General features: G+C 40.0%; 11 protein-coding genes, 2 long non-coding RNA genes and 1 pseudogene across 30 annotated transcripts; 10 read left to right on the plus strand and 4 right to left on the minus strand.

The window, feature by feature from the left end:
- Positions 1-61,002: 61,002 nt before the first annotated feature.
- On the minus strand, positions 61,003-65,637 carry CCDC71L (coiled-coil domain containing 71 like). The gene has a single exon (XM_072759950.1). The coding sequence runs from the start codon at positions 65,354-65,356 to the stop codon at positions 64,607-64,609; it is 750 nt and encodes a 249-aa protein (XP_072616051.1). The 5' UTR covers positions 65,357-65,637; the 3' UTR covers positions 61,003-64,606.
- Positions 65,638-179,166: 113,529 nt separating this feature from the next.
- On the plus strand, positions 179,167-187,161 carry LOC112908566 (uncharacterized). Its single transcript, XR_012001845.1, has 2 exons — positions 179,167-179,465; positions 186,497-187,161. It is a non-coding gene; the product is annotated as an uncharacterized lncRNA (long non-coding RNA).
- A 20,681-nt stretch (positions 187,162-207,842) lies between these two features.
- PIK3CG (phosphatidylinositol-4,5-bisphosphate 3-kinase catalytic subunit gamma) lies at positions 207,843-249,090 on the plus strand. Of its 4 annotated transcripts, none has more exons than XM_072759952.1 (11): positions 207,843-208,082; positions 217,432-219,441; positions 222,379-222,444; positions 222,567-222,792; positions 224,202-224,305; positions 227,358-227,504; positions 229,208-229,298; positions 230,515-230,645; positions 231,647-231,758; positions 233,132-233,289; positions 245,795-249,090. In XM_072759952.1, exons 1-11 carry the CDS (start codon positions 208,068-208,070, stop codon positions 246,071-246,073), a joined length of 3,339 nt encoding a protein of 1,112 aa, XP_072616053.1. In that variant the 5' UTR covers positions 207,843-208,067; the 3' UTR covers positions 246,074-249,090. The 4 variants fall into 4 exon arrangements, with proteins under 4 accessions (XP_072616053.1, XP_025839840.1, XP_072616056.1 ...); XM_025984055.2 differs by lacking the exon at positions 207,843-208,082 and adding an exon at positions 214,510-214,680; XM_072759955.1 differs by lacking the exon at positions 207,843-208,082 and adding an exon at positions 214,537-215,066.
- On the minus strand, positions 229,436-258,007 carry LOC112908561 (uncharacterized). The gene is made up of 2 exons (XR_003232948.2): positions 257,921-258,007; positions 229,436-231,458 (listed from the first exon to the last, which is right to left on the minus strand). It is a non-coding gene; the product is annotated as an uncharacterized lncRNA (long non-coding RNA).
- A 96,992-nt stretch (positions 258,008-354,999) lies between these two features.
- On the plus strand, positions 355,000-445,573 carry PRKAR2B (protein kinase cAMP-dependent type II regulatory subunit beta). Its single transcript, XM_025984031.2, has 11 exons — positions 355,000-355,484; positions 380,273-380,308; positions 412,533-412,585; positions 420,329-420,412; positions 428,892-428,998; positions 431,712-431,865; positions 436,668-436,769; positions 438,869-438,943; positions 440,906-440,971; positions 441,093-441,231; positions 443,572-445,573. Exons 1-11 carry the CDS (start codon positions 355,181-355,183, stop codon positions 443,703-443,705), a joined length of 1,254 nt encoding a protein of 417 aa, XP_025839816.2. The 5' UTR covers positions 355,000-355,180; the 3' UTR covers positions 443,706-445,573.
- Positions 445,574-452,717: 7,144 nt separating this feature from the next.
- Positions 452,718-480,794, plus strand: HBP1 (HMG-box transcription factor 1). Of its 3 annotated transcripts, none has more exons than XM_072759957.1 (12): positions 452,759-452,815; positions 454,487-454,585; positions 461,389-461,572; positions 463,795-464,023; positions 466,848-466,983; positions 467,354-467,465; positions 467,550-467,662; positions 469,843-469,999; positions 470,708-470,852; positions 475,384-475,701; positions 478,370-478,511; positions 479,678-480,794. In XM_072759957.1, exons 3-12 carry the CDS (start codon positions 461,404-461,406, stop codon positions 479,693-479,695), a joined length of 1,539 nt encoding a protein of 512 aa, XP_072616058.1. In that variant the 5' UTR covers positions 452,759-452,815; positions 454,487-454,585; positions 461,389-461,403; the 3' UTR covers positions 479,696-480,794. The 3 variants fall into 3 exon arrangements, with proteins under 3 accessions (XP_025839813.1, XP_072616058.1, XP_072616059.1); XM_072759958.1 differs by having other exon boundaries at positions 452,796-452,815; positions 454,487-454,534; XM_025984028.2 differs by lacking the exon at positions 454,487-454,585 and having other exon boundaries at positions 452,718-452,815.
- A 456-nt stretch (positions 480,795-481,250) lies between these two features.
- Positions 481,251-767,418, minus strand: COG5 (component of oligomeric golgi complex 5). 2 transcript variants are annotated; one of them, XM_072759956.1, is made up of 23 exons: positions 766,718-767,138; positions 764,276-764,425; positions 762,312-762,451; positions 758,795-758,852; positions 753,384-753,438; positions 753,213-753,282; positions 726,627-726,747; positions 636,328-636,458; positions 609,253-609,418; positions 601,758-601,870; positions 601,428-601,505; positions 569,886-569,967; positions 554,223-554,427; positions 543,573-543,734; positions 541,547-541,646; positions 518,625-518,735; positions 517,069-517,131; positions 508,671-508,774; positions 503,992-504,229; positions 497,855-497,931; positions 488,982-489,108; positions 488,430-488,509; positions 481,251-482,046 (listed from the first exon to the last, which is right to left on the minus strand). In XM_072759956.1, the coding sequence occupies exons 5-23, from the start codon at positions 753,425-753,427 to the stop codon at positions 481,932-481,934; spliced, it is 2,187 nt and encodes a 728-aa protein (XP_072616057.1). In that variant the 5' UTR covers positions 753,428-753,438; positions 758,795-758,852; positions 762,312-762,451; positions 764,276-764,425; positions 766,718-767,138; the 3' UTR covers positions 481,251-481,931. The 2 variants fall into 2 exon arrangements, with proteins under 2 accessions (XP_072616057.1, XP_025839854.2); XM_025984069.2 differs by lacking the exons at positions 764,276-764,425; positions 766,718-767,138 and adding an exon at positions 767,249-767,418.
- GPR22 (G protein-coupled receptor 22) lies at positions 684,185-691,747 on the plus strand. Of its 3 annotated transcripts, none has more exons than XM_025984074.2 (3): positions 684,185-684,703; positions 685,654-685,920; positions 688,327-691,747. In XM_025984074.2, exon 3 carries the CDS (start codon positions 688,352-688,354, stop codon positions 689,651-689,653), a length of 1,302 nt encoding a protein of 433 aa, XP_025839859.1. In that variant the 5' UTR covers positions 684,185-684,703; positions 685,654-685,920; positions 688,327-688,351; the 3' UTR covers positions 689,654-691,747. The 3 variants fall into 3 exon arrangements, with proteins under 3 accessions (XP_025839859.1, XP_025839858.1, XP_025839857.1); XM_025984073.2 differs by having other exon boundaries at positions 684,216-684,703; positions 685,654-686,596; XM_025984072.2 differs by having other exon boundaries at positions 684,248-684,703; positions 685,654-686,693.
- A 33-nt stretch (positions 767,419-767,451) lies between the features above and the next one.
- DUS4L (dihydrouridine synthase 4 like) lies at positions 767,452-784,060 on the plus strand. 3 transcript variants are annotated; one of them, XM_025984052.2, is made up of 8 exons: positions 767,452-767,675; positions 767,906-768,008; positions 772,723-772,859; positions 777,063-777,184; positions 780,055-780,172; positions 781,250-781,372; positions 782,494-782,720; positions 783,448-784,060. In XM_025984052.2, the coding sequence occupies exons 3-8, from the start codon at positions 772,744-772,746 to the stop codon at positions 783,693-783,695; spliced, it is 954 nt and encodes a 317-aa protein (XP_025839837.1). In that variant the 5' UTR covers positions 767,452-767,675; positions 767,906-768,008; positions 772,723-772,743; the 3' UTR covers positions 783,696-784,060. The 3 variants fall into 3 exon arrangements, with proteins under 3 accessions (XP_025839837.1, XP_072616061.1, XP_025839838.1); XM_072759960.1 differs by having other exon boundaries at positions 767,478-767,618; XM_025984053.2 differs by lacking the exons at positions 767,452-767,675; positions 767,906-768,008 and adding an exon at positions 771,396-771,524.
- Positions 784,061-785,713: 1,653 nt separating this feature from the next.
- On the plus strand, positions 785,714-841,049 carry BCAP29 (B cell receptor associated protein 29). 3 transcript variants are annotated; one of them, XM_072759963.1, is made up of 8 exons: positions 785,714-785,748; positions 786,464-786,571; positions 790,124-790,224; positions 795,671-795,821; positions 797,047-797,182; positions 802,063-802,171; positions 831,145-831,245; positions 837,689-841,049. In XM_072759963.1, the coding sequence occupies exons 2-8, from the start codon at positions 786,480-786,482 to the stop codon at positions 837,722-837,724; spliced, it is 726 nt and encodes a 241-aa protein (XP_072616064.1). In that variant the 5' UTR covers positions 785,714-785,748; positions 786,464-786,479; the 3' UTR covers positions 837,725-841,049. The 3 variants fall into 3 exon arrangements, with proteins under 3 accessions (XP_072616064.1, XP_072616062.1, XP_072616063.1); XM_072759961.1 differs by lacking the exon at positions 785,714-785,748 and adding an exon at positions 785,974-786,089; XM_072759962.1 differs by lacking the exon at positions 785,714-785,748 and adding an exon at positions 786,268-786,318.
- LOC140599147 (U4 spliceosomal RNA) lies at positions 809,710-809,788 on the plus strand (annotated as a pseudogene).
- Positions 841,050-864,860: 23,811 nt separating the features above from the next.
- On the plus strand, positions 864,861-913,972 carry SLC26A4 (solute carrier family 26 member 4). 4 transcript variants are annotated; one of them, XR_012001846.1, is made up of 22 exons: positions 864,861-864,930; positions 865,995-866,161; positions 867,894-868,033; positions 874,543-874,653; positions 876,326-876,510; positions 877,079-877,243; positions 883,934-884,086; positions 884,823-884,905; positions 888,524-888,671; positions 890,258-890,371; positions 894,337-894,414; positions 894,541-894,636; positions 895,776-895,882; positions 897,910-897,979; positions 899,537-899,629; positions 900,558-900,653; positions 901,013-901,128; positions 901,276-901,506; positions 905,582-905,636; positions 906,683-906,828; positions 909,410-909,493; positions 911,613-913,972. XR_012001846.1 is itself a non-coding variant. In XM_072759964.1 (21 exons), the coding sequence occupies exons 2-21, from the start codon at positions 865,998-866,000 to the stop codon at positions 911,634-911,636; spliced, it is 2,343 nt and encodes a 780-aa protein (XP_072616065.1). In that variant the 5' UTR covers positions 864,861-864,930; positions 865,995-865,997; the 3' UTR covers positions 911,637-913,972. The 4 variants fall into 4 exon arrangements, 3 of the variants coding, with proteins under 3 accessions (XP_072616065.1, XP_072616066.1, XP_072616067.1); XM_072759964.1 differs by lacking the exon at positions 901,013-901,128; XM_072759966.1 differs by lacking the exons at positions 864,861-864,930; positions 901,013-901,128 and adding an exon at positions 865,245-865,315.
- A 21,773-nt stretch (positions 913,973-935,745) lies between these two features.
- Positions 935,746-957,090, plus strand: CBLL1 (Cbl proto-oncogene like 1). Of its 3 annotated transcripts, none has more exons than XM_025984075.2 (6): positions 935,746-936,178; positions 941,884-942,051; positions 945,986-946,086; positions 946,493-946,576; positions 949,916-949,989; positions 952,496-957,090. In XM_025984075.2, the coding sequence occupies exons 1-6, from the start codon at positions 936,166-936,168 to the stop codon at positions 953,529-953,531; spliced, it is 1,476 nt and encodes a 491-aa protein (XP_025839860.1). In that variant the 5' UTR covers positions 935,746-936,165; the 3' UTR covers positions 953,532-957,090. The 3 variants fall into 3 exon arrangements, with proteins under 3 accessions (XP_025839860.1, XP_072616068.1, XP_025839861.1); XM_072759967.1 differs by having other exon boundaries at positions 935,761-936,178; positions 945,989-946,086; XM_025984076.2 differs by lacking the exon at positions 935,746-936,178 and adding an exon at positions 936,215-936,782.
- A 4,130-nt stretch (positions 957,091-961,220) lies between these two features.
- Positions 961,221-987,807, minus strand: SLC26A3 (solute carrier family 26 member 3). The gene is made up of 20 exons (XM_025984067.2): positions 987,329-987,807; positions 986,474-986,613; positions 984,941-985,051; positions 984,499-984,671; positions 982,855-983,019; positions 980,848-981,000; positions 980,343-980,425; positions 976,600-976,747; positions 976,379-976,492; positions 976,186-976,263; positions 972,381-972,476; positions 970,970-971,076; positions 969,786-969,855; positions 969,550-969,642; positions 967,717-967,812; positions 966,873-967,106; positions 965,508-965,562; positions 963,961-964,103; positions 963,773-963,838; positions 961,221-961,806 (listed from the first exon to the last, which is right to left on the minus strand). Exons 1-20 carry the CDS (start codon positions 987,457-987,459, stop codon positions 961,783-961,785), a joined length of 2,280 nt encoding a protein of 759 aa, XP_025839852.1. The 5' UTR covers positions 987,460-987,807; the 3' UTR covers positions 961,221-961,782.
- Between the last annotated feature and the right edge of the window lie 78,484 nt (positions 987,808-1,066,291).

Consider the following 1,066,291-nt stretch of genomic DNA (forward strand, 5'->3'; position numbering starts at 1 on the left):
CACAAACGAACGAAGAGACCTTGAGGAAGTCACCTTACTTCTGTAGGTCTCAATTTCCTCAACTAGAGACTAGAACAAGGACTCCCACATGAATGGGTGTCAGTGTGAGATAAATGAGATGATGCATGTCAGATTTTATAGAGCCTACCACTTAATATTACATGGAATGTTCTTTGTATTATCTTTTCTAGAAGGATTTGCTTTTTTTTTTTTTTCACTGGAAGGAAAGATATGAATCTGCAACCACGGACTGTCAAAAAAAGAGCTGGATAGAGGACTAGCTTACTGGTCTGCTTCCTTCTTCACACCTAGACATCCTGGCCCCGAGTTCCCTCCAAATAGAAGAATCCGTATCAAAAGACCTGAGATTCACCTGCTAGGTGTCGGAACCTAGATAGATTATTTAGCCTCTCTTAGATATTAAAATGAGAATAATGATAGCTGTCATTCATGGAGCACTTGCTCTGGGTTGCTGGATGCCATATCAAGCACTTTGTACATATAGTCCTTTAATCCTCACAACCCGTTGTTGTTATGTCCATTTTATAGACAACTGAGGTTCAGAGATGTTAAGTAACATGCTCAAGATCACACACAACTCAAGGGGTGTGGCTGGGATGGGCACCAACTCTGCTTCTACATTAACACGTGCATTCCCACTAGTAATGTTACACCGTCTTCCCATCTGCATGATGGTTCAGTGGGCTAAGGGCTACCAATATTAAGGTCATGTGTGGCACGTTGATGCCGTAGCTAAGTTCTTCTTCCCCTCTCTTACCCAGAACATTTTCATGGTAACTGAAATACCACTCCCTATACAGCACAACCTCCCTCAAATGGCTCTCAGAGTAAAGGCTGCTCATTCTTTCGTAGCCTACCCATCTCCCATTCCTGAGAAGGTGAGGTGGGCCTTCACATAAGGTTTTGCTGCCACATCGAGACTATGGTTCCACCACTTTAAATCACTTCTGTAATTCCTCCTGCATGAGTCTCATGCATCAGCTGACAGTCTTCATGCCCCTCTGCCTATCCTCATCCCTGTCATCTCCTTCTACCCAAGCACATAACTGTACTCATTAAAAACATTAACACCTGATTCCCAGGCATTCTCTGCCCAGATTTCTGTCATCATCTAGATAATTTTAATATCACTGATGTTGCATCTAACACTCAAGTCTCATGGTTCCTAGATTCCTTCCATTTCAGCCCCCTATTTCTCCCACTGACTGCAACAATACACTCATCAGAATATAAAGAGCAACTACTTTAGAAACTCATAAATTAACAGCAGGTGAACAGAGGAAGGGAAACAAAACTTGAAGGATGGCTTTGTGATGGTTATTATTATGGGTTTACTTGAGTGGGCCATGGGGTGCCCAAACTAAACATTATTTCTGGGTGTGTCTGTAGAGTGTTTCTGGATGAGATTAGGATTTGATTCAGTGGACTCAGTAAAGCAGACTGCTGTCTCCAGTGTGGGTTGGCAGGATCCAATCTACTGAATAGAACACAGGACAGAAATTTTCCCCTTTGCTCCTTCCTCATTGCAAAATCTGGAACATCAGTCTTCTCCTACCTTGGATTTTCACCATTTGCACCTGTTCTTGGGCCTTTAGACTTAGACTGAACTACACTGCTTTTCTGGATTTCCAGTATACAGACAGCAGATTATGGGACTTCCTAGGCTCCATAATTGTGAGTCAATTCCTCATATTAAGTCAAATACATATAATCTCTATTGGCCCTAATTCTCTGGACAACTCTAACTAATACAGACCCTTATGTGAGAAGTTGTGTTTTTCCCTGTTTTGTCTCCTGTGATTGACCTGAGGGTGACTCTAATGTGAAACTCTGAAGCAGGTATGGGTAGCAAAATGGAGAGAAAACCTGACTTTCTGGCCAGAGACTCCTATTAGAGAATGTGCAAGAAACCTGAGGGTTTTTTCTCTTTTTTCTTCTCTTTGCCTTGCCCTAAGAATATGCCCTAAGAAACTCAGTTGCAGAGCTATCTCCTAGTGAAATAGGCATCAAAACCCCAGGAGAAAATTCATTTTTCTGACCAGATGTACCAAGAGAAGCAGTCCTGCAGCATGGAGTGGGGGAGCGGATCCTCACTCTTTTTATTTTTATTTTTTTGCTATTTTCTTGCCACTCTTCCCCTAGGGAAACTGAGTCTAGAAGAAACGTGCAATAGGAGGATAAGTAAAACACCAAAAGATATCCTAGCCTTCTAGGTGAAGCACAAAGAATAGGATCCTTTCAGAGTTTTTTGCTTTTTGTTTTTAAGATTTTTTATTTGAATGTAGCTAACACACAATATTACGCTCGTCTCAAGTGTACAAGATAGTGATTCAACAAGTTTCTACATTACACTCTGCCCACCACAAATGTTGCTACCATCTGTCACCATATAACACTACTACAATTTCACTGCCTATGTTCCCAATGCTGTGTCTTTTATTTCCTTGACTTCTTCATTCCATAACCAGAAGCCTGTTATCTCCCAGTTCCCTTCACCTGTTTTGCCCACTCCTCCATTCTCCCTCCCCTCTGGCAACCACCAGGTCATTTTCTATTTACAGGTTTGAGCCTGCTTTTTATTTGTTTTTTTTTTTTATCCATTTTTTAAAAATCCCACATATGAGTGAAATTGTATGGTATTTGTCTTTCTCAATCTGGCTTATTTCACATAGCATAATACCCTGTAGGTCCATCCATATTGTCACAAATGGCACAATCTGATCCTTTTCTGGTTGTATAATATTCTGTTGTACATTTGTACCACATCTTCCTTATCCATTCATCTATTGATGGATGCTTAGGTTTCTTCCATATCTTCACTATTGTAAATTTTGCTGCAATACAGGGATCCCTGGGTGGCTCAGAGGTTTGGTGCCTGCCTTGGGCCCAGGGCATGATCCTGGAGCACGGGATCAAGTCCCACATAGGGTTCCCTGCAAGAAGCCTGCTTCTCCCTCTGTGTCTCTGCCTCTCTCTCTCTGTGTCTCTCATGAATAAATAAATAAAATCTTTAAAAAATCTTGCTGCAATACACATAGATGTTCATATCTTTTTGAATTAATATTTTTGTTTTCTTTGGGTATACACCCAGTAGTGAAATTATTAGATTATATGGCATCTCTATTTTTAAATTTTTGAGAAAATTTCACACTGTTTTCCACAGTGGCTCCTCCAATTTACATTTCCACCAACAGTATACAAGAGTTCTTTTTCTCCACATCTTTGCCAACACTCATTATATGTTGTATTTTTGGTTTTAGCCATTCTGACAGGTGTAAGGTGATATATCATTGTGGTTTTGATCTGCATTTCCCTGATGATTAGTAATGCTGAGCATCTTTTCATGTGTCTAGTTGCCATCTGTATGTCTTCTTTGGAAAAATTGTTAATTCAGGTCCTCTAACCCATTTTTTAATTGGATTTTTTTTTTTTTTTTTTTTTTTGGTGATGGCGAGTTGTATTAGTTCCTTATACATTTTGGATATTAACCCCTTATTGGATATATTATTAGCAAATATTTTCTCCCATTTATTAAGTTGCCTTTTTGTTTTGTTAATCATTTCCTTTGCTGTGCAAAAGCTTTTTATTTTGCTATAACCTTGTTTATTTTTGCTTTTGCTTCCCTTGCCTTAAGAGACATATCTAGAAAAATGGTGCTATGGTTGATGCCTGTGTACTCTTCTAGAATTTTTATGGCTTCAGGTCTCACATTTAAGTCTTTAATCAATTTTGAATTTATTTTTGTGGTGTTATAAAGTGGTCTAGTTTCATTCCTTTACATGTAGCTATCCAGTTTTCCCAGAATCATTTATTGAAGAGACTGTTTTTTTCCCATGGCATATTCTTGCCTTCTTTCTTATAGATGAATTGACCATATAATCATAGGTTTATTTCTGAGCTATATATTCTGTTTCATTGATCTCTGTGTCTATTTTTGTGCTGGTACTATACTGTTTGGATTACTACAGCTCTATAGTATATCCTGAAATCTGGGATTTTGATACCTCCAGATATGTTTTTCTCTCTCAAGATTGTTTTGGCTCTTCAGGGTCTTTTGTGGTTTCATACAAATTTCTAGTATTTGTTCTAGTTCTGTAAAAAATACCTTTGGTATTTTGATAGGGATTGTATTGAAACTATATATTGCTATGGATAATCTGGACATTTAACAATATTAATTCTTCCAATCCATGAGTATAGACTATCTTTCCTTTGTTTGTGTCATCTTCAATTTCATCAATGTTTTACAGTTTTCAGAGAACAGTTCTTTCACATCTTTGGTTAAGTTCATTCCTAGGTATTTTATTCTTTTCAGTGCAATCGTGAATGGCCTTCTTCCTTAATTTCTCTTTCTGCTACTTAGTGTATAGAAACACTACCAATTTCTGGGTATTAATTTTGTATTCTGGAACTTCAGTGAATTCATTTATTACTTCTAGTAGTTTTGAGGGGAGCTTTAGGGTTTTCCTTGCAGCATCTCATATTATATGCAAATAGTGACAGTTTGACTTCTTTACCAATGTAGATGACTCTAATTTCTTTTTCTTATCTGGTTGCTTTGGCTAGGACTTCTAGTATTATGTTATATAAAAGTGGCAAGAGTAGACATTCCTGTCTTGTTCCTGTTCTTAGAGGAAAAGCTCTGTTTTGTTTTGTTTTATATTTTTAGTAAGATGTGAGGTGTGAGTTTTTCATATGTGACCTTTATTATATTATGTTCCCTTCAAACCTACTTTGTTGAGAGTTTTTTTCATAAATGGATGTTGAATTTTGTCAGATGCTTTTTCTGCATATATTACATGAGACAATCATATGATTTTTACCCTTTGTTTCGTTGATGTGGTGTATTATGTTGATTAGTTTGTGATTATTGAACCATCCTTGCTTCCCTGGAATAAGTCCCACTTAATTGTTGTGAATGATCTTTTTAATGCATTGTTGAGTAGGGTTTGCCAGTATTTTCTTGCAGACTTTATCTGATATAAGTATTGCTACCCTGGCTCTGAGTTTTCTTTTGTTTTTGTTTTTTGCTTTCATTTGCAAGGCAAATGTTTTTCCATCCCTTCACTTTCACTCTATATATGTCTTTAGGTCTGAAGTGAGTCTCTTGTAGGCAGTATATAGATGAGCCTTGATTTTTTTTTTTTTAAATTTTTTTTATTTATTTATTATAGTCACAGAGAGAGAGAGAGAGAGGCAGAGACACAGGCAGAGGGAGAGAAGCAGGCTCCATGCACCGGGAGCCTGACGTGGGATTCGATCCCGGGTCTCCAGGATCGCGCCCTAGGCCAAAGGCAGGCGCCAAACCGCTGCGCCACCCAGGGATCCCGAGCCTTGATTTTTTATCCATCCTACTACCCTGTCTTTTAATCAGAGCACTTTGGCCATTTATATTTAAAGTAATTATTTTTAAAATTTTATTTATTTATTCATGAGAGACACAGAGAGAGAGAGAGAGAGAGAGGCAGAGACACAGGCAGAGGGAGAAGCAGGTTCCATGCAGGAAGCCTGACGTGGGACTTGATCCCAGGTCTCCAGGATTATGCCCTGGGCTGAAGGCGGTGCTAAACCACTGAGCCACCCAGGGATCCCTATATTTGAAGTAATTATTGATAGGCACGTACTTACAGTCATTTTGTTCTTTGTTTTCTGGTTGTTTTTATAGGTCTCTATTTCTTTCTTCTCTTGCTCTCTTTCTTTGTGATAGATGATTTTTGGTTGTGCTATGTTTGGCTTTCCTTCTCTTTATTTTTTGTGTATCAATTATAGGTTTTGAGTTTGTTGTTGCCACAAGGCTCATACATAACATCCCAGGTATATAACAACCTATATTTTTATAACAACCTATATTAATTTGATGGTCATTTAAGTTCAAACACATTCTAAAAATTTTTTTAATATATTTTTACTCTCTCTTCCATGTTTCATGTAAATGCCATCATATTTTATATCTTTTAACTCATAATTCTTTTATGTCTACTTATGGTTATTTATTTTCCACTTAAAGAAATCTCTAACATTTCTTATATGGCTAATAAACTCTTTTATATTTTGTCTGGGAAACTATTTCTTCTTCAAATCTGAATGGTAATCTTGCCAGGTAAAGTATTCTTGGGGTAGGTTTGTCCTATCTGCACTTTGAATATATTATGCTATTATTTCTTCAGATAAGTTTTCTACTTAACCTATTCTCATTTTTAAAAAGTTATTTTCTTTTTGCTATTAATCTTGGGTGTTTTCCATTAATCTGTCTTCCAAATCACTGATATGTTCTTCTGCATTCACTAATCTGCATCCACTGTTGATTTTCTCTTGTTTTTGTTTTTGTTTGTTTTTTTAAATATTTATTTGACAGAGAGAGAGAGAGCACAAGTAGGTGGAGTGGCAGGCAGAGCGAGAGGCAGAAGCAGGCTCCCCACAGGACCCTGGGATCATGATCTGAGCTGAAGGCAGACACTTAACTGACTGAGCCACCCAGGGACCCCTTTCATCGCTCTTTAAACTGGAGCTTTTTAAAGAAAAAACAGCTTTTCTTTTTCCCTATCTCAGTGCCACTGAGGCTGGTGTGTGTTTGTGCACCTGGAGCTTGCTGGGGCAGTAAGCCAACTATGTCCACTGGACCCTATTCTGTGCTTTTAAGGTGGATGGAGAATATAAACCTGTCATTCTCAAGTCCCTATGACCGAGAGAGTATTCTCATGGCTCTTCTACTGTTGGTGGAGTTCTAGTACTGTCTTTTTAGGCCAGTTGCTCTTTTAAACTGTGGCTTTTTTCTCTGTGCCCAAAGGCAGAAGAATCTGTTCCACTGCCATTCAAAGGGTTGGGGGGTTCCCTTTGTTATCCTCCTTGTCTCTATGCTTTTGTCTTTTGGCATTCTCTCTATCTTGTGCAGAAGCTGTTCAGTTGGCCCTCAGTTCTTCTTCAGAGGAATTGTTCTATAAATAGGTGTAATTCTAAGGGGGATGGATTAATTGAAAGTATGGCTCCTGGCTGACTCACCAAAAATTGTAGCCAGGGAGCTAAGGTGCAAGAGCACCTAGCTCCAGGGGACCTAAAAAGATCATATTTGGCTACTCACCACTAAAACATTTCAAAGGCAGAAAAACACGTGATGGTGAAACAAGAAAGGAATTTATTCAGTGAGGCCAACACCGGGAAGGCAGTGGAGTGGACTAACATCTCAAAGACTGTCTCTAGACTGCCAAAAATACTTCCAGGTTTATATAAGGAAAACATGGGACAAAGTGTAAGTGAGCAGTAAAGATTAGGTCAATCATTGTCTTGAAGTCAAGAGTAACAGAGTCTTGCTGGCTCTTGGCAATCCTTATTGCTTGAGGAGGTAGTTTCAGTTCCCATAGAGGATACCTTACCTTCAGGGTCTTTTACCTGTTTTAAGATATAAACTGGAAAAAAGAACTTAATCAATTAGAAAGTTTAAGGTCAAAATGGGGGCAATTGAAGTCCTCTTTCACCTTGGAGGAGGTGAATTCAAGGTCTTCCTACATTCCATCTGGACTGGATGTGGAAAGTATGGGAGAAATCCAAGAAAGGAGAGAATCAAAGAAGGTAATCCCCAAGTCTATGTATGAACTGACACAAATACCAGTACCTCCCCTGAGTACTACCTACCCTGAGCATGGTATGGACACAGTGAACATAAAAAAGGCTTACAGATTGGAAACAAAAGTAAAACTATCTCAACTCTTGAATGACATATCAACAACATGAGAGAATCCTAATGAGCTACACAAAAAAGTATAAGGTCACTATATAAAAATCCATTTTATTTTTGTATACTAGAAATTACCAATTAGAATATGAAGTTTTTTAAAGCATCATTTAAAAATCACACCAAAAAATGAAATACTTAGATTTAAATCTAACAAAACATGTACAGGATCTGTATGCTGAAAGCTATAGAAGGCTGACTGGAGAAATCAAGGAAGATATAAATAAAGAGAGAGATATGTCATGACCATCCATGGAAGTGTCAGTATTGTTAAGATGCCAATTCTTCTCAAATTGACCTATAGATTTAATATAATCCCGATCAAAATTCTCAAATTTTTTGTAGATATCAACAAGCTGATTCTAAAATGTATCTGAAAAGACAAAGGAACTAGATAGCCAAAACAGCTTTGGAAAAAGAACAGTTGAAGAACTCATATTACCCAATTTTAAGACTTGCTATAAATCTACAGTAATCAAATGAGTGTTTTATTGAAGAAAAAAAGGACACATAGATCCAGGAAACATAGCAGAGAATCCAGAAATTGAGCTATACACAAGCCCAGTCACCCAATTTCTGACAAAGATGCATAGCCAATCTAATAGAAAAAAGATAGTGTTTCAATAAATGTTACTGAAACCATTAAATATTTGTAGGCAAAATAGGAATAATAATAATAAGCCTAAACCTAAATTCATAACTTATACAAAAATTAACTCAAATTAGGGCTCCTGGGTGGCTGGGTTGGCTGGGCCTCTGACTCTTGGTTTCCTCAGGTTATGATCTCAGGGTCATGAGTGAGATTGAGCCTCGCATAGGACTCCCTGCTCAGCAGAGAGTCTGCTATGCCTCTCTCCCTCTTCCTGTGCCCCTTCCCCCACTCATGCACTGTCTTTCTCTCTCTCTAAAATAAATAATAAATCTTTTTAATAAGTTAACTCAAATGTATCATAAATATAAATATAAAGTGTACAATTATAAAGCTTTTATAAGAAAAAGGAGGAAATCATCAGAAAGAAAAGACAGGCAAACAGTTCTTAGGACATGAAAAATCATGATCCATTCATTTTTTTTAAAAAAAAACAGTAATTTGGGCTTCAACAAAATTAAAAGCCTCTGCTCTGCAAAAGGCACTATTAAGAGAGTGAAAAGAGGGGAACCCTGGGTGGCGCAGCGGTTTGGCGCCTGCCTTTGGCCCAGGGCGCGATCCTGGAGACTCAGGATCGAATCCCACGTCGGGCTCCCGGTGCATGGAGCCTGCTTCTCCCTCTGCCTGTGTCTCTGCCTCTCTCTCTCTCTCTCTCTCTCTCTGTGACTATCATAAATAAATTAAAAAAATTTTAAAAAAAATTTTAAAAAAAAGAGAGTGAAAAGACAAGTTACAAACTGGGAGAATATATTCATAGATCACATATCTGACCAAAGGTATGTGCATCCAGAATATATTAAGAATTCTCTAAATGCTAAAATAACAGACAATCCAAATGGAAAATGAGCAAGAACTGAACTTATCCTTCACCAAAAAAAAGGTATAGGTAGTAAATAAGCCTGTGATAAGCTGCTTAGTAGCATTGGTCACTAGGGAAATGCAAACCTCAACTTCATACCCACAAGGAAGAGTATAATAAAATAAGACAAATATTAACAAATGTTAGCAAAGAGGTGGAGAATTTAGAACTCTCACATACTGCTCGGGGAAATGTAAATGGTACAGTCACTTTAGAAAACAGTTTGGCGGGCCTTCAAATATTTTAGCATAGAGCTACTCTATGACCCAGCAATTCCACTCCTATGTATATACCTCCAAAAATGAAAACATATGTCCACACAAAAACTTGTACACAAATGTTCACAGCAACATTATTCATAATAGCCAAAAAGTCGAAAAAAATGCAAAAATGCATTGCTGGTAAGTGGATAAACAAAAGGTAGTATATCCATAAAATGGAACATTATTTGACAGCAAAAGGAAATAAAGTACTAATATGTGTTACAACATGGAAGAACTTTGAAATCATTTTGCTGAATGAAAGAAGCAAGTCACATATTGCATGACTTTATTGATATGAACTATCTGGAACAAAAATCCAGAGAGAGAGAGAGAATAGATTAATGGTTTCCTAGGTCTGGGAGGAGGGGTGACTGGCCAGTGACTGCTTAATGGGAACAGGATTACCTCTTAGGAGATAAAATATCTTGAAACTAGACAGAGGTGATGGTTGCACAACACTATGAATGCACTAAATGCCACTGAATCAGACACTTTAGAATGGTTAATGGAAAAAAAAAAAAAAGAATGGTTAATGGTTAATTTTATGTTATTTGAATTTTACCTCAATAAAATTTTTTTAAAAGCCTGAAATCCAGGGCCAATCGTGTTAACCATGCTCTCATGAACACTCTGTAGTTCACCTATATTTTTGGTCTTCTGCTCCACTGGCTCCTACAATTTCCTAACCACAGATTAGTCTATCCACTGACTAAATACTGGTGGTTCTTTGTCAGTATTTGTGAGGTCCTTAACAATGCCAACTGCAGAAGTTCTCCAAACTTTGACTTCCCTTCTAAGCAATAATGACACTCCTCTTCCCAAACGGCATTCATCTGATAATGCAGAGTAAGTAGAAACTATCCATTTTCTGGTACTTAGTAGGAGCTCAATAAACATATACTGATTAGATGAATAAGCACCCTCCACTCTCCTACACATCACTACCTCCAACAGCAATAACTGTATCTTTTGTTCCCTTTCCTCTTGTCCAAAAAAAAAAAAAAAAAAAAGTGTTGCTTAATATGCCTCCTTCCCAAACTAACATGCCTATCGCTTTCCATGGCTTCTTATGCCCTCAGGAGGAGTCCACACTCCTTATTGGGCCTTTCCAGCCTCACTTTCTCTCACCTCCTGTCACAGGAACTGTTTGCCCTCCACCCTCACCCATCTCTGCCCTTTCTTCTACCTTGACTTGGAATATTCAGAGTCAGTCTTCAACATCTACCTCAATGCGCATGAAACCTTCCCCAGTCCCTCCAGCTAATGAAACTTCCCATTGGATTTGACAGTGATCGTGATGTTATTGATAACAAGCAAAAACCATCATGAACCTTTGGGAAGACTGAGTGCACATGACAAACTGAAACAGAGTGGAGGGTAAATCACATAATAATAATAAGACATTATTTACATTTTCACTCTGACTCTCTCTTGAGTGGACAGTGGAGTCTTCTAGAGGCTACACAGAGGGCTACATCTCAAAAGATTGAAAGGGGAAACAGATATGAGAACCCAGCTATCTTCTATTAAACCAATCATTAAGGAGATTAGCAAAAATATAAAACAATGCTCATCTCATTGATTGTTTTTGGAAAATATTATCTTGCATAAAAATATGTCCTTTGTGTTAACATGTATTGATTTTATTGCTGTTTTTAAATGTTTTTGAAATTTCTTGGTTTTAATTTCTAATATAATAAACATTCAATATGTATGATGCACATAAACAAAAGCTCTTTGGAGCCTCAGTAATTAAGTATGAAAGAGGATCTGAGACCAAAAAAATTGAAAACTCCATTCCAGGATTGCTAAGCAGAGCTGTGGGCCTGCCTGAGGCTGGGTATTGCATATTTGCAATGGAGCTGGTTACTTGGTTTTCTTCAACAGTGCCTATGGGCTTTGGAACAGAAGGAGGAACAAGGAAAATGTATTTTTGAGTTGATCCAGTATTGCTGTTTGGCAGAATTGCTATGGACAGACTAGGTCAGGCTGTCTTGTTCTTCTAGATAAGGAGGATAAACTCCATCATCTTAAAAAATTACTCTTCACAGTTTGCAAGAACTGGGAAGATTAAGACGTTCCTTAACCCTGAATTTCCTTTTCCTTCATAAATTCCCTTTGAATCATTTTAATCTGGTTAATTATGTACTCAGAACAGTTTTTCCAGCTTCTTATTGTCTAGCTATTATGTTCAGTGACATAAACAAAGACCATTTATTCAATTTCATGGTTTGATCTGTCTCTGAGGATGTACTCTGAGTGGGTCACGTCGAATAATGGAATGTGTTAAATTATGTACCCAATTGCTCTGATCGGATTATAAATTTCTACACAGCATGAATATTCAAAAAGGATTCCTGATGAAGATGGGTGGTTGGTGAGGATTATGACAACAGCGATGTTGATTCATTCAACAAATATTTTTTTGAGCATTTAGAGTGAGACAGCATAGTCCAGACACTGAGAAGTCAGCAGCAAACAAAAGGAGCAAAGATCCCTGTACTCTTTGTGCTTAGCCATCCAGTGGAGGAGACCGACTAGGAAAGATAATAGAAATAGAAACTATGGCAGATTATAATGAATGCTAGTAGGGAAAAAAATAAATAAATCTTGGAGATTACATAAGAATTGGGGTTATATGGGTGAAATGCTAGTTTAGGTGACCAAAGAAGGTCTTCCTAAAAAGGTGGACATTTCAATAAAAACTTCAAGGAAGTAAAGGAGCCACATGGTGACAGGAAAGTGATCCCGGTGGAAGGAGTCACAAAGTCACAAAGGCACAGGAGAGTAAACATATACTGATGAGCAGCAAGGAGGTCATTGTGGCCAGAGAAGAAGAGGAGGAAGAGGAGGAGGAGGAGGTGGAAGAAAGAGGTGGGGAAGAAGGAGGGAAGAAAAAAGAAGAGGAAGAGGGAAAAAAAAGATGTAAAGACTGTGAGCAATAGACAAAGCGTAGCAGAATTTGGTCATACCAGCTCCTCCCCCTCACGTTATCTGCCATAATTCTTTTTCTTTTTTAAATTGAGACATAACTAATATTCCTTAGCCTGTTTTCTGCACCATTGCAAGGCTTTCTATTCTTAACTTCTAATAAAAGCGAGAAAATGGAAAACTCTAAATGTCTGACAATAGAGTTTAAATAAGTTATGGAATGCTACGTGACCTTTAAAATTCATAGCTCTGCAGAACATTTATGACTTAGCAAGATGCTTATATCACTAGATGAAAAAAATGGGACTCAAAGCTATATAGCCAATTTTGTTTAAATGCATGTACATATACATCTTCCTGGAGGATTATGCCTGTGTTAGAAGTGCTTGCCTCCAGGTGGTTGAATTCTGAGCATTTTTCTTTTGATTATTTCCTAATTTGTCTAGAATAAACCTATATTATTGTCAAAATCAGAAAATAACATTTAGAAGTGAATTAAATTATTTGGTCCAGTATCACTTGAATCAATCAAATGTTTCAACCCATAAATTTATTAGGCACCTTCAAGATATCAAGGGTGGTTTAAAATAGTGTTAACCCTGCAAAGGTCCATATTACAATGTGAATCTATAAGACATTACATTTATTTGAAAATCATATAATTGGCTTTATAACAGATGCTATATGCTTTAGAACAGAATTAAATGAACAGATCCATCTTGGACCCTATTTATTGTGATTAATATAATCAACTTCCAAAACATTGTCCTAAGGAGGTCTGTCTCCAAGACTGCATTATATTTTTCAAAAACCAAGAACCAGTAGAAAAGTAAGACCCATAATGATAAATGTCACTGTAAACTTCCATTATTATTATTTGATCAAACAGCTTCTTCCAAAAGATTGTATTATTTTATATTACAGGTGAGTTTCATTAATTATTTCAGCATACAGATTTTAGAACATACTGAAATGATAAAGCGAAAGCTCAATTTTATATTGTATGACTTTAGGCCTCTAATTTCCACAAAGCTCAAAAGAGAGGACATTACCAACACCATGGATTCCTTTCCTATGATCACTCTCAATTACTGCCCCATCTCCCTCCTCAAACCCAAATCAGTATCCTGCCTTTTAACGACGTAGGTTAAATTTGTCCATGTTTGAATTTTATAAAAATAGAATGAAACAATATGCATTTATTTATGTCTGGCTTCATTCATCCCACATCACGAGGCTTATCTATGCTGTTTTGTGTAGCTGTAATTCAGCTATTTCTACTGCTATATTATATTCTCTTGTATGAGTATTCTATAATTTAGCATTCCATTCTACTGTTGATGGCCATTTGGGTTGTTTCCAGACTGGAGCTATTATAATGAAGGCTGCTGTGAACATTCCCATTCTACTGTGCTTAGATAGAAGCATATCTGCTACAGCATGTTAATGTTTAGTAAGCTGCCTTAGTCTTAAACCCTGGCTGCATAGTGGAATCACCTTGGTCCCTGGCCCACAGATCATTCTAATTTGACCTTTGGCTAAGAGCCACTGAGCTAGATGTTGAAATCCCCCAGACAAAAGGAAGAGAGGAATCCAGTTCAAGGAATTCTGAATGGTTTCTGGAAAGAGAACAATAAAATGCAATGTAAAAATTAGGCTGTGTCCGTATTGACATTGTCTTTCCTTTTTTTACTTTGAGCGTCTATACAAAAAGACTACATGTACTGGCTTTACAATGCTGTAAATGGCTTCCAAATTATTTTGAACATTCCCCAAATTCTCAAAGAAAAGAACTTTAGACATGTTTTAAATATACGAGTGTCATGATTTGGCACACTTCGGGGTGGGGGGGATTAGGGTATATCAAAAATCTACACAAACAGTAGTTTGGTGTCCCAGCTCCATAAATATTGAGACGTGAAAAGGCAAGAGTTAATTTTCCTTGGTCCAGATCACAGCCCAGAATTAAATGAGATCTGCTTAATAGTTATTGTTACGACTGAAAATTTGGTTGGTGCTATTTAATTCCCTGGTTTCTTGAAACTGTTTTTTTGGATCTATGCCCAGAAGCTGTCTTGATGAATATATTTCAGAGAATGAAAACCAAAAATGAATAACGTGGCTCTAGAAAGTACAGCAAGAGATAGCATTGAAATATCACAAGGCCCTAAAAATATGTCTTCTTCAAGTTCGATCTCTAGTATGTATTGATAGATAGCAGAAAACAGAAGCCATGATATATTTATTTTGTGATATGTGCAAAAACAATATTATTTATGTGTAGTCAGATAGTTGTCTTTAATTTGTAGGGCAAAAGTTGTCTTAAGATCCCACCTGTCCCAGAATACCGCTTCACCAGGCTTCCCTCCCACTTGACTTAACATAAACTCAACCATTTGACCAACCACTTGTCTTAAGGTCCCACCTGACCCAGAACACTGGTTCACCAGGCTTCCCTCCCACCTGACTTAACATGAGCTCAACTACTTGCCCAAGAAACATTTTTAAATTTTGACCATATGTGAGGACTTATGAAAGTTTCTAGAGGCATATAGAGACCTCATCCTTGCCTTCAAGAAACTTACAATGTTTGGGGACAGAAAAGACCCACATTCATACAAAGAAAATTAAAATTGCAAGATCAAGTTCGATGTGTCAAAGGAAGCCCACTGAGCTGAGTTGATCAGTAAAGGCTTCTCAGAGGCAGTAGCACAAACTGAGTCTAAAAGGATAGTCAAACTTCAAATTGGCAGGCAGGAAGGATGAGGCCATTGCAGATAAGGGCAAAGGTGTGGGAAAAGAAAGGGGCAGATGATCAGAGACCAATGAGAACAATCCTGAAGTTGAAGTTTGAGATTCTTCTAACACAGTGGTTATTAAAGATTTGTGGCAATGACTAAGGCAGAGCAGAAGATGATGTAATAGTACATAACCCACCAGTTCCATACTCTTGTGTAAGATCTTATTGACAGCAAAGAATGGGAGACCATCAACTAGACAATCAAGATGCTAACTAAGCAGTTTGGTAGAAACAAAACAATCAAGAAAGAAAATCCTAAGCAAAATTCTCTAAGAATATCAATTAATACCCCAAATTGCAGCAATTGAAACCCATGATCAACTTAAGACCACTCTTGTGATGCTGTTAATGGGGCATTGTTTTTAGTGGCTCAAGCAGGAAATAGAACTCATCATCTGCCCTTCCCTCATCAACCTCTTTTCTGTGATCCATCCAGCAGCAGGTGCTCTCAGCTCTGCCTCCACCCTATGCCAAGCCAGCTGGTCTCTCACCACCTACTCTCCCTGCTTTCTTTCTTAACCTTCATGCCACCCTCATCCTTCCCACCCAAGTCCCAATTCCTTCTTCTCACTGCACCTTTAATGTCATTCAAAAATCCTGAATCTAAGCAGTTCATTCCCCCTGCTGAAAACATTCCTATCATCCTCACTGTACACAAAATAACATATAGAACCTGTAACGTGACCACAGAACCTTGGTGGTCCTGCCTTCTTTCCTCATGCTCTTTTTCATTAGATGATTGGGACCTTCTCTTCTCCTGGTTTCTCCAACCAGATCCACTTCTCCCAGGCTCCACTTAGACTGCATTTTGCATCCATTCTTTTCCCAACTAGCTCCTGGCATAGGTCAAAGCTTAAATAAAGCCTGCTTTGACCAATCCTCCCATCTAAATTTTGTCCCCTGTATCATTCCCTTTCATAGACTTTAGTCTTTTATTTCATGGCACTTGCCACAATCTATAATTACACATGCAATTCTTGTGCTAAAGTTTGAAACATCATGAAAATATGAACCATGTATGTTTGATCCATCACTGTGTACCTGAGCCTAGAAGCACCTGACACCTCATATGTTCAACACATATATTCACAATGCATGAAATGGGGGAATTTCAACTACCTCTCCATGTGCTATAATACAATATAGACTCAAGGCTTTGATAATCTCTACCAACAGATTTAGTGACTCATTTGATTACTTGTAAGTATTCATAATATAAAGAAGGGAAGGGTCACATCCCTCAAGCTCAGAAGAAAAATTTTGCATTTGTGACAGCTTAGGCCTCACATGAATGACATTTTGACCTACAAATAGGCCTTACCCTTGAGATATAGTACATATGGAAGTAGTGGGAAATATGAGGAAATCAAAATAATAATACAGTGTTTATTGACTGTAATGTGTCAGACTTCCTGCTACACCTTTTACAGGCATGCTCTATCATCTCACAGCTATCCTGAATTTAGGCAGTATAGCCCCCATTTACAAATTAGAAAAGTAAACTCTGAGAGATTATTTACCCATAACCTCAGAGCTAGTTGGCAGAAGGAATTGATGGAGCAAGGTCTTTTTAAAAACTCACATTTTGCCCAATGTAATGTCTGTGAAATTAGAAAAGCAGTGTGGAATTTCCACTTCTGTATATATGTCCCCTTTTGGTTGAAAGGACATTTAGCAATCTCATCTTATTTTTCACAAGAAGCACAAATGCACTTTGAATAATAAAAATTAGAATCCACAAATAAACATTTCTCTTATCTCAAAGTTTTGCCTGGAGAAACTTTAGTACTTAAAAAAATCAAATTAAGATAAGTTTATAAATAGTATGTATCTGACCCAAATGATAAAAAATAGCCTTTGACCCATATACTTGGGAAATGCATGTGGCTCCCTGGTATGTGCCAGCGAGTCTATGGGCTGGGTGAGCAAACATTTAAGCATGAGTAAGAGCAATAATGGCTCCTTTGGAAATCCTAAATGCACTGGCATGCACTAAAACCATAAATAGTCAAGGAGATGCAGCACTGGAATAGAAAGAAACCCAAGTTGACCTGGCATGAAGTAGATGGACTGAGAGTTTTGAAACTTCTTCAGACTAGGATATTCTAGAATCCTGGAAAGGAGCTAGTCTGCAAAAAACCAGGAGACCTGCCAGGTAATCCTGACTTGGGGAATACAATTAAATTCCTTTCTTTATGAGTCTTAAACCAAACTTTTAAACACCACAGACTATTTAACAGAGAACTGCCACATTCCTGTTAGAGAGAAAGATCTTCGTATAAGAATTAAGAGAAAGAGAACTACTATATGCAGGAATTTTATATATTTCATCTTTTCCATATAACTCTCTGAAGGTGGAATTATTTCTCACTTGCAAACGAGGAAATTGTGGTCTAGATAATTTAATTAATTAACCCATAATCTCACAATTTGTAACAGGGCTGGGATTTGAACATAGACTTCTTGATTTCAGACACCTCTTTCTCTGGTAGTCAACTGTTGAGCATGGCTAAAGGAAGATTGGTGGATTTATCATCTAATGGGGAAAACTAGAGAATCACAAGATTCTGTGGTTAAAAGATGATATATTTTCAGCCTTATATCGTATTTGTCTTTGCATCTCTTACAATGCTGAATGCCTTATAGGTACTCCATATGTTGATAGGAGGATGAATGGATGGAAGGAGAGATGAGGGAAGAAAGGATGGATGGATGAATTCCATTATTCCTGAGTATTCTAATTGCCTATCTTTTCTATATTGAGAAACCATTTCCCAGAGGACAGCAGGCAGTAGCCAATAGTGTAATATTGTGTCTCTTCCTCTGGGCAAATGCACAGAGGTAAAATAGAAAAAAAAATGTTTAACAATTTGTCACTAATTTTTTAACCACTTTTCTGGGAAGTTAAATACTCATGTAGCTGCTTCTGTCCTATGAAGAAAAGGAGCATCTCACCACTTGATTTAAAAAGGTGAGCTCTATCTTACTGCAGCTGCTATAGTACAGTGAATGTAGGGAGTATTGCACCTCTTTATATATTAGGGTGTCCCACCTCCCTTTCTGGGATCACTCCCTTTTGCAAAGTCCCACACATAAGCATTAGTCCTGGGAAGCTAGTTCTCTTCTCTCTTTAGTTCGGTGCCACAGGTTTAGTTCTTGCAGAAGCCACCCCCAAGGTGCCCAACCAATTCTGAAGGTATCTAACGTGGGCTTCATGTATGTGTCACCATTGAAGCTAAAGAAACTTCAATCAGATTCAGTCAGTATTATTCTTTCTTAGTCTTGCCACTGTCTAACATAGAGTGGGTACAAGCAATGGGGAAAAGAAACAGCAACTGAGGCCATCATTAGAAGAGCTCCATCTTCATACTGTCCTCAGCTCCCTTGTAGTAAGCAAAGAGGGTATTCTTGGGAACAGGCTGGCATCACTATGCTTGCATGTGCATGTTCTCTCTCTCTCTCTCTCTCTCTCTCTCTTTCTCTGACTACCACATCTCATCATCAACATTATTTCTCCCAGGAGACTTTGTTTCCTTGCTTGGTATTTATGTTTGGTCTCTGTACACTAGATTTTCTCTCTTGGCTAAGGAGAGTCTTATTTCACAGTCTTTTCCAGGAGGGAGTTTTTTTTTGTTTGTTTTGTTTTGTGTTTTCCAGGAGGGAGTTTTTAATTCTGCTCAGGGAGTGCTTGGAAATGGTAATAAATCTCATCTCTGAGTCTTTTTTGCTTAAAAGGTTCCAAGTCATCAATTTGGGATGGTTTAATTAGTCATTCTTCTTGTTATTTGATATTCACAAGCAATGTTTTAAGTTCATCAAATAGCAAAGCCTGTGGGTCAGGAGACATGGGAACTAATCATACCACTTTAAATAGTTTCGGCATCCCAGCTACTGTTTCCTGCTGGCTTTGGAGCAGGAGAAGCATGTGGCCATAGCCAGAATTGGCAAAATGGTGGAGGGAGAGAGACTCTAAATCCTCATTAATAATAAACACTCTTCAGAACACCAAATATGATCTTTCTAACCTTAAAGTCAGAAGGAAGCTATTTCCCATTTATTCCAAGTAGCCAATTATCAGATTATTTTTTCTAGGTCACCACCTTGGTGGAACAACTGGTGTAGACATGATGTTGGGCCCTGTCATGGGTAGAGTGGCCTCCAAAAGATATATCCAAGTCCTAACTCCTATACCTATAACTGTGACCATATTTGGAAATAGGATTTTGTAGACATAATTAAGGATCTTGAGATGAGATCATCCTAGACCTAGGGTGGGCCCCAAATCCAATAACTGGTGTCCTTATAAGAGAAAGAAAGGGGGGATTTAACATACAGATGTGGGTAAGAAAAACTGTGAAGACAGAGGCAGACATTGAAGTTAGGCCAGAAGCCAAAGAACACCAAGAGTTGCTGGCAGCCACCAGAACCTAGAGGAGAGGTATGGAGTGGATACTTTCTAGAGCCTCCAGAAAGAACTGTCACAGCTGACCCTTTATTTTGGACTCTTGACCTCTAGCATTTTAAGAGAATAAATGTCTATTGTTTTCAGCCCCCCAGTGTGTGTTAATTTTTGGCAGCAGCCCCAGGAAACCTATACGGGTCCTAAACTTCAGGTCTGAGCATAAAAATGAATGGGAAATGTCATACAGAAAATGCTACTTTGGACTACTGCAAGAACCTGTTTTACCAGGATTTATACAATATTTGAACAGGAATAATTTCTATATTAGACAGAAGAATATGTCAATTATAGCAATCTTATCTGAAAGCTCTATGACATTGAAGCAAGAGGCCAGTGAAAAGGCCTGTGCTTATACCCTTGTTTGAATTCAGGATGCCTGAGTAGGCCCATCAGGGTTTTATTTGCAGGAAAGCCCTATAAGCCTCAAGAGGACAGTGGTTGCATCCCATGGTACTGGTAGCCATCCTGCAGGGTGAATACTTCAAGTGTGTGGAGACCTGGGGCTGCTTTTTCGCCTCTAGGACTAGATTGCGGCTGGGGAAGGTACTTGTACCAGGAAATGAGGAGGGAGGGATGGAGAACAGGCTTAGCCTGCAAAGGAGGACAGTGCTGGAATGCAGCCCAGTCTTATACCTTCTACCTTATTTTCTGGCCCTTTCCCTTGTGTCAGGTACTTAGAAAGGGGGGCAGCAGTAGGCTGAAATGCATCAAATGGTTGATTCAGCACCAGTGGAAAAGAGATTACGAGTATACAGTGCTATTGGGGACTGATGGGCAGTGAGAGGAAGGCAGTTATGTGATTGGGGCTTGATGGCTTTTGGAGAAGACCAAGAAGGAGCCACCCACCAATGTGGAGGTATCATGAGAGATGGCAAGGGGTGGCCATTTTGAACATGACTTCAGCAACAGAATGACATCCAGGTCTAGAAGAAACACCACAACAGTGACCAGGAAAAAGCAAGGGCAAGAACAATGGTACAAGCCACATTAGAAAACTCTATGGAACCCTCAACTAAAAGAGATGATTTGAGAGTTGAAGTTGTAGCTGCTTTTAGCTAATGAAAACTGGAGCAAGAGGCCACAAGGAACTCTCACCTCACAAACAAACAAAAAAGCAACCCCCCAAAAACAAAGTAACAGCTGTCGGTAAGGATGTAGAGTAATTGGAACCCTTGTGCACTATTGGTGAGATGTAAAATGGTTCAGCTACTGTGGAAAACAGCATAGCACTCTTTCAAAAAATTAAGTATAGAATTACCATACTATCCAACAATTTTACTCTTGGGTCTATATCCCAAAGAATTGAAAGCAGGGTTTTGAAGAGAGATCTGTACACCTATGCTTATAACAACATTATTCACAATGGTCAAAGGTGGAAACAACCCAAGCGTCCACTGAAAGATGTGAATGGATAAACAAAATGTGATACATGCATACCATGGAATGTTATTAAGCCAAAAGAAGGAAGGAAATTCTGACGTGTATTATAACGTGGATACACCTTGAAGGCATTTTGCTAAGTGAAATATGCTAGTCACAGAAAGACAATTATTGTGTGGTTCTAGGAGTTGAGGTACATAGAACGGTCAAATTCATAGAGATAGAAAGTAGAATGGTGCTTGCTGGGACATGGGGAGGGTGCGAAATGAGGAAACATAAATTAATGGGTACAGAGTCTGTTTTATAAGAGGAAAAGTGTTCTAAGGATGGATGGTGATGACAGGTGCGCAGTAGTGTAAATGTACTTAATACCACTGAACTGTGTGTTAAGTCATGTATGTTATGTATGTCATGTATGTTAACTGCATGTTATGTCAACTTAAAATTGTTAATTTTCCTTGTAAATTTTATGTTGTCTGCATTTTGCCACAAAGAAAACAAAGCAAAACAAAAGCCATGACTTCCTTCCCACTTTTACCCTGAACACCTGCACACACTCTATCACCTTATCCCCACATTACTGCATGAGGCTAGGATGACACAGTTCACATTCCATGCTGCTGAGCAAAGCCTGAAAATATCTGCTCCTATATGACTAAGTCTATAAAATAAATTGTCCTTTAATGTTTGGGGCCTGATGGGTATCATAAGCCATCTGTCTGGAAAATAAAAAAATCTGGAACTCAATTTGACTCCCTGTCTCCTTGGTATCTATCACTCCTTGGCCAGGTCTCGTTCATTCTTTCTCCATGATTGTTTTAGATCTATCCTTCCTCTCTACTCATGCATCTAGTTCAAGTCTTCTGGTTGAGTTTAGCAACAGTCTCCTTACTCATCTCTCTGCCTTTGATATCACTTCTCCTAGACTCATCTCCCCCAGGGCTGCCAGAGGGATCCTGCAAAAACACAAGTCTGCGCATGTCCCAGTTCTGAGAACCTCCCAACTGTTGTCAGCTGGCTCTGATGCCTGAAAGGTTGAAAGGATCCCCTCACCTAGCCCCATTCTTGGGACCGCCTGACTCTCTAGCCTCATCTCCTACCTTCTGCCAATTCCCCACTCTCCTAATATATCTTCCAAATGTCATCCTCCAGCAGTATTAATAATCATCTTCTGAACATGCTGTTTCAGGTCTATGATTTTTTACATGCCTTCCCTGAATCTAAAATGCCCTTCTGACTTGCCAACCTGACAAGCTCTAGCTTTCCAAACTCAGCTAAGACCAGAAACTTCTCTCATCTCTCCATCACACCTCTATCCCACCCTGAATAAATTTAACCTCTCCTCCCTCACTATTACCTCTTTCGCTTAAACATAATTCTATGTGCATGTCATATGGCTTGAGAATATGTGCCTTTTTTAATATGCTTCACTACCCTACAGAACCGAGGTTTCTTAAGAGTACAGCATATTCAGTATGTGATAAATGTTTGCTAAATGAAATCTGCTAAAGAATTCAGCCTCTTAAAGTGATCATAATGATAAGACTTCTGGCCATAATTATGAAATTAGATCAGATTTTTATTAAAACTAGGTGATCATAACTATCATCACTTTATTAAAATTAAGGAACCATTATTATAAAATTCTGTCAATCAAGGAATTTTTACATTTTCAAGGAACTCCAGACCCCATCTGGTCCTGTTTCTCAGCCAGTTATAAGAAGAATATCAGGATTTGGGGCCTGAGCATCAGTATTGTTTAAAGCTCTCTGACTGGAGGAAAGGATTTCAAATCCACTGGTAGCCAAGATTTTTAAAAAAAAATTCTAATCTTATCTATTCACCTATGAGTGGGCAGTAACTTCCTATACCCATCCCAGAAAGACAGACATCTTAATACTTTTTTTATTGCATTTTTTACATCTCTAGGAACACAATGCTAGACCCTCCCTTGCCCTATAAAATAGTGTTCCATTTTAAAATAAATAAATAAAACCAGGAGTTCAAAATAACAGCGGCTATCAGAATTTATTTTTCAAATACAGGATTAGTTTTATCATTTTAAAACAGTTCTGAAGTCCTTTTCTGATCATCTGAGCTTTTATCCCCTGTTTGGCATGATGTTTTCTTAATTTGCTCTCCGTTTGAAAAATAGTTTCAGCGTTACTGTTTCCTAAGAAGTGTGGGGTCATGACAGAATGAGCTGGCTAGCAGAGTTTATTTTTAGCCTAGTGATTTTCATCCAAGATCCATAGTGAGTGGTAACACTCAACTTCTTTTTCCTGACCTCACACTTTCTATGCTAGTGGGCAAATCATCTTTTTCAGGGAACATCTCACCTCTGAAACGTTTGTTTGGCTACAAATATTTCTTAGCTCCCAAGCCAAAGTGAAGCCTTTAACACCCCTAGAAACAAAACTTTGAAAGGTCCTTTCAGCACTGTTGTGTTCTGTATTATAAACAAGGGCATCTGTGTAGGAGGCCATCTGGAAGGAACGATGATTATGAAGATCACTCAGGAATGTTCTGAATCTGAAAAATTGCACGTAAATCCTGAGTTGTGTCATTAATTTAAGAAAACACCACCTTTTTTCCTACAAACTCAAATCACTTTTATTTAAAACTTCAGGCCCAAACCAAAATTCATCTGTCCTTTACGATCATCTTAAAAATTCATGCCAGTAACAGAGCAGAAGCAGAATGCTGTCTGATTTCTCATTCACCCCAGGTGCACCATCACCCATTCCTGCATGGCCTTTCTCGTATTTATCCTTTCCTCCATTTCTCCACTGTTTCCCTCATTGCCCCCAAATCTTATCTCCATTTCTCTACTGTTGCCTTCCCTTCAGCCATGACCAGGACTCATCCTCATAGCTATTGGAACAAGCTTTAGGAGCTCTTTTCCTTTCTTTCTATGGCTGCTGTGACAAATTACCACAAACAGCAATATAAAACCATACACAGTTATTCCCTTATAATTCTTGGAGGGGGGTGATAAAAAGTCCAAAATGACTCTGATGAGGCTAAAATTAAGGTAGGGATAGGGCTGCATTCTTTCTGGAAGCTCCACAGAGAATCTATTTCCTTTTCACTTCCGGTTTCTGGAGGTTGCCAGCATTCCTTGGCTCGTTCGTTGTCCCTTCTTCCTTCTTCAAAACTCATCATTCCCATTTCTCCTTCTGCCATCCATCTTCTTCTGCCTTTGACTCTCTTGTTTCTCTCTTACAAAGGCCCCTGTGACCTCATCGTGCACATCCAGATAATCAAGCATAATCTCCACCTATTAACATTCTCAGCTTAATTACATCAGCAAAGTCTTTTTTGACATATAAAACAATATATTCACATATTTCAGAGATTAGGATGTGAATACCTTAGGGAGAAGGAGCATTACTCTACCACATGTCCTGATGATTTCTAACCAAGAACCATTTGGATCACTTCCTCCTTGTACTGCTATAATGCAACATGTTGAATCGTATCCACCCCCCATTCCTGTCAAATTCACGTCCACTTACAACCTCAGAATGTGCCCTTTTTTGGAATAGGGTCTTTGCAGATGTACTTAGTTAAGATAAGATGAAATCATACTGGATAGAAGCGAGCCCTAAATCTTATATGACTCATATAATTATAAAAAGAGAAGATGTAGACAGAGACATAAGGAAGACTCCACGTGACAGTGAAGGTAGAAAGAGTGATGAAGCTACAAGCCAAGGAATGCTGAGGACTACTGGCAACCACCAGAAATTAGAAGGAGCCAAAATGAGATTCTTTTCCAGAAGCTTCAAAGGAACCATGGCCCTCCCAACAGCTTGATTTCAGACTTTGGTCTCCAGAACTAGGCAAAAATAAAGTTCTGTTGTTTCAAGCCTCCAATTTGTGGTACTTTGTTTTAGCAGCTCTAAGAAACTAATACACATGTGTTGAAAAAAGGGGCACCCTATTTTGTTCATGTGCCAGGTTTACTGGGAGATAGTCTGACTGACATGGCAGCTGACACTTAAACAGCTTAAACACTTTCTTTGTTCCATTTATAATGTACAAGGATCTTTGTAGATTATTGGCTCTGTGCATGGGGCTTATTCATTTGAGGACTCAGACCGTCTTCTAGCACACAGGAAGTTGAGAATGTCTAGGTCAGGGATCCGCAAACAGTTTCTATAAAGGGATGGATAGTAAATATTTTAGGCTTTGTAGACCAAGAAGCAAAGTCAAGAATGTGCTACAGACACTTAAATAAAGAGAAAAAAACAAATTCCCACACATTTTTTACAGACAGAATGTAAAACATAATAATAATTTGATACTTTTTTAGTAATAAGCCTATTATGCAATTTTTGTATAGCTCCATAATGAGAAGAAAAAAGTTCTTTCTGAGGTGATAACATTTCATTTAATTGGGGCTCAAATGTAATTGGCACATCATCATTGCTAATGTTCGTCCGTTAATACTGATCTCTAATGAGATTTTTACCTCACTGAGTATTTCAATTCAAAAATGAATATTGCATCTTTGAAAATGTCTTCTCACACAGAAAAGTCCTGCCAAATACTGATATCAGTTCATGAGCATACAACTTGAATTGAGCATATTCATTGCTTGAAAGGCATTTATAGAGTTCTATTAAACTTTTCTATTGATATTTGTCTTTTAGCATCCCATTACTTTGCAGATTAATCACTTCCAATTGAAGGTAAGATGGAAACTCCTCAATTGCTCAGTTAAATGGATTTTGAAATATGGAAATTTGCATTTGCATTTTGGTCCAAAAACTGCTGCTGGAACCAAAGTTTGATCTCAGAAAACATATTCACTGAAAATTTGCATGGAAATGGAGATCTCACTTCTTGTTTTATCTTTTGACACCACTGTAAGTGTGTAAGGCAACTTGAGACTCAAACGATATTAATTGTCAAAATGACTTACAGCAGTGCAAGTTTCTCATATGAGTGTTGTTTGGCTTTGAGATTTTAGTTTGAATTCATTATGAAACATCAAGAATGCAGCAAAAACTAATTTTCAGAGCCATTCAGTGTTCAATAGTAGTGGCTGAAGGCAGTCCATCTCATTTCAAAAAATTTCAATCATGGCCTTGAGCTCAGAAAATCACAATAAAACTTTACTACTGCCATTGAACTGCTGTGTGGCACAAGTCAGGATATTCAGTTTCTTTTTCTGGCAAAAATTCATGGACCCAACTATAGTAACATCCATGAGAGCAAATGAGTTCACCAATGGAGCTACTGGATGGAGCTACACATGACAGATTCAAATATTTTCTGCAAAGTACCTGCTAATGTATAACACAATAAGTAACCACGGGATTTAAATGCTTTACATTCATTACACCTCACTGAAAAGCTAAAAGTCTCAACAAGTTTATTTTCTCTGAACACATTTCTTTGGCTGCTTCAATCAATCATAATTTACTTAACTCACTCACCATTGGAAAACAGCTTTCCTTGCTTGGCTAATAAGTGGGCCACTCAGAAACATCTTTTGGTGGCAGCCTCATTTTCATTGTTTTATTTATTTATTTATTTTTAAAGGTTTTATTTATTTATCTGACAGATAAAGAAAAAGAGCACAAGCAGGGGCAATGGCAGGCAGAGGGAGAGGGAGAAGCAGGCTCCCCACCAAGCGGGGACTTCCATGCAGGGCCAATCCCAGGACCCTGGGATCATGACCTGAGCCAAAGGCAGACACTCAACTGACTGAGCCATGCAGTCACCCATCATTGTTTTTTTTTTTTTTAAGATTTTATTTATTTATTTATTTATTTATTTATTTATTTATTTGAGACAGAGAGAGAAGGGGGGCACAGATTAGGCAGATAAAGGCAGAGGGAGAAGCAGGTTCCATTCAGGGAGCTCGACGTGGGACTCGATACCGGGTCTCCAGGATCACGCCCTGGGCTGAAGGTGGCGCTAAACTGCTGGACCACCGGGGCTGCCCTCATTGTTTTATTTTTTGAAGAAATTATACTGTGATAAGAAATTCTTTTAGGTTTTTCTAGCCATTGCTTTCCTGTGAGCTAGAGATATTATGATAATTAGTCTGGTTGACATCCGTTGTATTCTTTCAGCACAACTATAACATTGCACAACATGCAGAATGCTTTGCCACCTGATTCTATAACATAATCATCCACACTCCATTGTGTCTTCAAAGAATGATTCAAAGTCCACTTTTCCTTTCTTGTTTTGACTTACTGGATATTTACTATAAATGTAAATGAATACGTGAGGGGAAGAAAAAAGAAGTAAAGGAGGAAAGGAAAGAAGAAACAAAAGAAAAAGAAGGGTAGATGGGAGGGAGGAAGGGAAAAAGGGAAGGATATCATCAGATGATATTTTAAATGCTGTGGAGCTAGAACTGTATCACTGCACTTTGCAGGGTGCCAAGGATTAGTCCAAAGTGATGAGAGTGCCACATACAGTCTCACAGGGCAACCACTCAATTCTGTCATTATAGCCTGAAGGCATATTAACAATATGTAAACAAATGAGCATGGCTAGGTTCCAATAAAACATTACTTGTGGACAGTGAAATTTGAATCTCATGTAATTTCCATGTGTCATGAAGTATTCTTCTTTTGTTAATTTTCCAATCATTTATAAATATATAAGTCATTCTCAGTCTGTGGACCATATAAAAACAGATGGTGTGCCAGATGTGGCTGGCGGGTTATAGTTTGTTGACTCCTCTGTAGGTTCTTAGGATCATTTCCAAAGTTCATCCAGCTCAATATAAGATGCCCTTGAAAGAGTAGTCACTATCGTCAGTTCCTTTGCACAGGGCACCTGTATACTACTGTTTACTTGAATATTTCAAAGAAATGTGTTTTAAAACTGAAACTTGTTTTTTACCATTTTGTCTATTTTGTCTTACTTTTGCTGAATTGATTCTTTATTTCTGTTTGCTAATTGTTTACTTTTTTTTTTAAGTGATAGCACAGAATTGGAAGCCATAGTGCATTACATTACCTGGGATCCACAAGAAGGAAGTTTCCTTTTTAACCTATTCATGTCCCAAAATACACATACCATGACAGTCCCAGAAGGTTCCCAGTCTCAACAAGCAAACAATTTGGAAGTCATCCCTCCTATCCACACAACAAGATAAAAACTGAACAAACTGAAAATCAATGACTTCTTAGACCCATCAGAAAATTGAGGTCACATGGCAAAGTGCCACCCTAACACTAGAGAGACAGGAGAATACAGAGAACCAAGGATGAGATCACCTTACTGGGAGCAGAACCCACTGGAGCTAGTAACTGGTAGGAAGGTTTAAGCCATAATTGATGCATTCCTAAAGGCTGAGTGTGGACTCATTTCAGACTTTAAAACCCTGGGGGCTCAGTCTTAGGGAACCTCCACACTTTCATGGGTTTTATCTCTAGAAACCCACTATGCTCTCAAGGTAAAGACTGTCGAAAAAAAATCTTTTGCCTATCCTTTTGGCACAAGAGGAAAAAAGTAAATATTTTTAACTATACTCAGATTTTCTCCGTAACAAATGACAGCCCTCAGAGGAAACTAGCAGGAGAAGGCAATTAGACAACTCCAGTCCCCTCTAGACTTCCTATGTCCTATAACAGGAGAATAAAAGGCTAAGAAATGCTTTAGAAAGTCATAACCTAGACTCAGACCCCTAGACAAAACTGAGATTTAATATGAGATTATAAAGTTTTCCCAATCTCTGTCTTACCACCACATCAACTGGGTTGTAACATAATAAAAGTAGACTACAACTGAGAGGAAACACAAGATAAAACTCTGTCCATGAATAGAGTCTTAGAAAAAAAAAAAAAAAAACAGGGCAGGAAGGGTAGCTGGCAGTAGGGAAACAAAGAAACTGAAGCCTCTAGAACCTGTAACTACAGAAAACATTAAACACAATTAGGTTCCTAGCCAGATTAACAGAAAACTTCAATCTAAAAACCTGATTATCTTAATTCCTATTATCAGGTACGCCATGTCTGGCTTTCAACAAAAAATTACAAGACACATTAAAGACCAGAAAAAAAAAAAAACAGTATGAAAAGACAAAACAAGCATCAGAACCTGATTTAAAGATGGCACAGATTTTGGAATTTAAAGATGAGGGCCTAACTATGATTAATATGTCAAGGACTCTACAGGAAAAAGAAAAAGCAGACAATATCCAAGAATAGATGGGTAATGTAAACAGAGAAAGGAAATTGTAAGAAAGAAAGAAAAAAAAAGATAAGAATAACATAAGATATCTCTTCAGAAACCATGTAGGCAAGAAGACAGTGTAAGGAAATATTTAAAGTGGTGAAAGGACAATTGAGAATTCTATATCCAGCAACATTATCTTTCAAAATTGAAGGAAAACTAGACTCTCTCAAACAAAAATGGAAGGACTTTATCACTAGTAGACCTGCCTTGCAAGAAATGTTAAAGATCTTTAAAGAAAAGGAATATGATATAGATCAGAAATACAAATGTACATTACAAGAAAGAATATTAGAGAAGGAATAAAAGAAGGTAAAATAAAGTCTTTTATTTTTCTCATTCCTAATCAATCTAATAGATAACCATTTGTTTAAAGTAATAACAGCAGCAATATATTGGGTGATTATAGCATGTGGATAAGTGAGGCAGATGACATTAGTATTAGAAGAGATGGGAGGAAGGAACTGGAAATGCTCTGTTATAAGACACCTGCCCTACCTGTGAAGTGGTATAGTGTTACTTGAAAGTGGACTTTGAGCAGTTGCAAATGTGTAATGTGAACAAAAGAGATACCATTACAACTTTTTAAAATAGAAGTATAATCAGGATGCCTAGGGGGCTCAGTGGTTAAGCATCTGCCTTCAGCTCAGGTCATGATCCTGGGGCCCTGCTCAGTGGAAGCCTGCTTCTCCCTCTTCCGAACCCTCTGCTTGTGTTCTCTCTACCTCTCTCTCTCTCTCTCTCAAATGAATAACAAAATATTTTTAAAAATAAAATAAAATAGAAGTATAATCAATATGCTAAGAGAAAGAAGGAGATGGAATAATATAAACTGCTCAATTAAAATCAGAGAAGGCAAAAAAAGGGGGACAATTAAAAAGAAACAAAATATAAATGCAGTAAATCTAAAAAAGTTACAAACATGATAGATATAAATCCAATGCTATCAATAACTACATCAAATGTGAATGGTCTAAATATACCAATTAAAAATCAGAGATTGGGGATACCTTGGGTGGCTCAGCAGTTGAGCATCTGCCTTTGGCCCATGGCGTGATCCTGGAGTCCCGGGATCAAGTCCCACAACAGGCTCGCTGCATGTAGCCTGCTTCTCTCTCTGCCTGTGTCTCTGCCTATCTCTCTGTGTGTCTCTCATGAACAAATAAATAAAATCTTTACCAAAAAATCAGAGATTGTCAGAAGAGATACAAAAACAAGGTTCAACAATATATTGTCTATAAGAAACTCACTTTAACTATAAAGATACAGATAGATTAAAAGTAAAAGGATGAAGATATTCCATGCTAACAGTAAACAAACCAAAGCTGTAGTAATTATATAAATTTCAGACAAAGCAGACTTCAGAACAAAGAAATTCAGAGAGATAAAGAGGGTTATTATATAATGACAAAGGGGTCAGTTCTCCTATCCCTAACTTGTCTATATCCAACAATAAAACATCAAAATACTTGATGGAAAAACTCATAAAACTTCACGGAGAAAGAGAAAAAAACATTATCATAGTTGGAGATTTCAACACCCTTCTGTCAGTGATTGACAGATCCAGAAGGATATAGTTAAGGATACAGCTGAACTAAATAACAGCATCAATTAACTAGATCCAACTGATATGTATAGCATATTTCATTCAACAATAGTTGAATAAACATGTTTCTCTAGTTCACGCAGAACATTCACCAAGACAGAACACATTATGAGCCATAAAACATGCCTTAACAAATTTAGAAGAATAGGAACCATACAAAGTATTCTCTCAGGCCACACTGGGATTAAACTAGAAATCAATAACTGAAAGATAGCTAGAAAAATCCCCCAAAATTTGAAATTAAACAACATAGTCCTAAGTAACACATAGGTCAAAGAAGGCATTTAAAAGTAGTTTGGACTTGGCCTTGGCTGTAGCAACTTCTTATCAGACAAATGCCTCTGGAGGCAAGGGAAACAAAAGCAAAAATGAACTATTGGGACTTCACCAAGATAAAAAGCTTCTGCACAGTGAAGGAAACAATCAACGAAGCTAAAAGGCAACCTGCAGAATGGGAGAAGATGTTTGTAAATGACATATTGGATAAAGGGCCAGTATCTAGAATCTATAAAGAACTTACAAATTCAACACTCAAAAAAAAAAAAGTACTAATTCAATGTTAAGAGCAGAAGATATGACCAGACATTCCTCCAAAAAAGGACATAAAAATGGCAAACAAACACATGAAAAAATACTCAACATCACTCATTATCAAGGAAATGTAAATCAAAATCACAATGTAATACGACCTCATATTAGAATGACTAAAATTAACAGATGTTGCTGAGGATGCAGAGAAAGGGCAACACTCTTACACTGTTGGTGGGAATGCAGACTGGTGTAGACACTATGGAAAATAGCATGGAGTTTCCTCAAAAAGTTAAAAATAGAGCTACCCTATTACCCGGAAATTGCACTACTAGGTATTTATTCAAATGATACAAAAATACTGATTCAAATGGGTACCTGCACCCCAATTTTATAGCAGCAATGTACACAATAGCCAAAATATGGAAAGAACTCAGGTGTCTGCTGACAGATGAATGGATAAAGATTATATATATGCACACACACACACACACATACACACATGCTGGAATATTACTCAGCCATCAAAAAGAATGAAATATTGCCACTTGCAATGACATGAATGGAACTAGAGGGTATTATGCTAGGTGACATAAATCAGTCAGAGGAAGACAAATACTATATGATTTCACTCATATGTGGAATAATAAGAAACAATACAGATGAACATAGGGGAAGGGAAGGAAAAATAAAGTAAGCAAAAAACAGAGGGAAAGACAAATCATAAGAGACCCTTGACTGAGGGTTGCTGGAGGGAAGTGGGCAGGGGATGGGCTAAATGGGGCGACGGGCATTAAGTAGGGCACTTGTGATGAGCACTGGGTGTTATATGTAAGTGATGAATCACTAAATTCTACTCCTGATACTAATTCTGTACCATATGCTAACTTACTTGAATTTAAATAAAATCTTGGAAGGAAAAAAAAAGTAGTCTGGACTAAATGAAAATGAAAATACAAGCTATCAAAATGTGTGGGAGGCAGTGAAAGCATTGCTTAAAGTGAAACTTACAGCATTGAATGCATATATTAGAAAAGAAGAAAGATCTTAAATTAGTGGCCTAACTTCCACCTTAGGAAACCAGAGGAGGAGGTACAAATGAAGGCTGAAGCAAGCAGAAGAAATGATAAAAAATAGAACAGATATAATATAAAAGACAGAAAATTAGTAAAGAAAAACAGCAGAGACCTTGAGTTGGGCTTCAGCAGACCTTGAGTTGGGCTTTCTTCAGCAGAGTCTGCTTCTCTCTCTTCCTCTCCCTCTGCCCTTCCCCACTTGAGCACACCCTCTCAAATAAATACATAGAATCTTAAAAAAAAAAAAAAAAGAAAGAAAGAAAGAAAAGAAAATCAATAGAGAAATCAAAAGCTGGTTCTTAAAAAAAAAAAGCTGGTTCTTTGAAAAGATCAATAATATTAATAAACTCCTAGCCAGGCTATCCAAAAAAAGAAGGCACAGATTGCTAATATCTGAGACAGGTAACAAGTACTAATTCCACAACATCAAAAGGATACTAAAATATATTATGAATTACCTTATGCCCCAAAATTCCATAACTTAGATGAAATAGTTCAATTCTTTAAAAGATACAAATCACTAAACCTCACATAAGGAAAATTAGGTGAACTAGAGAGGCCTATATATATATTAAATACATATAATCAAGAATGAATAACCTTCCAAAAAGAAAGTATCAAGCTGAGATGGCTTCACTGATGAATTCTACCAAACATTTAAAGAAAAAATGATGTTAATCCTCTACAATCTGTCCCTGAAAATAAAAGCAGAGGGATTATTCCTAACTCTTTCTAGGAAGGCAGCATTCACAAAACAAGATATAGATATTATAAGAAAGGAAAACTGGAGACCAGGATCTTGCATTTACACAGATGCAAAATCCCCAATAAAATGTTAGCAAATCAAACCTAACGGTGTATAAAAAGAATTATACGCCCATGACCAAGAGAATTTAATGCAAATATGCAAGACTGCTTCAATACTCAAAAACCAATTAGTGTAATCCATCACAACAAGCTAAAGAAGAAAAATCATATGATCTTTACAACAGATACAAATAAAGCATTTGGCAAAACCTAAATCCATTGATAAAAAATAAAAAAAAAATCCTCTCAGCAAATGAGGAAGACAGGGAGACTTAATCAACTTGATAAAGGACACATCTATTCTTTTAAAAAGGTACAAAAGCCTACAACTAGCTTCCATAAAATTTTCATCATTTCTAATGGTGAAAGATGGGATGCTTTCTGAAATTTTATTGTAGGTTATTACAAAAAGGCCATCTAGGTGGAAGACACCAGGAAAGACTACCTTCCCTCCTCCTGGTATTACCTCCTGTAATACCTTCATGGACTCACTTCATAAAGAAAAATACACCTGTTGGTTCCACCTTTTGGTATACTACCATTTCTCAAAGGGGGATCAATAGTCCCTCAGTAAATAATCCCTACCCTCATCCCTCAAATCATTTCTTTGGATTCTCCAAGCAGTGATTCCTTTTTTATTATTATTAATTTTTATTTATTTATGAGAGATAGAAAACAAGCAGGGGGGGAGGGTCAGAGGGAAGGGAGAAGCAGTGTCCCCGCTGAGCAGGATCTTGACCTGAGCCCAAGGCAGAAGCTCAAATGACTGAGCCACTCAGGCACCCTTCTTAAATAATCATTTTTACTTACTTGTGATATTATACACCCAATCTTCCCAAACCTTCAGCACTCTTCACTAATTTCTCCATTTAACTTATACCCATTCTGAAGATACAATCTTATTATGTGCCTTCTCTACATAAAAACATAATCCACCTGATTTTGGATAAAAACAACTCAACAGTGGGACACTTGCTTATCCTTCCAATCCCTATGTCCCAGTGCAGCGTTTTAGAGCTGGAATCAATGATGAAGGTGATGATGTTGCAACACACTTAGAACAAAAGTTCTGTTCTGTTGCATTTTCCTGGTTCTGCTGCAACACTGTTGATCAATTAACAGTTTGTAATCCATCTTTAACCGGAAGCAAGTATTCAGAATATAAAAATCTCATAACACTGAATGGTATATTCATACTGTCAGAGAGAACTCATGTGACACCTCAGAGTTTACTCAGAGGTACTCAGAGTTAGTAATACATTACTCACAGCCAAAATATTCCCTGCAAATGGCATTTCTGTCTTTATATTCTATTGCTTTTTTTCCTGCTTTTTATATTCTGATGCTTTATTAATAATTTATTTTTTTGCAAACCCAGAAGTGCATAAGGGATGATTGCTATAAATATTCAGATTTTTTTAAAGATTTTATTTATTTATTTATTTATTTATTTATTTATTTATTCATTTAAGAGGGAGAGAGAGAGGTGAGAGAGAGAGAGCAAGCACAGGAGCAAGGGCAGAAGGAGAAGCAGACTCCTCACTGAACAGGGTGCCCAACTCAGGACTTAATCCAGGATCCTGGGATCATGACCTGAGCTGAAGGCAGATGCTTAACCAACTGAGCCATCCAGGGGCCCCAAATCTTAAGTTTTTAGTCATTTGTTTCGATGTGAGTTTCAAAATCATGGCTCTCTAGACAATAAAAACTGGCTGGCTGCAGGGAATTTCCAATTTCCATAAATTCAAATTAGCAGAAAGAAAAACCTAAGGAAACAAGCCTGAAAGCATGATTTTGCTGAAACCCCAAGGACAGGCCATCAGCTAGTTGAGAGTCAGTAGGAACAAGTTAGCTTTAGATGGTTCATAGGCAGGAGCTTCTTAAATACAGCTTCCATATAGACTCCACATAATGGAAATAAATGGGAAGAGAAGTAAAATAGAACCACAGCAAAGATAGCAGTCTGTGCAGTAGAGAAGACAACCAAAGAAATAATGAATGGTTGTACAAGTTGTACACTTTACAGCTCTTGGGGTTACCATTCACACCGTAGTCCATGTAAATCAGGCCTCCTAGAATTGTGCAGTGCACAACTGGTGCAACCATGAGCAACAACCTGAAAATATTCTGATGCTAGTATTTAATAGCAAATGCATGGCAACACAAAAGAGCACAAATTTATGTCTGAAGTTACAAGCTTTATAAATTGGATTTATTTAAAAGAAAAAAATCAATAAATTGGACTTCATCAATATTGAAACCTTTGCTGTATAAAAGACACTGTTAAAAGAACAAAAAGACAAGCTAGAGCCTGTGAGGAAATATTTGATAATCATAGGTCCAGCAAAGGTCTCATATCTAGAATATCATATATTTAAGTACATGAAAAGATCAACATCATTAGGCTTTAGGGAAATGCAAATTAAAAGCACAATGAGATACTGCTATACACCTATTGAAATTATTTTTAAAAAAAACAATACCAAATACTTACAAGGATGCAACTCTCATGCATCACTGATGGGAATGCAAAGTGCTATATCTGCCTTGGAGAATAGTGTGATAGTTTCTTATAAAGTTAAACATACACATCATATGACCCATTAATCCCACTCCTAGGTATTTACTCTAAGGAGCTGAAAACTTATTTTTATACAAAAACATGTACACAAATGTTTTACAGCACTTCTACTCACAACTACCAGATGGAATAACACAAAAGTCCTTCAGGAAATAAATACTTACATGAACCCTGGTATATCCATATAATGAAATACTAAGAAATTGATGTTTTGGGGCCCCTGGATGGCTCAGTGGGTGAGTATCTGCCTTCGGCTCAGGTCGTGATCCTGGAGTCCCAGGATGGAGTCCCGCGCTGGGCTCCCCACAAGGAGCCTGCTCCTCCCTCTGCCTATGTCTCTGCCTTTCTCTGTGTCTCTCATGTATGAATAAATAAAATCTTTAAAAAACAAACAAAAAGAAATCAATGTTTTGTAAAGGCATTATGTTGAATGAAAAAAAAACAGTCTTAGAAGGTTAACTCAATAAGGTTCCATTTATATGATATTATAGATGGAAGTGGGTGGCCGTCAGGGCTTAGGGGTGGGGAATGGGTTGACTACAACATGGGGGAATTCTGGGAGGCGATGGAACTGTTCTATAGTATGATTGGAGTGATGTTTACATGACTATACATTCATTAAAACTCATAGCACTATACACCAAAAAAATGGTTTTTATAGACAACAAAAAGCACTTTTAAAATAATCCCAAAGCTGTCCTCATCTCCCCACTTCCTGACCACCCCCTGCCCCACTAATCATTGTCATTTTCAGCTCTCCTGCCCAACAGCAATGACTCCTCACCAGATTTCTTCCCAATTGCAATCTTTAAATCTTTTTCTAATTAATTAATTATGAAATTAACTATTGTACAAAAGGTTATAAAGAAAAAAATCAGTCAGATATAAATAGCTGTACCCCTTTGGATTAAGCATGGACACTACTCCTTATGGTATCTCTGAACTGAGACCCAATGTGAAATTAAAATAAGCATCAGAAATAATATGGGTTTGTAGTATGTTACACACTTATCCTACAGTTCAACAAAAGCAAAGAAAACTTAATTGTAGTGCTGGAAATAGTCAGGGTTTTTTTCTTATACCCAGCCCATCTTGCTCAGTTGCAGTTCATTTCTGTGTCTCCTACCCTAAACACATGCCGACTGCCTCTCGTATGTGCTAAACTAATCCTAGTTGAATTGAATTTCTAGCTATTTCAACTCAGTAGATTCTCTATCCTATTGCCTTTGTCATGTGGACATGGAGCAAAAATCAGTGAAAGAATTAACACCCCAGGCCTGGCATGACAATATTAATGCCTGGCAAAGAGCAACAATCTCCCAAAGATAGCAACTATTAAACAATGAATTGCCTATTTAGGGAAACATGAGCCAGAAGAACAAAGAAATAGAACTTCCCAAAGGGATGCTAAAAAAAAAAAAAAAAAAAAAAAAAAAAAAAAAAAAAAAAGCAGCAGCACTGGAATTGAAAAGTGAAAAAAAAGTAAAACAAAAGAATTTCACCTCAATGTTATTGCAAGTGTTTCTGGATTGACTAGATGAACCTGAGGCGAATGATTTCAAAACAACAACCAGAAAGTTTTTAAATATGCATTGGCATAATTTAGCAGGTAATCAGGACTGCTGAAAACCACCCTTATGTGGGAATAATTAGTGTACCATAGCTACTCAGAGGAAAGTCACTTATTGCTAATAACTGATGCTCAGGTGGTGCTGATCATTCTATCACCCAAAACTAATTAAGGGTCTTAAAAAGGAGGAGGGAACCCACATAGGGAAAAAGAGATGACTGAACAGATGGGGTGGCTCAAGGGCTCAGTGAAACGAGAAGCCTTCATGGCAAAGTGAACAATTAGACTGAAAATACAGGCAGTTCAGGCACACACACACACGCACACACAGGCCTCCAGGCCCCTGGCCTGAGAGCTGGGAATAGAAAGAGCAGAGATGAACTGACCTACAGCTCCTGACCACTTTCTCTGTACCCTGAGTGTGACCTGAAGGGAGCTTCCCAATCACCCCCCCTTAGTTGAGGCCATAGGAGGCTTTGCAATCTGCTCAAGCCCACACAGCTAAGACAGTCTTGGAGATGACCTTTAAGCCTAGGTCCATGACCTTCACCATCACATGTGCAAAACCAAGCTTTGGTGACCCTTTTACCATCATTGATAACCACTTCCACAAGCACAGTCTTGGCCTGTTTTCAGAAAATTTCTACTTGCAATCCTCTTTCAGAATTTACTTATTTTGAGAATTCTGATCTTTGATCTGGAATAATATGCAAAATAAAAATTTAAATTTATTTAAAATTAGGGGAACCTGAGTGGCTCGGTGGTTGAGGATCCGCCTTTGGCTCAGGTCATGATCTCGGGGTCCTGGGATCGAGTCCCATATTGGGCTCCCCGCGGGGAGCCTGCTTCTCCTTCTGCCTGTGTCTCTGCCTCACTCTATATCTTTCATGAATAAATAAATAAAATCTTTAAAAAATAAAAAATTAAAATAAATAAATAAATAATTGGTTAACATATTAATGTTATCCCTTGATCTCAACAATGTATTTACAACAATCAGAAATATAATGTTACATTAAGAAGCCAAACCCTGGAGGAGAAGCTTTGGGGCCAGCACATGATTTTCTTTAGTCATTCATCCTCCCCCCATAAAGCCAGAAAATAGAAGAAATAGAACTTCCCAATGGATGCTAAAAGAAATGCACTGGAGTTAAAAATAGAAAAAAATAATTTTTTTGGACTGTTATGTTTGCTAGTAAGTTTCCTTTAGGTTACAAGAAACAGAGATCCACTCAAGTTTTCTTAAGTAATGGAGGTTTATTATAAGGGTAGATGTGGAAGTAGAGAACATAGGATTCCCAGCTTCTAAGCTAAACCATATGGAAAAAGAGGAACCACAACAGAGCCAGACTGTTTTATATATTTATATACATATATAAATATTTTATTATATATAATAAAGATACATAATGTATATAACATAAATATAATAATATATACTAATAAAAGGTCTAGTCAGCAAATAGTATGGGAAAAATTGAATGCCCACACAGAAACACAGAGCCAGGCTGATATATATTAATATATAATAAAACATTTATATATTTTATAAATATATATAAATTCTTAAATATAAATTATATATACATATAAATTTATATTTATATTTTATTATATATAATAAAATACAATACAATATATACATTATATATAATACATATTAATTAATAAAAGGCCTATTCAGCAAACAGTGCTGGAAAAACTGAATGCCCACCCAGAAAAAAAAAAAATCAATCTCAACATTACTTCAGATCATATGCAAAGTGTAACTGAATATGTATTATAGACCAAAACCCAGAAGCTAAAACTATACAATTTTCGCAGAAAAATATTCTATAGAAAATCATTGTGACTTTGGGACAAGCAAAGACTTCTTAGATAAGATTCAAAAAACAAACCATATTCATTGGTTATGACAAATGAACCATATTTACATTAATAGAGGGAAAGTGTGTTGGGGAGTATGAGAACTCTTTGTGTTATTTTCATAATTTCTTTTATAAATCTAGAACTATTCAAGCTAAGAAGTTTATTACAAGAAAGCATGAACCATAAAATTAAAAATAGCTAACTTGATAAACTAAAACTTTTGTTCATTAAAAAGACACTATTAGGAAATTGAAAAGATAAGCTATAAACTGGAGAAAATATTTGCAAATCCCATATCTGACAAAGGAATTATATATAGCATATATAAAGAACTCTCAAAACTCTATTAAAGAACAACTATAATTTTAGAAGACTTAAATAGACATGTCACTAGAGAAAATATATGGATGGCCTATAAGCACGTGGGAAGATATAAGGCATTAATTACTAGGAAAATTAGATTCCATTATACACCTCTTAGAATGGCTAAAATTTTAAAACTGACAATTCCATGAGTGTAGAGGATGCAAAGCAACTGGAACTCTCCCACCTGGTAGAAGTACAAAATGGCACAGGCACTCAAAAAGAGATTAGCAATTTCTTACACTCATTAAATGACTCAGTAATCTTCCCGTGGTGTCTACGCACAAGAAATAAAAAGATTATGTCCTCTACTTGTGGCTCACAATCACCAGAAACTGGAAACAATCCAAATAAATGTCTATTGACTAAGGAATGGACAAACGTCTCTACAATGTAATGGGGCACCTGGGTGGCTCAGTGGTTAAGCATCTGACTCTTGATTTCAGCTCAGGTCATGATCTCAGGGTGGTGAGACCAAGCTCTGTGCTGGGCATGCATGGAGCCTGCTTAAGAGTCTCTCTCCCACTCCCTCTGCTTCTCCCCAACCCCCACTCCCCACCCCCACTTAAAAAAAAAAGTGAAATACTGATGCACACAGCACAGATGTATCTCAGAAATGAAGGAAGCCAGATGCAAGGAACAGCATACTGCAGGATTCCATCTATCCACCATTCTGGAAAATGTGAAACTATAGTTTGCCAAGAACTGAGAGTAGAGGAAGAGTATTGACCACAAAGAGCAAAAGGAAAGTTTTGGGGGTGGTAGAGCCTATATCTTGTGGTGATTATTAAATGACTACACATTTGTCAAAACTAATCACAGTATATACCTGAACAGGGAAAATCTTACTGTATGTAAATCGTATCTCAAAGTGTTTTGAGGTATTTGATTAAAAGAAAACTGGGAATATATCTCCTCCAGTGCTCTATATATTCTTTCTCTTTTTCATTTAACATCAGAGCACTAAATGGGCTATAAAAACATGACTTTAATGACTACATAAAATTTCACTGTGTAGGTATGTTGCAACATAATTATTGTCCCACTGCTGGACGTCGTTCATGTCTAATTTTTTAATGTATGTTCTTACATAAACATCTCTGTACACCAGTTTAGTCTTTAATCTCTGATTATTGCCTTAGAACAAAATACCAGGTATGAAATTACTGAGCTAAAAGTATGAGCAGCAATAGATAAAGGTTCTGAAAATCATCATGACTACTTGCCAACTTACTCTCCAGAAAAAGTGGAAACAACTTACATCCCACGGCCATCATGATACGAGTAGGTATATAAGAGAAGTCTTAAGTACATCTTTTTTAAAAAATATAAAGCAATCCTATAAGAAAAGACTTTCTCTAAGTATCTGAAGGAGGCAGCACCCTGTCAGATCTAGAACACCAAATTAAAACATCAGAAAAGAAAGTTTATGGAGTAGTGAGAAAGTGAACAAATCTACAGAAAAGAGGATCTTCTGTAGAATTTCCAGGAGCCTTTATATAAGCAAGGTTTTCTCGAATAACATTTTTTTCTCAGGAAGAGAGGTTAGTTTTCCATATACAATACATTATTTTGTGTAATAAAGAACAGTTAGCAAAATAATTCATTGGAATCCTATATTACAATCCTATTTTCCAGAACAATTATGTATTTCAACCAAGATATCACTCTCCTTTTGCCCATCACAGCAACTCAGTCACAATGTTGGAATTTTGATAATCATCTTTCACCATAACAAAGACCGTATTCCGCAATAGACTCACAATATTTTTTCCATGTGCTGGTCCCTATCTTCAAAGCATAGTTTATGCTAATAGATGACTCTCCTTTATATTAGAAACAGAAAAACCTTATGCATTAATTTTCGATTGATGCCCCTATTCAGACGTTAGCTCTACCATTACTAAAATAAGCATTGCTTACTGAACATTTTAACTAAAAAGTGACCAAAACAGAAGACCTAAACCTGCACAATATTAAGTTCAGTTTTAAAATGTCCTCATGGCAAATGAATCACATTTCTGAATCTTGGCCTAGGATCCTGGAGTTCCAATCATCATTTTCCAACATTGATTTGAAAGATGAACGTCTGTCTGAATAATTCCATCAGAAACCCTCTTTCCTCAATGATTCACACAGATGGGAGGTTTGATTGTACACGATTCATGTAAAACTTTTAACCTGTGTCATGAAATTCTGGAATAGAAAGAACCCTGTTTTGCTAAAAACCTCACCATGGGTTGGTAGTTGTGCTGACTGTGAACTCAGCTTCCAAACAGTTCACTCTGTACTCACCCCATTCAGCCTCGCTCTACATTGACTGGAATAATTCATCTGACTATACATTTCAGGTTTCTCCTACCAGATGCTCAATCTGTGAAATGAATGAAAAACTCACACCAATAAATACATAAAACAAAATGATGAAAAAAAAAAAAGAAAGAAAGAAAAGAAAATGATGATTGCCAGACAGGAGGGGCCTAGAAGGATGGGCAAAATGGGTGAAGGGGTGTGGGAGGTACAGGCTTCCAGTTATGGGATGAATAAGCCATGGGGATGAAAGGTACAGAACAGGAAATAGTCAATGGTACTGTAATAGTGTTGTGTGCTGACAGATGGTAGCTACGCTTGTGGTGAGCATGGCATGATGCATAGAGTTGTCAAATCACTAGGTTGTATACCTGAAACTAGTGTAACATTGTGTGTCAACATTACTCAAAAAAAAAAAAAAATCACACCAATGAAGGTGCCATTCCAGACCATCCTTAATATTCCATCACATCTTTCAGAATTCAGAGACCAAAACCAATTTCTCAAATCAGAGAAACATTTAGAAGGATTTTTTTTTTCAACAATGCACATCAAGTTCTAGGTCTGATTTTATTATTTATTAATATTATTATTTTTAGGACCTACTTTTATTTTTAAGGACAATGCCCCATGATCTGAATCATTTGAAAATGTCACTTAAATAGGCAATCAGAATAAGTATCACACACCCCTCCTGTGATCCCCTCTCCTTCTCTCTCTCTCTCTCTCTCTCTCTCTCTCTCACACACACACACACACACACACACACCTATTTCTCATAGACTGTAAGGAACCTATACAAGGTGCCCCCTCCTTCCCCTGGCCATTGCCAGTATACAAAATCCACCAGCGCTCAGGACCAGACATCCTAAGGCCAGCCCAGAACAAAATGGAAGGAAACAAAGCATCCCTCAAACTCACTCCCCTGCTGCTTCAGTGTTCTCTCTCCTGCCAGGTTTCCCTGCCTCCCACCCCCTTTGCTGTCACAGCCCCTTCTATAACTACCTGAGAAACCTACCTTGTACTTGATTCTTTTGATTCAAAGCAAAACATAAGAAAGGTCCAGAAAGGGCTAAGCCCTCTCAGGCAAATGAGTCGGCAGAGAAAACACTAGACCGAGAATCCGACTATGAGAATTCTCCTTCCAGCTGTACTGCTTAGTAGCGGAGGACAGACAGGGAGGCTCTCGGCCAACAACAGGCTAGCTCCACATTCAGAGGCCCTAAGCCCAACTGCATTTGCTCCCAGGTTTGGGGACTCAGCCAACAACTTTGTCTCTTGAGCCCCTTCTGAATTGTTTTGCTCTAAATATCTAGCTCAAGAGTAAACCAACTTTGGGAGGAAAAATACGCACGATTCACCAAGATAATAGACACATCCAGGAGTCCGTTCACTATAATCACCCATATACCCAAAGCCCTGAATTCCGCCCTGCACTTAATTAGAGGGAAGAAGCAGGCAGACATCTGCCAAATGACAATGAAAAAGCAACAGAAGGTTCTGGAGCGACGCGCCTGATGGAGGAGCTGCAAGCACAGAACATAGGAATCACCCACTGACACCCCCAAGGCAGGTGTTTGCCTCTAAAACAGATCGTGGCCCAGGGGATCCCTGGGTGGCTCAGCAGTTAAGCATCTGCCTTCAACCCAGGGCGTGATCCTGGAGTCCCAGGATCGAGTCCCAGGATCGAGTCCCACATCAGGCTCCCCACAGGGAGCCTGCTTCTCCCTCTGCCTGTGTCTCTGCCTCTCTCTCTGTGTCTCTCATGAATAAATAAATAAAATCTTAAAAAAAAAAAAAAAAGATCGTGGCCCATAGAGGCCCTCAATCAAATTTTGTTGAGTGGCTGAATAAAGCCAGGGGTGGGATCCCTGGGTGGCGCAGCGGTTTGGCACCTGCCTTTGGCCCAGGGTGCGATCCTGGAGACCCGGGATCGAATCCCACGTTGGGCTCCCGGTGCATGGAGCCTGCTTCTCCCTCTGTCTGTGTCTCTGCCTCTCTCTCTCTCTCTCTGTGTGACTATCATAAATAAATAAAAATTAAAAAAAAAAAAGCCAGGGGTAAATACATGAACTGAGAAGCAAGCGAGAAAGTCTGGCACAGGAAAATCTCCCCATTCTATAGTATTATAAAGAAAATAGGTGGCTTTTAGCAATACCAGCCAGAGGGTCAACATTATAGGGCAGGAGAATGAGTGGATTCTGGTGGTTGATTTCTGTATTGCAGGGGGCAATCCTCAGGCTGTGAAGTGGGTAGTAAGTGGATACCGTGTGCCAGGGACAAAAAGTTCTGGTGCAAAGGAATGCAAGTGGCACCTCCCCACCTTTGCTAGAGTGTGAATTTCCGTGTAAAGCCCCTCCCAAGTGCCCCCTCTCCCTCTCTCACCTTCCCACTGACTCCCACATATCCCATCCTTATTGCAGCATATCCCTTGTGCCATACCCATTACTCCATTTGGTTCTGTTGTATTCGTCAGCTCAGTAGTTTATCTAAGTAAAACCTGCATTTCCCGAAGCATACAGCATGAGTGTTGAGTATTTGTGAAGTGAGTAGAACTTTATGAAAGTGTTTAGGAGGTGGAAGGGAGTTAGGATACACTCGGAACCTAGTCCGTGTTATCACCTGTAGCAGTCTATGGAGCTGATGTCATCATAAATCAGAAGTGTCTGTGGGGGGGCAGTGGGGCGTGCAAGGTTCCAGTACACAGAGGTTCTAGGATGGCACTTGGGGGTGGGGGAAGAATTAGATTGAATCCCACGGATTGCATCTGTGGTCTGCTTTTTTACTGGCCTACAAGTAATTTGAGACAAACGTTATACTAAATAACCTTCTCTCTCACCTGCTATGACAGCTAAAGCAGGAAGCACATACAATGGCTTAAGATGTAAGCCAGATTGCCCTGGGATCCTCAGCCAAACTAAACAATCTCATCACAGGAGCACGGAATTCACACTTCTGTTCATTCATTCATAAACTTACTCATTTCACAAATATCACACACCGATGCTGTAAACTATGAGAGATACAGTGATAAACAAAACAGCGTTCCTAAACTGGCTCTTTCCCCCTTGGGATTCCAGAGTCCTGTAGTATCCAGTCCTATATCACCCAGGGCATGACTAATTCATCTCACTTCTTCTGAAGATGTTTATAAAGATTAGCAGAGGGAGTTCAACAGATATGGGTTCAAATCCTAGCTCTGCTACATAGATGTGGTATTTGGTAAATTTCTTAACCTTTCTAAGCTTTAGTTTATTCATCTATCAAATATCAAACATCTATCTATACCATGTAATGGTATAGGTAGTAATAGTAGCTATCTCACAGGACTGTTAGTTGTGCCTGAAAGAAAAACAAGGATGAAGTACAGAGAATAGCACCTGGTGTACGAGAGGAACTAAATCAGTCAGTTTGTTCCCTCTATCCTATGGATTTCCAGTCATTTTGCAAGCAGTTTGTACCGAGGCCAAGTCTTGCGCATCTCCGTGCCCTAGGGCACCCTCTCCTACTTACCACCACCAGTGAACTTGACCTCATTCTCCCAAACAAGTTTGACCTTGTATGGCACTTTACATCCTGCAGCTTTTCTTTGCTTTCAACACATGCCAAGACGAAAAGTTTAAGTAGGCAAGCAGAGACTTTGTTAAGTTTGTTTGCGTTACCACTACTAAAGGCTGACCCTTATTGACTCGAAGCTAACCGAGTTCCGGGCACGATTCTAGTGTTTTGCCCGCATTACCTCGCTGAATTCAAGTAAGAGCTCCGTGAGGTAGGTGCTGCGCTGTGCCTATTTTTACAGCAGAGGCAACTGAGTAGCTTGTCCAAAGCCCTGCTGCTAGTCAGGAAAGGAAGGATGGATTTTTGAACCCAGGCAGCCAGGCTCCAGGGGTCACCCTCTCAATCACTGTACTATATTAATTCTTGCTTAGGGACTCTAGAGTCATGGTTATTAAGTGTTATCGGGTGGCAAATAAGATGGTAAGAGGTGGCAAGGTTTCCAGCCAATTGATTAGCATGCTAAAATTAATCAAAAGTTTATTATACAGGTGTTTATAAAAACAAAGAGAGGGAGAGAATCTCCACTGCAGATGGCTTCTGTTACACATAAAGCGGAAAGGACACCGATAGTTCTGTAAAATTTGGGAGCCTATGTTCTGGGTTTATCTAAACTCCATCAGTGCATTGCATTCATCCCATGCATACTGGCTCCTCTGCACATGGCTGGCACTGCTGTGATGACACACAGATGAGAAAGACAAGTCCTGCCAGGGAAGATCACCTGGTCTAGGAAAGGAGCAAGAGACACATAAAGGGGTTAGGTACAGCACAATTAGTGTGAAGAAGTATTGTGGACACACAAAGGTGAAGTAAGTATCCCCCAAGACAGTTGACTTAATAAAACAAAGGAACAAGTCCCCATGAGAGTTCTGGAGGCATCCTTCATGCGGGCTCTCATGAATGTATTCTTCACTAATTCCACAACAATGGAGAGCTGAGCCCCCCTGAGCCAAGCTCTTCCAAGACCTTGGAACTTCCTCTGCTCCACTGGCTTCAGGTAAATGCAGGTATTTTGCACTTCTACAGTCTCCCTCTCCTACCAACCAATCTCCAGCACTCTCAATGCCTAGGTTTCTAGAAAAATCAACATATAAGGTCAAATCGGACAGTTCCTTCCAGAGACAGTGTCTCCACCATGTTACAGATTATTTCAAAGGAATCTTGCCAAAGGGCTGGACATAGAACTCTAAGATATAAATGCAAAGTCTCTTCATTGGTTTTATGAGAAAATACTTGGTTTTATGAGAAGTTAAATTCACTAGGCTTGGGTTAGCAAGAGTCAACATTATTCCCAATCTCAGAGCTGGTTTTGTAGAAAGGAGAGAGAGAAAAAGAATTAATACACAAAAGGCTTTTTAAAAAGCTCAGCTTTAAAATGGCAAGAAGAATTTGGAAAGATAGAAAGAGATGGAGTACTTCCAAACTCGTTCTATGAGGCCAGCATCACCTTAATTCCAAAACCAGACAAAGACTCCACCAAAAAGGAGAATTATAGACCAATATCCCTGATGGACATGGATGCAAAAATTCTCAACAAGATACTAGCCAACAGTACATTAAGAAGATTATTCACCATGACCAAGTAGGATTTATCCCTGGGATGCAAGGCTGGTTCAACACTCGTAAAACAATCAATGTGATCCATCATATCAGCAAGAGAAAAAACAAGAACCATATGGTCCTCTCAATAGATGCAGAGAAAGCATTTGACAAAATACAGCATCCATTCCTGATCAAAACTCTTCAGAGTGTAGGGATAGAGGGAACATTCCTCAACATCTTAAAAGCCATCTACGAAAAGCCCACAGCAAATATCATTCTCAATGCAGAAGCACTGGGAGCCTTTCCCCTAAGATCAGGAACAAGACAGGGATGTCCACTCTCACCACTGCTATTCAACATATTACTAGAAGTCCAAACCTCAGCAATCAGGCAACAAAAAGAAATAAAAGGCATTCAAATGGGCAAAGAAGAATTCAAACTTTCCCTCTTTGCAGATGACATGATACTGTACATAGAAAACCCAAAAGCCTCCACCCCAAGATCGCTAGAACTCATACAGCAATTCGGCAGTGTGGCAGGATACAAAACCAATGCCCAGAAGTCAGTGGCATTTCTACACACTAACAATGAGACGGAAGAAAGAGAAATTAAGGAGTCAATCCCATTTACATTTGCACGCAAAAGCACAAGATACCTAGGAATAAACCTAACCAAAGAGGTAAAGGATCTATACCCTAAAAACTATAGAACACTTCTGAAAGAAATTGAGGAAGACACAAAGAGATGGAAAAATATTCCATGTTCATGGATTAGAAGAATTAATACTGTGACAATGTCAATGTTACCCAGGGCAATTTACACGTTTAATGCAATCCCTATCAAAATACCATGGACTCTCTTCAGAGAGTAGGAACAAATTATTTTAAGATTTGTGTGGAATCGGAAAAGAACTCAAATAGCCAGGGGAATTTTAAAAAAGAAAACCATAGCTGAGGGCATCACAATGCCAGATTTCAGGCTGTACTACAAAGCTGTGGTCATCAAGACAGTGTGGTACTGGCACAAAAACAGACACATAGATCAATGGAACAGAATAGAGAACCCAGAAGTGGACCCTGAACTTTATGGTCAATTAATATTCTACAAAGGAGGAAAGACTATCCACTGGAAAAAAGACAGTCTCTTCAATAAATGGTGCTGGGAAAATTGGACATCCACATGCAGAAGAATGAAACTAGACCACTCTCTTGCACCATACACAAAGATAAACTCAAAATGGATGAAAGATCTAAATGTGAGACAAAATTCCATCAGAACACAGGCAACACCCTTTTTGAACTCGGCCACAGTAACTTCTTGCAAGATACATCCACGAAGGCAAAAGAAACAAAAGCAAAAATGAACTATTGGGACTTCATCAAGATACAAAGCTTTTGCACAGCAAAGGATACAGTCAACAAAACTCAAAGACAACCTACAGAATGGGAGAAGATATTTGCAAATGACATATCAGATAAAGGGCTAGTTTCCAAGTTCTATAAAGAACTTATTAAACTCAACACCATAGAAACAAACAATCCAATCATGAAATGGGCAAAAGACATGAACAGAAATCTCACAGAGGAAGACATAGACATGGCCAACATGCACATGAGGAAATGCTCCACTTCACTGGCCATCAGGGAAATACAAATCAAAGCCACAATGAGATTCCACTTCACACCAGTGAGAATGGGGAAAATTAACAAGGCAGGAAACCACAAATGTTGAAGAGGATGCGGAGAAAGGGGAACCCTCTTGCACTGTTGGTGGGAATGTGAACTGGTGCAGCCACTCTGGAAAACTGTGTGGAGGTTCCTCAAAGAGTTAAAAATAGACTTGCCCTACGACCCAGCAATTGCACTGCTGGGGATTTACCCCAAAGATTCAGATGCAATGAAACACCGGGACACCTGCATCCCGATGTTTATAGCAGCAATGTCCACAATAGCCAAACTGTGGAAGGAGCCTCGGTGTCCATCGAAAGATGAATGGATAAAGAAGATGTGGTTTATGTATACAATGGAATATTACTCAGCCATTAAAAACAACAAATACCCACCATTTTCTTCAACGTGGATGGAACTGGAGGGTATTATGCTGAGTGAAATAAGTCAATTGGAGAAGGACAAACATAATATGGTCTCATTCATTTAGGGAATATAAATAATAGTGAAAGGGAATAAAGGGGAACGGAGAAAAAATAAGTGGGAAATATCAGAAAGGGAGACAGAATATGAAAGACTCCTAATTCTGGGAAACGAACTAGGGGTGGTGGAAGGGGAGGTGGGCAGGGGGTAGGGGTGACTGGGTGACGGGCACTGAGGGGGCACTTGATGGGATGAGCATTGGGTGTTATTCTGTATGTTGACAAATTGAACACCAATAAAAAATAAATTTATTAAAATGGCAAGAAGAAAATATAGGGGGGGAAATGTCTTTTCATTTCATGTTATAAGCTGAAGTAAGAGACTTCTTCGGCTTTGAAGAACAAAGGAAAAATGGCAGTACACAAACCAAACTTGAAAGATAAGTTTTATAATCTTATTATGGCAACTTTTTCATACCAAATTTACAGATGATGGTATTTCTCATAACTCCTTGCTGCCCTAGGGAAAAAAATGCTTAATTGCCTAACTTTTATCTGAGTTCATGGCTATCTTTCCTTTTATTATTTTTTTAAAGCACAGCTTATTTTAATTAATCACATAAAAAGTTTGTCTTTTTTCAATGACAAAAATCTGATTTACACCCCTGACCTCCTTGTTCCCTTCAGGCAGTACCTAGCATGCTTCCTTGCACATTTGTTTGCTTATGTGCAAAAAAAAAAAAGAAAAACGACATTGGTTTACTTATTCTCTTCCACAGAGAGAACCAACTCCTACCAGAGATAATAAAATATTTGGGTATTGAATATGTCAGTGTTCTTAAATGTTCATATTAAATTTGAAGAAAAGTTTATTTGACAAGTTTGGTCAAATGCCTAATGAAACGATGCAAAGGAAGTAAAGAAAGCTCTGGAGAAGACAGCATTGAATGGTAATAAAAGAAAATGGAGAACAGGATCCAGTTATCAAAAAGTTCTAAATTTATACTCACAAAGACCTTCCAGAGCTTTGCTAACCAGGTTAAAAACAGTGCTTTGAAAACCCAAAGAGCTAAAACTTTTTAAGGCAGGGTTTCTTAAAGTGTGATCTGCTACCTCCCCCCTCTCAGCAGAATCACAGAGTGCTTAATAAAGGCCCAGATTCCAAAGTCCCACCTCCACCTTTTTAGGTAATTTGCTATTTTTTGGTAAGATACCTAAAACCAGTACCTGCATTCCAATCCTCAAAGGATGCACGAGCCCCATTTTCTTGATCATAAAGTTTAGGTTAGTTTGGTAAGTGGATGACAATGACAAAAATACATCAGTCTGCAGGGAGAAAGGAGGCCTTGAAGTGCCTGAAATTTATATTGCCCTTTTCTCAGGCAGGGCACAGACACTGCTTGATGGCCCCTATCAGGTGCTCCTGTCAGAACTAGCCCCACTACTCAGGCCACAGCCAGTCATAAAGATTATCCAGAGAAATTATCGGTATTTGTGTCTGTATCTAGAGACTCACTGGAGGCTCACAGCAGATTCTCAACTGATGATGGGGCTGAGAGGGAGATAAATAGACAGAAGCAGACAAACCCAAGTGGCCAAGAACTGGGCGGAGTCCACCCTAACTGCTACCATGGCCACAGCTGAAGTTTCCAGAGCTGATGCTACACCCAGGGCCACTATTGCTCTGTAATGATATTACAGTGGTTATATGACAGTAAGAATTAAATGCAATGAAACTTGTTAACTTAGCATACATTAGAAAATGTCAACAAGAAGACAAAGCAAAAGGCTCTTTTTACTTTAATTGGTAATTATTAATAGATATAAAGGTTACAGTGCCTCCTGGTAGGCAAGGTTCTCACCAACAGAAACACAAAGCCAATACACCCACAGGATCACATTCCAAGGATCCACTCCAAAAGTATACTGAACAGCATGGATCTTTTTTGTTTTAATTTTTTTATTATTTATTTATGATAGTCATATATAGAGAGAGAGGCAGAGACAAGGCAGAGATAAAGGCAGAGGGAGAAGCAGGCTCCATGCACCGGGAGCCCGACATGGGATTTGATCCCCGGTCTCCAGGATCGCGCCCTGGGCCAAAGGCAGGCGCCAAACCGCTGCGCCACCCAGGGATCCCCAGCGTGGATCTTTAATGTGTTTTTGAAAAGTCTGGACTGGTTTCTCTACAACCCACAAGTATTAAATTCTAGAATTCTTAAAAGTTTCCTTGATGCATTGATAAGCAAAGGAAGTCTTGGAGGGATTTTTGTGAAGCCACATACTCTAGGAATATTACAGCTAATTTTCCACTTGGAGAAGAAGAAAAAGAATGATTTCCAAAAAACATCAACCCTTCCACCTCTTCGATTTGCTGTGAGCCTGAAATGCTCATACATGTAATACACCTGGAAGAGGGTAAGCAATAAATGACCAGTAAATATTGGTATTATTAGTATTAATGACTGCTAACATTCTTTCCAATATTTTGTAGTAGGTCATAAAGAAATTGGCAGCTCAGCCATTCCCTGCAGCTTGGTGCAGATGACATTATTAGTAGTATGGCCTGAGCTTGTTTTATAAGTAAAACTCCAAGCCATGGGTGGCAGCTTTCTGAACACGTCCCTAATGATGCCACTTGCATTTAGGCAGTACCATTGAAATATAGTCTCAGATTTTATGAGCACAGATAACAGCAACGATATAACCCTTATAGAAAGGTGAAATTAAGAACTTTACGACAAAACTGAACAGATGACATTTGAAAAAAAAGATGCCAGAAAAGTTTCCCAAATGAAGCAGAGTCTTGGAGAAACCCAGTGTTGTGTGACATAAGCACACCCTCCAAGGGTAAACTGTAGGGCCTATGGTTCTCTTTGTTATTGTATAAATGGAAGGTTAGGAATATCATTGCTCATCAGTTTTAGCAGAAGTGCAAGGTAGAGAAGGATTTACTTAAAAGAATCCCAGAGAGTAAAATGAGTAAGGGCTTTGGACCCACAAACTCCTACAATCAGTAAGTAGACACACAACCACGCAGTTGCAGACACAGGCTACCTTTCATGAGAAAGAAACAATGACTCAAAGGATGAAAGCAAGAACCCAGCAGGAGCTAGACCCATGGAAAACTATTCCCAAACCGTGAGTCTCATGTTCTGTCTTCCTCACTGATATTTCCCACTCATTTTCTCTCTTTTTCCCTTTACTCCTTTTCACTACTTTTTATATTCCCCAAATGAATGAGACCATATAATGTTTGTCCTTCTCTGATTGACTTACTTCACTCAGCATAATACCCTCCAGTTCCATCCATGTTGAAGCAAATGGTGGGTATTTGTCGTTTCTGATGGCTGAGGAATATTCCATTGTATACATAGACCACAGCTTCTTTATCCATTCATCTTTCGATGGACACCGAGGCTCCTTCCACAGTGTGGCTATTGTGGACATTGCTGCTAGAAACATCGGGGTGCAGGTGTCCTGCCATTTCACTGCATCTGTATCTTTGGGGTAAATCCCCAGTAATGCAATTGCTGGGACATAGGGTAGCTCTATTTTTGACTCTTTGAGGAACCTCCACACAGTTTTCCAGAGTGGCTGCACCAGTTCACATTCCCACCAACAGTGCAAGAGGGTTCTCCTTTCTCCACATCCTCTCCAACATTTGTTGTTTCCTGCCTTGTTAATTTTCCCCATTCTCACTGGTGTGAGGTGGGATCTCATTGTGGTTTTGATTTGTATTTCCCTGATGGCCAGTGATGCGGAGCATTTCCTCATGTGCTTGTTGACCATGTCTATGTCTTCCTCTGTGAGATTTCTGTTCATGTCTTTTGCCCATTTCATGATTGGATTGTTTGTTTCTTTGCTGTTGAGTTTAAGAAGTTCTTTATAGATCTTGGAAACTAGCCCTTTATCTGATAGGTCATTTGCAAATATCTTCTCCCATTCTGTAGGTTGTCTTTTAGTTTTGTTGACTGTATCCTTTGCTGTGCAAAAGCTTTTTATCTTGATGAAGTCCCAATAATTCATTTTTGCTTTTGTTTCCCTTGCCTTCATGTATGTATTTTGCAAGAAGTTACTGTGGCCAAGTTCAAAAAGGGTGTTGCCTGTGTTCTCCTCTAGGATTTTGAGGGATTCTTGTTTCACATTTAGATCTTTCATCCATTTTGAGTTTATCTTTGTGTCTGGTGTAAGAGAATGGTCTAGTTTCATTCTTCTGCACGTGGCTGTCCAATTTTCCCAGAACCATTGATTGAAGAGATTGTCCTTTTTCCAGTGGATATGATATTCCTTCTTGCTTTGTCAAATATTAGTTGACCATAGAGTTGAGAGGGCACATTTCTGGATTCTCTATTCTGTTCCATTGATCTATGTGTCTGTTTTTGTGCCAGTACCACACTGTCTTGATGATCACAGCTTTGTAGTACAAATTGAAATCCGGTATTGTGATGCCCCGGCTCTGGTTTTCTTTTTCCAATCTTAAGATTCCTATTCTCTGAAGAAAGGCCATGGTATTTTGATAGGGATTGCATTAAACGTGTAAATTGCCCTGGGTAGCATAGACATCATCACAATATTAATTCCTCCAATCCATGAGAATGGAATATTTTTCCATCTCTTTGTGTCTTCCTCAATTTCTTTCAGAAGTGTTCTGTAGTTTTTAGGGTATAGATCCTTTACCTCTTTGGTTAGGTTTATTCCTAGGTATCTTACGCTTTTGGGTGCAATTACAATGGAATATTACTCAGCCATCAGAAACAATGAATACCCACCATTTGCTTCGACGTGTATAGAACTGGAGGGTATTATACTGAGTGAAGTAAGTCAATCAGACGACAATCATTATATGGCTTCACTCATATGGGGAATATAATAAAGAGTGAAAGGATTATAGGGGAAAGGATGGGAAATGAGTGGGAAAAATTAGAGAGGGAGAGATAAACCATGAGAGACTCCTAACTCTGGGAAATGAACAAAGGGTTGCAGAAGGGGAGGTGGGTGGGGGGTTGGGGTGTCTGGTTGATGAGCACTAAGGAGGGCACTTGATGGGATGAGTATGGGATGACTACATGTTGGCAAATCAAACTTCAATAAAAACAAAAAAACAAAAAATTGTCAATTAAATGTGAGGACAGAATAAAGATATATTCAGACATGCAAAGTCTCAGAACACTTAACTCTATTCATTCTTTTTTAGGAAGTTATCTGAGGATGTACTCCAGCAAAACAAGGGGAGAAAAAAAAAAGAAGGGGAGGAAAATTAAAGAAAAAATATAATTGATAATAGCTAGTGTTAACTGATTACTTATTTTTGTGCCAGGTACTCTTCTGAGTGATTTTCACATATTATTCCATTTAATCATAAAACAATCCTATTAAGTATATACTATTACTATTATTATCTTATAGATCAGAAAATCTGTGTTATAAAGAAACCAGGGGTGCCTGGGCGGCTCAGTGGTTGAGCGTCTGCCTTTGGCTCAGGTTGTGATCCTGAGGTCTTGGAATCAAGTCCCTGTGAGGTTCCCTGCAGGGAGTTCTCCTTCTGCCATGTCTCTGCCTCTCTCTGTGTCTCTAATGAATAAATCAATAAAATCTTAAAAAAAAAAAAAAAAAGAAGAAGAAGAAGCCGAACAGCTTACCTAAGGTCACACAGTTGATGAGTGGTAGGACTAAGGCCTAACCCCAGGCAGTCTGACTTACGCACCCAGGCTCTTCAACACTACCTTCCCAGACAGTCATGTTACCATGAAACTACGGAACCGAATTAGGACAGCCACAAAGGAAAACGTCAGAATGAAAGCTATGAAGCAGGCCTACTGAGCCTCCAGGCTAACTTGGGACAGGAGGAGAGAAGCGTCCAATAAGACAACTCTAAGGGGAAAACACGATGACTACACATGCGGCACGATTTGAGAACATTGAAAGAAAACAAAGAAATGCAATCAGGCTAACTTGGGACAGGAGGAGAGAAGCGTCCAATAAGACAACTCTAAGGGGAAAACACGATGACTACACATGCGGCACGATTTGAGAACACTGAAAGAAAACAAAGAAATGCAATCAGAAAATTAAGGAAAACCAAAAAATATCCATGAGATGGTCTTAAGTCTGAATGAGCCAACCAAGATATGGCGTAGTGTAAAGCACGATGGACCACAAAGTAAAAGAGCCCATTTTACCCTGATACTAGAGCTGTCCTAAGTCAAAAGGTCCAAGGGTTGCAAGGAAGGATCAGTAATTCTAAGATTTGGATTCTATTTACATAATCAAAACAATGTAAACCATCTATTTACATGGACAAGCTAAAAGAGACTTGATTACAGGGCCAAATAACAATGTTAACAACTATTACAAATAAAGGTCCAAAGCTAACTGGGGCAGGAGAGAAAGAAAAAGTGCCAGAAGGATAAGGAAGGCATTTATCTTACAATGTAGGGAGTGAAAACTGAAAGAACAAGTAAGAGAAATTTAAGTATCTATTTTAAAATTACATCCTGCAATTCATGTTTCAACTTGACTGAGCCATAAGGTGCCCAGATATTTGGTTAAACATCGTTTCTAGTGAGTCCATGGTGGATGTTCCTGAGTACAATTAACAACTGAGTCGGGACACTAAGCAAAACAGATTGCCCTCCCACATACTGGTGGGCCTCATCTAATCGATTGAAGTCCTGAATAGAACAAAAGGCTGAGAAAGAAAGAACCCACTGTTTCTGATTGTCTTCAAGCCGGAATATTGGTCTTTTCCTGTCTTCAGAGTCAGACTTGGACTAGAACATACAACATAAGCTCTCCTGATTTGTAGACTTTTGGATTCAAACTAGACTACACCATGGGCTCTCCTGGGCCTGCCCCTCCCAGCCTCCACGATCATGTGAGCCAATTCCTATGTTTACCGACTGTCTGGAGAACCCTAACCACACACATATGTAACTTCATCCATTATGCCTGTTTGCCCTCAGATCCAGTTCCTGAACTTCTCCTACAAATTCTATTTCTTAGGTTCCTTGTCCAGTGGTTTGACCAATGGAAGCCTGGCTGGAAAAGGGGAGGACGGTATAAGCTCAGATATTGTCCTCTCTCCTGTCGTACTTTCTAGCAGTGATTTTATCTCCTCAGAGATCCTAGTTCCTTTCCAGGCAGCCTCTTCTATTCCCAGCTCCTACCAGGCACAGTTCTATGATTCTGCAGCCCTGGGAGTGGAAACAGCTTTCTGATGATACTTATTCCTGATTGCTTGACCATTCTTCGTTTGGCTTCTGCACCGTCCCATCATATGTATAACTCTTTAAAATACCTATAGTGACTCATTGTCTGGCTGGATCCTGACTGAAACAGTAATAAAGACAGGAATTCAGTAAGATAAGTATACGGGAAGGTGAGGCAAGAGGAGAGAGGTGGCTTAAGTGAACTTACGTCTTGTCTTCATAGAGGAAGTCAGTAGATGGTACCTAATACTGATAAATCATAAACAGCAGTACAGTATACTATTTAGAATTACAAAGATAACCAATAAAATAAAAACCTGAAACCATTAAAAGTGTTGCCTCAAATTCTGGAGACAGTAAAGAGACCTGTAGTTGCCAGGAACTCGGGGGGAAGGGAGAGATGAGCAGACAAAGCACAGACAATTTTTACAGCAGTGAAACTATCCTGTATAATAGTGAAATGCTTCAAAACATGACATTATGCATTTGTCAAAACTCACAAGACTGCACAACATGAACGGTGAACCTAAAACAAACTATGGATTTTAGTTAATAATATTGGCTCATCAATTGTAACAAACGTGCTACACAAACACAAGATGTTTATAATAGGGGAAAATATGTGTTCAGGGGACAGGAGGGAGAACAGAGGAAACCTCTGTACTTTCCAGTCCATTTTTCTGTAAACCTCAAACTCTATTAAAAACTGAATTCCCTTCATGAAAGGAAGGAAGGAAGGGAGGAGGGGGAGCTGGGAGGGGAAGAGGAAGGAAGGGAGCTATCTAAAAGACATGGAGGAAACTTAAGTGCCTATTACTAAGGGAAGGAAAGCCATCTGAAAAAGCTACATGCTTTATGATTGCCACTATAACGACATTCTGAAAAAAGTACAAGCATGGAGGCAGTTAAAGAGACCAGTGGTTGTCGGGGTTTAGGGTAAGAGAGGAAGTGGTGAATTGGTGGAGCACAGGGCATTTTTAGGGTGGTGTAACTATTCGGAATGATGCTGCAATGGTATAGATACCCAACATTTTGTGTTCATCAAAACTTAGGAACCTACATAACACAAAGAGTAAATCCTAACAGTAGTTAATGCGTCAAGAATGGCTCATCCATCACAATAAATGTACCCACATTAATGCAAGGTATTAGTTACTGTAGAAACCCATGGGGGTGGGGAGACGGTACTTTCTGTGCAATTTATCTTTAAAACTAAAACTGTCCTTAAAAAAAAAAAATAGCCTGTTCAAAAAAAAAAAAAAAAAGCCAGAGTTTGGGACGCCTGGGTGGCTCAGCAGTTGGGTGTCTGCCTTTGGCTCAGGGCATGATCCCAGAGTCCTGGGATCGAGTTCTACATCAGGCTCCCTGTAGGGAGCATACTTCTCCGTCTGCCTATGTCTCTGCCTCTCTCTGTGTGTCTCTCATGAATAAATAATTTTTTCAAAGTGTTACCTCTAAGAAAGAGGTATTTGTGGGTGAAACGGAGCCTTTTGTTTTTATTGCGAGTCCTTATGTGCAATTTAAGGTGGTTTGCGTATGTGTGTCTTTTATCATTTGTACACGTCTCTTGAACTGAAATGTTTTAATTTAAAAAAAAAATCTGTTGACTTTGTGGAATAGCTAAAATGAAAAGGATAAGAGATAGCAAGTGTTGGCAAGGCTATGAAGAACCCAGAACTCTCAGGCACCACTATGGAAGTTCATGTAAATTGGTACAACCACTGTGGAAAACTGTTTGGCAGTATCTCACCAAAGCTGATCATTTGTATAACATGTGACCCAGCAAATTCACTCCTAGATTAACGCTATTTGAAAAAAAATATTTACCAAAACATGTGTTCTGTAATGTCCACCGAAGCTTTATTCATAATTGCCCCAAACGAATCTACCGGAGTGCTCATCAAGAGTTGCAGAAACACTCTAGACTCTATTCACACAAGGGAATTCTACACACCACCGAGAATAAAGGGTTTATAACTACACACAATTACATGAATACCACAAACATAATTTGAGTGAAAGAAGCTTAGGCATAGGACATGTAATTCCATTTCTATAAAGTCCAAAAACAGGTAAAAGTTATCTATGCTGTAAGAAGTCAGAATAATTGTTATCGTCAAGGGGAAGCATTGACAGAAAGAGGTATAGGGGTCCCCTGGGGTACTGGTAATGCTCTGGTTTTTTAATGAGTGCTGGTTCTACAAGCATACTGAATCTATGCAATTTCTTCAAGCCATGCTTATAATACTTTTAATATATGTAGTTTTTATATGTATACTATGCTTTAATAATTTTATTAACCTGGGAGTGTGCATCCCTAAATCACACCCTTTTATCTTCACTCTATTAGCATTTAAAGTTAAGGAATAGGGGGATCCTTGGGTGGCTCAGTGGTTTAGCACCTGCCTTCGGCCCAGGGCATGATCCTGGAGTCCTGGGATCGAGTCCCGCATCGGGCTCCCTGCATGGAGCCTGCTTCTCCCTCTGCCTGGGTCTCTGACTCTGTCTCTCATGAATAAACAAATTTAAAAAAAATAAAGAATATATACTTGAAAAACTCACAGGAAAGAGAAATATATATATACAGTTTACATAGCTAATTTCAGTACTTGGGAAAAAATCTCAAAGTTAACATTTCTTAGAATACTTTCAAAAGCAAGAGAAGTCCAGTTTGGAGTCCAGTAGAAAATTTATGAGAACTGGTTGGGCAGCCATACTGTTAGGTGGTGTTAGGAGCACTGCCTTCCAGCCGGGGGTCTGCATATGTTCATCATGTTGTGAATTACAGTTCAGGGTGACATTTACCAAGACAAGTGAGGGCTGACACTGAGAAGTCATTGCTCTTGCGAAATCTGCAATCAGGCTCAGTTTTGAGCTTCTTACCACTGTATAACATCCATCTAGGGAAATTCTTCTTGCGTTCATTTCAGAAACTGCAACTTTGGCTTCCTCACAAATTTAGAATACATTGTTTTTCTTTGTTCTGGGAGGAATCAGAGCTAAATTACAGGCATTAGACCCAAAATCTAAAGATGAGTGTGTCAATGCTCCAAATGTGAGAATATTTTTTCTTTACTTTTGGTAATAACTTAATGCTGTTTCAAACTTAACTAGTGCACTCATTCATTTCCTCTAACACAGGAACTACAAAGCTTACACAAATTGGTTCTACTTTAGTTCTGCACATGTAAATTAACATGGTTTTTAAGCAAGCCTCGCTGAGCTTACTCCAAGTGAAAATTTAATGCTGAAATTTGGCAAGTTCTTGATCAGTAACTTTAATCTACCACTTTTATAAGTTCTCAGTTTAATATACATAACAGCATATTTTGAGTATCTTTCAGAGATATGATAAAAGGGCCCGACATTTTTAAGAAAGGCTGGAAAACCTCCAATAGTGAAGTTTACTTACCTAGTAAATAAACTTAATCCAACCTCCTGCTGTCTCTATCTTCAATTTCATTCACCCACAAATTACCTTCTCATAATTTGTCTTTGGCTGTCCCAGACCACACTCTACTTTTAGGATACTAAACTCCCAAAGGGCCACTCCCTTTGAGTATTCCTTTGAGTGTATATATATATATATATATACTCAGCACACATCCCTTCAATTAATAGCACTTATTAAGCATTTCCTATGAGTTCTCCTGTTACTATTCTTTTTAATCCTTTCAATAACCCAATAGTTTCTTTTACTGCCCACATTGGATACATGAGAAACCTAAGGCACAGTACATTTTTGTAATTTACCCAAAGTTCTAATGTTTGTAAGTGGTAAAAGCTTTAATCCCATCCCAGGCAATGAGACCACAGCCATTACACCACTGCCTCCAGTTACTGGGAGGAACTCTTACATAAGGACAAATTCAGGCCACATAGTACCATGAATCCTGCTCTTGTCAGCACTCCCACTTCTACCTACTAGACTGCAATGAAAATTCCTGGCTCTACTCTATTCGGTAGAACAGCCTTTACCGCTGCTACTCATGTTGAGTACACTTACTTTCTTCCATAATATGAAAAAAGGTGAGTGATAGACTTTTATCACCACCACATGGTTGGGGGAGCGGGGCAGGGGCGGGGTCAGGATTCAAAATTAAATTTTTAAATTTTTTTTTTTAATTTTTTATTTATTTATGATAGTCAGAGAGAGAGATAGAGAGAGAGGCAGAGACACAGGCAGAGGGAGAAGCAGGCTCCATGCACCGGGAGCCTGACGTGGGATTCGACCCCGGGTCTCCAGGATCGCGCCCTGGGCCAAAGGCAGGCGCCAAACCGCTGCGCCACCCAGGGATCCCCAAAATTAAATTTTGATGCGTTTTTAAAAGTCTCTATTGATGGCACACTGGATAATGGCTTGGGCATACAGCACTGTTCTGGAGATTCACTAGATCGTCAAGACAAAGCTGATGTGTAACACTGACTCCCAAGATAGCATAAAACACGTATCTCAGGACCTCCAGTATTTCGAAGTCCACAAAAAGAAGTCAAAACTTCAACTCATCATAAAAATACTTCCCAATTCACATGCAAACATAAAATCCCATCTCAAAAACTTTCAACACCATTGAAAGACCAGACACTGTATATTCTCTAAAATTTATTTACAGTTAATAAATTAAAAAGTACAACCAGATTGCAAATCTTAATCATATGCGCACATCAAACTGTCCAAGAAAACAATTCAGTTCCATTACAAACAATTGCCTTCTAATGCACTTAAGACATAACAGTCTACCAAAAATTATTTTAAACACACCAACAAAGTAAATATTATGTATATATGTGCATTAAAAAACACCAATTTAAAGAGTGCTGTGGCAATCCTTTAAATAACGAAAAACTTCTGAGTTCAAAATTGCCTGGGTTTTTTTTCATATTCAAATATTTTCCATGTGTTTTTACGGAACAGTTTCCAGAAAAATAGTACTATTGTTTGCACACAGCAAATCAGTTATGTGTCGGCCACCAGTTTAACTTATACCTGTCCAATCAGGTACTCAAACTTGGACAAAATAAATACACACCACAACAGTGACACTTTGCACTAACAACAATGAAGCTTGCCCTCAACAATCGTGACGTTACTGGATTCGGTAAAGAAAAAGAAGCTGCTGGTTGACAAGAAGGAGGATAATAAGGACATTAGGAATTGAAAAGGTTATCTGAGGTGCCGGTCACCACATTTAGGCACTCAAGACTAAATAAAAGCATAGCAAGGTGATAAACTTCTTCCTCCTACTTTCCCCCTTTACTTGTGCCATATGAGATATAAAGGTAAGAGAATGAATAAAGATTATGGGATTTCTTTCAAAAAAAAAACAAAAAACAAAACTATATACAAGCTAAGCTACGGACTCACTTTAGAAGACAGTAACTGAATGCCTCACCATAAAGGCCACCGTGCCAAGTTCCTTTTCACATTCTCCCCAAGCGTATCCATAAAATACTTCCATTCTCCTATTAATATACTAATCAACTATATTAGTTGTTTCTTCACATTTCATAAGTCGTAAAACAACTAACTTTAGCAAGGTTTTGCTAAAGACAACTTGGCAAAAATAAAGATTTTTTTACATCTTATTTCACAAACTAGAAACGGCATGATTTTTTAACAGGCCAGATAAATAACATATTGAATTTAGGATGGGCAATCAGATCCAAACCGAAACCAGATAGCCCAGATAGTCCAAAGTATTTATGCAAGTTCAAGCGCACTAAAGTAACGAGGAAGGCATAAGAGGAAAAATAAAATAAGATTCTCAGTTAAAATAAATGCATGGGGTGTCAATGGTTACGTTTCAATTTTGTGCTGAGCAAAGTTATCCTCCCAGCTACACCTAATTTCAAAATCATCTGGGAACCTCTCTAGATAGGCTATACGTTGAAATTACATTCTAATATGGCCATTGGGTTTATTTTTTTTACTTATTATAAAATTATATACAATAGTGAAGTGGTACAAATACATATTCTTTTTCTCGGGTGCTAATCAGCTACAAAAGTTAACAATTTGGGAAGAGGGGAGGAAAACCCTATGCATTTAAGTACAGTTGGCAATGGAAGCTAATAACCAAAAGAATATATATAAGCTTCCTATCACACAAATATAATTTAACACTCTCCATCTTCTAAGTAATTATTCACTTTTATTTACTCATGTGACAGTATTTGTAACAACACATTATCATTGAGTAGTGAATAAAAGAATATGAGGCTTACTGGGAAACTGGCATAAAGTCATATATATATATGTGTATATATATATATAGATCTTTTTTTTTTTTTTACAAAACAAGAACACTGAAATTAAAGTCACAAAACTGCTACTGTTAACTATTAAACTTGAAAAATTCATTTCAGAAAGCTATGCCATTTGAATTCTAAAAACACAAGAGTCAAAATCGCAACTCTCATTATTCCCCTAAGAAGCTGCCAAGCAGAAAGAAACCTTGACATTGAAGATTTCATAGGTCATGTTCCAGCCTGGTATGGATGGTTCCATAGCAGAATACTTAAATTTGCAATAACAGTGGTACAAAGTCACTACTTGACCCTTTAGATATTGCAGTAAAATCTGGCTGTGGCACCACTGGCTAAAAACCATCAAAGTCTTGCTGCCACCAATGACCAAAGGCACTTGGATTATCCATAATTCCACACTGGGCCATAGGGTATAAACACTATTACAAAAGTGTAAAAGAAGGGTCAGTATTCTGTGTGGCTCGCCTGTTCGATTCCTGTGGTTTTCGGCTGTCAAACAAAAGACCAATAACTGCAAACATAATTACGAATGGAAAAGAAAAAAAAAAGTAATAAAGGAAAATTCATGGCGTACAACGGTCAACGAATTATGATGTTTTTAAGAGTGATGGATAGTAATCTGGACATTTCTTGTTATCCAACAAAAGCAAGGAAGGAAAAATCTTATTTTGCCCAAAGTCAACTTCGACCGGTTATTTGATACCAAGAAATGCCTCACCCCTCTGGATGGATCATGAATACTTGAGAATTCCAATGGGTATTCTGTGTAGCATTTTAATCGCAGCGTTTACACCTACTCATTTTTCCAATGCGAATTCCATTTTAAAATAAATTATCCTTGAAATGGTCCCAGGTCGGTATGTGAGACGAGTACAAGGAGGCCAAATCATTTGCAGTCGGATTCCATCCATCTCTTTAACCAACACCAGTTCTTTAGAATCATTCATTCATTCTTTTTGTTTGTTTGTTTTCAATCACAAGCCATGTGGTTTCAGTGCACTTTAAATTTTATTCGATTAAAAAGGATTTAACAGGTCAACTTTTCCTAAACAAAACTTCACGAGTTTCTACCACTTTCCTTTAGGAGCTCAGTAAATATAAACATTGTCTCAATATAAAAAATCTTTTAGAAACGCATCAAAAAAAAAAATGTTTTAACAGTCATACTTTGCATCTCTTTGTTTGTAGTCACTGAGCCCACGAAATTCGAAGCCATACAAATCCTTACACTACTGACAGTCGTAGCTTGAATTCCCTAGAAAAATATCCTTGGTCAAAGCTTTGGAATCCAGTTGAAACGCGGAAACGAGTGGGATTCAGAATACCCTGAGCACAGACTGGTGCAACACCTCTGAAAACATAGTCGATCTTTCCTCCAGAAAGAGGGGTTGGCAGTCCCGACAAGAAAAAAAAAGGGAAAAAAAAAAAAAAGGTTGGGGTGGGAAGAGATGGGGAGCGGGGGCGGGAAGGCGGATGGATGGACAGCAAGTAAATTCTAGCTTTATTACACAAGCGCGAAACCAAATTCCTTTGGGTAAAAAAAAAAAAAAAAAAAAGAATGACTTCGGAGGACTTCCAGACCAGTGAGGTAGAGAGTCCGAAAGGGCAGGAAAAAAACGGACGTGCCCCGAGCGTCCTGGAGGCGTCTCCACGCGGGGCTGAGAGGCCGGGGCTCGGCGCGGGTCCTGCTGGGTCCTCCGCCCGCGGCCCGGGGGGCCCGGGGGGGGGGGGGGCGGCCCAGGGCGGCGGGGGGCGGGGGGCGGGGGGCGCGCACCTGCCGGGCCGGGCGCCGGGCGCCGGGAGCCGGGAGCCGCGGGCCGGCAGGGCGCCTCCGGGGCTCCCCCGCCCGTAAAGTGCACTAGGGGACGCGGGCCGGGCCGGGCCGGGTCTGTAAACACTCGACTGTCACTGGGCGGCCGCTCGGGGCTCACGCCCGGGGCACCGGGAAGCGGCGGAGCCTCACCACGGGTTCCAGGTTCACTCGCAGCACCTGGCGCGCTCGGCGCCGCGCCGCCGCCAGGCTGCGCTCGCCCCACACGTCGCCGCCGACGCGGATGGTGGGGAAGGTGGTCAGCGTCGGGGTGGCCGCCCTCCAGATCTCCTCCAGGCTGCGGCCGCCGAAGCAGGGCCCGGGGGCGGCGGGGGCGGCGGGGGCGGGCGGCGGCGGGGACGGCGGCGGGGACAGCGACAGCGACAGCGGCGGCGGGGACAGCGGCGGGGGCGGCGGCGGCGGGGGCGGGGGCGGCTTCCTCCGGCGGGCGGCGGCCGGCCGGGCTCCGCGGCGCCTCCTCCTGGCGGCCGGGCCGCGCGAGTGGCGGCGGGCGGCGGGGGGCGGCGGCGGGTCGGGCACCAGGGCCCGGCAGGAGGCGTAGCCGTAGACGTCCTTGCTGCGCAGGATGTGCGGCGAGAACTGGTGCTTGAGGCTGCAGAGGAAGCTCCAGAGCTCCGCGTCCGAGCTCATGAACTCCGTGCTGCGGGGCACCAGCAGCTTGAAGGCGTCGCCCAGCGTCTCGGTGCTGTCGGCCAGCGACAGTTGCGACCGCGAGTACACCACCTTCTCCTCCCGCGCCTCGGGCTCGGCCCCTCCTCCGGCCCGGAGGCCGCCGCCCCGGGCGGCCGGGGCCGGGGCCGGGGCGGCCGGGGGCCGGCGCCGCCGCCTCTTGACGCTGCGCCGCATCGGAGGCCGCTCGGGGCCGCTCGGGGCCGCTCGGGGCCGCCCGCGCTCGCCCCCGCCCGCCCTCCGCCCTCCCGCCCGCGTCCGGCTCCGCGGCGGCCGCCGCTGCTGGCGCCTCCGGGCCGGCGCCGCTCTCGCTACTTTTCTCGCCTCGGCCGCCGCCCCTCCCCCTCCGAGGGCGGAAGACGCGGGCGAATATCCTGCCGCCCGGTACAAGATGGCGGCCGGCGCCCACCCCTGGGCTTTGTCATTGGACGGCGCCGGGCCCCCCGGTTCCTTTCTTCTCCTCTCCAGCCTCCCTTCGCCCGCTGCCTTTCTTTAAATGCGCCCGCCTCGGGCCCCGCCCACCGCGGCCCCGGCTCCGCCCATTGGGTGCTCTGCGGGAGGGGGCGGGGACTAGCGGAGGGGGCGGGGCCGAGGCCAGCTCCTGGAAGATGGAGCTGGGCTGGGTGCTGGTGGTGGCCCTGGAAGGCCAGTCCACAGTTGGGTGGGCGAGCGGGGACGGCGGCCTTCCGCCCCGCCTTGGGGAGAGCCCCTCTCGGAGGGCGTGGGTGCCTGTGTGACCCGGCCGTCGGCGCAACACGGGCGGCCCCTCGCTCCCAGCAAGGAACTGGGGGTGGGCCTTGCCCGCTTCCCTTCCGGACCCTCCATCACCTCCCCTGGCATCTTCAACTCTTCCTTCCTTTGGCCCTGATCCACCTCAGGCAACCAACAATAATCCAGATTCCTTCAGGTCCTGAGGGCAGCGTTGGTGGGATGGTCTCCTCCTAGGCCATGGAACCATCTTCCTGTTTAAGAAGATGCTCTGCCTCTCAGGGGGAAGCAGGGCCGCTCTGCCTGGACACTACCCACTCGTTGCTCCAGCTGATGAGAGATCAACCACGGCACAGCCGTTCTCCTTGACGGAAACAGCCCTGGTTTTATGAATGAGTCGTTCTGCCTAAATGACTGCGCTCCACTTTCTTCACTGAAGTTGTAGCATGTGCCTCTGCAGCACCCCCTCTCTCATCTAGGAAAGCTGCAGCGTCACAATCGATAACGTTCTCCTGGTGATGAGTGCGTTGTTAAGGACACATTCCCTTCTGCGTTTGAGGGGAGGAGGGCTGGGAAAGTAGGGCTAGTTTCTTCCAGTTCCTAGGACTGTCCTGAGACACTATAAAGTTTATGGAAAGTTCTCAGATTTTTCTCCTTAAGGGGTGGCTGCCTAACGTCCTAAGTTTTGCTCCTTTACTTCTCGTGGGGAATGATGCTTCCTACATCAGATAACCAAGGGATGGATAATGAGAATGTTTATAGGGCAGTGGTCCATTCCCTGGTCCTTCTCTCTCTCTCTCTCTCTCTCTCTCTCTCTCTCCTGACTGGCACTCCAGTGGGCACTCCGTGTTTGCTAAGTCCATCAGTGAAATCCTGCGGATTACTTGCAATGGGGTGAGAAAGAGGGATATGGTGAAATGGCTTAGAACAGCACAATTTTATATTTTGCATTTATGATGCAACTTTCTCCTAACTCCCTTACATTGTTAAGGTGGATCTCAATACTTAGAACTTTGACGTAAGCATGCAGATTTTACCCCTCAGTGAGCATCTTGCTTTGCAGTTCAAGACTGATAAAGCAACAGAAGTTTTCTGATTTGCATATAGTTGCTAATAGTCCCCCTCCAATATTTGAGCTGAAAGACACCAAGTTCAGTCTCCTTATTTCACAGATGAGGAAATCTGGACCCACGGAGGCTCACTAATAGGGCTTGTTGATAGCACCACCGGGACTATTGGATTCCTAACCCAGAGGTCTTTATATTTCACCGGAGGCTTCTGGGCTGCCTAGACTCGGAGGTTCAGCAGAAAATGCATAATGCATGAGACGTGACCAATGGACAGAGCTGCACCCCTATTTCTACTTCAACTCTCCCCAAAATGGAGCAGTTTTGATCGGTGTTGTATTGGAATGAACAGATATTTTGTTTGAACGAGGTTTTAATAAAAACTAAACCAAAACTATTCTGAAAGTTGTTGCCCTACACCAGAACGCCTTCCCCACACAATGGGTTTATGGCAAGTACAGAACTTCCTATCAAGAGACCAGTTCTCTGCCTACCCAAAAATCATGGCAGCTTTCTGAAGAGAAGATCATTCTCCTTTCCTGGAAAAACACACCTAACGTCAGACCAATATTAAGGAGCCAATTACCAGCTTCCCAAGTCCTTATAAAGAAATGATATTACTCCTTTTTACATCATGACTAATTTTCTTGATAATTCTGAGAACACATATTAATGTGAAATTTGAATAACTTCCACTGGAATGCCCCTGCATACTGACAGATAATCTCACAGAGTGAGCCAGCAGACTGATAAGGGGACTTCATAATAAAAGAAGAGGGTAAAATAAGGATTTATGTACTCCTGGCTTCTCCTATTGTTTGTTATTCCTTTGCTTCCATGTTTATCATATTATAGGTACTTCAGGGGGTCTTTTGCCACATAAATACATAACAGGCATCTACACAGACGTATAGATTTGATTTCAATTAGGAGCCTAAATCTTTCTTTAATGCAACTTTGATTCTAAGAAAACATAAGATCTCAACAACTTGCAAAGCGTTCAGCAGTTCTTTTATATAATACATGTTCATTTAATTTACCTCAAATAAAACTACTTTTTATGAAATACTTTTAGGAATTAGTATCAGGTCAAATTGCTTACATTTTCATATACTTTTAAGTCTGACATTGTCTCCTCTCTCTATTCTTCTCTTTTCTCTACTTCTTTTTTGTCTTACATTTCTTCTTGACCTCTACCTTTTGATTAACTGAAATCTTTATCCGTTCACTATTAGCAACTAAAATTTATTCATAAAGATCATATGTTTCTTCCAGTTCCTAGGACTGTCCTGAGACACTATAAAGTTTATGGAAAGTTCTCAAATTTTTCTTCTTAAGGAATGGCTGTCTAAAGTCCTAAGTTTACTCCTTTACTTCTCGTGGGGAATGATGCTTCCTGTATCAGATAACTAAGTGATGGATAATGAGAATGAACAGGAAAAAAAAAGTAGCTGTATCTGTATACTTCTTAAATATATAAATGATGTAGTTTAAAAATAAATCCAAGCAGAATAAAGTGATTGGAGAAAACTAAAATAAAATACATCTCTAGCTACCTAGACCTCTGCTTTAAGGTCCCCCGTCAATGGGCTTCTTGAAAAGTGGCCAGAACATAAAAAAAGTGTATGTAAGTGAATATAGTCAACTAATCTATGAATGACAGAGGAGACAAGAATATATTGAGATGAGGAAAAGACAGCCTCTTCAATATATTGTGTTGGGAGAACTGGACCACTTTCTCACACCATACACAAAAATAAACTCAGAATGAATTTAAAATTAAAGACCTAAATGTGAGACATGAAACCATAAAACTCCTAGAAAAAAAAAAAAAACACAGGCACTAATTTCTTTGACATCAACCTTTGCAACATTTCCAAATGTGTCTTCTCCTCAGGCAAGGGAAATAACAGCAAAGTTAAACTATTGGGACTATATCCAAATAAAAAGCTTTTGCACAGCAAAGAAAACCATCAACAAAACAAAGACAAACTTATTTACAAATAAGATATTTGTAAATGATAAACCCTTTACCTGACTGATAAAGGGTTAATATCCAAAATATATAAAGAACTTACACAAACAGCAAAACAAAAAACACAATCCAATGAAAAAAAATGGGCAGAAGACCTGAACAGATATTTTCCCAAACAAGACATACGATGGCCAATACACTCATGAAAACATGCTGAATATCACTAATTACCAGGGAAATGTGAATCAAAACCACAGTAAGATATCACCTCACACCTGTCAGGATGGCTAGTATCAGAAAGACAAGAAATAAGTCTGGTGAGGATATGGAGAAAAAAGAACCATGCACCGCTGGTGGGATTGCAAGCTGGTGCAACCACTGTGGAAAACAGTGTGTAGGTTCCTTAAAAAAATTAGAAATAAAAATATACAATTCAGTAATTCTACTACTGAATATTTAACCAAAGAAAACAAAAAGACTACTTAAAAAATACATATGCACCCCTCTGTTTATTTCAGCATTATTTACAATAGCCAAGATATAGAAGCAACCCAAGTGTCCATTGTAGATGAATGGATAAAGAAGAAAGGATATGTATATATAATGGAATATTACTCAACCATAAAAAAAGATTAAGATGTTGCCACTTGTAACAACATAGACCCAAAAATACAAAATGCTAGTTGCCAGAAGGAAGGGGGTGCGGGGTGGGCAAAATGAGTGAAGGGAGTGGGAGGTACAGGCTTCCAATTACAGAATGAATAAACCACAAGGATGAAAGGTACAGCACAGGGAATATAATCACTGGTATTGAAATAGTCTTATATTGTGACAGACGGTAGCTATACTTGTGGTGAGCATAGAATAAAATCACTATGTTGTCTACTTGCAACTAATATAACATTGTATAAAAACTATACATCAATACTTTAAAAGCTATTTTTTAAAAGCATATATAAGTGGTTGTGAACATCAATTTTGGAATCAAATATATCTTTATTTTTTTTAATCCTCAGGAAAAAAATATCCTGAGACACATTTTTTAACCTTTATGAGCCTTACTTTTCCCCTCTATAAAATGGATATAATCTCTTTTTTTAATTGATCAAAGACTGGATGAGATAACATTCATAAACTATTTACTATAGTGCCTGGATCACACTAACCAGCCAATAAATAATAGCTATTCTTATTTTTCTTATCAAATCATAAGGATTTTACTTGATTTAACCAACATATTTCAAACCCTGTATTACAGTGGGAGCCTAGAGATTTTTTTAAGTAATAAATTGTTGAGAGAAAAGTCAAATACTATTGCCAAAAAGAAATTTAGAGATCATCTAATGAACCCAACACTCTTAATCCAGATGACAATATTGAGATGCCAAGAAATCTACCCAAGTTCACATGACTGGATGGTGGAAGACTGTGAACCAGAACCCAGATTTCTGTTTAGTCCAGAGTCATTTCTAACATTCTTGTATTTAGTCCAAAGAGATAGCATTAGTTTTTAGTTTGAGTGAAATTAAATAATTAAATTTTCATGAAGAAAATTTTTGGCCTTTTTATTAGAACACATCTAAAGTAATTTAGATTTTTCTACAAGTTATTTCAAAGCTCTGATATGCTCTAATCAATATTGCCAATGTGAAATACACAAAGGCGATATAAACTGAGAGGCTAGGATTTCCACCTCCAGGAGGATGAGATACATTTGCTTTCCATGTTCCCCCTGCTACTTAAAACTTTACACTCTGGACATAACATGAACACAAGAAGACTGAAAAATGAAGAGGAGAAAGCAGACAGGCGAGGGACCCCAGAGCCCAAAGAACAACACAGCAATGAGTTGTCTAGGTTTTTTTTTTTTTTTTTTCATTTCTCTTTTCCACACATATCTCAGACTGACTGCTGGAGAAGCCAATGACCCAGAAATGTCAACAGATGTAGATATAAAAAGCCCCAACAAAATTTTGTTCTAACTATAGGTTCAGGAAAGGAACAGCTTAGCAAGACAAAAAAACTTTTAGAAAATAATCTACTACAGAAAACCACCAAAAAACAAAAAACAAAACAACAATAAAAAAAAAAACAAAAAACAAAAACAAAACAAAAAAACAGCTATGGCTTTGATACTCACCAAGCTGTAAAAAGGCACCCACTAACCCTGATGGGCTAGTGTCAGAGAAGGTTAAATAGGGGATCACAACTCGCATCCCTGCTGGGCAGTAAAGAGGCAATGCTTCCCCATAGTGTCAGTGGAGACAACATGGGGAGCAGTAACAAGACATTTCTATCCCTTCTAGTCAGAGATCTATCATTAAAGGTCTGGTGGGGAGCCAGCGTGCCTCCAACCCAGCAGTAATGAGAAGTCTCTTTCCCTGACTTGGGTAACATGGGAGACAGGGTGGGAAACCCGGGCCTCTGCTTAGCAGTACAGAGGCAGCATCCCTCCCATTCCCTGTTGGGACAATGTTGGAGAAAACCAGCTAAAACAGACAGTTTAAATAATATCCAGAGTCTCATGATGTAAAGTCCAAAATGTCCAGGTTTCTATGAAAATCACTTATCATACCAAGAACCAGAAACACTTCACACAGAATATAAAAAAGACAATCAATAGATGCCAACACTGAGATGAGAAAGATGTTAGAATTATATACAATTATATACATTAGAATTATATACAATTGTATATACAATTGTATATATTTAAATCACCATCATGAAGACACTAACAAGCAATTATAAGCATTCTTGAAACAAATGATAAAAGAAAAAGCTGACATAAAGAAATAAAACACCTCAGCAAAGAAATAGGAAATGAAAGAAAAACCAAATGGAATTTTAGAACTGAAAAATACAATAATTGAAATCAAGAGCTTAGAAAATGGTCTGGTCTCAATAGAAGAATGGAGAGGACAGAGGAAAGAAATGGTTAATCCTAGCCCTAACCCTAAGATATAACAATAAATATTATCCAATCTGAACATCAGAGAGAAAAAGGACTAAAAAAAAAAAAAAAAAACAAAAAACAGAACGGAGCCTCAGGGACCTGTGGAACTCTAAAATCTGATACTTGTGTCATTAGAGGCCTGTGAGAAGAGCAGAAAGAAGGTGGGGCTGAAAAAAGTATTTGAAATAATATGTAATAATGGCTGTAAATGTTCCAAATTTGGCAAAGATACAAACCTAGAGATTCAAGAAACTGAACAAACCTAGAGTAGATAAATCCAAAAAATCAAAACCAACTCACATCATTGTCAAACTTTTGAAAACCAAAGACAATGAAAAACATCTTGAGTATAGTGAGATAAATATGACACCTTTAACTGTAATGGAGAAACCATCTGAATGACCAGATTTCTCGTCAGAAACCAGAGACCAGAAGGAAGTGGCTCAACATTTTTCAAGTGCTGAAAGAAAAGGACTGTCAACCCAGATTCCTATGCCCAGTGAAAATATCCTTCTACCACAAAGAGGAAATCAAGATATCCTCACATGAAGCAAACTCTGCAATAGTGGCTAAAGGAAGTTCTCTAGCAGAAGAGAACCAATAAAAGAAGGCATCTTAAAATATTAAGAAGGAAGAACTACAGGAAGAAAACTATGTATAAATATAATAGACGTTTCTTTTCCTATTGAGTTTACTCAATTATGTTGGATGGTTGTTACGAACTGAATGTGCTCTTCCAAATTCATAGGTTGAAGCCCTACCCACTAAAGTGACCCCCGCCCAGCGTCTGTGAGCAGGTATTAAGGTTAATAAAGAGTGGGGTCCTATTCCCATAGGGACTGTATCCTTATAAGAGGAAGAGACACCAGAGTTTCTCTCAATCATGTGAGGACACAGAGAGTAAGCATCAGGAAAAGAGCTCTCACCAGGAACTGAATCAGATAGGATCTTGGTCTTGGACTTCTTGGACTCCAGAACTGTAAGAAAATTAATTTCTGTTGTTGAAGTCTGTGGTATTTTGTTATGGCAGCCCAGTAGACTCATACACAATGGTTGAAGTAAAAATTATAGCACTGTTCAGGGTGTTTCTAAATGTATGTAAAGGAAATATTTAAGACAAATGTATTAGAAACAGGGAGGATAAAGAGACATAAAGGGAGGTAAGGTTTCTATACTTCACTGAAACTGGTAAAATGACACCAATAGACGACATTATGTATATATGGCATCATGCCTAGAGTAGCCACTAAAAACCTACCAAAAAAGATATACTCAGAAATATTATTAATTGCACTCACTATGGTAGGACATATGCTAAAACTGGAACAACAAAGGGAAGATTAAGAATGTACAATGGGAAAAAGATAGTCTCTTCAACAAACGGTATTGGGAAAACTGGACAGCTATATGCAAAACAACAAAACTGGAGCACTTTCTTACATTATATGCAACAATAAACTCCAAATGGATTAAAGATCTAAATGTGAGTCCTGAAACCATAACATTCTCCTAAAAGAAAACAGGCAGTTATCTCTTTGACATCAGCCACAGAAACAGTTTTCTAGATGTGTGTCCTCAGCCAAGGGAAATAAAAGCAAAATTAAACTATTGGGACTACACCAAGATAAAAAGCTTTTTTTTTTTTGGCACAGCAAAAGAAACCATCAACAAAATAAAACAAAACCCTACCAAACGGGAAAGACATTTACAAATGATATATCCAATAAGGGGTTAATATCTAAAATATGTAAGAACTTGTACAACTCAACATCAAAAAATAATCTAATTAAAAAATGGGCAGAAGACATGAATAGATAATTTCCCAAGATGATATACAATGGCCAATAGACACATAAAAAGATGCTCAATGTCACTAATCGTCAGGGCAACGCAAATCAAAACCACAATGAGATACCCCCTAATACCTGTTAGAATAGTTAGTATCAAAAAGACAAGAAACAAATGTTGGTGAAGGTGTGGAAAACAGGAGCCCTCGTGTGCTGTTGGTAGGACTGCAAACTGGTGCAGCCACTGTAAAAGGCAGTATGTAGTTTCCTCAAAAAATTGAAAATAGAAATATCATACAATCTAGTAATTCCACTACTAAGTATTTACCCAAAGAAAATAAAACATTTATTCGAAAAGATATATACACCCTATGTTTATTTTAGCATTATTTACAACAGCCAAGATATGGAAGCAACCCAAGTATCCACCCATAGATGAATGGATAAAGAAGTGGTATATATCTATATGTGTACACACACACACACTGGAATATTACTGGGCCATAAAAAAGAATGAGATCTTGCTATTTGCAACAACATGGATGGATCCACAGAGTATAATGCTAACTGAAATAAGTCCAACAGAGAAAGACAAATACCATATGGTTTCATTCATATGTGGACTTTAAAAAACAAAGCAAACAAGCAAAGAAAAAAAGGAGATAAACAAAAAACAGTCTCTCGAAGAGAATTGGTGGTTGCCAGAAGGAAGTTGGGAGGGATGGGTGAAATAGGCGAAGGAGATTACGAGTACACTTACCTTGCTGAGCAACTGTGTAACGTACAGAATTGTTGAATCGTTATACTATACACCTGAAACTAATATAACACTGTATGTTAATTATACTTGAATTAAAAAACAAATTTTTAAAATTTTGGATAAATCAATATAGAACTCTAAAAAAATGTTTCAGTAACCCAGAGGAAGGCAGGAAATGAAAATAAATAAATGAAAAATAGAGAATAGGCAGAAATAAAAATGAGAGGATAAATCTACAATGTAACATAGTATATTAACATTTATTGATGAATGATTGATCAAATCAGAAATTGGCCATATGGAAAATCAACCAAGAAACTGGTCAGACTTGAAATTAGTCAGGTCTGAAATTAACCAAAATTCTTTGTTCCTTGGGTCTAGTTTAAAGAGCTTTCTTATGTTTAATTAAAAACTACTTTCATTTTACTTTTACCTGTTGTCGGTTCTTGAGCTTTGTAGAATAATCTCAAAAACTAAATTTAAGACTGTCAAAACTTCAAAGTAAGCAACTTCTTCATACTGTTAACTCATATTAAATTTAAAGCCAAATAAAAATCTTAAATTTTTTCCCACATGAACTTCTCCAAAATTATGTATGCTGTGTACTATATTGTACTTAGAAGACTTTAGACTTATCCCTATTAAATTACATTTTATTAGCTTCAGTCCAATATTCCTACCTATTGTGACACGATGGGATCTGCGTTCTGTTATGTCTGATTTTGATTAATCCTTTTAGAAAATTAAACAAGCACCCTTCCACCTCAACAAGGTCATTTATTAGCACATCTCAATGAGAAAGGCCTCTGTCATTCTAAATGTGTCATTTCTGCATGCTGACACATGCCCACTTTTTGAGTATGGTTGATCCATTAGCCTCAAGCCTGCCTTATATTATCATTACCTAGCTCACACTCTCTAATTCGAGAAGATATTATTAAGAACTTTGTCACATTTTGTTGAAACCAAAATATATACGTCTGTGGGCTTTTCCCTAATCTATGAAACCTGATATTCCTGTCCAAAAAATGAAGTCATCACAATTTTTTTATAAGCTCTCCAACTGTTCGATCTCAATTGTAGATTCCACTTGTTCTATTCCTTTCCTTAGTAACTTTGGAACTCAGCTGTAATTACATGTAAAAATAATCAGCGACTTAGAGACTATTCGTAACAGATTGGAAAAATATTAACATATTGAATCATAAATGTGGAAAAAGAGAACTAAGTATTAAAATGAACTAGATAAATAGAGTCGATGAATTAGTGCTATAACTTTAAAAACTATATTGCTTCTTAAACACATATGTAGATTATGTGAAGTAATTGTTTTTGTAATTTTATTTAATACTGCCCAGACTAAATTCCTAACACACAGTTCCAATCCTACCCTTTAATACTCAGAAATCCTCAGTAGACCTCCATTGTCTTCCAAATTAAGAATAAACTCTATAGCCTGATATTAAAAACTTTCCAGTTATGACCCTAACGAATCTCCAAGACTGATTTATGCCTAGACCAAAGGAAAACTTTCTGCCAAACTTCACCAGCATATATTCATAGAATGCCTATTTGTTCAATCTTTCAAATAATTTGAGGGCCTATTCTGTACCAAGACGAATGTTAGAATGAACAATGAGCAGAATTGTATCAAAACCTGCCTCAAGAGGCTTACAGGCTAGCATTATTAGTTTCTTATTGCTGCTGTAACAAATTACCACAAACTTGGTGGCTTCAAACACCACCAATGTATTAGTGTAAAGTACTAGGGGTCAGTAGTTTGACGCTGGACTCACTGGGTTACCATCAAGTTGCCAGCAGGGCTGCATTCCTTTCTGGAGGTGCTAGGACCGCATCCATTTTCTTGCCTTCTCCAGCTTCTAGAAGTCAGCCTCACTTCTTAGTTTATGGCCTCTTCCACCATCTTCAAAGGCAGCAACGTTACATCTCTCTGACTCTTCTTCAATATTCACATCGCCTTTTGTCTCTTCTGCTTCCTTCTTGAACTTTTCAGGATCCTTGTGATTATGTTGAGCTCACCAGAATAATCTCCCAATTTTAGAGTCACCTGATCAGCAACTTTAGTTCCATCTGCAACCTTAACTCCCTTGTGCCATTTAACCAAACATATTTGTATCTTCCAGAGTTGAGGATGCGAACATGTTTGAGGGACTCTTATTCTGCATATGTAATTACAGGTATGACTACTAATAACCCAGGTTTAACATACACCAAATATTCATATAGCCAGACTCCAAGAGTCACTTCATTTCATCTTCCCAAGAGTTCCATGAGGTAAGTACTAGTCTATATACCCCATCTTACGATGAGCAGTCTAGAACTATTCTTTCCCATCTATGTTTCTTTGCTCATTTTCCCCATCTTTTTCTTGTATCCATTTTTTGAGGCTCTTCAATAAAGCCATGTGACCTCCTATGTGTTCTCTTCCTTCTCTGAGGCTGTATCATTTTGCTTTTATCTCTCCCATCCATTCCCCACCATATTCCCACCTCCAGGAAAACCACTATTACTGAGGGGAATGTAATGTATCCCTAAAGTGTGCTGGAACAGGGGCAGCTGGGTGGCTCTGTAGTTGAGCATCTACCTTCGGCTCAGGGCATGATCCTGGGGTCCTGGGATCGAGTCCCGCATCAGGTTTCCCGTGGGGAGCCGTTTCTCCCACTGCCTATGTCTCTGCCTCCCTTTATGTGTCTCTCATGAGTAAATAAAATCTTTAAAGAAAAAAAGAAAGAAAAAATTGCGTTGGAACAGAAGAAAGGTTGTGAACCATGTAGATTATAAACTCCTTCAAAGCAAGACACGTTAAAAGGCAGAAACATTTAAAGAAGTGTCTTACTCATCTTTCTACTTGTCACTTATTTGTCATGTATATAGCAATAATGTCTTAATATTTTTCTCAGCATATAGTGCTTTATAGTACAAAAATACTTTAGCTATTTAATTCTCAAAGAGTTAGGTGAGGGAAACAATAAAAAATGTTATTATACTCATTTTATGGATAAGGAAACAGAAGCCTAGTAAATATAACTGTTGTGTTCAAAGTTAAAATAACACAGCAGGATCCTGAACCAAAGTTCTCTGATTCTTTTCCGCACTGTTTCTCCCTGTTCATGATAAAAACCATCAACAATTATTTTGAAGCAAATCTTTTTTTTTTTTTTAGATTTTATTTATTTTGAGAGAGAGGGTGTGCACACGAGACAGGGAGAGGGGCAGAAGGAGAGGGAGACACAGGCTCCCTGCTGAGCACAGAGCCTGATGTGGGGCTCCGTCCCAGGACCTTGGGATCATGACCTGAGCTGAAGGCAGACCCTTAACTGACTGAGCCACCAAGGTGCTCCTTGAAGCAAATCTTTCAATTTCTAAGATTATAGAATCTTCTTTGGCTCTCTTCATAACTTTGCCCTTCCTGTTCTCATTTTATTCTAATTTTAGCCCTGAGTGATGTGAATAAACTGGATAACCCTTTATCTCTCAAATCTTTGAACAAAAGAGATAAAAAATAAATTATTTTCAAAGATGAGAAGACATAAAAAGTAAAATATTATGGACCAGTGGTTTTCAACTAGTAGGAGCAACAAGCCCATGTGGGTAATGCAGGCGCCCAGGGTTCATGGCCCGGGGCCCCTAACAACCATGTCCAGTGTGGGAGATGCCAGCCTGGGTACATACAGAATGCTTGTCAACTGGAGCTAACATGTCCATAGCAATGGTTCGTTTGGCAGTGGTTGCCACATCCTAGCCTGGGCACTGGAGAAATCTCAGGGAATAAAATTTTGGTATGATTTGGAAAAAGGAAAGAAAGAGAAAAGTTAGATTGGTCCTAGTTTGTGGGCCTTTGTAAGATCCACCAAAGAACCTTAGGGTATAAGCTCAATTTGTGCTGCCTTGGGCACTTAGTATTTGCATGCCACTCAGTGGTGAATTCAAAACAAGACAAAACTCTTTATCCCTCAAGAAAGGGCCTCTCCCCTTTAAACCCTACACCACACAAGAACCAGTTCCTGGCTAGAGAAACTCTCCTCCTCCCCTGAAGGAGCTTTTTATTAGCTATAATCAGTAGACTTTGTTTAGAGGCTTATTTTCACTGCTTCACCATTATAATCATCATTTAACCCAATTCAGCCCAACGTCTGAGGGATATGACACACTGCTTGCTTATTCCTGCTCTATACTCTAGAGGCGGAACCATAGTGATTGAACTTTCATAGCCTCCTTCCAACAGTGAGGCAAAATCCTGGATCTGAAATGCAAGCCAAGGATGGTAGGGAGGACTGGAGTCTAGATCCTCAATGACATTGTTGATAATCAAATCAACCCCAAGAATGCCCATCCCAGACATCTAGTTAAGGAATCAATAGATGTTCCTATTACTTCAACTACTATTATGTGAGGCCAAACACATCCTAACCAATACAGACCACCTGGTTATTGTGACATGAGCTCCACCCTCGCCCCCACCCCCACAGCTGTCCTCTAACACACCTGCCCCCGGGATCCCTGGGTGGCGCAGCGGTTTGGCACCTGCCTTTGGCCCAGGGCGTGATCCTGGAGACCCTGAATCGAATCCCACGTCGGGCTCCCAGTGCATGGAGCCTGCTTCTCCCTCTGCCTGTGTCTCTGCCTCTCTCTCTCTCTCTCTCTCTGTGACTATCATAAATAAATTAAAAAAAAATAAAAAAAAACACACCTGCCCCCACTGACTACCAATGTTAGAACTTCTGACAAAACTGTTTATTTCAGAATATGTAGGCATGCAAGCTGATGCAGCCACTGTGGAAAACAGTATGGAGATTCCTCAAAAATGTTAACAATAGAGCTACCCTGTGATCTAGCAACTGCACTACTGGACATTTACCCAAAGAAAACAAAAACACTAATTCAAAGAAATACATGCACCCCAATGTTTATAGCAGTATTACTTATGATAGCCAAATTGTGGAAGCAGCCCATGTGTCCACTGATTGATAAACAGGTTTAAAAAGGTCTATTTTTATTATATATGTATTTTATTATATATAATGGAATATTACTCAGCCATAAAAAAGAATAAAATCTTGCCATTTGCAATGATGTGGATGGAGCTGGAGAATATTATGCTAAGTGACATAGTCAGAAAAAGACAAATACCATATGATTTCACTCATATGTGGAATTTATTTTTTTTAATTTTTTATTTATTTATGATAGTCACAGAGAGAGAGAGAGAGGCAGAGACATAGGCGGAGGGAGAAGCAGGCTCTATGCACTGGGGGGAGCCTGATGTGGGATTCGATCCGGGGTCTCCAGGATCGCGCCCTGGGCCAAAGGCAGGCGCCAAACCGCTGCGCCACCCAGGGATCCCCATATGTGGAATTTAAGACACAAAACAAACAAAGCAAAAAAGAGACAAACGAGAAAAACAGACTCTTAACTATAGAGAACTAAGAGGACCAGAGGTAGATGGGGATGTGTTAAATAGGATTAAGGAGGGCATTCGTCAGGATGAGCACTAGGTGATGCATGATCACTAGGTGTTCCATCACTATATTGTACATCTGAAATTAATAAAATGCTGCATGTTAATTAACTGGAATTTAAATAAAACTTTATTTAAAAAAACACAAAACAAAATAGGTGGAAATTTCCCTTTTGAGAAATTCCCCTACATTAGAATCTCATAGTAAATAATCACTGTCTAAATTAATACATGATTAATCTAAAAAATAAGAGGAAAAAATACCAGAAAGACCACAGGGTTTTGTCATGTGTAAAATATTCCATTCAAATTACTTAACTCTGATATTTGGAGATTTGTAGCAAGGTTTTCCTGGAATTGTGGCCAGATCACTAGTTCAGCAACCTTCCCCTGCTCTGTCTAGCAACTAAGCTGCAGCTCAGTGACCCTTCCTTCCCATACAGGTGAAAAAGATCCAGGATCCTCTCCCATGCTGTTTTTCCAGCTTCTATCACATTTCCCCCACCAGTGATTTTTCAAACTAATCAGGCAGTGGGAAATAAGGTAATGGACTTTGATATAAAATGTATTTATTGCAAAGATACTATTACAGTAACATTTTGACTTTTTAAAACTTTACTCAGTAATATCAATATTCAATTAGCTATTTTCATGTTTCCTTAGTACTGTCCAATTTAATGTACTCATACAGGTTTTCTACTTCACGTAATGCTTCCAATTCTTCATCACAAAATACTTCTCTTATCAGGATGTTCAAATATAATACTTGGACATTTAGAACATAATGACATTGTTTTCAGTTTTTCAGGATTATAAACAATGTTCAAATGCACCTTTTCAACATTTTTTCTTCTTTTCATTACTTCCCTAGGATAAATGTTCTGGGTCAAGAATTAAAAAATAAATAAATAAATAAATAAATAAATAAATAAATAAATAAATAGTACCCCCCCCCCTTGATACATATTACCATATTGATTTCTAAGAAGATCATACCACCTCATAATACTTCAGCAACATATGAGTATGGTTTTATCCAACCTTCTAGCACAAGATATTTTATATATTTTAAGCATTTTGGCCTATAATTAATTATTATTTCATTTCTATTTCTTTATTCCTAGTGAGAATGAATATTTTATTTTATATTTCTTAACTTCTATTTATCATTGATTTTTCTCTTCATGTTTCTTTCACAATTATTTATTGTGGTTTCTTGGTGGTAAACATTTAAAAGAAAACATATTGATCTATTATGCTATTAAAATAAATTTTTATTACATATCAATGTATGTATTCCAAGGTAAAATTTCCACTGAAATTTAGAATTAAGGTCTACAGAGGTCATATTTTCTTTAAAGGCTAGTTTCCTACTACCATACTTATATAGGCATAAACCTTGCTTTAATGTTTCTGATTAGGCTGTGAACAGCAATTTCTGATGCTCCGGCTTTTATCATTTTCAACATTTCTTTCTGTGATTTCAATAGGATGATAGGTGGCAGGCTTATCAAACAGAGTTCCCATAAAGTCAAAAGATAGTGAATACCCTTCTGAACCCTCTGAAACAATGAACCAATTCTAAAACATGTAATTTCATAGAAATTAAGTATAAAGTTTAAACCTGGGGTCTAATAACTATAAAAATGTAACATAAAAGAACTGTATCTTAATAGCAGCACATGTTTAAAGGAACAAAGGGGTTCGGTTGGCAGCAGGCTTAATATGAATCCATGGTAGACATTTGCTGCCCAAGACCTTCCTTATAGGATCCTACAATTATCCAACAAACAATTACTCTGCTCTGTATTCCTTAGACCATTCCTGGAGTATTGTGTATGGTTCTGGGACACAGGTGCACTGGAGCCTATTTCCCAGAAGAACCATCAGGATGATAAAGTGACTCCACACTAGGTCATGGAAAGAATGGGAAATTGGCTTGGGATATTTTGCCTGGAGACTAGCAGTCACATATAGGATGTTGTTACTGACTTGCAAACATTTTGATATTTGCATGTTCTCTGAGGATCTCATTAGGGGAGCAACTAGCCATGGAGCCATTCATTGTCTGATTAGAGAAAAGGACCCCATTGGACAGATGAATTCAAGAAAAGTAGCCTCTTCTCTGGACAAACATTAAGATCACACTCTGGGGCAGACTATGGCAAAGGGAGTGTGGCTGCATTCCAGTCCCTGCTTGTCCCCTTGGTCATTTGTTTTTGTAGTTTAATTGCATACAGGGGCCTCAGTGCTAAAGAAGGATCCATCAGTTATGGTCATGGACCAAAGCCGGCCTGTCGCCTGTTTTGGTAAATACAATTTTGTTGAAGACAGACACATTCACATGTACTGCCTGGGTCTGCTCTCCCACTACCGTCAGTGGCAGAGCCAAGTAGTGCGGAGGGCTTGTGACGTCCACAAAGCCTGACACATTTACCATCTGGCTCTTTACACAAAAAGTTTACCGACTCTGGCTTTATAATGTTTTTTAAATTTTCTTCTCTTTGCAAATACCAGAATTTGGGGAGGGGGCACTAAGGACTTAAAGTGTTCACTTTCAAGAAGATTTTGGGAAAACAATTTTTGAAATTTCCCGATCATTATGCTATTTGGTTGCCCTTCAGCAATATGATGTTGTTAGAGCATGTAGGTGTTAGATGCTTCTGCTTGTGAATAATTGAAAGTCACTTGACTTCTATTAAGCGAGCAGAGGTTATTGGAAGGGTAGCTTGGTTATCTCTGAGAATCCGATGGCGGAGGTGCCACTGGACCTCAGGTGAGGACCAGAAGCAAGGGCCAAGCTTTGTAGGGAAACTAGAAGTCCTTGATCCCCATTCCCTATCTCTGCTTGTCTCTGTGTACCCAACTTATTTCACTTGTAATAATTTTTTAATCCAAAGGTACAACTATATAATTTTTAAAACTCACAGTTCTATAAGACAGATGAAGAGCAGTCCCTGCCCTACCGCCCTACTGTTTCTTGTCATTTCCCAGAAGCAACCATTTTCAACTCTTCTGGCATTTGTTCTGCCCATGTTCCTAAATAACTCACATATACTGCCATTTCTTGATTCTTCAGTTTTAAATATTATTTATGTATTTCTTCCTATGGAAGATGAGGATGCGCCTTTCCTCTACCTCCTATTTATATCACATATTTTTGCTAAAGTGGTATCTGATGTTTACATTGCTATGGCTATGTGAATAAAGCAACTTTCTAACAGTTAAACTCTTCCAAAAATGGAAGAAATGTCTTGTGAGCTCACTGAGTTCCTGGAAACTGTAAGTATCTGGAGGGCAGGTATTTTCTTATTTATTTTTAAATCTCCAGTACCTTCTACAATACCAATATATGTGAAGTAATCTTTAAACAGGAATGTATATTGTGAAAGAATCTGACATTTAATATTTGCCAAAAAAGCATCAAAGTGGTAATCATGGGGGGGAAAATCATGTGTCATAGGAAGAGCACTTTTATTTTCCGCTAAGAACTTCTGCCTGCATTCACAACTTGGCTAACTGGTGCAAGAGGCCTAGCTTTCAGCCTGTCTTGACTTTGTCATGCCTTCCCCCACTGAGCTTAATCATTTCTAGATTTTGACTGAAAGTGAGAGGCACAGACTCTTCCTTTCACTTGAACACTTAGAGACCACTGCAAGGTTATTAACTTGCCTCATTTCAATACTGTTGTGTCCTAAGGAATAGGGGGACCCAAAGAGAGGGAGAGAGAAGAGGGAATGGCCAGTCAGTGGAACGGTCACACACACACCCCCAACACTTATTAAGTTCACTGTCTTATATGGGTGCAGTTCATGGCGCTCCAAAACAATTACTATAGAAACATCAAAGATCACAGATCACCATTAACAAATATAATAATAAATTTGAAATATCTCCGGAAGTACCAAAATGTGACACAGAGACATGAAGTGAGCTATTACTGTTAGAAAAAATGGCACGGATCAACTTATTTCACACAGGGTTGCCACAAAACTTCACTTTGTTTAAAAAAAAATGCAGTATCTGTGAAGCACAACATAGCAAAGCTCAGTAAAATGAAGCATGCCTATATAGAAAGGAGCCGATGAGAGGAGGAGAGCCACAACCTTTCAGTGCTTCCAACTTCTAAAGGCATCCAGAGGTCCTGAATGTGTGGATTTAGCACATCCACTTCACAGCAGAAGGGTATGTTGGGGGCAGCCCCAGTGGCCCAGTGGTTTAGCGCCACGTTCAGCCCAGGGTGTAATCCTGGAGACCCGGGATCGAATCCCTCGTCGGGCTCCCTCCATGGAGCCTGCTTCTCCCTCTGTCTGTGTCTCTGCGCCTCTCTCTCTCTCTCTCTCTCTCTGTCATGAATAAATAAATAAAATCTTAAAAAATAAAAAAGAAGGGTATGTTGGTTCAGTAACAAAGATTGAGACAAAATTTAGTTGAAATTTAGGTTAGTTTTACTTCTATCTGTTGTGATGCTATATAGTTCTATTTTTTTAAATACGTGAATTTTCGTTACAACAAAGATTACTAATGTTCAGACAGAGCTGGAAGCAAAGCAGGAAATGGGATTCTGTGTAGAACCAGATGAGATTGTAGGTAACTAGGAGGCATACCAAAGTCAAGCCTGGGCCTTTATTTAACTTTCAAGAACATCATCTTGACCTACAGGATTACCATCATTGGGACCATTATTAGTACTGGGATTTTATATTATAATTATCATTCACTTTATTTTTATAATAATGATGAGTCCTTCATTCCCCCTAAACTATACTGATTTCATGTATTAATGTTTCTCTTAGTATAAAATGGGGGAGGCAGGACAGTTGCTTTTACTGAGCACCAATACTAGTCTCTAAGTAGGATACTTTACCACACTGATAAGTAAGATTCCATAAGAACCAAGAAAAAAACCAATAGAAACTTTCTCTACTTGGAGCTATAGAGTTGGTCTTCAGTGAAGGGACATGAATTCTCCCAAAAAGATTTTATGAAAGATGAATTCCTGTTTTGACATAAGATGTAGCCTTTGGTCAGGGGTTGCAAATCCACAGAAACACTTCAAATTTGCACAGATTTAATAACTGTGAAAGTTCATAAAAGAATTATAGATCTCTGCCTATTCTGGAAAAATTGTTACTTCTATCATCACCGGGTCCTCACTCAACATGGTCACAAGGGCTGGACCTGAACAAGTTTTATAACCTGTGTGTCCTCAGAAATATTTAAATTCACAATCCTTGGACTCTGAAACCTCAAGGTTATCAAATCAAAGCTAAAGACCTTAATACTGGTCTGAATGGGGTATTTCACCCCATTTCACTATTTATCAAGTCTTGGGTACCCTCAGAAAAGTGAAGTTATATCTTGGTGCTCTGAGAACTTTTACACTATCCAATGGATATAACTTTGTCATGATGATGTTTAGCAATTTTTTTTTAACTCTGTCTTCTTGAAACTGGTCTTCTGTTTTTATTTGCTTGTTTATGAAATTTTTTATATTTATTTATATTTTATATTTATGAAGCCAAAGTTCCTATGGGTCATCAATTTCATTAAAAAGGTAGGACAGACAACATGGTGAAAAATATTCTTTCAATAGGATACAATGGAGAAGATATTAAGTAAATTGTTAATTCATATTAGAAGAAGTAGGACCATATTACAGTAGAGCCATTTTACAAGACATCATTTCCCTGAACTCTCTGAGGATCTTTATAAATCACTAAAGATACTTAGACCTCACTTTGAAAACCAGAAACTACAATGCAGAGTCACATCAATGATATTTATGCCACTTCCCCACCCCTGAAGTCAGGAGTCAGGATACCTATAGTGAACAATCTGAAGACTAGTGGGTAGAAGTTTTAAAAAAAAGAATGTTCTTATTTCGTTTTTATTAATACTATTAGCACAACTCCTTACGTAACTTTTGAATACATATCTGAATTTTGGTACTTATCATGTTATTACATAGTGGTTTACAGTTCCTTTTTCCTAAAAGTCTTGAAGATGCAAATTAAGTCCAACTTCCTTTGAATCCCCAGCTTTTAACAGAGTACTTAGGTGTTCAGTAAATATTTGTTGAATGGATAAATATATCAATTCACTAATTAGACAAGACAAAAACCTTTGGTGTAATTACCATTACTACTCAAATGTTCAAATTTTAAAACTTGGGTTCTAAAACAATTAAATGATTGATCTCTTCCTTAGTTTCAAGTCTCTGTGCATATGTGTGTTTTCCTGCCATCTTCCTTGTACTTGTCATCTTCTAAAAATGTTTATGTGGCTGATGTCATCCTACAGAAGACTAGGTCTTAAGCTTGACAAAACGCCCAGTCAGTCCCATGAAGCTTACAGGAGTTACAGTTCACTGCAATAAGCATAAGAGGTAGACTCTTAGCCAAGAACACCAGGATTTCAGTTTGGTTTCAGGAGTGTTAGAGTGGGAGATTTTAGATGATGGCAACATCAATCTGCTTGCCCCAGGTAAGGTCCTACCAGGTGCAGGAAACATTGAGTGGAACCTCTTCTATCCTCCAGTAATATAATGCAACTCAAGCATAATTACCTTAAATGACTTGTGGAAATAAACAGCTGCTTTTCACAAGCCAGATCACCCAGGCTTCCCATTCAGATGGCTGACACTATTTCTTGCTATACCACCAGCACCTTCCTACCACATCGTCCACTTGTTGTACAATAGTGACCAGGCATGAAATATGCTAGCTGCACCTGTGGCAGTAACCAGTCCGTGGGCACACTCCCATAATCAGAGCAGTGGTTCTTTTAGCATTCAGCAGATTTTTATGGGGAACTTGCTGGACATATATTCCCAGACTCCACTCCCAGATATTCTAAATCAGTAAGTCCAGGATGAAGCCAGTTAACCTCCGATTTCAACAAGCAACCTAAGTGATTCTGATGAAGGTGGTTCACAGCTAACACTAAGACACACTTTACTAGAGATGATATTATGCATTATTATGCACCTTTTCAATGACAGCAATTGAAAAGGCCATCTTTCACTCCCACCTCCAGATTTCCATACGTTTTTTATTAATCTTTCTCTCATTGTAACTCAGATTTCTCATTGTAACTACAGGCACAGACACACAGCTATTCCCTTACTGTTTTTAATATCTTCTATATGCTTTATTCTAGACCAGCAATTTTTACGATAGGTTCCATGGAAATCCAAGATTGTATGAAGCTTTTCTAAGGGATTTTAAATTATTCATAGGAAAAGAAATGTTTTCCTTTGATGTATACTTTATTTGGAGACATAAAAAAATATGCACCATTTCCAGCACCTTGAAAAGGACAAACAGAAAGCTTCTAGAATAGTTGACAACTTCATAATACATTTATGAATGTCTGCTTAGTTTCAAAAATTCTTTAAAACTTGCGATCAGTGTTTCCCACACAAAACTTCCCAAAAAATTCACAGGTGACAACAGAGTAAGTCAGCTAAGATTATATCCTATGTTCACTGCAGGTCAGACAGGCTTTCTTGCCATCTTTGATTTATCTGTAGCTATATGCACTCTTCAAGCAGAGACAGACTCTAATCTTTATAGCATTAGGGGTGTAGCCTTCATTGGTAATATTTGAAGTATGAGAATTAAAGGCAGAATAAAGTTTCCAGGAGCCTCTATTTTCATTAAACCAAATTCTTCCATGCTTCTGTGCTTCCTGTTTTCAAATGCTTTTCATTCTTTTGTGAGGGTCTGGTCCATTAAGATGTCTGAAATGTGCATCCTTTGGGTGTGCTTAAGTAAAAGCCCCACATGGCTGGTCTGCTAGAGTCCATTCCCTGTGAATGAAGTTGAATGCACTTGAATAAGCAATGATGTATGAATACCTTAAAAAGAACAGCACTGGTGATGGAGTTTCAGCTCCATTCTAAGCACTGAATCCTTCAAGATGCAATGGAGCAATCTCCGCCAAGTCAATTGGGAACACAAATGTAAACCATCCAGCTCTATTTAAACAGCAAGAGGAGGAGACGAAATGCATGCTTATGATGAGGGTTTAGTGGGCCTTAAAGAAGAAGTCATGCTAAATCAGCAAATATTTATTGAGCACATTCCATGTGCAAGACTATTAACGCAGATGTTTATATTACTGCAGGACCCAGAAAGCTATACAATTTCACAGACATACCCCAACCTCTAGATTTATCTGCAGGGGACTTGAAAAGAGATATGTCTGCTCCAATGTGAGATGGTCCCATTGGACCCTGCTCAACTCCAAACCACTTAAAGACTCCTATGAGAACAATTGGCCAGAGGACAAATAGTGAGTGGAAATCAGTAAGTTTTCTGTGAGGAGTAAGGTCCAAAATATCATATGGTTGAGCTAGATTCATGTTTTTCAAATTATAGTTTATGAAATAATTAGTAAGCCACATCCCAGCATATTTTGAATATGGAATAAAATAAAGAGGAAAAGAAAGTATCAGCCAGTCTTTTTTCTGAAGTTTATTTATTACTTATTATTTGAATTATCTCTACACCCAATGTGGCGCTCAAGCTCACAACCCTGAGATCAAGAGTCACAGGCTCTTCCAGCCAGGTGCCCCTCCATTCACTTGTAAGTCCTGCCAGTTCTCCCATTTCAGACTCCACTAAAAATCCTTTTCCAGCCACTCCTTCTGGTTGTCCCCTAGCCTATTACAAATAGTAAGTCTAAGTATTGTTCCATGAAATATATTAGTTAAATGAGAGGAGAGGATGAGAGAGAGACAGAGTGAGCGCATGTGCGTGCAAGCCCTAAGTTTTTCATAAATACATTCTAATGGTGAGTAATAGTCCAAAAAGATTGAAAGCTACCGAACAAATAATGTACTAAAATCTTTTTCAACAGTGAGATCCTGCAGTTCTCAAATTTTCTAATTTTCTACATGATTTTTAAATTACTTTGTAACAATTGTAGTTTTAAAATCCAAATCTACAAAATTTTAAGAAAACAATCAAAACTCCAAATGTTACCTCTTCCCTTCCCAATCTCCATTCCTTAAGAAAAGTAGTAAATGTTTTATAGGCGAGAGATCACTTTTCTTTTAAAAATTTTTAACGATTTATTTTTGTTTATTTATGAGAGAGAGAGAGAGAGAGAGAGAGAGAGAGAGGCAGAGACACAGGCAGAGGGAGAAGCAGGCTCCATGCAAGGAGCCCGACGCGGGACTCGATCCTGGGACCCCAGGATCACGCCCCCGGCCAAAGGCAGGCGCGAAACCGCTGAGCCACCCAGGGATCCCCTCGCTTTTCTATTTATAACTGTTATGCTAGTAGTTAGCTCCATATTTCAAACAATATGCTGTCATACTGCTTGACTTTTTTCATATTAAACATTATCTATTGATTCTTTCCACTGAAAGATGAGTCTTGCGCTCCCTTACATCACACATATGCACACACATATACCCCCTTCTTCAAAATCTAATCCCATTAGTATCATGATTATGTTTAAACTAATTGCCAATATTTATATTATGACAGTATGATTCTTATTTCCTGCTGAAAATATGGAATGATACGATTATATATCTTTCCTTGATTATTTTTTTGTTGTCCCTGGAGTAAGTCATAGTTTTTTTTCTTTAAATTTTTATTTAAATTCTAGGTAGTTAACATAGAGTGTAATATTGGTTTTAGGAGTAGAATTTAGTGGTTGATCAGTTACATATAACACCCAGCGCTCAACACAAGTGCCTCCTTAACACCAATCACCCATTTCACCCATCTTCTACCCAACTCCCTTCCAGCAATCCTCAGTTTGTTCTCTATGGTTATGAGTCTCTTATGGTTTGCTTCCTTTTCTTTTTTTTCTCTTCCCTATGTTCACTTGTTTCACTTTTCAAATTCCACATATGAGTGAAATCATATGGTCATATCATTTGTCTTTATCTGACTTATTTCACTTAGCATAATATACTCTAGCTCCATCCACATCATTACAAATGGCAAGATTTCATTCTTTTTTATGGATAATATTCCATTGTATATACATACCATATCTTCTTTATCCATTCATCAGTTGATGGACATTTGGGCTCCTTCCCTAATTTGGCTATTGTTGATAATGCTTCTATAAAGACTAGGGTGCATATATATCCCTTTAAATTAGTATTTTTGTGTTCTTTGAGTTAAATACCTAGTAGTGCAATTGCTGGGTCATAGGGTAGTTCAGTTTTTAATTTTTTTCTAAGGTTTTATTTATTTGAGAGTGAGAAAGAGCATGAGCTTGGGGGAGAAGCAGAGCCAGACAGAAAGGGAGAGGCAGACTCCCTGCTAAGCAGGCAGCCTGATGTGGGGCCTGACTCCAGGACACTGGGATCATGACCGGAGCTGAAGGCAGACACTCAACCAACTAAGCCACCCAGGCACCTCTATTTTTAACTTTTTGAGGAATATCCATACTGCTTTCCAGAATAGCTATACCAGTTTGCATTCTCACCAATAGTGTAAGGGGGGTTCCCCTATCTTTACATTCTTGCCAACAACTATTGTTTCCTGAGTTGTTAATTTTAGACATTCTGACAGGTATGGGTGGTAGCTCATTGTGGTTTTGATTCATATTTCCCTGATGATGAGTAATGTTGAGCATCTTTTTATGTATGTTAGCCATCTGGATGTCTTCTTTGGAAAAATGTCTGTTCATGTCTTCTGCCCATTTCTTAATTGGATTATCTATTTTTTAGGTGTTGAGTTTGATAAGTTCTTTATAGACTTTGGATACTAACCTTTTTATCAGATATGTCATTTGCAAATATCTTCTCCCATTCTGTAGGATGTCTTTTGGTTTTGTTGATGGTTTCCTTTGCTGTGCAGAAGCTTTTTATCTTGATGAAATCTCAACAGTTCATTTTTGCTTTTCTTTCTCTTGCCTCCAGAGGCATGTCTAGGAAGAAGTTGCTATGGTTGAAGTCAAAGAGGTTGCTGCCTGTCTTCTCCTCTAGGATTCTGATGGTTTCTTGTCTCACATTTAGGTCTTTCATCCCTTGTGAATTTATCCTCGGGTATGGTGTAAGACAGTGGTCTAGTTTCATTCTTCTGCATGTGGCTGTCGAGTTTTCCCAACACCATTTGTTGAAGACACTGTCTTTTTTCAATTGGATATTCTTTCCTGCTTTGTTGAAGATTAGTTGACCATATAGTTGTGGGTCCAATCCTGGGTTCTCTATCCTGTTCCATTGATCTATGTGCCTGTATGCACCATACTGACAGCACCATAGTGTCTCAATGACTTCAGCTTTGTAATATAGCTTGAAGTCCAGAATTGGATGCCTCCAGCTTTGCTTTTCCTTTTCAAAATTGCTTTGGCTATACAAAACTAAGAGTTGGGTTTTATGAAAGAATTAACATAATTGATAAGCCCCTAGTCAGACTTATCAAAGAGAAAGGATCCAAATAAATAAGATCACAAAGTAAAAAGGAGATTATAACCAACAGCACAGAAATATAAATAATTATAAGAGAATGTTTTTAAAAACTATATGCCAACAAACTGGGCAAACTGGGAGAAATAGATAACAAATTCCTAAAACCATATAAACTACCAAAGCTGAAACAGGAAAAAATTGAGAATTTCAACGGACCCATAACTAAAAAGAAGTTGAATAAGTCATCAAAAATCTCCCAACAAACAGAAGTCTACAGCCAGATGGCTTCCCAGGGTAATTCTACCAGACATTTAAAGTTAAAACCTATTCTCAAAGTGTTCCAAAAAATAGAAATGGAAGGAAACTTCCAAACCCCTTCTACAAGGCCAGCATTACCTTGATTCCAAAACCAGACAAAGACCTCACTAAATTCACTAAAAAGGAGAATTACAGGCCAATATCCCTAATGAACATGGATGAAAACCTCTCAACAAGATAAAAGCAAATAGAATCTAACAGGACATTAAAGGAATAATTCACCATGTTCAAGTGGGACACATTCCCAGACTCCAGGAGTGGTTCAATATTCACAAATTAATCAACATGGTACACCACATTAATAAAAGAAAGGATAAGAACCTTATGATCCTCTCAATAGATGCAGAAAAAAGAATTTGACAAAATACAGCATCCATTCGTGATAAAAGCCCTCAACAAAGTAGAGATAGGGCAAACACACCTCAACATCATAAAGGCCACATATGAAAGACTCATAGCTAATATCAGCCTCAAAAGGGAAAAATAGAGACCTTTTCCTCTATGGTCAGGAACAAAACAGGGATATCCACCCTTACCTTGTTATTTAATATAGTACTGGAAGTCCTAGCCACAGCAATCAGACAACAAAAAATAAATAAAGGCATGCAAATCAGCAAGAAAGAAGTCAATTTTTCACTATTCACAGACATGTTATTCTTTGTAGAAAACCTGCAAGACTAGCACTGAGACATGAATTCAGCAAAGTCACAGTTATAAAATCAACATACAGAAATCTGTTGCACTTCTATACAGCAATAATGAAGCAGCATAAAGAGAAATCAAGAAATCGGTCCCATTTACAATGGCACCAAAAACCGTTAGAGATCTAGGAATAAACTTAACCAAAGAGGTAAAAGATCTCTGAAAACTATAAAACACTTATTAAAGAAATTGAATAGAACTCAAAGAAATGGAAAAACATTCCATGCTGATGAATTGAGAGAACAAATACTGTTAACATGTCTATAGTACCCAAAGCAGTTTATACATTTAATGCAATCCCTGTCAAAATACCACCAGTAGGGGCATCTGGGTGGCTCAGTGGTCAAGTATCTGCCTTTGGCTCAGGTTGTGATCCCAGGGTCCTGGGATCGAGTCCCACATCGGGCTCCCTGCAGGGAGCCTGCTTCTCCCTCTGCCTGTGTCTCTGCCTCTTGCTGTGTGTCTCTCATGAATAACCAAATAAAAAAATATATACCACCAATATTTTATTTTTCACCAATATTAGAACAATCTTAAAATTTCTATAGAACCATTAAGGACTCTGTATATTCATAACTTCTTTTTCATTTCTTTAGTTTCTATATGTACTATCTCTTATTCATATATAGACTTTCAACAAAACTATAAATACTCTCTCAAAACTGTTAAATGCATCTGGCAAAATGTCAGTTTCATTACTTCTTAGGGACTTCCCTTTTGGTATCTTCAACCCTCGTGTGCCATACTGAATTAGTTTTTCTTGACCTGCTTGTCTGCTGCCATCCTGGATTCCTCTTTACCAACAGCTTGGGAAATCCCTGCATCTCTTTCCTGTCTTGGATCTCTTTGGATAGTTGGATCCTATGTCATCATCTTTCTTGGTCTACTCCTTCATTTAGGGGAACACCTCCTCCGGGAGCTTCTTGGGGGGAAAAGGTGCATATACACTAAGTTTTCGGAGGGCTTTGTAACTAACTCAAATTGATTAAAAAGTTTGACGATTAAAAGTTTGACAACAGAATTCTGGTTTGGGAAGCACTTTCCCTCGGCCTTTTAAGGAGACTTCTACCTTCTTCCAGTTTCCAACTTTACTGTGGAGAAACCTAATGCAATTCTGATTCCAAACCTTTATATGTGACCTACTTATTTCTTCTGGAAGTTCTAGCATCTTCACTTTGTTCTTGAAGGTCTCAAAATAGGTGACTCTTGTTTTGTTGTGGGTTTTTCCCCCATGCATCATACTGGGTACTTCATACGGGAACTCAAATGTTTTCATTCTGGGAATTTTTTGTACTATTTCTTAATTTCTCTCCTTCTGTTTTCCTATATCTAGAACTCTTTTCCTTTGCATAATTTCTTATTTCTCTTTTCATCTCTATTTCTATTGGGTTTTTTGCATATTGAAACTTTCATCTTTATCCTCTAACTTGTCTATTAAATTTTTGCTTCTGCTATCATATACCTAATTTCTAAGATTTTTGCTGTTGTTCTCTGAGTGTTTCTTTTCACTTACTATTTTCTCTTAACTCTTAAATTTTAGTTATAGTTTTCTAGTGGTTTCTGCCCCTTACTGTGTCTGTGTGCCCTCCACACTCCTTTTTATTTTTTCTTCCAAGTTTTTAAATTCCAGTTAACACACAGCATAATATTAGTTTCAGGTGTAGTGATTCAACAATTCCATACATCAGCAGGTGCTCATCACAACAAATACACTCCTTAATCCCCATCACCTAGTTAGCCCATCCCACCACCACCCCAGCCTTCCTCCTTCCTGGTAACCATCAGTTTTGTTCTTTATCATTAAGAGTCTGTTTCTTGGGCAACCTGGGTGGCTCAGTGGTTTAGCGCCACTTTTAACCCAGGGTCTGATCCTGGAGACCTGGGATCGAGTCCCATGTCAGTCCCCCTGAATGGAGCCTGCTTCTCCCTCTGCCTGTATCTCTGCCTCTCTCTCTCTCTCTCTCTCTCTCTCTCTCTCTCTGTGTGTGTGTCATGAATAAATAAATAAAATCTTTAAAAAAAAAAGTCTGTTTCTTGCTTTCCCTCTTTTTCCCCGTCCATGTTCATTTGTTTTGTTTCTTAAATTCCACATATGAATGAAATCATGTAGCATTTGTCTTTCTCTGACTGGTTTACTTAGCCTAGCATAATACTCTTTAGCTCCACCCATGATGTTGCAAATGGCAATATTTCATTCTTTTTTATAGCTGAGTAATATTCCGGTGTGTGTACATTCCATATCTTCTTTATCCATTCATCAGTCATGGATATTTGTGCTGTTTCCATAACTTGGCTATTATACATAATGCTGCTATAAACATTGGGGTGCATGTATCCCTTCAAGTTAGTATTTTAGTTTCCTTTGGGTAAATACCCAGTAGTGCGATTGCTGGGTCACAGGGTAGCTCTATTTTTAACTTCTAGAGGAACCTCCATACTGTTTTCCAGAGTGGTTACACCAGCTTGCATTCCCACCAACAGTGTACGAGGGTTCCTTTTTCTCTGCATCCTCACCAACATGTTGTTTCCTGTGTTAATTTTAACCATTATGACCGGTTCCAATTCCTTTAAAATATATTTTTCCTTCAGTTCTGGATACTCTATTTCATATTGGAGAGGTTCTTCAATTTTCTGGTGATCCTTGGGTCTTCAATCATATTTAAGGCTGAAGTACGGAAAATTAGACACTGAGTAGACATGGCGTTTCAACTTTGATTGGACAGAGACAGAGACATTTGTTGGAAATCCCAAACCAACCAACAGCATCTTTCTTTCTCTTGATGGATGAGACTCCAAAAAAAAAAAAAATAATAATACTCCAAGTTCCTGCCTGGAGTATGTGAGCCACCTTGTCAAGATTTTCTTCATAGGCTGGGTACTTGGAGGGCCTGGATTTTGTTTGTTTGCTTATTTGTTTGTTAAGTAGGCTGCACACCTAGTATGGGGCTTGATCTCATGGCCCTGAGATCAAGAGTCACATGCTCTACCAACTGAGCCAGCCAGGAACCCTTCTGTCTACATTTTCTTGGGGCTGTAAGGCTGAAGGAAGAAAGAATTCCAGCTATTTCATGCATAGAAGCACCCTGTTTTCATGGCAGCGTTCCACCCGCAGGTGTGCTGGTAGTCCTTGAGGCCAGAGTCCTGATTCAAAGAGTCACTTTCCATCTTCCTCCAGGCTGGGAGAGGAGTGGTTTCCTGGTACCGGGGTATGGGAGAGAGACCTAGGGACCTAACTAATTCTTTGGAGTTTCAACCTAATTCACTTTCAGATCCAATTTCTAGATCTTTCTGAGGTTCTGCAGCAAAATCTTACCTGCCCTTGGGCATTCTTCATTGTTAAATTAGTCTTTAGCTTTATGTGGTCTCACCATTTGTTTTTTGCACTCCTCAAATTTTGTTGCAGCTGTCTTCTCTTTCACTCGTCTTTTGTGGGTTTATGCCTTTAAATTTTTATTTTGGTAGCACTAGCATGGGTTAATAGATGCCATGGTTTCTTACCTTCTTTAAAAAATTACACATAATGCCATGGCTTATAGACCATTTTCACATCAATTTTCAATCATAAATTCCAATGCTATGCAATACATTTAGAATGGGAAAGAGATTAAACTGGCCTAACAGTTGTATCTTTAAATGCAGTTTGGTTTTGGATTATCAATATAGCATTTTTTAATCTAATGTATTAGAGAATTAGTTTAAGTTAAACTAGACAGTTTCAAAAGTGGATTCTCAAAACTGGAAATCAGCATTACATAGAAGGGTATAGTTTTCATTCCCTCCCTACTCCTTCCCCAAGGCACTGAGCCACAGACACATCACACAAGATACTTTGTTTCCAAGCATAACTTGGGACCTGAAGAATGCAGATGACAGCAAAGCAGAAAACAAATTGTCCAATGATTTTATTTATTTGGTAATGCCTGCTTCACAATCTGTATGTACTTTTTGTATCAGAAGAGAACATTCGGTTGCTTTACTGGCTTCCTTTTCTCATTGTTCTTATATTTAAGTGGCGTTGAAAAAAACCCTGCCATTGGGCACAGAGTGCTATGCAAGGAGAATGAGCAAGCAAGCAGGGTGGAAAGGATTTACCTGTCTCAGTGTCTGAACTACCTATTCATTGCAACCTCCTGGATGCCATGAAAAGATCGGGGCAAAATATCAGTGACCAGAATAGAAAATAGTTTTCCATAATGGAAAATGAGATGAGAAAACACATCTCTTGTCAAATTGTTCTTTCTCTTTCTTTTCCTCTTTTTAGATTACAGGTGCATTGCCTAGACAGAAAATCTCCTCCGTGGACTTGGGAAAGTCTCTTACCCATATCCTTCATTCACCCTTATAAATACTTCAGAGCACCAAGGAATTAAGCATTCCCTGATTCTACTTTTTCACCAAAAGCTATAGAGGTACTTGAAGTAAACTTGATAAACTACTATTCATTTCTGAGATTCCCTTAAGCTTCTCGACAAACACTTCTTGTCCCGGATGAAGTCTGAAATTTGTCTAACGGACCCACTATTCTGGGAGTCAGCCTTGCTCCCCAGACTGGGTAAACTGTGAGTGGCATGCATCTACCCGCACTGTGTGTGTTGGAGAACGGGGTCCTGGAGTGCTAGAAGAAGCACCAGCTCCGGGAGTAGATGCGTGCAAACTCTGGCTCAGTCATTTATGAGCTGGTTGATTTTGGTTGAGTGTGAATTTATGTGTCCTTTCAACAGAAACACAAAGCTATGTAACTTAATTGCTTCCTTCTTTGCCTTGGTTTCCAGAAAACATGGAGCTAAATCCATCACTCCATTGTACCAGATGACTCATTTCAGGTAGCTGGCAAAGTCTCTTCCCTTTGTTTCCTTAAATGATCTTTTACTATGTCTGATTGCCAGTGTCTCATTTTATATTTCTATTTTAAGCCAGATAAAGTCATCGCATATGAATCTAAAATAATTTTTCTGCCATTGACATCTCTATAAACTGTCACCAATTTAGGCTGACCTTTCTCTAGATGGCTCTTGATGCTTTATTCTGCCCTCTGACAATTCTTCCTAGGTGAGCGGTGTGACATGATGATTTCATTTAACTTCATGTTCTCCCTTTATAAGTGAGTGGGTGCTGAGAGTTGAAAGTCTGATTTTCAAAGTTGTAGAGTTTTCTGAAAACTAATGCAAAGGGAGCTACACATGGAGCTACGCAGCTTTCACTTCCTATCAGAAGAAATTATACAAGTTCATAAACATAAACTTGACTTAGATCTATCACCGAGAATTTCCATTTCTTTTTAAGTATACATGAAATTTATTCAGCAAGCATTAATTTAATATCTATTATGTGCCAGACTTGTACTTATCTCTCAGGATACACATGAAAAGACAGACCCTGTTGCTGAACTATCTGGCAGTCTGGTGGGAAAAAGTAATATGAAAATATACAAGTACAATAAAGTGAGATGAATGCTATAATAAAATGCTGTGGGGCCATGGATTAGAAGCCAACTCTTTCTAGCAGGAATCAGAATTCTGATTCTTGAATGGTTTTGAGTATGTTTAGCCTTCATAGATACCAGTTTTCCAAAGGTGAAATTGGAAAAAAAAAAAAGTTGAAACTGATTGAGACAATTTATTGTCTTACCAGCAACACATTTGTGTTTCAGTAACCTCACATCCTCACGAACTCTCACTATTGTAAATCCTCTTAATTTAGCCATTCTGGTAGATATGTCATGGTAACTGATTCTGGTTTTCGGTGATGAGTTAATAGAGGCTACAGGGGAGGACAGGTGAAGGGAAGAAGAGGCTTTAGTTTTTGGTTTTGCTGTCTGTTTCACTGACAGATGGCATTTACCAGCTTTGGAAATAAAGAGAAGAAGCAGACAGAGGGCATGGTGCGATGGGAGAAGGTAGGAAAACTCATTTGGGACATATTAGATTGGAAGTGGTGGTAGAAAATCCAATTAGAAAGATCTTTTTCCTTTTGTAGCCCCAAATACCCAGAAATCCAGCAGAACATTCTGGAGACCCCATATTGCCTTGCCTCAGAGAAAAGTTAAGAGGGTTTTGTTTTCAAAGCTTCAATCTATAGGAGTGATAGACCTATACTTCCAAAGGAGAATACAGCCTTGAGGGTTGAAAGAGGAGATGAACATGAAGTGCCATGGCATTCAAGAGGAGGAAAAGGCAAATTCTGAGGTAAATTCTGTAAAATAAAGAGTGATGCTAGGAGGTGCACTACTCTCTCTCTCTCTCTCTCTCTCAGAGCAGTTGACAGTAGTCAAAAGCAAGACTATAGAGCAGAAAATAAAGTCAAAGATGCTGATCTCTGTAAATCTACAGATTTCACTGGTCATCATACTGGTCATCAGCATGTGTAAGGTAGTTAAAACCATGGAAAAGGGTGAGCTTTACTTTAGGTCTATTTACAGAGTGAGAGGAGAAAAAGGCCAACATAATGGGAAACATCAGTGTTTTAAGAATTGGCAGTAGAAAAGGAAGAGTCTGAAAAAGAACATCCAGAGAGGCAAGAAAAGAAGTGGCAAAGAACAATGTGATGGAAGCAAGGAAGAGAGTTTCTTTTTTTTTTTTTTAAGATTTTATTTATTTATTCATGAGAGACATGGAGAGAGAGAGGCAGAGACACAGGCAGAGAGAGAAGCAGGCAGGCTCCATGCAGGGAGCCTGACATGGGATTCAATCGCAGGACTCCAGGATCACACCCTGGGCTGAAGGCAGCCACTTAACCGCTGAGCCACCCAGGGATCCCACCCAGGAAGAGATTTTCAAGAAGGAAATGATCAACATGGCCTCGTGCTAGAAAAGATGTTAAACAATGTAAGGATTTTAAAGGGTTAGAAAGTCATTAACGACTTTACCAGAGCCATTTCACTGGATTGATGGAGGATAAGCCATAGTATGATGAGCGTAAAGTGAATGAACAATGAAGAAGTGCAGGGAATGTTTTATATTCTTTTCTGATGTTTAATAATGAAGTGAAAACAGAAATACAGAGTGATGTCTAAGAGATTACAAGTTTGGGGAAGACAATTTTGCCTTAATATAGTAGAAACTTAAGCATGGTAAAAGGCTACAGAGAAGAAGTCAATAGTGATAGATAGAGACATTGAAAAAAAAAATGAGAGTAGAGGCTAAGAAGGAGTACCTGAAGCATTAGAGGGAAAACCAGCAAAGAAGTCTATGGGATGATGTTGTCAACAAATTGCTTTTAAGAACTGATAAAACTTAAAGGCAGCAAATAGTTTCCTGGATTTGTCAACTAAGACACCAGTAATGGCTTTTATTGAGAAAGGTTGAGTCTTAGAGGCAGAAGCAAGAGTGCAAGGAGCCGAGATCTAAAGGGAACATGGGGAACTGAAAACACCAAGTTTAAGATTAGGTTTTCAAGATACTTAGCTGTGATTGGAATAGGTAAATGTACTAAACCTGTCTATTGGGCACCTGGGTGGCTCAGTGGTTAAGTGTCTGTCTTTGGCTCAGGTCATGATCCTGGGGTCCTGGGATCAAGTTCTGCATCGGGCTCCCTGCAGGGAGCCTGCTTCTCCCTCTATGTCTCTGCCTCTCTCTTCTTCTCTCTCATGAATAAATAAATAAAATCTTTTTAGAAATAAATAAATAAACCTGTCTATCATCTCTGCTGGTCTCCATGAGTGGCTAGTATACTACCAACCTTGCCTTGCTTATGGGACTGGGGGTGGGCCCTAGTCAAGGGAAGCAAACTTTACAACTTTACAGGCACAGATATCAATCAAGGTGGGGCACCCAAAGTACTGCATGTTTGCTTTGTCTTGATGAACCCTTTTCTGCAGACAATTAAAAGTCCACTCATGGTTCAATGACAGTTGCACAGCAAAACTACTGGAGAGATTCTTATGTTTTTGGAGAAATCCTCCCCTTTTTCTTAAGGATTAACTGATCTCCAAGATACTTAGCTGTCCAAATAATGTTCAGAGATATAGTATCTGTTGGATTGCCCTTCAGAGATCACATCTTTCCTTTTCCATATTTGCCATTATTTTAAGCCATGAAAGAAAGCAAAGGGCCATCAAGGAACCTATAAGCCAAATATTTTTATTTACATTATCATGATCTCAGAACATCTAAGTAATAGGTCAATCTCCCTCATCCCCAAAAAAGCCAAGTTAACAATCACTGATGAAGTCTGACTTGTTTTCATACCAACTTACTCATTCTATAAGCATGGGTACTTATAATTATGTCCTTAAAGCTAACCAGGATTTTCAAAAGTCAAGTGTAACCATGGGCTGTGGCTTTTATTAGTCACAGCCTCCAGAAGTGTTGATTCAGCTGAGCAGGAAGCAATAGGAAGATTGACTCTGACTTAGTTAGTAGTCATTTGTGGGGGAAGGGTACAGAGCTGGGTAGAAGTTGACAAAAAATAAGCAAATGTTTTTTAAAATTACATTTTAAAAACCACCTAGGATTCAGGAAGTAGCATTTTCTATACTGTTATGTGTTCAGCTTCCTAATGGGTTATGAAGTTTGTTATATTATTTTAGGGGTATCTGAGCAGAGCAAGAGCAGAGAAGAAATTACCAAGCATAAGAATAGGCAACTGGTGATAAATACTTTTGCACCATTAAAAATATTTAACACCCTCTGCCTTTACTATATGAGAGAGTATATTATCATTTCATTATCATTTTTTAAATATCACAACTCCAGTAGTTGAGTTACCATGTCTAATATTTTAGAGATGAAAAAAAGAAAACCATCATTGTTGAAAAATCCCCAACAGGGGGATCCCTGGGTGGCTCAGTGGTTTAGTGCCTGCCTTTGGCCCAGGGCGTGATCCTGGAGGCCCAGGATCGAGTCCCACATCAGGCTCCCGGCATGAAGCCTGCTTCTCTCTCTGCCTGTGTCTTTGCCTCTCTCTCTCTCTCTGTCATGAATGAATAAATTTTTAAAAAGAAAGAAAGAAAGAAAAAAGAAAAGAAAGAAAGAGAGAAAGAAAGAGAGAAGGAGAAAGAAAGAAGGAAAGAAAGAAAGAAAGAAAGAAAGAAAGAAAGAAAGAAAGAAAGAAAGAAAGAGTCAGAAAGAAAGAACAAATTAATGTACATCAATTTGGAGATACTCTGCCTGAGTACTTGAAAACATTCTTCAAAAATTTTACCACACACAAACAAAAGCCAAAGCTAACTCAAGATAAACATTTTCATTTCAAGAATCATTTGGGTATGGATAGACTTAATCTTTCTGAGACGAAAGGTCTTTTGGCCCACTTTTAAAATCCCATTTCCACCCTATCTTGCCCACTCCACAATCTAACACAGTGCCTGATGCACATTTATTCCAGAAATATTTATTGAGCATTTTTTTGCATGCCAGGCATTCACTAGGAAATGGGGACATAGGAATAAGGAAGCACCTACTTTGTATTAGTCAGTATATGGGCTAATACAAAAAAAAAAAAAACAGTTTCATGATGTATTCTATACATTAACACTTAGGTTTTATAGATGTGGCATCAGAAACTGGTAAAGGAAAAAAAAAAGAAATTGGTAAAGGATACACAGAGTGCTACCTATGCAGAAATGTCCAATGGGTCAGGAAAGAGTGGTGTCATAAGCTATATTTGGTTGGAATATTTCTCTCTGAGGAAAGTGATCAGACTGAGAGAAGAGACAACTAGATACTAGTGAGATATTTGAGAGTCCCACAGTAAAAAGGTCTGGGCCCTCTCTGATTACCCTATAGCAAAGACCTCCAACAAAAAACCCAGCCTCTACACACAGAGCCTCCAATCAGGTTTTAGTACCTTCTCAAATAGGGGAAGACAGTCAAAGATCACCAGACATTTGAGGAAAGCCTCCAATGTGAAAGATGGAATCCAAAACCAATCCACAACAACTCAAGAACAATTTGAGAAGAAATACACATTAAGGAGAGATAATTTTTAAATATCACAATGGGTATTCTTAGGAAAATATCAGAAAAGATTATGCATTCAAAGTTGGAGATAGAAGGCTATGGAGAGGGACATTCAGAGAATAAAATAAATTTAAAAGTTATATTAGAATTGTAAAACTCTTAAATAAATAAAATCTTCAAAAATTAAAAAAAAAGAAATGTAAAACTCACTAGAAGAGGTGAATGACAAAATTGGGGAAATCTCCTAGAAAGTAAAATCAAAAGAGGATGACTATAGATGATCCAATTTTCAATCATATGAGCTCCAGAAAAAGAAAACAAAAAAGACAAAAAAGGAAGGAAAGTATCAGTGAAATAATTCCAGAATTTAAAGATAAAATTTCCAAAATATGTCCATGGAGAGCCCAGCAAAATACCAAAAATTTCAGAAGTTCTACAGTCCTCGGGGTATAAGTGAAAGACAATTACTTTCAAGTGATCTAGAATCAAGATGACATCAGATTTGTATTGCAAAACTAGTAGCAAAAAGACAACAAATGGAAAATGCTCCCAAAATGTGAAGGACAATGCTTCCACAATGTGAAGGAAAATTTACTTCAACCTAGAATTCTATACTCAGACAAAATATCAAGTGGTAGGGACTAGAGACATTTTAAGACATTCAAGTTCTCAAAACCAGGTTCTTTACTTCTCTAGAATCCTTTCTGAGGCTGGTTGGTACTGGAACATGTGCTCCACTGAAACAGAAGTGTGAGTCAAGAAAGGGGAAGGCTAGAGATCTTACTAGAGATCCTATAGGAGAGAGGTGACTGTGAAGCCACAGGGTGATAGTGAATGGAAATTTCAGGATGGCAGTTGATGCAGGCCCAGAGAGCAGCCAGGCCAGACAAGAACAAAATGAATCACACTGAAAGAAATACTCCCCTCCCCAAAAAGTAAAACAGAATATCTGAGTGTCTGCGTGTATTGAGAAAAGAAACAGATCTTCCAGACAGCTGGAACATGAAATAGTGAAACATAAAAGTAAACCAAAAGTGGGGGAGCTTAAAACAAAGAATTGTACAAGAAAGGAAGTGAGTTAATAGTACACTGCATGGCTCAGGTGGGAATACTGGCAATGCAGCCATAATATTGTAAATGGTGAATACCGATCTTGCTAAAAATGTAACCATATCAGAAGAAAAGTGAGGAGGATGTGTATGATGTCCTGAGGGGTGAAAGAAGGTAAGAGAGCATGAAATACTTATTTTTTATAATCAGAATTCAACAGGTCTTCTAAGTGTGGAAAAAAAAAATCAGAAGAAAGCAGTATAAGGGTGCTACTTTGAGAAAAAGAAGCAAATACTACCAGAAACACCTAAAAAGATTTCAAAGTAGCTGCCAAGAAGCAGAAATGGGGGTGTATGCCCAGACAAAACCTGATTTTTATTCTTAAAGAAGCCAAAACACTTAGAGAATTACGACACTTCACTGGATCTCAATGTACTAAGAAGCACTATTTTATGTACCACTAAGAAAGAAGCCAAAAAATTAAGACAAAATGCTCTCCTACAGCTTAGAATTTTTTATATTGATTGAAAGAGCTATTTGGGGCTTTCTGTAGATCTTTTTATCATATTTTATACATACATAAAAAAGAAAATGCAAATGAAACAAATTAGCTATAGTATTTCTAAAGCTTCCCCCTACATAGTATTTCTAACTCTTCTCAGTTCTCTTGGACTCAAAATGGTTGATCTCTGTATTTTGCCAGACACGATTGATCTCTGTGCTACCCAGAATATTAGCAACATACAGCATCTATTAAAAGAGTGCTAGCTTTGCCTTCCTCAGTAAGCTACTTAATACTTTAATACTGTCTTTGGGTTTTCTTCAAAGCTGCTGACACCCATTCTGTAGCTTTTGATGCTGTCATGACTTGATTTTACCAGAAGGTGTCAATAAAAGTTTATTATACAACAGTCAGGACTCATTTTCCTTCCTCAAATGGCCCTTGAATGATTGTTGAATAAAACACAGGGAGCTGCAGTTGTCCAGTGATATCACCCCAAATAACATTCAAGTGTGTGCAAACAGATGATGATCTCCACATTGGAACATCTTCGTGGCTGACCTCAGGTAGGACATGTTGACAACTGTAGGATGTAATCCCAATTTCAGATATGTGAAAGTATAAGAACACACCAAAAACACAATTACCTTCAATACATATTTTAAAGCTTAGAAGAAGAAAAAGAGGGAGAAGACAAGACCATTCTAAGAATCCAGACAAGAACTAAGGCCAAAGAAGTGGGGATAGGGAGATGACACTGCATTCAAGGCATATTTAGAAACTGGAATTGACAAGTCTTGGTGCTGATGGAAAGTTGAGGATAAGAGCAGGAGAGGAACAGAGGATGACTCAAAGGCCCTAGGTTATGCACCTGGATAGGAAGCAAAAAAAAAAAAAAAAAAAAAAAAGCTATGAGGGGGGGGAAAAGTTCAATTTTTGGGTACACAGAATTTGAGGTTTTATTTGACATTCTAGATAGAGATGTCCAGTAGGCAGTTGGGAATATAAATCTGCAGCTTACAAAACCAAAGACCCAATACTATATTAGTCATTATTTACAAAGTATATATAAAGCAAAGAATTCACTGTGACCAGTTTAAGAGGAAAGGAATTTATTACAAAATAGTAAGTGGCCTACTTAGGAAGATGAATGGAAAAGACTTTATCCCAAGCCACACTGCAGAACTGGGCAGCTAAAGAAGCTGCTGCCTTTAACATGATCAGAGCTCTATAAAATCAGGACATTGTCTGCTACATCAGAAACTAGTTACAAGTACTTGCTCCAAAACCACACACATTATGACCCTTCGAACCTGTACCAGCGAAAACATGCCCTCGTGCCTTGACTTTCTACACTCAAATTAGTTCCGAATCCAAATCTCACACAAGTGTATGAACTTAAATTACAAACAGAACTCTACAGCATAAGAAAAATTCTTTGCTTTGTTGATTTTCTTTGTTCAGGGGTAGCGGTGGTTTGGTTAGCTTTCCAAATGTTTGAAGGAGGCTGGTCTGAAATACATGATGAGAAAGCCAAAGCACATTACCTACCCAAAAGATCAAAAACAGAACATTGGGGAAAATGAACACTGGAAGTGTGAGAAACCAGTAAGGAGACAGAGAAGGCATGGTCAGAAGGGTGAGCACCATAATGAGCACAGTGCAATGCAAGTCAGTAGAAAAGGGAATTTTTGGAAGAAACGAGTAGTAAACGGTGTCAGGGGCTGCTAAGAAGTAAAAAGTTTGAACAGCAAGATAAGATCTAAAGATTGAGTGATGGAGTTAACAAAAATGTTATCTTTAGTGATGGTGGCAGGAGGAGTTTCAGGGAATTGGTTAAGGGTAATGTTTGAGATGGGTTAAAAAGTGAATGGAAGGCACACACTGTTACTTCATGGAGTTTAGCCTCATCTTAAATATGAAGTAACCTCTGGGAGCCTGAGGTTCCTCATCTGGTGGAATGGATTTGTGCACGCCTTGTGGATTTGTTCTAAGTGTAACTTAGTGTGGCCAAGCCTTTACCACCATAGTGGAAATTAAAAAAAAATAATAATAATAACCTCACTTTTACACCTGGGGTGTCCCCATTAAATCCCTCCTCTTTGGGGATTTGGGGAGCTCAATCCTTCACCCCCTCATCACTTCTAGCTCCTTTCTCCATAGGTCATGACCTACGTAAGTCAAAATATCAACTTTATTAATGGTAAAGCTAGAATGAAGAAAACAGCTTGGGCTTGAGGCTGAACTGAACTTGTACTTCCAGCCAGGGAAAGGAGCTAGACCCTGCCGGGTCTGCTGGCCACAGCCCTTTCCTCATTTTTGAGGCAAGGAGCAGGAGAGCAAGAATCAGGAGATCAAGCTATACATGAGCAATGACCCTGCCTGGCAAGAAAACAGGAGGAGAAGGAGACAAGAAAAGGTTGGAGAGAAAAATGAGTGTTTCCTCCATGGCACATCCTCAAGAGGATGGAAGGGTCTATAGAAACCATAGATGGGGAGAGAAAGGGTCTCTCCACCAGAGCAGTGGGGGCAACTCTCACTGCCATGAACAAGATGGCATCCACATCATAGTCCTTGCAGGGTGGAGGATGGCTCTCCTCCAGTTAGTTCTTCATTTGCCACACAAGCTCACAAAAGAAATGGACAGGGAGAAGCCTGACCAACAGCCTTCACTCTACCTGTCATTCTAGACTAATAAATTGGTAAATTCAATTCCTTAAATAGGATAGTTACGACACATAAAGAGATACTCCAATTCCCCTTGTTGACCAGCAGCCAGAATTCCAACCGCAGACAGCCACCAGATGATGACATAGTCTTCAGGGTCTGAGTCAGCTTCAGAGAGTTTCCTCACCTGACCTCACACCATTCCCAAGCAGCCTGCATCCAGTGACTCATTAAAGCAGGAGTATAAAATCCTGGCCTTTTCTGTCAGACATGAAACAGCCCTGACATGCAATATTTGGTCCAGGGCTTCCATGCAGCTTTCCTGGGCTGCACTGCAGTTCACTTTTGGCTCATCTTACTTTGGCTCCCTTTCTTTCTTTCACAGATGTTGCTCATTAATTAATGTTTTGCCTCCCAAACTCTATCCCTGTCTCAGCGTCTAGACAATCCCACCTTCATCAACAATGTAGGGCAAATCAAGATCAAACTAATAACAAACATAGCTATTCCCTTTCACTTCCCCAAAGAAGAAGGTGGCTTCCAGACCAGGTTTCATAAGAAGGCTTCTTCCCTCTCCTTGTGAATCTGTACCCCAACCTTCCTGCCTCACTTCAATTTCCCATCCCCCATGACCCAGTCTCCCCTCCACGGTTCTCAGTTTGGTAACTCAACTCACCTCCCTGACAAAAATCCATCTCATCCCTTAGGAGGCTGTACCACTCTTGCTCTCATTCCATATTTGCTGTCAGATGCAGAGTCTCATGACTTCAGCCAGAAGCTTGCTGAGGCTCTCCTCTTTTAGTCACCACTGATCTCTGACGATACAGAATAAAAGAGCTTGGGTTCAAGTGTGAGCAAGGTGGATATGAGTGCTTTAAACCCAGTTCCCACTAGAGAGAACTGTGACTCCCATATATATGACAAAGGACATGGATTTGGATATATAAAGAACTCTTAAAACTCAATGTTAGATAACCCAATTTTCAAAAGGGCAAAGGATCTGAATAGACATTTCTCAAGAAAAGAGAGGTATGAATGGCCAATGTGCACATGAAAAAATGCTCAATATAATTCCCCACCAGAGAAAAACCACAGTGAGAAAAGGTTTTTCAAGTATGCTGTGATTGCATTAAGAACTACAGACATCATAATTTCATACCTATTATAATGTCTATAATCAAAAAGTCAGAAAATAACAAGTGTTGACAAGGAAGTGAAGAAATTGGAAGCTTCATACAACTGCTGATGGAAATGTAAAATAGTACAGTCACTCCCTCAGTTAAACAGAATTCTCATGTGACCCAGCAATTCCACTCTTAGGTATATACCCAAGTAAGAACATACGTCTACACAAAAGCTCGCGCATGAATGTGCATAGTAGCATTATTCATAATAAGGTGGATGTAATCCAAATGGCCATTAAGTGATGAATAAATAAAAAATGAAGTCTATTCATATATTAAAATACTATTAGACCATTAAAAAGGCATGAAGTACTGACTGATACTTGTTAAAATGTAGATGACCTTTGAAAACATTGAGCTAAGTGAAAGAAACCAGTCACACAGGGCCACACACTGCATGATTCTATTTATATGAAATGGCCAGAATAGGCAAATTTATAGAGAAAGAAAGTAAATTAGTGGTTTCCCAGGGTTGGAACAAGGGGAGAACAAAGGGGTGATGGCTAAGGAGTTTCTTTCTGTGGCGATGAAAATTTCTGAAAATTGATTGTGGTGACAGTTGCACAATTCTGTGAATATATTAAAAACCACTGAATTGTACAGTTTAAGTGGGTGAATCATATGGTATGTGATTTATATTTCAATAGTGAACTTCTGAAACTGAATAAAAGAAGTGAAAGAAGTTGTAAGTATAAATAAGTTCATTGGTCGGGGTCAAAAAACTGAAATTCCTAACTGAAAACCTCAGGGTTCTTGTTGAAATAGAAGGCAAAGCCACCTGCTAAGGAGTTTATAAGATGTCCAAGATAAAGATGACAGGGGTGGTCCAGTCTTCTTGAAATCAAGTTTCAATGTGTGTCATGAGAGTGAGTGACTGAGGTGGAGTAAAGAGATAGGTGTGGGGGCCCAGGGAGACCCAAGGCTTAATTCACCTCGAAAGTATGTGTTTGAATAAAAAATTATGTCCTCTGTTAGCCCGAGTATGAGACAGCATTAAAGTGTCAATATAGCCTTAAAAATCTTAGAAATTGTCACTACATTTGCTCTAGGAAAATCTCATTTTCATTTACTAAATTCAGAGATGGTTGTAGGAGTTCAAATGGAGGCCATACTCAAGTTATCTTTCTCTTACGGAGCAGGGAAAAAAAGGTTTTTCAAGCGCACTGATTGCACAAAAGATACAAAAGCTACTTAGGAGAATAAGCATCCAGATAATGACAGGCAAAATAACACATCCTCAGAACAATAAATAAAATATAAACACCTTCATCTACTGATGAGGGAAGGTCACCTGGGACCCTTTTCCTTTATCCCTCCAAGGTAAAAAGAGTTAGAAGAAGATGTCTGGGAGCTCTAAAGGCTTTCCCCCTTCACTTTGCCCCTAAATCCAGAGCATCCTCTCAGGTCCCAGCTGATCGTCAGATCCCTAGGATGATTCAGGTTTCTTTCCATAGAGAGCACCATTCCCTCTCACCTGTGAGGTCCCTACACTCCCCCATCTCAAAATATGGCTTAGAGTTGACATAATGTCCACACTTCCCTTGCACCTAGCATCCCCCCTCCCTTGTCAACACAAACAACCAATGACAATAAGAGCTCAAGGTTTCAAGAGAAGCCAGTCCAGTTATATTAAGCATAAAGGAACTTACTAAAGGTAATTGAATGTCAACAAGTTAACTAGAATGGTTGGAGGAGCAGGCTCTAGGCTGAGCCTCTAGGACTAACTCCCAGAACAACGCAGAACTGACCAGCCAGCAAGCTACTAGCTCTACAACAATCGGGATGGGGAGCAATCAGCAAGCAGATACTGGAACTATTGATTCCATGAACCAAATGGCTCACAACCATCATTGTGATGCAGGGATCAGAAGGGAAGAATCAGGAAGCTATTGTCACCACACTACAACTGCCTCTCAGCACCCATGAAGCTGGTGGCTGCACATTAGAGCACCATTTTATTTTTTTTTAATAATTTTTTTTGATTTTTATTTATTTATGATAGTCACAGAGAGAGAGAGAGAGGCAGAGACACAGGCAGAGGGAGAAGCAAGCTCCATGCCCTGGGAGCCTGATGTGGGATTCGATCCCGGGTCTCCAGGATCGCGCCCTGGGCCAAAGGCAGGCACCAAACCGCGGCGCCACCCAGGGATCCCTAGAGCACCATTTCAGAAAAACCTGCAAGCTCTTGTCCACCAGCAGAAAAATAGCCAAAAACCAGAAGGGAGATGGCTTCTGTTTCACTTCTGCTTTCTACATGGAAACCAAAATGTATATAATAAAATACATCCAGAAGAATCCAGGCAAATGTAGCTTCCTGCTTTTCAGCCTCTGCAGTACTGGAAGACACCAAAATGAGATGGAAATGGATGCTGAGTGCCATTGAGCCATGTACAACTCACACCTACGCCCGCAGGCACACACAACACACGCACCACACATGCACACACACACACACACACACACACACACACACACACACACATACTACCCATGATGGTGAGATTACTGACCCTTCCCTGTTATGTGGATGTTTCTGACAACTGTCACAGGAAACGTACTGGAAAAATAAATGAAAACCATGGAAAATTATGAAAGTTCCAACATTTCACATGAGCAACTGAGTCCTAGGCTCTAGAGTCCCTGGTTATTGATCTCCTCTAAGGGATTAAGGAAATATCTGATGAACAGCCCTGTGCTTTTATGTTTTTAAAAATTTTATTTATTTATTCATGAAAGACCCACAGAGAGAGAGGCAGAGGGAGAAGCAAGCTCTCTGAGGGGAGCCTGATGTGGGACTCGATTCCAGGACCCTGGGATCATCACCTGAACCAAAGGCAGATGCTCAACCACTGAGCCACCCAGGTGTCCCAGCCCTGTGCTTTTAATATTCTGAAGGTCCAAGTCCACCAAGGCTCTCTGGTACTCTGTAATAAAGAGCCTGACGCCATTTTTGATATTTGATGGCTGACAACATTCAAGCCCTACTCCCCCTTCCCTTTGGCCCCACATCTGGGCAGTTGATAAGCAAACCCATGTGCTCCCTTCTTTGGCACTGGGAAGAAGTTCAGACCACACAAATCTTGGCTAGTGTGAAGGGAGGGATCCCTCATGCCAGCCTCACATTCTAACCATTACAAACCGAAGCCAGTCATGCCTCTCTGCTCTCTCTTCAGACCTACTTGGGAGCCTGCCTTGCTCTCCTCCCCCGCAAAAAAAAAAAGCTACATCATGTGAATAATAAATCTTTCATACCCTCTTGGTCTGCATATGGCATCATCAGTCTTGACATCAGAACCAAGTTTTGGTGGGAGGTCCGTCTTGTCCCAAGGGATGAGCACAAGGTACTCCACCCTACCACCACACACCACAACCCTCCTACACCATATATTTCTGACCCCCATCCTTGCTTTCCAGTGGTCCCTGGTTCCTCCCTACAGACACCTTCATGGCGGAATGATGTCTCTGTCCTAAGAGGGGGATTGACCTCTCTACAAGACACGATTGTATCAAGTTCCAATTAACCTGGACTCTGCTTTGCCCAGGAATGTGTCTTCCAGAGCATTTCTTCCCAGGGACCACATTACCTTTCTCCCCATTGCCAAATCCAGATGAATGCCTCTTGCCCGTGTAAAACTCTCTTAATGGATGATTTCATTCACAATCACTTGCTTCTGTCATCTGTTTGTTCTTCATCGGGAGCCTGATGCCTGGTTTAGCACCTTCACCTCACCTCAAGACTCTTTTAAACTGGGAGCACAAGTGATGCTCTCCAGTCTGAACCCCCAAAGTTCAGACACATTCAATTCCAATGGCATTTACCTACAAACAACTAATACCAACATCCTGCCTTACATCATAGTTATCCTTCACTGCCAGCCCAAATTCAGACCTTTCCAGCCTCCTGTCTTCTTCCATAGTTTCTTCTTGATACTACTCATTTTGCCTGGAATAAATTGCTTTTATATCTTTAATTGGATAACTCCTTCCCATCCTCCTAGACTCTGTTCTAAGCTCTCTCTTCTTTGCCAGCTAAGACTGTCCTGCCATTGTCCCCATCACAAGGGTAAAATAAATAAAAGATAACAGGGACTGCAAACTGGCAACTTACAGTCTGATTCTGGCTAGAAGTTTTATTTTATTTGGCCTGAAGAGGGATTAAAAAAAACAAAACACTTTTTTTCCAAAAGAACTCAAAGCAGGATCTCAAAAAGATATTTGCCCACTCATGCTTACTGCAGCATTATTCACAATAGTCAAGAGGTGGAGGCAACCCAAATGTCCATCAAGAGATGAATGGATAAAGAAAATGTGGTCTACAATAGAATATGGTATAAAATAAAATATTATTCATCCTTTAAAAAGTAGGAACTCCTGTCACATAGACACACTTTGAAGACATTATGCTAATACTGAACCATATCTAAATGGTTTGAATAAAACTTACATGCTTTTCATATATAATTCCTTTAATGTTTTGCTATTATCTTTTCTAATTTTTAATTTGTATATATTATTTATATAATTTCATAAGAAATTAGTAAGTAGTTTTTGTCTTTATACTGTTTTCTCAAATTTTGGAATCATTTTAATGATAATTTTCTGTCCATACTCTCAAAGAGCTTAACTGGTTTTTTTTTATTATTATTTGCTTCCTGAATATTTGGAATTTACCTATAAAACCTTCTGAACATGGAGGCATCATGGGGATAAATCTTTAAATTTTTCTGATGTCAATTTGAATGCCTTTTATTTCTTTTTGTTGTCTGATTGCTGAGGCGAGGACTTCCAGTACTATGTTGAATAGCAGTGGTGAGAGTGGACATCCCTGTCTTGTTCCTGATCTTAGGGGAAAGGCTCCCAGTGCTTCCCCATTGAGAATGATATTTGCTATGGGCTTTTCGTAGATGGCTTTTAAGATGTTCAGGAATGTTCCCTCTATCCCTACACTCTGAAGAGTTTTGATCAGGAATGGATGCTGTATTTTGTCAAATGCTTTCTCTGCATCTATTGAGAGGATCATATGGTTCTTGTTTTTTCTCTTGCTGATATGATGAATCACACTGATTGCTTTACGAGTGTTGAACCAGCCTTGTGTCCCAGGGATAAATCCCACTTGGTCATGGTGAATAATATTCTTAATGTATTGTTGTATCCTATTGGCTAGTATCTTGTTGAGAATTTTTGCACCCGTGTTCATCAGGGATATTGGTCTATAATTCTCCTTTTTGGTGGAGTCTTTGTCTGGAATTAAGGTGATGCTGTCCTCATAGAACGAGTTTGGAAGTACTCCATCTCTTTCTATCTTTCCAAACAGCTTTAGTAGAATAGGTATGGTTTCTTCTTTAAACGTTTGATAGAATTCCCCTGGGAAGCCATCTGGCCCTGGACTTCTGTGTCTTGGGAGGTTTTTGATGACTGCTTCAATTTCCTCCCTGGTTATTGGCCTGTTCACGTTTTCTATTTCTTCCAGTTCCAGTTTTGGTAGTTTGTGGCTTTCCAGAAATGCGTCCATTTCTTCTAGATTGCCTAATTTATTGGTGTACAGCTGTTCATAATATGTTTTTAAAATCGTTTGTATTTCCTTGGTGTTGGTAGTGATCTCTCCTTTCTCATTCATGATTTTATTAATTTGAGTCTTCTCTCTCTTCTTTTTAATAATGCTGGCTAATGGTTTATCTATCTTATTAATCCTTTCAAAGAACAAACTCCTGGTTTTGTTGATCTGTTCCACAGTTCTTCTGGTCTCTATATCATTGAGTTGTGCTCGAATCTTTATTAACTCTCTTCTTCCACTGGGTGTAGGATCTATTTGCTTTTCATATATAATTTGAGTTTTTTCTCCAGCTCCTTTAGGTATAAGGTTAGCTTTTGTATTTGAGTTCTTTCCAGTTTTTGGATGGATGTTTGTATTGCGATGTATTTCCCCCTCAGGACTATTTTGCTGTATCCCAAAGATTTTTTTTTTTATCCCAAAGATTCTGAATGGTTGTATCTTCATTCTCGTTAGTTTCCATGAATCTTTTTAATTCCTCCTTAATTTCCTTGTTGACCCTTTCATCTTTTAGCAGGATGGTCTTTAACCTTCACGTGTTTGAAATCCTTCCAAAATTCTTCTTGTGATTTAGTTCTAATTTCAAAGCATTATGGTCTGAGAATACGCAGGGGATGATCCCAATCTTTTGGTATCGGTTCAGACCTGATTTGTGACCCAGTATGTGTTCTATTCTGGAGAAAGTTCCATGTGCACTTGAGAAGAATGTATATTCAGTTGCGTTTCGATGTAAAGCTGTAGATTTCTGTGAACTCCATCTGGTCCAGTGTATCATTTAAAGCTCTTGTTTCTTTGGAGATGTTGTGCTTAGAAGACCTATCGAGTGTAGAAAGCACTAGATTGAAGTCACCAAGTATAAGTGTATTATTATCTAAGTATGTCCAATGTCTTTTCTGAACATACTCACATTTTACACTTCTCTTTTAGTAAAATTTAGAATGTTCTATTTTCAAATTTATCAACACAGCATTTTATCTACTATTTTAAATATTGTCTTTTTAATGAGTTTGCAAGCAGCCACATTAAGAATGTGGGAAATTCAGGGTACATAGAACTTTGTGTCTTTAACAAATAGTGTCTGGGGGGGAAAGGGATGGAATAACTATGGTAGAGCTGAGCAATAGAATAACTAAATGTAATGTGTGAAACTTGTTTAGACATGGATTGGAATAAAGCAATTGTTAAAAAAAAAAAAGTTTGAAACCATCAGGGAAAGTTAAACACCAACTGGGTATTAGATGGTATTAAGAAATTAGGAATTTGTTCAATGTAAGGATGTCATGGTTAAGGTATACATTTTCAAAGTCCAAAGTTGTTAAAGATATATATATACATACTGACATGGATATAGGTAAAATGCTATGTTGCATGAATTTTCCTAAAACACTCCAAGGGAAAAAGAAGTGCAGAGGGGAGAAAGAAAGAGTAATAAATAATGAGAATGATGATATGTCAATAATTGTTGACATGACTGATAGGTACATGGCGGTTCACTGCATTATTTAAAATATCTGACATGTCTAAATTTTTTCCCTCTGTATTTATGGATCAACCTTTTCATCATCCTATTATTTAGGTTTTCTCCATGTCTTCCAGATCGATCTTCTAGAGATATTTTCATTTTGTTATGCTTTCAGAGAGCAAGTTTTTAAATTTGTTTACTAATTATTCTGCTTTAAAAGTTAAGTAAACTTTTATCCAAAAAAAAAAAAAAAGTCATTCTATTATTTAAGTTAAGGGTTTTCTTTGTAAAGCTTCTTGGGTTGAATTATTTCTTTTCATTACTCATCCACATCCTGAAGGCTAGGATTTTCCCTAGGAGTACGGTTTTAGTGTATCTCCCTAAATATCAGGGGCACCATTTTTAGGAAGCGAGAGGAAAAGTGCGTAAGGTAAACTGGATCTCAATATTCATCCCACTGTGCTTCTTAGCATGTGCTTTCCTGCACTGCAGAACCTGGAAAGCTAAAAACTCCACTTCCCAGATTCCCTAGAAGATAGAGTGTGAAGGGAATGTAGATTTGGCCAATCAGAGGTATCCATGCAAGTCTGGGAAGACAGAAGAAAGGCACAGGCTGCTTCTGCTGTTGGGCGTTGCTGGGAGTGACTAATTTGTCTGCAGCTGAATTAGCAGAGGCCCCAGTGCTAGTCACTAGCTTTCTGAATGTCACATGGCAGGCACAGGGCATCATTTGACTGGTGCAGATCACAGCAGAAACTGTCTGGTTCTAGAGCCTGTAGCGGTAATGATGGTTTCCTGTTTGTGGGTGCCTCAACAGGACAGTAGGTTTCTGTAGCAGTGGTTTAGGGGGAGCTACAGATACAGCAGCTGCTTTGAGGACACCATTTGCAATGTGGTTTTCAAAGTCATTTCTTGAAAGCTCAACCTAGCATCTGGTCTTCAGCAGACTCTTAACATTTCTACAAGCCACGTAACTCCCTTTAATAATTCCCTTCCTACACTGACCTGAATGAATTCTGGTCTCCGTAACAGAACCTTGACTAATACAATAAATGAAATTAGCACTGTGGCTTCATACTACTTATGACGTGAGATCCGTTGCACTTGACAGGCACAAAGTAGCAATGACTTTAAAAAATTTGAACTAGGGGCACCTGGATGGCTCAGGGGTTGAGCATTTGCTTCAGCTCGGGTTGTGATCCCGGGGTCCTGGGATCGAGTCCCATGTTGGGCTCCCTGCATAGAGCCTGCTTCTCCCTCTGTGTCTCTGCCTTTCTCTGTGTCTCTCATGAATGAATAAATAGAATCTTTGAAAAAAATTTGAATTATGTTTCTCTCTAGTATAAATGTCTGAGCTGGTATGGCTGTTTTGTTCTGCAAAGTTTAGGCCCTTTCTAGCTTTTTGCTCTGATGTCCCTCTGTTCTTGCCCTTGTCCACCTGGTCCAAAGCAGCTCACCTCTGTGTTCAGCCAGAGAAAAGAGAAAGGATGGGGGGGACGGGGAGGACATCCTTTCTTCTAAAGGCATAATCCAAAAGATGCTCACATCCACTGGCCAGAACTGTATCACATGGCTGTACCTGGTTGCTGGGAACGGTGACCTCTTTTACACTGGTTTCTGCCTCTTGATATGTTGACATATCTTATTAGGATTATAAATCTCAAAAAAAAAAAAAGTGGCCTGGCCTAGAAAGAGGAAATATCCTTAATTGTGCCACATCCTTTCCTGCTTATTATTTTCTAAATATGTTGAGGTAGTAGTTTTCATCTCTTCTTTCATCCAAGAGTTATTTATAACCTTGCTATTACAGAGCACCTGGGTGGCTCAGTCAGTTAAGCATCTGTCTTTGGCTGGAGTTGTGATCCCAGGGTCCTGGGATCCAGCCTGCCTCAGGCTCCACAGGGAGCCTGCTTCTCCCTCTCCTCCTTGCTTGTGATCTCTGTCACTATCTCTCTCTCTCTCTCTCAAATAAATTATAAAATCTTAAAAAAAAAAAAAAAGCTTGCTATTCCAAGTATGCTTTGTGGGGATCATGAGCATTACTTGGGAGTTTACTGAAATGTGGGATGTCAGGCCTGACGTTAGACCTCCTGAATCAGAACCCACATTTTAACAAGAAGCCTTTGTTCCAAAGTCAGACATCCGCCTCCGGATCTAGAAGTAGTGGAAGCAGCAGCACCCCTACTCTCTCCCCCACTCAACTCACCCTTCTCTGTAAGAGGGCTTCGCGGAACCTATCTGGAGTCAGTCAATTTACTGGGATCCTGCCCCTGTGGTGAGCATAGCAATATAAGACAACAAGGTGTCACTGGAATTTGCTAGGGTTCAATTCCAGTCTTTTCCTGTGCTCACTCCACCAGCCTTCTTTATGATTTGTTTCAACCAGCATGATTTTTTCCTCTTCTGCCCTTACGTATCCCTTACCCTCTCCCTCTCTCTCTCATGCTCTCTTCTCTGTTTCCTATTTCTTTATTTTGGGGTTTGCAAACAGGGCCGGATCTCACATGTTTTGATCAGGTATCATATTATTTTAAGAAAATTTGATTTTGAATGCCTTTAGATAAGCACGTGTTCTTGAGGGCACCACATTCCCCACCAAGCCCTATAGTCTTACACCCTCCCCACTGCATTAATACTTCACTAATTTGCATTAATACTTCCCTGACCCTTATGAACATATGAGTCTGTGAATCAAGCAAAGGCCCTTTTTCTTACACCTGCTGGAATCCCTTCAGTGTTGAAGAGTTTACCATCCTCCACTGTAAAGGGACCAAAGTGCTGTTGTTGACCAATTCCTTTCAATTTATTTCCTTTTTTTTTTAAGTTTTGCATTTGGGACTTTATTTTTTAATCCCTTTTTAAAAGATTTTTATTTATTTATTTGAGAGAGAGAGAGAGAGAGAGCACAAGCAAGAGGGAAGGACAGAGGGTGAGGGAGAAGCAGACTCCCCGCTGAGCAGGGAGCCCAATATAAGGCTGATCCCAAGACTCTGAGATCATGACCTGAGCCAAAGGCAGATGCTTAACGAACTGAGCCACCCAGATGCCCCTATGTTTTTAATTCTTAATTCCAGTATAGTCCACATACAATGCTACATTAGTTTCAGATGTGCTCTACAGTGATTCAACAATTCCATACATCACATGGTGCTTATCATGATACATGCACTCTTATTTCCCTTATTTTTATTATGGAATTCCCCACATCAGTTATTTCCTGTCTCTGAAATTCTCATATCACATCATCTCTAGCCTTGTCTCTCTCTATTGTAACATATCCTAGGAATGTGAACCTGATAAGCTAGTATTGCTGGATATGAATTTAAAATGGTTTGTAACTAATCATTCCTGGCACCTTACTCAAGCTTAGTCATCACTCACCTTATGAGACCCACAGTTGCATTATTTTCTTCACCATACTTTATCAGTAGATTGTTCTTTATTCTTTGGAAATCAGTTATTTTTTATATTCAAAATCCACATAAGAAGCGTTGTTGCCCTATGTTTCAGTAATTTCACTATTAGGTATATACCCAAGAGGAATGAAAACATTTGGCTATTTACAAACTTGTTTAAAAACACGTATAGCAGTATTATTCATGACAGCCAAAAGGTGGAAACAACCCAAATGTCCATCACAGATGAATGAATAAATAAAATGTGGCATATCCATGCAATGGAATATTATTCAGGTATAAAAAAGGAATGAGGTACTAATATGTGCTACAATGTGGACGACACTTGTAAACACTGTAGTAGGGATCCCTGGGTGGCGCAGCAGTTTGGCGCCTGCCTTTGGCCCAGGGCGCGATCCTGGAGACCCGGGATCGAATCCCACGTCGGGCTCCCGGTGCATGGAGCCTGCTTCTCCCTCTGCCTATGTCTCTGCCTCTCTCTCTCTCTGTGTGACTATCATAAATAAATAAAAAAAATTAAAAAAAAAAAGCCTAAAAAAAAAATAATAAACACTGTAGTAAGTGAAAGAAGCCAGCCACAAAGGGCCACATGTTACAGAATTCCACTTGTAAGAATTGTTCAGAATAGGTAAATCTACAGTGACTAAGGGTATATTAACGGTTGCCTAGGGCTGAGGTTGGGGGTGGTTTGCAGGTTAGAAGGTAACAAGCTTACCTTCTGGTTAGAAGTCTGGGTTTCTTTTTGAGGTGATAAAAATCTTTTAAAACTGATTTTGGTGATGGATGTGCATGACTCCATTTAGTATTTAATGACTATACTAAATAGCCATTGAATTGTATACCCTAAGTGGGTGAATTATATGGTATGTGAGTTATTTATCTCAATAAAGCTGTTTTTAAGATCCACAGATACAATCAAATGATTTTTAACAAGGATGCCAACCCCATTCACTGGGGGAAAGGATAGTTCTTTTCAATAAATGTTGGGAACTAGATATCCATATGCAAAAGAATAAATTTGGGCCAATTTAAAAATTTAACTCAAAACAGATCAAAGATCTGCAACTATAAAACCCTTAGAAGAAAACATAGAAGAAAACCTTTATTACATTGGATATGGCAATGATTTCTTATATAGGACACCAAAAGAATAGGCAACAAAAGTGAAAAATTGCACTATATCACAATTTAAAACTCCTGTACTTCAAAGGACACTGTCAATAGCCTGACAAGGCAACCTTCAAAATAGAATATTTGTAAGTCATATATCTGATAAGGGGTTAATATCCAGAATACATAAAGAACTTCTACAATTCAAAACAAAAAACAATCCAGTTAAAAAATAAGCAGAGGACCTGAACAGACATTTCTCAAGAGACATACAAATGATCAACGAGTATATAAAAAGATGTTCAACACACTTAGGAAAATGCAGATCAAAACCATGCGATATCACCTCATACCCATTAGGAGAGCTGCTATCAGGAAAAGAAAAAAAGCAGAAAGTAACAACTGTTGGTGAGGCTGTAGAGAAAGGAAACCCTTGTGCACTGCTGGTAGGAATGTAAAATCATCCGCTATGCAAAACAGTGTTACAGTTCCTCAAAAAATTAGAAATAGAATCCCCATATGATCCAGCAGTAGTATTCCTGGGTTCCAAAAGAACTAAAAGTCCTGAAAAATATTTGCACACCCATGTTCATAGAAGCATTATTCACAATAGCCAGAATTGGAAGCAACCCAAAGGCCCATCAGTGGATGAATCCATAAACCAAACGTGGCGTATACACACAATGCAATATCATTCAGTCTTTAAAAGAAATTCTGATTTCATTCTGATTACATTCCATAATACAAATGAACTTTAAAGACATTATACTAAGTTAAATAAGCCAGTAGCAAAAAGACAAATACTCTATTTCATTTATATAAGGTATCCAGAGACATCAAATTATTAGAGATGAAAAGTACTTGCCAGGGGTTGAAAGGAGGGAGGAATGGGGAGTTGTTCAATGGCTATAGAGTTTTAGTTTTGCAAGATAAGATAATAGATATTGGTTGCACAACATTGTGACTATATTTAACACTACTGAACTGTATGCTTAAAATGGGCTCCTCACTCAGCACTGTATATCCTACCTGCCACCGTTGCCCCAGAGCCAAACTACTCTTTTTGAGTCCCTTTGTTGTTCCAGGTATGGGGCTCAGGAATGTGTCTTGTTAAAAGGTGTTATACCAGATGTTGGCAAATCAAACTCCAATAAAAAAAATATATATATATATACAAAAAATACAAAAAAAATATAAATAAACCTAAAAAAATAAGATGACAAAAACCTAACTTGAATTGCATATGAAACTATATATTTTACTCCTCATACATACATTTTTTGTGTAATTATTTTCAAATTTTACTTCAATCTATATTGTGTCTCCATTAATAAATATATATGGCTATGCTTAAAAAATAATAATAAAATAAAAGGACTTCAGAGATTTCTGAATGACAGGTATAGAGCTAGAAACCTGTGTTCCAACCTTTGTCTTTTCCCTGATTGTCTTTCAGAACCCATCTGCCCCATTGATTCTCATCCCCTTAAGCCCCCGAAATTAGTTTTCCTTTATACAGGGGCAGGTATAATAAAATATTTAATTTTGGCGTAATTTACTTGACCCCATGGCCTTTCCACCATTGAAACTAGATTATAGGGCTGAGTGACACTAAGAAAGGCAGATCATGGAGAACAAAAGACAGATTTGGGCTCTTCGTTTCTAAAAGAGGCTCTTGAATAGATTGAAAAGCCAAGGAATTCAATAGCAAGAGTCTGTTCTTTTGGGGTCTATTCAGATCTGAAAAGGTAAGGACTTGGTGCACAGGGTTTATGCCTTAAGCAAAATAGCTGGGGAGATTCCTTGATTGAGGAAGATCCAGTGCTCCTACTTCAAAAGAATTAGTCTAGCATAAGAAATGGAAGGATTTAATTACTGGGGCCTAGTGCCACACCTCCACTCAGCACAGGGCAAGAGGGGACCCAAGGGAAACCCAATAGGTTTGAGTCCTATCCCAGTGACTCTTGAGGAGGTAGCAGACTTCCCAGAGTCGTCCTTGTCTTCAACAAGGAACAGCAGCCAAGTGACAGAAATGGCATCCAGTGTGTCAGCTAATCTTCTAAGTCTCCCTTAGACCCAGAGGGGCAAGACTTCCCAAGGTTTTCCATGCATACAGGAGGATTTCAAAGGTGGCAGAAAGAGGAGTGATGGATGAGAAGGAGCTCTGGGTCCATGAGGAGAGGATGCCATCAGAGGGAGTGGCTTAGATGACACAGGCTGGCATCCACAGCCGGACCTGTGGTTTTTGCACCAGAACAGAGGCTGCCCCACCAATGGCCATACAGACAACTTACATCTCAGCAGAAACTGGAGAGGACAGAGAAGCAGCCAGCACCTGACACTCCTTCCCACGGGTGTCTTAAGCTCCTCCCCTCACCTGCCCCTCTCTCGAAATAGCCAGAACTCCAAGGAGACTGGGGGAGATGGTGCTCTGAATTAACTGGGAAATCTCTGAAGTGATTGAATCTGACTGGAAACGACTGGGTTACACTCTGTCAGCAGAAATGGGGGCTTGAGGTAAGACTAAATTTAGTAATGGGGGCGTTACATGCCTGAGATTGGCAGATTGCGATCATTCTTAGTAGATACGTAGGAACCTAAAAATAGTGCTGAATCGTATAACTCAGTAATAATGTGATGATTCTTAATTGTACATTTTGTTGGACACTTTGGGACGCTCGGTGGCAAATATGCTGACAGAGGTACTTTGAGCAAGTCTTGGTCCCAAAGGAAAATGAGTGCTGCTGGAAATTTATAGAAGCTTTCAGAAGGCTGTCCTAGCAACTGAGAGAGCAGTATGTTCAGGGATCCTGTGGTTTATTTTTAATCTGAAGCCCAAATCTGTATAGAGATGTCATTAGTGCTGACTAATGATTTTCAGATGATTATTCTGGGCTCCGATTTATCAGACAGTGTGGCAGTGATTGTGAAATTTCTAAAATTTACGTCTTCAAGTATGGATCTTAAAGCCAGTTTGATAGATCTTATATGGTCTAGAGCTGAGCTCTTCAGACTTCCTTATCCAGAGGATAAATAAATAGCTAAATAATTCTGAGCAAGCAGCCTCAGTCAGTAATTGTGAGCATGCAACCCCAGCCCCAGCCTTACGACTGCTAATTTCAGAGGGGCCTTTAGGAACACCTGCCAACCCTACCGCATGCATATCATCAGTTTAGTCGCTTTTCCTATCCTCGGGGATTATGTTCACCCCTTCTTCATTCTCCTTAAATCTCCACTTCTCCCCAAGCTCAGTCAGCTGTTGACCTTGCCTTTTTAATTCATCAAAAAAACACAGCAGTCTAAAGAAAAACCTCCACTTCCTCCATCCCCACATCCACCAACACACCCACTCTCCGCCCTATATTCTGCTTTCCCTCTAGTTACGAGGAATGCATTGGGTGCTCGGATAAACCAACTGGCCCCCTCTCACCTACTCCATGACATGTCTCCAAGTGGGTGCCTTCTTAAATTCTGCACCCACACTCTTCTGCTTGCCTCACCGAGTCCTGGCTCCACCTACTGGCACCACCTTAAAAATGTTTGCGGCCTTGGCTACTTCTTACCACTACTGCTGGGGACCTTGGCCTCATTTAAACCAGGACAACAGCTCCTGTAGCTAGTGAACCAGCTGGTCCTTCGACTTCACCACCCTGGCTGACTATTCTCAACAGGGCAGACCTAATTCTTTTTCTTTGTAAGTCACTTGAGGTCATTCTTCTCTCAAGGCCCTCCACTGACTTCCCCTCTACTCCAAGCAAAAGCCAAAGCCCTGGCAGACATGAACACATGATCTGAGGCTAGCTACTCCTCCGACCTCACCTCCTACCACACACTCTGCACCACCCCACCTCCACCCCTCGCCCCAGCCCCCCTGACCTCCCTGCTAGACTTTGAATGTAGCAAGTACACTCCAGGACAAGGCCTTTGCTTTTGCTGCTTCCTCCACCTACACTTCTCTTTCCCTGGATGCCTTCATGCTTTGGTGCCTGTTTTTGACATCTCTGTTCAAATTCATTCCATTATCAGAAAGGCTTTCCCGACCACCCTACCTAGAAGAATAATCCCCTCTATCCTGAGGGATTGTGCTCCATAATCTCACACCATCTGACAAACTTCATTCTCTCTTTCCTCCCATTCCCACCCAACTAGGATGTAAGCTGTATGGTACCTTGTCCACCATTTTGTCCAGTGATGTACATAGCAGGCCCTCAATAAATAGGTCTTAAATGAATATATCCACATTTATAATTCTCTTCATGCACACCTATCAATCCATATATAGTATTAATAAATATTTTTTTCATTTTGGGATAAAAGTTCTAATATTCCCCTTTCTCGTCACCCCATCTTATTCTATCAAGCTTCCTTAGGCAGGACTATTAGGCCCAGCCCATGCACCACCCCCTGAGGGTCCCTTGTTATGGTGACCCAATATTCTGGAGGGCTGGTGTCATACTTTCCCTGCCTGCTCAGGAGAAAAGTAGGATGAGAACTACTGGCTCAGAATTTACTGTGTTATTTTTACCATAACATTTCAGAAATGGTCTACTGCGTCTATCAAGGAAATCCAGCTGTTCTCCAGAATTCCATTCTTGAACCACAAAAACATCTTGACGCCCCCCCACCCCATTCAGTGATGATGAATTTATTCAAATCTAAATTAAAAATTAGGGGAAAAATCCACTTATATATAAACATATTCATATGGCTATATAATATGTATGTAGATAAAAATGTTGCTACTTATATAAATGCATATACATGTTTAGCAACCTATCAACTTTGCATATATGCTTCTCTTAAAAAGCAAAGCTGTTGTTAATTAAAAATTAACTGTAAAAAGCTATAAAAATTAACACCAACTGTTACTGACCCAAATTAAGTATTTTTAAATATAATCTAGGGGGTGCTTGGGTGGCTCAAATCGGTTAAGTGTCCTACTGGATCTCAGCTCAGGTCATGATCTCAGGGCCCCATGTTGGGTTTCTCACAGGACATGGAGCTTGCTTGTCACTTCCCCTCTGCTCTTCCCCCACCCCTCTCTAAAAAAATATTTTAGAAAATAAATAAATAAGTGTAATCTGGGTGTTGCAAAATGCAAAGCTTTCATTCATCCTAGTCTAAAACAATAACTCCCTGGAAGTCAACCAAAGACACATCCCACCCCCCACCTCCCGTGGTTTCCTTATGTGGAAATAATCGGAGTCCGGGCTACCCCTTCCCCACTTCTGCTTTGTGACCAGGGACCTTTCTATGTCCCACCTTTGGGCTCCGTGGGGAGCGCACAGGAGCAACGCAGACGGTGAGCAGGAGGGGCAAAAGCACTGTTCCACTCGGGAAGGAATCCAGGTGGTTGGAGGAAGGGGGGTCAGGGCTCAATTTTCCCAACAACAAAAACAGAGGCGATGCTTATGCTTCTCCATGGAGAGGATGTCCCCAGAGGTGCAAAGTCAGCGCAAAAGGAGATTTCCACAGGGGGAGGGGGTGCCAATGAACAGGCATGCAGGGAGAGGGGAACGGCCCCTAATTTCTCTCCTGTTTGTTTGGAAGGGCACAGACAGCCTGACTTTAGCCTGTTTTCCTTTTCTTTCTAAACAAAAGGTAGCCCCAAAGGTTAGGCAGGGCCAGAACACCGTGGAGAGCCCCGGACGCTGACATCATCATAAAAGAGGAGCCACTGAGACACGGATTCCGGGCTTTCCTGGACACAAGTGGTCCCCCCGTTGGCTTTCACTCGTGCCTGTGCGCACCTCGAATGCACACCTCCACCTGGGCCCCGCCACAGAAGGGCGCCTGCCGCAGGCCCCCGCTGCCGACGCTCGGGAGCCAGGGCAGGGAGGCGACATCACCCGCCCATTTTTAAAAAACCAAAAGGGAGGCTCGAATGTGCAACAGGGCCCCGGGGAACATTCACGCCGACGCCTCCCGGGCCTTCCACGCTCACCTGGCGGCTCACCTGGCCGCTCACCTGGCTGCGGCCCCCGCCCGCGCCGCCTCTTGGGGCCTGCTCGCCAGGTGGCCGGCACGGGGGACGGGGGAGGGAGGGAGGCCAGAGGATCTGAGTCAAAACTCGCAGCCCACCACCTGCCCCAGCTCAGAGCGCAGGTGAGAGCCCCTGGTGCGCCCGCAGCTCTGCACCCTGGGGGGGGGGGGGTCCCGGGGGCGGGGGACAGCGAGTGGTCAAACACCTGGCCCGGACTCGGTTGTCCTCCACCCTAACCTCTGGCTGATGCTTTCAAAAGTCCAGATGCGGGGCTCCCCGGGTGGCTCAGCGGTTGAGCACCTGCCTTGGGCCCAGGGCGTGATCCTGGAGACCCAGGATCGAGTCCCGCATCAGGCTCCCTGCATGGAGCCTGCTCCCTCTGCCTGAGTCTCTGCCCTCTCTCTCTCTCTCTCTCTCTCTCTCTCTCTCTCTCTCTCTCTCTCTCTATATATATATATATATATATATATATATATCATAAATAAATAAAAATAAATCTTAAAAAAAGAAAAAAGTCCTCCTCCTAGCTAATTCCGAAAGCATGAGCCCAGACTCAAGCTCAAGACTCCTGGACACACGATGACTCTTTAGGAAAAGGTAGCAAGAGGGACACTTCCCTTTCAAACAGTTTCGGTATTTAACTGAAATAGTTTTTATCGGTCCTCTTATGATATTGCTGGGACAATATTAGATCACGCAGAACAGTACAAAACATGGACAAATCTTCACGCTTACCTGCCTTGGAGATCAGCTCTGCTGGTATTTTTTTTTTTTTTATGTGGCTCCTGCACCCATGTGCGTGTTCAGGTGTGTGCTTCGTAACCACCTTTTCCTGCTGCAATTATTTTTACGAAACAATACTTACTGTAAAATAAGTACTTTTTAACTTATTTGTAAATACTTATTTACAGAGCAGTATTTGCCCAGGGATACAAATTTCAAACAACGTCAGGGAAAGACCTACCCTCAAGTCCTCCCCCCTTCAGCTCCAAACTCCTACTCCCTAGTGTAACCACTGCCTGACAGTTTGTGGGATAGTCTTCTAGAACCTTCCCAGAGAGAAGGGTAGACTTTTTTTCATAACCAAAGACTGCATCATGTATACTGTTTCACCACCTGGTTTTCACTCAGTAAAATAGTAGAGGTATATTTCCATGTCAATACATATAGATTTTTATTTACTTTTAATTACTTTTTTTTACTTTTTAATTACTTTATTTACTTTTAATTACTGCAGAGATTCATAATAAGAACATACCGGATTCAGGCACCTGGGTGACTGACTCAGTGGTTGAGTGTCAGCCTTTGGCTCAGGTCGTGATCCCAGAGTCCTGGGATCCAGTCCTGCATCAGGCTCCCTGCAGGGAGCCTGCTTCTCCCTCTGCCTGTCTCTGCCTCTCTCTGTGTCTCTCATGAATAAATTAATAAAATCTTTTTTTTAATTAATAAAATCTTAAAAAAAAAAAAAACAGAAAAGAGAGCATACCGGATCTTCTCCAAGCATTGCCCTATGGGTGTAGATTGTCTTCTCCCTTCCTTCCTTCATCTATTTATTCATTTCTGCTGGTACAAACGATTCTGCAATGCCCATCCCCGCACGCAGACTTTAAACACCTGCTTGAGAGCTCCCCTTTGTTGCTGCTCACAGTGAATTCAGACCACCTGCTGGTCTGGGTTTCCCTGGAGTCCGGTAGGTCATGCTGCTTCCCCTACAGGAGGGCTGATTGCAGACTCCATATGAGCGGCAGGTGCTTCATCCGGGTGACTGACTCCTCTAAGATCCACAGGGAGAACAACCAAAGTTGGCGGAACACTGGCCAAAGTTCTCCTGCAGTTGATTGTTTTCTTCCTTAGTCTCTGATATGGACACCTGGAATCCGCTCAAGCTCAGTTCTGTGTAGTCATCAGGCCCCACGTCTATCCGAGGAGCCCTCCCCTGTCCCAACCAGTCCGTCACCCAGCAGTATCTGTGTTTGGCCCCAGTACCCATTCCGTATGCACTGTTGAGGAAGCTCTGGAATCTGGTTGATCCTGTGTTCCTGATGCCCTGTTAGTGCCTGATAATTGACCTCTTTAGTACTTTACAAGCCGTGCCTGTTTTTCATAGTCACTGATTCTGACATTAGAGCTTCTCGGTGATTCTTAGGTAGAAGTATCTCAGATGTTTTGGCTCTGGTGGTGTTGTTGCTGTTCTGGTTTTCTCTATTCATTTATATATCGATCCTATCAAATTTTTATCTCCTAGAAGTTTCCCAAATTTTCTGTTCTGCCAATGGCACGTTCTCTTGTTTTGCAATGTTATTATCATTTCACTCCTTTTTTAAAATTTTAATTTTCTATACTTTTAATCATAGAGAGGAAAGGGGAGTTAATGAATATCATCAGTCTGCCATCTTGAATTTGATATATTGCGACCTATTGAGTTTTTTAAATTTTTCTTAAAAATGCATATATAATATATGAATGTACTTATTGTAAAAGTTTTAAAATATGTAATGATGTAAACTAGAATATGAACTTATCCCTTTCCCCACCCATCCTCACCCCCAAACCCTTCTTAGGAGATTACGACTTTTAAAGTTCAGCGGACAGCCTGAACTTTAAAGTTCATACATGTGATGCATTCATAAGTAGTAAGAGGGAACTCACTGGAAGGACTGTTCTGTAACAAACTTTTTTCACTGACAGTACTTCCTATGGGTATTTTCATTCAATGCATATATATTTATCTCACTTTTTAATAACTGCATTGTGTTCCATATTATAAATTTGCCATAGTGTGTTAAGCCCCACCTACATTAATTGGTTATTTTCAGTTTTGTTATTAAATTAAAACAATGTTACAATGCACATCCTTGCACATACATCTTTGTACCCATGTAAATTTTTCCAGAGGATAAATTTCTAGAGATGTAATGTTGACTCAGAATTACATTAAAAAATTTGATGGATATTACCAAATTGCCATCCAAAAAGATCCCACGAATATATATCCCTCTGATAATAGAAATGTTCTTTTCCCTATATCTTGATCAAAGCCATGTATTAAATTTTTGCCATTCTTAGAGATAAAATGATTCCTTTTAAGGTTGTATTGCCTTGGGGGTACCTGGGTGGCTCAGTGGTTGAGTGTCTGCCTTTGGCTCAGGTCAAAATCCTGGGGTCCTGGGATCAAGTCCCACATCAGGCTCCCCATAGGGAGCCTGTGTCTCCACCTATGTCCCTCTGCCTATGTCTCTGCCTCTCTCTGTGTCTCTCATGAATAAATAAATAAATCTTTTTTTAAAAGGTTGTATTGCCCTGATTGCTAATGAAACTTAGGTCTTTTTTGTAATATTTATTTATTTGGGTGGCGGGAGACAAAGGGAGAGAGAGAGTCTTAAGCAGACTCCGCATCAAGCACAGAGCCCAATGCAGGACTGGATCCCAGAACCCTGAGAACACAACCTGAGCCAAAACCAAGAGTCCAACACTTAACTGCACCACCCAAATGCCCCATAAAACTTACGGTCATTTGCCATGTATAGTTCTTCTTCCACAAATTGTTTTATTTACATTCTTTGCTTGTTTTATTAACAATATTGTCCTCATACCTCATTGATTATGGGAGCTACTGATATAATCTAGGCTATATATGTTTTATATAAAAAATGTATGTTAGCTATTTTTTCACAGCTTTCCACTTTAAATTTGTTTGTTTTGTGTAAACAGATAATTATTTGTTTTGCAAGATTTTGTTTGTTGTTACTACAATGAGTACATATATGTCAGTATGTTGTTTGAAACTTGTGATTTTTGTACATTATTTGGGAAAGCCATCCCCACCTTTAGCTCATGAAAAAATATTCTCCTATATTTGCTTCAGATACATATGCATGTGCTTTTGAGCTCCTTTTCTGAAATTTACTTGGGAGTATGATATGAGGTGTGAATCTAATGTGATACTTTTTAAAAATGGATAGTGAATTTCATAACATGGTGTACTGAATTCTCAGTTCTTTTCCTCGTTGATTTAAATTCACCCTTTTGATATAAACTAAATCCCCAGGTTGGTTTCTGAATCTCTATGCTCTTCTCTTGATCTCTTTGTCTATTCTTGTGACAATAGCACACGGTTTATATAACCACCGTGTGGTGGCAGCTGCTAAGATGGCCCCCAATGATTCCTGCCTCCTGGTGTACACAATCTTGTATAGTCTCCCCTATTGTACCCAGGCTGGTCTGTGTAATCAATAGCGTAGGACAGAATCATCATTTGCTGTGGGGAAAAAAAACAGATGCCATGTCCTATAAGCGGCCCCATACGGAGGCCACTATGGCAAAGAACAGAAGCCTCCTGCCAATGGTGTGAGCTTGGAAATCAATTCTCCAGCCCCTTCTGATAACTGTGGTGCTGGCCCACATTTTGACTGTAACTTAAGCCACTCTGGATTCCTGATCCTCAGAAACTGTGTGAGACAATCAAAATTTGTTGTTTTAAAATGCCAAATGTGGGGGCACTCGGTGACACAGTGATAGATAAGTAGTGCCTATTGTTTTTATAATGCATCTTGGTATTTCATAGAGCAAGTCTTCCACTAAAGCTCAGTTCCACCACCACCCCCCACAAAGTTTTTAAGCAATATCTTCTCATTTTATGAACTTCAAAATTCACCTTGCAAATTCCACAAAGAACCCTCTTGGGATTGAGACTGAGACTACACTGATTTTAGAGATTAAGTTTGAGACAACTATACAAGATTGGATCTTCCCATCTGGGAGCATGGGTATGTCTCTCCATATATTTAGGTGTTTTTTCAAATCCTCCAGGAAAGTTTTATAGTTCTCTTCATAAAAGACTGTCATATTTATTAAGTTTATTTTCTAGGTCTTTTATGGGGTGTAATGCCATTGTGATATCTTTTTTCTCATCACATTTTTTGAATTGTTCAATGCTAATGTGTAGGGAAATTACTGAGTTTTGTACCTTGATCTTGAGCCTTTCTCTTTTACTTTGAACTCCCAGTTCAAGTAATTTTGCCATTGATTCTCTTGAATTTTCTAGGGAGGAAAATATCACCTGAAAATAGTAACCATTTGATTCTTTCTTTCCAAGATTGATTCCTCTTCTATTTATGTTTTATGACACTAAGAGCCCCAAAATAATGTTAATTATAAGTAGAGATAGTAAGCTTGCTGTCACTCTAATGAAAATGGGTGAGGGCTTCACAATTAATATTGATTTCACTGCACTTTTCCAGTAGACAGTATTTATCAGGTCAAGAAATTTCCTTATATTCCTGGCTTATAAGTGATTATTTTTGTTGTTGTCATTATTATGAATTCATGTTGATTTTTTCCAAATGCTTTTTTGGCCATCTATTCAGATAATTATATTCTTTTTCCTTTAATCTATTATTATATTCATAAGCTGATATTGAATCTTCCGTGTGCATATAATAAAATCTACTACATCATGATTTATTAGTCTTTTAATATCCTGCTGAATTAATATCCTGCTGAAAATTTTTCCAAAATTTTATTTAGGGTTTTTATTTCATAAGTGAAAATAAATTGTAGTCTTTTTGTGCTATTTATTGCATGGTTTTGCTATTGAGACTATGGTAGTATGGAATGAGTTAGAAAGCTTCTCTACATTTTGTATAATCTGAGTTTCCATAGTACAAGAATTTTTTTTCTTATAGGTATGAGTGAGTTTCACAGTTAAACTATCTGTAATGGTACTTTCAATTCCTTTTATAGTTCTTGAACTATTCCACTTTTTAGTTCTTCAGTCAATTTTAATTATGCAATTTTTGCTATAAAAGCATCTCATTTTGTTTACATATTCATATTGGTTGCCACACAATGTACTAGATAATCTCTCACAATTTAAAAAAAAATCCCTCTGTATCTATAGTTATCTTTATCATTCTAATATTTATTAGTTATTTCTCTCTTTTCTTCATCAGACTTGTCATGGGTTTGTCTACTTTACTGGTCTTTTATAGAACTATATTTGGGTATTGATCAGCATTACAATCTTGGGAGGCTTTTGCTTGTTAGTTACTTTTTGAATAATTTTTAAAAACCAATCATACATGAAGAACACAATAAATGACATTTATATATGCTATATGGAATAAATAGCACATTAGAAGAAGAAGAATGAATCAGTGACCTGGAAGACAGAGTAATGGAAAGTAGTCAAGCTGAGCAGGTGATAGAAAAAAAATTATCCAAAAAGGAATAGATTTAGAAAACTTAGTGGCACCACCAAGCTTAATAACATTCACATTATAGGTATCCCAGAAGGAGAAGAGAGAGAAAAGGGGACACAAAATTTATTTGAGAAAATAATGGCTGAAAACTTCCTGAATCTGTGGAAGAAAACAGAAATCCAGGAGACACAGAGATCCCTCTCAAAAATCAACCCAAGAGGACCACGCCAAGGCACATAGTAATTAAAATGGCAAAAGTAGTGATAAAGAGAGAATTATAAAAGCAGAAAGAGAAAAGAAAATGGCTAGATATGAGGGAAACCCCTATAAAGCTGTCAGCAGTCTTTTCAGCAGAAAATTTGAAGGTCAGAAGGAGTGGCATGGTACATTCAAAGTGCTGAAGGGAAAAAATCTGCAGCCAAGAATACTCTATGCAGCAAGACTATCATCAGAATAGAAGGAGAAATAAAGAGTTTCCCAGGCAAACAGAAGTTAAAGGAATTCATGACTACTAAATGAGACCTACAAGAAATGTTAAAGGAAAGGAAAGACCATAAGTAAAACTAAGCATGGAAAGGAAAGACCATAAGTAAAACTAAGAAAAGTAGGAAGCATAAAAGCAGTAAAAATAAGTATATCTTAAAAATCAGTCAAGGGAGTCACAAAATAAAAGGATGTAAAGTATAACACCATATACCTAAAACATGGGAGAGAGGGGAGAGAAGTAAAGAATGTATCCAAACTTAGGCAACCATCAACTTAATATAGATTTCCATATGCAGAAGTTATATACAAACCTAATGGTAACCACAAATAAAAACCAGCAATAAATGTGCAAAAAATAAAGAGAAAGAAATCTAAGTATATCACTAAATAAAGTCAACTTAATAGGAGAAAAGAGAGCACGGGAAGAAAGAAACTATAAAGAAACTATAAAAATTTCTAAAAAGAAAGAAACTTTAAAAATAGCCATAAAACAAGTAACAAAATGGCAATAAATATACATCTATCAAAAACTACTTTTAATATAAATGGACTAAACACTCTAATCAAAAGACATAGGGTATTGAGATAGATTTAAAAAAAAAAGGGGGATCCCTGGGTGGCGCAGCGGTTTGGCACCTGCCTTTGGCCCAGGGCGCGATCCTGGAGACCCGGGATCGAGTCCCGCGTCGGGCTCCCGGTGCATGGAGCCTGCTTCTCCCTCTGCCTGTCTCTCTCTCTCTCTCTCTCTCTCTCTCTCTCTCTCTCTCTGTGTGTGTGTGTGTGTGTGACTATCATAAATAAATAAAAATTTAAAAAAATATATAAATAAATAAATAGATAAATAAATAAATAAATAAAACCAAGACCCATCTATATGCCTACAAGAGACTCATTTCAGTCCTAAGACACATGCAGATTGAAAGTAAAGGGATAAAAAAGAAAGAAAGTAAAGGGATAGAGAAGTATTTATCATGCAAATGGATATGAAAAGAAAGCCAAGGTAGTAATACTTATATCGGACAAAATAGACTTGAAAACAAAGACTGTAAAAAGAGACAAAGAAGGACATTATATAATCATAAAAGGGACTATTCAGCAAGGAGATATAATCATTGCAACTATTTATATGGGAGTACCCAAATATATAAAACAGTTAATGGCAAACATAAAGGAACTAATCAGTAGTAATACATTAATAATAGAGGACTTTAACACCCAACTTACACCAATGGGAAGATTATCCAAACAGAAAATCAATAGGAAAACAGTAGCTCTGAATGATACATTGGACCAGATGGATTTAACAGATAAACTTGGAACATATTATCCTAAAAAAGCAGAATATACATTCTTTTCAAGTGCACATGGAACATTCTCCAGAATAGATCACATATTAGCCCACAAAACAAGTCTCAACAAATCAAAAAGTCAAAATCATGCCATGCATCTTTTCTGACTGCCACACTATGAAACTAGAAATCAGCCAGAAGAAAAAAATCTGAAAAGCACACAAAAATTTGGTGGTTAAATAACCTGCTGCTAAACAATGAGTGGGTCAGCCAAGAAATCAAAAAGGAAATCAAAAAATACATAGAGACAAATGAAAATGAAAGCAATGGACAATGATCCAAAATTTTTGGTATGCAGCAAAAGATGTTCTAAGAGGGAAATTTATAGCAATTTCACCACCAGTTTAACAGAATCAAAAAACTCACAACAAACAAGTCCAGGACCAGACAGCTTCAAGGGCAAATTCTACAAAACATTTAAAGAAGAGTTAATACCTATTCTACTCCAACCATTCCAAAATATCAAAAAGGAAGGAAAACTTCCAAATTCATTCTACAAGGCCTGCCATTACCCTCAAAACCAGATAAATACACCACTAAAAAAGAAAACTATAGGCCAATATCTCAAAAATCCTCAACAAAATATTATCAAACTAAATCAAACAATACATCAAAAAAAATCATTCACCACCATCAAGTGGTGTTTATTCCCGGGATGCAAGGATGACTCAATATTCACAAATCAGTAACTGTGATACATCATGTCAATAAGAGAAAGTATTAAAAAAAACTCATATGATCATTTGAGTAGATGCAGAAAAGACATATAACAAATAAAAAGGAATATAAATCATCCAAGTTGGAAAGGAGGAAGTAAAACTTTCACTATTTGCAGATGACATGAGACTATACATAGAAAACCCAAAAAACGCTACCAAAAAACTGCTAGAACTGATAAATGAATTCAGTAAGGTTGCAGGGTACAAAATGAATGTACAGAAATTTCTGTACACTAATAATGAAGCAGCAGAAAAAGAAAGTAAGAAAACAATCCCATTTACAGTTGCACCAAAAATAGTAAGATACCTAGGAATAAACTTAACCAAGACCTACTTTAAAACTACAATACACTGATGAAAGAAATTGAAGATGACACAAATGAAAAGATATTCCATGCTCATGTATTGGAAGAACAAATATTGTTAAAATGTCCATAGTATCCAAAGCAATCTACACATTTTTAAACGTATTTATTTATTTATTTATTTATTTATTTATTTATTTATTTTATTTAAATTCAATTTGCCAACATATAGTAGAACACCCAGTGCTCATCCCATCAAGTGCCCTCCTCAGTGCCCATCACCCAGCTACCCCACTCCCCACCCACCTCCCCTTCCGCAACCCTTTGTTTCCCAGAGTTAGGAGTCTTTCATGTTTTATCGCCCTCTCTAATTTTTCCCACACATTTAATGCAATCCTATCAAAATACCAACCGTGTTTTTCACAGAACTAGAACAAATAATCCTAAAATTCATGTGGAACCACAAAAGATCCTGAATAACCAAAGAAATCTTGAAAATGAAAAGCAAAACTAGGATATCATTCCAGATTTCAAGTTATACTGCAAAGCTGTAGAAATCAAAACAGTATGGCACTGGCACAAAAATAGACACATAGATCAATAGAACAGAATAGAGAGCTCAGAAACAAATCCATGATTATATAGTCAATTAAAAGTGCCAGGGTATCCATTTTTACAGACATTAAAGAATTTAAGTAATCTATATTTTCTCTTAGATTTTATACTGTTTTGCTTTTTATATTTCAATCTTTAGATTTATCTGGGTTTACTGTGCTATCGTACGTAGGGAAGATGTTTAACTTTGTTTTTATTGAAATAGCAATCTGTTATCCCAGAACCATTTGCTAAACAATCTACGTGGAAGATTGTCTCTCTCCAGCCATGGTATTTCTAATACAGCATTTATATTCCTGTGAATTGCCGTAGTTGACCAAATCACAGTTATCAAGCGCAGGGTCTCATAGAAAACAGGGAATTGCTTGGGAGAACATGGTATAGATAAAAAGAACTACAATAAATAAATATTCTAGGAAATCGAATCCAATTTTGAACCAAATCGGTTTGGACTGGTAAAGTTCTCACTGGTTAACAACATACCAAATTATTCCATAGCACTTACTGAGTGCCAGGCATTGTTCTAATAACGTTTTATGTATTCAATGCCTCATAACAAGCCTCTGAAGTAGGCATGGTAGTTATCCCTATTTTACAGACAATGAAAAAGTTAAGATACACAGAGGTTATGTAACCAAAATACTTTGACCCATTTCTGCGCTCTTGAATTTTATGGATCTTTCTAGCTCTGCACCTCAGCTCCCATTCCTAAAGCTCTAAAATATATTTTAATATGTGGTAGGGTTTAGTTTCCCCTCATAACTCTTCTTCAAACATTCCTAGTGAATCTTATATGCATATTATTCGGGGTAGATTTTTTAAATAATTTTCTAACAAGTTACAAAAACCCATTAGGATTCTTAAGAGATTGCATTAAGTTATTATGACAAGTTCCACTAAATTAAGCCATTGATACTACAGAAACTTCTTGTCCAGGTTTTTTACCCCCTTTGATTAGGTCTTTCTTTATTTCCCTCAGTAGAATTCATAGTGTTGTCTTACAAGCCCTGCACAATCCTTACTAAATTTGTTCCTTAGTATTCTATGTATTTTTTCTCATCTGGCTTATTTTTCACTATACTGCTTAATTAGTTGTTGTTAATCGAGAAAAAATAAATTTTTTAGTATGTATAGTCTATCTGACCTCTATTGATGCTTTTACTAGTTTGTGTATTCCTCTTTTCTGCTTTCTACAGACAATCGTATACACTGTAAATAATAATTTTATATTTCCAATAATTATGTGTTATTTGTTATATCATTTTTTGCCCTATATTGGCTAGAGCTTCAAGAACAATTAAAATGTTTTTGTAAATGATATGTGTTTCAACCATGTTATCCCCAAAAGCTTTCTTGTACTTAAGTAGGCAAATCCAACTGTGAGCTAAATATTTAATGCATGCCTATTTTTGCTGGTTTATGTTATTTCCAAGTTGTATACATATAGTATTATATATCGATCATTACATTCCTGAGCCTTCATTAGGTATGATCATTTTATGAACATGGTATAAAATTTGTAATGCAAATTTCATATTCCGAATAATCATAGAACTTATAATGGTTGTATCATTGTTTTCATGATAAAGTATTAATTGAACCTAAATGTATCTGATGCCAAATGCTGGCTCATGAACATAATTCTTATATGTAATGTTTCTATGGAAAAGTACAGTCTGCTTTTTGACTATCCGCTTAATTTGGTTTCCAAGATCATATTCCAGCAAGAAGCAGGAGCTACACATATAAAGTTAGCTTTAGATATTAAAAGCCTTTTATAAACTGTTGGATCTCATGAGGGAATGCTGGGTATGTTGATATTGGAATAGTGAGCTAGGGGCCAAGTTGGGGTATCCTAAAAGCAAGAAAGTCACAAATATTTCAAGTCAATGAGGCCAAACACAATAATATAGCTAACAAAGAAAATCTCTCAGGACCTATAATGACCATTGCATACATTAAATATGAACTCAAGAGAGAATTTCCCAAACTGTTTGGATCATGGTTAGACAGACAGTTTCTGAAGATTGCTTAATACAAAGTAAATGGTGTACAAATTGGCATTTCCTGATCTCTGGTTTTGTGAGAGTGATTCCCCACCCCCAAATCCCAGAACATATTTTAACAATTTAATAACTAAGTTCTATTAAGGTGGCTTCAATTTAACTCTTTTGTTCTTTTCCTTGAGCAATCAATGACCCATGTGACACCCCAAACCGAACCCAGATCACTCCTCTCTTGTGGTCTTTTGTGACAAAAAGCAAGTAGCCCCTGGGGTAGGAAGGGGAGTTGAAAACCTGTTTGGAGGGCAATGGTCAGGTCAGCTGGAGTTGGCAGTCCCCACCCAGGAAGAGTGAGTACTGGGATTGATCCTAAAGGGCCTCTGCACTGTGGGCTCTATCATCTCTCTGAAGCATTGACAGACATACAGTTCTTGGTTGCCCTCAGCCCTCCTGAGGCACAAAATAGAAAATGGGATTTAGATGCAGTTTTTACCTCCAAAGAAGGTGGAGAAGATGGCTTCCCACAGCTCTGATGTCAGAGATGTGAGAAAAGCCCCTATAAATGCCCAAGATTGGCCAATCTCCATGTTGACCTGTTTTCTGGTTCATCAATAATGTCCCCAAATACGATGGGTTTACAAAAACTTTAATAAGAAATTTTAGTCAAAGGGATCAAAGTTCCTTATTTTATTTCTCTGGAAACCAAGAATGTGTTTCATTCTGTGAGCACAGCCAATTACCCTGGGGAAGTGATTCCTTACTGGTAAACGGTCAACCTGCCAAGATCTGTGAAAAGTCTGAGATTTTTCTCTACTTGCAAGCTAACAAATTAGCTGTTATCATTTCATGGATGCTGGAAGAAGGGACAGGACTTCTAGGTTGGACACAAAAGACTCTAATCACTCAGAGAATAAAAGGCAACTGTTCTCCTGCTCCCCTGTCCTACAGAGCACCCTGGGTGGATGCTGCACACGCAGATTTGCATTACAGATGAAAATTCCAAATTAGAAGAACCCCCAATCTTTTATAATGGGCTGCCAGCAAACCTGTCTAATTTTTGCCTGCAAGGAGAAATTTTCTTTATTACATTGGGTAGTCAACAAAACTGCCCTCAGCTCCATAGAGAGACACTATCTTACTTATTCTTCTAATGCTGTTCACTATACAAACATCCTTGAAAAGATAATCTACAAAATGTACCCCTAAAACTAACACAATGTGATATGTCAACTATTACCTCAATTAAAACACACACACACACACACACACAGGGAAATGAAAGAAGAGACAAAAGGACAAATCCCACGGGGGGAAAAAAGAAAGATAATCCAGAACAAAGACAAACAGTGCCTCTGCATGCAAAATGTGCAGAACTGTTAGAGACTTGTCTTAGTCAGTTGAGGCCACTATAACAAAAATAGCATATATTGGTTGGCTTAAACAACATATTTATTTCTCACAGTTCTGGAAGCTGAGAAGTTTAAGATCAAGGTGCCACAAGTTACATGTCTGGCAAAGGCCCACTTCCTGGTTCACTGATGGTCATCTTTAACTGTGTTCTTATATGGCAGAAGGGTTGAGGGACATTTCTGGAGTCTCTTGCAGGGTCACTAATTACATTCATAATGGCTCCATCATCATAAACTAATCACCTCCTAAAAGCCCACCTCCAAATATCATTACACTGGAGATAAGATTTAAACACACGATCGGGCCAGAGTGGCACAAGCATTCAGTCTGTAGCAAGATCGATGAAGAACTGTCCCCCCACACAATTCTATTTATCAAGCTTTCAAAAAAAAAAAAACCCACAATCTACAGACTCACCACTGATATCTTATCTCACATTGATAAGGAGGAAAAAGAGTGTTTTCTCCCTCTTCATAAGAGAGTTTCAAAAGAGAACCATAGCTTGATTTGGAAGGGAATAAGGAACATGATGCCAGCAGTGTATAGTTCTCCTTTTGCTATTCTCCATCTCGCAGCCTTGCAACATTACAAGCCCAGCTGTTAGCCACATGCAATCACTTGAGCCACAAAGAGTATGAGAATAAAAATATTAGCATTATTTCCATGGCATTGGATTCACATGGTTGTTACAGAAATAACCTCAGCATACTACAATAGTTATTTTGCTCTTGAATGTCTTAACAGCCAAGGGGAGTTGGGGGGAGGGGGGTTCTCTTTATTTGAAAAGGGTTTAAAATGAAAGTACCTGTTATACATCTTTGCTGGAGAATGATGGGAAATGAATTTGCTGAAACCATATGGAAGGGAAGAAGGAATCAATTAAAAACAGAAATCTAAAAACAGAGAACCGCAGTATGGTAATCATACTCTGGAAATGGGGATCAGGGATCCATACAAAAAAACGTTTCCTAAAATTCAAGATTCCATACGTCATCAGCTAATTCTACTTTTGACTGAGGACATATGGTTCTGACAAATCGCCTTCAATTTTTTGCATTCTGAATTGTCATTTGCCTTGGTGGTGAGATGGAAATAATAATTGAACTGGGAAGTCAGGGAACATTATTGGATGTCTTCTCAGAATGATTTTGAGTCTTAGTTTCCCCACCAGTAAAATGAGAGGCTACACAACCTGTGTCAAGTTTTCCAGCCCTCAAACACTAGTGCACTCTTCAGAGAAGGAACTTTAATTCATTTTAATATATTCCCATTATTAATTGATGCATAGTCATAACCTAAATGAACCATTCATGCCTGAAAATTATCATGAATGGAAATCACAACCTAAGCTGGTAAAATCCAGATAAGGTGAACAAATCCACGTGAATCCTTAGAGCTTATCTACTTCATCATCCCATTTAATGCGGTATGTGCATTCCTTTTTCATCAATAAAACTTTAGAGGACTCTCCATACTGCCCCTTTAGAACAAAAAGTCATCCCTTTAGAATGTGATGATTGAGAAAATACATGACACGAAACAACCAGTATGAATTCCATAATGCTTTTAATATTCAAATCTATTTTACTTAATGCATGTATTTGAAAAATAGTAAATAATTCACATTATTAAAGAGAATACAGTACTTTGGGTGTATATGATCTCACAGACTCACTGCAGTAACCAGTGTCTTTACCCTCTCACCAACCCCACCCCAATATGCTGAGAACTACTCCTCTACAGCATGCCATCATAGACTAATTTGGGCGGAGAGAGGGAATTCAATAAATATTTTTATTTTAAAGATTATTAGAAATGGAGTATTAGAAAACAATACAAAACAAAAACTACTCCTCTACAGCATGCCATCATAGACTAATTTGGGTGGAGAAAGGGAATTCAATAAATATTTTTATTTTAAAGATTATTAGAAATGGAGTATTAGAAAACAATACAAAACAAAAACTACTCCTCTACAGCATGCCATCATAGACTAATTTGGGTGGAGAAAGGGAATTCAATAAATATTTTTATTTTAAAGATTATTAGAAATGGAGTATTAGAAAACAATCAGTAGCAAAACTAAAGTTAGATGTCAGATGTCTTCTTTATTTCATTTTTATTCTGGAATATGACCAGTCATTCTTTTGTAGATGGTGCCAATGGTGCCCTACCCAGATCCCATTTACCTGGCCAATACTTTGATCCTTCAACTGCTCTATGGGCTGCAACCAGCTCACAGATGTACTCCTCACCTGAGAATTGCCTCCAAAAGAGCTGCCCTGTCTGGAAATCCTCTGAAGGTTACACCTCACACTTCACACACACACACACACACACACACACACACACACAGGCATCTTATAAGCAGTAATGGACTGATGTAGGGGCACAGAAGACCCACTTCCCTTGTCTCAAGGCAGGACAACTCTGTGATACCACTCATGCTCCAGAATTCCATGGGGTCAGGTTGAGGTTAGACTTTAGCTGAACTTTCATCTTTACCCAGCTTCTTCCCCTGCCCTATCCTGGTTCCCTTACTTCTCTACAAGTTTCTTCTGAGAATACTCTGTCAATGATTCACTGGCACAAAAATCCCCAGTTCGGGCTCTCCTTCTAGAGAACATGACCTAAGACACTCTCCTTCAACTTTTCCATAAATGGAACTGACAACCCTATGAAGCATGCCCCTCTGTTTTTGGACAGTTGTGATAATGAGAAAGTTTTATTTATTATTATTATCATTATTATTATATTCTAATTACATCTGCCTCTGTGATTCCCACCCATGGGTGGGATGTAGAATGAATCTCATTCCTTTTCCACATTGACAATCCCTCATATTTGAGAGGGGAAAAAGCATATGTCCTACTCAAATCTTGTTTTCTAGGCTGTGAGGAAAAAAGAAAGTCTTCTGTTGATTTTTTTTTTTTAATCACAGAATGATATTTTAACTCAGGGTAATGTCTGTCTGACGACAAAATTGCATGACAATAAAAAATCTACCAAAGGAAAATTTGAAGAAGACTATGTTCCTTCCAATCCACTGTCTGAGGGGGGCTGAGGTTGGAGGGAGTGTGGAGAGACCAGCCCAGTACAAGAATGAGAAGAGCAAATCTCATAAAAGTAAATAAATCAGACATAAATTACTTAAAACCAGACACAGTGGAAGGCTGCAAAGGTCATGGAATAGAAACCTTCTCAGGAGGACATCTCGTATAAGTAGGTCCGGAAGAAACTCTAGGACTCAAATGTGTATATGTCAATGCACACAGCATGTATAAACTTAATATTTTTTTAAGATTTTATTATTTTTTATTTATGAGAGACACAGAGAGAGGCAGAGACACAGGCAGAGGGAGAGGCAGGCTCCCTGAGGGGAGCTTGATGTGGGACTCGATTCCAGGACCTGGGGATCATGACCTGAGCCAAAGGCAGATGCTCAACCACTGAGCCGCCCAGCCGTCCCTATATTTAAGATTTTTAGATAAGAAAAGGTAAATACTGTCTCAGAATCATGAAGATGTATTGATGAGATGCATGCCTAGAATACAACACTAAAAGAGCATAGTATGCCTTGTCGAACAGAATGTTTCATTTGAAAGGATAGGGTGGGGGGATCCCTGAGTGGCGCAGCGGTTTGGCGCCTGCCTTTGGCCCAGGGCGCGATCCTGGAGACCCGGGATCGAATCCCACGTCAGGCTCCCGGTGCATGGAGCCTGCTTCTCCCTCTGCCTGTCTCGCTGCCTCTCTCTCTCCTTCTCTCTGTGTGTGTGACTATCATAAATAAATAAAAAAAAATTTAAAAAAAAAAAAAATGAAAGGATAGGGTGGGGAAACGATGTCAAGATCGCACATAGTCTTCCTATACTTTCCACTCAATGAATCATTCCCTTTTGAACAAGACATACTGTACTCTTATGGTCGTGTTCTTGACATGCATCCCCCACCCCCCACACACACACACACAAGAATGCATATGTTCCTATGAAAAAATATACTTGAAGCTTTTGTTTGAACTGGGAAGAAATATCACTAGGTGACTTTACAGAGTTTTCTGAATCTAAGATTAAATAAAGCAAGCGTCATAAAGGCTCAATGATGTGAAAAAGGATTCCTGAGAATCATTGACTCTTAAAGCTACAGGAAAACTTGAGGCCACCGGCATTCCAAGTTAAAGAAACTGTAGCCTAGAGCATAATCCACCTACTTTAATTCTATTAGGAATGTATGAAACCCTTGGAGCACTTCCCCTACTTTGTTTCATCTATTCTTAGAGTGCTTCTTGCAGGTAAAGCAGTCATCGATAACCCTGCTTTATTGACCAGAAAATCAAAGTGACTCCCCAGCTAAGCGATTCCCACATGGCCAGGCAGGATGAAAAGTCAGTTCCTGAAGGCATCTGGTAATCTTCCTACGACATCACTGTTTTCCCAGCTACCAGTTATCTCAGCAAATGTTGCCAAGATTTTCTAAAATCAAAACAAAAATACGTATTCTCTTTAAAACATACACATATTTACATACATACATGATATGGATAAGAGACACATTCGAGAAAAAAAAAACTGATCCGGAGTTACCACTCCAAAAAGACTGGAAGTCAATATTTATTTAAGGCTTCCGGTCATTCGATACCACTTTGTCAGACATTTAATCATGTGACTTGAATCTCCCCATCCACGTGGTTCCAGGCAAACTCATTAGAAGCTAGTAAATAAGAGCCATGTTTAGAGGTGATTTTGCAAAGGCCGCCCTGGAAAGGCAGGCCAGCGCCAAAATTCCAGGACTGCCCTTGCAAAAGAAGCTCCGTACTGGAAATCCGGGATCATATTCTAGTCTGGCTCTGAGCCATGTGACCTTGGGTGAATCAAGTCAACCCTCTGCACCTGAACTTCTCGCTTTCTAAAATTGATTCAACTACCCTGATCAACTTCTGTACTGTCTAAACTATCAACGATACTGATCAGCCTCAACTATACCGATCCCCGACTTGCAACATCTCTAAGTCATCACCTATAGGGAAACCTGGTTTGCTCATGAGAGCTCCCCCTCTTCCACAGCCTGGGTTAGCTTATAATCCTCTTGATTTGCAATGTGTTGGAGCCAGCTCAGGTCAGCAGGAAAGCTCACAGGTATGTTTAGCCTGATTTCTGCAATATTTTTAAAATATCTAAAAAACTTAACCAAGCAATTATTTTTTGATTCGCTCATTTGGGGATAAAATTTTTTAAAGAGACTGTAACTTCATAGCTCTCGACCATACTACTACTATTTTGGTTCAGCAATATGCTTCTTCTTCCCTCCTCCCCGCCTTGCCTGTATTAAGCGATGTTAAAATATGCTGTCACACTAGAGACTCGTGGGGGATTTAATGCCAGACTTCATGTTTTGGCACCCATAAATAGTCGGCCACAGTTCCAATCTGAGAAACATATAGATGCATCTCGAGTCTAGCTATTGGCTCTCAGCTGGTGGCTTCTCAAATGTCTCCATTTCCCTCAGCCCCTTCACACTACCAAGCAAATGGGTAGGTTTCTAATGAGATTGACTGCTGGGTAATGATATAAAATGGTGTGCTAGGCTGAAATACAATAACCTAGATGAAAACAAAGCCCCCTATCATTCTCCACCCCATGCTCTGGCTGCCTCACCACCTGGGTCAGTGGACCTGAGCTCACAGCCCTCACTGGCCTCCTTGCAGAGGAGCCAAGGGGGAGCTCAGCCTCAGCTCCTCAGTCTCCTCGGGGATCTTACTCCCCAAAGTTTCCCCCAGATCCTATCTCAGATGTCCAGGCTCCCGTGGTGGCTGGGGCTATTCTCACAGCACTGACCTAACTCCCTGACGGATCCCACACACCCATCATCCATTGTCCCTCTGGGAGCAGAGTGGGCCCCTACTCCCCTGAGCAGGGTCTTGATAATAAAACAGTATTGTTTTGCAAAAAGCAAAAACAAACAAACAAAAAAACAAAATAAAAAAAATCTCTGTAGTTAAATATATGTTACCAACCTTGGACTTTCAATTTCTTAAAAGAAAAACAAACCAAAAGTAGAGACAGTGCATTCATCTCATTACATCTAATTCTCCACCAACAAGAATACTCAAGTTTCACTATCCAGTTGGGTGTTCAAATGAGGACATCTTTCTAAGGAAAACTTTCATAATTTCATGACCTAGTAGAATTAATTTTTCTGTTCACATTTTGAATTGCTACCATAAATACGAATACAAATTCAGCAGTCAGAAATTTTTAGCACCTTAATTTAGGTAACCAATGACTGCATAACTTGTTTATTTGTATATTAGATATAAGCTTTTAAGTATATTGTAACATTACCAGTGTTTCTTTGGCTGAATTTTCACAATTATTAGTGACAAATTTTGAGAAGGGAGGGAGTTTGGGTGAGTGGGAGCCCAAGAATGTTTACTTAGCTGCCTTTCTTTATTCACTGTAAATATTTCAGTTAAAAGAGTGTCGGGGGCTTCTGGGTAGCTCAGTCAGCCAGAGCATCTCTTTTGGCTCAGGTCATGATCCCAGGGTCCTGGATTGAGCCCTGCATGGGGTCCCTTAGCAGGGAGCCTGCTTCTCCCTTTCTTGCTCCCCCTGCTTGTTCTCTTGCTCTTGCGCTCTCTCTCTCTCTCTCTCTCTGTCAAATAAATAAATAAAACCTTATATTAAAAAAGGCCATATAAGAGCAGGTGGTTGGATCTTTCTGTTTAAAAAAAGAAAGCAGTTTTGCTTTCATCACTCATCCCATCGGTGGCTGCCTAATCTCACTTGCTGGTGTCATGCAAGAAATGGGTGCTTTTAGATACCAAGCTCTTACACATGTTCACTGTGTTCATCTTTTGATCCTTCACCTCTCTGCTCCTTTGTGATGTCAAAACACCTCAAAGCTTTGACTCAAATGGTGTCAAAACATAAAGACACAGTGTTGAATCCGCTCATGAAGCCTCAAAACCAGTTATTCTATCCTCGCCATGTGTCCGCCATTCGCAACAGAGTAGTGAATCATGGGGCAGGGAAGTGAATCACAGCCACACCAAGAATTCCCCCTTTCTACTCTACCAGCTGTTTCTGAAGAATTATAGAGATCTGAGCTCAAAGTGTACCCAGAAAATATTGAGATGGACTTTTTCTCACATACAACGTGTCAGAACTACACAATCAACCACCTTGACAGTCATCTGTTCATTTACAAAAAGAGTAAGCATGTCACTAAAATTTATTTCCAACAGCTACAGAACAGTTCATTAATTTTATTATAGTCAGAACCCATGTTACCCACATGTGGTCCTTTTTCCCTATTTCCTCTTCCCTCTCTTCTCCCTTTGTTGCATTAAATTGATCCTATGTCTCCCTTTTTACCGCCTTGTCCTCGTTCCCCTCCTATGGATCCCTAAGGGGTTGCCCCAGGACTGTATAATAATCCAAGAAAATTCCTGGGATTCCAAATGTAGGGGGTGGTCAGGAAAGATTACACAGAGATCCTGGAAAGAGAGTGGTTCCTGTAAATCCATTCATATGGTCCAAGTGGGTGAGGGAATTGGCTGACAAACGTTAACGTAAAATGCTAAAATCCAAATCTCCACAAAACAGCCAAATTTGTAAAAGAATTTTCTTCTTCTCAACAATTTGTTCACTCCATATTAGTCCTTCCAATGTTTCCACCAGTCATGATTCCATTTTTCCATTGTTGTCTCCTGAACTTGGGCAAACCTGGTCACCTAAGACATCCAATAAACTGAAGTTCGTTCACTGGCCCATCTTTGTATTTGCTGAAGGTAACCAAGATTAGAGAAGAAATTCACTAACACTAGGAAACAAACTAAAAAGATATGCCACTAATTAGAGTGAAAGCTAAGCAAAACACACATGCGCACACACACACACACACACACACACACACAAGAGGCCTTCTACTTGTCGGATTCAACAATTTCGGACGTCAGACGCAGGGATGCAACTGTCCTGTTGGAGGGCCCCTCTCCTCTTTAGTGCTATCTATGCCCCCGTTTTAGATGTTGCCTGGTACCAATGTGGGCTTTTACAGAACTTCAAATAATATGTATATATGTAAATAATGTTCTGTAAATACAAAAATCAACACTGCTTTTTTTCTAAGAGCTCACTCTTCCCAAGAAGTGTTCCTATAACAAATAAATGGACACGTTTTTACTTCCCTCTCACCCTAAATTGTGGCCTATTATTCTGTGGGACAGTAATCAGTGGCCAAGCCAGCAGGGACATTGGAATATCGGCAGTGAAACCCGTCACCACAGCACCTGCAGTCTATTGCATCACTACTGTGGGACGAGGGCACGTGGATTTTTTTTTAATTTTTTTTTATTATTATTATTTATGATAGTCATACAGAGAGAGAGAGAGAGGCAGAGACACAGGCAGAGGGAGAAGCAGGCTCCATGCACTGGGAGCCTGACGTGGGACTCGATCCCAGGTCTCCAGGATCACGCCCTGGGCCAAAGGCAGGCGCCAAACCGCTGCGCCACCCAGGGATCCCCGGCACGTGGATTTTTAAAGGTATTTTTTAAAAGCCTTTGGACACAGACAGACCCTGACTTGCACAGACCCTGATTGGGTCTGTAGAATGACATAGCCAGGCCGGTCTGCCCCGCAGCTTCTTCACTTTAATGTGAGGCTCCCAAACGGGCCTTTGTTGGGAAGGAGGTAGCATGTATCACTCAGTACTTTCTAAAGGCAAGAAAAGAGTACTCGCCAAATTGTGCTTAGGAATAAGCCAATTTAATCACCTATTAAATCACACATCAACCTTTATACCACAGCTTTCAAGTAGCATCCAGATAAAACTGCAGAGTGGTTCTGGTGTTAACTGGCTCACTTCTTTCACAGCACTCCTAGCCAAGGCCACCGTCCTCCTTTTGCCAGTCCATTCTCTTTTATTGCCAATTCTGGGTAACTCTCCATTTGTTCACCAAATATTTGCTGAGTACATACTAGGCATCGACAGTGTTCTGGGCTTAGGGATAAAAAGAAGCACCAATAAACATGGAACTCACTGGTGCACAATCAGTTAACATCCAACTCTTGGTTTTGGCTCAGGTCATGATCTCAGGGTCTTAAGATCAGGCCCTGCTTCTGTAGCTCCATGCTCAGCACAGAACCTGCTTGAGTTTCTCTCTCCCTCCTCCTCCACCCCTCCGCACCATGCTCTTTCTCTAAAATAAATAAGTATATTTTTAAGATATTATTTATTTATTCATGAGAGACACAGAGAGAGAGGGAGAAACAGGATCCCTGCAGGGAGCCCGATGCGGAACTCGATCCCAGGACCCCAGGATCACAATCTGAGCCAAAGGCAGATGCTTAACCACTGAGCCACCCAGGTGCCCCAATAAATAAATCTTTTTTAAAAAAAATCTCATTCGTTTGGGGAATATAAATAATAGTGAAAGGGAATAGAGGGGAAGGGAGAAGAAATGGGTAGGAAATATCAGAAAGAGAGACAGAACATGGAAGACTCCTAACTCTGGGAAACGAACTAGGGGTGGTGGAAGGGGAGGAAGGCGGGGGGTGGGGGTGACTGGGTGACAGGCACTGAGGGGGCCACTTGATGGGATGAGCAATGGGTGTTATTCTGTATGTTGGCAAATTGAACACCAATAAAAATAAATTTATTATTAAAAAAATCATGGAACTTGAATTCTACTGGGTGACACACAGAATAACCAACAAACATAATATATAAGTATGTCACATAGTATATGAGGATGTAAAACATGTTATGGAGAAAATGCATCAGGGTGAAGGATGCCCAGGACGATGGGCAGGGTCTGGAATTTAAACAGAGGTCAGGGATGCTTCACTGAGAAGGTGACATCTGAGCAAAGATGGAAGGCAGTGAGCAAAGAAGACACAGCATTACTTGAGGGGAGGGCAGTTCAGGCAGAGGGAATACACAGGGCTGAGGCTAGAGGCAGGGTGTGTTCCTGATGCGATCAAGGAAGAGGAGGGAGAGCAGCCTGGGAGGAGAAGGAAAGCCAGGGAAGAGGAAGAGGGACGGGCAGGAAAGTCATGGTGGTTCCCAGATCTGGGAGACCTCATAAGGACTTCAGCTCTTATTCCAAAATGACGTGGAGAGCTATTGTAAGGTTTGAGGAGAGGAGGGACTGATCTGGCTGGAGTGTCACACAGATCATTCTGGCTGCTGCCCTGCAACAGACTGCAGAGATGAGAGGCTAGTCAGAGACTGAGGCCATCATGGGAGTGATGGTGGTGGGGGCCAGGTGGTCGCAGTGGGCATGGTGAGAAGGCATCGAACGCTAGACACATTCTGAAGGGAGAGTCAGCACCAGTCCCTATGAGCTGTGAGGGAAAGGAGGCTGACTCCGGGGTAGTGGCCTGAGCAAGTGAAGGATGGAGCAGCAGGGGTGGGGGTGAGATCGGGAGTGCACATCTGGATATGTTGAGTTGGGAGACATATTAGATACCCAAGTAGGGAAGCTGAAGAAGCAAATGCATATCAGCCTATAGCCCAAAGGAAAGATCCAGGCTGGAGACATAAACTTGATTTGGGTCACATCTAAACCCATGAGACTGGCTGAGATCACCCAAAGTGAGTGAAGATGGAAAAGGCAAGAGGCCCAAAGTCAAAGCCCTGGGTTCTGCAGAGGCTGGGAGTAGGGGAGGTACCAGCAAAGGAGACTGAGAGAAATGGGCCAGTGAAATAAGAGGAAAACAAAGGAGCATCCTGGAAGCCAAGGGAAGAAAAGTGATCAGCTACGTTGAGTGTCACTAATAGATCATATAAAATGAAGACTAAAATGGGCCATTAGACATCATAATTTGAAGATCTTTGGTAATCTTGACATGAGAATTTTGGGGAGGGGAACATAAATTTGATTGGAAAGGACTTAAGAGAATAAAAAGAGAGGAACTGGATATAATAGGTATAGACAATTCTAGAACTGTGCCATGAAAAATGGCAGTTGGTAGAGCTTGGGAGAGAGAGCTACTGGCAGATGTGGGGTCAAGGAAGTTTTTTTAATACCATTAATACAAGAGAAATATGAATATGTTTGTATGGTGAGAGCAACGATTCAATGGAGAGGAGGAAACTGATGATATAGGAGAGAGTATGTTTGCCAAGCAGCATTAAGAGTCCATTTAGGATTTATATTCATAAATTTAAAATGAGAAGAGTCAGCATGGTTATTTTTCTCCAGTCACATTCAGCTGCATGGGATCAAGCACTGAGTAGGTGGAAAGCTGGATTTTACCAAAGTGGTGGCTTAGCCAAGAAAGTTCAACAAAGTGAGAGCTGCAAGGGGACAGGCAAGGGAACGGTTTTAATGAGATATAAGGTATTGGTAAGGAGGAAGGGGGAGGCAACAGGGAAGCACACAAGATAAGAGTATAGGTCCCAGTGGAGTTGAAGGATTGCTGGAGATAGTGTTATGGGCTAAATTTGTGTCCTCTCAAAAATCTATATGTTGAAGTCCCCAGTACCTCCAAACATGACCTTACTTGGTAATAGAGTCAGTGCAGAAGTCATTACTTGCATTAAGATGAAGCCATATTGGGATATGGTGGCTCCTAAATCCAATATAACCAATGTCTTTATAGAAATGGGAGATTTGGACAAGACAACACACATAGGGGGGATGCCATGTGAAGACGAAGGCAGAGATTGGAGTGATGTATCTACAAGCCAAGGAATACCAGAGATGGCCAGCAAACCACCCGAAGACAGGGGAGAGGCATGGAACAGATTCTCCCTCATAGCCCTCAAGAGGAATCAGCCTGCCCACACCTTGATCTTGGACTTCTAACCCCCAGAACTGTGTGAGAATAAATGCCTGTTGCTTAAGCCCCCCAGTCTATGGTACTTTGTTACACAGCCCTAGAAAGAGTGCGAGCGGGAGTGCACTGGGGTAGGGGGTAGGGAGGAGTCAGAGAGTAGGACCCATATGTCACAATCACAGATGGCATACACAAGGGTTAATGACAGGGTCTGCTATGACCTTGGGAGTGACAGAAAGTGACAGACCAGACTATGAGAAGAGAGGTAGACAGGGACTGAGAGACCAGGGGAACAGAGGGACTATCTATCTATAGGCTGAAATTGCCAAGAACAGAGACTGGAATTGGACCACGACGGTGAAGCCAGAGCACCAAGGAACCAGCTAGACATGACAGATGTCAATGAAGTGAGACGACCAAGTCGTCTCACCTGACTACCTGAGTTTCAATACAAGACATCTTTAGGGAGGAAAGGGACTAATGCAGAAGTGACAAGGAGGAGCAAAAAGGAATTGCGTCCCACCTCCAGGTCTACTAGCACAAAACCGTGAGGGAGAAAACCACAGCCACCACGTGACAGGGCTGCAGGAGAAGAGGAAGACGGTGTTCTCAGTGAAGAGCTGGGTTTTCATTAGAGCAAGATGGTGATGAGCATTCAAGGGCGAGGCTAGGGATATTGAGCTTTGCTAGCAAAGGACTGGCAGGGCTGAGACAGGGGAAGAAATGTCCTCCTCCATGCTCTTGAGCAAAGCTGATCCAGATTGGACTAATTACCTTCTTTGCTCAAAACCGATATATGAATAGCAATAAATATTCAGTCTCCAGCTGCAGTTACTCACTTTATCTTAGAGAACTCATCAAATCTCCATTTTCTGGCTCTAGCTAGTTCTGTTCCACATTACTACACAGTTCAGCGCGGTAACGAAGCGTGGCTTTTTTCTGGGACCCACCGAAATCATGGCTGCTGCTCGAATTTCTATTCCTTCCAGAAAGGCATTCTTTGCTGCAAGGAGATGGGAGATAGCAAGGGGAAAGAAGCCAAATTCCCAGCTGAGCATCTCCTAAGAGGCTCCCACCGTTTTTTCAACATATGGCGTCATCCTGGTATCCTCTACTGTTTGGTTACCTTGAGGGTCTCCCCCGCACACCTGCCCTTTCCCCTTCCGGCCCAGAGGGGATTGATTTCATGCTCACTTAGGGTGGGCCATGGAAGTGCAGTCTTCATTCCTAACAGTACACTGACAATACAGCAAAGGCTGATAGTTGCATCCTCGTGGGTCATTCATTTATTCATTCAACAAATATGTAGACAGTGGCAAAAACTCGTTAAATATATAGCAAATAAACAAACTGATAGGTAACAGAGGATCCAGTAGTGAAAAGTAATATGAAGAAAAATAAAGCAGAGTAAGAGGAAAGAAAAGCACACAGGGAATGCCATGGTTAGTACCAGTTTTCCTCTCTTCATGTCTACAAGGTAAACCCCTAGTACGCTGCAATCGATTTCAAGCGGTTTCAAAGGATTGCATGCAACCGGCCTGCTGTTCTGCTCTGGACATTATGAGGCTGCAAAAGGTCACCACAAGTGTAGTACCTTCAACTTTGCTGATTCAGAAATCCAACGTTGTCAGTTCACCCAGGAGGAAAGACTCTGGGGAGCTGACTCCAGTTAACCATACAATGGGAAATACTTTTTAAACCAGAATGTTTATTTCTTGACCTATAATAGGAGCCATATCTGACCAGATAGCCAGGCTCTGCTCCCTGCTCAGGCATGTCATTCTGGCAGAGAAGTCCTCTTGGGGAAAAAAAAAAAATAGTGTACCTTATTTAAATGTTTAGCTATCATGACAATCCTTAAGGACCCTCCTGCATGGATCCAGGCCTGGAGGTCCGTACTTGATGAGCAGGCTGTGACTTTTTGTGATTAGAGACTCCCTCGTGGTGGATCAGGTTCATGAGAGCCACTCAGCTTGACAAGGAGAAGCTAACCTGGATTTCAAACCCCACTGATTTATAGGGTTGGTGTTCTTATGCAGTAAACAACCTGGACAACTGTATATAGCAGACCCAATGGAAGCAGAGAATTAAAACAAAAGTAATTGGGTGTAAAAATGAATATTTCCTAAAAAGGATGTGGTACATGACAACAAGAAGGGTGAGTGTCATGTAACAAGTCCTTTTACACCTTCTAGTCTATTCCAAACATAAACAATAAATCAGATTTGCTTTGTTAATCCACTTATAAAGTAGTTGATACAACCCTGAACAAGTCTTTTTTTTCTTCTTCTTTTTTTTAACATTCAACTTTGGTGGAAAATATTTTAAAGTCATTCTGAAAAATGTTCACATTTCCCGACTCTGTCTTCCTCCAAGAATAAGTCAGGGCAACTTGACTGATGTGGGAGAGGCTGGAATCCCGGAAAGAAGGAGGTTAGACAATCTGAGTTTTGGCCCATCCAAAATAGCTGAAATGGTCAGTTCAGCAGAAGAGAATTATGCCCCCCAGCCCCACCCCCCAGAGGAGAGGATAGCAGACAGGCTTGCAAAGGCTGCCCCGAGCCTTCCCCTGCCCTACAGGCCTGATTCGCTCCCTCACTGGGCCACCCAGCATGGCCGAGCCCAAGGCCACATTTTTCTTTTCTTCTTATCCGTTTTTCCTTCTCCCAGGCTGGGCTTGAAGGACAATTTCTTAATCAGAAGAAATCAATTTTAAGACACTAATAATTGAACACACTAATCAGATCTGCCCCAAATATTTGTGGGACGTGAGGCAAGAATACGATGAAGGCCCAGAAACCAGATGTCTACATATTTAGAAGTTATAAATCAAAGCTAAAGAGCTGCTCAATGAAACATGTTCTGTTCTCCTACCTCATAAATGTGCCTTAAAAAGGCACCTGGAGGGGATCCCTGGGTGGCTCAGCGGTTTAGCACTGCCTTCGGCCCAGGGCATGATCCTGGAGACCTGGGATCGAGTCCCATGTAGGGCTCCCTGCATGGAGCCTGCTTCTCCCTCTGCCTGTGTCTCTGCCTCGCTCTGTCTCTCTGTCTCTCATGAATAAATAAATAAAATCTTAAAAAAAAAAAAAAGGCACCTGGAACACCAGGTGTAAGAATGCAGGGGTATAGTGGGAGAGACTGACCCCAAGTCTACACTCCAGCTCCCCCACAGCCTGGCTTCCACGTGGGGCTTCCTCCAGCCACTAGTAGACACCACAGTTCCCAACAGTGGCGCTTGATCGCCATCCCCACAAACGGCTGCCCCCAGCCTCTGCTGAGGCCTAAGGCTGTCTACAGTAGCGTAAAAGCCTGTGCCAAACCTAGCCAGCCCAGGGCCATTTGAGCAGAACCTTCCAGGGGCCCAGTACCCTGATGGTCATCTAAATGCTCAGTCCCAGGTTATAGGTTGGTATATCCCCTTGAGCCCACAGACCCCATCGCATGGGGAGGGACATGACCAGAGCAGGTCCTCAAAGCACCACTGAGCCCAAATTAGATCCTCTGGCCTGGATCGAAGGGTGGTAATTGTCACTGAATGTTTAATTTTTATCTTAAGCACTTCAATCCATCTAATCTTGTCAAAATGTGGTCCAGAAGAAGCCTGTTAAAATATAAAGTCCTGGGGCAACTGGGTGGCTCAGTCAGTTAAGTGCCTGACACTGTTTCGGCTCAGATCATGGTCTCAGGGTCATGAGATCAAGCTTGCCCCACATGGGGCTCCAAGCTCAGCACAGAATCTGCTTGCCCCTCCCCCTTTGCTCCTCCCCCTGCTCACGCTCTCTCTCTCTCTCTCAATAAATAAATATTTTAAAATTTATATATATAAATTTATAATAATATAAATATAAAAATTCTTTAATCCCAATCCAGACCTATAATCAGATTATCTAGCTGGAGTTTCCAAACAGCTAGAGGTTAGAGCAAAGGAATCTGCTTTTCATGCTGAGTCATCAGCTCTATCCCCCAAAAGCTGGGCCCCTGAATGAACTGATAAACTGCCCTCCCTTCTAGAGACATTGCGATCTCAATAACCCCGCTGGCCCTCCAGAAGCTGAGGCCAGACTCTTCAGCACGGTGTTAGATAAACATTGCTGCGTACATGGTACTCTCCAATTCCAGGAAACCATTACTTAATTCCTGGCAAGTTGCAATGTAATTTGAGTAGGTTGCAGCTTCTTTATACCAGTTGCAGTTAGCCAACTTCCTGGGAACATCATGGTCTCTTGATGAAGATCCTGGAAATAGGCATGGTTTCCCAATTGTAGTGTGGCAATTTTTATTATTATTATTAAGCTATGTACTTTTAAATTCCTGTTACCCTTTCTTTCAACTACTATTCAGCAGCCAGTGGGCACTTTCTGTACATGCCACCCTCAGAGTAGGAAAATCCAGGCAGAGTACAAACCATGGGTTAGGAGCTAAATCTATAGCAGAGACTATGTTCTGCAGGCCATGGCTTTCTATTGTAAGTGGCAGGTGTTCAAGAGAATAGGAGGTTTCTTTTTTTTTTCTTTAAAAAAAAGGCTTAACTTTATTTTTCTTTAAAGATTTTATTTATTTATTCATGAGAGACACAGAGAGAGAGGCAGAGACACAGGCAGAAGGAGAAACAGGCTCCCCATGGGGAGCCCAATGTGGAACTTGATCCTAAGATCCTGGGATCACTACCTGAGCTGAAGGCAGATGCTCAACCACTGAGTCACCCGGGCATCCCAAAGCTTAACTCTAAATATCAAGATCCAAACACCGAGGATTCAGAGAACCTTATGCCATGGACCATTGATGGGAGAAGAATGTAAATTAGATTAAAAGTAGATAGAAATTTAACAAATGGGGAGATATGTGCCTATATCACAGAAGATATAACTGGAATTCAGACACTGGTAAGGCCCTGAGAGCGTCCCTACCTCTCCATCCCCAACATGCAAGCTCTAAAGGGAACATGAGGAATAGCAAGTTAGACATTCAGATAGAAACCCGAGATAAGTTCATGGAGGACTCTAAAGGAGAAAGGCCAGAGCCTGGCATCCTAGTGAGATGCAAGCCTCCCAGAGAAACCAACATGGCATGTGAATGATAGATGAATAATGGTGGAAGCACATAGCAAAGCAGATGAGTCTCAGAGAGCCTTGCATACCCCAGCAGGGCACCAAAAAAAAAAAAAATGGAATTAAGAGGTACTACATGCTGGAAAAGGGTTCTTGGACCAGAAGTGGCCCCTGAGAGAGAAGAACATGGAATATATGAACGTAACAACTGAAGGCCATGATGGCGCCAGTGATGTCACCATCTGTGCAGCAAGAGACAAAATGCCCAAGATCCAGTAGGATGAGTCATACCTTGGCAGAGGCCAGCAGAGACAGAAAGTACCTTAGCCTGAATTTACCTCTTTCCACCCCACCCTCATGCTAGAGCCCCTTGCTGAAGAAGAACGAGGAGGAAAGGAATCTGAGTTCAAACTTGAAGCAATTGTCACCTTTGTCAATTTCCATCATCTACCATTGGCAGAGATTGGAACCAGAAAGCAAAGTTACATTTCATTACAGAATAATACGATTACATTTTTGCACACTGGGGTCACACAGCCTGACACCGTAACATGTAAAATACCAAACCTGCCACAGAAGCAACAGATTTCTTGGACCTCGTTGGTTCAGTGTGTGGCTATTTCTAGACCAGTGCGTGTCAATTTTTGCCAGCTTCCTTTTGTGAGGTCTTTTCCTGACTCTCAGATTCCTGAATTCAGATTCTGGAAGTACACGTCCTCTGGAGCCCTATATGAGCCCCGTCGTACCTTACACATCCTCACACACTGTCCTCAAATGCCTAACCAGTGCATGTCACTGTCATGTCAGGTCTGAGACTGGATTTTACTCTGTGTACAAGTGAATCAGTGACTCTGTTACCATTCACGGATGCTGGCAGAAGACATGAGGTTTGTAGGCCAAAGACAAGGGGCTTGATTATTCTCAGCATAGTCAGAAGCATGAGTTCCTATTTGCCCATCTATATCTGAGTTTATATTTATCAGTATACTTGCCTTGGTTACAATTACCCTCAAAACCCGTAGGGCAACGTCATGGGCCCAGATCGATGATAGGCATGCAGTGGCTTTCCATCATAACTGTCTTGGAAGGATCCATACTTTAATAGCAAACAGTAGGGTAGATTTACAGCTCGGAGTGCTTGTTATCAGATCTTCTCGAGGTTACCAGCTCCATAAACAACCTTGAGAAATGGTCCAGGTGAAAGAGTGGTCAGGGCTTTGCAGACTGGTATAATAGCGTGATGTGTCGGAACAGAGGGGGCTCGAAGGGGGCTGTCTTTCCCATCGTGTGGGAGAGGAAACTCAGTGCCTCAAGCTCTAACACGGTCTTAGGGGCAAAGTGCAAAGTAGGAGCTTCAAGGTCATCCTGGGTTCTATCCCATTCTGCCATTTAGTAGCCCTATGATGTGATCAAACCTACCGAATCCTTCTAGGCCATAATGTTCTCATCTCTGAAGTGAGAGTAATAACACAGGTCTTGTCTGCCACAAAGGATTGTTGTTGAGACCAAATAAGCTAGTTTATGTGAAATCACCTTAAAAACTATAAAACACTACACATGTATATGGAGCTGCTATAATTATGACAAATCCATCACCACCTTCTTTAAAAATAACTCAAATGGCATGTACTTCAAAGATTTTATGCAGAGAAACATGGGATATAAATGAAAAGTACTCAGAGCACATGTTCAGTGACTTCCAACTCAAGATTATATTAACTTCCAGTTTCCTTCTATGCCATACACTCCTCAAGAGATCTTCTCATCAAGCCCTTCTTTGTGTCTCCAGCACCTAGCACAGTGCCAGGTACGGAGGAATCACAGATATGATAATGGAGTCTTGGTCTCCAACCTAATTAAATCCATCAGAAAAGAGAACCAATTTTAACATAAATCTGCTTTGCAAAAGCTCATCAATAATGGATGAGGCCATGCCTCAAGGATGCCAGCCAAAAATTCAGAACTTTGGGAATTGTGTATAATCTTGTTTTTTTTTCTTAATTATTTCCCCAACTCTACTTTTCTGTCACAAGAGCTCCTATCAACAGCACACCCGAGTCTGCCTTTCTCTATGCTCTAGGTTTCTCTGTCCCCTTTTCCCCCATAAAGTCCATCATCATCAATTGTTAAGATTTGACACATCAAATCAGTGGTCTTCAAACTTTTTTCTTGCATACCTCCTAAAAGAATATTGAAAAGTTGTGTATCCTCTTGCACATTTTCAAGTAGACACATAAAATTTTTCATCACAAACTTGAATATCTTTAAAATATGTACTATCATGTTGGGAATATTGATTTTTTTATTTTATTTCTTTATTTTCATTTTTACTTTTAAGCAGGCTCCATGCACAGTGTGGAGCCCAATGTGGGGCTCGAACTCACAACCCCGAGACTGAGACCTGAGCTGAGATCAAGAATTGGATGTTCAACTGACTGAGCCACCCAGACACATTATAAATATCGATTTTTAAAAAAAATATTTTATTTATTTATTTGAAAGAGAGATAGAGTGCAAGTGAGCATGAAAAGGGGTAAAGAGGGGCAGAGGGAGAAGCTGACTCCCCACTGAGCAGTGAGCCTGGCATGGGGCTTGATCCCAGGACCCTGGGATTATGAACTGAGCTGAAGGCAGCCACTTAACCAACTGAGCCATCCACGCACTTCTAAATATTGATTTTTAAACAAAACTTGTATCACAGTTTCTACCCAATGGATTCTAAATGCCAAAGTAATTTGATACCTATTCTCACTCATTTAAAAAATTCACAGACAGGCTCCGCAGTTTAGCACCACCTCCAGCCCAGGGTGTGACCCTGGAGACCCAGGATGGAGTCCCACGCCTGGCTCTCTGCATGAAGCCTGCTACTCTCTCTACCTCTCTCTCTCTCTCTCTCTCTCTCTCTCATCCCTCATGAATAAATAAATAAAATGTTAAAAAAATTCACAAACTCTTTTTTGGCAAATGGAAAATGTATGTCATTCTTTTTTTTCCTTGATCTCATATTTCCCAAAAAAGGATCTCATTAATGTAATATATTTTTATATTTGATAGATTTTGTCTGATCACTCTATTAACTTCGCTACCATTACAAAAATAATTGTCTTTGGGTTGAAATTAAAACATTGTAATTTTGTATGACCATAATGTTCTAAGTATTTTTAAAGTTTTCTGGGTTATCTGTACAATGATTTTTAATACACAGTTGACCAAAGTAGCATACATACAAAGCATATTTTGAGAAATAATTCTCAAGCATATCGAGTAAAGCTTTATCAGAAAATCAATACAAATGAATAAGTGAATCTTTTTTAATAAGTTCATTTATCTAGGCTGTTACCTGTTATCCTGTTAGAATAAGACAGGATTTGGCAGCAATTCTGTTCCCATTTTTCGATTTTATATACATAAGCCCTGAGAAATCTTGTTCAATTAAATAAGTAATGAGAATGTTAGGCATTTTCTCATGGAAATGTCACTCTTTTATTTGAATACATTCATAATTATAAGTCAAAAAATGTAATCTATTATCAAAAAAGTATTTTCATTATCTATCTGTGGTCAACTTGGTTAGGTTCTCCTCTAATTTTTTTTTTAAAACAGAGAACTGGAAGCCACCTAATTAAAAAACAAAACCAAGCAAAACCATAGGTATCCAGTCTCTAGAGTTCTGCATTTTTTCAGTTTTTAGGAAGTATGACCAAAAAAGTTTTAGCCAAAACTTATCACGTGACTATTGATTATACTATTCATCTTTTTTAGAGGCATCTTGCTCATGGAGCTAACATAGATAAAACTAGGGTTAAAAGCAAAATTACATAAATTGTGCATGTTAGGACTTTTCTCTTTGACTATGAACAAAGACCAATGCCTAATGTCATATTTCATTTTTTATGGACATCTCAAAGTATGTAGTAAAGACACAACAAAAAGACAGACACAGATGCTGGAGGATATTTATCCCTATATTAGTGACTTCTTCCCAAAGGTGGCTGAGGTCAGTTATGTTTATATAATTATACATTTCACAGAATTGGCAATATGTTAACATCTGAAAGGGAGAAATTAATGCTAATTAAACCGGTTTTCTAAATCTTAAGTCATTCTATATTTGCTTTGCACCTGGGAAAAATTGTGACTTGTTTTTGAAACTAAATAGGTGTTCTGATTTTAAAAAACTAGTTAAAATATCTTATATAAATTGATAAGAGAAAAAACCCAATCATTAATAAGTAGAAGCTTACAAAAAGTACATTAAGGATGGTTGAGCACATTATTTAGAGTATAATTTGCAACACATTGGTGTTAAGTTAAACCCAATGTTATGAACTGAATTGTGTCCTCCGCCCTCAATATTCCTATATCAAAGCCCTAACCGCCAATATATTTAGACACAGGGCCTGTGAGGAGGTGATAAAAGCTAAATGACATCATAAGGGTGGAGTTCTAACCCAAAGGGTGCCTTTGTAAGAAAAGAGAAAGACTCCAGAGTTCTTTCCACCATGTAAGGACACAGAGAGGAGGTGGCTGCCCGCAAGCTAGAAAGAGCCCTCATTAGAACTATGCCTATAACCCTGATCTTGACCTTTCCTTCCAGAACTGTGAGAAAACCAATTTCTGTTGGCTAAGCCATCCTGTGTGTGGTATTTTGTTATAGCAGTCAGAGCAGTCTGGGTTATCTGTACAATGATTTTTAATACACAGTTGACCAAAGTAGCATACATACAAAGCATATTTTGAGAAATAACTCCTAATAAGCACATGGTAGGATTCGATATCTGAGCAGAAAAGTCATTGGTGAGTGACAGTGAGCAGGAGACTGGTACCTTCACAAAAATGATCATGGATTTCATATTTTGCTAACTTTTAGCAAAAATTAATGCAATGTTTCTCTTGTAAATTTGAATAAATACTGAAAAAATGCAAAATATTAACTTACCTCTAATATATGTTTCTTATCATAAAATACAACATTGTGAGATTTCTGTTCATGTCTTTTGCCCATTTCATGATTGGATTGTTTGTTTCTTTGCTGTTGAGTTTAAGAAGTTCTTCATAGATCTTGGAAACTAGCCCTTTATCTGATAGGTCATTTGCAAATATCTTCTCCCATTCTGTAGGTTGTCTTTTAGTTTTGTTGACTGTATCCTTTGCTGTGCAAAAGCTTCTTATCTTGATGAAGTCCCAATAGTTCATTTTTGCTTTTGTTTCTTTTGCCATCATGGATGTATCTTGCAAGAAGTTGCTGTGGCCGAGTTCAAAAAGGGTGTTGCCTGTTCTCCTCTAGGATTTTGATGGAATCTTGTCTCACATTTAGATCTTTCATCCATTCAGAGGAAGACATGGACATGGCCAACAAGCACATGAGAAAGTGTTCTGCATCACTTGCCATCAGGGAAATACAAATCAAAACCACAATGAGATACCACCTCACACCAGTGAGAATGGGGAAAATTAACAAGACAGGAAACAACAAATGTTGGAGAGGATGCGGAGAAAAGGGAACCCTCTTACACTGTTGGTGGGAATATGAAATGGTGCAGCCACTCTGGAAAACTGTGTGGAGTTTCCTCAAAGAGTTAAAAATAGATCTGTCCTACGACCCAGCAATTGCACTGCTGGGGATTTACCCCAAAGATACAGATGCAGTGAAACGCCAGGATACCTGCACCAATGTCCACAATAGCCACACTGTGGAAGGCGCCTCAGTGTCCACTGAAAGATGAATGGATAAAGAAGATGTGGCTTATGTATACAATGGAATATTCCCCAGCCATTAGAAATGACAAATACCCACCATTTGCTTCGATGTGGATGGAACTGGAGGGTATTATGCTGAGTGAAATGAGTCAATCGGAGAAGGACAAACATTATATGGTCTCATTCATTTGGGGAATATAAGTAATAGTGAAAGGGAATAGAGGGAAAGGGAGAAGAAATGGGTAGGAAATATCAGAAAGGGAGACAGAACATGGAAGACTCCTAACTCTGGGAAATGAACTAGGGGTGGTGGAAGGGGAGGAGGGCGGGGTTGGGGGTGACTGGGTGGCGGGCACTGAGGGTTGCACTTGACGGAATGAGCACTGGGTGTTATTCTGTATGTTGGCAAATTGAACACCAATAAAAAAATAAATTTATTATTAAAAAAATAAAATAAAATAATAAAATAAAATAAAATACAACATTGATATGTTGGAAGAACTTGTGCGTCTTTTCATCTTGAAATCATGCAAATTATACCACTGAGATGAGACTAAATGCAGATAAATGAGAGTACTCAAAGAGCTCATCCTCATTACTGAGATGGTAAAATTGCACAGAAAGTAGAGCTCATGGCAGACTGGCATTTTCCAAGATGCTTCTAAAAATCCTGAACATTTCAAGAGAGCTAGCCAGCTGAAGTACAGAAACCTACCATGAGTTTGTCGAATAACGTGCTGCTATCATCAATATTTTCAGGAGATGTCCTTTTTAACTCCGTTCTCAAAGGATTCTTTCCTCAAGAACAATATCTTCTTTGCCAGTAGTGAAGACACACACACACACACACACACACACACACACACAGAGCCATCATTATTCACCTCATCCCCTGCCTAATCCGTAGTATACTTGAAAACCAAACATCTAAATATGTGTCAGCGCATCTGTTTACATATTTGTCTTAGTTCAGGATGCTATAACAAATTACCAGACAGCTGGCTTAAACAACAAATACTAATTTCTCACAGGCCCGAAGGTCAGGAAGTCCAAGATCAGGTGATCAGGTGCTGGAAGATCTGGTTTCTGATGAGAGTCCTCTTCTCGATTTCCAGAGGTCCATCTTCTCATTGTATCCCCCATGTGGCAGACAGCACAAAGGGAGCAGGCTCCCATACGTATCTCTTCTTACAAGGTGTTTATCCCATTCATGAGGATTCCACTCTCATGACCTAATTATCTCCCAAAATCCCTGCCTCCTAATACAATAACTTTGGATGTTAAAGTGTCAATGAATGACATTCATTGAATTAATTCACTCAGTGGATGAATGGAGAGAGAAACATTCAGTTCTTAAGAGTTAGTTATGCTTTGCCCCAACAGAGATAAGCATAAGACAAGGAAAGACATGATGCCTTATTATGTTTGGTTCATGGTGTCATTTTGAATAAAGGAGGCTCTCAAATCTCTATAGACTAAGTTGCCTTTGTTTTGTATCCGAGGGCTTTCTATATCCATGGCAATGCACCATAGTATGATTTGACTTGGATGAGAAATTTGTCTCTCTTTTGAAAGGCAGATGAGGGGAAATTATAAAAGGAAAGATGAAAAAGGAGAAGCAACCTGATGCAGGCATATTTGCAAGCAGATGAATAGAAATGTAGAATCTGGAAATTATCTTCCTTAAAATGATCTGAATCTGTCTACCTCTTTAATGTCTTTATCTACCTCCAAACTAAACAAAACCCAGTCTGAATTAAATATTACTGCTATCACTAATAATTATCATTGCTATGTACCTACTTTGTTTGTTTATTTAATTTTTTGAGAGAGAAAGAGCATGCATAGGGGGAAGGGAGAGGCAGAGGGAGAGGGAGAAGGAGAGAGAGGATCTTAAGCTGGCTCCACTCTCAGCATGGAGCCTAACACAGGAGCTCCATCTCACAACCCTGAGATCATGACCTGAGCCAAAATCAAGAGTCAGATGCTTAACCTATTGAGCCACCCAGGCACTCCCGATCAAGAGCCTAGTTTAAGTATTGTATTGGGTCTTTAAATATATCAGCTCATTTACATTGAGTCTTTCATGTGATAGTCATTATTAACCCTATTTTACACATGAAGCATTTGGGACTCAGAGAAGGTAAAAAGTTTGCCCAGAATCTCAGAGCTAGTGTCAAAGCTAAACTCAGTCTAGCTCCATCTGCCTCCAGAGCCTGTGTTTTGTGAAAATCCTATCTGGCTTGTACATGTGTCTTTGACTGACAGCAGCTTAATAATGTCTTCTTCCTGGAGAGCTGGAACTCCCACAAGAAGAGTTCCCCAATGGTGGATTTTCAGGATTTTGTGGCTAAATTTTGAGAGATATTTTCTTCAAGACTATCTTCCTAGTGCTTCTTCAAATCATGAAAATACATATATTATATATATACATATAAGTATATGTATATTTCTCTTCTCCTGAGACACATGTTATTTTATTTCTCAATCTTAATGAGGTTGCAATGGGGAACTCAAATATGAATAGCAAATATACATTCAAACTAAGAAAACTTGAGATTATTCCAAGGTCTTTATATGACCCACTATTAGAAATTCTCCTCTCATGTTTTCATACTTACCTTGTGGTCACTGTATTTTTTCCCCAAAAATATCCTCCCAGAGGATTAATTTTTTAACTTTCAATTTTTGGTCTAAACCTGTGAATACTTTTACTGATTAACTACATAGTTAAAAATTGAAGGCAATGATGATCATAATGCCCATAAGAAAAAACCCTAAAAAATACTTTTTTCTGCAAAAAACAGACAAATTTATGGTACTTTAAAAAAGTCCTCTTTTCAAACTATTCCACACATGCACAATTTCAGTGTAACTGTGAGTAAAGTGAATCTACAGTTGTATTTCATAATGTTGACAATATGTAACTGTTTATTCTTTAAGACAAATCCGAACTTGGTTCTTTGGGTAGACTTAGAGCCTGTATTTTTTCAGGCATAAGGACATCTGAGAAGTAGTAAGGCATAGGGTGAACAAGCCAGGTCAGTCTCCTACAGTACACGTTTAGGAGAGGAAAGGAAGCTTAATGATCTAACTAGAAACATGGTATGGAAGTTACAAGACAAAAGAGCACCTATGATAAAGCCAGCCATGCCACACTGCTGAGATGCTGCTAATAAGGTGGAGAGGGGAACCAAAAATCCAAAGGCCAAGGGAGCAGGAGAGGGAGAGGGAGATTGTGGTAAGGTATATGCCACAATAAGAATGAACAAAGAGATTCTAGGGGCAAGATGGCAGAGGAATAGGTCCCCAAGTCACCTGTCCCCACCAACTTACCTAGATAACTTTCAAATCATCCTGAAAACCCACGAATTCGACCTGAGATTTAAAGAGAGAACAGCTGGAATGCTACAGAGAGAAGAGTTTGTACTCCTAACAAGTACAATTCATTTTTAGCCACTCTGCACTGAGAAAAATGACTAGAAAGAAGAACTCACCACAAAAGAAAGAATCAGAAATAGTACTCTCTGCCACAGAGTTACAGAATTTGGATTACAATTTGATGTCAGAAAGCCAATTCAAAAGCACAATTATAAAGTTACTGGTGGCTCTGGAGAAAAGCATAAAGGAATCAAGAGACTTCATGACTGCAGAATTTAGATCTAATCAGGCTGAAATTAAAAATCAATTAAATGAGATGCAATCCAAACTGGAGGTCCTAACGATGAGGGTTAATGAGGTAGAAAAAAAGAGTGAGTGACATGAAAACAAGTTGATGGCAAAGAAGGAAGCTGAGGAAAAAAGACAAAAACAAAAGACCATGAGGAAAGGTTAAGGGAAATAAATGACAGCCTCAGAAGGAAAAATCTATGTTTAACTGGGGTTCCAGAGGGCACCGAGAGGGACAGAGGACCAGAAAGCATATTTGAACAAATCATAGATGAGAACTTCCCTAATTTGGGGAGGGAAACAGGCGTTCAGATCCAGGAGATAGAGAGATTCTCCCTGAAAATCAATAAAAACTGTTCAACACCCCGACATTTAATAGTGAAACTTGCAAATTCCAAAGATAAAGAGAAAATCCTTAAAGTAGCAAGAGACAAGAGATCCCTAACTTATATAGGGAGAAATATTAGATTAACATCAGACTTCTCCACAGAGACCTGGCAGGCCAGAAAGGGTTGGCATGGTATATTCAGAGTCCTAAAATGAGAAGAACATGCAGCCAAGAATACTTTATCCAGCAAGGCTCTCATTCAGAATAGAAGGAGAGATAAAGAGCTTCCAAGATAGGCAAAAACTGAAAGAATATGTGACCACCAAACAAGCTCTGCAAGAAATATTAAGGGGAACCCTATAAAAGAAAGAGGGAGCCCAAAGAAACAATCCACAAAAACAAGGACTGGGTAGGTATTACAATGACACTAAATTCATATCTTTCAATAGTAACTCTGAATGTGAATGCGCTTAATGATCCCATCAAAAGATGCAGGGTTTCAGACTGGATAAAAAAACAAGACCCATCTATTTGCTGTCTATAAGAGACTCGTTTTAGATCTAAGTCCACCTACAGCCTGAAAATGAAAGGTTGGAGAACCATTTACCATTCAAATGATCTAATCAGGATCTAATCAGGCTGAAATGAGATTTTCAAAGAAAGAAGAAAGCTGGGGTAGCCATCCTCATATCAGATAAATTAAATTTTATCCCAAAGACTGTAGTAAGAGTCTTAAAGGATCTATCCAACAAGAGGACCTAACAATCATGAATATTTATGCCTCAAATGTGGGAGCTGCAAGTATATCAATCAATTAATAACCAAAGTAAAGACATACTTAGATAATAATATACTAATAGTAGGAGACTTCAACATGGCGCTTTCTGCAAATGAGAGATCTTCTAAGCACAACATCTCCAAAGAAACAAGAGCTTTAAATGATACCCTGGACCAGATGGATTTCACAGATATTTACAGAACTTTACATCCAAACGCAACTGAATACACATTCTTCTCAAGTGCCCATGGAACTTTCTCCAGAATAGACCACATACTGGGTGACAAATGAGGTCTCAACCAATAGCAAAAGACTGGGATTGTCCCCTGCATATTTTCAGACCATAATGCTTTGAAACTAGAACTCAATCACAAGAAGAAATTTGGAAGAAACTCAAACACGTGGAGGTGAAAGAGCATCCTGCTAAAAGATGAATGGTCAATCATGAAATTAGAGAATAATTAAAAAGATTCATAGAAACTATGAGAATGAAGATACAACTGTTCAAAAGATTTGGGATACAGCAATAGCTGTCCTAAGAGGGAAATAGATTGCAATACAAGCATCCCTCAAAAAATTGGGAAAAACTCAAATACACAAGCTAACCTTGCACCTAAAGAAACTGGGGAAAGAACAGCAAATAAAACCTACACCAAGCAGAAGTGAGTTAATAAAGATTTGAGCAGAACTCAATGAAATAGAGACCAGAAGAACTGTAGATCAATAAAACCAGGAGTTGATTCTTTGAAAGAATAAGATAGATAAACCATTAGCCAGCCTTATTAACAACAAAAGAGAAAAGACTCTAATTAATAAAATCACGAATGAAAAACAAGGGATCACAACCAATACCAAGGAAAAACAAACGATTTTAAAAACATATTATGACGGCAGCCTGGGTGGTTCACCGGTTTAGTGCCTGCCTTCGGCCCAGAGCATGGTCCTGGAGTCCCCAGATTGAGTCCTATGTCGGGTTCCCTGCATGGAGCCTGCTTCTCCCTCTGTCTGTGTCTCTTCCTCTCCCTCTCTCTCATAAATAAATAAAATCTTTTTAAAAAAAAAAAGAAGAAACAATGCCTATTCTACTAAAGCTGTTCCAAAAGATAGAAAGGGATGGAGTACTTCCAAACTTATTCTATGAGGCCAGCATCACCTTAATTCCCAAACCAGACAAAGACCCCATCAAAAAGGAGAATTACAGACCAATATCCCTGATGAATGCAGATGCAAAAATTCTCAACAAGATACTAGCCAATAGGATCCAACAATACATTAAGAAAATTATTCACCATGACCAAGTGGGCCAAGTGGGATTTATCCCTGGGACACAAGGCTGGTTCAACACTCGTAAAGCAATCAACGTGATAGATCATAATAACAAGAGAAAAAACAAGAACCATATGATCGTCTCAATAGATGCAGAAAAAGCATTTGACAAAATACAGCATCCATTCCTGATCAAAACTCTTCAGAGTGTAGGGATAGAGGGAACTTTCCTCGACATCTTAAAAGCCATCTACGAAAAGCCCACAGCAAATATCATTCTCAATGGGGAAGCACTGGGAGCCTTTCCCCTAAGATCAGGAACAGGACAGGGATGTCCACTCTCACCACTGCTATTCAACATAGTACTAGAAGTCCTAGCCTCAGCAATCAGACAACAAAAAGAAATAAAAGGCATTCAAATGGGCAAAGAAGAAGTCAAATTCTCCCTCTTTGCAGATGACATGATACTGTACATAGAAAACCCAAAAGACACCACCCCAAGATTGCTAGAACTCATACAGCAATTCAGCAGTGTGGCCGGATACAAAACCAATGCCCAGAAGTCAGTGGCATTTCTATACACTAACAATGAGACTGAAGAAAGAGAAATTAAGGAGTCAATCCCATTTACAATTGCACTCAAAAGCATAAGATACCTAGGAATAAACCTAACCAAGAAGGTAAAGGATCTATACCCTAAAAACTACAGAACACGTCTGAAAGAAATTGAAGAAGACACAAGATATGGAAAAATATTCCATGCTCATGGATTGGAGGAATTAATACTGTAAAAATGTCTATGCTACCCAGGGCAATTTACACGTTCAGTGCAATCCCTATCAAAATACCATGGACTTTCTTCAGAGAGTTGGAACAAATCATCTTAAGATTTGTGTAGAATCAGAAAAGACCCCAAATATCCAGGGGAATATTGAAAAAGAAAACCAGAGCCGGGGGCATCACAATGCCATATTTCAAGTTTACTACAAAGCTGTGATCATCAAGACAGTGTGGTACTGGCACAAAAACAGACACACAGATCAATGGAACAGAATAGAGAACCCATAAATGGGCTCTCATCTCTATGGTCAACTAATTTGACAAAGCAGGAAGGAATAACCACTGGAGAAAGGACAGTCTCTTCAATCAATGGTGCTGGGAAAATTGGACAGCCACATGCAGAAGAATGAAACTAGACCACTCTCTTACACCAGACACAAAGATAAACTCAAAATGGATGAAAGATTTAAATGTGAGACAAGAATTCCTCAAAATCCTAGAGGAGAACACAGGCAACACCCTTTTTGAAGTTGGCCACAGTAACTTCTTGCAAGATACATCCATGAAGGCAAGGGAAACAAAAGCAAAAATGAACTATTGGGACTTCATCAAGATAAAAAGCTTCTGCACAGCATAAGAAACAGTCAACAAAATTCAAAGGCAACCTACAGAATGGGAGAAGATATTTGCAAATGACCTATCAGATAAAGGACTAGTATCCAAGATCTATAAAGGCCTTATTAAACTCAACAGCAAAGAAACAAACAATCCAATCATGAAATGGGCAAAAGACATGAAGAGAAATCTCACAGAGGAAGACATAGACATGGCCAACATGCACATGAGAAAATGCCCCGCATCACTGGCCATCAGGGAAATACAAATCAAAACCACAATGAGATCCCACTTCACACCAGTGAGAATGGGGAAAATTAACAAGGCAGGAAACAACAGATGTTGGAGAGGATGTGGAGAAAGGGGAACCCTCTGCACTGTTGGTGGGAATGTGAACTGGTGCAGCCACTCTGGAAAACTGTGTGGAGGTTCCTCAAAGAGTTAAAAATAGACCCGCCCTATGACCCAGCAATTGCACTGCTGGGGATTTACCCCAAAGATACAGATGCAGTGAAACGCTGGGACACCTGTATCCCGATGTTTATAGCAGCAATGTCCACAACAGCCACACTGCGGGAGGAGCCTCGATGTCCATCGAAAGATGAATGGATAAAGAAGATGTGGCTTATGTATACAACGGAATATTACTCAGCCATTGGAGATGACAAATACCCACCATTTGCTTCAATGTGGATGGAACTGGAGGGTATTATGCTGAGTGAAGTCAATCGGAGAAGGACAAACATTATATAGTCTCATTCATTTGGGGAATATAAAAAATAGTGAAAGGGAATAAAGGGGAAAGGAGAGAAAATGAGTAGGAAATATCAGTGAGGGTGACAGCACATGAGAGACTCCTAACTCTGGGAAATGAACAAGGGGTGGTGGAAGGAGAGGAGGGTGGGGGGAGGGGGTGACTGGGTGATGAGCACTGAGGGGGGACACTTGACGGAATGAGTACTGGGTGTTGGCAAGTCGAACTCCAATAAAAAAAATACACACAAAAAAACAGAAAATAAATAAATATTTTAAAAAGAATGAACAAAGATACACATATATTTGATCCACAATGAAGTAAAATCATGTCAGATATTTGTTTTGCTTAAAGAACTTTCATGTAATTGATAACAGCCCATGGAGTGTGCAGCCAGACACTCTTATCATTATGAGCCAGAAAAGGAAACCCAGGCATGGAGAGAGTGGGTAAATTGCCCAGTGCCCCTCAACTGCTTTCTGGAAAAGTAATGAACAGACTGCAGTCCATGGGAGGCCCACCTCTTTCTAGGAATCACTTCCCCTGTCCTCCCTCTCTTTTAATGTCTAATATTTGTAGTATCTTCTTCCTCTCACTTCCAGGAAGCTCCTTCTCCACCTAGTCAACCCTCCTACATCTCCACCTCCCCCTTTGCCTCATTTTCAGCAAACACAGAGACCGTATGAAAGATCCTTCCCCCAACAACATTCTGTTGGTGGTACCAAGGGCTGGAGGCCGGAAGTCCCCACTATGAGAGGCTGAGAATCTACATGACCCCCACATCAGGTTATTAATATGAACTCTGGCAATGCCCTGCTTCCCTCCTGCTGGGTTATGATACCTACACAGAAATCGTGACCTTTTTCTAATAGCTGATAATTTAAAATAATGACTTCACTTTGTAAAATGTCAACAAAAACATGAAAAATGCATTTGAGTATCTACACAGTCCTAAACAGACTCCTGTTTTCACTGAATGGATTTAAATTCCTTGTTATTTCAACCCTATGTAAACCTTGTTATTTCTGGATGAAGACATGTTTATAAGCATATATAATCAGACAAAAACTGTGCAAAGACATGTTAAAAATTTCAAATAAGTTAGGTTAACTTCTCCACTTCTTTGTATATACCAGGATTTTTTTCCACAGGCACTCCTTCCTTGGTCGGGTCTCCCCTGTGATTGCTCAAATTTTATATAATAATAGGCAGCATTTCTTTGAATACGGTTCTAAGTGTTCCATTTGTATTATCTCATTAAGTCCTCAAAACAACCCTCTAAGGCAAGTACTCTTATTAATCCCATTTTGTAGATGCAGAAACTCAGATATAGAGAGATTACCAGACTTCCCTAGGACTCCCAGGCAGAGCAGGCATTTGAAACCAAGCCAGGCTGGCTCCAGAACCCACACCCACATTTTCAACCATCACATTAAACTCTGATATTGTGCATATATATATACATATATATTATACATATATTACAATATAATATATTATATATATATATATTTTTTTTTTTTTTAAGAAAGGAAGGATGGGAGGAGGAGGGTCAGAGGAAGAAAGGGAGAGAGAATCTTAAGCAGGCTCCATGCCCAGTGTGGAGTCCAATCTCAAGACCCTGAGATCATGACCTGAGCCGAAATTAAGCTTAACCAACTGAGCTACCCAGGCAGTCCTGCATGCTTATAAATTTTATCTTACTAGTTTATCCTATATTCCAGGAGCTTGTATTACCTGCATATCTGTCTTATCTTCAACCTCTTTGACTTTAAAAGTTGAGTATATTAACCTACAATGACTTATGGACTGAAATGTAAAATGTAAAATGGTAAAACTTTTAGAAAATAGATGGGAGAACATCTTCAGGATTAGGTGAACATTTTAGATTTTACACCAAAATCATGATCCATTAAAGGAAAACTTGATAAATTAGACCTCATCAAAATGTAAAACTTCTCCAAAAGATACTGTAATGAGGATACAAAGATCAATTATACACTGGGAGAAAATATTTGCAAGTCATATATACAATAAAGGACTTGTATCTAGAATACATAAAGAACTTTCAAAACTCAACAGTAGGAAACAAATAATCCAATTCAATCCAATTAGAAAATGCACAAAGACATGAACAAAAATTTCACTGGAGTATATACAGAGAGTATACATATGAAAAGATATTCAACATTTTAGCCATTAGAAAAATGCAAATTAAAACTTCAACAAAGTATTACTATACATATATCAGAATGGCTAACATTAAAAATAGTGATAACACCAAATGTTGGCCAGGATGCAGAGAAACTGGATCACTCAAGCCTTGCTGATGAGAATGGTACAGCTATTTTGATAGTAATTTACTGAATTGTTAAAACTAAACGTATAATTATCATATAACCCAGCAGTTGCACTTTTGGGCATTTATCCCACAGAAGTTAAAACTTATGCTCAAAAACCTGTATAAAGGGCAGCCCAGGTGGCTCAGCGGTTTACCACCGCCTTCAGCCCAGGGTGTGATCCTGGAGACCCGGGATCGAGCCCTGCGTCGGGCTCCCTGCATGGAGGCTGCTTCTCCCTCTGCCTGTGTCTCTGCCTCTCTCTCTCTCTCTCTCTCTCTCTCTATGTCTCTCTCATGAATAAATAAATAAAATCTTTTTTAAAAACCTGTATAAAAATCTTCAATAGCTTCATTAATAATAGCCCAAAACTGGAAAGAACCCAAATATCCTTTAGCAGGTGAATGGTTAAACTGTGGTATGTCCATACAACAAACTATGTACTACTCAGCAATAAAAAGCAACAGACTATTGAGACACACAACTTGGTTGGATCTCAAGGAAATTATACTCAGTGAAAAAAGCCAATCTCAAACATTGCATACTATAGGATCCCATTTATACCGCATTCTGGAAATAACGGAATTACAAAGGTGAAGAACAGATAAGTGGTTGTCAGATAACGGATGGGGATGAGGTGTGGATGTGGCTATAAGGAGACAGCAGGACAGACATTCATGATGACAGCTCTATATCTTGATTGTGGTGAGGTCACATGAACTTATACATGTAATAAAGTTACGCAGAGTTACATATACACGCAAAGACATTCATGTAACACTGGGTAAAAGCTGAATAAACTTTGGATTGTACCAATACCAATTTCCTGGTATCACATTATAGTTACACAAAATGTTATCAATGGAATAAACAGAGTGAAGCATACTTCTATGCTATATATTTTTTAATATATTTTTCATAACCTCTTGTGAATTTTTACTCATTTCAAAATAAATCATTAAAAAAAAAAAAAAGCTGAAGAGTCAGGCCCAAGACCTTAACCCTATGGTACTCCATTAGGTATCTCATTCCAGGAAGAAAAATGGTATAGTCAACACTATTTGAATAAAGTTTTTTTCTACCAGCTGAAATTAACCTAATAGTATGATCAAGTCTGCATTTCACCATCTCAACAAAAATAACAACAAAAATCAGGTGGGACCTTAATCGCTTTTCTGAAATTAAGATAGATTATGTTCATAGCCTTCCTCCAACCAACAAGTCTGAAGACTCTACCAGTGAGATTACTGGCAAACCAGTCCTTGATGAAGCCATGCTGGGTCCTGGTGATGACTCCTCTAAATGCTCATAAACCGCCCTTAGTCAAGTTTTCTGATTTCCTCATTTTCCATTACCTATTGGTTGGTCTTGACTTCCTTTCATTCTTTCATTTATTCATTTATTCATTCCTCATAGACTTGGTAAATGTTCATCTTACATGCATTGCTGCTCCCAAATGGGGTCCATTGCCTTTCTTCTATCCCTTGGCTCCAACTTGCTCTCTATCTTTCTGTGGAAATAGAGGACAGAGGAACTAATTCAGCCCAGAGGGACCATGCATCTTCCCAATGGGGGCACTTAAGTTGGTTTACCAGAATTTTCTTCTCCCTCTTCCAGAAAACTGAATGGAAAGCTTTTTTGATCAAGGCAGCAATTCCCCTGCCAAACAAATTCTTCTCACTCTTTGAAAGATCCACTCTGTTGTGTTTGGCTAAGGTCCAAGAAATGTAATCTACTTCTCTAAGCCAACAACAAAAGCCAACTCTTCCTTTCCTGAGTCCCTTTCTTCCAAAATCAACTGAAAAAAAAATGAAAACTCTTATCTATCCTCTAAAGCCCTCTATTTTCTATTCAAAACTCCAACAACGGAGATAAAATTCCAACTTCTTCTTACAGCCATGGAATTTTGTATCAGAAATGGATGGTAGTGGCCAGCTTCCTCATTATAGAGAAGAAACAGCCTTGGGGCAGTAGTGCAGCATGCCAGGAGTCACACAGCCTAGAGAACACAGACTGTCTCCCAGCTAGTGCCCGCTCCACTCTGCCAAGTTCACTAAATCCTTACCAATATTTCTTGGTATCACACCTTAGGATAGCTGCTCTTGGAAGAGGGCTCATCCCCTGATAGACTATATCAGATTCTCCACTACTCTCTTGTGTTCTAAAGGAACAGGATAGGCTTCTTGAAGGTAACATCTGAGCTTCCTTCTCCTTCTCTCTCTCTCTCTCTCTCTCTCTCTCGATCTGTCTCTCTCTCTCTCTTTAAATGCTTCTCAGGGGCTGAGTCTCAAGAAGTCAACATTTACAAAGTTCCTACTGCCTGACAGAGAGAATCAAAAGGGAAACCCATCAACATTCTAAGCTCCAGATAAGATCAGAGAACTCTTCCTCACATTCTCTTCCACGTTGCCTTTGGCAGAGAACATGCCAGTTCTCTGGCAGTGTTCATGGTTCTGGAAAAGAGTCCAATCTACCAACTCCCCAACCCTCCCACTCCACACCACTATCATCCTTGAGACCATCAAGACCAACCTCAGCATACTTTTAACCCTCTTTGTGTCACCATGAGAAACCCAGAGCTCGTTGTCCCCCGTATAGTTCTATGAGCAATAAGCAACCATCTCCCCCAACACACACACACATACACACACACACACACACACACACACAATCCCTATCACTCTTCTTGCCCTATTTTTTTTAGTTAGCACTTTTTGATCATCTGACAAATTATATGCTTTCCTTGCTTTCCCATCCTCCTTTCCTGGTATAAAAGCTCTATAAGGCCAAGAATATTTTTATGTCTTACTCACTGCTCTACCCCTAGTGCTGGCACTTTGTAGAAGTTCAAAATTGTTTAACAAATAAATCCCTATGACCACTTTTTTTAGTCTGAAACAGACAATATGAGGACCAAAGTTTGACTGAGAGGTTTGAGAGAAAAACAGATCATTTGTGACAACCAGGAAACATGAAGAGAGGAAGGCTTGAGCCCTAAGGATTTCCAGAAGTGGCATCTATCACATGAAAAAACTGTTAACTGGGGGATATTCATACTGTATTCAGGGCCGGACATGAGCAAACAGTGTGCCTTTTGAAACAGGAAATAAAAATAATTTGGCACTTACTATGTGCCAAGGACTCTGTTATTAATTTATCATGAGAACTATACAAAGTGGTATTGCTGTCTCCATGTACAGATGAAGAAACAGAGGCAAAGAGAAGCTTCGGAACTGCCTGAGATCCACAATTGAGAAGTGGGGCTCACCTTCGGACCTGTCTATCAGCATCCAAAATCCATGCCCTCTCCTCTCTCTGAGCCTGCCCGTCTCTCCAGTCCAGGCATCCAGCCACCTTCCAAGTATACCTGGTGCCAATCTCTCAAGGGCTCCTCCTCTAAGCCCCAGATAATAACACCAAGATCTATTTGTTCCCAGACACGTGTTACCGAATGCTATCAGGCTTAGACCCTGGGTATGGTCTTCCTCTCTTCTCTTTTTTTTCAGCTCTACTGAAGTATAATTGACAAATAAAATCATATGTATCTAAGGTGTACAACATGATTTATATGATATATGTATACATCAGGAAATGTTTGCCACAATCAAGCTAATTAACATAACCACCACTCACATAGTTATCCTTTGTGTGTGTGTGTGTGTATGTGAGTGTGCTGAGAACACTCTCTGAGCAAAGATCTACTCTCTTAGCAAATTTCAAGCAGACAATACAGCATTATTAACTATAGTCACCACACCGTAGATCCTCAGAAACTGAAGGCTTGTAACCTCTGACCAACCAATATCTCATTTCCCCAATCTCCCAGCTCCTGGAAACCACCATTCTTTTCTCTGCTTCCATGAGTAACTTCTTTGTCTTTTTTTGAGATCCCACATATAAGTGATACCATGCAGTATTTGTCTTTCTTGGCTGGCTTATTTCATTTGGCATAATGCCCTCCAGGTTTATCTACATCGTCATCAAAAATGGGAGAATTTCCTGCTTTTGTATGGCTGAATAATATTCTATTATATGTACATATACACATCCCCCACATGAGAAAGGCTAGAACCCTTTAGAAAGTACTTTCAATGATTACATTATTTTTCCCAAATCAATACAGCTTTCATTGCATCTTTAAAATATCACAAATAAGTCTGAGAAAACATCCAGCATCTTGCTGTTTCTGCAGCTAGACAACTTAGATCTTATTCATCAGCCTGCTGAACTGTTCCTTTTCCAGAAACATAGATACCATCCAAAAATTGTCTGTCTTTGTTTTTAACCATTGTGGAACGTCTGAATCAAAGAGGCAGAGTTGATACAAGCTCAATGCCATTTCCTTCAAGAGTTAACTCATCTTGGGGTACCTGGGTGGCTCAGTGGTTGAGCCTCTGTTTTTGGCTCAGGTCATGACCCCAGGGTCCTGGGATTGAGTCCTTGAGGCTCCCCATGGGGAGCCTCTTTCTCCCTCTGCCTGTGTCTCTGCCTTTCTCTGTGTGTCTCTCATGAATAATAAAATATTTTTAAAAAAGAGAAAAAGAATTAACTCATCTTTCTGGGCTTGAGCTACTGAATAAGGAACACCTGGCCTCATCCAAACCCTGCTGATAGATTTTTCACCCAAAGAATTTCAGATTTCAACAAGAGAAGCATTCTCCTGAATAGCAATGTTGATGGGGACGGGAGCACACACAAAGCTCGTCTTGTAACAGAAGCTCAGTGTAACACCCTTGGTCGCCTTCTGACATGACCACAGACCACCAGGAGCCAGTCCTCTTCCAGTCCCCCACCATGTGTCAACTCAGAGCCTCTTCTTTTTCTTTCCAAAGAGACTGAGTTCTATCTTTACGTGATTGTGGTCCCTTCAGTGTTCCTCTGGGGCTCTTTGCAGTAACGGGGCCTCCCTTCAGAGAGATGGCAACATTTTCTGCAACGTCGGCAGTCTGATTGCTGAGAATGGTCTTTATTCTTTCAGTAGATACAGCAAAACTGATTACATGATTAACTAAAGAAAAATTACAGTGAAAAGGGTTTGGGGGTGCCTGGCTGGCTCAGCCAGCAGAACATGCCACTCCTGATCTTGGGGTCATGAGTTCAACACCCATGTTGGGCATAGAGCCTACTTAAATAAATAAATAATGTATAATAATAATAATAATAATAATTAATATAATATATAATAATATATAATACTACATTATATAATATATATAAAATAGATATAAACTTATATATAATATATAAAATAGATATAAACTTATATGTAGTATGTATAAAATTATATTTTTATGTATAATGTTTATATATTCTATATAATAAATATATATAATTATTCAGCCTAATTCTAAAGCTCTTTACTACCACATTATACCACATTTAACACCAGTTAAGGGCTCACTCTGTGCCAGCAAAGGGATTGGTAAGGAGATAATTAGAATGTAACCTAGTGGCATATTTTGTAAAGTTTTTATGAGTGGATTTTGATTAATCATTTCCAAACCTTAGGAGAACAGACAGAAGAGACTTTTAGATCAAAGCAGGGAAGAGATGGTTTTATAACGCAGTCGCATGAGGATGATGATGAAACACTCAGATGAATTTTTCCTGGGGTCGTGAGTCCCCGGAGAAACCTTCAAGGAAAGAATTGACCACATTCATTATGGATGGTTCTTTCCACCATGGTGGAGAGCTCTCGAGCCAGATTAGAGGGCGTCTGGCCGCCCCCACCGGTGGGAGAATCTAGGGGGGCGAATGCTCCGTACTCTGCATTGGGCCCACTTGACATCATCCACTCAGGGCTGCAGTGCTTGCAGAATTAAGGTCACATTTAATGAGCGTGATTACATGGTAAGTAGATCTATGGAATGACTCTGATTAAAGGTACCTCGGGCTTTTAACATTTTAACTGAATGAAATCATCACACCCGAGAAACCTCACATCTAATACAGACCTTTACTCCTAGCAGGAGAGTGGGAAATGAAAGCCTAAAATAGGATTGTCATAAGAAAGATGCTTCCTAAAGCTAAATGCAAGGAGGAAGTCAGGACTCGGCTTAACTAGGAGCTGGTCCTGACACCAGGGTGGCGGCTCCCGGCGCTTTCCCCACCTGCCCAGTAGGTGTCAGTATAAGACAGTGTTCCTACAGCGGACCAAGCTTTAGGGCAAAAACAGTATCAGGTTATAAAACAGGGAAGATGTAATAAAGATGGGGCTAACCAAAATTTCACATGAGCCCTTAAGTGTCATCATCTAAAGAGAGCTGAGCTAAACAAAGTCTCCTCACGACTAAGGTGACGGAGTTGGACCACAGGACCCCAGAAGACACCATCTGGCTCTCGCAGTCCTTGTCAGCTCAGTGAGAATTCCTGGAGCATCTCGCAGGGCTTCTAGCCAACTGGCCGTTGTCCTAAGAGTCAGTCCCCGTGATCTAGTACAGAAACCAATGAACAGGACGCCTGGCGGGAGGGGGGAGCTCAGTGGTTGAGCATCTACCTTTGGTTCCGGGCGTGATTCCGGGGTCCTGGGATCGAGTCCCACACTGGGCTTCCTGCAGGGAGCCTGCTTCTCCCTCTGCCTGTGGCTCTGCCTCTCTCTGTGTGTCTCACATGAATAAATAAATAAAAATCTTAAGAAAGAAAGAAAAGAAATGAAAGAAAGAAAGAAAGAAGAAAGAAAGAAACCAATGAACATTCATTCCCAGGGAACAAAGCAACGTTCGGCCAGGTGTACTCACTTTGAAAATCAAGTATGATCCCCACTTCCCAGGGACACTATTAACATAGAAATCCTGAAATCCACAGGAATAAATCATTACGAGGCTTACAAACATGGAAAAGACAGGGGAGTCAAAGTCTGAATGTGAGTTTTGCTCACATGTGTTGAGTCAGTCAGGGTGAGATTCCTGGGGGAACGGCCTTTGAACTGTGACAGAAAGAAGAGGGGCATAAAACCAGAGCTGCACCCAAGCCCCACCTTTCTGCTTTGCATTTAGTTTTCCTCCTCCAAATCCAACCACCCTATAGAGAGTAAAGAGAAAGAAGAAAGAAATAGAAGAAAGGAAAAAAGAAGATAAATATGAATTACCTTAAAAATTCACTATGTGAAGGTACCATTGATACTTTAAAGGGAAAAGGATATGAGGGGGTGTCACCTAGTGAGTACCTAATACACACATACATTGTGTCATAAAATCCTTGCTAAAATCCTGAATGTACGTGGTATTATTCTCATTTTTAGGGAAAGGATCTAAGACTCAACGAAGTTCTGTAACTCACCCAGGATTATGATACGCATATTTATGAATAAATGGTTATTCTGCAACGGTGTTAAACTAAGTGCACTCACAATCGGGTGAGGACACACTTACTGCTCCCATTTCGCAGAGGTGGAAATTAAGTCTAAAGGAAAATAAATTACTGCCTCCTCAAGATCACTGGACTCCTGATTAGTCGAAATTCAGACTCAGGCGCTGCGAGTTGGGTCCTCTGGGGAGCAGCCTCACAAGGGACTAAGGTCGGGCTGGGGGCTGGGGAGCACCTTTAGGACCGGCACCTGTGGAAGGAAGGAGGAAGGGGCCCAAGCAGGTGGGGACCCGCCCGAGTTCCCAGCGCAGGGCCGAGCCGAGCCGAGCAGCGGAGCTGGTGCACGCCCGCCTCGCCCGTCGTCGGAGCTGGGCGCCCGGGGAGCCCCTCGGGGCTGCTGGGTGCCCCGCTGCGGACTGCGCGCCCAGGGCTGGGACCGCCCGCGTCCCGGGGGACGCCCGTCCCCGCCCCCGCCCCCCGCGCACCTCCCCGCGGTGCTCCCAGCCCGGCTGGTCTGCGGCGGTGCCCGGGGGCTGCGGGGAGGTGGGGCGGGCCGGGCCGCAGGCTTGGGGGCAGGGCGCCCCGAGAGCATCAGCTCCACGTCAAGAAAGGGGGGCGGGGCGCGGGGGCAGCAGCAGGGCCAGGCAGTTGACTGCGGCCCTAACGGGGCCCTGGGGGGGACCCCACGCAGACTCCACGGTCGGTCCGGCTACTTCTGCGGCTCAGCCGCACCTGCTGTCCGGCCCTGGTGGCCCCACGGCCTGGGTCACAGCGGCCCTGCCCGCCCCGATGGCACCGCCGAGCCGAGCCCCGCGAGGTCCTCCCTCGCCTGAATTCGGGCAGCAGCGCCTCGACCGAAGGCAGACCCGGTGAGTTGCCTCCACTCGGGGACAAAGGAGCACAAAGCAAAACCAGCTTCCCCTGCTGAGATTCTTCTGGAAGGTCATCCAGGTCGTGCATGGCAGAGAAGCCTGGGGCCGCAGGGCGCGGAGTGCGGACACCTCAGGGCTGGCAGGTCCTCCGCACCCTCACCCCCACCCACCCCCACCCACCCCCACCCACCCCCACCCCCGCCCCGCCCAGGCGCCTCATTACCTGGGACCAAGCCGCTCCTTGCTCTTGGGACGCGGCCCCCCCTTTGCCGCCGGGAGTAACAACCAGGCGAAGCCTCGGTTCAAATCCTCCCCGTGCGCGCTCCAGCCGCACCTCCCCCGACAGCAGTTCCCCTCACGATTCCTTCGGCGCCTACTACAAAGCAGTGGGAGTTCTAACATTTTAAATCTGCCTAAGAACCACCCGATGTGCTTGATTAAAAGCCAGAGCCTTTGGCTCTGGGCCCCGGATCTTCTGGTTAATCGGGAAGACAGAGGCCTGGGAATCAGCAAGTGTCACAGTCGCCCTCATATTCCTGACGTCTTGGTCTGCAGAGGATAGTTTGAAGAATACTGGCATGGGGCTCTTAAAGGGTTTCTTCCCTCCACAAGAAGGGGGGGGCACGCTGGCTGCAGAGTCTGTGTCCTCCTCTGAAGCGAGTGTTTCCATGCGAGCGAGGACAGAGACCCAGTCTTCTTTGTTGCTCGCTCTCTACATTTTGCACATAGCATAGTGATTCGCACACAGTAGGTGCTCAAACAGTGCTGGTCAGCTAAGAGGCTTTCTGGTCTCCTGATTTCCTTTTTACTCTTCCAAATGGATTGAGGTTTGTAGGGAAGCCTGCCCCTCACTCCTGTCTCTCACCGACTTCCTCCCGTGCTCCCTCCTGCTCAAAGATCTATCCTGCACGCCACTTGATCTGCCCTTCCGTGGTCCTCATTTAGTGGGTATTTTGGTCATTTAACAAGATTTGGGCACGACTTTCTATTCTCTATTTTACAAAAGATCATATTTCTTCTGATTTTTTAGATATCCATATCCACTGGGCATCTTTTAGAAAGTACAGTTGACCCCTGAACAACACAGGTAGGAAATGTGTGGCCTCACTTACAGGTGAATTTTTTTTGACAGGTACAGCACAGTGCCGCAAGTGCATTGTGTCTTCCTCACGATTTTCTTCACATTTTCTTCTCTCTAGCTCATTTTATTGTAAGAATGTAGTATGTAACACACAGAGCATACAAAATATATATGCGTTAATAGACTGTCATCGGTAAGGCTTCTGGTCAACAATATGCTATCAGCAGTTAGGTTTGGGGGGGATCAAAAGTTATATGCAGATTTGCAAATGCAAGGAGGCAGGCACCCCTAACCCCTGCACTGTTCAAGAATCAACTGTGAAAGTATTAAGAAGAAAACTTAGCTGTAACCCTCATTTCCTATTTAATGCACATTTTGCACACATCCTGAAAAGATCCACCTTTCTGGGGGCTCTGTCAACAGTCTTCTTTACCTTTAGACTGCTTCTTCCTTTTCTGAGAAAGCCAGGATTTTATTACAGATTAGGAAGGGGAGAGAAAGGGATCCCTGGGTGGCTCAGCGGTTTGGCACCTGCCTTTGGCCTGGGGCGCGATCCTGGGGTCCCGGGATTGGGTCCCGGCATGGAGCCTGCTTCTCCCTCCTCCTGTGTCTCTGCCTCTCTCACTCTCTCTGTTTCTATAATAAATAAATAAATAAATAAATAAATAAATAAATAAATAAATAAATAAATAAATCTTTTTTAAAAAGGGAGAGAGAAAGAAGGGGAGAGGAGCCAGGCTGGCTCAATTGGTAGAGCATGTGACTCTTGATCTCAATGTTGTAGGTTCAAGTCCCACATTGGATGTAGAGATTAGTTAAAAATAAATTTTTTTAAAAAAGAAGAAAGGGATTTAAGGAGAGGAGAAAATCTAAAGTCTGTTTAAAAAGAACAACAGTTGTTCTATGACTTACCATCCCCCCATCAAAAGTTAAACAAATATGAAATGACTAGGCTAACTTTGACCAAGCACACTGCATAGGGGACAGACATTTGGGCAACAGTATTTTAAGGAACTCAGTCTTTTCCTGGCTTCCAGAATCCACTTAGCACAAAAGGTAGACAAGGTGGCTACGGTATAATAATAATGACAACATAATAGCAAACATATGTTTCTATGTGTTGGGCACTGATATAAATGCTTCTATGCATTAGCTTATTTAACTTCACAATAGTCCTATGAGGTAGGAATTATTATTGCCACCATTTTACAAATGAGGAAATGAGGCACAGAGAGGTTCAGTAACCTGCCCAAGTACACACAGCTAGTAATTGGCAGAGTAGGAAATTAAACCTAATCAGGCTCCAGAGTCTATAATCTCAACCACTAACCGGAAGCAAACTAGTGTTGCCCAACAGTTAGAACGTGTTAGTCACTTAAGGACCTTAAGTAACACCAAACTTGAACTTTTGTCCAAGACCCCAAATATTTCAGAGTGTTTTCTTGGGAAACAAGCCCACAGTTAAGCCTCAATCAGACAAGTGTTCCACTCCTCATTACCACCACCCAGTCTTATCTGACAGAGCACACATATAGGCTGGTTAAATAGCCACACTTGAAGAAGATGACTCTTTTATTCCTGGACTTGGTTGTTCTTTTGAATTCTTTTCCTCAACAACTTTACTGAGCAACTACTATGTGCCAGGCATTATTCTAGAGAGACACACAGAGAGAGGCAGAGACACAGGCAGAGGGAGAAGCAGGCTCCATGCAGGGAGCCCAACATGGGACTCGATCCCAGGATCCCAGGATCACGGCCTGAGCTGAAGTCAGACGCTCAACCATTGAACCACCCAGGTGCCCTTATCGCAGGTTTTTGAACAGAAACATGAAATGGGTTTTAACAGGGTTTCTCTGGCTGCTTTCCTGAGAAAGCAGCAAGAAGACCAGTTAAGAGGCGACTGTAATAATCCAGGCACGGGACGTTGATGGCGCCAACCAAGGTGAGAGTAGAAATGTTCAGAGTCTGGATACTTTCTGAAGGGAGAGGATAGAGGTCAGAAGAGGTCGTTGTGCTGCAGTAACCAGAGACCCCCAGCGGCAGCTCACCACCCTCCTTGCGGGTGTGAGGTGGGAGTGGGCTCCAGCTTGGCTCTGTGTCCGGGTCCAGGCTGGCAGAGCAACCTGTGTGTAGACCACTGTGGCCTATCGTAAAGAGGCCTGTTGTAACATCACCGGGAGAGCGAAAGAGTAAATGGGGGAGAAAAGTGTGGCATTAGAAAGGCTCATTAACCCCAGGGGGGGCGGTGTGTTCACCGGTCACAGTCCGCTGCACAGGAGGAGGGCGGCCTTGCATTGATCCAGGGCTGCGGTTTGGCCAAGCAGGGAGTGTGATGTGGGAGGGGTGTGCAAGGGGGGTTGTTGCGATTGACCACAGGGATTATGATCCTCAGAACAGGGCTTTATGGGCATGTGGACTGTACATCAAATCCAATAGCAGACTGAAATAGACATTGCGGCTATCAGGGTAGAAACACACACACACACACAAAAAAAGGTAGAAACACGCAGGTATTTTAGCGAAAACACTTTCTTGTTGATCTATGGTGCAATCAGCATCTCTGGTGCTTTTAATCAACTCTGATTGCAGCTTATTCTGTTAAGTGTATTCACGTGCTCTTTGAAGAGAGACTATTCGAGGGAAGAGGTCCTCCTTGGGAAGGGCAGGCCGGAATGCCTTAGTCACCGCATGCACGTTTTCTCGCTCTTCAGCACATGGGCCCATGGGGCAGCCATCTTTGCCTCCCTGGGTTCACGAGCAGTGAAGTCCGCCACTGCCCTCCACCAGGGCTGGCCTCGTGGTAGATGAAGTGGATAATGGCCCAAAGGATGGGATTCCAGAAGCACAACTAAATTTTTTACTCCTGAATACATTTCTTGCCTCATGTCTTGGGCAACGTCTAAATGTCACCGGAATTATAGTCTTCCGGCGTAAGGCTTTAGTCATAAATTACAACTCAAGTGATCTTATTATCAGTAAGTCGTACTTTACACTTGAATTTTTCCCATCCAGTCTTCCGCACTTCAATGTTTTGACAGAGGCTGAAGGGCTGAGAAGCTCCTAAGACAAAGAGTTCTGTCTTAGGATTGACCATCTCCGTTGCCCTCTTGCTGCTGAGGGCCCCCCTCGTGGTCCCGCTGCTCCGAGGCAGGGTCTGCAGACACAGCCTAGACCCTCTTTTGCTGCCTTGACTCTGCAACCCAGCTCCCCCGATTCACCTCACACCAGCCTGTTTGGGACAACTTCTTTACTGGAGGGTCAAGGTAACTTGAAAGGGAACGTAGGTAAGGAAAAGGTAAGCCGAAAGCTAGGTTTGATTTTCTTCAGAATCCAGAGGCAACAGGAGCCTAAGCTGTTAACTCTGTGCATCAGGGTCCCCGCTTGGGCTCAGAACCAACCTGTTCACATCCCAAATCCAGTGCCCTCATATCGAAGTATCTCCCTCAAAGAGAGTCTTGTCTCTAGTTTTCAGAAGGAAAATCTCCACACCTTCTGGAAAATTGTGCCCCGCACCCAGAGGGATCCATTCTCACCCTGGAATCCACTCCTCATGATTCCTATTAGAGCACATCCCACATCTGGGCCTCTCAGCAGGGGCTCCAGGAAGACCTGGCAACAATGTCTATTGATGCCTCCATGTTCCTGGACACCCAGCAATTGGGAGGCAGAGGGCTGTTCGGGGGGCGAGGGGCTCCTCACAACAGTGAGCTGAGGGCACTCACCTGTCTACTTAACACCTATTAGTTCCAAGGAGGACCCATTACACCAGCTCCACCCACACATCCTTCAGGGACAAGCATTCACGCTCATGGACAGTCTAAAGCCATAGAAGAAAATACTTACTGAAATCATCGTAATTTTTCCTCCCATACAGTCAGGAAGTCACATTATTACACAGCAGAAAATCCAGTTTCTTTCTTACACCCACATTCTTGGTGGATGCTTCCTTGGTTAAAACCAAAAGCCCTGAGGTAAGCATCTTGGGGAAGGGGGGTTGCTCTTGTTCTCCTCTTGTTCTCTCTCTCATCTTGTGTCAGGCCAGGCGGTGGTCTGCTTGGCTCGTCTCCACACTGAGGTCTCCGTGTAGGGTAATCGGATTTCCCAGGTCCTCCTCCTCTCCCTCCTCACACGGGGCCCCCCACCACCACACTTAAGAGATTGGTGTGGGCTGAGAAGCATTCCCAGGATGGCAACCAGAGGAGGCACAAACTTGGGCTGCAGAACTTAGATGGGGAGCCAAAGTTTGAAGAAAGCATGTAGTGGGGTGACAGGCGCAAGCCTTAGTGGCACACACTTAAGCAGGTCATGCTGTTCCTAGTCCTTTGACAACATAAGCAAGGAATTCTGGGGTCTAACTTTGTCAGATTGCTAGCCCATCGGTGGCCCAGAAGGCTTTTGCAGAAATAAAACTTTGCGGCCTATGGATTTCCCAATATGTTTTTTGTTTCTTGGTAACAAGAAAACACAAAAGAAAAATGTAACGACTCTTTGTTCAACAGACATAGAGAATAACAATAATTTTTCAAAATATCAATAAGACTGCTGAATAAAATGGAGAAGCAGTCGGCAGGAAGTAAAACGGTGACGAAGCGCTAGTGCACCATATGGTAAGCGACAGATGAAACAGTGCACCCAGTAAAAAGTCGAAGAGCGACTATAAAGCACCAGTGTGTTGACACAAAAGTCCTGATTCTATTAAAATCTATTCACAACTAAAAAAAAAAAAAAATCTATTCACAAATATTTTGTCTAAACCCTACTTACCAATAATGTGACCTGACATTTGCCCCAAAAAATGCTTTCACCTACACAGCTTCACAAAAAGCCTGTAAGCAGAGGGTTATCACCATTTCTGTCTGTGAGAAAAGACCTCAAAGAATTCAGTGGCTTGCCCGAAGCTACACAGTGAAAATGAGACAGCCGCCCACATCAAGGGGACCCGGCCAGTTCCTGCCACAGGACCTTTGACCTGACCATTTCCTCTGCTTGGAATGCTCTTCCCCATGCTTCACAGGGCTGGCTCTCTCCACTGCTCTACTTTCACCCCAAATGTTGCCTCCAAGAGGAGTCTTCTCTAACGGGTGAGGTCGAAGGTCACCATCCCCCACTCCAAGTGACACTCCACCCCAGGAGGCATCAAACTACATTTGCAGGCCAAACCTGGCCCACCTGTTATTGGTTCGGGCTTGTTTGTTTGCCTATTGATTTTTGTAAACCAAGTTTTCTTGGAACATGCCCATTCAGTCCCTCGTCGCCTGGAGTTGCTTTCCTACTGCAGCCACAAACTTGAGTAGTTGAGACAGATCATACAACCTGTGAGTCTAAAATGTTTGCCATCTGGCCCTTCACAGCAAAAGCTGGCCAACCCTTGCTCTGCTCTGTTTTCTTCAGCGCCCTTCCCATAATGTGTGTCTATCCTGCTTCTAGAATGTAAGCTCCGTGCCTGTGGTCTTCACCACTGTACCTCTAGCGCCTAGATCAGTAGGCGATCAACACATATTTGTTGAGTGATAAATGGCTCTTGGAGGGTTCTAACTTCATAGTCCACAGGCAATTTCCTCTTTACAGTTAGGCTGACCAAAGGAGAAAACTATCGGCTCCCCTTTGGTGTTATGGATTTCATGGTCCATTACCAGCACTCTTTTTTGTTTTTCAAATAGGTGTCTGAAGGGCACTGGAAATAGTTCATTTCAACATTCTTACATTCAATTATTTAAATTAATTGATTACTGCTTCATTTTTAACTGATAACGAATACTGGCATTTTGATGATGATAGTAACGCTCATTAATGAAGTCTCAAAATCCATAATCCTTAACTGGAAAAACCTAATGCCTTAACATGATACCTATTTTTCTAATAAAACAAAGCTGGGAAGCATGACCTACTAAAACTGACACAGTGTGACCATGATAATCTATGTCATATCTTCTCTCTTCTCTACTAGAAAAACCCTGAGATACTCATGGAGAATAAGAAAGGCAACTATTCTGTTCCTCTAGCAAATTCCTGTTTGGCTCCTTCAGTCATCCCCTCTTGACATCTCTGGCCCAAAAGACCAACGAGCAAGTAGGGGTGGTAAGATAGTAGGTAAGTGAGCTTTGCCAGAAATTTCTTCAGGTGAAATACTCAGGAGAAAGAATTTCTACACCAGCACTCCCCAGGAAGATTCCCTAGCAACATGATCCCAGACATTATTAGACTGGCAATCGCCTGAGTTTTAGCTTGAATCAGTGACAGGAGTCCAGTCACCTCTGAAACCGAAGAAGATCCAGGACTTGGCCTTGAATATCCCCTCTGCAACACCACCACCTCGTCACACGCCTTCCTTTCAAACGTCTACTGGGTCATTTAGGTTCTCCAGGATCTTCAGTTTTAAACTTTAAGGGTGTCTTTATGTTCTAAGCCAGGTAACTGTGTTTTCCTCCTTCTCAACTCATTTATCCCTCAAATAACTTAGATTATTTTTTAAAGTTCTCAATCAGAATTGAGATGCTTTCCCATGTGCATTATGAGAATTCTTAACATCCATAACCAGTTTTCTTTGACCTCTGCTTCCCCAAATATTTGCCTTCAGAATATTTAAAAATAAATGCGGAGGGGGAAAAAAAATTTAAGGTATTTTATTTTATGTTTGTTGTTCCTATGTCAAGAATACCCATTGTGATGGTTTTATTCAAATAGAAGACTCACTTCCCTTCTAGGAGCTCCCTGTGAAAGAAGTTCCCAGGGTTAGGAAGAAACAATACACAATGCCTGTACTTCCCAAAGGATAGCCCCCTGGAAACTCAAATATATCTCTTATAAAATTTGTTTATTTAATTTACCCTGATGACCTTAGCTATCTAGTGCCCCCAATCAAGGTCGATTCCCTTGTCCTGCTTTACATTCTTCCTAACGTGTATCACCGTGTTACTATGTCATTCACAGAAGACCTTACTTATATTATTTGTCTCCCCTCACTAACCAGAAGCCCCAGTCTTATATTCTACTCATCCCCCAGACTTTGAACAGTATCTGCCAAATAGTAGGTGCTCAATAAATATTTGCCAAGCCCAGCAGGCACTGGGTTCTTCCGCCTGACCACATCCTTTTTGTCCTTGTAGTGTTTCTTTAAAAAAAAAAAAAAGATTTTATCTATTTAATCATAAGAGACACACAGAGAGATGCAGAGACACCACAGGCAGAGGGATCGAGTCCTTGCAGCGAGCCTGATGCAAGACTCGATCCCAGGACCCCGGGATCACGCCCTGAGCCAAAGGCAGACATTGAACCACTGAGCCACCCAGGCGCCCCTCTTATAGTGTTTCTTTGCATCCCTTTATGGGCTTTTGATTTCAATGGCCCCATCCCATTGATTCCTCTTCACAGCCCTGCTCTGGGGCCACCAGAATGGAGAGGACCTGAGTGCGTGGTGTTTACACCTCCCTTGGCCAGACCCCAGCCAAGGATGGACTAATGTGCAAGTATGAGAGCACAGCTCCCTTGCCCATGAGTCCCCAGCTCAATTTCTGTTTCTGAGGAGCCCGACCCACGACACTGAGTGAACTGAATGAGTGTGCTAACATTTTACACCAACCAAATCGTTCCTTGAAAATTTCACAATAATAATAATAACGGCGTTGCTCTTGATTCTCCTCAAAACACGAATGGATTGATATTTACCACGTGCATCTATGGTATAATTAATTACCTGGGGCACTTTAGAAAGGGCTCAGCCTCAAAACTAATCTCCTGAACAATAACTATAAAGCGTCGGAAAAAAGAAATGACTGAGTCAGTCCCTGTTAACTACACAGAATTATACTGCTATGATTTGAAAAGTGCTGCTCTTTTAAAAACGACAGAATTATAACAAAAATCTTAAGTATATTTGCCTTCAGTGCTACCTGCTTCTCATAACGCCCTGCTAATATCTCCAGGTCTCATCCAAATGGGGGTAAGATAAGTTTATTTTGCATTCTTCAGAGTCTCATTAGCAAAAATGATAGCATCTCCGCAAGACTAATTTTGATCAAACTGTGCTTCATCTAAACAACTAAAATGCCAGGTTTGCTTTTCAAATGTCCTTTACGTAGCGTGCACTGCCTCCTGCAATTCATGCTCCTCCTCTCAAGTGGTAAAAGGACACCATGTCAGAGGCCAAATCCCAACCATGCCTGGCGGATCTAGAAGTAGATAATGGTAGCGTTTTTGAGTCTAGGTAAATAGAATTTTCTGAAATCAATTCTAATGAACAAGACAGCCACTTACGTTTCCATTTCCCTGCCCTGTGGATCTTGCAGCTCCGCAGGCAGCAAATCGTTTCCAGTAATGCATTTAGGATCATGACTAACATTTAAAGGAATAAAGGATGACAGTTTTTATAAGCAGTAGCTGGAATTCACTATAGTAACATAGCTCGAGTGCCTCCATTCTTCTACATCCTGTTCTCATATATGTAGTTTCCACAGCTTGTGGAAGCAGCTTGCTGCTTTAGCAAAGGCTTACCCTGTATCCCTCTTGACACCGAAAGTATACTAATTAAGAGTAAGTCTCAACAAAAATCCATAGTGTCTTGGGGCGCCTGGGTGGCTCAGTGGGTTAAGTGGCTGACTCTTGATTTTGGCTCAGGTCAGGATCTCAGAGTCATGGGATCGAGCCCCAAGTTGGGTTCCACACTCAGCAGGGAGTTCGCTTGAGGATTCTCTGTCTCCCTCCCCTTCTGTCCCTCCCTCCTGCTTATGTGCACTCTTTCTCTCTCTCAAATAAATAAATAAATCCTAAAAATAATTCATAATGTCTCATTTTATAGTGTACGTATTTCTCCTTAAGTCCTCTGGCTGTAACCATAACACCTTCAAAGGATTGCTATCCCTGGGGTCAGCTCTGCAGAACTGATTTTAGAGTCTAAGTCTCAAAAGATTCTGTTCACTGCATGGTTTTTGCTCACAGGGACTTAGTGTGGACCTATGTTCCCCACAGTCACTTTTGGTGCCAGCACCCACTTTTGATGTAGGGTGTTTCTACAAAAGCACGTGGGCCCACTCATGGCTTTACACGGACACTTCCTCCACACTTGAGAGGGACCCACCTGGACCTCTAGGGCATCACCTATTTGCTCCATTCTCAACCACCTCACCAAAATCTCTGTAGAAAAAATATCTCTGGAGCTAAATCAATGCTGGAACTTCATATAGCCACAGAAAGTGCATCCTCTGTTTTATGCAGACAACTCTGTGACGTGTGCAAGAAACTATGATAATTGTATATATGTGAACTGAGTTTAGTGTTATCAAAACTGAAGGAAAGCTCATTCAGCACCTTCGGGGATGAGTCTAACAGTTTGCAGCATAGAAATTATGCATAAACCGTAAGTAGTTCTCAGAAGTTGCTGTGACCTCTTTGGCCAGAGCAAATTTTATAGTTTATGTTATCGTTGTGTTTATTTGTTTTTTTCTATGCATGTGTGGCTTGATAATGTTTGTAAATGTCATTATAAGCAAATTCCCCTAACATCATATAAATCCAAACAATAAGAGACACCAGTCCAAAGACTGACTCCCCATTTGCTGGGGCTTCATGGGCAGTAGACCTCACCCACTGGCCCTAAAACCAGATATTGTGTTCTAATCTTCAGTGTGTCTCTTAACCTCCAGGTGGTCATCTCCCAGCCTATTCACACCAGTACTTACTCAACTTGAAGAAAGCATTATAGAGTCAATTAACACTGTTCTTTCTTCCAAAAAGCTGGGCCCCATTTTCTAAAGGCCCCACATGTTACAAACATATACATGTATCAGAGAACCCATGGTCACCTCTGTACCTTGGGAGTCTGGTTTTCAGAACTGACACATAATCCTTAATCCTAAACATCCATACCCATAGCTAACACCATTCAGATTCCGGGGCAAGATTTCTTTACATGTCTTGTCCTATGGTCTATGATCTCAAAATGGAAGCAGACTGCAGCTGAAACGATGTGAAAGTTTATGGGATGTATCTTTGCTAACTTCGGGGACCCTGCTTGGACTTTGGGGGAGATCTGACTTTGGGGGATGCCTCTTTAATACAGAGGCATTAAAATAAAATACAAATTAATTTCTCAAATCTTTTCTCTCAAAGTGAATGCAGTAGATTCTTATATTAACCAATGGTGTCAAAGCTTCACGTTCCACCTCCAGAGGGATTAGTTCTGGGGTACACACAAACTACCATTATATTGACAACACTTGTATATTGGCCCTTAGGAATATAGATCTAGTATTATTAACCAGTTCTTGTTACTGTTAAATTATACACATGTGGGTTTGGATGTGACATTCATATAACATGATACTTTTTTTTTTTTTATTCATGATAGGCACACAGTGAGAGAGAGAGAGAGGCAGAGACACAGGCAGAGGGAGAAGCAGGCTCCATGCACCGGGAGCTCGACGTGGGATTCGATCCCGGGTCTCCAGGATCGCGCCCTGGGCCAAAGGCAGGCACTAAACCGCTGCGCCACCCAGGGATCCCCATGATACTATTTTTAATACTGCTGCATGACTCTAGATATTGCTTTAAGAGACTAACAAATCACAATTATCTGACACAGAATGTGATAATGTGTAAACTTTTGGTCCCCAAATCAGAAAGTGTTTCAAAAGAGTAGACTCTGACTGTAAAGAACGTTTAACAGTACTTTTGACGACAATTTATTTACTTCTATTTTATTTTTCCACGGGTGCCATCCAAAGGCACTCTCAAGGTATGCCTACGACCACCTGAGAGTTCCAAAACCCTTTCCAGAGACCCATAACATCAAATTTATTTTCGCAATAATACTAAAATATTATTCTTTTCACTGCACTAACATTTGCCCAGATGACACAAGTACAGTGATGGATATGACTGCTGGTGCCTTAGCACAAATCAGCTGATGGCATGAAATCTAATAGTAATTGCTGTATTCTTCACTACTGTACACTCACATTAAAAAAAAAAGAGGGGTGCTTGGCTGGCTCACAAGTAGAGCTTGTGACTCTTGATCTCAGGGTTGTGAGTTCAAGCCGCACATTGGGATTAAAGATTACCTAAAAATAAAATCTTAAAAAAAAAAAAAAGAATATGAGATCCCTGGGTGGCTCAGCAGTTTGGCGCCTGCCTTTGGCCAGGGCATCATCCTGGAGTCCAGGGATTGAGGCCCACATCCAGCTCCCTGCATGGAGCCTGCTTCTCTCTCTGCCTGTGTCTCTGCCTCTCTCTGTGTGTGTCTCTCATGAATAAAAAAATAAATAAATCTTAAAAAAAAAAAAAAAGAATACAAACATACCTCAGATCACCACATTTTATCATAATAAAGTGAATCAAATGAATTTTTTGTTTCTTAATGATTATAAGTTATGTTTATGCTATACTATAGTCTGGTAAGTGTGCAATAGCATTGTGCCTAAAAAAACAACATGCATAGCATAATTTGGAAATCCTTTATTGCTAAGAAATGCTAAAAGTCATCTGAGCTTTCAGCGAGTCATAATCTTTTTGCTGGTGGAGGGTCTTGCCTCGATGTTGATGGCTGCTGACTGATCGGGGTGGTGGTTCTGGAAGACTTGGGGTGGCTGTGGCAATTTCTTAAAGTAAGACAACAATGAAGTTTGCCACATTGATCAACTCTTTTTTAATTTCTCTGTAGTATGTGATGCTGTTTGATAGCATTTCATCCACAGTAGAACTTCTGTCAAAATTGGAATCCATTCTCTGCCACTGCTTTATCCACTAGGTTTCTTTCATGTCCTCAGTCCTTTGCTGTTATTTCTATAGTCTTCACAGCATCTTCTCTCAGAGTAGATTCTATCTCAAGAAACCACTTTCTTTGCTCATCCATCAGAAGCGCCTCCTCACATGTTCCAGTTCTATCAGGAGATTGTAACAGGTCAGACAGGTCAGCCATGTCCTCAGGCTTCACTTCTCATCCTAGTTCTCTGGCTGTTTCCACTCCTTCCACAGTTACTTCCTCCACTGAAGTCTCCAACCCCCTCAAAGTCACCCCCTCAAAGTCAAAGGGTTGGAATCAACTTCTTCCAAACTCCTATGAATGCTGGTGTTTTGACTTCTCATGAATCATGAATGTTCTAAATGGAATCTAGACTGGTGCATCCTTTCCAGAAGGTGTTCAATTGACTTTACTCAGCTCCATCAGAAGAATCACTATCTATGGCAGCTATAGCCTCATGAAAAGTTATTTCTTAAACAAGAAGACTATAAAGTTGAAATTACTCTTTGATTCATGGGCTACAGAATGGATGTTGTGTTAGCAGACATGAGAACAACATGAATCTCACTTTTACATCTTCACTGGAGCTCTTGGGTGACCAGGTACATTGCCAATGAGCAGTCATATTTTGAAAGGAATTTTTTTTTTCCTGAGCAGCAAGTCTCAACAGTGGGCTTCAAATATTCAGTAAACCATGTTGTAACCAGGTATGCTGTCATCCAGGCTTCGTGGTTCCCTTTATAGAGCATCAGTAGAGTAGATTTAGCATCATTCTTAAGGACTTTAGGATTTTCAGAATGGTAAATGAGCACTAATTTTGACTTCTAGTCACCAACTGCATTAGCCCCTAACAGAAGAGTCAGTCAGTCCTTTGAAGCTTTGAAGCCAAGCACTGACTTCTCTCTTATTATGAAAGTGCTAGATGACATCTTCTTCCAATAGAAGTCTGTTCCATCTACACTGAATATCTGTTGTGTAGTGTAGCCACCCTCATTAATGATCCCAGCTAGATCTTCTAGAATCATTTGCTGCAGTTTCTACTTCAGCATCTGCTGTATCACCTTGCACTTTCATATTATAGAGACGGCTTCTTTCCTTAAATCTCTTGAACCACCTCTACTAGCTTCAAAGTTTTCTTCTGCAGTTTCCTCACCCCTCTCAGGTTTCACAAAATTGAAGAGAATTAAGGTCTTGCCTTGGATTAGGCTTTGTGTCAAGGGAATGCTGTGGCTGGTTTGGTCTTCTATCCAGATCACTAAACCTTTCTCCATGTCAGCAAGAAAGCAGTTTCTCTTTCTTATCATTCATGTACCCACTGGAGTAGCACTTTCAACGTTCTTCAAGAACTTCCCCTTTGCATTCACAACTTGGCTAACTGTTTGGTGCAAGAGACCTAGCTTTTGGCCTGTCTTGTCTTGGACATGCCTTCCTCACTGAGCTTAATCACTTCTAGCTTTTGACTGAAAGTAAGAGACATGTGACTCTTTCTTTCACTTGCACACTTAAGAAGCCATTGTTGGGTTATTCATTGGCCTAATTTCAATATTTTTGTGTCTCAGAGAATAAGGAGGACCAAGGTGAGGGAGAGAGATGAGGAACAGTCAGCGCAGCAGTCAGAACACATACATTTATCAGTTAATCTGATCATTCCATCTTATGTGGGCACAGTTTGTGGTGCCCCAAAACTACAATAGTAACATCAAATATCACTGATCAAAAATCACCGTAACAGATATAATAATGAAAACGTCTGAAATAGTATGAGAATTACCAAAATGTGACCCAGAGACACGAAGTGAACAAATGCTATTGGAAAAATGGTGCTGATAGACTTGCTCCATGCAGAGTTGCCAGGCTTATCACAATTTTACCTCGGCTCTATTAAAGAATATAAAGAACTATATCTGTTCTGCAATGGTGGTGAAAATATTAAGCCTCAGTGCCATTAAAATTTTCTTTAATAATAGATTATCCTCAATTTTCTATAAACAGTAGAGAAACAAAAAGTAACAATTTCTAATTCTTTTTTCTAACCCATTGCAGAAAAAAAGCCAAGCTCTCAGGCTGTGGGACTGCACCAAACCTTATCTGCCTGTGCTGACAGCACAGGCAGCTGAGCTCACAAACTGGTAAGGTGGGCCTTGAAGACCTAGGAAGGCCCTTTAGTCCCTTTCTCCCTTGCCATGCCTTCAGATTTAAAATTCCAAGACTAGAGATCAATTCGCTTAATGCTAAAATAAAAATCTCCACGAGAAAGGTGAAACATTTGGGGTCTCCTGCCCTTTGTAACTAGTGGAATTGATTTTATTCACTTCTCCCCAAGCGGGGCCTTGGAGCCTTCAAGAGGGTACCTTTGCTCCCTCTGCCTGGATATCCTGAGCAGTTTCATTCGGGGGTCCTCTTGCCTCCCCAGGCACTTCCAGGAAGCTGAGTCTAGGCCCTTGTACTCTTTCACCCACTCCTCTCTTCTTTCTTCCCACCAAGCACTAGAGCTAGGGAGAGATGGGAGGCTATATTTCTAGTCTAGAGTAAAGTCTCTCCAGCTATTATTTCTGACCTAGACAAGTTGTCTTTCCCAAAATCCACACCACCATCTACTCATAAAGTTATAGGAATAAGACCAAGAATTTTTGTTCTCTTGTCTTCTGTATCCCTTCTCTGAAGCAATGGGCACAAAACAAGAAGTCCATGGTAATACGTTCTAGGATGTCCTAACTCATGCATAACAAGCCTGCCATGAACTCTAGTCCTCCATCTAGCCCTCATTCTCAAACAACGATCGGTTAATTATGGCAATCTCCTAGGAGGAGCAGAGGAATGACACGGAAGTAAGAGCAAGGCTGGATGGGAAGATGGTAGGCAACCCCAGATGAGAGAGCAGGAAGGAAGGCAGACTTCTACCCACAAACCTGAAATTTCTGCAATAACCACTGTGGTCCCAGAGGTCCTGGCCAGGAATAGGACTCAGATGGCCCCCACTGATATGTCAGCTGTAGTGAACCACTACCATCAAGGATGTCTAGGCAGACCCTTATAATTCCTGACTAGCTAGTCATGCAGACTCACCCCAGGCATTTCCCGCCTCATGAAATAACCCAACCCCACAGCCTGTTACTGATGTTTTTAGATCCTACTCTTCCTATTCTTTGTGGTAGATACTCACTGTAGATATTACGGATCCTGCTTAATTTGGGGAAGAGGGAAAAGAAAGATACAGGAGTAAAATAAATATATGTCTTCATCTCAAATAACATCCTACTGCAAAGGATGTAGGAGGTCAGGTAGCATTAGGTCACCCAGATACTGCATGGTGACACCTTGGACTACAGCTGTGGCAGTGGGACAGAATGAAGAGGATGTATAGTGAGCATTATTTCGGAGTTCGACTTAGCAGAACCTGAGGTTGGTTGGATACAGCTTATGAGAAGCAGGAAGGGTCAAAGAGAATCCCCAGGTTTCTGGCTTGTGCATCTGGGCAGATGGTGGTGTCATTTAATGAAATAGGGAGCACACGAAAAGAGGAGGTGTCAGTTGGGGGAATGATGTGTTCAGCTTTGGACCATTGGTTTTGAGATGCCTGTGGGACAGCTTAGCAGATTTCGAGGACACAGCTGCAAATCAGAAGAGGAAGCAGCCAGCTGTATCAGGGGTGGCAAACTGTGCCATCCTTTGTTCTCTGCAGCCAGGGGGAGGCCTCCTAAAGATGGGCCGGCTGATTGGTAATTAAGTATATCAGAGTGGAGGCATACATCTCCATTAGAGTGGCTGCAGGCCATTAACACACTCTGCAGCACTCTTTACTTAATGCTGCTCTCAAACAAATAGCACATCTGCAAAGTTAATGCCAATTCCATAGCCATTAGGGTCTGCAAATCAAAACTTGTCTTGCAGTAACATGCAGAGTGAACCAAAATGGCATTCAAAGGGGCTAAGTGATTATTTCATGCTAAGTGATGCTATTCATGAACCTCATAAAGCGTTGGCTTGTCATGGTTCATTAACCAGCCCACCTTGCTCAATCCATAATCCTAAATCCTGAGTGGGGTTGTGCTTGTGTCACATTCTAGAAGAAATCACAGAAACAATTCAGCATGATGCTCATTAATAAATTCTAGCCATATATTGTCTATCACATCATCAACAGCAATTGCCCCCATGTGCCACAAAGCTTGACAAAAAGAATCTCCTTTTTTTCCCACAATTGAAACCCAATGTAAGCTGGAAAATATTTTGATCCCCTTTACAAGACAGAGCTATCAGTATTTCTGTGTTGCAAACCAACCTAAGCTAATTTGATCAATCAACAAATTGTCAGGATAGAAGTAAGGCTGTCACTCTACAAACTATTAGGTGGATGATACAACAGAAATCTCAAATCTAATGTCACATACATGAATTTATTAGTAATCAGGAACAAAACCTGGTTACCCTAAGAGAAGTCCCTGCTCTCTGTCCTAGGCTATATATTCCAATAAACCCCTTGCGAAAAGTGTTCCCTCTGAGGTGGGTCCAACGATGTTATGAGAACAGAGTCAGCAAACCTAGGTGGTATGTTCCTTCACTAAGCAGAGAACACAGGACCAAGTGGATTTCTAGAACTTAAGTCCTAACTCCAAAAAAGTGTTGTTGCTGGGCCTGCTGGCTGTTACATTTTATTTATTCAAGGGCCCCTCAAATCTTTCTAACTTACCACATATTCTTAAACCACATATTCCACCAATGAAATATTATTCCCAACATCCCTTATGCTAATTAACAAGCCCTCTGGTGTAGACTTGCCTGTCTCTGCTTAAAACACTAGTGCTAACCTCCTTGGAATATGGATTCCCAGTTAGAGGACTCAAAGTGTTAATTAAGTAACTACATAAAAGGTGTATTCTTGATTAAAGCATCTCAAAATATTAGTTTAAGATCCTAGGATTTAGATGAATGTTAACTTACACTCATATATATCACATACTGAAATTCTTTTTTGAGAGAAAGAAAGTAAGCGGGGTAAGCAGAGGGAGGGAGGGAGGGAGAATCCCAAGCAGCCTCTATACTCAGCATGAGTCTGGTGCAGGGCTCTATCCCATTACCCTGAGACCATGACCCATGCAGAAATCAACAGTCAGACACCCAACCGAATGAACCACCCAGGTACCCCTCACATACTGAACTAAAGTGAAAATCACACATCATAGACCAAATGACATCCGGGTTATTTGTGTCCTTGCTTTAATGTTAAAAATAAAACCAAAACCAAAACCCCTAGCATGGACTATGTTCCAATGATCTTTTACTAAGTAATAAACCATCTCAGAATTTCCTAGAATCTAATATCCAGCATGGTGATTACATTAATAGTGTGATTAATAATATTGTATTACATACTTGAAAGTCACTAAGGGAGTAGATATTAAATGTTCTCATCACAAAAAAAGAAACAGTAATCACATAGTATGATAGATACCATAGCTAACAGCTCTGGTGGTGATCATTTGCAACACATAAGTGCACCAAATCAAGACGTTGGGCACCATAAACATACATGATATATGTCCATTATATCTCAGGGAGAAAAAAAAAAAAACCTTTAATGGAGTAGAACACACACAAATTTTCAATTTGGTCATGGCCAGCTGGAGGCAGTAACTCTACTCTGTTTGACAGTACCTGGGGCCTCAGTTGATGGATTTGGAACAACAGGATGGGGAGTGAGGTTTAGAATCATAGGAAGGCTTCTTGACTTATCTATCTGGTACCTGGGCTGGGAAGACTCAAATATGGGTGGGGCTGGCACTGTCGATCTTAGCATCCATAAGTGGCCTCTCCACTTGCAGATGTTCTGGGCTTCTGACAGAATGGTGGCTCGGTTTCCAGAGGGAGCATCCCCAGAGTGAGTGGTACAAGAGAAACAGAGAGCATGGCCTTTTCAGATCTCAGCTCAGAAATCACACAGCCTCACTTCCACAATGTTCTATGGCGACAAGCCACCCCAGATTCAAGGGAGCAGAATGAGACCTCACCTCTAGAAGGGCAGTGGTTGATCACACTGCAGAAGACCATGGGGGATGGAAGACGGTGGTGTGGCCAACCATTCAAAAAAGCAATTGGCCACAGGCTAGGACTACAGAGGAATAATGTACAGTCACTGGGCCTTTATCTTGAAAGAACTCATAATTTAATTGTAGAAACCGAAAAATAAACTAGGGATTACAATACAAGATGCTGATAGATCAGGGATCAGCAAACTGCGACTTACCTCCTGTTTTGTAAATAAATGTTCTCAGAACATAACCATGCTTATTCATTTACATATTATCTATGGCTGCTTTCATGCTACCATGGCAGAGCCGAGTAGCTATGACAGAGACCATATGGCCCACAAAGCCTAAAATATTTACTTTCTGGTCCATTAGAGCAATAGCTTCCTAAGCCCTGCAATAGATTCTAGTTCTAAGAACAAACCAAAAAAAAAAAAAAAAAAAAAACAACCTTTGGCAGTGCTGAGGAGGGGAAAATTAAGTTTTTATAGGAGTTTCAAAGATTGAAAAAAAAGGTAAAATTTAGACTGAATTTTATTTGATGACTTATTCCTGTTTGCCTTATCTGAGAAACCAGGGCAGTTTACAAGGATATGGAAAGGATAACTAGGCGTTCACCCTGCAGTGGTGCTGGAGAAGGGACATGCCAGGCAAAAGGAGCAACACACATACAACATGTCTAAGGAAAGGAAAAGATGGTATGTTCAAAGAACTATAAAAAATTCAGGGGATCCCTGGGTGGCTCAGTGGTTTAGCACCTGCCTTCGGCCCAGGGCATGATCCTGGAGTCCTGGGATTGAATCCCACATCAGGCTTCCTGCATGGAGCCTGCTTCTCTCTCTCTCTCTCTCTCTCTCTCTCTCTCTCTCTCTCTCTCTCAATCTCTCTCTCTCTCATGAATAAATAAATAAAATCTAAAAAAAAAAAAAAGAATTCAGGGCACTGACTATGTGGTGGACACTCCAGGGCCATAAAGGAGTGAGAAGTCATGTGAGACCAAGAAATATAAAGTCTGGAGCCCAAAAACTCTCAAGAGAACCATGGTGAAGACTGGACCCAGGCAGAGCCAGTGGGAATGCAGAAGCTGGGTTATGTCTAGACATTCATGGGGATCGTCCCCTCACTTACTCAGCTGTCTCCTCATTTGTACCTCATCAGAGATGCCTTCTCTAATCAATGTATCTAAAATGGCAACTCCTTTCCATTACTCTGTGTTCCCTTACCTTGCTTTATTTTTCATCCTAGCAATTAATACCAGCCACCATTATGCATTTGTTTGTGTGTTGTCTATTTCCCCCATCATATATAAGTTCCAAGAACATGGACTTTATCTGTTTTGTTTGTTACCATTACCCCAGGGTCCAGCAACAGTAGATTAATTTGTTGAATGAATGAATGAATGAATGAATGAATGAATGAATGAACAAATGACTAGTAAACTATCAAAGAGCAGAGTGACCACAATTCAGAAACAAACTGGATGTGGGAGATGGGAAGAGGAAAGTATGAGGGTTGCTCCAAGATTTCTACTTCAGTTGGCTGGGTAGATGCTGATGCCATCAACTAAGGGAAATAGAATGGCTGTGGTGGGCAACGAGGCACTGGGTGAGGAGACTGCAAGTCTGGTTTCAGACTATTGAGTTCAAGGTACCTCATAAAAAATCTTTCAGAGTAGCTATTCCGTAGGCAGCTGGGACTATGGATATTAAGTTTAGGAAAAGGGAACTGAGCGTGAAGATCTGAGATCACCTGAGTGTTGGTGATAGGTGATACCGTAGCAGGATATGAGATCAAGGGGGAGGAAGGGCAAAAAGGAAGAAGAGAGCTGGTGACTGTACCTGGGAAAAGAAAATACCCTTTAAGAGACTGGCAGAGAGGGACACCTGGATGACTCAGTGGTTGAACATCTTCAGCTCAGGGCATTGATCCCGGGGTCCTGGGATCAAATCCCACATCAGGCTCCCCACAGGGAGCCTGCTTCTCCCTCTGCCTATGTCTCTCCCTCTGTGTGTGTGTGTGTGTGTGTGTGTGTGTGTGTGTGTTTCTCATGAATAAATAAATGAAATATTTTTTTAAAAGAGAGAGAGAGAGGCTGGTGGAGAAAAAGGAACTAAGGAGGCTTAGGGGAGAGTCAGAGAAGAAGAGAACCAGAGAAGAGCTAGCACCAGGTGAGCCAAGAGAGCACATTTTCAAGAGAGAAAATGACCAACAAACTCAGATGCAGCAGAAGGCTTGTGATAGAAGGTGAGGGGATCCCCAGGGAGACGCAAAACGTCCCCACAGCTACTCTTACTGTTGAGCATTTTTCTCATTTAGAGATTCAACTTTTTTCTTTCACTCTCAGAGAAGTAAGATTCATTGATCTAAAGAGACCAAAACTCTCCTTCTGCAGTTAACAGCCTCTGTAGTCTCTGTGACCAGGTAAATCCATGGTAAAGGGAACGTTGATCCAAATCACGTTAATAACACCACAACTCCAGCTACGTGGGCTAATCATTAGGTGTCCACTCACTGGCTAATGAATCCCTGTCTTGGGTAATTAAAAACACAACGTGGAGACATTGTTTTGAGTATGAATCACAGCCACGAATAGATTTGCTTCGGTCATTAATTGAAGTGAACCAGGCATTTCAAGGGAGCCAGCAGGGAATTCTTGGCTAAAGGTGGTAATTTCTTCTCTGAATCTCACCTATGTTCCTATTTGCTCTCTTTTTGTTCTTTCATATCCACTGTCACCTCAATATGACACCAATCCTCTCCTCCCTCCAAAACTTCTTTCCATGTCATGACCAAACACTTCCTGATGAAATTCAATGATCTGTCCAGCACCTTCATCTGCTCCTTCTTACCTGATTGGTCACCAGCCACCTTCACCCTCTCTTGGAAGGCTCTCGTTCTTTGGTTTCTCTGCTGTCACACTCTCCTGGTTCTTCTATTTGTCTGTGTATTTCTTATTTTTTGAATGGCTGGATTTCCTCTTGCCCCTAAGTCATACTTGTTTCCTAAAATCCAGTCTTCGTTCTTCCAGCCTTCTACTACTCTCACCCTTGTCTCCTCCACTTCTCTGTCCTTCTTCTTCTTTCTTTTCTAGTCACATAGCTTGTATTTCCCGTGATTGTCATCATTGTATGGAACATAAGCATATGTAGTTATATACCAAATACCCCCTGCGATGTATTGGTAACAATGCTGCCTGTTTAAGTCAGTAACCAGTTCAGATCATCTTTTTATATTAAAGTCAAAGATGATATTCTGACATGTGATATAAACAAAGCTTTTTGAGTCAGAATATCTGAGAATATCCTCTTATCTAAGAATGAAATTTGGCAGTTTAATTGAGACTGGGGACCAGACTGGTTCAATTAAGAAAACACTAACTCAGAGGGAAAGCTGTATTAAAATTAAATAACTTTAGGGCGAGACGCTAGGTGCTAATTTACATATATTAACAAGGCAATTGTAGGAAGCCAATTAAAGCTACTTCTGCAATAGAATTCACCGCAGAGGTTAAAAGTTCATTATTTCACACGTTAATAAGAATTTAATTCACTTAGTACTACATATGTTTATTTTGCTGTGTATTTAGAGTTTATCTTTTGTCTGTACCCTTTAGGACTCTTAACTTTTTTACGTAAATCTTTCCAAATCAGAAGTGTAAATTATACATTTATAATATCACCAAATTTTCAGTCATTCCTATCAGATATTAGGTTTATCCAGCAAATCCTTGTGCCAAAGTAAAGCATGTATTTGTTGAAAGGAATAGAAGGAAGGGTGAAGTCGGTCGATCCCAGTTAAAAATAAACTTCAGCCCCAAATATAAGTGATGGTCAAGATGTTGGCCCTTCAAAAGGGATCTTTTCCTCACTTTCCCATTTCTGTCAAAAGTAACATTATCTTCCTGGTCCATGGGCTTTTTATTTTTTTTAAAGATCTTATTTATTTATGCATGAGAGACACACACACAGAGAGAGAGAGAGAGAGAGAGAGGCAGAGACACAGGCAGAGGGAGAAGCAGGCTCCATGCAGGGAGCCTGATGCGGGACTCGACGCTGGGACTCGACCCTAGGACTCCAGGATCACGCCCTGGGCCAAAGGCAGGTGCTAAACCACTGAGCTACCCAGGGATCCTCATGGACTTAACATCTTAGAGATTCCGTTGCTTCTGTCCACTCCTTTCTTACTTACCTCCAGGCTGCCTGAAATTATCACTCATTCTTCTTTATGTTCAGAGCCACTCTCTGGTCTAGGCCATGGGTACCTCAACAAGGGGAATGAAATGGCTTCTCCAAAATCCTCTTGCTCCCATTCTCCCGCTAGTTCAATTATTTCTCATCAGGTAACTCTTTCATATGATCCTATGACTGCCTGAGTTTAAGAGAGTCCAAAGAATTTTTTTAAAAATGATTTTGAGGGCAGCCCGGGTGGCTCAGTGGTTTAGCGCCGCCTTCAGCCCAGGGTCTGATCCTGGAGACCTGGGATCGAGTCCCACATCGGGCTCCCAGCACGGAGCCTGCTTCTCCCTCTGCCTGTGTCTCTGCCTCTCTCTCTCTCTGTCTCTCATGAATAAATAAATAAATAAAATCTTTTTAAAAAATGATTTTGAGATCAACTTTTTAAATTATCTGAGATAAAGACTTAGATGACTTTATATGTGCAGGTAAATACACATCAAGACTGTGTTCTTTTGATTAGTTATATATAATAATCACCTTCCTCCCGTATCAGTAGGATGTTCCTGGAGTTTGTTGCACACATAGTTTTTGGAGTGTCCCAGAGGGATTGAGCCCTTGTGCCCACAGTAGTCATTGAAATAACCTTTATTGACCTTCCCCCATTCTCTGTCTCCCCATCTAATTCTATCACTATGCCTCCTGGGATCATTTCCCAAGTAAACTTCTGGCACCCAAATCCTTGTCTCAATTTGGAGGCTGTCGTTCTGGAGGAACATAGACTAAGACACCAAACCTTCCATTCCCAATCTGTTCACTACATCCCACTTTCTAAAGCTGCAATCTGCAATATCCCAGCCCCACAGCAGCCATGGGATAGTCAGTGCTTTGAGGCTGCCATTCGGGGAAGCCACCAAATTGTGCGTGATGATGCTATAAGATTGTGTAGGTACCCATGTATATACATGCACATGGAGAAGAAGCCAAATAATGTGAGTCAACATGTCCCAAAATACATTCCAGGGAACAGTATCTTAGAAATTTTGCTTGAAAAATCACTTTAATGTCAAATTAGATTTTTTTAACGTCAAATTAAACTTGAGGCTGGGTTGCTTGAAGGATAGAGAAGTATGCTGTACATACCAAGATTCTGTTGTGCAAAGATCTCAGGGCTGAGATCGAGCCACGCGTAAGGCTCCACGCTCAGCATAGAGTCTGCTTGAGTTTCTCTCCTCCTTCTCCTTCTGCCTCTCCCCTCCTCTCTCTCTCTCTCTTAAAAAAAAAAGTCTCTTTTGGGGTATTTAGTTAACTCAAAGTTCAAACTTTTTATCAGAAGTTTCTCCTTCTTAAAGGATCTCACCATCTCACATAGTTTTGGGGCAAACAGACAAGTGCACATATCCTCATGACCGAGAAAGGATGGAGAGCACACTGCCATGTTCTGCCTTCTGGAGGGTCCCTGATGCCCTTGGCTGAGATAGACCCAGATGTCCAGCAGAATCAACTGGAGAGATTATCAAAAATGCAGATTCCCAGGTCTTCTCTGGATGTTTTGATTCAGGGAGAATGGGAGTGAAACCAAGAACCTACATTTTTGTTTTTAAGATTTTATTTATTTATTCATGAGAGACACAGAGAGAGGCAGAGACACAGGCAGAGGGAGAAGGAGGCCCCTGCAGGGAGCCCGATGCAGGACTCGATCTTAGAACTCCAGGATCACGCCCTGAGCCAAAGGCAGATGCTCAACCACTGAGCCACCCAGGCATCCCAAACCTACATTTTTAACAAGTTTCCCAGAGGGTTCTGACAGCCAGAGCAAAAACTGGCATTCAGAAAATGCTAGGGTAGCCCATCCTGTTGCCTACCAAGGTTTGAACGTCCTGCTACACTGGAAAATAGGAAAGACTCACAACCTATTGTCTCATGCTGAGATGTTCGTACCACTGTCGTCATCCTTGTTCATCATGAGGCATATTGGGGCAGAGGATATAAGGCTTCCAAGTGAATGTTGGCACTGGTGGTAAATATCCTGACACTGTGATTTAAATATGGCAATCATAGAATTTTTAAAGCAGAACTGAGGAAATAAAAGGAGAAAAAGATCCTCGTATTAATTCCAGTTATTTCAATTCCACTAAGAAAGAGTAAGTTCTGGGGCCCCTGGATAGCTCAGTGGTTGAGCATCTGCCTTTGGCTCAGGTCATGATCCCGGGGTCCTGGGTTGGAGTCCTGCATCGGGCTCCCCACAGGGAGCCTGCTTCTCCCTCTGCCTATGTCTCTGCCTCTCTCTGTGTTTCTCATGAATAAATAAAAATCGAAAGAAAGAAAAAAAGAAAGAAAAAGAAAGAAAGAAAGAAAGAAAGAAAGAAAGAAAGAAAGAAAGAAAGAAAGAAAGTAAGTAAGTTAGTTCTGGGCGCCTCAGTGGCTCAGTTAGTTAAATGTCCAGCTCTTGCTTTTGGCCCAGGTCATGATCTCAGAGACCTAGGATAGAGCCTGGGCTCTGCACTCACCTGGAAGTCTGCATGGCAGTTTCTCTCTCCCTCTGCCCCTCCCCACTGCTCACATGCACACTTACACGCACACATGCACACACACTGTCTCTCTAAAATATATAAATAAATCTTATTTAAAAAAAAAAAAGAAAGAAGTTCTAAGAAATGCCACACAAACTCCCTGAGGGGAAAGAGGAACAGTTTTATGAACAAAGATTTCTAAAAATTATATATAATTTACTTAATAAAATCTACATCTAAAACTCTGAAAATTACATCTCACTTAAAACCTGCTAAAAAAAAATTAGACGTTATTTTTCTTTAATTGTGTACTTTAAAAACATTAGATAAAATGCTGTTTCTGAAGTATTTTTTATAATAAAGAAGTTTATAGCATCACTTTTTTAAGTATTTTTAAGTTGGATAAATTGTACCTTGATGAAGACATAGGATCGGTTTATACCACTTAAAGTTGATTATCAACAAAATCTTTCACTCAAAACATCTCTACATTTCAAATTCCCTAGAGTGAAATTTAACCTTTTAAAATCTGATCCAGAATATTATGACAGCCTGTCTTTTCAAGAACCTTTACCTGATGTAGCAGTCAGAGCATGCTTAGATTTGCTTTTGGCTATAGACAACTGCAAGATTTCAGTAGCTTGACCCACCAACAGTACATTTCCTGCCCATATACACACTCAACATGAGTGAACTGGGGAGCTCTGCTGATCCCAGCCTTTCTGGGGCCATGTGGACAAGGTTACATCTCAACATGTACACGTGTACTTAAAGTTTTCCACAGCAGAGGGGAGGAAACACAACAGCTTGTGACACAATTCTGCTCATATTTCATTGGTCAAAGCAAATCAATGATCATCTTAACTTCAAAGGGGGCAGGGGAATATTGTCTTACCTCCTGCCTTCTAGGAGAACTGGAGAAATTTGTCAACAGCCCTACTGGCTATCCCTTCTGCCTTGCTTCTTATCTCCTCTGGACATCGGCACCAGATAACCATCCACACTATCTATCCCTCTGTTTGGGACTCATATTCTCAATCCAACAAACTTATAGTATCAACTCAATAACAACAAAATATTTCATCCATTTAGAACCATCATATTAAAGCAAAATCTCCTTTTTGTTCTTAAAACCAACATCCCTAGTATTTCACATTTGGGTAGAGCCAGGATATATAGGTAAGTTCTTTTAAAAAAAAAAGAGAGAAGTTAGGTAGCCCCACTGTGCCAGAGATGACTAGCTGCTCACCAAAGAGGGATGACCTTCCCCATCACTACCACTGGGTAGTCACTGGTGAGCTGCAAAAGAGACTATATTTCTCAGACCCTTGCAATAGGTATAGTTACATGACTCAGTTCTGGTCGATGAAACGTAAATGGAAGTGTCATTTCCCATTTTCAGGCCCAACCCATAAAAATCTCCTGTGCCATATGCCACTGTCATCTTCTGGCTGGATGTTGACGCCTGCAGCAATCTAGAAAGCCACACGTTGAAGATGGTGGAGCCTCTGTCTGCCTGGTCTTCAAATGACTACATGACCTGGACCTTCCATCAATCCCCTACTCTGCTGATGATACATATAAATGTTTTACTAAAAATAGTTTTATTTGGGCAGCCCGGGTGGCTCAGCGGTTTAGCGCCACCTTTGGCCCAGGGCCTGATCCTGGAGACCTGGGATTGAGTCCCACATCGGGCTCCCTGCATGGAGCCTGCTTCTCCCTCTGCCTGGGTCTCTGCCTCTCTATATATATCTCGATGAATAAATAAACAAAATCTTAAAAATAAAAATAGTTTTATTTTTTAAGTTTCTGAAAATCAACCTGGATTATGATAGATAAACTTTAATACTGACGGGTTAGTATCAATAATTGACAACATACTCTTAAGTGTGATTTTAAAATGTCTTGGTTGGCCTTGACAATGGCAAGATCAATGTATTTCCTTAGCTATTCACGAATCTCTCTCCAGTCTCTGATGCATATTCTCTGGATAACTGCAACGCCTGATTAGAAGAGAATTTGCTGGCAAATACAAGGAAGAACTGCTCTTTATAGAGTGTCTGGAGAAGACAACTGCGGGGAACTGCCAGTGTCTGGTTTCGTAAAAGCCTTTACTTATCACTGACCATTCCACATGAAGAAGAGATACAATCACCCCATCATTGACTGTCTAATGCCAATGGGTCACATTCTAAGTGTCTCATGACAGAACTAATTCATCCCACGTGAACCTACACGTATGATACTACTACTTAGATTTTATCACGCTCATCAAAGCTGAATAGACCCTACTATGTTGCTGCAAACAGAATGCTGTTTCTTTTCTCCCTGTGGACACACAGAGGGAGGGTATTCCCCAGCTCCCCTTGATGGGGTTGGGTGGGTCACGTGACAGAGTTCTGACCAGTGAAGTCACAGTACAAGTGATGTGAGCCCTTCCTAGACTCAATCTGGGCCTCAAAGCTCAAGGGGACAGCAGCTACTTGGAGCTGGTTCCTGAATGAGCCCTTAGAACAGCACCCCCCTACCCAACCAGCTTGGCCCTACGACAGAGAAAGCAATAAACCATTAAGATTTTGTTACACGATTAGCCTAGTTAGCACATCCTAATGAATACATTAGGACTGTCGCCTTTGCCCCAGAGAACCACTTGCAAGGTTAAAACTAAAGGGAATGGTATGTAAAGTAAACCTCAATAAAGCTGTTAATTTAAAAAAAGAAAGTCCCTAGTGATGTGCTCCCACCCGACCCTGCTCAGTGTGGCTCTTCCCACTTAAAGGAATCCTACAGAAAGCTTCTCACCCTGGCGCTGTCAGGAATGCCAGGACTTGGCCACAGCCCCCCCGCCCTCCTGGCCTCTTTCTAGGCCGCTTACAGGCCTCCTGCTGGAACACTCCTCCCGCTCACCCCCTGCCCAGCTCCACCTGCTCCCCCTGCCGCCCCTCTCCAGGCCTCCCCTCTGGAGGCTCACGGGGGAAAGGCAGCTCTGAACCCCTACAACCCTTCCCCTCACCTAGGTCTGCCCTGCTGTGTTGCAAGCTCCCTCGGGCAGGGACCCACCCGCCAGCACAGGATGACGGTGACTAAGGTACAGCAACGCCCAGATGGGCCCCGGCAGGGGTCAGCCAAAGAAGGGGCGCTCTTAACGGAGAAAGTAGGAGAGGGAGCTTAGGCTTCAGACATTTCTTAAGTAAAATAGCTGTAGGTAAACGCTCTCTCCGATCGGCATCCATGGGTGACAGGCACGCAGCAAAGTGACCACCGAGCGCGCAGCTGGATGAACGCTCAAGGCGAAGCCCCTCCCGAGAAGGAAGGCGGGAGGGAAGGGGTGGGGCGAGGACGGGAGGCGCTGCCACCCGGGGCGGGACACGCTCCTGGCTCTGAACACACGCAGGGCCGGACTCGGGAGCGGGCGGGGGCGGGGGGGGCTCGGGGGGGGGGGGCACCGGGCTCGGGGACTGAGGGTGGAGGGGGGGAGGATGGGGGGGCGGGGGTGTACCGGGCTCAGGGACTGGGGGCGGGGGAGCGCCGGGCTCGGGGACAGGGGTGGGGAAGAGGGGGAGGGGCACCGGGCTCAGGGACTGGGGGCGGGGGGGGGGGAGGGGCCGGGCTCCGGGACGGGAGAGGGGGGAGGATGGGGGGCAGGGGAAGGGGACTCGGGTCGGCGCTCCCGCCCCGCTAGCCCCCCAACCACCCCCTCCCGCCCCCCCCCCCGTCCCCTCCTCCCTCCCGCCCCCCCCCCCCGTCCCCTCCTCCCTCCTCGCCCCCCCCCCCCCGCCCTCCTGCACTCTTCTCCTTCCGACCGGCTGCGCCCCCAGGCTGCCCGCGGAGATCGCGGGGCTTTGGAAGGAGCGAGGCCCCCGCGGCCCGAGGCTGTCACCCTGGGAGCGGCTCCCTCGGGCCTGTCCCCCGAGTCTCCGCTATGCCCGGGGACAGGGAAACCACGAACCGGCCTGGGTTTGCAAGCGTCACTCCCTGCTGCCAGTTTTGTCTCAGTCGGGACCTCGGACCGTGAGATAGAGACAGGCATGTGACCAGGTGGTAGGTGGGCGTGCAGGTAGTTGATGAGGATTCTAGAAAGTCTGCAGCGAATCCTGAAGGCAGAGGCCCAGGGCTGCGACTGGGCATCCACGCTGTGTTTACAGGGATGGGTGGTGCAGGCTGTTTGGGGTCTTCTATTTCAGTTCCTTTTATTCAGGGAACAACAAAAAGGACTAATAAATGGGATCCAGCAGAGGGGCTAAAAAGGGGATGTTTCTTTTTCTTTTTTTTTTTATTCGTGCATGAGAAACGGGGGGGGGGCCTGGGGGCAGAGACACAGGCAGAGGGAGAAGCAGGCTCCCTGTGGGGAGCCCGATGCAGGACCCATCCCAGGACCCAGGGACCACGACCTGAGCCAAAGGCAGACGCTCAACCACTGGGCCACCGGGGGGACCCCAAGGGGATGTTTCTAAAGCATTATAGTTCCTTATGATGTTCAGCTGGGTTTCTTCCCACCTTCCACACTCTGCACGCTATTTTCCTCCCCGAATTTCTTGTTCTGAAGTTTCCAGAGGAGGCAAATTGCAGGGCTTTGGGTTGCATCGTTAGAGGGGAGGGAGGGGATGCCTGGGTTTCAGTTTCCGTCAGGAGTATCACCCAATATTCCCCTTGCTTCCTGCAAATGCAAGGGAACCCACTGATTTCCAAAACAGAGATATTCTATACAAACTATCCATCCTGCAACTATTTATCAAGGCCCTGGCTTTGTATGTGCCAAGCACTGTGTGAGGCCCCGGGGAATTCAGTGATGAGCAGAGCAGTCACTGTCCCCGAGAACTCACAGTCTCACCGAGGAGGCAGCCCAGTAAAACAGCTACCCTCGCCTGGAGAAGCACCGTGACAGCTGCCCTTGCCAGCTGTGGGACCTGGGGCAAGCCACTTAACGTCTGTGCACCGTTTTCATGATCTGTGAGTGGGGTAAGAGTTGTGCCCCTCCTTGGCATGCTAGGAGGATGAAATAAATTAATGTATTAAAGCACTCAAAAATAAATAAATACAAAAAAATAAAGCGCTCAGAACAACCTAAGCCCCATAGAACGTGCTATGGGAGGGTTTGGTTTTGGTGTTATTCTTGGGGTAGTTACGGATGTAAAGAAAAGCCTTCCTCACCCCATGCTCTCCCGAAACCAGAAAGCCCTGCCCAAGGGGGTTAGGCAAATGGAGTTGAAGAAGAGGAGTTGCTCAAATGGCTGAGGGGGTTAGGAAATGGGGGAAGGAGAGAGGAGAAAAGACTAAGGGAGGAGATGGAGCAGCGTGAGCAGCATGCGAAGCACAGCAAGTGGGAGAGCAGAAAGAGTTGAACTCAAATGAGGGGGTGATTTAGAAAATAAGGCATCAAGTTAAGGGTAGAACATAAGGGACAGATCACAAATGGTCTGGTACATCATGCTAAGGAATTGGGATTTCTAAAACTCAATTTACAGAAAAATCTTTCCTAGAGATTTGTGAAGTGCTTACTAAGCTGTATCAGCAAAAGTGCTCTCAATGGCCAATTTCTGCTAATAAGAATGGAAAATGCATGCCAACGCCCCACAGGCAACTCGACCCGGCTGTAGATCCTTGCGGTTGTGTTGTGTTGACCGTGATGATTTCCTGTAGCTTCTTCTCTCTAAACCTGGAGGGGCTCCCCTCTACCCACGTGGCATGATAATAGCCTACCTCCCTCATAGCATTCAAGGCTGTGACAAACTCTCCTGCAGCCCTCCCCAGGGCCCCTCTGTCCTTGCTCTCAGAGCTCTGACATTTTGTTGTGGTGTCCACATTTCTCTGCCATCCAGGCACTCAGCAGAGAAAATCCTGATTCATTTAAACCACTCAAGGAAATTCTATCCCCTTTCCCAGTGATTGGCTGAGGGGTAGGTGGGCACTTGCCACAATTCTGGCCAGAGAGAAGAGGGAACCCAGGAAGCCTCTGGGAAAGTTCTCTCTCGGAAAAAGAAATGCAGAAGGGCACAGACCTCTTCTTCCTCTGTATGTCGTGTTGGTTGAGTGACACTTGGAATCATATGTCCTCCAGAACATCCAAAACGATGTCTTGGATGTTTTTTAGTCAAATAAGTTTATGTTCCATTGAAACATGAAGCTTGACTACAACTTCCTATGAGATAATGAGGGTGGGGGTTGTCCTTTTGGTAGATTAGGAAGGTGAGAGAGATGGATGGGCAAATATTAGGCCCAGGGAATAAGCAGAAATAAATCTAGGTCTCATGACTGCTAGTGTTTCTACAATACCAGGATGCTTCTCTTTCATCTTACCAGATATGGACCAAAAAGCTTCACAAAGATTCGTACGTGTGCCCAGACATCAAAGCAAGGTATAAAAGTAAGGTCCATTGCTGGGTTAAAATGACTTTTTGTAGTTTTGTTCACATTGTATCTGCCATCTGAGGCTACACTAAAAAATGTGAAAAGACGGATTCTAGTGCTTTCTCAAGCCAAAGAGATACCCACATGTCTACATCAGATAGCTGCCCCAACCAGGAACAACCACCACCAACCACAGAGCTTGCCAAAGAGTGTGCCCCAAAAGCGTTTAGGGCCTTGGGAGGCAGGCACTGTCTTGTGCTTTGAGGAGCCTCTTGGCTTGACCTTAGTGACATAGTCACTTTGAGCTGCTATAATAAGATACTGTAGACGAGGTGGCTTATAAACAACCGACATGTATTTCTCGCTAGGCCTCCAAGATCAGGGTGCCTGATGGTCAGGTTCTAGTGAGCGCCCTCTTCCAGGTTGCCATATTCTCTTGTGCCTTCACATGGCAGAAAGAGGGCCAGAGAGCTGTGTGGGGTTCCTTTTACAAAGACACAGATCCTCAAAGTCCCCACCTAATACTGCTACATTAGAGGATAAGATTTCCATATATGAATTGGAGGGTTGGACAGGAATATTCACTCCATCGTACCCAGTGCACCATACAAATGTTGTTGCTATTCACATGTGCTGGGACATGAAATAAGTTTGGGAAGCACATGCCAGTCTTCCCGTGTCTTTCCCGAACCTCCGTACCTCCCACTGCTGTCTTTCATAAACCCTCCATTTCCGCAAACGGATGTCTTTGCTGTCCCCCAGATACTCTAAGGCTTAGAAACCTTCCCCTATGATTCCTCCTCCTCCCTTAAATCCTAGGCCTCCCTCTGCATATTAAAAAATTTTTTAAATCCCACCCAAGGTGACCCCCTCTCTCAAAATGTTGTATTTTTATAACAAAACATGATATAATGTACTTAAACAATCTGACCTATACATACTATCATACTGCACGTCTCAAACTATTTTATTGACCACTGATCGATCTTACTGTGTTATTGTCTCAGCTCTTCTAGCTTGTCTTTCCTGTGATGGTTGGAAGTGATATACAGAAGGTCATGTATGTCGACTGTCTGTAAAACATGGTGCTAGATGCATGGAGATTCACAGGAGAGGGGAAGAGAAAGATGAAAAGAGACACATACCAAAAAAGTAGGTTAATGATGAAGCCTAGGGGTTTTCTGAGGATGAAAGAGGCCCTAACTAGTACATGATTCCTCTGCAAGGAGGAAGTATCCACCGAAAGGAAGGAGACATTGACCATGACTTCTGCCTTGGAACGCATATGACATATAGTCAAATTTTAGTGGCTATATTAGGATTTGGGGAAGGGCAGGGTATTTTTAATCTCAAACCACCAATAAAGCCTGAACTGTTTGCAAGTTTAGTCATAGAACAGACAATATTTGCATAATTGGACTTAGCTGAGCGGTTCTTTCAGTGGCAAGGAGACCTGAGAGCCAGCATCTAGCATTTTGGAATAACGTGGCAGGGGGGAGATACCAGGTTGGGATGTGGCCCCCTGAGTGTGAATGAGCCAGGGCTACGGAGAAATCTGTTCAATGGTCTGGGAACAGAGTGAACCAAGCTCGTGGTCCCTCTGTGGCCAGCTCACCTCCCCCCACTAGCCTCCCCTTCCACACTCTGGGTGAAGCACAGCTTGGCAAGCTCCTCCAGCACGGTTCCTTGGGCCCTCATTCAGAATCAACCAAGAGGGCCAACTCTGACACTTCTAAATCTGCCAGCCTCCTAAGGGACTCTTCCAACGTAGGAATATACCTTGGGAAGCTGATGAGGCCCTTCCAAGTATTTGGAAGGCAGTCTTTGAATCAAATGATTTACCTACCGCTGTCAACGACTATAGGTACTATTTGACTACTGATAAAAACTATTTGCAGTGGGGCACCTGGGTGCCTTAGGGTTGAGCATCTGCCTTTGGCTCAGGGCATGACCTGGGATCCTGGGATCCTGGGATCCTGGGATCGAGTCCCACATCCGGCTCCCCCAAAGGGAGCCTGCTTCTCCCTCTGCCTGTGTCTCTGCCTCTCTCTCTGTGTCTCTCGTAAATAAATTAATAAAATCTTCCTTTAAAAAGGAAGAAAAGAAACTATTTGCAGAAAGCTAAGACCCAGGGGATCTTTGTGAAAGGAGATAGGTCGATCAACAACAATTTATCTTGATGTCAAAGTAATGCAGAGAATCTCTCAATTATATGTGTCCAAGAAAGCTGTGAGGCCAGCGCCATCCTACCTGTTGTTCCTGGGGCTCAGCTGGAGTCCATGAGAGCCCAGACTGGGGATGAACCCCCCATATGGGAAACCCTGAGGATGAAGAAGAGGGGAACTGGCTCAGGATCTGAGTGGGCTTGGGGGTTCTAGAAGGAATTGAGGTCACCTGGAAAATACGGAACTGCTCTAAACGTTATTTAGGATGGCTTTTCAATGGATTCTCTACCCCCATGGGACTCAGGAGCCATCTCTCAGTGACTATCTCATGGTGTGACAATGCTCAGAGCTCCAATTTTCCCATGACACTGAGGAACCTTCTATTTTTTTCTGCAGCCGATCACTGCTCACAGTAAGTCTCACCCTACGGCACTCATGGGTGCACCCTCGCGCACGCACACACACACAACAGTGATATCTCAGACCCTGAACGCTCTGAAAATATAGAGAAATGTCTCAGCAAGGTAAGGAAACAAGCTCCCAGACCTCGTCTTTGAAAATGTTCAGCTTGGTAACTCAGGCCCCTGGATCACTAGGTTTCTCTCCTTCCATCCCTCAGTTACAGCATATGAACAAGGGTTCATTTGAATTCCCACAAGGAAAGATTAATTAATTAATTAATTAATTAATTAATTAAATGAGTTTTGCAGAACTAATGGGTTTCATTTGCCTCTTGAAATCTTCCTACCAGGTTGTTTCTCTAATATTGTGGCTGTTAGGCCTTTTCTTCTAAGAACTAGCCTAGAAAAAGTACGTCTCGTGTGTTTATGTCTTACGAATGTGTATTTTAATTTGTTTCAGTCTCTCCCCTTTTAAAAAAGTTCACTCACAGAGCAGAATATATATTTGGTAAACACTTCACTCTGGTGCTTCACTCTGTGCTATAACAGGAAATGCATTTCTGACACTTTTAAAATGAGCAATCACACGTATAATCAACTTGGTTAAAACTTCCTTCCTGGTAACTGCAACACTTCCTCTGCATCTGGATACGAAGGGAGACCCAGAAAAGCGGAAGAGTTTAGAGGCTACACTGGGTAGATTCGAATTTGTTTTGTTTTCAAAAATTAAACAAATGATCCTTCAGCATCATCACCTCCGCTGCTTTATCAGGTATTACTTCCTTCTATTTTTTTTTTTTTTATCCCCTTTGTTGGGTCTGACTCGAAATAGTGACACTTCCGTCTCAGCTAGAATATTTTTATCTGGAATGGTTGTCGCTTCTTGAGATGATAACCACCACTGAATGTCTCCGTTTCATTGTCTAGTGCAGCCCATACGTGTGGATATCCACAAGGCCCCGGCAAAAGCTCTGCAGGTGCATCTGTCTTTTTTTTTTTTGTTTTTGTTTGGGAGGAAGAGGGAGGGCACAGGAGCTTATGCCAGCCCGGCTTCACCTTCTTCCAAATGCATGCTTAGCGCTTATTGGGCTTACCAGTGTTCCTGACGCCTTCTCTTAAGAGGAGAAAGCTGCTCAGCCACGGCCATGAAGGAAAGCAGTGAGTATTTAGCCGGTCCGTTTTCTTCTGCGTCTTGTAGCTTGTGAGATGGCTTGGGATCACTGAGGCAGAAGTTGTCCCTGTGTACTTGTACTTTGCCTAAACCTGGACCTATTTTAGTCCAACTTGGTGTCAATATAAATGCATCTTACGGTTCTCTTCTTTGGCAGTTATTCTACAGTGTAGCCACAGACCAAACAGTGAGTTAACAGCTGCAGGGGAGAGTCCTTTGGGACAGTTGATTTCATGTCTTTACTAGATACAACTTCATAATATTTTAAGAGAGGGAATACTGACTTTAAAAGTAAGTTTAGGTCAAGATTCGAATGGAAGTTTGGATCTAATGAAACTTGTCTTTCTTATCTTTTAATCAAACTCTCCTTTTTGGTATATATCAAATGGTCTGCTATTAAGGAAATAAGTAGTCATGAGTCTCGCTAACATTAGTCATTTCAGAGAGTAAACGGTAGCCTCTGAAACGTTCATTTTTATATCAAGGTTTGGTTCTTCTTTAGAATTTATCTTACCATGTACTGAGACTAAATATTAAAGCACCTTGTTTGTATTTCAATTTTAATATTTTTAGTATTTATTTGAAGGGTTTCCTATGGCATCCTGTCACATTTTAACTGAACTGCTCTATGAAGGGTAGGTACTTATTAAAGATTTGAGGAAAGAGTGAGCTGATGAGAATACAGTTATGAATTCTCATTATAGAGATGAAAAATATGAAGGCAAAAAAAAGAAGTTAAATAATCGATTGGGGTCCAAATAGCAGGTCTCCGGAGTCCAGAAATCCTTCCTTCCATCCTGTGGCTTCTCCACTATCGAAGGCAGAGCAGATAGAATGAATTGGTGCAAAGTCAAAAATATCTGAATGTTCATACTAGAAGAGTACAGCCCGGGGGGGACTCCTCTAAGATACCGCCTTAATGTGGCAACGACAGCCGGAATGTGTACACATTTCACAATCCCAAAACGTAAATATCTGCCCAATGTTCTTGCTTGCAGCTTCACCGACTGTGGCATTTTTTTAATATTATCAAATGAAATTACTACCTTTCCTAACCAGAAAGGAAAAAATGAAAAGAGGGGGCACCTGGGTGGCTCAGTGGTTAAGCGTCTGCCTTCGGCCCAGGTTGTGATCCCCGGGGTCCTGGGATTGAGTCCTGCATCGGGCTCCCCACAGGGAGCCTGCTTCTCCCTCTGCCTGTGTCTCTGCCTCTCTCTCTGAGTCTCTCATGAATAAATAATAAAATCCTTTAAAAAAAAAGAAAAGAAAAGACAGGAAGTTGGCTAGGGAGGAGAAACCCGATCCAGACAGTTTGAAAAATCGAGAATGTGAAGCGTGGTTGGGTGAGGTGTCTGGGTCCCAAGGAGAAGTGTAAGACCGAACAAAGATGAAACAAGTCGAAGGCCTGTTTTTCAAAGTGGGGCGGTTTCAACATCTCATGGTGCAACTTGTAGATTGGAACTCTGTCCTTTAACTGCATGATCTTGCTCATTTATTCATTCCAGGGTGCTGAAGAACGATTACCAACTTTAAGCCATTATAACCCGTTAGGGACTGTAGAGATGAGTGCTTCACATCTCTCTCTCTCTCTCTCTCTCTCTCTCTCTCTCTCTCTCTCTCTTTAATTAAGCCTTTGAGATGCCTGGATGGCTCAGCAGTTGAGCGCCTGCCTTCCACCCAGGGCGTGATCCCAGGATCTGGGATCGAGTCCCACATCGGGCTCCTTGCGTGGAGCCTGCTTCTCCCTCCACCTGTGTCTCTGCCTCTCTCTCTCTTTCTCTGTCTCTCATGAATAAATAAATATAATCTTTTTTTTAAAAAAAAATCAAACCTTCAGATGTAATGAAGGGACATGATGAATGACCCCCCATATACCTGTCGCCCATACGGAACAAGGATATTACTTTATTTGAGCCTCACCTCCACCCTCTGAGGTTTTCCTAACCCCGGCTGACCCCTTGGGGGGAGATTACTTCAACAGCTCAAGGCACCCAGACACTGAGCGGCGGGATCAGCTCTCGTGGGCCCCCATTCCTGACCCCCCGGTTCCACGCTCCCGACCCCCCAGTATCCCATACCCATCTCTCCGGGATCAGCCCTCATGGCCCCCGCTCCCAACCCCCCCGGTACCTCTCTCCCACCTCCGGGACCAGCCCTCGTGGGCCCCCACTCACCATTCCTGGGTACCCCGCTCCCACCCCCGGGACCAGCCCTCGTGGGCCCCCGCTCCCACCCCGGGCCCAGCCCCCGTGGGCCCCCGCTCCCCACCCCCACCCCCACCCGCGTGCCCCCCTCCGGGCTCTCTCCCGAGCCCCCGCGTGACGTGACGCAGCCCGCGCTGTCGGCCCGCAGGTGGCGCGGGGCATGGAGCCGCAGGGCCGTGAGCCGCGCGTGGTGCTGAGGGAGGACCGCCGCCGCCGCCGGAGGATGAAGGCGCGCGGCCCCGCGGCCGGCCTGCCGTCCATGGAGCTCATCCCCATCGAGTTCGTGCTGCCCACCAGCCAGCGCGGCAGCAAGGCCCCCGAGACGGCGCTGCTGCACGTGGCGGGCCACGGCAACGTGGAGCAGATGAAGGCGCAGGTGTGGCTGCGCGCGCTGGAGACGAGCGCGGCGGCCGACTTCTACCAGCGCCTCGGGCCCGACCACTTCGTGCTGCTCTACCAGAAGAAGGGCCAGTGGTACGAGATCTACGACCGCTACCAGGTGGTGCAGACGCTCGACTGCCTGCGCTACTGGCAGCTGCTGCGCCGCAGCCCCGGCCAGATCCACGTGGTGCAGCGGCGCGCGCCCTCCGCCGCCACGCGCGCCTTCCAGCGGCAGCTCACGGCGCTCATCGGCTACGACGTCACCGACGTCAGCAACGTGCACGACAACGAGCTCGAGTTCACGCGCCGCCGCCTGGTCACGCCGCGCATGCTCGAGGTGGCCGGCCGCGACCCCCGGCTCTACGCCATGCACCCGTGGGTGACGTCCAAGCCGCTGCCCGACTACCTGCGGAAGAGGATCCCCAACAACTGCGTCTTCATCGTCATCCACCGCGGCACCACCAGCCAGACGGTCAAGGTGTCGGCCGACGACACGCCGGGCGCCATCCTCCGGGGCTTCTTCGCCAAGATGGCCAAGAAGAAGGCCCTGATGGGCATCCCCGAGGGCCAGAGCGAGCGGGACTTCGTGCTGCGCGTGTGCGGCCGCGACGAGTACCTGGTGGGGGACACGCCGCTGCAGAACTTCCAGTGGGTGAGGCAGTGCCTCAAGAACGGAGAGGAGATGCACCTGGTGCTCGACGCGCCTCCGGACCCGGCCCTGGACGAGGTGAGGAAGGAGGAGTGGCCGCTCGTGGACGACTGCACGGGGGCCACCGGCTACCACGAGCAGCTCACCATCCACGGCAAGGACCACGAGAGCGTGTTCACCGTGTCCCTGTGGGACTGCGACCGCAGGTTCAGGGTCAAAATCCGGGGCATCGACATCCCCGTGCTGCCCCGCCACGCCGACCTCACCGTCTTCGTGGAGGCCAACATCCAGCACGGGCAGCAGGTCCTCTGCCAGCGGAGGACCAGCCCCAAGCTCTTCACGGAGGAGGTGCTCTGGAACGTGTGGCTGGAGTTCAGCATCAAGATCAAGGACCTGCCGCGGGGGGCCCTGCTGAACCTGCAGGTCTACTGCAGCAAGGCCCCCACGCCGGCCGCCAAGGCCTCGGCCGACGCGCCCGGCCCCGGGTCCGAGGCCAGGGGCAAAGCTCAGCTCCTCTACTACGTGAACCTGCTGCTCATAGACCACCGCTTCCTGCTGCGCCGCGGGGAGTACGTGCTCCACATGTGGCAGATCTCCGGGAAGGGCGAGGACCAGGGCAGCTTCAACGCCGACAAGCTCACGTCGGCCACCAACCCCGACAAGGAGAACTCCATGTCCATCTCCATTCTTCTGGACAATTACTGTCACCCCATAGCCTTGCCCAAGCATCGGCCCACCCCTGACCCCGAAGCGGACCGGGTTCGAGCAGAAATGCCCAACCAGCTTCGCAAGCAGCTGGAGGCGATCATAGCCACGGATCCACTTAACCCTCTCACGGCCGAGGACAAGGAATTGCTCTGGCATTTCCGATACGAAAGTCTCAAGCATCCAAAGGCCTATCCTAAGCTGTTTAGCTCCGTAAAATGGGGACAGCAAGAGATCGTGGCCAAAACATACCAGCTGTTGGCCAGACGGGAGGTCTGGGACCAAAGCGCTTTGGACGTGGGCTTAACCATGCAACTCCTGGACTGCAACTTTTCCGATGAGAACGTCAGAGCCATCGCAGTTCAGAAACTGGAGAGCTTGGAGGACGATGATGTCCTGCATTACCTGCTGCAGCTGGTCCAGGTAGGGGATGCTTGCGTGCTCCCCGGAGCACTCTCCTCAGAGGGTTTATTTGCATGTGCACGGGCACACCCCACTCAGTTGCCAAATGCCCTTTGTTCGCAGTGTCACAATCAGTCACAGACCTGATGAAGCGACGTCAAAAAAAGTAGTAAACTGTCCCATTGACTTTTTTTTTTTTTACTCACTTGGAGGGGTTGCCAGTAAGCATTTTGAAGACCTAAGTAATTTTGCTTTTTAGGCAAACTGGCCCCACAGGAGAACCTTGTTCTCATTTACTGAGTGAGAGAGAGATGCGATTTATTGAACCTCCCTTGTGCCCAGACTCCAAGGCTCCAAGTCATTTGCGTGTTTTTCCTGTATTCTCACACTGAACTCTCCCAACAACTATGAGGGAGGTCAAATTAACGTTTGCGTGTTATGTGTAAGGAAACAGAGGCCCGGAGAGCGTAAGTAACGTGCTCCAGGTCACATACTTTGAAAGCATCAGAGCAGAAACCCAACCCCAGGAGGTCTGCCTCCAGGCCCTGCTCTTTTCACCCCTTCCAATATCCTGCATCACTCCAGGGTCAGGATAGTGTATCCTGGAGAGCAAAGGTCACCCTCTCTGATCACGCTTATCACACATTGTGTCTGGGGTGGCGCCTCGAAAGCCCCTCTCTTTGGACAGGTCCGGTCCAGGATTTCCACTCTGGTTCTCGCGCCTTTCTTTGCCTGTGGTCCAGAGGGGCCAAGTGATTTGCCTAAGGTTTACCTAGGAAGTTGAAGAAAAAAGGGGCACAGTTCTGCACACCACAGCAGTTCCCAGATCGTATTGTGCTGCTTACCAAGGAAGAGGAAGTAAAGGAATTGGAAGAGAAATGTTTATTTTAGAGCGTAGACATGTCCCTTCATTAATTCAACAACACGTACTGAGCGCTTCCCCCTCTTCCTCCCCCCCCCCAACCCCTTTCTGGATGCTAGATATAGAGCAGTGATCACAACAGAGCCCGTCTCTGCCCCCCCCCCATAGCTTGTGGTGCCACGGAGAAGATTGACAGTGAGTGCGTACACATGCAAACAGATATTTAATAACAAATTGTGCACATGCTTTGGGAGAAACTGCAGAGTATTATGAAAACAATTGGCAGGGGTCCTGGGGATACTTCGTTTAGCTGGAAGAAACCAGGGACAGTTCTGAGTAAGTGACATTTGATCTGAGATCTTTAGGACTTAGGCTAAGTGTCAGACACTAAACTGTCAAATCATGATCTATCCTTAGAGGAAGGCATCAGAGTTTTCTGATGAGCATTTTGGATATTCTCACCCTTAACTCTGAATCTTCACCTTCTCATCAGGCAGATGCTTGAAACATTACACTCGACCTCCGTCTTCATCTATTCACTGTACCTCATGTTTATTTTCTCTGCCCACCAGGATAGATACTGACATAACACAAAGGACAATTAATGAAATTTAATTCACCGATGAATTATTTTTTTCATTGTCAGTCTCACAAGTGAATTTTGCAGAATTGGAAAGCACATAGGGTTCTTCTTGGAAATGTTTTAAACGAAAGAGGTCAGTAAGTAATACTAACATTGCATTTGTGGTCATAAATTTGAAAAAGAGCCGTCATTTGTAAAACTACTTGAGACGTTTTCAGCTATGGCTGAATGACTCATTCCTGATTAAAATGGTCTCCTGGCTGAGATCTGCACTGTGTTTATAGAAGTGAAACACGAATAAGGTCAGAAAGACTCACGTTCAATCTAGAAACTTACAACTGATTCTGAAGTTAGTGCCGTGGCTTAATAACCACATTCTCAGAATTCAGACCTTCCTGGCGGCTGCAGGCACACAAGCATCAGAAGCACCTCTGACAGCATGAGGATAAATGACATAGTATCATATCAGTACTAATCATTTCCCAGCTGGAAGACCAGAGTTAGAACTGGAAATTGTACCAAGAAGCTCATGGGCCAGAAAACATAGAGTGGAATGGGAATTTCTTTGGGTCTTTGGGAGGAGGGGGAAGATAGGCCATTTCTATTTATAAAAGGAATATGCTCTAAGTCCTTTCACTTTAAGCCTCTCTTTATGCACACACGTGACATCCACCCTATAACTTTGTATGCCTCTTACTTGCCAGTCTTGCGGCTGTTAGCAGACTTATTGCAAAGACAGAGCAATGTTACAACAGATATTCATACACCCACCATTCTTAGTTATTTTTTTACGTTTTATCAGTGCCTTTTCTTCAGCCATGGAGCTGCCTGCCACCCAAGTCAGTATCCATGAGATAGCCAAGTGATACGAAAATTACGAAACCCAAAGGAGCATCTAAAATCAGAGACTCTTCAGACAAGCTCTGTATACACGGCAGCAGGGCAGGGGGTAGTAATCGCTCAGTGGGGATGGTCCAGGCCTGGGCGTAAGGGCCTGTGAGGCAGCTCAGTGACCTGCCAGCGAGACACCCAACACGCATCCTGAGCAAAAGGGGAGCCATGGGATCTTTAGGATCTTCACATCTAACAAATATTTTTTTCCTTACGTGTACTCTTATCTCCACTGTCCATTTTCTTTCCAACAACCTCTTCAACATTCCGCTTTTGTAGATTTTGTTATGGCCACCCCCGTGTGTCCCCTGTGTCCTTCCAATAAATCAAGTAAGTCCTTAATGGGAGCTAAAGCCTTACTACTTCACCTTTGAAGTTATCATAAGCACATAACGGTGAGTCAAGAGTTCTGGCTTCTAATCCCAGTCCTTAAGCAAGCGGTTCACTTTGGCCCAGTGTCCTCAAAGGCAAAAGGGTAGACCTAAGTGGCTGGTAAGATTCTCCTCACCCCAGCCAGAAAAAGACCCAATAAGACAGACAGCATTTTTCCTCCATCTCCCTTTTCCTGATTAACCAACGCAAAATGCAACCCTACAAAGCGCCCACGTGTTCTTCCTTTCAGGCTGTGAAATTTGAACCATATCATGACAGCGCCCTCGCCCGATTTCTGCTGAAGCGTGGCTTAAGAGTAAGTACTTACACTTCGGCGACAGTGTGACCTTCTAGCAGTTAGCAAGAATTGACTGACAGAGCATTAGTCACCATGATTTCACCCTTCTTCTTCTCCTTCCCCCCCACCCGCCCGCCCAGAACAAAAGAATTGGTCATTTCTTGTTTTGGTTCTTGAGAAGCGAGATAGCCCAGTCCAGGCACTACCAGCAGAGGTTTGCCGTGCTACTGGAAGCCTATCTAAGGGGCTGCGGCACTGCCATGCTGCACGACTTCACTCAACAAGTTCAAGTGATTGAGATGCTACAGAAGGTCACCATTGATATCAAATCACTCTCTGCTGAAAAATACGATGTCAGTTCCCAAGGTACAGTGGCTGTATTTTCTTGGTTCGCTTCCCAAAGGCCTTGCTCTCCAGATGCCCTGTGATGACTCCTCTCCTTCAGGAAGGCGAGTCTCGCCTCCCTAAAGGGAGCCAGGAGCAGATTTCTTTATCTTCTGTCTTCGTGGAGTAGGCAGATTTCAAGCTCTCCTTTCTCAGGTTCATATTTTTTTGAATTATACATGTAAACACACCAAGGATGAATTTATGATGAGAGACATTCAACTCTTCGAAAAATTTTAAAAGCATTATGCCAATGTAAGATGCATTGCTTTAAGAACAATTGCACACACTCAGAGAGTAGTGATTTGCAAATATTTACCTTCTTCCTCACTTTAAATGTATGTAATTTTATTGCGAAGCTAATTTAAAAATCTGTGTATATTTACATATATATTTATATAGGTCAGTGTACTTACACACATACATATATACACCTTCTCTCGGAAGTCGTTTCTAAGATGATCTTCTTATCCCTAAAAAATCCTGCTCCTGCCCCTAGGAAAATTAATCACTCTTTCTCTGTATTCCCATAGGTTTGAGTCTTGATACTTTATTATGGTCATTAACACCTTTCTGGTCTGGTAAACTACATGCGCCTTGAAACCAGGGGATATTTCTTATTCATTTCTGTATACCTACCTCCAGCACTGTGGCCCCTAATGGACACATATTAACATACTCAGACAGTATTTTAAACTTTTGAAAATATTCTGAATTTCCACTTTCTCCCTTTAACTCTTTTCCAATACACCAATAATGCCCTCTGCTAAAAATTAAGAATGGTAATAATCATCTTACTTTTATTTGCCTTGTAAGTAAGAAAGGAAAACACTTGTACTGGCCCCTAATATGTTATCCAGGAAGTAATTTTCACCCTATACCTTCAGCCTTAGAATTTAGAATTCTAAAGAACTCTTGAATTAAATTTTAAGTTAAATTTTGAGGCCATCACGTTGTCTCCACGTAATCTAACTTCCTCTTTTGAAAAGCATTTACACAGAACCCTCACTGAATGGCATTGTGTATGTTCTTTACATGTCCGTTCCCCAAACCACATGGCAGTTCAGAGTTTCACATGTTGGGATGAAAATGACAGTATTCATGCCTTCGCATTACCCTCAAAATATCCTTTCCCTACCTGACTGGCTCAAAAGCTTCTATGCTCTGCCGTAGAACACATCCACGGCCATATACCCCACAGTAAGCCTGACTTATCTTGCCATCTCTTATGGTGGGTTCCTCAAAGACAGAACCCTGCACCCTGTGCTCCTGCTCCACACCAGGCCAGATGCGTAGAACGTGGTAAAGAGATGTGGCCTCAGGAACTGTTACAGGTAATATCGGCTATTTCTCAAACTCATGTAACTTTTGTGCACTTTTGACAATTGCAGTTATTTCACAACTTAAGCAAAAGCTTGAGAACCTGCAGAATTTGAATCTCCCAGAAAGCTTTCGAGTGCCGTATGATCCTGGACTGAAGGCAGGAGCACTAGTGGTAGGTATCACCTTCACATCTCCAAGCGGTCTTTGTGTTTTGAAACTGCTGGTGCACGTTAGTGCAAAGCTAACGTTTGTGTCGAGCCACAGAAGCTGGAAAGTCCCTGCAAGGGCTCCTGTCAAGGCCTTCCCTGACTGCCAGCTACTCAGAGCCTCAAAGCCAGGCAGTCTCCCATCCGCTTCGTGTTACATCAGCTTTCTTAAGGAATCCTTCACGCACAGTAAAGTTTGTCCATCTTACGTGTACAGTGCGATGTGATTTTGACCCACGTATATCACCAGCACCAAGTCAGGATATAGAACATTTCCACAGACGTGTTCTAGGAAAGGTTCTTTCACGTTCCTTTGCAGTTAATCCTTCGCTCCTTCCGTCCCCCAGCCTAGACAGCAGATCTGCTCCTGTCACGTCATTTTACTTTTTCTAGAACTTCATGAAGTGGAATCCCACGGTATGTGGTTGTGGCATCTGGATCCTTTTCCTTAGCCTATTGCTCTTGCGATCCACCCGTGTCACTGTGTGTCAGTGGTCTGTTCCTTTTTATGACAGCGCGGTATTCCCCCGTGGGGATATACGATTTGTTTTCCATTTACCTTTCAAGTAAATATTTTAACAGCCAGATAGCGGAGACATGGTACGTGTGTGTTTAATTTTATAAGATGCTGCCGAACTGTTTTTCCAAAGTGACCTTACTGTTTTATATTCCCACCAGCAATGTATGTGAATTCCAGTTGTCCTACCTCCTGGTCAACACTTACTGTCACCAATCTTTAACTCGAGCCATTCCAGTGGTGAAGCGGTGTCTCACTGTGGCTTTTATTTGCATTTCTCCGATGATGTTGAGTACCTTCTCATGTGCTTATTTTCGTTATCTACTTTTGAGAAGTTTCTGTTCTCATCTTTCATTCATTTTTAATGTGGGTTGCCTTCTTAGTTTTGAGCTACTTATATATTCTGGATACAAATCCTTTATCAGGGGATCCCTGGGTGGCACAGCGGTTTAGCGCCTGCCTTTGGCCCAGGGCGCGATCCTGGAGACCCGGGATCGAATCCCACGTCGGGCTCCCTGCATGGAGCCTGCTTCTCCCTCTGCCTGTGTCTCTGCCTCTCTTTCTCTCTCTCTCTCTGTGTGACTATCATGAATCAATAAATAAAAAATCTTAAAAAAAAAAACAAATCCTTTATCAGGTATACATTTTACAAATACTAGTCTGTGGCCTGCCTTTTCATTTTCTTGGTAGTGTATTTAAGAGCAGAGGGTTCGATTTTGGTTACGTCCAACTGACCACTTTTTTTATGGTTTGTTTTTTTGTGTCCTAAGCAACATTTGCTTAATCCAGTACATCTCAACCAGGTGTGACACCCCTCAACACATGCACGCGCGTGCGCGCACACACACACACACACACACATATTTGTTAATGTCTAGAGCTATTTTTTTATTGTCACAACTGGGAGAATGCTACTGGCATCTAGTGGGTAAAGACCAAGGATGCTGCTAAATATCCTACAATCCACAGGATAGCCCCCCCAACAATAATAAATGATCTAGCCCAAAATGGCAACAGTGCCAAAGTTGAGAAATACTGCATAATGTGACAAATGTTTTTCCTAGAAGTTTCACAGATTTCACTCTTACATGTAAGTCTTTGATCCATTTTGAGTTCATTTTTGTGTACAACGAGACATAAAGATCAGGTGTTGTTTTTTTTTTTTAAGAATCAAATATCCAACTTTTCTGGCACCATCTGTTGAAAAGACTAACCTTTTCCTGTTGAAGTATCTTGGCATTTTTGTCAGATAATCAACTCATATTTATAAATGAGTCTGTATCTAGATTCTCTAGTCTACTTTATTGATCTAAATATCTATCCTTGAGGTGCCTGGGTGGCTCAGTCTATTAAGCTCCTGACCTGATTTCAGTTCAGGTCATGATCCCTGGCTCATGAGATGGAGACCTGCATCAGGCTCTGTGCTCAGCAGGGAGCCTGGGATTCTCTCTCTCCCTCTGTCCCTCCTTCCACAACTCTAAAATAAATAAGCAAACCTTTTAAATAAGTAAATAAACAGGTAGATGTCCTTCCATCAATATCACATGCTCCGGGTAACATCCAGAAGATAAACCACTTCATATACGTGTAAGAACCTTACAACCATATACTTCCGTTACCCTCCTCCCATCCTTTGTACTATTTTTGCCATGCCTTTAACTCCAACATATGTTTTAAGCCCAATAATAATAATTTCTTTAAACAGTTAAAAGTTGATTAGATTTAATAGATTAAACATTTTTTTTATACTTAGCCACACAATTACCACATTTGGGACTCTCTACTTCTTTTTATAGGTTCATGTGTCCATCTAGCATCATTTTCCTTCAAATATTTCTTATATTACAAGTCTTCTGGCTAGAAATTCTTTCAGCTTTTGTCTGAGGACCTCTTTATTCCACCTTTATTTTTGAAAGACATTTCCACTGAATTGAGAATTCTAGGCTGACTTTTTTTTCCCTCCCTTTCAGCAGCATTTTCTTCTGGCTTGCATATTTTCTGACAATAAGTCTCCTGTCTTATCTTTGATTTCTGTACATGTATGTCTTTTCTCCCCCAGGCTGCTTTATTAAGATTTTCTTTTTAGCACCATGGTTTCCAGCAATTTGATTATGATCAGCTTTGGTATGGCTTTATGTTTTGTTTACTGGGTATGTTGAGCTTGAGTAAATGGCGGAGTTGGTCTGTATTAACGGGCACATGGGAGTACCAGGGCCCTGTAGGAGTGGGGTATGTGGAAGATGGGACCTGCCATTGCCTCTTGGGCACCTCCACAGACTCTCAGGGTTCCTAGAACACAGTTTGAGAACTCTTGCTTTGAGGCGTATGACTTGCTCTCAGAGGGCATTTGCAGATTTGGTAAGAACACTTTCTGTAATTTTACCCAAATCATTAAACATCATTTTCCAACTGGCTGTTTGTACTAATGCTTTGCAAGAGGATTTGTATCTGCACAGTATGTATTCATTATGTGTAGGAAACATGCGGCTGTTTCCTTACAGATTGAAAAATGTAAAGTGATGGCCTCCAAGAAAAAGCCCCTATGGCTTGAGTTTAAATGTGCTGACCCTACAGCCCTATCGAATGAAACGATTGGGATCATCTTTAAACACGGGGACGATCTGCGCCAAGACATGCTGATTTTACAGGTACGCTACCCTTATGGAATTTTTTTGTTACCTGATAGATGAATTCCGTATTAGATCTAAAAAAAAATGCCTTCTACTGATTCTATTCCCATCCCCCCATTCTGTCCACATACAATGATTAAAGATCCAGAGAGTTTTCACTGGGGGAGCTTGGCTGTGGACCATTAGGTGTGCAAGCTAGTGAGCATCCCAGTTCTGTCCATCCATGAGAAGATGCACACCCAACCTTCCCATATAGCTAGATGTCTCCCTCATCTAACCTCTCTAGTCACCCCATTCCTAGGATGGTAACATAAAATATAGACATATTTGGCCCCCTAGCATTCACTTTATTCATATTTATAGACATATCTGTGCTCTCCTTAGCTACTTCCCTTTGGTATATATCCACATACACAACAGGCAGGTGATTGCAGAAATCATGCAGTTCAATAGCAAGAGTGAATGGCTTCCTAGAACAGAGGGTGGATGGTAATCAATGTTAATCACTTTCCATATTTTCTAACATTTCTGGCTTTGCAAACCAGTAAAGTAATAGTCTCCATATTCTAGCTCACCAATAGAGAAGTAAGATAATTCCTTTTTTTTTTTTTAGTAAGATAATTTCTAATCTTTAGTGTGGTTTACTTAAAATAGGCAAATCTTGTTGATTTAAATGTGGCTTATTTAAAAACTGGTCATGTTTTCAATTCTGTTTCTGTTTGTACTTATTTCTTTTTTTAATATTTTATTTATTTATTCATGAGAGACACAGAGAGAGAGAGAGAGGCAGAGGGAGAAGCAGGCTCCATGCAGGGAGCCCGATGCGGGACTCAATCCCGGGTCTCCAGGATCACACCCTGTGTCGAAGGCAGCGCTAAACCACTGAGCCACCCGGGCTGCCCTGTTTGTACTTATTTCTGATATGGAAATAATACCTTTTGCTCTCTCTTCAAGAATACTATGCATATTGTCCCAGAAGTATTAAAAAAAAGAAAAAGAAATCCTTCAAACCTTGTAAAGGTTTGTTGCATTTCCAATAAACCTATAGAATCCTTTGAATTATTCGAAGACAAGAGCTTCAAAAACGCAAAGCATCATTGTGTTGTTCCTCTCATTTTGAGGGGAAGTTTGCACTCGCCTTTTATGTACTTACTTGTTTCGAGGCTGACACATGCTGCTTGGCAGGTGAGGGCAAGTTGCATAAGCTCATGAAGCCTTAGTCTAACCACATGCAGAATGGGAATAATAATCATACTCAGGTTATAGGGTAAACACAAAGGATTGACATAAGACAGCACTCAGTAAATTAGCTAGCATTCTCTTCAGTGTTAGTGTTGCCTTGGTTTAGCCCAAGAATGTCTTATGGATAAAAACCTGTGAGAATGTTAGAGCAGAACATTTTTTTTGTGTGGTGGTCAAATGTGCATAATTGGAATGGAACATCTAAGTAGCTGAAACATGACTACAGCCTCTCCCCACACTAAATCCATTGATCCTCTTCCCCAGAGCACATCTCAGAGACCAAAATTAAGAGGCTTCCAAGGAAGGGGAACTTTAGGGCACCACACTGATAAAGTACAGGTGTCGCTTAGAAAGTTTGCCTTAACTTACATATTTTGTGTTACCAGTTAAGACTGTCAGGTTGTTTTTTAAGGGAGAAGAAAAACTACGTTAAACAAATATATATTTATCGTGGAAATGCCTTTGTGTCTGATGTCTAGATTCTACGAATCATGGAATCCATTTGGGAGACGGAATCTTTGGATCTGTACCTCCTGCCATATGGTTGCATTTCAACTGGTGACAAAATAGGTATGTGGTTCCCTCAGGAGATGAATATCCCCCTTAGCTCGCTTTAAAGGATCATGAGTCCCCCAGTGTAGGCATTTAATAACAGAAAAATTACAAACATAACCCATATAAAAAGGAAGGAAATGTTCCAAGACTGGTGCATGTGACTCTGGATTTAATGTGGATCTGTCGAAAATACACTAATGTGTGATTCCAATCCTGTGACTATACATGGCAATGATTTTAGTAAGAACTCATCCCCTCCCCTTTACTTCTCCACGTCTAAGCTGTAACTTGTTTCACTGCACATTAAACTTCTCTCTCACAAATAACATTTAAAAATAGATGGTAAGATCTGTCACTTATTTTAATATCTTAGAATTCACATTATTGAAGCTATTACCTACTCTTTTTTTAAACATGTTTTAAAGATTTTATTTGTTTATTTGACAGAGAGAGTGTGATCGAGAATGAGAGAGAGCTGGGGAAGGGCAGAGGGAGAGGGAGAAGCCGACTCCCCGCTGAGCCGGGAGTGTGATGCAGGGCTCCATCCCAAGGCCCAGGGATCATGACCTGAGCCAAAGGCAGACACTTAACTGCACCACACAGGTGCAGCACCTACTCTACTCTTAGATGCTTTTATAGACATTTAACAGTTTTGTTTCAGTGAAACATATTTTTATTCAAGCTTCCGAACCGAGAACTATATAAAACCACTCCCATATGACCCTGTGATTAAAAAAGAAAAAGGCAGTTTGCCCAGCACATATGCATAAATGCTTTTCCTTATTACCTTTCAAACCCGACCTTTCCTCTTTTCATTCAGGGACACTGAAAGCATGTCCCACAAAACTTCTACCTCATTCTCCTTTTCTTTCTGTCCCTCCTGAGAAAACCAACTGCACAAACCTGGAAAACAGCCCCCTGGTTGAGGGTTGAGCCTGAGTGGCTTGGTGGTTGAGCATCTGCCTTCAGCTCAGGGCATGATCCTGGGCCCCTGGGATTGAGTCCCGCATCGGGCTCCCTGCAGGGAACCTGCTTCTCCCTCTGCCTGTGTCTCTGCCTCTCTCTTTCTGTGTCTCTCATGAATAAATAAATACAATCTTTAAAAGAAAAAAAAATACCCCCCTGGTTGAAAAGCCCTCTGCCCTCCAGTCAACAAAGACACACAACCATTCGTCCTCTGGGTCAGGCATCAGGCCCCAATTTACACCGGATTCTGTGCATCCTCCCACAGGGATGATTGAGATCGTGAAAGATGCCACAACAATTGCCAAAATTCAGCAAAGCACAGTGGGCAACACAGGCGCATTCAAAGATGAAGTCCTGAATCACTGGCTCAAAGAAAAATGTGCTATTGAAGAAAAGGTGAGCTCCTGCGCTTCCCAGCTCTGAAGGCTCCTGCCAAGCCTGCCATTTATGTAGCAAGAATGGGTTCGTGTCTGCAAAGCATCTACCAGTGTCATGCCTCCTGACGTTGGGCAAAATCCCTTATGGTGAGGCCGCGGGGGGTTGCAGTGCCTTCCTGTGTGACACAGCAGATCCGCCTAAAACGGAGGCGTTCTGTCCAGAATGCCGTGAGCATTTGTTTCACCTTTGATTATCAGGCATGCTTTGCATAAAATTTGGTTCCATGAAATAATGTGTTGGCACCTTTTATGATAGTCTGTTTTGGTCGTTCAGCAGAAAACTTTAGTCACCAGTATGAATCCCTTCCTACCTGGGAAATGCGACACATCCCATAAAGTAATTTCTCATTTACCCACTGCCCTCTAATCTAAACGGTGAATTATGGATGCTGCAAATGTCAGTTCTCCCATCCTTCTGAAGTACATATGCTGCATCCTTCACAAGCTGCGTGGTTGGGCTGTTTGGCTGTCATTTCAAGTTCTGCTGCACAGGATTAGCACTTCTCATTTGCATGGTTAGCAGCCTTTTGGGGAGGGAATATAATTAGCAGCGTTTATTAGTCTGTTATACATGTAGATTTGTGAACCCGTGCATACTTGACGTGGTCACAAGCAAAACATATGTTCACCAATGAAGGAGAAATGGTTATGGGTTCTGTGGAGTTGTCGGCAAGCGATGCATGGAGAGGAAATGAGCCCTTTGATGAACTGTTGCTCTTTGACTCTTGTTTCCTCCTGCTGCTCTTGTGATTCACCTAAATATAATCTTCACCTAAAATATAAGGAGAGCAATGAGAAAGTCAGCGCTTAGTAGATAAGACATTAAATGAAATCAGGTGCAACCGACTCGGTCTCTGAAAAGAGTTCCCAGAATGGTACCTTTTTGGAAGTCAGCTGTCATAGATTCATGCTGCTTTTTCTGGTTAGAACACAACTAATATCTGGATGCTTTTTAATTAGTTTCAGGCAGCTGTGGAGAGATTTGTTTACTCCTGTGCTGGCTACTGTGTGGCTACCTTCGTCCTGGGAATAGGCGACAGGCACAATGACAATATTATGATCACAGAGACAGGTGAGTTTATTTATTATAATTGTTTTATTGTGGTAAAATACATATAACAAAATTTGCCATTTTAACCAGTTTCAAGTGTGCAAATGGCATTAAACACATTTACATTGCCATGCCACCACAACACTGTCCCCCTGAACTAGTACTGACTCCCCCTCTCCCCCTCCCTGGGCACAGAGTAGTAGTTAAACAGAGTTCAAGGTGGGAGCACACATCGAAGTCATTACCGTGCAGCGACATAGATGCTGTGATCACCCCAGAGAGGACCTGAGAGTGAATAATGGAAGAAGATGCCAGAAATGAGACTTCAGAAGGAAAAGCCAGAGAACAGCCTGAAAGCTAGCATAGGGGCACATCCCAGAAGCTGGTGAGGGCAGGTGTGATCACTAGTGTCAGATGTTACAGAGAAGTGACAAAAAGAACTCCCAGACGCCCTTCGCCCTGAAATGCTCTGCCTTCCTAACCTACCCCTTGTCACGAGTTCACTGACCTCCCTGACAGTGGGAGTGGCAGTTCCAGGAAATGTTTCTCTAAGAAATTTGGACCAATTTAAGAGTGGAGTCTGAAAAAAAAAAAAAAAGCACCATATTGGGGTAAATTGCTGCTCTGTGTGAGAACTGATAGACGTCACATGCTTAATGGACCATGCACATGATACAGGCTATCTAGACAAGAAGAGATGGTGGCCATCCTAGTGGTAATAGTGCCCATGGTAAACATGGACTCAAAGGAGATTCAAAATGGTTTTTTTCTTTTTTATTTATTTATTCATGAGACAAACAGAGAAAGAGGCAGAGACACAGGCAGAGAGAGAAGGAGGCTCCCTGCAGGGAGCCTGATGCAGATTAGATCCCAGGACCCTGGGATCCCGCCCTGGGCCAAAGGCAGATGCTCAACCACTAAGCCACCCAGGCAACCCCCAAAATGGTTTTTTTCAATGGTGCTACTCAAAAGTAAACGGTGAATGCCCTTCCCCCAAGCAGAGTGAACCTCCATCTATTCTGAGTCACATCAAGGGCATAAGAGAGTCCCAGGCATAATGCTGACAGACTAGCCTGAGAGTCTGGACTTCTATTTCTAAGAATAATTCTGAGACGAGCTGAGAATTTTTTTTAATGGCATTTGGCGTCATTTAAAGAACACCAGAAGGATATCAAAAACACACTTGGTTCAAAGAGTGCTTTGTGGTTACTACTACACACACCTGCTAAGCCGAAAAATATCACAAGCTGATAAAACAGGGTAAAAATAGCTCTCTCGCCCAAGATAGCTCATTTTCAGGCAACTTAAAAAATATTTCAGGAAATAAACAAACCAGAGTGTTGTTACAAGCAATTGTGCCAGTGTGATGATGTCAGGCATTTTCTTCTCTTAAGGAAATCTATTTCATATTGACTTTGGACACATTCTTGGGAATTACAAAAGTTTCCTGGGCATTAATAAAGAGAGAGTGCCATTTGTGCTAACCCCAGACTTCCTGTTTGTGATGGGAACTTCGGGAAAGAAGACAAGCCTACACTTCCAGAAATTTCAGGTAATTGGCCTCCTTTTACTCGCCTCCGAGAACACCGTCCAGACGGTGCCCACCAGGCACAGCAGCCCTCCTGCCTCGCTCTGCGAGCGCCTTTCTGTCTCGCCCACTCTCTCTGGCTTGACCATGCCTTCCTCTTCCATTTCCTCCACTCCATCCCCGAGTGCAAAATGCCACTTCTCAGTAACCTCCCACCTAAAAGCAAACAGCAAGTGAAAGCATTCCATCCGTGACCAGTGGGACTGGCAAATAGGGAAGGCCAGGCTGGCCCCTGTACCGAAGAGGGTCTCTAAGGAGGAAGGCCCAGCAAGCAGGTGCAGCCTCTGAATGTGCATTTCCCTATTCAAGCCAGGGCCTCAGAAAAGCCAAAAATTTTACCTGTATTTTTCAGGACTCTCAAACAATTGTGAGCGGCTCTTAATTTTTGCTACAGGTGTGTATTTATCAAATTATTGACAGAGGGCATTCCAGCTGCACCACGCCCTGTACGCATCTCACTCGTGTCAAGGACAGTCTCTCCTCTCATTTGAAATCCCGTCAGCTTGTCTACAGGTGGTACAAACAGCTCTGGCACGTTCTGCTGACCAGTGTACACAAGCTTTGACATGGGTCAACCCATCTCCCGGGGAATGTTCACACCCTCCTTTCTTTTTTCATTCCTTCCTGGTCTCCATCCACTTTTGACTATCAAATATTTCAAATACCCACTTGCAAATTTAATAACTGTGAATGAATAGAACTCTAAATGACTACTAATTGCTACATAAAATACTGGCACGATACCCCATACAAACAGATCAGTAGAGGAAGAGTGTTTATCTGCACGTGTGCCTCAGGTCCCCTTTAAAGAGCACCCCGTCCCCTCCCCTCAGCCTTAAGGCCTCTTCAACACAGATCAGTTTGCAGTTGGCACTTCAGGAACAAATCTTCTTCCAGAGTCTCCTCTTGAGTCTCCTGTTATCCGTGGGAGGTGGCCTGGGCCTTGAAACTCAGTGGAACAAGAACCAGGATACGTCTTGTTTTGAAACCTGTCTGTTCTTGTTTGTTCTCCTGGCCGATTTCGATTTGATTACAGGACTCACCCTCCCACAGTTCCAGGAGTGTTGTCAGAGAAACTGAGATCTCTGGCGCCAGATGGTCTTAGGATTTTTGGGGGGGCTGTTTCTGTGTAAACTCAACTGGGTTTCAGACTATTTCCAGGGATTTGACACATTTCAGTCCTGTTTTTCTTTAAAGTTAAAAATTGTGTATCTTGACAACTTCCTGGAAGAGGAAAACGGTTAAAAAAAAAAAAAACCCCAACCCTGGGAGAATGTTGCCATTTAAAGAAGAGGGGGACACTCAGTTCTCTTCTCCCAGAGGAGGGGGTTCATCTGAGTAGCTGCAAGCCCAGCTGCGAGCATGCCATTTGGAGGCAGGCGCCTGGGAACCTGCGCTCCCTGCCAGGCCCCCCCTTGCCTCTGGGCATGTGTTCTTTTTCTTTTTGTTGGTGGTTTTCCCCAGAACGCCTGCCCCCATCTCTTCTATTCGCGTGGACCCCACAGTGCCCAAGCCACCCCTAAAATCCTAGCAGCACTCCCCCTTTAATCTTCTCTACCATTTACTTCAAAATAAGCTTTAATGAGAAATAACTTGGGATGTGGGAGGCCACAGAGAGGTTCCATCCAAAGCATCAAACCTTTGCAGGGAGCCTTTGCACTGTTCTCTCGGGCCGGGACCATTTCTCTGTCCTCGGCGACCAAAGCTGCTTTTCCAAGCCATGTAAACCCCCCTCACTTAAGTGACCTCTAGGCAGGTGTGCACCAGACACACACACACACACACACACACACACACACACACACATGCGGGCGCCCCTTTGTAGATTCACTGGCCTTGCTTGTCTGTGTTTCAGAGCACTAATACTCTTTAAGCACCGGTGAATACATGTCCTTGGAGCCTCACGCACAGATCCAGAGCAGTACTGTGGGTGAAGGCTGGGCTCTGGAGCAGAATCCTGGCCTGCTACTTAGAATCTCTGCAGGTGATACAAAGGATTCATGCATTCAGAACTTTGGGTCCCTCTTCGATAAAGTGACCTGGGGAAGACCTACTTCATGTGCCATCTTTAGGGATTATCTGAAATGAAGAGGTGGGATCCTCATCCCAGTGCCTGGACCTCAGCCGAAATTCAATACACAGCAGTCTCCAGCATTACACACACAGCAACAGGCCTTCTAACTTTGACAACGTTTAAGTTGAGAAGCCCTCTTAGAAATGAGACCTCAAGCAAGAGGGCAATATACAGAACACAAAAAAAGTAGCTTTGTTCTGGTAAAACAGCAAGGAGAGGGCCCAAGCTCTGCCTGCCCGCCCCCCCCCAAGCCCTCTCTTGTCTGCCCCCCACCCCCATACTTTGCCCCACGTTCCCCACTCACAACAGGAAAAAAGCTGGCCACACACATACACGTACACAATTATACATACATAGACTTCCTAAAGTTTCCAGCTTGACAAAAATGAGCAGCAGGTTTTTCATTATTTGACTCAGACCTTGTAACAATTTTTTTTTTCTTTTTTAACATACTACTAAGCCTTCCGGAAGCTTTTCTGTTTCTTAGTTTTATGTTCCCCTTTTGAGACGAGGTCCTTCAAGCTCTGAGAGTACATCCCTAAACTCTCTAAATAGCACTGCAGGATCTTGTATAATAAAGCTGCCATTTTTAGGCAGGCTAGGAGATGGTGTAATATATTTACATTTTGAATCAAAGGTGTCCTCGTTTCCAGCGAACTGCTAATTTTGAATGGTAAGGTTAATTCATGCACGCAGCACATTTGAATAACCTGTTAGGGAGGGTGGAGAAAAGCTGACCCACTTTTTTGTTAAGCATGAGGGAAGCCTCTCTACAAAGACGAAAAAACACACCTAGCTTGGGCCAGAGGCTAGAAGGCCAAAAACTGAAAGAGGAAGGCCCTGCTTTATCCCCCCTTTTCCTTTTTTTCCAAAAGATTTAGTTGAGCCCAGGACCATATTGATAATAGACTTCAGAAGCAAGCTGTAATCAGACAAAAGGGCACAAAACCAAGGCATACTCACTATTTGAACCCAAGAACATCTATTAGCCTTTGGAGCAGCATCCTGTTACACCAGGTGCCAAACAGAAACATTTCGATGATAACGAGGTTGATAAATTCTCCTTTGAAAAATCTCTTCCTTCCCAAAGAGTGAAAAGACAAAACCGCGTTTTACCCACTGACTATTTTAGACTCACTGTGCTTTAAATTTCACTGAATGACTTGAGAACGTAGATGACATGCACATACATTTATATCATTAGCAAATGAAATCTGGCTTCCTCCTCTTTTCATAGAAGAACCTGCGGATGGGGTTTCTAATTTTTAAAGTAATAATTTTTTTAAGCCAGTAAGATATTAAAAATATCAGGAAGATATTAAAAACCCATTATCCCACCTTCCAAAAAAGAACACTGTCAACCTTTTAGTGTTTTTCCTTCATTCTATTATTTGGCCTTTTAGAAGGTTGTAAATTAATCAGAATTTGCTTAAAAACTGAACTTAAGCGACAGACACAGTGTTCCTCTCTCTAAACTGCTCCGTGGCTTCTCACCTCACTTTGGATAAAATCTAAACCTCTAAGCTTGCCCTGCAAGGCTCTGGTCGAGGAGCTCCTGTCCTCTCCAGCCAGACCCCGCGGTACTCTCCCCACATTCTCTCACTCGGCCAAGGTCACGGTGGCCCTTTCCCTGGAACACCCTTCAGGTCTCAGCTTCAGGACATTCCCCAGAGCCATCGCCTCCACGAGGAGTTGTGCTTTGCCCCGCCCCTGCACAGTGCCCTCACAGCACCTGTGGCAGGTATCATGGTGTGTGTAAGCCTGTGCAGCAGGGTCACGTCTGACCTGAATCCCTCCTGTGGGGCCTGAGACATAGCGAGTGCTCTGCAGGTATTTGCTGTGCGGAGGAGAGAAGGGTGAGCTGCTGGGTGAGAGCAGGTGACCCGTGGGGCTTCTTCCTTCTCCAGCATGCATCATATCCTATGAGCTTATGAAATAGCAACTTAGGAGCAGATTGACAGACTACAACCACACCGATGTTCGTAAGCCTTCAAGATGCAGGTCACAGATCCACACATCAGAAGAGGAGATAATCCTAATTATGAAATCTAATGTTTTATTAATTCCTACAAATGTGTAAGCGCCCTATGGTGCCCATTCACATTTTTGTGGCAATTCCCTTACTAATGTAAATATTACCTATCCACCCCCCCCCATGGGGTCCGTAGGTCATGCCAAGACAACAGGACACACAGTCTATACCTATAGCATACCCTCGATGTGTAGTTTCCAAGGAGTGTGAACAAAGTGGCCTACTATAAACAAGCATTCTGAAGATGTTCTTTGCATCCAGTAGGCACTAAGCATATGTATGTTAGATAAAGCTAAAGAAACCAGGGGAGCTAGATGACACCCCCGGGGGCACATCTATGCAAAGCAGGCAGCTCGGGGAGCATACTTAAAAGGCATTTGCCCCTAGATGTCACTCTTAAGAAGCGTTTAATAGGAGAGAAGTCTGGAACCTAGTCCTTGTGTTAATCTTGGGTGGCAGCTTCCTCAGGCCCTGCCTGGTGCCCACCACTGGTGGCCGTGTCCCCACAGCAGGGCATATACCCAGGCCCCTTGCCCTACAGGCTCAGCCCCGTGCCCAGTCTCCATGCTGAATCCTGCCTTGGGTTGTTCAGAACCACCTCTGCAGTCATCTTGCTCTCATCTTGTATCCTAGGTTCTTCTAACCACTTCTGCCTCAGTTTCTACAGCATGGCCCTGCTTGTTAAACCTGCCTCTAGGACTGGGGTCCTGCCCCTTCCTGCCATTTGCCTTGTTGGTAACTCAAGTACTCTCCTAGCCTCCAGCCACAGGGACCACCAGGACCACAGGGACCTTGCCATCTGACACTTCTGAGGACTCTGGCCCCCTCCCCGGCATTCCCCATTCCTGTCCTCTGGCTGCACTTCCTCATGCGGGAACCCTGCATCCGTCTACACTGAGAGCTATCTATACTTATAACCTGCCAGGCTCAGCTTTCTGGGCCTCCTGCTCCATCCTGTTGTAGTCACCAGGCCCAGGAGTTCAACATACACTTATTAACTATCTGCTACGTTTCAGGCACTGTGCCAGGCCCCAAGAAAGCTCAGGTACTGCTTTGGCCAGGCAAGATGTCTTTATAGTTTAACCCCCTTCCCATAAGACTGCTCTCTAATCCATCCTCATTTTATTTTTTTAACAAATTTTTTAAGGATTTTGTTTATTTCAGAGAGAGGAAAGAGCAGCGAGAGAGAAAGAGCATGAGTGGGTTGGAAGGGCAGAGGGAAAAGCAGGCTTCCTGGTAAGTAGGGAGCCTGACTCGGGGCTTGATCCCAGGACCCTAGTAGGATCATGACCTGAGCCAAAGGCAGGGGCTTAACCCATTAAGCTACCCAGGCGCCCCAATCCATCCTCATTTTAAAGCTCCTGCCAAAATTGAATTTGACTTATGCATGTCCAGCATTGATTCATCATGTGTTTGCAGACTACTTAGAGTGTGCCAGACTCTGTGCTGGGCGTAGGTGACTAGGAGCAGAAGCACAGCCCCAGCACACAGCGGAAGACACACACACACACACACACACACACACACAGCTTTGTTCTAAGGATTTCAAAAGTGGTTTGCAGAGGGAGCAATTAATCCTGCCCTGGGGGATAGAAAGGGAGTGTGAATGAATGGGTTTTTATCCGACCTTGATGGATAAGATCAGTTCCATTTTGCTAGGCAGATACAGGGAGCGAAGGAACATCCAGGCAGAAAGAATAACCTTAGCCAGAGCATGAAGTCAGTATTTAGTATCAGTATTTAGGAACAAAAATTACAGTTGTCGGGTATGGATGGAACACAGTTATAGATGGGAATGTGTGGTGAAATTTGGATCAAGGAAGGAAATTTGCATCCAATTTCAAGCAGTACAAGAGCTGCATGGGGGGAGGGGGAGCAGAAAGCAAAGCAAAGTCGATTGGAGCTCAACTGATGAACCATAAATTACTGTAATGGAGGCCTATAATAGCTCAACAGGGAGATGACAAATTTATCTGTCGAAAAGCCCATAATAACACTGAGTTGAGAAAGGATTCCCTCCTGGGATCTGCACCCCGGGCCACTAACAAGGTCAAGCTCAGCCTCCTTTCCAGGCCTGGAGATGCTCAGTACTCCATTGGAAACCAGCCTCAGAGAAGGGTCCAGCATCAGCCATTGGTAGGTGTTGGAATCCACTGGTGTGGAATCTGCCCCAGAAGCAGCCTTGAAAGATGACCTTGAGTTGGGCTGCTGCGTTAATCGGCCAGCACGCAGGGTCACTCAGTGCCTAAGATATTGGACCCCTGTGACTTTTAAGCCTTTGTCAGGAATAACCTTCCAACTGGCATCTTCTCTCAATGTTTAGTTTCTTTTAGAGAATTGTTTTGTCTACCCAAAGAGTATTGCTGAGGGTGTTTTCCACCATGTTACAAAAAGCATCCTCTTTATAGAGATCCTCATGCGAAATCTCTATCAGTTTGTAGTTTCTAGAAAGGCTGTATTTCTCCTAAACAAATAGTAGCTTAAAATCTTCTGAGCATTGGATGAAGTAACAGGTTTGATTTTCCTCTTGGCTAGAGATATATTTGAAGATCTCCCATCGCAGGTATATAGCATTTGTGATGTATAGCGTTTGAACTGGTCTCTGTCTGAAACCCACCGTGATCATTTCCTTTGTCCTTCCTTTCTTTTTTTCTACCCACTTCAAAGTAATGTTATTTTGACCTCTATGTATCCAGATAATCCACCTTCAATCCTTTTTGGAACAGGCTAGAATGAACACACACACACACATACACACACACACACCCCTACATACAGTCCATTTAGACTAACTAATGCAGGGCAGTGTAATTGTAACCTGTAGGTTTCTAATGAGCTTGTAAGTATTCGAGAACATGACAGTAGAGCCCTGCCCCTGGTAGACAGAGCTAGCCTGAGAATCATTTCTAAGAGGTCCTTAGAGATAAGATTCCTAATTCAAACTCAACAAATGTACAGCCAAGTGTCAGACACACTCTTCTTTCAGATTTACGAGAAAGTGCTTCCTCCTCCTGCATTATTAGGTTGGCTAATCAGTGTCTCCCCATTTTGCCAAAACAACTTCTAAAGGCATTGCCTGGCCAATTAATTGATTTTTTTATACAAAACAAAATAAACTCCTCTTTGACAGAAATACTATTTCTCTCCACGATCGCCTTCCTCTAGCAGACAGAGGCAGGCTTACTATTTAGGAAAAGTCAGTGGGTGAGGACCTTGCCTTTCATTGATGAATCTTTGTTTTTTTCTCTCCTCTCTCTCTCCTCAACCCTGAAGTTCCTGTTTTGTAGTCCTGGGGTTACTTCCTCATTTTTGTCGATTTGTGCAGTAATATTTCACTTCCACTTTGGTTCTAGATGAGAATGGAGGAGTTTAAGAAAAAGTAGGCCTATGCCATCTGACCTTGGACGGTCTAAAGCAGTCAGAGCTCATTGGTGGTGAAAAAATTAGTAGATTGTATATCGAAAGTATTCAGTTTAGGTGAACCACATTGGGCCCAGTTAACAAACCAACTAGTAGTTTTGACTCTGAAATGATAATGAATTCTTTTGTTCCCAAGACCTATGGGAGTGGTAGCTTTGTAAAAACAATCCTTTCCTTTTGTACTAGATGCTATAATTAAGGCATTTGAACCAACTGTGGAATTAAGAGCTGATGCGCCGTGTAGGCTCAATCTACCTATTAACTACCCATGGAGAGTGTTTGGGCTAACCTGAACAGTTTGTCAGGGTTCCCCTCATTCACTCTCGTTCACAAGTACATCACACCAACTTCCTGAGGTCAGAGTCTTCCTTTATCCCTTCTGCTCCACTCAGTATTAGACCGCCTTCCCCGGGCAGCTGAGAAGGACGGACTGAGGATTTGGGGAGGACAGTGCCGGGCAGCCCTGGCAGAAAGGAAAAATCCACTGCTCCAGCAAGACACTTCTGTGTTCTGTGCTTCCCCCTGAGCTCCCCAGACCACATCCTCAGTCCCCTAAACCACAGGCCTCCGGCCCAAGGCAGCGGAGCCAGGGCGCTCTCACACACCCGGGGGCTGAGTGAGAAGGGCAGAAATGAAACTTCTGGGGCTTGGGGAGCAGCGCCAGTGCCCAGCTGTGCCCCTCCAGCAGGAGAACCCCCTGCAGATGCAGCCCAGCACTACACACCCCCAACTCCCTACCCACCTCCACGTCGAGAAGTGCGTGCTCAATAATGCAACTTCTCCTACGACCACTGCTAATTGCCCATCACTTATACACCACTTATACACACTTCAATCTCACCACAACCGTATGAAGCGGGTAGTGCTACTCGTCATCTTCTACAGATGAGGAAACTGAGCCCCAGAGAGATTAAGTGATTTCTCCAATGACAAGCAACTTGTCCATAATAAAGCCAAGATTTGAATCCAGGCAGCGATGTGACTCCACCCTTCTAACCACTGCTAAGCCAAAGAGAATTCAGTCTCTACACGTTGTGTCTGTCTGACCAGCGTGGGGCATGCAATTTGGGGATGACATTTCTTTCTCACAGACAGGACACTTCGCACACAGTGAAAATCAAAACTGAATAAATTCAAGCCAGGGGAAATGCCTTATGTGGATGAGAGGGCAATCAAGAGAGACACAGGACGATTCTTTTCCTTGAACATGTCTCTGTGTGTTACAGTGACAAGTGAATCCGTGGGTTGCCGCTTAACAACTATTCACTGAGCACCCATTGATTGCTGTTAGAATACCTTGGCCCCAGATTGATTTTCCTTCTCAAAAATTTTCTATTAAAGAGTCTGACTACACAGTGAGCTCAGACAGCAAGGGGTGTGCCTGGAGCCCCCAGTGTACAGAGGATCGAAAATAATTAAAAATCAGCATGTACTCTAATTCAAAATCAAAAGGCATCCCCATCTATGCCCTTGTGAAAACTGTGCAAGCTGACAAATTAATGAGCCAGTTGCCCCGGGTGGAGTCTGCCCTTCGCCTGTGTAATTACCAAGAAATGAGAGCAAGTTTGCTGGGTCCTCTGGATGAGCAAAAGGTAATGATTTCTGGCCAAAAGTGGAGTCACTAAGGATGCAAGAGACTAATGCACTAGGGCTGAGGCAGGAATATCCCAGGCTTTTGGGTCTGGGAGTCTCCAGCTCCGTGGCAAGTAGGCAGAGAGGAAATAAAGAGGGATCTGCCGTCCAGGCAGGAAAGGAGACAACTAACGTATTGAACACTCACTATGTGCTAGGCATCTTATATATGTTGTCTCACTTAATGCCAGAATAGTCCATGGGTTTTTCTACCTGGAGAGGGCGATGCATACACTGTCCTGCTTTGATGTACAGGATGATACAGGCATGACCACCATTACCATTGTGCTTTTCCTGCCACATGCAAGTGACACAGACAAGATCATCCAAAAGCAAAAAGAAAAGTCACTATCTTAATATTTTGGCCTGTAACCTTATAGTCTTTTTTCTACATAAATGTTTTGTGTTCATTTACCAACATGGGCTTATGCCACATGTGTTATGTCTGCTTTTTTAACTCAGACACAGTTACATGGTCATTCAATATTCCTATACAATCTCACCTTAGCACTCAGCACATGTTTAAAGGTACTGTCATCAATCCTTTTTTATCAACCCCCACTTGTAGGATGTCTAGGTTACCTTCAAGTTCCTTCATTTTTAAATGATGTTCTAATGAATATTCTTATAGATCGAGCACTGCAAAAATGATCCCATTTTTTAAAGGTAAATTTTAAGCATGGAAACAATAAACTTTTTAAAGTCCAGTTTATTGAGGCATAATTCACCTACAGCAGAACGGGGGCCTTTTTGTATGTATACTGCTTTGAATTTTGACGAATAGCACAGGTCATGTAACTGCCACCTCAACAAAATTCTATAACATTTATTAGTAATTTAAAGCTTTTGATGCATGTTATCAAATTGTCTGCTAGGAAAATTATACCTATTTCCACCTTCTGCCAGCCTGTGAAAGGTGAGTTTTGGATATTATTCTTTTTTAAAAATTTTTAATTTTCCAATTTGGTAGGTGAACGTTTCCATCTCATTTCGTTACATTTATTTGATTACTTGTGAGGTTGAGTATTTTTTCATGTTTATTCTCTGTTTTTATGTCTTATAGTGTGAATTCTCATTTATATCCCTGGCTTATACATCTAGCCAACTATTTATCCACTCTTTCTTATTGATTTGTAAGAGCTATTGGAGGCCGGTAATGAAGAAGTGACTTGTGTTGTAAATATGTTTTCTATTGTCATTCATCTCTTCTATCATTGTGTATAGCTTTTTTTCTTCAATAACATTTCCATAATCTCTCCACCTTTACCTTATAGATCACACCTCAGAAAGCCATCTTCATAAAGGCTTTTCCCACTCTAGGATTATTTAAATGTTTGCCCTTTTTACATTTAATCTTTAATGCATCGGGAATTTTATTTTTGGCATAACACACAGAGTAAGCTTTATTTGTCCCCCAAATGATGAGCCAGTTACACCAGTCGCATTTATCCAACAATAGATCTTTTCCTCACTAATTGGATAAGTCACCTTTGTTACGCATTACACATACCACGTATTCAGATCCATGTGCTGAACTTTCCATTCTCATCTACAAAATGTCTTATCTTTTTTTGGAAAAGAACAGGTGCTATTCCCAGAGTTTTAAATATTGTAGTTTTAGAATATGTTTTAGTATCTAGCCTGCCAAGCACTGTTCTTCATTAGTGTACTTGTTCAAAATGTTCTCTTAAGCCCTAAGGATTCCAAACATATCTTGAGTTTAAATATCAAGTAGGAATTCTTGTTGAAATTTCATGATAGATTAACTTCAGAAGAATTTGCATCTTTATAATAAGCAATCTTATCTCCAAAGATCATGCTACATCACTTCACATATTCAAGGACTTTTTTAATTTCTCAGTAAATTTTTAGACTTTAAAAAAAAACGGGTTCTGCATGCTTTGTGTATGTATTTATCCCAGGAATCATGGGGGGTTTTGTTGCCATTACTCACAGCATCTGTCTTTTCATTATGCTTCTAACTGATGGTTCCTATTTATAGCATCCTATGTATTAATTTTATAAAAAGCTAGTTTAATAAAAACTAGTTACTATAGTTTTTTTCCTTTTTTCCACTGAGTGTTCCCAGAAGTCAGTGAAATTATTTGTAAATACTAACCGTTTTATCTTTTACATTTTAGTTACATATTAAGTTACATGTTAACTTTTTTAAAAAAATCAGAAGTGGAGGCAACTGGCTGGCTCAGTCAGTAGAGCATTCAACTCTTGATCTCAGGGTTGTGAGTTCAAGCTCCACGTTGGGTATAGAGATTACTTAAAAATAAAACCTTAAAAAAATCAGAAGTGGATTTCAATACAGTGCCTTTTTTTTGTTTTCATTTTTTGTTTTTCTTTTTTTTGTTGTTTCTTTTTCTTTTTTTTCCTTCTTTATTTATTTTTTTATTATTTTTTTTTTTTGTTTAATACAGTACCTTTTGATGATCTAGCAATTTTAGAATAAACTCTCCTTGGCGATAGTATATTATTCTTTTAATATTTTACTCCGTATTTTATTTGAAATATTTATATCTGTAATCATTAACTTCAGTTTTCTCTTAACACACTATCTCTGCCAAATTACAATATTAAGATTGAGTTGTTCGCAATGCTATAAAATTGAGAACCTTGCAATTTCTTCTATACTTTGGGATCATTGGCACAAGCATGCCCTGCTTAACAAGTAGACTTAACTCACCTGTATCACCTGCTCTAAGGCTTTTGGAAGAGGCACGAGCCAAAGCATTTAAAACCCTCTCATTAAGTATTTAGAATTTGTATGAAAATCACCAGGTTTATTCAAACAGTTTTGAACATCAACAAAATGCTAATACATCTGTTTTTCTTAGAATCGGACAAATTGTAAAATAGAGATGAAAACAAAATCTCCAACGCCACATTCCCATCGTTTCCCTGGATTCCATTAGCCCCTGGCAAACACTTATTCTTAAACAAAGTTCACTGCTTCCAGTATGGTGTTCAAAAACGGACTCACCCTGTTTCAGAGACTACAGAAATTTCCACCCTCAATTCTCTAGGAAAGAAATTGACATAAAAGGTAGAGTAAGAGAAAAGATGAAATATAGTATACCAAATTAGTTTTCTTGAGCACACCCTGGACATAGGCAACAACACTAAAGATAGTCTATGTTCTCATCAAGGCTTCCATCTGAGGTGGGGCACCTGCCCAACTGGTGATGGCTTCCATCCATGAGGACAGGATAACACCATCTAAATTCTGGGACAGCCCCATGGTCTTTAGCCTACTTAGTTACGGCAACAACCTTAACAGCCTTTTCCTTTCCTTTGTCCAGGACGTCTGCGTTAAGGCTTACCTCGCCCTTCGCCACCACACAAACCTACTGATCATCCTGTTCTCCATGATGCTGATGACGGGAATGCCCCAGTTAACAAGCAAAGAAGATATCGAATATATTCGGGATGCTCTAACAGTGGGGAAGAACGAAGAGGAAGCTAAGAAGTATTTTCTCGATCAGATCGAGGTTTGCAGGGACAAAGGATGGACTGTGCAGTTTAACTGGTTCCTGCATCTCGTCCTGGGCATCAAACAAGGAGAGAAACATTCTGCCTAGTTCTCCAGGCTAGAATGCAAAAGAAGTCAGGTGTCCTAAAGCTTTAAGTCCGCATGTTTGTCATCAAACTTGGATCTAAAAATGTAACAGGACGTTATGAAGGCTGGCACTTCAGAAAGACAGCCCTGTTCCTAGCTGGACTCTTCACCAGAGAAAAATATTGGCATGTTGGATCGTTTGCTTAAGGAATGTTCGGTTTTAGAATCATGTGCAGGTTTGTTATTTTGTTTTTTTTTTCTCATTTGTCTCAGGTGATGTTGGAGAACATTCTAAGTCTAAACAAACTAATTACTTCCTCATCTTGCCTGCTTTGGTTTGACTATCTTATTATTGAGTGCTTCTTGAGAATAATTAGTGACATCTATTTTCATCTGGGTTTATTCTGAATTTTGGTTGTTCTCATGCTCCTCAAGCTCTTGAGAGGAAAAGATGTAATCGCTGTAACCTCTCAGTTCCCTGAAGGACACTTGCAAACATCTCCCCCCCCCCCCCCCGCCCCCCAGCATCCGTAGATGTCAGCGATTTGCTAAAAGCAAAGGAAGGCCAGCTCGTCTTTTCAGTGTCTTTGTAATTAGGTTCTTTTAGAGTGTCCAACCGAGATGCCCGCACACATACTGGAAAATCTGAACCTTTGTGCCCTGGCCCTTCTCTGCTGGTCTGGCTGCGGGGTCATGAAGAAGAGTAACAGAGATGAGACCGTTCATCTCAACTCTGCCCAAGAGTACACTGTCAAATACAGTTACTCGAGCCTTCACTAGCATGGAATCAGGAAGATACTAAAGGGACTCGGTTTTTTACCTTTTTTATCTTCCTCCCAGCCTCCCTTCTTCCTTTACTGCTACCCTCTCACAACTTTTTACCCAAGTTGTGAAATCCTCGAGGGTCGAACACTTCTACCCTAGAATTCAAAAATTGGAAAGCCATCTCTCCTCTAGGGTTACTGGAACTTTAGGTACTAATCTGTAAAAATGTTTGGTGGAGTCTTTTTACTTTTAAGTATTTTATTAAAGAGGACATTCTAGGAAATAGGGATTCGTTTCCAAATGCCTTAATTTTAAATTTGAGTCTAGGCAGTTTTTTCTTTTTCAATGGAAGAAGGTATTGGATATCTAAACAGTACTTCTAGTTAGGAAGAACACTACTTGCCCTGCCCATCTCTGTTTAAAGGACTTTTAAACTCTGACATATTCTTCAGATTTCCTAGTAGAAATTGGAATGTCTTCTTTAAAAACTATTTTTCATCTCCTAAATATTTTTGCTATTTATTGGAAGTGTTGTTTCACCTTAGAGAAAGACCGTTAAATTATTTATAAAATATCTTAAAATTACATATAGTTAACACTTTACCTAGAAATCACTCTGTTAACAGTGTCTATGTTTAAACCCAATCAGATATAAATATTTAATTTAAACTTTTTCTAAATAGATACCTGTTTGACTTCAGTGTAGCCCAAATCTTTCTTTTTGTATATGCAAAAGCTCTTTGAAGGTATTGGTAACACTGCTTCCACACCCGCTGAGCCTTTCCCCTGGCTCGTCAGGGGTCTAGAAAGAACTCTTCCTTGACAACTTGTCCTTTTAAAATCACACTCTATCCCCACTGTATAGGGGACCATGCCCTGTAATGAAATGTTTAATCCTCTGTATTAATGGAAGGGAGATGTTTTATGGCATTTTTACAACAACTATTCCCTACCATTCTTTTGAAGATGAATAGGAAGAATGACACTTTCTAATTCAGAAGAAGATGTATTCATTATTCTTATAAAGAACAGCCAAGCTTGGCCTTGCAAATTCTGCTTTTTATTTGAATTGCTGAAATCGTCTTGATAGAAGAATTACAGAGGAATGTATTTATATTTAGTTTATTGGCACATGGGCATACCTATTTTCTCTTCAAATGAACAGGTTCTTTCCATACACTGATACACAGCACATTGGGCTGGTTCTCCCACATTTCACTGAAAGTAGAACTTTAACTCTTTAGACTTGCAGATAAAAATTACCTAGGTGTGTTTCCTTCCTTCATTATTCCCAGTGAATCACATGAACCACAACTTTTAGATCTTTGAAAATGTTCTAGAACAAGGGTCATCTCCCCCTGGGAGGAGATTTGGGGGAACTTCCCCACCACTCAGTTTTCACTGCCAGATGAAAACAAAGATTACAAGTCAGATGATTCAGGTCAAAGCAGCTTTTGTGTGTGTTGAGGACTGGCTACATCATTTGCAGAGCCTACTGCAAAATGAAAATGTGGGCCCTGCCATTCAAAAATTATTAAGAAACTCGAGATGGCAACGGCCGAGCATGAAACCAAGCATGGGACCTTCTGACTATGAGTCACCACACAGGTCACAAGCCCATGAGCTGCACTGTATGTATCTGAATAATGGCTTTGGTGCTCAATTTTACATTTGGACTAGGTCTGTACAAGTTCAGATCAAAATTTTATATCTGTTCTAATTAAAATACCTCATCTCCATGGCTGTACATTAGGACTTAAAACATTGGCCTATTGTTTTTGGACTGGAATCATGGCTGTTTAAGTAGAGCAAAGCAGACATTTGAGACCTAGCCCCAGATGACAGTACTTAACAAGCCCTGGTTAAAGTATGAGGGACTGGAGACATTATAGATAAAATACAGAAATTCTTAGAGAAAGCTCTTGATTTTTTTTAAAGTAACTTTTTACTAAGTATATATTTTACAGGAGCTAAATTGTTTTTTTAGAGAAAGGTTAGATCTAGAGTTTGCAGGATAATTTGGAGGCTGTGAGTCCTCTGTAAATGGAAATTATTTTTTGAAAGGAGCCAAAAACTAATTTAGAAAGTAAGTTTCTAAAACAAATTCTGGCACTTGGTAAACTAGGTTCTATGTACATGGCTATGAAGTAAATGATCAATTATGTTTTACAACACAAAGAAAAATATTGGGGGATTATTAAGGGTTCTGCTGTCTTACTTCTGTTTAACCCAACCTAATAATTCTGGTCAATAAAGTTGGTTCTAGTCTGTGTACTCGTCTGCATATTTACAAAAGACTCATTTTTTTTTAGGACAGATGCTAAAGGCCCTTAAAGCACACTCCTTAGCAAACATACTCCTTCAGAAAGTTGAGATATTCCCTCTTCTGGATGGTCCAGGTCTCCCCACCTGCATTTGCCTTTTAATGAGAAATTGTTCAATGTAAATTCAAAATGAAAGAATTGACCCTTTGTGTCCTCTGTACACATCTCTTAATTTATCTGAAGGTATTTCAGATATTCCTGAAAGTCAAATTCTTAAAGAAATCCTTATGGAGGGGCACCGGGGTGGCTCAGTTGGTTGAGCGTCTGCCTTTGGCTCAGGTCATGATCCCAGGGTCCTGGGATTGAGCCCCACATGTGGTGGGGGGGGGGGGGCTCCCTGCTTAGCAGGGAGCCTGCTTTTCCTTCTCCCTCAGTCCCTCCCTCCCGCTTATGCACTCTCTCTCAAATAAATAAATAAAACCTTTAAAAAAAAAGGAAAAAGAAAGAAATCCCTATGGAGTGTCTGCCATAGACTCTGTGCTGAGTACCGGGGATGAGAATATGGACCAAAAATGACCCAGCTTCAGTCCTTAAAGAGTTTATAGTCTGGTGGCAGTAGCAGACCCTTCATTATGGATGTCTCTCATGGGTTGAAATGTGTCCCCCAAAAAGATATGTTGACATGCTAACCCCTGCCCCACCCCCATATCTGTGAATGTGATTTTATTTGGAAATAGGTTCTATCGATGTAATACACTAAGGATGAGGTCATGATGGTGGGCCCTGACCCAATGACTGCTATACTTAAGAGAGAATGTAATAGAGGTAAAGATTACAGTGTCTAAAACCACAGGACACCTGGGGGTTCCAGAAGCTGGAAGAGACCAGAAAGAGAAGGAAGGGCCCTTCCCTAAAAGCTTCCAAGGGAACAAGGCCCTGCCAACACCTTGACTTCAGATTTCTAGCCTCCAGAACTATGAGACAATAAATCTCTACTGTTTTGTTATGACAGCCCTAGGAAACTAATAGAGTGTTAACAATCATCAGTTTTGTAGGGGTTTCTTTTGTAGGGTGTGTGAGGGGACAGAGTTTATGTAAGTAAACCTGATTGATATTTTCTGCTGTTAACCAGAAAAAGATTTAATTGCATGCAAAATATGTGACAAAGTGCTAATTACTTAATAGATAGATAAAAAGCTCTAGTAACACAATAAGTAAAAAATACCTTATCAGAAAACACTGAATTCACCAAAAAAATACATGTGGCCGATGAGCATAGGACAGCAGACCCCAAATCACTGCTGATTAAACAAACGCAAATTAAGATAAGTTTCCTCTCACCATCAGATTAGCCAAGATCTGTGAAGCCCAGAGTTGGTGATAAATTGAGAGAAAGAACATTCTATTACACTTGAAAGCAGAGCAAGTTGAAACATTTATGTATGGCATTTCGTCAAATTTCATCAAAATTAAGAAGATATGTCTTCTCTGACCCATCAAGTCCACATCTGAGAATTTATCCTTTAGAAATCACTGGACAAGTGTGCAAAGACTTAGAGGCAGGACTGGTTACCAGTAATCTTTGTAATAGAGCCCCAAATCAGGAACAGCCTAAAAGTCCCTCAGCAGGGGATTGGTTAATTGAATCACATCCATACAATGGACTACAATGAAGCCCCTGAAAAGATAAGGTATATTGACATCCATGCAGATCTATGACCTATTGAGGAGTGAAACAAGGTGGTCACAGGACAGTATTAGGTACAGTCCTTTTCAAGTAAAAATGTAGGTTTGTAGTAACATTAAAAGGCTGGGAGAGTATATTCACACCAAACTGTCAATCATGATCTTTTTTTTTTTTTTTTAACCTTGCATTTTTTTTTTCCTCTTGAGTCTTGGGAAATGTGACTTTATATTAGCTGACTTTTTTAAAAAGGGAAAAAAATAGTCTTTTGATTTTGGACAAACAATGCAGTCTGCATGATAATCATATCCTTTAGCTTACATCAAGCCTCACTAAAAGCTCAGAAAATTTTGTTTCTCAAAGGAGAAAAAAATCATGCAAAATCAGTAATTATCAAGAGGTGACATCCAAACTGTCGTCAGAACTTTCTGGCATATAAATGACTACGTCAAGGTTTCCTGCCTTACCCAACCCTACCTGACTGTGATCTTTCATTCCTTAAGGCGGGCCAGATCTGTCCCCCCAAAATGACAATACTTTTAGAGAAGGGGGCCTCCAGGGATGCTATTTAGTCACTAAGGGATGTCTCGCTGGGTCCAGCTCTTCTCAGCTCTACAAATCTTCCACAGCCCCTGTGCCCACACTGAACTCTCTAGCTCACACATGAGGTCCCCCTTGGAGGTGCAAACTGCCTCATTTTCACTTTCCAGGAGTGTCAGATTTTTTTTCTTTACATCCACTCATTAGTACAAATCAAATCTCACTGCCTGCTGCTTTGGTGGGACTTTTTCCTTCTGGCAGCTGGCCTCTGAGTCTGGGTTCATAATGCACTGGTCATCTGGTTTGGAGGACTTAATGGGGACCGGGACATAGCAAGGAGTATAGAATCCACCTGCAGCCCCTCACCAGCACTTCTCCATACTTCATACCGGATGGACAGTCCTCTAAGAGGTTTCATACTCCGAATCAAACTCCAAATTCTTTTGATTACACTTAAGTGTTAAAATGGGTCCCTACTCTCTTCAGAGATGCACCTGCCATGACCCCCACCATTTCTAGCCAATGAGCAGGCTTGTGGCTCAACAGCACCTCCCAGTACCAGAAGCGTATGGTGGCCAAAGCCACACTGGTCCCCAGCACCCCCACCTCATGTCTTTTTTGCATCGCTACCAAACACCCCTTCTATAAAATAACGAGGGCTTCCACTGGGAAACTCCCTGACCTCTCCCTGGCCCTGCTCTCCACAGTCCACAGTTCTGGAAACCAGAAGAGAGAACTCCATTTTGAAGCAACTCCTTACTTAGGCGGTAATTGCTCATCGTGACAAAGCACATTCTGCAAATTTTCAAATGGTAGAGCAGTTTGATTCCTTTAATCTGAGGAGACTTGAGATATCATGATGGAAACGCGGGCTAAGTGTGTGTGGCTGTGGATGCAGAGTGGCCTGTAAGCCAGCGATGTGGGGATAATCCCTTCAGAATCTAAGCCAGATGCCACAGGGACAGTTTAGGTGAGGCAGTAAAGAGTAGTTAAGTGGCTCTGGTTTTGGATCATTCCAAATTCGGTACACATTGTCCACTTGAAAGACTGGTCTAGGGACACCTGGGTGGCTCACAGGTTGAGCGTCTGCCTTTGGCCCGGGGCGTGATCCCAGGATCCAGGATCGAGTCCCACATCAGGCTCCCTGCATGGAGCCTGCTTCTCCCTCTGTCTGTGTCTCTGCCTCTCTCTCTCTCTCATGAATAAATAAATAAAATCTTAAAAAAAAAAAAAGATTTGTCTAATCTAAGTGTTAGCTCTCTACTCTGTAAACTGGGAAAACAGTAGTACCTCATTCACAAAATTGCTGTAGATTAAATGAAATAATGAAAGTGAAGCTAGAATGTCAGGTTGCTCAATAAATGAAAGCCACCATTTCCATGCTCCTTCTTAAGAAAGGCTGAAGAATCTCCAGAAATCAAAATAAGAAGTTCTAAGGCACCATCCTTGGACTCTGACTTCTCCAAGAACTGATGGAAATCTGAGTAACTTTCTAAATATGATGTCTTCCCGTGAGGACTTCAAAGGAGAAATAATTTCCACTCTGTGTCAATATTAGATACCGAGGGTATCCTTTTTTGTTTAAGATTTTATGTGTTTGAAAAAAAAAAAAAGATTTTATGTGTTTGGAAAAAAAAAAAAAAGATTTTATGTGTTTGGGCAGCCCAAGTGGCTCAGCGGTTTAGCACCGCCATCAGCCCAGGGCGTGATCCTGGAGGCCCGGGATCCAGTCCCGCGTCGGGCTCCCTGCATGGAGCCTGCTTCTCCCTCTGCCTGTGTCTCTGCCCCTCTCTCTCTGTCTCTCTGTGTCTCTCATGAATAAATAAAGTCTTTTTTAAAATGTTTTTTAAAATTAAAAAAAAGATTTTATGTATTTGAGAGAGAATGAGCTCAGGAGCAGGAGGGGCAGAGGGAGAGGGAGAAGCAGGCTCCCCACTGAGCAGGGAGCCCAACCTGGGCTCAAACCCAGGACTCTGAGATCATGATCTGAGCGGAAGGCAGATGCTTAACCAAGTGAGCCACCCAGGCGCCCCCAAGGATAGCTTTTTTTTTTTTTTTTTGATAGCTTTAAAATAACATCCTTCCCTGACAAGTTAGTCTAATCAATGCACATTATCCATGGGTTCTGGACCTATGGAAAGTTAGAGGACCTGGAATCAAGTAACAAGGCTACTAATTCCTACTTAACTTTCCCCCCATCAACTTCACAGAATGTAGGGACGCCTGGGTGGCTCAGTGGTTGAGTGTCTGCCTTTTGCTCAAGGTGTGATCCTGGGGTCCTGGGATCGAATCCTGTATCAGGCTCCCTGCATGGAGCCTGCTTCTCCCTCTGCCTGTGTCTCTGCCTCTCTCTCTCTCTCTCTCTCTCTCTCTCTCTCTGTCTCTCATGAATAAATAAATGAAATCTTAAAAAAAAAAAAAGATTGAAAAAGACAAAGGAATTAATGTACCTAGCACAGTGCCTGGCACAGAGTAGCTGCTTGGCAATGTTAGTGGAACCTAAAAACAGCAGAGTCATAAACATCGCCAGGATTTGTAAACGGCAGCTGCAGCCACTAATCTAAGAATAATCCATGTGTTTAAAGTCTGCTACTTCCAGCCTTGTCAGGAAACCTGCAGACCAAAAAGTTTGACGTATCCGCACAAATACAAAGACATAACTCACGCCAGGCGTGTTTTGCATACTTGTATAGATATCCAACTTTCTATTTTTTTTTATTTATTTATGTTTTGATATCCAACTTTTTTAAACATGAGCTCCTTTTTTGCAGGGATCTTAGAGCTGTGCTCAAGTGCCCCCAGCAGGGGGGGAAGAGGAGAGAAGGGGAGCACAGGAGCACCCGAGGTCATCAGAGAGCCCTTCCAGAACAGCATTTCACTCTAGAAAAGGACGAGGAGGAGGAAGGAGCGTGTCCACGGGGGCCCGCTGAACCAAGTGTCAACTGGCCTTCCCACTTTTTCTTCTCATTCCCCTCTACCTTCTAACTGATTCAAAGATGCCAGTTCAGGGACGCCTGGGTGGCTCGGTGGTTGAGAGTCTGCCTGCAGCCCAGGGCCTGATCCTGGAGACCCGGGGTCGAGTCCCGCGTCCGGCTCCCTGCAGGGAGCCTGCTTCTCCCTCTGCCTGGGTCTCTGCCCTCCCCGTTCTGTCTATCATGAATAAATGAATAAATAAATAATTAAAAAAAAAAAAAAAACCCAAAGATGCAAGTTCAAGGCAAGCATCAAGCCAAGTGGAAACTCTAAGAACCACTCACGGGAGGTGAGCCCAGGCCCACGGCCGCCGTTCCAACAGCCGTCACCGCCCTTCCCCGACGCAGGCAGCTCAGATGGTTCAGTATCACCCGCGTCCACGTGGAAATCAGCGGGAAGAGCGAGCCCAAGTCCACGCGGTGCACAGGCCTCGGCGGGGCCGGGCAACAGGGCCGGGGCAGCGCCACCTGGCGGCCTCAGCGGGCGCCCCCGAAGGGCCGGCCTCTGGGCCACCTGCTCTGGGAGGGGGCGGGGACGCGAGGCCAGGGCCCGTCCTGCAGTCACACAGGTAGAGAGTCCAGGGCAGCCTGGGGCTGGGGGGTCAGCTCCAGGGCATGACCCCGGAGTCTCGGGATCGAGTTCCGCGTCGGGCTCCCTGCTTCTCCCTCTGCCTGTGTCCCTGCCCCTCTCTCTCTGCATCTTACAATCTTAAAAAAAAGAGAAAAAAAAAGAAAAAGAAAAAAAAGACCCACCACCCCAGGAGGGTCAGCTGTATGGCAAACGAATGGAGAGCAGGCGCTAAATGGGGAATATCATAAAAAGCCTTGAAGCCAAAAATAGGAGGACTTATTCTGCATGCAATAGAGAAGCACGAATGCCGCTTAAGGACAACAGCTTTGGCCATGCATTAGCCAGCATGCTTTAGGCTGCTAGTAAGTGAAACCCAATTCAAATTGGCTTAAGCAAAAGAGAATGTATTGGTTCACTCGACTGGAAAGTAAAGAGGTGCATCTGGCTTCAGGCTCAGCTGGTGCCAAAGAATAAATGATATCATCTCTCAGGACTACTTTCCCCTTCTTGACTTCTTTCTCACGGGGAATCTCTCCACACTATGGCAAAGTTGGCCATCAGCAAGTAAGACTTACATCCCAGGGGCTTAGGCTCGGTCCCTTGTGAGAAGAGAGGGCTTCTTCCCCAATAGTTCCACCAGAGCTCTGGTAGATGAATCTTTCTGGATAATGAACACCACCCATTACCAAAGTAAATGCTATAGCCAGGGGAATGTAGTGCCCATCTTTGGATGGGGGGGGGGGGGGCAGCCCTACCCAAACTCCACTCACTCAAGGGGGCTGGGTCCTCAAAGGAAAATCCAAGTGCTGTTTTTAAAAGAAAGAGAAATGGGCACAAAGCTGCCAAAAAAAAAAAAAAATCCTGTCCACTGCAAAATAAAAAGGGAATTCTAGAGACAGTTTTTTGAAGCAAATGCAATACAGGGGTTCCCCCAGAGGCCTCTGCAACAGATGAGGCAAGAGAGTGGTGTGAACCAGGACACACAGCACAGGCATAACAAGAACAAAACTGTGGCTCGTAACCTCCCACAGAGTACATAAGGATCAAGAAAGAAACATTTTAAGAAGTAAATTTGAGGGGGCCCTGGGTGGCTCAGTTGGTGAAGCACCTGCCTTCAGCTCAGGTCATGATCCCAGGGTCCTGGGATTGAGCCCCGCATCGGGCTCCCTGGTCAGCAGGGAGTCTGCTTTTCCCTCTGCCTCTGCCCCCCTTGTGCTCATGCTCTCTCCCTCTCTCTCTCTCTCTCTCAAATAAATAAAATATTTTAAAAAAAAAAGTAAATTTGGAAATATGTGCAATGAATGTGATTTAAGGGGTCCTGTGCTACAAAGACAAAACTTAGATTTTATCATGTTTCTACACATGTGAAATAAGTTCAGGTGACCCTGGTATGTTATCATGGCTTATTTGCTGTCAGAACAAGCACAGGCTAAGAGAAGTTACTTGGAAGTTAGACAAACACCATACATACAGGTCTACTGGGGGGGGGGGGAAGCAATTACTCATTCCCTTCATCTATGGACACATATTTTTTCCCAACTTGCTTTAAAAATTAAAATAAACATCTAATTTCATTATAAGCACCATAAAAATCCCCAGCCATATATGTGGTATAAGTGCTTGATTAGGTGTATTCCAAAAACCGTGCAGAAGGGAAGAACTCAGGTGAAGGAGTTTATAACACGCCACCCCAAGTTATGCCACTTTGGCATATTATTTTTAACTGGAACCACTTGAGAAACAGCAGATAGAAGAATGCTTTGGGGTCCCCCTTTCATAAAAGCTTCCCTGAGAGAGATGCCTGCCCTCCCCGTATCAGGAGGAAAGCGCATCCTTATCACCAGAGGCGTGGGAATCACCACCGAGACGGATCCGTACAAATACACTAACATGATGCTCCTGTTCCACTGGCTTCCCGCACCAACATATCTCTCAGTCACCGCCCCACAATTTACTGCCCCTGCCCCAAACTCCTTTGCCTTGCCATTTCTTCCTAAATGTACCATTTCTTTATCTAGAAGGTATCAAAGCTTTCTGTTCTGGTCACTTCTGCGGGTCCTCATTCTCTTACAAAGCCCTCATGTATACCTTAAAACTTAATAAGACTTGTATGCTTTTCACCGGTTAACTTGTCTTATGGGGTCATTCCTAGGCCCAGCTGGAGACCCTCAGAGGGCAGAGAATTCTTTTTCCTTCCCTCCAAAGGAATCTAAATACTCTTTGCATGAAGAAAGTGCTAGAGGAGGGCAGCCCCGGTGGCCCAGCAGTTTGGCGCCTGCCTTTGGCCTGGGGTGTGATCCTGGAGACGCGGGATCGAGTTCCGCATCGGGCTCCCTGCATGGAGCCTGCTTCTCCCTCTGCCTGTCTCTGCCTCTCTCTGTGTCTCTCATGAATAAATAAATAAAATCTTTAGAAAAGAAAGTGCTAGAGGGAGAACGGGGTTGGGGACAGAACACCCTGCTGGAGGTGAGGGGTCCTGGCTCCACACCAGTCAGCCCCTCTGGGCTGCACGATGCTCATTTGTTCAAAGAAGAGGTGGAGCAAGACTCTGCATCGGGTTCCTTCTACATCCACTGTTCTGTGTTGTGGGACCTGACGACCCCCCTAACCCCAGAAGTCTCCCTCTCGGGGACCATCCTGAACCTCCTCAATCCTAGCCCTTCTCTGGTCAGCCTGGTCAGGGTCAGGTCCATAAAAAAAAGGGGGGGTGGGGGAACCTCGTGGACACCGCCACCAGAACCCACCACGGGGTGCCAAGCGCATCTCCTGCAGGCGGCCCCACCCGGCGCCAAGAGCCTCCCTAAGGCCGCGCACCCACCTCTCAGGCCCGTGGAGGTCGAAGCTGGGTGTCGTACGAGAGGCCTTTTCACTGGAAGTCACAGAAAAACCACTCTAACTTAAGAACAAAGTGGGGTTTATTTTAAGGAGATGAATCTGTCTCATAAAACCTTGAATCAAGAAGTACATCCAAAAAAAAAAAAAAAAAAAAAAGAAGTACATCCAAGCTTCCCAAAGAAATAGGAACTAAAAAAGCATCGAGGCTTTCCAGCCTCCCTCCGTCCCTCGGCCTTACCTTCCTCCTCCGCGCGCATCCCCCCTTCCGGGTCCGCACCCGTCTCCTCCGCGGGCTGGGGCAGGTCCCTAAGCACCGCCCGCCTCGGCCCTCCCGCGGTGGCAACGTCTAACTTGAACCCCCAGCATCTCCACGGTCCAATTAAACTCCGGGAAGGCTATGATTGGCTCGGCTTGTCCACCCCTAGGCCAATCATTTCCGACCAGGGGGGCGGGGCCACGTGGCGGCTTCTACTCCCCTGGAGACAGGGGCAGAGTACCGCGCCCGCTTCCTGAGGGTCTTTGGCCGCGAGACGGGATATGTAGGTGTAGGAACACTTTGGCCAAGTTTTCTGTGGTTTTTCCTCTTGAATATTTCTTTTTTTTTTAAGACTGTTTAATTTTTTTTTTTAATTTATGATAGTCATAGAGAGAGAGAGAGGCAGAGACACAGGCAGAGGGAGAAGCAGGCTCCATGCACCGGGAGCCCGACGTGGGATTCGATCCTGGGTCTCCAGGATCGCGCCCTGGGCCAAAGGCAGGCGCCAAACCGCTGCGCCACCCAGGGATCCCATGTTTAAAATGTATTTATTCATGAGAGACACACACACAGAGAGGCAGAGACATAGAGGGAGAAGCAGGCTCCCTGCAGGGAGCCCCATGGAGGGACTCGATCCCAGGACCCGCCTGGGCCAAAGGCAGACTTCTTCTCAACCGCTGAGCCACCCGGGTGTGCCTTGCTTCAATATTTCTTTATTTTTTTTCTTTTTCTTTTTTTCTTTTTCTTTTTTTATTTTTTGAATATTTCTTCACATATTAAACAATAAACAGAAAGACATTCTATTGTCTACATAGTCTAAAGGACATAGGACATGACTATCATTTCTCAATAACCATCATGCTGACACGGAAGAAAGGCAATTCAAGCAACTAGATTTCATCTTCCCTAGCTTTCACCCCACAGATGAACCCAGGTCACTTAATTCTCCCCAGCTGAGTGTGCAAGTGACATTTTAGTGAAGGAAGCATAAAAATGATTTCTGGCTTATGTAGGTGTGTTTCATGCAAACACCCTTCTTCAGCACCTCCTGACTTCAAGTGAAAAATCCAGGCACAAGCAGGCACGTTTAGTGCTTAATACATTTAAGGAAAAAAAAAAATAGAAGTTATATGGTTTCCCTGGAAACCTTTTTCTAAAGAAATTCGCACACGCACCCTCCCCAGAAGCTGCCTGAAGATTGTTCCCCTGCCCGCCCGGGGCCATTCATTAAAGGGTCAAGACCAGGGCTCTGCAGCTGTAGCTCAGGAGCAATGGTTGAGCTTGTTTTGCTTACAATTACGTAGTATCAAGTCTCTCTTTATTGCCTGGTTCTAGGAGAAAAATAAGCCCAGGTGGCTTTTGGCATCTTTTAAAGCATTTGCAAAGACTGGCTTATCAAAGGGAAGTGGAGGAAGTCCCATAGTGTATGTATACCAGGATGGGTGATGGGGTTTTCTCAGGCAACTCACTAATCATTATAAGTGATTTGAAGCTGAATTCTCAATGCAGCCATGTTCAGATCAGAATAAAAATGACCTGGGAAAGAACAGTGGAGGTCAGTGTCAATTCCAGGGCCTTTTTCTCTAGCTGTGATCTTTTAGAGTTTTGGGGTAAGGTTACCAAAAAAAGAACCATCAGTTTTGCAGAATTTTAGGAAATTATTGATACCAAATTCCCAAAGTGCCATGGGAGCCAGGTTCGAGAATGATTCCTACCTAGCTTAAGGGGTATATTATGAGCTACCAGCTTATATAAGTAACCCCTTCTTCCACAGCACATTTCACAATCCTCCTGTTTCCTCCCCCTCCCATCTCCATAACAACCAGGGTTGTTATCTGAAAGAAATCAGCCTGCTTCTTTAACTTTGGGCTCTAATTTAAGGATGCTTAACTTGGGAGGTCTACTTTACTTCTTCCTTGGGGACTCTTAACATTTTAGGGCATCGGTTGAATATCCTGGTCTCAAAATCCTTCCCCATGTCCAATATCAATAGAGCAAATGAAAATCAAGCAAATCACACTGGGAAAGGGGATATTGTTCTAAAACATGGAAGAAGAAAAAATAAAAAATAAAAAAAATAAAACATGGAAGAGACTGCCTGATTCTTTTTCCTAGAACAGGACAGGCAGTACAATTATAATACTGACTAGTCTTGTATAAGCAAGAGAAAGAAATGTTAGCCAGAACAGCACTTACTCCAGATTCCCTTACTAAGCAAGGCCTCCAAAACACTCTCCCCAAGTCCACTTGAAGTCATCCTCAACCCTTAACGTGCCATGAGGTCAAGGCTGAAAGTACCCAATCTATTTTCAAGATAATGTCCTTTCTCTTTCAATATGATCATCAAACATTTGTATGCCTGACACCATGTGAAATCTTTGGAATTCAGAATTAGTAATACACAATTCCTTCAGAGAAAGAGTAATTAAGTCTCCTACTTGTATTTTTTCTGGTTCACATTTGGGGAAAAATCATGTTCCCTAGTTAATCTGGATTAAATATTAGGTATGAAAAAACTTTCGTGAATCAGCTGGCTTTCTAAATTTTCTGAAACATAAGAGCTCAAGTTCTTTATTTTTTTTTAGACTTTTATTTTTTTTATTATTATTTATGATAGTCACAGAGAGAGAGAGAGAGAGAGAGAGAGAGAGAGGCAGAGACACAGGCAGAGGGAGAAGCAGGCTCCATGCACCGGGAGCCCGATGTGGGATTCGATCCCGGGTCTCCAGGATCGCGCCCTGGGCCAAAGGCAGGCACTGAACCGCTGCGCCACCCAGGGATCCCGAGCTCAAGTTCTTTAAATGTTTATCACTGATGAATGATTCTTATCCTTCCTGGCCTTTGCTCTTCTTAAAAGGAAAATGGAACCAGAAATCGAAATTACCACAGGATTTGTGTAAGCAAGAACTCCCATCAGCTCACCTGCAAAGCTCGATAAAAGCTCATCATTTCGTTAGCGGTCCTGCCTTCTAAATTCAACCCTCTGGTTCTGTAAATAACATGAAATATGCTGTTGATTGATAACTAAAGCTGCATTTCCTTTTCCTAAAATTTCCTGGAACGCTCATAAGAAGTTATATTTATCTTAGTGAAATATGTAAGGCATATTTTGAATTCTTATAATATTTTGTCTTCACTGAGCATGTCAATTAACTTGGGGATATTTTGAAGTTACACAAATCTGGACGGATATAGAAACTACAGAATAGAATGAAGGATTTCAGGATGTCTAACTAGACTTAAATAATCAAAAGAATAATACTGTGACAACTAGAATTGTTAGAATCTAAAATGTACCCAGATTCAAAGAAAATCCTCTCATGAACTTTCCCAAAACAGCCATAAAATATGGACACTTGCAAATCTAACATCCAAGTGTTAACCTATTGGGAGGGGGGGGGCAACTCCGAAGGATCATGGTATGTACTAACTGATCGTTTTTTTTGTAGGAAGCTGAATTTGGACCCAGGCTTTGAGGCTCATGTGAGAAGTTGAGGCACTTAGCTAATGAGTGAGTCTTTCTGACCCTCTTATTCTTATCTCTACTGTTCTTCCAGGTATATATAAAAGCATTCACAAGTGCAATGTCAGTGCCATTTGTTTATTGCTTTGCATGTTTAGTAGTTATCAATGCTATGTTTTTGTAGTTGGAAAATCCATTTATTCCCTAGTGGACCAAAAATTAGTGGTGTTAGTCATTAGAAATTCTGTAGCAAGCAAATACAGGAAAAATCCCCATCTTCATGGACTTACACTGTGTAGTACAGACAAACACTAAACAAATGAGATAATTACAGATTGTAGAAGATGTGACTAAGGCAATAAACTAGGTGATGTGTTACCAAAGAAATGCAACTATGACATAGATGGGTCAGGAAAGACCTTCTGAGGAATTGAGTTCTCAGCCAAAACTCGAAAGAAGAGAATTGGGGTGCCAGTACTTAGGTAATTATTAGCTGTTGCTGGAGAAAATGAAGACAATTAGTAGAAAATTGTCTTTATCTAGAACAAATAGACATAAACAATGCTATTTACCTGCTCCGGGAGGTACTTAAGCATAAAAAGCCATCTATGGGATGGATATGATACCTTTAAATCCCTCTACATTATGTATCTGCTTTTTAATGAGATATTTCGGTCCTCAGGATGAAACAGAGCCACTGCTTGGCTAATAATGTGCTATTTCATTAGAACAATCTATTTAGAACAAGCAGTATTTCTTGTAGGTGTTTTTTGTTACCAGCATAAGTGTTATCTTAGAGCAAAAGTGAATCAAATATACAAAATTCAATTGTGTTTCTATACACTTGCCAGGAATAATCTGAAAGAAAAAAATTCCATTTACCATAACACAGAGAAGAATAAAATACTTAGGAGCAAATTTAAAAATGAGGTGCAAAACTTATACTATGAAAACTACAAAACATTATTGAAATAAGTTAAATAAGGGGCACCTGGGTGTCTCAGTCAGTTAAGTGTCTGCCTTCAGCTCAGGTCATAATCCCAGAGTCCTGAGATCAAGCCCCCCCTTTGGGCTCCATGCTCAGCAGAGAGCCTGCTTCTCCCTCTCCCCTGCTGCACTCAAGCTCTCTTTTGCTATCTCTCTCTCTCTCTCTCTCAAATAAATAAATATTTTTAAAAAGAGAGAAATTAAAGGAGAGCTAAATAAACATAGAGGAACCCATATTCATGGATCAGAAGACAATATTGTTAAGATGGCAATACTCCCCAGATTAATCACAGAATCAACACAGTCTTCATCAAAATCCCAGGTGGCTTTGTTATAGAAATTGACAAGCTGATCCTAATATGGACATGCAAGGAACCCAGGATAACCAAAACAATTTCAAAGAGGAAGAACAAGGTTGAAGGATCCATATTTCCCAGTTTCTAAACTGACTACAAATGTACAGTAATGAAGACCATGTGATACTGGCATAAGGATAGACATATTGATCAATGGACTAGAACTGAGAACTCAATTTGAAAATGGACAAAGGATCTAAATAGTCATTTCTCCAAAGAAAATATTAAAGTCAATAAGCACATGAAAAGATGCTCAATAGCATTAGCCTTCAAGAAATGTAAATCAAACCCACATGAAATACCACTTCCTACTCACTAGAATGGCAATAATCACAAAGAGAATAACAAGGTTGGTGACGATGTGGAGACATCGGAACCCTCATACATTGCTGGTAGGAATGGAAAATGGCCCCGCTGCTTTGGAAGACAGCACTTCCTCAAAAGACTGAACATCGAATTACCATATGACCTGGCAGTTCCACCCTTAGGTATATACCAAGAGAAATGAAAACCTATATTCACATAAAAACCAGAACAAAATGTTCAGAGCAGCATTATTCATAATAGGCAAAAATTAGAAACAACCCAAGACTCACCAGTTGATGAATTAAAAATGTACAATGGCATATTATTCAGCAACAAAAAAGAACGAAGCCCTGATACGTGCTACAGCATGTATCACAAACAGCACGCTGTTTGTGTGAAAGAAGCCAGTCACAAAAGACCACATATTATATGATTTCATTTATATTAAATGTGCAGATGTGGTAAATCTACAGAGACAAAAAAAGTAGATTAGTGGTTAGCGAGTGGTTAGTGAGGGGATAGTGGTAGGGGGGAAACAGGGCAGTGACTGTTAATGGTCATGGGATTTTTTTTTGAGGTGATGAAAAACGTACTAAAATTGATTGTGATAACAGTTACACAACTCTGTGAGCATATATAGTTGTATACTTTCAATGGGTGAATTGTATGGTATGTGAATTATAGCTCAATAAAACTTTTATATTAAAAAAAGCGAAAAGAAAAAAATAGTAAGCAAGTGACAACACCAGGGAACATCAATGGTCCAGAAGATCAGAAGAGTCAACAAGAATTATTTATTTATTTATTTTTAGTTTTCCCCTTCTTTAAGATTTTATTTATTTACTCATGAGAGACACACAGAGAGAGGCAGAAAAAAAGTCAGAGGGAGAAGCAGGCTTCATGCAGGGAGCCCAATGTGGGACTCAATCCCGGGACTCCAGGATGATGCCCTGGGCTGAAGGCAGACGCTAAACTGCTGAGCCACCCAGGGATCCAAGTTTTTCATTTTTTAAAGAGTGCACAAACAGGGAGGGGCAGAGAGAGAGAGGGAGAGACAGAATCCGAGGTAAGCTTCATGCCCAGCACAGAGCCAATCGCAGGGCTCCATTTCACAACCCTGAGATCATGACCTGACCTGAAATCAAGAGTCAGACATTTAATCCACTGAGCCACCCAGGCACCCCAACCAGAATTTATTAAGTCAATTTATCTACCTTGCTTATAGGCACAACCTCTATATAGTAACACTAGCTGGAAATCTATTGTTGTTAGGCCCTAAAGTAAAGGAGCATCCATCAGGCACCTCAATAAACTATTCCAGTTGTGACAGCAATTCCAGGAATCAACAAATAAGAGTCTTCTCTAAGACCAACCTCATGTTAGATTTTAGGCTAAGATTAATCTCCCTTGAGGCGAAAAGATTAATATAGTAATGACTGTGTTTCCTATTTCTCTGGGTGTTTCTCTTTCTATTCTAGAAACAAGACCCTGATGCTAATATATTATGCCTTTACTCTACTGGTTTCATCTCAGGCTTGGTTCCTTACTGCAAAGGCTGAGTAGAAATCTCACATCTTAATTTAGGACAAGAGTGGTGCTATCCAAATGAGTTTCTTTCTCCCTGCTTTCATTTCTCCCTGGTGCTATTTCTAAAATGAGGTTATCTGCTCCCATCAACTTCATGAGCTACTATGTGATAACTGAGCTTATACACAAAAGGAAAAGTATGACCCAATGACAATAGCATCATTTTTAAAAAATGATAAGATGTTGATTACGATTTTACAGTTTTCCCAAACCCAAAGGTCCTTCCCCACCCCCTCCCCAGCATGCTTTTAGGGGCCTTCATTTAAAGTTCTTACCTTCTAGGGACACCTAGTGGCTCAATGGTTGAGCTCCTGCCTTGGCCTCAGGTCATGATCCCAGAGTCCTGGGATAGAGTCCCACATAGGGCTCCCTGCAGGGAGCCTGCTTCTCCCTCTGCCTAAGTCTCTGCCTCTCTCTCTCTCTGTGTCTCTCGTGAATAAATAAATAAAATCTTTAAAAAAAAAATAAAGTTCTTACCTTCTCTTTGCCTGATGCCTCACGTACTATAGTATTAGCAGACTTTTAAATGTACTAGAACCTTGTGAAAATCTGAAAATCTGAAAGCAGTGGCTGGAGAGTGTGAGGAAAAGATAACTACAAAGAGCTCTCTGAGAAGACAGAAAGGAGGAAGTGAAGGGTGGCAGGTAAAAAGTAAGAGGCTTTTAATTGGGAGCTCTGCCAGTTTTGCTCTCTTCTACCCAACAAATTTAGACAGTAGCATGCCTTCAGGTTGTACTCTCTATAGATTGCCTCTGAAGCTCTCCTAGAGAGTTCTGGTTGAGCCATCCTTCATCTCAAAAGTTCAATAATAGAATAATTCTATATTATTTTAATAGATATTTTTTAAATAAAGATTTTATTTTTTTCAGAGAGAGCACGCACACAGAGGCAGGGGGAGAAGCAGACTCCCCACTGAGCAGGGAGCCCTATGCAAGGCTGGATCCCAGCACCCCAGGATCATGACCTGAGCCAAAGGCAGCCACTTAACTGAGCTACCCAGGCGCCCCAATATATATTATTTTAAAGCAGTAAGAGCTTGTCACACTGAGAGAGCCTTTAGCCCTGATTATGCTGTGTTTACTGTGTGCTTCTTCCAGAGTCCTCTGCTGATAAGATCTTCATTTTTTCCAACATAGGGGAAAAAACTTTTGTCTTTAAATGAAAGTCCGTTTAGGCACAATGATTATTATATACTATATGAAGCACCATGGGGGCTAAGAACATAACATAACTTAGACACAACTCTCAAGGGTCTTGGAACCTAATGAGTTGGAAATGGCCACAAATAATCCAGATACAAAGCAGAGCAGGATAAGTGTCCTCCATCGGCATTGGTATTTAGCTGGTGGTTTCCCAAAGCTTTCCTTCTGTGTTTATTTCCAAGAACTCCTAAGAATTTGAATAAAATGTAAATCATAAACAGTCATCTAAATACGAGGTCGTCTGCTCACAGTTATCCATCATCTTCCTCCAGTTTGGTTTCCTGGTAAAAACAACACTCAAGTCTCCCAATGCTCCCGCATTTAGATCTCTTTTCAGTGGAAGATTTGCATCCTATAAAAGAAAGAACAACGATAGCCTGCAAAGCAGAGGAAGCTTTCAAAAGTAAGCCAGAGAGACTCGGATGGAAAACTGGTTAATTCTTGATGATCTTAAAAGATCCAGGTGTTTCTAGATTCCCTCAACAGTCAAATTTTCCTACAGACAGCTTTCACAAAAGCATGAGTAATACGAACACCTTAAAATTCGCCAGTGTAATGCGTAAATATTTGAGATGTTCACAGACCAATGCAAAACTCCAACTCCCTTTCTATACCACAGAATTAATGGAGTGTTCTCTTAAAACAAACAATGAGGTTTGTCCTTGGCAGAGTGACAGAAAAACATTTCCTTTTAGGAGCCGGTAAAGTTGGGGAGGGGAGGAAAGATGGGTCTACAGACTCTCTGGGTGTCAATGCCACCCAATTTTCAGGATATGTCCATTTGGTTATATTTTCTCACCTTCCTCCAACGCTTCAACTACTTAACCCCAGTAGCACACCCACCATTAAACCTGAAAGCTTAGTCTTTGATAGGCCAACCAGGTAAAGCTTGCTGGTCAGCCGAGCAAATCTGGTGAGCCTCTTAAATATTTTTTAGGGGCACTGGTACAGCAGAGATCCCTGATCCCATAGTTCACCTGTGTATCAGCAGGTTGGTTCTGCCCTCAAGAAGTTTTGTTGATGTTCATTTGCTCAGAACCCCAAAGTAGACATAGGTTTCTCATCCAGGAGCAAACATGAAAGGAAACAGAAAGCACTGCACATGTGTATCATTTGGAGGATGTACCAAGTGTATCAGCCGTGGTGCCCGACCCATCACAGTCCAGCCTATGGAACTCCGCTTTGTTCTAAAGGACTGTGACCTCACGGGATTATAGCTGAATACGAGCCAATCCATAGCTTGGCTAATGACCTATGATGGGTCCTGGTATAGAAAATTAAGGAGTCTTTCTCTTGAAAATTTAAACTAAGAAACATTGAGAAGATAAGGGAATAAGTACCTCACTCTCGGAGTTTCTCTCATCTAACGGGTATAGTAATAAAAGCATTTACAACATAGCAGAAATTAGTAATATTAAAGCACTGAGAACAAGATCTGGCGCTTAATCAGCATGCCATAAATGCATCATCACCATCATCATCGTCATCATCTGGAGTAGTTGTCTTCTATTCAGAAAGCTTCCACGAGAATGCGTGTGTAATACTATATGTGTAATAAGCTAAAAAAATGAAATGTAATGAGGGATGACTAGCCTTACCAGGTACGAAAATAAAAAATAAAACCACTTTAAAGTGATAAGGATTCGTGAAGAGGCAGATACAATTGTTTCTGAAATTGCCTCAAATACATATGAGAATTTAGTGTATGAAAAAGGTGGCATTTAAAATTAGCAAAGAAAATATTTGTTATGAAATCATTAGTAACTATTTCTGGCACAACAAGGCAGCTATTTGGAAAAATAAAATCTCTAACTCACCTCTAATATCAAAATAAATTTGAGGTAGGTCAAAGAATTATATCTCAAAAATGAAAGGAACAGTAGAAAAACATGTTTGGGTATTTTTATAATATTAGGGGCTATTTTTCTAGGATAAAAGAAGATTCTGAAGGCATTAAATTGCTAACTGTAATTAAAAGCAAATAGAGGGAAAGTTGAAAGCAAATGTTTGGGGGAGCTAAATCATGAGGCCAAAATACAAATAGCAAATAGAAATACCTACAACACAAGTGAAAGTCTAAAGACTAATTTCCATAAAATACAAAGAGCTCTTAAAAATCAGTAAAAGAGCTAAACTTTCAATAGAAAAATAAACATTGTATTAATCATACAAATGATTAATAAATATAGGAAAAATATTCAATTTCTTTATAATTAAATATATGTACCTTTTAAACAACAATTAAATATCTATTTACAACTATCAGACTAGCAGCTTCACTTATAATAATCAGTGTTGTTGAGGATGTGAGAGAAGCCATTTGATTTACTGCTAGAGGAAGCATAGATCGGTACAGTGTTTTGGGTTTTTTTTTTTTTTAGATTTTATTCATTTATTCATGAGAGACACACAGAGAGAGGCAGAGACGCAGGCAGGGTCCATGCAAGGAGCCCGACGTGAGACTCGATCCCGGGTCTCCAGGATCATGCTCTGGGCTGAAGGCAGCACTAAACCGCTGAGCCACCCAGGCTGCGGTACAGTAGTTTAAAAGCAATTGAGACTATACTTTCAAGTAGAAATGTACATTCCTTTTTACTCAGCAATTCTATTTCTAGATGCTTGGACAGAAATGCAAGGGTGTGTACAAAGATGTTATCGCAGGGCAGCCCCGGTGGTTCAGCGGCTTAGTGCTGCCTTTGGCCCAGGTTGTGATCCTGGAGGCCCGAGATCAAGTCCCATGTCGGGCTCCCTGCATGGAGCCTGCTTCTCCCTCTGCCTGTGTCTCTGCCTCTCTCTCTTGCTCTGTCTCTCATGAATAAATAAATAAAATCTTAAAAAAAAAGATGTTATTGCAATATTGTTCATAACAACAAAAGACTAGAAACAAACTAAATGCTTATTTAGTCAAATAAATCTTGTACACTAGAATACTATACAGCCATTAATAAAACTGGGTAGATGTGTGTATTGCATGGAATGTCATGGAAAATGTCCAAGATGTATTTTTAGTGGAAAGAAGAAAATGAGAGAAAAGAATGTTTAATAGGAATCCATTTATGTGTTTTAATATCAATACCAATAGAAAATGATATGCCCCATTTATGTATTCATATGTACAGAAATATATATATTAAAATACATAAATGGGGTATATCATGCATATATAAATAACAGATTAATTGCATTATGCATATATCTGTAAGTAGTAGTGTGTATGTGTGTGTGTGGTGGTGGTGGTGTTTGTATACACTTGCGAGGTATACCCCAAACTAGCAACCTCTGGGGAATGGGATGGGAAGGGAGGGGATCAGGAAGGAAGTAGGGAATCTTTACTTTTTATTCTTATATTACATGTTTCTGTGCTGTTAAAATATTTTTATACTCTGTACATTACTCTTATAATTTTAAAAACTCATAGAAATTAATTTCTGAGATCATGACCTGAGCTAAAGGCAGATGCTTAACCGCCTGAGCCACCCAGGTGCCCTGAAATTAATTCCTTTAAAAAAATCCAGCTATGGTTCCCTATGACCAAAAATAAAGTTCAAACTCCTTAGCAGACCAAAGGCTGCCATTTCTTTCTCTCTCTTTTTTAAATATTTTATTTATTTATTTGAGAGTGAGCACATATGAGCATGAGTGGGAGGCAGAGGGAAGGGGCAGAGGCAGAGGGAGAAGCAGACTCTCTGCTGAGCAGGAAGCCCAATGTGGGGCTCCATGCGGGCTCCATCCCAGGACCCCAGGATCATGACCTGAGGCAAAGGCAGACGCTTAACCAACTGAGCCATCCAGGTGCACCTGCCATAATTTATTGCTAACATACCTTTCTTTTCAGCCTCGCCTCCAGTAATCAGAATTGCCTTGGCTTCCTCTTTTGCCCCCCTCATCCCCTCTTCTGCTCTTGGAGCCACTCCCTGCTCTGTATCACAGGGAACTACATTTCCTAAGCTCCCGTGCCCTTCAGCCTCTGGTGGAGTTGGCCAGCAGGCGTCTTGGCAGGATATGGAAGGCAGGAGTTGGGAAGAAGCCGGTTATTTCTCCCCTCTCTGCTTTAGCTCCCTGCCTCTAACACTGCGTGTCCCAGGTACCATGGGATGTGTTCTTCTTTCATGGACCTGTCGTGATTCCTGCTCCCACAAGATGGTCCCAGGTCCCAGGCTCTGGTAACAGCACTCTGTCCCTCCAGCACCAGGGGATGTAGCAGCTTCCTGCTGGTGCCAACTCCGAGCTGCCTCACCACCTCTGTTGGAAAGTCTTAGCAATTCCGTCACCTATGAAACCAATTCTCAGCATTAAAATTTCCTCTTTTTGTAATACCTTTTAAAGGGTTGTGTGTTTTCTGGCTAGAGGCGAATGATGCCGGAGTCCCTCTTCCCACTGTAATAAAAACCCAACCCAGCCTGCCCTACCTTGCTGCCCTAAACACAGTAAGCAGTGCCCCTGGGCGTTCGTTCAAGCAGCTCCCTCAGCCTGGAAGGTCATCCTTCCCTTTGTCTTTGGGTAAGAACCTCCCTCATCCCCTAGGCTCAGCCCAAAGCCTGCTTCTCCAGGAGCTCCCCTCTAATCCTCACACATATATGCCCCGAGCCTGCATTCCAATCTCATCTAGACAGCAAATGGGTATCCCAACGCACTTTGTGTCAAGTATTGAGTAAAACACCCCAGGGACCAGCAAATCTTAGGCCCATCAACCGGTACCTTATTGGCACTGGCTTATCTTTCCTTTTTTCCTACTTTGAGAGGCTGAGAAGTAGTCATCTAATCACAGAGCCTTTTCTGACCACCCTGTATCAACACGTTCCCTCCTTTTCCCAGTCCCCATCCCACCTCTGTCTTTTTCCAACTACTTAGTGAACTTCTGTACCATATACTATACAAGAATAATCAAATCAACATCTTGGCATTCACTAGAATGTAAAAGCCATGCGAGCAGGAATTTTGTCTGTCTGGTGCCCTGCCATATTCTGAACACCTGGATTAGTACCTATGCATTAGATGAATAAATAAATGAATGACAATGACCTTTGCTTTGGGCCATGGAAGGCAGGGCCATGGAAGGCAGGGGGAGGAATGAAAACCATTGGTAGAAGGGCACCAATTCTGTCTCTTTCTAGACCCAGCTTACTTTCTCTCCTTCTAGCTTGGAGAGCTCTGGCCTCACTGGCCTCTCTCAGATTCTTAGACCCACTAAGATCTTTCCAAACTGAAGCTCCTGTTCTCCTTTAGATCTCAGCTTAAACGTTTCCCATTTTTCTCTCTCTCTTACTTATTTTCTTCATAATATTTATCAAAATTTGTAGTCATGTATTTGATTGCCTCTTCACACTATTAGGTCCATTAAGCTTAGGGCCATGTATCCCTAAAATCTAGGTCTGCACATAATAGGTACTCGCTGAAAAAAAAAAAAAAGTTTAAAGATTGTTGCTGAGTGAGCCATGGATAAACTCTGCTTCACAGTCTCTATCACCATCTACTGGGTTGTCCACTAGTTAACACGGGTCAAACCAGAAAAGAGAAAATTTCTTGGCAGTGATATCAGGAGGCTCCTACTTCCCAAGTTGTATTCAGACTGGAAAGTTTCCTTCCCATAACTCTCTTTGCACAAATGAGACCCCAGTCATCAAAAGCCACTACTTAGGAAGATTTCCATGCTATCTCGGGGCTTGTTCTATCAACCAATGGCTGAATATATAAAAATAATGGGCAAATACTCTGAAGAGTCAGAGAAGATACTCCTGAGCCAAGACCCCCTTTCACATGATCTGCATTTGCACTGATTGTTGAAAACGATCTTAAATTAATTCCGTTAACTTCAAATAATGAGGTTTTTCATTTTATTTAGGGGACATGGCATTAATAGCAATTCAACTCCCATTCTTTCACGAAGCTAAAGATTTAGCTTCTGTCACTCCCCGGCCTTTTGGCTAAGAGGGAGTGTGAAGATGTCGCTTCTGAGGCCATACATTCCATTATCAGGTTTTAAGAGAAATGAGAAAAACACTGAATTTTTTGAAGCATAGGCCCATAGTCTCTGAATCTGTTTTTCATTCCCACTTATCTTGGCTTGTTAAAAAAAAATTGTAAGTTAAGATTTCTACATTCACGAATTCCACCTGTTACCAATAGGATCCTCTGCAGAGTTAATGCCATCCTTCCTCCCCAGGTCACATGAGCCATGTGACAACACATACACAAATATACAAGGCACACAGTCAGTGCTTAAAAAATCTTTAATGAATTACTGTTATTTACCAGTCATTTTCTTTCTATGAAGAAAATTGACAAATAATGACATTTTCACCATTTTGTAAATCATTTTGTAAATCCTTTTCTCGGTAACTAGAATTGCCAATAAATTCCCAAGTCCTTTGTTTTATTTTTATTTTTAAGATTTTATTGGTTTATTCATGAGAGACACACAGAAAGAGGCAGAAACAGGCAGAGGGAGAAGCAGGGTCCCTGCCAGGGAGCCTGATGTGGGACTTGATCCCTGCACCCTGGGATCACGCCCTGAGCCCAAGGCAGACGCTCAACAGCTGAGCCACCCAGGTGCCCCTGTTTATTTTTTAACAAGTTCGTTTTTTGCATTCAGGTGACTTTTAATACTTCCTTTCTCTTCTGTTTGAGAAAGAAATAGATGGCTCCACATTCTTGCTCTAGATCAATGACAGTTTTTTCAAAGGCAGTGCAAGCCAAAGTGGAGTCCTTTGTGTCCTGCCCCAGCGGGCAGGTGCATTTGCAGAAACCAACCCCCAGGGGTCAGAATTCACAAACTGGAAGTGGCCTCAGGTTCAGTTATCAGCTCAAGAACCCTCAGCTCTGTTCCTCTGGAGAGGAACTTCTTACCTGTTGTGAGAGAATTGGGGTTTTCCCCAGAGGATTTTTGACATCTCTTCACCTGGTGATATAGGAGTAGGTCCAGATGACAAAGAAAGAAGACATCTCAAAACCATCCTCACAGAAGCACATTTGTATGTGATGTCAATCACAGAGCATGGCAAAGGCAGAGAGAGTCGAGAAGTGCTTTAGGTTTACAATGTTGGTGGTATCGGGGCACCTGGGGGGCTCAGTTGGTTGGGCAACTGCCTTTGGCTCAGGTCATGGTCCCAGGGTCCTGGGATCAAGCCCCGCATCAGTCTGCTTCTTCCTCTTCCGCTCCCCCTGCTCGTGCTCCCTCTGTCAAGTAAATAAATAAAAATTTAAAAAATAAGAGAGGATAACATAAAACAAAATGTTCATGGTATCAGAATTTCTGATCAACACTTAATACCTCTTAGTGGGTATTGCTGTTAGAGAGTTGCTTCTTTAGCTTAGAGTGGGAAAGGACTCCTTTGGGAGGAAACACCAGTCCCAGAGTTTCCCACATCCCAGGTGACTTTTGCCCACGGAAGGACAGAGAGTTGGGAAGGCCACCATGGGTGGGTGACACCAGGCCTGAGGCACCAATGAGAACCCAGGTTCGCTTCCACTTCTAGCAATCCACAACCCTCTCCAGATATTATCAACACTTGGGACACCTCTGATCACCTATTCTGCTCCTCAGATCCAATTCCCCACTGTTGTCCTTCCTAGGACTTACCAGTAACTTATCATGCCCCACTTGATGGTAAAACAAAACTAAACAAAACACCTTTATTATTCCCAACCTAGTCAAGGAGGTTCCCTGCCTTCTGTGTCCTCTACTTTCCACTGCAGAGAGAAATTCTGCTCTCCCAGAGACTACCATTTTTCTGTGCTTATCTGAAATAGGAGTTGCTTTGTGTTTGCAAGCTCTGCTTCATGCCAAACTCTCACATTTACACTTCTGAGTCATTAATACCTTCCTCAGCCCCTCATTGTCATCCTTGCCTCTGACCTCACTACACATTTGCCTCGGGTACCAGTGGCAAGTCTTCCTTCTAGAGGACTTTCGGCTCCCTGCAAAAGGCCATCCATAAACCACCTTCGTCTCAGTATTTTGCCCTTTCAAGACCACACCTGAAGTTCCATTGCTCCCTAGGATTGCTCCATCTCTGAAATCTCAGACTCAAGCACCCACCCACTGACCTCGTCCTATTCTTCAATCACCACAATGCAGGCACTTCTAGTTCTGAATCACACCCACTCTCTCCATCCTGTCAAACCCCTTTTGTGTTTCCATCACTGTTTTCTGCACCCCAGATCCCATGCTCAGTCCCTTCACTCTCTTACCCCTTGACCTACTTCTACTGCCTCTAATGCTGCACCTGTGTGGGCTACTTACCTTCCCACAGCTCTTCCTTCTTCTATTTTCAGGCTATGTACTCTTCCTGAGTGACCTCATCTACTCCCACAGTTTTAAGTGCTACTTACAAGCTGATGCTTCCCAAGTATCTATCTCCAGTCAGATATTTTTTCCTAAATTCAGGAAAAGGCACATAACCTGAATGTCTATGGGGTGTTTCCATAAGCACTTGCAAACTCACTTTGTCAAAACTGAGCTAATCATTCCCTCCCCCACAGCTGGGGTGGAAAACTGATCCTCCTCTTATATCCCTCCTCTCGGTGAATGGTACATCATGTACCTAGTCTCTCAAATCGGAAAGTCAAGTCACTCTGGACTTCTCTCCCTTCCTTAGTCACATATTTTCTTTCAATCTCAAATTGGTCAATTGTAATTATTCCCAAGTGTCTGGCAAATCCATCCATTCCACATCATATGAACCCTGTTCATTTCCTACTTGAATCTGGCACCAGGATTCTTTAATTGCAAATAACAGAAACTACCTCTGGCTAATATGTTATGAGGAATGTGTGTGTGTGTGTGTGTGTGTACATGTATATATCACATATATATACACACATATATATATCAGAAAGATACTGGGTAATGTGTTCATATATATATATATATATATATATGAATGTATACACACACACACTCACACACACACACATATATTAGAAAGATACTGGATAGTTTCCCAAAATGGAAGAAAAACTGACCAACTAGAACTTTGGAAGGATAAGAACCAATGGCTTACAGAGGTAGGAAACCTCATAAGGTGTGCCATTAGCTGATGCAGCTCCAATCATCTTGTATCTCTGTGTACCTCCAGCTAATCACCCTCCCACACCAACTTGATACACTGCAGTTGGTAAACTTTCTTTCTAAAACAGAAATCTGATCAAGTCCCTCATTTTTTAAAAAGATTTTATTTATTTATTCATGAGAGACACAGAGAGAGGGGCAGAGACATAGGCAGAGGGAGAAGCAGGATCCCCATGGGGAGCCTGATGTGAGACTCAATCACAGGACCCCAGGATCAAGACCTGACCCAAAGGCAGATGCTCAACCACGGAGCCACCCAGGTGCCCCAGGTCCCCCATTCTTAAAATCCTTTGCTGGCTAATCAGAGCTTTCAGAATAAGATGCCTAAATCCTTAACATTCATGAGTTGGCTTCTCTTGGTGCCATCCCTGACCATTCCTCTCCCGTCTTTCCACCTCACATGCTATTCTTGGGTCCCCCTTAGCTACATGCAGGTCCCTGTCAGTGCCAAACTCTCTCATGTTCTGATGTCTACTTTAGTAGCGATGATGCTAGCAGAACTCACCTGAGCTGGTTCAAATGAAGAGTCTCAAATGAAAAAAACATTTTTGGAGGTATAGGAAGGGTTAAATGAGTCAAGAAAGCAAAATAGAATGCCTATAGACTAGCCATGGTGGGAAGTCATTACCAAACTGGGGCTGAAATCAAGACAAGGGGAGGAAGCAGAGATATCAGAGCTCAGGGAGAGCTGAAGCCACTGGGGAAGAGGATCATGACTTTGGAAGCATAGTTGTTGGGAGATGCAGCTACTACCACAGGGATGGAACGCCCACCCATATCCCAAGTGATCCTCTGCTACTTTGTATAATGCTTATCATAGTGCTTACACACACCAGTGAGGCAGCTCATTCACCTGCCTGGTTTCTACATTTCTGGAGGACAAAGAGTCTGCTTGTCTGAGCATGCCCCAACATGCACAGCACTGTACCTAGCACATAGAGAGTGCCCCACACATTTGTTGAATTAATGAACAAATCAATTGATCGGTTTCACTTTTTTTTCAAAGTGGAATCTGAAATCAGTGAGTTTACAGGCAAGAGAAAAGGGAAGGAAAGTGAGACCTGCAGGCAGAGTTTGGGGACATGTTTCTTGAGATAAGAAAGGTACCACTCACTGGGTCAGCCTCCTTCTGTCTCCAGGATTAGGTCCCCAAAAATTGTTATTAAATTAACACAAAAAATAGCCATTTGCTGAGTCAGACTTTTAATGGAAACAATGGGCAGGAACCTGACATTAACATAATGCAGAAGGTGAGGTATGGCATCTGTCCTTCTCTGATGCAAGAAATGAAGAGTCCATGGGACCAATGAGATTCTCAAAATTAGTAGGACAATCGGAACCAAGAGAGGGGAGATCAAGCCTGAGAGTGAAGGAATCTCTCTTGTTCCATATAGATGGTGCGTGGAAGTGGACAGTGAGGTGGCCCATAAGGAACAGAAATAAGTTGGCTCCCTGAGAGTAAATATAAACCAACACTCAATGGAAGAGTTTGGAGATTTAGTTGCTACCTCTTGGGCTCACAAACATTTGGCTGTAATGCAATTAGTTTACCTTAAGAAACGTGTGACTTTGGAGCCGGGGTCAGGTGTGTCAGCACCCAATGTCTGGAGCACAGGCAGGGCTGAGCTTGCGGAGCCCTCAGTTCTGAGAACCTGACACCCCGAGGTCCTTGCACCGAAGTGAATGCACTAAGATGTAACGGATGTTAGAAGCCAGGCTGATCCCCTACACACATCAGCTATGGTTGAATTGTGTGCCCCCCCCCGCCCCCCAAATTCACATGTTGAAGTTCTCAACCCAGTGTGACTATACCTGGAAAGACTCGTTAGGAGCTAATTAAGGTTAAATGAGGTCATGGCAGGCCCCAATCCGATAGAACTGTGGCCTTAGGAGAAGAGGAAAAGACAGAGAGATCCCTCCTGTGAGACACAGGGAAGACACGGAGGGAAGGCAGCTGTCTGCAAGACTGGAAGAGAGCTTCTTTCTGTCAGGAAGCAGATCAGCTGGCAGGCCTTGACCTTGGACTTCCCAGCCTCCAGAACTGTGAGGGAAAAAAAATTCTCTTATTTAAAGCACCCAATCTGTGGTATTTTGTTATGGTCGCCCAAGCAGACTGAGACAACACTTGGGCTTTGAATTTGTTTATACTCTGAAACAAAGGGTTTTTCTTATGCAAACTTGGTAGTCTCAGGCCAAAACCTGAAATCAGACGACCTCGATGAAGCACCTTCTGTGATCCTCTGTTTCATCCTCTGTGAAATGGGAATGACAATCCCTGCTGTCAGCCTCCTGTCACCGCTGTGCTAATCAAGTGCACGAGAACATTCTGTAAACCCTGAATGTGCCCGGACACGCAAACATCCCGGCATCGGCCCTGCCCACCTCCCCGCCCAGAAGGGAGCCGCACATTAGGAATATTGGCTCCTGGTTTTCTTTCTTTTTTTTTTTTTTAACCAGAACAAAACGTTATCATCATTCCTACTTGGAATAAGTGAAACGGGGAAGCAGCAGGAAGCAGCAGGAAAATCTCAGGCAGCTAAGGCAGGGACAGTCTCAAGTCAACCCAGGAGCGTTTGAAACCTGGAGAAAACTGAGCCCCGGGAAGGAAGAGAACAACGAATGTGCAGCTTCAAGAAGAAAAAAGAGCCAAAAAGCTAAGAGAACTCTGGCTGCTTTTCCCAAGGCAACTGTCTGTCCCCTAAGCCAACGCCTGTTCCGAGGGGAAGAGAGAAGGTTTTCCAGGGGTTAGTGTCCTCTGAGGCTGTGGAGGTTGATGAGAGGGGAGGGAGCCCCTGCATTTTGGGGGGGGGGGGGTGAGGCAAACCGCTTGCATGGAGTATGGGTACAAGTGAAAGCAGCCAGGAGAGGAAGGAGGCTACCAGCCTGAATTTGGGCCACACTCTGTGAAATGTGACTGAATGCACACAGCGCCTGGAGCAAATGCGGGAGGTCAAGTTCACACGTGGGTGGGCCAAAGGTCCAGTCTCTGCGGAGGAGCCAAGACGCAGCAGTGCTCCGGTGCTGCACCTGCCCAGCGTGAGTGGGTCAGAGGGGGCCTGGGACGTGGGGCCGGGGGAGGGGAAGCCGGGGGGCGAGGTCGGGAGCCTGCGGCCCGAGGGAGGCCGGGGACCCGGGAGAAACACGAGCAAATAGGAGAGTCAAGTCAGCACGCACGTGTTCCAGGCCAGCTCGACTGCGGGCAAGGCGGACTCTAATGATCCACTTCACCTTAGGGACCCCGGTCTCCCCGTTATACCAGGGGCTGATGCAGCTGGCTCGGCTGGTCTTCCAGGGTTGTTGGGAGAATCCAAAGAGTTAGAAGAGAAACTATTTCAGAAATGGAAACGAATCATACACCTAAGTGGGGTTCACTCCCCCCTCCTACCCCCAAGGAAGCCTCCTCCCCCTGGGGCCTAGCAGGGCGCAGCCTTCTTCCTGCCTAGCTGGGGGCTGCCGGTGGTGGCGGGAAGGCCACCTGAGGGTGCACTTTCCTCTCCTTCCTCTCTGGTCTCCGCCAAGACCTTGGACTCCGGCTCTCCCCACCCGCTTCCTCCTGCTCAAGTCCCTCCTCTCCCTGCCTCCCCAGAAAGGGCAGTCTGGGGGTGAACACTCGCTGCCCCCGCCTTCCAGGGTGGCTAAGGGATGGCCCGTGTCCTGCCAGCGCGGGGCAGTGCACTTGCTTTGCCAGGACGGGCCGGGAGAGCCCTGCGGACCCTCCGCAATGGTCGAGAGAAGCATCTGAGGCCCATAGGGAACTTTTGGGGGCCCCCTCCGAGCTCCCTAAAGGCACAGAGGCAACTGGGGTCACTTCATAGGGTCGCTGAGGAGGCGGGGGTGCTGGCTGCCATTTCCTCCCCAAGCCCTGGAGTTGCGGCCTCCTGCCAACACGTTGCCACCTGGCCCTACCCTGAGAAGGCTCTTCCCTGTCCCTGACCCCCCCCCACCCCGGGGGGCTCCAAGGGTCTTGACCCCGCCCCAGGGCTGGAGATGAGCTCCTATCCCCTGGGGAGGGGCCGAGCACTGGGAGAGGAAAAGTGGCCTGCAGGCCCCTCTATAGCAATAGAACGAATGTTCTAGAGGTTCACGATTTACAACGCCCTTGAACAACCACGATATTTTATTGGAGCCTGACAACAACCGTCTTAGGGAGGTTGTTCAGAGCGGGAAATCTGGAACTCACGAAGGTCAGATGACTTGCCCATCCAACATCCGAGCTAGTTAGAGGTGGTCCTGGAGCTGAAGCCCACCGTGCTGTGCCTGCTGGGCTCACCACACTGCCTCTCTACGGGGCCTGCTGCCCTCTGACCTCCACCCCACACAAGTACCAGGACGCAGATTGCTGTGGGGTGCAGGAACTGCTTGCTCCAGGAGTGGCTGCCTGCCTGTGGCCGCAGAGCCAAGTGGGCAATAGGACGGACACCCGGGGTGAGAAGGAAGTCTCAGGATGAACCCCCGGGACGGAGTGGGGGCGGGGGCAGAGATCTCTCTACTCTCAGAGTTGGCTGTCCCCCAAATGTGCTGAAGACTGCGGCTTGGCAGCTGTCAGAGGGCAGCCGACAGGAAGTTTCCTCGCAGGTAAATGAGCGGTGACCACCTAAGCCCTTAACTCTGCACGCCTTGGAGCCACCTGGAGACGTTAGTTGACAGTTGACATACTGATTGCCCACGTCCCCCTAGAGCAACTGAGTCACAGATGGCTGAGAGAGGGGCTTTGGCATCTGCGGATATTTACGTTTGCCCACATGGTTCTCCTGCTTAGGATTGAGAACTGCTGTTCTAGGTTCTCAAACAAGGGAGACACAGACCTGTGATGCAAAAAAGGGTGCCTCACAGAATGGGGGTACCCCCAAATCGAGCCAGTGTCACCCCTCTTCTTTACTTTCCTCAAAACATTCATTCCCCTCTTTTTTTGGACTGGGACCCTGCTGGGGTGTCTCTAAATGTCACAAGAGAGGGGTGCTGGTTTGTTCAAGGCTCTAACTTTCTAGGAACCTGCTGCCCTGGCCGGAGTCTCAGGGCCCAAGAAGCGCAGGCCCTCCACCCCCACCCCGTCCTCAGCTCAGATTAGAACCTGGGGAGCCCCCGGCAGGTTGCCCAAGGCTACTCTAAAGACGGGCTTCCTGTTCCCAAGGGTCCCTGCTCGCTGGCGGAGAGGAGAGGCCAGAGGGGCGGCCGGAGGCCTGTGTCTACTGGTCCGCTGCAGCCCGGCGCTTCTAGCTGGAGGCCGGGGCTGACGCAGAGCCCCTTGCAGCCCTTGGCTTCCCTTCAGGCATGTATTTATCTAACAAAACTCTCTGAGCCAGGCTTCCGTCAGACCCCCCCACTGCCTGCTGCCTGGGGGGGAGGGGCAAGTACCACATTGGGAAGCACCCCCAGAACTTGGGATGCCGCTGGATCACGGCTCTGGCCACCCCAGAGGGCCCCAGGCCCAGGCCACGCGGCAGGAGCCAGGCCTTGCTGTGGTCTCCCTGCGTGGGTGGGCGGCAAGGTAGGAAATGCGGGGCTCTGCGGGGTTCCCTCAAGCCTACTGTGGAGCACAGCAGAGGGTGGGTGCTGTTCCAGTGGTCCTCACCGCACCCTGCGGGCTGATCATTATTATCTGTTTTACAGCTCGCAGAAGCCCAAGGAGGACACCCCCAGGACCCAGGAGGCAACAAATGCAAAAGCATTTGTGTGCAGGCCTCACGCTTGGAGGACCCGGGGATGCTGACCGCTCATCAGTGGCAAAGCTTTGCAGAGAAGTGGGTGCCACAGAAATCCCCTGGTGCTAAGTATATCCACAGGGGCACGTGATGTATCGGTCCATGCAAGGACACGGATGACCCTGGAAAACAGTAGGGAAAGTGAAGGCCACCTATCGTGTGATTCCATTTTTTTTTAATGATTTTATTTATTTATTCATGAGAGGCACAGAGAGAGAGGCAGAGACACAGGCAGAGGGAGAAGCAGACTCCATGCAGGGAGCCTGTTGTGGGACTTGATCCTGGGACCCCGGGATCACGACCTGAGCCAAAGGCAGACGCTCAACCACTGAGCCACCCAGGTGCTCCTTGTGTGATTCCATTTATACAAAATATCTGGGACAGGCAAATCCATAGAGGCTGATGTGCATTTCTGGTTGCTGGGGCTGAGGCCAGGGATGAATGCTGAGTGAGGGTGAATGGGCATGGGTGAGAAGAATGTTCTGGAAGGTAGTGGTTATGGTTGGACAACCATGCGAATGTCCTAAAAACTACTGAATTGTACAGTCTTTATGATATGTCAAAAAGAAAAAAAAAATCCCAGCATGAAGGTCTTCAAAATCTGGAAGCTTCCCAGGATTCCCTGACATTCCTAGAATAACTTTCACAAGGTCCTTCAACGAGTAAGGGGCAGGGGCAAAATGTAAGCCAAACCCTGCCTGCCCCTGAACAGCCTGCTTCTCTTCCATCCAGGTCAGGCTCAGCCGGTCCCCGAACCCCGCAGCAACGCTTGTCTGTGCAGGCGGCCGGGTCCTTCCCGCTGACCACTCACTTGGGTTTTCTACACCGAGGAGTCGGGGTCGGGCTTAGCACGAGATAGGACTAGGAGAGCGAGTCGGCAGTGTGGACTCAGGAAGGCCTGTGGGGCTTGGGGGCCGGGGGCAGGGGGCCACCCTGGAGGGCTTAAGGACACTTCCTTAAGACGCTCATCATCTCCCAGGGGCCACGTTCCCACTTTTAGGCCTTCATACCGGTTGTTCCGCCTTCCTGGCCCCCACTTCCCCAGTATAGCTAAACCCTTCACCTCCTTGCGTCTTACCTCTGAACGAAGCCTATGCTGACCACTCTATTTTAACTTTTTTTTTTTAAAGATTTTATTTATTTATACATGAGAGACACGGAGAGAGAGGCAGAGAGAAAAGCAGGCTCCCTGTGAGGAACGTGATGCGGGACTCGATCCCAGGACCCCAGGATCACGACCTGAGCCAAAGGCAGACAGGCGCTCAACCACCGAGCCACCCGGGCGCCCCTGACCACTCTACTGTAAATCACGCACGCACACACATGCGCACACATTTGCCTCTGCCTTCATGCTCCTCGCCTGCAGCTCATCCTCTCTACCAGACATCATTTACTGGGGTAGGACTTCGTCATTTCTTTTCCATTTCTCCCAGCTAGAACATTAAACTCCACCAAGTGGAAATCTTTGATTTGCTAACGTGGCCCAACGGCCCAGAACCAGTGCCTGACATGTTGTGATGCTCCACAAGCAGAGGGACAGAAGAATTAACAGACTCGTATTTTGTTCTGCGTGTCCCTGGTCTACCAGACCCCCAGGGACCGACCACATGCACACGCTTCGCTGAGCGCCCCGGGACACCTGCTCTGAGCTCAGCACCAGTAGCAAAAATGCCAGAGTTTTCCAAAGTCGTTAACCTCTTCATCTCCGCCCAAGCCCAGCCCTTTGCTGGGAACACCACCTGAGAATATGACCCCCCTGCTGTCACCAAAGAGGTGAGCTTTCCTCTGCTTAAATGCGCCAGCCCCTGAGCTCCTTCTAAAGGAGCACCCTGACTCTGCCCCACTGCTTTCCTTCCGCGCCTTCTTTCTTCTCTTTGAGGCACGTACTATAATATGAAATTATTGTTTCGTCCTTTGCCTCTGTGTGGACTCTCTCGCTCGAGAATGTAAGCTCCACCAGGACAGGAACCAGGTCTGTCTTCCTCACTGCGACATCCCTAGTACTTAGCACACCTGACAGGTGCACAGTCAATGTCTGAGGAAGGGAGAGAGAGATGAAGAAGGGAGGGGATGGGAGGCGGCAAGGAGCTCTCCATATAAGGAGGCCAAGGTACAAGATCTGCTAGAGAGGCCCTGATAATGGAACCTTGGTGTGAAAAAGGGGGTCCTGGCCCACAGGAATGGCTAGAGCCAAACCTAAGCATGCTGCCTCTCACCTGCTTGATGAAGGGGTGCACGGTGGCTGACCAGCATCCTCCCTGTGGACACGTGATGGCAGCCAGAGAGCCAACTCTTCTGATCCAGACGGTGAGCACATTGCTTCCCTGATCTTCTAGATGAATCCAGGCAAGTCCACAGAGTGATATCAAATACAGCAGCCTTTCCTCCACGTTTAGAATCGCGAACTTGTCTGCTAAAGGCTTAACGCGCACTCCTGGTCTCAGTCTCAACATCGCCATGTGACCTGGTGTCATCGGTCCCATTTGACAGGCGAGGAGCCCGTTGCATGTGCGGGACTACACCTTAGCCCTCAGGCAGCCTGGTTATGCAGCTCACAGGCTTAACCACTGCATTTACTGACCCTTTACCTTTTTTTTTTTTTTTTTTAAGATTTTATTTATTTATTCATGAGAAACACAGAGAGAGGCGGAGACACAGCCAGAGGGAGGAGCAGGCTCCATGCAGGGAACCGGATGTGGGACTCGACCCCAGGTCCCCAGGATCACACCCTGGGCCGAAGGCAGGTGCTAAACCACTGAGCCACCAGGGCTGCCCATGACCCTTTACCTTTTACATTTTACTGGTCCCCTCTGCTGCTGCTTTCTTCATAAAAGAACTCCCTGTAGTTCAATTGGCAAAGATAACATCCCAGGGGACTCCTGGGTGGCTCAGTGGTTGAGCATCTGCCTTGGGCTCTGGGTATGATCCCAGGGTCCTGGGATCAAGTCCTACGTCAGGCTCCCTGCAGGAGCCTGCTTCTCCCTCTGCCTGTGTCTCTGCCTCTCTCTCTGGTCTCTCATGAATAAGTAAATAAAATCCTGGCATGCTCAGACCCAAACTGTGTCTTGTGGATAAATCCCGCCCCGCAGTTGGCACCAGGGAGGTGCTAGCTTGCAACAGTTAGCAGAGATTTATTTTAAAAAGGACAAATCGATGGTCAACAATGGCCTATACATGAATTTATTTTTCATTTTCTATCACATTGGAAACTTGTCCTTTTCTTCCCATTTGGTGAACACTGGAAAAGCCACAAGGTGTCAGCAGCCCAAGGGTCCCAGCTCCTCTGTGTGGTTTGGGCCCCTCCTGAGACACCTGCTGGGATGAAGGTGAGGAGGCCTTGGGAAGGAGTTTTCACATTCCGAACATCTAGTGCATTACTTACTTCTCCTTTCCAAAAATAGGACTTTTATTCAGATAGACTTTGTTCTCCTTCAAAGAGAAACCGCATTTAAATAAAAGCCTAAGTGCCACCTGCAGCGCTTCGGTGCATGCGTGCGTGTATGCGGCCGCACAAGTCCCTTCCGAGCCAGAGGCCCGTGGGGTTGGGGCAGGCGAATAGCCTCCTGCAAAGCTTTCCTCAGGAGGTTCTGAATTTCCACTAGAGCCGCTGTGTGGGCCTCCTCTCCACCTCGAGTGCCCGGCTCTGCGGGGAGCTTCCTGGCATGTGCCACACTCTTCTCCAAGGATGTGGGGATTCTGTGTCTATTTAACAAACAGAATATGGTTAAAAGAAGCATCTGGAGCAATCCAGAAAGGGAAGGAAAAAGGGAGGGGCAGGGAGTGACTAACTTAGCACACCTAAAACCTAGAGGCTGGAAAAACCAGTGGATGGAAGAGGGTGCTAAGTCCCCAAGGTGTGGGGGCTTCGCACCAGCAGGAACAAGAAACCAGAGGCGCCCCTATTTCTCCCTTCCTGAAGCTGAAGCCCTCACTGACCCTTATGAGAAAGGCAGGAGGCAATTCGATCCCGATCCCTCTGCCTTGAACTCGAAAGTAACCCCTCCTCCTGCCTGTTCCCTGAACCCGCCGCCGGGTGCTACAAGAGTGGTTCCTTGTCTTCTCTCCAGATGTCACAGCGGGAGCCCGACACCACTCTGAGGGAGCCCTGCAACAGAGTCACAATGAACCAAGCCCCCAGAGCAAGCCTAGAGCCCAGGCCTGTCCTAAAACCACTCTGCCACCTGATTAAGGCCTTACGGCCTGAATGCAAAGTTAGATTCCTTGTGGAGGAAATCCTGAGAGTCAACCCTTCTTTTTAAGACCTTGATCCTCTGCGAAGGGGAGAGTGTCCTCGGATCCCCAAAACAGGGCTTCTCATTGTGGTCCGGGGATCATCTGGGTCTGAATCAGCTTGGGTCCCTATTAAAAATTCAGAGTCCTGGGCCCTCTCTCAGTCCCAGCCCTCCGCTGCCCTCCCCCTCAACCCCCCCCCCCCCACCGTGGGACCTGGGATTTAGGGAATCCGAGGCCTCCTACAGCTTGGGAATCACTAGATTTGAGAATTCAAGACTCAGACTCCTTCTCAGAAAAATTTGGCCCAGGTGAGATCACAACCATTTTTAGACCAGTATTTTTTTAAGGCTCCCTCCTTGTTATGCTAGCATCAAGGCACTTGGGAAGTTGCAGATTCATTCCAGAACAAAAAGATCTGTACGGAGAACCCAGACTGGTGGCACCCGGTTCACGGAAATGCCTGTGCCTTGCCAGCAGTGCCATTGGCTGCGTGATGGTAGTTTGCTCTGAACAAAGGAGCAGAGAAGACAGGGTGTGCAGGTGAATCCGAGTTGTGCTCGCAATTGCCATGGCAACTGCAGCCATCATCCCTAGATAGGATCCCCGCAGGTCCATTTGCAAAGCCCGGGGCCCTGCTTGCTTTGGATTGGAAATCCTGCCTTCTTGGGACGTGGTTCTGAGGGTTTGTAAGTGTGTCTCCAAAACAGAAGCAAATAGGCAATTGTGCTTTTCTACCACTCTGTTTTCTCGGTGAGAGTCTTCCAATAGCATCTCTGCGTAATCCAAACAGGATGGAAATTCTTCTCATCCCTTGGCACAAATCTCCTCCTGCCTCTTGCTTGGAGGGGAATGGAAGGGGCTGAGTTTGGGGCTGCAATGATTCCTTTGCCTCCCTCCCTTCCCCTTCCTAGTTAGCGGGCCTAATCAATGCTTCTACACCAGGATTTTAATCAGGTTGCAATTTTAAACCACTGTTTATTTTGTACTGAGTGGAGAACTTTTAAAAGGATGGCTATGCTGGAAACCACGGCACATTTTCGTTCTAGGAGCCTAAATGTTAATGTTGCACGGGCCAGATATGGTAAGCGCTGTATCTTACATTATGAATCAAGCATTTCATCTTTGCCTAAAAATGGTAAAATAACAGCAGCTAGAAGCATATGTGCTTATCGCATAGGAAACAAGGCTCAGTGGCTGTGTCCTTTACCAAGGGGAACGTTTCACATTCCAGAGTCAGGCGGGCCTCCCCCTCGAGGGCTCAGAAACCCCAGTGCTCCTGGAGTATGTTAATCTTCTCTGGGACAGACTCACAGCCACTAGAGCCCCCCAAAACTGAAGGCCGGCTTGCTCATTTGCAAGGAGAAATACCTCGCAGGAGCAGGAGCACATATGTTACATAACCAGCCAACCTGCAGGGGAAGCCAAACAATACAGTGGTCAAAATGCCATTTTGTTCATTTATAGTCAAAAAAATGTTTTTAAGTCACTGTATGGGATGGAATACTAAAAGCCCTTGCAGCAGATCCATTTCCGTAGGCAGAACTATAGAGGAAGTCCGATCATAATCAGAGATTGCTTAAGGAGCAGGAAGTCAGAACAAAGAGTTGTTCAGATAAATTCACTGCTTAATGGCATTGAGGCTATGACAGCTGACGCTTCCACCTACAGGATAGGACTGACCCAGCCAATAGGAGGGGCCGATCTCTTTCCCCCACACAATGCTCTGAAGAACCCTGCCAACTGTCCCCCCATGACTCAATTTTCTATATTTCAAGCTCCTGGTTTTCTCATTATTATTTTTTTTTTTTAGCTCTAATTAATATCGGTCAGGTTATCCTCTTACAGCCTGGCAGGGTTGGGGCGGAGGAGGCAATTGTCTTTTAAATGGCTTTTAAATGTATCCTCAGTGTTCTGTATTCTGTACCCTGTTGTGTTGAAGTCATAGTTTAACTCTGTACCAGCTACTTTCTTTCAGTTTCTTGGGGGCAGCCTCTCTGAAGCTCCAGATAGGTGGGCAACATTTCTGAGTACAATGACATATTTCTTCTCATTTGCAAGTGACTCAGCTTGCATTTGAGGACACAGTAGCTTGATCTCACGACCCTGAGATCATAACCTGAGCTGAAATCCAGAGGCAGATGCTTAACCGACTGAGCCACCCAGGCACCCTGGTGAATGCTTGCATCTTAAACTAAAAAGGCTGGGGGCAGATGGGGTCACGGGGGTGGGGAGGATAGAGCAGAGGGAGTGCAGATGGGGACATAGGTCCCCTAAGGAGGCACTGTAAAGAATTTTTTAAGTTCAATTTGTTCTATCAAATTTTGTTTTAATTTGTTGGACTGAACATCTATTACATGAATGTAAGTGATTTTGCACATAATTTATTTACACTCAGGTAAACTCTAGTAAGCAAAAACAAAGGGGGAGAAGCACTTTATATAAGCCCTAGGGGCCATTTGCTCTTTGTAGCTTACTGGGAAAAAGGGGATAAAGACTCAAGTTCTTCTGAACACATTAGCCTGGAATGAAGTTACCATGCAAAAATGAAGGATTAGGTCAGGGCAACAAATGGGATGTAAAAGACAAGCAAACAAATAGACAAACAGGGCTGCTCAATTCATAGATTCCAAAGAGTTGTGTGGGGTGGCGGCATTGGGGATGGGAACCTATTTGAGGGATCCAGGCTCTATCTTCCCTCATCCTTTGACCCTTTATTTAAGCATTTGGGTCTTACGTTGTGGAGCAGAGCCCACTAGGCTTGACTACAAGGGCACCATTAGGGTTTCTTGTATGGAAAGTGTGAACACAGTGTTCAGCATTCACCTTAGGGAGACAGCAGACCCTGGAGTGGCCCTTGCCCTCTCTGTGAGGTATTGGTGGGGTCCTGCAGCAATCTAAAGGCATGAAGAGGGATCCCTGGGTGGCGCAGCGGTTTGGCGCCTGCCTTTGGCCCAGGGCGCGATCCTGGAGACCCGGGATCGAATCCCACGTTGGGCTCCCGGTGCATGGAGCCTGCTTCTCCCTCTGCCTGTGTCTCTGCCTCTCTCTCTATCTCTCTGTGACTATCATAAATAAATAAAAATTAAAAAAAATTTTTTTTTAAATAAAATAAAATAAAGGCATGAAGAATTCCAGCCTGGGCTGCTGTCCTCTTTAGAAAGTTGGAGATCCAATCTGAATGAGGAGAACAAAAGGGTCTTAAGATTCTACTGAAAAGGTTTGGGGTTGATGAACATGATCCATTCACTGTATTGACAGCTGTGCCGGTCTGGGCTGTTGAGCAAGGACGTGACCCCAGGGACCTCTACAGAGGTAGTGGAGTAAACCAGAGAAAGAGAAGATGTGATATGCCTCAGAATTTACCAAAGTGAAGGCCTAGGAATTAAGTAGAGGCATCCCAGATAAGCAAAAGGATTATTTACCAACTGTAGGTCACAAAACATAAAGATCCTAGAATCTCAAACTTTGTCATCTAGAAACATGATGATACTGGATTGGCTTCAGGATACTTAAAACAGAGATTAAAAAGAAATTAATGAATAGGTGTTTTCTGAACGATTACTAAACTTCTATGTAGAGGGGAAGGAGAAAGTAAGGTAAAATGCAGAGACTGGGAGATTTTTATCATTTGGATGTACCAGAGTTTTATTTCCTTTTTAAGCAGAACTGTTGGAACTACCCAAGTTTTATATATTTATATATATATATATATAAACACAGCAGAAGAAAGCTACACTAGCTACTCAGTCTTTCCCTCTTACATATGACAAGACAATTTAGGATTGCCAGGCGTAGGAAGAAAACCAGCAATAAGAGACACCAAGATAAATAACTGGAAAAAAAGAAATGATTCAGGAAACAAAGCAATTAAAATCCTCAGAGTGATTAGCTATTCATAAGCCAAGGTTAAGGTATTATAAATAAGGAGAAAACAGAAAGAACCACTGGAAATTACAGTTGCTGATATAAGAAATGCAATAGAAGAATGGACAAGTTAAGAAAATCTCTCAGATCTTAGAACAAAAAGACACAGAGATACAGAAAAAGTGACATTTAGGAGGCAATTTTATGTTTCATGTATTTTACCGTGATTAAAAAACAAACAAACAAAAAAAAAAGATGAGACAAGATTAATTCAGCAAGCCCAGCATGCAACAAATCAAATTTTAAGAAAAAACAGAGACCATGAAGAAGAGAAAATGAGTGCAGAAATAATGAAAATCTTTTAGAGCCAAGAGGTCACAAATCCACAAGTTGAAAGGAGCTATTAAACGCTCAGTTCAAGAATTTTTAAATATCTATTCCTAAACACATTACTATGAAAATTCAGAACGCCAAACATAAAGAGAAAATCTTAAAATCTCCCAGAAAGTAAAACCAAGTCAGCCACAAAAGAACAAGCCATACTAGCATCTGATTTCTCATTAGCAACAGTGGATGCTAGAAAGCAATTGCCCTATGCTTTTAAATGTCAAAGGGAAAATAATTTTTGACCTGTTGTGGAAAGATGATATCTTGAAGTATTCATTTGTATGTTTCCTGTGTGTTTCTTTCCCTTTTTACTTACTTGAACCCCTAGGGCCTTTTTTCTTCCACTCAGGCCTACTCAGATAGTCATGAGTCACCCACTTTGGAAGCAGCAACAAAGAGTATAAAATTAAAAGGAAAAAGCCTTTAGACAAAGGATGGGATGGAAAGATATATCCGCATGCCTGCAGTGCTAGTTTTTCCACTCCAAAGACTAAATAAAATATTACAGGACGACCTCACAAAGGAATGAAGAAAACACCAAATTTAAGAGGGGAACTGGTAGGATGGGGAGATCCTCTCATCCCAGATACCAGTTGGTTGCCTAGAAATTGATTTGGTGCTGAGCTGTCCACACAAGTCCTCTGGTGAGGAGCTCTGCCCTTCTGGTCTCCTGGCTGGTCATCACCCACTGAGTGTCCAGTTTGATGGGACACTCATTGGTATGAGTGGATTATCACTGTCTGATGAGGTACACCTAAGACACTTTGTGGGGTTTTGGTGGCATGAATAGAAAGCATTTTCCTCTGATCAAGACAAACTGTGCAAAACCAGTTGAAAATTGCCCTCTTCCCATTACACTTAACTACTATACCCAACCAAACTATCAAATGTACTGACAAAACTAAGATAGTTTGAAGCATTCCACATCTCACTTTAACATCATTGTTAGGAAACTACTTGATCTCTTTTAGAAACATAGGAGGGGAACTGGGAAAGAGGAAAATAGGGTGTTTAGGAAACAGTAGATGTCATAGAAAACAGGAGTGAAGGAAAGATCTAGTGTTCTAGAATGATAGCTGCTGTGCTGGCCTAGAAAATAAGCTACTCTTTTTTTTTCTTTACTTTTTAAAAGAAGATCTATTTATTTATTATTTGAGAGAAAGAGAGAGATAGCATGGGGGGGGGCGGTAGAGGAGCAAAGGGAGAGGGAGAAAGATAATCTTAAGCAGATTCTGTGCTGACCATGGAGCCTGATGCGGGGCTCAATCTCACGACCCTGAGATCATGATCTGAGTTGAAACCAAGAGTCAATGCCAACCAGCTGAGCCACCCAGGTGCCCCAAAAATGAGCCCTTCTTAAAAGAGTAGATGGATGGGGCTCTCTGGAACAGAGGGAGATCTTTGGGAGCGTGGTATCTGTTAAAAAGGTGATTTTGATGAAAAAGATGGTGGATGGACTGAATGTTTGTGTACCCTGAAAATTTTTATGTTGAAACCCCATTCCCCAATGTGACAGTATTAGGAACTGGAGCCTTCAGGAGGTAATTAGGAGCAGATAAGGTCATAGGGTTGGTGTCCTTATGAGAGTCACAAGAGCTTGCTTCCTCCTCTCTGCTCTCCACCATGTGAAGACACAAGAAGTTGTAGTCACAACCTGGGACAGGGTCCTCACCAGGACCCAACCATAAGGGCATCTTGGTCTTAGACTTCCAGACTCCCGAACTGTGGGAAATATGTTTCTGTTGTTTAATCCACTCTGTCTATGGTGTGCTGTTACAGCAGCCTGGACTGACAGGACAGATGGTCTGATGGGTATAATGGAAAGGATCAGCCAAAATGAGTGCTTTAAGGAGAGAGAGAAAGAAAAAAAGAGAGAGAGAGGCATTTAGAAACTTAAAAATAAAACTCCACAAGAAAAAGATATCTAAATATATAGCAAACTCAAATGCATAATGGTTTTAAGAAATTTCTAAATTGTAAGAAAAGAAAATCTATTTGACTTTGAGGAAAAGAAATCCTCCTACTGATCCTGAGTTTATGTCATTTGGCCCAGTACAGAACTGAAAGTATTTCAGGCACATGAGTTGGGCCAGCATTTGCACGGGCGACTAACACAAAAACGGCTTTTCTGGCTTGCAGGGAAGGCGTGACTGTGGTAGCAGAACAGAATGCAGATTGGTAATCATGATAATGTAGAAGGATAGTTGACAGAAGGAGGGCCACGGCAGGAGGGAGGAAAGCCAGAGAAAAGACGGGAGCACCAGTACATTTCAGTAAAGCTGGGAAGCAATAGAAAAATGCAAAGAGTTGGTGACACAAGAAACACAGATACAGGTAGATTACCTTCAGTTACAAAGGAAACCAATGGAAAAACACATACAAGCTGGACATCCAAATGTTGACTGTCTCAGCCAGTTTGAGCTGCTCTAACAGACTCTCATACATCGGGGAGCTTAAACAACAGAAACTTACTTCTCATGGTCTGGAATGTGGAAGATGTGAGACCAAGGCACTGCAAGGTCCAATATGTAGAGAACAGATTCTTCTTGGTTTATAGAGGGCCATGTTCTTGTTGTATCTGCAGGTGGAGGGAGGGAAGGAGAAAGCAAGGGAGGAAGAGATGGAAGGGAGTGAGGAGAGAGAGAGAGAGAGAGAGAGAATGTTCTATTGTGTTTCTTCATCTTATAAGGGTACTAATGCCATCACGAGAGCCCCATCCTCATCACCTCATTACCTCCCGTTAGGCCCCACCTCCTGAAACCATCACATTGGGGATTAGGGTGTCAACATATAGGATTTGGAGGGACATAGTCATTCCACAGCATTGACTCCTGAGGCTGGAGAGAGGTGGGGAGATTACTAGTTTTTACAATAAACTACTCTGTGGTCTTTGATTTGCTGTTTTGAACACACACTTTTTTGGTTAAATATTTTAGATGCATTTCAGAAATCACCTCCTCCATGAAGCCTTCTCTGACCTCTCCCCACCAGTAAAGTCAGACACTTTCATTTATGCCTTAGTTGTACTTATACCAGGTGTTATGGCCTGGATTGTGTCCCCCACATGCATGTGGGTGGCCCTAACCATCCACGTGACTGTATTTGGTCTTTAGGGAAGTAATTAAGATTAAATGAAGCCTAAGGGTAGAGTTCTACTCCAACAGAACTGGTGTCCTTATGAGAAGAGGAAGACACACCAGAACTCTCTCTACCGTGTGAGGACACAGGTAAAAGGCAGCTGTCCGAAAATCAGGAAGACAGCTCTCACCAGAACTTGGTCGTGTCATTACACTGAACTTTAGCTTACAGAACCCTCCAGAACTGTGAGAAAACAAATTTGTGTTGCTCAAGCCACCCAGCCTATGGTATGTTGTCATGTAATATATGTGTGTATATATATTTTTATATATATATTATATATACATATATAATATATATTAAAGTTTTTATTTACTTCTTTGAGCGAGAGAGAGTGGGAATGGGGAAGGGTGGATAGAGGAGTAGAGGGAGAATCAGACTCCCTGCTGAGCAGGAACCCCAAAGTAGGACTCCATCCCAGGATCTGGGATCATGACCTGAGCCAAAGGCAAGCACTTCACCGACTGAGGCACCCAGATACCCCTCAAGCAAAGAATATATTGAGGGCTACTAAATGCCAATCAATGAAAGAGACACAACACAATCTCATTTAATCTTTACAATTTCTCAAGGTCAGAACTATTATCCTCATTTTATAGAGAAAGAAACTAAGGTTTGGAGAAATTATATGGTTTGTCTAAATTCATTAGGACCCATTTCCACCTGGCTCCACATTACCATACTGCCTTCTTCGTCATCTGTGTTTCTTTGCCTCCTAGCAGTCCCCCACACACAGCTGGCTATGAGAGAGTGTTAGTTTCCTGAATAAATGCATTCTAATCTCATGAAGGGAGAAGGACACTGTTTCTCTTTACAATAATGAAATTCCTAAACTTGATGTTTTTGAACATTCCCACCTCCCACAATAATCAAATGAAATAACATAAGATAAAATAAACTTAAAAGCTCCTGCAGACAAGATTTACCTACAGAATTTGTGGAGCTTAGTGCAAAATGAAATTGCAGGGCCTTTTGGTCAAAAATTATTAAGAAATTCGAGAGCTTTTGGGTTGGCAAACACATGGAGGTTCAGGGAGGGTGGCACCCGCGGAGAGCGTGGCAGCTCTGTACTCTGCTCCTCCCCACATACCTTGCCCAATGAGTCTCTTCCATCTGGATATTCTTCAGTAAAACCTCTTATAATAAGCTGGTAAACATTTGCCATTTTAGACACTCACCTTGCTTTATTCCCAGAACAACCCACCCTGGTGATCTCTCCCCAGGACAGTGTGGAGATATTCTATATTCCTTTTGCAGCCTCACTGCCTCCATTATGTGGCTTATTTAACCAGTTCCTGCTGGTACACCCAGTCTTTTACTACAACCATAGAGTTACAGTGAGTTAAAAAGGAGAAGAAGAAGGAGAAGGAGGAGGGGTGGGAGGAAGAGGAGGAGGAGGAGAATTTCAAGATGGCAGTAGTGGAGCATTAAAAGAAGGGCAGGGCCCTTCTATACATAGAGCCTTGGGTGACTGTACAGACATATGCTCATAAATCCAGCCCCACCCCAGGACATTTTCCTCTATCTTGCTTCTGAGATTGGTCATAGATCCAGTTTCTAGTCACCCCATATGAAATTATTATTCTCACAATGACATAGGTTCAGATGAGGTGAGAGTAATTTGGTTGGGAATTCATCACAGGCTCATTTCTCCTTTGTTTTTCTGTTCCCTGGAAATGTTTCCTTTGTCCATCAAGAACCAGCACTTGAGAAAACCGAGAATTCTTAACAGACAATGCAGAGCTATGTTAGTCAACAACAACAAATATTTGTGGAATGTGATAACCTGGTGGAGGGTCTGGGTGCCTAGGATCCACATTTTAGAAATTTTCTCCTTTAGAAAGTGCAAATACCTAAAATGCCATGTAAATATATTACAAAATGAGAAGACAAAAAAAAAAAACAAACAAACAAAAAAACAAAATGAGAAGACATATTAATCACAGGAGATTAAAACATTTGGTCCATTGCCTTACAATCTACTAAATCTCTGAATATATTCAAGAGTTGGCATCAAAGTTGCCAACTCTAGCAGAATTATTCCATATGGAACACTCCATTTTCATCTAGTAGTTGTGGAGCATTAAACCAAGAACTGAAAATCCAATGCCTCTAGGAGCCAGACAAGGACTGTGGATAAGTGAGATCTGCCAAGCGTGGCCTTGAGCAGCTGGAGAGCACATCCAGATCTCTGTTGCAGCTGCTCCCCGAATCCAGCTGGTTCTTACCTCATAGGAATATGGGATAATGGGGTCAAATCTTCTGAATTGTCAAGCACAGTCAGAAATGAGTATATCCCAAATTGCATGTGTTAGTAACTAATTTTAATTTTAATAACTTAAAAAAATCTATTCTGGTCAAATGAAAATTGCCTAGGGGCTAGAAGTGGTCATGGGCCCTTGGTTTGGGCCCTACATGACAAAAGACTTATTTTATCATACAGAGTCCTAAGAAATAAATTCATCATTCACAAGAATAGGTGGCTAAGATGTCTGAATTAGGAAGAACAAAATTTCTAAGGCGCTGGTTCACAAATTCACCACTCCAGGGACCACTTGGCAATGTCCAGAGACATTTTTGGTTGTCATAACTGAGAGGAGAATGGGAATGCTACTGTCATCTCATGGGTAGAGGCCAGGGATGCTGCTAAACATCCTACAATACAGAGAATAGCCCCACAACAAATACTCAACCAGCTAAAATAGCAAAACGGCTGAGGCTGAGAAACCTGTTCTAAAGCAGTGATTTACCCTCAGAATGTGGTTCTCAGTTCACAGCTTTTTTTTTTTTTTAAGATTTTATTTATTTATTCATGAGAGAGAAGCAGAGACACAGGCAGAGGGAGCAGGCTCATGCAGGTAGCCTGATATGGGACTCGATCCAGGGACTCCAGGATCACATCCTGAACCAAAGGCAGACACTCAACCACTGAGCCACCCAAGCATCCCAGTTCACAGCTTAAAAGGCAGATCCTTGAGGGGAAAAGACTGTGCTCTGAAAACTATAAAACACTGATGAAAGAAATTGAAGATGATACAAACAAATGGGATGCTTAAAAGGCAGATCCTTGAGGGGAAAAGACTGTGCTCTGAAAACTATAAAACACTGATGAAAGAAATTGAAGATGATACAAACAAATGGAAAGATATCCCAAGCTCATGGATTGGAAGTACAAATATTGTTAAAATGTCCATACTACCCAAAGGAATCTATAAAGTCAATGTAAACCCTATCAAAATACCAATAGCTGTTTTTACAGAACCAGAACGAACAATCCTCAAGTTTGTATGAAACCTAAAAAGACCCCAAATAGCCAAAACAATTTTGAAAAAGAAGAACAAGTCTAGAGGTATCACAATCCTAGATTTCAAGCTATATGACAAAGCTGTAGTAATCAAAACAGTATGGTACTGACACTAAAAGAGACACAGATCAAGAGAACAAGATAGAGAGCCCAAAAATAAGCCCACAATTATATGGTCAATTAATCTTTGACAAAGGAGGCAAGAATACACAATGGGAAAATGACAATCTCTTCAACAAATGGTGTTGGGAAAATTGGACAACATGCAAAAGAATGAAACTGGACCACTCTCTTACATCATACATAAAAATAAACTTAAAATGGATTAAGAACCTAAATGTGAGACCTAAACCCATAACAATCCCAGAAAAGTACACAGGCAGTAATTTCTCTGACATCGACTATAATGATGTCTTTCTAGATATGTCTCCTGAGTCAAGGGAAACAAAAGCAAAAATTGACTATTGCAACTACCTCAAAATTAAAAGCTTCTGCACAGCAAAGGAAACAATCAACAAAACTAAAAGACAACCTACTGAATGGGAGAAGATGACATATCCAATAAAGGGTTAGTATCCAAAATATACAGCTCATTTTTAAAATGTGCAGAAGACATAACTAGACATTTTCCCAAAGAAGACGTACAGATGACCAACAGACACATGAAAAGATGCTCAATATCACATCATCAAGGAAATGCAAATCAAGACCACACTGATATTTCACCTCACATCTGTCAGAATGGCTAAAATTTAAAACACACACACACACACACACACACACACACACACATACATATACACACGCTATATAATATTACTTGACCATAAAAATGATTGAAATCTTGTCTGGATCCAGAGGGTATAATGCTGAGAAATAAGTCAGTCAGAGAAAGATAAATACCATATGATTTCACTCATATATGGAATTTAAGAAAGCAAACAAAGAAAAAAGAAGACAAACTGAAAAACAGACTCTTAAATATAGAGAACAAACAGGGGTGAGGGGTGAAATAGGTGATGGAGATTAAAGAGCACTTATTATGGTGAGCACTGAATAATGGATAGAATTGTTGAATCACTATGTTGTACCCCTGAAACATATAACACTGTATGTTAATTATACTGGAATTAAAAAAAAATTTTTTTAAAATTTTTTAAACATAAAATGGATGTGAACCAATGGGAGAAAAAATGCAGTACCTTGGACCCTAACTCAGACTATTGGATTATAAGCTCTGTGAGCAACACCCAAATATGTGCATTTTAGAAATCTTCCCAGGTGATGTTAATACAGGCTAAAATTTGAGAGCCACTGAACTGAAACAATGGAGTTTTAAAGAACTCATTTATATCTAGAGAACCACCATTGTATGCTTAGCAAAGAGGCATATTCAATGATAACAGAGAAAACTCTCACCTTTAAGTTGCAAAATACCACACACACCCAAAGCAATAGTGTCAGAATAATCCACCCACAATTATAACCTGTTCCAAAAAGATAGAAGAAAAACCGTCAACACATCCTTATCCTCCAAGCACAGAAGATAATTTCTTAGATGGCTAAAGGTATTTTTAAAAGTTTATCAATAAGAAAAAGAAAACAGCTCTAAAAGTCACAATTTTAAAAGCAGTCTGTATTCCTTCAGCCTTGCAAATTCAAGTATTTGAAACCAGGATACAATGAAATTAAAGAGAATACATTAGAGATAGCCTTACTATCTCCTTCAGAACACATCATAGCAGTTGGAAACTAGTTTAAGCTTCATAAAGCAATCTGTATTTTAATTTTGTTATTTCCCATTAACACTAAAATTGTATTTTTTTTTTTAAGATTTATTTATTCATGAGAGAGAGAGAGAGAGAGAGACAGAAACACAGACAGAGGGAGAAGCAGGCTCCCTATAGGGAGCCCAATGCAGAACTCTATCCCTGGACCCAGGATCATGCCCCAAGCCAAAGGCAGTTACTCAACTCCTGAGCCACCCAGGCGTCCCTAAAATTATATATTTTAAAGGAAACACTGCCTGGAACCCTCTCTTTCTCTCTCTTTCTCTCTCTCTCTCTCAATGTATTACAAGCTTCCTTGCAGCAAAAAAAGACAATAGCTACTCTTCTCTTCTGTGACCAGCTAAGTTCCCATGGGTGTGAGGTGCTGTTATTCACAGAACTGTGTCCCACCCTAGAAGATGGGGCATGTGTCGTAGCCATCATCCCCAGTGGACATAAATGGAAAGCTCAGCCCAGAAGCATAAGCACAGCTCGGAGATTTGTCTCAGGGCGAATGCAACAGGAATTTCAAGGCTGTGAACTCAGAAGGCCTGAGAGGTGTAGCTTCCTGTGCAGTAATGTCATTGCCTTGTCTGCTAGTGTAAATCTTTTCTGATTTGGGGCATAAAAAGCATCTTTGCAGGCCGGAAAGACCCTCAAACCCAAGAAAGGTCTCTGTAAGATCAAGCGAGACAACAGGGGGCTGTTCCACACTCTAGCAAACTCAACCTTCTTTATATCCTTTGTGGCGCTTTTTTTCATTGCTTTTGAAGAAAACCAAAGTAAAATCGGTCATAGCTACACCAAATTGTCATTATTGCCTCTCTGCAAACCCAGACGAGCTCTGTGGTCTGGCCTAACTTAGGGTGGGGGAAAGGCTGAGAGACACCGCTTACCCTGGGCAGTAGGCCCACAGGGGCTGGCTTCTAGAAGCAGCACTAATGACCAGAAGTCCACAGAGGAAATAAAGTCATCAGAATCTTTAGGACAGAAAAGAACCCTCAGGGGCGGCTCCCGCTCCTGCCAGCTCCCCGCTTAATGACATCCTGATAATCACACAGGGCCAACCAGCCCTTCAATGGTTTGGGCGGGGGGGTGGGGTGGGCAGGGGGGGATTCTCATACCCCCTTTCAATACCTATCCTGCGTATCTTTCAAGGCTCTCTGCATCCCTCCCCAACAGATAAATAGAGTTCCTTCTGCCCATCTTTTCAAGTAGAGGAGATTGATAGGATAAACTCCCTACTGTATAAAGAGAATAATGTATTTCCTACCTCTGTAAGGGTTCAGAATATGTTACCCCAAAATATGCCCCTCTGGTGAGCTATTTTGAATTAAAGGTACTTGAGAAACAGCCATTACAAGGATGCTCTGACCTTCCCTGTGCCCCTGAAAGCAGGAGATAAATCTCTCAAGTGAAAAATACCCTCCCCACGCCAGAATGGTAAAAGGCATCCTTATCACCAGAGACAGCGGATTTTAGGGCCAAGAATACTGCACAAACCTTGTTACCTCTTTGCCTTTTTACCACCCCTAGCCCAATCCTCTTTGTCTTATTAATTCTTCACAAACGGATTGTCTAAAAGACACAAAAGCTTCCTGCTTTGGTTACGTCTCTGGATCTCCTCTGTGCAGCTCCTGCCACATGTGTACATAATTAAATGTGTTTTTTTAACGCAGGAACCTAGAAAGGTAGACGGAGAATTATTTTTCTTCCCCTGTTCCTCTTTCTGGAAATTATTTACACTTTAGATGTTAAGAAAGGTAACACTCCAGAATAATTGATCTCTAAAGGTACATTTTCAAGGAACAAATCTCCCAAGTGGAGATGAGGTTATACACCTGTAATCACCCTGGGTACTCCGAATTATGAGCCGCGGATTGGGAAGGAGAGGCTTATAGGGAGATCTTGTAAAGCCAGGTCAGCTGGTGAGTAAACAGTTCTCCAAGAAAGGGAGATGCCCTGGAGCACCTGGGTGGCTCAGTCTCTTAAGTGTCTGACTTTGGCTCAGGTTCTGATCTCAGGGTCCTGGAATTGAGCCCCATATCCAGTTCCTAGGCCAGTGGGGAGTCTACTTGTCCCTCTGCCCATCCTCTACTCATTCTGTCTCTCTCTCTCTCAAATAAATAAATCTTAAAAAAAAAAAAAAAAAGGAGTTGCCTTTTCCCAAACTTTTGCTTGAAAACAGAAAAGTTGGACAGCTTTGTACCCAGAGCCTATGGTTGTAGAGAGGAAGATGGAATCACTCATGTCAAACGGTGACATAGCAGCCAGGGGCATTGCAACTAAGACCAGATATTGCCAAAATCAGCACAGGCCGATGATATGCAGAACTGACAACCAGCAGGACCAGAAGGGGTCTGCAAAAGGCCATAGCTGATTACACTGTCTCAGCAGCAAACTGTGAGTCTCCTGAGGCTGACCTTTCCACATCTCACCACATCAAAGAGTCAACTGCCACCGAAGACTCTGCCAGATAGATCTCTGAACATAGCAGACAGTCACCACGACAAGCAGCACGCGCTGAGAGCTGACCCGGACCCTACTGAAGCCTCCCCTCGACGGTGCCCTCGCAGCCTGACCTCCTGGTTGCTTTCTTAACTGCTTACCCTTTATTGTATCTTGTGTTGTGTTGTGACTGGGTTGTGCTCTGCTTTGTATGACTTGTATGGAGCCAAGTTAAATGAGTAATGAAATGTCATAGAGTTTGGAATCCCAAACCTGCTTTACAATTATGTTAACCTTGCTTAGGACTGAACGAAGCCAGTTCAGTTGTGTTTTTCTTTATGGAAAGAAAGACATAAAGAAAGACACAACCCATGTGTGCACTTTCATAGCATGCTCCCAACAAGAGTACAACTTGCTTTATCTTCAAAAACAATAATGGCAGGGTGCATGGGTGGCTCAGTCGGTTGGGTGTCTGTCTTTGGCTCAGGTCATGATCCCAGGGTCCTGAGATCAAGCCTCATGTGGGACTCAGGAGCCTGCTTCTCCCTTTCCCTCTATCCCCTACTCATGCTTGCTCTCTCTAGTACTCTCTCAAATAAATATACAAAATCTCTAAAAAAAGAAAAAAACAATAACAATGGCAAATTCCCAAAGGGAGTGCACCTCACCCAAAAAGGCACTCATTTTCCATGGCCTTTGCAAGAGGGATGAGGGGAAATCAGAAAATCTGTATATCACTTGGCCTCTTTATGAATCTGCTTGCCCCTCTATAAAGCTGAACCACCCCACACATACACCATAGATCTCAGTGGTCTCCACTAATTGTACCCCAACTAAGGGTCATGGACTGTTACATAAGGAAGAATTGTTGTTGTTGTAATAAATATTAAGTTACAGATCTGAGAACATGGGAGTCTTTGCAAGAGTGCAAAGAGAACGATCCATGGACAAGAGCTGTGGCTTAGAACCTACTCAGTACCGTTTCCTGCCCTCCACATGGTTGTGATCCCAGAACAGGGGAAGCTAGATCCAGCAACCTGGAGTAGTTTACAACTGAAGACTACTCAGGTAGCCAAGCATTCCCTTCAACAGGAGAAGAGCCCTGAGCCAATAGAAGAGTCATGGGTCAAATAGCAACTTTAATCTTAAGCCAGAGACTAATAAAAAATTTGAGGCATGGGCTGTAAGAAGGAGCGCTAAGCCTGCCATTCAGGAAACAGAGTGAAAAGAAGAATACAGTGAGAAGGGACACCTGGGTGGCTCAGTGGCTGAGCGTCTGCCTTCGGCCCAGGGTGTGATCCTGAGGTCCTGGGATGGAGTCCCACATCAGGCTCCCTGCCTGGAGCCTGCTTCTCCCTCTGCCTGTGTCTCTGCCTCTCTCTCTGTGTCTCTCATGAACAAATAAATAAAATCTTAAAAAAAAAAAAGAAGAAGAAGAATACGGTGAGAAAAGAACTATTTCAGAAGGCAAGAGAGATGTAGTGTTTAGGTCACAGTTCTAGTGCTAATTTGCCATTCACTGGAACGTAAGCTGGACACAGGCAGATCTTATTCACAGCCATCTATACCCAACACCTAAAACTATGCGTAGCACATATTAAGCACTCAATAAATGTCTACCAAATGAATAAATAAATGATTATGGCCTTGAAGAAGCCAAACAGTCCTTAGGGACTACTTCTGCATTGCTTCTTTCCCTACTTGCCTCACCGCAGTTGCTGCCCAAGTGGGAAGATCCAGAGCAGCCCGTGGGCGAGGCGCTGATGACTTCATCAGTGATGACGTGACAGAGGAAAGGCGTGGGATGGGCAGATGGGGCACTCGGGTGGCAGGTGGACAGTCCTGGGCTACCTGTGAAGGGAGGTACGCACATGCTGGAGGAGGAAAGGAGACTTGGTTGCAAGGGCAACAGTGGTGGCAGCCTGACAAGGGGCGAATTTTTTTTGTTTTGTTTTTAAGATTTTATTTATTTATTTATTTATTTATTTGAGAGAGAGGGAGAGAGCGAGCATGAGCGGGGGTGGAGAGGGGCAGAGGGAGAGGGAGAAGCATACCCCTTGCTGAGCAGGGAGCCCTACGATGTGGGGCTCTATCCCAGGACCTCTAGATCGAGACCTGAGCCCAAGGCAAATGCTTAACTGACTGAGCCACCCAGGCAACCCTTTCCACCCTCTTTTAAAAAGATTTTATCTATTTCCTACAGGGGAATTTGTTTAAACAGAGTGGAACAGTGGTGTAAGCAGCCCCGTTTCCTTCTGTCTTCAGCCAACGGGCTCATGAGGGTGAGCTATGAGCAACAAATGGAAACAGGAGGATAGGGGTAGCAGAAGGAAGTTGTAGAGTTAATACAGGTCAAAAAAAGGAAAGAAAGTGGATGCTGGACTAGCCATTTTGCCTCCATAAAAAAAGTAGAGGAGTAAAGGGAGTCAGAGAGCACGAAGAACAGAAGAGACTCTCATCCCCAGATCACACATCTTGGATTTTCCATGACATTCTCAACTTTGAGTCATTTTATTGTTTTCATTAAAGATATCTTTGACTCAGTTCTCTGCAAAATAGACCTTTTGGAATTTGTAAGTTGTTTATTTGAGAGTGTGATTCCTGGACATTGGGCAGGACAGGTGAAAGGAACAGGGAGGGTGAAACAATATATGGATGTGAAACTGAGCCAACCTCCTGAAGAGCTGACAAAAGGCACCTCCAAACCACCTACCGAGGGGATAACACTTCATCCGCATATCTTACAAAAAAAAAAAAAGACTATTTCCAGGATTGATAGCAACACTGCATCCTGGATGCAACTGTCATTACTTACCCGCTCTTCTGGGCTGTGCACGGATAAGCCCGGAGTCGGTTCTCACAGGTGTCGCTTATCTCAGCATTGCCAAAACCCCAGGCCAAAGGTGAGAGGCTCACTGCACAGGCTCAAGGGCATCTGCATGACACTCATCAAAGCCCACAGGAAACTGGTCGGTGCTGCAGTAGCTGGAGTGAGAAGTGGGGGATGTGGATGGGGGACACAGTCCACACCTGGATCCTCTCTGATCTGCAGGTGTCCCACCTGTGGGAAGCCCAATCCTTCACAGAGTCCCAATCAAGGTCGTGGCTGTTGCAATCTCTGAAAGGACTTAATCCACAGGGGCCAGTGGGGTAGGCTGCAGCTGGTCCCCCGGGGGGTTACAAACATTTAAGACTTCTCTCGTTTACAATATAGTTAGATCAGTAGTTCTCAGATTTTGCACATTAGAAACACTTGAGCAGCTTTTCAAAACCTTGATGCCTCAGCTGTAACACAGATTACATGAATCAATAATTGCCCAAATTAGAAAATTAACATAGTGACTATAGTTAACAATACTTTATTGAAAGTTGCTGAGAGAGAGATCTTAAAAGTTCTAATCACAAGAAAAAAATTTTGTAAGTATGTGTGATGATGGGGGTGCCCAGGTGGTTCAGACAGTTCAGCATCTGCCTTGATCTCAAGGTCCTGGGTTTGAGCCTTGTGTTGGGATCACTGCTCAGCAGGGAATCTGCTTCTCCCTCTCCTGCTCCTCCCCCTGCTCACGCTCGCACTCTCTCCCTTTCTCTCTCAAATAAATAAGTAAAATCTTTTTTAAAAGAAGTATGTGTGGTGATGGATGTTGACTAGGTTTATTGTGATCATTTTGTGATCAAATCAAATTTGAAAAAAAATGAAAAAAAAAGAAAAAAAATCAAATTTGATCAAATTATGTTATATACCTGAGACTAAGATAAGGTTATATGTCAATTATATCTCAATTTTTAAAAAAGAACACAGGAATAAGAAAACTAACATCAACAATAACATTACTTAATCTGCAGCTATTACTCAAATTTCACCAGTTGCCCTCTACTGTCCTTTTCTTGTCCAGGCTCCAATTCAGGGCCAAGTGCACTCAGTTGTCTGGTGTCCTTAGTCTACTCCAGTCGGTAACATTTCCTCAGTCTTTCCTTATCATGACCTTGATGCTTGGAACTTGGGAGTAATTCATTTATCTGGGAATGTGATTCCAGGAACACTGGTTAGTTATTCTATGGAATGTTCCTTGATTTGAGTTTTTCTGATATCTCATGATTACACTGAGGTTATACAATTTTGATGAGAACATTTTAGAAAGAATATTGTACATATGTCATGCATCATACCATGGTTCTGTGACATTGATGTGCCTTATTGGTGCTGATGCTAACCTTGATCACTTGATTAAAGCGATGTCTTTCTGGTTTCTCAAGTGTAAACTTATAATTATCCACCTCATGATCAATATATTTTGGCGGGGGGGAGCGGGGGAGATTCTTTGACACTATGCAAATATCCTGTTTCCTATTTTTTTTTAAGATTTTATTTATTCATGAGAGAGAGAGAGAGAGACACGGAGACACAGACAGAGGGAGAAGCAGACTCCTCGCAGGTAGCCCGACGCGGGACTCGATCCCAGGATTCCAGGATAACACCCTGGGCCGAAGGCAGGTGCTCAACCGCTGAGCCACCCAGGTGCCCCTATATCCTGTTTCTTATACTTTGCCCATTATTTTCAGCATCCATCAATGGTTCTTACCTGCAGCACTGTGGTGTTATTACTGTGGTGTTTGTTACATCCTTCATTCCTTCCACGTTTATCAGGTGGACTGGTGATCTAAGCAAGCACTGCAGGATTTGTCTTTAAATAACTATAAAGGTTTAATAGCCCTGGAGAAGAGGGCTGGTCTGAGGCTTGAATTAAAGGAATAAGTGAGAGGGACACCTGCGTGGCTCAGTCAGTTAAGTGACCGACTGACTCTTAATTCCAGCTGAGGTCATGATCTCAGGGCTGTGGGCTTGAACCTTGAGTCTGGCTCCTTGATCAGTGCGGAGACTGCTTTTCCTTCTCCCTCCTCTCTCTCTCTCTCTCTCAAATCAATCAATAAATGAAATCTGAAAAAAAAAAAAAAAGGAATGAGTGAAAAACAGAACTGCTGGCCTGCTGGCATGAGTAGAATGAAATATTTGCCAGTGGTTTTCATTTAGGAGTAATACTTTCACTTAATGTGAGGGACGGACAGAGATGAGGCATCAACAAACCATCAGAGTGAACTGCATAGTCTGGAAGTGTTTTGGGCATGAAACATAACAGAGCAGGGTCTAATATGGTAGCAAAACAAAACACAAACGTCCCAAGGCCAAGATCAGAAGAGAAGAAAAACATGAGGGTACCAGCTGCAAAGACACAGAGCAAAAGCAAAAGAGAAAGAAACTGAGCTTGATATGTCTGCTCCAAGGAAAACAGAGAAGTCATCTGAGGTGATTTAAAAAAAATAAATAAAGTTAAGGGATGGAAGTGAGGAGAGACTCAGGAAGAAATTAAGAAATAAGAATTTGAGGTCACCATTGGTGAATCCGGCAAAGGAAACTAAAAAAATTAGCTAGAGGTGGAAAACTCGAGAACCCGAAAGAGAGAGGCAGGTCCTGCATTGTAGGGGTCCGGCAGTGCCAATTCACTCAGGGGTCTTGAAAGAAAGGGGTCAAAGGCAGGGAGAGAATGGAAGAAGGGCAAACTCTTAAACGTGAGTCTCTTAGCTATGAGGACAACTCAGTTCCGAGCATCCTAAGCAAATACAGAGGCTCTGTTGGCTTCTAGAACTGGGAAGGGCAGGGCTGGAGCCCCAAGGCTCCCAGCCCCAAGCCTTGACCTCTGCTTCTCCTCCTCAGCCCCGTCTCTCTCAGTTCTTCTGTGGCCTGGCCGTCCGGCCTCCCACCTCAGCTGGGCCTCCTCTGGGCGGGCGGGAAAGAAGGCCGCCGGATCACAAAGCTTTCATTGAGCTTTTCAGAGCGTTTCGAAGAGAAGGCCTATAGGAAGCTTTGGAGGCATCTACAGTAGTGGAGACAGGCCAAGCATGACTGCTCTCCTAGAAAAGCAGTTGCTTGAAGACTGCTGCAGAAAGCGTGCTTCAGAAGAGTCGGGGGAGCCTGCCAGCTGGGCACCCCGGGCCCTGGAGGGTTCGGAGCCAGCTGTCATTCTCTGGACGCTGCCCCGTGCCCTTGCCACCAGTGGCTTAGAGCCCCATTACTCTTTGCCCGGAGTGGTGTGTGGCAAGATAACTCAGACGTACATGTGCCCTCTATCTCTCCATGATATTTCCACAGCTTTGAACTTGCACCCAATTTGCCCTTGTATTTGTCATCTGTAAACTTCCCTTGGTATTTTCTGAGTCTCCTCTGGGCCCGAGGCCTCTCTGACCTCCTTAGGGGCCATGGCGTTTTCTACAATGACCCAGAGGAGCGTTTGGACAGGCACGGGGCATTCTCCAAGCACACAACTCTAGCTTTAGCAATCTGCCCTGAGAAGGACCTTTAAACTTTGTCCTTTGTCTTCTCCCTCTGCCTGTGTCTCTGCCTCTGTGTGTGTGTGTGTGTGTGTCTCATGAATAAGTGAATAAGATCTTAAAAAACAAAAACAAAACAAAAAACCACTCTTAACCTTTGTCCTTTTGTCATTTCTGAATATAGACATTAGGCTGGGGCTGAATATGAGCCATCCCTTTCCTCAACCTATTTCATTACAAATGACAACTTCCCATTTTAAGACATCTGCAGGCATTTTTCACATTCTAAAGTAACTGTGTTCAGCGACCCTTGAAAATTCTACCGCCATCTCCTCTGATCCTGTATGCTAAAGTTTTAACCTGCTATCTATCAAAGCAGAGATTGCTTCAATATTGATTGTTCTCCAGTATCTTTTCTCTTCCTCTATAATGAGAGAATCCTTGACTGGTAGACATTTGCATGGACTTTCAATATAAAGACTGCAATGTTCAGCTTCCCTGTGCTTCGGTATGGCCATGTTACCAAGAGCTGACCGCCTGCATACGATGGGAAATGATATGGTCAGCTCTGGGATGTGTCTTAAGGGAATCATGCCCATCATTCCTCCTCCTGCTGCCTGCACGGTGAATGTCATGTGATGGTGTGCCGTATTCACCATGTGGACAAGGGCAGTGTCCTAAGTATCATGGATCAATTAAGATGGAGGAAACTTGGATCTCTGAATGACTTCATGGAGCAAAATCTCCATGTCATCCCTGAGACCCTCTACTTTTTTTGTTTTTTTAAAGACTTCCTTTATTTATTTATTTATTTATTCATTTATTCATTTATTTATTTATTTATTTATTTATTTATTTTTGAGAGAGAGAGAGAGAGCATGTGCAAGAGGGGCAGAGGGAGAGAGAGAGAATCTCAAGCAGACTCAACCCTGAGCATGGAGCCCAACGTGAGGCTCCATCCCAGGACCCTGAGATCATTACCTGAGCCAAGACCAAGAGCCAGAGGCATAACTGACGGAGCCACCAGGTGTCCCAGGACCATCTATTTCTGGACTGTAACATGAGAAATACATTTCTACCTTAAGTCACAGTTAGTTTGGGTCTCTGATTAATGCAGCAGAATCTATATAATAGTAAATACACTTGTTCTCTGTCCCTGAATCTTTTCTTTTTTTAAAAAAAAAAAACGTATGTATTTATTTATTAGAGACATAGAGAGAGAGAGAGGCAGAGACACAGGAGGAGGGAGAAGCAGGCTCCATGCTGGGAGCCCGATGTGGGACTTGATCCCAGGTCTCCAGGATCACGCCCTGGGCTAAAGGCAGGCACTAAACCGCTGAGCCACCCAGGGATCCCCCCTGAATCTTTTCTTAAAGCCAAATCACTCATTCTTTTGACTCTTTTGAAATAATAATAAAAACATAAAATAAAATAAATAAAATAAAATAAAATAAAATAAAATAAAATAAAATAAAATAAAATAAAATAAAAATAATCTCTATTTTCCCATGTCCTTGTGACCTTCCTATAAACTTTCTCCAGGCACCCTCTGTTCTTCATTTTGGGTGACCCCCTTGGACCTCTGATTTACCCTAAGACCCTTTCAACAAATTGCTTTTTTGCTTAAATCAGTCAGAATTTCTCTTGCTTGCAACTAAGAGTGCTAACCCACACACCTACTACATTTTTTGAAAATATTTATTTACTTGAGAGGGAGAGAGCTTGAGCAGGAGGAGGGGCAGGGGGACAAGCAGACTCTCCAATGAGCATGGAGCCTGAAGTAGGGCTCGATCCCAGACCCCAAGATCAGACCTGAGCTGAAGTCTGATGCTCAACCAACTAAGCTACTCAGGCACCCCTACATTTTTATTACTGCATTTTTTTTATTCACAACTGCTTCACTTTAATACCATATTCACATATAAACCACTTAAAATTATTAGATATTTTTCAGCCTTGACTACCATTTTCATAAAGCTTTTCTTCATCTTCCTACTATCTGAAGACTTAGAAGGAACCCTGAGGACTGTCTAGCTGACCTCCTTCCCTGAGGGAAACTGAGACTCCAAGACGTTCTTTCTCGTTTTTGGGTGAGTCTCATTTCTACGGATGGTCTCCGGTAACTTCTACAGCTAAGTCCAAACCGTTCCTAATTAAAGGCCTATCTCTTCTCATGTCGAAAATGTATTTTAGCAATATAATGAGCTACTTCTCTATTACCCAAACCACCAAAGAAAATAAGAGTTCTGGGCTCAGAACCAATCCTAAGGAAACATCACACAGGTTTGGCACCTGTTTATCAATTTACTTGGTCAAAAGCACATTTTTCTGAATTTGTTAATGAGCATATTGATGGGAAGGATAGAATCAAAAGACTTAAGAAGGCAGCTGGTAGGGGAGCAGGAGGTAGCTCACACTTCCTTAACAAGCTGGTGCTAAAAATGTAAAAAAGGATCTTATGAACCAACTTTCAGAATCCCTGTTGGGGAATGGCAACACCACCAGATCAAAGGAACCTGGGTTCCTGAATCACCGCAAGAAGCAGAGCCCCCTCCCTCCCCACCCCCACAGACTTAGCTTGGGCCGTGATAGGGGCCTAAAATGAACTTTGATTGTGTTAAGTCGCTGAGATTTTAGAGATACATTATCTAGACTGCTCTGCTTAGTACAGGGCCTAAATATAGAAAAATACAGTTATGTCCGTCAAAGAAAGCCTAACAGAAGGAGGGACTTTGACAAGGATGGAAAAGTTTAGCCAGGCTAATAGGAAAAGCCTTAGAGACTGTAACCGGGGACACCTGGGTGGTTCAGTGGTTGAGCATCTGCCTTCGGCTCAGGTCATGATCCCAGGGTCCTGGGATCGAGTCCCACATTGGGCTCCCTAAAGAGCCTGCTCCTCCCTCTGCCTCTCTCTGTGTCTCTCAGGAATAAATAAATAAAATATTAAAAGAAGAAGATTGTAACCTATTCCTGGGGTGACCCCAGCCTGAGGCCTTGTGGCTCTGCAATCCCACCTTACCCAGGCTCCACCAACTGCACTACAGACTCTTAGGTTCTAATTTCTTCCTTGAGGCTGACCTTATACTCCTCTAGGCTTCTTCCAGGTTCTCTGAGGGCCAGCTATTGCTCAGCGTTGACTCCCTGCCTCCTTCGAGTACTGGCCTTTGCCTCTCATTGGCTCAGGTTCATCTCCTTGGCTTCACCCTGTGCCTCATTGTTGGCCGTGGCCTTAGGGCTCCTGGCCTGGCTCCCACCCAGCACCCAGAGTGCTCCCTGCTCCCCCTCACCTGATGCTAGAGTTCACCCAGTCCCTCTTGGTTGAGTGACCTTCTGAGGGTTAGTTAGTCCAACACATTTTAATTATTTTTCCTTTCCCTTAATTTCTCTGAGTGGATTAAGTTAGAAAAATATCCATATTTATGCCCTTAGCTGTTCATGTTTTATCTAATTACATGAAAGAAAAAAAAAAACAAACACCTTTCTCTCCAGCACCTAACTATGTGTCAACCAATGTGTTAAATGTTTGTACGTTTAGTTTAATCATTTCCAAAATACCCCTTTGAGGGAAGTATTTGTAGCATCACTTTTCCAGGATGAAAAAAAAGAGGCTCTATAAAATTAGGGTATCGCTGAAGATCACACAGCTAATAAGAATCAGGGCTAGGAGTCTGAACTAGATTTCATCCCAAAGATTCTCTTGCCACTCCACAATGTTGACTGTGAGCACCCCATTCTAGGCTACAATGATTCAAACAGGCGTAGAGAGTTCAAGGCGAGCCTGGGAAACAGGACGTACAAAAGTACAGGACATCTCCTGGCCATCAGAGGAATTCACATTTTTCCCAGCAACATGAGTAATAGAACAGACAAGTGCCCATCACCATTAAGGTGCTTAGCTGAGCAGCAGTCAAAAATAATCATGGTGGACACCTGGGTGGCTCAGTTGGTTAAGCATCTCTTTTTTTTAAAATTCTATATTCTATTTATTTATTCATGAGAGACAGAGACACAGGCAGAGGGAGAAGCAGGCTCCATGCAGGGAGCCAGATGTGGGACTCAATCCCAGGACTCCAGGATCACGCCCTGGGCTGAAGGCAGGTGCTCAACCGCTGAGCCACCCAGGCGTCCAAAGCATCTGACTCTTGATTTCAGCTCAGGTCATGATCTCAGGGTTGTGAGATTGAGCCCTGCATCTGGTTCTTCCCACTTCAGGGAGTCTGCTGGAGGTTCTCTCTCTCCCTCTCCCTCTGCCCCTCCCCACTGTGCACAGGCATGTTCTCTCTCTCTCTCTCTCTCTAAAAAACTAAAAAGGAAAAAAATCATGGTAAAATTTAATAAGGACAAAACTTCAAAAGGTAAAATACAAATGTACCCTTCAGAGAGCTAACTTTTGCATACGCTTACATAAAAAGTATTCTCAGGTTCATACTGACCTCGCAGAACAGCCCTACTGTTGCATTTTGATGTTGATGATCATGTTCAATATTGTATTGTTACTTTTTAAAGCATGTGTCCAGGAGTTATTACCAAAATACAGCGTGGAGAAACCATGATGTCATCTTTCCACTCCGGTCAACCTTGGTCGGGGCTTCGTTGGATTATGTGGCCATTTCTGGAGCCACTCATTGGAAGTAATATGTGAAGATCTTGGACATGTTTCAGGGCAAAACAAAAAAAAAATTACTAGCTTGGGGTAAAGAGCCTTATTAACAAAGCCCAGGGGACCAGATTTATCCAGCAGCAGAAGAGATCCATGATTAGGATGAAAAGATCAGGAATTTCAGTCGCCGTAGTAGTATTTGTCGGTGTGCACCCGAGCCACATGCATTAGCATCATCAACTGAAATGCACATAAGAAATACAGATCTTGGGAAAATCCCAAGCCTGCTAAGGCAAATTTCTGTTGGGGGAGAAAGAAATCCTCCCTCCCACCCGCCCCCAAGCCTTAGAGACACTGACAATCTTTATGCCAGTGATTCTCAGCTGTACCTGCAGGTCGAAATCACCTGGAACCCACCCCAGAGATTCTGATTAGCTGGTCTGTGATGACCCCAGGGCATCAGACTGTTACCAGCTCCCGCAGGTGATTTTAAGGTGCTGCCAACATCGAGAACCTCCGCTCTGTGCTATGATAGAAGGTAGGAATGCCAGCAGGCGACTGTTCAATTGCCATTGAGTAGTTGAGAAATAGGCTTATTAAGTGCGTGGAACATTCTCGTTAGATAATCCCCTAACATGCATCGTGAGTCACCTCTCCAAGATCAATACGTTTTATTTTTCTAACCGTGATTTGTCCACTCTGGTCATCAGGACCTGGGACTCAAAGTCGTTGTGAACAAAAGTCATGATTTTCTCTGGCTTTTGGTTCTTCCCTCTCCCTTTGATTCCAGTTTCTCTCACCAGGTGGCTGTGAGCGAGGGCAAATAAAAATACTACAGGTTGCTTTGAAACATCGGTGTATGACCGAGAATGACCCGAGGCACCGGTGCTCACGGCGGCCTTCCTCTTCTCGGTGGCCGTGCATCATCTGTGACTCCAGGTAGTAAATCTGATCTTTAGAATCGCAGACAACGAACACAGGTTCACTTGCAGATACATTTGATTAGGCCCCAGAGAACAGGTGCTCTTCCAGTTGGGGAAATGTCCTGGAAGTCGTCAGGTACAGCAGGCAGCTATTGCAGAGCCGAATAGGGGTGATTGTGCTCCTGGTATCAGTAATCTGTGCCTTAGATTCCCTCTGTGTCTCTACCAGGGATCTTTGCCTTCGGGACCTTATCTGAGTGTGTAATGACATTCATTGGCCCCCGAAGGGATTTGACTATATTTCTGGTACTGGCTCTTCTCTCACACTCTTGAAATTACAGATAGGTAATTGGCCTCTTTTTTTTCTTTGCTTTTTTTTTTTTTTAAGATTTATTTATTCATGAGAGACAGAGAGAGAGAGAGAGAGAGAGAGAGGCGGAGACACAGGCAGAGGGACAAGGAGGCTCCATGAAGGGAGCCCGATGTGGGACTCGATCCCAGGACTCCAGGATCAGACCCTGGGCCAAAGGCAGGCGCTAAACCGCTGAGCCACCCAGGGATCCTCCAGCCTCTTTCTCTATAGAGCATAATTCAGCTCGTTATCTTTCATTTTAATTGTGGTAAAATACACATAACGTAAGAGGTACTATTGCAACCACCTTGAAATGTAGCATTCAATGGTGGTAAGTGCATTCACATTGTACAACTAATCTCCTGAATTCTTTTCACCCTGCAAGACTGAAACCCCCAAACTTGGGCAAGTTTCATAATAGTACCTCTAATGAAACTTGCCAATCTCCCATCTCCCATCTCTCCGGCTACATACCATCTTTTGAACATGGGAATTATCAATTTAATTTACTTTTTAAAAAGTTTCCTAAAATTCACTGACCTATGAAGTGTTTTTTATTTTAATTTTATTTTGATTTTATTTAAATTCAGTTAATTAACATACGATGTCTTATTGGTTTCGGAGGTAGAGTACAGGGATTCATCAGTTGCACATAACACCCAGTGCTCATCACAACAAATGACCTCCTTAATGCCCGTCACCCACCCTCATCCCCTCCAGTGACTCTGTTTGTTTCCTATGATTAAGAGTCTCTTATGGTTTGTCTCCCTCTCTGATTTTGTCTTGTTTTATTTTTTCCTCTCTTCCCCAGTGATCCTTTGTTTTCTTTCTTAAATTCTGCATATGCGTGACAATATGATAACTTATTTCAGTTAGCATATCTTCTAGTTCTATACATGTCATTGCAAATGACAAGATTTCATTTTTTTGATGGCTGAGTAGTAGTCCATTGTGTATATATATACCACATCTTCTTTATCCTTTCATCTGTCGATGAAAGTTCTTTATAGATTTTGGATATTAGCCCTTTATCTAAGTTATTTGCAAATATCTCTCCCATTCTGTCGGTCACCTTTTGGGCTTGTTGTTTCCTTTGCTGTGCAAAAGCTTTTAATCTTGATGAAATCCCAATAGTTCATTTTTCCCTTTGTTTCCTTTGCCTTTGGAGACATGTCTGGGAAGAAGTTGCTGTGGCTGAGGTCAAAGAGGTTGCTGCCTGTGTTCTCCTCTAGGATTCTGATGGATTCCTGTCTCATATTTAGGTCTTTCATCCATTTTTAGTCTATTTTTGTGTATGGTGTGAGGAAATGGTCCAGTTTCATTCTTTTCCATGTGGCTGCCCAATGTTTCCAACACCATTTGTTGAATAGACTGTCTTTTTTCCATTGGATGGTCTTTCCTGCATTGTTGAAGATGAGTTGACCTTACAGTTGAGGGTCCTTTTCTGAGTTCTCTATTCTGTTCCACTGATCTGTCTTGATGATTACAGCTCTGTAGTAGAGTTTGAAGTCCAGAATTGTGATGCCACCAGTTTTTGTTTTCTTTTTCAACAATCTTTTGGCTATTTGGGGCCTTTCTGGTTCCATACACATGTTAGGATGATTTGCTTCAATGGCTTATGAAGGTTGATTTGGTGTTAGCCACATTTGCCAACCCAGTTTTATTAAATTAAAATATTTCCTTTCTCTTTTGTAAGTCCACATATCACTGGGCTAAGATACCATATACTCCAAAAGCAAGTATATTCTGATTTTTCTTTAGGTAAAATGTTCATTTAACAAATAAAAGTAGAATACTATAAACTAAATTTCAATGGGTGAAACTTTAAAATTCTCCTAATACCAGCACTAGAGAAATAGTTAAATCTCAAATGTTGGGGGAAGAGAAAACTGATTCCACAAATTAAACAGTATGTATCAAAATAAAAAAATGTAGATAGCTCTTCATCAGCTATTCAACTGTCAAGTCTTTACATAAATATTCACAAAAATAAAATATAACTTAAATCTGAATCAATAGGGGACTGGTTAAATACTTATAGTGCAATATAAAAAGACCTATTATACAACTGTTAAAAATAATGTGATAGTTCTACGTGTGCTGATACAAGATCTAAAATATATTATTAAATGAAAAAAATCAAGGTATATAGAATGTAATACCTTAATTTAATTTTTTTATTTTTTTAAAAAAGAGAGAGAGACAAGGGAGGGGAAGGGGCAGAGGGAGAGAGAGAATCCCAAGCAGACTCTGCACTGAGCACAGAGCCCTATGTGGGGCTTAATATCACCACCCTAATATCATGACCTGACCTGAAACAAGAGTCAGACATTTAACTGACTGAGCCACCCAGGTGCCCCCCAAATCATAATTGTATATATATACACACACATATCTCTTGGTGTCTAGATATATATTTCCTCTTTTAGAAAGATTCACAAGCAATTGTTAATAACTATACCTTGGTGGAAATAAGCAGGTGGTTGGGGGTGGGGAAGGGGAGGAACACATCTGTGTCTCATTTACACCTCTCAGTAATACCAGAATTTTTAAACACATGTGCTTGTATTACTTTAAAATTGTTTTTTAAATGTCAACCGTGTTATCTAGTCAAGGAAATTACAGGTCATTTACATTTTACTATTATCATTTTCTAGAGATACAGAAGTACATTTTAAAGATCTCTCCATTTGAAAGGCAGAACAAAAAGTTTTATTTCATACCTTAGATATTTGGACAAATAATTACTTTTATGACTAGTTTAAGTCATATAGTCTTCCATGGTTCATGTGTCTACAAAAAAAAAAAAAAAAAAGCAAAACAAAAACCCAAGCCAAACCAAATCAACCAAACAGATGAATTTACTTTATTTTCTTTTTTGACAAGAGAATAAATGACACTTATTAAAAATCCCCAGTTTTCTCCATGGTATTCTGAAAGCAGTTTTTGTAGAAGCTTTGTTGTTTTATTATTTCTTTAAGCCTTAGTGCAGGATTCATCATTTCCTATAGATTTTGCTTAGACAGTTTTGCTCAAAGATTGCATTATTGCATTGAATAGAATATAACATTTCAGATCCCTCAGGGTCTAAGGCACTTGAAGGTCCCATGTTGTAATAAGATTGCCTCTTTTGCTTCTTGTAGTCCTGGGAGTTAAGCTTTATTACAAGTGAAAATACTCTGCTTTTCTCAGGTCAAAGAGAGTCTTAATACCCATACTCTGAAACTTAGTGCAGTAGAGCAAAACTGCCTTCCCACTCCTGAAAACAAGCTCAAGAGTTCCATAGATATCATGCACCAAAAATTAGGTAAGAAAATTGTTTCCTTTTCTCTGTTGTGAACTGACATGTGACATTGAGTTTCTGTTTATTAGAATTAATATAATGTTTATCTCAGTGTGTGAATAAACACATTGAGCACTTACACAAATCAATGCTATGAGTCAACAAATAAGCCACACTGTTGTAGAACCAATTCTTAATGACTTTTTTTTTAAAAGATGTTTTCATTTAAAATGGATCACTTTGAAAGGCAATAAACAGGACCCAAACTCACTTGTAGTTACTAGAATTGGAAAGTCACATACACACAAAAAAAGGAAAGTCCAGGCTGCATTATACAATTTTAAATGGTATTCCTGATTGAACTCGCCCATACTATGTCCCAGCATAAGAATGCAGAATGTACTTATTTAGAATTGAGTAGTACTCATTGGAAAATAAATTTCTGGCAAAAACCACAAACTATGTGTGGTTCCCATAGAATTAAACAAAAATAGATCTTGTTCAAAATAACAATAAAAATCCCATGGGACTGACTAATAAAAGATGACTGGCACAATTTGAATTCCATTGCAAGGGCTACAGAGAACTTTAAAAATTAGTAATGCAGTGGAATCATTTATCATTCTTTATAACTAGAGCAGCCGTCTTGGAGCTATCCTGGTGACCATGTCTTCAGTAAGAGCTCAGGCTACTGACAGTGGGAAAAACAGAGCTTGCTTCCTCTATATTGGGGGTTTCAACAGCCCAACAGTGGGTCATCCAGACACCGCAGGAGGTAGGCATAGCGCTGATCCCAGCAGGATCATACCTTAGGTACATACAGCATCTTGCTTACTTTGTGCTAAAGTTTCTAAAATGTCCTCCCACGGATCAGTGGCTTTTCTTGCTATCAGATTCTAAAATAATATAATCAGAATATACAATTCTTTAAGTGTTTTCACATAAGGATGAAAATTACCATGTCCAATACCATGATTTCATGTATATGTGGAATTTAAGGAACAAAACAAAAGAGAAAAAAAAATTTAAAAAAAAGGAACAAGAAAAAAAGAGACAAACCAACAGACTTTTAAATTAGAGAATAGGGACATCTGGGTGGCTCAGCGGTTTAGTGCCGCCTTCAGCTCAGGGCCTGATCCTGGAGACCCGGGATCGAGTCCTGTGTTGGGCTCCCTGCATGGAGCCTGCTTCTCCCTCTGCCTGTGTCTCTGCCTCTCTATGTCTCTCTGTGTCTCTCATGAATAAATAAATAAAATCTTTAAAAATTAAATAAATAAATTAGAGAATAAACTGGTGGTTACCAGAGAGGGGGTGGGGGGGCGTTTGTGGAATAGGTGAGGAGATTAAGAGTCCATTTAACATGATGATGAGCGCTGAGTAATGTATAAAATTGAGTCACTATATTGTACACCTGAAACTAACATAATACTGTGCCTTCATAATAGTGGAGTTTAAAAAGTAAAATAAAATAACTAAAAAACAAAGAAATTATCATATCAGATTTTCTGTTCACTTTGCATACTAGAAATACAGCATGGTCCCAAGCCCCTTCCAGTGTCATATAATTTTTACTATATTCAATAAAAGCAATTTATTTATAAAAAGAAACATAGCTAAATGGTTATGTTTTTTTTTTTCAAATGTACACCCAACAAGGGGCTTGAACTCATGATCCAGAGATCAAGAGTTACATGCTCTACCAACTGAGCCAGACAGATGCCCCTGCAATTTTTATATCTTTGTAAGAATTTTTATATAATAAACTCAGTGATGAGGAAAGATCCTTTATTTGGAATATGTGTCTTAGAAAATATAGTCATTTAAAATATAGTAAAGATTCCTGTGCCTATTCATTTTCTGAGAAGGGTTTTCTAGGAGACGTTAGAAGGTTCCACATAGAAAGGACTTAAAACAAGCAGCTAGAAGAAGGGAATGGTAGGAAACTGCTCCAGGGCTCTTAGGAATCAAGGGCAGTACCGAGGGCTGGGTGGACAGATGCACAAGAAACAGCACCAAAGGGGTTTCCTGTTCAGCAGTCAGTCGGTGAAGGGGAAGAGGACCCAGGAGGCAGTTGAAGAGAGCAGAGGTGGGGGCCTGAAGGCTAGTCTCTGGAGCCTGGATCAGAAGAAAGCCCACCAGTGATGAAACACAACTCTGGACCCCAAATGGGGGAGGTGGCAGATGGGGGTGGGTGTCACTGACTGAGGGTGGTGGGTGGAACAGCCTCATAGTAGCCATCGCAGGGCCACAGGGAAATACATGGCCACTAGGTCAGAGGGCCCCTTCTGGCCTGGATGGGAAGGCGCAGTCTCACAGAGGAGGTCCATTGACGCCTGGGTGGTAGGAGGCACAGAGGTCCTCATGTCGACAGTGGCCCTTTGTGGCAAAGTGTCGCCAGACAGGGAGGTTGATTTGTCTTCTGTAACTTGGGGGCCATCCTTGGGCGGGCGGGTATTTTTGATAGGAGACCAACTTTTGAACCTTCAGGAATTTCTCTGCTCTTTGTGAAAGCCTCCTCTGGGAGGACCACCACGGTGGAAGGAGTCCTTTTTATATGACAAACCCTACCCCCAAAGTTGCCAGCTGCTCTGTGAAACTCACCAGGTTGACCTGGGGTCAAGTACGGATGACTGGTGCAGAGTTACTCCCTGAAAGGCCACTCTCCCTGCTTTTGGATTTTGTAGATCCTGTGTCAGTAGCATGATCCCCCCCCCGCCCCCCGCTCTGGTCTGTGATCACTGTGCTTTGTGAAACTGTGCATCCCCTTGTACGTAGCCTTTTGCAGTGTCCATGGCATCATTGTGACTTCCCAACACTAGAGTATGTTTTTCTACCAAAATGAGTGAGGCTCTTGATGCCCTCTAGACTATCCACACCTCCCAACATGGGAGAATTGTGAAACTTTCCGCAAGACTGCCTCCCTGGTCTCCCCATTCTCTTGGTGTCGGTTTCTCGGGGTTTGACACAAGCCCATGAGATGTCCTCTAAAGCCTCTTACGGGCTATCCTATCTCCTCTCCAGCCCACTTTAGTTAGAGCACATCATTGTGAAGCCACCAGCCCTTTCGTCTGAATTCTATGAATCTCCACCTGGCCTACCCTTGGGTGGAACCTGGACGGTCCTGTCGCCCTCATCTAACCTTCTTCCCTACATCCCTGGCACTGGTTGTTTTCTGTGAAAACAGCAGTGAACAGGTTCGGTTTTGCACTGGCCCTGAGGAAATGGGTCAGGAGTTGTGTGGGCAAGAGGGAAGGATGAGAGCTGTTGGAGAACTGAGAATGATTTTTTTTTCTTTTAAACATTTTTTTATATCAGTAATAAATGCAGTGGAAAGAGGAAGAAGAAGAAGAAAGAAGAAGAAGGAGAAGGAGAAGGAGAAGGAGAAGGAGAAGAAGGAGAAGGAGAAGGAGAAGAAGAAGAAGAAGAAGAAGAAGAAGAAGAAGAAGAAGAAGAAGAAGAAAGAAGGAGGAGGAGGAGGAGGAGGAGAATGTTTCCAGTAAGGAAAGCAGGAAATGAAAGCCATTTGTGAGTGTAAGTGTTAGTTAGCTGTTTTGCCCTTGCAAATGGCTGGATGGGATTATCCTCCACTCCTCAATCCTTTCAAAGAAAAGAAAAAAAAAAATTCCTGCTGTTTGTTGTTACTAGATCCAGTGACCAGGTCCACACAAGCCCCACAGACTGGGGAGTAGTTCTCTACAGGGACTTCACACCTGCTGCTGTGCAGGGCTCCCATCTTCCCACCTGAATGCTCTTTGAACGGCCGTGCAGGTATCACAGAGTCATGACTGCTATCAGGGAAGCTGCCTCTCTCGAAGACTCGGAATTGTTTGGACATCACTATAATATGTTTGTAGAATGACGTTGTTACCAAGGTACATGATGGCAGAGCAGAAAGAGCATAGATTCTGTTCTATTCTGTTCTATTCTATTCTATTCTATTCTATTCTATTCTATTTGAGAGAGAGAGAGAGAGAGTGAGCAAGAGGGAGAACACAAGTAAGGGGAGCTGCAGTTGGACAAGGAGAAGCAGGCTCCTCACCAAGGAGGGAGCCTGATATGGGGCTCGATCCCAGGACCCTGGGATCGTGACCCAAGCCTAAGGCAGACACTTAACTGACTGAGCCACCCAGGTACCCCAAGAACATGGATTCTGAACTCAAAATCTTGGTTCCACCTTCCCAGGCATGTCATCTTGCACAAAGTCATTTTACCTAAGCCTCAGTTTCTGCATCTATAAAATAAGGATAATAATTCATCGATTTTTTTGGAGGGAGGTAAATGTGATAACAGTTTTTTTTAGTGTGTCTTGAATGTAAAAGGCTCTTTAGCAATTATTAGCTATTATTATTGTCCTTGTTTTGAGTGTTGGTATAATTTCCTTCATTAATCGTTACACTTAAAATTTATACTCCCTCTTTGCCAATCCGATATTTTTATTCTTGAGTCTCTCATGGTCCTGGAATGTTGGTTAAACAGCTGTCTCCTCTACCAGGTTGGAAAGGCCTTGGGGACAGAGATCTGGTCAACTACATCTTTGTATCCGTCCCTCTAGCCTGGCCTTCCCTACACGAGTTGTTTTGCACATGCTGAACACGGCTGAATATACCAGACAGAGCCTATTTAATTAAGCTTACTTGAACCTTTTCTGTTTGAAATTACTAAAAATATGCCAGTATTTCAAAAAGCCTAAATTCACCTCCAAAAATACTTATGAAATGTATTTCAACATACACAACCAATGCCCAGACATAATGGCAATGTCGAAGTGCTTAGCAACACCCTACTGCTGCTTGTGACTGTTTATCAGGAAATAGCTTTATGTATCTATGTGTTTGTTCTCATTTGAAGTTTTCCCAGGAAATGTATGATGCACAAGTATCATCAGCTTCATTATGTAGGTGAAGAAGGTGAGACAAATAAGATTACTAAATACCTTCACGAAAATCTGTTATTTAATCAATGGTGATACCGGTACAAAACTAACATCTCAAAAAAAAAAAAAAAAAAAACCTAACATCTATATTTCACCCCCTTTGAAAGAGAACATTTATGTCTCAAGATTAAGCACTGGCATATTTTGGGACCTAATTAGAGAGTTGAATGCATAATTGGATGCATAGTAATATTATTACTACTGCCAATGTAACTTCCATCCCTGGTTAGAATTCATTTTTTTCTTCCCTTCTATTCCAAAAACTCTGTTGATATGTCCCTAATGGCACTTATCATAGACCATATTCCATCAAAAACAATGTGACTTCTAATTTTTCAACCTGAAGTATCCAAAGTGTCCTTTACAGAGCGGGGTTGATATCATTACAAAGATTAGGTGTCCTTGACTGGTAGGCTTTTTCAGGGAAACAAAGATTGAGCTGTGCTGTTTGCTCCATGGTTTGGGGAGGGCTCCTTGTGATTAGTCTACGAGCTTAACAAGGACGCAGAGTAAGGCAAGTGAGTCCATGACACACAAGGAGGGAACATTACTAATTAAGAGAGACTTATGTTTCCTGGATAAAAGGAAAGAGGGCCGTTTCATACTTAATGTTGCTTTAGTTTTCTTGCCGATAATCTATTGCAACTGTGTAATAAAAATTTCCCCCTGCTTTCTTTATAAAAGTCATCCTGAGAAAAGATAGTGACCCTTCTCAGAGGCTGGCTCCTATTTTGGGTAGGTTGTCTCCACCCTCAACAAAATGGGCTTCAGCTTGGAAACTTGTATAATGGTTGTAAAGTCACATTAGACCCAACTCATGTCACAGCGCCAGGCAGGACAGGACAAGAGTTGTCCACTCATCCATTTTCCCTGACACACACATAGACAAGTAAGATTTCTGAAGGGCTAAAGGGGAACATCTACCATGTTAGTGGGAACCCACTGGGACTTGCCTTGCTAAAGGCAGAGAGACAGCTAGGTTGGGAGGGTAGACTACATTCCCCCTACCACCCCAAATCCCTTCCCATCGGGCTAGCTGATGCTTGAAATTCCATGAACAGTGTTCCATCCCTTAGTTTCCTAATGAGGACACTCCTGAGAAAGAAAAGGCATCAAACCTTGGTGTGTTTTCTCTTTCTGAGTCTTTGGAGGAAGGAGTTGATCAAATTCATTCTTAAAAGCAGTGTAATAGAGACCAGGGCTACTGGGCAAGGAGAAAACAGAAGAGCAGAAAAGCTCTAGGCAGCTTCCCTTGGGTCAACGGGAGACGCTAGGTCCCTTTATCCTAGGAACATCCTCACCATTAAAGGAACAGCCAAGAATCCTAGAACTAATCCTTTAAAGGAATTCGTGTGTTAGCTGGACTTGGAGATGAAATGTCATTTTCTGCAAGTCGTCTACAACTGAGTTGTCTTTTGCTCAAGATTCTGATATAATGACTCATATCCTAGAGGCTTTGGAAAAATATCTCTAATGAGATATTCTAAATTCTGAGTGTGGTCATTATATCTAAAACAGGAGTGCAAGCCTTTTTGCTAGAAATACTGTAAGACGGAAACCGGTTCTTCTTCCATAGCACTGTTCAACTGTTCTTAAGAAACTGGGCGGTGAGAAATTCCTCAGCGCTGCTATTTTCTCTTTCCCTGGTAGACCAAGGGCTTCGAGTTCCAAGATCTCAGGCTGCCTTGCTTCCTTCTGTCTTTATCAGGGCAAGTGCAACAGCAGCCACGGTGGCGGTAGCTTCGATAGGTCGCCCTATCTTTGCCCCTCTTTCCCTAGTTCTGAACTTAAATGTGGTCACTCCTTTCCTTTCACAGGCATCTCTGGGAACATGATAGCTCAGGCTATTACTTTGCTCTAGTGCAAAGGCACATTTTAAGCAATGCAATAATTCCATTGTATTTGAAATTATCACTGAGATATGTGAGAAAGTTCACAAAAACAAAGGTGATACCTGCTTTTTAAAAAATCTGTTAGCAATATATCCAATAGGGACACCTGGGTGGCTCAGCCGTTGAGCGTCTGCCTTCAGCTCATGGCCTGATCCTCGGGTCTGGGATCAAGTCCCATATTGGGCTCCCTGCCAAGACCCTGCCTGTCCCTCTGCCTCTGCCTCTCTTTCTGTGTCTCTCATGAATAAATAAATAAAATCTTAAAAAAACAAAAGTACAGAGGAGATAAAGTACATGATGGTTAGAGTTAACACTGCTTTACAGTATATTTGAAAGTTGCTAAGAGAGTAGATCCTAAAAGTTCTCAACACGAGGAAAAAAATTTTTTTTGTAATGATATGAAGAGATGAATGTTAACTAAACTTATCATGGTGATCATTTCACAATATATGTATGTTAGGTCATTATGTTGTATCCCTTAAACTTACACAGTGCTGTACATCAGTTGTATCTCAATAAAGCTGGAGGGAAATAAAGGTAACTATGTGAGATGATGGATAATGTTAACCAACTTTATTACGGTAATCATTTTGCTGTTCTCACATATATCAAATCATCAGGTCATACACCTTCAACATATAATGGTATATGTCAATTATATCTTAATAAAGCTGGAAAAAAAACCACCCTGGCTATTTATATATTATTGGGAGTACAAACAATAATAATAATAATCCAGTTTATGCTTGGATAGTGGTCTATGTGAGATGTTCTTTGGCTACAGTATTTTCTTATTTTGCCCATAGTTGTATATAAGCTAAATTGATATGGTTCACAGGAAACTGGAGCTTCCTCTTAGGCTCAGCCGTGAGCCTAGACCAGACCTCCGTTTTTCATGGAACCAAACATTTGTGTGGCTACTACGTAGCTTAGTGCTTCCTACTGACACAGGAAACATGGCAGCTGAAGAAGCCTCTGTACCCCCAGGGCTGGTTCCTCTAAGCTCTTTCTTTCAAGTTCCTCCAACTTGATTCCTTTTTTTTTTTTATTAAAAAAGAAAACTTAAAAATTTTTTTTAAAAGATTGTATTTATTTATTCATGAGAGATGCAGAGAGAGAGGGAGAGACATAGGCAGAGGGAGAAGCAGGCTTCCCTGTGGCGAACCTGATGTGGGACTCTATCCCAGGACCCTGGGATCACACCCTGAGCCAAAGGCAGATGCTCAACCACTGAGCAACCCAGGCATTCCCCCCCCCTTTTTTTTTAATTGACCTTTTTTTTTTAAAGATCTTTTATTTACTGATTCATGAGAGACACAGAGAGAGAGGCAGAGACACAGGCAGAGGGAGAAGCAGACTCCTGGCAGTGAGCCCCATGTGGGACTCAATCCTGGGACTTCAGGATCATGCCCTGAGCCAAAGGCAAACACTCAACCACTGAGTCACCCAGGCATCCCTGGGCATCCCTTTTTTAAAAAAAAAAACTTTTATTTAAATTCCAGTTAGTTAACATATAGTGCAATATTGGTTTCAAGAGTGGAATTCAGTGATTCATCATATACAGAGTGCTCATCACAAGTATGCCCCTCAATACCCATCCCCCATCTAGCTCATCCCCCACCCCATCCCTCCATCACCCCTTAGTTTGTTCTCTATCATTAAGAGTTTCTTATGGTTTGCTTCTCCCTCTTTTTGTCCCCCTTCCCATGTGCCCATCTGTTTTATTTCTTAAATTCCCATATGGGTGAAATCATATGTTATCTTTTCTCTCCTCCTTGATTCCTATGGAATCCTCTCCCTCAATCACTCAGTTTATCCTACCCTGGTTCTCTAGAAATAAAATCACTTTAATTTATGAAATGGCTATCTCTAGAAACTCTCTAAGTGTTTTGTAGACATTTTCCTATTCAACCTGCAGCATCTCTAATAGTCCCATGAGAACCCTAGTTCCATCACCGCAGCAAAGAAAATTTGGTGCGTACAGTCTAAAATATTTGCATACAGCAAGCTGCTAAAGCTGCTGTCACGAGGAACTAAAGCTTAATCCATTAAAATACGGTTGCCTCATTTCTTTAGAACCCCAGATTTTTTTGTGTGGCGCATGCCATTGTGGTGAAAGGATGTAGAAATGTTACTTTGCAAATGGAAAAAAGTAATTTAACCTTTCCGATAAAACTCAGCAAGCGTGAGACTGTCACAATTAGAATCAATTGTCTTTTCCAAATTTAGGTGACCTCTTTTAAGTGGAGCAATTGAAATCTAATTAAACACAAAAGAAGTTAAGGTTTCATTCAAGAACCAATATCTAAATTCAAAAATTATTTCAGGGCCAAGGCTCTGCTTACTTTATTTATTTTTATTTTTTAAAAGATTTTATTTATTTATTCATGAGAGACACGGAGATAGGCAGAGACAGAGGCAGAGGGAAAAGCAGGCTCCCTGCGGGGAGCCGGATGTGGGACTTGATCCCAGGACCCCGGGGTCATGACCTGAGCTGAAGGCAGATGCTCAACCACCGAGTCTCCCAGGTGCCCTGGCTCTGCTTACTTTAAACTGAAAGATAACTAATAGGGAATTTTTAAAAAATTGGATGTGCACACTGAAGTATTTGATATTCCTACAATGAGTACATTCTGTGATTTTATCAGCTACTTTCAGATGTGAAAGAAGTAGAAAAACTTGAAAAGTAAAATCCCTGATAAGGAGAACTGTAATCAGTTTTGTGGGGCAGAAACAAGTGACCACATTATTTGGAGATAAGAATATTCAGTACCAGATTGTCCCTTTTATTTGTGACTTCAGGGAGGGGTAGAGGAGGAAACAACAAGTGGCTTTTTTAGCCAATATTAACTTCACTTCAGGAGCTCCACAGAGAGGATTAGCATAACCAGGAGATCTGGGAAGGATCCAGAGTGTTCTTTTCCGTGACTTGCTAGAAGCAAAGAACCTCCTCAGACCTGGCGTGCCCTATTCACCGCAGCTCCCCACTCTTGGTTGGGTTGCCTTGGTTTTCTGTGGGCTTGCTTAAGACCAATAATAACAATTCTTGCATGTAAAGTGTCTGCAAGACACTTTCTTATCCTTGTCCTCACCCAGCCCATTATCTCCATCTGCCAAATTCAGGCACAACACATGCTCTCTGAAATCCGGGCTGCAACCACTCCTCAACCACCAGGAGATGCTCTGTTGAGATACAATCCATATGTGGGGCAGATGGGAGAAGAACATCTGTGCGCCGCCCTAGGCCTGGCCCTCAAAGCAACCGCAGGCCTCGTGTGGGGTTCTCGCAGGGGTGGACAATCGGCTGCAGGGACAGAGCTCTGGGTGGGGACCAAGTACAGCCGGTTCTGCGCCCTCCTGCCCCCCAGATCCCACCTTCCCAAGCGGAGTCACTGTGTCAGATCACACAGAACGTGCACTGTTGTCCACTGTTGTAATATGGGCCCGTGAGTGACACCTATCTTTCGTTGGTGCACAGAGCCTGCGGGTTGCAATCACCCTCCTGGGGGGCCAGTGCCCCCCACGAGCCATGAGATCTAGAGATCTGCCATGAGAAAACTTACATTCCGCCTTTAAAAACGCCCAACAGGGATTAGGTCCCCCCTTGACCTAAGCTAAAACGAGACGCATGAGGACATTCTAGAGATCAAAGAATGCCAGGGTAACTATGCAATGGGTTTTAGAGACACAGACTCCACTTTGACAGTGAACCCGAATCCTATCCGACCCTCCTGAAAAAATAATATTCTTTACCAAAAACCACACAAGAAAGAAACTTCAAAATTTCCTTTAGAAAACGCCCGGTCTTTCCTGGCAGTGGTGAAATGTGAACCCTACACTTCTGGAAGTGTCCATGGCTTCAGTAACCGGGTTCCTGTGGGTGGCTGCAGGTCTCCACGTGCCCCCAGGTGTTTTCCTGTTTTATGAACAAGTGTAGATCTCTCCCTGTCGCTGTAGCAGTTTGCGTGTTATGATTTCAGAGTACTTTGGAAGGCTGCGATTATCACCGTATTTTTACAAAGAGGAAAACTGTAGCATAAGGAGATGGGCCAGCACTTACAGTCCGGGATTCGCAAGATGCAGGCAGGGGGTTGCCGGGAGCCCAGAGACCTTTCAGAGGTTAATGCCACCTTCCCTGTCCCACCACACATCTGTGTGAGGCAGGGGTTTCTTCATATATGAACTTCAACAAAAACAACACATGGGGATCCCTGGGTGGCTCAGCAGTTTGGCGCCTGCCTTCGGCCCAGGAAGTGATCCTGGAGTCCCGGGATCAAGTCCTGCATCGGGCTCCCTGCACGGAGCCTGCTTCCCCCTCTGCCTGTGTCTCTGCCTCTCTCTCTTTCCGTGTGTCTCTCATGAATAAATAAATAAAATCTTAAAAAAAAAAAAAGTGGCAATGGTGTCAATGCAGAAGCAGATTGTTGACTCCAATTGCCTTTTGCTAGGCCAGACATCAAAGAGATTTGCAAAATGTAAAACAATGCCATTCTTCTTACTGAATGTGTTTTTTGCAAAATACGGTTGCCTGTTATGAAATATGTATTCATGTTAATATGTTATAGGTTTCTATTGTTACTTTAAAATGAAATATTAAGTGTTTTTTGTATTTCTCAGTTTTAATTTCTGATAGGGCAAATAGCAATAGATATAACTCATGTAACCAAATGCTCTTTGGGGTCCTCAATGAAATTTTAAAGGAATATTGATACTAAAAAGTTTGAGATTCGGGTGAAAGAATAAAACCCTCATTAAAAAAAATGCAAGTCTTAAATAAAATCTTTTTTAAAAAAAAAAAAAAAGCAAGTCAAGGGACGCCTGGGGGGCTCAGCGGTTGAGTGTCTGCCTTTGGCTCGGGGTGTGATCCCCGGATCGGGGATCGTGGGCTCCCCACCGGGAGCCTGCTTCTCCCTCTGCCTGTGTCTCTGTCTCTGTGTGTGTGTCACTCATGAATAAATAAATAAAATCTTTTAAAAAATAAATAAAGCAAGTCAAGAGACGCCTGGGTGGCTCAGTCAGTTAAGCATCTGCATTCTGCTCAGGTCATGATTTCAGGGTCACGATATCAAGCCCTGCATTGGGCTCCTTGCTCATTAGGGAACCTGCTTCTCCCTCTTCCCCTCCATCCATTTGTGCTTGCCATCTCTCTCTCTCTCTCTCTCTAATAAATAAAATCTTTTTTAAAAAGCAAGTCAAATAATATTATCAAAAGAGAATAAGGATAGATTTGAAATTAAAATGAAGATCACTGTTGTAGGAATTAAAAAAGATAAAAGGTATTTTCAGTTAAATCAGGAAAGAAAATAAAGCTTTAGGCAGAAGATCCATAAGCAAGAACCAAAGAATTTGGAAAAACAAAAATCAGACAAAGGCCCTCTCCTGAGACTTTCACAGCAATTTGTTTTTCAAGGGAAATTGAGGTGTATTTGCACAATGGGCTATTAGCAAAATCACTGGGAAGGCAGAGAGTGTTGTTAGCAGTAGAAGTATTATGGATGGATCAAAATATTTGTAGGTCTAAATCTATCAGCTAAATTAACATGAGATCTCATGTTGACGCATGAATTGATTCTAATTAAGAGACAAGTCAGGATACAACCTAAATGTTTACTAATTGTGAATTGGTTAAATAAAGCGATACATCCCTATGGTGCATATTCAGCCAATTATGTTCCAAAAAGTTATTTAATAACTTGGAGAAACATTTACAAATATAAAAACCAGGTTACAAAACAATATTTGGAAAAATATAAGTATGAAAAGAGGGGTGCCTGGGTGGCTCAGTCGGTTAATGTCCAACTCTTGATTTTGGCTCAGGTCATGATCTCATAGATCATGAGATTGAGCCCCACATGGGGCTCATAGGAAGTCTGCTTGGTGAGTCTTTCCCTCTGCCCCTCCCCCCATTCTCTCTTTCTCTCAAATAAGTTTATTTATTGAGAGAATAAGTTTATTTATTTGAGAGAGAGAGAGGGAGAGAGAACAGAAGCGTGGGGGAGGGGCAAAAAAGGGAGAAGCAGACTCCCCACTGAGCAGGGAGCAGGATGCAGGGCTCGATCCCAGGACCCCAAGATCATGACCTAAGCAGAAGTCGGATGTTTAACTGACTAAGCCACCCAGGCGTCCCAATAAATAAGTCTTAAAAAAAAAAAAAGAGAAAAGAAAGAGACAAGAAGGCTACAAACCCAAATGTTAATATTGGTTACCTCAGAATGATGATGAGTGATTATTATTACATTTTTTGTATTTTATTGTATATTTAAAATTTCCCCCATGTGATAATGACAACAATAATAGTACTACAGCAAATTTGTTTCTGTAGAGCTATCTAACATTTTTGTTTTCTTCATGCAGTGCCAAGCTAGAGCCATCTCTCCCCAGACAAGCCACACCCACTGACTCCTCTTGGGTTTTAATAAATAGCCTCAGGAAGTCAGTCCTTCCTTCCCCTTCCAAGGGCCTCGGGAGCACTCTGTTCTGCTTTTGAACCCAGCAGCTCCAGCATGTGCTAATTGATTTTATTCTGCAAATTTAGAATTAGGTAGTTGGGAGCTGAGCGAACTCTCCCTGAAATAATGAATGCAAATTAATGTGAAAGTATATCCCCAGGATTTCCTGTAAGAATCTTTTATTACAGTGACAGTTAGGAGTTTTTACAAGTACTTATCATAAATAATTTATTGCCTCTGCTGGCAGGCTAGATACCTTATGTGACTGTTACTATGGGAACATCAATGTCCATATACAGTTTAATTCTATTCCCAGAAGCCAAAATGAAAGTCGGCATTATCTTCATGTTACAGATGTGAGAACTGAGGCATTCAGAAGCTAAGTCGCTGGCTTGGATCCAAGGACAATTCTGAGGAAGAAGAGCTGGAACTGGTTCTGTTGACACCCAACCCAGGACACTGTGGTTAGAGCTAGAAGCCTTCACATCATGTGCACGGGGAGCTTGGTTTGCATGGATGGACTCTTCTATGCTAGGGTGACTCCAGGACAGCCTGTCACAAGCCTGGGGTGAGCACCAAGAGTCTTCTGACTTGGAGGCAGCCTAAGGGAGGAAGAAGAGGATGCACTAGCCTGGGACCCTTACTTTACCCAAGTAGGAGAAGCCAGGGCAAGCAGGAAGTGAAGGCAATATACGTGTGCATGAAAGAGAAAGTGCTAAGAAGCATTTAGACAAGTAACAGGAAGGCTGTTTCATTTTAGATAAATATGGCAAAGGGAAGACATGCAGAGCTTATTCAGACAGAAAGGCTAAGAGGTTCTTTTTAAATTGTCAGAGTGCTGGAGTGACAACAGACTGACTTTTCTCCTGCCATCCTCACTGTCACAGGAGAATGATGACCCTTCCCCAGCTCATCTTCTAATCCTCTGTTTTGGGTACAATGAAAAGAACACTGAAAAAGCTACACAGGGAAGGTCCACATTTTATGTGGAGGCAATAGTCTAAGAAAACAAAGTAATAGTCAAATGACTTAAGAAAAGAGAATTACTGGCTTGCAAAATTGATATAAAAATCTACCCTCTCAGGACATCTGGGTGGCTCAGTGATTGAGCAGGTCCTGATCCTGGGATCCTGTGATCGAGTCCCGCATGGGGCTCCCTGTGAGGCTCCATGGGGAGCCTGCTTCTCCCTCTGCCTGTGTCTCTGCCTCTCTCTCTCTCTCTCTCTCTCTCTCTGTGTCTCTCATGAATAAATAAATAAAATCTTAAAAAAAAATCTACCCATCGCTTTTCATCCTTTAATACCGTGTAACGATTGTCACAAATAATACGTAATAAGGCTTTACATAAATAACAAATTGTTAATAAGACCCTCATACTTATACCATGTCATGTTTTACTCTGGTCTTGATGAGAGAATTATAGGTCACTCCAAACCCGGGGTCAGCAAATATTTTCTTTAAAGGGCCACATGGTGAGTATTTTAGGTTTTGTAAGTTATACAGGATCTCTTTAAAAATGTAAAAATCATTCTTAGGTCAGATGTACAAAAGCACAATTTGCTGTCCCCACCCTAAGCTATGACAGCAAGCATAAGGGCCACCCATAAAGGGCAGGAGGGCCGAGCGGACGGGTCATACATATCCACCTCTGTCATTTCCACAGACCTAGTCTGTCCTTTTCCCATTGTGGCTCCAGCCCCTAGGGCAGTGCCTAGTGGCCATTAGGCCTAAATATGTGGTTGCTGATTCAGTAAATGATGGCTGGGCTCTGATGGCTGTACACAGCACAGTGTGTCCTACACGCATGGGCATCTCAGTGGAAAAAAACAGTATTGAAAGGGAGTTACGTTAACAGAGGCCTCTTTTACATGCAAATCATCCTGGATGGAGGAACACAGGTATTTCCTGGTGGAGAGGAAGGAAACAGTTCCTGAGCCAATTTTATGCTAATGTGTTTAACACATTATTTAACAGAATCCGCATACGTCATTACGAGATAGAGGATATTACATTTTTGGGGTAGTAAACTGAGCTCGGGGAGGCTGAATAACTTTTTCAAGTTCCAAAAATAAATGTGTAGCTACCCAGGATTCAGATCCAAGCTTGTCTGTTCCCACACTTCAGGCTCCTTCTACTATACCTGACGACAGAAGCGGTTGTATTTCTCGCTCTACCATCCGACCTTGCAGAGGATCGCTTCACCTCATTCATGAGACACACACGTGAAGCAGCTAGCCATCTAGCTAGCCATCTCAGTGAGATGGAAAACTTCGTGAGTGGTACAAAACACAGCACGCAGCTCTACCTCACACTCAATAAATATTTGCTGAATTTGAATGTGCTTGAACATCTCAATTGGCTGACACTCATGAGAAGGGAGAGAAGAGGACGTGGAGGAAATGCCTGACTTATCACTCAAGAGGGAGAAGGGGGAGAGTATGAAATGCATCCCTTTAAAAGAATTAAATGATTCTGTAGATGGAGGTAAAGTTCAGGCAAAGCAGCATCCAGGGAGAAGGAAGCACTTGGGTTTCTAGGAGAACTCACATAAACGTTGTGTCAATTTTCAAAGGATTTTTGTTTTTGCTTTTGTTAGCAACAGAGCCTTTCTTCAGAAACATTATTTTGAAGCCCAGTATAGAAAACAAATACAGAGCTATTCTTAGGCCTGCTCTCTGGTTTCCATGGTGTCCCCTAAGGCACTTTTATAGAACCCCTCAGGCCAGCTCAGGGCCTAGTTTGAAACTTCCTGCTCTTCTGCCTCCTCCCTCAATGCCCAATCAAACATAGTATTTATGATTAATGAAGGGTGGGTGTTCCCCTTATCCTAATAATAGCATAGAGGTCTACTCTGTAGAGCCTGTTCTTGCTGATGGTTATCATGTGCAGAGGTGGAGGTGACTTTAGGCCTGCTTTGATGCAGGGGTCAGAAATATGTATCCCTCTGTTTTTTGATCCTGCATTCTCTGTGAAGATGCCATTCTCTAGCAGGCTTTTTCTACTCATGACTGAGATGGCAATCAGCAGTTTCGGGCCTCTGTCATCCCTGGAGTATCTACAGTCTCGGGAGTCTCAGGAGAGAATGACTCTTGATTAATAACACAAGACTTCTTAAAGGATTTTACACCAACAGTGATGTGCTCATCCTGGTGCAATTACTGTGGTTGGAGTAATCCAGAATTATGATTGGCCAGGCCTGGTTCATGGACCCAACCCGAGAGTCAGGTGGAAGGCCAGCATCACCAGCACACAGGGATTGATAAGGATCGGTGTGAAGATGATGCCCCAAAGTGATACTGAGCACAGAAAAACATATGCCCCCTCCAGGGATCAGACATGATCATGATGGTGAGGAGCACAACATGGGGAGATTTGAAGACCAGGTTGGCTGAAGTAATGGTATAAGGAAAAGGTAGAAGTAGAACAGACGAGCAAAGAGAAAAGGTGAGAGAAGTGTCCCAGTAGTGTGGACCTGCCCTTCCACAGGAGAAGAAAGACTTCTTCGGTCCCTGAAGGAAAGGTAAGTCACTTGTGAAGCCATCCAGAGGACTATTTGTCATCAGGATATGATGAAAAGTGGTCAACAATTGTCTAAATGAGGTTGCTGTGTGGGAACAACTCAGATTATAAAGTCACTAGGGAAGACTTCAAGAGACATTTTTGCAGTGATTCAGTTGCCAAAGGCGAGAGGGCTTAGAAGAGCAAGACTCAAGCCTCAAGAGTAGAGCAATCTCTTATTTATTTTGGACACAGTATCTAGAGAGAAAGATTTAGAGTGTTGACTAGACACAAATAGCACCGAACCAACCAAAGATAAAGACACATCTGTGGTAATGTGGTACAGTGGTTAGATGCTCAAGTTCTGGAATCAGATAGATCTCGGTTTAAATATTGACTCCTCCTCCCCTCGCTGGTGTATTGACCTTGTGTGTATTGACCTTGACACATTATGTATTTTCTCTCTGGGCCAAGGCTTCTTCATCTGGAAAACAAGGATGATAATAGTTTCTAGTTCATGGGCTTTTGTGATTTAGGATGCAGAGAGATGACATTTGCAAAGAACTGTGAACAGTGACCAGCACATAAATGCACATAAATGTTGATGTTCACATTATTTAGAAAAAACATAACTGATAGATGCAGTACAGGTATTATATAAATTGTGATCTCAAACCATGTAACCTAAATCAACTGAGTGAAAAATTGCATTGCCTCAAAGAAAAAAAAAAAAAAGCTGGAAATAGAAGAAAAGAGAGAAGACCACTGTAAAGAAGTGACCAGGATACCTGATTTTTTTTAATTGAAACAATAAGTCATTGCAACATATTTTTTCATGTATGCATTCCAGAACTTTTTGTTAAGAACCATTAAGTGTTAGGCACCATGTGCAAGGTGCTGGGGATAATAGGAAGAGGATAAGACTTCCAGCCTGAAAGGGCTGACAGTCTAGAAGGGAGAGAGAAGAACACAAATGGTATCAAAATAATGTGATGAGAACTACATAGGCTTGTTCAGGGTGTGTGACGGGAGCAGGGCAGTGAGCAGCCAATTCACTGGACATTCCATGGCTCCAGAGGGCATTCAAAACTGATTTGTTTCATCTGTTTATGCTGGAAGCAGAGCTCAGTGATATATAATCTTAGAGGGTCACATCTAGAGACAAAACTGGCAAATGTTAATAATCGTTGAGACTGGGTGATAGGGATGCTTTTTATTATTCTCCCTACTTTTATGTATCTTTGAAAATTTTCCTTATAGAGCTTTCCTCTTTTAAGATTTTTTTTTTCTTTGAGGGAGAGAGGGAGAACACAAGCAGGGGCAGAGGGAGAGGGAGAGGGAGAAGTAGACTCAGCGCTGAGCAAGGAGCCTGATGTGGAACTCGAACCCAGGACCCTGAGATCATGACCTGAGCCAAAGGCAGATGCTTTACCTACTGAGCCACCCAGGTGCCCCAGAACTTTTTCTTTTTTCACTGAAGTATAGTGATACACAGTGTTACGTAGTTTCAGGAGTGGGAATGAGGGAATGCTTCAGCAAGTCTCCAGGTTATGCTATGCTCTTACGCTGTGCTCAACGCCGGCGTAGCTGCCTTCTGTCGCCGGACAATCCTGTTACCGTATCACTGACTATATTCCCTGAGCTGTCCCTTTCATCCTCGTGACTTATTCATTCCATAACTGGAGGCACCTACTGCCCACTCCCTTCACCCATTTTGCCCATCCCCCCATCTCCCTAGAACTTCTTGAAAAATGGCATGTGAGACCTCATTTCTCAGGGCCAGGAAAGAGTGGTTAGGCGAAGGAGCACTTGCAGCAGCCATAATCAGGAACTTACAGACTGCTTGACCAAAGAGGAAGAAACTGTGCCTCACTTGATATGGATGGAGGAGTAAATGGAACAAGGGGCAGGAGTCTGGAAAAGACTATTTATGGCAGCGATAGCAAGGGACAAGGAACAGAAATGGAAAGACATGCGAGCAAAAAGGACAAACTAATAAAAACCAGGAACCAGGGTATTCAGACCCACCTACCAAAAAAAGGGGGGGGCAGGGGGAGAAGGAAGGAAAGAAAAAAGAAAATATGATGAAAGCAGGTTGGGATGGAAGCATTATGGTGAAGCTGAAGGACAAAGGTTAATGCACAAGGAAAAAATATTATCAGAGGTGGGAAGGGATTAGGATTCTGTTCCAAATGAGGAATCATGACAGGTGACACAGAAGGGTGCTCCATGAGGAAACCAAGCATAGAGCGAGATCAGAATTTCAGATAAGCTCTCCAGCAGGATGTTGATACAAGGTGCTGCACTTTAATTAATTAATTAATTAATTATAGATTTTATTTATTTATTCATGAGAGACACACAGAGAGAGAGAGAGGCAGAGACAAGACAGAGGGAGAAGCAGGCTCCATGCAGGAAGCTTGATGTGGGACTTGATCCCAGGACCCCGGGATCATGCCAAGCTGAAGGCAGATGCCCAACCGCTGAGCCACCCAGGCATCCTGGTGCTGCACTTTAAAGCATATTTTCAGAGTGAGGTTGGGTGACTTGGGGGAAGATCCATATGTATAAGCTCATTCTTGGCTGGTTCATTCACTTATTTCTTGATACATTTCAACAAATAGTTATTAATCTTGTTCTCTGGCCTATTACCTGAAAATAAGATTGACCTGTCGATCATGTTGCTTAGAGCCTAACGATCAAGACAAACGATGAAACAAGAGATTCTAAATTATAATAAACTGTAATTGATGGTAACATAGGGAAGTGCATGTGTCAGACCCTCATGGGATGCCTTCATTCCCATACAGGGTCTTTCCCCAATTCAAGGGCTGGCCCTTGGACTTTGTAGGTACAGAAGCATGATCTGCTTCTATGCCTACATCCGTCTCTGGAGGATGGACACACCCTAGCCAAGTTCACAAAGGTGTAGCCACCAGAAGGACAATTTACTGACTTCCAGTAAGAAAAATAAATATGAACAATTTGTATATTTGTATTTTCTGATGAGCACAGTCTTTCATGATAGACAGATCTATGTGGGGAGTCAGATTACCAGCCCAAGATTACTCAGAGAGAATGGATCACAGCAAAGGAGGGGTGAGCTGGATGATCATAATGCCCAGTGTCACCTCTAAGTCATTATCCTCACAGAAGATACTGGTGTTCATGGGTCAGGGCACCACCCCTCCAGCCGCTACTAGAGGAGTTGTCATATTTTATCTTTTTCAATATCCCTTTTATAGATTACCCTACTTTTATGTACACATTCATTCTCCAGACATGGTACAATGGAATTAACTAAATGTAATCTTTCTTAAATATCATCACAATTGAATTGTGATGCAACAAACACCTTGATGCAACAAACACCTTGCTTGTTCCAGCTAAGGTGATGCGCACATTTCTCAAATTCTATCTGGGCACTCAAAATATGTTGGGTACTCTCTGTGTAGACCTGATTTTACTATGGCTTTAATTACTCCCCTCTTCTTGTTCAAAGTGTAATTTTTTTAAAAAAAGATTTTATTTAATCATTTGAGAGAACATATGGGCAGGAAGGGCAGAGGAAGAGGGAAAAGCAGACTGCCCACTGAGCAGGTAGCCTGATGCAAGACTTGATTCCAGGGCCTGGGATCATGAACTGAGCTGAAGGCAGATGCTTAGCTGACTGAACCACCCAGGCACCCCTTAAGAGTGTAATTTAACATTATTTTGTGCTGCCTATTTCCCATTTATTAGATCTACTCTCTAGCCAGCTAAGGTTGGGTTTGACCAATGAATGGGACATCAGAGATCAGTGGGAAGGAGGAAAATGAGGTAGGGTTATTGGATCCCTCAGCTCTCTCCTTATGGGGTCACTGTAAATAGGCTACTTCTCCAGACCAATGATCACAGCTTTTGTGGTGAGGGTCCTCTCTGTTTCTGAGTTTTGGTAATGACTCTCATCCTTATCCTCTTTTAGCCTTGGGGTGGTAATAGTTCCCTAGTCTTGCTAGTTCCAACATAATTCACTGAGCCTTTTTGGTCTCCCTAAATCCTGCCCACACCATCATAACAATCTCTTTATTAAACTTTCCTAATTTTCTCCTTTGGACATACCATCTCTTTCCTGTTGGGACCTTGGTATGGGTTGGTGTTGACTTTAAACCCATATATTACCTATGAGAGGTAAAGGCTGGAGTACAAATATGTATCCAGCTAATTATATAGTGATAGAGACCCAAAGAACTAGCAATTTAATCTTTGGGGCTCTGAAAGAACAAATGTTAGGTATTACTTTGCTGAAAAATAAACGAATAAAGTAAGATAGAATGTTGAGTTAAAAAGAACCTTAAAGAATGTCAAGTTTCTAGACAATGCATAAAATTGTGGCAAGTAGTGGTTTATCTGCAATCACAAAGTCCCTTAGCTACAGAACTGAGAGTAAATTTGGATTTCTGGTTCCTAGTCTTCTGCTATTCACTTTTCCCTGAGCATATTATTTTGATTCCTTGAAGAAGAAAGCAACATGGGTGTCCTACAGTTCTCTTTTATCAAACAAGAATTATAAAAAAGAGAGGAAGGAGGAGGTAGCTGTGGTAATTTAAAAATATGCACACAATTTCTTTGGTAATTGTCCATTCAAGAGGTGGAGTTAGATTCCTCTTGAGTGTAGAGTGGATTTGCTGACTTGCATCTAACTAACAGAATATGGCGGAACAGATGGTATATTATTTCCAAGACTAAGTCATAAAAGGAAATGTGACTTCCTCCTTGCTCTCTCCCTTGGGCACTTGTTCTGGGGGAAGCCTGCTGCCATGTTGTGTGGCAACTCAAGTAACCCCATGGAGAGGAAGTAAGACCAACTGTCAATAGCCCTTCAAGTACATCATCTTGGAAGCCGATTCTCCAGCCCCAGTCCAGCCTTCAGATGATGACAGCCCCTAGCTAACAGCTTGACTTCAATCCAGAGCCAGAACTACCCCTTAAAGCTTTTCCTGAATTCCTAACCTAGAGCATCTATGAAATAATAAATATTTGTTGTTTTAAGCTGCTAAGCTTGAAGGTAATTTTTTTAAAGATTTTATTTATTTATTTGAGAGAGAGAGAAAGCACAGAGGAGAAGCAGACTCTCTCCTGAGCAGGGAGCCCTATGAAGGGCTCAAATCCAGGACCTTGAGGTCATGACCTGAGCTGAAGTCAGGCACTTAAAAGACTGAACCACCCAGGTACCCCAGCTTGAAGGTAATTTATTACACATCAACAATTGGCTAATAAAGAAAGGAAGAGGAAGGAAGGCAGAAAAAGAGAAACAAGGCAGAAAGAGTAGTCAGAAAAAAATGCTGCTTGTAAAATATTCTTGCATACCACAGCCAAAAATTGCTCAGAGAAAAACTACATAAAACACAGAAGGCTGATGAGTTGGGAAGTTGCTGAATCAACATATTTGGAGCATAGGATGTCATGGTTTCTGTATGAATACAAAAAAAAAAGTTTCATAATTTAAAAATTTGCAAAGGGCCACTCTGGTCAGATCATGGTCTGTATAAGCCTGATGTTCTATTTATGATGGTAGAACAAGATGTTGTGGGAAAATACTCTAAATGCCACTGATCTCTGAAATCAAGATAATGTATCCAACTAATGTCAATATATGTATGCATATTGAAAGATCTTTTTTCAATATTATTTTCTATCCTTTTTCTTTTTTCTCTAAAACTGCCTCCAAGGTCTGGGAGTTGATCCTTCCATCTAAAATTGTTGTGGCAGTCTTTGCTGGAAGATCTGGAAGCCTAGAGGCTAAAGGAAACTCTGCTAACTCAATGTTAATATTTGGGGAGGGAATGGCTATTAGAGACTGTTATGGCCCCCTAAAATAACCAAAGTTACAGTCATTACCCATCTCAACACAGGATTTAAGCTCCTCAAAGATCAGCTGTTTATCTTGTTAATTCCATGGTTTGGGTCTTCATAAAAGACATAAGGTTTTGTTTCCTTAACTTTATTTTTTTAAGGTTATTTATTTATTTATTTATTCATGAGAGACACACACTCACAGAGGCAGAGACACTGGCAGAGGGAGAAGCAGGCTCCCTGCAAGGAGCCTGATGTGCGACTTGATCCCGGAACTCCAGGATCACGCCCTGGGCCGAAGGCCGATGCTCAACCACTGTGCCACCCAGGTGACCTTAACTCTATTGTTTTTCAGTAATCTCTATACCCAGTGTAGAACTCAAACTCAGGACCCTGAGATCAAGAGTCCCATGCTCCTCCAACTGAGCCAGCCAGGAGCCCTACCCAAGCTCTTCTTGCTACATATACATGCCTCCCTATGAACCTCTTTTTCTGTGGCTTTATGTTACATCTAATACAGAATGAGGGGTCCTCTAAATTTTCTGCTGAAAGGCCCCTAATTGCTGCTTCTGATATTTGGTGGATGTCACTTATCCTAAATGTGGGTTATTTCTTTTATAATCCTTGATTCCTTTTCCATCCAGTTTTCATCTTCTCAGACTCAACAATGGGCAAACATTAAAGGAAGAGAGCTAAAATAAAGACATACGAGTATCGAATGTAGCAATGTGTGTCCACTATACTTCAATAAAACAAACAAAAAAAGGAAAGTTGAATTTTTTTGAACGGTGTAGTTTAAAAGCTAATAATCTGCAAGGATGTGTGGTAAGAGAGTAGCTGTGCTTCATGCTTGGAATCAGAAGAGCTGGTGAGTAAAATGCCTAAACTAGCGTCTGTGAGATTGGGGGGCGATGTCAGATCATGATACAGAATGGCAAGGAGAAGGCAGGCAGGCTGGGGCTGGGGGGTGGGTGGGATCTGTGTGTGACACCAAGGAGGCAGCCAGCAGAGTGGGAATCAATCAAGGAGAAGAAATCACTGAAATTAAAGAAGACATGAGCAAGCAAGTTTATGAAAGATGAAGGAGGGTATTGACTCCAGCAAGTTTCATTGAGAGACATATGAATCAACATAAGTCAGCTAAAGGAGAAATGGTCCATGGTTTGATAGACAGCTGCAGAGCTAGCTAGCTAAATGAGAAAGTAGATAAGTAAGCAAATAAATATGTCAGTAAAAAGAAAAGAGGAAAAAGGGTGGTGGAGTTTACCCCATGCTGCTTGTTTTTCCCAGAGAAAGGAGAAGTCTGTAATACCTTGTGAGTGACAGCAAGACCCCTAGAGGATGACCGTCCACATGGTCCAGCTCTGAAAAGAGAACCTCTTATGATTATGCAAGTCTTCGGGGGCAAAACAGGACTCTGCCTAATGCTCCAGGGTTGCACCGTTTATTTTCCTAATGGGAGACTGGATTTTCAGTGGCACAGGCAAATGTCTGAGAGCTGGAAAGCATAATAAAGTTCAGGAGGGAAAAGAGAGTTCTGGAACAGATCGGCTTACCACTGCATTTGCAAATAATTCCCCTACTGTTAAAATCAGCCCTTGGCAGATTTATTTGGTTTGAGTCTGGAGAAAAGGGAGATAATAAAATCCCCGACACCAGGGCTTTGGACTATCTGCTTTAAGAAAGCTAGCAAAAGAATAGCAGTAATTGGAGATGTTCGATATTTTGGGATGCAGATTAAATTTTTTTTCATAATCTCATTGCAAAGGTTAGTAGTAGCAAGCAGCTAGAATAATAGCAGCAGCCTCAAATTATACTACGAAAAGAAGATGACAGACTTGACTTTCCAATATGTTCAAATCAATAACAGAGTGACCAAAAAGGGCCCAAAGGGTGCCTTTGTCTCAGGAAAGAGTTGTCAATACAATGAGGAAAAAAATCTTTTAAAAATAGAGCCAGCATATGGGTTGCCTTCTAACTGTGTGAAATATATAAAAATGCTAGGAAAATGTGATTAGAATTCCAATACATTATGGATAAAGCTTGAAATAAGGCAAGAATATTCATGCACCCCTCTGTGATATGCATAACAATAGAACGTGAAAATGCACTGCATGGTAAAATGCTAATGAAACATTAATAAGCAAAAATTTCTGTGCATAATCAGTGAAAGTAGAGGGTTATTAAAGATTGGAAATCTACTGTTTAGGGAAAAGTGAAGCTATATAAATAAAGAGGACAGAATTAGAAATGGTAGAAGCAATCTGTTTTGTGTATCAAAGGATTAGGAGAAAATAGTATATAAAGTATGATCCCAAATTTCTTTTAAAAAATACCAGCTGCTGGTTCTAGATATTGGGAATATGGGAAATTCTAACTTTTTCTTTAGGCTTTCTTGTTTTTCAAGTAATCTCATGTCTTATTATTTAAAATATTATTTTAAAAAATTGTGCTGCAGATATAAGGATGTAAGAACATAGTCATTATAAGGATGATAAGAACAGATGGATTCTGTTTTCATTTCGGTGACAAATACATAGGTCTGGATTCAGTGTAAACAACTATAGAGTGATTGAGACAGAGAAGAGGAAAAAATATTAAAAGAATGAAAAAAGAAGAAATATCTTCATTAGAATTTTAAGAGTGATTCTTGAAAAAGTGAAAGGATGCAAGCCAGTACTTGGGAGATATATTAAATAAAAAGAATATTGAACAGAGTTGCTTTCCTATAGAGTTTAAAATTTTAACGTGTATGTGCATTGTATAGGTTGTCAAGTGTTTCTTTTGAGACATCCATGGAATCATAGAACTCTAGATTTAAAGAGAACCTTAGAGATTATCTAGTATCAGTTCCACCATTTTATAGAAAAACTGAGGCCCAGAAAGGCAAAGTGACCCAAACCTAGTCAGAGAGAGTTTGGGATTTGAACATAGGACTTCAGCATTCAGGGCTCCATTTATCTGGTTTTATTATAGCTTATGTGGCCCGTGAGCACCACAGTCTTCCTCTTACAACTTCCGAAAAAGAGTAGGAATGGTCATTAGGGTAGACCATGACATGATAAATGCATATTTTAAAAGGATGTGTTCAACTTTCCAAAACTGGAAAGAATTGGATAACGAACCAGGAGCTAAAAGAAAAGAGGAATTCCTTCCAGACTGAAATGGAGAAAATGTGGGTTGGGGGCCACAAAGGATGTCAATGAACTCAAACTTAGAAAGTATGAGTAAGAGAGACGAACCAACCAAATGAGTCTGGTCTTGAATCAAGGGAGGGAATGGATAAAATGGGGTAGCGCTCAATAGAAAATTCATGGCTGATGAAAATAATGCAATTCTAGGTGATTGGGGGTCTATGTTTGTAGAAGGATGGCTAATCGGAAATAATTTTTTTTTCAAAGAGCCAAATAGCAAAGTATTCTGAAAGCCAAAAGTGGAAAGCAGAAGGTTAAAGGGATTCCTCGATTTAGAGAAAGATCACTGAAATACAAAGTAGGAAGTAGAAAGAAGGTAGAGCAATCAACAGATGTGTGACAGAGGACACTGAACACAAGACCCAGAAAGAAGTTGGATTTTCAAGGAATTATTTAACACAAAATAGTGCATCAAGTCTTTGGAAGAAAATCTTCTCTAAATAAGTGGAAATAGGGGCTCCCTGGGTGGCTTAGCGGTTTAGCGCTGCCTTCGGGCCAGGGCGTGATCCTGGAGTCCCAGGATCGAGTCCCACATCAGGCTCTCTGCAAGGAGCCTGCTTCTCCCTCTGCCTATGTCTCTGCCTCTGTGTGTGTGTGTCTCTCTCTCATGAATAAATAGATAAAATCTTTAAAAAAATAAAAATAAAAATAAGTAGAAATAAAAATGTACAGCAGCAACAAAAACATACGACGAGTTGCAGATATTTAAATTCAGTCTTCTTGTTATACTGACAATGAATAAATCTGAACCATACAAATGAAGAGAAACTCATCAACATATAAATAATAATGAAAGAGGAAAAGATTGTCTTTCGATAAATATGACGAGTGTGCGTGTTTCAAGTTTCCTCTCTTTTTATGCCAGCCAGAAAAAGTGTTTTGAATTAAAAATATTCATGAAGTTTTGTGACTAAAGCATTGGCAGCTGAAAAGTTAAAAGAAAAAGAAAAAATAGAAAAAAATAGACTGTCAAGTATTTGCTTCATGACTAGCGGGAACCTGTCTCTCCCACTTCCCAGGAGAATCAGAGGCAATTATACAGTCAAGCTGGCTGGGGAGGACCACACAGGAGCCCTGCTCGGGGGGAGAAGATGGGTGTCCAGGGAGGTAGGCCTAGGGAGGATGCTACCTTTGGCCAACTGCTGTCTCTGGAGCTTTGGCTCTGAGCCAGGGATGTGCATGCATCTTGCTATCAGCTGCTCTTGCTCTGGCAGCCCAGTGGCTAACATTCTCTAGCTCTCTTGAGTAGCAAAAAATGGTGTGTCTATACCCAATATACGTACCCAGCAGTCAACAGACCAAATCAGTTAGGTCTCCTCATCTATACTCTCTCAGATCATCCTACATTTCTGTGTAATTGTGCAATTTCTTTTCTCTTTATCTGTTTCATGGCAGTCCCCCACCCCACCTGGAATGCAAAGATAGGAATGTTTTACTTCTGTCCCAATTGTCCCTTTGTGTAACTATAACTCCTAGCTCGGGGCCTGTGCACACAATAGGTGCTCTAAATCATGTGGACTTCATGGATGAGCTCATGCTCGGATAGTCATCACCAGTTTACTACAGGAAATGTTCCTTCATCTACATCAAACGGGTAACTTCTCATATTTTTTAAGCCTGGAAAACGGTTGCATTTCAAATACCTTTTGAGGCTTATTCTTATTCGTTTTGCTTAGTGGGGACTCTCAGCATTAATATTTTTGATTCATTGGGATGTGCTCCAAAAATAGGAAATCAAATCTAAACACATAAATTGGCTCAGGAAGCAGCATCCTAACATATTATTATTCTTATTGATGATGAACTCTCTTGCCAATAGCTTCCCATCCACCCTGGATTATTGCATGCCAAAAAAGGCATGCTTCACAGAGCTCTTAGTTCTTTAAGTGGCAGGTTCTATTTAAATACATAGATAAGGCTTGTCAGGCTGAGCTGCTCTGAAAGCATGAACTACTACTGTAAAGTCACATTGCAGTAGAAACAATACTTTTGGTCGCTTTCCATGTTCCTTTAATCCTTTCTCATTTTTTCAGAAACCTTGTGAATTTAGGGCCTGGTTTAAAAGGAATTTCAATGAAAAAAAGCAAGTGCTAAGCAATTGCTAGAAATGATAGGACGACATTAAAACGATCATACATGCAAGCATACACAGTCAGTGTATTTGATATTCTAAGGATTGCATGATCTACTCTGAGATAGTCTCTGAGATATCATGAGGAATACTATATGCCCTAATCTTTGTTCACTAATTAGATCTTGTGGAGTTTGTATGATTTGTAGCTTGTGTCCAACCCTTTAAGACAACCAGCTTATTCTATTAGATTTCTGGTGAGCAACACATTTCCTGAGAAAACAAAATTTTTCAGAGTCCTGAAGAATCAAACAGTGCCTGGAAGAAATGATTTAGCAAGATGTAACCTTAGGTGCCCTCACTGAGTTACTATGTATCATGTCTGATGTTATCTCAGTTTTCCCATCAGCAGGATAATGTCTTAAAGGATGAGGTCACTAAGCTGCTCTACCAATACGTTTTTCCGATTGATACAGTTTATATATATCTTGCTGATTCTGTTTTTGCTACTAAATAGTTGGGAAACCTTAGGAAAGTCATTTTTATTTCCATCTGGCCTCTTTTTCTCATTTGCAGAAGGGAGGAATGGAGTAAGATCAATGGTTTAGAGTATTTGGCAACAAAACCCTTTCTTCAAATAAAATATTATGTCAAAGCCTGAGGTATGGAATAGAATATGGCTCCAATTAACATGGTTTGAAAATCACTAATCTAAATACTATCTTATGTCAATTTGACTAGAAAATATTATAATTCCCATTAATAGATTCATGGTTCACATTAACAGGTAGTCAGTGAATATCCACAGGTGTTAGGTTCAAGGACTCTGCTGTACTCTGTGCCAGCCAGGCCATTCCCCATTTTTGGCCAGCAGATGATTTTCCAGAGGAAGACCACAAAATCCCACAAATAAAATAAAAAGTTAGAATATAAGTACAAAATGATACACACAACAGGGAGTGATTGCTTCTGGCTAGGGGATCAAAGAAGTGTTCACTGGAAGGTGGCAGCATTTGACCAAGACGTAGGATTTTTGACTTGGGGAAGACGAGTGTTTCCAAATGGGGCAAACATAGTAAGTGAAGGTTGGGAGGCAGGAAATTCAAAGACACGTTAAGAGAAGGCAGTGTTTCAGTTTGCTTGTAGTATTAATGGTATGAGGGGGACTCCGGGTTACAGCTGGGAAATTAGGTTGGAATCAAATTATCAGAGTTCTTGAATGTCAAGGTAATGAGGTTTGCCTTTATTCTCTAGGAAACAAAAAGCCATTGGAGGTTTTTGTTTTATTAAGGGTTCTTGGGTTTTTTTTTTTATTTTGTTTTGTTTTAGCAGAAAGTGACATAAACAGAAATGTAGCTAGAAAAGTTTTTCAAAATAATGTGTAGCTAGAAGTGGGAAAGATTGGAGACAAGAGGGTTAATTGGAAGACAACAATCCAGCAAGAAGTAATGAACAGGGGATCCCTGGGTGGCTCAGTGGTTTAGCGCCTGCCTTTGGCCCAGGGCATGATCCTGGAGTCCCTGGATCGAGTCCCACGTCAGGCTCCCTGCATGGAGCCTGCTTCTCCCTCTGCCTGTGTCTCTGCCTCTCTCTCTCTGTGTGTCTCTCATGAGTAAATAAATAAAATCTTGAAGAAGAAGAAGAAGAAGAAGAAGAAGAAGAAGAAGAAGAAGAAGGAGGAGGAGGAGGAGGAGGAGGAGGAGAAATAGTAGTAGTGATGAATGTCAGCCTGGTACGGGGCTAAGGGACTGAAATGTCTCACCCCAGATTTGCTAAAGCCCTAACCCCCAAGGTGACTGCACTTGGAGATAGGGTTTTGGAGAGGTTGGTAAGGTTAAATGAGGTCCTAATGGTGGGGTCAAAATCCCATCGGATTGGTGGTCTTATGAGAAAGAGGAGAGCGATCACTCTTTCTAAGAGTGGAGACTCTCACTCAGTGAGAAGGGGGCTATCTATAAGCCAGGCAGAGTCCTCACCCGAATCGGACCATGAGCATCCACATTTGACTTCCAGCCTTCAAAACCATGAGAAAGCAAACTGCTATTGTTCAAGTCACCCAGTCCGTGGTGTTTAGTGATGGTGGCCCAAGCAGACTAAGACAAACAGTTGCATTAGGAATGGCAGGGAAAGAACACATGTCAGCAAGTCCCCATGGAAATAGAATCAACAGGATTTGACAACGAACCCACTTGGCAACGTGAGAGGCAAAGGTCAACAGTGGCTCTGAGTCTAAGTCAGTGACCAGAAGGTGTCTCTGAATTTGCAGATTCAGAGATCCAAGGGGGAAGAACAATTCTGAGGGAAAATAGCTTAATTTTTGTTTCTGCTAAGTTTGGTGATTGAATTTGAGGTGTCGATGACATAACCATGCAGAGTCTTCCAGCAGCACGCAAACAGAACTATGGATTTGTTGGCTAAGAGAGATGCCTGAACTAAAAATATAATTCATTTTGGAGTCATCTTCAGAGGGATACCACCAAGGATGGGTCACAGATGAATAAAAACATTCATGTACAAGGATGATCCTGATCCTGATCCTGAGTTAACCAAGAATAATGCAAATCTGTGTGTTTGCTACCTAGGCCTGACTTACATGAGATTTTTACAAATTCTAGAACTTGTACTTTAAAAGATACTTGGAAATGTAGAAGATCTACCTTTGAAATGGTAAATAAAATGTAGCTTAAGTACCCCAAATGTCCCCTTCTGCTTTGATACATGTGTAATTTGTCTCTGTTGGCAAGAAGACCAAACAGAACTTACTAGGCCATACAGGCAGCAAACAAGATACTATGATCCTGAAGCCGGGTAGAAGGTCAACTGTTCTTCAAATCAAGCACATACTAGCTCTAAGAGGACTGAAAGAAAAAAACGGAACATTCTATCCCATAGGGATACTGATTAGCAAAAGAATTCTACACCTAGGAATCCTTGGTTCTTGAATTTCACAAGTGAGAATGGAGTAACTAAATAGGAGAGAGACAAGAAGCAAAAAAAGAAAATAGCTAAAATAGAACAAGATTATTGTAAAACAAAGGAAACTTTCACAAATGTTCAGCTAAGTGGGATAATAAGTAGGACATTTAGCGAATAAATACCTTTAGGGTACTTCCTGAAAAAAAAGTGGCCGCCTATCTCAAGAATAATCGATTTCCAAAATTCATAGAACTTGAAGATATAGGCTTGGGATTTCCCACTAGACAGGCCACTAAATAGGGACCAAAAATCTTGGCCACGTGGTCTCCTGAACCCAGACATAAAGGAAAGAGTTGCATGAAACGTGGGGATTCCTTTAACTTAATACCCATTATAGAAATTCATCATCTTTAACAAAAATATATGTATATCGAAGCACCTGCGTGGCTCAGTGGTTGAGCATCTGCCTTCAGCTCAGGTGGTGATCCCGGGGTCCTGGGATCAAGTTCTGCATCGGGCTCCCCACAGGGGAGCCTGCTTCTCCCTCCGCCTGTCTCTGCCTCTCTCTCCCAGTATCTCTCATGAATAAATAAATAAAATCTTTTTAAAAATGTATATCATTCCCATTTCCCAGAAGCAATGACTTTCAATTATTTATTTCTTTGGCTATTTAGTGACATATTTCTAAATTTTATCTACATGTTGCTATTTCTGGACTCTCCAATCTAGACATTTCTGTTGACCGCCTGTTAATGGAGTGTCAAGATTTACTGCTCTTATTCCATGCTCCCACAACGCAGACACACAGACACACATTGTTCTCTGTCTCTTTTTCTGCCCAGTTTGGTCAGACCACACTTTATGGTTGTATCAGTTCTCATTAGTTTCATTGTTATGACTCCATAAATCCTGCTCATGGCTGAGCCTCATAGTCTTCTTTGGTTTTATTCCCTTTCCTAGTCGACCTTCAGTTTTTCCCCGGAGTGGTTTGTGCTGTCTTCCTTAATTGTCTGGTTTTCTCTGAAACTATCATTTATTCATTTCCCAAACTCTCTGCCAGAGCGGTTGTTTTCCTCAGTATAATCAAACACATTAGATAATCGACCAGTGCCTTTCTTTTGCCTTGGCCACTTCCCTCTGCATGTCTTCAATTTCCTGTTTCATTTGGACCTGGCTGATCTCCAGATCTGCTAACAGCTGTTGCCTCAGGTCTTTATTCACTTCCATTCTAAGAATTCCCTTACTCTTCCTTCTGCATACATGGCTCTCCAGGGGGAGAAAAAAACTTATTTCTTTTCCCCCCACTTTCCTTCTTTTTCACTCAATAAATATTGAGTGCCCACTATGTGCCAGGCATTGTTCTGGGTGCCAGATAGAGCAGAACTAGCAGTAAAGACGTCAGCATTGGAGTTACCTTCTAAACATCTCAAGGCAATTAGATGTAGAATTACTGAGTTCAGAGAGAGGTTAGGGTTGGAGGCAGACATTTGAGAATCACACACGTATAAATGGAATTTAAAGCCAGTGGATTTGATGAGGTCACCCAGGGAGTGAGCATCAACTGAGGAGGTATCTGGGACGCATCAACATTTAGATGCAGGAGGGAGGACAAGGCATATCCAGTAAAAAAAAAAAAAAAAAAAGAGAGAGAGAGAGAGAATGAGATGTGGTCATGGAGGTAGGAGAACCAAGGAAAAGTGGTGAAGAAAGCATCTCACACGGCTGCTTATTCTTCTTGCCTATCAGGGAGGGCCCAGATCCTCTTTACAGGGTTTTCAGCTGATTACACCAATACTTGGATAAACTTCTTGATTGACTCAAAATCAACTGCTTTGGGATCTTAATTCATCTGCAAAATCCCTTCATTCTTGTCATATGTTATTGGCTAGAAGGAAGCTACAAGGGGAGGGGAGAAACACAGGGCTTGAAACACAGGGAGCAAGAGTCTGGGGTCCCCTAGAATCTGTTTCTCACTGAGAGGTTCAGTTGAAAGGGAAACATTAATGACTCAGAAGAGAGGTGGCAACTGCAGATGCAATTTCCTTGCCTGAGTCAGAGGGAACAGGACAAAAGCACAGGTAGACAGAGCATAGCTGTCCGAGTGAACACGCAGAAGGTAGAGTATGTGAGTCTGGGTGCAGGCAGGCTGCTCGAGGTGATGGTGGGGCCTTACACTAGTTCCCTTCCCTTGCTGGATCCTCTATATTCCAATTCCTCTGGGTCTTTCCTTGTCATAAAACTTATTCAAATTCCTGAGAAAGGGCCATGGGAGTCTGTATTATCTAAAACTTGACATGTCTGAAAATACCCTCATTCGACCTTTAATTTGCTGCATCCAGAATTCTAGGTTGGAAATAACTTGCCCTCAGCATTTTCAAGATCCTGCTCCACCGTGTTCTAGCTTCCAGCGCTGCTGCTAAGAAGTCTGATGATAGTCTGAGCTTTAATACTCTTCTGTTTATGTGCAACTGTTCTGAAACACTGAAATTTCAGTATCATAAGCCTGGTGGGGGTGTTTTTATTTTTTGTTCTATGCATCTGTCCATGGGCCCCTCAGTCTAGAAACTCATATCCTTCAATTCTGGGGGAATTCCGTAGGATTTCTTTCTTTTTTTTTTTAAGATTTTATTTATTTATTCACAAGAGACACAGGGAAAGGCAGAGACATAGGCAGAGGGAGAAGCAGGCTCCCTGCAGGGAGCCTGATGTGGGACTCGACCATGGGTCTCCAGGATCATGCACAGGACTGAAGGCAGGTGCTAAACTACTGAGCAACCCAGATGTCCCTGAGTTTATTTCTTTAGTGCATTTATTTTTTTCACACTAAAAGTTTTTCTTGGCAATCTGATGATTTCTACCTGAATTCATGTTTATGAGGTGTGTGTGTGGTGCGTGGTTGGGTATTGGACTGGTGAGCTTCAAAATGGAGTAAAAAGATAAAGAGCTGAGTACTCAAATGTCAGCATCTGTAGATTTACTTTTTAAGATTTTATTCATTTATTTGAGAGAGAGAGAGAGAGAGAGAGAGAAAGAGAGAGAGAGAGCACAAACAGGAAGAGCAAGAGAGGGAGAAGCAGGCTCTCCGCTGAGCAGGGAGCCCAAGATGGGGCTCAATCCCAGGACCCTGGAACCATGACCTGAGACGAAAGCAGATGTCCAGCCAATTGAGCCACCCAGGTGCCCTAGCATTGGTAGGTCTTGACTCCTGAGCTGGTCAGTTCCCTAAAGAGGAATCCTCTGATTTTCTGCCTAGAAGGGCATACATTTGGTTCTCGGAATTTGGGGAGCTGGGGAGGGAAAGAGGCCACTGATCAGTAGTTTATCAGATTAGAATCAATCTCCTTCTCCAACATGTCACATCTTACAATCAGCTGAGCAAACCTCCAAGTTAACCCCTCCACCTCCTGCTGGGAATGGAGGAGCACAGTTGCTTGCCTGTGTAGGGCAGAGGGGGGCCAGAGGGTGGACAGTGTTATCAGCTCCTTCTACAAACATTTCATTAATCCTCACTCCTTATTGCTTTTCAGAGGCACCCACTGTCTCCAGATTCTGTGCTTTTGCGCTCTGTGGTACACATGTGATCTCGCTTCTCCCTGGCTTCCTCTCACTGAGCCCTCACCCAAGCTTCGGTTCCAGAGTCTCCAGTTTGCTAAGTTGATTCCAAAATTTTAGTAGACAACTCTCATCTGTTCTTGTCTCTTTTCCTCTTCCTTTCTCTTTTTTAAAAAATTTATTTATTTATTTGAGAGAGAGAGAGAGAGAGAGGGAGAGCATGAGCCGGGGGAGGGGGAGTTACAGAGGGAGAGAGACAAGCAGACTCCCCGCTCAGTGGGGAGCCCCACACAGGGACTCCTTCCCAGGATCCTGAGATCATGATCTGAGCCAGTCAAATGTTTAGCTCACTGAGCCACCCAGGGACCCCTTCCTGTTCATTTTCTAAAAATTAAACAATCGAAAAAATTTTGATTGTGGTAAATTACGTATAACAAAGTTTACCATCTTAATCACTTTTTAGTGTATAGTTCAGTAGTGTTCAGTATACTCACATGCTTGCACAACCAACCTCAGAAGAGTATCATCTTGCAAAACTTAAACTCTTCACCCATTAAACAACACCCCATTTCCCCCTCCCCTCAGCTCCCAGTAGCCACCACTCTACTTTCTGTTTCTATGAATCTATGAATCTGACTGTTCTAAGTCCCTTGTTTTTTTGTTTTGTTTTGTTTTTTTAAGTCCCTTGCTTAGGTGGATTCATACAGTTTTTGTCTTTAGTAACTGGCTTATTTCACTTAGCATAATGTCTCCAATGTATGTCCACATTGTAGTACATGTCAGACTTCCCTTCTTTTTAAGGCTAAATAATTTAAAATTTTTTACTTTTTTTTTCCTTAAGATTTTATTTATTCACAAGAGACACAGAGAGAGGCAGAGGCACAGGCAGAGGGAAAAGCAGGCTCACCGTGGGGAGCCCAATGTGGGACTCGACCCCAGGACCCCAGGATCAGGACCTGAGCCAAAGGCAGACGCTCAACCACTGAGCCACCCAAGTGCCCTTTACTATCATTTTTAATTTTTATTATAGGTCTTGGTCTTTTGTTCTTATGTTCATAATTTTGTAGTGTCTTCCCCATCCCTTTAGCCATGGTTTCAGTGGAGCTTCAGGAAGCAGAGATAAACTTGAAAGCCTGACCTTGTCCTTAAGAGGAAACCCGTATTCCATTTACGAAATGTAGCATTTAAGGACATATTCTCTGTTGCTTTTGAGAATCTCTTTAGCTGTATGAGACTCCTTCAAGGAGAACAGAATAATGGAGCTACATTTAGTCCTCACTTAGCCAGAGAAAAAAAACCTATGTTTTGACATTAAGCAGAAAAGCTACCTCAAGGAGTTGTCTTCTCAGTATGCTCCTAAGCTCCCTCCTGGGGAATCGAATGTCGAATGTCAATGTCGTGGTCTCCAAGTGTGGTCCCCAGGCCCACAGCAGAAATGCAAATTCTCAGGCCCTGCTTCTAACCTACTGAATCTGAAAATCTGGGGTTACAAAGCTGCATCTAGACATCAGTCATTCTATTTAGTCTTAATCCAAACGTTTCCAAGATTCCCAGGCTCTGAGGTGATCATCTTTCAGAAGTCCTGAGGGGGCCCACGTTACCAGCAGCACCCATGTTTGGGACTTTTCTGAAAAGGTAAGTCTTGCCACATACTTATTTATGCTACCCAACCCCTTCCTGATCCTGCATGCCACTGGCAACACTGGCTGAACCAGGGGAGCACCAGCCAATCCACTGGATGGTCAAGACCATACTATCCTCTCTTCAGGACATGAATTATAGACACCAAAACCATAGTCAGTGCTGAACTGCTGAAGGGATATAAAAACCAAGAGTGACAGCCAAGTGGGCTCTGTGTCAGCACAGCTCCTGTGTCCTTTCCATTTACCTTCACGTCCTGAGTGAGTATATATTTCTTGCACCACAGAGACATATTAACTCTTGGTAAGAAACACTGATTGGTCCTAGTTATGATTATCCATTGAACAGCTTGCCTAAACTATAGCTTGTCCATGCTGTCGTCCTGTGATGGCAGCTGCATATAAACAAATTGATGTCTCTGTCCAATATCTATTTAATTTTCCATGTGTGAGTGCAAATTTGGTAGCATTCTCATTTCATTCCAATGCTGAACTCTTGGAGTTCTTTTGCAATTGCTTCTGCTTCTCTGAGAAACTGGTGAAAATTGCTTTGTAAATCAACAACCAAAGAATCAATTTCAGTGATGTTCTTTTAAAGAATCCAAAGATGAAGAGTCCCCATAGGCCACCGTCACTGCACTCCAAGGTTTAGAAGGAAATAGTCTGAAAATGAAAGCAAAGAAAATCACAACATATTACCCAAAAGGTTATGTGATAGTGAATAAAAGCTAGAATGGGAGTTTAGAAGTGAACGTTTGTTCTGAGAACAATATTAACATAATAGGACTACCAGGATCAAGCTTTAATTTTTCAGGTCATGGTTACTGATTTAAGAAGTGATGCAAATAAAAATTGTTATCAGACAGCTGCTTGCAAAGATGTTTTAAATCCCACATGTTTTCTTTTAATATTATATTGCTGTAAAATAGCCCAGGATGGGACAGACCATATAGGTCATCTAATCCAATTATGCATTTTATTCATGCCTGGCTCACTTCTATACCCCTAAAGAAATGACCACCAAATGACCCCGGCATTGACATTGATGACAGAGCCATGTACCATGCCTTATATAGTAACTCTACAAAAACAAAACAGACCAACAACAAAAACGACTTTGAAACACAAAATATGCTACTTTGAAATATGGTTCTTGTAAATGTTTGGAAAAGTGGCGGTTTCTTCTTCTGTCATTCCTGGGGGAGAGGATGTTAACCAATTGGCAGACACTGGTTATTGTCAGCAGAATTGGTTCTCAATTTCCAAATGTTTGCTTGGCACACAACTGCTCAAAATAAAGCTTACATTCCCTAGCTTTCCTTCGGGCTATGTGTTTCAGACTTACTGCTGTGTTACAAATTATCCCCAAGCTTAGAGGCTTAACACAACCTCTTTATTAAGCTCCCAGATTCTGTGGGTCAGGATTTGGGGCAGGCCATCACAGAGCTGGCTGCTTCCGTCATCCTGCCATGACTTCTTTCAAAGCAGTCATAAACCCATCCGGATTCAAGAGGAGGGGAATTAAGATTTCAACTCTTAATGGGGGAATGGCAAGGCCACACTGTGGAAGAACACAAGGGACAGGAGATATTTTTGGTGTTCCCTTTGAAAATGCAACCTGCCATACCTTGGATGTGGCCATCTTGCCTAAGTTCTGGCCAAGATGGTTCAAGAGGAACTGGTGTGATGAACTCTCTGGAAGTGTTCTTAGAGGGGCGCGTTTGTGTTTGGATGGAGACGTGGGGATGGAGGGAAGTGGGGGTGGGGGAGGTGGAATCACTTTTCTTTCCCACTTTTCTCTTGGCTTTAATGTGAATGAGATGACTGGCAGTAGAGCAGCAATTCTGGATTGCTACCAAAATTGGATCCACAAACTGAGGATTACAGAGCAGTGAGCTAGAAGGAGCCTGGGTACCTGAGGATCATGGAACCACCATACCAGTCCTGAACTGCTTACCTTTACATTCTAGAGAAATAAGCTTCTGTCTTCCTAAAGCTACTGTATTGTGCATTTTCTCCCACACTCGAGCAATGCTAATTAATCTTAATAAAAATATCATCGTAAGGGAATGCCTGGGTGGCTCAGTCTGCTAAGCGTCTACCTTTGGCTCACGATCCGGGGGTCCTAGGATCGAGCCCCACAACATACGCCCTGCTCACCGGGGAGCCTGCTTCTCGCTCTCCTTCTGTGCACATGCTCTCTCGCAAATAAATAAACTCTTCTAAAAAATCATAAATGAAGGCAGATGATGAAAATTCATCTTAACTGCTGGATCTATAAAGATACTAATGCTTACATGGTGTATATAATGCTTACACAGTTACGAGTTGGACTAATACTGCCCTTTATGAGAATCATAGTATTTTATAAAAGCTTATGACTTAAAATGTTCACAATTAGATGTATTTTACTGCATTTCAAAATGACATGCTATCATGTGGTTGATAAGCAGAAACCGAGAAATACATTCACTCATGGAGCGATTACAAGTTGAATTATGAACAAAGGGTTAATATCAAGATGAATTTATTTATTTTTTTTCCAAGATGAATTTCTATAAAATTTTCTGAGTCATGTATGTTCTCTCTCGTCTTTTTTTTTTCTTTTCTTTTGTGAGTGGAAAGATTAATCAGAATAGCTGGGCTTGCTCTTCAAATATTTTATTTACAATATGATGTCATTATCGAAAATGAAGTACCTGTTTTGAAAAAAAACAGTTATTTAGGGGCACCTGGGTGGCTCAGCGGGTTAAGCGTCTGCGTTTGGGTCAAGTCATGATCCCCTGGTCCCGGGAACAAGCCCAGGTCTGGCTCCCTGTTGAGCAGGGAGTCCCCCTCTTCCTCTCCCTCTGCCTCTACATTCCCATTCTCTTTCTCTCTAATAAATAAAATCTGGAAAGAAAAGAAAAACCCATCCCCCCATTTAATCGGTAAAAAGCAATTTTCTAATTCACAACTATAAACATTTGCCAAATAAGCCTCATTTCAAAGCCAAGGGCTTCAACCTTAAAAGTCCATGTCCCTGGTTCTAGTTCTCCTTCTATTAAGAAACCGGTTTTGGAGCTGGAATTCGAATCCCTCAGCGTGTAAGGGAAAGTTCTAAAATAAATGAGAGCCTCATCGTGCAAAGCATATTTTGCGGGAAGACCATCTGTCTCGACGGCGACATTGCACCCCAAGCGCCGCACCGGCCCGTTGGAGGCCCCGCCCCCGCCCCCAGCGCGTCTGTCTCCGTGGGCGCCTCGAGGGGCCGGTGCTGAGCCGGCTGCGCGGCGGGAGGCCGGGGCAGGGCAGCCGGGGGCGCCCAGGGGCTGCGGCGAGGACGCGGTCTCACTTCTTTGTCCAGAACCGGAGGCAGCTCGGGTGGCTCCGAACAAAAGGCGCCGCCGACACTTAGCTCGCGCCGGCGGGGCTCGCGGGGCGGGGCGGGGCGGGGGCTCTCCCGCGGGTCCGCGCCTTCGAGCCCGGAGCCGCCGGGGCAGGTGCGCGAGCGAGGCGCTGCGGGACCCGGCGGCGCCCACGTGCCGAGCGCCGCCCCCGCCCGCGCCCCGCCCCCGCCCGGCGGCTCCCGCTCCGCGCGCGGGCACGCCGGCCAGGTTGCCATGGTTCCCGCGGGTCACGTGGGCGCGCTCCGACGCCCCCTCCCGCGCGGCGCGGCGCGGCGGGGGCGGGGCGGCCCGGGCGGGGGGCGGGGGCGCGGGGAGCCGGCGGCCGCGGCGGGAGCGGGAGGAGCCGGAGGTGCAGCCCGCCCTCCCGGGGCCGCGCTCGCTCAGCCGCCGCCGCCGCACGGAGCCGCCGCCGCCGCCGCCGCCGGGCCAGCCGGGCCGCCGGGGCCCAGAGCGCCGCGCTCGCAGCCGGTAGCGCCGCCAGCGCCGTCCGCGCTCGCTCGGCGGCCGCGGGGCCGCAGGCCGGTCCGGGGAGGCGGCGAGGGCGGCGCCCGGGCGGCCGCCGCGGGGCCGGCAGGATGAGCATCGAGATCCCCGCGGGGCTGACGGAGCTGCTGCAGGGCTTCACGGTGGAGGTGCTCCGGCACCAGCCCGCGGACCTGCTGGACTTCGCGCTGCAGCACTTCACGCGCCTGCAGCAGGAGAACGAGCGCAGGGGCGCTGCGCGCTTCGGCCACGAGGCCAGGACCTGGGGGGACGCGGGCGCCGCCGCCGGGGGAGGCACCCCCAGCAAGGGGGTCAACTTCGCCGAGGAGCCCGCGCGCACCGACTCGGAGGACGCCGAGGAGGAGGAGGAGGCCGCGGACGCCGGCGCGTTCAACGGTGAGGACCCCCTCCCGGTCCCCCAGCCCGGGTCTCCCCCGCGGACCGCGCAGCGCGCCTCCGCCCCCTCCCGGACCCCGCAGCCCGGGTCTCCCCCCCGGACCGCGCAGCGCGCCTCCGCCCCCTCCCCCCGGCCTCGGACCCCGCAGCGCGCCTCCGCCCCCTCCCGGACCCCGCAGCTCCTCCCCAGACCCCGCAGCTCGCCTACCCCCTCCGACCCCGCAGCCCGCCTCCTCCCCCCCGCCCCCTCCGACCCCGCAGCTCGCCTCCTCCCCCCCCGCCCCCTCGGACCCCGCAGCTCCCCCCCGGACCCCGCAGCCCGCCTCCTCCCCCCCGCCCCCTCCTACCCCGCAGCTCCCCCCCGCCCCCACCCCGCAGCCGCCGCCTCCCATCCCTTGGACCCCGCAGCCCGCCTCCCCCAACCCTGACCCCGCAGCCGCCGCCTCCCCCGCACCCCCGCCTAGCCCCCCCCGCAGCGATTCCGGGCTCCCCCCTCCGCGTGGCGCCCTCCCCCGGGGCTGGGGCGCTGCAGGGGTCCGGGCTCTGGGAGCAGGTGCCGGGGCAGGGCGCGCAGGCGGCTCACGGCCGCTGCGGGGGGGGGGGGGGGGGCGTCGGACACACAACTTTGCCTGCGGTCGGACCGACGGCGCTGGACCGACCGACAGCCGGTGCGTGGGGGAGGCGCCTTGGGCGGTGCACGGAGCGTCTAGAGGGCAGGCGAGGGGCGCCGGGTCGGGCTGGCCTGGCTGCCGGGAGCCGGCACCTGCACTGTGGGAGCCTGAGCTGGGACTCACTGGGGCAGGGCACAGTAATGACGGTAACTTTGACGTTCCGGGAAACAGAGTCCTCTCGTATTTTCCCAATTCACCAGGACCGCGCTGTGCTATTTTTTGGACGCGCAACAAAGGATCCTGTATTGCCTGCGACTCATGGGGTCTTTGGAATGAGGAAACGGGCTAATGGTTTGCTTTTTATTTTAAACAAGTATTCAATGATTTGGTGCCTTAAAAAAAAAAAAAAGTATGTGAAAAACACCGGTAGGAAGTTCTGAAAGCTTGTTGGTTGTCTTCAGAATGAAAAGCCAGTGAGTAATTGTAAGGACTGTGCCAGACACAAGCTAGAAAGAATGAATGAGAAAGAAAAAGGAAATTTTCTCAAATAGCTACTCCTAGCAAGTCCCACCCCTTCTGCTTACAACCCTCTTTCCCTAACACACACACACAGTTACAGCCTCCTGTGCCTACGGTAGGTGCCTAAATCCCCTCTTTATGGCATCCCAAGTTAAAGTACCACAGTGTGCAAGTGTTTTTCTCTTTGTGGTGGAAGATAAACATGCATTTCGGCATTGCACCAGTCTGTATTTATTTACACTGCCTGTGGTTTGTGTGTCTGCAGTGTATTCCATAAAATGAAAATGTTCTAAAGTGTCATTTCCTTGAGTGTGTTCCTAGGAAGGTGTTTCCTTTCTTTGCAAATTTGTCGAAACCGTGTTTTAAAATTAATGTATTTTTAGCTCATCCGAAACAGTCACAAAACCCTGAATTAATAAGTATTCTTTGAAGATCGAAAGGAAAATTGTTACTTTAAAAATGTTCATCTTGGGCTTTTTATTGTTTCCAGGGATAAGATGATCATAGTCTCAATTGTTCTTTTTGCACAAGAATTTAATCAGATGCTTTCCTTGCTAGAAACAAGAAAAAGGTAAAAGCCGGCATATTTAAATAGAGGGGAAGGAGAAGCCAATAATGGATGACATAGAAAGGAGAGAAGCATCTAATACTCTTTTCTGCTCCTGACACATGCATGAACATACATATGTGCGCTTTACACACACATATAGGAAAAAAAAAGGTTTGTTTTCTAGGGTGGAGGAAACTAGGAACTAAGGGAGGTGGTAAAAAAAAAAAAAAGCCAACAAAACCTTATATATGTTTAGTATGATTTACTGTTAGTATAACTAAAATATTTTCTTTGTAGTACAATTCTTTTGAAGTAGTTTGCATTGATGATTCTATTTTCTTTTTACAACAATGTAGTTTGTACACAAAACAGATTTTATTTCCATTTTGTGTTGAATAAGCCATTAACTTCTAAACAGCAGGGATCATTTTATATGGTTTTATGTTCTCCAAGGCACCTTTATTGTAAAAATTACTCTGTGTGAGTTTTAATGAAGACTCGTTAACCAATTGCACTATTCATTTTCTCACCCGTATCCCCCCAAGGACTTTAAAACTTTTTGACTACAACCAAATACAATTCGACATTATGATATACATATATGCATATATGTATAACAGAAATTTTGGCAGTGGCACCTCCATTAGATGCACTTAGAAAATATCTACTAGAATATCAACTATTTTTTTAATATCAATTATTTTAATTCTCTTATTACTATCTTTTAAGTATGTAAATTGTGTTTTAGTTTAGACCTTCAGTTTAAAAAAACATTATAGGCTACCAGGGGTTGACAAACATTTTTGTAAAGAGCCAGACAGTAGTAAATATTTTAGGTTCTGTGAGCACCGTATGGTCTCCATTGAATATTCTTTAAAAAAAAAAAAAAAACATCTTAAACACATGTTTCCTCTGGAGGTTGGGGATGTACAAAATTGGCCACAGACTAAGGCCATAGTTTGCTGGCCCCTGGCAGGAATTGGGGGAAAAAGTCAAATAGTGCCATTGGAAAACAAACAAGTGAGCCTATCAATTTAATGTTTTGGTGCAAAAAATTGCCAAAATAAAAAAACATCAGATCCTGGGCAATTCTCCTAGCATAGTAAAGCATAAGTATTAGAAGACAAGTCTTAATTTACTTGCACAAATCTTAATTTACAGCACAAGACCAACTGGGTCACTAATTTCTTAAATGTTAGCATGCATGTCAGGGAAGTTTGATTCAAAAATGAGTATTACCTGGCATTGCTCCTGGCGAGCTTATTTGGATAGGTTGGGGTGGAACAAGGGATCTTTTCTTTTTCTTTCTCTTTCTTTCTTTCTTTCTTTCTTTCTTTCTTTCTTTCTTTCTTTCTTTCTTTCTTTCTCTTTCTTTCTCTTTCTTTTTTTTTTTTTTTTTTTTAGAGACATCCCAGGTCATTCTGATATCCATAGTTCCCTGATCACACTGTGAGAAACACTGATCAACAGATAGTGATGATGATAATGTCTTTGTCATATCAACATTTTAAAAAGTGGCCACCATTTATTGATGTTTGGTATGTGCTGGACATTATCTAAATGCTTTCATAATCAAAGTCATAATCCCAGCTGTCACTTGTCCAGTGTTTCACAGCTAGGCTGCTGCAAAACCGGAAATGAAACACAGGTGGGCCTGGCTCCATCCTTCTGCTCTTAACTCCCAGGTTTTATCTCTGGAAGGGGCTGGGCCAGCATCACTTGAGCATCCCCTTTGTATCACATCTGCGTGAGACCCTGTGTTTTCTCTGTAAGGCTCTGAAAAATGAACTTGTCTGGGGTTACACACAGGACTAGTAAGTATCAGAGTCTGGTTTCTTAACTTCCATCTGTCTGACCCGAGAGAGTTCATCCTAAATGAAGTTTGTTCAGTGGACTGACTCACACAGATCAGGTTGTCCTGGTTATTTTTCCAGTAATGGTGATGAATTTGCATGGATTGGTTTGTACTCACTCTCATGAATCCTTTTAAGACAAGTGATGGTATTTATGAGAGGTTGGGCAAATTTTTGACCAGGAGACTGTTGCTCATTTGACTCATGTAGGGATCAAGCATATAACCTTGACCTCAGTATGGTAGTGAAATCAAATAAGTGAGCCAGGGTCTGGTAGCTTGACCATGGGTACAGCACTAGGCCATATGGTCAGACGGGTGAAGGGGGTCTTTACTTCCTGCCTTTCCAAAGAATCCCTTTCTCTGCTGGTAGCTGTCCCATTTCTCTCCTGTTTTCAAATTTTATTACTTCTATTCCTTTCAGTTTGCTATAAATTCTGGTTAAAAGGGAAGTTCTCAAAGAAGCTATAGTGGAGACTGCCTCCGTCTTCCCCATCCAAGAGGTAGCAAATAAAGCATGACATGTTGCTTCTGAAAGGCTAGTGTCCCCAGGCTTAGAATGTATTAGAAGAATTAACAGCCGGCCAAAGAATTGGATCAGTACTGATTTGGAGTGGAATTAATGGTTTCGTGCAGGCATCATTGTGAGAGCTTGTGTTGCTCAATAATTTCTTCAGTTGAAATTGCTGAAATTATAAAATGAAGTAAGTAAAATTCCCAAATACCCCTCTAAATTGACAAATGGTCAGAAAAAGATTAAATTACGTGTGGGTTCATGAAGAGACATCAAACTGGAAGAAAAATAAACTACTGTATATAAAATACACAGGAACTAATTTTCCGTATTGTGGAAGAAAAATCTAGAGTTCAAAGTGCGTACACATGCCAGACATTTAGAATATCTTATAAACAAGCATGTCAAGATATATAAATAGAAATTCACCATGTAGAAACTATGGTTTAATCCTTTTAATTCTGACCTCTGCCAAGTCTTTGTTGGAGAATTGTATGTACCTATGATTTTTTTTTTAAAACAATTTAAAGGGAATATGGGCGAATTTATAAGAGATCCTTAAGATCACACAGAATACTAGAAAGTTGGAGCTCCTGGTGGTGGCAGGGGGAGATTAAGAGAACAAATTTATTTCATGAGAAGAAATGGTTGAAGGAGCGTTTGAAAGAATATTCACACATCTAAGAGGTTTTCTTAGAGGATTATGAGCAAGTATTCCTTATCTCTGTATCTCTGAAGAATCAGAAGCATTAAGCTTTGTTGTAACTTGAAGAATAGAGCCCAGAAGTTCACTTGTGTGAAGTGGTTTACGTGGTCTTCCTAAAATGAACTGGCAAAAGGAATCAGGGCAGTAGATATATTGGCTCCCTGATAATCTGCTGTGAAAATATTCTTCACTGGGCTCAAATTGGGAGTACAAAACACTTTAACCTGTTGACTTCTTGGTCTAACTGGTAGGAGAAACTTGTAGAGAGTAATTATTGCTTCATTGAATTGTTCCTTTGGCTGATTTATTAGGCCCACTTTTTTTTTTTTAACGATTTTATTTACTTATTCATGAGAGACACACACAGAGAGAGACTGACACAGGCAGAGGGAGAAGCAGGGTCCATACAGGGAGCCCGATGTGGGACTCGATCCTGAGGTCTCCAGGATCACGCCCTGGGCTGAAGGCGGCCCTAAACTGCTGAGCCACCCGGGCTGCCCAATTAGGGCCCACTTTTATCTCTGTGTTCTTACTTAAGAACCTGCTCTCTCTGGCTACTAGATGATTATGAGGCAAAGCAGCCAGTTGTTAGCTCTTCATCAGCCTTTTCAGTGCATTTAATTGGTTTGAAAATGTTCACGAAAGTCAGACAACATTCATTTTCCTTCAGGGATGAAGCGCTGTGCTGGGCATATTGACATATTATCATGCTAATAGTCTTTACCTCCTAAGGTTGTTAGGGGATAAATGGATTAATATTTATAAGGGCCTCAGGACAGTGCACATAGCAAGCTTTGTTTCCGTGTAAGACAAATGATCTCATTAACATGAAATCTTAACAGAAGTGTAAACTTCTTGCAGAATAGCCACTTCATTGTTATTTTGTGGAAATGAATCTAGTGTTTGCACTTTTTAGAGAAATGAAGTAGGAAATGAGCTTACGTGGCATTTCCACTTAGGATTTAATGTGAAGTTATGTTGCACGGTAATAAAACCCACATCCTTTCAGCTCATAATTAGTAGCTAAGAGCTGCAGAATTTTATAATTAACGAGACTGTATGGTCTTTGGCTATTAGAGATTTAGAAGTTTTTAATTTATATAGTAGTTTTGAATCCTCCTGAGATGGGAATTACATCATTCATGACAATGGCTAAACTGCTGAAGCCATTATTTTAGTTATGAGCATAAATCAATAATAGAGAAGATTTTAAAAATATTTTGAGTTTAGATGGCAATTGTGATTTTCAAAGTAGGACAGTGAAGAACATTATTCATTTTAATAGTAGTACCATAGAGATTGAAATTGGGAAGTCAAAGGACTTGAAATAGTGTCCTTTCTCAAATTCTTACCCATCTGTTAACTTCAGGCTTGGGGAAGAGGGTGAGAGGGAGGGAGAAGAGGGAAGTAAAATCAGTTGGGACTTGTAAAAGATTCTTGGACTAATTTATCATTTGTCTGAAGACAGCATAGAATGAAAAAAAAACCTGAACAAAAAGAGAGGGGTACTTGAATTTGTCTGTCTTAAAAATCAAACTGTTCACCATTATTGAATATAAGACAGTTGTAAGTTTTCCATTTGAGGTTGTAGGTACAGTGATGTGCTGTGTCTGGGTGAGATGGAGTAAATATTTAATGGTTATTATTGTTGCAAATCCCATTCCATGGGTTCCAGTAAATTTCCAGCTGTCAAGATTTTGTTCTTCACTGCCTCAAAAAAAAAAAAACAAATGTGTTTCTTTTTCAACTGTTTAAATACCAACAAGAGACCTTTGAATTCCCCAAATGAGAAGCTCATTTGTGACCCATTAAGAAAGTCAAGTAATGAGAGTAGTAGCAATTAGAGAAAGCCTATGGTGGAGGTTGGGATTCAGTGAAGGAGATTGCCTGACCCCAGGGTCTATTTGAGTAGTGTCAATGGTCATAGGATACTGGAAGGGGCTGGGACCTGGGGTGGCCTTAAGAGAAGGAATGTATGAAAATTGAAGATCGAATACTGTGCTCCTTCACTCACTCATTTACTCCCTGCAGAAATATTGAGAGAGTGCCAACTCCTTTTTTTTTTAAAGAAAAAATTATTATTCTCTTAAGCTTATCCTCTCTGAGCTTAAGAAACAATCCTTTGTCAGATACTGTCTTCCAGATAGTATAGATAATCTATTTCATTCAACAGATGGGGCAGCTGAGAGCCAGAGAAGGTCCTAGCTCCAACTTAGTTGATTTTGGTCTTCTCGTTCATAAGGCTATCATTTACATTTTGTGTGCTCTCTATGTTAACTTATGTATAAACTCTTTGTCTTCCGTCAAGGTGATAGATAAGGTTTAAAAGACTAGGCTAATGAAAAGTACCTTAGTGTACAAAATTACCAAATTTTTGTTCTTTGATTTTTTTTTTTTTTCCTTGCAGTGAAATCTGTTACAGACTTTATTTTTATGTCAGTTGCTTAAGGACAATGGGAGAGAAAACAGTGCAGTGATTTTTCTAAGTTGGGAGAATTATCACTGTGTTCTTGGTCCTGTTGTTATGGTCCTTCTGGTTTTATCCGTATCATTTAGGTATGAGTGAAATAGTCAAAATACCCCATATAAAAACCTGATTATGATGCCGATCACTATCTTTATTTTATGGGAGCGAGTTTTGTGTTTCGGAAATTCAAAATGACTCAGACTGTTCCATTATGTAATTATTTTGTGGAAAGAATTTGAGCTAAATTTTTTAGGTCATGGCTTATATGAAAACAAAACAATCTAAAAAAAATCAGAACTATAAACACAGTTGGTGTAACATTTATAAATGTTTCAGCAATAGGCACTGCCATGTGTAACTTAATATGTTTGGAAACTTAAAAAAAAAATCATTCCAGTTGCTGCTGTTTAAAAATGTTTCTGCATTTTAAAAAAAAGACAAAAGGTCAAAATATAAACACATGTTCCACATGAAAGTGAAGCCAAGAAGATATACTATATACAGTTATTCCCATATCCGTTTGGCTAGGGCCTGACATTGTTTAATTTACATTAGCTGTTCCAAGACAAAATAGTTCATGGGAGTGATATTGAGGGAATTTTTTTTTTATATATAAAAAAGAAGGCAAAAGCTTCCATTTGTTTAAATACATTTCACATGGGTCCAAAAAACATCTTTCCAAAAGGTGAAGCTGAATTAAAACATGACTCAGCTGTTTCATTTCAGTTACTATAGAAAACTAATGTTTGTTAAATTTTACCCTTTGTATTTAATAATAATTGGTAACATTTTTTGGCTGCTTAAGTGCCAGATATTGAACGGGGCCATTTATACACGTGCCATTTAGCCTTCTCCAAGTAAGTGATGGAGTCAGGATCAGAACCTGACCTTGAGTTCAGATCCCATCTCCTTAATTGTGGTACACTTCAGTAACTTTTATAGCAGGAACATGGTTGAAAAGAACCACATATCAAAAAAATAAGCTCTCTACTTTTGCCTCTCAAAATTTTCAATCCAGCTAAGTCCTGATCTGTCGCTTTTATAATTTGTTTTCTCAGTTTCACTCAAATTAGCACTTGATGTGCTTTAGAAAGTTGATAAAGTATTTATTTTAGAAATGAACACCTGATAGATATATTGAGCTGTTTAATTCCTAAAACTTTTTGAAGTATGTACCCTACCGGCAGAAGGAATTTGAGTATGCACTCCCAGTACGTCTTTATAAATGTTGTGATGTACCAGTATATTAACTTATTTCGTATATGATAAAGCATCCCACAGTATAAAGTTTGAAGAGAAGAAGTAACAGGTAATTGTAAACAAGTTCTAATTTTTTCCTGCATGCCAAAAGATTGCCCGATGATCTGCTTTGGGGTGCATGAACCATTTTGCAGACCACAACTTGATAGTCTATTAATTTGTAAGGTGGCTATGATCAACTTTGCTTTCTGATTTAAGCTCCTTACATTATAAAAGAACTGCAGGTGGGTAGGTGTGCACGCACACACGTGTGTGTATTTTAATAGACATTCGTTAGATAAGGTAATTGACTCAACAGGAGTTTGGTAGAATAAAGAGGAAAATCCTATCTTATAAAAAGGAAATAAGGTAAAATCCAGGCTTTTTCTTGTAAACCTGTATTCTTGTCTGCATCTTGAAGGCCAGCCTGCTTGTGCCCATGGTGCAAATTTTGGGAATGTGACAAAGAGAATCCTATCCTATTATAGGTGTTAAGAATCAATCATGGAAATGCCAATCAGAATTAAAGAAAATCAAAGTTTAAACAATTTAAAGAAATGCAGTTTCATAGAGTATCTCAGGAGGGACAGCTCTGGAGATGATAGTTGATCATGAGGGAGACTTTTCAAGATTTCCTTTCTTATAAGTTTTGAAAAGATGTGATATACTTGTATTACCTATTAAATAAATTTTAACTTTAAAAAGATGTGAAAGAAAGGCAAGTCTTTTGTAGATACCACTAAATAATAAATAAAACACCATCTTTAGCGGCACAGGGTGAGGTGCTCAGTTGATGTATCCCTCACAAATATTCTTGGGTGAGTTATTTTCTTGATTCCTAGTGCCCAGTCCTCTTTCCTTAATTTTCTGACAAATCCTCCTCTTTCTTCAGAGGTTGACTTACATTTCACCTTACCGATAATCTTTGTGAGATTCTCTGGTTGACATTAATGCTGTCAGTCTGGCAGGATGAATATATTGGATGTTAGCAGAAGCTTTGCAGATGGGAGGTGCCCTCACCACAGACAGGCAGGAGTATGTAGGTCTATGCTCTCTCCCTACAAAGCTTTCCTGCCCACAGTAGGTGCTCCACCGTATCTTAAATTAACCTCAGTTGAGTACTGGATGTGTAATAATTGTAAACGTCCATAAATTTATATTTCTAAAGTGATTGAAATTTCCTAAAGCATGTAAACATTTAAAATAGTCTCCTAATAATCCTTTATGCATTTGAAAATGTTTTCATGAAATGTAAAAGTGTTAGTCTATTTTCAGTTTCAGCTGTTTACACTTCATTATATTAAAAATGAGACTTTATTATATATTGGCCTGATATTTGGTTATTCTCTAAAATGCAAAGACACAGGCCTTACACAGGCCTGTCTTGCTGGTAAGGATTTCAAGTAGAATGTTTCTTTTCTTTTTTTTTTTTAAGATTTATTTTATTTTATTTTAGAGAGGGGAAGAGAAAGAGCAGTGGCAGGCAGGACAGAGGCAGAGGGAAGGAATCTCAAGCAGACTCCCTGCTGAACAGAGAGCCTGGTGTGGGGCTCTATCTCACAACCCTGACATCATGACCTGAGCCAAAATCAGGAGTTGACCGCTTAACAGACTGAGCCACCCAGACACCCCTCTAATAGAATGTTTCTAATCGAGGACTCATTCTTTTTTTTTTTTTTTTTTAAGATTTTTTATTTATTCGTTTGAGAGAGAGAGAGCACAAGCAGGGGGGAGAGGCAGAGGGAGAAGGAGACTCCCCGCTGAGCAGGGAGCCTGACATGGGGGGGAGGCTTGATCCCAGGACCTGGAGATCATGAGCTGAGTGGAAGGCAGCTGCTTGCCCATCTGAGCCACCCAGGCGTCCCTTGAGGACACATTCTGACCCACCCAAACCTCCATGTCACTGCTTCTGCTTTACATGAGCCCCATGCTAAATCCTAAACTTGTCTATGGTCCTGAACGTGTTTTGTCCTTTTTTCCTTTATGCGTTTCGTCATCATTCCTACCACCTGTGTTCCTACCACGAATCCGGCCTACCCCGCAAGGCTCAGTTGCCCTTTGGCTTTTGCCCCAGCACCAGACAGACCTCCCGGGTCTCTGAGATTCACATTGCCATGTCGGCCTACTTACCAGCCATCTGACTTACATGGTCTTCAGGTACCTCCAAATAATTTTCTCCTAAACTGAAAATGTGATCTTTTGTCCCTCACTCCCTTCCTGTACACCCATGTCATTTTTTTTTTTTTAAACTCCACTAATGTGAGAAACTCGGTCAGCCTCAGTTTATGGAAAACAAATAGATTGTGTTTAGTTGCTGAAAATTTAAAGTAGTGATGTGAAAAATCAGAAACAATGGAAAGTGAAAAAAAAAAAAAAGACTGACTTTGGCACGGATTCTGGATTTGACTCCTGGCTCTGCCGTTTATAGAGATGCCAAACTTTTGGCACCTTAAACACGTTACTTTACCATCTGTGTCTCAGCTTCCTACTCTGTGAAATGGGAATAACGATAGTCCCTACCAGAGAGGGTTGTCGTACGAATTAAATGAAGTTCATGGGGTTTGTCATCTACTCAGCATTGTATGTGGGCTTGGTGGAGAGCGCGGGCGAGTTTCAGGAATCAGTGAGAACATGGCACTTTTTAGAAATGAATTTTGGAAATGTGAGAATCTAGAGATTGCATTCAAGGCAGCGTAGTGATGGTACTTTTTAAAAAGAAAGTCATTAATGAAAAGTATAAAAGTAAAGTCTTTGAATTATTTAGCTAAGTGTTTCAGACCTTAACAAGCCCATGCTCCTTTAAATCTTGGCCCTTCTTGAATTCCATTTGAAATGCAAGGTAAATAGTCCGATTTAAAAAAAAATTTTTTTAAAAAAAGCAATGGCATAAAGCTTTGCTCTGTTTTCACACCATCCCCCCCCCCCTTGAGAATCCGCATTTAACTAGCAGAATAAATAAATTCGTGTGTGCAGAAGCTCCCATGTTTATGGTTTCATTTAAGTTTTCGCAAGTCATTTTAAAACATCTTTAGGAAAATGTAGGTAGGAGTATTGAAAGTAGCCACTTTATTTAAATGAGGCAGATGCTTATAGTAAAAAATGAATATGTGCCTGAAATATAAATTGATTGGAAAAAATAGTTATATTAAATTGACAGCCTGTTGCCTTTTCCTCTTGTCATAATATTTATGAAAGTAGGCTCATGGTGGGACAAGTTTCTACCTCCTGGAAGTTTTACATTATGATGCAGTTTTATTCTGAAAACCAGGAGTTCTCTCCTGCACTACACATTTTGCCATCTCGATATATTTTTAGAAGGAAAAAAAAAAGGACTTTTGGATACCGTTGTTTTTACATGGAGCTGTCCACGGGTCTTTGATTTTTTTATTTGACTATCATTAATGACAGTTTATCGACAAGGCAGTATTAGGACTTTTGATTCATGATAAGTCTTAAAATAATTTCCTTGTAATCTCTTAAAAAGAATCCAAAAGGCATTTCAATGTTTGGATTCTAATAAAAACTCATTTGTAAAAAGGGTATTTTAGGAAAAATATTTTGAGTACGTTTGGCATCAAAAGGGCACAAAGTTTCAGTTAATACAAGATGAATGAGTTCTGGAGATCTACTGTACAGTATCCTGATGATGGCTACTGATACTGTGTCATAGACTTGAAATTTGCTAAGAGTATAGATGTTAAATCTTTTTCTTTTTTTTAAAGATTTTATTTATTTATTCATGAGAGACACACACAGAGAGAGAGAGAGAGAGAGGCAGAGACACAGGCAGAGGGAGAAGCAGGCTCCACGCAGGGAGCCCGATGTGGGACTCCATCCCGGGTCTCCAGGATCACGCCCAGGGCTGAAGGCCGTGCTAAACCACTGGGCCACTGGGGCTGCCCTAGATGTTAAATTAAGTCTTGACACACACACAGTGGTAAACTATGTAAAGATGATGGAGAAGTTATTTAGCTTGACTGTGGTGATCTTTTCACGAGGTATACATATATCAAAACATCAAGTTGTATGTCTTAAATACATACAGTTTTTATATGTCAAAGATAATGAAGTTTAAAAAATAAAATGTGAATCAATCTGGTTGGGCTGATGGTGTCAGAGCATATTTGAGAGATTTTATCTGCCAAAACTAAGTAGAGCAGAACATTTTTTCCTTTTGTTTATTGTGAGATATTTTCAACATACAGAAAGGAACAGAGACTAAGTAAGGAATAAGGAACACTCACATAAGCATTCTCCTAGCTTTAACAAATCTTAACATTTTACACTTGAGCTTTTTTTAAGAAAATAGCACATGTGCTGCTGGAGTCTTTGTGTGTTCCTCTCTTCTCCCATTCTCTTAATGATCTTTTCCATAGATTACTACCACTGTGATAAATTTGTTTATATTTTTCTGTGCATGTTTTTGTATTGTTACTATATAAGCATTTATCCATAGAGATAGTGCTATTTGCTTTTTTTTTTTTTAGAGAGAGAGAGAGATTGCATACATGTGAGGCAGGAGAGGGGAAGAGAGAGAGGGAGAGAGAAAAAAGAATCCCAAGCAGGCTCCACAATCAGTGTGGAACCTGACTGAGATCATGACCTGAGCCAAAATCAGGAGTCAGATGCTTAGTTGACTGAGCCACACAGGTGCCTCTGTTTGGCATATTTTCAGAGTTTGTATAAATTGTGCCACTTATAAATGTTTCATTTGTGTAAATTATAATTTTCCACTTTATTTTTGAGGATTGTTTTTGAGATGATGTTGCATTAATTCATGTAGCTTTAGTTCATTTATTTTAGACTGTTATGTAGTATACCTGTGTATAAATAGAAGTTTTTTCTATTCTTTGATAAATACTTTGGGTTTTTTCAGTTTATTGGAAACAAATTACAGTGCTATAGCAGACATAGTATGTGTACGTGTCTGTGTATGTATGTGATGCAAATGTGCTAGAGTTTTTTTATTTTTTTAAAGATTTTATTTATTCATGAGAGACACACAGAGAGAGAGGCAGAGACATAGGCAGAGAGAGAAGCAAGCTCCATTCAGGGAGCCCGATGTGGGACTCGATCCCGGGTCCCCAGGACCACACCCTGGGCCAAAGGCAGACGCCCAACCGCTCAGCCATCCAGGGATCCCCTGTGCTAGAGTTTTAAAGGTGGTTTTCAAAGTCTGGTAAGTGGACCCCTTAAAGGATCATTTCCCCTCCCAATCCTAGACCTTTTCAGGAAGTCTGTGGGGTGAAAACTGTAAGAACAGCAGCAGCAACCATAACTATATATATATATATATATATATATATATATATATATATTTTTTTTTTTTTTTTTTTTTTTTTTTTTACCTCTTTACCCCTCTCATTCTGTCACAAGCCTGTATAGTAAAGTGTTTCAGGGGGTACATGATGTATGATATTGTAACACATCTGAAAGTAGAAACAGATTTGAGAACCTAATTGTCTTCCATTATATTAGATTTGCAAAAATGTAAAACAAGGTCATTCTTTTTACTAAATTTGCTTGCTTGGGAAAATACAGTTATTTTCCATAAAAATATGTTATTTCTAAAGCTGTGTAATTGTTTCGTTTGTTATTGGTAGTTTTAGATGAAATATTTATCAATTTTAATTTCTAGTACAATAAATATCAATGGCTATACCCCATAAAAGCAAATAACTTTTAAGAGTGGACAGAGGTTTTGAGACCAAAAGGTTTGAGAACTGCTGCTCTAGGGTATATACCTAAGTGGGGAAAGCCTGGTTGTTAGGGGTGTATAGCTAGCTGACTACACCTCATACTGCTGTTTTGCTCTGTAAAGTTCGTTGTACCACTTTACATTCTCAGCAGAGTCTAAGAGTTCCTGGTTCTCCACGGAATGTTCAAGCTAACATTTATCATTGTCAGATTTTAACAAGCTTTGCCAGTAGGGTGGATGTTACATCTCATTGTGAATTGAATTTGCTTTTTTCTGATTACTAATAACACTGAGCATCTTTTTATGTTCATTGACCATGTTTGTAGTTTCTCTTCTGTGGAGATTTTTTTTTTTTTTTTTTTTTTTTTTTTTTGTTCTCTGCCATTTTTCTTATCTGAGTATGTTTTTCTTACGGATTTGTAGGAGAATTTCTTTCCTTTTTTCTTTACTTCCCTCCTTTTTCTTTCTTCTTTTTTTAAATATTCTGGTTAGCAATCCTTTGTTGGTAACCTACATTTGAAAAAATCTTCTTCCAGTCTTGGGTTTCTTTTCATTTTGTTTATGGTAGTTTTGGTTGAATAGAATTTCTTAATTTTAAGTTTCTTAATTTCTAAATTTTTAAAAGATTTTATTTATTTCTGAGAGACACAGAGGGATAGAGGTAGAGGCATAGGCAGAGGGAGAAGTAGGCTTCATGCAGGGAACCAGATGCGAGATTCGATCCCAGGACCCTGGGATCACGACCTGAGCCAAAGGCAGATGCTCAACCACTGAGCCACCCAGGCGTCCCTCCCCCCACTGATTTTTAAACATCAGTTTTCATATATACATGAAGGTACTTAACATGTCTGTTCTATTCTGTTGGCTTTCCTATCCTTTCATCAATGCCTCTTTACCTAATTAAGATTAATATGACTTTATAAGGGTCTTGGTGTATGATAAGGAGGATAGTCTCACCTTATTTTTTTCAGCATTGTTTATTCATAGGTTTTTATTATTCCATAGATCTTTTAGAATAAGCTTTTTAAAGAAAACTTTATTGGGAGTTTTATTGGAATTGTACTTAATTTATAACAAATTTGGAGACAAAATACTTTTTTAATGGTATTGAGTCTTTGAGATAGGTTTGAGATATCCGGGAACATGGTATATCTCCCATTTATACAATCTTCCTTTAATTTTCTCCATAAAGGATTTTCCTATCTTTTCTTAGTTTTGTTTCTAAGTAACTTACCATTTTTGTTCTTGCAACTAGGATTTTTTTTCTATTATATATTCTATCATGTCATTACTAAAAATATATGAAAGGAACTGTGAAAACTCAGTAGTGAAAAGCCCCTAAGGAAACTGAGTAAAAAGAATTGACTAGTTCAATGAAGAAAACATCAGAATGGTCAGTAAGCACATAGAATGGTGCTCGGTATTTTTAGTTATCAAGGATAGGAAAGTGAAAACCACAGTGAGACACTATTCAACACACACAAGAATGGCTAAAATAAGAAGACATTCCTTCTGTTGTCAAAGATGTGGAGTAACTAGAACTCACATATTGCCTGTGAGAGCATAAAATGGTACAAATGCTGTGGGTTTTTATAAAGTTAAACATTTCCCACCTATGACCCAGCAATCCCACTCTAGGCATTTACTCAAGAGAAATAAACACATATGTTCACAAAAAGGCTTGTATATAAATATTTATAGACACTTTATTCAAAATTGCCCAAACTGGAAACAACTCAAATGCCCATCAACAAAGAGAATGGGTAAACAAATTGTGGTATAGTTATACAGTGATATGCCCTCAGCAATAAAAAAAGAACAAACTATTGATCCTCTCAACAGCTAGCATGAACCACACATTTATATGAAATTCAAAAAAAGGCAAAGCTAAACTGTAGTGATAGAGATCCTAAAAGTAGCTTCCAGTGGGATAGTGGGGATTGACTGTGTAAGGGGGCTTGTGGCACCTTCTCAGGGTGCTAGGAATGTGTATGTCCTTTTTTTTTTTTTTTAAAGGTTTTATGTTTAAATAATCTCTACACCCACCATGAGGCTTGAATTTACAAACCCTGAGATCAAGAGTTGCACATTCTGTAGACTGAGCCAGCCAGGCAAAGGTGTTTACATCTTGAATGGAATGGAATGTTGGCTACATATATGTATACATTTGTCAAAATTCATCAAATTGTGCATTTCATTGTAGGTCAGTTTCACCTTGATTTTTTAAAAATGGAAACATGGATCTCTTGAAGTGTGCTTTTCCACATTTTATTTAAGAAGTAGCATTGCTTTCTACACTGTCTTCTGAAATTTTTCATTATTTCTGTTGGACACTACTAACATCTGGGTTACATTTTCATAGGTATAAATGAGGATTGCTTTTTGCTACTTGTACAAAGAGCCAAAGGTTAGTCAAGCTCTACTGTTTCTAAGTCTATTTTATATTTTCGGCCAATACTGTATTTTACATTTTTTAATTTATTATTTTTATTATTTTTTAATGATAAACTTTGTTACATCTTAACACAATAAAAAACAAAGATACATTCGAGAAAACCATGGCCAGGCATATCACAATCAAACCGTTGAAAATCAAAGATGAAAAAAATTATAAAAGCAGCCAGAAGAAAAATGATGCATTATTTACAGAGGAGCAATGATTCAAGACTGTGGATTTCTCCCAGTAGGAGTGTACCCATGGAAAGGGGTTCGTGTATTAAGGTGCACTTCGGTGTTGCTATGCCCTGTCTTTTGGGAAGTGTGTGTATGCCATCACTGAGCTCAATGTGAGGCAAGACACAGCAAGTGAATTCTATCACCATCTTCTGATCTGGAACAGGATTTTCAGGGCTTTGATCTGAACCTGACCCCTCTGGCCCCAGGATAAACGAAGGCAGGCAGGAGCAGGTCTGTCTGAGGGGAAGTCTCCTGAGCTTTATGATTTATTTAATATGGAGAGAGAGAGAGAATAAGCACAAGCAGGGGGAGGGGCAGAGGGAGACGGAGAAGCGGGCTCCCTGCTGACCAGGTAGCCCTACAATGTGGGGCTCCATCCTAGGACCTGGAGATCATGACCTGAACCTGAAGGCAGGTGCTTAACCTACTGAGCCACCCAGGTGGCCCAATTTGGCCACCCTGCCATAACTGTATTTTAATTTACAGGTTTCACAAATTTAATACTTGTATGACTATCACTTACTTATGTTTGTCCAATATAATCATTAGATGTCAGGAAACACCCCTGTTGTCTTAATTTCCATTAGCACTATTCATTCAGTATTTGTTCAACCTAGTTTATTTCAAGCAGTGTTCTAGACAGTGGGAGACGGCAGTGAAGCAGACAAGGAGGGAAGGACCCTGCCCTCACAGAGCTTGCAGACTTGGTGAAAGGGGGGGGGGGGAGTGGAGGAAGCTGACAAACTGTATCCTTCTGATTAGACCAGCCTTAATCCTATCCTGATTGATCTTCATTTCAAATGCCTTACACTTTTCTCAGTTACCTTTTCTGAGTCTGTTCTGTTGTGATTTTATGGATGTGTGACACTTTGAACTTTTGTAGCTTTGGGCTTTCCTAATACTAGTAGTCTAGTCTGGATTATTCACTCTTACCAACAGACCATTCGTTTCCACGAGTATGCCCTTTGCACATTATTTGAGCACGTAGGTTTAGAAGAGACAGTTAACAGGGTTGCCTGGGTGGCTCAGGAAGGTGGAGCGTCCCACGCTTGATTTCGGCTCAGGTCATGATCTCAGAGTCTTGAGATCGACCCCCTCGTAGTGTTCTGGGCTGGGTGTGCAGCCTGCTGGAGACTGTAATCCTCCTCCTATTGCCCCTCCTTGCCTCGCTCTTGAACCTGCATGTTCTTGTTTAAAAAAAAAAAAAAGCCATAAGAGACCATTTCAGTGTTCACAGAAGCAGAGATTGAATTTATGTAGCTTTGACAGTGGCCCATCTCATGTCTTCTGTCCTGAGCCCACATTTTGGAATCCTAGAAGGGTTTGGGAACCTTTCGGCATTGTTACAGCCTCCTCTCTGTGTCATTCTAGAAGTTTGGCAACCTCAGCTGAAGCTATTTTTTTCTGTTCCTAAGAAGGCATTCTGGGTAAAGTTCTCATGAATTAAAAAGTTGGAAATCGAGTTAATTTATAAGCAAAAGTAAGTAGGAGTGGTTTTCTTCCTCGTGTAATAGTCTATTTTATTGGTGTTTTAAAATATCAGTTATATTTTGAGGAGTTTCGGTTATGAATAGAAAGAACAAAAATGCACATTGTTTTAGTGGTCTTTCAAGCTGGTACTTTCTAAAAGCTCAAGTGTCTATATTTTGTCCGACTCTGCCCAGCCTCCAGCCAGGCTCCATATGTCTGGATGGGTTGGACACCTGACTTCATGCTGTATAATCAGAAAGGAAGAAAAAAATTGGTGCCCCAAATGCCTCCCTCTCCAACAGTTCCCATCATGTCTGATCACAAGTACTTTGAGGGTACGTGGCTCATAATCTGTGTCTCCTTGGGACCATGACTGGGGAGCTCTGGAGAATACCCTCCAACTGTGGTTCTGTCTGAATCCAAGAGCCCCTCCAGCGGCTGAGTCCCAGTGGATTCTTGGAAACCATGCATCCATCTGGAAACAACCCAGAAGCTCCCAGAACGACAGCAACTAGAGCATCTGATTACTTACGAAGGTGGCTGAGGCTCATCCTCCTCTAACAAAAAATATGGAAAATAAATCATCTTTTTCCGTGTCAGGAATTAAATATGTATAAGAAAGTTTGAAATAGTGTCTGTTAGGTTAATTAGCAAAATATTTCAAGTTTTGTTGTTGTCTATTTGCTTTTCTGCTGTCAGTCTTTTTAAAAAAGTGAATTCTTTTTTGGTTCAAGAGTGAGGCTTCACTTTTAATTTTTGAAACACGAACATGAGAGAATTTAATTCATTCTGAGCTACATGTTTACTGTGTCAAAAATAATTAGCTTAACATGGTCTCCATTTACATAATTTCTAGAATCTTTTATTTAGACAGTTAACAGATCCAGAAAGTGTTTACTGCTGGGACAATAGGAGAAGAAAGATGCTAATTATTTGGTCAGCTCCAAGATTATTTTATACATTTCACTTCAGACTATGTGAACACTCTTCTGCTAAAGGTCCATTTCACTGATAAGGCTCCAGTATAGACAGGGTCATTGTGTATGTGTGTGTGTAATGAACACAGACAAAACTCAGGGCTCTTACTTCTTTAATTTAGCACTTCTTTCCCAGCATTATGCTCAGAGATGCAAACTATATGCACTGCTAATCAACCTGGCTTGCTTTTTTGAAGACCAGGCTCATTGGCTCATGCTCCCCATGGACTGCTCTTGTTTTTACGGAATTTACGTGTTTTTGGTCTTCTATTGGATTTCTCACCCACCTGATTTTTTGGGTTCGGTCTCTTCAGTCATTGTGTTTGAAAATACCACCTCACGGGGATCCCTGGGTGGCTCAGCGGTTTAGCCCTTGCCTTCAGCCCAGGGCGTGATCCTGGAGACCTGGGATCGAGTCCCACGTCGGGCTCCCTGCATGGAGCCTGCTTCTTCCTCTGCCTGTGTCTCTACCTCTCTCTCTCTCTCTCTCTCTCTCTGTGTGTGTCTCTCATGAAAAAATAAAATCTTAAAAAAATAAAAAAATAAAAGAAAGTACCACCTCACTTGGTCAAGCTCCCCAGGGCCAAGGACTCTTCCTTGTCCGGTGCCCCCGCATCCACACTCGGGAAAGCAAGTAAAATGAGTGAGACAAGGAGACTTGCTGTGTTTACTTCACAGTTTATTGATTCATGCTGCAGGTGTTCACTTAGCACCGCTCGTCTGCCAAGCACCGCGTTGGCTTGGGGCGTAAAGAGGTGAGAAGATAAGCAGGTCTCGCTGGCACCAGTGGGGACCTGAGTCACTGCGTGGGAAGCTCTCTTCACTGCCAGGAATAGAGAGGCTCCTTCAGGCTTCCTCGCATACTGGAGCATTCATCTTGTAAGGACGCTCTGAGATTAAAGGAGGCTTGAATCCATTAGACTTCTGGGCCTCCTGGGAGCAGAGGAGTTAAGACTCGGCTGGTGGAGTATAGCTTGGGAATGGAGAGGATCAGGCTGGCCAGACAGGCATGGAGGTACTCAGAGGAACACAGGACTCTCAGTGTCCCATTGGAATGGCTTTGGGAGAAAGTCAAACCAATATAAATATTTCTATGATTTTTCCTTGAGGATCTTGGGTATAAGGTATAGGACTTTAGTATATTCTTAGTATATTTAGAATATTTAGTATATTCTTAAATCACATTTGCTTGTTTCTTCAGGCAGATAATACATTTCCTGTGTTTTTCCTTCTGTATTCGCCTAGTCTGCAGTATTTTGTGTGTGTGTACGCGCGCGTGTAAGTAAATACACACAGAAAACCCACAGGATAGGAAAACCTGAAGGTGGAAACCAAGAGTCTGGGAAAACTAAATTTGACTTGTCACATTTGAAAACATCATCTGTTAACCTTTCTTTGTGAACTTAATATTGCTTCTTTACATAGTGTATTTTGAAGACAATATGAAAATTGATCATAGTAGCTCACAATAAACATTAATCTCTATTTGAATAGAAATTGAGAGTTTACAGGCACCTTCAAAGATTTTAAGTTCTTTAGTTTTATTATGTTTTTTTTTAAGTTCTTTTCTGAAGTTCTTTTAAAATTCTTTCCTAATCCCCCCCCCCACACCCCAAAAGGAGGCAGGCAGATCTTTTACTTTTCATATTTTAAAAGTTGAGACTTTAAGTCAAAGTTATACCATCTCCCAAGTTCCCTGACTCCAGTCGGTGGTCCTGCCCATGTGGCTGCCCTCGCTGCCAGTGGTATAGAATGTCCCCAGTGTCCTTCCTCGCCTTCATCCTGCTCCTCTAGTTCCTGAGAGAGAGAGCACCAGGCATACTGGAGCCAGATAGACATGGCTTTCTTTGTGGCAAGGCCTCCGCCCTGAATCACAGCCTTCTTCCCCATTTGGGTAGCTAGGCTAGAAAATCTAGAGAAATTGTGGAGGTTACTGTTAGCTTGCCAAATGTTTGTTCACGGAACCCTTGTGCTTCATCCCTCCATAGGTGGGCATGGAGAGTTATGGATATAGGGGATGGCCTTCTTGGTAATTGTTGTCAAAACCCAGTGTTTGCCTTGATGGCTGCGTATCACTTGCCTGGTGCACCGTCTCCGTAACTGGCGGATCCCACATCCCGTTCACTGTTGGGAGGTGGAAATGATTGTCATGTAACCTTTCCACTCACAGTTTAATTTTTTTTTTTTAAAGATTTTATTTATTTACTCATGAGAGACAGAGAGAGGCAGAGACACAGGCAGAGGGAGGAGCAGGCTCCATGCAGGGAGCCCGACGCGGGACTCGATCCCGGGTCTCCAGGGTCATGACCTGGACTGAAGGCGGCGCTAAACCGCTGAGCCATCCGGGCTGCCCTCCACTCACAATTTAGAAGTTGATACAATTTCTATAAAGGAGTAAAGGAAAGTAACTTATAGTCAGTAAAATGTGTATCAGCAGGTGTGTATTTCAGTATGTTCACGGAGAAGTAATGTAGTTAACAATTCTCCCACTTACATGTGGGATCACTAAGAATATATGAGCTGTGGGGCACCTGGGTGGCTCAGTGAGTTACATATCTGCCTTTGGATCACATCATGATCCTAGGTCCTGGGATCGAGTCCCAGGCTGGGCTCCCTGCTCTGTAGGGAGTCTGGTTCTCCCTCTCTCTCTTATGTTTCCCTTGCTCGCACTCTCTCTCTCTGACAAATAAATAAAATCTCTTAAAAAAAAGAATATAAAAGCTGCAAATGTCATCTGATCAAGTGTATTTTATTGGCAGTTTAGATACCTTAAGTGGCATTGCAGCAGTGACCTGATTTTTTGAAATGATGAGTATCTATTAGTAAAATTCCAAACAAAACGGAATACAGAAACCCATCCCCCGCAAAAAAGGTCCTTTGTTATTTATCTTGTAGCTGTGCTGTGGAAAACTTAATGTAGAACTGTGTAAAATAACTGTGTTTATATAAAAACACTGTTAGGATCTAGGATCTGAGGGTTGTGAACTGACTTCTTTGCCAACATGAATGTCTAGCGCGATATGTGAAAGCAGGTTGGGGTATAGCAGTGGGATTCAGGACAGCTCTTTGTTGTATGTTATCCACCAGATGCCAGCGACATCCTCTGAATTATTGTGACAATTGAAAAAATTGCCCCCCACAAAATTAGAATGCACCACTGAATGGTGATGGCACATGTGTTGAAAATCTCTGCCTTATACATGTCAGAAAGACTTGGAAACCTGAGGGATCCCAAGAGAACAAAGACTTCCCAACATTTCAGATCAGAAGATTCTAGTGCTGGGGTTTCATCGTCTCAGGAGGCTGGAGAGGGCAGGAGGAGAAGGTCTACTTTCATTTTTCTCCAAGGCTGAGAGGTTTTCTGCTTTCCTCCTGCCTTTGTTGGCCTGCACGATCTCTTGTGCATTCTTGTGATGGAAGCCTTCTACACCCTCTCCATTCCCTGTCCTTAGAACTTGCTGGGACGCTTTCTTTACACTAGGTTCTGAAGGAGTTTTGCAAAAGGGGTTTGAAAGTTATTCGAGAAAACTGATGGGATTTTTTTTCTTTTATGTGGTAAATATACACTACATACGGTTTATCCAAGTCAAGGTTTTATGTAAGTAATTTGTCACTTTGCAAATATATGGCTAAATTATTCTGGTATATAAATAATAATTTTATCTTTTGATCAGTTTGAAAGATACAGTTTTCTATAAACTATAGCATTTTAATATTTGGGTTTGTCACACACTTCACAGAATCAATCCTTAATAACGATGGGAGTCAGTATGGGAGGAAATATTTATTATTGTGTGATTTCAGGAGTCAGTATTTTTGCTTTCTGTTCTTTGTGTGGCAGCATTTTGGTGCTGGATGTGTCTAGGCTCAGATTCTCCAGCTCTGCCTGGAGAAGAGTGGCTTTGTGATCTAGGGCAAATCAGGATCTCTGAGCTTTACTGTAAAAAATGTCATCAGTAGCATGGTGATGCCGATATTTAATACAGTGGTTGCAAGGATTAATGTAAAACATTTGACACAGTTTTCTACTAGTACTTGTTCTACGCATCCATGTTTTTCATGTAGTATAACCAAAGGGCACATAAAATGACCTAGTTCCACATGTAAACAATTTTTATAATTACTGTTTTAAAAGTATCAAAGTATTAAAAAGTATTACAGTATGATGACATTCTGTTTCTAAATATATTGTGGACATATTGTCCTTTCTCTGTATAATATGAACCTTAAATTTACCTGCTTATCCAAGAAACAAAGCTTTGAAAAACCCCACTTCTTGACCTACCTGCAAGCAAAACCAGGAGGACACAACAGCCCTGAGTTGCGTCTGTGCAGGGGGCCCATGGTAGGCTTCGCAGGTGAGGTGATGCACTTCCACACACAATCTTGAAGTTGCAGCCTTTGGTATACAGCTTCGGAGACCTTGACCTTTGGGTTGCACAGAAATGATCAGAACTATAAATACTAAATCAGAATATCAAGGATATACTCACCTAATAATGATTTCAGTATACATGAGCATTTTTCATTTTGTTTCCTATTTTTTTCATTGTAAAAATGATGCTGATAAGCAGTATACTGTTGACCAAGAAGGAATTCACTGAAAACTCAAGCAAACAGGCAATTTGGGCAATTAGAATTGCAATTTAGGAGGCACAGATGCAGGTAGAAACCTGAATCGGAGGCGGATCTTGGACGCAAGGAAGCCAAAGAGAGAGCAGGGTTATCTAATCTAAAGGCTGAAAGTGTAGTTCTCATTCAGGTCCTCGGAGCAAAACAACGGATTGAAATGAAATTAACTGGGATTGGTTGGGCTAATATGCAAATGAGGGGTTGAAGCTTGTTAAACTGCTTTGGCTCCTTTTGAAGTGATGAGTGAGGATGATTCAGGTGTCAGGGTGAGGAGGCCTTTAAACCCCTGCTGAGGGCTTGCAGCTGGCTGAAGGTGGGGGGGGTGGGGGTTGTCTTTTTTTTTTTTTTTTTTAAGTTCATGGTTTTTTCAGGGAGGATATGAATAAATTTCTCTTCCCTTCTGGCCTCCTGATCCCATTTTAAGAGAGACTGTTAGCTAGGGCTGCTTGCTGCACTTTGAACTCTCCCTTTACAAGGCATATTGATTTTTCCTTCTCTAGTAGTATTTCTGTAGGATAAATCTATATGTAGAATGACTTTGTTAGAGGACACAAGAAACTTGAATGGCTCTTGATGTGACTGCCAAATTCTTTCTAAAGATGATATATACATTTACATATAGATCCCCACTGAAGTTGTTTCAGCCATATAGAAGTCGGGATTTTTAATTTTTTTTGGCGGGGGGGGGGCGCTGATTTAACAGGTAAAATATTTTTAATTTCTCATTCTTGGCTACTAGTGAATTTATACATTTAATCTGCATATATTTTTTATATTTCCTCGTGCATTACTTACTCATTCTTATTTTTCCTCTATTTAACTTATGTAGTATGTGTAATAATGTGTAATCATATTATTCTTTTCTTTTTTCTTTTAGCTCCGGTAATAAACCGATTCACAAGGCGTGCCTCGGGTAAGTCAGACCATATGATGGGTTTTGCTTATTAATGGTGACATTTCTTAAATCACAGTGGTATTGGACAAGAAGGTGCGATGAGAGTAATTGCTGTGGTATAATGACTTGTCAGTCATTTTCCTCGAAAAAAAACTATCTGATATAATCAAGAATGAGAAAATAATTGGAAATTAACCTGAGTGGCTAAACTTAAAACCAGTGTGCGCCGAGGCTACTGCACCTTTGGAAATGGAGCCTCTCACCCCAATTTGTTTATTCCTGCTGTTGATCAGTTATCTACATGGTTATCGAATGTGTCAGCCACAGGTCAGAAGCAGTGATTTAGAAGATGGGCAAAGGACATCCTAGAATCAGTGACAGGAAAAGGGACAAAAAACAGGGACCACAGATAAGGGACAGGAAAACTCTGAAAATGGAGATATAGGAACCTGTCATCAGGGGGCCATTTGGAAGAGGAGCCAATTGCTTTACATTTGTTTTTTTTTGGGGGGGGGGGTTTGCTTTACATTTGTTAATGCCTCTGAGGCTCTTGCCATCCTAAAGATGCCCCATAACCTAATGCCTATTCAGCAAGATAGACCTTGGCCACTAACAAGTGCTTGAATTAGATCCACTCATACTCTGTCCTACCTGCATTGGTGGACACAGTTTGAGAGCATGGTTTAAGGAAAGTGAGTTTGGGCATTGAAGTGTATAAACCATTTGGAAGATTTTACTTCTGTGGAATGCCTTCCTCTGTGAAGATAGAGGACAAGTGAAATGTTACTATGTTTGACATGAGAAAATTACTCTTTCCTTGAAATACAACTAGGTTTTTGTTGTTGAAAAATACATATATTTAGAACAGATCATTTGGACATTTATATAATAGAATTGAGTAATTTATTTAATAAAATTACCTCATTTTCATCTGTGCTGTATTATTAAAGGTGTTTTAAGGTTAAGTTTTTTTTTTGTTTCTTTTGTTTTTTTTTTTTTTTAATTTGTCGGCAGTTACTGGTACAATTTAGTCTTATTGTGTAGTGACCAGGCTGGAGAGGAAAGGACCAGGATTAAGAAAATGTGCTATATTGGGATACCATTTACTTTATCCTCCTGAGCTTTTTGTAATCTGAAGACATATCTAAATATTGCAAACAAAGTGGATTGTAATGACTTTTTGTGGAATGAGGAATTATGTTTATGTCAGCAGGGCATCAGACTTTATTCCAAAATAGAGCCATCAAGTGTGATGGTACTGTGGGTAGGGATATAGTCTTCTGTGAGCAGTGGTGGGAATAAGAGAGGAGAAATAAGAGAGAATCTATAGTGTGAGGTCTTGTCTTCATGCTGTAAAATTCTTTCCATAGACACATAGTTAGGAGGCTGAGAATAAATCCTCTCCTTTTTTTTTGTGTCAAACTGTACAACATGACATATTTATATCTGGGCAGGTTGCATTAGTGTTTGTTGTCCAATAAACGTATCATCAACTGACGGTCCAGGGGTTCCAGCACGTAGGTTAGCTTTGAAGCACCATTATTTTAGTATCTCCACCACCACTAAATCTGTGTCCAGTCCATTTCAGTAAGACTTGGCTGGAAATGTAGAGAAGACGGAATGCCAGCAAAGAAACCCACATTAAAGACACATGTTGTGTTTCTTCCTAGAACAACAGGAAACAGTTTGATTTAAAGAAAAATAAAGGAGGTGATATCCAGTTCGGGAGTTGTGTTATATATAGCAATAAGCCTTAAAAGGAGTAAAAATTGTTACCCTAGCAATGTAACACACTGGAATTCATTATGAGAATGAATCTTGACGTTGATTATTTTATGTACATTTCCAGTCTTTCAGGCAAGGGAAATAAAATTATATTTACTACCTTAGATAAAAACAATGGTATAGGGAGAAAAAAGAGGAATGGGACCTGTTAATCATCTACCTGTCTACAATTTTTTTGACTTTCTTATTTTTTATAAAAGTCTGTCTAAAACTTTTCTGGCAAAGAAGAATATAGAAACAGTCTTAAGCCGTCTTGAGGAGGAAATCTTGTAGTTCTTAATTCACTTAGTGACTAAAAGTAATTTAGTTTAGTAGTAGAGATATACATCAATTGGTTTTAAAGTATTACTGAAAAAATAACCGTCTACTTAAAATGTAGAAATTCATATTTGATCATTAACAATACTCCTTAGGATATCTTCTTCTGGTGGAGTTTTATTTCAGAAATACTTTTTTTCTTTTCAGAAATAAACTATAAAATTTATGTAAGACCTATAATTTAGGGGGGAAAATAAGCCAGATAAAATCAACCAGAAGTTTATGTGACGTAGGAGTTTGTTTCTTATTTATCTATTTTCAAATAATGATTACAACAATAAAATGCTGTGTAATATATAGTAATTTACTATGTGTAGTGCTAGTATTCAGTCACTGTTGATTGAATGGAAGTGGAAAAGAGGATGTTACAATATATTTCTAGATTTCTGCCTGAGTTTTTAAATCTTTGAGGTTTTGGCTTTTGCGAATTCCTACTGCATCTTGCAAAAATAAGTATCTGAACCAGAGTACTTCGAACAAAATGTTTTCTCTCTTTTAGGCCTTTTTCTTTTATTATAGTTCAGGACGATGAGGGGATGTTTACATTAAGCAAGTGTTTAACAAGTACATTATTTAGAATCATTTTTACACCTTCCATCTCACTGTTTCTGCTAAACTCTCTTCATGTGTTTTCAATGCCTGCCCACAAACCTGTCAGTTTTTATTTTTATAAGTAGAAGGAATCCATGTCACTTAGCATTTTCAAACAGAATTCCTAAAATCTTAGGAGTCTGTAGAGGTTTCAGGGCTTCCTAAGCTCGTTTTCCACTAGGTGCAGGCGCGAATAAAAGTCCTAGAGTATAGGATGATTAATAGCAACAAACACAGGTGGGCATTAGATTGGTTAAGTTCTGCAAAACATGATTGAAACTGTCAGGTGTCTTCTGAAATCCAGATGAAATGTATCTTTTGGATCTTCCTGACAGCACCCATAACCATAAGTTTATTATTTATTTTTTTACTGTTTATTGAGCTTTGGTTGATGTATAACATTGTGTGTGTTTCAAGGGTACAGTGTGTTGATTTCATACCTTCATATAGTATGATACGATTACCCACAGCCTTTTTTTTAAACAGGACCCAATAATCCTTTTTTGAACAAAAGAAATACTACTGCCCTTTTTTCTTAACCCATTTCTACTCTAATCACTGCTTATTGGTACGTCTTTTTTATATGCACAGAAGTCATACATAATCTGCGTTACAATCACATAAACTATTAGGTGATGATATATAACATACATAAAATTAACATAAAATACACATAGTCTCTTTTAGAATTTTGATGGAATTAGAATGAACATTGACAGTTTGGAGTATTTTGGAAGATTCTTCTTCTTGGAATAATGGAAGTACATCATTTATCCTTATCGTTATTATAAGAAATTAATGGTAGTGTGTAGACAATCGTTCAATAAATCTTTGAAGAGTAAAACTTATGCAGACAACAGTCCTGTTGCTTCTTTGTTCGTCTAGTATATCATATGGGAAATCTCTAGAACATGGGATTTCACCGACTTGAGTTCAAACCACCTGTTTACTGTGTGATTTTGCACGTAAGTCATTTACCACATTGAGTTTTACTTTCATATTTTCACTTTGTTTTGGTTTGGGATCATAAGAGCTGCAGTCATGCTTGCTACAATGGTTAAGCTAGATGGTTTTTGTAAAGCGGAGTAGCTAGGCTCTCAAAAATGTTAGTGGTCAGCTATCTTCTGAACATAGTGTAAAAGAAAAAACAATAAAGGCTTCAGTGCTGTGCCGCAGCCTGTCATAAATAAGCCTCAGAGAGTCATAACACTCCTTGATATCATCGTTTAATAGGGGACATCTTCTTTTACTGTCTGCACATTATGGTTTTTAGAAAGAGTATAATGGTTTTCCTCTGTGGTTTTGTCTGAATTGAAAAAAAAAAAAAAGAAATTTCTCATTACTCTTGAGACGGTGCCTTGAGGGATGAATTCATGTCAGACCTCTCTCTGATTGTGTTTTAACCCCAGGACTTTATTTTGAAGTGAAGCTTATAGAAAAGTTCGAGGAATAATTCAATGAACACTCTTCTCTAGATTTCCCAGTTCGTATTTTGTCGCATTTTAGGCTCTTCTTCCATCCATACATGTGGTCATGCCCACGCTTTGTTTTTTCACTGAATCTTTTAGGAATTCTGAGTATTCAAGTGTATCTCCTAAGAACAAGGTCATTCTGCATAATATTACACTCAGGGAATTTAACCTTGATACAGTGCTGTTATCCCTCTAGAGTCCAGTGCAGTTGTCTTGATGTAGCCTCTGTTCTTCTCTATCTGAGCTGATTCAAAGGTTTGTTTTTTTTTTTTTTTTTTTTTAGATTTTTATTTACTTATTTGACAGAACGAGCCGTGGGGAGGGACAGAAGGAGAGGGAGAAGCAGACTCCCTGCTGACTTGGGGCTTGATCCCAGACCTAGAGACCATCCCCCAAGCCACTCAGCCACCCGGGCACCCCTGATTCAAGGATTTTTATATTGCATTTAATTTTCATGGCTCCATTTTTCTGATCTTTCATAAACTGACTCCCTGGAATTTTTGAAATCTGTTTTGTTTTTTTGAAAGATTTTGTTTATTTATTCATGAGAGACAGAGAGAGGCAGAGACATGGGCAGAGGGAGAAGCAGGCTACCTGTGGGGAGCCCCATGTGGGACTTGATCCCAGGACCCCGGGATCACAACCTGAGCCAAAGGCAGATGCTTAACCACTGAGCCATCTAGGTGCCCTTGAAATCTGTCATTCTTGAAGTTATGAAGGTTCTCCCTACCAATGAAATAATTCCCTATATCACCAGCTCTGAATTCTTAGCTTGTGTGGACACATCCACAGTCTGGTCACAGTGCCCTGTTGGTGTCCATGAAGCCTTTGTGCTGAGCCTTGCTTTATTTAGTATTACTTTCACGGACTGCTGTTGAGCATTATTTGTTCTAGTGCATAATTATTTCTTATAATAGAAGTGAAAATGGAACTCCAAATTATGAATTTGGTAATTTTCTTTTCTCCATGTAGATAATTAGCCATACTTCAGTTTTTAGCCATAACATGAGCATTGAATTTTATAGTATATTTTTAACAGAGCTAAAATTTTATAATTTTCCCTACTCTGGCATTTGGAGTAATTCAGAGGTGAAATTAAGTCTTTAAATTTCACACCCCCACTGTGTAAAATGATATATTAAAAACTCAGTAAAATCACCAAAAACAGAAAATGATTAGTCCCCAAGATAGTAGTGAAATAACAGAAGTTCAGATTTTTTATTGACTCCAATTCAGGGAACATATGCTTCCTTGATTCAGGGAACATATGCTTCCTTTTGTTTTGTTGTGGAAATATTTTGTAGCCTTGGTCTTCATTGTTTTTTTCTTTAAAGTTATATGATGAGAGCTTTTAACCCTCTTGGGTTTTTTTTTTTTTTTTTTTTTTCGAAAGGTCATGCTCATGCTGTCAAACTCATTTGCCAGAGTGAATATATTTACATTTATAATTTATTTTTGAAATGAGCTTCGTTTTGAAAGCTTACTTTAAGCTTAGTAATTACCAACACTAGATAATGCACACTGGGAAAATATTCCTTTAATTAATCTCCTAATTAATCCTGCAGACATTGACTCCATCCCTACTGTGTGCCAGATACAGTGCTAGGGCTGCAAGAAGAGTAATATACAGCCCTTAGGAAGTTCACGGTCTAGCAGGAGGCTGGCCGTGAGTGCCTCAGTGTGGGTGAATACCGTAACCTCCACGAAGGGAAAAGGAGAAAACATAGAGTTCTTGCAGGGTGTGGCTCACGGAAAGGGTGCTAGTCATTAGGGGTTTCATGGAACCCTAGAACGTGGGTTTCAACAGGAAAACAAGGTGAGTATTTGTGCCTTACCACTAGTAGCTAGCTGTTTTTATTCTAAAGTCCTTTCTCCTAGTATGCCACGCTGCACCACCTTGCCTCAGTATCAGGTATCGGTGGCATGGAGGAAGCAGATGCCCATGGCCATGGACAGGGGCTTAAGGCCAGGATTTACTTCTGCCTTTAACTTACCATTCTTTCAAAATCTTAAGTGTCTCTTTCAGAGGAGGCAGTATAGGCCCTGGATTCAGAGAAACTGAATACTGGAATTGGAATACTAGCTCCACTACTCTCATATCCACTTAAGACAAGTGGGGCAGGGGACAGGGTGGGGGGCTTAGTCACCTAGCTAAGGCTCCATTTCTCCAGGTATAAAAGGGAGTAACGCATCTCTCACAAGATCATTGTAGTGATTAGACAGTAGATAATCCATGAAACCCACAACATGCTGTTCTCTCCAGCTTCTCCCTCCAGTGGGGTGGAAGTCCAAGCCACTGTATACACCTGTTGCCACTCTGTGTCCAGACTAATTCTCCCCTATGGTTCCTTACAAATAAAACCAAGTGAGCAGGGGAGGTGCTGCTTGGGTCTCATCCGTATCCTCTTCCCTCTCCTCCTTCGTGTTCTGGTGGTGCTGATTTATTGGCACTTACTAAGCATCCATGTTCCTGTATGCCTTAGCGTGCTGTGGGAAAGAGAGCCCTGTGCAGTCTGTGTGCAGGGTGGAGGCTCTGGTGGTTCTTTGTAAGGCCTCGGAATGCTGATAGACTGTCTCAAGGCCAGTGAGAAATTCAATTATCTCGAACTTAATTGCATTTTCTTCAAAGTTTTCTTTGAGCCCTCCAGGAAAGGTGGTAATAAAAAAACGATAGGCACGGCAGGCTGTCTCCGTCTGCTCTCAGGGTAGTGTCCTCAGAGTCCTCACATCAGCAGTTGTGGAAGGACTTGGCAGGTGGCTTGGGAAGCCTTTGTAGCCTATTCAGTCCCTTGTGTGTCCTGGTTCCTGGCATTGTCCTATAGAACAGACATGAGCAGGTGGTGTACACGACCATACCCTGATTATGGTCAGAGTTCAGGTCACTGCTCCACAGACCCTCTGTGTGAAGGATCAGCTTCCCTGCCCCCAATCCATTGAAGACCAGAACTTTTGTAAAATATGATAAAATTGCCACTGCAGTGTCAGCTTGCTCTTACACCTTACCCACCCCTACTCTGTGCTCCTCTCACTGTGCGCTGCTGTGCTTTAGGGGCCATGACTTTGGTGTGCTCTGTCGGAGATAGGAATATTCTCATGAAATGTCTTTTCATAAAGGGAAATTACACATTTATTCCCAAATAACTGATAATTAAACCAAAATCCATCATAATTTACTACTTCGGCATTTTGTGAGAACAGACAGCAGTGTGAACGGTGCCTCTTGGAGCTGGAGAACGGTGGCATACACCCACCATGTCCCAGACCCGTGGGACACAGGTTGTTGCCTCTGCCTGGCACCTGCCTGTTCACATTTGGAGCACTCCAGAAGCTTTGCTTCCCTGGCCTTCCTGTAGCTCACCTCTCAATCATGTCCCTCACCCTTCAGCATTCTTTCTGTCTCTCTGAATGCCATCCACATACAGAGCAGGTACTCAGGCTGCTGTTACTGTTCATACATCATTTGAAACGATGGCTGTTTGTTCACACATCTCCTTCCCTTTCCTAAACTGTGAACATTGTAATTGATTAATTTGAGAGAAGAGAAAAAGTAGTATGCAAAGTAAGGAAGTGAGAGTCCTAGAGGAATGGGGAGATTTGGGCAGATGTGGGGTTTAAGATTCCCGAGGGAAGCACCAGCAGATGTGTGATTATGGGTGAGGCTGAAACTAAAGAGATTTGAGGATGAGCTTGGACACCGAAGTTGTCTGTGATGATGGCAAAACTGGAATGTGAAGAGCACAGAGCCAGATACCTATCAGGAGGGGGACCTGAACCCGTGAATCTCAGAGAAGCCCCCCGCATTGGCATAGGGGTACCCAGTAGTGGTGTGAATGCCTGTGTGGGGAGCTATGAAGTCCCTCACTGTCTTTTGGGTCCTGCAGTGTGCAGGAAGTAGGGCTTTCTAAGAGAGGTGGTGTTCCTGGAGAAGAACCAGGTTTCAGCTAAGGTGGGGATACGTTGGGAGTGCTTTGTAAAAGAACTTGGGGGTGGGGCAAAATATTGGAAAAGAAGGTGGGATATATGGGAGGAATCCACAGGTCAGTACTTCATTCAATCGAGCAAATGTTTACTGAGCAGTTAAAATTGCCAGACACTGGGTATGGCAGCAGGAAACGCTCCCTGACCTCGAGATACTGTAATCCCACAGGGGAAGCTTGAAAGAATGTGGACATGATGTTGGAGAGAAAGACAGTGGTTGTCTGGAGTCTTGCATCTTGTGGATGACCACGGTAATAGCAAAGTGGACATGTTTGGATCAGGGGTCTTCAGGTTATAATGTATTCACTATGGAGGCTTTTTAAAACTTTCTTTAGGGTGAATTCTATCAAGTTTCTAGTGAGAGCACTTTAACTGATACTTAAGTACAAGAGACTATATAGTGTAAAAATGAAGAGCTTGGATTTGAGGTCATTCTCCCATTTCTTGATCAGATATTCAACATGAAGTGTTTGGTACGGAGCTCTGCCTGAGGCAGGCAGACGTTGTTGAGGATCTTGGTTGCACCACTTATGAGGGTGTGACAGTGAGGTGAGGGTCACTGTGTGACCTTGGGCAGCTTACTTAAACCGTCTTCTGTAAAACAACTGAGTCGTTGTAATTCATGGAGTGAATGCAGGCAAAGCTGCTCTATGTTTTAAAAAAAATTTTTTTTTAAGCACAATGCCTGGCACATAGTGAGTGCTAAATAAAATTTATATATCCTTAGGCTCAATTTATTAAATTTTACTCTAGCAAAAATACCATAATATTAGTATCTCTATTTTCTCCTATAATTTACCCTACTTGATTTTAACTGGCCAGAGGACATAATCCTGCGTCTCTCCTACGGCTAATTCTCCTACCCCAAACTTGGATTGACATGACATTTTATTAATATTTGTGTGAAATGGAAAAGATTTCTCTCAGGGGTAACATCCTTTAGTTTTTTAGATAAAATTAGAAAAAGAACTTTAGTCTCCCCTAGATTATAAGTTATATTCTTAGTTATTGTGAGAATAGATTGATCTGCCTTTTAAAATTTAACTGTTAACTTTAATCAGGTGTGTGTAAATGCAGCCCCCCCCCCCCCCAATCACATTGGACCAGTACTTCTAGGAGCTGATTGCTAGAAAGTGTTACTGTTACCAGGTTCTGAGTCTCTGAGAGCCAGCAGTGTGTTTTATACTAGTTATGGGGCAGCCCTGGTGGCACAGTGGTTTAGCACCACCTGCAACCCAGGGTGTGATCCTGGAGACCCGGGATCGAGTCCCACATCGGGCTCCCTGCATGGAGCCTGCTTCTGCCTCAATCTCATTCTGTGTCTCTCATTAATAAATAAATAATATATATATATATATATATATATATATATATATATATATATTAGTCATTTGATCATGTTTTCTGATAATTTAAAAAATTAATGACACACTTGAAAACCAAAAAGTGAATCTGGATCTTCTCTTTCTTTTACCATCTTCAGCCTTGAGTTACTAAAACCACAGGATGTTGAATTGTAGTTGTTGCTTTACTAAAGCAATATAATTAAACTGCTAAAAAATTAAAATATAGATTAATGATATATTGTTTTCAGAATGGTAGAAAAAAGAGTTTTTTCATTTAAACACCAAATAGCTTAAGTAATTGTGTTGTTGACCTGTTTCAAGGAATATGAATATTCTTTATTGACCTCCATCAGAAAAGATAGAACTGGCCGTCTCCTTAGGTATTTGAAAACAATTCCAAGTTGTAGCTCCCATTTAAAAATAGATGTAGATAGTTTAATATGCTCATTGCATAACATAAAGTAACAGGGTACCAGACTCCAGGTGTTCCAGAAAAGGTATGGGGCATGCTGTGAGGTCATTTACAGAGCTGAGTTTCCACAGGTTGCTGAGTAGTAATCTGCAGTAGAAACTGAAAACTTACACTTACCATAGGTTACTTTGGTGGCTTTCTAACAGTAAACTTACTTTTGGGGCTCCTGGCTGGCTCCATTGGAGGAGCATGCGACTGCTGATCTCTCAGGATTGTGAAACTGAGCTTTGCATTGAGCGTAGAGATTACTAAGAAGAATAAACTTAAAAAAAATTAAAAATAAAAGCAAACTACTACTTTCAAGTTACCTTTTTATTTGGTCTTTTCACTTCACTCAATCTCTTAGCCCTGTTACAGTGCAACTTTTCTTCCTTCAGTGCATTTACATGAAGGGGACAGTTTATTTCTCAGATTGAGAGCTGCTCTTGGAATTAGAATAATGAGAATGCTTATAATCCAGAATTATATTTTCACAGATTAAAAAATAAACATTTATGTTGTATTACATAGGCAAGGAAGGTCAAAGTTAAATGAAAGTAAAACTTTCTTTAGTAAAATCATCTTTTAAAGGGATTCTTGATGTTAAACTATATAGATGGTAGAACTGAAGTCTTTGGATGCTTGTAACTGTAGGAGTCATCCTGTGTGTCCCATCCCTGGGCAGAGTCACCCCTGTATGTCCCCCCCCCCCCCCCGACAGAGATTCTGAGTCAGAGGTCATTATATAATGTGAAGGCAGCCTGTGAGCCCTGTTAAGAGCTAAACTGAGGCATATTAAAAATTTGAAGAGTTTATTTGTGCAAAAATGTATTCAGATCGTGCAGCTTCCAGTCTAGCAGATAGAAAGGAGCTCCAGGAGCTGTATGAAATTAAAGACTTGTTGGCAGAAGAGAGTGGGGACAGAGAGGTTCCGTGAGGCAAAGAGGTCGGTTGGTTCCTGCAGGGCCACTTTCTTTCAGGGGATGGCGGGGGTTTGCCTCACTAGTGCTGACTAGGTGGTTCCTGATCAAAAGTCGAAAGAATCCATCTCTGGCACAGCTGGAACTGTGATCAAGTCTCAGTTTGGTGACCTGAGGCTTAGCGTAAGTGACTCTATTTTCGGCCTTTTGTCACTTGTGGGCCTTGTCTTTTCACAGTCCCATGTTTTTCAATGAAGTTGTAATTCCCAGAGCTTTTTTCTCCTCACTTTTTTGGTTAAAGAATACATTTCTCTAACAAGGGAAGTAGCCCAAAAGTGTGAATAAGGATCAGTTATTTTGGTTATGAACCTTACTAGTCTCATTTGTGAAAGTAGATGATGATGTGGTGCTAAAATGTGCACAGGGTCGGCTGTGTGCCAGGCCCTCATGCTCAACTCTGCTTTCCCTGGGTTAATCTATGAGAATCACTACCACTGTATTTGAAGGATGTTTTCTTATTATTGCCATTTTGCAAGTGTGGAAACTGAGCCACAAAGAGTTTCACGTGCCCAAGGCCATGTTCTTTTTATTTTTTAGTGTTACTAATTTATTATTTAATGGAATCAACTAGGGGCACGTGGGTGGCTCAGTTGGTTAAACGTCCAACTTTTGGTCTCCATTCAGGTCTTGATCTCAAGGGCTTGATCTCAGGGTCATGAGTTCGGGCTCACATTGAGCTCCACACTGGGCACGGAGCCTACTTTAAAAAAGAAAAGCAGAATCACCTAGTTTTTACCTCTTTTGTTAAATAGGAGTGCTAGCTCTGTTTCCTTGGTATAACTTTCATCCTGAATTTTGAAATTGTATTAAATATTTTGTACACTAAATTCCAACAAAGTAGAAAAAAAGCAATTGTTTAATTTCTAGTGCTGGCATTGAATACTCTTCCAGGTGAAACATGTAACTTATTGTTTAATAACATCCCAGGTATTCCTATATTTTAATCAGTTCATTGTCCAAATTTTCTGTGCCCAGGTTTACAAAATGGTTTGCATTCTAACGGTTTTAGCAGTCAACTTGAATGATTTAGATTGTTTCTTTTTTCTCTTTCTTTTCTTCTTTTCTTTTCTTTTCTTTTCTTTTCTTTTCTCTTTCTTTCTTCTTTCTTTCTTTCTTTCTTTCTTTCTTTCTTTCTTTCTTTCTTTCTTTCTTTCTTTCTTTCTTCGTATCAGAGAGAGGTTTACTAGAAAATTCTCATCCCAGGGTGCCTGGGCGGCTCACTCAGTTGAGTGTCCAACTCTTGGTTTCAGCTCAGGTTATGATCTCAGGGACCTGAGATTGAGCCTTATGTGTGGATCCATGCTCAGTAGGGTGCCTGCTTGAGATTCTCTCCCCCATTCCCTCCCCCACTCACACAATTACTCTCTCCTTAAAATAGAGAAATCTTAAAGAAAGAAAGAAAGAAGAAAGAAAGAAAGAAAGAAAGAAAGAAAGAAAGAAAGAAAGAAAGAAAGAAAGAAAGAAAGAAAAGGAAGGAAGGAAAGAAAAGGAAGGAAGGAAAGAAAAAAAGGAAAGGAAGGAAAGCAAGCGAGTGAACTGTCATCCTGCGGTGGCAACCGGTGTGGCATGTGCTGTGGTACTACCTACCACTTATTAAAACAATCCAGAGGAAATATACTTTTTTCTGAAGTGATCCTTGTGCAAAACATAACATAAGCAGTTTCTGGTCTGTCCTGTGCTCTGCCTCTGGCCCTTGACCTGCTTATTCAAATTAATTCCGAACTAAAACTAAGTATTATCCCCTTCCCTTTTCAAGGGGAAATCTGAAAATACTAGGTTGCCACCCAAATTAATGGATAAGTACCTAGAAATAATGTATGCTGTGATACTATTTGTTTTGATATGAAATTAACTACATTTTAGAAGTGATCTGCTTGCACTTTAGTCATGGTTTTTATTTCATTTTGTTTCTTCCTGGAGAAGGGGGGGGGGAACCTTTACTATTGGGAAAAGTCACTTAATTTTTACCGTAATGACTGCCATCTGTGTATTTTTCAGGGGACTGCAAATCTAACAGAAGCTGAATGATGCAAGTTTCCCGAAGGAAGATGTTAAGAATTGAATAAGTCATGTTTGCTTTGTGTGCAGAATTGTATTATTAAATACTATACTTATTTGCGATTATGGATTCTATAAACAGCAAAAAAAAAAAAAGATGTAGTTATATCTGTTTGTATACACTGAAAACCAATGAGACCAGCACATAAAGCAGTATCTGAGAATGTGATTTGTGAGATGTGATGATTTGGAAGGGAGAGTGTAGGCATGGGTGGAGAGCCAGGGCGAGAGGTGCTGGTTTGCTTATTCTCTCCATTTTAACTGGAAATCAATTCCAGCTCTCCTGTATCTATAGCAACAATAAGTCAGGATTGATTGATTTTCTCTTTCTTTCTTTCTTTCTTTCTTTCTTTCTTTCTTTCTTTCTTTCTTTCTTTCTTTCACCTTTTTAATGATGAGGTTATGTCTCCCACTATATATTAAGTTCAACTGGTAAAATTTTTCTAAAATGGTCTCCTTGTGAATCAATATCCATGTTTCTTATAGCTGTGATCAGTGTATACATATACCTTTTATATCATTTAAAGGTTTTTAAAAAAGATTTATTTTAGAGAGAGATCACACATGTGTTGTGCACTCAATACACATGAGTGGGGGAGGGACAGAAGAAGAGGTTAAGGAAATCCTCAAGCCGACTCCTCGCTGAGTATGGAACCCACGGCAGTGGCTCAGTCCGAGGATCCTGAGGTCATGACCTGAGCCAAAATCAACTGACTGAAGCCATCCACACGCCCTTCATTTAAAGATTAAAAAATAATTAAAAAAAAATATTTATTTATTCACGAGAGACACAGAGAGAGAGAGAGAGAGGCAGAGACATAGGCAGAGGGAGAAGCAGGCTCCTCGTGGGGAGCCCAGTGTGCGGCCCAATCCCAGGACCCCAAGGGTCATGCTCTGAGCCAAAGGCAGACGCTCCACCACTGAGCCACCCAAGCACCCCTAAAGATTTTTTATTTTTTTTATTTTTATTTTTATTTATTTATTTATTTATTTTATTTATGATAGTCACACACAGAGAGAGAGAGAGGGGCAGAGACACAGGCAGAGGGAGAAGCAGGCTCCATGCACCGGGAGCCCGACATGGGATTCAATCCCGGGTCTCTAGGATCGCGCCCTGGGCCAAAGGCAGGCGCCAAACCGCTGCGCCACCCAGGGATCCCTAAAGATTTTTTTTTTTTTTTCCTAAAGATTTTTTAAATGGTAAAATGGGCACATGCTCATGGGGAAAGTCAAGTAGTATAAAAGGGTATAAAATGAAAACTAAAATTACTTGTTTCTCATGCTGTTCCCACACCCAGCCCTGGAGATCACCACCGTTAACAGTTTCTTGAGTACTCTACTGGACATTTTTATGCCTCTGCATATTTAGTTGGAATTAAAATGATACCGAACTTTCCACGTTGTCCTTTTCACCTGACAGTATATCCTGGACAGCTATTCATGTCCTCACATCTAGAAGTGCCTCATTCTTATTTTAATGCCTGAATTGTATTCCATTATATGGGATGTATTAAAATTTATAGGTGTTTAAATTTCAGGGACGCATGGTTTTGCATAATCGTACCAGTAAACCTATAGGATGTATTTCTAAAAGAGGGATTGCTGAGTAAATGGTACGAGCATTTATACAGGTATTGTCAAACTGCCCCCTAAATTGGATATTAATTTATATTCTCCTTTAATGTTTAACATAGTGTGAAACAGTATTGTAGAATTTTTAAATGTTAAGCATTTTAATAGGTCAATTATGTTTTCAGTTGGCATTTTAAAAAATTTATGAGTGAGGCTTAGCATTTTTTCATTGCTGTTGACCATTTGTTTTTTTTTAGCCAAGTGCCTGTTCAGTTTTTTTTACCCGTACTGATTTGATAAGTGTTTGAGCTTGGAGGTCAGACGGCTTTGTGTTCAGATTTGGTCTTTGCTACTCACTAGTTATTTAACCTTGAGAGGGTTATTTCATCTCTTTGAACTTCACTCATAGGGTATTGTTTAGTGATTAACGAGATAGTGCAAAATGCTTAACATTTCCTATAGTAAGAATATATGTTTGCTAGCAGCATTACTAATACTACTGAGATCTTTTAAAAATTAAAAGTAGTATTTGTCAAATGCCTTCATAGCATTCATATGATCTTTTGATTCTTCTAACATAATGATATGGTGTTGTGTTGATAGATTTTCTAATATTGAATTATTCTTTTATTCTTAGGATGAACTCTGCTTGGTTATAACATTAATTACTAATCTTGTGCTTGAAATGTAATTAAGACATACCAACTATTGGACAGCCCTGGTGGCTCAGCGGTTTGGTTTAGTGCTGCCTTCAGTTGGGGGTGTGATCCTGGAGACTCCGGATTGAGTCCCCCATCAGGCTCCCTGCATGGAGCCTGCTTCTCCCTCTGCCTGTGTGTCTGCCTCTCTCTCTCTCATTCTCTCTCTCTTTCTCTCTGTCATGAATAAATAAAATCTTTAAAAAACAAGACATACCAGCTATTATTTTAATATAAATCAAAACACATTTTATAACACAGAATCAAGCTCTGAATTTTAGGTCTATTTCAGAGAGCATTGTTGAATGTGTTTTCCTGATTTAGGTGAATAATTAGGGATCAGAGCTAGGAATGACCTATTTAGGGACTGTTGGTTGAAGCACCTGCTTATCCCAAGAGGCGTTTATCATGATTTGGATGTACTTTCCAGGTCTTGCCTGAAGTGTCACCTCCTGGGAGAGGCATGCTCCCCCCCCCGCCCCAAAAGGTGTCCAAAGTGTTTGGAAGAACCAAATCACCTGATAGATGCCCCGACAGATTGACATGCCATTAGTTGAGCATTAGCTCCTGAAAGAATCTGCTGAGAAGCAGGCAGCCAGAGGGAAGCTTGCTAGATTCAGACTTTGCACTCCAGATGGGCTAAGGGACTTTGGAGCAGTTATTTAACTTCTTTGGGCCTCAGTTTCCTTGTCTAAAAAATGGGGATGATAACAGTACCTTACACACAAAGTTGATGGGAGGATTACCTGACATATTTTAAATCAGAGAATGTTGAGGTAGTTGGCAGCCACAGTTTAGTTGGTGGGAAGGTTTGTGAGAAGGCTAGTACAAAATAGGGTTACAGACCTAGGAAGAACAGGGTAGGGTGGTGGGGCTTTGAGGGGAGCTTTTGGTGGGGATTTGTGTAGAGGCCTGGAGTTTATTCTCCTTCACAGACAAGTTTAAATGTTTATTCTATTTCATCCTCATGCTTTTTGATAGCTTAAACCAAAGATACCAATCTGTTTTTCAAGGTTTACTTCTCATATAATGCCTAGACACGTGGCATTTATTTAGTTAATCACAGCAATTCTACAAAGTAGGTCTTAATAACCACATTTTCAAGATGGGAAAAACTGCATTTAATAATGCCTGGTAATGTACAAGGGTCAGGCAGTTAATAAGTGGCAGGAAAAAAAAACAGAGCTGAAATGTGCTTAGGTCTGTCTGAATCTTGTGCTCTTTCTCTACACTGTAAATCAGTTACTTCTGTATAGTCACAGATAATAATTTATATTCCTGCCTTAACAGATGAATTAATCTCCCTAACCAGCTGGTAGAGGCAAGGAGCCTGATTAGTGCTTCCATTGTCATAAACACCAGGCACAGCTTTACAAATGAAGAGTCAATAAATTGGAATGGTTTTCTGTTAGTTTTCCTAAAGCTAGAGGCATGTTGTGTATGGTAAAACAAAAGTTTAATACTTAATAAATGAGTTGTTTGCAGGGTGCATGTGTCATTTTCATAAAAACACTAAACTGTTTTAAAAAAAAATACCAACCGGTGGTTCTGAAATCCATGGAACTTAAAAATAAAAATAAAAAAAAATTGAAGACCTAAAGCTGACTTTGTTCTGCTACAACAGCAAAATTTGGTGGAATAGAATAATTTCAGTTTTGCAGAGGACCTTTATCATTTTTATTCTCTGGTTAATATCCTAGATGAGCAAGCATGGATACTCCCGTCAGAGCCACACGTGGGCCTTGACTTTGGTGTCACCTACTTTTGTTGTTAGAATTTTGTTGAGTTTGAACTTGTTATCTTGTAAGTACCACTTTTTTCTTTCTTTCTTTTTTTTTTAAGATTTTATTTCTTTGGCAGAGAGAACAGAAGCAGGGGGAGTAGCAAAGGGAGGGAGAAGCAGGCTCCACACTGAGCAGGGAGCCCACTACAGGGTTCGATCCCAGGACCCCAGGATCATGACCTGAGCCAAAGACAGACATTTAACCAACTGGGCCACCCAGGTGCCCCAAATACCACTTTCTAATCAATGACTGCTCTGTGGTTTTTATTCTTAGTTACTTTTGGCAGTTGGTTGGACCTTTTGTTATTTTGTTTTCCTTGTCCAGATCTTTTTAAACCAAAGTTCTCCTTCATTTCTTGGTTGTCAGTAACTGAAACGTACATTGAAATTAAACAAGCAAAAATGGGAAGTTTATTGAAATGGTGGGTGTGGGGTGCTCCGAAAGTCATCAAGCCTCCGGGAGGGCAGGCCTGAAGCTGGGCCTCGGGAGGAACTAGAATCTGGGTTTTGAATAGTGTTAAGAATCTCTCTGTCTCTGTCCTCTGATCCTCTTTTGCTGTAGGCTGCTCTCTCCATGAGGTTGGGGATAGGACACCACAGCTCTACACACTCTACGGCAGTGCCACCAGAAAGAGACTGACCTGGTATTCTCTGTGATTCAGGCCCCCCAGGCCAGGGAAGGGTTCTGATTAAACTAGTCCACCCGTCTTGGCTTGATCTGGACGCTCTCATTTGTCCCTCTGGGGACCACAGAGGGCTTTGAAACCCTGACCTCATCTGAGACTAATTTCAGCCAACCCATTTTGGATTATTAGAATCTTGTCTGCCAGATGATTATTAGGTTGGGCTGGCCAGCCTAAGGAAGCTCTCTATATTCCCTTGTCCAGGGCAGCTTCTCCGCTGGCCCACTGAACTTCCTCTCCAGCCTCAGGTGACATCTGCAGTGGATTCCCTACATTTACAAATCAGAGAAAGTTGATGCACCCTCTGTCATTCTGTGAGGGGAGTTCAAGTCACTTGGTTCACCACCTGCTTACAAGGTGGCAGGTGACCCATGCGGGTGTGTCTTTTTTCTGTTGAGAAACATCACCGTTTTATGAGCACATAATACTTTACACACAGAATGACAGTAAATAACAATTTAGACAAATGTCATTTCTTTTTAAAAGAATGGAACTATTATCTCACATTATCAGTTCATCTAGCTACAAAGGAATAAAGCCCCAAAGAAGAAATATTACTTTACATTTATACCACAAATTTTTCAAAGAGATGGAGTGGGAGGCTAAAGGTCACTGTAATTTTCTTCTAACAGGCTGTGTTTTTTGATGTTCTTTTCTTCAGAACAGTAGAACAGCCAACCACCTGGTTCCCTCCTATTATGCAAAATTATTGCATTTTAAAATCAGATTGGGTTTTTCCCCCCTAGACTTGTAAGGGTTTGTAATTTGGAGGGGTCATCTCTTTTTTGTGCATAAATGTTTTTGAAATGTTTACGCTCTGGTAACTATAGAAGAGATTGACTTCATATCTGGTTGGTTGTGCTGTCGCTTCGCTTAAATTAAGCATTTTTTGTTCACTATTTGCAAGACAGTGTTCTGCACACACTGTGAGATTGTTAGAGGTAAGACTTAGCTTTGTGTCCAAGCCTCCTGGAGGAGCTGACCGTGTACCCATGAACTTGGACCCATCGATGTGGGGGTTGGGAGCCAGCAGTTAAGAAAGAATTCTTGAGACCTTTTCCACACAAGCAGGTGCTTTTTTATATCACAGAGAAAGGGCCCATGGGCAGAAAGAGCTGCCTTTCGCTGTATGAAGCTGGTGGTTGTATGCTTGGTGCCCAAGAGGGAGGAGACACACAGGGAGTATTAGATCATAAACGTTTCTTTGAATTTCTGCCCGTAAAACTACTTTGGCAAGATTTCTCTGGTGCTTATCATTCAGCTCGATATTAACTATCAGTGAGATGTACAGGCAGTCATGAGACCTTTTAAGAATGAAGCAGCCAGTACGTATTTGATCCTTATCGGAACAATACAGGCTCTAGGTTAGCCTTCTGGGCTAAAGGTGCACGTTTTTCTGCTTTTGCCCTTCATCACTGTGAGCCATTTGAAGGACAGCACAGCAGATTTGGGTCATGATGAATTCCACTATGCACATCTATACACATTCTGCAGGCAGTGTGAACTCAAAGGAGCAGCTAGACATTCCACTCTGAGTTTATGCCCTCAGTGGGTGAGGAGGAGATGCGAATTTCCTCCTCCTCCTTGCTTGCTTAGTTCCTACATGCCTCTTGGAGTATGAGCCTTTCCAGGGTTTAAAGGTATTCATTTTCATAAAATGTAGCTTCTAAATGTAAGCCAGCAATAACTTCTAGCCCTCAGCATAAGAAAAAAAGAGCAAATAAGGTGCATTCTGTTTTCCTAAATAGAAGGGAGCATTTAGTCCTGACTCGCGTGCTTAGGGAAAATGACAGGGAAGAGAGGACGTTTGTGTAGAGTTTTGAGGGAAGAGTAGGCTTTTGATTAGTGGGAGTGGAAGAAATAAATTTCTAGTTGAGCAAACCATGTGAAATGATATTAGGTTGAAGTAATAGTGAATATTCTAATAAGATTAGCAATGTATGGGTTTTGGTAAGAGTTTGGGCTTTATTCTGTATGTTGTGGGAAGCATTATACGTTTTTGGGCCAGAGATACATCATGCCCAGGAGTGGTCAGGTTGGGATCCTGAAGTCTCAGAATGGGTCTGTATTATCCTCCCCACCTCTTTCACCTTGATCATTATGCAGCAACAAACTGAGAAGAGGTGGTCTCTTCCTGGGAATAGCCACATATAATCACCAGACTGCCTTTCCAAGGTGCATGAACTAGGAGGAACAGCCCATTGTGCTGTTATTGACATATGCATCGTATATGTTATAATCCCAGCAGTGCAGTGTTATAATTACTACTTTATGAAATCTTGTCTTTTAAAGTAAAAAGAGGAAAAAACAGCAAAGTATGTTTATATGGTCTTTCCTATTTACTCACATGTTTTCCTTTTCCAGTGCTTTTTATATCTTCCTGCCAATTTGAGTTAGCATCTGATGTCATGTTCTTTTAGCCTAAAGGCTTCCTTTAGTATTTCATGTAGGGCACATCTGCTAGCAACAAATTTTCTCAGTCTTTGATTAACTGAGAATGCATTCATGTTACCTTCATTTTTCAAGGATACTTTTGCTGGGTATAGAATTCTTTGTGAAACCGTTTCTTTCAGCAATTTGAATATGGTATCAGTGCCTTCTGATCTTTATGGGTTCTTTTTCTTTTTAAGATTTTATTTATTTATTCAACCAAGAGAGAGACAAGCAGGGGGAGCAGGAGAGGGAGATGCAGGCTCCCTGCTGCACAGGTAGCCCAACACAGGGCTCTATCCCAGGACCATGACCTGAGCTGAAGGCAGGTGCTCAACCAACTGATCCGCCCAGATGCCCCAATCTTTATTGTTTCTGATGAGAAGTTAACTATTATTTTATTGTTCCCTTGTATATGATATTTTTTTTTGCAGTTTTAAATATTTTCTTTATTTTTTATTTTTAAACAATTTATGAAAATGTGTTTAGGTATGAATTTTTATGTGTGTGTTTATGCTTGGCTAAGTTTCATTGAGATTCTTGAACCATTAAGTTAATGTTTTTCATAAAATTTGGGAATTTGGGGGCTATTGTTTCTATTTTTTTCTCCCCCTTTCTTATTTTTTGGAACTTCAGGTTAATGTGCTAGATGTCTCACGGATCTCTGAGACTCTCTTCACTTTTATTTGTTCACTTTTTGGTCTGTTCTACAGATTGAGTAGTTTCTCTTGCTCTGTCTTCAAGTTCCTTGATTCTTTCTCTTGCCAAGTCAAACTTGGTGAGCTGATCTAGTGAATTTTCTATCTCAGTAGGCTTTTCATCTCTAGAATTTCTTTCTTTTCTTTTCTTTTTTTTTTGTAATTTTTACCTCTTTATTTGAGGTAAAGGTATTTGTTGAGTCGTTGTTATCACACTTTAATTCTTGAAACCTGATTTCTTTTAGTTCTTTGAACAGTCACTGCTTTGAAGTCTTTGCTATTTATTGACTGCTGTTTTCCTGAATATGGGTCACACTTTCCTGTTTTTTTGCTGGTCTTTCCCATTCTTATAAGTTTGCTGAGAGCTGGCATTTTAGATTATATTTTATAGCAATTCCAAATTCTGATTTCTTCTGTCTCAGGGTTATTGCTATTTTTTGCTCAGTGACTTTCCTAGGGTAAATATATAGACTCTGTCTTCTCTGAGTATGGGGCTGCTAATGTCCCTGCTTTTTTTTTTTTTAATTTAAAAAAAAAAAAAAAACATTAGCCTTGGCTTTCTAGGTTTAGCTCCTGTGTGTACATCACTTAGTTATCTCTCCATGATTAGTTAAAGGTTATACTCAAATGCCTTGAGCTGATGGATCTGTGCTTGAATTGGGAAGCATGTTCAAATTTCAGATAGCTTTAAGAAGTGCCCTGACTTTTAACTACCATTTTGCTCTTCTCCACATATGCTACAGGTTTAAGGACAGCCAGGGATATGTGGATGGCCTGGGTCCTGTCTAGTTTCTCCTGCATGCCCACAGAGCCTTCCATTCAGCCATGTACATTTGAAGAGCTTATGAAGCTTCTCCTTGCTGTCTCATTTTTGGGGGTTTAATTTCTAGTTAGTCTTTTGATCTGTTGCTTGCTGCAGCCAGAACCATGACCTAAGGTAGGCAAGGTTCTAGTCCTCCTGTTTGTCTACCTACAAGACCACCATTACCAACCTTGCTGCTGGGCATTGGTTCTTTTGTGCTCTACAGTCAATCAGGTTAGCCTCCTGCAGCAGCAGAACTGGTAGAGTTGCCTTGGTGACTGAGCTGGAGATGGGGGATCTGGGATAGCAGCTCCAAGCAAGAATGCTGTGGACTCCCTGTAAAAGAATGGAAATTATATATAGCTGTCTGTCCCTAGTTCCTGGCACAGAGCTCCTCAATGTCCCTCGTAATTTCCTAAGTGGTAAGAGCATTTGGAGCATGTTTTGTGCTAATATTTGGTCTTTAATTCTGGCTCCTGACACAGAATTCCTAAATCCTTTGGAATTCCCTGGGTGATAGGAGTGTCTTTTGTTCTGGTGAGGTGACTCTTGGTGGGCTTCTGGATGCCTTAAAGATGGGGGCTGCTCCCCAGAATGACCAAGTCATGATTAAAAGCTTAGAACTTTTGGCTCTATCCTCCATCCTCTGGAAAGAGGAGAGGGGCTGGAGATTGAGTTATGATCACTCATGCCTATTTGATGAAGGCCCCATAAAAATCCCCAAAGTACAGGGTTTGGAGTACACCTCTACATGTTGGAAGGGTGGCACACTCTGACTATAAGGACAGAAGCTCCTGTGCTCAGGGCCCTTCCAGACCTATCCCTATGCTAGCTCTTCACCTGGCTGTTAAACTGTATCCTTTATTATATTCCTTATTATTTAGTAAATTGGTAAACATGTTCTTCTGAGTTCTATGATGAAATTTGAGGAAGTTGTGATAACCTGCAATCTGTAGGCAAGTCAAACAAGCTGTAGATAACCTTTGTACATACTGCTTGCAATTGGCATCTGCAGTGGGGGGTCAGTCATAGGGGACTGAACCTTTACCTTGTGTGATCTGATGCTAATTCCAGGCAGTTGGTGTCAGCGCTGAATTGAATTGTAGGACACCCAGCTGGTGTTGGAGAATTAGTCATGTGGAAATAAACCCATACTTTGGGTGTCAGATGTGTTTTGAGTGTGGTCATAGAGTAAGTAAATGAAAGGCACGCCAGTGTTTTCTCCTGTGTGCTCCCCCTGTTGTAACTTGAGGTCCAGTAGTTTTATACGAATAAATGCTTCTACATTTGTTATATGCCTTTAATCTGCAGAGACCTGAAATGGTTTTGTTTTTTATTGGTGGAAATTTTGTCTTGTTTTATCATTGCTCTTGGGGTGAGGATTTGCATACTCTTCACTCTCTTGTACTCCACCTCTGAGGGTGTTTTTTAAAGTATTCAAGGTGTAGAGGAAGCCATGTTATTGTAAGTTTGAGGTGGACATTAAGCTGGTGTTTTGGTTTCCACAGCTTTTAAATATAGGAAAATAGCAAATGATGGACAAATTCTCATTTGTTTGAAGCTCTCTATTGCTGCTCATTTTTGTGTCTCAGTGACAGTGTTCCACTGGTGCCCTGCACGTGATGGTTTATTTGTGAGGTGTGAATTGTTCTTGATTTACAGTCGCTTAAAGAGGAGTGGTATACAGATGAGGGAAAATCGTTTTTAGAAACAAAAACAGAGAAATGAATTGTTAAGTTATGAAGTTTTACTCTAAATTTCTGTCTTTTTAAAAAAAATTAGTCATTTTTTATTTGGGAGGAAGAAGAGTGTGCACTCGCTGGGGAGGGAGGCAAAGGGAGAGGGAGAGAGATTTTTTTTTTTTTAAGATTTTATTTATTCATGAGAATCAGAGAGAGAGAGAGAGAGAGAGGCAGAGACACAGGCAGAGGGAGAAGCAGGCTCCATGCAGGGAACCTGATGTGGGATTCGATCCCTGGTCTCCAGGATCACACCCCGGGCTGAAGGCAGTGCTAAACCGCTGAGCCACCCAGGCTGCCTGGGAGAGAGAATCTTAAGCAGACTCTGCTGAGTGCCTAATATGGGGCTCGATCTCACGACCCTGAGATCATGAGCAGAGCCAAAATCAAGAGTCAGACATTTAACCAACTGAGTCCCTAAATATCTCTCTTGTTAAAGGGGAACAAAAACAGTTGGGTTGTAATAAATCAGGGCAGTTGAATAAAATGTGTGGTATAGCTAAAATGCTTTTGTGACAGACGGGCTGTTTAATAGTGGAAATAACAGGAAAACATTTATAGCCATTTTTAAGGTAATTATATGTTGGGGATGATTCAAGAACCCACCTGAACGAAGGTTTATATTGCTCTTTTTTGTAGCTTAAATGTAAGCAATAATGGTAGATCATTAAAACTTTTAATATTTTGATGCAGGAAATAGTAAAATATTAAGTGAAATGGTCAATGACTAAATAATATTTGGAAGGCAGTTTTAAGGAAATTGTAATGATTGTGTGTAGAGTTTGAGTCTTAGTCTATAGATTTTTAAGGTAAGAATGTTTTTTTCTTAAGTAATTTATATGTTTGATTTCAGTACTCTCCGTTTCCCTTTTAAACTCCTCATGGAGAAGACAAGAGAGGAATCCTTGAGCTTAGGGCAATCAGGTGGTTTCATTGGTTATTAAGACTCTTCACAATACTCTGGTTTTCTCTCTTAGCATCCGATGAGATACATGTCCCTGTGTCCTTGAAGTTAGGAATGGCTGTATCACTTGTTCTGTGAACTGTGATTATATATTCCTTCTTGGCAAGAAGGGATGAGTATCACTTGTAGGCAGAAGCTTTACAAGTGTAGGGAAGGAAAAATTCTCCTGTACCTTCTTTGGGTCTCTGGCTGGGCCTAAGAAACTGACAGAAGAGTAACAAGAGAGGGACGCCTGGGTGGCTCAGTCACCTGAGTGTATGCCTTCAGCTCAGGTCATGATCTCAGGGTCCTGGGATCAAGGCTGACATTGGGCTTCCTGCTCAGGGGGGAGCCTGCTTTTCCCTCTCCCTCTGCTGCTCCTCCTGTATGTGCTCTGTGTCAAATAAATAAATAAAATCTTAAAAAAAAAAAGGAATACTGAGAAATTACACACATTTTATTGAACTTTTACATGTTTATGGGGTCCTTCACAAGTAAATGACCCAAACAAGTGACTAGAGCAGGAAACTTTCATATCTTTTGGGCAACAATAAATCTATGAAGGATTGACAAGACAAAGGGGTTTGGGCTCCTGGTAGTAAATGGTTAAGGATTGTTTATATAGACTTCTCACCCTAACTTCCATGTGTTTGGTGATAAGGATGTCTTCCTCCCCCCTGGTACAGGGAAGGTACTTTTCACATGGGAGATTTCAGGGCCAAAGGGCAAGGTGGGAGAAGTCAGAGTGACCTTTCTGCTTCTGCTGTTTTGTCAAACATCTTCAGTTTAATATAGTCAAAATGAGGTGCCCTGTTTTGGGGTGCTATATCTAGAACCTGTCAGGGGCCAGCAAGCAATTTGCCATTGCCTTGGGGACTGGTGAGATTTCCAAGTGGTGGTGGGGCTGTCAGCCTGCAGGCTTCATGAAGACGACATGGAGCAAAGTACCCACTGTCCTGAGATGGACCTATCCTGTGAGCAAGAAATCAACTTCTGCTTTAAGTCACTCTGATTTGGGGATGCTTGTTATGTGGTGTAAGCGAGCTGTCCTAACAGATGCAGTTTTCCTAGGTCTAAGATGAAAAGAAAACTCTACTTTTCTCACCACTAAAATGAATGTTCCTTTCCCAGCCATTTTTGTTACCATTTACTGTGTGCCAGTCGCAGATCTAAGGGCTAGAAATACAGCACCGAACACATACATAGTCTCTTCTTTTCTCAGACTTGGTTGCCTTGCCCATTAACTGCCGGGGGGGCTTCTTTCTCTGCGAAGCCTTCTCTGTCCTCTGAGCAGCTGCCCACTACTTTCTCCTCTGTGCTTCTCCAGCATTCTTTCACTCTGTAGCTTCTCCCGAATTCTACAGACTATTTTTTTTTAATGATAAATAAGAATTCTGATGGATCCTTTCACTTGAATGTGATTTGAGATCAAAGTGTGAACTTCTATGTTGTGGATGCATCCACATGCCTTTGCTCTGGGAGTTCAAAGTTAGGATCCACACTGATGTGTCAGAGCAGGTGTGCACCACACTTTCAGGGCAGAAACATGGATGAGGTAGGGGAGGGGAGAGTCTCCTGACTGTCACTGTACCTCTTCCCTTTACTTCGCTGGGACTAGCACATCTTATCGTGGTGCTTCTCAGCCTTATTTTTATCATTGGCTCTCCCCCAAGTCTTTTTTAAAACAAGATTTTATTTATTTATTCATGAGAGACACAGAGAGGGAGGCAGAGACACAGGCAGAGGGAGAAGCAGGCTCCAGAGCCTGGTGCAGGACTTGATCCTAGGACCCTGGGATCATGACCTGAGCCGAAGGCAGACACTCAACCACTGAGCCACTCCTGTGCCCCTCCCCCAAGTCTTTGTAGGTAGGCTCTTTCCTTTCATCCCTTCCACTTACCCCCACAATGAGATTTTAATACCACAGGTATACTGTCTGTGTATTGTATTTATGTGCTTTACCCACAAAAAAATTTAAAAAGTAATTTTTTTGCCTCCTCCCCCAGTTAATCTTAAGCAAGATTAAGAGAATGCATGGCTTAAACTAGTATTTGTAAAGGTAATTTTTTTTTCCTTTTGTAGGAGGGCATTTCCACTTCAAAAGCTAAGTTTAACCATCCTGATGCAGAACTCTGTTGTCTCATGCACCTGTGCTTTTATCATGGCTTTCTTTTGAGCTGATTATCATTTAAATAAGTATGCTAAAATCTTAATGGATTGAGAACATTGGAAAAGTAAATTTTATGTATTTTCCAGAAGGCAGTTTTCTTCCTATGCTAAAAGCCTATAAACCACGCGGTTTTTCTGTACAGGCCACATTGGCTTTTTGCTCCTTCAACAAATATTTATTGAGGGTGTACTGTGCACAAGGCTGTGTGCCAGTTGCTGAGGCCCAGTGGAATAGCTCATGGAGTTCAAGCTGGTTCCTTTATCCTTTGTTAGGCTGAAAGCTAGCACGGGTTATATAAACTTGTCCAATGCAGAGCTGTGTGTACTCATTTTTATGCATTACCAACAAGTATAGTGGCCCTGGGAGTTGCCGTCACCCCTGTCTGGTACAGTAAGAAGGGTGCTTGCTCTGTGTCCTGGGCCCCTGACACAGAGCTCCTGGAAACCCTTAGCATCTCCTAAATGAGAATAATTTCTTTGGTGCCTCGTGACTCTTGGTGGAGGGGCTTCTAGATAGCTTCAGAATGAGGGCTGCTTGCCAGAAAGACCAAACTTTGGATAGAAGCTTGCATTTTTCAGCGCCACCCCACCCCCCAGCCTAGAGCCCCCACCAACCTCCTGGGAGGGGGCTGGAACCTGGGGACACAGTTAATCGCCATTGGCTAATGTTTTAATCAGTGGTGACTGTGTAACGTAACCCTAGATGACAAGAGCTAAGAGAGCTTCCAGAGGCACCTGGATGGCTTGGTTAAGCATCTGCCTTTGGCTCAGGTCATGAACCCATGAACCCTGGGATTGAGCCCTGTATTGGGCTCCCTGCACATTGGGGAGTCTGCTTCTCCCTCTACCCTTCCCCCTGCTTGTGCTCTCTCTCTTGCTCACTCTCTGTCTCTCAAATAAATAAATAAAATCTTTTAAAAAGAGAGAGAGAGCTTCCAGATTGGTAAAAACATTGGAGGGGAAGGTACTGGGAGGGTGGGATACCCAGAGAGGACTTGGAGGCTCTGTGCCTGTCCCCTATACCTTGTTCTGTGTCTCTCTTCCATTGGCTTTTCCTGAGTTTTTTCCTTTCTAGTGAACTGGTAAGACTAAGGAAGGTACTTTCTTGAGTTCTATGAGTCATTCTAGTGAATTACAGAACCAGAGGGGAGGGGTTGTGAGAACCCTAAGTTTATAGCTAGATGTTCAGATGTGTGGGTGTCCTGGGAACTGAGGTTAGCATCTCAAGTGGAGGCCAATCTTGCAAGACCCAGCCCTTTGACTTACGGGATCTGACACTAAATTCAGGTAGGTAGTGTTAATTAAATTGAATTGTGAGATGACCCATTTGGTGTCAGTCAGAGGGCTACTGTTGGACAACATGTAATTGCTGTCATGATGGGGAAAGAAAATTCCTTATCTCTGTCTATCACTGCAATTGACCCTTGAGCAACATGGTTTAAACTGTGCGGGTCCACTTAATACATGGATTTGTTTTTGGTAGGACACAGTACGGTGCTGTAAATGTGATTTCTCTAAAGATTTTAATAACATTTTCTTTTCTCCAGCCTTTTCTATTATAAAAATATGATATAGAACACTCATAACATACAAAATGTGTTAATCAACTGTTCATGTTATCAGTATTCTGATCAACAGGAGGCTCTTTGTAGTTCTCAGAGGGTCAAAAGTCATATGTGGATTTTCAGTTGCATAGGGGGTCGGCACCCTTAACTCCTACATGGTACAAGGGTCAACTGTGTGCAGCTCTGTGTGTGTGTGTGTGTGTGTGTGTGTGTTGCATGAAAAGATTGAGGGCCAAGCCCTAGAAGATGCAGAGTCAATATGGTTCTCACTTCCTGTTCTGTCCTGCAAACTGTGACAGGCATCTGGCTACACAGTGCATGCATTTCACAGTCTAGCGTGGGAATTGACTTAAGTTCTTGGACTATTCTAGATAACTGGTGTATTGTCCAAATCTATATATACAAACATAACAGGAAAACCTCAATGTAGGGTCCACTGGAAGAATAAGGCTCTGTCCCTCACTACTGTGTAATTGCCAAACAAAGAAGGGAGTATACAATTTCAGGCTCAATTTCACATTGCCCAGGAGGGATAGGGTAAATACATTTTAGAAAGAAAACAAAGCAGCTTGTATAATCTAGAGGCTTTGGTGTGAGGGTCCTTCAGACATAGAACTTTTCATCCATTCCTTCCTTGTATTGATATTTATTGAACTTCCAGGCTCTGTGCCAGGCACCTTGGCGAACAAGATAAAGGGTTCTCATTTCACTCTGTTCCTTTTTCTTGGACAAATGGTGTTAAGTCATTTTAGCAAAGGACAGCTTTTAATTCATTCATTCAACTTGTGTTGGAGAGTGTATAATGCAGGTAGACTCTCAGGAGATATTTAAACAAGACAATCATCTATGCCCTCAAGGACCTTGAAGGCCTGTCTGTTCATTAATCAGTCATTCAAAAAAAAAAAAAAAAAAAGTGTGCATTGAGCCAGGTCAGTGCTAGGGAAATAGAAGGAGGACCAGGAGCACATAGTCCCTGATGGGCTGTAAGTCCCAGCCTGGAGAGGGGAACAGGTAGTAATAACTTTCGTAGAGTACAGTGTGGTAAGAGATGACAGTGAGCTCTGCCCATGGTATTGGAACAGGGCAAAGAGAGTATAGATGTGGGTTTTCCTCAATTTGCTCTGAGGAGGTAAGGCTGTTGTCTTGACTTTTTAGCTGGGGCTGGAGAGAAGGGATGGATGGCTTGGAAAGGAGGAAATGGTGGGAGCTCCAACCCCAGAAAACAGTGGAAGTAAAGATAAGGGGTTGGAAGGCACATGACTGGGTACAAGACTGCAGGTGTTCTATTTGCTCTGGCTGTAGGAGGTGGTTGGTAGATGAACTGGAACATGGTGAAACATTGCACATAAACGCCAGCAACTGAATCCTGGTACTACTGATACGGCAAATAGTTCAATGAAATGGGCAGCCGAGAAACAAAGGAGTGAGAAAGCAGATACCACAAATCAGAAAGGGTGTTAAATAATACTGGGACAATTGAGAGTTATTTAGAAACACAATAGGTTCTTACTCCTCCTGATTTTTAGTCAGAATATAGGGGCTTGGAACTTAGGAATTAGAGCGTTAAGATTTCCCTCTGTGAATTAAGATGTAAGATCAACAACTGAAGTGTCTTACCTGCTGTACCACCTCATTGAATATATGGGTCCCATTACCAGGGCTGACTGCCCGGGCCCCCTATTTACAAAGTCTCAGAGTTTGGTCTGATAGTCTCTTGTTGCTCTCTTGAAATTCTGAATTTTTGAGACTGAGGCTGTGTCTTCATTTTGTACTGAGCCCTACTAATCAGGTAGCAGTCCTGCCTATGAGATTGGTCATCTACGGAAGCACAGTTTCAGAGCCAAGCTTTAGAAGTAAATGTCCTCATGCTTTTTTGGAAAGTGGGAGCCAACACAATTAAAGTGTCTGGGCCCCATGATAAGGACCATCTGTACGGTCTATGCGGAAAACTCAAGCTGTCCCAGACGAATGCCACTAAACATTCATTTTATTAGACAAATTCTCTTCCTCCTAGCTCTTTCTCACCAAGCAGCCTTTTAATTGTGATTTGGCTTCTTCCATGGTCTTCCTGTGGGGAGAGAGCTGGTCATGCTGATTTCCATACTTGATTCAGAGAATTAGTTAGTTGGCATTCTGGTGATAGGCATCAGTGAGGTTCTTTAACAGGAGCCTGCCCGTGAGAGACCAGTCCCCTTCTGTTGGGTTTCTGAGACAGAAGGCTGAAGTCCAGGCATGATGCCGGTGAATTCACCAGAGTCCAGCGCAGAACAGTAGTTAAGAGCCAAGGCTCTGGGGTCAGCCAGACAATGCTGGGATCTCGTATTGGTCCCGTTGTACTAGAATGTGTGATCTGGGCCAAGATACACGTAAACCGCTCTGCCCTGGTCTTTCACCTGTCAGGTGATAGAAAACTGATCTATTTTAGAGTTGTTGCGAGATTGAATGAGAAAATATACAGTAGGTCAGAGTTTTTCAACCCTAGCACTGTTGACATCTGAGCCAGGGGATTGTAGGTTGAGGGGAAGGGGAGCTGCTCTGTGCATTGTGGGAAGTTTATTAGTATCTTTGGTCCGCCTCAAGGGCCAGTGACTCCCCCCTTAGCCCCCACAGTTGTGACAATAAAGATGTCTCCAGACATTGCCAGATGTCATCCTAGGGGGCAAAATTGGCCCTGGTTAAGAATCACTCACTCACTGGCCAAGGTGTATATAGAGCAATGCTGGGAGGAAAGAAAGCTAATGTCAGGTTTTATAGTAATGCAGTAATAGTACTAATGATGATAATACTCTTGATGCCATCCTGAGGCCCCTGGAAAGACATTTGTCATCTTTTCACCGATCCTCTGTTCTTTAAATTTCTATGTTAAAATTAAATGTCTATGGCAGAGTAAAGTCCGTATGAATTAAAGGGTAAATGTAAAAAAATAAAATCTACTTTTAAAAAACCAAAAGAGAAATAATCTTTAGATTTGCAAATGAAGAAGGCGTTTCCTAGGAACCAAAGGTGTTTTTGTGATGTCTAATGCTGAGTTTAAATCATATTGGGGAATTTTCTTCCTTGATCTCATGGCATTAAAAGCAAGCATGCATAGCTATCTGTGACAACTTTATAATTACCATGAAAAAGCAAACTGGGTAAAATGATTCTGAGAAAGATAACAAAGTGGTGTTAAGCAACTAGCGTAAATCAAAAGGAAAACCAAGTGCATACAGAGATTGCTCATAAGGACAAAAGGCAGCAATAGAGTCAACTTACAAACATTTGAACATAGTTCAAATTCAAAGTAATTTAAAGATTTAAATGATTTTTTTTCATCTAAAGTGGCAAAGATTTTAAGCAGTAACATCCATTTCTGTTATATAATTTAGAGGAGTCTTCTTACGCATTCTTTGTAGGACAGTGGATGCATACAGTCCCTCTAGAAGGAAGCTTGGTAATCTGTATGCCTGAAAAATTGTCATACCTGTTAGCTCCTAAAAATAACATTTGGGAATAATTCCTATACCATTATCTGAAATGTAGGCAAATATTTATGCATGAAGATGTTTATTGCAAGCTTGTTTTAAGAGAAGCCAGCTAAGTGTCTAACCTTAGGAGAGTGGTTAATTATAGCTTATGGTAAACAATTGGCTGTCCTTAAAACAATTTTTGCAAAATATTTCTAATGGTATGTGAAATTCTTATGGTGTTAAATGAAAAAAGCAAGTTTTAACATTGCATATGCAGTATGAACTCAATTCAGAATAAAGACTAGAAAGGAATATGAACACATTAATCGTATTTGCTCTTGGAAGATTGGGTTATGGATAATTTATGAGAGGTGCTTGTAACTGTATAATTAAGTTGATCATTTCATAGCAGACTTAGCTTTTTTTAGTGTGTGTTCTTTAAGTAATTTTTAGATCTTATACATTTCTGTAGCTTAGAAATGAAAGTAGAAGAGGCGAAGCTATGTGTCTCTGAATAACAGAAAGCATTTGCCATCGTCCTAAAGCACAGCTTTATATTTTAATAAATAAATTCATTATATAAGGAATCAATTTTTGAGTATAAACTGCTTGCTCTGGATGAAATAAACTAATGTTTTTTTATACCATGATTCTTTTTTTGTTCATTAATTTTTTTAGGGTATATTTATTGTATGTTTCCTGATGGAAGAATGTCCATTTTTATTTTTATAGTATGTGCAGAAGCTTATAATCCTGATGAAGAAGAAGATGATGCAGAGTCCAGGGTATGTAATTTACTTAAGAAATTAATTTTAAATTATACTCCAGTATTAGATCAGGAATATAATAATAGAAAAGAGGCTCACAGGCATATAGATTGACAGGAGGCATAATGGAATTATTTTGACTGTTCCTTTTCCTAGTCTTCTCTCTGATACTTCTACTTTAAGCTCAATAGAATTACTTTCCTCCAAAGAGAAAGAGTCTTATTGTTTGGATAAAAAGAAAGATGAACATAAAAACTCACTGCAGTTGTGGTTTTCTTTCTTTTGCAGAAATACAGCCTGGTGATGGAAATTTTTTTAGTTCCCTTTCTCATAGCATTAGTGTGATTTTTCTGACAGTATTTCTAGTAAAGAAAAATACTGGGGAAAACATTCTGTTTCTACTAATTTATAACAACAGAAGCTTATTCTGAAACAAAAAAGAAATCACAGTAAAATTATATCTAAAGCGTCACTATAAAAGTTCTTACTCTTTAAAATCTGTGAGTGTGTTTGCTCAGAAACTGATTGCTTGAAGGTCGTAATGTTTTTGTAAGAATTTGTCCAGTTTTGTTTGAAGCAGTTTTTTTAGCTATGTCCTTCCTTCACCTATTATTTATTTAGTTAAAAGTAAACTAAATAGGAGATTACTGTGCCTGGAAATGGAAAGGAATAATTTACCTTTTTTTTTTTTTTTTCTTTTCTTTTCTTTTTTTTTTTTTTGAGTACTTATTTGGCAAAAGCTCTTCTTTTCTGTTTGGCCTCAAAAGATAAACAAAAATTTATTTCTGTAGCTCTGACAAATACTTAAATGAGGTTGAGTTTTAATATGGAAAAGCAAATACTTTGTCCCTAAGTTCTTACATCATTAAGCTCCCTGAAATATATGTAAAATCCACTGGTAGAAAGATCAAGAATCTTATCTCGAAGGTCTTGAGGGAAATCCCACTTCATTCCCATACCCATGGGGATGCCGAGTGAGGGAGGAGCTCACTGTTTGCTACCAGAACATAAATTAATTAGATAATGTCTATAAATTCTAGCCTGAAATTATGTTTCTTTAGGATTACAGTGCCGGTGCCATTACTAACGTGTAACATGCTATTAGTACTTCATGTAGTCAGGAAAACTAGACCTTCCCCATCATGTACTTGATTTACGTATCCACCAGAAACAGTAATGGATGACTTTGAAGAGCACACACATCTTCATATTTGTGTATTAAAGGTAAAGGATAAAACTTAGTAATTGAGATGTTTGATGAGCTGGTTTAATTAGTAATCCAAATTGAAGGACGTTTCAGAAGTACAGTTTAAAGACAATACACAGTATCTCACAGACTGTCAGCTACCATTTGACCCATGTGATGGGTTAAGTGATTCCCCGGGTCACTCCAGTTCATTCCTGGAGGCAGTACCAGTTACGATAGAGTCATTTGGCTATGTCACAGAACCCAATCACATTGAGATAAAAATTCAAAAAAGAAAATACTGAAGAAAACTGTTGGATGTAAGCTTGTAAATCTTACAGAATCCCAGAAAGTATTGGGGGAAAAAAAAAAAAAAACCTGAGAAAAGGGACTTGGCTACCAGTTGCTCTTATTGCTGTGACTGTCAGCCTAAAGTTTCAATTCCCCTGGGAGAGTTTCTCATGGACCCAGCTTTGACTTAGGGGGCCAGGAACAAGAAGTGCAGCCTTGGCTACCGGACACCACTTTTAAATGAAGACAGTTCCTAGAGAAGAAAGAATCTTTGTGGATTGGGCGTTCACTGCCAGAGTTGTCCCCTGTAACACCCTCCATGTTACTTTTAGTCGTTTTTTTTTTTTTGTAATTAATTTATTATAATTATAAAGTGCTTCAGGCTTTCCATTAGTTTGCTCTCTAAGCATGTTACTAAAAACAGCACTATTTTGGGGGTCTTAGATACTAAAAGGTAAATGACATCAGAGCCCTGGGAAATGATTACTACAGATTTCAGAATTAATTGGCCCTAAGCAGATATTGGAAAATGTCTATAAGGAAAACGTATATTTTGATAAAGAACCATTTGAACATTTTATATTTCACAGACTATGTATCAAATCCTTAAATCTCAGATTTGTATAAATATTTATTCTTTGATAGAATTCAAAAAATTTTTAAATACTTAAGATGGAATTTGGAAAAAAATCACAAATTAGATTTTATCTTTAATAAGTGAAAATATAGGGGCACCTGGCTGTGTGTCAGTTGATGGAGCATGCACTTCTCAATTTTGGGGTTGTGAGTTTGAACCCCCTATAGGTTGTAGAGGTTACTTAAAAAAAAATCTTAATGAAAATATGAGTTATATAGATATCTAATACATAGCCCTGGTAGAGAAGAAATGGTTAATTTTAAGAATGGGTCATTTCTTTGTTGTGTTACTCCTCAACATTTTGGGGGAGTGCCTTCTGCATATCTGGCTGGGTGCTAGGGTATTTGGTGGTGAGCACCGTGGATAAGTCCCAGCCATCTTGGGGCTTAGAGGCTAATAGCAGAATTAGACAACAAGCCAGTAAAGTAATGAACAGTTATAAAATACGAAGTGCTAAAATGATGATGAAAGAGTCTAGTAATTAAAATAAAACCAAACCCCACATGGACAGGGTCCCTAATTAGATGGAGTGGTTGCAGCAGTTGGCAGTTCTGAGTGCAGGCAGGTGTGGCTGCGGGCTGGGTGGTTGAGGTGAGGGTGGAGAAGGAGGGACAAGGATTTAAAGCTCAGTAAATGTGATGGAATCCATCCAGCTGTTCTCATTTAACTTTTTTAAACGTTCCCTTTAGCTCTGTGTAGATAATGGACTGGACAAAAAGGAAACTATCTTGTACAGATACCTCCTGCTTAGCAAAACAGATTGGCAGTGTTTTGTTTTGTTTTTTTAGATTTTATTTATTTATTCATGAGAGACACAGAGAGAAAGCGAGAGAGAGAGAGAGAGAGAGAGAGAGAGAGAGAGAGAGAAGCAGAGACACAGGCAGAAGGAGAAGCAGGTCCCATGCAGGGAGCCTGACGTGGGACTCGATCCAGGGTCTCCAGGATCCGTCTCCTGAGCCGGAGACGGTGCTAAACCGCTGAGCCACCCGGGCTGCCCTACAGTGTTTTCTTTATAGAAAATGTCTCTATAAACTCTATTAATTGGTTTTCTAATTTTTTAAATTGAAAGACACCAGACATTAGAACAGCAGTTGGCAGACTTTTTCTGGAGCCCCCCCCCCTTTTTTTTAACTGAAAAATTTACTGTTTTCAGGTAATAAATACTTTAGGCTTTGGGGGCCATGCAGTTTCTGTCACAGCTACTTTGCTGTTACAGCTTGGGAACAGCCATAGATAATAGATAAATGGATGTGTGTGGCTGCGTTCTGTTAAAACTTTATTTCGGGCATCTGGCCAGCTCAGTTGGTGGGCTGTGCTTGATCTTGGGTTCGTGAGTTCAAGCCCCATGTTGGTTATAGAGCTTACCAAAACAAAACAAAGTAAAACACCAAACAAACCCCCCAAACTAAAAAACTTTATTTATGGACACTTGAATTTAAATTCATATACTTTTCATGTGTCAAGAAGTATTAATTCTTTTTTTTTTTTAAGAAATATTAATTCTTTTGCTTTTTTTTCTCCCAGTCGTTCTTAGCTTAGGGGGCCATGCAAAAAGAAATTTGGCCTTTAAGCCAGTTTGCTGACCCTGGTTTAGAGCATAAATTCCATAGCCAGCAGGCCTAGGATGAATCCTTACTCTGCAGCTTTGAACTTCCTGACACTGAAGAAATTAAATTACTTAGGCAAGTTCATTTTAATATATGAGATCATACAGTTTCTTTCTTTCTCTGTCTGACTTACTTTACTTTAGCACAAATTATTACCTGCTTCATGGGGTCAATTACTAGGATAAAATGAGTTAATATTTTTTAAAAATTTTTAAAAAAGATTATTTATTTATATATTCATGAGAAACATACAGAGAGAAAGAGAGAGGGAGGCAGAGACACAGGCAGAGGGACAAGCAGGCTCCATGCAGGGAGCCCGACGTGGGACTCGATCCTGGGTCTCCAGCATCACACCCTGGGCCGAAGGTGGCGCTCAACTGCTGAGCCACCCGGGCTTCTCAAGTTAATATTTTGAAAGCCCTTAAACGAGCACCTGGCACATAATAAATGCTGCATTAGGCATTTGTTTAACAAAGATTTTTATCCTGAAATCAGAAATAAAATTTCATTAAAAAAAAACAAAGTTATTTCTATGTAATAAAAATCTCATTTGGGTATATTGCTGAAACCTTAGTTAACTGGATGCAGGTCTTCTATGTAGGATTACACCAAACTAAACAGAAAAAAGTCTTTAGAACTGGGAGGAGAGCATTTCTTGAGCAGTTCGTTAGAGGGCAGGGATACCAAAGCTGCAAAGATTCACCTGGTTTCTGACTGTTAGCTTTCCAGAGCACAGCAGGATTTTATTTTTTTATTTATTGATTTTTAAAGATTTCATTTATTCATGAGAGAGACACAGAGACAGGCAGAGGGAAAAGCAGCCTCCCTCTGGGGAGCCCAATGTGGGACTTGATCCCAGGACTCTGGGATCACGACCTGAGCCGAAGGCAGATGCTTAACCATTGAGCCACCCAGGTGCCCCCAGAGCAGGATTTTAAGGCAGAGTCTGTAAAAAATCAAAACCTCTGGATACTGAGGAGTGATCGTGGGAGAGAGGACAGAGGGAAAACTGAAAGCCAGGAAAGCAGTGGACTACGGCAGCTGGTGGCGGGATTGAGAACCAGAATTTGAGAGTGTTAATTCATAAGATGCACAAGTAGTAGGAGAGAGAGAGAAGAGGAGAAAGCTGTTGCATGAGGGGTTCCTACCGAGTGAATGGTCGGAGAAAGACCTAAATTGATGATAATTTAGGTGCAAGATGGTGCTAAGAATGATTAAAGATGACAATCTGGGTGATAACAGACAATCCTTGGGTCTTCCTGAAGTGGGTTACCAGGGGTCCAGAGAGCTGCAAGCTGGTGTGGAAGGCAGGAAATGTTTGTGGGATAAGGAATAAGGGACAAGGGGGCCGCTTGGTGGATGAGGGGTAGCCTGCTTCTCTCTCTGCCTATGTCTCTTCCTCTCTCTGTAGGTCTCTCATGAATAAATAAATAAAAATATTTTTTAAAAAAAGAATAAGGGATGAGGAAATAAGTCTAGAGCCCAGAGTTGGCTTGGCTTTGGGGATTGGCTAACTGGGTATGCCATGTTTCTGGAGCATTTATGGGGGGCACATGAAGGCTGTCTAAATTGTGGTTTGCTGGGTTGCTCCCTAGGCTGTAGCACCTCTTGTCTCCAGGCCTAGAACATTATTTCAGCCAGGGTGCCATGGTCTCCCAGACCTTTTCTCTCTGAGGACAGAGCTGCTCAGCAGGCAAACATTTTTTTGGTAAAGATTTATTTTAGAGAGAGAGCACCAGGGAGGGTCAGAGCTAGGGTCTCCAGCAGACTGCACTCAGCGTGGAGCCTGACAGGGGGCTCGACCCCATAACCCTGAGCTCACCACCTGAGCTGAAGCCAAGAGCCAGATGCTCAACTGACTGCACCACACAGGCGCCCCTCAGCAGGCAAACATCATATGATTGCTAAGTTTGAAGTTACAATTGGAACGAGAAGTGACTTTTTTTTTATTCTATTAACCTTCCTTATTTGAAGTAGGGAGATATGAATTTTGGTTGGCATGATTTTTTTTCAGTGCCCTGATTTAAAAAGTTTCTTGTATGGTAAGCAGCAAGTTAGTTGGCACCAGGGTCTGCTCTTTCTGTGTCCCTATGTCATCTTAGAATCTAGATTGAGATGAATGTTGATTGGACAGTCAATGAAAGTTTGCATATATCTTACCCATATTGGAAAAAATGCAATGACTTCCTCTTTCACTGGCTAATACTCTTTCGTGTGGTAAATAAATAGTACACATACATCATACCTTGGAGATACAGTGAGTTCAGTTTCAGATCACCGAAATAAAGCAAATATTGCAGTGAAGCCAGCCAAATGAATTTTCTGTTTTCCCAGTGCACATGTGTGTACTCTGTTTTAGTCTGTTATTTTTTTAAGATGTTATTTATTTGACAGAGAAAGAGAGCACAAGTAGGCCCAGCGGCAGGCAGAGGGAGTGGGAGGAGCAGGCTCCCCACTGAGCAGAACCTGACTCTGGGCTCCATTGATCGCAGGACCACAGGATCATGACCTGAGCCAAAGGCAAATGCACAACCGAGTAAGCCACCCAGGTGCCCCTGTTTTAGTCTACTGAATGTGCAATAGCATTATGTCTAAAACACCAAAGTACAAAAAAAAAAAACCACCAAAGTACATGCCTTAATAATATACGTTGTAGGGACGTCTAGGTGGCTCAGCAGTTGAGTGTCTGTCTTTGGCTCAGGGCATGATCCTGGGGTCCGGGATCGAGTCCCACATGGGGCTCCCTGTGTGGAGCCTGCTTCTCCCTATGCCTGTGTCTCTGCCTCTCTCAGTGTGTCTCTCATGAATAAATAAACAAATCTTTAAAAAATATATATACGTTGTTGCTAAAAAAAAAAAAAAACGCTAACCATCATCTGAGCTTTCAGCAAGTCGTAATAACTGATCACAGATCACCATAGCCAATACAGTAATAATGAAAAGGCTTGAAATATTGCAAGAATTGCCAAAATGTAACACAGAGACGAAGCGAGCAAATGCTGCTGGAGTCATGGTGCTCGTGCAGCGCTGCCACACACCTTCACCCTGCGAACATCTCTCACCTGGGGAGATGGGACCAGGGACAGCGGAGCTGAGGCACCTGCTCGTCAGCTCCCACGGCCACTCTCTGACCGTGAGGGCAGGAAAAGACCGTGCGTGGGTGTCCGGGGAGGATGGCTCCACGCCTGCTGCTCTTGGGACTGTCTCCTGCTGCTCTACTCATTTTATAAACTACGAACGTTCATGAAAGGATAGGCCTTTGGTTCACGTTGGCTGAGCCTCCTGCTAGTCCAGAGGGACTCTGGGGAGTTGACAGGCATTCCCTTGGTCCTCCCCCTCCCGGAATGACACTTTAGGAAGAATATGCTACACTGGGTTTCTCTGAGCTCATTCTAAATCGAGCACACCAGGACTGTCGGGTTCATCTTTCCTCAGATTCACTCTCGGAATGGCAGCACGTGTTTACTTGGCTGCCTTCGGAAAACCACTCTCTGTGGGGGTAGTTGCATGCATTGTGCGTAAAAACGTACGTTAACGTCTAATGCAATATATGGGTAAGAATTGGTTAGCTGCCAGAGACTGTCAGGTTTCAAAGGAAAGATGTACATCCTGAAAGACGATTGTACTCACCGACAGAGTATGAAACGGTGTTAAGGACGTGAAGAGTATTAGGCAGAGTGCAGGCAGTCTCCAGGTCTTCAGCATAGCTCTGCGGCCTGTTGCCCTTTGGTATGTTCCCAAGAGCAGGAAGCTTTGGCATTTGTAGGGATTAGCCAATCACAGACCTTTGTAAAAGGAACTTGCTCATCTGGGGGAAACACTCCTTTGAAACATGTTCAAGTGCTCTCTGGGTGAATGTCCACCTCCCTGAGACAAGCCCTATCATTTTTCCTTGCTTAGTGGGCTGGTGGCTCACGTCTGGTCACCTGAAGTGAGCCTCAGCACTGACGGTTCTTCCCTCCAACATCCTGCAGGGAAAATTTGTCCCTTATGAGTAAGATGAGTAGACTAATTTGTTTGTTACTTTGATGTCCTTTTAGATTATACACCCCAAAACCGATGATCAAAGAAATCGATTGCAAGAGGCTTGCAAAGACATCCTGCTGTTTAAGAACCTCGATCCGGTAAGCCAAATCTCAGTAACCAGAAATGGGTTGTTGGTTTTGTTTTTTGTTTTTTGTTTCCCGGTGTCTGGGTGAAGAACTGTGCAGGGGTCATGGATTTAACCCTCTTGACAAGCTAATGTCCCCTGGGATGATGTAAAGGCCCCACTGTGGGTGCCTGTATGTGCACCGGGTTGTCTTCTAGGAGAGCAGCGCTGAGCTCCTTCCAGCCAGGAGTAGGCAGGTCTGCTGGCGCTTTGTGTGGGGAAAACATGATCTCATCCGTCAAGGTTACTTGCTAGAAGCATAGCCCTGAGAAATGGCTCAGATGAAGAGAGGGTAGGACCTTGGATTCTTTGTACATCCAGCAGGAACCTGCAGGACGGCACAGGGCCCACGGAGGATTGCCTCTCGCACCAGCTAGTGATAGTAATTACATTTTAGTATACCACTTCTGTATTATTTGTATTTGAAAAATAACATTTCACTTTGCTTCAAAGGTAGAGGGATTTTTTTCTTCGTAAGGATTTTGAAATCTCTGGTCTTTGGTTCTGGATGTTTTTCTAAAAACCCCCTCTTTCAATATGAGTGAGCATGCTGTTCACATTTTGCTCTGTCTCTGACCTAAATGTTCTCTTCCTTCATCCTCAGATTATGCTTCTTTGTTGCTATGTGGTCATTTGGGTTGCCATGATCCTGCTGCTGTAACCCAAATGTGGAAACTGAGTCAACTCTTGTAGCTTACTCAACCTTTTTTTGATCAAATGCTGCATTTTACAGTTTTCAGACTGATGCCCTAGACCATTAAATTAAGACCTACTCTTCTTAAGATGAGGTCTTCCTAAGTCCATTTTTATAAAGAAGAAGCTGTACGGTATTATACCAATACCATATACACTGGGTCATAGGACATTCTGAAACATTAAAAAAAAATCTTTTGTTTCTAATACCACATAAGTTTCTATCACATCCTCCAGGAACACGGATTACTTTTTGTGACTTTGGCGATCATTGTTTTAGGACCAGACATTACAAGTTTTATACAGTTTGGCTCAGATCCTCTAGAATTCATACTGAGTTTGCAAAACAGAGAGCTCTAAATAATGGGGCTATTGCTTGTTTGCTCTAGTAATGGAAGATTAAAAAATGAAATTAAGGGGTACCTGGATGACTTAGTTGGTTAAGTTGGTCTGATTCCTGATTTCAGCTCAGGTCATGATCTCAATGTCGTGAGATCAAGCCTCAAGTCAGGGGCTCCGTGCTGGGCATGGAGCCTGCTTAAGATTTTCTCTCCCACTCTCTCTCTCTCTCTATCTTTGCCCCTTCTCTCTCTCTCTCTCTCTCCCTCCCTCCCCACTTCCCTCACACACACAAAAAAAGGAAATGAAATTGTGAAAATTTAGAAATTTAGGAATCAAACTGTTTCTTATAGTATTAAATACTAGAATAAGTGACTAAAGGGAATTTGTGAAATTTTGATGGGCTTCCAAGTAATCCCTCATCTCATTTATCTAGAATGATAATGACTCTGTGACATAAAGGACATTAAAACTATGTGATCTCTAATCATCTTCCACCAATAGGAGTCTAAATAATGATTAGTGGAAAGTTACAACTTTGTGTGTATGTGTGTGTGTGTTATTGGAATTAAACTAATTTAGTATTTAACTCTTTTCCTCCAGATACACACAGAAGACAGCTGTAAAATTAATTCTCAGTTTTACCCTTAGGAGTAGGCTTCCAGCTAAGGAGATTCTCTGTTTTTCAACTAGAACTTTACGTGGGAGAATTTCAGAGCTCACTAAATACAGTGCTGCTGCTGCTTCTTTTTTTTTTTTTTTTTAAAGATTTTATTTATTTGATAGAGAGACCGCACAAGCAGGGGAAGCAGCAGGCAGAGGGAGAGAAGGAAGCAGATTCCCCGCTGAGCAGGGAGCCCTCATGGGGCTCGCTCCCAGGACCCTGAGATCGTGACCTGAGCCCAAGGCAGATGCTTTACCAACTGAACTGCCCCTAAAAGCAGTGCTTCTCACACTTTACTCTGCCTGTCCTCAGGGGATCTTGTTAAAAATGCTGTCTGGCTCAGTAGGTCTGTGGTGGAGCCTCAGCATCTGCATTTCTCACAGGCTCTCAGGTGAGGCCGCTGCTCCTGGCCCAGAGCCATGCTTCCAGTAGCAAGGACTAGAGCCAGACGTGGAAGGCTCTAGCTCAGGAGTTGGGTACAAGCGTGTGTTCTTTTGCTTGTGTCCTTTCCTGTTGAATCGAAGCCGTATCTCCATGCTGCAGCAGTGAGTGAACAGTGATCTTTGGGTGCCTGTACACCAAGTGATAAGCAGGCGGTGGGGAGAGCTGCCGGGGGGCCTTCCTGAGACGCTGCCCTCTTTGTCTCCTCTCCATTAAATTGATTTTTCTTGCCATTTCAACTTTAACTCTTTTAAAGCACCTGTGTAAATTTTGGATGCATTTGAAATAATCAAAAAAATTGTTTAAGATTTCATTTATTTTTTTAAGAGAGAGAGAGAGGAGAGAGAGAATACACGAGCAGAGGGAAAGGGAGAAGCAGTTTCCCCGCGGAGCAGGGAGCCCGATGCGGGGCTCCATCCCAGGACCCTGGAGTCATGACCTGAGCTGAGAGGCAGACACTTAACCACCTGAGCCACCCAGGGGTCCCTAAAATAATTTTAAAAAGTTACCACTAGTATATCCTGGCAAGGAACATCTTAAAGTGGTTATTTTTATAAACAGTAAATATTTTAACCTTTTTTTTTTTTTTTGCTGCTGTGTTGAAGGTCTTGAATATATATGTTTTAAAGGCCAGTTCATGGGCAGTGGGAAGAAAAGCCAGTTCATGAAATTACCAAATTCATGAATTTTCATTGTTGATTTTTTTTAAAGATTTATTTATTTATTTATTCTTGATGGGGGGCGGGTAGAGACACAGGCAGAGGGAGAAGCAGGCTCCATGTAGGAAGCCTGACGTGGGACTCCATCCTGGGACTCCAGGAGCGCGCCCTGGGCCAAAGGCAGGCGCTAAACCACTGAGCCACCCAGGGATCCCTAATTATTGAATATTTTATTGGAGAGAAAAGTTATATTTACACATTTGCTTCCAAAAGATCTTTCTTTCTTTCTTTTTTTTTTTTTTTAATTGAGCTCAAACTATCTTGACTTACTTTCCTACTATCTCAATCCTTCTGGGAGTGATACAAAATTTAGGTAGGTAAAACTGTATTTTTCTTAACAGATTACTACCTGGGATTAGAAAAAAACCAAAAACCTCCCCAAACATGGCAGATTGACGATTTTAGGTTAAGCTCATGTTTTAAACAGTCTGCTAGTTTTTCACAATATACCTTTTTTTTTTTTTTACAGTAACCCAGATGCATTTAAAGTGAATTACATATTCAACTCCAATAACCTGCTTATACAACAACTCCTTTCAGTTTGATGCCCTAACTGCTCACTGTGCTCCAAAGTCTATAGAAAGCCTTTTTAGGGATGCCACAGAAATACTTAGGGTTCTTGTCCTCTTGGAACTTACAATTTGATGAAGGATTCAAATACACAAAGCAGTTTGGTATAACATCGATAAACGCTGTAATGGAGTCAGGACACTGTGAGGATGAGGGTCTCTCGGGGGACCTGGGGATTCAGGAAGCTGGGGAGACCCCCTGAGCTGAGCCTCAGAACTTGACTAAGGAAGGAGATTGCTAGTGGAAGGAAAGCACAGGGAATGTTCTTACTGGAGCTTGCACCAAGAGACATCCGTTGGCGAGAGCTCAGATGCATGTGTGCTGTGTCACAAAGGACCGTTCTTGAACGCCAGCCACCCTGTAGCATTGGCCACATATTGTGGGTGGTGGGAAGTCACAACTGAAACATTTTAAGCAGAGAAAGGAACAATCAGATGGGTCTGAGTTCACTGTGGTGGCAGGACAAAGGGTAGAAGGGTGGGAAATGGGTTTAGGGAAGGTTAAAAGGGGTTGGTTTCATTGAATATTCAGGATTGGCAGAAATTGGCGCTGTTTAGGGACCAAATGATCTGTGACCTGATGGAAAGGGTCTAGGATGACTTCCAGGGTCTTGCTGGAATGACCATGAGCTGGTACCTTTCTCTGAGATGGGAAAATTGGGCGAGAAGGGGAAGCAGTAATTACTAGCAAGAAGAATGATCTTGGCTTTTTACCTCCTAAGTCATCTGAATTCCCTGAAGTCATTGTTTAGCTTAGGAATCCTGCACCTTCTAGGCCTCCGAACAATTTTCCCAGGAGGGCTGTACAGTCATATGTTGAGCATAGCATTTATAATTATTAATCTCTTTGAAGATATTCTTTTCATGAATATTTTAATGCTCAACTCGGTAGGCCATTTTTCTTCTGAAATATTTCTAATTTGAGACAAACTGAAATAATTTTCCTATTCGCCATGATAGATTCTTCTACTAATGGAGAGTAAATTGTTATTTTTGAAGGTAGAGACCTTTCACCAAGAGCTCAGTCCCGGGTTTGCATTCTGTAGAATAAGATGTAGATTTCCTGCAGTAGTTGTCAGTCATTGGGATAAGCCCCTGCATATTAAATATTTCCTAAGTTCTTTTCACTCTGTGCATAATTATGGGGAAATTGCATTTTGATTGATTAGAACAGACACCTGTCACATTGAGACGTTCTAGAAGAAATGATTGTTCTGTATTTTACCAGGAATTAGTGTTTTATGTAGCCGTGTGTGAATTCCTAAGCTTTATAAAGTTTTAAAATGCAGCTAAATACCAAGAAAAACAAAAATTTACTTAAGCAGTATATATTTTTTTCTCCATTTGACATTTAGAGAAAGAGCTAATCAATAAGCCTGATATTCCCTCTCCATCTGGCCTAAAAGAGTTGGAATATGAATAGTAAGTGAAACAAAATATTAGTAAACCATTTAATCAAACTTCATAATTTTGATAGGTGACCATATGCTGCCTAGTTGATGAACTCATTTGGATAAAATGGTCTCTGTGGGGCCAATTAGCACCACATGCAGACAGCAGTGCTTCACGGCCACATTGGCTTCGTCTTCCGCAGGGGCTCCTGTTTCACAAGTAGGTGTCAGAGCTCACGCAGGGACCCAGGGAGGGGATGAAAACCACTTCCTGCAGGACCCGCCACCATCGTTCCTCCAGAAGCTTTGCTTAGCCAATGTGAAGATGCAATAGTATGTTTTCTGTTTAAATGGAGAACTGGGGTATTTTTTTTTTAAGATTTTATTTTATTTATTCATGAGAGAGAGAAGCCGAGACACAGGCAGAGGGAGAAGCAGGCTCCATGCAGGGAGCCAGACATGGGACTCGATCCCGGGTCTGCAGTATCATGCCCTGAGCTGAAGGCAGGTGCTGAACCGCTGAGCCACCCAGGCTGCCCAGAGCCGGGGTTTTTAATTAAAAGTTATAAGTCTGTGTGCCTATACAATTTATAAAAATCCAAAAAGAACAAAAGAGGAGTTGGGGAAAGGAAATCCCCCTTGTACCCCTGCCTTCCAGCAACCCAGCTTCTCAGGAGCCACATGCTTAGAGCATTCTCATGGGTATTTCTCCAGGTTCGTGTGATGTGCAGAGCAGGATATTGTTTTTTAAGTTTCAGTGGCAGCAAACTTTCCACAGTGTCCTGCCTCGTTCTTTTTACTTAACAATATGGCTGTATTCGTAGAGGTTCTGTATTATTTTAAAAATTATTTGTATTGTATTAGTTTATAAAGGTTGAGATTACTAATATTCATGTATTATAAAGCAAAACCAGGAAGACACATTAACCTTTTGCTGTTGTCTAATTTATTAAAATTGCAAATATAGCCAAGGAGGGCCCACAGCGTCAAAATAATACTGAAAAAGGAGAGCAAAGTCAGAGGACTCACACTTGCTAATTTCAAAACTTTTACTACAGGGATGTCTGGGTGGCACCATCAGTTAGGCATACAACTCTTGGTTTTAGCTCAGGTTGTGATCTCGGGGCTGTGAGATCAAGCCCCACGTCAGGCTCCATGCTCAGCGGGAGTCTGTTTGAGATTCTCTTCTTCTGCCCCTCCCTTTTTTCTCTCTAAAATAAATAAATCTTTAAAAAAAACTTCTACTACAGAGCTCCAGGAATAAAAACAATGTGTTAGTAGCATGGGCAGATGCATAGAACAATGGAATAGAATTGAGAGTCTAGAAACAAACCTATACATTTGATTTATATGTTTAATTTGATATTCATTTGATTTCTGATGAGAGTACCAAGACCACTCAATGGGGAAAGAAAAGTCTCTTCAACAAATGGTGCTGGGACAACTGGGAACCAAGTTGGATCCCTCCTTTACACTGTACACAAAAATTAACTCAAAATGGATCCAGGACCTAAATGTGAGCTCCCAAACTATAAAAACTCTTAAAAAAAAAAAAAAACCCACAAGGGTAAGTCTTCATGACCTTGGATTTAGCAGTGGATTCTTGGGTAGACACCAAAAACAGGAATATGAAAAGAAAAGAAGTTGGACTTCATTAGAAATAAAAATTTTGTGCATAAAGAACAATATTGAAAAAAGTGAAAGACATCTACCAAATGGGAGAAAATATGTGCAAAATCCTACATATAAGGGCCTAGTATCTAAAATACATAAAGAACTCTTACAACTCAACAACAAAATAACAACCCAACTTAAAATTGGTCAAAATACTTGAATATAGACATTTCTCCAAAAAAGATGCACAAGTTACCAGTAAGTACATGAAAAGATTCTCAACATGGCTAGTCATTAGGGAAATGCCAATCCTGAAACCACAATGAAGTACCAGCCCAGCACCAATAGGGTGGGTATAATTTTTTTTTTTTTTTTAAGAAGGAAACATAACAAGTGTTGGTGAGGATGTGGAGAAATTGGAATCCTAGTACATTGCTGGTGGGAAAGAAAACTGTTTAGGCGCTGTGGAAAACTGCTTGGCAGTTGCTCAGATAGTTAAACCTAGAATTACCGTATGACTCAAGTAGTTCCCCTCCTAGGGTTAACCCAGAAGAGTTGACATAAACATTCATAAATAGCCAAAAGGTGGAAACAGTCTAAGCGTCCAGTGATGGATGAATGGATAAACCAATCGTGGTATATTTACAGTGGAATATTATTCATCTATAAAGAAGAATAAGTTGGGATATATCTAGAACAAGGATGAACCTCAAAATGCTGAGTGAAATAAGGCAGATGCAGAAGGTCATGTTGTATGATTGTGTTGTGTGAAATATCCAGATTAGGGGAATTCATAGAGACACAAAATAGGTAGGTGGTGCCAAGGGCCAGCGGGAGGAGAGAATCGCAAAATTCCTGCTTGGGCACAAGGCTTCCTTTTGAAGCGATGAAAATGTTTTAGAACTAAGAAGTAAGTGGCAGTGGCACAATTTTGTGGCCACTGAATCGTTCACTTAACCGTGGTTAATTTTATGAGAAATTCAACCTCATGAAAAAACTGTGTATATATAAGTCATCTGAGCATTTTGATTTCCATTAGTTTTCATATTTAATGGCTCACATACACTTTAAGGGGGCAGTTAAATCAGCTGAATCCATCACTGAAGCACCTCCATGAAATCCCTGGGTTCCACAAAACCCAGTTTGAGAAACACCGAGCTCTCTTGTGTATTCGAGGGCCTTTGAATTGTTCCTGTATTTGTTCTGCGGAAAGATTTGTTTGTTCTTCACCTTCTAGTTTATTCTCACCAGCTGGAGTTTATCCTTAAGCCTTGTCAACCACGCTTCAGCAGAATAAAAATTTTATGTAATTTAAGTAGTTGTTGAAGAATAGGTTTGATGTTTCTGGCTTCTGTTTTAATAAATCTGTCCTAGGGAGGTGAATGGTTGCTTCTTAAAGAGAACCATCATGATAAAGAATAGTGTTTCAAATTTGCCGTCATTTTTGGGTTTGCATATTTTTTTTTTTCCTGTTGTTTTGGTTTTAGTGCTCAACCAAAAGGATTGGAGGCAGAATTTGAATTCACTAAGTACTTAGGTAATCCCTACATAAATCCTAGTGATGACTAAACATAGGGAAGTTTTATTTTTTTTATTTATTTTTTTTGTGTGTGTGTAGGGAAGTTTTAAAAACAGTTATCTTTAAAAGATATTTGCAGTAGTTCATTACGAACCTGGTCATTTTAGTTGCCAAGATTCTATTTCATGTATAAGGTCTGTGGTGGTTTGGTGGTTCATTTTTCAATATATTAAACTGGGTGATCATTGCACTGAAATATTCTGAAGTAGCTAATTATAATTACTTTCATTCAGGTACTGAATATGAAAGGAAATCTATAATCTCCTTTGTTAGGTGGTAAGGACAACTGCACTGTGTATTTTTTTTTTCTTTTGACAAGACTTAATGGCAGTGATGAGATTTCTTTTTCTTTGAGCTGGTTCACAGAAATACAAAGCTGATTACAGTCAAGAGAACATATCGTAGACAAACATAAAGATTGTATCTTTTCTCTTTAAAAAATAGGAACAGATGTCTCAAGTGTTAGATGCCATGTTTGAAAAACTGGTCAAAGAAGGAGAGCATGTAATTGATCAAGGCGATGATGGTGACAACTTTTACGTGATCGATAGGTAAGTTTCACGTAACCTCACTGCTGAAATGTAAGGAACCGTCCCTGAGGAATCTCAGTGGTGCTTATAACAACTGGCAGATTAATATTCGATAGTTGCTGTTACCTCTTTAATATTCACTAGCTTTTAATACTCACCGTTCCCTCTTTATTCTCGTTACTGTATAAAAGGCACAGGAAGCCCGCTGGGAATACGTGTGGTGAAACCACATTAGATCATGGAAAGAGGCATAGTTTATAGAAGGAAGGATGATTTTGGTTAGTTCGATCTATAAATCTCAGTCATTTACTGTGAGCTGCCTCACTTATTAGCTTTGGCTTGAGAGGATGCCTGCGACACTTCGAAGGCAAGCAGCGCACAGCATCTGGGGTGTTGAATCATATAACTCAGTCTGTTCTTTTTTCATTGACTATAAAGTAAAGCATGCTCATGGTAGAGAAGGGAGTTCATGCTCTTTCCAGAAATTGTTTATGCATTCTTGTGCATTAAAAACATTATAGAGAAGTTATTTTATTTAAATGAGAAGGCATACACCATATTGAAAAATGTGATTTCAGAAAACCTGCGTTGTGCTTTACTTCGTCAAAGCACAGTGTGCTTTAAGCGATAATTAGGTTAAGAGCCCCAAACTGTACCAGGGGAGCAGTCTGAACAGAGGCTTTATTTCTTCACTTCTGTGAAGTGATGCTGAAGTGTCCATGAGACAGTCGGCACCCCCGGCCCCTCCCATTTTGGGTGCCACACAGGTCGTCTCTCAGCCGGATTCCCTGGGTTGCATTTGCTTCTCTGGGTGGAGTTGTACTCAGCTCTGAGCCATGCGGGAAATCACACCCCATCTGTCTGCGCAGCCTCATTTCTTGACTTGGCTCTGTGGTTGTCGTCTCTCCTACATCAGCAGTCATGCACGCTCTCCGCGTGCAGGGTTCTCTCTGAGTCCTCCCTTCCCTCGTCCCTATGCCGTGGTGACCCCGTAGAGCTATTGGCAGGGGCTTCAGGTGAGCCCTCTGCACAGCACCCCCATTGTCCCATATGTAAATTAAAGCCTTGATTTTAGAATCTCTGACAGCTTTCATTGGTGAAATTCCCTCAGCTGTTCCAGCGTATTTAACTGTAGGGGTGTATGGGAGACCCAAATATGATAAAAACTCCCTTAACCTCTCCCTGTTCAGTTAGATCCTAATCACCCATTTGACAGATGAAAATTCCCAGATATGCAGAAGTGACGGGGGTCCGTGAAGTCCTGCCAGCCCGGCATGCAGGTCTCTTGGCCACTGTTCGTGGTCTTTCTGTGGCTCCACTCTGCCCAATGCCTCATGTTGTCAGGGAAGAAACGCATATGAGAAGGTGGTACAGATTTTAGACCGTGTGCTTGCAGCTGGTCTGGGAGCTCATTTTACTTCTCATTAGCACATTTGTGGTGTACTTTGTTCTGTTCAAAGTAGAAAATGTATAAAATGGTGTTAGTGCCAAAGTGGAAACAGCATCCAGAGAAGAATTAGTCTGCACTTGAAAGAGAGTCATGAAACCGTCTACGCATGAATATAAAGTCAGTCATTCTCTTATTCATTAATATCTTTGTGCAGTATCTTGTGTTTTTTGCTTTTGCTGTATCTTTACCATTCATAATCCTTTCCTAATCTTAAAAGCTCCTCCCTCCCCCCCCTTTTGGTCTTTGTTAAGGGTTTAGCCAACAGAATAAAAGCCAGAGTTTCTGCTGCCTGCCCTCCCAGGTGTGTCAGCAAGCCTTGAAGCCATGTTCTCTGATAAAACACGGTATATGGGAAGAAGACAGCCCTCCACAGGAAGAATGTAGTTCTATAGATGCAAGAGCTATAGTGTATGTAGGACAGGGCCATGCAGAATTGAGTATTGCTTGCCTAGACTATGAACCCAAATAAAAGATAAGCATAGAATAAAAAGAGACCTACAAAAGGACCAGGATCAGATATTTACTCTGAATTTCTACCCCTTTTTGCTTCACATTGGGGGTCACTCTACATTAAAGCCCCAGATGACATAAAGAGCCAGAGAAAATTCTTTAGGCTCTGAGGCTGTGGTCTCTGTCACAACTACTTGGCTCTGCTGTTGTGCAGATCTGTGATCAAGAAGGCAAAAGTGGACCTATGTGTTTGTGTTCTAGTAAAACTTTATTCATGAAAGCAGGCAGCCGATCCATGGGCCATGCTTTGCTGGCCCCTCCCTTACACTATAAAAGAGGCTTGTAAGTGCCGTCCAGTAGTCATGACCAAATTGTTAGAGCCATATTCTTTTTTTTTTTTTTTAAAAAAGGGTTATTTTCTTCTGACTTCAAAAGTAATACATGTTCATGTAAGGCACAAAAACTCTTTAATTAGACAGTGAACATCCTAGCATCCTTCACTGTTCTTACCCCAAGATAACCAGTCAGCTGTTTCATATATATACATTCCCTCAGAATTACAAACTTCTATTTAGTTTCATCTCATTTTAACCCCCCCAAAGGCACATGTCTGGTCCTTACCATAATCTAGCTGATGGTCTCTCTTCCTGCTTGTCTGGCACATGGTTGGCGTCTCTGGCACTTATCGATGCTCTTTTATTACTTGCCATCAGAGGAGAAAGGGAAGCCAGAAAGGAGATTTCATTGCACACTGGTCTTCTCTGAAATTATGTTTTATTGTCATGAGATTTGACTTGAGTTACTTTTGCCTCTTATTTTTCATCTGCCCAACAGAGGAACATTTGATATCTATGTGAAATGCGATGGTGTTGGAAGGTGTGTGGGTAACTACGATAATCGTGGGAGTTTTGGTGAACTGGCCTTAATGTACAATACGCCCAGAGCGGCTACAATCACTGCTACCTCTCCTGGTGCTCTGTGGGGTTTGGTGAGTGAAATATTTGTTTGACCTGCGTGTTATTTGTAAAAATCGTTACCGCAAAAGCCAGGCAGCTAGAGGATTTTAGTTCTAATAGGTGGATTTCTTTGCATTCCTCATCAGTCGTCAGGGTATTTATTAAGCAACTACTCGATGCTGAACTTTTGGGTGCTGGGTTAAATCTTCATGTTCTTTTCCCATTGAAGTCAGGAATAACCTACTGGTCCTGGGAAAGATACTCAGATCCAAAATGCTTCCCCCCCCCTTTTTTTTTTTAAGATTGTATTTATTTATTCATGTGAGACACAGAGAGGCAGAGACACAGGCAGAGGGAGAAGCCTGTTCCCTGTGGGGGGCCCGATGCAGGACTCTATCCCAGGACCCCCGGGATCACGACCTGAGCCGAATGCAGATGCTCAACCACTGAGCCACCCAGGTGCTCCCATAATGCTCCTCTTTTACCCAGCCTTCACAACTAGCCACCCAGACAAGGGAACAAAGCCTTCAGTGGTATTATCTATGCTTCCTCAAGTGGGTCCCCCTGACCAGAAGCATTGAATCTGTATCACCAGGGCATTTTACTAGAAATGCAGATTCTGGGGCCTCCACGTACTGATGGGGGCCCATTGAATCAGCAGCTCTGGAGATGGGGCCCAGTGAGCTATGCTTGAGCAAACTCACCACGTGACTCAGATGCATGCTAGAGTTTGAGAAGCCTCCATAAACAGATCTCTTGGTGTGCTATAAAATGGTAACCACTTCACACTGCAAAGCATCTGGGTAGAATCAAGATACTTGATACCTGTGTTTCTCACCTGAATGCCTGCTGGGGGTGTGTGGGGTTACGGTGCTGAGGCCCCACCACAGACTAATTTAATCAGACTCTGCAGAGATGGGACCTAGGCTTTTAAAATAAATTCATTAATGATGATATTTCTACAGGACCTGAAAATTGATTTAAAGACATTTGGGTGAGGTGGGAAGGGAGATTTCTTTTCAAACATGATACCAGGATACAGGGTAGCTGATTCTGGAAACTGTTTAAGCTGGTGCTTCTCAGACTCCGAGGTGCTTACGGATCACCAAGAATATAGTTAAAATGCAGATTCTGATTCACTGGATCTGGAATGAGGCCTATGATTTTGCATGTCTTACAAGCTCCCGGGAGACCCTAGTGCTCCTGTACCCAGAACACACTTTAAGCAGCGCAGATTTTAGGGCATGTTTGCAGTACATGTATTTTCTTTTTAAATTGTTGGAAATGGCCCACTGTGTAGTTTTCGACGTGCATCTATTAGATTAGTTCTCTCAAAAGTCCTTTTGTGGAAGGAGGAGAGGTTGAGATAATAGGAAGTCTGTTGGTCTGGGTCCCAAGGACTGTAGCTTCACAGAAGTAACACATTCCTCTGTGTGGACTCAGCCATTTAACTCTGAAGTGGACTCAGCTGATAAAAATCTCTTGCTCGGAAGAACCATACACACCGCACAGCGCTTCGTATTACGATCCGGCGGTTTACTGTTCCGTAGTAAAACTGTGATGAGTCACGTTTCAAGTCATGCAAGAAAAATTGGAATTGTTTCACACGAGAGGAAACTCGTCGTCGTTTGGCGGGTTCTGAGGACCATCAGAGACCAGAACTCCCCAAGCCAGCAGAGTAGAAACCCCAAACCAGAGCCGGCGAGGTCCACAGGCCGCGATCGCCAGTGACCGGAGTGGTGGGCTCGGGCTAGTCTCCATGACCCCCGTTCCGTGGCATCAGTTAAAAATTCAGTCGTCACGATGAGGTGGCCAGGCCAGAGGGCCACGCCGTCAGGAAGCCGCACATCCTAGGGACAGCGTGACTCGCCTGGCAGGTTGGCCCCTGTGACGGCTCACGGCTCGCAGCTTTGGTAGGAGCCTCACCCAGCGCTTCCCGCGTGTGTGGACACGTAAGCCGCCCCCTGGGATTAAGCACCTTCGGAGATGGTGACCCATCTATGCGGGTTATTAAAGCGGGCACTTTGTGACGATCACCTTGGGGCGGGTGAACTTTTTAAAAATTAGAATTTGGGCAGCCCGGGTGGCTCAGCGGTTTAAGGCCTGCCTTCGGCCCAGGGCGTGATCCTGGAGTCCTGGGATCGAGTCCCACGTCGGGCTCCCTGCAGGGAGCCTGCTTCTCCCTCTGCCTGGGTCTCTGCCCCCCCCCCCCGCGTGTGTGTGTGTGTGTGTGTGTGTGTGTGTGTGTGTGTATGTATCATGAATAAATAAATAAAATCTTTAAAAAATAAAAAAAAATTAGAATTAACATCTCACTTAATGCTTCACGTGTTTTTTCAGAGTGACCCCCCAAACTCCCCTTTTTCAGGGAAAGTCGAATAGAAACAATGTTTCCCTCGATGTTTCCCTCTTAACGGTGACGCAGGGGGCCCTGGCACAGAGCGCAGGTAGAAAGAGGAGGGTCCCGAGAGGAGGGCCTCTCTGCCACCAGGCCTCGGTCACCGTCACCGCCACCGCCAGGCCAGCCGCGGGGAAGCGCTGATGCGCGAGCCCCTGCCCGGGACTCAGGCGGTTATTGCGGTTATTGCGGTGCCTCCTGAGGACATGGGGCTTTCTGGATTTTAATCGTCTGTCACAGAGGGTGAGAAGAGGTGGGCCACTACCAAAGGTTTTCCCGAAGCAGATCCCTCCTCCTCGTGGTTAATTTTTAATCCCTGCGCTCTTTCTAGTCTCCTCTGCCTCGCGCTCACCTGTCCGTAAAGCGTAAAGCTCCCAGGCCGATTCTGCAGCAGAGCCCCTTGGGGAGCGTTGATGACCTGTCAGGTTAAGGAGCCCCACATGCAGACGTCGTCATTGGAGTCCTTCAAGTCTCGGGTCTGAGACCCTCTTTTTTTTTTTTTTTTAATACCACAGCTGATTCTGATGCAGACCCACGCTTGGAAACTAGTTCAATAATTCTACTAATTATCTTGCAAATTTGTCTCTTTCAAAAAAATCATTTGGATTAAGATGCCAAATTATAGCCCTTGTAAAACTGTAATAAACCACATTGGGTAACAGGATGTTTGCTCTCCTGGAGACTTGCATCCACGCCCGCATTTTTCTCCATCCCACCAGTTCAGTTAAATTCAGCCTCACTGTGTCGGCACAGTAATATAATAATTAATGACATATCTCAGTTTTATTTGATAGTACAGTGGTGTAATTGTTTATCAGTGTGTGACAAACCGACATCATTCTGGGGGCTGCTAGCTGAGAACCATTTAATATACCTAATGTTTTATACATAATATACAAAATGAAGTTTGTAGGAAAACCATTTTTTGAGCTGTTAATCTTTAAAATTTTCCCTGTTTCCTTAATTGAGTTCTGTATCTTTGAGGTTAAGTAGTGTAAACAGAGGAACGTTTTAGAACCCTGAGAATGATAAACAGGCATTGGACTCTGATATTCAAGAAAGTTGCATTTCCTCTGTGCACATTTAAAAAAACTCTAACGTAATGTAGATGTGACAACCTAGCATAGTTTTTTCAGGCTCTCTTATAATTGCTTTATGATTAAAAAATTTAAAAAATTTTCTACTAGTGTTTTTCATGGGTTTTTTTCTGCAACTCACTAAGATTTCCATTAGGAAATATCACAACCAGTATATTTACTTACCAGTATATTATTATATTTATTTTATGTGTCTTTTTGTATAACTGAAATAACTAAACAACACTTTTCTAGATGTGCATGCTATGATTTTCTGTTCTTTATTTTTTATAAAAATGCTGGTCATGGGTGAATGGGGTCAAAAGGTACAAACTTCTAGTTATAAAATAAATAAGACCTGGGGATGTCTTGTCCACCATGGCCACTGTCGTTAATAATACTGCATAGTATATTTGAAAGTTGTAGATCCTAAAAGTTCCCAGCACTTGTAACTCTGTATGGTGATTGAAGTGTTTAACTACATTTATGGTGGTGATCATTTCTCAATATATATGAATACTAAATCGTTATATTATACACCCTAAACTGATATAGTGTTATAGGTCAGTTATAACCCAGTTTTAAAAAATGCTGGTCATGTCCACTGACGTCTTGTGACACTCTCGGGCCATCATCCACAGGAGAAGACCTGTGCTAGTCCAAACTCAGAGACGCTGAGTACCGTGGTGGCTTCAGGGGCCGAGGGTCGGGAGAAATGGGGAGATGTTGGTCAAAGGGTGCAGGCTTCCCATTACCAGGTGAATGAGTTCTGGGGATTGAATAAACAGCTTGGTAATTAGAGTTAACATTGTATGGTATACTTGAATGCTGCTTAATGGAGCTAAGTCTTAAATGTTCTCATTGCAAAAAAGAAAAGGCAATTGTGTGAGGTGATACCAGTATTAACCCACCCTATTGTGATCATCATTTCACAGTATATAAGTGTTTCAAAGCCCCACATTGTATACCTTAAGCTCACACAATATTATAGATCAGTTATATCTCTATAAAGCTGGAGGAAAACAAAAACCGGGGCGAATGCCTTTTTTTTTTAATGGTGCAATGGCACCACCTTGTGGGCTTATCCCAATTACACCTTGGCCAGATCTGTTCTGAATAAAAGTAAACTGCTTTAAAAAAAAAGAAAAAGAAAAAGAAAGTAATATTTTATATGGGTTATATTTTATGCTTGAAGAAGTGAAAAAATCTGAAAAAAGTTTAATAACGTTAACCTTTTATTTCAAAATCTTCAGTTATTGTTTGTTCCTTACAGGGAATAAAATGAAACAGTCTCTTCAAACTTTTTTTCCTAATAAAATCTACCTCTTAACTGTCTTTGTATCTGCTCTTCTGCCTTTAGGACAGGGTAACCTTCAGGAGAATAATTGTAAAAAATAATGCCAAAAAGAGAAAAATGTATGAAAGCTTTATCGAGTCACTGCCATTCCTTAAATCTTTGGAAGTAAGTATATGTTTATGCTTTTGTTTTATCTTGCTTAAAAAGTTTGTTTCATTTAGAACACTTAGTACTGTAGTAAAGTTTCTTTTTTTTAATATTTTATTTATTCATGAGATATACAGAGAGAGAGAGAGGCAGAGACACAGGCAGAGGGAGAAGCAGGCTCCATGCAGGGAGCCCGATGTGGGACTCGATCCTGGGTCTCCAGGATCACGTCCTGGGCGGAAGGCAGGTGCCAAACCGCCAAGTCACCTAGGTGTCCCTGTAGTAAAGTTTCTTTGAATAAAAATTTACGCATATTTTTAGTTGAAAAGATTAAATTATGGTGTTTGTGTAACACAGTATTTCTTTTACTGCCTGTAGCTACAGGCGTTTTGTTTTGCTTTGTTTTACAGTAGACTTGTATGAGTGCCTACGACAGACATATATGTGGTCTTTATTTAAAAGCAGACTTAATAGATGTTTACTCAAAGAATACAAAAATACTAATTCAAAGGAATATACACATCCCAACATTTGTAGCAGCATTATCTACAAGAGCCAAATTACGGACACAGCCCACATGTCCATCGACCAATGAATCATAACGAAGAGGTGGGAAATACATGTACAACAGAATATTACTATATTACTCAGCCATAAAAAAAAATGAACTCTTGCCATTTACGACGTGGATGAAGCCTGAGAGTATAATGCTAAGCGAACTAAGAGAAAGACAAATAGCATATGATTTCACTCATGTAACATTTAAACAAAACAGATGAGCTGAGGGAAAATAAAGTGAGAGAGGCAAACCAAGAAACAGATTAAAAAAAGAAAAAACATGGGGATCCCTGGGTGGCGCAGCGGTTTGGCGCCTGCCTTTGGCCCAGGGCGCGATCCTGGAGACCCGGGATCGAATCCCACATCGGGCTCCCGGTGCATGGAGCCTGCTTCTCCCTCTGCCTGTGTCTCTGCCTCTCTCTCTCTCTCTCTCTGTGACTATCATAAATAAATAAAAAAAATTAAAAAAAAAGAAAAAAAAAAAAAGAAAAAACAGATTCTTAACTATAGGGGACAGACTGGTGGTTACCAGGGGGGAGGAGGAGAGAGGGGAGGGGGAAGCACCTGGTGATGGGGGTTGAGGAAGGCATTGCTGCGATGAGTGCCAGGTGTTGTATGCAAGTGTTGGATTTGATTGATTTGTGAACTAGGATTTAAATAAAAACTTAAAAAAATAAATTTAAAGCAGGCTTCAAGCTATGGTAGAAATGTAGGCAGTAGCACTAGTTTGTCCAAACACAGTGTATCTTTTCCTTCACAGTCAACTTTACTGTTTAGTCCTCTTCTTCTTCAGATTGACATTCGGGGTCTCTTCTGTTTTCAGGCTACACTTATTCACTTGGTGAACTTGTCAAATCCCCTGGCTTTAAATATCGTTTATATATTGATGCCTCCTAAAATTGATATCGCCAGGCAAGGTCCCTCTCCTCCACCCCCCCACCCCCCCATGGCAGGCGCATTTATCCAACCGCATAGTTGACATCTGCTCTCAGGTGTCTGATGACATCTCTAACCTAGCGCCTCCAGATCTCCTACCCCCGTCTTCCCCATCTTACTGCAGCTTGGCCAGAAGCCTTGGGATTAGTACTGACTCATCTATTGAAATTTGTTGGGTTGTTGGTACACGCCCGGTAGAGGTTTTGGCCACATTACAGAATGCGTATGAGGCAGCTGATCATGACTAGCAGCGTCTCTTTTAAATGAAAGTCGATCGGGGGCTGGAAATCCTAACGTACAGGAGAAGACAAAGCCAGGATGGGACGTCGGCTGACCATGTGCTGCAGCCAAAGAACTGTTGCTGGTCCCCACAGCCTGTTGTCACCATGTGCCATTAATGTGGCCTGAGTGTCGCTGAGTCTCCTGATTTTTCGAGAGAAGCTGAGAATTCAGATTTTTTGTGAGAAATCGATTTTCAAATGGTGGCAGTTCCTTAACACGACACACATGCACAAAGCACACACTGCTCCTTTGATTTGGCCTATGGGCTGCCGGTCTTTAACTTGCAAAATAGATAAGATACCCATTTAGTCTGTTTAATGCTATTTTTTTTTCCTTTGTAGGTTTCTGAGCGCCTGAAAGTGGTAGATGTGATAGGCACCAAAGTATACAACGACGGGGAACAAATCATTGCTCAGGTATAGTGCTGTATAGGGGCTTCAGCTCCGGGTTACGGCCCGTTCTTACCACAAGTCTTGATACATTTTTCATGTGTGTCTAGAACTAGTATGCAGTGCGGATTAAATGAATATTCCACCCAAGGACCTGTTGAAAGTGGTTTAATTTACAGCCATTAAGTTATTTGAATATTTTCTTTATATAATGAACTGATGATCATGTATTAAGTCAGCAGATGTATTTCAGGATAATTTTTTATTGGCACATGAAATTCAAATGTATCTACAATAAGATGTTGTCAACAATCAGGCAAGTGTTCCTTGAGGTGTAATAAGGACCCAGAAGATGTGCTGGGAGTTACTGCAGTTTGGTCTGATCAGTTCAGGATGAAGCCTCCTGGGACTACTCCCCTGATAAAATTAATCCACAAGCAGCGTGTACTGTGTCAGCTTCCAGGCACGAGATGGGGGCCAACATGCTGTTTAACCCGATGCTTCTTTGGGACCCCAGTTGGAAAGGGTAGGACTACACACCTTGGTTACAACAGGGCTGCCAAGAAGTAGGATTTATGAAGTTAGTCGAAGTTGACAGATAAAGCAGACAGATGATCGAGCCTGGATTTCTTTTTTTTTTTTTTTTTAATTTTTATTTATTTATGATAGTCACAGAGAGAGAGAGAGGCAGAGACATAGGCAGAGGGAGAAGCAGGCTCCATGCACCGGAAGCCCAACGTGGGATTCGATCCTGGGTCTCCAGAATCACGCCCTGGGCCAAAGGCAGGTGCCAAACCGCTGCGCCACCCAGGGATCCCGAGCCTGGATTTCTTAACTACAGTTTTGAAGCAATGGGTGGGGGCCCCTGGGTGGCTCAGTGGGCACAACCCACCAGCCCAATTTTGCCATTTTAACATGCATTTAGAGCACGTTTTGAAAACAAAATTATCGGGCGCTTGGCTGACTTGGTCATTAGAGTGTGTGACTCTTGATCTTGGGGTTGTGAGTTCAAGCCCATAGTGGGTGTAGAGATTATTTAAAAATAAAATCTGAAAGAAAAAATTACAGTCAGTAGTCTTGTTATGATTTTAAACACTTAAAAATCTAACAGGAAGCTCTTATGATATAAAGATAAGAGATTATAGTCTTTTTAGGTATTACTTGTCTTTTAATCATTTATAAACATACATTACATTAAATCTACAGTCCACATTTTTGTGATGTAATCTGATACTGTGTTTCCTGAATTATATGTACTAAAGAGTTTTAGAATACCCAAGTTTCTCTAGAATTGCTTTGAGAGACTCCCAAAAAGTCAGTATCTGCTATCATCTGTCCTGTACTATTTAATTCAGAAGGCATCATTGGGAATCAAATCAGAGTTCACCCAAAAAACAAAAAGAAGGGAATGTCATGTATACCTCTATTAATGTACCTGAAAGAAGGGATGTAGTTAGAAAGGCTTTCAGAAGCCTTTCTGAGGCCCCGAGGTGGAGTGGGACATCTGTAACAATGTCAAGGCTGGTGGTTTTCTCCTCTGTGGGCGCCCGTGCTGATGCTTGCTATCAGAGGGACACGGGGTACCCATCCGAGTGCTTCTCGAGGAGCACGGGATCAGCTGGCAGGGCAGGGGCTGTGCTGGGACCTGGCACTCCGTTCCTGACTATGTACGCTGCCACCCAGGCTTGGGGCACAATTCTTACCTCTGTATTTGTCATATTTTCTTGGCTAGTTTTAGCAAGAAGTGCCATGGGAGAGTTGTTATTATTTCAAACAATTTTATAGATGAGCTCGCGACTATGTAATCATTGATCACAGCCTCTCAGTGTAGACGGTGAGATAGTTTGTTCCTGTGGGGGGGTGGGCTTCACTTTTCGGGCAGAGGGTCCATACGGGGGAGCCGGACTGATCTCAGGGCTACGAGAGGCAACGAGAGTGCTGTCAGCTAAGTCTGCATTTCTGCCCTCTGCTTTGGTTTCTATCTTACAGGGAGACTTGGCGGATTCTTTTTTCATCGTAGAATCTGGCGAAGTGAAAATCACTATGAAAAGGAAGGTAAGTGTTTGCCCAGCCCTAAGACTCCACGTTAGTGATGCCTTTCCTTTCGATGCTTACACTAGGGTTACTGGGTTTTCGTAAGCAGAGTGAAGGCTCATACTCTTGCTTACCTTGTCAGGGGAAGTCAGAGGTGGAAGAGGACGGCGCCGTGGAAATCGCTCGGTGTTCCCGGGGACAGTACTTCGGAGAACTGGCTCTGGTCACTAACAAACCTCGAGCAGCTTCCGCACACGCCATCGGGACTGTCAAATGTTTAGGTAGGAGTCAGAGCAGGGGACGTGCCTGTCCTGCATGTGGTGTGTTCGTGTGACTGTACTGATGGTCTCACCGGGTTCCCAAGTTCTATGGTCCCCACAAAAGAGAACAAGGTTAGGGTTCATTAGAATCCATTTGTGGGAACCTTTAGTTTTTTTCTTTACAAATTGTCACATGCCTATTTTGTTCCTCTGTACAGGTGTGAAAGGACATTTTTTTTTTTTAAGATTTTATTTGACACAGGGCACAAGCAGGGGGAACTGCAGGCAAAGGGAGGGGGAGAAGCAGGCTGCCCGCTGAGCAGGGAGCCCAAGGTAGGACTCGATCCCAGGACCCTGAGATCATGACCTGAGCCGGAACCAGACACTTAACCGACTGAGCCAGCCAGGCACCCTGGAAGATTCTGACTGTGGACTTCTAGGTCTAATCTTTCCAGTAAAGTTTGTGTTCCTTAAAAAAAGCAAGCTAGAACAGTATTTTGATTGTGTACATCCAGGTCTGTGGGCAGAGCCGGAAGGTCTGCGGAAATACTTCCTCATCCTCGTCCTAGGAGACAAACGTTCGGCTTTGTCAGAGCGCAGTACGGTTTTCTCTGTTGTTCAGCAGTTCATTCTGCGCAGTACAAATGCCCCCTTCAGCCGGAAGACCTCTGTCTGTATGAGATCTGACGTAGGAGAAAACTTCACTTTAACAGTGAAAAATGGAATTCAGGAATTGATGTAGACGGATATTGTAGGAAAATTGATTCCACAGTAATTGGCCACTCTGTGCTCTTGCCCACGGTTCAGTAGAATAAACTGAGCTTCCTCAGATCTGCAGGCTTCTTCAGAATTAACTTCTTTGAGAAGTCACTTTTGAAAAGGCTTTTCAGTAAGTATAATATTAATCAAGTGTTATACTTGGAGGAAAGAGGTGGTAGGTAGAAACTGATAGGTGATTTTCCTGAGTACAGACAGGAGTAAGAGTAAAGGTAAAGTGAGTGAAACCCCATTAATTTTTTCTTATACTGGGCAGCCTGGGTGGCTCAGCGGTTTAGCGCCGCCTTCAGCCCAGGGTGTGATCCTGGAGACCCGGGATCGAGTCCCACGTCGGGCTCCCTGTGTGGAGCCTGCTTCTCCCTCTGCCTGGGTCTCGGCCTCTCTCTCTTTCTGTGTCTTCCATGAATAAATAAAATCTTAAAAAAATTTTTTTTTTCTATACCAAATTGAGTCACATTAAAGGAAATCTGAGAAATACAGATGAGGTTAGGAAAATCTAAGGAGTCACTCATACCACCACCACCCGGTGATTAACACATCTTGTTATAATTCCTTCTCATCTTTCTTTGCATGAGTTTTCTGGTTTTAACGTTTTGTCAACTGGTTTTTTCATTCACTGTAGCTTATTAGGCACTTGCTCATTTTATTTCTCATTTTATCAAATTGTAACATTGTATTATGTGTATACACATAAGTTAGTCATCTCCATCTCCCAGTGGCAAGTATGTTGGGGGTTCTGGCTCCGTATTTTGGGGTGAGGAGTTTCATGCCTGTGTGCACAGACTACTTTTCCACATATAGGATTTTCCCTTAGAAATGTTCTCAGGAGTATGCTTTCTTTCTGTGGTGTTCAAGGTAAACCGCCAGCTCTCTTGGTCCGTCCTAATTTACATGCTACCAGCAGTGCAGGAAAGTCCACTTCCTCTATTCTTACAAACTTTGTCTTTTGTACCTTTGCAAATATGAAAGGCAAAAAAATTTTTTTTTTAAATTTTTATTTCTATAGTAGAAGAGTGGGATCATATTTCCCATGTGTATATTACACATTGAGTTTTTAAAAATGCATGAGACAGGCAAGGAAAGTGACACACGGCATATACTTACAAGCGGACAACAGCCTTTTGGCCACCACTTTGAACTGACCGGACAATAGGGTGAGAGTAATCATTATAAAAGGTAACACTGGGTCTTCACAGCATAGCATTGTAAACCCCGAGAGGGGAAGACAGTAGAGGAAAAAGAAAAATCCCTTGCCCCCTTTAAGGAGTTCATATTACTGAAGTGGTGACATCAAAACAAATTTATTTTTTCAAATTCCAAGACCCTTGCCCATAACAGCCCATTTTTTTCTTACTGTAGACCAGGAGCCTCCCACCCAACCTAGCATTGCACAATCACTGGCTGTTGACTTTTTCAAGTGGAACATTTTTATCCTTATGCCCTTTTCTCGCACTTGATACATGTCTGAAAGTACCAGTGCATTAACACAATGCAGAATGGGCATCATAAGTGACTTCAGAATTTTTCAGATTTCCAAAGAATGTTAAATTCATGTATTTTTCTTTTATTCTTGCCTTTTCTTAGCCATGGATGTGCAGGCATTTGAAAGGCTTTTGGGACCTTGCATGGAAATTATGAAAAGGAACATTGCCACCTATGAAGAACAATTAGTTGCCCTGTTTGGAACTAACATGGATATTGTTGAACCCACTGCATGAAGCAAAAGTCTGGAACAAGACCTGTAGTGACAAAATTACACAGTAGTGGTTAGTCCACTGAGAATGTGTTTGTGTAGATGCCAAGCATTTTCTGTGATTTCAGGTTTTTTCCCTTTTTTTTTTTTTTTTACATTTACAATGTATCTGTAAACAGTAGTGATTTAATACTCAATAGGCTTTACCATCACTTTCTAAAGAGTAGATCAAAGAAATATTGACATACTGATGAAATAAATGACTTTGTACTCCACAAAATTACAATTTGAGTGAAAGGTTTATTCAAATGATTGTAATATATTGAAAGTATCTGTGTGTAAGAAGATAATTCAAGGACGCTGCCATGGGCGATTTGTGTTCATTTGGACTTCCTCGGATTGCTTGTGTTAGTGACTATGCCCATGTAAAAGGGAATTGGCAGTGAATCATGCTGGACAGCATGGCATCACATTCTTTTTACAACTCTCACTATATATAGTAAGTACAGTTTTAATCATTTTTGTTTTCTCAAGTTTTTCTGGCTTGATAAGTTCTGTGCTGGCCTTGGGCTATGGTGAAATGATAGAACACATCATATGCAATTTTCCAACCTTTTATATTTTTGCAATAAAGTACATTTTGACTTCTTTGGCATAATGTCAGCGACCAGTGGTTTTAAGGACGGGCAGTGTGGTCATTATGATAATAGGGAAGAGTCCTTTTTTAGAGGAGAGATCATTATCATTAACACAATTTCCTCATAAAGTGTATATCTGCTTCCTTTTTCCATTTTGTAGTTCTCTATACTCTTTAAAAGTTTGAGTTCAACATTTAATGTAACAAATGGTTTTTAAAGTGCTATATAAACTTGTCTTCTAGAAGCCGGAGATCTTACATATGCTAAAAAAGAAAAAAAAAAAAAAAAGAAAAGAAAAGAAAAAACCACCTCTCCTATACCAAAAATATTTTGGGGTCCTTATCCACACACAGCATATTTGTCTGTTCTTTACTAGGTGTACATAATATGATCCTTTGCAGACATCTCCCATGGGTTTTCTTTCGGGTGGCAGAAATAAACTTTTATAAGCAAAACCATACGTAAAGATAAAAGGAATTTCTGTCCTGTCCCAATGTACCATTAGGCCTTGCCATTTGCATTAATGTAGGACTCAAAAGTGCAGGATGAGCTTAATAGATTTTTCATTGATAATTAATGTGCTTACTGTTCTGACACACAGGATGAATTACATTCGACCAAAGCAGTATTATTCTTCACGTGATTTCTAGGCCCATATGACCCCAGTGTCTGGAGAGGTTAATTTGAACCAGTAGTTCACTCTTAAATGATTAATTTCATTTTGGGAAACAAGTTTTAAGGAAATGTATACCTGGGGAAAAATATTCTGTGGCCATTATAGTATGATGTTACTAGAGAACGTTTATGGTCTTACATATATAATGAAAATATGGTTAAAATGTGTTCCTCAAATAATGTACATATAAAAAGTATGTAAAGTATAACTTAGCCACGTTTTAGAACACTGTTTAACAATTTTGCAAACTTTCTTGTAGGAAGAGAGCTTACAACAAGATGATGACTTGTTTTCTATTTCAGATTTTATTTTAAAAGCCAGGTCTGTTAAACAAGAAAAAAACACGACGAATCCCCAGATTCCTGGATCATTATTCTGTATTCTTTATCCACTTTTTTTAAGAGATCTTGTTGCATCAGCTGATTGTTAACTATTCATGGAATAGCAGACAAATGCCTGTTTAATAAAGAACTCTGACCAAGGCTGTAAATGCCAGTTACATTATTTTCAGTATTGTTGGTTATATTTAAATTTACCTTATAATAAAGCACACTTTTATAATAAAATGTTTTTAATGAAGTTTGGGGGTTTTTTTTGTTTGTTTGTTTTTGGTTTTGTTTTGTTTTGTTTCACTTATTTCTTTACTAGGACCTCTGTAGCGCATATTGTACTATGTGAGAAGCAGGACAGGGAGGTGGCCCATGTGAGAGCTGCCTCCTGGGCATAACGCAACAAGAAAGTACAGTTCTTTATGGCAATAGGTATTTACAGATTTTAACTATTAGTCATATGTGATTTAAACAGTTGTAGTGTGCTGCAGACTAATTTGGCCGTTTAGGTCTGCTAAAGAAATGTGGCTAATCAGGGGGGAAGTGACATGTTAAAGTGTCTAATTAAAACACCTCAAGTTTGACTTGTGGATGTGGATGTTATCATTCAGCCACAAATCAAGATTCTTTACTCTTGGGAAATCCTCTGTTGAAATTTCATTCAAGGATATATTATGTGTAGCTACAAATTATTCTGGAAGAACATTCTAGTAACACAAGTGCTTCTCCTCGTTTTCTAGAAGTGTGTGTCCTGCATGTCATCATGAAGTAGGGCTTGCTGCGTGTATTGTAACAGGCACTACTTGTGACACCTGTGGGGGATTTGGCTTACTGTTAGAAGTTGGCAGGCCATTTAAAATGGGGAGAAATGTTGTAAGGGAGGCATGAGACATGAAGTAAGGGACCTGAGTTGGACTGAAATATGTAAGATTAAGTGCCGAGGCCTTTTCCTTCCTAATGCATCTTGAAGACACTGATCGAATTTTCCCAGTATTCTGAAGCAATGTTATGTTTACAACAAGGACTCCGTGACCTATGGCATTCTTAAAACTGGTCATGTGTAAGCCCGGAGGGGCAAGTAATACATCTGGATAAGCCACGGCTTGGTTAAATAACCGAAGAAGGAATTCTAACATCTAAATAAAATGTGAATACCTAAGGGGGCAATGGGATTATTAACACATAAGGGAGACACAGGAGGACAAGGAAGGCTGGCGTCTGAGATTGAGACTGTGAAGTACTGCCCCAGTATCAGAAGTATCAGAACTGTGACCAAAACAGATCGGAAGAGGAGTTGAGACAACCTTACCTGTTCAGGATATTTTTAAAGGCAGCAAAACTGGTTGAGCAACTGAAACTGTATAGTTGTTAGTCTTACCAGGTACTTAAAAAAAAAAAAAAAAACCACACACACACACACACACAAACCTTAACGGTATAACGAATCATGGAAACATAAACAGGAAAGTTTTTACCAGGGACTGGAAGAGGGCTTGTGCTCCCAAGAAGAACTGTGGGGGCTCAGATCAATTCAGTCTGTGGGAGTGAGAAGCGGGGACTTCGCCCCATCACTTAGATCACTCACGTGGTGAGCAGGTGGCAAACTCCAGGCACCTGCGAGCTCTCGGTTTCCCCGCGCAGTTCTTGGCTCCCTGTTTTTTCCCATATTGAGCCTATTGAGAAAAGGTGTCAAGCAGTGCAGAGGAAGACTCTCGAGAGGAAAACTTTTATTTGACCAATAGATCTGGGCCTTTCAGTCCCTTTTTACGCTTTAAATCTATAAATCTAAAATTGCCCAAGAAATCCTGAAGATGGGTGTAACGTTTACTTTTGGGAAGATGGGATGAAGCATGCTGTGGAAGTAACTGCACCATAAAGATCATAAAGATGAAAGGACACGTATTAGGTAGGTGGTTAACCCCAGATTTAACCACAGCCTGACCCTTGCCACCCTACCCCACACACACACAAAAAAAACCCAAAACGTAGTGCAAGATGTATATATATATGAAACTTTTTGTTGGTATTGATAGTAATTGAGATGTTACAGTAAGTGGATTTTTACTCTCAACTGCAAAAAAAAAAAAAAAAAAAAAAAAAAACCAAATGAGCTCTTTTCCAGGGGACCAGGGAAAGTTTTAAGTGTGAGCTGGCAATGGACTCAAATGACCAAAGCAGCCTTAGCTCCCGCCCATGACCACCCAGAAGGGAAACCCTGAATGTTTTCTGCTTAACATTAAAAAAAAAAAAGGTTACAGTGAGTGAATGAGTGTATGAACAGTAAATACGACCAGTCAGAAATCTCATAAAGTTGCTTCCCATCGCTCATTTTCCATCTTTGTCCTAATTGGAAACCGACCCAGGTCCTGCTGAGGAGCAAGAGGACCAGCTGTCTCCCGAGACCCCCTCTGCCTCCTCGGGGCCACTGCTTTACAATAGTGACTATATTCTTGACACCTACACACACGGCATGTGTAAATGACACGTTTGATTATTTTAGAAGAGGTGCTCGGTATCAACACATCTTTTGGCAATTTTTGCATGTGCGTGGTCCTTAAATTAGCTGAACTTAAATGAGCTTCCACATTTTTACTCTCCCGGCACCTTGTGATAAGCTGTGGGACTTGAGGGCGTGCAAGTGGATTGGAAGCCTGTTTGCGTGTGTCCAGCAGCACCGGACACACAGCAGCCCATGATGACTATTCTCGTAAGGCAGAGCACGCTGCTCATTTCCTCCCAGCTCCTCCTTCATTTGTTGAGCAGACTTGTACACTGAGGGCCCAGACGGAAAGATGCACAGGAGGTGGAGGCAGGGGGGAGGTTGGGGGTTGGCCAGTGGAAGCAAAATACTAAGTGGAGCATAGTGTGACAAGAGCTGTGCACGTCTTATCCCTGTGGTTTTAATTGCTTTTTATCAGACTCGCCTCTAAAATGGGGTACTTTTGACCGGCAGCTGAAAGAAAATAGTAGATAAGGGCCTAGAATAACAGACATGGGGAGAAAATATGTGGGAGTTTGTGTTACATGGTTCAGATAACAGGAATGCTCTATTCTAGAAAACTTGTAATAAAAGACATAAAGACATTGAAAGATGAAAACCTTATTATTGTGGAATTTTACAAATAGGGAGTAGGATTAAGTCAAAATTTGTGTTGCCTTCTCTAAATGCTCACATTTTCATGAATACCAAGTTGGGCAACTTAAAAAAATTTTTGAGGGCAAGTGAGGCCACAAAGCATCGACCCCTCCGAGTCCTTAGGACACCCAGTTTATTTCTCCCCACTTGGATCTCCTAAACCCCACATAGTTTCAGCCGCATTTAAGAACTCTGTACCTAAACTTCTTCCTTGCACGGAAACCTCACGATCTAAAGTTGAACCCATCCTTTCCCCTTCTTTCAGTCCCCAAGTCTGTTCTCCCCCAATGGCATCGACATACCACCAATACGCACCCACAAGTAGTCCTACACCCAACATGGGGCTCGAACCCACAACCCAAGATCAAGAGTCACATGGTTCACCAACTGAGCCAGCCAGGCGCCCCCCCCCCCAACCACCACATCCTCCTTTTTTCCTCCTCTTCCCCTTGGTTCTTCCTCCTAAAGGTGATGGTGTTAAGACACCCAACATAGCAACCACTGAAGAAAGGTCTTGCTTTATGGTCACCTGAGTAAAACTTAAACTTGTAGTAGAATCACAAATTACAACAAACGTGTTACTCATTTCTAAAATGGCACTCGTCATTAGCTCCCAGGCATATACTCCCTTACAACTTGAGTATACCTGAGTACTTGGAATTAATTATAAAATTAATTTATTTTAAAAGTATAGTGCATACATGGAAAGATATTTGTAAGATTTTGATAATGTACCGAGAGAGGCTATCTGAAGAGTCTAGGCACTACTTTAGACCATACATGTGTCCCATTTCCTGGTTTTAGTACGGATAGTCCCCAGCTTAGAATGGTTCAACTCACAATTTTTCGACTCTACAATGATGCAAAAGCAATGTGCTTTCAGTAGAAACCGTATTTTGAATTTTGATTTTTTCCCAGGCGGACAATCTTCTCGCAGGAAGCTGGGCAGGGCAGCCGGCCACAGCTCCCATCAGCCATGTGAGCCTGAGGGTCAACAGCCCAAACACTTACAGCCATTCTAGTTTTCACTTTCAGGAGAGTGTTTGATACGTTACATGAGACATTCTACCCTTTATTATAAAATAGACTTTGTATTAGAGGATTTTTGCCCAACTGTCAGCTAATCTAAGTGTTCTGAGCATGATGCAACGTAGGCTCTGCTGAGCTCTGATGTTCCACAGGTCGGGTGTGTTAAATGCATTTTCCACTTAATGATATTTTCAACTGATGATGGGTTTATTGGACATAACCCCATTGTAAGTCGAGGAAGATGTGTACTTGATTTGAGTCAATTCATTTCCTTTTTAACGATCTGAACAGCGATAGTCTCAATATGTAAGCAATGCCATGTGCTTGAACTCAATCTCAGTCAACGAAGTAGTCATTGGTGTGCCAGATGTATTGGAATTGAGGCAAATTTGTTGTTTAATTTTACCCTCCAAGTAGGATTTACCTTTTTTTTTTTTAAACTACCTTTAACAAATCAGTACTTCTTGTTTCTTTATGAAAACAGAAGTTAAAAAAACAAACAGAAGTTTCTGTGTTTATGAGTTCTTAATTATATCTGTCTCAGTGAGAGAGCAGAATTTACATACATAAAGATTTTCAAGGAGATCTTACTGGTTTTTCACTTTGATCTTTGCTCTGGGCTATGAGTTGGCTGGTTTTGTCAGTCACCCAAGAATTAATGAGGATGATACACCTGTTAAATATACATGAGGTACTAATAGCTTCCCAGGAAAGTCAAAAGACAGGACTAATTGTCCACCTTAAAGATGTAGAGATTCCAATACTGATACTTAAACAGTTGTGACTGAAATGTCAGGATTTTACTCAGTGACTTAGACAAAAATAAAAGTATGTGAAAATACTTTATATCTTCATAGCCTTATCAATTAGCAAGTGGTCGACAAATAATAGTCGCAGGAAGCAACTCGGACTGTTTATGGCCCAAAATGGGTGCTGCGGGAGCCTGGGGTTCTCCGAGGGCTAAGAGACGCCCAGAGGGCTATTAAAAGATAGTTATAATAATGTGAAAAATCTTCATCTGAAGCTGAAATTATTCTTCCCATCATAGTGTCCACCAATGAAAACATCTCCAGTAAGGCTTTTAGTAAGAACTTTCAGATAGAAAACCCTTTAAAATTAAGGCAAGGTTCAGGGACACCTGGGTCGCTCAGTCAGTTAAACATCTGACTCTTCAACTCAGGTCATGATATCAGGGTCATGAGTTCAAGCCTTGGGTTGGGTGTGGAGCCTACACAAATAAGTAAGGTAAGGTTCAGCTAAAAGCAGGCCTCACAGTTTACGGTTTACACAATGAATAGGCAAAGGAGTGGCTTGAGAGCCCATTTTTTGGGGGGGGGGGAAAGGAAAGGATATCAGTTCTCTGGAGGGAGTAAGATAAATATTTCAAATTTTATTTTAAATGATTAGGTAAATTCCACAATTTTTTCTTTTTGTCAAAAAATTAAACACTGGAGAGGCAGCACAGCAATCCTCCTCTATAAGGAAAAAAAAAAAGGAAGGCAAAATAACAGAGTCACAGTCCAGTTTCTTTTTTGGATCCCTCTTTTAATCTCTGAGAGATAATAAATTCAAATCCTGTCCTTTTCCCTCAGTGAAAAATTCAGGCATTTTGTTCGCCCTCAATTATTTTTAGGAAAAAAAAAATACAATGTTACTATCTGTGAATACAAGAAAATAAATCTTTGGTCCAAAAAGAGGAGGCAAACTGTTTGAACCCACGAGGTTATTTGGGATTTGATTTGTTGTGTGGCTTTCGGGGAGATTTAAAAATTCAAGAGATGTACGTGTGTGTGTGTGTGTGTGTGTGTGTGTTACAGGAATAATCAGCCATGGTTAGAGTCTTTTCAGTCGCTTGACTATAGATTTCTAACTAATGTACGATTTCCTCTTAATTTTCAGCACACATATGGTGATGTAAAGATATAAAACCCGAAGCATAGCTTAAATGATTAAGCATTACAGGTTCAAAGGAGAAAAGCTTAATGATGCCTCCGTAATGTGAATGGTAAAAACATCAATTACAGACTCGGAGGACTGATGGAAGCCGCGTTTAAAGGGAAGGGACCTGTAAAGCCGGGAAGCCGCCCTCCTCTGATGAGTCAGAGGTTACTAATAAGTAACCTAAGGAGGAACTCCTGGTGGCAACGAAGTGGCAAGACATTCTTGTCTCTTCATCACTGGCAAGACGTCTGGAGGGGAACACCGGTGGACAAAAACTCACCAGGGACGCCTGGACCACGATTCACTAATTCAGTTTAAGTCACAAGTTGTGCTCCTGTTCCCTTAGCCAAGGGGCAAGCTCGTCAATATGGAAAAGACCGCTTGGAGTTGCCTCGGTGTCTGAGGCAATACTAATTGTCTACAACCCCCCCCCCCACCCCCAACCACTTACAGCTTTGTAAGTTCTCCAGACCCTGAACTTTTCCCTTACTGCTCATCCCCCAGCCTCTCAGTGCCTGGCACGGAGCCAGCGTTCAGCACATCTTGGGGGAACCGATGGGAGGGGGCAAGTTGCTGTGCAAGGGGGAGGGGGGGGGCTGGCCAAGCAAGGCTGAGGATAAAGGAATTCTAGTTCTTCCCACTGGAGCCCAACGCCGGCTTTATTATCCCCATCAAGCCCGGGGCTCTGATTTGTGGGTGACTGGTCCCCCGTGAGGCTGCACTGCTTCCGCTTGCAGTCATCTCCTTCCCCTCGCACTAAAACAATACCTTGGCCTCCTGCCAAACTTCCAGCAGCGAGCGACTCGGGCTGTTTATGGCCCGAAATGGGTGCTGCGAGAGCCTGGGGCTCTCCGACGGCTAAGAGAGGCCCAGAGGAAGAGAAGAGGCCGAAGCTTTAAAACACTCCCTTCCTCCGCCCCCTCCCTTTTGTCCCAGACACCAAAACAAACGAGCTGATACACGTGTCCCTATGACTCTTGTTTACTATCAAGACAGCGCGGCGCACGCACCTCTGGGATATGTAGTCCAACCGGTTCCTCGCGCCCGCGGTTTCCCGGAACAGAGCAAGGCCGAGACTACGAACCCACAATCCATTTCGGGGGCAAAGTTTGGCTTGGGTCCCCGGAGTCTCGGCAGCAGTCCAATCCGGAGCGCTCACTCCTGTGATTGACAGGCCGCCTTCCCCAGTGAACACAACACAAAAGTCAATACAAGCCCGCCTCCCGAGACGGACCACGGGATCGCCCAATGGGAAAGGGGAGGCGCCGAAGGGCAGTTCCGTAGGCCAATAGGAGGGCGGAAGAGCTGGGAGGAGGCTCGGCCCCCGGGGGGTTGAGGGGAGGGGGAAGACGAAGCTTGAAAGACTTGGTAATGGCGACGGGTTTGGTAAGTAGGAAAGTTTCGGTGGAGGAGTGAGAGCGGCGGCGGGAGCCGGGAGGCGCGCCGGAGAGGCCGCCGTCAGTCGGGGAGGGGGCACGCGAGCCGCCGGTGGTGTTGTCGCGTCCAGGGCGGGCCCCGCCGGGGCTGCCCGCACTCCGCGGCGGGTTTGTTGTCTTTCAGTTCGGGAAGGGGTGGGGGTGGGGAAGGGAGGGGCGGGATCCCGAGGGGACCGGGGAGCTCGGGTCCGCGCTCCCCCCTCCCCTCCTCGCCGAGGGCTGCCCCGCGGCGACCCCGCCGGGCCGGCGCCTCCCGCCAGCTCCCCCGGGCTGGGCGGCGGCGGGGCTCGAGGGGGCTCCCGGGGGCGGGGGCGGGGGCGGGGAGGAGTCGGCGAGGTCGGCGCTCGGGGCCGGGTGGCGCGGTGGGTGGCCCGGCTGGGTGCGCGGGGACGGGGCGGGCCTGGGCGGGGGGGAAGGGGCCGACGCGGCGCCGGGGCTGCCCGGAAAGTTGGACTTCAACTCGGCGCGTGTGGGCGGAGGGTCGGAGGCCGGCCCGGGTGGGCGGCCGGCGGGGGGTGGGTGGGGGGCCCCCCGCGAGGCGCCGCCCCCGCTGGGCGCCGGGAGGGGGCCCGGGCCGGGCCGGGGGAGCTCGCCGAGCCGCTGGGCCCCGGGGCTCATTGTTACGCATTTCGAATGAATGGGCTCCGGGGCGCGTGCGCGGTGCGGCGGGGCCGAGGGGAAAAACAAGCCTGGCGTCCAGGCTGCGGTCACATGACGGGGGGAGGGGCGGCGGGGAGCGGCGAGGGGCGCGGGCGGGGGGCGCGGCCTGCGCGGAGCTCGCCCCGCCCCCGGCCCTGGCCCCGCCCCCGGCCTTGGCCCCGCCCCGCCGCGTGCTGGCCCCGCCCCCGGCCGCGGCCGCCGCCGCCGCCGCCTTGAAGCCAAACAAAAAGGAATCCCGGCGCGGGCGGGCGCGGGTCGGGCTCTGCGGTTCCTTCCGCGCCGCGCGGCGTCGGGGGCTTCGCTCGGGCGGGGCGCGCCCCCCGGCCCCGCCCCGGCCCCGGCCCGGGGAGCCTTCCCCAGAGGCGTCCCTGGAGGAGCCCGCCCGCAGGCCGACCTCGCCGCATCCCGGGCCGCGCGGGCGCCGGCCCTTCCCCACCGAGGGCTCGGGGCCCCTTTCCCTCTAGGCTCGGGCTCCCAACCTTGGTTTTTGCACTGAAGTCACCTTTTAAGAATTAGAATAGTTCTTGACGTCTGCGAATACTTTTCTGTTGTTTCACTAGTGGTGATGATCTACCCTGGTAATGCATTCCTACTATTTCGGTCTTGGCCTTTTTTTTTCTTTTTTCTTTTTGTCCTGCTCTCCCTGCTGTTGTCTTTTGTTGGAGCTTGCTAACCGGGTGTTAGGGCCCTTTGTTCAGTTTCCTGGGTTAAGCTACATAGTTGAGCGCTCCTTGCTTACAGGTGGAGGATCTCTTCCCAGACCTGTGGATGCCTGAAACCGGGCATAGTTTTGAGCCCTATATAGGCTATGGGTTTTTTTTTTTTTTTCCTCTTCTTCTTAGGATAAAGTTTTTAAGTTAGATATTAACAATAATAACTAATAATAAAATAGAACCAAGAGTATGCTGTCATGAAAGTGTGAGGTGGTCCTTCTCAAAATACCTTATTGTCCTGTACGCAGCCTTGTGATGGGAGCTGATAAAATGCCTCTGTGGTGAGATGAGGGGAGGTGAGTGACCCAGGCGTTGTGACTTCGTGCCTGCTGTTGACCTTTCTGACGGTAGGTAGGTCAGGAGGAGGATTAACTGTTTCCAGACTGGGTTGACTTTGGGTAACTGAAACCACGGAGAGGGAAACCTCAGATAAGGGGCGACTGCTGTGATCCATTTTATTTATTTTTATTTTTTAAAAATATTTATTTATTCATGAGAGACACGGGGAGAGAGAGAGAGAGAGGCAGAGACACAGGCAGAGGGAGGAGCAGGCTCCATGCAGGGAGCCTGATGCGGGACTCGATCCCAGGACTCCAGGGTCATGTCCTGGGCCGAAGGCAGGCACTAAATCACTGAGCCACCCAGGGATCCCCTGTGATCCATTTTAAATATTTCAATTCCTCATGGTAGAGACGTAAATTAATTGCATGTTATCTTCTCTTTGTCCCGCCCGCCCCCCAACAATTTTAGCTTGGTAAAGAAATCCTCCAGGATTAGGAAAGGACATCTAGAAATCCTTTGCACGATATCCTTGAGGGTGGAAAGCTGAGGGTTTAGGGAGAACACGCACTTAAAAGTAGGAGTCTAACCTCTGTTGCTCTATGCCCTTTGTCTCTTTAAAAATAAAATAGTCACACTCAGTTGTCAGAGTCCTGTTTTCCTCATTCATAAGAATAACTTTGTCCCCTGTTTTGAGGTTTTTATGACATTAGAGGAAGTATGTCAAATGATCTGTACGTAGTGGGTAGGCATTTAGTAAAACCTAATTTCCTTCTTGTCCATTCATGGAGATTTAGCTATTTCTGGGCCTCTCCTCTAAGATTTGGTGGATGTTTATTTATGAAAGGTTGCAAAACAAAGACAATAGAGCCTGCCCATGTCCACCCAGTAGAAATTTATAATATTGGGCATGCTATTTCAAAGCATAGCTGTTGGAGAATTTTACTCTTCCCTTTTGAGAATCCCTGGTGTAGTTGCAGAGTTAGCTCCAGTACAAGGCAAGCTATGTCAAATCCTGTAATACCAAAGCAGTATGCAAAAGCATCAATGAACAATAGGGTTAGCTCTACCAGGAGATACTTGAAAGAGGAGCTTGTTTATCAAAATGAATGTCTAATTGGCATAATGCATATGGGGTGAGTTTTTTAGTATGGACCCTTTTGATATTTTACTGTATCAGAGGTCTTGCTTCCCCCAAGTAGTTTGATAGAGAAAAGTTTGAGAAGAAAAATTTACATTCATACAGGGATTGGAATTTTGTTATCATGTATTTTATTTAATTCCAATAGCCCAGTGAGATTAAGTGCAGGTGCTGAGAGGCCGAGGTTAAGTGGCCTGCCTCCTATTCCGTGGCGAGCAAGGGGGACCTCCTGTCTTTTGACTTAGGTCTAGGCTCCCATTTACTGCGCAGGAGGCTTGCAGAAGCACTGCCTCCATTATCTCAAGACCTGACTTTTGATAGCCTTGAGCAGCGAGAGGTGTACACATATAGAATTCAGATTCAACAGATACTTGGTGTTTTGTTAGTGGGCGATAACTGTTTTGAAATTTTTTTTTTAAGATTCTATTTTTTTATTCATGAAAGACACAGAGAGAGGCAGAGACACAGGCAGAGGGAGAAGCAGGTTCCACGCAGGGAGCCCGACGTGGGACTCGATTCTGGGACTCCAGGATCACGCCCTGGGCCCAAGGCTGAGCCACCCAGGTGTCCCATTTGTTTTGAAATTGAAATGTTTTTTTCCCAGCTTCCCGTAAGGAATATTGTGAGAGGATGTTGGGAGATCACTAGGACAAGGGGCTGAATGATAGAAGTTGCAGGAGGTGATAGAGTACTGTAAATGGTGAGTGGGGACAGTGCAAGACCCGCTGATGGGGAGGAGAAAATCTGATTGGAAGAAGGAGAGAAAGCCAAAGAGTTCTGCAGAAGGAAGGAGAGGACAAAACAAATTATGAGTCTGCTTCCACAGATGCCAGAGCGGTTCTGCTCCATGCACTTAAGGATGGCTCTGAGGAGATACGTATGTATAGTGTGACCTCTGAACTTCCTAATCGAGGTAAAATGAGAAAGTGGTCAAGTTTAAGATTGCAGCTGGGCTGACTTTTGCAGATCACACCCTCTCGTGAAGCTTGGGACAACAGATGTTCATGAAGAGTTTGTGTCACTAAGATAGGTTAAATTGTGTTGTGTACACTTAAGATGTTGGAGAATTTTCTATGAGAGGGCTTCAAATATACTACCTAGGGCAGCCTGGGTGGCTCAGCGGTTTAGCGCCACCTGCAGCCCAGGGTGTGATCCTGGAGATCCGGATCCAGTCGGGCTCCCTGCAGGGAGCCTGCTTCTCCCTCTGTCTGTGTCTCTCATGAATAAATAAATAAAATCTTTAAAAAAAAAAACAAAACAAATATACTACCTAAACTGGGAATATTTGCTGGTCAGAGAACTCAGAAGGACTAGTTCCTCTCATGTCTTAGGCATTACTCTATAGGGAATCTGCACTCATACTACCAATTTTCTTTTATGAGAACTCTTGCAAAGGAAGCTGGGAGCAGGTGGCTGACAAACACAATTGGGAATTTGAATACACTGTTTTTATACATTTTCCCTTAAATATGTGTTATAGGTGTTTCTGCATAATCACGTTTCAGTATGTTTTTTTTATAGGCTCAAAGAAAGTGTTTATAGTTCTGATCACGTCACACCTCTTCAAAAATCGCTAAGGGGTTCCCTGTCGTCTGATAATTGCTACTAATATTACTGGCTGCTCTGCATTGAGGGTTTGCTCTGTGTTAGGCACTACTGTAAGCTTTTTACATTTGTCAGCTCACTGAGTCTTTACAACGACCCGTATAAGTGTTTTTATGATTTCCATTTTACAAACAAGGCAAAAAGATTTTGAATAGATCGTCCAGGACACATAACTAATAAGTAGTAAATCTGATATATAAACTCAGGTAGCCTAATTTCAGAGCCCTTACTCTTGAGTACAAAAAAACAAAGATACCAATTTTCCTAAACTAGGATTGAAGATTCTGACTCAGTCTACCTTTCCAGCCTTCATATCCATGACCACAAGACACACAAGGCTAGCCTACTTTCTGGTAATACTAGATTCTATGTTGTTTTCATTTCATCCATTACTTTGCAAACTCTGCAAGTTTGCTCATGTGAGTTTCTCTCACTGGAAGACTTTTCTTCCTTTTTACCAATTCGTAGCCAACCCCTGCTATGTAGAACTGTCTTTATTTGCTTATATCTTTCCAATAAAATATAGATTCCTTGAGATTCAAGACATATTGTTCATCATTGAGGTCCAACATTGCAGCTAGTATTGTGCTATATACATAATACATAATGTGTATTAAATAAGTGAATATACTTACATGAAAAAGGAATTTAATAATTTTTAGCTCACTCGTTTTCACAATGCACCTGGTATTCTTTGGGAAGAAAATAAATAAAAACCAGTGCCCAGGGTTATACCCTAGACCAAACAAATCATTCTCTGGAGGTGGAGCCTAGGCATCATTTTGTTTGAAGCACATAGGATTACATGCTTGAGAATCCCTTATCTAGCTAAAGAGTACTTGATTTTTGCAGCGTGAAAGGTTCAGAATAATGATTTGGCCAGTTATGCTTGAGAAATCAGTTGGTGTTATATACCACATCTTTTGTAGCCACCAGTTTTGTAGGAGATTATTATACTCCAGCAGATTTGCCCTTAGCTGTATATAGTAAGACTGTGCTTAATTGATACATAATAAATTGTAGTAAACTGAAAAAGCGTTCATTTCTTGTAAATGCCTTGGACATCTTTTAGATAAACTGTTACTTGCCTGAAATAATGGCATGATCTGTGGTTTTTATTGAGATGTGTTGGATAACGTGTCGTATTTCCCAGGGAAATTACTGAAGCTGAATAAACTAGCTGCCTGGTCTCCTATCATTAACTATTTTCAGTAACTGCTCTATTTAGGACGTTAAGTGCCCAGAGGACGTATAAGGTTGCCCTGTGTCAGCCTAGGGATAAAACATTTTGTGAAGTCATTTTACATTTTTTTTTTCATTTTACATTTTTTTCACTCACTGTGTCTCAGTTCATCCTCACAACCCCTCTAAGAGGAATTTAGAGCAGCTGTTTTACAGATGAAGATACCGAGTGAGCAGCTTACTCAGGTCAGATAGTGAGTGATCAAGCTAGAATCAAAACTCATGATTTCTTACATCTGACCCAGTGCCCTTTTCACTACTCTGTAGAACATCTTAGATTGAGTAAGATTCTAGAGCAGTGCCTAGGATATGGGTCATTTTTGAGGGGTGCAGGCAGGAAAGCACTTGAAATAGAATGTTAGAAATAAAGTAAGGCAATAGGCAGTTTGGCTGCATGTGTCAGGAACCATAAGATGTTTAATTGCCATTCACCTACTGATGTGTCGCTAGAAATCTAAAAAAAAAAAAAAATCTGATATAAGGAGATATTAAAAAAAAAAAACTGTCATTGAGAAGAGTGAAAACCTGGGAACAGCATGTTCAGCACTAAGGGATAAGGAAAATTTGGTATATCTTAATGATGTATATTATGGATTTATTCAAAATAGATACATAAGAAAAATTAGTGACCTAGGAAAATGCTTATGAACAAAGAATCAATTATATATAGTGCAAAGTATGAAGGAAAATATATTATCATAGGTGTTTATATAAAAAAGAGATTGGATTGTAAAACAGTACACCAAAGTGTTAGCAATATCTAAATCTGGTTGGTGGGATTAGAAGTCATTATTCCTGGGCGCCCAGGTGGCTCAGGCGGTTTGTCTCACTCTTGATTTTGGCTCTGGTCATAATCTCAGGGTCCTGAGATAAGTTCCCTCTTGGGCTCTGCACTCCGTGGGGAATCTGCTTGAGATTCTTTCCCTCCACCCATGCCCCCAACTTGTGCCCTCTTTCTCTCTCTCTCTAAATTATTTTTTTAAGTCATTATTTAAAAAAAAAAAAATGCCTCTTTCCCCCTCCACAGTGATTATTACACAGTTAGGAAAACATATTTCATAATAAAAAGATCATGAAAAAGCCTTTGTAGAAAAATATTTGTCAGTGTTGCCAGTATTTGTTGGTGATCATGTCATGGCTTAGAAAGTTCTGGTGTAAATACTGACCAGTTAACATCTTTTCACTGCATTTTTGGTCAGCGCAGGCTGGAGTACTAGACTTAGTGACTTTATTTATTTTTAGTGACTTTAAATTGCAGCACATCTTACTGTCTTATTTTGAGGAAAAACTATGTCATGTTAGATTTCTTGTGTGTATTTCATATTAGCTCATTAGGACTTTTTTAAAAAAATGAGATCTGGAGGGCAGGCCTGGTTGCTCAGCGATTTAGCGCCACCTTCAGCCCAGGGCGTAATCCTGGAGTCCCAGGATCAAGTCCCACGTCGGGCTCCCGGTATGGAGCCTGCTTCTCCCTCTGCCTGTGTCTCTGCCTCTATCTGTCTCTCTGTGTCTCTCATGAATAAGTAAATAAAATCTTAAAAAAATAAAATGAGATCTGGAGTCAAGCCTGAGAAATCAGGGAATCTTCTTGATGCTATTACCTCTGTTAAATAACCAATTTGATCATTGTCCAAAGGCAGAGGGTAAAAGGTATAACCACATTTTACTTTTGTAACAAAATTTAGTTGGTAGACTTGCTTGAGATTATTTTAGGTATATTAACCCTATGTTATTTTCTTCCTTGTGATAACTTTGTAGCCTTAAAAGGAATAGATTTGCTATTTGTTTAAATTTCCTATGATTATTATTCATCTTTCTAGAAATAATATGTTATTCAGAAGGATAGGTCTCTTTATGATGGCTAGGTACCAAATTTTCACGAAGAAACATAGCATTTTAATTTTTTTGAGAAGGATAATAATATATGGCCATTTTAAGAAACTCTTCAATGTCTTTTAGAGAATGTTATTTTAAGTGTGTTAAACTTTACTTTCAGAAGACGAGAAAACAAAATAACAGTTGGTAAATAGAGAAATTGAAATAGAATCTTCAAAAATGAGAAAAAAATGGGCAGCCCGGGTGGCTTAGCGGTTTAGCGCCGCCTTCAGCCCAGGGCGTGATCCTGGAGACCTGGGATCGAGTCCCATGTCAGGCTTCCTGCATGGAGCCTGCTTCTCCCTCTGCCTGTGTCTCTGCCTCTCTCTCTCTCTCTCTCTCTCTCTCTCTCTCTCTCTGCCTCTCATGAATAAATAAAATCTTTAAAAAAAAAAAAAGAAAAAATAGAATATTTCCTCAGGTTTTTTTTTTTTTTTAAATTTCAGGAAAGTTTGTTAAAAATTTTTTTTAAGATTGATTGATTGATTGATTGATTTATGATAGAGAGAGAAAGGCAGAGACACAGGCAGAGGGAGAAGCAGGCTCCATGCTGGGAGCCCGATGCGGGATTTGATCCCAGGTCTCCAGGATCGCGCCCTGGGCCAAAAGCAGGCGCTAAACCGCTGAGCCACCCAGGGATCCCCCCCCTTTTTTTTTTTTTTAATGTGAAGATACAAGTTGAAAAATGGCTTCCTTGGTCTCTATATTTGGGTCTCAGAACTACTAAAGAAATAAAAATATATATAGTGGTGCTATTATTTTTTTAATACAAGACTTTTATAAATTTAAGATCTGAATCCTTTGGTATTTGGGTATGATTTAGTGCTGACTACATGGTTGTAGCCCAAGAAATCAGGGAGCCCCTGGTCTGAAGGATTTGAGGGGGATACAAATGGCAACATGATTAAGTTAAAGATATAGCATTCTGAGTCTCTGTTGGATTTAATACTTCTGTAATCTCTGGATCATGTGACTTGACATTTTGGTCTTTATTATTTTTATTTGCAGTCGGGGCACCATAACATGGTGTGGGAAGTGAAGACAAATCAGATGCCTAATGCGGTGCAGAAACTCCTACTGGTGATGGACAAGCGAGCGTCAGGAATGAATGACTCACTGGAGCTGCTGCAGTGTAATGAAAACCTGCCGTCCTCACCTGGGTACAACTCCTGTGATGAGCACATGGAGCTTGGTAAACAAAATTAAAAGTTGTTGAGGAATCTGAGATTCATATTTTTATGTTAAGTCAGCTTCTCCACCTCTTAAACTGCTTGAGTACGTGAAGTTTGTGTACCTGAGGAGTTTTCAGTGTTCCATCGTTACTGCTTGTAAAATATTACTTAAAACCAATGTGACTGGGCTATTTATGGTTCTCATTGCGACTCATTTACAAATTATCAAACTAAACCACTGTTATGGGTAAAGGTCGGGCTGCACCTCAGGAAAATCCTGTGTGTGACTCGTGACTCTTGAAACACGCATGAGCTTAGTAAATGTTTGGAGTTCCTCCCCTCCACCCCTGACCCCCCCCCCCCCGGCCGGTTTGTTGCTGTGATGGGTGAGGGACAGTGGACCCTTGAACCTGGGTGATCTGACATCTGTGGTCTTCACCGCCACCAGGCTTCTCCAGGGATGTTCGGCCCATGGCAGCGTGTAGGTTTGTGAACGTAGGACTTGGAATCATATTGCCAGAAGGTTGGTGTTGAAGAGCCCCCCGCCGCTGAGTGGCCTGGACTTGCTGCCCTGCTTCTCAGCTTGGCTCTGTCTGCATTTAGTATGCAGCTTTCCAAGAGGTTCACCACCCCCCTGCCCCCTAGCCCTGATTACCCTCACTTTGCAAATGATGAAGCAGAGGGGACCACGTGCTGCAGAGCTCTTTGGGAATTTGGAGATGCTCAGGTCTTGAGACATGGCCTACATAAATGCCAAGGGGTTGCTGGCCCCTGGGAGTCACTGAGTGGTGGGTGCCGTGGAGCACAGAGCGCCCGTGTGTCTGGGTGGTCCACTGTCCACCAGGGCACTTTAGTTTCTGGAGGAAATGGGGGCCTAGCAGTTAGGGCCCAGGGGTGCCAAAACTCATACCGCTCCTTACTGCTTTAGTTTTAAAGCAGTTATTTTCCAGAGCTTGAGAGACAAACGGACCCTTTACATACAGAAACTTGAAGTGCTGGCTTGAGAAGGTTGTCAGCGCTGAGGGACGGGGAAGGGCTCCCCCAGTGCGACAGTTACAGGGTGCAGTTAGATGGGGTCAGTATAGTGTTTTTCAGTTGCTTGGTGAAGGAGGCACCTTCTCGTCTGTTTTCTGAATGGATGTCCTGAATCAGTCCTTACAAGTAAGACATTTAATAGGCCGTCCTGAGATATTTGCCCGAACAGGAATTCTGCGTCTGTACCCACATGGTAACTGCTGGCCAGAACTCCCAAGGCTAGAAGGGTTTCCTGACTTACATGCTGAGGGGACCCAGGGGATCTGTGGTTTGTTGTAGTAGGTGTTTTACAAAGTTGTTTTAAAGCTGGCAAGATGATATTTCTCCCCTCCTGTTTCTTTTTTTAAATATTTTTTTAGAGCTCAGCCTTCCTCCGTGTTCATAGCCATGATGAATGCATGAGCCTTGGGAACAGACCGTTAGGAAAACATAATCAACAGTTACTATTGTAACTGTTCAGAATTTCTCGCTCAAAAGAAATAATGTAGCATAGATTAAGTTGAATAAGTAGCACCTCAGGACACCTGGGTGGCTTAGTGGTTGAGCGTCCGCCTTTGTTTCAGGGCGTGATCCCAGTCCGGGAATCGAGTCCCACATCAGGCTCCCTGCCAGGAGCCTGGTTCTCCCTCTGTCCCTCTGCCTCTCTCTGTGTGTCTCTCACGAATAAATAAATAAATACAATCTTTAAAAAACAACAAAAAAAGAATAAGTAGCACCTAAAACTTTATCATATGACCTGTCGATCTCCTCTTTAAAAATTGTTCTCATTATTGCAGTAATCTTCCATAACAGGGTAACAAAGTGTCAGAGTAAGTACATCTGTGTACACGTGAGATGCCTTTTTCCTCATTAACACGTTAAGCTGAAAATGTCTTGGTGGTATATGGACTAATCCCAGGTGAACTATAAAAACAAAGAGAAAACAAAAACTTTGTTTTTCCGGTCTGAGAACAGGTGTGGTAATTACAAGTCATTAGTACATTTACATCCATTCAGTCTATTTCCTATCAGGCTCTGTTGACCCTTGAATATAGAAGGTGTCATTTTTTAGATTGAACTTTGTTTTATTCAAGAAAACATTTCGAATTTGTATTTTTCTTTTCGCAAAATTAATTAGATTTAAGGACTTCACTTCTAGCTATAATTATAACATTATTCCCTGTATTAGCAATTTCCTTTTTATAATTTTGAGTATGTTTATTTGCAGATGACCTTCCTGAACTTCAGGCTGTTCAAAGTGATCCTACCCAATCTGCCATATATCAGCTAAGTTCAGATGTTTCACATCAAGAATATCCAAGACCATCTTGGAACCAAAATACCTCAGACATATCAGAAAATACTTACGGTGAAAATGAGGTGGATTGGCTAACAGAATTAGCAAATATCGCCACCAGTCCACAAAGTCCGCTTATGCAGTGCTCATTCTACAACAGGTGGGAACACTGCCTATATTTTTACTGCAAACTTCTATCATTACAAGGAGCTGGGTTTTTTTTTTTCCTAGTTTGAAAAGTAATAATGCTATTAACCATTTAATGAGGGGGTTTACTGAAATTAGAATTTAAGTAAAGTCATTAGAATTAAATTTTCTGTTCTGTAATGATTGCAGAGCTTTTTCACCTAATATGATTTCATACTTTTAGAAGTAGATAAAAGTGATCTGAGGACTGCAGAGTCAAAAATATTTGTAAATGTATTAAAGTCATCAAAAAATAAATCCAGACCAAGATACAATCCAGACCAAGATTATTATATATTTATGATTATAGAAATGAAAATTATACTTGTCTCAGAAACCGTAGGTATAATAAATGTTTTTTTTTTTTTTTTTTTTTTTTTTTTTTTTTATAAACTTAACAGCCTTGTGTTTGGCTTCTTTTGGTCTAGGTTTATTTTCATTTTCTTCCACAGTGTATGTGACCTTATGTTATTTACCTATTAGTGAAAACTATAATTGCTAATGTTAAAATCTGGAATTTAATAAAAGTGGACTCCCATTGGTAAAAAAAACCACTGTTTCTTATATCCAGACCACAGTTTCCGCAAATGAGTTGTTATGCTGTGAAAATTGTGGAAGCTTTGAACTAAAATTCCTAGAGACCTAAGTGGATAACTTTTCATTAATTATCCCTAAAATTAGAAAATTAAGTAAAAAGACCTAGATAAATATGATAGTTTGTAGAGGACACAATTGCCCATATTTCTACTCAGGTGGGTAGACAGACTGTAGTCCATTCAAGATGATAGAGGAATAATTGAATTTTGGTAGTGCTTCTAACTTACTGTAGTTCTTTGCTACAAAATAAACTTTCATATGTGAAGCCCTGGTTTTCTTGCAACCCATGAAATTATGTTTTCCTTCTGTTCAGGATATTGGTCTTGATTAGGGCAAATTCAATTTAGTTAACTGAATCTTTCAGTTTAATTCATGAAAATTTCCTAGAAAGAAAAAGTAGTCAAAAAGCTAAAAATTCGTGTACAATTAAAAAAAGCAGACTCTGATTTTTCAATTGGACTTTCTTTTTCCTAGTTTAGATAACACTTATTTTTTTAGCATAAACTTAAGAGAATTAATAATGTAGTTCATGGAAAGTTGAGTAGAGCCTCAGAAAGGTAATTGATATAAATAAAAACATAAGTAAAGGAGTATCTCCCTGAAGATATAAACGTATTCTGCAGCATTTTCTATGCTTCTCTCCTTACTAGGAGAGTCCAGGAGTCCCGCTCTGCTGTCTCGCCTGTCTGCTGACACTGTCAGGGGCTGCTCATTGCAACTTCTCGTAGCATGTTAAATAGATTTAGTGAGTCTGAGGTTGTAACTGTGCAGTACCAAGGGGCTGAGGACAGGTCCAGTTTATATTACCGCTGTGCAGGTAGAGGGACAGAGGAGACCAGTGGTGTTGGTGTTGCAGACATGTTTGGCATGTTAATTTTTACAGAAAATTTAGACCGTATTTGTTTCACAATGTTATGTTGTTACTTCTCCTTAAGTGGTTCAACAGAAGAATAAATAAACCTGTTTTCTTTAATTAGTCGGGAAGCCAGGGTATACTTGAGGATGTTTTAGCAGTTTGGCCATTCTCTAATACTTCATAAAGGTCTAAATGTTTAATAAAAGGAAGAAATGTGGCAAAGATGAAACATTTAATATTCATATTTTGAAATCCAAAATTGGTTGGAGAGTGTGCTAATAAAATCCTTCAAAACTTTTGAGGGGGTTTTTAAGAAGTGCTCTGAACATGAAAGCATAGTTCAGTAGACCCTTATCAAAAAGTAACTTCTGCAAAGGCATAATGAAAAAGTGTTAATGAAGATAAAATTAAAATTGAGGGGCTAATAAAATTTCTCAGGGAATAAATAAGGGAAGAATTGGAAAATGAGATGCCCCTCCTCCATTAACTACGAGGGTCAGTGCAGACATACGTACACTTTCCTCTCTTGTGGACCAGATCCCTTCCTAGTTGGCATCTCCGAGAACTGTCCTGATGTGAGGCCTCGGGCGGGTTGGTCTCCTAGAGCCTGTGGTCTTCCTCTCTGCTGCTTTCCCAACTTGTGGGCTCAGTGCGTGGTGCTGCTCACCCTGACTGGACATGCTGCTTACTGGTACCCCGCCCAGGAATCCCTGACCTTTTTAAAAGGTGATCTCAGGGAATAACAACCAGCCTTATGAGTATATGCTTTGCAACAAGTTTGTATCAGAGAACAAGAAGTGGTGTCCAGTTACAAGAAGTTGCAAAGAGGCTGCTTTCTGCTATAGTAAGTTTAAGCATTTTAGCCTTAGGTTGTTCATTTTATCGGCCCAGTGACAGGTGGTTGGTAGATAGAGGGTCCACGTTGGTCGCATTCAGCTTAGGGCCCCTGTTCATACTGATTGTGTGAAAGTAGGAGAGAAATAGACAGGGAGCCCTGCAGATGGTCCTTCGTGAATGAGAATATGCATGTTTATATGTACTTACTGATATAAAAATGAGTGAATAAAGGAAAGTATAATTTGGAATTTAAAATACATAAATATGAAAAAAGAATAGTATTTAAAATGTGTGAAGAGGGCTTGGATAAGAAGTTAAGGAATAGTATTAAAAAAAAGTTAAGGAATAGCAGATTGCAAATGAAATCTTGATGTCTTTACTAGTGTTTTTCCTTAGGTGTCTTATATGTGATAACACTGGTATTAGGAATATGAAGTTCTTTTCATCAGAAGGAAAGATCTACTTTAAGGACCTCTGCTTTATGGTTAAAACTGCTTCCTTATTTTAGATCATCTCCTGTACACATCATAGCTACTAGCAAAAGTTTACATTCCTATGCACGCCCTCCACCCGTGTCCTCGTCTAAGAGCGAGCCAGCCTTCCCTCAGCACTGGAAGGAGGAAACGGCAGTCGGACACGAAAGGGTGAGTTTATTCATGAGAGTAAATTGTTATGGAGTTTGCACAACAGTTGAAATATGTTAACTTTCCTTTTCTCAGAAGTACTTTTGAAGCACTTACAGCTGGGAAGTCGTCTCATTGTTCTGCCAGTGGTCTGGATTCGATTTTACTTTACTTACAGCTCTACCAACTGTTGGGAAAGTTTGTTACCAGTGGGAACATGCACTGAACTAAAACTTCTAGAAACTTTAGTTTTCAAAGGAGTATTTTTACCTAAGTTTACAGTGCTTAAAGTTATCTACTTGTGGGGAGAGAGCCTGAGGCCTTGAGATAAAGACAGATATGAACAAAATATGTTACAAAATAAAAAAGTTTCTGCTGTTTTTCTCCATAGGCAAATAGTGAGTCAGAATCTGGCATTTTCTGCATGTCCTCCCTCTCCGATGATGATGATTTGGGCTGGTGCAACTCCTGGCCTTCAACTGCCTGGCACTGTTTTCTGAAAGGTGAAAGAATGCTTGAGTTTTTACAGCCGACTTGTGTAGCATGCTAGGCACGTACCTAATATTTGTTTTTGTTTTCTACTTCAGGCACACGACTGTGCTTTCATAAGGGAAGCAATAAGGAATGGCAAGATGTTGAAGATTTTGCTAGAACCGAAGGCTGTGATAATGAGGAAGATCTCCAAGTGGGCACTCACAAGGTTAATTTAAAATTCAGAAAACTGTTCCAAATCTTTCAGAAGGAAACCTAGGCTTATTATGAATCAGTAGGAGTAGTCTCCATTTACTTTGATATTTACGCGACATCTTACATTTTAGGTAGAGGTTTTGTGACTGCGTTCCGGCTTAGCCAGACGGAGAGCGGCAGGGACTTCGGGTTTACCTTTGCAATTAGCTTTCTCACGAGGGAAAGAGATGTATTTCTCAGTTCTTTTTGTACGTTTTAGGTTGGGGGAAACTAAACTGGCATTTGAAATAAAATGAACAAAGGAACCAAGGGTTTATCTTAGGTAATTTGCAAAGTGGTCAGTTCCCAAATGGATAATTGAGAGTTGATTATATTGTTTACTTTTTAAGTGACACGATAAAACACTGGCATTTTCAAAATCGATAAGCAAAAGCACTAGTAGGAAGCAGTAGGATAAATGTCGGTTGATATCTTTAAAATCTTAATCTTTGAAATCTTTAATTTCTCCGTCTCCGCTGTAGGCGGAGAAGTTGGGCATGTGAAGTGTGCCTATTTAAAATTCGTGTTTGGATCCTGCTGTTACTTACTGTTGAATCTAGAGAAAAATAGTCCTGATTTGACTGCCTTCAGTTTCCCCTTCTTGCTGTTACTCTCTCCTAGGCTGACTTCCGCCTCTACTGCTCTACTCAAATTGTCTCAAAGGTCGCTAGCTTAATTCTGATTTCTAGAGAGACTTCTTGCTCTGTTTGCCATCCTTGCAACATTTGACACCGTGTGTTGTCTTCTCTTGATTTGTGCAGCATGGCAGGGCTCCGGGTCTTGGCTGTCTCTGTTCCTGCGGCCGGTGCCTTGTCTGCTCATGGCGCTGAGTGTGAGAGAAGGTTCTGCCCCTTGGCGGTGTCTGCGGCGACGCTCAGTAGGGCTCCTCGGTGGGCCTGTGGAAGGTGTTCTGGTCTAGGAGGCGGGAGACCCGGGCTGTTTCTGGTTCTTGCAGACACTCTCTGCGTAACTGTGTCAGGTGAATTGTGCCACTCTTCCTGCTAGTTGGCTTCTCGATCTGTAGAATGAGATTGGATTTGTTTGGAGGTCTTGCAGCTGTAAGAGTGAGAAGATTCTGTAACTTCATTTACACACACACGGCTGTAGGCCTCGCCTGCACGTTGGACATTTGCTCACGAAGATCAGTTCTTTATACACAGCTGTAGTATAACCCCGGCTGGACTCCCCTTCTCCTTCCCCTGCCTGGCCTCCTTTCTCTCCCTTCTCCTAAACACGTTAGCCTTCTTGACTGGCAGAGTAAGAACCAAGAAGTTGACCATTCCCCTCCTCCCTTCAAATCTTGTGGATCGGTTCTATTTCCCTAAAGACGCATTGCCGTCACGCTTGTCTCCTTCATGCCTTCTTCACGCGCTCGTGTAAGAAGGGCTGTGTACCGAAGCTAGCTGGTGGCGTGCTGGTCTTTGTTTTTCTGTGAATTGAAGGGGGGACCGTGTGTGTTCAGAACCCAGCACCTGGCGTGTGCCAACTGCTTAGTAAGTATTGTTGGGTTAAAATTCCCCCAGTTCTGCGGCCGCGGCACCTGTCAGCGTCAGACTCGGGGGTTTCTCTTGTCGTATCTGCAAAGACATGAATATCGGAGGCACCTTTTATTGTGCAGACTTTATCATCTTCTTAAAATTGACAGTTGTTGGTGAAAATACTTGCATCGCCCTGCGGTGCCGTCAGAGGAAAGTTTGAGCGCTCCCTCCGTTGCCAAGGCTCCTCTCCTTATGGACCGGCCCCTGCTTGGCAGGCTTCTCTGCCTCCACTCTCAACTGTCCTGTATGTTTTAGCTGGTTTCCACTGTTCCTGGTACTGAGGCCTGTTCTTCTGCCTTCTGGGTTTCCTCCCTTTAAATCCCAGTCCCGCTGGGAACTGAAAGTCCTTCCTAGTGTCTTATTAGAGGCTATAGCTCCCTTCACTCGAGTCCATTAGTGTCATTTGTCGTTCCCTTGAAGAGCTCGTTCCAGTCTGCTTCCCACTGCGGTGACGCTGGGTGTGCCTTTCTGCAGCACCGGGTGGAGGGTCCGGACTTTACAGACAGGGCCCCCGTCTTGTCTGTTTTTACCTTTCCCAGTTTGATGTGTGATAGGAACTTCACTGTGTGTTGAATTAAACATTGCCTGTTTGTTCACTCTCTGCATGTATTTTCAGGGCTATGGTTCTGATGGTCTAAAGTTGTTATCACATGAAGAAAGTGTATCATTTGGCGAGTCTGTACTGAAGTTGACTTTTGATCCTGGTACAGTGGAAGATGGCTTACTTACTGTAGAGTGTAAGCTGGACCACCCTTTCTATGTTAAAAATAAAGGTAGGGCTTCAATTTGAATTTATAGTAACTTTTTAAAGAAAGCTTCTTAAATCTGTAACTGTCTTATGGCATAATTCTTTGATGATTAAGAAAAAAAACTTGAAGGTCAAACTTCTTTCCAGCTAGAGAGAACTACCATAGGACGTGCCATTATCATAAGACCTAATGATGCGTACGTGTCTTAGCAGGAGTCAGGTGGGGCTCTACTTCCGTGGGTAGGAGCTCTTAGAGTTGGGTAGCACACTATATAAGCAGCTCTCTGTTATCTTGGTATAGTTTGGGGAATGGAGTATTCTGGTAATTGCATTTTGGTTTATGATCACCAAATATGCTATATACCTGAATCACTTTTCCAGAATCTATTATAACAACTCTGTGTTAAAAATAGTAATTCAGAGGCTCTGCTCATGGTCTCAGTCATCATCATCTACCACTATCTTGTGAATCGCTGGAAGTGCGGATCGATAGAATCTGTATATTAATCAAATGCTGAATTAAACTAGTTTTGGAGAGCTTTTGCTTGCTTGAAGAAAACACTTGGCCTTGCTTTGTGGCAAAGATAAGGACATGATAAAAATCTGCTGGGACTTAACTAATAACTTTTTGTTTTTAAGGTTCAGAAGTGATAGGTCTCTCATAGAATAAATAATTAGGGTTCCTTCTATCCATCCCCATCCTTTATGTAACTGCTGTTTGATTTAATTTTAGGTTGGTCATCGTTTTATCCAAGCTTGACTGTGGTACAGCATGGCATTCCATGTTGTGAGATTCATATTGGTGATGTATGTCTACCTCCTGGACACCCCGATGCCATTAATTTTGATGATTCAGGTGTTTTTGATACATTTAAAAGGTAATATTGGGTTCTTTTTTTTCCTGTTATGTTTACCTTTGATCTCTGTAATGATTGCTAAGTCAATATTCAGGAGGGTAAACCTACAAGATTTGAGAATTATTAAAGGACTACTTAGAGGAAGTATATAGACAATTAAAAAATACTAGGTAATTAAAGTAAAATAATAGTTCAAGGGGAGCTTTATACAGAGTAGTCATATAGGAAAACTGTGAGTTCTTAAAATATTTGGTTATTAGGTGAGGGAAAATGCATGTTATGTGACCAAGAACTAAACAGATCAGCTTTGATAGTTTTATAAATAATAAATTGCAGTATCTGGCCAGCGGTTTTCACCAGGCCACTTAATAGTGGCCTCTTAATAGTGGTTTTCTGTTGTTAACTGTTAACCCTTTTCTTTCCTTAACGGTGTCTTTAATACTCATTTCAACCAAGGGCATCAGTTGCGTGAATTAACAAATAGTAAAAATAGCAAAAACTTGACATTTGGAAAACCTTAAAGAGGGAAGTGATTTTTCCTGAGTTCACCTTGCTAGCAAGTGGTAGAACCAAGCAAGTACCCACGTGTCCTGACAGTCGAGGCTGATCTGATCAGCTCTCTGGCTGTCGCAACTTTTCTGGTGTTAGCACCGAAAGGCCCGCGTCTCGGGAAGCTCTGCAGGCCTGGCAGACTGGGGCCGTTGGTTACCTATGCCCAGAAATTACCTAGAGAAAGTCCGTCTGTAGGTATCTGGGATTTTAAGACTCTTTCTTTAAGATAATTGTCACATAATAAAATATAACGTTAATATACTTTTATTTCAAAAGGATATGTGAGGCTATTCTTTTTAAAAAGCAACTTCACTTAGCACAGGCCCTGGCACAGGTTATATGCTCAATAAACATCTGCAGATTAAAGTCTAAATGCTATTTGATTATATCCCTCATGAACACTGTTCTTTTAAAAATTATAGAGAAATGAGACAGTTTGAAGGTCCAAACCTCTAAACATTCTTAGGGTGTATAGGTCAGTGATCCTCTCACATTTTGGTGAGCATATTCTAGAGATAGAAGAACTTGGGAAGATGATTTGGCTTTATCCTACATCACTGAATGTCAGTAATAGTTGCACCTAGAGAAGTATGTGTACCCTAGAGAAGTAGATCCTTACAGACACGCACCAGGAGACGTGTAAATACGGTCATGGCTGTGTTGCTCAGCATAGTGGGAACATGGGAACGGCACAGTCTTCATCCGCTGCAGTGAACACACAAATTGTGATACAATCACACAGTGGGATTCTTTTTATAAGCGGAAGATGAATGAGCCATAGTCCTATGTTGTAAAACATGGATCAATTATCCAAGTAATGTTAAGTAAGATTAGTCTCAGAAATATAAAGTATCATTCCTTTTTTTTTTCTGGGATCAGATGTTCTTCAGAGATACACCTAATAAAATGATAAATCTAGGAACATAATTTTTACGTAGTATACAGAAGACACATTATGCAGTTACGCAGGGGACCCCGGGACCACCCCAGGTTCAGCGGTATTGGGATGACTCACAGGATTTGGCACGGAGTCACACTTAGGCCTAAGGCTTCCTACAGTGAAAGGATACGAGGCAAGATCGCAGAAAGGGAAGGGCGCGGGGCGAAGTCTGGAGGAAGCCAGGCCTCCGGAACTCTTGTCGCAGTGAAGGCGCACAGCGCGCTCGGCGTCTCCGCAGGGATGACGGCATCTGCCAGGGGAGCTGCTGGACGCCCGGCACCAGGCTTCTCCTGGGGGCTTGTCGGTGGGCTGTGGCCTTGCACGTACCCAAGTCCCACGCTGGCCTTCTCCCCCAGGGGAAAGCAGGTGTGCGGGGTAACCGTGCTGTGGGCAGGCGCGGGCACCGAGAGCCGCCCTCCCTGTTGTGGCAGTGACGGGGATCCTCCTTGGAGCCCTGGCCCGGGTGCTGGCGGCCGCGTGCTGAGGGCGCAGGCTGCCCCCCGCGGACGGACGTGCTGCCGCCCTCGGCGCTGCTCTCCGCGTTGCGTTCCTGAGGGACTTACTGCTGTAGAAGTAGGTGGCGAAGCCCTGCGGGGCAGATGCGGCGCTCACGGGGCGGCCCGCACTCCCGGCGGCCCTGCACGTTGCTCTCCTTTTCTGGCGGAGACACGGGGGAGCCGGCAGCAGCCGCCCTCCCGCTCCTCAGAGCCGGCAAAGGGCCGCCCGCGGAGAGGCCCTGGAAGGTGATGGCGCCGGCGCCGGCCGCGGCCGGTTCAGGACGTGCTGCCGCCAGAGGTTCCCGGGGGCCGCCCGGGCCCCTCTCCTGGGTCCTGGCCGAGGGCGGGGGCAGACCGCGGCGTGGCGGGGCGCGGCGGCGGCAGGCGGCAGGCGGCCCTCGTGGGTGGGTCGGGCCTTCCTGTGCGGGGCCGCGGCCTCGGCCTCACTGCCCGTGGGGGGGGCGGGCGTGGGCGCCGCGGACCGCAGCCGCCGCCAGAGCCGGAGCAGACCCGGGCCGCGGCGTGAGGGAGGGTCCGGCCCTTCGCCGCGGGGCCCCTGAGGCTCCGCCCTTCGCGCCTCACCCCGCCAGGCCGTGCCCCGGTGCGGGTGCGGGTGCGGGTGCGGGTGCGGCTGCGGGTGCGGGGCGGGCTCGGCGCCCTGGAGCCCTCGCAGCATCTCGTCCTCCGGAGCTGACTCTTTACCTTCTCAGTTAGTCGTCGGGTATCCGAGCGCCCGACGCGGGGCCGGGGGGGCCCAGGTGCCGGGGTGGGCCCGAAGCTGGAGGACGGGCCTTGGCTCGGGCCGGGCGGGCGGGCGCCGGGCTCCCACCGAGCTTCGGGTGGGGGTGGGCGGGGCCGTCACGGGGCTCTTCGGCGCCAGCGCCCCAGGGAGACCCGGTGGGCGTCGTGGCGTCCGCTGCGGGGCTGCCCCGCGGGGTGCGAGCGGCGCCGCGGGAAGGGCCCGTGGGCGGGGGGGGGGGGGGGGGGGGGGGCGCTCCGCGGACGTTGCCGGTGCTCAGACCGTCCGTGCCGTCGTCCAATGCTGCCGTCGGGCCCAGTGCCTCGGGTGCAGGAGGTCGCGTCGGTGGGGCTGGACGGTGCTGTCAGGTTCCCGTGCCTCGCTGGCCGCTCCCTGCCGGAACCCGTATTTCCCGCTGTAATCAGATGCTTCCTTTGGTGGAGATTCGGTCCATTTATAATGCAGGTTCAGTTTTGCTGTTTTCCTAAATCACATACGGGAGGGGCTCGAGGAGAGCAGAAACTGCTGGACGTAGGCCCGACGTCGCGCCAAGCGGGCCGAGCCTTGACCGGGCGACCTTGGAGTCCCATTTACATTCGTCCCACGTGGTAGCTGCAAGAGCCAGGCATTGTGTGCTTGGTGGTCGGTGGGGTCCCTTCATCGTGTGCAGCGCGTGGCCGGCCGGCCCTGCGTCCGGCTACTGTGTGTCGCCTGCTGCTCCACCTTCAGGCACGTCCCTGCTGTCCTGTAGCTGACGTCAGCCTGTTGTGACGTATTACCAGAGTTTCCCTTTCAGGGAGAGAGTAGGGGCTGATTTAGAATAAAAGGTTTTTCTGTTAAGATAAAACGTGTAAGCAGTAGGCGTTAACACATTTGGAACAAAAGAAATCTTCGGACAGGTATAATCTTCAGGTTGTCGGCTCCATTAGCTCTACTTTTCAGGTAGTATTTTCAGTTAATTTGGTTATTGCTTGTTCACCCTGAGGTCAGCCAGGGTCAAGGTGTTGGTGAGGAGACCCAGGGCCCTGGGGACGCCCAGACCCGGGGCCTTGGGTGAATGGTACTTGTTCCTTTCTTGGCCTGTTTCTTTATATAGAGAAGGTAAGGGTACTCCCTAGGCAAGCTTGTTGGGAAAATCAACGAGAGAATGTGGACGTGGCTTGTTTCCATGCCGATGGTAAGCTGAGTATACTCCCCAGAACGTGGCCTCCACTGATAGGTGTGAGCTTTTGCTTTTAAGGTACCAAGTTGTGTTCTAATGGTTGGCCTCTAGGGGTGGTGGACGTATAAATGACCGCTTTGACCTAAACAAAGACTTTTAAGTTCTTTAGCTGCATTCAACAGTTTTGACTCTTCCTTCCCAACACTTTGTCTTGTGTAGCAAGACAGTAGTCCTTAGTCCTGGTATGTGCCTGCCACTCCGTTTTAATTCTCTAGCTTTATCTAGGCTTCAGTAGGCCAAGAAATCCGATTATCAAATTTGTTAAAGTGAATCTAAAGTAGTAATTAAGTGGGTTGTGTGGGATCTGGAGGAGGTACTTGCTATGAATAAAGTGCGTGGATTTTAACATTCTTATGGGGGGCTTGAAGTTTTCTTTTTAACTTTGTATTCTCTGCAGATTTTTAAAAAAATAAGTTTAGTCAATGCAAATACAAGCTTTCATCTTAGAAGCAACTATTGGTGATGAAGTTGTTAAAAGTAGGGTTGGTTAACATTACATGTGCTCAAGTTTCCAATCAGATGTTTTAAGGTTTTTTTCTTATCCTGTTTTTTACAAATTAATTAAATTGAATTAAAACCATGTTAATAAATTTTTTTTTTAGCTATGACTTCACACCTATGGATTCTTCTGCAGTCTATGTGTTAAGTAGTATGGCTCGTCAGCGTCGTGCGTCTTTGTCTTGTGGAGGGCCCGGAGGTCAAGACTTTGCAAGATCTGGACTCAGTAAAAGCTGTGGCTCGCCAGGATCCTCACAGCTCTCTTCCAATTCCTTGTATGCTAAAGCTGTCAAAAACCACAGCTCAGGGACTGTGAGTGCCACCTCTCCTAACAAGTGCAAAAGACCAATGAATGCCTTCATGCTTTTTGCCAAAAAATACAGAGTTGAATATACTCAGATGTATCCAGGGAAAGATAACAGGTAAAAGTGGTATTTCTGATTCTAACAAATAACTCTTCAGTGCAGTTTCACAGCAACTGGGATAGTGAAGTAAACTCGCCCTCCAGTAGCTTTTGATTATTATTAAAGATTTTATTCGTTTATTTGAATGAAAGAGAGAAAGAGAGAGAGAGCACAAGCAGAGGGAGACGCAGACCCTCCCGCTGAGCAGGGAGCCCAGTGCGGGGCTGGATCCCAGCACCCTGAGATCATGACCTGAGCCCAAGGAAGAGGCTTAATCGACTGAGCCTCCCAGGTGCCCCCCTCCAGTACCTTTTATTATTGAATTCTTGTTTTCTTAGGTTGACTTTAAAAGGTTAAGTGGGGGGGAATCCCGGGTGGCTCAGTGGCTTAGTGCCTGTCTTCTGCCCAGGGCACGCTCTTGCAGTCCTGGGATCGAGTCCCGCATCGGGCTCCCTGCTCTGCTCTGCCTGTGTCTCTGCCTCTCTTGCTCTGTATCTCTCATGAATAAATAAATAAAGTCTTTAAAAAAAAAAATAAAAGGTTAAGTGGAATTTTTAGGGTCATGAGTAAGTATTTTATAATACCTAGAGAGAATCCGGTTACCTAAGGATCTGCCTTCTAAATAATATTAAATGTTTGTTTACCTGTTGGAAGACTGGGGTTTTTTTTAAGATTTTATTCATGAAACCGAGGCAGAAACACAGGCAGAGGGAGAGGCAGGCTCCCTGCGGGGGGCCGGATGTGGGACTCAGTCCTGGGGCTCCGGGATCACGCCCTGAACCAAAGGCAGATGCTCAACCACTGAGCTGCCCGGGGGCCCCTGAAGACACAGTTCTAACAACTAACTGTTGCATCTTTATAGAAAAGTTTGTGTCAGATCCCAAGGATGTCCTTACATCTGTGTCATACTATGGAATGTGCAGGGAGAGGCAATTTGTAGTCTTTCGACAAATGTGGAAATTATTATAAACTGCCAAAGGCTAAACTTAGAGGTGTCCTCAGTTAGAACCCAGGGATAAAACTGACTCTAGTCCTTTCTACTGTTTGCTTATCCTCTCAGCGAGCATCCGCTGCTCACTCCCTATCAGACCAGCCTAATTCTCTATGTACTAAAATTACATCTTCCAGTTTTCCTGGTTCCCTGAAAATCAAAAGTACTGTTTTCCTTGACATCATGAGAAAAGCCAAATGATTACCCACATAAAATAATTGAGTTTTGAACTCCAGTTTGAATGTCTTAGGAGCTTAACTTATAGATGGAGAGGGAATGGACATAGTTTCAGGTCAGCTAATGATTTGATGTTTGTAGATACTGTGAAACTCTCCCCACAGGAAGCCTAGTTCTCATCCATCACTACACAAGTATAAATTTTTCTTTTAACGAGAACTTTTAACAGCTACTCTTTGCAACTTTCACATGCACGACACAGCGGTATGAACTGTAGTCCCGTACAGCACCCTACAGCCCCAAAGCTTATTTTATAATTGGCAGTTTGTACCTTCTGACCCCCTTCACCCATCTCGTCCACCCCACCCCACCCCACCCCACCCCCAGCCTCTGGCAACTGCCAGTCTGGTGTTGTGAGCTAAATTTTTAAGTACTTACATTTTAAAAAGAGAAACTTCTCAAACCAAATGCACCTGATTTGGGAATTGATCCCTACTAAATGTTTACCAATTTGGTGAATGTGTCAACTGTTAGGTGGTACCTTTAACTCAGAAGCTGTAAAAATTAGTTTCCATTTTAATAAAAGAAGATGCAGTACAGCATTTAATTGCATCAACATACTGGAAAAACATATATACATATGTACATATTTACTACACACGGAATTTCCTGTTACGCAGTAGAGCTGTGCTTCCCTCTTGAGGCTCAGATGCTCAGCTCTCGCTTGCACGTCAGGCACTGCCCTCACTCGCGTACACCTTGCGCAGCGTCTCTGACCTTTTATGTCAGTGGCGTTCATGGTTAAAAGCTCCTCACAGAAGGGAAATGCTTTCTGCCTGCATGTTCTGGATGAGACTGTATGGTTTTGAAATAGCTTCAGATTTCTGTCATGATGTGTTTTATCCAGTGAGGCTTCTTTCCCTTTGAGTTTATCCGGTCTCCCCAAGTACAGAAAGCACCTCGGCTTTGTCTCTGGAGGGGAAGGGTACGGTGCACATAACATAGTTAACGCCGCCACAGTTTCACTGTGGTTGCGTGAATGGACGAGGCTTTAATCCTAAGTATTTGATGGGTTGTGGGCACAAAGAGAAAGCAAGAGTAGCTCCTCGTACCTTATGCTGCTGATACTGAACGCTGTCTGCCTTGCTGTCTCAGCATCTTGGAAACTGATGTGCCAGGAGAGAGCCAGTGGTAACTTAAACCGTTTCTCTGAAATACTTTTTCCTTTAAGCTCTGTAGGACATTGAATTCTTAGCCATTTTGGATGTCCTTGGACAACTGGAAGTACTGGCACTATTCCAGGAGGCCTTAACTGCCAAAATTATGATGAAAGGGCCCATGGGACTTGAGATTTTACTGGAAATGACTACTATAGCCTTGACCTTTTCCCTCTCTCTGTTGGACAAGATTCTGGTCTTTTTTTCTTTTGACTTTCCATCTCTTCCCGAGGTAGCAGCACTGGACATGCATCTAAGAGAAGCTCTGGCCTTCAGTGTGGTGTCCGTGTTTATTTTACAGAGCCATAAGCGTGATCCTCGGTGACAGGTGGAAGAAAATGAAGAACGAAGAGAGAAGGATGTATACGTTAGAAGCTAAGGCTTTGGCTGAAGAACAGAAACGCCTAAATCCTGACTGTTGGAAAAGGAAAAGAACCAATTCAGTAGGTTTCAACAACTAATTGCTCAAAAAGACCCTGACTTCTCTGCATAACTGTACTGGCACGTGCAGCAATGATTATTAACCTTTAAAAGGTGGTAGCGAGGCTCTTGCTCAGCCTTTTTATATTTCATAACATATAATGTTTTTACACCATCCTATGAAGCAGGCTGCCTTTTTTCTTTCTTTCTTTCTTTTTTTTTTAAGCATGAAGTGCTCTTTACTCTTAGCATGGAAAGTGGAAATGTCCAGTATGCTTAAGAAGGTTTATCCAGAAATGCTGAGGTGGAAAAATAATTTTGGAATGGTATTATTTTTAGTTGGGTTGGAAGATCAGTGTAAAAAACTCAGCAGCACAGTACAAAACCTTTCTAGTCTTGGGGTAGCCCAGCCCAGCAGCCTTTTCATCCCGTAACTGGGCAGAGCCCAAGGAAGATGGGACACCTTAAGCTTTGTGGGGCCATTGGACACTGGCACAGAATTCCTAGATTAAAACCTCAGGAAGGAGAGAAATAGGCCCAGGAAGAGACTCATAATGAATTTACACCATGATAACGCAGCCTTGGATGGACTTGATTCTTAGAACGTTTCTGTTACTAGGCTAGCAACTTTTAAGTTGTATTTTTAGATTAATTACGAGGGAAACTTCACGATAGAAGAGAGTGAGCTCAGTTTGGAACACCATTTAAAAACTAAGAGGAAGACATCCGTCCTTTGCAGGGGGAGGGCTGGCCAAGGATGCCTCCCGCTCATCATTCTGTATACATTTATGCGTGTTATCTTTTTAGAGTAACACGCAGCTCACACTTGCTTATATTTATTAAGAATTTTCTTTTAAAGAAGTAGATGGTAGGCAGACTCCCATAGAAGAGGGGGCTCTGCTGGTTTTCCAAAGTTCTGTATTACTTTAGACTTGTGCGTGGTGAGACTTGGCCTGGATCCCCTTGCTTTTCTGCTCCTGCTAATCCATCTCTTCTGACCATTTTCATACGTTTTCTGGATGTTTGAGCCGGCAGGTGTTAGCACACTTTTAAAAATCATCCCATTGGAGAAAGTGATCTTTTTTAAGTAGTAAGTTCATAAACATTCTGTTAACCATCTTTGCTTTCATTTGTCGAATTACTGTGGATTGATTTGTAAACATTCGCTGTTTTAATTCTGTCTCCACAGGGCTCACAGCAGCATTAAGCCAGGATGCTTATGTTCTTAAGTCTATAGTTGCATAAACACTGACTGTTGACGGAAGGACGTAAGAAGATCGAGGTGTCACCATTTGTCCTGAATTCGTGTGACCATAAGATACTGATAGCATTGAGTCTTGAAATGATTTAATAATATGAGTGAGGATTTGCTTTCTCCATTAGAGCATTAAGTAAGCTAAAACTATCAACATTGTAAACCAAATTGCCTTATTTTTCTTCCAAACTTCATATATGTCTATCAGGTAATATAGGCTTGAAAATTGATATCCTGTGGTGCTAAAGTACAGTAGAAAGAGAGGAGAGTGTATACATGTTTTATTTTAAATTGTACAAAAGGGGAATTTAAAAATATGTAACTGCTGTCTATACATTGGCTCCTTACTGCTTATTAATCTGTATTGTACACATAGTGGAATGAAACAGCTGGGAGCCGGCCTTTCCCTGAGCGACCACCGCATGGCCCAGCATCTGTGCCAAACACGGGAGCTCCTAGTGGGGCCGGTGCCACGAGGCTCCCGGAGCACGCGGCAGGTGGATGGCGGCGGTGCCCTGAGGAGGGCCGCCTGCTGCGGGCCCCTCCCCGGGCACGCCCCCCAGCCCCCGGGCACGCGAGGCAGGCCCATCCATTGCTTCCAGCGAGGCCCGGCGCGGGCCCAGGTCGAGGTAGTTAATAGCATTGGGATATAGTCACTGTAATGGTGCTATTAACAGTTGACACCATTGTATTTTTTAACTTTGTGTTCTGTATCTCCTCAGCCACATATCTTAAATATCTTGTTTGTCATCATATGTTTATGGTGGGGGCAGACTTTGCACTTACTGCGGTGCAACACGCGCACTTTACTTTTCCTCCAGCTGTCTGAGGTGAGAGCACGTTGCCAACACGCGGCAAGACAGCTGCTTCTGCTCTGAGCTACAATCATGGCTTTTCATGTTACTTACCAAGTGGTGTTTCTGGGTAGGAATCACAGCTGTAAAACTGATCTCAGTTCCTTACACCTCTTCATGATGCTGCCCCTGAATTTTGCACACTCTATTCTTGTATATTATTTCAAATAAAATGAAAGAAAATTGTTTATCTCTGACTTCTGCTGACTGAACTTGACTGAATTTTAGGTCTAAACAGGTGCAGGGCATGGAAAATATATTAAGAAGTGGCCGATGGGGTTTTTAAACATTAAAAACAAACAAAATGTTGGGCAGCTCCCATGGCTCAGCGGTTTAGCGCCACCTTCAGCCCAGGGTGTGATCCTGGAGACCCAGGATGGGGTCCCATGTTGGGCTCCCTGCATGGAGCCTGCTTCTCCCTCTGCCTGTGTCTCTGCTTCCCTCGCTCTGTTTCATGAATAAATAAAAATCTTAAAAAAAAAAAAAATGTTAGTGACAGGTCACGGCAATAGACAAACAAGGATCTAGATTATCTATTTGTAAGACTTTGTAGACTAAAAATTGTTTTTAACAATTTAACTCGACATCTCTACTACAAAGTTAAACAGCCCCCAAAGTCTGCTTTTTAATAAAATGACACGCAGAGTACAAAAGACAGCCTTGCTCTGTCTTTATTAAAATAGATACGGTAGGACGTAAACAACATATGACCCTGCGCCTTAGCTCTGGGATATACCGGTGGTTCCCAGACGTCGCTGCGTATTAGAGAAATGCCCGCAAACGTCTGGAAAAACTGAAGCCTGGCTCCTTCCTACCCGTGGACATGGCAATATAGGGTGCAAATCGGGCATTAGAATTTTCGAAAGTTTTCCACCAGTGACTCACTCTAACGTGGAGTCAAATTTGGAAACCACGGGGTTATCCAATGATCTGGGGGGGGACAAAGGTTAATTGGGAGCAACGGTATTTATAACTTGATCAGATCCCTTAAAAAGCAGTGACAGTTCGGATGTGTGCATACATACAGGGGTAATCTTATGTAATGGGAAAGAAATTTTAGCTACTCTCAGAAAAAACCTGAAAGGAGGAAAGAAAAATGTTGGCTATCTTTTGGAAAAATCAGGTCCACGGAGTTTGAAGGTGGGAACGAATCTATTTCGACGGTTTACACTACTTAAGAGAGAGGAGCTAAAGAGGGAGGCAGAAGACGGGGATCCGGAGAGCTCGATTACATTCCTGCAGTAGTGGACGGTGGCGGGTTCTCAGAGTGTGTTTCTTAGGCCAACTGCCAACCTGGTCTGGGTTCACGCAGAAGGGAGGCCAACGTCCCGGTGTCACTGGAGGGCAGACGTGGCTTTCTGAAGCAGCTGAACCATGATGGGATAAACTGGTGCAAATTCTTTGCCTTCTCTACTTCTTACTGATTGAACGTAAGCTTCCAGAGCGCCCCTGAAAAAAAACAAAGTCAAAAAATACAGGAAAGCACTTGGAGGTTGCGGGGTGGCAGAGCTAAGTGGCCGCCAGCCTGCAGCGTGATTCCCGGCCTCGGCAGAGGCTCGGGCCGCCCTGCTCCTGCCCTTCCCCTCCCCCCGGCGCCACGAGGGGGCGCCCCGCGCCGCGCAGAGGCCAGCTCGGGGTGCGCTGGGGTGGGGGGGCTCCCGCACCGCCGGGGCGCTGAGCCAGGTGAAGGCTGTGCCGTCCTGAATGAGCTCTGGGCGCGGCCTGGCGTCCACCGCAGCCGCAGAGGCCACGGCCGGCAAAGCCCACGGTATTTACTCTCTGGACCTTTACGGAGAAAGTTTCTTAATCTCTGCACCAACGATCTGTTTAAATGTCATATCATGTTTAAATGGAGCCAGAAAAAATGGTTGATAGATTACTTTTTCATTATTGGCCTATTTATGCCCTGACAAAATTTTTGGCAATCCTGTTAAAAGTTGCACACTGAGATGAGAACATTTCTATGAAGATGGAAGTTCGTAACACCACCGCTCAGCTCACATCACAAACTCAGTCCCAAGTCTGAGATGTAATTTTTAACTGTTTTTTGCTCCCAAACATGGAGCACAGTGACCCCTTGGTCAGACGTGTTGATTATCGCTGGCTCCGCAGCCCTCCGCCCTGCCAGCTGCTTCACGGCCGGCTGTGACACATTCCCCAGTCCTCCTATTTCCACCCGGGCCTCCTGATTGTTTCCATCTGTGTTCTGGGCAGAATTATCCAGTTTCTGCCCTCAAACTCGCTTGTCAGAAACAGAGCACTCTAAACCACCTAGAGAGAACCCTAATGGAAACCATGGGCCCTGGGTGCCGATGATGTCAAGGTGGGCTCGTCAACTGTAACAATGGACCACCTGTGGGGATGTGGTGGGGGGAAATGGGGGAGGCAATGCATGGGGGGGCGCTGCAGGTGGATGGGAACTCTCTGTACTTCTCAAATATGCTCTGAGCCTAAACCTGCCCTCAAAAATAAGTCTATCCAGGCACCTGAGTGGGTCAGACAGTTAAACTGGGTTGTGGGATCTACCCCTGCATCAGGCTCCTTGCTCAGTGGGGAGTTCGTTTCTCTCCCTCTCTCTGCCACTCCCCCACTCACACTCCCTCTCAATTAAGTCTTAAAAAAAAAAAAACGTTTTTTAAGTTAAAAAAACTAAAAGAAACTTAGGGGGAAAACTCTTCAGGGTAGCGTTTGACCCACCATTCCCTTTGTCAACAAAGGGCCCCAACCTCTCCCCAAGTCTCTAAAGTCCTCTTAACCTACCTTACTGATTTCCACACCCAGCACCCCCCACTCTTTGCTTCCACTTGAATCCTGCCACGCGGTGCACAGTCACAGCTGTCGCCTCGGAGGCGGGGCCCAGCCCTGCCAGCAGGACTGATGCCGGTGCCTGCCACGCACTATCCCATGAGGCCGGTGTCTACACTCAGAGCCCACTGAGCACCAGCTTCAGCACACCCCCACCCCCTGTGCTTCTGCCAGGTTCTAGATACTTTGCTGTGGCCTCAAAACCCCTTCAAATCATGAGTTCAGGTGTCCGCGTTCCCTGGAGGCGGGCAGCGCGGCGGCACGTCTGAGATCCGTGCCCAACCTGAGGACCCCAGGGAGAGGCCCGCGGAGTGTGTATCGCTCTGGAAAGAACAAGGGAGCGCTGCAGAAGGGCCTGCTGCTCCCCACCACAGAGACTCTCCCCTCCCTCCCGAGCCCCGTTCCCCTAGGTCTTTCTCCGTTCTCTTCCTTACTTTGGGGATGCTGCTCCATGCCGTCCTCCCCGCAGGGCTCTTTGCCAGGACAGAGCCTCTCCTAACTCCAGGCGGCACCAAAGAAACCACCTGGAGTCCCGAGAATTTGTGGAGAGGTCTAAGACTTCTGCGTCAAGAGCCATGCCTTAGGGGGACCCGGCATTTTGGGATTCCTGGAGGCTGGCTCCCTGCTCTGCTCAAGGCATAACGACTTTAAGAAAGCTGTGTGGAGGGACCGGCAGGGCCTTCCCCTGCCTCGCTCTGCGAGCTAGGCCCCATTTTGAGCCATATGGTTAGAGACCCTACATGACAGGACAAGACTTAAGACTGCCCGGGAAGCACCTGGTACTCCCCTAGGAACACATATGGACCTAGAAGGTGCTCCAACGCTGTGCTCCCCACCAGGCTTCCACCACGGGGCTGCCAGGCGGCCTCAGATTCTCCAGGGGAGCTAGCAAGCGGCTGACACTTCCATCAGGGCGTCATCCCACTGCACCTCACTGCCCATTAGACTGCAAGTATCTGATCCATGCTAAGTTTCCCTCTTAAGAATGTAACTTCATTTGGAGGGTTGGGGCTGTTCTGCTCCCTTACGCAGCCCCAGGATGTAGTGCTTGACAAATGCATGATCCATGAGTTTTAAAAAATGAATTAGAAATACAGGAACATAAACTGTAATGAAAAGTAATGACAAGAGTGCAGAAGAAAGAGAATAAAGGAGAAACGTGACTGTCAGATGCTCCAAAGCAGCAGCGACATGAAAAATGGAATTTAATGCTCTGAGAAAATGATGTTTTATGAGATGCCTTAGTTCATGTCAGAGCTGAACCTTCATGAAGCTATTTATGAAATATCTTGCTGCTTTTAGTAGTACTTTTCGAGTTGCTATGGCATCCTGGGCAATCGCCCCACTCCCAAAATGTAGCCCCTGCAGGCTCATACACAGAAGAGAAGTCCCCGAGGGCTCCGGCTGTCTTTGAGACAATGGTGTCTATACATCAGTCTAAGGAATTAGTGCACTGAGATTCACGGAAATTGCGACCTCTCCGTAGTGAATGAATTAGATCCATTTTAGCTAATAAATGAATAAAAATCAACTGTTTCATTTGCATTCAAAAAGACAAGACATTATGTAAACTACACGATATGTAGAAGAAAGTTCAGAAATGAGTTTGGTTAGTTTGGTATTCATGAAAAACACCATCAGAACTACAGGGAGAAAAACAGATTAAAGCTACCCTCCCACATAAGATGAGAGCAAGATTTTCAGGCAATTATTAAATAACTTCATTTGCTTGAGCAAAACATCAGCTTTCTTGGAAGTCAGGCCAAGCATTATGTAAGAGTCTCAGCTTCGTTTGTAATCAAAATAAGCAGATTGTTAAAGTTACCCTTATGGGGGGGAGAAAAAAAAGGTAGTACAGGAATTGCACAATTAGTAGGGGAATGGTCTGCGGGAACATGGCAACACTGCTCGGTGTGACACAGACTGGCCAAGTAAGAGGTTTTTAGGGAACACAGAATTCACTGCTGCCAGGCACTAAATATCAGTGCCTCATAATGAAACACAGAAACGACGGAAAGCCCTACCACGTGCCCTCACAGGCAACTAGTCCCTGACGTCCCCTGGGCTCCGTCCTCCCGCTGGGTCCCGTCTCAGGCACCCGGACTGCAGGTAGCTAGTGCCACGGGACACCAGGACAGCAAGCCTCGCCCTCACCAACAGGATCATGAAGGGCAGGACCAGCCCGAGGGGAGAGGAGCTGGGCTGGTTCCGCCCTGGGCTCCGGGGTGGGGGGCAGGGGTCCTGCCTGTCAACGACGCTGTGGAGCTGTTCGCCATGAACAGACCAAGGGAAAGCGGAGCCTGAGGGGCAGCCCTGAAAAGGGCCGCGGCTCTGTGGCCAATCTCAGGAGCTTGAGGCCGATCCTACCACTTCTGCAGAGCGGAGGAGCCGGTCCTCGTCTTTGATGAAAACTCACTGGCGGGGCGCAGAGGGCCCCCGCCCTCCCCCGGGCCGCCCTGCCCCTGGGGGCACCCCTGTCTGCTGCGGCGCCTGCCCAGTGGGGGGCTGCTGGGGACACCCAGTGAGCTGGCCCCGTGAGTCCGCGATTACTCGGACTCTACCATTACGTGACTAGTATCCATTCACGCTCTAGAGAAACATCTGGTGTCAAAAGGAAGCAGAGAGGCAGGCGGAGGAGAGTTCATTATTTGCCACTTCCTCAGCAGCAGTGGCTATCCTGACGTGGCCTATTTATGACAAGTTAGCACACTGTGCTGGGGGGGACAGATGAGCCCACGACAGGGTCTACCCCAAAGGTTGGAACAAATGTACTGACATTTAAAGAGCAATACTCACCCTGGGTTTATCTACAGGGGAGAGAAGTTCATCTGGCGGTGCTTCGGCATGCAGGGACAAAATTAGTTTTGCAATAATAGATAAGAAAGAACATTCGCTAGGACAAAGCTTCTCTCCTTGCCAACAGCCTGGGCTGCGGCAGGAGCTTGGTGTTTGGAGCCCCCCAAGGAGGGCTCAGTTTTCCGCCCCAGGCTTGAAGGTTCTGATACCAGACGCGTGTGGAGTGATGGGCAGGCCTGACTGAAAGAGCGTGACAGTATTTCTGAGCCTGATTTCAGCTGCTAAATATGGGCTTAGCAACAGCGCTGCGATGAAGTCACGCAGGAGACATTTTCAAGAGAAGCGAAAGCAAACACTGTGATGTGCCCGCAGCCGGGCGGCCAGGCCACGGAGAGCCGCTCTCAGCAAGGGTGCGGGGGGCTGAGCGCCGCGCTGACGCCCGCACGAAGCCGCCGTGGGAGCCGCACCCGGTGCCCGGTCCACGCGAGCTCACAGCGGCGCCGTCACAGGCGCGGAGAAGCGCAGGCCGGGCCCTGCCGCCCACCCGCCGGGGAGGCCTTTTGAGCTCCATGAGCTCCGCTGCGGTCCCCGCCCTGAGGACCTGGGGGGCGGTGGAGGCGGTGGTGGGGACACCAGGCTTCGTCTGCGCTCGCACAGAGTGCTCCGGACCCCACGAGGCTCGGGCCAGGGGACCCAGCTCTCTACTCTGTACCGAGGCTCAAGCAGAGGCTGGCGGGGCGCCGTGTCCCCCCACCAACTGCATCAGCACCCCGGGGGGGGGGGGCACTGAGAGTGGCTTCAAGGGCGACTTAGGAAGTACGACTGACGAAGACTTGGAGACTAGGGGTGCCAGAGGAGTTGAAGGATGTCGCAGAGGTTTTTCTAGCTTGGCTGGGGCACGATGGTGACACCCCAACCAAGATGGGGAGTCTGCGAGAAGGAGATTTCAGAAGAAAGAGGATTTGTTTTTAAGATTCTGAGCTTGAGAATTGTGTGAGACTTGGAGGGACATGTGACAGTCAGTCTGCTGGCCCGAGGCCCTGGGCAGTTGAGGGGAGCCGCAGGCCTGGGAGCCATTAGGACAGAAGAGGTCACCAGAATCGGGGGTCTAGGTGAGCTCGCCTGGGGGACCAAAGCCTACACAGAATGGGGAAGAAAAAGAGCCAGACACACGCTGTGGGACATGATGGCATGTGAGAAGGGGACAGAAGACGATTCTGCAAAGTAGACTGAGGAATAAAAAGGAAAAAGTGGCCAGAGAGATTAGAATGGAAGGACAGGGGTGCCAAGGAAGCTCTGGAAGGCAGGACCATCTCAGTTTGCTTTAATGTCCCCAGGCCTGGCACATAGTGAACATTGATAAAAATGTCTTTAGTCAAATGGTCAGTGCGATGTTTCCAGAAGGAAGTGGCAGTCAACTCTAAAGCTGCAGAGTAAGAAGGCAAGAAGAGCAAGGTGTGGGTTTGGTGGCTCGAAGGTCTTTGGGGCTCTGCGGGAGAGCGATTTCAGAGAGAAGGCTGAGGAAGAGAGCCACCTGGTGCGCGGCCGCAGAGACTCCCAGGGGAGGCGCCCTGGAGGGTGTGCGGTATCCACATGGCTGCTCAGTTTACCTTTTTTCTGCTAATAACTGTATCACGTTTGGGTATTTTAATTTTTTTAAAGATTTTATCTATTAATTTGAGATAGGGAGAGAGCATGAGAGGGGAGAGAGAGAGAAACAGACTCCCCGCTGAGCAGGGGCCCCGAGGTGGGGCTCGATCCCAGGACCCTGGGATTATGACCGGAGCTGAAGGCAGATGCCTAACTGACTGAGCCACCCCGGCGCCCCACGTTTGGGTATTTTGTAAAAGTTTACTCACATCTGTGCTCCACCAGTTCAGTGACTGCAACACGTGAACATGAAGCAGAAAATGGGGACCTAAAGCAAGGTGTCTTTTCACAGCTGGCACTGGCTTCCAAACCCAGGGCACACAGTTCCTAGGGCTGTGTCAGGTGAAGTGTGAAGATTTGGAGGTAAGGACACAGGGATGTGAAGATTTGGAAGTAAGGACACAGGGAGCTGCAACTGTGGGGTGCTTGGGAACATGTGTGCCCATCCCCTGAGGTGGCCGGCCACAGGGAGGTGGCACCTTGGGTGAACGCCCACCCACGCACTGCTCCTCCCCGGCGTCTCCCCCCTCTCCCCCAGGGCTGCGGGAACAGGCAGGTGTCCCGGGGGCACTCGGCCTTACCTGATGAGGAGGAGCCTGTCCTTTTCAGATGGATGGTCATCTAGCCACTGGGAGAAGCGCGCATGGGACCACTCTGCTCTCTGCAGGTTGGAACACAAATCAGTGACGACAGTGCATGCATGTCCTCCCGCGAAGGACAGCACGTACTGGCACAAGGGATCTCCAGGATGCCCACAGCCAAATTATCCAAACTCCTGCCTGAAGGAAGGTGGCAATCCTTTGGTGCACCTTCTTGACTCCCAAGGACCTTCTGGATTTTCCTATGCTGGGTCAGCATAGGAAGTGGGGCCTCCGTCAAAAAAGCCTTATAAACTTCCATTACTTGTGTCATTATACTTAGAGGGGGAATTCTGGCTTCACAGGTAATTTTTGCACTGCTGAGGGACTGGGGGCTGAGTGGTGGGGACTTCCTTTCCTGCATCATACGTCTAAGGCAGAGATCCATGACTGAGGAAGGTGAGAGAAGGCCAGGGACCATTCCGTGAGTGGGGCTCCAGATTCACAGACGTAAGAGGGAGGACTCATAAGAGAATTCCGGCTTTACTTTATTACCTGAAAAGGCGATTTCAGCTCAGCGGGTGCTCTGGTGAACAAAAACTGAATAATGATGCTGAACGGAATAATGTCCCCCAGTGCGGGACTACTGGCCACGTGCTCGCTTGTCTGGAAGAGCAGGGGTCTGAAAGAAGAAAAAGCAACTGTTATTTCACACTGTTCAATCCTGAAAGAGGCGGCTGCGTAGAAGAACCTCAGCAGCAGAGCAGCACGCTAGCGGAAGGGTCTGTGATACAGCATTTGTCCTAACCTGGTGATTTCCTAACCCCCCGTTCAGTCTGAAGACAGACACGCATGCACGTACCCCTAACCTATGTATTCTGGCTGCCTCACGTGCCCTTCCCCTCCTTCCATGACCCCCAGTCACAGGCCTGTGGGTCTGACTTGACCTCAGCGTAGCTCAGCTAATCCCCCTCTTAGAGCTCATCTGAAAACAAAGCAACGGTGAAGCCTTCAAGCAGTTATAACCATTAGATTCTTATTTTGGTCAGAACTTCCAGCTTTTTTTTTTTTTTTAAGATTTTTTATTTATTTACTCATGAGAGACAGAGAGAGACAGAGAGAGAGACAGAGACAGAGAGAGGCAGAGACACAGGTCAAGGGAGAAGCAGGCTCCATGCAAGGAGCCCAATGTGGGACTTGATTCCAGGACCCCGGGATCACGCCCTGGGCTGAAGGCAGCGCTAAACCGCTGAGCCACCCGGGCTGCCCCAGCTTTCACTTCAAATAAAATCCCTCTTTGGGCTATAACCTAACATGCACGGGCAAACCCAAACACCATCTACACAACTTTCAAAGGGCAATTATGTCCCCCATGTAGAAAATTACTGCCTTGCCGAACATCCCAGCAAGATCTGTGCCCGCTCCCTTCCAATGCATTACGCATCTGGGAGGATCCCATTTCACAGAAGCAGGTGGCACATCTACCCTCCCGCCAGTCACCTACCACCCTGTCAGAAGGCTGGCAGAGATCATTGAAAGCTTTCATTGACCTCTCCCTGGCTTTGGGCTCTGACGGACAGGTGATTACAGCTCTGTATCCTGGGCTCCTCCTTCACTCCATCTGAGTTACTCCCACCCACCCAGGAAGCCTGCACAACCCAGAGACCAGCAGCTTCCTCACACTGATGGTAAGGTTTGATGTCAAGAGTCAAGAGTGCTCTCAACAGGTGCTTGGTTCTCGCTGGATCCAGATTATTCTTAGGATGTCTTTATTTTTTTAAAAAAAGATTTTATTTATTTATTCACGAGAGACACAGAGAGGCAGAGACACAGGGAGAGGGAGAAGCAGACTCCCCGTGGGGAGCCCGATGCGGGTCTTGATCCCAGGACCCCGGGATCACGCCCTGAGCCAGAGGCAGATGCTCAACCTCTGAGCCACCCGGATGCCCCTCTTAGAATGTCTTTATAGTAACATTCTGTAAAAGAAATCTATCCCTGCTAGGGATTTTTCTAATTTCAAGCATTTTATCAAATAACATGATCCTGTACTTTTTCCTTAGTTATTGTGGAAACGTCTCAGCCCATTTGTGCCAGCCATCACCAACAGCCCATAAAGCTCCAGAGCCGGCCTCCGAGAGAGCATGATGAGGGACTTCCTGTGGACACACCAAGTCTGTGGCACACTTGCCCTGAAGATCCCCAAGGCCCCAGTCATCTGGCAGCAGAGCTGCAGGCAGTGAGTCAAGCACCCAGGAAGCTGTGAAGCCGTGGCTGAGGGAAGTCTGGTTTTGTCGGCAGGCACCCCTCCCTGTAAGTCCGTGTGGGTACAGATGACGGTCTCTACCTGGGTGAGAGCCTAGGTTTAACCACTACAACAGCACGAGTCGCCACACGCAGGGTGCACAGTGCACCAGATGCTGCCTAAAACAGTTAATAGTCCTGCAGACACCCTGCGAGGGAGGCTGCATTCTACCCCCATTCTACAGACAGGGAAACTGAGGAGTAGAGAGACCACGTAAAAGGTAGAAAAGATAAGAGTAAAGGATTCAAATCCAGACAGCCTGGCTCTTAATTTTGCCATGCAGCTTCTCTCAGGATAATCAACTGTAGCAACTACTCAACCTGTTTTTAAAGCAGACAGACTTATTCTCAGTGGGGAACAGAGAACCCTGGAAGAAGTACAATTTCAAACTGACAATAACTCCTAGAGAACAACCTGAGAAAATGAATGTTTACAGGTTCCACTTGAAGGCCATGCAATGATCATTTCTTTAGGGACCCCAGATCCTCTCTGGGTCAGCATGGCCCTCCAGTGGCCTATGTACCTCAACCACATCACACAGTCTCTCTTGGCAGTATCTTCACCTGGCTTCATCTTAAGACCCTGTGGGGCAGTGAGTGGTACTGTCTTAAAGACCTCTGGACTCTGACCCTGGGTCGGCATGGGGATAAGGCTGTGCTGGTCCCACTTCCCAGCAGCGGAGCTCAGACAGCTCACGGCCAAGGTCCCTGGGTGCTGAGCAGCTGGCATTCCCAGAAAGCTCCCTGGAACTCCAAATCCAGCCACTGGCCAAGCAGTCTGCTTACTGCACCAGTGACAAGGCTGCTCCTGTTTGAGCTGTAACTTTAAAAGAGGGGGTAGGGAGGGGTCCTCGCGCTGGGTCACAGGCTCATCCCGAAGGCCTGGCATGGCTGACAGCTGCCAGGAGGGAAGAGGGATGTGGGGAGACAGGAGAACTCATGCCTTCACTTCTCTCCGTGCCTCTCTGGTCCTATGAGGCTTTCCCCTTGCCCCAGGAAAGCTCACTCTGTGCCATCTGATTTGGCAGGATTCATCTTGAGCCCTAGTCCATGACAGGAGGAGACCCTGGGGGGCCAGTCCTGGACTTAGGGAAGTGCAGCCATATGGAATCCCTTCTGCCTCTACTACAGGATGACAGTGGAGGATTCTGGTTCCCCGTGCCTCTCAGGGCTCTGTGTATGGAGTCCCAGATACAGGTGCTTTAGCATTAGTCACAGGGAATACAGAACTTTCTCTAAAAATTGATGTATTTGCTTCCTTCTGAAAACGAAGATCACATAAGCTGATTTCATTTCTCTTTTACCTTGGCTTCAGGGAGTTTAAGGTCAAATATGAGATGTACGGTTAGCAATTAGATTGCTTTCATGGTTTAATACTGTGTTTTTATTTTCCTCTACTATATTCTTGATGCAAACCACAAATGATACAAGGGCAAAGAGAATGAGGACAGGACTGGAGGGAGGGAGCCTAGCAGCTGACACACACCAAGGGTGCTGGATGATGTGCCCCCATAACCAGGCCTGGTGAAAACTGGCTCGTTTTTAAGCAGGCAGGATCTTTTCATCACCTGTCCCTTTGTAGCTCTGAGTCAGAGCAGTTATTTTTCTGCCAAGACCAAATCTCCTACCCTAGCCACTAACAGGACTGTCAAAAGAGCCATGGAAAGCAAAATTGGACTTGATTCCATACCATGCATCACTGACATAATTACCTGTAAACATCAAATGCAGACATTTTACTTCTGGTGCTCATTTTAAGAGTCTGAAAGAACACAGCATGAGAACTTCCCTTCTCCCTGATTCCAGGTGGAATCTGAAATACTGGCAAGTTAAAAAATAAATCACCATCTGAGGTGATATAAGGAACAAAAGGAAATTAATTAAGGTGTTATAAAACGCAGTTACCCCAAATGCCACAATATCGTCCTCAGAAAGGAGTGCTCTCAGGAGAGTGGCACTTCCAAGATTAAACTTTACACACAGCAGGAAGTCTTAATCAACCAAGTAGTAGGTCCCATTAGAAAAAGCTCTTTCCAATAGGGATCTCCACACTGAAGTGACATGCAGCTGGCAGCTGGCAGTCTTTAGTTCAGGCCAATGATGAGGTGAAATAACAATGTGTGTTCCTATGGCCACATCCACTGTTGGTGGTGGCCCATTCACTTGCCACCCCCCCCTTCTAAATTTCCTTTGGGTAAGGGGCGTGGGAGGGTAGTAAGACCACAGGGAATGTGTACTGAGATCTGGAACCAGCAGAGAAATGAGAGGATGAGGGGTGGGGGAGGGGAACACACACACACAACACACACACACCCGTGCACAGGATGCACAAAGACTTCTCTTCTGGAGACGGGAAGGTAATGCTGGAGGCCGGTGGGATGGGGACCCCAGATATTGTGGCAGAAGGGGCCATGTGGGCCCCTGGGTGGGTAATAAAGTAGGAGGCTGATGGCTCCAAGTCAGGGCCCCAAGTAAAGAGGTTTGAGAACTCCCAGGTTCCTTTCTCAGGGTCTGTATGTCATCAACCCCAGCAGACCAGGTGGGAAAGGAGGCAAGGCTTCAGGCATGTCCTGGAAGCCTGTACATAGCAGCAGACAGTGAGAGGCAGCATTTCAGGGCAAAAGGACACCACTAAAGTGGGGAGTTTAGATTTTCTTTAAGCTGACATTTTCCTGGACTATTTAGATAAGCATTCAGACACTATCCTAGAAGCAGAGTGAAAGCAAAAGAGAACTTCTAGAATAAGCTCTGGGTGTAGTGGTTACAAGCAAAGGCCTTGGGAGCAGGCGACCCTGGGTATGGAAGGCAGCCCTGGAACTGCCACATGACTGTCAGACACGCAGCCCTCTCCATGGATCCCTCTCAATATCAAGGCCTCTGGGGGGTCACTTCCAACTCGGAAGTGTCCTGGTAAAGGCAAAATGGTTAAAGTATCAGGGGAACACTCAGCACGGGCATTAATGATCCAAAAATGACTGCTAGAATGAAAACGATACTCAGCTAACTACCCATCCCTCCACGTTTGCAGGATGCTCCTAGCACTGCCCAAGCATCAACAAACAACAAACCAAACCAGGCCCAAGAGGTGGCTGCCTCCTGGCTACAATGCTGAAATTTAAAACTTGGAAAAAAGAACCTAGAGGATGGACTTAGGACCCAGATTCACAGTACAAAGAAAGGCTGGAACACCTCTGGGGGTCCTGATGCTAAAAATGGAAACTGCAGAGATGGCTGCCTTCACCCTACAAACGTGCAGGCAGAGGGGTGGTATTTCAAGCAGCAGTACCAACACGGCAAACCCTCACCACGCCCGCAATTAAAACCAGCTGATGTGAATACTACACTGGGGGGTTACTGATGGTTTCCTTCTTCTGCAGGTCCGCATGCTGACAGGTCCCCCATAGCAGCCCCTGTCCCCTGATGGCTTTCATTAAATCCAACAAAGCTTCCAGCAGGGCAGGCTATGGGCATAATTCAGGGAAAGAGCTGTGCCCTCCAGCACAAAGGTGTTGGGGCCCGCCTGAAGGTGCATGGTCTGTGTCCCTGAGCTGCTGAGAGCATGCGGTCCCTCTTCTGTCCCTTGTCTCACAATGATCTGCCCTGAGAATGTCAAGTCAGAGCTCTCAAGCCCCCGGCCAGGTGGAGCTAGGATCACCACCAATGAGGGGTGAGGAGGGGGCTGTGCAGCTCTGAACGTGTGTCTCGTGTACAAATACAAATCACCCAAGGGCAAATCCCTAATGTCAGCAGCTCTCTGAGGCTGACACACACTCTGTCCGGGGGAAGAAAATAATTCCTGCGGCCTGAGAAAAACTCTAATGGAGACAGTAAAATGTAAATGTATGCGAGAAGTTTGCGGGCTTAATTCCACAGTCCACTAATATTACTGTCAGGAATAAAGCCTCCTGCAGCAGATGGCTCTGTGATGGCAGTAAGGAACGCCTGCAAGGGCCTGTGTGTCTGGGTGTGGTGGGGGTGGGCGGTGCTGCACTTGGGGGCTGGGCTGGAGGGTGGCCTTTGCAAAAAGGCCCCCCGCACGCACGCACGCATGGGGCCTGCTGCCCTCCTGCAGCCACTCCCTCTAAGCCAGGCAGAGGCCAGCCTGCTGGGTTTGGTTGTTTGGCTCTCTATTTTTCTTACTTCCCCCAATTACATAATGTTTTAGAATATTTTATATTATATTTTAGCTTCCTTGTTATTTTTAAATGGGAATAACACTACAAGAGGGACTTTAAAATATATTTACTGGCTTTTCTAACTACAAATATGAAACGACCAAAGCAAAACCCATGAAAAATATAGAAAAAAACCTCTAAAGGGAGAATCACTAGTGACAATCCTGCTATCCCCAAATTCTGATGTTTATCCTTTCTTGACTTGTCCTCTCCACACATACACTTACTCTCTTAAAAATAGTAGGGATCATATCATTTATACTGTTTAGTAGCCTGTTTTTCATTTCACGATGCATTACAAAGTCATTTCTCATATTTTTAGATACTAGCCAGCAATATAAACTATTAATGGCTACATACAGCATAAGTGCTTTTAATCATACATTGATCGATCATTAATTTTTGAATCCATAAACAGGTACTAGAAAGTGTCACTACTCGAACTTCAAATGCTTGGTTAAGATGCTTTTCTCACGTGAGGACCAAGAGGGCTGGTGGCAGACTCTAGTCTAACGTAACCGACAACAGAACTGATCTCACGCAAAACCGTCGGAGCTTATATCCTACACTGTGATACAACTGTAAAAGCACAGGGATGAAAATCATCTTGCCCAGCAAACAGAAAGATAAGTACTATTTTAATTCCTACATGTCCAATAAACAATGAAACACAGGAGCCAGGGCTGTCAAAAATAATAGCCTAATCTTAATATAGCAAATCCCAAATCACAGCTTTGCCACACCTTTTTCAGGAGCTAGTTGGTTATGACCTCCAGTATGCTAGCTAACTCTGTTGACTCAGCATCTTATCACCCAAATGGGATTGCTGGGTTACCCTATTCCTCAGTAAGAGACTACAGGGGTCTTATTAGAGTGTTTTTCATGGTATAGGCAGGTGACTGGTGGATCAGTGACCTCAGAATCTCTTAATCATTCCCCCTGTCCACGTTTGGTAATGTCGAACCCTAAGGCATCAACAAAATATCTAAGTACCTTTTAAAAGGTCTGAGCTGATCTAAAGAAGTTATCTGAAAACACCTGTGATCCAACTTTAAGTTTTTTTTAAAAACTCAACTCTGTACAGATGGGCACTTGAGAAAAATAATTCAGTCTCTTGGGATTAAAGAAAAAATTTTTGCCAATTGCAAACAGGCAAGACAAAGCATAGGGCTCTCTTCAATCAATAACCTTGGATTCTTTTAAGTGGCATTATATACCTGAATTTTCTACTATCAAAAGCTTGGATAAGACAGTGAAGCAATCATTTAAAGGACACACTTCTTACTGATTGCTCTAGTTTCTAGTTCTGAGTCAGTTTTTAGAAATGGAATCTCTTACCTTATCTTTATAAAGAAACATTTAAACCATTATGTGGGCAGCCTGGGTGGCTCAGCAGTTTGGCGCCACCTTCAGCCCAGAGCATGATCCTGGAGACCCGGGATCGAGTCCCACATCAGGCTCCCTTCATGGAGCCTGCTTCTCTGCCTGTGTCTCTGCCTCTGTGTGTGTGTGTGTGTGTGTGTGTGTGTGTGTATCTCATGAATTAATAAATAAAATCTTTAAAAAAATAAAAATAAAGACCATTATATTCTCGGATATTTTAAATTTTTATTTATTTATGATAGTTACACACACACAGAGAGAGAGAGAGAGAGAGAGAGAGAGGGGCAGAGACACAGGCAGAGGGAGAAGCAGGCTCCATGCACCAGGAGCCCGACGTGGGATTTGATCCCGGGTCTCCAGCATTGTGCCCTGGGCCAAAGGCAGGCGCCAAACCGCTGTGCCACCCAGGGATCCCTATGTTCTCGGATATTATGGACAGTTACATCAAGGTCTCCCATCTGGTACGCTGTGGTCACAAAATGGGTATAAGTATTATGTTTGGTCCCCTCGGCCCTCAGGATTGGCTATCTTTTTGTATCTATACATTTTCTAGGTATGCCACGATGTGGAAAAGTCTAGAAAGTTCTGGCTTATTGAATAAACAGCGATAGTTGTCAAGTTATTCAGTGTTCCTTAAAATCTAAGTTGGTAGGAAACTAAGCATTCAAGGCTGAAAGGATTTTTTTCCCCATACATTGCTATATTCTTAGGTAGTGAGTTTGAATTAAGGTACTGTTTTTCTTTTTGAACTGGTCCCTGGGAAGTTCAATCATAAATTTTGTGCTCAACTACATTAGACATTTTTATCCTAAATTAGCTGTACCCTTTCTTAGTCATTCCCTACATTTTGCCACTAAACTCAATTCTTTAAATATTCTAGTCAAGGGATGCCTGGGTGGCTCAGTGGTTAAGCGTCTGCCAATGGCTCAGGTCATGACTCCCGGATCCTGGGATTGAGTCCCTCATCGAGCTCCCTGCATGGAGCCTGTTTCTCCCTCTGCCTGTGTCTCTGCCTCTGTCTGTGGGTCTCTCATGAATGAATGAATGAATGAATGAATGAATGAATGAATCCTTTAAATGAATAATAAATATTCTATTCAATAGTTTTACTATGGAATGTAACCTCTGACCCTTTCAGAGGTAGGTTAGACTGGAAATGATAAATGAGCAAATAAAACTTCAGAAAAAATATTTCTACATAATTATGAACTGCCTGGTATTACGACTCAATATATTTCTGTAAGAATGGAGAGAAAGTAATCCTCCCTAGAAAGGGCATAATAAAATTTATCAGCTCAGTCTTGTGAATTTTAACTCAAAAATCACATACACATGTGTGCATGCACATGTACACACACACAAGCACACCATTGCACATAATTCTGTATGGGTTTCTGGTTTGAATAATAACTTTTAAGGTAAACGCTATGAAATTGCCGTTGTTGTAGGTCACAAAATGATTGAGTACTGATAATTTCATATAGCTCGACATGAAGAGCAGGAAAGGATTTATCTGTTCATAGGATATGGATAGTTTATATCAACAGCAATAACGGAACGATGTCTCACCTGAATGACCTCAGCATTCGATAGGACTTTCCTAAATCAGATACTCTTCTGCAGAATGGACCCACAGCCAACTCCATCTGAAACATAAAAAGATACTCCACAGTGTTGATGTCAAAATTCTATGCTGAACTGGGGACACACCTGGATCAGAGAGAGTTGCAGCTTGCAGCAAACTTAATTTTCTCTACACTGTGAGGCAAATTTTGAAAGTCAATTATATTTAATAAAAGGCACGAACTTAGATAATTTCTGCATTTATTTACTAAAGATATTTTTTCACAAAAGCAGAAAAACATTTTTTTGGTTATGTAAAAGGAGGAAATTCAGATCTTTTCCCCACTGCAAAATGGAGAAGGGAAGGTTTTTAAGACTGGGGGCCTATAATTTAAGTAGGCATCACAAACCTTTTTATATGAAACATAAATAATGACAACTCTTATCAAGGTGGTCCAAGTGATTAAAAGCCCTGAGTCTGAGAGGGAGCACATACCCGTGTCAGAATGCCAGCTCTGTAATGCCTAGTTTTGTGGCCCTGGATTTCACTTAAGTTCCAGGTTGCTTGTCTGTCAAATGGAGATCATGCTAGTTCATAGAATTATAGCAGTAACATAGATAATGTCACAAAGCAATATGGATGTGGCACCCAGTAAGTGCATGTTAAATGTTGGCAATTATTAGCATATTTTTTTAAACTTTCCCTCTTTTACATTATTAGCAAATTAATTTGCTCCCTGACTCAAGAACTGTTGGTTTCACTTCTCTTTATTCTCTTCTTTGACTGGAAATTTTACTTGTCATTAAATGGAGTTTTAGGCTCTCTGTGCTTCATCTAGCAAGTGCCACGTTTTCGCAGATGTGGCCCTTAGATGACAAACCATTTGCCCACTCTTGCTATCAACAAGACCTTGGTAAAAAATGGTTTAGAAAACGTCTAAAAAAAAGTAATAAAGCATCTTTCTTCAAGAAAAACAAAGGATTGTAAAATGGGGCTTCTGTCCTGTTGGTGATCCTTCTAAAATGGTGCTCAACTCTCCGGCCACTGGAAGACCATGGAGACCTAACATCACTCATTTGACAAATATTTCTGACTTCTATTAATTGCCAGGCACCAAGTTACACACAGGAATGAAAAGATAAATTAGACTGGCCTTTAGGGAGCTCTTTCAAATTTAGTGAAGAAGGGGATATCTATTTATTTATGAAAACAATATAATTATTACTTAACAAAATCATAAAAAGGTGTGTATATACATATATATACACATATATACACACACTTGATTATTATTAAGTAAAATTACAAGTTTGACATCAAATCTATGAACCGACAGTCATGATGGGCAGCTTCCTTGAGTTGGTCTTGAGAGTAACTAGTAGAATTTCTAGGTAAAACAGGTGAATTCTCTCCTAATATATAGAAGACACAGAGCATGTCTTCTATGTCCTAGAGGGAAACCTTGATGGGGAAGAAAACTCCCTAAAATAGAGAAGATTGAGTAAAAGAAATTTGAGGCATAAAAGTCAGGATTCTTGCCAACAAAGCAAAACAGAGAAGCTTCAAGTCAGTGTTCTCAAATCAAGACAGTGGCTCTTTGGGACCTATTCAGTTTCTTTACCTGATGGAGTTACTGGTTTCCTTCAGAATGTGGCATTTATTTTACACTGAGCACAAAGTTAAAATGTTATCATGTATTCCTGATTTGGTAATTCCAATCGTGTGTGTGTGTGTGTGTGTGTGTGTGTGTGTGCACACCTACATGCCTGTGTGTGCACATGTGCATGGCAGGGAGGGAAAGAGAGAGGAAGATGGAGTGTGGGAGAGGGGGAGAAAGGGAGGGAGAGAGAGATGGTTTTTACATTCTGAAGTTATATGAAGTATTTTTCATGAAATATTTTTGACGTTTTTTTTTTCAGTTACCCTAGTGGATTCACCATCTTCAAAGATTAAACCAAAAAACCTTTGCCTTAGCACTTGAGCAGGATGGAATGTTAAAAAAATACAACATGAGAGAATCTGATCTTGAATTGCTGTGAAATCTATGATACAGGAGATTTCTATGCCAGAGTACAATTTCAAAATGTTAAGTGTTTAAAATAAATAAAGGACCTCTGGGTACTTCAAACCATTTTCTTCTGCCAGAATTCCATGAAACAATAAAGGCTATGTTTTTAAAGGGCAGGAGTGTTCCTTTTAGACGAGGTGACTGTGCAATTAGCTGTGGATACACGAACGGCATGCACAAATGCCTCTCTCCAGCTCCTGGCTTGGAGGGAGCGGAGTGGTCAGCTGCAGGCCTGGTGAACTAATTACAGAGCTACTCCTGCCCCACCACAGACATTTGGTTAACCGCAGGGCATCTTTGGATACTCCTACATCTCTCCTGCCCTGACACTGTTCAGGAGAAAAGGCAACTGCAATGAAAATCTTCATTATTGTTTTCTTTTCTAAATTTATGTATTTAAGAAAAATGAAATAGATATAAATGCATATTTAAAGGGCACCAGAAGATCTATAAATAGAAGCTGCCAGGAGTACCACTGAGTAAATTTAATGCCAACTCCACAAGCCATCCTTTTCCTTGGGGAAGACATAAAATTGTGTGTGTTTGGGGGGAAGTGTGTGCTTTAGAGGGCAGTGTGGATAAATCCCCCGAGAGATTGTGAGTCAGTAGACCTCAGTGGCCTTGAACAAGCTGAGTGTTTCAGAACTGCTGTGTGATGAGTGTAGACACAGAGAGCATGTGGTCACAGTAGGGAATTAATTACCTGTAGGAAACCACCTCATGCCCATGACCTGATTCCTAGGAGGCTGTATGTTGGGTACTTCCCTCACCATGAACCCTCCAGATGGCACCCGGCAACTACTTTCTCTTTTGCCTGTGCAACAGTGCCAGAAGGGAGCAGTTAGGGTTCCTAAAGAAATCTTCAAAATATATCATTACCTGTCTTTGTAATTTGACTGGACAACAAATATTCTGCAGTCCCAAACCTACTCTACAGGTCTCTTCCCGGGCTCTTTCTTTCTGTGATTTATGCCAGAAGAGCAAGCACTTTCAGCACAAGAACACTTCTAAAACCCACAGAGGATTTCTGTGTTCTTGATTCCAGTGGCCTGGATGGCTTTGTTTCATTTAAATACAAACTGATAGAACTTTCAATAATGAGGCCATCAAAAAGCTTCCCGGTCCCTAGCTGATGCCTGTCATGAATATAAATGTCAGGGTAATACCTCTTAAGAGTTTTGACTCACCCAGAAAATACATCTAACCAAGCAAGATCCTGAAAGCTGAAGTGTGGAGTCATGTGACTGCAGGTGTGAGACCCCTTCAAATTAAACAAAAGCCCCAATTCACTGTCATATTTTTAAAAATGGGGCGGGGCGGGGGGAGTAGCTGGATACTGTTTGCCAAAGCTCTTGGTCATAAACGTGACAGTACTTCCACCTGTCTTTCCCGTGCCCACAACCCACAACCCACAGGGTGGGAAGCCATCCAAAAGGTGAGTGGCAGGCTTCTCTGAAACTGGGACAGGCTGTCCGCTGTCTTGTCTGGAGAGGACAAAGGCTTCAGCACCATACACACCCTGCAGCAACCAGTGTCATTGAGGAGCTGGGCAACGGGCTCCTCACACTGAATAAATGCGGTGGTTTCTATATTTAAGAAAGGGAAAACGGGATGCCTTGGAGCACAAGTTAGTAATAAGGACTAATGAATTTCATTTCTCTTAAGGGAAGGGACCTGAGGAAAGGTTTAGTTTACTGGGCGACATGTTGAAGGGAAGAAGAAACACCTAGGAAGTCTGAGTAATGCAGTTTCTGGGGGGTGGCACTCGATGCTTTGCATTTTGAGCAGGTTGCTGGCTGCAAGTAGCAAGGGCTCCAGGACAGTGCTTTCCATCTTTCAAGACCCATAAGGGAACACATCATTAAAATGAAACACAGCACCAAAAAGCCTGCCTGCCCCGGCACTCTCATTCTGGCCAGCTAACTGCTCACTGCCATTCTAATCAGACTTGAAGTGCTGCCTCCAGGAAAGTGACTCAAGAACCAGCTGGAGCAGAATGCAAATAAATTGGTGGGGGAGGGAGGCCAGGGGGAGGGAAGAGAACGGGAAAAGAAAAACAAAATTCAGGAGGAAAGGGGGGAAAAAGAGAACAGATACTCATTTCTGTAGAGCTCACAGTGTTTTTAACAACTGACAGCAAGACTCCTCCGTCCCAGTGCTTTTAGCTCAGTGAGCAGCCTGTAACCCCAGTAAGGGTACACAAGTAACACACCGCTTACATGCAATCCTCTTTTAGCTGAAGTTTACCTGTAACAATAAAGCAAAGTATACAAGGGCATGAGAAGGAAGCCGTTGAAAATGGGAAAGGTCACAAGAGCAACATTAATGATAACGTTTAATTCTTATTTTTATGCCTCAGCTACTAAAGGCATATTTCCCAAAGGAAGGCTCTTTACTATGGTCCAGTGGTCTCAAGCATACATCATTTGGGTATGGAAATGACTAAGTCTAGACCACTTAATACACAAAAAGCCTGGCTGTTGAAACATTTTTTTTTTCCAGCAAGGTCCTTTATTTATCTCCTGTTCCCCAGGCACGGCACATGAGCTCAGGTAGCCGCGTACCTGTGTGGGCTGCGGGCTTTGTAAACGGAGAGCAGTCAGTATGTATAGAAATCATGCACCTCGGTGATTCCGGAACAAGATACTTAAAGAGTAAAAAGATTTCAGGTATGTTTGAAATTGCTGCCCTGTCCTGCATTCTGATCACGGAAAAAAACATCTGTGTAGAAATTTTACTCAAATGGAGACAGGTTTTTCTTTGCTCACTTGCCAGTAACTGCCTAGTGCATTGCAGATCATGGTCACTTCCGACAGCTGTTCCTCCCAGAAGCTTCTGGTTTCCATTCGGACAAATATGAGACCTGTGTATGTGGCAAACTGTATATCCCATAGGGAATAACGTACCTATTCCCTGTGGACCTCTGTCAGGTACAACAAGTGACTGAAAACAACCCCTGTACAAGAAATCTGCCACATTTTCTCCTCGGCATGGGAATGATGAACCCAGACTTGCTCCCCAATCCACAAAGGGGTAAATAAGGACATTAAGCGTGACTATCTTTATTAGCAGGGAGGATCTAGCAAATTATGAATAATCCATCTGAATAACTAGACTGGTAAAGTTAACAGCTTTGAAAGGCTTAAAAAATGAGTTCACATTTGACATGCTACGTAAATACAAGTGATCTGTATGGGTATCTTTTAACTCAAGTATATGCTTGAGGTGTTTCTTCTTTGCCTCTGATACTATTGGAAGGCTTTAAAAAAAAATCTGTCTAAAGAAAAAACCCCTTTAGGAGGTGATTATGGTTCAAGAACCTGAAATGATTTCAAGGCTGGCCATATGCAAGAAAGGTACTCTGTTCAATAGAGGGAGACCAAATAACCAGAACTTCTATGTATGTGGCCCATGGTGTATCTAAATGGATTAGAACATTGTCTTGAAACCCTGAGCTGGCCACTACAGGATAACAGATATGCTGAGTTCTGTCTCCTTATGTGAAAAGAGATAGCACCTTTATAGTATTTGAAGATAATTTCATTGTCTCTATTATTTTCCAGCAAAATTCATCAATTATTCTTATCAATACTGATATTGTGGGATAATAAAATAGTAAGAAAGCCCTACATTATATAAAAATGGGGTGTTTTTGTACTATGGAATGAGCTACTTTTACCTTAACCTTGAAATCTCAAAGATGAGTGATGATTCTTTTATTAAATACAAAGAAAAAAAATCTGGCATGAAAGTATCTTTAAACTCTCCTCTTTTTCTTACCAATTCAGTTTACTCTTTTTTTTTTTTTTTTAAGATCTATTTATTCACGAGAGACACAGACTGAAAGAGAGAGGCAGAGACATAGGCAGAGGGAGAAGCAGGCTCCTCACAGGGAGCCCGATGTGGAACTTGATCCCACATCCTGGGATCATGACCCTAGCCAAAGGCAGGCGCCCAACCGCTGAGCCACATAGGCGTCCCACCAATTCAGTTTAAATGGATTTTTCTTTCTGCTTCAACTCTATAAAACACTAAAGAATACACATTTAGTCTTTCAATAAATAGATAATTTACCTGAGCAAAATCAGCAGCAAGTCGAACTTTGCCACCTTCACCAAGAGGTCTTATGAGACTGGCATTGCGAATAAAAAGTTCAATTGCTCTTTGGGCAATAGCTTCAGTGTTGTCAAAAACAAAATCCAAGCATTCAAAGTGTTTAAAGTAGTCACTCATAACTCTGGCAATGAAACCTTGAAGCTCCTTCATGTACAGAGAACAAGGAACATCAGGCTTTCCTGAGCTGGATACTGACCTGCGAAAGGGAAAAAAAAACCAGCCAATGCACTAACAGCCACTATTTCATTTTTATCCCCACCCCCCACCTGCTATTTCAATTCTAAGCAATTTTTTCCCTCAATGGTAAAAAAAGTATTGCTTATTTTTGCTAATAAAGAGTATAAAACAATGTTTAAATAATAAAGACTTTTAAGATGCCAGGAAGATGACTGAAGGAATCTTAGAATCCATTTACCTAGATATTATTGAGAATGAAATGGACAACCATCTGTCTCGGGTGATTCACACAGTGCCTTATGCACTCTCTGACCTTTCAAGGTCCTTCTCTGCTTTACGAATCTCCATCCACTCATATGTTTTGCCTGGTTAGTGAATAAATCAATAATGAAGCCTGAAATAGCTTTCTACACTTTGTAAGGGCAGAAAACACTGCTTCCCCAAACAAATTCTTGGCAAAGACATTTCTGCTCCTGTGCTATTTAATCTGATCAGCCCAATAGTAGATTTCTGCCTGTGGAACTGGTTATGTAACAATACACATGGTATGCAATTTTTTCCTCCCAGATGATGAGGTTTGCAAAGGCTTTAATTTGGATCAACAGATGATGCCAGCTGATGCTCCATGAAATACTATTTATAATTTATAAGTGTTTGTAATTGCTCTTTAAGGAATATATTAAAAGAATGTGAAATATTTATAGGAAAGAAGTCATACCAAAATTAGAAATCACCTGATATTAATTAGCTAACCAATGAAATCATTGGCTACAAAGTGCTGAATCGTCTTAAAAAAATGAGTGTTTCCATATTCTGAGAATGACGTAGAAAAAGTAGCAATGATCTAAAGAAGAATAACAGATATGACTCAAATGCCTAGAGCAAGAGAATGAGGTGAACTTAATTATTTTCAAAGACACCAATGAATGGTTATTATCAGAGGATGCTAACCAAAGGTCTTCTATTTCCAGAAGTAGACAGAAATAGAGAAACTAGTCATAAGCTCCAGAAGGGAGAGATTTTAGTCAGGTGTAAAAAGAATGTCCTCACTAAAGCAAGGCCACTGAGAGGGAACATGGAGGACCAGTGCTGTCTTCAGCATCACACAGTGGAGCGCTGCTTCATACAGCCTCAGTAAATGATGGCAAATGTCACGTGGATTTGGTTTTGCCAGATTCAGATCATTGCATGGCGTATCTTTGTTCAGTTCAAAAGACTAGGTTGGAAAAACAAGGGGGTACCAATCTCTTTCATGTTTTATTATGCTTTATCAAAGGCACTGTTTGTTATCTGTACTATTCTGGAGGAATGTTTCAAGAATTTTCATCTAGTCAATTAAAATGATTTGCATGAGGATTAGATATATTAAAACAAATTCCAAACACATGTCAATATAAGTAAAACAATCCATCAGACAAAATCTTGAAATAGGTATTAGCAATTATCAGTGTGGATTAGAAACTGATTTAAATTTACTAGAATATGATATTTGCTTGGCCATTGTTAAAGCTCAGTTTTTCCAACTATGGTGAAGTTTTTGGTAAGAGATATATTTTTTAATTATTCTATTTATTTATTTGAGAAAGAGAGAGAGAGAGAGAGAGAGAGAGAGAGAGAGGTACGAACAGAGGAAGTGGGATAAGCAGATGCTCTGCTGAGCAGGGAGCCCCACATGGGTCACTAAGAGATTTTCAACTGATAGAATACAATAATACATTTTGCAGAAATTTAAGGATCTTTCTAATGAGACCCTGCATGCACAAGTTGAAGGTAGATGGACTAACCAGATGCACACCTGAGAAGTGGTAGATGACCATCTTCAGGTCACCAATTCTTTTGGCATGTATGTGCATTCTCCCCTTGGCAGAGATGCACATCCATCACTTTAGGTCCTAGGGTCTTCCTACTTTTACCACCTTCCCAACACCATTCAATATAAGATTTTTTTAAGATTTTATTTATTCATGAGAGAGAGAGAGATTGAGAGAGAATGAGAGAGACAGGCAGGTAGAGGGAGAGGCAGGCTCCGTGCAGGGAGCCTGATGCTGGACTCGATCCCAGGTCTCCAGGATCACACCCTGGGCCGAAGGCGGCACTAAACCACTGGGCCACCAGGGGTGCCCCCCAACCCCATTCAAAGCTATAATCGGACCTGAGTTATTTTACATTAATCAAGGAGTTTCAATCAATGTACTATGTCGATTAGATATTTACATTTTGAGCTGTACCTAATTTAGGAAGAAATACACATTTCAAATACAAGGAAACTGTGTTAAGCATTACTTTTTAAATAGCAGAGGGATTCTGTAACCATACTCCATATAAGGCTGGCTGACAAAGTAAATCTGCTTTATTCCTTTTACCTAAAATAAATATAGAGGGCTTTCCAAGGTAGGCGTTCACTATTATTTTTCCAAGTGTGACCCCTGGGGGCTTGCCCTACTATAAAAGTGATTCGCACTTCCTGAATAGTTTCATCTAACTTCACCATAGATTTCAATCAAGCCAAACATTTCATATATGAAATCCCATGACAGAATTACCAGTAATAGTTCTAGAAAGTAAGAAAATTACTGCCCTGGAGCAATAGCTTTAAATATACTATAAAGCAACAGAGTTTCACATTCCTATACAGGGACGTATGGAAGACAACCATGGGTGGAATCAAATGTCTGCCGTATACAGACAGAGCTGAAATGGAACCATCAAAAGCCATTCGGGGGGCGGGGGGGGGGGGGAGGAATTAAGGTTACTGATATACACTTTAAAATAATGCTTCAGGGCAGCCCCAGTGGCACAGCGGTTTAGCGCTGCCTGCAGCCTGGGGTAAGATCCTGGAGACCTGGGATCAAGTCCCACGTCGGGCTCCCTGCATGGAGCCTGCTTCTCCCTCTGCCTGTGTCTCTGCCTCTCTCTCTCTGAATAAATAAAATCTTAAAAAAAATAATGCTTCATACTTGTACCAACCTATGAGTGATCATCTGGCTCCCTAGTATTTAAGCAACCTAGTAAGGACATCCCTACTAGGGAGACCAACTTCTAATGTCTAATCCACTAGCTGCAGGCACTAGCTGTGGCTCACCAATAAATACAGTTGCTGAAGAAGCTGACCACTCTGATAGAAGGAGCCTTCATTTTTTGCTTCCTTTTCAGAGGCATCAAGGATTGGTCTAACTGGGACATTTTAGATTACTCTTGAGTACAATTCATTTCCTTCCAAATACTGCTAAATCAGCAGTTTTGCATTCCATCTCCAAATATTATAGCATTTTGGGTATAATCCACTTTACCCTCTGTGTTTCATTATTAAAAAGAGATCAATCTTTCATTTTTTTTTGAGATCAATCTTTTATTCTTCAAAAGATATTTTGTGAATAAGTGGTTTGAAAAATTAAAGGACAGTGTAAAATTCACACAGTTTTCTACAAACAGCTAGCTAGCTATTGGGACGCCTGGGTGGCTCATCAGTTAAGCATCTGCTTAGGCTCATGCTCCCTGCATGGAGCCTGCTTCTCCCTCTGCCTGTTTCTCTGCCTGTTTCTCTGCCTCTCTCTCTCTCTCTCTCTCTCTCTGTCTCCCATGAATAAATAAATAAAATAATAAAACAACAACAACAAACCAAACAGCTAGCTATTGTGAGAATTTAAATAGAAAAAGGAAAATTCAAAAATAGTAACTATGAACTAGGAATATAAGACACATATCTACATATTACTATTTGAATGTTTAGCTCTAGACTGTGTTAAAAAAAATCCTCCAAACATGTGCAAATAACTATTCCAAATTCTCTACAAATAATGTCCTAATACATGGAGTCCAAATCATCCTATTCTCCTTTAAAAGATTTCAGAGAACATTGAGTTAGGACCTATGATTTTCATTCTCAAGATACATATGATACAGATAAGCAGTACTCTTGTAAACAGCTGTGGAATACTACCAAAGTATTGACGGCTAGGTGTGACTTTGCCAGATTGGATTGCCACAGAACTGAGAAAGGAAAATGATTCTCGCAGGGGGTTGAGATGCAAAGCCACAGCAGGATTCAGACTAGCATAGTGGTAAAGGTGGGACATTTTACATAAGAAATAATATGCCTATGCCTGAGGCAAGTACAGGGCATTTGTGAGAAGTAAGGATATAGATAAGCTTGATAGGAGAGGATGGTACCAACTACCAGAAGTCCTGCAGTGGCAAACAGAGTCCTGTAGATGTTAATGATTCTATGTTTCAATGACAGGAGAGAAATGATGAGAGAAATGATGAAAACAAAAACTGGAAAATTTTAATCAGCTAAAGGTGCTCACAATGGATAAAGCAGTATGAGGCTGGAGGCCAAACCCACCATAAGAGGAACAAGCCCTAGGTGGAAACAGACTTAGGGAGGAAGAAGGATGGAGGTGGGTAAATGAAAAACAATGCAGTAAAGGTTAGTGAAAATTGTGGTTGAAAGTGCTTACCCAGAAAAATCCTCTTGATGCATAGTGATGATTATGGCCTCTATGGCATCTCCCACTGAAGTTAGTAAGGGTTGCACAGCACTTCCCATAAGAACATGAATTGTCTAAAAAGAAAAAGGAAGGATAGGAAAAGTTAAAGACCAACATAAAGAAATCCAAGATGGGGGAAATATTTTGACTAAAAGTTTTTATATCAAATTCCGATTACAGTTTCGAACTTTAATAACTCAACAGAAGTCTTTTCCTCTCCCGACTGCTATTGGGAATGATCTTGAAAGCTGAAAATATGTGGAACATGGCACTGAAAATTTCAACTCCCCCACTTCTCTCAAATTTTCAGGAAGTTTCATGGTCAAATGAGCTCCTGGAGAAAGGAGAGAAGACCAGTGCCACTTAACAAAGATCAAATGAACATATTTTATAAAGTTTCTGAAAAAAGTGAGGCAAGACCAAAAGTCATTTTTCAAGACTGGAACATATGCTTTTAAGCAGAGTGAGTACAATAAATATGCTGGGGATTCTTACAGAGCAGAAGAGTTAGTTATGTCATGGATTAAGTTCTTATTCAGTAGGAATACTATTGGTACTCGGCACCATCTTCCCTTCCCAATCTTTGTCACAAACACCCGGCACCTGAGGCTCTGGCCTGGGCATTTGCTACTGGCAACCCGACACCATCTTCCCTTCCCAATCTTTGTCACAAACACCCTGTACTTGAGGTTCTGGCCTGGACGTTTGCTACTAGCATCTAGGGTGCAGAGGACAGGGATGTTGCTACATACCCTACAATGCACAGGACAGTCTCCCACAACAAAGAACTATCCAGCCTAAAACATTAATAGTGCTAAGGTTGAGAACTGTTCTACAGTGAGGTATAACCATTGGCTAGGTTATATAAGACCCCTTGGCCTTATGGGCCAAGTTATGGGTTTTTACTGTAATAATATTGACTGGGCCTCAGTACACACTTAAAATCTAAAATTTAAGTATACTATTTATGTATCAATTATGATTACATATAATGAAGATGGATGGCTTTTTAGCTCATAGGAATGATAGAAATCAATCAAAAAATGTCAAATAAATAGGACCCTTATTTATTAAACTCCTAAATATCGTCTCTATCCCTTAATCTCTGATAAAAGCAAACATACTGTCTGTGGGGATTGAGAGAGGGAGGCACGGGGTGGGCAGCACAATGCCTGAGCAACAGCATAGTTTGTTACATTTGAGAATTATGGAGCAGAAAGATTTGAGGGTACACTTAGATTTTTTTTCCCTTAATGATTTAGTGATATCACTAACTGAATGTCTAAATGCAGAGGAAGTAGGTTGATTTGGGGATGGAGAGAGAGAATGATGAGTTCAGATTTGGACATGAGTTTGAAGGGCTTATGGGAAATCTATATGGGCTATCCAGGAGGTACTAAAATATTTACATTTGTAGTTTTCGACACATTTCGACTAGATTTGGTAGTCTTTCGCTTTTAAGAGAGAAGATGAAGCCAAAAGAGACAATGAGATCCCAGAAGATGATTTGTAGAGTAAGGCTAAATGCTATTTTGAAGTCATTCAGAAGAGGAGGAGACCCTGAAAGATTAAGAAGGGTGGGATTATTTATTGAGCATATATTTTATGCTGGGTATTATGGTATGTGCCTCACATATTATAACTCCACTTAAAATTCAATTATTCCCTCTTCTAAGAGTATTAATATATGGGGAATCTAAAGTAATTTGTAGATGGGGAAATTAAAGTGAAGTAAAGGACACCGTCCTTAAGTGAGCAAGTAGAAGAGCTAAGATTTCCTAGGTGTATGTGAGTCCGATGAGCTTTTGGTTACACTTTGCCCACTTGGAGCAGAGAAGTAGGAAGGGACTTTAGAATATGGTGGAAACAAATGGGCAAGATTTCAAAAAGAAGAGTGAGTTTTATTTTTCTTTTTTTTAAAGATTTATTTATTTATTCGTGAGAGACACAGAGAGAGAGGCAGAGACACAGGCAGAGGGAGAAGCAGGTTCCATGCAGGGAGCCCAATGTGGGACTCGATCCCGAGACTCTAGGATCACACCCTGGGCCAAAGGCAGGCGCTAAACTGCTGAGCCACCCAGGGATCTCCAAGAGTGAGTTTTCTACTCTGATATCTCTGAATTGAAGTAGTGTCTAACTACAGATCTTCCTACAAATAAGACAAACAAATGACCTACTGGAGGGCTCTAGAGATGAAAAAAAAAAAGTAGGTAGTTTTTAGAGGCTGTGGAAATCTAGAGTAAGCAACCAGAAGAAAGTGAGTTTTCCATCTTCTATGACTTTGTTCTAAGAGTGCCTATAGTCATGGTGGTGGTGAAGGCTGGGTGGCTAAAACACTGGGAGAAAAACAAAACAAATCCAGCAGTCTTTCAGCACAAAGGAGCAATGGAAAGGGGACTTGGTTCAACTAGGGCTGCTAGAGAGTGAGAGGGGAAACTCAGAAAGGAGAGAGCCAGAGAAGAATGCCTAATTCTATATTTAAACTCAGCACTAGTCTGCAGCTGACTCATCAGCCATGTCTGTATAAAGCAAACAAAAAGTAGCTGGCAACCAAGGCTTAAGGACTAAACTGAGGTCTGAGGCATGGCCAGCTGCAGGTATGACTGTGTACAATAAGAGTCTAAGCAAGCTGATTAATCACTAAAGAAACATCAACACTCAGGAGCAATGTAAAAAAAATACTGAGTCTATACAACGTAACTACTATATATACAAAAAGCTTAGAAATGTTATCAATTTTCAAGGAAAAGATCAACAGCTGCCAACCCTGAGATGATCCAGACTCTACAATTATTAGGCAAGAACTTCAGTGAGGTAAAGAAAGAAATGCTCACTATGAGGTAAAGAAAGAAATGCTCACAATAAGTAATAGGAAACCTCGGCAGAGTGAAAGTGTAAAAAAGAACCATATGGATATTTTCAACTAAAAAAAATTGCACTAGATGCATGCAGATGTAAATGTACTTGTATAAATACAAGGTTTATATATTTTATGTAACATGGTGAAATATTAACTCTAACACTTCTAAATAACCCATGAATCAAAGAAGAAGTTGCAAAGGAAATTAGAAAATATTGCAAACTGAATGAAGATAAAAGCATAACAGCATAACATATCAAAATTGAAGTCCTTAGAGAGAAATTTACAACTTGTTAAGTTTCTTTTGGGAGGAAAAAGGTATAAAAATCAATGGTATGAGGTATATTAAAAAAAAAAAAAAGGCAAAGAAAATCCAAAGTAAGTAGAAGGAAATAAAAAAGACAAAAGTAGAAATCAATGAAAAAGAAAGACAATAGAGGAAATCAGTGAAGTCAAAAGTTGGCTCTCTGAAAAGATCAGCAGAACTGATAAACTCCTAACTAAACCGATGAAGCAAAGAAAAGAACACAAACACCAAGAGAAACAATTAAAAAGAAGTTCTCACTATGGGTCCTAATGACATTGAAAGGACAGTTAGAGAATATTATGTACAACACTGTTCTGACAAATCAGGTAACTTAGGTGAATAGATAAACATCCGGAAAGTCACAAAGTATCAAAGCTCATTCAAAAAGAAACAGAAAACTTGAATACCCTTTAACCTACTAACCAAATCAAATCAAATCTGTAGTTACAGACTTCCTACAAAGAAAACCACAGGCCGCGATAGCTTCACTGGTGAATTCTACAGAGCATGTAAGAAGAAAACAATATAAGTTCTTTCAGAAAATAAGAGGAAATACTTCCAAACCTAATTAATTAGGGCAGTAATAACTTGATACCAAAATCAGACAAAGAATTACAAGAAAACTATATACAATATCCCTTATGATTATAGATGCAAACATCTTTAATAAAAATTAAGTAGACCAAATCCAGGAATACACAAAAAAACCCCACCATAACCAAGGTGGGTTTGACATCTGAAAATAAACTTCTGTATTTTACTAACCGAATAAAGGAGTAAAACCACTTGATTATTTCAATAGAGGAAAAGCTATTTGATGAAATACCATTTGCAATATTTAAAAAAAGTCAGTAAACTAGGAATAGAAAGGAACTTGTTTATTCTGATAAAGGCCATCTAACATTATACTCCAAAGAGTAGAATATGGCTGGAGTGCTTCCCCCCAAGACAGGGAAGCGCTCATCAACCTCCATTCTCAACAGTTCTAGTTAACACTTGTACGAGACGTCCTAGCCAGTAAAACAAGATGGGGAAAAACAGGCCTCTACTTGCATACGACATGATGGTTTACACAGAAAACATTCATTCTGACTGGGTGAGCCTCCCACTTGGGGGAAACACAAAACAGGAATGGTAGAGGATTAAGGACTAGCTGAGGGGACAGAGAAAGGAGACTAGGTTATATTTCAGGCTCTGTACAAAGCAGGGAAGGGTGCCATACATCTTCCAAAGATTTATCTAAAATGGCTAAGATTACAAAAATATAGAAGCCTCAGCAATCTGGATTATTCTCTCATATAGAACCCACACAATAAGGGAGAAATGAAAAACTGTCATATATAAACCTAGTAATACAATCACCATCTGTACAAAACAATCTCAGTAGTAAATGGATTGGAACTACTGGGCCAAGGTGTTTAAATGCTACTTACAGCTGAGGTGCGTATAATGAAATGACTCTAACTTAATATTAATTTATGCCATCCATGACATAGTAGATAATCAGGAGATGTTAAACTTCAGCCTAAAATAACATTTAATTCTGTATAAAATCTCAACAAGGTAGAGAAGACTGTTATGTATCCTTATTTTTAGTAAGTGAAACATATATTTAATATCTTCTCTATCAAGGGGCACCTGGTTAGCTCAGTTGGTTAACTGTCTGCCTTCAGCTCAGGTCATGATATCATATGTCGCTGGACTGAGCCCGGTGTCAGGCTCCATTCTCAGTGGAGAATCTGCTTGAGATTCTTTCCCTCTGCTACTCTCCCTGCTCTCTCTCTTTCAAGGAAATAAATCTTTTAAAAAAAACTCTATCAAATAATAAAAGTACACAGATTTTTGGTTCTTGGGCTACAATCATTTATGCACCCTAATATTCTACCCCCAATTCAAAGTAATGTACTAAGTATCCTACAATTTTAAAATTCAAGGTTCTTTTTTTCCCTTAAATCAGAGGGTTTTGTGTTTTACTTAATATGTCATCATGGCTTTTATATGATTTAACTTAAAAAGCAAGGTCAAAACTGTTTCATTGAGTCCTTGTTAACATAAGCAATTAAGTCTCTAATTGTCAGGGCCACTGCAGAGAGGCTTTAGGCCAACTGCTAGTCTTCTCTCATCCAGTTCTCAAAGGCAAAATTGGCGACGCCTCAACAAGCCGCACTCTCCAAGGACATGAGGCCCTGGCTCTAGTGAGCAAACCTCAGAGTGAGGGCAGTAGCCCAAGATCAGGGCAATTTTCGCTGCATTAGCCTCCACTCCCAGCCCAAAGGGGCTAACAACAGGAATAAACTTTGTTTTATGTTAAAAATACAGATTTGGAGAGTGCATTCTATACTGAATTATAGTCTCTAAAGAATTTCTCTTTTCTTCTTTTTTTTTTTTTTAAGTTTTATTATTTATCAGAGTGAGAGAGAGAGACAAAGAGAAAGAGCAAGCGCAGAGGGGGAGGAAGAGGGACATAATCTCAAACTGACACCATGCTGGGCCAGACAGGAGCTCAATTCCATGACTGAGATTATGACCTGAGGCAAAACCAAGAGTTGGTCACTTAATTGATGGAGCCATCCAGGCACCCCTGAAGAGTTTATCTTTTTAATTTGTCAGGAGACTTTTATTATCAGGCAAAGTGTAGGCACTCTGTCTTAACTCACAAACAGGACTTTCTCAAACTATGAACTATGATAATTAGGGGTCAAAAAATCAATTTAGTTGGTTACTATCAGAATGTTTTAAAAAGTAATAGATAAGAGAGGGTGCCTGGGTGATTCAGTGGGTTAAGTGGCCGACTTGATTTTGTCTTAGGTCATGATCTCAGGATAGTGAGATCGAGCCCCTTGTCAGCTCTGTGCTGGGCATGGAGCCTGTTTAAGATTCACTCTCTCCCTCTGCCTCTGCCCTGCACCCCCCCCCATCCCCACCCCCACATGCTCTCTCTCAAATAAATAAATCTTTAAAAAAAGGTAATAGATGAGTATGGAAAATATAAGTGAGCATCACATAAAATAAGGAAAAAGATTATTTTGTAAAATCTTTATTTCAATTACAGAAATACATATAGATATTATATATATACACAATTTTATGTGTGTGTATGTATTTATCAATGCTTATGTATTGTGTATGGGATCACAAAGTAAAAATCTATTTTTTTCTTTTATTTATTTATTCATGAGAGAGAGGCAGAGACATAGGCAGAGGGAGAAGCAGGCTCCCTGCAGATGGTCCAATGTAGGGCTCAATCCCAGGACCCCAGGATCACAACCTGAGCCAAAGGCAGCTGCTCAACCACTGAGCCACCCAGGTGCCCCGTAAAATCTATTTCTTATCTTGGGTAGTGATCAAAATATGTTTGACAGCTACTCCTAGAAAAGAAGGGAAAAATGTGAAACTACAGAAAAGGAGACTATGTGAATTCTCTGCCTGGAAGCAAGAATGTTAAGACCTTTTAGTGTGTCATACTGGCTTGATTTTTGGTATTCTTATGATCATCAATAACTTGGATAACTCTTAACAAAAACAATTATTTTATGATGGCAGCTTTAATAATATTTTAGCATAAAATGAGATCAGCATGTTGGAGGAAAAAGAAATACAGAGAAAACATCCAAGTGTGCTTTCACTGTGTTGGGAGAAAACAGACTTGTCTTCTCCTACCCTCATATATGAATTTTAGTGTCCGTAAGTTTTGGGGCCTGTTAAATCCCCATCCATGTCATCAGACAGCATCTGACCTCAGAAGTTCCTTTCTCCTTTAGGATTTGTGACATCATCCTCTCCCAATCTTCTAGCTCACACTGTTGTTTCTTTGTAGCTTCTTTACTCTCTAAATAAAAGTATTTCTCCTTGGAGTGCACTGATAGTGTCTGTCTCTGTCTCCCTCTCTTTTAACTCTACCCAAGTGATCTAAATCCATCTAACTGTTGACTTCTATGACCTTTGTACAGTTATACTGTACCATTTCACAGATGCAGAAACTAAGGCAAGAGAAAACGAACTCGTCTGAGGTCCTACAGCTAGTTAAGGTTGAGACGGCATTCATATATAAGGAGTTTGCTCCAGAGTCTGTTATACATTGGGGAGAATCCCTGGGTGGCTCAGTGGTTTAGCACCCGCCTTTGGCCCAGGGCATGGTCCTGGAGTCCCAGGATCGAGTCTTGCATTGGGCTCCCTGCGTGGAGCCTGTTTCTCCCTCTGTCTGTGTCTCTGCCTCTCTCTCCCTCTCTCTCTGTATCTCATGAATGAATGAATGAATGAATGAATGAATAAATAAATAAATCTTAAAAAAAAAGTAAATACCAAATAAATATTTAGTAAGCCAATGAATGATGATGGCAAGGTGCAGCAAACATAACTCTTTGAGGTCTGGGTTTATAACATCAGGACTTTGAACAAGTTATTATTTCTAAATTGTGTAAAATAGGGATAATAATTCACAACTTGAACAGTTGTTATAATATTTCAATATATGGCATGTGACTGGCAAGTAGCAGGTGCTAAATAAAGGATTTCTATTACCATCACTAAAATGAATGATATCCTTGTTTTTTAAAAGAGTTACCCACTGTCAACTACATATGGCTCTGAATCTCATACCAGCATTCTTTTTCATTAAACTTCCCAAGTATATTTATGTTAGTACGTAAAAAAATGGGAATTTACCCTGATTTCAAATCGTACAGATACACATTAGAGTTTCTCAATCTTGGTATTACTGAAGGTTTGGGCCCAATAATTCCTTTTTGTTGGCGGCTGTCTCATGCACTGCAAGATGTTTAGCAGCATCCCTGGCACTAGATGCCAAGAGCACCCCACTCCCAGTCGTGACAATCAAAAACATCTCCAGCTTTGTTAAATGTTCCCTAGGGAACAAAATCACCCTCATGGAGAATCACCACTTTACAGAGGATAATACGAGGCTGTACTACCTAAGATACAGTGATACTTGAAGACTCTTGCTTCCCTTATGATAAAATTCTCATAAGTAGAACACAATCTGTAGATACCAACAAGGTCTATTTTTAAGTTCTAGAAAATATAAACACACATGTATCCTTTCTCTTTAGGATAATTATCAGCAGCTACTTTTGGTATATGCAGAGGATTCTGAATTATTTTTAAAATGTGACATCTCCCACTCATCCAAACAATTCTAAAATCCACTTTGATCTCTATAGTCAAAGATTAAATTCTTTTACCTTAAGGGCTGAGATTATGGTTTGCTCAGCTGCTGGTGGGAATGAACTCTGATTGGAAACCACCTAGAACAAGGTTTTGATTCAGTTAGTTTTACTTAAGTCATTTATTTTTATAAATACTCATTTTGGTCGTAACATGATAAAGCTGTTTCTACATACACATAATCTAAAATAATGATGCTATTTTATATCTTATAAGTGCTTTGAAAACTCATTAGTAATTATTAGTTAAGATAGGATGAAAACTACTTTCCTGTATAAAGCAATTATACTATATACTTCAAATAATCAAAACATTAAAAATTCTAAGAGTTGGCTTTTCTTTATTCACTTTAGATAGGTTTTAATTACAAAGTTTTAACCTGAAAAGGTCAGTCTGAAGCCATATTTAGGTATTTCTTTTAAAAAAATCACTATACTCAAGGCCGACTATAATTTGACAAGTCTTTAAAAAGAAATGTCAAATATTTACAAATCAATACAAATATTATGAAGATTCCAAAAGTATCAATAAAAGCATTTAAATCAGCCTAAATAAAGAGAATCTTTCACTGATTGTGATACTTTAGAGTAATAATGAAAGGGAATGGAAAAATACATCATTTATTCTTCTTACTTATGTCTGTTATTTCTTTTCTGAGGTTTGCTTGTTAATAATGCTTTGAAATATATTCTATTTAATATGTGACATACACATTTTTGAAAACCCTTGATAAAAAGACTTGTTAAAAATTTAAGTGAATAGTCAATTATAAGTATTCTAAAATACAACTGAGCATATTAAAACCCAAATTAAAGGTCATGTTTTCAAGAGCATCCCCTAACCTTTAGCTTCCTTCAGGCCTTCTAAATATTTATCTCTCTGCTTACTAAATATTTTTGAAATGATTTATAGAGAGGAAACACGAGCTACTCAGAAGTCAAAGATTGGGTTCAAAGTGTTGCTATCCCCACAAATGCAGTTCATCTTAGAAATAATAGATGAAAGCAAACAATTGAAAGTGCATCATTCAAAAAAAATTACACCAGTAAAACAAAAGCAAAAAAGAATACATTTTTTTCTACATTCAAGGAGTCATCAGTGATTATATCATAAAAATTCACAGTTTAATGCAGCTCCTTCCCTCCTCTTCTGCAAAGATAGAACCTTCACAATGTGTAGAAGGGATTAAGATTTCTTACCCTGCCATTAGCTTTGCTCTAACTTACTACCAACCACATGATAGCAAATTATGTTTTTTAACAGGCATGAAACACATATGATTTTACCCTTACGCCATTTGCTCAATAAACTTGATTATACCAATCAAGGCTGATGATCTATAGTTCATAGGTTTTAAACCAAATGAAAATACAAAAGTGACACAAATGATAAAGGCTAGGAACAAAAACTGTTTAAAAAGAGTTCATTCTGCAGCTGATTTTATATTCATCATGTTCTCATTGCATTCCTTTGCAAAAAAAATTAAATAATTCCTCATTGTCTAAATTTGAGGCAAAAAGAAAGAAGCTGAAATTAAGTCAAAAGGACGTGATTAAAACAAAATAAAGATTACCTTCGTTATAGACTGATGCAACTTATACAGTGAATTCACTACTGCCACATTTCTTCTCTGCCCTTCTGTAAGAGGTCCAATCACCTGACTTGCATCTCCTTGTGTGGATAGCTGTAAGAATGTAACACAAAAAGAAATGACCAAAATGACACTTCGTATTTAACTGGGAAGCTCATGTCTCCTGACCAAAAAAAAAAAAAAAAAAAAAGGTTGAGAAGTATCCAGGTCAAGGGTTGGACTTTAGGCATAGCTGGAACCTCTGTAGACAGAACACCATGAATGTGGAAGCCCAATTAGCCCAACTGTATGCACAAGAAGAATTTCTTCCACCAATACTTCAGAGTGGATGGACCCCTGCAGCACATGTGATCCAAAAGCCCCATGTGTGCTGGTGTTTTCATACATCAGCAGAGTACTTTCAGGGAATACCTTCTGGCAATTGTGAATAGTCTTTCTACTTAAAAACTCAGAAATAAGCCATCAAAACAAAACGAAAGGAAAGGAAAGGGAAAAAAAGAAAAGAAAATGAAAAATAAACAAAGGGAAGGAAGGAGGATGGAATAAAAAAAACCCTAATATATATCTGACAGCCATCGTAATCCTCCATGAAATGGGTGGTAAAAAGAGGGTTTTACTTTCATTTCTATAGATTAAAATTTTGTTTTAAAAAGGAAGTTAGCTAAGATTATACTGTACATGGATGATCAGTATAAGTGGTTTTAAAAACTTTTTATTCCCTCACCTTTAATTTAGTTCTGAATGCATGAGTTTTAGGACAGAGGACATGTAATGCTTTAAGAATTAATCTAGAATTCTTATAGTTTGATATAAGAAAAGAACCCACATATAAACTATTCTCAATATATTGATCATATTTTAATCAAATCATCTGTAACAATTGTTTTTTAAAGATTTATTTATTTAGAGAGAGAGTATGCACAAGTTGGGGGAGGGGCGAAGGAAGGGGGAGGGGGGCGAGAGAGAGAGAGAGAGAGAGAGAGAGAGAGAGAGAGAAGAGAGAAAGAACATCCAAGCAGACTCTACACTAAGCGTGGAGCCCGACATGGGGCTCGATTCTGGGACCCTGAGATCATGATCTGAACCAAAATCAAGAGTTGGATGCTGAACCAACTAAGCCACACAGGCACCCCTGGAAAAAAAAATTTTTAAGTGAATTAAATTTGATTAGGACAACTAAATTTGATCTAAGTCAACTCTATGAACATGGACATAGATCTCAACGTGTGAAAAACTGATCTTTTAGAAAAGCTGAAAACTAAGATCATTTTTGCCTTTGTTATAGCAAGCCAATGAAGTCTGGGAGAAAGAAATACTATCTTGCTTTCTATTTTCCTTTGATAAACACACATACATACATTTATAAAAATTAAATTCAATGTCTACTTTATCAATTCATACTGTAGTAATAAAATGCAGTTTAAAAATATTAAAAACTGCAATCAAAGGGAATATTCCTTTGTTAACATTACAACCTATGTAGATGGCTACAAAGTCAACATAAGACTTTTTGACATTAGCTTAAGGAACTCTACTTTATTCTGGCTTTCCTTATGGACATGGTCACCAACTTGCAATTAAGTTGAGCTCGAAAACTGGAGAATAAAATGGCAGTTGTCAGTGGCACCAGTGTTTACGGTAGATTCAGGGTGCTGAATGCTGTAAAGGGCATTTAAAAGTTATGAATTCTAGCTATACAATTTTTAAAAATCCAATCTCTCTTACTTTTCTTGAGATTCTCTCCAAATAATCTTGAAGTAGTATCAAAGAAATGGGAAAGGGAAAAAAATTTTCTTATGTTTTCTTACGTCTATTTATTTTCTGCATTCTATATTTAATGAAAAGACAGGCTCACTGCTAGAAAAGAATAAAGATCTGTTTATTACTGATAATTGACCTTATTTGGGGGGATTTAAAAAGTACAGAAAGGCCCTTGTCAGACTCATGATGATGCTGTAATAAAAAAGCAGATAGTAGCAAATGTTGGCCAGAATGTGGAAAAATCATAACCCTCATCACTGCTGGTGAGAATGTAAAATGGAGTGTCACTTTGGAAAACCAGTCTGGTGATTTCTCAAATATAAACAGAGTGACCACATATATAGCCCAGAATTAGACTCTTTGTTACATACACAAGAGAAATAAAAACACATGTTCCCACAAAAACATGTATATAAATGCTCACAGCAACATTATTCCATAGTGTAATAGCCCCAAAATGAAAACAACACAGATGTCAACTGATAAATGGATAAATAAGATGTAGTCTTTTCATACAACACCCAGCAAAAAAGAGAATGAAGTTCTGATACATGCTATAATGTGGATGAACCTTAAAGACATTTTAACTAAAAAAAGCCAGTCACAAAAGCCACATATGGAATGATTACATTTATGTGAAATATCCAGAATAAGCAAACCCAGAGACAAAAAGCAGATTAGTAATTAGGGGAGGCAGGAAGAGAGGTTAAATGGGAAGTGACTGCTAATGGGTAGGAGCTTTCTTGTTGGGGTGAAGAAATGTTCTAAATTTGATTGTGAATATACTAAAACCCACTGAATTGTCCATTTATATGGGTGAATTACCTTTTAATAAAGCTGTTTTTTAAAAAGTATAGAAATAAAAATCTCCACACTTCAAGGGTTACCTGCTGGATGCCTCAAGCCTTGTAAAAACTAGCCTTTATGATATGATGGCTAAGTTGGAAACCTACAAGGTTCTGCGAAGAAAACATTACACTTAGAAGAGTAAAACACTGACGATATAAAAACTATGGATGAAATACCGCTGTGCCAAAAACAACAAAATTCAAATATCAATGTGAAACTATAACACTAGGAGACTAGAAATGTAAGATAATCTATTGCTTCTCCTACTTTTACAGCACAGAATATAGTCAGCCAACACCTGAGCTTGGTGGATTGCCCTGTTTCTCTCCAACACCATTCCTGCCATAATTGTTCTGGGGAAATAATTTCAAATTTACAAAATACTAAAAAAATAAGAATACTGCAAGGAGCACTCATAGATACTTTACCCAGATTTGCTTATTTTTAAAAATATTTATTTATTTACTTTGGCAGGGGAGGTACAGAGGGAAGGGGAAAGAATCTCAAGCAGATTCCTCGCTGAGTGTGGAGTCCCACTTGGGGCTCCATCTTACGACCCTGAAATCATGACCTGAGATGAAATCAGACACTTAACTGAGTCACCAAGGCACCACCCCATCAGATGTTTTTAACAACAACTTTGAAAAGTTCTGATAAATGCTTAGTTACACAATTATACCTATACTTATTTTTTTTAAGTGGTGAGCATGGCTATATAATTACCAATTTATAAAAAAGATTTTATTTATTTATTCATGAGAGACAGAGAGAGAGAGAGGCAGAGACACGGGCAGAGTGAGAAGCAGGCGCCACACAGGGAGCCCAACGCGGGATTCGATCCCGGGTCTCCAGAATCACGCTCTGGGCTGAAGGCAGTGAGCCACTGGAGCTGCCCACTAAGTTAATTTTTAATGAGGAATTTATAGTGAGATAAGATCTTTTGACCTAATACATGCTTTCTATCTAATTTTGGGGTTCACAGCAAAAAAAAGTACACACAGAAAGGCAAGGTATTATTACTGTTATTATTTTAATGAAAAGTATAAAGGGTAAATATTTGGTTCTCAGATTGTCTCTCCACCTCCCACTCATACGGAAGACATCAGTAATCAAGTAGTCCTGTTACAGTCTGGCAAACACAGTGCTCCAGGCAGCAACTACCAATTTCTTAAACCTGACACAGGGGATGAAATCAATTTGTAATCCCTGATCTATGTCATATCAGATTTTCTGTACAGATGGTCCAATAATTCTAAGTGTATTCATTTAAATGTTTTCTAGGTCAAGAGATGCTAATAAGCAACATATTCCAAGAGCCTTAAAACTGCTATATCCTTATTTTTCCCTCTATTAGAAATGTATCCTAAGAATACAATAAATTAAAACTATATGCACAGAGATAATGCTATTTATAAAACAGAGAAATTGGAAAATCCCACATGTCTAAGAATAAGAGAATAGTTAGGTATATTTGGCAACTCGTATTATGGAAGAAAAAACAATGGGAGATGCGTATGTTACAGTGCCGACTTAAAAAAAGAAAAAAACAACCATGCAAACAGCACATTTGTCTGTGCAGAAGTTCACTTTCACAAAAAGACTAGAAAGAAAGCAAAAATGTTAAGAAATATTATGAAGAATTACAGTGAGTAAAGTTTGAAATATTAGTAAAGAGCATTGTTGAATTACATTAAGTATCTAAAAAGGTTCACTTGTAGAATATACTTAGAAACCGTTGCACAAGATAATTTTATTCAATAATTAAAATAAAAGGTATGCAATCTCCATCTCTGAAAGACTTAAGATAATTTGAGAAAATAAGCTGCTTTGGTCACTGTTTAATTGTCCAAAAGAAGGTTTTGGGGAAAGACAGTTTCTTTCTTTCTCTATTTCTTTCTTTCATTTATTTATTTGAGAGGGGAAGGGGGAGGGGAGAGAGAATCTCAAGCAGACTCCCCACTGAGCACAGGGCCTGTGGGGCTTGATCTCATGACCCTGAGATCATGACCTGAGCCAAAATCAAGAGTTGGACACTTAACCAACTGAGCTACCCAGGTGTCCCAAGATAGTTTCTTTTGATCTAAAAATTTGTGACACAAATGAAAATAACTGATTTTTATTTATATTTATTTATCAAATGCCTTCATCATAGATTACCTGGTTCAGATTAAGGAATACAAGAATTACAATTAAAAATATTACTTAGGTTTTCTTTTTTAAAATTCCCCTGGCTATTCGGGGTCTTTTCTGATTCCACACAAATCTTAAAATAATTTGTTCTAACTCTCTGAAGAAAGTCCATGGTATTTTGATAGGGATTGCATTAAACGTGTAAATTGCCCTGGGTAACATTGACATTTTTACAATATTAATTCTGCCAATCCATGAGCATGGAATATTTTTCCATCTCTTTGTGTCTTCCTCAATTTCTTTCAGAAGTGTTCTATAGTTTTTAGGGTATAGATCTTTTACCTCTTTGGTTAGGTTTATTCCTAGGTATCTTATGCTTTTGGGTGTAATTGTAAATGGGATTGACTCCTTAATTTCTCTTTCTTCAGTCTCATTGTTAGTGTATAGAAATGCCATTGATTTCTGGGCATTGATTTTGTATCCTGCCACGCTACCAAATTGCTGTATGAGTTCTAGCAATCTTGGGGTGGAGGCTTTTGGGTTTTCTATGTAGAGTATCATGTCATCGGTGAAGAGGGAGAGTTTGACTTCTTCTTTGCCAATTTGAATGCCTTTAATGTCTTTTTGTTGTCTGATTGCTGAGGCGAGGACTTCCAGAACTATGTTGAACAGCAGTGGTGAGAGTGGACATCCCTGTCTTGTTCCTGATCTTAGGGGAAAGGCTCCCAGTGCTTCCCCATTGAGAATGATATTAGCTGTGGGCTTTTCGTAAATGGCTTTTAAGATGTCGAGGAAAGTTCCCTCTATCCCAACACTCTGAAGGGTTTTGATCAGGAATGGATGCTGTATTTTGTCAAATGCTTTCTCTGCATCTAATGAGAGGATCATATGGTTCTTGGTTTTTCTCTTGCTGATATGATGAGAAAACCATAGCTGGGGGCATCACAATGCCAGATTTCAGGTTGTACTACAAAGCTGTGGTCATCAAGACAGTGTGGTACTGGCACAAAAACAGACACATAGATCAATGGAACAGAATAGAGAACCCAGATGTGGACCCTGAACTTTATGGTCAGCTAATATTCGATAAAGGAGGAAAGACTATCCACTGGAAGAAAGACAGTCTCTTCAATAAATGGTGCTGGGAAAATTGGACATCCACATGCAGAAGAATGAAACTGGACCACTCTCTTTCACCATACACAAAGATAAACTCAAAATGGATGAGAGATCTAAATGTGAGACAAGAGTCCATCAAAATCATAGAAGAGAACACAGGCAACACCCTCTTTGAACTCGGCCACAGTAACTTCTTGCAAGATACATCCACAAAGGCAAAAGAAACAAAAGCAAAAATGAACTATTGGGACTTCATCAAGATAAGAAGCTTTTGCACAGCAAAGGATACAGTCAACAAAACTAAAAGACAACCTACAGAATGGGAGAAGATATTTGCAAATGACATATCAGATAAAGGGCTAGTTTCCAAAATCTATAAAGAACTTATTAAACTCAACAACAAAGAAACAAACAATCCAATCATGAAATGGGCAAAAGACATGAAGAGGAATCTCACAGAGGAAGACATGGACATGGCCAACATGCACATGAGAAAATGCTCTGCATCACTTGCCATCAGGGAAATACAAATCAAAACCACAATGAGATACCACCTCACACCAGTGAGAATGGGGAAAATTAACAAGGCAGGAAACCACAAATGTTGGAGAGGATGCGGAGAAAAGGGAACCTTCTTACACTGTTGGTGGGAATGTGAACTGGTGCAGCCACTCTGGAAAACTGTGTGGAGGTTCCTCAAAGAGTTAAAAATAGACCTGCCCTACGACCCAGCAATTGCACTGTTGGGGATTTACCCCAAAGATTCAGATGCAATGAAACGTCGGGACACCTGCACCCCGATGTTTCTATCAGCAATGGCCACAATAGCCAAACTGTGGAAGGAGCCTCGGTGTCCATCGAAAGATGAATGGATAAAGAAGATGTGGTTTATGTATACAATGGAATATTACTCAGCAATTAGAAATGACAAATACCCACCATTTGCTTCAACGTGGATGGAACTGGAGGTATTATGCTGAGTGAAATAAGTCAATCGGAGAAGGACAAACAGTGTATGTTCTCATTCATTTGGGGAATATGAATAATAGTGAAAGGAAATATAAAGGAAGGGAAAAGAAATGTTGGGAAATATGAGGAAGGGAGACAGAACATAAAGACTCCTAACTCTGGGAAACGAACTAGGGGTGGTGGAAGGGGAGGAGGGCGGGTGTTGGAGGGGAATGGGTAATGGGCACTGAGGTGGACACTTGAAGGGATGAGCACTGGGTGTTTTTCTGTATGTTGGTAAATTGAACACCAATAAAAATTAATTTAAAAAAAATATTACTTAGGGGAAGCGTGGGTGGCTCAGTGGTTGAGTGTCTGCATTTGGCTCAGGGCATGATCCTGGAGTTCTGGGATCGAGGCCCACATCAAGTTCCCTTCAGGGAGCCTGCTTTTCCCTCTGCCAATGTTTCTGCCTCTTTCTGAATCTTTCATGAATGAGTAAATAAAATCTTAAAAAAAATAAAAATAAAAATAAAAATATCAATTCATTATAACATGTCATTTACCCTATAAAAACATAAAATTAAATACATACACATACTCACAATTAAATTATCAAACATCCCTAGTTTGTAATACATTAAAAACTATATTGTATTTGGAAGCCAGACACAGGGGATATTTCTACAAATGTACAGCAAAGGAAAATTTGTAGGTTTATGTAGCATTTCTTCATTTCCCTGGCATGTCAACTTAACTATTAAGTTCTCTCACAAACGAGACTAATTTTCTTAGATGCTAAAACTATCAAAAAATACTTTCAAGTAAATCTTTCTACACTGCAGGTCACATGTTTCTGGTTTCATAAATAAGGCCCACAGAACATGTACCCCAGGGTGGCATATTCTACTTAAATGAACCACTGTATCTGATCACTAGTGTTCCAGTGAGCCATGTTTTATGCTATTACCTATTCTTGTTTTAAAAGTGAATATATCGGGATCCCTGGGTGGCGCAGTGGTTTAGTGCCTGCCTTTGGCCCAGGGTGCGATCCTGGAGACCCGGGATCGAATCCCACGTCGGGCTCCCGGTGCATGGAGCCTGCTTCTCCCTCTGCCTGTGTCTCTGCCTCTCTCTCTCTCTCTGTGTGACTATCATTAAAAAAAAAAAAAAAAAGTGAATATATCAGAGATGCCTGGGTGGCTCAGCTGGTTAAGTGTCTTTGGCTCAGGTCATGATCCCAGGGTTTTGTGATTGAGCTCAGCATGGAGTCTGTTTCTCTCTCTCTCTTCCCTGCTCATGCTCTCTCTCACCTTCTCTATTGCTATGCCTGTCTCTCTTTCTCTCAAATAAATAAATAAAACCTTTAAAAAAAATAATAAAGGTGACTCCATCAGAGTTTAGTGGGTTTATATGGCTGCTTGCCCCTTCACTCCTTAAGCAGCCTTAGGTTACTATCTCTTTAGAAATTTAGTGTTTCCTTTTTCTTTAACTTTTGGAGATTTTCAGGAATCCTTCTCTTATTCCTAAGGTGTCAGTTTTCTCTTCTTAATATCTCTTATCTCCTGTCATCTTGGTCTAACTTGCATTAAAGTGGGAAAAGAGGACTAACCACATGATAGCTTGGAGACATTTCTATGAATGAAGTGTATACTTCAGTGCATGGACACTGTGACATCAATCCTAGCAGTTCAGAGGTTATTTTTATTTTATGTATGTTAACATACAACCGAAATGGTGGAAATAAGACCAAAGCTTGTTTATACACACACATGTGCTTTGTAATTCAAAACTGTATTGCTCTTACACCCTGTATTCCTGTTACAAAGCCTTTTTATCATTACTTTTCTCATTAACCTTCTCTAGATCTTCCACACTTTTACCCTTTAGGTCAAAATATCCACCTGGCACATGAGATTTGGTAACCACAGAGGGTGGGAAAGGCAAATATAATTTGCTAAGAATGGATCATTTAAAAGTTTTACTTTATTTTCCTTCAAAGGACCTCATGCTTTTGAACAAAAGATGGAATTTCCACCTACCCATGACTAATCACTGGTTTCTAAACACTGGCTTTGTTAATTAAATGTAGAGTCACAAGTCTGCATATTTTAAATTCTTTGTGGAAGAGAGAATTGTTCACTGTCAGGTATACTGAGTTTTTCCCATTTTCTAATAATGAATACTATGATTAATCTGTTGTTGTTCATTAATCAACAGATAAACTCTTCACATATACTCAGTATACAGGAGGAAGCGTCTTTGATTTAGGATACTCTGGGTTTGGTAGAGAGTGAATTTTAAACCATAGATTTTCCAAAAGAATGAAAATGTATTACCCTCAGGGATATAGAAAAACTAAAATCCTAGCATCCTACTATTAAGGCCTTAATTAGCTGATAAAATTAAAAAAAAAAACAAAACACTCCTAACATCCTACTATAATATCCTACTATCCTAAACCTAAGTTAGCTAATAAAATTTAAAAAAATAATTAATAGTTTATACATTTGTAAATACAGACTAGTACTTTTAGTTTTTGAGAGATGTAAATTCTAATGTAATTAAACCTACAATCTTGAATGCAGTATTAATTTTCATTGCAAAGTTCTTTATATACAGTCAAAATATAAATTTCAATCTAACTAAAGTCCTAATGACAAAAAGTTTATATTATTGAACTTCAAAGCAATAAGCTTCTGAATATTAACCTTAATAGTAGTGTTCATAATGTTAAACCAGAAAAAAATTATCTGAAAGTAATTATTATCTAAAAAACTAGGAATTTATTTTGCAAATCGCAATGTCATTTTAAGTTTGTGTCTGCCTTAAATGACTACAGTTGTCTAATAGAGTCTTGAGGTAGTTCAATTTCCCATTTTAATAATTGATTTGTCAATTTCTCTCTGAAATTCTCTCCATCCGTTTTATTAGTCTGAGGTTGCACTGTAAGGTGTATCATAATTCTTACACCTTCCTAGTAAATTATTCTTTTTCTCGTTTAATGACACTCCCCCCAAAACCCTAATAATGCTTTTTGCTTTAGAATCTATTTTGTTTGATATTATTATAGCACTTTTTATCATCTCTCATCTAGTTAGTATTTGCCTGAAACATCTTTTCTCCATTCCTTTACTTTCATCTTTTAATATATTCTTATTGATGAGGGATAGAAGCAGAAAAATGTTCATCTTTAACCCAGAAGGCTGACATATAGCCTGCATTGTTCTTTTTTTTTTTTTTTTTAAGTTTTATTTATTTTAGAGAGGGAGAGAGAATCTGAAATAGAGTCTGTGCTGAGCATGGAGCCCCATGAAGGACTCAATCCGATGACAGCAAGATTATGATCTCAACCGAAGCCAAGAGCTGGACACTTAACGGACTGAGCTAGGGCTAGGGGCCCCTAGCCTGCAGAGTCCTGATAAGGATCAAATACATGCAGGTTGCTTCATTCTTAGAGGGTCTCATGACTGCCTGTACATCTCACTGATAGTTAATATCGAGCTGAATACTAAGTACCAGAGAAATTTTGCTAAAGCAGTTTTACGAGTGGAAATTTGAAGACGACATTTATGATCTAACACTCCTTGCTTGTCTCATCCCCCTTGGGCACCAAGCATATAGCCACCAACTTCATAGGGCAAAAAGTGTAGCTCTTTCTGCCCACAGGCCCAGTGCCTATGCTATAAGAAAACCACCTGTTGGGATCCCTGGGTGGCGCAGCGGTTTGGCGCCTGCCTTTGGCCCAGGGCGCGATCCTGGAGACCCGGGATCGAATCCCACGTCGGGCTCCCAGTGCATGGAGCCTGCTTCTCCCTCTGCCTGTGTCTCTGCCTCTCTCTCTCTCTGTGTGACTATCATAAATAAATAAATAAATAAATAAATAAATAAATAAATAAATAAAAGAAAACCACCTGTTTGTACCAAAAAATGTCCCAAGTATTCTTTCTTGACTATGACAAGAAATCATATCACTTCACATGTGATACACCATATCACTTATGTTTTAGGCGTGTCACACAAAGTTAAATTTAGTTATTGAATCTATCCAAATTGAGAAATGTCAGTGGTCAGTTTAGTCTTCCAAATATACTGTTTACATTTATTGTAATCAGTGATATATTTGACATCCATCTTACTATGTACTTCTCATATGATTTTCTTTGCTTCTTTTTATTTTCAGCCTTTTACTGAATGACACTTTTGTCTTTTACCTATTTTTCCATTGTGAACTGATGAAGCTACATATTTTATTTCTACTCTTTCAGTGGTCATAGTTAAGTTATTAAAATTCATAGTCAATTTAAGTCAAAACATCTGTGGCTTTACAGTCCTCCTGAATAATATGAGCATTTTAGAATGCTTTAACATTCATTACCCCTTCTCCTCATTTCAAATTTTAATGTAGAATAGTATTTCAGTTCTATCTTATTTACAAGTCCCAAATTAGTCACTATTATTTCTTGTTTGATGCAATTAAGGCTTGGATTTACCTACATGTTTACCAATTGTTTGTGCTTACATTACTTCTTGCATTCCAATACTTCCTTTTGAGTTAGATTTCCTCCTTTTCTGTCCAACCATTAAATGGCTTCCATTTCTTGCAGAGTGAAGTCCAAGGCTAAACCTCCTACCATATTTCTACAAGGGCTGGTGTGACCTAGAGTTATGGTTACAGTTTCCAGAAAATCAGATTGGGTCACAGAAATTCCAAGAAAGCAAGAGCATTTAGTCAGTCTCTAGTTTTTTAGGATTCCAGAATACGGGCACATAGCAAGGCTGAAGAAGCAGGGTCCTTAGAACCAGAGAGAGGCTCTGGTTTGAAGGTGCTACTTTACATATAACAGAATACAGAACGCAAACTGCTGCAACAGCTACTAGACTCCTGTTGGCTTTTAAGCCACTTAGTTATACCTCTCTCCTCAGCCACACTCAGTGTGATCAGTCCCTTCAGGTGTCACTTAACTGATTTCTTCTGCAAGTTAAAAACCTGCATATGGTAAAAACACAAACAGAACTCACTTAAAAGTATAAATTGAAAACCAAATGTTCTCTCTCCACATCTTTAGTCCTATTCTCCAAAGTTATACACTAACAGTTTCTTGTTGGGATCTTCCAGAAAAGAAGAGAAAGAAAAAACAGCATTTATTTATATTAGCTGTTTCACTTACAGGTGGGACTACTAAATGTACTATTTTTACCTTCTTTTTCTAGCTTAATAATATGTCTTAAGTTTTCCAAAATAGCACATAAATGCCTTCACAAGACTACCAGGTATCTCCCTTACTATTTCACTCACTAGTTCACACTATCAATTATTTTCTTGAAGCATTTTCTATGGATTCCTGAGAGAAAAAGGAATCTCAATTCCCCAGAGCTCAATATTCATTGTCATTACTGTCAATCTTTGAAGGCTATCAGAATGATTACAGTTAGAAACTCAATTTCCCAACTAAATAGGGTTCTCAGCAAGAGAGTGGCCACATATATTTTATAAAAGTAAAAATAAAGAAATCTATACCCAAGAAAAGATGCCTCACACACACACACACATGCACACGCACACTCATATCCCTTATTTTCTTCAAAATTCCAAATGCACAGCATATTATATCTAGTTTTGCTTAGTTTATTTTAGGAAGTTCTTAGATGTTTAAACTGGGGAGAAGTGGGTGGTTGGTGAACTAAAGAAGAAAAATAGGCATTTCTACTTTTCCTGATCTGTCCTTTTTTACTTATTTTCTAAGGTTAGTTTATGCAATATTAGAGATTCACTAAGCATCTTCCAAAATTTATAAAAGCCTCCCCATATTCTTTCAAGTCCTAAAGACTACATGATTATCCCCTATAAAGCTAGGATATACCTATGTGGCCCACCTCTACACATACCTTTACAGGTTTTTTTAAAAGTATTTTTAATTTAAATATAAAATCAAGATAGAAATATATTTTAAAAAATCAACAAACAGGTAAATGAATTATCACAAATCAAAAACTCTTGTAACCACAGACAAGAAATTTAAATATTACTAGCACTCCAAAAACCCTTCCTTGTGGTCCCAATTCAATCATCTCCTCCTTCCTCCTATAAAGTGATTTCTTTATATAAATGGAATCATTTGGGACATATTATTTCATTTATAGTAACCATATACATGTTTGTATTTTGCTCAACATTATGCTTGTCAGATTCTTTCACGTAGGAATGTATGTAAGCTAAAGTTTCATTTTTCAATATTGTATAGTATTCCACTAATGAATATCTTAGCATTTATGTATCCATTCTACTGTTGATAGGCATTTGGGCTGTTTCTAGTTTGAGGCTATTACAAATAATGCTATTACAAATGTCTCATGATGTACACATATGGGTATTTCTTTTAGGTTTCCTTTTCACATTTAGATCTACATTCTATCTAAAACTGATTTTTGCCTCTGGTGAGAGCCAACTATCACTTTTTTCTATAAGGCGTTGAAAGGAAATCATCACTTACTGGAAAGACCATCCTTTCCCCACTGCTCTCTACTGCCACCATCTTTGTCACATAGGAAGTGACTGTATATGTGTGGGGCTGTTTCTCTTTCAATGTATGTCTCTATCCTTATGCTAATACTTCATCATCTTAATTACTGTAGATTTCTAATGAGTCTTGATATTAGTAGAGCAAATATTTCTGCATTGGTAAAAAAAGTATACTGTTATATTGAACTTACAGATCTATTTTAGAAAGACATATATATTTACTATGCTGAGCTATCCAATCTGTGAAGAGAGTATGTGCCATCATTTACTTATTCCTTTAATTTCTCTCAATATGACTTAGTTTTCAGTGTAGTCTTCCCATGTTTTCTCAAATTATTCACAGAAACATGTTATTTTTGATGCCATTATAAATAATGTTTTCAAAAAATAAATTCTATATTCTGTTTTCTGGTATGCAGAAATAGTTGATTTCTGTATAACTTGTGTATGAAGGAGTTCAGGACATGCCACTCCAAAATATGCTGCTCTGGTATATTATTTTGAGTTTAAGTCACTGAAAAACAGCAAATACAGCAGAATGGCTTTCTCTGAACTTGCTGTATCTGCCTGAGGGCAGTCCTCCAAAAGGAACTCAACCGTCATAAATCCTCTCTCTAAAAGTTTCATCGACCAGGAAAACTGATTCTTATCACAGGACAGAAAACAGGAAGTAGCCATCACAACCACACACACATTTTGTCACAAACTGTATCTCCCATCTATTCTTCCAAGGGCCTGATCATCTTTTCTAAAAATCATTCATTCTATCCTAAGTGGGCCATATCCCCTCTTCCTTTTCCTCATTAAAACATTACAGTTTGTGACAGACAAATATTGGGAGATTTTCTAGATAATTTTCAATCCTTTCAGGAGGAGGGATTATAGACCTCTTTGAAATATGTCACAGTTTCCCAGAAAAAATTCACATGTCATAACATTTGATAATTTCCTGGGCTTCACAGCCAGATACCCTGAAGCCCCTTCACTGACCTTGTAGATTAACAATTTCTACCCTAAAATATTGAAAAATGACTTTAAAAAGAGATTATCCGAGGAGAAAAAGGATTTTCTTGATTCCTATCACAGAACACTTTCCATATACATCATTTTTTTAGGTATGTCTCAGAAAATATCCTAAATTGGCATAACTTCATACTAGTGAGTTGAGTAAAAGTTGTCCAAAAGTGTGCTATGTGCTTTACTATGTGTAGTAAAGGATAATCTGAAAATATCAGTCTTCTGAGATGTAAATGAGTTCTTTTATATTCAAAAGCAGGAAACTTTAGTTCGCATCCTAATTTTTAAAGGAAGGGTTTATGTGTCTTTTTTTTCTTCCCCTCTCACAGATTGTCTCAAGTGTTTGGGGGTTTTAGAGTTGGTCTTTCAATCGTGCTTCCCTCTCCCCTCCAAACCATTGTTCTCCAATTCACAACTGTATCTAATGCTTAAGGCTCAGAAATCCCATCACATTGGTGGCATATTGCAGATCCAAATCCTGAGTGTGTTTTGGCCTTGGTTCCATTTACCAAGCAATACTGTCTCATATCATACTATGCTGGTACTTATAGCAGCCCTCAGAGTTAAATGTAGGTTTTCTTTATATCATATTTGTGAATATAGCTAGATCTTTACTGTTAGGTATATCTGTACGTTTGAGTATACTAGCTAGGAGAGTGTTCTGAGTGAATCAAAGCCTAATCTTGACTAAAGGCTGACAGTTTTCTCTCTCGGATACATACTTCTATGTAGTGTAATTTTGAAACATACATTAGGGAATTAAATTATACTCCAATACCCTGGAACAAGGATGAGAATAAAAGCTCCTTCTGATCATTAATATGCTTGAAAAGATGTAAAAGCTCTATGGTAGTGAGATTTCTAATTCCTGTAAAAATGGACCAGGTAATTCAGACTAATCCTGTTAATGAGAATACCTTGAAAAAGTGAATAATGTATTTTAAAAATCTTTATGGTATGGAAGTGCTAATATGGTAGTAAAAAATTATGAGGCAAGATTCAATTGCCCAAAATTCTTTTCAAGTCTCTACTACTTCTATTTCCTAGAGTTAGTTTGGGAAATTCTATTGTTCAGAGATTGAAGAAACTTCACATTCTGAAATTAAGTTAAAAATAAATAAAAGTACCTTTTGTAATGAAAAAAAGAAAACATGAAAGAAAACTATTTGAATATTATATACAGTAACGAAAACAGGGTTAGGGCAATAAAGATTAGAAAATGTGATAAGGGGTCAAAATATATATCATAAAATAAAAACAAGGCTCATGAGTTTTTTAAAGTAATATTAACATTAATTAAAATCATTAAGTGAATTATAATAGTAATAAATTTCTGTCTTTTTGGCTATGAAACTGATATTGAATGCCATTAAAATTTATTACACACTTGGGAGAATGTATTTGCCAATCATGTATCATAAAAGATTAATATCCTACATATATATTAAGAACTCCTACAACCCAGCAGCAAAAACCAAAAATCCCAATGAGATTTTAGATCTTCTGAACAGACAACCACAATGATATATGACCTCTTATACCTAGTATCAAAAAAGACATATAGTAAGTGTTAGTGAGGATATGAAGAAAAGGCAACTGTTAGGCACTGTTGGGAATATAAATTGGTGCAGCCACTATGGAAAACATTATGGACCTTTCTCAAAAAATTAAAAACAGAACTATCACATGGATCTACTTCTACTTCTCATTCTGTTTCTGGGTATTTACCCAAAGAAAATAAAATTACTATCTTGAAGAGATATCTGCACTTCTATGTTCACTGTAGCATTTATACTAGCCAAGACATGGAAACAACCTGTCTATGAATAGATGAATGGATGAAGCAAATGTCAGAGATATATGCACACGTGTGTATGTAAACATACTCATACATACATCACACATATATACACACACACACGTATATGCAATGGAATATTATTGAGCCATTAAAAGAGGAAGAAAATCCTGGGAACCCTGGGTGGCGCAGCGGTTTGGCGCCTGCCTTTGGCCCAGGGCGCGATCCTGGAGACCCGGGATCGAATCCCACGTCAGGCTCCCAGTGCATGGAGCCTGCTTCTCCCTCTGCCTGTGTCTCTGCCTTTCTCTCTCTCTCTCTCTCTGTGTGACTATCATAAATAAATAAAAATTAAAAAAATATTAAAAATAAATAAATAAATAAAAGAGGAAGAAAATCCTGTCATTTGTGATAACAAGAATTGACCTAAGGGCATTATGCTAAATAAAATAAGTCAGACAGGGAGTCGATACTGCATGATTATCACTTGTACATGGAATATTTTAAAAAGAAGAATTCATAGGCACAGAAAACAGATTGGTGATTGCTAGAGGCAGGGCAGAGGCAATATGAATGAAATGGTCAAAATACAAAATTCTATTATAAGATAAATAAGCCCTGGGAATATAACATATAGGAGGGGGCTACAGCTAACAATACTGTATTGAATATTGAAAACTGCTAAGAGAGTAAATTTTTAAAGTTCTCACCACAAAAGGGATGCCTGTCTGGCTTGATTGGAAAAGCATGCAACTCTTGATCTTGGGGTCATGAGTTCAAGCCCCACACTGGGTGTAGAGATGGCTTAAACAAACAAACAAACTTAAAAAAAAAAAAACGTTCTCACCACACACACATAAATTAGGGGCACCCTGTGGTGGCGCACCTGGTTTCTTTTCAGGTAGTGATCTCAGGGTCACTGAGATCAAGCCCTGTGTCAAGCAGACTCCCTGACTGGGGAGTTAAACGCAGATCTTCAACTCCATTTTTTTATAACTCAAAAAAATACACACATATGTGAATAGATATTTTTAAAAAATTAATGCACACTGACAGGCTTCTAGTAGGGAGATTAAGGAATAAAAAGGAAAGTTCATGAACTGTCTTTTTTTGTTTTTGCCATGATCCTAATTTGGCTTTGAGACATATGGCATGATTGGTCCCAGTCCCTCATCCCTCTCTGCATTTACATCCTTTGCAATTTATTTATTTATTCATTCATTCATTCATTCATTCATTCATTCATTCATTCATCCTTTGCAATTTAATACTACACTGTGGTTGGGTTGTTTTGGTGAGCCAGACTTTTGGGAATATTTTCTCTCGTGTGCTTCTGCCCTCATCATGGGATCAAGCCCAAGAGAGCCAGCTGCAGGAGTAAAGACATGCAGAACAGAGTATTTAACTATGGATGAAGCTAGCCTCCACCAGCAGCCAGCCTGCTGTGAGCAAACTCAACCAAGATAAGCAAAGTCACTGAGCTGCCTTCTATCTGTCTGGAGAAATATGAGCATTAAGTGCTTATTATATGCCCTTTGGGTGTTGTGGCTGTCTGTCAGGTAATGTTCTCATGGCAACAGATAATACACACTTTGCAGACTTTAACCAAAAAGTTTGCATTTTTTACTTCCTTCTGAAAATACTGCTTAATGATAATAACCATTATTTGACATTTCTGTCTTCACTCTGGCCTACTGAATCTTAGACCAACATGACCATTTACTACCGTACTGACCTGGCGTAGCCCACAGAAAATCAAGCTCTCACAACTCTGGGAGCCAAGTCAGAAAACAATCTCAAAGGAAAGAGAGAATGACCCTAAAATAGCTCAATGCAAGAATGGAGGTAAGAAGGAGTAGACGGCTAAGAATCAAGAGAATAGGTAACCCAAAGAGCTCAGTGTCTTTGTATTATAGCTTAAGTGCATTTAGGCCGAAGAATCTATTGATATGTATCGTATATTTGCACATAATACAAAAACTCTTCCAAGTGATTTCATATTTTAAAAACCTTTTGCTATTTTAATGTTAATAATACAGAATACTGTATAATATATAGAGCAGTATCCAGGTAGGTGACATTTAAAACTAAAAAAGTTGAACTCACATGTTCTCTGTTGTCAATTAAATATCATACATGTTGGTTTTCTTCCACTATAGGAATGTCAAGTCCCCAAATTGCTTAAGAAATTACACAAAGAATAAAGGGCATATTTACAAAGCTTTTAAAAAAAACCAAAATCCTATTGCCATCTAGTACTATTGACCTCATACACAGCTACTGACCTGCATTAAAGTTGAAACCTCTCCTTAAATGTCACTCCTATTATTGTTTCCATTTAAATGGCCTGCAACCTAATTAAATGTCAATCTACTTTCTCACAGTTTATAACATTTGACATTTACACCAAGATTCTAGATGTCACCCCCTGAAACCATCAGATAGTAGTTTATTGTTGGTAAATGTCCTCCCAGTTTACCTTTTAAAAGGACTAATTACTATATTTGCCTATAATTTTTTAAAAGATTTTATTTATTTATTCATGAAAGATACAGAGAGAAAAAAAAAAAAAAGAAAGATACAGAGAGAGGGGCAAAGACATAGGCAGAGGGAGAAGAAGGCTCCCTGCAGGGAGCCCGATGTGGGACTGGATCCAGGACCCCAGGATTACGCCCTGAGCTGAAGGCAGATCCTCAACCACCGAGCCACCCATGCATCCTTATTTGCCTATAATTTTGACATGACAAGTTTATAAGCTTATAAAGGTTTATAAAGGTACCACAATAACTCCTTTATATACTAATATTTTAATTTCATTTTAATATCCAGAGGACAAGAAAAACATCGATTCAAACATGAAATAGCAAGGTCTAGTGACATTTTCTTCTAAAGGTCACATTTCAGAACTATACAAATTAGTAACATATAACCATTAAATTATCAGTTTTGTTCAGTTCAATCATAAAATAGGATATACACATCTGTAGGTGTGTGTTTTGAACATAAAATTCTACTTAGTAAATTAATTATAACTTCAAAACTGATGTCAAAACAAGTGAATAAGAACTTTTAAATAAAGACAGTCTATAAAAAACACTGATCTCCTTTTCACAAAAGGGTACCTGGGAAGCTGATATTCACATTACACATTAAATTAAATACACACTAGAGGTAGTAAAACCCTTACTGGTTACAATTCATGTATGAAAATTCAAGGTTAAATCCCTGTTCTTTTCTAAACTTAAAAAAAATCATCTAAATATCTGTTATGCTCTGTATGTTTGTATCCTCATTCACTCCACCCTGGATTTATACCTTGAAACCTAATGCCCAAGGAGATGGGGCCTTTGGGAGGTGATTGGGTCATGAGATTGGAGTGAGCACCTATGAATGGGATTTATGCCCTTACAAAAGAGGCTTGAAAAAGCCCCCTTGCCCCTCTACCCTGTGAGGTTACAGGGAAAAGACAGCCATCAATGAACTAGTAAAGGGGCTCTCACTAGATACCATTTATCTGCTGATGCCTTGATCTTGGACTTGGCTCCAAGAATTGTGATCTTGGACAGGCTCCAGAATTGTGAGAAATAAATTGATGCTGTTTGTAAGTCACTCAGTTTTTATCATTTAACTTATTATGGACCAAAGCATTTATCCATTAAGACCACAGAAGTTAAATTATAACACATACATAAAATATATCACGCATATATTAAAGTAGATTTAGACCTCTATCATATATTGTAAAATAAATAAGTGAATAAAGAAGTCACAAAAACAGTCTCACTTTTCTTAAATAAAAAACAAAGAAAGATCTATTTGTGTTGAAGTACGATACAGTTTAGTGCTTGGTTTAGAGTAAAATCTGAGGTTTTAAAAATTATTTATTTAAAAGATTTTATTTATTTATTTGAGAGAGAGAGGGCAAGAGAGCACAAACAGGAGGATTCTGGAAAGCTGCTCATACTACATTTTAGGTTCTGTCAAGTCATTTGAAATCATGTCTGTCTTGAAAATTCTAGCTTTCCTTCATCTCACTGCTTGAACATTCCATTAAGGATCTGATTTCTATCACTTATCAACCTTGTGGACTTAAATTTTTCATCCATAAAAAGAACCCTTCATTTCCAGAAATATCATACCATATTTCAAGTCAACATTTCCATTTACAAATAAAGAAGTTATTCTACTTTAAATTCTGTTTCAAGTCTTTCTCCCACAAAGACTTAATACTGGGTATTTTCCTCTAAATGTTTTCAGTGAAATAATTCTAAAAGAACAAGAATATAGCAAGACCAAAGAATAAAACATGTCCAATTTAAAAACATAAAGGAATAACAGATATACTACTATTATCCCAGAATAAGAGATGTATACTAAAATGTTACATAAATCCTTAATCAATAATATATTTTAAAAATAAAGCATATAATGCTTTTTCTACTCTTACTAATGCTTAAGCTCTGTTTAAGCACTAAAATCAAAGTTGAAAATAACTTTCTGGTTAGCTTTCAGCATTGTAGGTTTTGTAAGCCTGAGTAATTTAGGGTCACAAACTATCTGACCACCAGTATCAATTCAATCAAACATCTGTTGATACGTTTTAATTTTGTCAAAGCCTTTACCATTAGTGTCTTAACTGAAGTCACATGTTACCACTACCACTGCCACCTCCTCCAGCAGAAAAGAAAAAAATATATATATACCCCCCACATACACACATACACAAACATATGTGTGTGTATATATATATATATATATATCTTTCAAATAAAATGTAAAATATATTCCTGCCCAGAGGAATGGAAGAGATGCCTCTCTAATCCTTCCATAAATAGGTCAAAAGATCAAGGTCAGTATATATATATATATATATATATATATACTGGCTCTTCCTTATAATGTTGTTCTCAGGTGGGACCATCTAATTTTTTTTTCCTGACATTTTAGAAATTACACTAGATTCTATTGGATATAATACTGAATTTCACTTACAGTAACAAACCATGTTTTTAAAAGCAATGATCATAAAAAAAGCTTCTATTAAAAAAGTTTAAGAGGCAAAATTAGTTATCTAATTACCTTTGAAGAGCTTCCATGGTCTCTGTAGGACCAGTTTTCAATAAACAAAAATTTTAAAAGCTAGTTCTAAATTGCTTGTCAAAGCTACAAGAACAACTGAATGGAAAACAGCATATTAACGTGCAAACAAAATCTGGCCATCCACTGGAACTGAAAGAAGCTTCTTGATATGACTGTTACCACCAAGGATCATTTTATGCAAATTCTTTCTGTTCAATTTGGTACCAACCTACCCTAAAAATCATTCCAGAACCAACTAGAACTACTAGGATATAGGTAAAGCCAGATTACTTCATTTTATGATGTTTATCTGGGAGCAGTCAGAAAGGCTAAAGTGAAAACATGGCTGGTCACTCCTGTAAAGACAGTAGAGATACTGGCACATTCCTTAAAATTCATCTATCAGCACAGCTGAAAATATACTAAGCCTTATGCTTTGGATTTCAGTTAGCATACACACATACTCGTTAAACATGTGTGCTTAACTTGAAAACATTAATGCATAGAATTAGGACTATGATGCAGTTATTTGCCCATATTTTATTTTATTTATTTATTTATTTTTTAACTTTTTTAAAAATTTTTATTTATTTATGATAGTCACACACACAGAGAGAGAGAGAGAGGCAGAGACACAGGCAGAGGGAGAAGCAGGCTCCAAGCAGGAAGCCCGATGTGGGGACTCGATCCCAGGTCTCCAGGATCACACCCCAGGCTGCAGGCGGCGCTAAATCGCTGCGCCATCAAGGCTGCCCTACACATTATTTTAAATACAAATAAAGTAATCTTTCAAATAAAATTATATTAGTGTTTAACTTCCATATTCTAGGATTAAAACCTGTTAAAAGTAAGCCAACATTTTTTTTTTTAAAGATTTATTTATTTATGATAGCCACAGAGAGAGAGAAAGAGAGGCAGAGACACAGGCAGGGGGAGAAGCAGGCTCCATGCCGGGAGCCCGATGTGGGACTTGATCCTGGGACTCCAGGATCGCGCCCTGGGCCAAAGGCAGGCGCTGAACAGCTGAGCCACCCAGGGATCCCCGAAACCAACATTTTTAATCACAATTTTAAGCACTTCACTTCTTCTAGCCATCTTTTAATAGTTCAAGTCAATTTCACAACAGGTATGAATGGTATCTGGGGTGAGTGGTCACACCACAGGGGAATTTTGATCAATCTGAGGTAATTATATTTAAAAATCTATATACATAATGATGCCATAAGGTGGTACAGACATTTTTTTAAGCCTTATGAAATCTTCCTGTATTCTGAAAGTATAACAATGGTGGGAGGGCCATTTTTTAAAATAGATTTAACTTTTTGGGGGGCTCAAATTCATTGGGAAGTTTCAAAATTTCCATAAAGTAAAACCAGTAAATTCATAATCAGTGAATTCAGTATTTATACTTATAGTCAAGTATAATTAGCAATTTTATTTTAATTTTTTAAAGATTTTATTTATTTATTTGACAGAGAGAGGGAGCACACAAGCAGGGGGAGTGGGAGAGGGAGAAGCAGGCTCCCCACCAAGCAGGAAGCCAGATGTGGGACTTGATCCCAGGACCTTGGGATCATGACCTGAGCCAAAGGCAGATGCTTAACCAACTGAGCCACCCATGTACCCCTAATTAGCAATTTTAAACAAAATCAGAAAGTTTACAGAAGCGATATCACTTACAAGCTGCTCCGATTTAACACCGTATAACTGGATGGTCTTTGCCACGTTTCTTGACACAGCTAATGTGAGGTCTGCATCTACAGCAGCTACGTTTAGTTCACTGGAGAAAACAAAAACAGACTTTAATTATTAGCAACATAGTTCATCAACAAAATGAAGAACAACATATAAACTTAAACCCAATAAGCAATGTAGTGATTCTTTTTATAGATCTCACTGATTGCTTCCAAGAATTGGTTGCATTGTCTCTTTTTTTTTCTCTGAAATTAGCATTAGGAAAAAGTGCTTTGAGATGGTTTGGTTAATGACCAGTTTCTCATTAATAAAAGCACGTCATGTGTGGGTCCAGGCTGTGATTAAGAGAGTAAATTGTGTACAGATTTTTAAAGTAGCGCTCTTGTTAATACTGATAAGTGCAATTAGAGACACTGCATATCACAGACATCTGCAAGGAAATGACAGCTTTTGAATGGAAATCATGACCTTGAAAGGACATAGGCTAAAAATATAAATTACACATGATACATAAAGATGCTCAGTAGCATTCTGTAGAAATTATGTCAATCCATGCTATTTTGTAGAGTAGCTTTTTAAATATATCAAAAGTATAACAAAAATTTAATTTGAAATTTTAAAATTTGGAGTCTTGAAGTATTTTTCTGGCATACTTTTTTCAACTTTAACACTGGATTAGTTGGGGCTGCCAAAAAGGAAAATGAAGTATTTTAAAGACCGTGAAAAAAAATACTAGGAGTTAAAAACTGGACAAAAACCCGTATTTAGTTATTGACTTTGAAGGAGCAAAATAAATCTTGGCACTTAATAATTTTCTTTATGAAGAAAGTAAAGGACTTTGAAACAACACTAGTGCATACTGTGTGGAATAAAAATGCCCTTTCAGAAATAGTGAGACATAACTTTATTAATGCTCACTTTTAAATTCTACTGAATACTGGTATAACTATGCTTCTTCAATCTTCATATTGTATTTGATTACAGCACTGCCAAAAGGCCAGAGGAATGGAAGAGATGCCTCTCTAATCCTTCCATAAACAGGTCAAAAGATCAAACTGAGAAAAAAAAAAAAAGGTCAAGTTGAATCTAAGACTCTTCTTGTCACTACCATACAGAACAGATAACAGAGATATTACAGTAAAAAAATCTAGAGTCAGGACTTTGGAAGGTCATGATAATTGTGTAAAGACTCAAGATCAGGATGCATAGCAATTTCAACGCTATATAGGTATGTTTACAGCTGGATATATGCTCACAGACGTTATACCTGTGGCTTCTTAGTCCTACTTTACATGGCTCCAAGTCACCATCTTCAAATTTGTATAGTCTAAAACAATCTAGACAGTTCTACACTTTGGTCGTATATTGCCTAACTACTATTTTTGTTTCTTAAAATGTTCACCTACAAATGCACAGACCTACTGTTATGACAACTTGTTAGCTGTGACAGGAAATGAGATAGTCTTAACTTTAAATTAATCTGGGTAACTGTAAATGTCTAAGGCAACAGTATAATTACATTGTCTGCAAGCATTCAGGTGGCACCTCTATGAGGATACCTTACCTTCTGAGAGTTTTAAAAGCTGTCACATTCACTTAGAAAGCTCAAAATAGGTTCAAGTAGGCGAATCAAGATTATAATCCTGTGTATGCCATGAAGCACTTTATGGATTTAAGATAAAAACACTAAGCTCTATGCTTTAACTTCTCAATTTGTAAAATTATTTTTATGATTATTTTACTGTATAATATTATTTACTATGGAATAAAAATTAGGTTTATTTGGTATCCTTGATGAGATACAGAATAATTATAATAAGCTATCTTTCGAATGTACTTAAATGGTTTTATCAATTGGAATCTTAAGTACTTACTGTATGTGCACTGATTCATTGCAAAACTCTTGATTTAACTGCAGGATTAATTACTTGAATTCATTTGAAGCAAATCAAAACAGCACTAACAAATGTGGCAGGCCTTTTACAGCATGCCATTATATAAAAATACATACCTTGCTATAGTTTTAATGATACCTTCAAGTTCATCTGCAGAAGGAGGATTGCGACCACCAGGGGGAAAAACCAAGTTGATAGGATCAAAGAGTCGAGATAAAGATTTTGATAAATAAGCAGCTTCATAGGGTTGCAGTGAGTCTTTCAAAGCCTTTTCTGGGCTGTGGAAACAAAATTTATTAAAACCGAATTCAGATCATACAAAACTAAATGCTATTGTATTGGGCTATAAATATCTTACTTAAAAACCTATCTTCTAGGGATACCTGGGAGGCTCAGCGGTTGAACATCTGCCTTTGGCTCAGGTCGTGATCCCAGGGTCCTGGGATCGAGTCCCACATCAGGTCCCCAGAAAGGGAATCTGCTTCTCCCTCTGCCTATGTCTCTGCCTTCTCTCTGTGTCTCTCATGAATAAATAAATAAAACCTTAAAAAAAAAAAAACCTGTCTTCTATATAAAAACATAACTATATGAACAAAAAGAATAATTTTGTTTAAAAAGTATACTTCATAACTAAACCTTTACTAAGAACTAAACGTTTTAATTCATATATAAGTCACATGTATAAATACAATATATGCCAGCATTTACCATAGTCTGTCATTTGAAATGAAAAGAATAACAATGTAAAATCTTAATAATTCGAATGGGGTTATGTCTTTGCTTAGGAAATCCAGTTGTTATATCAAAGTTTCACAAGAAAGCCAAGTATACAGAAATCTGCTCCACTAACTCGACTCATTTCCCACAGAACTCCTGGAGAGGGAGGTGCACAAGGTCCAGGCTTTTATCAGCCTTCCCGTGCCAAACTAACAGAACAGGGACAAAATATAGTGCTTGTGAAAGTGCAACAATCACATAAATCCTCCCAATTGGAGAGGCAGAGACATAGGCAGAGGGAGAAGCAGGCTCCCTGCGGGGAGCCCTATGAGGGACTCAATTCCAGGACCCCAGGATCACACCCTGAGCCAAAGGCAGACGCTCAACCACTGAGTCAACCAGATGCCCCCCAATTGGAGTTCTAAGCTCATTTGTTTCACAACGTTCTTCACAAACCAGAACTTAGCCTACTACACACATCTTTCCTTCTTACTCTTCCCATGCCTCCAATTACTTGTATATTCAGTCAGCAGTCCCACTATTGGGTCTTCTATTTTTCCTTTGGCAATTATATCAAATGTCTCTATAACCATCATTTCCATCTGCTTCCTTATTTTTTTTTTTTAAGATTTTATTTATTTACTCATGAGACACACACACACACACACACACACACACAGGCAGAGGGAGAAGCAGGCTCCAGGCAGGGAGCCCGATGCGGGACTCAATCCCGGGACTCCAGATCACACCCTGGGCCAAACGCAGCCACTAAACCGCTGAGCCACCCAGGGATCCCTGCTCTCTTATTCTTATAATTAACTCCATATCTCTCATATCGTCCCTGTTTATAATCCTTCTACCAGCCCTTCCATTGTCTTTTTCTTAAATAAATCCCCCTTCATTCTAAATGTCAACCTTGAAAACATTGGACTTGCTCTATCATATAATTTATGAAACCTGGCTTTCTCCTTTCCCCACCCTTTCTGGTCATCTACAAGCCCTAGAGGTCACAATGCTCTTGGCTTGTACATTATAATTCCATAGTTATCTCTTAACATTTCTCATTCAGTAAGTATTTCCCTCAGCACGTATTTACTGAGAATACTATGTACCAGGCCCTGTTAAGTGCTGGGAAGATGTAGATTACAAGTACTTTACAATGCAATGGAGAAATGAGCAGGTAAAGTGTTAACTATAGTGATATCTGTAATAGGTGAAGATAGAACACAATGCAAACAGCGAGGACCGTGCCTAAATCAGCCTGAGGCAACCCTCTATTGAAGACCATGCCATCTATTTAAATGTCTTTGCTATTTTTGCTTCTGTCATTTACTGACCTTAAGAAGCCTCTCCTCTTCTGCAGATATTTCAGTTCTGAGTTGTAAGTACTAACATTCTTCCTGTCTTCAGATCTGTACTAAAGATCCTTGGTGACTACAATGCCAAAACTGATAGCTTTCCTAAAATCCATCCTGTATGAGGAATCTACTTTTATTTTAGCTTTTCTAGGGAGCTCCCCTATTTGAGTCATCATTTTGAACTACTCTACTTTTAAGATCTCCGAGCTTGAAAACCTTTCATACTCCCACTGTCCCTATCTCCTTCACTCCTACAAATACTATTAAGTCTCTACAATTTGCCAGGTAATTCCTAGGTGTGGGAAATTGGGAAATATAGTAGTGAAGCCAGTCAATTAAAATTCCCTGTCCTCCTAAAGTTTACTAATGAGAAACTTAAGGTTGCTAATGACAAAGACACACACAAAAAAGAAATACAAATTGTTAACTGTTTTATAAATATGGAATATGAGGGTTGTAAGTCTCAAGAGAAAAATGAAGCAAGCGAGCCTGAAAGAATGTGTTCAGCTAACCTTTCTCTTTCTCTCTCTTGCTCTTTTTCATCCTATTTTGGATAATAAGGGAAGGTTTGCTGAGCAGAACTGAAGGGAAAGAGGGAGCAAAGTGCTAGAGACTTTCAGGATAAGAGCTTTCCAGGCAAAACAGGAAACGCAAAGGCCCTGAGGAGGGACCACATCTGACTTGGTTTGCCACAAACTGTGAGGAGCAGAGCACACAAATGCCAGGAGAGTATTGCAAGATGAAGTCAAAGAGAAAACAGATGGAACATATCATGCCAGGCTTTGTGTGTCAATAAAGGTGCTAGATTTTACTCAAAAGAACTTTCTCTTAGACCTTACTGTGATCAGGGAACCCTTTCTGGCTCACCCTCCATCAGTCTACTAGGTCAGTCCTTCTCTATCCACAGTCAACTCTTTCAACTATTAGCATCCTGATTTCTCTAATTCACCTTCCTTTCAAATCTCTAAGAATTGCTTATTTAGATGATCTCTAGATATCTGTTGCTAAGTTACCCACATATTGCAGAGGAAAAAGTAAATTGTATCTATTATACATTTATGCAAAACCCTTAATTTCAAGAGACTCTAAGTGCAAGGTATTAAGTTGAAATTCTACATTTGCAGCCCCTTGCTCGCTATAGACCTTTCTCCTCTATTTTACTCTAAGACCAAACCACTGGCAATGACCTTCATCAACTCAGACTTCTGTGGCTTTTTTCCCCCTCTGTGACTTCATCTACTCTCTGTGATTGTCCTATTATCTCAAAGAAAGAAGTAGCTTTATTCCTTCATCCATATTAAAGCTTTTCAGAAGAACTGAATCCACTTCTCTTCCCATCCTTTCTTAAAAAACTGCTTTACTGAGAGAATTCATTCAATTCAACCATTTTTAAAAATGTACAACTCAATGGATTTCAGTATAGTCACAGATATGGGCAACCATCACCATGTTGTTTTAGAACATTTTCATCACCTCAAAAAGAAACTTCATATCCTTCAGCTATAAACCCTTTTACTTCTCACTCCATCCCCAACCCTGAGCCACGGCTAATACTGATCTAATTTTTATTAGATTTTGCTATTCTAGAGTTTCATATGAATGGGATCAAACAGTATGTGTTTTCTGTGACTGGCTCCATTCACTCAGCATAATGTTTTCAAGGTCTATTTACATTGTAGCAAGTATTGGTACTTCATTCCTTTTTATGGCTAAATAGCATTCCATTGTATGGATAAACCACTGTATTTTACCTATTTGCTAATGGATATTTGGGTTCTTTCTATCTTCTGGCTACTATGAATAATACTGCTACAAACATTTGTTACAAATTTGTGTAAACATTAAAAAAATCTGTTTAATGTTTTGTTTTGTGAGAAAATACATATAACAAAGTTTACAATTTTAGCCATTTTTAAAGTGTACAGTTCAGTGGTATTAAGTATATCCCTTCTTGATTGTGCAACCATTACCACCATCCATCTCCAGAACTTTTTCATCCTCCCATACAGAAACTATATCCATTAAACAATAACTCCTGATTCCACCCTCCCCAAACATGTTTTAACTTGTCTAGGCATATGCCTAGGAGTGGCATTGTTGGGTCATATGCTAACTGGCTTTAATAGTTTAAATAACTACAAAATGATTTCCAAAGACCTGTGTCATTTTAGATTTCTACCAGCAATGTATGAGGGTTCTCATTGCTTCACATCTTTGCCAACGCTTGTTATCTTTTTGATAAAGGCATGCTAGGGGTGTAAAGTGGTAACTCACTGTGATTCTGATTTGCATTTTCCTAGTGGTAAGGATATTTTCATGTGCTTATAGGCCATCTTTCTATGTTCTTTGAAGATATGTCTACTCAGAGCCTTCTTCCATTTTTTAATTGGGTAAATTGTCTATTATTGTTGAATTCAAAGGTCTCTTCCATATTCTACATACAAGTCCGTTGACAGATACAGGAGCTGCAAATATTTTCTCTCAGTCTTGATAGTATCTTTTGAAGTACAAAAGTTTTAATATGTGAAATAGTCCAATATATATATTTTTTCTTTGGTTGCTCATGCTTTGCAGGTCATAGCTAAGAGTTCTTTGGCAGATCCTAAGTCATCTAGACTTGCCTCTATATTTTCCTGTGTTTTATATTTTTGATCTTACATTTATTTTTTTTTTTAAGATTTTATTTATTTACTCATGAGACACACACAGAGAGAGAGAGAGAGAGAGAGAGAAAGAGAGAAAGAGAGAGAGGGAGAGGCAGAGACACAGGCAGAGGGAGAAGCAGGTTCCACGCAGGGAGCCCGATGCAGGACTTGATCCTGGGTCTCCAGGATCACATCCTGGGCCGAAGGCAGTGCTAAACCACTGATACATCAGGGCTGCCCTGCATTTAGTTTTTTGATCCACTTTGAGTTATTTTTTTATATATGGTGTGAGGTAAGGCTCCAGCTTTATCCTTTAGAATGAAACTATCCAGTTGTCTTACCATCATTTGTCAAAAAGAGTTTTCTTTCCCCATTGAATGCTCTTAACAAGCTTTTTGAAAAGCAGCTGACCACTGATATATGGCTTTTTTCTGGACTCTCAATTCTTTTTTTAAAAAAAGACTTTAATTATTTATTTGAGGTGGGGGGAGGAGAGAACACACATGAGCACAGGAGGGACAAAGGGAGAGGGGAAGCAGATGCCCCACTGAGTAGGGAGCCTGACTCAGGGCTCCATCCCAGAACCCCAGGATTATGACCTGGGCTGAAGGCAGCCACTTAACTGGCTAAACCACCTAGGCATCCTTGGACTCTCAATTCTATTCCATTGATCAATATGTCTTTCCTTGTGCAAGTGCCATATCATCTTGATTACCATTGCTCCGTATTAAGTTTTGCAATTGGGAAGCATGACTCTTACTCTATTTTTTTTTCCTTGAAAACTGGTTTGGTTATTCTAAGTACCTTGCAATTCCATATAAACTTTAGCATCAGGTTGTTACTTTCTACAGAGAAGTCAGCTGCTATTCTGACAGCAACCTAGGTGAATCTGTAGATCCGTTTTGGAAATACTGCTATCCTAACAATGTTAAATCTTGTGATCCATGAACATGAAATGTTTTCAATTTATTTATTTTTTTTTTCCTTTTTTTTCTTTGCCGCCTCCCCCCTCCCCCCTCCCCCCCTCCCCCCGTTTTCAATTTATTTAGATCTTCAATTTCTTCTTAAGTATTTTATCTTTGGTGGTATTACTGCTACATATAGCAGCAGGTCTATTAATATTACAAATCCAACAATAAGTTGTTATAATTATCAGTCAACCATCTGTCATTGTTTCCATAGCACATTATAGCTACCTCCTCTATGCTGTTTTGGAAAATTTATACACACACATTACATTTCTACATGTTATAAGCCCAACAATATATTCTATACATGTTTTATACAACTACACTTTAAATCAGTTAAGACAATAAAGGAGAAAATATGCATTTATAGTATTTTTTATAATTTCTTTACTGGTACTTTTTGTTTATGTGTATTTGAATTACTAACTGAAATTACTTGGTTTTGGTCTGAAGAACCTCCTGTAATATTTTTTGCAAGTTAGGTCTGCTAGCAACAAATTCCCCCAGTTTTTATTTATCTAGGTAAGTATTTACTTCTCTTCATCACGAACAACAGCTTTACTGGATATAGGATAGTTGGTTCAGTTTCTTTCCTAAAGCACTTTGAGTCCACCATCTTCTAGCCTCCTTTGTTTCTGCTGAGAAGTAAGCCGTAAATCTTTTGGGGTTCCCTTGTAAGTGGGAACTAGTTTTTCTTTGCCTGCTCTGAATATTTTCTCCTTGTCCTTCACTTTGAACACTTTTACTATGATGTGTCTGTTTGTGGTCTTTATGTGTTTATCCTACTTGGAGTTTGTTGAGCGTCCTGGGTGTATATGTTGTTTTTCAATAAATTTGGGAAGTTTTCAGCCATTCTTTCTTTGAATATGTTTTCTTCTCCTTTCTCTCTCCTCTTACTGTGGCACTCCCATTACATATGTTTAATTGTTAATTACATTTCTCTGAGGCTCTGTTCATTTTTCTTCGTTTTTTCCTATCTGTTCTTAGGCCTACACAAATCTAGTTTCCAGTTGGCTTTTTTAATGCCAGTCAATTCTACTGTTGAGTCCTTCCAGTGATTTTTAAAAATTTTAGTTTACCTAACTATTCAACTCCAGCATTTCTATTTGATTCTTTTTTATAATGTTCATCTTTTTATTGATATTCTCTTTTGATGCATCATTGTCATCATATAGTCCTTTCATCATGCTTTCCTTTAGTTCTGTGAACATATTTCTAATGACTAATTTGAAGCCTTAGTCTATTAAACCTGAATGTCCATTCACTCTCTGTGAATAAGCAGTCTCTGTTGCTTGTTTGTTTGTTTGCTTTCCTAGTGTATGGGCCATACTCTTATTTCTTTGTATGTCTCATTATTTTTGTTAGAAACTGGACATTTCAGATAATATGCTAGGTCTCTGTACCTCTAGCCTGTTATTGTTATTTGCTTGTTTAGTGACTAGCTAGATTATTTTAGTGAAGTCTATTTCTCCCCTGCAGTGTGAAACCTTTGTTAGATAGGCATAGCTTGGGATCCCTGGGTGGCGCAGTGGTTTGGCGCCTGCCTTTGACCCAGGGCGCGATCCTGGAGACCCGGGATCGAATCCCACGTCGGGCTGCCGGTGCATGGAGCCTGCTTCTCCCCCTGCCTATGTCTCTGCCTCTCTCTCTCTCTCTCTCTCTCTCTGTATGACTATCATAATAAAATAAAATAAAATAAAAAGATACATAAAGTCCTTTAAAAAAAAAAAAAAAAGATAGGCATAGCTTTGGGTATGCCCACAATCACCCAGGGAGAACAGTGGGACCTGATAGGGTTCCATTACCCCCTCTTTCTTGGACTACACTCAGCTGCTGCAGATTGCTCTATTGTTTTCAATAGACCATAAATTCCTTTACAAACTAATCCAATCTAATTGTAGCTCCTTTGATAAAATAACTTCTGAGGTCATGTTTGATATTTGTTCTGATCTCCAAGAACTCCTTTCAGTTGTCTTATTCCACAGATCTCTCCTAGGAGCTAGCTGGCCTATAGTATAGTCTGTATCTTCCTTATCATGAATATCCTCCCCATTGCCCTTCACCATAACCTCCATTGCTTCTAAGAATGTCCTCAGCTTTAAGCTTTCCCAGGCTTATTGCAAATGATATCAGTTACTTTCAAGTAAATTAACGGTTAAGGTTTTAACTGCTTGCTTCTTCCCCAAGGAGAATTTTTGTGCCAGAGCTCTGGGACTAAAGGTGGAGAAAATGGCAAGCCTTTCTCTGAGTGACATCTCACTTTAGGAACTTAGTGGTGGGGTGTGGGGCCAGCAGCCTGAGGTCCTCTCAGCTTGCCTTTCTTGGCATGGAAACACTATTTTAAAAGTGGGAAGTTTATTGTATTTTCAGAGAGTACAAAAGATAGAGATTCTACCCCTTGGGTAGGGTTGTGCACAATTAAAGAAGCACCCCACCTCTTGATCTCACTTGCTTGAAACTTAGCCTCAGCTACAGAAATAAGGGCAGGATGAGAACTGCTGAGGTTCTGCTCCTCTTAGGAAGGAAGCCTTCCTGTTGGGAGTTGGCATAGAGGGGGCCCTTGGCTCTTGACTGCTACAGTCTGAGTGGAGTCTATGCCTTGCTGAGCGGGTAGAAGGAGAAGGAAGGGAGGAAACAGTCTTGGTTCAAAGATCACAACCTCTTACAGAACTGTTACTGAATGTTCATAGATTTTGAGTACATGACTTTTCATTTGTTATTTGCTTTTAGGATCATTTTCAGAGGTTTTGGAAAAAAGAGGCTTTTTTCCTCCAGTTTCACTGGTGAGTAGGTCAGGGGAATACAGCATATTGTCACCCCAATCTTCTCCCATTTTGTCTTTCATCAATTCTAACAATGCTTTTGTACCTACCATTCCATATCTAGGCATGATTTAGATCTCAGGTCAAATTTCACCTTCTCATAGACATCTTCCCTGATCACACTATATAAAGTATGCTATCACATTATCTTATTTTCTTCATAGCAATTACCACTACTGAAAATACAGCATGAATACTAAAAGGTAAAAAAATTGCTAACCTAGTTACTTGTTTCTTGACTATTCTGATTCTTCTAGGGCCTTGTCCCATTCATTACTTCTTTCTTGCATCTCCTATCTCTTTCTCTCTCCACCAGCTACTTCTATTTATAAACACTGTCCAATCTCCCTATCTTTATTAAAAACAAAACAAAACAAATTTCCTTTAGCTCAGTTAACATGGTCAAATTTATGTTTTCTTCTCTACCTTACTTCTTGAAAGAATATTAAAAACCCATTGTATTTGTTTCCTCATTACCTTCATGATTTTTTGGCTTCTTAAGTATATGGATCATACCTCCTCTCCCCCACCAACTACTTACCTGAATTTGACCTCCAGAAGTTGACAATAATATCCCATTAATCAAAACACAGCAGGTTTTTCCTGATTTTTTTCTCTCTCCATTGATTTTACTGCTCTCCCTCCACTCCTTTTTAATTTTAAAGAAAAGCACAAAATGCCAAACAAAAATTCTACCTCCTGGAGACAAACCACTATCACCTTTTGCTGTGCATACTTACAGATCTTTTTAAGGGCAAGAATATGGATTTAAAAAATAGAACTCCCCCCAAAAAAATTAAAAAATAAAAAACAGAACTAAGCCAAAAATAGAATAATTATATTCTATTTTACATACTTAAAAACTTACTAGATCTTTATAGATCAAGAGATGAGTTTAGTTCTCGTGCCCTTCTTTATTAGTTCTTATCTAATCTCCAAGTTTAGCATAAAAGAGTTATGGAAGAGAACAATATAGTTTCAGTCTATCTTCCTAGCCTACTGTCATGCCATTTATTTTGGCATTGAAAACTTCTACATCCTGTATTTCATTAGCTAGAACTTCTTACAATGGTGGATACACTAGGTATTTAGAAAACTAAAAACTGAAAAAGAAATATTTAAATCCACCTAACATCTTTTTTTACAAGGTAGGTGTTAAGAATTTGCTGTTATCTGAGTCAGCATTGTCACAATAAACGATTCTAGTTTTTTTTTTTTTTTTTAAAGAGATCTTATTTATTTATTCATGATAGACATAGAGAAAGAGAGAGAGGCAGAGACACAGGCAGAGGGAGAAGCAGGCTCCGGGAGCCCGACGTGGGACTCGATCCCAGGACTCCAGGATCACACCCTGGGCCAAAGGCAGGCGTTAAACTGCTGAGCCACCCAGGGATCCCCATGATTCTAGTTTTTAAAGAAAATGTGCAAGCCAATCAATTGATTTGTTGTTCAAAGAGAAATTTGAAAATAATACTTTTTCAATTTAGGAAGAAAGTTGGATGGCTTAAACTTACGAGATGGTATATTGTTTTCCAAAGTTGCACCTAACTATATGGCTACATATACTGTACTTTATGAATAAGCTAAGAGATTTGAGGTTTAATTGTGACTATACTCAGTTTTTTCCTACCACACTGAGAAGCTATCCCAGCATAAGATTTATTTCCTCTATAGTTCCTGAACACACTAGTTACTTTTATGTCATATTTATGCCAGTGGTCTATCAATGATACTATCTGATGTAATGACAGGTATATTACCAATTAAAAGATGGTGATCACATATGCTCATCTCCTAGCTTCTCCTCACCTTATGTGGTGCTATATTTTACATCAGATTCCAGTTAGGAACCAGGCTGCTCAACTAAGGATCACATCTGACTTCTTCATTTAAGTGTTCCAAAGTCTTCTACAGTATACATATAAATCATGATAATTATAAATATATAGAAGATTAACATATTCCCAATTTCTAGTTCATTATAAAAACAGTAACAAAATCCGGGATCCCTGGGTGGCGCAGCGGTTTGGCGCCTGCCTTTGGCCCAGGGCGCGATCCTGGAGACCCGGGATCGAATCCCACATCGGGCTCCCGGTGCATGGAGCCTGCTTCTTCCTCCGCCTGTGTCTCTGCCTCTCTCTCTCTCTCTCTCTGTGACTATCATAAATAAATAAAAAAAAATTAAAAAAAAAATTAAAAAAAAACAGTAACAAAATCCTTATCATGACAACAAATAGGCTTGATTAAGCAACATACTCGTAATCTGGCTTCTTTGGTATGAATATGTCTTGTGTATCATCGTCCATCTGTTGTAGGTCAACATAAAGGTCTGTAGTTCCACTTGTATTAAACTTTCCTTGAATATTTTGGCTGTATTGTTGAAGACGCTTCCATAAGTCATTGTAAAGACGTAGTAATTTAGGGTATTCTCCTTCAAATGCCTGTTTCAAAAACATAGAAGCTGCCAAGCAAAAAAATAACATGGATAAGATAAACAATAAAATAAAATGTAGCAAATAAATTTTCTTTTATATATGATGATGGCAGAAGATATACTCTAATAAGGCTTTTTAAAATAATGCTAGTAAAGGTAATTTTTCTCTTACACTAATCACAGCATTTGATATGTGAATCACATACTTTGAAATCTAATCTATAAGAAAACAGGCAAATCAACAATTAGAACTAAAGATTTCAATTCCTTCTCTCGCAATAACTGATAAATCCAGTACACAGAAAGTCAGTAAGCATATAGAAAACCTAAACAATATCTAAATTCACTTGACATTTATATAATATTTCATCCAAAACAGCAAAGTACACATTTTGAAGTGCAATATGAAGATCAATAATATTTGATGCCATAAAACAGTCTAAATAGATACAAAAACTTTCAAGTTATACGAAGTATTAGAAATCAGTAACAGAAAGAAATCTTTAAAAATCCTGGGTAAGTACCAGAAGTAGAATTGCCAGATCATATAGTTCTATTTTGAATTTTTTTGAGGAACCTCCACAATATTTTCCACAGTGGCTGCACCAATTTACATTCCCATCAACAGTGTAAAAGGGTTCCTTTTTCTCCACATCCTAATCACTTCTTATTTCTTGTCTTTTTGATTCTAGCCATTCTGACAGATGTGAGGTAATAGCTCACTATGGTTTTAATTTGCGTTTCCCTGATGATTAATGATGCTGAGCATCTTTTCACGTACCTGTTGGTATGCCTTCTTTTGGAAAAATGTCTATGCCCATGTTTAATTAGGTGATTTATTATTGTTTTTTGTACTAAGTTGTATGCGTTCTTTATATATATTGGATAGTAACCCCTTATCAGATATATTATTTGCAAACATCCTCTCTCATTCAGACTTTTTTAAAACTCAAAGAAGCCCTATTTAAGATAAACAGATATTAAAATGCAAATTTTAAATAGAAAATCCAATCAAAGCCTAAAACATTAAGTTTTGAATGGAGAATCAGACTTTAAAAAACAACAACAAAACCACCTGCGGTTATCCCCTTCTGCAAACTATATATCCATATAATTAGGACAGAATAACTGCTTGCCTATAACTGGCTATGATCAGTAGAAGGTTTCTTAGTTGTTTTTCCATAATATCAGCAACACAAAGTTACAGAATCCACCAACTGGGTATGCATTCTATCCCACAATCATCCCTTTTAGCAGGAATATAAAGCATACATATTCTCCTCCAAACTAACTAGTTCATTTTGAATCCACTTACAATATGAAGATGACCACCTTTATTATTACCCCACAGAAAAAAAAAAAGGTCACCCAAAAAATCCTTCCAACTTCTTACCTTCCACTCCCCCTAAATGTTTCTAGTTTCCAGCTTTCTTCACAGGAACCAAGTACCATTCCATAAAACACACATAACAGTCTGAGAATAACAGTAATAATAGGATTACTGAAAACAGCTCATGGGATTTTGGGGGGTAGTTCTCACTGTCCTTTCAATATATCCCAAGAAGGCCAAAAAAACAATTACTATAAAGTAGTCAAATGAGTAAAGTAAAAAGTAAAATGTGAGTGCCTCTCTGTATGGTTTTGCCACCAACTGGACAAACATTTGCATTAAGATTTTCTATTTTACTTTTGATATTTAGTAATTTCTTTTTTCATTTTCATTCCATTTTATAACTATATAAAATATTTACATGACTTCGAAGTTAAATCTACACAACAAAGTACGTTCAAAGAAGTCTAGCTTCTATCCCTGGTCTCTCCAATATATTCTTTACACACAACCCTTCTTCTACTCTTGGTAGTCATTTTTCTGGACTTTATGGTTTATTCTTCCATTTCTTAAAAATATAAGCCAAAATGTGTATTTATACCACTCCATATCTTGGGTAAACAAGAGCACACTACACATATATTTCTCCACTTTTTAAACTTAATATATCTTAGAGATCATTCCATAGTAGCATATATATATTCCTCATTCAGGTTTTTGTTTTGTTTTTGGCCTCTTTCTCATTATTTGAAATAGCTGCATGGCATTACATCCTATGTATGCACCAGTTTGTTTAATCACCTAAGTGATGAAGATTTGGGCTACTTCCAGTTTTTTTTTATTCCAAATAATGATCCAATGAATAGTCTTGTGTATATGCCTTTCCACAGTTTTGCTGGTGCATCTGTAGAATGGATCCTCAGGAGAATTGCTGAGTAAGAAAGCAAATGCTTACATGATTTTGTTAAGATACTCATGAACTCCCCTCCATAAGGTCTGTATTTGAATTCACAATGTATAAGGACATTTCTCCACAAGATTATTAACAGAGTGTGTTTTTAAACTTTTTGATTTTATCCCTATTTGATACATGAGAAATGGTGTCTCTATGTACATTTATTTTGCATTTCTTGAGTCATGGAGGACACTGAGCATCTTTTCCAAATAAAAGGTATATATATATATATATATTTATTTTTTTTAATATATATATTTATTTTTTTTAGGGTTGTTAGCCTTTTTCTTAACATCTTTTTATATTTGGGATATTAGCATCTTTTCTTTGATGTAAGTTATACTTTTCAAGTTTTCACTTGTCCTTTTATTCTGCTTAAGGTTTTTTTCTGCCATGTACAACTTTTAATATAGTCAAATAATCAGTCTTTTCATGATTGCTTCTGGATGTTAAATCAGAGAAGTTTTCTCTATTCCTAGCTTAATTATGTTTTCTTCCAGCACTTGAATGGATTCATAGTTTACATTTGATTCTTTGATCCCTTTGGAATTTATCCTGATATTTGAGGTAAACTGGGGATTTTTTTCCTCTGAACTCTTCTTATTTCACTCTACTCTTCAATTCTGAGCACTTTATCCATTTCCATAACAACTGGGTCACATTTTGCATTCAACAAATCCCCATGGAGGACTTAATTAAATATCTGAATCTCATACTTGCTTTCTTCTTTTACCTCAACGAAAACTGCTCCATATTTTATCAATGATGACATAAAATGTTCACTGCAAGGATCAAATATATATAAAAGTATAATAAAAAGGTAAAAATTATTTGATATTCTATTATCCTGTGATAATCATCCCTATGTTTTTGTGCCATCCTTTCATGTCTCTGTGTATCACACATACATACTGTTGCTTTCTAAGAGTATTTTACAATAGGATCTCATTTAGCTTGTGGGTGCTTATTATTCTTTTAATAAAAGGTATTTTTCCTTTTAGTTTTTCCTCCTCAGATTTCCGAATTCCTGAAGCCTTTAAAAATTAATTTAACACATTAGGCATCAATTTCAACTGAATGTCATTTATATAATGAACACTGCTTTGTGACAGGAGCATAATATGGAACAGAGGCACACAGATAAGCTTTTCCTAGAGCCTGGTAAAAGATACAGACAAGCAAGGAGGTGAGCCATTATGATACAGTGGGATAATTACATTGGGGACATAGAAGAGCTTTAGGGGAGCAGACAGAGGATGTCATACCCATATCTGAGCATGTGTATGGGGAGGGAGACATCAAAAGCACACTTCATTTCTCAACTGAGAATGGGAAGACTAATGTGAGTTATCCAGATGAGGGGGAGGATAGAGACATGTGTTTCAGGTACTTGTAAATACTGAGAAGAGAGAGGGTGATTCATTCACAAACTAAGACTCCACCACAGAGATAAAAAATTAGAAAGGGAAAAAAAAAAAGTGCTGATAAGAAGGGACCAGAAAAGTCACACTGGGAATGTATCTTGGGAATAATAGCAGAGGGTGGGGGTGGGGGTGGAGAAGAATGGAGACAGATCAGGGCTCCCACTGTAACAATTAAAGAAGCCATATATATTTTTATAAATTCAAGCTTGGACCAAGCAGAGGTTCTCCTATGCTGGAGAAGAAACTAGCAGAGCTTTTAGTGGTTCATGGGACAGAAGTAAGATTTTTGAAACTTAAGGACTCTCAACCCTAGTGTCCCATGGAAGATTTACTTACTTATGGACTTGTAAGGGAAGCTGGGGAACTAGGCCTAAAACTTCAAAGGGCAGAGGTAAACTATCCTTCATACTGTGGAAACATATCATAGGAAACAAAGGCCTGCTATGGGGGAAGAGATCATGCCACAAACACAAGCAAGTCTTCCTTCCTATGAAGACGTTCACCAGATTCTGCAGTTTCATGAAGCGGAAAGCTGAAGAGGTTTATCTGAAAACCACTGAATGGCAGATTAAAATCAATTATTTGGGGACGCCTGGGTGGCTCAGTGGTTAAGGGTCTGCCTTTGGCTCAGGTCATGATCCTGGAGTCCTAGGATCAAGTCCCGTATCAGGCTCCCTGCATGGAGCCTGCTTCTCCCTCTGCCTGTGTCTCTGCCTCTCTCTCTGTGTGTCTCTCATGAATAAATAAATAAAATCTTTAAAAAAAAATTAATTATTTCAGGGATGAAGAGAAAAAGACCCTCCAGCCTCTCAATTAAAAGCCTGGGAGAAGCATGTCCAAGGAAAACAAAAAATTAGAGATAGACTGAGTCTTATTAAAACTGCAGCTACCTTAATCCATCCTAATCCCAGAATGAAGTGAAATGATCAACCTACATATGTACAACTAGATTGCCAAAGGGGGATAAAAGAAACCAGTTAAATCAGATTATGTAACAAAATCTTATAAATCAGTAAGACAGTTCCATAGAAATGAACAGAAACTTTGAAAAAGAACATTATCTAAATAGTCTATAAATATATGGAAAAAGTGAGTATCATTAATCACTAGGGGGAATACAATTAAGACTACAATGTGATTTGACTAAATGTCCACCAGAATAGTTAAAGGGAAAAAAAACACAAACAATACCAAGTGTTGACAAGGATATAGGAAAAAGCAGACTGCCTCAAAGAGTTTAAATTGGTGCAACATTTGAAAACTCTTCAGCAGTAACAATTCAAACTGACCATATGTAAACTCTATTACATACTAGTTTCCATAGCTGCTGTGACAAATTACCATAAATTTGGTGGTTTAAAACAATATAAATGTATTATCTTGCAGATCTGGAGGTCTGAAGTACAAAACTGATCTAAGCCAAAATCAAGTTATCAACAGGCTATGTTCTTTCTGATGGTCCTAAAGGAGTTTTTCCTTGACTTCTCCACCTGCCTAAACCACTTGGCTTGTGGGCCCCTTCCAGCAGTTGTATTATAAGCTCTAACTTCTGTTTCAATAGTTACGTCTCCTCTTCTGACTCTTCTGCTCCTCATACCCTTCTAAAGGCCTCTGTGATTATACGGGGCCCACCCAGATGATCCAGGACAATCTTTCCATCTCAGAGCCACAAATCACATCTGCAAAATCCTTTCTGCCACCTAAGGTAACACATGCAAATCTCTATGAGGCATGTAATTCTGTCTATTACAAGTACCTATTTTCCATTCCCAGGTTTTTTCCCAGTAAAAATGGACAGATTTCTCATAAGAGCATTACTTAATATAGCTCAAAATATGAAATAACCCAAATGCACATCAGTAATATGGTGGATAAATATATTATGGTATATTCACAAAATGGAACATTTTACAACACTGATAATAACCTACAAATGCATGCAACTATATAGAGGATTCTTAGAAACACATTGAGTGAGAGGTATCAGGCAGCAAACATAAGAGTTACAATATGGAAAATTTTATCTGCATAAAATAAAAATTTAAAAAGAATCTATGTCATTAGAAATGAGTGAATACTCGTCATAATGGAGAGTGCCTGGCAAAAACTAGGAGACCTGAGGGGAGCTTCTGGGTCAGGTAATACTTTGTTTCTTGATCTTTTTTTTTTTTTTTTAAAGATTTTATTTATTTATTCATGAGAGACAGAGAGAAAGAGAGAGAGGTAAAGACACAGGCAGAAGGAGAAGCAGGCTCCACGCTGGGAGCCCGACGCGGGACTCAATCCTGGGACCTCAGAATTACACCCTGGGCCAAAGGTAGGTGCTGAACTGCTGAGGCACCCAGGGATCCTATTTCTCGATCTTGATGCTGTTCTTCATTTTGGTTACACAGCTATATTAAGGTTTGAAAAATTTATTTAGGTGTATAGTTATGATACTCAACCTTTTTTTCTTTATGAGTCTGATACTATAATAAATGACTTTTTAAGAGTAATGCGGGGGTGCCCAGGTTGCTCAGTCAATTAAGTGTCTGACTCTTGATTTCAGCTCAGGCTATGATCTCAGGGTTGAGGGAGCACTGTGTTGGGTTCCTTGCTCAGCATGGTGTCTGCTTGTCCCTCTCCCTCTGCTCCCCGTCTACCACCTGCTCACACACTTTATCTCTAACATAGATAAATAAATACAATCTTTTAAAAAAAAAAAAGGAGTAATGAAAAATCAATGAAAATTTTTTAATCTTTTAAGGTTTATTTTTTCAGTTTTATTGAGATATAATTGATTTGTAACATTTACTAGTTCAAAGTGTAAAATATAATGACTCTGTATATGTATGTATTTAATATATATATATATATATATACACACCAATAAAAGTAACAGACATAAAGCTTAGAAGTCATTTTGGAAATAACTATCACCCAAAGATAATTAAGGCAGCAGATATCCTATAGAAGCTTTTTTGAAGTTTCAAGGTGACAGGTTCAATCAAGCTCCTTGCCTTTTTAATAAAGTACACTCATTGTCTAGGATTATATTTTATCAAATCTAGTAGAACTTCTTTTTACTAAGCATGAACATTTATTTTTTTTTTAAGATTTTATTTATTTATTCATGATAGTCACACAGAGAGAGAGAGAAAGGCAGAGACACAGGCAGAGGGAGAAGCAGGCTCCATGCACCGGGAGCCCGACGTGGGATTCGATCCCGGGTCTCCAGGATCGCGCCCTGGGCCAAAGGCAGGCGCCAAACCGCAGCGCCACCCAGGGATCCCTAAGCATGAACATTTATAATCAGAAAGAACATGTTCCTAACTAGGAAAATTTCCCTTTAGATATTTTCTGCCAAAATATTCCTTACTAAGGCAATCTGTTACGTGCATAATCTTCAACTCTGCAGATGGTTGTATTCCTTAATATTGCCTGTCTATAATTTTAAGAAGTACTATGGTACACTTCAGGGACTGTATGTGCTATATAAATGGAAGGTGCTTTACAAACAACTTACTTTGGAGTTCTCCCAGAGGAAGTTATTAATGCTATCAGAAGTAACAAACTACTCTGAATGTGAAATACTGATGGAATCTTTTGCCTAAAAATATTATATTTCCTCTCAGTGGCTTCTTTAACTACACAAGCTAGATAGATTGGTCCCATAATTTAAGAACTGAAAAATATTTGGATCTGATCATTAAAAGGCAGGTCACTGCTTACTTTGATGAGAACAATTTCAATAGAATAGTAAGATGGCCAGAGTACACCTAGTTGAGAAATCAACAGTATGAAAATGAAGGCAAAAAAACAAAAAACAAAAACAAAAACAAAAAAACCACCAACTACTCTTTTGAGAGGTTTGGATAAAAAGAGCAGAGATCAAATAGTAGCTAAAGAGGAACTCTCTAGTTTTAGTTTTTACTAGATTAGAGCAACCTGGAGGGGTTTCCTATCTGAGGGGAAGAAATCAACAGAAAAGGAGAAACACAAGATAGAACAGAGACTTATGAATGGTGTTGCTGTGAGCAAAGGGTACACAAAGCAGGCAGTCACTGAAGGTGAATGGGCAGCTCTGGAGAATAAGACTGTTACCTCACACTCAGACCCACAGGGAGAAAAGAAGGCTTTCATTCAGAGGGAAGGGACAGGATATTGAAAGAGTTTCCTAATGACCTTAATTATCTTGATGACCCAGGAGACAAGGCTGGTCACCGAGAATGAGCAAAATGGGAAAAAGAAGAGCATGTAAAGAACGCCAAAGGCTTATAATGGTTAAGGATGATAATGCAGCACATGACCAAAGAGAAGTTGAATGACAGTAACTGTTACACATGCACATACTGTATAGTATTTTGAAATGTAGTTTTAATCATTACTCTTAATACTAGCTGAGATACTTCTGCTTCTGGCAAGGTGGAGTAGCAGAGACCAGATTAACCTCCTATCTGAAACAACCAAAACAAAACAAAACAAAACACCAAACTCACAACAGACAAAATATATAAAATAATGGTTTTTGAAACACCACACATTAAAAGATGTGTAATAAAAGACAGTGATCTCTTGAGGCATAGGAAATAAATGAGATAAACCTTACAACCATCCCAGTGCCACTGGGGACTTACTAACAAGTCACAACAACTCAGTCTTCTAGCCCTACTCACAGGTGCTGCTTTCTATCAGAAGCTAAGTCAGGATGCCAAAGCCACAAGCTCCAAACAAGCCCCCAGGATCCAATATAGAGTGGTCTGATCCAGTTTAGACGCTGTGCTAACCGTCCAGATGACCTCATCTAACTGTAATAAGAAAAAACACACCTAACAGCCCATGACAGATCACAGACCATGACAGATCCAACCGTGCACATTTAGGGGAAGAAAAGAGATTATACCCTTGTTCAGAAGCCTCCTCCCTCATCCCAGAAAAATTCCTCTGTCAATTTGCTTGCCAGCCCCTAATTACCCCAATCCTATAAAACCTACTTGGAGAGAAGGTACCCTTACAGCATGAACTCCCCTTCTCCATTCTATGGCCACTGAATAAATTATGTGCTTGCCATCAGTTACTACTTTGTTAGTTGGCTATTTGGCAAAAGGTATTGAGTAGGGAAAGAACCTCCCACTTTGGTAACATCAGCTTATTTCCTACCAGGGGCTTCTAGCCTACAGCACTGGCAAGAGTAAGAGACTCCTCTACACCTTCTGTCCCCAAGACCAGGAAAACTGAAGCAGCTAGAGTTCATGGGACAGAACACCAGAGAGAAGAGAACTGCACATAAAGGATTAACCAGAGATCTGCAAATGGTCCACCTTGCGTACTCAGCAAAACACTACTCATCCTATGTGTGTGAAAAAAGTTCCAGAGTATGGGGGAAGAACCTATGCAGGATTAGTTAGAATATCCATTACTCACGCAAGACTGCGAAGACTGCCTGTTCCTGAAAGCCAGGTTGGAAGACCTTATAATTCAGAGAATCTGGTAGAGTACTAAGGAAAGTATTGCCTCAGTAGTGGAAAATAATTAGCTCAAGACTAAACACTACTCAAGCTAATCTTAAAAGACTCAAAAAAACCCCAAATTGCTTCTAAGTAATTTGACAGTATCTAACAAGAATATTTACAGGAGATAAAAGTGTCCAGTACCAGACATTGTAAAAATTTAATGTCTTATAACCCCCCAAAATTATTAGACATGAAGAAAAGTCAGAAAAAAACTATCCATAAGAAAATTCAATCAGATCCAGAATTGACAGACATGACTGAATTAGTAGACAAAAACATTGCCTTTATAGCTGCACCTCCACTCAATATCTGTGTGATTTATTCGCATGAAGTTTACCTTATACAATTTCTACTAAAAATGTGCCAAATCAACTGGTAACAAACAATATTGGAAGGTGAAATTGGTTAAAGGTCTGAAAGTTTTCAAGTATGCTAAAGGCTATTTTCTTTCATATATCCCTGTCATTGAGCAAGAATATTCAAAATAGAAACTAAATTTTTACTCTACAGAAAGAAAATACTGACTACAACAACTCCAAGATTTCAAAAAAAGGTTTTATTTATTTATTCATGAGAGACAGAGAAAGAAAGAGGCAGAGACATAGGCAGAAGGAGAAGCAGGCTCCAAGCAGGGAGCCCAATGCAGCAGATCTCAGCACTCCAGAATCACGAAGGCAGATGCACCCAACTGCTGAGCCTTTTGGGTGTCCCTCAAAAAAAGATTTTAAATGATAAAGTACATTTAAAAGAAAAGATTTATTTATTTGTTTATTCATTTATTTTTAAAGAGAGAAAGAGATATAGAATGTGTTGGGGGGAAGGGACAGAGGGAGAGAGACTACTCAAGTTGACTCCCCGCTGGGCTTGATCTCACAACTCTGAGATCATGATCTGAGATAAAAATCAAGAGTTGAATAGACGCTTAACTGGCTGAGCCATCGAGGTGCCCCAAGTACACTTTTAATAAATGCTTAAAAACAGATACTTTGCAACAGCCATAAATGAGCTTTTCACATTAGTTTTCACATTAGCCTAAAAACTGAGTTTTTAATCAATTTTGTAATTATGCTTACGTATTTTGTGGGTAAATTTACATTCTTGTATTTTATTTCTAGTATATTAGTACATGCATTCCATTAAATGCAATTGACTTATGATTTAAAAAGTTAAATATTAAAGAAAACTTCTTTGAAAGTTTTCATGATTATTGTTTTCATGAAAACCCGTTACTTTCATACATGGTGTGAAAAACTATTGAAAGTCTATATTTACATAATATTGTATCTGAATATTTGAAAAACTACCTACTAAAATCATTCATAAATTTTAAATTTATTTTTTAATTTTATTTTTTAATTTTATTTTTTATGAATTTTAAATTTCAAACACATCAATCTCAAAATGCTCATTTAGCAGGAAAACTGTTAAATACTAAATCAAAGGTATAGATATATAGATGCTTTTTCACTATTCTTCCAACTCTTCCAGATGTTTGGAAAAATAGCAAAGTGGCATGCAGCTAAAATACTGTTTATAGGTAAATTTGCAGCGTAAACAAATTACAAAAGGAAGGTTTTGTACAAAACCTTTGTACAAAAGGTACAAAATACTGTTTATAGGTAAATTTGCGGCGTAAACAAATTACAAAAGGAAGGTTTAAGTCAATAATCTAAACTTAATCTTAATAAAATGAGCAAATCAAACCCAAAGCAAAGCAAATAAATAATAAACACAAGAGCAGAAATCAGTGAAATTGAAAATAAAAAAGACAAAAATCAATGAAACCAAATGTTGTTTTCTGAGAAGAAAAATATAACTAATAAACCTCTACTTTTAATTATTAGGAAAAAAAGAAGAAACTAATAATATCAGGAATACAGAACATTAATCATATTCCACATACATTCAAAGGGTAATTAAGAAATCATTGCAAGCAACTTTATGCCAATAAATTAGAAAACTTCAATGAACTGGATAAATTCTTTGAAAGATATAAACCACCAACGCTTACCCAAGAAGAAATAATGGAATAATCCTTTATCTAAGAAAATAGTTGAATTTGTAGTTAAAATCTTCCCACCAAGAAAATTCCAAGCCCAGATGACTTCCTTGGTAAATTCTACCAAACATTTAAAGAGGATTAATGCCAATTTTACATCAACAGCTTGAGAAAGCTGAAGAGGATGGAATACTTTTCCACTTATTCTGTGGGGTTAGCATTACCCTGATACTCATAATGGAAAAAGACATTAAGAAACTAAAGATTAATATCTTATACACACATTCAAAAAACTTTACACTTATTTATCAGTTTGAATTCAACAACATATAAATAAGATAATATATCATGACCGTGTGGGGTTTATCCAAAAATACAAGGTATTAACACATTAAAATAACTAAATCTATCTGATCATCTCAATGCATGCAGAAAAGCACTGTAAGAAAATTAACAGCAATATTAAAAAAAAACTCTTAAAAAACTGAAATGAAAGGTAACCTTCCTCAACCTGATTAATGGCATCACTGAAAAACCTGCTGTTAAGATATTAAAGGTGGACTACATGCTTTCTAAGATTGTAAACAAGGCAGAAACTACTTCAGTTCTACACTACTGCAAGTGCTAACCAAGGGGGAAAAAATGAAAGGAAGCCAGAAAAGAAGTAAAACTGTCTTTATTTGTAAACTGTATGATTATCAACATAGAAAACATTAAGAAATCTCCAAAAACTACTACACTAATAAGTATGGGTAGCAAAGTCAAAGATAAGGGATAGTACATGAAAGTCAATTTTATTTCTATATTCTAATAATGAACACCTGTAAAATTTTTAAAATACCATTTACAGTAGCACTGAAATATATGAAATAGTAATAAATTTAAGAAAAGATCTGCTAGACCTGCACACTAAAAACTATATAGCACTGACATGAGACCTAGATCAATAGGAAAATATATACACTCACAGATTGAAGACTCAATATTGTTGAGATGTGAATTATCACAAATTGATCTGTAGATTCTTTTTTTTTTTAAGATTTTATTTATTTATTCATGAGAGACACAGAGAGAGGCAGAGACACAGGTAGAGGGAGAAGCAGGCTCCATGCAGGGAGCCTGACATAGAACTCGATCCCGGGTCTCCAAGATCACACCCTGAAGCCGAAGGTAGATGCTCAACCACTGAGCCACCCAGGCGTCCCTAAATACCAGTTTTCATGCACTTTTATCTCCATATCATTAAGGTGTTTTGAGAAGTAATTTTCCCACTGTTCTAAACTATCACACTATTCTTGAACAGATGTTGGTTATGTTTTAAAATATATCTGTTCGATAGCAAAATACTGATGACCACGTGTTTTCAAATTTGAAACATTTTCCTTTTGCAAAATGAAAATAAGTTTTCCCATTAGATAACCAGTGAAAGTCTATATGGAAAAAATATTTTCATAGGTACCCTCTATGCTACAAAAGGCACTGCAAAGATTCTACCCTTTTATGATCATCATTCAGTTATTTATTCATGAGCGACACAGAGAGTGGCAGAGACACAGGCAGAGGGAGAAGCAGGCTCCATGCAGGGAGCCCGATGTGGGACTCGATCCTGGGTCTCCAAGATCACGCCCTCAGCTGAACGTAGAAGCTTAACCGCTGAGCCACCTAGGCGTCCCTCATCATGTAATCCTAATCAAAGTCTCGAGACATTTTTATAGGAACAAGTATCTGATTCTGAAATACATATGGAAATGCAAAGGGCCTAGAATAACCAAAATTATTTTGATAAATTAAGTAAAATAGAAGAATGTATGCTTTAGTGATTACAAATATACAGATGCAAAGAAAAATAGAAAAAACAAAATCTAGAAATAGTCTTGCACATATATAACTATATGATTTTCTACAAGAGTGCCAGGGCAGTTAATGGGGTAGGGTATAATCTCTTAGATCGATATTCAAAGAAGTAAACCTGACCCTTATATCTCACACCATATAAAAAAATTAACTTCAAATGAACACAGTAAAATTTCTGGAATAAAATGTAGGAGGAAATACTTTTGGCCTTGGGTTAAAGATTTCTTAGGTCGAATAGAAAAGGAAATTATAAAAGAAAAATTGGTAAGTCTGACTATCAAAATTAACTTTTATTATTTGGAAAACACTGTTAAGGAAATGAAAAGGCAAACCACAGACAAAGAAATATATTTGCAAAACACATCTGAGAAAGTAATTTTGAGAAACACATGATGAAGAAGACGCAAAGATGCCTAATGAGCATGTGAAAACGAGTCATCATTAGTCTTTAGGCTAGTGGAAGTTAAAACCTCAATGAAAATTCACTATGCACTCACAAGAATAGCTAAAATTAAAACAATATCATGTATTGATAACAATGTAGAGCAACTAGAGTTACAAAAGATTGTTAATGGGAATGCAAAATGGTACATTCATCCTGGAAAACAGTTTAGCAGTTATTTACAATGTTAAACATATAATCATCAAATGACCAGGCAATTCCACTGATATATTTAACCAAGAAAGAACACATACATCTACAAATGACTTTTTTTAAAAAATTTATTTATTAAAAAAAAAAATTTATTTATTTATGATAGTCACAGAGAGAGAGAGAGAGAGAGAGGCAGAGACACAGGCAGAGGGAGAAGCAGGCTCCATGCACCGGGAGCCCGATGTGGGATTCGATCCCAGGTCTCCAGGATCGCGCCCTGGGCCAAAGGCAGGCGCCAAACCGCTGCACCACCCAGGGATCCCTACAAATGACTTCTATGTGAACAACTGCAGTAGTTTTATTTGTGATAATCCAGTTGTCTCCCATCTGGGGAATGGATAAACAAACTGTTGTATAATCTATACAAGGGAATATGATCAGCAATAAAAAGGGACCATAGGTAAATGCAACAACATGGATGAATCTTGCAGTAATTATGCTGATATGAAAGAACACAGCCTGTGTGACACCAGTTTTACAAAAAGCTAGGGAAAGCTAACTTATACTGACAGCAGATCATTACCTGCCAGGAGCCAAGAGCTGGGAGTAGGTGATTACAAAAGCACCTGTTGGAAATGTCAGGAGTGACGGAAATGTTTCCTATCTTCATTGTGGTGGTAGGTAAAAGGATAAAAATGACTGTTAAAACTCATAGAATTTTCTGCTTATAATTAGTGAATTTTACTGTATATAAGTTGTATCTCAAATAGCTGACCAAAATAGATACCTATGCAGGGAGATGCACAACATTCTCATAGTGCAATCTGTAGAAGTAAATGGAGTGAATCAGTCCTAAATCCACCCTCTGCTTAGGCTCTATTTGGCCACACCAATGAAGACATCCTCTATGGTCACTGCCTGGCTGCATACTTCCTTAGAAATAGCAGTAGGGAGGCAGCGGCACATGGGTGGCTCAGTCACTGAAGTGTCTGACTCTTGATTTTAGCTCAGGTCTTCACCTATGTGTTAATGAGATCAAGCCCTACTCCAGGCTCATGCCTGTAAGATGGAGCTCTGCACGGGGCTCCACACTAGGTGTAGAGCCTCCTTAAGATTCTCTCTCTCCTCTCTCTGCCGCCGCTCCCTCTCTTTCTCTCTTAAAAAGAAAAAAATATAGTAGGGAGGCAGGTAGTGTGGTTTATTCAACTCTGGATTGCCAGTGACTAAACAGTGTTTACATCTACTAGGTACTTTTGGTAACATTAGTAAATAAGAATTTATACACAAACTCCTAAAACCCTTTTACATTCACTGATTAGGCAGGCAGTACCATTATTTCATGACAAAAAAAAAAAAAAAACAAATTTTGGGGATCATGTTTGAATAAGCAACTTTTAATTCATGATGAAGGTATTTCATCTGTTCATCAAATCATCATTTTTAATAAGTAAATTATGAAGTCTTGTATTTTAATACCTTTTAGTTAGAAAGTAATTCTATTAAGCATCAACTAAATTCTTCAGAAAAAAAAAAAACTAAATTCTTCAGTATCAATTGCTTTACATCCTTTACATAGGAAAACTTCAGAGTTTCTCTATGTTTGAATTATGGAGAATTCACTCATTCTTCTAGAGAATTTTATTCCACAAGCTAATTATAAAAAACATAAAAATTAATTTATTGTTTATAAAACTGAATATATGGCTAACATAAAAAATGACAGCCAATGAGTTTTAAAAAGCTGTGTTTTATAAACCAATAAAGCAAAATTTGACATTACATTTTAAGGCATTTGGAAAACCTTGAATGAAATTGCAAAATAAATAGCATACTTACAATCTGTAGCCATGCGAAATTGAGAAGAAAGTGCTTGAGTAACTGAATTCCAAAAAGTGTACAAAATTTCAGGTTGTCCATCCTATGACCCAAAATGAGGATGTATTCATTAATTATTAAAAATTGTAATAGATAAGAAAATATATTAAAAATTTATTAAAAATGCATTTAAGTGAACTTTTCTAAGACATCTAATTATCAAACAATGGTATTATTAAGTAACTGAATAGAAATATATAGATGACTTCAAACTCCTAACTATAGTAAACAAAATGACAGTTGCTAGAGGGGAGGTGGGTGGAGGGATGGGGCAATTGGGTGATGCAATGAGCACTGGGTGTTATATGCAACTAATGAATTACTGAACACTACATCTGAAAGTAACAATGTACTATATATGTGGGCTAACTGAATTTACATTTAAAAAAAAGAAATATATAGATGAATCAAATTATGTCTCATGTTCTCATGTTCAAGTAATCAGTTATCCTTCTCTGCTGTGTGAACTTGGGCAAGTCATTTAATCATTCTGAGCCTCCTTCCATCTATAAAATGGTGATGATAAGAGTACCTACATTTCATTGCAATATTATTTTGAGGATTAAAAATTTTACAAAAGTGTCGGGACAGTCCCTAATATATAATAAGCCCTCAGTGAATTTAGTTATTATTATATAATTATTACCATCTTCCTTACATATGCAGAAGACAATTGTGTGACCATAACAAAATGATGAACAAAGCAAGCTTAGATCTGGAATGAGCACCAGAGTATAATCCATCAATTACAAGAGAGAACTGCCTAAAGTATAAATACAGCTAAAAAAATGTTTAGATGTATTTATTTATTGAGACAGAGAGTGAGAGAATGAGCAGGGCAGGAGTAGAGGGGGAAAATCTGTCAAGCAGACTCTCTGCTGGGTGAGGAGCCTGACTTGGGGCTTGATCCCACGACCCATGAGATCATGACGTGGGCTGAAACCAAGAGTTAGGCACTTAATTGAGCCACCTGGGTGCCCCAGTTAAAAAAAAGTTAAAAGTCACAGAAATTACTACTACTCAGAACAATACTTCATTCAACTTTGAATAAATGTTTTAGAAAGTAATTACTAAAAAGAAAAGAGAAATATTAGTTCAAAAAGAAGATAAAATACTTTATTTAATACTCTTAAAACCAATTCATACTTCTAGAAATTTTACCAAGTATTTTTAAGATATTTTTATATGTGTGGTATACAATATCAAATCGCTAATATTCTACTTTTGAAGTACAAAAATGACAATTCATATGCTTAGCCCTAATAACATTAATAAAATGTATCTAATATTCAAATATGTCATAAAAATGAAAAAGCTCTAATTGGTTTAGTTTTGTGCTTACAACAAATAAAATTCCAATTTTTTTTAAAATTCCAATTTTGGGTTATAAATGAAAAAATAAGTAAGGAAAGTACTGATTTCTTACTTTTATACCCATACATACATACTTCTATTTTCATTATTTGTTTCTTTAATAAATTTTTTGCTTTGAATTCAACTGAGTATTGTATACCATAAAAAAAAGGCAAATCAAATAATTGTTCACTTCTTACACATTGATCAGAAAATAGATTCAGAGTCTCAAGATTCTATGTAATAAGTATATTGCATATCATGCACCTTAAAGGAAATGTTTTTACATTAAAAAAAACTTTAAAAAATATTAACAGAATGAAGGACAAAAAACACGTGACCTTCTCAATTGATGAGTATTAGTAAGCATCTGACAAAATTCAACATGTTTTCATGATAAAATCACTCAAAAAGCTAAGAACAGAAATCATCTGAACATAATAAAGGCCATATATAAAGAGCCCAGCAAGTACAGCCAAATGGTGAAAAACTGAAAGCTTTTTCCTCTAGATAAAGAAAATCTGATGATTAATTCTACACACCCATACATACCCTTAGGAAAGAAAACTTGGGTCAGTCTTAAGAATACAAACACAAAATTCTCAGACATGAAGGCAAATTGATTTCAACAGGGTATTGAAACAATTATTTGAATTATCTTAACAAATAGGATTTATGTCCACAATATAAGTATTACTTTTGTCTCCAATAAGGAAATCCACAGAATAATTTAGCTAAGTGAATTAATAACCTTTAATAAAATACTTAATACCCAAACCTCATATTTTAAAAAAATTCATAGAAAATGATGCACAAAGTGTTAATTAAAAAAACACAAAATTTAGGGCTGCCTGGCTGGTTCAATGAGTAGAGCATGCGACTCCTGATCTTGGGGTTGTGAGTTTGAGCCCCATGTTGCATACAGAGATTATTTTTAAAAATAAAATCTTAAAAAAAATAAAAACACAAAATTTACTATCTTAACTCTCTTTATGTGTACAATAGTGTTAACTTTATGTAGCTTATTGTACACAACAGACCTGTAGAAATTTTTCATCTTGCAAAACTAAAATGCTATACTTATTGAACTCTTTTCTTTCAACAACCACCCATCCTACCAACCACCTATCTATCTACTTTCATTTTCTAAGAGTGTAACTACTTTGGTATACCTCATGCAAGTGGGTTATTTTATTTTTTGGAATGGTTTATTTATCCCAATGCCCTCAAGTTTCACCCATATTGTAGCATGCAACAGGATTTCCTTTTTTTTAAGGCTGAATAATATTCTTTGGTGTGTGATATTCTCTTTATCCATTCATCCATCAATGGACACTAAGACTGTGTCTGTCTCTTGGCTATTATGAATAATGGTGCAATGAAACACTGGTGAGTAGATATCTCTTCCATATCCTGTTTTCAATTCTTTTGGATATATATCACCAGAAGTGACATTGCTGGATCATATGGTAATTCCATTTTTCAATTTCTAAGGAACTTCTCATACTATTTTCCTCAACAGCTGTGCCATTTACATTCTCATCAACAGTGCACAAGGTACCAGTGTTTCCTTATCCTCACCAATACACTGTTCTCTGATGAATGCAAGGTGATATCTTATTATTTTGATTTGCATTTCCTGATGATGAGTGATGCTGGGCATCTTTTCATAAGCCTGTTGACTATTTCTATCCTATCTTTGGAGAAATGTCTACTCAAGTCCTTTTTAGACATTTTTAAATGCAGTTTTATTTTTGCTGTTGTTGAGTTGAGGGAATTCTTTACATATTCTGGACATCAATTCTTATCTGACCCATGGCTTACAATTACTCCGTATGTTGCAGTTTCATTCCGTTGATTATTTCCTTTGTCACACAGAAGTTCTGAAGTTTAATGTGGTCCCTTTGGTCTATTTTTGCTTTTGTTGCCTGTGATTTGGGTGTCATGAAATCACTACCAAATCCAATTTCCTGAAGACATCTCCTTATGGTTTCTTTCAGGAGTTTTATAACTTTAGGTTTTATACTTACGACTTTAAATCATTTTCAATTAATTTTTGTATATGGTATAAGGTAAGGGTCCCTTTATTTCTTTTGTACAAGGATACCCAGTTTTTCACAGCACCATTTGTTGAAGAGATTGGTGACATATACTTTGTGTGACCTTCTTTATTCTATCTAGCATCTTTTATCTGAAGTTAATACTGCCACTGTTTCATTTGAGAAATGTTTGTCACTCCATTTATTTTTACTCTATATTGTTTGCTTTTGATGTGATTCATAAATAATGATTTTATTTTTAAATGCAATTTTTGTCTTTTAATAAGAAATTACAAACCAAATATGTTTACCTAATATGTTGTTCTTGCTTTTATCATTTCATTTTACGCTTCTTTGCATTTCCTTGGTTTTCTGTTTTTGTTCTGTGGATTATTTGCATTTGTTTTTATCTCCCCTAGAGGTTTTTTTTTCTTGTATTTCTTTCAGATGTGTCATTATTCCTACAATTAACCATAAATTCCTTTGAGGTAAATCATTTTTATAACTTCATAGAACTACTGAAACAGATTTCTAGAAAAGGCAGAAATTCTTCAGGGCTTTAGAGAAATTGCCAAAATAAACAAGAAAATTTCTAATTCCTTGACATATCCTTTTGAAAGAAAATACTGAGTCCCAAATAATTGGCTACTTCTTTTTCTTAGTGACTCTGAGTCACTCAAAACTTGAAATCCATAAAGTGTTAACTTTTAACTCAGAGAACCCAAACTTTGACCAAGACATTGACATTTTTTGAATGTGCATTATGTAATAGGCATTATGGGATGTTATCTCATTTAAACCTTAAAACAACCCCTAAAATGTAAACTCCAGGTCAGCAGAGGCACCATTTTTGTCTGTTTTACCACTGTAATTTCTGCAATGAGAACATGACCCAGACATAACAGACACATAATAAATATTTATTGGGTGAATGAAAAATCTCAAAAGAAGGCATTCTTAGTCCCTTTCTAGAAAGAAAATAGGAGCTCAAAAAGATAAGATGACCTACTTAGAATTAAATAGAAAGTAGTAGAACTGAGATTCAATCTCAGTTCTGTTTGATATATTAAAAGTGTTATTCCTGGGCAGCCCAGGTGGCTATTTAGCGCCACCTGCAGCCCGGGGTGTGATCCTGGAGACCTGGGATTGAGTCCCCGGTCGGGTTCCCTGCATGGAGCCTGCTTCTCCCTCTGCCTGTGTCTCTGCCTCTCTCTCTTTCTCTGTGTCTCTATGAATAAATAAAATCTTAAAAAAAAAAAATAAAAGTGTTATTCCTCCTTGACTTACAAAGCCTTTAATGACTTGATTTTCTCAGCCTATATTTCCTGTTTCATACCACTGAGGTCAAAGATTCAACCATACTCAAATCCTTTCAGGTTCTTGAAGGTTCTTTCATAGTCTTAGTTTTAGCAGCTTTTAAAAACCTGCACCTTCTTCACAGTTCAGTTTAGGTGCCTCCTCTCTTGGTTCCCCTAGGTTTGACACACTCTGTTATATACTTCTCTAGCATCCCATATTCCCCATCATATTGATATTTTCCTGTGTGAGTAAAGGAAAAGAGTAGTGGTTAAGAAGAGAAACTCTGGAGCCAGACCCTATCACTGACTAACTGTGACTGTGGGTAAGTTAATATCTCTATTCTTCAGTATCCTCGTCTATGAAATGGAAACCCATTCGTCCATCTATCAGGAAGGTTCAATGGGTTAATTCCGACAAAGTGCTTAAAATGGTACCTGTCAGAATAAGTACAGAATATTTGTCAACACTGCTAATATTCTTTGTAGTATAAAATCAAATAACTAATATGTCTCACTGTATCTCCCAGTGACTATCACATAGTACTACCTACTATTGTTGTGATGGCCATTTCTATGGGTCAATTTAATTGCCTACTGGGTGCCCCCGGTATTTAGTCTTCACACTTTTGGTGTGTTTGTTAGGGGGGTTATAGATGAGTTTAACAGCTGAATTAGTAGAATGAGAGAAGCAGAATGCCCTCTCTAATGTGGGTGGGTCTCACCCAATCAGTTGAAGGCCTAAAAGATGTGTTTTTTTAAAAGGTTAAGAGAGAATTCTTTGTGCTTGACTTTTTCAAGCTGGAATATCAGGGTTTTTGTTTTTTGTTTATTTTTTCCTCCTGCTTTATGACTCAAACTGAAAGAGCAGCTCTTCCTGGGTCTTCAGCCTGGAGACTCTTGGGCCAGAACTATATACTATTGGCTCTCCTGGGTCTCAAGCCTTTGGTTTCAGAGTGGAACTACACCGTCAGTTCTCCTGGGTTTCCAGCCTACTGACTGAGATGTTGGGACTTATCAGCCTCCAAAATCTGAGTCAATTCTTTAAATCTTCCTCTCTCTCTCTCTCTATATATATATATATATAATCAGTCAAGTCCAAAGACTTGTCATACTAAGAACTAGAGTAAGTTATCAAAGAGGTACACTAAAAAGGATACACGGTTGTTGGAATAAGAAAGGACATGCAAAGTGCTTCAGAAAGATAAAAGAAGATGAGGTAGATTCAGATGGATGGAGAAAGTGTGGAAGATAATAATGAAAATGTAGATTTGGGAGTAAGATAGTACAACAAAGAGTTTTTATATACGTATATATGCTTCTGTATAGGTATATGATGTGCATACACACATATTATATAATTCTTCCAAAATATAAAGATATATTAATTTTATTTATCAAATAATTATCAAAAGTTTTATTGTCAAAGCCACAATATGTTACAAATAGAACCACCTGCAAAAAATAGGAAAATATACAGATATATAAAAAAATCATTTTACCTACACTTTCAAATCAAATTAGTATGTCACATAATTGCTACTAAGTATGTTGAAACAAAATTCTACTAGATTTTAATAATTCAACAAGATTTCAACTGGAAGGATATTTGATATTCATCTATTTATAACCTACATCTAATACTGTCTTACTTTCTTAGTCCAGTTGGACTGCTGTAATCAAAATGCCATAAATTTGATGACTTAAAAACAACACAAATAGTTTTCTCACAGTTCAAGAGGCAGGAAGTCCAAGATCAAAGTCCTGGCAGATTTAGTGCCTAGTAAGGACCTTGTTCCTTACAGAGGGCTGTTTACACTATAACTTCATATGGTAGAAGAGAGGAGCTAGCTCTCTGGGATCTCTTTATTGTGAAGCCTCTACCTTCATGACCTAATCACACTTCTTAAAGGCCTCACACATTGGGGGTTAGGATTTCAATGTATGAATTTTATGGGGACAGAAACACTCAGACCACAGCACTTTCACTTTCATTTTAATTCAGTGCAATCATGTTATCAGATAATTTTTGGGAAATGTTTGCAACTTAAAAAAACTCTTGGCTTGTTTCTCAGTTAGAAGTATAAAAATAAAATATACAGGAATTCTAAAACATTTATGTTGGATGAATCTGTTATTTTAGAAGAACAGCACTTTGGCTGCTTTTGTCACTAATTTTGACCTGATTAAATATACAGAGAGAAACTTAGAATGATAACATCTGGATAAAAGTGATTTTAAAGCAGATATTATCCAGTTTATCTTTATAACATGGCAACTACCATGGGTTTTCTTGATAAAATGTACTTGATTGTACCTTATTGCACACAGTAATAAGGCCCAAACCTTCAAGTAAACATTCTTGCATTTAGGTGTGGTCAAAGGGTATGGGCTCTGAAATAAAAGAGCCTTGACTTATACCCAAGGTCTGCAATATACTAGCTCTGTAACCTTGGGCAGGTCCTTTATTTTTCTGAGCTTATAAGCTATGTAAACAATAGGGATAATAATAATTTATAGAATTTATTATTAAGAAGAGTCAGGATATCTTGAGCTAGATTCCAAGGAAGACTGTAATTTACCATACAGATGGGAAGAAGAGATGAGCCGAGAAAATTCCAGAGGGATGAACAGAGCCTAAAGATGTGAAAAGTATTTTCTTTCTGTTTTTTTAAAGATTTTTTTTTTTTTATTTTTAAGTAACCTCTATCTACACCCAACCTGGGGCTCAAACTCACAATCCTGAGATCAGGAGTCACATGTTCTACCAACTGAGCTAGCCAGCTGCCCAGTGAAAAGCATCTTCTCTTCTCTGAATGTACAGTGAGCATTCAGAAAAAGTCAAGAACCAGATCCAGAAGTATCTTAATTCATCATGTAGATACCAGTGAAATATTTAAGGATTTTAATGGGAGAATACCGTGATTAAACGTGTTTTAGGTAAATCACTCTGGTAATAATGCGGAAGATGAACAATATGTAGGGTGGTGGTGAGCCTGCAGGTAAGATCAGTTATAAATTTGCTGGGGAAAAAATGTAGGCTTACTATGTCAGCAGGAAAACGGATAGGACTTGATGAGCAATTAAAAATATTCATGAAGGGCTAGGACTAAATATATCTGTATAGGACTAAGAAGTTGGGAGACTGAACAACCAAAATGGAATTTTAGACAGGGCAGCAGGTAGGCAGAGAAAGATTAACTCATTTAGACTTATGCTTCTAGAATCTATGAAGCATCCAAGTGAAGATGATCTAAGCTAGTAAATATGAATCTCTTGCTTAAGAACAAGATGCAAGCTGAAGAAATAGATTTAGGTGTTATTAGCATTTGGGGGTTGTAACAATTGTTAGCATGTGTGAGCTTTTCTACTGCTTGCATGTAGCATGAGAAGGAAAAAATGTTGAGGATGGGACCCAGAAGAAAAACATTATTTAAAGGTTGGAAGAGGAAATAATTCAGAGTAGAGAGAAAGGAGTAGGTGTAGACAGTTACAAAAAAAAAAAAAAAAAAAAGATTGGTCATAAGTTAGTAACTGCTGAAGCTGGATGATACATTATTGATCATTCTCCTGTACTTGGCTCTCTACTTTGTGTAGGCCTGAAATTTTACAAATAAATTATTTTAAAAGGTAGGTAGAGGAAGAAGAGTCAATGAAGGATTCTGAAGAGAAGTAATACCTATGAAGGAGAAAAGCATTAAGCTGAAGCAGCAGTTATTGCCTCAAAGGAGTGAAATAAGAGATGGTTATAGAAGTGAGAAGAATGATTTAGCAGTTGGGTCATCAGAATGAATTTAACAAGAACTGTTTCAAAGCATTAGAAACTTGATTTCAGTGGTTTGGAGCAAAACAGAAATAAGAAAGTAAATACACAAAGTAGCTTACTAAAACTGGGGCATGAAAAGAAAAAATACTTAGGTGGAGATAGAGGACCAAGGATTTTATTTTAATTTTGGTTTTAAACAGTAGACCCTTGAGAGGAAGTAGCCAGGGAAGGATGGTATTGGAGAAACCAGAGAACATTCTAGGAGAGGGTTAAGATGTAGAATATAAAACAAAAGGAGAGGGATAAGTCTGCTGTGGGGGGTGGGCGGGAGGATAAGATCTATCTCTGAGAGGAAATGAGAGGATCTCCTTCTCTAAGGATCAGTTTAGATAAAGAGTTGATAAATTACTGTGCTTATTAGTAAGAGAAGGTCAGAGGGAAGCAGAGGGAGTTAAGATCAAAAAAGAAGAGAAAGTAAAAGACTGAGCAAAATTCTGTGCCAGAGATCTCTTTGGAGAGATCATGTTATAAATAAGAAAGCCTGCAGACTTGATCAAAGAAACCAAATATATATGAATTTTAAAGTAGCTCTTAATTATCTTCTGGATACAAGGAGAGGAATCCTGGTGAGGCAAAGAGAAGGCAATGAAAAATTCTTTCACTGGAAAATAGCCTTCTGGGAGAAACATTTTGTTGTGTCAATTATAAAAAAAGGCAGAAACAAACTCAGTGGAGACTTCAAGATGAACACTATAGAGCAAAATGAGAAAGTCTATACAAAACAATTTTAGCTGAAGTCAAAATATTGGCTTTTATATGTATATTATTCAAAGAAAAAGAATAATACTTTTGGTACATTCTACTTTTTGTTTTTAAAAATGGGGGATTTGATTAAAGTGGTAGTGGGAGGTAGTGAAAAGTAGATTTCAGATACCTTTTGAAGGTAGGACTTGATATAAAATGTATACAGTTAAACAGAAAACTATATATAAAGTATTAACAGATTATCTCTGGGTGATACGATTAAATATGACTTTTTTCCATTCATTTTAATTTTGGGGGAGGTAATTGGATAATCTTTTTTTAAAAGATTTTTTAAAAAAGATTTTATTTATTTGACAGAGAGAGAGAGAGCATAAGCAGGGGAGCAGTAGAGGGAGAGGGAGAAGGAGGCTCCCCACTGAGCAGGAAGCCCAACATGCAGCTCCATTCCAGGATCTTGGGATCTGACTTGAGCCAAAGGCAGATGCTTAACCAACTGAGCCACACAGGCACTCCTATATAACTTAATTATAAACAGCATAAATTTTTGATGTAAAATATACAATGCTGAAATAAATATGGCAAAAAAGTAAAGTTCTTCAAATTCAAATCCCACACTCTTCCTTTGAGAAGAGGAACTCGGTACTTCGGTTAAACTACAGTACCTTTACGTGGGTTTACAAGGTTTTAAAGTCCTTTCTACATAGTTTTTTGTGTTGCTCAACTTTTTTCATTATTGCCCTTAAAAGAGAAAAAGCTAAATTAATTGCATACAAATATATAACACATATATTATGTTTATATAATTATGATGTACTTAATTTAAATTTAATGTAGTTTCTTGCTAATAACAAAAATCAGTAAGAAATAAGATTTTGTAGGGCAGGGTTGAGCTTTAGAGGCCACAAACCATATATATATAATATCTAAGATTTTTTATATCTCTACTCCTTACAAAACAAAACAAAAGAACTATTTCTCCCTCTTAGAGCCAGTATTGCCCTCATTGAGAATGCATGATTTACTAGTATTTAAAATTTCAAACTAGATTTAGTACAAGCCATACATGCCTTAAACCCAGTGCCTCAGCTTCCCTTGCCATATTCTCTTTGGTTTCATTCTCCTCCTGGGACACTCGTTGTTGCTTCCTCTGCTGCAGTGTTTCATAAACTCACCCAATGGAAAATATTTGTTGATACCCACTCTAAAATATATTTAACTTATTTGTTTAAAATTATACAAGTACTAGTATGTTAAGATACATAATATAAAATATATAAAATAATTTAAAGGATAAGACTTTTTAAATGTATAGGTAGAAGTTATAACTATCTTTTTCCAAGCCAAACTGCATACACCACTTTGGAAAAGATGGTTTTATATGAATTTTATAAGTTGCATTTTCTTTGGACTCTATTTAGGTACATTTCTTTTCTCTATATAGCCGATTTCATCCATTGTCATGGCTTTGATTGCCATCTATGAGTTCATGTCTCTGGTCTAGGCCTCTCTTCTGAGCTTTAGTTCCACATATTAAAATGCTTAACTGGCATCTTCACGTGGAAGTCACATAAACAAATACCTTAATACAGAGCTCATCATCTTTCCTTTCTTTTTATTTTTCATGTAGGCTCCACGTCAAGCATGGAGCCCAATGTGGGACTTGAATTCATGACCTTGGGATCAAGACCTGAGCTGAGATCAAGAGTTGGACACTTAACCAACTGAGCCACTCAGGTACCCCTCATCATCTTTCCTCTTAAATATGTTTCTCAGTTTATGCTCCCAAATGAAATTGCTACTATCTCCCAGAACTTTTGTCAAACTAGAACCTTTGGTGTCATCTTGATACCTTTTTCCCCATCTTACCATTTCTAATCCATTACTAAGAGGTATCAGTTTTATCTTCTAAGTAATCCTCAAATCAGTCCACTTCTGTCCATTTTCACTGTCATCAATATTAATCATTGTTATAAGCCAGGTCAGTTCCTCACAAAACTCATATGTTGAAGTCCTAAGCTTCCTATACCTGAGAATGTGACCATACTGAGAGGTACAGTCTTTAAAGGATTAAGTTAAAATGGGATCATGAGGATGGACCCTAATCGAATACCACCGGTATTCTTACTGAACACAAACACATACAAAAGGAAGATGGTATGAAGACACAGGAAGAGGACAGCCATTAACAAGCCAAAAAGAGGGGACTGGAACAAAAAGAGATCCTTCCCCAGTGGGACTCAGACTGAACCAAATGCCAAACACCCTGACTTTAGACTTCCAGCCTCCAGATAGGAGAAAATAATTTTTTGTTGTTGTTATGACACTCAGTTTGTGAAACTTTGTTACAGCAGCCCCTGGGAAACTAATACAACCTTCATTATTATCTCTTTCTGAATTCCTGCAACAAGCTGCCTTTCTCTAGAGTTGGCGCCCTCCAATCTATACCCCCACAGCGTAATTAACATTAAAACCTATAAATATGAATCGTGTCACTTGTGTTTATGTAAAAGTTCAAAATACATAAAATAGTACATGGCCTCTTCTAGGCACTCTGGCCACATTACGAATGCTCTTCCCCTTCCAGCTACACTGGACTTCTATCAGTCTCTGAAAAGGATGTGTTCTATCCTTTTTGCATACTTCTCCCTTTCACCAAGCCAACTTATTATTAACATCTAAGTTTTTAAAATTCATTTAATGAGGTTACATCACCCATTTTCATAGAACCCTGAAAATTTTTGTAAGCTACCATAATTATAAACCATCATATATATACAATTGTCTGCTTAATGTTTATTTCCCCAATTAGTGCCTGTTTCTATTCCGTTCATTTGAGTATCTCCAATCTCTATCACAGTGTCTGGAATATGGAATATGGTAGGCATTCAATAACAATTTAATAAAGGACTTAGACATACTCCATTTCCCTAATATTCTGAAATATTTTACTACAGTTTTAACAAAAAATAATCATTTGCTTATAAATATATGCTGTGTAGATAAAACTACTTAAAGAGCTACTAAACTTTTCCATTTCGCTTCTTCTTTACTTTGAGGAAATGATGAGATTCCATAAAAGATATATAGCTTCCTATAGTTAAAAGATTCCTCCCAATGTGAAAATTCATTTTTATGGAAATATAATCTAAAATAAATATAGTAGCAACTGAAACTTTTCATATATAAAATAAGCCAGACTCTACCAAAAATAATTTCATTAGATCTTTTAAAATCACATATCTTTAAAAGTTTTATTACAGTCTTAAGTTTGATGTATATTATGTCTTAGGTAAATTATATTGTTAGAAAAAATATATTTTACTATGGGCTTTAGTTGTGGTGTTATTTATTTATTCTCCCATCCCCCAGAATAAAGAAATGCCTGAATTCTTTTACAATCACTTAAATTAGTACCAACATGACTAAGAATATCCAAACATTCATATTCATTATTCACTTTTTCTCACATACAGATATGTACATATACACAAAAGCATGCATCTTGACATATGCTTAAACACTGATTCATGTTGAAATGCAGATCTTTAAAGATCTTTAGTTTCTGTTGTTAAATTAAGGAGAGACATAAATTAAGCTGAAATAATATAATGCTTGCCTTAAAATATCAAATTAACATGCATGGCTAAATCCTCTCTAGTCAACGGAATTAGCATGATAGCTAATGTACCATGTGAAATTACTTTTGAAGTAATCTAGCTCGTATTTTCCATTTTTTCCCATCTTTGTATCAACCAAACAGTAAGGCAAATAGTTGCCTACTGTTTCCTTCTTCAAAAAGGAGAAAAGCAAGAACAGAAAAACTCAGGTCAATGTTATTCTAAAAAACCAAGAGATTCAGGGACACTGGATGGTGTAACAGGAAGACCCATCTCTTCTCATTCATAAAAACAGACTTAACAACAGTTAAGGTTGGACATAACAGTTGTGGTCCAAACCCCTTTACCAGAACTCCAGAAACCAGTTAAGAGTCACAGTACCCCACACAAGCTCAAAGTCAAGAACAGAAGCACTGAAAGGGTAAGAAAAGCCATTTCATTTCAATCATGTCAGCTCCTCTCTCAAGCTAGCTCAGAACTGGGAGGAGAATTCTGACTTGCAGCTTCTCCCTTGAGAGGGAAAGAGAAAACTGAAATGTACATGACTGTGTACGTACAACACCCTAAAGAGTGCATTTAAAAAAACTGTTAGAATAGATTAATTCATTTGCAGAATACAAAACCAACACATAAATATCAGTTGCACTTCTACACACTAACAATAAACAATCTGAAGAGGAAATCATGGGACGCCTGGGTAGCTCAGTGGTGGAGCGTTTGCCTTTGGCTCAGATCGTGACCCCAGGGTCCTGGGATTGAGTCCCGCATGGGGCTCCCCGCAGGGAGCCTGCTTCTTCCTCTGCCTGTGTTTCTGCCTCTCTCTCTGTGTCTCTCATGAATAAATAAATAAAATCTTTAAAGAAAAAAAGGTGCACACGCTTTATAAAAAAAAAAAAATCTGAAGAGGAAATCAGTAATCCCACAGTAATCAGACAGTAATCCCGCTTCAAAAAGCACCAAAAAGAATAAAATGCTCAGAATAAACTTAACCAAGGAGGTAAAAGATTTATAGACTTAAAACCACCAATCACTGCTGGAAGAAATAAAAGATGATGCAAATAAACAGAAAATTATCTGGTGTTCCTGGAAGACTTAATACTGTTAAAATGTCCATACTATCCACAGCAATCTAAAGATTCAGTGTAATCACTAGCAAAATCCCAAAGGAATATTTAGCAGAAAGAGAAAAAAAGATCAAATTTCACATGGAATCTCAAAGGACCCCAAAGAGCCAAAACAACCTTGAGAAAAGAAAAACAGAGCTGGAGGTCTCAGACTTTGAGTTCAAAACATATTACAAAGCTAATACAAAAACAATATGTACTAGTATAAAGGTAGATACATACATACACAAATGGAATAGAGAGCCCAGAAATAAATCCTCACATACATGGTTGTATGATCTCTGACAAGGGTGAGAGAGCTACAAAATGGGGAAAGGACAGTCTGTTCAGCTGTTTGAAAAAACTAGATATCCACGTGCAAAATAAAGAAACTGGACCTTTGCCTTACACCATACTTAAAATCCAAAATGAATCAAAACCCTAAATATAAGACCCCAAATTATAAAACTTATAAAAGAAAACATAGGGGAAAAGCTTCATGATACTGGATTTGGCAGTAATTTCATGGATATAACATCAAAACTTCACACATTGGAAGCAAAACTAAGCAAATGGAACTACATCGAACTTCAAAACTTCTGTGTGGCAAAGGAAATAATCAAAAGAAAGAAAAGGCAACATATAGAATGAGAGAATATACTTGCTAGCCATGTATCTTAATGTCCAGAATAGATAAAGAAAGAACTCCTATGGGACAACTGGCTGGCTCAGTTGGTTGTGCATGCTACCTGTGATCTCAGGGTCAAGAGCTGAAGCACCATGTTAGGTGAAGAGCTAACTATAAATAATAAATAGATAGACAAGATTTTAAAAAGTCAATAGAACACTTCTACAACACAATGACAACAATGAAAAACAAATAATTTTACTAAAACAATGTGTAAAGAACATGAATAGACATTTCTCCAAAGAAGCTAATACAAATGGTCAACAAGCATACAAAAGATCAATATCACTAATCATCAGGAAATGCAAACCAAAACCATAATGAGATATGACATCATACCTGTTAGGATGGCCACTATCAAAACAAAGAAAATATAACTGTTGGTAAGGATGTGGAGGAACACGCCCTTGTGCACTAATGACGGGAATGTAAAATGGGCCAGCGGCTATGAAAAATACTAAGGAAGTTCCTCAAAAAATTTAAAATAGAATTCTCGTATGTCAGATCTTAACTAATTGGATTACTAAAAAGAAAATAACTACATTTTATCTCAGCATTAGATTCCCTATTTGAGCAAGCAGCCTAGTACAAGATTTCTTTTTATAACAGATTACAGAAGTATACATTACATTATGCCTAACTAAAGTACTCCTGCATAAGTTATTTCAGAGAACTATTAATGTCTTTCACTTGTACTTAAGTAGTTTTAATCCCTAGTATAGGCTAATTGATGCTGCAGAGAATTTTGAGGAACCATAACTCGTTGCTGGTTAGAGAAGCCTATGACTGTCAGAAAGTTCAGGTTCTTCTACGGAGTCTAAGTATCACTTTTGCACACTAAGAACAAATCTATTACGGAAGTCTTCCTTTAGGTCTTCCTACAATAAGCTTTCCTTCTTCAGATTTTCCTTCTTCAGATTCTTCAGTGGTAATATTTTACCACTATAAATTATTAAAAGGTATTTTCTGTTAGTATTTCCACAGACTATCATAACCAGTATGTCCCAGTGAAGGGTTCCATGAATGGAACAAGTAAGATTGGAAAGGAAACCAATGGGGAAGTAAGTTGTTTAAAGGGGAGGAATATGTCACTTTGGTTAACTTTTAATCCTATAATCCAGCAAAGCATTCAATTGCATTTTGTAAATATGCTCATTTCAGTATCAGATAGTATTTCCTTATTTTTTTTTTAGTATTTCCTTTCAGAAGTCAAATATGAAATAGAAATGTTATTTAAACATTCCCCAGGAAATAAAGAGCAAACATTAAACAGAAAAGAATTAGAGTGACTTTAAGGGTGTTTGAACACTTCAAAAGTGTTTGCCCTTTTACTTTCACTCACACATGTTTACTCACTATAGCTTCTCTACAACTGCATGAACTAAAAGTAATCCATCTGCATGAAAGCGTGAAACAAATTTACATTGTTTGCTCATTGTTTGCATTGTTTGCAAATATTTACAATTTTGCAAAGTTCTAATTGTTGAATATAGAAAAAAAGTCTAATGTTTGGCAAAAAATGATTAGTGTATCATACAGAAGTTAAATATCTTGGACATTTTAACATATAACAAACAATGATTATATCAGAGAGAATATAAATATAATAAGTTTCTTCACTCAGATGAGGAGAAAAATATTTGGAGAGAATTTCCTCCTATCCACTCTGACACTGTTAAATATGGTTGACAAGAGATATTACAGATGATCCTTATCAGTAAAAAATTGTTATATTTACAGCTGTGCTCATATCCAGGACATTCAAAGGCCAACATTTGATACACAGTATGAAAAAGTTTATAGAGAAATAACCGGTACAGAGAGGAAGAGAGAAAGAGGGGAAAAAAAAGAGAGAGAGAGAGAGAGGGAAAGAATAGCATGAAAGTCGGAACCAAAATGAAGATACCGATTTTAAATTATAGGCATAAACTAGTTCAGTTTTTCAGAGATAGACATGTAGCTTTCTGGTGATTCTGACAGGTCTAAGATTTGTTCAAATGTACAGAAAAGCAATAGGAATGAATTCTTCTGGGATATTTGAAATCTATTATTTATTTTTCTTCTTTTACTATGTTAGTTTGGCCCTGCAGGACAACATTGAAAAGTAGCAGGGATAGTGGGCATCTGGCCTTTTTCCCTGACTGTTAAGGCAATGCTTTTCACATTTTATCACTAAAAATGATGACTGTTAAAGGTTTTATTAGATATCCTTTATCAACTTAAGAAAATTCCTTTCTCTTAGTTTGCTAGTATTTTTTAATCATCATGAATTTTGTCAAATACTCTGTGAGACAGTTATATCATTTTCACTTATTGCTGTGTTTGGTGTACTAATATTTTAAGATTTTTCCATGTATGTGCCTGAGCATGACTGGATTGTAATTTTCCTTTCTTGTAATCCTTAACTGGTTTGGCATAAAGGTCATTTTAGTCTCAGAAAATGAGTGCGGGAGGTTTTTCTTATCTTAAAAAAAGAAAAACGGATGATCTGTTCCTTGAATTTTGGTAGAAGTTGCTTGAAAAACCATCTGAGACTACTGGTTTCTTGGTAGAAAGACTTTAAACTAGCAATTCAATTTCTTTGAAAGTTAAAGGACTATGCATAGTGTCTAATGCTACTTTAGCAATTTTGGCAAGTTGTATTTTTCTAGAAAAGTGTCCATTTCGCCTGCCTTTTAAAATTAGCTGGCAAATTGATGCCATGGAGAGTTTTTCATGGTATCTTTTTTCCTTTAAACTTTAAATTTTGAACTTAAAGAAAAATTTTACATTTACAGAAAAAGGAAATAACCATCCTCCCCAAAATCCTACTGTGTCTGCTCACTCCAATCCACCATTTGTCAACCAACATTGAGTCATATTTACTTTATCACTATTATTCTTTCTCGCTCGCTCCCTCACTCCCTCATTCAAATAGTTGAGAGTTAAGTTGTACATATCAGAGCTCTGTACCACTACAGTGTGGGTCATTAAGTGACCTTCTTAGGAATAAAATTACCCATACTACAGTTATCAACTTGGGATTTTTACCCTTGTTACACAAATATCTCATATATTTTTCATATTCCTATTTTATGAATTATCCAACATTTTTTATAGCATTTTTTTTCTGGAACAGGTACTAGTCAGCAGAACGTATTTTACAGTTAGGTGTCATATCCCTTTATATAAAGTCTTACCTACTATGAAACTACTCTTTAATCTGTCTTTTATATCATTGCTATTTTTAAGCAGTGAGGTCTAGATATTTTACAGATTGTCCAAAAGCTTAGATTTATCTTGTTTCCACATAATTAGACTCAGGTTATATATTTTTGCCTGGAATGAAACATGAATAATGTGTCCTTGGGGTATTATATATATTTGCAGGGTTTTGGGGGGTATTGTGATTACATAAAGTGTTGTCTGATTCTTCTACGGCATAGTTCCCAGCTTTCTTTCGGAATTAGTAAGTACTGGGAGACACTTTAATACCATGTAAATATACTGTTCCTTATCAAACTCTCCTTCCTCCAGATTTGGCATCCACTGATGATTACTACATGAATCCAATTTTATCATAACAGTTGCAAAATAGTTCTTTTTAATTTCATTGTTCTATCTTCATTATTAGCTCACAGTCCATCATCTGTCAGTCCATCCATCTGTTTGTCTAGCTTGACATACAGACCTCTGAATTTTTATTTTACTCATAGGTTAAAGTCCATTACTGTCCTTACTTGTTTTGATGATCAGTTCTGGAGCATTTATTTTCTAGAACAAGATATTCTATGCTCACCTTCTATTTTCTTAGTTCCAAGCCCATCACCAGCAATTTCTTTAAATCATGCTGATATTCCGTCATTGTATTTTGAGTTGGTACAACACAAATACATATTGTCCATATAACACAAAATACATATTATAATCAAATATATGACACTTAGTGAATTCATAATTATAGTCCATCAGCACAATCCACTTTTAGAAGAATCTTATCACCACAGAAGTTCCCTCTTTATCCATCCATTCATCAAACCTTGTTCCAACACCTCATGACTCATTTATCTGCCTTCTATCTATAGTTTTGCTCTTACAGAAATTTCATATAAACAAAATCATACAATATGTACTTGAGTTTGGCCCCTTTCAATTAACAATGTTTTTAAGGTTTATTCATGTAGTTTGATGTGTAAGTATTTTGTTCCCTTTTAATGCGGCACAGTAATCTATTGTACAAATATATAGTGTTTTGTTTATCCGTTGAACAGCTGATGGACATTCAGACTATTTTCGGTATTTGGCTATTATGAACAATGCTGCTATAAACAGCTGTGTAGAGATCCACTTTGTGGACACAAGCTTCCATTTCTCTGGGAATGGAACTGTTGGGGGCAGCCCTGGTGGCGAGCGGTTTAGCGCCGCCTGCAGCCCAGGGTGTGATCCTGGAGACCCTGGATAGAGTCCCACATCAGGCTCTCTCTGTATGATGCCTGCTTCTCCTCTGCCTCTCTCTGTCTCTATGAATAAATAAATAAAATCTTTAACAACAACAAAAAAAAGAATGGAACTGTTGGGTCATATGGAGAATGTATACTAAGAAACTGTGAAAATGCTTTCCAGAGTGGCAGTACTATTTTATGTTTCCACCAGCAATATATGAGTGTTCTAGGGTCTCCACATCTTTACCAACACCAGTTACTTTACTGATAGTCATTTTGATTCCACTGGTTGTGTGGTGGAACTTCCTTTTAGTTTTGATTTGCATTTCCCTAATGACTAATGTTGAGGTTTTATGTATGTGATTATTATTCATTTGCACATCTTCTCAGTTAAACAGTCTATTTGTATCTTTTGTGCTCTTTTAATTCCTCTCTCTTGTGGCTCCCTAACCTCCTCCACCTCATCTCTTCCCTATATAACCAGTGATCTGTTTCTATCATGATAGATTAGTTGTATTTTCCACAATTTTATATTCCAAGTAGTCCTTGTTTTGCATGGTACCATGTTAACAGAAACTCATGTATAATCAGAACTATGCAAAGCAAGGACAGAGGTCGAATGTGCATACATTTCAGTAAACACAGTCCCATGTAAAGCAATGACTACCTATACACAGAACTGTAGAATACAACCCTTTCTCTTTGGAATCTTCCATTCAACATAATAATTTTGAGATTATGTTTTTACATGTATTAGCAGTTCATGTTTTTGTCACTGATTACATTCCATTATATGGCTTTACTATGGTTTATTTATCCATTCACATGTTTATGGACACAGGTTGATTAAGGTTACTGGCTACTAAATAAAAAGCTGCTAATGGACATTTGTATGCAAGTCTTTTTGTGAATATACTCTCATTTTTCTGGAATTAATACATGAGGGTATATTGCTGAGTTACATAGATGTATGTTTAACTTTTTAAGAAACTGCCAAACTGTTTCCAAAGTGGCTGTACAATTCCAGATTTCTCATCAACAGTATGTGAGAATTCCAGTCACTCTATAACTTCACCAGTGCCAACACTTGGTACGGTCAGGTCTTTTAAATTGTAGTTATGTGCTTATTTGACACTATCTCTAAGTGTTCCTTTGAATCCTTTGTCCTATTTTAAAAATAGAACAAAAATAGAAACTGAATGTTTTGTGAGTTCTGAGAGTTCTTTAGACAGAAGTTCTTTATTAAATATATGATTTGCAAATATTTTTTCAGTCTATGCCTTGTCTGGTAGTCTCTTAATGAAGTAATTTACAGAGCAGAAATTCTTAGTTTTGAGAAAGTCCAAATACCAATTTTTTTTCTTTTATAGATCAAGGTTTTAGTGTTGCATAGAAGAAAACTTTGTCTCCCCCAGGTCACAAAGTTTTATTTTGTTCTTCCAATCAGTTTTAGAATTTTAAGTCTTACACTTGGGTATCCAAATGTTCCAGCAATATTTGTTAAAAAGATTACTGTGTCACCACTTAAATGCTTTTGCAACATTTTTTGAAAATCAGTTTTCTGTATATGTGCGAGTGTATTTTTGGTCTTTCTATTCTGCATCAATGATCTGTCTCTAACTTGACAACAACACCACACCTTCTTGAGTAAGGTAGTTTTGTAAGTCTGGAAATCAGATAATGCTAAGCTTTCCAATTCTGATTTTCTTTTTTAAAGCTGTGTTGGGTATCTTAGGTCTTCTGTATTTCTATTTGAATTTTAGATGTAGCCTATCAATTTCTCCAGAACATCTGTTGGGATTATAGATCTACATGGGAAGAATGGATATCTGAATCCACCAATCCATAAATAAAGTAACTCTATTTACTTAGGTCTTAAGTTTAGCAATATTGTATAGTTTTCAGTATACAGATATATTCATCTTTCAAAAGATTTGTTCATAAGTATTTTACATTATTTGATGCTACGTATATGGAATTATTAAATTTTAATTCTCAATTGTACATTGCTTATATAGAAATACAATTAATTTTTTTGTATTGACCTGTATTCTGTAATCTTGCAGTAAGTCACTTTTTGGTTCTATTTTCTTTAAAGATGCCATCAAATTTTCTACATAGACAATGATATCATCTGTAAATAGAGAAACTTTATTTTGTCCTTTCCAAACTGGAAATCTTTCATTTCTTCTTGTTCCACTCCACTAGTTAGGAGAATATTAAATAGAAGTAGTAGAACAGAAAGAAATCCTTGTCTACTCCCTGATTTTAAGAGAGAAGCATTCAGCCCTCATGATTAAGTATGATTTTACCTGTTCCTTATTCCTAAATGCCTTTTATCAGGTTGAGAAAGCTCCTTTCTATTCCTAGTTTGCTAAGAGTTTTATCAGAGAGAATGGTGTAGATTCTGTCAAATGCCTTTCCTACACGTATTGAGATAATCATACGGTTTTTCTTTCTTAGTTTGCTGGCTTTCTTTTTCTAATTATAGCTTTATACTAAAACCTCATTTAATTCTCTATAATTTTTAACCTTTCATATTTTTCATATCTTTCATTTATGCTTTCTAGATAATTTCATTAATCCTGTCAGCCTCTAATTCATTTTTGACTTTATGGAATATCTGTTTAATCTACCTAAATTTTTATTTCAATTTTTATTTCTAAATATTCTATTTGGTCCTTTTTTAAGAACTACCTGGTCATTTTTAAAGTCTTTTTTTCCTCATTTTTTACTCCATTTTCTATTCTTTAAATATATACAGATATTTTACATCCATAAGTGTATCTGTATATGTATCTTTGCTCCTCAGAGATTCTCTTATCTTTTGCAGGCCCAAGAGTGCATTAAATATCATATTTTTCCAATTTACCCAGAATTTATTTCTACTATAGTAAAAGGACTTTTCAGAAGATCCAATCCCCACACTAGTAAAAGCAAAAACATCCTTACCTTTATAAATGAGAGTATTTATTGATGATAACTGTCTTAGAAACTTAACTGCCTTACTGCTACTTGATTTTTTAATCAAATTAAGATGCCACAGAAAAATAAACACTTTTCTCATAATATTAAAAGGATTTCACTGTTCAATGTCCTAAAAATGTTGAGTCTTTAATCCTATTACCAAATCACTTGATATGTCTAAAAGAGGAAATGAAAACACATTCTTTTTTCACAGTTAAAATTCTCATTAGTACTATGGCTGCTCAAAATGCTGAACACATTCCAAATTTAGCCTAATACATCCTACACACATGATTACAAGACTTTGTTCGATGATAAAAATTGCTGGCTTAGAAAATGAAAGTATCATATCTACTAAATACAGAGAGACTGGCTTAATTCTACAGATGAGAATCTACAACCTGTTTTCCACAGTGTGGATCCTGATAATTTGTCAACAATTTGCTACACTCACTTTATCAAAGCATTATATACAGTATTAAAAATTATATAGTGACATTAGAACTCTTAACTGGTTTTAAAAGATACCAAATTTGAGTGACTGATAGGTATTAATATGTCTTTTCAAATTTTTTTGTCTTTTCAAATTATATTATGAACTGAAGATAAGAGACTAATTCTACAAGTTAGCCAGGACGTTTATTAAATTAAGCAGAGGCAGAATTAGTTATCTTACAAAGGAAAGCTTTCAAATGGGCTCCACATTTAAGTTTGTTCCTAAGACTGTTATACCTAATATAATTGGTCCAGTTTTATTTTATACTCATGTTATAAAGAATACATCAGTATAAAGAGGATATAAATGGGTTGAATACAGTATGAACTATTCCCTATTATAAATCAAAGGGGAAAATAAATAAATAAATAGATAAATCAAAGGGAAACTATTAATTTAGCTCTCAGTAAATTTTAAAATACAGACTACTACTTACAAATATTTTAGTACAAAATTTTAAAAACTGTTCTAAGTAGGCTCCAATTTCAAAAGATACTTACTAGAAATACTGTGAGGAAAAAAGCATTAATTTCTAAACAAATACTATAGAAAACATATGGCATAATTCTAATATTTTTCATCTTGAATTATTTATAATTTTATATTATTTTAAATATATATATTCACTGGATTACTTATTTTAAAGATTTTATTTATTTATTCATGAAAGACACAGAGAAAGAGAGGCAGAGACGCAGGCAGAGAGAGAAGCAAGCTCCACACAGGGAGCCCAACACGGGACTTAATCCTGGGTCTCCATGATCACGCCCTGGGCTGAAGGCGGTGCTAAACCACCAGGCCACCATGGCTGCCCTATTCACTGGTTTCATTAAATCAGTAAGAACTTTCAATACCAAGATATTTCCTTCTTAAAAACCTTGAAATTGCAAAAACTAGTAGTATAAGAAAAACTTTCTGTTCAGAACCTTTTCCTCAAAAAGAGATTACACATAGATTTAGAGATGTTGGTTCAGATATCACTCTTCAATGACCCAGAGCACCAAATACACATCATCTTCTACTCAAAAGTTTAAACTTCTCTGAGGACTTTAAGGATCATTATTTGGGGACTCCAATCATCCTAAAAATCCTGCACTTTCTACAAAGGTTCTGGTGCCACCAGTAATTATTTTCACTGGAATAATAATGTTCTTACATGGTAGTTATGTAATTAGCAAAAATATCTGTTCATAAGTAAAGGAAAAGGCTAAAGAAATAACAGCAAATACAGTGAAATTTACGTGCTATTTCTGCAATATGTGACAGGTATTTTGAGGAGTTTTATGTCATTTTGTTTTTTACTTTTCTCTTTTCCTGGAAATCCCAAGTATTTAGGATCAAAAGTTATTTTGGACTTTTCACAAAAGACTGATCTTTTTAAAATATATATGAGTACAATGATTTCTAAGAGGGACTTAAGTTTCTTTTCATAAACAGTGCCATAAAAGAACAAATAACTGAACTGGAAATTTACATTAAAATTTATGTATAAATATGTGTGTGTGTATGACTATATTTTTAAATAGTCTAATAGTGTTTGAAAGATCAATCTGAACTGGTTTTATTCTTAATTCAATAAGAAATGTTGTGAGTTAATGTAAAGGTTGACTAAAAGTAAAACATATATCCCTGTTCCTAATTATCCTTTAAAATTGGTAGTAATTCACACGCATTTAAAATCTGGCCCAGGGATTCCCTGGGTGGCGCAGTGGTTTAGCGCCTGCCTTTGGCCCAGGGCGCGATCCTGGAGACCCGGGATCGAATCCCACGTCGGGTTCCCGGTGCATGGAGCCTGCTTCTCCCTCTGTCTGTGTCTCTGCCTCTCTCTCTCTCTCTCTCTGTGACTATCATAAATAAATACAAAAATAAAATAAAATAAAATTAAATTAAATTAAAATAAATAAAATAAAAAATAAAATAAAATATAAAATAAAATAAAATATAAAATAAAATAATAAAATAAATAAAATAAAATAAATAAAATAAAATAAAATAAAATAAAATAAAATAAAATAAAATAAAATAAAATCTGGCCCAGGGATGCCTGTCTACGGGTGAGCATCTATCTGCCTTTGGCTCAGGGTGTGATCTCGGTTCCGGGGAGCAAGTTCCACATCAGGCTCCCTGCAAGGAGGCCTGCTTCTCCCTCTGTCCAGGTCTCTGCTTCTTTCTGTGTGTCCCTCATGAATACATAAATAAAATCTTTAAAATCAATCAATCAATCAATCAATCAATCTGGCCCATAGAAGTTTCCAGTGTTCATTCACAATAATAACTGCTGAGAATTTATATATGAGTTGGTATGTAGAAACTTTATCCAATGTAATAATATCACAAAGTATCTTTATTTATTTATTTTGTATTTATTTTTTAAAGATTTTATTTATTCATTCATGAGAGACACAGAGAGAGAGAGAGGCAGAGACACAGGCAGAGGGAAAAGCAGGCTTCATGCAGGGAGCCCAACGTGGGACTCGATCCCAGGTCTCCAGGATCACGCCCTGAGCCAAAGGCGGTGCTAAACTGCTGAGCCATCCGGGCTGCCCACATAAGTATCTTTAAATGTAACTATTCCTTTTTATTTTGTTCTTTTCTTTAGAATCTCTTGAATATAACAGTTTCATTATAATTGTTCTTATCCTGTTAGTAAAATATTAGCCAAACTATTAAAAAGGAGCAAAAATATATACAAAGGATTAGATAGTGAAAGCTTGAAATCAAGCCACTCCAATAAAGAATAAATTAATTAATCTGGGTAGAAAGATGACCAAAATCAGAAGAAATTAAGGCTAACACAGCATCTGCATATGCTTGCCTATAAACATGAAAGCCTTATACTAGTTATCCATTCTAACACTAGATGTAAGAAATTAATAACTATACAATACACTATATGAATCCCCATAGCAATTGGCTTGGAAAGTGAGAGTGACTGAATTTCCTGAGTTCTTGCAAAAAGAAAATTTAAGTCCCTCTTGGAATACAAGACAGGGGAAGATGGCAACTGAGTAGAAGTACCCTAGGCTTATCAAATCATCCTAAATACCCCAGAAATTGACCTGAAGACTGGCAAAACAATTAAAGGTAGAAAAGAGGTCTCACTGAAGAAGGTAGGAAGTACAGAGACACAGTTTGGGAGAGAAACTGATTGTGGCCATGGAGTGGAAAGGGAGCTGCCATTGTGGAGAAAGGCAAGAGACAGAACAGCACACAGGGTAGCACAGAGGGCAAATGAATCCCTAAAGCAATTGGCTTGGAAAATGAGAGGGGCCAAGTTACGTGAATTCTTGCAACCATCAAGGCTTAAACCTCGAGTTCTGAAGATCAAAAGGCGTGGCTTGGGGACAGCTTGAAGGCATTAGGGCTGCCTTTGAAAAGAAGGCATGTAAACAACCTGTGGACATACAGCATGTGAAACAGCAACCTGAAGAGCACCTAGAGCACACAATGGGGAGGTTATCTGCTCATGTCAGAGCTTTTCCTAGAGAGGCATCATTCATGAAGAGACCTCACCAGGAACAAAGAAACTGGCTGGCACCATTTCACTTCAGCACACCTCAACACAAAGACAAGGTCATGTGGGGGAAACCCATGCAACACCCACACTCTCTACTTAACTTCCTTATGCCAAGACTGCCCCCCACCACTCCAATGGAACTGCTCCTCCCAGTCACACCTGCCTCAGTCATAGCAGCAGGCCCTCTCCCCAACAAGATCAGTCCAAACCCTTGCCAACACCATGTCTCCCAACCTGGGAGTTTTGCAGAGTTTCAGTTCCAGTGGCAGTGTCAATAGGTCTCATTTCACAAGCAGACTAGAACACATCCAGTTAAAATGCATCATATTCAGTCCAGGGACCAAACACTGCCCACAAGAGGCAAAGATAGCCTCTGCAAATGACTAGCATGAAGGATGAAGTGGTCAGGACACAACTGCTGATCACATGCATCACACACTGTAGACACTCCCGGAAGTGCCAGGATGTGGGGAACAGGAGGCCCTACATAGCAGGGCACTATAGGACCTCTTCTTCATAAGGCCATTACCTTCATGAAAAGGAGACATAACTTTCCTAACACAGAGAAACAGGTACAGAGATTTACACAAATTCAGAAGACAGAGAAATTTACCTCAAAGAAAAACCAGGATAAGGCCATGCATGGCCAGAGATTTAGGCAGAACACATATTAGTAACACACTTGATAGAGAATTTAGAGTAATGATCATAAGTCTACTCACTGGACTTAAGAAAAGAGTGGAAGACATGAGTGAGACTCTTAACACAGAGATAAGTAATAATTTAGCAAAGATAAATGACTCAATAAATGAAATGAGAAACACACAGGCTGGAAGAAACAGAGGAACAAATCTGTGACCTAGAAGACAGAGTAACAGAAAGTCATCAAGATGAACAAAAGAGAGAAAAAAGAATGATGGAAAATGAGAATAAACTTAGGGAACTCAATGACTCCATCAAACATAGTAATATTCGCATTACAGGAGTCCCAGAAGATGACAAAGAAAAGTTTATCTGAAGAAATAATAGATGAAAACTACTGCAATATGGGGAAGGAAACAAATATCCAGAACCAGGAGGCACAGAGAACCCCCAATAACATCAAGAAAAGCAGATACACACCAAAACATATTACAATTAAAATGGCAAAATATAATACAAAAAAGCCCTAAAGGTAGCAAGACAAAAGAACACAGTTACATAAAAGGGAAACTCCATAAGGCTACCAGAGGATTTTTTAGCAAAAACTTTCCAACACAAAAGGGAATGGCATGATATATTCAAAGTGCTGAAGGGAAAAAACCTGAAGCCAATAATACAATATCCAGTGAGGCTATCCTTCAGAATAGAAGGAGACATAAAAATTTTCCCAAACAAAAACTAATGGAATTCATGACCACTAAATCAGTAAAGGAAGAAATATTAAAGGGGATTTTATCAGTGAAAAGGAGAGAACAAAGTAATAGTATGAAGTAAGGAAACACAAAAGCAATAAAAATATTTTTGTAAAAAATCTGTCACTGTATAATCCTAAAGGTGACAATCCAACAAGAAGATGTAACATTGTAAATATTTATGCATCCAAATACATAAAACAGTTAATAACAAACTTACAAAATAAAAAGGTGTGAAATATGACAACATATCCCTAAAACATGGGGAGGAGAGGAGTAAACATGGAGGGAGGAGGTTCAAACTTAAACAACCATCAACTTAATATAGACTGCTATATACAGAAGACGTTATATACAAACCCAATGGTAACCACAAATCAAAAACCAATAATATACAAAGAAGAAAGAAATCCTAATATATCACTAAAGAAAACCAGTAAACCATGAAAGAAAGACAAGAAAGGATCAGAGAAATCTTCAAAAATAACCATAAACAGGTAATAAGTGACAATAAACACATATCTATCAATAATTACGAATGTAAATGACATAAATGCTCCAGTCAAAAGACACAGGGTGACAGAATGGCTAAAAAACAAACAAACAAACACAAGACCAAGGGGCACTTGGGTGGCACAGGTGGTTAATTGTCCGACTCCTGATTTTGGCTCAGATCATGATCTCAGGGTTCTGATGAGCCCCGCATCAGACTCTGGGCTAGGGATGGAGTCTTCTTGGAATTCTCTTTCCCTCTGCCCCTACCACACTCCCTCTCTCTAAAAAAAATAAAAATAAAAAAAATATAAAAAAACAAAAACAAAAACAAAAACAAAACACCCAAAAAACAAAAAGAAACAAGACCAATCTGTATGCTGCCTACAAGAAACTCACCTTAGGCCTAAAGGCACCAGCAGATTGAAAGTGGGAGGACAGAGAAACCTCTATCATGCAAACAGATTTCCAAAGAACGTTGGAATAGCAATAATTGTATTGTATTGGACAAAACAGACTTTAAAACAGTCTGTAACAGGGATGCCTGGGTGGCTCAGTGGTTGGGCGCCTGTCTTTGGTTCAGGTCATGATCCTGGGATCTCAGGATCCAGGATTGAGTCCCACATCGGGCTCCCTGCATGGAGCCTGCTTCTCCCTCTGCCTATGTGTCTGCCTCTGCTTCTCCCTCTGCCTATGTGTCTGCCTCTGTCTCTCACTCTGTGTCTTTCATGAATAAATAAATAAATCTTTAAAAAAAATAAAAATAAAAAATAAAATAGTCTGTAACAAAAGACAAAGGACACTATATAATACTACAAGTGACAATCCAACAAGAAGATATAACATTGTAAATATTCATGCATCCAAATACATAAAACAGTTAATAACAAACATAAAGGAACTAATTGATAATAAACAATAACAGTAAGAGACTTTAACACTCCACTTATATCAATAGATAGATAGATAATCTAAACAGAAAATCAACAAAGAAACAATGGCTTTGAATGACACATTGGACCAAATGGATTTAAGAGATATATTCAGAACATTCCATTCTAAAACAGCAGAATACACATTCTTTTTGGGTACACACAGAATATTCTCCAGAATAAATCACATACTAGCTCACAAAGATATAAAGAAAGAACAAGAAGGACAACTTCCAAATTCATTCTATGAAGTCAGCATTGCTCTGATCTCCAAACCAGATAAAGACACCACTAAAAAAGATGTGATGTATACAGAGACACACACAAATACTGGAATATTATTTGGCCATGAAAAAAAATGAAATCTTGACATCTCCAACAACATGGATGGAGCTAGAAGTATAATGCTAAACAAAATAAGTCAGAAAAGACAAATACCACAAGATTTCACTCATACGTGAACAAATTAGCAAAAGGGGGAAAAAAGAGAGATAAACCAAGAAACAGACTCTTACCTAAAGAGAACAAACTGATGGTTACCAGAGGAAAGGGAGGCAGTGGGATGGATGAAATAGGTGATGGGGAATGAGGAGTGCACTTGTTGAGGATGAGCACTGGATGATTTTTGGAATTGTTGAATCACTATACTCTAAGCCTAAAATTAACATAATACTATAAGTTAACTAAATAAAATTTTAAAAACTTTAAAAAATTACTATGTAAACTGACAAAAGCATCTTGTTTCTTTCATACAATTAAAAGCCAAATATGAAGCAGGATAATGTAAGTAGGTATATACTAATATAAGTACATGTGTAAAAATGAGTTTACACAGCAGGTCTGAGATTGCTATAGCTAGAATGCCTACTTGCAAGGATGGTTCTTGGCTGGCACCTGGGACTTGGATTTTTTGAGAGAGTCCTCATGACTCTCTGATAGGAACGCTCACTATACCTAAACTGTTTATACAAATAACGTCGTTTACACTGAACAGCTACTTTTCTTTTGGGAGTCTGGAATTTTGGTTCATGGCTGGCAGTAACTGATTAAAACTCTGAATTCCTGGTGCAAGGTGAGCTTCCCTAGAGGACATTTTGTATATCCTGTCACCACGTGCTACCAGAGGAATTAAAGGTGTCCTGTCTACCTCCAGTGTGAGGACTCTTAGAAGCTTGCACCTACTTGACTCTAGGCTTCATCCTATTCATCTTTTCCCTATTGCTTATTTTCCTTTCTTGAAGCTGATTTTGATTCAAATCCTTTCACTGTAATATATCACTGCACAAGCACCACTATATACTGAATACTGTAAGTCCTTCTAGCAAATCACCAAACTTGGGGGTGGTCTTGGAGATAACACAATATATAAAATGTTTAAATTTTGAACTTACAAAGGAAATAATACTGTAACACTGGAAACTTAGAGAATTTTTTCCTTTGGAACACTTATGTGTCAGGATTATACGATGAATAGAATAATTAATTAGTCTATTATTCCTTATAAAAATATATCAAGATGAATGAATAAAATGTAGAATCAGGGATTTCTATGCATAGAAGGAATTCTTATGGCCCATGAGGCCAGTGGCTTGGTGGATGACAAAAGGGAGAATTTCAGAATATGAAAAATGGGATACAGCAATGTGCTTTATAAGAAAAATTAACAACTGAATGGGTTCCGCCACTTTCAGTAAAGACTTTGTAAGATATAATAACTACTAATAAATCTCTTTACTCCAAATTTGCACCTTATTCTCTAAAAGAACTTTTAAAAATATTTACAGTAAATCATTTATACGATGGAAAATTAGAAATCAATTTATGCATTTAGAAATTAGTCTATACAAAGTATTATGTTTATACATGTGTTATAAAGAGAGTTTGTTGTTAAAAAAAAAAAAAAGAAAGAAAGTTTGTTGTTGTCAAGAAATATAATTCTAGGGCAGCCCAGGTGGCTCAGTGGTTTAGCACCGCCTTTGGCCCAGGGCCTGATCCTGGAGACCCAGGATCAAGTCCCACGTTGGGCTCCCTGCATGGAGCCTGCTTTCTCTCTCTGCCTCTCTCTCTTTCTGGGTGTCTCTCATGAATAAATAAATAAAATCTTAAAAAAAAAAAAGAAATATAATTCTAGGGACACCTAGTTGGCTCAGCAGTTGAGCCTTTGGCTCAGGGTGTGATCCTGGATCCCGGGATCAAGTCCCACATCAGGCTTCCAGCATGGAGTCTGCTTCTCCTCCCCCTGCCTATGTCTCTGCCTCTCTCTGCGTCTCTCATAAATAAATAAATAAAAACTTTAAAAAAAGAAAATATAATTCCAGGTGTGCCTGAGTGGCTCAGTCCATTGAGTGTCCAACTCTCTCTCTCTCTCTTTTTTTTTTTTTTTTTTTTGAGTGTCTGACTCTTGATTTCAGCTCAGGTCTAGATCTCGGGTCATGAGATCAAGCCCCACTCCACTAGGTGGAGCTTGCTTGGAATTTTTCTCTCTCTCCCCACCTCTCTCTCAAAAAAAAAAAAAAAAGGAAAAAGAAAAAGAAATACTATTTCTATGGCTATTTGACATATAAGCAAGCACTCTGTAAGGTAGGAATACAAATAATGCTTGTTCCTGTCTTCTGCATTTTTCCATAAAGAGATAAAAATATTTTCATTTAATCATACCTTAACTATTTCTTCAATGAAACAAATATGAGAAACAGGATCTCTCTTCTTGGCTAATATTTTTTGTAGATGCTGTACCTAAAAACAGCAGAAACAGGGAGAATGTACATAACTGGGTATTTTCAAAATGAAACAAATGTAAAGCTTAGGCACCAGAAACAGCAAGGGAAGGAAAGGACATTTTGTTAGGGCCTCTACATATATTATAATCAGCTAATGTAGGTATTTTGAAAGCTTGGAGATTTTCAGAAACCTTCAGAAGGTCACACGACTTCGAATACAAGGCATTAATTCGTAATTAATGTTCTTTCTATTCTCTAAAATAGTTACCTGTCCACAAACAGTACAAATATGATCCACAAGTTTCTCCATATTGGTCCAGAGGGAAGCGCGGAAAGCTGCAGTGTTTCCTGGGGTTGGCATAGTAGATCGTCCAGGTCCCCCTGTTTACAAGTGACAAAGAAATATGAAAATAAAAATTTTCAAATATAACAAAATCTGTTATTACAAAAAGCATATCCAAGCTAAAAATAAATAAAAATATTTTTAAAAAGATTTTATTTATTTATTTGAGAGAGAGAGAGAATACAAGAAAATATAAGCAGAGAGAGGGACAGACGGAGAAGCAGGCTCCCCACTGAGCAGGGAGCCTGATGCAGGACTCAATTCCAGGACCTTGGGATCATGACCTAAGCTGAAGGCAGAGGCTTAACCAGCTGAACCACCCAGGCACCCCTGAAATAAATAAAATCTTTAGAAAAAGAAAAAGAAAACTATAAATTCCAATCCAAATTAAGTTTTAAAGCCATATGGAAGAGCCCATGAGTGATTAGTTTATCCTGTTTTATAAAGGGCAAGAAATCAAGACAACCAGAGGCTGTGTTTTTAAGCTGCTTCATCAGTTTTTCAACAATTCTAAGTTTAGAAAAGAATTACATGCATCCTCAGCAAAGAGATGCTATTATTTTTTAGTCTAATAATAGTGGAAAGCAATAAAAGAGAGAAACACCTATGAGAGAGATATTGGCTTTAACAATGAATAACTCCTGTTTGAAATCAAGGTCTAATTAATGTTAAAAATTATTTGCAGTGCTGTGCAGACCATTAAGGAAAAGCATACAGGGACTAGAGAGGTAATCTGTAACAATCTGCAATTATCGCATATGTAATACACAGAATGAACTCAACAATGAAGAAGGGGTACACAGTGCCTTTGTGAAAGTCAAAAAATACTGATCAAATACCTGGAATATGTGTAGCTTAGTTTTATTATAAAGAATTATGAGACATATCAACCTATCACTCTCTTAATAGTAAATACAACCAGATACAGAAGAAAGTATTATTTTCTGCTTATATTTGGAGAAACTGAAACAGAAAAAACGAGATCAGAGTCTTTGGTTCAACTAGTTCTAGAGGTTTCATTTTTCTTACTTACAACTTCAGTACTTAAAGATTTTTATCCTCACAAGCTAAACACATCTTGTTCAAGATATAAACATGATAAAAATAATCAACTGAACATAGAACAGCTATATAAAGGAAGAGGAGAAAGAATAATTTAAACAGAAAAACTGATGCCATTATCAGTTAGCTTTAGGAGAATCAAGAAACCAAAGAGTGTCATAAACTAAGTTTTATTAAAATGATAGAAGAGGGGCACCTGCATGGCTCTGCAGTCAGTTAAGAATCTGCCTTTAGCTCACCTCATGATTCCAGGCTCGGATTAAGCCTTGCTTTGGGCTCCCTGATCAGTGGGGAGCCTGCTTCTCCCTCTCCTTCTGTCCCCCCACTCAGTGCTCTCTCTCTAATAAATAAAACCTCTTTAAAAAAAGCTTAATAAAAATAAAGTGATAGAAGAAACCAAGAAATCCTTAAAAAAAAAAAAAAGCCAAAAACCAAAACCTAAGAGTGATTTCTGGTTACCAATGGTAAAGTCATTTTTCTACTCTCTTCCCTTAAAAGCCAATGAAAATAAGAACAAAAAAGAACTACAGAAAAAAATATACTTCAAAAAAAGGAAGAAACAAAAAACAAGGAATCAATTAAAACTTCAAACTTGAGATTATGTATGCCAAATGCTGTGAATAAATCAAAATGAAGAAGGAAACAGATAGCTGTCATCTTAGACCATTAGCAAAAACAAAACTGCCCTTAAAATTAGTAGTAAAAATTTAAGCAAGCTATTCAACAAATTCTTTGCTTAGAGCTGCAATAGGGTGACATGGATGAGCCAGGGAAGAAGCTAAAAAAGGTTTAATATTGCAGTATGGCAACAAAGAAAAACTGAAGGAGAAACCATAATAAAATGATATTTACACTGTATAATAAATAACCCTCTAGTTTGCAGAGACTCTTAGAGGTAAAATGAGGTGAAAGAGGAAGAAAAGCAGAGAATGTAAAGTTTCCACACAAAAGTTGCCTAAATGGCTTTTCAGGGACTCACATTAAGCTCTAGAATGATCCAAAGTTTGAGGAAAGATGTGTTTCCAAGATAGAAGGAATTAAGTTGGTGAATGGTTACTAAACATAAAAATTTAATCCTAGTTATAGTTTGTCTTCATCTCTCTATATAACCATCCCAGTATTATTCTTCAACAAACAGCCAGTACCTTTCAAAGATGAGTAACAATGAGAAACAAACAATACAGAACCTAACACAGATTAAGAGGGAAGGGAGAGGGAAGGAAAGGAACTTAAGTTGCCCAAGAAGTTCCCAAAGGAAACAACAGGAAGAGTTACTCAGTTTTACACTGTCTCAAAGTAACTACAGGGAATATTATTAGTGTAAATACATAACAGACATTAAGAACACATTAGAAGTAACAATGCAATATAATGATCAAAGGTGAAAACACAATCAGAAATGGGAAATGAGCAAGAGAAAAATCATTGAAATGAAAGAAGACCAAAAGATATATACAATTAAAGTAAACCTATAAAAGAGAACATATTCTAATTCAGAAAAAAAAAAAAAGATACAAAGCATTTGATGTCAAGATATATCCTAAAGAAATTACTAAACTTCAAATATAAAGAAAGATCCATATGGACGTTGTTAAAAAATAAAATTCAACTGACTAAATTTTAAAGATTTTATTTTATTTATTCTATTCTGTTCTATTCTATTCAATGATTCATGAATCAGGCAGCAACAAATCTAGCAAATAGAAAGGAGCTCTCAGGAGCTGTACGAAATGAAAGACTTATAGGCAGAAGGGAACAGGAACAGAGAAGTTGTATTAGACAAAAAAAGCAAATTGGTTATGGCAAGGTCACTTTCCTTTAAGGGGAGAGGAGTAGAGCAGATTACCTTACTAGTACTAATTTAGGTGATTCCTGATAGACTGGTCTCAGTTTGGTGATGTGGGATTTAGCATAAGTAACCCCATTTTGGGTCAGCTGTCTTACTCTTAAAAACATCAAAGAAGAAACAAGTGATTTATAGGGGGTAAAAATCTGAGTTAGCAACTTCCATTTCTGGTTCCAAATATGAGGAGCTTCTAAGTTGCCACTCTGTTCTAACAACAAATAAAATGACGAACAGACAGAGAAATTAACAACTCTTGAGCCTGTAAGAGAAGGGAGGCCACCTGGCAAACCACTGCCCCCAAGATCAGAGAGAATGACAGGTAAATACAGGAAGTCTCCACGTATGGGACCAGAGCCTTGATAGCAGAAAACAGACGGTGGAAGCCATTGCTAGGGAAGGAAAACTTAAACTGTAACTGAAGAACTGCTAGAGGCTTACAGTGGGCAGCTCCTAGAACTAAAAGCTCCCAGGTATACCCAGTCATATGGGGCCCACTATATTGCGAGAGTCACATCCAGGAATTCAAGTAGGTTCTCACAGTAAATATTGGAGAAAAATCCCCTTCTGCCTCCAGCAGGAGTAGGAAAAAAAGAACCATCGTGAAATACACCAGAGGACTATGTTCTCAACAAAGCCTGCCCTCAGGGGAACTAGTTAACCAGAGCCTGACCTTCTGGGGTATTATCAAAACCTACATGATCTGGGGAAGGAAAATAGCCAACTCCAGCCCATTCTGGTCATTCTCTCCCACACGAGGAAGGAGAAAAAAAATTTAGTATATTTGTGAAGTTCCAGGTACAAAGGCATAGGCTTTCTAAAAAACCGAGACCCAATGATATCACTTTATTTCCACTGAAGGAAATATTGTTTTCAATTTTTCACTACTACAAATAACAGTGCAATAAAAATTTATGTATATATATATATATATATATATATATATATATATATATATATATGTAACCCCGTACTACCCAGGCCTCTGCCTTCCCACCCCCAGACCAGCCATTCCCTAGCCCTGGAAATACACCACATGTGAGAAGTCCCAGCCTGCTGGTAGGGGACAGGAGGGAGTGAGGAGATGTGAGCCTTACAAGAACTGAGGCACCTGTAGGTCCTGCTCATCCCCCAGGTTCCCAGGGCAGAACTGGAACTAGGGCCCAGGTACAGCCACCGAGCTGTATATACATAAAATTTGTGTGTGTGAGTATATATATATTATATATAATATATATATAATATATATATATTATATATATATGACAGTTTTTCTAGGGTATATTCTTATTAAAGAAATTATAAGATCACAAGGTATACACATTTTTAACAATTTGATAAAACCGAGTGAAGTGGCTGAATCATTTCATTCTCCCACAATCAGTATACAAGAGTTTCTCCTCTTGTTCAACATTAAATACTTAGATTTTTAAAATATAAATTTAATTTGCCAACATATAGTACAACACCCAGTACTCATCTTAATTCTTAGATTTTGCCTATCTCATGATTGAGAAATAGTATCTTATTTGCATTTCCCTAATTAGTTCATTATCTAAGAAGAAGCTGAACATATTTTCACATTTATCAGATGTGTTTTTCTGTTAACTGCCTAATCATATTCTTACTTTTTCAAATGTTATCTTTTTTTTTATTGAATTATAAGCTTCTGAAATACATCATAGGTAACATTTTCCCCTTAAAATTATATCAATTTTATATATTTTAATTTTTTTTGAACAATCTTAAACATAAAGAAAATTTGAAAGTATACTAAAAAAATTTTCCCTGAAACATTTGTTAATAAGTTACTGACATGATATCCCATCACTCCTGAAATACTTTAACGTGTATTTCAAAAAAGGGGACATTCTTCTCCATGATCTCAACATAACCAACAAGGTCAGCAAGTTAACATGAATACTGCCAATGTCACATTTAAAAAACTAAAAACAGAAGCGATTGGGTGGTTCAGTCAGTTAAGAGTCTGCCTTCAGCTCAGGTCGTGATCCCAGGATTCTGGGATAAAGCCATCTGTCAGGTTCCCTGCTCAGTGGGGAGTCTGCTTCTCCCTCTCCCTCTGCCCCTCTTCCCCACTCATGTTCTTTCTCTCTCTCTCTATCTCAAATAAATAAAATTTTCTTTTTAAAAATTTGTAGGGACGCCTGGGTGGCTCAATGGTTGAGCATCTGCCTTCAGCTCAGGGTGTGGTCCCAGAGTCCTGGGATCAAGTCCCACATCGGGCTCCTTGCATGGAGCCTGCTTCTCCCTCTGCCTATGTCTCTCTGCCTCTCTCTGTGTCTCTCATGAATAAATAAATAAAATCTTTAAAAAAGTAAAATAGTAAAATAAATAAAAATAAAAATTTGTAAAAAATATAATAGTGATTATTCTTTTAAAAAATAATAAAGAATTGATGCTTCAGGTTTCTACATTAAAACACAGTATCCATTCCTCAACAGATGATAATAAGGCTTTAAAACTCTTTATTCTTTTAACAAAAAGGATGTACATTAGGATTGACAGCATGTGAATAATTGCTTTCATTTTTTCCCTTTTCTTGACAACACAAGAGGGAATGAGATTAAACTGCTCCTGGAAATTTAAACATTAGATCAAACTTTCTGAGAATAATTGCTGGGAAAAGCTGAGAGTGAAATCTCCTTTGGCAATTTCTTTTCAAAGCACTCCTTCTGGGATAGTCTTAATTCAGACCTATTCAGAGGCAAGGGCTAACCTTTAAAAAATCCCTTTAAGATCTAAGATTCTTTTATCTCTTTTTATCTAGTGCAACTTATTTATGAGTGGCATACATTTTGTGTTAAGGCTATGTTTACATAGCAAATATAAAAATAATAATCACTCACTATAAATTTGTTTTTTTACTAAAAGCCACATATTAGAAACTGTTATTAATTCTATATGCATTACTTATTCTTTAGGACAACTCTATAATGACAATGTAGCTTCTTCAATAAAAATTGGGAAGGGGGACACCTAGGTGGTTCAGTTAGTTGAGTGTTCAATTCTTGATTTCAGCTCAGGTCACATGATCTCAGGGTTGTGGGGCTGAACCCTCCTGTGGGCTCTGGGCTCAGTGCAGAGTTTACTTGTCCCTTTCCCTCTGCAACGCCCCCCCATTCTCTCTCTCTTTAAAATAAAAAAAAATCTTAAAAAAGGAAGGAAGGAAGGAAGGAAGGAAGGAAGGAGGAAAGAAAGGAAAGGAAAGGAAAGGAAAGGAAAGGAAAGGAAAGGAAAGGAAGAAAAGAAAAGAGAAGAAAAAGAGAAGAAAAAAAGAAAAGAATAGAAAAGAAAGGAAAAGAAAAGAAAAGAAAGGAAAAGAAAAAAAAAAACCGAACTGGGGCAGCCCCGGTGGCTCAGGGGGTTTAGTGCCGCCTCCAGCCCAGGGCGTGATCCCAGAGAGCCGGGATCGAGGCTCACATCGGGCTCCTTGCATGGAGCCTGCTTCTCCCTCTGTCTGTGTCTCTGCCTCTCTCTCTCTCTGAATAAATAAATAAAATGTTTTTTTTTTTAAAAAAGAACCATTTAAAAAAGAAAGACCGAACTGCAGAATACTTTGGGGAAATTTTCTGTAGTCTGAAGAAATAAAATGGGGGAGCAGAGCCAAAGAAGGAAATGTAGTCAAAACACAGATCTGTCTTTAAACAGAAGAAGGTACACTAGCATAGCTGTATATGACAGGAAAAAGATTTAAGAAGAAAAACTGACCATATGACAGACAGAGGGGATCTGCTAAAGCAAAACCCTTGAGAGATGGGATCTAATGCAAGAACAGGGTACTTGTTCTTTGTTAGGAGTAAGCACAGTTCATATATATTAACAGGAGAGAAGAGTGAATACAAGGAAAGAAATGCAGAGATGTGTTGGTTAAATGAGAGGCATATATAACAGTCTTTCCTATCTCATCTCTGAAGAGTGTTTTATACCTGAATGCCATCAGCAGGTACATCTTGGCAGGAAAAAAGTTGCAGACTGTTATTGTAGGGCTACTTCCCTCTCACACCTTTCTTTTGTAATTTTTTTTAGATTTTGCTGTAGTTGTAACGTTCCCAAAGGTTTTATCAGTTTCAATGTCCACAGTTAGCCTTCTTTGCTCCTGAATACTGGAATTATTCTAAGGAAAAGCCCAAAAACCTAAGGGATAAATTGCAGTTCCTTAAAAAATATTTTCTGTCTCAAGAAGTACATGTGAGGATAAAAATTTCAGAAAGAAAAATGTTCCTTTTTCTTGCATCTGTTTCCTCTGAACTAAGTGGAGCCACAGTTTATAGATTTTTTTTCTAGAAGTTCTGAATATACCAATTGGCCAATTCAACTCACTGATTAGACAAAAAAAGTTATAAATATATTCTGAAACATAATTTCTTCTCCCATTTTCTGTCTACTAAAAAATGAGTCATTAGACTGCTTTGAAACTTAAGTGTTTCACATACTATTCAAGGGACTTCTTGGTTATAAATAAATAAAGCAGCTAAATATAAACCATAGCCATACCTCTCACAGCTGACTGCGAAGGCTGAGTCAGAACTTTGATGTCTAATGCACTGTTGATGTGTTCTTCTAAAGTAGCACAATATCCATCCACAACACTGGTAATAGTATCCTTCAAAGTTCCAAGATTATGGAAAACCTGGAGAGCTGTTCCGACTTGGGTTGGATTCTTTAAAAAGGTGGGGGTGGTAGGGTGGGAAGAAGTATACAGAGGAAAATAAACAAAGTCAATATAAGCCTTCAACTTTAAGTGGTACTTGGGCAGTTACTACCATATTTTTTAATTATCACAGATGAGAACAAAGTGCATTTGGAACAAATATTATTTTTAGTCATTTATTTCTTAAAAGACAAAGTTAAATACTATGCATATTATTTCCTCCTTTCCCCTTTTTCTCCTCCTTCAAAGGATAATAACAAGATCAGAAATCTGTTATATTATTAGAGCTTACTTAAAATTTACTACCAATGGCTATAAAGAGAGCCATGCTAGAATTAACAACAACCCTACATCTGTTTGGAGAATAAAGAAATGAATTCTGCAGAGTTAGCTAAGGGCTATACCACGCACACTGACACTATTCATTTCATTCATTCATTCATTCATTCTAACTACAAATATTTACACAGTGCTTACTGCGTCTCTGTCTTGGTTCCAGGTGCTAGAAATATAGTAGTAAGCAAAACCAACTAAGTCCCTACCCTCGTGGAACTTATATTTACTAAGAAGTACATTAAAAATATATGTGTATAGAATATCAGGTAGTCATAACTGCTATAAAAAAATTAATCTGGGAATAAAAATAGACTGATGAGGAAATTATGGAGAGCAGTCAGTGATGCATCTCTGAGGTAATTTTCAAAGACTTGAATATTATAAATGAGTCTGAGGAGGATATGGGAAAAAAACAGATCTGAACAGATATCAACGAAATCTTGAGGTATAAGTATGCTTGCAGCTAATCAGACAGCAGGAAGGCCTTGATAATGGCTGGAACAGAGTGACTACAGCAGAGAGAGGTAGGTGGTAAAGCAGGTAGTAAAAACACTGTGTGTAGATTGGGTCCATAGTATATAAACAGGTTGTTGGTTCTGTCACTGAGTAAATGAATTATCAAGCCAGATTCTAGTACATCAACATATATCTCCAGGCCCAAACTTTTAAACTTTTAGTTTAAAAGTTAAATTATTTCATTAACTTTCTTAGTGGTTAAGTTTATAAATAAGACAAAGAGTTACTTCTGAAACATATTCATGTTAATAACATAATATGATACGGTAATACATGCACACCCAGAGGCAAAGTAGAACCTGCTTATAGAAAAAAGCAAACAAGGTTGGTGAACACAATACTCATTTTAGACTTTAATTAAGCAAGAAAAAGAAGTAAATGGGGGAGCCTGGGTGGCTCAGTTTGTTAAACGTTTGCCTTTAGCTTGGGTGGTGATCTCTAGGTCCTGGGATAGAGCCCCACATCATCAGGCACCCTGGTGGGGAGTCGGCTTCTCCCTCTCCCTTTGACCCTCCTCCCCACTTGTGCACTCTCTCTGTCAAATAAATAAACACAATTAAAAAAGAAAAAGAAGTCAATGGACATCATTTCAAATGTTTTAATGAAAAAAACTTAATTTAATATGGTTATAATTTAATTCTAGTATATACCATCAGTTCTTTAAAGAAAATGGGAGAAATAATATTTTCATTTATTTTGTTTCGTTTTTGTTTTAAAGATTTTTTATTTACTTATTCATGAGAGACACAGAGAGAGCAAGAGAGAGAGAGAGACTGGCACAGAGACACAAGCAGAGGGAGAAGCAGGGTCCATGCAGCGAACCTGATGCGGGACTCGATCCCGGGTCTGCAGGATCAGGCCCTGGGCGGAAGGCTGCACTAAACTGCTGAGCCACCCAGGCTAACCAATATTTTCATTTATAAAAGTAGAATACAGCTATATATTGTAAAATCATATTTATTTCCTTTATTATTATCAAAGAATTGTAAATCTTTTCAACACATGGTAGGTTTGCAGTGTTATAAGCTGAATGTACATTGTGAGATATATGTGTATGTTAATGGAAAGACATTTAAAGTCATATTTCAGGGCAGCCCCGGTGGCTAAGTGGTTTGGAGCCATCTTTGGCCCGGGGTGTGATCCTGGAGACCCGGGACTGAGTTCCGCGTTGGGCTCCCTGCATGGATCCTGCTTCTCCCTCTGCCTGTGTCTCTGCCCCTCTCTCTCTCTCTCTCTTTCTCTCTCTCTCTCGTGTGTGTGTGTGTGTGTGTGTGTGTGTCATGAATAAATAAAATCGTTGAAAAAAAGATAAAGTCATATTTCATTTGAAAGATCTGGTTAACATGGACCAGTCTTCATCTTTTACCACTCCAAAAATTATTAATTCCCAAAATTTTTCAAAACAGAAACATATACAGTTCATTCATTATATTTTTCTTAAACAAAGGAGGGGGAATGACTTAAAGATTTATTTTTAGAGAGAGTGAGGAAGTGCTTGGGGTGGGAGTGGGGGAGTGGGAGTGGGGAGGTGGGATGGTAGGTGGTAGGGACAAGTCAACTCCAAACTGAGCACAGAGTGTAGAGCCTGACTCAAGCCCAAATCAAAAGAAGGCTGCTTAACTGACTGAGCCACCCAGGCATCCCTAGTTCATCTTAGAAGACCATCTAATATAGTAATATTTGTAATAATTATAATTTATAATACTTATAATAATTCTAGTTGTAATTTTAAGCTTTCCAATTTACATGACTTTTTCAATTAATGCCAGTTATTTACAACCATAGCTTAATATAAGCATATCATTTGTGAGTTGGAAAACTACAAAATATGGGTTAGTTGAAATAAAATTCCTTAACATACAGAGAAGAGTGCAAATTATGTAAATACAACTTTAAGAATTATCACAAAGTGCACACATCTTTCTAACTACTACCTAGAGCATAAAACCAAATATTATCAGGCAACTTAATCTGTTGTGGCTTTCCCAAATGCATCTCTCCAGGTACTATCACTTCCATAATTTCTAATACCATTGATTAGTTTTGCAGTTTTACATAAATGGAACAAACCATAAGGTAAGCTATTATTTTGTGTCTGCCTCCTTCTATTATCTCATTTACAAAATTCATCCACGTTGTTGCATGTAGCAGTTGACTTGCTATTGAGTAGAAATTTACCTTAGTTTTATCCATCCAACTAACATCCAATTTGTGTACATTTGAGATATTTCCATCTTTTAGGTGTTTTAAAGAATGCTACCATGAACATTCTGGTGCACAGCTTTTAGTGAACATATGTGCGTATGCATTTCTGCTGGTTAGAGCAGAAATGCTGAATCATTACGTATTTGTATGCTTAGTGTTTGCAGATTCTGCCAATTTTCCAAAGTCATTGTACCAATTTACACTCCAGCAGCAATACATGAGTTGTGGGTGTTCCACAACCTTACCAAAATTCAGAATTATCATATTTTTAAGCTATTCTTTGGAATGATAACTGTGGCTTTCATTTACATTTCCGTGATGACTAAGGAATTATTTCCTCTTGCATGTTAATTATCCATTTGGATAGCTTCTTTTGTGAGTGCATATTCTTTTTTTCCCCCCCATTTTTCTCACTGGTTATTTTCATCTTTTACATATTTTTAAGAGTTGTTTACACATTTGGCTGTAATCACTTTGATGATTATATGTATTCAAGTATGTGTATATGTATATACTCCTTAAGAAGTCTTGTAATGAAAGAAGTTCCTAATTTAAATGCAGCACATTTTATCAACCTATGGTTAGCACTTTTAGTACCTTGTTTAAAAACTGTCCCATCACACATTTATGAAGATGTCTTTCATTCATGAATTTATGCTCCAGAAATTCTATTGGTCTGCCTTTCATGTTTAGAAATATAATCTACCTGGAATTACTTTCTGTATAATATGAGATAGAAGCCATGATTAGTGTTTTTCTATACAAATACCCAACTGGTCCAGCAAAATTTATTTGAAAAAAATTTTTTCACTTCCTTGTTCTCAAAGCCTACCTTTCCACTTATGTGAGTTTGTTTCTGGACTTTCAATTCTGTACCATTTGTCTATCTTTACATCAATTCACCTGTATAAATTGTTGTAGCTTTAGAGTAAGTTTGATAGTCCTCCAGTTCTGTTCTTCTTCAATTTGGTATAGGCTATTCTTGGTTCATGGTACTTCCATATAAATTTTGTAATGGGCATGACAGTTTCCATTAAAGAAAAAGCTCCTGAAATTTTGAGACTACTGGTAATCTTCATAAGAATGAATTCTCCAGGGCAGCCTGGGTGGCTTACTGGTTTAGCGCCGCCTTTGGGCCAGGTTGTGATCCTGGAGACCCGAGATCGAGTCCCACGTCAGGCTCCCTGCACGGAGCCTGCTTCTCCCTCTGCCTGTGTCTCTGTCTCTTTCTCTCTCTCTCACTCTGTTTCTCATGAGTGAATAAAATAAAATCTTAAAAAAAAAAAAAAGAATGAATTCTCCAATCCATGAATATGGTAGTTCTCTTCATTTACTCAGGTCTTTTTAAATTTCTTTTAATAATGTTACAATTCCTGTGAAGAGCTATTACATATCTCTAACTTGAATTACTCCTACACAGTGTGTATTTTGATATGTAAGTGGTAATTTTAAAGTTTTTTTTGTTGCTCATATACTAAAAATACAATTATTATATATTCAATTTCACCAAACTTTCAAAGTTATTAATTCTAATAGTTTGGAGACTGTTTGGAATTTTCTATATAGATACTCATGTTATCTCTGAATTATTTCTTCATTTCCAATCCTACATTTTATTGCTTTCTCTTATTATCCTGGTTAGGATCTTTAGTATGTTGCGATGTAAAAGCAGTAAGAGTAATATCTTTGTATAATTCCTAATCTCAAATAGAAAAACTTAAATATTTCACTTCTGAGATTTTCAGATATACCCTTTATTGGATGAAAAAAATTCTGTCCTAGGTCTGCTATGAATTTTTAAATCATAGACTGATGTTGGATTTTACTAAATGCTTTTTCTGCATATATTGAGATGATCAATTTTTCCCTTTATTGATGACATTACATTGTACTTCTAGACCAAAGCCAGCTTGGTGATGATGAATTATCCTTTTTAGATATCCCTGACTTATATATGCTAATACTTTCACTGGTATTTTTGCACTGATTTTCAAGGGAGATACCTAATATCCTTCCTCATAATATTCTTGCTTTGATACCAAGTTTATACTGGCCCCATGAAACAATAAGGTTAAGTATTCCTTCTTTCTCAATTCTGGGATGGATTTGTAAAAAACACTGGTTGATTTATTAAATGTTTGGACGAAGTCATTAGTGAAACTATCCATCCTTGGAGTTTTATTTGAGGAAAGGTATATAATGATAAATTCAGTTTTGTCAATACAACTATTCAGATTTTCTAATTTTCCTAGTGTTCTTTTGGGTAAGTCGTTTTTCTAGAAATTTCTCAATTTTATCTAAACTTTCAAATATACTGTTATAAAGTTATACCCAGTGTTCTCTTAGTAATTCGCTAGTTTCTGTTGGAACTATAATAAGATCAACTTGTTTATTCTTTTTTTTTAAATTTTATTTATTTATTTATTTATTTATTTATTTATTTATTTATTTATGAATGATAGTCACACAGAGGGAGAGAGACAGGCAGAGACACAGGCAGAGGGAGAAGCAGGCTCCATGCACCCGGAGCCCGACGTGGGATTCGATCCCGGGTCTCCAGGATCGTGCCCTGGGCCAAAGGCAGGCGCTAAACCGCTGCGCCACCCAGGGATCCCGATCAACTTGTTTATTCTTAATAGTAATGTGTGCCTTCTAAAAAAAACCTTCTTACCCTCATCAGTCTTTTTCAGTATTTATCAATTTATTGTATTAATCTTGTCAAATAACCAATTATTAGATTTGTTGATTCTATTATAAGCGTTTGTTATTCCTGTTTCACAGGTCTTTGGAGTCAGACTTAGATCAGAAGCAAGCACTAGCAGCTAGTAGCCAAAACCTTAGCAAGTTATTTAACTTATTCTAAGACTTAGTTTCCTCACCTACACCACAGTGAAAATAACCGTGCCAACCTTAAAAGTAAATGAAATAATCATTATAACTGATCTAACACTGAGGACAGAACATAGAGCTCAACAAGTATTAGTTGCCTTTACCATGATGTGTTGGAATCATAGTTAACGTGGAAAGAATACAGGCTTTTATTTATTTTTTTTTTAATTTTTTTTGTTTGTTTGTTTATTTATTCATGATAGAGAAAGAGAGAGAGAGAGAGAGGCAGAGACACAGGCTCCACACAGGGAGCCCGACACGGGACTCGATCCCGGGACCCGGGGTCACACCCTGGGCCGAAGGCAGGCGTTAAACCGCTGAGCCACCTAGGGATCCCCAGAATACAGGCTTTTAAAAGTAGATAGTCTTGGGACAAAAACCCAACTATGCTATAATCTGTGTGACACTAGGCAAATTACTTTATCACTCATCAAACTTTATTTTTTATATAATTAATATTTCCTTCCTCATCAGATTTTAAGATCTCTGAGAGAAGGTTCCAAATTTGTTTTTTTTTCTTCCAAATTTGTTTTATCACTGCAATACTCCTAACATCTAGCACAGGTGTTAAATAGGTGTTGAATAAAGAAATGAGTAAGTAAATTTTTATGATTTAGCTTGCTAATATTCTTTGTATGACAACTGAAAAGACTATTGAAATAACTCATTTAAAAGCCCTAGTACTCAGTAGAGTGCCTGGGTGGCTCAGTTGGTTAAGTATCTGCTCTCAGCTCAGGTCCTGATCTCAGAGTCCTGGGATGGAGCGCTGCACTGGGGTCCCTGCTCAGCAGGCAGTCAGCTTCTCCCTCTCCCTCTGTCCCTCCCTCCTGCTCATTCTCTTTTCTCTCTGTCTCAAATAAATAAATAAAATCTTAAAAAAATTAAATGTCTCATACTCAATTTATAAGTAGTAACAAATATTGGTTCTCAGATCATTTATTAATATTCTAAAAGTTAAACGAATGCTAAGAATAGTCTTTGTTCCAGTTCCCAAGAAATTCTTTTCACTCCATCTTTACTTATCACTGAAATGAGTAGTTACCATTTGAGTAACCCTGAGGAACTCAGTTCTCTCCTCTGTATCTCAATTTCATAAATTTTAAAATGATGAGGACAGACAAATGGAGATTTCCAAAGCTAGCTGAATATCTTTTTTATAAAAATGTAGCCAACCGAGATCTCAACTCCAAAAACTATGATTCAGATGAACCAGACAGAGACAATATTTTCAAAGCTCTTCAGATGCTTCTTATATAGTTGACCAGGCAGCCACCTGGAAACCAGCATTTGGGAACCACTGGAATAGATGACTGCCAGACTTAGAAGGATAAAAACCATTTATTCACATGAAGATAGCTTTTATTTTTTTTCCTTTTTTTGTAAGGAGAACAGAACACACAAAGAAATGACAGAGGAAAACTGTATAGAGAGTATGTTTAAGGAGTACTATACACAGTCTATTGCCACAATGTTACGTGCATAAAAAACACATATTAAAAGATAATGCTGCACTGATAACAAGGCTCTGGTCACTGACAATGTTGAGTGGCATTCTGTAAAAATTTTATTTTACTTTTTTGGTAATAAAAAATGATTGATTTTTCTAAATATCACAATTTAAATTGAGGAAATAAAATAATCAGCCAAGAACACCAGCTTTAACTAGAGAGTTGCAATGAGAATCTAAAGAACAGGATAGATATAAGAGATTCTGAAGCCCTGGAAAGACACTGGATGCTGATGGACTACAATGGACAAGTGACAGGGAAAAAGCCTGGTATCCTGAAGTTTCAAGTCATGGAGCCTGAGAAGATGGGAAAAGGAAAAGGACAATCAAAAGGAGATTATTTGGGTGGGTTGGTGGGAGAGAGATGGGCATGGGAAGATCAGAGGCTGTGGCTAATACAGCACTTAGCTGTCAGTCATGCTGAGTCTAAAGTGCCAAGAGGGCGCTCTCAGTGGGAAATGAGAACACTTCTGAAATGGATAATCACAGCCAGTTAGTCTGGGTAACAAACTAAACTCAAGTAACAAATAATGAAAATAGGGGTGCTGGAAACTATAAATCACAAAGGAGGTAAATCAAGAACAGAATTAATGAGAGTGAGAGAATAGAAATGGAATGATATAATACTTCAGCCAGGGATGAAATTGGAATATTAGAAAAAAATGAAAATGAGATCATTTTGTCTAGCTACAATTCAAGTGAAAAACATCTCTGAAGATACTGAACATTAACCTCTTTTCTCCATCATCCCCTCATCACAGACAAATACAATAATATTTTGACCACAGGCTTTTTCTGAGCCTTGACGAATAATAAGTTGCAGATTTTTAGTTCTCTCATCTGTAAAATGAGGGAGCTGGATTAGATGAACTCTGTATCCTTTCCAATATAAAAACATAATGATCTCACTATCATTCAATGTATATCGTCCACTAAGCACTGTCAATGCACAAGACACAGGGGATAAAACAAATGAGGCAAATACTACGGTCTGACTTTTCAATATTTACAAGTAAAGTAAGAACCAGAATATACCATGATAAATAGAAGAGAAATAGAGTTTAATGAAAACACATCAAAGAGGTGATTAACCCAGACCTGGCAAGAGAAAGAGGAATGAGGGGTCAGGAAATGGTCCTTGAAGGAGTCCCAGCTGAGACCTCAAATGAAGCAGTCAAGAGAAGGTGTCTGGTGGCATGGAGGGCAGGTGTGAAAGATTTCCATGAGGATGGGCACCTAGGTGTTTCAGTCTGTTGAATACCCAACTCTTGATCTCAGCTCAGGTCATAATCTTAGAGTCATGAGGTCAAGCCCTACACTGGGCTCCCCACTAGGCATGGAAGGATTTACAGGAGGAGGGAGAAAGCAAAAGGAAATCTCCTCCAGCAAAGAACAGCACATATAGAAGCTTGTGAATGAGAGCATGTGATGGAAACCACGTCCACTGGTACTGAGAACTGATGGGTAACAGATCTAACAAACACCTTCCTGCGGAAGTGGCTCTCAAATTTTTCCTTGGTAGATCTAAAAGAAATGGACAAACAAACAAATGGAAAGATATCCCATGCTCATGGATTGGGAGAATATTATTAAAATGCTATACCATCCAAAGCAATCTATACATTTAATGCAATCCCTATCAAGATACCAACAGCATTTTTAACAAAAGGCCCCAAATAGCCAAAACAATTTTGAAAAAGAAGAACAAAACTAGAGGGATCACAATCCGAGATTTTAAGATATACTACACAAAGCTGCAGAAATCAAAACAGTATAGTACTGGCACAAAAATAGGTATTTAGATCAATGGAACAGAACAGAGAGCCCAGAAATAAACCCATGATTATACATACCAACAATTAATTTATGGCAAAGGAGCCAAGAATATCCAATGGGAATATAAACAGTCTCTTCAACAAATGGTGCTGGGAATACTGTACAGCAACATGAAAGAAAATGAAACTGAACCACTTTCTTGCACCATACACAAAAATAAACCCAAAATGGATTTTAAAATGTGAGACCTGACACCATAAAAATCCTACAACAGAGCACAGGCAGTAATCTTTTTCACACTGGCAGAAGCAACATCTTTCTAGATGTGACTCCTGAGGCTAGGGAACTAAAGCACAAATAAATTATTGGGACTACATCAAAATAAGAAGCTTCTGAACAGCATAGGAAATAATCAACAAAACTAAAAGGCAACCTACTGAATGGGAGAAGATACTTGCAAATGACATATCTGACAAAGGGTTAGTATTCTAAATATATAAGGAACTTATATAACTCAACACACAAAAAGAAACAAATAATCCAATTAAAATTGGACAGCAGACACAAACAGATATTTCTCCAAAGAAGATATACAGATGGTCAACAGACACATGGAAAGATGAGCAACATCACTCATCATCAGAGAAATGCAAATCAAAACTACAATGAGTTATCACCTGACACCTGTCAGAATGGCTAAATTCAAAAACACAAGGAACAACAAGTGTTGGCAGGAATGCAAACTGGTACAGCCATTTGGATTGCTTCCATATTTTGACTATTATAAATAATGTGGTAGTAAACGTAGGAGTGCATATATCTTTTCAAATTATAATGGGTAAATACCCAGTAGTGGAGTTACTGGATCATATGGTAATTCTATTATTAATTTTTTTGAGAAATCTCTATACTATCTTCTCCATTTTATTTTATTTATTTATTTATTTTTTATCTTCTCCATTTTAAAGAGACTTCATATTCACTAATATTGTTTTGTCATCACAACATAAGTGGAATAAGTATTACTATCCTCATTTTACATTTAAGGAAACTAAGGCACGAATAGGGTAGGCCCACAGCTGGCCAGTTTTAGGTCTCGGGCCATTTCCTGCCTATTCTATACTTCGCTCCAGGTCATCCTATCATCACTTGACTTTGGAAGGTCTCCAGATATACCAATTTCACAAGTGAGAAATACTCTCCGGCAAACTTTAAGAGCTCTCAAAACATACAGACTAAACATATTTGAAAAATGCCACGCTAGAGAGAAGCTTCCGCTGAAAAGGTAGCAATGTCTTCCAGACAATGTCTTCTTTTTAAGTAAGACAGTCAATTCTAGGGATAATTTTTCTAAAAATTGTCACTGTGACCTTTAAGAAATCATTTAATCTTATATAGAATTTTCCAACTTCATAAATTGTGATATAAAATGAGATAAAAGACCATGTAATAGAGAAGAAAAGATAATTTCATAAATAGATCAAGATAAATTTCTATCTCTTCAAAAGCATTTCAGAAGATGGCACAACCACTTTATTAAGCTAAAATTATTTCCCCTGCTTTAGAAAACAAGGTGTAATTTTTTTCCTTTCTCTTCCAACACCTCAGTAGCATGATATGGGAGGAAAATAAAATCTCACAAGAATATAGTCAGAAAAGAAGCATAGTTAAGATCCCTGAAAAGCTTGCCAAAACAGCAACACTGTAACCAAAGCAACAGCTGGCACTGAGCTAATAGAACAGAGATATAGCCAGACTGCTGTAAAGACTGTTCCATGAAGTAGCAAGCAGTCTTTCAGTATTTACTAAGTAAGCTATAAGCTAATATGAGATGATCTTTGTGAGCGCAAATACAGCATTAAGTCAAAAGTTTAATGTGACTCGATAAACTTCGTATTATTGAAATCAGAAATGGAAAGAGTGACAGAATTTGATTTAACTGGAAACAAAATGCAGAAATGACATAAATGTACAAAGACCAAGATTCCACTGTGGATGATATCATTATATATTAAAAATCTGAAAGGATCCAATAATCCTTATACCACAAAGACAATCACATTTCACTCTCCTAATGAAATAATTCTTCAGCAGGTAAATTCTTTTTCTTTAGATTTCATATAAGTGATGAGCTGCAAAAAGAAAAGGACAAATGTAGAATAAATTCTGCTGAGGTATTCTGTTTTAACAGTACATGCACCATTCCACAAAGTGACTCAGTTCATAAAGCTTTAAGTCCTAAGATAAAATCTTAGCTGTTTCCCCAACTGATTTTAACTAGAAAACCAAGTATAAGATACCAAAATTTTATTTTTCCTTAGGAGGCTTAGGACTACAATATTTCCTCAAAGTTCGGACTACAATATTTCCTCAAAGTTCAATTAGCAAGCCATTTCCGGCTCAAAACAAAAACAAAGGAATCCCAGGAACACATTCAGAGAGAGGGGGATGGTGGGGAGGAAAAGGGAGAGATCAACTAGGCCTCCTCAAAGACAAAATACGGTGAGAGAAAGATGCAAAGTCAGTTCAAGCAAAACTTCAGAAAACAGGTTATGTATCACTACATAGACCTTACTGCTGAATAAAAATAAAAATAAAATGTTTCCTGGAGTTTTCTTTTACAGCTGAGAAAGGATACAAATTTAACAATCTTTACCAGAAAGCAGGTAATTATTTTAGACAAGGAAAAGCTCGGTACCTAAATCATACACAATAATTTAGGAATTAAAAATCCCAACTATTTTATTTATCAAGGATAGTATTCATAAACTCACAACATTCTATATATATACCAAGTATATTTTAGGTCAGAATACTGAAGGAAACTTCTAATCTCTTGACCATATGCCCTAATGGGATATACACATTTGACACTTTTTCTGGAGCTACAACATGCCTAAAACACTGAAAACTTAATAGAGCTCCATGGGAGATGACATGTACTAAAGGAAGAAAGAATCACATTAAATAATGTAATTTAAAAGCAAGAATTATATTAGCGACCTTGGTTGTGATTTAGAGCTTACCAGTGGCTTTTCTGATTCAGTAACATGCAGCCCATTAATGCTGGATATGTACTTCTCAGCTAACCTAATATGATTATTTCAGAACCTGTTAACAATCAACAGTCAGCAGTGCATAACCCAAATGAAATTAAGTAACTAAGAAGGACATTTAATAGCACAATATGATCTTATCAACCAGAAATCAACTTTATTCTAGCCCTTTTGGAAGAAAAGCAGAAAATAGAAGAGCTACAGAAAGATAAGAAAAAAGAGGAAAAAAAAGAGAAAAGAATGAAAGTGAATATGGACTAGAAGAGGAGGTAACTGCAGAAGTGATGACACACAAAAATCAGAGAAGCAAGGATCAAAGGATAATCAATATAGAGTAAAAGTTATTTTAACTTTCAAATTTCCTTAAAAAACAAATCTGAGAGCATATGAATTCATAGTTGGCATTAAATAAAAATATTTAAATGATGTCAATGCTTAGAGTAACATTCTCTTTTTTAATTTATTTTTTATTTTTAAAATAATTTCTACTTTCAACATGGAGCTTGAAACTCATGACCCCAAGATCAAGAGTCACATGTTCCACCAACTGAGCCAGCCAGGGACCCCAGAAAACATTCTTATTGCAATAAATAACAGATAATTTTTCAAGGACACTAAAACATGTTCAATAATAAAATGAATTTTATAGGACAATGAAAGTAATCACAAGACATTAATATGGTAAGCTCAAACATTATTATTCTTTTAATATAGTTACATTTTAAAGTTAAATGTATAAATGTGGCTTATTTTTTAAGTAATATTATTCTAGTCATTCTGTGCTTTAGCAAAGATATTTATGGTAGACATTACTAGTTATTCCCCAAAATTCATTCCCTCCTGTTTTCTTAATGTAATGTTTCCAATGTTTCTAATGTAAAAACCTAATTTTCTCCCGGGTTGACAATGTGCACTGCCCCTGGCAATGGCTCACAAGCAGTGTAAGCCGATGCTGACAATTCTGTGCTTTTCTGCCAGACACTTGCTTTCATAGTCCTCTTGACAGCTGGGGTGACAATGCGGCCCAGATATGGCCAGTAAGACATAAAGACAGGTCTTCTGGGGCAATTCTGAAAAAAAATTTGTACTGCCTTTTGGCTGGCAGCTGACACTGCCCATACCCATGTTAAACATGGGCATGGTGCCTAGGGGTGGGAGACCATGATGTGGCAAGTAAGAGGACACTGAGGATGACAGAATGGAAGAAAGACCTAAATCCTTATTGAACAGCTGAAACAATGTTAGCACCACCCACATCCAGAAAAATCCCTATTTTTAAGGCACTGTGAGTCGGGCTTGGTGTCACAGCTCTTACAGTCTCACCCAGTATCACAATATGTAAAAATACACAAGTCCCTAACAGTTTTTAAAGAATGAAGGAAAAACAAAAGAGAACAAAATCATGCCACATTTGCTAACACTGGAGCTGGTCATCATAGCACCTCATTACTTCATAAATTGATAATAAAAGTGCAAAATTTAAATAGTTACTGATCAGTTTAAAGACAAATTGTAGTTCAGGGTAACCAAATATCCTTAGTTGATGAGTGAAAGTTCTTCTTTACAAATCAATCACAGCTAATAAATACAGAGAAATAACAAAAATAGAAATTACTTTCACAATCTCCAATGAAAAATATAAAATGATTTAGACAAAAATCATTAATAGATGTTAAAACCATTAGGAGAAAGACTGACAGGGAATTAAATATTCTCAATGTACCAAAATGCCTGCAAATTCACAATGAGGTAATTCAATGAAAGAAAAAAATAAGGGGGCACTTGATGGGATGAGCACTGGGTATTATGCTATATGTTGGCAAACTGAACTCCAATAAAAAATAAATAACAAATAAATAGATAGATAGATAGATAGATAGATAAAGAAAGAAAGAAAGAAAGAAAGAAAGAAAGAAAGAAAGAAAGAAAAAAATCTTTTTTATTTTTTTTATTTTTTATTTTTTTTATTTATGATAGTTACAGAGAGAGAGAGAGAGGCAGAGACACAGGCAGAGGGAGAAGCAGGCGCCATGCACCAGGAGCCCGACATGGGATTCGATCCCAGGTCTCCAGGATCGTGCCCTGGGCCAAAGACAGGCGCCAAACCGCTGCGCCACCCAGGGATCCCGAAAAAATCTTTTTTAACAAAAGGTGCTCAAAAAAACTGCACATCTCTCTGGAAAAAAACCTTACACATACATAAAAATTAAAGTTAAAAGATAAACTTCTAAACTTCTCAAAAAACATAGGAAGAAAGCTCTGCAACTTTAGGGTAGATAGAAATTTCCTATATAATATGCAAACAAAACTACAGATAAACTGGTCTATCGAAACTAAAAAATTTTGTTCTTCAAAAAGACTATCAAATGGGAAAAAAGGCAGCATTATTCTTTCTTTCTTTCTTTCTTTCTTTCTTTCTTTCTTTCATTTATTTATTTATTTATTTATTTAGTATATATTTCTTTATTGGAGTTCGATTTTACAACATATAGCATAACACCCAGTGCTCATCCTGTCAAGTGCCCCCCTCAGTGCCCATCACCCAGTCACCCCATCCCCCTGACCCTTTCTTTTCTTTTTAAATGCATGGCCTGAACTTATGATTCTGAGATCAAGACCTGAGCTGAAATCGAGTCAGGCGTTTAACAGACTGAGCCACCAGGTGCCTGAGCAGCATTATTCTTACTAGCTAAAACCTGTAACTAGGTGTAGTGAAACGACAGGACACCTGCACCCCAATGTTCATAGCAGCAATGTCCACAATAGCCAAACTGTGGAAGGAGCCACTATGTCCTTCAACAATGAATGGATAAAGAAGATATGGTATACACACACACACACACACACACACACGCACGCATGTACACACGCACACACACACACACACAATGGTATTACTCAGCCATCAGGAAGGACGAATATCTACCATTTACTTCGATATGGATGGAACTAGTGGGTATTATGCTGAGTGAAATAAGCCAATTGAAGAAAGATAATTATCATATGGTTTCACTCATATGTGGAATACAAGAAATAATGAAAGGGACCATGAGAGAAAGGAGGGAAACTGAGTGGGGAAACATTAGAGAGGAAGACAAACTATGAGAGACTCCTAACTCTGCGAAACAAATAAGGGTTGCAGAAGGAGAGGTGGGGGGAATAGGGTAACTGGGTGATGGACAGCCTTGCATGTTATACTGTATGTCGGCAAACTGAATTTAAATAAAATATTAAAAAATAAAAATAAAACCTATAACTAATCTAATGTCTATCAGCCTACAGATACATTAACAGTGACTATATCCACAGAATGGAATATTACTAAGCAATAAGGAGGCCACTCAGTCATGCAACAAAAAGCATGAATCTAAATAAAATACCGGGGACACCAGGGCGGCTCAGTGGTTGAGTGCCTGCCTTTGGCCCAGGGTGGGATCCTGGAGTCCCAGGATGGAGTCCCGCATAGGGCTCTCTGCATGGAGCCTGCTTCTCCCTCTGCCTATGTCTCTGCCTCTCTCTGTGTGTCTCTCATGAATAAATATTTAAAAATGAATAAATAAATAAATAAATAAATAAATTAATAAAACACTACTGAGTGAAAGTAGATGTCTAAGACTACAAGTTGCATGGTTCCATTTTTTTTTTTTTAAGATTTTACTTACTTATTCATGAGAGACACACACAGAGAGAGAGAGAGAGAGAGGCAGAGATACAGACAGAGGGAGAAGCAGGCTCCATGCAGGGAGCCTGACGCAGGACTCAATCCCGGGTCTCTGGGATCACATCCTGGGCTGAAGGCAAGTGCTAAACCACTGAGCCACCCAGGCTGCCCGCATGGTTCCATTTATGTGAAATTTTAGAAAAAGTCAAATCTATAAACATGGAGAGCAGATCAGGGATTGCTTGGGTTTGGCAGTGGGAGGAGGAACTGACTGCAAAGAGACACAAGGGAATGGTTTTGTGGGGATAACAGTTTTCTAAAAATGTGGGTTGTGAAATGGCTGCACAATTGTATAAATTTACTGAAATTCATCAAACTATATGCTTAAATGCATGAATGTTATGGTATCTTAAATTATACCTCAATGACAATGCTAAAAGAAAAAAGGCAAGCCTTAGAATGGAAGAAAATATTTACAATACACATATGTGACAAAAGATCTGTATCCAGGATACATTAAGAATTCTTACATATCAGTAAGAAGAAGAAAAATTCCTTAAATACTGAGCAAAGACCCTTTGTATTAAGCATTTGAAAAGCTAGTCACATCAGCTATTGGGGAAAGGCAAATTAAAACTACAATGAGAATCTACTACCCCCACCCATTAAAATGTCTAAAATTTTAAAAGGCTGCCAACACTGAATTTTGGTAAGGACCTGGAGGAACTCTGATCTACTAATGTGAGACTGTAAAATGACAGCACCACTCTGGAAAACCGTTAGTCTCTAAAAAGTAAACATATCATTCTTTGCAAAAATCCAACCATTCTTCGCATTTGATACTTACCTAAGAGAAATGATAATCTATACTGACACAAAGACTTATACCTGACCCATGGCAGCCTTATTTACGTAGCCTAAAATAGGAAATAACCCAAAAAAACTTTTAATTAGTGAACAGATATATGTAATTCAAATAAAATAGAATACTAATCAGCAATAAAAAAGGATCAAACTACCAAAGCATATGACTTGGATTGATCTCAAAATAATTATGGTAAAGAACAGACATGAGAAAGCACACTGTACAACTTTGACTATATAAAACTATAGAAAATGCAAACTAATCTTTAGTGATCCAAAGTGGTCACCTGGGTCTTTTCTTCTGAATTACAAAATAAAAATGTTATTATTTACTACTATAATAAAAAGCCAGCATTAGACTATTTTATTATTTTTTAGACTGTTTAAGTAAAATCATTTAAAGAAGAGTTGCCCACATAAAAAGTTCTGAGTTTTTGAGAAACAAAATAATCATGCAAATTTCGGACAAAGAACAGTGATATATTCTGTATGAAATACAATGAAAATTTAGTCAGTTATTTAAAAAATTATTCACAGGGCAGTATGAAAATGAAATGCCACTCAGTGAACTTGAAAACTATGTAAAGTTATAATGCCAAAAGACCCAAAGGCTGAAAGCAGGCAGTTAATTAGCCTGAATTAGAGTACATCTACGTTAGAAGATAGCAATAAAATTAAATTTAAAAACAAAGTAATCAATGTTAATGTAGGTTGTTCAAGACAAGAGAATGTATCAAAGAGTAAGAAAACAGCATGACTGTATCATAAATAAAAGTAACACTAATACTTTACATTTGGCATGAAACAAAAATACAGAGCAATACCATATGATCACTGAAATGCTACAAAAGAGAAAGGGTCGTGGAGAGAAGGAAGGAAAGAAGAAAAAATATCAAAGCATATACCGTGAAGAAAATACAACTATTTAAAGCAGGGATCAGCATACTTTTTCTTCAAAGGGCCCAAAAGTAAGTATTTTAGGCTTTCCAGGACAGATATGTATGTTCTTTTTTTTTTTAACCACTTAAAAAATGTAAAAACGATTCTTAGTACCTGGGCCATATGAAAACAATCCATAGTACCATCCCTTGATTCAGAGTGTTTAAATAAGAGTTCAAATTAAATTCCACTCAAATTTAAGGTAAAATAGCAAGAACAAGCTAAATAAGTAAGATTTTTTAAGGGAATTTTTTCAGGGAAAAAATTTAAAGATCAGTTTAAAATATTTTTTTAAGTTCTAAAACAATTGTTCAGTGCAAATTAAGAATATTACTATTATTGATAACAACCTATCACAATATATTAACTATAGAAGAGTTAACTTTTAAAATTATCTACATGTCATAAAGCTTATTTAACTCAATGTAAATGTAGCCATGCCAGATCTCTACTAAATCCAAGGAAAGTTAACAATGATAGGAACAAACAGACAAATACTTGGTGGAGGGGATGGCAAATCATCCACTGAATTTGGTAAAGGAAATAAATGAAACCTATAGCTTTGTGTAACTTGAAGAGCTCTTACTATAATCATCCTTTCAAATTGTTTGTTTTTAAATTGAAGTATAATTGTCATGCCACATATTCGTTCCAGGTGTACAACATAATGATTTGATATTTGTGTATATTGCAAAATGATCACCATGAAGTCTAGGTAACATCGTTACCATAGTAACAGAATTTTGTTTTTTCCTGTGATAAGCACCTTTAAGGTCTACTTTCTCAGCAGGACAGTGTTATTAACTATAGTCACCACGCTGTATATTACATCCCCAAGACATTTATTTTAAATGTGGAAATTTGTAATTCTAATCTTCTTCATCTGTATCACCTGCTCCTCCTGAAGTTGTTCATTCTGTGTCAAAAAAAAAAAATGCTTCAGGAAAACTAAAAAAGTTAAAAAGAGAATTACCATATGATCCAGCAATTTCACTACTGGGTATTTACCAAAAGAAAATGAGAACACTAATTCAAAAAGATATATGTACCCCTATGTTTATTGCAGCACTTACAGTAGCTAAGCTATGGAAACAACATAAGTGTCCACTGATAGATGAATGGATAAAGAGGGGAGGGTGTATGTATACTAAGGAATAACCATAAAAAAGAATGAAACCTTGGGGTGCCTGGCTGGCTCAGTCAGTAGAGCACCCAATTCTCAGTTTTGAGATCATGAATTCAAGCCCCAAGTTGGGCATGGAACTTCCTAAAAAAAAAATAAAAAAAAATAAAATAAAATAGAAAGCTAAAAAAAAATGAAATCTTGCCATTTATGACAACATGAATGGATCTTGAGGGTATTAAGTTTAGTGAAATGTCAGACACAGAAAAACAAATACCATATAATTTTACTTCAATGTGGAACCTAAAAAACAAAACAAAACAGACTCACAAATGCAGGAAACAAACTGCTGGTTACCAGATGAGAGAGGGACTGAGGGGGCAGGCAAAATAGATGAAGGAGATTAAGAAGTACTAACTACCAGTTATTAAATAATTAGGTTATGAGGATGTAATGTAGAGCAGAAGAAATACAGTCAATAACATTGTAATAACTTTGTATGGTGACAGTACCTAGACTTAGGTACTTTAGACTTAGACTTTAAATGTGATCATTTCACATTTAAAAATATCTAACCACTATGATGTACACCTGAAACTAAGAGGATATACTCCTGAAACTAAGAGGGTATTATAGGTCAATTACTTCCGTTTTTAAAATAAGCAAAACTAAAAATACTTCAACAAGAGTTGAAAAATTATTGAAACTCTATGCTTAGTAAATGGGAAAACAAAAACAAAAACAAAAACAAAAACCAAGAAACATAAAGTAAGTTGGGACCAAACATACAAAAAGAGTTTCTATAGACTCAAATGATGAGATCTGTTCTAGAACTGACGAGACCAGCCAGGAAAACTTGCAGCATCTAAAGACAGAAAAGCTAGACCTTTCAAAGCAGATATCCAGCTTGACAGATAAACTGACAGAGTCTCTTATTAGTGTTTGTTGGGCCAACAGAAAAGAAAGAGATCACAAAAGAAGTGTTGCATGCTGAACTGACATAATTAGCTACATAAGGACTAGTTTTTTTGATTGTTCAACTCTGCCAGGAAGCTAAGGAAATGCTTAACTTCCATAGATCTTCTACAGAATGCATTTAAATTGGTACCCTCTCTATGCTAGAAGGAACTGAGAAATTTTAACTATAAAAGTAAAAAGGGGTTCATGATATCCTCATCACTTATTGTGTGCTATGCAGACATTTATGTATTGACTTTCAAGTCTATAATGTCATCTCTTAAAAGGACTCTGTCTAGATCACACTGTCACAATACTTTTAGCTGTCAACTAATAAGCACCAGAACCCTGGGCTTGCTTGACTAAGGAGGTTTTCTGCCTTCGAGAAAAGACAGGTTCATGGATATTCACTTCCTAGCACTGGCAACAATTACCATGAGGGAGATCATAGCTGAGTCCTGAGCTCTCAAAGAATAGATCATATAGACCCTCTTCCTGATGACTTTTAAAGACAAATGAGTACATCATCTTCCCCCATCCTGGAACCTCCAGAAAGTCCTGCACTTGTTTACCGAGAAAGCTTATAATTCACACGTTAAAGCCATCATTCTAATTAAAATGTCATCATTTCACTGTGGAGGCCTGGTATCTATGGTGATGCAGGAACTCATCCAGATCAAAATCTCTGTCACCTATTTTTGAAAGCTAGTTAGAGCTCGAGGTAATGAATATGTTGCAATCCTGAAAATATTATAAGGGTCTCTCTTTGTCTGGCTCTGTCAGTGAAAGATTCTGTGGATCAGTACGAAAGGGAGAAAGAGAGAGAGAGAAATAGGAGTCACGGAAGAGCTATGGATAGAAGCCATATCTCTAGTCCCATGTCTGTGACAAAGACAGCCAAGTGAATTTTTTTTTCCTCCAATAAAGTTATTTTATTTGGGTTTAACCTAAAATAGTTTAAAATTGATCTCTCTTTGCTAGAAGAAAGAAATCTCCAATTGTATAGACTTAATAAAAAAGTACTGAATTTGCCATTTCCAATAGAAGGTATTTTCTTCATGCGTTGGGCATCTACCATAGTAACCCAAAAACTACTTGCGGTAAATAAAACCATCACAGCACTGAAATGCCCCAAATCAATTTCCTTTAACTGCGAAAGTTATCCTTATGTTACCATAATACATGATCTTTAGTCTTCTGACTATTCATATTGTTTGAAAACCATGAAAATACAATTTTTAGCATGCACGCCCAGCTGGAAAAGAATGTTTTTTTCTATTATGGTGATACAGTATGCTTCACCAAAAGATGCACTCCAAGTCATCAATCCTTCCAAACTTTTAGTAAAGAAAATGGTAGTGATACTAGTGATACCACTATGAATCTTTTCCATATAGAAATAATACAGCCTTTGTGTTAGTTTACTTCTGTATTTTTTATGTAGGAAGAAACAACAGTTCCTCAGTATCTAAGTAGTAATTTGGTTTACAACTTCCAAATAAATTTTGAAACACTAGAGACTTTGTGATACTACAAAGCTATTTAAAACCTACAAATGAAAACAGCACATTTAAGCAATTAATTGGGAAAAAACAGTAATGATCAAAAAGAAATTATATTTACTAAAATTTTACTTTTAGTAAAAGAATGCCAAGAAAAGAAAATGCACTAACTTTCTTTTAATAAAATTAAGTTTTACACGGACAGCCCAGGTGGCTCGGCGGTTTAGCACCGCCTTCAGCCCAGGGCGTGATCTGGGGGTCCCAGGATCGAATCCTGCATCCGGCTCCCTGCAGGGAGCCTGCTTCTCCATCTGCCTGTGTCTCTGCCTCTGTGTGTGTGCATGTGTCTGTCATGAATAAATAAATAATCAAAAAAATTAAGTTTTACAATTAACTGACACCGAAAATTATGGCAATCAACTACACACTCAAAAAACAAAAAACAAAAAAACAAAGAAAAAACAAAAACACAGGATGCCTGGGTGGCTCAGCAGTTGAGCTTCTGCCTTTGGCGCAGGACAAGATCCCAGGATCCAGGATCGAGTCCCACATCAGGCTCCCTGCAAGGAGCTTGCTTCTCCCTCTGCCTGTGTCTTCACCCCTCTCTCCCTTTCTCTCTTTCTCTCTCTCTCTCTCTCCCCCTCTCTCATAAATCAATCAATCTTTGAAAAAAATCACTAACATTTTAAAAAAGATGTTATTTACTTATTTGATAGAGAGAGAGAGAGAGACCCAGAATACAAGCAGGGGTACTGAGGGTGGACAGCAGAGGGGAAGGGAGAAGCCAGCTCCCAGTACACAGGGAGCCAGATGCAAGGCTCCATCCCAGAACCCTGGGATCATGGCCTGAGCCGAAGGCAAACACTTAACTGACTGAGCCAACTAGGTACCTCCTAACATTTTTGAGAAGCCAAATTAATGTCAGAAGTTTATTATCGAATGCAACTGATGATACATAATTTTTCGAAAGTTATTTATTGAAAATCTCTGTTCCTGTTATGAGCCTATGAACTATTTAGTATGCAATATTTCATGAAGTAATAGTACTTCAAATTAAAATGCTATCATTCTTTTGGTCTATATTTACAATAAATATTAATAACATGTTTAGCTACATCACTGATGTCTGATAAATGGGAAAGTATGACTTGAGAATAAAATAGGTACAAGTTGTAGCATCTGTTTAATGGAAATTGGAAGGAGTATTCCAGGCATCAAAGGAACATGAAAGCCCTAAAGAAGGAAGGAAAGCAGGCACGTGAGAAACTAAAAGCAAGCTTGTGAGCCTGAAAAGCAGAGAACACAGGGGAAACTGGCATCAAATGCACATGTTTAAATGATGATGAGAAGAAAAAGAGCACAAGAGAAAGGATCAGGGCAGCCCAGGTAGCTCAGCGGTTTAGCACTGCCTTCAGCCCAGGTCATGATCCTGGAGACCTGGGATCAAGTCCCACATCGGGCTTCCTGCATGGAGCCTGCTTCTCCCTCTGCCTGTGTCTCTGTCTCTGTCTCTCTCTGTGTGTCTCTCATGAATAAATAAAATCTTTAAAAAAAGAGAGAGAGAGAGAGAGAGAGAAAGGATCAAAACAGAAAGGAGAGCTGGAACTACAATGAGATAAGGTTCCTAAGAAACTGGGACCCAGAGCACAGGGGGTACAAGTGGTGCTAATGCGAAGTAGAAAGTAAGGGCATCTTCTGCTCAGGGTGAACTGAAGTGTGGGACAAGGGTGGAGTGGGGGAGGCTGATGGAAAGTAGAGAAAGTCTGAAATACTAACTTCAGAGAATAGGGGGAAAAAAAGTTGGCCGCAGAAACATAAGAATACTGAAGAACGGGTTGAGATTAGTCATCATATGGAGACTTCCCAAAGAAATTTTTATGCTATAAAAGTTCCTTTTTCAACATAAATTGCTTTGCAGACTGTCAAATAATTTAAAATGCAATTATTTAACAAAATTAGAATAAACTCCTTGGTCTTACTTAAGAAAGGTAGAAAGCAGGCATTTCTAGACCATGACTCTACTGCTTGCTAGCTGTGTAATCTTCAGCTAATTTCTTAACCTTTCCAGGGCATTGTTTCCTTAACCATAAAAAGTGGATAATTATATCTTCCTCACATATCTGTTACTGCGACTGAGATAACAAATGTAAAGTGACTAACCACAAATCCTGGCCAAGAGCATGTATTCGATAAAGGTTAGTTTCTTTCTTGATTCCTGAACTGCTGGTGACACATCTGGATGACACTTCTGTCTTGTTGCTTTCTAAGAGGAAAGGAGTCTCCAAAACAGACTCCTTCCACTAAGACACCCTGCTTCCCAAGAAGCATTCTCACAATAGCTCACTATTGATGAAGGTTTATTCTTCTCAGTTCTGCAAGGCCAGAAACCTGACACTATGAAAATAAATCAGAGGACTCAGGTCTGAGAGAGAGACACACACAGGACTAAATTCAGAAATAAATATTATGAACACAAATATCAATTTACACATTGTAAAATTGTAAAATGAACAAGAAAGTTAATATTGGCAGATCGGTACATTTTCTTTCTTTAGGAAAATTAATGTAGGAAGCCCAATTATACTCAGGTTGGTTACTTTATACTTACAGAATCTAAATGAGACAAATGAATTGGATAATATTGATTAACAACAAACTATGCTAATATAATCTGTATAGCCTAACAGAGAGATAAGATTCCCATCTAGTAAGCAGAATCTATCCTCCTTCAAACAACACTGAGACATACAAAATTATAGCTCCCCAGTACTCGTTCTTCTAAGATCTATACAGACCATTCCGCATCTACCCATGTAGACACACAATATTTTTATATTTTTTTCTTCTTTATCTAACTTAATCTCACTGATCAGACATGGGCCATTAGCTAACTGACAACTTATCTACTTTACTAATCTTTTGATTATACAATCTGAATATATAACAACACTATTAATATTAAAGGGTATTAATTTCCTACAAGCTTATCAGTTCTCTTTTAATTTTAAAATGACTTACTTCACTCAGCATAATACCCTCCAGTTCCATCCATGTTGAAGCAAATGGTGGGTATTAAGTCAATCGGAGAAGGACAAACATTATATGTTCTCATTCATTTGGGGAATATAAATAATAGTGAAAGGGAATATAAGGGAAGGGAGAAGAAATGTGTGGGAAATATCAGAAAGGGAGACAGAACATAAAGACTCCTAACTCTGGGAAACGAACTAGGGGTGGTAGAAGGGGAGGAGGGCGGGGGGTGGGGGTGAATGGGTGACGGGCACTGAGGGGGGCACATGACAGGATGAGCACTGGGTGTTATTCTGTATGTTGGTAAATTGAACACCAATAAAAAATAAATTTATTATAAAAAAATAATAATAATTTTAAAATGATTTAAAAACTGAAGAAAAGTCAAATTTGACAACTGTTAAAAAGTACCCAAAACAATAACATATCTAAAATTGAGTTTAATTGGGAACAATTATCCTAGAAAATATTTTCCCAATTTAAATATATATAAGAATACAGTAAAAAAAAATAAGCCATTAAAAGTACCCATTCCTTTGCAACATGCTAAAATCACCCACCCATACTGAAAAATGATATTTTAGTTGAACAAATTTTAGTAATGTCTCTTTTCTACCATTTTTGGTTTCAGTCCCATGACTCTGAAACATAATAAAATACTAAGAAGTACATAAATTAAAGATATAAGCATACATATACATACATACATAGCAATAAATCCTTCACAGGAAAAATTTTAAATAGTATATATAGATGAAGTTTGAAATCTCTGAGGTAATGATAATATAGTTATTAGATGAATACAAAAGGCTTGTGATCCTTCACTTTCTGAAATGTAACTGCTACCTCTCACAACGAAATGAGCTGGGCTGATATCAATTTTCTATAGAAATATTCATCTTAATTCAAAGTTGACTTGGAATTCCTTGAATATTTCTTTGAGAAGGTATCTCCTCTATTTTTTTTTTTTTTTTTTTTTTATTTATGATAGTCATACAGAGAGAAAGAGAGAGGCAGAGACACAGGCAGAGGGAGAAGCAGGCTCCACGCGCCGGGAGCCTGATGTGGGATTCGATCCCGGGTCTCCAGGATCGCGCCCTGGGCCAAAGGCAGGCGCCAAACCGCTGCGCCACCCAGGGATCCCCTCTATTTTTTTAAAAAAATATTTTATTTATTTGTTCATGAGAGACAGAGGGGGAGGGGGAGAGAGAGAGAGGCAGAGACACAGGCAGAGGGGAAGCAGGCTCCATGCAGGGAGCCTGATGTGGGACTCAATCCAGGACTCCAGGATCACGCTCTGGGCCGAAGGCAGGTGCTAAACCGCTGAGCCACCCAGGCTATCATGTATCTTCTCTAATTTGATGTAGGCAAGTATCTTATTTTTTTTTTAACAGTATAAGGGGTTTATCTTCATAATGAGACCTAAAGCTAGAAGAACTGTAGAGTTCATCTTCAGTATTATAAGTTGGGATTCGAGTTACCTTCAGGGAAAGGACAGCAGTGACTGTGAGAGGGAGTAAAGGGAATCCGGGAGTGCTGGGAGTTTTCCATTTCTTGACCTGGGTCTTGATTTCACAGATGTGTTCACACTGTGGTATTCTGCTCTATATGCATGTGTGTATGTGGCATTTCATTCTGTATGCACACATCATTTGTTTGCTTTTCATTATGTATATAATAACCAATTTCAAAGGTTACTTAAAACAGTGACATTCAGTATTGCTTTTTAAATTTTAACAATGAAGAATCAGAAGTCAAATAGTTACCTTCCTGATTTAGAGACTACTTAAAGAATAGAATATTTGTAAAATTATTTTTATCCAATACAAATGCCCAAAATGCAATTCTTGGTTGAAAAGACCTGAATAAAAAATAGACACTAATAATTGTATTTGGGTCCAATACAGACGAAGAAAATATCTGGGTACAACAGTAACGCAGAATAACAGATTTACATTGAATTTGCTGATTCAACTACATCAATGCCTTTGGGTTTTTTCCACTTCAGAACATTAAGCATCAGGAAAATGACACCTTAAGAGAAATCTCAAGTCAAAATAAAATTTTTTTTTTAAATTATGGCACAGTGATTATTAATGGTGCAAGGTTCTGGGTTTAAGTACTTAGTGTCTAAAACCAAACTATACCAGGTGATAGCTATGTGACCTTTGACAGATTAATTCTCAGTTTCTTCATTTGTAAAGCAGAAAAAATAATAATACTGACCTCACTAGGTTGTTCAAAGGCTTAAATAAGTAAGAGTGCCTCAGACAAAATAAGCATACTCAACAGGTACTGTCTATCTACACAGACACATCACATAAACTATATCTCATGTTATGTACATTACATACCAAAATCTTAGAATCTATTTTTTAAATTAGATAAATACATATTAAATGAACTTTTCCCTGTACTTACTTTATAATCTACTTTCCAATTCAACTGTAAGCATAGTTCCTCAGTGATGAAGGCATATATTAGCTTTTAACCTCCAAGTTAAAGACAGGTCTGTCTTATATTTGTCACGTTAAAAAAGTATTATTACTTTTATTACCTGAGTCTCTACCCCCTGTTCCAGTAGGCGCTTAGCTTGATTTTCCACTTCAAGTCGAGCTCTTGCAATAAAAAGTAGGTCATTTTCTATTACTTCTATTCCAGAAAGATCTATTCCTTGAGAAAGATAATCTATTAAAAAAAAACCACATTTAAGTATTTCACTATTGAATATATATCAAAGTACTGAAATATCATGTCTTACTTCTTCAAAATACTATAGATTTGCTGTTGAATACTATTTATTCCCTTTCAAAATCTGTATTTTAAAAACTACAGTTACCCAAACATTTTCTATTTAATAAACAACTTTACTCTGAAGCAAAATATTCTAAAGAAGATTGAGATGATAAAACAAGAATAGAAATTATTATTATAGTAAATCCTAAGTAATGTCAACGATTACATAAAAAATAGTGTCAAATTTATTTTAATGTAAAGAAATATCTTGATAATCTTATATATTTCTCAAGCTGCAAGACAGTTTTAAAAGTTATTCTGTATTTGAAACAAGTGTCCACCATTTGAATAATAAGTCATAAAAATAATTAGGCACTTTTCATACTGCCAGTTTGTATGATTATGTAGCCTAATAGCAACTTACATTGAAGGATTTTCATATCACTGGATAAAAAAATTTACATAATAATTAACTAGTTATAGAATTAACATATTCTATTTACAGAATCATACAGAGTAAGAAGCATGAAAAGATCTCTACAAAGATGTTAATAACTGTGCATAGTTAGAATTTGAGAAAGTTATTTTTTTATGTTTTTATTTTTTGACTTACCTTAGACATATCTAAGATAACTAAAATGCTAAAACTAAAGGTCAAGATTTCAAGATTAAGCAGCTTATTCACAGTTCTAAAACTATTTTCTATTTTAACAAGATAAATTATTTCTGAAAAAACATAATTGCTTTACATAGATTAGTTTGTTTTCCACTTACTCAAGAATATCAAATCTCTTTTTCACTATATTCTCTTCATTGGAACTGATTTTTAAGTCTTATTAAAACATATTCCTAGCACTTAAATGTTACCATTTTTCTACCTCAACCCTCGTCATTAGGACCTCCAGTTTGGACTGCAGCTCATTTAATTGATTTTTAATTTCAGCCTGATTAGATCTAAATTCTGCAGTCATGAAGTCTCTTGAATCCTTTATGCTTTTTTCTAGAGCCACCAGTAGCTTTTTAATTGTGTTTCTGACATTTAATTGTAATCCAAATTTTGTAACTGTGGGAGAGAGGACTGTTTCTGATTCTTTCTTTTGAGGTGAGTTTTTCCTTCTAGTCATTTTGCTCAATGCAGAGTGGCCAAAAACAAGTTGTACTTGATAGAAGTGCAAACTCTTCTCACTGTAGCATTTCAGCTGTTCTCTCTTTAAATCTCAGACCAAATTCGTAGGTTTTCAGGATGATTTGAAAGTTATCTAGGTAAATTGGTGGGGACAGGTGACTTGGGGACCCTACTCTTTCCCCATCTTGCCCCGCCTCCCATGTTATCATTTTTTACTTAAACAAAGTCACAGCAAGTTACCTACTATAGTGCTAACTAACCACTCCAATATCTACTGAATGAACACCATATATAGCGCTATAAAAAATGACAAAAGGAAACAGAGGGCAGCTCAACAGAGGTTATTGCTAATCGCATATCAACCACAAGCATTTTTGTTAAATGTGTGTATCTACAGGGACCTTGGCCTACCACAGTGGAAAAAGTTTCAAAACCCTTTAAATCATATGGGCTTGCGATTCTGCCTCATAATTAACTGATCACTAGTTGATCAGTCATAAGATATAGCCTCAACGAGCCCCAATTTTTTCAGTTGTAAAATGCCAACAACATATAAGTCATGCTTATAACTCTTAAAACGATCATTAGAATCAAAACAAGTTAATGAATGCCAAAATTATTTATACATCAATCTATTATGTAAATGTAGGGTGGATTATAACCCACAAAAAAGTTTTTAATCTGATTTTTTTTATTTTAAATTTTATTTTTCAGAGAATTTTTTTGAAAATTATATTTGACCCCAGCCATGGTAATGGTCAATGAGGAAATGCTTTGTTTACCCTAAAACATTTAGTAGACAATATAGAATCAAACTACAGACATGCACACGATAGAAAATAAGTATTATTTTCTTTTCAAGCAGGCTATCAACGTGTTTTTTTTTTTTTTTGTAATCTAAGAAGGAAAAATATCACAATTAAGAAAAAAAGAGAAAAGACATCATGAGTAAAGATACCTGGATTCTATTTCTGCCATTTATGTTTTATAATATAAATCTTGCCATCTTTGATATCAGTTACTTTATTTGAAAAATGAAAAACTACAGTATATAAACCTTAAGTTTCCCTCCAGTTATAAATTTCTGGAGATAAACAAAACCAAAAGTTGCTTTATTCTTACAAATGCTGATCTGTCACTCTGAAGACAATTCAAATCACTCATTCCAACCATTTATTGAGTATCAAAGTCACAGACAACCATAGAAAAGAATCAGACCTAAATTCTCATCCTAAGTAGCATTGTCTAAGAAAGGAAAACAAAGCACAAAGTTGCAACCACTGAAGGATAAAGATAAAATGTATTATGCAAGTGTTGTGGGAATAAAAAGTAAATACTTTTTATGCTTTCACAAAGTCTACCATCTAGCAGGGGTGAGAGGAATATAAATGATTAATTGCAATACTTTTTTTAAGGTAAACAATGGCCCCCATCACATTATCTAATCAACTCCCTATCCCACTGCTCCATCCCCTGCTTATCCACTGTATACTCACTTAAAAAAAAATACAGCTATTCACTTTTAAAAAATAACCAAAATACATACTATATTTGGAATACAAAAATCCTATGGCTGGGAGGGGGAGAGAGCCCTATTATTTTCCTTACTGATTACTCCACAAATTAGCTTTTCAATAAAAGAGTAGGGAAGCCTGAGTGGCTCAGTGGTTGAGCATCTGCCTTTGGCTCAGGGCATGATCCTGGGGTCCCATCCCAGGATGGAGTCCCACATGGGCTCTCTGCATGGAGCCTGTTTCTCCCTCTGCGTATGTCTCTGCCTCTCTCTGTGTCTCTCATGAATAAATAAATAAAATCTTAAAAAAAAAAAAAAAGGACAGGTTAAATGTAGAAAGAGGAGAGTAAAAAAACAATAAAAAAAACAAAGTACCGCCACCTCCCACCCACTTAGCCAGGAGAATGGAAGGATTGCACTAAATTCTCCCCTCCTGTTTAACTGTTCCATACAATTGCTATTAGTGTTTTAAGTCTTTTCACATTGCTCTTTGTGAAACACATCTAGGGGCTGAAGCCAAGGACAAACAAATGATGATGATTCCAATAATATAATTTTTGAACACCTAACATGTTGAGGGCATTAAACTGGATACAAAATGTCTTTTTATTATTTTAATGTATGCATCCAATATTTGTAATATTCTAAACAACCTTACTAGAAATATTATTAAATTATTAACAAATTCAGCTGGCTAGTAAGCAGCAAAGAAGAATTTAAATCCAGGTCTGACTTCAGTCTTTTCACTAGATCACCCCAGGCCAATCCCACAAGCCTCAGAGAGAAGATAACTTTATATTCAAAGAATAGATTGTATTCCTTCTGTAGTATTCCAATTTGCTCAGTGAAAGGATAAAGATGTAAAAATTATATCAGAATTAACTGTTCAGGGAATTAGATTAAGACAGGGCGGAACAAAGACAGCATTTAAAAACTCCTATTTTGTGCTTAATAAAAATTTAAAAAGGAAAACTTTTAAAATATATAAAATGTCCTAAAATGCCAAATTTTGAAATATGTCAACATTAATTATACTTTAACAATTAAATCTTAATATATTTGGGTAGAAGACATTTATCACCATGTTAACTGTAATAAATATATACATACATATGTATATCTGCATGCTGACATGTATGTACATGTATATACATGTGTGTATAAAGAGAAACATTGTAACTTACTAAAAACCACTTTGAAAATCAATTTGGGATAATCTAATAAGATTTTATACGAATTTCTCTATGACCAAAATATAAAGTTACAAGGCACATAATCCAGAGAAGTTCTTAAACACGCATATTGGAAGACATGTACAATGTTCACAACAGCATTGTTTAAAAAAAAAAAAAAGATGAAAACCACCAAAACGACCATCAATTGGAGAAGAGATGAATAAAATGTAACATTCATTCAAAATACTACTTCACAGGAGTAAAAATAAAAAATGAAAGGTATAACATCAATATCAATATCTCTTAGTAAAATAGTATTATGGAAGAAGGGCAAGTTTTAGAAGAATATACACAGCAAGAGGTGATTTATATGAAGACATGCAAAATTAAATAATATATTATTTAGGGACACATACAAACATTAACAACAATTAGAAAAGCTAGTAGAGATAGGTGATACAACAGGTTTATAATATTCTAATTCTTAAACTTCGTAGGTAGTATTTGTAGCTTACACATGTTAAAAAGATACTGTCCATTAAAAGTTTAATGCTAGAATTATTAACTGGTAACTGGAAAAAGTCTTGTTTTGGGACACCTGGGTGGCTCAGTGGTGAGCATCTGCCTTCAGCTCAGGTCGTGATCCAGGTCCAGGGACTCGGTCCCACATCAGTCTCCCTGCAAGGAGCCTGCTTCTCCCTAGGCCTATGTCTCTAACTCTCTCTCATGCATTAATAAAATCTTAAAAAGAAAAAAAAAAGTCATGTCTTTTCCTTTTAAAAATATGCTCATTAAGGAATTTTTAGAAATTGAAAAACTTCCAGGGTTCCTAGGTGGCTCAATCAGTCAAGCATCCGATTCTTTTTTTTTTTTTTTTAAGATTTTATTTATTTATTCATGAGAGACAGAGAGAGAGAGAGAGGCAGAGACACAGGCAAAGGGAGAAACAGGCTCAATACAAGGATCCTGATGTAGAACTTGATCCCAGGACTCCGGGATTGCGCCCTAAGCCAAAGGCAGATGCTCAACTGCAGAGCCACCCAGGCGCCCCTCAAGCATCCAATTCTTGATTTCAGCTCAGGTCATGATCTCAGGGTGGGGAGATTGAGCCCCTCTGCACTCAGCATGGGGTCTGCTTAAGCTTCTCTCCCTTTCCTCTGCTCCTCCCCACCGCCCCTACCCCGCTCATAAATTCTCTCTCTCAAGGAAGGAAGAAGTGGGGGGAGGGAGGGAGGGAAGGAAGGAAGGAAGGAAGGAAGGAAGGAAGGAAGGAAGGAAAAAAATATTTCAAAAGAGGGGTAATTATATAACCTCACAACATAGAGGTCACAAAAGTCAACTGGATCACTGGAAAATACATGATTATGTCTGAGAAATTTATGAATCTTCAAATTCTCAAGTAGCACCAAAATAGACTATATCCTCCTCCTGGATGTTTATCTGAGAAAGAGCAGAAAAAGCAAAAACTGACATAAAGGAACTGGGCAGCTGGCTATAGTCACTTACCAATGAAAGTGACTCCCTCCTACACACCAACTTTGCAAAGAGCACAATTCAGATATGTGCCTCCGAGAAATTTCAAGCAACCTTCAGATGTTCCTAAAATACTTAAAATCTTGGTGGTGCTTAAAATCGAAAATAAAGGTCTACTATATTCCTTTAAAGTCTTATTCTCCTTTTTAATCTACTCATAAGTTCTTCTGTTCCTGTTTTTGTTTGTAATTGCTTATTTACAATGTCTTATTAATTTGATGTTAAAAGTATTCACCCATACTATTATAGTCCTTATAAATACCAATTTTTAATAGCTGCCCAACATTTCATCAAATAAATGAACCAAAAATTATTCATTCACCTAGAATGGAATAATTATCATAAATAACTATTTTATCTTTACATATAAAAATTCTAAATATCTAGAGTTATTCCCTTGGGAAATAATCAAAGACAGAATTACTGAGTCAGTCACACTTTTAAGTTTTTTGATACAAATTATCAAACTAGTTTTCAAAATGCCTATATCACATTATACATTTTTTTCCAATAACCTATGAGTCACTTTACCATAAATGGCACTGGATATAATCACTGTTTTGAATATTTTATGTGCTGCCAGAAGTAGTATGTTCTTATTCATGGTTTGCTATAATTTTTAAATGATGAAGCTAAATAACTATTTTATACTACCTGTATTTCCTTTGGAGAATCTCTAAATAATTTTTACTCCCTTATCTTTTTCTTATATTGTTTATATTAATTACATATTAATATTCAATGTTTACATATCATATTTGCTATGAATATTTCCCAGTTTGCTAATTATTTAATTTTTAGTTATTTATGGCCTTACTCCTTGAGGCCATTTTCAGAATCACATAATTATTAACTAAAAAACTCTACCTTTATTTTTTCTACATAGCCCTGATTATAAACTTCAGACTTTTACAAAAGCAAGGCAGTGATATATGAAGGATTATCTAGCAAACTGGTGAATAATAATCTAAAAAGGAAAACGTCATTTTAAAATCCATTCTACAAAATTTTAAAAATATTTTATTTAAATTCAATTTGCCAACATATACTATAATACCCAGTCATTCTACAAATATTTTATCTTTAAATCAAGATTAAGTCATACTTTAAGATCAGGGCTTACCACAATGATTCATTTTAATTCACTGTGGATATCAATCTTCTTTGCTGCCATATTTTAGGTTATAAAAAAACATAATTACTAGAGAATAAGTAACAAATTTAAACTACTACCAGGCAAATAATAACTATAAAACACCACCAAACAACATGGATGCTGCAAGGTTACAGTACTGATAGAATTAATTGTGCAATCAACAATGAGATCTGGGCTTCCACTTATTGAAGGTACTCAAGTCAATAATGACAATGATAATAATACTAGTAATATTATACCAGAATCCTTATTTGCTATTTGAAACAAATCTAAGATAGTCCAACGTAGTTTTGAAAATTGTTTTAAAGAAACACACACACTATCTCTCCCCCTCTTTCTATTCATTTTGTTTGGTTGGGGGTTTTTTCTAAGTAAGCTCTATGTTGAACATGGAACTTGAACTCATAACTTAGAGATCAAGAGCCCCATGCTCTACAGACTCAGTCATGCAGGCACCCTGTTTGATCATTAAAAAAAAATTTTTTTTTTCACTAAAGAAACATTAAGGGTGTTTCTTTAAATTTTAAATAAATTTGGGTTGCCTGGGTGGCTCAGTCAGTTGGCTGTCCAACTCTTGGTTTCTGCTCAGGTCATGATCTCAGAGTCCTGGGTAAAAACCTGGCTGAGCAGGGACACTGCTTGACTCCCTCTCCTTCTGCTCATCCCCTGCTCATGCATGTGCAAATAAATAAATCTTAAAAAAAAAAAAAAAAAGAAAACATATAAAGTTAGAAATTATAAGTTAAAAATTCTAACAAAACACCAACAAAGACAACTACACACAAATTTTGGTTTTCATTTCCTTATTCTACATGTAAAGAGTGTTTTATTTTTCTGGTTGACATATTTTAATCATATTTAAGTAGATATCTTGAGTCTGATGGCAAAAAAACACCTTTAGGAAAAATATTTTTTAAAAAAATGTTTATGTGCAATTATAGTTTAATTTTGATAATGTATAATATAAATGAAAACATAATGAAATTATAAAGCAAAATTATAAAATAGTAATGTGTATTTGTACAAAAGTAGAACCGATGACTCAGAAATAAAGAATAAAATAACATAGGTTTAAAGTTTATAAGAGAGGTGCCTAGATGGCTCTGTTGGTTAAGCCTTCAACTCTTGATTTCAGCTCAGGTCATGATCTCACCGTTGTGAGATTAAGCCCCACATTAGACTCTATGCTGAGTTTGGAGCATGCTTCGGATTCTCTCTCTCCCTCTGTCCCACCCTATCTACATCCCCAACCCACCCCTGTTCTTGCTCTCTCTCTCAAATAAATAAATAAATAAATAATCATTAAAATAAATAAGTGTATAAGATTTTACTGTATGACAACCAAAATATAACTAAACAAATAGGAAAAAGTAATAAAATCTTCTCACAGTATTATAAACCCATCACAGAAAATTTTTTAAAAACAATATGGAATATTTATTCCAACTATGGGGAAAATAGCCAAATGAATCACAAGAGAAATTTCACAACTATTAATATATAAAATTTTAAAATTTTCCAATGAAAAAATAAAATAATGAAGAAAAAATTTGAAATCAAATACATAAAAGTTACCATTAAAAACATATAAAGAGGGATCCCTGGGTGGTTCAGTGGTTTGGCACCTGCCTTTGGCCCAGGGCACAATCCTGGAGTCCCGGGATCGAGTCCCCCGTCGTGCTCCCAGCATGGAGCACTTTCTCTCTCTCTCTAGGTCTATCATAAATAAGTAAATAAATCTTTAAAAAAAACATATAAAGAATTATAGTTCTCAATTTAAAAAATTATCAAAGGATATTAAAAACAAGTTTATGTAAGAGGAGGTTAATAATTAAGTGAATGTTTGAAAATCTAAAAAAATTTTTCTGCAGATTTTATTTATTTATTCATGAGAGACAGAGAGAGGCAGAGACACAGGCAGAGGGAGAAGCAGGCTCCATGCCGGGAGCCGGACACGGGACTCGATCCGGGGTCTCTAAGATCACACCCTGGGCTGAAGGCAGGCGCTAAACCTCTGAGCCACCCGGGCTGCACTCTATTAAAACTTTTTCTTGGGCTGCCCGGGTGGCTCAGTGGTTTAGCGCCTGCCTTCAGCCCAGGGTGTGATCCTGGAGACCGGGGATCGAGTCCCACGTTGGCTCCCTACATGGAGCCTGCTTCTTCCTCTGCCTGTGTCTCTGCCTCTCTCTCTCTCTGTGTGTCTCTCATGAATAAATAAGTAAAATTTTTGAAAAAAATAAAATAAAACTTTTTCTTTTTATAATATATTACATTTATCTTTATGTAAAATGAAGTAATGCATGATTATTAGAACACTTATAAAATCAATAGGAACCTTTTAACTAAAGTCAATTCCACATGTTTCAGAGAAAAGAGGTATATCCTTTCAAAGGCAGAGTATGATGTGAAGAATCAACTAGGAACGAAAACACCTGAACTTTATTCTACTCAATTCTATGACCTGAGAAAGATCACTTAACCTTTTTAAGAGTCCTAAGATGAAAAATGCTGTGTTACACATTTCACAGGCTGGTATGGATCAAATGAGATAATATGCATGAAGAATGTTTTATAAAATATCAAGAATTACATGTAACTAAGTGATTTTTTTTATAAACAGGATGTTAATTGCTCCCTTTCTTTCTTCATGGGGGCGGGGAGAAAAGCCCTAAAAAACACTCTTAAAGAGTTCAGTATTACAAAAAAATAATAAGGGTAAAATCTGTACTTTTCTAACCAAGGCTTAATTGATCTTACTGCTTGTACTATGCACAGCATATCTTCAGGCTTAAGTGAACTCTTGTGGTTGAATCCTTCTATTTCAAGTCCAAAACAGTTCTCAGGGTATGCTGATCTTTCTTGTTCTTCAAAGCTTCACGAAAATTTAGCATCGAAAGATTTATTCTTTTTTTTTCCCCCCTGGCTCTCACTGCAAGATGGGAAAAAAACCTTACAATTGAAAAAAAGATTTCTTTTTTCTTTCCTAAATCTTACTCTGTTTCAGCTAGCACAAAAAAACTTCCCAGGGCCAATAAAGACAGTGTATTTTCTATTTTCCTCTGGGCATTGTGGTTTGGTTTTCTTCCCCTATCTAAAACATAGATTTATACAAACCTCCTTTGTTGTCCTCCAGGAAGATATGGCAAGTGGTTTAGTCAGGGCCTACCTTCCACTCAGTACCTGAGTAGAAGTGTCAATATCCCTCCCTCAATAAGTAGATAAGCACTAGATAAAATCAGCAAGGATATTACAAAAAATGACCACCACCAAAATCCAAAGGGATCTGATTGACATCTACAGAGCACTCCAACCAACAAAAACATATACATATTCTATTCAACTACACATAGAACATTAACCAAGACAGAGCATGTCCCTTGGTGTACAAACCATTTAAAATTTAGGTACTTTTGTACCAAAATTTGGTACTTTTGTACCAAAAGTACAAACATTTAAAATTTAAAATTACTGAAATCGTACAAAATATGTTCTTTGATCACAATGGTAACAAACTAAGAAAAACAGAAAAATAACTAAATTTTCCAACTATTTGGAAATTAAACACATTTCCAAAGGTTTTTTTTGTTTTGTTTTGTTTTGTTTAAGTAATCTCCATACCCATCGTGGGGCTCAAACTTACAAGTGTCACATGCCCTACCAACTGAGCCAGCCAGACGCTCCTAAACAACACATTTCTAAATGATCAATGGGTCACAAAGGATCTCTGAGGAAATTTTTTTTCAAAAATTACTAAACTGAATGATAATGAAAACACAACAACAAAACTTTGGGGATTCAACTAAGCCAGCAGTTAGAAGGAATTTAGTAACACTAAATGTGTGGGGGTTTTTAATGTGTAATTAGGAAAAAAAGAAGTCTCAAATCAATAATCAAATCTACTGCCACAAGAAACTAGGAAAAAAAGCAAAATAAACAAGAACAGAATAAACAAGAGGAAATCAATGAAACTGAAAACAAGAATAACAAAATCAATCAAATCAAAAGTTAATTCTTTGCAAGGATCAATAAAAATTAAAGCCCTAGTAAGACCAACAAAGAAGAAAGCAGAACAAATTACCAATAACAGGAGTGAAAAAGAAGATCCACCCACTACAGACTTCACAGCATTCAAAGGATAATGGAATACTATGAATAGGTTTTTAACTTAGATGCAACTACTGGAACTCATACAAGATGATCTAAAAAGATTTGAAACTATTTTAAAAATTGAATTTGTAGCTCAAAACATTCTAAATAAGAAATCTATAAGCCCTGGTGGTTTCAGTGCCATTGAAAAAAGAAATAACCTAACTCTACACAAAAGAACATTTCCCAAAATTAGACAAAGAACACTACAAAAAGTACCTTTCCCTTAAAAGCATAGACACAAAAATTCTCAAAATATTAGCAAATCTCATTACCCTGATACAAAAGCCAAAGACATTTTTAAAATAATAATAAAACTAGAACAATCTGCCTCAAAAGCTAGATGCAAAACTCCTCCACAAAACATTAGCAAATAGGATCTAGGAATATATAAAAAATAATAATACATCATAATCAAGGGGAGTTTCTTAGGAGACAAGGAAAGGAACTTTGATAATTTAATGATGTTTACTAAAAAATAACACAGAGATTATAGCTAATAAGCCAACAAATGAGATAAAATGTCTCATAAAAATACTCCAAAAGAAGGTAGAAAAAAAGGGATGCAATGAACAGATAATACATAAAAATGATACAAACAGAAAACTATAAGCAAGATGGTAGCATTAAACTCAATCACACCAATAATGAAATGAAATCTAAGTTGTGTAAACACCCCAATTACAATGCAGAGATTATAAAACTGCATCTAAGAAAAAGGTGCAAAGTATACACAGCCTACAAAAACCCACTGAAGATATGAAGACACAAATAAATTCAAAGTAAAAAAAAAAAATTCAAAGTAAAATGACAGAAAAAGATACACAAAACTAATACTAATTAAAAACACCTACATTGATTACATTAATATTTTTAAAAGTAGATTTCAAGGCAAAGAATAATAAGAAGGAGATATCATTTTATGGTAATAAAAGGGTCAAGTCATCGAAATCATCATATTCCTAAACATTTCTGCATGTAATAAAAGAAATTCAAAATACCCTGAAGAATTGCAAGGAGAAATGATCAAGTTGGAAAATACAGTGAGAGACTATAACATTTTTCATTCAATAACTGATAGAACAAGAAGATAGATAAATCTAAGCACTGAAAGGCCTGAACAAGATGTACCAAACTGACCCAATTGAAATTTATAGAACATTCCACATGACATCAGAAGACACATTCTTTTCAAGTATAAAAGGATTATTTAGCAGATAAGACAACACTCCGGGCCTAAATCAAGTTTCAATAAATTTAAAAGGACTCAGTTCATACAACATATGTTTTTTGAACAAAATGGATCGGAAGTCAACAAAGACCCCTAGAAAATTCTAAAAGTTCAAATTCTAAATATTCAAAAAAATAACTTCTTTAAAAAATTTTAAGTATTCAAGACAAAGTGATGTCTGTTAAAAAATACCCATGATGAAAGAGGAAATTAAAAAGAGAAAACATTTTACACTAAATGAAAATGAAGGGACGCCTAGGTGGCTCAGTGGTTAAAGCGTCTGCCTTTGGCCCAGGGCGTGATCCTGGGGTCCCAGGATCAAGTCCCACATTGGGTTCCCTGCATGGAGTCTGCTTCTCCCTCTGCCTGTGTCTCTGCCTCTCTCTGTGTCTCTCATGAATGAATAAATCTTTAAAAATAAATACATACATACATATACACACTAATAAAGCAAAGTTTCCAGGATATAGTCGAAGCAATACTAAGATGGAAATTTAGAGCACTGAAGACTTATGCTAGGAAAAAAAAAAAAGAACAAACAAAACCCCAAACAGAATAAATGAAATAATGAAGAACAAAGTAGAAATCTAAAACTATAAAGAATATCAAGGAAACCAAAAGCAAATTCTTTAGAAGATAAATAAGACCGAAAACCTCTAGCTAAACTGACTAAAAAAAAAGGAACACACAAGTTACCAAGTATCAGGACTGAGAGAGATGACATCACTAAAATAACTAAAGATATTAAAAGGTTACAAAAGGAATCTGATGAATGACTTTACACCAAAACAATATAGATGACTCTCAAATATTCATGCTTTGTGAAAGAAGTCAGATAAAAAAAGGAGCACATGTTGTAGCATTCTATTTATACCATTTTAGAAAGTGCAAGCTAGAATGGAGGTCAGTGGTTCCCTGGGGATGAGAGGGAATTTTCAGGGAGGGCAGGAGGGAGTCCTGACATGGAAACTTTGGAGGTGCGGAATATGTCTGTTACACCTTGATTGTGCTTTGGTTTCTCAGCATATAAACACGTCAGAATTTATCAAATTGTAATTTTGTTTTTTTAATTGTACTATTTAACATGTGCAGGTTATTGTGTATCAATTATACTTTGATAAAGCTGGTTTTTCTTAAATGAAGAAAGACTGCAACAGAAATACATCAAACAGAACTACAGAGCTTATTCAACAAAAAAATCATTTTCCCTCTTCATCTTAATTATGAAAGATGATGGTAAGAAGGACCTGTACGACTTTGATTTTCTCTTTCAGCCATTTAAATGCCTTCTCTGTGGTAGGTACTGTCTATATAGAGAGAACAGACACCAATTCTACCTTCAGAAACATTTACAATACAGCTTTGTTGGCAAACTAGAAAACACAACTACAATCCAGGCAGTCTCCCTAACCAAAAATTTTACCAATTTGCTTATACATTAAGAGATTTTGTTCTCAGATACCTAAAAACAATTATATAATTCCTAATTAAGGATACCAGTGAGACTGCTTTTCTCGAAGGTCCTGGCACTCAAAAAGATTAAATATTTAGTAAACAATGACTCTGTGCTGTGATACACAAATTTAGGAACTGTTGGTTAAATACAAAGTAAAGCAGGTTTCTTAGCTATATAATACTCCTCAAAACCATAACTCAGCAGAAACATCCAAAAGAGGCATATAATATATATTCCCCAAATCTCCTTATCCCGTTTTTGTTCCTCAAATTGCAGAAAATCTAGCAGAATCAGCACTCAAGGAACACACTTAAGAAAATATAGTAATTGGGATCCCTGGGTGGCGCAGCGGTTTGGCGCCTGCCTTTGGCCCAGGGCGCGATCCTGGAGACCTGGGATCGAATCCCACATCGGGCTCCCGGTGCATGGAGCCTGCTTCTCCCTCTGCCTATGTCTCTGCCTCTCTCTCTCTCTCTGTGTGTGTGTGTGTGTGTGTGTGTGTGTGTGTGTGACTATCATAAATAAATAAAAAATTTTAAAAAAAATTTTAAAAAAGAAAATACAGTAATGATATCATACTGGTTTAGATGCAATGCTTAAAAGATATAAAATCCATATAAATCCTTTGTTTCCCCCCTCTAAAGATCTGGTCACTAAAGGATCTTGTTTATATAGTGTAAAGCACTAAGAAGCAAGAATATAAAAAAAAATAATAAGGAAGATACAGAGTCATATATCTTACTCTTGTAAGAATAGTACCTATTAGGTAAACATCTATGATCATATAATCAATCTCTCTCTCCTTCTATCTATAAGATGTAACAACTTCTCACCATATTAATTTTTGTTCTATTTCTGAAACACAAGAAGTATCACATAGCTATAGGAAAATCATATACCCACACTATGACTAGAGTCCTTACTGTGAAGAAACAACATGAAGGCTGTAAACTAAGTTTTACAAAATTAAAGTTAATCCTCATCTAAGAATATTTACTCTCTAATCCACACAGATGCAGCACATTAAAGAAAAAAAGATTACAGTCATAACACAACTCTTTATCAGAATAACAATAATAATTCACATTCACATAGCACTTACTACGTGTTTATTATGGGTTGAGATATGCCCCACCCCACCCCAAATATTATGCTGAAGTCCTAACTCCCAGGACCTCAGAATGTCACCTTATTGAGAACTAGGGTAGTTTCATATGTAATTATTTAAAATGAGGCCCCTAACCCAATTTGATTGGTGTCCTTATACAAAGGGGAAAATTGGACAAGTCACCCACACAAGAAGAATACCACAAGAGGATGAAGGGAAAAACTGGGATGATGCTTCTCCAGGCCAAGGAACTCCAAAGACTGCCAGCAAACCATCAGGAGAGGACACACATGGGACAGATTCTTCCTTCATAGGCCTAAGAAGAAACCAACCTTACTGATATCTTGATTTTGGACTTCCACCCCCCAGAACCGTCAGAATAAATTCCTGCTGTTTAAACCATCCAGGTTAGGGTACTCTGTTACAGCAATCCTAGGAAATTAATATACTATGTGTCCAGACAGTGTTATAAGAACCTGTATATTCATCATTTAATACAACAGCCCTTTAGTTATCTATTCCACTTTAAAGACAACAAAACTAATACACAGAGCAGTTAATTATCTTCCCTATTTCACAACTAATAAACTATAAAGATAGGATTTGGGAAGTGACCCAAACAGGATTAACACAACAGTTCCCTAAGTATGGCTGAATATTTCAACTGTCTGGAAGTTCAACATCAAAGTTTGATTCTTTGGCCTCCTAAAGCTTTGTTCTTCTCATACACTCTCTAAAATTTCGTTATTCCTTTCTTCTTAAACTAGCTGAAGTAGATTCACTTGGCCTCAACTAGGAACCCCGGCTGACAGACAAGGAGAGGTCAGTTAGGAACTGGAGTGCTGGGTAAAGCTGAAGTACTTATAGAATCTGACAATGGTCAGAGACTCAGAAAACTATCCCAGTGATCTCTAACTACTACTTGCTTCCTGGGTCTTTGTTTTGTACTGAGGTAGTGAAGGGCCTACCTGACAAACCTGGCCACAAAGGTAATTCCTCTCATCTTAAAGTAACTTTATCCAGTCTGACCATCAACACTTTAAAACCTCTCTCCATAAGCAAGGTTATGTGTACATAAACCACACGGGAGTCCAACTGAGGGGCCAAGGGTAAGGAGGTAAGGAGAATAGTGGAAGGGCCCAAGCTAACAGGGAATTCAAGAGAGGAGAATATACATCAAAGTTGACAATGGCCCAAGTTCGATAATTTCTTCTCTTTCATAGCTCCTAATTCACTTCATGTTAACTCTCTGTGAAAATACTGCACTCACAACTTATTTCACAATTTGATAGTTAAATATTTTTACAAACAAAGCATACTCTTCTACAACAGATTGAATTGTGTCCCATAAAATGACAGACTAAGGCCTTAACCCCTAGTAACTATAAATGTGACCTTATTTGGAAAAAGGTTCTTTGCAGATGTAACCAAGTTAAAATGAGGTCATACTGGATTAAGGTGGGCCTTGCTCCAATGACTGGAGTTCTTATAAAACAAGAGAAATCTGGACACACAGAATGGCAAACGTCATGTAATGATACAGTGACGCACAGGGAAGAAGGCCATGTGAAGAGAGAGGCAGAGGTAGGAATGATGCATTTATAAACCAAGAAACAAGCATTTCCAGCAACCACCAAAAAGCTCAATGAGGCAAGGAAAGTTTCTTCCCCTAGAGCCTTCAGAGATAGCGTAGCCCTGCCAATACCTTGATTTCAGACTATTAGCCCCAAGAACTATGAGAGAAGTTTTTGTTGTTTTAAACCACCGGTTTGTGCTAATTTGTTAGAACAGCCTGAGGAAACTCATACATCCTCTCTCTGATATAGTCATTTTTCCCCCATCTTCAATCAACCCCCAATTTAGGCCTGAAGCTACAGACCAAATGAGTTAATTGAGAATTAAAGTCAATGAAGGTTCCACATGCACAGCAGCTGCAGGATGAGCCATTTAATCTATACAACATTCGCTGGTCCATTACCAGCGAGTTCGGTATACTCTTAGCTTAAGAGCTCTTGAGCTACTGAACACGATTTTCACAATGAATGAATTAGGCTTGTAAAGAGGAGTAGGAAAGTGGAAGAACAACAACAAACTATTTGAGCTTAAAGCACAGGAATCAGATATTTTGCTAATAAAATAAGATCATGATGCCAATTCCATCATTAGCATTTGTCTGCTCAATATTATAAAAGAAAATGCAAGAATTTTACATAACCAAACAATTGTACAATGAAATACACTAAGTACTAGAATACTCCTAAAGGTACTATTCAAAATTTTAACCTAAAAATGGGGCTGTACATATAGAAACATAAATACAAACTATACAGGATCTTTATGAAACAATCATATTTTAGTTAAATTTTCAGAGATTAAATAAACTATGATCTTGGTATAACTCTGGCAAGCATATGAACCTGATATGTTTATGTAGAGTGGAATGAATGGGATGTTTCTAATTCCAAGTCCTGAATTAGCAATCCAATATTTTTAGGAAATTTTGAGTAACTAGATGATACATGAAGCACACCATATATACTATGTATGCATGCTGTTACTTATTATAAAAGGCAAAGAAAATTCAAAGGCCAAAATATCCTAATGTTTCTTCTAAGTATAAGAAAGATACACTTACAATGCACTTACAGTGCACTTTTCAGATGTTTTTATGAAATAATCTCTGCGGTATTATTTTAATACTTTATTGAGATATATTTCATATGCCATCAAGTTTACTCACTGAAAGTGTGTGTACATATCCACACACACATAAGTATTCATGGAGCTGTACAACCATCACTTCAATCTAATTTTAGAACATCTCTACCACTTGAAAAAGAAACTATTCCTATTAACTTCCCATTTCTGCTTCCCCCTGACCAATCCACTCTGCCCCAGCCTCAGGCAACCAATCATGCACTTTCTGTCTTTATGAATTTAGCTATTCTGGATACTTAATATAAACAGACCAACACAATTTGGTCTTTTGTGATTGGCTTTTTTCACTTAGCATTATGTTTTCAAAGTTACCCTCTGACACATCATGTATCAATACTTCATTCCGTTTTATTGCCAAATAATATTCCATGTATAGATGTGCCATATTTATTTATCTACTCATCAGTTGATGTACATTTAGGTTGTTTCAAACTTGAAGCTATAATAATGCTGCTATGAATATTCATGCATAAGTTTTTGTGTAAACTGTTTTCATTACCCTTAGGTACTAAGAGTGGAATTGATGAGTTGTATGATAATTTGGTTTAACATTTGGAGGAACTGGCAAACTATTTTCCAAAGTGGCTGCATTCCTATCAGCAGGATATGAGAGTTCCAATTTCTACCCATTCTCACCAACATTTGTTATTGTCTTTTTTATTTTAGCCATTCTAGTGGCTGGGAAGTGGTATTTTGTTGTGGCTTTGATTTGCATTTCCCTAGTGACTAATTATGTTGAGCGTCTGCATGTGCTTTTCCTTTGTGTACCCTCCTTTGAAAAACATCCATTCAAGTCCTTTGTCCATTTTTTAGTTGGCTTGTCTTATTTTTGAGTAGTAAGCATTCTTTATATATTCTGCATACATGTCAAATACATGACTTACAAATATTACCTCCCATTCTATGGACTGCCTATTCACTTTCTTAATGGTGTCTTCTCATTTTCTTAAAGATGCCCTTTGAGGACAAAAGTTTTTAATTTTCATGAAGTACAATTTATCTATTTTTTTCTTTTGTCACTTATCCTCTTGGTATCATATCTAATAAATCAAAGTTACAAAATTTTACTCCTATGTTTTCTTCTAGGAGTTTTTGGGTTAGTTCTTATATTTAGGTCTAGGATACATTTTGAGTTCCATGGTGTAAAAAAAAGATGCAAATTCATTTGTTTGCATATGGATACCCACTTGTCTCAGCACCATTTGTTGAAAAGACTATCCATTCCCCATTGAATTGTCTTCACATCTTTGTAAAAAGTCAACTCGCTATGAGGTGGGAGTTTATTTCTGGACTCTAAATTGTATTCCATTGATTTGTATGTCTATTCTTATGTTAGTACCAGACTATCTTAATTACGGTAGCCTTATAGTGGGTTTTGAAATCAGGAAGTTTCCCCAACTTTGTTCTTTTTCAAGTTTATTTGGACTATTCTTTTTCAAACTTGTTTTAGCTATTCTGGATTGCTTGCTTTTCAATATGAATTTTAGGATAATTTTGTCAATTTCTGCAAAAACACCAGTTGGGATTTTGAGAAGGACTGCACTCAATCTGTAGATTAATTTAGGGAGTTTTGCCATCAACAATGTCCCAAGTATATCCATATCCTGATTTTCACAATTTGTAAATACACTACCTTACATGATAAAAGGGTCTGTACAAATGTGATAAATTACACATATTTTTAAAGATTTTATTTATTCATTATATATAATGATATATATACATACATACATATACATATATATACATACATATATATACATATATATATACACATATATAGAGAGAGAGAGAGAGGCAGAGGGAGAAGCAGGCTCCATGCAGGGAGCCTGACATGGGACTAGATCCCGGGTCTCCAGGATCACACCCTGGGCTGAAGGTGGCGCTAAACGCTAAACCAGCCTAAATTACAGCTCTTAACATAAGATTATCCTGGATTATCTGGGTGGGCCCAATGTAATCACAAATGTCCTCATAAGAGTGAGGCAGAGGGAGATGTGACTATAGAAGGGGCAATGTGAGAATGGTACCAAGAAGAGGAAAAGGTGATGGAAGGTACAGCCATGACCCAAGAGATAAGAAGAGTCTCTAGAAACTGGAAAAGGCAAGGTAATGGACTCTCTCTTATGGCCTGCAGAAGGAACTAGTCCTACTAACACTTTGATTTTAGTCTCATAACACGTATTTCAAACTTCTAACTCCAAAATATAAGAGAATAAATTGGTGTTAGGTCATCAAATTTGTGGTAATTTGTTATAGCAGCCATGGTAAACCAATACACCTAATACATCCTAATGAGTTTTGCACATAATATCAGAGTTCAATACATGGGTAGCAAAAACTATTAAAAATGAAATAAATAGGAAAAGTCTACAGTTATAGTTAGACCAAACAATGGCTTCTATACAGATAGGAGAAACATAGCCAAATTTTTGCAAATGGTAAATCTAGGTTATAGGTAAAGGGGTATTCACATCACTATTCTTTCGAGTTTCCTCTAGTTTGAAAATTTTTGAAATAATAAAATGGAAAAATTCACTGAAGTACAAAGTATATAATATATGAAAGTATTTTTAATTGGGGGCATTATCAAATTTGGCAATCTTAGCATCAAGGTATTGTTAATTACTAGAAAAGTCCTCTCATTTGCCAAACCGGTTTTAATAAAGGTCAGCCTCCAAACATCAAACCTGAAGAATTATTATTTTGGACAGTAGTTTTATGTATTTTCTTTGACATTTTATTATAAAAAGCTCATTAAAAAAGAAAACGGTATAATGGGCCCCTGGCACCCTATTACTGAGTTTCAACAACTCTCTTCATGTTACTAATCTTATCTTGTCTACCCCCCCACTCCACCATTTGCTTGTTTTGCTGAAGCACTTTAAAGCAAGTCTCAGAAATCAAGTTCTCCCATATATACTTCAACATAACCATTAAATCTTAAATACAGAAAAATCAAGGAAATATATCGAGTGAAAAAGACCAAAATGTGCTATAAAAATAACTGCTTTTTAGTTAACTGAGGTTGAAAAATTAAGCACAAGGAGATTAGACAAAGTACTGCTAGGAAAAAATAAAATTCAAACTGATAAAATATGCCAAGCTGAAAAACATTTTGGCAATTCAAAAGTAACTGATGTAACATACACACACACACACACACACACACACACACACACGGAATTAACAAATTGGAAGCATCTAATCTACGGGGGGTATAATCTTAGGACACTGACAAAAATAATGTAACATGAGTAGAACCCAGAAGGCAAGTACTATAATACATTTACTAAAGGCAATAGTTTCAGTGTAATTATCTCATTTAACCAAGGATTACCTTCAAAAAAAGGTATCAAAATACTCTTGTAAGAAAGCCTCTTCATTTGAAAATAAGCCTTTTCTCCTTAAATAATAATTCAAACTAGAAAAATGGGGATTTGTAAAGACATATTATATTTACATCACATATACTCTGTCCTGTACTATAAAAAAATATAAGGATCCATCATTTTTTGCAGTAAAAAAATTCTGCAAAAACGTCTATTTTTTCTATTCAACATAGTACTGGCAGTTCTAGCCAGGACTATTAGGCAAGAAAAAGGATTAAAAGGCATCTAAATTAGAAAGAAAGAAGTAAAATTATCTCTGACAAACATGATCTTATATGTAAAAACCTAAAGATTACACACACACACACAAACACCCAGTTGGAATAAACTAATTCAGCAAAATTGCAGGATACAAAATTAACAAAAATCTCTGCATTTCTATATATTAACAATGAGTAATCTGAAACTAAAATTTTTTAAAATTCCAGTTATAATAGCATTAAAAGAAAAAAATACATAGAAATTGGTTTAACCAAAGACATGAAAGACATATTCTGAAAACAATAAAACACTGATGGAAATTAAAGATGAGATAAATAGGGATCCCTGAGTGGCGCAGCGGTTTGGCGCCTGCCTTTGGCCCAGGGCGCGATCCTGGAGACCCGGGATCGAATCCCACGTCAGGCTCCCGGTGCATGGAGCCTGCTTCTCCCTCTGCCTGTGTCTCTGCCTCTCTCTCTCCTTCTCTCTGTGTGTGTGACTATCATAAATAAATAAAAATTAAAAAAAAAAAAAGATGAGATAAATAAATGGAACGATATCCAGTGTTCATTGGAACAATTAATATTGTTAAGATATAAATATTACCCCATAGTAATTTACAGATTTAATGCAATCCCTTTCAAAATCCCAATGTTACATTTGGAGAAATAGAAAAAGTCATCCTAAAATTCAAATGGAATCTCAAGGGACCCTGAATAGCCAAAGCATCTTGAAAAAGAACAAAGTTGGAGGTCTCACACTTCCTCATTGCAAAACTTATTACAAAGTACTGGCATAAAGACACAGACCAGTGGAATACAACACAGAGCCCAAAATAAACCTTCACATGTATGGTCAGATGATTGCTGACAGGAGTGGAGTGTCAAGAGCATTTAATAAGGAAAAAATAGTCTTTTCAGTAAATGGAACTGGAAACACAGGGTATCTATATACAGAATAAAGAAGTTGAACCCTTATCTCATACCATATGCAAAAATGTTTTCTCAAAATGAATTAAAAACCTAAGTGTAAGGGCTAAAACTATAAAAACTCTTAGAAGAAAACATAGGACACAGTATCATGACACTGGATTTGGCAATGATTTCTTGGGTATGGGACCAAAACTAAAAATAGATAAAACCAGACTACATCAAAATTAAAAACTGCATCAAAGGACAGAGTCAACAAAGTGAAAAGGCAGTTTACAGAATGGGAGAAAATATTTGTAAATCATATAGCTGAAAAGAGGTTACTGTTCAAAATCTATAAAGAACTCCTATAACTCAGGACATCTGGGTGGCTCAATGATTGAGTGTCTGCCTTTGGCAATAGGGCATGATCCCAGGGTCAGGGATCGAGTCCCACATCAGGCTCTCCGCAAGGAGCCTGCTTCTCCTTCTGCCTATGTCTCTGCCTCTCTCTCTCTCTCTCTCTCATGAATAAATAAAATCTACAAAAAAAAAAAAAAAAAAAAAAAAACAGGCAAAGGACGTGAGTATACATTTCTCCAAAGACGATATACAAACGTCCAAGTACCATATGAAACAATGTTCAACGTTATTAATCATTAGAGAAATGCATATCAAAATCACAATGAGATTATCATCTCATATCTGTTAGGATGTTCATGATAAAAAAAACAAAGTAACAAGTGCTAAAGAGGATGTGGAGAAACTGGAACCCTTGTGCACTGTTTACTTCTATAAAATGATACTGCTGCTATGAAAAACATTATGGTTGCTCCACGAAAAATTTTTTAAAGAATTACTATATGATCTGGCCATCTCATTTCTGTTCTTGGAAATATATATATATATATATATATATATATCACATTATATATATTTATGTAAAAAAAAATATATATATATATATTTATCCATCCCAAAGAAATCAGGATCTTAAAAAGATATTTGCAAACCCATGTTTCCTGCAACATTATTCATAATTGCCAAGAGATAGAAGTAATCCATATGTCCTTTGACAAAGGAATGGATTTTAAAAAATGTGATAAGTGGGAATAAAAGGCACAGCACAGGGAATATAGTCAAAGATACTGTAAGCACCTATGGTGACAGATGGTAGCTACACCTGTGATGAGCACAGCATGATGTACAGGGAAGTTGAGTCACTATGTTATACACCTGAAACTAATATAACTAACTATACTCAAAAAATTATAATTTAAAAAAAGGGGAAATGTGGTATGTACACCGAATAGAATATTATTCAGTCTTTAAAAAAGGAAATCCTCTCTTGTGCCACAACACTGATGTGACTTGAAGACATTTTGCTAAGTAGAATAAGCCAGTTACAAAAAGACAAATACTGTATGATGCCACTTACAGAGGTACCTAAAGTAGTCAAACTCACAGAAATAGAATGGTTGTCACACTCCAGGGAGAAAGGGAATTGTTCAATGGGTAAAGAATTCTAGCTTTGAATTAACACTATGAATATAGTTAATACTACTACATAAATTTAAAAATGGTTAAGATAGTAAGTTTTATGTTATGTGTTTTTTTACCACAATTAAAAAAAAAACAGAAAATAAATGTTACAGAGCATATGGACAAACTAGAACCTCTGCTCATTGCTGGTGGAAATAAAAAATGGGCCAGCCTCTTTAGAAAACACTATTACCTCAGAAAATAAACAAAGTTACCATGTGATTCACCAATTCTAGCATATACCAAAAGATGTGAAAGCAAGAATTTGAACAGGTATTTCTTTACTCATGTCCATTATGACATTATTCACAATATTTAAATAGTAGAAGCAATTCAAGCATCCATCAAGAGATAAATGAAGAAAATGTGGTATGTATGTATAATGGACTATTATTATACAGCCTTAAAAAGGAAATTCTGACACATGCAGCAATATGGACGAACCTTAGAAGATATTATACTAAGTGAAATAAGCCAGTTACAAAAGGACAGATATTCTTTAATTCCACACACATGTGATGCCTGGAATAGTCAAATTCACAGAGACAAAAGAAGAATGGTAGTCACTAGTGACTGGAGTACAAGGAGAATGGATTCAGTAGTGAATGTATACAAAGCTTTGGTTTGGAAGATGAGAAAATTCTGGAGACAGATGGTTGTGGTGGTTGAACAACTATGTAAATATATTTAACATTATAGAACTATACATTTAAAAATGGTTAAAACACCAAATTTTGTTATATGTATCTTACTACATACACACACATACACACTTTTATTTTAAATATTACTATGAAACTGGCATTGGTCAAGTTTTCAAAATCCTGTTTAGTTTTGCTTGCAAATGATAGGAAGAAAACTAAATCTGACTCAAGCAAAAGGGGAAAAAAGGAATTCTCTGGCTCATGTAATGAGAAACTCAAAGCAACTGAGTATTAAAGCAGAGATGAATTATGGGTGCTCAGCAAATATCAAGACTCGGTGTGTCCTGTTTAAACATAATAAAAAGTTTACTATTTAATAATTAAAGAAAATAACATAATATATTTATAAGGCAAATACTACTTAGTATTATCTTTTCAAAAAAGTGAACATCCTCTTATAGTAATACCCAAATTAATTAAAAGAAGACATCCCAAAGACAGAATTTATGGTCAAACAGCATTGTTAACACCCCAAAACTAGAGTACAAATCAGGAATCCAACATCTAATCTCAATTTCAACATTCACAGGCCATGAAACTGGATGAGAAACTTTCTAGCTTTAGTTTGCTCATTTATTGAAATGACTTCTCTCGATTAATATGAGTTCCAAATGAGATCATTAAAACTTCTAGTAGCTACAGGATAATCTAGTTTTAGTTCTTCCTGGTAAAAGAAGCAAAGAGGAATATGCACTTGCATGTGCTAGTATGGAGAAGAGAGGAAATGGTAGAAAAAGAGAATAGTAGTTTCCCTTATTAATTAGCTACACACACACACACACACACACACACACACAAAATTACACATGCAAAAAAAAAGTGAGCAAAATATATTTGTGGCCATTATCATGATTGATGAGCCTAGAACTACCATAACAAGATTACTGTCTTACAAAAATTAGGAGACTCACCATGCAAACACTTCTTTCAAACAGATTTTGATAAGCAGAAGAGAAAACCCAGAGCTAAAAATGAGAAGGCTCTGTCATTAGGGAGGAGAACAGACTTATCCACAGGAGGAGAGGAATACAAAAATGCTACCTTGTTCTCATCTATCTTCCCCAGACTTAAAGCAACCACCTATTTCACAATTTTTCCTGGTCTGTCCTTTTAACCTTCAACTGACCAACTGAATGGATCTTAGTGAGTGTTTAGTAGTTAATAAACACAACTTTACCAGTCAACACCTATTTTCCAACACCAAACTGTTTTCCTCAGAGATCTAAGTGAAATAAGAAATTCAACATATCTCCTTCCTTTTTAGTTCTACCCGTTACCCCATTTTCAGGGGCCTATGATGCCTCTAATTCTTAGGTCTTCCAGAATTCTGGGGGGTGACATGCTTCTTCCTGGCCTCTTGCTCCACAGGCATTTATGTTTCCACTTTCTACACCTGAATAAATCAGTTACCCCCTATCCATCTGCTTTCCATATTCCAAAACTCTGTACTTTCTCTCATCGCTGTATCTCTTTTTATTATTTATTCTTCTGGATTTATTTATACCTTTTTAGTCCTTTACTGTCATTTTAGTGAATTTTAAGGAAGAAGCATAAATAAAGGCATGCATTCAACCAATACATATTTAGCCAATAATACATAGCTTGCATTTTGATCAAACTAGAGTACTAAGTACTCCCCTCTAACCCTAAACTTTTGCACCTTCTCAATTTCCAAACATCTCAAATAAATCTTATCTCTAGTGTTAACTACACATAATATCTTATCTACTCTCCCTAAACTGTAAATAATTTATCTGTCTTGTGAATTTTCACAACATATTACTTGTATTCCTTCTGGCATTTACTTAGACCATATGTGCTAAATTTTAATGACTAATGCTCAAAAATCTCCCCCACTGCCCAAAGTTATTCACTTAACCAAAACACTTTAAATTCCATCAATCAGGGATTTATTGAGTAAACTAATCGAACTTTTAAAATTTAAGATACTCCTCAAAATAAGCCCACATTACCTGTTAAATAACATCTTTCCTGCTATACCAAACTGTGACCCATGAACTGCATAAATGTGGCATCTGATAAATAAGGAAAGTGAATCTTGCGCAATTTTGATGACTAGGCATCTGGCCTCTAAAAAAGGAGTAAGCAGGATATAGATTGAAGTGCTATGAATAACATGCAGGTGTTCCCCCCCCCCCCCAAACTTCTAATACTTTTATACATGCACTCACAGTAAACATCAGGCCAAAAGCATGTCAAAGGTGCTCTCCCCTTACTTTCAGGTATACGTCTTAGGCTACATGTCACCTTCTTGGCCCCACCTGTTGTTTAAACCAAATCCACACTATCTTCCCCTTCCCCCAGCAAATGGCAATAAGAAATGTGAAAATTATAGCACATAATCCGTCATCAAGAGAGATTTGATTTAGAAAGAAATGATTTAGAATTACAGACCATTTTGGTAGATTGTAGGCCTAATAATATGCTTTAACACAGGCGTTTCAGGGAATACGAGTGTAGTGAGACTCTGAAAGCCAGAGAAAGAAACACCAGAAATAGAGAACAGGACTCACATTATATTTAACAATAAAATTGTTGACCTTGTACTTATACCTCGTCAGTACCTTAATTTGTACTGCCTAATCTCTTTCCAATTTTGAGAGGAGTTTAAGATCTTTAAAAGAGGGCAGCTCGGGTGGCTCAGCAGTTTAGCGCCTGTCTTCGGCTCAGGGCGTGATTCTGGAGTCCTGGGATTGAATCCCATGTCGGGCTCCCTACATGGAGCCTGCTTCTCCCTCTGCCTGTGTCTCTGCCTCTCTCTCTCTCTCTCTCTCTCTCTGTCTCTCATGAATAAATAAATAAAATCTTTTTAAAAAATCTTTAAAAGATGAAGTATCGGGATCCCTGGGTGGCTCAGCGGTTTGGCGCCTGCCTTCAGCCCAGGGAGTGATCCTGGAGTCCCGGGATTGAGTCCCACATCAGGCTTCCTGCATGGGGCCTGCTTCCCCCTCTGCCTGTGTCTCTGCCTCTCTCTCTCCCTGTGCGTCTGTCATGAATAAATAAAATCTTTAAAAAAAAAAAAAAAAAGATGACGTATCAAGAGTTTTCCTTTGCTGCAGGTCCATGAAAAGGGGATAAGTTAGATTTTTCATATTGTATTACCTTTATTTTTTTAATATTTTTTAAAGATTTATTTATTTATGATAGAGAGAGAGAGAGGCAGAGGGAGGAAGAAGCAGGCTCCATGCCGGGAGCCTGACATGGGACTGGATCCCGGGGCTCCAGGATTGCGCCCTGGGCCAAAGGCAGGTGCCAAACTGCTGAGCCACCCAGGGATCCCCTGTATTACCTTTATATTAAAAACAAAATGAGGGACACCTGGGTGGATCAGCAGTTAAGTGTCTGCCTTCAGCCCAGGGCATGATCCTGGAATCCCAGGATCGAGTCCCACATCGGGCTCCCTACATGGAGCCTGCTTCTCTCTCTGCCTGTGTCTCTGCCTCTCTCTTTCTCTCTATCATGAATAAATAAATAAAATCTTAAAAAAAAACAAAACAAAATGAAAACAAAAAGCTCAGAAAAAACCACCAATACAATAAAATACTTGCCCAAATAATTCTAATGTCAATCAGATGATGAATAAAGGAAATTTTATATTCACACATGAAATATTATTGGGCAATAAAAAAGAATGAAATACTGATACATGCTCCCATATTCATGAATCTTGAAAACATATACTAAGTAAAGAACCGGTCACAAAAGATCACATTTTGTTAATATTCTACTAATTATGAAAACAGTAAAACAGTGGTTGAATAGGGTGGCATGGCTGGGGTGGGGCAGTGGGAATTGACTGCTAATGGGTACAGAACTCTCTGGCAGGTAGAAAACACGTACTAAAATTGTGGCTACAATTGCACAATTCTTTGAATACACTGAAAAGCACTGAATCATGCCCTTTAAACAGGCAAATTACATGGTATGTTAATTACAGCTTTAAAAAGCTATTTAAAATTTACCTCTGGCCAAAATGATATCTCTAATAAAATAAAGTGCTATCCTAAAGGTGAGACCTAAAATGTATCTTGCTAGTAAAAACTAAAAATATGACCGACTTTGCTGATAGTTTAAAAATAATTTTTTTGTTAAGAATCCTAATCTTATTTTGTGGTTGATTCAAGATGATTTAGTATTTCCCCTCGTGTCTATGAGACTTGAAGAACTTATGCCAATTGGCATAATTACGTTCCTATTCATCCCATTCACCATCTGACATCATATATCTCATATATTCTTTATCATTTTCTGCCATGAGATATAAATGAGGTGTCTCAGAGAGGTGGGAAGCAGGGGAAATACTGGACTGATATGTCTATAAGAGTCTACAGATTACATATAAATTAAATATCTCAGATTTAATAACCGTAACAAAAATGTATTAGGAGACTGCTTCAAATAGTCCTAACCAACTAATTGTTAATAAGATGTAGCCCTATAAGAGCACCAACTCCATCTCTGTAAATAGGCAACTCATTTATCTCTCTGGTCTTGGTCCTTATTTTAAAAATGAGGACGACAAATTATCTGATCTCCATTGTCCCTTCCAGTTCTGTAAGTCTGTAAATTCTGTACCACCTGTAGTCTAGCCAATGCTACCACAACTTTCCTATTCTCAGTAAATCGGCTGGTTGTATGCTAGCACAGTAAGTCAAAATTTGTATTTAAAACAGTCTAAATTATTCAGGTTTATTTTTAATAGAGTTTAAATTATTTAAGTCCATCTCATCATCACTTTCAGCAATAATAATTCAAGTAAAAAGTCAGCATGTAAAGTAGCACGGGACAAATAGTTCAAGATTTTTAAGCTCCAAGCTCAAAGGTTAAATCTGTTAGATACCTACCTGTATTTTCACCACTCATTCCAACTCTACTTTTCATGAAAGTGAAAACCTGTTTAGATTCTTCAAACCAGAGAGTCTCCTTTGAACCTTCATGGCACATTATTAATAACTTTTTTAGAATACTCAGCATATTAAAGTTATTTTTGTACTTTTCTTAGATTCACTCACCCCAAATATTCAAATACCACACTGTAAACTCTCTGAGAGCAAGGACCATGCCTCCTCTGTAATAATGGAATTAGCAACTTCCACAAAGCAAACATTTAATAAAACCGAATAGAATTGAACACAATGACTCTTCTGGACAACTGAATGCAAATTTAAAAAAATAAAAATCAGCAAGAGTACTTCTTTTCAGCTATGACATTCATACCCTAAAAATCACTTGCAAGTCTTGCACTAACAAGTAGAAATACAGCTAATAAATGGTTGTGAATGAAAAATAAACAGCTAGTGGCCTGTAATTGTTATCTTTGCATTCAAAACCATCTATAGTATATTCCAAAACTTTAACGGAGACAACAGCATGATTCCTCAAGACAGCTTTGCATGCTAACCATAATATACCTGGAATTTCTTAACTTTTTACATTTATGGTGAGATTACATAAATTGCAGGCAACTTCCCAGTGTACAGCAACTGCTATTTGCAAATGGGTTTACCATTAATTCCATGTTGGTTTTCAGCTGTTCAATGATGAGTTGAAAAACTGCCTTAATAAATCAGTGACTGGCCAGCATGTAATTATACCTTCACTTATTCCATCATTTTAAAATTGTTCTAGTTTACTCTTCAGTGTAAATAGAAGCCTCTCGGTACCACAATATAAGTAGTAAGTCAACATTACTTATGAAGACTAAAGACAATGATATATAGTTGAAAGTATTTAAATATTTGAGTAACAGTCATAATGTCACATCAATCACTGACTCATTCATCCATTCAACAAATATTTACTGAGTAATTATGTGGTAGACACCAAGCTACAAGATACATCAGTAAACAAAAAAAGAGAAACACCTGTGGAAACAAGTCCTAAAACTGTCAAGAATACATAAAAACAGAGCCACTGTGTAGAGCAACACCATCCACTTTGTAACAATTGCCATTTATATAAACTAGCCTGAGAATAGTGCCCCTGGAAGCTGTGGCACCACCACTCACCAACCCTTCTAGGAACCTTCCCACATCCATTTAATTATAGAGCAAAAAGTCATGTTCCTATGATGTAGCCAAATTTTTACTGGTTCCGGAATTATCTAAACCAAGGTATATCAGTCATCATCTTCTATTTTCTTGAATTCCTTAAAAAATACCTCAGCATCCTTAATCTTAAAACAGTACATTCAAAAATATCAAGTGCCAGGACTTTTAAGAAAGACTTTGTTTGCTTAAGCTAGCTTAAGTGATTTCTAGTACTAACATACAAAATCAATTTCAACTAATTTCAATTCTGAATGAATAACCTCAGTTTTAGAGAGGCTAAACAGCTTGCATAAAATTACACTGCAGACCTGGAACTATGCATGACGAATGAGGTCATCTAGAACTGGTAGTTTGTCATGTTGGGCACATACATACACTACGATAGCCAGCCTCCCCTGATAAGCTCTGCCAACTGATAGCCACACTCTTCTATGGTGTAACTTATTATATCAGGATTTGTCTATGTGAATGTCAGAACGTGGCAGACATGATGATATGACACATCTGAGATACAATTTTAAAAGACACTGTGGCTTCTATCTTGCATGTCACAATGCTCCTCATACTCATTCGTTCTCTCTACATCCCTCTCCCACTTACTCTGGGAGAAGTCAGCTGCCATGTGGTTAGGAGCCCTATAAAGAGGCTTCATGGTGAGGAACTGAGGCCAACCATGTAAGTGAGCTCTGAAGTATCCGCCAGCTCCAGTCATGTCTCCAGAGGACTATAGCTTCTAGACAGCTTCTCTGTAACCTCATGAGAGACCTTGAGCCAGAGTCACCCCAGCTAAGCTGCTTCTAGCTCTAAATTTCTTTTTAAGAGTTTGCTATTGCTACCATAAAATTACAAAATGGTGGCTTGAGACAGTAAAATTTACTCTCACAATCCTATAGATCAAAAGTACATTGGGTTCAGCTGGTATTCTCTGCTCTGGGGGGTCACAAGCTTAAAAATTAAGATGTTGACTACCTGCATTACTTTGAAGGCTCTGGGAAAGACACTGTTTCCAGGGTCATTCAGGTCTTTGGCAAAACTCAGTTCCAAGCCATCGTAGGACTGAGGTGCCTGTTTCCTTACTGGCTATCAAACTCTAGAGGCTGCCCACATTCCTTGGCTCCTAGCCCCAACCTCTATCTCACACTTTGAGTCTGTGAACCTCCTTTCACCTGATCACTGACTCATCTCTTCTGACCTCATCTCTTCTCCATTTTTAAGGGCGCATGTCTAGATTGAGCCTATCCAGACAATCCTGAATCATCTCTCAGTGGTCTATAATCTTCATCATATTTGCAAAGTTTCTTTTGCTAGATAATGTAACATATTGACAGATTTTGGGAAATAGAATATAAACAACTCTAGGGCCTATTATTTTGCCGACCATACCCTCAGAAACAGTGTGATTTATAAATGTTGTTTTAAACTTTTAACTTCCAGGTGTAATTGATTACACAACAGATAACCAACAAATATACCAAAAGAAAAAGCACTCTGAAATTATTAAGCAGTGTATATAGTTATATATAAGGTGTTCAATATTTATACATACACATGCACACCTCAAGCATTATGCTAAACATTTTTTTCCTAATTATCTCATTATATTCTGTCAATAACCACTTATCATTATCTATAAAATATAACTTCTAGTAATTGGTAGAGTTTAGATTAAATCCCAGTTATTTCAAATCCAGGCTATACTTACAAAACCTATTTTTCTTTCTCTTTTATAATCTAAAGTTTCAAGTCATAAAATTTTAAATATCAGATTTTTATTCTAATCATAGTCTTTAAAAATAACTTTTCACAATTAGCTTTATTCTTACTGCCTCCCCTCCTCCACAAAACAGGAGATGCTTTAATAACTGCACTTGACACCTGAAATTATTTCTTCACTGAAAGAGTAACCTGAAAAATGTGCTTCCACAAGTGTTCACGTCATCTCAGTGCCTGTGCTTACTGAGGTCACCAACTACTTGGCCGGTGGGGAGGGGGGTAGTTGTGCCCATCCAAGACCACTTTTCAATCTCATCTTAATTGGAGTCTCAGCAACTTCTAACAATGCTGATGACTCCAGCCTTAAAGCACTCTTTCCACTCCCTTTGGGGGACCCAACTAACTCTACAGCTCTGCATATTCAATTGTCCTGTATACATTGTAACTTTCAGATCTGCATCTTCTTTATCTCCTGTATTTCAGACACACATCAACAGTCCCTATTACATACCTACACTTGGGTCCAATAAGCACCTCAAATAGACATGTCCCCACACACGCTTAAACAATCATCTCTCACAAAACCATTCCTCCTAAGAGCTATAACTTAGGGAGTAGCCCTATTATCTACTCAACTTGTCAAGATAGCCCTGCTCCTCTCACCAAATTTCACTGTTTCTAAATCCCCTTAAAATGGATCATATTACTTTGTTCCAATTCTCGATACCCCAATAATTCTTACCACCATGAACTCTTGCCTAAGTTTCCAAGTATCTAATTATGCTCCCAACTTTCCAACCCATTTAATGACATTGCTGTCAGCATGATCCTTCTAAAATATGCAAGTTTGATCATATTACTTACAGGCCTTATTGGAGTCATCATTGTCCTCTTGTAAAAGTTCAAATACTCTAACATGGCTTGCATGACCATGTACCATCTGGCCCCATCACCCAACACTTCTGTCTTCTTTCCTTGACTTCCTACCTCAAACTTCTTCTAGGAAAGGCTGTCTCTTTCATCTGGTATTCTTTCACTGATATGAACAAGTACCCTTCCCTTGATCTGGCTAATATCTAAATATCATTCATATCTCAGCATATTTACTTCCTCCAAAAAGCATTCCCTGATCATCTCCCTCCAGATTAGTGACCCTCTTATGATTTCTTAGTCCCTCATACTTGACCCTTAGTACTCTACCAACTCTGTACCATCATGGTATATTTATTTTTCTGTCTCCCTTACTAAACTACAAACTCATTATTTATCACTGTTCCCCTAGTACTTATGTATCATCTGACACATAGAATGTACTAAGTAAATATTTGTTAAATGGCTAACCAAGTGATCAGACTTTTTTTTTTTTTTTTTTTTTTTTTATGATAGTCACACAGAGAGAGAGAGAGAGAGAGGCAGAGACACAGGCAGAGGGAGAAGCAGGCTCCATGCACCGGGAGCCCGATGTGGGATTCGATCCCGGGTCTCCAGGATCGTGCCCTGGGCCAAAGGCAGGCGCCAAACCGCTGCGCCACCCAGGGATCCCCTGTGATCAGACTTTCTTTATGGTGATTTCAATTTTACTTAATGTCCTAAAAATAGTCATGTCTCCACAACACAAAAATAAGAATTATAGCTGGAAGTACAAGAGTCAAACCTCCCATATTAATATAGTACATTCAAAAGAGACAAGTGATAGGAATTAAGAATTCTCTGAGTTTCAAATAGGACTCTTATGAGGATTATTCCACATTACCATTAAAGCAAATCTGAAAAATACAGAGAACCAATCAGGAGAAGTCTGGGAAAATGGGCAGGCCTAGGCTCACATATTACCTAAATGACTCCCTGAACATCAGCAACACCAAAATGAGTTACACATTTTTGTCTCTGCAAATGAACATATCACTAAAAATCAAGTTATCTTCCAAGACAAGCAAAAAACAGTCAAAACCTAACATGTTAACTCATCTAATATTTTCATAGAGCAATTTCCCAAGGTAACACAAGTCACTGTGATAACACTTTTATTGGTCTCCTTTCTAAAGCTAGTGAAAACAAATATATTTATAACTTAACTGAAATATCTTCATTACATCACATGTTCAAAAAAAGAGCATGGCACAGTTTTGATTCTACTACTGTAAGAGTTCATCCATGATTCAACGGATTTAAATATTTGACAAAGCTATTATGATACCAATAAAGTCCTTTTATTCTAGACTCAGATACTCTCAAATTTAAGCATAATGTCAAACATGCATTTAAGAATATTAAACTATTGTATTATTAAACCTTCCAGGTCATTCAGAGGATCTTTCTTCAATTTTGAATAATTTTGAGTTATATTTACATATCTAAAACATCCAATTCAAAACTAATTTTAGAAATTTACTCAAATAGATAAAAACACTCATTAATGATGCCATTGTATGTCCAACAAAGAGAGGGAAGGAGGAGAAAATTCAAGAGTAAAAGACAATTACAAAACTAATCAAATAAGACAAAAGCAAGCAATTAAAATTTAAGACACAAAGCATTGCCAAGCTGTAGTATATATGATTGCAAAAGAGTAATCAAAGGATAACTGCACCTAACAAAATAAATACTTAACAGAGAGCATAAATAACTGTTTTATGATGTAGCCACTTAAGAGATCCTAACATAAATACAGTCCTTGAAAGCTTAAAATGATTTCAAATTTGAACTGAACTCAAAAAAATACATAAAATCTGAAAAGTAAAATTTACAGATGGAAGTCTAGTACTGTGTGTTTTACCTCTGGGAATTGCAGGCTGCACCATAGTTCTATTCTTACATTACAAATCTGTTGTGTGGGGAGCGGGGGAGGAATAACTATGCTACAAAAAAAAAAAAAAAAAAAAAAGAATAGAACAAATTGTTGTAAGAACATGTAGTTTTTAATGTGCCTTTATTCTTTACAAGTAACCTTATTCCTTAAAGTCTATTTTTTGTATAAATGAATTCATCTATATTTAAAATACCTAATGGCCTCATGTTTCTTAGTTATTAGAATGATCCAGAAGTCACTGCTACTTGGCTTAGATTACCATTTGTTTTTAAAACTCATAATATCATAGGAAAAATGAGGGAAGGATTCTTCTATATTTTTTTCCTTCTCCATCATAAACCAAACACTAATGCAAACCACTATCAAGGAGAGGAAAGAAGAAAGACTGTTGAGATAGCAGCTGTGTTGAAGCTCAGAAAGGACATGCGTTGGCAGATTTGTGAGGTGATGCCTGCGACACAATGTGCCTAGATTTAGTCTGATTCCTGAATTTAAAAAAAAAATAAAATAACTCTTAATGTTTTGCCTTTTAGAGAACTATATCCCTCAACACAGAACATTTTTGCTTGAAACGTTCTAATTCATCCGTCTTATTATGTTGTCACTGGGGGAAAATAAAGGAAAACATGGCCAAGATCAACTAACTCATACCTTGTACCTATATATTTTTATTACAGCTTAAAAGTAATTTTCTTCCATTTCCAATTTGAACTCAACTGAAAGTGCTTAAGATAAACCATTGTGGTAGTTTGGATATTTTTTCCAAAAAAACCAAAAAAACAAAAAACTCGACATTGTGAGAGGTCATATATGCAAAATTTTAAATGGCAGAACAGCAAATAAGCACACGTTGATACGGTACAGTTGGAAAAATAAAGGAAGATAATACCTATGACCGCAAAATGGAACAATAAACTAGTAATGAACTTAGAAGAGGATAAAGGCTGGAATCCACACAGTAGGCATAGGCTTAAATGACAGGATATATATACATCTTCTCTGGACACAGTGAAAGGTAGACAAGTAACTGAAGACCTAGATAGCTTTTAGATGGGATACACAGGAAGCAAGAAGTTGACAAAGTTCAAACCTCTATTTTATCAATGAAGTTAAGAAGTAAGGTCTTCTGGGATAAATGAGAGAGAAGGAAAGGTTACCTGGACTAAACTGCAGTGGTCTATGTCAAGGGTGGTCAAACTAAGGCCTATAGGCCAAACGTTAAAACTAAGACTGGTTTTTACGTTTTTAAAGAGACAGAAAAGAAAAAAAAAAGGAAAAACATGCAATACAGATTGTATGTGGCCCACAAAACCTAGAATATTTACTCTCTGACCCCTAATAAAAAAAAAAAGATTCCCAATCCCTGGTCAATAGAACACCTGTGACAGAAGGGGAGTGACAGAAGACATAAATTTGCAAAGGCATTAATCTGCATAGTTATGTGATCTTTTCTTCAGCACTGTTATATTTTTCTCTGACAGAGGGGGAAAAAAGTAAACAGAGGCACTTACGAAAGAAAATTGTCCAGAGTAGATATTTTAAATGCAAAGAATCTGAATTACAGGACACAAAATATCACCAGCCTATTATTAGACTGTAACATAAGAAGACATAAAAAGGAAAACAAAGTTTAATCACTTTAAGACAGCAGTAAAAAGATTGTCCCAAGATAGTTCATAATTAATTACTAAAAGAAATCATAGGATAATTAGTTTTTAAAGCAAATTTGGAACTTCTCCTTCCAACCTAATGGAGTAATTGGTATAGCACTTATCCTAGCAACTGGAAAACTGGACAAACTTTATGAAACTATTTTCAGATCCTGGACAACAGAAGAGCAAGACTGTGACCTGTAGGAAACAAATGAAGTAAGCCCAGAATTATCGAGGCTTTCTGCCTAAATACATACTCCCCTACGACATAAGGGAAAATCCCTGCAAAGTAAAACCAGTGGTCTAGATGAGTTGAAGAGACAAATCTGAGTTAAGGAAGCCTTAGTTACTGGAAGGGGAAGCAGGTCAAAATAATAGAAAAAAGCAAGCTAAGCAGAAAAACAGTTCCAGAAATTTGTATTCTGGTTTCTTGAATCTTCAAAAAAATATTATTATGAAAACATATGGTGAGACTCCAAGAGGCCAGGCAAAGAACAACCAGAAAGCCTGAAAACTGATCAATTCTCAGAGTTCACAACAAGAGCACTTCAAGCTATTCTAGCTCAAAGGCCAAAATAAAGACACACCATTGAGTACAGGGGAATTCAGTATATATCTACGAATGGTCATGCCTTAGTGGTAGGGCTAATCTAGTCTCACAGTAAAGTATCCTCTGAAGCTGCCCCCATATAGTTTAGAAAAAGAAACCCTCAAAAGTATCAAGTTGATCCACAACTTGACTGCCTGACAAAGAAAAGTTCAACATTCTTTCCTGGGAGACAACAAAATGAAATTTACAGGATTCAAACATAATGGCCAGTATCCAATCAAAAATTATTACAGGGGTGCCTGGCTGGTTCAGTGGGAGGAAGTTCAACTCTCAATGCTGGGGTCTTAGTCTTAAATTCAAGCCCCATGTTGGTTGTAGAGATTACTTAAAAAAAAAATCTAAAAAAAAAAAAAATTAGTAGAACTATCAAGATGCAAAAAGATGATGGAATTAACAAAGACCTTAAAATATCTATTACAACTATGAACATGGAGTTAAAGAGAACATGAACACAATGAAAAAAGAAAAGGAAACTATAACAATCGATCACATAAAATCTCTAGAGCTGAAAAACAGAGTAAATGAACTGAAAAATCCACTGGAAGGGCTTAGGGTAGATCAGACACTACAAAAGAAAAGCTCAAAGAACCTGAAATGAGAGCAAACCAAAACTACCCAAACTACAAAAAAAAATAATAGAACACAGCATCAGTGGCAATACCAGGGGTCTAAAATACATGTTATCAGAGCCCCAGAGGAAAGGAAAGATGTGACAAAAAGTATTTGAAGAACGAATGAATTTTTTTTCAAATTTGACAAGAAAGCCAAAACCCAAGAACAAATAGCAGCAGCAGCAGCAGCGGCAGCCCAGAGCCACGAATATATGTGAGCCCCAAGCTAAAGAGGAATGGAAACAGAGAAATCACATCAAGGCACATCATAGGGAAATTATGTACAAAGTAAAATAAAAAGAAAATCTGGAAAAGAGGAAAAACAACATATTGCATAACAAGGAACAAAAATATGAATGACCAGATTTCTCATCACAAACTACACATGCCAGAAAACAACAAAATAGCTTCTAAATGATCAAAGAAAAAAAAAAAATAGTTCTCTACATCAAGTGAAAATAAGTCAAAAACAAAGACACAAGGAACACATCTTGAACAACAGCAGAATTTGTTGCCCAATTCTGGATGCCAATAGCATCCCAACCCCCACACTATTCACAGGTCAAGTACATATGCATGAATATAAAAATTTTTTCTTAAAAACTTATTTAAAAGATAATTAGGTGTTTAAAACAAAAAGTAACCATCTATTATGAAGTTTATAAAGCAGGAGTAAACTCTTTTTAAAAAATAAGCACAAAAACAAGCACAAAAGATGGAAGAGGGACAAAGGAAGTGATATAATAAGGATCTAACATTATATATGATATGATCTATAATTTATAAATAGACTATGATAAGTTAAACATGTATATCAGAAAACCTAAAACAACCACTAAAATAAGGAAACTAAATAATATTAATAAGTCAGTAGTATACTGATTACTCCATTTTATTTACTATTATTCCATTTTTTTATTCATTAATTATTAAAAATTACTAAAAATCCAAACAAAATGGAATAGTAAAAAGTTACTCAATCCAAAAGACATTTAAAAAGGAAGAAAAAAATGAGTAAATAATACATGGAGCAAACAAAACAAATGCCAAGTGGAGGGCTTAAACCTAATGATATTGAAAATTATACTGAATGTAAATGCTCTATGCTTCAATAAAGATATAAATCAGATAGGAAAAAAGTCAAAACAAATTATTACAATCTACAAAAAAACATACCTTTAAAACAAAGATACAAAAGTGTTAAAAATAAAAGATTGAGAAAACATGTATGATGTAAACCACAAAACAAACCTGCAGTAGCTATGCTGAAATCTGACAAAGCAGACATCAGAATAAGAATACATATTAGGGTTAAAGATATGTTTCATCATATTCTTAAATGTGCACATATCCAATAAAATATATGATGTAAACACTGGAAAAAGTCAAAGGAGAAATATACCAATCCAGAATTAAAGCTGGGAACTTTACAATGCCTCTTTCAATAAAAAGTTATTTTCAGTTAAAGACTAGTAACACAAAGAAACATAAAACCAGAAAAGCTAGAAAAGATGTCATCAATATTATCAATCAACCTGACCTATCTAACACTTAAGAAACTCCATGGGAGAAAATACATGATTTTCAAACATGGAAAATTCATCAAGACAGATTGCATTTTGGGCCCTTACACAAATCTAAAGTTTGTAAAACTATAATTCTACAAAGTATGTTTCCTTAATGAAATTAAATGTGAAATAAGTAACAAATAAATTAGAGAAATTACCAAATATTTGGAATTTGGAAAAAGAACTTAAATAACCCAGGTTATTTAGAAATTAGAAATTAAAGAACATACTAAACCAAGGAATACAATACAAAATCAAATTTATGGGATGTAGGTAAAACTGTATGAAGCACATACCAGATAAAAAGAAATTAAAATCTATTAAAGATACTTTCACCAAAATAGTAGATGGAAGGAGACACTAAAGGTAAGAGCAGGAATCAATAAAAATAGAAATAATAATAATAATAACATTGTTCACTAAGAACAACGAAACCAAATGCTTGCTATTTGAAAAGATTAGTAAAATTAATATACCTCCAGGCAAACTGAAAAAAAAGACGATACTAATATCCAATATCAGTAAAGAAAGGAAGATGCAACACCAATACTACAGGATCCTAAAATACAATGAGAAACTTAAAAACAAATGGATGCTAATAAATTTTGCAAATTAAATGATATAAACAAATTACTCAAACTAATCAAAACAGACACGAGAAAATAGAAAATCTGAATCTATTAAATTATTTGAATTTATAACTAAAAGGTTTTAAGTAACATAAAACCTCCTAGGCTCAAATATTTTCTCTTTTGAATTCACTGAACATTTAATGAGAGAGTAGTTTTGATCTTATATAATTTTTTTAAACTAAAAAAAGAAAGAAGAAAGAAAGAAAGAAAGAAAGAAAGAAAGAAAGAAAGAAAGAAAGAAAGAAAGAAAACATTTTTCAATTCACTTTACAAATCCAACACTGTCCTGATTCTAAAACCAGACAAAAACATTACAATAAAAGATAGTGGCAGGTCAATATCTCTCATGAATATACAAACAAAAGACTTTACCAAAATTTTTGGGAATACAATCTTGCAGTCTCTTATAATTCTACCCAGACCAACTGGGGTCGTGAAATCAAGCTTTTATTATGGTAAATAGCTGCTTGGAGAGCTTAGGTTAAAGGGCCACCAACCAACTCAAACTCTGAGGAAAAACAGGTACCTTGAAGGGCATATGGGACATGAGTACCCTCCAGGAAAACACTACTGGATACCAGTAAAAATAGTTCAGCTAAAACTGCTAATGGATTGCTAGAGCCTGAATGTGTGCTAGCAAGAAATATAGAACCTATGGAGGCCACAAACAAAGGCAGGCCGGCATACATATCCCAAGGTTCCTCAAAAACCTCACCAGGTACAAAACACACAGACAAAAGGATTAGGTGCATAGTAAGAGACCCGGAAAGTGCCCCTGTTGGCGGGGGAGTGGTGACAGCAGCAGCCACTGAGAGCAAGGGATAAAGTCCAGCCTGGATCCTTTCCACCATGTCTAATACAAGGGGGGCGGGAAGGGCCTGAAAGGGTGTACAACAAAGCCTATCACTCTCTGGACACTGCTGAAAACCCATTAGAGCTAGGGGTAGGAAACGGCAAAAAACAAAACCAAAATAAACCTATATCCCTGGGGGAGGAAAAAAAGAATTAGTCCTACACAAGTGGAAGTAAGGAAGGGACACTGAGAAATCCCCTTTCCCAAAATCCAAGGCACAGTGGTTGCCCAGTCTATTATGATGGATATAATGCTATATCCAAAACAGGAATGGATCTGGGTAGAAATGGCAGCAATCTGGGAAGTACAGGCTCGAGTAAGCCTGACAGTCACAATTTGTTTCCATGGTGTGCAGCCCCAAAGAGAGAGGTTTTTGATCTCTTGATCTTCCCAGTGGCACAGCTAAAGGTAATAGCCCAAGAAGTCCAAAAGTCCATAAACACTACAACGTTCATCAAGGGGCATATTGGTCAGAGCTATGAGAACAGAATTGAGCGATCACCTCCATTCTCAGGTTTCTCTAGCTGGCACTGGTTGAAAAGCTACAGCAGCACAATGGATACCATCAGCTTTTATCTGGGCTGAAACATAAGTGAACCAGGCCAAAGTATTTATAGGAGCCTCTGTGAGTCAAGGTTCCCACTAAGCCAGGAGCTCTGCTTCAAGAAATGAGAGATGCTCTTTCAGATGTAAGAGGTATGGTTTTTCCCAAAAGAGTTCACTTCCACCCCTTCATGCAAAACCAAGATGATGCTAAGGCCAGGCTGGCTGAACAAACAATTTTCATTTGATTAATGCAATTTCTTGGGTCCTTTTCTTGTTAATGTCCAGTCTGAGTTAACCTACCCTCAAAACGGCAACATCATGCCAGAGAGTTGCAAGGAGGCTATGGGTCAGGTGAGTGGTTTTAACAAGATCTTAGCAGTAGGCCTGAAAAAACAGAGGTGCACTTGGTAGCTGGGTCAGGCAGGTGGCACTGCTGTACTAAGAAATGGCCTGAGTACCTTAGAAGCCGACTGTCTAACTAAAGCTGTGATTTTCTTCTCTTTTCTCTAAGGATAATCCATTGTTTGTGCTGGATCACTCAGGGAGGGGACCAGCAGCAGCCCACAAATGGGAGAATCTCCCGTGAACTTATAAGCATTCACAGTGTAAGCACATATAAGTAAAAATGGCAATACCAAATATACATTTGGAGGAGGAAGCCAGAACAACAGTATATTGAACAGGCCCCAAGACTCCACCCACACTCTGGCTTTTCTTGAATTTGACTGTTTTCTCCCCTGCAGGAACATAGACCAAGGAATTTAACACACACACAAAAGGAACTATAGCCACAGCTGCCAGGGGAAGACATTCTTTTTTGACCAGGAGCATGGGGAGTACATGGGAGTAGGGGGTGTGGGGGAGGCTAGCCTGCAGAGGAGCAATGAGGTGATGGGAGGCTTTTCTTCTGCTTGGCTCCTCACGCCAGGGTCCGTGCGACTTACTCCCTCAAGTCTCCCAGCTCCTGCAAGAGCCAGGGCGTCTTTAATTTGCCCTGTGCACACTGCCAGAGGTCCACCCTGCAGTCCTCAGAGGCTTCAGCCTCCTTGCTGCCTAGCATGTTTTCTCCCCAAAGGACCATGTAGGATGGTGCCTGGCCACCCTATCCAACAGAACCATAAAAGTTGGAACTCCCACACCTCCTTGAGGTTCCCTACCACATAAGGCTTGACCTGAGGCAGCTGAGATTAAAGGGAGAGAGATGAATCAGAGGGCACAGAGCAAACAGTAGTTCTACACCAATAGGCAAGATTCACATCTATGTCCAAACTGCCTGCTTGGACTGAGCAAATAAAGTTCTAACGTATTCAGTCTACCCATCCTCCTTGTTGACTCCTTTTAGTTTAGTTCTGGGGACCCCTTGATTCAGCTTTTGCCTAAGGTCTAGAGGCTTACTGTCTTATTGATATAATAGCCTCTTTCCTCCTCCAGCCACGAGAGTGAATATAAATAAACCAAAGTATCATTCAGGCAGCTCTGTTCTACCTCTCTCGGCTTAGGCTTAGCCTCTAAATATTCATTAACAGGTACATCAGCAGGGGATCTACTAGCTTCCCACTTCAACAAGAGCATTTGCTACTGGATCTCATATCCCCTAAAATGGCCCATAAGGCCACTCGTCTTTTTTCTTGCAGGAAGCCATGTTTCTGTCAACATCATGACCTTATTTCCAAAACTGTCAAAAATCATGAAGGGTCAAGGATTTTATTCTACCTTCAAGCTATGAAGCTAGTCTGTTCTTGTAAAGGATACTGGCAGAAGACATAAGATGCCTGGGTCATCGGCAAAGGATTTTATGACCCATGACACAGCAAGTGGTAAGAGGATCACGTCAGCGACAGCTCACTTCCCATCTAAGGCCCCTTGGCAGAGGGGCCCAGGTAAACACTATGTATACAGTGGGTTTGCATTACAGCCAAACAACACTGAGCTTAGAAAATTTACCATTTTTGTACAAGCAGAAGCAAGTCTGCTCTTCATCTGGGGAGTCATTACTGCATGCCTCAAGGTTGCTAGCTTCAAACACAACTCTGAGAACTGGACCAGATAAAGAACAGTCAGGTCTTTGCAATCTTGGTGTATCTAGCAATACCCAGCATACCCAAGGACATTCAGGAGTGCTCAGGGCTCTTGGCAGAGTACTTCTCCCAACACATTCCTATCAAATCTAATACTAAAAGTCCTAAGCAGTACAATAATGCAAGAAAGAAAAGTCACATATGGTTCAAGAAAAAGTCACTGGTCTCTATTTGCAGATGATATCAATTGCCTGTACAGAAAATGCCATGGACTTCATTTTTTAAAAAACGTCCCCAACACTAATATATGAGTTTAGTGAAGTTGCAGGATATAAGGTCAAGAAAAAAACAAAACAAAACAAAACAAAACCTGTATTTCTATGTACCAAAAGTTAAAAATTGGAATTGTGTTTCAAAAAGGTAGGTGCTACTTTAATAGGACTAAGGAAGTGAAATAATTAGGTACAAATCTAACAGAATATGTGCAGGATCTATAAACCAAATACCATAAAACACTGATAAATCAAAAAGATACCATGATCATAAATTGAAAGACTCAATATTGTTTAAGCAGTTGATTCTCCCCTATTTAAATTGATCCATAAATCCTTTGCATTATCAATCAAAATCACAGAACTTTTTGTAGATAGTATATCCCTAAATGGGGACTAGAAGTAGCAGTAACTGAAGATATATTGCTGTATTTTAATAGCACAAAGTCACCAGTGAGCAGTCTTTAGCTATTATTAGTAAACTATGAAAACGCATCCATTTTCCCAAACGGGTGCCCTAAGTAGTACCATGGAAATGAATGAGTCTAGATTGGAACTTTACCATTCTATGGCTTTACACATTAAAAAAAAAAAAAAAAAAAAAAAGCATTATGTGTCTAACCAATTTCAATAACAGACCACCAGTTCATAGATGATCATTCCACATCTCCCACTAGATCATGGGACTCATTAACAGCACAGACAAGGGGATTTGCCATAGCTCTGTTAAATGTATAATCTAGTTCATCAAATGACTTGGTTTCAGGACACAGAAATGAATGTGGTTCTGCAAAATAAACTACAAAGGAGAATTATACAAAGAAAATGAAGCAAAAAAGCAAGAAGAGAAGCCAATGAGGAAAAAAAAGCACAAACATGACTGCATAATTCTTTGATGTAAATATAAGAGAAAAACACCAACAGAAAGCATCCATAATATTTGAGAATGTAAAGAGGAATGTAAGTCAGTGAAAATAGAAAGCCAAAAAATTGAGAGGAGTGGTATTAAGCTGGACTAACATTAGGATGACAAACAGAGATCAAAAAGTAGTAATAGTCACAGAGTCCAAAATCTAAGTTTGGATGAGAAAATGGAAAGGAAAGCCATGTATTTATTTTTATAATATATGTGACGCTGGCAACTGATTTACAAATACACAGTGTAAAAATAAAAATGAAAGAATTTAAATATCCAATTTAGGTGAAGTAGGAAGGTTGGGGAATAATAACATTTTGTGGAGTTTTCTGTTAAGAATATATAATTCTTATGCATGTACTTCATGGAATTATAATCAGTTTTCAATTATTCTCATACCAATAATGAATCACCAACATTGTTGATTCTCTACTACTTTGGCTACTCCCCACTTGATAAAGGTTTCAGCAGATGGTCCATTTCTATTTTTCTGGTAAAACATTTGTTGTGAAAGAAATTTAAAGTTGAGAAGCCAAATGAAATTTCTGAATTGTCTTTAAACTGAAATAATTCTTTCTTCATTGGACTTTAGTATCAGAGAATTGAGTTAGCTATGTTAAGTACTCACTGAAAGAGCACCGTTGAAGCAATACAATTTAAAAAGCAGATTTTTCAGCAATTAGAAACTGCTTTTGCATATATTTTGCCATCAGTTTCAAAGCACTTTTTAGTTGTGGTTAATTTCAGTATTTCCCAAAGTTGAATTTTTTTCACTTACAAACTCAAAATCATCAAAAATGTAGCATCAGAACCAGATACAAGCTGGGTAAGAATGACTTGACATCAATAGTGTGATGTAAATGTGAACAACAAATTACTCTCTCACATTCACGGCTGTCCCAACTTAAGGGAACACATGCATACAATTAAAAATCAAAGGCTCCATATTAAAAATGCTACAAATTAAAATTTCTATTCAATCAAAATATTTGTAACAAAAAAGAAAAACAGAACTTGGGGAAAAGATTTTAATGGAGATATTTGGGGTCTTAGATTCCTATCTACTGCTTAGTTATTTGCAAGGTAAAACTGTTGTTTTAGGTTATTAATTAGCCAATTAATAGCAAATCTATGAAATTATTTTATAACAATAAAATCTGGTCTTAAATCCCCAATTGTCCAAAATGAGTATCCTATATAAATACAAAATGTATTAAATGCACAAGTGTAAAAATTTGTTCCTATGGAAATAATAATCTTTGTAAATTCTGACATGTAATTTGACACTAATTTTTTTGTGAAAATAATATAATCTGACTTTGAATCCAGTGGTCTAGATATTTTCATCTTTGTTAAAAACAAAAGAAGTTAGGATTATCCTGCTAACAAATCAGAAAACCTTTTAATTACCAAACCAATTTGTGGTTTTAAAAGGAAAACTATACTAAGCATGTGTGGTGCAATAAAAATAATTGTTGTTTGTGATATCTTGTATATCTTTAATCACAAGGCACTTGCACGGGGAATAAAGAGCAATGTCCAAAGCTGAGCTTTTTTGCTGCCATTATTTCTTACAGAGATAGTAGAATTTGTTTTATTCAAAATAGTCTGAGTATAACTTGGAAACACTGTATTACAGAGAGCTAAAGAAAACAGAAATAAAGAAACAGAAACAGAAATAAACTTCAACAAAAAGAACCAAAGCTATATTGTGTCCCAAAGAATGCCTGACTTGCCAAAAGTCATATAACTAATAAGCAGTGACTGAACCCAGATCATCCAATTCTAAGTCCCAAGTATCTTCAGAATTTTCCAGAGAAGGGGCCAACTACGGAGAGATGTGGGGGAGGGAGGGGCAAGGAGGTTACCGAATTCTAACACTGCTCTGCTACTAAACTTACCTAGACTTTTTCAAGTCATTAAACTTTGTGCCTTGGTTGCCTCTACTCCACAGGGATATTTTGAGGATAAACATAAGCATATTTTAACTCTTTGGAAGAAAATCACTGTGTATTTTACTATGTTAATGATTTCTTGCCCCCACCACAAGTTTCAATTGATGCTAATATGTTTTCTCCAATTTTAGTTTGAAGCTCTGGTGTCAGTCTGAAGCTTAAAATAACATTGTGTGTGCATGTGCTTGCACACTATCTTTCAACATGGTTGGCATTCTAACAACATCTTTTTCTGCAACCTTCAAAATGCATAGAAAGTAGCACAACAGTATTTTAATTTTTAGCACTACTAAAGCCTTGCCTCCCAAAGCTGTGCATAAAACTTCAGGAATTCACAACAAAATTTTCTACCACATTACTCTCAACTTCTATACAAATACAATTCAAAATTCATATACTACTCAGCTTCCCTACCTGTGAAGCTTAAATACTACCAGAAGATTACAAAAATGTATACTGCTTTCTAAAATTATAAAAGAATTCCAGTTACAAACTGAAAATTTAGCATACATTTTAAAAATGAATGTTAATAGTCCTAAAATAATAAAAATAAGTTATGATCAACATTCTAATAATTCAGTCATTTGCAAGGTCTTCTATTTTGTCAACTGATATAGAATCCAGCCACTTTATATACTCAAATCTAAAAAAGCAATTTCCTCAATACTTAGAACAGGTAAGCAAAGTTAATAGAAATTTAATTTTAAAGTAATATTTTAAGTTAATTACTTATACTTGCTTTTATTCATTTGACAACCTATCTTAAAATAATTTAGCCTTTTAACCTATTAAGACACATAACTAACTTCGTTTTTCCTTTACTGGTATGTTTACCCGATAACATCAGCAAACAGCTACATATCATATTTAAGGCATAGCAATCCATTAAAAGGTTAAAAACAGAAACACCCAATTGAAATAAAATATTATGGCAAATGATCAGTATATACCCACTAAATAAAAGGGTTACCAAAGGTGAAGATAAAAGTAATTTGAAAGGAAAGCACATGTTTAAATCTTTATACATTGAGACTATGCTAATAGCAATAGAATTTTTAAAAAATATTTTAGGGTAAAACACCTTGGATCAATCTCATTAATATTTTGAATGAATGAATGGAATGAATGAATACCTGAATGAATACGATAATCATAACAATGTTTAACACCTTGAGATGCTAACACCAATTTGAAATACACAGAGAAGATGACTTGAATACAAACAAACTAGTTGAAATTCAATGTGGTTCACAGTAAAGATGCAGTGGCTTTCTATTTGTAGAACAAAGAATCTCAACCAAAAACATATATACGACAAAAATATTCTGGAGTGCAATCATCTAAGGCTTCAAAAAGAATATATACTTTTTACCGTGTAATTCTTTCTTGCCCCCCTCCACCTCCCTGCATCTTTTAATGTTTGGCATAAGTGAACAACAAACCCAAAATAGAATACACATTTTTAAAAGACTAATTTACTCATATTCTATTTAAGAGCAGCATACAACCACTTATAAATATAGCCTTTTAAAAAAACACCCTTATATAAAACAGTGGGGGGGAGAGGAATCCCTGCTATACATATGAAGCACAGTTTAAGCCCAATACAACTGACCAATCAAAATTAGTGAATGCACTGCATCTCTCTGCAGTGGAGAGAAGCGACAAGGTAGGCTGTCATTCTGCAAAAGCTGCCCAGAACAGGCTTTCCTCTGAAAAGCAGTGCCATTCCTTTTTAGAGAGACTGAATCTAAATGTTGTCTCTGGAGACAAGAAGCCTTCAGTATGTTCAATTACTTCATTACGTTTTTCAGATGCTTATTGATTCCACAGTAGGAAGAGTGAGACTGCAGCAGCCTCTAAGCAGCACCACACGTTCCATACATTAGCAGTACTGCTGAGACAATGGCACAGTACAGACACATATTTTCATTAAGGTCTTTTCTGAAGAGATGTTTATGACCCTCTTCCCCCAGTCCTCTGCTAACAAGTGAACAAAATGAATCAATCAAAACTGGAAACGCTTCAACTACATCAGGAATGTATCAAATCTTTAGCGGAGGTAAGATGTGTTCCCTTATTACAGTATACAGCTGCTTTTGAACTGGCATAGTGGGGTAAAATTACTTTGAAAAATTTCAACCTAAATTTTAACAGTTTATTTGCTTAATTCTATTCATTGCTAAACATGTATTTTTTTAGATCTATTTCTTTTAAGACATAACATTTTAAATGTAATTTTTTTAGGATGCAATGTTAAATACCAAGATTTTTTCTTTGTTGATTCACTACGAAGATACCAGCTTTTAAGTCACTTCAGACCTACTAAATATTCTTAATGTCATCTGCACAGTTTTTCTCAAGTGCTCAAAAAATGTTTATATTTCTTAAAAGAACCAGGTTTACTATTTAGTTATTATTACTCAGTTTTAGGTTAAGTTCATTATTGGGCATGTTCGTTGAAAATTATTTAATTTGCAGTTACATTTTGCATTGCCTTTTACATTTCAATTACATGAACAACTTCATCAGTGGAAATTTATAGCATCTTACCGTGGAATCTGTTTTAATCAGTTAACATTCAAACTATGTGCTAATAATTAAGCAAGCTACAATATTTTCCAGTAGGAAATAGTGTTAAATTTATTATAAAGACAAGAGAGAACGACGGTATGTTTAGTGTATACTAATTGCTCATAATCTCTGAAAACACAGGTTAGCTTCTTAAATGAGCAGAAATTTGTTTTAAAACTGCAGCTTTTCCTTCACAGTTATATTTATAATGTTACCTCTGTTATTAAATAACATAACATTTGCAATCTCTGTTCAGAAAAGAAAATAAAGGAATCCTTAAATTTATGTAGAAGTTGTGGCTCTAATATAATACAGCTGGCTTACTTTGATAACGAATACTGTGTATGGTGTTGAAGTCAACAAAACTAAAGTAACTTTGAGTTAATTGGACATTATTAGGAACCCTATTTTTTAACTATTTTTTTTCTTTTTCACAAGGGCCCACAGCAGCTAATTCAGTATTTACAACTGACAATATGAAGAATGCATCTGATCAAGCATCTCCCTAGATGTCTCAACCATAAACTGCAGGATTTTATTCTTCTAACACATGAATTTAAGACACTAAGGAGTTAAACCCAGAAAATACAGGGCCACATTACTGCTGGGATATAACACATGGACAGTCATCATCATAAGAAGATTCTGTATAAAAGAGACACAAAAAGAAAAACAATTTAACTGGAAAAGCCTGAAAACAAAATGGTGAGCATTTTTAAAGGGGGAGTTTATACTTTAACATACCAGGATTGTGGAGCTGATTTCTGAAGAAACAATGAGGCACGGATTGCCAAAATGAAAATGCCATGCATTAGGAGCAAGCTAAATAAAGCTGTATCAAGTATTTTCTACACTAAATATTCAGATATTCGTAGCAGTTGATATTGCTAAAGGATTTTTTCATCTAAGTTTTATGACTATGTATCCTCTTCTAATGAAAACAAATCAAATTAAATAGCAGATGGTTTTTATCAAAAGAACATGGACTGGATTTATAATATAAAGCAAGTTATGTGATCAAGAAATCATTTCAAACTAATGAGGACTGCTATAGGAACAGATTTACATTTGTAACAAAAGGATGTCTAAATACATTTTAGAAGCTAGAAATCGTATGTTTCCTTTTTTGTTTTCACATGTTCTGGAAAATAAAGAGACACTATCATATATTCCCTCAGAGGGAAATATAATTCCTATCATTGAGGAAGTTTCTCTTGGTCGTGACTTTTTAAGGCAAAACAAACACAAGTATTTTGTACTGGTCTTTAGAAATCCATCAGCCAACTAAATCTCACAATTCATACAGTTTGAAGTACTGGAGAGAAAATGAAAGAATTTCTACAAGACATGAAATAAAACACAGCTCCTTCACTGTTGTCAGGTAAAAATTCATGTCAAAATTTGTCAATGACATCATGTATCAATTTGTGAAAAACTGCTATAGTGAGCCAAAAGGCCCATAAGGCAACAGCAAACAGGTAGGTCAGAAGATGCATGCACCCCACCACACTGTTTAACATTTACAAAAGAAAAAAATTCTGCTCTAGAGGAGATGCATTTTACTTAGTTACTAAGTTGGCATGCTAAATTTATTTAATTATAAATCTAACTGATGTGACAGAGACCTGATGTTTAATCTGTCAGTTCCGAAAATTTGGCACACTTAAATTTTTTCATTTTCATAGGATTTCATGTTAGCTAAGACTTTCACTTACTTGAGTATATACCTCTAGTGATACTTTATACCAAGCTTAAAAAGGAATTGATAATGTTATCATCTGTGTTTCTGAAATATCGCCCCTAAAGTTACATGCATAAATAAAATTGTATTCTAAAGTCTGTCAAAGGTTACATCAAGTGAAAGATTAACATGAATTTTGGAAATTATTATAGCCTTTATAGTTTATGTTTGATTATGATTTTGTAGTCAAAATGCTGTGCTTGAAATGTGAAATATAGTTGGTTGTATGATTTTATATTTTAACTGAATATACTTATTACTGACATATTAGCCCACAAAATCAGACATTATTTTTATAAATTATTCTAAATCTCTATACATTAAAATATAGATTTACATGAATTAGCAAAAGAGTTCTTTTTTTAATTTTCCTCAAAATTATACACACTGGGTGATTTGTACAAAAGATTTTACAGGGAATGTGTAACTCTAAAAGATTCCTCAGAAAATGAGCTTCAGATACCCCTTTTCCAAAATTTCATGTTTTACCTTAAAATCCTGTTTAAACAAATAAAATCAACTGACATATTCTTTTAAACCACTCCAAAAATGATCATTTCTTAAGATGATATTTTTAATTTCAATTTCCCCCTCCCACAATAAATGAGAGGGTGTGGTCACAAAATAAATCATTCATTGGAGTGATTAGTACTCTTTTACCAAGTTTTGTGGTGGTAAGATAATGTCCTTTTTCGTCGAATTTTTATAACACAGGTTTGTCCATTATAAAGTTCAGTGAGCATTTTCACTACAAAATATGTAATATTTACCACTTGCCTACTTCTGTGGGAAATAGCTCTAAATATCCTCAAGCACACTGTAGACTCTTGAATACGAATTTCAACCAAGAATAGGGACAAAATGGTTTCAAACTAGTGCTCTGTGCCATTTATCATTTTAAATGAACACTTGTCCTGTTCATTTGAAACCTCACGAGAATAATTACACCTACACTAATTATGCTAGAACATATTAAAATAGCGTTTATTACCCACCTACTCACAACACTTTAAAATGAAATCTTAAAACACTGGGCTAAAATTAGTTTTGCATACTGGGTAGTTTAATTGTACAAAAATATACTCTATCTCAATAAGCTTGAAAAACTCAAATGAGGAAAATCTTTTTAGGACATTAATTTTGAACTATATAGTATTCCCCATACAGTTATCTTCAAAGGGAGAATCCAATTTTCTGTTACGTCAAAACAATGCAATTTTGTTGTCTCCTAATTTTACCTCTGCCATAATTTAGAAACTTAAAAATTAAGCCAAGTACACAATAAAAAGATTTTTTTTTCAAGGAACACATGTTTTATACGTCATTTAAATTGCCAAATATCAAAGAGTTTATTCTATTTCACTTTCTAGGGAAAACACCAACTGCTCCAAAAGAATGTGTTTTTCTCCCATTCTGGAAATCAACATGCAGTCTGAATCTAACATTACAGTGCGAGATGACATTGATGACATCGACACCAATATGTACCAACCACTGTCATATCCATTAAGCTTTCAAGTGTCTCTCACCGGATTTCTTATGTTAGAAATTGTGTTGGGACTTGGCAGCAACCTCACCGTATTGGTACTTTACTGCATGAAATCCAACTTAATCAACTCTGTCAGTAACATTATTACAATGAATCTTCATGTACTTGATGTAATAATTTGTGTGGGATGTATTCCTCTAACTATAGTTATCCTTCTGCTTTCACTGGAGAGTAACACTGCTCTCATCTGCTGTTTCCATGAGGCCTGTGTATCTTTTGCAAGTGTCTCAACAGCAATCAACGTTTTTGCTATCACTTTGGACAGATACGACATCTCTGTAAAACCTGCAAACCGAATTCTGACAATGGGCAGAGCTGTAATGCTAATGATATCCATTTGGATTTTTTCATTTTTCTCTTTCCTGATACCCTTTATTGAGGTAAATTTTTTCAGTCTTCAAAGTGGAAATACGTGGGAAAACAAGACGCTTTTGTGTGTCAGTACAAATGAATACTACACTGAACTGGGAATGTATTATCACCTGCTAGTACAGATCCCGATATTCTTTTTCACTGTCATAGTCATGTTAATCACATACACCAAAATCCTTCAGGCTCTTAATATTCGAATAGGCACAAGATTTTCAACAGGGCAGAAGAAGAAAGCAAGAAAGAAAAAGACAATCTCTCTAACCACACAACATGAGACCACAGACATGTCACAAAGCAGTGGTGGGAGAAATGTGGTCTTTGGTGTGAGAACTTCAGTCTCTGTAATAATTGCCCTCCGGCGAGCTGTGAAACGACACCGTGAACGACGAGAAAGGCAAAAAAGAGTCTTCAGGATGTCTTTATTGATTATTTCTACATTTCTTCTCTGCTGGACACCAATTTCTGTTTTGAATACCACCATTTTATGCGTAGGCCCAAGTGACCTTTTAGTAAAACTAAGGTTGTGTTTTCTAGTCATGGCTTATGGAACAACTGTATTTCACCCTTTATTATATGCATTCACCAGACAAAAATTTCAGAAGGTCTTGAAAAGCAAAATGAAAAAGCGAGTTGTTTCCATAGTGGAAGCTGATCCTATGCCTAATAATGCTGTAATACACAATTCCTGGATAGATCCTAAAAGGAACAAAAAAATTACCTTTGAAGATAGTGAAATAAGAGAAAAATGTTTAGTACCTCAGGTTGTCACAGACTAGGGAAACACCTAAGTTTCACTAAGCCCACATGCAGAAGTTTTACATTTAAACTGTAAAAAAATGAAATTACTGCCAAACAGAAGAAAAAACATTTTAAGTATTGGTTATGTTGTAAATTTTCAATGTAAATGTCAAGATTAGATTAGGTCATATATATTCAATTTCTTCATTACAATGTATTTGTTGCATGGCAGTTTGTTAAAGTAATATTGTGTATATTTTGTCAATATCATGTCCATCAGAAGATATTCATGTAAGTCATATTTTCTAAATAATAAATACATAGCCTTAAAACAGTGTATAACTTTAAAATGTAACTGACACAGATATCCTTGCTTTTTTTAATGAGGTGTATTTGTTTCTAAGCCACAAACTATAGATATATTTATATAATGACCAGTGGAACAGCACTTTAAGAAGAACAAAAATTATGGGCTCCAAAAAATCAAAATAATTCAGGATTTTCTATGTCACTCTATTATGTTTTCTGGTATAGTCTACTTGCTATAATATTTGATGCATCAAAACAATGAACTACGGGTAAAATGGTAATTTTTTGAATGCAGAAAATTGTAAGATTTATCAGGATTTTAAAATTTAAGAACCAAGAAACAACCCTGTATATATACACTCTAAGATAGGGAAACTTTGAAATTTAAGTTTATTATGAAAAAGAGTTTGAATTTCTAAGATTAAGGGTACTATGCCTATAAATATACAAATAAACTGACAATAAGGAAGGAAGAAAACTAAAGCACCAGCCTTTCTTCCTTCCTCACTTTGCTTGAGTCTAAGCCAAATGCTCTGGATTAATATAGTATACTGGTAAAAACCAGTGCATTAAAATAAACTAACTTCCTAACTTTATTCAAGTCAGTCAGTCATTTTGTATAACAGAAGTCAATTATTATAATATGAATAAAAGAGAAAAAAAGACTATCATTGTAGAGAAGCTTCACAAAGCCAACAAATTCTAATTTTAGATATACAGCAACTTTAGAGTAATATAATTTACACAAGGCTACTGTGCCATCATAGCTTCCAAATGTTTCAAAATACAACAGTTCTATTTCCACTCTTAAAATCATTTAAATGGCAATAAATTCTTGTCAAGTTTTTATTCTATATCACTCAATTTAACTTTAATCTTTGTGTCTCACATTTTCAATTCATGTTGGAAAACTATCAAATTATTAATCCTAACTACAGATAACAGGTTTGGGAATCTCATAAGAAATATTTTCCAACTGTTATAATCCAAAATCTAGCAATGAGTGCTAATTGGTCTCTGTATCAGAAAAATAGCAATAAGTTACGTTACTTAAAATAGGCAAATACAGTATTTACTACCGTATAGCTGATTAACTGGACAACTTTTTGTCCTATTTTTAAACACTGTATCCATTAAATCAAGTAGCAACTCATTTTTGCATAAAATTTTGTCAAACCAATAATACATCATTTTTATGTAAATAAGGGAACTTGAGGTTGACCCAGTGTAGTTTACTGAATACATTAATCCTTGGGGGAAATGAGCACCATGCAATACCTTGAATTCACTGAGGTTACATGGGAATTGTAATAGTGATTTATTTCTGATAATGTTAAAATGTCAAATATTGGCAAAAGAACAGTATCCTTCTGTCTTGTTTTCTACTTTTATGGAATTAAAGAAATGCTTCAATTTGACAAAATGTAGCATAAGAAAGTAAGACATTTTTCGGAACCCTGTAATTAAGACTTCAGAGTTAATGATATTAAAATCTTTTTCATTCAATAAACATCTCTGGCACAGAATTTCTCCTAATACAACCTTTAAAATTTTTAAAACTAATTTTATACTTAAACTTCCAAGCAAAAAATATAATTGTATTTAGTTTTATAATCTTCATAAAAATTAGACTATTTTTAGAATTTTCATATTAAGAGAAACCCTTTGTGTTTTAAATATTTTTCATCTTCAAGTCTATAAGCATGCCAAAGAACTTGGTTAAAAAACATTTTTAAATATATTTGCCTAAATTGCTTTCATGCCCTCTTGTTCTCTGTAATAAGAAATCTAACAAAATAAGTAATAAATGGCAAATATTATAATGTTGCCTTCTAAACTGTTATTATTTCTACATTTGACACTGGAACAGACAATTAATAAGCATTTTTGCCCTCCAATAATGAACTTTCAGGTATACAAAAGTACACTCAGTAATTTACAACAAAGAAAATTCATACCTGCCAAATAACTTCTAATAGCTTTTTAATGTTAAATAGTATAAAATATGTAAACCAAAATAATATTTATGTTAAAATTTCAGCTTTTAAAAACAGGTCACAAATAGGCTTAAAATTACTGACCTCAGCTTAAATGAGAGAATGAGAAGCTTGGACAACTTTTTTTATTAAGTGTTTGTTCTATGAAAAAAAAAAAAAGTGTTTGTTCTATGAAAAGGCGAAGTAGTTTTATTTTTCTCATGATGGGCTTCACCAAAATGTGTATGTCTTTCACTGTATTTCTAATAATTTTATGGGAAAAAATACTAATGCCAATTTTTCATGTTAGAATGAAAATTGTAAGTGCAAAAGAATTAGAGGTAATAGCAAACTCAATATGGGATCCTTCTTAAAATGATATTTTTCCACCCATATGCCATAAAACACAGACACGGGCATCAATTTATATACGGCTAATTGAGTTAATTCTTCAAAACCATAGAAGTAAAAACTATTATTTTAAAAACTAACCAAACAAGAGCTCAATAAGGTATGGAACTCTTTTGCTTGCTATTCTACCAATCAGCCCCAAACCTATTATAAAAATTTAAAAATTTATAATTGTGCTTTAAAAAATGCCATTCATAATATTTCTGCACTTCTCACCATGGTAGGTCAATTTTTAGGTGTGTGGTCTATTTTTTAATCCCCCAAATAAATTAACAGTAAAATCTAAGTTCTCTGGGCATTTAAAGTCAAACTTCTCATTGAACTGAGATTAGACTGAAAGGTAAAAACCTAAAAGATAAGAAAACAGATACTTAGGCTTTAGTCAACACAGTAATTTGAAGATTACTTTCCAAAGTCAATAAAACTTTTAGTTTCATTAAATCTTGATTATACACTTAAGTAAGCTCTGTAATTCATATAATATTTGAATCCTTACAATGTAGAAGGCGCTATGGCAGATATGCACATTCATATGGAATAAAGTCATTACCCTAGACCTAGAATCAAGTTAGCTAAAAGTCTGGCAATACTGACAAAAAGGCAGAATGCCTTTTTTAGAAAAAGCAAAGTTCTTAATAGACTTAAAAAGAAAGAAATTATGTTGGATTTAAGAACAATATACATAAAAGCATTGTTGAGGAAAGCTAATGAAGCAAATCTTGAAATGGTAAATTGCTATCTTTGAAAAGTAATACAGTAGTGAAAAGTTGATCTGATAAGTTAAACTGGGGCCAAAGACAGAAAGAAGGTTTTAAGTACTACCAGCAAAGCTATATGAGCAGGGGAAAAATACAATGATAAATGGGCTACAAATCAATCAATCAATCAATCAATCAGCAATATGTAGAAAGGTTTCATTGGGTAAGTCTCAAAACAGAAAGCTGAAAAACCGAATTGTTGGTTGGGTAAGACACAGAAGATGGGAGGCATCGGTGATCACCCTGACAGGTAATGAAAGGCGTGGCAAAAAGTGCTGGCAGTAGCTGTGCAAAGGAGCACACATGTGTGACAGGCCATATGAAGGCAGAATCAATGGGGTATGTCAACCGACTAAAAAGATAACTGGTATAAGAAATTGAAGAATTTAAAATGATGGCTAAAAAAAAACCATATGAAACTAGATTATCCTCAATAATCTAAGAACTTTTAAATTATGTTCTCATAAAGTACACAGAAAATGAGGACAAAAACAAAAAGAATTTCTGGCAAAGCAAAAAATTCAATGAAGTAAAATAACATTATTCAAGAATGTTTTAGTTATTATAAACTATTCAAAATGAAAATTTCAAATTGATGTTTTAAAATATCTACTTTATATTTTGCATACTGGCTTATTCAGTTTTTCCACTAACCACATACTTTCTTAGTAATTTTTTAATTACAAAGTTATATACAATGTGAAAACACAAAGGTATATAAAGTAAAAAATATAAATCTTATCCTTTGCTCCTAATAATTATGAGAATCTATCCAACTCATTATATACATGTCTCCTTCATTCTTTGTTAATGGTTGCTTAAAAATAATTTTTAAAAACTAAAAAACACAGAGCAGTATTTCTAAAAAATGACAATAATAAAATATCAAATACTTAAACCCTTTTCAATTATCATTAAATAATTTTGCGCTAACTTCAAGGTCATCTTGAAAAAGGTAAGAAAAGTAACTTGTCAAATTGTGAGACAGGTTATTTTTCTAAATAGAGGAAGCAAGGAAAAAAGACATAAAATAATCTATTTTTTTCTTCCTTTTCACTAAATAAGATGAGAAAGAAAAAAACTAAAGCAAACTTTTGGAGCTTATTTTTTTTTTACTTCTCAGAAAAGTACACTTGTATATTCTCCTTATGAATGTAAGCAAGCTCCCTAAAGGACAGCAATGAAGTCAAGAAAGCTAAACATGAGATGACTAATAATATGTTCAGGGAAAGTAGACCTCAGACCATATTATAAAAGGCGGGGGACGAGGGGAGAGGAGATAATTAAACCTAGACAAGGCAGGGAAAAGATCTAAAATACCCAGAGAGATTCAGCGCTTAGAGAAATAAAGTGTTTATAGAATTGTGGGTTAGAGTTCACAGAAGAAAATCCATTTGAAGATGAATTAACAATTTAGCATTCAAAACAATGAAAGCAATTTTTTTTAAAAGAAATCCCAGTTAACAGACTGGGCAGATTAGTAATATAATAACACATTGTATGACACAAAGTAGAATAAAAATTAGGATGTTACAACAACTCAAACTTTTGAAACAGACAGGTAGGTACTGAGATGGAAAAGTAAATGGAAAACTAGTCTCATCTTAATATGAAAGCTTTTACTTTTTTGTAGAAGAGAAAGAGCTGAGCAAAACTTAAACACAATATTTCTCCCCTTGGTCATGATAAAATAACGTGTGAAAATAATTCTAAGTATCTCTGCCCTTCTATTCACACATTTTTTAAACAGACCTCTATAAGCTGTATCCATGGCTTTCAAGCATGACAGCTTTGTACTTCCACCAGCAAGTGGTAAAAAGTGCTGTCATTCCTGTCACTGCCACCAATATCAACTCCTACCACTATCAAACCCTGAAGCATCAAGTAAGATAAAGGAGGAGAGCTGAGTCTATCTAGGATTGAGGTCATTTTTCTCACCCTGCTTCCATGAAAGCAATATGTCATATATTTCTGAGAGACATTAAGCAAGGCAGTCTACCAAAGTACATTCACCAATTTTTGAAGGCAGAAAGTAAAAGGAGCAAGAGAATCTTTTAGTCTAATTACTAAGATCATAGACAATTGCTTTCCACTCAGACACGTATGGACAAATAATAGTAGATGCAAAATGAAAATTTTTAACATACAATTTTTTAAATGTTAATGCTAACAAATGAGAGTTCTGACCATATTAGATACGGACTATAAGAGTGAGAAATACATGAGATTGACACTATATATGTAACATAAATATATATGTGCTGTATCTATATAGCACAGCCATTAATATTACATACAATCCCAGGTCACATATTGTATATTTCACATATTGTATATTGATCGTCACCCAAAGATATGTATTTCACTCTAATATTGTTAATATCTTAAAATAGGTTAAAATGTAACAAACGAAATTTAGTCTATATTTTAAATTTTTCCCCAATTCTTAATAACTGTAGACTATTTTGTTGTTAAATTTTTTCCAACTATCTCTTCTTAAAAGCAACAAAATGCTACCAAACTGTAGCTACCTAACTTTATAAAACGGTCTTGAATCCACACAATACAATAGCCTATAATACTACTGTAGTAATACTTCTCCAAAAAGTGCCTGATACATCCTAACTGATAAGTAAATATTAGTGAAATTGAAAGGAACCATTTTTAAACTTCTGACCATGTATCTTGTTTAGGAGAGTATTTTTGAAAATGTAACTCACCTATATCAGAATATTCTGTGGTACAATTTCTGCCCCCAACCCCAGACTTAATGAATCAAAATACCTGTGGTTGCAGTTCTTGTAAGTTTTAATAAGTACTCTCAGGTGATTTGTGGCTAAAGCTTAAGAACCACTACTTTCTATACTAGAAGATACACTATGTATCAAAGTGACAGTCAAGGGCAGCCCCAGTGGCTCAGCGGTTTAGCACCACCTACAGCCCAGGGCGTGATCCTGGGGACCCAGGATTGAGTCCCACATCAGGCTCCCTGCATGGATCCTGCTTCTCCCTCTGCCTGTGTCTCTGCCTCTCTGTCTCTGTCTCTCTCTCTCTGTGAGTCTCATAAATAAATAAATAAAGTCTTAAAAAAAAAAGTGACAGTCAAGTACTGATAAACGAAAAGATACAGAAATAGCTCTGGACTCAGTTCAGGTCATAATGCCTTCCTGAAGAAAAAAATGTTTAAGCTTACATTATTTTAACCAAAAAAATTTTAGCTGAATTATATATACTATAATCCAGCAGGACATTTGCTTCCTAAGAACGAAAATTTTATTTATGTATTCACTCATCTATTCACTTATTCATCCAGGAAATATTTATTGAGCATTTATTATGTGCCACATGTAGGGATAAGAACCAATGAAGCTTGGCTTTCACTGAACTTATAGATGATGGTAAGTGCTAAGAGAAAGTAGAGCACAGTGCTTGCTTCAGCAGCACATATACTAAAATAATAAAGTAAAACACAGTAAGGGAGAGAGAGGTGAGGGTCTATATGTGCAGCATTGTCAAGAAAGTGCATTGTTGGTGCTCAATAAATGCTGTTGCTTAAGTGAATGAGCACAGCCGTACACAGTTTATTCAGTTAGTTGGTCTTTCAAGAGTTGATGACCTATACTCAACTGGTGCCCTCTTTCCTAGGCGTTTCCCTTTTAACATATTTAGTTGTTAATCATCCCAACACTATTTTCATGTTAGGAGGAAATTAAATATGGAAATATGAATATTAATGACTTAGAACAATATCCAGCACATAGCACAATACTTGGCATATAGTAGGTATATTGCAAGGCTTGTTGACCAATAGCATTAAAAACCTGAAATAAAAAAATAAAATAAAAATTTAAAAATTAAAAATAAAATAAAAACCTGAAATAAGACTGAATTTTGATTGTCCCTCTAGAATTCCACACACTATCCCAATCTGCAGTGTTCAGTCTTGTCCGTGAGAAATGAGTTGCTGTTTTAATTCTTTAGATTATCCTCTTACAAAAGTCTTCCTAATACTTTTTCTCTGGATGAGAAAACATGCCCCAAGAAGTTAGGTGACCTGCTTGGCTTTACACAGCTAGGAAGTTAAGACTGGGTTGGAGCCGAGGCTGTCTTCCTAAAGTTTTATGCCCCTAAAAGAAGTTACCTAGGCAAAAAGTTTCCTTTAAAAACTATACACTCAGAAAAGAAAATGGTACCAAACATGAAACATGACACTATAAAGTGCTATTTACTTTTACTTTATTCAAACGAAATACTGTTAATTATAAAACTGCACAGCTATCGTTTATTATAATGTTACTCTATTCTGTCCAAAAGTTAAGTACTATACTTGTACATTATTAACATTTCAAGACAAAACTTCTATTAAAATGTAATGCTATCCATAAAGGATAAGAATTACTTTTAAAATACTTGCAGTGGAAATACTAAAAACTCTATTTTGTGCAACTTTTGAACAGATATCACTCAAGTTAAGTAGATGGGTCAAGTCAAATATTTTCCTTTGTTATTGTAATTTCCTTTGTGCCATCAACACAATTTAGGGAACATTCAGTTCCTCTTTGATAATTTATGACAACTTTAACTTCCTATTCTGTTTTATAACAGTGAAGTGACACTGATAGTCAATAAATACTTCAAATGGTATTGCAGAAACACCACCCTGGGAACATTTCTTATTAACCGTTTCACCAAGAATTCTTTCCAAAAACATTGATATAATCTTCTGTTATCATTGTTGCTTTATAGCATTTCCATTGAAAGACAGAAAGAACCAATCCATAACAAGTTATTGATGAAAATGGACTGCTACTGAATACAATTTAAATATACAAAAACAATACAGGTAATTGGATATAACCACCTTACAGAAAAACATTTCCAAAAAATATATTCCAGATAAATAACTTGGGTTTAGGGTTTCCTGGAGTCACAAAAGTCCAATGAAATTGGGTGCAAAATTCATGGGTATGTGAAAATGTGTTTTTTCCCTGGAGCAAATAGCTACAAATTCATTAAGATCCTCAAGAGAGAATGCAACCCAAAATTAAAACAAAAACTATTTAAGAAAGCAAAATTGGTAAATGCTACACATTATTTATATCCTGCTTTATGTTAAGAACAACTTTTGGAAGAACAGACTTCCCGCTGAGCATGGACCCTGAGATCATGATCCAAGCTGAAATCAATAGTTGGATGTTCAACAGCTGAGTCACCAAGCACCCCATTGACTTAGTCTTTTTTTTTAAGTTTATATATTTTTTAGTAATCTCCACACCCAACTTGGGGCTTGAACTCACAACCCTGAGATCAAGTTATAAGCTCTTCCAAAAGAGCCAGACAGATGCCCTTTACAACAACTTTAAAGACAATCAAAGTCTCAAGCAGTTACTGATGTCTTCCAATATATAACAATGGCCACAACAATCTTACAGAAAAGGCAAAAAGTCACATAAGGCTGATTATAATTTTCTTCAAAGAACATGAAATAATGGTACTAAACTAAAGGGAAATTCAGTAAAAAGAATTATATAGTAAAGAATAATACAATATAGTAATACGATATAATTCTGGTTTAATCCAAGGATGGATTCTAGAAAATTAAAGCGGTGGATCTCAACCATTTCATACACCATCTAAGGAGTCAAATCAGACTGGCTAGAAGAAAGATGTGGCACTTCCAAATGAAAATAAGACAGGTCTTTTTAAAAATGAAAAAAAAAAAAGGTCTTCAATTTCACTCTGATGTGCTTAATCCTTCCCTCCCTCCACTCCCCAACCTTCTGAGATTCTCTAATCAAGAGAAATAGGTAGACTGATTAGCTTCAGAAAAACTGTCCTTGGGGTGCCTGGGTGCTCAGTCAGTTAAGCATTCGGCTCTTGACTTCAGCTTGGGTCATGATCTCAGGGTCATGAGATCCAGTCTTGCGTCAAGTTCTGCACTCAGTGCAGAGTCTGCTTAGGATTCTCTAGAGCCCTCTCCCTCTGCTCCTCCCCCTACCCTGCTCTGTGCATGTGCTGTCTCTCTTGAAAGAAAAGGGGAGAGGAGAGGAGAGGAGAGGGGAGGGGAGGGAAGGGGAGAGAAGAGGAGAGGAGAGGAGAGGAGAGGAGAGGAGAGGAGAGGAGAGGAGAGGAGAGGAGAGGAGAGGAGAGGAGAGGATTGATACTGTCCTTATTCTCACTCAACAAAATTCTATGAAAAATAATTGGAAATAAAATAGTTAAGTGCAAAACCATAAACATGAATAACCATTTGAGCTGATGGAAAGACTAATATCACAACACTCTACTCTTGGACAGAGGTGGCTATTAGCAAATTCTGAAATGACAAGTTAAAGAACTGAATTTTCATCAACTAATTTGAAGATAAATCTACTTTGCCTGAAATATCTCATCCTCGTTAAAACATCTTCTTCCTACCAATGATTCAAAGACAAACAGATACAGGAGCTAAAAGAACTGAGCCTTCAACTACAGAATAAAAGATAACACATAAATGCTTCATCACTGTTGTTAAATACAAGAAATAAGATACAAGTAGTTTTTACATTTAAATATAGTATTTTTCTATCAGTACCATTTAGATTAAATACAACTAACTTCTCAAATTACATAAATCTTTCTAAAAACTTTATAACATATGTCACAGGACCTAGTAGGCAGATTCACAAAGTGCCCAGATGAATTTGCCAAGCATCAATAACTGTAAAATCCTAATTACTATCATAAGCAAGTCTGTTATCTTGGAAACATTTAAAAAAATCATTAAAGCACTTTAAATGGCCCATTATAATAGCACTTAACCCTCATCTGACCATATTTGAACATTTCATAAAAGGTTTGAGTTGTATGCACTTACAAAAGTGGTGGTGATAAGACAAGTATGTCAACATCAATATCACAAGGCAAAATATAACTACAGTAAGAGTATAAACAAAGAGCAATGGGGCGCAAAGGGAGCACATTTGCAGCAGCACCCCCTTATCTACACTTTTGCTTTCCACGATTTCAGTCACCCCAGTCAACTACAGTTCACAAGCAAGTGTTCCCCCCTTTGACTTATCTGAAGGCCAGTAGCAGCCAAACACTACACCACAATGCCCACGTCATTCACCTCACTTCACCTCATCACGTAGGCATCTCAGTATCTCTCATCATCATCATTATCATCAACAGAAGACAACCAAGTATTTTGAGAGAGACCACATTCACATAATTTTTAGTACAGTATATTTATATACTGTTATAATTGTTCCCTTTTATAATTCTTGCTGTTAATCTCCTACTGTGCCTGATTTATAAATTAAATTTTATCATATGTGTGTATACACACACACACACACACACACACACACACACACATATGGAAAAGCATAATGCATCTATGGTTCGTTGCTATCTGTGGTTTCAGACATCCACTGGGGATCTTGGAATGTACCCCCTGCAGATGAAGTGAGGAAGGGGACTACCATACCTGGGAAAGCTGCAGAAAGGAAACAGCAATTGAAACGAACTTTGACAGCATCTGGGCAACAACAGCATATCAGGCAGAGACACAAGCATGAGCAATTACAGAGAAACAAGAAAAATTCTCCAGGCCAGGGAACAATTCAATTTAGCCGGTGCACAGACTATGAATACGTAAGCAGGGAGATATAAAGCTGGAAAATAGGCTATATTCATGTTTTATCAGGCAAAAAAAAAAAAAAAATTAATTTAAACCCAAAGCCCAGTGACTGTCTTTCCAGATTGGACAGTGTGTGATAGCACCTAAATACATATACTTACACTTTCTATCATCATAGTTTAGGCCCTCAACACCCAGACCACTGTGTCAGACTGACCTAGTCTCTCTACCTCAAGCTCTCACAATTTCCACTTCATAAAATACAATTCCGCTCATTTTTAACCCCTGTCACAGAAGACCTTCCATCAGATACCATGCCATGAGATTTAAAATACAACATGATATTTAATAGAGAGTAATTAAAATCCAGAGGAGAGCATGGTGGGGAGATGAGAGAAACAGGTGATGGGGATTAAGGAGTATGATTGTCATGATGAGCACAGGGTGATCTATGGAAGTGCTGAATCATTATTTTGTGCATCTGAAACTAAGATAACACTGTATTAACTGGGATTAAAAATTTATTTTTAGGGATCCCTGGGTGGCGCAGCGGTTTGGCGCCTGCCTTTGGCCCAGGGCGCAATCCTGGAGACCCGGGATCGAATCCCACATCGGGCTCCCGGTGCATGGAGCCTGCTTCTCCCTCTGCCTGTGTCTCTGCCTCTCTCTCTCTCTGTGTGACTATCATAAATAAATAAAAATAAAAATAAAAATAAAATAAAAAAAATAAAAATTTATTTTTAATTAAAAAAAGGAAAATAACTAAAATTCAAAGAGTAGCAACTTAGTATCACTCAAATATAGAATTAGAGATATCCCACAAAATTATACAAGCATACAGCCTTGAAAAAATGTCAGTGGAAAATGCAATATGTCCAATTCTATTTTCCTATTAAAAAGTACTCTAAAAAAAAGAAACACTGAGAAAATAGTAATTAAAAAGTGACCACAAAATAACTAAATGAAACCAAAAAAACCCAGTTAACCCCAACATTTAATGTTCTTTTTTTTTTTTAATTTTTTTTATTTATTATTTATGATAGTCAGAGAGAGAGAGAGAGAGAGAGAGAGAGAGAGAGAGGCAGAGACACAGGCAGAGGGAGAAGCAGGCTCCATGCACCGGGAGCCCGATGTGGGATTTGATCCCGGGTCTCCAGGATCGCGCCCTGGGCCAAAGGCAGGCGCTAAACCACTGTGCCACCCAGGGATCCCAACCCCAACATTTAAAAAAGGAAACTGAGAATAGACAGACAACAGACATGTAACAGAAAACCCAGTGAAGAATCAAACAAATAAAAGAATGCATTATAAAATAGTGGGGTATTTCCACTGTGTGGCAAAGTGAGGGATGATTTGTTAAACGATAATGGGGGAAAAAACAAAATGTTGGAAAAATACAGTGAAATACTTGCCTATTCCCAGGGTCAGTGAGTTGCATAACTCCAGGAAGCACAGTTCATGTAATATTTCACATGACAACGAATGATACTGCCTAGAGTTGTGATGTGAGGCGGTTATGATTGTACCATGTTTATGTGTTAAAAGCAAGATGCAAACACTTGACTACGATGTATTTTTATCTTGTAATACTCAAAAGGAACACACTGAAATCTCAAACCAAACTCCTATCTTAGCTGGGACAAACATTTGTTCAAAAGAAAAGTACAGGTAGCATCATGGAGGAGAGGAGGCATCATTACATTTTTTAAAAATGTAATGTCTGGGGGGCTTTTTTGGGGGGGAGGCCTGGGTGGCTCAGCAGTTGAGCATCTGCCTTCAGCTCAGGGTGTGATCCTGGAGTCCCAGGATCAAGTCCCACACTGGGCTCCCCACATGGAGCCTGCTTCTCCCTCTGCCTGTGTCTCTGCCTGTGTCTCTGTGTGTCTCTAAAAAAAAAGGGGGGGCTTTTTTAAGTTATATAAATCAACTTCCACTGACAAATAATATTGCTATAGCCCCTACCCAAATTTATGAAAGTCCTAAATTCACACAACACTTGTCTCACAGGACTTTGGTTCCCATCCACCAGAGTACAAGCAGAAGAAATAAGTACTAAGTTCAACTAGAGGTCCTCTTGGTACTAGCTACATACTCCTGGGAATGTTACTTAATCTCATCAGGACTGTTCCCTCAGCTGTAAAATTGTAGTATCTACTCAGGGGACTGTTGTGAAGCTTCAAAGAGATAAAGTATATACAATACTTAACACAGTACTTGCCAACAGCAATCAAATGGCAGGCCTTATCACTTTTCTGAAATTTTATTTTTAAAAAAATTAACAATTGTACTTTCAATTCAATTATGTGATGTAGTTGTAAAAAAGGAATCACTATTGATTAATTACTCTAGCTCCTCAAAAAAAGCACAATTCCTGGTGCCTGGGTGGCTCAATTGGTTAACAACCTGCCTTCTACTCTGGTCATGATCCCAGGGTCCTGGGATCAAGCCCTGCTTTGGGTGCCCTGCTTCTCTTTCCCTCTGCCACTACCTCTACCCCTTTCACGCTTGTGCTATCTTAAATAAAATCTTAAAAAAAAAAAAAACAACTCCTTCTAGCTTCAGTAGGAATTTGAGTCTTGATATTTACTTTTCTCAAATGTTTTTTATTCTCCTCCAGTAGCCATCTCTAACTTGAAAATCTTTATAGTAATACCTCAATATCTTGTTACCAGAAAAAAATGCACAATAAATGTACATCATATGATGTGATTTTGGGGAGAAAAAAAAGATAGCATTTTTGCATGTTACAACAGTAGAACACAACCACAGACAATGTATACCCAATGTGATCTTCAAAATATCATACAAATTTGTTCTTTACTTCTAAGAAAAAGAAGAAAGCAGTATTAGGGGGATCTACTATATGTTAAGCAAGGTGAAAGGCAATCTATAAACTCTGTCTCATTAAATCTACTCCACAGTCCTTCAAAGCCTAGGAGAGAAGTTAACTTTGTTGAAATTCACAGTTACCACAGAGATGGAAATGGAATTTAAACCAATGTCTAGATGGTTTCAAAGCCTATGTTCTCCTGTGTCTTAATTACATAGCAGGAACAATTATGATATTTTATGGCATAATCTTATGATGTTTTGAAGTCTCTAAAGTGTTAGTAAAGTGAATATTACTTTGATGAAAGAAAAGTTTAGGAATACTGTGTTGCTCTGGTTATTACATTAAAATAAGTAGCCTCTATATACTCATTCAACAAGATTTATTCATAACTCATTAACCCTCAGTAGAAATCTTCCCCAAAACTTCAGTTTTTATTTTTGCTCAACAGTTAGCTCACACAAAAATGTCAATTTTGTTATGTAGCTTTAGATAGAAAGTCTCTATTAGTTAACCACTCTTAAGTATCCCCAAACCTTATAAAGAAACAACAAACAAAATACATTCTCTCTATCCTTTACCATCTGTCAAGCAATTACCATAGCTGGAGAAAACCAGGCAGAGGTTACTTCTCTCCTTTATTTTCCAAAGAGGAGATCACTATCTTGGATTAGTCTTCCACCCCCAAAACATAACTGGATCAAGCTGGTGGATGCAGGCCACTATACAGCACATTTCAATAAATTACCATCTTATCCTACTAACACTCTTACTCTTTAAACTGTAGATAGATATTTTTACCATTCATGTTCTCTACTCTAGCTAAAAAGTAATCTACTCAAGATAAAATTCTTCCTCAAGTCTCTTCCAAGCAAGGGTTTGATTCTGTAGATCACTCAATCAATGATCTAATACATCTCCCAAGAAATAATATGACCAATATTTTTTCATTTTTTAAAAAAGATTTTATTTATTTATTCATGAGGGACACAGAGAGAGAGAGAGAGAGAGAATGGCAGAGACACAGGCAGAGGGAGAAGAAGCAGGCTCCATGCAGGGAGCCTGATGCGGAACTCGATCCCAGGACTCCAGGATCACACCCCGGGCTGAAGGTGGCGCTAAACTGCTGAGCCACACAGGGATCTCCAATATGACCAATTTTTAAACTTCTTTGAGCAATATAACTTATTCTTTCAAATTATTTAACCAAACCCAAATTTATAAACAAGATAAAAGCAGATTACTCTCAATGAAATAAAATTAAGGGTTCAGAGTCAAGAAACTCAACATTCCCTTCATCCAAATACCTCAGACTCCTCAGAACTCTGTAAAATAAACATGATTTTGAGTTACTAACTTTCATAGGACACTCTATAGGAAATATTCTGCTCATTGCTTTGAGATTCTGACTAAATATTATTCTTATACCTGTTAGAAATTAAGTACACCTATCATTCACAACCAGACCATACCACGTCTGTAATCTGATGGGAAAACATGCTACAGATGTTCAAAAGACCAAGAATGGTTTTTATCAATCTGTGTAACTCTAAAACTGTCTTACAGGTGAGCACAAAGAATAGTTTAAAACATATCTAACAGCATAGAAAGCATATGCAAGTCTGGTTAGAATAAAAAGTTTTCTTTAATTCCAAATTATCTGTCTATAAGAATCTTTAATATGACTTGATGCCACTATTTATTTCTTAAGAGCAATAGAGGGGGAAAATGTGTCATTAGCCATGATACCAGAGGAGCATATAAGGAGGATCCCATTACAGCTGTTTACTTTTAAGCCATCAGTTAGGGGCACCTGGGTGGCTCAGTGGTTGAGCATCTGCCTTTAGCTCAGGTCATGAGCCCAGGATCCTGGGATTGAGCCCTGCATCAGGCTCCCCCGCAGGGAGCCTGCTTCTCCCTCTGCCTGTGTCTTTGACTCTCTGTGTCTCTCACGAGTAAATAAAATCTTTTTAAAAAGAAGAAAAATAAATAAAACCACCAGTTAAGATTTTATATCTGTGTATAAAAATGGTGTCTGTTCCCTCATATAACTCTGGAACTTTCTTCTTTCATGAGGAGAAACAAGACACATTAAAACACTATGGGTGGGTAGAGTATATTTTATTTTGACTCTCTCTTCCTGGGCAGACTTTTAAAGATCAGTCATTCTCTTTCCTACAAAAACAAATACTCTTCCTTTCAGATAACTGATTTGGTACAGATGCTATACATATTAATTTCTTATTTGCTACATAGCAAATTACCACAAAGTTAGAGGCTTGAAAACTACCAATTTATTATCTTACAGTTCTGGAAGTTAGAAATCCAAAGTGGGTCCCAGTGGGTTAAAACCAAGATATTGCCATGGTTGCATTCCTTTGAAGTTCTAGAGAATGTGTTTCTTTGCTCATTCAGGTTGTTGGCAGAATTTAGTTCCTGGTGGTTAAAGGACTGAGGTCATCCCCACTTCCTTTTTGGCTGTCAGCTGAGGACAATTCCCAGCTTCTAGAAGATATCTGCCATGTCTTGGCAGATGGTCCACTTCCTTCATCTTCAAAGCCATCAAATCTGGTTAAATACTTGGATACTTCAGCTCTCCACTGCCTCTTCTTCCATTATTGCATCTCTCAGACTATTCTTCAGCCTTCTTGTACAACTTTTAAGAACTCACATATTTAGAATGGACCTACCTGGATAATCCAGAAAAATCTCCCCATCTCAAGATCCATAACCTTAAGCACATTTGCAAAGATCCTTTTGCCATGTAAAATAACATCTTCATAAATTCCAGGGATTAGGATGTGAACATCCTTGGGGGCCCATTAAATCTGTAGCTACCACACAATATTTATTGAGCTATTGTGACTTTAAGTCAGGAATAAAATCACAGAATATGTCACTATCCTTTGACTAAACTATAAAAGTTATTAGGCCCAAACACATTAGAGTTCAAAATGCTGAACAACCTCCATTTAATAGGTGAAAACCCATCAATTTAAATAGTTTTTATCACTAAATCCTTACTTTTTAAATGGATGAATATCTAAATACCTGAACAGAATTTACTTAAGGCTGAGTAAACTAAATTTCTCACTGTAAAATAGCACTGGTTTCTACCTTTAGGCTGCTCTCTTTGTTCACTTCCTCAACGTCTCACAATTCCTTATCTAAAAGTAAGCCTCTCATAAGGCTAAAGCTACAATGGAAGACACAGGACTTAGATGAGATTTTTCTAGAAAGCATGATGCTTTTTATATCATAGAAACGTAAATTTGTCAAATGGTAATAAGATCCATGAGTGCAAGGTACAACATTCAGAATCTTAGAATCCCCATGTTAAATATTTTTAAAGACTAAATAAAGAAATGGTATTGCTACTTTCAGGGCCCTTGGGTGTTTGGGGGACCTGGGTTGTTCAGTCAGTTGAGCATCCAACTCTTGATTTTTGGCTCTGGTTGACAGTCTGCCTTTGGCTCAGGGCGTGATCCTGGAGTCCTGGGATGGAGTCCCACATCAGGCTCCCCACAGAGACCCTGCTTCTCCCTCTGCCTGTGTCCCTGCCTCTCTCTCTCTCATGAATAAATAAATTAAACATAATCATAAAAATAAAATAAAATAATCTTTAAAAAAGAAAGAGAAAGAAATGGTATTGCTACTTTAAACTAGTTTATGCAAAGAAAAAGATTTATCTTAGAAAACAGATTGTTAAATGGAATAATGAGTCCATGAAACTTTCAGTGAAAATTTCCACAATACATATTACCTTTTCAAAACAAAATGATAACTTTTTATACTACTCCAAAAGGCAAAGCAATGATAGAATGTGACATGGCAAATTTACTGTTCTAGGTTTGTATGTTACTTAGAATCTTTTAAACATTCTTGTATCCATTCATTCTTTGGAATACTGAGATTTCATATACATAATATTTAAGGCTGGCATTTTTCATCACCTGTAACTATATTTAAAAACTAAAAACAATGTGTGAATTCTTAACCTATACATATTTTTTTCAGAGTGATTCAAATTTAAAATGCTTGTTCAATTTTATGGACTTTGAGTGTATATGAGAAACAGGCAAATACAAATTAATTTAGTCCAGCTTCCATTAATGGCAAAATGAGTGGGTCAGGCATAGTTTCCTGCAGATAATTTTTAAATCTAGATAAATCATTTTTCAAAACACACTATTTGAGGGCACTGGAAAGTGACTAAAGGCAGGATCAGACTAGAGAGGGTTTATATTTGAAATACAGAAACTGCAATGGGTGAGAATTGCAAATTTGGGCTTTTTTTTTTTTTTGCCTCAGGGCACTCACCATCACTACACCCACACCAACACCTCTAATCCCAATATCCCCAGCTCTTACAGCAGAAAAATGCAGGTTTACAGTTGAGAGATTGCAGGGGCAGAGAGATTAGCCACAAAGTTAAGGAAGAAATTCTAAAAGTAACAGTCACAAAAGGAGCAAGACCCAAATCCCTGGCTTACCACTGAAATATATATGCAGAGGCAAGATCCAAGGGGATGCAGAATAAAGCAAAGCAAAAATCAGTGGGGAGTTCGCCCTTAAAAGACTGGTAAGATATTTACCTTTACTGTGCTTTTTCGACTGAGGGCAATCCCCAAACAATACACAGCTCAAGCAGCAGAAAGCTGGGGCCTTATTAAGTTGAGTTGTCAGAGGACAGAGCTTACAGCTTAGGGAGCAGCTGTAAATTTAGGGAGGAAACACAGAAGAAGAAAAAAATGCACAGAGAGGTGAGGCCTATATTCTTAGTATCATCAACTCTGACAAAATTATTAGTGACAGCTAACTACAGAGGTACATTAGGTACCATCATACAAACACACAAGCTATAAACTGAAGAGACTAAGTAGAGACAAAGGCAACACAGTACCAGGGGAAGAATATGTTGCTTGTGACCAGACAAGTTTTGGGCCAGCTAACATATCAAGGAAAAAGTAATCCTGAGAGAAAGTACAAAATCTAGAATGACTAAGGTATTTTATCTACAATGTCCACTTTTCAATCAAAAATTACTTCACATGCAAAGAAATAAGAGTGTGTGACCCATACTCATGGGAGAAAAGAAAGCAGTCAATAGAAATGGACTCTATGAGTGAACTCATAGGTGGGATTTAGTAAACAACAACTCCAAAGGAGATACTATTTCACCTGAAATAATTTAACACAAATATTAAGTAGATTGTGCTAAATTAAAGATGCTGTTATAATTCCTAGTGGAACTCTTACAAAAATAATACAAACATATAGCCAAAAAGTCCACAAATATTTGATTAATACAAGAGAAAGTAGGAAATTACAACAAAGAAAAGCCCAGGATGAAATGGCTTCACTGGTGAATTCTAGCAACTATTAAAGAATACCAATACTTCTCAAACTCAAAAAAAAAAAAAAAAAAAAAAAGAGAGATAGGAACACTGCCTAACTCATTCTATATCAGCATTACCTGATATCAAAGCTAGATATAGACAATACAAGAATACTATAGGTCAACATCCCTTATAAAAATGGATGCAAAAATCCTCAACAACATACTAGAAAACTGAATTCAGCAGTACATTAAAAGGATTATATACCATGACCAAGTGGAATTTATCTTTGTAAGCAAAAATAGTTCAACATACAAAAATCAGTGAATATAATACACTATATTAACAGAACGGAAGGAAAAATCACATTATCTCAGTCTGCAGAAAAAGTATTTGAGAAAATTCAACACTTTTGTGATAAAAACACAATAAAGTAGAAAATAACTTCCTCCACATATTAAAGGCCCCACAAAAAAAAAAAAAAAACCCACAGCCAACACCATACTCAATAATGAAATCTATGTTTTCCCCTAAGATCAGGAAAAAAGGATGCCCACTTTCTCTACTTCTAGTCAGAATTGTACAGAAAGTTCTGGCTTGTGCGGTTAGACAAGAAAAAAAAATTAAAGGAATTCAAATTGGGAAGGAAGATGTAATAATATTTCTATTGAAAGATGACAAGATCTTATATACAGAAAATCCTAAAGAAGACACACACACAGAGCTAAAAAAATGAATTCAGCAAAGTTGCAGGACACAAAATCAACACAAAAAAGCAGTTATATTTCTATATATTAGCAATGAACAATTCAAAAGGAAAATCAGAAAATAATTCCACTTATATTGTATCAAGATGAACAAAATACCTAGGAACAAATTTAACTAAGAAGGTCAAAAGCCTCATACACAGAAAACTACAAAAGACTTCCAAAAGAAATTAAGGACCTAAATAAATGGAAAAACTTCTGTCATTATAAATTGGAAAACTGAGTATTTTAAAATGACAACACCACCCAAAGTAATCTGATGATCCAACGCCATCTCCATCAAAATCCCAAAAGTACCTTTATACAGAAATAAAAAAGCCCATCCTAAAATTCACATGGACTTTCAAGGGATCCTGAATAGCCAGAACAATTTTGGAAAAGAATAAAGAGAACTCAATCTTCCTAATTTCAAAACTAGTAACTAGTAAGTGTAGTACTAGTGAGTACTAGAAAGTAATCAAAATACTATGATACTAGTAAAATGATAGACATACACCAATGGAATAGAAAAGACAGCCTCAGAAATAAACTCTCACATAAACAGTAGATTAAATTTCAACAGGAGTGACAGATCCATGCAATGGGGAAAGGATAGCGTTTTGAACAAAGGGTGCAGGAAAACTGCATATCCACATATGAAAGCATGAAACTAAATCCTACCTTGCACAACATACAAAAATTAACTCAACGTGAATCAAAGATCTAAATTGAAGAGCTAGAACTATATAAAACTCTTAGAAATTTTGGGGGGGATATCATGTCCTAGAATTGGCAATAGTTTTTTTTTTTTAATTGAAGTATAGTTGACATACTACATTAGTTTCACATAGTGATTCAACAATCATATACATTACAAAATACTCATAACAGGGGATCCCTGGGTGGTGCAGCGGTTTGGCGCCTGCCTTTGGCCCAGGGCGTGATCCTGGAGACCCAGGATCGAGTCCCACGTCGGGCTCCTGGTGCATGGAGCCTACTTCTCCCTCTGCCTATGTCTCTGCCTCTCTCTCTCTCTCTGTGTGACTAGCATAAATAAATAAAAAATAAATAAAAATAAAAATAAATTTAAAAATTGAAAAAAAAACAAAATACTCATAATAACAAATGCAATTATCATAATATTGTTGGCTATATTTCCTATGCTGTACTTTTCATCCCTGTGAATTACTTATAACTGGAATTTGTACCTCTCAAGCCTCTTCACTAATTTTACCTCTCCCTTTATCTTCCTCCCTTCTCGCAACCACTAGTATGTTCTCTATATATGAGTCTGTTTCTCTCTTTGTTGCTGGTTGGTCGGTTTTGTTTCTTAGATTCCACATGTAAGTGAAATCATACTACAGCAATGGTTTGTCAAGTGTTACACTAGAAGCACAAGGAACAAAAGGAAAAAAGGTAGGTTATATTTCATCAAAACAAAAGCCTCTTAGTATCAAATGATACTAACAACAAAGTGAAAAGACAGCTCATATATGAGGACAAAATATTTGCTAATCATGTATCTGATAAAAGACTAGTATCCAGAATATATTTAGAATTCAAAAACAACAAAAAACCACCCAACCTAAAAACTGAGCAAAGGACTTGAAAAGATATTTCTCCAAATAAGATATACAAATGGCCAATAAGCACATAAAAACATGCTCAATATCTTGGTCATTAGAGAAATGCAAATCAAAACCATGAGACACTACTTCAAATCCACTAGGATGACAATTACAAGGAAGGAAGGAAGAACGGAGGGAAGGAGGAAGGACAGAGGGAGAGAAGGAGAAAGGAATGAGGAAGAAGGAAATAACAGGTAATGATGAAGATGTGAAGAAACTGGAAGCCTAGTTTGGCAGATTCTCAAAATGTTAAACACAGAATCAGCATATAATCCAGCAATTCACACCTAGATATACACCCAAAGGAACTAGAAACAGGGACTCAAATAGATACTGGTATACCAATGTTCATAGTAGCATTTTTTAAAGATTTATTTATTTATTTATTTGAGAGAGAGAGAGAAAGTGCACAAAGAGTGAGAGAGAGAGAGAGAGAGAGAAACTCAAGCAGACTCCCCACTGAGCATGGAGCCGGACACAGGGCTCAATCTCAGGACGCTGAGATCAGAAGACCTGAGCCAAAACCAAGAGTTAGAGGCTTAACTGACTAGGCTACGCAGGTGCTGCCACAGCAGCATTATTTACAATAGCCAAAAGGTGGAAACAACCCAAGTATCCATCAATAGATAAATAAAATATCCCATATACATGCAATGCAACATTATTCAGTCATAAAAAAGAAGTTCTGATAAACACTGGAACATAGAAGAACCTTAAAACATTACATTAAGTAAAACCAGACACAAAAGTACAGATATTTGTTCTACTTATATGAAATATCTAGAAAATGTGAACTCATAGGGACAGAAAGTAGAAGAGAGGTTACCAAGGAGTTTGAGAAAAGGAAAGTGGGGCGTTACTCCTTGTGAACTGTAGAGTTTCCATTTGGGATGATGAAAAGGTTCTGAAAATAGTGTTGAAGGTGATATAACATTGTGAATGTACTTAACAACACTAAATTGTTCACTTGAAAATGGCTTTTTTAAAAAAGATTTTATCTATTTATTCATCAGAGACACACAGAGAGAAAAAGAGAGGCAGAGACACAGGCAGAGGGAGAAGCAGGCTCCATGCAGGGAGCCCAACGTGGGACTCCATCCCATGACTCCAGGATCACGCCCTGGGCCAAAGGCAGGTGCTAAACCGCTGAGCCACCCAGGCATCCCAAAAATGGCTTAAAAAAAAAAAGTATGAAAGAAAGACAAGAACAAAAGAAAAATGACAGGAAACCTGGATGGCTCAGCAGTTTAGCTCCTGCCTTTGGCCTGGGGTGTGGTCCTGGAGTCCTGGGATCGAGTTCCACGTCAGGCTCCCTGCCTGGAGCCTGCTTCTCCCTCTGCTTATTTATCTGCCTCTCTCTCTGTGTCACTCATGAATAAATAAATAAAATCTTTTTAAAAATGACAAAAATAGAATACAACAGCAAAATGGCAAACTTACTTCGACCGTATCAACAATTAGTAAAAATACAAATGGACACTCCAAACAAAAGGAGACTGAAATTATGAGATGAATAAAAAACCAAAACCCAACAATATTCTTTTACATGAAATACACTTTAATTCAAATAGAAATTAAAAAATAGTCACAGTAACAAAATATAACAATATGTGGCATAAAGATAGACACAGAGATGAATGGAGAATAGAATCCAAAATACACCTATATATATATGTGTGTGTGTGTGTGTTATATATATATATATATATATATATATATATATATATATGGCATATATAGTATGGTATACATAGTGTATATATTATTTATATGTTTTTTTTTCAACTGATTTTCTAGAAAAATCCCAAGGTAATTTTATGGCAACAACAAGGTCTTTTCAACAAATGGTACTAGATCAGCTGGATATCTTTGGGGGAAAAAATAAGCTTCAACCTTTCCTTCACATTATATCAAAATTATCTTGACATGGATAATGGACCTTAATGCAGAAACTAAAACTGTTAAACTTCTAGAAGAAAATGCAGGCGAAATTCTTTGTAATCACAGGATAAGAAAAGATTGTCTCAGAGCTCCAAAAGCACAAACTACAAAACAAAACAAGATACACTGGGCTTCATCAAAATTAAATTTTTCTGCTCAAATACCACAACTAGGAATATTAAAGGCAAACCATATATTGGGAAAAAAAACACAAATAATATACCTATCTGACAGAAGACTTGTATCCAGAATATATAAAAACTTCTTATACCTCATTAAGAAGACACACCCTGGGGCACCTGGGTGGCCCAGTGGTTGAGCATCTGCCTTTGGCTCAGGGCATGATCCCAGGGTACTAGGATCGAGTCCCACATCAGGCTCTCCACAGGGAGCCTGCTTCTCCCTGTTTCTCTGTGTGTCTCTCATGAACAAATAAACAAAATCTTAAAAAAAAAAAAAAAAAAAGGAAGAAGAAGACAGACACCCACTCAAAACAAGGGCAAGAGATCTAGAAAGACACTTCAAAAATAAGGTAAACAAAATAAGAAATAAACACAAAAAAAGGCTCAAAATCATTAGTATGCATGTAAATGCAAACTGAAATCACAAAAATACCACTATACATCTATTAGACTGCCTAAAATGATAATGACTCACAATGCCACACACTGAAGGATGTAAGAAGCAAATGGGACTCTTATGTACTGCTAGTGAAAATGTACAAAGAATGACTAGTTTGGAAAATAGTGTAGCAAATCTGAAGAAGTTAATCACAACACTTAATAGATAACTCAGGAATTCCACTCAAGGATTTATCCAAGAAACACTGAAAATAAATGTTCATAAGAGCTTTATTCACAATAGTCAAAAGATGAAAAACAACCAAATATGCATCAAAAGCTGAATGGATAAACACATCGTAGCATATACATGCAGGGGAATATTATTCATCAAAGACGTATATACCATATGACTCCAAGTATATGAAATTCAAGAAAGGGCAAAATGGAATCCCTATAACCCAAAGTTTGTGGTGGAAGTGGGGACGCTGACTCAAAGAGGCACCAACAACTTTTTGGGGTAATGAAAATGTTCTGTATCTTGACTGTGGTCGTAATTATACCAATGTATACACATATCCTATCCTATCATAGTGTACAGTTCAAATGGGTGCATTTTACTGCATATAAGTCAAATCTGAAAAAAGGTGATTTTCTTGATATTTCTCAAATAAGGAATACCCAAACCAGTCTCAATCTAACTCTGGTGTCACATTTTTCTTCTAGCTCTTCAATTCAAATCCATCATTAGTCCAACTCCATTTGGGAAATAAGGGACTATGCTTAAAGCACAACAGAAATGTACTTAAGGGAGAGGGGAGGAAGACAAAGAAGTGGGTGAGAGAAATTAGAAAGAAGATGAGGATAAAATGGGAAAAAGGGGGGGGGACATGAAGAGAAAAATAATGAGAGAAGAAGAGAACTGAAAGGGAGATAATCTGATAAGATTCTAAGTGTAAACATATAGGTTATTAAGACCATACCAATATAAAGTATTAGTATTAATATCCAGAAAAAAATTTTTTTAAAGTGTGTGGAAAAACAAAGGAAAAAAAAAAGTGTGTGAAATCAGGAAAATGAGAGCACTGAATGAAATGGTAATGAGATCTGGTATCCATTTATTTGTTGCAAATAGAGTAGTAAGTCTCAATTCTCAATTTCAAAGTCTAGAAATAAGAATAATATCTAGTTACTATCTCTAGTTTCTCCTTTTTAGTCACATCTATTTGCAAACAAAGCCTTTACAAAAAATGTGGAACTTCCCAGCTCACTTCACTCAAATCTCCTTAGTCCAGATGAGATCACATGTCTAAACAATTACAGGAAAGGAAGAAACTACCAAGACCAATCATGTTCTAAGCCCTGGAGTAAGGGCAGAGCCCCTTCCCTAAGCCCAGGGTTACGAAGATGAAAACTCAACAAATCTTGGACTCTGCCGGAAAGGAAGAAGAGGGGGAGACAGGATTTGGGAAGACAATCAATAAAGGATAGAATATAAATCTGTATGTTTTGGGAATCAAATTAAAATGTAAGAGTTGGCATCCTGTTTTGAAAAATAAAGATCCTATCCAATCCTTCTTTCCTGAAACAGATGAAGGAGGTGTTCAGGAATAGTTGCTGACAAATTCAGCATTTTTCTCAAGTAGCAGCTCTGGATAAACTTGAGAAGTTAAAAAACTGAATCTCCAGAGACACAGACCATATAATTTAGATATGGAGATTTTTCAAAACAGATGTTACCAATTCCTATAAATGCTGCAAAAGAATCTTTATTGGGTGCCTGGTGGCTCAGTCACTTAAGCGTCTGCCTTCGGCTCAGGTCATGATCCCAGGATCCTGGGATCAAGCCCCACGTCGGGCTCCCTGCTCAGTATCTCCCTTTCCCCCTGTTTGTGCTCTCTCTCTCTCTCTCCCAAATAAATAAAATCTTTTAAAAAATTAAAAAGGAAAATCTTTATTAATTTCCATGTATCATCTCATTCTGAGCATCATCATGCCTTTTCAATTTACCCGCCAAAATATATTAACCATAAGATATAGTCCTACCTAACAAACCTGGCCATTTTGAGTTGTATGGTATTAATCAACTGGATTTTAGAAAATGGTTTGCCAGACAGAATGATATCAGGATTTCTTCCCCAAAATGGAATTATTTTAATATACTGATACATTAATTTTAGTGTTAACATGTTAATAATAGGGATGCCTGGGTGGCTCAAGTGGTTGAGCATCTGAACCTTTGGCTCAGGGTGTGATCCTTGGGGTCCTGGGATCGAGTCCCACATCGGGCTCCCTGCATGGAGCCTGCTTCTCCCTCTGCCTGTGTCTCTGCCTCTCTCTCTGTGTCTCTCATGATTAATAAAATCTTTAAAAAAAAAAAAAAAACTTGTAAATAATATAGATCACCACCACTAACCACTGAATATATATTCCTAGTTGTGATAATAAAACTGTATTATCAGCATTATCTTCCATTCAGATATGGTAGAAAAGCATATTTCTGATTCACTGACACAGATTTCAAGCCAACAACATAGAAACTTAAATGAATAAAACTGAACACGTCTCTCAGAGTATCATTCCTGCCCACCTGCCTCGTTGTTTACATGGCATTCAAGTGGTAAACTCCAGGGATGCCTGGGTAGCTCAGTCTGTTAAGTTCGAGCAAAAGTTTCAGCCTTTCCAGCACCCCATCCCACACCTGGCTCCCTGCTCTGCCTGGAGTCTGCTTCTCCCTCTCCCTCTGTCCCTCTCCCCTCCGCCCCACTCATGCTCACTCCCTCTCAAACAATTAAATCTTAAAAAATAAAATTAAATAAATAAAAGGCTAAATTCCATAAATATACCTACAATCATAAATTTACATCAAACCCTTTTTAACTTGGCCTATAGCTAAATTTAATTTACCAAAGACTGATTAAAAAAAACCTTTCATATAGAGTTTTTTATAAAGTAATGAAACATAACAGTAATGAAAAGTAGAACATCCCACCTAAGCTTCCTACAAAATATCAGACTTAGAGATCCAAATGTAATTCACTAAGAAGCAGGCTAACACCATTCTTAAGGAAGTCAATAAACTAATCAGTTTTAAAAAGTTAATAAAATAATAAGCCTATATTTTGAGGCTTCTTTTCATAACCATTTAAAATGTATGTTAATTTTTAAAACTTACCATTATTAATGATAAATACTAGAACAGAAAAGAGGTTGAGAACTACTGGGCTAAGCATCCAAATGGAAAAGAACTCTTAGAACCAAGAAATAAAAAACTCTGATACATTACTAGTCTGAAGAACCTTACACTATACAAACCATTCACAAATACTTATAAAGTTCTGGCAAGGGATGACAAATAGCTGTAATACAGAGCCTCCACAAGTATTAAATGAACATATGGTAGAAATGTAGTAGTAGTAGTAGTAGTTGTTGTTGTTGTTGTAGTAGAAATGCTACTGTAACTTTGAAATGTATGAAAATATTCTGAAGTTTACAAAAACGTAAACTGCTTGTTTTGTCTGGATGTTATCCTGCTTTTTTGATACTGTGTGATAAAAGATAAAACCAATAAAATAGGACCATAAATGCTGTGTGGGTATCATCTGTTAAATATAAACTTTAGTAACATTAAATTCCATTAGTTAGGGCAGCCCGGGTGGCTTAGCGGTTTAGCGCCACCTTCAGCCCAGGGCGTGATCCTGGAGAGCTGGGATCGAGTCCCGCATCAGGCTTCCGGCATGGAGCCTGCTTCTCCCTCTACCTGCTTCTCCCTCTGCCTTTGTCTCTGCCTCTCTCTGTTTCTCGATAAATAAATAAAATCTTTAAAAAAAAAATCCATTAGTTAAAAGAGGGGTTGTGTATAATTTCAAAATGCTTATCTCTATAACAGGCAAACCCATACCTAAGCATAATTCAATTATTCTGAACATTTGGATTTGAGCACAGCATCACCCCCACCTGGTGGTAGTTGAATCCAGTCACATATGTACATAATTTAGAGACCATCTAAAACAAACATCAGAAAATGTTTATCATCACAAGGTGATTACAATGCAGGTTGAAAAATGCATATTGAACTCTGCATGTTGAAGTTGTCACAAAAAAACCTATGTGTTTTACATTTACGAAGTCACCTGGGGCCTAATTTAATACTGGAAATAGTTACATAGTATATTTACAAATTCTCCTATCAGAAGAAAATTTTACTAAGCTTGAAATTACAAAAGTTTCTGAAATTGTCACCAACGACATCATCTTGTAGACATCTCAAAGAACATTCATCAGTGTAGTCAATTATCGGTCACCTACTATGTGGCAAAGATTATATAAATCATACATCTCTCATATGTGCATAAGTCAGGAATGTTTCCCTATAAGTACTGTTTCACTAGATTGAGAAAAGAAGTTAGAAAAAGAACAGTAGTGGATGGAACAAACATATATATAATCCTTTCCTTCTACCTTAAATATTTCCCAAAATGCTTCTCTGATAAATCTGGTTTACAGAATATTTTCTCATGATACATGGTAGTAATGTATGGCAGCTTAGCAACAAAATAATAAAACTCAGAAAACAAGCCATAAGCAATAAAAATTAATTTCTATTATATCCAACTGCTTAATTGTAACTTAATGCTTGGTTATACATTTTTTAAAATGACCTTTAAATGAAAACTCAATAAAGCTTTAATACAGAAGTCTCTAACAACAACCAATAATCACAACATAAAATACATTATATAAACACAGTGTATCTTAAATGTCATTTTTTTCATCCTTTTTTTTTTAAAGGACCCTGAGAGATCTGCTAATTGCAGCAATGCCCTTTGTGAAGTAACTGAATGCTGCTATAGAGGTTAATGAAAAAAGTATAGCACTAGTGGTTAAGAGTTCAGGCTCTGCAAACAGATGTTTACACATATACCTTGGGACCCACTAGAATATAAGCTCTTATAGGCAGAGAACTCTTCTTATGTTTTGTCCACTGATGCATCTGCAATATTAAGAACAGCACGTAGCACATGTAGTAGGCATTCAATAAATACTGGCTGAATGAATGAATTTATCTAAGTCTTATGGAGAAAACCTGACTGGACCTTTTTTATTACCCCATGGAAAATGCAGATGAACTGACATAAGAAAGCTAGAAAGAGAGGAGACTGGTTTCTCCCATGGATGATGAGAATAACAATAATAATATCATCATCATCATCATTATCAGTTTTATGCTTAGTTTCAGATAAGGACTTATCTTAAACTTCCCAAACACAAAATCTACATTTACTCATTTTATACCAGGTTCCTAACAAGCTACAGGGCTTATGTGTACTGAAACCTGTATGCTAAATTAAACTACATGATTTATAAATCATGATTTTCATAAAAAGATTAGAGAGTATCCATGAAAGTATGGTCTGCTTATTTTTTTATGGAAAACTTTTTCTCCTTCAATCCCTATTTGTAGGATGAGTACAAAATAATTGGGTAGTAAAAAAATACCCAGAAATAAAGTTATCATAAGACACAATATATATGATGTACATATATTATTTTAAAGCTAAAAATCTTTGAAAATATAAAAATAGACTGGAACGAATGAGGAGACATTTGTTTAGAAAGCATCAATACCATAAAAAGATAAAAAGCTCATCAAATTAACCTATAAATCTGAAGTATATAAGTACTAACAAGTTCTTTTCAGCAAGTGGGAGTAATAGAAAATCATTCTAAAATTCAAGAGACCAAATGCTTGACTAGGGAACACTCAAACTCCCAATTCATATCTGGAATATAACTGTACTTAGCATTGAGATATAATTTTAGTGGAAGCAGAAAGCTAATCAATGTTATTGCATCCTACTTGGATAAAATAATGTGTAAACTAAATAAGGATAGCCAACAATATGAAGCATAAAAGGAGAAATAAAGAGTTAAGATCAAGAGACTGGCAGAGACCAAATAGAGGGCTCCCCATGACCCAAGACTTATTCAGAACTCCAGGTAAAAGTAGGCTGAGTATTAATGTGAAGATGTAATAAGCATCAGGCTTATCACAGTGTGTGCCAAATATCTGAATCATATAACCAGTTTCCCTTGATCTAACTCAAATTCTATCAACAAGTCTCTGATTACAAATTTGTTTTTCCATTTAATCCATCCAAAGAGAAAATTAAATGTGTTCAGCCCAACGAACAGCACATATCTCATTGCAAATTAATGAACAGTGTCCTGGATTATAAACCAGTACCTTATGAACTTAGTTAATATAAAGAGAAAGATGAAGCATTATTGTGGATTTGCAGAATCAAGAAAACTTCAGAAGGATGAGTTGTCATTACAGTTTGTGAAACTGTACCCATGGATGAATCCCCTATTTCATTTCTCCCAAAAGCTGTGAAAAGAATGCCTCTCAATGGAAGGAGGAAGAATCATGAATCATCTCTGCCTCAACTGAAGACTCACAAAAAGTTGGGCTACTAGAGGAACTCTCTATGGATCACCCTTTTAATCTTACTGCTGGCCTTTGATCTGTTGTTCGTTCTTATAAAAATACATAGTAAGAAAAAAATACATAATAAGTCAAATTAATACCTTCTTTACAAGTCAATTAAATATTATTAATATAATAATAAATAATCAAATTTAAATTTAAATAAATTTAAATAAATTTAAATTTAAATAAATTTAAATAGTTAAATATCCATAAACAATTATGAAATCAGTTCTCACTGTTGGAAAAATAAAGTTTCTAAGCCAGAAAAAGTGAGAGAGAGAAATAAATTCTGAATTATGGTAACTTCACAAGGTAAACACTGGCTCATGGTAGTCATGACTCTCAAAAACATTTAGTAAATTTTAAGATAATTAAGAGATTCATGGTTTAAAAAAATAAACTTTGAAAAGTTAGGGTCTGATACAAATAAGGAGAAATAAAATGGAAGGAATTTAAATGAAACCACAGTAAAGAGGAAAATCGTTTCTCACCAAGTCCAAGGCAGCTAGTATATAAGAATTATCCACCTAAATTCAAAATGGTACAGATTTACATCTTCCATGTTCTCTCTACATTTAGATATTCTAATCCAATAGTATCCAGCAGAATTTTAACTCTTGATAACACTAAAGCAAAGAGCACAGTAGAGACTTCACCAATGAGTGTATGATGGATAGATGAAGGGGTCTATGTCATAACATTCCAAAGGAGAAACAAAGTGCTAATGTGAATTGTGGAAATATAGTACTTTCTGGTTTCACTATACAGCGTCAATCAACACAGGAAAAATACAAAAGCACTCCGTGGAGTAAGGACACCTGTTATTCAACCTAATCTAGACATACTGATATTACAAAAACCTTTTTTTTTCTTTTTACAAAAACCTTTTTAATAGTTCTAGTCTTACATGATTTCAGACATTAATTTTATTTGTAAGAAGGTACCTTTCTGGGGCACCTGGGTAGCTCAGTAGTTGAGTGTCTGCCTTTAGCTCAGGGCATGACCCCAGGGTCCTGGGATCAAGTCCCACATCGGGCTCCTCACAGGGAGCCTGCTTCTCCCTCTGCCTGTGTCTCTGCCTCTCTCTGTGTATCTCTCATGAATAAATAAGATCTAGGAGGAGAAGGAGGAATCTTCCTTTGGTTCACAATGACAGTTTATGAAGCTGTTCTAAAAATTCTGAAAAGATATCAAGCTCGTGAATTATGTAGAGACTCTGCTTCAATGGGCTAACAACAATTTTAAAAGGTAGATGGTAACAGTACCTAAAAATACATTTTAAAATACATTATCTTACTAATGCTCAAAAAAATGTTCTCAATTTGTAGCAAGGCTCATCTAAATTTTCATTTAGTCCCAAGACTATTCATGAAGAAAAGCCATAAATCAATATGATACAATTTAATCCTGAAACCTAAACCATGTAGTTTTAAAAATCATTACATAATACTCTGCATGAAAAATTACAAGTATGTCTACACTAATTCTGCTAATTTTCTGTAAGACACTAGTATAATTTTAAGTTCCCTAATCCCTAATGATGTTGAGCACCTTATATGCATAGCTGCCTCCATGTATCTTCTTTGGATGAAGTGTTTGTACAAATCTTTTGCCTATTTTTTAATTGCATTGTTTGGTTCTTACCAAGGTTGGAGAGTACTATATATTTTGAGCACTAGTCCTTTAGCAAATATATACTTTGCCCGTATTTTCTCCTTGTTGATGGCTTGCCTTTACATTCTTCTAACAGTATTATTCAAAGAACAGAAGTTTTTAAATTTCTATAAAATGTAATTTATCAGTTTGTGTGTTATTATGCTTTGATATATTTAAGAAATCATTTTCTAATTCAAAGTCACAAAAAAGTTCTCTTGTATTTCTTTCTAGATTTTCTATAACTTAGGTTTTGCATTTAGGGCTATGATCCATTTTCAGTTAATTTTTTTTTATGTGAACTAAGGTAGGACTACAAGTTCATTGTTTCACATATGGATACCCATCATGCCAGTACCCCATCTGTTGAAAAGACTACCTTTTCCTTGCTAAATCTGTCAAAAATCAGTTGTTCATTTAAGTGTGGGTCTAATTCTAGACTCACTATTCTGTTCATTGATCGGTTTATCTATTTTTTTGTCTTGTTTACCGTAAGTTTTGTAATAAGTCTTCGTACCAGGTAGGGTTAATCCTCCATTTCTATTCTCTTTTATTTTTTAAAAAATATTTTATTTATTTATTAGAGACAGAGAGAGAGAGAGGCAGAGACACAGGCAGAGGGAGAAGCAGGCTCCATGCAGGGAGCCCGATGTGGGACTCGATCCCAGGTCTCCAGGATCACACCCTGGGCTGAAGGCAGCGCTAAATCACTGAGCCACCCAGGCTGCCCTCTATTCTCTTTTAAAGGCTTTGTCTATCTAGATCCTTTGCATTTCCATATCAATTTTCAAATCAGTTTGTCAATTTATAAGTGAAAGCCAGCTGGGATTTAGATTATAACCATACTGAATTCATATAGACCAATTTAGGGAGAATAGACATCTTAAGAATAGTATTAAGTCTTCCATTTCACAGACAAGGTTTATTTATTAATTTAGGTCTTCTTTCTTTGTTCATAATGCTTTCTAGTTCTCAGTCTATAGGTCTTACAAATCTTTTGTCAACCTAAGTATTTCATATTTTTTATATTACAAGTGGTACTTTTGAATTTCAATTTCCAATTGGTTAACAGTAGAGTATATGGAAATAAAACTAATTTTTGTATATTAATCTGGTATCCTGAAACCTTGCTAAACTCCTTTATTAGCTCACTTTTTTTTTTTTGTAAACTCAAAACAAAGTACCACTATATCCCTATTAGAATGGCTAAAATTAACAAGATTGACTAAACCAAGTGTTGGCATGTGGAGGAAGTAGAATTTTCATATGCTACTGTTAAGAATCTAAAATTTTAGAACTACTTTAAAAAACACCTTGGCAATTTCTTCAAAAGTTAAACATATATCTACCATATGATCTAGCCATTCCATTCTTACATATTTATCAAAGAGAAATGAAAGCATATGTCCATTCTTGTATGTCCAAAGACTTGTATATGAATGTTCATGGCAGCTTTGTTATGGCCAAAAACTAGAAACAACCCAAATATCTATCAACAGGTAATTGGATAAACCAACTGTGGTATATTCATACAATGGAATACTACTCAAAAATAAAAAGGAATGAGCTGCCGATACAACGACATGGATAAATCTCAAAATGAACTGACTGGAAGAAGTCACAAAAACACAAACTGTGTGATTTCCTTTATATAAAATTCTCTAAAGTGTTAATTAAATCTATAGTGACAGAAAAAGATCAGCAGGTGCCTGAGAAAGGACTACCAAGGTGCATGAGGAAACTTGGGAGTCACAGTTATGTTCATTGCCTTGATAATGGTGATGTTTCATGTCAAAACTTACCAAATTGTACATTTTCAATAAGGGCAGTATACTGTATGTCACTTACATCTCAATTTTTTTTAAAAAGTAACCAGTATAAAATAATTGTCACCAGGTACCAGAATATACATTTTATATTGATATGTAAAATTCAACCTTTTCAAGTGCACAATTCAGCAGCTTTTCTGTATATTGATGAGGTTGTGCAACAATCACCACTATTTAACTCCATTAACCCAAAGAGAAATCTGTAGCCGTTAGCAGGTACCCTACATTCCCTCCAGTCTCTCAAAATACACTAAATACACTAAATACATTAAATACAAGACAATGTATTTCATCTGGTATCTGTAATTCAACCCTCAAGGTCTTTAAAGTTGAAGAGACTAGTTTTAAGTTAATTTCAAGGGCCTGTGAAAACACTGCTACTATTCTTGATAATTTTATTCTTTCTAATGAGAATCAGAACCATACGGATAGAGACACTGATAATTTCAGAGATGTTCCAATTATCAAATACCCTTTTGAATATTTGCATAACTTTAATAGTGACTATAATGTTAGTACTTTTATTAAATATTTATTCCAAATGTAGAAACTTTATCTTCCTCTTGGCTTCTCTTTATTATCAATGCCATTGTTGGTCAAGAATAAACCATAGTGATAAATGATGAGATAGTGCCTTTGCAAATTCTGAATGGTAATCTGAAAAGCTTTAAAAATTTTAATTAATACAATCCATTTTGAGATAATCCCACCATGAACTATACTTTCTTCACTGCTCATCATTTAATATTTATGAAACTTTGGGTAAAGTCAAGGCCTCATTGGAAGGATAATGGGCCTATCCTCTACTCCACACTGAACCAACTCAGATTATGATTGACGCTTGTATCTTTAAAAAAAAAAAAAAAAAAGACATCACCATTTGCATTACAGCATCTGTTGTTTCTAGAAAAAGTGATAATCACAATCAAAATCTAGTAATTTTTTTATTATGGAACAGTGTCAGTGATGACAAATATACACAATAAACCTCAGAATAATTTGTGCTTGTTTTTAATGATTCTATTATCCTACAGATTATTTTTGGAGCAAAGAAATTAAATGTGATAAAGCAAAAAATAAAAGCTGATACTAGAATTTTTACACTCCTACATTTAGCACACACTGTGAAAAAAAAACACTCAAGTGTTACTCACTGCTTAAAAATTAACTTTTTAACAGACTCTTAACTAGAGAGAACAAACTGATGGTTACCAGAGGAGAGGTGAGCAGGCGGATGGGTTAAATAAATTATGGGGATTAAGGAGGGCACTTGCTGTGATGAGCACCAGGTGAAGTATGGAATTGTTGAATCACTATATTATATATCTAAAACTAATATAACACTTGATGTTGACTGACTAGAATTTAAAAACTTAATTTAAAAAAATTTTAATATAAACTTTTTATACTTTATACAATATATTCCAAGCATATTAAATCACAAGTTAGATATATTCCCAATGATGTGCCTAAGCAATGTATTTGAGCCTTAAAAATTGATGTTGAAGTATTTATGAAGGATGCTATTTTCTTAGTAAAATATATGGAATAAGCATTACAACCTGACTATGTAATTGAAATATCAAAGATAGAGAGATGCCTGAATGGCTCAGCAGTTGAGCATCTGCCTTCAGCTCAGGGCATGATCCCAGGTCTAGGAATGGAGTCCCACATCGGGCTCCCTGTGAGGAGGCTGCTTTCCCTTTGTTTATGTCTCTGCCTCTGTCTATGTCTCTCATGAATAAATAAATAAAATCTTTTAAAATATATATATCAAAGATATAAAAATTAAAAAATAACGTGTAATGCATATCTCTCTGGTATTATTTTCAAAGCATACCACGAAGAATAAGTAGCCTCTTACTACTTGAATTGGATAATATCAAACATCTCTGAATCTACAAAGGTACAAAATCACTAAGCACAACCACTTCAGAAAAATTATAGGGTACCCAAGAAAAGAACCACAAAGCCTCATAAAATGCAAGTGTGTTAGTTCTGCATACACTCAGTAGCTATTCAAAATTTTGCCTGAAGTATTATGAACTATATCATCATGGACCTTGTAGCTTGATAATAGTCAAAACCGTGAATGTTAAACCCTTGAATGTCAAGAGTCAGTTCAAAATACTTGAAAGATGAATAAGCACATGAAGAAATAAATTCAATAAATCTCCCAGGCATAATGTCAACATAAGATTTGTCACCTAAAAACAACATTTCTTCTACAGACATGAAAATTAAGTTACCATGAAAACCTGTACATGAATGTTTATAATAGCTCTATTCATAATCACCAAAAACTAGAAATAATATAAATTTCCTTCAAACCCTGAATCAATCAACCATGGTACAACCACACAATGATATTCCAACAAACACCAAGGAACAAAAGTTTCGGTATATACAAAAACTTGGATAAATCTCAAAGGTATTATGCTGAATACGGAAAGTAGCCTCAAAAGGTTACATACTTTATAATCCCATTTATATGACATCCTCCAAAAAATAAAACTAAACTGATGGAGAACTAACCAATGGTTGCCAAAGTTGTGTGTTGGGAGGGTATAACTGTAAAGGGATAGCAGGAGGGACTTTTGGGGGTGATGGAACTTATTCTATATCATGACTGTGCTGGCAATTACATGCATCTAAATGTGTTAAAATTCACAAGCATGTATACTTCCTCCCAAAAGGCCAATCTTATCATATGAGAATTTAAAAAAAAATAGTATTTCTAAAAAATCAACTAATTTTACTCAGCTATTTTGAAAAGAGTGACAATGTTTTTTATACAGCCAATTATTAAATAAATTTGTCCAATATTTGTTACTAGTGATAATAAAAGTCAACAAATCAAGTGACTGAAAAATCTATAAAACTCTACTAACTTTTTAATCAAAAAAGAACTTACCAAGTTCATTAAGACTCTGAGCAGCCTTTGTTATCTCTCTACTTCCCCCTTGCAGTTGTCCTTGGAGTCTCTTAGTGAGATACAAGATGCGAATTATTCTCCGAAGCAAATCACAGGCAACCTGTACAAATATCACAATGTTAAGTATAATCAACCCATGAGGTTTTATTACTATTATGATGTGAACCCCTCCATTCTTTTCAGATGCTAAAGAATCATTCATGTCTCTTTTTGTTTTCTACCCATCAGAAACCTAAAAAAATCACAAAGCTTCAAAAGCAACATTTTACAATAAACTCCACTGTATCTCCAAAGAAGAGATTTGGGGACTGAGGTGCTGTAAAACCTGGGAACTCCTCTCCTTCATCCTAGATCAGTTTTCTTCTCTAGGCAAGTGGTTCTCAGACTTCACACTAAATTCAAACAGGTATTCCAAAAGTTCCAAAGCCCACATTGTGGTCCTGACTAACGAAATCAGAATCTCTAGAGGTGGGAACTAAGCATCAGTATTTGTTTTTTTAAATATCCTCAGTGGTACCAATGTGCAACCAAGGTTGAGAGCCACATGCTAGGGCCATCTGCTTCCTACTATTGTTATTGTTTAACAATATAGTTGTTTCCAAACCTGGTTTCTCTTCTCTAGGTCCATAAGGGAACAGACTTAAAACTTCTCCCAATTACACTAAACCTTAAGGAATAAGTATGCCCTACTTGAATTTTCCTAATGGTTCTTTTATCACTAATAACAAATTATGAAAGAGAATGATTAAAACAAAAAAACTATCATATACGCACACGTCATCTCCTCTTCCCGTTTCATCACCAGATCTAATACTGAATCTTTACCTAGCCAAAAGACTAAGACACAAAATGAAGACTCATGTATTTCAGGACACTTTATTATAGAAGCTGGATCCAGAGGATTTGCCTGAAGGAGAGACAGGAGAGGGGAGACTGATGGAATAATAGATATGGAGTGACCCTCAGCATCATAATGATAATGAAGAGAGAGAGTCTATGCTGCTGCATTACCACCATCTTTATGGTCCTGAAGCTGGTTAAGAAGAACATCTTCCTGTCTGAGGAAAATCATAACTGGAGGCAGTAAGAATTAAAAGCACTAGGAAAACCGCTGAGGCTCCAGCTATGAACATTTTCTTCTGAATGAAACACACACACACTCAGAACCACACAGGCACCCACACAACATACAGAGACACACGTTTATTCAAAAATACAAAGTTTACAAACATGTAAGTCAAAGACGACCAATCATTAAACATGCTTACCTGAATGCTCTTCTGAGTAACTACAGTCTAAAGCACTTATGATGATAAAAGAATGCCAACTATCTCTGAAAATTGGAAGATTTGGGCATTTATCTTTTATTTAAAATTATTTTCTGAGTAAGTAATATAAGCACATAATTCAAGATTCAAAAGAAAAAAAGTCAGAATGCCTGGGTGGCTCAGCAGTTGAGCGTCTGCCTGTGGCTCAGGTCGTGATCCCAGGGTCCAGGGATCGAGTCCCACATCAGACTCCCCACAGGGAGCCTGCTTCTCCCTCTGCCTATGTCTCTCTGCCTCTCTCTGTGTGGCTCTCATGAATAAATAAATAAATCTTAAAAAAAAAATTTAAATAAAAAAGTCATCCTTATATCTATCTCTATGTCCCAAATATGCACTTACCAAAAACAATCACTGTTACCAGTTTCTTGCTTGTCAGAACAGCGTTTTTAAATGAACAGTTTCAAATGCAGAATCCCTAGTAATCATTCCCCTGGGATTCTAAAATCATCATGAGGAGAAATACCAAATCTTACCTTAGATCTAATCACCTAGAATTTGTCCTTCCAGAATTCCCTAGTATCTAACGCAATAAAGGATATGCCCTCAAACGTGGAATCTTTGAGCTTATTTCTAATGCTTTTATTTTTAACCACATTTAATCAGTTATCAAGTCTTATTGACTCTTCTTCTGTCACATAACACACAAGAGTCACATTACCTCTGTTTCTACAAACATCACCTAATCCAAATCTTTACTACCTTCACCTTCCCAATGTGGTCTACTAGCTAGTTTTCCAATCTCTTACTGAAATCCGCCCTGCTATATTTATCTTCTTAGAAATACAGTTTTCAGCACTCCAGCCCCCCTCTTTAATAAACTTCAGAGGCTCTCTACTGACAGATTACGTTAAATCTTCTCACAAAGGCATTTAATAAAATCCTCAGTCAAGAAGTCTTAGATAATCTATGAGGTAGCACTTGCCACCATTTTCTAATATAGTGGCCTCCACTCCAATTTCCCTTCCTTATTTTTTATTTGGAACTTTTATTTTTTTAAAGGTTTTATTTTTTTATTTGTCAGAGAGAGAGAGAGCACAAGCAGAAGGAACAGCAGAAGGAGAGGGAGCAGACCCCCTGCTGAGCAGGGAGCCCAACATGGGACTCCATCCCAGGACTCTGGGATTGTGATCTAAGCCAAAGGCAGACACTTAACCAACTGAGCCACCCAGGTGCTATAAAAGTCCCTATTTGGGACTTTTATAACCAAATATAATACAAACATATTATTCAGTACTAATAAGAAATGAGGTATCAAGCCATGAAAAAGCACAGAGGGAAACTTTAAATATACGTCACTAAGTGAAAGAAGTTAATCTAAAAAGGGTGTATATTGTATGATTCCAACTATCTAACATTCTGGAAAAGGCAAAACTATGGAGAAAGGAAAAAGATCAGCAGCTGCCAAAGTTTGGAGGAATGAATAGGCACAGTCCAGAGGATTTTTAGGGCGCTGAAAATACTCTGCATGACACTATAATGATGGATATATATATCACCATCACTTGTCCAAATCCACTGAATGTACATCAAGAGTGAACCCTGACATAACCTATCGGCTTTGGGAGATAACGATCTGTCAATGTAGGTTCATCAATTGTAACAAAGGTACCACTCTGGGATGGGGGGATGGGATATAGGTGATTAAGGGGGTGGCCATGTATGTGTGGGGATAGGAGATATAGGGGACACCTTCTTCTTCCTCTTACTTTTGCTGTGAACCTAAAACTGCTCTAAAAAATAGTCTTTAAAATAGATAATGAGGGGTACCTGAGTGGCTCAGTTGGTTGAGCATCTGCTTTTTGGCTCAGGTCATGGTTTTGTGGTCCTGGGATCAAGCCTCATGTCATGCTCCCTGCTCCTTGGGGAGTCAGCTTCTCCCTCTCCCTCTGCTTGTGTGCTCTCTCTCTCTCTCTCTCTCAAATAAATAAATAAATAATTTAAAAATAAATAAATAAAATAGATACAGATATTACAAACACAGAAAACCACACACAGAAATTACAGCCAGGGCAGTCCAGTGGCTCAGCGGTTGCACTGCCTTCAGCCCAGGGCGCGATCCCAGAGACCTGGGATCGAGTCCTGCGTCTGGCTCCCTGCATGGAGCTTACTTCTCCCTCTGCCTGTGTCTCTGCCTCTCTCTCTCTTTCTCTCTTTCTGTGTCTCTCATGAATGAATGAATGAATGAATGAATGAATAAATAAATAAATAAATAATAAATAAATAAATAAATAGAAATTACAGCTAAATGAACCTAGAACTACTATGCAGATCAGAACCACCATGTCAATGACTATAGAAGCCTTCTATGTATGGATCCTATCCCAGTCATGATGCCTTCCATTCATTCTCCTCTAGCTCTCCCATCCCAACCAAGAAACACCACTACTCTGGTTTTTGTGGTAGCTATTCCCTTACTTTTATTTATGGTTCCATTACTGAAGTGTCCATATATAACTGCTATGGTTTAAATTTGCCTTTTTAAAAATCTATATAGGTTCCTTCATCCATCTCTTACTTTTTCTTTGCAATCTGCTAAATATATTCCACCATCTGTTCTATACAATTTCCCACAGACTAGGTTTCACTTAGTGCATTCCCACAGTGCAGTTGAACATGTTCCTCTGTCTTCCATGTTTCCTGTACATCAGAATCATCAGTTGGATGTAGGCACCTTTATCAGACTCAGGGTTAATATTTTGGGCATTTCCCTTAAGTAGTGGTACATGTATTGCACACATGTGATTTTCTCTCTTTCTGTGTTGTCACACAGATACTCAATGCTAAATCCAGTAAAATACAGTTTACTGCAATTCTATCATTCTGTGTTTATTTGCTAGCATATAAAATTTCTCTATAAAAAGAAACTTTACCTCACCTACGATTTGTTTACCTGGTGGTACTGTTCATACAGAAAAGTAAAAATAAATATTTGCCTCTTTCCCTTGCTTTATCAGATTTCAAGATTAAAGACTGCTTTCCTGATATCCACCAAAAATGAACAATTAGTAGGGTTTTGTTCTGGTTGTCAGTATGAACTCAGAGATTTAAATAAAAAAAGATGCCAAGTCACTGTGGCTCTTACCCTTGTAGATGCTCACCCTGTCTCTTTGTGGTCAGTGGGAGCCTCTGAGGGGGATCAGTTATACCGATCTGTCTTAGAAGGTTTCCCAGGATCCAGGACTTGCAGTGCTAAAATTAAGATTGTTGGTCACCCCCAGAGGCTCAATCCTCTGTCCTAAGTAACTCTAGTTAGTAGTGTTTGATGGCTTCCTTGATACACAGTATAAAAATATTCTAGGATCACTTTATATATTTCATGCCCCACACGTGGAATCAAAGATTTATCAAAGAAGTCCTGATTTCTTTTAGAAGTCAACAGCATTTCAAGAACACGTTCTGGGAACTAGGTTTGCTCATTTCTGTGACTTTTCAGCAGACATAGCTAGGAAATGTCAGAATCAAATCATCACATAAATATTCATTTGCTTTATTCCATAATATAGATAAAACATTCTCAGATTAATATTATACATATACATATGTAAAAATATATATACATATGTGATATATATGTCAAGATAAAATTGAAATACCTCATGAATTCATACTGATATTTCCAAATTAAAAATTAGGAGCACAGGATGTTTACTTATTCCTCTAACTTACATCTCTACATTATTTCTTCCACAGAGACTTCTGGCTCTCAAAGACACAAGAAATAACAGAATTAGAATAATTTAAAATTATCCATTTGCTCTGCTGCACAACACAAAGAAAACATCTCAATACAAAACCCACACTACAAATACAAATATGATAGCTGAAGATAGTTTTTAAAAAATTGTTTTGCACATGCTTTCCTACCATTTTTTTACAGTTGAGTGTTGTTTGTCAAAATATACAGCCACTACCTACTATACTCCTTCATTTAATCTCAGTTCTAATGCTCATCACCAGTCTTACTTCAGTGTTTCTCTAGTCATTCCCAAGTACACAATCAGATTCTAAAGGAAAGATTTGCAGAGACAATCTTCCCTGCATTCTTGTTAGGGATGGCTGTCTCTATCCTTGAAAATCAGTTTGGCAGGTCTACCAATTACTCTATTGCTGCAGGAAAAAAAATATCAACCCATAACTCAGTGGTTTAAAATTATTTGCTATGCCTCACTATTCTGTGGGTCAGTAATTTAGGTAGGGTTCAAAAACTCCATGTGCTATCACCTAGGATTACTAACTCTGTGGCACCCTGATAACAGGGAGGCTGGTCTGGACAATACCCAAAGGCTTCCCTCCAACACCTCGTGCCTCGGTGCTTCTGCACCTATCATCTCCACATGATAAGCAGGGGCTTCCTCACAGCATGGCAGTTTCAAGGTGATTGGACAGTTTGGACAGACAGTGGCTTTCCCAGAGCAGAACAAAAGCAATTATGCCCCCTGGAGGCACAGTCCAGAACTAGCACAAAATCACTCTCACAGCACAGATTCTTTGGTTTTGCTACAGTAGTTGCTTTCTCTCTTTTTACAGTATTTGGGGACACCAGCATTTTATGTTGCTGTTATTTTCCCTCTTCCTTCCTTCCTGGCACATTCACTTCTTTAGTGGATAATTACACAGCCAGTAAAATAAGGCATCATTCCAATCTTATCTACAATAAAGTAGATAAAATCATTTAAAACCACGTTAACTGAAAACTAAAAAGGAACCTATTAAAGTATATGATGAAAGCAACTAATCTATAAAACATAAAAACAGAGAAAAGAGAAAATGTTTTAAGGATGATTTCTTCTTTCTTTATTCAAATATTTTCTCAAATTTTCTTGCCTATATAATTTCAAAGTTAAAAAATTAAATTAAAAACTTTCTGGGATCCCTGGGTGGCGCAGCAGTTTGGCACCTGCCTTTGGCCCAGGGCGCGATCCTGGAGACCCGGGATAGAATCCCACGTGGGGCTCCCGGTGCATGGAGCCTGCTTCTCCCTCTGCCTATGTCTCTGCCTCTCTCTCTCTCTCTCTCTGTGTGTGTGTGTGTGTGTGTGACTATCATAAATAAGTAAAAATTTAAAATTAAAAAAAAAATTAAAAAAAAATAAAAACTTTCCACTAAAAAGCTAATATGTGTATGGCTTAAAAAGCAAAATGATAAAAAGTTAAAAAATAAATTGAGAAGATAAAAATGTTATATAATAAGTATGTGGATTACATCTCAACAAAGCTGCTATACTGAAAATTTAAAAATTGATTTCTTATATAATTTTGAAGTTAAAAAATTTAAATACTCTATATAAGAGATAATAAGCTCTTCAAATTTCTTTCTGAAAATTCTGAAGCAGTTCATAAGCAAACAATGTTACTAAAATGAGCTAAGATAGATGATTCTTGGGGTGATAATTAAATTCAACTCATGTATTCATGTATATAGATGAAGTCAGAAGCCTCTACTTGGAGAAAGAAAAGGCTTCTGGAAAGAGAAATGGGGATAAAAAGCAAAAAGAATTAAATGTAAAAGTACTTTCTTCAAATAATTGAGAGAACAATCATAGTGATTTTATGTTCAAGGCAAAAACAACTTCATAGCTCTTTCTTTCTTGCTCACCTATACCACATGTATTTAAATAAATTAGAAGCTCAAAGAATAAAAAGATTAAACAGGGACATTAAAGTTTCCCCAATGTTCAAAACATAAATAACTAGACAAAGTGAACAGAATAAAAATGGTTAAAACATAAGCTTCCAAAGAGCCCCTAGACTTCAGAATACTTTTATTTATTTATTTATTTATTTTATAATTTATATCTTTATTCTTTTATTTTTTTTTAATTATTTATTTATTTATGATAGTCACACAGAGAGAGAGAGAGAGGCAGAGACATAGGCAGAGGGAGAAGCAGGCTCCATGCACCGGGATCCCGATGTGGGATTCGATCCCGGGTCTCCAGGATCGCACCCTGGGCCAAAGGCAGGGGCTAAACCGCTGCGCCACCCAGGGATCCCTTCAGAATACTTTTAAAAGAGGCAAATTTCTAAGATGAATTTTCTTCCTAAGGTAAGCCTGCCTAGAAGTCAATCCAGGAAAAATACTGGAAATAAAGATATCAAAATGTACATAGGCATATTTCTTCCTCTTTACTTTCCCTTCCTCTCTTTCTTCCTTTATAATAATTTGACCAAAATTATTTAACTTAGTTGTCCCTCTAGTATAAGGGTGTAGAAAATTAGGCCAAATATTTAATAATAATAAAAATAAAGCATTTATCTGAAACACAAACAATCCCGACCTCTCATGCTTGTGTAGCCATAAAAAATAAAAATATTCATTAAAAAAAAGAATCACAAGTTCACAGAATCATAGCATTTTAGAGCTGGAAGGGAATTCACAGATTCACTTCAAACTTTCAGTGTAAAAAATTACACCATCACCCCACTACCACCACCACCACAACAAAAATGGTAATTATAAGTGGTGAAGGATATGTTAACTAACCTTATTGTGGTAATCACCTCACAGTACATATATGTATCAAATTATCATGTTATATACTTTAAACTTAAACAATAAGCCAATTATATCTCAATAAAGCTGAGAAAAAGATACTCAAGTTCACTCACTACCACAGAGTAATGAAGAATAGCAGTCAGGCCTCCTAAGTCTTAGAATAGTGTATGCACTTCATCAGTACTTATAAAGCTGTACTCGTTCTTAATTTTTTTTTTTTTTTTTTTTACCTACAGCAAGCTTCTGGAGAACAGAAACAATATTGTCTACTTTTATGTATTCCACAGAATCAAAAGCAAAGAATACTAAATTTAGAAAACGAAATCTCATTTCGCAGTCTTAACACTGCTGCACACAGGCTTTATGAATTCCAATATGTGCCTTTCAGAACCTCAGTTTATTTATACATAAAATGATGAGATACATAATTCTAAACATAATTATTATAACGGTAAAATGATTCAGAATACTTGAAATTTTTCATTCATTATAAAATCCTGCATAAACATGAAAATTTCTTTTATTGCTAACAGCTAGCTAAGAGGCAAAAATAGATTCTTAAAACTTACTGTCAAAGAGTGTATTGAACAAAGGGGGAAAAAAAGAAATGCATGATTTCTGACAGGTTTAAGATCTGGAGCTAAAAGCGAGGAATTAACTAAAATTAAAATTTTAATTGAAAAATCAAATTTTGGGGCAGCCCAGGTGTTCCAGTGGTTTAGCACCGCCTTCAGCCCAGGGCGTGATCCTGGAGACCCCAGATCGAGTCCCACATTGGGGTCCCTGAATGGAGCCTGCTTCTCCCTCTGCCTGTGTCTCTGCCTCTCTCTCTCTCTCTCTCTCTCTCTGTCTCTCATGAATAAATAGATAAAATCTTTTTTAAAAAATCAAATTTTAAATCATTTCCTAAAATTAAACATACATCTACCATCCTTATATGTTAGTCTGTTCTTTCATAAGGAAAAGAATTCCCCTGAACATAATGTCATGATTTTAGGTATAAAATGAGAAAGTTACCCTAAAAAGCAATATTTACATCCCAACTTAACTATAAGAAGGTATTGTTTTAACATATATTTCAACATAAAACTAAAATATTAACTCACAGGAGAGAACTCTTTCAATGTTCTGGGCACTTACAGTGTCCGTCCATACTCCTCAGGAAAGTAGCTTGCTCAGGTCCCTATACATGGTTCACCAAACTTCAGGTCATATATGACCTTGAGACCTCAGTCACAAATGATTAGAACGGGAAAACAGAAACCACAGAAGTCTGTCACCAGTGGCCTATGACATTGTCTTGCACAAGAACTGCCCAAATTTATTACTGGTAATCACTCTTCTCTTTAGGGAAGTTCTCTCTCAGTAAGCAGAAACCTTGAGACAAAAGCACCAAGAGTGAGAAGAAACAATGAGAGAATGAGAGTTAATCCGTAGTGGGAGCAAGAAAAAGTAACAGACAGAGAGAGATGCAAACACATAGAGCCTGAGTCACAGAAAAGCGTGAACGTGTGTCTGCCATTACAGGCCAAGCAATGTCTCACTGCACACATGTCCCACTGTTTCAGGATTCCTCTTTGGCTGTTAGGACAGATTCCCATGCATCCTCACTGCCCCACATACTCTTAAGTAGCTATCCCTGAAAAAACCCAAAAATATCTCTTCTCTATCTGAAATAGACTGAGACATCCAAACTCTTCTCACATGCTATACTTCTCAAGCTGTTAGAGGAGAGATGTATAAGGACGTTAAAAAAAATTTTAGTACCACGCATGTTTTGTTCAGTAACATATGCTACATATTTAGAAAAAATATTAAAACTGGGGCACAGAGTAAGGTAAAGATCATTTTACTCATTTCTTAAACATTTAACTGTCTGGTATATAACAACACTATGCTAAGACTACAGATTTAAATATTAACAATATATGATTACAGCCCTCAAGGAGCTCAGTCTTAGAATATAAAAAAGGAAAAAGCTATGTAGAAAGTAATAAAATAGAATTATCTATAGAATATTAAAGGAACCAAAAAATATAAATAAATAAAAATTTTAAAAAGAATATTAAAGGAACCAAAAAATTAAAAAGAAATATTCTGCTTTGCCAGAAGAAAGGGCAGGAGGAGCCCTCACAAAAGAATTGACACATCAATTAGAATCTGTTGAATGACAATAACATTCTGAGTTAGAGACGAAAGAAAATGTGCAAAGAAGTGAATGTGAGAATTTCTAGCAAAGAGAAAAGTTGATAAAGGCAAGCATAGGCCATATCATGAATTGGCTTATGTGTCAGATTAAGGACTTGACACTTGATTCTATTTCTTGTTAAGAAACTAATGAATAATTTTATCAGAATAAAACAATCTGATGTTGTTTTATAGAAAAGATGAGACATGTTTCTATTTTCCGTATGGCAGACTAGGTTGTTAGCTTACCATTGAAAACAACCAAAAATGTTGTACAACATGTAAAAATGTCTGAAAAGGGGACGCCTGGGTGGTTCAGTGGTTGAACGTCTGCCTTCGGCTCAGGGTGTAATCCCAGGGTCCCAGGATCAAGTCCCACATCAGGCTCCCTGCATGGAGCCTGCTTCTCCCTCTGCCTATGTCTCTGCCTCTCTCTCTCTCTCTCTCTGTCTCTCATGAATAAAATCTTTTTTTAAAAAGTCTGAAAAGCATCAAAGAAGTGACAGAATAGGAATACCAAGCTAAAAGTGAAGCACAAGAGAAACCAGAGAGAAAAGAAGCAAATCCACTTGTAATCTGAGAACACTTGCTAATCTTGGAAAACTCCAGCTTGACAGCCTCTGAGGCCAAGTGGAGTAGACAGTTAAAACTGATTAAATTTGATGTTGTTTTTGGACTGACAGTGATTTCTGATGCTATAGAGAAACAAAACCAATCTTCTCTGAAGGACTCGAATATTATAAAAAATAACTTTAAAAAAAAGGTCAAGCACACAGCAAAAGATAACCAGGTACCTATGGAAATTCAACTCCATTAGACAAAACAAGCAAACATACTACAAAAATAAACATATCTACAAACACTATGAATACTATACCTCCCAGAGTCAGGTAACAGAACACCTCAGCAGAATATACTCAAAGAAGTAAAAGTCAGAACACAAGAAACAGGACAAGTCATACAGCATTTCAGGAAAATAAAAATAGAACTTTCAAAAAATAAATTACACCAAAATTTAGCAAAATAAGAGATTAGTTTAACCCAGGCTATCATTGGCTAAAGAATTAGTGAAATGAAAATATAATCAAAAAAAAGTCCAGAAAAAATAAAAACACATAAATAAGGAAAAGAGAGTAAATGGCATGGATGACAAGGAAAGTTGAGCATACATTTCATCAGATTCTACAGACAAAGGAGAGAAAGAATGATATATATTTGAAGAAATCATGGCTTAGAAATGATGAAAGAGATAAACAGATGGAAGAAGAAAAACTAATTACACTTGAGACAAATAAAAAGGAACCACATTCTGAAACTGAAGGGAATCAAAAACAAGAGAAAATCCTAAAATAAGCCAGAGGAAAACTAAGCCAGAGGAAAACTATTCATTACCTTCAAAAGTCCAGGTCAGAATGAAAGCTTTTCAACTAAAATAGAAGCCAGAACATAATGGAGTGATACCTTCACAGTGCAGAAAATAATAAAGAATAAAAAAAGGAAGAAGAAGGAAATAGTTAACCAACTTTTCAAATGAGCAAAACATTTGTATAAACATTTCTCCAGAGAAGATATACAAATGACTAATAGGCACTATAATTAACAGTCTGTATCTTGGTTTGTCTCTCCTTTTCCCTTTGCTTGTCTGGTTTCTTAAATTCCACATATGAATGAAAGCATATGGTATTTGTCTTTCTCTGACTTATTTCATTTAGCATTATATTTTCTAGCTCCATCTATGTCATTGCAAATGGTAAGATTTCATTCCTTTTATGGCTAATATTTCATGTGTATATATACCACATCTTTTTTTTTTTTAAGATTTTATTTATTCATGAGAGACACAGAGAGAGACAGGCAGAGAGACAGGCAGAGGGAGAAGCAGGCTCCATGCAGGGAGCCTGACGTGGGACTTAATCCTGGGTCTCCAGGATCAGGCCCTGGGCCGAAGGCAGGCACTAAACCACTGAGCCACCCAGGGATCCCCCCACATCTTCTTTATCCATCATTGACTGAAGGACACTTGGGTTGATTCCATATTCTGGCTAGAGTAAATAATGCTGTTGTAAACATAGGGGTGCACATCTCCTTTGAATTAGTGTTTTTCTATTCTTCGGGTAAATATCCATTAGTGCGATTGTTGGATGATAAGGTTAATTCTATTTTTAACTTCTTGAGGAACCTCCATAATATTTTCCACAGTGGCTGTACCAGTTTGCATTCCCATCAACACTGATGGTTACTAGAGGGGAGGTGGGTAGGGGTATAGGTTAAATAGGTGATGGGGATTAAGAAGTGCACTTATTGTGATGAGCACAGGGTAATGCATGGAATTGTTGAATCACTGTACTGCATACCTGAAACTGGTAACACACTGTAAAAAAATAAAATGATTTTTTAAAAAAGGACAATAGGCACAATAAAAGATGTTCAGTATCTTTAGGCATTAGAGAAATTCAAATACAACAACCATGAAGGGGGGAGCCTAGGTGTCTCAGTTGGTTAAGCACGTGACTTCAGCTCAGGTCACGGTCTCAGGGTCCTGGAATCGAGCCCCGCCTCAGGTTCCCCACCCTGCTTGTGGTCACTCTCTTTCTCTCAAATGAATAAATTAAAATATTCTTTAAAAAGTAACTAGAAAAGAAAACAACCATGAGGTACAACTTCATACCCATAGATGGCTATATTAAAAAGAAAAAGGTGATGGTAAGAAATAAAGAGATTAAAATTTTCACACCTTACTGGTAGGAATGGAAAATGTACAGCTTCTTTGGAAAATAGTTTGGCATTCCTCCAGAGGTTTCTTTTTCCAGAGATTGAGAAATGATTGACATATAGCATCATATAAGTTTAAGGTTGTACACATATTAATTTGATACATTAAACAAGAGGAAGCATGTGACCTTATGAATAAATATTCCCAAGTAAACAGCCAAGATAATCAAAAATAGTATGTCTACATAAAAACTTATACAAAAATAGGGACTCCTAGGTGGCTCAGCGGTTGAGCTCCTGCCTTTGGCCCAGGGCATGATCCTGGTGTCCCGGGATTGAGTCCCACATCAGGCTCCCTGCATGGAGCCTGCTTCTCCCTCTGCCTGTGTCTCTGCCTCTCTCTCTGTGTGTCTCTCATGAATAAATAAATAATCTTAAAAAAGAAAAGCTTATACAAAAATATTCATAACAGTTCTTCCTCATCATAGTCAAAACGTGGAAACAACCCAAATATCTATCAAGTAATGGGAAAACAAATTGAATAGATACACAAAAATGTTGTATATCCATAAAATGTAACATTATTTGATCTTAAAAAGGAATGAAGTATTGAAACATACTACAACAAAGATGAACCTTGAAAGCATTTATGTTAAGTGAAAGAAGCCAGACAAATAATGCCACAAAATGTGTGATGTGTGAAATGAAATGTCCAGCACAGGCAATTCCATGGAGACAAACAGCAGATTGGAGAGTCGGTGGGGAATAGGTAAAGGGGAGTGTTTACTAATGGGTATAGAGTTTCTTTTCGGGATAATGAAAATGTTTTGACATTAGACATGCTAGTTACATAATCTTGTGCAAACAGTAAAAACCACTCACTTTACATTTAAAAATACTTTAAAGTGGTGAATTTATTTTTAAAGATTTTATTTATTTATTCATGAGAGATACAGAGAGAGAGAGAAGCAGACACAGGCAGCGGGAGAAGCAGGCTCCACGCAGGGAGCCCGATGTAGGACTCGATCCTAGGACCCCAGGATCATGCCCTGGGCCAAAGGCAGGCACTAAACTGCTAAGCCACCCAGGGATCCCCTAAAGTGGTGAATTTTAAAGCATGTAAGTCACCTGCACGTGACTTACATGCTTTAAAACTGAAAGCAACTTCTAACATGATGGAATGATAGACTGGATTTACACTCCCATCTTAAGCAACTAGAAAATTGAGCAAAATATATGAAATTATTTTCAGACACTGAACAACAGATAGCACAGAACTGTGATCTCTGGAAGAAAGAAAATGAACTTGGGAGCGCCTGGCTGGCTCTGTTGGTAGAGCATGTGACTTTTGATCTTGGGGCTGTGAGTTCAAGCCCCATGTTGGATGTAGAGATTACTTAAAACTAGAAAATTGAAAGAAAAGAAAAGAAAAGAAAAGAAAGAAAAGAAAAGAAAAGAAAAAAAAAGAAAAGAAAAGAAAAGAAAAGAAAAGAAAAGAAAAGAGAGAAAGAAAAGAAAGAGAGAAAGAAAAGAAAAGAAAAGAAAAAAGGAAAAGGAAAGAAAAGGAAAAGGAAAGAAAGAGAGAAAGAGAGAAAGAAAAAGAAAAGAAAAGAAAAGAAAAGAAAGAAAGAAAGAAAAGAAAGAAAGAAAGAAAGAAAGAAAGAAAGAAAGAAAGAAAGAAAGAAAGAGAAAGAAAGAAAGAGAAATTAACTATCCTAGTTTACTGCTGGGAGACAATTTTTAGGGCCCAGCAAAGGGAAAGGGAAGAGAAACAGAACATGACCATCTCTTCACAGTGAGGAAACACAGATCACACTTCAGAAGAACCAAAAAAGCTAGAATTTATGGACAGAGAACTGGACAGGAAGGAGAGGTTGTGGCTATCTGCAAGGATGGCCACAAGTACCAATCTATACATGTATAAGAGGAAACACAGGGAAGGAATTATTAAAACAATTCACAGAGCTCACAGTATAAAGACCTAGCAATAAACATTTAGGACTAAACTATAAATTAGCCCTAGACCAAAGGCTTCTCTGGCTCTGCACTAACAAAGAATCACTTACCAGGCTTATGAATAAGTAAAAAAATAATACCCATAATGAGAAAAAAGGTCAACAAAAAATGGACCCAGAAATAATGAAGACTGAAATACTAAAATATCTATTTTAAGTATACTCTATGTGTTCAAGAAGTAAATTATAGAAAAGAAAGATTAAAAAAAATACTAGAAATAAAAAACACATTATATAAAATCAAAAATACAAAGGATGGAAATAACAGCAGATTAGACACTTTTAAAAAATAGATCAGTAGGGAACCCTGGGTGGCGCAGCGTTTAGCGCCTGCCTTTGGCCCAGGGCACGATCCTGGAGACCCGGGATCGAATCCCACGTCGGGCTCCCAGTGCATGGAGCCTGCTTCTCCCTCTGCCTATGTCTCTGCCTCTCTCTCTCTCTCTCTCTCTCTCTCTGTGACTATCATAAATAAATAAAATTTAAAAAAATAAATTAAAAAAAATAGATCAGTAAACTTAGAAACAATTTCAGGTATATTACAGACCAAAACATATGACAAAGAACAGTACAGAATATCTTCATGAGCTCAGGGTAGAGAAAGTTCTCTTAAAGAAGACAAAACAAAACTAAACACCAACACTAAAAGAAAAAATGGTAAATTTCATTTCTATCCCTCTAGATATTATAAAGAAAGAGAAAAACAAGCACAAAGGGATATGTGAAACACACAAGCAAGAACTTATCTCAGGTATTCAGTCTCTTTGGTAATTCCTGAAAATCGAAACAGAAACCATCACACACTCAAAATATTGACAAAAATTAAAGTTTGGCAACACTAAATGTTGGAAATGATACAAACTAATGCCAACTCATATACTGCTGGTATGCATGAGTATACCTATTTGGGAAAATAGTTCGGCATTACATAATAAAGCTAAAGATCAAAAATCACATAACCTTAGCAATGGCATTCCTAGGATATACTTAGGCCAACAAGCATATGAAAAGATGCTCCATATCACTCAACATAGTAGAAATACAAGTCAAAACCACTATGGGATACCACCTCCCATCCATTAGCATGGCCAATACCAAAAGAACAGAAAATAAAAAGTACTGATGAAGATGCAGAAAACCTGGAAACCTTGGGTACTACTGGTGGGGATGCAAACTGGTGCAGCCACTACTGAAAACAGGATAGAGGATCCACAAAAATTAAAAATAAAATTACCATGTGGTCTGGGGATATCTCCAAAGCAATTCAAAGAAGGATGGATTTCAAGAGATATTTGCACATCCATGCACAAATATCAAGAGATATTTGTTCACTGCAGCATTCTTCATAAAAGTCAAGAGGTGGAAGCAACCCTGATGTCCATCAATGGATTAACAAAGAAAATGTGGTCCATATACACAAATGGAATACTATGCATTCTTTCTCTTTTAAATATTTTATTTATTTATTCATGAGAGACATAGAGAGAGGCAGAGACCTAGGCAGAGGGAGAAACAGGTTCCCATGGAGAACTCTATATGGGCCTCTGGACTCAGTCCCAGGATCCTTCCTGAGCCCAAGGCAGCCCCTCAACCACTGAGCCACCCAGGTGTCCTGGAATACTATGCATTCTTAAAGAAAAAGGAAACCCTGCCATGTGCTAAAACACAGATGAGCCCCAAGAACAATATGCTAAATGAAATAAACCAAAAGGATAAATACTGAATGTTCTGTTCATATAAATAACTAAACTAGTCAAAATTACAGAAACAGAAAGTAGAAAGGTAGGTACCAAGAGGGAAGACAGGAGGGAGAAAGAGAAATTTTTATTTAAGGCTTTCAGAGTTTCAGTTTTACAAGAGGAAAAAGTTCTGGAGATCTGTTATACAACAATGTGCATATATAGTTAGCAGTACACTTAAAAATGATTAAGATGGCAAACTTTTCAATGTTAATACAAAAAAAAATCAATGTGAGTTAATGAGCATTAAAAAATAACTTCTCCTAGGCACATCACAAAAAGTTGCTAACAACATCAATTCACATCAATTCCCCTACATTTAAATTCTGGTTTATAATATTATTTACTTAAAAAAAAAAAAAACAGCAGTTAGTTAATCCTGTTTCTTCCAGAAAAAAGCATCAGCATAGGTCTAGAACATTCTGTAATCCCCGAAGAACAAAGATACTTCCAAAAAATCACAATGGCTCCCTGAAAAAACAGAGCCAGTTTGAAAAGATTCCAACTAATCAAACTGATAGCTTGAGCATCAACAGGAGTACAGCAACTAAAACTAATTAGAAGATAGGGCACCTTGGTGGCTCAGTGGGTTAAGTGGCTGACTCCTGATTTCAGCTTAGGTCATGATCCCATTTAAAACTGATTAATTAACTGAATGTCTCAAAGAAAACAGGTCTACACTGTACAGAACAAAAATTAGCAACCAAGAGCCAAAAATAAAATTTCCACCTCATCTTGTAAATAAAATTATATCGAAATACAACCAATTCCACTACAGCTTGGCTGAATAGTTGCAACAGAGATATAGTACCCCAAGAGCCTAAAATATTTAATACATGGCCACTTACAAAAAAAGTTTGCCAATTCCTGTCTAGATGACAACTCTTTTAGATGAATCTGTTAATTATAATGACATACGCTAAGATACATTTTTTGTTTTTTTCAACAAAGTCAATCTACATAACAATGATACAAGCAATGATACAATTGATAGGCAAAACTAAAAATACTTCTGAATACATCAAGTTTTTAAAATGCACAATCTAAACAAAATGCAAAGAATAAAAATCATACGATGTAATAAGTGAAACTTAATTAAGGGCCTCAGGCTAATGAGGCTATATCACCTTAGACTATTAAACCAGGTGCCATGCCATAACCATAAATAAATTAACTGAAGAACACTGCTGATCTGAGATAGAATTTTTTGTTTGTTTAGATACTGTAAGATTCTTACAATCCTAAAGGAAAAAACCAGTACTAAAGAAGAAAAAAAATGGAATAAGATTAAGAAGATAATTATTCCAAAAAACTAATCGATAGTATTTGCGCTTCTGTTAGCAGTCTTGGTCTGAATGTAATCACTACAGTATATGTTTTGCAATATGCTCTTGAAGATGTTTAAAGCATTAAATAAAATGTATTAACTATTTTGACGACTACAGCTTTGTTTTTTTGTTTTTTGTTTTTTTTTTTTTTCGACTACAGCTTTGTAACATAACTTGAAATCCAGAATTGTGATGCCTCCAGTTTTTTCTTTTTTCAGAATGGCTTTAGCTATTCAGGGTCCTTTGTGGTTCCATATAAATTTCAGGACTGTTTGTTCTAGCTCTGTGAAAAATGTTGGTGGTATTTTGATGGGGATTGCCATTAAATGTGTAGATTCCTTTGGGCAGGATAGACATTTTAACAATGTTTGTTCTTCCAGTCCATGAGCATGGAATGCTTTTCCATTTCTTTGTGTCCTCTTCAATTTCTTTCATAACACAAAACCAGACACAAAGGTTAATGAAACAGAATAAAGAATCCAGAAGTGGGCCCACAACTATAGGGTCAACGAATCAACAAAACAGGAAAGAATACCCAATGGAAAAATGACAGTATCTTCAACAAATGATGTTGGGAAAACTGGACAACATGCAGAAGACTGGAATTGGACCACTTTTTTACACCATACACAAAAATAAATTTAAAATGGATGAAAGACCTTAATGTGAGACAGGAATCCATCAAAGTCCTAGAGAAAAACACTGGCAGAAATCTCTGACCTCAGCCGTAGCAACTTCTTACTAGACACACCACCACAGGCAAGGGAAATAAAAGCAATGAAAAATTGGGACTTCATCAGTATAAAAAGCTTCTGCACAGCAAAGGAAACAATCAACAAAACTAAAAGGATGGGAAAAGATATTTGCAAACAATATATCTAATAAAAGACTAATATCCAGAATCTGCAAAGAACTTATCAAGCTTGATACCCGAAAACAAATAACCCAATTAAGAAATGGGCAGAAGACATGAACAGACATTTTTCCAAAAAAGACATCCAGATGGCTAACAGACACATGAAAAGATGCTCAACATCCCTTATCGGGGAAATACAAATCAAAACCATGATGAGATACTATCCTACACCTGTCAGGACGGCTAAAATTAACACAAGAACAACAAGTGTTGGCAAGGATATGGAGAAAAGGGAACCTTCTTGCACTGTTGGTGGGAATGCAAATGGACACAGCCACTCTGGAGAGCAGTATGGAGGTTCCTCAAAATGTAAAAATAGAACTACAGCAATTACACCAGTAGATATCTAAAAAAAATACAAAAATACAGATTTGAAGGGATACATGGACACTGATGTTTACAGCAGCATTATCAACAATAGCCAAAGGATGCCAGGGTGGCTCAGTGGTTGAGCATCTGTCTTCAGCTCAGTGAGTGGTCCCAGGGTCCTGGGATCGAGTCCCGCATCAGGCTCCCTGTGGGGAGCCTGCTTCTCCCTCTGCCTGTGTCTCTGCCTCTCTCTGTGTCTCTCATGAATAAATAAAATCTTCAAAAAAAAAAAAAAAGAAGAAGAAGAAGAATAGCCAAACTATGGACAGAGCCTAAATGTCCATCAACTGATGAATGAATAAAGAAGATGTGGTAGATAAACACACACACATACACGAACACACCTGCACAAACACTGGAATATTACTCAGCCATCAAAAAGAATGAAATTTTGCCATTTGCAATGACATGGATGGAGCTAGAGTGTATTATGCTAAGTGAAATAAGTCAGCCAGAGAAAGACAAATGCTATATGATCTCACTCATATGTGGAATTTAAGAAAGAAAACAAATGAACATACGGGAAGAGGGAAAAGAAAAAAAGGAGAGGGAAACAAGCCCTAAGAGATTCTTAATGACAGAGAACAAACGGAGGGTTGATGGAAGAAGGTAGTGGGGGATGGGCTAGATGGTGATGGGTATTAAAGAGGGCACTTATCATGAGCACTGAGTCTTGTATGTAAGTGATGAACCACTGAATTCTACTCCAGAAATCAATATTGCACTGTATGTTAACTAAAATTTTAATTTTATTTTATTTTATTTATTTTTTAAAAAGAAAATATATCAAATTTTTTATTTTTATTTTTAATTTTTTTTAAGATTTATTTATTCATGAAAGACACAGAGGGAAAGAGGCAGAGACACAGCAGAGGGAGAACCAGGCTCCTCGCAGGAAGCTGGATGCAGAACTTGATCCCGGATCCCAGATCACACCCTAAGCTGAAGGCAGACACACTCAACCACTGAGCCACCCAAGTGTCCCCAAATTTATTATTTTTTTAATGTTTGAAAGAATTTGGGGGGACGAGGTGGGGGAATGGGGTAACTGGGTGCTATGCATTAAGGAGAGTACCTGATATAATAAGCACTGGGTGGTGGTGTTTTGTTTTGTTTTTTAAGATTTCATTTATTTGAGAGAGAGAGAGAGAGAGAGAGCATGAGTGGAAAGAGGCAGAGCAGACTCCCTGTTAGGTCAAGGACCCTGAGATCATGACCTGAGGTGAAGCCAGACACTTAATCGGCTCAGCCACTCAGGTGCCCCAGGCACTGACTGTTACGTGCAACTGATAAATCACTAAATTCTACCTCTGAAACTAATTATATACCATATGTTAATTAATTGATTTAAAATAAATAAATAATTGATTTAAAAAAAGAATTTCATTAAGGAAGTTTGTAATTAGTGTTTAAATGTCTGGGGCAATAGAATTTCTTGAATTTGTAAATTTTAAGTTTTAACTTATTTACATAAATAATCCCTAAACATTTAAAGCGATAAGATTACTTAATGTTAATGAATTACTATTTAATAAACCTAAAAGACAAACTAGAAATTTCTAAAATATAAGTGATGAGGGATGCCTGGCTGGCTTGGGTCAGTAGAGCATGCAACTCGATCTCAAGTTTCTAAGTTCGAATCCCATGTTAGGAGTAGAGATTACTTAAAATCTTTTAAAAAACTAAAATAAAATATAGGTGATGTAAATTCTTCATTCAAGAGAACCCCCAGATATTAAAATTCTATCAGAAGTATTTATATTGAAGTCAAAATGTAAGTGCAATGCATAACAAACCTGTGTTACAGACCAAACCAACACTGTCCAACTCACAGAAGCCTAACCCATTAAACACTTCCTGTTAGGTTCTTAATAGATTTTGTGCTTGTATCTAAACATTAAAGGTCTTATAACAACTGAAAAGTCACAGTATTACAAGCAAATACACAAGAATCAGAAGATAGTAATGATAACTCTAGCTAAAGATGGCAAATATGATATAAACGAATATAAAAACATTTTTTTCTGAACAGCAGCTCTAACTTATACCTATAAAAGTTAAAGATGTAATTTCAGACTAAAAAAATTAATTATAATTTATATATTACCTAATAAAAAGCTTGAATAAAATTTAGGTGGGAAAGATAAAGAAACGTATAGTTACAGACCAAATTCGGAGAGTCAGAGGGAGCAGTATGTGGAGAAAATTTAGTTGTATACTTACGTGAATTATAGTTCAATAAAGCTATTCCAAAAAAAACCCCAAACAGATCTGGGGTAAATTGGAAAATCAGGGGAGGTATAAAAAAAAATGGACCATAAGAGTTTTGGATTTCAGAGGTGAATTGTGTAATCATGAGTGTAGATGGCTCAGGTACAGTTCAGATGAAGATCATAAACGGAGTTAAGAAAGTCAAAGAGAAGGACGCCTGGGTGGCTCAGTGGTTGAGCGTCTGCCTTCAGCTCAGGGCATGTTCCTAGAGTCCTGGGATCAAGTCTCGCATCAGCCTCCTGGCAGAGACCCTGCTTCTCCCTCAGCCTGTGTCTCTGCCTCTTTCTCTGTGTTTCTTATGATTAAATAAATAAAATCTTAAAAAAAAAAAAAAAAAAAGAAAAGAAAAGAAAAGAAAAGAAACTCCAAGAGTGAGGACAGAACAATGGATGGATGAGTGGGTGGATTACTATGGGCACTAAAGCCAGAAAGCATGATGTAAAGACTCTCACTAAAAAGATAACTGAACCAGATCTGTCTTTAGTGAAGGAGGAGGCTGATAGATAGAAGTAATAAGAAGGATGGACAAGAGGAAATGGCTGGAGTTAATCCTTTGAATGTACACTTTCATTGTCATTCTCTGGATATGCCCTCAAGCCTCCACCTCATGCCTCTGTTATTTTTTTTTTTTTATGATAGTCACACAGAGAGAGAGAGAGATCATGCCTCTGTTATATTCTTCTAATTGCCTACGTTCATTTTAGCATACCCAAATCCTACCTATCCTTTAAAACCCTTATTAACTGCATTTATTTTTAAAGATGTACTTCAAAGCTGTCAACAGCTTACTTTTTTTTTTTTTTTAAGATTTTATTTACTTATTCATTAGAGACACAGAGAGAGAGAGAGAGAGGCAGAGACACAGGCAGAGGGAGAAGCAGGCCCCATGCAGGGAGCCTGATGTGGGACTCAATCCCAGGACTCCAAGATCACGCCCTGGTGGAAGGCAGGTGCTAAACCACTGAGCCACCTGGGATCCCAACAGCTTAGTTCTTTAAGCCCATCTCAAATACTATTTTTTAAGCATTAAACACTTCATAAAATAATCCAACTGCATATACTTTCTCTCTCCTCTGAATACTTATTATTTTGACATTAAAGTTACTATAGCTTTCAGATTTCCTTTAACCATGATGAAAACTTTTTGAAAACAAGTACCAAACCACCCATCTTTGTATTCTCTGCCAACACTAACACAATCTTTCTCACAGGAGATGTTCCGATGGCTTACCAAAAATTAGAGCTGCTCAATTATCAATCCCTCATTATCTTATCTATATTCTTTATCTTCAAACAATATTGGCATTAAGTCATACAATGTCTACTAACTTTATGAGAAGAAAACTCATTCTTAAAACCCTTCATTATTTCCTTTATAGAGTCAATTTCCAAAAACCAATTCTATATAAAACAGCAATGAACAATAAGAAAATAGAGTTTTTTTAAAAATACCATTTAGTACAGTAACAAAACCAAACATTTAAAGGTAAATTTAGCAAAACTGAAATCAAAATATGGCTGAAATAAAGGAAGACCTACATACATGTAAAGACACCACATTCATGAGTTGGAAGATTCAATATTGTTGTCAATTCTCCCCAAGCTATACTATGGATATAGTACATTTCCAATCAAAATCCTAATCAGCTTTTTAATAGAAATTGATAGGCTGATTCTAAAATTCATATGTAATTGCAAAGATACTAAAATAGTATCCTTTTCCAATCAAGAGAGTGACTAGTATATTACTATAAAGGCAAAAAATTAGATCAACTGACAAGAGTAAGGAGTCCAGAAATAATCCCACACATATAAAGTTAATTATTATGAAGGCAACAAAAAAATTCAACAGGAAAAGTTGTTCTTAAGTAATGGTGCTAGCAATCCATAAAAGAAAATTTGATAATTTGGACTGCATCAAAATTTACAATTTTTCTGTTTCAAAAGATACCACTAAAAATGAAAAATCAAGCCACAGACTGGAAACATATTGTTTACTGGGAGAAAATATTTGCAAATCATATATTGTAGCATAATATGTAAAAACAAAACAAAACAAAACCCAAAAACAACCCAACTCCTAACTGGGTATTTATTCAAAGAAAACAAAAACACTAATTCAGAAAGATATATGCACCCCATTTTCACTGTAGCATTATTTGAAACAGCCAAGATATGGAAGCAACCTAAGCATCCACTGATAGATGAATAAAGCAGATGTGGTATGTATACATACACATACACGAATATTTATGTAGCCATAAAAAGGAATGAAATCCTGACATCTGCAACAATTTGGGTAGACCTAGAGTGTGTTATGCTAAGTAAAATAAGTCAAACAGAGAAAGACAAATATCATATGATTTCAATTATATGTGGAATCTAAAAAAAAAAAAGAGCAAATAAACAGAAAAATCAGAAACAGATCTATAAATACAGAAACACAGCAATGGTCAGCAGACAGGAGGGAGGTGAGGGGATGGGCAAAATTAGTGAAGAGGAGTGGGAGGTATGGCCTTCCAGTTATGGAATGAGTTAAATCACTGGGATGAAAGGTATAGCATAGAGAATACAGTCAATGGTACTGTAATAGTGTTATACAGTGATAGATGTTAGCTACACTTGTGGTGAACACAGTATAATATACAGAGTGATGAATCACTATGCTGTACACCTGAAACCAATGTAACATTGTGTGTCAATTATTATTCAATAAAAATACTATAACTCAATAAGATAACCTGACTTTAAAATGTCTAAAAGATATGAATAGACTAATTAAAGAAGAAATACTAATGAGCATATGAAATGACACTCAACATCATTAGTCATGTAAAAAATGTAAACTAAAATTATGAGATACCACTGTACACCCATTAGAAGGCCCATAATCAAAAAAGAGAGAAAAAGTGTTGGTAAGTATGTGTAGACACTAGAATTCTCCTACACTGCTGATGGGAATATAAAATAGTATAGGCACTTTGGAAAACAATATGGCAGCTCCTTAAAAAATTAAGCTTACCATACAACCTACCAATTCCATTTTTAGAAAACTACCTAAGAGAAATGAAAGCACAGGTCCACACAAATACATGTAAGCAAATGTTCATGGCAGCATTATTCATAAAAGCAAGTAACTAGAAATAATCCAAATATCCATTCACTGGTGAAACAAAATGTGTTATATCCATAAAACTGAACACAATTTAGCAATAAAAAAAGAGAATAAACTACTGAAGACATTCTACAACATGGATGTACCTCAAAGGCATTAGGCAAAGTGAACAAAGCCAGACACAAAAGACTCTATCTTGTACAATTCCATTTGTATGAAATGACGACCAGAAAAAGCAAATCAATAGTGACAGAAAACAGATGAGCGACTGCCTAGAACTGGAATAGGTAGAGACAACTGGAACAGACTGAAGGTTACAATCTTGCCTTTTGCAACAACATGGATGGAGCTATAATGTTAAATGAAATGAGTCAGTCAGAAAAAGACAAATACCATATAATCTCACTCGTATGTGGAATTTAAGAAACAAAATAGACAAGCAAAGGGAAAAAAAAGAGAAAGAAACCAAGAAACAGACTCTTAATTATATAAAACTGATGGTCACCAGAGGGAAGGGAGGTGGGCAGAAGGGGGAAATCGGTGATAGGGATTAAAGAGTACACTTAACATGATGAAAAAAGAAAAATGAAACGATTAAAAAAAATCATGTGCTAAAATCCTAACCCCCAATGTGATGATATTAGGAAGTGGGGCCTTTGGGAGGTGACTAGGTCATGAAAGCGAACAACTCATGAATGGGATCAGTGCCTTGTAAAAGAGACTCCAGAGATCTCTCTTTGTCCTGTCTGCCACTTGAGAATACAACAATGACTATCTAATCATGATGAGCATTGAGTAATATATACAATTGTTGAATCACTATATTGTAGACTTGACACTAATAGAACGCTTTATGTTAGGTATATTGGAATTAAAATTAAAAACTTAATTTAAAAAATTAAAAGAGAAAATGATTATCTGCAACCCAAAAGAGGGCCTATACTAGAACATGAGCAGGCAGGGACTCAGAATTCCAGCCTCCAGAATTGTGAGAAAGAAATTTCTGTAGTTTATAAGCTCTCCAGTCTATAATATTCTGTTCTAGCAGCCCAAATGAAATAAGAAAACGGCCAAGAGACCTGGGGGCATCTTTTTGGTGGTGATGGGAAATGTTCTGAACCTAGACTATGGTATGACTGGCACACTCTATAAGTTAGCAAAGACATTAAAATAGTTATCTTAATAACATTCCATATGTCCAAAAGGTTAAGTAGATTAATGAAAAGTACAGAAAATGCCTAAATCAAACTTCTACAGATGAAACAAAACTGTCTGAAATGAAAAATACACTGAACAAGATTAGGGGCAGATTAAACAGTACAGAAGAAATAATTAGTGAACTTGGAAACAAAGCAATAAAAATTATCCAAAACAAAACACACATGGAAAAGAAGACTATGGAAAAAAATGAACAGAGAATCCAGTGATCTATGAGACAGTCTTAAGATGCCTAGTGCATGTGTAATTATAGTCCCAAAAAGAAAGGGGAGGAACAGAAAAATATCTGGAAAAATAACAGCCATAAAAATCACTAAATGCTGGTCAAAAATCAAATTTCCCCCAAAATGCACAAATACTCCTATTAGAACAAGTTAGAAGTTTGGGTTCCTTACATTTGAGCACAGCATAAATGTTAGGTTTCTTCCTGTTCCTATCGAACAAATAATTTGAATCTAGATAAGTTAGTAAATGATTATCCACTGTCATATTAAGAATGAAAATAATTCACTTCAATAGTTTAGATTTGCATCTTTTAAACTGTGTATTTTGGAGTGCCTGGGTGGCTCAGTTAATCAAACGACTCTTGATTTCAGCCCAAGTCACCATCTCAGGGTCAAGAGATCAAGCTCCCCCTACTATGTTGGGTTCCGCGCTGGGCATGGAACCTGCTTAAGAGTCTCTCTCTCTCTCCCACCCTCTCAAAAACAAACAAACAAACATACCACAACCTGGGTATCTTAAAGTTCTTTAGTATTTCCCCCTTTGCTTTCATATACCCTTATTTCCTCAGAATTCATTCTCTTGAAATTTGTCCACTTATTTAAAAAAATGAATAATAAAGTATAAAGAAATGAAAAGTGAGAATCCACCTGAAGTCTTGCTAGTTGTGCAGTCCGGGCTACTATTTTATTGTATGGTTCCACAATTTTTGCTTTCATCCTAAAGAATAAAAAAGAGAAGAGTAATGATAAAAACATCTTCAAAATATCAATGGTTAAATTTCTTTCTACTCCACTTATTTACAAAATGAACAACAGTACCTATCAACAGCTCCCTGTAAAGCCCCAATTCTTGTCTGCATCATCTGAAGAACACCTAGGAAAACATAACAGCTTTCGTTACTTTACAAATTTACAAGGGCTCCAATCGGGCAAAAAATATATATATATTAAAAGAAAAAAATCATATATATATATCCATACCCACAGAAAAATTTCCATTTTTTTTCTGCCACCATCATAACCTAAGCAACCGGTATCTTTCACCTGCACTATTGTTAAAGCCTCTAACTAGTCCCCTCCTCCAATCCTTGTTCCAGTAAAGAAGTCTGACAAATAGAGAGTGACTGCATAAGGAGCATAGGGTGTTCCACTTTGGGTGATTAAAAAGTTCTGGAACCACACAGTAATGGCTACACAACACTGTAATGTAATTAATGCTACTACATTACATACTTTACAATGGCTAAGTTTCATGTTCATGTATTGTACTAGTCACAAAAGGAGGAGCCTGAGGGCACTTTAAAGGGGTAAACTGTAGCACAATATTCCCTAAAACCCTTCCATGGTCTCCCCTTTGCTTCCATGTCAAAACTAAAGTCCACAGCTTGGTCTTCAGGGCCCTGCGCCACCTGGAAATGGTGTACTTTCTCTCCAACACCTCACCGCACCCCCAAGCTCCTACTAGATAAACACCCACTGTTCCTAAAGCCTCAGTTTAACAGAAACAATCACTAAAAGATCCCCCAACTAATTTAGATTTTCTTGTTATTTCCTTCCTTAGCATACATTTCTTTCATGGCACTAATCCCATTAGGTAATTACATATCCGCTTTTATATCTGTTTAATGTTTTACTCTTTCACTGACTATAAATTCCTGGAGATTAGGGAAAGTATATTTCTCATTCACTACTGTATGACCTGAGCCTAAATCAGACTACTTCCAATGGCAATGAATGTTTGTTAACTTCATTATATGCTAGATAAATCATACACATGGATAGCAAGGATAGTATCACCTTTACTCTCCACATACACAACATGATGGTTAACTTTTTACAAAACTATAAGAGTATTTTCAGGAAGATAGATCTTAATTTTCCTATTTTACATACCTGATAACAAGCTTTTCAATATTACAGTTGTAATGATTTTGAACTCCATTCTTTAAAACTCAGTTCTTACATTTAACAGGCATAGCCATAGTTTAAAAACATAGTATTCTAAATAAACTTAGGTTTATTTACTTAGTTCTATAACTCTGTCATATATTAGATGAAGTAATACTAGAACTAATAAACATTATCAGGTACAAATAGGCTTTAGTATGGCTTAGTCCAATAGAATCCAACCGGAAGATTCCCATTTTTCTGCTAGTTTTATGGCTCGTTGATCTTAGACCTCCAGGAATGAACTGTTCTCGCTTGTTATCATCATGTCCTTACATCTTATTCTCTCCACAAGGCACTCTCAAATAGACTTTCATACACACTCCACCAAAACAGATCTTATAGAGGTCACCAGAAATCCCCAAGGTGCCAAATTCTACTGTCAGTTCTGTCTTTACCTTGCTCAAATCCTCTGAAATTCAAAACATAGTCACACCACTCCCTCCCAACAATATTCTTTTTCTCTAGGGTGCCAAGTTGTCACACTCCCTGGGCTTCTTCCTATTACTTTTTTTTTTTTTTTAAGATTTTATTTATTTTTGAGAGACAGAGAGAGAGGCAGAGACACAGGCAGAGGGAGAAGCAGGCTCCATGCAGGGAGCCCAAGTGGGACTCGATCCCAGGACTCCAGGATCACACCCTGGGCTAAAGGCAGGCTCTAAACTGCTGAGCCACCCAAGGATCCCCCACTTCTTCCTATTACATTAGCAGTTCCTCCTCTGCTAGAGTCCTCTAAGATCTGATGCTCAGCCAGTTTCACTTCTCCATCTACAATCTCTCTTAAGAATTTCACCCAATTCTGGTGTTTTAAATACTATCTGTTCAATAAAATACCAATCTTATACATACACATACACACATATGTACGCACATCTACATAGACAGATTTGACCTATGCCTGCCTGCCTATGTATACACACACACACACACACACACACACTCACACATACACACACACACACACACACACACACACCTATGGACTTGAACTTTCTCATATCAAATTTAAGATGCCCAAGATAACTTCTGTTCCACCCTTCCTCATCAAAATTATAATCCTCTCCATTCTGACCCATCTCAGTTTCCTATACCATTATTTATCCCATTTTTCAGACTAAAATCTTGGGAATCACACTTGGTGACTTTTGTCCCCTCTACCCTTTCATCTCCATCACCAAACCCTATCAGTTATGCCCCCATTTTATCCCACCCATTTCCCTCTCTTCACATCTACCATTCTAATCCAGAGCACCATCAACTCAACTCTAATCTTCTAGTATCTTCTAAATTGATACCCCTGATTCTACTCCTACTTCCTACAGAGCCATCAGAAAAAGCTTTTACAGCATAAATCTTACACAACATACCCCTAATAAAAAAAAAAAACCTTCCAATGGTTTACCAGTGCATTTAGAATGAAAATCAAACTTCTTTTCCAAGAACCTCATCTATAATTCTTTCCTTCATTCATTAAATTCCCCTCATACCGGCCTTCGTTCTGCCCTTGTACATCCCAAGCTAATTCCTACCTTACCATTTGAGTTCTCAGCTCAAATGTCATCTTCTCAAAAAGGCCTCCCCTGACTATCCTTGCTCCCTTTCCTTAACCCAATCATCCATTTTATTTTCTTTATGGGACTTAAAAATATTTGAATTTTCCCATATGTGGGAATTTCGTCTGCTTCCCCACATTAGAAGAACATTAATTCCATAAGAACAGTGACTTCTATAGTTCCAGGTCCACAGGACTTAAAAAGCTCTCAGTTACTGTTTGAGTGAACAAATGAAGGAAGGAATGAGGACATCTCTTTTCAATACAATAGGGTTAATTAAATATATCTCTAAATGCCATAAGAACAGGGACTCTATCTTTGTTATAGCTGTTGGGAACCTAGCAAATTCTCAACTAACATTTAAATGAATAAATGAATGAAAACAAATAGGGGTTAATTTTTAACAAAATAGGTTCAATAAAAGTAATTCCAAACTATGTGGCAAAAAATTTAAATATTTGGGGAAAAAAGCAGACGAAGCAGAAGTTGGCATAATATTCGTTTCCAAATACAGATCACACTTATTCTTCGGCCATTTCAACATTAAGTGCTTAGAAATCCACACCATGCCAAAATGAATACTAAATCATACTTTGATGTTTTATGTTCAAATAATCCAGAGAAGATGCTCAGATTATCACAAGAACTCAGAGAAGACAGCCTTTGTACCTCATATACTTATCCAATGGATAGTCTTTCTAATTCAGTCTAACCATTTATTTTAAATATTATAATCACTGAAAAGCATTTTGGAAAAATAAGCACAATACAGACCTAATTGCATTTAAGAAAACCACAATGAGAACTATTTCTGTTGCAATGATGCATCTACTCCTAAATACACTCAGAATCAATGTACTACCAGCCATCCTTATGGGTTTGACAAATGAAAAAATCACTTACCATTTGTTTAAAAAAATTTCAACAATAAAACAGATATTTACTTTGCTTCCAGAAACACATAAAATATTATGAGATTAAAAATAAATAATTTCCAATTGCAAGTGGTCAGTACTTAGAGCTTCTGAGTTTTCCCAAGAAAACAGTCTGCTAATCATCCTAAATACTCAAGTAACGAACTATCATTCTCCCAAATACTAAGTTCTTCATTAGGATGTCTGAGAAACAGCATACATGCTGAGAATAAGCTAATACCTTTGAGTGTGTAAGAAATAGTAGGGGAGGGGATCCCTGCATGGCTCAGCGGTTTAGCGCCTGCCCTTGGCCCAGGGTGTGATCCTGTAGTCCCGGGATCGAGTCCCGCGTTGGGCTCCCTGCATGGAGCCTGCTTCTCCCTCCTCCTGTGTCTCTGCCCCTCTCTCTCTCTCTCTCTCTCTCTCTCTCTCTCTCTGTCATAAATAAATATTTAAAAAAAAAAAAAAAGAAATACTAGGGGAAGCATTAAAGAATATTGCATCACAGAAAGTAATATCCCTCTTCCTCAAGAATTTGATCAACATAGGGAAAATCACTTAAACATTCCGTATTTATAACATGTAATTGAATTTAAATCAAGATAGGATGAAAAATTCATAAAATATTTATCCAATCAGGATGTCTGGGTGGCTCAGCACTTGAGCGTCTATCTTTGGCTCAGGGTGTGATCCCAGGATCTGGGATAGAGTCCCGCACTGGGCTCCCTGCAGGAAGCCTGCTACTTCCTCTGCCTGTCTCTGCCTCTCTCTCGCTCTCTCTCTGTCTCTCACGAATAAATAAATAAATATAAAAAAAAAAAAGGATTTAGCCAATCAAAAATAGTAAGTCTCATTAAAAAATCCCAATTATTATTATTTTTTTAAAGATTTTATTTATTTATCAATGAGAGACAGAGAGAGAGAGAGAGAGAGAGAGAGAGAGGCAGAGGGAGAAGCAGGCTCCATGCAGGGAGCCCAACAAGGGATCCCAGGTCTCCAGGATCACACCCTAGGCTGAAGGCAGCGCTAAACCACTGAGCCACCCAGGGATCCCCTATTATTTTTTTTTTTAAGTTTTAGAGAGAAAGAGTATGCGCGCACAGGCAAGTTGAGTGAGGTGGAGAGGAAGAGCAAGAATCTCAAGCAGACTCCAAACTGAGCACGGAGCCCAACTCGGGGCTTAATCCCCTGGGATCATGATCTAAGCCAAAATCAAGAGTCAGAAGTTTAACTGACTGAGCTACAGGAGTCTCCAATGCATCATTATTCTATTATATTCTCATTGAAAAAGTTTCAAAGAAAGCCAAAAATAAGAAAAGTATTCAAGCCTACTTCCACTATTCCTCACTCTGGTGGTATTGATGTTTTTGCTAATTAACAATTTTCTGTTAATTTTATAGAGGCACTAACTATGCACCAGGATTATCCTAACCATTTTTCTAATTCACTTAGTCCTCAAAATAGCACCATACAGGAATATTTTAATACTCCTCCTTTATATATAAAAGGGAGGCACACAAAGGTTAAATAACTTGTTCACAGTCACATATCTATTAAGTGACAAAGCAAGGATTTGAATGCAGATAGTTTAGCTCAGAGGTCAACAAAATTTTATTCAAGTTTTGTTGGGACACAGCCACAATCATTTACATATTACCTGGCTGCTTTCACTCTGCAACCACAGAGTTTAGTAATTGCAACAGAAATGGTATGGCCTGCGAAGTCTAAAGTATTTACTATCTGACCCTTAACAGTAAAAGTTTGCCAATCCCTGCTCTAGCTCCATCTAACTTACAGTTACTTAATGGAAACATACCTTCCAAAGACTCAATCCCAGTTGCTTGTGCTAGCAAATCTTCATGTCTTGCAACAACCTGAAAATCAAGAATTTGCTGTAAGTACTAGGTATTTTTCTTTATAGCCACAAGCTAGAACTAAAGGTCTCCCTCCATACGGGAAGGCGCAAACACTAACACAAAAGAAAAGTATACAGGTGATAAAGGTATACTTGAGATGAGTTATTAGCAGAAACACAAACATGCTTATAGTTCGACATAGAGCCAAAAAAGACACAGCCTTTTCACTATCCCCTTGCTTTCCTAATGGAAGGAGCATGGGGAGTTGTGCCAAAATTGAAACTAAAAGAAAACAAAAACAACAACAAAAAAAAAAACCCAGGCTAATTCTTGCCATGCTGTTGTATGCTTTTCCCATAAAGAATATTTTCAAACATTAGGTTCTCTTAGTTTTTGAACTTAATTCAGCATCATCAAGACCACATTCTAATCTGAAAAGATAAAGCAGAGTCAGTACCCAACTATTCCTGAGTATCTCTCTGCTTTCAGTTTCCCATGGCGAAAAATCCCCATGCAAGACTGATTTTTTTTTTTTTATGAAAATTAGGGCAATGTGAATGACCACATCAAAAACCCAAAAAGTTTAAGAGTTAAAGACCACATGTAAGAAATTCCTAGATACATCAAGAAATCATGCAAATCTTTAGAGTAATGCAAGAGTCCTTATCATTTTGTACTTTTTTTTATTCCAATGAATAGGGAGTTTCCTATCCAGGCTGTAAACTGAAACTCCTAGTCAGCAAGGATTCATTCACTGGAACCTCCACATTGTCCTATATCAGGTATCACTTATTTTATCAAGTCCCTCTCTCTCACATCCATCTAAAATAAGTGTTACTTTTTGGTCTCCTATGTCTGTTAAGATTGCCAGAGCATGTCTGAATTCTCCCCAGTCCACTGATATGGTCATCAATTTATCTATGCATCCTAACAAGACTAATTTTAATTCTCTATCCTTTCTCCTGTGTGAAGAATACTTTGGAAATGTTGAAAATCCTAAAGCTACATACACTTTCATAAACTCCCCTTCAGCCAGCTGGATGAATTTTCAAGAGATCTGGAAGACAGAAAGGAAAGGAAAGCTATCTTCCTGTTACTGTTTCAGCTAGTAATGAGCAAGGTCCTGAGACCTGAGAATTTAGAGATGGTTGGAATAGCCATATCAATCATTCTAGAATTTAGTTACTAGATACCCCAAGGCAGAATTGCAGCAGTGGCATAGGAGGTAATGGCTGGAGTTTCTAGGCCTCCACACTGCATCTATGAAGATCTTTCTTCATAGATCTTTCAACTCAGTCCACTGACTTCAGAAGCATCCAGTCCTCAGTATTAAACATCTTCCTGCTTTAAATGCCTAGAGTGGTTTCTATTTCTTGTCCTATGCTCCAACTAATACATACCTCAACACATCTTTTGTTATTTAATCACCTCGATGATATTTAAAAAGATTTTTTATGGGTTTGATTATCATTATCCCAATTTTGCTTCTGCAGAAAAACAATTATAGCAGGTTCAGATCTTATTCTAGGCCTCTACTTTATATTCCAAACTATTATAAGTGTAATTTGTCCCCTGTAAGAGATGTTAAATAAATTTTTCATCTTTATTGATTTCTGCAAAGAAGGTACTGCATGCAAGGAAAAAGAAAATACTAATCATATTACTCAGCCATAAAAAAGAATGAAATCTTGCCATTTGCAACGACGTAGATGGACCTAGAGTATTATGCTAAGCAAATTAAGTCAGAGAAAGACAAATACCATATGATTTCACTCATATGTGGAATTTAAGAAACAAAACAGATGAGCATAGGGGAAAAAAACAGAGAAGCAATCCAGGAAACAGATTCTTAACTATAGGGAACAAACTGTGGCTTGCTGGAGGGGAAGTAGGGGGAGGATGGGTGATGGAGATTAAGGAGGGCACTTGTGATGAACACTAGATGTTGTATCTAACTGATGAATCACTAAATTCTACACTTGAAACTAATAATACATCATAGTTAACAGACTGGAATTTAAATAAAAACCTGCAAAAGAAAGAAAATACCAACCATAAAAAAGAATTTCAGGTGGCTCTTAGAAAAAGCCACCCCTGAGAACCCTAGGCAAAGTGCATTCTCTCCTGCTTTTATGAACACTTTGTACTAGTCTAAATAAAACAGGCATCACTTGCCTGTCATTATTTCTGTATCTGCCATTGGTCGGGGAGTCCTTGGAGAGCTGGAAAATATTTTCATTCTTCTATCCCCATAGCCTAATGCAAATCCTGACAATTAAAATATATAATTAAATGTATAGTTAAAATATATAATATATAATATATAAAGTTAAAGGAATCCTAGAAGTCATCCTAGTCCTAAGCTACTCTTTTGATTGATAAAGTACAGCACAAAATATTTAAGTGAACATGTCTCATGTTATAACAGATCCAAGTTTCCTGGTAAACTCCATATATTCATGCATTTTTTCACTCATTTAAATATTTGTCAAGTGCCTACTCAACAGACAAAAGCCAACACCAGGAAGTATACTATAAAACTCCCCATAAAATTACAGAATTTTAGAAGAGGAAGGAACTCTTAAGATCTTCCACTGTCGTCTGTTCCTCCTTATTCACTCCAACTCATTTAATAGATTTCCTTTGTTAAAAGCAAAACTCAAAGACATTAACTGATAGGAAAGGTAATAGCACAGCTGAGATTAAGACCCATCTCCTGGATGCCTGGGTGGCTTGGTGGTTGAGCGCCTGCCTTTGGCCCAGGGCATGATCCTGGAGTCCCAGGATCAAGTCCCACATCAGGCTCCCTACATGGAGCCGGCTTCTCCCTCTGCCTATGTCTCCTTCTCTCTCTGTGTGTGTCTCTCATGAATAAATAAATAAAATCTTAAAAAAAAAAAAAAAAAAAGAGCCACCTCCTAATTCTCCATACTGTGTTCTAGCTACCACAAATTTATCAACTTTCTAGAATTTCAGCAAATGTTACACTTTGTGTTCATAAAGTGGGAAGCGCCAATGTGAACTTCCCAATATGTCTTTCACTGTTCTTTTTTTTTTTTTTTTTTTTAATTCATTCCCAGGACTCCGGGATCACACCCTGAGCTGAAGGCAAACACACTTAACCACTGATCCACCCAGGCGTCCCTTACACTGTTCTACTTCCAAAATTTCATTTGCTATTATTTTTACCAAAGACTTCCTATTTTTCACCCACCTATAGTCACTGCACATCAATTAGGTGGGGCAAACAAGGGATGACCAAATACTTTTGAAGAGAGGGGTATGTTCCTTTTTCAACTAACAAAAAGCAGTTTATGGAAAACTTTGCAAAAACATACCTTGAGAAATAAGCCACACTCATAAGTTGCACATTTCCTCATTTAAATACATGTTTAGATTAAATAATAAAAGGATTACAAAGTGATAAATTATCACTGTAGGCTGAAGAAGCCAGATGATCCAAAAGATTGGAAATACCTGTAGGTGTAGCTCTTTATCCAACTGACTGATTCCTTGGGCAAGTTTTGCTAGTTGTTCAGCAATTACAGCTTGATGGATAGACTGGGAAGTATAAGTCTTGACATCAAAGTCTTCATTTAAAAAATCACTGTAACACTCTAGAAAAAAATAAGCAAACTCTTTAAATACTAATTGCACTGCAATAAACCACAGCACACAACAGAACAAGTATAATCATAGATAACATACTCTGAATCTTTTTATACATGGAGAACTGTTGTAAATGAGAAGGAATGGTAACATTCACAGAGAGCTTACTGTGGGCCAGTCATTGACCTACACACTTTAAACATATTAACTCATTCAATCCTCACACAACTCTGTTCGAACTATCAACTATTGTTTCCCCCATTTCACAGATGAAGAGACAGGTGAAGACAGGGCATGCAACCTGTCCAACCTGTCTGAGATTTTAATTCAGGCACCCTAGCTGCAGAGCCCACACTATAAACCCCTATATTATACTACGAAAAGTTAACTTTTACCAGGGAGTCAAAAGGAACATATTAAATAGAAGGTTAAAAATTAACTACTAACTGCAGGCTTTAATGCAAGAAAACAAGGTCACTGACAATGACAACAAACCAATTTACTATATTTGATATTTATGATCTCTTGTATCTCCAATGCACAAATGCTGTCACAATAAAGTGATTCTGGAATTATAACAGAAGTAGGCAAATACAAACTTATAGATATTACTGAAATTAGGGATATATGGGCGAAATAAGTAAGTAGAAAGGGAGACTATGTTCAAAACACAGCCTTAATAAACACAAAGAAGAAGTGATGCTAGATGCTAAGGCATCTTTCCATACAGAAACCCAAAAATCTGTAGGTAAAAGATAAATAGAGTTAAGAGTTAAAAAGTTACGTAGAAGTGAGCTCACTGTAGGTATAAAACCACTATCTTTGACCCATGTGATAGATACAGGTAAGATCACCCTGAAGAAATTATAAAACTAACCAGCAAAATAGAGTCCTTACAAGAAAACTTCTAGTGTCTCTATCCCTAAAAAGTACACTCCATGAGGGATCCCTGGGTGGCGCAGCGGTTTGGCGCCTGCCTTTGGCCCAGGGCACGATCCTGGAGACCCGGGATCGAATCCCACATCGGGCTCCCGGTGCATGGAGCCTGCTTCTCCCTCTGCCTGTGTCTCTGCCTCTCTCTCTTTCTCTCTGTATGACTATCATAAATAAATAAAATAAAATAAAAATTTAAAAAAAAAAAAAAAAGTACACTCCATGAGAGCAAGGGCTTTGTTTTCTTTACTCCCATGACCCTAGAGCCTGAACAACGTCTGACACATGGTAGGTGTTCCATACAGGTTGAATGGATGAATTCATCTATATACCTGCTGGAAGTAGCATTCTGCAAAGGGCAAAGACTCATTCTTGATGACTCTTAAAGTGAAAGAAAAGCTGCTACTTTGGCCTTAATTCTGGGAACCTCATTTCCTTCCAGTTTGCCAAGGAGTTTTCAGGATTAAAGATTCTTCAAGGCAGCCAAGTGAAGAAGGCCACTCCAAGAAGGTTTAGAGGCAGCAAATGCCATAGCATATTTTGAGAAATAAGGGCACCGCCGACGTCAATGTGTCTAGATCACACTGTGTGTATGCTGGGCAGAAGGGACAAGAATGATAGAAAATTGAAGTTCCAAAGGAAGACTGAGGGCAGTTTAAAAAGCGACTGGTATGACTTCTCAAATGTTTAGACTATATCCCATTGAGGTTAAAGACAGGAAACAGCACTGTCATTTGTGTTTTAGTTTCTGGCAGCATCATGGAGGATGACTGAAAAGGAATTAGTCACACGGTGGTGTGCTGGAACTGGCTCCTGCTGACTCCTGAGAGTCAACAGTTAAATTTCCAGGAACTGTGTAAACCAGGGGACATAACAAGTAGGTATCTTAAAAAACTGACCACAGGGCAGCCCCAGTGGCTCAGCAGTTTAGCGCCACCTTCAGCATGGGGTGTGATCCTGGAGACCCGGGATTGAGTCCCACGTCGGGCTCCCTGCATGGAGCCTGCTTCTCCCTCTGCCTGTGTCTCTGCCTCTCTCTCTCTCTGTCTCTATGTACAAAAAGAGGGAAATGGAGAAGAAGTTCAGAAGCCAGGAAAACAAAAATTTCGAAGGAGATGGAGAAAATGAAAGCAATCAAGGAGACTAAAGAGCATTCAGAGGGAAAAAAAAGAAGACAAGGAAAAATGGCAAGGGATGGTTTAGAGAAAGTAAGTGGGTAGTAGTGTCAAAGATCAAACACAATGAAGGCTGAATACTGGAAACTGGACTTGGCATTTCAGGATTTGATTGTCCATCAGAAGAATCATATAATGCTTCTCCTTTACAGTTGTCTCATTCATATAGAAGGAAAATCAGAAGCACCCCACAAATTATTTCAACTATGCATCTGCTCAAAACCCTATCAATCCTATCCTCTACCCTGGCAAATCCTTTACATAGTGAATCACTGTTACACACAGATTGTTTTTTTTTAGGAATGTTGTAGTGAACCAATGAATTACGGGCAAACTGAAGACAAGCAATTAAAGGAACCAAAAAGGGACACCTGGGTGGCTCAGTGGTTGAGCATCTGCCTTCAACTTAGGCCATGACCCCGGAGTCCTGGGATCGAGTCCCGTATCAGGCTCCCTGCAGGGAGCCTGCTTCTCCCTCAGCCTATGTCTCTGCCTCTCTCTGTGTCTCATGAATAAACAAAACTTTTAAAAATAAAAATAAAAATAAAGGAACCTAGAAGAAAGCACTTAGAAAATTAGGAAATTGTTTTTTTAAGCACAGAACTCAGAAGTCACACGAGAGGTATTAAGAAGAGTCAAACCCTCTTTACAAGTTCAAGTAAGATAAGGACCAAAAAGTATCTATTTGATTTATCTACAAGGAGATCAGCAGAGACCTTGGCAAAGAGATTTCAATGGTGTAGAATGAAAGTGACTTGGTCCTTGAGACAGGAAAAAAAAAATCCAGAGCACGGGAGGAAGACTGTCTTTAGAAGCAGAGATGCCACTTCTATTATAATGGAAAATACAAGGTGGTTTAAAAAAAAAAAAAAAGACAGTTACAGATCTAGGCTTAGTTTATAGGTTTGATGGCAAGAAATGGAGGAAGTTCACATCTCTTTTCATGGAAGTTTAAAGTCATTTGTTAAGCTTGAAAGGAGAGGTCTGCAAGAGTAAGGATTTAAATAATCACCGAGGAAGATGGGAAACTAAATAGGAAAATACAGAAGGCAGAATTAAGGACTATTAGCCCTTCAAAAACTGATTACAATTCCACAATGCATCCTACTAAAATAAAATATACACCTATGCCTGGCATGTGTTGTTTCTTCCACTTCCTCATCTAGGGAAGTTCTATTTACACTTCAAAACCAATTCCATTTGGAAAGCCTTCCCTGACACTCCCCTAATCACTCCCAGCTATCATCCTCCTCTGTACTGACTTTGTACACAATTCTGCTACCCAGCAACACTATATTATAATGCTTACCTTTATAGCTATTTCCCCTTAGTAAAATGGCAAGCTGTTTGAGGGTGGGAAATGCACACGTATCAGGAGTTCAAAACTTGGCGAAATGGAATTTAAACTAAGATGCAAAGATGCATTGGACAGAGATCCTAACCGAGAGAATCTAACACAACTTTGTTCAGAAAACCACCGCATTAGTAAGTTTTGACAAAAGTATATACATCATCAGGAGAAGGCAAGGAATTAAGGGCAATAATAAAATACACAACTCAAGGGAAAACAAGTCATTTAGAATGTTATTTCATTTATGACCTACTTTGGCTTACAAATGTGTGCATATGCTTCTTGTGCTGTTCAATTAAAATAGTATATATATCCTGCACCTAGCATATGAAAGGTACCCTTATGAACTGTGGAATACAAAAAGCGGGGCAGCCTGGGGTGCTCAGCGGTTTAGCGGGGCCTTCAGCCCAGGGCGTGATCCTGGGGTCCCAGGATCGAGTCCCACGTCGGGCTCCCTGCATGGAGCCTGCTTCTCCCTCTGCCTGTGTCTCTGCCTCTCTCTGTGTGTCTCTCATGAATAAATAAAAATCTTTAAAAAAAAAATACAAAAAGCAGTTCTATAATGCAGCAGAAAAAGTACACAAACTATGTCACTACCAGGTAGAAGGTGATGGCGATTAGGAAAGAAAATAAGAAAATTAAGAACAGATGAAAAGAAACTTGAACTTTATCCTGAAGGAGATTTGTGGATTAACACAATTAACACAATTTAATGTGCTCCTCAAATATGCTACGTTTAACTTATTTCCTGGGGTTTTCTTCTCTCCAAAACTATCAATAAGCTGCTATATTCAACACATATGGTTCATCCCTGCCTGAACTAGTGCTCCGAAGTCGCCTCCAAGTCTGGCTGTGGATAAACGCCGTGTGAAACACCTGTGCCACCCAAGAATCTGTTCACAGAGGGAGGAGGCGTCCAACTCTGCCCAAGGATGAAGCCCTCTGACATTACGAGCTGTCGCCTATCGGTTCTGGGTCCGTCACTTTTCACGGGATCCGACGCCGCCTCCTCGCATCAAACTGCGGCGGCGGCAGCGGCGGTCAACCCGGGCCACCGGGGCACGGCGGTCCCAGGACCTCAGGGCGCGGGGAGGGTGGAAGCGAAATGGGGGGCAACCAGGAATGAGGCTCCCGCTGGACACCCCGGACGGAAGGGCACAACCAGCCTCTGCAGAAGCAGGTTGGTGCGGCCCGCACCCGGGCGCCAGGGGGCCGGGCGGGGGGAGTGGTCACGTCGAGACCGGAAAACTTTCTGCAAAGCGACGGGTTGGGTCCACCGCCCGGGCCCAGCTGCGGAGCAGGACCGTCCCGCAGGCCCGCCCCCCGGACAGAGCCAGACTCCTTACCGTCCTGCAGGAGCTCCCGGACTGTCGCTGCCGCCGTCCCACAGCCCAGAGCCCCGTGGCCAGCCACAGCGACGCCGCCGTCACCACCTTCCATGTTGGCAGGTGCCGGGCTGATGACGTCAGCGGACGCCCCGCCCCGCCCCGCCCCGCCCAGGTGCTGACGCACAATGCCCGCGCCGCCGGCCCCGCCCCGCCCCGCCCACGGCCTGGGGAGTCGGCTCCGCGGGCGCCGCAGCCGCGCGAATCTCGGGCTGGGAGCAGCGGCGCGGGGCCCGGAGCCGGCGCGCGCGGGGAGCCGAGGCGGCGGGCTTGGCGCCGTGTGCCGTCGTGCCCCCGGCCCAAGAGACGGCGGGCGCGGGAACCTGGCCGTGCAAGTATTCAACCCGGAACCGGGGCCTCCCGGCGGAGGCCGGACGCGAGAGCGGAGGTTTCTGGGAGCTCCGCGGGCACAGCCGGGGCCTCGGGCGCCGCGCGCCTTGGCTGGCCGCCCTGGGGTGGACGCTGGCGGGAGAGCTGGGGAAGGATGAGCGCGGAGGACAGAGTTGGGGGGAGCCGAAGGCTGGTGGACAAGGAGGACCGGCCCGGGAAAGCCCAGCGGACTCAGCCTCTGCCCTCCCTTGACCTTGAGCTTTTTCCGCCTCTTCCTCTCTCTTTCAGCCGCGTGCTAGGAGTGATGCCAAACTTTTTTTTTTTTTTTCCTCTTTCAAACGGACGGATTTTCCATGATCTCCAACTAACAGTATTGAAGCTGCCGAATCAAGTTAGTTCCCATTATCTTCCCGCTAATGCATCTGCATTATTCACTGAGGTCCCCGCCCCCGAGATGCACCCTGATAAGTTAACGGGTCAGCCACCCTGGTACGAGAAGGTTAAGCATCCCAGCACAAGGATCTGTAATATAGGGGATCCCTGGGTGGCTCAGCGGTTCACGCCTGCCTTTGGCCCAGAGCGTAATCCAGGAGTCCCGGGATCGAGTCCCGCATCAGGCTTCCTGCATGGAGCCTGCTTCTCCCTCTGCCCGGGTCTCTGCCTCTCTCTTCCTCTCTGTGTCTATCATGAATAAATAAATAAAATCTCTTTTTTAAAAAGTCTGAAAAAAAAAAAAAAAAAAAGTCTGTAATATAACTTGCCCTATACACAGAGAACCAGTTTTTCCCAATTCCGAAGCCACATGGTTCCCTCGATTCTGCTAATAGTATTTCAACAAGGTGCTGTAATAGTACTTTGTGCATGTAATGCTCATAACCACTCAGGTGGTGTGTCTTATGCTTTCCCTCGACTTTGTCTCAGGTTTTTCCCTAGTGTTTTTGGTCTCAATCAGTCTGGCTAGAATTGTTGGTTCTGAATGAATCACGTGAATTGCTCAGGGCAATGTGCTCAGACTCACACTAGAATTCATTATCCATAATACAATTTTTAAGAATTCTTTAATGTTGATGAATAATATCTTTGTTTTGTTTTTTTAAGATTTTTATTCACGAGAGACGTAGAAGCAGAGACACAGGCAGAGGGAGAAGCAGGCTCCATGCAGGGAGCCCCACGTGGGACTTGATCCTGGGTCTCCAGGATCCTGCCGTGGGTTGCAGGCGGCGCTAAACCGCTGAGCCACCAGGGCTGCCCTGAATAATATCTTTGAATTATGGGTTCTTTTTTCTGTCCTTGGCTCTTACTTTGGGAAGGTTCTAGAAAAGTTGCGTAAAACTCGTTCATTTAGTGAAGAGTTTTGAGCCCCAACCGTACACACCAGCATGAGTTTACAAATGAGACTCCATTCCTGTCATGTCCCAGAAGAGCTCATAAGGTAGAAACCCATGTAGACAAACAATGGTACCAGGTGCTTGGTAGTTTGGATTTGTTTATTAAGCTTAACTACACATTGAAATCACCTAGAAAGCTTAAAAAAAAAAAACAAAAAACAAAAAAACACTGATACCTGCATGGTAAGCCCAGAGATTCACACTTAATTGGTCTAGGGTATGGTTTGAGCATCCTGAGTCTTAAAAGCTCCCCGGATTATTCTAAGGTAGAACCAAGATTGAAAACTACTGATTTATTCATTAAGCAAATACATATTGAGGGAGGCCTTTGTACCACGTACTGGAACTACAAGAATGAGTGGGAATGAAATTGTTCTTGCTGAAGTTCCTAATGACCTAGTTGCTATTAGATGCTTTTTATTAGTCTTTTCCTTACTTAACTCTTCTGTGATGTTTAAGATGCTTATCCCCTCTTTCTTTGACACTCTCCCGTCTTCAGTCTTTGAATATCACTCTTCAGGTTTATTCTTCTCAGCTCCAGAATTCATATCACTGTCTCCTCTGCATTCTTTTTCTTTTAGTTGAATGTTGATGCTTCTAAGGATTTCTTGCCAGATACGGCATCTTTAAGTGCTTTGTCCATGTTCTTGATTTTTTTTCATTTCAACTTATTACCTAAAAGGTAAAGACCATCAGTCTGTATGTCTAGTTTTTTCCTGAGCATCATATCTGTATAAGCAGTTGTGAGACATCACCATCTGGAAATCTCATGAGCACCTCTAATGTGCCCAAATATGAACTCCTGTTTCCCTGGTAAAACCTATTCCTCTTTATTTTCTGTCTCATAGATTGGACTTACACCCACCCAGCCTCAAAAGCCAAAGCGTGCACATCATCCTAGAATTCTCTCATACTATACAACATGCACTTCCTGAAATTTAGCTGATTTCCACCAACTAAATATCTTGCCAGCTTATTTTTATTTCTAAATAGCTCCTAAGTGGGTTCTCATTTCTTATTCCTAGCGACCCAGGTCAGACACTCATTATGCATCGGACTGGCTTACTACAATAGCCTCCTTTGATATTTTGCCAAAAGTCCTTCCCCCTTTCAGTAAAATTTTTCTAAATCAGAAATCCAATCATGTCATTTTCCCACTAAAATGTTTCATTTACACATATACAAGGAGAGACATACAGCCAATCCAAAACTACCTGCTATGTATGAAAGTATGTTATATGCACATGCATGTTGGGCACATATGAAACATCACCCACGGAGTTGGAAAAATGGTTAACCAAGGCCCTATAGTATAAAATTATTTAGATTTTATTCCAGGTTAGAATAAAGGTCCATGGTTCTACAGGCCTTCTCCCTCTTCTAGTATGCTCAAATAACACAGGACTACTAATGGTGCATTCTTCAGGTTTATTTCATCATTTTCAAGCCTCTGGTTTTATATGTTGCTCCCTGAAACAGGACAGTAGGACAGCCCCCCATCTCCCACATATGTTAGCTAAAGCTTTCCCTCCTCTGCAGTTGATGTATTCCCTCATTTCTCTAGACACTTATTTCCACAACAGTTAAATTGTGTCTAAGTGCATGTATTAGAACTACCATTTTGTGTAAGTATGTGTAACTCTAATACATTTTTAGATCTTTTTTTTTTTTTTTAATTTTTATTTATTTATTTATGATAGTCACACAGAGAGAGAGAGGCAGAGACACAGGCAGAGGGAGAAGCAGGCTCCATGCACCGGGAGCCCGATGTGGGATTCGATCCCGGGTCTCCAGGATTGCGCCCTGGGCCAAAGGCAGGCGCCAAACCGCTGCGCCACCCAGGGATCCCTAACTCTAATACATTTTTAAAGACAAGAAATGTATCTCCATCTGTATTCCCAACACATAGCAGGAACTTAATATTTGTTGTATGATTAAATACATGTCCATGCCCTCAAAAACTCAAGTGGATGTGTTATTATACTCTATAATAATGAAAAGTGCACATGGCGACAGGAGAACCTAGGGTGTAGTGAGTAAGTAAGATCATCTATCTGGGATTCAGAGAAGACAGAATCAAGATGGGGGATGATTGAGTGCACACACTAGGGCAATGCTCGAGATTTGATGAAAGGTACTGCTCGGTTGACACACTTGTGGGACATGGAGAAGTGGAGGGCAAGCTCCAGGTTTCTGACTTGAGTGTGTAGGGATGGCATAGTTAGGATATGAAATGCCAGAGGGAAGAAACAGGCTTAATTCATGAAAAGGAACTACCTTTCTGTTGCTTATGTTTTACTTATGTGGGCTTACATTGGTCTAATCATAAATTTTTACTTTAAAAAAGGAGGTAAGGGTGTCTTAGTTAAGCATCCTACTCTTGATTTCACTCAGGTCCTGATCTCAGAGTCATGAGATCGAGCCCCGTATTGGCCTTTGTGCTCAGCATGGAGTCTGCTCATCCCTCTCCCTCTTCTCTTCTCCCATGCTCACTCACACTCTCTCTCAAACTCTTTAAAGTAAGTAAATAAAAATTATAAAGAGATAAAAGACTGAACATTGGTCAATAAAGCTAGCTTGTTTCAACTGTACACTACCTAAAGAAGTCGAAATTCTTGGCTTATATTTAGATTATAACTACTTTCTAGTTCTGAGCTAAACAAAAAATTGCATGTTGAGCAATTAGACCTTCCTAAAGTTTGCCCATATCTGTTGCTAAGTTACTGAGGCCAAACATTGGAATATGGAAAGTGGCCAACACTATGAAATGACAGCATTTTAAGTATAGCAAATTTAAAAACATTTAGGAACTACTTAATCACTTGTATCTGGATATAAAATTGATTTATTCAGGGACACCTAGGTGGCTCAGTGGTTGAGCATCTGCCTTCAGCTCAGGGTGTGATCCTGAGGTCCTGGGATGGAGTCCCGCATCAGGCTCATCACTGGCAGCCTGCTTCTCCATCTGCCTATGCCCCTGCCTCTCTGTGTCTCTCATGCATAAATAAATAAAAATCATCTTTATAAAAAAGTGATGTATTCAATTACATGATCATAATTGGAATTTTTGCTAGTTGATAGCACATTTAAATTTTTAAATAAAAGTTTGCCTTCTGATCCAGATACAAAGAATAGAAATTGTGAATAACAATAAACATTAAATAGACCAGTAAATCTTGGAAATGCTAACTACTTCAAGTTGTTCAATTAACCCCATTTAGCTTTCCTGTATAAAACAAGGTATTTCAAGTGCCAGACATACACAGTCTTATACATTAAATTATTCAAATCAGATTCTCTGGTTTATCAATACCAAACAAAGTAACATGGGAAATATTAAACATAATTTGAAAAGCCGTGCTATGCTAAGAAAAAAACTTGTAGCTTTCCACATCTTGAGCATTTATTAATTTGAGCAGAAAATGTTACTTTAGTGAGTTAAGTATAGAATTTGAATCTGTTAGTGTTTGACACGAACATGCATAATTTGTACTGAATATATAAACGTGATGATTTCACAGTGTACTAAAAACTGTCAGTGACTTATAGAGATAGGATTCTGTAGTATCCTATTTGATACTGTGAAAAAAAGCTAAAAAGATTCCTGAGCCCACAAGCCTGACAAAAAAATATATATTCTTGGCAGTTGAAATTGTTAGAATGATGAGAATTCATCTAATGAAAGTAATTTTTCTCTATGCAAACTGTCTTTTTCAGATTTGAAACAAATCTGTATTCATGAAGAGTGACTGCATACCAACCACAATATGTCAAGAAAGAAAAAAAGATCCAATAGAAATGCTTCATTCTGGGCAGCTGGTAAAAGTCTGTGCCCCAATGGTTCGATATTCAAAGTAAGTATTAATAAATGGTTAATGAGCCAAGATGTGATTTTCTTTTTGTGCTCTGACCACCATATGGGATCATCAAACACCTAGTTTTGGGATTATGTCTAGGCTGGCATGCTGGTGTATGCCTGTTATGTGCATGGTCTTGAGTAAACAATTCACCCCTTCAAACTTCACTTTTTATATCTATAAAAAAAAAGATGTCTGTTTATAACTCCCACCTATAAAGATATAGTGGATATTAAATAAAAGGATATTAAGTAAATCTAAACATTCATGCACAGGTTTTTGTTTGAACATAAGTCTTCACATGTCTGGATCAAATCCCTACGACTGCAATTGCTAGATCATGTGATAACTATATGTTTAGTTTTTTTAAGAAACTGCCAAATTTTCCAGAGTGTCTGTACTGTTTCACATTTCTACCAACAGAATAGGAGGGATCTAGTTTCTCTTCATCTTCATCAATGTGTAGTAATGTCATTTTTTAGTTTTAGCCATCTGATAGGTGTGGAGAGATATCTCATGATTTTAATATCCATTTCCTTTATAGCTAGCAATGTTGGAAATGTTTTCATATGTTTATTTGTCCCCTGTATATTGTTGGAAAAATATTTCTTTATGTCTGTTGCCAATATTCTAATTAAATTATTTGCTTTTTTACTATTGAGTTGGTTTTTAAATTTTTTTCAGTTGTGGTAAAATATAGCTTAGACATTTTAAGCATTTGCAGTGTACAGTTCAATAATGTTAAGTACATTCACATTGTTATACAGCCAATCTCTAAAACTCTTTGTTTTACAAAACTGAAACTCTACACCTATTAAACAATAGCTCCCCATTCCACCATCACCACCCCCATTCCTGTCAACCATCATTCTACTTTCTCACTCTTTGAACTTGACTACTCTAGGTATTCATATAAGTGAAATTATATAATAGTTGCTTTTTTGAGACTGACTTATTTCACTTAGCATTATAGCCTCAGGGTTCATCCATGTCATAGCATGTATCAGAATTTCCTTTATTTTAAAGGCTGAATGATATTCCGTTTGTATGTATGTACTCCATTTTATTTATTGATTTATGGATGCTTGGGTTGCTTCTACATTTTGGCTATTTCAACTAATACTGCTATGAATATGGATATATAAATGTCTTTCAGTTCTTTGGGATATATGCCCAGCAGCAAGTGTTAGATCATATGACAATTCTATTTTTAATTTTTTTGAGGAATGTCCATATTGTTTTCCATTTTTATATTCCCACCAACAAGAGTTCCAATTCCTCACCACCCTCACCAATACTTACTGTATTGTTTGTTTTTTCCATAGTCATCCTAGTGAATGTAAAGTGGTATCTCATTGTGCTTATTAGCTGTGTTTATATCTTTGAGGAAATGTCTACTCAAACCCTTTGCCCATTTTTGAATCAGGTTTTTGTTGTTGTTGAGTTTTTCTTTACTACTGAATTTTGAAAGTTCTCTATATATTCTAGATACTATTCCTTTGTCAGATATGTGATTTGCAAATATATTCTCCCAGTATGTAGCATATTTTTTCATCTTCTTAACAGGGTCTTTGCAGAGCAAAACCTTTTTATTTAATTATAAAGTCTAATTTACCAAGTTTTCCTTTTGTAAATTGTGCTTTTGATGTCAAGTTTAAGAAAACTTTGTGTAGCTCGTAATACTGAAGTTTTTCTCCTTTTTTTTCCCAAAAAGTCTTATTTTTTTGTTTTACATCTAAGTCCATAATCAATTTTGAGTTCATCTTTGTATAAATGTGAGGTTTAGAGTTGAGGGGTGTTTTATTTTGGTTTGGTTTGGTTCTGCCTGTGGATATCTAATTACTCCAGCACCATTTGTTGAAGACTCTCTTTCCAGTGTGGAATTTCTTTTGCATCATTCTCAAAAATCATTTGGACATGTTTATGTAGCTCTTTATCTGCATTCCCTTTCCTGTTCTGTTGAGCTATACGTCTATCTCCCAACCAATACTACACAATCCTGATTACTACACAATCCTGATAGCTATATAATAAGTATTTAATTAAATTAGGTAGACTAATTCCTCAAGCTTTATCTTTCTTTTTTTTCTTTATCTTTCTTTCTCAATATTGTTTTAGCTATTCTAGTTCCTTTGCCCTTCTAAATAATTTATAATATGATTTTGTCTTTATCTACAAAATATCTTGCTGGAATTTCCAGAAGAATTGTATTAAATATGTATATCAATTTGGGGAGAATTTAATTCCTTTCTATGTTGAGTCTCCCAACTCATGAACATAGATAGTATGTTTTTCCATTTATTTAGATCTTTGATTTTTTTCATCATCATTGTGTATAGCTTTCAGCATATTAAGTGCTATACATGTTTTGAAGACTTACACCTGAGTATTTTTCTCTTTTTTTGGAGCGATTGTAAATGATATTATACTATTAATTTCAGTGTCCATGTATTCACAGTTATATGCAGAAATAAAATTGATTTTTTATGTTAATTTTGTATCCTGTAAACTTACTGAACTTCCTTATTGAAGGATTTTTAAAATAAATTCCTTGGAATTATTTATGTGATCATCTCATCTACATATAGGGACAGTTTTATTTCTTCCTTTCCATCATATGCCTTTTATTTCTTTTTCATACACTGGCTAGAAGTTCCAGCACTATGTTAAATAAGAATGATGAGAGCAAGCATCTTTGCTTTGTCCTTGATCTAAAAGAAATATGTTCTGTTTTTCATCTTTACATATATTAGCTATAGAACTTTTTTGCAGATGCTATTTATCAAGTGGAGAAAGTTTTCCCTCTTCCTATTTTCTTGAGTTTTTGGTTTTTTTAATCATGAATGAGTATTATTTTGTCAAATGCTTTTTCTATATTGATTGATACAATTACATGATGTTTCTTTTAGCTTTTTAATAGAGTAGATTCTATTGATTGATTCTGAATTTTGAAACTTCTGTTTTAACTTTTTTTTTTCTGCCATCACTATAGCAGGAGAGAAATGAGAAAGCACTACCCCACTACTAGGAGGTGAAAGTAAAAGTCCTGATTTCTTATTTGGTCTCCTTTGACACTCTGGGTGCAGGGGGAATGGCTCCTCATTACTGCTAACCTGGGGGCAAGCCATGAAGGGGATGACCTGGTACCTGCTGGACTATATTGAAAGTCCTAGCCTTTCACCAAGCATCCTCTGATACTATTTAACAATGGGAAGGGAGAAAGTATTAAAGTTACTGGCCAGCAAGTTATTAAAGTCCCAGTTCCCTACCTGGCCTTCTCTGACGCCACTATAAAGGTGTGTTAGAAAAGTTTGTTACAGCCTTGGAAAGGTGGAAGTCTAAGCTCCCCACTCAACACATGCTTCTGGAGGTGGGGCCACAGGTTTGTCTCTGGTGTTTGGTTTGTAATTGTTCTGTCTTACTAGACTTCCCCTTTCCTAATACTTGCTCAGAGAGAGCTGACTTTTGTTGGGGCTCTTTCTGTCTCACTTATTGGTATTTGTGGGTTGCCAGCTTCTTTAGGGCCAAATCTGGGATATTTGAGGCAAAAAGGAAATCCAGGCAAAAACTCACCACTGTTGTTCCTCATATCCCAAGGTCACTAGCCTTTCTGTTTTCTTGTCTCCACCTTTCAGAGTTTTCTTGTGTTTGTTTTATATATAGTATAGTCACCAATGTTAAAAAAAAAAAAAATTTCAACTGAGTAAATTTGAAGATCTCACTGGCCTCATTAAGCAATTCAGAATCAGCATCCCACCTAGCAAGTAAAGAGATGTTCCATGGATTTGTACAAAATGGGAGGTTTTTATAGGAAGGAAGGTAGAGCAAGAAGTTATTAGCAAAAGAAAAGGAAGATTGGTTCAGGCCAGGACATCTTTTGGTGGGGACAGGGACAACAGGAATTTTTTTATCCTGCAGGTTACCTTATTATTGCTGTTCAAGAAATTTCAGATTGACTTTAAAAGGTCACATTCCTGGGAAACTGTAATTAAGTCTTGGTTTGCAGTCATGGAGGTGGCAAATGACTCCAATTTGGGCTTGTTTTTTTCTTTTTTTAACAGCCAGAATAGGGAAAAGTATGTCTACTCTATCCTCTCAAAGGCAGGACTTTCCTCTAATAAATATTTAACAATTAAACTTGGAAGTACATATGATTGTGATGTTTTCTAAATGCCTAATTAAAGTTTTATATGCTCACAGGTTGGCTTTTAGAACATTAGTAAGAAAATATGGTTGTGATCTGTGCTATACACCAATGATAGTTGCTGCTGATTTTGTCAGATCAATAAAAGCCCGAGACAGTGAATTTACTACAAACCAAGGTATGTGAAACCCAGTTTGCTGACTTTGTAAAACTTAAAAACAAAAAACAAAAAACTGTCTAATCAGAAACAACATAATTCAGACATTTTATTTTTAAATATTATAGTTCTTTATGTTTGTAATAAGTTTTTAACATATGTTTTTATTGAGTACCATGTAAACTCTGGATGATATATCTAAGTGTGAGGTCAGCCTTCCTTGGGGCCCCATCCTCTCACCTGAGCTATTAGGTTCTTATCTCACTGCTTCCAGTCTTGCCCCATTCCAACCCATCCTACAAATAGCCCAAAGGAACCTTTCTAAATGTAAATTTGATCACATCTCTTCACTGCCTCAAATCCTTCTTGGACAGCTCATGCCCTAAAGCAGTGGTTCTCAAGGGGTGATACGCCAGACCAGCAGCATCAGCATCATCTAGAAACTTGTTCTAAATGGCAATTTTCCAGCTCTGCCGCAGGCCCACTGAATCAAAAACTCTGGGTATATGGTCCAGCAATCTGTTTTTAAAAGCCCTCCAGGTGATTCTGAGCTTGCTAAAGATTGAGAACCAGTGGCCTAAAGAGTAAAATTCCAGTACCTGTCACTGTGCATGGCTGGCTCAGTCAGTAAACCATGTGATACTTGACCTCAGGGTGGAAAGTTCGAACCCCAGGTTAGGTGAAGAGATTACTTTAAAAAAAAAAAAAAATCCCAGTACCTGTGAATAATATATGACATTCCTCATGATCCAGCCTCTGAATATATCTTTTGCGGCTTTATCTTCCATTAGTTTCTCTCCATAGCCAACCAGCTTTATTCCTTTTTTTTAAGATTTATTTATTTATTTTGAGAGAGAAAGTGTACTCGCACATATGAGTGGGTGAGGGGGCAGAGGGAAAGAATCTTTCAAGCAGACTTCCTGCTGGGCATAGAGCCTGTCACGAGGCTCCATCCTATGACCCGTGAGATGACCTGAGCTAAAACCAAGAGTCAGAGGCCTCATCAACTGAGCTACCCAGGCATCTCTGCCCCAGCAACTTTATTCTGTAGCAATACTAATTTGTTTAAGTCCCTGAACATGCCCCGTCCTCTCATACTTCTCTACCTGGAATGTCCTTTCCTCAGCCATGCCTATACCCCAGATCCATGTCTCTCTGGCAAATGATACCACATGCTTCTTAATCCAGCTCTCAAAGTTTGTGGCCGGGGACTTTGCCTGATTGCCCTCCACTATTGTCCTCGCTCACAAGGTTTTCACTGGGCTTAATCCTGCTGTATTATAATTTCTTCTTTGTATGCCTGTCTGCTAGACTATGGGCTCCTTGAAGTCTGGAATTAACCTCTTACCGATTCGTACCCTTAGCTTCTAGCCCTGTGTTGAAAATATATTAGACCAATAAATGGTTATTAAATTGAAATTCTGTAACTCCCTGAGTTATAATGGGAAAAAACATTTTACACCCTCAGGGAAAAGCATATTCTCATATCTCATGTTAGTCATAAATCAGTGAATTGCCATAGAATTTTTGAATCAAAAAAATAAGTAAAAATAAATTAAAAAGAAAAAAATAAAAAAATTCTGAATCAGTGGAAGTAGAACGATGCTCAGAAATCTGCATTTTGGCAAACACCCAGTGTATCTCATATAGATGGTCCTCAAAAGAACTTTAGGAAAATTAAAATACATCTGTCCAGAATTTATAACACTAACCCAAAGAAAGATGAGAAAAATATGTCCGTTAAAACTTAAGAAATATCTGACACATTTGCTATATTAAAACTTAAATTTATGTGTAAGAAATGAGCACACATGTACTCAAAGACAAACCAAAACCTGGAGAAAATATTTATAGTTATAAAATATTTATAATTTACAATAGAGGAGCACCTGGGTGGCTCAGTCCGTTAAGCGCCTGACTTGGGCTCAGGTCATGATCCCAGGCTCCTGGGATTGAGCCCTGAGTGGGGCTCCCAGCTCAGTGGGGAGTCTGCTTGTCCCTCTGCTCCTCTTCCCACTAGTGCTCTCCCTTTCTCTATCTCTTTCAAATAAATAAAATATATAAAATATATATGTGTGTGTATGTGTATATTTACAATAGATAGCAGAGCTAATTTTTATGAAGCTCTTTTATAAGAAAAATTTTAAAAATAATAAGAACATAAAGAACAATTAAAAGAAGAGTAACAATAGAAAAGTGGACAGAGAATATGGAAAGCAAACCCACAAATAAAAATACACTCTATTGGATATACAATGTTGAAAAAGTTGTGAGGAAACAAAAACTGTCATCTTTCTTTCTTTTGAAAGAAAACTGTGATGTCTATCAAAATGTTAGTTAGATGCCCATCCAGCAGTTACATTCCTGGGAATTTACCCTGTGAATATACTCAGAGGAGCATGTGTGTAATAGTATTCTCATCGCAGCATTGTTTGCAAAAGCCACCCAAAAAAAAGTCTAAAAGTACACTGCATGGTCCATCCATTCAAAAGAATACACTACTAAAAAGAAAATACATTGGAGTACAGCTCCCAGATATATCAAGGGGGAAAAAGCAGTAGGCATAGAAATGTACATAAAATGTTCATGTTTATTTAAATTTTACAGGTATACATAAAATTGTTCTGGAATACAATAAACTAATTCTCATCTTTGAAAACGAGATCTGTTCTTCAAGAGTGTTATAGTTTTCATTTTATCAAATTTCATACTGTTTGTACTAAATGTAAATTACTTTTAATTTTAAATATTTAAGATTAGTTTAATGCTATCTTGTTTAAATAGATACTTCTTAGGCTGAAAGTAATCATTATCCTGTACAAACATGAAGAGTTTCATGGTGTGTGTGTGTGTTTCTATGAATTTTAATGTTGAGCTATTCATTTTATCAGGTGATTGCCCATTGATTGTTCAGTTTGCTGCTAATGATGCGATACTTTTATCTGATGCTGCTCGTATTGTCTGTCCTTATGCGAATGGAATAGACATTAACTGCGGTTGCCCTCAGAGGTAAAGCTCAAAGAAGTTGGAAGAATTTTCAGAAAAATTAGAAAAAACTATGTGAACATGGTAAACTATATCTCCAGTTTTCCAAGAATTAAAAAGTAAAGAAAATAGAGTTAAAGCACTTGGGCTCCAAATAAGACGCAGGAAAAAATAAGGAAATATTATGTAGGGAAATATATGCAAAGGTATTTTCTGATGGCTAAAACAATCCATAGATCACTTGATAAGTGTTTTGTCTCACTTTACCACATTTTTTTATATGTGGATCTGCCTTGATCCTCATCCAAAAGTGGTTATGGAAGACTTAAACATTTATAGCAGTCCCTAAAATGAATTTTTACTGCCATGTCAGATAAGAAACTGTGATTCTATGATTTGAGAAATTGACACTTGTTTTCTCCTAATTTTCTCTGTAAGAATACCTCCTTATAGTTACCCTTTGTTTGTACCACAGTTACTTGGTTGAGTCTAAGTAAATGGGTATTAAAAAAATAATAAGTAACTGGGTATTGATAGGATGCTTAATTTGATAATAATATCCCTACCTTCCTAGCATTGTGTTAGATTATCTGTCAATAATACAAAATGTGTCCAAAGAATAAAATCAAGGTTTTAAGTACATCATAATCCAAACAGATTAGACATATTTGTATACTCATTAGGAGAGTTAAATAAGCTGTTTAGTGGTCTTGGAATGCTGTAAGCCAAAAATATCTTTCTACTATTAAGATTAATAAAACGTCTTGTTATGTACAATAAACATCAAATTTGGAATTTTAAAAATCTGAAGTAATTGCAATTAACTACAAATACCTAAGTCTGTTTTGGTTGAATGAATTTTAATTTAATTTTCTCACTTGCCAATGAAAACCATTTCTCCTAAGTACTTTTTGATCTGGGAACATATTTTCCTTATTTCATATTGATCCACATTAAAATGTTGGATCTGTGAATTATAAAAGTCTGATTCCATTCCAGGTTGCTAAGATAGAGAAATAGATGCACTTACAGAGCTTTTAAAATTGTATCTTCTATTCTGACTAATTACAATTCATTTGTTGTTGTGTCTGCTTTATAAAGGTGGGCAATGGCAGAAGGTTATGGAGCTTGCTTAATAAACAAGCCAGAGCTTGTTCGAGATATGGTGAAACAAGTAAGAAATCAAGTGGAAAATCCCAGATTTTCAATATCTATTAAAATAAGGTAAAGAAAATATTTTAGGGATCCCTGGGTGGCGCAGCGGTTTGGCGCCTGCCTTTGGCCCAGGGCGCGATCCTGAAGACTCCGGATCGAATCCCACGTCGGGCTCCCGGTGCATGGAGCCTGCTTCTCCCTCTGCCTGTGTCTCTGCCTCTCTCTCTCTGTGTGTGTGACTATCATAAATAAATAAAAATTTATTAAAAAAAAAAAAGAAAGAAAATATTTTAATCTACTGACACAATTTTCCATTACTTAGGAAATAAAATAATATTCCTTTTGTCTAAGAGTGTGGAAGTATCCATCTTTAATAAATTGGTAGCTAGTATATAGAAATGTTGAAACAAGACATTTAGTAAATGACTGTGTACCATATAATTTTTATTTATAAAAATAACAGAACAACTTCATTTTTGTATTTTTTAATAGAAATTAAAACATCCCTTTATTATTAAAAACTTTCCCTCAAAAGAAACCCTCAGTTTTTTTCATGGACTGCTTAATTAATAATGCTGCGAGGGGCACCTGGGTGGCTCAGTCATTTAAGCTTGTAACTCTTGATTGCAGCTCAGGTCTTGATCTCAGAATCATGAGTGAAATGAGCCCTCACATTGGGCTCCATGCTGGGTCTGGAGTCTACTTTAAAATAATAATAAGAAGAAGAAGAAGAAACATTCCTGGTACCAAGAGTAGAGTAATATTTGCAATAAAATTTCACAATGAAAAGAAAATAAACCTGGAATAGGTTTTTGGGTGACAGGTTAAAAACACATTTCATAATATATTATCGTACTCATGGATTGGGGGATACATTGCAGGTATTAGGATACCATTTTTCCATCCCTCTATGACAGTACTGATGAGTTTTTCAGTTATCAAAGCCAAAAGGGTGAAGCATTAGGTAAGGTAAAAATTGTCATCCTATTTTTGCCATTAGTGAAATAGCTAAATTTAAAGTCTTAAATGGGAACTGATCTCAACAAAACCTTTCTTATAGTGGCATGTAGTGATAATATAGCAAAGCTAACTGAATAATGTATCAGATGAAATATTATTTTATTTATCTATTAATTTTAGCATTAAAAGTTGCATGTGGTGAATAGACTGATGTAATTTTGAAATGACAGGATCCATGATGACCTTACAAGAACTATAGATCTTTGTCGAAAGGCTGAGGCAACAGGAGTTTCTTGGATTACAGTCCATGGAAGAACTGTTGAAGAAAGACATCAGCCAGTTCACTATGAGGCCATTAAAATAATTAAGGAAAACATGTCTATACCTGTAATTGCTAACGGAGACATCAGAAGCTTAAAAGAAGCAGAAAATGTTTGGCATATTACTGGGACAGATGGTAAGAAATAAGTACTTGAGTTTGTCTTTTAATTAGCCAAAAAAAAAAAAAAAAAGGGAATAGGAGAGTGATGTTAAAGTGATTTTTCATTATTTATCTCTAAAATGGAGCCATATTTTTCTGTTGTACTGATTTAAGCTAAACAGTTCATTAAAATTATGTTAACTCTTTTACATATAGGCAGTATATTGTTTTAATTGGGATAAATTAAGTCAGTTACTTTCTGCCACCATCATATCCAGTGAATGACCAGTTAAGAAGGCTATCTTCCAGATAGCCTATTTGTGAAATAGAGATGAGAATTAGTGAACACAAAGTGGTCCTAGAAGTCAAAGGAGCTACGTACTCCTGTGGTTTTATTACTCCCTTGGATTATTGGTGTACCAAAATCTGTGATAACTATTGCTAGATGGGACAATGTGGATAAACTTAACTTTAAGCAAACCCAATTTATGACAGCCTGGATTAACCGTTAAAAAAATCCCCAGAGACTAATTGTTTAATGTAGAAATCTTAAAAACAATTTTTTAATTCTTGTAAGTACATTTAAATATTCTTAGTTTACAAATGTAGCAAATTGTTTTGTAATTGAGTTATACTAATATGTGGGTATTGTGAAACCTTATAATACTACTTATTTTTCAATATTGTCAGTTTGTTTCAAGTGTGACCTCATAACCTGTGAGTTCTTAATGTGTGAATAAATGTGATATGCTTTATTTTATAGGTGTGATGGTTGCAAGAGGACTCTTAGCAAACCCTGCCATGTTTGCTGGATATGACGAAACCCCGCTGCAGTGCATCTGGGACTGGATTGACATTGCTCTTGAACTTGGAACTCCTTATATGTGTTTCCATCAACATTTAATGTACATGATGGAAAAAATAACTTCAAGGCAGGAAAAAAGAGTGTTTAATGCTTTGTCAAGCACATCAGCAGTTTTAGATTACCTTACAGACCATTATGGGATTTGACTGGACTTCCTAAAGTATTTTAATATTTACTTCACTTTATATCTACAGTGAAACCACCCAAGGTCACATTTTGGTTTTTACTTTAAGTCAGTGTCTCTCCCCCATAAGCATAAAAACAGTGCCCAGAGAACATTTTAAAAAGTTAGTCCTAGACCCCATCCTCAGAGATTCTGATTCAGTACATCTGTAGGATGGAAACAAAATTTAGTTGTGAAGAAGACCCCAGGTAGAGCACACATCCCGGTCACTCTTCCAAACATTGACAAAATATTGTTCTGAATCCTATTATGGATTTCAAAAAAAAACTTCCTAAAGGAATTGTGTTTTTAACATTTTTAAATAAATTTTTTATTTTAATACTAAAAGTATAAGTCTAATAGTATTTATAAGTCAACATGAAGCATGTTTGAATGAAAATAAGTGCAAAGTGACAGAACAAATGCCAACTTCTACATAAAATGAAAAGGAACAAGAATTTTGTATAAAGTTACTTTCAGGGCTTAGATTAAAAATTCAAATTGGAAAATCAAACTGGTACTTCCTAATTCATGAATGACACTTCCAGGTATGTTTTAAATTCTATGTAACTTATTTAAATTGTTTTAAATTGTATGAGTTTAAATATCTGTGATGTTTTCTATGATTTAAAATTAATAAGATCCATGAAACTCTAAATGATGTTAACTTTGTTACATTTCAAGTCTTCTAGATCCTTAGAAGATTGAGATCTTGCTTGGTAAATACACTTGTACCTAAAATGACAAAAATTAATTTTAGTCTCCCACGTTTTATATATAAAAATTTGGTAGCCAATCTGGAGCTGATTATATATTTGAAATATTTCTTAGAGAATTTTAATTTAAAAACCTAATTTTCATATGCTGTTTTTAGTGATTTTTTTGAAGATTTTATTTATTTATTCATGAGAGAGAGAGAGAGAGGCAGAGACACAGGCAGAGGGAGAAGCAGGCTCCATGCAAGGAGCCGGGCGTGGGACTGGATCCCGGGACTCCAGGATCACGCCCTGAGCCAAAGGCAAGCGCTAAACTGCTGAGCCACCCAGGGATCCCCGTGATTTATTTATTTATGATGTTATTTTTACACTTCCCAGCAATTGATAATAATTTTTTTGATAATTTTAATTTTATAGTTCCATGGTCTGGGAGTGTTACTAAGAGAATTTTGTTGTTGGTGAATGTGCCACTGCAAGAATTCAGTATCTCAGTTATTAAAACAGTTACATAATTAAGATACTGGCTTATATTACCAACATGAAAACTTTATAAGGAAACGGTTGTCTAAAACTGCTTAATTCAAGCCTGGGTAGCTCAGTGGGTTAAATATCTGCCTTCCGCTCAGGTCCTGATCCCAGAGTCCTAGGATGGAGCCCCATATCCAGCTCCCTGCTCAGCGGAGAGCCTGCTTCTTCCTCTCCCCTGCCCCCACTCATGCTCTCTCTGGGGCTTGCTCTCTCAAATAAATAAAATCTTAAAAAAAAAAAAAAAACCTTCATAGTTAATTCATAGTCTTTTTCCTCTCTTTTCTGTGTGATCAAGTATATCTGTGATGATAAGAAAAAGCACCCAGTTAAATGTATTTTTATTATTCTATAATCATATCTTTACTTACATCATTTAATATTCCCAAAATAATTCTGCCCAGGAGGATAAAATACTGTCATTTGTATTTCTGAGACCTTGTCAATAATGAAACAATAATTAAGTATATTCACGCAATTCGACCACCTGGACAATAGTGACTGAAGGAATGCGCCCACCCATGGTTTGCTCCCTCTCCGTCCCTAAACGTCTCCCTAGGGAGAAGGGAGGACTCTCTCTTCCCAGCCTGCGGACAAGAGCAGGAAAATGGTTTTGAAGCTGCAAAAGCTTCCGCGTCCGCGGGACAGAACGCTGCGCCCTGCCGCGTGGCCCTGCGGGCCCCGCCGTTGAAGTCTAGCGCGGCTCGGGCCGGGAGCCGCTCCCCCCGACGGCCGGGCAGGGCCGGGCAGGCCCCGCGCCCCTCCCACCCGCAGCACGCGCGATCAGAAGTTAAGGTCGGCGGCCCGGGGCAGTCGGCCGCGGAGCCCCCAGACCCGGGAAGTCCGAGCCGCCCTCCAGGTCCACAGCTGGGAAACAGCCGCGGCCGGTCCCCGCGCCGCAGGCCACCTCGGCGGGCGCGGGCCGCGCGCTTCCGGGCTGGGAGCGGGGCCGGCGGGGGCGGGGCGCACCCCGGCCCGCCCCCCCGCGCCCTTGCCGCACCTGCCCGCCTCCCCCTGCACCCCCCGCGCCCCTCCCCGCTGCATCCTTGCCCCCCGCACCCCCCCGCCGCGGCGTCTGACGTCCCGCGCGTCGGCCGCGCGGAGCTGCGCCGGGAGCCAGGCGGGCGGCAGGCGGGGTAAGGCCGGCGGGGCGCCGGGAGCCACGGCCTGGCGGCGGGGAGGGCCCGGGCCGCGCGGGGTCGCGGGGTCGCGCCGCTCCCTGCGCCGTTGGGCCTCGGGCGCCGGCCGGAGCCGCGGCGCGTTCGCGGAGCGGGGGCCCTGGGCGCGGGCGGCCGCGGGGGGGCGTTAGGGGCCGGCGGCGCCAGGGCGGCGGGAGCTCGCGGGCCGCGACGCGCAGGCCGCCGGGTCGGCTCGGCCGGGTCCCCGCGGAGGGGAGGGGAGGGGAGGGGAGGGGAGGGGCCGGCGGCCGCGGGCGGGCTCGTCCCCCGGGCCCCCGCCCAGCCCCGGTTCTCACGCGGCGGCAAAGTGAACTGAGTGTTTCTTTATTTAGGTGTGAAGAGAAAGAAATGACACTGCAGTGGGTGGCAGTCGCAACCTTTCTTTATGCTGAAATAGGACTTATTTTAATCTTCTGTCTGCCTTTTATTCCTCCTCAGAGGTAGGCAACCCCGCGTGGCTCGGTGGTGTGCGTGCCCGCGAGCGCCGCCCCCCCCGGCCGCCCCCCGCTGCCCCCCCCGCCCCCCCCGGCTGCCCCGCCCCCCCCGCGGCGTGGGGACGGCCCCGACGCTACGGAGTTCCGGACGCTGCGTGTGAAGGTGCCCTGGAAACTCACAGGTTGCAGGGACTGTCCACCACTACTGAAGTATCCCTGGGTGCAAACCTTCCTAGTATACGTACAGACGCGTTAACGTGCTTTCCCTCCCTCCTGGAAGGAGGCCCCAGGTCTTCTGGGTTCTGTTGATTACAGAGACGGTAAAGCAGTGGTTCCCCCCCCCCTTTTTTTTTTCTTTTTTTCTTTCTTTTTGGTTCTGCTTTTACTATCTGTTGTCATCAGACGTGTTGATTACCCGGAATTGGAAAAGGAAACTAGAAAAAGGGGAAATGGATAAAGGACGTTAACCGCACGCCCCGGTGCAGAAATGTTTCACTGAGGCAGTGGAACAACAATGTAGAAAGTGAAGCCAGTAAATTATTCTCAGTGTTGTTCTTATGTAACCCAGAGATGGTTGCATTAATGTCTAATGCCAATTTTACTAATTAATTAATTTTAATTTTACTAATAATTTAACTGATTAATGCCCCTCCCCCCCTCCCCCACACACAGTGAATATATGCTGAAAACGCTGAGTATGGAAAGTGCTCAGCACCACAACCATACATTACCATTAATTCCTTAGTAAAGGCCTTCAAAGGTTTTTGGGTTTTGTTTTGTTTTTTTAAAATTTTATTTATTTATGATAGACATAGAGAGGCAGGCTCCATGCAGGGAGCCCGACGTGGGACTCGATTCCGGGTCTCCTGGGTCAGGCCCTGAGCTGAAGGCAGCACCAATCCTCTGAGCCACCCGGGCTGCCCCTTCAAAGGTCTTTAAGTACAGTCCTCAGTATTTACATTGAAGCATTGGCTCACTTTCCCCCTGTACTATCCTCCTATGGCTCAATTGGGGGGCCGTGCGGGGTGGGGCGGGTGGTTAGTATAGTGGACACATGATGTTGCATGAGTTTCAGATGTATAAGTACCTCATTCACTTTCTCTGTAGTTATGCTCTGCTCACCACAAGTGTAGCTGCCATTTCTGGGGAGTTCAGTTTTAGATCTAGAAAGTTGATAGTAGGAATGGTGAAATAGGCTTATAATAAAACTTTTGCAACACCTTTGTTTATTATGCTCATGGCGTAAGAAAAAATTTCTCATAAATGAGATCCCATGACTGGAAGAGACTCAATGAAAGTTTTTACTCTGGCTCAGGGTCCAGGTGATCTTTAATCTCTGAACTTGCTTCTTAACCTGCCTAGATTCTACTCATTTCTGTCCTTGTCTGACAGCTATGCCATCACTTTTTTCTTCCTTACTGAAAAAAAAAAATTTTGAATCATACTACAAGGAGCATTAGAGATCATTTTATCCAACCCACTCATTCAATAGGGAAAATAGTCTAAGGTCATCTAGCTCATCCATGGCAGACTCTAGATAGGTAACTGGCTTTGAGCCCAGTGCTTTTTCTACTCTAATGAGCATCCTGTTCATTTATTTCAAATTTGTATAATACCCTGTTTGCTTTCTGATAGTAGTTGCAACAAGAGACTCCTATATTCAAGAGAAGGAAAGATGTTATTTATAAACATCTGATTTATAAATAAGGCTTAAGAATTTGCAAATACGTATATATATTTTGTAGATTTTGGATCTTTTTCTTCCTGCCAAATAGAATTTTTCACTATACAATTCACGAAGCTCTTTAATAGATGTATATATAAGTACCCTGATTATATACATGCTCATGTACGAATACACATAAGAAAATATGGGATATATGCACACAGTTCATTTAAAATATGTCCTTATGTTTATATCCACATCTTTTTATCTTTTATACTATGTATTACCATACTCGTCAAAGAAAAGGCTTCACTCTTTATTTAATTTGGCCATTATTTACTCATATAACCCAATAATGTAAAGATGCATAGTTAGAAGTCAGGCTGCCTGGATGTATGTCCTAACTCTGCATGACCTTGGGCAAATTATTTACCAACTCTGGCCGTTTTCCCCATTTGTACAATAGAGGTAATACTAGTACCCACCTCATACAGTGGTTGTGGTAATTAAATGAACTAAAATATGTAAAAGTGCTTAGAACTGTAGTATAGAAATGACTCAATATAACAACTATTATCATTTCTTCCTTTGAACTGAGTATTACTAGAAACTGCTAGTTGTTCCCTGTAGGAAGTCTCTTTTGTGTTCCCTTTTACACTGACCCTTGACATGTGAATTTGCATTGGGACTTAGATGAGGGTATTACCACTTACGTTTTCTATCTAAAAACACAAAATTTTTGTAATGAAAAAATTGAATAGCATCTCTGGAATTGGAAGCATAGAGGCAAAAGAACCTCATTCATCTACATCAATCTCCCTCTCCTCACCAACTTCAAGTTATTACTTGGGGTTGTTTTCCAAACTTAATAATTTGCCACAATCTTAAAGTAAAACTTTTCTTTTGAAGTTGTGTTTGAAGTTAATTTAGGTGCTTTGGACTCCATAAATCTGTTATTCATTTAAAATGCCCTTGTACTGGGGCGCCTGGTGGCTCAGTCCACCCCTTCATTTCGGCTCAGGCCAGGATCTCCGGGTCTTTAGATTGAGCCTGGGCATGGATCCTACTTGAGATTGTCTCCTCCATCTGCCCCTCCTGCTCACATGCACATGCTCTCTAAAAAAACAAGTAAAATAAAATGAAATGCCATTGTACAAAGTTTGTTACCTTTCCAATTGTATGGTGGATTGCTTTGTCATTCTTTGTCATTTATAATCCATGCTTTCTTACCTCTGTATCTTTATACTCCTTAATTTGTCTAAACTGTCTTTTTCCCCATTTTGTTTCCTCTATGTTCACACTTTGATATGGGTGGCAATTACATGAGTATATACATACATAAAAATTCATCAATCTATTTAAGATCTTTGTACTTTATGTTTGTAATGTCCCAATGATATTTATCTGCGGTAAAAATGGAAAAATTATTTTACTTGGGGTAAATGTTAGAGGTGTGTTATATAAAAATAAATAGTACACAGTTAGACCCCCTACACCTGAAATGTTGCTGATTATTAGGCCAGTAGAAGTCTTTGTTATTTCTGTGTTATTACACTGATTAGCAAAAAGATATAAAGTGAGAACTTCTATCAGCAATATAACATATTATAAGAATTCACACATATTTACTTTAAAAGTGATTTTTGCTATAGAATGTTTAAGCCAACAGACAGAAGATAATATCAGAATTATCACTAAACTTGGAAGAGTTGTTCTGGATTTCATGAGATATTATGTCATATCAGAAAATTACCATTTCTCTGATACGACATAAAAATTAAATTTCTGTAATTTTTTTTCATTCACTTAACCAGAATGGTAATTGGATATTTGCAATGCATTTCAAAATCTTTTGATTTTTTTACAGCTAATGTAATTGTATTATTTTACAGATGGCAGAAGATTTTTTCATTTAATGTCTGGGGTAAAATTGCAACTTTCTGGAACAAGGCTTTCCTTACTATTATAATCCTATTGATTGTTCTATTTCTAGGTAAGTACTGGATTTCCCTTTTCATTAGGCTTAACTCTATGGTGTTTTTATTAATGAATTCACTGGGTTTTTAATTAACTAAGTTGATGCCATCCTGGGATAAGTACCATATATGCCACTGTTTTATGAGAAAATGTTTCCCATGTTCCATACCACCAGCCTCTGAAATGAATTTCTTTTTATAAAACTGGGAACAGCTGGTGCAAGAAGGTATGAGGAAGGTATGATTGTGTCAGGATGTGAATGTGTTCATGCCTCATATCAAAATGTCAGTATTTGTCTTGTGGTATGCTATTGTTATCAAGTATATCTCCAGCCATAAGAAGTAACACTAACCAAGTTAATCACAATAAGAAAAATGAGTCCCAACTCTGCCACCAGCTAAACTAAATGCCTTTTGAGTTTGGTTTACCCATTTGCAAAACAAAGGGAGAAAACTAGACTGGAAAAAGGAAAGGCAAACATTTCTGTAGCTCCTACTGGCTAAACTATGGTGATCTCTTTTTTTTTCTTTATTTAAGTAATCTGTACTACACCCAACGTGGGGCTCAGACTCGTGACCCCAAGATGAAGAGTCACTACTACTACTACTGACTGAGCCAGCCAGGCACCCCTGTAATATTGTGATCTTTTAACTCTAAAATTATCACAAGACTTTCTACTGAAAAACTGACACAAATCCAAAGAAAGAAGGAAAACAGTAGTCCAAAGTTTTTTTGGTTACATATATCAGAAACCAACTGAAGTTCACTTGAGCAAGAAAGGGGAACTTATAATAAAATACAGAATTGTTTTAGAGCAGCTCAGGGAAGGAAGGAAGCCAAATTCCAGGGAGGGACTATTCCTAGGAACTGAAGTGTTGTTTTCTCATCCTTGAATTACTCCATAGGTCTACTTCATTCTTCCTTATCCCTCTGGAACCTGATACTCTTTTCTCAAGGCAGAAAGTGGGCGCCAAATAACTGCCAAATATCATTACTACAGCCACATATATGCAACGGTCAATTAGCCATTTCTGAATCCCAGTTCCAATGATAAGTGAGCCAGCTAGTGCCAGGTACACAATCGTTGGTAAGCTATGGCCAGGGGTAGGAGTCACAAAGCAGAACCATGACCACTGGCTAGGCCAAGTGGGTAATTTTCAGAGATGAGGGACATCATGGATGTTAATGCAGGGAGCTTTGACCTTGAATGGTAAAGGAAGGCAAGTAGGGACCAACTCTTTAAGCTTCAGTGTTTCCATCTCAGAATAGGGTAATCACACCTACTTCACTGAGGTATTGAAAGATTTTTTTTTTAAGTTTTATTTATTTATTCGTGAGAGACACAGACAGGCAGAGACACAGGCAGAGGGAGAAGCAGGCTCCATGCAGAGAGCCCGACCCAGGACTTGATCCTGGGTCTCCAGGATCACACCCTGGGCTGAAGGTGGCACTAAACCGCTGAGCCACCCACACTGCCCAGGTGTTGGAAGATTTAAATGTAGTACTGAATGTACACAGTCTAGTGTTCTTGTCCACCAGAATGATGATGGTGGAAATTATGGAAAACTAGTAGATTTCTCAAGTTCCATTTGTATTTTCCTTTTAAATTTATTTCATTTTTCTTGATGGTTGTTTCTCTAATAAGGTAATCATGACACGGTGCTAATGTTCCTAGAGCCATTACTAACAGAATGTGTGTGTGTGCATGTGTGTGTTTTAAGGGGTGGGAATAGGCAGAAAGGAAGCAGGAAACCCAGAAATGTGTTTAGTGTCAGCAGAAATGCATCTTAGGAACTTGCAAGGTTACACAAGTGATCCAAAAAATAGGCTGTCTTCAGATGGTTTCTAGAAAATTGACTATACATCACACCCTGCCCATATGGTCGCCCTGGTTTCATTTTTCAGACATAGTTTTCCTGCTTTTAGACAGGTGATTTTATTCTCCAGGTAGGTTTGTATGATCATTTACATTTATAAACTTCTTTCATATTACTGATTAATCTTCTGCATTTCTGCATAATGAATCCAGAAATACTATTTTCATTTAAAAGCCAAAGAATGGGATCCCTGGGTGGCGCAGCGGTTTGGCGCCTGCCTTTGGCCCAGGGCGCGATCCTGGAGACCTGGGATCGAATCCCACATCGGGCTCCCGGTGCATGGAGCCTGCTTCTCCCTCTGGCTGTGTCTCTGCCTGTTTCTCTCTCTCTGTATGACTATCATAAATAAATAAAAATTAAAAAAAAAAAAAAAGCCAAAGAAGCTAAATAGCAAGCATAATGATCCTTCATACTACTATGTGGTTTCTCTGGCCTATAAGTACTATTTTGTGTGAGATTTTTTTAGTTGTTCTCTAGAGGTTGGTATGCTCTTACTACATTATTGTGGCATTCTGAGAAATGTCAAAGAGGAAATAGCCATTAAGATCAAGAAAACGTTTTAAAGATAATTTAAAAGACCAGAGCACCTGTGTGGCTCAGTCTGTTAAGCATCTGACTTAGGCCCAGGTCATAATCTCAGGGTCCTGGGATAGAGCTCTGTGTCAGGTTTTGCACACCCCCTGTCACTCCCCCTGCTTGTGCTTGCTCTTGTCTCAAATAAAATCTTTTTTCATTTTTATTTTTTTTAAGATTTTATTTATTAATTAATGAGAGACATAGAGAGGCAGAGACACAGGCAGAGGGAGGAGAAACAGGCTGCATGCAGAACCCCAATGAGGGACTCAATCCCAGAACTCCGGGATCACGTCCTGAGCCAAAGGCAGATGCTCAACTGCTGAGCCACCCAGGCATCCCAATAAAATCTTTTTTTTTTAATAAAAAAGACTTTAATAGGGCAGCCCCGGTGGCGCAGCAGTTTAGTGCTGCCTTTGGCCCGGGGCGTGATCCTGGAGACCCTGGATCGAGTCCCACATCAGGCTCTCTGTATGATGCCTGCTTCTCCCTCTGCCTGTGTCTCTGCCTCTCTCTCTCTCTCTCTCTCTCTCTCTCTCTCTGACTCTATGAATAAATAAATAAAATCTTTTAAAAAAAGACTTTTATATACCTCTATACAAATAAATTTGAATACCTAGATGAAATGGATAATTTTGTAGAGAACTATAACTTATCAGATGAATTCTAGTAAATATAGAAAATTTAAGCATACCAGTTTTCCATTGAAGAATTACAGAAAGTTTTTTTAAAGGTATCCCCTTCAGAAAGAATAAAACCAAATAGTTTTTCTTTTTTTTTTTTTTAAGATTTTATTTATTTATTTATGACAGAGAGAGAGAGAGAGATAGGCAGAGATACAGGCAGAGGGACAAGCAGGCTCTATGCAGGGAGCCCGACGTGGGACTCGATCCCAGGTCTCCAGGATCATACTCCAGGCTGAAGGCGGCACCAAACCGCTGAGCCACCCAGGCTGCTCCCAAGTAGGTTTTCAAGAAATTCTACCCCTCTCAAAAAATAGAGATTACTAATGCTGCTTAAACTGTTCTGGAATTTAATGAAAGAAGACTTTAAATTTTAAGAACCTAGAAAAGTAAACTCTCTAATTGAAACTAAACCAAAACAGGGGATCCCTGGATGGCTCAGCGGTTCAGCACCTGCCTTTAGCCCAGGGCGTGATCCTGGAGACCCAGGATCGAGTTCCGCATCGGGATCCCTGCATGGAGCCTGCTTCTCCCTCTGCCTGTGTCTCTGCCTCTCTCTCTCTCCCTCTCTTTTTGTATCTCATGAATAAATAAATAAAATCCTTAAAAAAAAAAAAGAAGAAACCAAAACATATTAAACCAAATACTATATAAGACTGGCAACATACAACAAAGAGAAAAAAACGTTCATAGCAGCATTAGTCATGATAGCCAAAAGATAAAAACAGTCCAAACGTCCTCAGAAACCAAATGTGCTACTTTTTTGTTTGTTCTTGTTTTGCAAATGTGGTAGATCTGTACAATGGAATATTATTCAGCCATAAAAAACTGGCATACTGCTATGAAGTACAACACAGATGAACCTGGAAAACATTATGCTAAGTAAAGGAAACCAGACACACAAAAAAACACGTAGCAAATGATTGCTTTTGTGTAGAATGTCCAGAATAGGCAAATCCATGGACAGAGAAAGTACATTGGTGGTTGTTGGGAGATGGGGGAAGAAGGGTGGAATGGTTATGGGGCTTTCCAAGGGGTTAATGAAAATATTCAGAAATTGGTGGTTGGTTGCACAACTTTGTGAATATACTCAAAAGCTTCTGAATTATTCATTTCGAAAGGGGTAAATTTTAGGGTAAGTTACAAACAAATGAAGCATCTATTAGAAATAAAATAGAGTCACCTGGATGGCTCAGTTGGTTGGGTATATGCCTTCAGCTCAGGTCATGATCTCATGGGTCCTGGGATCAAGCCTCCAGTATTGGGCTCCCTGCTCAGTGGGGAGTCTGCTTTCCCATCCCACTCTGCCCCTCCCCACCAACCCATTTATGCTCACTTTCACAAGCTCTCAGGCACATGCTCTCTCTCAAATATTTTTTTAAATAAAATAAAAATAAAATAGTTTAAGTGACCTCAGTTTTCTAACTGGAATCTTCTTTGCTATGGCAGTAACTCTTTGCTAAGAATGCTGATGGCTACGTAAAAGAAGCAGTCTGACTTGTTTGCCCCATTGGTCTTTGAGACACCTAAGGCAAATAACTTATCTAGGACCTAAAAGAATCCAGTGACTTAAGAGTGCACTAAATATAGATATGAATAAGCTGAATTCTATTTTTCACTGGAAAGAAATAGATCCTGAGACTTAACAGAATTAAATTCATCAAAAGTGCAGCTCATTGGAGGTTTCCAGTAGCAGATGCCATCCACGTGCCCATTGGGGGAACATATGCCCCTGTGGGTCAAGTCTCATTTAACCTTCGCCAGTGGAAATCTCAGTGTAACCAAATATTTCTGAAATCTCAGTAAAGTCATATTAATATTAGTATTAATAATTATATTTTAATAATAATGTATTAATATTACTTTAACAGTATTTAATAATTACTATAATAATTTGATGATATTAAAGGAATGATAGATACAATAAAATGCTTATACAGTAAGGAAAATAGAATAGTCTCTTGGAATTGATTGGAATGGGAGATGACCTATATGCTACTGTCAGTAGGTTGGTTTTTACTCAGTGTATTAGGGGTAGAAAGTGAAGTATAATCGTTTACAATGTAGCTAGAGATAAGAGACAATAAGTCCTAGATAAAGAGTAAAAAAAAAAAAAAGATTCCAGTTTCAGTCAAAGTTGCCCACTAGCATCCACTTACAGAGCCTCATTTTTGAGTATGGTGCCTTCCCAGAGATAGTAGAGGAAAAGACAAAAAGAGAGCTCATATCAGAAGTCCATTTTTTAAAAGTTCAGTTCTAAAACTGCTTTCCACTTTAATAATAATTTTATGTTATTAAAAGCCAAAATCAATGTTTTCTTCTGTAATAGATGCCGTGAGAGAAGTAAGGAAATACTCCTCTATACCTGCCATTGAAAAAGGCTTAACCACCAGACCTGGAGCCTATGAACATGCACAGATGAAACTTTTTAGGTCTCAAAGAAATCTTTACATTTCTGGATTTTCATTATTTTTTTGGCTGTAAGTTTTTTAAAAAGCACAATTTTACAACATGAGTTACGTTTCCATTCCTTGTTTTTCCTACCTATCCTATAGTTTTTTTTCTATATTGTTTGGTATACTGACATCTTCATAAAAGAATGCAGATGATATACCCAAATAACATAATTGTCATTATGCCTTCTAGGTTTGATAGGTCCACAAGGTCTTGCATGCTGTGGCCCCTGCTTCTCTCTGGAGCCTGTTCTCATACTGTTCTCTGACATTTACACCACAGTCTACCCACACTGAGCTTCACTGCTCACACCTTCATTCTTGCAAGGAATCTTTATTGAGTTCCTTTTGTGTAGCTAACTCCTTCCTACTTCAGGGTCTTCACACTTGCTTTAACATCTGCCAAAACATTCCCCTCTTTTCCTGGATAACTTTGTACTTATCCTTCAGCCCTTTTCACAGAGAATCCTTTTGTGACCATCACTTCCCCCCTCCCAAAGTAGGGATCTCCGTTGTATGTTTCCACCAAATGTATCTGTGTGTGTGTGTGTGTGTGTGTGTGTGTGTGTATTTTAGTATCATTCAAGGTTGCAATTAAATACTGATTTAATTCTTTGTCTCTCCAACCAGAAACTAAACTCCTGAAAGACTTTAATCTCATTTCCTTCTGTGTCCCCAGTACCCAGCACAGTGTTCAACACTTAGCAATTCCTAACACTTAGCCAAGGAAATACCCATTGAATGAATATTTGAAGATACGAATTTCTATTTCTAACAATGGAAGTTACCCATAAACCGATGTGAATGAGCAGTTTTTAAGCTTGGCCAGCCTCGCACAATGCTCTTTAAATAGCAGATGCTGAGAAAGGGGTAGTGGTGGACCAAAAAAACAAAAATGACTTCTTACTGTCCCTACCACACTCTCTAAAATTATGTTTCTCTTCCTTCTGGCCAAAGGCCTCTAAAAAGAGAGGATAATTAATTAACAAGTACTGCTGAACTTATTCTCCAAATGCTAGTCTTATAACAAAGATTCCAAAGGAACGAGACATAGGCTTAGATTTTGACAGGAAGGCTTAGATTTAAAAAAATAGAAACAAACAAACGGATGTCCTTTCTAAACATTATCTCCCTCCACCATACCTGTACCTAAAGGGAAATCATTTGACAGTGACTGTTTATTTTCAATCACAGTTTCTAATGATTAGTTATACAATAAATACTTTGATTTGTTGTTACTGTTGTTGTTTAGAGTGTTGAGACGTCTGGTTACCCTTATTACTCAATTGGCTAAAGAACTGTCAAACAAAGGAGTCCTCAAAACTCAAGCAGAAAATACTAATGAGGCTGCGAAAAAATTCATGGAAGAGAATGAAAGACTAAAACAGGTATTTAAATTTGTTTTTTAAAAGTGTGTGTAAATGTTGTCAGTTTTCCCAAGGTATATTATTTTTGAGTATCAAAAACATTTTTTTCTGATATGTAAGCAAAAAATGACCATAAGTAACAGTAGTGTTCTATGAAATGATTGTTTCAAAAGTATCTTGTTCTCCTTTAGATTTGTTTGTTCTCCGTTTCCCTCCATAGTATATTAATGCCATTGAACCTATTTACTAAGATTAAGAGAAAAAAACAGTATTCTGGGAATATGGATTTTAATTTCTTCATTACCATTAATTTTACTTTATAACCTAAAGAAAATCTTTAGAAGTTTCTATGTTTCCATTTTCTTTTCAGTTAAATTATTTCTTATAATAATTTATTAAGCCTGGATTTTAAATTATTTTTTCTTTTAAATATTCATTCTGTAGGAAGCAGAGGAAAGTAGTTAATGCTAGATTGATGACTACACAAAAAATTTTAAATCTTTAATTTTGCCATGCTGCTGATTCTCCTTTAAGAACCCTCTGCTATAATTCCCCTGCCATTCAGGCAAAGTGTATGTTAAGAACTGGTATTTTCCCTATAAAATAAAAAGAACAGATGAGAAAATGATAGCTACAAAATGATTTGGGGTATTTTTTTTCTTCAGTGTAAAATTTAGGAATTAGATGTCAGAGCTTGGATGTTTGCAGTTCATATTAAGCCTCTTAAGTTTTGCTAATTCTACCTCCTAGAAGAAAATGTCAGTGGAACCATTCAGAAGTGAAACAAATTTTCTTAAAAGAGCATTCCTAAAATAATACAACAAAATGATTTCCCTATTATAAATTCCTGAAACACAAATAATCAATTGAGTATTATATCAAATTATATTTATGTAAAAAGTATCAGGTTTAACAGTAGAGATGAAAAAATTTATCCTAGACCTAGAGCCTAGCCTCTTATTGAAAGAACTCTAAGCACTACCTTATATCTGTTCTAAATGAATTAGCCAGTACATAATAGAAGGCTTTCCAGAACCTTTCAAATAAGGCAAAACTCAACACATACAAAAAAATGTGTTCAGTGGTTTAGTATAATGGTCACCTACTCAGAACCTATGTTTTATTTCTAATGATGTCTGCCTTATTTTCCACTACAGCGAAAAGGTAAAGAAAGGACTTTTCTCCATATAAAAAAGCACTCAAACATTTCTTTGAAGGGATTGTAAACACCAACTTTTAAGGAAACTTTTAGAGAATCAGCACCACTTTGTTTTTTACTTTTTTTTTGTTCTACTTTGAAAAGGCACTGATCCATAGATGTCATATAAATTTCCCTTTGTAGTAAATATAGGTCTGGAAAATCAAGCTCTTGATATTTCCATATTCAAAAATAGGCAATAAGTCATCTTTGCTTTTTTGGAATGTCTTAGTAATGAAATCAGCCTTATTTTGTACCTCAATATTACTTGCTTCATTTTCTATCCTTTAATCTTACATCAAAATGGTAAAAGTAAAAAAAAAACAAAACCCTCAAAGCTTTGATTAATATATAACGGCTGAACTCAAAAGCACAGAGCCTCATATTTGTAAACTTACTGTGTACCTATCTTGATTTAAAATTATGCCCATCCATGATGAGATGAGCACTGAGATGAGCAACATACTATATGTTGGCAAATTGAATTTAAATGAATAAAAAATAAATAAAATTATGCCTATTGCGTTAGAGTAATGAGTTCTAAGTACTAAGAGAGCACTGCTTTTTTCTTTATTTTTTAGTTGTTTTCCTTTTACTCATCAGCTTTAAGAAAATGGAAAGTGTTCTTATCAAATTTTGGAACTATTATTTTTTTCATATACACTATATTTAGCATACTTAAATTAGTCTTGTCCTTCAAAAAAAGCACCTTCCTCAAAATATTTTTAGAGCTTTTCTTTTACAATTGTTTCCACAAGTTACCATTGCAGGGAAATTTATTTCATGACCACTGATTCTTTGATTCCCCAGCAATTTCTCCCCTTTTTATCATTTTTGTTTTTGTTTTCCTCCCCTTTGATTCCATCCTGTCCTCATTCCCTGCTTCCTATCTGTGACCTCATTGGCCCCAGATCTTGAGAGACACGTAGATACACTGAGCTAAAACCAGTATGCTGTAAGGAGAAAGTTTATGAGCTGCATACAAATACTGTCAGTGCCCAAAGTGGACCTAATTGGCAAAAGCCAAAGGTCAGAATATCAAATATGACTTCTGTTTTAGACATTCCATGTAGATTTTGAAATATTATCTAAGGAAAGATAAAATTGCTGAAACAACTCTATTCTGTACGAGAGATACCATATCTAAGCAGTTTTATCCTGAGATCCAAGAGACTTAGGTGCTAGTCCTAACTCTATCAGTAATTAGCATTGTGACCTGGGGCAAGTCACCTCACATGTTCTCAACTGTTATAAATAATAGCTAGCTAACACTATGCTAGGTACTGCTTCAGATCCGTCACAGTAAAGTATTAACTTTTAATTCTTGTGACAACACGATGAGATTGGTACTGCTATTATCTTATTTTATATACGGGGGAATGGAAGCGCAAAAGGTTAAGTGACTTGCACAGAACCATTCAATTAATGACAGAACTAAAATTTGAATCCCAGCAGCCTGGCTCTAGTATCCACACTCTTAACCACATTGTTTCATGCCCTGTGTATGCTGTCTTATAAGATGATGTATAGGTGGTACCTGGTACCCCTTTCTGTTCTGATATTCAGGTGATGAAATAATTAGGAAAGACCAATTAACTTTTAATTTAACTGCTTTAAAATAACAACAGTGACAGAACTTTACTTCTTACTAGTTTTTTTTTTTTTCCAGCCAATTACCAGGGTGGTATAAGATGGGTGGGCTAGTAAACACATACATTATTGCAGCTAGTAGCTATTGAATTTCAGTCCCAGGGCTCTTGGTCTTTCTCCAGCATCAAGTCATACATAATAAATTTGGACAAGTTTGCAGGTGCAATAATGAAAGCTTATTTACAAGACCAACACAAATCCAACTTTTCCAACTCAATGGCATAATAATTCAAGCAGTCAGTATAAACATTCCTGCAACTCAGTGGTTCTCTTCCAATTTGGGTAATCACTGGAGACTGTGTGAACCGAATTCAGTGAAGTAACAGCTTGGATTATTTTGAACATAAAATAGGCAACAAATTTATATAGATTTGGAAAAAATTCTTATTTCTACTCTTTAGGATTTTTTCTTTTTTAATTTTAAAGATAGGAGGCTCCTTCAACTAAAGTATGTAGTTTGGTTTTTTGTCTCCTAAAAAAATTCTTTGCAGTCATATAATATATCATTAGAGCTTTAATTCCTCCTTCTGAGCTGCCTAATCTCTGTTCTAACATAATAGTACTGTATTTGATCTTAGGCTACAGTTTTTATGCTTTTGTCTCATCCTTTCCACTAGATTGAAGTCACATGAGAGCAGAGACCATGTTTCTCTTGCATTTTTATCCCTTATTATCACCTAATTTTAAAAATTGTAATGTATTTGTATGTAGCCCATGCTTAGTAGAACTTTGTGAGTTTTGTTTGTTGGATGTATCAGCTTACATCAGAAAAAAGAATTACACCTGAAACTAATAATACGCTGTTAATTAATTGAATTTAAATAAAACAAATATTTAAAAAAAAAAGAAAGAAAGAAAAGGAATTACCCTGCAGCAGAAATTCTTTTCCGTCACTTTGTTTAAAATTATCCTGAGCTGCTTTTTTTCACCTGTGGAAGTTGTCAATATCAAGTTGCTGCCACTTTATTTGCTCAAATAACCCGTGCCAGTGTCTACATGTCCTGTTTTTCAGACATTAATTTGTCTTTCTTGGTAACTTAAATACCTTAAAATTTCTCTAACATAAGTAAGCCTCTTAATTCTATTAACTATGATGATGTCCTTCTAGACATACAGAGTATGAAATTTTTACCCCATAATATTTTAATTTCAGTCAAATATTTTATTATTGCGGTCAATTTTTCTTACCTAGAAAAGATGATCTATAAACATATAAAAAACATTGCTGTAAAAGCCCACGTAGATTTCAAAATATAAAAAACATTGTAAAAGATTAACTGAATAAAAGTAATTTGGAAACTATTCAATGACTATTCAAAAATAAGTACAATTTTCTGAGCATAGAGATGGCCCTGTCATTTTACACTTGCCCATCTCCACCCTGACATTATATATATAATATATATATATGTAAATAAATATATATATATATATTACAGATTGGTCTGCATAAAAATAGTCTAAGTAGACAGCTCTGTAATTGGAACATACATAATGGTTTACCAATTAATATCATCCTCAGAACTGTTTTCTTCCTTAGATTTATATCACATACTTAATGGAGAAAAAGACATTCATATTACTTACATAAATACTTTCTGAAAACACAATTTTTTTAAAAGATTTTATTTATTTGACATAGAACAAACACAAGCAGGAGGAGTGGGAAACGGAGAAGCAGGCTCTCTGCTCATCAAGAGTCTAACTTAGGGCTCAATCCCAGATCCCGGGATCTTGACCTGAGCCAAAGGCAGAAGCTTAACCAGCTCAGCCACCTAGGTGCCCCTCAAAACATAATTTTAATTATAGCCCAACCAAGAACTCTTACTTTCATTTTAGAGATTTCAACCTTAGTGAGAAGAAATCTTTTTTGTTTGCCAAATATTCACCTTTCTATCAGCAAAAGTATATTATAGAAAATTATAAAATGCTAAAAGGACAAAGATTCAAATAAAGACCAATAATTTTAAATATGTTATTCAGCCTGTTTCCTGAAATAATATGTGGTCATTTCAGCCTAAGCTTACTTCTTTCTGTAATTCTTTTCTGACAGCTCTTGAAAAGCTATGTCAAGGAAGAGGAACACATTTTGGAAACAGAAAATAAAAAACTAGTAGAAGACCAGGAAAAACTGAAAACTGAATTAAAGAAGACTTCAGAAGGTAATTTCATGTGCATGTGCGGAAGTAGAAAGAGTAGCATGATATTTTTTGCGGTTACACTTCATTGTTTTCCCTAAAACAAAACTAATGGCTCAGTGTTCTTCTGGCTAAAATACCAAGAGTGACCTATTTATAAATTCCTGCTCAAATATGAAGATAAAACATGGTTTTGGCCAAGAGAAACATGCTCTGTTATACAGAAAAACAAGTAGGTGTTTCAGATCTGTGTTGTAAATACAGATGTTCCTGCCTTAGCAAAAGAGCTATGTTCCTAAAAAGTTGCTTGTAAACACATTTTTGGAAAATGAATCACATTTTTCCATCATAGTATATCGCTTTTTTGAAAGAAGCAACCGCAGGGGGACAATTTTGGTTACAGGAAAATATATTGTTTATCTCAAGCTCTAATATTTCCTACCTGCCAGATATAAGGAAAGCATTCCCTGAAAAGAGGTGGATAGTTTAGAGTAAGCAACAATCTGGGATGCCAGCTGACAATTTGAATGGCTTATTCTAAAATACATTGCAGTCAGGACTTGGGAAGGCAGCTATTTCTTCTTCTTCTTCTTTTTTTTTTTTAAGAAATAATTCTGATAGTATTTTCTTCGTCATTGAAGAAAAAATTCTTATTACTTATAGCCACATAACACAGAAAAGTAGGTACCCCAAGTCCAGCATCATCTCAGGAAACTCGGAGTAAAAATTTGGGCTTGACCTCTGGGCAATATCCCTGCATGTAACAGATATTCCTTGATGTTGTCCAGACAATGGGAGATCTCTCAGCCAGCCAGAGTTAAGATGGACCCAATTTCAAATTTCTTCCACTACTTTATGTTGGAGGTAAATTGGTGAATGTTCAGTGAATAAATCAAGGAACTACTTTAGACCATTTCTAAGTTTATTTTTTTTTTAAATAGATCTCAGCTTAATAAAAGTTTTTTATAGTATAACTTGCTTTATTGATTATCTATTTACAATACTTGGATAGAGTTTACTTCATCAAGATGAATTTGAATTTGATATGGAAAGCCCAAAGATAAAAGATGATTCTGTAAAAACAAAACGAAAATCCGTAGGATATTTCATATGATATAAAATTCTTTAACTTCCTGCTTCTTAGAGTTAAAAAAAGATTAGTTTAGAGGCAGTAAGTTAAAAAATAAGTTACTCTTCTAGACAAGATAGTGTATTATGTGGTTGGTGTAGTATAGCCCCAAATTCATTGTTGGTACAGTTGCTTCTTTTACAAAAGATTTGGAACATGATCAAGAAGTTTTAACATTTATATGAAAATAAATTTAGTAATCACCACCCTCTACATTGGACATTTAAGAAGAGAAGCAGTGTTCTTTTTTTTACCCAACATAAAGTATTGCTGCTAACTTTTTTGAAGAACGCAAGGGACTATTTCCAAAACGCCTTTAATTAGTGTAAAAAAAATTGTTTCAAAATCTTGCTTTTTTTCATGCCTGCCATGGCATGGATCCCTCTTTTAATGTGAGAAGAGTGGTACAAAAATAATAAACAGACAATAGGTTTGTTTGCCACACTATACCTGTCTTAACTTTGAGCAGTTTAATTTCTTTTTCCTTTTGCCTTTCAAAAATCCAATGCTGAGATATTTTGAGCTTTGACTTTATAAGTCTGAAATATAACTCTAAACCTAATATTATTTTAGAGTAATATAAAGAAACTCAATATTTCTGTAACGGACAATTCAGATGTTTGCAGTAGATGAACTCTTTGATAATATAGACATTGTGTTTATAATCTGATAGCAAGAGATACCAGCTTCTGTGTTTAAAGTGTAGACTGCAAACCTACTTTTGGAGTGAATCAGTGTTGAGGTAAAAGCAGATTTTACCTGTTTGAGTATGTCCTGATAGGTTTCTGCAAGATGTGCAATATTTTATGAACACATTTTATGTACCCAAAATTATTATTTCACATAACAGTATTAACGACCTTGAAAAGATCAGAGTTCCATTTCTAAAGGAGGTATATCTTTGGCTATGTTCTCTTGATTTATTCCAGTCAAGTTTATTAAGGCAAAAACTAAGAAATTACATAAATTAATAGTGCAAGATATTCAGATGAATTCAGTAGCACAATTCTTTGTGCCTATTACCATTCAAAAATAGTCATTGATTTCTCAACATTGAGGATATTAAGGCTGACAGCACTTTAAAAATGTTTCAGAAACTTCTTTTATATTTGAAAATTGAGTAGAAAAGCAGTATCATTTGTCTCTTAATGGAGGCAAATAGAGTATTTCATTATGAATTTTCTTATCCTTGGTGTTCGTTTAATCTAAGTGAAACATTTTCTCCAAAGTATAATAGTGGAGATAAAGCATAAATACAAATGTTTATTTAAACTGGTTAGCCTCAAATTGGAAAAGCAGTGTTCTGAACACAGGTATTAAGAATACTCTATTAGTGTCAAACACCATCAGTTTTTAATCACCAGTTCAGATTTGGACCAGAGTTAGTAAATTGTCTGTGCTTCAGTGCAGTAATATGACCCTAGTGATCCAAAGAGAGCATCCATGTCCCAAAGCACCTAATTTATACTCAGGGCTAACTTAGTCAGGTATAAGGACCTGGTCTGTCATCTTTAATGATCTATTTAACAATAACTCTGATATCCCCATATGTGGAGTAATTGGGAAAGGGCACTGCCATGAAAAATAAGAGCATAAGCTTTGAAGAATTTACAAAGCTCTTATAATAATAAACTTAGAAGCTCTCATAATAACAAATCTTGTATGTGGTGGAAAACCTTATGATGTACAAGAAGATTGACTTCAGAGGAGGAGTCCCCCAGGATAGCTACTGGTTTTTATTCTTACAAATAAATATCTTCTTGGCATCTCTGCTTATAAATAAATAAATACCTTCTCAATATATATCAACTAGAGGAAACACATACCATTTAGTCATTGCCTGCATGCAGGCTATGCATGGTATGATTTTAAGAGTGGGGACCAGCTTGCCACTGTTGGAAGAATAAAGTAAAGTAGGTATGATTTTAAGAGTGGGGACCACCTTGGCACTGTTGGAAGAATATGTGACTCTTGATCTCAGGGTCATGAGCTCAAGCCTGATGTGGAGTATAGAGATTACTTAAATAAAATGAAACGAAACAAAAAATGTTAATAAAAAATTTTTTTAAAAAAAGTAATTGAGTTTCAGGGTACCTGCTGGCTCAGTCAGTAAGCATGCGATTCTTGATCTCAGGGTCATGAGTTCAGGCCCCACACTGGGCTCCATCCTGGGCATGGAGCCTACTTAAAAAAAAAATGAAAATAAAAGTAAATAAATAAAACTGAGGGCTTTCTAATTCCTTACCAATTAATTATTTGAACTATCTATTTATATAAAAATAAATTGCCAAAGTCTAACCTAAGCATGTTTTATAGTTGAAAGTTGTGGGTATGAACTAGCTTTAATTTGTAGCTATATCAAAGTCATAGCCTTATTTTAAAATTGTTAATACTTAAAATATATATATATTTTTTTGGTCATATTTTTGCTTTATTGCCTTTTAATGAGCTTTTGTAATTTGAATAAGAAATTCAAATTGCAAAAAAAAAAAAAGAAATTCAAATTGCTCCTGCTCTTTATACATCTGGAAGTTTCTAGTTTTTTTTTTTTTTTAAAGATTTTATTTATTTATTCATGAGAGACACAGAGAGAGACAGAGACACAGGCAGAGGGAGAATCAGGCTCCATGCGGGGAGCCCGATGCAGGACTCGATCCTGGAACTCTATCCCGGAACTCGATCCCGGGACTTGATCGCAGGACTCCAGGATCATGCCCCGGGTTGAAGGCAGGTGCTAAACCACTGAGCCACTCAGGGATCCCCCAGTTTCTAGGTTTTTGCCATCTCCTTCCCTTCTCTTAATAACTGAAGAAAAGTCTATATTAAAAAATAATAGAGTTTGATGAATGTGACAATAAGCAATATATAATTTATAGTATATTAATCAAGCAAAAAAATTGCACCAAACTCTTAATAGCAGTTTTTTTTCTATAGTCGAAATTATTTTCTGTAATGAATTTCTTTTATGTGTACAGTGAAAAGGATCACACACACACACAAAAAAGCTCTCTTCCAAAAATCAAGGTAATCTTATAGCATTCTTATTTTTTTTTCTTGAATTACAAGTGATTGACTCTATTCCCAACTTTACTTTGAGAGTAAATACTGCATATTACTTGTTTGACCTTTGCTAAGTGACATAGATGACCTTGCAAAATCTGAAGATAGACTGGGTCATTTTAGTCAAGTCACTAAACTTTTTTAGGCCACAGTTTTCTGTAAAATGAGGGAATAGATTAGTTAACCTTTAATGTCTGTGTATCTCCAAATAATATAATTAAGCAAAGTGATCATCATGAACTATTTTCACTGTGGCTTTTTGACCCTTAAAATTGTTTATTTTTCATGAGAGAAAATTTTCCACCGTAAGTTACCTTTCTTCCAAACTGAACTTCAGCAGGTGGTTAATGAAGCCATATTCCTCACAGGAGAGAAATGTTTCATGTAGGCTTAGAATCATTAGGACAGGGCCTGGCATGTTTTATCCTCCTATTAGCTCATAGCCCAAGTGTGTTATATGGAATGGGTCTACAAATCTTAACTCTCTTGGGTGAGACATAACCATTTCTCGCTAGGTTATAGTGTAGTTGTTTGTTTAGAATATCTATTGGAATACTGATATGCAATAATAAAACTGTAGGAGAGAAGTAATAATTTAAGCAAAGAAATCAGCATGTTCTTTTCATTATAAATATTGGGGAAATAAAAAGTAAGACGAGATCTTTAGAGCATTTCTCTTCAAGAATCTTTCCTTATGGAATTAGAACACAAAGTAGTCATCATGCTTAAACGGTACCTAATTTTTTTTATTGTACCAGAGTTTTCATGTACATGAATACTAAAAGTCAAAAGTACTACAAGACTTAAGTGAAAAACCACAGTTCCCTGAGACCCATCCCCAAAAACAGCTACTTGCAATTCATTTAGCTGTTTCTTCTGATGTTCATCTCCAGATTTCCAAGTGTAATGTTTGGGTAGCTGTTTTTTTGATCTTTCAGTATGTGGGATTTTATCTTTGACTTCCTTACATAGAAGAGAAGAACTTAGCTCTCTTGTCTTGCCAAGCCCCTCAGACACATTTCCCATCCTCCATCACTCCCAATATAAGCATATCCTATTTTTTCTTACCGCACATTATTATGACTATGTATCTGCTATTCATCATTACACAAACCCCCTTGCCTCTTTCCTGTGCCGATACCTTCTTTCCTGAATTCCATGTTTTCCACTTTTTATTTACTCTCTCCATTTGGTGGAACATACAATCTAATAGCTTCCTGAGGAGCAGAGTACATGAAAGGTAAACAATCTGAAGCCGTGAATGTTTGGAAATCTATATTTTCTGAAAACAACTGTCATTATTTTAGCCTCACCCTTCATTGAAAAATGTTTAACCTCAGAAATTTGAATGCAGTGCTCCATTATCTTCTTGCTTGTGTTGTGTATGTTAACATGGCCAGAGTCATTCCAGCCCCAGATTCTTTTTGTATGTGTCTTGTTTTGTTTTGTTTTGCCTTCTGGAAACTGTGGAACCTTCTTTCTGTCCTCAGAGTCATAAAATTTTATCATGAGAGAGATTTTTAGGAGGCAGGCAGCCCCAACAAGATTAGGGGAATGAGGAAAGTAGAATTTTAAGACGACTCCAGGGTTCTAATTTGATTGACTAGGTAGGTTGTGCTTTTAACCTAGATTAAGACCAAAGGAGATATGGGGTGTCTCCTTTTATTGGGAAAGGGAAAGCAAATAAAATAACTGTGGTTATAAATATGCTGAGTTTGAGGGGCCATCAGGATATCCTAGTGAAAATGCCCAAAGAACAGGTGGAAATACAAACTCAAAGCTTAGAAGAAAGGTCATCTCAAGCTTGGAGTCTAAGCCATCATACATATGGATAACTCTGGCAATTAAATCAAGGAGTTAATGGGAATGTCAAGGAAGACTGTTGAGAGAGGAGGGAGAGCTCTGAACACAGAATGCTGGCACTTACCAACATTTGAGGCTTTGGCTGAGAAGAATCATCAGAGGTTCTTTCTACCTGATAACAATTCACCTCTGGCCTCTAATTCTCGGTCATTCAGCTAGTAGTAGAGATCCCCTGGATTCCAGGCAAACACCTCAGCTTTCCAATGTCTATTAATAATATGAAGCCTGCTAATGACCAAGAAGGTATTTATAATTCAAAATGCTAAGTGTAATTATAAAATTTTCTTCTGAAATTTTAAAATATGTTTGCGGGGCACTTGGGTGGCTCAGTCAGTTGAACATCTGACTCTTCGTTTCAGCTTGGGTTATTATCTCTGGCTCATGAGATCAAGCCCCGCATCAGGCTCCACACTCAGTGAGGAGTCTGCTTGAGGATTCTCTCTCCCCCTTTTCCTCTTTTCCTCTCCCTCTTTTCTCTCTCCCCCTTTTCCTCTTTGTACATGCATGCACTGTGTGTGTGTCTTCTCTCTCTCTTAAATAAATATTTTTTTAAAAGATTTTATTTATTTATTCACCAGAGACACACAGGGAGAGAGAAGCAGAGACACAGGCAGAGGGAGAAGCAGGCCAGGGAGACCGATGTGGGACTCGATCCCTGGTCTCTAGTATCACACCCTGGGCCAAAGGCAGGCACTAAACTGCTGAGCCACCCAGGGATCCCCTAAATAAATCTTTAAAAAAAATCTTTTTTTTTTTAATTTTTATTTATTTATGATAGTCACACACAGAGAGAGAGAGAGGCAGAGACATAGGCAGGGGGAGAAGCAGGCTCCATGCACCGGGAGCCCGACGTGGGATTCGATCCTGGGTCTCCAGGATCGCGCCCTGGGCCAAAGGCAGGTGCTAAACCCCTGCACCACCCAGGGATCCCTAAAAAAAATCTTTGAAAGGCATTTTTCTTAAATTGCAAGAAGGAACAGAGTGAAAAGTGTGTGGCCAACATGAGTTGGAGGAAGTTAGGGTATATGAGGAATCTAAACCTTGGGAAGCAAAGACGATTGCTCAGCCATGCTCCTTCCTCTCTCCCTGAACTACCTCACAGATTGCTGCAATTTGATCTTTTCTTCCAAGCTTGAAAACCAATAGTATTTTCCTTCACTTCTTTCTCCCCCATCTAATAATTTCAACTTCTTCTCAATTATTGGCAGGAGATTTCTATTGAGGTCAATTTTTATTTACCCAAGACTTCTGAAGGTTTGGATTTCATTTCAAGAAATCATCAGTGATTTTCTTGGAACTTGCTTTGTCCTCTATGTTAGATTAATAGCATGTTCTTCTGCTTTATAGAAGTCCCCACAACCTTCAAGAAGCAAATAACCCCTCAACAGTTTCTATAGGCTCAGGTGCTGGAGTTTGGGATTCTGCAGATGGCCACATGTTCCTGCAGGGTTACATATTAAAGGGATTTTATCAGCATGGAGACCTTGCTCCCTTCCAATTACGAACTTTCAGCTTTGCGCAGTAGCAGTATCAGAGCCAATGAGGTTTATCCAAGGCACAATTATTGCTAATTGAAAACTTCCCATTTAGGAACTTTTACGTGTACCTGCCATATACAAAGTATCGTGCTGTATGCTGGGAGAGGTACCAAGGTGAATACACTGTCATCCCAGTCTTCAAGAATCTCTAGTGAGAAAAATAGATTCACTAATAATAAGAATGTGAGGCGCAAGGGATGATAACTTAAGGTAGAACACAAAGGACTGTGGTAGAACAGAGGAGAAAGTGATTGATTCTTACTGGAAGGGCTGAGGAACATTTCATGGGGGAGGTATCATTGGATCTTGGTCTCAAGGTTGAGAGAGATTTCAGAAGCAGAGATGGCCATATCTTCCCCTAGTCTCCAGAACGCACATGATCCAAGGAGAAAGGCCATTATACCTAAGTGGATGGTTGATGGCTGGGTTTATGGAGTGGGCATGATGAGGTGAGCAGACAATCTGAGTCAAGATCTGGGGGCCATGAGTACCATGCTTCCAAGTCCCCTATTCTAAAGTAAGTCCAGAGGTAGCAGCAGGTTTTTAGCGAGAAAATAGCCAGAAACAGTCTTTTACCAAATAATTGTGGGCAGAGATTTAGATAGAGAAGAAAGATAAATAACTTTCAAGTGTGCAGGTGTCTTTATTTAAGAATTCTCTTTCACGGCTTGTTTACTGCTATTTGGAAATGCAGAGTTTAAAGTTACTCAGCCCATATTTGAGACCAGCTTTTGTGTAACAGCCTCTCTGTGACCTTGGGGGAAGGTACTTATTCTCAGCTGTAGTTCTTCATGGAGTCATTGCATATAAAGCACACAGCCCACTGCCTGGTCTGTGTTCAAATTTAATAAACCACTAGATTTTCCCATTATTGCTGTTATTATTATTTCTATCAGAAAGGTTTCCAAGTTAAGGAATGACTGAAGCAAAAAAGAAAAGTTTATACATCAATTTTCAACCTAAAAAAAATTTTGTCAAAACCAACTTAAAACATTTTCCTCAAGTTGAGGGATAATTTTTCTGACAGTATCTTACTTTCCAAATTCATGTACTATTGCCTTTTGTGTATATCATAATGAAAAGGCAGCCAAGTGTAAGGTAAAGTCTTTCATGGGCTTCTAAGTTGAAAAAGAGAAGAAGACCTTTCAGAGTCTCATGAGTCATACAACATGCAGTGTTAGATGTTTGAGTTGTTCATTTGCTAATTAAATCTGGGGTTGGTTTACAAAACCAAAGTAAAATAATAGCTCTGTTCTTTCCTATGGGTGTCTTGGAAAGATATTAGTTGGGCCCAGTGTGTTTTAAATGCCCAGTGTTTCCGGGTGATGAACACCATGAGATGGATTTGGTTTTGCTTTCAAAGCTGGAGCTAGAGTTTTTGCTTTAGGGGTGCCTGGCTGACTCGGTAGAGCATGTGACTCTTGATCTCAGTGTTGTGAGTTCTAGCCCCACATTAGGTATAGAGATTACTTAAACATAAAATCTTTAGCAAAAAGAGGAGTTTTTGCTTTAGAAGTTGCCCAGTGGGGGCATTTCCATGTGAAACTCCACCCAGAGCCTCAGATCAACCCATCCAAAAATAATTTTGTCATCCTCTCCAAATTATTCCCTCTTTGGGTTCCTGGATTCAAAGCAAGACAGCTACATCACTAGAAAATTAAAGGAGGAAAAAGCCTTTACTTTCTAAAATTAAATCTCATTGCCAACCCCGTCTGGATAGCCTTTGTTGTTTCTCTAAGGAAAACTGATAGACTCAGAATGGGAAATGTCTTAGGAGCGTTCTTAAAATTTTCAGTATGACTTGGACCCTACAGTTCTGAGTAGATTTATAATCTAAGAGAAACTGATAACACAAGTGTTGTTATAGGACAAGGGCCAGCAAAGGATGGGCCAATCCTGCCTGCTGCCTTGTTTCTATGGATTAGATTTACTAGAACAAAGCCTCACTTATTCATTCACTTATTTCCTATGACTACAGAGTTGAGTAGACAATCTGCAGGGCACACAAGAAATATTTACTGTCTGACCCTTTAGAAACATTTTGGCAACCGTATTTAAAGTACTCCAAAAAAAAAAAAAAAAAAGTACTCCAAATAATGAAGAACACCTTCCTGTGGTGCCCGGGTGACTCAGGTTTAGCATCTGCCTTCGGCCTAGAGCGTGATCCTGGGGCCCTGGATCGAGTCCCACATTGGGCTCCCTGCGTGGAACCTGCTTCTCTCTCTGCCTGTGTCTCTGCCTCTCTGTGCGTCTCTCATGAATAAATAAATAAAATCTTTTAAAAAACTAAAAGAAAATAAATAAAAGAAAAAAATACCTTTTCAAAAAAAAAAAAGAAAGAAAGAAAAAATACCTTTTCAGTATATATGAGGTGATGCTGAAAAAAATTGTTTCCGCCATCAGTATTGTTACAGAATTTGGCGTGCACCAATTGCTTGTTGAATATCGACCAAATAATTTAAGAAATTATATATACCATGTATAGGAAAGGTAGTTCTTTGTTTATAGTCCCTGCAGGTTAACTCCCAATCCTTCTATATGATGGGCTGACAGTTCTTCTAGATGTCCTGTATTGCTTCTGCTTACATATGAAGTACACTTTACATAAAAAGTGTACCCTTTTTCAAAGCAGTTTGTATAATCTGTACTTACACCGTGCTTTGCCTAAAATGTACATCCTGATTTTTAAGTGGAAAGCCAGTGTATTAATATAGTTTATAATTATTCTTTGCTAATAACAGATCCAAAAAAATTTTTTAACAGATCCAAAATTGTTTTCTTAAACATTGAAGCAACCTAACTAAGATTAATTGAGGAAGTCTTTATGCATTTGATATTCCTTTTGCCAACAGCACATGCAGTGGGGCTATTTTATTTATTAAATTAGAAAGCCTGTTTATCAAGTTCCCTGGCCCATAGAACCAGAAATCTCAATAAGTATCTACGTGCCTTAAGTCCGTGTCTTTTCTAAAACCCAAAACCAAAAATGCTTTACCCATCAACCTCATATTCCCAGTAGCCCAGAATGTATGGGTAGGCACTCATATATTCAAAGTAATCATTCATTTCCCCCTTTGTTCTTTGCTGGAGAAAAATAGATCTATATTTGGTTTTATTTATTAATATTTGCTCTGTGATATCATTAGTTGTGCAGCTTTGTTTCCATTCCAGAAATGTTTTAACCCTCCTCTTGCAGAGCATGCAGTCTTCTAAAGCATGTCCCCATTTTGTCATTCTGCTTTTAGTTTGGCTTCTTCATATTGCCACTGGAGGAGTTACTCAGCACCAAAGATCTGATTATGCCCCTGCACTATTTAAAACTCTTTCTTGGTTCCTGTCACGTCTACAGCTCTCCAGGATAGCACACATAATCTTCTGTGATCTCCACCCACCATCATCTCCAGCTTTGTCCCCCAGCCTTGTCTAATCAAAATGTGAGACTCCGACTCCATTAAATAGCACAATTGGTAGTTCCCCTTAAGGTGGGTGTTGCCCTGCTATGTCACCTGTGCCCAGGACTGCAGGTCTCCTTCCTTAATTCCTCACTCTTGTTGATGGCTTATGCTCATCCTTCAGCTCCGACATTGCCATGTCCCAGAAGCCTCCCTGAAACTTGCTTCCAGCTAGACTGAGTGGCCCCATGCGGGCCTCCATATTGCTGCGTGCTTGCTTATTTGATCAGTGCACTCTACAGGAATTACCTTTTTATTCGTTCACCTTTCTTACTAGATTATAAGTGCTCTGAAGGCAAGGGCCATGTCTAAGTCAAACTCTGTGTCCCCAGCATGCTTCTAGGGTTCCAAAAACTGACTTCGGTGCCCTCTTTTCCCTCCTTACCCAGTTCTCATTTCACGGTTTATCCTTAATTATGTTTTTGCTAACTCCTAGTCTCCTCACTTCGTCACTTCTCCATCCCTCCTCTACTCCCTGGCTCACTCTAGGACCAAACTCTGGTAGTAGTCACAGCTTCACTACTTGGCCCCTGTACCCAAACACGTCAGCATTGCTGAGGGGACCAACTTTTTGCTTTAAATAAATGGTCACTAAATTCTATGGGACCACAACACTGCATGACAGTCCTATTGAAATTCTAGGTTTACCCTCTCTCCATGGATACAAAGAATTAATTAGACAAAAACTTCATCTTCTCACCACCAAACTACTGTCATCTTGCAGCTGGGCCCATGGGTTCCCATGAATGTAGTTTCCATCCCACATCTAGTGCTGTGGATCCCAGTCTCCAGGATTTGGTTTCTGCAGTTACTGCTGTACTTCCTGTCATCCTGCAAGCATCCTCTGGGATCTCCTCCCCAACAGAACAGAAACTTCATCTCATATTCCTCCAGTTACTGCTCTACTTCATAACCGAATTTCCTTTTTTCCTTTTAACCTTTTATTCAGGCATAACTTCACACTCACAGGAAAGATGCAAGAATAATATCAAGAAATTCCCCTGTACTCTTCACTCAGTTACCCAAAAATAACACTTGACATTTGCCTTTCATCTTTTTCTCTCACTCTCTTTGTATTATTCTCTCACTTATTTGGATATTTTCCAAATGTTGATTTTCTAATTCCCTTATTCCTTGTGCATTTGTTAGATGCCATTCTGTTATATGGAGGAGTCTTCCTTTATCCCCTAGTTATTTATTTCTTTAATTCATTCGGTGGATTAGAATCCATTATGAGCATTATGCTTTTTGTTCAGATTGTCTCAGAATTGGCAGTGGAAGTCTTTGCATGCTGGATCTCATATCATTTTGTCATTTCCCCATTCTGTAAGCACTTACTTTTCTGGTATAATGAGACATTCCAAGTTCACCTTATACTTTTCCTCCTCCAGCCCTTGAATCAACCATTTCTCCAATGAGCCTTGGTTCTTTTAAGCAGAAAATGGTATTTAGAAGATAGAATCTGGATCCTGGATGTGCCCATTCCTACCGGATGTCATTATTTATAGACTCTCTCAGCAGACAAAACTGATGGTAGCTTAAATTCCACCTCTCTCAAGAAATTCTTCCTGACTGCCCCATCAATGGTAGCCATACAGTCATTTTTTTTTTTTTTTATGATAGTCACAGAGAGAGAGAGAGAGAGAGGCAGAGACATAGGCAGAGGGAGAAGCAGGCTCCATGCACCGGGAGCCCGATGTGGGACTCGATCCGGGACTCCAGGATCGCACCCTGTGCCAAAGGCAGGCACCAAACCGCTGCGCCACCCAGGGATCCCCCATACAGTCATTCACTCTGCAAGCATCTGTCTTAACTTCTGCATGATACTTAGCACTTGGTTGGTCTCTGTATTGTGTGTCTTCCTCCCAGATTAAAATGGGTTTTATGAGAACAGAGACCCTAGCTGTCTTTTCACTTAGCACTCAGAAAAAATAGCCTGATACCTCGTAAGTTTCTTGAATGGATAGATGAGTAGATAACTTCCTAGTCTTTGGACAGTTTCATCTATATAACAACTTCATCTTTTATGTCAGCAGTTAGAGACAAGAAGAAAAATCTTCCTCATAGTCTCTCTTTTTTTTTTTTAAGATTTTATTTATTTTGAGAGAGACTGCATGGGGAGGGGCAGGGGCAGAGGCAGAGGGAGAAAGAATCTCAGGCAGACTCCATACTGAGTGCAGAGCGTGACACGGGGCTCAGTCTCATGACCCTGAGACCATGAACTAAGCTGAAATCAAGAGTTGATTTAATTGACTGAGCTTAATGACTGAGCCACCCAAGTACCCCTTTCCTCATATTCTTGATGAAACAGGAAAAATTTGCCATTGCTGTTAAGGAGCTTATTTCTCACCATCCTTCTATAGTTATTGTACATATTGACCATAATACATGATTACAGTTCTTATGAACTCTGATTTTAAATGTTTAACATATTAAACTCATGCTTCTTTACTAGAATATATGCTTTTCCTTTATTCACCTTCTCACTGCTCACTCACTGACTTTTTAAAATATTACCACTTGGTCCTTGTTTGTTTTTTAATACATACTATAATATATAACTGAAAAACAAAGATTTTCTACACGAGAATATTTAAATTTTTCTTTCCTTAGAACAAAGGAATTAGGCATATCCTATTTGATAGGTTCTTACTTGGATGATACTTATAAACTAATGAATGTTGTTATATCTGATCCTGTACGCAGTGTTTTGTTTTGTTATGTTCCTCTTGTAACTTTTTATTTTTTTATTATTGTTTTTATAATAAATTTATGTTTTATTGGTGTTCAATTTACCAACATACAGAGTAACACCCAGTGCTCATCCCGTCACTTTTTAAATGAACTTTTTATATTAAAACAGTGTAGATTGGGCGCCTGGGTGGCCCAGCGGTTTAGCGCCGCCTTCAGGCCAAGGCGTGATTCTGGAGACCCGGGATCAAGTCTCACATCGGGCTCCCTGCATGGAGCTTGCTTCTCCCTCTGCCTGTGTCTCTGCCTCTCTCTCTCCTCTCTGTGTATTCTCATGAATAAATAAATAAAATCTTTAATAAATAAATAAATAAATAAATAAATCTTAATAAGATAAAATAAAAAACAGCATAGATTTACAGAAAAATTGGTTAGAGAGTACAGAGAATTTCCATGTAGCCCACACTCCATTTCCCCTATTATTGATTTCTTGCATCAGTGTGGTACATTTATGTAATTAAGGAGCCAGTACTGATACATTATTATTGACTAAATTCCTTATTTGCTTTAGATTTTCTTAGTTTTCCCCTAATGCTTTTTTTCTTTCCCAGGATCTCATTCAGGATACCACAGTACACTTGGTAGTCATGTCCCCTTAGGCTCCTCTTGGCTATAATGATTTCTCAGACTTGCCTTATTTTTGATGACCTTGACAGTTTGGGGAAGTAGTGGTCAGGTATTTTGTAGGATGTTTCTTTATTGGCATTTATCTGATGTTTTTCTCGTGGTTAGACTAGGGTTGTGGAATTTGAGAGGAAAGCCACAGAGATAAAGTGCCACTTTCGTCAGTCACATTACATCAAGAGTACATTCCCAACATGATTTATCACTGTTGCTGTTGAACTTGATCACCTGTCTTTGGTAATGTTTGTCAGGATTCTCTTCTGTAAAGTTACCCTTTTTCTTCCCCCTTTCCATAGTGTACTCTTTGGAAAGAAGTCACAGCTCACACTTAAGAAATGGTTACTCTGTAACTGTTGGTTAAATGGTGCCTGGGTGGCTTAGTTGGTTGAGCCTCTTGGCTCTTGGTTTTGGCTCAGGTTGTGATCTTGGGGTTGTGGGATCAAGCCCCAAGTGAGGCTCCATGCTCATCAGGGAGACTGATTGTGATTCTCTCTCTCTCCATCTGCTCCTCTCCCCACTTGGCACGCACATACATACTCTCTCTCTCTCTCTCTCTCTCTCTTTCTCAAGTAAATAAATAAATCTTAAAAAAAAATTTTTTTCTCCTTGAGGATAGAGTGTCTATTTAAATTATTTGAAACTCTTCTGCGGGGATTTGTCTGCTTTACCCCTATTTATTTCTTTATTCATTTATTTATGACTTATGGGTATTCATCTTCTACTTTGGATTGCAATTTAACACTTTTATTGTTTATTTTTGTTGTTTCAGCTGTCCATTGAGAGCTCTTTCATTTGGCTTCTGTGTCCCTTTGACATATCCCCATTATTGTGGATTTATTTTTGTTTTTTTGTTTTGTTTTGCTTAATATTTTATTTATTTATTCATGAGAGACACAGAGAGAGAGAGAGGCAGAGACACAGGAGGAGGGAGGAGCAGACTCCATGGAGGGAACCTGATGTGGGACTCGATCCCTGGACTCCAGGATCACGCCCTGGGCTGAAGGCAGGCGCTAAGCCACTGAGCCACTCAGGGATCCCCTAATTTTTGTTTTTTGAGTACTTTCTTATCTGACACTATAAGCTGCTCCAGGCTTATCTTGCCTATATCCAGCCCCATTCCTAGGGTCAGTGTTTTAGGTTTTTGTTTTTTTTTTAATTGAACTGGATTCTGTAATACTGTTTGGTTTTTGTTTTTAATTTTGAATTAGCATGAGATATTTGTAGCATTCTATTTTTATCAAAATATTTTAAAACGGCCTGTTTGCTTTGTGACTCTCCAGCTATCCAGAGTATTTTTCTAATTGAAGTATGGTTGACACACAGTATTACATCAGTTTCAAGTGTACAACATAGTGATTTGACAACTGTATACCTTATGCTATGTCACCACGAGAATAGCTACCATCTGTTCATCAGTGGTAGTGCTATTATAACACCAGTGACTATATTTCCTATATTGTACCTTTTATCCCCATTACTTATTCATTCCATTACTGAAATGAACGTTTTGTTTTTTGATTAAAGATATAATTGTTTTTAGTTGCAACCAAGATTCCTATCAGGTGAATAGAGTGATACTTCATTGTTGACCTGACATTTATCACAATCTCAGGAAATGAACTGGTTACACACAAGTAAATTTTTCAGATGCTTAAAGCTTGGGCTTTTCATTTATCCATTTTTTTTCCTTCCTTCAGAGAACATATTTTAAGTACCTTCTGTGTGCTGAGCACAGTGCTCCATTCTCAGAACAGAGAGACAAATTACAGTTCTGTTTCTTAAGTAGTCCACAGTCTAGTGGGGACATAGCTATACTTCAGCACGGTGGTGCTATAATTTAGGTGAGCTAAAGATGAAATAGAAGCCAACAGTAGAGATCAAGGATAATTTCTTGATATTTTGAAGGAGAGATATTAATTAGCTAGAAGAAAGGGGAGCAAATGAGGTAGGGAGGTGAAGGGAGATGGGCAAAGAAGTTCTAACAAAATGAGCAGCATATAACTAAAAGAATATAGCATTTTTTAAATACAATAAGAAACTTACTGTGACTAGAGCATAAAATAAGACAGCTGCAGTGGCAAGAGGGGAATAGAAGGCATAAGATCCATCATGGAGGGCCTCATGTTTATATGTCCACATTCCTGGGGGGGTAGTATTGGAGGGTTTTTAGGCAGAGGAGCAATCACTTTAACAATACTGTGGACAGTGAATTAGAATAGCCAGGAAACTAGGTAAGGAATCCATTGCAGTAATCTAAACTAGAGATGAGGAACATTGGTAACAGTAGCATGGATGGACTGATGAGATAGAGGAAGGAAGTAGAATCAACAGAGCTTATCAACAGATGGATATAAGGTTAAAAAAGAGAGTCAGTGATAATTAAAATGATGAATAAAGTGGACCTGACCTACATGTACCTGACAATATAAGCATGTACAAAAAAAAGTAACTATATAATATAATTAAAACCACAATTTATGATCCTTACTGGACTAAAGTTTGTGTGTCTACTCTCCAAGTGTCTTGGAAGCATTACTGTAGATTAACAGTCCAGTCATTGGTCACTAGTAAAAGAATGGTACATGTGAGGATTAAGTATTAAAGAGCTCCAATATATCTCATTCTCAAGGTCTCAAAAATAGAAAGAACCCAATAAACAGAAAAGAAACCAACACTAGATGTATGGAAAATTTTCAAATTAAAAATGGCTTCCTCTGTTGCAGTCCTTATACCTATTGTACAACAGCCAACTTTAGCTGTCTTGCTAATGCTTCTAGAATGTTCTCTTCCATTCCCTGGCAGAGCTTGGCTGGTAGTTCCTGTTATCTCAGGTAGAAATCATAGTGATACATCTACACACTGCATAAGTCTCACAGCTTCTTGCACTGTACAAACAACTCCATGAAATGTAAGTTTGATGTTTGCAAAACTACAAACATTGCTGGCCTGCTTACATGTCATTTTACACAAATATTTTACACAAACATTTTTGCTTACTACATCTCACTGTAATATCAGTTGGGGTTATTCTCTGTATTAATAAATGATATATGTGCCTCAGAAAGTTCCTACTGACTTGGACACAACCAGGCTTCTAATTAGATCTGGCCAGTATCCTCATGAAATATTTCAGCATTTCCATGAAGCCACCAGAAAGTGATAGCAATTCATTTTTACAGATGAGAAAATTGAAATAGTGACTTAGATGTATCACCTCAAGCCTCCTTGTTTAATAATGTCTTTCCTATAAATGCTGCTTCCAAAATAAAATGGTTCAAGATGAAATAAGCATATGCAAATGTCAGATAACAAGTTTATATAATCCCTTAGTCATGAAGGCAGTTCCAGAAGGGAGGTAGAAGGCATCCAAAACAGAATATTGTAATTTTTATAAAATAAGAGAAAAAGGACCGGGAAATAGTCCAAAAGGCTCCTAGACAATAACAGCCTCTCTTAATTGGAATGAATTAAATAAGATAGTAATCATTAGGTTTATTAATATCTACTGAGATAGAAAACAAAATAGGAAACACAGTTCATACCTTGGCTTGATAAGTGCCAGAAAAATAGGATTTGCCTGCATTTGTTTTGCCATACCTTACTACCAGTAGTAATCAGGGGAAACTCCTGGATAGGCTGCAAAGTGGTTTTCTAGCTTCTTTTACAGATATGTAGGACGTCCTGACCCATTCTGTCTCCTAACAATACGTATCTTTAAATAAGGAACTAATGGGTTGATGTCTAGGATTTATTAAATTTCATGAGTAATTTATTCATGTCAGAAATTTAAATATGAATCATTTTTAACATTAAGACCAACTCCTATTCGGTATAGGCTCCTAGCCAACATTCTTTATTTTTAAGAATACTTGACATACGATGTTGTATTAGTTTCAGATGCATAACATACTGAATTGATATTTGTATACTTTATAAAATGGTCACTATAGTAAATCTAGTTACTATCTACCACCATACAAAGTTGTTGTAGTATTGTTAACTATATTGCGTATGCTGTACATAATATTGCCACATCTTCTTTATTTTATAACTGGAAGATTGTACCTCTTAATCCCCTTCAACGATTTCATCCATCCACCTCCCCCACCCCCACACCCCCTCCCCTCTGACAACTATCAGTTTGTTCTTTTTTTTTTTTTTTTGAAACCCCCCAATCTTTTTTTTTTTTTCAAAGATTTTATTCATTTATTCACGAGAGACAGAGAGAGAGAGAGGCAGAGACACAGGCAGAGGGAGAAGCAGGCTCCACGCAGGGATCCTGATGTGGGACTTGATCCCAGGACTCCAGGATCACACCCTGGGCCGAAGGCAGGCACTAAACCGCTGAGCCACCCAGAGATCCCCTAGTTTGTTCTTTGTATCTCTTTTGTTTTGTTCTCTTTGTTCATTTGTATTGGTTTTTTTTTTTTATTTTAGATTCCACCTATGAATGAAACTATATGGTATTTCCCTCTCTTTAACTTATTTTACTTAGCATAGTACCCTCTGATCTGTGTGTGTTGCAGATGGCAACATTCCGTTCTTATGGCTGTATAATTGTATAATCCATTGTAAATATATATACCACATTTTTAATCCAATTATCTATTGATTAGGTTGCTTGTAAATTTGGGCTGTTATGCAACAAACATAGGGGTGCATATGTCTTTTCAAAATAGTGTTTTCATTTTCTTTGGATAAATGACTAGAAGTAGATTACTGGATCATATGGTAGTTCTATGTATAATATAGTTTTTTCATAGAGGCTTTAGTGTTTTCTGCATGTCACCTACAGATAATGAGAGTTTACTTTTTCCTCTCCAATTTGAATGTCTTTTTTTTCTTGCTTAATTGCTATGACTAAGATTTCCAATACTTCACTGAATAAAAGTGGTGAGAATGGGCATCCTTGTCATATTCCTAATCTTAGAAGAAAAGATCTTGACTTTTCACTGTTGAGTGTGATGCTAGCTCTGAGTTTGTCATATATGACCTTCATTATGTTGAGGTGCATTCTCTTTGTATCCACTTTGTTGAAAGTTTTATCCTAAATGGATGTTGAATTTTGTCCAATGCTTTTTATCCATCTATTGAGTTGATTATATGATTTTTATCCTTCATTTTGTTAATGTTGTGTATCACATTGATTGATTTTAGGTATTGAACCATCCCTGCATCCCTAGAATAAATCCTACTTCATCATGGTGTATGATCATTTAAAGTATTGTTGAATTCAGTTTGCTGATATTTTGATGAAGATTTTTCCATTATACTTATTAAGAATATTGACCTCTAATTTTCTTTTTTTTTTTTTTTTTGGTTTTGATTATAGGGTAGTGCTAATCCCGTAAGAAGAATTTGGAAGTTTTTATCCTCTTCAGTGTGGGGGAAATAATTTGAGAAGGATAGATACTAACTCTTCTTTAAATAGAATTCACATATGACGCTGTCTGGTCCTGTATCTTAGTTTGTTGGGAATTTTATTACTATAACTATATTACTCATAATTGGTCTATTCAGATTTTCTGTTTCTTTCTGATTCAGTCATAGAAGATTGTATGCTTACAGGAATTTATCTACTTCTAGTTTGGCCAGTATGTTACATAATAATTTTTCATAGTGGTCTTTTTTAATCCTTTGTATTTCTTTAGTGTTTTGTTTAGTGTAGTTTCTCCTCTTTCACTTCTGGTTTTGAGTCTTCTCTTTTTCTTGATGAGTCTGAGTAAAGGTTTATCAATTCTGTTTATCTGTTCAAAGAACCAGCTCTTAGTTCCATGGATCTTTTCTATTGTTTATTTAGTCTTTCTTTCACTAATTACACTCTGATCTATATTATTTGCATTCTTTTACTAACTTGGGGCTGTGTTCTTTCTTTTTTTTTTTTTTTTTTTTTTCTAGTTCCCTTTCTTTTCTTTTCTTTCCTTTTTTTTTTTTTTTTTTTTTTTTTTGAGAGAGAGGCTATCACTATAAACTTCCCTCCTAGCATTGCTTTTGCTGCATCCTGTAGGTTTTGGAATGCTATATTTCCCTTTTCATTTGTCTCAAGTACTTTCTTATTTCCTCTTTGATTTCTTCATTGACCTGTTGGTTGGTCAGTAGCATGTTATTTAGTTTCCATATACTTAGGCTTTTTCCAGTTTTTTTTATAATGTATTATTATTTTTATACTATTGTGGTCAGAAAAGATTCTTGATATGATTTCAACCTTCTTAAATTTATTGAGACTTCTTGGGTGCCTGGGTGGGTCAGTTGGTTAAACATCTACTTTCAGCTCAGGTCATGGTCTTGGAGTCCTGGGACCCAGACCTGTATCAGGCTCCCTGCTTAGCAGGGAGTCTGCTTCTCCCTCTCTGTTCCCCATTCCCAGCTTGTACTTTCTCTCTCAAATAAATAAAATCTTTAAAAAAAAAAAATTTATTGGGACACCTGAGTGGCTCAGCAGTTGAGTGTCTGCCTTTGGGCTCAGCACATGATCCCGGGGTTCAGGGATCAAGTTCCTCATTGTGCTCCCAGCAAGGAGCCTACTTCTCCCCCTGCCTGTGCCTCTGCCTCTCTTGCTTTGTCTCTCATGAATAAATACATTTTAAAAATAAAAAGAAACAATAAAAAGAAAATTATTGAGACTTCTTTTGTGGCCTAACATGTGATCTGTCCTGGAGAATGTTCCATGTATACTTGAAAAGAATGTGTATTCTGCTGGCTTTGGATGGAATGCCCTGTATATATTAGGTTGATCTGGTCTAATGTGTTGTTTAAGACCAATATTTCCTTATTTTCTGTTTGGGTAGTCTATCCATTGCTGTAAGTGAATGTTAAAGTCCCCTTCTATTAGTATATTATTGTCATTCTCCCTTAGTGCATCTGTCAGTATTTGCTTAGGAGCTCCTATGTTAGGTGCATAAATATTTAGAAGTGTTAGAACTTCTTATTCAATTGATCCCTATATTTGATAACCTTTTTGGGGGGTTCTCTTTTTACAGCCTTTGTTTTAAAGTCCATTTTGTTTAGGGGAACCTGGGTAGCTCAGTTGGTTAAGCATCTGACTCTCAATATTGGCTCAGGTCATGATCTTGGGGTCATGAGATGGAGCCCCACATCAGGCTCTGTGCTCAAAGCAGAGTCTACCTAAAGGTTTTAGGTAAGATAAAATAAAAAATAGAGTAATAGAGTATTTTGTCTGATAGAAGTATTGCTACCCTAGCTTTCTTTTCATTTCCTTTTGATGGAATATATTTTCCCATCCTGTCTTTCAGTCTCTATGTGTTTAGATGTGAAGTGCATCTCTAATAAACAACATATAGATGGGTCTTATTTTTTAATCCATTCAGCCACCCTGTGTCTTAATTGGAGCATTTAGTTCATTTATATTTAAAGTAATTTTTGATGGGCATGTATTTACCACCATTTTTTAAATTATTTAATGGTATTTTTTATAGTTCTCTGTTCCTTTATTCCTATTCTTTTCTTTTGTGACATGACAACTTTTTTTAGTGTTATGTTTAGATTTCTTTCTCTTGGGATCCCTGGGTGGCGCAGCGGTTTGGCGCCTGCCTTTGGCCCAGGGCGCGATCCTGGAGACCCGGGATCGAATCCCACATCAGGCTCCCGGTGCATGGAGCCTGCTTCTCCCTCCGCCTGTGTCTCTGCCTCTCTCTCTCTCTCTGTGACTATCATAAATAAATTTAAAAAAAATAATAAAAAAAAAGATTTCTTTCTCTTTTTGTGTATCTAGTACAAGTTTTTGGTTTGTGGTTAGCATGAGATTCATAAATAAGAACCTGTATGTATAGCAGTTTAGTTTACTTTAAATTGATGATCACTGGGCAGCCCAGGTGGCTCAGCGGTTTAGCGCCGCCTTCAGCCCAAGGTGTGATCCTGGAGACCCAGGATCGAGTCCCACATCAGGCTCCCTGCATGGAGCCTACTTCTTCCTCTACCTGTGTCTCTGCCTCTCTCTGTGTCTCTCATGAATAAATAAAATCTTAAAAAAAAAAAAAACCTTAAAAAATTTGATGATCACTTAAACTTGAACAAATCCTAAAAACACTACATTTTTACTCTCCCCACCACCAGTGTTTTATGTTTTTGACCTCAGGTTTTACATTCTTTTATTTTATATATCCTTAATTAATTTTTTTAAAGATTTTATTTATTCATGAGAGACACAGAACACAGATCGAGAGAGAGACATAGAGGGAGAAGAGCCTGATGTGACACTCAATCCCAGGACCCCCGGGATCATGACCTGAGCCAAAGGCAGATACTCAACCACTGAGCAACCCAAGTACCCCCTTAAACTAATTATTAGAGTTATAGTTTATTTGCTACTTTTGTCATTTGACCCTCATACCAACTTTATAAGTAGTTGATCTACTACCTTCACTATATGTTTGCCTCTAATCTAAGTTAGATTTTTTTTCTTTCACATATTTTCTTAGTTCTAGTTATGGCCTTTTCCTCTTAAAGAAATCCTTTTAATATTTTTTGTAAATCTGGTTTAGTGGTGGTGAACTCCTTTAACTTTTATTTGGATGGGAAACTTTTTTTTTAAAGATTTTATTTATTCATGAGAGACATGGAGAGAGAGGCAAGACACAGGCAGAGGGAGAAGCAGGCTCCATGCAGGAAGCCTGACGTGGGACTCTATCCAGGGTCTCCAGGATCACGCCCTGGGTGGAAGGCGGTGCTAAACTGCTGAGCCACCTGGGCTGCCCAAGCTGGGAAACTTTATCTCCCCTCCAATTCTGAATGGTAACATTGCCAGTTAGAGTATTCTTGATTATGTTTTTTCCTTTCAGCACTGTGAGTATATTATGCCACTCTCTGCTAGATTGCAAAGTTTCTGCTGAAAAATCAGCTCTTTGCCTTATGGGGATTCCCATTATATGCAATTAATTGCTTTTCTCATGCTATTTCTAACATTCTTTATCTTTAGTGTTTGACATTTTAATAATGTATCATGGTGTAGATCTCTTGAGTTCATCTTGTTTGGGAGCTGTGCTTTTTTTAAAAGACCTGGGAAGGTTCTCAGCTTAGGGAATTTTTCAGCTATGATTTCTTTAAGTTTTATGCCTGCTTCTCTTTCTCTTCTCCTTCTGGGACCTCTCTATAATGTGAACGGTAGTACTCTGTGTTGTCCCAGTGATCCCTTAAACTATCCTCATTTTTAAATTCCTTTTTTGTTTCCTTTTTCTAATTTTCTTTTGTTGTCTCTTTCTTCTTTCTTTCATTTTCTCTCTCTCTCTCTCTCTTTCTCTCTCTCTTCCCCTCCCCTCTCTTCCTCCCTCCCTCCTTCCTCCCTCCCTCTTTGTTCAGTTTGAGTGACTTTTTGAGAGAGAGAAAGCATACAAGTGGGGGTGAGAGGGTGGTTAGGGGCAGAGGGAGAGAGAAAATTTCATACAGGCTCCACTCCCATTGCAGAGCCCAATGCAGGGCTCAATCTCACAACCCTGAGATCATGACCTGAGCTGAAATTGAGAATCAGATGCTTAACCGACTAAGCCACCCAGGTGCCCCAGTTGGGTGACTTTCATTACCTAGATCACTGATCTGTTCTTCTGTATTATCAACTCTTCCATTTATACCCTCTAGTATATTACTTTATTTTTGTTACTGCATTCTTCAGCTCTGATTGGTACTTTCTTATATTTTCTCTTTGTTGAAGTTCTCCTTATGTGTTCATCTAGTCTTCTCCAGAGTTTGATAAGCATTTTTATGACCTTACTTTGAACTCTTTATCAGGTTGATTGCTTAATTCCCTCTCATTTAGTTCTTTTTCTGAGGTTATGTCTTGTTCTTTTGTCTGGAACACATTTCTCTGTCTTCTCATTTGGCCTAACTCTGTATTTGTTTTTAAGTATTAGGTAGTTCAGCTTCATTTCTCAGTCTTTTTTTTTTTCTTTTTAAAGTTTTTGTTTAAATTCCAGTTAATTAACATACAATACAATATTAATTTCAGATTTAGAATGCAGTAATTCAACACTTACATACAATGCCTGGTGTCTATCACAACATACATTTCCCAGTCTTGAAGGAGTGACCTTATGTAAATATCCTGTCAGGCCCAGAAGTACAATCTCCTCCATTCACCAGAACCAGGTGCTCCTGGGGTGTTCCCCATGTAGGTTGCATGTATCCTCTGAGATGATGGGGCAGTACTGCCATGGGCGCACTGGTAGGTAGGTCTGGCTCTCACGCTAGCTAGCTGCATATCTGACCTTGACTACTTTGGATGTACCTAGTGAGCAGAACTGATCAAGACATCAGTGGTAGGGATCCCTGGGTGGCACAGAGGTTTGGCGTCTTTGCCTTTGGCCCAGGGCACGATCCTGGAGACCCGGGATCGAATCCCACGTCGGGCTCCCAGTGCATGGAGCCTGCTTCTCCCTCTGCCTATGTCTCTGCCTCTCTCTCTCTCTGTGTGCGACTATCATAAATAAAAATGAAAAAAAAAATAGGTCTTCTACTAAAAAAAAAAAAAAAAGACATCAGTGGTAGGCACCACCTGGCATTAGCAGTCTACATGGAGGATTCCAAAATGGTGTCCACCAGTGCCACAATCAGCACAGCAGAACAAGATAGCAAAAATGACTGTTACTAGTGTCTAAGTCCCAAGGAGAGGACCAGTTACCTCCTGTCCCTCCAGCAGGCACTCCAAGATTAGTAAGTAGGTCTCGATAGTCCATACAATTTTGATCTGTGTTTTTGCACTTATTTCTCAGTCAAGTAAGTCTGCATGTGAGCTCTTTAAGAGTAGGTCTTCCCTGCAATTCTAGTTTTCCTGGACGTGTTCCCTGTTTTCAAAGCCACGTATTTTGAGACTTGCCTCTTCTGTGCAGAATCTGAAGGTTTGGGTACCTAATGTGGAACTCAAATCTCTTACTCCTCAGGAAAAAGTTCATTACCTTTGAGATCACTTTGTATCATAGAATGCCACTCCTAGAATGTAGGGTTTTTTCCTTAGTGAGATTATATCTCTGCCACTTCTACCCATCTCACTGCCCTTGTTATAGAGGTTCTTGTCATCCAGTTTCTAGTTCCTGTTCAGAGGGAATTATTCCACATGTGGTTATAGATATGTTGTCCATGAGAGGAGCTAAGCTCAGGATCTTCCTTTCCTGCCATCCTGGACTCTCTTAGACCCACCCCGGACAACCATTGTAGGCTAGTCAGACATTTTAAGCTGTAGAATCTTTTTTGCTTTTTAAAAACCAGAAATCCGGGATCCCTGGGTGGCGCAGCGGTTTAGCGCCTGCCTTTCCTTTGGCCCAGGACGCGATCCTGGAGACCCAGGATTGAATCCCACATCGGGCGCATGGAGCCTGCTTCTCCCTCTGCCTGTGTCTCTGCCCCTCTCTCTCTCTCTCTCTCTCTCTCTATCATAAATAAATAAATAAATTAATTAATTAATTAATTAATTTTAAAAATAAAAATAAAATAAATAAAATAAAAACCAGAAATCCAGGCTCTTGCACATTTTTGGTAAGGTCTTAAGTTAACAGTGTCTTTCATATTTTCATGTAGGCTCTAGGAGATGCCTTCTAGATAATCCAAATTGAAAACTAATATGTAAATTTTCATGTTGTAGCTGTGGTTCCAATGAAATCTAACCACTATCAAAAATCTCTCTTCCGGGGGATCCCTGGGTGGCGCAGCGGTTTGGCGCCTGCCTTTGGCCCAGGGCGCGATCCTGGAGACCCGGGATCGAGTCCCACGTCAGGTTCCCAGTGCATGGAGCCTGCTTCTCCTTCTGCCTGTGTCTCTGCCTCTCTCTCTCTCTCTCTCTCTCTCTCTGTGTGACTATCATAAATTTAAAAAAAAAATCTCTCTTCCATACCTAATCTGTACTTTTACCAAGTGACATTAAATTTGTTAAATTTAGCCTTTAATACCTAACTTAAGAGTTATGGATCTGTAAACTAACATGGAGGAAATCATAATGTAGAGCTATCCAGTATGGCTACCCACTAGCTACACTTGGCTATTTAAATCAAAATTTAATTATAATTAAGTATAATTGGGACATCTGGGTGACTCAGTTGGTTAAGCATCCAACTCTTGATTTCTGCTCAGGTCATAATCTCAGGGCCCTGAGATCGAGCCCCAACAGGCTCTGCATTCGGCATGAAATCTGCTTATGATTCTCTTTCTCCCTCTCCTTCTGCCCCCCTCACACTCTCCAAATAAATAAAACCTTTTAAAAAATGAAATTAAGTATAATTTAAAATTCTGTTCTTCAGTTACATTAAGTGCCTAATAGCCGCTTATGGCTAATCGCTGTCATATTAGACAGCACAGATGTTCCACATCTTCATTTTCTAATAAATGTTCTACAATACAGGAAGTTAAATTTGACAACATTGTCTAGAAAGTACTGATACAAAGCCACTTTAGTTGAAAATGACTTATATACTTATATATAAAAATGCCCATATGATGGCTTTTCAAGAGGAAAAATAACCAGATTATTTATTTAAAAAATAGAGCCTGTAATTTCATTCCATTGTGCCAAAAAAGTGACTCTTATATTTATTAATCCCACGTTCTTTTCCTAACACTTCTATCCTAAAAGATTTACAACTGCAAAATTGTGTATAGAGTTAGTTCAGGATTTCCAGAATTTATCTAATCCATCTTGTGCTAATCTTCCTTTCTACACATTTGCTCACTAGCTTTTCCACAATGTGCTGACTTAAATGTTTATGATATATACACATATTTTTAAAACTTCTGTCTAATTTGCTGTCTTAGACTGCAGCTCCTTTGTAGACAGTCTAATAGCCATTTTTGTGTATCATATTGAGATAAGCCCTTTAAGTGTCATACACCCTCTTACACAAAGTTGAAAAATACAGTATATTTCAACTTTGTATAAGAAACATGACTGCTCAGCCCTTGGTAAGAATTATAAAATATATTTTTCTCCCTCAGTTTTTTCAAAAGCAGACCCTTGTAATAAATTTTGTACTATAATGCTTGAGTCCAGGATGAATTAAGGAAAAGAAAGGTTAGGATGAGCCTGGAACATCTTATGCCAGAAAGTAGAATACTCAAAAAAAATGATAGGGACGTAGTCAGAAAACTTAAGAGCCAGGTTGACAGAGTTCCTACTAGCCGTATCTGGGAGAAATTAAGTATAATAATGAATTATAAATTGTTAAAAAAAAATAAGAACCTGTGAGTTCCTACTGATGATATATTGATTAATAGATAGTTGGATGGTTGGATGGAGAAGAAAGGAAGGCCCTCGTTTGTAGTAGAATGCTGACTGATAAATGTGGATAGAATGGTGGAGCTAGAAAATCACCATTGCGTAACCATGACATTAGAGATTGGTTTAGTCAGGAATTATCAGTGGATGCTAACTATAAGGGAAAAGTTTTGACAAGGAGCAAGATGCATACTTTTTTTTTTTTTTTTACAATCAAATGGAATGTTTTAATGTATGATCTACAAAAAAAATTCATACACCTCAACCAAATGGGATTTATTCCAAGGATGCAAGGCTGGTTCAATATTCAAAACTAGTCAACATTATATCAACAGGCTGTAGAAGAAGAATCAGATGATCACATCAATTGATGGAGGCAAAGTATTTGACAACATCTAACATTCGTAATAACAAAAACCTCAGCAAATTAAGAATAGATGGAAATTTTCTAAACTTGATAAGAAAACTTTGGAAAAAAACACTTCAACTAACATCATACCTACCTAATGAAAACCTGAACATTTTCCTCCTAATGTGAGGGATCAGTCAAGGACATTCTTTCTTATTACTCCTATTCAACATCATGTTGGAAGGCCCACTAGTGCAGTAAGAAAAGAAAGTCTTGTCTTCCCCCCCACATACTGCATCTTAGTTCCAAGGAAGAAAATAAGTGTAAAATGGAAAAACCAGTGAGAGGCAGATGGGCCTCTGAATGTGATACCTTGAGAGACATTCAGCGTCACTTCTGTCATATTTGTATGTAAGTGGGATGCATAATCTGAATTTAATCATGAGAAAACATCAGACAAAACCCAAATGAAAAACATTCCACTTAAGAAAAAAAATGACCTGTATTCTTTAAAATATCAGTGTTATGAAAGGGGAGAGGAACGCAGGGGGAAGGCAGAAGAACTATTCCAGATTAAAGGAAACCAAAGAAACATGACAGCTTAATGCTAATCTTTGACCTAGGGCTGGATCTGGAGTAGAAAAAAATGATAGGACATAATTGGGACAGTAGCCAAGATTGGAATATAAGCGATAGATGAGATTTTTAAAAAATATTGTATTGATGTTAAATTCCCTACATTTACCAACAGTGCTATGGTTAGAGAATACCTTTGTTCTTAGGAAATACACAGTGAAGTATTAAGAAGCAAAGGGGCATGATGTCTGTAACTTGTTCTCAGGTGGTTCAAGGAAATAATTGCGTGTGAGAGAAAATACAGTAACAAATGTACCACCTCTTAACAGTTGGTGAATTTGAGCATGAGCTACAAAAGAGTTTTCTATTTAAGTCTTGCAACTTTTCTGTAAATTTAAAATTATTTCAAAATGAAAATTGAAAAATTCCATCCCATGTTTTCTAGCTCTTTCTAAGGCACAGAAGGATGTGATGACAATGAGAATGCAATCGGAGCGACTTTCAAAAGAATATGACCGGCTCCTGAAAGAACACTCGGAACTTCAGGTGGGTGACCTCCACTTTATGAACCTAAATTTTATGAAATAGTGATTACTAAGTCAACTATTTGGGTTGTCTGCCTTTCCCAAATCAAGAGGATGTACTCAGTCCTGCCTTCTTAAAAATGGTTAAGGAAATCAGACTTTTACCTGGAGGGTGAGGATGAGGCCATTACATGAAAATGCAAGACAGTCATAGCATAGAGATTTACTGACATGCTAACTTACTGCGTTCTAGTTCTAGCTAGTTCTAGTGAAATTCTAAGCAAAAGAATTGAGCCACAAAAATGGCAGCATTGAAAAATGGGCTGTTTCTGTAAACATTTCGTTTTGCCATTGGCAGTGTTTGCTCTATTCATGCCAAAAATAAGGTCAAAATTTGAAGTCCCACCTCACACAATTCCTCCTATCCTAATGTTTTAGACATCTTAGGTCAAAACCTATGGCATTCAAGATACATGGATTTAAAGACAGAGTAGAAAAACCCTTTTGTTATTAAAGTCACAGAGTCAAGGGCTATAGCTTTTCCTTCTCTTCCCCTCCAACCCAGCAAGAGTCCGTGCCCTGCATTCACCCATGATAAATTTGACTGTCCCTTCCCTGTTGACTTGGCAGCCCCTAATCTGAATTGATTTCCCAGCCACATTTTGACCACATGTGGGGAGATTTGGGGGAAAAGATCATTCCAGAGGCAGCGCTGGCCCTCCCAGTTCCTCCTGCGATGGGGCGGGTGGGGGTTGGGGGAGGGGGGCTTGTGCTGAGAATTTGGCAGCTTTTGTGGCCTTCAATCAGAGCTTTTTAGCAATTACAGCTCTACAGTTGCTTCACTGTAGGAGAAGCCCTAGTCCCAGGACTCATTTTTCTGCATATTAATGGTCATGGTATCACAAGGGTCCAGGACTGTGCCTGGCAAAAGGCAAGCAGGTACTATACCAGGTACTATACTGATAGAACTCAAAGTCAGACCTAGAATAACTCTGATTCTCATACTAACTTTATGATCCCAAGCAGGTTATATTACCCCTCTACAGCTCACTTTTCTTCATCTGTAAAATCAGAATAATAATACCACCTGGCCTGCTGGGTTTTTAGTAGAATTAAATTTTTTAGTAGAATTAAATAGAATGTGTAGCGTTGTGCCTGGCTGATAGGAAACCCTCAAGAAATGATACCTACTAGAATTATCATTATCGGGATCTCTGGATGGCTCAGAGGTTTAGTGCCTGCCTTTGGCCCAGGGCGCAATCCTGGAGTCCCGAGATCAAGTCCCAGGTCGGGCTCCCGGCATAGAGCCTGCTTCTCCCTCCTCCTGTGTCTCTGCCCCTCTCTCTCTCTGTCTCTCTCTCTCTCTGTCATTAACAATCAATCTTTAAAAAAAAGGATTATCATTATCAGCAGCAGCATACATTTCTCTGTAGAAGTTTTTTTTTTTTTTTAAAAAAAAAAAAAGATTTTATTTATTTATTCATGAGAGACACAGAGAGAGAGAGAGGCAGAGACACAGACAGAGGGAGAAGCAGGCTCCATGCAGGGAGCCTGACATGGGACTCAATCCTGGATCTCCAGGATCAGGCTCTGGGCTGAAGGCAGCGCTAAACCGCTGAGCCACCAGGGCTGCCCTCCTCTGTAGAAGTCCTGCTGGAAGAATGACTTCTTCCCAACCAGCCACTTTAGACCTGATTTAGAGCCAGTCAAGAAGTAATGCAAAACGCATTGGTAATCTGGTATCCCTAGCTGAGTTGCATGTTTAGTTTAACTAACCTACTTTGACAATAGGGCAATCCAGAAAAGGGTAGAAACCATGTGTGCTTCAAACCTGGGATACCAAGAGCTCAGTTCCCATGTTCTAGAGTAGGTGGTCAGATTTTCAGCAAGACCACCCTTTCCTCATCTCTAAAACACAGGTCCTAAAATTGCTACATCACCGTGGCCAGATGAGAATTACTCCAGGGCATCCTTCAGGATCCGCCATGGAAAGTGAAGAAGCCTTCTGCCTAGAAATAGAACTCTTTTCCCTCCTATTTGTGAGGTTAGGGTATACTCAAAAGGATGAGTATCCATACCAGTGGACTTTGCCAGGTCAGAAACGTTTAGATCCCTGGATGGAGAAAAAAGAAACAATATTCTCTCATTTTCTTACGGCCACTGACCATCACTGAATGTCCCCTTGTGGTAACAGCTAATGATCTCTTAATCCCTGAAAAGTATATGTGACAGTGAGATTCCTTCAACCCATTTTCTTTCCTCTCCCCAAAACCCCTTATGTTTGGAGCTTATGCAGTCTTGATTTGCAGATGCTAAGAAGTTTTTCTGAGTAATTCCTTCCCCAGAAAGAAGTTGTCACACCTATTTCTTTGAAAAATGGCCCATCCCAGATATGCCAGGTGCCACGCTGAGAGTTGGGCCTTGTTCACTAGTGCATTTAAGGCCTCGATCTACTTTCTTCTGTTATTTTTGAAATATGTAATGGATAATATTTATTGAAGATGTGCTCTGGACCAAGCACTTAGTTAATGGCTTCACGTGTGTGATTTTGTTCACTCTTGTCACAGCCCACTAAATTAAAATATTTTAATACCCTATTTTGTGGATGAGGAGAACAAGACCCAGAAATTATGTTATATAACATACCTAACATCACTGAATTAGAAATCAGTAGGAATCCAAGTTGGATTCACAATCAGGAATTTTTTCTCTGATCCCCCAGTCCTTAAGAACTCTGCTGTTCGGCCTGTTCTGGTTATTGGACTGTGTTCTCGGATCCTTGGCCTTCCTACTTCTCCTCTATTCAGTCTCAGAGAGCAACACTTCCCAAGCTCCTCTGCTCTCTTCTGGGCAGGTTTAGCAAAGGGAGGCACCAGAAGGAGACTGAAGGCAGGAAGGACAAAGCCAGGGATTTTTTTCCCACTCTCTCTGTTTTGGGTGGTCTCTGCTACAGCAGCCCTATCTCTTTCCATGGTCCCAATACCTACTGGGCAACTTCCACATGGTGGCCCTTGCTCCTGAGGTCCTTAACACTATCTCCTCCCTTGTACCTCCAGTCCAAGGAATGGTAGTGGTTCTGTACTAATCTCTGAGGTGTCTTACCACACTGTCGCCTCTGTCTCCTCTTCCATCACCTGTAATACCAATTTCCCATAATAAATATCTGTTTGAAGGGGAAAAACAAAACCTCTCTCAGCTCCATTAGTTTGCCAGTTCTGTAAACCTCGGGTGGATGATTTGACATTCAGGCACCTTGGCTTCTCCATTACTTAAATGGTGGTTATAATACCTTATGAACATTAAACCAGATCCTGTACAAGAGGCATTTTTAATATTTTTAAACAAGAAAAGCTCTATATCCCTGTAAGGTGCTAGTAGTTATTTCTTGATTGTACACATTTTTCCCCATTTGCCCTCCATTGTCCAGTGTGAGAACTTGTAGAAGATTCTGAGATTTAAGTGTCATTACATGACTACCATTTTCTTAAAAGTGACTCGTACACTTTGATATTCACCTTATGAACTCTACTTGAGAAGCAAAAAATTGCTGTAGACCATCTGTAGTAAACAGCTGTATCAACTTGCCTTTCATGAATTTTACTTCTGTTGTGAAACCAACCTTAATAATTGAATTTTATCTTTAAAGTTCCTTCCTTGGGAAACTTAGCTTTCCCAATTTTACATAGTTGGTTTGCTTTAAATAAAATAATCATAAAATGACCTTTAAAATATTAAGGAAATAGGGGTGGCCCGGATGGCTCAGTGGTTTGGCACTGCCTTCAGCTGAGGGTGTGATCCTGGAGTCCTGGGATTGGGTCCCACGTTGGGCTCCCTGCATGGAGCCTGCTTCTCCCTCTGCCTGTGTCTCTGCCTCTTTCTCTTTCTGTGTCTCTCATGAATAAATAAAATCTTTAAAAAAAATAATAAATAAACAAAATAAAATATTAAGGAAATAGGGCAGCCCGGGTGGCTCAGCAGTTTAGCACCGCCTTCAGCCCAGGACCTGATCCTGGAGTCCCGGGACCAAGTCCCACATCGAGCTCCCTGCATGGAGCCTGCTTCTCCCTCTGCCTGTGTCTCTGCCCCTCTCTCTCTCTCCCTCTCTCTCTCTCTCTCTGTCTCTCATGAATAAATAAATAAATAATCTTTAAAAAATAAAATATTAAAAAAATAAAGGTGGAAGAGGAGAAAGCTGATTTCCTTACCATAAACGAATCCCACTTTGCATTTTTTAAACCTGTCTGGATTTCCCCATCTGGTCCCCTTCCTGTTATAAGCACTAAATAAATATTAGAAAATAATCCCTTCAAGATACAGAGTCTTTGCCTTTCCTTGTTTGCCCTAGCTGTCTTCTAGAAAAGAAAAAGCAAAACTAACTGAGGGTTATGGGCAGTACAAACCCATCAGCACTTGCCAGTTTTCAAATATCATTTTGGAAAATCACCCTTCACTTAAAGTACTTATCCAGAATAACAGCTCCATTAAAGCTGTAATTTTTTTTTTAATCTTCATGTCCACTTGTATTTTGGATAAGTACAAGATTATTTCCTTTTTTTAAACTGAACTATAATTGATGTGCAGTGTTACATTAGTCTCAGACATAAAATGATTCAACAATTCTGTACATTTCTCAGTGCTTATCACAAGTGTACTCTTCATCCCCATCACCTATTTCTCCCATCCCCCCACTCATCTCCCCTCTGACAACCACTGGTTTGTTCTCTGTATTTAAGAGTCTGTATTTTTGTCTCGTTTTTACTTTTTGCATTTGTTTTGTTTCTCAAATTCCACATATGAGTGAAATACAGTATTTGTCTTTCCCTATATAACTTATTCTGCTTAGCATTGTACTCTCTAGATCCATCCGTGATATTGCAAGTGACAAGATTTCATTTTTTATGGCAGGGTAATATTCCTGTAAATACATACATATATATATACACACACACACCACATCTTCTTTATCTATTTGTCTATGGATGAACATTTGTGTTGCTTATGTATCCTGGCTACCGTACATAATGCTGCAATTAACAGAGGGGTGCATATATCTTTTTGAATTAGTGTTTTTTGTATTTTTTAAGTAAATACCCAATAGTGGAATCACTGGATCATATGGTACTATTATTTTTAATTTTTTGAGGAGCCTCGATACTTTTTTTACAGAAGCTGTTCCAGTTTACATTCCTACCAAAAGTACATGAGTTTTTTTTTTTTCTCCACTTCCTTGCCAAAACTTGTTATTTCTTGTGTTTTTTATTTTAGTCATTCTGACAGGTATGATACCTTGTCTTGGTTTTGATTTGCATTTCCAACAATGTGATGTTAAGCGTCTTTTCATGTTGGCCATTCATAGGTCACCTTTGGAAAAATGCCTATTCAGGTCCTCTGCCCATTTTAAATCAAATTATGTGGGGGTTTGGGTGTTGAGTTGCATAAGTTCTTTATATATTTTGGGTATTGACCCCTTGTCAGATACATAATTTGCAAATATCTTCTCCCATTCAGTAGGGAAAGCTGTGATTTTTATCTGAAGTAGTAAGATCTATACAAACATGTGAAAGTGGTGTGGTACCTTATCATGCAAAATACCTAATCCTGTCTTCTAATTTGGTTGGTTAATGTTATTCTAAAGTTGTTCTGAAAGCATTAGGGCTCAACCTAAACAGAAGCTTGATGAGCCTCTCACGTGCAAGCAGTAATACTTCAACTCCATTTTGAGTTCTTTTTTCTCACCATAGACTTTTGCTTTTTTTTTTTTTTAAGATTCTATTTATTTATTCATATGAGACACGAAGAGAGAGGCAGAAACACAGGCAAAGGGAGAAACAGGCTCCCAGCAGGGAGCCTAATACAGGACTCCAGGAACATGACCTGAGCCAAAGGCAGATGCTCAGCCACTGAGCCACCAGGCATCCCAACTTTTGCTTTCTTAAATGCAAATGATTTCTTAAGGTTATTCATTTATATCCCATTTTCCTCCAGTTTTAAATGATACATTATAGTCTTCTTGTGATCAGCAAAGAATATAATTTGAGAAGTCAGTACTATTGGCAAATATCTGAAGAACAAACACACAAAAAAAGGCCATCCCATCTGGGGTTTTTGGTTCCCTTCATTATTTCCTTGCCAAAAATTTTAATTGGGTTTGTAAGAAGGGAATAAGAGGGGAATTTGAGAAATTTTGTTTTCCTGGTATAACCTGTGAAACAAAAGCAAAATAGATTAAGGCAGGGAAATAAATGAACTTATCAAGAGTGTTATTTTTCCCCTTGAGACTTTTTTTTTTTTCAAATAAAACCCACAAACTTTATAGTTTTTTTTTAAGTTTGAGACTTTTCCAATCCATATTTTCACATTTGATTATTCTCATAATTAATAACTGTACATAGAAAAGAGAATTTTTTTAAAACGTGTCATATCTATGAATCTGTTTTTCATTACTTACCTCTTTTTTTCCCACAGAATCGTTCAGAGAGAGACAATAAGAAAGGCCTGTGAACTTTGAAAGAAGATTGTGCTATGTCATGTGAAGATAATCAATTTGTTATCACATTAGCCTCTAGAATATTTAAAATTTATTTTGGAAAAAGGTACTATTACAACCAGCCAATAATTTTTTTAATGCCACATATAGGTTATTATCATAACGGCATTGTGACAATATTTAATGTTGTTTGGGATATATTGTAAAGTCTGTATTCCAGCTCTCACATGAAATGTAAGCATGATAAGCACCCTATTGAGATGTTGAGAGTAATACTAGTATATGGTTGCTGTTTGCCAATAAAAGGACAAATTTGTAACCAGTTACTTCCAAAACTAGATTTTTAAGTTGATGAAACAATTAATAGCCTTAAAAGCTTTGATGAGTTTTCAGTAATAATAATAATAGTAATAATAATAATTCATTTAATGAGATGATGATAATGCTGATATATTTGAAGATAATATTCAGTATCAGCAAATTTGTTCATAGGGAGATTAAATAAGGATAAATGATCAGAATTAGCCACTGTATTTATAAGGAAGAGTTATAAAGAGCAAAAAATAAAAACAATGACCTTAGTTGTTTTTTATAAGGATAGTTAACTCTTATATTGATAATTATATTTTTGTTACTGTGCTTCTATATCTGTTGGACTGTTTTTGTTGACGTTGGTGTTAATAACACATAATTAGTAGGCATTACACCTTTTTTAAAGCTCATTTGGTAATGAAGTTTACACCTATATGCATAACTGCCATACACTGAACTTAAAATTATTTTACATCAATGTGGAATTCTTGACTCAGAAAGCTAATGTGTACATATCTAAAGAGCAATGTTTCCCATTATACAATTAGTAACTTTTACTAATTATACAAGTATTACCTCAACTATATATACACTGGGGTCACAGCTTCTCTGAGATGTATCAGTATTTTGAAAGTAAATCTTAAACACTATTTTTCCATTCATATTCCTTTAGAATCTTCTGTAGAACATGATAGTGACTCAGTAGTATTAATGATTTAGGTTGTTACAGTGTTTAGACATGAAAGTCACCTTCTTTGTCTCATCAAGACCTAAATATAAATGAAAGTGTAAAATAATGACCAGAGTTTTTACTTTCCCAATATCTGTTTCATCCTTTGGTGTTTATTTTCATTTTAGCACCGACTTCATGCCTATCTGATTTTTGTCATTGTAACATAGATGAAATGAGCAAAAACGTAAGAATTTTATTTCAGATACAAGTCAGGAGCTACTGCTAGAAAACACACATGCAAAAGACATTTAACAGGAGTGAGCGCTGGAGTTAAACCATATGGGCTGACAACACCCTGAATAACAAGGAGGGGGAGTCTCGAGTAGGAGGGAGCTGAGCAGGCACAGCTTGGGTATCTCCTAGGAAATAGCAGAGTGGGCAAATATGAAGGTAACCGACATTTGTGATCCTGGCCTCCTGAGCACAGAAATCAAGTCTAATGACAAAATAAGAGAGAGACAAGTAGAAGATGCGCAGCTTTAGAACTGCCAGAACTAAAATCGAATCCTAACCTTACCACTAATTTAACTGTGTGATTTTGAACAAATTATTCCAACTTGCTAGACTTCTATTTCCTCATCTCCAAAATGGGAATAATAACACTTAGGTCAGGATTATGATGTAAACTAAGATGCCACAATGATCCTCATAGTTTTTCAGACTGTGCAGCAAGGGGAAAGCCTGGGCACCCTTGGAAGATTGAGAGGTTGGCAGAAAGCGCTTAATTTAAAGCATATGTTTAAGTAACCTCAGACCTCAACCCTTTCAGTTTTGGAGACACCCTGAGGCCTTAAAAGTTTGAACAATTTCCCCCAAAGCAGTGTGGACGGTTAGATTCAGGGCCAGGATCTGAGTGTATTCCAGTTCCCCAGACATTATGCTGGTGTTTATACACAGATTAATGATAATTTGCTAAATGAAATACTGTCATGTATTAGCCAGCATTTGAACCCGAGGGAGTTTGGCTCCAGAGTCTCCATACTGAGCTGCCTCTCAAGCTATGCCTCTTTGTTCTTATTACTCTCCTTACCCCCGATGGTGCTTACCACGTCCTATTGTTATAAACAAACATGTATCCCGTGGACTTAGTTATACTGCATATTAAGTCATGTTCTTTCATATTGTCAGTAATGACTTCGCTGTGTCTTAGAGGCTGGGTCATAGATCCCAACACAGGAGTGTTAGTCTTGCCCTTTTCCATCAGAGTTACACAGAGGTTTGCCAGATTCTCTACTTGTAAGTCTAACTTAAGGTTCTGGACTACAGAAAATAGTACCTAAGAAGTCTTAAGTAAGCACTCTAGAATTTGGCATGAGTCATCCTGGTTGCTTCCCTGGCTCTGTGTTGGGCCCAGTATTAATAACTGAGTTACCCTGACCCCCAGTCTAGAGCCTGGAGTTTAACTGCTTTCTCTGCTATCCTGATGCCACCAGCCTGCCTGGATCTCTGAATACCCATGTTTATGGTTCCAGTGCTGGTCTCTGCTAGCCTGAACTGACACTCTGCTTCCTCCTTGGACCTCTCCTCTATAGCTGCTTGCGTGCACCTGCTTCTGTTGTCTTGCTCAGCCTCTGTGACTTGGTCTGGTTCCACCTTCCCATTCCATTGTCCACTGCCTTCTCGCTATCCCTCCCTCCTATGCCCCACCACAGCAGCAGGGCCCATGCCCAGCACTACCAACAAGGTGTACCCATGGGATACATCTTGCATTCAAACACCCACTTGATACTGTGTAAATATGGCAGTCCTCAGAAACACTGACTTCATATCTAGAGTGGGTTTGTCTAAAGTCCATGAAGCTCTTCTGAACTTTTCTTTTTATCCTTCAGCCCACCCTTCCTAGAATTCTTGAAAACTCCACTTACAAAAATTTTCTTTTGTTTTCTTTTACTAAGTGGCATTTTATTATTCCACAGTGGTGCCTTCCACCTTAATTGCTAAACAAACATGTCTTCCTTACTGTAGCCAAAGTGATTTCTAGCACTGCAGCACTAAAAGCTCCCCAGAAATCATCCATGTCCTAATCCCCTGGAAGCTAGAAATATTCTCCTCCATGCAAAAGTGAGTACTACTTTATATGGCAAACTGTGTGATTAAGGATTGTGAGGTGGGGCAGCCCAGGTAGCTCAGCGGTTTAGCGCCACCTTCAGCCCGGGGTATGATCCTGAAGACCCGGGATTGAGTCCCCACATCAGGCTCCCTGCATGGAGCCTGCTTCTCCCTCCGTGTGTGCCTCTGCATCTCTCTCTGTATGTCTCTCATGAATAAATAAATAAAGTCTTTTTAAAAAAAAAGGATCATGAGGTGGAAAGGTTGTCCTGAATAATCTGGGTGGACCCTAAATACTGTCACAAACATGCTTAAAAAGGGGCAAGGAAGATGTCATCACACCAAGGAGGAGAAGCCACTGGGACCACAGAGGCAGAGACTGGAGTGCTATAGCCACCAGAGCTAGATGAGGCAAGAAGTAGATTCTCCCTGGAGCCTCCTGAGGGAATGTGACCCTGCAGACACCGGTGAGACTGATTTTGGATCCTGGCCTCCAAATCTATGAGACAAAATTTGTGTTCAGCCACCAAGTTTGTGGTAATGTGTTTATAGCAGCCACAGGAAGAAACTAATACAGGTACAGACGGCACAAATCTATCATGGGAATTTCACAATTTGTGGGAAATAGACACCTGTTAACACCACTTGGCCTTCCCAATAGCTGGGTAAATCAGAGATTGCCATAGCCATCTACGATCTTCGTTCTTTTTCTCCACGATTTTATTTTGCACTGTTTACACTGCCAAACCCAGCCATCCTCCATTCTCACCTGAACAACTGGTCTCCCTATATTCTCTTACTCCTCTTCTAGTTCGTGCTTTCATAAATCATACCATTTCCTGCTTGAAGACCCTATTAACAAGACCTCATCAGGCTCCTCATTTACTTCGAACCCCACCTGCACTCTGATTCTTCTTACTAGGAGCCAAGTTCTTTTCTTTCAGGGCTTTTGCATGCACAGTACATTCCAACCCAATCTGTCTTGACCTTATTTTATTTTCATCATAGCTCTTATCACTGTCTGAAATTATTTTGGTTTGGTTTTGTCTCCTGCACAGTGACAAACAGTTCCTGGGCACAATAGAACAGTGTTTCTCAATAGAGAGGAAAATATAGCCAGGGACATTTAGCAATGTTTCAGGATGTTTTTGGTTGTCATAACTGGGGGAATGGTCCTGGTGGGTAGAGGCCAGAGACACTGCTAAGCCTACTCTACAATGCACAGGATAGCCAGTACACACACAAAACAAGTTATCTGGCCCAAAATGTCAGGATTGCCAAGATTGAGATACCCTGCAATAGATGCTTGTGCCTGGGAATACTACTTATACCCCAATATCCATTCTTTCATTCATCTATGGTAATAGATCCCCCGATATTTATACACACAACTACCAAGCTTAAAGATGATATTTTCTGTTCTCCTTGTAGGCAGCTATAAAAAGGAACGTCACATTTTAACAATTTCTTTGTTTTTCTTCTTCCACCCTGCTGCATGAAACACAGATATCACCATCTTAGACCATGAGCTTGAGGTCATACAAGCTAAAGCAACAAGGTAGAAGGATGTTGTGCCCCTGACATGTGTCCCTGAGCACCATACCTCCCGGGAATAGCTGTTCAGTAAATAGCTGAATAACTGCATGACTTCACTTATTTCACGTTTTTATTTATTTATTTAAGACAGAGCATGCATATGCAGGAAGAATGACATAGGAAGAGGGAGAAGCAGGCACTCCTGCTGAGCTGTAAGTCCATACAACAGGACTCCATCCCAGGACCCTGGGATCAGGACCTGAACCAAAGGCAGACAGTCAACCGGCTCCCCAACATCAGCTATTTTTAATGCATTGTCTCTCTTAAAGGCCTAGATGTGAATGAAAAGCCAAAATTCGTTTGTCAGATATAGCACAAAACCATCAAATTTTTTCTTTGTCTTTCCTACTTGTAGAGTCTTGTCACCCCTGACTTTTATGTGGTGATGATTTTAAATTACATCCTCTGTTTTGTCTGCGTGTTCAGCTTTTTATGTTTATTTGTTTTTTTTTTTTTAAAGATTTTATTTATTCATGAGAGACACAGAGAGGCAAAGACACAGGCAGAGGGAGAAGCAGGCTCCATGCAGGGAGCCTGACGCGGGACTCGATCCTGGGACTCCAGGATCATGCCCTGGGCCAAAGGCAGGCACTAAACCACTGAGCCACCCAGGGATCCCCAGCTTTTTATGTTTAACTTAATCATTAGCACACCAGTAACTTGCAGTGTGCCCCCACTACATCTATGCTGAATTTCACTCCCAAACAGTTCAATAGAAAAGTAGATCTCTGGTCTATTCACGCCTCTTGTCTCTCTCTTTTTTTTTAAAGATTTTATTTATTCATGAGAGACACACAGAGACAGAGATAGAAAGGCAGAGACACAGGCAGAGGGAGAAGCAGGCTCCATGCAGGGAGCCTGATGTGGGACTCCATCCCGGGTCTTCAGGATCACGCCCTGGGCTGAAGGCGGCGCCAAACCACTGAACCACCCGGGCTGCCCACGTCTCTTGTCTCTATTGTGACTCTTGCCACAAGGTGAGCAAACACCACATAACCAAGAGCTGTTACATCGTATATACACATGTAGTGCTGGAGGGCTAGAAGTATAATTATGGATATCAGGAAAAATGAAGTTCCTACAGAGTTTAGTTCTCAGTGAGCAGCCTTTGTCCTAAATTTGAGCAAATTGCAGATGTGAAGTTTTGGCTTTGCTCCCCCCCCCCCCCAAACCAGATGCCTTCCTAGTTAGCCAGGTTTCTCCAGAAAGTGTACACTTCTCCAGAAATCTCTTCTCCCTGAAGCACCACCCATGGTAAAGAATCTCATTGTTCTTCCAAGACTGCCAATTTCCTGGAACACATTTAACCTCAGGACCTTCAGTCCTCAGCCCATGGCTCCCTGAAGGAAACCTCCACAAGGGTTCACTTCCTGAAAATGTGTTTTGATTCAAGTTTGCTTGTTTTCTCTTGAAACAAGATAGATGGCAAATATGGGAAGCAAAAGGATTACAGTTAGCAGTTTGGTTAATGCTGTTAGACACACACAATACACATGTTTACCAAAATGAGATTATACCATACATACTGCTTTGTGACCTGCTTTAGTCTGCCCCCTTCCCAACATCAGTAAGTATTCTTCTACAACAGGATTCTCCTGCAGGACCTACAATAGGTTGTAGAAACATCACCTGAGGGGTCAGGGTTTTTCAAACTACATAAAGTCATAGTCATATGCCCAGTCCATCCCTCCTACCACCAAGACTCGCTGACTCGGGGCATCTGGCTGGCTCAGGCAGTAGAGCACGTGACTCTTGATCTCAGAGTTCAAGCCCCACATTGGGAATAGAGATTACTTTAAAAAAAAGAGAGGGACAGAGAAAGAACTGCTGACCCAGACAACGAGTGTCAGTGGTGGGACTGTGCAGTGAGCACCCAGTGTGTGAGTCCTCAAAATGGGAATGAGGCCCGCTGTCCTATGACATAGAGCATTTAACTTCACTGTTGGCAATTTCAAGGGAATCTTTATTGGCAGAAGATGCTCTAGAAGATGCTCGAGAATCTTTATTGGCAGAAGTGACTACACACATAGACTACCTGGGATCAAATCCCCTCTCCTTTATTACCCACTTTGACTTTCAGAATCTCCACCTGTAAAGTGACAACAAGACTCAACCTCCTGGACAGAATTAAGTGAGGCGAAAAACATAAAGAACTTTTTCTGGCAATAAACTACTCTGAACATCATACAAAAAACGGTTACCCAGGAGCATCTGGGTGGCTCAGCAGTTGACTGTCTGCCTTTGGCTCAGGTCATGATCCTGGGGTCCTAGGATTGAGTCCCGCATCAGGCTTCCCACAGGGAGCCTGCTTCTCCCTCTGCCTCTCTCTCTCTCTCTCTCTCTCTCTCTCTCTCTCTCTGTGTGTGTCTCTCATGAATAAATAAATAAAAACTTAAAAAAAAAAAAAACCTGGTTACCCAGTGGTAAATTGCTCCCATTTAAAAAAAAAAAAAAAAGTATGTGAAAGAAGAATTTATTATAACTACATTTTATTTTTTTTTTAAGATTTTATTTATTCATTCATGAGAGACACAGAGAGAGGCAGAGACACAGGCAGAGGGAGAAGCAGGCTTCGTGCAGGGAGTCCAATGTGGGACTCGATCCCAGGGCCCTGGGGTCACACCCTGAGCCAAAGGCAGACACTCAACCGCTGAGCCACCCAGGCGTCCCTGTAACTACATTTTAAAAGTGGACACCCTTGTTCTACGTATGACAGAGTACCATGGGGCAATTTAGGACGCCTTGTCCTAACAGCTATGAGCAGCCATTCCCCTACCACCCCAGACAAAACATGTTGCCCCATCTGCTGAGGAATGCAATAAATGTTTGCTTATTTGGATTGCACTTGTGTTTCAATTCTAATGTGTCAGATTCTCTTCACATGACTTCCCATTCCTTCTCTTTAGAGTGTGTCCTGTTATCTTAAGATCATGACAGAATCAGCTACAGTTTTGACCAACTTTCTTAAAATATTAATTAGTAAGTCCCAATTCCTGGGCACAGACACATTTCCCTTCAGATCTCATTGGCAGAGTTGATGTTGTTAAAGGCCCTGGTGTAAAGGGTTCATCAGCCTCTTGAAACTCAACTATCACCCTTTTTTCTTTTTTTTTTTTTTAAGATTTTATTTATTATTCAAGAGAGACACAGAGACGAGGCAGAGACATAGGTAGAGGGAGAAGCTGGCTCCTCACAAGGAGCCCAATGTGGGACTGATCCCAGGACCCCAGGATCAGGACCTGAGCCAAGGCAGACGCTCAAGCACTGAGCCACCCAGGTGCTCAACCACTCTTTGTTTTTCCCACTGATTAAAGTGTGTGTGTGTGTGTGATGTTTTTAACTCTTCATAAAGAAAAAGACAAGAGACACAGGTGGATCTAGGGTTTTGGGGGTCCTGGAGCGGATACAATATGGAGAGTTCTCTGTAAGAAAATAATATAGAATTACCTGAGCAAAATTAGATGGAACATGACAATTTATTCAGAATGAGAACGGAAATCACAACAAATTGCTTGACCTTGGAAATCCAGATCCACTTCTTCCAAGGTGATTAGGAATGCTTCCTGGATGCACACCAGCTCCTCCTTTCTGTCTAAAACACTCTATAACTTCAGTGTCCTGAGGATTCCGATATGCTGTGAAAGACCCAAAGCTTAAACTTCATTAACTCTAAATCTAGGCATAAATCTACTTCTGGGAAAGAAATGAGAAGGCAAAATGATGTAATCAGCTTGCTGAAACCTTCAAAATTTAAAGGGCTCTAAATGACAGCCACTTATTTTATAGTAGGTATACTAGTTTCCTGTCATTGCTGTAACACATTACTGAAAATTTGGTGATGTACAACAACACAAATTTATTCTCTACAGTTCTGGAGGTTAGAAGTCTGCAGTGAGTGTTACAGGCCTCAAATCAGCATAGTCAGGGCTGGTTCCTTCTGGGGCCTTTAAAGAAGAATCTGTTGCCTTGCTTTCTCCAGCTTCCCATTTCTTTGGTCACAGCCCTTTCCTTTACCTTCAAAGCTAGCAGTGGCCAGTCTTATACCACATTACTCTGACATTGACCTTCTGCTGCCTTTGTTCTCATTTAAGAACCCTTGTGATTAGGCGTGTCTGCATCCTCAGTCAGTAGAATATATGAGTCTTGATCTCTGGGCTCTCTGGGTGATAATTTCAAGCCCCACATTGGGTATGGAAAATACTTAAAAAACAAAACAAACCTTTTGTGATTATATTGTGTCCACCCAGATGGTCCAGGGTAATCCTTTTATCATAAAGTCAATTGATTTGTCAATTCCATCTGCTACCTTAATTCCTCTTTGCCTTATAACTTTACATACTTCCAGTTTCCTGGGGATTAGAATATAGTCAATCCTCTTCAGGAGGCCGTTATGATGTCTACCACAGTGAAGAAATTGTGTGCCAGTTACTTTTTTTTTTTTTTTTAAGTAATCTCAAGGCCCACCATGGGGTTCAGACTCAAAACCCCAAGATCAAGAGTCCCACGCTCCTCCATACAAGCCAACCAGGTGCCCCGTAAGTGCCAAGTACTTTGGAAAAAGTTTTTTGCAATCAGATTCCTGTAACTCTTTATTGGTTCTCCATTTGGAGAATTTTTATTTTTAATCAGATGATTTGTGAGGGAAGCCAAAGCACAATTGTACATTTCAGAATTGAAAGGGAGTTGGTACTCTGAGCTTAGCATGCCCAGAAGTATGCCGTCTTTGGTTTTTCTCCAGTTGAAGGCAACTAACTACAAAACTCCTCCAAATGCTAGAAAATATCAGATGTAGGATTTTCACCCTAAAGAAAGCAGAATTGCAAAAAATAGCCGATTGAACACAGGCTTTTACTCTCTCCTAAACTGCATAGAAACTAAAGGAAGGGCAGTTTTTTAAGGCATGAAACTACAGGGATAAAGTGAGCATGACAAGAAACTTTGTAAAAGCTGCAGAGCCAATGAACATGTGGTACTGACTTACTATAACTGATGAAGAAGGAATTCTGTTTCCTCAGAGGGAAAAGCTGTCCATTGAAGCCACCAAATCATCAGGGCTTGAGAATTGGCCGGCCCCTTATGACAAAAGAGGACAGGTCTCTAGATGCCCCTCTCTCCCTGCAGACTCCTGGGTGATGGGCCTCCCTCATCCCAGTACACAACAGTTTTCATCTTTAAAGAGGGGAAAGGAGAGTGGAGTGTCTAATAAACAGAAAGCAGAAGAGTTAAGTAGATGACATCTGCATACTACACTACAGAACTTGCTCAACCCAGAATGATAGCAGCCAGTCTCTTCCTTCCAAGTAGAAGACCAAACAAATGTTTCTCCAGATGGGAATCTATTAGACCCAAGATAAAGACCTAATGATGTTGACAAGGATGATGACATCAGGGGTTTCCCACAAAACAGCCAGCTCACCCTATGGGATATCACACCCACTTAGAGCTCCCAGGCAGCTCAGAGGCCCCGATTTGAAGTAAGAGCAGGCACTGAAGCATGAGGAGATCTGAGAAAAGCCCCTAATAGGAAAACATAGAAACCAAAAAACAAACAGAAGAAAAAAAAAATGTGGTGAAAATAGAAAGCATACAGGAAGAAGAAATGTACATTAAAAAATAAACTAAACCTTTACTGTCTTCAGAGAAGCCATGAATTCTTATTTCAGCCCATCTACAAAATCAGAATTAGAAGCTCTAAGTTTTTTTAAAGATTTTGTTTATTCATAGACACAGTGAGAGGCAGAGATAGGCAGAGGGGGAGAAGCAGGCTCCCTGTGGGGAGTCTGATTCAGGACTCCATTTCAAGACCCCGAGATCACAACCTGAGCCAAAGACAGATGCTCAACCACTGAGCCACCCAGGTGCCCCAAACAGATTTTTTTAAGAAAGTAAAAAAGAGCCCTTAGGAAAAAATAGGAAAAGAGCCCACCAAATCCCCCGCACAGCACCTGAAAATAGAGCCACACCACTGAACCAAGTCCAAAGAGAAGATTCTACAAGTTTCTGGGGAGAAAGCTGTTTAAAAGAAAACTAGGTCCAAAATGGCGTCACTTGGGCTAAAGCCCCAAATCTGTAAGCACTTGATACCTAGCCTAACTGCAGTTTCAAGTCCCCAGAAATGTAACCTTTAACCAGTCCACATGGAAATCTCCTGGTCAGAACTGGGTAGTTTACTGATAGACCCCCACTCCCCTTTGGAGAGTGACCTTGCCTAAAACAATGGATCGATCATTTGCTCATAATTTCCTTTCATCTGCTCCCTCTCTACCTTCAAAACCTTTTCCCTTCCTGCAGCCTCTTGGAGCTCCCTCTACTTGCTAGATGGGATGCCACCCAATTTACGAATGGATTAATAAAACCCATTCAATCTTAAAACTTACTCTGTTCAGTTTTTGTTGTTTCACCAGTTCAAAGGGATCTGAATGAGTTCAGATCTCCAAAGGGATGCTAGAACATGATAAAGACAGTGGAGCAGTGCTTTCAAAATACTGACGGGAAATTATTTCCAACTCAGAATCCTGTACCCAGTCATGTTATAGATCAAGTATGAGTATAGAATAAAGACATCTCCAGGCTTGCAAGTTCTCAAAAATTTAACCTCCCACCCATCCTTTCACCGGGAAGCAGGTGGATAGAGGATGTGTTCCACCTAAAGGATGAGTAAACCAAGGAAGAGGAAGATGGGAACCAGGAAAAGGATATGTGCTCAGAGCACAGATGGGGAAAGCACAGGATGATGGGAAAGGCAGATTTCTAGCTGTGAAGCATTTCAGGTGACCCTGTGAGAGGCTTTTTTCAAGATGAGGTTAATTAAATGCTTGATGCAAATGAACATATGGAACGTAATGAACATACTGAAAGGAAACATCAGTTTCACTGGAGGAGGGTTTGGGGTTACAGTAGTGATGTGTGTTAGCGGTCATAGAAAGCTAAGCAAGTAACACAAGATAAACAAAAAAACCAAGACAACTGAAATTAAGGCTCACCAGAAAAATAAGTCCAGAGCATAAAAAATAATAGCAGCTTACCACATAGCTCCCTTGTGAATAGAAAATAGAATTATAATAATGTGAATAGTCACTATAAATCTAGCCAAAATTATGACCCTGTCTCAGGAGGTGGAGAAACGTGGTCTACAGGGCTTTGGCATTAGTGGGAACACAGGAAAGAGAGCTAAATCCTCATCTCACCTGGTGAGAAAAATGGAAAAAAACAAAGAACCGAAAAAACAAAAAACCTAAAAATGCATGAATATGATTTAGAGATGTGGACATACACATGAAAGAATCAGCTACAGGATTTGAAAAGTGGTTCCCTTTAGGAGAGGGAACCTGGGGGAAGGGGCTGAGGATTGCTATTTATCTTATTCTTCCTACTGTAACAAAATTAAATCAAAATTTAAAAAAAAATTTTGAAAGGAAAGCGATATTACTGAGTGAACAATTGTATTCCACTTTTCTGGAAATGCTTAGATCCAGATTGATGAGATTGTTTATAATATATTACGAGCTTTTCAGAAGAAAAAAAAAGCCTTATTTAGATTTCTTTATATCGGTCCTCAGCCCGTATTAGCATTTCCATTTGTCCCCAAAGTAATTATATTAACATTACATTAGCATATGACTTTGCCTTTTCCAGAACTCTAATTAAGATTTTAAATAAGATGTATACCGGTGGGAATCTCTCCTTCACCCACGTTAAACACCTTTCCTATTTGATTATAATTCCACTTACTAATTCCTTCTGGCTTTTGTCTTCCAAACAATTTTTGATTTTTATGACCCGAATGCAATTTGAACTGGTCCAGCAAATGGTTTACGAGGCCCAGGTGTAAGATAAATTGGCAAACTAAATAAAAAAGAAGACAACCATTGGGTAGCAATCAAGGTTACCCCAGCTGATCTGTTTATTAAAAGGACCACACTGTGAATTTTTTTCCAATTCATCCTAAGTATTTTTTAGGCACCTACTCTACACTGAGCATTATGCTAATAAGAGCGGCCAACATTTGTCGAGTCCTCCCCACGTGCTAGGTTCTAATTGCTTTACCTACTCCGCATCATTTAATTACTGCAAGAACCCTATGAAGTAAAGACCATTATCATTCCCAATTTGCAGGCAAGGAAAATGAGACATGAAGAGATGAAGTATGTTTCCTGAATTCCTTAGGGAACGGCTGAGCAGGGACTCAAACCCAGGATCCACACTCCCAATCCATGCTGCGTGTCCTTTCCCAGTGGAGTAGACCCTCAAAACCAAAGAAAGACAGGAGCACTTTACTGTGGTGTAGAAAATTCTCTCACTATACTTAATTATCACAACAATGTGAAGAATGATTATTACTTCCTTCTTTTTGTGAGATTGACCAGGAAACACACCCAGAATCACAGAGATAAGCTTCCACCCTCAAGAAATTTACTTCTACTGGGGGTTAAACACACAAATCCAAAAGGAATTGGCACATCTAAAGATGATGTCAAATGTGTTCTTTGCTGTGTTTGCAATTTTCCTCTTTTTTTTTAAATGTTTATTATTTTACAATATATTGGCTTGCATGTTGACAAAAATCATTTCCAGATTCCCCTCTTTCTATAGGAGTTTCAAAGCAGGAAAAATGCCTAGGTTTAGGAAATGGTAAGAATGAGTGAAAGAGCAGAAGATGGGAACTCAAAAAGAGGGAGGTTCTCTGCAGGTTAGAGAAAGGGGAGGAGGGGAGCTATTGAGAAGTAAAGAGATGAAAGGAAGGGAAGTGTAGTTTAGGAGAGTGATTTTCCCTGAGGCAGGTCTATTTTGAGATAGGACCTGGACTCAAGCCTTCCGGGGCCAGACCACTGACCAGTATGTTCTTGGAGAGGCTTTCATAAATAAGATGCTACCACTTGCGTTTTTTTGTTTCTGTTTTTGGTTTTGCTTTTTTTTTGTTTTGTTTTTTGTTGTTGTTGTTGTTGTTGTTGTTTTTAAGAATGTCAGAGGTGTAGGTGAGAAGAAAGAAGTCTCTTAGCCAAGACCTATGCCAGTTCCCTCAGATGAGTGTCACATCGTCGCAAGCCAGAGAAGTATTGCTACTGCTTAGCATTTGGGACAGAGCCAGTGGTGACGCTCAGCAAATATGGGTTCCATCTACTTGAAAATAATTGCCTTTACATCTTGTGACATCTTCCATGGACTCTGCAATGAAAATCAATTATAATCCCTTTTGGTGGGAGAAACTAAATTAGAAAGAAAAATGATTAGAAACAGAAGGCAGCTTGATGCTTGTGATGCCAGATTTGTTCAACATGTGATTCAAAAGCCGTGGATAAGTTTTTCTGGCCGTTCTCCCAATGAACAACCTTTAGCTTACTTAAAAGCCAAAATCCGTGACTCAAAAGAGCGTGCTAGGAAGAAATTTTTGACAGATAAAATTAGCTATTCCTGGCAACATCAAATAACATATATACATACACTCACGTACCTTTTTTTGAAATGAAGCTCAAAATACACCAGGATCTAACTCGAACTACTTCCCAGGTTCCAAAACTCAATTATAATAGCTAACGTTTATCAAGGGCTTACTATGTGCCAGGCGTTGCACTTAATTCCCACATCAACATCATGAGTTAGGTAGGTACTCTTCTCATACAATCTTATTTTAAAGGTGAAGACATGGAACCAAAGGGAAGAGAAGTAACTGCCCACAGGTAGAAAATGACAGAGCCAGCGTCTGGACAACTGAAGCTTCAGATAGTCTGACTCCACTGCACTCCTGATAAAGTCTTTGCCTTTGAGGAGGTTAGAGCCTAATAATGGATTCAGACAAGTACCCTTCAGTGTGGTAAGTGCATGCATAAGAAGAGTGCCAAGGGGAACCTGGCTGGCTCAGTAGATCAAGCCACTCATGATCTCAGAGTCATGAGTTCAAGCCCCACATTGGGCATGGAGCCTACTTAAGAGAGAGAGAGAGAGAGAGAGAGAGAGAGAGAACTATGACCTATGTAGGAAGAACAAAGACCCTGGCCTTTGGCTATTAGGCAAGGCTCCATGAAAAGGGCAACTAAGCCGAGACTGAAGCTAAGGATGGGGAAAGGGGAAAAGAGTCCCAAGCAAAGGAAGAAGCAAGGCAGAAAGCGCTCACTCAAAACCATGGGTGGATAGAAAAAGAGGATGATGAAGAGCCATTTTGAGAAATTTTAAGCTAAGGACAAATCTGACCAGATACCCATTTTTAAAACTGTTGTTGGCTGCTTTGATGAATAACTTGTGAGTAGCACAAGAATAGAAGCAGGGAGAACTAGGAGGGGACTATTGCCTTGGGGGCACCCCTGGCCTAAACCCAGGCCATAGCAGTGAAGATGGAAAAAACTGGAGGAACTGGAGAATTACTTAAAAAAGTGGACTTGACAAGTAGAATGACATCAAAGGCAACAAAGAAGACAGAATCAAGAGTTGTCCCAAGTTTCTGCCTTGGGCAACTGAATGGATGGGATGCCATTCACGAAGATGGGAAATTCAGGAAAAGCAGCAGATTCAAGAATGGGTCCGAAAGAAGATAATTAATTCCATTTTGACTATGTTGAGGTCCTCATGCAACATACAAATCTATAGGAGGATCATTATGGAAGAATAATTCACATGAGTTATTCTAATCACCCAGTTGCCCTAATATATTTTTCCCCTAATATGTTTTATTTTATTTTTAGTAAATGAGTTTTCTTCTGCTTCAGAGTGTACCTTCTCAGCAGGAAGCAAGCTTTTATGGACTTTTCTTTTTTGTTTTTTAAAAATATTTTATTTATTTATTTGAGAGAGAGAAAGCACAAGCAGGGGGAGTGACAGAGAGGGAAAAGCAAGCAGGGAGCCTGATGTAAGGCTAAATCTCAGGCTTCTGGATCATGACCTGAGGGGAAGGTAGACACCCAACTGACTGAGCTACCCAGGCACCCCCTCCTTTGATTCACAAGGTTTTTATATGTATGCACCTTTTCAATAGAACTTTTTCATCTAGTAATCCGCAACTATTAAGATATTAATAGGGCATTTCAGGGGTGGCAGTTTAGCGCCGCCTTCAGCCCAGAGTGTGATCCTGGAGACCTGGGATCAAGTCCCACATCAGGCTCTCTGCATGGAGCCTGCTTCTCCCTCTGCCTGTGTCTCTGCCTCTCTCTCTCATGAATAAAAAGAAAAAGAAAAAAAAAAAAGACATTAATAGGGCATTTCAAACATCATATTAATTCTTTTTAAATGATTGACAGACTACCATATGGATATAATTTTGAAAAACCTTGGGATCCCTGGGTGGCTCAGTGGTTTAGCACCTGCCTTTAGCCCGGGGCCTGATCCTGGAGACCCAGGATCGAGTCCCACGTCGGGCTCCCTCTGCCTGTGTCTCTGCCTCTCTTTCTGTGTCTCTCATGAATAAATAAAAAAAAAAAAATTTTTTTTAAAGAAAAGAAAAACCTCAAACAGTACAATATATAGTGTACAACAAAAATAAATTTCTTCATTAGTATGAACTTATGTTAAGCTTAAGAGAGATACAGATGGTTACGTATAGAAGTACTATAGATATGTTTATATACATAATATAGAAAATGTTATATCATAGTATTTCATAATACACACATGTATTTCTCTTTTTTTAATATTTTATTTATTTATTCATGAGAGAGACAGAGGGAGAGAGACAGAGAGAGAGGCAGAGGGAGAAGCAGGCTCCATGCAGGAAGCCTGATGTGGGACTCGATCCTGGGACTCCAGGATTGCACCCTGGGCCAAAGGCAGGTGCTAAACCACTGAGCCACCCAGGCATCCCCACACATGTATTTCTTTGCTCTATCAGCAATGACATCCCAGCAGCAATGAGCACATGTACAGCCCACATCTTGGTTTCTAATACTGTTTCCCAATAAAAGGAATTGTGTGGGTTTCCTTAGAGAACTGGCAGATCCAAAGACTGGTATAGAAAATATACAAGATTAGCCTGGAGGGGTTCCTGGCTGGCTCAGTCAATAGAGTGTGTGACTCGAGTGAGTTTGAGTCCCATGCTGGGTGCAGAGATTACTAGAAGAAGAAGAAGAAGAAGAAGAAGAAGAAGAAGAAGAAGAAGAAGAAGAAGAATGAGAAGGAGAAGAAGGAGAAGGAGAAGGAGGAGGAGGAGGAGGAGGAGGAGGAGGAGAAGAAGAAGAAGAAGAAGAAGAAGAAGAAGAAGAAGAAGAAGAAGAAGAAGAAGAAGAAGGTAAACCTAGAGCACCTTGCAATGACAGAAAGTAAGGAAGTACTCCAAAAACAAAAACTACCCTACATTGATAAGGACAATTGGAAGCCAAATGAAAGAGCTTTCAAAGCCAAAGCTGGAATAATTTGATCAACAAAATAAAGTAGTATTAGATTCTAATACAAAGTAAAAAAAGTCATGATTCCATACTGACATAAATAATTGAATAAATTAATAAAGGGGGGGTGACACAAATCTCTCTTACAGAAGAATTCTAAGTTATCTATATAAATAACTCCACCCTCAAGGAGATGGAGGTTAACTCCCCACTCTTTAAGTGTGGCCAGTTTATAGTGACTTCTTTTCAAAGAGATTATAGAAAGGGCGTAGGGGGAGAGAGAGTCACTTTACAGTGGAGAACCTAACAAACACTACTTTATCCAGGTGACCAAGGTCAATACTGTATCAACAATGATAAATCATACTGATACTGTGTATCCTTGATATGATAAAAATAGCTCTTGACCTGTATGGTTTTCCTCCCCCCAAAAAGCATAACACTAGTCTGAGGAAAATCAGATAAATTCCAATTCAGAGGCATCCTACAAAATACTTAACCAGGATTCCCTCAAAAATGTCAAGGTCATCAAAAACAAAAGAAGTCTGAGAAACTGTCACAGCCAAGAAGAGCCTAAGGAAACAAGAAATGTAATGTGGTATCCTGGAACAGAAAACTAACATTTGGCAAAAACTAAGGAAATCTGAACAAACCGTTGATTTTAGGTAATAATAACATATCAATATATTTTTTAAAGATTTTATTTATTTATTCATGAGAAAGAGAGAGAGAGAGGCAGAGACACAGGCAGAGGGAGATGCAGGCTCCATGCAGGGAGCCCAGCGCAGGACTTGATCCTGGGTCTCCAGGATCACGCCCTAGGCTGAAGGCGGCACTAAACCGCGCTAAGCCACTGAGGCTCACCTCAATATTGTTTTTTTGTTTTTTTGTTTTTAATGTGGCAAGTATACCATAGAAATTTTAGGTGCCAATAGGAAAAACAGGCTATATATATACATATATATATATATGATCACTCTTCCATACTATCCTCTCAGTTTTTCTGTGAGTCAAAAACTGTTCTAAAAATAAAATGTATTGTTTAAAAAGTCCCTTGCTTCCATCAGAACCTTGTTTCTGATGAGTCTTTCTAGAAATACTCTATTTTTTTATTTTTTTGAAATACTCTGTTTATATGCAGAGATACTGTCAATTCACCCCTCACTATTCTTTCTCTACTCTGCTCTGTGCCCTGACGACTGACCGTATGAGCAAATGAACAAACTGTCTGGCTCCTTAGCTGTCTGGCTTCTTCCAGTAGATTTTGGGCAATGGAGAAAGAAGGGGTGGGGAAGATCCAACCAGCAAAAGATGAGAGGTAAGGAAGCGGAGAAGTCTGGATATTTATTCCCCAAGCTTCTTCCTTGTTGGCCTGCTTCCATTCCTTTATTAAGGGCCACAGTTCCTGCTGGGCAGCTGGCCCTCTCCTACCCTCAGGGTTGTGGTAAGAGCTCCCACCTCCTCTTCCCTCAGGCTAGAAATGCTGGCAGCTGTCTTCTCAGGAGACAGCTGACAGCTCCCGTCAGCTAGCCCTTAGGTGCTTCACCACTGCCTTGTTGATTTTCCATGACCTGCCCACACTTCTATAAACAGTCCCTTTATTAACTGTCTTTCAGGTCTTATGCTTTGTTGCTTGGACTCTGACTAATATACACAAATGTATATTCCTTTCCTTGATATGACTAGGAGCATGCTATACACACTTCCTTCACCTTGCCTTTTTTTTTCATCTATTAATCATTTCGGGTTCCCTTCCATGTTCATGTCTATCAACTTTATTAGTACCCCCTACTATCTATTGTCCGTGCATATCACACTTTAAAATATTATATCCAAAGAGAGGAGTTAAACACTGAAACCTAGCAGAGGGACCATGAATGAAGCCTGGGATGAATGGAGAAGATAGGACTAGAAATTCAAGATATAGTGGTGAGAGGAACCGACAAGGCCAAAGCTCTCCAGAGGTAAGCTCTTTCTCCAGAAGAAGGTGGAATTTAAAAAAGGTCAGCTTTGGAGTCAAACTGCTTGGGTTCATATTCCAGGTCAGCCAACCTGTGTGATCTTGGGCAAATTACTTAACCTTTCTATGTGTACTTCCTCATCTGTAAAATGGGAATAACAATATCCACCTCAAGGAAATTCTTCTGCTCAAAAGCAGTTCAGTTTTCAAGTCATACCACACTGGATAATATGGCACATTCAGTGGAAATAATGCCATAAATTTCCACACTGTTCTCAGTCCTTTTTTTAAAAAAAAAAAAGATTTTATTTATTATATATATATTTATATATATATATATATATATATATATATATAGAGAGAGAGAGAGAGAGAGAGAGAGAGAGAGAGAGAGGCAGAGACACAGGCAGAGGGAGAAGCAGGCTCCATGCAGGGAGCCCGATGTGGTACTTGGATCCCAGGACTCCAGGATCACGCCCTGGGCCAAAGGCAGGCACTGAACCGCTAAGCCACCCAGGGATCCCCGTTCCCAGTCCTTTGATTCTTTGTCTTCAACCTCCCTCGTCTTCCTTCTCTGCTCATAGTACCAATCTGTCCCTTTCTGTATGATAGGCTTTCTCTCTCGATATTTAAGGCTTGCTTTTTAATGAAGAATTCGCAGATTCTATGATTAATTGTGTTCTTACTAATTTGTAGTTCAATAGAGGGAGTATAAATAATTTTAAAAACCATTTTTTTAATAAAGCAAAGTAGCGATCAGCCAGCCAGAAAAAAAGAAAGGTAAACTGTCCCAGATAATATGCTGTTGTTTTCTACCAAAAGCAGTTAGAGTCATTGGCTGGATCAATGTCTGCTCAGATCTAACACGAGTTATCTTAACTACTGAGGAGAACTTACTGAGTGTAAGGCACCATCAGCCCCCCAAAAGTAAAGTTATTAGTCATACATGCAGGAATTAGAAACAATTGAATAAATTCTAAATACTAAATTTTTTCCCCTTTTATACGTGTCATTTAAAAACACAGCTACCAGCACAACTTTATTCAGAAAATAGATCTCCAAAGAGTTCAAGGTATTTTATTTTATTTTATTTAAATTCAACTAATTAACATATACTGTATTATTAGTTTCAGAGGTGGAGTTTAGTGACTCATCAGTTACGTAATAACACCCGGTGCTCATCCCATCAGGTACCCTCCTTAATGCCTGTCACCCTGTTACCCTCATCCCCCCAAGAGGTCAAAGTATTCGAGATTTTTTTTTTCCTAGCCACCTGAATCCAAGGATCATCTGCATCTTACGGAAGAAAAGAGGTCTTTCATTCTCCTTTATGACCTCTCAAGGGCTTGGCGCTGGCCCTTTTATCTGGCCTTGTCCGTTCCTCCCCTCCCGAAATGCCTGTGTGTAATTGCTGCATACTACTGCGGAGGGCTCCCAGTTTGCTATCTCTAGATCTGACTTTCCTGGGTTACAGCCACACTGCCTTCATTTTCATTTCCCAAGCATAGCCTGCTCTTTCCTGACTCAGGGTTTTGCATCTGCTGTTCCTTTTCCAGGAAGGCTGTCTCCTCATCTTTCAGATCTCTCTTCCAATGACATCACCTCGTTTAAAGCAGTCCTCCCCCACTCTCTGCGCTGTGCATTTTCCCCATCAGCAATTCCACGTGACATCATTCTGTTTATTTCTCCCATAGATTTCATCACAATTAGAATATTATCTGATTTATGTATTTGCTTATAGTCACTGTCCCCCCATGGGATAGAAGTTCTTTGGTGCCAGGAACTTTATTAGACCTGCTCACTGTATCCCTAACACTTAGGATGGGGTCCGACACATATAGGGGGGTTCAATAAATACTCACCAAATGAATGAATAAATGGATGGGTAGATGAATGAATGGAATACCTAAACATCCTACTTGACAACACACCACATTCCTTAATTTTCTCTTTTCTCTCTCTACTGAGAAACCACAGGACAAAATGTGCAAAGATAACTTTAAAATTTCATGCTATTGAGGGACAAATTTCCAACATGTCAAATTTGGACTCATATTAAAGAATGTGGTTCTTCCTCTACTATCTGAGACATTACAGAATTATATAAAAAAACATTTTTAGTGACACTGAAAGTTGTTTTATTATTTTTTTAAATATTTGGTTATTTATTCATGAGAGATACAGAAAGAAAGAGAGAGAGAGAGAGGCAGAGACATAGGCAGAGGGAGAAGCAGGCTCCTCGCAGGGAGCCTGATGTGGGACTGGATCCTGGATCCCAGGATCACGACTGCACCAGAAGGCAGCCACCCAACTGCTGAGCCACCCAGGTGTCCCTGAAAGTTGTTTTAAATTGGAATGCATGGCCACACAGTCTTAGAAAGAATTCTTTTTTTTTTTTTAAAGCGTGGATTCTCAGTTTTTTAGTTTCATTCCTACCTAACAATTTCTCAAGATTACCTCATTAAAGATCAACCAATCAATAATGTCACAAGTATTTCTTCATTTCCTATTACATCATCATGATTTGCCAAGCCAAGGTATTGTGTAGAGATACAAAAGAAGACTACAGATAGGAAAACAAAAAAAAGACAAGCAGGAAATAATCAAAGTTTAACAGTGAATATCTTTAACAGGTATTACATCCTAAGTGTAATAATGGGAAAGGAAGTGATTGCTGTTTTCTATTTTAATATATTTTTAATTTGTCCACTTATAGGCATGTCTCATTTTTTAGTTGTATAAAAGACATATCCATATGATTTCTGTCATCAAGCAGCATATCTTGTATCTGGAGAGGGGAGAAAAAAGTAACATTCAGGGAACAAATGTAGAATTATTGAATATGAAATTGTATGGTTATTGAAAGGAAGCTCAATCAGTTGTTGAGGAGAGATCAGAAAGGTGAGTGAAAGTTCTCTTTGCATATAAATATGGCAGAAATTTAGCATCTATTGTCGAGAAAGTCAACAAGCAAAATGAAAATAAATGCTCAGGATTAGACTTGATTTTCCCAGCGAAAATGGCCACTTTCCCAGGCAGCTGATTTTTCAGACTTTCTACTGATCACCAACACCACCAGCCTGAGATGTGAACAATGTTTCTCTTTGCAATGTGAACAACAGTGAGTTCCAAACGCTGCCTCCAAACAGAATTGACTCAATTCAATTTTACAGAAAAAAATAATAAATGAGCTACACACGTTACAATTCAAAAGTAGAAGATGATAAACATCAAAATTGAGGTTTCTTCTGAAACCAGATTTGGGACATTATTTGCACATTTCCAGTAGTTTGCACTTATTCTGATTAGAGAATTAAAAAATTGAAGAGAAGAAAGTAAGAATTTACATCATAAATTTGCCCTCTGGACCAGAAAAAGTAAAAAACTGCAAAAAAAAAAAAAGGCAAAAAAAGTTCTACTCTTTGAACTACAGGATACAATCAATTATAAGATGAGTCCTAATAAAATGTGAAAAATGTGCATTTAAGAATCAGTAATGTAAAATAATGTATACATTTTGTGACTATTTGATGAATGTCTGCTGTACCCAGTTATGAGACCAGTTTCTATGCTTCTTTTTTTGTTCATTATTATATCCATGGACAGCACTAATCAATTCTTAATAAATCCTTGAATGAACAAATGAATGAATGAATGAACAGGTATGTAGCTCTAATAGTGAGTATGTAGCTCTAATAGTTTGTCTTACACTTCAAATACCTAAATGGTAAATAAGAAATGCATTTTATTTTATTTTTAAATATTTTATTTATCTATTCATGAGAGACACATAGAGAGGCAGAGACACAGGCAGAGGGAGAAGCAGGCTCCCTGTGGGGAGCCCGACATGGGACTCAATCCCAGGTCTCCAGGATGAGGCCCTGGGCTGAGGGCGGCGCTAAACCACTGAGCCACCCGGGCTGCCCAAGAAATGCATTTTAAATCAGCATTAACTACTGAATAAGTGCTGGAAAGTAGCAATAACATTGTCTAACATTTATTTTGAGGTGACGCATTATCTCTTTGGAAAGAAGTCCTGGAAATGATTAAATTCTGATAAATAAGAACCACCCACCTCTGTGTGAACCAGGTGAAGCTTGGTTGGTAAAGCCTAAATGAGTAATTTGAGGTGTTTAATATAACAAGTAAATCGACAGGGAGAGCAAGCTGTTATCACATCCTACTCCTCACTGTTTTAAAAGACAACCAAATTCAGACCTATGAGAAAAGCAATCCTCTACTTTTATAGAAACCTGTAAGGGAGATGCCATTCTGTCCATGCACCATTTCTTTCTTTCTTAGAAAAGGCATTTAAAAGGCACCTGGGTGGCTCACTTGATGGAGCCACGGGCTCTTGATTTTGGCTCAGGTCATGATCTTGGGGTCCTGGAATCAAGTCTCCTTCACCCCCACTCTGTGCTCAGTGGGGAGTCTACTTAAGGAGTCTCCCTCTGCCTCTCTCCCCCACCACACTGCTCTTGCTCTCTCGCTCTATCTCTCAAATAAATGAATACATCCCTTTGTACACAACCTGCTTCTGTTTTGGGGTTTCACAGGTAGCAGAGCAGATTCCCTTGCTGCGATCTATTAAAAGTCATCTCGGGATCCCTGGGTGGCGCAGCGGTTTGGCGCCTGCCTTTGGCCCAGGGCGCGATTCTGGAGACCCGGGATCGAATCCCACGTGGGGCTCCCGGTGCATGGAGCCTGCTTCTCCCTCCGCTTGTGACTCTGCCTCTCTCTCTCTCTCTGTGACTATCATAAATAAATAAATAAATAAATAAATAAATAAATAAATAAATAAATAAATAAATAAAAAAGTCATCTCTCAACACATGCGTTTGTAAAAAAAAAAAAGAAAGAAAGAAAAGAAAAAGGTAAGAAAAAAATGAAAAAAAATCTTAAAAAAAAAAGGAAAAGGCATTTAACAGAAGAAAACAGTATCAAAAAAAAAAAAAAAAAAAAAAGAAGAAGAAGAAGAAAACAGTATCTTTAACCAGGTACAGGCAGCACTTACTACAGTGTGATGATTATTAAACCAAATTCTTATATAGAAAGATGAGGTTCAAAGAATAATTCTATTCTCCAACGGAAGCTACTTTGCCTTCTAGTGTAAGTTGATAGTCTATTCTCTCCTGTGTCCTTCTGACATCTCTACCCCACTCCTTATTTGTTTGATCACTACCACCACCACCAAACCACCACTAAGTTTCGATACGAGTGGTCCGCAGAGCTGACTGGCCCAGACTGCAAGTGTTCAAAAGAGCACGTAACAGGGAGCAGAAGTTTCAGAATGGGATGTGGGTTACATCTGTATTTGCATAGAGCGTCCAAGTAAACTAAGAATTGTGAGTCACCTAGATGAGCGACCGTGGAACCAATTATATGAACTGATGATATGAAGTCCCAGGCAGCCATTGGCAAAAGGAAGAATCCCCATATACTCCCCTGGAAGATATGAGTGACATAGACTTAATTTTTTTTTTAAAGTTGTAGACCAATATATAATTTAAGTTTTCATTTTTTAAAGAAATATGTTTGGGGTATGAGTATATCTGCTTAGAAAACATAGAAGGTAATGATGGTTGAGGGAAGCATAGTACTTGCCTTCAAAAAGTTTTGCTCTCCCAAAAGAAGAAGTTTTGGTCTAGAGAGGGAGATAAGACTTGTATGAAAACAGAATCAGGATACCAAGGTAGATAGCAAAAGGCATCTTAAAAGAGAATCAGATAAGGGGCCAAGAGAATTCAGAAAAGGGACTGGATTAATGCTGCCTGAGAGCATCAAGGAATGTTCATGGAGGAGAGAGAGTTTTAAGGAGCTTGAAGCTAAGTGTGAGGGTGTATAGAATAGAAACATTCTGAATTTATTTTAAGACAAATATTTGCCTCTATTTCAGTGTAGTTGAGTTACACGTCCAACAATGTGTCACTTATAGAAAATGCCCGTGCACTGTATACACATGTACTATACGATGCCTATACACCATACATATATGAATATATATGTTTGGAGAGAGATGCGTATGTTTAGTACATTTAGCAATTTAGTAATATAAGTATATTTTATTTTTAAAGATTTTATTTATTCATAAGAAAAAACACAGAGAGGGAGGCAGAGACACAGGCAGAGGGAGAAGCAGGCTCCCTGCAGGGAGCCCCATGTGAGACTCAATCCTAGAACCCCCCGGGATCACACCCTGAGCCAAAGGCAGCCGCTCAACCACTGAGCCACCCAGGTGCCCCAAGAAGTATATTTTAAATAACTACAGAACCTTAGAGGGCCTTCGAACCCCATCATAGGATGTTTAATAGCATCCCTGGCCTTCCTCCACTAGTTTTCAGTAGCATACCATCAGGCGTGACAACAAAAATGTCCTAGACATTACCAAATGCCCTGAGGGGCAAGATAGCCCTTCGTTAAGAACCAATGGTATACATAGTTGACTCTGGAACAACATGGGTGTTATAGGTTCCAAACCCTGTGGAGTTGAAAATCCTCCAGTAAGCTGGAGGATTCTTCAGAAACTTGGCTATGAACAGCCTACTCTTTTTTTTTTTTTTTTTAAGATTTTATTTCTTTATTCATGAGAGACACAGAGAGAGAGGCAGAGACACAGGCAGAGGGAAAAGCAGGCTCCAATGCAGGGAGCCCAACATGGGACTCCATCCTGGGTCCCCAGGATCATGCCCAGGGCCAAAGGTGGTGCTAAACCGCTGAGCCACCCCGGGGTTCCCCAAACAGCCTACTCTTGATTGGAAGCCTTAGCCATCGGAACACCATCAGTCAATTGACACATATTATCTGTGACTTACGTATTATACACCGTATTCTTACATGAAGGTAGATAAAGGAAAACGTTAAGAAAATCACAAGAGACAACACATTTACAGTATTGTACTGTACTCGTGAGAAAATTTCCACATATAGGTGGGTGGTCCTGTGTAGTTCAAAGCCGTGTTGTTCAAGGGTCAACTGTACAAGCAAATCCTCCCCTGTGAGTGGATAAGAATTCTCAAGTTCATGATCTTGATTTTTATTTTTTGGGTCCCTTCAATGGTTCTTCATTTAAAGTGTATTCGTTTTACTTATTTGAAGTTATCTCTACACTCAACAGCTTAGGGCTTGAATTCAGGACCCCGAGATTAAATAAGAGTCGCATGCTCTGTCAACTGAGTCAGCCAGGCACTCCTTAACCCTATTTAAGAATCAAGTAAGTTTTTTGCGCATCTGTTGAAAGCTGTTGACTCAGTCATTTATCAGGAAAATGCACATGGTCACACCGTGTGGAATACAATTACAGGGAATTTACACTAGGGTTCTCCCCAGAGGAGTTCTGTTTCCTGGAGTTTAAAGAATTGTCTTGGTCTGCATTTTCCAGCTAAGCAACTGCAGGCTGTGCCCAGAAGGTCCGCAGTCTCTTTTGCAGTCGCTTGGGTATTTACTTGGGAGCGCAGACAATCAGGATAGAGTCTTCCCGTTTACCAAGCTACCAAGCTCTCCCATCCTTCATCTTCCCCATCCCTCATCTTCACCTGCGACAGTCGGTTTTAGCGAATCCATCCCAGCAGGATCTGAACCCTGCTGCGGTAGGACAGACCCCACTCCCCCCACTGCCTGCCAGTCTCCATCCCTGTCCAGTCCCGCGATCCCTTCCTTAGTTGCCCAGATGACTGAGAAGGAAGGTAGAACCAGAGAGTCAGCAGGGGTAGGAAAGGGAGGCCCTTGGGTTTTATTTTTATTTTTTTAAGATTTTATTTATTCATGAGAGACAGAGAGAGACAGAGAGAGAGAGAGAGAGAGAGAGAGAGAGAGAGGGAGGCGAGACACAGGCCGAGGGAGCAGCGGGCCCCGCGCAGGGAGCCCGACGCGGGCCTGGATCCCGGGGCCCGGGGTCGCGCCCTGGGCCGGGGGCAGGTGCTGCAGCGCTGAGCATCCCGCGCCGCGTGGTTTCGGCCGTGAGAGGCAGCACACGGGCCCGCAGGAGCGCGGCCACAAGGAGCCCAGAGCCCAGGAGCAGACCCTCGAGTCCCCGCAGCCCCCCCCCCGACCTGGCGGCCCGCGCGGCTGGGGGAGGTGGCGAGGCCCGAGCCCCCGGCCTCCGCGCTCCGGGGGGGGGGGGGAGGGCGGCTGCCTCCGCGTCCCTCTTTCCGACTCAGGTGTCTCTGTTGCTCCATAAATACAACGTGTCCGGCCTCGTGCGACGCTATAAAGGCGGCGGCGCGGCGGCCCGGGGCACTCCCGGCGGGCCCGCAGCCGGAGCAGGTGAGCGGCCGCCGCCCCGCCCGCTCCCCCGGGAGCTCCGCCGGCGCCCGGCCCGGCGCGGGGTCGGCCTGGTCTGCGGGCGGGGCGGGGCGGGGCGGGGCGGGGGCCGGCGCCAGGCCCTGCACCTGCCCAGACGCGGCCCCCGGCCGGACGGCCACCGCCGCTGGAATTTGCCTGGGGACCGGGGCCGGGGCCGGGGCCGGGGCCTGACGTCTCCACGCCCAGCCCGGGGGCCGGAGCTGCGCCCTGGGTCGGCGCCGCGCGGGAGGAGCGCGGGCTCCCGCCGGGCTTTGGGGGAGATTTCAGGACGCGGACAGCGCCCCGGCGGCCGGCGGGCGGGGGCTGGGTGGAGCCCCGGAGCCCGGGACCCCGGGCAGGGCGGCAGGTGCGGGCGGCGGGACCCCGGGACCCCGGGCAGGGCGACAGGTGCGGGCGGCGGGGCAGCAGGTGCGGGCGGCGGGACCCCGGGCAGGGAGGCAGGTGCGGGCGGCGGGACCGCGGGACCCCGGGGCAGCAGGTGCGGGCGGCGGGACCGCGGGACCCCGGGGCAGCAGGTGCGGGCGGCGGGACCCCGGGCAGGGAGGCAGGTGCGGGCGGCGGGGCAGCAGGTGCGGGCGGCGGGACCCCGGGACCCCGGGACCCCGGGCAGGGAGGCAGGTGCGGGCGGCGGGACCCCGGGACCCCGGGGCAGCAGGTGCGGGCGGCGGGACCCCGGGCAGGGAGGCAGGTGCGGGCGGCGGGGCAGCAGGTGCGGGCGGCGGGACCCCGGGACCCCGGGACCCCGGGCAGGGAGGCAGGTGCGGGCGGCGGGACCCCGGGACCCCGGGGCAGCAGGTGCGGGCGGCGGGACCCCGGGCAGGGAGGCAGGTGCGGGCGGCGGGGCAGCAGGTGCGGGCGGCGGGACCCCGAGCAGGGAGGCAGGTGCGGGCGGCGGGACCACGGGACCGCGGGGCAGCAGGTGCGGGCGCGGACCCCCGGGCCCCGGGCTGGGCGGCGGCTGACGCGCGGTCCCCTCCTCCCGCCGGGCCCGCTCCTTCCCGGCCCCGCGGCGCCCGCCTCCGCAGGTCATGGAAGCGCCGGGCCGCCGGCTGGAGCCGCCCCCGCTCCCCGAGTACAGCTGCAGCTACGTGGTGTCGCGGCCGGTGTTCAGCGAGCTCGCCTTCCAGCAGCAGCACGAGCGGCGCCTGCAGGAGCGCAAGACGCTGCGGGAGAGCCTGGCCCGCGGCTGCAGGTAGCGCGGGCCGGGCGCGGGGGGCGTCGCCAGCCTGCGGGGCCGCCGGGCTGCCCGCTCGCCGGTGGCTCCACCGTTCTCCGCCCCGGGAGGCGCCCCGGGAGGCGCGGGCTGCAGGCTGGGCCCCGGCGGCGCCCAGGGTACGCCCAGGCTCGGGCCTCCTGGGGCAGCGGGACCCCCAGGGAGCCCTGCACCCTCCCGAGCCGCCAACGGCTACCACGACAGGAGCTAGACAACTGTCACCTGCTGCCAGATTTTCTTTGGTTTTAAGAATCTTTTTTTTTTTTTTATGATTTCATTTATTATTTATGAGAGACGCAGGGAGAGAGAGGCACAGGCACAGGCAGAGGGAGAAGCAGGCTCCATGCAGGGAGCCCGACGTGGGACTCGATCCCGGGACTCCAGGATCACGCCCTGGGCTGCAGGCCGGCGCTCAACCGCTGAGCCACCGGGGGCCCAAAGAATCGTTTATTATAGGACATAAGTATATACACAAGTAGACGTAGTATAATGAAGCCCTCTCCATGTTTTTACCCATCACTCCGCTTCAATGACCAGGTCTCTCTCTCTCCACCCACTTGTCCTCATTCTATTTTTTAAAAAAGATTTTATTTATTTATGAGACACACACACACACACACAGAGAGAGAGAGAGGCAGAGACACAGGCAGAGGGAGAAGCAGGTTCCCTGCAGGGAGGCGGACGCAGGACTCCATCCCTGGACCCCAGATCACACCCTGAGCTGAAGGCAGATGCTCAGACGCTGAGCCACCCAGGCATCCCTACTTTTTTTTTTTTTAAAGCAAATCCTATATGCCGTATCTTTTTTTTTTTTTAATTTTATTTTATTTATTCATGAGAGACACAGAGAGGGAGAGAGAGGCAGAGACACAGGCAGAGGGAGAAGAAGGCTCCAAGCCAGGAGCCTGATTCGGGACTCGATCCTGGGACCCCAGGATCACCCTGAGCTGAAGGCTGGAGCTAAACCACTGAGCCACCCAGGCATCCCCTATAGCATATCTTTTTGTCTGTATATATTTCGGTATATGTGTCTAGGGACTCTTAAAAAAAAAAAAAAGCAGTTACCTTATCACACCTAAAAAATAATTCCTTAATATGAAAAAGTCAAAATTTCCAATTGTGTCATAATTTAAATAATTCAGTTGAATGAGGATAATGCCCACCCACTCTTAACATTTTTTCCCCTTTTATCTATAGGGTGCTGAATTTAGAAAATACTAAATAGCAAGGCGCAACAAAGTGTACATTTATCATGTTAAGATTTTTGTATAAACTGGCTCCAAGCTTGTGTTGCCAAAATAAAGAGAGTGTGTTTATTTTTCTTTAAAGAAAAAAAAAAAAAGGAGTAGGAGAAGGCGCCTGGGTTAGAAGTCTGAAAATTAATCTCCATTTAGAGACTCCACATTGATCGTTCTGTGGCTGGTCTAGAAAATGGGTCCTTGTGTGGGGATATTTTCTCAGAGGATTACAAAGGTGGGAGAGGGGGAGGCCACACTTAATCCTGTGTTTTCTAGTACAGGGCATTTATAAGGGTAGATAGGGTTCTTGGCAAAAGCATGGCAAGCACTTCAGCATTGGTATTTGCCATGCAATTCTTATTCTTTCTCCAAACGGTCATAAAGATCAGCCCAGTCCTGCTCAAAACTTTGTGCTTTGCAATTGGTCGTGCCCGAGATGGTATTGGAAACCCACTTTTCTTGCCTTTTGACAGTTGTTCAAGGAAGAGAGGCCTTGGTGTGCTGAAGACTCTCCTGCCCATCTTGGACTGGCTCCCCAAATACCGAATCAAGGAATGGCTGCTTAGTGACATCATCTCGGGAGTTAGTACTGGGCTAGTGGGCACGCTGCAAGGTACGTGTTGGGGGATTGGCTTCCAGGTGACTGAGAGTCACAATCTCCAGCAGCTCCTGACTCCCAGGAGGCTGTACCAAATGTTTGCTTACCGTTCGAGATCTTCATCTTTCCTCTAGAGCCCCTTAGTGGACAGATCTGCCTCTTCTTTCCTCTTCCTTAGAGTTCTCCTCCTGGGAAACCCTTCATGGCTTCAGCCAGAGCCCTAGCACCTGAGCAGCGGCTTCCCAACCTTTATTGACCACAACTCACAGTAAGAAATAGATCTGCACACACTTACCTCAAGTTTTGTGAGATAATATTTACCCTCACTACGAGCGATATACTCTGATAGTTTCCGTTCTGTCCTATTCTATTCTGCTTATATTTTTTAAATGATGATTGCCGTCCATTAAATTATTTTGCATCCCACACTTGGGTCTTGACCTGTAATTTGAAGGTGGCTTAAGGGGAAGTGAAGGAGGTATTTTAGCCTAGAGTGTTGTACATAGCATTTTTTTCTGTCCTCCTTCCTTTTTTTAATCCATCCTCTTATTTTAATCTCTGGCAAAATGTCTTAACAGAGGTGTTTTGTTTTAAACAGGCTTTATATTTCCATGAACATCTTAGAAATCTGTTTGCATGGTTGGTGAAGAGCAGTATGAGCATTCTCCTCTGTCTCCCATCCCCCTTGTCTTCCTTCTGCTATCCCTCCAACTCTACAAAGCCCCTGGACCATGAAAGCAGAAGTCTCATTTATTTATTGTAATTTTAGGGGGCATCTGATATGCTCCAGGCACTAGGTATGCTGACATGAATAAGATGTACCACCTGCTCTCAAGGAGCTCGTGGTCCCGTGGGAAAGTGGGTAATGACAGTTCAACACAGGCAGGGACAGGGGTTCAAGGCCTAGGAGGTGAGCCAGCTTAGAGGCTCACCACCCAGCCTTAGGGGACTGGGAATGACTTCCTGGAGGCCAAGTTGCCACAGTGGAGTTTCCAGGAAGGTTAAGTCTGAGATTGTCAAACGTTGGGAAGTAGAGTTGGGTGGGGATGTGGGTAGAAAGATGGCTTGAAAATGGACCATTTCAAAACTTAGTAGCAACAGTCGATGAGCAATGTCATGAGCCAACCTTTGCCCATAGAGCTCTCAGGGTTACTCAGAGCAAGCCCGGTAGATTTCCACAGAGGAGGATGTTCTGTGGCCCCCAGTGTGCAGCTCCAGCCTGACCAACCGTGTTTTCAATCACAGAGGTGGACTGTGCAGCACATAGGTTCCATGATGCCACGTGCCCACGTGCACAGTGGACTCTTAAAAGCTGTGACGTAGCAACATCATGTGACTCCTGGGGGACAGGAACCATCAAACTCCTGTTTGCTTTGCTAGCGCCCAGCACATAGACTGGTACAAAAATAGATGGCCTCCTAAACATTTAGTGAAGAGGATTGATGATGAATCACCTTTATATGTGAAAAATGATATTTCAAGCTCTATCTCCCAAATTTTCATAGGCCGCCTAAGAATTAATCCTACTTTTAATTTGGTTTATTAAGTACCAGACACTATGCTGAGGCTTTGGCCAATTATCTCATTTAATCTTCACGAAAACATTTATTAACCCCTTAGTTAGATAGATGAGAAATCCATTAAGCCTTTTTCTATCTCAGTAAAGTCATCTTTGTAAGGCGAATTTCTGGGAGGTGAACCTGGTTCATTCCTGCATTCATTCACCCTTCATTCACTTAGTACTATTTGTAAACCAATTCTGTACGCCAGGCGTTCAGCGGTGAAGATTCAGTGGTTTATTGACAAGCACAGGTACTGACCTCATGGAGTTCCTTTTGAATGGTGGGCATTAATTTAATTAAATTAATAATTAAGTATAAAGTGAAAAAATAATTACTGACTGTAATAGATGTAATCCATTGTGTCGGATTATATACTCTGTACTAGGGATTATTTTGAGGAGGGAGTATTTATTTTAGATAGAATGGTCAAGGAAGGCCTTACTGAGGAAACAAAATGTAGTCAGAGGTCCAGAGGATAAAGAGACGCCATAGAAAGAGCAGAAGGGAGAGTGTTACCAGGGAGAGGCCCAAGGCCAAAAGGAGTTCAGTATTTTCAAGTGAGTTGTAAGAATTCTAGTGCGGGTGGGTGCAGTGGGTGGGGGGAGGGTGAACAGGAGATAAGGCTGGGCAGGGCTTGGGGCTAGGATGAGGCAGTGAGGCACTTGCTCTCAGAAGGCTTCCTTAAATATTGTGCCTGGGGCCCCTGGCTTGCCTCACCCCACTCCCAGCCCCGAGGACAAGTGTGTCAGCTTAAACCAGCTCCAGCAGGAGGTGGAGAGATCCGCAGAGATCTGACATATATTCTGGAGCAACAATCACTGATGTCTCCTGATGGATTTTGCATGTAGATGAAAAATCCCAGATGGCTCCAAAGTTATTGGCTTGAGCAACCGGGTAGATGGTTATGTCCCTTATTAAAATGGCAACGGCTGGCTGAGGAGCAGGTTTGGGATGGAAAGTGAAGAGTTTCCTTTTGGACACGTGCGTGAGACCGCTAAGTGGAAATGCCAAATATAGAGCTTCTCTTGAGCTATCACAAGGGAAGGGGAGAGGTCTGGGCTAGGCAGAAAAATCAGGAAAGCATCCCTTTGTCGAGGTGATCTCTAAAGGAGTGGGAATGCCTGAGGAATTCCCTTTATTTTCTCCTTTATCCCGGGAGAAAGGGCAGATGGAAGAGAAGATGGCTGGACCATTCAGAGGTCAGGAAGATAAGAGGCGGAGGAGAAACATGAGGTGGCTCAGGAGGTTGCAGAGGAAGAGCAACTGGAGGGATGTGGGGTCAGAAGCCAAGAGACAAGGTTGCTTTAAAAGGATACAGGCCCCGTAGTGTCCTACTCTTGAGGGGAGAGTCTGAAGACACAACACAGAGCAGGCTTTTAAGAAGGTTTGCGTGTGGGGCACCTGGTGGCTCAGTCGGTGAAGCATCTGACTCTTGGTTTAGGCGCAGGTCCTGAGATCGAGCCCCACATCAGGCTCTGTGCCCAGTGCGGAGTCTGCTGGACAGTCTCTCCATCCCTCGGCCCCTCCCCCTGCTTGCACACATACTCTCTCTCTCTCTCTCAAATCAATTAAAAAAAAATTTTTTTTAAAAAAAGGTTTACTGTGAAGCAGAATAGAAAAATGGCTGTAAGCAGAGAGAGAGGTAGGGGATGGAGGTAGAATGAGGGAGGATTTCGTTTTCTTTTCATAGAAGAGAGAACCAGAACACGTGTGGGGACTGGTGGGGGCGTCCTTGTAGAGAGAGAGGCGTCTCTGGCCCAAGAGGTGGAGGACAAACTAAAACGTGGTGTGAAGGGGGGATTGCAGATGGGGCTCGAGGACAGAAGTAGGGGGGTTGCTCCTTAAAGACAGGAGGGATATTTCCCCCATTTTTAAAAGCAAAAAGAACAAATGGTGCAAGGATAGAGGGGTTTGAAATTATGGTGGAAAGCAAATTGGGAACATCTCTTAGGGACTCTTGAGGTGGAGCCTAAGACTCATCTTGGAACCGGGTGGGTGTGCAGAAGGGGGAGGGGCAGCCTGAGAAAGTCCGGGAGGGGAGGTCTGAGCCACCAGGGCTCCCCAGGGCCCACCTGGGGCCTGACTCTCCCGCAAGGCCGGCAGGCCCCAGTGCACACTACCTGGTCCAGGCCAGCTTCTCCAGCTGCTCAAGCGCTTGTCACCCCACGAGGTGGGTGTTCGGGTTCAGCCAGGCAGGGTTTCACCAGACAAGCAAAGGGAAGGGGGGAGAGAGTGAGGCAAGGGGGTTCCGAGTAGGTGAGAAAGTCCACCGGCAGGAGGCAAGAGAAGACAGGGGAGGCACCAAGAACAGGGAGGGAGCCAATCAGTCAATGGTTTGGAAGCCTCATGGGAACAAAGAAATGTAGCAGCAAGGATTGCCCAGTAGGTCAACTGAAAGGCTAGGAGGCAATGGTTTGAGAGAGGGAGGAGATTGCAGGGCAGGACCAGAGTCCCTAGTGGTGGCAAGCGGGGGGCCACACCACACCCCCGGCTGGCCTGGCGCCTGATGGGTGGGCCAGTAACTCATGGGAGAGGGCAGGCTCAACTCCCCAGAAGCCATTTGTTGCTAAGGGTAATGGGATCTTTTTGACTTCTGTTATATATAAAGAAAGAAGTTACCACCAAGCAGCAAAATATCAACGCAAGCCTTTTAGGGGTATCTTCATTCCCAACTACGGGGGAGACCGCCCTCCAGTTTCTACTCTTGCCTTCTAGATGCTTGCCAACCTTTTTAAAAGGGATTTTACTTATTTATTCATGGGAGACACAGAGAGAGGCAGAGACACAGGCAGAGGGAGAAGCAGGCTTCCTGGAAGGAAGCCCGATGCGGGGACATGATCCCAGGACCCAGGGATCACGCCCTGAGCTGAAGCAGTGGCTCAACCGCCGAGCCACCCAGGTGCCCCTTGCCAACGTTCGCCAGCACCACCTTTACCAGCGTGTGCCGCCACCTACACGTGAAGGCCACCAGCAGAGGTTCTGGGCTTCAATCAATGGCTCAGATTTCTTTATGCACCACATTCCTCTATAAAAAAAAGATGCTTACAGTATCCTCGAGCAGCACTTGTCCCTAAGTAGGACACTATATGGAAACAGACAAAGTCCCTGTTTCCTGGGGCCTGTAAACACAGCAGAGCCCAGTTCAGGGAAGTGAAGTTTGAGAAACACTTGAGAAAAGTACATAGAGAAGAGGTTGCTTTTATTTCCTGCTCCTCTTATCTTCCCACTGTGGAGTCACCTTTTGGCTGCAAGCTCTTGGCATGAGGGGTTATCGCCATTTCTTGTAAGTTATGTATTAAGACGCTTGCATCAGGAATACAGATTATTCTAGAATGCAGATTCTGTAAGGGCAGACTCTCTTGTCCATTCCCACATCCTCCCAAACCATGTGCGGGCACACGGGAGGTCTATGATCAATAGTCGTCAAGTGGAATGCATGAATGCTTATTGTAGGAAAGCGAGAAAATACACACGAGGAAGCTGAAAAATACCTCCTCTGCAATCTAGAAGCCTCCTTTGATCCTACCATGCAGACAACCCACTAATATTTTAGTAAATATCCTACTAGACACATAAATTCTGTAAAAGAAGAAAATGTCAGAATGATAAAAGCACTAAATTCAGGAGAGCGGTTGCCTTCTGGCGGGGGAGGGAGGAAGGACCATGTGACGGAGGAGAAGTATATGGAGTTGCAACTTTACTGGCAATTTATTTCTTAAGCTGGAAGGTGAACACATGGGTGTTCAGTATATTAGTCTTTTTGTACATGGAAGTGACTTAGTATAATACTGAAAATCTTTCGAGATTCTTTTGTGCATGCAACATCCATGTTTACTTTTTATAGAAGTGAGAGTGTGCATACTTACCATGATTTTTTTAAAAAGATTTATTTATTTGAAAGAGAGAGCACAAATGGAGGGAAGAGGGGCAGAGGGAGACGGAGAAGCAGGCTCTCTGCTGAGCAGGGAGCTTAACCTGGGGCTCGATCCCAGGACCCCGGGATCATGACCTGAGCCGAAGGCAGACACTCAACTGACACTCAACTGACTGAGCCGCCCAGGCGCCCCTGTACCGTGATTTTGAATCCTGCTTGTCCTCACTGCTTTATCTTTACCTAGCTCCACGTCAGTAGGTGTATTCCTATACATCACATCAATTTCCTTTTACAGGATTACGGTGCGTCAGGTATAACTTGGTAAGCACTTTGCCGCCCTGCGAGTACAGGGGGTCACCTAAATGCACCGAGACGTGTATTTAGTAAATCATGGGGACACTGCGAGCCAGGATATTTAGGTTGTTTTCTGCCTTTTTGAAACTGCCCTCCATGTAGTCCTTTGTTAAGGGGCCAGTGATCAATGGGCTTGAGTTTCTTCTCACTGGGAGTGAAATGTGAGGAGGTGATGACTCCCCAAGAAGTACTTAGCCAAGGGCAAGCACAGACTCCGCCCCGCGGGGAGCCAGGACTCCGAGCTGGGTGGAGGCGCCGGGCTCCTGCCTGCACCTGTGCGCGGTTGTCATGGTTTCCTGGGTTTGGATCCAGTTCGTTCCCCAGCAAGACAGGGGGGAATGACTGTGCCCTTGTGGACACGGAGACCAACACTGCCTTCCCTCCAACATCTGTTGGCAAAACTGCTCTGAGCCCGCGGACTGAATCCACGGAGTCTTTAACCAACTGACTTGCCTTCGCTTTTCCACTCGTCTAATCAGTGGATAATGGGATGACTGATCGATTGGATCAATTTATTTAAGCAGGTGGTGCTCGAGGATGAATCGCTCTCTCAGCTGATCCAGTTCACGTTGGGCAACCTGCTGTGGCCCCCAGCAGGACTGTACGCAAACCAAGCAAGACCAGCCAGGGCGAGCTGCAAATTTGGAGTATGGATGAAAAGGCCTTTCTTTGAACAGGAGAAATGATGCTGTAACTTTTGTGTGTGAATTTACTCGTTTTGGATGTACTTTCAGGCATGGCGTACGCTCTGCTAGCCGCGGTTCCTGTTGGATATGGTCTCTACTCTGCTTTCTTCCCCATCCTGACATATTTTATCTTCGGAACATCAAGACACATCTCAGTTGGTAATTAGAAGCAACACTACAATTGCATTTATTCCTGTTTAACGTGCTTTGGCTACAGGATGGGTACGAGGCTTCCATACCTTTGTTAATGTTTTCCAGAAAAATAGGCCTTCAATGCTTCACAGGCTTCTCCCATGTGACGATGTAGTGGTTCTTCTTAGCTTTCAAAATACCATCTCTTTGGTCTTAAGTTTATACGTAACTCTTTTTTTTTTTTTTAAAGAGGATAGAATTGAAAGATTGTCAAAATAACAGTCTACCTTCAAGTTCTAGCATATTTTCATTTTAAGAAATGTAATGAATTTGACTCCGTATTTAGAAAGTGGTCACTTCCAAAATGCAAAATGGGAAAAATATCTTCAAGGGGTCTTCAAACCTCCTGTTTTACTAGACCAACTTATCATTTACTAAATTATGTTCATCAAATACATATTCATCATTTCATTAAAAACTGTACTCCTTTTAAGTCACTAATATTGGAAGGCTGGCAAAAGTGTGCCAAAACTATTTAGAAACTAAGTTTGGCTTTCCTTCTTGGTATGGCTCAAAATAGGCTTATTTTCTGCTGTTCCTAAAATCTGAATTCTCTTTTGCTGGAATGTTCTAGTAAGTGAATGTTTTAATGCTATTTTGTGACTTTGACATTTATACTTGAGATAATTTTGCGCCTACATCCATCTGCTGGCTAGACATGTCTACCTGGACAATCCGCTTGAGACAAACACAATCATCAACTGTATCTCAACCCATAGCCCTGTCCTTAGCTGTATAGTCCCCAGTACCTGGCGTATTGCCTTGTCTATGGAAGGAGATCAGGAAAAGGTTATTGATTGGAAGCACTTCCTCGCCTGGGAGAATCGATCAGTATCAGAGGCTCGACAACATGAGGAACATAGGAGCTGATTTTTTTTCTCTTTGGTATCCTATACGTGTAGACACTCCAGGTTCCTGGATTTTGGTACCGAGCCCTTCCAACTGTCAGAGCCTTCCATGACGAAAGGATAGGATCACCATCACGGATAAAAATATCAGGAGTGAATGGGAGAGAAGGAATCCTTTCAAAACACAGCATCTTATAGACTGGCATTTGATATGAAAAAAAAAAGATTTGTCTTGAAAAGAGAAGATAAACTATATACTCTCTTTGCTGTCCCTATATCCCAATCTGGACCTTGTGCCATTGTATTTATTTTAAGCATCAGTTTCCTAATTAGCTGTGTAGGTTTCTCTTCGAAGACGAGCTGAGACCAGGTACTCAGATCCATCGAGATCAGGGCATAGGATGTCCTAGGAAATGAGCTTGTATGAAAGAAATGGGATAGAACAAGTAAGGATTCAGCTTGTTTGCCACCAGGAAAGGTTTCCTGGCAACTTCCCCCACCCCCGCCCCAACATGCATGAAGACCACGCAAAGACATGTTAGATAACCTTCCTGTGTAATCACCAAGCATCCGGAATGCCGTATTAGAACTGCCTACCTGCATGTCTCTCTTGCTCATTTCTGGGTCACAAGTGCTTTGCTTGAAATGTCTGCTTTGTAGCTTCCTTAGTGAACAAAAAATATTTTCTCAATCATAGCTAAGAATTTCACACGTCTAATCCTATGTAGACATGTTGAACCTAAACATTGGTGATGAATAATTATTAATTGATAGAGGCTTCTTTCCCCCAGGGCCATTCCCAGTGGTCAGTTTAATGGTGGGATCTGTCGTACTGAGCATGGCCCCGGATGAACACTTCCACATATCCAGCGGTAACGGCACTGCATTCAATGCCACCGTGATAGACTACGCGGCTAGAGATGCAGCAAGAGTTTTGATTGCGAGCACCCTTACTCTTTTGGTTGGAATCATCCAGGTAATGGGATTGCAAGTACAAGATGGATTGGCATGATTTTTATTTGAAATAACTGAGCGTGAAGCATGTGGACTTCGAGATTCATTTTAAAAGCGAAACAGAGCAATTTATTGGACCCCCCCCCCAAAGTTATTTTCTAAATTATATTGTTTTAGGTCAGATGCTGAAATAGTCAGCAAGACCCCACTTATGAAGGCTCGAGTACCATCCAAGTCAGAGACAGAAAAAAAAAATCAGAATAACATGTGTGATTCAAATGAGGATGAGGGAAGGGAAGTGTGCAGAACCAACAAAGGAGAAAAAGTGTCCTGGTGAGCAGAGCCATGGGATCTGAAAGTCACAGAAATAAGCCACATGATTTTTGCTTTTCTTATTACGTATCTAGAAATACTTCAAGGTTCATATTACCGGAGTTTTCAAATTTTAGAGTGGTGGAGGGGCATGCCTACGAGTATTTTTGTATTATTAGCAGGCTACCAGAGTTTGAACTGATGTTTAGTTTAATTCGTTAAAAGAGTCGGTCCTTCTCCCAGACAAACATTAACTTTTTCTTTCCTTCTTATACTAGTTGATATTTGGAGGTTTGCAGATTGGATTCATAGTGAGGTACTTGGCAGATCCTTTGGTTGGCGGATTCACAACAGCTGCTGCCTTCCAAGTGCTGGTCTCACAGCTGAAAATCGTTCTCAACGTTTCAACCAAAAACTATAATGGAGTTCTCTCCATCATCTATGTAAGTGTGGCTTCTTACTCTGGGGATGGCTCACTGAGAAAAATCTCTTCTTTCCCCTTTAACCTGCATCTGGAGAGCGTAAGTTGCCCCCATGCCATACTTTGGGATGCCATGGAAAACCTTCTCCAAAAAGCAAGCAATAGAATCAGGAGTAACATTGAAGACGGCACATTTTACAAATCATCGTTCTCAACTGGTCAGAGTGGTTTCGAAAGTGTCACTGAACTCAAAAATATTAATGAAAACAAAGCAGTATAGTGAAGTGAAGTCTGATCCGGGATGCCGTGGACTCCAGTGTCAGCTTGGCTTCTGATAAGTTCTAGTGACTGTAGACACACCTGGGGGGATAGTGGCTGAAAGCTCACGATTGGAGCTGGGTGACCTGGAAGTCATGTCCTGACTCTACTAGTGATATGACCAAATCACCATGCCTCGGTTTCCTTCTCTGCCAAATAGACTTGGTAATAATTATCTATAGTCGTAGTTAAGTTAAATGAGGGTGTCAGAGAAACACTTGGCCCAGAGGCTGGCACATGACAAGTACTTGAAAAAAAGTGGTTAGGTTAAAATTATTATTTCATATGCCAAGGCTTCTTTTTTTATTTGTTAAATGAAACGACTGGAGATGTAGCTCTAAAGCCCTCTCTAACTGCGACAGTCCGTAAAATGCATAATGTAAATGTCTCAGCAATTATAGATGAAAAGGAACATTAGATTCAGAGATGATTCAACATGCAAAAGAGATGCAAAAGAAGGATGTAGATCACACTAATTAGATTTGAAAAAGTTCTTGGGCCTAAATATACGTTCTATATAAAACATGCTTATTGATGCTTGAAAATGATAATGATAGTAACATGATGTCATCCTAGCTTGGGGAGAATGATACTCTGCAAAAATAACGTGCTAGGCCTTAAGAATGGAGTTTAAGTCCTTTAACGACCCAATGGATTAGCTTTGGAAACAGTGTAAGGCCGTGTATCATACGTAAACATTAGCCAGGTGGTCAGGAATTTGTTCAGTTCCACGACAATGCCGTTACCCCACATTACTCTAGCCGTTACCCCACATTGCTCTAGCCCTTCAACAAATACTGCCCAGTGCCTGTCACAGGCCATGTACCGCCTGAGCCCTGGGAATAGGTAAAGGAGGTAGTCTCACGCAGGGATTAGTCCGGGGCTTTGAATTTCAGTAGACCTGAATTGGAATCTCAGTTCCACTACCTACTGCCCGCATGATTTGGGGCATGTGATATGTAACTTTTCTACAGTTCAGTGTCCTCAGTTGTAAAATGGGAGTAATCACAGTAGCCACCTCTTAGAATTGCCAGGATTAAAAAGGATAATCTGTGTAAAGCACTTAGTACACTACCTGGCTCATAGTAAGAGCTTAGTCATTTAATTCATAATAATAATAATAACTACTATTATTATTTTCGTGACTAAGGTGAATAGACCTCATGGAACTTGCAGTTCACTTCCCAAGGAGCCAGCCTATGAATGTAGGCTGTTTCTTGATTCAGTATTATTTTTGTTGTTGTTGCTTTTTTTTCCTACCAGATGCTTGGTTCATTTTGAAACCTTCTGACTGCCTTTCTCTGACAGACTCTCTCACCTTTGCAGTCCGTGGCACGTCTTGCTTTTTTTTTTTTTTTTTTTTTTTGGCTTTCATACCTTCCCTGTCAACTGTTCGTTCATTTATTCCTTCATTGCCATTCATACAATTCATCTAAATAGGTATTTAGACTACCTCCAATGTGCTAGGAGCTATTTTCTCCCTATACAAATCCACTGACCCCTGAATCCACCAAGATACCCCTTACTGAGTATATTCACCTCTTCGTAAACATTGCTTGGCCTGCATCCACACAGATCACAGGGGGCTTAGGCCCTGGCCATTCGGGGACCTCTGCAGATAAGAATAGTTCTTCTGGTCTCTTAGGACTGGTTTTCTTCTTTTAAGCTTTTATTTTAATTCCGGTATAGTTAATATATAGTGTTATTCATTTCGGGTGGACAATATCGTGATTCAGACACTTCCATACAACACCTGGTGCTCATCACAAGTGCCCTCCTTAATCCCCATCACCTGTTTACACATCCTCCCACCCCCCCTCCCTCTGGTAACCAGCAGTTTGTTCTCTATAGTTAAGAGTCTGTTTCTTTGTTTGCCTCTTTCTGTCTTTCCTTTTTTAAGATTTTATTTATTTATTTGAGAGAGGGAGAGTGAGTGAGAGAGAGCACAAGCCAGGGGGAGAGGGAGAAGCAGACCCCTGCTGAATGGGGAGCCCCAATGTGGGGGCTTGGCCCCAGAACCCTGGGATCATGACCTGAGCCAAAGGCAGACAGTTAACTGAGCCACCCAGGTGCCCTGTCTCTCTCTTTTTTTCTTTTGCTCTTTTGTTTTTAAAATTCTACATATGAGTGAAATCATATGGTATTTGTCTTTTTCTGACTTATATTGCTTTGCATAATACCCTCTAGCTCCATCTATGTCATTACAAATGGCAAGATTGCATTTTTTTTGGATGGTTGAGTGATATTCCTGTGTGTGTGTGTGTGTGTGTGTGTGTGTGTGTGTGTGTGTGTGTGTACACCACATCTTCTTTACCAATTCATCTGATGATGGACATCTGGGCTTTTTCTGTATTTCGGCTGTTGTGGACATTGCCACCATGAACATTGGGGTCCATGTGTCCCTTTGAATCACTATGTTTGAATCGTTTGGATAAATACCTAGTAATACAATTGCTGGATTTTAGGGTAGTTCTATTTTTAGCTTTTTGAGGAAACTTCACACCTGTTTTCCAGAGTGGCTGTACCAGTTGAAATCTGGAACTGTGGGACTTCCAGTTTTGTTTTCCTTTTTCAAGATTGCTTTGGCTCTTTGGGGTCTTTTGTGGTTCCCAACAAATTTTAGGATTGTTTGTCCCAGTTTTGTGAAAAATGCTATTGGTATTTTGATAAGGATTACATTAAATGTGTGGATTGCTTTGGGTAGTACAGACATTTTAGCAGTATTTGTTCTTCCAATCCACAATCTTTCCATTCCTTTGTGTCTTTCCTAGGACTATTTAAGACAAAGCTTGCTGCAAATGATCCCACTTTGAAACAGGGACAAAAGAGATCAAGAAATACTAGGACAAGGTCAAAAATAGTTTTAAACCAAACACAATATTTTTTAAAAATTTTGTTTATTCATTCATGAGAGAGGCAGAGACACAGGCAGAGGGAGAAGCAGGCTCTATGTAGGGAGCCGGATGTGGGACTTGATCCCAGGAGCCTGGGGTTACACCCTGAGCCAAAGGCAGACGCTCAACTGCTGAGCCACCCAGGCGCCCCAAACCAAGCACAATTTTTCTGCGACTTATGTCCTCTCGAACATTATTCTTGCAATCTTAGATTAGAATGTATCATGGAATTTTGTGAGAAATTCCTCCAGAGCAGTCAGGTTGGATGAAGATGTCTCAATCTTCCCCGTGTGATAATGCCTCTGAGCTTGCTTTTCAGAAAATGAGGGATCAGCAGGTTGGGAAAGGATTGCAAAGGGTTGAACAAACCACTCAGTACTTGAACAGAGAATTTTTCTTATGACATGACCCGATGCAATCATTAATGAAAGAATCCTTCAACAAATGCAGAGCAGTAGTGGACTCCTCCAGGAAAAATAGGAAGATTGTTGTAAGATACTTTCCATGGCATGTAGCAACTTAACATGCCTTTTGTTAGAAGGTTGTACCTTGGATTGTTTCCCTCCCCCAACTCCTCCCCAAAAGGAAAACAATACGAAGAATTAGAGGAGGAAATGTTGGGACAGTAAGAAAAACTAAAGCTCTAATTCACAAATGCCAGAGCCACTGAGTATAGGTTGTAGAAGGGGGAATGACAGGATGTTGGCAGGATTCGGAATTGGTAATACTCCTCATGCACCGTGTAGCTACTCAGTTATGTAAGTAAATCCCATAGCACATGGAAGAATGATTGTGTTTTCCTACCGTTACTTTAAATGCCTTGTCTCAATAGACAAAGGGAGGCTTTCTGCTTCCTTACTGAACTGATACCACCCCCTCATTTCTTCCTCTAATGAAGAGGAAAACACGGAAAAGTTCTGCCCAGATAATGAGAGTCTTGAAAGCCACCAAATCTGCTTCAGTACGTAAATACCAAGTCACTCTAGTAAAGAAAAGAACACTTAAAGGGTTGATCTCCGTATGGGCAGAAATTCTTTCTGGTAGGAGGAAATGCCTGACTGCAAGGGGTGATTAGAAAGGGTTTGTCACATTGATAAAGAAGACTTAAATTTGGCACCAAAAGTTAACTGATAAATTTCCTCATATGTAACATCAGGTGTGTATTTTTTTCTGCTGGCTTCATATGCCCACGTAACGCTAGGCAAAGAAGGAAGAAATGATCCAAATGGTCCTAGAATTCTCCAAGCACGGTAGGAAATATAGTAAAATATTTCCCATTGTTGAAATGGTCATTATTAGGATTTGAACTATTCAGAATACTCGGTTGAAATATGGATTCATATGTGTATCCACATTTTAAATATATTTTAGTAAGTATTTGCATGGTAAACTAAATTAGAATTACTTTTCAGTGCTTTCTTCGAAACTCATCTCTATGATCTTTGAGTATAATCTGACTCCTTCAGTTTATGTAGGTTTTATTTTCACATAGACTAGACTTTTTATTGTAGAAATTTTCATAGGAGATGCCTCAGTATATAAGCAACAAATATATTTATATGCTTGTTTAATGCAGTTGTGTAATATAAACTGATTTTGGGTTTTATTGCAACTCATGTCACATTTTTAATATACCGAAGGTGCTTTTTTTATTCCAAGATCTCCCAGATTAAATGGGAATCCTGGAGCAATCATTTTAGTAAGGTGAAATGTTTTTATGATTGGGATAGTTATCTGCTTGTTTTCAAGTTTGAGTTTTTCCCTCTTGAGTTGAAAGTAAACCTTTACTGTATAGACAGTTAAGTGAAATATGGTGTCCTGCTTATGAATTAATGAGGCTCATCATCAGAAAATTGATGATTGAAAGGGCCAGACAGCAATACCATCACGACTCTGAGGCATGTAGGACTGTTGGCTCCTATGGCAGATGCCCTAAATTCTTGAGTTAGGGTGACCATTTGTGGTACTTCTACATTTTCTCTCTCTCTTTTTAAGGATTTTATTTATTTTAAAGAGAGAGAGAGAGAGAGCACGTGCTCTCTGGGGTCGGGGGAGCAGAGGGAGATGGGGAGAGAATCCCAAGCAGACTCCCCACTGAGCTTGGAGCTGGATGCTGGGCTCCATCCTGTGAACTTGAGATCATGACCTGAGCCGAAATCAAAAGTTGGACCCTTAACTGACTGAGCCACCCAGAGGCTCTCATTTCCTCTTTTTCACACAGCTATCACTTGCTTCATCTTTTGCTATCACTGTATCTGCCTCTGGCAATTTTGACTGACTCGGGAAGGCAAAGTAAATTTGTTGGTATTGGGTTTAAAGCAAGCGCAAATATACCTTCTGAGTGAAAGTCTAAGAGGCTTCCTGCAAGCCGAAAATTTGAACTCTATCTAGTTCAAGAACTTGGTGGCTGTCTTTTGCTAGCGTGAAAACTTCTCCCTTCATTCCCCTACCCTTGAATGTTTTCTAGAGAATTGGAGTTGTTGGCAAAATGACTGCTAGATCACTTAATGTTCTTTATACATAACTATTATTGGGTTGTCATTAAAATTACTTTAAATACAGCTTGTCTGTGAAATTAAGTAAGATATATGTTATAAGGGATATAAGATGCTCTATCCTTTATTTTCATATAAAAATATATCTATAAAACGACTCATTAAAAAAAAAAAAACATTCACCAAGAGATTGTCTCAAAGAATTAAAGAATGCCTTCTTAAATCCTGCCTTCCACAGGACTGAAGCTGCTGGAACAAAGGTATTAGTGTTCTTCCCTGGGATTCTCTGTTTCTTTGTTGCTAATCTGCCTTGATTCCCAGAAACCTCCTATTTACAAAACAGGACGAATTAATTCTTGAGTTGGCTTGTCTGTCCACTTAGAAAGAATTGTTTTTATTTAAGTCGTCTCAGTTAAGTTTGAACTAAGTGCCAAATTAATTTCCTAAAATTTAGGAATTGAGCTATATATCAACTCAGTAGCTTTGCTTTAGCATGAAGACTGGATTGATCCCTATGGATCTACATATGAAGTCTTTAGGTATTTTTATGACCACCTATATCATTCAGGTTGGGGAAGAGTTTTACCTAAAATAATGGCTGATTGGGACTTTTTGGTTTATTGGTTTTTAGTCCCAATAATACCACATCAACACTATGAAATTAGCTCCCTTAATAGCCCCTGTAAAACCACTTTAAGATATAAAGCTTTTCTCCAAAATTCAACATGCAATATTTTTTCTTTTCAAACATCTCATTTTTATTGTAAAAAATGCAGATAAACAAAAATAAAAAAGTAGAAATCACCCATGGTTTTACCACTCCAATTAACCATCATTAATAACTTGGTATATATAATATATCATAACTTGCAAAAACTGCATATTTTTAATGGTCTCTGTTTTAGCTAACACAAGAATTGCTACTGTCATTAGATTTTTAAATGCTGTTTGATGATGATATGATTTTTCACAAGAGAAGAATATACAATTATTTTCTTTTTACAGACTCTGATTGAGATTTTTCAAAATGTTGGCAACACCAATCTTGCTGATTTCATTGCTGGATTACTCACCATTATCATCTGTATGGCAGTTAAAGAAGTGAATGATCGATTTAAGCACAAAATTCCAGTCCCTATTCCTATAGAAGTAATTGTGGTAAGTAAAACATGTAATTAGAAAATTTGCATTCATTAGTTCGACAAGAAAGAAGTTAAAATAAAGACTAATTAATTAATTCATTCATTCATTCATGAGAGACGCAGAGAGAGAGGAAGAGACACGGCAGAGGGAGCCTGATGTGGGACTCCATCCCAGGACCTGACCTGAAGGCAGATGCTCAACCACTGAGCCACCCAGGTGGCCCAAGAAGTTGTACTATATATAGAGAATATTACTCAGCCATAAAAAAGAATGAAATCTTGCCATTTGCAGTAACATGGATGCAGCTAGAGAGTAACATGCTTAGTGGAATAAGTCAGAGAAAGATATGAAGTGATTCACTCACATATGGCATTTAAGAAACAAAACAAATGAACAAAGAGAAAAAGACAAACACTCCCCACCCCTAGATTCTTAAATACAGAGAACAAACTAGTGGTTGCTAGAGGAGAAATGGGTGGCGGATGGGGAAACATGAAGAGGATTAAGGGTCCTCTTATCTTTTTTTTCTTTTTAAGAGTCCTCTTATCTTGATGAGCACTGAGTAGTGTCTAGAAAAGTTGAATCATTACACTCTACACCTGAAACTAATATACTAAATGTTAATTATCCTTGGATTAAAAAAAAAAAGAAGAAGAGACCTACAGGGCAGACTGCCCAATGAGGAGACAAGAAAAAAAAAGGAGTTATTAAAACATGGAGTTTTTTTTTAACCTCTTTTGTTTTATTTCAGACAATAATTGCTACTGCCATTTCATATGCAGCCAACCTGGAAAAAAACTACAATGCTGGCATTGTTAAATCCATCCCGAGGGGGTGAGTGTGGAGTTCCTCTTAGGCAAGACTAATATATTAAATCAGTACTTTCTATTTAAAGGAAACCTTTTATTATAAGCTGCATTTCATTGGTGCTCCTTCAATAGTCTTCTCTGTGTGAGATCTTCAAGAAACACCCATTTGTGCAAAGGATCAGATAGATGGTATGCACATGTAGATAAAGTTCAAGCCATTTGTTGAAAAGCAGCTCCCAGAGGCTCTGTTTTTTCATTTTCTGAAAATGTGGCAGGACATGTACAGTTACCACCAGACTCCTGACTTAAACTCATGTGTGTAATTACAATATGATACAAATAGAATCACGGTTTGTAGCATTTATCAGAATGAGGACAATCTCCTTAAGGAATAAGGGACATCTGACCTAAGTTCTCCACCCATTAGTTTGTCCATCTTAAATAATAATTATGTCATTTGTTCCTATGAATAAAATGCATTATCTTCAAGGGAGGTTTTATAGATGTTTGGTAGTTCGGGGAATTAGAAGAGTAAAGAGTTGAGTTCCTTTGTCCCCTTCTGTCACCACCTAGATCGATGACTGAGGGCAGGGGGCGGAGGGTCTCCTATAGAACTAGGGTAATGATAACTGGCAAATTCTTAATTTGGGCTTGTTCTGAAATGCCTGTGAGCTCCTCCAGGAGGGCTTGAGGCCTGTTGTCTTGTTTGACGCCATCTTCGTAGCATGGCACCTGTCCCATAGGAGTCCCCAGAAATATGCACTGAGGGAAGAATAGCCAAGCCTCTGCTGTTACAAGTAAGCCATTTTTGTCTGATCTCGGAAACCAGTGTCATGACATCAACAACCTTCTAAAAGAAAGGTGGGGGAGAGACCAGAAAAGAGAAGGGAAAGTAGAGTGTTGAGGTGAGTTCCATGACAGGAAGGGGTACAAAGAGAAAGATGGTGCAGGCCACCTCTTTATCTCCTCCTGGCTTCAATCGTCCGATGAGGGGTAAAGTAAGGTCGCTGTTGGCAGCTCCTTTTCCCCCACTGAGAGTCTGTATGTTAGGATCGCTTAGTCCGTCTCTCTCTCTCTCTCTCTTTCTTTCTTTTAACATAAACCAACAAGATGGACTGCTTTCTCATCTAAGTTGTAGTCTCCATTCTTTCTCCTGCCTCCTCTCTGAGCACACTGTGCCAGGGGTCTTGTCATCATGTTCGTGACCGTTGCTTTTGAAGTGACTTGTGCTTTGTACTTGTACTTGAAAGTGTGGCACAGGGGGAACAGGAGCGGGGAGGCCAGCAAAATCACAGAGGTTTTCTCCCAGCTGCCTTCCGAGGGCCACTTTGCCCTTATAGTCAGGTGCTGGTGCATTTGCCAAACATTTGGGGCCAACCTGAAGTCAAGATATGCCCTTGGCATCATGTTTATCATGCCTGACTCTCTGTTAGGGGTCCTCTGGCCCTACTGGGACCCACCATTCCCTACCCTTATCTTTTCAAAAAAAAGTGTCCTTCCTAGTCACTCCCCTTCGTGGTATTATCTCATGATCAGGCCAGACATGGGAGGGTTGGCTGTAGCACACAGGGCCACTGAAGGGGGCGCAGGAGATAGGGGACTACTCAAAGGTCATTAGAAGATGTCCAGCCAGGGCCCCAAGTGAGTGGCTTGGGGTAAAAAAATTGGCACTGCTAAGATCCAGCAAGGTAGTACAAACAGACGCAGGTGTGTGGCAGATGTAGGGGCTCCCTACATTTCCTGAGTACCTACTACGTGTGTAGGTACTAATTACTTACACCTACCATACTTCCTTTACTCCTTCCAACACCCTAGAGAAGAGTATATGGTCTCCATTTGACAGCTGAAGAAACTGGGACTTCAAATAAGTTCAAACAACATGCCCCAAATCAGTTACTTACAGAGCGATGGAGCCAGCTTCCGGGTCCTTGGATTTCAAGTCTCTGTACTTTATACTGTGACCCTGGGGAATCAAGGACCTGGTAAAAGGATCTGGAATTGGAGAAGTAGGCGGACAGGCAGGCAGTGGGCATCAGGTCACAATCAAAGGTGAACTCTGCAGGACTGGCAAGTCCTCCGGACAGACCAAATTACCTGAAGTAGAGCTGATCGGGTCTCAGGAAAGAGTCACAAGCCTGGTTTTAAGAGTGAGGTCCAAGCTCATGTCCAGAAAGTGGAGGTGTGATCCAGAGTCACTCAAGGGCTCGATCAGGGTTTCTAACATCCTGTCCGTCTACATAGAAGATCCACTCCTGAGCCTACGTGTGGGTCAGGATGTGACGTAGATGAAAAGGAGTTTGGGAAGTAACCTCACCTGTGGGGAGAAGAAGGATCCAGGGGTAGAGAACCGGGCAGATCTTGTTACGTAGGAAATCAACAGTCCTCCCTGGGCTCTACTAACTGACGTCGAGCACATCACTTCACTTGTCTGGACCTCAGCAAAAGGAGAGAGGTAGATTCAACCATTTCCAGGCTATCAGGACAGCATATTAATTTGGATAATATCAGGTTATTAGCTATCTCTAAATTTCTATGGTTTTCTGTAAGCTCTTATTTCTGCTTTAGTACCTCCCTCTAATTAGAGGGGGAAAGTGTAGTTTCCTATTGAAGGAAATTCAGACATAAGTGAGGTAAGTGAGGGAGATTATTTGGTGGGGTTTTTTTTTTTAATTTGTTTGGGACATTTTTTGGCTAGGGACCTCTGGATATACACCCGGTGGATAGTCATCAAGATAGAGGTACATGACAGTCATTCGCCCAGTTTTCATATTTGGGGACGACGGCATGAGTATAAACTTTCCCTTTCCTTCTCTTTTTCCTTTCCTTTCCTTCCCTTTTACCTTTCCTTTCCTTCCCCTTTTCCTTTCCTTTCCTTTCCCTTTCCCTTTCCCTTTCCCTTTCCCTTTCCCTTTCCCTTTCCCTTTCCGGCTTTTACCTCCAACATGGGGCTTGAACTCACAACCTTGAGATCAGGCATCACATGCTCTCCCGACTGAGCCAGCCAGACACCCCTAGGTTTATCTCTTTACATGGTTTATAGAATAGTTCTGATATGTCAAACAGTAGTCCTTCTACCCCACAGTCACTGGGAGGTCTTAGTCATTGTGATTCTGGAGCATTCTGATAATTACGTAAATTTAATCTTTTCTACATTCAAGATTTTAAATATCAGGGCTCTTAGACATGGATTTTTCTATTTAGCTCTTTTAAAATCTTATTATTGTTTGTTTCTTTAATCAACCCGACATTTCTTCATGCAAGGCAAACCTCATTTAATGGCCAGACTATCTTTTAAACTCAAAGGCCTTTAAGATAAAATTGTGCAGGAAGAGACACTAACGTGTGAAATGGCATAATATTAGAGAATCCATTAGGACAGGTTTATTCATGTCAGAGGTGGAGATAAGGGAGTGTTCGTAGGCTCTGGACAGGGGTCAGAAAGTCAGCTGGCGAGCTAGCACCAACTTCTAGTTAAAGATTGTAAAAACGATGCTACCACTTACTTGTCTCAGTGTGCTTTCTCCCCTTGTGGCCAAGCACTTTCATGTCTGGCCTGGGGTCGGGTGGATATAGCCTGTGGTGAGGTAGGAACAGAATTGTGGTCAAATCGTCACTGCGTGTTTTTCATTTAAAAACTCACTAGGTTTTTGCCTCCTGTACTTCCACCTGTGAGCCTGTTTTCTGAGATGCTGGCTGCCTCGTTTTCCATCGCCGTGGTGGCTTATGCTATTGCAGTGTCTGTCGGAAAAGTTTACGCCATCAAGTATGATTACGCCATCGATGGGAACCAGGTATGCTCACCATGTGCTGGAGCACTTTTGTAGGGATGCGAAGAAGAAAACGGAGCCCCCCCCCCAAAAAAAAGAAAAAAAAAAGAAAAAACGGAGCCCACAGGGTAGATTTTGTTGTCTGCTGAAGAAGGGATCGGTGTCTTCCACTGGCCCTTATCGAGCTGGTTTCCCTCTTATGCACACTCATTTGAAATTATTACTATTTTTAAAGACTTTATAAACTTTATTTATTTATTTTTGTATTTTTTTTATTGGAGTTCGATTTGCCAACATGTAGCATAACACCCAGTACTCATCCCATCAAGTGCCCCCCTCTGTGAAATTATTCTGAAATATTCAGGCTGCATCTCTTTCCCTTTTAAGAAATAAGTTGAAGTCTTCTTTTTTTTAAAGATTTATTTATTTATTCATGAGAAACACAGACTGAGAGAGAGGCAGAGACATAGGCAGAGGGAGAAGCAGGCTCCTCACGGGGAGCCTGATGTGGGATTCGATCCTGGATCCCAGGATCATGACCTGAGCCGAAGGCAGATGCCCACTGAGCCACCCAGGCGTCCCTAAGTTGAAGTCTTTAAAAAAAAAAAAAAGGCAGCCCCGGTGGCTCAGCGGTTTAGTGCCACCTTTGGTCCAGGGTGTGATCCTGGAGACCCGGGATTGAGTCCCACGTTGGGCTCCCTGCATGGAGCCTGCTTCTCCCTCTGCCTGTGTCTCTGCCTCTCTCTCTCTGTGTGTGTCTCTCATGAATAAACAAATAAAATATTTTTTTTAAAAAAAGAAAGAAGTTGAAGTAACCCAAATTTTAAGAGTTAATTCAGTCGGGTCATAAATAACATTCGAAGCTCACGTAGTAGATCAGCATAAGATGAGGGGGGCGCTTGGCGGGATGAGCACCGGGTGCTATGCTATATGTTGGCAAATCGAACTCCAATTAAAAAAAAAAAAAAAAAAAAAAAAAAAGAAAAGAAAAAAGCATTTTCCATGCAGGCCAGGGTCCCCTGATTGATTTTCTGCAGTGGTGGCTGTCATAGGGCGAGATGACGCACCAAACACCATCGACGATGGTTGTGACCACTTTGAATTGAGGTCCCTAACGCGCTCAGGCCCGTCTTTGTGGACATATGGGGCATTGGCAGATGAGCCGATTTTCAATTGCTCACAAATCGGCCAGTGTGGTTTGGTTTTGAAAGCCCAGCCCAGCCCTTAGGGCAGCCAAATGCTTAGGGGTCAAGCCGAATGTGAGGGGTCCGAGTCAGAACATTCCTCGAGCAAACGTGCGGCCGCAGGAGAGGCGCTTTATGTGAGCAGAGCCCTCCCCAGGAAGCGTGTCAGCCGGACTGGCCTGGGTCACTATTCCTTACCGAGCTTAGAGACAGCTGGCGACAGCGAGGCCTCTCTTAGACCCCGAGGAACCGCAGGCCCTGGGGCCTCTCAAGACCCCCAAGAACTTTAATGGTACAGGATTAAACTGGGGCCACCAGACAGGTTAGGGTGGGCTTGGGAGTCTGCTTTCTTACTCTTCCTTAAATCCCGGGAGAGGGACCTGCCAAGATTCGTAGCATCCCTGTGTCACCCGGTCTTTGCCTTAGGAGTTCATTGCCTTTGGGATCAGCAACATCTTCTCTGGATTCTTCTCGTGTTTCGTGGCCACCACTGCCCTGTCCCGCACTGCCGTCCAGGAGAGTACTGGGGGGAAGACTCAGGTACGGAACAGCAGCTTGACTGCAGGATGAGCCGGGGGTGGCCCTCAGGAAGGCTTCCACAAGCACCCAGCAAGGCAGTTAGCCTTTGACCCTAGGCTTGTGCTTCCTGGGCGACCCTCCCCAGGGCTCAGCCAACTCCTCCATCCCTCTCCCCACCAAAAACCTCCTAAGCGACGCTGGTGGTTTCCTAATGCACAGATTCTCCAAGGAATCTGTATGTTTGTGCGCAGCTGGCAGGTAGCTCCGCTCCACCTGCCTTTCCAGGGCTGATAACAACTGATAAGGAATCAGTGGTGTAGAATGCTGATTTTTATCAGTTTGTGATCTGGGGATAGAGAAGGCCTAGTTTCCCTAGTTGCCAGCCTAGTTTCCAGCACTTCGAGGCTGGAGTGAGGCTTTGTATTTTCAGGAAAATACCAACTGTCTGTCTACGTTTCCTCCACTAGGATCAGGAACTTCCTCCAGACGCCTTCGTCCCACAGAACAAGCTTGCCAGCCAAGAATATTTTGGCCATAGCAGTTAGGCATTTCCTCTTGAGGACGATTTTTATTCCTCAAGCTCTGAATGTGGGTTTAATCTTGCCTTTTAAATGTGGCTTCAAGTTGTAGCCTTCACAGAGGGACCCCAAGTCCAGCATCCCTGTTCATCTCCAAAGAGCCCACCTTCGATTGGCCAAAAAGCATGGGAGCGGTTGTCAGAGGCCTTCCTTTCCAGCAGGGCGAGGGCTCAGGTGGGCCGGAGCCAGTGGATGGGGCCGGGGGCAGGCTCCGAACCCGGCTCCTGCCCTGCCTGGGGCAGGGGGCCGTTTTCCCTCTGCACAGAGCTATTGTTTCAGAGTAAAAAGTGCACTGAGGCTATAAAGGTGGACACCGATTCCGGAGGAAACACCATCCCTCACACCCAGTCTTCAGATAGGGTTTTATTAAGGCAGAGACACACATAAGTAAAAGAGACTAATGGAGAAAACCAGTGACTCCCTGCAGTGGCTTGCCCCCGGGGGCCCGAATTGTCCCCAGGGTGCTAGGACACCCTGGAAAGGGTGAAGCTCCTTTCCCATTTATAATGGCTCTCTGTGAGTGTATGTGGGGGGTGGGGGGATTGGAAGAAGGGGCCTCTTCCAATTTCTTGGTTCCTATTGAACAAATTTCAATTTACAGAATCTTTCTTTTTAAAATGGAACTTCCTTTTTTGATGGGGGCGGGGGCAGACCTTTCCAGCTCTGAGGGAGCAGGTAAGACACTAGGGCCCATACCAGGAGGCAGAGCCAGGGGCCTGTGGTGCAGGGGAAGAGGTCACAGGTGACTTCCAGAGCTGCACTCGCCTTCGGGCGGCAGCTGGCAGCGTTTCTGTGGTTTTCATCGGAGTCGCTCGAAGGCATGTGGTTGTCGGCGGGCGCAGGCGGGTCCCCAGCTGGTGATGTCCACTCTCCTGCTGTTGCCTCCAGGCTCCGGGGAGGCACAGGCCAGCCGTCCCAGGAAGAATGTCCGTGTAAAGTGATTCCTTGGCAGAGGGCGAGGGGATAATGGCATTCTGGTAAGCTGACACCCGCCGCCGCACACTGGCATGTATTATATTTAGGAATGAAGGATGCCAGGATTTCAGGAGTGAAGAATGAAGCAAGCACAGAAGTGGCTTGATATTTAATTACTGAAATGTATACTAAGTTCTGGGGTTAAAAGTCTAAGTGCCCGGACTGAGATCCAGGGACTCATCATGACCACATACACTGGCAGGTCTTCCCTTGTTGTGTGGCTTCTCATGTTTCCTCTTATGTTGGGCCTCAGGCTCAGCATCTATAAAATGGGAATAGTAATTGTATCCACCTCATAGGGATGTTGTGAGGACTGAATAAAAATGTCCGTAAAGCCCTGGCACATGCTTGTAAATGCTGACTGTTCCAGTCAGGCACTCCTCCTGACGGGAGGAGCATCGTAATAGCAGTGATACATGTGTTGTACCCGACACGTAAGAGACACCCAGCAAATATTTCCTGAACGAATGAATGGAGTGATGAGGGTTAGGGCTCTGTTAACTGCCTGCAGCACAGGCTTAACATTACAACCTGTTCTTTCTCTCATCCCCATCTGACTCCTACTGACTCACAAGCTACTCTCAGCTCTGATTACCTTCTCGCTTATAACAGAATCATTATCTAGTGATTGAATGTGCTCCCATATAGAAACTACAGCAATTCCCACAAACCAGCCTTATAAAGTAAGTACAAGTAATGCATCCCTCACAGATTTTTAAAAGTGACCAAAGTTCATCTTGGTCCCCCTAACTGGCAGCTTACTGATACACGTACTTGGCAAGGACGTGGCTACTCTCCTGGCATGAGCCAGACAGCTGGCTATGGTCTCTGTCCCCAGATCTCCATTTCTTTCAGCATCCACAGAGCCCTACCTCCACAGTGAGATGCAAGTGGCTCATGATAGGCAACCAGTGTTGTTAAGCAATTGTGAGGAAGGAAGGAAGGAAGGAAGGAAGGAAGGAAGGAAGGAAGGGGAGGAAGGGAGGAAGGGAAGGGAGGAAGGGAGGAAGGAAGGGAAGGAAGGAAGGAAGGAAGGAAGGAAGGGAGGGAGGAAGGGAGGAAGGAAGGGAGGAAGGAAAGGGAGGAAGGGAGGAAGGAAGGGAAGGAAGGAAGGAAGGAAGGAAGGAAGGAAGGAAGGAAGGAAGGAAGGGAGGAAGGAAAGGGAGGAAGGGAGGAAGGGAAGGGAGGAAGGAAGGAAGGAAGGAAGGGAGGAAGGAAGGGAGAAAGGGAGGGAGGGAGGGAGGGAGGGAGGGAAGGAAGGGAAGAGGGAGGGAGGATATAAGTTTCTCTGCTCAGATAGGAGAGGGGAAGCCACTGAGGTACAGGTAACCTGGAGATGCGGCGCTAACAGGCAACACAGAGCCTGGAAGTACCAAGTTTTTAGTCTGTTGGACTTATAATGTTGCCTCGGGCTGATCCAACCATAATTGAAACGTGAATGATCAATTTGCCAGGTGGAAAGACTGTGACTTTAAAGTTTCCTGAAGTTTCTGGATTTTCCATTTATGTTGGCTTTACCCGTCTCTTTCAACTCCAATCTCTCATAGCCGGCAGCACCTGTGCCCAGGACAGTCTTCCCCGTTGCTCCTCCTGTCACTTTGCTTCTGGCGCCCTGTCTCCTTTGCTCCTCTGTTTCAGAGCTTCTGGTCTTACCTGGGCCACCTTCCAGCTGTCTAGTGGAGAGGTCCCTGCTCAGCTAACCACACAGAGCATAGCCCCACCCCCTCGGCCTCTCTCCTAACTATTTATGGATCTTAGGAGAGCTTTTTGGCCAGCGAAGGTAAAGTGTCTACAGGTCCTTTAACCTCTGCTCTTGCCCCATCATCACTGGGGCAAAGCTCTGAGCCTGCGTCCGGGGACGCGGTCCCATGTGCCGTTACGCTCATGTCGCATTTTGAATCTGCACTGGGACTGGTCCACTTATTCCCTCTGAGAGCTCTGTGGGAATCACACGCTATTAAGTACAAAGTGTTTGCAGACTTGCTGTTATGGCTGCTGCTTCCATAAATCGAAGAATCCGATGTGTGCTGCGAGGATTTTTTTTCCCCAAGAACATAGGGTGACCTGTGGTTGGGGAAGGGTGAGGTCCAGGTTTCCTGCCACAGCAGATGATTACAAGTCGGCCTCCCAAATGGACACTGGGGCACTAGGTCTGTCGTACATCCAGAGGAAATCCAGGTCCCTTCGGCTTTCCCCCAACAGGCTCGGTCTCCACGTTTTCTTTAATTTCTCTGCCATAGATGCCCTCTATATATTTCCCATTTTTTTCTTTAGTTGTATAGAACTTTAGGAAATAATCCTCATTTCTCTCAACAGTATTGGGCAGAAGAGGGGAGGTGCACCCATGAACAGGCCCTCCTGGGCACATCCAGCAAGCTGGAAGGTGTGAGGGAGGAGGGTGAGCCTTGTTCACGGGAGGCGTGTGTCTTTCAGATTGCTGGCATCATCTCGGCGGGGATTGTGATGATCGCCATTGTCGCCCTGGGGAAGCTGCTGGAACCTTTGCAGAAGGTACAACCCTGATTGCATAATCTCTCTTCACTGCTCTGCCACCGGAGAAATAACAGGAGATTTAAAAATCATCCCATGAAAAGCCATTCCCCTAAATAACACGGCCTTCCCTGTCTCTCTTGGCAGTCAGTCTTGGCCGCTGTTGTCATCGCCAACCTGAAAGGGATGTTTATGCAGGTGTGTGACATTCCTCGTCTGTGGAGACAGAATAAGATCGATGCTGTAAGTCATTTGCTGCCCATTTTTATCTGAAGTAAGATTTGGTTCTTATATGCTTCCTGCCACATCATCATGTTCCCCTTATCTCCTCAATCTCACTTGTGTTTTGGGATTCCTGGAGCAGAAATTAGAATTGTGTGGATTAGACAATGCTGTGAAGCCTGCCACAAGTTGTGTGAAGGCTCCATATCTCCGGGGATTTCCATCTAGGAAGGATCCCATACACCCAAGTTAAACACCAAACAAGCCAACTAAACCAACCAAACCAATTAAAAAAACAAAACAAACAATAAAAAAAAAAATCCGCTGTAGTATATGAGAATAAACAAAATACAAAACAAAGCAAAACCAAACTACAAAATCCTTGCTGAGTACAACTGACCTTTGCAACAGTTCTAAGGAACTCTAAAAACCAGAAGCTAAGTCCTTTAGAATTCTGCTCTCATTTACACCAGGACAGACAAAAAAAATGTGAAAACTCTCTATTTTTTTGACATGGAGAATTCTCCAAGACACATTGTTAAGTGAAAGAGAGACCAGTGCGGAATGGCATAGTGTGTACGATACATTAAAATATGGGAAAATAAAATACTGCTCAGTCGTATTTGCTTATATTTGTAAAAAAATAAAAAAGTGCTGGTGAAAAGTGTGCACATGGAGAGGGTTGGAAGCCAAATGTCCCACCTTTTCAATATTAATTCCATTTTGACCTATGTCCATATTTTCCCTATTCAAAAATTAAATTAAAACACATTGAAATGGGGGATTCCTGGGTGGCTCAGCAGTTTGGCGTCTGCCTTTGGCCCAGGGCACGATCCTGGGGTCCCGGGATCGAGTCCCGCGTTGGGCTCCCTGCATGGAACCCTCCTCCTGTGTCTCTGCCTCTCTCTCTCTCTATGTCTATCATAAATAAATAAATAAATAAATCTTAAAAAAAACACACACACACACATTGAAATGGGACAAATGGTCTTTATCGGAAAGGTCAATTTCCACTCCCACTTAAACATTAAATGAAGTCAGAATATTTTAAAAAGCTGTAATTCGTTCATGGACAATTGATCTTCTTGTTTTTATAGGTAGTCTCATTTGATGGTACCTGATGGATTAATGCAATCCTTCCCATTTCCATTTTGTCCTAGGTTATCTGGGTGTTTACGTGCATAGCATCCATCATTCTGGGGCTGGACCTCGGTTTATTAGCTGGTCTCATGTTTGGATTGCTCACTGTGGTCCTGAGAGTTCAATTGTGAGTAATGTAAGAGCCAGATTTCCCATAAACAGAACCACACACCCTGAGATTTCTTATACCATTTTGATAAAATATAGGGAACCCCCCTTTCATAGTAGTTACTGTATATTGAGGGCTTCTACAAATTAAGCCAATAGTGCTTGGCACATGTTGTCATTTTAGTCTTCGGAAAAGAATCCCATGAATAGGTTTTATTATTCTCATTCTATGGGTGAGCAAATTGAAGCTTAGAAAGGTTAAGAACCATCCCCACGATCACACAGCTAGTAAGCGGCAGAGTCAGGATTTGAACCGGGATGCATCTCACTCCCAGATCTGTGCACTTAATCATGTGCTCTCCTGCTGCGCTCTCCTTTAGGTGGTGGGAAGACTAAAAGATTTGTGACTCAGCAAAGGACCGAGGTGGCTCTGTGGTCCCCTCTGCAAATGAGACGCAGTGTGTAGGGCACAGGCCTGGGGCCTGGGACAGGTAGCTGCTAAATATAGCACAGCTCATGTTCTCCGGAAGCCAGTAATGCAGAACAGGAGACTTGGAAAGCATCAGTTGTAGCCAGAGTTCATTCAGAAAAGGAAGCAGGCACCCAATCAGCTACATGATATGAAGTAGACGTCATTGGGTCGTATGCAGAGGGAAAGCAGCAATGATGTGGCTTGACGTCAGGGAGAGTATCTGTTTCTTTGTTGGGTTTGTTTTGACTCTTGAAAGGCTTTTAGTAGGTGCCCTCCTGGGTCTGTGAAGTTGTCCCAATAGAGAGGCGAACAGAGCCTGTCTCTCTCCTCAAAACGTCTGTGACCTTTCCAGGCTTCTGGCCTCTTCTCTGCCTGTGCTTGGGCCACAGAGGAATAAGAAACCTGGAAAAGCATCAGTCTTCTACTTAGCATAGGCCCACCCTTCTTATTCTTAGCAGCTAGCTCCCCTGCTCCTACTTCTTCCCTACCCTGGCATGCTGGAGTCTCCCTAAAAGCTTGTGTTCACTCCCTCGGCACCTTACCTGGGTGCCCAAGAGTCCAGAGAGTTCATAAGCTCCCAACGTGCCCAGTGTGCTGCTGGGACAGAACTCCGAACCCGTCCTTGGAAGATGCTGCTTCTCCTGCTCTACTTGCCTCAGTGTCTACTAGGCCTTGGGGGGCTGTGGTTGGGAGAGAGGGTTTGTGGAGGGAGACGATGTAGCCTGTGAGCTTTACGTGGAAATTCAGCCTCGCCCAACAAGCTGAGGATAAGGCAGTGGCACGTTTTAGCTGCTGATCTGGTGACTAGGCTTTTAGCCAAGCCAAAGCCGTGTCCTCCACAGTGTTCCATTTCCAGTAGTTACGTGGCTGCTCCAGGGAGCGCGTTGCTGAGTGTACCCCAAAGAGATATTCTTCCTTCAGGGGTCGTGCTTAGCACCTGGGCCTGCTCACACCTGTAGACTCATGGGATTGATCTGATTGCATCAGGAGCAGGAAGTCGGTAGTCTGGTTGGTGGGAAGAACTTCCTCCTGGTCGCCCCCTCCCCAGGCTCCCAATTCCATACACGGAGACTCATTTGATCCCCGAGGACTCGTCATACTTGCTCAGAAAGTTGCTACACCTCACGAGCCAGAGCCAGGCGCTGTGCAGGCGGTGAGGAGCTCTGGGTCAAATGTAGAGGCTGCCCTGCCCCTTCCTCTGGGGCCCTTCAGACCTGAACCCCAGCCCGCTGACCCGTAAAAATGAAGATAGCACTGCTGACCTTCCAGAAGTAGGGTGGCCCTGAGGTAGAATTTGTGTGAAAGCTCTTTGCCTGTCCCCTGAAGTGTCATGCCCATGGAAGTGGGATGCTCGTGAGCTCTCTCAGCCCTCAGGAAAGGCCTCCTCCTCCCGGGCCCACGCGAACACCAGCTGTTCGCTTCAGAGTTAGCTGCAGGGAGATGTCATCTGTACTGAAGTCGCGTCCAAAAACGCCAGGACGGTGGCCTCTTTCCTAATCTGTGATTTCTTCTAATGTTTTATTCCAAAGTAGGCCTGTTTCCAAGAATCCTGACCTAATCTTTTCTTCTTTCAGTCCTTCATGGAACGGCCTTGGAAGCATTCCCAGCACAGACATTTACAAAAGTACCACAAATTACAAAAATGTAAGTGCCTTTGGGAGACCACTGCTGGACTTGGGCTTGCTAGCTTGGATTTTCGGGGCAGCGTGTTTCTCCTTCAGCGTATCAGGAACGAGGCAGCCAACGGGCAAGGCTTCTCCAGGAAGGTCTAGAAGTCTGCTGGGCTGTGTCATGAAAACTTTGACCCAATGTGCCTTCTCCTACCCGTGGTTTGTATGAATTGTATCCATGCTAGTTCGAATGTCCTTTTTTTTTTTTTTTTCGAATGTCCTTTTAATGTAAAACAATCCTAAGAGGAATTTTTAAAAACAGTCGGTTTAATTATTTCCAGAAGTTGCCTCACAATTCTATTCTCTGCTATGCAATCCTTATCCTCTATGAAATGATCTGAAATCCCCGTAAGGTTATCTTCATTAACTTCTAACATGAGACTTCCAAGTTCTCTGTCAACAAGGAAGCTTATTTGACATTTTGCTCTAATCTCAGAAGAAATAATATATAATACCGGAAATGGAAAACACAAAGACAAGACACATCCCACTGATGGGCTTTTGTTCCCTGCAAATAAAGTAGCTTAGTGGTCACCAGGGGAAATGATGATGAAAAAGCAGAGAAAGAAAACACAGAAAAAAAACTAATCGTTGGACCCTGAATGTGGAATTCCATTAGCTGCTACTTAAATTATTTCCACAATCTTTCTCAGTTATGCTGAGCCAAGTGTGGCCCAGAGCTAAACATGACAGTAGAGAATCTTTTGGCTCAGGGAACCACGGGCTGAGTTTGAGAGTTCAGAGTTCTAGGCTCCACCTTGGGGAGACTCTGCCCATGTTGCTCAGCCTCCCAGCACCTGCTTGCTCATCTCAGGGGTTTGGACTGAAACTGCTGTAATTCCTAAAGCCTAGAAAAGTCTAGGATTCTGTAAGTTCCACTTTCGGTCTGGCCATTGTGTGTCACAGTAAGAATAAGCAAATACCATCACAGGCCTCAGTACTTGCAAATCCCCTTGGTTTGCTACCTTTTAAAATTTATCTTCTATTTTTAAAGAATTATGGCCAAAGAACAAAGTGGAGGGCAGTGGTATGAACTTGAGGCATTAATCACGTCACTGTTCTCAGCCTCAGTTTCTCCATCTGGAAATCAGAGGGTTGCATTAATTGCTTATGAAGGCCCTTCCTAGCTTGACCTTCTAAAAGACTGTAAAGTTCCAGCTTGAATAACCTGTGGCCTCCTAACTGGGGGAGCACCTATTCAGGGAGAGATGAGTGCTCTTGGCTCCTAGTAGAAAAGCCAGAAATTATTTTTAAAAGATTTTATTTATTTGAGAGAGAGAGAGTGAGAGGGGGTAATGGGGGTGGTGGTGCAGAGGGGAAGGCAGACGGACAAGCAGACTTTGTGCTGAGTGCAGAGCTCAACAGGGACTCTATCCCAGGACCCCTGTGATCATGGCCAGATCTGAAACCAAAAGTTGGGTGCTTCACCAACTAAGCCACCCAGGTGCCCCCCAAAGCCAGAAATTTAATAAAATACTTGAAGCCTAAGATTATTTAACCTCACACACATTTTTTTTTTTTTTAATGCTAGATTGAAGAACTTGAAGGAGTGAAGATTCTTAGATTTTCTAGTCCTATTTTTTATGGCAACGTTGATGGTTTTAAAAAATGTATCAAGTCCACAGTGAGTATTTTATCCCTAGAAATTTGGTTTCTAACCTCCTTTGAGACTTCATTCGTTCTACAGGTGTTTATCGGCTCAAACTGAGCTAAGGCCCTACACCCCAGTCCATTCGTATGGTGCATTAAGAATTATAACATCCAAGTAACTTACAATCTATTTGGGGATAGGAAAAGACCGACAATGTCATATATGTTAAAATCCAGGTGGCAATCACTATGGAAGACAAAAATAGTAGAGATGTCTCCAGGTCCAACTTGAGTTCCACATAAATAATAGAGACAGTAAATGCAAAGACTTCCCAAAAGGGAGCCATCCCTGGGCGTTGGACTGACCTGGCTAGGTGTGGCAGTTGGGCAGAGGCACGATTATGTTGGGTGTTTGGGAACTGTGTGAACTGAGTGTCAAGGGTAGATACATGTCTTTGGGCAGAGTGGGTGTTTGCCCAGTTGGAGTAAAGGGTAGAAAGTGTAAGTGGAACATGTAAGCAAGACATTGTGGTCTTAAATGCCATCCCCAGCTCTGATGCTAAGTCTCTACATCGGTGTTTTCTTAAGTGAGTTCCAGAGAAAACTGGTTCATAGGAATGGTCATGTTATTTTATGTTAACAAAAGGGCTCTGTGATGTCAAGGGAATTTGTTAACATAGACTTAAAGCTAGAGAGTTTTTTCTTTGCTGTTTTTTGTTTGTGTTGTTTTGTTTTTGTTTTTTATTGGCTTTGAGCTTTTCCTATGAGACTATGTTTCCTGAGTCTCTGAGTAGGTGGGGTAGGGCTCATAGGGGAGATCTCCCCCAGACCTTAGAATTTCTTTTTTGACAGGATGTCTCAGGAAATAATACCACTTGAGAAATAAACTTTCCTGATAACAATTGCCATTAATGAGCATTAGGAACTGGACATTGTAAGTAATTTGGTATTTCTTTCCAAAGGTTGGATTTGATGCCATTAGAGTGTATAATAAGAGGCTGAAAGCACTGAGGAAAATACAGAAACTCATCAAAAAAGGACAGTTAAGAGCAACAAAGGTGAGGTGACATCTTTCTTTTTCCCTGTTAAATTTTTTCCCTTCTCGGAGGAAAATTAAAGCAGTTAAATAGTCAAAAATTAGATTTATTCCCTTTGGTATCCTGATGTGTACAAGCAGATGACAATGTATGTTGGACAACAGTGGAGTTGCTCTTGTAGGCAAGAGGGAATGGCAGATAATTAAAAAATCAGCAGAACTCCCTGGAAACACAGGGTGTGATTTTTTTTTTTTCAATTGAGAACTAAACCTTATTTTTACGAAAGGGAACAAAATAAGTGCTAATTTGATGCCAAAAAATTACTCACAATCGAAGGCAGTTAAGTTCATAAACTTTTAGATCTATTACCTTTTATTCAGACTCTCCTGCCTATGTATCTCTTGGCCAAGTTCCACAATCTTCCAGAAATCAAGAGTTTCCTGGCTCCTCTGCTCTTCCATTTTTCTTCCTAGGGAACATCACAGTTTGGACTGAGGTAAATCTCATTCCTTAAGAGTTCATCCCTTTAATGTCTTGCTTGCCAAGGAACAGTGTATAGGACTTTGAAGTGATTTGAGATGAATCATTAAAAAGATGTCCCTCAGTCATTGGCGATCAAGTTGGCAGTGTTTTCTTTGTTTAGAATGGCATTATAAGGGATGCTGGTTCATCCAACGATGCCTTTGAACCTGATGAAGATACTGAAGATCCAGAAGACCCTGATGTCCCAACCAAGGAAATAGAGATTCGAGTGGATTGGAACTCTGAGCTTCCAGTCAAAATGAATGTCCCCAAAGTGCCGATCCATAGCCTCGTGCTTGATTGCGGAGCTGTGTCTTTCCTGGATGTCGTTGGAGTGAGATCACTGCGAATGGTATGGTTTTGGTGCTTTGGATTATAGATTTGGAGCTTTGGCAGTAAACACGTGATATGGGTCGCCTGGTCTTGCAAAGGGACGATTGTTGGGTCTGTACGTTTTCTAGAGGAATGCTTTCGCAATAGAGTGTAATATTTTAAAGCATGGACTGTGAGGCCAGACAGGGCTTTGAATCCTGGCTCTACAACTTACTGGCAGTGTCACCATGGACAAGTTACGTCATCTGCCTGTACCTCGATTTCTTCATCTGCAATGTGGGAGTAATGATGGTACCTACTTCACAGGGTTTGTTATGAGGATTAAATAGACCTAAATATATAAAATAGCTTACTTTATTAGCTCCCTATATAACATATGTTATATAGGTTTTATGTATATATAAAGAGAATGTTCAGAAGAGTTAGCAAATATTAACATTAGGTTTTATTTTTCTAAGAGTATATAGAAAATGGAATATTAGAAGAAGGAAAAATGGACAATGGTTTGTGTCAAGTGTTATGTTTTTATTTGTAACATAACAGGAACAGGATAAAGACCATCGGGGAACATGGTAGGCCTGGAAAAGCCAGGCATTAGCAGGTCAGGTATCTAGGAAATCAAAGCAAAAGCTGAGGAGCATGCAGACAGAAACATTCATGAGATCAAAACCAGTTATGCAGGCTCAAGTTCATTAATTCTCTCAGCAAATAACTGTGAAGGGCCTAATATATGCCAAGCACTCGTCAGGCAAACAAGAGACATGATAAAGCCACCATAGTCCCTGCCCTGAGGCGACTAAGTAGTCTAGAGGGGAAGGCAAACTTTAAGCAACCTTTTAGACCAACTGCATGAAGTGCTCCCAAACAGACTAAGCAGGGTGTCAACTTGACTAGAAGTGTCAAATTTAGGTGAAGCTTCAGGTGGGTATTAAGAGGGTCAGGGAGAAAAGCAGGTTCAAGGCACCGGCAATTAGCTGTAACAAATGGAAATGACCCCAATAAGTAAAGAGGATTGAGTACACTTGCTATGATGAGCGCTGCGTAATAATACATGGAACTGCTGAATCCCTCTATTGTCCGTCTGAAGCTAATATAACACTGCATGTTAACTACACTGGAATTAAAATTCAAAAAAAAAAAATTTAAGTCTATTAAAAAGGTATGGCAATGTCTCCTAACTGGGGTTTAGCTTACTTGGGGCTTCCTGGCTGCCTCTGCAAGGGCAGGCAATGATTTTAGAGCCGGGATACTAGGCAGGTTAAAGTAGAAAAGTGATGATACTTGACAAAGAGTTCAAGAATATGCTGGCAGGTTCTATCCCAGTTCTTTTAGAAAACCTGGCTATTATGAAACTCATCTGACAACAGAAATGAAAACATAAATCTTGTTCTTTGTTGCGTATTTCACTCTAGTCTGAGGCTCAGATCCATTGTAGATTGTATTTGGTTCAAGGGTTTAATGAATTACTTTTGGGGAGAGTTGTAACTTATTTAATGCCAGAATGTTTCCCACACCTAACAGTTCTTTCAAATGCCATAAGGGCAGTTATGATTCCTCCAAACATTATACTTGTGTAGAGGTCTTGATTTTTTTTCCCCCTAGAAATGTCAAGTTCTAGTTTATTTTTTTTTTAAGATTTTATTTATTTATTCATGAGAGACCCAGAGAGAGAGGCAGAGACACAGGCAGAGGGAGAAGCAGGCTCCATGTAGGGAGTCCGACATGGGACTCGATCCCAGGACCCTGGGATCATGCCCTGGGCCGAAGGCAGATGCTCAACCGCTGAGCCACCCAGGCATCCCTCAAGTTCTAGTTTATTATTGCCCATAGTTCTTGTGTCTTTTTTTTTGTTTTTAATTTTTACATTTTTATTGAAGTATAACTAACATAGTGTTATATTAATTTCAGATAAACAATATAATTCAACAATTCTATACATCATTACTCAGTGCTCATGATGATAAGGGTACTACTCTTTTTTTATTTTTAAGGGTACTACTCTTAATTCTCTTCACCTATTTCCCCCATCACTCCCCACCTCCCTCAGGTAACCATCATTTTGTTTTTTGTAAGACTCAGGTTAAAAAAAAAAAAAAGACATTGGGGTTTTTTGTCTCTTTTTCACTTGTTTTATTTCTTAAATTCCCATGAGTGAAATGATATGGTATTTGTTTTTCTCTGGCTGACTAATTTTACTTAGCATTTTGAGTAATGTTGAGCATCTTTTCATGTGTCTGTTGGTCCATCGTGTTGTTGCAAATGGCAAGATGTTCTCTTTTTTATGGCTGAGTAATATTCCTCTGTGTGTGTGTGTGTGTGTGTGTGTGTGTGTGTGTGTGTACACACCACTTCCTTAAGCATTCATCTATTGACACACACTTGGGTTGCTTCCGTATTTTGGCTATTGTAAATAATGCTACAATAAACAAAAGGCTGCATGTATCTTTTTAAATTAGTGCTTTCATTTTCTTTGGATGAATAAATATCCAGTAGTGGGATTACTGGATCATATGTTATTTCTGTTTTTAATTTTTTTAGGAACCTCCATTCTTTTTCCACATGGCTCTTCACCAATTTACATTCCCATCAACAGTACACAAGAGTTCCCTTTTCTTCACGTTCTTCGTTCTTGCCAATGCTTGTTATTTCTTGTCTTTTTGATACTGGCCAATCTGATAGGTGAAAGGTGATATCTTGTTGTGGTTTTGATTTGCATTTTCCATGATGACGCTGAGCATCTTTTCATCTGTCTGTTGGCCATTTATAGGTCTTCTTTGGAAAGATGTCTATTCAGGTCCTCTGCCCATATTAAATCAGATTATTGGGGGTTTTGAGGTGCTGAGTTATATAAACTCTATATATTTTGGATATTAACCCCTTAGTGGATATATCATTTGTGAATATCTTCTCCCATTCAGTAGGTTGCTGGGCTTCGTTTTTCTTTTTTTTTTTTTTTTAAAGGCTTTTTGTTTTGTTGATGGTTTCCTTTGATGTGCAAAAGCCTTTTATTTTAATGTAGTCTCAATAGTTATATTTTGCTTTTGTTTCTGTTGACTGAGGAGACATTTTTTAGAAAAATATTTCTGTGGCTGATGTCAAAGAAATTATTGCCTATGTTTTCTTCTAGGATTTTTATGGTTTCAGGTCTCATACTTAGGTCTTATTTCTGTGTATGGTGTAAAAAGTGGTCTAGTTGCATTCTTTTGCATGTGGCTGTTCGGTTTTCCCAGCATAATTTGTTGAAGGGACTGTCTTTTCCCCCATTGTATATTCTTGCCTCTTTTGTCATAGGTTAATTGACCATATAAGTTTGGGTTTATTTCTGGGCTATCTATCCTGTTCCATTGACCTATATGTCTATTTTTGTGCCAGTACCACACTGTTTTGATTACTAGAGTTTTATAGTATATCTTGAAATCTGGGATTTGTGATACCTCCAGCTTTGTTTGCTCTTATTTCTCAAGATTGCTTTGGCTGTATCTAGAATTTTTTTTAGCTAAATTTTAAATTTTGAGATAATTATAGATTCACATGGAGTTGTAAGAAATAATTCAGAGAGATCTTATGTACCCCTTATCCAGTTTCTCCCCATGGTAACAACTTGTAATACTATAGTACAGAAATCACAATCAGGATATTTACAATGATACAGTCAAAATACAGTGGAGTTTTTAGGTCAGTTTTTACATTTGGCATCCAGCGGCCGCATATCCATACTTCCATATCTTCCACTCAAAGATACAAATGTATACTCTTGTCTCCAATCAGTAGGGGCTATGTTAAGAAGCCTCCTGTACTCCTTTCTTCCAAAAATATTTTTTAAGCAGCTCTGTGCTGTCAAACACTGTGTTATTATTGTGCCCTAGATGTTGCCACCTCTGGAAATAAGGTCTTTTCATCCCTAATCATACCATCATTGTAGGTTGAACACCTCTATGGTTTTCCAATAATGAACTTTTCTCCAATAATCAACTCTCCTCAAAAACCTGAATAAGCATGAAAATGTTAGTTTCTCCTGAGCAACTAACTGAATGTTACTGAATTATGGGCAGATAAAGTCACTCATTGTTACAAATTCTTTTTTAAATTTTTAGATTGTCAAAGAATTTCAGAGAATTGATGTAAATGTGTACTTTGCATCACTTCAAGGTAAGTGCATATATAAATCTATCTACCCCTAAGACTTTCTCCCATGCCCTTTCTTCTACCTTGGAATATGGGTACATGATGTTCAAAGAGCCTTTTTTAAAACTATGTTTTATTGTGGCAAAAGATGTAAAATAGAAAAGTTGCCATTTTAGTCATGCTGATGTGTACAATTAAGTCAGTGGCATTTAGTACAGTCACAGTGGTGTGCAACCATTTCAACCATCAGTTTCCAAAATTTTTCAGCATCACAAATAGAAACTACCCATTCTGCGGACCTTTTTGAATCTGGAAAGATTATTACTTCCAATTTGTTTAGTAGAGCTGGTAAGCCATAGAAATGTATGTCTTGATGACAGTGCAGAGTCAATGGGGACAATTTACCATGGGGATGACTTAGATCTCTTAGAAGTAGAGGATCCTCCAGGGTCTGAGTCTGTGTCTGTTTATGCACAAGTGTATGTATGTAAGAAAATTCTAGTCCTTAGGCTGAGTTGTCTAGAAGCAGGCCCTGAAATAAGGATTCTTGCACAAGTGATTTGTTGATATTAGATATGAGAAATTCATGAGGGGCTGATGGAAGCCGGATAGGGCAGGGGAAGAGGCTGGGAGAAGACATAGGTTTAGAAGTCTACCTTAGCCTGATTCCATGGGGGGCATACAGCAGGAAGAGCATCACGTGGTTCTCCTTCCCGAGGCCAGCCTTTTTACTCCCATATCAGTCAGTGAAGGGCCGTAGGCCACCCAAGGTTAGGGTATAAACTGGTGGCCAAGGAAAATTCTTCAGAGAAGGGCACAGCTGTGGGCCATTAGCTGCCAGGCTCCTAGCAGCATGAGGGTGAATACACTGGCAAAAACAATGTGGTCAGGAGCCAAGACTGTCTACTACAACCAGTTATGGTATGACCATTCCTTGTGCTTCTAGAAAAGAAACTCGGTTTAGAGCAGGATCACATTTTGAAAATTGAGGAGCTGACAAAATTTAATATCAGCTGGTGTCACAAAAATGTGTTTTCCTAGAGACTAAACATTATTTCTTTCTTTTGAAGATCATGTGATAGAAAAACTGGAGAAATGTGGTTTCTTTAATGATAACATTAGAAAGGACATATTCTTTCTGACCGTCCATGATGCTGTCCTCCATCTACAGAACCAGGTTAAATCTCGAGAAGTTCAAGATTCCATTTTAGAAACGGTAAACCTTTAACCTTTCTACATAGGTTATTTTTCCTGAACTACCATGATTTCTGTAAAGAGCAAAAATTCCACAAATCTAGGTTTGAATATCTGCCTAGTAAGATTTGGGGCCACCTGCTTAACTTCTCAGAGCCTCACTTTTCTCATCATTAAAATGGAAATAAAAACATTTACCTCACTGGGTTGATATGACGACTAAATGTGATAATTTATGGGAAAGCACCTGTTAGTACATACATATCAATTTTATGATGTGTGGGTTTACTGATAAAAAATGGCATTAGCCGTAATAATGCCTTTTTAGAATATAGGTGGTGAGTCTTGGATTTTCTGGGATTTGGGTATACAAATGCACAATTGTGTATATAATTTAAATTTTCAGCCATCTGGAAAATCCTGATGATAAATGTCTTTAAATAGGATCCATTAGGTCACAAGTGATCTTTGAAAAAGGAAAAAAAGAAAAATCACAAGTCATCCTAGAGTTAATTATTTCCTACAAAATAGAATAGACTCTGGTTTCCCATGAGCCTCCCTAGTTTGTCAACTCTCCTGACACATCCCCTGGAATGCTGAGCATTCCAGACTGGGTCATTGGGCTGGTCATTGGGCTGGGTTATTGGGCCTGGTCCAAGAACCTCTTCTCTCATGGACCCTCAGTGAATTTGGGCAAATAAAACAAATACTTATAAAATAACAACAGTAGTAATTATTCCAGTGACATGGGTGTGCTATATTTTTAATTGCTTCCTTTTAAAAAAACAGGATAAGTAGATTTTTATTGTAGATTGGAAGTTGATATCTGAAGTAAAATTAATTTAGAAAACAATAGTGCCTTATTGTTTTCAGCTCTTGTTAGTGGAGAGACCACTTAATGCTGCTGGGGAAAATATTAGCACTAAATACCAAGGTGTGGATCTTAAATACATAAAAGAAAAAAAGCAGTAAAACATAAATCAAAAAAAAGGAGAAATCAACAAGCTACATGCAAGGTGCTGATCTCTGAAAGTTCATAAACCTTTTTCTATTTTCTGTCTAACTTAAAATTCTCTAACCCATAGGTTAACAGCAATAAAGCAGGATCATATAAAGCATCTAAAAAAACCCTCGCATTAAAAGTATTTAGAACTGAGGTGTCAAGAGGTGTCAAATTCTTTCTCAACATGGAAATGGTTATTTTGTTATTTGTTTATACTCTATTTCTGATTCAAGCTCTCAGGCCATGAATGCTATAGAAACCACCAAGAGTGCCCCTTCCAGCGTTAGACTCAATCTTGTCTGCCATCAGGGAGGCATTGTGACTGGCTGGGATGGATTTTTTTTTTTTTTTTTTTTTTACCCTGAACAAATATTAGACTGAGTTTAACTGAGTACTTCTATATCATACACTTCTTGGTTCACTGGGTAGATGATTGAGCACTACTGGCCTCCCTCACACCAGGAACCTTATACTTTTATGTGCCCTGTCTAGCACAAAGCCTCATACATGGTAGATGTATAGAAAATGGTGATAAATCATGCCTGTGGTACTTTCCTTTCCTCCAGGAAACATAACTTGTGGTGTTTGGATATGTGGATGCAGTGATATTACCCTCTTCCTGTCACTTTATTTGACCATCACAAGAATTATTCCAGGATAGCCTCGACTTGTGGTTAGACCTATCCCCTAACTTTTATGTTATGACCATCTGCACAGGGACTTAATCTCTGATGCATTTCCACAGGAGCAAAGAGAACTGGGTTATCTGAGATGAAAAGTAGCTCAAAAGCACTTCAAAACATCACTCTTGCCTTGATACACATCTGGAGTTACTTTAGGGGGCACCTGGGTGGCTCAGTAGTTGAACATCTGCCTTTGGCCCAGGTCGTGATCCCAGGGTTCTAGGATAGAGTCCTGCATCAGGTTCCCTGCATGGAGCCTGCTTCTCCCCCTGCCTATGTCTCTGCTTCTCTCTCTCTCTGTCTCTCATGAATAAATTTTAAAAAATCAAAAAAAAAAAAAAAAAAAAAGGAAAAAAGGAAGTATCCTTCATATTTAAAACAAAGCCCAAATTGTTATCGGTTCCCTTTGTGTGGAAGCGTAAATTGCATACTACTGCTAAAAAGCAGAACTTTTCTGAACCAATGTGGTTCATACACTCTGGCTTCCAATTCCAATAAAATTAATTTCCATCCAATTCAACTGAGGACTGCTTATTGTCATCAGTCACAAGCCCTTCACTGCACACTCAATGGTGTACTAAGTGCTCTCAGCTCAGCTACTGAAGGGAAAAAACACAATTGACTGCTGAGTCATTTAGGCAGACAGGGTGATCCATTAAGAGGTACGCACTTCAGGGGCTGGGGAAGAGAGCTGAAAAGGAGGGGAGACAATGGAGAGCCATGGGAGGTCATACTTGAATGTGAAAAATTGGTATGAGGAAACATTCTAAGGTGGAAAGTGTAAAAGAACAAAAAAGCTGAACAGGATTTTGCTGTATGGAGATTACAGCAAAGCTTCAAATAATTTTCAGAGGAGTATCAGGGTGGGGCTGATGTCATTATCTTTCCAATAAATATTCTCTGTTCTCTTGGTCAAGATTACTCTCATCCAAGACTGTAAAGATCCTCTTGAATTAATGGAAGCAGAGCTGATTGAAGAAGAACTAGATGTCCAGGATGAGGTATGATCATTATTTCCTTTCAAAGAAAATAATTTGTATTGAACCTTGGACGAATAGAATAATACAAATAGTGATGATGTCTGACTAAACCATTCAGGGAAAATGATTTTTAAGAAATACCAAAAGGATGGCTTCATACAAAAGGGAAAATGGAAAACAAAAATTGTCCCTGGAAGACATTAGGTACTTAGGGACCTTTTGCCCCAGACATATAGGCATGATCAGTGACTGGGAGCCGCCAACATAGTGGCACTGACTTTTTACCTAAGCCTCTCCATGTGTCCCCTTCCTTCCCCACCTAAGGGCAGTGGGATTAGGAGTAAGGTAGACAGAGGGGATTTCTAACCTGGGAGTTTCATAAGCTTCAGAAGAAGAATGTGAGGGACAGGAACCTCATGGAACTTTCTTCATCTGACTGATGATAGCACACAAGACACTCTTTCCATTTGAGGCTGATCCCATGTATTGCCAATGCTCTTGGGACATCAGACTCTTCCTAGGAACCTTGACCTAAATGTATTATCTGACTGAACTTTTTGGCTCCACCACTGAGTAAGAGTAAAATGGGACTAACAAAGGAAGATCATAGGAATTTTAAAGTTGAAAGATGTCTTGGGATATCAAGACATCTGCATCCTAGCCCAGCAGAAATCTCTCCTTCTCTCCTACTCCGTCCCTAAGGATGTCCACTTAGCTTTTGTGTGAACATCTCAAGATAAGGGCAAGTGGTAGCTTTTCAAGGGCCTTTGTCACGAGGTTGGATGTCTCCAAGTGTTAGTTCTGCTTCCAATACTAGATGCAGCCTTTCTTTAATAAGTACCCAGTGGACGGAGATCTGCCCTCTTTAGCAACACAAACCCTCTTCCTGAACAGCCCTTACATATTTGAGAGTAGCTCTCATGTGTCCACCAGACTCTACTCCAGGCTAGATTCCTCTAGTTCCCTTTATTCCTCATGGGCACAAAATTTGTCACTGTCCACTCCCAAGTAGAGTCAGGTCAGCATGAAGATTATGCAACCACAACCTACCTTGATCTTGCCAAGATATGTTTATTACTGCGACTTCAAAATGTGTTTATTTTCATTGCAACCACATCGGAATCTTGGCTTCTATTGAGCAGGGGCCAGCTAAACACTTGGGCATTTTACACGAATGATGGTCTAGCTAGGCTCCCCGTTCATATTTGTGTAATTGGTTTTTGACCCTAATGCAGAATTATGCATATTTTTGCTAGATTATATCTTGTTGATTTTATTTTGAAATACTTTCAAATTCTGAATGCATCACCCAACATATTAACTAACCATCCTGCTGATGCCATATGTAAATCTGACTAGCATGCCTTATTCCAGATCTTGATAAAAACGTTGAGAAGAGCAACCTTCAGGCAGTAAGGATGACAGGCAGAGATTTTTGTGGAGAAAGTACATTGCTAGGGTGAAAGTCAGAGGTCCTGAATCCTTAGCCTACCAGCTTAGTGAGTCTGGGAATGTCATTCTTGAGCTTAGAAGTACTTCCAGCTTTACTGGTTTACGAGTATGGTTATAAGACTGACTTAGTTGAGTAAAAACTCATCAAATTGGAACTTAAGAAGTTGGCACATTACAGAAGTATTTTTTGATTGACTCATAAACTAACAGTATCATTATTCAGGTAATGGATAAGAGGATCATTCAGGTGGGGTTCTGGGTTCCGGGAGACGGCGAAGGGGTAGAGTGGAGAGGTTTTGAGGGTATGAGCTTTAGAACCATTCAGATTTGTATGCCAGCCTCACATCTACTACTTCCTGGCTGTGTAGCCCAGGGAAAATTACTCACCAGGTCTTCATTTCATTTTCTTCATGTGAAATGGAAATAGTAATACTTTATAGAGCTGTAAATATTAAAGGATACATGTAAAAGAATAATAGTCTCTTGTACATAGTAAGTACTTGATAAATAGTACTCGCTGCTTTTAAATAAATCCAAGAATGATGAGGTACAAATTTAAGTTTTTACCATACACATGAGTAAATGTGAGTAACCCTAACGGTCAAATCATATTTGTAAAAAACAAGATCATGTGAACTAAAGGACAATTTATTTGTATGAACACTTTGTTTCCCTTTTGTTTCCCCAGGCTATGCGTAGTCTTGCTTCCTGAAAGTGGGCTCAGGAGGTTACTCTAAGCAAGGACTGAAAGGCAAGATTTACCCACCGGTAGACTTCTATGCAAACATTTTCTGCATTGACTATTTCTTTGGACTTGAAACACTCATTCTCTTTCCATTTGATTTTTTAAAATCTTTGATTTTTTTTAACCTCTTAGCCAATGAAAGAGAACCAGTAAGATTTTTTTTTAAGGCTTTATTTATAAAATAAATAGCTTACCTCTAAAATGTGCAAAGTGGTGAGGAGAATTATCCAGGTGATTTAGCAATGTCCAGGATCTGCTGATGTTAAGCTGCTGTTCCTCCACAACAGGTTTGCTAACAGTGTTCTCGTGGGTACTGCTGTACCTCTGTTTAGTTGGGTAAATGTGCCCCAAACGGTCTCTGTGGGCAGGTGGACCAGGAAGGACTATCATAAAGAAAAATCCATTTCTAACTGACTTTCATCGCCATTAGCTGCACTGGCCATGGTGTAGGGTCACACTGAATAAATGCAGAAATTTAATTATTAATGCATTTATCCATAAAAGTCTTATCACGTTTAGTAAATACATCAATGAAGTTTTTAAAATGCAAACTTAGTAGTTAATAGTCAATGTTATTATATGTGACCAGATATGTAGCCAGAGTTTAAAAAAAAGGGGGGGGGGTTCACTTAAAAACTACAGAACCAGACTGATCTATTTTAGAAACACTGATTCAGAGAAGCGAAGCAATAAGATTATCGTGGTGTGCAGAAATCCTTTTTTGATGATGATTGTCATGGATCACAATTAAGATCAAATAAAATATATGACAGACTCTAGATTAAAGATGCAGCTTTTATTTATCTTAGCTTATAGAAATGATCATCATGTACAGGTCTATAGACGTATGGTCTATTTAAAATCTAATGCAAAAATTGTGTTATTTTGAACAAAAAACCAATTTTGATATAAGACTTAGTCTATATTTTTCTCTAAAACTTTAGCAGTGTATGAAATATATGATCTTTAACAGAATTCTGACCACCTTTCCAAAAAAAAAAATGGATGTCCTGTATATAAATCTATATTTAAAATGAGCTTTTTTAGACAGATCATTCTAAATGAACTTCAAAAAAGTGGGTTTGGAATATATACATTGAAAATACATAGGTTTTTAAAAATCCATATTTTAAACCAGAACCTTTTGTATTTTTTATTTTTACTTAATCTTTTTTGAGTGCCAATGATTTTCTAGGTATTATATATAAATATAGACTTTTAGTCCCGAGGACTATTCCCACATAATTCACACCAGAGTGAATGAAATTGTACTTAATTTCTAGGGAAAAAAATACTCAGGTCCCCAAGTAAGACACTGTTTTGCCCGCTTGAGATTTATTTTGTACCTTTGGCACAAATGTGTGAAATTCCCAGATGTGTTTGGCTATCTAAAGGCAGCATGTCTTATCCTTGTGTTTCTTCTTAAATACAATCAGAAGTAAGTTATCTGCTTCTGAAGGATTACTATCAGTGGTCATATCAAACTGGTTAACTAAAAGTATCACCCAAGTCTTTCTGCATATTGAAATTTGAATGAGCTGCAATGGATTGCAACGTTACAATATTCTTTCATTTATGGGTTGTACTGTCCTTCGCTGATATAGAACAGATGTGACCCCTGTTGGGAACAGCCTAACCAGGATTATAATATCCCATTTCCACATCAATACCTGCCTCTAATAGCAACAAAGCTTCTAAGGGTGAACATAACAGTCTTGCAGAAAATGGATGAATACCTCTGTTTAATAGAGGAAATATGCACTGCCCTTTTATTAGTTAAAGGAAATACCAAAGTTCCATTTTACAATAAGGCTAGAGTTTTGTAAAATCTTGGGTCCACTTGTGACTATTATAAGACCAGAGTCTATCTGACTTGATCCCAAGCTCACTCTAGGAATACGGTCTTCTCTGTGCATTTTGTGAATAGTAACCATACTTTTAAATCTGTATTGTCAATGAAAATTTTACTTGAAATTGAAGTGAGGTTGTCTTTTGTTATGTTTTTAACCTATAGGATAAGATTCAGTGTTGTATATGAATTTCAGTAACAATAAAATCAAATCATGTACATCGGAAATATTTGCACATATTTTTATTAAATGTAAAGTTGCCTTTCATACTACTTGGATGTGTCCTTCCTGAACAAAATTATTAAATGTACTAAAAATGCTACATTTTAAGTTTGCCATTACTCTCAACAGCCATGATTTTGATGTATTCTTTATAGCTCCACTTCTATTTGTTTGTACACAAATGTCTTTTTGTAAAGACTTTTCATGCAATAAACGTTGCAAAAGAGCTCAGTTAATTCTTATAATTCTTACCCAAGTATTTCCAGTTTGTCTTGTGCAATTATTTTCATTATTTTAAGCAAACTTTTCACACTGTTACAACGCATGTATCAAAAGGATAAAAAGTATAGTGTACAAAGTATAGGAATTTTCACAAAACAAGGACACTAGTAGAGCCAGCACCCAGGTCAATACCCAGAATATATGCAGCAGCCCAGAAGCCCTCTCAAGCTCCCTCCCAGTAACTGCCCAAAGGGCTAACTACAAACACCTGAATGATGTCTAAATGTGGTGCCGTCTGAACAGATGGGGCAGGGGCAGAGGGACAGGGAGAGAGAATCCTTAAGCAGACTCCTGCTCAATCTCAGGACCCTGAGATCATGACCTGAGCTGAAAATCAAGAGGATGCTTAAGCAACTGAGCCATTGCAATGTCCCTCCATTTGAGCCATTCTTCTAGGTGTGTAGTAGTATCCTACTGTGGTTTTAATTTGCCTTTTGCTAAGGACTAAAGAATTTGAGTGCCTTCTCAGATGTTTATTATTATTTAAATATCCCTTTTTGTGAATCATCTGCCCAAACCATTCACCAGTTTGTTTTTTTCAGTCATCTGCCTTTTTCTAATGGCCTTGTAAGATTGTACAGTGAGGATACTATATAGTCCTCACTAATATGTTATGTAAGGGCCAAGGACAGGCTGCCCCAAAATGGGCCACTTTGGCATGAAGATTATTTTTGAGGTAAAAGCAATCAAAACCCAACAGATTCTGGAAAAGCTCTTTACCTCCCCCACAACTGCTTAGAAGAATTTAGACAGAAGATGTACTCCAGGAAGAGACCTATCACCATAACTATATTTTGATATGAACTAGGTAGGATAGACAGGGAGAGGCCTAGCAAGGCCTGTTTGATCAAAGTTTTCTGTGTCCTGTAGTTTCTGAGTGGCCCTGCAAACATTTAACAAAGATTTACTCTTTTTCATCTTCCTGTGAATTGCATTCCATCCCAATGAAGCATCAGACCCCTACCTCCTTCTCCTTAGTGCAGAATGACATATGTATCTCTTTTTGCCTGTCTTTGGAATCTCCATGTCTGTGTGGATTCCTTGTATATACGAAATTAAATTTAATATTCTCCTGTTAAGCTGTCTTACATCAATTTGATTCTTTGTCCGGCTAGAAGGCTCTTGAAGGGCAGAGGAAATTCGTTCTTCCCAGCAGGTAGAAATATATATTACAAATACCTTATTCTATTTGATGGGAGAAAAAGGAACAGAGGTTGGACTTTGCTGCAGTTCCCGGTCCCCATGCAGAATTCCTGAAGCATACACGCTGTAACACTCTTAGAGCTCCCTCAAGGACTCCCTTTAATGTTTTACCGCCTTAGTTTTGCTCTGGTGTTACTTTCCTCTGATAATCGTAAACATCCCTCACCCCGGGATATGTTAGCAATCATCCTGCAAACATATGACCCACTGATATATATCTGAAGGGTCTCATGACCAGTGGCTTAGTACACAGTAGTAAATAACCTTAACAGTAGCTAGTCCCTCGAAGTCCTAGAAGCTTTGTTTCCAAGTTCCCTAGAGACTTAACGCTATTCCTAACCCCCAGTAATAAAAAAGTGTATAATCAGTCATTTCTCACAATCCCAGGGCAGCTCTATTCATGGGCCCTGTCCCTGTGCTATATTAAAAGCACTTTTTTGCACTGAAAATACCTCAAGATTTCTTTCTTGACCGTTTGCTTATGGTCCCACATCATATTCTGTAGATTGGCTTTTCATATTTGAAAATGCATAAAAATCATGCATTTTTAAACAAATTTAATGTAGTTCAATTTACCATTTTTCTCCTTAATGTTTAGCTTTTTTTTTTTTTTCCTTTTTGGTATATAGTTTAATAAATCTTTGTCTAAGATAATGAAGATATTTTCCTATGTTTTCTAACAAAAACTTTGTTTTACTTTTCACATTTAGATACATATCTGGAGTCGATTTTTATATACGGTGTGAGGCAAGGAGTGAAAGTGCCACATGCACAGTAGGTGTTTAATAAATAGTTGGAAGACTGAATTAAGCTGCAGTGATGCTGAACAAGGCCAATAGGCTTGGGAATGGCAATCAGATTAGTGTGCAGTTGTTTAGAGTTTCCTGGGCTTGCAGGCCTATTCCTGGGGCCTACCACAGCTCACCTGCCCTATTTGCCTGCTCACCCTACAGCTTTCCAGAAAAGGGGCTGGGGATTCACTTGGATGCACGCAGAGCTTCAGGGAGCAGAAGGCTCTCCTAGACTCTATGCTCATTTTGAATCTGCTCACAAAGGTAGCCCACTTCATTCTTTTCTTTGGGGACATCTTTGGGCCTGGTCATGGAGAGGTCATGAGATCTAGCTTAAAGGTCATCCCCAAAGCACTGTTTTAGACCAAGTGCTCCAGTATTCTGAGTATCCCCTGCGCAACTGAAACAAAGCAAAGCAAAACAACTTTTTAAAATAATTACAGATTCACAAGAATTTGCAAAGAATGTACAGCGAGGTTCCCATGTACCTTTCACCCAGCCTCCCCCAGTGTTAACATCTTGCATAACTATAATAAGTACAATATAAAACTCTTGACAGTGGCACTGGTACAAACCAAAGAGTTTATTCACATTTCGCCCGTTACATATACACTCATTTGTGTAGCTCTATACAGTTTTATCCCATGTACAGCTTCATATAAACCCCACCACATCAAGATGGTTAACTGCACCTTCAGCACAAGGCTCCTTCTGAGGGCCCATTTTAAAAAGCATTCGAGGGACGCCTTCGGGGGGGGCTCAGTCAAGCGTTTGCCTTTGACTCAGGTCGTGATCCCAGGGTCCTGAGATCAAGCCCCACATCAGGCTCCCTGCTCAGAGGGGAGTCTGCTTCTCCCTTTCCCACTGCCCCTCCTGCTCCCGCTCTCTCTCTCTCAAATAAATAAATAAAATCTTAAAAAAAAAAAAAAAAGCACTCCAAGCACAGATATACCTCTTCACATGACCCTACTCCCAGACTTAAGGCCAAACAAGGATATCCTGAGTCCTTGTTTACAGGAGCTCCTCTGATATACTTCCTACAGCCTAGGTAAGTTGACAACCTAATGTTCTATTTCAGAATTTGTTGGCATTTTTTTTTTCATTTTTCATCCCAGTCATGGAGGAACTCCAAACCTCACAGCAGGAGGATCTGAAAAGGTCACCGTTTAGATGTAAAAGAATGGCACAAATCCTTGACCAACCAGTGCTATAAGTTGGTGGGGGCTCCTCAGGAGGGAGACCAGGTATGGCTCTTGTCTTAGTTCAGTATGCCGTAACAAATTATCATACACTGGATGGCTTAAGAAACAGACTGTTTATTTCTCACAGTTCTGGAAACTAGAAGTCTGAGATTGGTGTGCCAGTTGGTCAGGTTCTTGGCTAGAGCCTTCTTCTTCATTTACAGAGAGTTGTCTTATTTCATCCTCACCCAGTTAGCTCACTGGCCTCTTCTTATAAGGGCACTAATCCCATCGTGAGGGCTTCACTCTCTTGACCTAATTACTTCTTAAACGTACCTCATCCAAATACCATTACATTGGGATTATGGATTCAATGCATAAATTTGAGGGAGACACATGCAGTTCATTGCAGCTCCCTTCAAAGCACCTGTAAACTAGGTGGTCCTGCCATGCAGCTGAGGATGGGTTCTGATCCTTGCATGTTGATCAAAGCAGTCAACCCTACCCCTTCCAGGTGAATTCACTTCCTTGCTCATCAGTTTGTGGCCAATCTAGCAAAGAGGATCGTTTTGAACCCATTCCTCCAAGTCTATACATATACAAAAGGAGGCCTAGGCATCCTTCTCTACCCCAGCACAGCAGTGTTCAGGAAAACAGGAGAGATCTGCACCATTAAAACACACCTGTGAGCCCATGACCTTTCTCCACTTGAGTAAGGAAAGAAGTGGTGAGCAGTGAGGCTGGGGTGGGGGTGGGGAACTGGGCCAGGTTATAAGGGGCCTTGTAGAGCACATTAAAGAACTTGGATTTTATCCTCTGCTCTGGTGAGAGATAAAGGCCAAGTGGCTGGGTCACATTACCTCCCTAATCCAATCAGCTGACCTGGACACCTAGCGACAAATTCCGAAGGTGAAATTAAAGTAGAGATGAATGAAGCTTTATTGTTTATTTTCCAAGGAGCGAGTGACAGGTGAAAGTGGACATATTAATTAGCTTTTGTGACTTAAAGAGCTTGTTTAAGGGATGCGATTTTTATTTCTCCAGTTTATCCTTAAGGCAATTTTAGTATCCTATTATCTATAATGATTAAATGTAATCATAAAAGTAATGAGGAAAGCATGTGCTATATTAAAACATTTAAGGCAGAAGTAGACCCTGATTTTCGATTGCGGAGTTAACATTCCTTACAGACATGCTGCTGTTTCAATGTGGGAGTCACTGTCTTTTCTGGTGTTACTTGCTTAAAAACAAACAAATCCACCAAAAAGAGGACTTTTGGTCCCTAAAACCAAGGAAGATGTGACTGCTTAATATTTCTGTTTCCACTAGTTATTAAATGTCTATGACAAAATCCAAGGTCTGGGAAACAAGCACTCTCTGCTTGCTGCCACCTCCTCCCAAAGAACTCAAGGCTTTGAACCTTTTGGGGTGGTGTTTTGCTCTTCTCTTCCTTCTCTTCCCTTCTCGTGTTGGGTGGCTGGCCCACCCAGAGACATAGCCAACCACACAGTGAGGAAGCTCAGGGTAAAAGTCTAAGATCTATACTCAGGGGAGAAACAGTATGGAGGCCAAATTTGCCTGCTTACACTGTTGAAGCTAGTTCCTCTTTAAAATTTCTTTTTTTTTCTTTTTTCAGACACTACTTTTTCCATTAGTTCCTTATTCATTCATTCAAGTGTTGACTGTGCACCTATGTTGTGATAGGCGCAGAGCTAGAAGCTGCGTATACAGTGAGTGGTAAACCGAACAGGACACAACCTCTATTCTCGTGGAACTTATAGTCTCATGTGGGAGAGAGACCATCAATAATCAGGTAAACATCGTATATGACAACTACTCGTAGAGGCTTGAAGGCAACAAATAGAGGGCCTCCCGTGACAGGGAAGGACAGGGGTGCGAAGGCTGTGCACTCTCCCCGAGGAGGTAATCCTTAAGGAAGGAATTAGCGTGCAGAGATCTGCTGGAAAACTGTCCAAGCAGAAGGACCGGCCTAGGGAAGAGCCCTGAGGTGGGGATGATTTCAACACAGCAGGGGTTATCTGGAATGGAGAGATCAGCAAGACTGAGGAGACTGCCAGTGCAGGGTCCTAAACACTCAAGAATCTGTAATGGAAAGTCAGTGAAAAGCTTTAAGTTGGGGGGGTGGTCAGTTTGTGTTTCTGGAAGATTACTCCAATAGACACGCAACACAGACTTGTTGGTTTCTGTGTGCAGGTAGCTCTGAAGGGATCCCGAAGGATCTGGTCACTGTGGTTGCCTGTGGGCTGAGGAACCAGGTGGCCAGGGACAGAGGTGGGAGGCACAAGTTTTACTACGGACCCTTTATTAACTTCTGAACTTGAAGGTATCATATATATATATGATATATATATAGATCCCAAGACTGGAAACAGGAACAGGAAGAAGGCAACTGCAGCTGTCCAGGACAGATCTAAGACACACTTCAGGAAACGGTGAGTTTTACTCGAGTGAGGAAGGGGGAGGCATTCAGATAATCCCTGTTTTTGGATTCAGAATTGAGCAATTAAGTGGATGGTGATGATAACTGAAATTGGGGAGGGGTAAAGAGGGACGCTTAGGGGGCAGTTCCAGAATTTCTACTTAGGAGAGGCTAGCAGTGGTCAGCTAGTTGGAAGTGGGGGCTTTTGTGCATTTGCATAGCACTTCTAGCATCAGGATAGGTTCGATTATACTGCAGTCACCTAAAATATACACACAACATGCACACACTTCAGAACTAAAACACAGCAAAAACGTCAGTGACTTATACAATAGAGTTTTTCTTTCTTTTTTTCTTGCTCAAAGTTTGCTACAGGTCTAAATGACACTCTGGGCAATTTTCCTACACGTGATGGTTTAGCATTCCAGGCTGTTTTGATCTTAGGCATCTGTATCTCAACACATGATAACTTTGCAACAAAGAAAGGGGGCGGGGGGAAACAGCAAGGAGAATTGTGCACCTGTTCCTAAATATTTCCACCCAGATGCAATATGTGTAGTTTCCCCCCACATTTCAGTGGTCACAGTAACTGCCCTCACCAACTGCAAGGAGGTGGATAAATATAAATCTCCCAAATGTCTAGGAAAGGAAGGGGGCTGGAAGTATTGATAAAGCTCTAGTGACATCACTATGATAGTTCCATAAGAATGAAAAAACTTCCAAGGTTAGTATCAAAGAATGGGGTACATTAAAATAAAGAGGCACCTGGCTGGTTCTGTGGATGGAGCATGTGACATAGGGTGTGGAGTCTGAGCCCCACAGAGCATAGAGATTACTTAAGAATAGGGTACAGGTTATAAAAAAGAGTTGAAATATGGCCCATCAATGAACGCCCTCCCCATCGTTAGTTTTGTGTGGGGTGTGTGTGTGTGTGTGTGTGTGTGTACGAGGGACCCAAGAATCCCAATTTTGGACACATTAAATTCAAGATTCTTCTATCTAAATGGAAGTGTCAAATAAGCCACTAAAACATAAAACAGGAGGTCAAAGGGTAGGTCTGGGCTAGAGGTAGAATTTGGGAGATTAAAAAATATATATCTACATTTGGGCACGAGAGTGTGAAGTCCAAGAGAGGGGTCTAGGCCAGTATGGTTAGGGATAAGATGGTCTAAGGGAAATGTAGATGATAATTCAAAGACAATTGTGATCAGAACCATGATGACAACCAAATTTAAAGAGGGGTCTGAAAAGGAGAGTAAGAAGTAACAGTCGCAGAAGAAGGGGAAAGTGAAGTGACACTGTTATGACTAAGGGGAAGAGCCTTAAAAGATATGTGTATTTCTGCTCTTGTCAAAGCGAACTCCTCCACCTGTGTGGCAGAACCATTCTGACTCTCAATTCCTGTCTCTCCACTGAGTCAGATCTATCAGTGCTTAACTTGCTCTAGTGACTTTTCACTGTGTCCTTTACATGGAGCAAGAGGGCAAGGGATCTCTGTGGGGTCTCTTTTACAAAAGCACTAATCTTACTATTCATGAGGGCTTGGTCCTCAGACCTGATCACCTTGCAAAGGCCCCATCTCCTAATACCATTACCTTGGGGGTTAGGATTCCAAATATGAATAGGGGGTGGGGGTGGACACTGACATTCAGATCATAGTAGTGCCTTCTATCACATTGCCCTGCCCAGTTTCCTTCACATCATTTGCAATTCTATACACTTGAGGGAAGCCTAGGTGGCTCAGTGGTTGAGCATCTGCCTTTGGCTCAGGGAGTGATCCTGGAGTCCAGGGATTGAGTCCCACATTGGGCTCCCCACAGGAGAGCCTCTCCCTCTACCAAGGTCTCTGCCTCTCTGTTTCTCATGACTAAATAAATAAAATCTTAAAAAAAGAAACCCACAAAAAAACCAATTATCTACACTTGATCTTAGCCAAAAGACTAAGAAGTGATAGGGCATTTACAATTCTAATTAATGTTTACCTGTACACTGTGAGTGTCTCCCCACTCCAATACAAAGCAAGTTGCAAGAAGATACAAGGAAAGCTTAGGTAGGGGAGGGGATAAGGATTGAGAAGCATAAGCGGTGGTTATTTCCTCTCAAAGTATCACATTTTCAGCAACTTTAAGAGAGTGTTGTTGATAAAAGAGTTAATATGATGAAAATAACATTGGAGCAAGCAGTCTAAAATTCCCATTGCAAAGCAAGCAGAGTAGTTAGTCAAAGGTTGGCACCTGTATGAGGACATGCTGTCCCATCAACCAAAGTCGTGGGGCTCACCATGCCTCTTGACGTGGCCCGGGACAGATAACTCTTATGTTACAACCTGGCTACACCCTTGAGACAGGACCTCATCTACCTCTACACCACAGGACCTAGAACAGTGTCAGTCAATAGTAGGTACTCAATAGTTACTGAATAATTGTATTTACATAATCTTATATAAATTATTTTATCTATATAATTATATAACATACATTACTTCATTATTGATACAATAAATAAATAAAGTTGCAAATGCTGCTGATAGCTTAGTGAGACCTGGGCTGAGACCCACCCAACGACACAGATGTGAACTTCACTGGTAACCTCAGGAGGAGCGTTTGCAGTCAGGTGTTGGCTAAATGGCCAGATTGCAGGGAGGGAGGAGCAAGGGAAGAGAGGCGGCCGAGATGGCTCCTTCCAGAAGCTGTGGCAAAGGGAAGAAAGAACAAGGTAGTGAACTATAAGATGCAAAATGAACAGTTTCGGTTTTTAAAAGGTAGAGACTTCAACATTTTTTGTATGTGAGAACAGAGCCAGCAAAGAGAGAAGTGAAGATGCAAGAGAAAGGGTAGCGGGTGGGGCGTGGACTAGAGTAGATTTGGTTATTTACAGAACCAGGAGTGTTGACCTGCCCCCCAACACACACACAAAGGAAGTAAGGACAGGTGGGGGTAGAGGTCAGGAAGTCCAAGGGGGTGGGCCTTTCTTTCTGAGCATGAAGTGCAGAAACATCACTTCCCAAACTACTCTTCTCAACTTCTCCTCTTAGCCAACTCTTCCGCATTTCTTTCCAGATCCTCTTCACTTCTGCACTGTTAAGCTTTGTCAACGCCTCCCAGCTCTGGATCCGCCTGTAGCTCCTAGGTCTTCAGCTGGCTCAGGGTGTGATCACGGCCAATTGTCGTGGATTGTCCTGCTCTTTGATATTCATATGACAAAATCTATCTTATGAAATTGTAGGAATTCCAGACTTTTTATCTGATTTCTCTAAGTATTAGTGAGGATTTCCATGGAGTATGTTCACATTGCACAAACCCTATCACCCTACTTCTGGAAGTGCAATAATTCAGCCCAGAGATGGACACAAACGTCTCCCTTAATTCCCTAAAATATAACTAAGATATCTGAAGTAAGATTTTATTTGAAAGCTTAGGGATAAACAGAAGGGAATGACAAGAAAGAAAAGTAATAGAGTGTTGTAACTCAAACGCCCAGCCTATTTTGTTCTTGCTCTATCTACCTTGAGATCATCTTCTCAGATGTCAGAAAAGCTCATGTAATTGCAAAGCCCTGTTGATATTCCTTATCACACAGGAAAACTTTCGAAAAGCCCTATTTGAACTCTTCTGCACTTCCAACCAAGTTTCTGCCCCTACGTTGGCAATCTGTTCCCTTCTCTGTCCTTCCAGAAGTTTCCTTCCACAGCACACAGAGATCTCTGGCTTCCAGCAGGCTCATTCTCTAATCATACCCAGCTCAGCAGAACCAAAGCTGGAGGAACTGACCTCTGCAAAAAAGCCCCAGTTGTTACCCAGACCTGACCCAGCATCACACCACACCTGGAAACAGAATTAGGAACGTTTGTCCAAAATTTCTCTGTGGATCCCCAGCATCAGAATCTCCTAGGGTCTGGGAATCAAACCAGAACATGTTTGACTTGTAATTGTTTTAGATGATCGCTTTAGGAAATTACTATGAATCAAACCCTTAGTTTTGGGGCCAACTGTATCGTGTGTGCATATTGCCTTATCACCATTGCAGAATTAATCTCTGTCTCCTCCGTAACTTCCAAACTCATGAAAGAAATACTGTGGATGTGGGAGATTTTATTTACCTGTGGCTGGTGCCACCTAGCGGACATCGTCTCCAAAACAGCTTCGAGTCTAGAATTTTTATCTACCTGCCAAAGGTAGTGATGAAAATGAAGCTGGCTAACGGTTATTCTGGTTAGGCAGTGTGTTGGATGTGATGCTAATTTACTTAAATCCACTGACTAATTTAATCTCCAAAACAATACTAAGAGGTGGGAACCACTACCCCCATTTTGCAAAATATGGAAACTGAGACAAGGAAGCCTTAAGAGTTGCCTCTCAGGAGGTAAATGGCAGAGCGACATTTGGAGTCCAAGCCCTTACCTATTGAGCTGAAATACTGAGTACACTCTGTTAATGAAGAATTCAGCGCAACGCGTTTATATACTGCTGTTGATGGTGTGGTTTAGCACCTGGGAGGTGGCTAGGAGGACTTAGCTCCTAACAGGATCCAAGGAAGTGGCTCAGTTGTCCCTGGAGGCATTAGGAAGGGCCAAAGAAATGTTCCGCACTTGGACACTGGGCAGACAAGGTTCATTCCTCTGGTGTCCTAAATTCCTCTGGTGTCCACAATGCAGGTGGGCCAGGCCTGCATTTCGTCTTTTGTTGCGAGACAAGCAAATATTCACAGTATGTGGGATAACTTAAGTGGGGTGAGGGCTGATGCTCTCCTGCCCCACACATCAAAGTAAGAAAGCTCAGACTCCACTCTAAGCATCAGGAGCCTTTATTCCTGACAAAGGAGGACGGTATCACTCTCTACCATCTCAACGAGAAGTTCAGTTCACAGGAGTGCCTTTCTTCTGTGGAGTAGATCTCTTGGTGCTGTCAGGGTTTTTCTACGTTAACTTGGGAAAATCGAGTCATTCCCAGATGTCTTAGTCACCTGGGGCTCCCATAACAAAGTACCACAGACAGAGTGGCTTACACAGCAGAAATTTATTTCCTCACATTTCTGGAAGCTTGAAGTTGGAGATCTGGTGGTTGGGTTCTGGTGAGAATTCTCTGGCTCACGGAGCCTTTCCTGGATGCATGTACAAGAGCCAGTTCTTTGGCTGTCTCTGTTTCTAAGAGTACTAATCCTATCACAAGGGCCCTAACCCTCATGTCAATCTACTCCTAATTGCCTTTTAATGGCTCCACTTCCAAACACCATCCCGTTGAAGGACAGGACTTCAAAATACGAATTTGGGGAGGGCATAGATATTCAGCCTGGAATATTCTGCCCCTAGACCACTAAAATTCACTTCCTTATCATATGCAAAGCACATTCATTCCACCCCAATGACTCTGTGTCTTCCCTCATTCCATCAACTCTGAAGTCTAAAGCCCAAAGTCACATCTAAGTATCATCTAGATTAGGTATGGGTGAGGCTCTAGATAGGAATCATCCTGAGGTGAAATTCCTCTCTGGCTGTGAACCTGTGAAACCAGACAAGTTATGCACTTCCCTAACACAATGGTAGGACAGGTGTAGGATAGACATTCCATTTCCAAAGGGAGAAATAGAAAAGAAGGAAGAGGTGATGGGTTCCAAGCAAGTCCAGAACTTAGCAAGGCAAATTCCATTAGCTCTTAAGGCTGGAGAATAATCCACTTTGGTTCAATACTCTGCCCTCCAGGGCCCACTAGAGCACCCCCCACCCCCCATTCCCCGCCGCCCCGGGTGGGGTGGACAGCGCCGCCCCCATATGGCTCTCGGTGGGGGTGCTGTCCATGCAGCTTTGCTGAGCAGTCTTGTCTTTGAAACCGAGGTGGAGGCAGCCTTGCTGATCTCTGAAATCACCAGTCAGGTCCTTTTTCTCTGTTTTTTTTTTTTTTTTTTTTTTTTAAGATTTATTAATTTATTCATTCAGAGAGAGTGAGAGAGAGGCAGAGACACAGGCAGAGGGAGAAGCAGGCTCCATGCAGGAAGCCTGATGTGGGACTCGATCCCGGGTCTCCAGGATCACACCCCGGGCTGCAGGCGGCGCTAAACCGCTGCGCCACCAGGGCTACCCTTTTTCTCTGTTCTTGAAGGACAGCATACACAACCAGGGCCAAATAGCCCCAGAGTCTCATCCTGTAAAGTCCAAGGCGTCCAATAGCCATCCTTCACTCCACCTTGTCTTTTCTATTGCCTTCAGTTCACACTGGCAGTGTCTCTGCTGGTACAATCCTATTTCTATGTCAGGCTTCTGTTGGGACGGCTGATGAAGTCCACAAATTACGGCACCCATGATCAGGGTCAGATGACCGCTGAGCCTCACCTTTAGTGTCCTTTCCAAAAAAAGCTTTCTCATTTTATGCAATATGGATAGGCTGAGAATTTCCCAAATCAAATTCTGGTTCCTCTTCGCTTCACTCCTTCATCCCTCCCATTTTGCATTTCACTATGAGCAGTCAGGAGGAACTAAGCTGCTCCTCTGTTCATTGCTGGAAACCTAAGTATCCAATTTCATCACAAGTTCTACCTTCCACAAAACACCAAAACACAAGTCTCGCCAAATTGTCACTTTACAATAAAGGCTTGCTTTTCCTCCAGTAAACATTCCCCCGATTACATGCTCATTTCTCTGCAACCTTACCAGAATCACCCTTAATGTCCACATGCCTAGCACGCACCTCAAAGATCTTCCAAGGTTTCCAGAGCCACTTCCACATATTTAGGTATTTGATATAGCAGCACCCACTTCCTGATACCAAAATGTATTAATCAGCTCTGGTTGCCATAACAAAATACTGGGGCCTGGGGGCTTAAACAACAGAAATATATTTCCTCACTCTTCTGGAAGCTAGGAGTCCGAGAACAGGGTGCCAGCACGGTCAGGCTCTGATGAAAGCGCTCTCCTGGCTTCCTTCTCACCGCATGCTCACATGGCCCTTCATTGCCGAATGTGCAAAGAGAGAAGGGACCTGTTCTCTGGTGACACTTCCTATAGGGGATACTAATCCCATCATGAGGGATGACCACCCGCATGACCTTGTCTACTCTTAATTACCTCCCAAAGGCTTCACCTCCAAACACCAACACACTGGGGGTGTCAAGGCTTCATCCTTTGAATTTTTTTTTGGGGGGGGGGACTCAAAGATTCAGTCCATAACACCAGATATTGTTTTCTTTGGCTTACATGTATTTTTGTTGCAAATGGGTTTGTCTGGAGTTTTTTTTCCCTTTTTATTATATAGTATTTTAAACACCAGAAAAGTTGAAAGAAGAAAACAGAACACCACTGCCTGGATTAATTGCCACATTTGCCTTATCTACACGTTTATATGCCTACCTAGCTATATATTTTTTGTTCAAAGTATCTCGTGGACATCATGATTTTCTACCCACCAGCATGCATCTAACCAAAATATCATTATTATTTTTTAAAATTATTTTTTATTTATTTATGATAGTCACAGAGAGAGAGAGAGAGAGAGGCAGAGACACAGGCAGAGGGAGAAGCAGGCTCCATGCAGGGAGCCCGATGTGGGATTCGATCCCAGGTCTCCAGGATCACGCCCTGGGCCAAAGGCAGGCGCCAAACCGCTGCGCCACCCAGGGATCCCCCCAAAATATCATTATTATGAAAATAAATCCCTTATATCATCTTTTAGCCAATTCATATTGAAATTTCCCCAATATCTTCTATAGCTGTTTCCCTCTGAATTTGGATCAAATGAAGCTTTAGGCACTGCATTTAGTTGGTATAGCTTTTTGGTCTTATTCATCTAGAAAAGTCCTCCTACACATTTTCCCTCAGGACACTGACTTTTTGAAGAGACAACATGATAATGACATTGTGTCCCTATTAACTCTTAAGATCTACAAAGATATTTACCAGTGAAATGGGAGAAATGCTATTACAAAATTATAAGGCATAATTAATGGCCTCAGATTTATTTTTTTTTTAAGATTTTATTTATTTATGACAGAGAGAGAGAGAGAGAAGCAGGCTCCATGCAGAAAGCCCGATGTGGGCTTGATCCCGGACCCTGGGATCACACCCTGGGCCCAAGGCAGGGGCCAACCGGCTGAGCCACCCAGGCGTCCCAATGGCCTCAGATTTAATTCAAACTTCTTACCTGAGTAGAATCAGAAAGCTGATCAGTTGCAGAAATTACCATATTAAAAAAAAAGAAATTACCATATTATTACACGGTAGCAATACTGGAAAACACTGTATGTTTATAATCTTAGAACTCTGCCTAAATTTACCATAGTTTTAAACTTACGTTCATTGTTGGTCTCATCAAAATATGTGGATGAAAATTTTTAAATTCCAACTTAAAAGAAAATCCTCAAACAGTGCAGAAAAATATAAAGTTGCAAGAATCACTCAAAATCAGTCTACATAGAACTATTTTTTAAAAATATTTTATTTATTTATTCATGAGAGACGAGAGAGAGAGAGAGAGAGAGAGAGAGAGAGAGAGAGAGAAGCAGAGACACAAGCAGAGAGAGAAGCAGGCTCCATGCAGAGAGCCCAACGTGGGACTTGATCCTAGGTCTCCAGGATCAGGCCCTGGGCTGAAGGTGGCCCTAAACTGCTGAACCACCCAGGCTGCCCCGGGTAAACTATTAGTAATACTAGGTACACAGTAAGTGCAGCTATATGTATGTCTATATGGGGAGATAGGTAGCAATACTTTTAGAAGAATAACCGGGTACTCTACATGTGACCAAGGCCTGTATGCCCATTCATTGCCCTACCTCTACTCCATCGGTACTGCTCGGGTTTTGATCCTAACAGGCTGGCATCTGGCTGGGGTCAACTAATGGAAGACTACTGGGAAACGAGAAGGTACAGGAAAGGGAGAAGCAAGTGCTTATTCTTGAGGGGCAGCCAGCCGTGTTTTCTCTACCCACCCCCGGCTCTCCTGTGACTCGGGGAACACTTTCTCCCTTTGTCCCTTCAGCCTCAGTGGCTACTGGCTCTTAAACCAATCACCAGGTTATCTCATTGGTTATATTTGGCTTCTCAGCTTTTCTATTAGCTGTATCATCAATTCCTCGCACTAAATTCCCTCACTGAAAATATTTGAAGCAGTTTCTGGTTAGACCCTGACTGCCCTATGATAGATGCTATTTTTAATTAAAATATTCTAATTTTAATGACTTTTACTTGAATTTGATGCAACAAAAGAATATGAAGTAGAAAACTTTTTTCTTTAATGTAGGGGTGCTACGTTCTAAAAGCTCTTTGTAGGTTAAGAAATTATGAAAACCTCTCAGAAGTTGGAGTTGTTATGCTTAATATTTTTAACTGCTTTTCAACTTTAGACAATAAAAGGGATACCTGGATGACTCAGTGGTTGAGCATCTGCCTTTTGCTAAAGTTGTGATCCCAGGGTCCTGGGATCGAGTCCCATCTCATGAATAAATAAATAAATCTTTAAAAAAAAAAAAAAAGTAAAAGTTGATGATTCCCAAAAAACTAGTACCCATGTGCTTTCTGTGACCTGTTCACGATTGTTCAGTTATATTTATTTTGTTCAGGTTCATAACATTTACATTCTATTCTCAGGCATAATTTCCATAGTATTAGTCAACTTACATATCTAAACCAGCTCTATTTCACTAGAAAGTTAAGTTTCACACAGCCAAGACTGGTTACTTGTTTTGTTCACTGATCTATTTAAAGCAACTAGATGAGTGTCTGGCACAAATCAATACTGGTGGAATAAATTATTTACCAAAATGATTCACTTTCTTAGTTTTAAACTGTAATTTCCCTCCTAGTTGGTTAGACTTCATCGTTGTATATGTAGATATGTATAAACACACACTTACAGTTTTCTCACTCAAGAGGAGCTTGGGCTTCTGAGTTTCTTTATGTTTGAAGACCTGGCCGACTACCTTCTGGCATTACGTGTTCTCTGCTCATTTTATCGAATGAACTCTGAATACTGGTGTGATAAACTGTCACTGATTCTTTTTTTTTTTTAAGATTTTATTTATTTATTCATGAGAGACACAGAGAGAGAGAGGCAGAGACACAGGCAGAAGGAGAAGCAGGCTCCATGCAGGGAGCCCGATGTGGGACTCGATCCCGGTACTCCAGGATCATGACCTGGGCTGAAGGCAGGTGCTCAACCGCTGAGCCACCCAGGCTTCCAACTGTCACTGATTCTTTACAAGCCTAGTGGTCAGTGCCTTCCTATAATATTTATATTGTAAGCTTTCATCCAGTTGTTTGCCACATTTATGTGCAAAAGTTTTATACAAGTCTTATTTCGACAAGGCCATATTATTTTCGACATTCTTCAATAAGTCAACAAATACTTTGTGAGTACTTTCTGCTACATACTGCGTGTTATACAAATACAGATGGCCAATGGGCTCTATCCTCAGGAGCTGGAGTGTAGGGTAGACAAAATACGCCTGCTGATACAATATCAAGTACAGAGTCAGGTCTTAGGAGAAACAGTGCCTGGACTTTTTTTTTTTTTTAACAAGTTTTTAAAAAGATTTTATATTTATTCATGATACAGCAGAGAGAGAGACACACAGGCAGAGGGAGAAGCAGGCTCCCATGCAGGGAGCCCAACGCAGGACTCGATCCTGGGACTCCAGGATCACGTCCTGGGCCAAAGGTGGGTGCTCAGCCACTGAGCCACCCAGACGTCCCATGCCTGGACATTTTGAAGAAACAGTAATTATCAAGATGAATGAAGGAAATGACACTTACAGAAGGCCTGTTATATGGCAAGTAATAAAGAGCCTTTGTAGATGTCATCTCCTTTCATCTCCAGAACAATTCTGTAAGAAGAATGATCAGTATCCCCATTTCATGGATACAGATATTGAGCTTACGTGAATGTCCAATTTAACAACTGTCTCTCAGGGAGGGTTGAGATTTGAGCCCAATTCCGGCTGGTTCCAAAGCTCATAGTTTCTCTAATTACCTGTCGCAGGAATGAATCAGAGAAGGCTTGATGGAGAAAGTGGCATATGAGCAATCGCCTGACGGGTAGGTAGGCTTTAAGGTAGGAGTAAGAATTCCAAATCTCCGCCCAGCATTTCCTCAATTGAGGTATAGGTGGGTGTTACTTTAGTGCCAAGAAACTGCTTTTGTTCATTTGGAGACCCAGTTCTGGGGAGGTAGCTATTACCAATTACAGGAAAGAGACTCCAAGTAGCCCTGTTCTTGAGGTTCCTGGCATTCTTCGGTCTTGGATATCTTCCTTATCATCCCTTTGCACAACCACACAAGAATGAAGTCTTCCTGGTGCCAAGATTTATCCTTCTTCTCTGACATTTCTAGAATAGAATAAATTTTTTTTTTAAATTCTTCAAAATACCATGGAGATATAAAGCAGTGGCTTTCAAACTTAAATTCCAAGTCATTAGTGCACTTTGACATTTTAGTGAGTCATAACCAGCAAGCTTTTTCAAAGGGACAGAAGAAAATAGAAACAGCAAGAGGGAATTGGATATAGCAAGGGTAAACATAGCTTTATGACACTTTCATGTGTGATACATATGTGTTTGTGTTTATGTACTGGGCTATGATGTAAAATATATTTGATAGCAACGGACCTTTACTTAAACAGTAACAGGGCCTATTTACAAGCCATGTATGCCAGGGAAGCCTGAAAGCCCTTTCTAACTGGCATGGAGTGGCAGCTGGACTTTGGATGAAAGCTTTCTCAGGTCTAGGAAACAATCTCACAGACTGCTTGCTTACAAACATGGCACAGCTATCAAGCAGTGTAATATTCTAAGCAGTCTTTCAAGAGTAAGCTTATTAGAAAAAAAAAAAAAAAAGGCAATTATCTCTTAGCAGAGGCTCTGGAGGGAGAAGTAGGCCCATCCAGCTCAAAGGTTACCCAGTGCAAAATATGCCTTCTCAGAAGGGGAGAGAGGCTGCAGGACCTCTCTAGATTAAAGTACTCCTATCCAGTTGGGTTATGTGTATTTCTGGGACTCAAAGGATGACTGGGGAAATGCCTTCAATCAGCAATACTCCTTGTGGTTTAACCTTCTTATTCCCTGTATTTGTCTCTTGCCCAGTTTTTTATGGTGTTTGGAAAGCCAGCTGCCATACTTGATAAGGCTTGGCTGTGGTATTATGTTAGAGCTCAGTTTCAAGACCTGGGAGGGAGGGGAGGAAGCTGGGACTATGTGCAGCTGCAGTTATGGCTACCGACTCAGTTTGAGGGCAGATCACACAACTGCTTCCAATACAAAGAAGTCAGAGTCTTAGCTCAACATAGTTTTGCTTTGTGGATCAGTGTGCTAATGGGTTTAAATCAGCCCAACTGACCTCTCTTCAAAACCTATCTCCAATTCATTTTTACAGGTAATAATAACGTTGTAGCTATCATGTAATGTTCATTATCTCATTTAATCTTAACTACCACCTTAAGAAGCAACGATTAGAGTAATTATCTTGATAATAAGAACTGCCATTTAATGAGGGCTTACTGGCTGCCAGACAGTACTAAGTACTTCAGATGAATAAAAACATTTAATTCTCACAACCCTAAAGACAGGTACTATTATTAACCCTATTCTACAAAGGAAGCAAGTCAGCCACAAAGATTAGGTCATCTGCCTAAAGTCTTGCAACTGGGAAATGACAGCACTGGGCTTGGAACCCCCAGTCTTTAACTCTCAAGTTCATCTACCTAATCACCATATTCTACTGCCTTTCCCATCTACTTCTATTTATCAAGCTTTTTAAAAAAGATTTGAGAGAGAAGATTTCAAGCAGACTCCACACTAAGCACAGAGCACGACCGAGAGCTCAATCTCACGACTTGAGCTAAAACCAAGAGTTGGATGCTTAACCGACAGAGCCACCCTGGTGCCCCTACTTACCAAACTTTCTAAAGTCTAGTGGACACTATCCTGATCAGTTATTAACAGTTCATTCATACTTACTAGCATTTTGGATATCATAGCAGTCTCTGGCTTCTTGGTCAACTATTCTCTCTTTAAAAGAATTTTTAAGTAATCTCTACACCTGAGTCTCAAATTTATAACCCCGAGATTAAGAGTTGCACACTCCACCAACTGAGCCCGTCAGGCACCCCAGTCAACTGTTCTTCTCTTATAGGTAATACTATTGGTTCACTTTTCCCCATCCAAATTGAAGTTCTGTCCACTTAAAAAAATTTGTATCTTACTGAACTATGTTGTTTATATGAATAACTTACCATGCTAAGTTTTACATACTTTTTTTGTAATCAAAAAACAATTTTAAAGTAAGTTCCATGCCACATGTGGGACTTGAACTTATGACCCTGAGATCAAGAGTCACACGCTCCACCAATGGACCCAGCCAGGCACCCCTATGGGCTCTTTCTTTACTGTTACTCTAGAATTTTACTCTTCAACGTTCTGTACAATCATACCTTATGTTTCAGCACTCCCAAACACAGACCAACAAAACAAGTCAAACATGCTCTCTGATACCCACCCTTTTTTTCTCTTAGTGTAAACAGTGCTATATAAATGGAAGGTTATTAAAGCATCTTCAAGAACATTAGCTTAAGGATGCCCGGGTGGCTCAGCGGCTGAGCGTCTGCCTTCCGCCCAGGGCGTGATCGTGGAGTCCTGGGATTGAGTCCTGCATCAGGCTCCCTGCATGGAGCCTGCTTCTCCCTCTGCCTGTGTCTCTGCCTCTCTTTCTCTGTGTCTCTCATGAATAAATAAAATCTTAAAAAAAAAAAAAAGAACATTAGCTTATAAATTCATGGGTCAGCAGATGGTCTGCCAGTAAGATGGAAATATGCACCTCAGTGTTTCAGACTGCCCATTACTACAATATTTTGTTCTTATAAATCCTAGGACAGCACCAAGCTATAAAATAAATATGAATATCAAGTTTCTATTGTTGTTTTAAATCGTGCTAATTTTACTTTTTTCCATTTCATAAAACTTGCTTAAATATACTATCAGTAATAAAGATTATTAAATAGAAAGCATGTAGAGCATACTAAGAATGTCAACTTTTAATAAATTGTGACTGATTACAGCAAAGAGGTCACCAACAAGGGATACCAGAGGGCAGCAATAAAATAAAAGTCTTATGTACAGTCTCACTTATCAGTTTAGGGATTAACTTGTCACACTGCTATCGCCCTGATAAAGTGAAGCAACTACAGCTAAGGAGGGAAATGAATATAGAGCACAGATGCTACAAGCAGCGCATGAAAAAAGCAACAGATGTCAAACGAATAATTCAACAAATGTTTGTCTAACATTTTATCAACAGGAAATCTAAAATAAGTGAGTGTTCCCTCCCTAAAATTTCGTAACTTGATGCATCATAAAATGCTGACACAGCTTCTGATTTACAGACTAAATTATGTATAGTATAGTTTGAAGTCTCTTTATTTCAATTCTTTACATACGAGCATCAGCAGACACTGATAATACCGTTATGAACCTGTATTTGCATTAATCTGAAGTACAGCTGACAGGCTAAATGTGAGGAGGGAAAAAAGGGCAGCCCGGCGCGGGGGGTGGGGTGGGGTGGGGTGGGGGTGGGGGGTGGGGGGTGGGGTGTGGGGTGTGTGCGGTTTAGCGCCGCCTTCCGCCCAGGGCCTGACCCTGGAGACCCGGGATCCAGTCCCACATCGGGCTCCCTGCATGGAGCCTGCTTCTCTCTCTGTGTCTCTCATGAATAAATAGATGAAATCTTAAAAAAAAAAAAAAAAAGAAAAAGAAAAAGAAAAAATACAAAGAGGACTTCCTAGCTGAAAACTACCTTTTTCTGTACCTCAAATGGGTGAAAAACGCACGATCCTATCTAGCACTGTATTTAGAGAAAGGGCAAAGGTACGGTTAAGCCTCCTCCAACCTCCCAAACAAAACAAGCTCAGCAATTGAAAGCGTCTTGGAGATCACTTAGTGATACAGAAATTTACCTTTCAACAAAAGCAAGGGTTAAGGCTGATTCACAATTCCCCTTGGCTGTAACTGTACCGAAAAACTTGTATAGGAAGCTTCAGGTGCCGCGGGGAAGTGTATTTCAAGACCCCAGGAAGGGGCACCTGGCCGGTTCGGTGGTTGAGCATCTCTGCCTTTGCTTTGGCTCAGGTCGTGACCTTAGGGGGTGTGGGGGGGTCCCCTGCAGGGAGCCTGCATCTCCCTCTGCCTAGGTCTCTCTCTCTGTGTCTCATGGACAAATACAATCGTTAAAGGCCCCAGGAGAACCTCCATCCACCGGCGAGCGCGGAGCACTCAAGGTTCCGCTCCCCAGGACTCCACGCCGACCTCGCTGCAGAACCACCGGCCCAGCGCACCGCCGCACGCGCTCCCTCCAGGATTCGGGGCCGGAGAGCGCTCCTGGGAGGAGGGCGGGAGAGTCATCATCATCATCATCATCATCATCATCTTCTTCTTCTATCGATCCAGGAACTCTGGCACGGAAAGCGTGAACCACCCAAGGTAACGATGTCGTCACCAAGGGACGACAGGAATAGAACCCAAATCCCTGGGCTCCCAGGCTCGTGTTTTCTCCTTAATCGTGCGCTCCTTCCTACTCCTCCGAGAGCACCAGGTGCGAAGGGTCGGAGAAGGGAGCGCACACCCGGAGCCCGGTCGGCGAGGCCGCCGCCGCCTCGCTCAAGGGCCCCCGGACCCACTCCGCGGCGCAGGCCGGGGACGATGAAGGCAGCCGCGGCCGCGACCCCCGGCGACCAGGAGCTGGAGCTAGGTACCGCCCCGCCGCCCCTCCCCCCGGGCCCGCGCTCCCCCGCCCCCACCCCACCCCCACCCCCACCCCGAGGACGGGGCGCGCGGGGGCGCCGTGCTGCGTCCCCACCGCTACCACACCTCCTCGGTGGGAGCACGGGCCGGTACCACGTGCGCTCCGCGGGGCCCGCCAGGACCGGGCGGGATGGAGACCGCACGCCGAGAGCCCTCCCCGCTCCCACGGCGCGGCCGTCCCCCGGGCAACCTCCCGCCGGAGGACGCCTTCCGGGGCGCGCGCGTCTACGCCCCCCCCCCCCACGCTCCCCCCCCCCCCCCCGCGCGGAGGACGCCGGCGCGCGCGCACTGCGGGCCATTCCAAACCGTTACTCCGCCCGCCGGGGTGGGGCCAAGCCCAACGGCCGAGTCTGCGCAGTTGCGCCCGGCCGGCTCCGAGGCCGCCGCGCACTACAAGTCCCAGAAGGCAACGCTCCGCGGGGGCGAGCAGCCGCCTTACCTGCCGCGAGCTCGTTCCACCGGCTGCCGGTGCTCTCCCCGTTCCCCCGTGCCCGCGGGTCTCATTTCTGTAGTCTAGTCTTAGCACCTTCGACCTGAAAGCCCTTGGCGTACCCCCTTTGCCTCCCTCGAACTATGCCAGACGCCCTCACCGGAGTTGGGTAGTGCACCCACCCGACAGAGAGGGGAACCTGGGGAGGCCCAAGCCGAGGCAGCTCGGTCGCACTTCCGCCTCGCGGGCTCCGGAAGGGAGCGCGCACGCGCGCCCTGCGACTCCGGCGCGGTTGACTTCCGCTCCCACTGTGCCCCGCGAGCCGAATCATGGATCACACTGGTAAGGAGGCGGAGGCAGCGGGGGTCCCGGGTCCATGCCCCCTCGGCCGGCCTGGGACTGGCTGCCCGGCGGGCGGAGCGGGGATGCGCTCGCCCTGCAGCGCTGGGGGGTGGCGGTGAGAGAGAAATCCCACAGACCCCTCCCGGTGCCCGGCAAGGGCCTGCCGTTTCCCGGCCTACCCTCCGGTGTGGTACCTACAGCCTCGGTGCCGGCAGCAGCCGCCGCTCTGGTGCTGCGGAGCTCCCCGCCCGCACGGTGGGCGGCGCGGCCTCGTGGGGACCGGGGCGCGCTGCCTCCTTTTTTTTTTTTTTAAACCTTGGCGCCCCGCTCTGCGTTTCGGGTGCCGGCGGGCAGACTCCAGGCTCTGGGTCGGGGCGGGGCGCGGGAGGGGGCTGCGGGCGCGCGCTGCGGGGGGCGCTGCCGGTCCTTCGTGGACGCGAGGCGGAGGGGGGAGCCAGGTGAGAGTTTTCGGAATCCTGCTCGGAGCGGCTTTTCTGTCTGAACCCAAAGCCTGCTCCGCGCTTCGGCTGTGGTCCTTACTCATCTTTCGGGGGCGTTTACAAAGGAGAGCTTAAATTCAAGATACCCGCATCTCTTTCTCCAAGTAAGAAGGACTCCGCTCTTCGTTGCGTGTTGTTTGGCTTTTTTTCTTCTTCGTGGCTTTTGGATAGTGAGTGAGTGAACCTGGGGCTACTGTTCCGTGTGGTTCCATCAGCCATATCCTAAGTGGGATAAAAGGATACTCCTTGTATTAAGTATTGGGTAAGGCGTTCTCAGTCATCAAATGCCTACTTAATTTTGTACATATAGGCGTAAAATTATATCTGTCTATAAAATTTGGTGAGTGCTAGTCAGCAAAACCTATGCCAGACCCCAGTATGCCTAGAGAGGGAATGATGGAAACCAGGCCAACTGCGTTCCTGGCCTCATGGAGATTACATTCTGTTGGGAAAGACACGATAGAGAAGTTTTTTGTTTGTTTGTTTGTTTTTTGTTTTTTTGTTTTTTTAAACCTAAACATTACAGATCATGATGAGCGCTTGGAAAAAAAATTAACAGCGTCTGTGGTAAAGACTAATAGGAGGAGGCTTCAGAGAGAGTGGTTAGGGAGGGTCTTTCTGGATTTCTAAGCTGAGATCTGATAGGTGAGAAGAATCCCTGCATGGAATTAATCAGGAGTAAAGCGTGTCTAGCAAATATGAAGACTCTGAGGAAGGAAAACGTAGAGGTCGGTCAGCTACAGTTTAGCAAGAAGCAACGAGCCCTAAGAGATTGGAAGGGACGGTGGGAGTCAGATGGTACAGGACTTTGAAGGCCGTGGTAAAGATTTGATTCTATTTTTTTTTTTTTTAAGATTTTATTTATTTATTCATGAGAGACAGAGAGGCAGAGGCACAGGCTGAGGGAGAAGCAGGCTTCATGCAGGGAGCCGATGTGGGACTCGATCCCGGGACTCCAGGATCACGCCCTGGGCTGAAGGCAGGTGCCAAACTGCTGAGCCACTTGGGGATCCCTGAAGCCATTGAGCAGGAGTACAGGAGGAACATAATTTCTTTTAAAAACACAATAACTTGTTTGTGGAGAATGGTGTGAGAGACAAGACTGATAGAAAATAGTTTAGATGGTGATTGCAGTAGAACACTATGAGAGGCTCGGTAATGAAGTTGGTTCGGGTTAGAGAAAAGGGGAGTGGGCATATCGAATGTTGTGGTGGAATTCAAATAGGAGCTTTGTGAGAGAAAGGAGAGACGACTACCTTTCTGGTTTGAGCAGCTCGGCAGTGCCCGTTACTAAGTTGGGGAAAACTTGGGAGGAAAACAGACGTCTTTTTTTTTTTAAGTGGTAAAGGGAGACTTGGGAACTTGAGAATGAGATTTTGGGCTGCAAAGGATGAGCTGTGTACGAGGATATACAAGGGGGAGATGTCAAGTGGAGATCAGAGGAAAGATCTGGGTTGAAAAATACGTATTTGAGACTTATGAGCAGGTAGCTGTTGTTTTAAGGAATGAGGATGGATGAGATCACTCAAAGAACAAGAACACAGAGAAGAAGAGGGCCAAGAACCGGGCTGTAAGGAACTCTAGTTTTGGAAATTTTGTAGAATTGAGATCTGGGACCTTGGTGTTAGAGTAGTAAACATGCAACTTCAGCAAAACACTTCTCATTACAGCCCCTTACTAGAATTGAGAGTGAAGCACCTTCCACAGTTTAGAGGATATTATGTTAGGAAGTTGTAGTGTGGCTGGGTGTGTCTCTGAGTATTATCCTAGTTCTCCAAGTTAAAATGTTGACTAGAAAGTAAGAGTCATCCTGGCATGAAAATATTCACAAATGATCTGACCGCTTAAAAAATTAGTTCCTACTCAGATATCCCTGCTGCTCCTTTTCTGTTTTTAAAAGATTTTATTTTTAAAGTAAGCTCTGTACCCAACGTGGAGCTGGAACTTACAACCCCTAGATCAAGAGTCACATGGTCTACTGACTGAGCCAGCCAGGCGTTCCTTTTTCAATTCTTTTAATTTTGTTGTAAGCCATTGTCCTTGCTTTCTATCAGGAAATGGTATCACATCAGGAAATGGTATCACATGCTGTATATTGACTGATTATAAAACTCGCAAAAGATTCAGGTTTTCATGGAATTCATAAACATGAATTTGATAACTGAAGCACAACTAAAATGGGCAACTGGGATGTCTGGGTGGCTCAGCGGTTGAGCATCTGCCTTTGGCTCAGGGCATGATCCTGGAGTCCTGGGATCGAGTCCTGCATTGGGCTCCCTACCAGGGAGTTTGCCTGTGCTTCTGCCTCTGCCTCTTTCTCTGTCTCTCATGAGTAAATAAATAAAATTAAAAAAAAAAAATCATTGGCAAGTGAGGAAGTGCCAGTTGATTGAAGACATTATGATCAGGTAGGCATCTTAACGGAAATATTTTAATGTGGAGGGTTTAAGAGAGGCCCTTGGGGAAATTGATGAAACCCTTGAATATTACGCAAAAATGACTGATTTTTATGATCATGCTGAAAAGTCAAACATATAATGAAGTCTATCTTCTAATAGCATTTTGCCAGGAAAAACTACTCCAAGAAACTCCAATTAATACTTGATTCATTCTTTGGTTGTTCTAAGAATCAGCACTTAGTTATAACAGAAATCTAAATTTTGTAAGATATTTCTTGGTTTCCTTTAATTCAGGATAAAATTCTAAACACATATTTTAAAAAATACTATCATGTAAGAGTGTTACTCCTTTTTAAAATTTTTTTTAATTATTTATTTATTTATGATAGTCACAGAGAGAGAGAGAGAGGCAGAGACACAGGCGGAGGGAGAAGCAGGCTCCATGCACCGGGAGCCCGACGTGGGACTCGATCCCGGGTCTCCAGGATCGCGCCCCGGGCCAAAGGCAGGCGCCAAACCGCTGCGCCACCCAGGGATCCCCGTGTTACTCCTTTTTAAAGTGGATTCACCTTAAATGACCAATTACAGAGGTGCCTGGCTGGCTTTGTTGGTAGAGCGTTTGACTCAGTCTTGGGGTTGTAAGTTCAAGCCCCACACTGGATGTAGAGATCACTTAAAATCTTTAAAAAGTAAAAATAAATGGTCAGTTATATCTTTAGTTCTCATTTTCTGTGTAAAATCCAAGGACTTCTGTGGTTACAGGATTTATATTTTTAGTTGGCATGTTCAAGAAGAAATTGCTCTATTTTCTGATTTTTAATTAAAAAAAAAAAAAAAAAGGCAAGCCCAGAATGATGTCACTGTTAAATGCTGTACTTTGTTTATGGGCTTGCAATTTGTGAGTAGGTGGCAAGGTGTTAAGGGGCAGTAGACTCCCTAGAAGTTGTGGTGGACCAAGCAAGCAATTGTGACAGGTGTTCAGGGTGGTGGGAAAAGGATTTGCAGTAATGAAGGGTTGGGATTTGGTCATTCCACTAGATAAAACCATTGAGTCTTTCTAGTATCTGAAGGATATCAGTATCTAGTATCTGAAGGACAACATTGAACTGTTAAATATCTGTCTACATTAACTTGCTTTTCTACTTTATTGGAAAATCAGGAATACCTTTTGAGAAAGAAAAAAAATGATTCATGTTTTTTGGCTTGTAGATACTTTTACATAAATAACTGGAATGGAAGCAGATGAAATACATTATTCAACTTGTTAATACATGTAGTGAAGTTTGAAGGTTGACCAAGTTGAGTTTATCCTAACTGGAGATTTTAGCTAGCCATGTAATTCCTTTCCATGAATTTTTTCTTTGAGGATTAGGTTTTGTAAAAGTAATAGCAGAAAGCAGACTGAAAGAGATTGGAATTAATTATTAATGACCTATTTTGAATTTTGTTCTAAATATTGTCCAGAAAGAGGGGCATCTGGTTGGCTGGGTCAGAAGAGTATGTGACTCTTGATCTTGAGGTCATGAGTTCAAGCCACATGTAGGATATAGAGATTACTTAGATAAATAAAACTTAAAATAAGTATTGTTCAGAAAGAGTGCAAATTGATGTGAATTTAACACGTGTCTAAAATCCTAGTACCCTTGGAGGTCATTAGTACTAGGTTACTACTTCCTAATTTGGCTTTACTGAATGTAATGTGGACAGGGTGCCTATCAATCTTGATTGTACTATCTCCTGCATGGCAAGTTCAATAATTTATCACATTTAAAACATTTCTATTTTAAAAAATTATTTTATTTGCATTTCCTACTTTAGGGCATTTCCCTTTGTGTCTTTAGTAGTAAAGGTGAATATTTACTGTATTGTAATATTTTGTCATAGACTTGAAACAAGGGAGACTATTAACCTTCGATGGAGTCAGTTCTATGAAATAATGCTCCTATTACTCATGAGAAATGAGTTCATTTATTTCATAGCTAGTAACAAGCAGAGACTTAGAAAGTGTCTCTTGTTTACATTTAGTTTAATTGCAGAAATTTTGCATACCCTTAAACTCTAATTTTCTGTTATGATGCTGTACTGCTTACAATAGCACACTCACATTATATATCTAGAAAGGTTATAGCACAAATACGTGATTGCATGTTTCTGCTATTAAATGGTGTGAGAAGTTTTGCTATCCTTGAATACTTTTTAGAAAAACTATTTTACACTTAAGGAAATAGTCACTTTCCTTAAAACTAACTTCATTTTCAAATGTATTATTTATTTAATTTTGCCATTGTCAGTGTTAGTTTTGTGTTTTGTTTTATTGATTGTCCTAATGTAGATTCATTTCATTAACTGTAACAAGTGTTTTGTGTGCTTGGTGGAGATAGGGATGATTTTCTTTCTTTTCCTCTTATACTTCCTTTACTTTTTTTTTTTTAATTAAAAAAAATCTCTTATAGTTAAAGACAGAAGTTCTTATCTCATAGTTAAAGACAGAAGTGGCTTATGAAGGGTCTTATGTTTTCTGCAAACTCTTCTGGAATCACATAAATTTTTATTGTCTACTTTTAGGGAGAGGTTCTATAACTTTTGTCAACTTTTTAAAGGGTTCTTTGTCTCAAAAAGCATTGCTTTAAGATTTTATCTAATGTAGAGAAAATTAGTGTTTAAACTTATATAGCATAATATTTAAAATCAGAACCTTCATATTTAGCCCTTGATAATGTTGGGTATGTTACTTTAATACTTGTGGCAGAATAATCTTCAAAAGAGGAAAACTAAAAGAAATGACAACTTTTTTCTTCTGATATAGACAATGAGTTACAAGGCACTAATAGTTCTGGATCATTGGGTGGTCTTGATGTTCGAAGACGAATTCCTATAAAGCTCATCTCCAAACAAGGGAACAAAACCAAAACTGCGCCTCGAACTCCAAGGACTATAAACAGGATGCCTGCAAAGGCTCCACCTGGTGATGAAGGTAATTTGTTTAAACGGACAAGTCCAAAAGTCTTTCTTTTGTATCTAATTCCACCAAATAATCCATGTGGTCTTATTTATTAATTTACTAATAATGCCTTTTTTTTTTTATCTTACTGTCTTCACTTTTTTCAGTCTCTCTGTTTGACTTCTCATTTTGGCATGTACTTTCCTGTATAGTATTTTTGGTTTTTTCTTTTGTTATTGCAACACTGCCTGTTGTTTGAAAATAAAAAAACCTAAATAATACGGCAGAAAGCATAATATGAAAAGTAAAATTTGTTCCTCTACTTCGACAATACTCCACCAAAATGATTTCTGTTACAACTTTTTTATAGTATAGTAACTTTTTAATGTATAACTGCCCTTTTTTCTTATTTTTTTTTTATTTTTTTATTTTATTATTATTATTTTTTATGATAGTCACAGAGGGAGAGAGAGAGAGGCAGAGACACAGGTGGAGGGAGAAGCAGGCTCCATGCACCGGGAGCCTGATATGGGATTTGATCCCGGGTCTCCAGGATCGCGCCCTGGGCCAAAGGCAGGCGCCAAACCGCTGCGCCACCCAGGGATCCCATAACTGCCCTTTTTTCATGTAAGATGCATTTGAAATTTTTCCACATATCAGTATATACAGATGTACTCATTTAAGAAAATAGGTTTGGATATTTCTTTTTTATGGATATGCCGTATTTTAATAGTTTTTATAACTTCTTTGCTGTTAAAAACAGTATTGCAGTAAATATTGTACGTATAGCTTAACATGTATACTTGAGGTAGAACTGCATGAATTTGGGTATTTTATAAGTTGATGGATACGGTGCATTTTAGAATTTAATGGATATTGTCAAATGGCTCTATAAAAAGTATATCAGTTTATATTCCCACACACCAATATTGTGACTACTAGCCTCCTAAAATTTTTGTTTTGATATACATTTCTTTAATTATGAGTGAGGTTGTGTCTATATCTTTTCATAGTATTGGGCATTTCTTCTGCCTAGGATCTACCTGTTCATATCCTCTAACCATTTTTTTACTGTTTTCTTTCTCTTGACTTTTGTTAGTTCTTTACATATTATTAAATTGACTCTTTGTCATATATTGTATAGATTCACCATTTGTCTTTTGCATTTTCTATATATAATTTTTATTGTAGAGAAGTTTGAAGATTCTGTGTTGTCAGGTACCAATCCAGTCATTTCTGTTAGGACTTCTCCGTTTTATTTTATTTTTAAGATTTTATTTATTTATTCATAAGAGACACACAGGGAGAGTCAGACACACAGGCAGAAGGAGAAGCAGGCTCCATGCAGGGAGCCCGACGTGGGACTTGTTCCCGGGACCCCAGGATCACGTCCTGAGCCAAAGGCAGACACTCAACTGCTGAGCCACCCAGGCATCCCGACTTCTGGGTCTTATAAAATTCTTAGAAAGGCCTTTCCCCTATTTCATGAGCACAAAATAATTTGTCTGTCTTGCCCTTTAGCACAGGGTCAGCAAACTATGGCCTGTGGACCAAATCCAGCTCAGTCTTTGTAAAGTCTTATTGGAACATAGCCATGCCCATTCATTTAAGTAATGTTTATGGTTGCTTTCACACTATAATGGCATGGTTGAGTAATTGCAAGAGACCAACGCAGCCTAAAATATTTACTTACCTAGCTTTTTACAGAAAAAGTTAGCTGGCACTGGGACATTTATGGACATATATTTGGTTATTAGAAAAATAAAGTGGAGTTTGGCGGCTCTATTTTTCCCTCTAAAACAGCTGTTTGTCTCAACTATTGAATGATCTGTCTTTTCTCTGCTGAGAATAGGAATCCGATCATTATCCTACATTAAAGGTCTAAAAGTATTTATGTCTATTTCTGGATTTCCTGTTCTATTCCAGCAATCTGTCTGTATTTCTTTTTGGAACCAAATGTTTTAATTATACCTCATATTATGACTCCTTTTATTGTAGGGTATCTCTACCCATCTAAACAAGTTCATTTGAAGTCAAATGTTACAAATTGGAGTGGTAGCAATTTAGGGCTGCCTCTCACTATCCATAACCTAGGGTCTCCTGTCTTTGGTCTTTTTGTTTCTTTTAATAATTTCTAAAAACTGCACAGTAATCTGCACATAAATTCTTATTGGAATAATCCAAACGAGGCAAAAAAAAGCTAAAAAAGAAACCCCTTCTATCCTTTTCCTCTCAGATATCCTCTCATTCCCTCTTCTCTCACTCCTCAAGCCCCATACCCTTCTTTTGTTGTTTTTAAAGATTATTTATTAATGAGAGAGAGAGGGGTGGGGGGCAGAGACACAGGCAGAGGGAGAAGCAGGCTCCATGCAAGGAGCCTGACGTGGGACTCGATCCAGGGTCTCCAGGATCAGACCCTGGGTTGAAGGTGGCGCTAAACTGCTGAGCCACCCGGGCTGCCCCCCATACCCCTTTCTAAGGGGAACTACTCTTACCATTCTTTCTCCTAATAGCACAAACTGAGACTGAAGATAATTTTTGAATATTTTAGTTTAACTTATTTGGGATAAAAAATAAGTGGTGTTTTTTCTAGGCATTGATCAGAATAGGGAGTTTTGGGTGCTGATACGGGGTTTGGTGTATGGTTTGGTGTATACACACACACACACACACACACACACACACACACAGTTTAAGGATAGGACCACAGATCAGACTACTCTGAAAAATGATTATATGCTCCTCATTTCCTTTTCTGTTTTGCACAATAATTTTCTGTATTTTAGATAAATAAAATAAATTGATTTTTCTTATTTTGAGTTTTAGATGACAGCATCTTTTGTAAGGTATAAATGGGTCATATTAAGAGCCTACAGCCACTTGTTTGTAACTTGTAAGAACACTCTTTGAACTCTCTTTTGTATTGGAGATAATTAGCAGTGCACTGAAGTGTCCATACCATCTTCAAAAAATTCTTACATCATTGTCTTTGTGCGTATGTCCATGTGTCCACCCATACACAGGTGCTGTAATTTAAACATGTTTGAGTAAAGTTAAAACTTGTGTGCTTGGGCTACTCTGTTTACCAGTTCTAGGGCCAAAAGAGACACGAGAAGCTTGGCATTTTGGAGGGATAATGTGTCTTCTCAACTTTACTTTAGGTAATTGGATTATACCTAGAATTACTATCAGAGTGTCCATTGGTTTTCTGTTCTTTTGTATGAAATGAGAGGATGATGATCAGGGTCAGAGAAACTGAACCCATTTGATCTTCGTAACGTTATTGGTATATGTAGTGTAGAGGAGGATACTTGTGAATAGGTATGATATGCCTTCTGCCTTTTGGATGATAAACCAGGGAGAGGTTTTAATTGAATGGATGAAGTATGAATATGTTGTTATTTCTAAAAACAGGCTCAGTTGTAAGACTGAAGAAGAGGATACCTAATTTACTAAGTCTAAGAAGAAAACCTGCAGAATTCTTTGTTTCCATTATATGCTTTTGGCAATAAAATCAGCCTCTTGCAGCCTGACACCACTTTGGTAGGTAGATTAGAGTAAATGGTGATCAGTATCTTAGAAGTTGGTGCAACAAATGTGCTGATGGTAAATAGTAAAGTTTTATACTAGAGATAGTCTGATGAGTTAATAAGAGCACTTGAATGGGAGTGAAGAGTTCTGAGGTATGTTCCTGGCCCTACCACTAATCCATGTGTTGAGTTATTGTGGGTCTCCATACTACAATATTCTCAATTAGAACATGAGAGAGTTGGACTAGATGGTCACCAAGATCATTTCTAGCTGATATTTTAAACTCAATTTAACTAATCTTGATTATCTTGTCTTTAGAAGGGCTTTGAAAGGCATCAGATGGGTCTCTCATTGTACAGGTCTGTGGTGAGTACATGTACTTCCAAAATGAAATTTAGGATTTTAAAAGTTCATCCTTAACACTTTCTTTTTTCAGAAGGATTTGATTATAATGAAGAAGAACGGTATGACTGTAAAGGGGGAGAACTGTTTGGAAATCAGCGAAGATTTCCTGGACACCTTTTTTGGGACTTCCAGGTATAACTAAAAATAAAACATTTTATTAAAACAATAAAATATCTTAAATATTTTATTATAATCAGAATACTTAAAGAATGGTATGAACTTTTATTACAGCTATTAAACTTTTTAGAACACTCAAATCATTTGTTAATGCCATATATCCACTAATTTAAAAAATAATTTGAAGTAATTTTCTGTAAAGTCAAGTAAAATCAGTGACCATAGCACTAAGAGGACCAAAAAAAAAAAAAAAAAAACACACACCGCTAATGATATGGAATATATGGGAATTATACCAAGAAACTTTTATTTCTAATTGTTTTAACAACTTTTATAAATACTAACCAATTGATTGCCTAATTTATAAATACAACTTTTAGAAATGCTTAAAAAGGAAATTTTAATTCTATCATTTCAACAGATAAACATCTTAGGTGAAAAGGATGATACGCCAGTTCATTTCTGTGACAAATGTGGATTGCCTATTAAAATCTATGGGCGAATGGTAAGTATTACTATATTAAATCACATTTGCATTTGTAAACATTTGCATAGAGTTGGGATTTTGAAATTTAAGTAGTTAGGTTTATCACTGTTTAATGACTAAGTTTGTGACATTTTAGTGAGTATGAAATAGGTAAGGGCAATTTTGGGATAACATCATTTATTATGGAAAATTATGACAAATTCTTGAATTACTTGAAAAATACTAAGGAAACTAACTTCTGAAAACTTATTTCTTTGGACTGTTTGGTACTTGTTAGTATACATTTATTATAGTTTATTAAGGAAAAATTTTTTTCTTGTGTAAAGAATAAGATCAGTTACTCGTTTCTGAAGGCTATAATTTTAAATGTAAAACTAATAATTATAATTTCTGAGAATTGAATTCTGATCCTTAAAACAATTACAACCCCAGCTGTAATTTTACAGTAATTTTGACACATGCTCCCTCAAAAAAAGATGGTTTCACATTTGTGTTTGAGAAAAATTGAATTCAGTAACATATCTGCTGGTAGAGAATGTAGATTATGGAGTCTTTGCTGTGTAACATAACTAAAGAACAGCAATGGATTGTGAGTTTTAAAATGGTCTAACATCATTTTACTGTGTCTTTCTGATTTATTTTTAGATTTTTAAAAGTTTATTAACTACCAGAGAAGAACGCTACTTACATTAAGTGTAGGAGATATTTGTTATTTTTTTACTTTGGAATAGTTTCAAGAGGGGCAGGATAAGATAAAACATGGTTTTGGTATTCTTTGGGAGATATTTTTTGAAGTTATTTTTTTAAATTAAATTTTTAAAAAAATTTTTAATTGAAGGATAGTTGACATTCAGGTGTAAACACAGTGGTTTGATAATTACATACATTACACTGTGCTCACCATGGTAAGTGTGGTAACCATCTTTTATCACACACAGTTATTACTATTATTATTATTATTATTATCTCTGTTTCAGTATTGTGTATTTCAATATTGACTATGCTGTACTTTTCATCCCTGTGACTTGTTTGTTTTATAATTGGAAGTTTGTACCTCTTAATCACCTTTACCTATTTTTGCCTATCCCCCGCACACAACTACTAGCGCTTTTTTTTTTTTTGTATTTATGACTGTTTCTCTTCTTGTGTTTGTTTTGCTTTTTACATTCCACATGTTAGTGAAATCATACGGTATTTGTCTTTCTCTGTTGTCTTTTTAAATATTTATTTATTTAGAGAGAGAGCTCATAAGTAGGGGAAGGGGGAGAGGGAGAGAATCTCAAGCAAACTCCCTGCTGAGTGTAGAGTCCAACTTGGGGCTCGATAACACGACCCTGAAATTGTAACCTGAGCTGAAATCAATATTTTTATTTATTTAATATTTTTATTTATTATTTAACCGATGGAGTATTTAACTGATGGAACCACGCAGGCGTCCTTGTCTTTCTATGGTTGACTTTACTCAGTGTAATACCCTCTGGGTTCATCCACATTGTCACAAATGGCAAGATTTAATTATTAAGTATTTTTTTAATTTTTATTTTTATCATGTGTGTTATTGTTGTTTTCATTGTATTATTATTTTTTGTATTATAATTTTTTAATATTCCATTATGTGTATGTACCGCATCTTCTTTATCCACTTATCTATCATTGGACATTTGGATTGCTTCCATATCTTGGCTATTATAAATAATGTTGCAATAAACATAAGGGTGCATATACCTTTTCGAATTAGTGTTTTTGTTTTCCTCAGGTAAATTCCCAGAAGTGGAATTACTGGAGTGTATGGTACTTCAAGTTTTAGATTTTTTGAGGAACTTCCATACCGTTTTCCATAGTGGCTGCACCAGTTTACATTCCTGCCGGCAGTGCATGGGAGTTTGTTTTTCTCCACATCCTCACCAACATGTTATTTCTTGTCTTTTTGATACTAGCCATTCAGACAGATGTAAGGTGATACCTCCTTGTGGTTTTGATTTGCATTTCTCTGATGATTGGTGCCTACTGGCCATCTGTATGTCATTTTTGGAAAATTGTTTATTCAGGTTCTCTGTCCATTTTTTTTTTTTTAAGATTTTATTTATTTATTTATTCATGAGAGATAGAGAGGCAGAGAGACACAGGCAGAGGGAGAAGCAAGTTCCATGCCCGGGAGCATGGAACCCGGGGTTCCATGCCGGGTCCCGCGTCTCGATCCCAGGACTCAAGGATCACGACCTGGGCTGAAGGCAGCGCTAAACTGCTGAGCCACCCAGGCTGCCCCCTCTCTCCAATTTTAATCAGATTATTGGATGGTGTGTGTGTGTGTGTGTGTGTGTGTGTGTTTGTTTGTTTGTTTGTTTTGGTATTGAGTTGTATAAGTTCTTTATGTGTTTTAGGTATTAACCCCTAATTGAGTAGACTATTTGCATATTTCTTCTCTCATTCAGTAGGTTGTCTTTTTGTCTTGTTGATGATTTCTTTGCTGTGCAAAAGCTTTTCAGTTTGTTATAGTCCCAGTTACTTACTTTGCTTTTGTTTTCTTTGCTTAAGGAGATATCTAGGAAAATATTGCTAAGATTGCTGTCCCAAGAGATTGCTGCCTATATTTTCTTTTAGGACTTTTATTGTTTCAGGTCATACATGTAGGTCTTTAATCCATTTTGAGTTTATTTTTGTGTATGGTATTAAAAAGTGGTCCAGTTTCATTCTTTTTCTATGTAGCTGTCCAGTGTCCCAATACCATTTATTAAAGAGATTGGCTTTTCCCCATTGTATATTTTTGTTTCCTTTGTCATAGATTCATTGATCATATGAGCATGGGTTTACTTCTGGGGTCCCAACTCTGTTTCATTCATCTGTGTCTGTTTTTGCCAGTACCATAGTTTTGTTCACTACAGCTTTGTAGTATAGTTTGAAACCTGGGCTTGTGATACCTCCAACTTTGTTCTTTCTCAAGATTGCTTTGGCTGTTTGGGGCCTTTTGTGGTTCCATACAAACTTTAGGATTTTTTGTTCTAGTTCTGTGAAAAATTACATCGAATCTGTAGATTGCTTTGGATAATCTGGGCTTCTTCACGTGCTTTACATCCTAGGAACCACAGGATGAAACTCGTAGCATTTATATTTCCATAAAGTGTAAGCAGATGGACATGTATACATTTATTGAGGAAAGAGCCAAAGGTTTCATTATATTCTCAAAGTGTTTTGTTACTGAAAAAGGTTAACTGTTGCTTTTCTGTAACTAGTACTTAATGTTTATTTTGATGAATAATTCTCAAGTGCCTTCTATGTCTAGGTTATTGTGCTTATGGTTATTTTTTATGGAAATATTTTACATTCTTGTATGCTTAACTAATATGTCTCTGTTCACAGATTCCATGCAAGCATGTTTTTTGCTATGACTGTGCTATTTTACATGAAAAAAAAGGAGATAAGATGTGTCCAGGGTAAGATTATCATTACATTTTTATTTTTATTTTTATTTATTTATTTTTTTTTTTTAAAGATTTATTTATTTATTCATGAGAAACACAGAGATATGTGAGAGAGAGGCAGAGACACAGGCAGAGGGAGAAGCAGCTCCATGCAGGGAGCCTGATGTGGGACTTGATCCCGGGACTCCAGGATCACGCCCTGGGCCAAAGGCAGGGGCTAAACCTCTGAGCCACCCAGGGATCCCCTCATTACATTTTTAAATAATAAAGTTTGTGATGAGATGAATTGTAATCTAGGTTAAAGGCCCGGGTATAAGTCAGCAGCAGGATATCAAATATGCAGACATGGCTGATCTTTCTTTGTGAGCCCAGAGTTGGCCATAGCCTTTTCCTTAGGATAGGGCTAGATAGCTATTATCTGTCAATTCAGATTGGCCAAAACAAACAACATTTGTCATCACAAAATTACTATTATAAATGAGAACAGTTTTGTTTTATTTTGTTTTGTTTTCTGATGGGATACATGAGAGATAGTATCAGGCAGTGATTGAGAACAGGGACTTTGGAATTAGAATTCTTGGCTTCAAATCCCTTTTCTGACATTTATTAGCCATATCCCTGGTTGTTTCTTCATCTGTAAAGTGGAGCTAATAATAATATCTACCTCCCTGTGTTGTTGTTAGAGCTAAACTAGTATATATATATAGTACCTTACATGTGATAAGTACTGTGTTAAGTATAAGTTATTATTTATTACCTCGAAATCTTATTATTTATGTCTGGAGTATTATATCTTAGAACATGATCGTGGCATCAGCTCAGACAAGTTATGAAGAAGATCTAGAGGTATTGGTTGCTACTGATGTGATTTGGGATGATCTTGAGAGATCCAGAATAAGGAATTTTTATATCAGTTTAGAATCCCTGATAGAAGGCTTAAGAAGGCTTTGAGACAAACTTCCTTGGGACAATTGTAAGCTGCTGAGATTTTATAACCTGGGTCAGAAGCTATCCCAAGATCAGTAATATTGGTTGATAACAGAATTACAGATAGTTCTAGGATGATTTCTTTTTTGGTGTAGGAAGATTGGCATCACTGAGAGAGAAGAGATGATTCAATAAGTATTCTAATATTAATATTTAAAAAGGAATTTAGGTTTCAAGATACTAAGTGTAACTCCTCAGTAAGTACCTCACTAGTTGGCCCTTAGCTATTTGAGAACATAAGCCTATCTGGCTTAACAGACTCAGATCAGGAAATGAAGAAATGGCAACCCAAGTTACATAAATATCATACACTGTTGCTTTTAAGCATCACCCAAAACAAAGTACCTTATCCTGTTACTGTAGAGATATTTCTGAGTTTATAGCAAATTAGGAACAAGAAATGGGAACTGTGCCAAATGACCACTAAAGGGAAGCCTGCTAGGATCAAGGAGTGCCAGTCTTACAGCAAGGATGGAAATATGGACACAACTCAAAATAAAAAATATAGAGCCATTTAATATAATTTCAAATGACCTGACACACATATTCAGTGATCATAGCTTGTGTCTCTGCATATGTAGTGCTTAACTATTGATTCAGTTCTGTCACTTTCATTGTTTCCTTTATCCTAAGGATATTCTTTAAGGTAGGGCAAAATAGAAAAACACTGTGAGTTAGGTAGAATGCATGTTTTAACCCCATATTGCAGATGAAGAAATAAGCAAAGAGATTAAGTGACTTCTCCAAGATTACAGAGCCAATGCTTGACCCCATTTCTTCTGATACCTAGTTCAGTCCTCTTTCCACTATTTCCAACAGACTACAAAGGCAAGTGTGGATTAAATACAGTGAATGAAAAAGAGTTGTAATTTTGACCCTGAGTCTTTAAGAAAATACTGAGTTAAATTTAGTGCCTACAGTTTAGAAGGGAGTGTTTAGTATTTTTTAGTAGTGAAATTGGTAACTCTTCCTTAAGGGACTCTTGATAGTCAGTTTGAATTTAAATTGTTCACATTGTTTAATGTTAGGAACCCTGATGATTGGGATGATCGTACTAATTTCTGTAGTCCTTGTGGTATCTTTTACTTAGTATTGTTTGCTCAGCACATACCGATTGCTCAATAAATATCATACAGGTTTGAATTCTAGGACTATGACAGATCTTTGGTTTAACCTTTCTGGATATTTTTGCAAATGGATGTAAAGCGTAGAGTTCTTTGAGACAACGAGATCATTCTAGGCCTTAGGAAGGATGGGTCTCTTTTTAAAACCTAATCTGTTAGATGAGCACTTCTCATTTTTTCTTCACTTCAGAGTTCTGAGGTTGGTAGAAATGCTGATGCTTAATAGGGAACAGACCACAGAATGGGAGAGAAGTTAAGGGTTCACTTTCTGTAACTATAACTTTTAATTGTGAACTTCTGCAATATTTTCCACAACTGGTTTTTAAAAACAGGCCTATGTGTGAAATTATGTGCATTGTCTTTGTAGTCTGCTTTTAGTAAATCAGTTTTTTCCCCTTCTAATTTAGCTGTAGTGATCCTGTGCAGCGAATCGAGCAGTGTACACGAGGTTCTCTCTTCATGTGTAGCATTGTTCAAGGGTGCAAGAGAACATACTTGTCTCAGCGAGACTTACAGGCTCATATCAACCACCGCCATATGAGAGCTGGAAAACCTGTTACCCGTGCTTCACTTGAAAACGTTCATCCTCCTATTGCTCCACCACCAACTGAGATCCCCGATCGTTTTCTGATGCCGCCAGATAAGCACCACATGAGCCATATCCCGCCAAAGCAGCACATCATGATGCCGCCACCTCCTTTGCAACATGTGCCACACGAGCACTATAATCAGCCACATGAGGATATTCGTGCTCCTCCTGCAGAATTGTCCATGGCTCCTCCTCCACCTCGTTCGGTCAGTCAGGAAACCTTTCGTATTTCAACAAGAAAACACAGCAATTTAATAACTGTCCCTATTCAGGATGACTCAAATTCAGGTGCTAGAGAACCACCACCTCCTGCCCCAGCACCTGCTCACCACCATCCTGAATATCAGGGTCAACCAGTGGTATCGCACCCTCATCATATTATGCCTCCACAGCAACATTATGCACCACCCCCACCTCCTCCACCACCAATAAGCCATCCAATGCCACATCCTCCCCAGGCTGCAGGTACTCCTCACTTGGTTTATAGCCAAGCTCCACCTCCACCAATGACCTCTGCTCCACCACCAATAACCCCTCCCCCTGGACATATTATTGCCCAGATGCCACCTTATATGAATCATCCTCCTCCAGGACCTCCCCCACCTCAACATGGTGGTCCACCTGTAACTGCACCCCCTCCTCACCATTATAATCCCAACTCTTTACCCCAGTTCACTGAAGATCAAGGAACTCTGAGCCCTCCATTTACACAACCAGGGGGAATGAGTCCTGGTATCTGGCCTGCACCGAGAGGGCCACCTCCTCCTCCACGAATGCAGGGTCCGCCTTCTCAAACCCCACTTCCTGGACCACATCATCCAGATCAGACAAGATATAGACCGTATTACCAATGATTAATAGTGCTTTGAACTGAAGATATGTTGAGGAAAAAAAAAAACTTATGTATAGTCAATCTTTTAATTAAGCTTTTGACTGTTTTGGGGAAGGAAAAGCACCTCTTAGTGAGGTGACCGTAAAACACTTAGGGTCTTGTCTCTTAATATGGTTTTAAATCTTGACCTTAGGATTGATTTCAAGTACTATACTGTAGCGCAGATAAGTGGCTCAGTTGAGCACAGCTATATTTTAACAACTTTGTTCCCCTAGCGTGGTAAATTGACCCAGAGGTGACCATTTGTAAAAAAAATTTGAGAATTTTTCATTGTCCACTTTCAAAAATATTGCTTTTGTTAAATCCAATGTTTAGTTTTTCTTGTGATACATTTTGTTAACCTGTGTAAAAGGATTAAATTTCAAAATGGTTGTAAAAATGCTATTTTTATGTGAATTTAAGTGCAGCCACATACTGTTTTTTAAAACCATATGTTTTACCACTAATTTCCCAAAGTTACAATAAAATCCTAAAAGTAAAAATCTACTAGAATTTACTGTAAGGCAGACTGTTAAATGGTAAAGAATTATTTCACATTTTAGGCACTGAAATTTTGAGGTATATTAAGTATATAATGCACTTCACTTGGATGCCTTTTCATTTTTAGGCAGCCTCAGGAGCACCAAAATACATTGGAATTCCATATTTATGTTCGCAATATTAAAAGGCATTAGTAATTATTTGGAAAGATATGGCCAAAGTAATTGACTCTACAGGCTCCAAGCTGTTGGGGGATACTGTTACTCATTAATGCTTTTTACTGAATGGTTGGAATCACATGATGCACCACATTTACTAATCTTAAGTAACATTATTTTATAGAACTGTTTAAATTGTGTTATTTAGATGAAGTGTGTTCTACTCTGCTCATTGTCTTAAACTAAATATTTAGGGCTGAATAGGCTTTGTATAATTCCTCATATCCTGGTAGAGTTTGATCCTGTGCTTTGAAGTGGATTCTTGTCTATTGGGTTTTAAAGTACAATTTGAATGCCATCGAGGAATACTGTGTTAATGAAGGATGTTCTTGTAATCACAAACTTGCGTTGCTCAGGTTTCATTACTGTGTGATAAGGTTTTGTTTTTTTTTTTCTCTAACTTGAAATTTTAAAACTATTATCTCCTATTCCTTTTATTGGTTAAGCAGTATAAAATTTGGAACGTTTTAAAATGGAGTCAACAGTGCAGACTTCCAGATGATTTTGTATTAGAGAAAAGTAATTACTAAATTGTGAATTTCAGAGCTTTATAAGGTGCCTTTTGAGTCAGCTTTTGCATTATAGGGGCTTGTTACAGTCCAGCTACGATGACCACTTACGTTTTATACAGAACTCATATGTATAAATCAACAGTCTTAGGATATTACTATATATCCTTTGAATAAACCCCTGTGAAGTATTTCCTCCCCCCTAAAATGGTGCATAATATAAACATGAAAAGTGTAGTGTGCAGATATCATTTATTAACTAGTTTGTAGTGCATAAATCTAGAACATTTCTTTTTGACAAAGGGTGAACTGATGGCTAATTTACCATTTAATTCTGTCAGATAAAGGCAAAACAGTGTCTCCCCTTGGATCATCAGATGCAGAGGCATCTATGAACTTAGAGCTGATGTTAGAGATGATATCGATTATCATTTCAACCTTGACTAGCCGAAAATAACTAATACACTTTTTTTTTAAGTTAATTGAGTGATTTTTCACATCTAGCAATTTGAGAGTCCAGTGTAATGCAATATATCTAGTGAGAAATTCTTGTTATTAGAAGCGTGGGAGTGAAGTATGAACTAGTGTGAGATGGTGGTGGTGAGTGTTTCTGTCATTTTACTGTAGGTACTTGGACTGGTGCGAACTTGATTCCTTTTCATGCCCCTGTTTAGGAGCTGTTAAAATGTTACTGTTGAAAATCCAATATCATTCTTCATTTCTTGTAATAAGAAAATAGCCAAATTCACTTTAGAGCTTTTCATCTATTTATGAGGAGCTCTCCTTTTTTTACTGAAATTCACTAGAGTTGAAAGTGGTATGAAGCCACTTAGCCTATGTATTGGACAAAATAATTAGTATCATGATAAACTTCCACATGTTAAAGAGAATTCTCGTAGAGTTAAAAAAAATGATTTCTTTTCAGTTAGGCTTAAAAAATATGTGTTATGCAGGGAGGCAGATCAGATGAATGTGTTGTAGCAGACAAAATTTTTAAATGGTGTTAGACTTGAATTCATCCAGTTATTGTTTGAATGAGGGTGGGTGGGTAGAAGGATAACAAAATTACTGTTAGTGTTTCTTTCCTTAAGGAAAAAGATGTGAATCCCAGCCTTATTTCAGGGAAGCCTTTGAAGCTATGATGGACATAAGTCTAAATTAAATGTATGTATGTTTCATTATATTGCTCTTAAGACTACTGAGGTGGCAGTTTAATTCTTAAAAACAATAAAATGGAAGCATAAATACTATTTTGCCTAGATGAATTTTTACCTAATGATGACATATTTGGGAGAATTAAATTTTTTTTGTGTTTATGTGTTGATACAACTTTTACAGTAAAATTAGATTCACTTTTCTTGAGATGAAAACCAAGTCGAATGTTCAAATTTCTTCAGTGGCATGCTTGTTCACATTATAATATAGTATTTGGGGGAGCTATCAGTTGAAAAACCATGAGAAACTATATCCATTTTGCCCTGTAAAAACCATTTGCTCAAAATTATTGTGTAAATATGAAATACCAGTGAAATACAAGTGGAAAAGATCATTTGAACGTAATTTTTAAACTCTAAGTAACTTTACTAAATGAGATATACAGAGCTGCTGTAGACTTTGTTCTAACATACTGGAAGAGTGTCCTACCTCTTTCTGGAAGAGTACTATGCTCCAATCTTCTGAAAATTTTGAAAAAGTCCTGTATTATAAGTACAGTTGACCTGAACAACGTGGGAATTAGGGGTGCCGATCCCCCTGCACAGTCAAATCCACATACGACTTCTGATTTCCCTAAAACTTTGGTAATAGCCTGATAACATACACGGTTGGTTAATACATATTTAGTATATTATATGTATTATATGCTGTATTCTTACAATGAAGCTAGAAAAAAGTTGTTAGAAAGTTACAAGGAGAAAATACAGTACAGTACCATATAGAAAAAATCCGTGTATAAGTTAAGTGTGGACCTGTGCAATTCAGACCCCTGTTGTTCAAGGGTCAGCTGTACATGGAAGAAATCACAAGTACCTAGAATAAAAATATACTTTTCTAGTTATTAGATTAGCCATCAAATATTGATGTTAATTGAGGTTTGACAAACATACTATATTTTGACCAAAGTGGATTTATTTTTCTTCACTGGTTTGTAACTGTAATCTGTTAAATTTTGGTCTAGAAACTAAGTAGAATTTACTTATGACAATATATGCACAATCTAATAAAGCAATATTGGATATACTTCGCCTAATGGGGACAGAGAGGTAAGCCAGTGAAAATACTTGATATTAATAAAAACATTTGCATTTTCAAACAATTTTTGTTTTGATTCATGCCCCTTTAATTTTCTGTTCTTGAGGGGAAAAGTGTTAAGACAATTTTTTTAAAACAATTCTTCAAGCAGTATTTTAGTGTTAAAGTTTAATTTTCCCATCTCCCTATCTTTAAGAATTATGAATTTTTAGGCACTCCACAATCCCAGAATTGAATAGGCCATAGGTTTAACTCTCACACATGGGCAGGACTATATCTTGTTAAAAATCTAGTATTTTGAAATGTTATTCTATGACTCAGGATATTCCATTTCTATTCTAAGTAGTTGTAGACACCAGTTTTCATATACCATTAGGCCCATTCCTGTTCATCTACCTATAAAATTGCTCTCCTTTTGCCTGCCTTCAGATTGAAAAGTTCTCCTTTTTAGTTTTCTTCCTAAGTGTTCCTTTCAAGCCTCTAACTTTTTGTTTTAAAATTGGTACTTCACTCACATAAGTAATAAATCTCTTGGGAAAAATGTAACACATTAATGCTGCAAGAAAAAAAGGTATAGATCCCCTTGCAGTCAGTGAACATTGCCCTCCCAGAGATAACAGCTGTTAAAATTTTGGTGCATATTATCCATAATCATTTTAGTTGCAGAGCCAACAGCTAAATAGGTTCCATGCTCTGGGTGAGCATCTGAATCCATGGTAAATGTAGTATTTCATGACCAATATTCAGTAAACATAGACTGAGCACTTACCATGTGGGCTATGAATCATTCACTCATTCATTCAGGTATGTACTCAACAAGCACTTGGGGTACACACGTCTTTAGAGATAGATCAACAAATTTCATTAAATTACCTAACAGGTTAGTGTGATAAAATTCTATGGGATAAAAGAAAAATTAAGATAATAGAGTGGGAGCTTTGCCTCTTTAAGTAGTGTGGTTTGGGTAGAATTCACCAAAGATGACATTTGAGAATGATTTGCAGTAGGTGAGGTTACTTAAAAATTTTTTTAAAATATTCACAATGAGGTGCCTGGCTGGCCCAGTTGGCAGAGCATGCAACTCTTGATCTTGGGGTTGTATATTCAAGGTCCACGTTGGGTGTAGAGATTACTTAAAAACAAAAAATGAAAATCTTTGAAATAGGTGAGAGCCACATAGATACTATGGTATGGGCAGAACTTTTCTAAGCAGAAATAGTGTATAAAGGTCACCTGGCAGATACGGAGAACAGCAAGGAGACTGGATTGGAATGAGAGATGAGCAAGAAGAGGAGGTCAGAGAGCTAATAACAGGGAATGGGGAGATCACAAGCTTTCTGGGCCATCATAAACTTTGACCTTGCTCTGACTTGGGAAGCCACTGTGGGATTCTGAGCAAAGGAATGGAATGATCTGGTCCTTTTTAGAAGGATTTTTCTGGCTGTGTGTTTGGGAAAGTTGAGGAAGGTAAAGAGAGACCAGTCAGAAGGTTTTAGTAATTTACACAAGAGATGATGGTGGTACTTGTGGAAGGATAAATATATAAAATAATTCATATGTGTAAAAATGTAATAAATATATGTACATAAATTAATCACTATATGTGAGACAATGGGTATATAATGGTGAACTAAGTTAGATATAGTCACTGCCCTTTCGGAGCTTACATTCTAACTCATCTAGAGATTATTCTTGGTAGTCATTCCTAAATTTTCCTCAAAAAATCTCTTATATTCTTTTTCAAAGGATAGTAGCTAGGAAAAAAAAATTATCTTAAAAAATGTATCATGAAAATATACACACAGCCATAATGAGAGAGAAATACTAAGTTTATTAGACTCTGGACATTTATATTACATTTCCTAATAGCTCTTCTGGGTACATTTTCATTGTACAATGTTAAATTAGCGACTTTGGAACAAATCTGTACAATGTACCTCTATTTTTGCGGACTTTAGTCCTGCCTTTGCTAGATCAGTTTTTAGACAGGTGTTAATTTCTTTTGTGAGGTAATATTTCCTAATGATTAAGAGCCTGGCTCTGGAGTTTGGCTGTCTAGGCTGAATTCTTTTTTTTTTTTTTTTTAAGATTTTATTTATTTATTCATAAAAGACACACAGGAAGAGAGGCAGAGAGAGAAGCAGGCTCCATGCAGGGAGCCCGATGTGGGACTCGATCCCAGGTCTCCGGGATCATGCCCTGGGCTGAAGGCAGGCGCTAAACCGCTGAGCCACCCGGGCTGCCCTAGGCTGAATTCTGACTCTCCACCCTGCAACTAGGTAGCAGACTAGTTTCTTACTTACCTCTTTGAGCCTTGGTTTATTTTGCTTTTCTAAAAAATGAGGACAAACAGTATCTTCCTTAGGTGGTCTACTTTGAGAATTAAATGACTTGATTCAAGATATATAGATCTAAGGTACATATCTTAAAGGTAGACTCAATAGGGAATTTCCCAACAAATTTTTCAACCTGAGCAGCTGGAAGACTGGAGTTGGCATTAGCTGGGGTGGAAAAGGTGCTGGCAGAGGGGACTGAGGGTCAAGGAGGTCAGTAGATTGATGTCCAGATGAAAATGACAGAAAAATGAATTGAGTCCTATGGTCTGTTCTTGTTTATGCAATATATGGTCAAACTTGCATTTAGAACATTTAATTTGCATTTCTAAGTGGTAAGCTACTGTGTTTAGACAAGAATGTATGTGAAATACTTAAAATAATTATTAGAAAAATTTGAAGGATAAACTCAGCATGTACTAGCTTCAACCTTTCTTAATTTCAGTCATGTATCTCTCTTCACAAGTTGTTCTTTCATCCAGTTGAATCACTGGATATCCTCTTGCTTTCAGTCTTGCTCTGACTTGACTTACAGAAATTTTATTTTTATCTTCCAACATGATCTCTTGGCCTTTTCCTAAAGCAGGGATCAGATTTTTGTACCAATTTCCAATATTTGCTCTGAGGCAGGCGAGTAGAGGCCCAGCCCCATGTACTCCCACTACCCAAAGCATACCCACCTGAGAGGCCCAAGAGAAAAAACATTTAAGGGTGAGGTTAAGTGAACCTCTAAGATGTTACGGTTGAATAGATTGAAGTGGGGACACAATGGTTGGAGTGCTCCCAGTCACTCAGATGAGCAAGAAAGGTATAAAGAGCTCCTTTATTTGGGAAGATGTAGACACCTGCCATAATCCTACATAAGGCTTTTGCTCCACTTCCAAGCCAAGTGATCAATGAAATGGGCTTATGTTTTCAATTTCTCCTCCCTGACCTTTACAGAGAAAGAGCTCTTAACCTGACATTCATGGAATGGCCTATATAAGTGCATCATGTATAAATCAAGTATAAAATGTGTGCGTGTGTGTGTTTTCCCTAAAGTCTGTAGGGTGCATGAGGCTCTCTACAAGGAATATCTAACTCAAAAATTTAACAACAGTTTCTTCAAAGAGTGCTTATCTTCTGGTTTTTAAGAGTAGCTGTGTCAGTACCTTTGTTTCACCTTCCTGTAATTGATTTTAAGTCTAATGGATTCAGTCAAGACGCTAAATAAAGGATAGAAGGAAACCCTTAGAGATGAGATCTAAAACCACTGGGACTTTTCCCATTGACAAAATTATTTTTTACAAAGTCACAATATTCTCTATTACATAAAATAAATACAATTTGCACTGAGAACAATGCCAGCAAAAAAAAGAGAAGCATGTGTGCCAAGACGCATGCTCCAGCTAAACTGAGCTCTTGAGCTGTGAGTTACAAATAATCCCCAGCTGTGAAGAAAAGAGTCCTGCTTTGTCCTGCTGTCTTTTCTTTCCTCTACAACCAGGAAGAACTGGTTACACATCATGTTTTCTCTTTGCTTTTCACCTTCTTGCTTTTCCATTTTATATCTTCATTACCTTATACAATTTTCATCCTACCCTGAAGAAAGGGCTTGCCTCAAAAGCTAGTTATGGTTACAGATATGGCATTAGAAAGATGGTGCCCAGATCTGGATAAGAGGTCGTTGGATGCACTAGAAGGTTACAGTGATGATCACAAACTGGGCAAAGTTAAGTGTCATTGCAGGGGTTCCAGGTTTCAGAGGATTCTCAGGTGGCAGGTTTCCAGCCAGACCACCTCAAAGGTACCCACGGGCAGGTGTATTTCAGAAAGCTAACAAGAAATTTAACAAAACAAGACATATCCACTGTACAATGGATTTTTTTTTTTTTTAGATTTTATGTATTTATTCATGAGAGACACAGAGAGGCAGAGACACAGGCAGAGGGAGAAGCAGGCTCCCTGCGGAGGGCCCGGTGCGGGACTCGATCCCGGGACCCCGGGGTCACGCCCTGAGCTGAAGGCAGATGCTCAACCACTGAGCCACCCAAGCGCCCCGCAATGGAATTTTTAAAAATGAAAATGTATCAGTATGAACTGTATAAATTACAAGATTCAAAACAGTGGTGTAAATACACGGCGAAACCTGTGCGTGAAGGTCATGACTTGGATGGGAATCTGTCGGTGCTATAAAAATACATATAAACAAAAAATTTTCTTCCCTTGATAAATCTACAAGATATAAAATTAAGGGTATTTACATAATTTTATACTAGACATGTGAAAAATATACCATGCTAGAACAATCTCGTTCCAAAGTTTGAAACATAATTTTGTCAAGTAAAAGTATTCTTCATACAACGTATGAACTTATCAATAACTTCCTGGGTATAAAGTTGTTCTTTGGATGACAGGTGAGGATCCGTCTGCATGGATTTTGCCTAGAATTTCGTTTCAACTGGTATCTGGAAGAAGATAGAAAGTTCTGGTCTTAAAAGACTCATTATGTTCTGTCCCTTTCAATAACCATATCTTGTACTCCAAAAGAGCAAATGTGGTCCATCTTATTAAAATCAAGACCTAGAACTTACCAGAGTCATCCACAAAATTTTCATCTTGAATTTTAATGATCACAGACCTTCCATTGCTACTTGCCTAACATAGACCCATGTGATACCGTGGTGTGAGGGAAGTGTCTCCTTCAGAGGCCTGAGTTAGCTTCATCGAAAGAACAATTCGGTGGTTGCAGCAATCCACTCCTTCACCTGTTTTAGGGGCCACAGGAACTCCAGGGGGCTCTGTACGCGGCCAGGCACGTTCAGCTTTTATGTGAATCACCACTGGTGGCCTCATTTATCTTACCTCTAACTCATGTAGTAAGGAGTTGGTGTTAGATTTTTGTGGTTCATTTTCTTGTTTTAACATGGGGCAACAGGTACAGGATGGTCCTGACTACACCCTGTGAGACGGTTGCTTCTGAAGCTTTGATCAGACCCAGTAGGTGTAAGTTCTGTTTTTACACTTTATCCTTTTTTTTAAAAAATTTTTATTTACTTATGATAGGCACACAGTGAGAGAGAGAGAGAGGCCTAGAGACACAGGCAGAGGGAGAAGCAGGCTCCATGCAGGGAGCCCGACGTGGTATTAGATCTCGGGTCTCCAGGATCACCCCCTGGGCCAAAGGCAGGCGCTAAACCGCTGCGCCACCCAGGGATCCCTTTACATTTTATCCTTTACAACCTGGTGACAGTTCCGAATCCAAGTACTGGGGAGAGGCTTTCTAGTAAGGCGCTCCTTCTAGGGGGCTCAGGCGAGGTGCCACTTGTGGGCTTCTCTAGAATCCAGCCCTGGAAACACGGCTGGTTAGAAACATGACCAGCGCTTTTTGAGAATGAGCTCTTGCTCGGGCCTCTCTAACTTCTGGAATGGCTTTCTCATTGAACTTTTCCTGTTTGGCATAACTTTTAATAATGGTCCAGGGTTATCTTAGGCCATATACTGCTTCATTTCTAATCTAAATTCCTGTTTTCTTTTCTTCTCAAACCTCTCTTCAAATAAGAGAAATACCATCAGCCACCTCCTGTACTTGAAGACGATCATTAGGTTCTTTCTCAGGATCCCCGATTCCTTTAGTCTTTCACCAAAGGATCGAGCCAGTGTAGCATAGAGAATAGAGCCCAGATCTCGCTTCAAACCCTGTTGATGTCTCTTTGGTGCATGATCTTAAGCAAATTAATTAAGTTCTCTGAGCCCTTCCTAATTTCATTTATGAAATGAAGACATCTTCTTTGCATATTGTTGTAAGGATGAGATAATGAATGTATTGCATCTACCATGTACCTGACCTATAGCAGCTGCCAAATTTGATTTGTGACTCTGCTTTTCCCAAACTGGAGGCATTCCCTTAAAGGGCTTAATAGTCTAGAAATGAGTGTTCTAAAATGAAATAGAACTATCCAGTTAAATGAACATGGCAAATCTTCCTAGTAAGGGAAGAGAGGAACTTCACTTTCATGCTTGGGCTAGGCCCTGTGCTGGGGAAGCCGGAGCCCGTATTAGCTTCTCAGCATCAGTGTTAATTCATCTGTAAGTGCAAATAGCAATACTTTCTCTGCCTCAAGGATTATTACAAGAGTAGTTTAAGATCTTGGCTGTAAGGACTTTGAAAACATAAAGAGATCGATCTCTCTCTGCTCAACATTGCATCAATAGAGACCTTGTATATCACTATTTTCTATTCTTTTTTGTACCAATCTGAGTTTATTTTCCCCCAAAGTCCCTGGGAAAACTGGCCTCGCTTCCATTTCTAAGGAAGAAGCACAGAGGCTCAAACAGATCCTGGGCTTTCTGCAGCGTCCTGCAGAGGCTTCACTGCCTTTCAGTTTCTTGTTGTGATGTCTAGATAAAGCTAAACCTGTTGAAGAATCTTACCTGACATTCCCGATTACGTAATCCTCCATTTGTGTTTATGGTGAAATCAAATTTCATTTCTTTTTCCTGAGAAAACCAGAATGGAATGACGGATTAGGAATTTTTTTTTTTTTAATGTTGAAGAAGAAAGGGAATTTTAAGCACAGATGGTTTTTATATAAATGTGAAAGTCACCAAAGAGCTGGTACCTGGCTGGAATTAAACTTTGAAACGCCGTAGTCCTTCTTCATCCAAATGTGCAAAACAGCATCATGGATTGTTAAGAAAAAGATTGAGTCCTTGACTTCATCGTCAAAAAATTCACACCGTGCAAGCTTCTCAATGAAATCGTCTGAAGAGAGGGAAAGAAAGGATAACAGGAAGAAGTAACTGGCCACAGTTTTTTTCTTGACACTGGAGATTTGAATTTCTATTTGCAACCGTGCAGTTCATTGACATTTGGTGGGGTGTTTGGGGATTGCAATGGCACAATTCCGGTGTGCCATTACTATGGTGTTTTCTGGAATAAAAGGATACCTTTCTAATAAAAACTATACATTTACTCCCCTCATGTAAAAAGAAAGAAGGAAAAAGATTCAAATGAGGAAAACTTTTAGTACTTCTCAGAAGAAAATCCATTTTCCTTTAGGCAAGAGCCTAGTGAGTTAGTCTCCCTGGCTAATGATTAAAGCAGCAAAATGTGGCTAATTCAAAATTGGGACATATGCTCATAGGCCAGTGACATGCTCTGGCTCCGGATTGTTGGACCTATTATTTGCCAGTCACTTACTGTAGTGCATTTTCTCCCAAAGCTGCCATGTTCCTTCAGAAATCACCTTCCTTGGCACCCTGCATTGAGGAACCCCCTTCTTGTAGGAACTAACCAGCACTTGTTTGTACAGATCACTCAACCAAATATTACCTCATGGGTGCTCTGTGCAGAGCCCTGGCTGAGTAATATGAAGGTTCAAGAGATAAATTAGGTGGATGAAACTTGCCCTCAAGGAAAATAGAACATGTATATATTCCTATAGTAACGAAAGGAAAAGGCAGGAAGCAATTTGATCTTTTTTCTTTAACGTTTTCTTCTTCTTCTTTTTTTTTTTTTTTAAGATTTTATTTATTTATTCATGAGAGACACAGAGAGAGGCAGAGACACAGGCAGAGGGAGAAGCAGGCTCCATGCAGGGAGCCCAGTGTGGGATGGATTGGAGCCCGGGTCTTCAGGATCACCCCCTAAGCCGAAGGAAGACGTCCAACTGCTGAGCTACCCGAGCATCCCTTTAACGCTTTCTTAGTTCTTAAAATAGTGGCCAGGATATCTTATCAGGAAGATTAGTGTTAAAAATGATTACATATTCACTCTTTGGCTGCCTATTAAAAGGTTTCAAATTGTAAAGTTAATTTTTTTTAAAGAAATTATTTGTTCATGAAAGACACACAGAGAAAAGCAGAGACATCGGGAGAGGGAGAAGCAGGCTCCCCGTGGGGAGCCCGATGCAGGATTTGATCCCAGGTCCCCGGGACCAGGATCTGAGCAAAAGGTAGATGCTCAACCACTGAGCAACCCAGGTGCCCCATAAAGTTAATTTAATTACATATCAATACAACTAAAATATAAAGATGCTATCCTTAGGGATTTCTATCTGCTTGGCTACCTTTTTGGTGATCATAAGACCCACCCTTTGGAGAGGCTGTCTACACTGAGAGTTGGCCATAAGCCTGAAGTAATTGTCAGAACATAAAAACAACTTACCATCACTTCCAACAATATACACATCTACGTTGATCCTGATAAATTCTTGCAAAATCTGTTAAAAAGAAAATAGATCTTCCTTAGGGAACAGTTATATTTGTCAGAAACATGAAGGAATCCTTTATGGAATGACCCTGGCCAAAACTTTCTAGCTACACAGAAGAAGAAAAAACCCAAACCCTACGGCTTATAAATTGTTCATTATTCCTGTCCACAGTGACCGGATGTGGAGCTAATGCCAATGAATCTTTATGTGTTTTCCAGGTCCTAGGCTAGGAGTAAATACCAGTAGTGATGTGAGTGAGGTCATATAGGGTAAGAGAAGTAGCTAATGCTATTAATCATTTCAGCTGATCATTAGAATCATTGTCATCATCAACAAACACTGAACCTCTAGTAGGCACTGAACTAAGAATAAGGGCTTTAAGGAAACAGAGTCCCTGTCCTTTGTGCTATTTTGTTGGGATCAAAAAACAGATTTTCTGTGTATGTGTGCACAGAGCTAAAATGAACACGAAAATGGAGAAAGAAAAGGAAAAGCAAGCAGTTTTGAGAGTTCTGTGATATTAAGATTTTTTTTTAAGTCTGAAGGAAATGAAATTGATTCAATTTTCTAATTTTGTATCCAGTTTACCCATGTTTAATAGATCTTATCTTAGCTCAACTCTTAGGCAGATTTCTGTGAACCACCAAGAAAAAGAGGGGTAAGTGTGGAATAATTAAAATTTTCTCTACATGTGTTTCTGCATCTCTTGGAAACAAATTTATTTTAGACAATGCTGACAGAACCATGGAAAGGAAACAGAATCCAACCTGAAAGTTTTAGTCCTGTTTTTAAATCACATGGCACGTTGATTCTTTCCCATAGCTACTCTTTTGGTGGGGGTAGGGGTGATGGGGAGAGGTGGGAAACATATTTTATACATCCCACTGAAATGTCATCAGTCTATAATGGATAAGGACAGAACAAAAGAATCCACTATTCCATTTTTGTCCAGGACCTTCCCAAATATTCTGCCTTTCAGGACAATGTAGTAGATACAGTGCCCACAAGGATCTAAAGGGCCTGCAGAACTGGAATTTGGTAGGGGTGTGGGTATAGTTGTGTAGTGTGGCAGGTTCATCATACATTGGAAATATGGGTGCAGTTGTTTTCAAAATTATATGCCAATCCCGGGACATGCTCTTTTAAAGAGCTCCCTGAACACACTCACCACCTCACTCCCACTCTCTGCATGGAATAGCCCCAGATTCGGATTTACTTCTACTTAAGTATATAGTATCTAAAGGAGCATCTTCCTGCAAACATAACTTTTTACCTTTGGCCACTGATAGGTTGTTTTCATTAAGAAAAAAAGAAATTACCGTTTTGAGACCCCTCATTGAAGAAACGTCAAGAAATGACACTGCTGAAAAGTCGAGAATAAGGCTATGCAGGCTGACTTTAGGGACCATAATATTGAGAGGAAGATCGGCATTCCAGTCTATCTGGAAGGGCAGGTCGGTGGTGTTGATGGGCTGATCCAGTTCTTCTATCTCGTTGTTGTCCAGCTCATCATCAGAATCTTTAAAGCCATCATGGGTACATATGAGTCCTTTCTGCAAGAGAGGACAATAAATATGCATGCTAACTCTGGCCAAGAAAAGAACATTGCATATGTCAAAAATAACCAGTGAGTTTCTGAAGCACAGATTCAATGTTAGGTCAAGCAAGGACTTTTCCTTTGGAGATTCAACATTTTGCCAGGAAAACAAGAATTTTGAGGAGACCCTCAAAGACACTATTTAAAAATACAACATTAATTGGCACATGGCATACCTTGTTCATCTGGCTTTTCACTTAAAGAAATGGAACCGATATCTTATAATTAATATAATATGATATAATATAATATAATATAATATAATATAATATAATATAATATAAAATGTATAATGTAATACCCATAAATGTGGTCATGAAACTTACTGGTTTCATCCCCAGGAAACCATCCGAGTCTCACAGGACTAAAGAGGTGCTTAGGAAAAACTAAGGAGGCCTAGAAGATTTTTTGCCAAAGTGCTATTTTGGTCATATAAACTGTCAGACGTATACACAGCCCGTTCCATGAATCAGTGCATAGTTGAAATAACTCACTTGTGGTTAAATATAAAAATATACTTTTTCCTGTTTTTTTTTTTTTTTTTTTTTTTTTAAAAAGAAACTTACTGGTGTCATTTGCAGCAGGCCTTTCTTCTGCAGCTTCCGGATTTTTTTCAAAGCCTTGTTGCGCTTGCGTAGAATTCGTAGTGGATTGAAGCCAACCTGAAAAATCCATTGCTGTATTACAAGAGTGCGGAACATGATGTTCCTTGAATATTCTACAGCAGAATTCTAATAACTATGTGGGATGAGTTGGGACTGGGGCACATAATAAAGATATTTGTAATAAGATTTAAAATGTGGTTCAAACAATGACAGTGATGACATTGTGCCAACGACTTTGGTCTGCTCAGCCTGTGTGCCATTACCAACATCGCAAAACCTCTGTGCCACCCAGGGTTTGTCTATAAATCATCCGTCAATAGGTCTAAAGTTTCCTTAAATCTGTGTGTGTTTTTGGCCTATGAAATTCTTTTTTTTTTTTAAGATTTTTAATTTATTTATTCATGAGAGACACAGAGAGAGGCAGAGACACAGGCAGAGGGAGAAGCAGGCTCCCTGCAGGGAGCCCGACGTGGGACTCGATCGTAGGACTCCAGGATCACGCCCTGGGCTGAAGGCAGGCACTAAACTGCTAAGCCACCCAGGGATTCCCCAGGCCTATGAAATTCTTAGGGGACTCTATTTACTTTCTATTTATTGGATATGGTGGCATTTAATTAGTATTCTGCTTCTATTTAATTTTCATCCTATTAAACTTTATATAATTGCATTTTATGGTATCTATTGTATGATTTTGTTTTTTAATTTTAGTATTTGATCTGAGGACAGCCTGCATTTTCTCCTTTTCAAAACAAATGTGGTCTTACTGATGCAATATTTAACTCCAAAGACATAAATAAGGAGAATCACATTATGTAAGAAAAAAGAAATCTTTAACCAAAAAAGAAAAATGTTGTTAGATGGAAGATACTAGTTTAAATGAAAAACAGTATATAAAGCCATATATGCAATATAATACCATTTTATTTTTTAAGATTTTATTTATTCATGAGACACACACACACACACACACACACACACGCGCGCGCAGAGAGAGAGAGAGACAGAGACAGAGACACAGGCAGAGGGAGAAGCAGGCTCCCTGCAGGGAACCCGACGTGGGACTCAGATCCCAGGAATCCAGTATCACGCCCTGAGCCAAAGGCAGACGCTAAACTGCTGAGCTACCCAGGCGTCCCTATAATACCATTAAAAAAAAAAAAAAAGAAAGCTGGGTAGAAAGTAAGAATAATAGGGCTGAAGGCAGGAGCTGTATGCAAAAGGCAGAGCAGACCAAAAGGCATGTTCGAGAGTAAGTGCTGAACTTTTGTTTCTTGACCTTAAAAACTGTTTCTTTGTCATCCTCCCTTCAGCCCATCAGGGACACTCAGCTCTTCTTTGATGTTAAATTTCATTTATGTTATGTTTATTCATTGTCAATCATATCCCAAATATTCATTTACTATCCTGAATATATTCAATGACAGCCAAATAGTAAGTACTCGCTTGTTGTTTCTGAAGTCGATGCCCAAAGAAAATCTGTAGGGTACTATCTGTACTATCTACTAAAAAACCCAGCAACCCCAAATCCTGTGGTAAGTCCTTTCACTCTACAGCAGAATTTGATAAATGGTAACTCTGTATTGGACCTCATCCAAACGGCCTTATTTCCCAACATACTAAGAGACCCCTTATAAGGTAGTTTCACCTGCTCTAAAACTTGAGACAGAAAAGCACTAACACAATATGGCTTCATTACATGTGACATCAATGACCCTCTGGTTACAGAGCAAACATTTCATTCCTATATATTCCTTGGAATTACAAAAAAAAAAAAAAAGTAACTTCAAACCTTACAGCATTGATAAGTTTCTGTTTGAAGAAATGAATGTTTGCAAAGTAGATGGGGGATGGACACCTGAAGATCTTCACCCCTTCAGGCTCATACATCTGTAGGGCAGAGAAGTAATTTGAGACAAGCCCATTGGACTCATATTAATATCTTTCAGCAAGTCAAAGTAAAACAAAACAAAACAAAACAAAACCAAAAAACCAAAAAACCAAAAAACCAAAAAACAATGGATCTTCCTTACATCAGGGTAATCTTTCTTATTCTTATAGATGTTGCTCCTTCCGACGTTAGCCAGTGTGGTGCATTTTGGACTGTAGGGAAAATTGACACCAAGTGAGTCACTCAAGCATGTTTGTTAGGCCCCCAAGGCTCACACGGACTTTCCCTAGCATATCAAGGCAGGCTCATTTTCAAAATCTAAAGGCTGGGGAATCATCATGCCATTAGACACCATGGAGGGCAAACACCTTGTTTCACTTTTCCTCCCCACCACCGCCCCCAGAACAGCGCCTCCCATTCACCACCTTCCAGTTCACAAAGTGCTTCCATATGCTCTTGCTGTTTGGGTTTCAAATATCACAGTTATCCAGTGAACTAGACAGATATGGTTACCCAGCTGTACAGACGGGGGGATGGAGAAGTGCCTATGACCACAAGGTTTGTCTCTGATTGCTGGGTCCCCAAGAGATGAATGAAAACAAATGAATCGGAGAGAGCAGGAACATTTCAACATAATTGTATTCCATCAGCCAGGGATTAACTTTAACTATCCCGCCTTCTGTTCTAGAACTCCTGAACAGCCAAGAAGCCTACTTCTCTGTCACACCATGTCATCCAACACAGGCTGAGTGACTACATGGTGGTGACATTAAATGGCAGATATTTAAGAATCAGGAAGGTGTTTGGGCTGGATGTTAAGCATCAAGAATGCTCATTGGGTTTCGTGGACTTTTCAGATGACAGGGGCCTTTGAAAAATTCTCTAGTCCAGTCCCCTGTTCTTAGATGGGAGGGCACTCTAGCAACCCATAAAGAGAAACAGCCCTCCACTAGACATGGAGAATCCCACCATCTTCTCTGTAACACATTTCCACCTCTGGTGAGTCTAAGGCAAAGACATCAAGCCTGCTCAGAGGGTAATGACTTCCAGTTTACAGCTGGGCAAACAGACCCCACAATTTATATGATTTCTCTGAATTGATGGCAAAGCAGGGAACAGACCAGCAGCTGGTGGGACCTGGGCTGATGCTCTGAGGTCAGGGCATCCTATTGCCCTTCGGGCCTTGAGGTGAGCAACGTGAGGACCACACTGGCCAGATGTGCATGCCTGTCAACCACACTACTTTCTCCTCAATCAGTGACACATTTTATCCCCTTCCAGAGGCAGGTCTGCGTCCACAAGGATGCAAGCACGATGAACACTCACAATTGGGTCCTGAATACAATGGTGAGGAGCTGAAAAGCCACGCTAGCTGCCAGGCCTAAACCAAGTCCCAGGACGATGGCAAAGATGAAGGTCATGATCCAAACTAGCTGTAAAAAGAAGACGACACATGCGCTACAATTTACTCTGACTCAACTACAGTGTCTTAGGTTCAGGGCTTTGAGAAAACATGAACGTCTATAACCAAAACAGAGGTTGGAAGTGTACGGGACAAGGGACCTGCCTCAAGAGGTCGTTTCAGAGCCACAGAAAGACAAGCAAATATTTGTAAAAGTCCAAAGAGAGAGTGTGTCCGTTTCAATCCCATCCCTGACCCAATTAAGGAAATGATTGAGTCCATCTGGCACAGCTACAACTGCAGAACCAACTGTTGGTTAACATCAGCAAATTAATCAGCAGGGCTTATATTAATTTCTTCCTTATAGTCTGATATAGTAAATGGCTACTATCTGTATGCAAATTTTAGCATGTCAGAAGGGTGTTAAAATCCCCAACAATTATCTATTGGGAACAAAAATAAACCGAGTATAGCTGATTTACTTCATGCTTGTTAAGTACCGTAGCCTATGTTAACAATACTTTTATGCCCCAGACTTTGGTCCTGATAAAATTATGGACTCTGGATCTCATAGCAAGGCATGTCAAGAGAAGGGGAGCCTTCACAGACTATTTCCAAAAGGAATGTTCAGAATATAAATGCTGCCCAGATTCTCTAGAAACTAACATCTGATGCAATGAAGAACAGAAGCAACTGTATCCTACTAGTGTTTCATGGAGCATCTCCTACTTGCAAGTGGCTCATTCTTTCATGTTAAAATCCCAGAGAACAATCATTAAGTTTGCAGTTTAAAAATAGCAAATAAAGGGGCACCTGGGTGGCGCAGTTGGCAAATCTTGGATTCTTGATCCCACTCTGAAAGGGGAGCTCATGGTGATGAGATGGAGCCCTGAGTCAGGCTCTGTGCTCAGCGTGGGGTCTTCTTAAATTTATTTACTCAAGAGAGACACAGAGAGAGGCAGAGACATAGGCAGAGGGAGAAGCAGGCTCCTTGTGGGGAGCCCGATGTGGGACTTGATCCCAGGAATCCGGGATCACTCCCTAAGCCAAAGGCAGATGGTAAGCACTGAGCCACCCAGGTGCCCGCAGTGGGGGGGTCTTCTTAAGGTTCCCCTGTCCTTCGGCCCCCCTCCATGCATGCATGAGCACACGTGCTCTCTCTCTCTCAAGTAAATAAATCTTTTTAAAAATTGCAAATGAAATAAACTCAGATTGTTTGAATAGAAAATATAGAAACGAAATTTCACTTGGTTTACAATATGAATATGCATTTCACTTCAGCATCAGGACATTGTTCTGATTTCCCCATCTCTCAATATCAATGCCTTTACTCACACAATCATACTTATCCTTCCGCCAGAGCCTTCCTATCTCTGTGAACTGCATCAGCATTCCCTTCAAGTTCCCAAGCGCTAGAGCTGCCAGGACAGACTGCAGAAGACATAAACAGCAGATGTACTTAAAGATAACCAAATAAGCTCTATAGACGCAAAGGTGAAGGTTGGAGATAAGTGTGTCCTTTAGAGGGCCTCAAAGCCTATCCCAGAACACACCCTTTTCTAGTGTACAGGGCTGCAAAAGACACCCAGAACTGGGACTCTGACCCATTCCCACCATGACCTCGTCTCCACTACGGTGACAGTGACATGCTATGGATAGAGGAAAGCACTTACCAGCCTGTACCTGGGGACAGAGACAGTCAGATCTTAAAATCTATGCCTGAAATAAAAGTTTCCCAATCACAGATAGTTCAATGTGTGTCTATCTATTGGAGGTGGGGAGAAGGGATTGCTCTTTGTTAAAAAAAAAAAAAAACTTGGGGAGCTTGGGGTACTCATAGTTCAAATCTTTGAGGATGATCAGCACTCAACCATTTTTTCCAAAAAGGTTTTCTTTCTTTCTTTCTTTGAGAAAGAGAGAGAATGCAAGTGTGCCAGTGGGGAGGAGGAGTGAAGGGAGACGGAGAGAATCTCAAGCAGACTCAGGGCTGAGTGTGGAGCTCCACACTTGGCTCGATCTCACGACCCTGAGATGGGGTTCTGAGCCGAAATCAAGTCACCAACCAGCTGAGCCACCCGGGCACCCAACATCCAACCATCTTTAAAGAGGAAGCTGAAGAGCGCAGGAAAGTCAGCAAAGATTTGAGGCAGGCTCTGTGACGCAGCACGCACCGTATCTGTCTCGTTTCCTGCCACCTCCCCAGACCTAGCATGGTGAATGCACATAGGGTGGGTTTACTACCCATTCAGTGAATGAGTGGATGTGCTAATGAGTATCTCCAGCCAGTCCTAACCACCCGGCACCACAACCTTTTTAAAGAAGCCCTGCTGTTGTTACAACTGCTTAGTAGAATCACTACGAATAATCTGGGTGATAATCTCAGCTCTGCCCCAGCAACACTTCGGGCTTGCTTCTTCACGTGCCAGACTGAGATCATTTGTCTTGCAGGAATATGATAGTCCTGGTGAAAAGTGCTGAATTGCCAAGTATGCTCTTTTTCTTATTTGGATTTTAACATCATGGTCGGAACATGCTCCCAACACCTACCCTCGGTTCAAGCTGTTGTTCATTGTGAACAGACTGTGGAATCCGTATACTGACTACTTTCGTGCGTGGTGTACCAGGAAAAGCCCAACACAGTTTTTCTTTTCATATCTCAAAGATAGTTTAACTGATCTGGGCACTTGGGGTTTTCACAAGTGACATTTATAATTTAATATCTCACCAATTAATCTTACCTACTGCAAGAAGAGAGGCCATTGTTTAGAAGACTATATTCGGTCTCCATGACATTGAAAAGGAAATCGCCAGTTTAGCAATGGTTAACTGGTTAAACAATGGTTAACAAATGAACGCCAGTTACAAAATGCTGAAAACTGGGTGGAGTCTGTAATCTAGTTGACAGTACGGTACCAGTGTCACTGTACTGGTTTTGATAACGTACTACTGCTATCAGAAGATGTCCCTGCTGTGGTGGCTGGGCGAGGCGTTCACAGGAATCTGTACACTATGTCTCCTCCGTTGGGGGACTTGGGTACAAAATACGTCAGGTGCCACCTGCAGAAGAGGCATACCATTTCTCTTTTCATTAGGCATTTTTTTTCTCACCTGGTCAGTGTTCCACAGGGACAGCAATTTTGAAAATTTGTCTTTCAAATACAGACACAACAGAGCCCATTAAGAGTACAGATTACAGAGCACTGAGAAGCCATAGAAAGGAAAAGGGAGATCATTTTATCAGGAACCAGGTCTCCAAACTGAATTTGATGGAAAGGATTAAATACATATAAAATGCTAAGAACTGGGGCACCTCGGTGGCACAGTGAGTGAAGCATCTGACTCTTGGTTTCAGCTCAGATTGTGATCTCAGGGTCCTGGGATAGAGCCCCAACTTGGGCTCCATGCTCAGCGGGGAGTCTGCTTGAGATTCCCTCTCCCCCTTTCCCTCTGCCCCTCCCACTGGCACCCTCTCTCAAATAAATAAAATCTTTTAAAAAAAAGTGCTGAGAACTGCTGATGCTTAATCAGCACCCAGGAGACATTTATCATTAGCTATTATTGTGGGTTATTTTGCATAGTTCACATGATAAAGAGAAGCAAACCAGCTATCCCGGTCAAACAGGTATTGCAGATACAATGCTCTAAGAACTCATCACATGGATCCTTTGTCAAAGGGCTTTGATTCACATCATGGACAATGTCCCTGGGTGTGCTTTATTCATGAGAGAGAGAGGATTTTAACCGGCAATTACTTCTTGAGGTTCTCCAACTCAACACGGGCAAGGGAGAGCCCAAGTGCACACTGGGAAGAAGCACCATAGGGCAGAGTTCTGTAATGGCGGGTTGTGTGTGCACTTATTTTTACTGAGATAGACAGTATTCTATTTCTTTGGTGGTGATTCCTTGATTCCTCCTATGCCATTCTTTTGGAAATCAGTAGGTTACCCTGTGGAGAATGCATATTCTCGGCAAAAGGTACTCTTCATTGCTTCAAGACAGATTTGGTCACTGAGGCTCTCTGGGATGACCTCACTGTTAGTCCAGAAACCTGGGACTAGATTCACTTTCCAGCTACCAACCATCCAGGAAAAAGGCCTAGATATCAACCAAGAAACACTGTGGGCTCATGTCCTATCTCTGTGTCCTTTGTAGTGAGAAGTGTGATATAATATTTGTAGAATAATAACAATATAATAATAATATTAATAATAACGGCTACCTTTATCAAGGTGCTTGTCCTGGGCCCTGGACTAAGTCTTTTGTGTGCAGTATTTCATTTAGTTCTTGCAGTGACTCTGTGAGGTGGGCACTGTTTCCCTGCCTATTTAACAAATGGAGAACTTGAGGTTCAGAGGTTAAGTAATTTGCCTAAGAGCACACAGAGAAAATGTGACACAGCCCGGATCAGAAGTAGGTCTATAGGACTTGAAGCCAGTGCCCCATGTAGCACCAGAACAAGGTATTTACCATGTTTCCTAAAGATCCTTTGTTTTCCAGGGTCTGCTTTATTTATTTAATTTTAATTATAATTAAATAAATTTGATTTATTTCTTTAATCTGGGTGCTGTAGTAGTTTACAAAGCATGAACCCAAAACCTCTAAAATCATGGTTCAGGAGACCTGGACAAAGGAGCAAGAGGGTGACGGTGTGAGGTCTGTGTGTGGCGTTTGGTGCATCCTGCAATCTGACAGCGTCGGTCTAGGAGTCCAACCAAACTCTGGGAGCTGCAGGGTGGATTCCTAAGGACGGGTTGTGAGGCTGGTGGCACCACTCTCTGAACTTGATAGAGGCTCTCATTACTTCAACCTTTAGGAGATTTCCACTTCCCTCAATTCACTTTGAAGCTACAGTGCTGGGGTGTCTTTCTGCCTAAACATTAATTATTTTGGGGGGTTACAAACAGGTGGAGAGTAGAATAGATAAGGGAGTTGGGGCATTCATAAAATGCTGTCAGGGGAAAAAACTTTTTTTGGCCCAGGACTATTGGCTAGGAAGAGTACTGGATAATTTGCAGTTCCCTCCTTTCCTGTTTAGTTTGTGTTTCCAGAGCTTAAGAACCAGGGTCCTTGATTCATCGCCAGAAGCAGAGAGAGAGAGAGAGAGAGAGAGAGAGAATACCCAAAGAGAGATGGGCCCTACCTTTTGGAGAGGTTCCAGAAGAAATCCAAGGGCTAAGATGACAATCAGCACGATGACCGCAGAGAGAATCCCAGCAATCTGTAGAGATGAAAAGATTCTCATCACAAAATCGACTTTCCACCCGGGCTCAGAGTCACCCATCCCAACACCAGGATGACCCTTGGCCCTCGCTGCCACAACGAGGCTGACCTACCTGTGTTTTGCCTCCAGTGCTCTCCTGAACCCCTGATCTGGAGAGGGCAGTACTCGAAGCGAAGCCTTTGAATGATCCACCGAGTATGTTACTCAATCCCAAGGCTATTAACTCCTGGCAGGAGAACAGAGAGGAATTTTTTTTAGAAGTGGCATTGTTGGTATGATGCACACAAAATAATAAAGGTGCCTGATGAGACCCAGCATGGGCTGTAAACTTACCTGATTGCCATCTATCGGATAATCGTATTTGAGGGAATAGACACTGGCCACCGAGAAGGCCACCGCAAAGCCAACGATCGCAATGCCGAAGCTGTCCCCAATGGTCTCTTGCAAAATCTGCGTGTCAGGTGTGATGGGAGACTTAAATCTGAAAAGGAAATGGAGCAAGTTTGAACATCACCAACCTGCTAATAAACCTTCAGTTGGCATTCACTTACCCTCAGGAAAACCCCAATTCCTTGGCAAGGTCCCTGATCTATCCCTTCCCACCCCCACTCCTGTTCAATCACTATAATTTCCTAGAATTTGTGCTTCAGCCACACCAAGCTTTTGTTTGTTTGTTTGTTTCTCAAGGGCATCATCTGTACTCTCACCTTGGAAGCTTATTTGCTGTTCCTTCTGCCTGAACCATTCTCCTCATCCTCAGCCCTCCTTCCAGAAAGTCTTCCCTCACCACCAGAGTCAGTTAGGTGTATTCTCTGTGCTTCTCCAGCTCTGCATGGCTCCCTTTGGGATTCCTCCCGCACTCCACCCCCCCCCCCAAACTCCACCCAGACATAAAGCAGGGACTGTGACTACTTCATTGTTCTATGAGCAGGACTGAGCGTCCTTCATGGCGTACATCAAGTGGTCAATAATTGTTGGGCAAATCAATGAGTGAACGCAGTCTAGGCTGAGTTTTGTCTCACTTTGAAGCATGACTAGCAAGAATTTAGCACCACTGCAAACTTTGGAATCTGTTATCTTATTGTTGAAAAGCAATGCTGCCTGAATTTAATACAAGAATGTAAGTCCAATCCCATGATAGCGGTGCATCTGATATTTTGCTAGTATAGCCACGTTATAATGTACACGTATATCCCTATAAGCTTCAAGCAAAATGTCCTAGATCCCACTTGTATTGTTACACTGGGCTGAAAAGCATCACCCGCAATCCCTCCAATAGTTAGCCATGGATGAAGGTCTTTGAGCAAACACAATTAAAGACAAGGGAAGCGAGAAAGTCTTCCCTCCATTGATAGCAATACCTTCCATGAAAAACCCTTAGCAAACAGACAGGCCTTGGACTCTGCCCTGGGTTCCATAGTACTGCTGGAGACAACTGAGGCCCTGATGGAGAAGGGCATTTACAGTGACACAGTGTCAGGGAAACATTCAACTCAGAAGATCATTCTGTGTTTATGCCCCACAAAGCTAGGACAGTTAAATGATATTTACTGTGTTATAAAAGGTACAAGTATCTCTGAGTCAACATCAATTTACTGAAATGTTCAGTTCCTTCCTGTAGACATGTGTTTCTGACCTAAGTTTTATTGAGAGTGAGTTTATTGGATCCGTTCAACTCTTTCTTAATCGCTGTTCATGTTTTTATGAATATGTGTCAATATATTTATAGCGTTTGAAGCAGTACCACAAACCAGAAGGGTAGCTTGGAATCTTGTTTTCTAAAAAACTAAATCCAAAACTGATGATACAATTCAAATTTGCTTTTGATACCACATTAACTAGAAACCTGCTGTTATTCTTTATTTCTAACCTCTAAATACCATGGACAGAGAAGTGTGATGGAGATTTACCATCTGAAGATTAGGATTCATTTCCTGGCTCTGCTACTTGCCCTCCCCGAGCCAGTGTTCTCATTTGTAAAGGGAAGATAATAACACTCATTTTCTTTTCTTCATAAATTGTGTGTGTGTCAAATAAAATTATGAACATGAATATTCTATACACATTGTAAGAGTATGAAGTGCCTATAGCTATTATTATAGCAGGATCCTTCTGGAATCTGAATGTGTCCTCATGTCTCCTTTACTGTTTCAATGATCACTTTCCTTCAGGCCTGTGTGTGACTTCACAAAATCACTTCCAAGGTGTCATATCTTAGCAGATTAGCAAGAATTCCAGTTATATTCTATTGGTGTTCACCAGAGATTTAAAATGCCCGCTCAATAATCACCCAGACAAAACTGGAGTGGAAAAAGCATCTAAAGAGCCTAGTATCTAATTTAGATGCTAACTTAGTAATAAGGCCGTGTGAACGGTTATTGCAGGGGCAGGTGCTTAAGTATGCATGTCGCTTGTCTGGACACACTCGATCCTTACAAGAATCCAATGTGATAGCTACTATGTTTAGCCCCCTTTTTATAGCCAAGGACACGGAGGCATAGAGTTTAGTTATTTGCCCAAGATCAAGAAGTAACTCAGAATTAAGTCCCGGGCACTCTGCCTCCAGAACAGGTGAGCTTGCCTACCAGGCTACACTCCCTCTGGGAGTGTAATGATTGATAAATGTGAGTTACTCCTTCCCCACCCCGCAAACACTGTAAAGAGAGGTCCCTTGACATTCAAGATTTATTTAACCCCAAAAAAGTAAGTAAAGTCTCTAAGATTGTAACCCAGTGATCTTATGTTTATGTTTTATTTACAAAATCCTTCGAGGAAGATCCTCTTTAATTTTATATCTACCTATCTGTGTCTATCTATGTAGTTTATGTCTCCAAAGACTTTTTAAATAAAGTGTAATCATTTGCAGGTTGCAGGGTGGAGAGAAATCCCAGAAATAGTGTTTCAGTTTCAGACCAATTCCTTTTTTTTTTTTTCAGACTAATTCCTATTTAAAAACCTTTTAAATGAAAAGTGGTGCTTGAGATTCATTAAGTGTAACAAATGAATATCTGCTGATCAAAGTATTTTTGCTTTCAAAAGACATATATTCGCTTTTTAAAAGAATTGGTTAAAGTCAATGATGCATTTAAATGCTGGTTCCTGGAATTCTCAAATACTCCTTAAGCGGGGGGAGGGAGGGAGGGAGGTCTTTTGTTTGTTTGTTTTAAACAGGAACACAGGGCAGCCCAGTGGCTCAGCAGTTTAGCGCCGCCTTCAGCCCAGGGCCTGATCCTGGAGACTGGGGATCGAGTCCCATGTGGGGCTCCCTGCATGGAGCCTGCCTCTCCCTCTGCCTGTGTCTCTGCCTCTCTCACTCACACTCTCTCTCTCTCTCTCTCTCTCTCTCTCTGTGTCTCTCATGAATAAATAAATAAAATCTTGAAGAAAAAAAAACAGGAACACAACCTGTCCTTGGTAAGCAAATTGGAAGAAATTGATGCTCTGCTCTGAGGACAGAGAGAAGAAAGCACAAAACTGGGTATCTCTCCTCAATCCCATAAATGCAGTGCAATCAATGCATTTTCAAAGTCCTTGCATGAACCGGACGTCCCATCCTTCTGCAGTGTTCAATGTCGCTCTGGCCTTGTTTTGAATTTGGTCACGAGGAAGGACAGAGCGTGCCTATCCGGATTGTTCAAGCAGTGGGCTACGGGTATTCCTTCTGCGTCTCTTTTGAACTGTCAGAACTTGGCTCGGATCACCTCAAACAAAACACTACATATTGTTTATAGTAATTTATGGACAAGGAAATCTGGTTTCATTTGGTTCCTTTTTTACTTTTTTATGAAGAGAAGCAGGTTTGACTTTTTTTTTTTTTTAACTTTGCTTTGCTTTTACTTGCCTGTGAATCCCTGCTCATCTGGTTGGTGTATTCTTCTACAAGGACAGACTTTCTGATAGTAAGAACTGCAGAGCCTTTGTGGCTCCTTTCTAGAAAGGGAGTAGCGCCTTCCTGGTCCTCCCAAGAGGCAGGGAGGGATCTGGGTTGGATGGATGCATTTCGGCTTGCGGTCCTCCCCAGCTACTGCTCCCTGTCTAGTCAGTGCTTGGAGACGCCATCAGAAAGACACACTTACCCTCTGTTCATCTCCCCAACCACAGCCACCTTAAACCTGTTTTCGAAGTCAAAGCCATAGGACACACCTGTTGCGATCACAGTCTGCAAAGTTGCAAATTGCCCAAGTTAGAAATTTGAGATATAACTCGCAGTCTTCTTAGATCAGAATCTCAAGCCCAGGCTTTGCTACTCTTGAAAAAAGTCCTGAGGCCATTCTCCTGTGCCACCAGAGTTAAGGACCGCAGCCCAGAGTTAGGGACCGCAGCCCTGAGGGGTCTGCCAATCTCCCTGAGGCCTTGTTCTCTGCGCCATCCTCATTGCAAGTGGAGAGGATGAACCTCAAGTCACCAGGGGAAGTCATTAATTCAGTACAAAGAGAAAGCCATGCTAAATCTCACACCCAGAAACTGCAGAGATGGCATCTGCCCCACTAAAACTTCCTGATTTGCAAGTGGTGAAGGGTTTGTGACATAGAAACAGGAGACTAGTGAATTATGAAAGAAAGTCTTAAGATGATCAGTTACCATGATGAGTTCAATGGGGATGGGCACTGGAAGTTTGGCTTTGTAGCGCTGATTTATTTCTTTAACCACAAAAACAACCAGGAGGATAATCAAGGATGTCACAAGGTCTGCAATATTAGTCTTCTCTATTTGTGTGAATACGGAATTCAGTACCTAAAATTATAAAAGCGGAAAACAGCCAAGTGCTATATTTTTTTTTCTTTCTTTTTAAGAAGCTCTTTTGTTTTTACTTTTTATGACCTCCCCCCCTCCCTCATTTGAGTATAGTTGACACACAATATTAGTTTCAGGCGTACAATATAGTGATTCGACATCTCTAGACGTTATGCTGTGCTCATCACAAGTGTAGCTACCATATGGCACCATGCAAGTCTATCACCATGTCATTGACTATACCCCCTATGCTGTGCCTTTATTACTGTGACATGTTTATTCTATAACTGGACTGTATCTCCCACTCCCCTGTACCCGCTTTGCCCAAACCCTCCACCCCCTCACCCCTCTGGCAACCATCAGTTTGTTCTTTGTATTTATAGGTCCGATTCTACGTTTTGTTTGTTCGTTTATTCATTTGTGTTTTTTTTCCCCAAGTGCTCTATCAATGTATAATTTGGATGCAATACTTGATCATTTCCAAACAGATTAAAAGAAACATTGAGACAAGAAGGACTGACATAGATGGAAGAGTGATTATTCTGTGCATGTTAACCATGAATGAGTAATTGTAGACGCTAACATGGAGAGATGAGAAGGGTAAGTGAGCACAGGACTGGCACCACGTTCGTTTAGAGTTGCTTTTGGCATTTTTACTGGGAATCTCCTTGGCTGGTGTCAAAATTCCCTGGATACTTTTCACATATTTACAACTGGTGTCTCCTGCTCTTAAGTCTCGTGGGCCATTATTTTACAGTCAGCATCATTGCTATATCCAGAGAATAACCTCTGTTCCCTGATAATTTTCTTAGCATGTATCTCCTTAATTCCTGGCCTTTATTTTTATTTTTTAGGTTAATACCTTTCACAGTTCTTAGTTTATTCTCTGTGCCACTTTCGGAAATTTGTTTCCTGGCTAATGGTACACTGTTTATGATCTTAATTTTTGAAGCTAGTTGGATTCCATATCCATGGGATCTGATAGCTCCAGTAGGCCCAAACTGGATCTCAGATTGTTCCTTGAACACTCCACTTCTAGACTAGCTCTGGATGGGAGTGAGAGAGTGTTGGTTCTGATATGGAGCAAACGCTGTCTCAATTCTCAAAGACTGTCTTGATAGAAGCACCAATAAGTTCGAAATTGATAAAAGGAAGGAGATAACAAAGATCAGAGTGGAAATTAATGATATAGAGACTAAAAGGACAATAGAGAAGATCAATGAAACTAAGAACTGATTTTTGAAAAAGAAAAATAAAACAGGCTAACCTTTAGCTAGACTCAGCAAGACAAAAAGAGGGAACTCAAAGTCAGAAGCACTACGAACACTGTCGTTCTGCAGCACATCCTCTGGAAGAGGGAAGAACCACTGTCCTATTTACATTTTGGCCAATTTCCTTTTGCTTTATAAACAGGGAACCATAAACGAGTCAGAAGAACCTCACTTTTAAAAGAACAAGGCCTGCTTTTTAGAAATTGGGAAACTATCACTCAGTTGGCACATTTCTTTCACAATAAGATTTTGAGGAGATTTTTGAATAATGGGACAGGATAGTAAAGCCTTTAATAGTGAACTTTGATTTTTTTTCTTTTAAATAATGCTTAAGAGTCAAATCTCAGAGACGTGATGCTTAATTTGCATTGTTCGAATTAGCTGGATGGTAGGTGTGGTTGATATTCAGTGTACTTCTTTGGGTCACTGATTTTTTTGTTAATGTGACTAAATTTCACAACCTGTTGATTTCTGGGAAATAGTTGGGAAGCCCCACGTTGAAAGCATTAGAAGAAAGCTCTTCCAAAATGAGGTTGGTATCTTTCATGTATTTCGAAATTTTCTAGGCAAAAGGACTACTTACTTTGAAAATTGAAAATGGATCCGTGTGTGCTGGAACTGTCAGCTGAAGCATGAATTTGAGCTGGGAAACCAGAACATGCACAGCCGCAGCTGTGGTGAAGCCACTAATGAGGGATTCGGATAGATAGATGACCACGAACCCGATCCGCAGGACACCCATGAGCAGCTGGAAAGAGAAGGGCGAAGGCCGTTGGTAGTGTTACAGGTGCACTCCAGCAACTAGAGGACCAGCAATTGAAATGAGTCAAATGTAAAGGTTCAGCCTCTATGTAAATGTCTCAAAGGGGCAGGTGTCCTTGCCTCCCAGAATACTTTGGGGTCTGGGTTGCTCCTTCTCCTTCCCTCCCCCATCCTGCCCCCAAGGTGGAATGTCACAGTGTTCACATAGCATATAAGCCTAATACACCCCAAGAAATACCAAGATTATTCCTCCCCTCCTGCCCTCTAAGGTGCTGTATCTTTGGAAGACTCTCCCATATATCTTACCTAGGATCAGCCCTCATAAATTGTCCCATGTTATTTTAAGTGACTTTCTGGCTACTACGGCATTCATGGGTGAGCATCCATTCATATTCTCTCAAATGAGTTACTTGAACCTCAGAAGTGCTTGGTTTTAACTGGGGGCCAAAGTGATTAATCCCCCCAAAGCATCATCAGGATTTAGCGGTAAAGTGCATGGACAGACTTTCCTTCCCTTGAATCCCTGGATTGCCTTTCCATAGTGTCTCTGGAATGCAGCCAGAGCCGTGGATGTGCTAAGTCACTGGATTCAGAGAAGCACCGGTCATATCTTCTGTCAGTTGGACACACATTAATGTCCTTGTTTATTTTTTTCTTTAAAGATTTTATTTATTTATGAGAGAGAGAGAGGGAGAAACAGGCTCCATGCAGGGAGCCTGATGCGGGATCCCATCCTGGGACTCCAGGATCACACCCTGGGCCCAAGGCAAGAGCTAAACCGCTGAGCCACCCAGGGATCCTCAATGTCCCTGTTTAAATTGACTTCCTCTTTCTTTAAGGAATGGACTTTTTTTTTTTTTTTTTTAAGGAATGGTCTTAACCAATAATACCACTCATCAAAAACTTAGCCAACATCTTGAGGAATCCATGACGTTTTCACTGTTCACTATTCACTATTCACGATCAATGGTGTCAGGGGTGTGGCTTGGGAGGGAGGCTTTTGCCCCTCCATAATCCTCTTCAGCTTTCCTGAAAACTTTGATATGGACAGTTCAAGGTGCTAAACCCCAGATACTTCCAACTAGATTACAGGCCCCGAGCTATCAGAAAAAAAAAAGCTACAAAGATACCAGTGTCACTATTACTTGCAGACAATTATGTTTAATGACTCTATTAATTCTAAGTATTTTATTGACTTCAGCATTTCGTTCCTCACCCCTGGTGCCTCCCTTTTCCCATTTCTCCTTCTCTCTAGTTCCACGTGTGCTCATCTATGCAATGTGGGTCTGCTCCTTCACTTCTCGTTGTGGTGAGTGGCCTTTCTAATGTCCTGTGGGCCCCTGAGAGAGGAAGGCAAGCCAAGGGAAGAGTGGGGAGGGGTGGCAGGAAGTAGACAGGACAGAAAGATGTGTACCAGGGAGGACAAGCAGCAAGGGGAGGGCCAATGACACGAGAAAGCGCTCACCTGAATGATTCCAGAAAGGATTGTGACCGTTGCAGCTACCATCACTTTATACTCATTGGTTGAGGAATCATTACTCATTGAACTATTAGAGATTTCCAGAGCAGCTGTACTGGCCGTTGGGGTTAATCTCACAACTACTGCTCCCACCATCATACTCAGAACTGGAAATGGACCTAATTAACAGAGGATGCATTGTAGTCAATATATGTCTTCCTGAAGCACAATTGTCTTTTAACCATAATGTAGAGGATAAAAAGACTGTCACCTGTAGCTCCACCCTCCTTCCCTTGCTCATGTCCTAGTCCCAATTCTTTTTTTTTTTTTTTTTTTTTTTTAATTTTACCTAGTCCCAATTCTTACAATAAACTGTATCTGCTGTCCTGGATTATACACAACTTAGAATTGGTAGTGTGTGGGTAATGGAAGTAATAAATTCACTTACCCACAGAGATGTGTCTAGAAGTGCCCAAGAAAAAGTAGACTATAACTGGGAAAAAGGCCGCATATAATCCATAGCTTGGGGGGACGGTAACCAACAGAGCAAATGCTAAACCTGTAAATACACAGCATCAGGGTCCTTATTTCATGTAAGGGGAATCATAAAAGTCCTCATTGAGTTCTTCAAGTGTTTCAGATTGTACCTTAAAAATAAGTTACTTTATTAATTCAAATAGATCAAAGATGTAAATATAGGAGCTAAAATCATAAAACTCTTGGAAGAAAACATAGGTGTAAGTCTTCATGACCTTGGATTAGGCAATGGTTTCTTAGAATGATACCGACATAATTAAAATTTAAAAATTTGAAACAGGGGATCCCTGGGTGGCGCAGCAGTTTGGCGCCTGCCTTTGGCCCAGGGCGCGATCCTGGAGACCCGGGATTGAATCCCACATTGGGCTCCCGGTGCATGGAGCCTGCTTCTCCCTCTGCCTGTGTCTCTGCCTCTCTCTCTCTCTCTCTCTCTGTGACTATCATAAATAAATAAAAAAATTAAAAATTTAAAACATAATTTAAATTAAAACATAAAAACATAAAATTAAAAATATAAATCGAGCTCCACCAAAATTTTAAAATATGTCCCTCAAAGATTACTATCAAGAAGTGAAATGACAACCCACAGAAGAGGAGAAATTTTTTGCAAGTTGTATCTTGGACAAAGAACAACAATAAAAAGAAAACAACCTAATTTTAAAATGTGCGAAAGATTCATTTCTCCAGGGATATATAAATTGCCAGTAAGCACTTGAAAAGATGTGGGACATCATTAGATATCAGGGAAATAAAAATCAAGACCACAATGAGATCCATTTCGGACTCACTAGGACGACTACCATAAGGAAGGCAGATAATAGCAAGTGTTCACAAGGTGGTGGAGAAATTTGAGCCCTTATATGTTGCTAGTGGGGTACCATGTGACCGCAATTACACTAGGTATATACTCAGGAGAACTGAAATACAGGTTCATATGAGAACTTGTACCCAAGGGTTCATAACAACAGTATTCCTAATAGCTACAAAGTGAAAACAACCCAAATGTCCATCAGCTGATGAACGGATAAACAAAGCATGGTCTATCCACACTGTAGAATGGTAGCAGTCATCATGGAAAGAGGTGAACTACCCACCTGCTACAACATGGATGCACCTTGCAAACATGATGATAAGGGGAAGAAGCCAGACACAAAGCACCGCATGGTCTGTAATTCTGTTTTATACAAAATGCCCGAAATAGGCAAATCAATAGAGACAGGAAGTTGTCGCCGGGGAGATGGATGGATGTAATGGAAAAGTGACTGCTAATGGACAAGAGGGTGTAGGGATGGTGCTGGTGGTAAAAATATCCTGGAACTGGATACATGGTGATGGTTGCAAACCTTGTGAATATGTCAGAGAACACTGAATTTTACACATTTAAAGAATGGATTCTATTGATATAGGAACTATCTATCAGTAAAAAAAAAAAAACAAAAGTTACCTTGCAGGACAGCTACCAGCCCTGTGCTGATTCCAGAAACAATGTCACTGAGTAGCCATTCTTTTATCTGGTAGGCTGGTAACCAAGATGCTATGGGAAACAAAGACAGGGCAATTTTCTTGGCCTTCTGTGTGGAACAGCTGAAAACATTGAAAGCCACACTCAGTTAAATCATACCAAATTTTAACTTTGGCACCTAATTCTAGTGGAAAATCAGTAAAGATCATACCATATTCAAGAATGAATGGGGGGATGAGGTAACTGGGTGATGGGCATTAAGAGGGCACATGATGAGATGAGCACTGGGTGTTATACTATATGCTGGCAAATTGAATTAAAAAAAAAAAAAAAAGAACGAATCACCACTTTCCATACCCTTCCCACTAACCCTTGCCTCCTTACCCATATTGACTCCCCCTGGTCACTGCCAAAGGATTTTCTTTTCTCTACCTTTTCTTTCTTTTCTTTTCCTTTTTTCCTTCTTTCTTTCTTTCTTTCTTTCTTTCTTTCTTTCTTTCTTTCTTTCTTTTCTTTCTTTTAAAGAAAAATGCTGATTGTCTTCAGCCATAGTAGAGCTTATCTGTCATCCTCAGCTTGGATTTTATAACATTTCAGTTGAGAGTTTTCCTCTGCCCTCATTTATTAGTGCTTGCATATGGAAAGATGGTGCTGAGAGCTGAAACGGTGTTCATTTTAGAGGTTTCCTTTCCAGCTCTGGCAGGCCGTAGGAGATTTGGAAACCAAAGATAAGAAGACCCTGAAAGCTGTGGGCTAACGCCAAAAGGAGAGCTTGGAAAGTTAGAAGCAAGTGCTTTACTTACTCCTCATACCCTCGTACCTTAAAAAATAGCTTACCTACAACACACTTTGAGATGATCCAGAAAGGTCTTGTGATGTCTCTGTTTCTTCTTGTGCTCTTCCCCGAAAGCATTTGCAGAGTACACCGGCCTGGCTACCACGTACTGATTCCCAATGGGTTCGATCATTTTGCTTTCTCAGACGGCTGCGTTGAGAGGAAGACCTTTGGAACTATGTGGCAAACCTTCTTCTTGCCTTTAGCAGGTTCAAATGCCTGAAACCAAACAGAGCTTGCTTCTTAAATAACTCGGAGATAATGTGATGCAATTTACAGATGAGTGATCTCCGAACTGAATGTTACCACCTTTTGAGATCAAAAGAGGCAGGATTAAGGGACCTAGATTGTGTTTTGAGACAGTGATATCACTTTTGACTCCAAGGAGCTGGACACAGCTCCTTTGGGTAAGTAAACAAGGGCTTTTATTATTTATTCCTAAAAGATCACCAAAAAGCAATAGAGATGGACTCAGCTTATTAATCAGGGAGTGCATTTTTTTTTAAACTTGTAAGGTGAGATCTTATTAAGAAAAGAATTTAATTTTTTTCTTAGATACGTTTCCAAGGTGATGGCATTGGAGTCCTGGGACAGATTAAATTTAAAATCTACTCATTGCCTCTTCACAGCAGTCAAGACTGTTCCATTTCCCCAGCTGAATTTTTGTGAAGACCTAGGAAATGCTTGAAATCTGTGATCCTCAAGGATCTTGCCCATTTATTTTTCTATTGTTTCTAGGAGAGTTTTTTAATGTATAGTTGAGGAAACTATTGGGCGAAGTATTACTTGGTTACTTACTTCACTTCTTAAGAGAAGATCTCGGGCAATTTGCTTAACCTCCCCGAGCCTTGTCTATATAATTGAGCTGGTAAGAATCAAGTTTCAGGGTATTATTATTATTATTATTATTAAAGATTTCGTTTATTTATTCATGAGAGACACAGAGAGAGAGGCAGAGACACAGGCAGAGGGAGAAGCAGCCTCCCCATGGGGAGCCCGAAGTGGGACTCGATCCCAGGACCCCGGGATCACGGCCTGGGCCAAAGGCAGACGCTCAACCACTGAGCCACCCAGGCGCCCCAAGTTTCCAAGTTGTATGAAGAGTAAATGAAAGTGTTTTCAAGGCACCTAGTGTTGGGCCTGGCGCACTGTAGACTTTCGCTAAGTGATAGTTTATATCCTAACTATTTGCATTTCCTGTGTCAGATGTTTACATTTTTTGTCCTTATCTCAATCCTGTTTCTGTTATGCTTAAGAGATCAATTTTGCAAAATCTTTTAATGCACATTACCTGGTCAGCCCTCACAGCTCTCAAGGGCACTTACAATTCTTATTACCATCCTCTTCTTACAAATGACAAAATAATAGCAGACCCTTCCCCACAAAACTCTGAGTCCTTTTCCTCAGGAGCTCATAGGGTGTCAAACGCGCAACCTCTGCTTTCACATTTCTTTGCTGTTTCTTCTATGACACGCAGCTTCTCTGTTGTCCAACGTGAACGTAAGTGAAGACCGTTCCAGCTAAGTGTTAGCATTCCCCCTCTAACCTTGTTGCTGTATTACTACTCATAATACCCAGAGTTTTGTTCCCTGACCTCAATCACAGTTATTAATTGAATGATCTCCAACTAGATTGTACCTTGTTATGAGGCCCTCTCACAGCTCGAGGGATTTCCAGCCTGTTGGCAGAGCTCAAGTTACAACCAGAAGTCAGATGCTGGCCCCAACTTCTGTCCCACCTGTCCTGTCTTTGACCACCCATTTCTCTCCCCTCTAAAATCCTCTCTACCAGTCATGTCTGACCACCGTGGAATGCTTTTGCCTCACCCTCTGGCTTGACCTCCAGAATTTGGGCTGTCCTGGAGCTTTGTTAGGACAGTGAGACCCCTTCCGTTCGTTCTGAATCTCCTCCACCCTAACAAGCTGCTTGCTTTCCCTGCTTCTTCTCTATCCCCTCCATCATCCCTCCACCCCAGGTTCCAAGTGCCCAATCTCACCAACCACACGGTTCTCATTGTCAGAAGAATGGTCGCGAAGCAGCATTGCTACTCATTGCTACGCAGAGCACGGAGTTTTGTCCTTCTTTGCCAGTTACCAACAGTACAGCTGGGGCATTAACACTTAAGACCTAATCCCTGTCAATGACTCTTGACACCTTGGATCTCCTGCGAAGGCTGTCTGGGGCATCTTTCAGGAACGGCTTTCATCCTGTGAGGTAGCCAACCTAGCCAACCTTAGGTTGGAAGACTCCAGCACTGTGCATTTTTTCTGTCAGATGCTGCCATGGACAGAAGAAAAAAAAATAGATTCCACTATTTTGTTGCTTTACTCATATTTCCACCAAGTTGTTCAGAAAAACTCATTAGCTCTTTCTCGAGAAAGTACTTCTTTTCTTCCTTTTGCTGTTGGATGTTTCTTCTCTGCTAAGACATGGTTTTCTGTTTTTTTTTGTTTTTTTTTTGTTTTTTTGTTTGTCTTGCCAGTGACAGTGATGGTAGGAATAACCTTGTTTTACTTTGCTTCCTTGCCTGAGGATGACCTTAGCTGGCTCTTAGTGGGTTCCATTATGCCTCCAGCTGGATCTAGGGGCTGGGCCCCCGCCATCCTGCCCCAGATTGGAAAATGCTTCCTCCTCTCACCCGAGCACTCACTGCAAGGGGAATGTGCTCAAGGTCAGGAATCAGGGCAGCTTAAAAATCTTCTCAGGGGGTGCCAGGGTGACTCAGCTGGTTAAGTGTCTGACTCTTGCTTTAGGCTCAGGTCATCATCTCAAGGGTTGTGGGACTGAGCCTGGCGTCAGGCTGCTTGCTGGGCATGGAGACTGCTTAAGAATCTCTCTCTCTCTCCCTCTGAGCCTGCCTGCCAGCCACCCCCTCTGTCCTAGTCCTGGCTCACACACGCATTCTCTCTCTTAAAAAAAAAAAAAAAGCAGAACTGTCCAGAATTTAGAAAAACAAACAAACAAACCTAAGAACTTTCCAGAATTTAGAGAAAGAGACCTTGCGGCCACATTCCAGTCTTGTGGTTTGTTCTCTTATTGCTATCCTCGCTCCCGAAGCTGCTGCCTCCTCGTCCACATGTAGCACACAATTTGTTGAGCCACTGAATCCGCCACTGTGATTGTGCCTCTGCCTGGAGAAGCTCCAGACACTCATAAATTAACCTCATTCTCCATTTCATCCTCTCTGGGATTCTTCAGCATGATCTATGTTAGTTAGGAATTCAAAAGCAACTTGCTTTTAACTTTTTTTTTTTTTTTAACCTGAACAGATTATCTTCTCCCAGAAATTCTTGAAAACATTTTTTCTTGGTTCCTAGAATTGCAATTCCAGTCTCAGGTATTACAGCCATCCTAAGCTATACCTTTTCATGTTCTGATTTATCTTCGTGCCTCAAATTGCCCTCTGGGTGTCTTACCGTGTCAGTGGCTCTTAGGGGATCGAAATTTAGTCTCAGGCATCTTTCCTCCAATAATTTTGGAACTCCAAATCTTGTTTGTACACATTTGCACTTCTGTAATGTGTTTTTAAAAATTCTTTTCATATATATATATATAAAATATACACAAACATACTCACATATGCGCACATATACCTGCATACTTTGGTTCTGAGGCTTAGTCATACACACTTGTCTTTCTTTGTCTTTTTTTTTTTTTTTTTTTTGAGTAGAAATTTAATCCTGGGATTGATTTCTGAAGTTCAGGGTTTTTTTTTATTTATTTAAGTATTCTGGTTTATGAATGACTTTTTGATGTTTCTAGTGATTAGGGATGGTCATAGGTATTACCCCCCAACCCCACCCCACACCCAGTTCCACCCATCTCCAACCCACTGCCAAGCACTGAGTGTTACTGCCTGACTTCCAGTTCCCTGGGCACCTCCATGGTGCCTGCCCCCTCCACTGAATCAAGGTCTAATGGCTTTGACTTTTCCACTCCTTGGCATTTATCTGTTCTAGTCTCTCAGACGGCAGCCCTTTCTGCTAGGAAACAGTTCATTTGAACCCAGATGCTCCTAAGCCATGCTGGTAGCTTTCTTTAATAAGTGCTAATTTGAAACGGGGAGGCAAGAAGGCATTCAGAGCATTTCCCAGCTCCTCCCCGGTCCCAGGTGATACTTCTACCACCGCTGCACAGGGTGGGTGCTCAGAGACCCCATCCTTCAGCTGGCTCTCCAAATACCCCTGTGCCAGTCACTGGAGAACCAGAAGAAGTCAACATGAAGAATTGCTCCTTGGGCGATGGGGGGAATACAGCTGTGTCTTGATAGCTATACTTCTAGGAGGAGGGAGAGCAGAGTAACTGCTCCAGTGAGCACCTTAAGAGGGACCCCAGTCAATAGCCAAAGATGAGCCAGAAATTAAGGGCGTATAAAGGCCCACGTTCTGGTTGGTGTCAAACTGGCTGAAGGCAAGGAGGTGGTGGCATCAGAACTGGAGAAGGTCAGGATGGTGATTAGGTGTAACTGGGCTGGGGTGGGTGGGAGGGAGGGGGATCCACGCTGATATTGATAAAGAGAGGTCAGAGGGGGTCAGAGGCTGGGTCAGGCAAGGATTTCTGGTTAAATGCTGTGATTGCTGTGTGCTTCAGCCACTTTTGAAACAGCAGGGTAATGAATAAGCTATATAGTAAATCTGATCCTGGACTATTTCTTTGGGAGGGAACAATGGGGTCCATTAACTTTGAGAACATGAAAAACACTCCTGTTTCTCCCCTGTATTTTAGTGATGATCTTTTGAAAGCTATCAGCATCTCACAAACGCTTCCAGATAGTCTGCGAAGCCAGAGTCTTTCCTTGGAGAGAGGAGATAAAGTGACATAGAAAGCAACTAAGGATGATGGGACCAGGGTGAGGATCCCAAGGACATGGAGCAAGCAGGCCCCCCAGATGGTGCCAAGGCAAGATGCCCAAAGGAAAAGGTTTTGGAATTTTTTTTTGCCAAAATAATATTGATAATTCATACAATTCTAGTTCAGTGTCCATAGTGAGCAAGAACATAACAGGTGTCTTGCATTTCTTACTCAAGAAGTTTGTTTACGAGACTTATATTAATTCATACTGGCATTTTATTTATTTATTTTTAATTTACTTAATTAAGTAATCTCTACACCCAATGTGGGGCTCAAACTCACGACCCCGAGATCAAGAGTGGCATGTTCCACTGACTTAGCCAGCCAGGTGCCCCTATAGCAGTCTTTTAATATCTTCTAGGAACTTAACTTTAGCTTAATTTTAGTTCAGGCACTAAACATTATTATTATTGTTGTTGCTGTTATTGACAATTTTTAATTCACAATTACTATCATTGGACACAATGCTGAAAAACTAAGTCAAACCTAACGTAGTTAGGAGGTGGAACAGGAAAGAGTGAGGTCTGGCAGCTAAGTAGACCTGGCTTCGCCCCTGCCTAACTGTTGCTATGGGCGAGCCCTCCAAGCTTTTGTTTACCTAGTGGTAGAGGGGGACACCATTACCTTCCCCGTAGGGCTGTTGTCAAGACTGCAAGTAGGGCTGTTGTCAAGAGAATCTTTAGCTCTAATTGCAGAGGTAATGGCCTCAGGACTGAGTTTATATTGACTGTGTATATTGACAACTTACAACTGTGTTTGACAAAAGTCTACTGGAACCTGTCTGAAAACGTTAGTGCCACCAACTCTTCTATGACTTCATGTCTCCCCTGCATTTACCCAGAATTACCAGGTTCCCACTCTCACTGGTTTATTTTGACATAATTTGAAAGCATGTACCCATCTAAGCTTCATAGCATGGCAGGCGAGGCCCTTCACAGACTGGCTCTGGCCACCTCCTAAGCTTCTCAACTTCTCTCCCACCATGCGTAACATCTTCATATCTTCACGCTTGTTTCTTTTATCCGTGCTCTTCTCTTCCAACACCAGGCGAATTCCAATTCACCCTTAAAAATACTCAGCTGTCCCTGATCATTGACTCATTCCTTCTTTCCTTCAACGAGCATTTATCAGCCTCTTGTTTGTCAGGAACTCTGTCTCTAACATAGTTGTATAAGATAAGAGGATGTGGTAAAGCCTTCATGGAATTCTCGAGAAAGAGTTAATCATTTCCTTCTTATACATACTTTTATGTCTTTTTAAAAAAATATTTTATTTATTCATGAGAGACACACACAGAGAGAGAGAGAGAGAGAGAGGCAGAGACACAGGCAGAGGGAGAAGCAGGCTCCATGCAGGGAGCCCGACATGGGACTCGATCCCAGGACTATGGGATCACGCCCTGGGCTGAAGGCAGGGGCTAAACCGCTGAGGCATCCCTCTATGTCTTTCTATACCATAGTGTGCTGCTCTGTCATTATTTGTTTACAAATTTCTTACCCCAGAGAGAACCAGTAAGTTTCCCAAGGGCAAGTCCTAAATTTTAATCAATTTTTTTCCTTTGCATAGGATACAACATAGAGTAGTTGCCCAAAAAGGTTTGTTTAAATAAACTGGACTGTGAACAAAGATATAAATGGCAAATGATGTACTCCAAACTCCAAACTCCAAAGTTTATGTATATATAAATGCAGGGGAAATGCCCAAAGTGATTGGCACAGATAACAGATTGGAAGAAGGGCCATGAATGTAGGTTAGAGTTGAGAAAGCTTTCATGAAGGAACTGGGGGTCTTGAGTCAGATCTGAAAGAACAGAAACATTTGGGAGAGATGATGGGAAAGCAGCAGGGAACAAGAAAATCACGTTCAAAGGAGTATGATCCAAAAACTGGAAAAGAAGACTTTGTTGGCCAAACAGCAACATTGCTAGAGAAATGAGCAAATATGCCCTAGCAAGGAGTTTCAGACCCAGGAGGCTACAGAAGAATAGAGAGGATCCCTGGGATTTCTATAAAGGCTTTGTAGGTTTGTAAGTACTTTCACTTTTCGTCTTAGGAGATAGGCGGAGAAGGTAGACCTTATTATCACCAATTGCCAGATGCAGAAATTGAGATCTGGGAAGATACAGGACTTTCCAGCTAGCAAATGACAAAGCCAGGAAACAAAGCCAGGTCTTGTGAGTGGTTCTCTCTGAAACACACTCTTTACTGCCATGTTGATGTACGAGGGGGGCCGTTAGCCCTGACCCCCAAGAGAGTCAAAGCTGGGGAACAAAGAGCTCCAGCTGAGGCGTGTCATGCTCCTGCCTTTGGGCATGGAGCCCCTCCCTCTGTGTCCCCACTTTCAGCATCACAGACACAAACTACAGAGCCTGGGTAGCTGGAATTTAATCTCCTTGAAATGAATTGGTTTATTCTCTACTTTGTTCCCTGACAAAGTGAAACAGAGGCTGGAGGAGGCTCTTCTTTTTTTCTGTTGGGAGAACCAAAGATGCTCTTCATGGAGACAAATGGGACCAAGTTCTTACTTATGTATTCTAGTAAATAATATCCATTCTCATTTAGTGAACTGTTTCATTTCAAGGTTGAATACGAGCCATTTAGTAGACACTGATGCATTGGCTAATTTATTCATATACTCATTCATTTATCCAGATGGAGGAGGCACGGTATGTAGTAACCCACTGTAAATGGCTTGTTTCTGAAATCGAATAGTTGCCTCCTAAGTTCTCAATAGGAATGATCTTTATGTGGCTCTCACTATACTGTTTCTCTGAATGACAATTTTACTTGGGAAAAGAGAATTATTTTAGTCAAATGAATTGAATACATTGTTTCTCACTGGCATATTTAAAGACTGCTGTGTGACCTTCTTCCTGACATTTTAATGAATGAAATAAATTTTATCTTGTTAGGACTGGTAATCCATAAGATCAGTACCCCTGCATGGTACATTACTCGTGGCATATGGCACTTTGCTACTTTCCATTGACAATTTTCTTCTCTCTCTCTCTCTTCCTTTTCCACTCTCTATCCTACTTGCTTCTATTCCCTCTTCTCTTCCCCCTCAACCGCACCCATCCCTTCTTGGATTTTCTGGGATGTCTGGCAGATAAATCCCTCGCCTCTGGACCAAAAGACCTTTCTCAACACCTTCTGACAGATGATCCCATCTCCTAGAAAAAAACTTTCCTAAAAGCTTGCTTTATTTGCCAACCTTCAGAACAGATGGTCTACCTATAAACTCAGATTTGGGTCTGGAATTAAAGGAATTACGTGAATAATTAAGGCAAAAACCTCTACTATTGTTGAAAAAAGCCATTTACAGCTTAACAATGCACACAATTTATTTGGTCAAATCAAAGTCTACTCAAATATTTGCTTCAAATTGCTAGGGCTCTGGGCAGACATTTTAAACCTATTGTTAATGGAATCATTCATTCCTTCCCATGCAACTGTAACTTCTAACTGGGTTTTGATCAGAAAAGTATACCATTTTCAAGAAATAGAAGACCAGTTTGAGTCAAATGAGTGTAAATTTATTTCCTACCTGGTATGCACTCAGTGAGGCACTTCCGCAGCAGCAGGAAATTTCTGAGACAAAGTAGTCCTGTTTCCAGAAGTGTCCATCCACTGAGTTCTATAGGCTCTGATTGCATCCATATGTATGGGGATGTCTATATGTAGGTTATGTAAGGCAGTGGGGAAATTACCTGTCAGCTTTAATAATTAACTTTCATTAACTTTTACAACAATGGAAAGACTCCAATGTGGTCTTGACCTTTGAGACTCCAATCAGCAGAAGGGATGGTGACGACAGCTTCCTCAAGTTCTTTGAGATTATACCACTCATTGCACTTGTGTGTGTGTGTGTGTGTGTGTGTGCATGTTTCATTGGTTTGCAGAGATTTACACAGAGAGGTGCTTATGGAGGTTAAAAAAAAATCTCTGCAAGTGTTACCTTCTTGACGTTTTACCTGCCAATTTAGATGGGAGCTCCCAGTGTCCTTCATATTTCTAGCCCCAAACCTCTTAGACCTGCACATTTGACTGCCTGTCCATCCTCTCTGCTTGGATGCCCCGTAGGCATCTCAAACTGGACACATCCAGGGGCACCTGGGTGGCTCAATGGTTGAGCGTCTGCCTTTGGCTCAGGTTGTGATCCTGGGGTTCCAGGATCGAGTCCCACATTGGGCTTCCCTCAGAAATCCTGTTTCTCCCTCTGCCTATGTCTCTACCTCTCTCTGTGTGTCTCTCATGAATGAATAAATAAATAAAATCTTTTAAAAAAGCCAAACTGGACACATCCAAACCTGAATTCTTGATCTTTCCTCCTCAATTGGCTTCATCTCTACTCTTCCCCATTCCAATAAAAAGCACATGAGTACAGCGTACTCATGTCGGAAACCTGTTGCAAACACTCTTCTCTTGCGCATACTCTCCTCACCTCCAGCCAATCCACCAGCATCAAGGCCTGTTGAGTCGACCTCCAAAATATATCACAAAGCCATTGTTTTCCACCTCTCCTTGTCTCCCTCGCCTAAACCACCACCATGAGCCAGAGTCTCATGCAGCACTTCTTGCTTCCTCTCAGTCCTCCCCAGTCTCTTTGTCACCTGTGGTTGTGGTCTTTTCCTGGTGGACTCATCATGGAGTTAATAATTATCCTTAAAATAAAAGACCTCCAAAGTCTTGCATGAAACCCCCTTGCCCACCTCCCTGATGTCATCTGGCCCTGCTCTCCCCATTGTTTTCTCCACTCCAGGCACAGTGGTGTCTTTCAGTCCCCAGAACTTTCCAGCTCCTTCTAGACTTTGTTTCCTCTGCTTAAAAGCTCTTCTCCTTCCCGCTCTCTGTCACTTAGTTTCAGTGTCACTTTCTCACACAGAACCCATTTGATTCCCTAATCTAAACGAGCTCTTCTTGTGGTATTCTCTCCTAGTTTCCTGTACTTTTCTAGCACAGCATCATAATTTTAAGATTAACAATACTTTTGTCACTACTTGTAATGCTTGCCTCTCTCATTAGAATGAAAGCTCCATATAAGCAGGAACCTTGGACTGTCTCAATGACTAGTGTATGCCCAGTAGCTAGGATGAATCTATCACAGAACTGGTTAAACGACACTTAAGTGAGTGAATTGTATTTGATACAACACAATTCTGGAAGAATTTGGCAACTCACTAGAGTTTGTTCTAATTTAATCTAACTTGTATTTTTTAACTTGGCTCAGACAGGTACTAACTGTGCAATCAAATTATATGTGGAATCATTTAGAGCGTATAATCCTGCTTTTGATTGTTTTAACAAACGTGCAGCATTTATTCAAAACTATTTCGCATTGATCAAATTGTGTTCTCAGGTCTAGTTGCTGAAAGAATTGGAAAACAGTGCATGGAAAGATAGACTCTCAGAACCACTGATCAGATTAAAAATGATTTATTTTGGAATAAATAAGAGTTTTGCAAGGGTGACAGGATACAAGTTGAATAAAGATGAATCAAAAGCATTTCTATATCCTAACAATAACCAGATAAAGAATGTAAAGAAAGAAAGGTATTGGTAATAGCAATAAAAGCTGTTAGGACAAGTAGGAATAAGTTTTATCTAAAGACGTGTAAGAACTTTATGGAGAAAATTGCAAGATATCACTAGGGATCAAAGGAAAAAGTGAGAAAAGTTTACAGCCATTCATCTACATGAACGTGAGCACTCAATATCATAAAGATAAATTAATCTATTACGAATTAATATATAACATTAAGTGCTGCTGCTATAAAACTCTAAAAGGTTTTTTTCCTCCCACTGAACTAGAAACACTTGTCCTAAAACTTTTATGAAAGCGCAAAGGAGCAAAGGACCAAGAAAGTCGAAACAATTCTGATTCAGAAACCATTCTGAAGAAAATGCGGGGAGACTCCCTCTGCCAGATATATTATTATTATTATTATTATTATTATTATTATTATTATTACTGCTGTTACTACTACTACTACTACTACTACTACTACTACAAAGCTTTAGTAATCAGTGTTCTATTTGTGCTACAGGAAACAAATATATCAATGGAACAGAACAGAGGGCCAGAAGCATATAGTGAAGCTTAATATAGGGTTGAGGTTGAATTGCAATAGAGGATGAACTCTTCAAGGTTGGACAACCAGCTATCCCCATGGAAGAAAACGAATTTAGGCATCAATTTCACACTAAACACACAAAAAATGTTTTAATTTGATTCTAAAGACTTAAATGTAAGAAGCAAAGGTTTTAAACTTTCAGAAGAAAAAAGAATACCATCAAACCTTGGGATAGCATGTTTTCTTAAACAAGTCATAAAGGAATTTGGTACCCATAAATCCTATTTTGTTCAAATTAAAATGTAAAATTCACTTGAACAAGAGTGAAGACAGGCTCCACCCTGGACAAGATATGTGCCCCAATTAAGTCTTAAGAAGGATTAATGTCCAGAATATATAAAGAGCTCCTACAAGTCAATAAGACAAAAGGCAAAAACTCAGTATTAACTGTCAGTTTTGAGGGATTTGAAAGGACAATTAATATATGAAAAGATGTTCAGTTTCACCAGTAGTCAGGGAAAAGTAAATTAAAACCACAATGAGATCCATTTCACACCTTTCATTAGGAGGGGTCAAATTAGATTTGGAGGAGCCTGAAGCTTATGTAATTTGTGGAGCTCATTTTAAGAAAAAGAGTATGAGGGGTGCCTGGATGTCTTAGTTAAGCATCCAACTCTTGATTTCAGCTCAGGTCACGATCTCAGGGTCATGGGATAGAGCACCTTGTTGGGCTCTGCGCTGTGCATGGAACTTGCTTAAGATTCTCTCCCTGTCCCTCTGCAACTCCCCAACAAAAAAATTAAAAGAAAGAAAAAGAATATGAAATTACTATGGGGATTTGAAGGGTCCCAAACCAATGAAGGGTTCTGAAATTTAAGCTTCTTTTGTTTTGTGGTAAATCTCTTTTCCCTGAAGTGCCAAGGACATAAGGAAGTGAGCAATTTTCTTAAATATATATCCTTAAGAAATGTTGACATGTGTTCAAAAATGTTCATAGCAGCAATGTTTGTAATGGTGGTGGTGGTGGTGGTGTGTGTGTGGGGGGATATCCTAAATGTCCATTTACAAGAGGATGGATAAAGAAATTACTCTTAGTTCATAAAAGGGAATTCCATACAATGAAGAAAATGTATTAGAGCTGCACACAACATGAACTCATCTGATGATAAGCACAAAATCGAGCAAAAAAAATTATGAAATAAGTATATTATGATTCTGTTTGTATAAAGTTTAAAAACATGCAAAATACATATGATTCATAGACAAAGAGCAAATGTAAAAAAAAAACAAGCAATGGAGGGCCGTCTGGGTGGCTCAGTTGGTTAAGCGTCTGCCTTCGGCAGGTCATGATCTCAGGGTCCTGGATTTGAGTCCCTCATCAGGCTTCCTGCTCAGTGGGGAGCCTGCTTCTCCCTCTCCCTCTGCTCCTCCCCCTGCTTGTGCTCTCTCTCTCCCCAATAAATAAATAAAATCTTTAAAAACAAAACAAACAAACAAAAACAAGCAATTAAGGGGCATGGTTACTTTTGTGGAAAGAGGGAGGGGGTTTACTGGGGAGGCAGATTTCTTTTGTTTTGAAAATTTGAGGCATGTATTAGTTTTCTAGGGCTATCATAAACTAAGTGGCTTAAAACCACAGACATTGATTCTCGCACAGTTTTGAGGCCGGAAATCCCAAAGCAAGGTGTCACAGGGCTCTGTCCCCTGGGAGACAGCGGTGGAATTCTTCCCTGCCTCTTCCTCCCTCCTGGTGGTGACCGCCGGCCTGGGTTCCTTGGCTTGCAGCCGCACCTCTCTGACCTCTGCCCCAGTGTCACTTGGCATGTCCACTGGGTGTCTTGCCCTCTTTTTATAAGCAGGCTAGGCATTTTGGATTAAGGGCCTGTTGTCCTCCAGGATGACGTCATCTTCACTAATGACAATGACCCCATTGGCAAATAAGGTCATTCTGAAGTAGGATTTTCACATATCTTTGAGGGAGGCACCATTCAATCCACCGCAAGGTGTGATTTACATGCAGTGAAATATACAAATCTTAAAAATGTATATTTTGTGAGTTTGGACAAATGCATATTTGTGTCCATTTTCTATTGATCCCATAACAAATTACCACAAACTTAGTAGCTTCAAACAACATAAACGTATTATGTTACAGTCCTGTAGGTCGGAAGTCTGACGTGGGTCTCACTAGACTAAAATCAATGTGTTGATGGGACCAGGTTCCCTTCTGGGCGCTCTAGAGGAGAACCTGTTCACTTGCTTTTTCTAGTTTCTAGAAACCACCCATATTTCCTTGGATCCTAACCCCTTCCTGCAACTCCACAGCCAGCAATGTTATATTTCTCTGCCCTTTCTTCTTTGGGCCATTCTTTTCTTTCTGACCACAGCCAGGAAAGGTTCTTTACTCCCGTGGTTGGGTTGTCCCCGTCCCAAAGGCCCTTTGGCCACATCCCCAAAGTCTGTTTCGCCATTTAAGGTAGTGTGTTCACAGGCGTGGAGCATTAGGGCACGGATGTCTTTAGGGGCTGTTATTCTTCTTGCCACTCATGTAACACCCACCTCATCAAGGTGTAGAATATTTTCAGCAAACTCCAAAGTTTCCTCTTGCCTCTTCTCAATCTTAGCCCCTCCACCCCCAGAGGGTGTATATATATATATATATATATATATATATATATATATATATAATATATATATATATTTATATTGTTGATAAACATGTGGGTTGTTTCCAGTCTGGGGTGATCATTAACTTTCTTGTACAAATCTTGTTTGGACACGTGTTTTATTTTCTATAGAATAAAAACTTAGAAGCATTGCTGGGTCATGGGATAGAAATATAGTAACTTTATATGGAACTGCCAAATTGTCTTCCCAAAGTGATTTTACCAATTTAGCTTCCCACCATCAATGTATGAGAATTCTAGTTGCTCCTCGTCTTTGCCGACATTTAGTATTATTGACCTTTGCAGTTTTAGCCTTTAGATGAGTGTTTGTTTTATTCCTTTAAAACAAAACAAAAAAGAGAAGCAAAATGTTTTTCCTCAAACAACAAAATAGGAAATCTTCTTTAAAAGGTTAGCTTGTTTCATGGGAGGAATAAAGCTTTGGTGGAATATATTAGCTAATTATTTTTAATGCCATTGTATAATTATTATTATAATAATTATTGTAATGCCATTGTATAATTGTAACTTTGAAGCACTCTTTAAAAAATTAACAGCTCTTGAACTTTAATATATCAAGTGTATTGATTTACATATATAGTCTGGGAAACAAATCTTTTCCTCTCTTGTTAAATTTTGTCCTCTTATTGGACATGATGCCTTGAATTAAATACTTCTCTTAGATTTCCAACATTCTCCCACTTCCTGAACATGGGCTGTGTTTTATTTATTTATCTTTCTCTCCCTGGCACAGTGCTGGAAATATGACCAGTGCTTAAAAAGGCTGTTGTGTGAATAATACAAATAAATAAGGGTATTGATTTAAAGCATGGATATGAGAGACTAGAGTTACTATCTATCTTTTAATAGAAAACAGAGATTCAAATTTGCACTAAAATCATAATTTGACATCAGCCACAAGTTTGGGGTGAGATATAGGTTTTTTTATTCAATTTTTCATTGATGGTGGAAAAAAAATTTAATTTAAGAAGAAAATGAGGGACACCTGGGTGACTCAGTGGTTGAGCGTCTGCCTTTGGCCCAGGGTGTGATCCTGGGGTCCTGGGATCGAGTCCCATGTTGGGTTCCCTGCAGGGAGTCTGCTTCTCCCTCTGCCTGTGTCTCTGCCTCTCTCTCTGTGTCTCTCATGAGTAAATAAATAAAATCTTTAAAATAAAATCTTTTAAAAAAGGAATAAAATGAGCACTTATAAAAAAGGAAAATCAAAGACTTTTGATGTTCCTGTTCTAAACCACAAAGTTTCCATCCATAGGGTTGTTTCAGATGTGGTATCACATGACTCATGACACTTTTGAGATGGGTGTTTTTATTTTAGAAGTCTGGTATCACTCTACCCCACAACATGGCATGGCCTACCAACTATACTGGGTTCTGTTAAAAGAGGCTCTGGATTAAATTTCCACAAATCAGACCCAATTTGAATGTAACAGAAGTGCCTATCTGGGTACTTTCAGGGATCTGCGGTTAGAATTCAGAAATGCTGTGAAAGCTCTGTAAAAACATGTGTGAGCGTGCAAGGGTGGATTTTTCAATGTCGCAAGTTTTCATCAGATTCTCAAAAGCCAAGAAATGCAAACAGCTATAGAGCAGAGCGAACAGATTTAATATTGTGGCTACATTGACTTATTAGTTATGTCAGCTTGGGCAGAGCACGTAGCGGACTCATTTAAATAGCTAACCTGATTTTTCTTCTTCTGAGTTGACCATTCAAGTGTGTGGCTGAGCAGAGGAGAACAAATTTCCTGGCAGAATGCAGGTGCATCCCAGAGCCATTGGCAAAACGGGCAGAAATTACACCAGGAGACAAACGTCTCGGTCAGGAAGAGAACAAGAAAACTTTGCCTCCCCTAGATTAACTGTTAGGTCTTGACTTCAAATTGCACTGATTTTTCTTTTATTCCTCCCAAGATTTTATTTATCTATTTGACAGAGAGAGAGAACGAGAGAGAGCATGAATGTTGGGGGGAGGGCGATGAGCAAAGGGAGAGGGAGAAGCTTCACCCCAGGACCTTGAGATTGTGAACTGAGCATAAGGCAGATGCTTAACCGACTGAGCCACCCAGGTGCACTTCACATTGATTTTTAAAAAATTTTTTTATTTATTCATGAGAGACACAGAAAGAAGCAGAGACACAGGCAGAGGGAGAAGCAGGCTCCATGCAGGGAGCCCGATTCAGGACTCGATCCCAGGACCCCAGGATCACGACCTGAGACAAAGGCAAATGTTCAACCATTGAGCCACCCAAGGCATCCGTCACACTGACTTTTTAAATAGACCCCAGGCTGTCTTTTTACAGGTTTAACTTGCCCATACAGAGCATCTTCCTCTGCTTCCTTCAGGATTTGGGAAATAAGACAGTTATTCCTTTGTGTATTCATAAAGACTGACCCCCCCCCCCCACACACACACACAAGGATTCCAATCCACCAAAGAAAACAGTTCCCAGTTTAATATGAATCTCTAGTAATCCCTCTTAGTGTTGAGACGAGACACTAGACGGAAACTCAAATTTCCAAATGGATAAAAAAAGATTCCCACAAACTGATAATCACCAATCAGAAGCAAATTAAACCTTCTGGTGACTTTTATTCTGGTCCCACTGGAGACTTGACTCAGGAGGGCGCACACAGGGAAAAGAAGAAACCATCCTGTAGCACACACTCCGGTGGAAGCTCTTCCTTTGGAAGAGTTTGGATGAGAGAGACCCTCCCGGGGGCAAACGCATCCTCAGAGGAACAGGGAGGTGGGCGGGGCAGCTGGAGGGATGGGGAGGCGTCGCGGAGACGTTTGCAGGAAGTACATTTTGTACAAACCTGAGGACAGTCACCTGTGGCTCACGACTCTTATTCCAGGCCCAAGTCACATTTCCTTTACTGTTTATTGTTATTTCAATTTGCTTTATTGTATGTGTCATGTGATAAGACTTCTTATAGCAATACTGGAAAGGAGGATTACATTTTATGTGATGAAGATAACATCATAACCTTTTGCCCTCAGCCCTGCAGGCCTCCCTCCCAGCCCCATCCTCATTTTGGAGGTGGGACTCCCAGTAAAATAATGAGTGTGCCGAGTCCATTGGGATGAAAAGGGCAAACTGGTCATGTTAAACTCCCTTCCACTTCATTGCCAACATTTTTAAACACTTGGGAATTAAGCCAACTTCATCTTTGGAGGATTTTAAAGGGCTGGCTGGGTTTCATACCAGCTTCGTCATGGTAAAATTTTCTTGTAAACAGTCACGCTTTCTAACAAGACACCTTAAGAGTCCACAAGAGTCCCAACATCTGGACACTCCTAAGACTCAGTGAATCCATTTTTATCTCTCTTCCAAAACAAAGGGCTCGTTTTTGGCCATTCTCTTAGTTCCTGATGCCACATGTTACACTTCTTACTTCTTTTCTGGAACTCTCCTCCTTTGCGGTCTATAATCTTGAGTTCTCTAGATTCTTCTGTGCCTTGTATCAATCTCCTTATAGCTTGCTCTTCTTTCTGCCATCACCTCTGGTCCCCAGGGCTTCATACTGTTCCTCTGCTTTCCTGACTCTACGTTTACTCTTCTAGAAAACTTTATTCTCTTTACAGTCATGATTCCAAAATCAGCATCTTTCTCTCCACTCATTCCAGTGCAGATCCTATACTCCCAGTTGCCTATAAGAATGCTCCCGTTGAAGCTACACTGCAACTTCCCAAACTAAGAATGTCTAAAATCAGACAGCAACTTAAAACCAAAACACATAGTCACATTATTCATGGGTCAGGCTGGCAAGATAAAAAAGTCAGAAATTATTCATTCTAATGAGAATGTGGAATATTGGGGCCCTTTGTGTTCTGTGAGTATAGGTGTTTATTAGTAATACTATTTTTTGGGTAATATTTATCAACAGTTAAAAGACATTTATTAGAATTTTAAAAATACATATTATTTGACCTAACTCTTCCACTTCTAAGAATTGGTCTTAGAGATACATGTTCATAAATATGTAAAAAAAAATCAAATATAAGAATTTGCATTGTGGCAATGTTTTGTAAGTTGCAAACAATGATAGCAGAGACAATACCCTACAAAAACAATTCTGCTAAATAGAGCCAAAGTACTAATCAGAGCAGACTGCTTAAATGTAGCAGTATTCTTTTTTCCCCTATTTTTCCAAATTGTTTTTATTTAAATATTTGAAAATATAAATATGTTAACATGGTTCAGAAACTTAAGAATTATGTAAGAAGGTTGATAGTGAAAACTCTCTCTCCCACCCTTGATCTTATCTCTCTAGTTTTTTTCTGGATAACTTCTGGTATTTGTTTATTCCATATCCCTCTAGTTTCTTTATGCACATTTAAGCAAATAAAGATATACGTACATTTAAAAAAATTCTGGTATAGGGACGCCTGGGTGGCTCAGTGGTTAAATGTGTGCTTTTGGCTCAGGGCGTGATCCTGGGGTCCCGGGATCGAGTCCCACATCAGGCTCTCTGCATGGAGCCTGCTTCTCCCTCTGCCTGTGTCTCTGCCTCTCTGTGTGTGTGTCTCTCATGAATAAATAAATTAAATCTTTTAAAAAATTCTGGTATAATTAATGTACGGTGTTACATTAGTTTCAGGTGTATAATATAGTGATTCACCAATTCCATACATTATTCAGTGTTCATTACCCTGAATGTACTCTTAATTCTTTTCATCTATTTCACTCATCCTCCCACCTGCCTCCCCTCTGGTAACCATCAGTTTGTTCTCTGTGATTAAGTATGTGTAGCAACATTCATACCCTGAAATACGATATAGCTTTTAAGAAAAATAAGGCATATCTGGAAAACTCTATCTTAAAAATATGCTACTAAAGGCCATGTAAATAAGAGCTGGTAGTGTTTGATCATATTTACGTACAATAAAATTTCAAGGACGAACACATAAGAAGCAGTTAATAGTCACTGTGTTTTAAGAGTAAGATTGGAAAGTGGAGGAAGAGGCCTGCTTTTCAATGTATACCATATTGGGTTGCTTGATTTCTGAAAATACAATTTTATTGATAATTTTGAAAAATGCTACTTCTTTCTTACAAATTCATCTTCTGGTTTCCCTAGCTTTGTCCACATCAGTCACTTAGCAGCCTGGCTTGGGGATTTGAACTCAGTCTCAATTCCTCTTTCATTTTTTTTCTTTCTTTATTAAGTTTGAGCTCAATGTGGGGCTTGAACTCATGACCTCGAGATCAAGCATTGTATGTTCTATTGACTGAGCCAGTCAGGCAGCCCTCCCCGTTCATTTTAACATTCTTCTAGAGTCACCAAATCCCCTTCCCGTCTTCAGTGTCCCTCAGCTACATCCTTTCCTTCCCAGAAAGCTAATTCTGCCCTGGTCCTGATTCTTCAAACCTATTTCCTTGAGAATCTGGGCAAGCCAGTTAATCACTCTTTCTAAAAATGTGGAATGGGAATAATAGTTCTTATCTTGGAAGGAAGAGGATATTTTACAATTAAAATAGGTAAGAAATGTAAGTCCTTGGCACATAGTATGTGCTCAGTAAATGCCATTTTCCATGTTCTCTCTAGAGATTTTGCCTATTACTACTGTAGCCTCTGATTCATATTATATACAGCGCCAAGTTAATTGTCTGAAAATAGTACTTTCAACACTTTATCCCTTTGTTAACTTTCTAGTATGCTATGACCTTACCCTGGAATCACAGATGGGGCAAGTAGTCAACATTATTACAGCTAGTGACCATTGAGGCTTTTGGAGAATTTCTTCTGGAAGGAAAAGGGGTTGCTATTACTGTCAGCTATGGGTCTATACTTGCAGAATTGGGGGTAGTCCTGGAACAAACTGTTCCCATAGGCAAACTCCTTTCCTTCCCATCCCTGAGACCTTACTGTAAATTCTCATTGATCTGAGTAAAAACCAGTGGGTAAGTAGATGAAGCCCCAAATTCACCACCCAATACTCAAGATCTTGTATCGAGATCTCACATCAAGATCTCACTCTATCATATCTATTTCATTTTATTTTCCACTTTCCCTTAATTTGGCTCAAATAAATCCATTTCTATTCTGTCCTTCCCATGTTCACTTTCTACTTTTTATAAGTTACACATGCTCATTGTAAAAGAGAGAGTGTGTGTTACATTGTATGGAAATATACAGAATAAAAATTAAAGTTCCATTCCACCATTCCAATAGTACTTGTCAACAAAGCTAATCAAGATATTTAAGATAGAATTTTGGGTTATATCAATAGATTTAGATAAAAAGAGAAATTATAATAATCTTTTACCTTTTGTATCTGTTTAAATAGCCCTAACATATGAAGATTTTTACTTTTATTTATTATTATTCTTTTTTAAAGATTTATTCTATTTATTTACTCATGAGAGACACACAGAGAGAGGCAGAGACACAAGCAGAGGGAGAAACAGGCTCCCTGCAAGGAGTCTGATGTGGGACTTGATCTCAGAACTCTGGGATCACCCCCTGAGCCAAAGGTAGATGCTCAACTGCAAGGCACCCAGGCATCCCCTATGAAGATTTATAAAGGGTTTGGTGGGCACAAGGCAAAAATTCAATTTTTCCTCTGGATATGCTCATAGGACAGGCAGACATTGCTACTTCTACTGCTGCACAGAGGAAATAAGCAAATAAGCAGCTAAAATAAGCAAAGCATATAAGCCTTGTAAAGGAGGCTCCCAGATCCAGCGAAAGCTTGGGTAGAAGGAGACACCGTCTGGTGTAACCAGGTGCTTATGTCCTCAGCTTCTCTCTTCTTTCCTCATCCTACTCCTACCCCCAGTCTCAGGTATGAGGTGAAGCAGTGGGCTTACCTCTCCTCACTTGGCGTAGATCATTTCCCAGGAACCACTGTCTCCTGATCTCTGCACACAATCACGTCTAGGAGTGTTCAGCAGTGCCCTCGGAGCCTCACTGAGGGCTTGACATCTTGCCATCCATAGGCCCTCTCAAATAAATATAATCCTTGTACTTTGGTTTGGGGACTGCTTTGGCCACTCATTTATTACATGTTAAAAAGCATATTATTGTATAGTACACGGGCATATCGTTTAGAATGGGTTAGATGTGAATGCTGTGGTCATTTCTAAAAATATGTGTACAGACAGATAGCATCAGGCAATGGGTTACAAACATAACCCTGCTGTTGTAACATTGTTCCTATAAGAAAATCAGATTTGATTCACTATCTTTTGATTTATTATACCTTTTAAAGGAATGTAACCCATTGTAATTTTAAGAACTGCATGCCCTAGTATTATTACTATTCATAGTCATTGGATATTTGTTAAATTCATTATGAAGAGATTGAATAGGTGAGTAGTGCCAGCTTAAATGTATTCTTTACCTTGTAATCAGAATCGTAGAAAGAGAGAGGGAAAGAACATATTAATCATGGGCACTTGGGTATGAAAGGGAAGAAAAATTGACTCCCTTTATTGAAAAGGGAGGAGTTTTCTTGACCAAATTAATTAATGTTAATTAATAATTGACTTTTATGGTGAGTGCTGCTTTGTTCTATCTTAAAAAAAAAAAGAGGATTCCCACTGGCTTTTCTCTTTTGTTCCAGTAAACATTAAAAAATATTTCACTGTAACACTTTTGTGATCACAGCTAACCCAGCAGAGGAAAGGCAGCCAAGATCAGAGGACAGGCTATTGTGAATTCTACATACCTTAGCAACATAATTATTAGCTCAAAAATTCATTACCTTATCTTTAATTTAAATGAGTTATCAACCCCCAAATGTTATCTTCTGCTTTAAACATTTATAGAGCCTTGAAAAATCTTCAAATAGTGTCTGGTCCCATTGGCTTGTCTTTGCACTCTCCAAACAATGTTGTCATAAATAAAGTTTTGACTATGTAGTTCTTCTTCTTAATATTAAGATATTAAGTGAGACCAGATTCAGCAATTAAGGCTAAGACTTCTTGGCTAACCCTTTCCTATCTGCAGATATTCAGTTCTCTCCTGTTAATTTGAGATAATTCATTTTCTTATGTTCAATTTCTTAGACATTTCCCCCTCTATGTCTATAAAGGGAAAAAAGTTTGACATCCAAGAGTGTGAATGGGACATTCCTATGTCTATTGTGAGTTGCAGGGGGTACGAATTATGAAATCCCTGGTTCATGATAACATAGATCAGCATCTCCATCCATCCATCCATCCATCCATCCATCCATCCATCCATCCAAGTGATTGATGACCTAGAATGTGCCTTTACCTCAACATTTCCAAATCCTATAATTCAGTGTTTTGCTTTATTTTATGGCTTTGGGAGAAAAAACATTGTTTACAATCCAAATTAAATTGTATAAATGATTGCCCTTTGCCTCCTCCCCTCCTCTTTCTCTCCCTCCTCTTCTCCTTCTCCTCTTTCTTCTTCATCTCCTTCTTCTTTCCTCTGGGAAAATCTAAAGGGTTAGTGATAGATAAATTTCCTCAATGAATTCATAGCCCTTTCAGGGCTGGGGAATGATCTTGTTTTTGTTTTTCTTGCTGAGATACTTCAGATGTGGTGGTGAGTTATTTTAGACCATGTAGATACAGGCATCCACTCTAGGAAAGTAAAATGAGGTGGGAGGAGCCAAGGGTTCTGATACCATAAAGACTCTGTGCCAAGCCCCCAGGAGATTGCCTTTGTGTTGAGTGATACCATCTTCTGTTACAGTCTTATAGCTTGTCTAGGTAAAGAAGTTAGATTCATGAATCCATAGTTCTCAAGGCTTCTCAGAAAAAGCTTTCTATTGTTGGATTTTCAGCTAACAAGGAGATTATGTCACTATTAGTGTTAAAACTAGTGGTTATTCCCCATTTTCTTTGCAACAGTTTCAATTTTAAACAATCTGTTTCACTGTCCCGTTAGTGCAATATAAACTTGTAAAACCCTATATTCTCACTTTTTAGTTGGGAAAATACTATATAGTCACTGAAATAGATAGCTTTTGGCTGCAGACAGCTGAAACCCCAAATCAAATAGATTTTAACGTAAAGAAAAAGTATTGGCTCATGCTACTGAAAAGCTCAGAGGTAGGCTGTAGGTAAGGTTTGGTCTAGTGTCATCTCTGAGAATTTCTTGGCTCTGCTGTCCTTGGTAATTTCTATCATCAGCTTGGATTTTCTTCATGAGAATGGATGTAGAGAATACCCAATTCCAGTGGAGTTTGTAGCTGGATCCATGATGGTCCAGCTATCTTTCCAAGCATCCTTGCAGCTAGTGTGGCCACATGACCAGATCTGGCTGGCCAGGTAAGAGCAGAAGGGATGGAAACAGTTTTTGAACCTTGTTCCACTCTTTTTTCCTTCCCCTTGGATAGGTTTTAGATGTGGCATTGAGTCATCTTGAATCATACAGATGAGGGCAACACTTTTTATTTTTATTTTTTAAGGCAACACTTTTCAAGACAAACCATCTTGAATCCTTACAGATTAAGGTGGAATAAGAAGAAAGGATTCTGAATCCTTCTTGACCCTGTGGAACCACCATGCCAGCCTTGAACTGCTTATGCCTCAATTGTAAAATGGGAAGAAAATACTCCTATTTTGTTTAAACCAGTATTACTTTGGATCTGCAGAGCAGCCAAAAAGGACCCTTGGGGTCCCGACATCCTTTTAGTGGATCCCTGAGGGCAAGTGTATTTTTTTTTTTAAATTTTTATTTATTTATGATAGTCACAGAGAGATAGAGAGAGAAGCAGAGACACAGGCAGAGGGAGAAGCAGGCTCCATGCACCGGGAGCCCGACGTGGGATTCGATCCCGGGTCTCCAGGATCGCGCCCTGGGCCAAAGGCAGGCGCCAAACCGCTGCGCCACCCAGGGATCCCACAAGTGTATTTTTATAATAATACTATTCTAAGCTGAGTAATGGTCCCTCAAAGTTGTCCACATTCTAATTCTTTAAACCAATGAATATGTTACTTTAAAAGCAAAAGGGGTTTTACAAATGTGAATAAGGATCCTGAGATGGGTGTTTACTTTGGGTTATATGGGTGGCCCAGTGTCCTCACAGGGGCTTTATGAGGAGGAGACAGGGCAGCAGAATCAGAGAAGCAGCCCCGGTGATTCCACATTGCTGGTTTTGACGATAGAGGAGCAGCTTTGAGCTAAGGAATGTAAGGAGGCTGGCAAGGCCAGGGAAATGGAATCTACTAGAGCCTCGAGAAGGAATCATCCCTGCAGACCCTTGATTTCAGCCCAGTGAGACCGATCTTGGACTTCTGATCTGAGAAGCGTAAGGTAAAATTTGTGTTGTTCTAAGCCACTAAATTTGAGTTAATTTGTTATAGCAGCAATAGAAAACTAATACAAACACCTGGACATTATTTGCCTTCTTCACTTCCATTCTGTCCTGAGCATACAGTGGAGTTTTCCAGAGGTTAGATGATGTGTTTTCACAACAGATCGAACACCTCAGACACGAGAATTCCTGCTGTCTTTTATTAAGCTGGATATTAAAGAGGTTTGCAAAAATATAAAAAACAACGCCACTTCTCTCACTGGTTTTTGTTTTGTTTTGGGAAATTTGGTTACTTTTTTCATTAAAAAAACATTATTTATATTAACCTATAAGCGGCAGTAGTATTTTAAACGAGTTAACAGTTTTTAAATTCTCACTTTTAATTTCTAATACAGTAAATATTGATAAATGTAATCCACATAAATGAAAGCTCTTTGTGGTTGCTCACTAATCTTTAAGGATGTAAAATGATCCTCACATCAGAAAATCTGAGAACATCCTAAAGAATGTAGGACCAAAATTGGCTGCTGCGATTTTAGATCCCAAGTTCACTCGCTGTACTATACAAAGGAGAGAGAGAGAGAACTTTCCTCCCCAAACATCAAATAGAAATGCCAGCTTTCCCTCTGGTGGAACCAATTTAGGATCTCTGCCCACTGCTGTACCAACCACTGTGACAAGGGGAGGGATTCCTTTGATGGATTCAGTAATCAGGGCCCACGCCGGGAGCTGGGAATGGGCTCAATCCCATTTAAGCTGTGCGGCTGGTACTTCCTGGGGGAAAGGACAGATGGATGCTGGGGAGTCAGCCAACAATAGTTACTGTAGAAAATAAAAACGATGATAAAATAAAAACACACAACATTTCTAGTCGGGCTCATCCTAAATCTTCAGTTAATTCTCACAGCACTCAATAAGAAAGGTATTATTATTTATTATGATAGGCGATATACCCTCTGCCACCACTTCAGCTAAGAAAGATGCTTGGGGAATGTTCAAATGGTTCACTTTCCTAGGATTTTGATCGAAGCTTTACCGTTAGCATAATGCTAGCAGTGGAATGCAAGGGTTTACAGCATGGGCTTTGCGATGGGACAGATGTGCTCACACCATGCTCAGATTTTGACTGAGACAAATAAAGTGATTTTTTTTTCTATAACCTCTATGATAGTCTTTACAACCCCCACCCCCATGGTATTTGTTAGTGAGGGAAGGTTATATTTAGTCTCATTAAATAGTGTGATTCAAACCAACAATCTTTTTTAAAGATTTTATTTATTCATTCATGAGAGACACACACAGAGAGAGGCAGGGACACAGCCAGAGGGAGAAGCAGGCTCCACGCAGGGAGCTCGATGTGGGGCTCGATCCAGGGACCCTGGGGTCATGACCTGAGCCGAAGGTAGATGCTCAACCACTGAGCCACCCAGGCTCCCTCAAACCAACAATTTAAATAGTTTTTTTTGGACTTAAAATATTCTGTTTCTTTGGGGACAATTGCTCACATTTGTCAGATTTCTGGCCCCCTCTACCAGAAGGTGCTAAGTGTTTTGGAGAATGGGTGGGAGGAGTGTGACGGGAGCCTCTGTGGTAGAGGATTGTGAGATCCTCAGGCCACATTCTGGACTGGCCATGCCTGAGGGTGGCTGGACCAGCCCCCAGGGTTTCTGTGGGTGTCTGTGGCTGAAGTAGGAGGGTGGTCTTCTCTCTTGGTTCGGTTAAGTCACCCTTCTCTTCACTAACACCTCAACCCTGCCTTGGTCTTCCCTGGGCCTGACGACACCACGGACATGTATGCTGTTGGCAAATCCCTCAACCAAACTCTGAGCTCACGTCCAGATCACACAGCCCCAGTCCTCCCACCCCACGTATCCATTTGGCAGCCGATGTCCTCAGGGGGCCTGCAGTGAGGCCCTCCTCCTGCCTAATCATGTTGCATTCTGAGCTTCCTTCAACATGGCTTTCTCCACGTTGATGCAACCGGTGGTTTCCACTTTGAGAGGTGGTTCCTTCCCAATCTTCAGCAGAAAGAAGAGCAGAAGCCCCTCAAATTTAGGTTTTTCCCTCCGCCTTATCTACCACTACTCTTTTCTCAAGGACACTGGGACAGAGAAGGATCATGACACATATCTCTCCCTGCCTCTCTGACTCTGTCCTTCTCTCCATAGGCCACTGAAAGGAGAAAGAGCAGGCTTAGACCTCTCCTCCGTGAACGTCCGTGATCCAGTCCTCCAGACACATTCCTTGATGTGGTAAAGGAGGACAGAAGAGAATTCAGAAAAACGCTTTTCTTGGGACGCCTGGGTGGCTCTGTGGTTGAGCGTTTGCCTTCAGCTCAGGGCATGATCCTGGGGTCCTGGGATCAAGTCCTGCATCGGGGTCCCTGCAGGGAGCCTGCTTCTCCCTCTGCCTGTGTCTCTGCCTCCCTTTGTGTGTCTCTCGTGAATAAATAAATAAAATATATATATATTTTTAAAAAGGAAGAAAGCACAAAAAAAAACCCTTTTCTCTACTGACAAAGCCTGACTTTCAAGCCTGTTGTCTTGCTAAGGAATTGAAAATCTGATTTTGGATGTTGGAAGCTGAATACTCTCCCTCTCCTTCCGTGTTCCTGTTATATAATCCAGAACTCCTACTCTTACTGCTCCCCGAAATGCCTTAGGCACCCCAGGTGGAAGGTTGCACACGTGCGAGAGAAAAGTATACAATATGAAAATATGTCATGGTGGGCGCCTGGGTGGCTCAGTGGGCGAAGCATCTGCCTTCAGCTCAGGTCGTGGTCTCAGGGTCCTTGGATCGAGTCCTGCATCGGGCTCTCTGCTCAGCAGGGAGCCTGCTTCTCCCTTTCCCTCTCCTTCGGTTCTCTCTATCTCAAATAAATTAAATCTTAAAAAAAATAATATGTATGTGGGGAATACAAAGGCACTACCATATGCTTAATAATATACCCCATGACGTGGACAAACCCAATGTGGATCCTAGCTTGGCTCCCTACCCACCAGTTGTGTGCCCCTGGGCAGGTGAACACCTCTTAAGTCTGGGCTTTTCCATCTGTTATGCAGAAAAAGCAGTAGTATCTGCCCTGTAGATTCCTTGCGAAGGTGAAATGAGGTAAAAGACATAAAGCACTTAGCAGAGTTCCTGCCGCATAGTAGGTGCTGCGTAGATGTTAACTACGTGATGAGCACCTGTCTTCTCCAGGCCTGCCAATCCCATTTACATACCCACCTGGTGCAGCACCCGCCCTGTGAACGTGCATATTCGAGGATCCCTACGTATTGTCCTTGAATTAACCGTGTCGTCTGTGCTCAGGATTAAGTTGATGCAAGTTGATACTGTGAGAAAACATTACTCAGTGACTTGCCGAACCGCTTTCTTGGCACTTGGCGCAAACAGAGATCTCTGAATCTACAGGGACATCTTTACCAGGTGCAAGGGGTCACTGCCCTTTTTGCGCTGTGGGGAAGCTAGACTGGAAAGGAAGGAAGGAAGGAAGGAAGGAAGGAAGGAAGGAAGGAAGGAAGGAAGGAAGGAAGAAAGGAAGGAAGGAAGGAAGGAAGGAGAAAGGGAGGGAGGTTCAGAAGGGGAGTAGAAACAAAGGATGCAGAAGAGGGAGTCCCAAACGGCTCCACCCTGATAATCTTCCATGCTTTACCTGACCAGTATAATAAAGGTGTCATCCTTAGGTAGAACCATCCTTCTACGCACAATTGGAAGGCAGTCTGGTCATTGTGGGAGTCTTTAATGGACAATTCGGATTTCTACATAATTTTTTCAATGAGCAGATTTCCTAAGCTTCTATAAAACAGGCATGAAATTCTGTGACTAATATAGACCTGTTTCGTAGCCCTAAGAAAAGTGTTCTAGATGCACAACATATACCTATAAGGAGGCGATATAGGTAAGCACCTGAACCGGGGTTTGGCACACCTGTTCTGTAAAGAGATGGATGGTAAATATTTTCGGCTTTGTGGGCGATACTGTCTCTACTGCAAATGCTCAGCCCTGCTGTTGTAGCTGAAAGCAGCCGTAGATCATATGCAAACGAATGAGCATGGCTGTGTCCCCAGAAAACTATTTATGAATACCAACATTTGAATTTCATATGATTTTCACTTGTCATGAAATACGATTCTTCTGATTTTCTTTTTGGCAACTATTTAAAAATGTGGACTGAACAAAAAGGCAGTGGGCCAGAATTTAGCCCCTAGGGCCATAGTTTGCTGACCTCTGAGCTATACCACGCGTTTCAGAAATACCAAGGGATCTTTTTACTTGCTTCTGCCAAAAACCTATCATTCCACAGTGGATATTTGAGTCCTTTAGCTTTGGGTTTTTTTGGTTTTGTTTTTATTTTAAGTAGATACACATTCCCTTCGGGGAGGCAATACTTCCACTTTTTATCAGCCTTTACAGTATGTTTTAACAAGTTCTGCTTTTCTGTGGATTTGACAGGCAGAAAACAGGAAGACAGTAAATGTTCAGCTGAGGCCGAGAGGGAGGAGAGAAGCTCTAGGAGTGTGGATAAGAGAAAAAGTGGGATAAATGGAATATTTCTACTGGCATGAAAGCTAAAATTTGGCCTAGTGTCATGGAGCTTGAAAAGGTACTGATTGAGTGTGGATGCTCTGAAGGTGATGTCAATAATGATCATTCAAAGAGAAAATCTAGGCTATAAGCATCACCTTCCTCGAGGGCTTTGAGGAAGTCAGTCTAAAGACATCAGAAACACCTGCCAACGCTGACTTCCCACCTGACTTTCACTATGTGGACATTGTATTTTGATACAAGAAAACTCCATTTAAGAAGCCACGGGTGTAAAAGGTAAGTGTTATCTTCTTCAGTTGGTCAGATGAAGGGCTTGCACCCAGACTCAGTTGTCTCAAGAGCTTACTCCCACGTCCAGCGCGGGACCTGCTAGCCATGGGAGCCTATTGGGTGCTTAACATGTGGCTTGTCTAAATGGGTAAGTGCTGTCAAGTAGAAAAGATACCCTGGATTTTAAAGACTGAATATAAAACATATGTGCAAGATCTCACTGATAATTGTAAAATATGAATTTTTGTGTTGAAGTAATTCTAGATACATTGGGTTGAATAAAATGTGTGAAAATCAATTTCACACCTGTTTCTTTTTACTTTCTAAAATATGGTGATTAGAAAATAAAAGATCGGGGATCCCTGGGTGGCTGAGTGGTTTGGCGCCTGCCTTTGGCCCAGGGCGCGATCCTGGAGCCCCGGGATCGAGTCCCGCGTCAGGCTCCCTGCATGGAGCCTGCTTCTCCCTCCTCCTGTGTCTCTGCCTCTCTCTCTATGTCTATCATAAATAAATAAATAAATAAATCTTAAAAAAAAAAAAAAGAAAAGATCACACATGTGGCTTGCATTGTGTTTCTGTTGGACAGTGCTGAAGCCGACTTTGAGCTGACAGTCCAGTGCCATGAAAAAGTCTTGGACGGACAGTTGGAGGCCTGGGTCTTACTTTCACCTCTGTTACTCATTCTAGGACTTAGGGTAAGTCATCTTTTTTAATCTCTAAAACCTGAGCATGAAGTAGATGATCTCTAAGGCTTCATCCAGATGGAAAAACAAAAAATTCTTCAGGCTAAGAGTATTCTTTTGTTTTTTTGTTTTTTTTTCCCCCTAAGTAGGTTCCACGCCCAACATTGGAGCCCAACCCGGGGCTTGAACTCACAACCCTGAGATCAAGAGTCAGACGCTCAACCTACTGAGCCACCCAGGGATCCCAAGGGCTACAGGTTGTCTTATTATTTCTTTATTATATATATTATTTGTATTATTTCAGATAGTGAGAAGCTAACATTCTTCCTATACTTATTTCCAATGCAGTTATAAAACGCATCACTTACCATTCCAAAGAAAAGGCAAGAATATGCTGTTTGATAATTAAGGTGTCAGTGTAACCATAATAAGTTCGCCTGAGGCTCTCTGGACCTTGCTCCGGCTCATCCTGTCACCTCTCCTGTCTGCTGGCTCCTCCAACAGGCAGAGAGCTGGCTGGGAGGTTAGTGTCAGCTTCATTGCCCTAGCTTTATCCAGCAATAGCTTCTAGCAAGTTCCAGATCTCCCTGCTACCACTGGTTTGAAATCTTCTCTGCTTTTCTTTCACCTGGGTGGAAATCCCAACATTCTCTGGATGCAGTGGATCACACACCTGGTGTCAGAACTAGGAGTCTTTGAAGAACTAGAGGTAAAGAGGAGAGATCCTTCCCTAGGGTCAGAACCAGAAACAGTTCATGAAGAGATTCTTTGGGTCCTAAACTCCAAAACAGGTTTTCTTGTTACTCTGATTCAATGATCTCCTAAATAGGCCTCTAACTGTAACTCATTATTTTTGTCTATTATGTTAATATTCCTATTTATCCTTGTATTACATATTTTTCTACTTATTCATTTTTGTTGGAGGCATGGTAGCTATAGCCCAATGAAAGTGCGTCTGAATCCAAACTTTCTTTTGTTTCCTTGGAAAGAGTGGACTTCATATGTATTATTCAAAGTAGGTTTTTTTATTTTCTTTTTTTCTTTTTAGTTTTTTTATTTTCAAATGGTTTCAGATTTACAGAAAAATTGCAAAGGTAGTACAGAGAGTTCCCATATACCTGACACCTGGTTTCCCCTAAGATTAACGTCTTAAATTAGTATGATACGTTTCTTTCAGCTAATAACCAGTATTAGGCCATTATTAGTTAAAGTCTATACTCTCTTCAGATTTTTAAAACATTTTTTAAATTAAAAATAAATTTTGTTTATTTATTCATGAGACACACACAGACAGAGACCAAGGCAGAGGGAGAAGCAGGCTCCCTGCATGGAGCCCGATATAGGACTTGATCCCAGGACCCTGGGATCATGCCCTGAGCCAAAGGCAGATGCTCAACCACTGAACCACCCAGCTGTCCCTCTCTTCAGATTTCTTTAGTTTTACCTAAGTTACATCATGTCCTTCTTCTGTTCTAGCATGTCATCCAGGATGCCACATTACGTTTAGTTCTCATGTCTCCTTAGGTTCTTCTCTTGGATGTGGTGATTTCTCAGGCTTTCCATTTATTTATTTGTTTACTTATTGAATGTTTGGAGTTCTCTCTCTTTTTATTTTATTTTGTTTTTATTATTTTAAAAAATATTTTATTTTTAAGTTTTCTCTCTACCTCAACGTGGAGCTCAAACTCACAACCCTGAGATCTAGAGTTGCACACTTCACCAACTGACCCACCAACTGAACCCCTCTCTCTGTCTTTTTAAATTGAACTATAATTAACATACAATGTTATATTGGTGACTGTGTGAGTTAGGGTACTCTAGGCAAACTGACCAATAGACCATACATACTACACACACACACACACACACACACACAAATACATACATTTATTTTAAGGAATTGGCTGATGTGATCATGGAGGCCAGCAAGTCCAAAGTCCAAAATCTGTACAGCTGGCTGGCAAGCTAAATACTCAGACAGGAGTTAGTGGTGCAGTCTTGAGGTAGAATTTCTTCTTTTCCAGGAAATCTCGTAGGGCCCTCAACTGACTGGATGAGGCCCTGCTCACCTTATAAGCTCTTTATTTAAGAAGGGTCAACTGATTATAGATGTTCATCACATCTAGATACAGCAACACCCATATTACTGTTTGATTAAATAACTGGGTACCGTATTAGCCAAACCGACACATAACACTTAGCATCGCAATGACCTTAGCAGTTACGGGGTGTCAGATATTTTGTACAATACTTCTCAGTTGGGATTTGATTGATGTTTTTTCAAAACATGTATTGTTTTTATGTATGTTTGGGTGAACTAGATTTTATGGATCAATGGACTAAGGGGTAACTGGCTGGATTGTTTGGAAATAGGTTTCTTAGGAATAGAATCTTGGGCCAGGCTCTGGAATATATAATGTATTCCTGCTGTGGCCTACTGTTTGTATTCTGGGGGAATGTTCAATTTGATCTTCTGACTATTATCATTATTTAAACTTAGAAAACCCCTATTATTAGCATAGTACAGGAATTCCTGTAGACCCTTTACCCAGCTTCCTCTACGTTAACATTGTACAGGCCATAGTACAACCATCCCAACTAAGAAACTGACATTTGTACCATACTATTAACTAAACCATAAACGTGATTCAGATTTTACCAGCTTTTCCACTATTGTCCTTTTACTGTTGCATGATCCAGTTAGGATGACACACCTTTCATTATCATATCTCCTCAATTTTATTTCATCTGTGGCAGCTTCTTGATCTTTCCTTGTCTTTCATGACCTTGAGACTTTGGAAGAGTACTGGTTGATTATTTTGTAGAATGTTCCTTAGTTTGGCTTATCTGATACTTCCTGATATTTCTGGGATATTATCCTTAGACTGAGATCATGTATTATTGGAAACAATAACCATGGAAGTGATGTTTGTTCTTAGTGTATCCTATCAGGCTAAGGATACAGCTCTGTCTTGTTAATGGCGATGCTCCCCTTAATCTCTTGGTTCAGATGGTGTCTGCTAGGTTTCTCCACTGCACAGTGACTGTGCCTTTTTCAGTCAATAATTTCTGTTGCTAGGGAGAAGGTAATTTGAGGGGATGTGAATATCTTGATTTTCTTTTTAATCTTTCACCCACTGATTTTAGCATCTACTGGTGGATCTTACCTACAACAGTTATTACTCCGATGTTCAAATGATGATTTTCTTTTCTCCCTCATTCCTTCCACATTACTAAGTAGAATATTCTATAAGGAAGAGTTGGTTTTTCTCCTTCGTTTATTTATTTATCCACTTGTATATTTATATCAGCATAGATTCACATGATTCTTTGGGTTATATGCTGTTTTTTTTTTTTTTAAAACAACTCTGCTACAATTTTGAAATGGAGGATTTTAATAAATCTTCAAGAAAATACTTTGATCTCCCTCATATGTTATTACATACCTTAAATTTCTTGAAAGAAGCCAAGGTAAAATCTAAATCTCAGAAATGTTAAATAAGGAGTACACAGTCTAGTGAAGTGGTTTTAAGAGCAAGGCTTCTGGAATCACACTGGCCAGGTATGTACTCTCTCTGCTTTGCCTTCCTCATTATAAAATAAGGATGCAAGCAATATCTACCTAAGAGGAGGTAAAACAAGATAATATGTAGAATGTTTAGTGTAGTACCCGGGTATATAGTAAATGCTCAGCAAATGTTAGTGTGCGTTAAGAATAAATAGCTGAAGGCAAGATTAACCCCATTTGTCAAGACTGAACAGAAATAGTGAATTAAGAGATTACTGGAAATCATACCTTTGATTGGTCCCACATCTTACGTTTTGTTTTCTTCTTTACATACTCAGTAAATACCAAAGTCAGAATTTGTCCTAAGAATTATTCTTTAGGGACACCTGGGTGGCTCAGTCAGTTAAGCATCCAACTCTTGATTTCGGCTCAGGTGATGATCTCAGGGTTGTGGGATTGAGCCCTGCGGTTGACTCCGCACTCAGTGGGGAGTCTGCTTTGGATCCTTTCTCCCTCTCCTTCCGCCCCTCCCCACCCACTCTCTAAATAAATAAATAAATGAAATCTTTAACCCCCTCCTCCCCCGCCAAAGAATTATTCTTTAACTTTTCTGAAGCAGATCTGACTTTGAGCAATTGGTAAAATTATGGAATTAGAAACAAGCAAGGATCATCTTCCATGTCCAACACCTCTCTATTGCAAATCCACCCATTCCTATGGCTCCTTCAACCCCTTAAGCAATACAACCTGGGTGTATTTGTTAACAAAGCCAGCCATACTGCAGTCTCCTGTCACTCCATCTCCTGGCAATTTGGAGTATTAGGGTCTCAAGCCTCTGGCCAGTCAACAAGTATTTATATGCACCAGCCTCCAGATTCAATCCTTTTATTTTCTTCTAGGATCACTCACATGTCATTTTCTGCTGTCATTGGTTCTCTGCATAACTGGAAATCTGGGGTCTACAAAACAAAACGTTTGAAGAAGGTCCTTCTGCTTACTGTAAAACCCAGCTCTGCCCTGTGGCCCTAGCCCCATCTTACACTCGAGTCTCTTGAACTTCTTTCTGTTCCTTGAACTCACCAAGCTTTCTGCTGCCTTAAGGCCTGTGCCTACATTGTCCCATCTGCCTGGAAGAACTGTCCCCACAACTCTTCACTTACCAGTTATTCATCTTTCCAATCTCAGCTCACAATGTTGCCTCCATGAAAGGCTTTTGCACATCTCCACACCTTCATTCTTTCTCATGGATCTTTGTTCTTATCCTTCCTAACCCTTATAACACTGTGTCATTATATATTTATTTATATGTGCCCTTTTGTTATGCTTGACTCCTTCCCAGTATGTATACTCCATGAAGGCAGAGTCACATTTATTTCGTGTTGTTACTCTACTTTTTGTCTGTAGTGTGGCATGTGGTGCATAATGATCAATAAATGCTTTGTTGGGTAAATAAATAGCCAACATCTGCAAGATGAGAGTCTTCAATTCCATTTATTCCCCAACCTTTCATTAAACATTTGTTGAATGCCTATTAGTGCTAAGCGCTGGGAATAAGAAATGACTAGAGGAGTCATCCCCTAGTCACATCCCCTGCCATTTTGGAGGTCCAGTCTATTGGGACAGTGTAGTAGGCTAAATATTGGCTCCCTGAATATCACACCAAAGTCCCTGGAGCCTGTAAATATTACCATTTTTGGGAAAAGGGTCTTGGCAGGTATGACTAAGGATCTTGAGTTGGGGAGACTATCATGGATTATCCAAGAGGGCCCTAATTGCCATTACATGTATCCTTATAAGAGGGAGGCAGAGGGGGATTGTAGCGTACACAAGGAGGGGAAGGTGATGTGAAGGTGGGGGCAGAGATTGGAGTGATGCGGCTGCAAACCAAGATATGCCAGCAGCCACCAGAAGCTGGAAGATGCAAGGAACACATCCTCCTCTAGAACCTCTGGCAGGAGTGTGGTCCTGCTGACACCCTGAGTTTTTACCCAATGATACTGACTTTGGAGTTCTAGCCCCCAGAGCTGGGAGACGACACATTTCTGTTGTTCTGACCAGGCTGCAGTAATTTGTTGCAGTGGCCACAGGACACTAATACAAACGATGATACAAATAAAACAAATCCTTGGGAAACATCGCACATGGAGGTGAGAACCAAGGTGGTGTATGCTTGCAGAGGAAAGGGCTGTCTGGGAAGTGTCTGGGAAGGTGTGGCAGAGACAGAGATGTTGAGCTAGGATTTAAAAGATAAGCAACTGTTTTCAAGGAAGTGCTAGAGCCGGTGCATGAGGAGGTCATATTGGTGGAAGCAGTGGTGTGTGTAAAGGCATGAGGCCACACGGAGCACGGCATATTCCGGGAACCAGAACATCTGCGTTGAGCTTGAGTGTCACGTAGATGGAGAAGAATGGTGGGAATTGGCAAGATAGAGAACCAAACTGTGATCAGACTTTGAACTGCCTTCCATGTCATGTTAACATGCTTAACCTTTATTCTGTAACTGACAGGAAACTAATGAAAATATGGAGATGACTGATTTGTGGCAAATGAGATTCCATGGCAACATGAACAGTGGACTACAGCAAGGTGAGACTAGCTCAGTCCTGCTGGCAACTCTATCTAAAGATGAATAAGACATAGTTCTTGCCCTCGAGCAGCTCAGGGTCTACAAGGGAAAACAAGCAGGTGAGTAAATACATCCTCTATCCCAGATACTCGTAAGGCTGTGGCAATATCCTGTGAGAGATGAGACACTAAGGCAGGAAAAATAGGGATAGAAAAATGGGGATATTTGGGAGATAGCTCCTTGGTTTCTAAGCTAACAGACCCCAGAGATACCACTGACTGTGAATGTAGGAGAGAGAGGAGTGTATGGGGGATTTTAACTTGTGCAGCAGAGAAACATCATTCACAGAATTGAATGGGGAAAAAGCTAGGAATTTAGGTCTGGTTGAATTGAAGATGCCTGAGGGACAGCCAAGTAAAGACTTCGAGGGGATGGTTAGAAACGTAGGTTGAATCTAGACACAGATCTGGAGGTCATCAACAAGGGGTGGGACTTGAAGGCATGAAAGGGAATGAACAGGCAGAGACAAGGGAATAGGATCGAAGTCAGAGCCCTGTACAGTACTAGCACTTGAATGGGAGAAGAAATACAAATTGTGTGATATACGAGAAGGGTTGTAAACAAAAATGAATATTTTGGAGTTTTGGAGGTGTTGATGACTTCTATAAATGCCTTTTTTTGAAGGACTTTTGGGTGTCTTAGAAACTCCAGTTGTCCCCAGGCTAACAAACTGGGAACTTGATTGGCAGCCCATATGTCTATGCCTGCTGGCTTCCTAGGATCTAGCCTAGGGATAAGGCTGTGTAATTTGGTTAACCCGAACACCCATTACAATAACCAGACATTTTTAAAAAATATTTTATTTATTTATTCATGAGAGACAGAGAGAGAGAGGCAGAGACACAGGCAGAGGGAGAAGCAGGCTCCCTGCAGGGAGCCCGATGTGGGACTCGATCCCAGTACCCCAGGATCACGCCCCGAGCCAAAGGCAGACGCACCTAACCTCTGAACCACCCAGGTGTCCCAATAACCAGACTTTTGACCAAATCATTAAACAATTAATCCAGTGAGCACTTAATGATCTGATCCTAATTGGTCAATAGGCTGACCATAATGAAAATCAAAATTCTGTCGCACAATTGGACCAATTCATCATGTAGACATTTCTTGAGATAAGCATTTAATTTTTCAGTTATTAACAAACTTCCGGGCATATTGGCAATTGCTCTTAAGCTATATAAGTCATGTTTAAATTAATGAGGTCAGGGCTCAGTAACCTCTTGCACCTTCATTGCCTTTTCTGAGTGTTACTGGCAGACCTGAAGCATGAGCAAGGGAGGGTCAGAGAAGGAGGGAAAATGAGTCAAGGAAAGAGGCTGGAGAGAAAGAGAAAAGCAGAGAGGAAAGCAAGGAGAACAGAGAAACTATAAAGGAAGACATTTATCTGAATTTGCTCATAAAGATTAGGATGAAACATTTCTTATTTTAAGATTTACTTACTTTATTTTTATTTATTTTAAAAAAGGATTTTATTTATTTATTCATGCGACACACAGAGAGAGGCAGAGACACAGGCAGAGGGAGAACCAGGATCCCTGCGAGGAGCCTGATGTAGGATCCCAGAACCCTAGGGTCATGCCCTGAGCCAAAGGCAGACGCTCAACACCTGAGCCACCCAGGCTCCCCAACATTGACTTATTTGAAAGATAAAAAGAGAGAAAGAGAGAGAATCTCAAGTTGACTCCCCACTGAGCATGGAGCCCAACAGGGGCTCGACCCCATGACCCTGAGATCATGACCCAAGCTGAAACCAAGAGACTTAACCAACAGAGTCACCCAGGTGCCCCTAGGGACCTAGGGAAGAACTATTTAGTTCTAGGAAGTTCTAGGAAGAACTATTTCTAGTGATTACAGGATCAAGGCAGCAGTGAGGTGTAGCAGGAAGCACACAGTTTAATGCCAGACAAACCTGGGCTCTGAGCCCTGGCTCTGCCATCCGCGTTGTGTGACCTTGAGCCAGGTCACCTCTCTGAGCTTTGTTTCCTTCATCCTAAAAGATGGTGTGGCACAGAGTGAAAAGTGCATTTCTCGAGCCGGGTTTATTTTTTTTTTTATTATTTTTTAAAAGATTTTTTATTTGTTCATGAGAGACAGAGAGAGAGAGAGAGAGAGAGGCAGAGACACAGGCAGAGGGAGAAGCAGGCTCCACGCAGGGAGCCCGATGCGGGACTCGATCCCAGGACCCCAGGGTCACACCCTGGGCTGCAGGCAGACTCTCAACCGCTGAGCCACCCAGGCATCCCTCGAGCTGGGTTTAACTTCTGATTCTGCACTGTACCAGCTGCATGACCTTGGGCAAGTTACCTAATCTCTTAATGACTCAGTGTCCTCATGTTCTAAAGTGAGGATAATAACAGAATCTGATTTATCTAGTTGTTGTGACGCTTAAATGAGTTAATACTTGTAAAGCACGCAGAATGCAGAAGAGTGTGCATGATAATGTTAGCCATTAGCTATAAAGTCGTATCAGTTAGATTGTGAAGTATTAGTAAAAGCTCTACGGAGGCACTCAGAAACCACAATCATCTTATCTTCTGTTTCAATTCCTCCGATGTCCCAGATGGGGGAAGAATGGTGGTGGCTCAAATTCTCTTTCTCCATCAGGGCACATCCACACCCACTCAGACCAGGTTCTTTGGATCCCCTGTCCATATAGCCTGGTCTCACCTGGCCCTGGACCAAACAGACGGAGCACTGGTGGAAGGAGGGCTTTAATGGGTCGTTTTTTTTCCCCAAAGCAATCCAAAGAGTAGTTACAAATGGTCTAATATCTTCATAGTTAACTTTGCAACAGCTTCTAAAGCTTGAGATGTTTGGAATTTAGAGGCGGTCTGTGCATGGTGTGCTGAAGGGAACAATCACCCAGGAGAGAGGTCTCAGAGGACGGGACTCAAAGTCAATCCTGGTAAAGCCCAATGCCTGGAAGGTCACTGCAGTGTTCACACTTTTGAGTGTGATTTGAGTGCAGAACATGAAGTGCAAAGATCAAAGCAAGTATTTTTGCCCCGTTCCTCCTAAGTAATGGGGGGTATACGACACGCACACACACACACACACACACACGCACACTCTTCCATTTCACACAATTCATTAGCTGCATGAAACCAAACCTCATGGTCAAAAAAACAAAAAAGCCGTCCTTTCCATTTTAGCACAACTCTTGCAACCCCAAAGTCAAACAGTGGGCAGGCGTGAATCCTGAGTGGGGGAAGCATCCGCGAATGCTTGTGGAGTGCTCTGCTTGGTGATTTCCTTCCTGCAGTGACGTTCCTGCAAAAGATGCCCCTTCCACTTCTTGCAGCCCCTGGATCACCTGTACCTTCCTGTGATTTCCCTCTTGCCTCTCTTGCCCTGTTCAGGGGACTATAAGAAGCCAAGACCGAGCCCCTGTGGTTCCAGCCAATGTAGATGGGCTCTGTAGATAGGTAAGCAGGGGGATGAGCACTCGGAGCTGGCATCCAGCTACCTGGGGTGGCCACATTCAAGCTTAGTAGGGGTATAAGTTGCACAAACTTGGGCAGTCTGGGTGGCTCAGCGGTTTAAGTGCCTGTCTTCCACCCAGGGCGTGATCCTGGAGTCCCAGGGTCGAGTCCCACGTCAGACTCCCTGCATGGAGCCTGTTCTTCCCTGTCTCTGCCTCTCTCTCTGTGTGTCTATCATGAATAAACAAATAAAATCTTAAAGAAAAAAAAGTTGCACAAACTTCGTACCTCCTCCTTGCCTCATTTTTCTTATCTCTAAAATATTGATGGTGATAGAACCCCTGCTGCACGGGGCTGCCGTGGGGATGAAAGGAGATGATTAAATGAGATCAAGTGGTTAGCCCAGGCTCTGACCCAAGCTCAGCAGTCAATACCTACATAGTTGCTATTGTTTCCAATAGCTCAAGGTTCAGGAGAAAATTTGTTGTTCACCCTGATGTGGATGGACACTTTTTCCAGTGCACAGGAGAAATCAAACTTGTCATAATGCAGCACTGCGTTAATCACATTGCCTTCATCAGAATATGGCTGTCTTTTTTTAAGTGTTTGCTGTACTAGGTTATCCTTGAATTGCTGTCAAGGTCACATGTCAGTTGGCTTGGAATTACTGATTAAACGTTATCACTAAATATCTACCTCTTCCACCTTATAGGTGGAAGCCAGAGCTGCCCAAAGGGGTGTGAAGGGGTGTGAAGGCTCCTGACGAACATTTTCCAGAGATAATCCAGAGAGGAGGACTGCTAACCCTTGCCAAGTCCCAACTCGGGTGTGGGAGGTGGTGGGGTGTTATGCAGTCACTCCTATATTTTTACCATCCAGCTGGTCTTGTGGAGACGTTAGCCAGGGGAGCGTCTCTCTTCTCTCTTCAAGTTGCCTCTGCTTCTCCCCCGGTGATATCGTGAGGTCACCCAAGGAAGGTGGGCCAGGGGAGGGTGGGCAAGGATTGTCTCGTCTTTAGGGTTTGACCTCAGCAGGGCACACTGGCTTCTAGGTGTATGTACTCCTGATACCACATCGAGAGATAAGACACAATCAGAGGGAAAATAAAAGAAAAAAGATTTGCTGGAGGTGTGGGGGAAGCAGAGAGGGGAAATCCAGGTGCAGGTAGAGTGGCACCGGGTATAGATCGCTACTTACCTGAAGCCAGCAGTGCATTTTTGGTTTGAACGGGGTTACGTTGGAATTGAACTAAGGATTCGACATCAAACACACCCCTTGCTTATCTCCCATATGTCCGTACCCTGTACTCCTTTTTGTTCTCATCAGCTTCATGAGTCAGCATGGGAAGCTTATCGAAGGGATCGATGTTGCCTTAAAAATTGAAGGTGACGGACTCTCTCCTAAGGGCCCTGGGAGGAAGCTGGTTGTGATGGAGACTTGGGAAGGGGGTGCTTTGGGGAGGATCGCCTGCCCCTTCTCTGCCCCCTGCGGTGACAATCTGTCTACTTGCCTGCCCCCTACCCTCCTGCCTTCAGTCTCCCTTATTCACAGGGGCATAGAAAGACCTCAATTAATTTTTGTTGAATGAATGAAAGGACTTGGGTTTTGAGGCTCTCTATATTAAAATTACATTGTGTGTATGTGTGTGTGTGTGTGTGTGTGTGTGTGTGTGCACGCTAGCCAGAAGGCCTAGATAGAGTAAGGCTTACCACTAAAAATATATGACACCCCCCTCTCCCGCCGTCCTCATAAGTAAAGTCTTTGAGGATCAGAGAAGTAATGCATTTTTTTTCTTTATTTCCTTTTTATTTTTAAGAGAGAGAGCACAAGCAGGAGGGGCAGAGGAAGGGGCAGACAGAGGGAGAGAGAATCTCAAGTAGACTCTGTGCTAAGCATGGAGGCCAATGCAGAGCTGGATCTCACGACCCTGAGATCTGACCTGAGCCAGAATCAAGAGTCAGACGCTTAACCGACTGAGCCACCCAGATGCCCTTGCACTTTTTTAGTTTTCCTAAACCTTTCTCTCAGGGAAGTCTTGGGAGATTTGGCTCTAACTAACCTGCAGAGGATTAATAAAGGGCAAAGCTACATATCACAGCCTCACATCAGGTACATTCCTTGGGAAGCACAGACCGAACTGGCCAAGAATGCAGCAAGCCCCGCCCTGAGCCAACAGCACAGAGACTCTGAGATCGTAAGAGATAGGCAGTGAGGCAGTCTGTGATTTTAAGCGCCTCCTCCACCACCAAGAGCCATCACCACAGAGTCCTTCCAGCATAAATCAACCACCAACCGAGACTCAACCTTAGGAGTGGAAGGAACACACGTCCAGGAGAGGAGAATGCTGACATGATGCAAAGGACAGGGATGGAGAAGCGAGTAAATAAGTGTTAACCACTGTACCTTCCAGCCTATGAGGACAGTAGGGCTGGAGGCAGCACACCTATTGATCTAGCGATGACAAGCAGCGTTTATTGAGGGGGCAGCAGAGGGTTTCCTCTCGCTAGGTGTCCTGCGATTTGCTACTGTGCAGCAGGAAAATCCTGAATTGCAAACCTGAGGACATGACCCATCAGCAGCGTGTGTATATAGCTAAATCGTATACCTCGTGTGGGTGAGGCGCTCGCGGAGTACCGGTACACATGTCGCTCACATGTTCAGGACATGTTACCATATCACAGAAGCCAATAAAGAAGTCTCCACAGCCTACAGCTATTGCTCCCTGGATCATTTTGAAGTCCGATTTAGGGCCTGCCAAAGAGAACGTTGGCCCCGAAGCCATTAACCACCACGCCCACGCCTCGGCCTCGCTGAAATGTTTCCTGTCTTGGTTTAATCTGAAATTGTTCTTCCTGATGGAGGCAAAGGGCTTTCTAAAGTTGTCATTAAAAAGGTTTTTGTTTTTTTTTTTTACTCCGTTAATACCCATTAGTTCTGGTTAGTTTATTATTTTTCTGCACCTGAGTAGGACCCAGAGGGTAAGGAGAAGTGGGGGTGGAGGGATGCACCCACACTGCAGCTCGATGAGGGAGGCAGGGCAGTGCTGTGTCCATTCAACAGTTGAGGTGGTTGAGGTTCAGGGAGTTGAGTGATTTGCCTGACACCATAGCCTGAGCGAGTCCTGGAGCCCAGGACAATGGTCCTTCCATCAAGTTGCCTCCACCTGAGACTTGCTGGGTTGGTGGCTGAGAACTTCAGAGAAATTCCAGGTGGGTGGAAGTTCAGGAGCTGCAAGTACCTAAGAGATATTCATTCGTCCCCTCTCATACCATGCAGCTGACTCCTGAGCCCCAACCTCTCGACCTGTCGCATGCTAGTGACACCAGCTGAGAAAACAAACATGTTCTGTGCAGAGCGGAAACGGGAAGCGGTAAGTTACATCAAGCTCTCCAATACGCATCCAACACGAATTTATTGATGATCTACTATGTTCCAGGCACTGTTCTAGATCCTGGGGGAATAACAGTAAGTAAAAGAGTAAAAAAACACATCTCTACTCCCCTTGAGCTCAAATCCCAGGGAGGAGAGCCATGCCATGAACGACACACAGAAGTCACACAGTCAGTACGGCCGGTGAAGACAAGTGCCAAGGAGGGAAGGGGAACGCAGGGTCCAGGGTGGGGAGGATGATGCATGTGTGGCTAAGTTGGGTGGTCGGGGATGACCCCATTGATATGGTGAACTTTAAGCCCAGTGTCCAGGGAGTAGGACTCCAGCAGGAGTAGGCTGCGAGGCCACCGGCGAGGAGCATCCCAGGCAGAGAGGGAATAGCGGGGAGACACTGACTCACATGGGTTCAGAAAACCCTGAGTGAGAAATATTGTTTAGTGGTTCCTGTAGACATGGTGCTTGATTAATGGGGATAAATATTTAGTTAATTAATATATAAGCCTACAATTTAAACATTTGGCCCGTAATTACCAGAGCAGAAATCAATATTTGAATCTTGGACTACGGTTTCAGTAGGAAATTACCTTTTAAAATCACCTCCTTGCTAGGAAAAGCTTTAACTTATTAATTAATAATTTACTGATTGTGAGAAGGCCTTGCCTAATGTATTGATCAAATCTGATCCCATTGTATTGCAGAGGTGTCCGTGTTCACACTTCGGATTGCGCGGGGCGAAGGTATTGGGGTACACACCGAGCACCACCGTGTTCTGGTCACGATAGACGTGACTGGATCCCACCCAGACTCCATGGAACCCGCCCCAGAAGTCTTCCACACAGAGAAGAAATGTGCTTGCAAGGACCCTGATTCACACAGCTGGGGTTTCAGTGTAGTTCACCATGTGTTCTCGCATGGCCGAGGGGCCTGGGAGCCTTCTGAGGTCCCTTTTTTTTTTAATTTTAAAAAATATTTTATTTTATTTATTCATGAGGACACAGAGGCAGAGACACAGGCAGAGGGAGACGCTGGCTCCATGCAGGGAGCCCAACATGGGACTTGATCCCGGGACTTCAGGATCACACCCTGGGCCGAAGGCAGATGCTCAACCACTGAGCCACCCAGGGATCCCTGAGGTCCCTTTTCTAAGAGACTTTCCACCCTTGTGATCTAATCACCCCCCAAAGGCCCCACTTCCAATTACCATTAGGCTGGGGTTGAGATTTCAACATATGAACTTTAGGGGTGCTCACTCTGGCTAGGAACTGCGTGTTGGGGATACAACAGGAAACAAAGCACAAATGAAGCCGGCTTTCATGTGGTTTCCACCTCCAGGGAAATATAGGTGATAGACAAGACAATCAAGAAACAAAAATCAGGGATCCCTGGGTGGCGCAGCGGTTTGGCGCCTGCCTTTGGCCCAGGGCACGATCCTGGAGACCCAGGATCGAGTCCCACATCGGGCTCCTGGTACGTGGAGCCTGCTTCTCCCTCTGCCTGTGTCTCTGCCTCTCTCTCTCTCTCTATCAAAAATAAACAAAAATTAAAAAAAAGAAACAAAAAATCAAACATGAAAGATCAATGAAGCAAACCAACAGGGCATGGTGACAGCGTGACAGCTGGCGCTCAGTCTGGCTCCGGAGAATCAAGGAGAGCCTCTCCGAGGAGGTGACGTTTCAGCAGAGATCTGTAGCATTGGAAGGAGCCACTCAGGGAAGCTGGGAGAGATCATCCCCAGCCCAGGGAAGTGTGCCCGCAGAGGGGCGGTGGTGGGAAGGCCACAGGGTCCAGGGTCGTGCGGGGCCAGCACGTGTGGGGCAAGTCTCCCAGGAGCAACACGACTGGCCGCCAGTCAACTCTTTCATGGGACACCAGCTCTCTCTCTCTCTCTCTCCTCTCTCATGAATAAATAAATAAAATCTTTAAAAAAAATAATAATAAAAAAAGGCCAGGCTAATTGGGATGTAATTTACATGCAATAAAATTCGTGTGTTTTAATATTCATTTTTATGAGCTTTGACAAGCCCCTCCAGTCGTGCAGCCACCACCGCACTCACAATACGGAATGGTCCCATCATCCAGAAAATTTCCCTTTGTAGTTGTTCCCTCCTCTACCTGCCAGTTCCTGGCAACCGCTGATCTGTTTTCTGTCCCTATAGTTTTTGTCTAAATGAAATCACACATCACATAGTACTTTCCGAGTCTGGCTTCTTTATTTAACACAATTCGCTTGAGAGTTATCTATGGCGCTGTGTGTTTCCGGAGACGGCTCCTGTACCTTACTAATACTCCTTAGCGTGGATGTACCCCAGTTTGTACCATTCTCGAACAGGTTGGGCTGTTTCTGCACTTTGCAGTGACAAATAAAGCCAGTATCGATATTTATATACAGGTTTTTGCTTTTTTTTTTTTTTTTTTTTTTTTTTACCGTTTTTTCTCTAGGCTAAATACTTAGGAGTGGGATCTCTGGGTCATATGACAGTACTGGATTAGCTTTATAAGAAAGTGTCAAGCCGTTTTCCAAAGTGGCTGTATCATTTCCATTCTCAAGACCAGTGTCCAAAAGTTCCAGTTAGTACTGGTGCAAGTCCAGTTAGCACAGATCTTTTCCATTGGTTTGGTCTTAAAGGTAGTCAAGACTCCCCCTCTTTTCTAGCTGTCTTACTGATTTTGTCGTGTTCACTTCTAGATTGGATTCTATGTTGTTTGGATGTGACATTGGAGAATGTCACATGTTTTGTGAAGAACAGTAGAAGAAATTGTAAGTGGATCACAAACTGAGAGCAAACGATAGGAGCCGATGGTCTCCTGCTCCTGCCTTGGGTCGTCCTCAAATCCTGGCCTGGTGTGTACGCAGGTGTGGGTGCAAGCCTGACAGGTGACACCCCAGGGTGCTCCACCAGCAGGACTCAGGGTCAGAACAACTCAGACTCACAGCACAGCCCCAGGAGACTGGAAGTGACAGCAGGGATCCCGAGAAATCCCTGAAATTGGGGAGCAGATCCTGGCAGCTTCAGAGCTCAACTGTGTTGTTCAGGAGTCTAGAATGACATCACACGTCTGAGATGCTGTGCATCGGAATGTCCCTCCCTAGGTCCTAAATTGTGTGTCTGGAGATGCCATCCAGCTTGAGGCACCCTAAATATCAAGTGACCAAGATTATAGCCCAACTTACCTATATCACTTAGTGCTGCATAGAGCAGGTTGAGCAGCGAGGAATTTGATGGATGCGATAGATATCAAATCACCATAACCAAGGGACTAAGTGACATGGTGGTATCTGGGCCACGTTTCCTGAGTAACGAATAAGGAAAGATGATTCGAGAAATGGTTTTAGGGGGCTCTTGTGTATTTTCTTGTAATATTTACTATTTGAAGAAAAGTTGGAATTTGGGGGGATACTTTGGTAACTTTTGAGGACAGTGAAACAGAATATTTAAAATTAACAGGACAGCCCTGGAAAATCCATGATGCAAGCTTGCCCTGCAGACCAGGGTTAGAGCCACTTGTCCTGCTACCTTCATAACAAAGTTGGGGCTGCAGGAAACAGAGCTTCAGAGTTATAGTCATGTTATTACAGACTTGGAATCAAAGGAGCTTGGGTCCCAATCTGGTTCTGTCTCCTCTAAAGGGGTTATATTAGGCACATTTCTTCACCTTTTAAAGCCTATGTTTCTTCATAGGGGTTGATGTGGTCATTAAGTGAGACAGTGTGTTAGTGCTTAGTGCAGTATGTGATACAAGTAAGACCTCAGTTAATGATAGTGATGATTATGATTTTCTTCCTTTTGTAGAAAGAGAAAGCAAAATTTAAGACTGGCTGACTTCTAAAAACTATTTATTTATTTATTCATGAGAGACACAGAGAGAGGCAGAGACACAGGCAGAGGGAGGAGCAGGCTCTTTGCGGAGCCTGATGTGGGACTTGATCTCAGGACCCCGGGATGACGCCCTGAGCCAAAGGCAGATGCTCAACGACTGAGTCACCCAGGGATCCCCTATTTTTTTTAAAAATTAAATTAAATTGTATTTCAATTCAATTAATTAACATATATATAGTGTGTTATCAGTTTCAGAGAGAGAGTTCAGTGATTCATCAGTTGTATATAACAGGCAGTGCTCATCACCTCCTGTGCCCTCCTTAATGTCCATCACCCAGTTACCCCAACCCTCCCCACCACCACCCCCAACCCTCAATTTGTTTCCTAAGTCTCTTGTGGTTTGTCTCCCTCTCCGATTTCATCTTGCTTTATTCCCCCTACTTCCCTATGCTCCTTTGTTTTGTTTATTAAATTCCATTCCACACATGAATGAAATATGATAATTATCTTTCTCTGATTGACTTATTTTGCTTAACATAATACCTTCTAGTTCCATCCACACTGGTGCAAATGGCAAGATTTCCTATTTCTGACGGCTGAGTAAGAGTCCATTGTATATATACACCACACCTTTATCCATTCATTTGTCGATGGACATCTGGGCTCTTTCCATAGTTTGGCTATTATGAACATTGTGGTGCAGAGGAATTCTTTTGTACTATGACAGCTTCCATATTTTCTATTTGTTTCCCTAATTCAACAGCTAAAGATGTCTGGAAGTTGATAACTATATTACCTTTCTATTTTTGCTGTGTAAATTATCCCCAATTTGGTGGCTTAAAACAACATAAATTTATTATCTTACAGTTCTGTAGATATTTGGGTCTCACTGGGGAGAAATCAAGGTGTTGACAGGGCTGTTTTTGTCAGGAGTTTTTTTTGTTTTGTTTTGTTTTGTTTTCTGTTTTTTTTCTTAAGTGGGCTCCACATGGAGCCCAATGCAGCAGGGCTTGAACTCACAACTCTGAAATCAAGACCTGAGCTGAGATCCAATGAGATGCTTACCTGACTAAGTCACCCAGGTGCCCCCTTTTATGGGGTTCTAATTGAAAAACTGTTTTCTTGCCTTTTCTAGCTTCTCGGGCTGGCCACATTCCTTGACTCACAGCTCCCTGCTCCATCTTGAAAGCCAGCAATGGTGAGTTGAGTCCTTCTCATGTCATGTCTCTCTGACCCACTTTTCTGCCTTCGTTGTCCACTTTTAAGGAGTCATGAAATTAAATTGGGCCCACTTGGGTAATCCAGGATCATCTCCTCTCAAGCTCCTTGACCTTAATCACATTGGTAACGTCCCTCTGTCATGTAAGGTCACACATTTACAGGTTCTAGGAATTAAGATGTAAACATCTTTGGAGGGGGGTATTATTATGCCTACCATACCAGCAAATTCAATTCAAAATACATCCAGATGGGGACACCTGGGTGACTCAGTGGTTGAGAGTCTGCCTTCAGCTCAGGGCGTGATCCTGGAGTCCCGGGATCAAGTCCCACATTGGGCTCCCTATGGTGTGCCTGCTTCTCCCTCTGCCTGTGTCTCTGCCTCTCTGTGTGTCTCTCATGAATAAATAAATAAAACTTTAAAATAAGAAACCCCAAAATACATCCAGATGGAAAACTATATATGAGACAAGAGGAGATATATATATATATGATGTATCTATAGCCTATGTATTAACCCCCAAATCAGAATAATACCCAAGTACCCATAATTAACTAATTATTTTTAACTCAATAGCTCTTACTTGAATAACTTCCAACAAGAGTAATTTTGTTATATTTCCTATTCAAATAACCCGATCATTGAAATAGTTAAAATGTATCCACTTGAATTAATGCTTCAAAGACACACTCATCGGCCACTCAAGTCAAACCATGCCAGACTGGAAGATTTGTTGTCTCATTTTCAATATGTCTCTCCCCAGAGGAAGATGGAAACACTCATCATACAATATCCCAACATCATAGATGTGTAGACATAACTACTCAGTTGTATAATTTCTGCACACATACATCCCCTCCACACATGCTTGTGTTATTTTTTTCAAAGATGTTATTTATTTATTCATGAGAGACTGAGAGAGAGAGAGAGAGAGAGAGAGAGAGAGAGGCAGAGACACAGGCAGAGGGAGAAGCAGGCTCCATGCAGGGAGTGCAATGTAGGACTAGATCCCCGGACGTGGGATCATGCCCTGAACCAAAGGAAGACGCTCAACCACGGAGCCACCCAGGCGTCCCGCTTGTGTTATTTTTTAAAACCAAGAAAGGAGCAGTGAGCTATTCCCTTTGGCATTGCAGTTGAGTGCAATGGACTGGACCACAGTAGGAGAACCTGACCCCCTCCACCCCCACTGACAGACACGGAGAAGACTCAGTTGGAGTAGCTGATGAAGTATGAGTAACATTTGCTTTTCTTTCCAGCATATTAGGTTGTTTTTCCTTTTTCAACTGCTTTAGCAAAACTTTGGAGAAGTTCCTACTTCTTTTGGCAGCAACCCGAATCACAGAAAAAACAAAGAGGAGGCAGGGAGATCTGGTGGCAGTTATGAGAAGCCTCTGTGAGGAAACTCATTAATTAGTAATCTCATATTTAAGGGCAAAATCATCTGGAAACACATATTATTTTCCTCATGTGGCATTCTTTACGACTGTAAGAGAAAGATATGATGTTATGTCCCTTCCTTCCGCCGATCTGTACTTTGTTTTTCCAAGAGTGATGTGTTTGAATTCATATTTTTCCCAATACTCCCTGTGACAAGGAACCTATATTTGCGGCATGGCCTGCGAGAGGCGGTTTGTAGCCTGTGCCTAAAGAACTAAGGAAAGACCATAGGCACACTAAATAAGGGCGAGTAAAAGCCCTATTTTCGAAAAGGTTTACTATGAGAAATAAATGTCTTTTTCCCCCCTCACTTTGCCTACCACTGATCACTGGTGGTGGATGAGATCTCTCTCTTTGACCTTGCCTAGGATCCCTGGGGATTGTGATCACTTAGATTAATAGCTGTTGTGCATACAAGCAATTCCTGCCAGTAAAACTCGAAGAGTTAAAGTGAGCTCACTAGACAAAAATATTTGCCAATAACACAGAGCTCTTTGAAGCTGTAGCCAGCCCCCAGCTCTCAGGCCATGCTTGGTAATGCCCTGCTCCAGAGATTCGAGAATGGCAGTGTCGAAGAGGGCATCACTGTGCGAGAACAGAAGATGGAATGGAGGCCAGTTCCGGCGGCTCCCGGGCTCTCTTACCTCATGGCTTGGTAGGCCTGTCAGAGCCAGCAGAGAGCCTTGCACCAACTGATGACAGTAATAAAATGTGGCCATGAGAGCAAGGCTTGCTGATCCTTCGTTTCACCTCAGAATCATGCCATAAGGACCCAGGTACCAGAATGTTTGATTTTGCCAACTTTCAAATCACTTGAAAAAAAAAAAAAAAAAAAAAGCTGCTCCAAAGCTCCAGCCTCTCCAGTGTGGGCAGGGCAGCCTGGCGGGTGTGGACCAAATGGACTTTAACATGGGTGAGGTCCACGTCCAGAGGTTCGGTATTACTCACCTAAATGATATTAAACTGGAATTAGGGTTTGGAAAATGGAGAGGGGAGGATGGGAGGGGAGGGAAAGGAGAAGAATTCAGACTCCAGAAAACAGAGGCACAGCCCTGAGTCTGCACTTGACTTCAAGTGAGTCCTGTTTATAGGGAGCACACACTGATGCTTTAAGGGCCAGAGTCACCCGTTCAGTCACTCGACAAGTATTTATTGAGCACCAACTTAGAGATGGACTCTGTTCTATGTACTAGAGAACAAAACTGGTGGGATTTGGGAGGAAGCTTATATTCTAGTGAAGGGAGACAGATCACAAATAAGTAAATAAATAACAGGGTCAAGCGATAGACTGGAGAAGGAGAAATGGGCTGACATCTTAATGTCGTTGGCAAGGAACCCATGATGCAAAATGCTGGTAAAGACCGTCTGGGAAGAGAGAAGAGTGGGTACAAAGACCCTGGATTAAGAAAAATCCAGATGGTATTGGGGCGCCCAGGTGGCTCAGTTGGTTGAATGTCCAAGTCTTGATTTTGGCTCAGGTTGTCATCACAGGGTCATGAGATTGAGCCCCGAATCAGGCTCCATGCTCAGCACAGAGTCTGCTTGAGAGTCTCTCCCTCTGCCCCTGCTCCCGATATTTCTCTCTCTCTCTCTCTCTCTCTCTCTCTGAAATAAATAAATAAAGTCTTAAATAAAATAAAAGAAAAACCCAGCTGGCCATAAGCCACAGATAAAGAGCCATTGGCTGGGAATCTTTTCTCCTGAGATTCAGTTTATTTTGTTTTATTTTTAAAAGTATGGTCAAATATATGTAACAAGATTTAGCACTTTAACCAATTTAAAAAAATATTTTGTTTATTTATATTTGAAGTAATCTCTGCACCCAACATGGGGCTCGAACTCACAATCCTGAGATGAAGCTACTGACTGAGCCAGACGCTCCCCCCTCTTTTAAGTGTACAGTTTAATGGCATCAGGTGTGTTCCCATCATTACATGGCCGTCTTCACCCCCATCTCCAGCATTCTCTCATCACTCCAACTGGAAACTACCCATTAAACACTAACTCCCGGGGGCACCTGGGTGGCTCAGTGGTTGAGTGTCTCCTTTTGGCTCAGGGCGTGATCCTGGGATCCTGGGATCGAGTCGAGTCCAGCATCTGGCTCCTGGCAGGGAGCCTGCTTGTCTCTCTGCCTATGTCTCTGCCTCTCTGTGTCTCTCATGAATAAATAAAATCTTTTTAAATCTTTTTTTAAAAAAATAACAGTAACTCCCATTCCCCTATCTTCCAGCCCCCTGTAACCACTGTTCTTCTCTCTGTCTCTATGGATTTAACTTCTCTAGGTACCTCACATAAGTGGAATTATACACATTTTCCCTTTTGTGTCTGGCCTATTTCAGTTGGCACAATGTTTTCAGAGTTTATTCATCTTGTAGTATGGGTCACCATTTCCTTTTTAAGGCTGTAGTATTGCAGACTAATATTCCATACGTAGATATAACACATTTTGTCTGACCATTCATCTACTGGTGGACATTTGGATTGCTTCTACCTTCTGGCTGTAGTGAATAATGCTGTGGATCCTGGTATTGAGACACAGCTTTTTCTTTTTCTTTCTTTCTTTTTTTTTTTACAGCTTTTTCTTTTTTTAAAAAAATATTTTATTTATTTATTTGAGGGAGTGAGAGTATAAGCAGGGGAAGGGGCAGAGGCAGAGGGAGAAGCAGGCTCAATCCCAGGACCCCTGGGATCATGAACTGAGCTGAAGGCAGATGTGTAACCCACTGAGTCACCCAGGAACCCCAAGACTCAACTCTAAGGTGAAGCATCAATTGTCTAATTTAACTCTTGTGATGGGTGGATATGTGACTGAAACACATTTGAACCATGTTAAAAAAAAAAAGCAGCAAAGTATCTTAAATGATAGTATATGTTCCCCATCCCTAAGGTTTATATTTACATAGTTATTTTCCTAATTTTATTTATTAACTGAGTGTTATACATTTCTAGATATTGACTGGGAGTAATTATGAAGCGTAATTTGCACTTACAAAGGGCCTGCATTTTGAAATCATTGTATTTATTTTCTTTCCTGAAATGTTCCATGTAAGGTATATAATAAAACAAATTTTTTTCTTTTTTTTAAATTAATTTTTATTGGTGTTCAATTTACCAACATACAGAAAAACACCCAGTGCTCATTCCGTCAAGCGTCCACCTCAGTGCCCGTCACCCATTCCCCTCCAACACCCGCCCTCCTCCCCTTCCACCACCCCTAGTTCGTTTCCCAGAATTAGGAGTCTTTATTAAAACAAATTTTTTAAGTTACATAATGCGAGAGAGCATGCAGAGATGGCTTGGTCTCCAAATTGCCCCCAAACTCAGCCAGAATGTTCCAGAAGAGAGGATGCCTCTTTTCTGATGGAACAACAACAAAAGGAGCAGCTGTGCATGTGGCTGTGCCTACCTCCAAAACTGTGAGGGAGTAAATGTGCCCTCAGACACGTTTCCCTCAAGGTCACTGTAATGTTTTCAGATAGTGGCACTGAAATCCCCATAAGCCCCACTCTACCCACAATAATGGGGAGCAGCGATTCTGACGCCTTTTTCCACTGCACATTGATGGTGATTTTTCGAGGTGCTTCCCAACAAATAAATGTAAGTGCACATCTGACATTTATCTAGTCAATGTGGTTTAATAAGGAACCGAGTGATTCACTGCCTACCTCCCCCAAAATACATTTTGAAATCTTAGCTGGATTCATTAATGAGCCAGATAATTCTGTTAGAGCTGAAGACACTCATCCAGGGAAACATCTCACTATTTTAAAATCTTGGTTTAGTTTTTCACACTTCCTTTAAAATTCATACACTCTCCATCATACAGAAAGTCTTAGCCTTGTAGATACCCTAAGTATTTTCACTCTGAGCTTTTGAGGCTGCACAAATGAATCACAGTGTTTTTTCTTTCTTTCTTTCTTTCTTTCTTTCTTTCTTTCTTTCTTTCTTTCTTTCTTTCTTTCTTTCTCTTTCTTTCTTTCTTTCTTTCTTTCTTTCTTTCTTTTTCTTTCTTTCTTCTTTCTTTCTTTCTTTCTTTCTTTCTTTCTTTCTTTTTCTTTCTTTCTTTCTTTCTTTCTTCTTTCTTTCTTTCTTTCTTTCTTTCTTTCTTCTTTCTTTCTTTCTTTTTTTTTTTTAAGATTTTATTTATCTATTCATGAGAGACACACAGAGAGGCAGAGACACAGGCAGAAGGAGAAGCAGGGTCCCTGTGGGGAGCCCGACGTGGGACTTGATCCCAGGACCCCGGGATCATGAGCTGAGCCAAAGGTAGATGCTCAACCACTGAGCCACCCGGGTCCCAAAATCGCAGGGTTTTCTAGATCCAAAATCACCGTACCCCTGATGTCCTTTGGTGTTTAGGACTGTGTTAGCATCACCCTCAGCAACTGTGATCCTATTCTCCACACTATCAAGAATTTCCAGACATTAACAAGTAGGACTGTCCTCAATGGTGAATGACCTGCTAGGGGGGCCAAAGGGGGGGTGTGTGCTCACTACAAAGGTATCATCTTGCAAAGATTGCTGCCATTCGTTCTACGAGCAAGTTCGATGGGGAATGTAGGAAAGAGGTGGCGACCTGTAATGACAAGTGCACTAAGTTTGAATTACCGTTTCTTTCTTTGTTTTCCCCCATAAGATTGGAAATGGGTTTTTCCCTTCGCCTTGGCTCACTAGTGCTGCAGATACCGGTATTTGTGGCAGCAGTAACCTCTGGCGCCTCACCCAGAGCATTCCCTCCACCGGACACTATTCCCTCTTGGGGTTTCTAAAATGCCAGCAGAACACCAACCAGCCCTGAATTAACCAGATTGTCAGCACACCTCGGGTTTACGCTGGGAAAACTGTAGATGCGTATGGACAAGGAGATCTGAAGAATGTCTATTTTTAGTGGTTTGCCTCCGTGGTGTTTATACCATTGGGAAAATGAGTTGCAATCGAGTTTAACTGTGTGGCGTCTAAACTAATCAATTCCTTGCAACCCTGCTCAGTTTCTGCCTGCATGTCTATGTTTCCCTCAAATGTAGGAGGGAGGTACAGCCCAGGAACAGCCTCTGTGACAGTTGCCACCTGGGGCAGGTGCATCTCACCTGATGATACAGAATGGAAGGCTGTGGTTAGCACGATGACCACAAAAGCTCAGTGGGCAAAAAATAAATAAATAAATAAATAAATAAATAAAAATAAAAAATTAAAAAAAAAAAAAAGCTCAGTAGGCATCGCTGACCCAACACTATAAAGAAGATATTCTCTGGCAAGACTCTTTTTAAAAAAATATATTTTATTTAAATTCAATTTCTGGCAAGACTCTTGAGTACACAGCTGAGACTTCAAAAATCTCATCTTCCCCACCAGTCCCCTTCTCACCTCTATATCCCTGCCCTCCACCCCTGAACATAAAACCTTATCATGGTCTCATTCGCAAAGACCCAGCTCCTTAGCAGGCTTTGCCTTGGTCTCGACTCTGTCTCCCTTCCCAGCTCCAGGGCTCGCTATCTCCCTCCCCGGCCCCATGCTCCAGGCACAGTTGAAATTCTTACTCCCCTGAAAGCAGCCCGCTGTCCCTCACCCAGGTCAGGATTCTGCACATGTTGGCTTCCGGGCCCCAGTGCCCTCTCCTCCCTGCTTCACCTGGTGTAGGAAACATTCAGCGTGTTTTGACTCGCAGCCTCTGAACCTTTTTCCCGTGTGTGAGGCCATTCCTTTACCTTATAAATCCTGTTGAGAAATAGCACCCGCCTTCTTCTATAGAATCTGGAAAGACCCAATGCTCAATGTGCGAACTACCCTGGCATGGAAGACGTGGGCAGGGAGCCAGGTCTTAGCGCATCCGCTGCCCCTATCTGGAATGTGGACTCTGGAAGTGATGCACCAAGAAGCAGGGCTGGGAAGGCTCCCTCCTGCCACGGTGGGGGCGAGGGCAGGCGTGCACTTTCCTGGGGCTGCCCACCATGCCACACCACCGACAGCATCATATCACACGGGTACTGCTTCCCCATGTGGTTCCGTAGCTTTCCTAGAAACTATGTGGCCGGCTGTCTCCATAGCTTCCTGCTAGGGCCTGTTTCTGCTACTTGCAATCAATATCTGACTGGTCCACCTGACCAGCTTCTATTTGTCCTTTGAGACCCCTCTTGGTTACAACTTTGTCTAGAAATAGCCCCCATCCCTTCCCACCCCTAGCCAGGCTTCTCCACTGGGCTCCCCTAGAAGTCCGGCCTAGGGGAGCTCAGCATTGGTAACTCTGTGTCATGACCTGCCACTCACCCCTGTGCCCCCTATTCCAGGCAATCATTCCTTGAGGACAGAGAAGAGGTTTTGCTTCCCTCGGTCCCCAGAACGCAGCACTGTGTCTAATAGAACATGCAGTAGTAGCAGCTGTGCTATTGTTAAAAGTAACAGTAATAACAACAGGCATAACTAACATTTCTTGAGCCTCTGCTATGTGCTAAGAGATACACACTCTTGTCAGGTCCAAGACAAAGATTTTTTTTTTAATTTTTTTTTTCAAGACAAAGATTTTAATGCAAGAACATACACCAAGAGATGCCCACAAGGTATGTTCGAATAGTGTGGCTCAGCAACCCCAAGGGAACACTGGCTCTGTTCCCTCAGCGAGCACCCCCTCTTTGCTCTCTTCTCTGGATATATCCCCTGTGGTCCACTCTTGTCCTCAGCTAGATGTTATTTAATACCTAGAAAAGTAATTAGCTGTGGTTATGGTGCCAGTTGCGAGTGCCTTTGTCCTTTAGAGAAGCTTCTTCTATTGTGAAAAGGTTTTAGGAGAAATAAAGTCTTTATTTGCAATGCCTTAGAGCAGGTCGGACTTGTTTGCAGGGCGTGGGCATAGGAGCTGAGGAGGGAGGGAGAGAATACGAGAGAGAACACGGCCCCGTGTGAAGGAGTGGGAGGCGGGCGGCGGGGAGCTGCTCCCATCCTGGCAGAGAATTTCCATCTGCAATGGAACCAGAGGACAGAAAATGGGAAGGCTCACCCATGAGACCTCAGAAAAACAAAACCTGAGGACTGAGAGACCGGTTTTCTGTAGATGCCTGGTTTATAGGAAATTGAAAATATTGGAGCTTCTCTTAAATGATAGGGCGTTAGTCAGGGATCGCCTCACATTGACCTTGGAAAGATTTTGCTTATGGTTTCCAGAGACATGAACAAGAAATGACCCAGGCTGGGCTGGTCTCACAAAAAGGAGCTAAATTGAGTTTTGTTTGTATGACTGGACCGGTTCTATCTGCCCAGGGGAATTTCAGAGCTGGCGTTCGTGTGTTTTGACTTTAACAGACTCTAACTGAATTCCCCCGTCTCTACATTTTCTGCCCATAAATAGAGCCCACCTCGAACCCCAGCAGACCTGCCTGCAGCTCCCTACGGTTTGTGTGTCCTGAGCTGCAATTCTTCTGCTATTCCTGAATGAATTCCTCTCTTAGAGCTTGCCTCAGTTTACCTCTTTATTTTAGGTTAACACTGCCCTCCATTTTTCCTCTTCTCAGGAAGTCCCCTTCTGGAATCTTTATAAGCCCCGCAGAGATTTTGCCAGTGCCTTGACCACACCATCTCCCTTGGGGCAGGCTCACGCTGAGGAGGAGCAGAGGGACCTGTAGACAGGCCTGTTGGCTCTTCTGTTCCCATCCCCCACCTTCCCACCTCCTGGCTGAGTGAACATAGATTGACAAGTCATCTCAGAAAGTTCTGGACCTCTTCTCTGTCCAACACTCTTAGTATGTTTTACCTTAACAGAAAGTCAGGTGAGCAGAGGGCCCTCAGGTCAACCCTCCTCTCTGCAAAAAAAACAAACAAGCAAACAGAAAGCAGGACTCAGATGGGGCAGGCCAGTGACAGAGTCACCATGGTTGACTGTTCCTCAGTCAACTTCCTGCCAGGCTGTCCTGTGAGGTTAAGAAGACGTGTGGTTGGAGGAGGCTGGTTACTTGTTGCAAAACAAACAAGGTCTTCAAATCCTCTGAACAGCTAAAGGAGCAGAACACTCCACGAAGATGTGTTCTCTTCTGTCCTCTGAACTGAGATCCTCATTTACAAGGGAGGCTGGTGTTGGTGGGCAAAATGGTGCTCAGATATTGATCACCGCACCAAGTGTCTCCTGCGTGGGCCTTCATGTCCTGAGGCCACAGGGAAGCATGAATTTCTTTTTTTTTTTTAATAATAAATTTATTTTTTATTGGTGTTCAATTTGCCAACATACAGAATAACACCCAGTGCTCATGAATTTCTTAAACAGTTTACTGTGGTGAGTGGCTCACTATGTTTCTGACTCCACTTTCTGTTCCCTGTCTCTGAGCCAAAAGCTTCACAAGCGTGGCTGTGGTGAGACCTGACCAGGTACAGCCTCAGCAATGAGTCTCTGCCTACTCTTTACTTTGGGACCCAATCCACGTAAAGAGCCCTTTGAAGCGGGGGTCATGGGCGCGCACATAGATGATGGTGCTCGGGAGCCCATCGCCTGCCATTCTCACATCACAAGCACAGTGGAGCACCAGGACCAACTGGCTTAATCCGGTCAGTGCCTGCAGTGAATCTAAATGAATCCCCCCAGTCTAGGATAATTATTGAGACTAGTTTACCTGCACAGTAGAAATCAGTCATTGATCTATTTTATGTTATGGAGTGTTTTCAACTTGTGTTTTTCCAGATATGCACGAAAGATTTTAAGGTCAAAGCCCTTAAAATAAACATTAAAATTTAAGAGCTTTGAGAATTGTTCTTTTTCTTTCCAGGCCCCCAGGGTAGAAGAAGATTCCAGTACTTCTCACTATCTTCCCTACTCCGATCCTGGTTCAAGTCACTGCCAGCTATTTCTAAAATACAGAGAAAGGCCACAGGTACAGCTCTCCGCCTCTATTCTTACGTGGCCCCCCCACCCCCACCTGGCAGTGAGAGGTATGTTTAAAAAGTGTCAATCGTATCCTTCTCTGGTTTAAAACTCTCCCAACACTTCCCCTTACAACTGAAACTAAATCCACGCTCCAGTGGGCCTGCAAGATCCATCTGACTGGGTTTCCACCTAGCTCTTTCCCAGCTCCCCACTCTCCAGTCCCTGTGGCCTTCTTTCTGGCCCCCCTCCCCCAGCACACCAAGCTCCATCCCTCTCTGGGCCTTTGCACTCACTGCTCTTCCTTCATCCCCAGATCTTCACAGGGCTGCCCCATCTCATCATGAGGACCTCAGTTCACTTCTCTGAGAGATTTTAAAAGGCCACTCTAGATGAATCCGCACCCCCTGCCTGCCTTTGCTGCTCTATTCCGTGTCCTACTGCAGCAGTTACAGGTACTTGAGGTTAAATTATTTCAAAAGTACAGTTGACGTGTTTATTACTGATCTGCCTCCGTGGGCAATACTAGAGCATCAGCTCACGGGAGGCAGGGACTCAGATTCCCTTAGTCATTGCTGTACTCTCAGCACCTGGAACAGCGCCTCGCAAATCAATATTTATTAACTGTTCAACAACAAATTTAGCATTTAATGAAATTTATCTGATAAGTGAACTAATGATCATGGAACAGCACTGATGACTCTCATATGCGTCACGCTGAGTGAAACAAGCCAGGCTCCAATGCCTAAGTACTTTAAAATTCCACTTACATGGCATTCTGGAACAGGGGAAAATGATAGGGATTAAAAAAAATAAATAAAAAGGAAAAGATCAGCGCTTTCTAGGGGTTGGGGTTGGGGTGGCAGGGGTTGGCTACAAAGGGACACGAGGGAGCTCCGTACCTTGATTTTGATGGCAGTTACACAGCTGCATGTTATTAAAATCACTAAATAGGATTAATTTTTGTGTATGTAAATTATACCTCAGTAAGTTTGATTTCATGTAATTGCCTGGCAAAATTCTTCACTCACCTCAAATAAGCACCCTTTATTTTTAGGTTTTTTTATTACTTTTTGATTGAGCTATAATGGCCATATCCCATTATATTAGTTTCAGGTATACAGCATGATTTTTCAATATCTGTATGCATTGCAAAAGGATCAGCACAGTAAGTGTAGTTAACATTGTCACCACACATAGGTACAAAAATTCTTTCTCTAGTGATGAGAACTTTAAAGATTTACTCTCTTAGCAGCTTTCAAATATGCAATACAGTATGAATTACAGTCACCATGCTGTAATTACATACGTGTACCCTACATGTACATGACTTATTTATCCTACAACTGTAAGTTTGTACCTTTCCCTTCCTTCATCCGTTTTGCTCACCACCACGCTCTGGCAACCACCAGTCATGCTCTGTGTCTTCTATTACCTTGTTTTTCATTTTTGGATTCTGTATATAAATGAGATCATACGGTATTTGTCTTTTCTCTGTTTGACTTATTTCATTTTGCATAATGCCTTTGAGGTCCATCTATGTCATTGCAAATAGCAAGATTTCAGTCTTTTATGGCTGAATAATTCCAGTGTGTGTCTGTGTGTGTGTACACACTACATCTTCTTTATCCATTACTCCACTGATGGACACTTAGGTTGTTTCCATATCTTGGCTAGTGTTAATAATGCTGTAATGAACATGGAAGTACAGATATCTCTTCCAATTAACATTTTCATTTTCTTTGGTTTCCAAAAGTGGAATTCCTAGATCCTATGACAGTTCTATTCCAAATCTTAAAAAAAAAAAAAAGATTACCTATCTATTTATCATTTATTTATTTTTGTGGGGAGTAGAGAAGCAGATAGAGATAAGCCAACTCCACACTGAGCATGGCAGCCCATGTAGGGCTTGGCCACAGAACCTTGAGATCATGACCAGAGCTGAAGCCAAGAGCCAGGAGCTTAAATGACTGAGCCACTCAGTCATTTAATTTTTAATTTTTTGAGGCTGTTTTTAATTTTTGTACCTGTTTTTAATTTTTTGAGGCTTCTTCATATTGTTTTCCATAATGGCTGTGCCAGTTTGCATGGAATAAGCATTTAATGGTTTGCAGAAAGGCTCTCATATTGAACATGTGGTGAACAATCTCACGTAGATGCATCTTGCCTACAAAACCCTTGGGAGCAGGAGAGTGTAATAGAAAAGCATTAAATGGACGTGAGCTATGCATTAGATGGGCTTCATTTTGAGTTTTGGCTTTGCCAAAACCTCACAATAATTACTGTGTGTTTCGGTTAGGATTTCTTAGTTGCAAATAACCCAAACTGTCCACCGCTGACTACACCAACAGCCAGAAAGAGGAATGACATAGCTTCACAGCCCTTGTTGAGAGGCAGGTGCCTGGAATTATGCTCCCACCAAGACTCCCTGCAGAGTGGGAGGGAGAGAGGGAGAGATGTGATTCCCCCAAGAGAACCAGGATGCTCTGAGCATTCCAGGCAGCACAGAGGAATGTCCAGTATCTTGTGTCACTTTACTAAACCCCTCTGAACCTTTGTTTCCTATTTAATACTTACCTCTCAGAGTCACAAGAATTAAACAAAAGAGCTCATCTAACAAAATTTTAGAGTGCTCTACAACGTAAGTGTTGTTTTATAAATTTTCTTCTTCCTTTTGGCCTATATACCTGCAACTTGTAACTCTAGCATTCCTAACCTCAGTTAGAAAGTTTAATAATTTACCTAGGTCCCCAAGCTTGAAATCAGGGAGTCTGTTTTTCTATTGGTTTCACCTTCTAAATACAGGCCATCCACTTCCTCCGGATTATTACACCAGCCTTATGGCTGGTCCACATGCCTCCCTCCCCTCTCTCCCTGAGGCAGTCTAGCATGATGGTACCATACATGGACTCTGGAGCCAAACTGTCTGGGTCTAAATCTTGGCTTTGTTCCTTACTAGTCATACAGCCTCAATTGAGTTGTATAATCTTTGCGTGCCTGTTTCCTCATGTGTAAATTGGGGATGATAATAGTTCCTACCTCAAAAAGTTGTCATAGAAATTAAATCAGTCTACATAAGTACTTAAAAAGTGCTGGGGTCATGAGGAGTGCTTTATAATACAGGGTTCTTTTTAATATATTTATTTATTAGAGAGAGAGAAAATGAGTAAGTGGGGGGAGGGGCAGAGGGAGAGACTGAATCTTTTTTTTTTTTTTTTAAGATTTTACTTATTTATTCATGAGAGACATGGGAGGGGGGGTGGGCAGAGACACAGGCAGAGGGAGAAGCAGGCTCCATGCAGGGAGCCCAATGTGAGACTCAATCCCAGGACTCCAGGATCATGCCCTGGGCTGAAGGCGGTGCTAAACTGCTGAGCCACCCAAGGATCCTGAGAGACAGAATCCTGAAGCTGACTCAGGGCTGAGCGTAGAGCCCAACTCGGGGCTCAGTACCAGGACTTCAAATGTCCATTCTTGCTACTCTGGTCCTGGCATGGCTATGACAAAGGCTCATAAAAAGTAGCAATTTTCTGTGATCAATGTCAGGATCATGCATTGGGCACTTAATTCCTGCCTATGAAATAAAATATTGATAAGAGATTGATACATACTAGAGGGTAAACAAAAATCTGAAATTACTCATATATTTTTCTCACATAAAACAAAGGACAGCACCAATCAGCAATAGGATAATTCATACTCAGGGTGTTCGATGGATAACAAGAAACCTGAAGTTATTAATAACATTTTAAAGAGATAGTCAAACCCTCTAATAGTTATGTTATAACCTGTTGTAATTTGAAGTTGAGGTAAAAAGTTGTTCTTTTGGAAATGAGTTAGTGAACAGAAGTGGTTAAGAGAAAAGATCACAATATTTGATGTTCAAAGGCCTCACTCATGCCCTGAATCCACAACTTACTGCTTACTTTGAATGTGTTTTTTCATTTATAAAATGTGATTAATACCACTACTGCTAGTGTGTCCTTTAGTAAGTTGTTATGTGATATGTATGTGAAGGTGCTCTGGAAACTGAAAAGTAGCACAACATTATTATAATTAATCATGAAGGAATAGTCTCTGATGAGTCGATTACTCTAGCTTCATCAAGAATTGCCCTCTACAATTCATAAGACAATATTTGTCAGTTAAAAAATAGTAACTACTGGATTTTGCTAAAAAAAAAAAAAAACAGTAATACATGGCAGATGGTATAAAAACGCCTTGAATAATATGAGAGTGTCTATTAAAATGTCGATCTATCTTCCTTTACTTCTTTCAATTCCTGTCTTCTTCTCTAGAGGAAATTAACAGCATTTTGAGTATCCTGAAATTTTCTATACATATGTGTAGATAGACATATACTTTATTTTTTGTTTTTATATATATATATTTTTAAGATTTTGTTTATTTATTCATGAGAGACACACGCAGAGAGAGAGAGACAGAGAGAGGCAGAGACACAGGCAGAGGGAGAAGCAGGCTCCATTCAGGGAGCCCGATGTGGGTGGGACTCCATCCCGGGACTCCAGGTCCATGCCTTGGGTCGAAGGCGGCGCTAAACCGCTGAGCCACCCAGGCTGCCCAGACATATACTTTAAATTGTAGAACTAGGAACAAACCCTATTTCTACAGAAAGAATATGATTCTTCATCTTGCTGTTTTTAATTACTAGCAGGTCCTGGCAGCCTCCAAATCAGCAAACGTCTTCAACAAAGATTTACCACATTGGCTTAGCATCGTGTGGTATGGATGCACCAGCCCCGGTGTAGACCTTCGGAGGGCTGCTATTATATTCAACACTGCAGAGAATAGCCTTGAACATTCATCTTTGTGCACTTGTGGAAATACATTGAACTAGATATTAAAGAGTTGAAACAGGTAAAGATATCCAGGCACCTCTCCCAGCCTAAAGAGATCAATTACATGGGGGTGGGAGGAATGGGACATTATAACTTGTTCCTGCCTAGGGGGAGTTCCTAGGTCTACAAAACAAGGCAAACATCACAGGGCCAGAAGTTGAAAGAAGTAATTGTCATAGTTACCAAGAGAAATTTGTGCTTCCACTATTTGATTCAATACGGTGCTGTAGGTATCTGTGTTCTGGAATCAGCACCAGTTTTAGCTCTGCAGGAGAATAGTTTTACTGAGATCTTTGTTAAAAAAAAAGAAAAAGAAAGAAAGAAGAAAGGAAGAAAGGAAGAAAGGAAGAAAGGAAGAAAGAAAGAAAGAAAGAAAGAAAGAAAGAAAGAAAATTCTAGAATAGGTTACTTGCAGGGGCGCCTGGGTGGCTTAGTTTGTTAAGCATCCCACTCTTGGTTTTGGCTCAGGTCATGATTTCAGGGTCGTGAGATCAAGCCTGAGTCAGTCTCTGTGCTGTGTGTGGAGCCTGCTTAAGATTCTCTCTCTTCCTCTGCCCTTTTCTACCCCTTTAAGAGAGAGAGAGAGAGAGAGAGAGAGAATAGGTTACCTGTAACAAATGTCCATGGAGCCTCCCATGAGTTTTGTTACCCTGCTAGTTTTGTGCGGCTCTAGGAATGCTTACAAGTAGTACCTATTAGTGCCTAGGAAAGACAAAGCCAATAGAAGTGTCTTCCTAGTGATACGTTGTGGCCTTCCACTTCCCCTTCCAATTTTCTAATACATTCTCCAGGGTCTTCAGTGCATATGCTTTCCATTATCTGCTACATTTCATTTTAACCCAACAAATATCTACTGGGTATTCCCTGTGTGCCAGACACAACCCTAAGCTCTAAGCAAAGAAGTGTTGATAACCAGATAGAATTGCCACCTTCGTAGATTTAACAACCTCCTGGGAAGGGAGGGTATGCAGAGACGTAAATAAGCTTTCATTCATTCATCTATTTAATATGTACTTAATAAGTGATTCCTATGGGCCAGGAACCATGCTGCGGAGGTAGAGATAAGAAGATGAATAAGATGGTCAAGGTCCTAGACTCCTTGGAACTTATATTTCAGTGAGGTAAGACAGAAAACAAACCCCATAAACAAGAAATTATGAGTTGTCACAAATTCTATAAAGAAAACCAGGTATTAAGACAGAGGGCAACAGAGGGTCATATTTTATAAAAAGAGGGGATCAGAGAAGGCTCCTTTGAGAAAGTGTCATTTCAGCCAAGGCTTGAAGATGAAGAAGAGCCAGCCCTGGGAATAGTGAAAGCAAAGAGAGTTCCTAGAAGAGGAACTGCAAAGGCCTATGCAAAGGCCCTGGGCAGGAATGAACCTGGCATGTTGAAGAAATAAATGAAAGGAAGCCAGAGTCAGGGAGTGGTGAGTGAATGGGAGAGAGGCTTGAATGAAGTTTGGGGAGTTTGTGGTGATGACATTCAGGGCCACAGTAAATGACGTAACCCTGATTTTATTCTAAGCACAATCAGAAGCCAGGGCAGGATTTTAGGCCAAGGAATAACCTGATGTAATTTGTGTTTCAAGAAAGTCACTTTTGGTACTGCTTTGTGAATAAATTGAAGAAGGGGCAAGAATAGAAGGAGAGAAAAACCCTTAGAAAGCCTTTACAGTATTCCAGGTAAGAGGCGAGGTGTCATGGCTTATGGTGGGGCTAATTAGTGGGTGAATTAGAGTTAGACTTGAAGTTAGATTCATCAAGGCTTTCTGAAGGAATGAAAGTAGGAGGGGAAATAAGGGATCAAGATTATTTCCGGTGTGGGGCTCAAGAAATCAGAGGGCTGGTATTGCCATTCACTGAAACAGACGAGATTTAGAGGAGGAAAAGCAGAGCCGAGGTGGAGGTGAGGGTGGACAGGGAGTAGAAGTGGAAGTTCCTTATGACGTATTTTGGGGACATCCCACTGGATGTGTTAAATGAGTAGGATATACTTTGAAGGGTCAATAGTAGATCATGCTTTGAGAACTGTTGGGCACTTTGGTCTCTTAGTATGCTTGTGCAAGTAGAAATGTCCAGAAGATGTTAAAGGACCTGAATCTGGAGATTGGGAGAGAGGCCAGGGCAAGAATTCTAGATAATGGATGAGGTCAGACGTGAAGAATTCAAGAGGAGGGAAAAAATGGTTTGTCAGCTGCACCTCTGCATAGTTCATGCTGACCACGGCCAACCACCTCATTTTTCTCCTCCTATCATACTACACATACTACAGTGTACATATGATGAGATTTCTCCCCAATCTCCCCAAAAGTCTTCACTCTCAAAGTTAAAGCAGAGCATGGTATTAATGAAGGAAATGCCTTCAAATTAATTGGCAGGGAAGTGGCATGAAATCTTTGAGTGAAATATAGACCTTTTCTGAAAGTCTATTTCTCATTGTAAAATTTCCTTATGCACAAGTTTATTGATTATTAAGGATTCGTCACAATAATGAAACCCAGCCAAGTAGGTGTAACTACTGTGTATCCCTGCAAATATCTTGTGATTATGAGATTTAACTTCAATTTTGAGTTATCAGTTGCACTTAAATGGTAATGTTTTTATTACTCTGATAAGCATGAACAGGATTAACCTAAAGAATTACTTAAGTATATTATGAGATTTTCTTCCACTTAATATTTTTTACTCATCCACAGTTTGGTTTTTTTTCTTTAGGCCAAATATAACAAGGCTTAACCTCTTTCCTATACCTAATTTATTTGCTTCCAGTATATGATAAACTATTTCATTAACTTGAAAATTCATACTACCATCTTGAGCAACTGTAAACTTAAAAAAATCTTTATTTCCAACTTAAAAATGTTTTCTCTGGCAAAATATTTCCAACTTTAAAAATGTTTTCTCTGGCAAAATATTTATCTTCAAAATATTTAACTATCAGTACTACGTGGATCCTAACCAATCGGGAAGGTCACTGGGCATATGCAATGGATACAACCATGCCACTGTGTCCTGGCTGAATGCTGGCCTGACTTTATCATAGTGTTAAATAGAACCTGTTGATTTCTATTTTAAGGCAGGAATTTCAAACTTGAGAACTTATAAGAACCAAGCAAATGATGGGTACATGGGAAGGGGGCTGACTGTAAGACAAAAACAAACTGATGAGCTCTGGTCAGACTTTAAAGCTCAGCAGTCACCCCCAGAGGACAGTAACTACTAGCTCCAGCCAATTGTTGCCATTAGGAATGCAGACTTGAAAAGAATCTCAAAATTTGGACTTGGGAATTATGGGCTGAATATGGACCAAGGGCTGCCGATTTGCTTGCTCATCTGTGTTCTACGCCCATTCTTATGCTCTCACTGGAACAAGTACAGAAGTTTCTCATTTGTTTTGAATACCCTTTGGCCAAGATTGACTCAGAAGAAAGAAAAGTTTAGGACTCTTGCTTCTTTGAAGAACGTCATTGTATTTTCTATAATAAGCTTTTGTGTATTTGGGTGTATATGAGGAGACTCATAGGAGAATTACACTGCTGGGTGAAATGTTTATTGATCCTATTTTAAGGAAACATGAACTTTATAGTAAACATAAAACTGCATTGTGTTACACTTTATGTAACTTATAATCTTCAGCCTTTTCTTGACTCTTGGCTTTTGTTCTCTTTTTTGCGGAACTGGATTTTTCCCCCTAATAAGTAAAATCAAACATAAATGTAAAGGTGTAGAAGTGATTCTGGATGTCACCTCTGTTTCCTTTTGCCTCCCAGTTGGAACCACTCCAAGTAGTCTGATTTAAATTTTTTTCTTGAAAGCAGAAGAGGAAGGCATGGGAGAAAGAAGGAAAATAAGTGGAGGCAGTGAAGGTATGAGGAGTCTACAACCTAATGAAAACTAAAAAGGCATTTGTGAAAAGCTAAAGATGCAAGATGTTGACTTTCATTGCTTACTTATTTGTTGAGTATCTATTCTATCAAGTATTTATCATATACCAGGCACTGTTCTAGGCTCTGCTCTCACAGCTTCCATCCTAGTGGAGTCGATAATGACAAAATAAAAATAAGTGACATGATCGCAGAAAGCAATTAATGACTTGAAACAGGGGCGATGAGTCAAAGAGAAAGTGAGGAGGCCCTTTGTCTTTGTCAGCTCAGGCTATCATAACAAAATACCATAGACTGGGTGGCTTAACAGAAATTTTTAAATTTCCTCACAGTCGTGGAGGCTGGAGGTCCAATATCAGGGTGCCAACATGGTTGGGTTCTGGCGAGAGCTCTCTTCCTGTCTTGAAGATGGCCCTGTGTCCACACATGGTAGAAAGATAATGAGAGAGTACGCTCTAGGATCTCTTCTTATAAGAGCACCAGTCCCATCATGAGGGCTCCACCCTCATGACCTCACCCAAACCTAATTATCTCCCAAAGGCCCCATCTCCAAAAACCATCATATTGGGATTTAAGCTACAACATGTGATTATGGGGGAGGGGGTAGAGGTGGAGACACAATTCAATATACAGTATTCCACCTCTGACTTCCCAAAATTCGCGTCCTTCTCACATGCAAAATACATTCATTCCATCCACACAGGCCCTAGAGTCTTAACCTGTTCCAGTATTAATTTGAAAGTCTAAAGTTCAAAGTCTCATCTTAATAGCATCTAAATTAGGTATGGGTGAGACTCCAGGTACGATTCATCCCGAGGTAAAATTCCTCTCCAGCTGTGAACCTGTGAAACCAGACAAGTTATGTGCTTCCAAAATGCAATGGTAGGACAGGTCTAGGGCAGACATTCCATTCCCAAAGGGAGAAATAGGAAAGAAGGAAGGAGCAGTGGGTTCCAAACAAGTCCAGAACTGAACAGGGCAAATTCCTTAGAACTTAAGGCTCGAGAACAATACTCTTTGGTTCAATGCTTTGCCCTCTCCAGTCCCTCTGGGGTGGCACCATCACCCCCACAGCTCTGTAGGGCTGCCCTGTCCCTTTAGAGCTGCCCTATCCTGGGCTCTATTCCAAGGCCTCACCCTTTGAAAGGAGGAAGCACCCTTATCCCTGGGCCCGTGGTGAGAGCGGCAGCTCAGGTGATCTCTGAATCACCTTTGGTTTTATTCCTCCCTTTTCTTGAAAAATGACACAAGTTTCCAGCCCTCCTTTGCTCCAACCTGTTTTCTCTGTGTCCTTTAGTCTCACCTGGGAGAGTTTCTGCTGGAACAATCCCACCTCTAATACTAGCTTCTGCCTAAAATGATAATTAGATTTATGGTTCACGTTCACGCTAATCTTCTTATCAAATGATTGTTCAGCCACACCCCTAGCATTTTTTTTAAGAACCAGCTTTGTCATTTTTTGCAACATGGATAGGCTGAGAATCTTCCAGACCTTCAAGTTCTGGTTCCTTTATGCTTAACAATTGCATTGTTCAGAATTTAGTTAAACTACCTTGTAATATTGCTCCTTGGCATCCATTCTGTGTGGCCAAGCCACCTGCAGAGCTTTTACTGACATGAGCCTCTCCCTGAAGCACATGTCCTAGATAACAGCCTGCAGAGTCACAAGACCTGTTATCTAGGACCTAGCTGTTTTTGGTATGAATGAATCAATCTGGTCTTAGTCCAGGAACTTCAAAGCACTCTACCTGAGGCCCCTAACAAAGGCATGTGTCCCAGGTCCTGCTGTGTTCTCTCTACCTGTACCCTTCTTTGATTTCCCCATGTGGCTCCTCAAGATGCTCCATGTACCTCCTTCAGGACCTGTGAGCAAGTTTCCATCTTTTGCTTTCCCTTGTAGTATTTAGTTGAATTGTGGCTCACCTTCTGACAGCCAAGGGCTCAACTTCACAAACGTTAATTAAACAAAGTCACAATATCCTTCTTCAATTCATCTTTCTCCTTTTGCATCTCACTATGAGCAATCAGGAGGAACCAAGTTGCTCCTTCAACACTTTGCTTTGAAATCTTCTCAGCTAACTATGCAATTTCATCACTCACAAATGTCCCCCTCCACAAAACACTAGAACACGTTTCAGCCAAGTTCTTTGCCATCTGGTAACAAAGACTGCCTTTCCTCCAGTTTCCAATGACATCTTCCTCATTTCTTTCTGAGGCCTCTCCAGAAATGTTAATGCCCATGTGTAGCACGCATCTCCAAACTCTTCCAGCTTCTCTACCCATTGCCCAATTCCAAACCTGCTTCCATATATTTCAGTATTTGTTACAATAGCACCCTACTCTTGGTAACAAAATCTGTGTGGGCCAGCTTGGACTGCTGTGACAAAATACCACAGACTGGGTGGCTCACACGGCAGATATTTATTTTCTCATAGTTCTGATGGCTAGAAGTCCAAGATCAAGTTTCCAGTGCAGTTGGGTCCTGGTGAGAGCTCTCTTTCTGACTTGTAGATGGCCACTTTCCAGAGTGCGCTCTCTTGGTGTATCTTCTTATTAGGGCACTGATTCCATCATGAGGTCTCTGTCCTCACAACCTGATCCATAGTGCCTCTCTAGAGCGGTGATCAAGGAAGGCTTCTGTAAATGACAGCATTTGGACTGAGACTTAAACAATGAGAAAGAACCAGGATTTTCTTCTGATTTGTTTGGTGTGTATTCCCTACCCCTAGAACAGTGCCTGGCAGAAGGTTTAAATGTAATTATGAATGAATGTAAGAATGAATCAATGAATAATGCAAGCAACCTAAGTAGACCTAGGAAAAGAGTATTCCAGATAGAAGGCCCAACAACGCAAAGATCCCACAGTGAGGAAGGTCTTAGAATGCTGTGGATCAGATCAGAAAGAAAGCCAGTGTGGCTGGAGAATGGAGCTGGGGAATAGTGGATTGAGAGGAGCACGGAGAGGTAGCAGCATTATTAGATGTTGCTTGGTGACCTGTATTGAAATAAACTATGACATTAATGGATGAAATCTGGAGCAAGACTATCTGGATTCAAATCCTTGACCTAAAAAAATAAATAAATAAAAAAAATAAAAAAAATCCTTGACCTATCACTTACTATGCATGGAACCTCAGGTAAATGAATCAACCTCTCTGAGCCTCTGTCTTCTTGCGTATAAAATGGGAAAAATAACAATACAAATAATGATTATGAATATAAATAATAATAATACAAAACAATCAGCTTGTTTCGGATTAAATGAGTTCATTTTGAAATGAGCTCAAAAAGTCCCAATCCATAACTTTGAATATATGGCATGTTTCATAATGTTTATAGCTGGGTAGGAAGTTCATGTCTTCTGACTTTTGGTGTTCTTTATGAATTGCCTTTTTGTTACTGTAGTTATTCACTTATTTTTCCACTGGAAAGTTCTGTTTTTTAATTGTTTTCTGACTTCCCTTTGAATTTTATGAATATCACAACTTTGTCACAGGCATTGCAAATGTTTTCTTAGCTTTTCATTTGCCTTTCGATGGTGTCTATGGCATTTGTCCCATTTAGAAATTTCAAAAGTTCATGTATTTAATCTATTCTTGTACTTTTTTCATTTCTTAATCATACAAGGCATAAGAATACTTTCATATACGTATATTTCTTCTAATTTCTTCTAATACTTTTTATATTTTCATATCTAAATCTTTGTCCTAATGGATTTTTTTTTTAAAGAGTGATATAAGGGGTCACCTGAGTAGCTTAGTTAGTTAAGCATCTGACTCTTCATTCCAGCTCCAGTCATGATCTCAGGGTTGTGAGATTGAGCCCCGAGTTGGGCTCTGCGCATTGGGCTCTTGGCACTGGGCATGGAGCCTGCTTAAGATCCTTTCTCTCCCTTTGCCCCTCCCTGCTAGCACTATCTCTTTCTGTCCCTCAAAAAAAAAAAGAAAAGAAAAAAAAAAAAAGAAAAAAGTGATACATGGGTATTATCAATTTTAGCATTTTGGTAAATATTTTTTATTACATACTTATAGACATATGCATATAATTTTATGTGTGATCAGAGACAAAGTAAACAGCCTTATTGGCATCAACTACAACCCCTATACTGCTTGCCCTCTAAATAAGGAAAGGGCTGGAGAAGGAAATTCATGGAGGGAAAGGAGTCAAGAGTTCTTAGCCTTATGGTGGTGAGTGTATCCTTCTATTCGATAGATGCTTCCCCACCTCACCCCCAAGCAACGTGCTATGGGTCTCCAAGAGAATCACTCACAGAGACTGTTTCAGAGAAAGGGAGAGCCGCCTCTCGATCTCTGGCTGGATACTAGCTGGGCAGCCAGACACACATACAGTCTACTCTGGTCCTGCAATAGGTGGAGAGTCAGCTGAGCAATCTAAGGAGAGCTTGGTGAGTGTCCTTGGAGGGTAAGGGATTTTCTGTGTCATGGAGATTGGTGTCTAATTCTTGTCTAGAGATCTCCAAATGCAGGGCCCTTGGGCAGGGCCAGAAAGGACTGTGGTATAGTGTGACTGGGGGAAGAAAAAAGTTGGATGGCAGTCTCCACCCCTATTTTCTGTGGTTCTTGGAGACAAATGAGCATGTCTAGCCTCTCATCCTTCCATCATATCTGCTCTTCCTCCCATGCTTCCTAGTAGAGGAAAACCATCACCACAAACCACCAACTGTTCCAAGTCAGGAAACTGAAGATTATTGTCATCTTCCTCTCTTTTACCCTTTACCTCTAGTCAACCATTAGCCATTTGGTTGTGTATTTTCACAATTTCCTCAATCTCCCTTTTTTCTCCACCTCAAGCATGCACCAATTGTTGCTTGGGTTATGCCAAGAGGTCTTCTAGAGCGAGGAAAGCCCAGATTTTAAGGTGACACTTTTTTTTTTAAAGGATTTTATTTATTTATTCATGAGAGACACACAGAGAGGCACAGACACAGGCAGAAGGAGAAGTAGGCTTCCTGTGGGGAGCCCAACATGCGACTCTATCCCAGAACTCCGGGATGATGACCTGAGCCAAAGAGAGATGCCCAACCACTGAGCCACAGGCATTCCTTAAGGTGACACTCTTAAGAGAGGGATGGGAGAAGTCTCCTTGTTCTTGTTGACCTGAAAGCCAGGGAAACAAAGAAACATGAGGATATCCCAGTTCTCAAACCAAAACAAATAAAATAGACCCCAAGCAAACAGAAAACCTATTCTTCTTCACCCGTTGCTCCTTTTGAGTAGACCCTGACCTTTCTTTTTGCCACAAAATGTCCTGTTTACATTTTCCCTTAGATTTCCTTATCACTCAGTTTTCAATTTTTGAGTTATGGTTTCTACCTCTTTTTGGCTGAAATTTGCTGTTAAAGATTATCAATGTCAAATACAGAGGTGTAACAATTAGGAATTTTTCTGTTTCAAGTGATAGAACTTCCAACCCAAACTGGTGTAAGCAAAAAAGGGAATGTATTCACTTCTGTAACTGAGAAGTCCCTCGAACTAAGTACAGGCATAGCTTCATCCAAGACAAAAAAAAAAATATATATATATTTTTTTTCCTTTTATTGGCTGTAAGTCCCTAGTAGGACTTGCATGGAAGCAAGATAGTTGGAATATCTCTGGTTCCTGTATCTACCTAACTGGACATTTAGAAGGAACAAGTGTGTGTTTTACTTTCTAAGTGTGTTCTAAATCCCTGAACCAATCACTGTGGTTCTAATTAGTGTGACATATTCCACGGCAGTATGTCATGCTGAATACCAGGCTTGAGTCACATGCTGCATTTCTAGCCTTTGGGGGCAGAGATGTCCCAAAAATATATAATGGGAGTCACAAATGTAAAACACGGATGTAAGCCACATATGAAATTTTATTTTTTTCACATATGAAAATTTAAATGTTAGTATCCACACTTTTAATAGTCAAAAGAAACGGAAGAAATGAAACTTAATGTATTTTATTTAACCCAGCATATCCAAACTATTATTTAATCAATATAAAATATTAATAATGAAATGTTTTCACATACTTTACACTAGGTTTCTAAAATTAGCATTTTAGCAAGGCTTCCAAGTGATGATGATGTGGGGGGGGGGGGTGAGGGGAGTATCTCTGAAATGAACTTTGAGAGACACTGTCCTACAGGCTCTTTTTTTTCTTTTTGGCTCTTTTCTTTCTTCTGTGTTCCCCAAATCATATTTGCAGTGGTGAGAGTACTGAGTGATTTTCTGAAATATATTTTAGCAATTAATAATGGAAGTCAATGTTGTTTCTTGTTAGATCAAGGTTAGACTTGATATTTAACTCTGCTTGCATGTTGCTGCCACCTGTTGGTTATAACATGTATAGTAGCCACATAAACAACAGGACAGGTTTGGGTCGTTTGTGAGCACTTGACATTTCCAGCAACACATCCCTTCAACCGTACCTTGAGATAACTTTCCTTTGGAATTCTCATTCATGCCAAAGCACAGGAAGCCTTAATAGTTTGTATTATGGATTCTCATACTTACATTTACCTGGATGACTTTTTTTCCTAATTGCAGCACACAGATTTCTACCCTCTTAAAACCTGTGTTATCCATATGGAAAATCTTTATCTTTTAGAGATACATATGGAAATTGTTGCAGAATGAAATAATGTTATCACTGGATTTTACTTTAAAAGTGAAACAGGGGAGGGGTCCCTGGGTGGCTTAGTTGGTTAAGTATTTGAATCTTGATTTTGGCTCAGGTCATGATCTCAGGGTCATGAGATCCAGCCCCATGTCCAACTCTGAGCTGAGAGTGGAGCCTGCTTGAGATTCTTTTTCTCCCTCTGCCCCTTCCCTGTGCTCCTGTGCATGTGTGCTACCCCCTCTCATAGATAGATAAATAAATGGATGGATGAATAAATAAATAAAACAGGAGAAGAAAAGTGGTTGGTGATCTACATGAAAAAATATTGGTGATGAGCTGATAATTGTTGAAGCTGGTGATGGATAAATGGGATTCATTATGCAATGTTTATTTTATATGTGCTGAAAATTTCTCATGGAAATTAAAAAGAGTAACAAGGTTTTCTGTTTCTCATGGCATTGTATATAGTGTCAGACATACCATGGCTACTGCTTGATTTGTTGATTAATTTGGTGCCATGGGATAGAACTTTGGCATTTTTAGGAGAAAGTTATTGTCTTTTTTTTTTTTAAAGATGAACTTAAATAATTGGCTGCACATGTTTCCAGAAAAATGTTACATGGGAGCATGTTTTGGCTTAACAACTAAGATTCATTTTGTCAAAAAAATGATAAAGTGAACGCCATCAGCACAAGGAAAATTTGCAATTCTTTAAGAGATGCAGAAAGAATGAATGGCTGGGATGTGACTCTGAGCATCTTTCACCTTGGGTCTAGTAAACAAATGAAGAAAATACCTATTTGGCCTGTGGACAGTAATCCAAAAAATGCCTAATTTGTACAGATGATGATTACATTCTTTCGTGTATCAGAAAACCTGCTTAATCACAGGGATGGCAATATTTCCACAGTAGTTACATCTCCCACAGACACAGCTCATCTAATCCCATTACATCAACTTCATTCACTAACCCGTTCCTCTGTCCCTCCTCGCACTCTGTCATGTCAAGAACAAGGGCTAGTTCCTCCCTGCTTAATAAATTTTCTAACATGCCACCACAATTTTCTCCTCCATTATTTCTAGCTCTGTTAATCCTCGCATATAGCAAAACCTCACCTCAACAGGTATTTATTTGAGTGTTTGGTTCTTTGGATTCTTTTTCTTTCAATGTTTTTTAAAGAATTCACTCATTCATTCATTTATGAGAGACACACAGAGAGAGGCAGAGACACAGGCAGAGGGAGAAGCAGGATCCCCTGGGGAAGCCCAACTGTGATGGGATCACAACAAGAGCCGAAGGCAGATGCCCAACCACTGAGCCACTCAGGTGTTCCTTTCTTTCAATTTCTTAATGGCTAGGATGAACTCAATTGGAAAAGTTAAATCAAATATGTCACATAAAATAAAGCAAAGGGTATTTCCAACTCATCTCTCTTCAAGTGCCATTTCCACTTGAAGGGGTTTAAATTCTGTGAGAACGAAGACTGTGAAGAGGAAATACTCCGTAAGCTGGCAGAAAGTGGCTTTGAGAGATACACTCCAATTCTCCAATTACTGTTATCTTACTCTCAGCGAGAGAGAAACAGGGACAGAAACAGAGAGAGCCACAGAAAGAGGAAGAGCAGGAGAGGGAGAAAGGATGATGTCTAGGTAGCTACAGAGTGGAGAAGCATCAGAAATTTTTCAACTGGTTGAACAGGTCAACAATATAATTGTGTGGTTCAAATCCAAAACCATGGTTACAAGTAGAAAATCCCTTAATGAAAACAGTAATGGGCTTGGGACCAGGAACCCTGGATAGGAATCCTGCCTAAATTACTTTGCAGATCTTTGGGCTTAGACAACTCCTTCATCTCTCAAAAGCAGGGACCTTTTCTTTATTGTCTGAAATAATGACACTAATGCTACGATGTCAGGCTTGCTTATGTAGACCGGTGCTAGTGTGTGTGTTTCGGAATCTCATACACTGTAAAATGCGTCACACAGCCACTCTTAGAGATCCTTCAAGATTCATGCTTCATAACCACCACCCTAATCCCTTTCATGGAAAATGGACCTGCAGACACTCAAGTCAATTGACTCCAAATGTATTTTGAATGTGAATTCGACTAGCTTGGTAAGTACCCCAGCATGTGACACCAGCGTGATAGTAATTTCCCATTCTAAGGACCTACTATGTGCCAGGTGCATTATTGAAGGTTTTTTTAAAATCCTTTTAACTATCTTCAATTCTATTTCACAGTCAAGGAAACAGAGAGATTAGCAAATTTGTCCAAGGGCACAAGCAAAATGAATTATAGGATTCATGACCTGAAAGCGTGTGTGCTCTCCACCACACCGTAAATTACTATACTTTCCTACCGTTTTTTCCTATTTGCCTGGATATCTCCATGCCTACGAAATCACATTCTACTTGCTTTTCCTCTCCACTCTGTCAATATCCCACCCACCTTCAAAGACCAGTTGAAGTAATATCTTGCATGAAGACCTCCCTCGGGTCCTCAGCCCGTTGTGATCTTTCTACCTCCAAATCCCTGTAGCTCTTTTTTCTTCTGCTTCCTTTCATGTACTCAGTAACGCTTTTGGAGTGCCTATTATGTGCAAGTCACCATACTAGGCTTTGTGGATCTATCAGTGAACGAAACAGACAGAAATCTTAGCCCTCAGGGAGCTTAGATCCTTGTGGCAGCAGAAAGCTTTACAAAATGAACAGAAAATAATTCCACGGTGTGCTGGAAGATGGTCAGTGCCATGGAAAAAAAATGAAGTGAGAGCAGGGAGGAGAAAAGAGGGTGAAAGGCAGAGCTGGTTACTTATTAGGGAGTCAGGACAGACCTTGCCGAGAAAGTGACTTTTGAGTAAGGACATTGCCTGATCTCCTCAACCAGACTGTGAGCTTCCCGAGATTGGGGAGATTGTGATAATGTGCCTGCCTTCCTTTCAGTGTCCTGCACAAAATTCTGTACCTTGTTAGGTGCACACAACACTTGGTGCTTGTTGCTTTACTGATTCCGCACACCAGTGCCCTAGTATCTTCCTGTTTAGGATCATTTTGAAGCATTAATAGTCAACCCCTCCAGTCCTATCCCACCACGTACATCTTCTGTTTTTGGAGTTCCCTGCTTTTTCAGAACAAGGACCGAGTGAAGGACATAATGAGAACACTGCCCCCTTCTGGACAGGTGGTATAGCAGCTTTAGACTCCATTATTTTACCGGTACCTACCTCCCCCCTGCTAACTACCCTGCAACTCATTATTTCCTACTCAATCAACCATGAGGGCTTAGAGTAGCAGTCTGATACAATTTTGTTGTTGCTGTTTAAGCATCATCTAAGTAAATAAAATTAGGAGGAAAAGGAGATTACTAAATGAAACACAGTTATATCCTCAATAAAATCACAAAATCTCCAAAGGAGAGGGCTGTGTGGCAGTGACTGAGACAATTTGAGTTGGTTAGTCTCACAACAAATGGGGAAAGAAAGCACTAAGGAACTCTGTTCCTTACCAATTAGTATGGTGTCTGGCATGAATGGATGTAGCATAGAACTGGGTGAGCAAGAGCACACTGGAGTTTGTCATTTATTGATTGCAGGACGTTAGCTTCATTATTTAAAAGCTCTGAGCTTCTGTTACCTTCCCTAAAAACTGAGGTTAATACTACTTGTTTTGCAGTGCTATGAGATTCAAAAAAAAAAAAAAGGTTCATTTAAAGTGTGTGGCACACAGTAGTTTTTCAATATGTGGTAGTGTCCCAATCTTGAGTCTGGGTTGTAAGTAATCTCAGAAATAATCTCTGGTTCATTTTTGCAAAGAGGAATTTATGGGCAGGCTGAGAGCCACAGAACCAGTGTAGAGTTTTGAGAAGAAGCCAGGGAGCTAGATGGCTCCAAATGAGATTTTCCACAGGAAGGCTCTGAACGGGACGCTGCCATTGCCACTACCGACCACCGACACTGGAGTCACGGCAGCTGCCAGCAGAGTGAATCCCAAATTGTCAGTGTCTTTGTGCCATGACTTTTGACCCAAGTCCTGGTGGGAGCATTGGACTGGCTTAGTTTCCTGTGCCTGCTGTACCTGCTAGGTGCCGAGGAGAGACAGGGGTGGCCACTTGGGCTTCCTAGTGGAGTCTGGTCTCACACTGTGGTCCTTCAAACTTAAAAAGGTGATTCCAATAAATAACACCAAAGTAAGAAACCTCTACTACAGATAGCTTCTGTGACTATTCTGTGTTTCCCTATAAGCCAATTCTTAGCAACTCAGTGGAACAGCTTTATAGCTAGAAGGGATCCTGTAGCCCCCATTTTAAAGTTTGGGAAACCAAGGTCCCAAGAGACAATATACACTAAGTAATACAGAAAGTGAAGAGAAGAGCAGTTACGTCCAGAACTTAGGTCCCCTCATTGTCAGTCCAGTTCCTTTCACAACATTCTTTATCAGTCAAACGAGCGTGACGGTAAGGCTGCCAGGAATGCTTCTCGTTGTTTGGATCTTAGCTCAAGCATCACTTTATCAGGGTTGACATCTGTCTCCAACTTGTCCAACTAGTTCAAATCCTTAGATTACTGTAGCACTTCTCATAATTACACTCCTCTGTTTTATAACAATGGTATGTAGAGGATGCTATATCCCCATTAGGAGGTAAACTGGTTCTGGGTTTTGTTCTGGGTTGCTTCCCCAACGTTTAGTACAACCACCCAGCACAGAGTGGACCCTCAGTGATTATTAAATCAGTGAAGAAGAGGATGCATAAAGAGAGCCTGTGGACCATAAGGACATTTCAGGTTATTTATTAGAGTTGTTACTACTTATTGCATTGGTTGCTACTCAAGGTCAACGGCAGGTGGAAGTCTTGGACTTCTCATCCATTTGGGCTCCTCTTTTTCTGCCTATGCCCTTCACCGGATGTTCACTTGTCATCCACTCTGCTATATACCTCCCCCACTTCATCCCAGGTCTGCTCAGTAGGGGAAGGTTCCAGAATAATCCCTCCAACCACTTGAGGATCCTATTTCTTTTGCCAACCATTTGGAAGGTCCACTGATAAACCTGTCTGAAGGTCTGGGGGGGAAAATTAAGTGGAGAAATGATGGAAAGCCTCTAGCGCAGGGTTTAGGACATCTGCTCAACAGATGTTGATTCCCTTACTCTCTTTTCCCTAAGGGGAGAATTGTAGCCAGCAACCAAGAGCTTATTCTAACAGAGAATGTTTGGAAAAGGAACAATAGGAATGAATCCCTTAATGTTAAACTTTCAGGCCAGGAATTAGGGTAGCGGTTGGGTGGAGCAGAACTATTTTAGGACAAGGGCCAGTTAAGGATCCCTTAAATCCCACTGTGTAGTAATCACCAGTTCTGCCTTTGAGGCAGTTTAGAGGAGAGAGGCATTATTCATGGGATTCTACTTGTGCAACAGCCTTCTAGATGACCGCAATGCTCAAAGAAGAGTAATTCAACAAATAGTAATTGGGACTTGCCTTGTGCTGGGCACCGTATTTAGTGTAAATCATCTCTGTGACAGCTCCTTCTCACTAACCCTCAGAAGCTCCCTCTAAAGGGTTACCTTTGAGAATGCATCTAAGTGTCCATCACCATCCACAGGCCAGCAAACTTTCATATCCATGCCTAGAGTTTCTAAGTTCCAGACTTGTGTTTCCAGTAACTATTGAAGATCTCAAATGGGATCTCTAGCCGGCATCTCAAATTCAAAGAACTTGACTCGTTATCTTCTCCCCAAAGCCATTCTTTTTTCTGTGTTGCTTGTTTCTGTATTGGTTTCGCTTGCTACCCAGTCATCCAAGCTGGAAATCTGGGGAGCCGTCCTCCATGTTTCTCTCACTCTCATATTCAGAGTTGATGGAATTTGGGGAATATAGCTGATCTTATTGGCGCCTCACCTGTATCTTTTTAGTACTCACCTTCCCTCTGCAAGCTCATCTATAAGCCTTCTTAATGCAGGCACCAGTGACTTTGCCCAAGACTTCTCTGGCGGCTGTGGCTC

This window comes from Vulpes vulpes, chromosome 5, assembly GCF_048418805.1.
Source record: "Vulpes vulpes isolate BD-2025 chromosome 5, VulVul3, whole genome shotgun sequence".
Taxonomy (NCBI): domain Eukaryota; kingdom Metazoa; phylum Chordata; class Mammalia; order Carnivora; family Canidae; genus Vulpes; species Vulpes vulpes.

Bases quoted from the DNA above. Each gene is read 5' to 3' on its own strand.
- BCAP29 (XM_072759963.1), top strand. From the start codon at position 786,480: ATGACACTGCAGTGGGTGGCAGTCGCAACCTTTCTTTATGCTGAAATA. The intron at 795,822-797,046 runs GTAAGTTTTTTA...GTTGTTGTTTAG, and splicing joins TTTTCATTATTTTTTTGGCT to AGTGTTGAGACGTCTGGTTA. The intron at 831,246-837,688 runs GTGGGTGACCTC...TTTTTCCCACAG, and splicing joins AAGAACACTCGGAACTTCAG to AATCGTTCAGAGAGAGACAA.
- GPR22 (XM_025984074.2), top strand. From the start codon at position 688,352: ATGTGTTTTTCTCCCATTCTGGAAATCAACATGCAGTCTGAATCTAAC.
- SLC26A3 (XM_025984067.2), bottom strand. From the start codon at position 987,459: ATGATCGAACCCATTGGGAATCAGTACGTGGTAGCCAGGCCGGTGTAC. The intron at 969,856-970,969 runs GTGAGTGTTCAT...TTTTCCCTACAG, and splicing joins ATTGTATTCAGGACCCAATT to TCCAAAATGCACCACACTGG. The intron at 969,643-969,785 runs GTAAGGAAGATC...TCTGCCCTACAG, and splicing joins ATAAGAAAGATTACCCTGAT to ATGTATGAGCCTGAAGGGGT.
- HBP1 (XM_025984028.2), top strand. The intron at 461,573-463,794 runs GTAAACAAAATT...GTTTATTTGCAG, and splicing joins TGATGAGCACATGGAGCTTG to ATGACCTTCCTGAACTTCAG. The intron at 466,984-467,353 runs GTGAGTTTATTC...TTTTCTCCATAG, and splicing joins CGGCAGTCGGACACGAAAGG to GCAAATAGTGAGTCAGAATC.
- COG5 (XM_025984069.2), bottom strand. From the start codon at position 767,342: ATGGAAGGTGGTGACGGCGGCGTCGCTGTGGCTGGCCACGGGGCTCTG. The intron at 636,459-726,626 runs GTAAGTTCTTTT...TTTTTTTAATAG, and splicing joins TCAGAGTCTTAATGAACTTG to ATTATCTTTCTCAAGGAATA. The intron at 488,510-488,981 runs GTAATAAAGTAA...TCCAACCTGCAG, and splicing joins AGCTGAAATCGCCTTTTCAG to AGAGCAGAGTGGTCCCATGC.
- CCDC71L (XM_072759950.1), bottom strand. From the start codon at position 65,356: ATGCGGCGCAGCGTCAAGAGGCGGCGGCGCCGGCCCCCGGCCGCCCCG.
- PRKAR2B (XM_025984031.2), top strand. From the start codon at position 355,181: ATGAGCATCGAGATCCCCGCGGGGCTGACGGAGCTGCTGCAGGGCTTC. The intron at 431,866-436,667 runs GTGAGTGAAATA...TTCTGCCTTTAG, and splicing joins CTGGTGCTCTGTGGGGTTTG to GACAGGGTAACCTTCAGGAG. The intron at 436,770-438,868 runs GTAAGTATATGT...TTTCCTTTGTAG, and splicing joins CATTCCTTAAATCTTTGGAA to GTTTCTGAGCGCCTGAAAGT.
- SLC26A4 (XM_072759964.1), top strand. From the start codon at position 865,998: ATGGAAGCGCCGGGCCGCCGGCTGGAGCCGCCCCCGCTCCCCGAGTAC. The intron at 884,906-888,523 runs GTGAGTGTGGAG...AAAACTCACTAG, and splicing joins GTTAAATCCATCCCGAGGGG to GTTTTTGCCTCCTGTACTTC. The intron at 895,883-897,909 runs GTGAGTAATGTA...TTCTTCTTTCAG, and splicing joins GTGGTCCTGAGAGTTCAATT to TCCTTCATGGAACGGCCTTG.
- CBLL1 (XM_025984075.2), top strand. The intron at 946,087-946,492 runs GTATAACTAAAA...TCATTTCAACAG, and splicing joins ACCTTTTTTGGGACTTCCAG to ATAAACATCTTAGGTGAAAA. The intron at 946,577-949,915 runs GTAAGTATTACT...CTCTGTTCACAG, and splicing joins TTAAAATCTATGGGCGAATG to ATTCCATGCAAGCATGTTTT.
- DUS4L (XM_025984052.2), top strand. From the start codon at position 772,744: ATGAAGAGTGACTGCATACCAACCACAATATGTCAAGAAAGAAAAAAA. The intron at 780,173-781,249 runs GTAAAGCTCAAA...TGCTTTATAAAG, and splicing joins AACTGCGGTTGCCCTCAGAG to GTGGGCAATGGCAGAAGGTT. The intron at 782,721-783,447 runs GTAAGAAATAAG...TTTATTTTATAG, and splicing joins GCATATTACTGGGACAGATG to GTGTGATGGTTGCAAGAGGA.
- PIK3CG (XM_072759951.1), top strand. From the start codon at position 214,814: ATGTCTCCGTTTCATTGTCTAGTGCAGCCCATACGTGTGGATATCCAC. The intron at 227,505-229,207 runs GTACGCTACCCT...TCTGATGTCTAG, and splicing joins AAGACATGCTGATTTTACAG to ATTCTACGAATCATGGAATC. The intron at 233,290-245,794 runs GTAATTGGCCTC...TCCTTTGTCCAG, and splicing joins TACACTTCCAGAAATTTCAG to GACGTCTGCGTTAAGGCTTA.